The sequence below is a fragment of the Triturus cristatus genome, chromosome 1_1, assembly GCF_964204655.1.
Source record: "Triturus cristatus chromosome 1_1, aTriCri1.1, whole genome shotgun sequence".
Taxonomy (NCBI): Eukaryota; Metazoa; Chordata; class Amphibia; order Caudata; family Salamandridae; genus Triturus; species Triturus cristatus.
In genome coordinates this window covers 303,292,356-304,445,788 of record NC_140579.1, presented here as the reverse complement: position 1 = coordinate 304,445,788, position 1,153,433 = coordinate 303,292,356, and the positions used below count along the sequence as shown (strand labels likewise).

General features: G+C 44.7%; 1 protein-coding gene across 1 annotated transcript; it reads left to right on the top strand.

Moving 5' to 3' along the window:
• Positions 1–247,812: 247,812 nt before the first annotated feature.
• LOC146870158 (protein Wnt-2b-A-like) lies at positions 247,813–1,121,489 on the top strand. The gene is made up of 5 exons (XM_085629181.1): positions 247,813–248,497; positions 880,275–880,495; positions 958,257–958,534; positions 996,466–996,730; positions 1,120,654–1,121,489. Exons 1-5 carry the CDS (start codon positions 248,313–248,315, stop codon positions 1,120,881–1,120,883), a joined length of 1,179 nt encoding a protein of 392 aa, XP_085485307.1. The 5' UTR covers positions 247,813–248,312; the 3' UTR covers positions 1,120,884–1,121,489.
• The last annotated feature ends 31,944 nt before the right edge of the window (positions 1,121,490–1,153,433 follow it).

The following is a 1,153,433-nucleotide window of genomic DNA, read 5'->3' as shown; positions in this document are numbered from 1 at the left end:
TAATTACCAGAAAAAAGTTGGAATTGAACTTTTAAAAATAAAATTTGATCAGATTGAAGAGGTTAAAGACATTTGTCATTGTTCAGTTCGTTTCTTGCTTGTGAAAGACTTATATGTACGTAGGAAGCAGTTTCCTTTTTCTCTAGCATTTGCAGTAACTATTCACAAATCTCAAGGATTAACTGTAGATAGTGCATTTGTAAACATTGGATCTACTGTGTTTAAAGAAGGTATGGCATATGTTGCTTTGTCACGCGTGAAAAAAATATCTGGTTTGCTCATGATAGACTTTGATGACTCAAAAGTAAGTGCTGATGCAAACTGTGTAAAGGAGTATAATAGATTAAGAAGAAGCTATGCTCCTCATTTAGGTCAGTATCCTGTGTTTGAAAAACGTGTTGTTTGTCGGAAAAGGAGAATTGAGAATATCTGTAATGAGGATGTACAGAAGAGAAAACAAAAGGAGAGTGATGTGATTCCAAGCAAAAAGAAAAAGGACAATGTTGAAGAGCTTGTTGGTTGTCATTTTGAAAATAGCTCTGGTGTCAACTGCTACGCTAATGTAGTGCTGAATGTTGTATTTTATCTTGAAAGTTTGCAAAAGCAGATAATACTAAATCATGGAAAATGATTCTGTTCTCTGCTGAGTCTCCTTTATGAGAAGCTGAGTAATGATAAAACTAAAATAGAAAGTGCTTCTGATGTTAGAAATCTTTTAGATGTATGTTTAGGATGTACACAGTTTACACAAAATGTCCAGCAAGATGCACAGGAATTCTTGATGTATATGCTTATGGTACTGGAAGATGAAGGGGTAGAAATAGAAAATATGTTTGGTCTCTTATAAATGGGAACATAGTTGTGAAAACTGTTTGAACACATGCAGCTCTAATGTTGATTCTGAAAGGTTCATATATTTAACATTACCAGAGAGTAAATCAGTGACTTTTAGTAAATTAGTTAAAGATGCCAATCACAACATTGAATGTTCTCAATGTAAATCAGACATGTTTTCAACGTTATTTTTAAATAAATATGGACAGTATGTAATTTTAATGATGCAACGTTGTAGAGCTGATGGTACAAAATTGGACACTTTAATAAAGAAGTTTACAGGACATCAATTATCAATATCTGGAAAAACTTTTGTTGCAGTTGCAATAATTTTTCATGATGGACCTCCTATAACTTCTGGTCATTACACAGTTTATCTTAAATGTGAAAAAGGATGGACACTGTGTAATGATTCTCAATTGATTTTCAAGCAACGTTTGCCTTATGATTTACCAAATTGTTACTTAATTTTCCTAAACCCAAAATTTTAGATACAAATTGCACCATCTGAACAAACCATTATTGCGATTGTATTGGATTACCATTGGATATTTCATCAAAAAAGAATTTAAGAATTACCATTTGGCCTCATGGAAAGGTAAAAATTTCTCTTATGGACTTCTTTGACAGATATTATTTTGGTGTATGTGCTTAAGCAACAAGATTTACAGATGATATTTATTGCAAAAAGTTATTGTTCTTATATGATATTTTTATTATATATGTTACATTTCTATAAAGGTATGTTTTACTGAGAAGAGATTCTGGGCTTTTTTTAAACAATCTTTCAGATTGTTAATTTTTTTGCCCGCTGTTAAGTGATGAATGCAATTGGTTTCACAATTTGCAGTGAAATTCAATATATTCTGTATTCTAAAATGTATTATTAAATATTAATACTTTTTTTCTTTTTTTTCAGATCGAGAAAGAAAATTTAGGAAAATTAATCCTTTTTTCTAGCAATTAAAAAAAACATTTATTTATAATTAATTTATTTTGTTGGTCAGGTAAGTTTGAAATATCTGTATTTCTCACCCCTTTACTTTCATGCTCCCTTTTTTTCCCTTTTCTTCACTCTGCTTTTCTCATTCCCCTTGTGGTCCCTCAAGGACCATGAAGGGTGAAAAAAACATTTTATTTTTTTTAAAAAACACAAGGGGTGCGCGCACCGTGCGCGCACGGCGGGAAAAAAATTTAAAAAAATGATTCAAAAAATAAAAAAAATTTAAGAGGTAAGGTGTCTCTAAAAAGAGCCGTTGTGTTAATACAGGGACAGAGGAAGGAAAGAATGGCAATATTATAAGGTGCCGCACTTGTGCTGCTGTATCTTATTATCTATTAGGGGAATACTGGACTCCCCAAAAGCAATAAGAGCATAGCAAGTATTGCACCTTATATGTACACTCTGAAACCGAGGGTAAATGTCCAGAGGAGCAGAAGAGGGTGACGCTCCCACCGCAGAGGAAGTGCTCAGCTGAGCTGCCGATGATGTACTCGGCTGACCTTCTGCAGATGTGCTCGGCTGAGCTGCTGGAGGGGTTGCTCTAGTGCTCGAGCAAAAGTCGCAGGATGTACATCCCTAATGTGCCTGAACATAGTGAAGATACTAAAAGAGTACTTCTTCTTAGGATCTCCTCTAGATAAGTCACGCCCACAAAGTTTGCAGGAGACTAATGGAGCATTGACTTTCTTCTGCCCCTCTGGAAATGTAAAATATTGCCAGACAAAAGAATCTTTCAGTTTCCTCTGTCTCTGTCTGATAAGGATCTCCTGCTCACTCCCAGGAGATGATTGCTGCTCTGCCATTGTATCACAAAAACAGTTCAGCTCCTTCTCCCAGGGAATCAGAAGAAATAATGAGGGGAATGGGTGTGGTGTTGGAAGTTTCTGGAAATGAAACTACTTTAAACCAATGAAAAGTGTTGTTTCTTGATCACATGACGTACCGTGCGCGCAGCGTATGCTTACGGTGCGGGCACGGTACAAGTACGCATGCGCGTACGTAAGACGTGCGCATGCGCGTAAGGAGCACGCGCAAACGACGCACACGCGCATGCGCATTAGGGAACGCGCGCGTGCGCGTATGGCGGTCCTGCGTAAGGAGTATGCGCGCATGCGCAAAAAGAAAATGCACGCATGTGCATACAGAGCCCGCGCGTACGCATCGCACACGAAGTACGCATGCGTACGTAAATCGCGTATGCATGCGCACACGGAGCACGTACGCATGCAAAGTACATGCGCGCACCGTACTTGTACCGTACCGTGCGCGCACGGTAAAATTCCATTAAAAAGAAAAAAACTATGTTTAGAGGTTTGTAGAAGATATTAACTATGCTGTTCAACTATATCTAAACATTTTTATAAAAAAGGTGAACCATTCCATATTGCAGGATACAGTAAATCTATAATTATATACATAGGTAGCATATTGTTAAAAAAATAAAAAAAAAAATAATAATAAATTCAAAAATTAGCATTTAAAAAACCTTTGAAATTCACTGAAAGAACCATAGGTTTCACACACGTTATAGTTAGGAATTAGCATTTAAAAAACCTTGCAAATTCACTGAAAAAACCATAGGTTTCACACATGTTATAGTTAGCTGGACATTTCGCTCGTAAAAAACCAATGAAATTCCCCTGTTATAGTTAGTTCAGCTAACTATAACTCGCGCGCCCGCAATCCACTGCTGATGACGTCACATATTACATCACTCATGACATGGTCAGTGACATCACTCATGACATCACTGATGACATCTCAAATGACATCACTGATGACATCACTGATGACATCATCCATGTGATATATTACCACATTTTCTCACACCCTATCATAACCTTTCAAACACTGACTGAAAATTTCAGACTTACATTCTCAAAACCATACGTACTCCAATACCAATAACTAGATACTCACTTATTAACGCTTATGTCTACATGCAAATCCACTCATTCACCTGTCTAGTCACTCATACTTACAGTCACTCCATACAAGACTACCATATGTATTTAGACACCTATATAGACACTCAGACACCGCCAATCATCCATTGCGGTACTAACACACCTACTCAGTCGTGTAAGTAATTAAACACAGTCAAATTTACTCACCTATACAGTTATACACAAACAAGTTCACTTAATCATAAAAAGAGTACCACATTCTTACGCTCTTATACAATCATTGATACAAGCACACACTCATCCATACAGTGACTCTCACAATCACACACTCTCACATGTACCCACTTATATACTCTTACCTGCACATATACTGCCTTTCACATATGTAGTTACTCACAAATGTACCACTGAGATATACATTCAATCCCTAACACACCCATACATACACTCACTCAACCATACAGTCCCTCACAGGTGCACTCTTAAAACCATGCACCCATAGAATCACCCACTCACACATCTATGCATAGAGTCACACACACCCTACCCGCACAAACAATCAGGAACCCATACAATCAATAACTTATATAGACACTTATACAGGTATTCACAAAACCATGCCGCCAATTATACACCAACATACAGACACAAACAAAAAATGTACACAGTTTAGTCACTAGTCTGCATTAAGATACATTTAATGACTCACTTATAGAGTCAGTTACGCACCACAGAAAATCATCCATTTACACACTTGTACACCCACTCATTCTTCAACAGGCCTTTCCCTATATATATTAAACATATTAAAATTCATCAGAAATACATACTCAATGGATGATGTCATCAGTGATGTCATCAGTGATGTCATTTGAGATGTCATCAGTGATGTCATGAGTGATGTCACTGACCATGTCATGAGTGATGTAATATGTGACTTCATCAGCAGTGGATTGCGGGCGCGCGAGTTATAGTTAGCTGAACTAACTATAATGGGGGAATTTCATTGGTTTTTTACGAGCGAAATATCCAGCTAACTATAAAATGTGTGAAACCTATGGTTTTTTCAGTGAATATATATATATATATGTATATATATAAAATAAAAAAACATAGGATTGAGGTACATTAGACTTACAAATTTTCATTTAAAAAGCCTTTGAAATTCACTGGAAAAACCATAGGTTTCAGGCACGTTATAGTTAGAAATTAGCATTTAAAAAAACATAGAAATTCACTGAAAAAAACATAGGTTTCAGGCACGTTATAGTTAGTTGGACATTTCACTCATACAAAACCATAGAAATTCCGGTGTTATAGTTAGTTCAGCTAACTATAACTCGTGCCCCCGCAATGCACTGCTGATGACGTCACATATTACATCATTCTTGAAATGGACAGTGACATCACTGATGACATCTCTGATGACATGTCAAATGACATCACTGATGACATCATCCAGTGACTGTGTGCTTCTGTAAAGTTTAAATTTTTTTTATATATATGCCAAGCTGTATTGAGGAATGAGTGGGTGGGTGTATACGTGTCTGTATGGAGGATTTAGTAGGTACATGACTAACTGTATAAGTGAGTGATTAAATGTGTCTTACTGAATGCATGGGTTAGTGTCTAAACTGTGTGAAAGTCTGTATTAGTCTGTCTGTTGTTGTGTAAGCTGCTGCATGGGTTGGTGAGTAGCTGCATGAGTGTCTATATGGGTTATTGCCATGGAGGCTGCATAGGTTGCAGGACTGGGGCTTGGAGCTTTCACCGGCACGTGTTGGGCCCTCTTTGACACACAACGGTGTCGGCAGGTGAGCATTGCGGATCTGGTGCACTAGGGCGGGCAGGCCTGGTCTGTGCATCAGCATCCTGGGGTGCAGCAGGTGCACAGGGTAGCAGGCCCACTGCTCAAGGCAGCGGCCTTGTGGCAGGCTGCGCAGTGTCGCACTGTCAGTGACGTTGTCCTTCCCAGGAGTGAACCACGCCCTGTGCAATGGGGTTTTTCAGCACACCCCTGTGCAGCCCTGGTGCACTCAGGGCCAACTCACTACGCTCACGGATACAGGGGTGGACACAGCATGCGACATTTCCACTATCTGTCCCATGGCCTGGGGTGACATTGTTGCGTCAACTGCTCACTACTCTCCAGTCACCAGCAGTTGTGGTCTGCATGGACATATCAGTGGTTTGCATAGCCATGTCTGTCCTGCACATCCACGCCTCACTTCTCATTGTGTTAAATTCCAACTCATGGGTCACTTGCATCCTCGCACATGGCTGCATTCCGCATCTCCACACGTTCAGCTGTTGTGTGGCTTTGGTGCCATGAAATGTCTGTATTGGGTGCAGGGGTAGCCCAGGATGACCATGGAGTGGTGTTGTCATGTCTGGTAGGTGGTCTTGTAGTTGGACATGTATGTGGTTTGGTCATGTGTGCATTCCCACAGTTGTGCATTGTGTGTTGCTGGCTTTGGTTTGGGGTGTGTGATGTGTGGATTTGGCACTTACCAACGAGCAGTCCCGTTCCCTATGTGATAATGACATTTGTAAAGTATGTGCCATCCTGGAAGCGCTGGTTGATGATGGACTGTCAGAAGATGAAGGAATCATGCACACTGCCTTGATAGTTGGCGACGACATTGGTGAAGAGTCCCCGGTGGTCCACTATTGCCTGCACATTGATGGAATGCTGATGCTTTCTGTTGCAGTAGTGGTGTGCAGTATCCGCAGGGGGCACACGTGGGACATGTGTGCAGTCGATTGCCCCCAACACGGCCAGGAATCCGGCTATGGCGTAGAAGCCTTGCTTTGTGTCCAGCTGTTCCTGCGCAGTGTTGGGGAAGTGAAGGTACTGGGGTATGAAGCTGAGGATGGCATCCAGGACAGGTGTGATGAACTTTGATAGGGCTGGCTGTGAGACCCCTCCGACTCTGGCAGTTGTTGGTTGGAAGGTTCCAGAGGCCAACAGTTGCAGCACAGCCAGCAGCTTTGCCTGCGGAGGGATGTTGGTTTTCCCCTGTGTTGGGACCGTTAGCCTGTGGGCGATGTGGGTCATGATGCAGAGGATGGTTGCCCTTTTGAGCCTGTAGTGGGCAAGGACTTACTTGGGCATTAGGTCTGTGAGAGTGGTGCGTTTTTGGTAGGTCTGCTGTCTTACTCTGCGCTGCCTCTGTGGTGGTCTGGGGGGGCGGGTCCAGGTCCTGAGGGTGGTGGCGGTCGGTATTTAGGCCCTGTTGGGGCTCCGAGCTGCATGATGAGTAGCTCCATGGTGTTGTTTGTTCTTCGGGTATGGCTGTGTGCGGGGCTCTGATACCTACTGCAGGTAGTCGTCCGTCTTTACACCTGCTTGAGGCAGGTGTTAAATACCTGCGGCTACCGCGGCTTATCGCCTGTTTTTGGTTTGCTTTGCAGATCTGGCAGTTCGTTGTGAAAGTGTTGTTGTGGTTTTTTGTGTGTTTTTGCATGGGAACGCCCACTCTGCATCTCATTAGGGTTAGTTGGTGGTGTCCACGTGGAGATACATTTTGGGGCAGTTATCGCGGGAATACTGGCGATGTCTGCAGTTTGCACAAGCTTGTGAATGAGGTGTTAGGTCTATCTCCACTTTTGATGCTTTAAGCTGGAGATAAATCGGAGATAAGTCCTTGTGAATACACCCCAGAGTGTTCTGATTGGCCCAGCAAACTTTTTCCCTTGGGTCATTTCGCTCCCACAGGAGTCTGATTCTCTTGACTGAGTGAAGGCTGGTGATAGTCTGCCAGCAAAATGAGAACAATTGTGCTGCCAGTTATTACAGGACTCGGGTCCCCTGTCCTAAAGTAATGTATATGTATGAAAGTGTAGGATATGGATACCTTGCCCTCCCCTCGCCCTGTAATCAGTAATTTTGGGCACAATCCTACAGGAATTCTGGCAGGATCACAACAAAATATTTCATAATAAATATATGGGGAGGGCAGCATCGGCTGGGCTCCCCTCCCTGAGCACATTTAGAGCCCCAGGCACACCATCCCCTAGGGCTGGGTATATTTAATTTAGGGGGGCATGCGGCTCCCCTCTCTAAGCCAATGATGGCCCCGGGACCCCATTTCCTGGGGTTGAAATGTAAAAAAAGGAGAGGAGGGCCCCATGACCCCCCTCCTTGAGCCTGAAATAGGCCCCAGGGGCTCCATCCCCCATGGCTGTAAAAATAAGATGGGGATGTACGCCCCCCCATAGATTGGTGTGGGGATGGGGTCCCCGGGTCCCATGAAGACTTGTGGAGGGGGGCCACGCAACCTCATCAATTTTCTATTGCTATGGCCCCAGGGGATGGCATCCCCGAGGACCCCTGTCCTTTTTTATTGTATTTGACCATTGGGAATGGGGTACTTGGGGCCTATTAATGCTCAGTGAGGGAGGCTGAATGCCCACTCCCCCTAGATTTTAGCCCTGTGGCATGGGGTCCCCTAGGGCCTAAAATGCTTGGGGAGGAGGGACCATGTGGCCCCTCACCTCAATTTATTTCAACTGGCCCCGGGGGATGGCATCCCCAGGGCCAATTAAGGCTTTAGAAGGAAGTCTGCATGCCCCCTCCCCTTAATATACATGTTTTGACCCAGGGGGATGGGGTCCCTGGGGCTCAAAGGCCAACCCTTTGCACGCACACCAAAGGGTGTGGGGGAGGGGGGTTGGCCACCTGCTGGGGGTTTTGCCACAGGGCCTGGTGGCATGCAAAGCCCTGTGGCCAACCCCTTGTTGCACCTGGCCAAAGGCTGACACCTTTACCCAACTGACCTCACACCACCACAATAACAAATCAGACTATTGTATTGATGAATTGGCTGGAAAATCATACTCTGCGCTACAACAGAAGGAGACAAATTTTATATTTTAACTAATCCCTAAATCAGTCATTTCATGGAGAAGGAGTCTGTTTGAAAGCACAACATTTTGAAGATCTTACAAAAAGAGAGCATGTTGTTCAAAAGATGATCTAATTAGTTATAAATGGAGTCATGAAAAGTGTGTAAGACTGGTCTAACGTGGCTTAAATGGCAAATGTACCATTTCCCCGAACACCGCCATAGCTGGCCAGGCATATCTAGAGTTGTCCACACAAACAGCATACATTTTCCCAAGTATGGCTCCCTTTATGGCAAGAGTCACTCCACTTAAAAAAAGAGCAGTTGTCACAACCCAGCCATGCTGTTAGACCCGTCAGCCTTAGTGTGGTCTTCCCCCATTTTACTCCTCCATTTTTCATGATCTCATTTGTATTGGCCTTAGCACTCTGTGCACTTTACCATTGATAACCATTTTTAAAGGCCGTGTGCTCCCACCCTAAAATACGGTAAATGTGACTTACACCTAATTGGCACATTTAATTTACTTCTAAGCTCCTAGTGAAGTGGTACTACCTTTAACCTGGGCCTGTAGATTAAATGGTACTAGTGGGCCTTCAAAACAACTTGTGCCACCCACATAAGTAGCCTGCCAAGCATGTTTCAGGCCTACCATTGCAGCTGGTGTGGGCAGTTTTAAACTGTCATTTTGACCTGGCAAAATAAACGTTTTACCAGCTCTAAACCTTCATTTTTAGTACATACCTGTCACCCCTGGGGCAGTCCCTCCACAACCCATACAGCAGGATGTAGTGTATTTAAAAGGTTGTGCATGTTTTTTACCTTTTACATGTCCTGGGAGTGAAAAACTACTGCAAGGCCTTCCTCTCTCATATGGTAACATTGAGTTACCTTATTAACTGTAATGTAAAGTGACAACTTTCAATTGGGAGCATGTAGGAATGTTGAGTTTGGCGTTTAAAGAATTGTAATTTAAAACCCTCTTTAATGGCAAAGCCGGATTTTGAGTCACAATTCTGAAAAGGCCACTTTTGGAAACTTTACATTTTCTTGTCCCAGCCATTTGGTGCTTGTAGCGTGTAGCCTGGGTCACATGGCTAGGTGTAGCTGACAGTTGGCCTGTGTGTATTGCTCTCAGACAGTGAGACAAAGGGGGTATAGGTGTTGGCAGGATGAGTTATTTCTGACTTGAGGGGGGGGGAGTAGCTGTCACCTTACACAATTACGCATCACAAAGCCTCTGGCTCAACACATTCACAAAGGATTTCACATTAGTCTTTTGTGCCCACAGAAATGCTGGGTTCAAGGTAGGGAGGCAGGAAATTCCAAACACCTAAGGAGGTGTAAAACTACAGAACCTTCTCCTACTTCAAACTGGCACCACATATACATATTGAACCCTCAGACACAACTCTTCAGTGCACCTTTGAACCTGTGGAAGACTCAGAAGGACTGCTGTGCTGCTTTACTGCAGGCAAACTGATACTCTGCCCCCACTGCTACTCAGCTGCCCTGCTGCCTGAGTGAGAAGGACCGGTACTGCATCTTGAGCCCAGAACCATAAGAGGAACTCCAAGGACTAATTGACTAGCCTCCTGATCAGAGCCTCAGGGACAGAAAAGGCTCCAACTACCTTGAACCAGCACTTGGACTCTGCCTGCTGTGAGTCTTGCCCCCCTAGTGATGTCACCCCAGACATCTACATTTATTCTTCCAGAGGGAGTATTTTCAATTCTGATTTTCATTTGCAACTTGTTAAACTTATCATTCTGATCAGTTTACTTCTTCTTGCTATCACTCATGCGTTGCTTTTTTGCATGGTACCAGCGTTTCAATCTGAACGCTTTGTAAATGGACGTCTGGAGTTTCAAGCTCTTCATCTGAACTGTCGCTCAGTTGAAACTGTCTCTTTACATTTCTCCTTGAATTTTCAACTTGATTTTTACTGGATTTTTAACCTTTTCTTCACCAGTTAAAAAGGAAACATCTCACCCCTCTGGGTACACGCTGCAAATTCTACTTGAATTATCACTCAACTTGTCACTTTGTTCATCAGTCTGTGCATCTTAATCATCCGCTTCTGTCTCTTATACTGTTTCAACTGCTCTAACTCTTATTGTATGAGCAGCGTGGATCCAATGAAGCACTCCAGCACACTTGACTGCACTATTGGTTTTAGGATAACTTGATGAGGGCCACTCCACTTTTTGTCCAAGCAGCCTTTGTGGCCATGTTTCTGAATGAGAATCAAATTCCCCGCATTCAAGTTGTGACAAGGTGATTCCCTGTAATCTTCTGTGACTGCATTCACCTGGTGAAAGACAGATTTTACCATATCAGCCAGACCTTTGCAATAATCTAAAACAATGTCATCAGTTATCGAAACTAATGCAGCTGAAAGTACATGTGCAAGTCACATTGCTCTACCCATGATGATCTTATGGGCAGACAAACCTGCATTTTTGTTTGGTGTACTTCCATGTTCATCAACACAAGAGGAAGTGCATCAGGCCACTTTATGCCTGTCGAGACACAGACATTTGCCAGTTTGTTTTTGAGGGTACTGTTAGTTCTCTCCATCACACAAGAAGATTGTACTCAATAACTGCAGTAGAATTTGTATTTGATCTCAAAAGCTGTAAAAATTATCTGAAGCACCTCCCTTTAAAAGTGAGCACCACAATCAGTTTTACAGAGGTCAGGAGACCAAATCATGGTATCAACTCCCTCAGCAACAACTTGGCTACTGTCAGGCTATATGGTCTTTTACTGGAAAATGCTTCCACTAATTTAAAGAACAAGGAGACTACTACCAAGATGTATTTAAGTCCATTACAAAGTGCAATCTCAATAAAGTCTGCCTGAAAGCTCGTAAATAGGATTTCTGATTTGTCAGGGATTTATTATAGTAACAGTCCTTTTACCTTGATTGTTTAGGTGACAAAGTAAACATCATTCACATACATCTTCTACAGCATGTTGAATTCCTGTGTTTTTTCATTTTTTTCCTAATGATCATGATTAAGCGATCCCTCCCTGCATGCTTTTGATTATGCAAATATTTACACATGGGTTGCAAAATTACATCAGGAGCATATTTCTGATCTCTATTCACATACAAATACTGATAATTCTTTTTGCAACCTCATTTTATCCATTTCATTTTTTCATTCTCTGGAGCATCCTCCTGCAGATCTCTTAGCTTGCTTAAGAAAGTCTGCAATTGATCAATTATGAAACAATTCACTTTATCTGAAAACTCTGTAAAATTATTATTAACAAAATTCTAATTTTCATTTTTTTGAACTACTGTCACTTCCTGTCAGGCACAATGCTTTGACATTTGGTGAGCATACCCATTTCTAAATATGACCAAATCCTTGACAGTCTTATTGGATTGACACTTTACACCTGTCACTTCTTTTGTTTTCTGAATTATGTCTAATAAGTCCAATATGTACATACTATTCTTAATAAGAGCAACTGAAGATGTCATGAATTCACTTTGCAATGAAAGCTGACCATAGTCATGCCCAACACCAAATCCATATTGGCTATCTATATAGATTGTCACATTTAAGTTCTCTGATAAGCATCAAGCTATTGTTAGAATAATCAATGTTGCTACGTGTGCTAATATCACATTTGGTAAAGAATATGCCTCCAATGTTTCTTAAACAGAGCATACTGCATAACCAGCTCTCAATCCTCCATATGGATCCCTCAGATAGAAACAATCAACAAACACTTGTAAATCTGAGTCCTCAAATTGCACTTCTATAATATCTGTTCTTGACTTTGTGCATAACCCAGTCAATCGTGCTCCAGTTGGTCATCCACAATATTTTCCCTGTCTTCATATTTACCTGAAAGCGAAAGCAGTGTTGCAGGATTCAGGATAAGCAAGTTACTTACCTTCGGTAATGCATTATCTGGTAGAGACTCTATCTAGCTGCAGATTCCTTACCTTTGAATTTCACAGGCGTCATGCGGGATTCGGAAACTTTTACGGAGCAATACCCCTTGCGTGCAACATTGGGTGGCTCCATTCGGCTCCGTGTGAAGTCGGCAGCATTGTAAGCGTCGGTTATGATGTAAGGGTGGACGTCAAATTCCGTTCCACTCACGGAATTTGTGATATTTTGCCATTTTCGCATTCCGCAGAGAGCGCAAAAATGCCAACATTTCTGCGATTTTCAGCGTTGCGAAGATTTTTTTCATGTTCGCGCTTTGAAAATGCGTTCTCGTGCATGTGATCGCCTTACCGGGATCCCCGTGTTTGCCGCAGAGTTTTCCAATCAGTTTGCGTGCTCCACGAGATGTTGATAGCCGGTCGCGCCATCCTGCGAGAGTTCGCGCTCACGCCATTCACCTCACCATCAGACACCGCGAAAATCTCAGATCGCGAACACGTAATTTTCCACCGCAAGAGAGAGTGTGAGGTCGCAAACACATCAATCTCCACCGCGGCAGATCGCGAACACGTCATTTTGGACGCGCCATCGACATCTGGCGGAAGTGTGGTGAAGCTCGCGATCGCGAACACGCCAATCTGGAGAAGAATATGAACTCTAGCACCATAAAACCTTCTGTAAACGATGATTTGGATGAAAAAAACTCTTCAGATTGACATTTGGCCGTCCTTTTCAGGTCTCGGCTAGCGAAGGCTGCGCTTGTGCAGTCTCACTTGCGAAATTTAATGTTGGTCAGCCATTGGAGAAGAGCTTTGTCTGTCGAAACAAGCCCTGTCTTTTTCGGATTCAGGGATGTGTTTTTTCGCTTCTTTCTCTTTTTTAAGCCTCGTCCCTTTTACACTGGTTGGCGTGTTTGTATTTTTTTTTTACAACGACTTTCTCGTGTTTATTCGTGTTTCTTGCTGGGATGTACAGAGCGATTTCCGAACCTCTAAGGTAAGCGATCTTTGTTTATTTACATTTCTTGTTTGCTAATTTATTTTTTTGGGTGTTTGTTTCTGAGGTCTACCCCGGTCAGGTAAGGCATCTTGTCTTTCTTTCTCATCTAATGTTTTTTTGTGTGTTTTGCCCGGTATGTATGCTGCTGGTTGCGTGTCTCAGGTAAGACATCTGGTCTATGTTTCTCATCGAATGCATTTTTCAGTTTGTTTTACAGGTCTACCCCGGCCTGTGTCGTCTCCGTGCAGTGTCGCGCAAGGAGTACTTTGCCCGGTATGTATGATGCTGTTTGCGGGTCTTACGTAGGCCATCTTGTCTTTCTTTCTCATCTAATTTTTGTTGTGTTTATTTTTCAGGTCTACCCCAGCCCGTGTCATCTTTGTGCAGCGTTGTGCAAGGAGTGCTTTGCCCGGTATGTATGCTGCTGGTTGCGTGTCTCAGGTAAGACATCTTGTCTATGTTTCTCATCTAATGCATTTTTCTGTTCTTTTACAGGTCTACCCCGGCCCGTGTCGTGTCCGTGCAGCGTTGTGCATGGAGTGCTTTGCCCGGCATGTATGATGCTGTTTGCGGGTGTTAGGTAAGCCATCTTGTCTTTCTTTCTAATGTAATTTTTTTGTGTTTATTTTTCAGGTCTACCCCGGCCCTTGTCGTATCCGTGCAGCGTCGTGCAAGGAGTGCTTTGCCCAGTATGTATGCTGCTGGTTGCGTGTCTCGGGTAAGCCATCTTGTCTTTCTTTCTCATGTAATGTTTTTGTGTGTTTCTTTTTCAGGTCTGACCCGGCCCGTGTCGTCTCCGTGCAGCGTCGTGCAAGGAGTGCTTTGCCCGGTATGTATGCTGGTGTTTGCGTGTCTCAGGTAAGCCATCTTGTCTATCTTTCTCATCTAATGCATTTTTCTGTTTGTTTTACAGGTCTACTCCAGCCCGTGTCGTCTCCGTGCAGCGTCGTGCAAGGAGTGCTTTGCCCGGTATGTATGATGCTGTTTGCGGGTCTTAGGTAAGCCATCTTGTCTATGTTTCTCATTTAATGCATTTTTCTGTTTCTTTTACAGGTCTACCCCGGCATGTGTCGTCTCCGTGCAGCGTCGTGCATGGAGTGCTTTGCCCGGTATGTATGATGCTGTTTGCGGGTCTTAGGTAAGCCATCTTGTCTATGTTTCTCATTTAATGCATTTTTCTCTTTCTTTTACAGGTCTACCCCGGCCCGTGTCGTCTCCGTGCAGTGTCGTGCATGGAGTGTTTTTCCCAGCATATATGATGCTGTTTGCGGGTCTTAGGTAAGCCATTTTGTCTTTATTTCTCATCTAATGTTTTTTTTTGTGTTTCTTTTTCAGGTCTACCCCGGCCCGTGTCGTCTCCGTGCAGCATCGCGCAAGGAGTGCTTTGCCTCGTATGTATGCTGCTGGTTGCGGGTCTCAGGTAGGCCATCTTGTCTATCTTTCTCATCTAATGCATTTTTCTGATTGTTTTATAGGTATACCCCGGCCCGTGTCGTCTCCGTGCAGCGTCGTGCAAGGAGTGCATTGCCCGGTATGTATGATGCTGTTTGCGGGTCTTAGGTAACCCATCTTGTCCTTCTTTCTCATCTAATGTTTTTTGTGTTTCTTTTTCAGGTGTGCCCCGGCCCGTGTTGTCTCCGTGCAGCGTCGCGCAAGGAGTGCTTTTCCCGGTATATATGCTGGTGGTTGCATGTCTCAGGTAAGCCATCTTGTCTATGTTTCTCATCTAATGCATTTTTTCTGTTTGTTTTACAGGTCTACCCCGGCCCGTGTCGTCTCCATGCAGCGTCGCGCAAGGAGTGCTTTGCCCGGTAAGTATGCTGCTGGTTGCGTGTCTCAGGTAAGACATCTTGTCTATGTTTCTCATCTAATGCATTTTTCTGTTCTGTTACAGGTCTACCCCGGCCCGTGTCGTGTCCGTGCAGCGTTGTGCATGGAGTGCTTTGCCCGACATGTATGATGCTGTTTGCGGGTGTTAGGTAAGCCATCTTGTCTTTCTTTCTCATGTAATGTTTTTTTGTGTTTATTTTTCAGGTCTACCCCGGCCCGTGTCGTCTCCGTGCAGTGTCGTGCAAGGAGTGCTTTGACCGGTATGTATGCTGCTGGTTGCGTGTCTCAGGTAAGCCATCTTGTCTTTTTTTCTCATGTAATATTTTTTTGTGTTTCTTTTTCAGGTCTGCCCCGGCCCGTGTTGTCTCCGTGCAGCGTCGTGCAAGGAGTACTTTGCCCGGTATGTATGCTGGTGGTTGCGTTTCTCAGGTAAACCATCTTGTCTATCTTTCTCATCTAATGCATGTTTCTGTTTGTTTTACAGGTCTACCCCAGCCCGTGTCGTCTCCGTGCAGCGTCGTGCAAGGAGTGCTTTGCCCGATATGTATGATGCTGTTTGTGGGTCTTAGGTAAGCCATCTTGTCTATGTTTCTCATTTAATGCATTTTTCTGTTTCTTTTACAGGTCTACCCCGGCACGTGTCGTCTCCGTGCAGCGTCGTGCATGGAGTGTTTTGCCCGGTATGTATGATGCTGTTTGCGGTTCTTAGGTAAGCCATCTTGTCTTTCTTTCTCATCTAATGTTTTTTTGTGTTTCTTTTACAGGTCTACCCCGGCTCGTGTCGTCTGCGTGCGGCGTGTCAAGGTAAGTTAGCGTGTTTTACAAGGGTGTGACGCAGCTACATTATGGAACTCTGTGATATTTGGATTATATGTATTAAGCTACTTTTGGGTTGATTTAAATTGCTTTATGTTACATTCTCACTGCAGTTTCTTTAAGGTAAGTCCGATAGGTATTGTTATATATAGTTAATAATTAATTCTTAGGATAATGTTTGTGTTTTATTCTATATTTTGTCCAGTTTTTACTTTACTTTTTTGTAATAGTAATTGAGTTTATTTATATATATAGGTAATGTTTTAGGGTGATGCTAATAGACGTTTTTTTGGATGAAAGTGCTGTTATTCCTATTTTGTGGGAAATTCCTCATTTGACTACGGCAGGGCGGGCCATGTTTTTCATTGAATCTGCGGGTGTCGGTATGTTCTGTTGGTTTCCAGAATGAACGGTAGGCGTGACGCAGATACATTATAGTAAGTGCAATCTTTCTGTCTAATGTTTATATGTATTTATTTTAAATACTACTGTTAACATTATGAATCTATTGTTTATGTATTTGGCCTTTTGTTAAATTACTGTCATTGCTTAATGTTGCTTTTGTTTCTTTGAATGTTTTCTGAATGTTAGCGGCGTGTCAAGGTAAGTTAGCCTGTTTTACTAGGGTGTGACGCAGCTACATTAAGGAACAGTGTGATATTTGGATTTTCTGTATTATGCAACTTTTTGGTTGACTGATATTGTTTTATGTTACATTCTCACTGCAGCTTCTTTAAGGTAAGTCCAATAGGTATTGTAATGTGTTTATTTTACAGTTAATATTTAATGTTTAAGATAATCTGTTTGTGTTTTCTTCTATAATTTGTCCAGCTTTTAGTTTGACTTTTTGAAACAGTAATTCAGTTTATTTCGATATATAGGTAATGTTGTAGGGTAATGCTAATAAACGTTGTTTTTGACGAAAGTGCTGTTATTCATATTTTGTGGGAAGTTCCTCATTTGACTACGGCAGGGCGGGGCACGTTTTTCATTGAATCTGCGGGTGTCGGTATGTTCTGTTGGTTTCCAGAATGAACGGTAGGCGTGACGCAGCTACATTATGGTAAGTGCAATCTTTGTCTAATGTTTCTATGTATTTAGTTTTAAAATTACTGTTAACATTATGAAACTATTGTTTATGTATTTGGCCTTTTGTTAAATTACTGTCTTTGGTTAATGTTGCTTTTGTTTCTTGGAATGCTTTCTGATTGTGTGTAGCGGCGTGTCAAGGTAAGTTAGCCTGTTTTACTAGGGTGTGACGCTGCTTCAGTATGGAACAGTGTGATATTTGGCTTTTCTGTATTATGATACTTTTTGGTTGATTGAAATTGCTTTATGTTACATTCTCACTGCAGCTTCTTTAAGGTAAGTCCAATAGATATTAATATGTATTTATTTTATAGTTAATAATTAATTCTTAGGATAATCTGCTTGTGTTTTATTCTCTATTTTGTCCAGTTTTTAGTTTGCTTTTTTGCAATAGTAATTGAGTTTATTTCGATATATAGGTATTGTAATGTGTTTATTTTACAGTTAATAATTAATGTTTAAGATAATCTGTTTGAGTTTTCTTCTATAATTTGTCCAGCTTTTAGTTTGACTTTTTAAAACAGTAATTCAGTTTATTTCGATATATAGGTAATGTTTTAGGGTAATGATAATAGACGCTGTTTTTGACGAAAGTGCTGTTATTCGTATTTTGTGGGAAGTTCCTCATTTGACTACGGCAGGGCGGGGCACGTTTTTCTTTGAATCTGCGAGTGTCGGTATGTTCTGTTGGTTTCCAGAATGAACGGTAGGGCGTGACGCAGCTACATTATGGTAAGTGCAATTTTTGTCTAATGTTTATACGTATTTACTTTAAGAATTACTGTTAACATTATGAATCTATTGTTTATGTATTTGTCCTTTCGTTAATTTACTATCATTGCTTAATGTTGCTTTTGTTACTTTGAATGTTTTCTGATTGTGTAGCGGCGTGTCAAGGTAAGTTCGCCTGTTTTACTAGGGTGTGACGCAGCTACATTAAGGAGCAGTGTGATATTTTGATTTTCTTTATTATGCTACTTTTTGGTTGATTGAAATTGCTTTAGGTTACATTCTCACTGCAGCTTCTTTAAGGTAACTCCAATAGGTATTGTTATGAATTTATTTTATAATTAATAATTATTTCTTAGAATAATCTGTTTGTGTTTTATTTTGTTTTTTGTTCAGTTTTTACTTAGCTTTTTTGTAATAGTAATTGAGTTTATTTATATTCACTGAAAAAACCATAGGTTCAGGCACGTTATAGTTAGGAATTAACATTTAAAAAACCTTAGAAATTCACTGAAAAAACCATAGGTTTCAGGGGCGTTATAGTTAGCTGGACTTTTCACTTGTACAAAACCATTGAAATTCCCCCGTTATAGTTAGTTCAGCTAACTATAACTCGCGCACCCGCAATGCACTGCTGATGACGTCACATATTACATCACTCATGACATGGTCAGTGACATCACTCATGACATCACCGATGACATCTCAAATGACATCACTAATGACATCACTGATGACATCATCTAGTGAATGTGTGTTTTTCTGAAAATTACATACGTTTTATATATGCATATCTCAAGGTCGATGGAAGAATAAATGGGTATATAAGCGTCTAAATAGATGATTTGTTTTTGAAAAATTGATTGTATACTGACTGATTAAGTGTATCTTAGTGAATACATGGCTTAGTGAGTAATGTTTAAATATGTAAAGATCTGTATCAGTCTCTCACTTTGTGTATAAGTTGCTGCATGGGTTGGTGAGTAGCTACATGAGTGTCTATATAGGTTATTAGTTGTTTTTTTGAGTATCAGTATGAGTGTCTGAGTGTCTGTATGGTTCGGTGTGGGGTATTACATAGTGCATAGTTGCATGAATGAGTGACTCACTGTTTGTATGTGTTGAAGACAGCATGTGTGCAGGACTGTATGGGTGGATGAGTGTGTGCATGGGTGTGTTAGTGAGAGAATGACTGTCTCAATAGTGTTTATGAGTAACTACATATGTTTTAAACTAGTATATGTGACTATTGGTGTATATAAGTGAGTATATGTGAGAGTGAGAGATTGAAAGAGTTCCTGTATGAATAAGTATGTGTTTCTATAAGTGATTCTTTAAAAGACTAAGTATGTGTAAGTTTCTGTAGAAGTAAGTGTGGTGGTGTGTGTATAACTGTATATGCAAGTAAATGGATGTTTGATTCTTTATTAGCATGAGTGACTATGTGTGTGAGTAACTCTATGGATGAGTGGCGTTGTGTAACAGGATGTATAGGTGTATGAGTACATATGATGAGTGAGTACATGTATGAGTGACTGTATAGGACTGTTGGTGAATGAGTGGATGTGTATGTGGATCTTAGAATTACTGAATAGGTTGTTGTAACTGATAATGGTATATCCATTGTTTTGAAAATTTTAGTTTCTATTTTTGAATGTGTGTATCAAAGGTTATATTAGGGGGAGAGGAGGTCTGCAACTCTTTCACAAGGATGATGTCATCAGTGATGTCATTTGAGATGTCATCAGTGATGTCATGAGTGATGTCACTGACCATGTCATGAGTGATGTAATATGTGACGTCATCAACAGTGCATTGCGGGCGCGCGAGTTATAGTTAGCTGAACTAACTATAACGGTGAAATTTCAATGGTTTTGTACGAGTGAAAAGTCCATATAACTATAACGCCCCTAAAACCTATGGTTTTTTCAGTGAATTTCAAAGGTTTTTTAAATGCTAATTTCTAACTATGCCTACAGAGATAGGACATGTGAAGAAAGAAGAAAAAAGACACAGAAAGAAAAAAAAGAAATGCAGAAAGAAGCAACAGAAGTCCTCAAAGACGCAGAAAAGTGCAGGAAGAAGGATAACGTGCAGAAAGAACAAACAGAAGAGCAGAAAGAAGCCTTGTTGCAAAATCATCCTGTACCCTCAACTTTTTCAGATGGATACTGGTGGTAACTGACTGACTAACCAGTCCTAGAGCCAGTGCTATGTTAAAAGACACTCAGAATACAGTGAAAACACCTACATACACTAGGGAACACTATGCGTTGGGGTCCCCCTGTGATCAGCATGACCTCCTCTGTAAGCCCCTAGTATATAATAGGGCAGGGGATTAAAACTACCTCTGAAAACGCGCCACAGGGCGTGTTTGCACACGTCACCTCAGGCCCCGTCCCTTCACTTCCCCACTGTGTAAACACGCCCTGTGGCCTTTTTTTTAAGTTGGGAGATTAAGTCCCCTTGAATCCTGAGGGTCCCTAGGTTCCATCTAGACCACTAGGTACCTCCAGTAAGCGCCACAGAGCTGCGTTGCAGAGAGATGTAAAAAGGGGCACGGCCTAGACCACCTCTCTGCAAAGCAGCGCAGTGGCGCTTACTGGAAGCACCTGGTGGGCTAGTTGGCCCCCAGGGTCCCTCAGGATTGAAGGGGAATTATTTCCCCAACTTAAAACGCGCCACAGGGCTTGTTTGCACACGTTAACTCAGGCCCCGTCCCCTCCCTTCACCACTGTATAAACACGCCCTGTGGCCGTTTTTAGTTGGGAGATTAAGTTCATTTGAATCCTGAGGGTCCCTAGGGTCCAACTAGCCCACTAGGTACCTCCAGTAAGCACCACAGAGCTGCGTTGCAGAGAGGTGTAAAAGGTGGCATGGCCTGGACCACCTCTCTGCAACGCAGCTCAGTGGCGCTTACTGGAAGCACCTGGTGGGCTAGTTAGCCCCCAGGGGCCCTCAGGATTGAAGGGGAATTATTTCCCTAACTTAAAACGCGCCATAGGGTGTGTTTGCACACGTCACCTCAGGCCTCGTCCCCTCCCTTTCCCACTGTGTAAACACGTCCTGTGGCCATTTTTTAAGTTGGGAGATTAAGTCCCCTTGAATCCTGAGGATCCCTAGGGGCAAAATAGCCCACTAGGTACGTCCAGTAAGCGCCATTGCAGAGAGGTGTAAAAAGGGGCACGGCCTGCACCACCTCTCTGCAACGCAGAGCAGTGGCGCTTACTGGAAGCACCTGGTGGGCTAGTTGGCCCCCAGTGTCCCTCAGGATTGAAAGGGAATTATTTCCCCAACTTCAAATGCGCAACAGGGCGTGATTGCACACGTCACCTCAGGCCCCGTCCCCTCCCTTCACTACTGTGTAAACACGCCCTGTGGCGTTCTAAGTTGAGAGATTAAGTCCCCTTGAATCCTAAGGGTCCCTAGGGTCAAACTAGCCCACTAGGTACCTCCAGTAAGCGCCACAGAGCTGCGTTGCATAGAGGTGTAAAAAGGGGCATGGCCTCAAAACACCTGTCTGCAATGCAGCTCCCTGGCGCATTCTGGAGATACCTGTTGGGCTAGTTGGCCCTCACGGACCCTCAGTATTGAAGGGGAATTAATTCCCCAACTTACAACTGGCCAGGGGGCGCGTTTGCAGAGTGCTGCAAGGAGAGGGCGTGGCCTCTGGCGCGATGCCGGTCTTTTATTTATTTTATTTTTTTAAAGAAGGAGGGCTGTGTTGCCCCCCTTCTTTTTCTAATTTACTGGCCCTGGGGACCCCATCCCCCAGGGCCTGCACCCTAATTTTTTTTTGTTGAAAAAAATAAATTTGGCCCTCCCAAGGCCTTAATCGGCCCCGAGGACCCCAACCCCCGGGTCATGGCCTTTTTTAAAAAAAACATTTTAGGAGGGGGCTGCATTGCCCCCCACCTCAGGCCACTTATGGCCCCGGGGACCCCATTCCCCGGGGCCGGCCTTTGTTTTTTTTTTTTTTTTTTTTTTTAATATACTTATAGAAACACCTAGGTCATGCTGGACAAACCGTATGTACCTATCACCATGACAATTTGCGTGATATTCATTAAAAGGCGACTATGCATAGAATGAATCCACATGGAATGTATTTACACCGCTAGTGAAGCTCTGACGTGTCTGACACCGTACTGTGCCTAATCCCGGCGCCCCCGCCGGTGGGTACTCTCCAAGTAGACACCCTTGTCGTTTATTTATACAAACATGGGTAGCTATTGACGGGCACATTTAATATACACGCACACCAAGCCATTCAAAGGGGATTCGACAAAAATTTGACCAAACCATGCAAGAAACCCCTGTCACGGTTAATAAAACACACATCCACCGCCGGATGTGTAATACTTTTTATTTAACTCTCTGGAAAGGAGACAAACCTCACTTGAGAGTCACAGCGTGCTCCTGGCTGAGCCCAATGCTGTGTTACACCCACCAGTGCCCGCCGAGTGCATCACACCTCTGTGTTTTATTCCACCAGCTAGTGCGTATGCTATGACACTCTCTGGCCCATGTGCACTGCAACACCACCCCATGAATATGTCATGCCACACTTGCCTTTGCACAGGTTATATTGCCCCATCTAACGTGCCTTCCTCGATGCCTATGTTATAACGCACAGCGCTATGCCATACATATTACAATCTGGGATCCATATCTTTGTCACAGTGCATGTGCAACGTTACACTCCCCAGCACATATTTTATATCACAACTTTAGATACTAGTTAGGTTACACAACACTGCCCTGTGCATAGTACACTCCAAGGCGCATATCGCATAGCACGCGCTAGTGCCTGTGCTATCTCGCGCTCTCCAATGAATCTGTCATTGCGCACAATGTATTTCATATTATATTTCACGTACCGGTTCATCTTATTTCACACTTTTTGGTGCATAGTTTATACCATATACTATATCTAGTTTTCATTTTCAATCGTGCTCTCAGGACTATGTTCTATACAACACTGCGTCCACCTACCCTTTTCACGGGCATTACATTTTGCAATGGGGGTGGAGGGTCAGGGGGTGTTTCTGCCAAGTGAGCCCGGAGTCACAGTCACAAACGTCCTCTTCTTCCTGAATAAAAGTGAGATTATGCTGCATACTTGTTCATATTTTAAGTAGTTCACACAGACACACATTTTAAAATCAATAAAGTTCCTAATACCCACCTTCTCTGAACAGTCAGCTTGCTGCCCCATCCACCTCCTCCCTATCCTCTGTTGTCTGAATCCATGGACTAGCTTCCTCCCTCCTGACATGCATGGTCTGATTTGCTGCCACTGCCCTCCATTTAGCATGATGTACCAGTCCAATCCTCCTGCCCTCCATTGCCCAATTCTATGGCCCATCATTGACCTCCTGCTTAGCCTCTGTGCTTAGCCTGCTGCCCCTATTCTCCTCCCACCTGCCCTCCGTTGTCTTTGTGCATGCCCCTGCTCCATCCTTTTTGCCCACCATGTTCCATGGACCTGCCACTCCAATCTACTCTGAGTGTTCTGTTGAGCTGCCATTCCCCTCCCACCTGCCTAGCATTGTCAGATGACTGTAACCTGTCCCTGCCACCTCCACCCTGCCTGTCCACATGCCATGCCCCTATCCCCTTCCTCCTGTCCTCCATGGTCCATTTTCCTGCCACACCCTTCTGCCCTCCCTGGTCTGTTGTGCTGCAACTGCTCCTCCTGCCTGCCCCACACGGTCTGTTGTGAGGCCCCTTACCCTGAACTTTCTTGTCTGTGCCCAGGTCCTGACCCTCCCTTCTATCCTCGATGGTCCTTTGTGCATGCCCCTGCACCCTCCTTCTTGCCCATCACAGCCATTGTGCTGCCACTAACCCTCCCGCTTGCCATGCATGGTCTTCTGTGCTGCCATGGCCCCGCCCACCTTCCCTGTGTGGTCAGCTAGCTGCCCCTGAACCCCTCCCACCTTCCCTCCATGGTCTGTGTGTATGCCATCATAGTCTCATTGTTGCTCTCCATGGTGTGTCTTGTTTCTAGTGCCCATCCTGCCTGACCTCCATGGTCATCTTGCTGCTCCTGCCCTGCCCCCTTGCCCCCAGCCCTCTGTTTCCATGTGCAGACCCCTATTCCCTCCCTCCTGGCTTGTCTGTTCCATTGTAATGCCCCTGATCCGTCCCTCCTGCCCTTTATGGTCTCTTATGCTGCAGCTTTCTCCCTTGTCTGTCCATTATGGTCAGCTAGCTACCATTGCCTCTTTGCCTCTTTCCCCTCTGTTCTCTGATGTCCATGTACATGGTCCTGTCCCCTCCCTATTGCTTTCTATGGATTGTTGTGTTGCACTCCCGTCCCGCATGCGCTGTGTGGTGTATTGTGCTGCTGCTAACCCTGATGCCTGCCCTGTAGGATCAGTTTGGTGTACCTCTCCATGTCCCTCCTGTCCTCTGTTATCCGAGTCCAAGTCCCTACCCCTATTCCTCCTGCCTACCATGATCCAATGTACCATACTTGCAAACATTTTGAACTTGGTAAGAAGGAGATTTTGAAAAAAAACTGGGGTATTGATTTTCCCCTTTGAGTTACATTGAAAAAGAGGAGATTGTAGACAGGAGATAGATCAAATAAAGCCCATTTGAGCTTAAAAACATTGGACGTTTCCTGGCTGAAACGGGTCTGTTGGCATGTATGGTTGTACTACCACTGCCTCTTCCGTCTGCCCACAATGGTCTATTATATTGCCACAGCCTCTTTTGCCAGTCCTGTATTGTTGGTTTGTTGCCCCTGCCCCCCTTTCCACTGCCCTCCATAGTCTGTAGTGCTGCCACTGCCCTTCCTGCCTGCCCAGTGTGGTCAAATTGTTGCCTCTGCACTCTCCTACCTGCCTTCAATTTTCAGAGTCAGTGCCCCTGGCCTCTGCCTCTCAACAGTATCCCAATGAACAACTAGATTGCTAACATTCTATCTTTATTACAAAAGTGTGGAACGCCTGACGTCATCTTGATGTAATCAAAACTGTAATACCTAGAGTATTTCCTTTAGAATTTACATATATGAGAGGGTCTTATTTGCATCAAAATTATGGTTAGTGCTCTAAAAAACTAAAATGAGGACATATTTTCTGAGTTTTCAAATAGCGACAAAGAACTTTTAAATTATTTGTAATCTTTATTTTTTTTATCCAGTTGACCACTTGATTAAATGTTGCACCTAGGGGAGAGGATGTGGTGTTACTTCCACAGCTGCAGACTTTGCAACTGGGGAACCAGGTTGGAGTTTCTGCTTCAGCTCAACATTCTGTGATTCTGGTCAAATCACTTAATCTCCCCATGTCTACAACCAAAATGAATTTGATCTTGTGTGATGTAACCAATGCTCTTGTAAAGCACTCCAATACCTGACAAGTCTGCACTATATAAAACTGCAAATACACAAAACATAAGTGTTTTGCACACTTCTGTCATTGGGCTACATGTGGGCTACATCTGGGTGATATTTATGCTGCATTTGGGCTCTTTTATCTCTGGTGGCCATTTTGGGAGACTTATTTGTTATGATGTTTCCTAATTTCCTCATTTACTACAGTCTCCTCAGTAGGAAATACTTTCAGTTGTTTACTTTGATTCCATCAAGAAGGCATTCAGATGTGTGACACATTTGCCATAAATTCCGAATGGTAGCACTCTAGTTGCTTATTAGATCACTGTAGTAAAGCTACTGCGCACCAGGGAAGTCTGCTGCTGGTATTGAAAGTGCATGTTTCAGTCTGCATGTCATAATTTTTTAATGATATAGAAGAGGATTTGAGAAGTCACTCAAAATGTGCCCTAATTTTTCTTTCTGCAGACCTAATCATACTTCCTCTGGCAAAATGAACCCCCTCATTTTGTTCCTTTTTAAATTAAATGTTTTAAGAGTTACCACTTTATTCCAACCAAGATGGCTTCAGGTGTGCCATACGTTTGTCATAAGTAGGACTGTTAGCGCTCTAGTTGTTCTTTAGAACACTCTGGAAAGCTGCAGTAGAACACAAAGGAATCAACTGACAGTCTCAGCCCTTGTTGGATGTACATGTTTTACTGAGAATGTCACACTTCATTCTCACATGACTGAGAAAGATAATGTGAATTTACAGAAAATATGCTCTCAGTTTAGCTTATAGATCACCTTCCAAACCTCTGTGGGAAAAGCATGAGAAAATAGTTTTCTCTCAAACATGATTCATGATATCACAGCAGAAGGCTTTTTCACATGGTAAAATCACCTTAGAACACACCACAATTCCTAAAATGAGTATGGTACCATCAACAAATAATTTATAATGTAACTAAAGTCTTAAAACCTTCTATTAACTGCAATGCTTTTTAATGAGGTGCTATCATGTATATTGGTCCCAAGATGGCTGCCAACACTTCTTGGATGAAGTGCTGACAGCCAATCAGATCTCACGATGAGATGTGTGGTTAGGCTCCGCCCAGATATATATGTGATTTTACTTTTTATTTTCTCAGGAACTACTGAACGGATTTACACCAATTAATCAAAAGGCACGAGTCTGAACTGAGGACTACCTCTTTGCCAAATATCGTGTAATTCCGTTCAGCACTTTGGGTTGTAGCTGCGTCAACAGGTCCTATGGGAAAATGCATGGGGAAAACGCGTTTTGGGACCCCCCTTTTTTCTCAACTCCCGCTTAACGAATCACCGTGAAATTTTCAGGATAGGAGCGGACCGGAGCTGGCCAAAAGTTTGGAAACTTTTGCGAAGATTCATCAATATACGCCAACGTTATTCTAAATAGAATGTTGCGGATTTCCTATGGAAAATAGGTCCTAACTATAACTACCTACTGGCGACTGCCAGTAGGTAATATATAGGTAATGTTTTAGGCTGATGCTAATAGACTTTTTTTGGATGAAAGTGCTGTTATTCGTATTTTGTGGGAAATTCCTCAATTGACTACGCCAGGGCGGGGCACGTTTTTCATTGAATCTGCGGGTGTCGGTATGTTCTGTTGGTTTCCAGAATGAACGTAGGCGTGATGCAGCTACATTATGGTAAGTGCAATCTTTCTGTCTAATGTTTATATATATTTATTTTAAATACTATTGTTAACATTATGAATCTATTGTTTATGTATTTGGTCTTTTGTTAAATTACTGTCATTGCTTAATGTTGCTTTTGTTTCTTTGAATTTTTTCTGATTGTGTAGTGGCGTGTCAAGGTAAGTTAGCCCGTTTTACTAGGGTGTGACGCAGCTACATTAAGGAACAGTGTGATATTTGGATTTTCTGTATTATGCAACTTTTTGGTTGATTGATAATGCTTTATGTTACATTCCCACTGCAGCTTCTTTAAGGTAAGTCCAATAGTTATTGTTATGTGTTTATTTTATAGTTAATAATTAATTCTTAGGATAATGTGTTTGTGTTTTCTTCTATATTTTATCCAGTTTTTAGTTTGCTTTTTTGTAATAGTCATTACATGTTTAAGGGTAATGCTAATAGCCGTTGTTTTTGACGAAGGTGCTGTCATTCGTACTTTGTGGGAAGTTCCTCATTTGACTACGGCAGGGCGGGGCACGTTTTTCATTGAATCGGCGGCCATCGCTATGTTCGGTAGAGTTGTGACGCTGCTACATTAAGGTAAGTGTGATATTTGTGTAATGCTGCTATGCATTTAGTGTAGGGATTTTGTTAACATTATGAATTTATTAGCTTTTCTGTATTATGCTACTTTTTGTCTGATTTAAATTGCTTTATGTTACATTCTCACTGCAGCTTCTTTAACCCCTTCAGCGCGGCGCGGATTTCCGCACCACGCTGAAGGTTCCGTGTGCGGGCGGGGCCATGACGGAACGGTTCCGTCATGCGCACAGCGCAAACCGACGTGCATGACGGAACCGTTCCGTCATGCGTGTCGAAGGGGTTAAGGTAAGTCCTCTCGGTATTTGTTATGTTTTTTTTTACAGTTAATATTTAATGTTTAAGATAATCTGTTTGTGTTTTCTTCTATATTTTGTCCAGCTTTTAGTTTGAAATAGTAATTGAGTTTATTTCGATATATAGGTAATGTTGTAGGGTAATGCTAATAGACGTTGTTCGTGACGAAAGTGCTGTTATTCGGATTTTGTGGGAAGTTCCTCATTTGACTACGGCAGGGCGGGGCACGTTTTTCATTGAATCTGCGGGTGTCGGTATGTTCTGTTGGTTTCCAGAATGAACGGTAGGCGTGACGCAGCTACATTATGGTAAGTGCAATCTTTGTCTAATGTTTATATGTATTTAGTTTTAAAATTACTGTTAACATTATGAAACTATTGTTTATGTATTTGGCCTTTTGTTAAATTACTGTCATTGCTTAATGTTGCTTTTGTTTCTTGGAATATTTTCTGATTGTGTGTAGCGGCGTGTCAAGGCTAGTTAGCCTGTTTTACTAGGGTATGACGCTGCTACATTATGGAACAGTGAGATATTTGGCTTTTCTGTATTATGCTACTTTTTGGTTGATTGAAATTGCTTTATGTTACATTCTCACTGCAGCTTCTTTAAGGTAAGTCCAATAGGTATTGTTATGTATTTATTTTATAGTTAATAATTAATTCTTAGGATAATCTGTTTTTGTTTTATTCTATATTTTGTCCAGTTGTTAGTTTGCTTTTTTGTAATAGTAATTGAGATTATTTCGATATATAGGTAATGTTTTAGGGTAATGATAATAGACGCTGTTTTTGACGAAAGTGCTGTTATTCGTATTTTTTGGGAAGTTCCTCATTTGACTACGGCAGCGCGGGGTGCGTTTTTCATTGAATCGGCGACCATCACTATGTTCGGTAGAGTTGTGTGACGTATCTACATTAAGGTAAGCGTGATATTTGTGTAATGTTTGTATGCATTTAGTGTAGGGATTTTGTTAACATTATGAAATGATTAGCTTTTCTGTATTATGCTACTCTTTGTTTGATCACAATTGCTTTGTGTTACATTCTCACTGTAGCTTCTTTAAGGTAAGTCCTCTTGGTATTTGTCATGCGTTTTTTTAGAGTTAATAATTGTTGTTTAGGATAATCTGTTAGTGTTTTCTTCTATATTTTGTCCTCTTTTTAGTTTGTTTTTTTGTAATAGTAATTGAGTTTATTTAGATATATTGGTAATGTTTTAGGATAATGCGAATAGACGTTTTTGGACGAAAGTGCTGTTATTCGTATTTTGTGGGAAGTTCCTCATTTGACTATGGCAGGGCGGGGCACGTTTTTCATTGAATCTGCGGCTGTCGGTATGTTCTGTTGGTTTCCAGAATGAACGGTAGGGCGTGACGCAGCTACATTATGGTAAGTGCAATCTTTGTCTTATGTTTATTCGCATTTACTTTAAGAATTACTGTTAACATTATGATTCTATTGTTTATGTATTTGGCCTTTTGTTAAAATGCTGTCATTGCTTAATGTTTTTGTTTCTTGGAATGTTTTCTGATTGTGTGTAGTGGCGTGTCAAGGCAAGTTAGCCTGTTTTACTAGGGTGTGACGCAGCTACATTATGGAACAGTGTGATATTTGGTTTTTCTGTATTATGCTACTTTATGGTTGATTGAAATTGCTTTATGTTACATTGTCACTGCAGCTTCTTTAAGGTAAGTCCTCTCGGTATTTGTTACGTGTTTTTTTTTAAAGTTAATAATTAATGTTTAGGAAAATGTTTTCGTGTTTTATTCTATATTTTGTCCAGTTATTAGTTTGCTTTTTTTTAATAGTAATTGGGTTTCTTTACATATATAGGTAATCTTTTAGGGTAATGCTAATCGACGTTGTTTTTCACGAAAGTGCTGTTGTTCTTATTTTGTGGGAAATTCCTCATTTGACTACGGTAGGGCGGGGCACGTTTTTCATTGAATCTGCAGCTGTCAGTATGTTCTGTTGCTTTCCAGAATGAACGGTAGGCGTGACGCAGGTACATTATGGTAAGTGCAATCTTTGTCTAATGTTTATATGTACTTAGTTTAAAAATTACTGTTAACATTATGAATCTATTGTTTATGTATTTGGCCTTTTGTTAAATTACTGTCATTGCTTAATGTTGTTTGAATGTTTTATGATCGTGTAGCGGTGTGTCAAGGTAAGTTAGCCTGTTTTACTAGTGTGTGATGCAGCTACATTAAGGAAATGTGTGATATTGGTGTAATGTTTATATGTATTTAGTTTCGGAATTTAGTTAACATTATGAAGAGATTGCCTTTTTTGATTTATGCTAATTTTTGTTTGATTGGAAATGCTTTATGTTATCTTTTCATGTTAATTTATTTCTTTTTTTCTTTTGCGGTCGAAAGGCAATTCGTTTTGAAAGGATCACTAGGAACCAATACATTACAACATATAGGCACACAGGTACAAGTGTACCGTGCAGCGTCGTGCATTGAGTGCGTTGCCCGGTATGTATGCTGCTGGTTGCGTGTCTCAGGTAAGCCATCTTGTTTATGTTTCTCATCTAATGCATTTTTCTGTTTGTTTTACAGGTCTACCCCAGCCCGTGTCGTCTCTGTGCAGCGTCGTGCATGGAGTGCTTTGGCCGGTATGTATGAAGCTGGTTGCGGGTCTTAGGTAAGCCATCTTGTCTTTCTTTCTAATCTAATGCTTTTTTGTGTTTCTTTTTCAGGTCTACCCCGGCCCGTGTCATCTTTGTGCAACGTCGTGCATGGAGTGCATTGCCTGGCATGTATGCTGCTGGTTGCGTGTCTCCGGTAAGCCATCTTGTCTATCTTTCTCATCTAATGCTTTTTTCTGTTTGTTTTACAGGTCTACTCCGGCCCGTGTCGTCTAATGCATTTTTCTGTTTGTTTTTCAATTAATGTTAACATTATGAATCTATTGTTTAAGTATTTGGCCTTTTGTTAAATTACTGTCATTTTTTAATGTTGTTTTTGTTTCTTGGAATGTATTCTGATTGTGTGTAGCGGCGTGTCAAGGTAAGTTCCAGGTCTACCCCGGCCCGTGTCGTCTCCGTGCAGCGTCGCGCAAGGAGGGCTTTGCCCGGTATGTATGATGCTGTTTGCGGGTCTTAGGTAAGCCATTTTGTCTTTCTTTCTCATCTAATGTTTTTTTGAGTTTCTTATTCAGGTCTACCCCGGCCCGAGTCGTCTCCATGCAGTGTCGTGCATGGAGTGCTTTGCCCAGTATGTATGATGCTGTTTGCGGGTCTTAGGTAAGCCATCTTGTCTTTCTTTCTCATCTAATGTTTTTTTGTGTTTCTTTTTCAGGTCTACCCCTGCCCGTGTCGTGTCCGTGCAGCATTGTGCATGGATGCATTGCCCGGTATGTAGGCTGCTGGTTACGTGTCTCTGGTAAGACATCTTGTTTATGTTTCTTATGTAATGCATTTTTAGGTTTCTTTTACATGTCTACCCTGGCCCATGTCATCTCCGTGCAGTGTTGTGCATGGAGTGCTTTGCCCGGTATGTATGCTGCTGGTTGCGTGTCTCAGGTAAGCCATCTTGTCTATCTTTCTCATGTAAAGCATTTTTCTGTTTCTTTTACAGGTTTTTTGTTGAATTTGGTGATTCTAATTTTTTGTTTCTTTTCAAGGTGGTATGTCGCCGGTGTTGGTATATTGAAGACTGATTTCGATATAGGTTAGTACAGCGTCAACAATCACCTAAAGGTAAGACTAATTATGTCTTTTCTCAACTTGCTTGTATTTAAAATGCATGCTTTTTTTTACTTTATAACACACTTGCGTTTCATTTCCTTAAAACACGACTTTGTAGCAAAGGCAGACAACTTGGAGCCACATTGCTTTTCACTGCACCACTATGTGTTACATGCATGCTTTCACATTCACTTCTCACGTAATTCGCTCATCCTCACTAACAATTAAATACACTCCCGTCTAGACATCCCTTTCAACTTTACAAGGAAGCCCCGCACCCAAACAATAACATACCACTAGACAACAACATCTTACATACATGCTGTTCTTAAACACCAAGTGTTGCCCTCTTTTGTTATTCATTTAAAGTAACTGCCCTTTTTTATCTCTTTTACAGTACTTAAACTAGAAGAGCAACCATTCTAAACATTTCTCGGAAGAACGGCATCTGGTATACATCGAGAGCTGACCTATATCTGTTGCAAAAACACGGTAAGTAAATTATTACATTGCAATGGGAATACGCTTTCGCATTACCGTCTTCAAATTTATGTTAACGTTTTTTTGGGCTTTGCTTTCCATATTTGCAACTATTTTATAAGTTCAGTTTTATTAACAGATTTATCGTGTAGTTGGCCTTAAACTTAATACTTTACAATGCTGTTTTGCTTGTCAGTTATAGAAGCGCGTTTAGTATCTTATTGACCTTTCTTTTCATACTCGTGACTATTTTAGAACACTAGCAATTAACCTACATATGTTGCACATATTTTAAAAAACAATATCACTTTAAATGCATACATGGTCTTTGCGGTCTTGCTTTCAACACTTTTGCCATTTACATGCAACTATTTGATACATTCTCTTTTATTAACAGATTTATCGTGTAGTTGTCCTTAAAGTTAATACTTTAAAATTTAGTTTTGCTGGTTAGTTATAGGAGCGCGTTTATTATCTTGTTGGTCTTTCTTTTCATACTTGCGACTATTTTAGAACACTATCGATTAACCTACATATGTTGCACAAACTTTTTTACAAAATATCACTCGAAACGCATACATAATCTTTGCGGTTTTGCTTTCACCACTATTACCATTTACATTAATCTAACAGTTAGCTTTATATTTGATACTTAGTAAAGCTACCTCTGCATGCGTATAGTTTTGCTTCACTTGCTTTCAATACTTGCAACTGTTTCCATTGCTCGAACAATTATCCTCTGTTACAGAATTTTTCACTGACACAATGTAACACTTCTAACGTTTATTGTCTTGCCACTGTTATTTTAGAATGTTGCAACAATTTCCATTGCAGTATTAAAGTATGTTTTAGAATGCTAATCGTTCTCCCATCTACCATTTAGAAATAATCTCATGTTCGGTTTGCAGCAGAAATTAGATTACATCTGTGATTCCTATGTGTACTCTCTTAGCGTGTGCTTTACAAACAATAGACTTTACTTTCTAGACTCGCTTTTTTGCTGCGCAACTTTTAATGTTTTTGATACATTGCTTTTAGTCCTGCTTTGTACTGCAATATATTTACCAACTCCTTTTCTAGCCTCTTTACAGAGATTTTCTTGCTACATCATGTTTATTTTTATTTTTAACTTGACAATCATATACACGTTATTTACATTAAGGCACTTAGCTGCATTTTGATACGAAAACAAGTGTGGGTGAAGGGGGGGTTGTTATTCTTATAATATTTCTGGAATTTGAATGTATTATGTTTGTTCTAGTCTTTACGTTGACTTTGCCATCATGCGCTTAGGAAACTAGATACACGCTTCTAAATAAATTGTATATTTTCTTATTGTGCGCTTTACAAACATTAGACTTTAGCTTCTAGTCTCGCTATTTAGCTGCGCAAATAAAATAATTTTTTTGAGACATTGCTTTTTTCATCACGCTTTGCAGCACAATACATTTTAAAACTATAGACACATGCTTCCAGCCTTGAAAGTTAAATGCGCGAATTGTAAATTTTTTACTGCATTTACTTTAACATTGCACTTTGTAGCATATTACATATAGGGGCACCTTATCGCGCCTCCTTAAGAAACTTTTCTTTGCACAATGTACAGCAGCCCGTGGAGGGAGTTGCGGTGAGGCTGAAAGGCGAGGCGAAGAAGGGCCAGGGTAGGGGTTCTCAAAAACAGAATATGGATAATTATAGCTAAGTAAACTATGTAGTTAATAAAACAAATTCAGTAGCGCGCGCTGCATCGCATTTTACAATGCAGTGCGCGTGACAAAATTCGTAACATTTATAAAAGTGTTTACTTACCTCCAATTATCCATATTATGTTTTTTTCGAACCACTTACCTTGCCTCTCTTCCGCACCGCTTTTCAGCCACACCGCAACTCCCTCCACAGGCCGCTGCTGCATTACACTTAGTTTTACATCCAAATATACAGTCAAACACACGCTATTAAAAGCAGGTTAAACATTAAAGTTTCATTAGCTAGCAAAATTATTTTAAACACTTTAAAATACACAAGTGCTGCAGTGTGTGCTCAATAAACTGTCTCATCTTAGCTTTTGGCAGCACAACACCGAAATAGGTGAAAGGTGCTTTAGTCTTTCTATTATGAAAAACGTTGCATGTCATCTTTTAAAATTAAGCTAATTTGTGCATCACATGCTACTAAGAAACACAAGATATAGGCTTTTAGGTGCACTTTGCAGCTTCGCATTTCACATCAAGATTTTATTTGCATTTAAAAATAAATTTACACATTCACATAACAGTCCGTTTACTAGCATAGTTATTTTAAATCTGTCACTGCTTTTTAAACGTGTTTGTTTTCGTGTTCTTAATAAAACACGTGCAGATACATTCAAGTAGCACATAAAAACAATTCTGTAAAATATTGTCATATACATCTCTTGCAACTTAACAAGGACATTAAGGTAACCACTACCATCAGTTTTACGAGCAGCCTACATAATAAGTGTATTGTTTTTTTCGACTTAAACCTTGGACTAACAATCTTTATTTTGCACTGTCATTTACTTACACAGGAAAACAAAGCAGTCCAGCCATTTCTTAAAGCAGCACCATCTACTATACATCTGTACAGTTGGTCTACTTTCGTTACTAGGACACGGTAAGTTATTTAGCATATCACAATGCACCCAAAACTTTATTTTTTATGTTACCACATCTTACTCTACTAGACACACTCTACTACTCTCTGATATACACTAAACAAAACACTATCTACTATACATCCTGTACTACACACACTGTATTACACACTATACCACACAATTCTGCTATACACTCTCTACCACATACTCTTTAGCACACACTCTTTACTATGCACACTCTTTACTACGCACACTCTTTATTATGCACACTCTTTACTAATCACACTTTACCACACACTCTCTACCACACTCTACCACACACTCTCTACCACACACTCTATACCACACACTCTATACCACACACTCTCTTCTACACTCTCTCTACAACACTCTCTCTACAAAACTCTCTCTATTACACTGTATACTAATCACTACTACTTCCTCTCTATTACATACTTTACTAATATTTACTATTTACTACTACAAGCTCTATATTACACCCTTCTTAGTGCACACTCCCTATTACACACTTCTTAGTGCACACTCTCTATTACACACTTCTTAGTGCACACTCTCTATTACACACTCTCTATTACACACTCTCTACCAAACACTCTCTACCACACTTTCTACCATATACTCTTAACACACACTCCTCCTACCACACACTCTCTGCCACACACTCTCTGCCACACACTCTCTGCCACACACTCTCTACCACACACTCTCTACCACACACTCACTAGCACACACTCACTAGCACACACACTTTCTACAACACACTCTGCAACACACTCTCTACAACACACTCTCTACAACACACACTCTATCCAACACGCTCTCTGCCACACGCTCTCTGCCACACGCTCTCTGCCACACGCTCTCTAACACCCTCTACCAAGCTCTCTACCACACTCTCTCTACCACGCTCTCTACCACAATCTCTCTATTACATTGTCTAATACTCACTACTACTCCCTCTCTATTACACACATTACTAATATTTACTCTTTACTACTACTCACTCACACTTCTTAAACTACACTCTATTACACACATTTAACTACACATTCTAAAATACTCACTCTCTACAACACACTCTCTACAACACACTCTCTACAACACACACTCTCTACAACACACAATCTCTACAACACACACTCTCTACCACACACACTTTCTACCACACTCTCTACCACACTCTCTCTACCACACTCTCTCTACCACACTCTCTCTCTACCACACTCTCTCTACCACACTCTCTCTCTACCACACTCTCTACCCCCAACCTCGCTACTACACACTCTCTGCAACACACTCTCTACCGCAAACTTTAATACACACTCTCTACCACACACTCTCTACCACACACTCTCTACCATCCACTCTCTACAACACACACTTTCTACAACACACTCTCTACAACACACTCTCTACCACACACTCTCTACCACACACTCTCTACCACACACACTCTTCTATACTCTCTCTACAACACTCTCTCTACAACACACTCTCTATTACACTGTATACTAATCACTACTACCTCCTCTCTATTACACAATTTAATAATATTTACTATTTAATACTACGAGCTCTATATTACACACTTCTTAGTACACACTCTCTATTACATACTCTCTACCAAACACTCTCTACCACACTTTCTACCGCATACTCTTAACACACACTCCTCCTACCACACACTCTCTACCATACACTCTCTATCACACACTCTCGACCACACACTCTCGGCCACACACTCTCGGCCACACACTCTCGGCCACACACTCTCGGCCACACGCTCTTGGCCACACGCTCTTGGCCACACGCTCTCTGCCACACGCTCTCTAACACCCTCTACCATGCTCTCTACCACACTCTACTATACTCTCTAGCACACTCTCTCTATTACATTGTCTAATACTCACTACTACTCCCTCTCTATTACACACATTACTAATATTTACTCTTTACTACTACTCACTCTATATTACACACTTCTTAAACTACACTCTATTACACACATTCAACTACACATTCTAAAATACTCACTCTCTACAACACACTCTTTATCACACACTCTCTTTTTACATACTCCATAACACACACTCTATAACACACACTCTCTATTACATACATTTAAATACACACCCCATAGTACTTTCCAGACAACCTACTACATGCACCATCGTCAACACTTACAACTCAAATAACCTCTCTACTCACTTTATTACACTCACTACTATGCTTTACAATGTAATCTATACTACATACACTGCTCCTACTACTCTCTTTACTACTTCATATATATACTACACACTGTCTATTCTTCACTCGCCTCTCTCTTTTATCCTTAGTTTTTTACACTTTCCTGTTATAAGTTGGCAATAGCTGATGATGAAAAACAGAGTATGCAAGTGAAAACCAAAATGCATACTCCCCTGGTGTTAGTTATGTGAGGCATTGGCAACATTTCTCAGCACTTTTCAAACTTGCTATTTCTCTTTGTTCACACTACTATTACACTGTTTTACTCTACTAAACACACTCTACTACTCTTTAATGAACCATCTGCTATACATTCTCTGTTATGCACCCTCTACTACACACTCTTCTACACTGTCTTTATTACACACTCTCTAACAAACTCTCACTACACACTTTCTATCACACACTCTCTATCACACACTCTCTATCACACACTCTCTACAACACACACTCTCTACAACACACACTCTCTACAACACACAATCTCTACCACACACACTCTACAACAAACAATCTCTACCACACACACTCTCTACCACACACACTCTCTACCACACTCTCTACAACACTCTCTGCCACACTTTCTACCCCCAACCTCTCTACTACACACTCTGCAACACACTCTCTATTACACACACTCTCCAACCCACACACTCTTTAACACACACTCTCAAACATGCTCTCTAACACACACTCTCTACCACACACTCTCTACTGCCCACTCTCTACAACACACAGTCTCTGCCACACACTCTCTGCCACACACACTCTGCCACACACACTCTGCCATACACACTCTCTACCACACACACTCTCTACCACATACTCGCTACCATACAATCTCTACCACACACTCTCTACCACACACTCTCTACCACACACTCTCTACCACACACTCTCTACCACACACTCTCTACCACACACACTCTCTACCTTACTTTTTTACACTTTCCTGTTATAAGTCGACAATAGCTGATGATGAAAAATTGAGTATGGAAGTGAAAAGCAAAATTCATACTCCCATGAGGTTACTTACGTGAGGCACTGCCAACATTTCTCAGCACTTTTCTAACTTGCTATTTCTCTTTGTTCACACTACTATTACACTGTATTACTCTACTAAACACAAACTACTACACTTTCATTAACATTCTGCTATACATTCTCTGTTATGCACCCTCTACTACACATGCTCTTCTACACACTCTTTATCACATACTCTTTATCACACACTCTGCATTACACACTCTCTACCACACTCTCTACAACACACACTCTCTACAACACACTCTGCCACACACTCTCTACAACAAACACTCTCTACCACACACACTCTCTACCACACTCTCTACTACACACTCTCTACCGCACTCTCTACCCCAACCTCTCTACTACACACTCTGCAACACACTCTCTATCACACACACTCTCTAACCCATACACTCTTTAACACACACTCATTAACACACACTCTCTAACACGCTCTCTAACACATGCTCTCTACCACACACTCTCTACTGCCCACTCTCTACAACACACACTCTCTGCCACACACTCTCTGCCACACACTCTCTGCCACACACTCTCTGTCACACACTCTCTGCCACACACTCTCCGCCACACACTCTCTGCCACACACTCTCTACCACACACTCTCTGCCACACACTCTTTGCCACATACTCTCTACCACACACACACTCTACCACACACACTCTCTACCACACATACTCTCTACCATACTCTGTACCACAGTTTCTACCCCACACTATACTATACACTCTTCAACACATTCTCTACCACACACTCTCTACCGCACACTTTAATACACACTCTCTGTCACACGCTCTCTGCCACACACTCTCTGCCACATGCAATCAGAAAACATTCAAAGAAACAAAAGCAACATTTAGCATTGACAGGAATTTAACAAAAGGGCAAATACATAAACAATAGATTCATAATGTTAACAGCAATTTTTTTAATACATACATATAAACATTAGACAAAGATTGCACTTACCATAATGTAGCTGCGTCACACCCTACCGTTCATTCTGGAAACCAACAGAACATACCAACACCCGCAAATTCAATGAAAAACGTGCCCTGCCCTGCCATAGTCAAATGAGGAACTTCCCACAAATACAAATAACAGCACTTTCGTCAAAAAACGTCTATTAGCATTACCCTAAAACATTACCTATATATCTAAATAAACTCAGTTACTATAACAAAAAAGCAAACTAAAAACTGGACAAAATATAGAAAAAAACACAAACAGATTATCCTAAGAATTAATTATTAACTATAAGATAAATACATAACAATACCTATTGGACTTACCTTAAACAAGCTGCAGTGAGAATGTAACATAAAGCAATTTCAATCAACCAAAAAGTTGCATAATACAGGAAAACCAAATATCACACTGTTCCTTAATGTAGCTGCGTCACACCCTAGTAAAACAGGCTAACTTACCTTGACACGCCACTACACAATCAGAAAACATTCAAAAAAACAAAAACAACATTAAGCAATGACAGTAATTTAACAAAAGGGCAAATACATAAACAATAGATTCATAATGTTAACAGTAATTTTTAAACTAAATACATATAAACATTAGACAAAGACTTTAGACATATTCTCTAACACACGCTCTCTAACACACGCTCTCTAACACACGCTCTCTAAAACACACTCTCTAACACACGCTCTCTAGCACACGCTCTCTAGCACACGCTCTCTAAGACACGCTCTCTAAGACAAGCTCTCTAAGGCACGCTCTCTAAGGCACGTTCTCTACCGCACACTCTCTGCCACACACTCTTTACCACACATTCTCTTTTTACATACTCTATAACACACACTCTCTACTACACACATTTTAATGCACACCCCCTACTACATGCACCCTAGTCAAGACTTAAAACTCAAGTAACATCTCTACTCACATTATTACCCTCACTACTATGCTTTACCACTTACTCTATACTACATACACTGCTCCTACTACTCTGTCTACTACTTCATATATACTACACACTGTCTATTCTTCACTTTCCTCTCTCTTTTATCCTTATATTTTTACACTTTCCTTTTTTAAGTTGGCAATAGCTGATGATGAAAAAGTGAGTATGGAAGTGAAAAGCAAAATTCATACTCCCATGGGGTTACTTACGTGAGGCACTGCCAACATTTCTCAGCACTTTACTAACTTGCTATTTCTCTTTGTTCACACTACTATTACACTGTATTACTCTACTAAACACACTCTACTACTGTTTCATAAGATTTCTGCTATACATTCTCTGTTATGCATCCTCTACTACACATGCTCTTCTACACACTCTGTATCACACACTCTGTATCACACACTCTGTATCACACACTCTGTATCACACACTCTCTACCACACACTCGCTAACACCCTCTACCATGCTCTCTACCACACTCTCGCTACTATACTCTCTCTAGCATACTCTCTCTATTACATTGTCTAATACTCACTACTACCCCCTCTCTATTACACACATTACTAATATTTACTCTTTACTACTACTCACTCTATATTACACACTTCTTAAACTACACTCTATTACACACATTTAACTACACATTCTAAAATACTCACTCTCTACAACACACTCTTTACCACACACTCTCTTTTTACATACTCAATAACACACTCTCTATTACATACATTTAAATGCACACTCCATACTACTTTCCAGACAACCTACTACATGCACCATCGTCAACACTTACAACTCAAATAACCTCTCTACTCACTTTATTACACTCACTACTATGCTTTACAACTTAATCTATATTACATACACTGCTCCTACTACTCTCTTTACTACTTCATATATATACTACACACTGTCTATTCTTCACTCTCCTCTCTCTTTTATCCTTCATTTTTTACTCTTCCCTGTTATAAGTTGGCAATAGCTGATGATGAAAAAGTGAGTATGGAAGTGAAAAACAAAATTCATACTCCCATGGGGTTACTTACGTGAGCCACTGCCAACATTTCTCAGCACTTTTCTATCTTGCTATTTCTCTTTGTTCACACTACTATTACACGGTATTACTCTACTAAACACACTCTACTAATCTGTCATAAACATTATGCTACACATTCTCTGTTATGCACCCTCTACTACACACACTCTTCTACACACTATTTATTACACACTCTCTAACAAACTCTTACTACCCACTTTCTATCACACACTTGCTATCACACACTTTCTATCACACACTTTCTATCACACACTTTCTATCACACACTTTCTATCACACACTCTCTATAACACACTCTCTATCACACACTCTCTACCGCACACTCTCTACCGCCCACTCTCTACTGCCCACTCTCTACAACACACAGTCTCTGCCACACACTCTCTGCCACACACTCTCTGCCACACACTCTCTGCCACACACTCTCTGCCACACACTCTCTGCCACACACACTCTCTACCACACACACTCTCTACCACACACACTCTCTACCTTGCTTTTTTACACTTTCCTTTTATAAGTCGACAATAGCTGATGATGAAAAAGTGAGTATGGAAGTAAAAAGCAAAATTCATACTCCCATGGGATTACTTACGTGAGGCACTGCCAACATTTCTCAGCACTTTTCTAACTTGCTATTTCTCTTTGTTCACACTACTATTACACTGTATTACTCTACTAAACACACTTTCCTACTCTTTCATAAACATTCTGCTATATATTCTCTGTTATGCACCCTCTACTACACATGCTCTTCTACACACTCTGTATCACATACTCTTCATCACACACTCTGTATCACACACTCTCTACAAAACTCTCTACCACACACTCTCTACCACACTCTCTACAACACACACTCTCTACAATACACTCTGCCACACACTCTCTACAACACACACTCTCTACAACACACACTCTCTACCACACACTCTCTCTACCACACTCTCTCTACCACACTCTCTCTACCACACTCTCTACCCCAACCTCTCTACTACACACTCTGCAACACACTCTCTATCACACACACTCTCTAACCCACACACTCTTTAACACACACTCATTAACACACACTCTTTAACACACACTCATTAACACACACTCTCTAACACGCTCTCTAACACATGCTCTCTACCACACACACTCTACTGCCCACTCTCTACAACACACACTCTTTACCACACTCTCTACCCAAACCTCTCTACTATACACTCTGCAACACACTCTCTATCACACACACTCTCTAACCCACACACTCTTTAACACACACTCATTAACACACACTCTTTAACACACACTCATTAACACACACTCTCTAACACGCTCTCTAACACATGCTCTCTACCACACACTCTCTACTGCCCACTCTCTACAACACAAACTCTCTGCCACACTCTGCCACACTCTGCGACACACTCTTGGCCACACACTCTCTGCCACACACTCTCTGCCACACACTCTCTGCCACACACTCTCTGCCACACACTCTCTACAAAATACTCTCTACCACACACACTCTCTACCACACATACTCTCTACCATATTCTTTACCACAGTTTCTACCCCACACTCTCTACTATACACTCTTCAACACATTCTCTACCACACACTCTCTACCGCAAACTTTAATACACACTCTCTGTCACATGCTCTCTGCCACACGCAATCAGAAAACATTCAAAGAAACAAAAGCAACATTTAGCATTGACAGGAATTTAACAAAAGGGCAAATACATAAACAATAGATTCATAATGTTAACAGCATTCTCTGTTATGCACCCTCTACTACACATGCTCTTCTACACACTCTTTAATACATACTCTTTATCACACACTCTGCATCACACACTCTCTACCACACTCTCTACAACACACACTCTCTACAACACACTCTGCCACACACTCTCTACAACACACACTCTCTACCACACACGCTCTCTACCACACTCTCTACCACACACTCTCTACCGCACTCTCTACCCCAGCCTCTCTACTACACACTCTCTATCACACACACTCTCTAACCCACACACTCTTTAACACACACTCATTAACACACACTCTCTAACACGCTCTCTAACACATGCTCTCTACCACACACTCTCTACTGCCCACTCTCTACAACACACACTCTCTGTCACACACTCTCTGCCACACACTCTCTACCACACACTTTCTGCCACACACTCTCTGCCACACACTCTCTACCACACACTTTCTGCCACACACTCTCTGCCACACACTCTCTACCACACACACACTCTACCACACACACTCTCTACCACACATACTCTCTACCACACACTCTCTCTACCACACTCTCTCTACCACACTCTCTCTACCACACTCTCTACCCCAACCTCTCTACTACACACTCTGCAACACACTCTCTATCACACACACTCTCTAACCCACACTCATTAACACAAACTCTTTAACACACACTCATTAACACACACTCTCTAACATGCTCTCTAACACATGCTCTCTACCACACACACTCTACTGCCCACTCTCTACAACACACACTCTCTACCACACTCTCTACCCCAACCTCTCTACTACATACTCTGCAACACACTCTCTATCACACACACTCTCTAACCCACACACTCTTTAACACACACTCATTAACACACACTCTTTAACACAGACTCATTAACACACACTCTCTAACACGCTCTCTAACGCATGCTCTCTACCACACATTCTCTACTGCCCACTCCCTACAACACACACTCTCTGCCACACTCTGCCACACTCTGCGACAAAGTCTTGGCCACACACTCTCTGCCACACACTCTCTGCCACACACTCTCTGCCACACACTCTCTGCCACACACTCTCTACAAAATACTCTCTACCACACACACTCTCTACCACACATACTCTCTACCATATTCTTTACCACAGTTTCTACCCCACACTCTCTACTATACACTCTTCAACACATTCTCTACCACACACTCTCTACCGCACACTTTAATACACACTCTCTGTCACATGCTCTCTGCCACACGCTCTCTGCCACACGCAATCAGAAAACATTCAAAGAAACAAAAGCAACATTTAGCATTGACAGGAATTTAACAAAAGGGCAAATACATAAACAATAGATTCATAATCTTAACAGCAATTATTTTAATACATACATATAAACATTAGACAAAGATTGCACTCACCATAATGTAGCTGCGTCACACCCTACCGTTCATTCTGGAAACCAACAGAACATACCAACACCCGCAGATTCAATGAAAAACGTGCCCCGCCCTGCCATAGTCAAATGAGGAACTTCCCACAAAATACAAATAACAGCACTTTCATCATGAAACGTCTATTTGCATTACCCTAAAACATTACCTATATATCTAAATAAACTCAATTACTATAACAAAAAAGTAAACTAAAAACTGGACAAAATATAGAATAAAACACAAACAGATTATCCTAAGAATTAATTATTAACTATAAGATAAATACATAACAATACCTATTGGACTTACCTTAAACAAGCTGCAGTGAGAATGTAACATAAAGCAATTTCAATCAACCAAAAAGTTGCATAATACAGAAAAACCAAATATCACACTGTTCCTTAATGTAGCTGCGTCACACCCTAGTAAAACAGGCTAACTTACCTTGACACGCCACTACACAATCAGAAAACATTCAAAAACACGACATTAAGCAATGACAGTAATTTAACAAAAGGGCAAATACATAATCAATAGATTCATAATGTTAACAGTAATTTCTAAACTAAATACGTATAAACATTAGACAAAGACTTTAGATATGCTCTCTAACACACGCTCTCTAAAACACGCTCTCTAAGACACGCTCTCTAAGACACGCTCTCTAAGACACGCTCTCTAAGACACGCTCTCTAAGGCACGCTCTCTAAGGCACGCTCTCTAAGGCATGCTCTCTAAGGCACGCTCTCTACCGCACGCTCTCTACCACACACTCTTTACCACACACTCTCTTTTTACATACTCTATAACACACACTCTCTACTACACACATTTAAATGCACACCCCCTACTACATGCACCCTAACAAGACTTAAAACTCAAGTAACATCTCTACTCACTTTATTACCCTCACTACTTACTCTATACTACATACACTGCTCCTACTACTTTCTCTACTACTTCATATATACTACACACTGTCTATTCTTCACTTTCCTCTATCTTTTATCCGTATTTTTTTACACTTTCCTGTTATAAGTTGGCAATAGCTGATGATGAAAAAGTGAGTATGGAAGTGAAAAGCAAAATTCATACTCCCATGGGGTTACTTACGTGAGGCACTGCCAACATTTCTCAGCACTTTACTAACTTGCTATTTCTCTTTGTTCACACTACTATTACACTGTATTACTCTACTAAACACACTCTACTACTCTTTCATAAAAATTCTGCTATACATTCTCTGTTATGCATCCTCTACTACACATGCTCGTCTACACACTCTGTATCACACACTCTGTATCACACACTCTGTATCACACACTCTCTACAAAACTCTCTACCACATACTCTCTACCACACACTCTCTATCACACACTCTCTATCACACACTCTCTATCACACACTCTCTACCACACACTCTCTACCACACTCTACCACAAGTCTCTACCACACGCTCTCTACGACACGCTCTCTACCACACGCTCTCTACAACACGCTCTCTACCACACGCTCTTTACCAAACGCTTTCTACCACACGCTCTCTACCACACGCTCTCTAACACCCTCTACCATGCTCTCTACCACACTCTCTCTACTATACTCTCTCTAGCATACTCTCTCTATTACATTGTCTAATACTTCTACTACTCCCTCTCTATTACACACATTACTAATATTTACTCTTTACTACTACTCACTCTATATTACACACTTCTTAAACTACACTCTATTACACACATTTAACTACACATTCTAAACTACTCACTCTCTACAACACACTCTTTACCACACACTCTCTTTTTACATACTCTATAACACACACTCTATAACACACACTCTCTATTACATATATTTAAATGCACCCCCATACTACTTTCCAGACAACCTACTACATGCACCATAGTCAACACTTACAACTCAAATAACCTCTCTATTCACTTTATTACACTCACTACTATGCTTTACAACTTAATCTATACTACATACACTGCTCCTACTACTCTCTTTACTACTTCATATATATACTACACACTGTCTATTCTTCACTCTCCTCTCTCTTTATCCTTATTTTTTACACTTTCCTGTTATAAGTTGGCAATAGCTGATGATGAAAAAGTGAGTATGGAAGCGAAAAGCAAAATTCATACACCCATGAGGTTACTTACGTGAAGCACTGCCAACATTTCTCAGCACTTTTCTAACTTGCTATTTCTCTTTGTTCACACTACTATTACACTGTATTACTCTACTAAACACACTCTACTACACTTTCATTAACATTCTGCTATACATTCTCTGTTATGCACCCTCTACTACACATGCTCTTCTACACACTCTTTATCACATACTCTTTATCACACACTCTGCATCACACACTCTCTACCACACTCTCTACAACACACACTCTCTACAACACACTCTGCCACTCACTCTCTACAACACACACTCTCTACCACACACACTCTCTCCCACACTCTCTACCACACACTCTCTACCGCACTCTCTACCCCAACCTCTCTACTACAAACTCTGCAACACACTCTCTATCACACACACTCTCTAACCCACACACTCTTTAACACACACTCATTAACACACACTCTCTAACACGCTCTCTAACACATGCTCTCTACCACACACTCTCTACTGCCCATTCTCTACAACACACACTCTCTGCCACACACTCTCTGCCACACACTCTCTGCCACACACTCTCTGCCACACACTCTCTGCCACACACTCTCTGCCACACACTCTCTGCCACACACACACTCTACCACACACACTCTCTACCACACATACTCTCTACCATACTCTGTACCACAGTTTCTACCCCACACTATACTATACACTCTTCAACACATTCTCTACCACACACTCTCTACCGCACACTTTAATACACACTCTCTGTCACACACTCTCTGCCACACACTCTCTGCCACATGCAATCAGAAAACATTCAAAGAAACAAAAGCAACATTTAGTATTGACAGGAATTTAACAAAAGGGCAAATACATAAACAATAGATTCATAATGTTGACTGCAATTTTTTTAATACATACATATAAACATTAGACAAAGATTGCACTTACCATAATGTAGCTGCGTCACACCCTAACGTTCATTCTGGAAACCAACAGAACATACCAACACCCGCAAGTTCAATGAAAAACGTGCCCCGCCCTGCCATAGTCAAATGAGGAACTTCCCACAAATACAAATAACAGCACTTTTGTCAAAATACGTCTATTAGCATTACCCTAAAACATTATCTATATATCTAAATCAACTCAATTACTATAACAAAAAAGCAAACTAAAAACTGGACAAAATATAGAATAAAACACAAACAGATTATCCTAAGAATTAATTATTAACTATAAGATAAATACATAACAATACCTATTGGACTTACCTTAAACAAGCTGCAGTGAGAATGTAACATAAAGCAATTTCAATCAACCAAAAAGTTGCATAATACAGAAAAACCAACTATCACACTGTTCCTTAATGTAGCTGCGTCACACCCTAGTAAAACAGGCTAACTTACCTTGACACGCCACTACACAATCAGAAAACATTCAAAAAAACAAAAACAACATTAAGCAATGACAGTAATTTAACAAAAGGGCAAATACATAAACAATAGATTCATAATGTTAACAGTAATTTTTAAACTAAATACATATAAACATTAGACAAAGACTTTAGACATATTCTCTAACACACGCTCTCTAAAACATGCTCTCTAACACACGCTCTCTAAAACATGCTCTCTAACACACGCTCTCTAGCACACGCTCTCTAACATACGCTCTCTAAGACACGCTCTCTAAGACAAGCTCTCTAAGGCACGCTCTCTAAGGCACGCTCTCTAAGGCACGTTCTCTACCGCACGCTCTCTGCCACACACTCTTTACCACACATTCTCTTTTTACATACTCTATAACACACTCTCTACTACACACATTTAAATGCACACCCCCTACTACATGCACCCTAGTCAAGACTTAAAACTCAAGTAACATCTCTACTCACATTATTACCCTCACTACTATGCTTTACTACTTACTCTATACTACATACACTGCTCCTACTACTCTCTCTACTACTTCATATATACTACACATTGTCAATTCTTCACTTTCCTCTCTCTTTTATCCTTAAATTTTTACACTTTCCTTTTTTAAGTTGGCAATAGCTGATGATGAAAAAGTGAGTATGGAAGTGAAAAGCAAAATTCATACTCCCATGGGGTTACTTACGTGAGGCACTGCCAACATTTCTCAGCACTTTACTAACTTGCTATTTCTCTTTTTTCACACTACTATTACACTGTATTACTGTACTAAACACACTCTACTACTGTTTCATAAGAATTCTGCTATACATTCTCTGTTATGCATCCTCTACTACACATGCTCTTCTACACACTCTGTATCACACACTCTGTATCACACACTCTCTACCACACACTCTCTACCACACACTCGCTAACACCCTCTACCATGCTCTCTACCACACTCTCGCTACTATAATCTCTCTAGCATACTCTCTCGATTACATTGTCTAATACTCACTACTACCCCCTCTCTATTACACACATTACTAATATTTACTCTTTACTACTACTCACTCTATATTACACACTTCTTAAACTACTCTCTATTACACACATTTAACTACACATTCTAAAATACTCACTCTCTACAACACACTCTTTACCACACACTCTCTTTTTACATACTCTATAACACACTTTCTATTACATACATTTAAATGCACACTCCATACTACTTTCCAGACAACCTACTACATGCACCATCGTCAACACTTACAACTCAAATAACCTCTCTACTCACCTCATTACACTCACTACTATGCTTTACAACTTAATCTATATTACATACACTGCTCCTACTACTCTCTTTACTACTTCATATATATACTACACACTGTCTATTCTTCACTCTCCTCTCTCTTTTATCCTTAATTTGTACTCTTCCCTGTTATAAGTTGGCAATAGCTGATGATGAAAAAGTGAGTATGGAAGTGAAAAACAAAATTAATACTCCCATGGGGTTACTTACGTGAGCCACTGCCAACATTTCTCAGCACTTTTCTAACTTGCTATTTCTCTTTGTTCACACTACTATTACACGGTATTACTCTACTAAACACACTCTACTAATCTGTCATAAACATTATGCTATACATTCTCTGATATGCACCCTCTACTACACACACTCTTCTACACACTATTTATTACACACTCTCTAACAATCTCTTACTACACACTTTCTATCACACACTTGCTATCACACACTTTCTATCACACACTTTCTATCACACACTTTCTATCACACACTTTCTATCACACACTCTCTATCACACACTCTCTATCACACGCTCTCTACCGCACACTCTCTACCGCACACTCTCTACCGCCCACTCTCTACTGCCCACTCTCTACAACACACAGTCTCTGCCACACACTCTCTGCCACACACTCTCTGCCACACACTCTCTGCCACACACTCTCTGCCATACACTCTCTACCACACACACTCTCTACCTTGCTTTTTTACACTTTCCTTTTATAAGTCGACAATAGCTGATGATGAAAAAGTGAGTATGGAAGTAAAAAGCAAAATTCATACTCCCATGGGATTACTTACGTGAGGCACTGCCAACATTTCTCAGCACGTTTCTAACTTGCTATTTCTCTTTGTTCACACTACTATTACACTGTATTACTCTACTAAACACACTCTCCTACTCTTTCATAAACATTCTGCTATACATTCTCTGTTATGCACCCTCTACTACACATGCTCTTCTACACACTCTTTATCACATACTCTTCATCACACACTCTGTATCACACACTCTCTACAAACTCTCTACCACACACTCTCTACCACACTCTCTACAACACACACGCTCTACAATACACTCTGCCACACACTCTCTACAACACACACTCTCTACAACACACACTCTCTACCACACACTCTCTCTACCACACTCTCTCTACCACACTCTCTCTACCACACTCTCTACCCCAACCTCTCTACTACACACTCTGCAACACACTCTCTATCACACACACTCTCTAACCCACACACTCATTAACACACACTCATAAACACACACTCTTTAACACACACTCATTAACACACACTCTCTAACACGCTCTCTAACACATGCTCTCTACCACACACACTCTACTGCCCACTCTCTACAACACACACTCTCTACCACACTCTCTACCCCAACCTCTCTACTACACACTCTGCAACACACTCTCTATCACACATACTCTCTAACCCACACACTCTTTAACACACACTCATTAACACACACTCTCTAACACGCTCTCTAACACATGCTCTCTACCACACACTCTCTACTGCCCACTCTCTACAACACACACTCTCTGCCACACTCTGCCACACTCTGCGACACACTCTTGGCCACACACTCTCTGCCACACCCTCTCTGCCACACACTCTCTGCCACACACTCTCTACAAAATACTCTCTACCACACACACTCTCTACCACACATACTCTCTACCATATTCTTTACCACAGTTTCTACCCCACACTCTCTACTATACACTCTTCAACACATTCTCTACCACACACTCTCTACCGCACACTTTAATACACACTCTCTGTCACATGCTCTCTGCCACACGCTCTCTGCCACACGCAATCAGAAAACATTCAAAGAAACAAAAGCAACATTTAGCATTGACAGGAATTTAACAAAAGGGCAAATACATAAACAATAGATTCATAATCTTAACAGCAATTATTTTAATACATACATATAAACATTAGACAAAGATTGCACTTACCATAATGTAGCTGCGTCACACCCTACTGTTCATTCTGGAAACCAACAGAACATACCAACACCCGCAGATTCAATGAAAAACGTGCCCCGCCCTGCCATAGTCAAATGAGGAACTTCCCACAAAATACAAATAACAGCACTTTCATCAAAAAACGTCTATTAGCATTACCCTAAAACATTACCTATATATCTAAATAAACTCAATTACTATAACAAGAAAGCAAACTAAAAACTGGACAAAATATAGAATAAAACACAAACAGATTATCCTAAGAATTAATTATTAACTATAAGATAAATACATAACAATACCTATTGGACTTACCTTAAACAAGCTGCAGTGAGAATGTAACATATAGCAATTTCAATCAACCAAAAAGTTGCATAATACAGAAAAACCAAATATCACACTGTTCCTTAATGTAGCTGCGTCACACCCTAGTAAAACAGGCTAACTTACCTTGACACGCCACTACACAATCAGAAAACATTCAAAAACACGACATTAAGCAATGACAGTAATTTAACAAAAGGGCAAATACATAAACAATAGATTCATAATGTTAACAGTAATTTCTAAACTAAATACATATAAACATTAGACAAAGACTTTAGACATGCTCTCTAACACACGCTCTCTAAAACACGCTCTCTAAGACACGCTCTCTAAGACACGCTCTCTAAGACATGCTCTCTAAGGCACGCTCTCTACCGCACGCTCTCTACCACACACTCTTTACCACACACTCTCTTTTTACATACTCTATAACACACACTCTCTACTACACACATTTAAATGCACACCCCCTACTACATGCACCCTAGTCAAGACTTAAAACTCAAGTAACATCTCTACTCACTTTATTACCCTCACTACTATGCTTTACTACTTACTCTATACTACATACACTGCTCCTACTACTTTCTCTACTACTTCATATATACTACACACTGTCTATTCTTCACTTTCCTCTATCTTTTATCCTTATTTTTTTACACTTTCCTGTTATAAGTTGGCAATAGCTGATGATGAAAAAGTGAGTAAGGAAGGGAAAAGCAAAATTCATACTCCCATTGGGTTACTTACGTGAGGCACTGCCAACATTTCTCAGCACTTTACTAACTTGCTATTTCTCTTTGTTCACACTACTATTACACTGTATTACTCTACTAAACACACTCTACTACTCTTTCATAAAAATTCTGCTATACATTCTCTGTTATGCATCCTCTACTACACATTCTGTATCACACACTCTGTATCACACACTCTGTATCACACACTCTGTATCACACACTCTCTACAAAACTCTCTACCACATACTCTCTACCACACACTCTCTATCACACACTCTCTATCACACACTCTCTATCACACACTCTCTACCACACACTCTCTACCACACTCTACCACAACTCTCTACCACACACTCTCTATCACACGCTCTCTACCACATGCTCTCTACCACACGCTCTCTACCACACGCTTTCTACCACACGCTCTCTACCACACGCTCTCTAACACCCTCTACCATGCTCTCTACCACACTCTCTCTACTATACTCTCTCTAGCATACTCTCTCTATTACATTGTCTAATACTTCTACTACTCCCTCTCTATTACACACATTACTAATATTTACTCTTTACTACTACTCACTCTATATTACACACTTCTTAAACTACACTCTATTACACACATTTAACTACACATTCTAAAATACTCACTCTCTACAACACACTCTTTACCACACACTCTCTTTTTACATACTCTATAACACACACTCTATAACACACACTCTCTATTACATATATTTAAATGCACACCCCATACTACTTTCCAGACAACCTACTACATGCACCATAGTCAACACTTACAACTCAAATAACCTCTCTATTCACTTTATTACACCCACTACTATGCTTTACAACTTAATCCATACTACATACACTGCTCCTACTACTCTCTTTACTACTTCATATATATACTACACACTGTCTATTCTTCACTCTCCTCTCTCTTTATCCTTATTTTTTACACTTTCCTGTTATAAGTTGGCAGGAGCTGATGATGAAAAAGTGAGTATGGAAGCGAAAAGCAAAATTCATACTCCCATGAGGTTACTTACGTGAAGCACTGCCAACATTTTTAAGCACATTTCTAACTTGCTATTTCTCTTTGTTCACTCTACTATTACACTGTATTACTCTACTAAACACACTCTACTACTCTTTCATAAACATTCTGCTATACATTCTCTGTTATGCACCCTCTAACTACACATACTCTTCTACACACTCTTTATTACACACTCTGTAACAAACTCTCACTACACACTTTCTATCACACACTCTCTATCACACACTCTCTATCACACACTCTCTACCACACACTCTCTACCACACACTCTCTACCACACACTCTCTACCACACACTCACTATAACACACACTCTCCAACACACACTCTCTACAACACACAATCTCTACCACACTCTCTACAACACTCTCTACCACACTTTCTACCCCCAACCTCTCTACTACACACTCTGCAACACACTCTCTATTACACACACTCTCCAACCCACACACTCTTTAACTCACACTCATTAACACACACTCTTTAACACACACTCTCAAACACGTTCTCTACCACATGGTCTCTACCACACACGCGCTCTACCACACACGCTCTGTGCCACACATGCTCTGTGCCACACACGCTCTCTGCCACTCACGCTCTCTGCCACACGCTCTCTGACACACGCTCTCTGACACACGCTCTCTGACACACTTTTAAATATACACTCTCTACTACACACATTTAACTACACACTCTCAAATATACACTCTCTACTACACACTCACTACTGCAGTCTCTATTAAAATCTACTACATGCATTCTCATAAACACTTGCAACTCTATTCTGTTTGCTCACTATTATTCACTACTATACTTCACTAATTGCTGTATACTACACAAAAACTGCTCTTTCTACTCTCTCTACTAATTACTGTATACTACACACTATATACTATTCACTCTGCTCACTTGATTTTTTCTTTACTGTTTTACACTATTCTGCTATAAGTTGGCAATAGATGATGATGACAAAGTGAGCATGCAGGTGAGAATAAATCTGCAAACTCCCATGGTGTCACTTACATGAGGCACTGTCAACTTTTTTCACCACTTTTTACTTTGTATTTCTCTATGTTCACACCACTACTATACTTTATTACTCTGCTCGACACACTCGATTACTCTCTAATATACAATCTATTACACACTCTCTACTATGCATCCCCTACTACATACACTGTCCTACATACTCTATACCACACTCTACTGTACTCTCTCTAACACACTCTACAGATAACTGCAGCTACAAACTATTCTGCATACTACCATACTGTTACTCCTGTATTACTCTCTCACCATTTTTAACAACTTTTTTTCAATATGTCTTTGGAATTACTACACTCTACTAGACACTCTTTACTACTCTCTACTAAACAATGTTTAATACACGCTTATCCACATACACTATACTACATACTCTACTACACTATTCTCTACTACTAACTCAATAATACAACTACTCAATACTAAACACTTTCATTAACTTTCATTCCTTCTTAACATACAACAACTTTCTTTATACTAATCTGTAAATTCATCATTAATGCTTGTTTTCATTCTTCCCTAGGTTGCTAATTCTTTCTTAGAATATCACAAGTTTCTAATTCCTTATCAAAACATCATCAAGGTGAAAGTAGCTTACTATTTTGTTTATCTATCCACCTGTAACAAGAAAGAGCATTTCAAAAATATCAGTAGGGTGGATATATATATATTCACTGAAAAAAACCATAGGTTTCAGGCGCGTTATAGTTAGGAATTAGCACTTAAAAAACCTTAGAAATTCACTAAAAAAACCATAGGTTTCAGGGGCGTTATAGCTGGACTTTTCAATCGTACAAAACCATTGAAATTCCCCCGTTATAGTTAGTTCAGCTAACTATAACTCGCACGCCCGCAATGCACTGCTGATGACGTCACATATTACATCACTCATGACATGGTCAGTGACATCACTCATGACATCACTGATGACATCTCAAGTGACATCACTGATGACATCACTGATGACATCATCCAGTGAATGAGTGTTTTTCTGAAAATTACATATGTTTTATATATGTATATCTCAAGGTCGATAAAAGAATAAATCGGTATATAAGAGTCTAAATGGATGATTTGTTTTTGAAAAATTGATTGTATAACTGACTGATTAAGTTTATCTTAGTGAATACATGGCTTAGTGAGTAATGTTTAAATATGTAAATATCTGTATCAGTCTCTCACTTTGTGTATAAGTTGCTGCATGGGTTGGTGAGTAGCTACATAAGTGTCTATATAGGTTATTAGTTAGTTTTTTGAGTATCAGTATGAGTGTCTGAGTGTCTGTATGGTTCGGTGGGGGTATTACGTAGTGCATAGGTGCATGAATGAGTGACTCACTGTTTGTATGTGTTGAAGACAGCATGTGTGCAGGACTGTATGGGTGGATGAGTGTGTGCATGGGTGTGTTAGTGAGTGAATGACTCTCAATAGTGTCTTTATGAGAAAGTACATATGTTTTAAACTAGTATATGTGACTATTGGTGTATATAAGTGAGTATATGTGAGAGTGAGAGATTGAAAGAGTTCCTGTATGAATAAGTATGTGTTTCTATAAGTGATTGTTTAAAAGGCTAAGTATGTGTAAGTTTCTGTAGAAGTAAGTGTGGTGGTGTGTGTATAACTGTATATGCAAGTAAATGGATGTTTGATTCTTTATTAGCATGAGTGACGATGTGTGGGAGTAACTCTATGGATGAGTGGCGTTGTGTAACAGGATGTATAGGTGTATGAGTGCATATGATGAGTGAGTACATTTATGAGTGACTGTATAGGACTGTTGGTGAATGAGTGGATGTGTATGTGCATTTTAGAATTACTGAATAGGCTGTTGTAAATGGTATTGGTATGCCCATTGTTTTGAAAATTTTAGTTTCTATTTTTGAATGTGCGTACCAAAGATTATATTAGGGGGAGAGGAGGTCTGCCACTCTATCACAAGGATGATGTCATCAGTGATGTCATTTGGGATGTCATCAGTGATGTCATGAGTGATGTCACTGAGCATGTCATGAGTGATGTAATATGTGACGTCATCAGCAGTGCATTGCGGGCGCGCGAGTTATAGTTAGCTGAACTAACTATAACGGGGGAATTTCAATGGTTTAGTACGAGTGAAAAGACCAGCTAACTATAACGCCCCTGAAATCTATGGTTTTTTCAGTGAATTTCTAAGGTTTTTTAAATGCTAATTCCTAACTGTAACGTGCCTGAAACCTATGGTTTTTTCAGTGAATTTCAAAGGTTTTTTAAATGCTAATTTCTAACTATGCCTACAGAGATAGGACATGTGAAGAAAGAAGAAAAAACGCACAGAAAGAAAAAAAAATGCAGAAAGAAGGAACAGAAATTCTCAAAGACAAAGAAAAGTGCAGGAAGAAGGATAACGTACAGAAAGAACAAACAGAAGAGCAGAAAGAAGCCTTGTTGCAAAATCATCTTGTACCCTCCTTTTTTTCAGACGGATACTGGTGGTAACTGAGTCTGACTAACCAGTCCTAGAGCCAGTGCTATGTTAAAAGACACTCAGAATACAGTGACAACACCTACATACACTAGGGAACACTGTGCGTTGGGGTCCCCCTGTGATTAGCATGACCTCCTCTGTAAGCCCCTAGTATATAATAGGGCAGGGGATTAAAACTACCTCTTAAAACGCGCCACAGGGCGTTTTTGCACACGTCACCTCAGGCCCCGTCCCCTCCCTTCCCCACTGTGTAAACACGCCCTGTGGCCGTTTTAAGTTGGGAGATTAAGTCCCCTTGAATCCTGAGGGTCCCTAGGGTCCAACTAGACCATTAGGTACCTTCAGTAAGCGCCACAGAGCTGCGTTGCAGAGAGATGAAAAAAGGGGCACGGCCTAGACCACCTCTCTGCAACGCAGTGCAGTGGCACTTACTGGAAGCACCTGGTTGGCTAGTTGGCCTCCAGAGTCGCTCAGGATTGAAGGGGCATTATTTCCCAAACTTAAAACGCGCAATAGGGCGTGTTTCCACACATCACCTCAGGCCCCGTCCCCTCCCTTCCCCACTGTGTAAACATACCCTGTGGCCGTTTTTTAAGTTGGGAGATTAAGTCCCCTTGAATCCTGAGGTTCCCTAGGGGCAAAATAGCCCACTAGGTACGTCCAGTAAGCGCCATTGCAGAGAGGTGTAAAAAGGGTCACAGCCTGCACCACCTCTCTGCAACGCAGAGCAGTGGCGCTTACTGGAAGCACCTGGTGGGCTAGTTGGCCCCCAGGGTCCCTCAGGATTGAAAGGGAATTATTTCCCCAACTTAAAACGTGCCACAGGGCGTGTTTGCACATGTCACCTCAGGCCCGTCCCCTCCCTTCACCACTTTGTAAACGCGCCCTGTGGCCGTTCTAAGTTGAGAGATTAAGTCTCCTTGAATCCTAAGGGTCCCTAGGGTCAAACTAGCCCACTAGGTACCTCCAGTAAGAGCCACAGAGCTGCGTTGCATAGAGGTGTAAAAAGGGGCGTGGCCTCAGAACACCTGTCTGCAACGCAACTCCCTGGCGCATACTGGAGATACATGTTGGGCTAGTTGGCCCTCAGGGACCCTCAGTATTGAAGGGGAATTAAGTGCTGCAAGGAGGGGGCGTGGCCTCCGGCGTGATGCCCGTCTTTTATTTATTTTATTTTTTTAAGAAGGATGGCTGTGTGGCCCCCCTTCTTTTTCTAATTTATTGGCCCTGGGGACCCCATCCCCCAGGGCCTGCACCCTAATTTTTGTTGTTGAAAAAAATTAATTTGGCCCTCCCAAGGCCTTAATCAGCCCCGGGGACCCTAACCCCGGGTCATCTTTTTTTTTTTTTTAATTCTTTAGGAGGGGGGCTGCGTTGCCCCCTTCCTCAGGCCACTTATGGCCCCGGGGACCCCATCCCCCGGGGCCGGCCTTTGTTTTTTATTATTTAAAAAAAATATATATTTATAGAAACACCTAGGACATGCTGGACAAACCGTATGAATCTATCACCATGACGATTTGCGTGATCTTCATTAAAAGGTGAATATGCATACAATGACTCCACGTGGAATGTATTTACACCGCTAGTGAAGCTCTGACGTGTCTGACACCCTACCGTGCCTAATCCCGGCGCCCCCGCAGGTGGGTACTCTCCAAGTAGACACCCTTGTCGTTTATTTATACAAACATGGATAGCTATTGACGGGCACATTTAGTACACACGCACACCAAGCCGTTCAAAGGGGATTCGACAAAAATTCACCCAAACTATGCAAGAAACCCCCCTCACGGTTAATAAAACATACATCCACCGCCGGATGTGTAATACTTTTTATTTTACTCTCTGGAAAGTAGACGAACCTCACTTGAGAGTCACAGCGTGCTCTTGGCTGAGCCCAATGCTGTGTTACACCCACCAGTGCCCGCCGAGTGCCACACATATCTGTGTTGTATTCCACCAGCTAGTGCGTATGCTATGACACTCTCTAGCCCATGTGCACTGTAACACCATCCCGTGAATATGTCATGCCACACTTGCCTTCGCATGGGTTATATTGCCCCATCTAACGTGCCTTCCTCGATGCCTATGTTATAACGCATAGTGCTATGCCATACATATTACAATCTGGGATCCATATCTTTGTCACAGTACATATTGCCCCATCTAACGTGCCTTCGTCGATGCCTATGTTATAACGCACAGCGCTATGCCATACATATTACAATCTGGGATCCATATCTTTGTCACAGTGCATATGCAACGTTACACTCCCCAGCACATATTTTATATTACAACTTTAGAGACTAGTTAGGTTACACAACACTGCCCCGTGCATATTACACTCCAAGGCGCATATCGCATAGCACGCGCTAGTGATTGTGCTATCTCGCACTCTCAATGAATCTGTCATTGCGCACAATGTATTGCATATTATATTTCACGCCCGGTTCATCTTATATTACACTTTTTGGTGCATAGTTTATACCATATACTATATCTAGTTTTCATTTTCAATCGTGCTCTCAGGACTATGTTCTATATAACACTGCGTCCACCCACCCTTTTCACGGGCATTACATTTTGCGATGGGGGGTGGAGGGTCAGGGGTTGTTTCTGCCAAGTGAGCCCGGAGTCACAGTCACAAACGTCCTCTTCTTCCTGAATAAAAGTGAGATTTTGCTGCATACTTGTTCATATTTTAAGTAGTTTGCACAGACACACATTTTAAAAACAATAAAGTTCCTAACAGTTAGCTTGCTGCCCCCTCCACCTCCTCCCTATCCTCTGTTGTCTGAATCCATGGACTAGCCTCCTCCCTTCTGCCATGCATGGTCTGATGTGCTGCCACTGCCCTCCATTTAGCATGATGTACCAGTCCACTCCTCCTGCCCTCCATTGCCCAATTCTATGGCCCATCATTGACCTCCTGCTTAGCCTCTGTGCTTAGCTTGCTGCCCCTATTCTCCTTCCCCCTGCCCTCCGATGTCTTTGTGCATGCCCCTGCGCCATCCTTTTTGCCAACCATGTTCCATGGACCTGCCACTCCTATCTAATCTGAGTGTTCTGTTGAGCTGCCACTCCCCTCCCACCTGCCTCGCATTGTCAGATGACTGTAACCTGTCCCTCCCACCTCCACCCTGCCTGTCCACATGTCATGCCCCTATCCCCTTCCTCCTGTCCTCCATGGTCCATTTTACTGCCATACCCTTCTGCCCTCCCTGTTATGCTGCAACTGCTCCTCCTGCCTGCCCCGCACAGTCTGTTGTGAGGCCCCTTCTCCTGAACTCTCTTGTCTGTGCCCTGGTCCTGACCCTCCCTTCTATCCTCCATGGTCCTTTGTGCATGCCCCTTCATCATCCTTCTTGCCCATCATAGCCATTGTGCTGCCACTAACCCTCCTGCTTGCGATGCATGGTCTTCTGTGCTGCCATGGCCCCTCCCACCTCTCCTGTGTGGTCAGCTAGCGGCTGGTGACATTTGTAAATGGTTGGCATAAAATTTGCAGCAAAGCGCACCCTGGCTAGTGAGAATAGTGAACCCGAGTGACCTACGGGGGGGTTCTCCCCAGTGACATTTTTTTTAAAAGAGTGGGCAAATGGTGCATTTTCAAGCAATTTGGAGAAATCAAGTTTTAATAAAGAAATTGTGAAAGTGCAGTTATTACATTAATAAAGAGATGTCATATCAGCTTATTAAATATAACCACAGAGCTTCATAACAGACTTCAAGCCAACAATGATGAGTACCTCACAGACTTTTTTTTTATCAAACATAGCAGGTCACAAACTAGCAGCATTCAAGAAATGTTAAGATTAACATATTCAGTGCATGTATAATCATGTGTAGGTGCACCATTGTGTGTCTGTTCATCCTCGCACATATAAATATACGTAATTGTCTGTGTGTGAGACATTGTGGATTTTTTTCTTGTGTGCCTTTGCGCTTTCAGTTCTAGTGTGAACACACCTCTAAGAAGCATTCACCTTTCGTGCTAATGCTCTTAGCTTCTATCTTGTTGATAGATAGGTTTCTGAAGCTAAGAGCACTGGCACACAGTGTGTATATTCCCCCCCTTGATTTAAATTACAGGAATGTTCTGTATAATGTAAATTAAAAGTATTTCGCCAGCAACCAAAGAAGCAAAAACGTTATATGAAATGTTTTTCAAATTCTAATACTAATGAAAGTTCAGAATCCCAGATCATTCCTCCTAATAGTGAATGACCCTTCAAGGTGTGCCCAATCTCTTCATTTCTAAATGATGCTACTTTATGCGAAAGAACTGGACGATAAGGCTGTTGTCATGTACTTGAAATATACAATATTTGGGTACAATCCATATATTCATAAATGTGCACAGATCAATTTACTTACCAAAGGCACAAATATACATGTGTCTGCTGTGCTAAACATCCACCTTAAATATTGTCTCAATGTTTGCCTTTCAAACCTGCACTTTGAAGTGGCTGCCCTGGCCACAATATCAAAAACATATTTTCTTGCGAGGCAACAGAGAAAAAAACGTAATTCCGTATTTTGAGTTGCATAGTACAAAAGCAATCCAGTAAGATTAATTGGCCCGAAGAAGAATGCAGAAACTTCAACACCCAGACTGATATTGAATTCGGGCTGAATTATGTCATGCATTATGCTTTTTCAGAAACATTTCTATGCACCTCCGAGAAGCATACAGGATGCGTGCCTACAATAGAAATTTTTCTTAAACTAGGAACATTGGTACACATCCTGTATGCTTCTCGGAGGTGCTTGCCAGGCCAGCAGGTCCTAGTTTTGGAAACATAACATTCCTTGTAGATAGAAATGTTTCTGAAGAGGCCCTGCTGGCACGCACCTCTAATGCTTTCTAAAGATGCAGTGCTGGTGACGTGACTGCAGGGCAAAACGCTTCAGAAACATTGCTGTCTACTCTGCACTGTCTCAAACTAGTGTTTTATTAGCGGAAACGGAATACACCCGAAGGTTTTGGAGCATGGTGCTGGCTTTACACGAGCGCGCCAGACACATACATGCTTGTTTGGTAGGCATAGGGAGATGAAATGATTTAGCCAGAATCACAGGATGTTGAGGCGAAGACGCCGATACTCTAACCTGGTTCTCCTCAAGTGAACCAAGTTCGAGTCTCTGCGTCATCGGCTGAGGCTCAACACCCCCTCCAAAGTTGTTAGCGTTGCTCTGGCCATACGGCAGTGAGTAATGGCATGCTGCATCCTCTCCCTACCGGGACAGTCACTCACGATGCATGATTTTGGAATATAGTAAAAATCATGAACCGTGAGTGACCGTCCCTCAAGTTGATTTCATTGCGTAAATCTTACAGCGAGTCACACTCTCACAGACATGGATGTCTACAGTCTGACTCCGAAATCACTTGGGGTCTGGGGAGGGAAGACTCGGTGGGCTGGGGCTGGCTGCTGACACACACTATCTGCCTTGCCTAGTTTTTGTATCATGCGACTGTGATGATGACGACGCACAATACAACTAGGCAGCCTAGAACTAGAAGGCCAAGTCGAACACAGGCAGCAACACTGTCAGTCACCACCATTTCCAATCGGAGTCACGGTGTACTGTACTCACGGAGTCAGTCTCCGAAATTAATCCTGTCTGCGGGACGTACGACTCTATTCTCAGCCGTGATCGGAGAGATTATTCCAGGCTACATTAGTAGGTAGGCAGGTCGGACATTCATCCATCATTCACGTTGCAGCCAGGCTGCCAATAAAGAAGTAGAGACGCACTGTGCGCGCGCTGTACACTAAGTACCTTCTTCATATGGGAGCCCCGGTGCGCTTTTTACTTCGAGACACGCACACACTACAGTCGTGTGCTCGAGGTGGCTCCCATGCATGCGGTAACACTCACACCTAGTTGTCAGGTTTCCCCCATCCAAAACCAACATTATAAACCACCCACCTTATCCTGGAGTCCGGACCCGTACATCACCGCCGCATGTCCTCAAACATCCAGCCATCTGCTGTATGCTGTATGGTCTAACGTGGCGTCTCTCGGATAGCACCTCACGCTCGTTCCCGGCTAGCTGGCTCGCTTCTGCTCATTAGAAGAGCGGCATGGAACAACCCTCGCTCTTCTAATGAGCAGCCTAGTGCGCATGTTCGGGCCGGTCGCAAACATTTTTAAGCCACAATCAGACCATGCCCACTACTGCTAATTGCTTCCCCAGCCACCTGATACATTTGTAGATGCACTTGCTTGCACTGAACTCTGTCCTGCTGCGGCTGCCCTGCCCCCTTCTGAGCAGACTGCCTTCGGTGAGTGAGGGAGACTGAGAGAGTGATGGCAGCAACGACAGCTGCATGCACGCTTGAAACTCGACTCGTGCCTCAAATTAATTAGTGGGGCAATGCCCAAGCACCCTAATGGACGCACCTCGCCTGCCCCTGACCCCCTCCCACCTTCCCTCCGTGGTCTGTGTGTATGCCATCATAGTCTCATTGTTGCTCTCCATGCTGTGTCTTGTTTCTAGTGCCCATCCTGCCTGACCTCCATAGTCATCTTGCTGCTCCTGCCCTGCCACCTTGCCCCCAGCCCTCTGTTTCCATGTGCAGACCCCTATTCCCTCCCTCCTGGCTTGTCTGTTCCATTGTAATGCCCCTGATCCGTCCCTCCTGCCCTTTATCGTCTGTTATGCTGCAGCTTTCTCTTCTGTCTGTCCATTATGGTCAGCTAGCTATCATTGCCTCTTTCCCCTCTGTTCATGTGCATGGTCCTGTCAGCTCCCTATTGCTTTCTATGGATTGTTGTGCTGGACTCCCGTCCCACATGCCCTGTCTGGTGTATTGTGCTGCTGCAAACCCTGATGCCTGCCCTGTAGGGTCAGTTTGGTGCACCTCTCCATGTACCTCCTGTCCTCTGTTATCCGAGTCCATGTCCCTACCCCAATTCCTCCTGCCTACCATGATCCAATGTACCATACTTGCGAACATTTTGAACTTGGTAAGAGGGAGATTTTGAAAAAAAACTGGGGTATTGATTTTACCCTTTGAGTTACATTGAATAAGAGGAGATTGTAGACAGGAGACAGATCAAATAAAGCCCATTTGAGCTTAAAAACATTGGACGTTTCCTGGCTGAAACGGGTCTGTTGGCATGTATGGTTGTACTACCACTGCCTCTTCCTTCTGCCCACAATGGTCTATTATATTGCCATAGCCTCTCTTGCCAGTCCTGTATTGTTGGTTTGTTGCCCCTGCCCCCCTTTCCACTGCCCTCCATAGTCCGTTGTGCTGCCACTGCCCTTCCTGCCTGCCCAGTGTGGTCAAATTGTTGCCTCTGCACTCTCATACCTGCCTTCAATTTTCAGAGTCCGTGCCCCTGGCCTCTGCCTCTCAACAGTATCCCAATGAACAACCAGATTGCTAACATTCTATATTTATTACAAAAGTGTGGAACGCCTTATGTCATCTTGATGTAATCAAAACTGTAATACCTAGAGCATTTCCTTTAGAAATTACATATATGAGAGGGTCTTATTTGCATCAAAATCATGGTTAGTGCTCTAAAAAACTAAAATGAGGACATATTTTCAGAGTTTTCAAATAGCGAAAAGGACTTTTAAATTATTTGTAATCTTTATGTTTTTTTATCCAGACGACCACTTGATTAAATGTTGCACCTAGGGGAGAGGATGTGGTGTTACTTCCAGAGCTGCAGACTTTGCAACTGGGGAACCAGGTTGGAGTTTCTGCTTCAGCTCAACATTCTGTGATTCTGGTCAAATCACTTAATCTCCCCATGTCTACAACCAAAATGAATTTGATCTTGTGTGATGTAACCAATGCTCTTGTAAAGCACTCCAATACCTGACAAGTCTGCACTATATAAAACTGCAAATACACAAAAAATAAGGGTTTTGCACACTTCTGTCATTGGGCTACATGTGGGCTACATCTGGGTGATATTTGTGCTGCATTTGGGCTCTTTTGCCTCTGGTGGCCATCTTGGGAGATTTATTTGTTATGAAGTTTCCTAATTTCCTCATTTACTGCAGTCTCCTCAGTAAGAAATGCTTTCAGTTTTTAACTTTGATTCCATCAAGAAGGTATTGAGATATGTCACACATTTGCCATAAATTCTGAATGTTAGCACTCTAGTTGCTCATTAGATCACTGTAGTAAAGCTACTGCTCACCACGGAAGTCTGCTGCTGGTATTAAAAGTGCATGTTTCAGTCTGCATATCAGATGTTTTTATGAAATAGAAGAGGATTTGAGAAGTCACTCAAAATGTGCCCTAATTTTTCTTTCTTCAGCACTAATCATAATTTCTATGGCAAAATGAACCCCCTCATTGTGTTCCTTTTTAAATTAAATGTTTTAAGTGTTACCAGTTTATTCCAATCAAGATGGCTTCAGGTGTGCCATACTTTTGTCATAAGTAAGACAATAAGTGCTCTAGTTGTTCTTAAGAACACTCTGGGACCTTCTGTCATCGGGCTATACTTGGGCTACATCTGGGTGATATTTGGCCTACATTTGGGCTCTTTTCTCTCTGGTGGCCATTTTGGGAGATTTATTTGTTATGAAGTCTCCTAATTTCCTCATTTACTGCAGTCTCCTCAGTAGGAAATACTTTCAGTTTTTTATTTTTAGTTCCATCAAGAAGGCATTCAGATGTGTTACACATTTGCCATAAATTCAGAATGTTAGCACTCTAGTTGCTTATTAAATCACTGTAGTAAAGCTACTGCTCACCAGGGAAGTCTGCTGCTGGTATTGAAAGTGCATGTTTCGGTCTGCATGTCAGAATTGTTTTATGAAATAGAAGAGGATTTGAGAAGTCAAAATGTGCCCTAATTTTTCTTTCTGCAGCACTAATCAATTTCTATGGCAAAATGAACACCCTCATTTTGTTCCTTTCTAAATTAAATGTTGTAAGTGTTACCACTTTATCCCAATCAAGATGGCTTCAGGCGTGCCATACTTTTTTCATAAGTAAGACTGTTAGCGATCTAGTTGTTCGTTAGAACACTCTGGGACATTCTGTCATTGGGCTATACTTGGGCAACATCTGGGTGATATTTGGGCTACATTTGGGCTCTTTTGTCTCTGGTGGCCATTTTGGGAGACTTATTTGTTATGAAGTTTCCTAATTTCCTCATTTACTACAGTCTCCTCAGTAGGAAATACTTTTAGTTTTTTACTTTGATTCCATCAAGAAGGCATTCAGATGTGTCACACATTTGCCATAAATTTAGAATGTTAGCACTCTAGTTGCTTATTAGATCACTGTAGTAAAGCTACGGCTCACCAGGGAAGACTGCTGCTGGTATTGAAAGTGCATGTTTCAGTCTGCATGTCAGAATATTTTAATGAAATAGAAGAGGATTTGAGAAGTCACTCAAAATGTGCCCTAATTTTTCTTTCTGCAGCACTAATCATACTTTCTATGGCAAAATAAACACCCTCATGTTGTTTCTTTTTAAATTGAATGTTTTAAGAGTTACCACTTTATTCCAATCAAAATGGCTTCAGGTGTGCAATACGTTTGTCATAAGTAGGACTGTTAGCACTCTAGTTGTTCTTTAGAACACTCTGGGAAGCTGCAGTAGAACACAAAGGAATCAACTGACAGTCTCTGCCCTTGTTGGATGTATATGTTTTACTGAGAATGTCAGACTTCATTCTCACATGACTGAGAAAGATAATGTGAATTTACAGAACATATGCCTTCAGTTTAGCTTATAGATCACCTTCCAAACCTCTGTGGGAAAAGCATGAGAAAATAGTTTTCTCTCAAACATGATTCATGATATCACAGCAGAAGGCTTTTTCACATGGTAAAATCACCTTAGAACACACCACAATTCCTAAAATGAGTATGGTACCATCAACAAATGATTTATAATGTAACTAAAGTCTTAAAACCTTCTATTAACTGCAATGCTTTTTAATGAGGTGCAATCATGTATATTGGTCCCAAGATGGCTGCCAACACTTCTTGGATGAAGTACTGACAGCCAATTTGTATTTGTATTTGTATTTGTATTTGAATTTGTAGGGCGCGCAGCTACCCACAAGGGGTCTCCCGGCGCCGAAGGATTCAATGAAATACCCATCACAGATGTTAAAGAGAGAAGAGCCAGGTTTTAAGGTCTTTGCGGAATTTCATAAGAGATGGTTCCAGTTTCAAAGTGGTCGGAAGAGAATTCCACAGTCTGGGAGCGATGTAAGAAAAGGAACAGCCGCCCATTCTCGAGAGTTTGAAGCGGGGAATCACAAAATTGCCCTGTGTTGAAGATCTGAGGGCATGTGGTGGAAAATATGGTTGGACCAGGGCTTTGGGATAACCTGGGGCCCGCCCTTGCTTGATTTTGTGCAGAAAGCCGAGGGCCTTAAATTTAATCTGGTTTGAAATGTGGAACCAGTGAAGGTCTCTAAGAAAAGGAGAGATTGAAGATTTCCACGGGACCTTACAAAGGAGGCGAGCCGCGGAATTCTGAACCAGCTGAAGTCTCCGCTGGAGCTCCTGGGTGATGCCAAGGTAGAGCACATTGCCGTAGTCCAGGCGAGAGGTGACTAAAGCCTGGACCACCTGGCGTCTGGATCCTACTGGGAGCATCCACAAGATTTTACGCAGCCACCCCAGAATGGAAAAGCAGGTGGCTGCTACCTTAACCACCTGATGTCGCATGGAGAGTGAGTCATCCATAATGAATCCGAGATTGCGAACCTGAGTCGCTGGAACGGGCAATGGGCCCATTTCAGCCGGCCCATGAAAAGGGCCCCAGAGGTGCTTTTGCTTGCCCAGAATGAGCACCTCTGTTTTTTCTCCATTCAATTTCAGGAGATTCACTTGCATCCACTCTGCAACTCGACTAAGTCCTAGTTTAAGAGCGGAAGGGGAGTTGGCAGCGGCCGAAGAAAGAGAAAAGAGAATCTGAGTGTCATCGGCGTATGAGTAAAAGGAAAGACCAGAGTCTTCAACGATGGAGGCAAGGGGTCTCACGTAGATATTGAAAAGCAAAGGGCTAAGTGAAGACCCCTGCGGAACACCATGCGCAGATGAACGAACAGAGGAGAAAGAACCGGACGAGACCACCTGGAAGGTGCGATGGTCTAGGAAAGAGGCCAGCCAGTCAAGAGCGGGGCCGGACACCCCCGCAGATCTCAGTGCTCTCAGAAGGATAGAATGTGAGACCGTGTCGAAAGCGGCGCTTAAATCTAAAAGAATAAGCGCCGTGGTCTGGCCATGATCAAGAGGGATACGAATGTTCTCAGTAACCCCCAAAAGAGTTGTTTCAGTGAAAAACTGGGAGCTGAAAACTGACTGGAAAGGATGTAGAAAACCAGTGGTCTCCACGTGAGAGGTGAGATGTAAATTAATATGTCGCTCCAGGATCTTTGAGAACATGGGCAGCAAGGAAATAGGCCGGAAGTTGGTAAGCGTATTAGGATCTGCGCCGGGTTTTTTTAAAAGTGGCACTACCAAAGCCCTTTTCCAATCGTCCGGGACTATAGATTCCCGCAAAGAAGTATTAAGGAGCTCTTGAATAATTAGTAGAGCATCGGGGGAGAGTTGCCGAAGGACGCTCAAAGGAATAGGGTCCAGGGGAGAGCCTGAGTTGACTTTAGTAAGACAGGCATACAGTGAATTGGGATCGAGCAGAGGCCATTCGGAAATCAGTATGTCCTGGGATGGTGGGTTCGGTAAGGACCATATGAAGGAGTCAGACAAAGATATAGGGGAAGCAAGAGACAGAGTTTTAGAGATAGTTTCGACTTTAGATATAAAAAAGTCAGCAATTTCATTGCATTCTGCTTCCCCTAACGCAGGTGGAATGGGGACAGTGTTTGAGCCAGCTAATTTCTTGACCATAGAAAAGAGGGCTTTTGGACGATTTATGGCCTTTGCAATCGACTGCGAGACAAACAGAGCTTTTGCTTTTCGACAGGCTTGATGGTATTGCCTGAGTGCTACACGGTAGGTTGATTTGTCATTTGGTGCGCAGGATTTTTGCCATAGCCTCTCCAAGTGTTTACATTTGGATTTAGTGGCTTTTAAAGCATCTGTGAACCAAGGGGCGGGAGCAAGATGTGGGGTAGGTGGCCTAAGACGTGGTGGTAAGTGGTAGTCAATGTTGCATGTTAGCCAATACGATACTTCCTGAGCTAAAACAGTGCACCCGAGATTAATATCGGGGCAACTGGCCGCAAGGGAGGCGTTAAAGGCCGAAATGTTAAGCCTGGACCAGGCTCTAGGATAGTTTCTCGTGCCGGGAAGAAGCGGGCACCTATTGGGGTCAGCAGGCAAAGTAAAATAAATAGCATAATGGTCAGACCAGTCAAGGGGAAGGGCAGGGTAGGTGCAGTCGAGCGGAATGTTAGAAAGGACGGGGTCGAGTAGGTGACCAGCCTGATGGGTAGGACCTTTATTGCGAAGTATTAGATTGATAGCTTCGCAATCAGATAAAAAATGTGCAGCTTAGACCATTCTGTGGGTCCTCTAGATGGAGATTTAAGTCTCCCAAGATGGTAAAGTTGGCTGCCTTCATGACAAGGGGGGCTACGTAGTCCGCAAATGAGGTTAGCCACTGTGTGGGTTTATCAGGGGGACGATAAATAAGTAGGCCTGATAGTGTCAATCGAGGAGAGACAACTAACTTGAAGAGTGCGGCTTCACAGTTTGGTAAAGAGACGGCATACAGGGAGCAGGAATGCGTATCTTTAAAAATAATCGCTATGCCCCCCCCTTTACCGGTGGCTCTGTCTTGCCTGACTATTACGAAACCAATCAGATCTCACGATGAGATGTGTGGTTAGGCTCCGCCCAGATATATCTATCTTTTTAACTCTAATTTTCTCAGGAACTACTGAACGGATTTACACCATTTAAGCAAAAGGCACAAGTCTGAACTGAGGACTACCTTTTTGCCAAATTTGGTGTAATTACGTTCAGCAGTTCGGGCTGTAGCTTCGTCGACAGGTCCTATGGGAAAATGCATGGGGAAAATGCGTTTTGGGACCCCCTTTTTTTCTCGGCCCCCGCTTGACGAATCACCGTGAAATTTTCAGGAAAGGAGCGGACCGGAGCTGGCCAAAAGTTTGGAAAATTTTGCGAAGATTCGTTAATCGGCACCAATGTTATTCCAAATAGAATGTTGCGGATTTCCTATGGAAAATAGGTCCTAACTATAACTACCTACTGGCGACTGCCAGTAGGTAATATATATATATTTATACATATATATTCACTGAAAAAACCATAGGTTTCAGGCATGTTATAGTTAGGAATTAGCATTTAAAAAACCTTAGAAATTCACTGAAAAAACATAGGTTTCAGGGGCGTTATACTTAGCTGGACTTTTCACTCGTACAAAACCATTGAAATTCCCCCGTTATAGTTAGTTTAGCTAACTATAACTCGCGCGCCCGCAATGCACTGCTGATGACGTCACATATTACATCACTCATGACATGGTCAGTGACATCACTCATGACATCACTGATGACATCTCAAATGACATCACTGATGACATCACTGATGACATCATCCAGTGAATGTGTGTTTTTCTGAAAATTACATATGTTTTATATATGTATATCTCAAGGTCGATGGAAGAATAAATGGGTATATAAGTGTCTAAATGGATGATTTGTTTTTGAAAAATTGATTGTATAACTTTCTGATTAAGTGTATCTTAGTGAATACATGGCTTAGGGAGTAATGTTTAAATATGTAAATATCTGTATCAGTCTCTCACTTTGTGTATAAGTGGCTGCATGGGTTGGTGAGTAGCTACATGAGTGTCTATATAGGTTATTGGTTGGTTTTTTGAGTATCAGTATGAGTGTCTTTATGGTTCGGTGGGGGGTATTACATAGTGCATAGGTGCATGAATGAGTGACTCACTGTTTGTATGTGTTGAAGACAGCATGTGTGCAGGACTGCACGGGTGGATGAGTGTGTGCATGGGTGTGTTAGTGAGTGAATGACTGTCTCAATAGTGTCTTTATGAGTAACTACACATGTTTTAAACTAGTATATGTGACTATTGGTGTATATAAGTGAGTATATGTGAGAGTGAGAGATTGAAAGAGTTCCTGTATGAATAAGTATGTGTTTCTATAAGTGATTGTTTAAAAGACTAAGTATGTGTAAGTTTCTGTAGAAGTAAGTGTGATGGTGTGTGTATAACTGTAGATGCAAGTGAATGGTTGTTTGATTTTTTATTAGCATGAGTGACTATGTGTGTGAGTAACTCTATCGATGAGTGGCGTTGTGCAACAGGATATATAGGTGTATGAGTACATATGATGAGTGAGTACATGTATGAGTGACTGTATAGGACTGTTGGTGAATGAGTGGATATGTATGTGGATCTTAGAATTACTGAATAGGTTGTTGTAACTGATATTGGTATGTCCATTTTTTGAAAATTTTAGTTTCTATTTTTGAATGTGTGTATCAAAGGTTATATTAGGGGGAGAGGAGGTCTGCCACTCTATCACAAGGATGATGTCATCAGTGATGTCATTTGAGATGTCATGAGTGATGTCATGAGTGATGTCACTGACCATGTCATGACTGATGTAATATGTGACGTCATCAGCAGTGCATTGCGGGCGCGAGTGTTATAGTTAGCTGAACTAACTATAATGGGGGAATTTCAATGGTTTTGTACGAGTGAAAAGTCCAGCTAAGTAAACGACCCTGAAACCTATGTTTTTTCAGTGAATTTCTAAGGTTTTTTAAATGGTAATTCCTAACTGTAACGTGCCTGAAACCTATGTTTTTTTCAGTGAATTTCAAAGGTTTTTTAAATGCTAATTTCTAACTATGCCTACAGAGATAGGACATGTGAAGAAAGAAGAAAAAACGCACAGAAAGAAAAAAAGAAATGCAGAAAGAAGCAACAGAAGTCCTCAAAGATGAAGAAAAGTGCAGGAATAAGGATAATGTGCAGAAAGAACAAACAAAAGAGCAGAAAGAAGCCTTGTTGCAAAATCATCCTGTTCCCTCAACTTTTTCAGACAGATACTGGTGGTAACTGAGTCTGACTAACCAGTCCTAGAGCCAGTGCTATGTAAAAAGACACTCAGAATACAGTGAAAACATCTACATACACTAGGGAACACTATGCGTTGGGGTCCCCCTGTGATCAGCATGACCTCCTCTGTAAGCCCCTAGTATATAATAGGGCAGGGGATTAAAACTACCTCTTAAAATGCGCCACAGGGCGTGTTTGCACACGTCACCTCAGGCCCTGTCCCCTCACTTCCCCACTGTGTAAACACGCCCTGTGGCCATTTTAAGTTGGGAGATTAAGTCCCCTTGAATCCTGAGGGTCCCTAGGGTCCAACTAGACCACTAGGTACCTCCAGTAAGCGCCACAGAGCTGCGTTGCAGAGAGATGTAAAAAGGAGCACGGCCTAGACCACCTGTCTGCAACGCAGCGCAGTGGCGCTTACTGGAAGCACCTGGTGGGCTAGTTGGCCCCCAGGGTCCCTCGGGATTGAAGGGGAATTATTTCCCCAACTTAAAACTTGCCACAGGGCTTGTTTGCACATGTTAACTCAGGCCCCGTCCCCTCCCTTCACCACTGTGTAAACACGCCCTGTGGCCGTTTTTAGTTGGGAGATTACGTTCATTTGAATCCTGAGGGTCCCTGGGGTTCAACTAGCCCACTAGGTACCTCCAGTAAGCGCCACAGAGCTGCGTTGCAGAGAGGTGTAAAAAGTGGCACGGCCTGCACCACTTCTCTGCAACGCAGAGCAGTGGCGCTTACTGGAAGCACCTGGTGGGCTAGTTGGCCCCCAGGGTCCCTCAGGATTGAAAGGGAATTATTTTCCCAACTTAAAACGCGCCACAGGGCGTGTTTGCACACGTCACCTCAGGCCCCGTCCCCTCCATTCACCACTGTGTAAACGCGCCCTGTGGCCGTTCTGAGTTGAGAGATTAAGTCCCCTTGAATCCTAAGGGTCTCTAGGGTCAAAGTAGCCCACTAGGTACCTCCAGTAAGCGCCACAGAGCTGCGTTGCATAGAGGTGTAAAAAGGGGCGTGGCCTCAGAACACCTGTCTGCAACGCAGCTCCCTGGCACTACTGGAGATACCTGTTGGGCTAGTTGGCCCTAGGGACCCGAAGTATTGAAGGGGAATTAATTCCCCAACTTACAACTGGCCAGGGGGCGCGTTTGCAGAGTGCTGCAAGGAGGGGGCGTGGCCTCCGGCGCGATGCCGGTCTTTTATTTATTTTATTGTTTTTTAAGTAGGAGGGCTGTGTGGCCCCCCTTCTTTTTCTAATTTACTGGCCCTGGGGACCCCATCCCCCAGGGCCTGCACCCTCATTTTTTTTGTTGAAACAAATAAATTTGGCCCTCCCAAGGCCTTAATAGGCCCCGGGGACACCAACCCCCGGGTCATGCCCTTTTTAAAAAACAATTCTTTAGGTGGGGGCTGCTTTGCCTCCCTCCTCAGGCCACTTATGGCCCCGGGGAGCCCATCCCCCGGGGCCGGCCTTTGTTTTTTATTATTTAAAAAATATATATATTTGTAGAAACCGTATGTACCTATCACCATGACGATTTGCGTGATATTCATTAAAAGGCGACTATGCATAGAATGAATCCACATGGAATGCATTTACACCGCTAGTGAAGCACTGACATGTCTGACGCCCTACCGTGCCTAATCCTGGTGCCCCCACCAGTGGGTACTCTCCAAGTAGACACCCTTGTCGTTTATTTATACAAACATGGGTAGCTATTGACGGGCATATTTAATATACACGCACACCAAGCCATTCAAAGAGGATTCGACAAAAATTCGACCAAACTATCTAAGAAACCCCCCTCACGGTTAATAAAACACACATCCACCACCGGATATGTAATACTTTTTATTTTACTCTCTGGAAAGGAGACGAACCTCACTTGAGAGTCACAGCGTGCTCCTGGCTGAGCCCAATGCTGTGTTACACCCACCAGTGACTGCCGAGTGCCTCACACCTCTGTGTTGTATTCCACCAGCTAGTGTGTATGCTATGACACTCTCTAGCCCATGTGCACTGTAACACCACCCCGAGAATATGCCATGCAACATTTGCCTTCGCACGGGTTATATTGCCCCATCTAACGTGCCTTCCTCGATGCCTATGTTATAACGCACAGCGCTATGCCATACATATTACAATCTGGGATCCATACCTTTGTCACAGTGCATATGCAACGTTACACTCCCCAGCACATATTTTATATTACAACTTTAGAGACTAGTTAGGTTACACAACACTGCCCTGTGCATATTACACTCCAAGGCGCTTATCGCATAGCACGCGCTAGTGCCTGTGCTATCTCGCGCTCTCCAATGAATCTGTCACTGCGCACAATGTATTGCATATTATATGTCACGCCCCGGTTCATCTTATATCACACTTTTTGGTGCATAGTTTATACCATATACTATATCTAGTTTTCATTTTCAATCGTGCCCTCAGGACTATGTTCTATATAACACTGCGTCCACCTACCCTTTTCATGGGCATTACATTTTGCGATGGGGGGTGGAGGGTCAGGGGGTGTTTCTGCCAAGTGAGCCCGGAGTCACAGTCACAAAAGTCCTCTTCTTCCTGAATAAAAGTGAGATTATGCTGCATACTTGTTCATATTTTAAGTAGGTCGCACAGACACACATTTTATAAACAATAAAGTTCCTAACAGTTAGCTTGCTGCCCCCTCCACCTCCTCCCTATCCTCTGTTGTCTGAATCCATGGACTAGCCTCCTCCCTTCTGCCATGCATGGTCTGATGTGCTGCCACTGCCCTCCATTTAGCATGATGTACCAGTCCACTCCTCCTGCCCTCCATTGCCCAATTCTATGGCCCATCACTGACCTCCTGCTTAGCCTCTGTGCTTAGCTTGCTGCCCCTATTCTCCTTCCCCCTGCCCTCCGATGTCTTTGTGCATGCCCCTGCTCCATCCTTTTTGCCCACCATGTTCCATGGACCTGCCACTCCTATCTACTCTGAGTGTTCTGTTGAGCTGCCACTCCCCTCCCACCTGCCTAGCATTGTCAGATGACTGTAACCTGTCCCTGCCACCTCCACCCTACCTGTCCACATGCCATGCCCCTATCCCCTTCCTCCTGTCCTCCATGGTCCATTTTACTGCCACACCCTTCTGCCCTCCCTGATCTGTTGTGCTGCAACTGCTCCTCCTGCCTGCCCCACGCGGTCTGTTGTGAGTCCGCTTCCCTGAACTCTCTTGTCTGTGCCCAGGTCCTGACCCTCCATTCTATCCTCCATGGTCCTTTGTGCATGCCCCTGCACCCTCCTTCTTGCCCATCATAGCCATTGTGCTGCCACTAACCCTCCTGCTTGCCATGCATGGCCTTCTGTGCTGCCATTGCCCCTCCCACCTTACCTGTGGGGTCAGCTAGCTGCCCCTGACCCCCTCCCACCTTCCCTCCATGGTCTGTGTATGCCATCATAGTCTCATTGTTGCTCTCCATGGTGTGTCTTGTTTATAGTGCCCAACCTGCCTGACCTCCATGGTCATCTTGCTGCTCCTGCCCTGCCCCCTTGCCCCCAGCCCTCTGTTTCCATGTGCAAACCCCTTATTCCCTCCCTCCTGGCTTGTCTGTTCCATTGTATTGCCGCTGATCCGTCCCTCCTGCCCTTTATGGTCTGTTATGCTGCAGCTTTCTCTCCTGTCTGTCCATTATGGTCAGCTAGCTACCATTGCCTCTTTCCCCTCTGTTCTCTGTTGTCCATGTGCATGGTCCTGTCCCCTCCCTGTTGCTTTCTATGGATTGTTGTGCTGTACTCCCGTCCCGCATGTGCTGTGTGGTGTATTGTGCTGCTACAAACCCTGATGCCTGCCCTGTTGGGTCAGTTTGGTGCACCTCTCCATGCCCCTTCTGTCCTCTGTTATCCGAGTCCATGTCCCTACCCCAATTCCTCCTGCCTACCATGATCCAATGTACCATACTTGCAAACATTTTGAACTTGGTAAGAGGGAGATTTTGAATAAAAACTGGGGTATTGATTTTCCCCTTTGAGTTACATTGAAAAAGAGGAGATTGTAGACTGGAGACAGATCAAATAAAGCCCATTTGAGCTTAAAAACATTGGACGTTTCCTGGCTGAAATGGGTCTGTTGGCATGTATGGTTGTACTACCACTGCCTCTTCCTTCTGCCCACAATGGTCTATTATATTGCCACAGCCTCTCTTGCCAGTCCTGTATTGTTGGTTTGTTGCCCCTGCCCCCCTTTCCACTGCCCTCCATAGTCTGTTGTGCTGCCACTGCCCTTCCTGCCTGCCCAGTGTGGTCAAATTGTTGCATCTGCACTCTCCTACGTGCCTTCAATTTTCAGAGTCCGTGCCCCTGGCCTCTGCCTCTCAACAGTATCCCAATGAACAACTAGATTGCTAACATTCCATATTTATTACAAAAGTGTGGAACGCCTGACGTCATCTTGATGTAATCAAAACTGTAATACCTAGAGTATTTCCTTTAGAAATTATATATATGAGAGGGTCTTATTTGCATCAAAATTATGGTTAGTGCTCTAAAAAACTAAAATGAGGACATATTTTCTGAGTTTTCACATAGCGACAAAGAACTTTTAAATTATTTGTAATCTTTATGTTTTTTTATCCAGTTGACCACTTGATTAAATGTTGCACCTAGGGGAGAGGATGTGGTGTTACTTCCAGAGCTGCAGACTTTGCAACTGGGGAACCAGGTTGGAGTTTCTGCTTCAGCTCAACATTCTGTGATTCTGGTCAAATCACTTAATCTCCCCATGTCTACAACCAAAATGAATTTGATCGTGTGTGATGTAACCAATGCTCATGTAAAGCACTCCAATACCTGCAAATACACAAAACATAAGTGTTTTGCACACTTTTGTCATTGGGCTACATCTGGGTGATATTTGTGCTGCATTTGGGCTCTTTTGTCTCTGGTGGCCATCTTGGGAGATTTATTTGTTATGAAGTTTCCTAATTTCCTCATTTACTGCAGTTTCATCAGTAGGAAATGCTTTCAGTTTTTTACTTTGATTCTATCAAGAAGGTATTCAGATATGTCACACATTTGCCATGAATTCTGAATGTTAGCACTCTAGTTGCTCATTAGATCACTGTAGTAAAGCTACTGCTCACCACGGAAGTCTGCTGCTGGTATTAAAAGTGCATGTTTCAGTCTGCATATCAGAATTCTTTTAATGAAATAGAAGAGGATTTGAGAAGTCACTCAAAATGTGCCCTAATTTTTCTTTCTTCAGCACTAATCATAATTTCTATGTCAAAATGACCCCCTCATTGTGTTCCTTTTAAAATTAAATGCTTTAAGTGTTACCAGTTTATTCCAATCAAGATGGCTTCAGGTGTGCCATACTTTTGTCATAAGTAAGACAGTAAGCGCTCTAGTTGTTCTTAAGAACACTCTGGGACAATCTGTCATTGGGCTATACTTGGGCTACATCTGGGTGATATTTGGGCTACATTTGGGCTCTTTTGTCTCTGGTGGCCTTCTTGGGAGATTTATTTGTTCTGAAGTTTTCTAATTTCCTCATTTACTGCAGTCTCCTCAGTAGGAAATGCTTTCAGTTTTTTACTTTGATTCTATCAAGAAGGTATTCAGATATGTCACACATTTGCCATGAATTCTGAATGTTAGCTCTCTAGTTGCTCATTAGATCACTGTAGTAAAGCTACTGCTCACCACGGAAGTCTGCTGCTGGTATTAAAAGTGCATGTTTCAGTCTATATATCAGAATTCTTTTAATAAAATAGAAGAGGATTTGAGAAGTCACTCAAAATGTGCCCTAATTTTTCTTTCTGCAGCACTAATCATAATTTCTATGTCAAAATGAACCCCCTCATTTTGTTCCTTTGTAAATTAAATGTTTTAAGTGTTACCACTTTATTCCAATCAAGATGGCTTCAGGTGGGCCATACTGTTGTCATAAGTAAGACTGTTAGCGCTCTAGTTGTTCGTTATAACACTCTGGGACATTCTGTCATTGGACTATACTTGGGCTACATCTGGGTGATATCTGTGCTACATTTGGGCTCTTTTGTCTCTGGTGGCCATTTTGGGAGACTTATTTGCGATGAAGTTTCATAATTTCCTTATTTACTACAGTCTCCTCAGTGGGAATACTTTCAGTTTTTTATTTTGGTTCCATCAAGAAGACATTCAGATGTGTCACACATTTGCCATACATTCTGAATGTTAGCACTCTAGTTGCTCATTAGATCACTGTAGTAAAACTTCTGCTCACCAGGGAAGTCTGCTGCTGGTATTCAAAGTGCATATTTCAGTCTGCATGTCAGAATTTTTTTATGAAATAGAAGAGGATTTGAGAAGTCAAAATGTACCCTAATTTTTCTTTCTGCAGAACTAATCATAATTTCTATGGCAAAATGAGCCCCCTCATTTGGTCCTTTGTGAATTAAATGTTTTAAGTGTTCCCACTTTATTCCAATCAAGATGGCTTCAGGTGTACCATACTTTTGTCATAAGTAAGACAGTCAGCGCTCTAGCTGTTCGTTAGAACTCTCTGGGACATTCTGTCATTGGGCTATACTTGGGCTACATCTGGGTGATATTTGGGCTACATTTGGGCTCTTTTGTCTCTGGTGGCCATCTTGGGAGATTCATTTGTTATGAAGTTTCATAATTTCCTGCAGTCTCCTCAGTAGGAAATACTTTCAGTTTTTTACTTTGGTTCCATCAAGAAGGCATTCAGATGTCTCACACATTTGCCAGAAGTGTTGGCAGCCATCTTGTGACCAATATACATGAAAAAGCATTGCAGTTAATTGAAGGTTTTAAGACTTTAGTTACATTATAAATCATTTGTTGATGGTACCATACTCATTTTAGGAATTGTGGTGTGTTCTAAGGTGAATTTACTATGTGAAAAAGCCTTCTGCTGTGATTTCATGAATCATGTTTGAGATTAAACTATTTTGTCATGCTTTTCCCACAGAGGTTTGGAGGTAACTGTGAGCATATTTTCTGTAAATTCACATTATCTTTCTCAGTCATGTGAGAATTAAGTCTGACATTCTCAGTGAAACATGTACATCCAACAAGGGCAGAGACTGTCAGTTGATTCCTTTGTGTTCTACTGCAGCTTCCCAGAGTGTTCTAAAGAACAATTAGAGCGCTAACAGTCCTATTTATGACAAACGTATGGCACACCTGAAGCCATCTTGGTTGGAATAAAGTGGTAATTCTTAAAACATTTAATTTAAAAAGGAACAAAATGAGGGGGTTCATTTTGCCATAGAAAGTATGATTAGTGCTGCAGAAAGAAAAATAGGGCACATTTTGAGTGACTTCTCAAATCCTCTTCTATTTCATTAAAAAATTCTGACATGCAGACTGAAACATGCACTTTCAATACCAGCAGCAGACTTTCCTGGTGAGCAGTAGCTTTACTACAGTGATCTAATAAGCAACTAGAGTGCTAACATTCTGAACTTATGGCAAATTTGTGACACATCTGAATGCCTTCTTAATGGAATCAAAGTAAAAAACTGAAAGTATTTCCTAAAGAGGAGACTGTAGTAAATGAGGAAATTAGGAAACTTCATAACAAATAAATCTCCCAAGATGGCCACCTGACACAGAAGAGCCTAAATGCAGCACAAATATCACCCAGATGTAGCCCACATGTAGCCCAATGACAGACGTGTGCAAAACACTTATTTTTTGTGTATTTGCAGTTTTATATAGTGCAGACTTGTCAGGTATTGGAATGCTTTACATGAGCATTGGTTACATCACACAAGATCAAATTCATTTTGGGTGAAGACATGGGGAGATTAAGTGATTTGACCACAATCACAGAATGCTGAGCTGAAGCAGAAACTCCAACCTGGTTCCCCAGTTGCAAAGCCTGCAGCTCTGGAAGTAACACCACATCCTCTCGCCAAGGTGCAACATTTAATCAAGTGGTCAACTGGATAAAAAAACATAAAGATTACAAATAATTTAAAAGTTCTTTGTCGCTATTTGAAAACTCTGAAAATATGTCTTTATTTTAGTTTTTTAGAGCACTAACAATAATTTGGATGCAAATAAGACCCTCTCATATATGTAATTTCCAAAGGAAATACTCTAGGTATTACAGTTTTGATCACATCAAGATGAAGTCAGGCGTTCCATACTTTTGTAATAAATATAGAATGTTAGCAATCTAGTTGTTCATTGGGATACTGTTGAGAGGCAGAGGCCAGGGGCACGGACTCTGAAAATTGAAGGCAGGTAGGAGAGTGCAGAGGCAACAATTTGACCACACTGGGCAGGCAGGAAGGGCAGTGGCAGCACAACAGACTATGGAGGGCAGTGGAAAGGGGGGCAGGGGCAACAAACCAACAATACAGGACTGGCAAGAGAGGCTGTGGCAATATAATAGACCATTGTGGGCAGAAGGAAGAGGCAGTGGTAGTACAACCATACATGCCAACAGACCCATTTCAGCCAGGAAACGTCCAATGTTTTTAAGCTCAAATGGGCTTTATTTGATCTGTCTCCTGTCTACAATCTCCTCTTTTTCAATGTAACTCAAAGGGGTAAATCAATACCCCAGTTTTTTTTCAAAATCTCCCTCTTACCAAATTCAAAATGTTCGCAAGTATGGTACATTGAATCAAGGTAGGCAGGAGGAATTGGGGTAGGGACATGGACTCTGATAACAGAGGACAGGAGGGACATGGAGAGTTGCACCAAACTGACCCTACAGGGCAGGCATCAGGGTTTGCAGCAGCACAATACACCACACAGCGCATGCGGGACGGGAGTGCAGCACAACAATCCATAGAAAGCAATAGGGATGGGACAGGACCATGCACATGGACAACATAGAACAGATGGGAAAGAGGCAATGGTAGCTAGCTGACCATAATGGACAGACAGGAGAGAAAGCTGCAGCAGAACAGACCATAAAGGGCAGGAGAGACGGATCAGGGGCATTACAATGGAACAGACAAGCCAGGAGGGAGGGAATAGGGGGTCTGCACATGGAAACAGAGGGTTGGGGCAAGGTGGCAGGGCAGGAGCAGCAAGATGACCATGGAGGTCAGGCAGGATGGGCACTAGAAACAAGACACACCATGGAGAGCAACAATGAGACTATGGTGGCATACACACAGACCATGGAGGGAAGGTGGGAGGGGGTCAGGGGCAGCTAGCTGACCACACAGGGAAGGTGGGAGGGGTCATGGCAGCACAGAAGACCATGCATGGCAAGCGGGAGGGTTAGTGGCAGCACAATGGCTATGATGGGCAAGAAGGAGGGTGCAGTGGCATGCACAAAGGACCATGGAGGATAGAAGGGAGGGTCAGGACCTGGGCACAGACAAGAGAGTTCAGAGGAAGGGGCCTCACAACAGACCGCGCGGGGCAGGCAGGAGGAGCAGTTGCAGCACAACAGATCAGGGAGGGCAGCAGGGTGTGGCAGTAAAATGGACCATGGAGGACAGGAGGAAGGGGATAGGGGCATGGCATGTGGACAGGTAGGGTGGAGGTAGCAGGGACAGGTTACAGTCATCTGACAATGCTAGGCAGGTGGGAGGGGAGTGGCAGCTCAACAGAACACTCAGAGCAGATAGGAGTGGCAGGTCCATGGAACATAGTGGGCAAAAGGGATGGAGCAGGGGCATGCACAAAGACTTCAGAGGGCAGGGGGAAATAGAATAGGGGCAGCAAGCTAAGCACAGAGGCTAAGCAGGAGGTCAATGATGGGCCATAGAATTGGGCAATGGAGGGCAGGAGGAGTGGACTGGTACCTCATGCTAAATGGAGGGCAGTGGCAGCACATCAGACCATGCATGGCAGGAGGGAGGAGGATAGCCCATGGATTCAGACAGCAGAGGATAGGGAGGAGGTGGATGGGGCAGCAAGCTAACTGTTCAGAGAAGGTGGGTATTAGGAACTTTATTGTTTTTAAAATGTGTGTCTGTGCGAACTACTTAAAATATGAACAAGTATGCAGCATAATCTCACTTTTATTCAGGAAGAAGAGGACGTTTGTGACTGTGACTCCGGGCTCACTTGGCAGAAACGCCCCCTGACCCTCCACCCCATCGCAAAATGTAATGCCCGTGAAAAGGGTAGGCGGACGCAGTGTTATATAGAACATAGTCCTGAGAGCACGATTGAAAATGAGAACTAGATGTAGTATATGGTATAAACTATGCACCAAAAAGTGTGATATAAGATGAACCGGGGCGTGAAATATAATATGCAATACATTGTGCGCAATGACAGATTCATTGAGAGTGCGAGATAGCACAATCACTAGCGCGTGCTATGCGATATGCGCCTTGGAGTGTAATATGCACGGGGCAGTGTTGTGTAACCTAACTAGTCTCTAAAGTTGTAATATAAAATATGTGCTGGGGAGTGTAACGTTGCATATGCACTGTGACAAAGATATGGATCCCAGATTGTAATATGTATGGCATAGCGCTGTGCGTTATAACATAGGCATCGACGAAGGCACGTTAGATGGGGCAATATGTACTGTGACAAAGATATGGATCCCAGATTGTAATATGTATGGCATAGCACTATGCGTTATAACATAGGCATCGAGGAAGGCACGTTAGATGGGGCAATATAACCCATGCGAAGGCAAGTGTGGCATGACATATTCACGGGATGGTGTTACAGTGCACATGGGCTAGAGAGTGTCATAGCATACGCACTAGCTGGTGGAATACAACACAGATATGTGTGGCACTCGGCGGGCACTGGTGGGTGTAACACAGCATTGGGCTCAGCCAAGAGCACGCTGTGACTCTCAAGTGAGGTTCGTCTACTTTCCAGAGAGTAAAATAAAAAGTATTACACATCCGGCGGTGGATGTGTGTTTTATTAACCGTGAGGGGGGTTTCTTGCATAGTTTGGGTGAATTTTTGTCGAATCCCCTTTGAACGGCTTGGTGTGATTCACTGGAGAGCGCGAGATAGCACAGGCACTAGCGCGTGCTATGCGATATGCGCTTTGGAGTGTAATATGCACAGGGCAGTGTTGTGTAACATAACTAGTCTCTAAAGTTGTAATATAAAATATGTGCCGGGGAGTGTAACGTTGCATATGCACTGTGACAAAGATATGGATCGCAAATTGTAATATGTATGGCATAGCGCTGTGCGTTATAACATACACATCGAGGAAGGCACGTTAGATGGGGCAATATAACCCGTGCGAAGGCAAGTGTGGCATAACATTCACGGGGTGGTGTTACAGTGCACATGGGCTAGAGAGTGTCATAGCATACGCACTAGCTGGTGGAATACAACACAGAGGTGTGAGGCAATCGGCGGGCACTGGCTAGTGTAACACAGCATTGGTCTCAGCCAGGAGCACGCTGTGACTCTCAAGTGAGGTTTGTCTCCTTTCCAGAGAGTAAAATAAAAAGTATTACACATCCGGCGGTGGATGTGTTTTTTATTAACCGTGAGGGGGGTTTCTTGCATAGTTTGGTCGAATTTTTGTCGAATCCCCTTTGAATGGCTTGGTGTGCGTGTATACTAAATGTGCCCGTCAATAGCTACCCATGTTTGTATAAATAAACAACAAGGGTGTCTACTTGGAGAGTACCCACCGGCAGGGCCGCCGGGATTAGGCACGGTAGGGCGTCAGACACGTCAGAGCTTCACTAGCGGTATAAATACATTCCATGTGGATTCATTCTATGCATAGTCGCCTTTTAATGAATATCACGCAAATCGTCATGGTGATAGGTACATACGGTTTGTCCAGCATGTCCTAGGTGTTTCTTTAAATATATATATTTTTAAAATAATAAAAAACAAAGGCCGGCCCCGGGGGATGGGGTCCCCGGAGCCATAAGTGGCCTGAGGAGGGGGGCAACGCAGCCCCCTCCTAAAGAATTTAAATTAAAAAAAAGGCCATGACCCGGGGGTTGGGGTCCCCGGGGCCGATTAAGGACTTGGGAGGGCCAGTAAATTAGAAAAAGAAGGGGGACCACAAAGCCCTCCTTCTTAAAAAAATAAAATAAATAAAAGACCGGCGTCGCGCTGGAGGCCACGCCCCCTCCTTGCAGCACTCTGCAAACGCGCCCCCTGGCCAGTTGTAAGTTTGGGAATTAATTCCCCTTCAATAATGATGGTACCTGAGGGCGAACTAGCCCAACAGGTATCTCCAGTGTGCGCCAGGGAGCTACGTTGCAGACAGGTGTTCTGAGGCCACGCCCATTTTTACACCTCTATGCAACGCAGCTCTGTGGCGCTTACTGGAGGTACCTAGTGGGCTAGTTTGACCCTAGGGACCCTTAGGATTCAAGGGGACTTAATCTCTCAACTTAGAACAGCCACAGGGCGCGTTTACACAGTGGTGAAGGGAGGGGACGGGGCCTGAGGTGACGTGTTCAAACACGCCCTGTGGCGCGTTTTAAGTTGGGGAAATAATTCCCTTTCAATCCTGAGGGACCCTGGGGGCCAACTAGCCCACCAGGTGCTTCCAGTAAGTGCCACTGCTCTGCGTTGCAGAGAGGTGGTGCAGGCCGTGCCCCTTTTTACACCTCTCTGCAAAGGCGCTTACTGGACGTACCTAGTGGGCTATTTTGCCCCTAGGGATCCTCAGGATTCAAGGGGACTTAATCTCCCAACTTAAAAAACAGCCACAGGGCATGTTTACACAGTGGGGAAGGAAGGGGACGTGGCCTGAGGTGACGTGTGCAAACACGCCCTATGGCGCGTTTTAAGTTGGGGAAATAATTCCCCTTCAATCCTGAGGGCCCCTGGGGGCTAACTAGCCCACCAGGTGCTTCCAGTAAGCGCCACTGAGCTGCGTTGCAGAGAGGTGGTACAGGCCGTGCCACTTTTTACACCTCTCTGCAACGCAGCTCTGTGGCGCATACTGGAGGTACCTAGTGGGCTAGTTGGACCTAGGGACCCTCAGGATTCAAATTAACTTAATCTCCCAACTAAAAACGGCCACAGAATGTGTTTACACAGTGGTGAAGGGAGGGGACGGGGCCTGAGTTAACGTGTGCAAACAAGCCCTGTGGCGCGTTTTAAGTCATTTGAGATGTCATGAGTGATGTCATGAGTGATGTCACGAGTGATGTCACAAGTGATGTCACTGACCATGTCATAAGTGATGTAATATGTGACGTCATCAGCAGTGCATTGCGGGGGCGCGAGTTATAGTTAGCTGAACTAACTATAACAGGGGAATTTCTAGGGTTTTGTACGAGGGAAATGTCCAGCTAACTATAACACCCCTGAAACCTATGGTTTTTTCAGTTAATTTCTAAGGTTTTTTAAATGCCAATTCCTAAATATAACGCCCCTGAAACCTTTCGTCTTTAACAGTGAATTTCAAAGGTTTTTTAAATGCCAATTCCTAACTATAACGTGCATGAAACCTTTGGTTTTTTCAGTGAATTTCAAAGGTTAAATGCTAATTCCTATCTATAACTTATCTCTAAAGATATCATTTTTAATGATTTTGATTGGATTTTTATATTTTTCAAATTCAGTGTGTCAATTTCATTAATTATGTTTTTTTAAATACTTTTTTATCACCATTTTTTAAACTTATTTTTTCAATTAATTCTTTTAAAAATTAAACAATATTATTTGAATTTAATGGGTTTTTCAAACATTTTTTTATATTTTTCAAAATATTTTTTTAACTATATGTTCAAAACTTTATTTTACATATTTTTTTTCCATGTTTTTGGATCCGCGCACCCTTATGCGCACCGTTCTCGATCTCGACACATTAGCATCCGCGCATGGTACGAATTGGGTACGTGTTTAGTGCGTGATCGCAATGCGACTGGTATGCGACTCCCAGCCTATACGCTACATGTTCGATGTACGCAACGCAACGTTTACGCGCTTCCGCAATGCGTCATACGCGTATTTCAGGTGAATGTTAATTGAAGACAAACTCTAAACTAGTCTTAAAACTAATATATTTTTACATCTAATCCTATAATTTTTTTTAATTCAATTTCGCGGATGTGCGCTGGGTGCGTGCTGCGTAAGCGCAGGGTGCGCGGATCCCATGTGACCTGCAAAAAAAGAGATTTGATTGGTTCATTACACTTCCTGTTCTAACTATTGAAAGCACCACCCAATTCAATCATTCTTCTTTGACCTTCTTTGGAGGAGCATCTCTTTGCAGAGAAGAAGATTTTTTAGACTAAGTTTACACTTAGCTCTAACTTTTTTCACCAAAAAATGGCTTCAAGGCAGCAGGCATCACCTGCATCTCCTCAAACATCTGAGGATGAATTTTTGGAGGAGGCACCACCCAAAGAACGTTTTTCTTCAGTGGTGAGGAAATTTTTTACTTTTCCCGAGGGGCAGAATAAGACCAATGCCACCTTGGTCATATGCAAGATTTGCAAAAGAGTGCTGTCGTGAGGGGATCCTAACAAGAAATGCTCGTGCGGCACGGCTAGTATGATGAAGCACCTAAGGACCCTTCATCCAAACAATCTTGCACAAGAAGAGTGTAAATGGATGAGAAACACTCCTGCTCCTGCGCCTTCCACCTCATCGCAGCCGAGACCTTCAAGCGTGCATCCATCAGACCAAAACTTGGACAACCGTCCTCAATTTCAATTTTTAAAAGTGCTCTGCATTAAGTGCAATGTGACTTTGTGCTACGGTGAGCAGTCGATCGATCTGATCTGCCGCCGGCAAGAAAGTCCCATTTGCTAGTTTTTTGTTGTTTTTTTTTATTGTTCCCTGAAGTTCATTGTTTGGTTCCTCCTGTTTTGTTTTTGGGTTTTTTTCCAAAAAATCCATAAAAATCACAAAATTGTTAGAAAAAACAAAAAAAATATATAAAAGAAGAAAGAAGAAAAAAAAAGTTCTTGTAATAACTAACTATCCTGGTTTAAAAAAAGAGCTAAATTTCTTTGTTAGTGTGTGAAAGTTTAGATGATTGTATGTGTAGTATGTAATTGACTGAATGAATGCATTAGTAGCGTATGGTGAATGTATAAGTGCAGAACTATGAGGAAGTGCTGCAGCATCACACAGTAACCTCTTTAACTGCTGTGTGCTGTAGTACTTCCGAAGCACAGGGATGCAACATATGTACATAAATATGTTGCAAATCTATGCTTCTCTCTGCACGGCTGCTTAAACTGCAGCCATGTGGTGACACAGGCACCCCTGCACCATAGTGCAAGGATATCTGTGTCATGTGCTGTTTGTTTTACTCCAGGAAGACACACTTTCCTGCACAAAAACAATGAGAAAATGCATTTTCTTCCTTCAATGTATGCTGAACATTTTAGCATGCATTGAAGATATAAAAATGTGGAGAAATAAAAATAATTTTCCTTATTGTACTTTCCTACACCAATTTTAGAATGGTGCAGCATTCACATACATATCGAGATTAATGATTTCTGATAAATCTAGAGATATATCTTGTTCTATGAGTATTCAGTGCAATCATGCACAACAACACTTATAGAACACCCTTTCAATGCAAAGTGGTGTGTATGATGAGGTTGTATTTACATGGAGTAGAAAAAGTACACAGTGTGCCTTTTCCTCTCTTTGTAAATATAAAAGAGTGTCTTGCGCAATAACTCTGTTACAAAAAGTGACATATTTCCGGTTTTAAAATTCCTTGCGAATGATAGAAGGTAAGCACAGAGTTTTGTCTGCAAGGATGCTCAAAGAAGAATGATTGAAATGATTGTGGTCCTTCAATAGGTACAATGGGAAATATAATGAACCCCTCAAATTTCTTTTTTTGCAGGTCACATGATATCTGATTATGGTCAGATTTCAAAACTACATAGGTATAAACAGAGTGTTTTTAGAAACGTGTTTCAACTTTGTAGCTTCTTGCAGACCTCATCATTCTGCATATTGAGACTTAGTTGAACTTACCTTCACAATAATAGGAATAAAAAATGGTATACATTTTTTTCAGATTTTCATTGCAATCTAAATTCATATAAATTGCTTATTTTAAAATTTGGATCTGTGAAAGAAAAGAAAAAAAAATTATAACATGTAATAATAAATTTTTTACAACACAGCATAATTTCCACAAAGTAATTTGTTTGCCTTTTTTGCTGTTCTCAGAATATATTGAATTTCACTAGAAATAGTGATTTCAATCGTACTCATCACTTAACAGCGGGAAAAAAAAAAAATCAGAAAGATTGTTAAAAAAAAAACAACATACTATTCTCAGTAAAATACCAGAAAATATAAATCACACATATATGAAATGCTTACAGCTCACAAAATGTTAGAACTTTAACTTATAAAAACTGTAAATATTGCCTCATTAAAATAATCACCGAATGAATGACCACCAAAAAGTCCATAATTCAAAAATATACCTTTCCTTGAGGCCAAATGGTATTTTTGAACGCCTTCTTTATGTAAACTGTCCAATGGTAGTCCTATTAAATTATAATTATAAATTCATCAGAAAGTGAATTATCTTCCTAAAACTTTGGCTTTAAAAATATTAGGTAGGAATTTGGTAATTCACTAGGCAAACGTTGTTTGAAAACCAACTGGGCATCATTACAAAGTGTCCAGCCTTTGTCACATTTTAGATAGGCAGTGTAATGTCCAGATGTTGTGGAAGGACCATCATGGAAAATTATTACAATTGCTACAAAAGTCCTTCCTGATATTGATAGTTGTGCTGCTACAAATTTCTTTATTAAAGTATCCAATTTTCTTCCGTCAGCTGTACAACGTTGCATCATTAAAATTATGTATTTTTCATATTTTGTTAAGAATAATGTGGATAACATTTCTGATTTACATTGGCTACACTCCATGTTTTGAATTGCACCTTTAAGGAATTTATTGAAAGACACCGATTTACAGTCTGGTAATATTAAATACAGAAATCTCTCAGTGTCTACATTGGTGCTACATGTATACATGCAATTTTCACAATAATGTTCCCATTTGTAAGAAAGGCCAAAAATATTTTCTATTTCTACACCTTCATTTTGAAAAATGGTAAGCATATAAAAGTCCTGAGCATCTTGTTGGATATTTTGTGTAAATTGTGTAGAACCAGAACACACATCCAAAAGACTACGAACATCTGAAACAGATTGTATTTTACTTCTATCTGTTGTCAATTTTTCATAAACAGAATGCAACAGAGAACAAAATCTTTTTTGCCGATTCTGCATAATTTGTTCTTGCAAACCTTCAAGATAAAAAACAACATTGACCACTACATTAGCCTAACAGTTGACACCAGAACTATTTTCAAACTGATAACCAACAATCTCTCCAACAGTGTCCAATTTCTTTTTACCTGCAATCACAACATTATCTTGTTCTTTTCCCTTCTTGACACCTTCAGAACAGATATTCTCTAACCTTCTTTTTCGACCAAACACACGCTTTTCAAATACAGGATATTGACCTAAATTTGGAGCATACACCCTTCTTAACCTATTATACTCTTTTACACAGTTTGCATCTGCAGTAACCTTTGTCTCATCAAAATCAATCAAAAACAAACCAGATAATGTTCTGACTCGCGACCAAGCAACATATGCCATACCCTCTTTAAATACGGTAGATCCAATGTTCACCAATGCACTGTCTACATTTAATCCTTGAGATTTATGAATAGTCACTGCATATGCCAGAGAAAATGGAAATTATTTCCTACGGACATATAAATCTTTAACAAGCAAAAAACGAACTGAACAACGACCAATTTCTTTAACTTCATCAATCTGATCAAATTTAATTTTTAAAAATTCAATTCCTTCTTTTTTCTGATAATTCACAAAAATCACCACTTTGCCCATTGCACCATTAACTAAACCTTTCTCTACATCCAAATTACGCCTTAAAATTACCCGACAGTTTACACACACACATAGTGGTGCCGATTACGATCCGGTAAAAACCGGGTAAGAACCGTCGGTCGGAGCATTTTCTCCGTCCGACTCGTACCCGGTAGTAAAACTTTACAAACATGGAATTACGATTCGCACGGAAACACCATTTCCGTACGAATCGTAAAAAGCACCGACCAACAAAAATATACATATGAATGTGATCCGGGAATGCTGCGACGTGACGTCGGGACGCTGTCAGGCAGCGTTTCACGACCCAGGAAGTACGATTCGAACCGACAGCAGTCCGGACGGCAATATTTTCACGGCACCCAAAAAGTGCCGGAAAAGCGAAGTACGGCGCAAAACGACCAGAGTAGATGCACCGTACCCCCCCCAGCCCCCGTACGTTTGAGTCGACCCCCCCCAGCCCCCGTACGTTCGAGTCGACCCCCCCACCAGCCCCGGTACGTTTGAGTCGACCCCCCCCAGCCCCTGTACATTCGAGTCGTCCCCCCGTGTATGTACACCCGTGTATGTGTCGTACCCCCATGTATGTACACCTGTGTACGTGTCGAACCCCCCGTGTATGTACACCCGTGTACGTTCGAGTCGTACCCCCACCCGTGTATGTACGGTGCGTACCCCCAGCGCTGGGGGTATGCACCGTACATACACGGGTGGGGGTACGGCTCGAACGTACATGGGTGTACATACACGGGGGTTTGACACGTACACGGGTGTACATACACGAGGGGTACGACTCGAACGTACACGGGTGTACATACACGGGGGGGTTCGACACATACATGGGTGTACATACACGGGGGTCCAACACGTACACGGGTGTACATACACGGGGGGGTTCGACACATACACGGGTGTACATACACGGGGGGTTCGACACGTACACGGGTGTACGTACACGGGGGTTTGACACGTACACGGGTGTACATACACGGGGGTTCGACACGTACATGGGTGTACATACATGGGGGGGTTCGACACGTACACGGGTGTACATACACGGGGGGTTCGACACGTACACGGGTGCACATACACGGGGGGACGACTCGAACGTACGGGGGCTGGGGGGTCGACTCGAATGTACGGGGGCTGGGGGGGATTCGACTCGTACATAGGAGGTCTGGGGGGAGTGTTGGGTGAGTATGCGGGCACGTGTCTCCATGGTTGCTATGGGAGTTTGGTGCGGACGGTGTTTTTTCCATACGGTTGTAACATCGGACGCACGGGATGGATCGTAATTCCGCGGTCGGACTTCACTTTTCACACTTGTACGGTAAATCGTCCGAGGACGTGTCGGACACATTTTCCGACCCGAGGACGTGTGGGGAATAATTCCCAATGCGATTCGTATGGACTTTTTCCCATGCGAATCGTAATTGGCTGTTTGTACGGCACTTGTACGATTCGTACGGTAAAAAGACCGGATACGAGTCGTACGGGGAATTTTTTTACCGGATCGTAATCGGCACTATTGTCTTTTCTAAACCAGCAGTTTTAGATATTTTTTTTCCAAACAATCCAGTTTTGATCTCAACTTTCCCGTCAAAATAATAGTGATTCCTTCATGCAGTATTTTATCGATGGCTTCCATTTTTACAATTTCTTCATTTTCCAGTTTTAATAATTCTTTGTTGAATATTGAACACTTGCGCAGTGTTGGCATTAATTATCGATGGCTTCCATTTTTAGGAATTTCCACGTACACTTTTGCAGGAACTGCATTTTCATTTGGAAAGACATTGCAAAGTAATCGACTCTCCAAAGCTTCTTTCCCTTGTTTTGAAAGAATTCCAATTCTTATATCTTGAAGAATACTCATTCTTCTATTCAGCATCATTTGCCTGTCGCATATTTGTTGTCAGTTCTTTGTATTCAAAATTACTCCAAATGTTCACATTACCAACACTGCCAAGAGACTTTCTGGTATCTTCATGGGCAAGTGTTTTAAATACCGGTTGTCCTTTTACCGGAGTCAGTTGCAGTAGATCTCCAAAAACTATGACGTGTTTTCCTCCAAATAAGACGTCATACTCGGTTTTAAGAATTTGCTGCATTCTTAAATGCACAAAGGCAAGCAACAAGTTTGAGACCATGCTCACCTCATCAATAATGAGAAGTTTCATTTTCTTCAGCACTCTTGAAACTTCACAACAAGCTTCTCCAGATAGCTTGTGGTATTCCAATTTGTTCTCATGCTCTACTGGCAGCATTAGTAAATGATGTAAAGTAATTCCTTTAATGTTATGAGCTGCCAACCCAGTTGAAGCAGTGACAACACAAGACAAATGTGAATCAGTTGTTTTCTGCAGATAGCTTGTAATTAATTTAATTAAGAAATTTTTTCCTGTTCCAGCTTGACCACTCACATACATTTGGATAGGTTGAAATGATGTACATGAGCACCCTCTCTTTTCATGAAGTAATCCATGGTCAATCTGCTCTTTCACTTGCTGATATATTTGTTTCTGTTCAACATTTAGTTGCTCTTCCAAGTTTCCTAACTGTATTGCATCTTCTTGTGCTTGATACATCTCTGTTTCCACCTCATTCATTGCAATCGCTGCTTCATTTTCAACAATTGGTTGTCCTAGTGGATCTTGACTCAGTGCAGCAGAACTTTGACTGTCTTGAGAACTGTCTCTAGCAATCTCAGCTGCAATTATAGCTTCTTGATCAATTTCATCATTCAACATTTTGACATAATTTGCGAAAGCACTGCATTGTATGTTATCTTTACAAGCATTAAATGAATCTTCATAGCTGGGAAAATCTCCAAGTAATTCCAGTTCTGAACGCCATGGTTTGAACATTTGCAAAAGGGCTAAATAGTAAAATTCCCTTTTGTCAGCAGTGTCGCAACTCAGTTTCCTGTGATTAATTAAATTTCCTTTCCTTTGTTTCACCAGACATCCTTCGGAACCAATCACTCCATATTTTCCATCGTTGATGTTCTCTGTAGTATTCCGTTTAAAAGTGTAGTTTTGCAGCACTTCATAGAGACACATGTTCTCAAGATGATGACTTCTATTTGGATAGTATGTGTCCAACATATTCGTTTTCAAAATATCTGTACTTTCTGGGTCATTTTCTGCTAAATATTCAATTTCTTGAACAGATCTCAGTACCCGATTTCGCATTCCTGCAAGACCTAGACCCACCCAAATGATTCTTCTACTTTTGGAATATAGACTTGCAGACGATAACCGATCTGAACATTCATATGCTCCAATTTCATGATGCGATAACATCTTAAACAGAAACTGTATAATTTCTTACTTAGAGTCTTCTCGTGAGAAATCTCTTCCCACATTTCTTTCAATTCAGTCTTTTCTGATTTAGTAATGTAAGACGTTACATATCGAGCAACAGCAATGGAATTGTCCGCAACATACTGAATATCCATGTTAGCGTTCCACATGGATAAAATAACTGGAGTGTAGTCATTTATGTATTTTGATTCTTCGCTTCTTCCTAAGTTGTAGGTGTTTTTCGGAGACTTTCTTGTGATGGTATGTTGTATAGCTGACATAAAACTGTTCACTCTTCCTTTGGATAATACAGGATGTGGAAATCCAAAACGACATTTGGTATAGAACTTATCCTTTGACTTGTACTTTCGTCAACAGTATTTTCCACACCTGTGGCTTTGAAATCGTAAGACTTGTTTTAAGTTTTTGTCTTCTCTGCTATTTGGAAGAGCACATGTAGCATAATCTTCAATGAAAGACAAAACAGTTTCATCTGAATCTGTTCCAAATTTGGGGGCGTCCTTGACCCATAACAACATATGTATGTGAGGAGCACCTCTTGCTTGATACTCCTTTCTCCAAAAGAAATCCACAACTTCTCCAAGAGGAGGATTCTTTTTATTGCAGATGAAAGACATCATAGCTTCAAATCTATGATTGAAATATCTGCATACATTGACAGGATCCAAAGAGCACAATTCTCCAGGTGTCTTGTGTTCAATATTTTTTATATTGGAATTTGCCTCTCGAAGAAATTCAAGTAAATCATCCCAAGCATACTCAGCACAGCTTAGTGTAACGAACCATGTAGGAGTTCCCAAGTTCCGTAGCATACATTTCAGTTCTCCATGTCGACGGTACCAATATTCATTAGTCCCACGCATTCCATCAGATTAATCAACTCAGATTATAAATGACCATCTCTCTGATGCACTTTATCCATAAAATCCTTTGCAGTTACATTTTGAAGATGCATTCCAGTTTTTAAAATGTGATTTACTGCATATGAAAGTCCAGACAAGTCACTTTCAAACAGAAGATGAAACATATAAGGAGTACATTGTCGAAATCTTGGATCTTCTGCATATAATCTTGTTATCTGATATTCAGATGCAGGAATCGGCACAGGACGTTCATCATATCGTCCACCTTTTCCTGTTGGAAACAACTGCGGGAAACGACGAGCTTCCAAGCTCTCTTCCCATGAACTCATGCGACTTCCTGTTGCCGTTTTCATTTGAAACAACTCAATCGTATTCCCCATCACCTCTTTGGAATGAAGTGGATGTACACTGTAATGTTCATAGATCTCTTCACATCTGGACATGTCCACTTTTTCTGTTTGTCCGCTTAATGTTTCAGTATCTTCTGCTAAATCTATTCCTTCTTCTCCAACAAACACATTTCTATAGTACTCATTATTTTTTAACAGATACAATGACGCCTTTTGCACTTTTCTAACATCCACTATCTCTTGCCAGATTTTCTTATTCTTAGTAGGAACACCATTAACTAGAATGACTAGTGGCTCATTTTCTGCATGGTCTACACCAATAGTTTCAATATTTTTCCTTAAATCTAATGGAAAATACACAACTCTTCCTTTCAATCCTCTTTGCAACTCTGATGGAGGTAATTTACTTGTTTTGGGCTCCATACGAACAATAGACTGAAACGGGTGAACACATGGTATGAGAATAGACTCAAACGTATTTAAATATATCATCTCTCGAGGAATAGCAACCAACTCTAGATTATTATGAACAGCTCTAGCAGGCATTCTCATCTAATTTGTTATAACAATATTTGCAAATACGCTGCTCACATCCCACATCAAAACAATCCTCTACCAGCAAATAAGTTGCAAATTCCATCCACTTATCATTATCTTCTATTTCACTTTTTAAATACAGATTGACACCCCTAGTCTGATTTTTATAGTGACTTCGCCGACAACAAATACAAGAAACATTTGGTCTTTCACCTGAAATTACCTTAAACTTTGTGATTTCATCCTCAAATTTTTCTGTAATTACGGGTTGTACATTGTCTTCAACATTTGGTTCTACTACTGTGTCAGTTTCTTCACTCTCTTGCTGAGGACCAAAGTAACAAAACTCAAAATCATCACAGACCTGCTTCACATCTGATACTGACCTACGCAAAAGAGCACTGTTCAACTCACTTAACTTTAGTGCTGGACTTTTTGCATAAAACAACCTTCTCACTAACTTCCACATTTGAGTATGATGTACTGCCAGCATTCTGAAATGGTGAAAAACACTTTGACAAACTTTCCTAGAAAGACAAGCCAGAGAATGACCTTGCAAACCAGTATGTTTTCTAATTCTGCAAGGGTCTAGTCCTTGCAACAGCTTAATCTTTTGTTTTACACTTTTTTTAGTATAGGCTCGTAAAAAACTACATAATTTTTCAATAGATTCCTGTCGTACACTGCAAACACTACTACAATCTCAAGTGTACACAGGGTTTTTAGCACGTCTCCCTAAAACTTCATCAGCTATCACTTCTTCTGCATTTCTTTCAACCATTTTCTCTTTCTCAGTTGGACAACCGTCGCAAACCTCATAACCTCTACCACTGGTGTCAACTTTATACAATAATTTTTCGCTCAGTGAATAACTCTCTTCATTAAAAAAAGGCTCTGAACTGGAACTGTGTTTCCATTCTCCCAAAAAAAATCACAACATTTTTTTATTATTAATAACTCTTTTCCTCCTACTTTTGGCCTTCATTACATGTATTGGTTTATCTAGCGATCGAATTCTGTTTAACACTAAAATAAACAGTTTCCTTTTTACTTCAAAAGCCTTTACCACAATGTTTTCAATATGCTTCTTCTTTTTATAAAATAAAGCTCTCTTTTTATATTTCTTTACATCTTTCAGCAAATTATGCACTACTCTCTTGTAAAATATTTTTTTTGCGTAATTCCTTATACTGATTTTGCCTTCTTTTACCATACTTTATCTCCTTTGACTGACCATTTGCTTTTTTACTTTTCCTCTTATTTTGAATTTTTTTCTTACTTGAAGAATTCTCAGTAGTTCCAGCATTATCTACATTCTGTTTGTTCCTACAAACATTTTTAATAAATTGCTTTGTGATCTTACCAGAAGATTTTTTCCTTTTAGCCACATTATCTTGTACATTCAATACTTGTGGTTGATGTTTCTTCAAATTATCCTCCTGTCTCTGTTCTTTTCTTTTTCTTTTTTTTTCTGGCATGATTTCTCTATTTTAACGTTGAAAAACAGTATCTGTAAAAAAGAATCACAAATAAATGTATATTAATAACTTTCAAATTTATACTATTCCATTACTGTACAAACACATTTTATATCAAAACTGACTAAGAAACTATAGCCCTGAACCACAAGTGTGACGATGGTTAAAACACTACATGCATAGTGCATACTACTTTGAAGCAGTTCATGCCCTAAAGCCTACCTCACTAAAAGACTACATGCTAACTGACTGAATGATTACAGTACTATAAGGAGACATACTGGGTGAGTAACAGGGTGTTTGCTAGAAGTGTATGAATACTAACTGGGGAATTGAAGGTGTGAAAGACAACTGTGTAGGTGATTAGAGGACTGCATGCATACTGGATAGGCATTTGAAGCAGTCCATGTGCTAATGCCTGGCTCACTGCAAGAGTACTTGGGTACCGACTGAATGATTAGAGTACAGCAAGGAGAGTGCCTGAGTGAATTTATAAGTGGTTGGCTTTTGGCACAGTGAATGGATTAGTACTTGGTACTGAATGGGTCACTAAAGGAGTGCAAAGGGAGTGACAGGGTGTTTCCTGGAAGTGTATGGATACTGACTAGCGAATTGAAGGTGTGAAAGACAAGTATTAGAAGACTGCATGCATACTGCATAGACATTTGAAGCAGTCTATGTGGTAATGTATGGTTCACAACATAAGTACTTAGAAACTGACTAAATCATCAGACTACTCCTAGGACAGTGCCTGGGTAAAACTTTTAAATTTTCAGTTCTGGCACAGTGAAGAGAATAGTACATGGTACTGCACTTTAGTGTCAAACCCTGACTCATTTTATCAATGCATAAGCAAAGAATAGCTTCTAAAGCTACTAAAACTTGACAACATGACCGAATACACTATGTTACCAAATCCTTCTCTCACAGTGGTTCCCAAATGCACACAGACTCACAGTGTGATTCTAGACACGCACCACTATCCCTAGGAGTTTATCCAAACTCATTCACTACTGTGGAAGTGGTAAGGGAACTGCACACAATCTACATATTTCAGGACTGCACTTTTGTGTCAAAGCCGAACTCATTTAATCAACGCATAAGCAAAGACTGGCTTCTGATGCTACTAAAACTTGAAAACATGACAGATTTTAAAACAGTTATCTGTCAGCAAATACACAATGTTACCAAATGCTTCTCTCACAGTGGTTCCCAAATGCACACAGACTCACAGTGTGATTCTAGACAAGCACCACTATCCCTAGGAGTTTACCAAAACTCATTCACTACAGTAGAAGTGCCAAGGGAACTGCACACAATCTACACATTTCAGGACTGCACTTTTGTGTCAAGGCCTGACTCATTTAATCAAAGCATAAGCAAAAACTGCCGTCTAATGCTACTAAAACTTGACAACAAGACAGGTTTTAAAACAGTTATCTGTCAGCAAATACACGATGTTACCAAATGCTTCTCTCACAGTGGTTCCCAAATGCACACAGACTCACAGTGTGATTCTAGACAAGCAACACTATCCCTAGCAGCTTACCAAAACACATGCACTACTGTGCAAGGGGTAAGGAGACTACACACAATCTACATATTTCAGGACTGCACTTTTGTGTCAAACCCGGACTCATTTAATCAAAGCATAAGCAAACACTGCCTTCTAATGCTACTAAAACTTGACAAGACAGATTTTAAAACAGTTATCTGTCAGCAAATACACGATGTTACCAAATACTTCTCTCACAGTGGTTCCCAAATGCACACAGACTCACAGTGTGATTCTAGACAAGCAACACTATGCCTAGCAGCTTACCAAAACTCATTCACTACTGTGCAAGGGGTAAGGAGACTACACACAATCTACATATTAAAGTACAGCACATTAGTGTCAAAGCATGACACATTTTATCAATGCATAAACAAAGACTGGCTTCTAATGCTACTAAAACTTGACAACATGATAGGTTTTAAAACAGTTATCTGTCAGCAAATACACGATGTTACCAAATGCTTCTCTCACAGTGGTTCCCAAATGCACACAGACTCACAGTGTGATTCTAGACAAGCAACACTATCCCTTGCACTATACCAAAACACATTTCTTCATCTAGAAGGAGTACTACATTTTAGTGTAGAAACATAACTCATTTCACAAATTCATAAACAATGACTGGTTTCTAGTTCTACCAAAATATAAAAACAGCACAGTTATCTGTCTACAAACACATGAAAAACACAAATGCTTATCACAGAATGGTTTCTACATGCACACACTGTCAATAAAATTGTAGAGAAAAAAAGTACTCCCTACACTTTAGCAGGAGAAATACATTAGTCTGATTAAAATCAAAATAGTCTACATACATCCCCTCACAATTAAATAATTCACCTTTCAAGTAGTTATGTAGATTAAGAAGTATATCAGTCACACACCAGATATCAGTCACACACCAGATTTTCTTATACAGAATCTCTGCACTGTGCACCTGTCAGCAGAACCAAAGAATGGCAAAGTTTACATCTCATTTTTCACACATATACATGTAAACATCAAATCACGTTCCTTCCCACATAAATTCAAAAGCAAACATTCATTTCTATTGGTTAAACATTTCAACCCTTTCCAAATGACATAAATTTTAACCCTTCCCCCAATCTGCCTTCTGCCCGTTACCATAGAACCATAGTCATGGAACACTGTACTGAGCACACAGGTCACAAGTTCAGCACACAATGTTGCTAATCAAGACAGCAAGTGTGCTTGACTTTTCAACATATCAGCTTATCATATATAATGTTGCTTACAATCAGTTTTGTTAACCAATAAGAATCATGCGTTTAAAAAACAGAAATATACACCCTACCTTTCAGTGTAGAAGATTGTCAAACAACCAATGATTTCTTGTCTTTGTTCAAAATTGCATCTTAGCCACCATTTTAGAAACATCTTACTTTCCAAACTGCCATTTCATTTACAGAGATCATCTGAGTGCATCCAGACCTCCTTTCAAGATGGTTAGAGTGTGGATTGTGGGACACAGCTATATTTTCTGGAGCCAAAGGTATGCAGAAAACAAAGGCATTCACAAAGACCTAGGTTTGCCAAATGTAGAAATTAAATGGATTGGACAGAGAGGGTTAAAGTGGCACCAATTGATGCCATTGGTGAAATCCTTCATGCAAATCCAACACCCTGACCTCTTAAAAGTGCACTGTGGTGGCAATGGCCTAGGCACATTGACTGGGGTAGGTCTGGAAATGCTTATGAAGGACACCTTTGCAGAACTGATTTAACTTTTCCCCAAAACTGCCTTTGTGTATTCTAACATATGCCAAAGGCAGAAATGGAACTGGTCCGATCATTTTTGGGTAGGGTCCGCGGATCCTCCCCGGCCATAGATATATATATACTTTTAACTCTAATTTTCTCAGGAACTAGTGAACGGATTCACACCATTCATGCAAAAGGCACGAGTCTGAACTGAGGACTACCTCTTTGCCAAATTTGGTGTAATTCCGTTCAGCGGTTCGGGCTGTAGCTGCGACAACAGATCCTATGGGAAATTGCATGGGGAAAACGTGTTGTGGGACCCCCCTTTTTTCTCGTCCCCCACTTGACAAATCACCACAAACCTTTCAGGGTAGGAGCGGAGCGGAGCTGGCCAAAAGTTTGGAAAATTTCGCGAAGATTCGTCAACCGGCGCCAGACTTATTAGGAATAGAATGTTGCGGTTTTCCTATGGAAACTAGGTCCTAACTATAACTATCTACTGGCGACCGCCAGTAGATAATATACACATATACATATTGACTAGTCTTAACTGTTTATCTTGTAAATGTTAACTTTTTGAAAAATTCTCTCCCTTTATAAAGTACTTATACACCACACACTCTTTACAAGAGAATATCTAACACACACTCTCTACAACACAATCGCTACTACACACTTACTATTACACAATCTCTAATACACACTCTCTGATACACACTCTCTGATACACACTTTCTAACACACAGTCTCTAACACAGATACACTCTCTAAAACACTCTCTCTAACACACTGTATAGCACACACTCTTTAACACACTCTATACTACACACTCACTACTACACACTTACTAATACACACTGTGCTACACATTGTCAAGTACACACTCTCAACAACACACTCTTTAACACACACTCTCTACTACAAACTACTACACACTTAATATTACACACTCTACTGCACATTCTCTGCCACACACTCTCTGACACACTCTCTGACACACACTCTCTGACACACACTCTCTTCACTGCACACTCTCGACTGCACGCTCTCGACTGCACGCTCTCGACTGCATGCTCTCGACTGCACACTCTCGACTGCACACTCTAGACTGCACACTCTTGCCCGCACACTCTCGCCCGCACACTCTTGCCCGCACACTCTTGCCCGCACACTCTCTACCACACTATCTACCACACACTCTCTACCACACTGTCTACTACTCACTAGTACTCCTTCTCTATTACACACATTACTAATATTTAGTATTTCTAATACTCACTCTATAACACACTTTAAAATAAAAACTCTGCAACATACATTTAAATACACACTCTCAAATACACACTCTCTAGTACTCTCTACTACACATCCTCTACTGCAGTCTCTAATAAAATCTACTACATACATTGTAGTAAAAACTTACAACTCTACTAATATCTCAACTCACAATATTACTCACTACTATGCTTTACTACTTACTCTATACTACACATAACTGCTCCTACTACTATCACTACTACTTACTATATACTACACACTATCTACTTTAAACTCTAATCACTACTTTTCCTTTACTTTTTTTAAATTTTCAGTTATAAGTTGGCAATAGCTAATGATGAAAAGTGAACATGCAGGTAAGAACAAATCTGCAAACTCCTGTGGTGTTACTTACGTGAAGCACTGTCAACTTTTCCAACAACTTGTTACTTACTATTACTCTTTCTTCACAACACTAATACACTCGATTACTGTACTAGACACACTCTACTACTCTCTAATATACACTCGGCTACACAATATCTACTATGCATCCTCTAATACATACACAAATGTACAAACTCTCTACCACATGTTCTCTACCGCACTTGCAACAACACAATCTAAAACACACTCTCAAACACACACTGTATAACTCACACATTCTCTAACACACAAACTCTTTTAACACACACACTCTTTGCCACACACTCTTTACCACACATACTTTACCACACACACTTTACCACACACACAATCTACCACACACAATCTACCACACACAATCTACCACACACAATCTACCACACACTCTGTAACACACACTCTCTAAAACACTGTAACATACGCTCTATAACACAATCTCTAACACAACTCTTTAACACACACACTCTCAACAGCACACTCTTTACTGCACACTCTATACAAAACTCTCTCTACCACACACTATCTATATCACTTTCTACTACTCACTATTAATCCTTCTCTATTACACACATTACTACTATTTACTAATTTCTAGTACTCACTCTATACACACTCTCAAACACACTCTCTATAACTCACTCTTTACTACACACCCTTAACTATAGTCTCTATTAAAATCTAATACATGCATTATAATAAAAAATTACAAGTCTAAAAATATCTCTAATGACTATATTCATACCTATTAAATTTACTACTTACTCTATGCTACACAAAACCGTTCCTACTACTATCACTACTACTTACTATATACTACATACTGTGTACTATAAACTCTTCTCACTCCTTTTTGCTTTACTTTTTTTACACTTTTCGGTTATAAGTTGGCAATAGCTGATGATGAAAAAGTGAGCATGCAGGTGAGAACCAATCTGCAAACTCCCATGGTGTTACTTACGTGAGGCACTGTCAACTTTTTCCACCACATTTTACTTACTATTACTCTTTCTTCACAACACTAATAAAATATATTACTATACTAAATACACTCAACTACTCTCTAATATACACTCTGCTACAAAATAGCTAATAGGCATCATCTACTACACAGACTCTCTACCACACACTTTCTACTGCACACTCTCTACTGCACACTCTCTACCGCACACTCTCTACCGCACACTCTCTACCGCACACTCTCTAGCGTACACTCTCTCGCGCACACTCTCTCGCGCACACTCTCTCGCGCACACTCACCACTCCACACTTACTATTACAAAAGAACTATGCTACAAAACTCTACAAAAATTTTCTTTAACAAGTTCCGCAAAAAAATATTAAACAATACTGCTCCACTGCATACAATGTATAAAAAAACTAATACAAATATTTTTTTTATATATTTTACAGGAGGAAGCGACAAAAACGGTATTTATTGGAGGACAAGAAACTAAACTTAAATCTATAACAGTTAATGATGCAACTGACTCGGTTAAAATCACACTGTGGAGAGACGCGACGGACTTCCCGATAGAACTTGGAACATACATTAAAATAACTCACTTGACAGTGCACGAGTTTAATAACCAAAAAATATTAAATACAACTCGAAATACACAATTCCAAATAAGTACAAAATGCAATCCAATATTTATAGGTAAAATACATGCATACACTTAAAAAGACTTACTTAGACATCCAATAAACAACACATATTACATGCATCTGTTTACTCAAAAATACATCTCTCGCTCTCTCTTCTACATACATTTTACAATAGCAATCTAACTCTCACATACAAACTATATATCCCTTTAACTACATACATATGTATTACTCCCTAAAGCAGGCTCCCTCTATATCTCTAACTACATACATTTTTCATTAATAGCAATACTCCTATCTTCATCTTTATTCCCATGTATATACAAACATCTATATCACTATCTCCACCTAACTTTATATCTCACTATATCACAACACTCAATAATTCACAAACCATAACATGAACACTATCTACATAACTTACTAACACTGCTCAACTTTCATCACTCTTAAGTACTTCACTCACTGTACTTTCTTCCCTGTATATCACTCTGTTTATCTCTCACCCAATAACTCTCCCTACCTCTCACTCTACTTACACCTACCACTGTCTACAACACTTCAAATACTTCTAACTCTCAATATCTCTTTTAATACTTCCCTACAACTCCCTAAGTAACTACAAAATGCAATAAAATATTTATAGCTATATTACATGCATACTCTCCAAACACTTACACGTACTTACAATAAAAACATATACACCACATCCATCTGTGTACTCTCATAACATCTGTGTACTCTCCTAACAAACTACATTTCTCACTCTATCACTTTTACACACATTTTAATATATTGCTAACTAACTCTACCATACCATACTACCTGTCTCACTCAGTATATATACCTAAACTGCTAACACATGCAAAACTCCATATAACAAACTTTCTCTATAACACACTTTTTCATTCTAACTCCCACAAATTTTCTAAATAACAATTTCTTAAACATCCCATATCTCTATCTATACCTAACTATATATCTTCATATATCACAACAATAAACAATTCCCTCTACATACAATTGCCTCTCTCTCCTTAACTCAAAAACACTCCTCTACTTTACTCACACTATATAACTCCCTCTCTCTGCGTGTTCTAATTCTATATCACTGTGTGTCTCTCTTACACTCACTCTCACTACATCTATCTCTCTCAATGTCTTTCAAGTTCTATCCCTCAAACACTCTATATGCCTCCCTCCAACTCACTACTTCTACTGCACACCACCCCTCCACACTAAAAATAATAAGAACTTTCACTATATTACTCTCTTTCTGTCTTTATCATTATCTATCTATACACATACATTTATCTACCTCTCTATACTATCTGCAATTACCTTTAATATTTGTTTCTATTTCGGTCCATATCTATAACAATCACTTTTCTATTTATCACAAAAAGACATTAAAAGATGCCAATAACTAAATGTACATACAGTCTAAATGCCTTGATTAACACATTTTTTTGCCTTCCCAGATAATAGAACCACCGCAAAAAGAACTTACAATTACAATATATGGACTAGAGAATACAACTCAAGAGAAAAGTACTATAACAGTACAAATTGAAGACAACGATCATTTGAAATCAGTGGAAATAACCAATTCACTTCTAATGGATTACCTAAATATACCAGCGGACATTGAGGACTTTGCAGAGGCTCTCATGCCATACCTACCAAAAACATTGAATGTCATCTTTCAAAATGGATGCATAATAGAAATTATTGAAGAATCATACATTATACATTATGCAAGCATCATCAAAGTGCAAAATCCGACGAAAATGTAAAAAAAAATATTTAAAGCTTAAAGTTAATAAAAGGTGTTAAAAAAATGTGCTTATTGATTATTTACATGGAATAAATATATATTAGTATATACTTGCATGCATATATAATCAGCACTCTGCAAAGATATTAAGTATGCACATATATATGCACATATACATAACAATATGCAGCATATATGTACAAATATAAATACATATTTATAAATATGTATCACTATACTTTCAAAATAGTACTACTTAATGTACTCTTCTACTAATTATAATACTCACTCTACCATTTAAAGTCTACAACTCACTTTTTAATACTCACTCTTTCACTCTTAATGACTGTTAGTGACATGCTAGTACACAATATCTAATACTAATATACTCGCTCTAATAACAACGATACTACTTATTCTACAACACTATAAAAACACACTACTATCTCCTACACTACTAATAATACTAATGTTCAATGCACTCTCTACTACTCACTCGAATACTCACTGTACTACAAATATTAACACTACTAACACTCTACTACTCCACTACTTATTCATTACAAATGACTATGCTAATAACACTCTAGAAATAACACTTTACTACTCACTCCTTAATAATAACTCTCTAATCAAAATAACTAACTCCACTACGATACAACTCTATAATACTTACAAATCACTATACTACCCACACTATACTACTCTCTTCTCACTAACTACTACTATCAATAAATACTACTCACTAAAATAATTCTTACAACTAGAGGTGAAGTGCGTGCCACTTCTGCGTTGGCTCCCAAGATCAATGTGTATGTGTCTAGATCTATGTGTGTCTGTGTGGTTCTGTATGTCTGTGTGTGTGGCTCTCTGTGTGTGGCTGTGTGTGGATGTGGCTCTGTGTATGTATGGCTCTTTGTGTGTGGCTTTGTGTGTGTGGCTCTGTGTGTGTGTAGGTGGCTCTGTGTGTGTGTGGGAGGCTGTGTGTGTGTGTGTGTGTGTGTGTGTGTGTGTGTGTGTGTGTGTGTGCATGTGTGTGTGTGTGTGTGTGTGCCTCTGTGTGTGTGTGGCTCTGTGTGGGTAACTTTTTTTGTAGGTGCCTCTATGCGTGGGTGGCTCTGTCTCTGTGTGGGTAAATCTGTTTGTGTGAAGTTGGCTCTGTGTGGTTGGCTCTATTTGTGTGTGGGTTGCTCTATGTGAATAGCTCTGTGTAGGTGGCTCTGTGTGGGTGGCTCTGTGTGTGTGGGTGGCTTTGTGTGTGTGGCTCTGTGTGTGGGTGCAAATGCACTAGGTCTCACATTTGAGAGAGATTAAGCTATTGACATTGTAAATAACAATGCAGTTTCTTTCAATGTTTTAAAAACAAAAACATAAACAAAAATAATGTCATGAGCAATGCCAATAGCTCTAACTTTAACACTGCCAAGACCATTGCATTGTAAATGCTTGTTTGTGCAAGGAGTCCTTTTTGGGGGGAGAGGGAGGAAGTGCCACAGAGTCTCCAACTTTCTGTTCCTGTCCAGCAGGCTCCTCCCAGTGCTTTGTCCATCTCCTGTTCATTCTGCCTTTGGATTTGAGCTGGAAGGATCACTCTTTGTGTCTTCTGCATCATTATCATTGGATTTGAGGACTTTTGAATTTGATTTTTTACAAGTAAGTTGGTGTTGTGTCTGTTTGATTGCGGGCATTGCAGTTGCTGCAACTACAATTTTGGTACTTATCATTCCTTTTTTTTTAAATTGTTGGGGGTAGCCAGTAGGCCCAGAGCTAGTCATGGGTGGGTGCATGATGAAGCAACTGTTCCTTTGGTGTGTATTGAATGTTTTTCAAACATCATTTAGGGCATAGATGGCATTGGATTGAGTTAGGAAATGTGTTTTTTGGAGGGTATTTATGTTTTTGGGTGTGTGTTAAAGAAATGCCTTTGTTGTGTGTGCCTGGTGTGTTGGTGTGCACCCTGCAGACCTTGTTTTGCCCTGTGGAGTTTTGTTTTTGCATTTTATTGCATTAAAAAGGCAAAGCAGTGTGGTTTAGCATGCATCTTTTGCCTGGCTTCTTTTATAGGCCTTTTGTCAGTTCATTGTTTCCCAGGCCTCCTGCTTGTTGCTTGTGATTTGTGAGTGTCTATGTGGCTGGTGGCCTTTTCTGGTGGGAGTTATTAGTGTGCTGCTTTTGCCATATATAGGCATGCATGGTATTCCTTTGTGGCCTAGGCTTCTAGTTGTGGGCCTGGCCATGAGGCTGGCGCCCATTTTGAAGGCAGGCAGTGTTTTTTTTTAAACAGGCCTGCATTGTCGGTCTTCTGTTTCTTGTAGTTGGGTGGGCCTGGCCATGTGGCTGGTGGCCATTTTGAAGCCTAGGCCTGCAAGCTTGTGTGGCCTTGTCTGCCCACAGGCCTGCTTTCATCCAGTAGGCTCAGAGCAGGTAGCCACGGGTGCATTAAACAAGTATTTCTGTGTGGTCTGTTGAATTTAAACATCATTTAGGGCATGGATGGCATTGGAAAATGTATTTTTGGGGGGTATTTCTGTTTTTGGGTGTGTGTGAAGGAAATGCCTTTGTTGTGTGTGCCTGGTGTGTTGGTGTGCACACTGCAGACCTTGTTTTGCCCTGTGGATTTTCATTTTTGCATTTTATTGCATTAAAAAGGCAAAGCAGTGTGGTTTAGCATGCATCTTTTACCTGGCTTCTTTTATAGGCCTTTTGTCAGTTCATTGTTTCCCAGGCCTCCTGCTTGTTGCTTGTGATTTGTGGGTGTCCATGTGTCTGGTGGCCTTTTCTGGTGGGAGTTATTATTAGTGTGCTGCTTTTGCCATATAGGCCTGCATGGTTTTCCTATTGGCTTACTGCTTCCATCTATCCCCTTTGCCAGCAGCAGCTCCCTTCCATTACATTTGTATTTTGGTTGGTGTTCTTATTCTTTCCTATCCTTCCTGAGAGTGTAGTATGTACACTGTACACATTAAGTAGTATACCATAGCCCTTGTTGCCAAAGTCTCACCAATGACTACACTATATCTTTTATTTGTTTGTTTGTACTAGTAGTATTTGAACCACAACAATAAATGCAACATTTCACTGATGTTCTTCTCCTGGCTTATTTGCTTTTAGGTGCACAAAAAGACAGAGGAGGAGGTAACTATCAACATCATCCGTTGTACTGCCAGAGAGAAGTCTTGCTGCGCACCACATCACGTCCACGTGTGACCACAGACATCTCTGCAACTTGTGGTTCTGTGTCCTGTCTGACATCTGAAGAAGATGGCCCCAAAGAAAAGTACCAGGTCCTCCAGTACCAAGAAAGTTGCCAGTGAGAAGTAGAAGGAACAGAAAAAGCAAGAGGCACTAACCACGACTGGTATGCCAGCAAATATGTTTTTGGGACCAAAACTATTACGCCTGCACCAGCATTGTCCAGCAGGAACCAAGCTGGGAGCAGCACCTCCGCACCAGTGGGCCAACCCCACCAACCTAGGCCCAAACCCATGAGTGTAGCAGAGGTAGCCAGTCTACTAACGAGCAGCGATGTTGAAATGTCATTATCGCAAAGTAGTACACAATCAACGCAAGCGGAAACTCAGCAGATAAGTGTGCAGCAGCAGGCGCAGCTGCAAGAACAGCAACAGCCGCAAGAACAGCAGCAGCCGCAAGAACAGTAGCAGCCGCAAGAACAGCCGCAAGAACAGCAGCAGGCGCAAGAACAGCAGCCGCCACAAGAACAGCAGCCGCCACAAGAACAGCCACACCAACAGCCCACAATAGTAGTTGTTCTTCCTGAAGTAGGGAAATTTCAGGAAATCGACCTTCCTGCAGACAAAGTGGAGCAAACCACTGTTTCAGAAGATCCATTGTCTTCCAGACCCCCAGCAAGGAAAAGGAGGGTTAGTCCATCATCTTCTTCTTCAAGCCCTGCTTCTGATGATCTTGATGTCACTTGGAAGCCACCAGCTCAGTCTGAGAGTGATGCATGGCACAAGACAAGGCTAGTGAAAAGGAAGGTTCCAGAAAGCCTTAGAGTTATGGAGGTAAATGTACAAGAGGGGGATGATGATGATGATGACGAGTCAGTCATCACGGACATCACTCCCGGCCCAAAGGATATGGAGACCAACATTATTACCCTATCCAAAATGGCTGCAAGGGATGTAGCATGGATACCACCAACACAGGTAACACCAACACGACCTCCAGCTTCCATATTTTCATTTGCAAAGGAAAGGCAGGGACCTACATCCAGCTCAACCACCACCTTAGTAGGTAGTGGTAGAAGTCACAGTGTAGCTGCACAGAGTCACATTCCAAGCACACCCTCCAGTTCATCTGGTATTGAAAGTGGCACATCCAGCAGCACCAGAAAGTTCTCCTCCCCAGTTTGGAACTTCTTTTCGGTTAGCAGTAAGGAGGAGAACATTGCTATATGCTCAATTTGTCGACATGCTGTTATGCGGGGTAAGCTTGGTACAAACTATGGTACCGGAGGCCAAACAAGTCATCTCAAAATACACCACACTATTGTGTGTGAGGCTCACCTACTTCTCTTAGAACAAAGAAAAACGCAACCCATTGTTGTTGGGCATGAAGAATCAGGGGACGATATTATTGCCGTGGAAGGTAAACAAGAGGGAGACATTTCTAGCCCTGTCCCCACATCTTCCCCAGCAACATCTCAGTGGCACCGCAGTAAGAGTCAGAGTCAGGCTGAGACACCAAGGTGACCTAGTAGTACTGCAATGAAACAAACTGCGTCGTTGAGCCTAACTGGGTTAAAGAAAGCAACTGCACCACAAAGGAAAATAATCCAGCCTACCATTGACAGCATGCTTAGGTTCGAGGGGCAGTACCAACGCAACCACCCAACGGCACGGTTGTACAATGCGAAGCTGGCTAAATTGTTAGCGCTGGACCTTCTTCCTTTTTCATTTGTGGAAGGGGTGGGTTTCCTTGAATTTGTGTAAACCATCTGCCCTAAATAGAAGGTTCCCAGCTGGTCCTATTTTGCAAGAGTTGCTGTTCCAGCACTACATCATGATGTGCTGGAATTGGTTGGACAAGCTTTGCAGCAGAGTGCTGTTCACAATAGCCACCTAACAACAGACATGTGGCCCAGTTGTCAAGCCACTGATTACATGTGCATCACTGCACACTGGGTCTCATTGGTGGGTGTTAGAGATAAGCTATCTGAAGTAGGTGCTGTTGACGCAGCTGAGATTTTTAAAGCTACTCGGAAATATGCAAATGTATCCATGTTCGCCATGGAGAAATCTTATACTGCTGTAAACATATTTGAAGAGTTTCACAGCAAGGTTTTTGAATGGCTGCGCCCAAGAGGGATTAAGATTGGTTTTGTTTCCACAGATAATGGCAGTAATGTACTTAAGGCCATGGAGCTTGGTTCCTATTTCAGGGTTCCGTGTTTGGCGCACTGCATTAACAATATTGTTCAAGACTTTCTGAAAAAACAAGCCATAGTCAGCAACTTACTCACCACCTGCCAAAGAACATGCACTAATTTCAGCCATTCTTTTAAAGCTCGGAAGCAGCTGAGGATCATTCAACGTGACTATAGAATGCCAGTCAAAGCACTCATCCAGGAAGTGGCAGCACATTGGAACTCAACTTATTACATGCTTCACTGTCTGTTTGAGCAGTACAAGCCAATCAATGAATATGTCATGCGAAGAGGGGATGCTACTGTGAAAGGCATGACCCTTCAGATGGACCAATGGTGCCTAGTTAAATGCCTGACTGAGATGCTTCTTCCTTTCGAGGTCTTCACACGTGAAGTCACCAAGGAGGACTGTACTATGGGCCAAGCTATCCCATTGTTGCAAATGCTAGAGCATCAGCAGAAGGAGGTGTCTGAAGCATACAAAGGTGTAGAGGAAAAAAAAAGAAGCATATGAGTTGGTGGAGAGCTTAGCCCATCGCTTAGCTGACAATACAAGGGTGCACAATAAGATTTTGTCACAAAAACATTACATTTGTGCCACAATTCTGGATCCACGGACAAAATGGGCACTGAAGACATTAATTCCTTTTTCAGAAATGGATGTTGCCTGGTACAAAACTTGGACAGCTGAGTCAGCGACTAAGTTGGAAAATGAACGGCTGCTAATTAAAAGCCCGCTAGATAATCCCACAACAAGTACTGAAGCAGGGCATCCGGCGTCAAGTTCAACTTCGAAGCCTGAGGGCAGTGCGTTTGGTTCAGAACACTCACCAACACTATCGACAACAGCAAGAACTGGATCATTAGGCCCAGTAAAATCTTTACAGGATTGGTATTTACAGCAAGGCATTGGTAAATCCAGTGCTGATGCAACGAGAAAAGAGCCCGAAAAAAGTTTAGCACCCCTGAACATTGAGCGGATGCTCCAGGCCTATCTGGACGACCCAACAGAGGTGTATATTGATCAAAACCCATTGCGGTATTGGTATGGGAAAAGGGGCCGATGGCCACTGCTCAGCAGGCTGGCGATAAACTATCTGGCTTGAAATGTCACAAGTGTCTCTACTGAACGTGTTTTCAGTGCTGCTGGCTCCATTGTAACAGTGAGAAGGACCAGTCTCTCGCCCAAAAACGTGGAGAGGTTCACCATGATCAAAATGAATGAGCACTTTATACCACCGAATTACACAATACATGAATCAAGGGAGGAAGATGAGGACAGCAGCTCAGGTGACGGAAGTGGTGTGTTAGATGATGATTACCTACTTCTGGTTGAACCCCCAGAGTTTGAGGACGAGCTATACTTCCCTGGCAATTCGGCTTACACTTCTTACTGTCTTCCTCCATTATTTTCTTTTATTTGTCTGTTCTTCTTTCTGGCTAGAAACTTCGAATCACAACAAATCCATCACCACAGTCTTCTAATTGTTTTATTGCCATATGCAAGTTTCAGCTGTCTGCATTTCACAGTACACTCCTCCGAAACCTGCTCCTCCATCCTCCTGAATCTCCCTAAATCCATTGCCCTCAAGAAGACAGATGATGATTGGATGATGCAAAATAGAAGAAAAAAGAAAATCTTTCCTAGTCCGTCCAAAAGAAGTGGAACATGATTGATGATGACTACTATAGCTATCCTCCTTTCTGATCCGAGAGAGACTGCCCATTAACTGAAGATGAGAAGGAACAGGTAATGAATGATGCCATGCATTGGACACTGACTGAGTGATTTTGTTGTTGTTTGTTGTGCATGAAGTTACTTCATTGTGTACTTTATGTAAAAACCTACACACTAAAAGTAACTCAAGTCAGTTTTTCCCTTCTTGTATTTTTAATAACAAATTTGTACTTCTACTGCAGGCCGATACATTGCATTTTGAATATAGGAAGGGGAATCAATCTGTAAACTGCACACTGAGTAGGACAACACCATGATGATGGCGAGAGAGATGGCCCCTTCACTTAAGATGAGAAGGAACAGGTAATGAATTGCATGCATTGGGCACCGACTCTGAGTGATTGGTGTTTGTGTTTTTGTTGTTTGTTGTGCATGAAGGGAAGTCAAAGTGTACTAGTATTTACTCTACACACTAACAGTGACTCAAGTCAATATTTCCACTCTTGTTGTTTAATAACAAAATTGTACTTCTACTACAGGCCAATCCATTGCATTTTTGAATATGTAATCTGGACTCACTCGGTACACTGCAGACTGAGTTGAACAACACCATCATGATGACCACAGTGACATAGTATCTTCACAGTCACTCAGTACACAGATCGGAGATGATTGACGGAATAAGTCAGGGCGTTTCATGAGTGGCATTAAAGGTAAACAAGTAAACAACAACCACAGCAGACCTAAATGTCTGTGTAGCGGTGGTATGACTGTGGTGCATTGATTTAGTCACTTAAATTGTAAAATGCTATGTTGTTGGATATGTGCTTTGCCCTACTCTTTCAAAACATGTACGCTAAATGGAGGATGTGCAAAGGGTGCCGTCACCGTGGGCCTGCTCTGTCCTGTTGGTGTTGTAGGTTAATGCTGGAAACAGACTAGAGTAGAGATGATGCATCCATGCCGCCTCGGAAAGTGTTCCAGTTGCACTACACCATAACTTGTGCATTTTTTTCAACTTGGTTTCTCAATCTCTCTTTTGTTTTTGCATTTACAATTATAGGCCGGGCCTTACCCTGCGCTATACTTGGGAAAACAATGCACACTTACCTTACCAATGAATCTACATCTGCCAGGCAGGCAGTGGTGTCACCCAAGATTGATGGATGGAGCATCCATGGAAGGGAGGACCAAGAGGAATGCCGAGATTCAACTCCCCATTTGACCAGGATAACACAGTAACAGTATCAACTTTCATCATCTTTTAAAAAATTCGATTCATTTTTTTGTCTACAATCATTACAACAGTGTGTTCTTATCATTAGGTTTGCTCTCTGTTTATAATTCATCCCTACAGATATATAAAAATGTCCTTTGCTATCTGTACAAGAAAGCCCAGTAACACTGAAAACAAACTGTAGGTAATCCGGGTCTCCTTATCATCATCATGCATGCATTTCCTTTTTCTCCCTTAACATATTGATATGGATATGGGAGTCTACAATAATTTTGTCGTTTGTTGTTTGTCCATGCGTACTGTTTTTCTTTCTCAAACTTTTCCCCAAACCCCCCCTTCCCAACCATTCAACAAACCCTAACCCTCTTCCCCCGGGCTGTGTGACTTATTGAGGTATGACTAAATTAAATGTACACCAATAATTTATCACACACTTGCTGGGGCGGATGTGGCAAAAGCAACAGTACTTCAAATTCAAGGCAGGGCGGGGATCTTCTTCTGCTTGCCCACCGATGAGCAGTATATTTGTGAGGTAATTTTTTTTACCAAAGGAACCTAATACATCAGCATTAATTGCCGGCATTGATTGTATTAATGGATTTGTTGTCATCCTCCTACACAGCACTAACAGTTACGCTTGTGTCCAGTGTACTGTAGGCCTAGTCAAGTGACTCAACACAACTAGAGTTTATAACTCTGTGTACTACTAGGCTATCCCCACCACCATTATGTTTTGTTGTATGTTTGCATATTATTGTTTGGCAGTAAGTTCTGTACTGTACTTCATTCTACTACTCCTCGAAGAGTCTCTCTCAGGTTACTGACTGTCTCATTTTCTTTTTTTGCAAAGGCTGCTGCCAGTGTCTACTACTACTACTGCTACCACAACCATGGCATGTTAGGAAAGAAAACCATCATCACCATGCAGCCATCGCTGTGCCTAAGTTAAACATCAAGCAAAGGTAAGAGAAGTTTGGTGGAGGCATAATTAATAATGGACATGTTTTCATTAATTCAATTTCACACGCCCCTTTGAGTCCAGTTGCAGAGTGCCTAGAGTAGAAGAGACTGACAGTACTAGTAGGACAAGTCACTCAGTGAGGGGTGCCGCATCTATCTGTTTGTGTCTTACAAAGTCAGACAATTATTAAAATCAAACACTGGCTGTGAGCGGCCCTGCACCAGCAAGGAAAGAAGGATACAGTGTGATGTAAAACAGTAACCCCACCCAGAAAACGTTAACAACATCGTATATAAAGTAGAAATATATAATTTAATACCCTAACAAAAATAAACTATGTAAAAAAATCCTACAACACCTGACCCACCCCTCTCCCTAACTCCAACCAATGTCCGTACAGTAAAAGTCCAACAAAATGTCCAATTGTCCAATGAAAAGAGATCCCCACCCACCCAAAGAATAAATAAAAAAGGGGCAATGAACAGGGTCTTAAGTTCGGCGGGCTTGACTCTGGAGGACACGTACTTGCTCCTCTAGGCGGGCAACACGGCACTTCAATGCACGGCAGTTGCATCCACAGGGGGGGCAGAACTGATAGAGGGACAGCGGCGGGCAGCTGCCAGATGGTGGCACCGTATACTGGAGGGCAGTGGCTGGGGCCCGGGGCATTGGAGGAGGTTGCAGCTGCTGCCACCTCCTCCTCCTCCTCTTCCAGAACCACCAGCCAACGAAATTCACTCTGTATGGCCTCCAGCTTCCGGCGCCGGGCCTTGGCTGCCAACTCCTTCCTGTCAGGTTTCCCCTTGGAAGGAGTAGCTATATATCAAGAAGAAAAAACAAGACTATTGTAAAACATACTCTTAGCAAAGCAGTAAGACAAATTAATTCTACACATAGTGTCACGGTAGCACTAGCAAGCACAGTACATAACATTTGTGGTATGTATCTATCCTCCCACTTTCTTGCACTTTAACATTTGTGGGAGTTTCAGGCATTCAACCAACCATGCATCTGATTCCTATCAGCCACCTATACATGCATGCATTCCACGTATCCTTCTCTGCCAGTCATAAATATTAAATCTCACCCATCCTTCTTCCTTCCACTCTTCTTTCCCTTTTCATTCAACACATCCATCAAGGTAATCTGATCTGACTTTTAGTCTTCTCCATAAAACTTTCACAGCTGCGTTGAAATCAGATATAAGAGGCCATTGGTTACTCAACACTCCCGCCGCTAATGCTTTTACTAATGCTAAGTAAAGGGTGTCTTCAACCGTTCACAACAACTTCTTACTTAGTAAGTCTCAACTGTACAGTATTATACAGTACACCCTTGCAGTAATTGTAATGTCAATAAGTAAGGATTAGGAATCTAACTTACCACCGCCCGCCACTGCTTCTTGCTCACTCCCTGAAGCTCCTCCTGCAACTGCTGCATCCTCTCCTCTGCCAGCAGCCGCATCGCCTTCGCTGCTGGCCCCGGCACTGGTGGTTGGTAGTGCACCTTGAAAAAACATTACACATTTTTAGGTGTCATATACACCTCCCCCTAGTTTTCACTAGCAAGATTGAAAAATGAGTTAATAGTAATACATACATGCATGCAAGGTCAAACAAAACAAGCCACTTTGTTATGGAGTTCTGGTGTTAGTCCATATTGCTTATCCAAAATGCTACACTTTTTGGCACAACTGAGAAATGCTTGCAATATACTAACGCGCACCATTTTTCTCATAACAGATGGAAGATTCCCTTCTACGAACCAGAGCTTTGCAGCGCTTATGATGTAACCAGTACTAAGTTCTTCTAAGGTGAGGGGTCCACAGAATTCACTCAGAGATCTTCATTTATAATTTTATATAAACTATATTCCTACAAAGGGGATTGAATGGGATCCGTGAGGGGTTTAGTTGGTGAAGGAAGAATGGCGCTCAAACATGTCACACCAAAGGTCGAGTTGCAAAGTAAGTACGGTGCTGCAAGATCAGGGGAAACGAACCCTGGCAAAAAAAGAACCCCTGCGAGATTGGGGGTAGGAGACACCCACTAGGAAATGAGACAGGTTCTGCGCACACGTTTAAGGATGTAAATAAAGTTGTAAAACCATCAATTAGAATAAGTAGATACACAGTTGAGGTCAACACCAGAAATGTCTTTACAATGAAATTTAATAGTGCGTTTCTTCAAATGGTTTGAAAGGGGAAAGCAACCAGCCGACACGTGTTTCGTCAACGGGAAACAATCCGTGACTCTTCAGGGCTGGGAAGGACACAAGAAAACACAATAAAGAAACCAAATGGGACAAAGGAAAATTCATAGTGAGAACGACGAAAAGCACCCAAACGGTGAGGACCCTACAGGAATGGTGTAGAAGAGGTGTATTAAGGCATGGGCGAAAAAACATTTCCAAAAGCTAACATAGTCACTTCATGGTGGTGTTAAGTGGAATGCACATATATCAAGTGGTGCAGAGTGAGAAGAGGTGCGACACAATTATTGAGGGAGGCCAAATCATAATTGTAAGGCATAAGCCTGGTCGCAAGTGACAAGTCAAACCAAAAAGTGCCAAGTGGAGTCTATACGTAGAGTCGAACACGTAAAAACAAACACGCTGCCGAGGGTAAATAAATGCAGTTCCTTTCAACAGGGACAGGCTATGAATGCGCGTTTAAGAATGAGAAAAGGAGGGAGAGGAAGAGAGGAAACGAAACGTAGTAGAGATACAAAAATAAGCGTGCGTGAGTGACATCCTGAAGCGGATATGTAAGGAGAAAGTCCCATCAGTGTGAACAAGCAGTAAGAGAACTAAGAAATGTGTTGGTGGTACAGTAGAACAAGAAACACAAATGCGTAAAACGTCACACTGACAAAATGCGCTAATCCGCGAGAGAGTTTCGACTAGGTAAGTGAGGACAGTAAGTGCAAGAGCACGGGGAGCAAAGAAAGGAAAGAGCGTGAAAATCGGACACTCGGCGGGCGTGATTGGAGGAGGTAGGAAAGGAAATCTACCTGAGTAAGAGTGACCATGGCCGGGAGAGTAATCAGGAAAGCAAATGTGTTCCAACGGTGGTCTGATATAGTTAACGATGAGCGGAGACGCCAAGGTCAAAGGGAGCGGATGCTTCAGGGTAGGAGTCCATAATAGGACTGGACGACCGATGTGTCAGTCCAAGGGTCGATCTAAGGGCAAAACAGTGTAAATAAATAGCCAAAGATTGGAGTAGGGTGGGGGGACGTAGGGTACTGGAGCAAGGCTTACCGTTGTGTACGGTCGATGTGGGTCAGTTCATCTCGAGATCGGTAGCAGGAGGAGACGATCCCATAGGAAGTCATTAAATAGGGAAAGGAGAACGACTAGACCGGGCCAGGGAGAGAGGGCGGACCGGAAGTGAGGGAGTGTGGTCTTAGTGTGATCACAATGTAAACAGAGAGGAAGGTAAAGCTGAAGTTATCATGATTTCACATTTTTTTCTGCGTTCTATGGACTTGTAGTTGTGTAACTAAGTGTAACAATGTTTATAGTTTTAATCTTATGCATTTTGCTGTTGGTGCTGCATTATAGAACAACGTACAGAGCTTGTCAGTTGCAAATGAAACTTTTGAACTTACATAGACTCTGTGGTATTTGGTGTGGATGGACTTACACGAGTGAGCGAGCGAAAGGAAGGGTGTGCATGTGCATTGCTTCCACGACTGAGAGGTCGGGAGTGTTATGTTCTAGGTTGTCTACTCATTGGGTATCTTGGGGGGGTTGGGAGAGCTAATAGTAATGAAACACTACTATAACTAGTCAGACAGGGGATTGTGGTGGGTTCTGTTCTGATCGAGGTGTGAGGAAGGTCCAACCTCCCATCACCAACATCCTATTTTCTTGTGCAAAGTTCTGTATGTGCAAAATCCCTACAACAGTAGTAGTATGTCCTATCCTATCAAAATAGTAAAATCTGGTTGGACATTTTGTTGGTGGGCATTGTCGAAAAACATCAAGATTAATAAAGCCTCAAAGATTAAGAAGACTAGAAGGAGTACAAGAGGACAACCCAAAGGACTGGAGTCAATGGCTAGAGCTACTGGCGAATCTGAGTTTTATTTAAAACCTTTTAAATAAAAAGTGGCCAACTGGGCAAGCTTAGCTACAGACAGACTAATAGTAGTAGTACAGAGAGTCATAGCAGAGGCAGTTAGAGGCAGGGATAACAAAAATGTAGAAACAGATAGTCTAGATCGAAGGACAATTGATAAAAAATAGCATTAGGAAACGGAAACAATAGTTCGGAAAAAATATGGTGCAGTAAAAGTTAGTTAATAAGAATTATTAATATTAAAAACAGGAAGACTTACTGGGGCCAGCAGAAGAGCCCTCGTTCTGGTCCTCCTGTCCTTGGTGTTGTTGAACTGCTCCCGCCGACTCTGACCCCGTCTTCTTGCCCCTGGGTTCTGATCATGAAAGATATAAGAAAGAAAGAGACAAACATTGATTATTGGGGTGAAACAAATAAAATATTTTTAAAAGACTGTCAAAAAAACATTTATGTAAACAACAATTGCAATAAAATTGACCTATCTAGTCTGGTCGACAAGTAGTATCGGGGGATTCGCGGACCGACTAGTTATTATTTATCAACACTAATCCAATGTTCCATTCTGATTCCAGAATACTAACTATGCCTAAGTAGTACGTACCACCTGACCTAGCCCACCTATTCCAGGCGTGCCAATTGTACATTAAGTAAGCATTTCTACCTCTTTTAGTCCTCAAAAATGCATAAATGGAGGACACCTGCCTGCATTTTTGCATACACCAAATTGTTGGTTGGTTGATGCTGATGTTCTGCTAGTGCTAAGCCTATTACCACTCACTGAACAAACTACAAAAGTTTCTACTAAGGACTGGGGTAAGCACTAGCAGCACTCAGCAGCACGTGATGTAACAGAGGGGGCGTCAAGCAGACCACTAAAAAATTACAAACTCATAATAAGTAACTAAACCTAAGTATCAATCCACCCCTATCTCTTAGTGACAGGACAAAGGAAGGACTAGAGTTACTCTAGCATTACCTAACTTAAGTTTTCTAAAATAAACTCTTACTTAATCACGCAAAAAGAGCGCCAACGCAACGTTGCAAATAACAAGATTAGTAGCGCAGAGCACCTGTGTCATAACAATCACAGAAGACTTTTAAACTTAAATTACCTGTAATGTAAGCAGCAGCATTCTAGCTGGTCGGAAAAAATATATATTCACAATATATAACGCAGATCAGAAGAACAGACACAAAGTAGTAATAACCAGGGCGAAAAACTGCCCAGCGCACCTTTCCCTACCGCTGCCGACGCTCCCAGAGCCCGTACCTGGACCCAGGCCTGCCGCCTGCTGCCAGAGTTAAGAGGAAGTGGCGCTGAACAAAAAAAACCAGTGCGGCCAACTCCACCTCCCCAAATAATGCCCGTGCCTGCACCCCTTGTGGGCGTCGCCTTCCACATGTGTCCTGTGGCCCTTTGCCATGGTTCTGGGGTAGGTGGGGCGGAAAAGAAAAGATAAAGATTAAAAAAGTAAGTAAAAGAAATGAGAAAAGCAGGTAATAGCAAAAGAGTGAAAAAGTAGATAAAAAGCACACAAAAAGTAGACAAAAACAAAAAATATAGAATCAGGAAAATAGAGAGAGATAATAAATAAATAAGATCAAAAAAAAGTTTTCAGAAACAAAGGATTGAAAAGGTAGAGGGAGGATTGAAAAGCAGGCCCCAGAACCATAGCAATAGAGTGAAAAACAAGATGGCCGCGCCCATTGCGATCGCATGGGCAAGTTCGCAAGATATTTCCCCCCCGAGCACGCAAAAAGCATTGCGAACACGTAATACGTGTTCCCGAACAGGAAATACCTATCGTGAACAGGCGCGAGCATGCATTGCGCAACCCGGAACAGGAAATAGCATTTCGAGCAGGCGGGACAAGTGAAAACAAGATTGCCGCGCCCATTAGCGACCGCCTGGGCAAGTTGGCGACACATTTCCAACGCGATCACACAAAAAACATCTCGAACAGGCGAGACAAGCACTTCCGCATCTTCGCGATAGTTCCGCGTGTTCGCGGAGATTTTTGACGTTTTCGCGAAGATTTGCGTAACGCGATTATGCAAATTCCGCCCACCCCTATTATGATGTCTCAGTGCCTATATAGGCGCCACCGAGGCCCGCGGACATCAGTACTTTTATTTTTGTCAATGCCAGAAGCACAGAGCCATGAAGTAGCTGACGTAGTCATGTGAACAACTATGGCCTTGAAAACTGAAACAATCCTAGCCCTACAATATCAGTCCACAAAGCGGGGAGGCATGGGTGGGACTGTAAGGAATCTGCAGCTAGATAGAGTCTCTACCAGATAATGCGTTACCGAACGTAAGTAACTTGTTCATCTGATAGCGACTTCTAGCTGCAGATTCTTTACCTGTGAATTAGATACCCGGCGGTTGGTTGCGGACTCACATGCTCAACTAAAAAGTCTTGCAGGACTGAACGGGCAAAATGTCCATCCCTGAGAACTTGCCCATCAAGGCAGTAATGTTTTGGGAACGTGTGCAAGGATGCCCACGTCACTACCTGACCGATGTCTTGGACTGGAACACCCCGAGCCAAGGCCATAGTTGCAGCCTTCCCCCTGGTGAAATGGGCTTTTAATCCCTCAGGAAGCTGGTCCTTTGCCAAGGCATAACAAATGTTGATGCAGAGAATAACCCAGCGAGAGATGGTCATTTTCTGCACTGCCCTTCCCTTCTTTGCTCCCACGTACCCCACAAAGAGTTGTTCAACCACCAGGAACTCTTTTGTGCGGTCAAGGTAGGACGACAACGCTCTTTTTGGGTCCAGCCGATGGAGACGCTCCTCTTCTTTAGAGGGATGCGGGGGAGCAAAGAAGGTGGGCAAAGTGATAGACTGACCCAGATGGAATGTGGTCACCACCTTTGACAAAAAAAGATGCCAAGGTGCTCCTTGTCCGCAAAGGACATAAAATAAGGAGGCAAGCAAGAGGATGCCTGCAACTCACTCACCCTCTGGGCAGATGTAATCACCCCCAAGACGGCTCCTTTGATGGTAAACAGCCGGAGGGGACAATTGTGCAAAGTCTCAAAAGGAGCACACATCAGGTAGGTAAGGACCAAATTAAGGTCCCACTCTGGCATAACAAAGGGCGTAGGTGGAAGCAAGTGAACCAGCCCTTTCAGAAATCTATGTACAAGGAGAGATTTGAAGAGAGAGGGTTGGTCTGGCAGACAGAGCAAAAAGATGACCCTTGAGAGTTCCAAAGGCAGAGCCCTGCTGGGTAAGGGTTAGAATGAATAAAAGGACAGTAGAAAGAGGTGCAGAAAGAGGGTCAACTGACCTTTCTGTATAGTATGATGCAAATTTCTGCCAACGGCAGTCGTATACTGTCTTAGTGGAGGGACACCTGGCCCCCAGAATAACATTACAGACTTCAGGAGGAAGGTCAAAAGCTATAAACTGTCACCACTCAATCTCCAAACATAGAGGCGCAGAATTGACAGGTTCGGGAGGAGAATCCTCCCCTGCTGCTGTGACAGAAGATCCTGTTCGGAGGATTGATACTCACTCGCAGAAGCTCTGGATACCAGACTCTCCTCGCCCAGTCCGGAGCCACATGAATGATTTGGGTCCGGTTACTACTGATCTTCTTCAGAACCATGGGCAGAAGTGGTATGGGTGGAAAGGCATGCAGCAGGCCTGATTGCCATTTGCGATGAAAGGCATAGCGAGCGATAGCCGCCTTGGAAGCTCCAGCATGCAGAACCGCTGACACTGCCAGTTCTCTTCTGAGGTGAACAAATCTAACCAAGGTTCTCCCCACTGCTGAAAGAGACTGGAGACACCACTCGTGATCCACTAGGCATCAATAGCTGAGTTAGTCCACCCTGACATTCAGAGAAACTGCCAGGTGTTGAACCACCAGGGTTATGCCCTGCTGTTCCAGCCATGTCCAGCGATGCAGGGCCTCTCAACAAAGGGTCCACGACCCCACACTGCTCTGCTTGTTGCAATACCACATGGCAGTGGTGTTGTCTGTGAACACTTGCACCAACTTCCCCTTGACAGAGGGAAGGAATGCTTTCAATGCCAACCAAATCACCCGTAGCTCGAACAAATTTATGTGGAGTCCCGTCTTTGACAGTGTCCCCTGATCTCCATCCCAGAAGTGATGCATCTGTAATGACCATGATATCTGATTGGGGAAGGGAGAGGGGTCTGCCATTCACCCAATTGCGGTTCGTTAACCACCACTGCAGATCTTTCACAGTTCCCTCCGAGATCTGGACCAAGTCGGTGAGATTTCCCTGATGCTGTGCCCATCGGAACTACAAGTCCTAATGCAGAGACCGCATAAGCCATCTGGCATGTCTTACCAACAGGATGCAGGAGGTCATCAGACCCAACAACCTCAGAGTTAGTCTCACCAAAATCTAGAAAAGAGACTGAAATATCAGAAACATAGCGTGAATATCCTGGACTCGCTGCTCAGGAGGATAAGCCCGAAATGGCACTGTGTCCACAACAGCTCCGATGAAAGGGAGCGTCTGAGAAGGAGTCAGGTGAGACTTCAGCAAGTTTATAGAGAACCTGAGCGAATGCAGGAGGTTTGCCGTACTCTGAAGGTGGGAGACGACAGCCTGGGGTGAGGACGCCTTCAATAGCCAGTCATCAAGGTAGGGGAAGACTAACACCCCTAACCTGTGCAAATGAGCTGTGACCACTGCCATCACCTTTGTGAACACCCGAGGGGCACTGGTAAGGCCGAAAGGGCGCACAGTAAACTGAAAGTGCTTGCGGCCTCTCTTTTTTTTTTCTCATTGCGCAATAACTTAATGGAGCATGTTCAACAACAAGCTTACCACGTTAGGGGAGCCCTTGCACCACACTGTACCGACTTCGAAGTTTACCCGTCACACACAGATTAACTTAGCTTCACGTATGAGGGTGTCCTATTAGCCACCGGGCATCCCCTACGCAGCTTGCCCACTCCTTTCTTGCAGGGAGTCGAAAGCTGTGCCAACCTCTCCCATCTCTTTACTGCTGCAGCGCTTAATCATTGGACATCCATCGGTCCTAATTACAGCCCAATGTCTGTCCAGTACTGTTCCCACATATCTCAAAAATGTAAGCTCTTGCTTTGTGTGCCAGCCTATCTAGGGCATTTATCCTGAGCACAGAGTTCAACCATTCTTCCTGTGTAGGCACTGTTGGACTGACCCATTTAATACAAATCTCGCGCCTGGCCAGTAGTACTAAAAAAAAAGCAGATTTCTTTGCTTTTTAGTTAAACTAAGTCCTACCCTGTCTTCCGCATCCACTCCAAACATAACTAACTGGACGCTTACCTGGATTTCTTGACGGAATACTTCTGAGAGAATCCCAGAATTCCCAGAAGCTCTGTAGTCGGGCCACTGTCAAAACATATGGATGTCATCCGCTCCATCCTCGCCATATTTAGGACACCGCCTCACACCTCCGCTTCTCAATTTAGACATCTTCTTTGGCGTCCAGTATGCTCTATGCAGGGTGAATAGATAATTCTTTCTGAGTGGTGCAGATTTAATGACATAGCCACAAGTAGCCACAAATACTTGCCATAATAATGATACATTCAGTGACAGCAGTGCCTTCCCCCAGATCTCAGTGGGTAAGGTGAAGTCCTCCCGTCCTTCAGAAATAAGCATCCAATACCAGTGTGCTACCTCTTTCTTAAAAATTTCCCCCTGGAACTTAAACTCCAACTCCGGATTTCCTTCGCCCTTTGGCCGGGCTTGTCAATTGGTAGAATTTAAACTTAGACAAAGCCCCTTTGGTCAATACGGTTAAAAAGTCCAAGTCGACAATTGTGGACCCTGTTAATATCTGTCCCCATTCCACTATTCCTCCATCTCTTAACGGGGCAGATAACCCGTCCTTTAGACATTCCAGCGTTCCTGGTGAGTCCCAGATTGGAGCATGTTGACTATAATAGGGGATCTTCCACAGACGCCTTAACTGAACCCACAATCTGACTGCCGAGTCCAGAATTTTTAATGTTACGTTGTTAAAAAATTTTGTATGGCCAAATTTATACAGAAAGTGACTTCCTTCTGGGCCTGTCATAGCTTGCATATACCGTGGGTAAAAACGATAGTCCTTAAATAACACTCTAAAGTTTTTTAAGTGAAAAGCCCTACAATATTGGAACAGGTTCAGACTAGCTATGCCACCATGTTCTTTCTTCCTCCTTAGTTTCTTCGAGGAGATTCTAACCCCTCTCGAAGCCCAGATGAAACTACTGATATCTCCCTGCATTCTATTAACCCACTCCTTTTTAAATTCCAGGGGTATCGTGTTGAAAATATACATGAATTTGGATAATATCATCTTAACTAAATTGGAGCAACCCAACAATGACAAAGGGAGACCCCTCCATGCATTAAGGAGTTTTTTTGACTCTGTTTGAACTTTATTAAAATGTATTTGTGCAATCTTCTTGACCTCTCCCACAATCTGAATGCCCAAATACCTGATTTGTTGTTTTACCAGGGGGTCATTATACTGAGTATTCCAGCCTATGATCTCGGTCTTCTGCTGGTTTATTTGATAACCGGAAAGTTTGCCAAATTGTTCCATTATCTCTATTATTCTTGGGAGTGAACCAGTCACATAAGGTGCGACCTTCTTCACCAAAGCTAAAGAGGTGTATGTAGAGGTTTGTCCTTAAAGCATTGGCTAAGGGCTCTATGTATAAATTAAACAGCAGAGGAGAGAGAGGGCACCCCTGTCTGGTGCCCCTGCCAATGCTTATCTTGTCTGTGAGAGACCCATTAACTAACACACGCCACGATGAGGATTTGTATAGTGATATTACTGTTCTTACAAAATTGCTTCCCAGATTAAGGGCATCTAGTGCTTTATGTAGAAAACCCCAGCTGACCCTGTCGAATGCCTTGGCGTGTCAAAAGTAATTATCGTCAGACGGAGCTTTTTCTCCATCACCAGATCTATTGCCCCTATTAACTCGTGTGTATGCTCATGGATCTGCCCCCCTCTTATAAATCCTATCTGGTCCTCATGGATTAAACTCCCTGCCCTCTTTTCGAGTCTTATTGCCAACAGTTGAGTGAAGATCTTATAATCACTGTTTAGCATTGATATGGGTCTGTACAACTCACATCGCTTAGGATCGTTCCCAGGCTTTAAATATAATACATATGGTTGCCTCCTCCCAAGATTTTGGAGGTTCCTGGCCCCTTAAAAATATGTCATTAAATAAAGTAGTAAGCTCAGGCATGAGTTCCACCTTCAAGACTTTATACAACTCATTTGGCAGGGTGTCAGGACCTGCTGCCTTTGCTTTTTTTAGACCTTTTATCGCCTCAATAACTTCTACTTCCATTATCTTGGCATTTAGCTCTTTTCTATACTCTTCTGACAGGGTCTGCTTAGTCCATAATTTAAGGTAATCCTCTATAAGATCTTCGCTAACTCGAGTATTCTCCAAATATAAATCCTTAAAAAAACTGTGAAAGGCATTCCTAATAGCTGTCTCTTCTATGGTAGGGCGTACCTTATCCTCCTCCTGGATACGTATGATCTTATTGCGGCTTTGTTACGTCTTAGCTTTCCAGGCTAAAAGCTTGCCAGACCCCTCCCCTTATTGGTAATGAGCGAGTTTGCTTGCCTCCCATTTTTTTTTATCATCCCCCAAAATAACTTGACCTGGGACATCCAAAAGATATGAATATAGGGCCTGCATTGCCGTAGGGTCGTCTACGTTAGGACCGTAGTATCCTGCTATTGCCAATGACTTCTCATTCATTCGTATGTTTGCTACGGCCCATCTCCCCTTTATGTCCGTCTTAGATGACTCTATAGTCACTTTTGCTGACCTTTTAAAAAGAATAATCACCCCCTTAACACAACATGCCTGGTCAGTACATATGTAAGACTCCACCCAGCCATGACTTTTCAGAATGTCACCCATTCTGCCTTTAAGAGATGGGTCTCTTGAAGAATTAGTATATCACACTTTAGGCATCTCAAATATTCTAAAATTCTTTGCCTTCTGGCTCTGACCCGCAGACCATTCACATTCCAAGTGAGAATATTATCTCCCATGTTTTATGATATGGTTTTCTCTTTTTATCCATGTCTTGCGCAAGTCAGACTAACCTTTTTTTTGGTTTTTTTCCCAAATGCTCCCACACTCTTAGTGCACTTTATTTTACATGATTTGCTTACCCCCCTCTTCCCTCCCTTGCCCACCCAAGGAGAACCCTCCCCTTTTGGCGAGTCAGTCCCGCCGATTTGAGATCCCTGCTCTATAGGCATTTTTATACTTATGTGCCTTGATCTTGCTTATTAAAGAATCTACCTGTTTGGTCTCCCTCAAGTTAAGCATCTGATTATTCCACATAATTCTCAGCGATGCCGGGAATCGCATTTGGACTGAGGCTCCCAGGGATTTCAGCTCCTGCATATATTGGCCAAGCTCCCATTGTCGGTCCTGGGTCGCCTTTGATATATCTGATCTTATTCGAAAAGACCAATCATTCCTTTTATAGAATCCTGCTCTTATCGCCTCACCCAGTATTCTTTCCTTAAGTGTGTAAGTTCTCAAATTAATTAGGGTTCTTTCTATTCCTGCTTTTCCCAAACGGGTCTCTGTGTACCCTTTGGATGTCCTCGTAAAGAGCCTTAGTTTCGCTCCAGGGGAAGAATGCTTTCAATAGGTCAACCACAAACATTTTTGTATCTTCCCCCTTCTACACCCTCCGGGACATTTAGGAGTCTCAAGTTGTTACGTCTGGAATGATTTACCAAAGTCTCCATTTTTCCTCTTAACTCTATCTCATTTGCCTGTAGGACCCTTATCTCCTCTTGGTTAGCCTCCACACTCTTCCCCATTTCTTCCACGAAGCCTCCACTTTGCTGATTCTCTCCATAATGGTATTAATCTTGGTTTCTAGTACCGCGCAAACCCCCTGAATTCTGAGCTGATTATTCTCAGAAGTGGCAAAATTTGCTCTCATCTATGAGATCAGCATCTCAATTAAGCTGTGTTTTTAGCCCCATCTACCTCTTTAGATCTTATTACGTGAAGCCCTTCACCCACCCCAGTCTCCACTTCACTCACAGGGCTAGTATGTGCGTCTCCCCCTGTGGCTTTATCGAGTTCAAGCCTCTCAAATCTGTTAGTGCTAAGCGGGATACCTGTTGTGGGATCACCTTCCACCATTATACCTTGTCTAATTTCAGTGTGTTCAGTGTGGGGAAACATGGCGACCGGATAGGAACTCCTGATCTTTATAGGCAGTTTTTTCTGCTCAAGGTATAGGGTTGATGTGCTGACTTATGTGTATTCTTCTTCATTTTGGTCTCTCGATGCCTGTGATGCCCGTAGCAAGTCCCTTGGCCTAGATGAGATAATAGAGGAGCCGTTTCTCCCGGCGACTCAAAACGGTTTTCAGACCCGTGTTCAGGTATTGATGTCCAGCGTTCCTGTCACCTCGGCGTATTCCGGCATCGGAACCTCAGCGTTCAAGGCTAGCTCGGTGTAGGCCCAGGCAGGCTTAGTCCTGAGAGTAAGCAGGAAGGTGGCGGCTTGGGTTCCCTTCCGGGGGACAGTACACTCAGCCCCAGTAATAGGAGCAACGGCTGCAGAGAGAGCAACGCGGAAGTGCCAGCAGATCTCGCCACGGCACCAACAGTAAAAACTGCGACTAGGAGGGGGCGAACCCCGCGAACACAAGCAAATAGGGTAAGTGAGGTATCTAAGGGGTGTCCCCCAGGAATCTCCAATGCGTATAGGTAAGGGTCAGAAGAAGCGTAAAATTACTGATAACCCCATTGAACAGTTACTGGAGTCTCCTGTGAGTAGAGGAATAAGATACTGCCTGAGAAGCAGAAATCTGCCAGATAATCTCACAACACTCACAGAATACACCCAGAACTTAATCATCGCAGTAAATCAGAGTGGAAAGGAAAAAAACAAGGCGGTCTCTCCCCCACAAATCCTGGAGTCCATCACAACATCAGCTCGGGCGAGGGCAGTAGCTACAATAGTTATAATCACTCCCTCACTTCGATCAGATTTTAAAGTCACACAATCCATCCCAAAGGAGGTTACACTGCATAGGGCAGAACACACTGAACACGCTTGCGGCCTATCTTGAACTGCAGGTAACTTCTGTGGCCCGGCAGGATGGGAATATGAAAGTATGCATCCTGTAAGTCCAACGTTACCATCCTGTCTTCTTGGTCTAGGGCAGAGAAGACCTGAGCCAGAGTAAGCATTTTGAATTTCTCCTTTTTGAGGAAGAGATTGACGGTCAAAGATCTTAAATGGGCGGTAGCCCCTTGTTTTTCTTCGGAATCAGAAAGTAGCAGTAATAACAGCCACTGTCTACTTCTGAAACTGGGACCCTTTCTATAGCTCCTTTGGACAAGAGAACTGTAACTTCCTCCTGGAGCAACTTTAAATGATCCTCCGTCATCCGTTCCTGATTTGGCAGAATAGGAGGAGGGAAAGAAAGACAAGTTAGGGACTAGCCCTCCAGGACTATCTGCAAGACCCACTTAATGACAAACTCTCCCATCAACTGGAGTAGTGTGGTCCTGCAAAATCAGCCTAGGAGTGCTTGGAGGGTGCGGCTGCTGGGGGCAATGTGGTCGATGACTTCTGGCCTCCTTTTCGAGCACGGAATGCACCGCATTCTCGCACGGCTTGGGCAGCCTGTGCGGAAAGGTGGCTGGGATATGGTTGACACAGCTGGAAACCCCTTCCGTTGCCACCAAAGGTACAAAAGGAAGACTGGCCACGGGGGTGGAGGAGAACCCCAAGGATCTGGCCATAGCTCGAGAGTCCTTGAACCTGACCAGGGCCGAGTCTGCTTTTTCCCAAAAAGGTGGGTTCCGTCAAAGGGCATGTCCATCAAATTGGCTTGGACATCGCCCGAGAAGACAGTTGTACGAAGCCAGACGTGGTGCCTCAAGGCCACAGTCATTGAAATATATCTGCCCTGTGGATCGGTCATATGTAGGCCACACCGTATGGTGAATTTTGCTGCATCTCTCCCATCCTTAACAGCTTGGGAGAGTACAGCCGAGGCCTCCTCCGGGACTTGTGGCAGCACTTGCGCAACCGTCTCCCAAAGAGAAGGGGAGAAATGGCCCTATAAGCATGCGGTATTCACGGACCGCAATGCCAGGCAGGAAGAAGAAAACATTTTCTTCCCAAATGAATCTAGCCTCTTGGATTCCCTATTCGGAGGGGCAGAAGGGAACGTGACATAGAGGTCCACCTCCAAACTCTCTGGGGTGGGGTGTTGGCTGAGGAATTTTGGGTCACCCGGAGCTGGGCGATGGTGGAATGCAATCGTCTTATTCACAGGAGCCCCTGTGCTAGGTTGGGACCATGTTCCTAGAAGAATGTTTGTAAGTCCCTCATTGAAGGGTAACAGAGGTTCGGACATGGAAGTCCCAGGTTGAAGTACCTCACTCAGGAGATTATTCCTGACCTGCACCGAGGGCAGCTCCAGTCCAAGGACCTTGGCTGCCCTCTTAACCACAATGGCGTAGGATGTCCCTCCTCCATAGCCACTGTCAGCGGAGAGAGCATGCCACCATTTGGAGAAGTATCCAGTCCACTGGCCTCCCCAAGTTCCCCATTCCTGGATTTCAAAAGGGTTCCCAGGCCCCTCCCATCCCTCTTCTGAGCCTATCACATCTTCAAAGTGCTCAGGCGACAACATAGAACCTCTGGATTCTGTCGAAGTTGGAATCGGTGTCGATAGACGCCATTCCGGCTAAGTGTCGCCGGGGAGGAGGATCGGGCTTGCACCACCGACGGGCATTGGTGATACGGGCATTGGTGATGTTGCAGGCACCAACTTCAGACCTCCTCTTCTTCGATCGGGACCATGACCACTTCGGAGTCCCACTTGACGGTGTCAACTGCCGGGCCACAAGTAACTTCACCGCTCACTCCCTCAAGGTCTTCGGAGCCATGGCCCAGCAGTCCGAACACGACTTCATATCACACCACAGACATACACTATGGGGACCGGTGACCGACATCATGCAGGAACAATTCCCGCACGGCTTGAAACCTGTCTTCCTCGAAGACATCCCTCGCTCAAGAAGTCAGAATCCAAAAATATTCAACAAATGTAAAAAAAGAAAGCCTGCCAAAAAGTGGCAGAGGGGTAGCTCTTCCCAGATCGATGCTTAACTGGCACGGAAAGAAAAGAACTGACGTCCGCACCCCTGGGTGATGCCTATATAGGCATTGCGACGTCATAACCGATGCTTATGACGCCGACGACTTCACGAGGAGCCGAATGGAGCCACCCGATGCCGCGCTCAAGTGGTATTGCTCAGCAAACATTTTTGGGGGATCCAGCCTGACGCCTGAGAAATTCAAAGGTAAGGAATCTGCAGCTAGAAGTCTGCATGAATGAGGGCAACTTGACTGCACTCATTCTGCTCAATCTTAGCATGGCCTTTGATACGGTCTCACACAGTATTTTGATCTGTGTGAGATCGATGTCACAGGTAGTGCCCTGGATTGGTTTTCCTCCTTTTTACGTGATCATTCCAGGTCATCACTCCTCCATTCAACTCCGCAACGCACCATGCGTGCTGTGGAGTCCAGCAGGGGTCGGCATTGAGTCCGACCTTATTCAATGTCTACGTTCTTCCGCTGGCCTTGTTGGCCAACACTCGCAATATACAGTTGGTATCATATGTGTTCGGTACGCAACTGATTTTCTCTTGTACCAAAGACTCTAGCCAGGACATGATTACATTTCAGGAGGATCTGGTAGCCAGAGCGTGCTGGATGGAGGCGAACTGTCTTCAGCCTAATTCATCCAAAACTGAGATCCTCTGGCTTGGCAGAGATTCACACCAGTGGGGCAACAACTGGTGGCCGCCAGTGCTGGGTAATCCCCCTACGCCAAAAGTCGTGGTAAAAAGTCTTGGCATACGGTTGGATACTGTACTCTCATTGGAGGAGCATGCTAAGTCAGTGGCAGGGACTTGTTTCGGTATCATGTGCGGGCTTAACCCATCTTGGGTCTGTTCGACCCTCATATGCGCCGGCTGGTTGTGCAAGTCACAATCCTGGCTAGGCTGGATTACTGTAACAGCCTTCTGTTAGGGGGCTAACAAATCCGTGATCAATAGGCTCCAAAGCACCATGAATGCGGCAGCTCGTGTTTTATTCGCACTGCCTAAGTATAGCTCGGTCTCAGGGGTGCTGCTCTGACTCCACTGGCTCCCCGGGGAGCAAAGAATCAGGTTCAAAGCACTTTTTGTTATTCATAAAGTCTTGACTGGCTCCTGCCTGGCGATTCTCAGAAACCTGGGCCACCACTGGGTTCCCTCCCGTGCCCTGCGCTCTGCGGATTTACATCTGATGCGGGCGCCACGTTTCCGTAGAGCCAGAGCCAGAGGCCATTCTTTCAAGGTGTTAGCTCCTAACTCGATGCCTCTTGCTATAAGGAACATTCCCAATCTCTTAGGTGCCGATCACAATCCGGTAAAAACCGGGTACGAACCGTCGGACGGAGCATATTCTCCGTCCGACGCGTACCCGGTCGTCAAAATATACAAACATGGAATTACGATTCGCACGGGTACACCATTACCGTACGAATCGTAAAAAAGACCGACCGAACAAAAAACACCTACCAATGCGATCCGGGAAAGCGCCGACCTGACGTCGGGACGCACGCAGCCAGCCATTCACGACCCAGGAATCACGATTCGCACCGACGTCACCCCGCACGGTGAATATTTTGCGGCAGCCAAAATCTGCCGGGAAATCAGGACGACGCGAACAAGGACCACCAGTACGCGACGGACAGACGACGACGCGAACAAGGAGGACCAGTACGTGACGGACAGACATGGACCCGAACCTACGAGTCATCCCTGCCCTCATAGCAGTCCACCTCCTCTACAGGTTACGACGCAGACGCCGCAGAAGGTCAGAATAACTAAGGGAGGGGGGAAAGTGGGGTGGGGTGGGGGTGGCACTACCAGGGCAGGCCACAAAACAACCACATGAGTGACACACTACACATGGCCTGGACATACCTGACTCCCATGCCCTGGTCACCACGAGGGGGTGGGGGCGTGTCCTGATAATCCAGCGACCGCCACAACGGAAGTCCGTCACCACGCGAACCGGCAACACAACCAGACAGGTACGTCCCGTACCCACGCCTGAAGAGCGTGGGTACGAGTCGGACCACGCCCACACACGTCACCCCAACAATGGCGGGACGGATCGCACCCACGTGGCAAAGGCCTGGGTACGGGCCGCACAAACATCACATAGCGTGGGGACGGATATGTACGGACCCTACCCCCACCCCGTATGCAAGGAGCGTACCCCCCACCCCAACAGTGAAAGTACGACCCGTACCCCCACCCGCGTATGCAAGGAGCGTACCCCCCTGCCCAACAGTGTAAGTACGACCCGTACCCCCACCCACGAATGCATGGAGCGTACCCCCCATGCCAACAGTGTAAGTACGACTCGAACCCCCACCCACGAATGCAAGGAGCGTACCCCCCAGCCCAACAGTGTAAGTACGACCCGTACCCCCACCCACGAATGCAAGGAGCGTACCCCCCACCCCAACAGTGTAAGTACGACCCATACCCCCACCCGCGAATGCAAGGAGCGTACCCCCCTGCCCAACAGTGTAAGTACGACCCGTACCCACACCCGCGGACGTACGGAGCGTACCCCCAGCCCAACAGTGTAAGTACGACCCGTACCCCCACCCGCGGACGTACGGAGCGTACCCCCAGCCCAACAGTGTAAGTACGACCCGTACCCCCACCCGCGGACGTACGGAGCGTACCCCCAGCCCAACAGTGTAAGTACGACCCGTACCCCCACCCGCGAATGCAAGGAGCGTACCCCCCTGCCCAACAGTGTAAGTACGACCCGTACCCCCACCGACGAATGCAAGGAGCGTACCCCCCACCCCAACAGTGTAAGTACGACCCGTACCCCCACCCGCGAATGCAAGGAGCGTACCCCCCTGCCCAACAGTGTAAGTACGACCCGTACCCACACCCGCGGACGTACGGAGCGTACCCCCAGCCCAACAGTGTAAGTACGACCCGTACCCCCACCCGCGGACGTACGGAGCGTACCCCCAGCCCAACAGTGTAAGTACGACCCGTACCCCCACCCGCGGACATACGGAGCCTACCCCCAGCCCAACAGTGTAAGTACGACCCGTACCCCCACCCGCGAATGCAAGGAGCGTACCCCCCTGCCCAACAGTGTAAGTACGACCCGTACCCCCACCGGCGAATGCAAGGAGCGTACCCCCCTGCCCAACAGTGTAAGTACGACCCGTACCCACACCCGCGGACGTACGGAGCGTACCCCCACCACACCAGTGTCAGTAGACTCGTACCCTCACCTCTAATGCAGTGTGCGTAACCCCACCGTGTATGTGCCAAGCGCACATATCCAGAAATAGGAGGTGTGTGTGCAGAGTCCACCCAGCAGTGCCCTGAGACAGGAGTGGTGGGTGTGGAGTCCTCCCAGCAGTGCCCTGAGACAGGAGGGGTGGGTGCCCATCACTCCCAGCAGTGCCCAGAGACAGGAGGGGTGTGTGCAGAGTCCTCCCAGCAGTGCCCTGAGACAGGAGGGGTGGGTGCAGAGTCCTCCCAGCAGTGCCCTGAGACAGGAGGGGTAGGTGCCCATCACTCCCAGCAGTGCCCAGAGACAGGAGGGGTGTGTGCAGAGTCCTCCCAGCAGTGCCCAGAGACAGGAGGGGTGTGTGCAGAGTCCTCCCAGCAGTGCCCTGACACAGGAGGGGTGGGTGTGGAGTCCTCCCAGCAGTGCCCTGAGACAGGAGGGGTGGGTGTGGAGTCCTCCCAGCAGTGCCCTGACACAGGAGGGGTGGGTGCAGAGTCCTCCCAGCAGTGCCCTGACACAGGAGGGGTGGGTGCAGAGTCCTCCCAGCAGTGCCCTGACACAGGAGGGGTGGGTGCAGAGTCCTCCCAGCAGTGCCCTGACACAGGAGGGGTGGGTGCAGAGTCCTCCCAGCAGTGCCCAGACACAGGAGGGGTGGGTGCAGAGTCCTCCCAGCAGTGCCCAGACACAGGAGGGGTGGGTGTGGAGTCCTCCCAGCAGTGCCCTGAGACAGGAGGGGTCGGTGTGGAGTCCTCCCAGCAGTGCCCTGACACAGGAGGGGTGGGTGCAGAGTCCTCCCAGCAGTGCCCTGACACAGGAGGGGTGGGTGCAGAGTCCTCCCAGCAGTGCCCTGACACAGGAGGGGTGGGTGTGGAGTCCTCCCAGCAGTGCCCTGAGACAGGAGGGGTGGGTGTGGAGTCCTCCCAGCAGTGCCCTGACACAGGAGGGGTGGGTGCAGAGTCCTCCCAGCAGTGCCCTGACACAGGAGGGGTGGGTGCAGAGTCCTCCCAGCAGTGCCCTGACACAGGAGGGGTGGGTGCAGAGTCCTCCCAGCAGTGCCCTGACACAGGAGGGGTGGGTGCAGAGTCCTCCCAGCAGTGCCCTGACACAGGAGGGGTGGGTGTGGAGTCCTCCCAGCAGTGCCCTGAGACAGGAGGGGTGGGTGCAGAGTCCTCCCAGCAGTGCCCTGAGACTGGAGGGGTGTAACACATGTGTGTGAGGCCAGAATTATCCACATGCATACTGGCTACAAGGGAACATGTCCCCATGAACTCATGTCAACAGACTCCACACACAAGTACAGTGATCACCAAGGATGCCACGATTGTCGCAGGTGGAGACATGGCCCTGCATGCATGGCCAAAGTAGAAGGGCTCCGTCACACACACAGCTCATGTAGACACAGCTCTGCGCTAAACATTGGGAACACCCTGCAGGGAAGAAAGCTGGGTACACAGAGGAAGGAATACACCCTTGGACAAGTGCACCATGCAGTAACTGCCTACATGAACAAAGAAAGTTAGCCAACACCTTGTGATGGCACACAGATCACAGGGTCCCACCAATGAGCAGTACACTACTACATATCCCACACACCCAAACCCTTACACACCACCCAAAACCATGTAGCAGCCCCACCAACACCAATACCAGCATAGCAGTAGTGTGATAATGAAAACAAAATTAAGCTTTATTCTGCAGGAGCACAATGTCCGTGGATCGCAGGCAGTTCAATCTTCACAAAGCCCATAGGGCAGTCAATGATTCTCAGCTGGATGGGGGACACAGTGGGATGCGTGTCCCCTACCTTGCCTGCACAGTCAAATGGCATCGTCTTCCACACTGGTGAGGGCATCAGGGGGGGGGGGAGCAACAGGCACCGCAGGGACATCAGGGCAAAGGGGCGGCGTTGTGGGTGCAGGGATGGAGGAGTCCACCACAGGGGGTGGGTCAGTGCCAAAGGCGGAGGCCAGGATGGCACTACACACCTTTGCAAGGTCATCCAGGGAGTCCCCTGCACCCGAAGGGACCTCAGGCCCCAAGGAGGGGGGGGGGTCAGAGGGATGGGTCGCAGCGCCACCGGGGGAGGGTGGAGACAGGGGGGGAGACTCAACCACCCTGACCGGGGACCTCCGTGACCGCTTGCGTGGTGGTGTAACTGTGGGGCTCAGGGACAGAGCGGCCATGAAGGAGTCCTTGGGGGAGATGTGGCCAGGAGAGCTGAGGGGAGGGGATTTGGAGGGAGTGGACTGGGTGGAATGCGGACTCCCACTATGGCTGCGTGTCACACGTTTGCCCCCCGACCCAGTGGGTGTGCCTACCTCACCCTGTGTGTGCGTGTCAGGAGGAGTGCGGTGGACCTTCCCTGCTGGTGTGGTGCCCGTGTCCGTTGATGTGGGTGCATGCCGACGTCTGGGTGTACGTGTGACAGGCATGGGAGTGGGAAGTGTGGATGGGGCAGGGGTAGGTGGGGGGAGGTCGCGCTGCAGGAGACCCACTGCTGCAGTCAGTGTGGAGTCGATGGACCTCAGCAAGTTGCGTTGGTCAGCCTGCGATGAATGAATGCCCTCCAAGAAAGCCTCGATGTTGGTGAGGGTTTTGCCGTGGGCATGGAGGACATTAAGGATCGCAGCCTGACCAACCTGCAGTTGCCGCTGGATGTCCACAGACTCTGCATTGGCGGCAGCAGTGGAGACAGGGGCAGGGGGCGCGGTGCCTGGCAGGAAGGAGACATGCTGTGACCGGGCACGCTGGGAAGGGACACGAGCAAGTGGGAGGCGGCTGGTGGAAACTGAGGGGGCGGTGCGAGGTGTTGTTCCGCTGTCAGCTGCTGGTGCAGCCTCCGCCCACTCGGAGACATCGTCCCCGGACCTGTCAGCTTCGTAGTCTGATGTGCCAGTCGACAGGTCCTCGGCCACACTCTCCTCCGCCTCTGTCCCACTCGATGTGCCAGCCCCGATGTCACGGCTGGCACTGGTGCTCGGTCCCTCCGCCTGGTCTGTGTCCATGTCTCCCTCTGTGTCCCCCGACGATGCTGTGGGCAGGGTGGAGAGACAGAAATTATTCAGACACCTGTACACATCTGTCACATGAGTCCAATCTACATAGGTAACATTGCATGGCCTGAAAAGGAAGATCCCTAACATCTACTGAACAGGGTACCGATGTAGGGCATGCAACACACAGTTGGTTGAGCCACCATGCCACTGAAATACCATGGAGAGCATGAGACAATAGCGAAACACAGGAAAAGGAGTCTGACATAGCACCCAGGTCCTGGGGACAATCCAGCACTGCATCTGCACCACACAGCGTTTGCGAAAATACCGATGACCAGGGACCATATCCATGAACTTGAGACACATGCTGCATAGGTAATGCTGAAAACATGCACAACATGACTCGGTCACTGCACATTGCGTGTGTGTCCAGGCACATCACACACTGCCCAGACACAGCAAGTGGTAATCAGGATTTAACACATAGGCATTGCCCGCCCCAACAAGACCCTACACGAGGCAAATTGTGGAGACACAGGTGGCACCAACATCTCATGGTCTGGGTGATACACACAGGGGCAGGCAAAAAGCAAGATTGGACGCCAAACAGCCAAGGTGCGCCTGTACAAATAATGAGGTACCAGTGCCCATCCTCAGATGAGTATAACAAGACACACAGGCACTGGCAACTGTGAGTATGAAGAAGGACAATCAGGTCAGGCTGCACAGTGGACACCTGTACAAATTAGCACGTCTATATACATGGTGACAGGGGACAATGGCACAGAGCACAACTTACGCTGTAGACACTGACAGTGGCCACGTTCATGATGACACATACACCACTGAGGAAAAGGTGCCCCAGGGGACAGTAGTGGGCACGCAACTACATGCTACTGAATGGTAATGACAGCAACACACGTCACCATCCCTGCACTACGTGTATCGCACAGTCATGCACATCATGTCACAGGCCACTACATAGGACATGCGCGCTGTAAGGCATGACACATGAGAGACCAACTCCCATGTCTGGAGTCAGCATCAGTGCCAACTGACATGGAACCCACATGCAGTGAACTTGACAGTGCACAGGCAAGGTCCCACAACCTGTTACACACCACCCCCACACATGATGCTACAGACATTGTTCCCGTGGACAAAGCGCCAGCCTACATTACCCTGGGAAGGAGTGACTACACACAGACCAGGGAACACATTGCAAGGAGGGGAAGGGTGGCAGGGGCACAGCGCTATACTGGGCCAAACAGGATCTGCACAGCACCTTTAAACCCTGCCAGTGGATTCATGCTACTGTGCCCTTACAAATGCCGGTGACACACAACAAACACACATGTACCTACCCCCTTCCGGCTGCTGCATCGCCTGTAAGCGCCTCTCCAGGTCTGGAAAGACCACCGGCAGCACACGCCTGTGGAGGTGGCTCAGACGGCGGCGGCCGCGGTTCTTGTGGCTCTCAGGTGAGTCCCCCAGCAGGAGCCGTGCAATCCTCCGCGTCCAGCACCGGATATCCTGCCAGCGTTTCCTCACCTGGGCCAGGCGCCGCCTCCGACCATCCACACCCCTCACGGCACTGACGGCGGTCAGCCAGATCTGCTCCTTGGCAGTGGCGCCTACCTGTGAGGAGGAACAAGTGACACCACATCAATACACCAGCCACATGTCACAGAGAGACATATGGGTACAAATTAGCTGGTAACAACAAGGCATGTCATGCAGCCAACGCATTGCACCTTTGTCATAGGGACATCATCCCCTGGTGAGGGAAAAAGCAGTACGTGCCACAGTGGGTACACAGGTGGAATGATGGCAATGTCACAATCAATGATCTAGGCTCACACTGTGCATCACACCCACCCCTCCTGGCTCAGGGCACTGCTGTGAGGACTCCACACCCACCCCTCCTGTCTCAGGGCACTGCTGTGAGTGATAGGCCCCCACCCCTCCTGTCTCAGGGCACTGCTGGGAGACATCAGGCACCCCCCCCCCTGGGACCCCCCCGACAGTACATGGCATGTGTGTTACACCTGGACGCAATGGCAGAAGTCACAGTCACCACATAGGGACAGTCTGTGGCAGTGGCCTATGCACTCACCTGATAACCTGGTCGCCCATACAGCATGGAGTACTGTGGGAGGATCACATCCAGCAGAGCCATGTTCTCCTCCAGGGTGAATGGCTGTGTCCTCTCCACAGCCCTTGACATGGTTCCAGGGAATCAGTAGCAGCAGCTGGGTCGACGAATGCAAAGATGTGCAGGCAAGTGCTCCCTCATGGGACCTGGCTGCCTTATATGTGCCCTTCTGCCCAGTCTCATGCACAGGAGTACAGAGAGATTAGTCACTCACATTTGCATCCTATGTTTCCACCAATCCCTTCAAACCTAGCAGTCTGTGGGTTCTCTATCGGTTTCATTCTCCTGCATGATGTCAGCCCCACAAACACATTGCAACAAAGTAGACAAATCCCAACTGACTTCTGCTGTGCACCTTCCAGAACAATTTCCAATTTTGAACTTGGTCTCCATGACAACCAGCATGCATGTAGGCCTTAATACTTGTCCCCCATGTAATTTGGAGCATCACACACAGGTACGGTGCGTGTGGGGGCCCTAGGGCACCCCAAATGCATGGCAACGGCCCGTACATGCATGCCTACGCTCTCCATCACTTTTGGTCTGCACGCGTATGCGTACTCGTAGTGGTACGGACCGAACACTCGCATCTACGCTCACTATCACTACGGGTACGCATACGCGTGCAGACCCATAGTGATAGTGAGCGTAGATGCGAGTGTACGGTCCGTACCACTACGGGTACGCATACGCGTGCAGACCCATAGTGATAGTGAGCGTAGATGCGAGTGTACGGTCCGTACCACTACGGGTACGCATACGCGTGCAGACCCATAGTGATAGTGAGCGTAGATGCGAGTGTACGGTCCGTACCACTACGGGTACGCATACGCGTGCAGACCCATAGTGGTACGGACCGTACACTCGCATCTACGCTCACTATCACTATGGGTCTGCACGCGTATGCGTACCCGTAGTGGTACGGACCGTACACTCGCATCTACGCTCACTATCACTATGGGTCTGCACGCGTATGCGTACCCGTAGTGGTACGGACCGTACACTCGCATCTACGCTCACTATCACTATGGGTCTGCACGCGTATGCGTACCCGTAGTGGTACGGACCGTACACTCGCATCTACGCTCGCCATCACGATGGGTACACATACGGCAGCACTCCCACAGTGATTTGGGAACATGCACAGGCCCTCTCAGCAGCAGTACGGCGGATTTTACACATCACTGTGGTGATAGGCGACACACATGTCGGAATAGGGCGGACATACTTGTCCATGGATGGACATACTTGTCCAGGAATGGACACCAAGGCATCGTCTGTGCATTACCACATGTGTTGGGCACAGGTGTCACAGGCTGTGATGTGGAACATGCCTCCTGAGTGGAGAAGGCACCAGATGTATGATGAGATGTGTACATGTGTACTGTGTGAGGGTGCAATGTGTGCCAGGCATGCCCTTGACTCCTTTGACATGTGTGCATGTGGGACTGCGCACTTGGGGTGAGCGTCACTGGCATGGCACGGACACCAACACACGGAAGTGTCCCATGATGCCCGGTACAGGGGTCATGACACATGACTCATCACTACCCACAGTGCACAATGTGACTATGCCATATATGTGTCCGGGATTTACATCGGGTTGATGTTGTTGCACCCTCAAAAGCTGCAGCCGTTGCAGCAACCAACATGTGGCTGTGTGTAGATTGTCATTGCACACTGTTCCCAACACCATGCCACATGTGTTACCGGATGTGAGGTGCACATGTATGCAAGGGACACGGAGTAGCGTGACAAGGCCATGTCAGCAAACTCACAAGGAATGTGTGGGGAGTCATGACATGTGCACCTTCATGGCAAGGTGTGTGGGCTGGACTAGTGTAATGTCATGTGACCTGTGGCTCAAGTGTTCCGCTGCCAGTCTCTGCAATCAGCATCACACTTCTGCTGATGTGTGGGTGTATGTCACTCCTGTCTTGCGTCGGGCAGTGCACTTGCACTGGGACACAGCTATTCCCATGGCGTGGCATGGGGAGGTTCTCAATCACCGTGTGTAGCTGGGTCTTGGAAGGAGTGTCACCTTGCATCCATACGTGTCCTGGGCATGTAGCACATGCCTGACTCCCTATGTGGCATGTGTGTATTGGCAGATTTACATGTGCTCAGTAGACATGAGTTGTTCTCGTAGTGCACTCACTCTTCCTTGTCACTTCCAAATTACTGCAGAGCGCCTCCTGTTGCCCGAAGAATTCCAGACTTGGCCACCATGCAGGAGAATGACAGGATCCGGCTCTACCGCTTCACCCAACCGTTGATTCTGGAGCTGACGGCGAGACTGGCACCACACCTGCAACCGCAGCACAGGTATCCTACGGCACTGACACCCCAGCTGAAGGTAATGGCTGCCCTACATTTCCTTGCCACGGGTACCTTCCAATATACCATAGCTCATGTTGGTGGCATGTCCCAGAGCATGTTCAGCGGTGTGCTGCATGATTTCTTGGAGGCCATGTTGATTCACCTGGATGACTTCATCAAGTTCCCAACCCCTGAACAGATGACTGAGGTCAAGCGTGGTTTCTATGCCCTGGGAGGGATGCCCCATGTCATTGGGTCCATAGATGGGACACATGTAGGTTTGGTACCACCACACGCACGGGAGGTGGCGTACCGCAATCGGAAGCACTACCACTCCATCAATGCCCTTGTGGTGTGTCTGTCCAACATGGTGATTTCACATGTCTGTGCTCGTTTTCCAGGATCAGCACACGATGCCTACATCATGAGGCGTAGCGGGATGCCTGATATGATGATGCAGCTGCGCAACGAACGTGCATGTGTTGTTGGTGGGTACAGTCTGTCTGTCCTGTATTCTGTTTGGCCGAGCAGCACTACCGCTTCGCCAGTTCTAACGATATCCATGTGCTTTCCATTTAGGGGACGCTGGCTATCCCAACATGCCTTGGCTGCTGACACCTCTCCGCAACCCCATCACGCCGGCCCAGCTCCGCTACAACACCGCCCATGGCCGGACAAGGCGAGTGATAGAGAGGACGTTTGGCATGCTGAAGAGCCGATTCCGGTGCCTCCACAAGACCGGCGGCGCACTCCCATATGCCCCGGCGAAGGTCTGCAAGATCTTCATGGTCTGCTGCATGCTGCACAACATGGCAGTTGAAAGAGCTGTGCCCCTCATCCTGGATCAAGATGACGAGGACCATCCACCCGTGGAGGACGAAGGGCTTGGCAATGGGGCTAGTGATGTGGAGGATGTGGAGCCGCAAGAGGACATCCGGACTCGGCTCATACGCGACTTCTTTGCTTAGTGGTGAGTACCAGGGTCTGAGTGTGCACGCATTGGTCCCCGTGTGGCATGCGTTGTGATGTGTGTCTCCACCTGCATGTATGGCACGTGGGTCAGAGGTGTGTGTGGGTGTGTCACTGGAGTGATGGTGGCAGTGATGGTAGTATTTCCCCAGGCATAATTGTGACCTAGCATGTTGTCATACATACATGTGTCGAGTAAATGCACATGCAAGTGGCTGTGCTTCTTGTGGCTGACTTCTTGTGTGTCTCTCTTCCCCAGGTACCTGCGCATGCCGTTTGCTGGTTGCATTGTTGTGGCACTGCTATTCCTCATGGACATGGCATCGTGGGCTGACTCAGCGTTACAGGCACGGACACGTTTGGAAGTCTCCATGGGGTAAGGGATGCATCTGGGGTGTATTGGGTGTGGCAGTTGTTCACGATGTGTGCACACTGCCCCGGTCGGGGTTTGGGTCCTCTGCAGACATGTGGCATCCCCATGGGACACGACATGCAGCTGGGTACACCTGAATAGATGGGCTGCCTGGTTGTCAGTCATCAGTGATGGGATGGTGGATTGTGATGAAGGCATCAATGTGTGTGACACTGCCCTCGGACACATACGGTTAACATTGTCTTGACATGGCGTGGGACTTCCACATCAGCGGATGTATGGTGTATGGCAGGCTCTCCGTGAGCAGCTGTGGGTATTTAGCTATTATCCGACACTTGTGTGCCAGTTCCATGGCTATCACGCATTTGTGCTGCAGAAGGGGGGTGCCAGTGTTGGAGCCACATGTTACTCCACATGATGTGTTCATGTGTACTTCAAGTTGCCTCTGCAATCCCAAACACATGACTATTAAAGGTGTCCCTATGCCTCCAAGGTGCCTCTTCTCAGTCAATGCTGGTGTGTTGGCACGGTGCATCCTGCATGTCTGGCATGGTATTCCCTGATTGTGGCTATGTGTCAATGTGTCGAGTGGCAAGATGCAAGCTGTGTGTGTGTGCTGAGACTGTGTAATGGGCATGATGTCCATGACTGTGTGGGTATTGTGACATGTGCCATCCCCATGCATCCAACGTTGTCCATGACCCCATTCTCTGCATCCACCGGACTCAAGCTTGCAGGACATGGTTCTGCCACCTGTCTACACGTACCTGGGTGCCCCCCAGGACACGGGCCAGGATCCCTGACCTCTGCGCATGAGTGTTGCTGTACTCAATGTGTCTGTCAGCACGGTTGTTCGGCCACCCCCTCAGCTGGTTCTGACCATCACGGGTGTGTATGGTGCTCCATGTCTGTCTTGCCTAGAAAACTGTGACCCATGTGTCCTGTGCCAGACTCAGGCCCCAGGGTGTGGATGGTTGAAGTGAACAGATGACTCAGGCATGTTTAGACTGTACAAGACACATGTTAGGTAATAATGCTACCAGCAGGCATCTACTCTTAATAGTGTGATTTATTATTGGGGGGGGGGGGGGCCAAGTGAGGGCCTTTCCGGGATTAGGGAATCCAAAGTTCAGTAGGGGAGTTGGTGTCCTTGCCATTGGAAATCCTCAGAGTCCATGCCACAGTCTTTGTCAACATTGGTCAGCCAGTGACCAGCAGGGCCATGTGGCAGAGAATGTCTCTTGATGCTGTGATGCTGTTGCTCCAGTGGGCCAGGTGCCAGGCCAGGTGTCCTGGGAGATGGTGATGTAGCAGCCACCCTCACGGTCCTTTCCGTGGACGACCCGGCTTCCTGCGGGGAACCTCAGCAGCAGGCCGTGACGACGTCTGGGATGCTCCGTCGGATGTTTCCTCCTCCTCCTCATGATCCCTCCCTGTGGGTGGTGATGTTCTCCGCCTTCTGGCACAGGGAGGGTCGGCCATGGTGTCGGCCATCCGACGGAGTTCAGCGTGAATCCCCTGGGACGCCGTCACTTGCTGAGCCTGTCTGTCCTCCATCCTCCGTTGGTGTAGCTGTAGACAGGCTATTAGCTCCGCATGTTGCTGGGCCTGCTGGACCTTGATCCCCTCGAGGACGGACACAACCTGGGCCATGCCCGTGGTGTCCTGCCGGTATGAGTCCAGGATGTTACGGACATGGGAAAATACCGGATCCCCAGCCAACTGGTCAGGCTCGCGCCTCCGCCGCTCTCCACTCCCACCACCCCTGCCCACTTGCGTCTGGCCTGCACTTGTGGGCACATGGGGTCTCCGGGACCCCTGAGGGGTGGCATTGGCGTTGTCGCCTGCCTCCTCCTGGGTGCCCGGGACACCGTGTCCCTCCTGGCGAGCCTGGCTGCATTGTGGTGTTGGGGCAGGGATCCTGGGTGTCTCCTGGGATGTGGCAGGAGTGGGGATGGTGGTTGGCACGGTTGTACCTGACGCAGGTGCTGCAGGTGGTTGGACACCAGAGGGGCCAGGTCGGTCGGGGTCGTCCGCAGAGTGGTGAGAGTGGTCGCTGCCGGTGGGATCGGTCTCCTGCAGATCCGGGTCCTGTGAGTGTTCCCCCCCAGTGTTGGGGGGTGCAGCACGACGTTGACCTGTGTGTGAGAGAGACAATGTTAATTTTGATCCATGCAACATCCATGTTTCATCCGTTACAAAGTTGGCACATTTCCTCTTGGAATTAGGATCTGTCTTGCATTCCACTCACAGTGCACTTGTGCATGTGTGTGTCCCTTGGGCACCAATTTGGCCCCTTTAACTATGTGTGGCACAGTCTTACTTGCTGCGTCAAGTGTGACTGCAGTCAGCAGTGGAGTGTGCATGTGTGCCGAGCTATGCGTTTGCGCCTTCCTTGTAGCACTGTACATGTGCACATGGAGTGGATCCACACACTCATATGATGCAGGTGGCTGTCCTTGTGCTCGTGTACAGGTTGTAACATGGCCCTGCGTTTTGCCATGATGAAGAGGGGGGGTTCTGGCACTGGGCACCCTTGTCTACATGCACGCAGTCCACCTGCTGAAGAGCAGACATTCCCACACACCAAAGGACTGATTTGCTCTCCCTGTGTCTCCCTCCTTCTCTGTCCCCCTCTCCCTCCCTCTCTGTCCCCCTCTCCCTCCCTCTCTGTCCCCCTCTCCCTCCCTCCGTGTGTCAGCCTCCTCCCTCTGTCCGTCTCCCTCCCTCTCTGTCCCCCTCTCCCTCCCTCTCTGTCCCCCTCTCCCTCCCTCTCTGTCCCCCTCTCCCTCCCTCTGTGTCCCCCTCTCCCTCCCTCCGTGTGTCAGCCTCCTCCCTCTGTCCGTCTCCCTCCCTCTCAGTCCCCCTCTCCCTCCCTCTCTGTCCCCCTCTCCCTCCCTCTGTGTCCCCCTCTCCCTCCCTCCGTGTGTCAGCCTCCTCCCTCTGTCCCCCTCTCCCTCCCTCTCAGTCCCCCTCTCCCACCCTCTGTGTCCCCCTCTCCCTCCCTCCGTGTGTCAGCCTCCTCCCTCTGTCCGTCTCCCTCCCTCTCAGTCCCCCTCTCCCTCCCTCTCTGTCCCCCTCTCCCTCCCTCTGTGTCCCCCTCTCCCTCCCTCCGTGTGTCACCCTCTGTCACCTTGGCCCAGCTTCCTGGGCACACACTGTTAGCAGATCTTTGAGTGGCCCTTGGCCTGTTGATGTGAGTTTGTTTCTGATCTCCAGGCACCCATTTTGTCTGCTGTGTGTCTGTGCGCTGCTGCTGTGGTGGTGTGTGCTGCCACTCTTTCACACTGTTGGCTGTTCATTAGCTGCTGGCATGTGCAAAACAGTGCCTTCACCCCCATGTGTTGATGCAAGGCGTCCGCCATTTGCTGGCAAGTCATTCCTGTGTTGGGACACAGTGTTTGTCTGGCTGTGACCTAGGCCATATGGGCAGAGGGCATTGTTGTCTGCTTTGGAGTCGCACTATGTGATTCTTGGTGCCCAGCCTCCCGCCATCCGGGTTACCGTGTCATGTGTTGTTGTCTTCTGTGGCCTGTGACTTGACATTGTCCAGCTGGGTGCATGGGGCATGGTGGCAGCAGTGGCATGTGCCTGCTCATGGAGTGTGGTTGAGTAATGCGATGGCTTGTGGTGGTTGCGTGCCTGTTATTGATTTTGGTTGTGGTTGCAGTTCCCCCCATGTGAGGTGCGTTGTTTGTGTACTCACCCGGGTCTCGGAGTCCTTCTACTCCTTCAACTGCCTCCACCGGCAGTATGGCCATCACCCTCTCCTCCCAGGGATGGTACTGTACGGCTCTGCGGGAGGGCCCTCCTCCGGTGGCGTTGGCCTGGTCGTGTTCCTCCTGCCTCTTGGCTCTGACCCTCCTCCGCAGATCGTACCACCTGTTCTGGCAATCCTGCTTGGTCCTCCTGGTGTCCGCAACAGCATTCACAGCATCGACGATGGTCTGCCACATGGCTGTTTTGGCTGCCTGGCTGGTGCTTCTGACCAATGTTCCAAAGATCTGTGGCTCGACTCTGAGGATTTGATCAACAAGGACCTCCAACTCTCGGTGACTGAACTTTGGATTCTTGGTAGTGGGCATGGTGAGGGGTGTGGGTGGGGATGGTGTGGGTGTGGGGGGGGTGTGGATGTTGGGGGGGGTGTGGATGGTTGTGTGTGTGTGTGAATGTGATGAGAGGGTGTTTGTGAGGGTGGTCGTTTGAAGGTGTGCAAGTGTAAGGTGTGGTGTAGCTTGTAGTCTGGTTCTGTGGTGTCTGGCAGCAGTGAGTCTGTTGGAAAGGCTCATGGTTTGTGTGTGTGGGCCCTTTTTATTGGTCCATGGGTGGGTGTGGCAGTTTTTGAATTTTGGGTGGGTGTGTTATAAGGAGTGGTGGTGTATTGGGCCTCTGTTTGTTTTTGGCAGTTGCAGGTCAGTGATTGTGTTATTTAAGTGGTTGTTGGCCATGTTTAGTGGCTGTGTGCCTTTCGACTGGTGTATTCTTGTGTTGTTTTATTTTGTCCTGGTTGTGTACGTGCGTTTTGAGCGTGTGTACGGTGTGTACATGGGCCATTTGGTTGTACGATTTTGTCCTTGTGTGTGGCTTTGTAAGACTCGTACATGCGGTTGTGATGTTGGGGCATGGGGTGCGCTCCGTACTTAGGAGGTTGTGTTGGGGGTGCGCCAGGAACGTACTGGGGTGGGGGTACGACTGGAACGTACTTGGGTGTAGGTACACGGGGGGTACGACACGTACAGGGGTGGGGGGTGTACATTGACGGTGGTACGACACGTACTGGGGTGGGGGTACGACTGGAACGTACTGGGGTGTAGGTACACGGGGGGTACGACACGTGCAGGGGTGGGGGGTGTACATTGACGGTGGTACGACACGTACTGGGGTGGGGGTACGACTGGAACGTACTGGGGTGTAGGTACACGGGGGGTACGACACGTCCTGGGGTGGGGGTACGACTCGAACGTACTTGGGTGTAGGTACACGGGGGGTATGACACGTCCAGGGGTGGGGGTACGACTGGAACGTACTTGGGTGTAGGTACACGGGGGGGTACGACACGTCCTGGGGTGGGGGTACGACTCGAACGTACTCGGGTGTAGGTACACGGGGGGTACGACACGTACTGGGGTGGGGGGTGTACATTGACGGTGGTACGACACGTCCTGGGGTGGGGGTACGACTGGAACGTACTTGGGTGTAGGTACACGGGGGGGTACGACACGTCCTGGGGTGGGGGTACGACTCGAACGTACTGGGGTGGGGGTACACGGGGGTACGACACGTACAGGGGTGGGGGGGTGTACATTGACGGTGGTACGACACGTACTGGGGTGGGGGTACGACTGGAACGTACTGGGGTGTAGGTACACGGGGGGTACGACACGTACAGGGGTGGGGGGTGTACATTGACGGTGGTACGACACGTACTGGGGTGGGGGTACGACTGGAACGTACTGGGGTGTAGGTACACGGGGGGTATGACACGTACTGGGGTGGGGGTACGACTGGAATGTACTGGGGTGTACATAGACGGTGGTACGACACGTACAGGGGTGGGGGGATGTACATTGACGGTGGTACGACACGTCCTGGGGTGGGGGTACGACTGGAACGTACTTGGGTGTAGGTACACGGGGGGTACGACACGTCCAGGGGTGGGGGTACGACTGGAACGTACTGGGGTGGGGGTACACGGGGGTACGACACGTACAGGGGTGGGGGGGTGTACATTGACGGGGGTATGACACGTACTGGGGTGGGGGTTCGACTGGAACGTACTGGGGTGTACCTAGACGGGTGGGGGTATACATACACGGGGGGTACGTGTCGGACGTACGGGGGCTGGGGGGAGTGTTGGGCGCGTATGCGGGCACATGTCTCCATGGTTGCTATGGGTGTTCGGTGCGGACGGTGTTTTTTCCATACGGTTGTACGCTCGGACGCACGGGATGGATCGTGATTCCTCGGTCGGACTTGGCTTTTCACGTTTGTAAGGTAAATCGTCCGAGGACGTGTCGGACACATTTTCCGACCCGAGGACGTGTGGGGAATGATTCCCAGTGCGGTTCGTATGGACTTTTTACCATGCGAATCGTGATTGCCAGTTCGTACGGCACTTGTACGATTCGTACGGTAAAAAGACCCGATACGAGTCGCACGGGGGAATTTTTTACCGGATTGTGATCGGCACCCAAGTGTTCAGAAAGGCAGTAAAGACATGGTTATTTCAGTAGCTTAATCTTCTAATTTCTTCTCTGTCCCTGTTCCCAGGGCTGGGACGTCCCTTTGGCGCTTTACAAATCTAATAAAATAACATAAAATATCAGATATTACACCTTCTAAATGAAATGTTCTCTGCTCCATGTAGCACTTTTTCATAACAAATCAGCATACTTTTTGTAATGTACTGTGTTTTTCTCCTTGTTAAAAATTATTTCAACAGTGTTAAACATAAACAATTAGAGTATGCTCATTACCATTCATTCACTTTTTTAGACATCCTGGAAGACTTACAGCAATGCATTGAATACTCCCGAGAGATATGCAGTTGGGTGCATGAGTCCTCAATGCTAAGGTGTAAGTGTGGAGAGTGCACAACCATCTTTTTCATGGCAGAACAGGCAAAAGTTCCTGTTGTAATCCGGAATCCTGAGTCACATGACACAAACTCTCTTTTTTAGTTTCTTAGATGATTCAAGTCACTTTTCATCAAATGGTATTGAATCTTAAACATCATTACATGTTAGCCTTACTAAAGGTTTTGCAATTTGGGAACAATTTGGAATCCATTGATGACAGTAGCCAACAATTCCCCAAAACATCCAAAGCTCTCTCTAAGTGGTTGGGAGACTTAATTTCAGACCTGCAGAAATGTGTACTTTTGAAACATTTCGTAAACCTTTCTAAATATGGTGTCCAAGATAGATTTACTTCCTTCTCACAATTTAGCATTTTTGTTGGGGAGACATTTTGCCCATGTTCTGCTAAATGATTCAACAGAGCAATGGTATCAAGTTCACAGTCTTCTTTTATTTTAGATTTCAACAAAAGGTAATCTATGTATTGTCCTAGGACTAAATTACAAGGTAATTTTAAGCTTTCTAAATCCATTCTTAAGAATCTAAAAGAAAATTGAAGGTCTCTCTAAATAACCTTGTGGTATCCTACATCAAACAAGAACTTCATTCAAAAATTGAAATGCAAAGAGGAACTCTGAATTCTCATGAAATAGAATTGAAAAGAATGCTTGGCACACATCAATGACTGTGAACCATTCTGCCACAGCCAGAGTTTGAAACAGTATTACTGCTGGATATATTACTATTGGACAGCAAGGAAGCACTATTTTATTAATTTTTCAGTGGTCCTGCACACTTCTCCATTTCCCACTCGGTTTGTTAAATCCCATTATCAGAGAATTGCATGGGCTGCCAATAGCCTCTCAAAGGATTCCCTGCTCTATTATTTTCTCAATCACTGGTTTCATTCCCTCTTCAGCCTTTCCAGTAAGTTTGTATTGTCTAGTTTTTAGGAATATTGCATTTGGTTTCACCTTTATTTTCACTGGTTCTGCCATTTTAATCAATCCAATTTCCTTCACTGAAAAATCCCCGTGCTTCCTCGATGTCTGTAGGTCTTACATCTGGAGGAAGGTCTTTCTTTGTCAACACTGAGTACATCTCAATTCTGGAAATCTCTCCACTAATTTTGATCCACATCTTGTGTTTTTACTGCAACACCATTCCTTGTGCAGCAAATAACACAATTCATCTGGCAAAGAAGATCCCTTCAAAGCAAGTTCACTGGGGTTGATTCACATAGAATAAAACAATGTTTATTCCTCATTTGTCCTAACTTGGCTGGCACACCCACTGAAACTTTGGAAACAATTTGTTTATTACTGATCCCTACAATATAGGCATCTCTTCGCGAGAGGGGTTGGTTTGGTACTTTCACAGAACAAACTGTAGAACGGGTAGCCCCCATATGAGAAATGAAAGAGGATGGTCATTGACTTTTCTGTCAAGATAATGGCCACTTTGGTTAACCTCTAGAACTGCTCCAAGGTGCCCCCTCCCCTCTCAGGCACCATCATTACAAGCTGGTGCCCACCATTACATCCGCAACGATCATGGCATTCTGTTGATAATTTGCATTACATGGAATTGTATTTAGCATATTTTGCTGTATTCCCTGAGCTGGGGGTACTAGCATTCAAAACGTTTTCTGATTTTGCGTGTTCTGCATATTCGACATTACATTATTTCTCTGTACCTGCTGACTTTGCTGTATATTGTCTTACATTCCCTCAGGATTCTCTATATTACCTTTTCTAATGCTTAATCCACCCGTAAAAATGACAAGCGGTCGTCTTTTCCAAGATTTCAAACTTTCAAATGATCTCATTCACTCCGTCACCTTGCGCCACCTGACTTATCCGATTCATTGCATTTTTCTTGAACCCATTTGTCACCTTTCAAATTGCTTTGCTTGAGAAATCATCAGCTTCTTTCTGAGCATTTTCTGCTTCTTGTTTAGATAATCACTACTATTTTAGCCAATTTCAAAATCTGATCAGTACTTTTTATCGACCAACACAATTCACTCTGCTGAATAGGATTGGTAATCTTTGATTAGAGTCCATTCACGAAAGGCAGAAACAAAACCTACAACAGCATCTTTCTTTGGATTTCCACTCCGGTATGCTTTTTAAATATCTGCATCAACTTCTCATAATAAGAATGCACTGACTTTTTAGGTTCCAGTGTTGTCCTTCAAATCTTTTAGCAATTTATATCCGTTTCTGGAATTTGTTTATTCCAATACGCAATAACTACCATATATTATTCAGCCACATCTGGTGATGGTGCATAATAAGAACCATATCTAGGTCCTTCATGTGTCGGCCACACTGCGACCACCTTACGCTCCAACCGCAAATCACCAAGAAAAACAATTTCAAATAATGAAATCAAATCTGTCCACTGCGTTGGAGAAAGGTGTGTCAATTTATAAACCTCAATATACCACTTTGTAAAAGTAAACAAATCTACTCTTGTCCAAGGAACGAACATACACAAAATTCCCTCTATGTACCACTCTCAAAGAAAACTCTGTAACTATGCTTGTCCCCACCTCTGAATCACTTACTACACTTATTCTTAATTTTGCTACACTGTTCTTCATCTTTTTCTTGCGTTCCTTTTACCTTTTTTTCTTGATGTCACTTTAAATCTCCTCAATCCCATGTTTTCTCAATTACATCTTTAATATGGGGTCTCAATGTAATGAGACCCGTTTCCTTAATCTCATCATGTGTAAAATCCATTTTATGATGTTGTTTAACTTTCTTCATTCTACTTGGGTCAATATCTAAATCATCAGCAAATTGTTCTAAGTTATCATGTGCTTCATTGGTGCACTTGGCTGCTTTTTGATTGAATATCTCAGCTGCTCAGCATTATATGTCAATATTCTGTTTAAATCCAAATTACCCTGAAGCATTTTTCCTAACTGTATCTTAAGAATCCCACCACAAATGTCTTTGGGAGGTGGCTCTATCACTAGTGCAGAAACAGCATGCTCTGTCCCACTTATGTCAGAGCTCCTACCGTTAAACTTGGCACAAGTTCAGTAGGAGCTTGCACTCCCATCATATCTCCCCCTCCACAAACTCCAACAGTAGACTGAGTCCATTCTGCTGGTCTGTCTGTCTACAGAGGAAGACATGAAATCAACAATTTATTAAAGAATTTGTCATAATCATCTGCTGATTCTATATTCCTTTTTCCTCTTTTGATTTATCTGTTTTAAATTGTTTTATCTCTGTCACTATACCAGTAAATGTTTGAACGCTTTCCCTTTTTATCCATTCTCCATGCCTTCTCCTCTTCATCTATCTTGGCTTCTAACCAGCCCCTGAAGGACTTCTTACATGATTTGTTTATCTTTTCTTCTCTGTTGCCATGCAATCCCATTTATTGAGAGTTTTGAACTTCATAGTTCTATACAATGGTATCATATCATACATGGTTTGTCTCAAGAAGTCTAATTTCTCAAAATTAATGGTGTCCACCAAAGGAATTTGTAATTTCTCATTGTGTGCTGTATATTTGTTCGATTCAGGAATCCAAACACACTATTAATATCCAACCTCTTCCATAATTTCAAATGATAGTGTGCCTTCTTTTGGCATGTTCTGGTCATCCTTCAGCTTATCCTCTATTTTAGGTTCAGGTTTTGTCAATATTCTACCCATATTTACAATTACTTAAACTCAAAACAACTTAAAAAGTAAAAAAAAACTACAACCAAATTTTGAGAACAATAATCAATTGCAGTCGACCTAGAATCTGGGGAACAGGGTTTGAGTCTCAGCAACGACGCTCAACATCATGTGATTCTGGGAAAATCACTTAGGGGCATATGTATGAAACCAAAATTTAGTCGCAAACGCTGCGAATCGCAAAAAGACAGCGTTTGCGACTAAATTTTCGCAATTTCATATGTATGACACACATTCCTAGTGAAAATTAAGAAATCGCAAAATTAGTGATTTCTTAGGCTGTGAAAGTTAAAATTAGCGAATAATTTTGCGATTTCTCAAATAGCGTTTTTTTTAACTTAGCGAAAATCGCAATAAGGATATCGCAAAATAAGAATTCGCTAACAAATGTATGAAAAAGTCGCAAATTGCGATTTCACGAAATTCGCAAATTAAGAAATCGCAATTAACACCAATTGCATGCAGGTGGTAAACTGGTGCAAGGTACTTAAACCACCCCACAATGCGACAGACCCAACCACAATGGCAGCAATGTTTGTGATAGCCAGGAGGCTGCGTATTCGGGCTCTTGCATAGAGGAGAATGAGACAGGAACGTATATTCAGGCTGCGCATCACTCTGTTCCAGCACATTGAAGAGGACATCTATGACGAGTACAGACTGCACCCACAGACCATAATGGACCTGATTGAGGATCTGAAACCCTACTTGGAACACCCTACACGCAGGACACAAACAATTCCCACACATGTGCAGGTCCTGTGCTCCCTGCACCTCCTGGCGTCAGTGAGTTTTCAACGGGTAATAGCGGAGGTTGGTGGGGTGTCACAGAGTGCACTTTCGCGCTTCTTACATGCCTTTCTAGATGCTATGCTACAGAGGCTCTCACATCACATATACTTCCCCACCACCCAACAGGCATTACAGCAAACAAAACTGGACTTTTTTTCCAGATTGCACGTTTCCCCCACGTCATTGGCTGCATCGATGGGATCCATGTGGCCATTACACCCCCATCAGCAACTGAATATGTCTACAGAAACCGGAAATGCTACCATTCCCTCAATATACAGATAGTTTGCAACGCAAAGTATATCATCACTGACATTGTACCCAAATACCCCGGCAGTACACATGCATGACACTTTCATCTTTAGACACAGTGGAATACACAGACGTCTGAGTGCTGGAGAGTTTGGGGAGGGATACCTGCTAGGTAAATACATGGCACACATCAATACATCCACTACATCACTTGAGGTGGGGACATTGACTTACCTGTTGTGTCTATCCCTGCAGGTGACAGTGCCTATGCAGTGCGGGACTTCATCCTGACCCCATATCTGGATCCTGCAAATGCAAGTGAGAGGAGCTACAACAGGGCACACAGATCCACACGCAGCGTCATTGAGCGTACCTTTGGAATCCTGAAGAGCCGCTTCCGGTGCCTGCATAAAAGTGGAGGTGCACTGCAATACAGCCCTGAGACCTGCTGTAAAATCGTGGCAAGCTGTGCAATGCTACATAACATGGCAATGAGGAAAGGCACCACAATTGATGTGACCGATACAGACACATCGGATGACAATCACCCTGCTCCCCCTGTCAGACCTGCATCAGGAGTTGGGGCAACTGCTGGACGCCAGAGACGGACTGAGATCACACAAAATTGAAATGCAAAGAGGAACTCTGAATTCTCATGAAATAGAATTGAAAAGAATGCTTGGCACACATCAATGACTGTGAACCATTCTGCCACAGCCAGAGTTTGAAACAGTATTACTGCTGGATATATTACTATTGGACAGCAAGGAAGCACTATTTTATTAATTTTTCAGTGGTCCTGCACACTTCTCCATTTCCCACTCGGTTTGTTAAATCCCATTATCAGAGAATTGCATGGGCTGCCAATAGCCTCTCAAAGGATTCCCTGCTCTATTATTTTCTCAATCACTGGTTTCATTCCCTCTTCAGCCTTTCCAGTAAGTTTGTATTGTCTAGTTTTTAGGAATATTGCATTTGGTTTCACCTTTATTTTCACTGGTTCTGCCATTTTAATCAATCCAATTTCCTTCACTGAAAAATCCCCGTGCTTCCTCGATGTCTGTAGGTCTTACATCTGGAGGAAGGTCTTTCTTTGTCAACACTGAGTACATCTCAATTCTGGAAATCTCTCCACTAATTTTGATCCACATCTTGTGTTTTTACTGCAACACCATTCCTTGTGCAGCAAATAACACAATTCATCTGGCAAAGAAGATCCCTTCAAAGCAAGTTCACTGGGGTTGATTCACATAGAATAAAACAATGTTTATTCCTCATTTGTCCTAACTTGGCTGGCACACCCACTGAAACTTTGGAAACAATTTGTTTATTACTGATCCCTACAATATAGGCATCTCTTCGCGAGAGGGGTTGGTTTGGTACTTTCACAGAACAAACTGTAGAACGGGTAGCCCCCATATGAGAAATGAAAGAGGATGGTCATTGACTTTTCTGTCAAGATAATGGCCACTTTGGTTAACCTCTAGAACTGCTCCAAGGTGCCCCCTCCCCTCTCAGGCACCATCATTACAAGCTGGTGCCCACCATTACATCCGCAACGATCATGGCATTCTGTTGATAATTTGCATTACATGGAATTGTATTTAGCATATTTTGCTGTATTCCCTGAGCTGGGGGTACTAGCATTCAAAACGTTTTCTGATTTTGCGTGTTCTGCATATTCGACATTACATTATTTCTCTGTACCTGCTGACTTTGCTGTATATTGTCTTACATTCCCTCAGGATTCTCTATATTACCTTTTCTAATGCTTAATCCACCCGTAAAAATGACAAGCGGTCGTCTTTTCCAAGATTTCAAACTTTCAAATGATCTCATTCACTCCGTCACCTTGCGCCACCTGACTTATCCGATTCATTGCATTTTTCTTGAACCCATTTGTCACATTTCAAATTGCTTTGCTTGAGAAATCATCAGCTTCTTTCTGAGCATTTTCTGCTTCTTTTTTAGATAATCACTACTATTTTAGCCAATTTCAAAATCTGATCAGTACTTTTTATCGACCAACACAATTCACTCTGCTGAATAGGATTGGTAATCTTTGATTAGAGTCCATTCACGAAAGGCAGAAACAAAACCTACAACAGCATCTTTCTTTGGATTTCCACTCCGGTATGCTTTTTAAATATCTGCATCAACTTCTCATAATAAGAATGCACTGACTTTTTAGGTTCCAGTGTTGTCCTTCAAATCTTTTAGCAATTTATATCCGTTTCTGGAATTTGTTTATTCCAATACGCAATAACTACCATATATTATTCAGCCACATCTGGTGATGGTGCACAATAAGAACCATATCTAGGTCCTTCATGTGTCGGCCACACTGCGACCACCTTACTCTCCAACCACAAATCACTAAGAAAAACAATTTCAAATAATGAAATCAAATCTGTCCACTGCGTTGGAGAAAGGTGTGTCAATTTATAAACCTCAATATACCACTTTGCTGCATCGTCTCTCAATTGTCGAAAATCACATGTAAAAGTAAACAAATCTACTCTTGTCCAAGGAACGAACATACACAAAATTCCCTCTATGTACCACTCTCAAAGAAAACTCTGTAACTATGCTTGTCCCCACCTCTGAATCACTTACTACACTTATTCTTAATTTTGCTACACTGTTCTTCATCTTTTTCTTGCGTTCCTTTTACCTTTTTTTCTTGATGTCACTTCAAATCTCCTCAATCCCATGTTTTCTCAATTACATCTTTAATATGGGATCTCAATGTAATGAGACCCGTTTCCTTAATCTCATCATGTGTAAAATCCATTTTATGATGTTGTTTAACTTTCTTCATTCTACTTGGGTCAATATCTAAATCATCAGCAAATTGTTCTAAGTTATCATGTGCTTCATTGGTGCACTTGGCTGCTTTTTGATTGAATATCTCAGCTGCTCAGCATTATATGTCAATAATCTGTTTAAATCCAAATTACCCTGAAGCATTTTTCCTAACTGTATCTTAAGAATCCCACCACAAATGTCTTTGGGAGGTGGCTCTATCACTAGTGCAGAAACAGCATGCTCTGTCCCACTTATGTCAGAGCTCCTACCGTTAAACTTGGCACAAGTTCAGTAGGAGCTTGCACTCCCATCATATCTCCCCCTCCACAAAATCCAACAGTAGACTGAGTCCATTCTGCTGGTCTGTCTGTCTACAGAGGAAGACATGAAATCAACAATTTATTAAAGAATTTGTCATAATCATCTGCTGATTCTATATTCCTTTTTCCTCTTTTGATTTATCTGTATTAAATTGTTTTATCTCTGTCACTATACCAGAAAATGTTTGAACGCTTTCCCTTTTTATCCATTCTCCATGCCTTCTCCTCTTCATCTATCTTGGCTTCTAACCAGCCCCTGAAGGACTTCTTACATGATTTGTTTATCTTTTCTTCTCTGTTGCCATGCAATCCCATTTATTGAGAGTTTTGAACTTCATAGTTCTATACAATGGTATCATATCATACATGGTTTGTCTCAAGAAGTCTAATTTCTCAAAATTAATGGTGTCCACCAAAGGAATTTGTAATTTCTCATTGTGTGCTGCATATTTGTTCGATTCAGGAATCCAAACACACTATTAATATCCAACCTCTTCCATGATTTCAAATGATAGTGTGCCTTCTTTTGGCATGTTCTGGTCATCCTTCAGCTTATCCTCTATTTTAGGTTTAGGTTTTGTCAATATTCTACCCATATTTACAATTACTTAAACTCAAAACAACTTAAAAAGTAAAAAAAAACTACAACCAAATTTTGAGAACAATAATCAATTGCAGTCGACCTAGAATCTGGGGAACAGGGTTTGAGTCTCAGCAACGACGCTCAACATCATGTGATTCTGGGAAAATCACGTAGGGGCATATGTATGAAACCAAAATTTAGTCGCAAACGCTGCGAATCGCAAAAAGACAGCGTTTGCGACTAAATTTTCGCAATTTCATATGTATGACACACATTCCTAGTGAAAATTAAGAAATCACAAAATTAGTGATTTCTTAGGCTGTGAAAGTTAAAATTAGCGAATATTTTTGCGATTTCTCAAATAGCGTTTTTTTAACTTAGCGAAAATCGCAATAAGGATATCGCAAAATAAGAATTCGCTAACAAATGTATGAAAAAGTCGCAAATTGCGATTTCACGAAATTCGCAAATTAAGAAATCGCAATTAACACCAATTGCATGCAGGTGGTAAACTGGTGCAAGTTACTTAAACCACCCCACAATGCGACAGACCCAACCACAATGGCAGCAATGTTTGTGATAGCCAGGAGGCTGCGTATTCGGGCTCTTGCACAGAGGAGAATGAGACAGGAACGTATATTCAGGCTGCCCATCACTCTGTTCCAGCACATTGAAGAGGACATCTATGACGAGTACAGACTGCACCCACAGACCATAATGGACCTGATTGAGGAGCTGAAACCCTACTTGGAACACCCTACACGCAGGACACAAACAATTCCCACACATGTGCAGGTCCTGTGCTCCCTGCACCTCCTGGCGTCAGGGAGTTTTCAACGGGTAATAGCGGAGGTTGGTGGGGTGTCACAGAGTGCACTTTCGCGCTTCTTACATGCCTTTCTAGATGCTATGCTACAGAGGCTCTCACATCACATATACTTCCCCACCACCCAACAGGCATTACAGCAAACAAAACTGGACTTTTTTTCCAGATTGCACGTTTCCCCCACGTCATTGGCTGCATCGATGGGATCCATGTGGCCATTACACCCCCATCAGCAACTGAATATGTCTACAGAAACCGGAAATGCTACCATTCCCTCAATATACAGATGGTTTGCAACGCAAAGTATATCATCACTGACATTGTACCCAAATTCCCCGGCAGTACACATGCATGACACTTTCATCTTTAGACACAGTGGAATACACAGACGTCTGAGTGCTGGAGAGTTTGGGGAGGGATACCTGCTAGGTAAATACATGGCACACATCAATACATCCACTACATCACTTGAGGTGGGGACATTGACTTACCTGTTGTGTCTATCCCTGCAGGTGACAGTGCCTATGCAGTGCGGGACTTCATCCTGACCCCATATCTGGATCCTGCAAATGCAAGTGAGAGGAGCTACAACAGGGCACACAGATCCACACGCAGCGTCATTGAGCGTACCTTTGGAATCCTGAAGAGCCGCTTCCGGTGCCTGCATAAAAGTGGAGGCGCACTGCAATACAGCCCTGAGACCTGCTGTAAAATCGTGGCAAGCTGTGCAATGCTACATAACATGGCAATGAGGAAAGGCACCACAATTGATGTGACCGATACAGACACATCGGATGACAATCGCCCTGCTCCCCCTGTCAGACCTGCATCAGGAGTCGGGGCAACTGCTGGACGCCAGAGACGGACTGAGATCACACAAAACTACTTCTAGGTGAGCAATGATGACATGAGACAAAAAAGCTTGATATTGTGTGCAGTGTTTATTCACTCTTCACAATAATGAAAATTGTAGCTGTCCCCAGCACGTTATGCACACATTGCAGGTAAGGCACAAGTAACTGTGCACACAGCATAGTAGGGTTACTTCACCCTTGTTGCATTAACTGTCACCGCACAGTTCACCTCCTACGGTGACACATTGATGGTGTTTGGCGTCCAGGCTGAGTGCCCCCCATGGTGTTCCCTTGTCGTGCACCCTGTCTGGCACTGCGCCGTCTTTCTCCTGGCAATGTAGGAGTGATGCTACTCCTACTGGAGGTGTCTTCACTCTCGCCAGAGGCCATGAGAGCGCTGCCACCTGTGTTGGCCGTCTGCAGCTGCTTCACAGCACTGGTGACCTGTGCAAGTCCTCTGGCTATGTTCTGGCAGCAGTGCGCCATTTCAACCTGCATAGTGACGCTTCTGCGTGTGAGAGTGCTGGTGGTGGTGCAGAGGCAGTTCATGGCCTTTGTATATTTGTGAAGGCGTGCATTGGCACGTCGGCCAGCCCTATCACTGGCGGATTGGTTGTGCCTCAAAGTGTCACATAGGTCACGGATGGCACCTGCCATGGCCATGACGCCCTCCCCCATGTTTTTCTGGTCCTTGTGGATACGGCATAGCTGCCTATTGATTGACCTGAGTGATTTACTTTGCAGGCGCTGTTCCTGCAGCATGCTGTGTTCCAGGCCTGAAAAAACAGTTTCTTCGGCCTCAGTGGCAGTGCTGCTCCTGGGCCTTGACCTGCGTGTGTCCTGTGGTCGGCTCCTTGGCCTTGGTGTGTCCTGAATGGGCACGTGTGACACGCCCTGACTCCCCTCTCTCCTGTCACTGTCCTCCCCTGTGGCTGGTAATTCATCCTCAAATGGAGGCAGTGGGGGCGCATGTGTGCGCTTCCTGCGCTGGATTGGAATGATCTCTGTTTCGTCACTGGAGTCCCCAGGATGTGCAGGCTCCTCTCCCTCAGCGCTGTCTTCACGTGCCCTGGATTGTGCTGTGGATGTAAAGGGGACTACATGAGTTTGTGTCTTTGTCTGCAATTAGCAATCAATAAAGTTCTTACAGTTTGTATCGGCTAACCTCTGACACTGTTTCATTCACTTATCCCCAACCCACATGTTCCATTAGATTTCCTTTGTCTCATGGACACACTGTCAGACATAGTACTACAAGTCCCATGATGCATTGCTGGGTGTGCTGTAAGATTTGGACAGGAATTACATTTTGTGAGGTTATTCAGCGCATTTGGGGAAGTGTGCATGGGATGGGGATCAGTGCAGATTGATTTTGCATGCATCTTACCTTGGCTGCTGGATGCAGGGTCGGAGCTGTCTATGTCAGCCACACCACCGACGCGCTCAGGCAGGAGAGTGGACTCCACAAGCTCCTTTTGGGGTGTTGGATGTTCTGCTGTGGATGGTCCTCCCCCAGTCTGGTTTGCGTCCTTCAGTCTGGACTGCCACCCTCTCCCCCGACCTCTGGTGCATGTCATACCATCGCTTGCGCAATTCTTCGATGGTGCGATTGGTCACTCCCACTGCATTCACCTTATTTTGGATGTCAAGCCAAATTTTGCTTTTCCTCGCCTCTGGGACACGCAGAGCCTTCTTGCCAAAAAGGAGCTCATGGCTGCACACCATCTCCTCAATGAGGACCTCCTGCTCCTTTTCTGAAAACTTGTGTTTCCTCTTCCTCTTCTCTGCATCCTTGCCCTCCTGTTGTTTGTTGGACTCCATTGCTGGTTGCTCTCTCCTGGGATGCCTCCTCACATTCTCCAAGCAGCCTCTGGGTGTGGCTCAGGTGAGCAGGTGCAGGAAATCACTCCAGTTTCCTGTTTGTGATGTCATCAGGCTGCACCTGGATTGCAGATTCCCATTTTTGCGATTTCTTAATTTGCGAATTTCGCAATTAAGAAATCGCAAATGAGGTTTCTGAGAATATTTTGCGATTTTTAAGAAATCGCAAAACATTTGCGATTTTTTTTTTACATCCCGCTTTGCGAATCTCAATTTGCTAATCGAAAAATATTGCAAATTGGGAATCGCAAAACGGGAGTTTCATACATATGCCCCCTAATCTCTGTGAGCCTAACAAAAATAAATGTGTCTGTCTGTAACGCAACTGGTTCTCATGTAAAGCGCTCTGATACCTGATACCCTCAGGTTGAGTTTGCGCTATATAAAACTCAGAAAAAAATAAGAGCACTGCTAGTGGTGACGTCACACCAATCCCAGCACAGCTCCCTGGTGATCAACCAATCCCAGTGTGATTTCTATGTGAACAGGGAAACAACTACAAAACCACAATAAACTTTTTTGGAATAAGTAAATCCCTTGCCTGTTTACCGTTGAAAGGAATATACAACAGTTTTTCAATAATCAAATATACTTTCAACAGTAAGAACTCGATTTCAAACAAAATCAAAGAAACCCAGAAACAGAAGACGAGATGGAAACTTCACACAACCTGCAAAGTTTCCGCTAGGCTAATCTCTGTCCAGCAGAAACCTTCCTCCAAGTTAATGTTCTGCACCCCATACACTCAGGGCAAGCACTGTAACCCAAGTTAATCTCCCAAATTTAGAAATTGAACATCTGTAATGCAGATCCCTACCTATGTGTAAGCAGAGCCTAGTGCTACACACCACAATACAGACATGGTGATAACATCTCAAGATCTTGGATTTATGATAAAATCCAATAACAAACTCAATTCTCCTTCATAAACAAAATATCATCAAATAGGTTCAAAAATATGAATAATACAACATTAAAATGGTAATTAGTTAAGCAACTAAAGTCACAATCATCATCACTTAGTCAGACAGCTCACCACAAAAACAGAAATCCACCATTACAGAAACTCAAACTCATAGGTTCAGATTTTCCCTATTCATACTTACAGTCCAATTTATTCAGGACCATACAGTAGCACAACTTGTCATCCCAGTCGAGGATACAGCACCGGAAAAGTTGGGAAAACTCCTTTGTCCTCCGTTTTAATTGCCTTAGTAAAAAATTCTCAAAATAATCTTTCGGGGGAACCCTAAAGAGGAGGTGCTCTAACCATCCTCTGTTACCACCTTTGTGGGTGCCGAACCCGATAATCATCTGAAACCCCAATATTTGAACACCCCAAGATTTTACCTAAGTAATTCGGGTCCAGCATCTCTAGTCGAGTCTAGCGGAAACTACTCTCCTCATCAGAATAACACAATTTAGCAGAGTTAAATACAAATACATATTGGCATAAAGGATTAAGTTCTGGGCCACTAATAGACCACAAAGTGGATTTTTACGACAGAAATTATTGTAATGTGGTAAAGAACCAATATGCATGAAATTCCATAAAGGCTCAAAATACAGAATTACAAATAAATGCAAAATCATACAACACTTTGATCCCTGGTTAACAGAATCTAAGTAAGAATTCTATGTGTCACACTCAGAAAGAGTGCAAACACATCCCATAGAGAGTCTAAGTCAAATGGACATAGAAATATAAAGTCTCCAGTATCAGCAGCTTTAATGACAGCTATAAAATCCAACAGAACCGCAAAACAAAACAGCCCAATGGACCTAAAACTAAACTCAATCAGTTAAGATGTAAGAACCTTTTATACACAAATCATACCTTCCAAAAATAAATTCTGTGAATTCAGCATAGTACGATCATTGTTAGGGTCACATTGGCAAATCAGAAACATCCATGTAAATTATAAAGGCATTAACACTAACCCACTTTTAAGGTAAGAGAAATCTTCCATCTTCTCCCTCAGCAACTGCCCTTTGGAGAAGATCAGCACAAAATGAAACAACCTTCTAACAATAGATCATAGAAAAATCATAGATGGAATCCGCCCATCCACACTAGCACTTCTAGTGGAAATCCTTGAAAAGGATACCTTGGGTACATGGTGGAAGTTTCATCCACAATATACACTGTCTAACAACGTTGTACTTCGCATTTACGTCATTCAATTGGTATTCTGCGGCGACAAGGGGAGAGATGACTTTGCAACAGGACACTGATTGGAAGGGGGGAATGAGCAGGAGCAGGTTGGCCAAAACAACAGAAACTACATCCATATTAGAAATAATAGTGTCTTACACGAATATGTAGCATAACTATTCATCTCATTAGCTATTCTACTAAATAATGTAGTTAACTAATTTTAGGTGCAAACAAGTTTAGGTGTAACATCATTCTCTAATTCATTATGGCACTATGCATTATAAAAACATCAATTATAATGGACTGCTGACCTGCTAAGGGACTCGGTGTCGAAGACTACTCCATCAGAAGGAGGAGGGACCCACTGTAGCCTTCCCACGTCGCACACTATTAATTCACCTACCACCTCCCACCGTGCAGGTGCTGTTTTCCACTGTGTCGTTGGCCTGCTGACCTGCTAAGGGACTCTGTGGCCCAGGCTGCCCCATCAGGAGGAGGAAGGGCCCACTGCAGACTTCTCGCGACACATGATATTTAAGCGCCTACCACCTCCTGCAGTGCGGGACACGTCCAGGCCTCACTCTGGCAAAGCCTGGGCCAAGGGCGGGCCCGTCCTGTGCCCTTCAGTGAAAGGAAGACCCGGGGCCACCCCTCTTGGCTTTTTGTTGTGGACAATAACATCCCAAACACCTAGGATATCATCTAACTATGAGTATTTTTATCACTCAACCTGGAGAAGCTGAAGGCTATGTGGCCTATAAAAGTGACAGTATTAAAGCCAAAGGCTCCTTAAAAACATGCTGCTGATAACTGTACACTAGCAAATACTAACAATTTGTTAGAGGAGGTACAGGATCTGCTAAAGGAGGGGCATGGGCATGCTGGGAGAAAAGGTAAAAATCCAAAATAACGCATTTTCTAAAAAGACGGAGACCACAAATATTACATCGACTGAGATTACTGGCCCTACTTCTAATCTGGCTGTTAAACAATCAGCAGACCTTGATTGTCACTTAAGTCAAGCTCTAATCCAGCCGCTCACCAGCAATGAATTGCTACCATTACTAGGATCTCAAGGAAGTCAAAGTACTCAACTCCTCTACATTATGTGTAGCAATCGCTTTGCATCCTTAGTGGATCAAACTACTGATCAACCTTCATTGAACACTTTAGATCTCCAGCAGACTGCAAATTCTACACAGAGCATAAACATACTTATTGCTAACCTAATGAAAGGAAATCATCGATTTAAAAACCACTGTGCAGACAACTAACCAGAAGGTAATCAAACTCTATAGAATGAACGTAGACCTTATGGAAACTCTTGCAAAAGATCCAGCAGAAAAACTGATGTGTGCCAGCATTGGCAGGGCTGCTTGCCGCTCGCCAAGGAGAAAGGGGGAGTTAGCGAAGGGGTCCAGGTTAACACCAATTTTTTTTTTAAGCTACTCAATCGGTCATGTGAGATACAGGCACCTAATTCTGCCCATCTCACTGCTGGAAATGCAGTAAATTTCTCCAACCCCCTAAACTTGTCTTGGGGTCAAGTACCCAATCAAATGCTTCCTCTTCCCCCGTCAGGTTCTTGTGAATCCCTGACTTCAAATGTTATTGGCAAAAACTACTGCAACATGTATTGCGCCGAATATGGATGCCCTCATAACCCAACTGGTACAAACATCAAGGGGTGTAATAGCCAATGTATCATCTATATGACTAATGTTCCGAGACTCAAATCAAATGGAATCCATGGATTCCCAGGTGAATAAACTGACATTTTGGATTAGGAGGCATAGAAAGTGCCTTTCAATAGTATAGTCAGACATTGTCTATGCTCAGCCCACATCCAATCCTAAGGATCCCTGGGATACAATCCAGTTGCAATTGAGGGATGTTTTGCTGGTCAATGGTTTATTGGCTCTTGAAGCTCATACCTATCCTCCAGCTGAGTCTACGATTCAATTCAAAACCTTTGTGGGCTATCAACCTGCTGTAATATATTGACCCCCGTCCTGCCAGTACTGCAATTACAGGATAAAAGCGATAATAGCTGCATGTTAGCAGCTGCTCAAAGGAACACACCTGCTTTGAATGGCACTATGGAATCACCACTGAGAATGGTTGATTGACTGGAAATTCCCCATTGGATACTACCTTTGCTAACTCGAACTTTGCTACATGTTCACCTGCCTGTGTTCGACCAACAGCGGCTTGTAGTAGCATGTGTGTCCCACATATATGTGAAATTACTACAAGCGGTGATGTTGCACTTAATAGTTCCCAGCAATCTATTTCAACAGTGGGGGTTCTGATTTAGGCATTCCTGAAATATCACCCAGCCCTGAGGAACGAAATGTGCTACCCTTCACAGTCTTGTCTCGGAATGTAGCTGGTCTTTAAAGGAAACTTGCAGATCCGGACTGGAGACTCTTTATAAGTAAATTTGATGTGGTTCGGCTCAGAGAGAAATGGGTTGTCGAAAAATCTTTAATGCAGGGGTATACTAACTATAGTTTGGAGGTAGTACCGTCAAGAGCGGGTCGTCCATCAGGGGGGATGCTGATTTGGGTTAAAAACATGCCCAATGTAATAATAATCTTTGTTCTTGGTTGTAAGGATATAATGGGCCTGAGTATTAGTGGAAAAGATGGGCGTAAGGTAAAAGTGCATAATATTTACAACCGTACAACGCCTAGGAATACTGACTCACCATCGCTTGAATTACTGGCCCACGATCTTCTAGACTGCCCAGAGAAATCACCTATTATACTAGCAAGTAATGTTAATATTACATACAAACCATTGGAAGAGCAGTCTTGTATCACTGAGGGCGAGGTTGAGACACGGTGCATCAAGAGGTTAAGCATAAACCTCGTAAAAATGAGCGTGCCACTGCTATCCAGTTATTTTCCCTTACCCTGTACCTTGGGTTGCGGGCTTTAAATGGCAGATTCAGGTCTGACTATCAACTAGCCCCAACTTTCACAAGAGGAGTATGTAAGAGTAGAATTGATTATATAATGCTGCATATTGCCCTCTGGTATGATGTACACAATTTTTAAACTAAACCCCGCACAGACAATAATAATAATGTCCTGAGGATCATGCTGAAATATAATCTGTTCACAATGGACATAAATCCAGTTTGCCCTTCAGTAACTTTAGTATCACGCTCTAACAGACAGGCTATTAAATGAGTGAAGATAAGCCTCAATCCTAATATACTAAAGCAAATTTATGATACATTGAGTAATATTTTGAGCCATTTCAAACATTTACAACTAATGAGATTCCACTGGATCAATTGGACAGTGAACTGTTTAATGCCATTACATTATCTGTACAATAGAAAAGTCTAACGGCAAGAAAGGAGTGAAACACCAATCGCCTTCTTGGTACACGAGTGAATGACGGAAAGCCAAAGCACTTTTAATTATCTCTATTAAGCAGGGTGACCATATAGCAATCCAGTCTTACCGCAACTTTAAAGTCAGTCATAGCTAAATATAGGCAGGAGTGGATGGACTCCAACTGGATAGCCCTAGTTGAAGCAACTAAAAGGAAGGATTAGGAATCCTTTTGCCAAAACTTCTCACATGGTGATTTACAAACTCAAAGTGTTGTAGAATTTGCAGTCCAACCCCAGCAATGGGTAGAACATTTTGCAAACGTGTATGCCGCTACTCCCGAGATGACACTCTCCATGGCTGAGCAACAGCCCGTCTCACATCAACAAAACAGACCTTTGTTCCATTCATAGTCGAGGAAGCGTATAATGACATACACTCGTTGCACCCGGGAAAAGCACTGAGCCCATATAAAGTCCCCAGGGACTCATTTAGCTCGGAACCAGAGGTATGGAATCCTTATATAAATTGGTTATCTAATTCTAATTTGGCTGGTGGCAGTATACACTCATCTTCGTTAGGTGCGAAAATTATCCCTATCCATAAAAGAGGTGATAGGACTTCCCCTGGTAACTACAGGCCAATCAGCTTGATGGCCAACTTACAGAAAATATGTTACCGTCAAGTGCTTGTTCGCTTTCAAAATGGGCTGGTAGAACGTAACATCCTTTCCCCATTTCAAGCAGGGTTTCATTCTAAAGTGCACGCAACTGACCAAGTCTTTCATTTAAACCGGATTTTGGGGAAATATGTAGGGCTCACTTCTGATCATCTCTATACAGCATTAGTTGATCCATAGGCTGCTTTTGATTTAGTCATGAGAAATAAACTATGGTCAACTCTGGAATGGTTAGGAGTAGATCCCACTTTATTGGATGTATTTATTAGGCTTCATGAAGGAAATTAACCCAACTAAGATGTGGAAAATTGGGGGGTGAGCTCACAGATCGTATTGCTGTCACCTGTGGTGTACGACAGGGGTGCTCTCTTGCTCCGACTCTCTTCTCCCTCTACAAAAATGATGTGGTCAATTTCCTTTTATCCTGTACACATGATTGTCCCAAATTAGGGTGGCTGTCAGTTCTCGCACTTTTATTTGCGAACAATACTGTGTTATTTTGGCGCACTCCTTTAGGGTTGCAAAACCTATTAAACTGCTTTTCTGATTACTGTGATTCTCGTAGTTAGGAAGCTAATTCTTCTAAAACCAAAACAATGGTTTTGAAAGCCCACAAGTCTTTCAAAGGGGGTGGGGTGGTTCTATGCGTGGGTCCAAACTCCAAGAGGTAGAGAACTTCAACTATCTTGGTGGAAGAATAGGCAAAACTGCAAAATGAAAAGCACATATCGTAAAATCAGAATTGACTCTCCTTCATGGTGCCCTTGTAATAGCCAAGCATTATAAAGCCACTACCCCAAAAACTGTAACCCCAGCTATCGAAATCTACAGGGCCAAGATCCAATCTGCCTCCTTGTATGGAGAAAATCTGTGAGGAATAGGCAATTTGAGCAGGCTGATCACTAGGGAGAACAGTTTTATTTAATCTTTGTTTAAACTCCCAAAAGCCACTCTAACTGCCCATTTGTATTATGATGTGGGCCTCAAGAGGATCAGAGACATGGCTAGGTTGAAACCAATACTATTCTGACTAAGATTGTGGTCTACTCCGGAACTGGCTATTTATAGAACAGCACTTTCGAAGGTTGTTAGTCTGAGAAGTAGAGATAGTATTCCTTAGCTTCATTATAATAAGCAACAACTGGGAGAATTAGGACTGAGTACATACTGGTCAAATACATTCTCAATCAATAGTAGCACTAAGAGAACTTTCAAGGAGAAATATTGGGCCTCCATATATAATGCAAACATTCAAAACGCAAAGATGGGTGGACTGGTTGATGAGTTTCTGTCAAACCCACTCCAAAACTTGAATAATACAAGGAAGCGTTTGTTCCATTCCTAGCACATACATTGCTTATAAAGCTTAGAGTGGGTACGCTGTTGGTGAATAGCTTTAACTCTATCTGGGATCATAGTACCCTGGAAACAGGAAACTGTTTCCCCTGCTCACACAAACTTGAGGATGTATGTCACATTTTGTTAGTCTGCCCAGCCTATGAGCGACCTAGGAGGGCTTGGATAAGACATATTTGTATTATTCTGGGAGTAAAATCTACAGAGAAGCATACCGCTTTTTTGGATCAGACTGTTGTACTAGTATTGCACTGAGTTTTGGTAGCTATTTACAAGTCGTCTGGTGTATAAGGAAAGCAGTGGGCTTGCAATTATAGTTTCAGTCATTGGTATACTGTATTGACTGCTACTATACTAACAAAGTGAAGGCACCTGATTTTAACTTTTCAATGTTTTTATTGTGAAAACAGAAGGCAACCTGTCATGAATTAATGTAAATAATGTCTTTTTTAATTATCTTAATGTATATTTAATATGCTCTATGGGCTTGCGCCCAAAATAAACATTATTGATTAATTTAAGAATTAATTTTCCCATGTAATTTATAGATTTTTCAAAAATGCTACAACACTAGGCTATGACTATCATCTATAAAATTATCACAGACCACTAGTCTGTGGGTACAAATCTGAAAACCTGACCACACATCTCTGACCATCAATGATACCTGCCCTTAAGGAATACTATCTTTGGTGTTTTAGGGGCCAGCTGCGGCACTCGCTTGAGAACATACTGGTCTATATATTTTATACAAAAAAAGCTGGGCAGCTAAACCTTTTCTTTGTTGGAGACAAAGTCTATTTTTTATAAAAGCAGCGACTGGATTGTGCTAAATATGAGCTCTGTTATTTCTGTGAGATTAAGGATGAAACTACCATGCATTTCTTTCTAACTGGCCCTGCTTATTGGGGCCTCCTCATTAGCTGAACGGTGCCTATTTTAATGTCTGCAGGGATCAGGTACTAGAAAGTAATTGCAGTACCTAAAATCTTCATCTACTCCCTTCATCAATGTGTGAAGTCCGTACGTTTTTTGTAACACTCCTGATTAGTACATTATACATTTATAAAATGTTGTAAGTGTCCATCTGTAAAAGTAAGTTAAATCATTTAATTCATTTCATTTCAAGACCGGCGGATACCATTATGCATAATAACCTTTAATGCCACTCCTGCAGCACCTTTCAAGAACTCTCAACAAGTTAAACACTAGAACCAGAACACTTAAATCCATAAATAATCCATCCACCGAACATTCCTCTTCTTTTAATTGCTGCTCCTCTATTGGGTTTTGTAACATATACCACTTTCAAGATATGGAATGACTCTCTGAGACCTCATATAAATCTTGCACAGCAATAGTTTTATTGTTGAGTGACTCAGTTGCTAAGATATGTAGATTTTGATTAGACTCCCTGTGTACGCTAAAGGATAGTGTTTTGTTGTACTGAAATATTGTTGTCACTATGTTACAATGTAAATAATTTTGTAACAAATTCTAATATTTACAGATGGAAATATGGTATTTCAACAACTTTTCATTAATTTTTGTCTATTATAGTAGAACTTGTATGAACATAATTACATGTCCACCTTGTTCATCTTTTAAAAAGAAGTGGGCAAACTTTGAGCACTCATATTAGACTTTCAACATTTGTTTATTATTATATAGATTTGTTTTGTATGTGTTCTTGATGTGTTTCAAATTGTTTTTATATTCTTAACCAAACTAAGACTTATTTGGTTGACTAGTATGGACATGAGTGCCTGATCTGTTTCAGTGTATGTTAGGGCTCTGTAATTAGCTTTGTTAATTCTAGTCTTTATTGTTTGCTTTAAGTCACAAACATTTCCGTATTGTGGCTGCAGCAGAAAAGACACCTCAAATGTCCATCTTCCAGTCCTATCTTTCATCCATTTTGGACCAATTTCTAAACAGGAATTTGATTTCAGCAGTTAAAAATACTATGTGTAGGAAATGGGATTGTTAAACCACGGGTAATAGAGGTATCAGTCTTTATATGAGCTGTGGCTGAGCTCCCAAATTTCTACGGTAGCTTAGCACAGGCAGCATATCCTTTCTCTAAGACGAGTGTGCATGTAACATAAGCAGCAGAACCAAAATGAATTCAGGCTCAAGAGATAAATATGAAACCAATGCTGAAAACAATTTCATTGCTAACAATAATACTACATATTAGGTAAATATGCTATAGGGATGATAAGATATAGAAAAAAATCATTAGATCGTCATTCACATTTAAACTAGTCTATGGAAGTAACAACAAGAACTCAATTAACCACACCAATGCCCTGCATAGTTCTTCTCTAAAATACCACTTGAAGCAGTAGTGCAATGTTTTTTTAACTAAAGCATGCCTCCATCCTCTTCAAGAAATGAATAATTCTTAGAAATAACTCTTTTAAAATACAGTTTTGCCTTGAATGACCATGTTTCAAAGAAGCGATGAAAATAAATGTTCAGACATCAGAACTTGTCTAAACAATTCTAAACGTCATCCTTGGTGGTCCGAAAGTTCCCAGAATTCCAGAGGATGCTTCTTTTGTACAAGAGAATATGTTCAATTAAGAAATAGGTGTGTACCCACTTCCAGCTAATGCCACAGCTAAAGGTACAGTTCCAACCGGTCTTGCTGATTTTTCTTCTAATAAGTTATTTGATTTATAGAACAATTGCACAGTTTGTACGCACTTATGATAGATTTACAGAAAAGGCAAATAAGACACTTAATTTGGCTATTAACATAGTTTAAGGAAAAATATTCAGGGAGATACTGTTTAGGTGAGGCCCCAACATACAGCGTCAGAATATAGCCCAACATAAATATTATGTTTCAGACATTATCTACAAAATATCACCTAACAGTGGCTAACAATAGAAAATTGAGGTCCAATGGGACAATAATTTTGTAAAAGATATCAGGAGGCAGTATAAGTGTCTGACAATATTTCTGTAAATAATATTCTGACAGTCTCTTTCTGCCAGAGGTCAGAAACACCTTCAATCCAGGTCTATAAATTTCCTACTGTTAGTCTTTTGAATCTGTTTTTTAAAATGATCCAATTAATCGACACAATAGCTTAGGCGAGTCAAAGAGCACTTCTGATAAGTAAATTGAGTGTCTTGGTGGTCTGGGATGCTCTATGAGTGTTTGGAAAAAACAGCCAAAGCTCTGTGTTGATTATTTACAGTGTGCATGCTGCATATTGCCACCACATTGCCTGTGAAGCCTCTGCATGATCTTTTTTGCTATTGCTGCATGAAACAGAAAAGGTAATTCACAGTCATCAAAAATGTAACACAAAAACCTGTCCTCCTGTATATCTTACAGCAAACCATAAACCTTGGTAGATTTCAAATAAGTAATAAACTAGTCTCAACCAAAGACTCTGCCAATTAACCGCAGCAGACCAAAATGTGCCCTGAGTGGGAAACATAGGGCTAAGAGGCAATCCTAGCACAATAATTCACAATACTAATCTATATCACAAACAAAATGAAAACAGCCATTATCCCCCATCATTTTACCCTCCCAGTGGAGAACCCCAGATTGCCAAATAGAAATCACCTCTCAATAAAGAAATTAGCAAGGCTCCAGTGGCACCAGCAAGCAAGTTTCCAAAACAACTCTGTCCTCTTGCACTTGTGAAAACTCATAGTTCCTCCCTGCAAGTCTCAATCGCACCCGATTGCCAACTGATGCCACAATTTCCTTCGCCATCAGTTTCATCACTTTGCCATTTTTTATTGCTGCTCTCACTAGTTTATCTTTCCCTTCCACGGTTGGTAGGGTAACAATCCCAGTACCACCATTATCAAAGCTTTAGGGTACTATGTACACTGCTTCGACAGCATACTATCGCGCCTCTGCCTCCATGTCCAAAACCTCACCCAAAACAGCATGCTGATCACCTTTTAAAGCAACAGCCTGGATTGATGCTGGAACTCCCAGTACTCTCTTCAATGTACCTCCCCATGGATTGTCAAGGTAATCAATTTTGGATTCCAGCAGTGAGATAGCAATGATCGCATTAGGCATGGAAGTAATCGGCTCCCCCTTAGTGTTGGCTGAATCTTGGACTGTTCTTCCAGTACTTGCATCCTCTTCTTCCCTGCCTCTTGCTTCATCTCAACCCATGCATTTCTATTTGTTATCCCGTCCAATTTGCCTCTATATCCCTCACAGTCCACTAAATATTGGTTGATCTTTTGGCCAGGCCTGGAGCACATCATTTATAGAATGTAACATTGTCCTCTCACCTAGGGATAGTCTACCTCCGCAGCTAGTGTGTCTTGCCTTTACTCAGCTGGTTGCCAAAGAGATTTAAAAAAACAAAATCCTTATACCCCATTCAATCAGCCATGTTGTTCGGAGGTGCACATATCTAGGCGACAGAGGCAAACACCATACCAGGAACACACAGGAGGCATAATCAGACTTTTACTGTAATGATAATACACAAAAAGTTAGTTGCTGACAAAAAAGCAAAAAAGTCGATTTTGTCAATTACGGCCATTCTTATGCCTCAAGGGTTCAGTACTCCAACTCCACCAGCGAGCTTCTCTGCTCTCCGTGCACACCAGATCTCTTCACAGCACTGCTGTCCTCATTCTATAAGCCATTTCAAGTTATTAAACTCTCAATGTCAGTAATGCACAAGTCATTAAAAAAAGAAGTGAGGGGACTGATCAAGTTAGGCCGTATGCAAGTGACATTGTGGGACATAACATCACAGTGCATGATGTCATCACAGGAAGAGGCATCACAAGAAGTAACATTAGCTATTAAGACCTCACACATATGTTTAGCAAGTCTATCATGAATACATGTAAGCACATTATGGGATTTAACAAAAGAGGTTTTGCATCTGGGTTGTGCATAAAAGTGGTGCAACTGGATGCGAAATCTGGGACACAATTAGTACCTTTATTTTTTTCAAAACTTTGCCAGAAAGAAATTGGCAGCAATGAGAAACCTGGCAGTTGATCTGTTCTGCTTAATTGGTTGTAAAGTCAGCATTTTAAAATATCTTATGGGGTTAAGGCACCTGCTACAGAGACCTTTGTGTGCCCAGTAAATCTCAGGAAATAATAATAAATGGTAAGACAACTTTGGAGGTTAATGCTTTTGCTGAAAAGATCTGTGCTTTCTCTAGTTCCAGATTTGAATCCTGTAATTATTGAAGATTAATGTGTCTCCAGAAAAGCACATCATGTAACATGCAGATGACAATTTTTTATTTTATGTAGCTAGGTAAGGGGATTACTGTTTTTAACAGAGAGATCCTTCTGTTACTTGTATTTATTAAATTGTAATACTTCTAATAAAGCAAAGTGAGCTATGAAGGACATGTGATTCCTACAACTTGTAACCCTCACTGTCTTATGTAATGCATATTCTACATTGATTTACAAACTTAAATGATTTATTAAGAATGTATAAAACTGTATTTTATGTGAAGCACTCTGACACCCTGCATTGGGATGAGTAGCGCTGTAAAAGAAATAAAATAGTGGCATTAAATTGCTATTTGTGTAAATACTGTTACACCAACTCATCTGACATTCTTAAAGTGCATGCATGTCTCCTATATACGGGGAATTAACAAAATCAAAAACATGCCTTTCTTAAGTACCTGTGAAATGATAAAAAGCTGTATGACACTCTACTTTACTCCACTCTATGCAACTCCACTCTGACAGTCTACTCCACTCTATGCCAGTCTAAGTCACTTCACTCTATGCCACTCCACTCTACGTCACTCCACTCTATGTCTCTACTCCACTCTACATCACTCCACTCTATGACTCTACTCCACTCTACATCATTTCACTCTATGACTCGTCTCCATTCTACACCACTCCATGACACTCTACTCTACAACACTCTACGCTACTCAACTCTACAACACTCCACTCTACGACACTTGATTCCACTCTATACCCCTCCACTCTATACCCCCACCCTACTCCACTCCACTCTTCTCTACTCCACTCCATGACACTCTACTCCAATCTTCGCCACTCTACTCCACTCTTTGCCACTCCACTCTTTGACTCCCCAACTCATGCCACTCTCCTTCATGTGACTAATTTTTAGTCATGCTGAAGAGCAGTCATTCGGGTGCGCAGCATGGCTAAGACACATTGGCAAAACCAATAGCTCTTGATTGGGCGACACCTATTGGCTTTGCCAAGGCTGGTTATTTCATCCTCACGCTTCACCAGTCTCAATCATTTCCATGTCAACGTTTCCTTATCATTGTTTCCTTTACTTTTATGATTTCTGACCAATTGTTTCCAACTAATTATCGCAGGCCCTGCTGATATGCCCTTAAGTTTGTTTGTTGTTGAAAAACAAAAAATACATTTCTCTGATTTTCTGGGAGTAATCTCCCAGTGGGTGAGGGTCATTTAACCTATTTCCTGTTCAGGACTCCCAGTCACTCTATGCCAGTCTACTTCACTCTCCTCCACTCTATGCCAGTCTAAGTCACTTCGCTCTATGCCACTCCACTCTACGCCACTCCACTCTATGTCTCTACTCCACTCTCCATCACTCCACTCTATGACTCTACTCCACTCTACTCTACATCACTTCACTATGACTCGTCTCCATTCTACACCACTCCACAACACTCTACTCTAGAACACTCTACTCTACGCCACTCCACTCCACTCTACAACACTCCACTCTACGACACTTGATTCTACTCTATACCCCTCCACTCTATACCCCCCACCCTACTCCACTCCACTCTTCTCTACTCCACTCCATGACACTCTACTCCAATCTTCGCCACTTTACTCCACTATTTGGCACTCCACTCTTTGACTCCCCAACTCATGCCACTCTCCTTCATGTGACTAATTTGTAGTCATGCTGAACAGCAGTCATTCGGGTGCGCAGCATGGCTAAGACACGTTGGCAAAACCAATAGCTCTTGATTGGGCGACACTTATTGGCTTTGCCAAGGCTGGTTATTTCATCCTCACGCTTCACCAGTCTCAATCATTTCCATGTCAACGTTTCCTTATCATTGTTTCCTTTACTTTTATGATTTCTGACCAATTGTTTCCAACTCCATTTGGGCATACTTAACCAGTAACATTAATATCGACTTGCATGCGCATGCCATCTGCAATCCCTATTGTTCCTAAAGATCCTCAGGATGCTAATGTAGATTTGGTGATGGGTCACCAAGTTGTCCTTTCGTTTGATTGCAGCAGATGTGCAATTTATGATTACATGGCATCAGCGGGTAGCATTGCTGACAGGGGGGGTGATTTAGTAATCCCCCACCTGCAGAACTTGTAATTAATAGGTAGATCTTTTAATAATTACAGCCATTATGACACCCGAATGTGGTGCAATCCTACAGCCTCTGTAAACAGATACACGTCAACACACATGTAACTATGTAATTTGATTGCTGAAAGCCAGTGGCGTAGGAAGGGGGGTGCGGTGGGTGCAGGCCGCCCCGGGTGTCAGCACTGAGGGAGGTGTAAAAATAGCGAAAATATGTGTTTCAAACACATATTTTTGCCATTTTGTCAAGACGGGGGTGACAAGAAATTTTCCGCACTGGGTACCACCTGACCTTGCTACGCCACTGCTGAAAGCTAGCAGCTTAAGTAATGCCGACTTTCAGTGTGTGAGACTATTCAATGTGCAAATATTTTGATAAAAAAATGCACAATTGCTACTTATAATTTGCTGTGTATATATATATATATATATATATATATGTATATATTCAGTGAAAAAACCAAAGGTTTCACACATGTTATAGTTAGCTGGACATTTCACTCGTAAAAAACCAATGAAATTCCCCCGTTATAGTCAGTTCAGCTAACTATAACTCGCGCGCCCGCAATGCACTGCTGATGACGTCACATATTACATCACTCATGACATGGTCACTGACATCACTCATGACATCACTGATGACATCTCAAATGACATCACTGATGACATCACTGATGACATCATCCTTGTGATAGAGTGGCAGACCTCCTCTTCCCCTAATATAACCTTTGATACACACATTCAAAAATAGAGACTGAAATTTTCAAAACAATGGACACACTTCTGTCCATGATGTTTCCTTGTAGGGGACGCTGGCTATCCCAACATGCCATGGCTGATGACGCCTGTCCGCAACCCCAGCACGGCTGCCGAGCACCGCTACAACAACGCACATGGGCGGACCAGGAGAGTCATTGAGAGGACGTTTGGACTTCTGAAGAGCCGATTCCGGTGCCTCCACAAGACCGGCGGAGCACTCCCATATGCCCCGGTGAAGGTGTGCAAGATCATCATCGTCTGCTGCATGCTGCACAACATGGCAGTGGAGGAAGCTGTTCCACTCATTCTGGATCAAGATGACCAGGACCATCCACCCGTGGAGGATGAAGGCCTTGGTGACGGGGCAAGTGATGTGGAGGAGGAGGAGGCTGTGGAGGACATGCGGAGTCGGCTCATACGCAACTTCTTTGCTTAGTGGTGAGTTCCAGTGTCTGAGTGTGCACGCATTGGGCCGTGTGTGGTATGTGTTGCAATGTGTGTGTCCATCTGCATGTCTGCCAAGTGAGTCAGTGGTGTGTATTGAAGTGTCACTCAAGTGATGGCGCAATGGAAGGATGTTGTCTGAGGGTCATCATTGTCACCTGTCATGTTAACAACATGATACGTGTTGAGTACATGCTTGCGGATGTGCTCCTTTGTGCTGAATCCTTGTGTGTCTCTCTTCCACAGGTCCATGTGCATGCTGTCTGCTGGTGGCATTGTTGTGCTCCTGCTACTCCTCATGAACACAGCAACATGTGCTGATTCAGCGTCACATGCACGGGCAAGTGTTGAAATCTCCTTAGGGTAAGGGATGCCTCACGTCGTTTTGGGTGTGTGAATTGTTTGTAGTCTGTGTGCACTTCTCCGGTTCATGTGTGTTCCATTTGCATACATGGTGATCCTACATGGGGAACATGACATGGGGCAGGCTTCACCTGGAGCCATGCTCAGACTTGGTGACTGTCATGTGGCAGGGGATTGGGGATTGTGATGAGGCCATCATTGTGTGTAACACTGGCCTCGGAAACATACAGGTTGCACCGGGTTGACATGGTGTGTGATTGCCCCATCAGGGCCTCAATGGTGTATAGCGGCCTCTCCGTGGCAGCAGGGGGTGTTTAGCTGTTATCCGTCACTTGTGTGCCAGGTCAATGGGATGCCAGCATCTGTGTTGCAATGGGGGGTGCCAGTGTTGCTCCCACATGTTCATCCACATGACCTGTGTATGTGTTGACAGAGTATCATTGTCATTCCAACACACATGACTAATAAATTTGTCCCTCTGTCTCCAAGGTGCCTCTTCCCTGTCAATGGTGCCCTGTTGCCACTGTGCGTGCGGCAGGTCTGGCATAGTTTTCATAGGTGGTGCATATGTGTCTATGTGTAGAGTGACAAGATGCTAGGGGTTTGTCAGGGAGTGGGAACTGTATTATGCACAAGATGCACAGTTACATCCACCTCAATGCAAGAGAGACCATCCCCCAGGGGAAGTACTACATCCGTGTCGAATCCTACCCTGCAGTCTACGGACATGTGCCTTACGACTCCCATGGTACTTGTCCATATCCGGAGTGCATCTGCACAGCTCTGCTACTGCGTCGGGCAACCAGGCCACATCAACGTCCAAACGGGATGGGGGGAATGTTTCACAGGCAGCTGCAGGATGACCTTCTCGATCCACGCCCACACTCATGATGCAGCCCACAACCCCAACACAACCATGTGGCACTGTGATCCTAAACTGCATTCTGGCATCTCCATGCATCCAACCTTGGCCTAGCCACCATTCTCAACATCCGCCTGACGCAAGCATGCTGCACATTGTAGGGACACATGTCTAGACATACCTGGGAGCGGCAAGCCAGGTCACTCCACATGATCCCTGACCTCTGCGCATGACTGTTGCTCCCCTGAATGTGTCTGTAGCCACAGTTGTGCGGGAACCACTCAGCTGGTTGGGCCCAGCACAGGTGAGTATGGTACTCCATGTTTGTATCAGATGAGACATTGGGACCCATGTGTGTCCTGGGCAAGACTGCTACCCCACGGTTTGGATGGTTGGAGTTAATTCTGAGATCAGGCATGCTTTGACTGTACGACACACACATGTATTGTAATAATGTAGAATCACGGCATCATCTTGTAAGTGTGATTAATTTATTTGTGGTGGGGTACGGGTTTGTGGGGATGACAAGAGGTGCACAGCGGGAGTGTAGAATCCAAAGTTCACTGGGGGAGTTGGTATCCTTGCCGTAGCAAAATGTCAGAGTCCATGCCACAGTCTTTGTCAACATAGGTCAGACAGTGACCAGCAAGTCCATGTGGCAGAGAATGTCATGTGCTGCTATTGGGCCAGAGGGCCAGGTGCCAGGCCAGGTGACCTGGGAGATGGTGATGTTCTGCTGACTCTCACAGTCTTTTTCGTGGACGACCCACCTTCCTGCGGGGACCCTCGGAAGCAGTCCGTGACGATGTCTGTGACGCTCCGTCGGATGAATCCTCCTCCTCCTGATCCCTCCCTGTGTCTGGTAATGGCCTTCGCCTGGTGCCACAGGGAGGGTTGCCCATGTTGTCGGCAATCCGACGGAGTACACCGGTCATTTGGGTTTGCACCGCCACGAGCTCAGCCTGTCTATCCTCCATCCTTCCTTGGTGTTGCAGTTGACAGGCATGTTGCTGGGACTGCAGGGTCTTCATCTCCTGGAGGGTCCCCTTGATGTCATTGAGGGTGGACGCAATCTGGTCCATGCCCCTGGTGTCACGCCGGTATGTATCCAGGATGTTGCTGACCTGGGACACTACCGGGTCCTGAGCTGCCTGGTCAGGTTCGCGCCTCCGCCGTCCTCCACTCCCGCCACCCCTGCCCACGTGCACCTGGCCTGCCGTTGTGGGTGCATCGGGTCTCCGGGACCCCTGAGGGATGGCATCTGCGTTGCCGCCTGCCTCCTCCTGGGTGCCCGGAGGACCGTGTCCCTCCTGGGCAGACTGGCTGGGTGGTCGTGTGCGGGCAGGGCTCCTGGACGTCTCCTGGGATGTGGCTGGAATGGGGGTGGTGGTTGGCACAGTTGTACCTGACGCAGGTGCTGCAGGTGGTTGGACACCAGAGGGGCCAGGTTGGTCTGCGTCATCCACGGAGTGGTGAGAGTCATCGCTGGCGGTGGGGTCCTCATCCCGCGGAGCCTGGTCCTGTGAGACTTCCCCCCCAGTGTTGGGGGGTGTTCGTCGACGTTGACCTGTGTGTGAGAGAGACAATGTTAACGGTGTCACATGTGGCATCCATGTTGCATGCATTTCTGATTTGGCACTCTTCCTCTGGGTAGTTGGATCTGTCCTGCATTCCTCTCACAGTGCACTTGTGCATGGCTATGTCCCTTGGCAACAGCTGTCAGGGCTTTACGCATGTGTGAGACACAATCTTAGTTGATGCATCTATTTGGGTACACAGTCAGCAGTGTGGTGTGCGGGCGTAGCGAGCCATGCAGAGGCGCCTTACGTGTTGCACTGTACGTGGCCAAATGGTGTTTTGGCAAGGCAATTTAATGTTGCAGGTAGGGGACTGAAGCATTTGTGACAGGGTTCTTACCGACACAGTGGGTGGGTATACTGGGTGTGTGGTTAGGTCTGTGCCTGCAGCACGGATGGACTCGTGCACAGATTGACACATGGACCGGTCTTCATCTACGGAAGGGGGGGTTGAGGCACTGCCAGACCTGGTCGGCATGCACACAGTCCACCGGCTGACGAGTGGGCATGGCCACACCACCCAAGGGTGATTTAGTCTCCCTGTGTCTCCCTTCCTCCCTCCCTCTGTCACCCTCCTCCCTCCCTCTGTCGGTGTCCCTCTGTCACCCTCCTCCCTCCCTCTGTCGGTCTCCCTCTGTCACCCTACTCCCTCCCTCTGTCTGTCTCCCTGTGTCCCCCTCTGTCTCCTTCCCTCTCATTCCCCCTCTCCCTCCCTCTCTTTGTCACTCTCTGTCACCTCAGGCCAGCTTCCTGGGCACACACAGTTAGCCGGTCTTTGAATGGCCATTGGCTTGTTCATGTGAGTTAGTCCCTGTTCTCCGGGCACCCATTGGGCAGTGTGTCTGAGTGTAGGCTGCTGCTGTGGCGGTGTGTGCTGAGACTCTATCAGAGCGATGCATCTTCATTGTCTGCTGTTATGTGCAAATTGTGCCTTCAGACCCATGTCTATTTACAAAAAATAATGGGGTGACCCGGTGTCCCTCAGAACCTGGGTATACGTATTATATGAATACAATGGTTCTGTCGGGGAAGTTTCAATTGCTTTTGGGTGTTCACAGTATAAATACATTACATGTAACACATATCCATAAGTAAATATAACAAAACACACCCAAGCTAAATTTTTCAATCGGTATTATTTTTAGAAAAAAGGAAATGACAAATAAACAAGGCTACAGTTATACAATTGACAGATTTGTGAAGAAAGAGTGACATGTAGTGGTAAGTACAGACGATACACTGTAGTATGATAGAGAAATCACAAAAAGGTTATTTTAGGGGGGATACAAATTTTGATTATGTCCATATGATTGATCACATATGCTTCATCATCATGTGTAAGTTAATTTTTGAACTGAAGCGTTGTGTAGACTCATAGTATGCGTCGACGTTTCGACCCTATGTAAAGCGCAATATTTAATACGCGTCACGCCGGGTCTTCCTCGGGACAGGGGGGTAGGTGTGTAGCCTATGGAATAAAATGAAAAGCTGATTTGGGGGTGTGTGTTTAAAAGAACAGAAAATAAATGGATGTTCCATTAGGTAGTGGTGCTTACCCTGAGCAGAGGGTCATGAATCACTGCGCATGCGTTGGGTTTCTTAGTCCAGCAAAAAACGATTTAGACCTATGGGGTGATAATATGGTTTATAGAACTCCCAAGGTTGTGATAGCTTAAAGCGCAAGTTAATCACGGAGCTGTGAAACATGGTATTTATTGAGACAAGCCTTAAATGAAAGCAAGTCACAACGGTAAACAATTCTGGCATTTATTTAACCAAACCAACAAGGAATGGAAATATATAATTAATCATTTACTGAAAATGCCAAGGTTAAGTCTAATTAGAGGTGAAGACCTCCGCGCATAGGCAATGCTATTCAAAGTTATTTAAACATGTTGAAAATCCTGGGGCAAGCCTTAAAATGAAAGCAAGTCACAGCGATAAACACTTCTGGCATTTATTTAGCCAAACCATAAAATAACGAAGGCTAATTAATCATTACTACAGAAGCGGAGGTTAAAGAGGAGGTCAGTCTATTTAAAAGTGAAAATTCGAGCATAGACAGTGCTTTTCAAAGTTAATGAGACGTACCTCAAAAGATATAAGAATCTTGGAGGTCAGGGAATAATTTCCAAGGGTTAATCTTTATGAGCCAGTCGGATGATTTACTGCAACATAAGTGAAAAGGAAGGTTTTAAGAAGCGAAGAGCTTCTAGAGGTGGGCTAATCAAAAGATAAGAGCACTTTAAAATGTGAGCTTACCACGATCTGGTGGATGCACGTCTCTTCCAGTTCTCAGTCTGATGCAGTACTGAGGCTGGAGACAAAGGCCTGTATTTAATGACAGATTGACGTGCCTGCAACGTGCACGTTATCCCGTGACGGTGAGAGCAGGGAAAGACAACACCTGTGCTCTGTTACCCTGGAGTCAAGGGATGTGGTGTAAATTCTGAATGGTGCATGTGAAATGCTCACACATGCTCAATTAAGCAGGAGTCAAGGGATGTTGTGTAAATTAAATAGTGTATGTTTAAGTGCAGGCATGATAATCAACGTCAAGCTCACTATTCAATATCACAATGACATGTGTTTAACAATGGTTTAACACAGATGAAAATTATGTCAACAATTTAAATACAGTCCTGCCAAACATTGAGAATAACATCATTGTTCAATATATGAGTAAAACATTTAGCATAGTGACATGTTTAAACAGATGAGAAAACATTTCAACAACTTAAATAGAGTTCTGCCAAACATTGGACATAATTAATCTAAAAAAAAAAAAAAAAAAAAAAAAAAAAAAGGCAATTCAATTAAGTAGTTCAGCGGAATGTGTGATTACATGGCAATTCTATTTCGTGACAACAGACTAAGGCAATTACGTAGAGGAATTGCGTATATGTACATCATGGCACATGGAAAGTGGACTAGAGACCTTAGTCGAAATTGCGCAATTTACAAAAATGAATCAGATTCGCCTGTTGTTTTCTAGAGAGCTAGCATGTTGGTAGATAGAGTGAACCCGGTTGGATATAAGGTTCTACAGTCTTATCATTTGCTTGTATGTCTCCTCCTGTTCGTTCAACCCAGTTTTGACTGAGTCTAGCAGGTGGATCCATCTGCATTCTTTGAAATTAAGTTGTTGGAGTATGCTGCCACCCCTGGGATGTACTGTGGCCTTTTCAATTACCCACCATTGTAGGTCATCTGCAGTGTGGTCATTTGTGGTGAAATGGTCAACCAGGGGAGCTCAGTAGGTTTGGTGTAAAGTGTGGTGAATAGTCTTCCATCCTCATTTTGTATTGTTAAATCCAAGAAATCGATGGCCTGTTTGTTATGGGTCATGGTGAATTGTATATCAGTTGTACGCGCGTTGAGCCAGGTCTTGAATTCCATTAAGCTTTGTTCATTTCCTGTCCAAACCAAGAGCACGTCATCAATATAACGCTTCCATATAGAAATGTTATTTAGGTAGGGGTTGGTTAAATCGTACAGGTAAGTGTCCTCGTAGTCGTCCATGTATAGATTTGCCAGGCTTGGCGCGAATCCAGCTCCCATAGCTACGCCTTTGCATTGCAGGTAGTAGGTGTTTTGAAAAATGAAGTAATTTCTTTTCATTGCGATTTTAAGTAGATCTACCAAAAATTCAGTAGGAATCCAGACAGGCGATGGTCGTTTGTCAAGCGTTCTTCTTATGACCTGGATGGCATGCTCTTGGGGGATGCTAGTATAGAGTGACGACACATCGAGTGTGGCCAGGATTTGAGTTTCTTTATCGTAAGGCTGATTTTCCATTATCTGTATTGTATGCATTGTGTCTCGAAGAAAGGAGCGTGTCTCTATTACAAATGGTTGAAGAAAGCTGTCCAAGAACTGATTGAGGGGCTCGAGGATAGAACCACAGCCTGATACAATCGGTCGGCCAGGTGGATTCTGTAGGTCTTTATGAATTTTAGGAAGAGTGTAGATGGTAGGTATTCTGGGATCGGTTTTGTTCAAAAAGTTATATTCGTGTTGTGACAGAAAGCCTTCTGTCAATCCTTGCTGAGTGAGTGTTTGAATGAGAGCGCTAATTTCCAGGGTTGGGTTATTTGTTATTCTTTGATAGCTTTCAGAGCAGCTCAATTGTTTGTTGATTTCAGTAATGTAGGCTTGGGTGTTTTGTATTACTACAGCACCGCCCTTGTCGGCTGCTTTGACTACAATTGAAGTGTTTTTATTCAGTGAATGTAGTGCTTGTCTCTCATCTTTGGATATGTTGTGTTTGATGTATTTTTTCTTGTTGAGGAGATCCATTATTTCTTCCATTACGATCTTTTCATATGCAAGGATCTTTTCACTCATTTGGTGCGTGGCAGGAAGGAACGTCGAGGCTGGCCTAAATTCGGTAGCTGATGTACGTTTGGTCCAATTATCATTATTCTTGAAGTAGTATTTAAGGCGTATTTTACGGAAGAATTGCTGGAGTTCGAGTTTGATATTAAAGTTGTTCGGAAAGGTGGTTGGAATAAATGATAGACCTTTACAGAGTATATCGTATTCACTTTGTGTCAATATGTGGTTAGAGATGTTAATTATGGGATCTTTTGGATTAATTTGAGTTGATGGTCCGTGTCTAGTTATTTCAGGTGTTATGTTTCTTGTATTAGTGTTTCCTGGTATTGGTGAGTCTTCGCGGTCATCAATGTTGTGTCCTAAATATTCAAAGTTGGCATCATCTTCATCTTCAGTTTGTTGCATGTCTTGTAATTCTGTTTCGTCTATGGTTATATCCACTAGAGATTCTTCCGGTCCGTTGGTGTTGATGGTCACTAAGGGTCCAGCTGGTCGAGTGACGGCCAAGGTACTGATCTCGCCCAGAGGTGGTAAGGATTCTTGTATAGCTTTGGTAGTTATGGCAGTTGTAGTGTTGTGTTCAATGCGAGTAATCCGTTCATGTTCTTGGATATAGGAGTTCTTTGTAAGTTGGTGATTGTCTTTAACAGTGACTGGTGACTTGTGTAGTATATCAAATTGAGGAAGTACAAGTTCTAGTTCTAAAGTGGTCTCTCCCTCTATCACCACCTGTAGGTCTGTCTTCTTGTGTTGATCTCGCCATGGTTGTCGTTCCTCTGGAACCTTACTCTTGTGTTCCCACGTGGTCTGTTCTGTCCTCGGTTCCATCTTGCTGGTCTGTCCCAGTTGGTGTCCCTGTTCATCCATGTTTGCTCTCCTAAAAAAGGAACACTGCCTTGTGGGTCGTGGAAGCGTTGTCCCTGTTGGTCCTGGAAACGTTGTTCTTGCTGGTAGGGTCTGCTGTTTGTACTTGTGTTCGGTCTTTCACTTCCACTATCAGATCCACTTCCAAACGATGAGTTGGAGAGATTTGCGTATCTGCGGTATCCTTGCCTTCCCCGGGTGGTGTAAAAACCTTGTGCGTCCTGCTCGTAGTGGTCCTCACTTAGGTATGGATAGGTCAATTTTTTGTCATATGCTCTGATGTCTTTGCTGAGTTTGTCAAGTTTTTTGTTGAGAGTGATAGAATTGAATTCTACCAGTGTTTTTTCTGCGCGTTCTAGGGCTTCTTTCGCGTTTGTGACTGTTCTGTCTTCCAAGATCTCTCTTTTGAGTTCCGCGATTTCCTGTGCAAGTTTTTTAGCGTACTCAAGGGCGGTCTCAACCCCCAACACCATCCAGTGTCGGGAGCAGTTATTCGCAACAAATGAGAAACCCTCTCGGAACTTTGGGATTTCTATGAAGATTGCGGGTTCGTTTCTGACCTGCAAGCCTTTTGGAATAATGTTAGCTTGTAGATATTTAGTTAGAAGGTGACCATGTAGGCGAGTGCGAATTAGTTTCTTCTCTAGCCTCTCTAGTTTTGAAATTTTTTCATTTAGTGTTGTGTCGAGTGGCCCAGTTCCTATTCCCAAGGGATTGAACTCGCTCTGTTCTTGGATTAGTTTAGCTATATAATCCTCACTGTATGTAAGCGTTTCCCTGTCTGACATATTATGACAATTTAAGACAGGGTATACTAGTTTTGAATATATAGAAACATTATTTTAGAAAAACCCTCGCAGGTAAAGACCTGCACTGGTATATTTACAAAAAATAATGGGGTGACCCGGTGTCCCTCAGAACCTGGGTATACGTAATTTATGAATACAATGGTTCTGTCGGGGAAGTTTCAATTGCTTTTGGGTGTTCACAGTATAAATACATTACATGTAACACCTCTAGAAGCTCTTCGCTTCTTAAAACCTTCCTTTTCACTTATGTTGCAGTAAATCATCCGACTGGCTCATAAAGATTAACCCTTGGAAATTATTCCCTGACCTCCAAGATTCTTATATCTTTTGAGGTACGTCTCATTAACTTTGAAAAGCACTGTCTATGCTCGAATTTTCACTTTTAAATAGACTGACCTCCTCTTTAACCTCCGCTTCTGTAGTAATGATTAATTAGCCTTCGTTATTTTATGGTTTGGCTAAATAAATGCCAGAAGTGTTTATCGCTGTGACTTGCTTTCATTTTAAGACTTGCCCCAGGATTTTCAACATGTTTAAATAACTTTGAATAGCATTGCCTATGCGCGGAGGTCTTCACCTCTAATTAGACTTAACCTTGGCATTTTCAGTAAATGATTAATTATATATTTCCATTCCTTGTTGGTTTGGTTAAATAAATGCCAGAATTGTTTACCGTTGTGACTTGCTTTCATTTAAGGCTTGTCTCAATAAATACCATGTTTCACAGCTCCGTGATTAACTTGCGCTTTAAGCTATCACAACCTTGGGAGTTCTATAAACCATATTATCACCCCATAGGTCTAAATCGTTTTTTGCTGGACTAAGAAACCCAACGCATGCGCAGTGATTCATGACCCTCTGCTCAGGGTAAGCACCACTACCTAATGGAACATCCATTTATTTTCTGTTCTTTTAAACACACACCCCCAAATCAGCTTTTCATTTTATTCCATAGGCTACACACCTACCCCCCTGTCCCGAGGAAGACCCGGCGTGACGCGTATTAAATATTGCGCTTTACATAGGGTCGAAACGTCGACGCATACTATGAGTCTACACAACGCTTCAGTTCAAAAATTAACTTACACATGATGATGAAGCATATGTGATCAATCATATGGACATAATCAAAATTTGTATCCCCCCTAAAATAACCTTTTTGTGATTTCTCTATCATACTACAGTGTATCGTCTGTACTTACCACTACATGTCACTCTTTCTTCACAAATCTGTCAATTGTATAACTGTAGCCTTGTTTATTTGTCATTTCCTTTTTTCTAAAAATAATACCGATTGAAAAATTTAGCTTGGGTGTGTTTTGTTATATTTACTTATGGATATGTGTTACATGTAATGTATTTATACTGTGAACACCCAAAAGCAATTGAAACTTCCCCGACAGAACCATTGTATTCATATAATACGTATACCCAGGTTCTGAGGGACACCGGGTCACCCCATTATTTTTTGTAAATATACCAGTGCAGGTCTTTACCTGCGAGGGTTTTTCTAAAATAATTTTTCTATATATTCAAAACTAGTATACCCTGTCTTAAATTGTCATAATATGTCAGACAGGGAAACGCTTACATACAGTGAGGATTATATAGCTAAACTAATCCAAGAACAGAGCGAGTTCAATCCCTTGGGAATAGGAACTGGGCCACTCGACACAACACTAAATGAAAAAATTTCAAAACTAGAGAGGCTAGAGAAGAAACTAATTCGCACTCGCCTACATGGTCACCTTCTAACTAAATATCTACAAGCTAACATTATTCCAAAAGGCTTGCAGGTCAGAAACGAACCCGCAATCTTCATAGAAATCCCAAAGTTCCGAGAGGGTTTCTCATTTGTTGCGAATAACTGCTCCCGACACTGGATGGTGTTGGGGGTTGAGACCGCCCTTGAGTACGCTAAAAAACTTGCACAGGAAATCGCGGAACTCAAAAGAGAGATCTTGGAAGACAGAACAGTCACAAACGCGAAAGAAGCCCTAGAACGCGCAGAAAAAACACTGGTAGAATTCAATTCTATCACTCTCAACAAAAAACTTGACAAACTCAGCAAAGACATCAGAGCATATGACAAAAAATTGACCTATCCATACCTAAGTGAGGACCACTACGAGCAGGACGCACAAGGTTTTTACACCACCCGGGGAAGGCAAGGATACCGCAGATACGCAAATCTCTCCAACTCATCGTTTGGAAGTGGATCTGATAGTGGAAGTGAAAGACCGAACACAAGTACAAACAGCAGACCCTACCAGCAAGAACAACGTTTCCAGGACCAACAGGGACAACGCTTCCACGACCCACAAGGCAGTGTTCCTTTTTTAGGAGAGCAAACATGGATGAACAGGGACACCAACTGGGACAGACCAGCAAGATGGAACCGAGGACAGAACAGACCACGTGGGAACACAAGAGTAAGGTTCCAGAGGAACGACAACCATGGCGAGATCAACACAAGAAGACAGACCTACAGGTGGTGATAGAGGGAGAGACCACTTTAGAACTAGAACTTGTACTTCCTCAATTTGATATACTACACAAGTCACCAGTCACTGTTAAAGACAATCACCAACTTACAAAGAACTCCTATATCCAAGAACATGAACGGATTACTCGCATTGAACACAACACTACAACTGCCATAACTACCAAAGCTATACAAGAATCCTTACCACCTCTGGGCGAGATCAGTACCTTGGCCGTCACTCGACCAGCTGGACCCTTAGTGACCATCAACACCAACGGACCGGAAGAATCTCTAGTGGATATAACCATAGACGAAACAGAATTACAAGACATGCAACAAACTGAAGATGAAGATGATGCCAACTTTGAATATTTAGGACACAACATTGATGACCGCGAAGACTCACCAATACCAGGAAACACTAATACAAGAAACGTAACACCTGAAATAACTAGACACGGACCATCAACTCAAATTAATCCAAAAGATCCCATAATTAACATCTCTAACCACATATTGACACAAAGTGAATACGATATACTCTGTAAAGGTCTATCATTTATTCCAACCACCTTTCCGAACAACTTTAATATCAAACTCGAACTCCAGCAATTCTTCCGTAAAATACGCCTTAAATACTACTTCAAGAATAATGATAATTGGACCAAACGTACATCAGCTACCGAATTTAGGCCAGCCTCGACGTTCCTTCCTGCCACGCACCAAATGAGTGAAAAGATCCTTGCATATGAAAAGATCGTAATGGAAGAAATAATGGATCTCCTCAACAAGAAAAAATACATCAAACACAACATATCCAAAGATGAGAGACAAGCACTACATTTACTGAATAAAAACACTTCAATTGTAGTCAAAGCAGCCGACAAGGGCGGTGCTGTAGTAATACAAAACACCCAAGCCTACATTACTGAAATCAACAAACAATTGAGCTGCTCTGAAAGCTATCAAAGAATAACAAATAACCCAACCCTGGAAATTAGCGCTCTCATTCAAACACTCACTCAGCAAGGATTGACAGAAGGCTTTCTGTCACAACACGAATATAACTTTTTGAACAAAACCGATCCCAGAATACCTACCATCTACACTCTTCCTAAAATTCATAAAGACCTACAGAATCCACCTGGCCGACCGATTGTATCAGGCTGTGGTTCTATCCTCGAGCCCCTCAATCAGTTCTTGGACAGCTTTCTTCAACCATTTGTAATAGAGACACGCTCCTTTCTTCGAGACACAATGCATACAATACAGATAATGGAAAATCAGCCTTACGATAAAGAAACTCAAATCCTGGCCACACTCGATGTGTCGTCACTCTATACTAGCATCCCCCAAGAGCATGCCATCCAGGTCATAAGAAGAACGCTTGACAAACGACCATCGCCTGTCTGGATTCCTACTGAATTTTTGGTAGATCTACTTAAAATCGCAATGAAAAGAAATTACTTCATTTTTCAAAACACCTACTACCTGCAATGCAAAGGCGTAGCTATGGGAGCTGGATTCGCGCCAAGCCTGGCAAATCTATACATGGACGACTACGAGGACACTTACCTGTACGATTTAACCAACCCCTACCTAAATAACATTTCTATATGGAAGCGTTATATTGATGACGTGCTCTTGGTTTGGACAGGAAATGAACAAAGCTTAATGGAATTCAAGACCTGGCTCAACGCGCGTACAACTGATATACAATTCACCATGACCCATAACAAACAGGCCATCGATTTCTTGGATTTAACAATACAAAATGAGGATGGAAGACTATTCACCACACTTTACACCAAACCTACTGCGCGAAACACCACCCTGAAATACGATTCACACCATCCCAGATGCCTCAGGGACAACTTACCATATGGTCAATTCCTGAGACTACGGCGGAATTGTTCCAAAAGAAGCGACTTCTACAAAGAAACAGACATTCTCATAAAGAAACTAAGGGACCGTGGTTACCCCAAGGGCCTCCTAAATCGTTCGCGGAAAAGAGCCTGGTATCGACCCAGAGAAACTCTCCTAGAAATACAACCACACACAGAAGATACTCAGAAATTGGTATGTGTGACCACCTTCAACACACGCAGTCATGAAATAAAGAAGGTGCTACTAAAATACTGGAATTTGGTAAGCACGGAAATTGGGATACAGGAGAAGCCCATGTTTGCTTTTAAAAGAGCCAAAAACATCAAAGACTATGTAGTAAGTTCCTTTCTTGAAACCGAGAAACCACGAGACCTGAGACAACAACTTAATCTACCACCACTAATGGGACATTTCAAGTGTAGTGCTTGCAAGGCCTGTGAATTTACACTAACGGGTACTGCCTTTCAACACCTGGGAAAGACATATCACTTGCGACATCACAGTAACTGTAATAGTCACAATGTGATTTATGCCATTAAATGCCCCTGTGAAAAAATTTACGTGGGTCAAACAACTCAAAAAGTAAAGACCAGGATCCTGCAGCATCAAAGTAGAATCCGATGCAATGTCCAGGGAGCTCCCCTGGTTGACCATTTCACCACAAATGACCACACTGCAGATGACCTACAATGGTGGGTAATTGAAAAGGCCACAGTACATCCCAGGGGTGGCAGCATACTCCAACAACTTAATTTCAAAGAATGCAGATGGATCCACCTGCTAGACTCAGTCAAAACTGGGTTGAACGAACAGGAGGAGACATACAAGCAAATGATAAGACTGTAGAACCTTATATCCAACCGGGTTCACTCTATCTACCAACATGCTAGCTCTCTAGAAAACAACAGGCGAATCTGATTCATTTTTGTAAATTGCGCAATTTCGACTAAGGTCTCTAGTCCACTTTCCATGTGCCATGATGTACATATACGCAATTCCTCTACGTAATTGCCTTAGTCTGTTGTCACGAAATAGAATTGCCATGTAATCACACATTCCGCTGAACTACTTAATTGAATTGCCTTTTTTTTTTTTTTTTTTTTTTTTTTTTTAGATTAATTATGTCCAATGTTTGGCAGAACTCTATTTAAGTTGTTGAAATGTTTTCTCATCTGTTTAAACATGTCACTATGCTAAATGTTTTACTCATATATTGAACAATGATGTTATTCTCAATGTTTGGCAGGACTGTATTTAAATTGTTGACATAATTTTCATCTGTGTTAAACCATTGTTAAACACATGTCATTGTGATATTGAATAGTGAGCTTGACGTTGATTATCATGCCTGCACTTAAACATACACTATTTAATTTACACAACATCCCTTGACTCCTGCTTAATTGAGCATGTGTGAGCATTTCACATGCACCATTCAGAATTTACACCACATCCCTTGACTCCAGGGTAACAGAGCACAGGTGTTGTCTTTCCCTGCTCTCACCGTCACGGGATAACGTGCACGTTGCAGGCACGTCAATCTGTCATTAAATACAGGCCTTTGTCTCCAGCCTCAGTACTGCATCAGACTGAGAACTGGAAGAGACGTGCATCCACCAGATCGTGGTAAGCTCACATTTTAAAGTGCTCTTATCTTTTGATTAGCCCACCTCTAGAAGCTCTTCGCTTCTTAAAACCTTCCTTTTCACTTATGTTGCAGTAAATCATCCGACTGGCTCATAAAGATTAACCCTTGGAAATTATTCCCTGACCTCCAAGATTCTTATATCTTTTGAGGTACGTCTCATTAACTTTGAAAAGCACTGTCTATGCTCGAATTTTCACTTTTAAATAGACTGACCTCCTCTTTAACCTCCGCTTCTGTAGTAATGATTAATTAGCCTTCGTTATTTTATGGTTTGGCTAAATAAATGCCAGAAGTGTTTATCGCTGTGACTTGCTTTCATTTTAAGGCTTGCCCCAGGATTTTCAACATGTTTAAATAACTTTGAATAGCATTGCCTATGCGCGGAGGTCTTCACCTCTAATTAGACTTAACCTTGGCATTTTCAGTAAATGATTAATTATATATTTCCATTCCTTGTTGGTTTGGTTAAATAAATGCCAGAATTGTTTACCGTTGTGACTTGCTTTCATTTAAGGCTTGTCTCAATAAATACCATGTTTCACAGCTCCGTGATTAACTTGCGCTTTAAGCTATCACAACCTTGGGAGTTCTATAAACCATATTATCACCCCATAGGTCTAAATTGTTTTTTGCTGGACTAAGAAACCCAACGCATGCGCAGTGATTCATGACCCTCTGCTCAGGGTAAGCACCACTACCTAATGGAACATCCATTTATTTTCTGTTCTTTTAAACACACACCCCCAAATCAGCTTTTCATTTTATTCCATAGGCTACACACCTACCCCCCTGTCCCGAGGAAGACCCGGCGTGACGCGTATTAAATATTGCGCTTTACATAGGGTCGAAACGTCGACGCATACTATGAGTCTACACAACGCTTCAGTTCAAAAATTAACTTACACATGATGATGAAGCATATGTGATCAATCATATGGACATAATCAAAATTTGTATCCCCCCTAAAATAACCTTTTTGTGATTTCTCTATCATACTACAGTGTATCGTCTGTACTTACCACTACATGTCACTCTTTCTTCACAAATCTGTCAATTGTATAACTGTAGCCTTGTTTATTTGTCATTTCCTTTTTTCTAAAAATAATACCGATTGAAAAATTTAGCTTGGGTGTGTTTTGTTATATTTACTTATGGATATGTGTTACATGTAATGTATTTATACTGTGAACACCCAAAAGCAATTGAAACTTCCCCGACAGAACCATTGTATTCATATAATTCAGACCCATGTCATCCTGCATGGCAGCCACCATTTGCAGGCAAGACAGTACTGTGTGGGTACACACAGTTTGTATGGCTGTGCCCTGGGCCATATGGGCTGAGGGCATTGTTGTGTGCTTGTGAGTTGCTCAATGTTAGTTTTGCTGCCCCCACTCCCAGCATCGACCACATCCTGTGTTGTGTTGGTGTTTTGTGTGGCCTGTGACTTGGCATGGCCCTGATTGATGCATGGGGCATGGAGGCGCTAGTGGCATGTGTGTGTTTGTGGAGTGTTGTTGTGTCCGGTGGTGGCTTGGGGGGGGTGGCATGCATGATTGATTGTGTATGGCATCCCCCCCATGTGAGGTGAGTTGTTTGTGTACTCACCAGGGTCTGGGAGTCCTGGCAGTCCGTGTAGTCCCTCCACCGCCAGCGTGGACATCACCTTCTCCTCCCAGGGATGGTATTGTACCGGTCTGGGGGGCGGCCCTCCTCCAGTGATGTTCCCCTGGTTGTGATTGTCAGTCATCTTCCTCTTGACCGTCCTCCGCAGATCGTACCACCTGGATTGGCACTCGTGCCTGGTCCTTCTGGTTGTCCCAACAGCATTCACAGAATCGACGATCCTCTGCCACATGGCGGTTTTTTCGGATATGCTGGTCTGTCTGACCAATGTCCCAAAGAGCTGTGGCTCGACTCTGAGGATTTCGTCGACAAGGATCTCCAGCTCCTCCTTTGTGAACTTTGGATTCTTGGTGGTGGACATGGCGTGGGGTGTGGGTGTGGATGGTTGTGGGGGTGTGGGTGTGGATGGCTGTGGGTGTGTGGGTGTGGTAGTGGAGGTGTGTGTGTGAATGTGATGAGGGGGTGTTTGTGTAGGTGGTTGTGTGAAGGTATGCAAGTGTGAGGTTCAAGTATGGTGGTGTGGGTCGTCTGTGGGCTCTGGCAGCAGTGGGTCTGTTGCAAAGGCTCATGGTTTGTGTGTGTGGTCCATTTTTATTGGTCCATTTGTGGGTGTGGCTGTGTTTGAAATTTGTGTGGGTGTGTTATGAGGAGTGATTGAGTTTTGGGCCTCTGTGTGGCAGTTTGGCAGTTGCAGGTGAGTGTATGTGATGTTTGTGGGGTTGTTGGGCATGTTTGGTGGTGTGGGGAAACTCTACTTGACTCTCCTTGTGTAAATATGGTTTGTCTGGGTTCAGTACGTGTTTTTTTGGCGTCAGTACGGTCCGTACATGCACTGGTGGGGGTGCGGTCCGTACATTCCCTGGTGGGGTGGTGGTTCGGTGCGTACTTACACGGCTGGGGTGGGGGTTTGGTGCGTACATACACGGCTGGTGGTTCGGTGCGTACATACACGGCTGGGGTGGGGGTTTGGTGCGTACATACACGGCTGGTGGTTCGGTGCGTACATACACGGCTGGGGGGGGGTTCGGGGGCGTACATACACGGGTGGGGGTTCGGGGCGTACATACTCTGCTGGGGTGGGGGTTTGGTCCGTACATACACGGGTGGGGGTTCGGGGCGTACATACACGGCTGGGGTGGGGGTTTGGTGCGTACATACACGGGTGGTGGTTCGGCTGGGGGGGGGTTCGGGGGCGTACATACACGGGTGGTGGTTCGGTGCGTACATACACGGCTGGGGGGGGGTTCGGGGGCGTACATACACGGGTGGTGGTTCGGTGCGTACGTACACGGGTGGGGGTTCGGGGGCGTACATGCACGGGTGGGGGTTTGGTGCGTACATACACGGGTGGTGGTTCGGTGCGTACATACTCAGGTGGGGGTTCGGGGCGTACATACACTGCTGGGGTGGGGGTTGGGTGCGTACATACACGGGTGGGGGTTCGGTCCGTACATACACGGGTGGGGGTTCGGTGCGTACATACTCTGCTGGGGTGGGGGTTTGGTGCGTACATACACGGGTGGGGGTTCGGGGCGTACATACACGGCTGGGGTGGGGGTTTGATGCGTACATACACGGGTGGTGGTTCGGTGCGTACATACACGGCTGGGGGGGGTTCGGGGGCGTACATACACGGGTGGTGGTTCGGTGCGTACATACACGGCTGGGGGTTCGGGGGCGTACATACACGGGTGGGGGTTCGGTGCGTACATACACTGCTGGGGTGGGGGTTGGGTGCGTACATACACGGGTGGGGGTTCGGTCCGTACATACACGGGTGGGGGTTCGGGGCGTACATACTCTGCTGGGGTGGGGGTTTGGTGCGTACATACACGGATGGGGGTTCGGTGCGTACATACACTGCTGGGGTGGGGGTTGGGTGCGTACATACACGGGTGGGGGTTCGGTCCGTACATACACGGGTGGGGGTTTGGTGCGTACATACACGGGTGGTGGTTCGGTGCGTACATACTCAGGTGGGGGTTCGGGGCGTACATACACTGCTGGGGTGGGGGTTGGGTGCGTACATACACGGGTGGGGGTTCGGTCCGTACATACACGGGTGGGGGTTCGGTGCGTACATACTCTGCTGGGGTGGGGGTTTGGTGCGTACATACACGGGTGGGGGTTCGGGGCGTACATACACGGCTGGGGTGGGGGTTTGATGCGTACATACACGGGTGGTGGTTCGGTGCGTACATACACGGCTGGGGGGGGTTCGGGGGCGTACATACACGGGTGGTGGTTCGGTGCGTACATACACGGCTGGGGGTTCGGGGGCGTACATACACGGGTGGGGGTTCGGTGCGTACATACACTGCTGGGGTGGGGGTTGGGTGCGTACATACACGGGTGGGGGTTCGGTCCGTACATACACGGGTGGGGGTTCGGGGCGTACATACTCTGCTGGGGTGGGGGTTTGGTGCGTACATACACGGATGGGGGTTCGGTGCGTACATACACTGCTGGGGTGGGGGTTGGGTGCGTACATACACGGGTGGTGGTTCGGTGCGTACATACTCAGGTGGGGGTTCGGGGCGTACATACACTGCTGGGGTGGGGGTTGGGTGCGTACATACACGGGTGGGGGTTCGGTCCGTACATACACAGGTGGGGGTTCGGGGCGTACATACTCTGCTGGGGTGGGGGTTCGGTCCGTACAAACACGGGTGGGGGTTCGGGGCGTACATACACGGCTGGGGTGGGGGTTTGGTGCGTACATACACGGGTGGTGGTTCGGCTGGGGGGGGTTCGGGGGCGTACATACACGGGTGGTGGTTCGGTGCGTACATACACGGCTGGGGGGGGGTTCGGGGGCGTACATACACGGGTGGTGGTTCGGTGCGTACATACACGGGTGGGGGTTCGGGGGCGTACATGCACGGGTGGGGGTTTGGTGCGTACATAAACGGGTGGTGGTTCGGTGCGTACATACTCAGGTGGGGGTTCGGGGCGTACATACACTGCTGGGGTGGGGGTTGGGTGCGTACATACACGGGTGGGGGTTCGGTCCGTACATACACGGGTGGGGGTTCGGGGCGTACATACTCTGCTGGGGTGGGGGTTCGGTCCGTACATACACGGGTGGGGGTTCGGGGCGTACGTACGCGGGCGGGGGGGGTGGTGGGGTGTTCGGCGCGTATGCGGGCACATGTCTCCATGGTTGCTATGGGAGTTCGGTTCGGACGGTGTTTTTTGCGTACGGTTGTGAAATGGGGAGGACGGGAGGGATCGTACTTGCGCAGTCGGACTTTATTTTTCCGCACGGTGGGTTTCTCGCCCGGGGACGTGTCGGTGACTTTTCCCGACCCGAGGACGTGTGGGGAAATCTTCCCAATGCGATTCGTATGGACTTTTTTCCGTTCGATTCGTACTTGGCAGTTTGTACGCTACTTTGACGATTCGGACGGAAAAAAATCCGGATACGAGTCGGACGGGGAATTTTTTTACCGGATCGGAATTGGCACCCTAGTGTAGTATTTATCTTTGCTCTTGTATTTCCGTCGACAGTATTTTCCACACCGATGACTTTGGAAACGTAAAACTTGCTCCTTTAACTTTTTATCTTCTGTGCTTTTTGGTATAGCACATGTTGCATATTCTTCAATGTAAGATAACACTGCTTCATCAGCATCTGTTCCAAACTTTGGGGCATCCTTGATCCACAACAGCATATGAATATGAGGAGCACCTCTTGCCTGGTACTCTTTTCTCCAAAAGAAATCCACTTCTTCTCCTAGAGTTGGATTTTTTTTATTGCAGATGAACGACATCATAGCCTCAAATCTATGATTGAAATATCTGCAAACATTAACCGGATCCAATGAGCACAGTTCTCCTGCTGTCTTGTATTCGATGTTTTTAATGTTTGAATTTGCCTCTCGTAGAAAATCCAGTAAATCATCCCAAGCGTACTCAGCACAGCTTAGAGTAACGAACCATGTTGGTGTTCCTAAATTCCGTAACATGCATTTTAATTCACCATGACGTCGGTACCAATATTCATTTGTCCCACGCTGACAAGCCATCAGATTGATCAGTTGTGTTTCCAAATGATCATCTCGGTGCTGCACTTTCTCCATAAAATCCTTAGCAGACACATTTTGTAAATGTACTCCACTTTTTAAAATGTGATTTACTGCATAAGACAGTGCAGACAAGTCGCTTTCAAATAAAAGATGGAACAAATAAGGAATACTTTGTCGAAATCTGGGATCTTCGGCATATAGTCTTGTAGTCCGATACTCAGAAGCTGGAATCTGTTCCGGACGTTCATCGTATCGTCCTCCTTTTCCTGTAGGAAACAGCTGGGGAAAACATCGAGCTTCCAAGCTCTCCTCCCATACACTCACAGGAGTTCCTTTTGATTTCTTCATCTGAAACAGATCAATATTGTCTCCCATAACTTCTTTTGAATGAAGAGGATGTATGCTAAAATGTTCATAAATTTCTTCTTCCTTTGACTTGTCCACTTTTTCAATTTGTCCAGTTGGTGTTTCTGTGTCTTCTTGTAAATCTTCTTCTTCTTCTTCTTCTATATAAATTGATTCATACCATTTGTTATTCCTTTTCAAATACAAATTTGCTCTTTGTACTTTCCGTACATCTACCAGCTCCTGCCAAATCTTCTTATTCTTTGTAGGTACACCATTAACCAGAATAATTAATGGTTCAGTTTCCAAAGTATCCGCATCAATAGTTTCCATATTTTTTTTCAAATTCAAGGGCAAATACACCACTCTACCTTTTAAACCTCTCAGTAAATCTGAAGGAGGTAATTTACCAGTTTTGGGCTCCATACGTACTATGGTCTGGAACGGATGAACACATTGAATGAGTATAGACTCATATGTATTTAATTCAGAATGTTCAGCAGGAATTGCATCCGATTCTAAATTATTATGTACAGCTCTGGTCGGCATTCTATTTTCTTCTAACTTATTATAACAGTATTTACAAATACGCTGAACTTCACCCAATTCAAAACAATTTTCAAGAAATATATATGTGGCAAAATCCTTCCACTTTTAATTATCTTCATTTTCACTTTTTCTATAGAGATCAACATACCTGGTTTGTTTTCTATAATGAGTTCTGCGGCAACAAATACAAGTAATATTTGGTCTTTCATTAGAGATTATTGCAAATTTTGTTATGTGATCATTAAATGTCTTACTTACAGAGGGTTCTACATTCTCTTCCACTTCTTCCTCATTTACTGTGTCCTTTTCTGCACTGTTTTGTTCAGGACCAAAGTAACAAAACTGAATTTCATCAACAACCTTCTCTACATCTGATACCGATCCACGGAACAGAGCCCTATTCAATTCATCTAACTTTATTGCTGGACTTTTAGCAAAATACAACCGTCTCACAAACTTTCTCATTTCAGTATGATGAACAGCCAGCATCCTAAAATGATGGAAAACTCTATTACACACTTTTCTAGATAGACAAGCCAGAGAATGACCCTGCAAACCAGTATTCTCTCTCACTCTGCATGGATCCAGACTTTGAAGCACCTTAATCTTCTGTTTTACACTTTTTTTACTATATTCTCTTAGAAACTCACGAAATTTATCAATAGATTCCTGACGCACAGTGCAAATACTACTACAATTCCAAGTGTACACTGGGGCTTTAGGACGTCTCCCCATAGCCTCATCCGCCATCACTTGTACCTCATCTCTTGGAACCATTATCTCCTTCTCCATTATGCAACCATTTTTCACTTCGTAAGCACGACCTCTGGTGTCAACTGCATGCAGCAAACTATTACTTTGAAAATAGCTCTCTTCATTAAAAAAAGGTTCACTACTTGAACTATGCATCCATTTTCCTAAAAACACTTTACAAAAGTTTGTTCTGTTCACTACTCTTTTCCTTTTGCTTTGTGATTTCAGTACATTAACCATTTTATCTAATGTACGCATCCTATTCAAAATTAAAATGAATAGTTTCCTTTTTAATTCTAATGCCTTTGCTGCAATGGCTTCAATTTCTTTTTTTCTCTTATAAAACTTAGCCTTTTGCTTATATTTCTTCACATCCTTTATCAAATTGGACATAACTCTTCTCTGAAACATTTTTCTACGTATCTCTTTAAACGCTGTTTTTCTGTTTAAGTTTATCTTTTTAGTTGCAGAAGGTATATTTGCATTAACTAAATGCTCAATTGTTTCCTCTCCTTTTCTATTGAAAACATTTTTTCCAGTACAGACATTTTGTACATTTTTCCTTTTTTTGAATATGTTCTTTAAAAAATCTTTTATTTGCTTACCAGAAGATTTTTTCTTTTTCCCAACATGAGCATCTCCAACTAGCTTAGGTCCTCCAGTTGTCTTCAAATATAGGTTTTTTTTGTGGTCTTTCTTTACTCTGGATTTTGTAGGCATCTTAAATTTTGTTCACTGCTCTTCAGCAATACCTGAAAAAAACTAAAAAAAATTCCTTTATTTTATTTAAATATATTACTACATTTTTTATGTTCTTTAGAAATCTTAAAATACTATAAACCCCTTTCCTATAAATGAAAATCACAATAACACCTTCACAAATTAAATTTCTAAAAATAATTCCTGTGTGCACACAAAGTCATGCTTTGAAATTAGGCAGAAAACTGCTTTTTCAGACCAGCACCATGTGTAACCTGGTTGACTGCCTACACTCCAGCAAGGGCAACCAGCCTTAGTGATGCTGAATGTATTTGCATTACTGACTGAAACCTCGAACCCCACTCGCTTGTGAATACTGTGCATGATTCCACAGGGTAAGCAGCTGGGTGTGGGCTAAGAGTCTGCTTCTGCACCAAAAAATGGCTCCCCCTTTCCATCCAATGCAACTGTGAAATCACCAGAGCAATACGCAATAAATCTCTGCCTGTAATTCCTATATGCACACAGAGTCATGTTTTCACATTAGTCACAAAATGAAATTTCTTTGCCAATTTGAAAGCACACTTACTACTCTTTTTTTTGGCAAGTGATAAACACTTTTACAGACTGACACATTATGAATCCACTTTTCAGATTCTTAAAAAAGCACATGTCCAAACTGCTTTTTCAGACCAGCACCATGTGTAACCTGGTTGACTGCCTACACTCCAGCAAGGGCAACCAGCCTTAGTGATGCTGAATGTATTTGCATTACTGACTGAAACCTCAAACCCCACTTGCTTGTGAATACTGTGCATGATTCCACAGGGTAAGCAGCTGGGTGTGTGCTAAGAGTCTGCTTCTGCACCAAAAAATGGCCCCCCCTTTCCATCTAATGCAGCTGTGAAATCACCAGAGCAATACGCAATAAATCTCTGCCTGTAATTCCTATATGCACACAGAGTCATGTTTTCACATTAGTCACAAAACGAAATTTCTTTGCCATTTTGAAAGCACACTTACTACTCTTTTTTTTGGCAAGTGATAAACACTTTTACAGACTGACACATTATGAATCCACTTTTCAGATTCTTAAAAAAGCACATGTCCAAACTGCTTTTTCAGACCAGCACCATGTGTAACCTGGTTGACTGCCTACACTCCAGCAAGGGCAACCAGCCTTAGTGATGCTGAATGTATTTGCATTACTGACTGAAACCTCAAACCCCACTCGCTTGTGAATACTGTGCATGATTCCACAGGGTAAGCAGCTGGGTGTGGGCTAAGAGTCTGCTTCTGCACCAAAAAATGGCTCCCCCTTTCCATCTAATGCAACTGTGAAATCACCAGAGCAATACGCAATAAATCTCTGCCTGTAATTCCTATATGCACACAGAGTCATGTTTTCACATTAGTCACAAAACGAAATTTCTTTGCCAATTTGAAAGCACACTTACTACTCTTTTTTTTGGCAAGTGATAAACACTTTTACAGACTGACACATTATGAATCCACTTTTCAGATTCTTAAAAAAGCACATGTCCAAACTGCTTTTTCAGACCAGCACCAAGTGTAACCTGGTTGACTGCCTACACTCCAGCAAGGGCAACCAGCCTTAGTGATGCTGAATGTATTTGCATTACTGACTGAAACCTCAAACCCCACTCGCTTGTGAATACTGTGCATGATTCCACAGGGTAAGCAGCTGGGTGAGTGCTAAGAGTCTGCTTCTGCACCAAAAAATGGCTCCCCCTTTCCATCTAATGCAACTGTGAAATCACCAGAGCAATACGCAATAAATCTCTGCCTGTAATTCCTATATGCACAGAGTCATGTTTTCACATTAGTCACAAAACGAAATTTCTTTGCCATTTTGAAAGCACACTTACTACTCTTCTTTTTTGGCAAGTGATAAACACTTTTACAGACTGACACATTATGAATCCACTTTTCAGATTCTTAAAAAAGCACATGTCCAAACTGCTTTTTCAGACCAGCACCATGTGTAACCTGGTTGACTGCCTACACTCCAGCAAGGGCAACCAGCCTTAGTGATGCTGAATGTATTTGCATTACTGACTGAAACCTCAAACCCCACTCGCTTGTGAATACTGTGCATGATTCCACAGGGTAAGCAGCTGGGTGTGTGCTAAGAGTCTGCTTCTGCACCAAAAAATGGCTCCCCCTTTCCATCCAATGCAACTGTGAAATCACCAGAGCAATACGCAATAAATCTCTGCCTGTAATTCCTATTTGCACACAGAGTCATGTTTTCACATTAGTCACAAAACGAAATTTCTTTGCCAATTTGAAAGCACACTTACTACTCTTTTTTTTGGCAAGTGATAAACACTTTTACAGACTGACACATTATGAATCCACTTTTCAGATTCTTAAAAAAGCACATGTCCAAACTGCTTTTTCAGACCAGCACCATGTGTAACCTGGTTGACTGCCTACACTCCAGCAAGGGCAACCAGCCTTAGTGATGCTGAATGTATTTGCATTACTGACTGAAACCTCAAACCCCACTCGCTTGTGAATACTGTGCATGATTCCACAGGGTAAGCAGCTAGGTGTGTGCTAAGAGTCTGCTTCTCCACCAAAAAATGGCTCCCCCTTTCCATCTAATGCAACTGTGAAATCACCAGAGCAATACGCAATAAATCTCTGCCTGTAATTCCTATATGCACACAGAGTCATGTTTTCACATTAGTCACAAAACGAAATTTCTTTGCCATTTTGAAAGCACACTTACTACTCTTTTTTTTGGCAAGTGATAAACACTTTTACAGACTGACACATTATGAATCCACTTTTCAGATTCTTAAAAAAGCACATGTCCAAACTGCTTTTTCAGACCAGCACCATGTGTAACCTGGTTGACTGCCTACACTCCAGCAAGGGCAACCAGCCTTAGTGATGCTGAATGTATTTGCATTACTGACTGAAACCTCAAACCCCACTCGCTTGTGAATACTGTGCATGATTCCACAGGGTAAGCAGCTGGGTGTGTGCTAAGAGTCTGCTTCTGCACCAAAAAATGGCTCCCCCTTTCCATCTAATGCAACTGTGAAATCACCAGAGCAATACGCAATACATCTCTGCCTCTAATTCCTATTTGCACACAGAGTCATGTTTTCACATTAGTCACAAAACGAAATTTCTTTACCAATTTGAAAGCACACTTACTACTCTTTTTTTTGGCAAGTGATAAACACTTTTACAGTCTGACACATTATGAATCCACTTTTCAGATTCTTAAAAAAGCACATGTCCAAACTGCTTTTTCAGACCAGCACCATGTGTAACCTGGGTGACTGCCTACACTCCAGCAAGGGCAACCAGCCTTAGTGATGCTGAATGTATTTGCATTACTGACTGAAACCTCAAACCCCACTCGCTTGTGAATACTGTGCATGATTCCACAGGGTAAGCAGCTGGGTGTGTGCTAAGAGTCTGCTTCTGCACCAAAAAATGGCTCCCCCTTTCCATCTAATGCAACTGTGAAATCACCAGAGCAATACACAATAAATCTCTGCCTGTAATTCCTATATGCACACAGAGTCATGTTTTCACATTAGTCACAAAACGAAATTTCTTTGCCAATTTGAAAGCACACTTACTACTCTTTTTTTTGGCAAGTGATAAACACTTTTACAGACTGACACATTATGAATCCACTTTTCAGATTCTTAAAAAAGCACATGTCCAAACTGCTTTTTCAGACCAGCACCATGTGTAACCTGGTTGACTGCCTACACTCCAGCAAGGGCAACCAGCCTTAGTGATGCTGAATGTATTTGCATTACTGACTGAAACCTCAAACCCCACTCGCTTGTGAATACTGTGCATGATTCCACAGGGTAAGCAGCTGGGTGTGTGCTAAGAGTCTGCTTCTGCACCAAAAAATGGCTCCCCCTTTCCATCTAATGCAACTGTGAAATCACCAGAGCAATACGCAAGAAATCTCTGCCTGTAATTCCTATATGCACACAGAGTCATGTTTTCACATTAGTCACAAAACGAAATTTCTTTGCCAATTTGAAAGCACACTTACTACTCTGTTTTTTGGCAAGTGATAAACACTTTTACAGACTGACACATTATGAATCCACTTTTCAGATTCTTAAAAAAGCACATGTCCAAACTGCTTTTTCAGACCAGCACCATGTGTAACCTGGTTGACTGCCTACACTCCAGCAAGGGCAACCAGCCTTAGTGATGCTGAATGTATTTGCATTACTAACTGAAACCTCAAACCCCACTCGCTTGTGAATACTGTGCATGATTCCACAGGGTAAGCAGCTGGGTGTGTGCTAAGAGTCTGCTTCTGCACCAAAAAATGGCTCCCCCTTTCCATCTAATGCAACTGTGAAATCACCAGAGCAATACGCAATAAATCTCTGCCTGTAATTCCTATATGCACACAGAGTCATGTTTTCACATTAGTCACAAAACGAAATTTCTTTGCCAATTTGAAAGCACACTTACTACTCTTTTTTTTGGCAAGTGATAAACACTTTTACAGACTGACACATTATGAATCCACTTTTCAGATTCTTAAAAAAGCACATGTCCAAACTGCTTTTTCAGACCAGCACCATGTGTAACCTGGTTGTCTGCCTACACTCCAGCAAGGGCAACCAGCCTTAGTGATGCTGAATGTATTTGCATTACTGACTGAAATCTCAAACCCTTAAAGTATTCTTTATTTTTACCAGTACACCTTAATTTATGGTGAAAACATAGTCCATATTATTTTACATGTTCTTCACATTTAAATTTCTCCCAAAACAGAAAATAATAAACACAACTTCAACAAAAGGAATCCCATTTCTATTATTCATTTCTTAATTTACCATATACATCCCCTCTCAAACTCTAAACTCACCTTTAAAATTAGTTAGTTGTGAAAGAAATGTGGCACTCAAACAGCAGATTATCAGAGCCAGGATCTCTGTTCTTTACACCTCTCTCCTCTCAGCAGAACCAGATAATGGCAAACTTCCCCTCTCTTTTTCCACACATATACATGTTAGTTTCAAATCTCAGTGCTTCCCCCTTTTTTTCAAATGTAATCACACATTTCTATTGGTTGAAAACCAACCCTTTTCCAAAAGTACCCTTCCCCCAACTTGACTTCTGCCTAGTACCCTTCCCCCAACTTGACTTCTGCCTGCTACCATAGCAACAGCTCATGGAACACTGCTGTGTGGAGTTAGGTCAGAAGTTCACCAAACAATGTTTCAATTCCACAGAGCAAGAGTGCTTGACTTTTCAAACCTAACAGCAAATCCATAGTACTGTTCTTTGGTAATACATTTTTCTGTACCAATACAAAACATGCTTCTATTAATTTACACATACAGCCTAGTTTTTATTCTAGAATGGTATGAAACAGCCAATCAGTTCTTTTTTTTATGAAAAAAATATGTATGCCTCCATTTCCAAACTGTCTTTCTTTTCATATTGCCATTCTACTGAAAGACACCTCCTGAGTGCATCCAGTTCTCCTTTGAAGATGTTCACAGTGTGGATTGTAGGGCACAGCTATGTCTTCTGGAGTGAAAAGTATGCAGAGAAAACAGATATGGTGAGAGACCTTGCTTTGCCAAATGTAGACATTAAATGGATTGGTCAGAGAGGGTTAAAGTGGCACCAATTGATGCCATTGGTGAAATCCTTCATGCACATCCAACACCCTGACCTTATAATAGTGCACTGTGGTGGCAATGACCTAGGCACTTTGACTGGGGTAGGTCTGGAAATGCTTATGAAGGACACCTTTGCACAACTGTTTTCACTTTTCCCTAAAACTGCCTTTGTGTTTTCTAACATATGCCAAAGGCAAAAATGGAACTGGTCCAATCATTTCTGTCCGCAGATTGACAAAGCAAGAAAGCACGTCAACAAATCTGTTTCTGCTTTCCTCCGTGACTATGGTATGGGTTCCATTTACCACAACAACTTGCATTACGACATGCAATACATTTATAGAGGAGATGGTGTGCACTTCAATGATGAAGGGAACAGAGTCTTCCTCTTGAACCTTAGACTCTGCATCGGTACTTACTTGTAGGTACCACTAAAAAATCATTTCATAAACACAACGGCTCTTTTTAGAGCCCCCTAATATCTAAACACTTAAATCTGAATTTCATTTCTTTTTTTATTTCTTTTTTCTACCGTACGCTTACGGTAAGCTTACCGTACGCGTACCCCGCGATTTTTTTTAAAATCAATAAATGTTGTCTTTGTACTTTTCTGTCCTTCTTTGACCCCCTTACAAATGTTAGGGGGCCTGTAACTCTCCTCCTTGCCCCCTTTTCAAGATATCACTCTTTTTTTTTCTGAGTGAAACACACGAACTGGCGGCCGCCGCTTCCTGGTTTCGACCGATTCGAATGTTTACTAAGATCTAAGAGCCAATCAGAATCGCGCTCGCGCACGCCACCGTACACGTACGGTAAGCGTACCGTAAGCGCACCGTAAGCTGGCTCAGATATATATATTGATTTAAAGGATATTTTCTCAGAATCTACTGAACAGATTTACACCAAACCTACAAAAGGCACTTTCTTCACCTGAGGACTACCTCTCTGCCAAATTTCAAGTAATTCTGTTCAGCCGTTCGGGCTGTAGCTGTGTCTAAAGGTCCTATGGAAAAATGCATGGGAAAAACGCGTTTTGGGACCCCCCTTTTATCTCAGCCCCCGCTTGACAAATCCCCCCGAGACTTTCAGGGTAGGAGCGGAGCGTAGCGCCCCACCTATTTTGAAAAATTCGCGAGGATTCGTCAGCCGGCGCAAAAGTTATTCCAAATAGAATGTTGCGGATTTCCTATGGAAACGTGGTCCTAACTATAACTACCTACTGGCGACCGCCAGTAGGTAATATATATATATATATATATATATATATATATATATATATATATATATTACCTACTGGCGGTCGCCAGTAGGTAGTTATAGTTAGGACCCCTTTTCCATAGGAAATCCGCAACATTCTATTTGGAATAACTTTGGCGCCGGTCGACGAATGTTCGCAAATTTCTCAAAATAGGTGGGGCGCTACGCTCCGCTCCTACCCTGAAAGTCTCGGGGGGATTTGTCAAGCGGGGGCTGAGATAAAAGGGGGGTCCCAAAACGCGTTTTTCCCATGCATTTTTCCATAGGACCTTTAGACAGGGCTACAGCCCGAACGGCTGAACAGAATTACTAGAAATTTGGCAGAGAGGTAGTCCCCAGGTCAAGGAAGTGCCTTTTGTAGGTCTGGTGTAAATCTGTTCAGTAGATTCTGAGAAAATAGCCTTTAAATCAATATATATATCTATAAGCGCGCAGAGTGCGCGCTGGGTGCGCGCACCTCGCCGTGCGCGAGCGCAATTCTGATTGGTTGTTAGATCTTAGTAAACATTCGAATCGGTGGAAATCAGGAAGCGGCGGCCGCCATTTTGTCAATCCCATAAAGAGGGGGTGATAAACAAAGGGGGAGAACTTGAAAAGGGGGCAGAGTGGGTAGAAATAGACCCAGTAGGCATTGTAAGGGGGTTAAAGTAGGACCTTGTAGGGATAACAAAAAGGTTAATATTTTGTAAAAAAATATCGCCGAGTGCGCGCACCCAGCGCGCACCCGAAAAAAAACTTTAAAAAAAAAGGAATTAAAGCGAGTGGGGTTTTGAGGTTTGTACTTCTGTACAATCACATTTTCAATTTTTAATTGTAGTCTCTCAAAAAAAAAAAATTAAAAAAAACATGGGTGCGCGCAGGGTGCGCGCACCACAAAAAAATTTCCAAAAAAAATTCTAAAAAAAAAATTTGTTTGATTAAGTTTATAAGTGGCTCTTAAAAGAGCCCTTGAGTTAATGGAGGGAAACAGGAAGAGAAAAACGCAAAAAAAGAAAAAACATCTATGGCCTAGTGCACGTATGCGCATCAAATTTTCTCTGAAGGAGATCAAGACTGGTCTCCCCCACAGAAATAAGAGAACCGCAATCAGTGCACCGTGTAGACAACCTCGCCAAACAAGGTGGACCAACAAGAGGTAAAGAAACAGGTGAAGGCACCATCGCAGCTGAAGTGCTCGCCTGAGCTGCCGAAGATGTGCTCGGTTGAGCTGCTGCAGATGTCGTCGGCTGAGCAGGTGGAGGGTTTTCTCCAGAAGCTCGACGATAAGATACTGGATGCATTTTGTAAACATGTCTCAACATAGTGTGAATGCTAAAAGAATATTTCTTGTTAGGATTCCCACGAGATAAGACTTTTTTACAAAGTACACATGTAACTTTCGGTGCATTTACCTTTTTCTCATTCTCTGGAAAAGTGAAAAACTGCCATATAAAGCTGTCTTTCTGCTTCCTGTTCCTCTGCCTCTCAAGAGTGTCCTGCTCACTGTCTGAAGTAGGTTGCTGTTCAGCCATTGTCTCTCAACAACAGAATAGCTCCTTCTCCAAAGGAATCAGAACTAATAATGAGGGGAGTAGGTGTGGTTTGGGAAGAATCTGGAACAGAAAGTACTTCAAACCAATCAAAAGTGAAGATTCTTGATCACATGACTTGCCATGAGGGGATTGGGTGTGGTATTGATACAATTAGAAACTGAAAGTAATGATAACCAATAAGAAATACTGTTTTATTATGTATAAACCCGAGGTGCGCGCACTGCGCAAGCTCCGTGCGCGCACCCCGCGATGACGTATGCACGAACGCGTAAACGCGAAGGTGCATACGTCATATACGCGTACCTAGCGCGCATACGTTGAACACGCGTATACGCGACCGTTATTGCGCATAATTTTAGCGTATGCGGAAGTAAACCGCGTCGAGGGCGTAGGACGCATGCGTACATACGTACGCATACGTACTGGGTGCGCGCTCCCAGCGCGCACCATTAAGTATATTTGCATACGTAAATAACGTACGCCGGAATTCATAAAATAGTACTAGGTGCGCGCTCAGAGCGCGCACCCCAAGAATTTATAAAAAAAAAAAAAGTGGACATAAAAAATTAAATAAAAAAAAATATCCAAATTGAATTTTTTTAAAAAATAATTTATAAAAAAATACAGATAATATATAAATGAATATAAAGTAATTTTATTTAAATAAAAAAAAATATCTTTAATTAAAAATACATAACTTAGCATATAAAAAACCATACAAATTCTCTGAAAAAACCAAAGGTTTCAAAAACGATATAGTTAGGGATTAGCATTTAAAAAACCTTGCAAATTCACTGAAAAAACCATAGGTTTCACACACGTTATAGTTAGGAATTAGCATTTAAAAAACCTTGCAAATTCACTGAAAAAACCATGGGTTTCACACACGTTATAGTTAGGAATTAGCATTTAAAAAACCTTAGAAATTCAGTGAAAAAACCATAGGTTTAACACATGTTATAGTTAGCTGGACATTTTACTCGTAAAAAACCAATGAAATTCCCCTGTTATAGTTAGTTCAGCTAACTATAACTCGCGCGCCCGCAATGCACTGCTGATGACGTCACATATTACATCACTCATGACATGGTCAGTGACATCACTCATGACATCACTGATGACATCTCAAATGACATCACTGATGACATCACTGATGACATCATCCTTGAGATAGAGTGGCAGAGCTCCTCTTCCCCTAATATAACCTTTGATACACACACTCAAAAATACAAACTAACATTTTCAAAACAATGGACATACCAATACCAATTACAACAACCTCTTCAGTAATTCTAAGATTCACATACACATCCACTCATTCACCAACAGTCCTATACAGTCACTCATACATGTACTCACTCATCATATGTACTCATACACCTATACACCCTGTTACACAATGCCACTCATCCATGGAGTTACTCACACACATAGTCACTCATGCTAATAAAGAATCAAACATCCATTTACTTAAATATACAGTTATACACACACCACCACACTTACTTTTACGGAAACTTACACATACTTACTCTTTTAAACAATCACTTATAGAACCACATACTTATTCTTTCAGGAACTCTTTCAATCTCTCACTCTCACATATACTCACTTATATACACCAATAGTCACATATACTAGTTTAAAACATATGTAGTTACTCATAAAGACACTATAGAGACAGTCAATCACTCACTAACACACCCATACACACACTCATGCACCCATAGAGTCCTGCACACATGCTGACTTCAACACATACAAAGACTGAGTCATTCATTCATGCACCTATGCACTACGTAATACCCCCCACCAAACCATACAGACATCAGACACTGATACTCAAAAAACCAACAAATAACCTATATAGACACTCATGTAGCTACTCACCAACCCATGCAGCCACTTATACACAAAGAGAGAGACTGATACAGATATTTAAATATTTAAACAATACTCACTAAGCCATGTATTCACTATGATACACTTAATCAGTCAGTTACACAATCAATTTTTCAAATAAAAATCATCCATTTAGACACTTATATACCCATTTATTCTTCCATCGACCTTGAGATATACATATATAAAACATATTTAATTTTCAGAAAAACACACATTCACTGGATGATGTCATCAGTGATGTCATTTGAGATGTCATCAGTGATGTCATGAGTGATGTCACTGACCATGTCATGAGTGATGTAATATGTGACGTCATCAGCAGTGCATTGCGGGCGCGCGAGTTATAGTTAGCTGAACTAACTATAACGGGGGAATTTCATTGGTTTTTTACGAGTAAAATGTCCAGCTAACTATAACATGTGTTAAACCTATGGTTTTTTCACTGAATTTCTAAGGTTTTTTAAATGCTAATTCCTAACTATAACGTGTGTGAAACCCATGGTTTTTTCAGTGAATATATATATATATGGTACTTTTTTCAAAAGGCTCGAGGTCGCAACAAAAGCCTTGTAAATTAATTTCCTCACATTGGGGGATTGAAATGCACAGCATTGAAGAAAACTGAGCAGCACAAAAAGATCTTGACTGATGAAGCCAGATAGGACAACAGAATAAGGGATTTTTTTGTGTTGATGGTGGACAACTGCAACCTCGAAGGGGATTGTAAGACAGTTTAGAAAAGAACTATACACGCTTTCGTGTTAGTCTCATCTTAACACTGTATGAACTAAGGGTTTTATCCATTCTCTGTCTACAGGACTAAGGGGCATATCAGGAAGGGGGCGCTATGAAATTATCACCGCTTTTGCATCCGTTTTAGGGCGAAAGGCGGCGATAAATTCATCACCTTATCAGCAAAGACACGCTATCGCGTGTTTTGCTGATTTAGCGCCCCTTACAACAACGCCCAGCTTTGCATCTCTAATGAGATGCAAAGTGGGCGTTCCGTGCCAAAATAACTGGAGAAATGTCGCTAACTGACATTTCTCCAATTATCAAGCTGCACGCAAACAAGCAGAGCGAAAAGAAAAGTAGCGCTAACCACAGTTATCGCTAGTTTCCTTACGCCTGCTTGTAATCTGATTTAGCCATGTAATTCAATGGGAGGTGGATTACATGGCTAAGACCACCCTGCCCTATCAGCAAGGTATCGCTGGTCGCAGTGCGATTATCACTGGATTTCCAGCGATAATCACACTGTTTTCCAGCTAAAGCATGGATTCCTATCACTTGGGAGATAAACGTTACTGATAGCACTCTATCTCCGCGGTAGAATCCAGCAAAGCGCTGAGCGATAATTATCGCAGGCCCTTGCTGACATGCCCCTAAGTTTGTTTGTTGTTGAAAAACATAAAATACATTTCTCTGATTTTCTGGGAGTAACCTCCCAGTGGGTCTATTTCCTGTTCAGGACTCCCAGTCAGCTGAAACAGGGAAAAAGTCAAAAAGTCTGCCTTCAACAAGCTAGACAGCCTGACATCCATTGACAAACAGCCCAAAGTTTGTTGTGCGGAAAGAGAGAGACTGTGAAAGGAGAAACATGGTGGTTCAGTGGAGTCTAAATATAGTGGGGGAAAGTGAGTTTGGCAAAAAGACAAGTGCACCATGCTCGTTATGATGTACCATGTTCTGCAACCTCTAAATAACACCCTAAGGATTTGTAAATTGTTGTAAATACATTGCTGAACACAGAATTAACCGGATAGTTCTTGGGTGATGGAAATAATGGCTGCAAATGCAAATAATTTGTAACATCCATTCAATTTATGTACATGTAACGGAGGATTAAGTATATGTTTTGAAGGGTATACAAATCTTATTAAAAGCAAACTGTGCTGACAAGCTGTATGTCCATCTGCCAGTGTTTATAAAGGTACTTTAGGAGGGATGGTCAATTGCAGAACGCTAGCTTTTGTTTTGCTGTCATTCAGAGCCAGTGTTTGTTTATGGGTTACGTGCTTTGGCGATTTATAGCCTTTTTTTGTTTAGGGAGGGTATGCTTTTTGGATACCTTAGCCTGTCAAAAACACACAAAGCTACCCAGTATTTGCCTTTCACATTCATTTACTTCATATTTCTGTCATGAAAACATATTGGATTTATGTCCCTTTTTAGTTCACAAACTAAAACTGCGCCCACATAGGCTTTCTGAACGATGCAGCAACCATATTGGCCTTTTAACAGAAGTATCTATTGTGTAATGTTTTGCTGTGTATGCCTTTTAAGTTCAACACTTACAATGCAACTTCATCTGCTGACGTTTTTCCATCTTTTGTAAGGGCAGAGTTTAATTCTGCTACTGCAATTAATTTAGCAAAGGGGTCCTACCCCCACTTTCCATTTTATTTCATCCCATGATGTTGCTTCATCGTGGAATTTTCTTTCTACAATAGCTCGAGGCAACACACACAAAGTTGCCCAACTATTACCAAACACTTGCCCTAACAACAAGCAAGACCTATTGGGTTTGAGAGGTGCTTGATTTAACCAGATGCCATAGTCTTTATATCATCTCTTCTTTCTCATTTGCAAAAAGCACTTGCTCCATCAGCTTTCTGAGAATGTATTTTCCTTTATTTGTATTACATTTTTATGCAAATGATTTATAGATTTCAGCTCCCCAAGATTACATATGTTATTTATGAGGTGTTACCTGCAGATGCTATTGGTGTGGAGAATTTGGAGGCAGTGATTAGGAAGTGACTGGAAAAGACCCTTCCCCGTTGTCACGCTTTTCCTCCAGATTATAGTAGCTGAAAAAAAAAGAAAGTGTACACAGAACAGTATAAACCTGTGCTGAAAAGAATCAAGAGGGTCATTCAAATTTGTACCAGAAATCAACATAAACAGAATGGGAGATAAGACATAGGTAATGGTGAGAAGGCCTCCTCATTACCCTAGTGGACCACCTCCCAGAGAAGAGTCCTCCCAGGAATTAGCACAACATGTTTTCCTCAGCACCCAAACAACAGAATGGAAAAGAGAAGTATATAATAAAGACTCCTAGCCACTGAACTCAAACACAGTCTCCTCAAGCACCTGATTGCAGCACCACCCAGAGAAAAAATAAAAGAAGGATCAGCAGGATTCGATAGGTCGCTCTGTTCCTGGCTGCAACAGACATATTGTGGCTCACTGGACTGAGAAAATTTGCAGCTCTAAAACCATGAAATGTAACCTACTGATTGTACTTGTGTGCTGAGATGGTTGAATCATATCAAATGTATCTTTTCTTGCTTGACCACGTCCCAAGAGGTGCCCCTTCTTGGGGCTTCTATAAAAAGCATTTTGGATAGAAGATGTATACATTATGGATATCCAAGGCCAGTTCCACTCATGGGCACTCCTTCTGCTCCATCCCTCGAGGCAATGACCCAGGCTCCCTCATATGTAGAAGCTACGTAACAGCATGAACATCAGTGAAACGGCAAACTCTTCGGGAGCCATGGCCATCATACAGTAGTACTAAGATGTGGGTGCTCCTGCTAGAGCTTCAACTCAGGCCACAGCTCAATCTATGTGTTTATGACAAAGATTGTCCTGGTTTAGTTATCTTTTTTCAGTGCGTTCATAGTAGGGAAAATACCAGTTTGGTGGTGTTGAATGCTGCTTGCATTGAGGGTGGCCGTTGTATCCTGAAAAGTGATCGCTAAAGGGATAGGATGCAAGCAACACAATCATGAGCCATTTTCTGACCATTTTCAGTAGTTGACTTTAATCTTCATAAAAGTTAATTTCATAGTGCTTTGCAAAACCCTGGGGTGCTGTCCTATTGGCCTTGTTGTTGGTTGACCCTCTGTGCTATCTCAGGGCCTCTTGGTGAGTACTGTCAGGCACTGCTCTAGCTTTCATGGGACTAGGCACTGGAAGAAGCCAGCTGAGGATCTCATATTGCAACTGAGCTGTGGCATCTGACAGATGCCACACGTTTTATAGAAATAGAGTGGTGCCTCATTGCGCACTTACCTGAAGCCTAGAGCTAGGAATGTCTATACCCTTTCAAGGTTCTTCAGCCAGCAGTTGTGCTGTGGCTGAAGTGCTAATAAATAGCTCACTTGAACCTTCTTGTGTTTCCTACATTCCTTCTTCCAATTGGCGATGAGTGACTAGATGCAAGTTTAAGACTAGCACCTCAACACTATTGGTATATAGCCAAAATTCAGCCTGTCTGCTTGGAGTTAACAGACTGAAAATGTGCACCACTGGGAGTCTTCTTACTGCCTTTTAAAGTTCCATACGTTTTTTCTATGTAATTTCCTCGCTGTTCGACGATTTTGGAGTGGTCTGTCATCTCTCTCACACTTGTAGTTTCGATTAGCTTGTCCCAGTCCCCTCTTGCTTAGTTGAATTTTTTTGCACCTAGGTTGAAATTGGCAGCACACCCTTTCTCTGTGGTCCTGCCAATGGTTTGTTTTTTTGCCTAGAAGAAGGCAAAACAGCTCCGACACCAATTTTGTCCAATTCTCGGGTACATTACCCTCAGTGTAGTCGTGGGTGAGTATTGGCCAGTTGTTTTTCCAGGCTGCCAGATCTGATATGTCTATTTTGTTCCACTTTAGTCTTCTCAAGAGGACATGTATTTACTCCCCATTAGAGGAACCCAGGGGGGGTGATGTGCGGAAGACTGACCACTTGCAGAGAGCTAGGTATGGCCAATGGGAGATGATCACTGGTCTGCTGTACTGGTTTTAGGAATTCTCCCACTTGCTCATGCAAGCAGTTGCACTTAAAAATATAATCAATTGTTGACTTATTTTTTCCCTGGGTGTCTTTAGTCATATTGTGATTGACAAATTGTATCTTTTGTACTGACCTTAGTCTGTAGGTGTTTAAAAATGAATTCAATAGAATTCCAGCACAGTCCCTGGGTGATGGAGCATCTGTTACTGTCCCCAGGTTACGAGTATTAAAGGCCACTGCCATTATGGTCCCACAATTCGGGTAGTTGCTGAGCAGCTCTTCGAGAATATCAACCAGAACCCTCATCTTGCCATGTCTCAGTGTGTCTTTGCAGTTAAAATAAACATTCAAGAGTAGAATCATTATTGGGTAACCGTTCAGTTTCAAGCCTTGCAGATATAAGGCTTGGACCATGTCCGTGCTTATTGAAGATTTTGCTGATGTTATGTTAATGCCTAATCCTACGTATATATATAGGTCACCTGATGGCCTTCCAAATACATTGAGTTTTTTTGCAGGATGTTGGAATTCCTAGAAACCTGCTATGACCAATTGAGCGAGCAGCCAAATTTCTTGGAGACAGAGCAGGTCCACGGTCTGTAGAAATTCAAAGGCAACTCTGTTCTGTAGAGTGGCTTTTAGTCCATAAACGTCCCATGAAATTACTGTTATGATCTTGTTTGTTCTGCTCGCAGGCCAGTCGATTATCTTTATGCTAGGAGCAGTTTGATTGTCGACCTGACCGAATCGTTGCATCTCCATCCTGGACATATCTGTATGGCTCGATTTTTTCTCTTTCAGTAATTTTATGCCCTGTTGCGATAGAATGAGGCGAAAAGTGTATTCTTAAATTGTGGTATAATATAGGACAAGGAGCTTGGTTTGTTCCTCTTAAGATGGACTTTCTCAGCGTCTGTGTATTTCTGTTGCTGGGTCTACCATTTGCATGTATTGGTATTTTTCTCTTCCGGTTTATGTCCACTGATCCCTCATTTCGCAAATTGGTCCTTTTCTTTCATGATCATTTAGGATATCATGTTGTTTTTCCATATTACTATTGTCGACTCTCTTGTTGTATTGCTGCTCAGAACCTTGAATTGGACTTGATTTAGATCTTCTGTTGTAATTGATGATAACTCTGGGATGTGTTGGAGGATTTGTAAGATGTCAGCCCTATCTAATATATCAGAACTTCCACAGGATGTATATTCGGGTGTAAGGATTGTGGTGTTATCCTCCAATTCCATTTGCGCATGAGCTCTTTGCCTTGTGGTGGAAGAGTGTGTTTCAGAGCAGTGTTTGTTTGTTATATTTGCTCTGGTATCTTTTTTTGTTTTCCCATGTCCCAGTGCTATTTGTTTGAGGGAGAGGTGTCCTTACTCTTTCTGTATTGGATGGCAGCGCATCTTGCTCCTGTCTGTTTAGTTGCTGTGATGTATGGTGGCTCCCTCTACTGTCAGTTTGTAGTGGGAGTTCAACCCCCTGTGGGTGCTGCTTCCTCCCTTCGTCAGCCTGGCCTTCCCCGCAGCTTGATTTTGAAGGTGGTTGTGGTACTGGTGCTGTGATTAGCTGGTCGTGTCCGGGCCTAGCCTTTTGGAAAATTGGGTAGAGTTTCTGAGACTCAAGGAGTTTTTGTTCTTAGACCTCCTTTAACTTCATTTTTTAACCTTGATTACTATCTGCTGCAGCCAGGCGCAACTGTAGTTCCTTTGCACAGCGCTGTTGTTTGATGCTTTTTGTTTGCTTCTTCAGACTGTTTTTTGCTCTTCTGGATAGCAATTTGCAAGGTTCTGCGGTCTCTTCAAGGTTATCCACCGGGCCTGTGTTCCGGGACGGAAATTTACCCGTTGCTATCTCATCATAATGGGTTTTGATTTGGCTCGTCGCTGATGCCATCTGCGAGGATGTTGGAGGGGTGTCTGGTCCTGTGGTATGTTTACTAGCTTGATTCTTAAAAAGAATAGAAGACTTAGCTTCTGGACGTGCGTTCTGTAAGGCATGGCTAGAGCTCTTTTTTGCTGCCGACTGTGACAGAGTAGGGAGGTTTGTGCTCCAACAAAGTCATTGCCTCCATTATTTTTGGTATTGGATAGAGCTCTTTCTGCTATGCATTGGTCTGGATGGTCTGTGGTAATTAGTTGTCTTTGTTTTAGTTCTATGACTATAAATGTTAGGACTTCTGGGAGCGAGCTGAGCTTCTCGACAATTGGAAGGCATGAGCACCTCGCTATTTGCTGCATCTTCAGTAATTCCAACTTTCCTTCTAGATTATCGATTTTGGCTTCTATATTAGTCATAGCTATTGCAATTTCCTGCATAGTATCCATTTGGATTTCAAGTTTTTGTGTTTGCCATGTGAGGGTGTTAATAACGGTTGTTAATGTTGAGTTTATTGAAGATAACAAAGAGTTTTGGTTGAAGCACCCAGTTTGAGTTGTGTGCTTTGTCTTCGCTAATAAATGGTAAGGGTTCTGTTGCCCCAAGGGGCTATTGTCTCCCAGTCCCAGCAAAGGTAAACTTTGATTGAGAGTGAAAAGCTTAATTGCTGACAAGCTCAGTGGTAGGGACAATTCGTGTTGAGGGCCTCTGCCTCCTGCCTGTGGGGTCGCCATGCTTTTCCCTTGCATGTTTTGAGTGTCATCTTTTGGAAAGTCCAGTGCTGATGATATTTCTAAGACTTCCAGATTTCCTTGTCCTATCTCATCCTGCGGGGGTTCCTGGGACAGGGAGTGGTCTGCTCTGTTGTCCGAGGGGAGAAGAAGACTCCCGTTGGCCAGTTTCTCATGGTGATGTAGATTTAGTTCCTGGCTCAGGCCGTCATTTGCTTGTTGCTTCACCTGCTTTGTTGCATTACTGCAAGGCATCCCTTTCACCAGTGTTCTCAGTCCAGGTGGCATTGGCATGAAGTATTTGCATGGGGGTAGACTCTAGCCCGGCTTGAGTCTCCGTGGTTGACGTTCTCATAGTACCAGTCTTGCTTGTTTTACTCGTTTTAGTGCCTGGCCTCCTCTTTGTCATTTTCCGCCTTGTGAAGCACGGGCTTGTTTGTGGTCCCTTTCTGCGATCCTATCCCCCAATTTGTAGGGATATTTGTAGACCAGTTTCCAATTGTATGCCAGACATTTGCGCTCTTTGTCTGTAGTTGCTCTGCTCCCGTTTACTCTATTTTCCAGAATTTCCTGGGTGTTATTTAACTTCATTTGGAGCAATTGAGCTGGGCCTCTTTTGTCTGTGTATTTGTTTTTCTAATCCCGCAGGTCTATTTGCTTTGATTACTCTCACTGTCCCGCTGAATGACTTGGACCAATCTATAGTTATTCACCTTTGTCTGCCCACCAACTGACTTCTGTTTCTGATTTATAGCGAGGGTTCCTGGCAAAGTGGAGCCTCTTGGGGATCCGCCTGGTGGTGCGAGCAGATGAAAACATTGGTAGTGCCCATCAGAGAGTGTCGGTAGGGAGGGCAGTTGAAGGGGAGGTGTAGGAGATGTTTGTGGTGAGTGAGCTAATCGCCCTGATGCTGGGAGTCCTCCCCTTGCTTGCAGATGGAGGTTTCCCCTTGCCGCCCTGTGTTCTCCCTTTGCCAGTAACCGCCCCCACTCCGCACCCCGATCACAGATTGCTCCTCACCACTTCTAGCCTCCACTACTCTCTACTCCCACCCTTCGGTTGAGTGCTACAATACCTCTGTGGGCTCTTGATGCACTTGGGCAGGATACCTCCGGATGCCGTCAATTTCAGTTGTCCCGGAGCCCTAGGTTACCGACTCCTGGCGGTTCCTGGTGATGCTGGGGCGTGACTTGCAGAACACCCCAGCGCGGGAGGGGGCAAACCATGGGGGCGCAGGCTGCACTCGGTCGGATCGAGCCACCTCCGCGACACCCGGGCCCTCACTTCACAGCAGCCTCCTTCTGGTACCGTGTGGAAATGCCAACAATCTCGGGGTAGGATAAAAAAAGTTGAGGAGCTGGCCCAGGAGGGACTCGGGGAGGGGGGCTAAAATGGCTAGAGGGACCCGAGCAGGAGCACATCAGACCAACCGCAAGCTGCACCCAGACCTGGCTGGGCCGCTTCTGCAGGAGGCCAGGTGTAGTGTCCTAGCATGGACACGTTCTAGTGTTCAGAAGTGTATGTTCTACACTGTACACCCACCCACCACCTACGTCACTGGGTCAGGTGACTAGGCTAATAAAAGGGCCGAGCGCACGTGCTCGTGGCCAGTTAACCCACTACCTAACTGAGTGTGCTGTGTCCGTTATTATCTAGCATGAGGGCCTAGGGCCCCAACACCACATTGGCGATGAGGGTTGTGAGCCCCAGCGTGCCGCAGCAGCCCTTCTGTTCGTGAGGGGGAGAGGAGTGCTCCCACTGAGGTCACCCCCCCTCAGCAAGCAGGCACGGACGGCGCCCGAATGCCGCCGGGCGTGTGAAGAGCCCCGGCCATAAGCGGTGACCGGGAGCCCACCCCGCACCGCCACGAAGACTGGTAGGCGACGCTGTGCCCCAGGGAGGAAGCGTGGCAGTCGGGTGCCCACCCCGACCTGCCGCTGTGCCTAGAAGCGCCCAGAAGGAGAAGTGCCGACCGTGCAGAGCCCACCCGCATCGGCCGCGACCTGCCCGGTGAAGGAGGGAAAGTGCGGACCGTGCGGAGCCCACCCGCATCGGCCGCGACCCACCAAGTGGCAGCGATCCACACGGAGCCCACCCGCGTGGAAGAAAAGGCCCGCCGGCCGAAAGGTGAGGAGCCGCGCTGAGCGACGCCCAGCAGGGACGAAAGAAGCGGAGCGAAAGCGGGAGCCCACCCCGTTCTGCCCCGGTGAGGAGAAGCGAGCGGCACCAGCGAAACCCCCCCCGCATGGTCCGTGAAGGGAAGGGACCTGCCGCGGGGGCGGGACGAACTGAAGGTAAAAGCGGAGCCCACCCGCGAAGGAGCAGCGAGACAAATGGAGCCCGCAGGTGCCTACCCCGCATAGGGACAGATATGCCGACACACCCCCCCCCGCAGCAGGAGAAGTGTGCGAGGTTGCCGCGGGAGGGAGAGAGGCCCGGAACTGCATGCGGCCAGCGCCGCTCGCGGCAAATTAAATAAATAAATCGCCGCAGCTGTGAGGAGCGCAGTGAGTGCACCCCCACCCCCTCCCTGCCGCGCGAAGACTGAAGAAAGCTGCCGCGGGCAGGGAGGGCATTCTCCAAGCTAAACAATGGCCACTGCCGGCCATTCAGGCGTATGCCCCACTCACAGGACCCCGGCGGCAGGACAAGAATGCACGGGCAGCGGCCAGCGCTGCCAAAAGTAGCCGACACCGTGTGCGCGATGGCACTGACGTCCACTATGCCCCCAGGAGTGTTGTCTCGCCTTTTAACCAGCCCAGCACGAGGGCCTGTGCCCTCCATGCAGCTGAGTGAATAAAGCGGAGCCCACCCGCGACAACACATCCCCAGGACCCAGTCGAAGCCTGCATCTCACCCTCCCGCTCAGTGCACCAGTAAACGTAACGCTCACCAGCAGCAGCCCACTGTCAATGCCTGTGCCCTCTCCTGCCTCTGAGTAAAATAAAAAGCAAAAGAGACTTACCTGCTGCCACGTGTCCTGGACTCCACTGCTCTGCCCGGCTCCAGCTCCCCTCCAGCTCTCCTACTCACGAGTGAAGCCTGGAGAAAAGGAAAACAAGGCATAGAGTTCTGGCAGCGCAGAAGGTTGCTGCTGAAGCCAAAGAAAAGCAACACTGCCACCCAGTGGCCACTGGTGGTATTGCAGACACCAAGAAAATCAACAAGCCTACAGCAATCCAAGGAAGTCCAGCAGCCACAGGAGACCGACGGCTTGCAGCGCAAGGGAGAAGAGGCAGCAAGGCACGTACCGCAAGGTCTGACGGAGGCGCGAAGGTGAGCGCACGGGAATGCGACGGAGGCGCACAGGAACGTGCCAGAAGCGCAGGAACGTGACAGAACTGCAAGGGTGAAGAGACAGTGTGCCACAGGGAGGCAGCGCTATCCCACAGCGACAAGAAAGAAGAAATGGTGTCAAGCCACATCCACCCCAGCGAGGACTGCGCTGTCGCCGCATCAAGTGGAGCGAACCCTCAAGAGAACAAACGGACTCAGTGCAGATGTACGCCGGACGCGGAAGGTACACTGCAGCGCCTACAGGAGAGGAACCCACTGAAGAGGATGGGCGCAGCAAGTATCCGACACTGGCGGGCAAGGATGCAGAGCCACACCCAGTGGCGCCAAGAAGCCACCACATCAAGTGATCATGGTACAAGGAGCAACGCTACACTGAAGATGTACCACGACGGTACGAAGAGTAGCACGCACCAGCGCCTGACAAGGCAGCGGACACAGGTAGTCACACAACGTGATGCACCTCGTGAAGCCGACCAGCCAAATGGTCGCACCACAAAGGCCAAGCCGACCTGCCAAACGGTCGCACCACAAAGGTCAAGCCGACCAGCCAAATGGTCGCACCACAACGGTCAAGCCGACCTGCCAAACGGTCGCACCACAACGGTCAAGCCGACCTGCCAAACGGTCGCACCACAAAGGTCAAGCCGACCAGCCAAATGGTCGCACCACAACGGTCAAGCCGACCAGCCAAATGGTCGCACCACAGAAGCCGACTCGCCAGGAGTTGCACAAGGAGGTGACCGACGCACGGGTCAATGAAGCTACAAAGCAAGAGGTCTGACGACAAGACCGAAGATATCCTGCCAGTGATCGGCAGCGCGGACCGTCAAGTGGTCCAAGAAGCTCAAGAAGAACCGAAGTAACTGGTGAAAAGGGAGAAGAACGAAGCGGACCATGAGCATGGCCCCACGAACTTCAACCAAAGTAACCGGTGAAAAGGAGAAGATGAAGAGAAGGTCACGACCCTAACTCGGAATGCTGAGGAAGATGAAGAGAGTGTTCTCGGACGAGGACAAGACCAGGGGGAACACGTGCAGAGTGCGCGCGCTGCATGGAGAAGCCTGGCCAGACAAGAGGAGAACAGAAATGGTCCAGAGTGGGTCGTGAAGGGAAGAAGATATCGCAGTGGCACGTTTGCCACTACAGGACAAGAAGAATGAAGATATCGGAGTGGCACGTTTGCCACTACAAGAAGAGAAGGAAGATGACATCGGAGTGGCACGTCTGCCACTAAAAGGAAAAGGGGAAAGAAAGATCTGAGTGGCACGGTTGCCACTGCAAGAAGGAGAAGAAGTCAGAGTGACATGACATCCTCACGGAGAAAGAAATAGAGGAAGGAGAAGAGTGTGGCAAGACTACTCACACCTCAAAGACAAGGACAGAGAGAAGAGTGTGGCAAGACTACTCACACCTCACAGACAAGGAAGGTGACAAGGGTCAGAACACAGTGCGCAAGTCCTGAAGAACACCCGTGGCACGGAGAAAAGACCATCTGTTTGATGATGCTTTCAGCACACCTGGGATCTGCAGAGGTGAGCAGGCCGGACCATTCGAAACACCCACCTTTGGGGTTACACGGACACTGGTCAATGCCAGCCGTGGTGACTCAGGGGCAAAGGCCTCAGGGATACCGGTGATAGAGAGTATCCCCGCGACGAGAGATGGTCGTCAGCCGCCCTTCAGCAAAGGTCTCAGGAGGATGAAGACTTCGCGTGCTAAAGACAGGAGCCAACAGCCACCCTCCAGGTCTGACTGAGGAATCTGAGGTGAGACCTGTCGTCTCCTCCGCACCCGTACTTATCGGCATGGGAGTAACAAGATACAGGACACTTAACCCAGGCCAGATCTGAGGAAGAGGGCCTCAAGGATATCCCGTGGCAGGGGAACACCTGTGAGAGGGGCATCCTGGTGAGAGGGGTGTCTTGCGAATAACCCGTCTTTCTGCAAAACAGAACACACGCCACAGATAAAGAAAAGGACTGGACTAAAAGATAAACGGCAACATTTAGCGCTGAACCACAAGAACTCAACAGCTGCGTTTGTCGCCAAGAAAGTAAAACGAAGAGAGACTGTGAGAGCAACTTCAAGGCAGAGCCGTCAAACAGACTAACTCCATCGAGCTCCCATGACTGGTGCCACAGTGAACTGGTGATCGTCCGCGACAGGAAGAACATCGTCCGCGACAGGAAGAACATCGTCTGTGACTCCAGGCTGCTGAAGCGTGAGCGACTCTGCAGAAGTTTAGTCACTGTATTACATCTGTATACATATTTCTTTCTCCCCTAGGTTGGACATTTGACTCTGGGTTTTTGTTATTAAAAATTGGGAGGAATGTAGTGTCCTAGCATGGACACGTTCTAGTGTTCAGAAGTGTATGTTCTACACTTTACACCCACCCACCACCTACGTCACTGGGTCAGGTGACTAGGCTAATAAAAGGGCCGAGCGCACGTGCTCGTGGCCAGTTAACCCACTACCTAACTGAGTGTGCTGTGTCCGTTATTATCTAGCATGAGGGCCTAGGGCCCCAACACCACAGCCAGGGCTCGGACTCTGCATGCAGTAACTACTACCGCTGCACTCGTACTGTACTGCGCCTCCTGCCTGACTCCGCTTGGTATAAGTCACCAGCCTTAGCAAGGCTACTGCACCCACTAATCCTGTGTGGCTCCGGCCACTTTTTCCTGGTTGTCGCGGTAGTGAGCAGGTAGTGCAAGTAATGCGTGAGAGTTGACCGGGATGATGTGGTGGCAGGGGGTTGGTGAGCTGGTATGCGGGTGAGTGGATGGATAGCCCTGCTCCAGTACACCGCGAGTGTCGGCCTCAGCATCAGACGATCGAGGTCCTCCTCCAGTAGGTCCGCGTTCCCTTCCGTTCGTCCACTGTGCCCCTCTGCGCTCTGCAACACTGGTAATCCTGATAGGTGCCTGACTAATTTATCTTCCATTGCCCAACCACCTGCTACCGCACCGCGCCGCGCCACCTATTCCCCTTACCCCCGGGGGTTTACGGGTTTGCTGAAATCCTCAGGACCCCTCTGCGCCTGATAAGGAGGGTCAACGCCAGCGTTAGGGGCACAGCGGTGGCAGCAGCGGCTCCTTGCTGCACTCGCGGTTGCGGCTTCGGCTTGGTCGCATTGACAAGCTGGCTGGAAAACCCGGTCTGGAGCTCACAAGCTCACTGTCATTTGAGGACTGCCTCAAAGGCTCTTTGTACTCTCTGGTCCAAAAGCCTAAATTGTCTGACTGGACGAGCTCTGTGGTTCTCAGTAATCTCCAGGAACGAACCTAAATGACAAGTATATGTCGGAATCCCCCAGATCCGCATCTGTCAAGTCTGCCTTGTGGGGAGTAGGGCAGTGTCTGTAGCGCCTCGAGGAAACCACTGAGCTCACTGAGCTGCACAAATATTCAAATGTTACAGGAACCAGGACTTTTCACGGACCGGCCTCAGTTTTCTTAGACCTGCTGAACCGACCAGGCCGACCCCGGAAAACACTATCTCATAAGCCAGCTAACGGATGACAGAAGATCACCCTAAACTGGACGCTGGACTGGGGTAGATGTTGTCTTCTTGGACATTTCACCAAGTAATAGGTGCAGAGCTATGGCTATTTTCAAGGAAAAGGACTGTGCATATCTTCAAGCCATGCAGGCATTGGAACTTATAGAGCGCGTTCGACTTATGATTCGGAGGTGGGTAAATCAGAATAAACTTGAGGACGTCACTCACTCTTGCAAGACATAGAAGTGCATTCCCTGAGCCAAGCTCACAACATCACAGAGTGGCCAGCCTACGATTAATTTCAGAAGCGAACATCACATCATCACAGTGTGGCTAGCTAATGGGAAGGAAGCGAAGGTGTTGCACAGTTAGCAAACAGTTTGTCGGACCACAGTACAACGTGTCAGTTGCTGGGACTGGAGCAAATGCATTTAGGTGTAAGTGGAAAACAGAACCACACAAGGGTAAGCCGTGAGTTAAACATTGAATTGATAGGTTTGTAACTAATTGCACTGAAAAATGTTGCCACTTTGGTGTGTGAAGGGGACCAAGCAGATATATATACTTTTACTATCAGTATATTATGCAAAGACTATTGGAATGATTCAAAGAAAATTGGGCTCATTTGGTTTGTCATTGACTGATTTGGCTTGATTCAACACAGGCGATGGGCACATCATATTTGCGAAAGTAAGTAGAGCCTGCACCATGTCTTGGTGATGAGCACATTGTCTTGAAAAAAAAAATCCTAACTTGTTCAGTGGAATGTGCAGTGGTGCAGGTGTTACAGGAGCACCTTAAGCATTTTGTTTCATTTCCTAAGTCAGTATCTTGGGTTGCTCAGATAATTCAGAAGCAATTGTGGATTAATTAGAGCTTAATTACTTCTATCTGTCATCATGCTGCTTGTGAATCTTGTTGGTGCACAGTATGGATTACATGAGTTAGTTGGTTGTTATGTGCAATTTACAATCCGTGGAACTGATATATAATATGAGGGTACTGTTAAATTGGCCAGTGCAATACAGAATATAACTCCTCTACCTTCTCGAAACTCATCCAGCATGGCCCCCTATTAGAATAGAAAATGTTCAATGATGTTTCCAAAACTATGCCCATATGTGGACCAAATTTAGACACAGAAGGAAGTTGACTCTCCTTCTGCATTGACTTGACACAGAAGGACAAGTGGTCCTGGAAAATTTACCAGTGGTAATTCAAAATGTAGGACAGGGCTTAAATGACTGTGATGCCTGTGTTAAGGAGTTGGATTTACATTCTCTACCATGTATAAACAATACTAGAAAGGTACCATTCAGATTACAAGAAACAGATTATACAGTGGAGGAATCCATAACTTCTCTCAGAAAATTAATATCCATGTACAAATTCAGTACTCTTATTGATGAAGGTATAAGGTTTCAATTCTTTTTGCATTGGAAGAGTGAAAAAATCAAGAAATATTGTAGCTGAATGATGAGCTCCTGCTCGCATGAATTGAAGTCATATCGGCTACAATTGTGGTGGAATACTTGATGTCATGTGGGGATGAGTTGAGGAAAGAGGATGTGAGGAAAATGAATATTACTGTAGTGGCATCAAACGTCACTGAACAGAGAATGAGCGGGAGGTATAATTTAAAGGTAAGCCTTTCTGGTGTGGTCTCGTAGGACACATGGTTAATAACAGACTGCCCTGCTTTCAAAGTGGCATACAACAAATATGGTAAGGGGGACCATTTTGTGAAATGTTGCAGAAGCTGTAGAAAAGGGGGAAGTACTAAAATAAAAATTAAAGAAGTTTGTGATGAGTTTGTGTTACAGCTGGCAGGAGAAAGAGAAGGTAAGCCCTCAGATTTGGCAATAGTAGATATATTCAATGATATTCAATGATAGTGTACCACGCACACCAATTTATTTGGTTCTTCAATGTTGATTAATTGATTACTTTCATGGGCGTGCTTGGAGGAGTCGTCCTATAAACCAAGATGTAGACAAGTCACAATATTTGCCCTATCCTGTGTGGGTAGTGTCCCTCCTTATGCACAGCCTATAATGTGTGAACTCTTCGCAATCCGTAATATAAATCTAATCAAACTTTCAGCCAAGTTCAAATCAAGAATTTATTTGTGAACATAGTCCGGTAACTTAAACTCATTTCACTCATGAGTAAGTCCGTGATTGAAAATATCCTCTGGAAGGGTTATTCTGTGTTGGAAATTAAATGAAAACCCCAATGCATTTCATAACCATCTAAACCTCACCATGAAGGACAAGAATTCCTTAAAACGTTTGGCTAACAATACAGACATCATGTTCATCAAAGCAGATAAAGGAGGAGCACTGGTTATAATGGACACCGTCCACTACAACCAAAAAATCAATGAACATATACAGGACACAATGACCTATTCCAAAGTGGAGTTTAACCCTACTTCACAGTTTCAGTTAGTCCTTAAAATCATTCTCGATAAAGCAGTTCATGATGGCACCATAGGGGACAAAGAAAGAACATTTCTCACTCAAGAATTTCCCACATGTCCAACATTAAGAATGCTACCCAAGATCCATAAAATCTTCTAGACCCACCAATGAGACCCATAGTCTCCACTCAAGGATCTATTCATGAACCAGTGGGCAAATACCTAGACAAACACTTACAGCCGTACGTACAACAAATTTCCACTTATATCAAAGACACCACTGATTTCTTGATTAAAATGCAAAACATTTCAACAGAATGGAATAAGAGCATGCTTTTTTGCACGATAGATGTGACGGCACAATATGCCTCTATACCCCATAACATAGGTATAGAAGCAATTGAATATTTCTTACTACGATCAGACCTTGATCAAGACTTCAAAATTTTCTTACTAGAACTCCTTCAATTCACACTGTATCATAGCTATTTCTCTTACAATGATCAGTTTTTTGTGCAACTCAATGGAACATCGATGGGGAATTGCGCAGCTCCTTGCTACGTGAATCTCTTTATGCACAAATTCGAATTGGACAACATCATCAATGAAGACATATGGAAGACATATCTGGTATTATTTTTTCGTTACATTGACAACATATTTCTTATTTGGCATGGCCCAAAAACCACCTTGACCAATGCCACAGAACAGCTCAACACCGTTGATTAAAGACTAAAGTTCACATTCAACATACAAGACTCTCAGATAAATTACCTGGATGTCCTGGTGTACATCAAAAACAACAACATAGAAACTTCATTATACAGAAAAGACACTGACCGGAATAATCTGTTACATTTCAACAGTTTCCACCAACCGGCACTCAAAGAACACTTACCCTATTCCCAATTACTGAGGATTAAAAAAATCATCTCAGACCCAGAACAACTCTCTAGTAACATTCGACAGATGGAGAACCGTTTTCATAAATGGGGTTATCCCAAAGAAATTATTGCCAAAGCTTCCAACTGAGCGTTAACAATCTCTAGACCTCAACTTCTGACCACCAAGAACCTTATTGAAAAGAAATCTAGAATGGTAATAGTCACCAAGATCTCAACTGAAAGCTTCAGTTTCAAAAAAATCATTTTAAAACATTGGCCTATGCTTCAGGTAGAATCTGATTTCAGGAATATTTTTTGTGACAAACCTCTTTTTGCGTACGAGAGGAGTAAGAATCTCATGGAGCTACTTAGATCGCGCTCGAAGACGGATCCAACTATGACATACAAAGGTACCATACCTTGCCACAATTGTGGCAATTGCAATAACATTATCAGGGAGAACAACACACGACACCCCACACATGGTTACAATATCAAATTATATACTACAGCTAAATATGATTAAAAAAATCTCGTATACCTGCTCAAATGCCCATGCGGCCTGGTATACATAGGCAAAACTGAGAGAATGATCAAAACCAGACTTAATGAACACAAGAGCAATATTCGCAATAAAAACATGAAATCAGTTGTGGCTACGCATTTCATCAATCATAACCACAATATTAGTCAATTACGATTCTTGGTATGTGAAGTAGTGCCCATCAAAGAGGGAAGAGACAACCGAAAATGTTTACTCCAAAGAGAGACTGTCTGGATCAAAAAAATGAACTCACTGATGCCTCATGGACTCAATGACCGTATTGAATTCAGTTGTTTTCTTTGAACATCATGTATGATCTTTGTACTGTTTCCAGTTACCTTCTTATTATTCCTGCTTTAAATATGTTATTTTCTCTATGCACTCTTAATCTGTTAATTTTCCTCAATATCCGATTCCACCTTATCCTTACTTTCTATTATCTTTATTTTATTCAATCTCCCTATAATTCTTTATTTTCTTTCATTTATTTTATTTCTCATCAGCCTTAACCATGTTTTATTCATTTTTTTAGCAGTTCTGTACACATTCTAACTTTCACACTGTCGTAGAGCCAGCACATTGAGTTCATTCATTTTACCCGTTTCAACATGGCGGTCGCGTTTCTAAACCTTTCTCACAACACCCTTTTCACTTTCTACTTCACGTAATATATGGGGGGGGTCACGGCCGCCATCGGTTTGGACTAACCACGGGAGATTGTCATGGACTTACACTGATATCATCGAGGTACAAGCATTTTGTCACTTTAACAAGCATTACGCGACACGATTTTAAAACCATTGTTTCTTCTGTCGCATTTTCGGCACGTTTGTTGCTTTCTTAACTTTGTGGCACACACAGATGCCTTATTGAAATGTTTGCTTTTGTTACACCGTGTTAGAACCGCTGTGTTTCTGGGCACACTTTCGGCAAATTTGGGCCTTATTCATGTTTTCTGACACACTCAGGTGCCTTTACGATCTGGTTTTTACTCTTTTAAATTTGCCATTCTTGGGCTGTTCTAACGTCTCTGCACACTTGGGCGACCTCACGATCTTTTTCTTCTTTCAAAGATACCGTCCAAATCTCTCACCACCGGAATTGTTATTCTACGTTGTGCACAAATTTCACGATATACATCGACATATCTGGTTTCGCTAATGTCACTTTAGAGACCCTGTTTAACCTCTTATCGAGTTATTATTTTGTTTTGACACGTTTGACACTATACTTCCTGTGCACATGAGCATGATTCATTATTTAAGCATGTTTATGAGTTATCATCTATTCATACATTCAAAAACAAATAGGTCGCTTGAATTTCGCCTATCTTTGCTTTTTCAGGAATACTCTCCCTGACGAAGGGTAGTTGACCTACCCGAAATGCATTGGGGTTTTCATTTAATTGTCAACACAGAATAACCCTTCCAGAGGATATTTTGAATCACGGACTTACTCATGAGTGAAATGAGTTTAAGTTACCGGACTATGTTCACAAATAAATTCTTGATTGAACTTGGCTGAAAGTTTGATTAGATTTATATTATGGATTGCGAAGAGTTCACACATTATAGGCTATGCATAAGGAGGGACACTACCCACACAGGATAGTGCAACTATTGTGGCAATAGTAGATGGGACACCATTTAAAAATTATGACGACTCTTGTTCAAGAACATTAATTTCAGAAGATACTTTAAGCAAAGGTTTGCAGAATATGTCAAACTGCAAAAGACGGGTCTCAGGCATGGGGTTTGCAGGAACCGTCTATTGATTTGGTGGGGTATTTTCAAGCGCTAGTCTAGTTTGAAAAAGATTTACAGGAGAAAAGGTATTTGATGGATGGTCTGACCAAAAGGATGTAAGTGTGTTCCTGGATCCCAAAGCCAAGCCAAAAGTACGGATCAATCAGGTGAAAGACTGATGTGCTGATTTCAAGAGCAGTTATTCACACGTGTTTAAGACCGAACTATAAGACTAGGTGTACAAAGCTTGTTAATGATAGCAAACCTTCTGATTCACTAAACCAGTGTGTTTGCAACCGGTAGAAAGCTTTTTCTGATGTACTAAACCCATATAGTGATTCTTTAATTTAATTATTGTGGCTCATGTCTTATACCTAGGGATAATGAAGACCAATGAAATGATACAAAAGTGCCTTCTGGTGGCCGGGGCTAAACCTGCACCTAGAGAGAAAGATCAGAAATTGTGTTGAGTTTTTGCTAGTGTTAACATTTGTAGAACTTGTATTGGTCCAATAATGTAGAGAGAGGTCTCAGAGAACCACGGGAAGAGTTAGCATTTGATATTGTATGGTCACTTATAGGGGATGGGGTGGCAATATCTGTTGGAGGCAATGCATCTTTTCTCAAGGTGGCTAGAAATTTCTTGCATGACAAAGTCTGTAGCAGTGGTTTGGTCTATTGAAAATTTGTTCAGGAGAGATGGTTTCCATAAAATTCTTCTTGTGGACAATGGGATAAAATTTCACTTTACGGAAGTGGCAGCTTTCCTGAAAATGTGTAGGATTGTGCACAACCAGTGCTTGCTGTATCATCCAGAAACTAATGGCATGGTTGAAAGGTTTAACAGAACATTCAAAGAAAGCATACAACTGACTATAGTTACTGCTGTGTGTTGTAAAACTCCCCTGTTCACACATGCCAGACTACACAATGAATTTTCATCACAAACATTAATTCACACTACGATGATCTGGATGGCTCAGTTGTGGTGAGATGTGTATTGCACACAGACAGGGGTCAACAGGATTGCATGTGGGAAGGTGGTGGTCATTCCGAGACAGAATGGCTTGGTGCTGTACTCAAGGACTAGTTACACTTCAAAGAAGACTCACTTGTCACAAGCAGATGAAACTGACACCATGCCCACCCTTTTCCTTTGTACTTCCTATCAACTTAGCTCCAAACCCAGTGAGAGGGGGGAGCTGACCCAGACCTGGTTTAGAGTGACCATAGAGGAGGGGCTGCTCATTTCATAGCCGATACTCTGGGTGGGCACTGGAGCTCTGCACAGGGGAAGAAAAGTTCTGATGCACTAGAATATCCAAGGATGCTGTGCAGGAGGATTGGGACAGGGATGGTGGGTTGATGTGGAATCCTAGTATTGGCCATGGGTGCCTGACATCTAGAACTTTCTATCCACCCTCATAAATCTGTGTTCAAGTAAGAGACAGAGGACAAGACTCTGGAGCTGAACTGCAACAGCAGCAACATCATGGTCAGCTGGAAGGAGAAGCCACCTAATGCCTCTGATGGACTAAGGACTTTGTCTGCAGCTGACCCCCAAAACTAGATGGGTCTCTCCAGGGTCTGAGGACCAGCTGGGGGAAGACTTGGACTCCTCTGAACCCCCAATGACCTTCAAGATGGTCAGGAGGCCACAGGATCTGTAGAGCGCAGAGGAGCACAGAGGAAAAGGCTGGCATAGGTAAGTAAAACCATCTCCCCATAAAATGCACCCTTTTAGAGGCCAGGGGGCCTGTTAAGAATGTTCCATGTGGATAGAGCTCACCACCAGGAATAACACGAGCCCCCAATTGTTAAAATCGGCCCATCGGGCACCTAGTTATGCAATTTTAAAGGATCTGACTAACCTTTGATACTTGCTTGAAGAAAATGGAGCGCATGGGGCTCTGCTGACCTCCCATTTTAATATTTACCCCCCCGGGTGGCCCAGTGCCCAGGGGATTGGTGCAACATTAATTATTGCATTTGCCCAGGGAGGGTTCATGCGGGGAGCCCATTCCCCAGACTCTTTCTCTGGAAAAAGCCTGGAGCAACTATGCATGTCCAAGCGACTCCATCGCTAAGGAAACCATGGGTGGGAGAGTGTAGCACGACCATGCTTCTACCTGAAGGTCCAGCACCATGACTGCTGGTCCCAATGCAGTGGGAGCCAGTGAAGCATGCTACTCACTGCAATGGGAGCAAGAGAAGAGTGTTCCCACATGGTGGGGGCATCATTTGCAGAGGTCATCTCCTACCAAGTGCATAGAGCAGGAGAGTCTGCATGAACCTTGGGGCTTTCCCTGTGGACCCCCATCTATGTGCCTCAGGTGGGACCAGGACATCCATAATAGAGAAAACTAAAGCAAAAGGATTGCTGCTCCCTGCTTCTGGGAAAGCGGCTCAGCTAATCAAACATTCATGCTCCTGGCGCGGAGCGACACATAATGCTACGCCCAGGTCTACCTTCACTTTCTTCCTTGTATTGCTCAAGGAGGACCAAGAGCACCACCAATGTGAATATTAAGTGCTTTATATGGGTGCAATGGGTGCCCCCCAATAAGATTTTCAAACTTGTCCTTAAGTTTCAAACACAGAATTCATGACCCCAGGGGAAATGTTCATTGTTGCAAAGCATTCTCTTGGCTAGAGCCTTTGCTCTACAGCTGGGCATCTTGTGGTTGGTCCCATTGCGGCATTTTATGAGGCCTGAAGTGTTAAAGACTTAGACAAATGTTTTATTGATTTGTAATGCTTTATTTAAAATATTGTATTGAAACTTGAATTAATATACATTGCAATCCTTTTCGTAATAATGATCGCATTTAAATGTGGTTTTAGATTCCATTGGTATAATGATGACTTTTAACATGTGATTAATGTTCTTCTAATGTGTTGACCCTTTGACAAGGCCAATAGATTTGCCTTATATTTTAAGTTGGTGACCTCTGGACAAATCCAATAGGCTTTCTCTATATACTGATGTGGTGAGCCCTTTAAAATGCCAATTGGCTTCTTTTCTTTAAAGTTACAGCCCCTTATAGATTAGGGAGGTATTGTGATTTTGGGGGTGATAACCCCCAAATGTAGGGGTAAAATGTAATTTCAGAATGTCACCAAAAGTATTTTTCATCTACTTTAAGTATACATTTGTAACACAATGCATAGTATTTAGCAGAGTATGTGTAATAAATGTACTTTTTCTTTTCAAAGAAGAAGCACTGATTGGTCAATAATTTATTGAGTGCTATGGTTGCGTTCCATCAGATGGAGATTACTAGTCCACACCGTCTATCCTAAGTAGAATGTGGAATGCTTTGCTTTGCTACCCTGAGAGAGTTAAGTGCTACAATGGGTTACTTGGTTCCAAGTAAGGAGGCAATTCTGAACCTATTACTTAAGCAGGTCTCACATCCGATACAACTAATAACCTAATTTCTTACAATACTGTAATAGTGGCCATGATTATATTGGGATTGGTAGTGGTGGTGGTAAAATTGGTAGTGGTGATGATATTGGTGGTAAAGCTGGTAGTGGTAATGAAGGTGGTGTACTGGTATTGACGATGGTGATCGGTAATGGTGGTGACAGTTATGTTATGTTTATTTGTACAGCGCACTAATCACTTGAGAGGGTATCAAGTCACAGTAAAATAGTAACAGTGGTAGTAAAGGTGATAGTGGCAGTGGTAATGGTGGAGATAATTGTGGTGTTGATAGTGATGATGTTTGTAAATGTATTAATTTTAACAGTGGTGGTGATTTTATTGGAGGTGTTGATAACTGTAATTTAATTGTGATATGTAGTGGGGTGGTAAGTAATAAGTGGTGGAGAGATGACGAGAAGAGATTGGTGTTATTCTGAATTGAGGGTGAAGAGCCAGAATACAAATAGGAGCACCCAGAAGAAGGAGGGTGGTCTGGTGTGAACAGAGAAGGGACGCTGAGCCGAGCGCTGTGTTTTGTACAAAAGCGCTTGGTAGGTGCACAATACACTCTCAGTGCACCTGGAAGTTACTGTGGTGCTGCTTCATTGTGCTTGGTACTTTGATTTGTAAGCACACATGGGAGCACAGTGTTGCAGCATCATAGCAGCTGCTAGACATGCTGAAAGTGTATAAAGTAGGTTGCAGCAGAAGAGCTAAAGTCATAGTTATAGTAAGGAGGTGAGTGTTGCGAAAGGTGACGTTCTCGTCACACAGGAATGCCAGTCTTAAATTTTGGTGTCTGGCTGTCTCGCTGTGTGAAGATGGAAAAACAATTATGTGGTCATCTCAGGATCAGGTAGAGAAACTCATTGAAAGAAAGCCTAGTGCTGTAATAGAAATTACAAAAAATGTTCTTTCTGTATAAATGTATTCATGAGATAAATTTAAGTATTGAAAGTGTGATACTTAGTGTGTTATTCAGATGTAAAAAAGTCCCATGTACATTGCAGTCAAAGCACTCCAAGGAAGGCAGAATGAGACAATCAATAGCATGAGGTAAAGGAATAGTACTTAACACAAAAAGAGGAGGGGAGGGTCCTGGGGAAATTTTTGAGACCTGCAAGGATTACATCCCCAAACAATACTATTAACAACAACAAAATCCTTGGGTCTGGAGTGCTGAGAACAGCACGAAGGAACTCTAGAGGTAGTATCTAGTGGCTTGTGGGAAGTTCCCTTTCAGGACGAAATCCCTCACCCACCATAGGTGGCATTCTTCATCATCTGGGATTCTCCACTTGGCGAGAAGGCCTAGTCTCGCCAAGGGCTACAACTCCCTCACTGTGAGGAAGGAGCTCAGGGATGATTTTAATGTCTACGCTTACTAGGATATACTAAATCTTACAGATGTATGAGACCAAACTGGTGTGATGAGGGCTTACAAAAAGAAAATCTCGAAAGTGTAGGTAGTGAAGCTAAAACTAACTAACGAGAGCAATGGAGTCACCTTTATTAGTTCGTTTTTGCTGCCAGGATTAAAAACAGTGCACCTGCAGTATGGACATAGAACTGCATGTGTCAGATGAAAAAAGTAGGTCTACATGTTTCAGCCTAAGGGACCCATCATGGTATCGTGGCTTGCGTCAGGACCTTGGACAATGCTACTGCGTGAAAATTACGTGAAGATCGTGAAATCAAAGGAAAACAAAGGTGAAATACAAAACCAGTAATCTATCTGTTATGCAGTGTTCGATTTACTGGCCGTACCCGTAGTGTATGGATAAGAGGCCTCACCTCAGCCTGGCAACAGCTCAGAGGAGGGGCACCACTTTCTCGGAGGTGAAGGAATAGTAGCCATTTAAAAAAATGTGCATATTTTAACGTATTTAACATACTTTCTTTTTTTAACTTCTTTATCATATTATCCACTTACAGTTACAACATAGAGAGGTGAGCCATGCCCCTTACAATAAGGGTACAGTAGCCAGAGAATAGACCATAGCAATAATCAATCCATACCTACAAGACAGCATGTCATGTGGGGTTATCATGTTACCTTGCCCATCTCCCTTTCCTTTACTGCAGAATCCCTCAGCTGTAATCCCCTTGCCCATGGCCAGCTGAGGGAGAGAAAAAGGCCGCCATTGCCTACATTCCATCCTTCTCAAGAGATAGTACCTCTTTGACATAACCGTTTGTCCTTCTGGTGAGTCTACTGGGCGGAGTGGTCAACCCCCTTCTCCTGGGACAGTTCTTCCATTACTGGGACTACCAAACTACGTAAAAAGTCAACCCATGCCTTACAATCATTCTCCAACTTCTCATCAGTTCGTACATCCCTCATTCTCCGCTCCTCTGCCACCGCCCATTCCCCTATGTGTCTCAGCCATGTGTGCAGTGGATGGCAATTTGCCTTTTTGCCAGAGCTCCAATTGTGCAAACCGTCTCTGGATAAATGTTCCTTTTTAATACTTGTAAGTCAGCCCTAAGGTAGGCCATAAAGGTTCATAGGGTAGGGTGCATGGTATTTAAAAAATAGGATATGTGTACTTTGGATTTATGTGTCACGACAATGAAAAACTCCTAAAGTCATATTTCACTGTAGCAAAGCTAACTCTCCCATAGACTAACACTGGTTTACCTTGTTACGTTTAACAAGGGATAACTTCAGTTTTGGAGTTGATAGAGAAATACTTCTTCCACTCCTTTGAATTGCAATTTTAAATCTTCTTTAATTCGAAAGTTGATTTTAAATTACTATTTTGAAAATGCAACTTTTAGAAAACTTGAATTTTCTGCCTAGATCAAATGTCCAGGGTCATGTGGCCATTAATAGTTCTCCTGTGGTGTGGTGTGTATTTCTTCCAGAGAGGAGACACACGGCCTTGGGTGTGGGAAAGGTATTCCTCTCCTGAGCGGGATGGTCTGGGGGGTTGTACTCAGCCCTTCCTGAGCTTCAATGGGGAGCTTAAGTGCAGTGCCCATCCATTCCTGACTTCTGAAGCTACCTGTCCATTCACTGGCAAAAGCAGCCCAAAGCTGGGCCTGCCTGCCCTTTGTTACCCTGGACAAGTTGGAGCCAGAACAAGGGAAAATGGAATAACTGAACAGAACCAGTTAAGGTGAGACAAAAGGAGTTACTCACACACACAGGCTGGCACTGGGTATAAAAGTGGCAGCCTCAGAGCCTTTCAGCAGAACACTCCTGGGCCAGTGAAGATTCAGAAGAAGGACTGACCTGCTGTCTTAAGAAGGAGGACTGGACCTGCTTGACTTGAACCCAGGATCTCAGATTTAACTCAAAGGGTCAATTGGCTGAACTCCTTTTTGAACTACAAGGTTGCAACAAGCTTCCAGAGGCCTTCCCTGCAATTGCCTAGCTGGCCAGCTCCAACAGGACCTGTCTAGACCTGCTGTTGGCCTCTGCTGGGGTGGGTCCTAACCCGAAGAGGTGCCTCCCCAGTAGGGCAGCGTATAGAACGTAATAATCCTGAAACCTTGATGGGTGTCAGAGTGTGCTTCTCCAACCAACAAACTGTAAGAACTAGACTCCAGGCGAAAATCCAGAAGTTCTGGGCTCTTCATGTCAGCAAGGACCGTCTGAGTCTCGCGCCAATGTGAAGCTCCTGTTCTTCACCTCAGCAATGACGGCCTGCATCTCACGCCAATGCAAAGATCCAACCAGCGGCCAGCTCTGTGCACCAACAGCTAACTTTTGGTGTTCAAACTCCAACCGGAGACCAGCTCTTCAAGCAGACAACGATCTCCTCTTGTTCCCTGCGAACCAAGGCTCCGACTGAGGATCCTTACGGGAAACTGGACTGAGTTGGAAGATAAACTCTCCACCAGGACAAACCTGGTCCCTGTATCCGACCCATACTCCATCGCTGTTAGCCTCAACGTTTGATTTTGACAAGGTCCAGGGCGACCATGTAACCATGAGTGGCACGGTGTGCTTCTTGGTGCACTTTTTAGCTAAAACCTTAAAAATTCATAACTCTGGTTCTACATATTAGATTTTTGCCATTTTTGGTGTCATTTTGTTTCTTAAAATATACTCTATTTTTCTAAATTGGATTTTGATTTTTCTTATGGTGTGTTTGAACTTTGTTACTATTTTAAGGCTCAGTATGTACTTTACACATTGTATTTAGGTTAAGACTGATTGCTTTTGTGTCAAGCTACCAGAAGGTCAAGAACAGGTTTAGTTAGTGACTTTTTGTGGTTTACCCTGCCAAGGACTGATTTCTTTTTTATTGAGTAGGGCTCTCGCCCCCTCAGCTAATATCCCAACCTTTTACAGGAACCCTTTGCCTTCTTTGTGCAGAGCCTTTGTGTCCACCCAAAGATGTGGCTAGGGAAATGAGCAGCCCCCTCCCTAAGTCACTCCATGCTGGTTCTAGAGACAGCTTTCTTCCCACTGGGTTTGGAGCCAGCCTGGCTGGTGTCGGCCTGGGAAACTAAGGCTTGCCTTTCTCCAGGTCTCACCGTAGACTTGGTCCTTTTACAAGTTAGTGAAGTTCCTAGGCCCGCCCCACCTGCCCTTCCTCCAAGGGGGAAAAAAACACCACCTCACACCCTGGCTATTTTCTCTGCTGTGGCAGCAGTTTTCACACCTCATTATCAGGAAGGCACTGGCAGGTCAGCTGCCTTAGCCTAACTTGGGCTCAGAAAGGAAATGTGCAACATTATAAAATTTACTTTTCCCTCATATTTAATATAAATCTGAAAAAAAAACTTTGAATGACCACTCTATCTGTTTTTTGTCAAAAGTTACAGATTCAATTTTATAACCTGTACTTTGACATTTTCTGGGATCCAGTTACAGCCCTGCCAACAAAAATAGCTTTTTGGGGGCTAGTGTCTGGAGCAACATGCCATCTTTAATGTTGTACATGTTCCACTTTTAAATATTAGGCACCCTACCTTGTGGGCAATAAGATGTACTTAGGAGTGACTTAAAAAATATTTAAAAGCTGGGGTTTCCACCTATCTGAAGGGTTATTTTGACAGTGCTGACAACAAGTTTTTAGGCTTCTGCAGTCCGGCTACACATGATAGACCTGAAGCCAAATTTTGCAGGCCCACTCTGTGATTGGTGCACTAGGTATGCCGTCTGCAGGTGGCATTTAACTTCCATGCCCTAAGTGCACTATATACTAGGGACATAGGAAAGTTAAATGTGTCAATCAGGGATAAGCCAATGTAATCATGTTTAAAGGGGGAGAACAGGCACTTTACCTCTGCTGGCAGGGGTAAAGTGCAAAGAGTTCTGAATACAGCAAAACAGATTGAGCAACAATTGGGGAGAAATAACTCCAAAGGTCATTTCCTATAGCATGTTATTATGTTTTGTTAGACTATGTTCTATCACATTATGCCCTGGCATGTTGTGTGAACAGAGTCATATGTTCTAAATCCTGGTCACTGTTCACTGGTTTGAAGAACCAACAAACCGGAGTTTAACAGATGAATAAACACAATTATAGACCAAACATTGGAAAAAACGTTGTGCCTAATATTTTAGCAAATCAATACAAATGTAATGGTGGAGTTTCCATTTTTACATCACAATCAAATGAAATACAGGTACACCACATTAATTATCCTTAATCGAGTGTACATTAAGCCTAGAGAATTTCCATGCATACAATAATAACAATAATAACTGTCTTCTTCATCTTTTCTTTGAAAAAGTGCCCGATGCATTTCGGGATCGTAAATCCCTTCATCAGGGGCAAACCTAAGGTAAATGTAAAGAATAACCCATTGGTACAATTTATACAATGACTGAAAGGATGCTACGGTGGTAAATGTTATCAAAATAACCACTGTAATCATGCGCTGGCAGTGATGATAACATGGACATTCCTGTTAGGCATAGTGATGAGCTGAATGAGGAAAGATTAAAAAAATAGCCTGGAAATGAAACAAGAATAGAGAAGCCCACGTTCCGAGAGTTTATGAGTGTTGATGGAAGTAATGAGGTAAACGATAATGAAAGTGCAGGAAAACAACAGTGTGGCGTAGAAGCAAGCGTTCACCTAGTGCTGTAACGTGGATTCTGTTCAGAGGGAAATGGCCCTTTTAGAAACAGACAAGCAAATAATGTGGACGGAAGAATACACTAATGGAAAGAGCAAATAAGGAAATGCTAATGTTGAAAACGTGGCTCACCTAGAGGGCGTGGCAAATAAGTATAATAGATGAACCCAGAACTGTGAAAAGGTCTCTGAATTGGCCTGTTCAAAATAAACATGAAATTAACGATACGGAGTGGTGTATAACCGAGAAAACATGTTACCCCAATGAATGCGAAGGCGCTTACCTAGTACGGTGTGCGGAAAATCCTCACTACTGTCGTGGATTCAAATGGAAAACAGTTGATGCCAGCAGGGTGCGCTGGGCTGAATATACAACCGCGCGAAAGTTTGCGAGGCGCAATAAGTCATGTGAATTGGCCTGTTCAAAATAAACATGAAATTAACGATACAGAGTGGCATATAGCCGAAAAAGTCATGATGCGCCAATAAAAGCTAACTTATCAGTCAATTTACACTGATTTATACCCGTTTATCCCTCCCCCAAATATTCATTTTTTCCTTCTTTCTCATCTTCACTTCAGATCCCACTCACTTTTTCACCACTTTAGCACTGTATTTTATATCGCCTCCACATTAACATGTTCACCTTTTACCATTTATATCACTATTGCCCCTCTTTTCCTTTACCTATCAGCATGTTTCTTGACCCCCATATTTTCACTAATGTTAGTCTCTCAGCTTTTCATTCCACGCCATTAAGTGGTCACAGCCACTTCCCTCCTAGTTTGTTCCTCGTTTTTACTTTTTACCAGAGACCTTGATTGCAACTATCTACTACAGGTTCATTTTTTCTATTTCTGCTTTTTCATGATTTTAATTTTTGCCTTTTCCGCGTTTCGTCCAGCAGCCCTCTTTTTGTTCCATTTTTCACACTTCCACATTTTTTCATTCCAGTAATGATGATTATTATATTTTACCCACTCTTTACTCATTGATACGAGCATTCCAGTAACTGTAGTCTGTCATGATAATTGCCCATAGTATGTTTACTATTTCCATTACGCCAGTCACATGATTTATCGCGTCTTGCTACCTTCCGGGTTGCTCCTTTAAACTCTCGCATGGTAGCATATTCAGCCATCACGCACCCTGCTGGAATCAACTGCTTCCAATCTGAATCCACGACGTTATTGAGGATTTTCCGACTATCGTATTAGGTAAGCGCTTAGTATTTATTGGCGCATCATGACTTTTTCGGCTATATGCCACTCTGTATCGTTAATTTCATGTTTATATTGAACAGGCCAATTCACATGACTTATTGCGCCTCGCAAACTTTCGCGCGGTTGTATATTCAGCTCCGCGCACCCTGCTGGCATCAACTGTTTTCCATTTGAATCCACGACAGTAATGAGGATTTTCCGACTACCGTACTAGGTAAGCGCCTAGCATTCATTGGCGTAACATGTTTTCTCGGTTATACACCACTCCGTATCGTTAATTTCATATTTATTTTGAACAGGCCAATTCAGAGACCATTTCCCCATTCTGTTCCGGGTTCATCTATTATACTTATTTGCCACGCCCTCTAGGTGAGCCACGTTTTCAACGTTAGCATTGCCTTATTTGCTCTTTCCTTTAGTGTATTCTTCCGTCCACATTGTTTGCTTGTCTGTTTCTAAAAGGGCCATTTCCCTCTGAACAGAATCCACGTTACAGCACTAGGTGAACGCTTGCTTCTACGCCACACTGTTGTTTTCCTGCACTTTCATTATCGTTTACCTCATTACTTCCATCAACACTCATAAACTCTCGGAACGTGGGCGTCTCTATTCTTGTTTTCTTTCCAAGGGCAATGTCTTTTGACACAATAACCAACCTAACTGACAATAGGGCAGTTACAAAAACATATACTTCTGATCAAGCAACATAGATTTATTCATTAATCCAAGAAGTCAAATTCTCCGATGCTCACGGTGGTTCCATCACTCAACAGCTCAGATAACTCGAATTTATCTCTAGGAGACAACTCAATCAAAAATTGCATGCATCTACGCTTGTTCAATATCACAAATCTAAACGTATACCTAGGGGTCTCAGACTGGCTATTAAACCTATGTTGTTCCGTTTTCACCTCAACCCAATCTTCATGAATAAATGGTATGCAATCCTCAATAAATGTTCTCTTGATTTAATCTTGCTTATAATTGAAGAACTGTCTAAAACAATACGGGACCTTGAAGAAGAGATATTCAACCTAAAAGGTGAACTACAACTCTGCTTGGAAACTAAGGCATGGAAACTACAGATTGAGGTCCTTAATCAAAAACTGGACAAATATGAAAAGGAACTTCAGGAAGGAAAACTTCGCAAATATAAAAGAGACACTATAGACTACAAACTTAATGAAGTTTATACTTGGGCTGACATCTACTCTAGGAGGTGCTTTGACAAAAAAGGCACTGCATCATCAGATGAAAGCACGGTATCAGACCAAGAACTCACAATTAAAAGAACACCAGCACAAGCAGTGTCAACGCAAGCATCTACATCTGGATTACCTATAGAATCTAGGCAATCACCGTCAACAATTGCTCATCCGTCTTTTTTATCCCAAGCCCCGGATCACAGTCGTCCTCCTTCAACAACAGACACCAATTTCCGACCCGCACCAGAAAAACGAGGAGAGGAAAGGGAAAAAGCAGGCAAATCGCTGCGCAGCGGGAAGACAGTGACTTAGTCATCAATATCTCTTCACACACATTGAGTACTCAACAAAAGAGAATTCTTACAATGGGAATGTCATTCGTTCCCTCAAATAAGACCACTCTTTTAAGCACGGAAGCGGATTTCTATGGATTTATGCGACTACTCTGTCTACGTCATTTCTTCACGAACATTGTTCCCCCTGACCAAAACACTGCTATTGCTCCTGTCAATCCTTTCAAACCTCGCAGTAAGTTCATTCCACCTGTTTCACACAAAATTTTGGATTCTTTTGAACGTCTAGTACTTAAAGATTTTTCTCTCATCAATTTTCAGTTCATGAGACCCAATAATCTTTCTCATCAAGACAGATCACTTATCAGAAATTTGGCAAATAACCCAGACATCATTATGAAACCTGCTGACAAGGGCGGCGCTATAGTCCTCATGGATACCCAGTATTACATTACTAAAGTCAACGATCATGTATCAGATACCAACACTTACATGCAATTGCCTCAGGATCCTACTAATCAACTTGAAAATATCCTTTCAGGGATGCTTGATGAAGCAATTGATCACTGCTGGATCACTGATCAAACCAGAATTTATTTAACCACTAAAAATGCCAGCAGACCTAAACTCTACATGATTCCTAAAATACACAAAAATCCTCAGGAGCCACCATTCCGCCCCATAGTCTCTGGCTGTGGATCAATTTTTGACCCTTTAGGAAAATTTGTGGATCATTACCTGCAACTATTTGTTCAACGCTGGTCTTCATATGTGAAGGACACCACACATTTCTTAAAAAAACTAACCTCCATCAACAACATGGACCTCACAAATATCATTTTGTGCACTATAGATGTTACTGCTTTATACACATCTATACCACACCAAGCCGGCCTTGAAGCGGTAGAATGGGCACTACTCAATACACCTGACATTGACATTGAAAGACTTTTCATCGTGAAAATCCTGCACTTTTGCCTTAATCACGGTTATTTTGAATGGGAGGGAAACTTATATGCCCAACTCACAGGCACTTCAATGGGTTTTTCTGGAGCCCCAGCTTATGCTAACATCTTCATGGCCCTTTTCGAATCAGAAAAGATCATGACAAATCCCGACTGGTGGTCCCACATTCTAATGTACTGCAGATACATTGGCGATATCTTTATACTTTGGACAGATACCATTTCCCATCTAAAAACTATGATTGATGTACTCAATACAATCAACCCAAGGATTCAAATCACTCAGAATATCCAACAACAAAAAATCCAGTTTCTGGACGTTCTTATTACTAAGTCTCCAGATAATTGCAACTTTGAAACTTCTGTTTTTCAGAAACCCACAGATCGTAACAGCGCATTGATCTACAACAGTTTCCACCCCAAGAGTCTATTAAGGAATCTTCCGTACTCTCAACTACTCAGAGTCCGACGTATATGCTCTAACCCTGACACCACCAAGTCTAAAGAACAAGAATTCATACAATGTTTTAAGAATCGTGGCTAACCTGACAATGTCCTTCAAGACTGTTTGACACGTGCACAACAACTCAGTCGACAAGAGTTATTACATCAATCAACTAAACAACCATCAGACCAACTAGTGTTTGTCTCTAAATTTACAACAGCATCCAGATTTGTCCAACGAATCATTAACTCTAGATGGGAGATGCTTGAACAAGAAAACGACTTCAATGGCATATTCTCCACTAAACCTTTGTATGCATATACACGGGGAAAAAACTTGAAAGCGTTACTATATTCTCCTTCCCCTATCCTGACCACTCTAAAGCATAAAGGCACCATGAAAAGTAACAATTGCATTCATTGCAACAATGTCATTAGTGGCAATGTTCTTACCCACCCAACATCTGGAAAACGAATCAATCTCAAACGTTCATGTGACTGCAACCCTATGAATGTCATCTACTGTATCAAATGCCCTTGTGGCAAAGCCTATATTGGGAAAACCGAAAGAAAAGTCAAGGTCAGAATAACAGAACACAAAAGCAAGATTAGAAACCATAGTTCCACTTCTCCTCTCGCAACACACTCGAACGAATCCCGACATATCATATCACAACTTAGGTTCCAAATTGTTGAATCCGTCACACCTAGGCCAGGCGTAGACACCACAAAAAAATTCTCCAAAGAGAAATCCTTTGGATTAAACTGCTTAACACCATGATGCCATTTGGTCTTAATGACCGTATGGACATGAGTTGTTTTCTTTGATCTTTGATCTTATCATTTCACTATATGACTATGATCTCCATTTAACAGCAGCATAACTCCATTATATAATTAGGTTCCTATAAATCCTTCTATGCATATATATACTAATATTGGACTTAAGACATATTACATGGTGTTCCTTGTGTTATCATTTTTTGTTAAACATTTCTGTCTGTTCAACTGTCCAAGCAGTATGGTATCATTGTATTCTAATGGGATTTAGTTGAACTTATCAGTCAATTTACACTGTTTTAAACCTGTTCATCCCTCCTCCAAATATTCATTATTTCCTTCTTTCTCATCTTCACTTCAGCTCCCACTCACTTTTTCACCACTTTAGCACTGTATTTTATATCACCTCCACATTAACATGTTCACCTTTTCCCATTTATATCACTATTGCCCATCTTTTCCTTTACCTATCAGCATGTTTCTAGACCCCCATATTTTCACTAATGTTGGTCTCTCAGCGTTTCATCCCACGCCATTAAGTGGTCACAGCCACTTCTCTCCTAGTTTGTTCCCCGTTTTTACTTTTTACCAGAGACCTTGATTGCAAACATCTACTACAGGTTCATTTTTTCTATTTACGCTTTTTCATAATTTTAATTTTTGCCTTTTCCGCGTTTCGTCCAGCAGCCTTCTTTTTGTTCCATTTTTCACACTTCCACATTTTTTTATTCCAGTAATGACAATTATTATATTTTACCCACTCTTTACTCATTGATACGAGCATTCCAGTAACTGTAGCCTGTCATGATCATTGCCCGTAGTATGTTTACTATTTCCATTACGCCAGTCACATGATTTATCGCGTCTCGCTAACTTCCGGGTTGCTCCTTTAAACTCTTGCGCGGTAGCATATTCAGCCATCATGCACCCTGCTGGAATCAACTGCTTCCAATCGGAATCCACGACGTTATTGAGGATTATCCGACTATAGTATTAGGTAAGCACTTAGCATTTATTGGCGCATCATGACTTTTTCGGCTATATGCCACTCTGTATCGTTAATTTCATGTTTATTTTGAACAGGCCAATTCACATGACTTATTGCGCCTCGCAAACTTTCGCGCGGTTGTAGATTCAGCCCCGCGCACCCTGCTGGCATCAACTGTTTTCCATTTGAATCCACGACAGTAATGAGGATTTTCCGACTACCGTACTAGGTAAGCGCCTTCGCATTCATTGGGGTAACATGTTTTCTCGGTTATACACCACTCCGTATCGTTAATTTCATATTTATTTTGAACAGGCCAATTCAGAGACCATTTCCCCATTCTGTTCCGGGTTCATCTATTATACTTATTTGCCATGCCCTCTAGGTGAGCCACGTTTTCAACATTAGCATTTCCTTATTTGCTCTTTCCTTTAGGGTATTCTTCCGTCCACATTGTTTGCTTGTCTGTTTCTAAAAGAGCCATTTCCCTCTGAACAGAATCCACGTTACAGCACTAGGTGAACGCTTGCTTCTACGCCACACTGTTGTTTTCCTGCACTTTCATTATCGTTTACCTCTTTACTTCCATCAACACTCATAAACTCTCGGAACGTGGGCTTCTCTATTCTTGTTTTATTTCCAGGCTATTTTTTTAATCTTTCCTCATTCAGCTCATCACTATGCCTAACAGGAATGTCCATGTTATCATCACTGCCAGCGCATGATCACAGTGGTTATTTTGATAACATTTACCACCGTAGCATCCTTTCAGTCATTGTATAAATTGTACCAATGGGTTATTCTTTACATTTACCTTAGGTTTGCCCCTGATGAAGGGATTTACGATCCCAAATGCATTGGGCACTTTTTTAAAGAAAAGATGAAGAAGACAGTTATTATTGTTATTATTGTATGCATGGAAATTCTCTAGGCTTAATGTACACTCGATTAAGGATAATTAATGTGGTGTACCTGTATTTCATTTGATTGCGATGTAAAAATGGAAACTCAACCATTATATTTGTATTGATTTGCTAAAATATTAAGGCACAACGTTTTTTCCAATGTTTGGTCTATAATTGTGTTTATTCATCTGTTAAACTCCGGTTTGTTGGTTCTTCAAACCAGTGAACAGTGCGGGGTACATAGTGGGTTTCTCCCACTATATTTTTGCCCTAAGGTTCCACATCCGTAGTTACAACGGATTTAGTACCTCAGCACCCATTATGAATTAGCCATAAGCTTGTCTATCATTCAGATTAAATAGGTGTGCACTTTTCACATTCATTCATACTAAATCCTGGTCAGTCATCACATGACACTCACCAGAGTTCTGAACATACAGCTGTATAAAATGCTCCTATTCGAAACGAGGCACATTTTTCTTGAACTCTCATAGCTTCACTTCCCGCCCATCAAATAATAAATGGACAGAAACAGTGTAGATTGCTGCAAATACATATATTATATTGCTTAAGGATTTCTGGTCCTGGGCGCAGAATCAAATTTTAGTTTAAATCATATTTAAATTTCATTTGGGAAAATGTGTTCAACCAAATCACCAGCTTGATTATAAAAGTTGGTTCCTGAGCAATAAAATAGTCACTAAAATATAACTATGAGCTTGAAATGCAGGAAATCCTGAATCCACTCGACATCATCTGATAATAAACTGCTCCATAAACATTCAGGAACAGAGTGTAATAATGTACCAAAGACCAATTGTGATACTTATCAGTTAATAGAATAAAAGAACATAGGGACTGGGTGGACCAATAGTGCAGGACAGAGATACAAAGAGTTTGCATGATAAAAAAAATCTAGGTTTATTATCTTCTCTAAACGTCTGGAAAACCTGTGTGAAATTAATTGGTATCTAGGGTTTCCAGCAACCAATGTTTGCCTCTGTAAATTAAAGCTACCTTAGCAGAAAGGCCAAAGACTGAATGGGCATGGCACCAAAATACGTTTATAGCTACCTTAGCAGGTTTGATGCAGGATTCGAAGAAATACACACTGCTTCAGGTGTCTGATAGCGCCAGAGTCACAAAACATGTATATTCCGGGCATATGTTATGACAGAAGCAATTTACACCTGGGAGCCTAGGTAAACCATGCATGGGTGAGTGATGCAAAAACTATGTTTAAATGTATTTTATGTGAATTTGATAAGCTGGAGGCGAGGTGGAAGAATCGGTTATGTGTTTTACAAACAGGATTTTTATAGTAGCTGGAGGCCCTCGAAATAACGGCGCAGAACACGGAACAAAACAACAGAACAGAACGGCGGGGTCTGAGGGGTGCGATCCAGACTGGATTACAGGAACCAGGATATGCTGGGGAGGGTTGGGTAGGAGCATGCACGCGAGAGATGATAGCAATTTGTAACGCGCATAGTTACTCTAAGGAATGTCCGAGCACGAGCCAGCATAGATCGGAAAGTGATCTGAATGGTACGCAGCACACTGTACATATTCCATCTGTATTAGTGGGCGCCTTGCGCACGCTGCACAGTGTGAGTGGAAATGTTTCTGAATGACAGAACAAATCCTCAGTTTCCATTCTCGGATTCTGAAAGTGAATTATTTCTAGCACGCCCTGCCAGCGGCAGGAACCTAAAGTTGCAGAGGGAATCTAGGACCCCATGGCCATGTGTTAATGCTGTAAAATTGACAAACCCTGGTTCCCCTCTGCCACCTTTCTATGCCTGGTTCACAGCAGCAGGTGGTGGTGTGGTCTCTCACTGGAGGTGACATCTCCTGCCCCAGCCCATTCTCCCTGCGCTCACTGAGGAGCTCTCCCATGTGGCCGAGGAAGGAGGTGGGAGGGAGGAGTGAGCCCAGCCAGACCCAGAGGCTGCTGCATCCCAGCAGAGAGGCGCTGCCCTGCCCAATGAGAGCCAGGGGAGGCAGAACGGTCAACGACTGGGGCTCTCTTCTCCCCTCCGCTCACAGAGCCCGCATCGCATCACTCGCCGGACCGCCGTGACGGCAGCCGCGGACTCGCTGTTTGCTGCTGCTGCTGTTCAGGAATCACAGAAGGTCGCCTTTCTCTCGTGCTCCGATTGGTTTCATAAGAAAAGTGACTTGTTCGACTAATTAAAAGTTTAGTTTTCCTGGTAGCAAAGAGCCGCCAAGCAGCAGATGTGAGCTATCGGCTTGGGAAATTAACAAACGAGAACAAAGGGTATAAAAAATGAAGAGAGGACATCCCACGCCCGGCAAAATGAAAGATGCTGACAAAAGACACTTTCAGATAAGCCCCGTCTCGTGTCAGTAGGGCGGATTGCGAAAAGGCACCCCGCGATCTCGAGCCCGAGAGGAATCTGGATTTTCCGTTTCTCCTTGTGGAAAGTCGCGTGGAGAGATAGTATGCTCAGTTTAAACAGCCCTGAAGGATGTCGGAGGGTTCCCGCGCAGCTCTTCCCCGCTCCTGGGAGCTCCGCATCAAGGCTCCCCAGTAGGATAGGGGCGCCCCCCGAAGTCAGCTCTCGGTTTTATCTTGCCATCATCCTCATACTGCTCACGCTGACCCCCCGCACTGACTCTTCTTGGTGGTAAGTGCCCTTCGTGCTCTTAATTTTCAACTCGGTTTTAATCCACTTTGGTGAAAGAAGTGTGTGTGTGGGGGGTGGGGTGGGGGTATTGAGGCTCAAGTGGGTGGTTTTGGAAAGCCTTCTTTGAAAAAGTGAGTTGTCATGAATACAGATAAAAAGTCCTTAAGCACCCCGCCACTCTAGAAGCAAGCCTTCCCTCAAAGTTAGCCCATGTGCCCAGGTAGTGAGGCTGCGTGGCCTGGCGCGTGCCACCCAGTGCGTGCCTAGATGGAAGGTGTATAGCGCCTTAGCGTGGTGTCCTGTCAGCGTTCTGGCCCCCCTGTAGGTTCCGTGATGCTCCTCGGTCGGAGTCTCTGTGGGCTGCTGGGAGTGTGTTTGCGGCGGTTCATATTGTTTCCGAGATGAGTTATGTTGGAGAGAGGACGGAGGAGAGGGTGTTTCTTTGGTGCAGAAACACTCCACGCTCTGGGCTTCAGTTTCTACCTGCCCGTTGGGGTAGTTAGTATCTGACTGCTGCTTCAGGGAGTGATGGGATCATGCAGGTGAGAGCGTCTCAGACAGACAACGCGCTACTTCAGTGAATGATGCTGGGAAGCAGGTGAGAGCGCGTTGGAGATCTAAAGTGCTGCCTCAGTCAGTGATGCTGGCAGGCAGGGCAAAACGCCTTAAAGAAACCAATAGCTGCTTCAGTGAGTAATCGTATCATGCGTGTGAGAGCGCCTCAGAGAGACAACGAGCTACTTCAGTGAATTAAGCTGGGATGCAGGTGAGGGCGCCTTGGATACGTTAATAGCTGTATTAGGGAGTGATGGTCGCATGAAGATGAGAATGCCAAACAGACACATAGAACTGTTTCGTCGAGTGACGCTGGCAAGTGGTGAGAGCGACACAAAGACACCTAGAGCTGCTTCAGTGAGTGATACTGGTATGCAGGTGAGAGCACCTCAGGGACACAAAGTACTGTTTGAGTGAGTGATCCTGGCATGCAGGTGAGAGTGCCATGGATACGTTATAGAGCTGCTTCAGTGAGTGATGCTGCATGCAGGCGAGAGCGCATTGAGATGGCAAAAGCTGCTTCAGTGAGTGATGCTGCATGCAGGCGAGAGCGCATTGAGATGGCAAAAGCTGCTTCAGTGAGTGATGCTGCATGCAGGCGAGAGCGCATTGAGATGGCAAAAGCTGCTTCAGTGAGTGATGCTGCATGCAGGCGAGAGCGCATTGAGATGGCAAAAGCTGCTTCAGTGAGTGATGCTGCATGCAGGCGAGATCGCACTGAGATGCCAAGAGCTGCTTCAGTGAGTGATGCTGCATGCAGGCGAGAGCGCATTGAGATGCCAAGAGCTGCTTCAGTGAGTGATGCTGCATGCAGGCGAGATCGCACTGAGATGCCAAGAGCTGCTTCAGTGAGTGATGCTGCATGCTGGCGAGAGCGCATTGAGATGCCAAGAGCTGCTTCAGTGAATGATGCTGCATGCTGGCGAGAGCGCATTGAGATGCCAAGAGCTGCTTCAGTGAGTGATGCTGCATGCAGGCGAGAGCGCATTGAGATGGCAAAAGCTGCTTCAGTGAGTGATGCTGCATGCAGGCGAGATCGCACTGAGATGCCAAGAGCTGCTTCAGTGAGTGATGCTGCATGCAGGCGAGAGCGCACTGAGATGCCAAGAGCTGCTTCAGTGAGTGATGCTGCATGCAGGCGAGATCGCACTGAGATGCCAAGAGCTGCTTCAGTGAGTGATGCTGCATGCTGGCGAGAGCGCATTGAGATGCCAAGAGCTGCTTCAGTGAATGATGCTGCATGCTGGCGAGAGCGCATTGAGATGCCAAGAGCTACTTCAGTGAGTGATGCTGCTTGCAAGCGAGAGCGCCTTGAGATGCCAAGAGCTGCTTCAGTGAATGATGCTGCATGCTGGCGAGAGCGCATTGAGATTCCAAGAGCTGCTTCAGTGAGTGATGCTGCATGCAGGCGAGAGCGCCTTGAGATGCCAAGAGCTGCTTCAGTGGGTGATGCTGCATGCTGGCGAGAGCGCATTGAGATGCCAAGAGCTGCTTCAGTGAGTGATGCTGCTTGCAGGCGAGAGCGCATTGAGATGCCAAGAGCTGCTTCAGTGAGTGACGCTGCATGCAGGCAAGAGCGCCTTGAGATGCCAAGAGCTGCTTCAGTGAGTGATGCTGCATGCTGGCGAGAGCGCATTGAGATGCCAAGAGCTGCTTCAGTGAGTGACGCTGCATGCAGGCAAGAGCGCCTTGAGATGCCAAGAGCTGCTTCAGTGAGTGATGCTGCATGCAGGCAAGAGAGCCTTGAGATGGCAAAAGCTGCTTCAGTGAGTGATGCTGCATGCAGGCGAGAGCGCATTGAGATGCCAAGAGCTGCTTCAGTGAGTGATGCTGCATGCAGGCGAGAGCGCATTGAGATGGCAAGAGCTGCTTCAGTGAGTGACGCTGCATGCAGGCAAGAGCGCCTTGAGATGCCAAGAGCTGCTTCAGTGAGTGATGCTGCATGCAGGCAAGAGAGCCTTGAGATGGCAAAAGCTGCTTCAGTGAGTGATGCTGCATGCAGGCGAGAGCGCATTGAGATGCCAAGAGCTGCTTCAGTGAGTGATGCTGCATGCAGGCGAGAGCGCATTGAGATGGCAAAAGCTGCTTCAGTGAGTGATGCTGCATGCAGGCGAGATCGCACTGAGATGCCAAGAGCTGCTTCAGTGAGTGATGCTGCATGCAGGCGAGAGCGCACTGAGATGCCAAGAGCTGCTTCAGTGAGTGATGCTGCATGCAGGCGAGATCGCACTGAGATGCCAAGAGCTGCTTCAGTGAGTGATGCTGCATGCTGGCGAGAGCGCATTGAGATGCCAAGAGCTGCTTCAGTGAATGATGCTGCATGCTGGCGAGAGCGCATTGAGATGCCAAGAGCTACTTCAGTGAGTGATGCTGCTTGCAAGCGAGAGCGCCTTGAGATGCCAAGAGCTGCTTCAGTGAATGATGCTGCATGCTGGCGAGAGCGCATTGAGATTCCAAGAGCTGCTTCAGTGAGTGATGCTGCATGCAGGCGAGAGCGCCTTGAGATGCCAAGAGCTGCTTCAGTGGGTGATGCTGCATGCTGGCGAGAGCGCATTGAGATGCCAAGAGCTGCTTCAGTGAGTGATGCTGCTTGCAAGCGAGAGCGCCTTGGGATGCCAAGAGCTGCTTCAGTGAGTGAAGCTGCTTGCAGGCGAGAGCGCATTGAGATGCCAAGAGCTGCTTCAGTGAGTGACGCTGCATGCAGGCAAGAGCGCCTTGAGATGCCAAGAGCTGCTTCAGTGAGTGATGCTGCATGCTGGCGAGAGCGAATTGAGATGCCAAGAGCTGCTTCAGTGAGTGACGCTGCATGCAGGCGAGGGCGCCTTGAGATGCCAAGAGCTGCTTCAGTGAGTGATGCTGCATGCAGGCGAGAGCGCCTTCAGATGCCAAGAGCTGCTTCAGTGAGTGATGCCAACGTGCCGGTTCCATGGCTCCCCTCTCACTGCGCACAGTTAAAATCTGTGCCACTGCGGTAACTGGCCGCTCATATCCACAAGTGAACGCTATTCAACGCTGACTGGACCAGCCCTGTGCTTCCACTAAGTCCTAAAGGTGAGGATGTCGTTTGACTTCTCTGTCATAAATCATCTATAACCATTCCCTCGGATTATTACATTCCGTTCACTGTCCTACTGGGATGCGGAGTTTCATCGCAATAAACTGGCGGGGAGGCGGATAAAACCCAATAAACCAATAGGCCATGAGATGTCACTCAGTAACCAGGGAGGGCGGTGGGTGGGACGAAACACCCCACCAGGACAGTGTGTGGGACACGAAAAGGTAGGTCAGTGGGTGGAAGGCAATCAACCTGTAGAGCAGCGGGTGGAACTCGATAAACCTGTAGGGCAGACGATGGAACGCAATAAACTGGTGGGGCAGACGGTGGAACGAAATAAACCTGGAGGGCAGTGGGTGGAACACAACAAAGTTGTAGGGTAGTGAGTGGAACGCAATAAATCTGTAGAGCAGTTGATGGAATGCAATAAACTGGTAAGGCAGAGGTGGAACGCAATAAACCTGTAGGGCACTTGGTGGAACGCAACAAACAGGGCAGTGTGCTTGGTGAATTAACAAACTCAAGTATATTTACAGATTTGTAATTTCCTTCCCATGGTTGGCTTGTAGGAATCCGCGAAATCCGCAGACACCAAAGAGGTCATTTAAACGAGAACTGCCCGCGTTACAAACGTAACCTCGCACAAACACCAGCACCTGTAAGTGGTGTACTTTCATCTTCCTCACACATGAATGTGCCCAGCTGAGACTTCTCGATATTTACGTGTGTGTTTTATCGGAATACCTGTCAGCGCTCCCGACGCACCCAGTGTAAGCAGGTACACGGAATAAAAAAATAAAAAAATGGCCTGGAGTGTGGAGGTCCTGACAGACTCTAGCTCGCGTCGGGTGTCTTGGCCCTCAGCTGGGACTCACTGAGGTGATGTCTTGTGTCACTGCAAGGCAATGATCACACAGCAATAGGCTGAGGTCAACAGCGACACGAGCACAGATCTTGGGTGAGCGCACCGACCAGAGACAGGAAAACAAACGTAAACCTCTTGTCTGTAGAATCCGCAGCAGTAATAGCAGTTGTAACTAGTTTAAGTAACACCAATAACCGCCAGGTGAACGCTCCAGGTCTATAGAGAGTCGGCTTCAGAATGTCCTTATTTACATTTGAAGTGCCCGGAGACTGACTATCTAGCTATCTATGTATCTATCTATCTCTCTAATCTTTCTCTCTTTCTTTCTCTTTCTCTCTCTCTCTCTCTATCTCTCTCTCTCTCTATATATATACATATATTACCTACTGGCAGTCGCCAGTAGGTAGTTATAAATAGGACCTATTTTCCATAGGAAATCCGCAACATTCTATTTGGAATAACGTTGGCGCCGATTGACGAATCTTCACGAAATCTTCCAAACTTTTGGCCAGCTCAGGTCCGCTCCTATCCTGAAAATTTCACATTGATTCGTCAAGCGGGGGCCGAGAAAAAAGGGGGGTCCCAAAACGCGTTTTCCCCATGCATTTTCCCATAGGACCTGTTGACGCAGCTACAGTTCGAACTGCTGAACAGAATTACACCAAATTTGGCAGAAAGGTAGACCTTGGCTCAGACTCGTGCCTTTTGCTTAAATGGTGTAAATCCGTTCAGTAGTTCCTGAGAAAATCAAAATCAAAATCACATATATATCTGGGCGGAGCCTAACCACACATCTCATCGTGAGATCTGATTGGCTGTCAGCACTTCATCCAATAGGTGTTGCCAGCCATCTTGGGACCAATATACATGATAGCACCTCATTAAAAAGCATTGCAGTTAATAGAATGTTTTAAGACTTTAGTTACAATATCAATCATTTGTTGATGGTACCATACTCATTTTAGGAATTGTGGTGTGTTCTAAGGTGATTTTACCATGTGAAAAAGCCTTCTGCTGTGATATCATGAATCATGTTTGAGAGAAAAATATTTTCTCATGCTTTTCCCACAGAGGTTTGGAAGGTGATCTATAAGCTAAACTAAGAGCATATTTTCTGTAAATTCACATTATCTTTCTCAGTCATGTGAGAATGAAGTCTGACATTCTCAGTAAAACATGTACATTCAACAAGGGCAGAGACTGTCAGTTGATTCCTTTGTGTTCTACTGCAGCTTCCCAGAGAGTTCTAAAGAACAACTGGAGCGCTAACAGTCCTACTTATGACAAACGTATTGCACACCTGAAGCCATCTCGATTGGAATAAAGTGGTAAATCTTAAAACATTTAATTTAAAAAGGAACAAAATGAGGGGGTTCATTTTGCCATAGAAAGTTAGATTAGTGTTGCAGGAAGAAAAATTAGGGCACATTTTGAGTGACTTCACAAATCCTCTTCTATTTTATTAAAAAACTCTGACATGCAGACTGAAACATGCACTTTCAATACCAGCAGCAGACTTCCCCGGTGAGCAGTAGCTTTACTACAGTGATCTAATGAGCAACTAGAGTGCTAACATTCTGAATTTATGGCAAATGTGTGACACATCTGAATGCCTTCTTGATGGAACCAAACTAAAAAACTGAAAGTATTTCCTACTGAGGAGACTGCAGTAAATGAGAAAATTAGGAAACTTCATAACTAATAAGTCTCCCAAAATGGCCACCAGAGACAAAAGAGCCCAAATGTAGCCCAAATATCACCCAGATGTAGCCCAAGTATAGCCCAATGACAGAATGTTCCAGAGTGTTCGAATGAACAATGTTAGACGGCGACCTCAGAGGAGCCCGGAAAGGGGTCCTGACTACCCTGAGACCCACCCTCAAAGTATCGTAGCCGGGCACTGGCGGGAGATTCCCCAGGGGGAGGACTCTCGCAACTAGGATCGTACTTCTGGCACCACACGACACAGAGGGACCACACTGGGTATTCTCAGAACAAGCTTTATCAAACAGGTATCACTGCAAATATGTACAAGGTGAGCACGGGCTCAAGAGTCTCGGAAAGGTAGGGGGTAGCGGGACTGTCTCTGGTAACGGTTCAAAGCAGGGACGTACCCGGCGCACAGCTCACAATCCTCGAGCTGGGGGATACGTGGTCGGAGTTGGGGTCCGGCGGGACCGTGAGAGTCTCGGGGAGCCGCGAGTCACTCAGCAGGGCTCAGGTGCAAGTTCGGAGGTCTTACGATCTTCAGGGAGCCGCGAGTCACTCAGCAGGGCTCAGGTACAAGTTCGGAGGTCTTACGATCTTCAGGGAGCCGCGAGTCACTCAGCAGGGCTCAGGTACAAGTTCGGAGGTCTTACGATCCTCAGGGAGCCGCGAGTCACTCAGCAGGGCTCAGGTGAGTTCCAGTTCCAGGAGCCGCGACCACGTCAGCAGGCTCTCGTTGTTCCAGCGTCGAATCTGCCGGACAGCCCCAGAGCACCCCTTGTTATAGTTCGACCCCTCTTTGATGTCCGGAGTCTGTGCAGGCAGGGGTCTTGTCACCTGGGGGTCGCTTGTCGGGATTTCCTGCTATAGTCTTTTGATTCTTTCAGGGCCGGGTCGGGAGGAGTCCCAGACACCCAGCAGGCGTGGAGCCAGCCCTCAGGGAGGCCGGAGGGCCGATCGAAACCCATCGTCCCGGGGGAGTTCAGAGGTGCGATAGAAACTGCTCCTCCCTCTCTCATCCCCTGGAAGCGGGATGTCCTCCAGCCGGAGTGGCGCCTCTATGCCCGGGTCGCGCTGGGGCCGGGCGGCCATCTTGGTGCATGAAGTGGGCACGCGGGCCCGGGGTGGCCGAAAGGGGAGAGGCCAGGGACGGGGATGTCCGGGTCGGTGCGTGTGTCCTGGTGGGGAGGTTCGGCTGGGCCGGGGGCTTGGGCTGTAGGTACCAGGTTTCGGTGGTGCGGGGGCACGGAGGGCCATTCTACGAGGCCGGGTCCAACACGCGTCCCCCCCAGCTGAAAGCCGGAGAGAACTGCCCATCAGCTTGGGGGGTTCTCTTCGCTGAGGCGGAAGAACCGGGAGAGGCCGTCAGCATTGGCGTGGTCCGTACCAGGGCGGTGTTCCACGGTGAAATCCATCCCCTGGAGGGAGATTGACCACCGCAGTAGCTTGGGGTTTTCTCCTCGCATCTGCATGAGCCAACGTAAGGGCGGATGGTCAGTTTGGACTCTGAAATGGGTGCCAAACAGGTAGGGTCGTAGCTTTTTGAGTGCCCAGACCACGGCAAAGGCTTCACGCTCTATGGTGCTCCATCTTTGTTCTCGGGGCAACAGCCGCCGACTGAGGAAGGCGACGGGCTGGTCTAGGCCTTGGTCATTTACTTGGGACAGGACGGTCCCAATGCCATGCTCGGAGGCATCGGTTTGGACTATGAACTCCTTGGCGTAGTCGGGAGCCTGGAGGACGGGGGCAGTACACATGGCCCTTTTTAGGGCATCGAAAGCTTCCTGGCAGGCAGCCGTCCACTGCACTTTCTTTGGCTGTTTTTTAGACGTGAGTTCTGTGAGAGGGCCGACAAGGCTGCCATACCCCCGAATGAATCTTCGGTAGTAGCCCGTGAGTCCCAGAAAGGCTCGGACCTCCGTCTGGGTGATGGGTGGTTCCCAGGCCAGGATGGCGTCGATCTTGGGCTGTAGCGGGGCGACCTGGCCACTCCCGACCTGGTGCCCCAGGTAGACCACGGATCCTTGCCCGATCTGGCACTTGCTGGCTTTTACTGTGAGGCCTGCCTGGCGCAGGGCGATTAGCACCCTTCGGAGGTGCTGGAGGTGCTCACTCCACTCTGAACTGAAGACAGCGATGTCGTCCAGGTATGCCGCGCTGAACTGTTCTAGCCCGGCCAGGACTCTATTCACCAGTCGCTGGAAAGTGGCCGGGGCATTTTTCATCCCGAAGGGCATTACGCGGAAGCGGTAGTGCCCATCGGAGGTGGAGAAAGCGGACCGCTCTTTGGCCCCTTCGGTGAGCGCAATCTGCCAGTATCCGCAGGTGAGGTCGAATGTGCTGAGGAACCGGGCTGCCCCTAGTCGGTCAATGAGTTCGTCGGCTCGTGGAAGGGGGTGGGCATCGGCTCGGGTAACGTCATTGAGCCCCCGGTAGTCCACGCAGAATCGGAGCTCGGGGGCGACACCGGGGGCCGCTGCCTTCGGGACCAGGACCACGGGGCTGGCCCAGGGACTGTCAGAGGGCTCGATCACCCCCAGGGTCAACATCTTCGAGACTTCCGCTTGAAGGCAGGACCGGACCCGGTCAGGAACCCGGTAGGCTCGGTGTCTCACCGGCGGGCTGTCCCCGGTGTCCACATCATGAACACACCAGTTGGTGACCCGGGGGGTCAGGGAGAAGAGGTCAGAAAATTGTCTTAGGAGCTGGCGGCAGTCCGCTTGTTGCTGGGCAGTGAGGGCTGGGGAGAGGTTCACTCCTTCCACGGAGCCATCCTGCTCCTTGATACACAGGAGGTCCGGGAGGGGATCCGACTCATCTTCGGCCCCGTCATCGGTGGCCAGCAGGAGGCTCAGTTCTGTCCGCTGGAAGTGAGGCTTGAGGCGGTTCACGTGCAGGACCCGGAGGGGATCCCGAGGCGACTGGACGTCCACCAAGTAGGTGACTTGGCTCTTCTTCTCGACCACTTTGTAGGGCCCAGTCCATCGGTCCTGGAGAGCGCCAGGCTTCACGGGGGCCATGACCCACACCTGCTGGCCCGGCTGGAACTCGACCAGAGTAGCATTCTGGTCGTACCAGCGCTTCATTTCTTCTTGACTCGCCTCCAGGTTGGCCTCGGCCAGTTCTCGGAACCTCCTGGTCTGGTTCCGGAGGGCCAGGACATATTGGAACACATCTCGGGGGGTGGTCTGGGGTGCTGCCTCCCACCCTTCCTTAACTAAACTGAGGGGACCTCGGACGGGGTGCCCATAGAGTAATTCAAACGGGCTGAACCCTAAGGACTTCTGGGGGACCTCCCGGTAAGCGAACAAGAGGCAGGGGAGCAGGACGTCCCACTTACGCCGGAGGGGCTCTTCTAGGCCAGCGATCATCCCTTTCAAAGTCCTATTAAACCTCTCTACTAGGCCGTTCCCTTGGGGATGGTACGGGGTGGTGAACTTATAGGACACCCCACATTGTTGCCACAGGGACGTCATATACCTGGATATAAAATTAGTGCAGCGATCGCTCACGACCTCGCGGGGGAAACCCACCCTGGAGAAGATCCCCATCAGGGCCCGGCCCACCACGGGGGCCGTAATGGTGCGTAGGGGAATAGCCTCTGGGTAGCGGGTGGCGTGGTCCACTAGGACCAAGATGAAACGGTGACCTTGGGAGGTGGGGGGGTCCAGTGGCCCCACGATGTCGATCCCGACTCGTTCGAAGGGGGTACTGACGACCGGGAAGGGTTGGAGGGGAGCCTTGCGCTTCCCCCCACTCTTCCCACTGGCTTGGCACGTGGGGCAGGACTTGCAGTGGGCCTCTACCGCTGCTTTCATCTTAGGCCAATAAAAATGGGTCACGAGACGGCTGTAGGTCTTGTCCTGACCCAGGTGACCGGCGAGGGGGACATCGTGGGCTAAGCCCAGGAGGAAATCCCGGAAGCGGAGAGGTACCACCAGTACCCGTCCGGATCCCAGCTCCACTGATTTCTGCTCACTATACAGGACGTTATTCTCCCAATAGATTCGGTGCGTTCCGGTCTGGTCACCTGCGGCTTGGCCCTCGGCCTGGCGCCGCAGCCCGACCAGGGAAGGACAGGTGGCTTGCTCCCGGCAAAATTCTTCTCGGGTGGGCCCGCCCTCGTGGCGCCAATGGGCCAACTCGGGTAGATCCCCCAACTCGGGGACCGGGGCGGGGTCGGATGGTGCGGGTTCGTCGCTGGCGACGGACCCTCCCGATGGGGGAACGGGAGGACCCTCGGCGGGGACGGTGCTGGCTACTTCGACCGGGGTGCTCTCGATTTCTCTCCGGGGAGTGAGTCGGGCTGTCATAGATCGGGTGGTGGCACACACCCACTCGGGGAGTCCCATCATTCCTAGGTGGGCCTTGCGCTCTACGTGCTTCCAGGGAGAACTCTCCAGGTCGTTCCCTAAGAGGCAGTCGACCGGCTGGGAGGTTCTTATGGCCACCTTGAGTTTACCTATCACCCCTCCCCACTCAAATGGCACCAGGGCCACCTGACACATACTTTCCCTATTGTCTGCAGATATCACGGGGCAAAAGACATTGGGGAGGATCTGCTCCTCGGGAACTAGGTGCCTGAGGACACCGGTGATACTGGCCCCGGTGTCCCGCAGGGCCTCTACCTGGTGGCCATTGATCTTGACGAACTGCCCATATTTCTGTGTGTTGGACGGTAGGAGGCTACCAGGGATCATTTCCCTATCTCCCAGGGATACTAGGGCCATCGCGGCTGGTTCCCACTCCTCGGCTTCCTCAACCTCCTCCCCTAGGGCTACGTTGGCTATCTGTCTCGCAGGGGTGACTTGGGTGGCCATGGGGCACTCTGGGTCATTGGCGTAGTGCCCGGGTTTCTGGCAGCGGAAACATGTGACGGTCACCCGGTGTCCCCGTCTCCCAGGGGGCCCTGTTACTGGTGGGGGGGGCGCCGGGAAAGGTGGAGGTGGTGTCTTCGGGGGGCTAGGCTGGGACTCCCTCGGCCCTCCCTGGTTCCCTCCCCCTCTCTGGCGGGGTGGTCCCTGACTGGTTCGGGGGTACTCTCCTACCATGCCCCGGGAGACCCGGGTGTTGGTCCAGCGGTCGGCCTCCACGGCCAGCTTCCGGGGATCTGTGAGCTTGCTATCCAGTAGATGTTGACGTAGCTCTACGAAGCAGTTCGCAGCCAGATGTTCCCATAACATGAGGTCAGTGAGTTCGGCAAGGGTGGTGACTTTGCTGCCCTTGACCCACCCATCGAAGGCCCGACTAAAAAAGTTTACATACTCCACCCAGGTGGTGCCCGGGATCTTCCTGCAGTCCCGGAACCGTTGGCGGTACATTTCTGGGGTGAGGCCGTATCTTGTGAGGAGAGCCTCTTTCATGTGGCTGTAGGAGGTCTGCAGGGAGAGGGGTAGGTCGAGCAGGGTGTCCCTTCCTTCGCTCAGAAACCGTCCCCACAACCCCGCCCCCCAGTCCTTCTGTGGAATCCGATGGGAGGTCATGGCGACCTCGTAGGCCCGAAACCATTGCTGAATGTCATCGTTTTTATAATATTCTTTGACCACATCCTTGGGGATGTGGACCTTCTGTTCCGCTGGGGGGGCCGTCTCTCGGTTCCCCGAGGGCCTCCCGTCCTCATTTCGGGCCTTGAGCTCGAGTTCCTTTAAGCTCCGTTCGTGCTCCAGTTGGAGCTTTCTTCCTTCGTGCTCCCGTTGGAGCTTCTTTTCTTCCAGTTCGCCTTGTACACGCATTTGCTCTACTGCTAGCTTCTTCTCCGCTAACTTCAATTCGCCCTCGATTTTGAGTTTGGCTAACTCGAGTTCATGACTGCGGCTTCTCTCTCTGTCCGCGAGCTCTTCCGGGGATAGGCCCCCGTCTGGTACGATGCCTCGCACCTGATTGCTACTGCTTTCACTTTGGGGGGGTTCGGCTTCGTCGGGGCGCTCCCCCGTGCCTTCCGGGCGGGAGGCCCCGGTCTCCACCCAAGTTTTCAGTGCTTTCTGCAAGTCTTCCTTAGTGTTGAGGCCAGTGGTAGCGATTTTAAGTTCTTTGCAAAATTGTTTTAGCTCTTTGTGTGTGTATTCTTCCAGATGCTCCACCTGGAACACTCTGTTGGCGTTGGTTTCTGCGGAGCTCGTGGCGCTTCCTTCTGCCATCTTTGTTGGTCGTGCGTCCGTCGTTTACTGTACGATCTCTAGGTGATGGGCCCGAATCCCGTCGCTTGCCACCAATGTTAGACGGCGACCTCAGAGGAGCCCGGAAAGGGGTCCTGACTACCCTGAGACCCACCCTCAAAGTATCGTAGCCGGGCACTGGCGGGAGATTCCCCAGGGGGAGGACTCTCGCAACTAGGATCGTACTTCTGGCACCACACGACACAGAGGGACCACACTGGGTATTCTCAGAACAAGCTTTATCAAACAGGTATCACTGCAAATATGTACAAGGTGAGCACGGGCTCAAGAGTCTCGGAAAGGTAGGGGGTAGCGGGACTGTCTCTGGTAACGGTTCAAAGCAGGGACGTACCCGGCGCACAGCTCACAATCCTCGAGCTGGGGGATACGTGGTCGGAGTTGGGGTCCGGCGGGACCGTGAGAGTCTGGGGGAGCCGCGAGTCACTCAGCAGGGCTCAGGTGCAAGTTCGGAGGTCTTACGATCTTCAGGGAGCCGCGAGTCACTCAGCAGGGCTCAGGTACAAGTTCGGAGGTCTTACGATCTTCAGGGAGCCGCGAGTCACTCAGCAGGGCTCAGGTACAAGTTCGGAGGTCTTACGATCCTCAGGGAGCCGCGAGTCACTCAGCAGGGCTCAGGTGAGTTCCAGTTCCAGGAGCCGCGACCACGTCAGCAGGCTCTCGTTGTTCCAGCGTCGAATCTGCCGGACAGCCCCAGAGCACCCCTTGTTATAGTTCGACCCCTCTTTGATGTCCGGAGTCTGTGCAGGCAGGGGTCTTGTCACCTGGGGGTCGCTTGTCGGGATTTCCTGCTATAGTCTTTTGATTCTTTCAGGGCCGGGTCGGGAGGAGTCCCAGACACCCAGCAGGCGTGGAGCCAGCCCTCAGGGAGGCCGGAGGGCCGATCGAAACCCATCGTCCCGGGGGAGTTCAGAGGTGCGATAGAAACGGCTCCTCCCTCTCTCATCCCCTGGAAGCGGGATGTCCTCCAGCCGGAGTGGCGCCTCTATGCCCGGGTCGCGCTGGGGCCGGGCGGCCATCTTGGTGCATGAAGTGGGCACGCGGGCCCGGGGTGGCCGAAAGGGGAGAGGCCAGGGACGGGGATGTCCGGGTCGGTGCGTGTGTCCTGGTGGGGAGGTTCGGCTGGGCCGGGGGCTTGGGCTGTAGGTACCAGGTTTCGGTGGTGCGGGGGCACGGAGGGCCATTCTACGAGGCCGGGTCCAACAAACAACTAGAGCGCTAACAGTCTTACTTATGACAAAAGTATGGCACACCTGAAGCCATCTTGATTGGAATAAAGTGGTAACACTTAAAACAATTAATTCACAAAGGAACACAACGAGGGGGTTCATTTTGCCATAGAAATTATGATTAGTACTGCAGAAAGAAAAATTAGGGCACATTTTGACTTCTCAAATCCTCTTCTATTTCCTAAAAAAATTCTGACATGCAGACTGAAACATGCACTTTCAATACCAGCAGCAGACTTCCCTGGTGAGCAGTAGCTTTACTACAGTGATCTAATAATAAACTAGAGTGCTAACATTCAGAATTCATGGCAAATGTGTGACATAACTGAATGCCTTCTTGATGGAATCAAAGTAAAAAACTGAAAGCATTTCCTACTGAGGAGACTGCAGTAAATGAGGAAATTAAGAAACTTCATAACAAATAAATCTCCCAAGATGGCCACCAGAGACAAAAGACCCCAAATGCAGCACAAATATCACCCAGATGTAGCCCACATGTTGCCCAATGACAGAAGTGTGCAAAACACTTATTTTTTGTGTATTTGCAGTTTTATATAGTGCAGACTTGTCAGGTATTGGAGTGCTTTACGTGAGCATTGGTTACATCACACAAGATCAAATTCATTTTGGTTGTATACATGGGGAGATTAAGTGATTTGACCAGAATCACAGAATGTTGAGCTGAAGCAGAAACTCCAAAGTGGTTCCCCAGTTGCAAAGTCTGCAGCTCTGGAAGTAACACCACATCCTCTCCCCTAGGTGCAACATTTAATAAAGTGGTCAACTGGATAAAAAAACATAAAGATTACAAATAATTTAAAAGTTCTTTGTCGCTATTTGAAAACTCAGAAAATATGTACTCATTTTAGTTTTTTAGAGCACTAACCATAATTTTGATGCAAATAAGACCCTCTCATATATGTAATTTCTAAAGGAAATGCTCAAGGTATTACAGTTTTGATTACATCAAGATGACGTCAGGTGTTTCACACTTTTGTAATAAATATAGAATGTTAGCAATCTAGTTGTTCATTAGGATACTGTTGAGAGGCAGAGGCCAGGGGCACAGACTCTGAAAATTGAAGGCAGGTAGGAGAGTGCAGAGGCAACAATTTGACCACACTGGGCAGGCAGGAAGGGCAGTGGCAGCACAACAGACTATGGAGGGCAGTGGAAAGGGGGCAGGGGCAACAAACCAACAATACAGGACAGGCAAGAGAGGCTGTGGCAATATAATAGACCATTGTGGGCAGAAGGAAGAGGCAGTGGTAGTACAACCATACATGCCAACAGACCCAATTCAGCCAGGAAACATCCAATGTTTTTAAGCTCAAATGGGCTTTATTTTATCTGCCTCCTGTCTACAATCTCCTCTTTTTCAATGTAACTCAAAGGGGAAAATCAATACCCCAGTTTTTTTTCAAAATCGCCCTCTTACCAAGCTCAAAATGTTCGCAAGTATGGTACATTGGATCATGGTAGGCAGGTGGAATTGGGGTAGGGACATGGACTCTGATAACAGAGGACAGGTGGTACATGGAGAGGTGCACCAAACTGACCCTACAGGGCAGGCATCAGGGTTTGCAGCAGCACAATACACCACACAGGGCATGCGGGCCGGGAGTGCAACACAACAATCCATAGAAAACAATAGGGAGGGGACAGGACCATGCACATGGACAATAGAGAACAGAGGGGAAAGAGGCAATGGTAGCTAGCTGACCATAATGGACAGACAGGAGAGAAAGCTGCAGCATAACAGACCATAAAGGGCAGGAGGGACGGATCAGGGGCATTACAATGGAACAGATAAGCCAGGAGGGAGGGAATAGGGGTCTGCACAAGGAAACAGAGGGCTGGGGGTAAGGGGGCATGGCAGGAGCAGCAAGATGACCATGGAGGTCAGGCAGGATGGGCACTGGAAACAAGACACACCATGGAGAGCAACAATGAGACTATGATGGAATACACACAGACCATGGAGGGGCGGTGGGAGGGGGTCAGGGGCAGCTAGCTGACCACACAGGGAAGGTGGGAGTGGCCATGGCAGCACAGAAGACCATGCATGGCAAGAGGGAGGGTTAGTGGCAGCACAATGGCTATGATGGGCAAGAAGGAGGGTGCAGGGGCATGCACAAAAGACCATGAACAATAGAAGGGAGGGTCAGGACCTGGGCACAGACAATAGAGTTCAGGGGAAGGGGCCTCTCAACAGACCGCGCGGGGCAGGCAGGAGTAGCAGTTGCAGCACAACAGACCAGGGAGGGCAGAAGGGTGTTGCAATAAAATGGACCATGGAGGACAGGAGGAAGGGGATAGGGTACATGGCATGTGGACAGGCAGGGTGGAGGTGGCAGGGACAGGTTACAGTCTACTGACAATGGTAGGCAGGTGGGAGGGGAGTGGCAGCTCAACAGAACACTCAGAGTAGATAGGAGTGGCAGGTCCATGGAACATGGTGGGCAAAAAGGATGGAGCAGGGGCATGCACAAAGACATCGGAGGGCAGGGGGAAGGAGAATAGGGGCAGCAAGCTAAGCACAGAGGCTAAGCAGGAGGTCAATGATGGGCCATAGAATTGGGCAATGGAGGGCAGGAGGAGTGGACTGGTACATCATGCTAAATGGAGAGCAGTGGCAGCACATCAGACCATGCATGGCAGGAGGGAGGAGGCTAGTCCATGGATTCAGACAACAGACGATAGGGAGGAGGTGGATGGGGCAGCAAGCTAACTGTTCAGAGAAGGTGGGTATTAGGAACGTTATTGTTTTTAAAATGTGTGTCTGTGCGAACTAGTTAAAATATGAACAAGTATGCAGCATAATCTCACTTTTATTCAGGAAGAAGAGGACGTTTGTGACTGTGACTCCGGGCTCACTTGGCAGAAACACCCCCCCATCGCAAAATGTAATGCCCGTGAAAAGGGTAGGTGGACGCAGTGTTATATAGAACATAGTCCTGAGAGCATGATTGAAAATGAAAACTAGATATAGTATATGGTTAGGAAACGGTGGAGGGTGGTGCCTTCTTAATTGGTCCACGTCAGTGGATAATCAACATCAAGAACATTGCTCAGAATGAAATTACTTGTGTTATTTTTATTTCTGGCAGACAAAACAGGTATAAATTGTGAGAGGAAAAGCAACAAGCCGACACGTGTTTCGCTCTAGTGGCCCATTGGCCTTGGGCTTTTTCAAGGTGGTTTTCAGTAAATAACAAGGTCTTCCTGTCAGAACCTTTCTGACAGCTCATTCCTCCAATTTTCCTGAGACCGCAGAGACTCATCTATTTCATCCGCAGGAAGACCTTGTTATTTACTGAAAACCGCCTTGAAAAAGCCCAAGGCCAATGGGCCACTAGGGCGAAACATGTGTCGGCTTGTTGCTTTTCCTCTCACAATTTATACCTGTTTTGTCTGCCAGAAATAAAAATAACACAAGTAATTTCATTCTCAGCAATGTTCTTGATGTTGATTATCCACTGACGTGGACCAATTAAGAAGGCACCACCCTCCACCGTTTCCTAACCTTACCTTTTCAATGGCTCTTGGGTGTAGCCATTTACGAGGATTGTGCCACATATAAAATTGGGCCCTAACAACTGTAGCGCCGTAAGTCCAGAACTTTCCACCCATACAGCTTCTCATAGATATAGTATATGGTATAAACTATGCACCAAAAAGTGTGATATAAGATGAACCGGGGCGTGAAATATAATATGCAATACATTGTGCGCAATGACAGATTCATTGGAGAGCGCGAGATAGCACAGGCACTAGCGCGTGCTATGCGATATGCGCCTTGGAGTGTAATATGCACAGGGCAGTGTTGTGTAACCTAACTAGTATCTAAAGTTGTAATATAAAATATGTGCTGGGGAGTGTAACGTTGCATATGCACTGTGACAAAGATATGGATCCCAGAGTGTAATATGTATGGCATAGCACTGTGCGTTATAACATAGGCATCGAGGAAGGCACATTAGATGGGGCAATATAACCCGTGCGAAGGCAAGTGTGGCATGACATATTCACGGGGTGGTGTTACAGTGCACATGGGCTAGAGAGTGTCATAGCATACGCACTAGCTGGCGGAATACAACACAGAGGTGTGTGGCACTCGGCGGGCACTGGTGGGTGTAACACAGCATTGGGCTCAGCCAGGAGCACGCTTGGACTCTCAAGAGAGGTTCGTCTCCTTTCCAGAGAGTAAAATAAAAAGTATTACACATCCGGCGGTGGATGTGTGTTTTATTAACCGTGAGGGGGGTTTCTTGCATAGTTTGGTCGAATTTTTGTCGAATCCCGTTTGAATGTCTTGGTGTGCATGTGTATTAAATGTGCCCGTCAATAGCTACCTATGTTTGTATAAATAAACAACAAGGGTGTCTACTTAGAGAGTACCCACCGGCGGGGGCGCCGGGATTAGGCACGGTAGGGCATCAGACACGTCAGAGCTTCACTAGTGGTGTAAATACATTCCACGTGGATTCATTGTATGCATAGTCGCCTTTTTAATGAATATCACGCAAATCGTCATGGTGATAGGTACATACGGTTTGTCCAGCATGTCCTAGGTGTTTCTATAAATATATATTTTTAAAAAATAATAAAAAACAAAGGCCGGCCCCGGGAGATGGGGTCCCCGGGGCCATAAGTGGCCTGAGGAGGGGGGCAATGCAGCCCCCCTCCTAAAGAATTTTATTGAAAAAAGGCCATGACCCGGGGTTGGGGTCCCCGGGGCCGATTAAGGCCTTGGGAGGGCCAAATTAAGTTTTTTTCAACTAAAAAAAAATTAGGGTGCAGGCCCTGGGAGATGGGGTCCCCAGGGCCAATAAATTAGAAAAAGAAGGGGGGCCACACAGCCCTCCTTCTTATAAAAATAAAATAAATAAAAGACCGGCATCGCGCCGGAGGCCACGCCCCCTCCTTGCAGCACTCTGCAAACGCGCCCCCTGGCCAGTTGTAAGTTGGGGAATTAATTCCCCTTCAATACTGAGGGTCCCTGAGGGCCAACTAGCCCAACAGGTATCTCTAGTATGCGCCAGGGAGCTGCATTGTAGACAGGTGTTCTGAGGCCACACCCCTTTTTACACCTCTATGCTGCGCAGCACTGTGGTGCTTACTGGAGGTACCTAGTGGGCTAGTTTGACCCTAGGGCCCCTTAGGATTCAAGGGGACTTAATCTCTCAACTTAGAACGGCCACAGGACGCGTTTACACAGTGGTGAAGGGAGGGGACGGGGCCTGAGGTGACGTGTGCAAACACGCCCTGTGGCGCGTTTTAAGTTGGAAATAATTCCCTTTCAATCCTGAGAGACCCTGGGGCCAACTAGCCCACCAGGTGCTTCCAGTAAACACCACTGCTCTGCGTTGCAGATAGGTGGTGCAGGCCGTGCCCCTTATTACACCTCTCTGCAATGGCGCTTGCTGGGCGTACCTAGTGGGCTATTTTGCCCCTAGGTACCCTCAGGATTCAAGGGGACTTAATCTCCCAACTTAAAAAAAGGCCACAGGTCGTGTTTACACAGTGGGGAAGGGAGGGGACGGGGCCTGAGGTGACGTGTGCAAACACGCCCCATGGCGCGTTTTAAGTTGGGGAAATAACTCCCCTCCAATCCTGAGGGCCCCTGGGGGCTAACTAGCCCACCAGGTGCTTCCAGTAAGCGCCACTGTGCTGCGTTGCAGAGAGGTGGTCCAGGCCGTGCCACTTTTTACACCTCTCTACAACGCAGCTCTGTGGCGCTTACTGGAGGTACCTAGTGGACTATTTTGCCCCTAGGGACCCTCAGGATTCAAGGGGACTTAATCTCCAAACTTAAAACGGCCAAAGGGCGTGTTTACACAGTGGGGAAGGGAGGGGACGGGGCCTGAGGTGACGTGTGCAAACACGCCCTGTGGCACATTTTAAGAGGTAGTTTTAATCCCCTGCCCAATTATATACTAGGGGCTTACAGAGGAGGTCATGCTAATCAAAGGGGGACCCCAACGCATAGTGTTCCCTAGTGTATGTAGTTGTTTTCACTGTATTCTGAGTGTCTTTTAACATAGTACTGGTTTTAGGACTGGTTAGTCAGACTCAGTTACCATCAGTATCCGTCTGAAAAAGTTGAGGGTACAGGATGATTTTGCAGCAAGGCTTCTTTATGCTCTTCTGTTTGTTCGTTCTGCACGTTATCCTTCTTCCTGCACTTTTCTTCGTCTTTGAGGACTTCTGTTGCTTCTTTCTGCATTTCTTTTTTTCTTTCTGTGCGTTTTTTCTTCTTTCTTCACATGTCCTATCTCTGTAGGCATAGTTAGAAATTAGCATTTAAAAAACCTTTGAAATTCACTGAAAAAACCATAGGTTTCAAGCACATCATAGTTAGGAATTAGCATTTAAAAAACCTTAGGAATTAGCATTTAAAAAACATTAGAAATTCACTGAAAAAACCATAGGTTTCAGGGGCTTTACAGTTAGCTGGACTTTTCACTCGTACAAAACCATTGAAATTCCCCCGTTATAGTTAGTTCAGCTAACTATAACTCACGCGCCCGCAATGCACTGCTGATGACATCACATATTACATCACTCATGACATGGTCAGTGACATCACTCATGACATCACTGATGACATCTCAAATGACATCACTGATGACATCATCCTTGTGATAGAGTGGCAGACCTCCTCTCCCCCTAATATAACCTTTGATACACAGAGCTGACAGATTTTAAAACACAAGCCAAAGACCTGGAAAGGAGGCTTCTAGATCGCAACTATCCAGAAGGTATAGTCAAAAGAGGACTCAAGCGTGCCAGAAATAACAATAGAGATGCTCTCCTGGAAAACCAAACACCGAAAGAACAGGAAACCAGACCAATTTGTGTGACCACTTTCAATACCCACTCTAACCAAGTGTCCAAAATTATCAATAAGAACTGGAAAATTCTAAACTGTGGGGGTCTGGACCTACCTAAACCAATGTTCTCTCACAAACGCGGCCGCAGTTTGAGGGACATCTTGGTTCACACCAGACCCCGTCTCCTTTCAGCACATCAAAATACGTGTAGTCTGTTGCCACCCATCAGAGGACATCACCCATGTGGCATGTGCAGTACGTGCTCTCTCACGAAAAAGAGTACCCAGCTCATTTTTTCAAATGGTACGTCATGGGAGCAACGAAAGTTCACGAATTGTAACAGCAAGAACGTGGTATACCTCATTACCTGTCCATGCGGTATGGAATATGTTGGCATGACCACGAGACAAGTAAAGGTGCGGATAGGAGAACACAAAAGTAATATCCGCTGCAAGAAGAGCACAACCAAAATGGCCACCCATTTTCTGAATATGAATCATGGCGTGGATGAAATCAAGTGGACTATCATTGAACAACTCAACAATGATCGTGGACTCTTTGAAAAGGAACAACGTTGGGTGTTCCGTCTGGACAAACACATAACGGGCCTGAACGATGATATACCTTGGGCACAATTGACATAATATGGGTGTCTCCATACTGTATTACTACAAATAACCTATCAAGATCGTTTAGGTGTGTGAAGTAGGAAATTATCATCTTACTCTTCATAACCCCAATCATTGAACACAGCTCCCCCAATACGGTGTGGGTGTACTTGCATATACCAGCACACTTTGACACGTAGTGTGTTATGCCCCCCCCTTTTTTTGATTACTGGCGCGATTAACTTTCCCTAAGATCACCAACTCCTTCAACAGGCGCACCGTGTCAATAACGGGCTATACGTATTTATGTTAGAATCAACTACAGCTTAAAATCTTTTCAAACATTAACCATGAGCTCAGCATTGTTTTTTCGCCAGCCCCGAAATTAATAATTAACATTAACAATCCATTATGGTCACCTCCCACCCCCGTAGACATAGTGTTCTCCAGACATCTGTGCATATAAAACCTTTTTTTCCCCCGACATCTCTTCAACGAAGAGATTTGTATCCACTTCCGTATCACAATGCACAAGGGTTTCAGTCTAGTCTTCGTAAAAGCCCCAACCCGGAAGCACTTCTAGGTGCTCCGCCGTCACCAGCTGACTTCCATTTCCAAGCCAATTACGGGAGCCTTAAAAGCATTTTACCCGCCCTGGTTCCATTACACAGCGGAACCGCGGGAGGGACAGACTCGTAGCTGAGATTTTCAGCCAGGGCACGTAAGTACGGAGCCATAGCTCCGTTTTGCAGACTTCGTCCATCACTCGAATCCTTCACCGGAGGTAACAACCTGATCCTTTTTTTACCTCTCTCTTTCCCCACTAGAACTAAGGCTCCATTAAGATCCTACCCGTTCTAGGTTCATGAGGCATTATCCTCATATACATATAAGTATGCATCTCTGTTTTTAACCACGTTTCCCACCTGAAATGCCAATGATTTTTCACGTTTGGTTATAGAGTGTGTGTTTTCTGTTGTATAGTGTCTTGTACTGTCCTTTCTTTTACAGGTCACTGCACCCTTCCTGATAACGCTAATATTACAGTTGAAGCACGCAATTTAAGTCACATTGTGGCGTTTTTTTTGCATTTACAGGTACTACGCTCTCCTTCTAGGGAAATTGATAAAGCCTTTGTTTTCCCTTGTTTTTGCAGATTTACATACATACGATTAGGTATTGTATATACGTGCACTATTTACTGCATCTTTTTCACTTTTGTATATTTACTAAGCACATGCTTCTAAGTTGGGAGGGATCTTTTTCCTGTCCTGATGAAGATGCCCAGCATCGAAACATGTTGACCCACAAGGAGTAACCACACATTACGTAGGCAAACTCCGCACCTTTGTTTTTAATAGCACCAGCCCTCCCGGGACAAATTAAAGTTTTTTCTGTCTCCCTGGGCCAGTTGCTTTTTAACATACACATTTTCACAACTACAATAGACCCTCCCTTTACATCACACATAGTACTTCATCAAAAGTGCTCCCACGTAGTCGTAGGTCGTAGCACGCCCCGTCCCGCAGCGGAGCGGGAAGACCCCCCATGATGAAGCATGACACCATGGGCCATTCTTGATGTGTGAGGGGTATTTAAACAACACTGAGTGTGCCCAACCACGTTTAGGGACACTCATTCACCATTACCCCTGTTATTTAGTCAGTACCTCCTTTTATAAGGTGGATCCTTTTGTTTACAAGCTCAACAGAACACTCAGAGTAGATAGGAGTGGCAGGTCCATGGAACATGGTGGGCAAAAAGGATGGAGCAGGGGCATGCACAAAGACATCGGAGAGCAGGGGGAAGGAGAATAGGGGCAGCAAGCTAAGCACAGAGGCTAAGCAGGAGGTCAATGATGGGCCATAGAATTGGGCAATGGAGGGCAGGAGGAGTGGACTGGTACATCATGCTAAATGGAGGACAGTGGCAGCACATCAGACCATGCATGGTAGGAGGGAGGAGGCTAGTCCATGGATTCAGACAACAGAGGATAGGGAGGAGGTGGATGGGGCAGCAAGCTAACTGTTCAGAGAAGGTGGGTATTAGGAACTTTATTGTTTTTAAAATGTGTGTCTGTGCGAACTACTTAAAATATGGACAAGTATGCAGCATAATCTCACTTTTTTTCAGGAAGAGGACGTTTGTGACCTCCTGGGACATGCTGGACAAACCATATGTACCTATCACCATGACGATTTGCGTGATATTCATTAAAAGGCGACTATGCATACAATGAATCCACGTGTAATGTATTTACACCGCTAGTGAAGCTCTGACGTGTCTGACGCCCTACAGTGCCTAATCCCGGCGCCCTCACAGGTGGGTATTCTCCAAGTAGACACCCTTGTCGTTAATTTACACAAACATGGGTAGCTATTGACGGACACTTAATAAACACGCACACCAAGCCATTCAAAGGGGATTCGACAAAAATTCGACCAAACTATGCAAGAAACCCCCCCTAACGGTTAATTAAACACACATCCACCGCCGGATGTATAATACTTTTTTTTTACTCTCTGGAAAGGAGACAATCCTCACTTGAGAGTCACAGCGTGCTCCTGGCTGAGCCCAATGCTGTGCTCCACCCACCAGTGCCCGCCGAGTGCCACACACCTCTGTGTTGTATTCCACCAGCTAGTGAGTATGCTATGACACTCTCTAGTCCATGTGCACTGTAACACCACCCCGTGAATGTCATGCCACACTTGTCTTCGCACGGGTTATATTGCCCCATCTAACGTGCCTTCCTCGATGCCTTTGTGATAACGCACAGCGCTATGCCATACATATTACAATCTGGGATCCATATCTTTGTCACAGTGCATATGCAACGTTACACTCGCCAGCACATATTTTATATTACAACTTTAGAGACTAGTTGGGTTACACAACACTGCCCTGTGCATATTATACTCCAAGGCGCATATCACATAGCACGCGCTAGTGCCTGTGCTATCTCGCGCTCTACAATGAATCTGTCACTGCGCACAATGTATTGCATATTATATTTCATGCCCCGGTTCATCTTATATCACACTTTTTGGTGCATAGTTTATACCATACACTATATCTAGTTTTCATTTTCAATCGTGCTCTCAGGACTATGTTCTATATAACACTGTGTGCACCTACCCTTTTCACGGGCATTACATTTTGCGATAGGGGGTGGAGGGTCAGGGGGTGTTTCTGCCAAGTGAGCCCGGAGTCACAGTCACAAACGTCCTCTTCTTTCTGAATAAAAGTGAGATTATGCTGCATACTTGTTCATATTTTAAGTAGTTCGCACAGACACGCGTTTTAAAAACAATAAAGTTCCTAATACCCGCCTTCTCTGAACAGTTAGCTTGCTGCCCCATCCCCCTCCTCCCTATCCTCTGTTGTGTGAATCCATGGACTAGCCTCCTCCCTCCTGCCATGCATGGTCTGATGTGCTGCCACTGCCCTCAATTTAGTATGATGTACCAGTCCACTCCTCCTGCCCTCCATTGCCCAATTCTATGCGCCATCATTGACCTCCTGCTTAAACTCTGTGCTTAGCTTGCTGCCCCTATTCTCCTTCCCCCTGCCCTCCGATGTCTTTGTGCATGCCCCTGCTCCATCATTTTTGCCCACCATGTTCCATGGACCTGCCACTCCTATCTACTCTGAGTGTTCTGTTGAGCTGCCACTCCCCTCCCACCTGCCTAGCATTGTCAGATGACTGTAACCTGTCCCTGCCACCTCCACCCTGCCTGTCCACATGCCATGTCCCCTATCCCCTTCCTCCTGTCCTCCATGGTCCATTTTACTGCCACATCCTTCTGCCCTCCCTGGTCTGTTGTGCTGCAACTGCTCCATCATAGCCAATGTGCTGCCACTAACCCTCCCACTTGCCATGCATGGTCTTCTGTGCTGCCATGGCCCCTCCCACCTTCCCTGTGTGGTCAGTTAGCTGCACCTGACCCCCTCCCACCTTCCTTCCATGGTCTGTGTGTATGCCATCACAGTCTCACTCTTGCTCTTCATGGTGTGTCTTGCTTCTAGTGCCCATCCTGCCTGACCTTCATGGTTATCTTGCTGCTCCTGCCCTGCCCCCTTACCCCCAGCCCTCTGTTTACATGTGCAGACCCCTACTCCCTCCCTCCTGGCTTGTCTGTTCCATTGTAATGCCCCTGATCCGTCCCTCCTGCCCTTTATGGTCTGTTATGCTGCAGATTTCTCTCCTGTCTGTCCATTATGGTCAGCTAGCTACCATTGCCTCTTGCACCTCTGTTCTCAGTTGTCCATGTGCATGGTCCTGTCCCCTCCCTCTTGCTTTCTATGGATTGTTGTGCTGCACTCCCGTCCCGCATGCCCCGTGTGGTGTATTGTGCTGCTGCAAACCCTGATGCCTGCCCTGCAGGGTCAGTTTGGTGCACCTCTCCATGTCCTTCCTGTCCTTTGTTATCCAAGTCCATGTCCCTACCCCATTTCCTTCCATGATCCAATGTACCATACTTACGAACATTTTGAACTTGGTAAGAGGGAGATTTTGAAAAAAAACTGGGGTATTGATTTTCCCCTTTGAGTTACATTGAAAAAGAGGAGATTGTAGACAGGAGACAGATCAAATAAAGCCCATTTGAGCTTAAAAACATTGGACGTTTCCTGGCTGAATCGGGTCTGTTGGCATGTATGGTTGTACTATCATTGCCTCTTCCTTCTGCCCACAATGGTCTATTACATTGCCACAGCCTCTCTTGCAAGTCCTGTATTGTTGGTTTGTTGCCCCTGCCCCCCTTTCCACTGCCCTCCATAGTCTGTTGTGCTGCCACGGCCCTTCCTGCTTGCTCAGTGTGGTTAAATTGTTGCCTATGCACCCTCCTACCTGACTTCAATTTTCAGAGTCCGTGCACCTGGCCTCTGCCTCTCAACCGTATCCTAATCAACAACTAGATTGCTAACATTCTATATTTATTACAAAAGTGTGGAACGCCTGACATCATCTTGATGTAATCAAAAATGTAATACCTAGAGCATTTACTTTAGAAATTACATATATGAGAGGGTCTTATTTGCATCAAAATTATGGTTAGTGCTCTAAAAGACTAAAATAAGGACATATTTTCTGAGTTTTCAAATAGCGACAAAGCACTTTTAAATTATTTGTTATCTTTATGTTTTTCTATCCAGTTGACCACTTGATTAAATGTTGCACTTAGGGGAGAGGATGTGGTGTTACTTCCAGAACTGCAGACTTTGCAACTGGGGAACCAGGTTGGAGTTTCTGCTTCAGCTCGACATTCTGTTTTTCTGGTCAAATCACTTAATCTCCCCATGTCTACAACCAAAATGAATTTGTTCTTGTGTGATGTAACCAATGCTCATGTAAAGCACTCCAATACCTGACAAGTCTGCACTATATAAAACTGCAAAAACACAAAATAATAAGTGTTTTGCACACTTCTGTCATTGGGCTATATTTGGGCTACAGCTGGGTGATTTTGGGCTACATTTGGGCTCTTTTGTCTCCGGTGGCCATCTTGGGAGATTTATTTGTTATGAAGTTTCCTAATTTCCTCATGTACTGCAGTCTCCTCAGTAGGAAATGCTTTCATATTTTTACTTTGATTCCATCATGAAGGTATTCAGATATGTCACACATTTGCCATAAATTCTGAATGTTAGCACTCTAGTTGCTCATTAGATCACTGTAGTAAAACTACTGTTCACCATGGAAATCTGCTCCTGGTATTAAAAGTGCATGTTTCAGTCTGCATGTCAGAATTTTTTAATGAAATAGAAGAGGATTTGAGAAGTCACTCAAAATGTGCCCTCATTTTTCTTTCTTCAGCATTAATCATAATTTCTATGGAAAAATGAACCCCCTCATTGTGTTCCTTTTCAAATTAAATGTTTTGTGTTACCAGTTTATTCCAATCAAGATGGGTTCAGGTGTGCCATACTTTTGTCATAATGAAGACAGTAAGCGCTCTAGTTGTTTTTAAGAACACTCTGGGACATTCTGTCATTGGGCTATACTTGGGCTACATCTGTGTGATATTTGGGCTACATTTGGGCTCTTTTGTCTCTGGTGGCCATCTTGGGAGACTTATTTGTTATGAAGTTTCCTAATTTCCTCATTTACTGCAGTCTCCTCAGTAGGAAATACTTTCAGTTTTTTACTTTGATTCCATCAAGAAGGCATTCAGACGTGTCACACATTTGACATAAATTCAGAATGTTAGCACTCTTTTTGCTCATTAGATCACTGTAGTAAAGCTACTGCTCACCAGGGAAGTCTGCTGCTGGTATTGAAAGCGCATGTTTCAGTCTGCATGTCAGAATTTTTTAATGAAATAGAGGAGGATTTGAGAAGTCACTCAAAATGTGCCCTAATTTTTCTTTCTGCAGCACTAATCATACTTTCTATGGAAAAATGAACCCCCTCATTTTGTTCCTTATTAAATTAAATGGTTTAAGAGTTACCACTTTAATCCAATTAAGATGGCTTTAGGTGTGCCATACGTTTATCATAAGTAGGACTGTTAGCGCTCTAGTTGTTCTTTGGAACACTCTGGGAAGCTGCAGTAGAACACAAAGGAATCAACTGACAGTCGCTGCCCTTGTTGGATGTACATGTTTTACTGAGAATGTCAGACTTCATTCTCACATGACTGAGAAAGATAATGTGAATTTACAGAAAATAAGCTCTCAGTTTAGCTTATAGATCACCTTCCAAACCTCTGTGGGAAAAGCATGAGAAAATATTTTTCTCTCAATCATGATATCCCAGCAGAAGGCTTTTTCACATGGTGAAATCACCTTAGAACATACCACAATTCCTAAAATGAGTATGGTACCATCAACAAATGATTTATAATTTAACTAAAGTCTTAAAAACTTCTATTAACTGCAATGCTTTTTAGGTCTCGGCTGCGAAGGCTGCGCTTGCGCAGTCTAGCTCCGAGATTTAATGACTTGGAGAAGAGGGGCTTGAACCCGCCCCTCTTCTCCCTTGTTCTCCATTGGCTGGCCTCTTGAATGCTGGCCAGCCATTGGAGAAGAGGTCAGTCATTCCGATTAGGCCCCGTCCTTTTCGGATCGGGGGGCGTGTTTTTTGCAAGAAGTCTCAAGGAGGAGATAACAGCAAAACACGCCCCCGAATCCGAAAATGCCGCTGCCTTTCTCCGAGGCATTTCTGCTCTGCCTCGGAGAAAGGCGGTGGTGTCTTCCGGTGCCCTCGGCTTGTTTCCTCTTTACTTGTTGTGGAAAGCAGTAGCTCTCCATGAGTCAGTCAAGGTAGTTTATTCGAAACTTACCCATGCAGGCTGTAGTACCCCGTGTGTTTTTTCACCTTAAAGTCTTGTTATTAAAATGCTTTTAGCTTTTGAGCTACGCATCAGTGTCCCCTTTCCCTTTCCATGCCTTGATAGAATTGACCAGTGAAGCAAAGTAGATCTGCGCGTGCGCTGTGTTAGTGTTGGGCATAGGGCAGGATGACGAACAAAGAGAGAGTGTGAAGCCGAAGGAAGACGGAGAGAGACGGAGGTAGGGGAGATGTAGAGACTTGGAAACAAAGACAGGGGCCGTTTGTGTTTGGGGTGCACACGCGCGTGAACACTTGTGTATGTGCGCCAGTACATGGTTATGGTTTTAGTGCTGCACACAGGCTGCGGTATTGTACCGTGTTTATTTCTTTACATCTGAAGAAAGGCCCGTGTGGCCCCAAAACCAGAAGCGCGCGCCCCCTCTGCTGGTCTGCTCACGGTGCCTCTTGAACGATGGGTGCTTGGGTAAAGTGCAGCGTTCGCAAAATATTCAAGAGGCTCCTTTAATATTCTCACCCCAAGACGGAGAGAGACGGAGGTAGGGAAGATGTAGAGACCTGGAAACGAAGACAGGGGCCGTTTGTGTTTGGGGTGCACACGCGCGTGAACACTTGTGTACGTGCGCCAGTACATGGTTATGGTTTTAGTGCTGCACACAGGCTGCGGTATTGTACCATGTTTATTTCCTTACATCTGAAGAAAGGCCCGTGTGGCCCCAAAACCAGAAGCGCGCGCCCCCTCTGCTGGTCTGCTCACGGTGCCTCTTGAACGATGGGTGCTTGGGTAAAGTGCAGCGCTCCGCAAAATATTCAAGAGGCTCCTTTAATATTCTCACCCCAATGAGGAAAGTTAAAAAAACTCCACCCCCCCCCCCTCCACATTTTATTTAATTTTTGCACTGTGATAGATTAGCATTGTAAGCCAGTGATGGTCTATGGGTACCGCGAACGCAAAAGGAATCGGGCTACCTACTGCCTAGAAAACAGAGTGCCGAGGAGCTATTTGCGCCCCTCAGGTGCTGAACACATGGTTGAACCTGTCATGGGGGGGATGCTCTCTTGTAAGCAAACCATCACCTTCATCTGACAGGGAGACTAGTATTTGTATTCATTTTATTTTTAATGTGTTATATAGCGCAAACATGACCCTTGCGGGTATCAGAGCGTTTTACAATAATCACGGCGACATGTAAACCTAAATAAGATCATCCACCCTTTCCATTCCTTTGGATCTCAGCAATTGTTCATCGTACACCCTTTTAATTCATTTTTTCTGGGTTCTCCAATGATTTTATTTTAAGGGTGCGCACTTTTACACAAAGTGTCTTATTCCCCTGTTATTCCTCATTGTGCTGTCATTGGAAGGCTCAGACAGCCCATGCCTGGGAACCTTGACTTGAACCCTTGACACAGGAGTTTTCCACAGCATGCAGGCGACGCTGCTCTCATGGTTTGGCACAATTGCTTACAGCAGCCACTGGACTGACGTTGCTAAAATAGCTCGGTGAGTAAAGTGCGCGCTGCGGGGATCTAGGTGTGAATGGACTCTTGGAGGGGCTGACTCAGCCCTTCATCGGTCTGAGGTCTGCACTGCAATTAGTGCATTTATGTAGGTAATGCCACCACCTGTCAGAAATTGATATTTATCAACACTAATAACTTTTATTGGCATAGGGGATCAGGACAGATCTTAAGAGTTTCTTGTTGACAAGTACAGGCGCTTTAAAAAAAAATTTACCACAGGAACATTTAGTTCACAACATTTAAGTAACATCAGTACTCAATAGGATTTACATCTAAACGTTTAAAATGTGCATACTGTAGAATAACTTGCCTCTTCGATATAACGTGCATATTTTTTTAACTTATTTTCTCACTTATGAAATTGCTTGAAGTCCTAAAGATTGTGTTGGCTATACCACCTTAATTATTACCTGTTAGATACTGTAGTCTTCTAATAATATGTTGCTCTTCGTTGCCGTTACTCAGTAGGAATTATTTTTATAATTGTAAATTATAATCTGCTCTTAGTAAACCCAGTTGACTGAGCTGTCATTGTTTTCGTGAGAAACCTTGTGGTACAAAAATAATGTAGGTGCACATGGAAGAAGACCAAATAGTAAACCCAACATCTCTTACATTTGTTTTGGCTGTGCATTTCAACGACACTCAATAGCTCTCCAAAGTGATGCGTTTTACATCCACAAAATGCTAAATCATTTCCCATTTGGCTGGCATTGGGTGACAGTCTGATTTACAATGCAACGGTCTCGGCATTGTTAAAGTTAGAGCTATTGGCATTGCTTATGACAATGCCGTTTCTTTAAATGTTTTAAACAAAAAAAACAAAACTAAAATAATGTCATGAGCAATGCCAATAGCTCTAACTTTACCAATGCCGAGACCATTGCATTGTAAATGCTTGTTAATGAGGTGCTATCATGTATATTGGTCCCAAGATGGCTGCCAACACTTCTTGGATGAAGTGCTGACAGCCAATCAGATCTCAGGATGAGATGTGTGGTTAGGCTCCGCCCAGATATGTATGTGATTTTACTTTTGATTTTCTCAGGAACTACTGAACAGATTGACACCATATATGCAAAAGGCACATCCCTGAGCTGAGGACTACCTCTCTGCCAAATTTCAAGTAATTCTGTTCAGCCGTTCGGGCTGTACCTTGGACTAAAGGTCCCTATGGAAAATTGCATGGGGAAAACGTGTTTTGGGACCCCCCTTTTTTCTCAGCCCCCGCTTGACGAATCCCCCCGAGACTTTCAGGGTAGGAGCGGAGCGGAGCGCCCCACCTATTTTGAAAATTTAGTGAGGATTCGTCAACCGGCGCCAAAGTTATTCCAAATAGAATGTTGCGGATTTCCTATGGAAACACGGTCCTAACTATAACTATCTACTGGCGACCGCCAGTAGATAATATATATCCTCTTACAGTCATCTGCCAAATATCTTCATTCGGGTTTCTCACATCCACCTTTTGCATCTCACATGAACCCTTCCCTCTGCGGTTTTAGAGCATGTGACCATTACTAAAGACCAGAACGTCTTTATTTTGCCCGCACAAGTAACTGCTTGTGTTATTTTTATATAAAAATATAAGTTGTGAAGAAGATCCGAATTTCCAATAAATATGTACACATGATTCATCAACGCCAGGTATGGTTCTTAAGTTAACTATATGAGTCATTAGCAGTATCTCATGTTTTTATTATCAATACTCTGACTACATAAAATACTGCGATGCAAAAACATCGCTTTCAAGAATAGCTCTGCCACTTTTTAAAATCAAGATAAACCAAAAATTCCACAGTGCCTCTGGCGGAAACCACCGGTCAGGGGATATTGGAAATGCATTTCGGGCATGCGATAACATCACTCCAATAGTGCTTCGAAGCAAACAGCGCAACCAAAGCCAGCGCATTTCAAACCAATCACAAATAAAGACACATTATATTTTTTTTATGTATCAAACTGAGAATTAGTTGGATTTTCTAGTAAAAGCTCTTTCTGGGGCGGTATACTTACATTCTATTGTCATTTACCATTCACTTCACAGACCTCAAGGCTCAAGTGAGCTTCTTGTAAATACAGCCCCGCGTTTCCGCCGTCCTGGCCGCGGGTGCCACCTCTCCCCTCGGCTAAAGAACCGGTTCAGGGAGCCAGAGGCGCAGAGCTGTAGGGCTGGCGTGGATGGGCATTGTAACTGCATTTTTTTTGTGTGTACATATTTATATAGCACGAACACGACCCGAAGGTATTGGAGCACTGTACATGAGCACCGTATTTACATTACACATTTAGGCACGGGGAGATTAAGTGATTTGCCTAGAATCACAGGATGTGGACGCGACTCCGAGGCTCAAACCCTGGTTTCCAGCACCAAAGTAGGCAGTCTAGCCGACGGACCACATCCCCTCCCCAATTTTATCGCTCCAGCTACCCCGGCCCGTATGCCCAAGTCTAGTGGTTAATCCAGGGGGGATTGTTGGCGCTATGATGCGTCTTGGGCACTGAAGGAGCCCAGACGCTGCATCTGCTCCAGTTTCTTTGCAGCAGAAGTTAGGGGTGATCTGTAGTGGGGGGTTTGTGCGCCCACGCAGATGTGTTGATGGGATAAACAGACCGCCTTGGGCGACTACATGCTGCTAGGTTGCAGGGTGTGACCCTCAAAGGAGGACAGGTTGTGATCTTTGAGATGTGATCAGAGGGACGGGAGGCCTGAGCCATGCAGGACCCACTCTGAATGTCCAACACCTGCCTTCTTTCTGGTGCATTCTTCGCCAGAGACATGCGCTTTGAGTCATTGCACCTTTCATCAGTGCGCCTTGCCACGGCATCCTTGGATACAGCGGGGCTGCTGTGCTGTTTGTTACCATCCAGCAGCGGCCTACGGCCCGCAACATCCACAGGACACACGGCTCGAGTCCCTTGGATGCGATCTTCAGTGTAAGAGGTGGGTGAGCCGTGGTGGCGGTGGAATTAAACGAAGTAAACCAGCACACTTGGGTGCCAATCACGATCCTGTAAAAACCGGGTACGAACCGTCGGACGGAGCATATTCTCCGTCCGACGCATACCCGGTCGTCAAAATATACCAACATGGAATTACGATTCGCACGGAAACACCATTTCCGTACGAATCGTACAAAACCCCGACCGACGAAAATAAACATACAAATGCGATCCGGGAAAGCGCCGACCTGACGTCGGGACGCACGCAGCCTGCCATTCACGAACCAGGAATTACGATTCGCACCGACGTCATCCCGCACGGTGAATATTTTCCGGCTGCCAAAAACTGCCGGGAAATCAGGACGACGCGAACAAGAAGTACCAGTACGCGACGGACAGACAGGACGACGCGAACAAGGAGTACCCGTACGCGACGGACAGACATGGACCCGAACCTACGTGTCATCCCAGCCCTCATAGCAGTCGACCTCCTCTACAGGTTCCGACGCAGACGCCGCAGAAGGTCAGAACAACAAAGGGAGGGGGGAAAGGGGGGGAGATGGCAGGTCCAGGGCAGGACACAAAACCACCACCATAGTCACACAGCACACATGCCCTGGACATACCTGACCCTCAGGCCCTGGTCACTACGAGGGGGTGGGGGCGTGTCCAGCTAAGCCAGCGACCGCCACAACGGAAGTTCTTGACGACGCGAACCGGCAACACAACCAGACAGGTACATCCCGTACCCACGCCTTAAGAGCGTGGGTACGAGTCGTACCACGCCCACACCTACGTCACCCCAACAATGGCGGGACGGCTCGTACCCACGTGGCAAAGGCCTGGGTACGGGCCGCACAAGCTTCACATAGCGTGGGGCCGGATATGTACGGACCGTACCCCCACCCCGTATGCATGGAGCGTACCCCCAACCCCAACAGTGTAAGTACGACACGTACCCCCACCTGCGTATGCAAGGAGCGTACCCCCCATGCCAACAGTGTAAGTACGACACGTACCCCCACCCGCGTATGCAAGGAGCGTACCCCCATGCCAACAGTGTAAGTACGACACGTACCCCCACCCGCGTATGCAAGGAGCGTACCCCCCACCCCAACAGTGTAAGTACGACACGTACCCCCACCCGCGTATGCAAGGAGCGCACCCCCCATGCCAACAGTGTAAGTACGACACATCCCCCCACCCGCGTATGCATGGAGCGTACCCCCCACCCCAACAGTGTAAGTACAACCCGTACCCCCACCCGTGTACGTATGGAGCGTACCCCCACCCCAACAGTGTAAGCACGACCCGTACCCTCACCCGCGGACGTATGGAGCGTACCCCCACCCCAACAGTGTAAGTACGACCCGTACCCTCACCCGCGTACGTATGAAGCGTACCCCCACCCCAACAGTGTAAGTACGACCCGTATCCGCACCCGCGGACGCATGGAGCGTACCCCCACCCCAACCGTGTATGTACGACACGTACCCCCACCTCGTATGCATGGAGCGTACCCCCCACCCCAACAGTGTAAGTATGACCCGTACCCCCATGGAGCGAACCCACACACGTGTATGGACAAAGCGTACATATTGTTAAATAGGAGGGGTGTGTGCAGAGTCCTCCCAGCAGTGCCCAGACATAGGAGGGGTGGGTGCCTATCACTCCCAGCAGTGCCCAGAGACAGGAGGGGTGGGTGCCTATCACTCCCAGAAGTGCCCAGAGACAGGAGGGGTGGGTGCAGAGTCCTCCCAGCAGTGCCCAGAGACAGGAGGGGTGGGTGCAGAGTCCTCCCAGCAGTGCCCAGAGACAGGAGGGGTGTGTGCAGAGTTCTCCCAGCAGTGCCCAGAGACAGGAGGGGTGGGTGCCTATCACTCCCAGCAGTGCCCAGAGACAGGAGGGGTGGGTGCCTATCACTCCCAGCAGTGCCCAGAGTCAGGAGGGGTGGGTGCAGAGTCCTCCCAGCAGTGCCCAGAGACAGGAGGGGTGTGTGCAGAGTCCTCCCAGCAGTGCCCAGAGACAGGAGGGGTGGGTGCCTATCACTCCCAGCAGTGCCCAGAGACAGGAGGGGTGGGTGCCTATCACTCCCAGCAGTGCCCAGAGACAGGAGGGGTGGGTGCCTATCACTCCCAGCAGTGCCCAGAGTCAGGAGGGGTGGGTGCAGAGTCCTCCCAGCAGTGCCCAAAGACAGGAGGGGTGTGTGCAGAGTCCTCCCAGCAGTGCCCAGAGACAGGAGGGGTGGGTGCCTATCACTCCCAGCAGTGCCCAGAGACAGGAGGGGTGGGTGCAGAGTCCTCCCAGCAGTGCCCAGAGACAGGAGGGGTGGGTGCAGAGTCCTCCCAGCAGTGCCCAGAGACAGGAGGGGTGTGTACAGAGTCCTCCCAGCAGTGCCCAGAGACAGGAGGGGTGGGTGCCTATCACTCCCAGCAGTGCCCAGAGACAGGAGGGGTGGGTGCCTATCACTCCCAGCAGTGCCCAGAGACAGGAGGGGTGGGTGCCTATCACTCCCAGCAGTGCCCAGAGTCAGGAGGGGTGGGTGCAGAGTCCTCCCAGCAGTGCCCAGAGACAGGAGGGGTGTGTGCAGAGTCCTCCCAGCAGTGCCCAGAGACAGGAGGGGTGGGTGCCTATCACTCCCAGCAGTGCCCAGAGACAGGAGGGGTGGGTGCAGAGTCCTCCCAGCAGTGCCCAGAGACAGGAGGGGTGGGTGCAGAGTCCTCCCAGCAGTGCCCAGAGACAGGAGGGGTGTGTGCAGAGTCCTCCCAGCAGTGCCCAGAGACAGGAGGGGTGGGTGCCTATCACTCCCAGCAGTGCCCAGAGACAGGAAGGGTGGGTGCCTATCACTCCCAGCAGTGCCCAGAGACAGGAGGGGTGGGTGCCTATCACTCACAGCAGTGCCCCGAGTCAGGAGGGGTGGGTGCAGAGTCCTCCCAGCAGTGCCCAGAGACAGGAGGGGTGGGTGCAGAGTCCTCCCAGCAGTGCCCAGAGACAGGAGGGGTGGGTGCAGAGTCCTCCCAGCAGTGCCCAGAGACAGGAGGGGTGTGTGCAGAGTCCTCCCAGCAGTGCCCAGAGACAGGAGGGGTGGGTGCCTATCACTCACAGCAGTGCCCAGAGACAGGAGGGGTGGGTGCCTATCACTCCCAGTAGTGCCCAGAGACAGGAGGGGTGGGTGCCTATCACTCTCAGCAGTGCCCCGAGTCAGGAGGGGTGGGTGCAGAGTCCTCCCAGCAGTGCCCAGAGACAGGAGGGGTGTGTGCAGAGTCCTCCCAGCAGTGCCCAGAGACAGGAGGGGTGGGTGCCTATCACTCCCAGCAGTGCCCAGAGACAGGAGGGGTGGGTGCAGAGTCCTCCCAGCAGTGCCCAGAGACAGGAGGGGTGTGTGCAAAGTCCTCCCAGCAGTGCCCAGACATAGGAGGGGTGGGTGCAGAGTCCTCCCAGCAGTGCCCAGAGTCAGGAGGGGTGGGTGCCTATCACTCCCAGCAGTGCCCAGACGCAGGAGGGGTGGGTGCCTATCACTCCCAGCAGTGCCCAGAGTCAGGAGGGGTGTGTGTAGAGTCCTCCCAGCAGTGCCCAGAGACAGGAGGGGTGGGTGCCTATCACTCACAGCAGTGCCCATGGAACGCAAAGGGTGGAGTAGCCACAGATACCATGCCCACAAATTTCAGTCAGGTGCACAAAGACCCTGCAGTACATGTACCACATGTGTGCGAGGCTGGGAGTATACGCATGCATAGCGCAGAAAAGAAAACACGTACACATGAAGTCATGTCAATAGTCCACATACACAAGTACAATGACTACCAAGAATGCCACGAATGATGCAGGTGGAGACATCGCTCAGCATGCATGTGCAAAGTAGAAGGAGTCCGTCACACACCCAGCTAATGTACACACAGCTCAGCGCTAAATATTGGGAACACCCTGCAGGGAAGATGTCAGGGTACACAGAGGAAGGAATACACCTTTGGACAATTTCACCATGCAGCAACTGCTTACATGAACAGAGAAAGCTAGCTAACACCGCGTGATGGCACACAGATCCCAGGGTCCCCCCTATGACCAGCACACTACTACATTTCCCACACAACCAACACATGATCACCACCCAAAATCATGTAGCAGCCCCACCAACAGCAATATCAGAAAAGCAGTAGTGTTCAAAGGAAACAAAAATGGCTTTAATCAGCAATATCAAAAATTGTAGGTTCGTAGAAAGTTCAATATTTACAAAGCCCATTGGGCAGTCCAGAAGTCACAGCTGGAACGGGGGACACAGTGGGATGCGTGTCCCCTAGCTTGCCTGCACAGTTACATTCCGTCGTCTTCCACAGGGGTGAGGGCATCATGTGGGGGGGAAGAAACAGGCACCGCAGGGACAGGAGGGTGAAGGGTAGGCGTCATGGGTGCAGGGATGGAGGACTCCACCACAGGGGGTGGGGCAGGGCCAAAGGTGGAGGCCAGGATCTCGCTGCACACCTTAGCAAGGTCCTCCAGGGAATCCCCTGCACCCGAAGGAACCACAGGCCCCAAGGAGGGGGGGGTCAGAGGGATGGGTCGCAGCGCCACTGGGGGAGGGTGTAGACAGGGGGGGGAATCAACCACCCTGACCGAGGACTTCCTTGACCGCTTGCGTGGTGGTGTCACTGTGGGGCTCAGGGACAGAGCGGCCATGAAGGAGTCTTTGGGGGAGATGTGGCCAGGAGAGCTGAGGGGAGGGGATTTGGAGGGAGTGGATTGGGTGGAATGCGGACTCCCACTCTGGCTGCGTGTCACACGTTTGCCCCTCGACCCAGTGGGTGTGCCTACTTCACCCTGAGTGTGCGTGTCAGGAGGTGTGCGGTGGACCTTCCCTGCTGGTGTGGTGCCTGTGTGTATTGTGGTGGGTGCATGCTGACGTCTGGGTGTATGGGGACAGGCATGGGAGTGGGAAGTGTGGATGGGGCAGGGGTAGGGGGTGGGACGTAGCACTGCAGGAGACCCACTGCTTCAGTCAGTGTCGAGTCTATCGACCTCAGCAAGCTGCGTTGGTCAGCCTGCGATGAATGAATGCCCTCCAAGTATGCCTCCATGTTGTGCAGCACTTGGCTGTGGCCATGGAGGACATTAAGGATCGCAGCCTGACCAACCTGCAACTGCCGCTGGATGTCCACAGACTCGGCATTGGCGGCAGCAGTGGAGACAGGGGCAGGGGTTCGGTGCCTGGCAGGAAGGAGACATGTGGTGACCGGGCACGCTGGGAAGGGACACGAGCAAGTTGGAGGCGGCTGATGGCAATGGAGGGGGCGGGGCGAGATGTAGTGCCGCTGTCAGCTGCTGGTGCAGCCGCCGCCCACTCGGAGAGATCATCCTCGGACCCGTCAGCTTCATACTCTGTTGTGCCAGTCGACAGGTCCCCGGGTTCACTCTCCTCCGCCTCTGTCCCACTTGATGTGCCAGCCCCGATGTCACCGCTGGCACTGGTGCTCGGTCCCTCTGCTCCGTCTGTGCCCATGTCTCCCTCCGTGTCCCCCGACGATGCTGTGGGCAGGGTGAAGAGACAGAAATTAATCATACACCTGTATACATATGTCACATGAGTCCAATCTACATAGGTCACAGTGCATAGCCTGAAACAAAAGAAGAGTTACATCTACAAAACAAGGTACATATGTAGGGCATGCAAGACACAGTTTTTTGACCCACCATGCCACCGAAAAACTATGGAGAGCATGACACAATAGCAAATGAGATGGAATGGAATTTTGACTGAGGAGCACGGCCCTGGGGACAATCCAGCACTGCATCTGCACCACACAGCGTGGCAGGAAATAGGGATGAGCAGGGACCATATCCAGGAACAAGAGGCACATGCAGCATAGGTTAAACTGAAAACATGCCCACCATGACTGGCCCACTGCACCTTGAGTGCATGTCCAGACCAACATCACACACTGGCCAGTCCTAGCAAGGAGATATCAGGTTGTGACATGAAGGCCATGCCCGCACCACCCACCCCCTACATGAGACTATTATTTGGAGACACAGGAAGCACTTACATCCCTTAGTCTGGGTGAAATACACATGGGATGCAACAAATCAAGGTTGCACACAAAATACCCAAGGTGCGCCTGTCCAAATAATCATGTACAAATGGGCATCATCAGATGATTGTAACAAGACACACAGCCAATGTCCACCGTGAGTATGAACAAGGAAAATTAGGTCAGTCTGTACAGTGGACACTTGTACTACATTTCACGTCAATATACATTTGGCCAGGGGACAATGGCACAGAGCACAACCTATGCTGTAGACACAGAGATTGTCAACATATTCGGATTACACACATGATACCTAGGAAAATATGCCCCTGGGGACAGTGGTGACCACACAACTCCATGTTCCTGAATGGGAATGACTGCAACACACGCTACCATCCCCGCACTATGCGTACCGCACACTCATGCACATCATGTCACAGGCCACCACATAGGACATGCGTGCTGTAAGGCCTCACACTTGAGAGACTAACTCCCATGTCTGGACTCAGCATTAGTGCCAACTGACATGGAACCCACAAGACCAGAACTGGACAGGGCACAGGCAAGGTCCCAAAACATGTTACACACCACCCCCACACATGATGCTGCAGGCATTGTACACGCGGAGAAGGTGCCAGGCTACATAACCTTGTGACGGAGTGATGACACACAGACCAGGGAACACATTGCAAGGAGGGGAAGGGAGGCAGGAGAGCACTGCAATACTGTGGGTAACAGGATCTGCACAGCACCATTAAACCCTGGCAGTGCATCCATGGAACAGTGCACTTACAAATGCTGGTGAAACACAACAAACACACATGTACCTACCCCCTTCCTGCTGCTGCATCTCCTGTAAGCGCCTGTCCAAGTCTGGAAATACCACCGCCAGCACACGCTTGTGGATGTGGGAGAGACGGCGGCGCCCGCGGTTCTTATGGCTCTCAGGTGAGTCCCCCAGCAGGACCCGTGCGATCCTCCGCGTCCAGCACCGGATATCCTGCCAGCGTTTCCTCACCTGGGACAGGCTCCGCCTCCGACCATCCGCACCGCTCACGGCACTGACGGCGGTCAGCCAGATCTGCTCCTTGGCAGAGGCGCCTACCTGTGAGGATGAACAAGTGACACATCAATACACCTGCAACATGTCAGAGAGACACACATGGGAACAAATTAGCTGGTTACAACAAGGCATGTCATGCAGCCAACGCATTGCACCTTTGCCATAGGGACATACTCCTCTGGGGAAGGGCAAAAGCAGTACGTGCCAGTGAAAGTACACAGATGGAATGAGGGCAAATACACAATCAATTATCAAGGCTCACACTGTGTATCACACCCACCCTCCTGTTTCTGGGCACTGCTGGGAGGACTCTGCACCCACCCCTCCTGTCTCTGGGCACTGCTGGGAGGACTCTGCACCCACCCCTCCTGTCTCTGGGCACTGCTGGGAGGACTCTACACACACCCCTCCTGACTCTGGGCGCTGCTGGGAGTGATAGGCACCCACCCCTCCTGTCTCTGGGCACTGCTGGGAGGACTCTGCACCCACCCCTCCTGTCTCTGGGCACTGCTGGAGGACTCTACACACACCCCTCCTGACTCTGGGCACTGCTGGGAGTGATAGGCACCCACCCCTCCTGTCTCTGGGCACTGCTGGGAGGACTCTGCACCCACCCCTCCTGTCTCTGGGCACTGCTGGGAGGACTCTACACACACCCCTCCTGACTCTGGGCACTGCTGGGAGTGATAGGCACCCACCCCTCCTGTCTCTGGGCACTGCTGGGAGGACTCTGCACACACCCCTCCTATGTCTGGGCACTGCTGGGAGGACTCTGCACACACCCCTCCTATGTCTTGCCACTGCTGGGAGGACTCTGCACCCACCCCTCCTATGTCTGGGCACTGCTGGGAGGACTCTACACACACCCCTCCTGACTCTGGGCACTGCTGGAAGTGATAGGCACCCACCCCTCCTGTCTCTGGGCACTGCTGGGAGGACTCTGCACCCACCCCTCCTGTCTCTGGGCACTGCTGGGAGTACTCTACACACACCCCTCCTGACTCTGGGCACTGCTGGGAGTGATAGGCACCCACCCCTCCTGTCTCTGGGCACTGCTGGGAGGACTCTGCACACACCCCTCCTATGTCTGGGCACTGCTGGGAGGACTCTGCACCCACCCCTCCTGTCTCTGGGCACTGCTGGGAGACATCAGGCATTCCCCCCCCGGGACCCCCACTACAGTACATAGCATGTGTGTCACACCTGAACACAATGGCAGAAGTCACTGTCACAAAAGAAGGGACACAGTCTGTGCTAGTAGCTCTGCACTCACCTGATACCCTGGTCGCCCATACAGCAGGGGGTACTGTGGGAGGATCACATCCAGCAATGCCAGGTTCTCCTCCAGGGTGAATGGCTGTGACCTCTCCAAAGACCTTGACATGGTTCCAGGGAATCACGAGCAGCAGCAGTGTGTTAGATAGGAAATATGTGCAGGCAAGTGCTCCCTCATGGGACCTGGCTGCCTTATATCTGCCTTGCTGGCCTGTTTCATGCACAGGAGTACAGAGTGATTGGTCACTCACATTTGCATCCTATGTTTCCTCCAATCCCTTCAAACCTAGCACAGTCAGTGGGTTCTCATTGTGTTTTTTTCTTCAGCATGATGTCAACCCCACAAACACATTGCAACAAAGTAGATTCATTCCAACTGACTTCTGCTGTGCACCTTCCAGAACAAATTCAAACTTGAAACTTGGGCTCCATGACAACCAGCATGCATGTAGGCCTCAATACTTGTCCCTCATGTGTCCCCTATGCAAAATTGAGCTTCACCCACAGGTACGGTGCGTTCCGGGCCCCTAGGGCACCCCAAATGCATAGCAATGGCCCGTACACGCGTGCGTACGTTCACTATCACTATGGGTGTCCTCGCGTATGCGTACTCGTAGTGATAGTGAGCGTACAGGCGTGTGTACGGCCCGTACCACCATGGGTGTCCTCGCGTATGCGTACTCGTACTGGTACGGCCCATACACACGCCTGTACGCTCACTATCACTACGAGTACGCATACGCGAGGACACCCATAGTGATAGTGAACGTGCAGGCGTGTGTACGGGCCGTACCAGTATGAGTACGCATACGCGAGGACACCCATAGTGATAGTGAACGTACAGGCGTGTGTACGGGCTGTACCAGTACGAGTACGCATACGCGAGGACACCCATAGTGGTACGGCCCGTACACACGACTGTACGCTCACTATCACTACGAGTACGCATACGCGAGGACACCCATAGTGATAGTGAACGTACAGGCGTGTGTACGGGCCGTACCAGTACGAGTACGCATACGCGAGGACACCCATAGTGATAGTGAACGTACAGGCGTGTGTACGGGCCGTACCACTATGGGTGTTCTCGCGTATGCGTACTTACTGACCGTACACATGCCTGTACGCTCACCATCACTATGGGTACACATACGGCAGCACTCCCATAGTGATATGGGAACGTACACAGGCCTCTTAGCAGCAGTACAGCGGTTTTCACACATCACAGTGGTGACAGGCAGCACACAGGAAGGAATAGGGCGGACATACTTGTCCATGGATGGACATCAAGGCATTGTCTGTGCAGTACTACATGTGTGGGGCACAGGTGTGACAGGCTGTGATGTGGCACATTACTCCTGAGTCGAGAAGGCACCAGATGTATGATGAGATGTGTACAGATGTAATGTGTGACGGTGCAATGTGTGCCAGGCATGCCCTTGACTCCTTGGACATGTGTGCATGTTGTACTGCACACTTGGGATGACCGACACTGGCATGGCACGGACACCAACACACGGAAGTGTCCCCTGATGCCCGGTACAGGGGTTACCACACCTGACTTGTCACTACCCACGGTGCACGATGTGACTATGTCAGATATGTGTGGGGGGTTCCCATTAGGTTGATGTTGGAGCACCCTCAAAAGCTGCAGCTGTTGCAGCAACCAACATGTGTCTGTGTGTAGATTGACATTGCACACTGTTCCGCACACCATGCCACATGTGGTATCGGATGTGAGGTGCGTATGTATGCATGTGACACGGAGTAGCGTAACAAGGACATGTCTGCATCCTCTCAATGAATGTGTGGTGAGTCATGACATGTGCACTTTCATGGCAAGGTGTGTGGGCTGTCCTAGTGTAATGTCATGTGACCTGTGGCTCTAGTGTTCCGCTACCAGTCTCTGCAATCGGCATCCTACTTCTGCTGATGTGTGGGTGTATGTCACTCCTGTCTTGCGTCTGGCTGTTCACTTGCACTGGGACACAGCTAATCCCATGGCATGTGGAGGTTCTCAATCTCTGTGTGTAGCTGGCTCTTGGTAGGAGTGTCACCTGGCAGCCATACGTGTCCAGGGCATGTGGCACATACCTGACTCCGTATGTAGCATATGTGTATAGATAGATTAACATGTGCTCAATAGAAATTATTTGTTGTTGTGGTGCACTCACTCTTCCTTGTCACTTCCAAATTACTGCAGAGCGCCGCCTCTTCCCCGAGCAATTCCGGACTTGGCTGCCATGCGGGAGAATGATCGTATCCGGTGCTACCGCTTCCCCCAACGGTTGATTCTGGAGTTGACGGCGAGACTGGCACCACACCTGCAACCGCTGCACAGGTATCCTACGGCACTGACACCCAAGCTGAAGGTAAAGGCAGCCCTACATTTTCTAGCCACGGGTACCTTTCAAAATACCATAGCTCATGTTGGTGGCATGTCCCAGAGCATGTTCTGCCGTGTGCTGCATGATTTCTTAGAGGCCATGTTGATTCACCTGGATGACTTCATACATTTTCCTACCCCTGAAATGTTGACTGGGGTCAAGCGTGGATTCTATGCCCTGGGAGGGATGCCACATGTCATTGGGTCCATAGATGGGACACATGTTGCATTGGTACCACCACAGGCACAGGAGGTAGCGTACCGGAATCGCAAGCACTACCACTCCATCAATGCCCTTGTGGTGTGTCTGTCCAACATGGTGATTTCACATGTCTGTGCTCGTTTTCCAGGATCAGCACACGATGCCTACATCATGAGGCGTAGCAGGGTGCCTGAAATGATGATGCAGCTGCGCAACGAACGAGCATGTGTTGTTGGTGGGTACAGTCTGTCTGTCCTGTATTTTGTGTAGACTACCGGCACGACCGCTTCTCCAGTTCTAACGATGTCCATGTGCTTCCCATGTAGGGGACGCTGGCTATCCCAACATGCCATGGCTGATCACACCTCTCCGCTACAACACCGCCCATGGCCGGACAAGGCGAGTGATAGAGAGGACGTTTGGCCTGCTGAAGAGCCGATTCAGGTGCCTACACAAGACCGGCGGCGCACGCCCATATGCCCCTGCGAAGGTCTGCAAAATCTTCATGGTCTGCTGCATGCTGCACAACATGGCAGTTGAGAAAGCTGTGCCACTCATCCTGGATCAAGATGACGAGGACCATCCACCCGTGGAGGACGAAGGGCTTGGCAATGGGGCTAGTGATGTGGAGGATGTGGAGCCGCAAGAGGACATCAGGACTCGGCTCATACGCGACTTCTTTGCTTAGTGGTGAGTACCAGTGTCTGAGTGTGCACACATTGCTCCCCGTGTGTGATGTGTGTCTCCACCTGCATGTATGGCACGTGAGTCAGAGGTGTGTGTGGGTGTGTCACTGGAGTGATGGTGGCAGTGATGGTTGTATTTCCCCAGTCATAATTGTGACCTAGCATGTTGTCATCCATACATGTGTCGAGTACTTGCACATGCAAGTGGCTGTGCTTTTTGTGGCTGACTTCTTGTGTGTCTCTCTTCCCCAGGTACTTGCGCATGCCGTCTGCTGCTTGCATTGTTGTGGCACTGCTATTCCTCATGGACACGTCATCGTGTGCTGACTCAGCGTTACACGCACGGACAAGTTTGGAAGTCTCCTTAGAGTAAGGGATGCATCAGGGGTGTATTGGGTGTGGCAGTTGTTCACGATGTATGCACACTGCCCCTGTCGATGTTTGGTTCATCTGCAGCCATGTTGCATCACCATGGTACACATGTCATGCAGCTGTGTACACCTGAATAGATGGTCTGACTTGTTGACAGTAATCAGTGATGGGATAGTGGATTGTGATGATGGCATCAATGTGTGTAACACTGCCCTCGGACACATACGGTTTGCATTGGCTTGACATGGTGTGGGACTTCTACATCAGCGGATCAATGGTGTATGGCAGTCTCTCCGTGAGCAGCTGTGGGTGTTTAGCTGTTAGCCGACAATTGTGTGCCAGTTCCATGGCTATCACGCATTTGTGCTGCAGAAGGGTGGTGCCAGTGTTGGACCCACATGTTACTCCACATGAAGTGTTCATGTGTACTTCAAGTTGCCTCTGCAATCCCGAAAACATGACTAATAAAGGTGTCCCTATGCCTCCAAGGTGCCTCTTCTCAGTCAATGCTGGTGTGTTGCCATGGTGCATCCAGCATGTCTGGTATGGTTTTCCCTCATAGTGGCTATGTGTCTATGTGTCGAGTAGCAAGATGCAAGCTGTGTGTGTGGGATGAGACTGTGTATTGTGCATGATGTCCATGACTGTGTGGGTATTGTGACATGTGCCATCCCCATGCATCCAACGTTGGCCAGGCCCCCATTCTCTGCATCCACCGGACTCAAGCTTGCAGGACATGGTTCTGCCACCTGTCTACACATACCTGGGTGCCCCCAGGACACTGGACAGGATCCCTGACCTCTGCACATGACTGTTGCTGTACTCAATGTGTCTGTCAGCACGGTTGTGCGGCCACCCCCTCAGCTGGTTGGGCCCATCACGGGTGTGTATGGTGCTCCATGTCTGTCTTGCCTAATACACTGTGACCCGTGTGTCCTGTGCCAGACTCAGGCCCCAGGGTGTGGATGGTTGAAGTCAAAAGAGAACTCAGGCATGTTTAGACTTTACAAGACACATGTAAGGTAATAATGCAACCAGCAGGCATCTTCTCTTCATGGTGTGAATTTTTATTTTTGTGGGGGGGTGGGGGGGGGGGGGTATGACGTGAGGGGCTTTCCGGGAGTTTGGAATCCAAAGTTCAGTAGGGGAGTTGGTGTCCTTGCCATTGGAAATCCTCAGAGTCCATGCCACAGTCTTTGTCAACAATGGTCAGACAGTGAGCAGCAAGGCCATGTGGCAGAGAATGTCTCTTGATGCTGTGATGCTGTTGCTCCAGTGGGCCAGGTGCCAGGCCAGGTGTCCTGGGAGATGGTGATGTAGCGCCGACCCTCACGGTCCTTTCTGTGGACGACCCGGCCTCCTGCGGGGACCCTCAGAAGCAGGCCGTGACGATGTTTCCAAAGTTCAGTAGGGGAGTTGGTGTCCTTGCCATTGGAAATCCTCAGAGTCCATGCCACAGTCTTTGTCAACAATGGTCAGACAGTGAGCAGCAAGGCCATGTGGCAGAGAATGTCTCTTGATGCTGTGATGCTGTTGCTCCAGTGGGCCAGGTGCCAGGCCAGGTGTCCTGGGAGATGGTGATGTAGCGCCGACCCTCACGGTCCTTTCCGTGGACGACCCGGCCTCCTGCGGGGACCCTCAGAAGCAGGCCGTGACGATGTTTGGGATGCTCCATCGGATGTTTCCTCCTTCTCCTGATCCCTCCCTGTGGGTGGTGATGTTCTACGCCTTCTGGCACAGGGAGGGTTGCCCATGTTGTCGGCCATCCGACGGAGTGTATTGTGAATCCCCTGGTACATCGTCACGAGCTCAGCCTGTCTGTCCTCCATCCTCCGTTGGTGTTGCAGTAGACAGGCATGTTGCTGGGCCTGCTGGGTCTTTATCTCATCGAGGGTCCCCTTCATCTCATTGAGGGTGGACACAACCTGGGCCATGCCCGTGGTGTCCTGCCGGTATGTGTCCAGGATGTTACGGACATGGGAATATACCGGTTCCCCAGCCAACTGGTCAGGCTGGCGCCTCCGCCATCCTCCACTCCCACCACCCCTGCCCACTTGCACCTGGCCTGCCCTTGTGGGCACATCGGGTCTCCGGGACCCCTGAGGGGTGGCATTGGCGTTGTCGCCTGCCTCCTCCTGGGTGCCTGGGACACCGTGTCCCTCCTGGCCAGCCTGGCTGCTTTGTGGTGGTGGGGCAGGGATCCTGGGTGTCTCCTGGGATGTGGCAGGAGTGGGGGTGGTGGTTGGCCCCGTTGTACCTGACGCAGGTGCTGCAGGTCGTTGGACACCAGAGGGGTCAGGTTGGTCGGGGTCGTCCACAGAGTGGTGAGAGTCGTCGCTGCCGGTGGGATCGGCCTCCCGCAGAGCCGGGTCCTGTGAGTCTTCCCCCCCAGTGTTGGGGGGTGAACCACGAGGTTGACCTGTGTGTGAGAGAGACAATGTTAATTTTGGTCCATGCAACATCCATGTTTCATCAGTTTCAAAGTTGGCACATTTCCTCTTGGAATTATGATCTGTCTTGCATTCCACTCACAGTGCACTTGTGCATGGGTGTGTCCCTTGGGCACCACTTTGGCGCCTTTAACTATGTGTGGCACAGTCTTACTTGCTGCGTCAAGTGTGACTGCAGTCAGCAGTGGAGTGGGCAGGTGTGGCGAGCCATGCATTGGCGCCTTCCGTGTAGCACTGTACATGTGCACATGGAGTGGATCCACACACTTATATAATGCAGGTAGCTGTCGTTGTGCTCGTGCACAGGTTGTGACATGGCCCTATGTTTTGCCATGGAGAAGAGGGGGGGTTCTGGCACTGGCCACCCTTGTCTACATGCACGCAGTCCACCTGCTGACGAGCAGACATTCCCACACACCACAAGGCTGATTTGCTCTCCCTGTGTCTCCCTCCCTCTCTGTCCCCCTCTCCCTCCCTCTCTGTCCCCCTTTCCCTCCCTCTGTGTGTCAGCCTCCTCCCTCTGTCCGTCTCCCTGTGTCTCCCTCCCTCTCTGTCCCCCTCTCCCTCCCTCTGTGTGTCAGCCTCCTCCCTCTGTCCGTCTTCCCGTGTCTCCCTCCCTCTCTGTCCCCCTCTCCCTCCCTCTGTGTCCCTCTGTTCCTCCCTCTGTGTGTCAGCCTCCTCCCTCTGTCCGTCTTCCCGTGTCTCCCTCCCTCTGTGTCCCCCTGTCCCTCCCTCTGTGTGTCAGCCTCCTCCCTCTGTCCGTCTTCCCGTGTCCCCCTCCCTCTCTGTCCCCCTGTCCCTCCCTCTGTGTGTCAGCCTCCTCCCTCTGTCCGTCTCCCTGTGTCTCCCTCCCTTTGTGTCCCCCTGTCCCTCCCTCTGCGTGTCAGCCTCCTCCCTCTGTCCGTCTCCCTGTGTCTCCCTCCCTCTCTGTCCCCCTCTCCCTCCCTCTGTGTCCCCCTGTCCCTCCCTCTGTGTGTCAGCCTCCTCCCTCTGTCCGTCTTCCCGTGTCTCCCTCCCTCTCTGTCCCCCTCTCCCTCCCTCTGTGTGTCACCCTCTGTCACCTAAGCCCAGCTTCCTGGGCACACACTGTTAGCAGATCTTTGAATGGCCCTTGGCTTGTTGCTGTGAGTTTGTTTCTGATCTCCAGGCACCCATTGGGTGTAGTGTGTGTGTCTGCGCTGCTGCTGTGGTGGTGTGTGCTGCCACTCTTTCACAGTGTTGGCTGTTCATTAGCTGCTGTCATGTGCAAAAACGTGCCTTCACCCCCATGTGTTAATGCAAGGCGTCCGCTATTTGCTGGCGAGTCTTTCCTGTGTGGGGACACAGTGTTAGTCTGGCTGTGACCTAGGCCATATGGGCAGAGGGCATTGTTGTCTGCTTCTGAGTTGCACTATGTGATTTTTGGGGCCCACCCTCCCGCCATCCGGCTTATCGTGTCATGTGTTGGTGTCTTCTGTGGCCTGTGACTTGACATTGTCCAGCTGGGTGCATGGGGCATGGTGGCGCCAGTGGCATGTGCGTGTTCATGGAGTGTGGTTGAGTCATGAGATAGCTTGGGGTGGTTGCGTGCCTGTTTGTGGGTTTGGTTGTGGATGACGTTCCCCCCATGTGAGGTGCGTTGTTTGTGTACTCACCCGGGTCTCGGAGTCCTCCTAATCCTTCGACTGCCTCCACCAGCAGTATGGCCATCACCCTCTCCTCCCAGGGATAGTAGTGTACGGGTCTGCGGGACGGCCCTCCTCCAGTGACGTTGGCCTGGTTGTGTTCGTCCATCATCTTGGCTCGGACCCTCCTCTGCAGATCGTACCACCTGGCTTGGCATTCCTGCTTGTTCCTTCTGGTGTCCGCAACAGCTTTCACAGCATCGACGATGGTCTGCCACATGGCTGTTTTTTCTGACATGCTGGTCTGTCTGACCAATGTTCCAAAGAGGTGTGGCTCGACTCTGAGGATTTCATCGACAAGGACCTCCAACTCTCGGTTACTGAACTTTGGATTCTTGTTAGTGGGCATGGTGAGGGGTGTGGGGGTGGATGGGGGGGGTGTGGATGGTTGTGGGTGTGTGGGTGTGGTTGTGCAGGTGTGTGTGTGTGTGAATGTGATGAGGGGGTGTTTGTGAAGGTGGTTGTGTGAAAGTGTGCAAGTGTAAGGTGTGGTGAAGCTTGTAGTATGGTGCTGTAGGTTGTCTGTGGGGTCTGGCAGCAGTGAGTCTGGTGCAAAGGCTCATGGTTTGTGTGTGTGGGCCCTTTTTATTGGTCCATTGGTGGGTGTGGCTGTGTTTGAAGTTTGGGTGGGTGTGTTATAAGGAGTGGTGGTGTTTTGGGCCTCTGTTTGTTTTTGGCAGTTGCAGGTCAGTGAATGTGTTGTTTTCGTGGTTGTTGAACATGTTTAGTGGCTTTGTGCCATTCGAATGGTGTATTCTTGTGTTGTTTTGTTTTGTCCTGGTTGTGTACGTGCGTTTTTAGGGTGTGTACGGTGTGTACATGGGCCATTTGGTTGTACAGTGCTGTCCTTGTGTGTGGCTTGGTACGACTCGTACATGCGGTTGTGATGTTGGGGCCTGGGGTGCGGGTGCGACTCTGACGTACACGGGTGTACATACACGGGGGTAGGACACGTACACGGGTGTACATACATGGGGGTACGACACGTACAGGGGTGTACATACACAGGGGTACGACACGTACACGGGTATACATACACGGGGGGTAGGACCCGTACACGGGTGTACCTACACGGGGGGGTACGACACGTACATGGGTGTACATACACTGGGGGGTACGACACGTACAGGGGTGTACCTACACAGGGGTACGACACGTACAGGGGTGTACATACACGTGGGTAGGACACGTACACGGGTGTACATACACGGGGGATATGACACGTACAGGGGTGTACATACACGGGGTTACGACACGTACACGGGTGTACATACACGGGGGTAGGACACGTACACGGGTGTACATACACGGGGGGGTAGGACACGTACACGGGGGGGTACGACACGTACACGGGTGTACATACACGGGGGGTAGGACACGTACAGGGGTGTACATACACAGGGGTACGACACGTACACGGGTGTACTTACACGGGGGGGTAGGACACGTACAGGGGTGTACATACACGGGGGTACGACACGTACAGGGGTGTACATACACGGGGGTACGACACGTACAGGGGTGTACATACACGGGGGTACGACACGTACAGGGGTGTACATACACGGGGGTACGACACGTACACGGGTGTACATACACGGGGGGTAGGACACGTACACGGGTGTACATACACGGGGGGTACGACACGTACAGGGGTGTACATACACGGGGGTACGACACGTACACGGGTGTACATACACGGGGGTAGGACACGTACACGGGTGTACATACACGGGGGTAGGACACGTACACGGGTGTACATACACAGGGGTACGACACGTACACGGGTGTACATACACGGGGGTACGACACGTACAGGTACACGGGGGTACGACACGTACAGGGGTGTACATACACGGGGGGTACGACACGTACAGGGGTGTACATACACGGGGGTACGACACGTACACGGGTGTAAATACACGGGGGTACGACACGTACACGGGTGTACATACATGGGGGGGTACAACACGTACAGGGTTGTACATACACGGGGGTAGGACACATACATGGGTGTACATACACGGGGGTACGACACGTACAGGGGTGTACATACACGGGGGTACTACACGTACACGGGTGTACATACACGGGGTAGGACACGTACATGGGTGTACATGCACGGGGGGGTAGGACACGTACACGGGTGTACATACACGGGGGGTACGACACGTACACGGGTGTACATATACGGGGGGTAGTACACGTACAGGGGTGTACATACACGGGGGTATGACACGTCCACGGGTGTACATACACGGGGGGTACGACACGTACAGGGGTGTACATACACGGGGGTACGACACGTACAGGGGTGTACATACACGGGGAGTACGACACGTACAGGGGTGTACATACACGGGGGTACGACACGTACAGGGGTGTACATACACGGGGGTACGACACGTACACGGGTGTACATACACGGGGGTAGGACACGTACACGGGTTTACATACACGGGGGGGTACGACACGTACACGGGTGTACATACACGGGGGTACGACACGTACAGGGGTGTACATACACGGGGGGTACGACACGTACAGGGGTGTACATACACGGGGGGTACGACACGTACACGGGTGTACATACACGGGGGTAGGACACGTACACGGGTGTACATACACGGGGGGGTAAGACACGTACATGGTTGTACATACACGGGGGTACGACACGTACAGGGGTGTACATACACGGGGGTACGACACGTACACGGGTGTACATACACGGGGGCTAGGACACGTACACGGGTGTACATACACGGGGGGTACGACATGTACACGGGTGTACATACACGGGGGTACGACACGTACAGGGGTGTACCTACACGGGGGTACGACACGTACAGGGGTGTACATACACGGGGGTAGGACACGTACACGGGTGTACATACACGGGGGTACGACACGTACAGGGGTGTACATACACGGGGTGTATGACACGTACACGGGTGTACATACACGGGGGTAGGACACGTACACGGGTGTACATACACGGGGGGTAGGACACGTACATGGGTGTACATACACGGGGGGTATGACACGTACACGGGTGTACATACACGGGGGTAGGACACGTACAGGGGTGTACATACACGGGGGTACGACACGTACACGGGTGTACATACACGGGGGTAGGACACGTACAGGGGTGTACATACACGGGGGTACGACACGTACAGGGGTGTACATACACGGGGGTACGACACGTACAGGGGTGTACATACACGGGGGTACGACATGTACACGGGTGTACATACACGGGGGAGTACGACACGTACACGGGTGTACATACACGGGGGGTACGACACGTCCACAGGTGTACATACACGGGGGGTACGACACGTACACGGGTGTACATACACAGGTGGTAGGACACGTACACGGGTGTACATGCAGGGGGGTAGGATACATACACGGATGTACATACACGGGTGGGGGTATACATACACGGGGGTATGTCTCGGACGTTAGGGGGCTGGGGGGAGTGTTGGGCACGTATGCGGGCACATGTCTCCATGGTTGCTATGGGAGTTCGGTGCGGACGGTGTTTTTTCCATACGGTTGTAACATCGGGCGCACGGGATGGATCGTGATTCCTCGGTCGGACTTCACTTTTCACATTTGTACGGTAAATCGTCTGAGGACGTGTTGGACACAATTTCCGACCCGAGGACGTGTGGGGAATAATTCCCAATGCGGTTCGTATGGACTTTTTACCATGCGAATCGTGATTGGCAGTTTGTACGGCACTTGTACGATTCGTACGGTAAAAAGACCGGATACGAGTCGTACGGGGAATTTTTTTACCGGATCGTAATCGGCACCTTGGTATTTTTAAAACGGTAGAATGAAATAGCCGGTGGGAAATCTGTGCGAGGTAGGCTCTTGTGCTGCAGCTACACTTCATGGGACACGGGACACTGTGGCGGAAGTGCGAGTCAGCATGCACTAGTGTCGTGAGGCACGTGAGGGCAGCGCAAGGCGCCTAGTCAGCCACAAGCAGCGTGTGACTCACGTGCGTCCAGACCTGACGCAGCCAGTTCATATACTAGACACACAAGGGCAGATTTACAAGCCCCTTGCGCCACTTTGGCGTCACTTTAGTGACGCAAAAGTGACGCAAGGGGCTTATAAATCTGCCCCCCAGGGGGTCCACTTGGACAATTCGCTGTATGTGTCTGTGTATGAGAGAGAAAGGACAGGCATGTGTGCGAGATTGTGTATTTGTGAGAGAGGGGGTGCATGTGTGAGAGCGAGAAGGGCGAGCCTGTGCATGGGACTGCAGGGTTTATTTACAAGTCCCTTGCGCCACCTGTACATCTCTTGTCCCATGTTAAAAACAAGCATTGGCATAGCCAATATGTCTCGCCTTTGGAACCTTGTAAGTATTTAGCCATGCAGCACATTATCCTAGGTGCTACGACATCTACTGATATTTTACGTGCCACTGGTAGACGGGGGTAGCTAGATTAGCGAATTAAGCTAGAAGGGGCTTGTACGGGCCACAAATGAGTGAACAAGCTGCGAGTGCCCTTGTAATAGTTACGGACATAATGGTGAAGCAAGTGTGCCTGCCCACGTTACAAGAAGTCAAGAGACAAGCACACGTTTATTTGCAGGGATTGGCATGCACGGTGGAGCAGGGCAGGATGAATAACTTCTCAAACAGGAGCCAGAGTGCAGCGGAGGAGGGGGTGGGGGCAAACAATCGGGGTGGTAAAGCATGAAAGGAGAGAGTGGAGGAGGTGGAAAGGAAGGGCAAAGGAGGAGGGGGGAAATGAAGTGAGGGTCAATGGAACACAACCAATTATTTAAATGGGTGCAGGCAAGAGGAAATGGCAGAGCTGGGACACCTCTCAAATAAGAGCCAGGGTTAGAGGGGGGCAAGGGCAAGAAAAAAGAGGAAACTCCTCAGTGTGGTGCGAACGAGCAGTGCGCAGAGGGATACGGGCATAGGAACACAAGGAAGGGACCAAAATAAATAAATTAGTCGAAATCAGTTTAAAGAATCCTCTCTTCAAATAAAATTAAAGTCGAGATTGGGAACCACCCCTGAAATAAAGGAGGGGACAGCAGAGGCGGGACCTTAAAAATCGAGAAGGAGAGAACGCAGGAGCATCTCTACAAGTGAATGAGGGGTCGGCGGGGAACGCTCCTCAAATAAACCAGAAAAAGGAGCGGCGACCACACTGAAATGAAATATGTGACAACCCACAGAGGCCAGGCGGAAATAAATGAGCAACGGTAACACAGACCCCTCCTCGCACAAAAATAAATGAGGCAAGAGGTCAAGGCCTCTGCCTAAATCAAGGAGGAACTGACAGGAGCTGATCTGAAAATAAAGGAAAAGTCAGATGAACTGACTCCTAAAAAATACTCCTCAAATAAATGAGGTGTGAAAGTACACATAAAAGAACATTCACAAACTAGGGTCACCAGGGGAAAGAAGACCACGCCTGAATACTCCCCAATTAAATGACAAGCTCGCAGAGGTCACTGCTCAGATAACAAGCAAAAGCGAAAGCACAGCGTGTTGTGTGTAACCTGACCCAGGAGGAATGCAGCTGAACCCGGTGCGCAGCTGCTTGCCCCTGAGAGCAAAACGCCGTGGAAGTGAACATTTGCAAAAGAAGTGGGACATGTGCCCGCCTTTATCCATTTGCAGGCTACAATAACAAAATGACACAGCCAACAGCCAAACCGATGCGTCGGGGGAGTCAGACCCACACAGAGAAGTTTAAAGTGCTTACAAGAAGCCTCGTAGAGTAGCGCATGCGCGCTGCTCAGGCTCAACCTAAAAAGTTGTTTTGGGTTGCAAAAAACGAGTCTCCCTCCTGAATCGGGTCTATTGGCATATATGCAATATATGTCTTTATTGAGCTTTCTCGCCTGCTTGTTCTCTTTCAAGTGCATAAAAGCCCATCCTCAGAGAAGATGGTCCATGAGCTAGATGCAAATGTAACTAACCTGGGGAGAGAAGGTGGCATAACAGCTAGAGCAGGCGACCGCATCGAGACTCGGCAGGGACGCTCAACATCCCGTGATTCTGCACAAAACGTTTAATCACCTTGTGCCTTACAAAAATGAATGTGTTCCTGTGTAATGCAACTGATGCTCATGTCAAGCGCTCTGATACCTTCGGGTCAAGTTCCCGCTATATAAAACTCCAAAAACAAAAAACTTGACTTCAGCAAGGAGCGTGTAGAAGGCACATAAAAGCACATCAAAGCAGGGCAAAGGTAGGCACCCTATATGTGCTACATATTGAACAGCATATGTCTTAAATGAAAATCATTTTATTTATTAAGCATTCACTAATTCAGTTGCGTTCACTCCATGAACACACGTCACGCGTTGATTTAGTTTCTACTTTTCTCTAACACGCAGCTCCTACTTTAACATGCAACAGAAGCCTTTGCCTGCTGCCAATCAAGGCTCGTATCAGAAACGTGATAAAAGCCAAAGTGTTTTTAACACCACAAAACGTGTGCTGTTTATCAGCACAGACAACTGTCAGGCGGCGTCTACTTCACACCCGCACAGGGTCAGATTAATTATATAAATGTCTCTCACGAGTTGAGCTGGAATGGATGCGGCTTGACCTACCCGCTATTTAGCAAGCAGCTTTTGTGACAAAAGACTCATTTTGCCTCTGCCTGTTACCTCCAGCTAGCTATGACCTAATTAAATAGTTTTAGGGGGCATTGAGAAGTTTAGAGTGCTGGGCAACTGTGTGCGCTCTCGCACAGGAAACATTAATAGCTTGTTAGACTGTGCGTGGGCATGGGGAATTGCACCCAGCACTGCATAACCCCACTCTCACTCTAATATAAATGATCTGCAAATGGAAAATGGGAGCAGTTTTTTTCTTAAGTTCATATGTGCTCCTGAGGGGTCTCCAAGGAAAATCCGATATGTAATTTTCTCGCACAATTTGTGGCAGATTAAATTGTCTGCAAGAAATCACATTATTTAGAAAGAGCTATCTTTGAGGATGTACATATATGAAATTGATAAGCAATCAAGTGCGAATCCTAACAAGCATTGGCCGCGCGCGCGCCTTGCGCTCAAAGTTAAACAAGTAGGGGGTGGGGGGAGTGTGGCCGAGAGCAGGCAGCGTTTACCTTCGGGAGCGAGCGTGATAATTGCTACTAGATGGCGGCACTCGCTCCCGTAAGGTAATCACCAAACGTGCATGCGTTGCCATTCACAGCAAAGCAACGCATGCACGTTTTTGCCTCAAAAAGGGAATCGACGGCTAAAGGTCTCTTTCCTAAGCGGCGCATGCGCGCTGCGTAGGCGAGACCTAATGACACAAAAGTGGAGCAAAGGGCTTGTAAATAAGCCCCTGCGTGTTTAAGAGAGAGGGGTCTTGCGTTTGAGAGAGGCTGTGTGTGTAAGAGAAAAATGCCTGTGTGGGTACGAGCGCGAGAAATTGGTGTTGGGTCTGTGTGAGGAACTGTGCCCAGGTGATGGAGGGGTGTGCCTGTATAAGAGAGTATGTGCAAACGAGAGTCTGTTTATAGTTGTGCATATGCGGAGTGTTTGAGTAGTGCTTGTGAAATACAGCCCTGTCAGCTCATTTAATTAATGCTCTGTGTGATTGTGTGCAAAGCTTCTTGGACGTCTCGTTTACCACGTGTCCAGGCTCCATTTGGGCGTTGAGAGGAGGAGGTGGTAGTGTGAGCGCTTTAATCACACTAGATTGATAAAACACAAACCAAGTAAGTGGCAATTGTTCGAGCCTTGTGTTTTGACTTACTTAGGGTATGCCCCTGGTTGCTGCGCAATCGCACATTTGCTGGTAACAAGTATTTGAGTTTAGAATGTGCCCTCGGCGGTTAAACATTCCTTTTTTCGAAGTCAGTCCAAGCGCACTTTCTTCCATTAAGAGTTTGGCTTTATGACCTGAGCTTAGAAGCAGACCCAACCACCCTCTCCCTTCAAAGGGATGCGCCGGAGTGTCCTCAGCCCGGTTTATGGCGCTTTGTAACATCTCCAGAGAGCCCCTTTCATGTTCCCCGCTCGAGTTTATTTCAGATTTCGGAGGTGCCACGGACGGAGTCTCAAGGAGTGCACAGGAGCGGCGCAGCCTATCTGTTAAGTGGACCTTTGAACTTGAGAGCTATGGCTCGTTTTTATACCATCCAAATGTATGCCTGGCTGATATCTATATGGGCAGAGCTGACACCCATTGCCTCGGTGTAAAATGTAGCCCACCCACCCCCCCTACCAGGGTCTGCACTTCCCCCTTGTAAAGAAGACGTGGCCTCACACAGAGCCGAGCAGAGCTGCAGAAACAGGAAGTGACCTATCTACCCACACCCCGAAAGTCTCGTTATCGCTGTAATCCTGTTTTAGCCAGCCCTGGATATTTAATTAATTATAAATACATTTATGTGAGAACAGTCACTGAACCCTGCCTCCTCGGTGTCCCATGAGGCCATTGTGTTTTGAGATGTCTGACGTAGTGAACAAATAGCACAGGAGCTCTCTGGAAATAACTTTCTTTATAGCACCGGGATCATCTCACATTTGAAGAGCTGGACATCGATTTGTGCGGTGTTTGGGTCTGGTTCAAACCAGATAACTGACACCAGATGTGTTTGGGATTTAACTGGCACATTAAGAGAAAGAACGTGGTACAGTTGGCATGCACATATTATGAAGGCTATATACAGGATGTATATAGTTGCATTATGCATATCAACGATCTACGTTACAACAAACAAATGATGGACGGAATGCTGACAATGCATACATTCTCCCCCAGTCAAGAGATCTGGGTTAAATCCATCGTTCTTTTGCCCACTACACCACCCCAGTTTAGACATGGCCATATGCAAATCAGTCTTGACCCTGTGCCTCATGGGAACAGTCCAGCCCGAACTGCCAAGCCATGTCTTCCCTGGACCGGAACCAAGCATCCTAGGACCGGTTTCTGGCTATCAGCCTTCATCAGCCAGGATAGCTTGACTCCAGTGGCGTAGTGAGCACGGGTCCCACGTCTGGGAATACCCATCCCACTTAGGGCGAAAAGCGTTACAACAAACAAATGATGGACGGAATGCTGACAATGCATACATTCTCCCCCAGTCAAGAGATCTGGGTTAAATCCATCGTTCTTTTGCCCACTACACCACCCCAGTTTAGACATGGCCATATGCAAATCAGTCTTGACCCTGTGCCTCATGGGAACAGTCCAGCCCGAACTGCCAAGCCATGTCTTCCCTGGACCGGAACCAAGCATCCTAGGACCGGTTTCTGGCTATCAGCCGTCATCAGCCGGTGCTATCAACGATCTGAGGCACATGGAGCTGTAGTGACTTGGCAAAAGTCAAACAATTTGTTAGCAAGCTACCGGAGAAGGATTAGAACTCAGGTCTCTCTGGGTTCCAAGTGAAGTAACGAGGCCTGACTCACGAAAAAATAGAAATCCAAGATTCCCACTACAATTGGCCCCCATTTACGGTTGGTCAAGAGAGAGAGTTGGTCATCTCGGTTTGGGCTAATCTTTGGTTTCCGCTACCACAATGATTGGGTCTGCAAACTGTGGCCTTGATAATTCTGGACTGTGTGACACCGTAGCTGGACTTAACCGCGAAGCTATAGGGGCTGCAGGCAGCTGTAAAAACACTGGCCCCTACCTGTTCTGAAAAGCAAGGTGAGGGGAGCAGCCAGTGGCTCGATCTAAAATGATGCCACCCTTGCAGAATTTGGCGAGGGATCTTAGATATTCATGATTGGCCTTAGGTTGATTGGGCCCGCTAAAGGGCTTGGTCCCTCTGAAGATTCCCGCATGTCTTGTCATTCACAAAACCCAAGGTTTTCACCTTGGTAATAAAAACAGGTATTAGATTTTCAGGCTTTTTCCTGGAAATTAACTTTTTGCCCTTTGTAGGTGCACATGGAATATGTTTTCCCATGTCGAGAAAATACTGTCCTTACATAGCCTGAAGACATAAATGCCTTTGGGCGCTTTGCCACCCTAGTTGAACGCTTCTCCACTGACTTTCAGGGTTGAAGGTATGAGTGTAAATGGGGCGATAGAAGTCACTGCAGAGGGTTGTGAACACTCTCAAAGTTGAGACGTTGTAGGTACTTCCAAATGGTCGATGGTAGCCCTACTGTGCCTCCACTGGCAGCACCAAGTTTCCGCAAACATCGGTCACACGTGTAGATTTTCCACCACCTCCAGTTAGATTTAGGGTTGGACAATTCTATGACTGGAGATTTTGAATGTTTGACCCCAAATTTTCTATTTATTACATTCAAAAACCTGGAGACTTTGAATGTTTAACCGTAAACTCTATGTCTTGTAGGCATAAATGGCTGCAACCCATTTTGAAAATTTAGCTCCTAGTTACTAGAAATGTACATTTAGGAGTGTGCTAAACTCAGTATGTGGTGGGCTCAAAGCAGGCTTTCATGTGTTTGTCCACATACCGTACACTTCAGAAGAATCTACATCTTCAATATAGATGTGTAAATGGAGGCAACGGATTTGATTGAGGTTGAAGATTTCAGATTAAGAACGCATACTGCTAATGGTTGTGCTTTGCCACCTAAAGCGAGTACCTTAAGGCCAGAGGAGTTGGTTGCCATAAGAGCAATAGCTGAGAAACTCCAGTGCTTTTTTGCGTTGTTAACGGTGCGTACAACCGGCATGCGTGGTAATCGCATGCGTGGTTCCGTTACACAACCACCCTGCTGCCATGTTGCAAATGTGCCTGCACTGCAGGTACAATTGTTTATGTGCAGGAAGGAACACCTTCCTACACATAAACAATCAACAATGGTGGTTTCCTCTTTCTATGTGTGTTGCAGAATGCATCCCACATGGAAAGACCAAAAAACAAGGAGAAATTAATAATTTCTCCTCGTATTGCCATTCTAATGCCTAGTATTCAATGGCGTTCATTTTTGGCGCTACCCCAGCCTTGTAAATCTGGGAACACGGAAAAAAGCATTGGGTGTTGCAGTGGAATGATCACAGCATCACTGCACGCCTCTTTGCCGCAGAGGACTGTGGCGGAAAGGGGCATATTTACAAGGTGATGTTAAGCCACGGCAAGTGCCTTTCTGCCACCTTGTAAATATGGAAAATGGCGCTATACTTCCGGAGCGTCAAAAAAAGTGATGCTCCGGTGGCAATAGGGGCTTGTAAATAAGCCCCACGGTGTTATCTGGCAAAGCTTGTAACTTTGCCTGTGTTTTTAGGAATTGAGGACAACTGAGTACCTTGGCCTCTTCGTTAACTTGTTAGAAGTAATTTCTGTGGAAATGGGTCCAGAATATCTGCCACTCTTTCCCATACTGGGGTGGTTTAGGTGAGTATGTTACATGAGTCAAAAATGTCTGCCATCCTTTCCCATACTGGGGTGGTGTAGGTGTGGAGGTCAGAAGAGTCTCCACCATCTACAAACACTTAGTAACAAAACCACCGTCTCAGACATCCACAGCCTCCTTACTCCCACAGACGCTACCTTCAACCGCCAGATCACTGCTTGCGACCAGCTCAGCACACAGAGCACCACACCCATCATGCAAACGTCCACTCTTGTAGGACCTCCGGATCTCTGTCTCCACCACATGTTCAACCACAGGAACAGAACTATCAGCAACAAGCTCACTACCATCTTCAATACGTCCATCACCTCAGCCACCTTCCCAGAAGAATGGAAACATGCTGAAGTCAAGCCACTTCTCAAGAAACAGTCCGCTGACCCCAACGAGCTCAAGAATCACAGCTCATCTTTATGCTCCCCTTCCCCACCAAGGCCATCAACTGCCAACTCACAGAATACCTGGAAAACAATGATCTACTGGGCACATCCCAATACGGATTCCATACAAACCTCAGCATCAAAACCGCCTTGATCGCATCCACCAATAATATAAGAACCTTCCTAGACTGGGAAGAAACGGTTGCCCTGATCCTCCTCAACCTCTCAGCAGCCTTTCAACCCCGTTCCCACCCAGTAGCGGCTGGCAGGGAACGGGAGTGGAGAGGCAGGTGGGGGGAGTGACAAAATAAAAAAACGTACCTCCTTGCCGCGTCTCTCCTCCGTTGTCTCTCCCACATCATCCCTCGTCATCTCTCCGCCGGAACCAGGAAGCACACAGGGTCCTTCCCCTAAGCCTATCATAGTGCTGCAATTCAGCGTTGTGATTGGTGTGAGCGCCGTGGATCGGGGAATGGGTGGCTGAGCATGTTCCCAACCAGGCTGTGTAACACAGCCTGGTGAGGAACATGCAAAGTGTGCAGGATGGCTTGGCTGACCCAAGAGGACCTGCCAAGCAGTCCTTCGCACTTTGGAGTGCAGCAACCACTTCTCCTCCCGGATGTCACAGGAGTCCCAGCCCCGCCCAACCCGGCATAAAATGATAATAACTGAAATAACTTCTGTTATGATCATTTAATTTTTTTCACACTGCTCCATGAGCAGTGGGGCGACGCTCCTCCGCCTTAGCGGAGGGGACGCCACTGGTCCTACCACACCCTGATCAGAAGTATTCATCAGGCGGAATCCAAGAAGACACCCTCAAATGGATTGCATCCTTCCTCATCAGAAGAACTAAGAGAATCCGCCTACCACCTTTCACTTCAGAACCCAAGAACATCTTCTGCTGCGTCCCTCTAGGCTCATCCCTCAGCCCTACTTTGTTCAACACCTACATGACACCCAATGGCCAACATCGTCAGAACTCAAAGACAGACCATCAATTCCTACACAGACGACACCCAGCTCATCCTCTCTCTATCTGAAAACCCATCCACCACAAGGGTCAACTTCCGCCTATGCATGACCAGCATCACTGACTGGATGCAAAATAACTGCCTCACACTCAACACAGAGAAAAAATAAGTAATAATCTTTGGGAACAACACCTTACCCTGGAATGACTTTTGGTGGCCTGCTGAACTGGGACCCTCACCCACTCCTACAGACCATGCCGAAACCTCTTCATCATCCTGGAGAGCAAATTCACCATAAGGAACTAGAACAAATCAGTCTCCTCCGCATGCTTCCTCACTTAACACTTGCTCAAAAGCAAATGGATTCGAATATCGATTTGCACAAATATCGAGGTAAAAATATCGTGGGTCAGAAATATCGACAGAAAAAATATGAGCAAGAATATCGATTTTTAGGTAAGTAATATCGATTGAATAAATATCGAAGTGTTAAATATTGTTTGTAAAAATATAGATGTTAAAAATATCGATTTTTATCAATGTTATGTATTTTAGTATATATTTTATATGTGTGTGCTGTTTGTTTTTTGCATGAGAACTGTCTATATTTTTATTATATGTGTTAAAATGTTAGCAGTTAATATTTTTTTTCCTGAATTTTGTGTTTTTAGTCCTGTAGCGGGTTTATAGGGGAATAGGGTGGGAAGTAAATTAATTATATACATTTTATTTATCATTTATAGTTGTCAATATTTTTTTTTCACTTGAATTTAGTGTTTTTAGTTCCATAGCGGGTTGTGGGTTTATAGGGGAATAGGGTGGGAAGTAATTTAATTATATGAAATGTATAGAATAATTTACATTTATTCATATTTGTATCATTGTGATGTTACAGAGTTAAATGTTTAATTTAATTTATTAATAATTGTTTGATAATTAGTTGTTAAATAATTTTAATTAATTCATTATTAATTCATTATGGCAATTGTTTAATTAATTTTAGGTGAGTGTTGTGGTGTTTATAGGTGTAAATGGTGGGAAGTCATTTATTTTTTGTTGATTAATTATTAATTGTTTGTTAATTAATTTAAGTTGATTATTTAGTAATTATTAATTTAATTGTGTAGTTAATTTTAGGTGTGTGTTGTGGATATTATAGTGTTAAAGAATGTGTAATTAATGAATGTTTATTATCTTTATTATTAATATATTTAAATTCAATATTAATTATGTTTTATGGAAATACAATTTAATAAAAATGTTCATTTGTTTTTTATTGATGTGCTATCCAGCACTTTCCCTGCTGTTGCACTCACTGGAGAGCAAATTGTCATTTTTACCCCTCCGCTATCCAACATTTTCCCTACTGTTGTATTTATTGTGTTGCGAAATGTATGTTTTATTTTTATTTTAATAGTTCGATTAATTATAGAATGTTTTATTCTATTTTAAATTACTAATATATGTATGTATTTTATTTTTATATAATTTAAAATTTTTATAAACTAAATAAAGATAAGATAAAGATAATAGTTAATAAAATATATTTAAGTAAATATATGTGTATGTACATATTTTTAGGTTTGTGTGTTTATATTTTTTTAAATTATGTTTATTTGTTATTTTTAGTTAAAATATATATTAAATGACATTTATTTTGATTAAAATATTGATATTATTTAATATATTTTATTTAAGTTATATATATTTTTAAGTCGACATTTTTTACATCTATATTTTTTACTTCGATATTTTTGATTCAATATTATTGCACTTACCTGTTTAAGTATAGGGAGTCGATATTTTTGTATTCTATATTTGTGCATCAATACTTGTGTATGTCTGAAACAGCCTCCCCCCTCCACCCCTGGACCTCACCCACTTTACAGATATTCAGAAATGGAATCAAGACCTGGCTGTTCCTCTGATACCGCACAAGCAGCATGGCTTTCAGCATCTGGATACCCTCGCAGATGACTAGCAGCGCTTTATTAATCCTGTTTGATTGATTGATTGATGAGTCCAGAATGTCAACAGTCCTTTTCTATACTAGTGTGGTGTAGGTGAGGACGTCAGACGAGTCAATGTCTGCCATCCTTTCCCATACTGGGGTGATGTAGGTGAGGAGGTCAGAAGGTGGTCAGCTGAATCTAAAATGTCTGCCATCCTTTCCCATACTGGGGTGATGTAGGTGAGAAGGTCAGAAGGTGGTCAGCTGAATCCAAAATGTCTGCCATCCTTTCCCATACTGGGGTGATGTAGGTGAGGAGGTCAGAAGGTGGTCAGCTGAATCCAGAATGTCTGCAATCCTTTCCCATACTTGGGTGGTGTAGGTAAGGAGGACACACAATTCCATGTCTACAATGCTTTCCCATAGTAAAGTGGCGTAGACGGAGAGGTCAGCGGGGAAGTCAGGCCGGTGTTGACAGTTTTAGGAATAACTCCAGCACCTCCACAGTATTTTGAATGAATGAAGCCCACATGACACCAGAGTGCTTGACAGAGGGTTCGGACTACTCGACAAACACTACAATGATGGGTTAGAATGTTTCATTTTCTTGAGTTTTTTTGCTTCTGAAAAGTCTTGCATGGTCATGACCTGGCTGTACCTTTTTCGGCTTTAATTTCAGCTTTGGAACAATCCGCCACCGGGTGCCACAAAGCAGAGTTCGCAAAGGGCAAGCTTTGGACTAGAATCCCAAATACAAGAGTGAATCCAGATATACAGAGCCACAGATGGTTTTGGAGTACAACTTTGAGCCATTTTGTGCACCAGAATGTTAGTGCACAAAAACCCCCAATAGGTTGCAATTCTCGGGGATTAGCACTTTTTCTCACTGTGTTAGGTCTGCACCTAGGATGAGACACTATTAATCTCTGTGCTGAAGACTAGGACCAGCAGTCCCCAAAGCTGAGGGACGTAGTGAGGGTAAGCGCACTTGGAGGCCAAATATAACCATGGGCAAAAGTAGAGCAACACCATATCTCCTGCAAAATCATGTAACACACTGACATGGGTGCGAGGTCTATCACCAGCAGGAAGATGGGGCTTCAGCTGTGTTAAGGAACTTGTTACAGAAAAGTAAGATGGACACCTGAAAAAGTAAATCAGGCTCAGGCAATCAGGACTAGATTGAGATTACACTAGCAATCCACATTAGATGAAATGTGATAAATAGAACTCAATATAACTTCTTAATAAACAAATTAATCACAATTGGTAACACATGGATCTCTCCAGCACAATAGTCTGAATAAAACTGGTAACAGGAAGGTTAATAAACGACTTGTGTGTAGGTAAATTGACATTTTAAGACAAGGGAAATTTGAACCTGTTTTTTGGAGAAAAAATGGGCTGTGCTACTGCCAGGTACGAAGTGATCATTCTTGGAATAGCTTAAAAAGACAAACATTGGCAAAAGCCATTAGGTATCGCCTATGGTAGGAGAATTTGCTTAATCAATTTCTTTTAGCCATGTTGTACAGCACATAAAGGGAGGTGAGTGTTACTTGAAGGATCAGGTGTGGGTAGTGTTAAAGGGAGTTGAGAGTGACTTGAAGTCTCCCATGTGGGTAGAGGTAAAGGGAAGTGATGGTGACTTGAGTGTCCGGGGTGGGTAGAGGTAAAATAAGGTGAGGGTGGCTTGGGAGTTTGGGTATGAGTAGAGAAAAAAGGAGGTGAGGGTGGCTTGAGGACTTGGGGGTGGGTAGAGGGGAGGGTGACTTGAGGGTTCAGGGTGAGTAGAGGTAAAGGGAGGTAATGACGATTTTAAGGTGTAGGGTTGGTGAGCGCTAAAGGGAAGTAAAAGTCATTTTAGGGTTATGGGGTGGGTAGAGGTATAGGGAGGTAAGGGTGATTTAAGGGTTCGGGGTCGGTAGTGGTAAAGACAAGTAAGGGGGATTTTAGGTATTAGGGGTCAGTAGAATTGAAGGTGAAGCATAAACCTTTTGAAATCACTGTTGTTTTATGATGAGTAAAACATTCTCCAAATTATGAAAGAGGTAACCAACAAGTAAGTAAATGTGACACACGTGTAAAGTTAATTTATAATAACACATACTGTATGACAACAGCCTTAAACAAAGGATGTATGTTTACAGCTTCGTCATCAATCAAAGCGACAGTCGCAATATATGTTTCGGAAATGATCACAAGAGCCTAAGTTTCAGGATTGCTAGTTGTTTACATTCAGCTCTTGAAAATACAGAGCCCGAGCTTCAACTCTGATGGTTTCAAGTTGTCTTGCAAACAAAATATAAAAAAGTACCACGATCCAGTGCAAGCAGCACCAAAGAACACCAAACAATAAATCAATCTACACCTGGTCAATGCTTCATGGAAGAAAAAAAAACACACAAAGACAACGTGAAGCCAACCACCGCTGACCCGCTCACCAGTGAAAAGGAGAAAAAAAAAAAGATTGACTATGAAGCCTACCAAGCGCGAGTAATAGGCGGGCTACTAATACTAGTACTGGGGTACTATTGACAAGTATTTCCAAGATAAAAGTCAGATTTTGGCAAAGAACTGCTCGAATAAAATTGATAGAACACTCCTCCAGTGAGAAATGTAAGAAAGCAAAGTGTTTTGATCACCAGTGCAATAAGACGACCCAGTCCAGTGTGCATTATAACACTGCCTTTGGTACGAGCATTGGTTCAACAGAACTCCATCACAAGGAGGAGTGGCTAAAAATATACTGTATTAACAAAATATATAACATCAACAACAATGTATTAGATTGATTTGATTCTAGCAAGTTAAGACTACAGAGAGAACATACTTGCAAATCTGAAGCCATCATAACTTTGCAGACCTGCTAAAATGAACAGATCTTTTCAAGGACTTCTGAAGGCAGAACGCTTTATGCTAGTGAGGAAGATAGGAAATCGATATGATACACAGACCCAACCAACTTAAAATGGTATGAACTGAAGGAAGGCAGTGAAAAAGAATAACAGGGAACAACACGGAATCCTCACAGCTTTACCTGGGCTGTAGTTGTTTTGCAGTCGCATTCACATAAAGCTTCATACCTTGAAAAGGCACCACACTTTATTTGTTGACAGGTACCACAATAGTTACCCAAAGTCCTATTGCTGAAAGTGTGTCTGTTACGAGATACAAATTAGTAGTGTATAGCATTATGAAAGAGGACAGGAGTTGTTCTGTTTTCATGTTTTTGTCGCTGTACCTGTGTGTGATTTTGAAGTGAACAGGAGTGAGATAGGACACTTAAACAACATATGCTAATGTGAAGTAATCTAATAGTAATCCCAAGGGCCAGACTTACCAGTGGCCCGCAATATCAAGTCAATAATAAGCAGTTGGCAACGAGGAAGGTTCAAGCGTTTATTGGCCACAACAGAACTCTACATAGAGGAGCCCCATCGAACCTCACCCAGAAGGTGTGCTGACGAAGACTGCTGGCTCCTTGACAGAACAACACTTATATACATTACAGATTCGGCATACAAAGCATTGCAAGTGGAAAAGTACCAGTTAGTCCTAGAGCTCCTAAATGAGCTCATACCATCTGCCCGTAAAAGGTTACTATCTTGTTCAAAGAAGGTCGGCCGGGTGACTCCCTTTCGTCTCGGGCACAGAGGAATTTAGCTTAGTACTCCCTTCAGCAGATGTGACCTTGACCCTCGGCCGTAAATACAATTCACCCTGTCTATAGGCTGGTACAAGCTAAATCATACAGATAGTGTTAACAGAGAGTCACGTGACCTAGGCCTAGTCAGTCGCGATCCAATATGGCTGAACTATGGCTTTTCGGCCCTTTCTATCATGCCGAGTACTATAGAGAATAGGCCATCTTAAGAAGCGGTTCTATGGACATATGGGAGAACACAACCCTAGATACGTTATGCTAGCTTCATATACTGGCCTGAATCCCACAGAACGGCCCTTTTTAGCATAATGTAGCTATTCTTCGAAAATTCCCTCGTCTATTTGCATTATGTCTTGTATCTCCTTCTGGACTAGTTGAGCATTCATCTTACTAGGACCGGTTTTAGGAGTTGGTAAGGCAAGGCGGACTTGGGTGGCACAATAGGAACAACAGGCGGGCCCACATTGGATGCAGATACAACAAGTGAAAAGAAAACCCCCTATTCCTAAAAGGCACATGAAGATCTTCCAACCCCAAGTGGTAAGGAGACCCCAGAACCAGCCTGAAATAGACCAGGTTCCGGTCTCCGTGTGAATCTCGGATGCCAACCGATGTAACTTCTGTATGGCCAGATGGACTGAGGGGGCGGAGTCAGGTATATATACACAGCAGGAGCTGCCAATCACTCTACATGCTCCCCCACGGTCGGCTAGAATGACATCTAAAACAAGGCGGTTCTGAAGCGTCACAAGTCGGGTCGCTTGAAGCTCGACTGTGATATTGGTCAGTATACCCGCAGTGGTATTTATTACTCCTTCCACCACTCGGGACAGTCTCCTAATTTCTTTACTGGTTATAATGGGTCCCCATATAGGCAGGACTCCCTTTATTATATCGACAAAATGTTGGGCAGGGGTATCAGTCTGGTCAGTGGCATCTTCGTCAGTGTTTACTGAGTTTAAGCTTCGCCGATTCAGTGAATGAGACCGGTGATAATCCGAAGGTGCTATATAAACAGGAGGATATAGGAAGGACAAATAACATTTACCTGACCATCCTCTTGGAAGCCAAGTGTAAGCATTTTCTCCACATACAAAATATACATTCGGGGGTGAGTATAGGCGGGCTGCTAAACGTGAGCTATAGCTATAGTTACATCTACTGTAACCAACAGTTAAATGGCCAGTACCATGTATGCAAAAGGAGGACGTGCTGTTCAGCACAGGGACCGGGATGACTTTGTCATTTGACACATTCCGCTCCTGGAAATATCTAAAATATTCAGTAGAATTGAAGGACACGAAATCCGATACCTCATCCCTTAACCAGGTGTCATTCTCATGTTCCATATATACATTCATGCAAGCGGTAGGATCCAGAGTACCGTCCGTACCTTCAGCATTTGGGGTGAATCCCTGATGTCTTTCTATATAGGCCAGAATCAAATCATAGTCTTTCTCTGAAAATCGGTGACCATCAACAGCATAATGTTCATACATCATTGACAATAATCTGAACCATGCTTCACAACTGCCTAAATATGACAATGGCATTGAAATGAACAGATCATGCTTGTGCATCACCGAAGGGAGGAGCCCACATACCCAGCAGTTTGTGGTATTCGTTGAACTGTGGGTTTGGTGCAACATTTCAATGAAGGCATTGTTTACATAGGTCTGGCGGTGTCTTTCTTTATGCGGGGCAAAAGTCTGAAAATGGTGCTCTTCGGGGACAGGAGTGGTAGCTATCAGGGTATGTACAGGATAACGGAATTCTAGATAAATGAACATTCCTAAACATAACATTAATGAAACAATTATTATGACAATAAAAACAATCTTGGCACGCAAGCTCCAAGTAGAAAACATTGGCAAATGTGGATGTAAAGGGCGGTGTACTATGGGATGCTCCTCCTCAGGGACAAAACGGCCAAAAGGGTACATTCTCACTAAAAGTCCAGTTATAAGCTCGGGAAAACAGAAAATCTACAAGCAGTCCAACCTGCCGGAGGGTGCTTCTTTCCTGTGTCCGTTATAGAGCCTCACAGGCAGACTCCTATTGTTCCAGGTAATTTCAAAGAAAAGGAAAACTCCACCTGGGCCCCACCAGTCTACCAATGTCTCTCTCTTCTTTCTGAACAGAGCAATATCAAAAAGTTCCAAGCTCTCAACGGGTTCAGTCCAGTGTTTTTACTTATTCCCAGAGGCTACCCAGATCTCTCTCTCTCGTTCTCTAACCTGAGCCTGGGGTCTTTGCTTTCGGTCGGGGCCGCAGGTTATAGCGAACATGACCCGGTGTTTCAGGATTTACGAAAAGAACAGGCACAGTGGGGTCAGGTAAAGGATTGGGTGTGTGACTTCTCTTGTCACCCGTTCTGGCCCCAGATGCCTGATTACCTTTCACAGATGTCACCGAACTTACGACACCCTCCTCTCGCCCATCCGTTTCTCCTTGGGCGTCCGGGGAAGGTGACTCTCCGGCTGACTTGCCACTTTCGGGTCTCAACACCTCACTTTGGTCCCACTGGTCATCCGGCAAGGGGAGATGAACCTTTTTGAGGTGGGACACATGTATCCAGTGCCGCTTCCCTTCGACCTTCACAGCCGTCCTTTTGGCCATAAGCACCTGGAAAGGCTTGGTCCAGCGTGGGTCTAGACTCGATTTCCGTTGGTAGTTTCGAACTAGAACCCACTGTCCAGGCTCCACACCGTGTCCAGGACCCTCCGGCAGAGGCTGCAGGACTGCTGTTATCTGTTGATGAATGGAATGAAGATCTTTAGTTAGTGTATAAAGGTAGTCTGCCAACATAGGGTACTCAATGTCTCTAAGGGATTTTGGTCGAGGCACGCCCCATACATTGGCGGGCCTACCGAATATCACCTCATATGGTGATATTCCACTACGGGAGTGAGGAGTGGTCCTTACAGATAGTAAGGCTAGAGGTAAGAGATCGGGCCACTTTAGACCTGTGGTATCCTGCAACTTGGCCAGCTTTAATTTCAGGATTCCATTATATTTTTCCACCAATCCTGCTGATTGGGGATGGCGAGCCGCATGGAACTTCTGCTGTATCTCCAGGCTCTTGCAAACATGTTTAACCAAATCAGCATTGAAATGTGTCCCATTGTCACTCCAAATCACCCGGGGTACCCCATAGCGGGGAAAGAATTCTTTTACCAGGGCCTTCGCAGTGGCTAAGGCAGTATTCTCCTTGGTAGGGTACGCCTCCACCCACTTGCTGAATGTACAGACCACCACCAAAACATACTTAAGATTATTAACCAGTTCAAACTGAATGAAGTCCATTTGTAGTACCTCAAAGGGCAAGGTGGGTGGCGCGAAGCTACCAGTCAAAACAGGGATGCTACCCCCCGGATTATGCTGTAGACAAATCATGCAATTCTGAACTAAATGCTTCGCAGCCCTGTGAATGTTGGTATTATACCACACAGGATCCAGGATTGCGCAAATGCCTTGAATTCCCACATGTGCCGGACCATGTGCCATGGATACAACTACAGTCACGAAGGCGTTCGGTAGTAGCCACCTACACCTTTCAGATAGATCAACCCAACATCCATTGTCATCCAGTTTCCCTATCTGCTCCTGCCAGTATTGTAGTTCTTCAGGGGTCGCTTCTGATTGCAAGTCTCTTATGCTGTCTATAGTGTTACTGAATGCCTCCGCTTCTATCATCCCAGTATGAGAACTTGCTACAAACATGGAGGTGGTATTATATTGGGCAGTCTCCTTAGCGATTCTGTCTGCAAAGGAATTACCTTTTCCCACATCATCAACTACGGCTTTGTGCGCACTGCACTTAATAACCGCTATAGCTTGGGGCAGGGTCAGGGCGGCTAACAATCTCAACACCAATTGACCATTCTGTAGCTTTTTTCCATGAGATGTAAGGAAACCTCTCTCCGCCCATAATCTTCCAAAGCTATGTGCTACGCCGAAGGCGTACTGGCTATCGGTGTAGACATTTATCCTCAACCCTTCACCCAATTCACAAGCCCTTAGTAGTGCGACTAACTCGGCAGCCTGGGCCGATCGATAAGGTACCTTAGCCGTCTCAACTACTGTTTGCAACGTGGTTATTGCATAAGCGGCAGTCGTAGTGCCATTAGGTAGCCGAAAACATGAGCCATCGACATACAATTCCCCTTGAGGGTCAGATAAAGGAATGTCTGTCAAATCTATCCGCCCCTTCGTTTCCTCTTCTGTCCGAAATATGCAATCATGTATATCTTGACTATGATCCTCCGGGGGAAGGGGTAGTAGCGTAGCAGGGTTCAAGGTGACGCAACGTTTTATAGTAATGTGTGGTGCAAACAGGGTCAATTCGTACCCTGTAAGACGCGCACTAGTTAAGTGCTGAGTCTGTGTCCTGTTCAATAATACGTCCACAGCGTGGGGCACCATCACTGTCAGGTCCGTATTCAGGACGAGCCCTTCCGATTGTCGGATCGCCACCGCAACCGCAGCCGTGGCTCTCAGACAACTAGGAAGTGCCCTGGCGACGTTATCCAATACCGCCGAAAAGTATGCACAAGGTCTTTGCTTACCACCAAATCCTTGTGTTAACACTGAAAGCGAGCAACCGTCCACCTCATGCACATAGAGTACAAAAGGCTTCCGGTAATCAGGGGTGCCAAGCACAGGAGCAGAGCAAAGAGCAGATTTCAGAGCAACAAAAGCATTCTGACATTCAGCTGTTCAAGGTAAAGGTTCATGCACGTCTTTAGTCGTTAAATGCAAGAAAGGTTTAGTCAATAGGGAATAGTTAGGGATCCATTGGCGACAGTAAGAAGTTATACCAAGCAAAGCGCGGACATCACGTTGCGTGCAATGAACAGGCATGTTAGATATGGTTAGAATACGATCAGGGGTTAGCCGTCGTCCCTCCTTCGACAGGAGATGACCGAGATAGGTCACCTCCGGTCGACAATATTGAAATTTAGACAACGACACTTTGTTACCATGGTCTGCCAGGTGCTGTAACAACGCAGACGTCGCCAGTCGGCAACCATGCTCAGTATCAGAGGCCACTAGAAGATCATCCACATATTGCACCAAAACATTACCGGGGGGCAATGGTAATGTGTCCAACAAGGTTTTAAGCGCTTGGCTATAGATACTAGGACTCTCTGTATAGCCCTGTGGGGCGCGACAAAATCTGAAGCTGCGACCCCCTAAGGAGAATCCGAAAAGATAACGGCTATCTTGATGTATGGGAATACTGAAAAAAGCGTTTTTCAAATCTATAACAGAGAAAAATTTAGCCGTCGGGTGTATAATAGTCAGGATAGTAGTGATGTCAGGCACTACAGGATATTGGGGTACAACAATCTTGTTGGTTTCTCGCAGGTCAATCACAAAACGATAAGTGTCAGCATAATCAGGACTCTGATCTATCGGGGCTCGTTTAAGAATAGGAAGAATAGGGCTGTTGCACATGTTAGAAGCCGTCTCTTCCACCACCCCCGTACGGATCAAATCGTGAACAATGGACAGTAATGCCCGCTCCCCTGCGGGGGCAATCTTATACTGCGGAACTCTGGGTAATCGAGCATTTTGTTTCAGGGTGATCGAAATGGGTGGTATGTTCAACAACCCTACATTCGTATCTCCAGTAGCCCAGAGACTCTGTGGAATCTTGGCAAGCTCGGGGGGCAAAGGGTCCGTTTTAGAGAAACATTGCGCAGAGGGAGGTAGGGGTTTCCTAATTTTTAGGTAAACACCATCAGGAGAGCAATAAATGCGGGCATACAGCCTCTTCAGTATGTCCATACCCAAAAGATTCTCTCCACATTGCGAGGTCAGAAGGAACGGTGAGTCAATTGAAATCGGCCCCAGGTTAAGAGAAAGAGGTTGGGAGACGGGGCTTACCACTGGAGTTCCGGAGAAACCGACAGACACATTATTCTGGCCAGACAGAGCAGCCTCAGGGACGAGGGCGTGTGAAACAGAACTATTCATAGCCCCAGTGTCAACTAGAAACTTACCCGATGCATCCATTAGACGAGCATGTACATAAGGTCCGCTTTGATCGATCGGAATTGACACGCGTCCCTCACTCTGTCCTCGGCTTCCCTATGCCTCACCATAGCCTGCCGAGTCACTACTTACGCATCCTTCATTATAGTACTGCTTTCCTTGACCATGATCAAAACAATTCTGGCTAGCCTCACCTTGCTCCACTCCGTCTTGTCTCGTATATCCACCGCGGGGACCACCTCCTCGGCCTCTTCCTTGACCTCTCGAAACCCCGTTCTGCGCCTGCAGCAGTGGACACTGTGCTCGCCAGTGCCCTTCCTGCTTACAGAAGGCACACTGGTTTATTCCTAAATCAGTTCGTCCCCCACCTTGTCCGGACCCCGCCCCTCGCGGGGCGTAATTCTGTGTTCCCCTACCCCTACCACGTCCCCTCTCAACTTGCTGTAACAAAACCATGGTTTTCAAGTCCTTTGACCTCTTCTCCGTCTTCTCCTTACTCTCATTCTCCCGGTGCTCATAATATTGGGCCATGCTCAGAATGGTCGAGGGGGTTGACGTAGTCCAAGTACTCTCCGCAGCCTAAAGTCGGGCCGATATCTCAGGCAACAGATTAGTTACAAATCTGTTGACAAACAAACGTATGCCACCCTCCTTGGACAGGTCTTGCCCACTAAAATCGATAAAAACTCCCTCGAACCTCGTGAAGAAGTCGGACACATTCTCGTCTTTCTTCTGCTTACATGCAGTCAATTTGTCCCAATCCACCTTCCGGGGGGGAATTAGGGAATGCATGTAGGTTATTATTTTATCTGGTAAAGCTAATATCTCACCTCTAGGCTTATCCCCTGGCTTCCGATCCCTATCCCAATCTCTCAACTGTTCCCACGTTCCTCCGAACTCCGCCACATGATCCTGGTCATGTACCTGCCGCCATACATCCACTGGTACCAACAGAGCAAAGAAGAGCTCAATGTCAGCCAGTGTCATAACTGCCGAGGAGGCGGCTTCTGTCAGTTCTTTATAATATGCGGTAGGGTTCTTCCTGGGGTCGGGCAACTGAGTTTTCAAAGAAAGTACCTCACTCCGTTTCCAGGGGGTATAGACCCATTGCTCCTGAAAACGGGCGGCCACCCTTGCGCGGGTGACCGCTCCTTGTGAGTCTATTATCTCCGTTACTTCGGGGTGATAGATGGGGTGCACCTCACGCATCGGGAATTCCTGTACCCCTACAGAGCTAGCTGTGGGCAGGCGCATTCTATAATTGACTAAAGTGTTCACGTTCCCATGCACCGCTTCTGGACTCAACTAAGACCTATGCGCCTGGGTGCAAATGTCATACAGGATGGCCGGGGCCCTATCCCCTCTATAGGCTTGTTCCCATAACGAGATAAGGCGTTGGGCCATATGGGCCAGCGCGTGTTGCTGCATTACTGGTTCATAATCTCGCATGGTGTTCCATATGTCGGTAAGGGTATAGATGGGTTGCCGCATCCACTGGGATGCCTGGACTGCAATGGCCTCCTTCTCCTCGGTTCCTAAGGCTGATCGAGTGAACAACTTCCTACCATCTAATGAACCGCTCGGATGTACTGGAGTTGAAACAGCTGCAAAGGGAGTTGCACTCGCGGAGGAAGAGGTCAGGGTGGAAGGGGAATACATGGCCCCCGGTGACAGCTGTGTTGTTTCAGCTGTCGAGGCCGACAGCAAATTGGGCCATAGGGCCATACTGTCCGAGACGGAAGAGGACAGCCGGGAATGATCAAGGAGCGGCGCAAGGGAGGGGGGCTGAGGCACTGACGCAACTGAAGTTGCTAAGGAAGCAACTGGCGCCGGTGCGGGGTCAACAGCCGGTGCCCCGGCCGATACAACAGCAGCTGTCACCTCCGGGTACAACCGTTGCGGGACATCGTTGGTCCGACATCAACAACCAAAACAATTCAATTTGCTGAAACATGACATGTTGGTTAGTTAGACAAACACAAATACCACATAACAAACTTTACACCCCAAATAACATGTATGTCGACGTCACTTTCTGCCGGTCACCCTACCAACATTTGATGCATCCAAACAAACGAACGGAGCCCGTCGACTCCTGCTCGTGGAGAATTATTCAAAAAGGATCAACGAGGATCACAACAAGCCGTACTGGCAGAATACGGTCAGACAGGAGTGACCACGGACTGGACTACGGACCATCCCATGACCTTCCTGGTTCACCACTGAGACTATTCTGATGTAGACCAAGCCGTACTTCAGATGTGTCTCATGGCTACTCAGTTAGGGCCACAGGCATTTCCGAGTGCAATCCGGCCGCGTATTACTCACAGGTAACAACTAGGCATCTGATCAGTATCTCAAAATATCACAAAAAAAGATCCGCGGAGTCTCTACAGTCAGTCCCTACCGGACCATCCTGCACGACCTCCGTAATTCTCCTAGGGTCCTCACGACCCCTCAAATCCAATACAGTTAACTGCTCCAAGTGCACCTCCCAACAGCGCGTGCTTCAAACCAATGCACCGCTCAACAGCGCACGTTTCAAATAAACAAACTACTCACCGGGTGCACCCAGGTACGAATGTTCGTTCTTCTCTGCCAACTTCTTACCATCAATACGATCAGCTCCTAGGTCCAGCCCGTAGGACCCCGGTGAAGGGTCACTAGCAGCAGAGGGTGCCCCAAACGGGAGCGCGGAGCGGACGTAGACTCCCCTCCGCCCACCCGGCCAAGACGCCCCCGATCCTCTCACCCGTTTACGGGGAGGGAGAAGACCCTTTCACGGGGTCCCTTCGTGGTCGCCAACTGAAGTAATCTAATAGTAATCCCAAGGGCCACACTTACCAGTGGCCCGCAATATCGAGTCAATAATAAGCAGTTGGCAACGAGGAAGGTTCAAGCGTTTATTGGCCACAACAGAACTCTACATAGAGGAGCCCCATCGAACCTCACCCAGAAGTTGTGCCGACGAAGACTGCTGGCTCCTTGACAGAACAACACTTATATACATTACAGATTCGGCATACAAAGCATTGCAAGTGGAAAAGTACCAGTTAGTCCTAGAGCTCCTAAATGAGCTCATATCATCTGCCCGTATAAGGTTACTATCTTGTTCAAAGAAGGTCGGCCGGGTGACTCCCTTTAGTCTCGGGCACAGTGGAATTTAGCTTAGTACTCCCTTCAGCAGATGTGACCTTGAGCCTCGGCCGTAAATACAATTCACCCTGTCTTTAGGCTGGTACAAGCTAAATCATACAGATAGTGTTAACAGAGAGTCACGTGACCTAGGCCTAGTCAGTCGTGATCCAATATGGCTGAACTATGGCTTTTCGGCCCTTTCTATCATGCCGAGTACTATAGAGATTAGGCCATCTTAAGAAGCGGTTCTATGGACATATGGGAGAACACAACCCTAGATACGTTATGCTAACTTCATATATTGGCCTGAATCCCACAGATGTGGAGATGAATATGGGATGTGTGAGTGTAATATGTCGTTTGTGGAATGTGTTTTACTGTCATGTGTATATGACAGAGACTGTTCAAGCTGTGTCACCGCAAACGTAGCTGGTGTGGTAGAAAATGTGAATAGAGACACTGTCATTCAAACAGATACCTACCATCTGTGGAGAAGGAGGTGACATACAGTTTATGCTCACCAGCTGATGTCTAGGTATGAGTCCAGATATGAAGGTGCTGGATATAGAGGTGAAGTTTGTTGCACATGTGGTTTAGAATTGTAGGTCTGCACAGGACTGAAAGGAGCTATCAACAGGAATTGAATTGGACACAGCCATGGTGTTTGCTTTTAAGATTCTCCCAAGAGCGGTAGGCAGAAGCTTATAGCCAAGGACATTAGGAAGACAGGGAAGAGGTGTGGCGCAGCGGCCAGGGCGACTGACGCCACACGCTGGGTTCACGGTTCGATTCCTGGCACATGTGACTCTGGGCAATAGCTTGCTTAATCTTCCCGACATCCCCCAGCGCCGGGAAACTACGGATAGCTGTCCGCTTTACAAATACAGGATTATTATTATTATTATTATTATATGATGAGCCAAGGTATGTGATCAACAATGATTCTATCAAGCAGTGAACAGAGGAGCATTTACTGTTGGCAAGCCACAATACAGTTTTGATCACTGTATCCAAGTGGGCAGGGATCAGTTAATAGTAATGGATATTATGCAACCAGAGCAGGTACACCTTATAAGGGTTAGTCTTGGAGTGGCAGTTGAGCACTCCAAGGGGTGATTAGGAGGCAGCGGTGCAGCTAGAGAAAGTATGGCCTGTTGGTGCTGGTGGATACCGGATACTCCCAGATTACAGCAAGCTGTCTTTCTCTGCTAGTGCCATTGGCACATAGAGCACAGGTAGTTTAGGATCACATTCAATTCAAGTGAGCCTTAAAGAGATAAGGAAATATAGTAAGAGGAGGTCAGTAAAGTAAACTTTACACCAGTGGCGGCGTTCACACAAAAGATCGTCAGCTAAGAGTATATTTCAATTCAGGCCTGCTTTGAACAAATTACATTTTGGAGGGATAGTAGCACAGTAAATTACTTTTTAAAGCTGATGGAACTGATTAGACAAAACATGGTCAGTTCAAGAACACATTTCCTTTCAAGTTGGTCTTAAACAGAATTGAAAGCGTAGGAATAGTGGTATAGCAATTGCACTTTACTTTTAATCTAATTAATTTTACATAGTAGTTTTACATAGACTAGGTTTACTTATAGAACCGCGGTTAGGGTGTACTCCCTGGATATCATGCTTTTGTCAATGTTGTTGGCAGTAGCAAGTTAACAGAATCAGGCTTTCAAGGAATGGCAATATTTATAATCCTCAAATGCCAGAATCTCTGCTTTGGATGGGTTAAGTTTAAAGTGAGCAGTCTTTCAATCAGTTTATTAATAAATGGTATCTTTTGATCGTGATCTGTAGCTGTTGGGTGGAGATCATCTGCTTGATGAGGAGAATGTACATAATTGTAGTAGTTGTCCATTCTCATTACTTGTTTTGCAGCGGTCTTAGATAGCAGTATGATCTTGAAGCTTGGTGATGGGCAGGGGTAAGAAGGTGAAGCCACAGGTCCAGTAGCCTTGACAAGATCATGGAAATCCAAGACCGTGATTTGCCTGGAGAAAGCAAGAGTGAGATGTCTGTTAGTCAATGCAGTCCTCTTTGTCTTGGTCTTGCGGAGCTAGGAGCATGGAGTCTTGCTAGCAAGATTAAATTCTAGCATCTTAGTTATTGTGCCATTGTAGCCTGCAATGGAGTAAAATAAGTCTTCAGACTGAGGGTCCTTTGCAGAAGTTCATTCAGAAATGCAAAATTTGACTGTGATTCTGTTGAGTTTCATTGTGAGGCATTTGGTATTGGATGTTCCAGTTTGAGTAGCACAGTCCTTTTGCTTTCCTGATGGTAGATTTGTAGACCCCTTTTAAGATTTTGGCAGGCATATTTCTGTGTTTCTAACATTAAAGGGTAGACATTTGTGATTTTATCTTCTTTATCCCTTCATTGATCAAAGCATCTTTTAGCACATGTTGATATTTTGAGAAGGATGAGTCTGTTAACGGCTTTAGAGAGCCATGTACAGGTGGTTTACAACAATTTTTGGGAAGGTGGCAACAGTGGTGGGAATGTGGAAATCTAGTTCCAAGAGGTCAAGGATGTTCCAGTGTCTGTAGATGGTTGTCATCAGCAATGTGGTAGCATTTCATATTGGAGGGAGTTTAAAGGGGAAAGAGATAAGCCGCTGTTTGCTGAAGATAGCTTAATTTTCTGTGATAGTGATAAGTCCAAGAAAGTTGAAGATTTAGTGATGCTTTGCAGCAGGCCATGTGTGCAGCCACAGTAATAGCGGAGAGGTTCCAGGTTAGTTACAGGAGTTCTTGGCTATTGCAGCAAAGGTTGGTTGAACCAAATGTTCAGGTACAGTCGGCTGTGCAGGTTAGTATTGTTTAGGGAGAGGCATGAGATTGTGCTTAAAGGCATCTGTGAGTGATCCACTATCCAGCAGTGATCTGAAGCTAGGTAAGAATGCAGCGGAGAAGGTAGGAGTGGATGTGCAGTTGCGGAGTAGAGATTTACCGCCTATTTATCTGATCACTGTGTAGAATATGGTCTTCATTTTCTGCTCAGGGCTGGGAGGACAGTTCTGCATATCCACGTGCTTTTAAAAAATGGATAGAATAGAATCTGTCAGACTTCCGGCTTCAATGGTTGAGGTTAGAAATGATTCATTTGCAATCACTGCTAAGCCTCATATGGCCGTCCTTGGTGGCTAGATCAGTGGCAGCCCTGAGCTCCACAGGGTCCCCTCTGGCACTGAGCACAAGTGGCGGGCTCCTGGTCTGAGAGCTCCTGACTGAGTCCTAACCATGGGGGGAACCCTACTTATACTTTGCAGGGGTGCTCCCTCCAGCAGCAGCTGCGTTGCTAAGGTGGAGTAACGTCCCCCCACTGCTTTGAAACAGTGCAAGACAGGAAACATAAAATGACGATAACTGAAGGTTATTATCATTTTATGTTTTCCTGCTGCAGCAGGTTTGTGGGCGGGGCTGCACCAATAACAGAGGATTTGGGGGAGGAGTGGTGTGTCTACTCCAAGTGCACATGAATGTTTGGCCGGCCCTCTCCAAGAGGGACGCGGCATCATGTAAGTGTTTTTCATTATTTTTTAAACCCCTTACCTCCTGTCCCGTACGCCCCTCACCCTGATCCGTGCTGGCCGCCACTGGCACCCTCAAGTTTAATTATGCCACTGGGCTAGATTTATGGATTGCTTTGGGGGACTTTTACTGATACATCATTTTCGAACCATATTTCAGTTACAAAATGGCCTGGCTTCAAGTCTGATTTCAGATTGATAATATTTCCTCGGTTTTGTTCATAGAACATTTGTTATCAAAAGGCAGCAGGCATATCAAGTGAGTAGCAGATGAGAGCAGACAGAGGAGGGAGTGAAAAAAGTATAGGGATGGATTTAGATCAAGGGGAGGGCTATGACAAGGATGGGGGAGAGATGGGGGCTAGCAGAGAGCGTTAGTGGACACTGAAAAAGGAGGAGAGGAGCTAAGGCCTGTGCTCTTATTGCTGCTAAGAGAGGCTGAGCAGTGACTTCATCAGGTTAGTTTGAGTTGAGGCCAGGGGAGGTGAAGTAGGACAGTGTGTGAGTAATAGGTAAAGTTTGGTTAACTAGTGTAGATGGTATATCATAATGTGTATTTGTAGAGCGCACATTCAACCAAGAGTATCTTGGCAGTGAATTACAGACGTTTATTTTTACCCAACTAATGGTACTCATTTTTTCAACCTCAGAAGAGTGAAAGGCCCACAGGAATTTGAGCCTGTGACTATGAGGTCGAACATAGGCCCCTATAGTGAATGCATTAGTCCACTAAACCACCAAGTCCAGCTATACCCAGGATAGGTAGTTGAGGGTTGGTTTCAAAAAGGGGAAATGAATGAGGAAACTTCAGAACTGAATATGGATTTATTCAAGCCTTAAAAGCTACAACAACACGTTAGAGCAACCTTATTGTGAAGCGAATACATTTTTGGAACTGAACAGCTGTACATCTCGGACTGACATAGGGATCCTGACCTGTGTTCATGAACCCTAGTGTGTGTTATGATACGAATATGGTCCTTGTAAATCATTCACAGCATTTCCCCATTCAGATTCATAGTGCTGATCAAGGAAATTTGTTGGCTGGACTTTTTTGCCAAAGCTAGTCACAAGATCCCCTCCATAATAACTTTTAGGTGCACACTATCTTTCTTGTCTAGCACTTATATAACTCTTGTACAAAGACAAACTGTGGTGCGGCGTGGTGCTACATAAACACAGCCAACCAGCATATGAAACGCATCATGCATTGCAATATGCTGGTTTGAGGGAATGAGCCAAATTCCTGAGGGCAGAGACAGAATTATGTAGTGAACTTCTTGCAATCACACAGGCCCAAAACGTAGGCTGGTGAGAAAGTCCTGATCAAGAAGGGGCCTGGATATGGAAGAGGTCGTTGACAACCACTAATCACCTCCAGATCATTTGCTTGCAAGATACCTGTAGCGGATCAACTGATTTCATTTCTGCATGCCATGGTGCAGTATACAAACTCTAGCTCAAAACTCAACAGAGTTGCACCACAAACACACGTGATCATGCCCCCTTTTTTCCAGGGTGAGAAAACGATGTGCACCAAGGCACAGGGCTGTTTCACCTTTATGAGATGCAATTCCAACTATTTCCTTACGCTTCTATTATAAACAGTAGTCCACACGGTGAATTATTACAGTTTATACTACTAACTGCAGGAGTATGTGAAACTGCTACATTTTATATACAGTCTTTTTCAAAATAGACTTGTTTCTGGGGATACTGCGGGTAACGTTATCTTTCAGAAGCTAACTTGTCGATGTTGCTTTATCTAAGATTTAGTTTTGCTGTGTTTCAGGACTTGTTTATAGAGGTAAGCTTCAGTTCGTTCTGGCAGATGAGACCATGCTTGCATAACTCTTTAAAACACTTACTGGGTGTCAGTAACACTCCAGCATTAGCAAACACAAGGAGATGATGATTATAGCGCTGAACCCTTTCAGACACTCACCCCCAGTCACTATTAGATCTGGGTTGAATCCATCATTGTTCTTTAGCTCACTTTGCAACCCCAGTTCAGACCCAGCCATACGCAAATCAGTCTTGCCCTGTTCCTCATGGGAACAGTCCAGCCCGAACTGTTAAACCAGGTCTTCCCTGTTTCCGGTCCAGAGAAGACCTGGCTTGGCAGTTCGGGCTGGACTGTTCCCATGATGAACAGGGTCAAGACTGATTTGCATATGGCCGGGTCTGAACTGGGGTGGCGAAGTGAGCTAAAGAACGATGATGGATTCAACCCAGATCTAATAGTGACTGGGGGCGAGTGTCTGAATAGTTTCAGCACTCCGTCCACATCTCCTTGTGTTTGCTTTGTTCACCCCAAGTTGGCAGGGTATGCCCGGACGTGGGTCCCTTGCTCACTTTGTCACTAGATTCAAGCTAGCCTGGCTGATGAGGGGTGTTACCCTGAATCTGGTCTCAGGATGTTTGTTTCCAGTCCAGGGAAGACCTGACTTGGCATTTTGGGCTGGACTGTTCCCATGATGAACAGCGTCAAGACTGATTTGCATATGGCTGGGTCTAAACTGGGGTGGCGAAGTGAGCTAAAGAACGATGATGGATCCAACCCAGATCTAATAGTGACTGGGGGTGAGTGTCTGAATATTTTTAGCACTCCGTCCACATCTCCTTGTGTTTGCTTTGTTCTTCCCAAGTTGGCAGGGTATGCCCGACGTGGGTCCCTTGCTCACTTTGTCACTAGATTCAAGCTAGCCTGGCTGATGAGGGGTGTTACCCTGAATCTGGTCAGAGGGTGTTTGTTTCCAGTCCAGGGAAGACCTGACTTGGCAGTTTGGGCTGGACTGTTCCCATGAGGAACAGGGTCAAGACTGTTTTGCTTATGGCTGGTTCTGTAATGGGGTGGCGAAGTGAGCTAAAGATCGAAAGGCCTCGCTATAGCACAGTTGACACTCCAAACATTCATGGTGGAACAGACTTGAGTAGTTCAGCAGTGAAGAACATACACATTCAATACAGCAGTGTTCTCAAAATTATAATGTCAAAATTCTCAATAACTAGTAGCAAAATTATGAAAACCAAGGTACATGATGATACAATTTTTTGTTCATGATTGTGTTCATTTCCAAATAATTACAGACACATGTTTTGTGCCAATGCAGGTGCATTTTCAATGGAGTGAGGCCTTGCAAGACTTACAACTTGGCCTGACACTAAGGTTGTTTTGAAATGCCTGGTAACTATCCCCCAAATTGTAGGCAAAAAGTTGCATGATGCAATCGATGATGAAAACTGTATTAGGATAGGGCAGTATGAAAGGATGCATGGCAAACACCTTGGCCACCTTTTTAAGGACGAATTATTGAGCAACACCAACTTTTCTATGATCCCTTTCTTACCTGGCAGTCAAGGTCCTCAGTGGCAGAATATGATAGAGCACAGATAAGAAGAGCTGTCCTTTTGTACTTATTAGAGAAGGTTTGGTAGGTCAGTGCCCTAGACAGGAAGCATTTGCTTCTTGAAAGGCAACCATCTTACACCGTAAGAGGTTAATAGAGGTTATAACATATTTCAATATGGACTGGTAAGGAATTGAGTTGTTAATTTACTGGGGTGTGAGCTTTGGTCAAGCAACAACCACATTCCTTTTCAGGGTGAGGCACAAGCCAACCCTAAATTAACCTGTGCTCCACCTTCTAGCAGCTTGGCACACAACAGTCAGGCATAACATAGAGGCAATGTGTAAAGTATTTGTGCAGCACTTCAGACAGTAATAAAGTGAAAAACTCCACACAGATATGATCCCACAGCAAGTTAGAAAAATAGAGTTACTTTTAATAAATAAAACAAGACAAAAAATACAATCAGTACAACTGTAGATATGCAATTTTAAAGATTTCAGTGACAATAACACCAAAAAGCACGAAGCCCAACTGTGGATATCTGGTCGCGCTGGGCCAAGACAAAGTCACATGTGCAGCCCAACCATGATGAAGGGTGGGCCGGCTACAGGGACGCATTTAGGCCTGCTGAACAGAGTACCTTAAATCCGGGTTTGAGGAGCGTTGTGAGGATCATCATCAAAGATGTTTAGCACATCCAAAGTGATGTGTAGGTTCCGAGATGCGACGAGACTTCAATGACTGTGTCATTGTTGAGTATCCTGTCAACGGAGCTTGCGATGCAAAGTCTAGCATGAGGGATGTGGTGCACAGTTGGGGCGATGCGTCTGTTCCAAGGAGCTGCTATGCGGAGTCCGTCCTTGAGGCTGCCGTCGTTGGGGGATGTGAGGGCCTGAGTTGAGTGTGCGTCACGCAGCAGCAGTTCTGATGGGCTGCAGTGTGATGCAGGCCTTTGCAATGGGTCCAACCCATGCAGCAGTGGTGATGCAGCCATTATGTTCAGGACAGCGCTGTGCAGCAGAGGAGATGAGTCATTTCCACTGGATCCACAGAGGCTGTCAGAGCACCTTAAGCCCACTTCCAAGGGTCCAGGATTCTGCTGGCACCACTTGGCAGGGTAGACTCATAGATAGCAAAAACAAAGTGCAGGAACAAGGTTATTGGAAGCATGTTGTGTTCCTGAGGCTTCAGATCAGGAGGCCAGTTAACTAGCCCTTTGTGTTACTTTGGGCTCTCGGTTCATGAGATGCAGGTCCAGTCCGCTTTCCTCAGGCAAAAGGGCAGCAGACAGCAGGTCAGCACAGTAAGGCTGTAATTTTTCAGAGCAGCAGTTCAGCAGAGTGGCAGTCCTTCCTTTCATCAGCACAGCAGTCCTTCTTCCTGGCAGAGTACCTACTGGTCCAGAAGTGTACTAAAGAGTTGGTGTCTGAGGTCCATAATTTATACCCAGTTGTGCCTTTGAAGTGTTACGAAGCTTCTGGCAGCATGCCTTTGAAATGCACAGGTGTCCTGCCTTCCTGGCCCTGGCTCCAGACTAGGTACAGGGATTATGCAGCTGTTTGTGTGGAGGCAGGACACAGCCTATTCTAATTTAAGTAGGAATGGGCCCAGCTTCATTCTCCCAACCTGCCAGTGATGGCCCATCCAGTCACAATTAAGTTTCCCATTTTGTGTCGCAGTCAACTACACCCAGTCATGTGACCCAGAGACAGGCAGCAGGCACCAAATGGCTAAGGCAAGAAAATGTGAACTTTCTAAAAGTGGCATTTTAACATGAACTGTTTAACTGTTGCCATTTGGTAATTACACTTATAACATTTAATAAGATAACTCCAATGTTATTCTATGGTAGAGGAAGGCCTTGCAGTAGTGAAAAACAAATGTAGAGGTTTTCAGTTCCAGGACATGTAAAACTAAAAAGTACATGTCCCACTTTTTAAATGCACTCTGCCCTGCACTCTGGGATGTCCAGGGCCTTCCCTAAGGGTGAATTACATGTACTACAAAGGAAGGTTTGGGCCTGGTAAAAGGTATATATTTTGCCAGGTCGACATGGCACTTTAAAACTGAACACATGGGCTGCAATGGCAGACCTGTGACAAATTTAAAGGGCAACTTAATTGGGTGGTACAATCATTGCTGCAGTTTACTAGTAGCATTTAATTTAAAGGCCCTGGGTTCATGTAATACCACTTTACTAAGGACTTACAAATAAATTAAACAGGCCAATTAGGTGGAAGCCATTTTTACCATGTTTAAGGGAAGGCGCGCAGACACCTTAGCACTGACCAGCAGTGGTAAAGTGTGCAGAGTCCTAAAACTCAACAGAAACGGGTTCAGAAAACAGGAGGTGAAGGCAAAAGTTTTGGGGATGACCATGCAGAAGGCTTCAAGTCCAACAAGGCCTTACTGCCTGAATCTGCTTTGTGACAGGGGAGCACAGTACAGTGTGGATTTTTTCATGTAGGGGGATTTTGTAGAAAATGGATATCAACAAACTTGCTTCTCACTCTGCTCATCTCACAGACTGTACTATGGTATCTGTTTCCCTGCTGTTCCTGTCTCCCCATCACAGCTACAAAATTTTAAAAATGCAGAAGTTTGGTTAAACTTAGTCCTGCACGAATTTGGTACCCCAGTGCTTCTCTCACAGCTCCAGGGACACTATTAGATTAAAATCTATTTCTCCAACCCCATCCCGTACTGCTAACTTGTAGAATCTCTGTAGTCACCTACCACTATGCAGTTAATGGTCCCCAAATTCAATCCCCCATCATTTAATGACTGCTTCTTAGTGACAAATGGTTTAGTTGTCTGTCAAAATGGCTAAGGGAGTAACCAGTTGCCATTGAGATCTGTTGTAATCTGCAAGTCAAAGGTTTATATCTAGCAAGGATGAATCAATCTTAAATACTTACATGGTAAATAAATTGAGCAGCTCTAGGGCCCCAAACAAAAAGTAAAGAAAAATACGACAAACAAGATAGAGACAGATATTACCTTTACCAGAAACCAAGAGTATCATATTGTAACCTGCCCCTATTAATTTTAAACAGAAATCCTCCAGTCATTACCACGTGTATTGCCCAGCAGCAAAAAGCTGCCTAAAACATATGAGAATGTATCAGTAGGTGGAATGCTAGTACTGTAAAAATATGGTAACAGCATTGCAATACATGACTATCTTGCATTTGTTTCACACTGGTGCGGAGTGTTAAAATGTATGTTACAGGATGACAGGGTATTTTTGTATTCGTGCCTTGTTTATGATCAGGGGCTAAATTGTGTAAGGTTAACACCTTTTACTTACAAAGCTGAAATGCATGGCAGGAGGTGTGATATGAATGCATGCTGCTGTTGTTACTCCTTTGAAATTCTTACTTACCACCCACTCCCTTTTTTCAGTTTCATCTTTTGTTTCATAAACCTCTGAAAACATGTCCATTTCTACTCCTTCTTTATAATTAATTCAAGACAGGCCATCTTACCCCGCTCTAGTTGGTTCATGGTTTGGAGACTGGAAACCAAAACCAGCCTTGGCAATAATGTTCAAACCATTCCCACACTTCAGGAAACCACTACTCGAATGGAGCCATGGAAGCTTCATGGTCGGGCCATGCAGCCAGTCCAGCTCTGAAATCAGCCAGCAGCCTGCATGCAAACTGCCAGAGTGGCTACTCCAGTCCTTGGTACATACATTTTTCAGCCACTGTTCCTACAACTTCGAGTGAGCAAAAATCTCTTGGAATTGCGTTCAAAATGTTTTGCGGTTTGGAGCAGAATCATTTGACTATTATGAATAGGCTCTCTGTAGCAAGAACCACTTGTTTCGAGAAAAACAATGGTGCCTTTTGTAAAGCCTCCATGAAGCAGTTAGAATCAAAAAGTTTAGAAGATTAAAATGTATTCTGCTCGGAGCTGTGTGAAACCTGAGGTCGCATATGAAATGTGTACGGACCCACTATGTGTGTGTATTACAATCACTATGTGTGGTAAGAGGACTCATTAGGTGTTCTTAAAAGACCCCTCACCCACCAACCCTTGTTAGTGTAATGCTTGATCATTGGGGTCCCTACCGGGCGGCCGAGTAACCCCAGGTTGTGCTAGGATGCCTGATTACAGCGGAGCTGGTGTTGTGCAGATATGTGACTTTAATATTGGCGGCTCAGGATATGGTAAAAAGAAATATATGTGATGCAACTATCGGGAGATTATTACCGTTAGTTGACTATGTCCTGATAACTGCATCAAATATATTTCTTTTAACCATATCCTGAGCCGCCAATATTAAAGTCTACAGGCAAGGATTCTCAGAGACATTTTTAACATTAATTCACGTCACATCACATATCTGCGCAACACCAGCTCCGCTGTAATCAGGCGTCGTAGCACAACCGGGGGGCACTCGGCCGCCCGGTTGGGACCCCAATGACGAAGCATGACACTAACCAGGTTGGTGTGTGAGGGGTCTTTTAAGAACACCTAATGGGTCCATGTTCTTACCACACATAGTGATTGTAATACACACACATAGTGGGTCCGTCCACGTTGTTTAAGTCTTGTATCCTTCTGGGGACCAGGACGTACCCCCTGCTCTATCCCTCGCTCTCCCCTTGTTTTTCTAGTCGCATATGAAATCCCAGCATGGCAATATCAGTACCGTGAAATCACATAGATCACGCAGGGCAATATCAGCCCGTATTGTTAACAAATAAATGAAATTGTCATTCCATTGCAAAATGTAATCGTTAAATGCTATGAAACTACAAACCTGCGACAGCTATTTCCAACTACAGCCCTTGCACCCGGGAGACGTTTTTAACATAAAGAAACAACATAACATAAAGAAAACATATTCTTTGTTTCTTTCTCTTGAAAGGTCCTGAGAGAGGCAGCATTTTCATTGAGATCAGACAAACAGGCCAGCATCATTACTCCCTGCTTTCAAAGAATCCTAAAGACCACCTACACGTAATTCAGATCAACTACACTGCCTAACTTCACCCTCCCTCTACAATGTTCATCCCACCTCCTATCAACCAGCGGTGTCTTCCACCTTTACCACCTCTCCAAATCAGCTCAGCCTCTTTCCCTCTTGCTCCCATTGGTCCCAGTCACTCTTTTACCCTTCATTTCCTACCCCATGATCTCCACATCCTACATCACTGATTATGGCTTCATACCCTAGCCTTCATCTTGGATTTTTTTTAAATCTCCCGCAAGCCCAGAGACCGCCAACCCTTTGTTTAGTAATGTCCAGGCGGATGGTGGTTCAAAGATAGAATACAGATTTGCAGAGGCTGGCGGATCAGAACCTCAGAAGGGTAATAAAGCTCTTACTGACCTCTGGTGTTTAGTGTGACGGATCATGTAGTCCAGAGTATCGGATTGCATTGGTAGTTATGGTATATTATATTGTATAGTTAGGTATTTCTATTATAGTGCACGCCCTGCATGAAAGGGAAGAGGGACGGCATTATCTTGCTTCTGTTTTAATAAGATGCAACAAAGTAATATAGCATGGCAGAGATTAATACACCTAGAACTGTAGATTAGCAGAAAGCAGGGGGTGAGGTACATACATAGAAAGGACCGAAAATGAAATGAAAGGGGAGGAGTGCGAAAATGAGAGAGTGACATAACTTCAAAAAGTTCTATTTCTAAGATAAGCACTTTTTACAAGCCTCAAATTTCGACTGTTCACTTATTTTTATCGTCTGCCAGTGCTAAAAACCTATTGAGGAAAAAGCATGAAATAACATTTGCAACATACCTCTACTTTCAAATATAAATATCTGAATTACATATCTTTGCTCTGTATGGTAAATAGTCAGAGTGTTGTAAAAAGAGACAGAAAAGACAGAAAATGATTGAAAAAGAAACAAGTATTTGCAATGCAATCGGTCTCGCCTTTGGGACCTTATATGTATTTAGCTATGCAGAACATTAGCCTGGGTGCTGAAACATCTACTGTTCTTTAATATGGAGGGAAAGTGAGCACCAAACTGCGTGACACGCCCGGTATGGGAACGCATGGAGAGAAATATTGCCTTCCAACGGGAAATGGTATAGTCCAAAGCTCTGTTTTTAAAATAAAAGCAGGGCCTTCGTTGGTCATATCACTGAAAATACAAGATTTGAAAAAATAATATTGGCTACGGGTGATCGTGGAAGACAATTTCTATGGACTGGAATCTAGAGAATGCTAAAGTGATTCTGGTATTTTACTGACTTCTGCTGGTCGTTTTCTATCAGGAAAGTTAAATAGAGGCAGTTGCCAGAAAAATAAAAAAAAATAAAGACCCTCAGTAGAAAGCAATTCTGGTATTTTACTAACCTCTACTAGTCGTTTTCTCTCAAGACAGTTAAATAGAGGCAGTTGAACAAGCAGAAAGCAATTCTTGGTATTTACTGACCTCTTCTGGTCGTTTTCTATCAAAACAGTTAAATAGAGGAGGTTGAACAGAAAAAAAAGTCCCTAAGGGGAAGCAGACAAGTCCTAGGGGCTGATCTCCAGAGCCCAAAAAGTACATACACATATAAGTATATACTTAAGTATATACAAGAGGTCTTGAATGCTCAACCTAAAAATATAGGGGAGCGCTGCATTTAGAATCGGAAGATGACTTGTAGGAAAGTAAAAGATAAGGGAGAAAGGGGTGAAAAGCTTTGGTTTAACAGGGGTCAAGTGCTCTAAATCTGCTAAAAGTCAGGCTTGTAAATTTGGTTTGATGCAAGATCACAAGTAGCATTCATGTTTAACTTGCGTACTCAAAAACAGCATTTTATAAATGTATATTTCACATTCTGAAGGACTGACCTTCAAAAGAAGATTTCCGACTTTTAAACTTGGGCCTCTGCAATCAGGGCCTTGTGACAGGAAACTAAATACCCTCACTTGTAATGAAATACTGGGGGTGCTTCTATTTATTCTGAAAATGTTTTGAAATATTAGCTATACTCTATTTGATATGCTGCATACTTCTGGTACATCCGTGGTGCCTTATCAGAAATGAACACCATCCATCGGCGGAGAGAAAGAAGCGCCGCAGATTGTATTCTAATTCTGTTTTAGGAGGCCTGCAATAGAGTCCAGAGGCAAGACTGTATTTGACAGTATTTACTTAGTCTCAGATAAGAGTTAGACACTCTCACGAGATTAGGCGCTAATCGTAAATGACCCGGAGAGTTCATGCGAGTGTGCATAGTTTACTGATCGCACAGGAGTTCCCCCCCACCCCCCGTCCAATGTACGAGTCAAGCACACTTTCCTTAATCTTGGAGGTGATTCTTATTTTGGCTCCAAAAGCAATCAGGATGATGTGCGACTGAATGAGCGCTGACGTTTTCTGGGGGTAGCGTAGTCTATGGTTGGGAAGATTATAGTTTGTATAAATGTAAACTATTACATATTTCATAAGCGGCCCAGGTATAAACAGAATAGCAGACTAAACAACAAACATACATTAAAATGTAATCGATTATATGAGACCCCGTAACTGGTGAGACAGGAAGAGATTGGAAGCATAAACAAGCATTTGCAATGCAATAGGTCTCGCATTTACGTGACTTTGAGCTATTGGCATTGTAAATGACAATGCCTTTTATTTATGTTTTGGTATTTAAAACATAAATTAAAGCCATTGTCATTTACAATGCCAATAGCTTAAACTCACCAAAATGCAAGACCTATTGCATCGCAAATACTTGTTTTCTATTTATTTACATACTGAAAGCGTCGGCCCGCCATTTCCTTTCGATTTCATTACTTTTGTTACAATCTCGGCACCGACACGGGTGCCACGATTGCATCAAAACTACAGAAATAGAAAAGCACTTTTTTTCTATTTCTTACTCCATTGTAAAGATTGTAACAAAAGTAATGAAAACAAAAGGAAATGGCAGGCAGCCATGAGAAAAAGCTGCAATCTCAGATCGTGGTAGGGTGGGCAAACACGGCAGAAAGCGGGCATGACATTCTGAATGTAGCAAAGCACTTCCTGCATGCAAATAGGAAAATCAATAAAGAAAAGAGTGCTTACAGACTAAAATAAAGCATCCCGTGAAACAACCGCAGTAAAGGGGCCAGTCGCCATGGGAGGTTACCAATGAAGACAAGGCGGTACTGAGGAGGGATTAACAAGTCTATGAACCAATCAGAAGCCGGCATTTACGAAGGAGAAAGACACAAGCAATGACAAACATGGGCTGAGAGTGGGCGGGGCTTCTACTCCGTACTCCACCACAACAAGTCTTGCTTTATTAACCCCTTGCATGCCCGCCCCTTTCCCCGCCCAGTGCCGCGCTTTTTATTAGCGGGCGGAGTTCATGACGAGCTGGACTCGTCATGGGCACAGCGCCACCCCAGCCCATGACGAGTCCAGCTCGTCATGGGCACTGAAGGGGTTAATCATTGCCTGCAGGACATCAAGATCCATGCCAACAGGCTGCAGGGAGGACCAGGTTCAGATTCTGACCCAGAAGACTGGTGCTTACTCTTCTCAGAGCGTTTACCCTCCATGCCAAAAACACAACTGCTGAGAAGAAGGAGGACTAACTTACAAGGGGGCGAGACACACAGTGGCCAAGCAACTGGCCCCTCCCCCCCGACACGGCACGTTGAAGACTGTCATCTTGTGACCATAACATAAACCCGGGAACTGCCCCGCTCAAGGACTGGATCATTAGGGAAACATTGGTAAGCAGGGCACCCTGTACAAAGGAGGCACGGTACTGCCCAAAATAGACAAATCAAAACCGCCGCTCCTGGCCGCTGAAGCGCAGGAGCGGCATAAGTGCCACAACTCACCACCGCTGCTCCCTAGTCGCTCAGCGCAGGAGCAGCGGTGTCACAGGGTAGACAAAACATGCAGCCGCTCCCCATCACTCAGCGCGGGAGCGGCACCAAACACAAACCGCTGCACCAATGGGAGCTGCGGCTGTAGAACAAAAAAGGTAAAGATGCTATAGCAAATCCCAGAAAAAGAAAAGAAAAACACTTACCAAATCCAGAATCAAAGACAATCACCATGTACCATGGGTGTTCCAACCAGAACACAGTGAAAAAAACAGGATGTGTTCTACGGTTTCCCCACCCTTATAGGTCAGGTGACAGATACTTCCTGTCAGGCCGCCATATTGGGTGGGGACTTTTTTTATATGGGTAATGCTGTGCCTGGAACACGGAGTGCTCCTGAGTGACTGTGACGAGGAAGTCTATGACTCGACGTAATGAAGATTACTGGTAAGTAACCGAATCATTAGTATTACATGGAGCATACTTCTGGTTCTCCAGGAGAAGTGTCATGCAAAGCACACCTTCTATCTCAGACAACAGCTAAGTGGATGCAGCTGATGAGTTTTCCTCTGGTGCCATAAATGCCTATGTGTGTCAAAGCCTGCGCTTTAATGCAATATAAAGAATGCAGGAGAATGCAGGAGGTATGGATGAAGTGCTTAAAGTCTGCTCTTCAGCCAGACCCCAACAAAAATATCTCTGTTGCTGCAGTTTTGCAAACTGTGAGGCTTAGGGAGCAAACAGTGTGAGGGTGGATATTTGGGGCTGGGGCGGAAAAAGCACAGGAGGAAGAGAACTAGAAAGCACATGCACTCTCATGGAGTGATAAATGTAAAAGAAAAGAGTAGCCCCCTTAATGTGAGCAGTGGAAGAATACAAGTCAGCCAATCAAAAGGATCAGAAAGAGGTTATGCTCCAGGAGAGGGAGAAACACAAGAAGAGGAAGACAAGCGATCTAACAATAAGCAAGCAAATGAGAGTGTAAATAAAGCCAGACAAAAGTAAGCAACACTGGTCTGACACTACTGTTGTCTGGTAGGAAAACCTAAAAAATGTTTCTTTTTTCAATCCTGGATTTCTAGCAATTAGCAGTAAAAGGCATTCTAGAACGTTTCTTTGACTGATGATATCTCCTTGGGCTTGAGAGCTACCATGACATAATGCACCGGCTGGCCCATTAATACCCGTCATCATCAGGGTTATTTGCTATGCTTGTTTGAAACTCATCTCTTTCACTCTTATGACTAACACTTCATCATGCCTTTGTATCAGAATAGCCAGCAAGAGCAGCATTTTCCCTTGTGTCATTTTCCCTTTGCCTTCTTAGCAGCACCTCCTGCCCCTTGTAACCCCAACAGCTTAGTGCTTAATTTGAGACAGTGGTTTCCGGTGCTTAGTATCAGCACTTAATTGCCAACACTGGTGCTTGTGACAGACTGAATTGTCAGACTTATAGGGGTGTGATGGTTAATAGTTGTATTGCTACTATCATTGGCAACATAGCAGGGCAATGTGTGGTGCAAGCTGCAGTGGCCTCTGACATGAGCCCTGGCACTTTATTTTCTTTACAAATGTAAGCTCTTCAACAGCCCAATTCTCACTCCCATTGAGTTTGCAATATACACCCCTCATTACCTCAGTCAGACCATGAATGTTGATACATAAGACTTGTGCTACTGTTGCTGGAAAGAGCAAGAGTGACATTGAGCAACTCATTTACAACCATCATGTAAGAGTGGGAACGTCAGCGCTTGCATGGCTCCCCCTCCCGTAGTTGAAAATGTGCAACTCCTCAACCCATTAATTACCCAATTCATATTTCTTCATTCTCAGTCCTCTGGATCGGAACCACTCCTCAAATAACTGTTACCTTACTCACACCCATTATAAAGTGATCCTTCCATGTCACTCTCCCAATGGCTCTTACATGTCCCCTCACTATCTTAAATTCTTTAAATTACTGCTTCATGATTTCCTTCCAAATTGATTTATTGCACCTCACGCTCCTTCTCATGCTAAAATGTTGTGTGTCATGCCTGTCTCAGTGCGGGGTCCTCTTTCTATCAATGTCTTTGTCTTTGGTAATATTCAAATTAGATAATGTAATGGTCGTTTTAGTGGGGACAAAGTAGCACAATTTATCAGAGTGCAATTTATTAGAGAGCAGGAATTTAGTTGATCCCTAATTAATTTAACATACATTTCTGGGCATTTTAATAATTGTGTTGCTTCACATCTGGAAAGTAACCACCACCCCAATTGTTTTTAATTTGCAACCTCAGGAGTTGTGACACCAGAGGAAAGCATTGGGGTTGATGGCACCAAATGTTTATGGACTGTTCATAATGTAAAACTGTGTAGAAAAATGGCTACATTTGAGTATAATGAAAACAACTATATTCAGAGCATGGAAGCTAAGATTGACTCAATCACAATAGTTAAGTAGCATGAACATCGTCTGGGCTAGGCTGACCAGAAGTTCAGGATGTGCCTAGAGAGTCCCGGGTTTCAGAGGACTCTCCCGGAGTCCCAATGTTTTTCTCAATTTAAAAAAATGGTCTCAGCTTTTGAGACAATGGTCAAGTCATCCTGGAAACAGATTTGAAACAAATGCTCCAGGTTCCACAGGCACTTCTAAAGACTGAAACAACTCAAGTAATTTATCTTTTTCTTTCAGGCAGTGCAGGAGGTCAGCTGCATCCTCCCAGCAGAGGGTGCAGAGGTCAGGGGGCTGAGGATGAGGGGTTAGGAGAGAGAATAAGGAGAGGGAAGAGGGTGGAGGCCATGCCATAGCTAATGTAGACTTGCCTTGTAAAGGAAGAATGCAAAAGAAAAAGCAAGAGTGTTAAAAGTTGTTTTATAATTTGCAAGTTACTGCCACACAGTCTTTATGTGTGTGTGTGTGTGTGTATATATAGATATATATTACCTACTGGCAGTCACCAGTAGATAGTTATAGTTAGGACCTATTTTCCATAGGAAATCTGCAACATTCTATTTGGAATAACGTTGGCGCCGATTGATGAATCTTCGCGAAATTTTCCAAACTTTTGGCCAGCTCCGGTCCGCTCCTATCCTGAAAGTTTCACGGTCATTCGTCAAGCGGTGGCCGAGAAAACAAGGGGGTCCCAAAATGCATTTTCCCCATGCATTTTCCCATAGGACCTGTTGTCGCAGCTACAGACCGAACTGCTGAACGGAATTACACCAAATATGGCAAAGAGGTAGTCCTCAGTTCAGACTCGTGCCTTTTGCTTAAATGGTGTAAATCTGTTCAGTAGTTCCTGAGAAAATTAGAGTTAAAAAGATAGATATATCTGGGCAGAGCCTAACCACACATCTCATCGTGAGATCTGATTGGCTGTCAGTACTTCATCCAAGAAGTGTTGGCAGCCATCTTGGGACCAATATACATGATAGCACCTCATTAAAAAGCATTGCAGTTAATAGAAGGTTTTAAGACTTTAGTTACATTATCAATCATTTGTTAATGGAACCATACTCATTTTAGGAATTGTGGTGTGTTCTAAGGTGATTTTACCATGTGAAAAAGCCTTCTGCTGTGATATCATGAATCATGTTTGAGAGAAAACTATTTTCTCATGCTTTTCCCACAGAGGTTTGGAAGGTGATCTATAAGCTAAACTGAGAGCATATTTTCTGTAAATTCACATTATCTTTCTCAGTCATGTGAGAATGAAGTCTGACATTCTCAGTAAAACATGTACATCCAACAAGGGCAGAGACTGTCAGTTGATTCCTTTGTGTTCTACTGCAGCTTCCCAGAGTGTTCTAAAGAACAACTAGAGCGCTAACAGTCCTACTTATGACAAACGTATTGCACACCTGAAGCCATCTTGATTGGAATAAAGTGGTAACACTTAAAACATTTAATTTACAAAGGAACAAAATGAGGGTGTTCATTTTGCCATAGAAATTATGATTAGTGCTGCAGAAAGAAAAATTAGGGCACATTTTGACTTCTCAAATCCTCTTCTATTTCATTAAAATATTCTGACATGCAGACTGAAACATGCACTTTGAATACCAGCAGCAGACTTCCCTGGTGAGCAGTAGCTTTACTACAGTGATCTAATGAGCAACTAGAGGGCTAACATTCAGAATTTATGGCAAATGTATGACACATCTGAATGCCTTATTGATGGAACCAAAGTAAAACACTGAAAGTATTTCCTACTGAGGAGACTGCAGTAAATGAGGAAATTAGGAAACGTCATTACAAATAAATCTCCCAAGATGGCCACCAGAGACAAAAGAGCCCAAATGTAGCCCAAATATAACCCAGATGTAGCCCAAGTATAGCCCAATGACAGAATGTCCCAGAGTGTTCTAACGAACAACTAGAGTGCTAACAGTCTTACTTATGACAAAAGTATGGCACACCTGAAGCCATCTTGATCGGATTAAAGTGGTAACACTTAAAACATTTAATTTACAAAGGAACAACATGAGGGGGTTCATTTTGCCATAGAAAGTATGATTAGTGCTGCAGAAAGAAAAATTAGGGCACATTTTGACTTCTCAAATCCTCTTCTATTTCATTAAAAAATTCTGACATGCAGACTGAAACATGCACTTTGAATACCAGCAGCAGACTTCCCTGGTGAGCAGTAGCTTTACTACAGTGATCTAATGAGCAACTAGAGTGCTAACATTCAGAATTGATGGCAAATGTATGACACATCTGAATGCCTTCTTGATGTAACCAAAGTAAAAAACTGAAAGTATTTCCTACTGAGGAGACTGCAGTAAATGAGGAAATCAGGAAACTTCATAACAAATAAATCTCCCAAGATGGCCACCAGAGACAAAAGAGCCCAAATGTAGCCCAAATATCACCCATATGTACCCCAAGTATAGCCCAATGACAGAATGTCCCAGAGTGTTCTTAAGAACAACTAGAGCACTTACTGTCTTACTTATGACAAAAGTATGGCACACCTGAAGCCATCTTGATTGGAATAAACTGGTAACACTTAAAACATTTAATTTAAAAAGGAACACAATGAAGGGGTTCATGTTGCCATAGAAATTATGATTAGTGCTGAAGAAAGAAAAATTAGAGCACATTTTGAGTGACTTCTCAAATCCTCTTCTATTTCATTAAAAAATTCTGATATGCAGACTGAAACATGCACTTTTAATACCAGCAGCAGACTTCCGTGGTGAGCAGTAGCTTTACTACAGCGATCTAATGAGCAACTAGAGTGCTAACATTCAGAATTTATGGCAAATGTGTGACATATCTGAATGGTGTACTCACAAGGGAGGCACTGTTCCGTGGTGGATGTGGTCAAAGAGCGATCAGTATCCACCAAAGGGTTAGAGGGATAGAGGAGTGAGGTCTAGGATTTGGTACTAGGGATGGGGGGAGACACAAGTTGTCTCTTGTTGCCCTCACACACCCCGAGGGATGTCATGCTTCATCATCGGGCGTATGCTCCTCGTCGGGCCGGCGGTGCAATGCCCTACGGGTCCCCCGAAGGGTCTCTTTAGCGGAGATCTTTTAGAGAACTGCCGATGGGTGCATGCGGGTATGTGGAGGGGAAGTACCAAGGTAAGCAGTGAAGGTAGTGTGTGCAAGGTGAGTAAAAATACCTAAGGGTTACCAAAAGCTGAGAGGTGATTTAATAATGAGGTACCCTTGGTACAGTAAAAAACTCGTAGGTTAATAGTTACCTGTCGATACGTTATGTGTCTTAGGTAGCTTACACAGTGGTCATGTTTCACGCCTTGGGTGGTCTATAAGATCCTTGGCGTTTCATCAGGGCCAGGGGAGGTGGTGATGTGAGGTAAGTGCACAGACTAAGTGTAGTGAGTAGGGTAATAATTGCCCTCTCACAGATCAAGTACGGGGGTAGTTTATCCTGCACAAGTTGTGTTTGGTTAAGGAGTCCGTTATGCCCCCTTTGATAATGACCTAGACCAGGGAAATAAGCAAAAAGGAAAAAAAGGGAAAAGAAGTTAAAAACGGAAGTTCCGTTCCTTCGTTCACATGCAGATCGGCATTGCCTCTGCATCCTGAACAAAAAGCCGGAAGTCAGTCACAGTTAACACAAAGGAGACAAAGGAGGCTCGGTACTGGTTAAGTACATCAGCGCGACTAGTGTGCCATGCCGGTTGCTGGTATGAGTCCCGGAGGGAGAAGGGGGGCCCTGGAACCCAAGGTGGTGGGGCTGGGTAACCAAAGCATCCCAAGCACGCTCCCAACTCTCACCACAGATCCGACTATGGATTCACCAGACATGCATGATTTAACGATAGCCCACACACAAAAGATGACCTCAATGGTGGCGCCTAGATCCAGCGGACTCAGTGTGAGCCAAACAGGAAACATAAGGTGCGTGCTTACCTAAGTGAGGAGTTAAAGTTACTCCATGAGCTAAGCGGCGTAGGAGGCCCACACCATCTAGGGCTGTAGGCGGGCGGTCCTGTGTTCCAAGTAAGAGAAGCACGAGAAGGGGAGGAAAGAAGGCATATGTGTGGTAAAGCATAAGTTGTATCGAAAAACACAAAACACACTGTTAAGACTTACTTCAAGCGAGAAAGCGTGCAGCGGCCTTGAAGAATACTCACGGGTTACTCAGGTGTCGGCACTGGAAACCTGCCCGATCCAGACGCCAGCTCGAAGGTAGACTAATGGGTGAAACCAGTTGTACTTAAGGTGCAGGACCCGGGGGAATCGGGAGGTGCCCATTTCCGGTGTAGCGTAAGACGCTGCGTAGGTGAGTGGGGAGCTGCTCATGCGTGTAGATTGACAAGACTCCGTGCTCACTCGCGCATGCGTGACGTATGGGGTGCTCAGCCTGCGCATGCGTGGGGTGATAGTGTTCTCCGTGGTTTACATAGAGATCCAGAAGTCTCAAGATAGCGTCTTCAGGAGTACAGGCACAGTCTACAGTGATATATCCCGTGGTTAAAAAACAGGGGGAAGTCCCGGAGTGGTATAATTACATGAAGTTAAAGATAGCTCACAGGCATGGTGTTTAATGAGGCAAAGAATCTCTCAGTGCTAATAGTGTAAGCGTACAACAGAGGGCTAAGGGTTGACTTTATACCAAGTCAGTCAGGATGGTAATAGAAAAAAGAAAAGAAGAAAAAACGGGGTACACGACCATCTCTTGTCAGCACTGGACAGGATCTAGTGTGGTGTGTAAGTGTCAATGTTTCATAAAGTTCATTCTTCCTCAGGTGTGGAGGCAGGGTCACCACCACGTTAAGGTCCGTCTGTATTCAAGTGGTCGACAAAACAGGGTGGGGGAGGCCCCTTGACAAGGTTGGTGTTGCGTGGACCAGGCCAACTATAGTTCTGACCATGGGATGTCGTCATTTAAGCCCTGTGTGTCAGTGTGTAAGCGGTGGACCCAACGTTGTTCGCGCCTGAAGAGGGAGTCACTAGTCCAGTTAGCGTTTGCTTCCAGAATGGTCCATTGGATAGCTTCACAAGGGTGGCCCTTCTCCAAGAAGTGGTTGGTCAATTTAGTGGCTGAGCGTGCTCGTCTGACTGTACTCTTATGCTCGCTAATCCTTATCTTGATGGCTCTGGTCGTCATCCCAACATGATAAAGATTACACGGGCACGAAATAAGATATACGCAATTAGTAGTATTACAGTTTGTATGCTTGCGTTGTTCTCATTGCAGATTACCCAATTGTAAGACTTTGGTATGTCGTGTGGAGGCACATGCTCCACATGTGCAACATGGGTAATGGCCTCTGATAGCTGGAAGGTCCCAGAGTGTGCTAACTCTCGTCATCTGTCTGGGACGTGGTCGTGTGTTGATTAGCTGGTCCCTCAAGTTCTCAGTCCTTTTGAAAGTGAAACGGGGCGTCGGGATGTTCAAAGCATCGCTGTTCAGAATTCTCCAGTTGCGATTGATGATTCTTTTGATTTGGTTCGAGAGAGGGGTAAAGGTAGTGACACACGTGATCAGGTTGTTAATTTTAGGCTCCCTTGTTTCCAGGAGGCCCTCCCGTGTGTTATTCCTAGCCCGTTTCCTAGAAGCTTAATCACCTGTGTAGGGTAATATCTCTCTGTCAGATTCTCTGCCAAATTGTTGGTTTGTAGTTCAAAGTCCTGTATTTTGCTGCAGTTGCGTCTGATTCTTAAGAACTGACCGTATGGTAAATTTTCCCTCAAGGCTTTTGGGTGGTGGCTCTTGAAACTGAGGAGACTGTTGCAGTCCGTGCTCTTCTTGTATGTGCTAGTGTGTAGTACCCCATTCTCGAGTTTGATGGATAGATCCAGGAAGGGGATCTTCTCCTTACTCGACGTCATCGTGAATCGCAGGTGAGGGTCTTGATTATTGATCCATTCGAAAAAGTCCAACGTCAAAGTTTCGGGACCCCTCCAAAGGATCAAGATGTCATCGATGTATCGTTTCCAGGTTACAAGATGTTGGTGAAAAGTGTTTGTATCCGCAAAGATGTGGTTAGCTTCAAAATGGGACTTATACAGGCCTGCCAGGCTCGGCGCAAAGGTGCTGCCCATACTGGTACCTTGTACCTGGTGATATATGGTGGTTTTGTACATGAAAAAGTTATTTGTGAGGGCCAATGTGATGAGTGCTGAGATGAAGCTAGTAGGAGTTTGAGTGGGGAGTTCAGATTCCTGTAGAAGGTTGCTGATAACCTCGATGGTAGCATTTTGAGGTATGTTTGTATAAAGTGCTTCTACATCGAGTGTGAGGAGTAGGTCGATGACCTCGGTGTTCCCCTCATTGATGACCTGGATAAGATTAAGGACATCACGGGTATCCTTCAGGTATGCTGGTGTGGCTTGGACCAAAGGACGTAGAAAAAAGTCACTAAACTGACTAAGGGGTTCCAGTAAGGAGCCGATCCCAGAAACGATCGGGTGACCTGGGCAGGGGGTGACCCCTTTGTGGATCTTGGGAAGGAGGTAGAAGTAGGGCATCTTAGGTGTCAGGTTCACCAAGAATGCCGCTTCTTTAGGTGTAATCCATCCTTCCGTGGATGCTTCATTGACCATGATGCAAATCTGTCCCAATAACCTCACGGTAGGGTCGGTCTCCAATATTTCATAGTACTCCGTGTTACTGAGTTGACGAGAACATTCCTGTTCGGAGTCCTGTGTATTAAGAATTACCATGGCACCCCCTTTGTCCGCTGGTTTAAATACAATAGTGTCGTCGTTTTTGAGAGAGGTCACCGCATTTCGTAGTTTGTTGGGAAGGTTGTTATAAGGACTAGGAGATTTCAGTAGATTGACTTCCTTCAGGACTGCCTTTTCAAAAGTGAGGACCTCGTGCAGGACCATTCCAGTCGTAGGGGTAAATCTCGAGGGGGGTCTCAGCCCCGTATCGTCCTGTGTTGGCGTTTCCGTGTCTTTGAAGAAGGCCCTCAGCCTCACTTTGCGGAAGAGTTGATGAAGTTCTTCATTGATCCTAAAGTTGTCCTCTTTGGTGGTAGGGACGAAACCCAGTCCTAGTTCCAGAGCTGCTGTCTCATCGGAGTTGAGGGGTCTGGAAGACAGATTGACGATCAGTTTTTTTGGTGTGCCATGCTCCTTGTTGTTCTCTGCTGGTTTTCTGGATCTTGCCACTGAACCTATTTGTTCCCTCTTCTTCTTCCTCTGCCTCTGCCCCTGCCTCTGTTCTGAAAAGGAGGTGGAGGGGTGTGGAAGAAAGGTTGTTGAAACCCCGATTGGGGTAGATTATATGGAGGGTACCACATCGGTCCTGGCTGTGGAAACGGTTGGGCTGGGAACCCATAAAATGGTGGCATCCCGGGAGGTGGTAGCAGACCCTGTTGATTGGAGCGGCGGCCCCACCTCTGGTTACTCGAATTGCTGCCGGAGGAGCGGCCCGATTGGTTGGATGTGGATGAGCCATCATCTGAGATCGTATCATTCTCCGTGGGTTGAAAATCTTCTTTAGTGTATGGACAGATTTTCTCCCTATCAAATCTTTTTAGATCCTTTTGTAGTTTGGTTATCTTCTGGTTGAGGAGATAGTCTCGGTGGTCAGAGATTTCAGAATTGATTTCTGCCAGGCGGGTTTTGTATGCCGATAGACTTATGCCTGTTTTCAGGCCGTTCTCTGCTATATTGATTTTAATAATCAGAGCCTCAGACGGACATTTCGCGGTGCTGATAATCAGGACTATCGCGAGTGCATTTCCATGCTATTTGGCTCCATTCTCGTCTGAAGATAAGATCTTCCAGAAAAATCCTCGGCGCTGTTCGTACCAACAGTCCATTGGGTGCTGTGTTGGCTCTGAGGTATTCGGTCATGACGGATCCATGGAGGGCGATTTTGACCTGTAACTTTTTTAGGGAGGCTAGTGAGTTCCAGTCTTCCCTGGTGAGCAGCAGCTTTACAACAGTGATCTAATGAGCAACTAGAGTGCTAACATTCAGAATTGATGGCAAATGTATGACATATCTGAATACCTTCTTGATGCAATCAAAGTAAAAAACTGAAAGCATTTCCTACTGAGGAGACTGCAGTAAATGAGGAAATTAGGAAACTTCATGACAAATAAATCTCCCAAGATGGCCACCAGAGACAAAAGAGCCCAAATGCAGCACAAATATCACCCAGATGTAGCCCACATGTAGCCCAATGACAGAAGTGTGCAAAACACTTTTTTTGTGTGTATTTGCAGTTTTATATAGTGCAGACTTGTCAGGTATTGGAGTGCTTTACATGAGCATTGGTTACATCACACAAGATCAAATTCATTTTGGTTGTAGACATGGGGAGATTAAGTGATTTGACCAGAATCACAGAATGTTGAGCTGAAGCAGAAACTCCAACCTGGTTCCCCAGTTGCAAAGTCTGCAGCTCTGGAAGTAACACCACATCCTCTCCCCTAAGTGCAACTTTTAATCAAGTGGTCAACTGGATAAAAAAAAATAAAGATTACAGATAATTTAAAAGTTCTTTGTCGCTATTTGAAAACTCAGAAAATATGTCCTCATTTTAGTTTTTTAGATCACTAACCATAATTTTTATGCAAATAAGACCCTCTCATATATGTAATCTAAAGGAAATGCTCTAGGTATTACAGTTTTGATTACATCAAGATGACGTCAGGCGTTCCACACGTTTGTAATAAATATAGAACGTTAGCAATCTAGTTGTTCATTGGGATACTGTTGAGAGACAGAGGCCAGGGGCACGGACTCTGAAAATTGAAGGCAGGTAGGAGAGTGCACAGGCAACAATTTGACCACACTGTGCAGGCAGGAAGGGCAGTGGCAGCACAACAGACTATGGAGGGCAGTGGAAAGGGGGGCAGGGGCAACAAACCAACAATACAGGACTGGCAAGAGAGGCTGTGGCAATATAATAGACCATTGTGGGCAGAAGGAAAACGCAGTGGTAGTACAACCATACATGCCAACAGACCCGTTTCAGCCAGGAAACGTCCAATGTTTTTAAGCTCAAATGGGCTTTGGTTGATCTGTCTCCTGTCAACAATCTCCTCTTTTTCAATGTAACTCAAAGTGGAAAATCAATACCCGAGATATTTTTCAAAATCTCCCTCTTACCAAGTTCAAAATGATCGCAAGTATGGTACATTGGATCATGGTAGGCAGGAGGAATTGGGGTAGGGACATGGACTCGGATAACAGAGGACAGGAGGGACATGGAGTGATGCACCAAACAGACCCTACAGGGCAGGCATCAGGGTTTGCAGCAGCACAATACACCACAGAGGGCATGCGGGACGGGAGTGCAGCACAACAATCCATAGAAAGCAATAGGGAGGTGACAGGACCATGCACATGGACAACAGAGAACAGACGGGAAAGAGGCAATGGTAGCTAGCCGACCATAATGGACCGACAGGAGAGAAAGCTGCAGCATAACAGACCATAACGGGCAGGAGGGACGGATCAGGGGTATTACAATGGAACAGACAAGACAGGAGGGAGGGAATAGGGATCTGCACATGGAAACAGAGGGCTGGGGTCAAGGGGGCAGGGCAGGAGCAGCAAGATGACCATGGAGGTCAGGCAGGATGGGCACTAGAAACAAGACACACCATGGAGAGCAACAGTGAGACTATGATGGCATACACACAGACCATGGAGGGAAGGTGGGAGGGGGTCAGGGGCAGTTAGCTGACCACACAGGGAAGGTGGGAGGGGCCATGGCAGCACAGAAGACCATGCATGGCAAGTGGGAGGGTTAGTGGCAGGACAATGGCTATGATGGGCAAGAAGGAGGGTGCAGGGGAATGCACAAAGGACCATGGAGGAAAAAGGGGAGGGTCAGGACCTGTACACAGACAAGAGAGTTCAGGTGAAGGGGCCTCACAACAGACCGCGCGGGGCAGGCAGGAGGAGCAGTTGCAGCACAACAGACCAGGGAGGGCAGAAGGGTGTGTCAGTAAAATGGACCATGGAGGACAGGAGGAAGGGGATAGGGGCATGACATGTGGACAGGCAGGGCGGAGGTGGCAGGGACAGGTTACAGTCATCTGACGATGCTAGGCAGGTGGGAGGGGAGTGGCAGCTCAACAGAACAATCAGAGTAGATAGGAGTGGCAGGTCCATGGAACATGGTGGGCAAAAAGGATGGAGCAGGGGCATGCACAAAGACATCGGAGGGCAGGGGAAGGAGAATAGAGGCAGCAAGCTAAGCACAGAGGCTAAGCAGGAGGTCAATGATGGGCTATAGAATTGGGCAATGGAGGGCAGGAGGAGTGGACTGGTACATCATGCTAAATGGAGGGAAGTGGCAGCACATCAGACCATGCATGGCAGGAGGGAGGAGGCTAGTCCATGGATTCAGACAACAGAGGATAGTGAGGAGGTGGATGGGGCAGAAAGCTAACTGTTCAGAGAAGGTGGGTATTAGGAACTTTATTGTTTTCAAAATGTGTGTCTGTGCGAACTACTTAAAATATGAACAAGTATGCAGCATAATCTCACTTTTATTCAGGAAGAAGAGGACGTTTGTGACTGTGACTCCGGGCTCACTTGGCAGAAACACCCCCTGACCCTCCAACCCCCATCGCAAAATGTAATGCCCGTGAAAAGGGTAGGTGGATGCAGTGTTATATAGAACATAGTCCTGAGAGCACGAGTATAAACTATGCACTAAAAAGTGTGATATAAGATGAACCGGGGCGTGAAATATAATATGCAATACATTGTGCGCAATAACAGATTCATTGGAGAGCGCGAGATAGCACAGGCACTAGCGCGTGCTATGCGATATGCGCCTTGGAGTGTAATATGCACAGGGCAGTGTTGTGTAACCTAACTAAACTCTAAAGTTGTAATATAATATATGAGCTGGGGAGTGTAATGTTGCATATGCACTGTGACAAAGATATGGATCCCAGATTGTAATATGTATGGCATAGCGCTGTGCGTTATAACATAGGCATCGAGGAAGGCACGTTAGATGGGGCAATATAACTCGTGCGAAGTCAAGTGTGGCATGACATATTCACGGGGTGGTGTTACAGTGCACATGGGCTAGAGAGTGTCATAGCATACGCACTAGCTGGTGGAATACAGCACAGAGGTGTGTGGCACTCGGCGGGCACTGGTGGGTGTAACACAGCATTGGGCTCAGCCAGGAGCACACTGTGACTCTCAAGTGAGGTTCTCCTCCTTTCCAGAGAGTAAAATAAAAAGTATTACACATACGGCGGTGGATGTGTGTTTTATTAACCGTGAGGGGGTTTCTTGCATAGTTTGTTCAAATTTTTGTCGAATCCTCTTTGAATGGCCTGGTGTGCTTGTGTATTAAATGTGCCCGTCAATAGCTACCCATGTTTGTATAAATAAACAACAAGGGTGTCTACTTGGAGAGTACCCACTGGCGGGGGCGCCGGGATTAGGCACGGTAGGGCATCAGACACGTCAGAGCTTCATTAGCGGTGTAAATACATTCCACTTGGATTCATTGTATGCATATTCCCCTTTTAATGAATATCACGCAAATCGTCATGGTGATAGGTGCATACGGTTTGTCCAGCATGTCCTAGGTGTTTCTATAAATATATATTTTTTTTAAATAATAAAAAACAAAGGCCGGCTCTGGTGGATGGGGTCCCCGGGGCCATAAGTGGCCTGAGTAGGGGGGCAACACAGCCCCCCTCCTAAAGAATAAAGAAAAAAAAGGCCATGACCCAGGGGTTGGGGTCCCCGGGGCCGATTAAGGCATTGGGAGGGGGGCCACGCAGCCCCCTCCTAAAGAATTTTTTTTAAAAAGGCCATGACCCGGGGGTTGGGGTCCCCGGGGCCGATTAAGGCCTTGGAGGGGGGCCACGTGGCCCCCTTCCAAATTTATTTTTTTCAACAAAAAAAATTTGTGTGCATGCCCTGGGGGATGGGGTCCCCAGGACCAATAAATTAGAAAAAGAAGGGGGGCCACACAGCCCTCCTTCTTAAAAAAATAAAATAAATAAAAGACCAGCATCGCGCCGGAGGCCACGCCCCCTCCTTGCAGCACTCTGCAAACGCGCCCCCTGTCCAGTTGTAAGTTGGGGAATTGATTCCCCTTCAATACTGAGGGGCCCTGAGGGCCAACTAGCCCAACAGGTATCTCTAATATGCGCCAGGGATCTGCGTTGCAGACAGGTGTTCTGAGGCCACGCCCCTTTTTACACCTCTATGCAACGCAGCTCTGTGGCGCTTACTGGAGGTACCTAGTGGGCTAGTTTGACCCTAGGGACACTTAGGATTCAAGGGGACTTAATCTCTCAACTTAGAACGGCCACAGGCTGCGTTTACACAGTTGTGAAGGGAGGGGACGGGGCCTGAGGCGACGTGTGCAAACACGCCCTTTGGCGTGTTTTAAGTTGGGGAAATAATTCCCTTTCAATCCTGAGGGACCCTGGGAGCCAAATAGCCCACCAGGTGCTTCCAGGAAGCGCCACTGCTCTGCGTTGCAGAGAGGTGGTGCAGGCCGTACCCCTTTTTACACCTCTCTGTAATGGCACTTACTGGACGTACCTAGTGGGCTATTTTGCCCCTAGGAACCCTCAGGATTCAAGGGGACTTAATCTCCCAACTTAGAACGGCCACAGGCTGCGTTTACACAGTTGTGAAGGGAGGGGACGGGGCCTGAGGTGACGTGTGCAAACACGCCCTGTGGCGCGTTTTAAGTTGGGGAAATAATTCCCCTTCAATCCTGAGGGCCCCTGGGGGCTAACTAGCCCACCTGGTGCTTCAAGTAAGCACCACTGAGCTGCGTTGCAGAGAGGTGGTCCAGGCCATGACACTTTTTACACCTCTCTGCAACGCAGCTCTGTGGCGCTTACTGGAGGTACCTAGTGGGCTAGTTGGACCCTCAGGATTCAAATGAACTTAATCTCCCAACTAAAAACGGCCACAGGGCATGTTTACACAGTGGGGAAGGGAGTGGACAGGGCCTGAGGTGACGTGTGCAAGCACGCCCTGTGGCGCGTTTTAAGAGGTAGTTTAATCCCCTGCCCTATTATATACTAGGGGCTTACAGAGGAGGTCATGCTAATCCCAGGGGGACCCCAACGCATAGTGTTCCCTAGTGTATGTAGGTGTTTTCACTGTATTCTGAGTATCTTTTAACATAGCACTGGCTCTAGGACTGGTTAGTAAGACTCAGTTACCACCAGTATCCGTCTGAAAAAGTTTAGGGTACAGGATGATTTTTCAACAAGGCTTCTTTCTGCTCTTCTGTTTGTTCTTTCTGCACGTTATCCTTCTTTCTGCACTTTTCTTCGTCTTTCAGGACTTCTGTTGCTTCTTTCTGCATTTCTTTTTTTCGTTCTGTGCGTTTTTTCTTCTTTCTTCACATGTCCTATCTCTCATTGATTGATTGATCAGGGATTTATAATGCGCTACTTTGCCCGAAGGCGTCAAGGCGCAAATGATGGAGAACAATCAGCCAAATCTAGAGAAAAAGAACATTAGGGGTATGCTTCAGAAAAAAGGAAGGTTTTGAGAGCTCGGTGAAACAGGGAAAGGGAATCCTGATTCCTGAGATCAGGGGGAAGCTCATTCCAGAGTCTAGGGGCAAGGGCAAATAAGGCCCTGCCTCCCCACCATGCTTTGGCAAAACGGGGGACCGTAAGCAACTTCATACTGGAGGATCGCAAGGCCCTACCTGGGGTGTAGTACGACACCAGAGACATAATGCCCTCTGCCCCTGCGTCATGAAGAGCCCGATAGATGATAATCAGGATTTTGAATTTTATCCTGGCATGAACCGGGAGCCAGTGAAGATGTTTCCTAATGGCAGTTCCAGAGGAACGTCTAGGGGCGTTAACGACAAACCTTGCTGCCGCGTTCTGAACAACTTGCAGCCGATGAACCAGATTGTTGCTCATCCCAAGATAGAGGGCATTACAATAGTCCAGGCGCGAGGATAGAAGGACAACCGAGACTTGTTTCCGAGCATCAGGGGAAAGGTAGTGGGTGAGCTTTCTCAACACCCTCAGCACCCCACAGCAGGTGGATACAGTCCTGTTCACTTGCTTGTCAAAGGCCAGTGAGGTATCAAATAGGACTCCCAAGTTACGGGCAACAGAAGAAGGTTGTGGGCAGACTCCCAGAGCCGATGGCCACCAGTCGGCTGACCAGACCTCGTTGTTTCCCCCAAAGACAAGAATTTCGGTCTTCTCCCCGTTCAACTTTAAGAAGTTTGATGTCATCCAACCTGCCACGGCCCCCATGCAGTTCCTAAAGTTGAGGGCCGTAGACCCGACAGATTGTGACAGGGAGACCATAATTTGGGTGTTGTCGGCATACGAAAGAACTTCCAATCCAAAAGATCTGACAAGCCTGGCAAGAGGGCCCACATAAACGTTGAAAAGAGTGGGGCTCAAGGAAGAGCCATGAGGAACCCCACAATGCAAAGGCTTGGCAGTGGAGAGGAAGTCACCCAATTTTACCTTTTGCTCCCTATTATTGAGAAAGGAGGTGAGGAGACTGAGAGCCAGCCCCTCCACCCCATCACGCCAAGTCGGGAAGCCAAGATGGTGGGAGACAGGGTGTCAAATGCGGCTGTAAGGTCGAGCAGGATCAGAAGCGTAGTCTGCCCCCTGTCGACCTTAGCACGGATGTTATTGACCACCACTGTGAGGGCTGACTCAGTGCTGTGTTCCTTTCTGAAACCATGCTGGGATGGATCAAGCAGGCAGGTTTTGTCAAGAAAGGAGCTGAGATGAAAATTCAGGTGAGCCTCCAACATCTTGGCGGGAGCAGGGAGGAGGGAGATGGGACGAAAGTTCTTTAAGGTCCCAAGGTCCAAAGTGGCCTTTTTTAGGAGGGGCTTCACAATAGCAGTTTTCCAGGAGGCTGGGAAAGTCCCACTGGAAATAGCCCTATTCATAACCACCAACATAGGGGGAATTAAGGTAGCCATGCAGTTTTTTAAGATTTTGAGCGGACAGGGATCAAGAGGAGAGCCTGACCTAAGGGAGTCCAACAGTCTCTCGAGGTCAAAGGCCGTAAGAAGAGGAAAGCTAGGAAGAGTTTCAGTAGGGGGGTCATATTCACCGGGTCAGAAGGATAAGGGTGAGTAAGGTTGTCCGCTTGGAGGGATGTGTAAATATTTAGTATTTTGGTATAGAAAAAAGAAGAAATCTGATCACAAAGAAATTGTGAGGGGACTATGGGGACAGGGTGATGGATGAGGGATAAGGTATCCACAATTTTAAACAAATCACCGGAAGAGGTAAGGGAAGAGGTAAGATTGGAAAAGTATGCTTGTTTTTCGGCCAGAACCGCCGCTTTGTAGTTCTTAAGGAGGGTTTTGTGCTTGGACCGGCCTTCAGCATCGGGCTGAGATCTCCAAAGCCTTTCTTGCCTCCTACATACCTGCCTCTGAGTTCTCAGGGAGTCAGAGTACCAAGGTGCTGAGGGACGTTTCCTGGCACTGTATACTGATTTAAGAGGGGCCAGGGTGTCCATTGCACTTGCGATGGTGCTCGCAAGCTCCCGTGCTGAGAGATCAATGTCCTGTGGGGGGGGGCTTGAATTTAGCGATAAAGGGGCCCAAAGATTGGTCAGTCAGGCCCCGGAAATTCCTCTTCTGCACCCAACAGTTTATATCTCCACTGGAAACTGAAGAGGCACAGGGAGTAAATTCCATGGAGACCGCATGGTGGTCAGACCAGGAGAGGGGAAAAAGTGGACCTAACTCTTACCTGGTATCATTCGTAAAGACTCCATCTAGCGTGTGACCGGCAGTATGGGTGGAGGATGAGACCTTTTGAAGTAGGTTGAAGGAGGCCAGTGACTCCACGAGGGATAGCGTATCACTAGAATTGTTATTTTCCAGATGGAAATTAAAGTCCCCGAGGATAGTGAGGGAAGGCCTGTTTAGAAAGGGCTCTATGACATCCAAAAGGTCAGAGCCAAATGAAGATCTGGGGCCTGGGGGTCTATAAACAAGAACCCCGGAAAAGTTTTCTGAGGGAGAAGAGCTAAGAGAGAAAAACATGGCCTGAAAGGAGTTATTGGGAGAAGGAAGAGACTCCATACGGCAGGAAAAGGCGATCTTATGTATTATGCCAATTCCGCCCCCTTTACGGCCCTCTCTATCCTGTCTAACCATAGTATAGCTGTCAGGGAGAGCGTTAAGCAGGTCAGGGCCTGCTGAGTCAGAGCCCCACGTTTCTGTTACAAAAACCCAAGAGGGTTTCCTTTGGGACACAAAGTCCTTGAACGCTAAGTTATTTTTAACCAGGGAACGAGTGTTAATGAGGAAGCCTAGTTCTTTCAAGGAGGGTGGGGGCTCTTGAGTCCCTTTATTCAAAAGGAAATTGGTGACAGGTCCCGGGAGAGCTGATATCGACCCCTTCAGGCATTTACAGTTCAAACTATGCCGCAGTTGCCCAGGCGAAAAAGAGTGATGGCAATCTAGCTGGGTGAGTCTAAGGGATTTAAGGGTACTCGGGGAATACAGTCGGGGGCAAGCAGGAGAACATGGGAGCCGGGCAGCATCCCTAGTACCTTGCGCCTCCTTAGCGATGACGGGCGCAGACAGGGAGGACTCTGGCATGACTCCGGCTTGAGTCCGGCCCGTCCGCAAAGCACGTCCGCTGCGCGGAGGAGACGTCATCCCCTTATATAGGAAACTAGAGCGCGTCCTCGCGCTACAATCCCCCCAATATGGCCGCCAAAGCCAGAATCGCCTCTTCGTGAGCAAGCTCTCAGCGTCAATACTCAGCTGAGAGCTGCCCGAGAGCGACTGGTCGAAGAGGTAAGGCACACGAGTTGCAGTCTCAGGGGGAGATTTGCACACCAAGCGCCAGGCCCCAAAGTTACCGAGTGCAAGTCAGGCAGTGCAATAAAAGCATGTTCAATTAGGCAAGTCGAACGTGAAAGTTAAAAATACACCAGGCAAGAGAGCAGGGAAGGACCTCCCGGCTTATCGCCTCAGGAGGGGAAAATTAGGCTGGCTAACGCGATCCCCGGGTCAGGGACCCCTTATATAGGAAACTAGAGCGCGTCCTCGCGCTACAATCCCCCCAATATGGCCGCCAAAGCCAGAATCGCCTCTCCGTGAGCAAGCTCTCAGCGTCAATACTCAGCTGAGAGCTGCCCGAGAGCGACTGGTCGAAGAGGTAAGGCACACAAGTTGCAGTCTCAGGGGGAGATTTGCACACAAAGTGCCAGGCCCCAAAGTTACCGAGTGCAAGTCAGGCAGTGCAATAAAAGCATGTTCAATTAGGCAAGTCGAACGTGAAAGTTAAAAATACACCAGGCAAGAGAGCAGGGAAGGACCTCCCGGCTTATCGCCTCAGGAGGGGAAAATTAGGCTGGCTGTAGGCATAGTTAGAAATTAGCATTTAAAAAACCTTTGAAATTCCCTGAAAAAAACATAGGTTTCAGGCACGTTATAGGTAGGAATTAGCATTTAAAAAACCTTGGAAATTCACTGAAAAAACCATAGGTTTCAGGGGCTTTCTAGTTAGCTGGACTTTTCACTCATACAAAACCATTGAGATTCCCCCGTTATAGTTAGTTCAGCTAACTATAACTCGCGCGCCCGCAATGCACTGCTGATGACGTCACATATTACATCACTCATGACATGTTCAGTGACATCACTCATGACATCACTGATGACATCTCAAATGACATCACTCATGACATCATCCAGTGAATGTGTGTTTTACTCAAGGTCGATGCGAAGAATAAATGGGTTTATAAGTGTCTAAATGGATGATTTGTTTTTGAAAAGTTGATTGTATAACTGACTGATTAAGTGTATCTTAGTGAATACATGGCTTAGTGAGAAATTTTTAAATATGTAAACATCTGTATCAGTCTCTCACTTTGTGTATAAGTGGCTGCATGGGTTGGTGAGTAGCTACATGAGTGTCTAGTTAGGTTTTTAGTTGGTTTGTTGAGTATCAGTATGAGTGTCTGAGTGTCTGTATGTTCGGTGGGGGGTATTACGTAGTGCATAGGTGTATGAATGAGTGGCTCACTGTTTGTATGTGTTGAAGACAGCATGTGTGCAGGACTGTATGGGTGGATGAGTGTGTGCATGGGTGTGTTAGTGAGTGAATGACTGTCTCAATAGTGCCTTTATGAGTAACTACATATGTTTTAAACTAGTATATGTGACTATTGGTGTATATAAGTGAGTATATGTGAGAGTGAGAGATTGGAAGAGTTCCTGTATGAATAAGTATGTGTTTCTATAAGTGATTGTTTAAAAGACTAAGTCTGTGTAAGTTTCTGTAGAAGTAAGAGTGGTGGTGTGTGTATAACTGATTATGCAAGTAAATGGATGTTTGATTCTTTATTAGCATGAGTGACTATGTGTGTGAGTAACTCTATGGATGAGTGGTGTTGTGTAACAGGATGTATAGGTGTATGAGTACATATGATGAGTGAGTACATGTATGAGTGACTGTATAGGACTGTTGGTGAATGAGTGGATGTGTATGTGGATCTTAGAATTACTGAATAGGTTGTTGTAACTGGTATTGGTATGTCCATTGTTTTGAACATTGTAGTTTCTATTTTTGAATGTGTGTATCAAAGGTTATATTAGGGGAGGAGGAGGTCTGCCACTCTATCACAAGGATGATGTCATCAGTGATGTCATTTGAGATGTCATCAGTGATGTCATGAGTGATGTCACTGACCATGTCATGAGTGATGTAATATGTGACGTCATCAGCAGTGCATTTCGGGGGCACGAGTTATAGTTAGTTGAACTAACTATAACGGGGGAATCTCAATGGTTTTGTACGAGTGAAAAGTCCAGCTAACTGTAACGCCCCTGAAACCTATGGTTTTTTCAGTGAATATTTAAGGTTTTTTAAATGCTAATTCCTAACTATAACGTGCCTGAAACCTATTTTTTTTCAGTGAATTTCAAAGGTTTTTTAAATGCTAATTTCTAACTATGCCTACAGAGATAGGACATGTGAAGAAAGAAGACAAAACGCACAGAAAGAAAAAAATGAAATGCAGAAAGAAGCAGCAGAAGTACTCAAAGACGAAGAAAAGTGCAGGAAGAAGGATAACGTGCAGAAAGAACAAACAGAAGAGCAGAAAGAAGCCTTGTTGCAAAATCATCCTGTACCCTCAACTTTTTCAGATGAATACTGGTGGTAACTGAGTCTGACTAACCAGTCCTAGAGCCAGTGCTATGTTAAAAGACACTCAGAATACAGTGAAAACACCTACATACACTAGGGAACACTATGCGTTGGGGTCCCCCTGTGAGTAGCATGACCTCCTCTGTAAGCCCCTAGTATATAATAGGGCAGGGGATTAAAACTACCTCTTAAAAACCGCCACAGGGTGTGTTTGCACACGTCACCTCAGGCCCCGTACCCTCCCTTCCTCACTGTGTAAATACTCCCTGTGGCCGTTTTAAGTTGGGAGATTAAGTCCCCTTGAATCCTGAGGGTCCCTAGTGTCCAACTAGACCACTAGGTACCTCCAGTAAGCGCCACAGAGCTGCGTTGCAGAGAGATGTAAAAAGGGGCATGGCCTAGACCACCTCTCTTCAACGCAGCGCAGTGGCACTTACTGGAAGCACCTGGTGGGCTAGTTAGCCCCCAGGTTCCCTCAGGATTGAAGGGGAATTATTTCCCCAACTTAAAACGCGCCATAGGGCTTGTTTGCACACATCACCTCAGGCCCCGTCCCCTCCCTTCCTCACTGTGTAAACACGCCCTGTGGCCATTTTAAGTTGGGAGATTAAGTCCCCTTGAATCCTGAGGGTCCCTAGGGGCAAAATAGCCCACTAGGTACGTCCAGTAAGCGCCATTGCAGAGAGGTGTAAAAAGGGGCACGGCCTGCACCACCTCTCTGCAACGCAGAGCAGTGGCGCTTACTGGAAGCACCTGGTGGGCTAGTTGGCCCTCAGGGACCCTCAGTATTGAAGGGGAATTAATTCCCCAAGTTACAACTGGCCAGGGGGCACGTTTGCAGAGTGCTGCAAGGAGGGGGCGTGGTCTCCGGTGCGATACCGGTCTTTTATTTATTTAATTTTTTTCAGAAGGAGGGCTGTGTGGCGCCCCTTCTTTTTCTAATGTATTGGCCCTGGGGACCCCACCCCCAGGGCCTGCACCCTAATTTTTTTTGTTGAAAAAAATAAATTTGGAAGGGGGCCACGTGGCCCCCCTCCAAGGCCTTAATCGGCCCCGGGGACTCCAACCCCCGGGTCATGGCCTTTTTTAAAAAATGCTTTAGGAGGGGGGCTGCGTTGCCCCCCTCCTCAGGCCACTTATGGCCCCAGGGACCCCATCCATGGGACCGGCCTTTGTTTTTTAATATTTAAAAAAAATATATATTTATAGAAACACCTAGGACATGCTGGACAAACCGTATGTACCTATCACCATGACGATTTGCGTGATATTCATTAAAAGGAGACTATGCGTACAATGAATCCACGTGGAATGTATTTACACCGCTAGTGAAGCTCTGATGTGTCTGACGCCCTACCGTGCCTAATCATGGCACCCCAGCCGGTGGGTACTCTCCAAGTAGACACCCTTGTCGTTTATTTATACAAACATGGGTAGCTATTGACGGGCACATTTAATACACACGCACAGCAAGCCATTCAAAGGGGATTCGACAAAAATTCAACCAAACTATGCAAGAAACCTCCCTCACGGTTACTGAAACACACATCCACCGCCGGATGTGTAATACTTTTTATTTTACTCTCTGGAAAGGAGACGAACCTCACTTGAGAGTCACAGCATGCTCCTGGCTGAGCCCAATGCTGTGTTACACCCACCAGTGCCCGCCGAGTGCTACACACCTCTGTGTTGTATTCCACCAGCTAGTGCGTATGCTATGACACTCTCTAGCCCATGTGCACTGTAACACCACCCCGTGAATATGTCATGCCACACTTGCCTTTGCACGGGTTATATGGCCCCATCTAACGTGCCTTCGTCGATGCCTATGTTATAACGCACAGCACTATGCCATACATATTACAATCTGGGATACATATCTTTGTCACAGTGCATATGCAACGTTACACTTCCCAGCACATATTTTATATTACAACTTTAGAGACTAGTTAGGTTACACAACACTGCCCTGTGCATATTTCACTCCAAGGCGCATATCGCATAGCACACGCTAGTGCCTGTGCTATCTCGCGCTCTCCAATGAATCTGTCATTGCGCACAATGTATTGCATACACCCCGGTTCATCTTATATCACACTTTTTGGTGCATAGTTTATATCATATACTATATCTAGTTTTCATTTTCAATCGTGCTCTCAGGACTATGTTCTTTACAACACTGCGTCCACCTACCCTTTTCACAGGCATTACATTTTGCGATGGGGGTGGAGGGTCAAGGGGTGTTTCCGCCAAGTGAGCCCGGAGTCACAGTCACAAACATCCTCTTCTTCCTGAATAAAAGTGAGATTATGCTGCATACTTGTTCATATTTTAAGGAGTTCGCACAGACACACATTTTAAAAACAATAAAGTTCCTAATACCCACCTTCTCTGAACAGTTAGCTTGCTGCCCCATCCACCTCATCCCTATCCTCTGTTGTCTGAATCCATGGACTAGCCTCCTCCCTCTTGCCATGCATGGTCTGATGTGCTGCCACTGCCCTCCATTTAGCATGATGTACCAGTCCACTCCTTCTGCCCTCCATTGCCCAATTCTATAGCCCATCATTGACCTCCTGCTTAGCCTCTGTGCTTAGCTTGCTGCCTCTATCCTCCTTCCCCCTGCTCTCCGATGTCTTTGTGCATGCCCCTGCTCCATCCTTTTTGCCCACCATGTTCCATGGACCTGCCACTCCTATCTACTCTGAGTGTTCTGTTGAGCTGCCACTCCCCTCCCACCTGCCTAGCATTGTCAGATGACTGTAACCTGTCCCTGCCACCTCCACCCTGCCTGTTCACATGCCATGCCCCTATCCCCTTCCTCATGTCCTCCATGGTCCATTTTACTGCCACACCCTTCTGCCCTCCATGGTCTGTTGTGCTGCAACTGCTCCTCCTGCCTGCCCCGCATGGTCTATTGTGAGGCCCCTTCCCTTGAACTCTCCTGTCTGTGCCCAGGTCCTGACCCTCCCTTCTATCCTCCATGGTCCTTTTTGCATGCCCATGCACCCTCCGTCTTTCCCATCATAGCCATTGTGCTGCCACTAACCCTCCCGCTTGCCAAGCATGGTCTTCTGTGCTGCCATGGCCCCTCCCACCTTCCCTGTATGGTCAGCTAGCTGCCCCTGACCCCCTCCCACCTTCCCTCCATGGTCTGTGTGTATGCCATCATAGTCTCACTGTTGCTTTCCATGGTGTGTCTTGTTTCTAGTGCCCATCCTGCCTGACCTCCATGGTCATCTTGCTGCTCCTGCCCACCTCCTTGCCCCCAGCCCTCTGTCTCCATGTGCAGACCCCTATTCCCTCCCTCCTGGCTTGTCTGTTCCATTGTAATGCCCCTGATCCATCCCTCCTGCCCTTTATGGTCTGTTATGCTGCAGCTTTCTCTCCTGTCTGTCATTTATGGTCAGCTAGCTACCATTGCCTCTTTCCCCTCTGTTCTCTGTTGTCCATGTGCATGGTCCTGTCACCTCCCTATTGCTTTCTATGGATTGTTGTGCTGCACTCCCGTCACGCATGCCCTGTGTGTTGTATTGTGCTGCTGCAAACTCTGATGCCTGCCCTGTAGGGTCAGTTTGGTGCACCTCTCCATGTCCCTCCTATCCTCTGTCATCCGAGTCCATGTCCCTACCCCAATTCCTCCTGCCTACCATGATTCAATGTACCATACTTGCGAACATTTTGAACTTGTTAAGAGGGAGATTTTGAAAAAAAATTGGGGTATTGATTTTCCCCGTTGAGTTACATTGAAAAAGAGGAGATTGGAGACAGGAGACAGATCAAATAAAGCCCATTTGAGCTTAAAAACATTGGACGTTTCCTGGCTGAAACGTGTCTGTTGGCATGTATGGTTGTACTACCACTGCGTTTTCCTTCTGCCCACAATGGTCTATTATATTGCCACAGCCTCTCATGCCAGTCCAGTATTGTTGGTCTGTTGCCCCTGCCCCCCTTTCCACTGCCCTCCATTGTCTGTTGTGCTGCTACTGCCCTTCCTGCCTGCCCAGTGTGGTCAAATTATTGCCTCTGCACTCTCCTACCTGCCTTCAATTTTCAGAGTCCGTGCCCCTGGCCTCTGCCTCTCAACAGTATCCCAATGAACAACTAGATTGCTAACATTCTATATTTATTACAAAAGTGTGGAACGTCTGACGTCATCTTGATGTGATCAAAACTGCAATACCTAGAGCATTTCCTTTAGAAATTACATATATGAGAGGGTCTTATTTGCATAAAAATTATGGTTAGTGCTCTAAAAAACTAAAATGAGGACACATTTTCTGAGTTTTCAAATAGCGACAAAGAACTTTTAAATTATTTGTAATCTTTATGTTTTTTTATCCAGTTGACCACTTGATTAAATGTTGCACTTAGTGGAGAGGATGTGGTCTTACTTCTAGAGCTGCAAACTTTGCAACTGGGGAACCAGGTTGGAGTTTCTGCTTCAGCTCAACATTCTGTGATTCTGGTCAAATCACTTAATCTCCCCATGTCTACAACCAAAATGAATTTGATCTTGTGTGATGTAACCAATGTTCATGTAAAGCACTCCAATACCTGACAAGTCTGCACTATATAAAACTGCAAATACACAAAAAATAAGTGTTTTGCATCCTTCTGTCATTGGGCTACATGTGGGCTACATCTGGGTGATATTTGTGCTGCATTTGGGCTCTTTTGTCTCTGGTGGCCATCTTGGGAGATTTATTTGTTATGAAGTTTCCTAATTTCCTCATTTAATGCAGTCTCCTCAGTAGGAAATGCTTTCAGTTTTTTACTTTGATTCCATCAAGAAGGTATTCAGATATGCCACACATTTGCCATAAATTCTGAATGTTAGCACTCTAGATGCTCATTAGATCACTGTAGTAAAGCTACTGCTCACCATGGAAGTCTGCTGCTGGTATTAAAAGTGCATGTTTCAGTCTGCATATCAGAATTTTTTAATGAAATATAAGAGGATTTGAGAAGTCACTCAAAATGTGCCCTAATTTTTCTTTCTTCAGCACTAATCATAATTTCTATGTCAAAATGAACCCCCTCAGTGCGTTCCTTTTTAAATTACATGTTTTAAGTGTTACCAGTTTATTCCAATCAAGATGGCTTCATGTGTGCCATACTTTTGTCATAAGTAAGACAGTAAGCGCTCTAGTTGTTCTTAAGAACATTCTGGGACATTCTGTCATTGGGCTATACTTAGGCTACATCTGGGTGATATTTGGGCTACATTTGGGCTCTTTTGTCTCTGGTGGCCATCTTGGGAGATTTATTTGTTATGAAGTTTCCTAATTTCCTCATTTACTGCCGTCTCCTCAGTAGGAAATACTTTCAGTTTTTTACTTTGGTTCCATCAAGAAGACATTCAGATGTGTCACACATTTGCCATAAATTCTGAATGTTAGCACTCTAGTTGCTCATTAGATCACTTTAGTAAAGCTACTGCTCACCAGGGAAGTCTGCTGCTGGTATTCAAAGTGCATGTTTCAGTCTGCATGTCAGAATTTTTTTATGAAATAGAAGAGGATTTGAGAAGTCAAAATGTGCCCTAATTTTTCTTTCTGCAGCACTAATCATAATTTCTATGTCAAAATGAACCCCCTCATTTTGTTCCTTTGTAAATTAAATGTTTTAAGTGTTACCACTTTATTCCAATCAAGATGGCTTCAGGTGGGCCATACTGTTGTCATAAGTAAGACTGTTAGCGCTCTAGTTGTTCGTTAGAACACTCTGGGACATTCTGTCATTGGACTATACTTGGGCTACATCTGAGTGATATCTGTGCTACATTTGGGCTCTTTTGTCTCTGGTGGCCATTTTGGGAGACTTATTTGTGATGAAGTTTCATAATTTCCTCATTTACTACAGTCTCCTCAGTAGGAAATACTTTCAGTTTTTTACTTTGATTCCATCAAGAAGGCATTCAGATGTGTCACACATTTGCCATAAATCCAGAATGTTAGCACTCTAGTTGCTTATTAGATCACTGTAGTAAAGCTACTGCTCACCAGGGATGTCTGCTGCTGGTATTGAAAGTGCATGTTTCAGTCTGCATGTCAGAATTTTTTTATGAAATAGAAGAGGATTTGAGAAGTCAAAATATGCCCTAATTTTTCTTTCTGCAGCACTAATCATAATTTCTATGTCAAAATGAACCCCCTCATGTTGTTCCTTTGTAAATTAAATGTTTTAAGTGTTACCACTTTATTCCAATCAAGATGGCTTCAGGTGGGCCATACTGTTGTCATAAGTAAGACTGTTAGCGCTCTAGTTGTTCGTTAGAACACTCTGGGACATTCTGTCATTGGACTATACTTGGGCTACATCTGGGTGATATCTGTGCTACATTTGGGCTCTTTTGTCTCTGGTTGCCATTTTGGGAGACTTATTTGTGATGAAGTTTCATAATTTCCTCATTTACTACAGTCTCCTCAGTAGGAAATACTTTTAGTTTTTTACTTTGATTCCATCAAGAAGGCATTCAGATGTGTCACACATTTGCCATAAATCCAGAATGTTAGCACTCTAGTTGCTTATTAGATCACTGTAGTAAAGCTACTGCTCACCAGGGATGTCTGCTGCTGGTATTGAAAGTGCATGTTTCAGTCTGCATGTCAGAATTGTTTAATGAAATAGAAGAGGATTTGAGAAGTCACTCAAAATGTGCCCACATTTTTCTTTCTGCAGCACTAATCATACTTTCTATGGCAAAATAAACCCCCTCACTTTGTTCCGTTTTAAATTAAATGTTTTAAGAGATACCACTTTATTCCAATCAAGATGGCTTCAGGTGTGCAATACGTTTGTCATAAGTAGGACTGTTAGCGCTCTAGTTGTTCTTTAGAACACTCGGGGAAGCTGCATTAGAACACAAAGGAATCAACTGACAGTCTCTGCCCTTGTTCGATGTACATGTTTTACTGAGAATGTCAGACTTCATTCTCACATGACTGAGAAAGATAATGTGAATTTACAGAAAATATGTAATGTTTAATGTCTTTTTAACATGGCTCTCTCAATAAGCTATTTTTAGGTATTTATTGAAATGTATGTTTTATTGAAATGTACGTCTTCTATGTTTGTGTCTTTTATGGTTGTTTTTTAAATCGAATAAAGACTGATTTGATTGGAAAATATGCTCTCAGTTTAGCTTATAGATCACCTTAAAAACCTCTGTGGGAAAAGCATGAGAAAATAGTTTTCTCTCAAACATGATTCATGATATCACAGCAGAAGGCTATTTCACATGGTAGAATCACCTTAGAACACATCACAATTCCTAAAATGAGTATGGTACCATCAACAAATGATTTATAATGTAACTAAAGTCTTAAAACCTTCTATTAACTGCAATGCTTTTTAATGAGGTGCTATCATGTATATTGGTCCCAAGATGGCTGCCAACACTTCTTGGATGAAGTACTGACAGCCAATCAGATCTCACGATGAGATGTGTGGTTAGGCTCCGCCCAGATATATCTATCTTTTTAACTCTAATTTTCTCAGGAACTACTGAACGGATTTACACCATTTAAGCAAAAGGCACGAGTCTGAACTGAGGACTACCTCTTTGCCAAATTTGGTGTAATTCCATTCAGCATTTCGGGCTGTAGCAGCGTCAACAGGTCCTATGGGAAAATGCATGGGGAAAACGCGTTTTGGGACCCCCCTTTTTTCTTGGCCCCCGCTTGACGAATCAATGTGAAATTTTTAGGATAGGAGCGGACCAGAGCAGGCCAAATGTTTGGAAAATTTTGCGAAGATTCGTGAACCGGCGCCAACGTTATTCCAAATAGAATGTTGCGGATTTCCTATGGAAAATAGGTCCGAACTATAACTACCTACTGGCGACTGCCAGTAGGTAATATATATATATATATATATATTCACTGAAAAAACCAGAGGTTTCACACATGGTATAGTTAGCTGGACATTTCACTTGTACAAAACCATTGAAATTTCCCCGTTATAGTTAGTTCAGCTAACTATAACTCACGCGCCCGCAATCCACTGCTGATGACGTCACATATTACATCACTCATGACATGGTCCGTGACATCACTCATGACATCACTGATGACATCTCAAATGACATCACTGATGACATCACTGATGGCATCATCCAATGAATGTGTGATTTTCTTAAAAGTTTAAATATGTTTTATATATATATAGGGAAAGGCCTGTTGAAGAATGTGTGGGTGTACAAGTGTGTAAGTGGATGATTTTCTGTGGTGCGTAACTGACTCTATAAGTGAGTCGTTTAACTGTATCTTACTGCAGACTAGTGACTAAACTGTATAAATGTTTGTATGTGTCTGTGTGTTGGTGTATAAGTGGCGGCATGGTTTTGTGAATACCTATATAAGTGTCTATATGAGTTATTGATTGCTTGTCTCAGCATCTGTATGGGTTCCTGAGTGTTTGTGTGGGTAGGGTGTGTGTGACTCTATGCATAGATGTGCGAGTGGGTGATTCTATGGGTGCATGGTTTTAAAAGTGCATCTGTGATCGACTGTATGGTTGAGTGAGTGTATGTATGGGTGTGTTATGGATTGAATGTATATCTCAGTGGTACATTTGTGACTAACTACATATGTGAAAGGCAGTATATATGTGTGTAAGAGTATATAAGTGGGTAGATGTGAGAGTGTGTGATTGTGAGAGTCACTGTATGTATGAGTGTGTGCTTGTGTCAATGATTCTAATAGAGCGTAAGAATGTGATACTATTTTTGTGAGTAAGTGAACTTGAGTGTGTATAACCGCATAGGTGAGTAAATGGGAGTGTGATTATTTGCCTGACTGAGTAGGTGTGAGAGTACCTCTATGAATGATTGGTAGTGTGTTAGTGTCTATATAGGTGTATACATTCATATGATAGTTTTGTATGGAGTGACTGTAAGTATGAGTGACTGTACAGGTGAGTGTGTGGAGGTGTATAAAGACCTAAAAGTTAATAAGTGAGTATGCAGTTATTGGTATTGCAGTATGTATGGTTTTGAGAATGGAACTCTGAAATTTTGAGTCGGTATATCAAAGGTTATATTAGGGTGTGAGAAGAGGTGGTAATTTATCACATGGATGACGTCATCAGTGATGTCATCAGTGATGTCATTTGAGATGTCATCAGTGATGTCATGAGTGATGTCACTGACCATGTCATGAGTGATGTAATATGTGACGTCATCAGCAGTGGATTGCGGGCGCGTGAGTTATAGTTAGCTGAACTAACTATAACGGGGAAATTTCAATGGTTTTGTACGAGTGAAATGTCCAGCTAACTATAACATGTGTGAAACCTCTGTTTTTTTCAGTGAATTTGCAAGGTTTTTTAAATGCTAATTCCTAACTATAACGTGTGTGAAACCTATGGTTTTTTCAGTGAATTTGCAAGGTTTTTTAAATGCTAATTCCTAACTATAACGTGTGTGAAACCTATGGTTTTTTAAGTGAATTTGTAAGGTTTTTTAAATCCTTTTTTCTTCTTTTTATTTTTTTTTAAATTTTTTTTTTAAACAATATGCTACCTATGTATATAATCATTGATTTACTGTATCCTGCAATATAGAAAGGTTCACCCTTTTTAAATAAATGGTTAGATATAGTTGAATAACATAGTTAATATCTTCTACAAACCTTTATTTTTTCTTTATTTTTGTTTTAGGATTTTTTTCCGTGCGCGTACGGTAAGCTTACGGTACGCGCACGGTACGCTTTATGTACGGTGTGCGTACGTAATATTTATGCTCCTTGTGCGCATGCGATTTACGTACGCGTCTGTACTTCCTGTGCGACGCGTAAGCGCTTGCTCCCTACGCGCATGTCTTATGTACGCGCATGCGTACTTTTACCGTGCGCGTACGGTAAGCGTGCGGAGCGCGCACGGTAGGTCATGTGATCCAGAAACAACACTTTTCATTGGTTTAAACTTGTTTCATATCCAGAAACTTCCAACACCACACCCATTCCCCTCATTACTGCTTGTGATTCCCTAGGAGAAGGAGCTGAATTGTCTTTGGGATACAATGGCAGAGCAGCAGTCCTCTTCTGGGAGTGAACAGGACAGCATTATTAGACAGAGAAGGAGGAAACAGAAGAAACAGAAGAATTCTTTTGTCTGGGAATATTTCACATTTCCAGAGGGGCAGAAAAAAGTCAATGCTCCATTAGTCACCTGCTCACTTTGTGAGCGTGTCTTATCTAGAGGTAATCCAAGGAAGAAGTATTCCTTTGGAAATTTCTCTATGTTTAGACACATTAGGGATGTACATCCCAGGACTTTTGCTCGACATACTGAAGCAAACCCTCCAGTAAGTCACCCGAGCACATCCGCAGAAGCTCAGCCGAGTACATCTTCGGCAGCTCAGCCGAGCACTTCCTCTGCGGTGGGAGCATCACCCTCTTCTGCTCCTCTGGACATCTACCCCTCGGTTTCAGAGAGTACATATAAGGTGCAACACTTGTTACTCTCTTATTGCTATGGGGGAATCTAGTATTCCTCTAATAGACAATAAGATTGAGCAGCACAAGTGCGGTACCTTTTAATATTCCCATTCTTTCTTACCTCTGTCCCTGTATTAACACAAGGGCTCTTTTAAGAGCCACCCTACCTCACAATTTTTTTTTATTTATTTTATCAGTTTAAAAAAAAAAAAATGTTACCTTGCACCTTTTTTTTTTTTTTTAATATTTATTTCACCCTTCAATGTACTTGAGGGACCACAATGGAAATAAGAAAAGCAGAGTGAGGAAAAGTGGAAACAAGGGAGTACAAAAGTAAATGTGTGATAAATACAGACGTTTCAAACTTACCTGACCAACAAAATAACTTAATTATTTAATTGCTAGAAAAAAGTATTCGTTTTTCTTAATTTTCTTTCTCAATCTGTAAAAAAAGAAAAAAGTATTAATATTTAACAATACATTTTACAATACAGTACGCATATTTTCTTATTTAGAAAAACAATATTTTGCCCTTTTTTTGCTGTTTTCAGAATATATTGAATTTGACTGTAAATCGTGAAACCAATTGCATTCATCACTTAACAGCGGGCAAAAAAATTAACAATCTGAAAGATTGTTTAAAAAAAGCCCTGAATCTCTTCTCAGTAAAACATACCTTTATAGAAAAGTAACATATTTAAGAAAAACATCATCTAAAAACAATAACTATTTTCAATAAATATCGTCTGTAAATCTTGTTGCTTAAGCACATACACCAAAATAATATCTGTCAAAGAAGTCCACAAGAGAAATTTTTACCTTTCCATGAGGCCAAATGGTAATTTTTTCATTCTTTTTTCGTCAAATATCCAATGGTAATCCAATAAAATCGCAAAAATGATTTGTTCAGATGTTGCAATTTGTATCTAAAATTTTGATTTTAGAAAAATTAAATAGGAATTTGGTAATTCTGCAGGCTAACGTTGCTTGAAAATCAATTGAGAATCATTACACAGTGTCCAGCCTTTTTCACATTTAAGATAAACTGTGTAATGACCAGAAGTTATAGAAGGTCCATCATGAAAAATAATTGCAACTGCAACAAAAGTTTTACCTGATGTTGTTAATTGATTTCCTACAAACTTCTTTATTAAAGTGTCCAATTTTGTTCCATCAGCTCTACAACGTTGCATCATTAAAATTACATACTGTCCATATTTCTTTAAAAATAACGTTGAAAACATGTCTGATTTACATTTAGAACATTCCTTGCTGTGATTGGCATCTTTAACTAATTTACTAAAAGTGACTGATTGAGTCTCTGGTAATGTTAAATATATGAACCTTTCTGAATCAACATTAGAGCTGCATGTGTTGAAACAGTTTTCACAAATATGTTCCCATTTATAAGAGAGACCAAACATATTTTCTATTTCTACCCCTTCTTCTTCCAGTACCATAAGGATATACATCAAGAATTCCTGTGCATCTTGCTGGACATTTTGAGTAAACTGTGTACTTCCTGAACATACATCTAAAGGTTTTCTAACATCAGAAGCACTTTCTATTTTAGTTTTATCATTACTCAGCTTCTCAAAAAGAAAACTCAGCAGAGAACAAAATCTTTTCTCATGATTTAGTATTATCTGCTCTTGCAAACTTCAAGATAAAATACAACATTCAGCACTTCATTAGCGTAGCAGTTGACACCAGAGCTATTTTCAAAATGACAACCAACAACCTCTTGAACACTATCCTTTTTCTTTTTGCTTGCAATCACATCACTCTCCTTTTGTTTTCTTTTCTGTACATCCTCATTACAGATATTCTCAATTCTCCTTTTCCGACAAACAACACGTTTTTCAAACACAGGATACTGACCTAAATGAGGAGCATAGGTTCTTCTTAATCTATTATACTCCTTTACACAATTTGCATCAGCACTAACTTTTGAGTCATCAAAGTCTATCATGAATAGACCAGATAATGTTTTCACTCGTGACAAAGCAACATATGCCATACCTTCTTTGAACACAGTAGAACCAATGTTTACAAAAGCACTATCTACAGTTAATCCTTGAGATTTGTGAATAGTTACAGCATATGCTAGAGAAAATGGAAACTGCTTCCTACGTACATATAAGTCTTTCACAAGCAGGAAACAAACTGAACAACGACAAATGTCTTTAACCTCTTCAATCTGATCAAATTTTATTTTTAAAAATTCAATTCCATCTTTTTCTGGTATTTCACACAACCCACTACTTTACCCATAGCTCCATTCACTGAACCTTTTTCTACATCCAAATTTCTTCTTAAAAAGACTCGACAGTTCATACAAACATAAAGATTTTTTTCTAATCCAGCTGTTTTCGAAATGTTCTTCTCTAGAGAATCCAATTTATTTTTCAATTTTCCTGTTAATGTAATAGTAATTCCTTCATGCTGAATTTTGTCCACTGCTTCCATTTTCTTAATCTTTTCCTTTTCCAATTTCAAAAGATCCTCATTGAATATCGAGCATTCACGTAGTGTAGGCATTAAGCAGATTACAGTATTTTTTTTCTGCAATGTTCTGGTATATTTTCTCTGCAACTATTTCTTCATTTGGAAATAAATTATGGAGCAACCGACTCTGTAATGCTTCTCTGCCAACTTCTGTGAGTAGTCCAATTCTGATATCTTTCAGAATACTTGCATAATCTTCATTGTTTGCTTGCCTCATATTGGTAGTGAGTTCTTTGTACTCAAAGAATGACCAAATATTGGCATTACCAATACTTCCTAATGACTTCTTTGTGTCTTCATGTGTCACAATATTAAAAACTGGTTGTCCTTTAACTGGAGTGAGCTGCAGAAGATCCCCAAAAACTATAACATGTTTTCCTCCAAATAACACGTCATAGTCTCTCTTTAGAATTTGCTGCATTCTTAAATGCACAAGGGCAAGCATTATGTTTGATACCATGCTTACCTCATCAATAATGAGAACTTGCATCTTCTTCAACACTCTTGAAACTTCGAAGCATGCTTCTCCTGTTAGCTTGTGATATTCTATTTTGTTCTCATGCTCCACTGGTAGCATTAGCAAGCGATGTAAGGTAATTCCTTTTATGTTATATGCTGCTAACCCAGTTGGAGCAGTAACAACACAAGACAAAGTTGAATCTGTTTTTTTCTGTAGGTTGCTTCGGATGACTTTAATTAAGAAACTTTTCCCAGTTCCAACTTGTCCACTCACATACATCCTGATTGGTTCAAATGATGCACATGAGCACTCTTTCTTTTCATGTAGTAATCCATGACAAATTTGTTTTTGTTCTTCATTCAGTTGCTGTTCCAAATTTGGTAAGTTTATTAAATCTTCCTGAGCTTGATTCATAGCTGTTTCCACTTCAGTCATTGCTATTGCAGCTTCATTTTCTACGATTGGTTGTCCTAAGGGATCTTGACTGAACGTTCCAGAACTTTGGCTGTCTTGAGAACTGTCTCTAGCTACTTCAGCTGCAATTGTAGCTTCCTGTTCAATTTCTTCATTTAACATTTGCACATAATTTGTGAAAGTACTGCATTCAATCGTATCTTTACATGCATTAAAGGAATCTTCATAGCTGTGAAAATCTCCAAGTAATTCATCCTCTGAACGCCATGGTTTAAACAGCTGTAAAAGTGCTAAGTAGTAAAATTCCTTTTTGTCGGGAGTGTCGAGACTCAGCTTCCTGTGATTAATCAAACTTCCTTTTGTTTGCTTCACCAAACATCCTTCCTCACCAATGACTTTATATTTTCCATTGTTGATGTCTTCTGTGGCTTTCCATGTAAAAATATAGTTCTGCAGCACTTCATAGAGACACATGTTCTCAAGATGACGACTTCTTTTTGGGTAATATGTGTCCAACATGTTTGATTTCAAAATATCTGTACTTTCCGGGTCATTCTCTGCCAAATATTCAATTTCTCCAACCGATTTCAGTACCCGATTTCACATTCCTGCAAGGCCTAAACTTACCCGAATTATTCTTCTGGATTTGGAGTACAGACTTGCAGATGGAAACCTATCTGAGCATTCGTAGGATCCAATTTCTCGATGCGATAACATCTTTAAACTGAAACTGTATAGCTTTTTACTGACAGTCTTCTCGTGAGAAATCTCTTCCCACATTTCCTTCAATTCCATTTTCTCAGATTTAGTGATGTAAGATGTGACATACCGAGCAACAGCAATAGAATTGTCAGCTACATACTGAATATCCATGTTAGCATTCCACATGGATAAAATGACTGGGTTGTAGTCATTTATATATTTTGACTCTTCTTTTCTTCTTAGGTTGTATTTTTAGGCGATTTTCTTGTAATAGTATGTCGCACAGCTGACATAAAACTGTTGACTCTTCCTTTTGAAAGAACAGGTCGTGGAAATCCAAATCGACATTTTGTGTAGAATTTGTATTTACTCTTGTACTTTCGTAGACAGTATTTTCCACACCGATGACTTTGGAAACGTAAAACTTGCTCTTTTAAATTTTTCTCTTCTGTGCTTTTAGGTATAGCACATGTTGCATATTCTTCGATGAAACTTAAAACTGCATCATCAGAATCTGTTCCAAATTTTGGGGCATCCTTGATCCACAACAGCATATGAATATGAGGAGCACCTCTTGCTTGGTACTCTTTTCTCCAAAAGAAATCCACAACTTCTCCAAGAGGAGGATTTTTTTTATTGCAGATGAAGGACATCATAGCCTCAAATCTATGATTGAAATATCTGCAAACATTAACCGGATCCAATGAGCACAATTCTCCTGCTGTCTTGTATTGGATGTTTTCAATATTTGAATTTGCCTCTCGAAGAAAATCCAGAAGATCATCCCAAGCGTACTCAGCACAGCTTAGGGTGAGAAACCATGTAAGAGTTCCTAAATTCCGTAACATACACTTCAATTCTCCATGGCGTCGGTACAATATTCATTTGTCCCACGCTGACAAGCCATTAGATTAATCAATTGAGATTCCAAATGATCATCTCGCTTTTGCACTTTGTTCATAAAATCCTTTGCAGTCACATTACGTAGATGTACTCCAGTTTTCAAAATGTGATTTACTGCATAAGATAGTGCAGACAAGTAACTTTCAAATAAAAGATGGAACAAATAAGGAATACTTTGACGAAATCTGGGATCTTCTGCATATAATCTTGTAGTCCGATACTCAGAAGCAGGAATCTGTACTGGACGTTCATCATATCGTCCACCTTTTCCTGTAGGAAACAGCTGGGGAAAACAACGAGCTTCCAAGCTCTCCTCCCATACACTCACGGGAGTTCCTTGTGCTTTTTTCATCTGAAACAGATCAATAGTGTTTGCCATAACTTCTTTGAATGAAGAGGATGTATGCTGAAATGTTCATAAATTTCTTCTTCTTTTGACTTATCCACTTTTTCAATTTGACCAGCAGGTATTCCTGAGTCTGGGAGTAAAACGTCTTCATCTTCATCCATATAAATTGTTTCATACCATTTATTATTTCTTTTCAAATATAAATTTGCTCTTTGTACATCTACCAGCTCCTGCCAAATTTTCTTATTCTTTGTTGGTACTCCATTAACCAGAATAACTAATGGTTCAGTTTCCAATCTATCTGCATCAATAGTTTCCATATTTGTTTTCAAATCTAATGGCAAATAGGCAACTCTTCCTTTTAAACCTCTTTGTAAATCCGAAGGAGGTAATTTGCCTGTTTTGGGCTCCATACGAACTATAGTCTGAAAAGGATGGACACATTGAATGAGTATAGACTCATACGTATTTAAATCACTAAGTTCTTCAGGAATTTCAACCAATTATAAATTATTATGTACAGATCTTGCTGGCATTTTATTTTCTTCTAACTTGTTATAACAGTATTTACAAATACGGTGATATTCACCCAAATCAAAACAATTTTCCAGAAATAAATATGTAGCAAAATCCAACCACTTAGTATTATTTTCTTTTTCACTTTTTTTATAGAGATCAACAAACCTTGTTTGATTTTTATAATGGCTTCTCCGGCAACAAATACAAGTAATATTTGGTCTTTCATTAGAGATGATAGTAAACATTTTTGAAGATCAAATGACAAAATTTACTAACAGTGGGTTCTACATTCTCTTCCACATTTTCTTCAATAACTGTGTCATTACCTGCACTTTCTTGTTCCGGACCAAAGTAACAAAACTGAATTTCATCAGTAACCTTCTCTACATCTGATACAGATCCACGGAACAGAGCCCTATTCAACTCATTTAACTTTAGTGCTGGACTTTTAGCAAAATACAATCTTCTCACAAACTTTCTCATTTCAGTATGATGAACTGCCAGCATCCTAAAATGGTGAAAAACACTTTGGCAAACTTTCCTAGAAAGACAAGCCAGAGAATGTCCTTGCAAACCAGTATTCTCTCTCACTCTACATGGATCTAGTCTTTGAAGCACCTTAATCTTCTGTTTAACACTTTTTTTACTATATTCTCTTAGAAACTCACGTAATTTATCAATAGATTCCTGTCGTACAGCGCAAATACTACTACAATTCCAAGTGTACACTGGGGCTTTAGGACGTCTCCCCATAACCTCATCAGCTATCACTTCTTCCTCATTTCTTGGAACCATTTTCTCCTTTTCCATTATACAACCATCTTTAACTTCATAAGCTCGGCCACTGGTGTCAACTGCATGCAGCAAACTATTACTTTGAAGATAACTCTCTTCATTAAAAAATGGTTCTGTACTTGAACTATGCATCCATTCTCCTAAAAACACTTTACAAAAGTTTTTTCTTTTCACTACTCTTTTCGTTTTGCTTTGTGACTTCATTACATTGACCATTTTATCTAATGTACGGATCCTGTTCAAAATTAAAATGAATAGTTTTCTTTTTAAATCTAAAGCCTTAGCTACAATTGATTCAATATCTTTTTTTCGCTTATAAAATTTCGCTTTCTTCTTATATTTTTTCACATCCTTTAGCAAATTGGACATCACTCTTCTCTGAAACATTTTTCTACGAATGTCTTTAAATGCTGTTTTTCTTTTAAAGTCAATCTTTATTGCTTCTAATTGGACATTAGCATTTTGTAATTTCTCACTTTTGTTCTGTTGTTTTCTACTTGAAACTCTATTTGCAGTGGGGACATTTTTCAAATTTGTTCTTTTTTTGAAGATATTTTTTTAAAAATCTTTAGTTTGCTTACCAGAAGACTTTTTCTTTTTTCCAACATGAGCATCTTCAACTAATTTGAGTCCTCCAGTTGTCTTCAAATATAAATGTTTTTTCTGTACTTTTCTCTTACTTGATTTTATAGGCATCTTTAATTTATTTTACTGTTGGTCAGCAATATCTGAAAGAAACTAAAAAAAAATACCTTTATGTAATTTAAATTTATTACTATATTTTTTTTGTGCTTTTCAAATCTTATAATACTATCTATCCCTTTCCTACAAGTGAAAAACACAATAAAACCAACACGAATTAAAGCTTCCCCTTTCCTACGAATGTAATTCTAAAAGAACCAGAGTACCACGAATTAAATCTCTGACAACAATTCCTGTGTGCGCACAGACTCATGGTGTGATTCTAGGCAGAAAACAAAATTTGATTTGCAATTTGAAAGCACACTTACTACTGTGGTAGAGCAAGTGATAATTACTCTAACAGTCTGACACATTTTCATTATTTTTTTCAGAAACAGAAAAGAGCACATGCCCAAACTGCTTTTTGAGACCATAAACATGTGCAACCTGAATAACGTACTACACTCTAGCAAAGGAAATGAGCCTTGGTGATGTTCAATGTATTAGCGTTACTCACTGCTATCTGAAACACCACACAGCGCTGAATAGTAAGCTTGACTGTACATGAGAAACAGCTTGCTCTCTGCTAAGAGTGTGCTTCTGGAGACTGTCTACTGTCTACTGTCAAGTGCAAGAGAGAACTGCATGGACGCTTGCGCAACTGCATAAACATTGGAGACATGTATGTAACACTACATGTGTGGTAAGGGTTAATTGGACTTTTGAACATGTACAAACTACATGACCCATTGCAGGAGTAGAAGGAAAATCTACCATGTTGATGTCAAATGTGTTTCCATTGCCCTATGTGACATATTAATTTGGGCTCAATGGTAGCCATCACAGTTCAATAAAACAAGCTGCCCCTTTCCTACGAATGCAATTCTGAAAGAACCAGAGCAACATGAATTGAATCTCTGAGAACATTTCCTGTTTGCGCACAGACTCATGGTGTGATTCTAGACACAAAACGAAATTTAATTTGCAATTTGTAAGCACACTTACTACTGTGGTAGAGGAAGTGATAATTACTCTAACAGTCTGACACATTTTCATTATATTTTTCAGAAACAGAAAATAGCACATGCCCAAACAGCTGTTTTATGCTGAATACAAACCATCACAGTTCTAAAAAACAAGCTGCGCCTTTCCTATGAATGCCATTCTTACAGAACCAGACCAACACAAATTAAATCTCTGATAACATTTCCTGTGTGTACACAGACTCATGGTATGATTCTAGGCAGAAAACATTATTCCTGGGTGATACCAGTACACCTTAACTTATGGTGAAGACATGCTCCATAATATCTGACATGTTCAAGGCACTTAAATATCTTCCTCAACTTAAAAAGTAAAACACAACTTTTAAAGTGCTAGGAAAATGTACCATGCTATTTTCAAATGTGTTTGCATTTGCCTCTCATTTGTGAGAAAGTGATTTCTGCTGAATGCTAACCATCACAGTTCAAGAAAACAAACTGCCCCTTTCCTGCGAGTGCAAGGCTAACAGAGCAAGGGCAACACGAATTAAATCTCTGATAACAATTCCTGTGTGCACACAGACTCATGGTGTGATTCTAGTCAGAAAACATTATTCCTGGGTGATACAAGTACACCTTAACTTATGGTGAAGACATACTCCATAATATCTGACATGTTCAAGGCACTTAAATATCTTCCTTAACTTAAAATGTAAAACACAACTTTTAAAGTGCTAGGAAAATGTACCATGCTATTTTCAAATGTGTTTGCATTTGCCTCTCATTTGTGAGATAGTGATTTCTGCTGAATGCTAACCATCACAGTTCAAGAAAACAAACTGCCCCTTTCCTGCGAGTGCAAGGCTAACAGAGCTAGAGCAACACAAATTAAATCTCTGATATCAATTCCTGTGTGCACACAGACTCATGGTGTGATTCTAGTCAGAAAACATTATTCCTGGGTGATACCAGCACACCTTAACTTATGGTGAAGACATACTCCATAATATCTGACATGTTCAAGGCACTTAAATTTCTTCCTTAACATAAAATGTAAAACACAACTTTTAAAGTGCTAGGAAAATGTACCATGCTATTTTCTAATGTGTTTGCATTTGCCTCTCATTTGTGAGAAAGTGATTTCTGCTGAATGCTAACCATCACAGTTCAAGTAAACAAACTGCCCCTTTCCTGCGAGTGCAAGGATAACAGAGCAAGAGCAACACAAATTAAATCTCTGATAACAATTCCTCTGTGCACACAGACTCATGGTGTGATTCTAGGCAGAAAACATTATTCCTGGGTGATACCAGTACACCTTAACTTATGGTGAAGACATACTCAATCATATCTGACATGTTCAAGGCACTTAAATATCTTCCTTAACATAAAATGTAAAACACAACTTTTAAAGTGCTAGGAAAATGTACCATGCTATTTTCAAATGTGTTTGCATTTGTCTCTCATTTGTGAGAAAGTGATTTCTGCTGAATGCTAACCATCACAGTTCAAGAAAACAAACTGCCCCTTTCCTGCGAGTGCAAGGCTAACAGAGCAAGAGCAACATGAATTAAATCTCTGATAACAATTCCTGTGTGTACACAGACTCATGGTGTGATTCTAGGCAGAAAACATTATTCCTGGGTGATACCAGTACACCTTAACTTATGGTGAAGACATTCTCAAGAATATCTTACATGCTCAAGGCACTTAAATATCTCCCAAAACACAAAATGTGAAAAACAACTTTAAAAGAACAATCACATTTTTATTATTTATATCAAAATGCACCACATACATTCCCTCTCAAATTCATGACTCACCTTTAAAAGTAGTTAGTTCAGAAAGAAATGTGGCACTCAAACAGCAGATTATCAGAGCCAGAATCTCTGAGCTGTACACCTCTCTCCTCTCACCAGAACCAGTTAATGGCAATGTTTCCCTCTCTTTTTCCACACATATACATGTTAACTCCAAATCACAGTGTTTCCCACATTTTTTCAAATGGAAACACACATTTCTATTGGTTGCAAATTTCAACCCTTTCCAAATGATCCCTTCCCCCAACATGACTTCTGCCTGCTACCATAGCAACAGGTCATGGAACACTGGTGTGAGCAGAGTGGTCAGAAGTTCAACACACAATGTTTCTAATCCAAAGAGCAAGAGTGCTTGACTTTTCAAACCTAACAGCATATCCAAAGTAATGTTCTGTGGGTACACATTTTTCTGAGCCAATACAAAACATGCTTGTAAAAATCTAAACATACAGCCTAGTTTTAACTGTAAAATGGTTTGAATCAGCCAATCAGTTCTTTTAACAAAACAAAAAAAAAAGTATGTTAGCCTCCATTTTACAACTATCTTTCTTTTCATATTGCCATTCTACTAAAAGACACCTTCTGAGTGCATCCAGATCTCCTTGAAAGATGTTCACAGTGTGGATTGTAGGTCACAGCTATGTCTTCTGGAGTGAAAAGTTTGCAGAAAAAAGAGGTATTGTGAAAGACCTTGCTTTGCCAAATCTAGACATTAAATGGATTGGTCAGAGAGGGTTAAAGTGGCACCAATTAATGCCTTTGGTGAAAACCTTTCTACATCTCCCACAGCCTAACCTTATTATTGTGCACTGTGGAGGAAATGACCTAGGCACTTTAACTGGGGTAGGTCTGGAAATGCTTGTTAAGGACACCTTTTTGCAATTGATGTCACTTTTTCCACAAACTGCCTTTGTATATTCTAATATATGCCAAAGGCAAAAGTGGAACTGGTCCAATCAATTTTGTCCGCAGATTGACAAAGCAAGAAAGCACGTCAATAAGTATGTTTCTGCTTTCCTCAGAGGCTATGGTATGGGTTCTATATACCACATCAACTTGCGTTACAACATGCAAGACATTTATAGAGGAGACGGTGTACATTTCAATGATGAAGGGAACAGAGTCTTCCTCTTGAACTTTAGACTCTGCATCGGTACTTACTTGTAGGTACCAAAAAAACACTCAATAAACACAACGGCTCTTTTTAGAGCCAACCAACATTTAAACATTTAATTTTGATTTTTAATTCTATTTTTTTTATTTATTTTTTTTCCACCGCACGCGTACCGTACGCGCACGGTACGCGTACGTCGCGATTTTAAAAAAAAAAAACATTTATTTTTCACACTTCTGGGTCCTTTTTGGACCCCCTGACAAAGGGGGTCCAAACCTTTACCTTTGTTTACCTTTGTTTTTCAGTGTGAGACACACAAAATGGCGGCCGACACTTCCTGATTTCGACCGACTGGAATGTTTACTGTCATGTAACCACCAATCAGAATTACGCTAGCGCACGACACCGTGCGCGTACGGTATGCTTACCGTACGCGCACGGTGCGCGCCTATAGATATGTATGTACCTTTAACTGCAATTTTCTCAGGAACTACTGAACAGATTGACTCCAGATATCCAAAAGGCACATCCCTGACCTGAGGACTACCTCTTTGCCAAATTGCAAGTAATTCTGTTCAGCCGTTCGGGCTGTACCTTGGACTAAAGGTCCCTATGGAAAAATGCATGGGGAAAACGCGTTTTGGGACCCTCCTTTTTTCTCAGCCTCCGCTTGACGAATCACCCCGAGACTTTCAGGGTACGAGCTGAGCGGAGCGCCCCACCTATTTTGGAAATTTCACAAGGATTCGTCAACCGGCGCCAAAGTTATTCAAAATAGAATTTTCAGACTTCCTATGGAAACACGGTCCTAACTATAACTATCTACTGGCAACCGCCAGTAGATTATTTATATATATATATATATTATCTACTGGCGGTCGCCAGTAGATAGTTATAGTTAGGACCGTGTTTCCATAGGAAATCCGCAACATTCTATTTGGAATAACTTTGGCGCCGGTTGAAGAATCCTCGCGAAATTTTCAAAATAGGTGGGGCGCTCCGCTCCGCTCCGCTCCTACCCTGAAAGTTTCGGGGGGATTCATCAAGCGGGGGCTGAGAAAAAAGGGGGGTCCCAAAACACGTTTTCCCCATGCAATTTTCAATAGGGACCTTTAGTCCAAGGTACAGCCCGAACGGCTGAACAGAATTACTTGAAATTTGGCAGAGAGGTAGTACTCAGCTCAGGGATGTGCCTTTTGGATATCTGGAGTCAATCTGTTCAGTAGTTCCTGAGAAAATCAAAAGTAAAATCATATATATATGTGGGCGGAGCCTAACCACACATCTTATCCTGAGATCTGATTGTCTGTCAGCACTTCATCCAAGAAGTGTTGGCAGCCATCTTGGGACCAATATACATGATAGCACCTCATTAAAAAGCATTGCAGTTAATAGAAGGTTTTAAGACTTTAGTTACATTATAAATCATTTGTTGATGGTACCATACTCATTTTAGGAATTGTGGTATGTTCTAAGGTGAATTCACCATGTGAAAACGCCTTCTGCTGGGATATCATGATTGAGAGAAAAATATTTTCTCATGCTTTTCCCACAGAGGTTTGGAAGGTGATCTATAAGCTAAACTGAGAGCTTATTTTCTGTAAATTCACATCATCTTTCTCAGTCATGTGAGAATGAAGTCTGACATTCTCAGTAAAACATGTACATCCAACAAGGGCAGAGACTGTCAGTTGATTCCTTTGTGTTCTACTGCAGCTTCCCAGAGTGTTCCAAAGAGCAACTAGAGCTCTAACAGTCCTACTTATGATAAACGTATGGCACACCTGAAGCCATCTTGCTTGGATTAAAGTGGTAACTCTTAAAACATTTAATTTAAAAAGGAACACAATGAGGGGGTTCATTTTTCCATAAAAAGTATGATTAGTGCTGCAGAAAGAAAAATTAGGGCACATTTTGAGTGACTTCTCAAATCCTCTTCTATTTCATGAAAAAATTCTGACATGCAGACTGAAACATGCACTTTCAATACCAGCAGCAGTTTTCCCTGGTGAGCAGTAGCTTTACTACAGTAATCTAATGAGCAAAAAGAGTGCTAACATTCTGAATTTATGGCAAATGTGTGACACGTCTGAATGCCTTCTTGATGGAATCAAAGTAAAAAACTGAAAGTATTTCCTACTGAGGAGACTGCAGTAAATGAGGAAATTAGGAAACTTCATAACAAATATGTCTCCCAAGATGGGCACCAGAGACAAAAGAGCCCAAATGTAGCCCAAATATCACCCAGATGTAGCCCAAGTATAGCCCAATGACAGAATGTCCCAGAGTGTTCTTAAAAACAACTAGAGCGCTTACTGTCTTCATTATGACAAAAGTATTGCACACCTGAAGCCATCTTGATTGGAATAAACTGGTAACACTTAAAACATTTAATTTAAAAAGGAACACAATGAGGGGGTTCATTTTGCCATAGAAATTATGATTAATACTGAAGAAAGAAAATGAGGGCACATTTTGAGTGACTTCTCAAATCCTCTTCTATTTCATTAAAAAATTCTGACATGCAGACTGAAACATGCACTTTTAATACCAGGAGCAGACTTCCATGGTGAACAGTAGTTTTACTACAGTGATCTAATGAGCAACTAGAGTGCTAACATTCAGAATTGATGGCAAATGTGTGACATATCTGAATACCTTCATGATGGAATCAAAGTAAAAATCTGAAAGCATTTCCTACTGAGGAGACTGCAGTACATGAGGAAATTAGGAAACTTCATAACAAATAAATCTCCCAAGATGGCCACCGGAGACAAAAGAGCCCAAATGTAGCCCAAAATCACCCAGATGTAGCCCAAATATAGCCCAATGACAGAAGTGTGCAAAACACTTATTATTTTGTGATTTTGCAGTGGTATATAGTGCAGACTTGTCAGATATTGGAGTGCTTTACATGAGCATTGGTTACATCACACAAGAACAAATTCATTTTGGTTGTAGACATGGGGAGACTGAGTGATTTGACCAGAATCACAGAATGTCGAGCTGAAGCAGAAACTCCAACCTGGTTCCCCAGTTGCAAAGTCTGCAGTTCTGGAAGTAACACCACATCCTCTCCCCTAAGTGCAACATTTAATCAAGTGGTCAACTGGATAAAAAAACATAAAGATAACAAATAATTTAAAAGTACTTTGTCGCTATTTGAAAACTCAGAAAATATGTCCTTATTTTAGTCTTTTAGAGCACTAACCATAATTTTGATGCCAATAAGACCCTCTCATATATGTAATTTCTAAAGGAAATGCTCTAGGTATTACAGTTTTGATTACATCAAGATGACGTCAGGCGTTCCACACTTTTGTAATAAACATAGAATGTTAGCAATCTAGTTGTTCATTAGGATACTGTTGAGAGGCAGAGGCCAGGGGCACGGACTCTGAAAATTGAAGGCAGGTAGGAGGGTGCAAAGGCAACAATTTAACCACACTGAGCAGGCAGGAAGGGCCGTGGCAGCACAACAGACTATGGAGGGCAGTGGAAAGGGGGGCAGGGGCAACAAACCAACAATACAGGACTTGCAAGAGAGGCTGTGGCAATGTAATAGACCATTGTGGGCAGAAGGAAGAGGCAATGGTAGTACAACCATACATGCCAACAGACCCGATTCAGCCAGGAAACGTCCAATGTTTTTAAGCTCAAATGGGCTTTATTTGATCTGTCTCCTTTCTACAATCTCCTCTTTTTCAATGTAATTCAAAGGGGAAAATCAATACCCCAGTTTTTTTTCAAAATCTCCCTCTTACCAAGTTCAAAATGTTCGCAAGTATGGTACATTGGATCATGGAAGGAAATGGGGTAGGGACATGGACTTGGATAACAGAGGACAGGAGGGACATGGAGAGGTGCACCAAACTGACCCTGCAGAGCAGGCATCAGGGTTTGCAGCAGCACAATACACCACACAGGGCATGCGGGACGGGATTGCAGCACAACAATTCATAGAAAGCAAAAGGGAGGGGACAGGACCATGCACATGGACAACAGAGAACAGAGGGGCAAGAGGCAATGGTAGCTAGCTGACCATAATGGACAGACAGGAGAGAAAGCTGCAGCATAACAGACCATAAAGGGTAGGAGGGACGGATCAGGGGCATTACAATGGAACAGACAAGCCAGGAGGGAGGGAGTAGGGGTCTGCACATGTAAACAGAGGGCTGGGGGCAAGGGGGCAGGACAGGAGCAGCAAGATAGCCATGGAGGTCAGGCAGGATGGGCACTAGAAGTAAGACACACCATGAAGAGCAACAGTGAGACTGTGATGGCATACACACAGACCATGGAGGGAAGGTGGGAGGCGGTCAGGGGCAGCTAACTGACCACACAGGGAAGGTGGGAGGGGCCATGGCAGCACAGAAGACCATGCATGGCAAGTGGGAGGGTAAGTGGCAGCACAATGGCTATGATGGGCAAGAAGGAGGGTGCAGGGGCATGCACAAAGGACGATGGAGGATAGAAGGGAGGGTCAGGACCTGTGCACAGACAAGAAAGTTCAGGGGAAGGGGCCTCACAACAGACCGCACGGGGCAGGCAGGAGGAGCAGTTGCAGCACAACAGACCAGCGAGGACAGAAGGGTGTGGCAGTACAATGGACCATGTAGGACAGGAGGAAGAGGATAAGGGCATGGCATGTGGACAGGCAGGGTGGAGGTGGCAGGGACAGGTTACAGTCATCTGACAATGCTAGGCAGGTGGGAGGGAAGTGGCAGCTCAACAGAACACTCAGAGTAGATAGGAGTGGCAGGTCCATGGAACATGGTGGACAAAAAGGATGGAGCAGGGGCATGCACAAAGACATCAGAGGGCAGGGGGAAGGAGAATAGGGGCAGCAAGCTAAGCACAGAGTTTAAGCAGGAGGTCAATGATGGGGCATAGAATTGGGCAATGGAGGGCAGGAGGAGTGGACTGCTACATCATACTAAATTGAGGGCAGTAGCAGCACATCAGACCATGCATGGCAGGAGGGAGGAGGCTAGTCCATGGATTCACACAACAGAGGATAGGGAGGAGGGGGATGGGGCAGCAAGCTAACTGTTCAGAGAAGGTGGGTATTAGGAACTTTATTGTTTTTAAAACGTGTGTCTGTGCGAACTACTTAAAATATGAACAAGTATGCAGCCTAATCTGACTTTTATTCAGGAAGAAGAGGACGTTTGTGACTGTGAATCCGGGCTCACTTGGCAGAAACACCCCCTGACCCTCCACCCCCTATCGCAAAATGTAATGCCCGTGAAAAGGGTAGGTGAACACAGTGTTATATAGAACATAGTCCTGAGAGCATGATTGAAAATGAAAACTAGATATAGTGTATGGTATAAACTATGCACCAAAAAGTGTGATATAAGATGAACCGGGCGTGAAATATAATATGCAATACATTGTGAGCAATGACAGATTCATTGGAGAGCGCGAGATAGCACAGGCACTAGCGCGTGCTATGCGATATGCGCCTTGGAGTGTAATATGCACAGGGCAGTGTTGTGTAACCTAACTAGTCTCTAAAGTTTTAATACAAAATATGTGCTGGGGAGTGTAACGTTGCATATGCACTGTGACAAAGATATGGATCCCAGATTGTAATATGTATGGCATAGCACTGTGCGTTATAACATAGACATTGAGGAAGGCACGTTAGATGGGGCAATATAACCCGTGCGAAGACAAGTGTGGCATGACATATTCACGGGGTGTTGTTACAGTGCACATGGGCTAGAGAGTGTCATAGCATATGCACTAGCTAGTGGAATACAACACAGAGGTGTGTGGCACTCAGCAGGCAATGGTGAGTGTAACACAGCATTGGGCTCTGCCAGGAGCGCGCTGTGACTCAAGTGATGTTCGTCCCCTTTCCAGAGAGTAAAATAAAAAGTATTACACATCCGGCAGTGGATGTGTGTTTTATTAACCGCGAGGGGGGTTTCTTTCATAGTTTTGGTCGAATTTTTGTCAAATCCCCTTTGAATGGCTTGGTGTGCATGTGTATTAAATGTACCCGTCAATAGCTACCCATGTTTGTATAAATAAACGACAAGGGTGTCTACCGGGATTAGGCACGGTAGGGCATCAGACATGTCAGAGCTTCACTAGTGGTGTAAATACATTCCACGTGGATTCATTGTATGCATAGTCGCCTTTTAATGAATATCACGCAAATCGTCATGGTGATAGGTACGTACGGTTTGTCCAGCATGTCCTAGGTGTGTCTATAAATATATATTTTTTAAAAATAATAAAAAACAGTGGCCGGCCCTGGGGATTGGGGTCAAAAAAATATAATTAGGAGACAGGCCCTGGGGGATGGGGACATCAGGGCCAATAAATTAGAATAAGAAGGGGAACCACACAGCCCCACTTCTTAAAAAATTAAAATAAAGAAAAGACTGGCATCGTGCCGGAGGCCACACCCCCTCCTTGCAGCACTCTGCAAACGCGCCCCCTGGCAAGTTGTAAGTTGGGGAATTAATTCCTCTTCAATACTGGGGGTCCCTGAGGGCCAACTAGCCCAACAGGCATCTCCAGTATGCGCCAGAGAGCTGCGCTGCAGACAGGTGTTCTGAGGCCAAGCCCCTTTTTACACCTCTCTGCAACGCAGCTCTGTGGCGCCTACTGGAGGTACCTAGTGGTCTAGTTGGACCCTAGGGACCCTTAGGATTCAAGGGGACTTAATCTCTCAACTTAGAACAGCCACAGGGCGCGTTTACCAGTGGTGAAGGGAGGGGACGGGGCCTGAGGTGACGTGTGCAAACACGCACTATGGCACGTTTTAAATTGGGGATATAATTTCCCTTCAATACTGAGGGCCCCTGGAGGGCTAACTAGCCCACCAAGTGCTTCCAGTAAGCGCCACTGAGCTGCATTGCAGAGAGGTGGTCCAGGCAATGCCACTTTTTACACCTCTCTGCAACGCAGCTCTGTGGCACTTACTGGAGGTACCTAGTGGGCTAGTTGGACCCTAGGGACCCTCAGGATTCAAATGAACTTAATCTCCCAACTAAAAACGGACACAGGGCGTGTTTACACAGTGGTGATTGGAGGGGACGGGGCCTGAGTTAACGTGTGGAAAAACGCCCTGTGGCCTGTTTTAAGAGGTAGTTTTAATCCCCCTGCCCTATTATATACTAGGGGCTTACAGAGGAGGTCATGCTAATCACAGGGGGACCCCAACGCATAATGTTCCCTAGTGTATGTAGGTGTTTTCACTGTATTCTAAGTGTCTTTTAACATAGCACTGGCTCTAGGACTGGTTAGTCAGACTCAGTTACCACCAGTATCCGTCTGAAAAAGTTGAGGGTACAGGATGATTTTGCAACAAGGCTTCTTTCTGCTCTTCTTTTTGTTCTTTCTGCACGTTATCCTTCTTCCTGCACTTTTCTTCGTCTTTGAGGACTTCTGTTGCTTCTTTCTGCACTTCTTTTTTTTCTTTCTGTGCATTTTTTCTTCTTTCTTCACATGTCCTATCTCTGTAGGCATAGTTAGAAATTAGCATTTAAAAAACCTTAGAAATTCACAGAAAAAACAATAGGTTTCAGGCACGTTATAGTTAGGAATTAGCATTTAAAAAACCTCAGAAATTCACTGAAAAAACCATAGATTTCAGGGGTGTTATAGTTAGCTGGACTTTTCACTTGTACAAAACCATTGAAATTCCCCCGTTATAGTTAGTTCAGCTAACTATAACTCGCGCGCCCGCAATGCACTGCTGATGACGTCACATATTACATCACTCATGACATGGTCAGTGACATCACTCATGACATCACTGATGACATCTCAAATGACATCACTGATGACATCACTGATGACATCATCCTTGTGATAGAGTGGCAGACCTCCTCTCACCCTAATATAACCTTTGATACACACATTCAAAAATAGAGACTAACATTTTCAAAACAATGGGCATACCAATACCAGTTACAACAACCTCTTCAGTAATTCTAAGATCCACATACACATCCACTCATTCACCAACAGTCCTATACAGTCACTCATACATGTACTCACTCATCATATGTACTCATACACCTATACATCCTGTTACACAATGCCATTCATCCATAGAGTTACTCGCACACATAGTCATTCAGGCTAATAAAGAATCAAACATACATATACTTGCATATACAGTTATACACACACCACGACACTTACTTCTAGGGAAACTTACACATACTTAGTCTTTTAAACAATCACTTATAGAAACACATACTTATTCATACAGGAACTCTTTCAATCTCTCACTCTCACATATACTCACTTATATACACCAATAGTCACATATACTAGTTTAAAACATATGTAGTTACTCATAAAGACACTATTGAGACAGTCATTCACTCACTAACACACCCATACACACACTCCTCCACCCATACAGTCCTGCACACATGCTGTCTTCAACACATACAAACAGTGAGTCACTCATTCATGTACCTATGCACTATGTAATACCCCCCACCGAACCATGCAGACACTCAGACTGATACTCAAAAAAACAACTAATAACCTATATAGACACCCATGTAGCTACTCACCAACCCATGCAGCCACTTATACACAAAGTGAGAGACTGATACAGATATTTACATATTTAAACATTACTCACTAAGCCATGTATTCACTATGATACACTTAATCAGTCAGTTACACAATCAATTTTTCAAAAACAAATCATCCATTTAGACACTTATATACCCATTTATTCTTCCATCGACCTTGAGATATACATATATAAAACATATTTAATTTTCAGAAAAACACACATTCACTGGATGATGTCATCAGTGATGTCATTTGAGATGTCATCAGTGATGTCATGAGTGATGTCACTGACCATGTCATGAGTGATGTAATATGTGACGTCATCAGCAGTGCATTGCGGGCGCGCGAGTTATAGTTAGCTGAACTAACTATAACGGGGGAATTTCAATGGTCTTGTACAAGTGAAAAGTCCAGCTAACTATAACACCCCTGAAACCTATGGTTTTTTCAGTGAATTTCTGAGGTTTTTTAAATGCTAATTCCTAACTATAACGTGCCTGAAACCTATGGTTTTTTCTGTGAATATATATATATATATATTCACTGAAAAAACCATAGGTTTCACACACGTTATAGTTAGGAATTAGCAATAGTTAGGTGGACATTTCACTCGTAAAAAACCAATGAAATTCCCCCGTTATAGTTAGGTCAGATAACTATAACTCGCGCGACCACAATCCACTGCTGATGACGTCACATATTACATCACTCATGACATGGTCAGTGGCATTTGTATGAGTGAAAAGTACAGCTAACTATAACGCCCCTGAAACCTATGGTGTTTTCAGTGAATTTCTAAGGTTTTTTAAATGCTAATTCCTAGCTATAACGTGCCTGAAACCTATGGTTTTTTCAGTGAATTTCAAAGGTTTTTTAAATGCTCATTTCTAGCTATGCCTACAGAGATAGGACATGTGAAGAAAGAAGGAAAAACGCACAGAAAGAAAAAAAAGAAATGCAGAAAGAAGCAACAGAAGTCCTCAAAGACGAAGAAAAGTGCAGGAAGAAGTATAACGTGCAGAAAGAACAAACAGAAGAGCAGAAACAAGCCTTGTTGCAAAATCATCCTGTACCCTCAACTTTTTCAGACGGATACTGGTGGTAACTGAGTCTGACTAACCAGTCCTGGAGCCAGTGCTATGTTAAAAGACACTCAGAATACAGTGAAAACACCTACATACACTAGGGCACACTATGCGTTGGGGTCCCCCTGTGATTAACATGACCTCCTCTGTAAGCCCCTAGTATATAATAGGGCAGGGGATTAAAACTACCTCTTAAAACGCACCACAGGGCGTGTTTGAACACGTCACCTCATGCCCCGTCCCCTCCCTTCCCCACTGTGTAAACACACCCTGTAGCCGTTTTAAGTTGGGAGATTAAGTCCCCTTGAATCCTGAGGGTCCCTAGGGTCCAACTAGACCACTAGGTACCTCCAGTAAGCGCCACAGAGCTGCGTTGTAGAGAGGTGTAAAAAGTGGCACGAACTGTACCACCTCTCTGCAACGCAGAGCAGTGGTGCTTACTGGAAGCACCTGGTGGGCTAGTTGGACCCAAGGGTCCCTCAGGATTGAAAGGGAATTATTTCCCCAACTTAAAAACGCGCCACAGGGTGTGTTTGCACACGTCACCTCAGGCCCCGTCCCCTCCCTTCACCACTATGTAAACGCGCCCTGTGGCCGTTCTGAGTTGAGAGATTAAGTCCCCTTGAATCCTAAGGGTCCCTAGGGTCAAACTAGCTCACTAGGTACCTACAGTAAGCGCCACAGAGCTGCGTTGCATGGAGGTGTAAAAAGGGGCGTGGCCTCAGAACACCTGTCTGCAACGCAGCTCCCTGGCACATACTGGAGATACCTGTTGGGCTAGTTGGCACTCAGGGACCCTCAGTATTGAAGGGGAATTAATTCCTCAACTTACAACTGGCCAGGGGGCTCGTTTGCAGAGTGCTGCAAGGAGGGGGCGTGACCTCCGGCGCGATGCCGGTCTTTTTTTGTTTTTGTTTTTAGGAGGAGGGCTGTGTGGCCCCCTTTCTTTTTCTAATTTATTAGCCCTGGGGACCCCATCCCCCAGGGCCTGCACCCTAATTTTTTTTGTTGAAAAAAACTTAATTTGGCCCTCCCAAGGCCTTAATGGGCCCCGGGGACCCCAACCCCCGGGTCATGGCCTATTTTTTTATTTTTTATTCTTTAGGAGGGGGCTGTGTTGCCCCCCTCCTCAGGCCACTTATGGCCCCGGGGACCCCATCCCCCGGGGCCGGCCTTTGATTTTTATTATTTAAAAAAAATATATATTTATAGAAACACCTAGGACATGCTGGACAAACCGTATGTACCTATCACCATGACGATTTGCGTGATATTCATTAAAAGGCGATTATGCATACAATGAATCCACGTAGAATGTATTCATACCGCTAGTGAAGCTCTGACATGTCTGACACCCTACCGTGCCTAATCCCGGCTCCCCCGCTGGTGGGTACTCTCCAAGTAGACACCCTTGTCGTTTATTTATACAAACATGGGTAGCTATTGATGGGCACATTAAATACACATGCACACCAAGCCATTCAAAGGGGATTCGACAAAAATTCGACCAAACTATGCAAGAAACCCCCTCACGGTTAATAAAACACACATCCACCGCCGGATGTGTAATACTTTTTATTTTACTCTCTGGAAAGGAGACAAACCTCACTTGAGAGTAACAGCATGCTCCTGGCTGAGCCCAATGCTGTGTTACACCCACCAGAGCCCGCCGAGTGCCACACAGCTCTGTATTGTATTCCACCAGCTAGTGCGTATGCTATGACACTCTCTAGCCCATGTGCACTGTAACACCACCCCGTGAATATGTCATGCCACACTTGCCTTCGCACGGGTTATATTGCCCCATCTAACGTGCCTTCCTCGATGCCTATGTTAAAAGCACAGCGCTATGCCATACATATTATAATCTGGGATCCATATCTTTGTCACAGTGCATATGCAATGTTACACTACCCAGCACATATTTTATATTACAACTTTAGAGACTACTTAGGTTACACACGCTGCCCTGTGCATATTACACTCCAAGGCGCATATCACATAGCAAGTGCTAGTGCCTTTGCTATCTCGCGCTTTCCAATAAATCTGTCATTGTGCACAATGTAATGCATATTATATTTCAAGGCCCGGTTCATCTTATATCACACTTTTTGGTGCATAGTTTATTCCATATACTATATCTAGTTTTCATTTTCAATCGTGCTCTCAGGACTATGTTCTATATAACACTGCGTCCACCTACCCTTTTCACGGACATTACATTTTGCGATGGGGGTGGAGGGTCAGGGGATGTTTCTGCCAAGTGAGCCCGGAGTCACAGTCCCAAACGTCCTCTTCTTCCTGAATAAAAGTGAGATTATGCTGCATACTTGTTCATATTTTAAGTAGTTCACACAGACACACATTTTAAAAACAATAAAGTTCCTAATATCCACCTTCTATGAACAGTTAGCTTGCTGCCCCATCCACCTCCTCCCTATCCTCTGTTGTCTGAATCCATGGACTAGCCTCCTCCCTCCTGCCATGCATGGCCTGATGTGATGCCACTGCCCTCCATTTAGCAGGATGTACCAGTCCACTCCTCCTGCCCTCCATTGCCCAATTCTATGGCCCATCATTGACCTCCTGCTTCGCCTCTGTGCTTAGCTTGCTGCCCCTATTCTCCTTTCCCCTGCCCTCCGATGTCTTTGTGCATGCCCCTGCTCCATCCTTTTTGACCACCATGTTCCATGGACCTGCCACTCCTATCTACTCTGAGTGTTCTGATGAGCTCCCCTCCCACCTGCCTAGCATTGTCAGATGACTGTAACCTGTCCCTGCCACCTCCACCCTGCCTGTCCACATGCCATGCCCCTATCCCCTTCCTCCTGTCCTCCATTGTCCATTTTACTGCCACACCCTTCTGCCCTCCCTGGTCTGTTGTGCTGCAACTGCTCCTCCTGCCTGCCCCGCGCGGTCTGTTGTGAGGCCCCTTCCACTGAACTCTCTTGTCTGTGCCCAGGTCCTGACCCTCCTTTCTATCCTCCATGGTCCTTTGTGCATGCCCCTGCACCATCCTTCTTGCCCATCATAGCCATTGTGCTGCCACTTACCCTCCCGCTTGCCATGCATGGTCTTCTGTGCTGCCATGGCCCCTCCCACCTTCCCTGTGTGGTCAGCTAGTTGCTCCTGACCCCCTCCCACCTTCCCTCCATGGTCTGTGTGTATGCCATCATAGTCTCACTCTTGATCTCCATGGTGTGTCTTGTTTCTAGTGCCCATCCTGCCTGACCTCCATGGTCATCTTGCTGCTCCTGCCCTGCCCCCTTGCCCCCAGCCATCTGTTTCCATGTGCAGACCCCTATTCCCTCCCTCCTGGCTTGTCGGTTCCATTGTAATGCCCCTGATCCGTCCCTCCTGCCCTTTATGGTCTGTTATGCTGCAGCTTTCTCTCCTGTCTGTCCATTATGGTCAGCTAGCTACCATTGCCTCTTTCCCCTCTGTTGTCTGTTGTCCATGTGCATGGTCCTGTCCCCTCCTTATTGCTTTCTATGGATTGTTGTGCTGCACTCCCGTCCCGCATGCCCTGTGTGGTGTATTGTGCTGCTGCAAACCCTGATGCCTGCCTGTAGGGTCAGTTTGGTGCACCTCTCAATGTCCCTCCTGTCCTCTGTTATCCGAGTCCATGTCCCTACCCCAATTCCTCCTGCCTACCATGATCCAATGTACCATACTTGCGAACATTTTGAACTTGGTGAGAGGGAGATTTTGAAATAAAACTGGGGTATTGATTTTTCCCTTTGAGTTACATTGAAAAAGAGAAGATTGTAGACAGGAAACAGATCAAGTAAAGCCCATTTGAGCTTAAAAACATTGGATGTTTCCTGGCTGAAACGGGTCTGTTGGCATGTATGGTTGTACTACCACTGCCTCTTCCTTCTGCCCACAATGGTCTATTATATTGCCACAGCCTCTCTTGCCAGTCCTGTATTGTTGGTTTGTTGCCCCTGCCCCCTTTCCACTGCCCTCCATAGTCTGTTGTGCTGCCACTGCCCTTCCTGCCTGCCTAGTGTGGTCAAATTGTTACCTCTGCACTCTCCTACCTGCCTTCAATTTTCAGAGTCCGTGCCCCTGGCCTCTGCCTCTCAACAGTATCCTAATGAACAACTAGATTGCTAACATTCTATATTTATTACAAAAGTGTGGAACGCCTGACGTCATCTTGATGTAACTGTAATGCCTAGAGCATTTCCTTTAAATATTACATATATGAGAGGTCAAAATGTGCCCTAATTTTTCTTTCTGCAGCACTAATCATAATTTCTATGGCAAAATGAACCCCCTCATTTTGTTCCTTTGCAAATTAAATGTTTTAAGTGTTACCACTTTATTCCAATCAAGATGGCTTCAGGTGTGCCATACTTTTGTCATAAGTAAGACTGTTAGCGCTCTAGTTGTTCTTTAGAGCACTCTGGGAAGCTGCAGTAGAACACAAAGGAATCAACTGACAGTCTCTTGGACATGTTGGATGTACATGTTTTACTGAGAATGTCAGACTTCATTCTTACATGACTGAGAAAGATAATGTGAATTTACAGAAAATATGCTCTCAGTTTAGCTTATAGATCACCTTCCAAACCTCTGTGGGAAAAGCATGAGAAAATAGTTTTCTCTCAAACATGGTTCATGATATCACAGCAGAAGGCTTTTTCACATGGTAAAATCACCTTAGAACACACCACAATTCCTAAAATGAGTATGGTACCATCAACAAATGATTTATAATGTAACTAAAGTCTTAAAACCTCCTATTAACTGCAATGCTTTTTAATGAGGTGCTATCATGTATATTTTTCCCAAGATGGCTGCCAACACTTCTTGGATGAAGTACTGACAGCCAATCAGAACTCACGATGAGATGTGTCGTTAGGCTCCGCCCAGATATATATGTGATTTTACTTTTGATTCTCTCAGGAATTACTGAACAGATTGACACCATATATGCAAAAGGCACATCCCTGAGCTGAGGACTACCTCTCTGCCAAATTTCAAGTAATTCTGTTCAGCCGTTCGGGCTGTACCTTGGACTAAAGGTCCCTATGGAAAATTGCATGGGAAAAATGCGTTTTGGGACCCCCCTTTTTTCTCAGCCCCCGCTTGACGAATCCCCCCGAGACTTTCAGGGTAGGAGTGGAGCAGAGCGCCCCAGCTATTTTGCAAATTTCGCGAGGATTCGTCAACCGGCGCCAAAGTTATTCCAAATAGAATGTTGCGGATTTCCTATGGAAACACGGTCCTAACTATAACTATCTACTGGCGACCGCCAGTAGATAATATATATATATATATATAGATATATATATCTTGATCATTGTCAGCCTTTTGTTCTACTTCTAAAATCTGATCACCCTATCCTGGGTATGATGTTAGTGGGGTTAAGATTTGGCAGCTGGTGCCATGATGAGAAAGTTAGGATGAATCTGGTGTTGGCAGTTAGGAAGCCTACCAGAACCTGAAAGATCTAAATGTTATAGCTATATTATTTTAATACTTTGTAATGTGATGATCACTATAAGCATTTTATGTGCCATAAAAGAAGAAACATTTGCCTGTGCACAAATAGAAACATGTGACGTGATAGATGTGTTTATACTAGTTATATTGTGCATTTGAGCAAGCATTGTATATTGTAAATGTGTATTTTTTCTATAGTCATGAATTGGCTATTGTGCACTGTCACTTTAAAAAGGGCGACCAAAGCACACAACGTTGTCATGTGATCAAGTCAGGCAACTGCCGAAACGCGTTATGGTCTAATCGTTTGAGTGTGAATAAAACTCTCACTCCTGAGGCGGAAGCCGGGAGCACGCTCGATTTTTAACAATTCACGTGTCACAAAATACTTTGTTTTTACTTGTCCTGCACCTTACCTCGCACATTCTCCCACTCTAAATCTCTGGCAAATTCGCCGTGCAGCCAATATTAACGCTGCCACGGCACAGTGATTTCCGCCGCCATTCCTCCTCCTCAGCCCACAGGCCATGCCCACGGCCCTGAGGCCACGCCCCCCCTCTCATATACATATAATGTGCCTTCCCCGGACGCGCAGCGGACGCGCGCAGCGGGCGCTCCGCCTGCGCGCCACCTGCGCGCCAAAGGCAAGCCCGTCTGCACCCGTCCGCGGCCGACTGGGGCATGGGGCCACCCCCCCTGTCTGGTCGCCCTACCAGGCCAGAATTCATAGCCCTCACTCCCTCCTCCAACTAAAGAGGGAAGCTGCTCCGTCCTGTCTCCATGCCTGGGATCCATCCTTACAACATCCCGCTTGCAACCAGTGTGGTTTTCATTTCTCACCCCACGCAAAAATGGAACCCACACAATACTCTATGCTCTTGCTCAACTGCAGATCCCTCCCCAAGCACACCGCGGAAATCTCTTTACTGAGAGAGGATGCAAACCCGGACATCCTCTTCCTCACAGAGACTTGGTTGCATGAACACTCGGAACCTGATTTGATACAAACTCTTCCACATGGATACCAAATACTCCGCCATGACCGCAAAACAGGGATCGGTGGAGGACTAGCAGTGATTCACAAGATAGGCTATGAAATCACCAGCACCCCCGTTCGTGTTCCAGATAGTGAATGTCTTCCCTTCACTATAAAATTCAGCCCCACCAATACGTTCTCAGGTTTGCTTATATACCGCCCTCCCGGGATGCAAGGACAATTTCTTTCTAACCTTGCCCCAACGGCTGCAAACCTCGCACTTAGCTCCGCCAACTTCATGCTCCTGGGTGACCTTAATACTCACCTTGATGACCCTAACGACTCAAACGCTAGAGAACTATCCTCCAGTCTAGGTGCCCTCGAACTACAGCAACTAGTCCTCGGGCCCACCCACCTAAAGGGCCATCTTTTGGACCCCATATTCAGCAACTGCCCGAATCTACAAGTTGGAAACCCTTCCCCCCTTCCCTGGACTGATCACTTCCTCATCCCTTTCACATGGATCCTCCCCAACCACCCCTTACCTAAACCCATGACTGCCCAAAAGTCACGTAATTGGTCCAAACTTCCCCAGCCGGTATGGCGGGAGAACCTTGATCTAACCGCACCCACTAAAACCTCCAACCCCATAGAGGGCAACGAGAACTACAACAGCTGGATTACCAATTCTCTAGATCTGGTACTTCCATTTAAACGCACCCACCCCAAGCGGGGGAACCCAACCGCCCCTTGGTACACTACTGACCTCCGAGACGCCAAACGCAACTGTAAAAGATTTGAGAGAAAATGGCGTCTCGACTACTTACCTACGGACAAAACAGCTTACAAAGCAGCTATCAAAAGCTACAAATCCAGTATTAAATTAGCGCAGGCAAAATACATTGAGGAAAAAATTGACAAGGCAGCCTCTAAGCCCAAGGAGATCTATCGGATAGCAAAATCCCTCCTTCAACTACCCGAGACACCAAAGGAGCACAGCAACACCCAGGCCCACTGTGACGAGCTAGCGGACTTCTTTCACAGAAAAATAGAAATCATTAATTCCTCTTTCTCACAAAATATCCCTCTGCCCAGCTGCCCTGTAGACCCAGGTTCTGTGGCAGCACTACCCGTCTCCATCACATATATCCCGCCCTTAGATCTTAGCCATGTAGAAAGTATTATGCAACAGATCAAATCAGGATCACCCATTGACCCGGCCCCTCTGCGAGTTCTCACCCGATCACCAGTTAGATCTCACCCACCATTCGGGACCTGCTCAACTCCTCTCTCCACACTGGTATCGTCCCGCCTTTATGGAAGAGAGCAATGGTCAAGGCTTTATTAAAAAAACCTAGCCTCGATCAAAACAATCCCTCCAACTATAGACCTATTTCTCTGCTACCCTGGCTCAGCAAACTACTAGAGAAATATGTCAACTCAGTCTTGACACACTTCTTGGAATCAAACGACATACTTGATTCCTCACAGACGGGCTTTCGGCCCCTTCACGGAACCGAAACAGCTTTGGTCGCAGTGACGGAGGAGGCAAGAAGGATCTTAGACACCGGTCGGTCTTCGGCCATCGTTCTACTCGACCTTAGTGCCGCCTTCGACACTGTAACCCACAACATTCTTCTCCACCGTCTCAGTAGGATAGGAATCTCGGGAGCGGCGCTCACCTGGCTGAGATCTTTTCTCACAGATCGATCTTTTCAGGTATTTGAGAAAGACTTCACTTCCTCCAGCAGACCCCTGAACTGTGGGGTGCCCCAGGGCTCTTCCCTGAGCCCCACCCTTTTTAATGTTTACCTTAGTCCTTTGGCTGATGTCGTCCGCCCCTTTGGAGTGAAAATTGTCACCTATGCGGACGACACACAGCTGGTGGTGGCATTGGACCCCCCTCTCAATTCCCACCACAGCCTACACAAATGTCTGGAAGCAGTCGCCGCCTGGATGTCGGCCTCCTGCTTAAAGCTAAACGGGGAGAAAACAGAGATTATGCTCTTGGGAAATACCATCACCAAATCTATCGACTCCATCTGGCCCCCTTGCCTAGGCTGTCCCCCCGAACCCAAAGAACAAATCAAAAGTCTCGGCATATGGCTGGACAGAACACTCAACTTTAACTACCAGGCAACTAAGCTTTCTGCCACATGCTTCGGGCTCCTGAGGCTACTTTGCAAAATCCTCCCCCTTCTCCCTTTCCACTCAAAATGGATCATGATCCAAGGGCTGATTCTATCTCGCCTTGACTGCGGAAATGCCCTATACCTTGGGGCTCCACAGTCCACGCTCAATAGACTTCAAATTGTCCAAAACTGTGCCGCCAGGACCCTCCTCGACATCCCGCGACGAGTCTCAGTCAAAGCCCGACTGAAAGATCTCCACTGGCTTCCTGTGAAATCGAGGATTGAATTCAAGGCCATGTGTATTGCCCATCGCTCCTACTGGGGAACAGGCCCCGATATCAATTGCCCCCTGGTAAATGCCTATCATCCCAATCGTCTCCTCAGATCAGGGACATCTTATCTCACCACAGTGCCACGAATCAAGAGAGCCAGGTGTGGAGGCCGGTTGCTCTCCTACAACCTAGCCAAGATCTGGAACACTCTCCCCCTCTCAATCAGATCAGAACCTAAACTACTTACCTTCTGAAAGCTCCTTAAAACCTGGCTTTTTAATAAATCATCCTTTTAATAAATCATCTTTTTTAATAAATTATTTTAATAAATCGTTTAAGTCTAGCGTACTCCGTCCAGCCCAACCTCTGCAGCGCTGGGACGCCCCAGGGTAGCCATCGCGCTTTATAAATTATCTTTAAAAACAAAAAAAATAATTTAAAAAAAAAACTACAAAATAATGCTCTGAACCTGGATCCACTCTCGTTTGTCTCGGAGGGGAGATTGATGTAAGCGAGCATCTGCATACTGACCGGATTGACTTTCTCTGGTGCATTGGACTCCCACCTCATAAAGTTGGCTCCGTGGCAGGCAAAGTCGAGCGTCCTGCAGATCTGGCCGTCATTGAGGCTTTGGTGTGGCTGGGAAGCCTGGAAGCAAATCTGAAACGTGCCGGTAACGGAAACACTGAAGCCCCCTGCTGACACAGAGGACGTGTCTGGGAAGAAGGTGGACAGTGCGGTGCAGAGCTCAACTCGTAGTGACTGCTCGGAGGAGTAGAGCTGCGTGAAGTGGGCCGCATCGTAATGACCACCAGGAGCAAGGTACGAGACATAGTGTATGGCATAGCAGGTGGGGAGGTGTGCGTTTGTGGTGTCCCCCAGCAGCATTAGACGAGTCTGGCGGACCCCCAAGAAGGCAATAATTTACATTTAATCATGCCAAAAATGTCCACTGCAAAGTTTCAGGATCGCGAGTCACCTGCTGAGGAGATGTTCTCAGACTCTCCTTCAGAGCAGCGTGATGCCAGTAAAGGTGCCAGCGAAGAAATAAAAGGGGCAAGAAGTCTAAAGGATAAATTCCTTATCTTAGAGAAATTAATGCGTCAAGAACAGTCAAAATGGTGGGAATCCAAGTTGTTGCAGAAATACTTGGATGTAGATAGAATCCCCAGGGGCCTTAGAATAATGATTGCCCCGGGTTACGATACGCTGAACCCCTGGATGATGGTGGAATGGGCAGAATGTAACCTGGAGGCCTCCTGAAAACTGGTAAAAATACTAGTTAAATATGCAGAAAGTGATAGAGGTGATCTCCAGACAAAAATTGACGCTCTAAGTGAAGAAATCAAGATGCTAGCTGATTCCTAGCAGAAACCAAAGCTCTGTGATGAAATGATGATCAGATTGAATAAGGAGGAGGAAAAAATAAAACAGAGAAAAACCTACACGTTTAGAAGGGATAAGGAGGATTATGCCAGTATGATACTTTCAGAAATGCTACAGCGAACATACGGATGTATGTGTTACACCAGGCAGACAATAGTCAATCACACGCAGAGGCCACTTCAACATCTGACCTCAGCTCTGCACTTGAAGGTGAATCTGACACAGAATGTCAAAGAAATCGATCCAATCAAAGCACTATCAAATGAACTCTGGGGGAAGAGCTTGAAATGCAAATAGATGGGATATCGCAGTCCCCCGCGGCGTCCAGCAATGCCAACACTATCATCAATTTAGCAAATGTGGACCTTAATGCAGCGGAACAACAGCTGCTCTCTCTGGGTCTGTCATTCTGTCCTGATACAAATTTTAATTGCACGCAGACCCTGGCGGATATTTATACATTTATAAGGAAACTCAAGCTCAAGAAATACCACCAGCTTCAGTCTCACCCCAAACAAATGGGAAATAGTGCAACAGAAATAAACATTTCAAGTGCTTCAAATTTAACAGCAGCTGATTATAGTTTATTGAGGGATTTGCATGATTTGGCGAAAGATAACAGAATCCCAGGAGGGAATGAAACACAGGAAGAAGATCGCAGTGGCCCTATGGGCTTGGAATCACCTGCTAATGAGACCTGTGCAAAACCCAACACCCCCTTCAAGGAGAAGTCAAAATTTATAACGATCACGCCAAGGGACTCCCTGGATGTGTTCAATGAGCAAGTGGTGGCACAAGTGAAAAAATGAATATCAACATCAATAAAGCCAAAAGGAAATTCTCTAATCATGAAAGAAAATATGGCCAACTAATTGAAAAACTAAAGAAGGAAAAGCAAGTAGTAGTCAGGAATTCTGACAGGGGGGAACATTGTGTTGTGGCCCTTGCAGGATTATATGAATGAGGTGTGCACTCAACTTAATAATACTGAGTGCTACAGAAAGAGCTCCTTTCAAAAATTCAAAGTTACACAGGATCTCTTCTTTGCAAAGTTGTTGGCATGGAAAAGCCTGGGTTTATTGAACATCGAGGAATATAAATATCTTAAGAAGGAACACCCTACTATTCCCACAATATTCTTTATTCCCAAGGTGCATAAAAACATATAAAAGCCACCAGGTAGACCCATCATAGCGGCTTGTGATGGGCTGCTAGAGAACATGTCAAGATACATTGACTTTTTCTTACAAGTCCATGTCAAAAACTTGAAATCCTATGTGCAAAATATAAGTGATTTCCTTTGGAAAATCAAGCATATACAATGGCAAACGGGATACCTCCTAATAGCCCTAGATGTATCCTCACTATACACATATATAAGGAACCATAATGGGATAAGGGCTGTTAAGCATTTCCTGGCTGGTAGGCCACTTAAGGTTGCTCAACATAACAGAATGTTGAGTGACATGTTGACATTTTGTCTGGAAAATAACCTTTTTCTCTTTAAAAACCAAATGTACCAACAGGGGTGGCTATGGGGGCCAGCTTCTACCCCAGCTATGCATGTTTGTTCATAGGTTGGTGGGAGGAGCTGGTCCTCAGGAGGCAATTTGAACACATCTATAAAGGAAAGATAATTTCTTGGCTCAGGTTTATTGATGACCTGTTTATTGTGTGGCACGGCACAGAGAAAAGTGCCAGGTAGTTTATAGCACTACTAAATATTAACAATGTCAACTTAAACTTCACTTCTTGTATTAGTGATGTGAGTGTAACATTTTTAGATGTGCAAATTAGTGTAGCCAATAACATTTTATCGACATCCCTGTATCGCAAACAAACAGTTGGAAATACGGTATTACATGCATCCAGTGCACATCCTCCACACCGCATACAGAGTATTCTGTATGGGGAAATGTTACGAATACGTATTATTTGTAGCAATGAAAATGATTCTAAAGCTAAACAGACGGAGAGCAAAAAACGTTTTTTGGAGAGAGGATATAGAACTCAATCCATAGATGCATCCATAGTGAAATCAAGGAACCGAGCCAGGAAAGACTTACTAGTGTATAGAGCCAAGTCTCAGAGTGCAGCCAGTAACCGCATAGATGCATTCAGTGAGCCTACTAGACTTATTTAGTCATATTCCAAGCAGGAAAAACAGCCTAGGGGCATCATAAGACGCAATTGGCCCATTGTATTAGATGACCCAGTAATAGGTGAATTTCTCCCTAAAAAGCCTGCTATTACATATAGGAAAACGGCATCAATGGGCAATGCATTAGTCAAAAGTAGCCCTGAGGTTCAGGAGGTAGGGATATGGCTCACAGCCAGGAAAGGATTTTATAAGTGTCCAAGTTGCAAAGCTTGCCAGTTTGGTACAAATAGAACCACATATCGCTCAGCCTTTAATGACAGATTACAAGCTATTAATCAACATCCGACATGTAGAACAGACCGTGCTATCTATGTTCTGGAATGTAGCTGTAATGTATTGTACATAGGCAGTAACAAGCTAGCTGTCCACAAAAGGATTTTACAACATACAAGGGCAATTACTAATAATGACCCCAGCTACCCCGTGGCAAGACACTTTAAAGAACATCATGAGAGTAGTCTGAAGCACTTGAAATATTTTGTCATTGATGCGGTACCACCACAAAAAAGAGGAGATGACCGGGAGGCTAAATTGAGGTGTCTTGAGACTCGCTATATACTCAAGTTAGGTACTAAGTATCCAGGGGGCCTCAATACAAGTGAGGATTTGTACACATATCTGTAAAGCTCTTATGTTGTGTATATTCTAACTATGGACACAATTACCTTTATATGTGATAGTGATATAATAGCAAGAACATATATACCACTGAAGGCAATGTTTGGATCTGGCTCACTCTCCAAAATAGTTATTACCAGGCTGCACTGCAATTAAATTCCTTATTCTGTAAATCTTAATTCATTCAATTTTGATGTATAAAAGGTTTTAGATAATTTATTTTTTCTTTAACTAAATATGCACTTCAAAACTAAGGAAATTTGATATGTAGTTTCTGATCGGACGGATTACTTTAAACTTCGATAGATTTTATCCAGTTTTAGACAATTGAATTGTATTTATATAAATATGTATATGTATTTATTTATTTGCATATTTATATGTTTATAGTTACAATTGTGGGAATCAATAGTTCTTGGATTGGAATAGTGAATATTGCGCTTTTTTGCACTTTATTTGTGCTATCGGGGTATCATATATAAAGTACGAGGCATTAGATCATAAATGGATGCTGCTGATGATATTGAACATGCATGTTTAAACATTTTTTAGCACTAGCACTTTAAATGTTTTGCACTTATAGGAGGTATCAAGTACACAGTAAGTTATTGCACCTTAGTGGGTTGAAGTTACCTGATAAAACATGCATTGGAATGTTGTCAGTTTTTTAAGCATTCATGCAAAACATTTAATGGAACAATTGATACGATATTAGTCTGTATCAAAGGCTAAAATTTGTAATTTTGTACAATATATGATATGCATTTAAGTGATTTTTATAAATGTAATTATACTATTTATATTGTGAATTTGAGCAAGCATTGTATATTGTAAATATGTATTTTTTCTATATCCATGAATCGGCTATTGTGCACTGTTACTTTAAATAGGGCAACCAAAGCACACAACGTTGTCATGTGATCAAGGTGGCAACTGCCAAAACGCGTTATGGCGGAATCGTTTGAACGTGAATAAAACTACAAAATAATGCACTGAACCTGGGTCCACTCTCGTTTGTCTAGGAGGAGAGATTGCTGTAAGTGAGGATCTTCATGTATATATATATCCACTGAAAAAAACATAGGTTTCAGGGACGTTATAGTTAGAAATTAGCATTTAAAATACCTTAGAAATTCATTGAAAAAAACCATTGGTTTCAGGAACGTTATACTTAGTTGGACTTTTCACTCCTACATAACCATAGAAATTCCGCCATTATAGTTAGTTCAGCAATACACTGCTGATGAAGTCACATATTACATCATTCATGACATGGTCAGTGACATCACTGATGACATCATCCAGTGACTGTGTGTTTCTTTAAAGTTTAAATATGTATTATATATATGCCAAGGTGTATTGAAGAATGAGTGGGTGTATAAGTGTCTGGATGGAGGCTTTAATAGGTGCGTGACTGACTGTTTAAGTGAGTGATTACATGTGTCTTACTGACAGTTTGTCTGTTGTTGTATAAGGTGCTGCATGAGTTGGTCAGTAGCTACATGAGTGTCTATATGGGTTATCGATTGGTTGCCTGAGTATTTGTATGGGGGCCTGAGTGTGTGTGTGGGTGGGTGAGAGGTGTGTGACTCTGTGCATAGATGTTTGAGTGGTTGATTCACTGGTTGTATGGGTTCAAGAGTGCATGTGGAAACAGCTGTATGGGTGGGTGAGTGTGTGGATGGGTGTGTTGGTGAGTGAATGGATGTCTCAGTGGTACATGTCCAAGTAACTACATATGTAAAAGGCAGTGTATGTGAGAGTTGGAGTATATAAATGACTATACGTGAGAGTCTGTGATTGTGAGAGTGGCTGTATGGATGAGTGTGTACTTGTATCAATGATAGTATAAGAGAGTAAGTATCAATCAATCAATCAATCAGGGGTTTGTAAAGCGCACTACTCACCCGTGAGGGTCTCAATGTGCTGGGGGAGAGGCTCCGGATCAATCAAAAAGCCAGGTCTTGAGATCCTTCCTGAACATGTGCAGGGTTGGGGTGCATCTGATGCTGACAGGGAGCTCGTTCCAGGTCTTGGCTGCGATGTAGGAGAAAGCTCTCCCACCAGCTCTATTTCTGCAGATGCAGGGGACCTCTGCCACGGCGAGGTCAGCGGAGGATCCTCATGTTGTTGAGGGATTTGTAGGCATGGGTGAGGAGTTTGAAGGTGACCCTCTTCTCAATGGTGAACCAGTGGAGGGCTCGTTGGTGTTGGGTCATGTGTTCGTGATGCAGTGTACCGAGGACAAGTCTGGCCGCGGCGTTCTGGATGGTTTGGATTTTGTGTGGCAGAGTTCTGTTGATTCCAGCATAGAAGGCGTTGCTGTAGTTCAGTCTGCTGGTTCTGAGTGCGTGGGTGACGGTGCTTCTGCAGTTGGGGGGATCCATTTGTAGGTCTTACGGAGGATCTGAAGGCAGTTGAAGCTAGTGGTGGTGACGGCTTTGATCTGACAGTTCATGGAGAGGGAGAAGTCAAGGATGATGCCGAAGTTCCGAGCGTGGTCTGTAGGGGTGGGAGGGTCCCCGAGGCTGGTTGCATTTGTTTCTGTTTGAATAAGTGATGTAGTGTGCATAAAACTGCATAGGTCAGTAAATGGAAGTGTGATTGATTCTTTGCATGACTGACTAGGTGTGTGAGTAACTCTGGATGAGTGGTGGTGTGTGAGTGTCTGAATAGGTGTATGAGTACATATGATAGTGTTGTATTGATGAGTGACTGCATGTATGAGTGACTGTATGGGTGAATGAGTAGATGTGTGTGTTGACCCAGGAATCAGTGAGTGCGTATGTAGTAACTGGTATTGGTGTGTCGATGGTCTCAAAAATGGTAGTTTGTATTTTACAGTGGGTGTATCATAGGTTATATTAGAGTGTGAGGAGGTGCATCAGATTTTCACGAGGATGATGTCATCAGTGATGTCCTCAGTGATGCCATTTGAGATGTCAACAGTGATGTCACTGACCATGTCGTGAATGATGTAATATGTGACGTCATCAGCAGTGCATTGTGGGGGCGCGAGTTATAGTTAGCTGAACTAACTATAACAGCGAAATTTCTATGGTGTTGTATGAGTGAAATGTCCAACTAACTATAACGTCACTGAAACCTATGTTTTTTTCAGTGAATTTCTAAGGATTTTTAAATGCTAATTTCTAACTATAACGTCCGTGAAACCTATGTTTTTTTCAGTGAATTTCAATGGTTTTTTAAATGCTAATTTCTAACTATAACATCCTTGGAACCTATGTTTTTTTCAGTGAATTTCAAAGGTTTTTTAAATGCTAATTTCGAACTATAACATAGTAGTCGTATTTGCAGAGTGGTGGAGAAAGGTGAGCGGGACCTCCGAAACACCTCTTAGCAATCCCACTGTGTGGGATTTACTGGAGGTAACAGGAAGAGTAGTTAGCCCCCAACATCAACCTTGGGGGCCAAGTATATATATATGTATGTATTTTATCTACTGGCAGTCGCCAGTAGATAGTTATAGTTAGGACCGAGTTCCCATAGTAAATCTGAAAAATCTATTTTGAGTAACTTTGGCGCCGGTTGACTTATCTTCGTGAAAGTTTCAAAACTAATGGGGCGCTCCGCTCAGCTCCTACCCTGAAAGTCTCAGGGTGATTCGTCAAGCGGGGGCTGAGAAAAAAGGGGGGTCCCAAAATGCGTTTTCCCCATGCATTTTCCCATAGGACCTTTAGTCGAAGGTACAGCCCGAACGGCTGAACAAAATTACATGAAAGTTGGCAAAGAGGTAGTCCTCAGGTCAGGCATGTGCCTTTTGCATATATGGTGTCAATCTGTTCAGTAGTTCCTGAGAAAATCAAAATCAAAATCACATATATATCTGGGCGGAACCTAACCTCACATCTCATCGTAAGATCTGATTGGCTGTCAGCACTTCATCCAAGAAGTGTTGGCAGCCATCTTGGGACTAATATACATGATAGCACTTAATTAAAAAGCATTGCAGTTAATAGAAGGTTTTAAGACGTTAGTTACATTATAAATCATGTGTTGATGGTACCATACTCATTTTAGGAATTGTGGTGTGTTCTAAGGTGATTTTACCATGTGAAAAAGCCTTTTTCTGTGATATCATGAATCATGTTTGAGAGAAAACCATTTTCTCATGCTTTTCCCACAGAGGTTTGGAAAGTGATCTATAAGCTAAACTGAGGGGATATTTTCTGTAAATTCACATTATCTTTCTCAGTCATGTGAGAATGAAGTCTGACATTCTCAGTAAAACATGTACATCCAACAAGGGCAGAGACTGTCAGTTGATTCCTTTATGTTCTACTGCAGCTTCCCAGAGTGTTCTAAAGAACAACTAGCGCGCTAACAGTCCTACTTATGACAAACGTATTGCACACCTGAAGCCATCTTGAATGGAATAAAGTGGTAACTCTTAAAATATTTAATTTAAAAAGGAACACAATGAGGGGGTTCTTTTTGCCATAGAAAGTATGATTAGTGCTGCAGAAAGAAAAATTAGGGCACATTTTGAGTGACTTCTCAAATCCTCTTCTATTTCATAAAACAATTCTGACATGCAGACTGAAACATGCACTTTCAATACCAGCAGCAGACTTCCCTGGTGAGCAGTAGCTTTACTATAGTGATCTAATAAGCAACTAGAGTGCTAACATTCTGAATTTATGGCAAATGTGTGACACATCTGAATGCCTTCTTGATGGAATCAAAGTAAAAAACTGAAAGTATTTCCTACTGAGGAGACTGTAGTAAATGAGGAAATTAGGAAACTTCATAACAAATAAGTCTCCCAAAATGGCCACCAGAGACAAAAGAGCCCAAATGTAGCCCAACTATCACCCAGATGTCGCCCAAGTATAGCCCAATGACAGAATGTCCCAGAGGGTTCTAACGAACAACTAGAGCGCTAACAGTCTTACTTATGACAAAAGTATGGCACATCTGAAGCCATCTTGATTGGAATAAAGTGGTAACACTTAAAACATTTAATTTACAAAGGAACAAAATGAGGGGGTTCATTTGGCCATAGAAATTATGATTAGTGCTGTAGAAAGAAAAATTAGGGTACATTTTGACTTCTCAAATCCTCTTCCATTTCATTAAAAAATTCTGATATGCAGACTGAAACATGCACTTTTAATACCAGCAGCAGACTTCCGTGGTGAGCAGTAGCTTTACTACAGTGATCTAATGAGCAACTAGAGTGCTAACATTTAGAATTTATGGAAAATGTGTGACATATCTGAATACCTTCTTGATGTAATCAAAGTAAAAAACTGAAAGCATTTCCTACTGAGGAGACTGCAGTAAATGAGGAAATTAGGAAACTTCATAACAGATAAATCTCCCAAGATGGCCACCAGAGACAAAAGAGCCCAAATGCAGCACAAATATCACCCAGATGCAGCCCACATGTAGCCCAATGACAGAAGTGTGCAAAACACATTTTTTGTGTATTTGCAGTTTTAGATAGTGCAGACTTGTCAGGTATTGGAGTGCTTTACATGAGCATTGGTTACATCACACAAGATCAAATTCATTTTGGTTGTAGACATGGGGAGATTAAGTGATTTGACCAGAATCACAGACTGTTGAGCTGAAGCAGAAACTCCAACCTGGTTCCCCAGTTGCAAAGTCTGCAACTCTGGAAGTAACACCACATCCTCTCCCCTAGGTGCAACATTTAATCAAGTGGTCAACTGGATAAAAAAAATAAAGATTACAAATAATTTTAAAGTTCTTTGTCGCTATTTGAAAACTATGTCCTTATTTTAGTTTTTTAGAGCACTAACCATAATTTTGATGCAAATAAGACCCTCTCATATGTGTAATTTCTAAAGGAAATGCTCTGGGTATTACAGTTTTGATTACATCAAGATGACGTCAGGCGTTCCACACTTTTGTAATACATATAGAATGTTAGCAATCTAGTTGTTCATTGGGATACTGTTGAGAGGCCGAGGGCAAGGGCCCGGACTCTGAAAATTGAAGGCAGGTAGGAGAGTGCAGAGGCAACAATTTGACCACACTGGGCAGGCAGGGAGGGCAGTGGCAGCACAACAGACTATGGAGGGCAGTGGCAAGGTGGGTAGGGGCAACAAACCAACAATACAGGACTGGCAAGAGAGGCTGTGGCAATATAATAGACCATTGTGGGCAGAAGGAAGAGGCAGTGGTAGTACAACCATACATGCCAACAGACCCGTTTCAGCCAGGAAACGTCCAATGTTTTTAAGCTCAAATGGGCTTTATTTGATCTGTCTCCTGTCTACAATCTCCTCTTTTTCAATGTAACTCAAAGGGGAAAATCAGTACCTCAGTTTTTTTTCAAAATCTCCCTCTTACCAAGTTCAAAATGTTCGCAAGTATGGTACATTGGATCATGGTAGGCAGGAGGAATTGGGGTAGGGACATGGACTCGGATAACAGAGGGCAGGAGGGACATGGAGAGGAGCACCCCTCTCCCCTTCCTCCTGCCTCCATGGTCCATTTTACTGCCACACCCTTCTGCCCTCCCTGGTCTGTTGTGCTGCAACTGCTCCTCCTGCCTTACCCACGCAGTCTGTTGTGAGGCCCCTTTCCCTGAACTCTCTTGTCTGTGCCTAGGTCCTGACCCTCCCTTCTATCCTCCATGGTCCTTTGTGCATGCCCCTGCACCCTCCTTCTTGCCCATCATAGCCATTGTGCTGCCACTAACCCTCCCGCTTGCCATGCATGGTCTTCTGTGCTGCCATGGCCCCTCCGACCTTCCCTGTTTGGTCAGATAGCTGCCACTGACCCCCTCCCACCTTCCCTCTATGGTCTGCATGTATGACATCATAGTCTCACTGTTGCTCTCCATGGTGTGTCTTGTTTCTAGTGCCCATCCTGCCTGACCTCCATGGTCATCTTGCTGCTCCTGCCCTGCCCCCTTGCCCCCAGCCCTCTGTTTCCATGTGCAGACCCCTATTCCCTCCCTCCTGGCTTGTCTGTTCCATTGTAATGCCCCTGATCCGTCCCTCCTGCCCTTTATGGTCTGTTATGCTGCAGCTTTCTCTCCTGTCTGTCCATTATGGTCAGCTAACTACCATTGCCTCTTTCCCCTCTGTTCTCTGTTGTCCATGTGCATGGTCCTCTCCCCTCCCTATTGCTTTCTATGGATTGTTGTGCTGCACTCCCGTCCCGCATGCCCTGTGTGGTGTATTGTGCTGCTGCAAACCCTGATGCCTGCCCTGTAGGGTAAGTTTGGTGCACCTCTCTATGTCCCTCCTGTCCTCTGTTATCCGAGTCCATGTCCGTTCCCCAATTCCTCCTGCCTACCATGATCCAGTGTGTGCCATACTTGCAAACATTTTGAACTTGGTAAGAGGGAGATTTTGAAAAAAAACTGGGGTATTGATTTTCGCCTTTGAGTTACATTGAAAAAGAGGAGATTGTAGACAGGAGACAGATCAAATAAAGCCCATTTGACCTTAAAAACTTGGCATGTATGGTTCTACTACCACTGCCTCTTCCTTCTGCCCACAATGGTCTATTATATTGCCACAACCTATCTTGCCAGTCCTGTATTGTTGGTTTGTTGCCTCTGCCCTCCTTTCCACTGCCCTCCATAGTATGTTGTGCTGCCACTGCCCTTCCTGCCTGCCCAGTGTGGTCAAATTGTTGCCTCTGCACTCTCCTACCTGCCTTCAATTTTCAGAGTCCGTGCCCCTGGCCTCTGCCTCTCTACAGTATCTCAATGAACAACTAGATTGCTAGCATTCTATATTTATTACAAAAGTGTGGAACGCCTGACGTCATCTTGATGTAATCATAACTGTAATACCTAGAGCATTTCATTTAAATATTACATATATGAGAGGGTCTTATTTGCATCAAAATTATGGTTAGTGCTCTAAAAAACTAAAATGAGGACATATTTTCTGAGTTTTCAAATAGCGAAAAAGAACTTTTAAATTATTTGTAACCTTTGTTTTTTTATCCAGTTGACCACTTGATTAAATGTTGCACTTAGGGGAGAGGATGTGGTGTTACTTCCAAAGCTACAGAATTGCAAATGGGGAACCAGGTTGGACTTTCTGCTTCAGCTCAACATTCAGTGATTCTGGTCAAATCACTTAATCTCCCCATGTCTACAACCAAAATGAATTTGATCTTGTGTCATGTAACCAATGCTCATGTAAAGCACTCCAATACCTGACAAGTCTGCACTATATAAAACTGCAAATACACAACAAATAAGTGTTTTGCACACCTCTGTCATTGGGCTACATGTGGGCTACATCTGGGTGATATTTGTGCTGCATTTGGGCTCTTTTGTGTCTGGTGGCATTCTTGGGAGATTTATTTGTTATGAAGTTTCCTAATTTCCTCATTTACTGCAGTCTCCTCAGTAGGAAATGCTTTCAGTGTTTTACTTTAGATTCCATCAAGAAGGTATTCAGATATGTCACACATTTGCCATAAATTCTGAACGTTAGCACTCTAGTTGCTCATTAGATCACTGTAGTAAAGTTACTGCTCACCACGGAAGTCTGCTGCTGGTATTAAAAGTGCATGTTTCAGTCTGCATATCAGAATTTTTTTTATGAAATAGAAGAGGATTTGAGAAGTCAAAATGTGCTTTAATTTTTCTGTCTGCAGCACTAATCATAATTTCTATGGCAAAAAGAACCCCCTCATTGTGTTCCTTTGTAAATTAAATGTTTTAAGGGTTACCACTATATTCTAATCAAGATGGCTTCAGGTGTGCCATACTTTTGTCATAAGTAAGACAGTAAGCACTCTAGTTGTTCTTAAGAACACTCTGGGACATTCTGTCATTGGGCTATACTTGGGCTATATCTGGGTGATATTTGGGCTACATTTGGGCTCCTTTGGCTCTGGTGGCCATCTTGAGAGATTTATTTGTTATGAAGTTTCCTAATTTCCTCATTTACTGCAGCCTCCTCAGTAGGAAATACTTTCATTTTTTTACTCTGGTTCCATCAAGAAGACATTCAGATGTGTCACACATTTGCCATAAATTCCGAATGTTAGCACTCTAGTTGATCATTAGATCACTGTAGTAAAGCTACTGCTCACCAGGGAAGTCTGCTGCTGGTATTCAAAGTGCATGTTTCAGTCTGCATGTCAGAATTTTTTTTAGGAAATAGAAGAGGATTGAGAAGTCAAAATGTGCCCTAATTTTTCTTTCTGCAGCACTAATCATAATTTCTATGGCAAAATGAACCCCCTCATTTTGTTCCTTTGTAAATTAAATGTTTTAAGTGTTACCACTTTATTCCAATCAAGATGGCTTCAGGTGTGCCATACTTTTGTCATAAGTAAGACTGTTAGCGCTCTATTTGTTCTTTAGAACACTCTGGAAAGCTGCAGTAGAACACAAAGGAATCAAGTGACAGTCTCTGCCCTTGTTGGATGTACATGTTTTACTGAGAATGTCAGACTTCATTCTCACATGACTGAGAAAGATAATGTGAATTTACAGAAAATATGCTCTCAGTTTAGCTTATAGATCACCTTCCACACCTCTGTGGGAAAAACATTAGAAAATTGTTTTCTCTCAAACATGATTCATGATATCACAGCAGAAGGCTTTTTCACATGGTAAAATCACCTTAGAACACACCACAATTCCTAAAATGAGTATGGTACCATCAACAAATGATTTATAATGTAACTAAAGTCTTAAAACCTTCTATTAACTGCAATGCTTTTTAGTGAGGTGCTATCATGTATATTGGTCCCAAGATGGCTGCCAACACTTCTTGGATGAAGTACTGACAGCCAATCAGATCTCACGATGAGATGTGTGGTTAGGATCCGCCAATATATATCTATCTTTTTAACTCTAATTTTCTCAGGAACTACTGAACGGATTTACACCATTTAAGCAAAAGGCACGAGTCTGAACTTGCCAAATTTGGTGTAATTCCGTTCAGCAGTTCGGGTTGTAGCTGCGTCAACAGGTCCTATGGGAAAATGCATGGGGAAAATGCGTTTTGGGACCCCCCTTTTTTCTCGGCCCCCGCTTGACGAATCACCGTGAACTTTACAGGATAGGAGCAGCCCGGAGCTGGGCAAAAGTTTGGGAATTTTCGCGAAGATTCGTCAATCGGCGCCAACGTTATTCCAAATAGAATGTTGCGGATTTCCTATGGAAAATAGGTCCTAACTATAACTACCTATTGGCAACTGCCAGTAGGTAATATATATATATATATATATATATATATATATATATATATATATATATATTCACTGAAAAAACCATAGGTTTCAGGGGTGTTATAGTTAGCTGGACTTTTCACTTGTACAAAACCATTGAAATTCCCCCGTTATAGTTAGTTCAGCTAACTATAACTCGGGCGCCCACAATGCACTGCTGATGACGTCACATATTACATCACTCATGACATGGTCAGTGACATCACTCATGACATCACTGATGACATCTCAAATGACATCACTGATGACATCACTGATGACATCATCCAGTGAATGTGTGTTTTTCTGAAAATTAAATATGTTTTATATATGTATATCTCAAGGTCGATGGAAGAATAAATGGGTATATAAGTGTCTAAATGGATGATTTGTTTTTGAAAAATTGATTGTGTAACTGACTGATTAAGTGTATCATAGTGAATACATGGCTTAGTGAGTAATGTTTAAATATGTAAATATCTGTATCAGTCTCTCACTTTGTGTATAAGTGGCTGCATGGGTTGGTGAGTAGCTACATGGGTGTCTATATAGGTTATTAGTTGGTTTTTTGAGTATCAGTCTGAGTGTCTGCATGGTTCGGTGGGGGGTATTACGTAGTGCATAGGTGCATGAATGAGTGACTCACTGTTTGTATGTGTTGAACACAGCATGTGTGCAGGACTGTATGGGTGGATGAGTGTGTGTATGGGTGTGTTAGTGAGTGAATGACTGTCTCAGTAGTGTCTTTATGAGTAACTACATATGTTTTAAACTAGTATATGTGACTATTGGTGTATATATGTGAGTATATGTGAGAGTGAGAGATTGAAAGAGTTCCTGTATGAATAAGTATGTGTTTCTATAAGTGATTGTTTAAAAGACTAAGTATGTGTAAGTTTCCGTAGAAGTAAGTATGGTGGTGTGTGTATAACTGTATATGCAAGTAAATGTATGTTTGATTCTTTATTAGCATGAGTGACTATGTGTGTGAGTAACTCTATGGATGAGTGGCATTGTGTAACAGGATGTATAGGTGTATGAGTACATATGATGAGTGAGTACATGTATGAGTGACTGTATAGGACTGTTGGTGAATGAGTGGATGTGTATGTGGATCTTAGAATTACTGAAGAGGTTGTTGTAACTGGTATTGGTATGTCCATTGTTTTGAAAATTTTAGTCTCTATTTTTGAATGTGTGTATCAAAGGTTATATTAGGGTGAGAGGAGGTCTGCCACTCTATCACAAGGATGATGTCATCAGTGATGTCATCAGTGATGTCATTTGAGATGTCATCAGTGATGTCATGAGTGATGTCACTGACCATGTCATGAGTGATGTAATATGTGACGTCATCAGCAGTGCATTGTGGGCGCCCGAGTTATAGTTAGCTGAACTAACTATAACGGGGGAATTTCAATGGTTTTGTACAAGTGAAAAGTCCAGCTAACTATAACACCCCTGAAACCTATGGTTTTTTCAGTGAATTTCTGAGGTTTTTTAAATGCTAATTCCTAACTATAACGTGCCTGAAACCTATGGTTTTTTCTGTGAATTTCAAAGGTTTTTTAAATGCTAATTTCTAACTATGCCTACAGAGATAGGACATGTGAAGAAAGAAGAAAAATGCACAGAAAGAAACAAAAGAAGTGCAGAAAGAAGCAACAGAAGTCCTCAAATACGAAGATAAGTGCAGGAAGAAGGATAACGTGCAGAAAGAACAAAAAGAAGAGCAGAAAGAAGCCTTGTTGCAAAATCATCCTGTACCCTCAACTTTTTCAGACGGATACTGGTGGTAACTGAGCCTGACTAACCAGTCCTAGAGCCAGTGCTATGTTAAAAGACACTTAGAATACAGTGAAAACACCTACATACACTAGGGAACATTATGCGTTGGGGTCCCCCTGTGATTAGCATGACCTCCTCTGTAAGCCCCTAGTATATAAGAGGGCATGGGGATTAAAACTACCTCTTAAAACAGGCCACAGGGCGTTTTTGCACACGTTAACTCAGGCCCCGTCCCCTCCCTTCACCACTGTGTAAACACGCCCTGTGTCCGTTTTTAGTTGGGAGATTAAGTTCATTTGAATCCTGAGGGTCCCTGGGGTCCAACTAGCCCACTAGGTACCTCCAGTAAGTGCCACAGAGCTGCGTTGCAGAGAGGTGTAAAAAGTGGCACGGCCTGGACCACCTCTCTGCAATGCAGCTCAGTGGCGCTTACTGGAAGCACTTGGTGGGCTAGTTAGCCCCCAGGGGCCCTCAGTATTGAAGGGAAATTATATCCCCAATTTAAAACGTGCCATAGTGCGTGTTTGCACATGTCACCTCAGGCCCCGTCCCCTCCCTTCACCACTGTGTAAACGCGCCCTGTGGCTGTTCTAAGTTGAGAGATTAAGTCCCCTTGAATCCTAAGGGTCCCTAGGGTCAAACTATACCACTAGGTACCTCCAGTAAGCGCCACAGAGCCTATGTTATAAAGCACAGCGCTATGCCATACATATTACAATCTGGGATCCATATCTTTCTCACAGTGCATATGCAACCTTACACTCCCCAGCACATATTTTATATTACAACTTTAGAGACTAGTTAGGTTACACAACACTACCCTGTGCATATTACACTCCAAGGCGCATATCGCATAGCACGCGCTAGTGCCTGTGCTATCTCGCGCACTCCAATGAATCTGTCATTGCGCACAATGTATTGCATATTATATTTCACGCCTGGTTCATCTTATATCACACTTTTTGGTGCATAGTTTATACCATACACTATATCTAGTTTTCATTTTCAATCGTGCTCTCAGGACTATGTTCTATATAACACTGTGTTCACCTACCCTTTTCACGGGCATTACATCTTGCGATAGGGGGTGGAGGGTCAGGGGGTGTTTCTGCCAAGTGAGCCCGGAGTCACAGTCACAAACGTCCTCTTCTTCCTGAATAAAAGTGAGATTATGCTGCATACTTGTTCATATTTTAAGTAGTTCGCACAGACACAATGTTTTAAAAACAATAAAGTTCCTAATACCCGCCTTCTCTGAACAGTTAGCTTGCTGCCCCATCCCGTTCCTCCCTATCCTCTGTTGTGTGAATCCATGGACTAGCCTCCTCCCTCCTGCCATGCATTGTCTGATGTGCTGCCACTGCCCTCAGTATGATGCACCAGTCCACTCCTCCTGCCCTCCATTGCCCAATTCTATGCCCCATCATTGACCTCCTGCTTAAACTCTGTGCTTAGCTTGCTGCCCCTATTCTCCTTCCCCCTGCCCTCCGATGTCTTTGTGCATGCCCCTGCTCCATCCTTTTTGCCCACCATGTCCCATGGACCTGCCACTCCTATCTACTCTGAGTGTTCTGTTGAGCTGCCACTCCCCTCCCACCTGCCTAGCATTGTCAGATGACTGTAACCTGTCCCTGTCACCTCCACCCTGCCTGTCCACATGCCATGCCCCTATCCTCTTCCTCCTGTCCTACATGGTCCATTGTACTGCCACATCCTTCTGCCCTCCCTGGTCTGTTGTGCTGCAGCTGCTCCTCCTGCCTGCCCCGTGTGGTCTGTTGTGAGGTCCCTTCCCCTGAACTTTCTTGTCTGTGCACAGGTCCTGACCCTCCCTTCTATCCTCCATCGTCCTTTGTGCATGCCCCTCCACCCTCTTTCTTGCCCATCATAGCCATTGTGCTGCCACTAACCCTCCCACTTGCCATGCATGGTCTTCTGTGCTGCCATGGCCCCTCCCACCTTCCCTGTGTGGTCAGTTAGCTGCCCCTGACCCCCTCCCACCTTCCCTCCATGGTCTGTGTGTATGCCATCACAGTCTCACTGTTGCTCTTCATGGTGTGTCTTGCTTCTAGTGCCCATCCTGCCTGACCTCCATGGCTATCTTGCTGCTCCTGCCCTGCCCCCTTGCCCCCAGCCCTACTCCCTCCCTCCTGGCTTGTCTGTTCCATTGTAATGCCCCTGATCCGTCCCTCCTGCCCTTTATGGTCTGTTATGCTGCAGCTTTCTCTCCTGTCTGTCCATTATGGTCAGCTAGCTACCATTGCCTCTTGCCCCTCTGTTCTCTGTTGTCCATGTGCATAGTCCTGTCCCCTCCCTCTTGCTTTCTATGGATTGTTGTGCTGCACTCCCGTGTGGTGTATTGTGCTGCTGCAAACCCTGATGCCTGCCCTGCAGGGTCAGTTTGGTGCACCTCTCCATGTCCCTCCTGTCCTCTGTTATCCAAGTCCATGTCCCTATCCCATTTCCTTCAATGATCCAATGTACCATACTTGCGAACATTTTGAACTTGGTAAGAGGGAGATTTTGAAAAAAAACTGGGGTATTGATTTTCCCCTTTGAGTTACATTGAAAAAGAGGATATTGTAGACAGGAGACAGATCAAATAAAGCCCATTTGAGCTTAAAAACATTGGACGTTTCCTGGCTGAATCGGGTCTGTTGGCATGTATGGTTGTACTACCATTGCCTCTTCCTTCTGCCCACAATGGTCTATTACATTGCCACAGGCTTGAAGGAGGGTAGATTTTGTATCACAGGGGGCCCCTGGCCCGTTCTGTCCACACCTGAAGTATGAGACCCTTGTCCTTGCCCTGCCAGCTGCATTTGTAGGCCGTATTAAATTGACCAGCGGGTCCTGTGTTGCTATATAATTATCCTGAGACATCCTTACCACTCAGCCAGTATAAAACCCCTGTGTAGGCCCTTCTGTTCAATATGTAGGCCTCTTTGTTAAATTGACCATAGCTCTGCAATTTTAGTGTATAGCAGTCTGAAGGCAGGTCTGCGAGGCCTTCTGCTCCAAACCAGTAGCCCCCACCCTACCCGAGTGCTCCGTGCTCGGTATCAAAGTTCAACATCCCCCTGAAGCTGTCGACATACAGTAGGCTGCATCCTGGACTGGTACTTGCTTCCTGGGCAGGTTTCCCGCTTTTAAGGAAGTGGCAACCGCAGAGCGTCAGGTTAGGAGAACTGAGGAGATTTTATACATGAATATATTGAATTCCCGTACAATACCCATTATTTTCTGCTTGCTCTATGGAACTTACGATAAGCGATTGGCCTGAGAGACTGACCTTTTCACCCAGTCCATTGTCAGCATTAAGTGGGTAAATGACGAAATGTCTGGTAAAATCTGCAGACGAAGCTTTTGGGTAGCATACGTAGGTAGATGTAGCGTGCAAAGGAGCCCACAAAATGATATAAAAAGGGAGCACCCACAGATATCGACGGACTACCTCGCCGTCTGTATGTAGGTTAACAGGCAGTGCAGGTTTTCCCCAAGAGCTGGGAGCTCTTGTCTTCCTTTGCTTAAAATGTCTTGCTCTGCTTTGCTTGAAGTATCTTATTCTATTTTACCTATATGAAATGTCATGTTATGTTTAACCATTGTTCTCTTTACTTTAGCATTTAAAAGATTTTGTATTGTAATTGCAGGAATGCTTGCTCTAAGAGTAAACGTGAGTGTTCCTAGGTAACATTTTCCTTGGTGTAACTTGTTTCTCATGATGCATTTATAGATGTGTTTTCTCTCTCTCTCTGTCAGTACATTAATTGAGATACAGAGAATATCATGACAGCTGTATGATTATCTGGATTCTGTATTTTGTACTTTATGTCTCTATTCTGCGGTTTCTTTGAAGTTGCACCTTCTCATTAAACTGCCATTGTATTCTGCCTCCAATTCCATGTCTCATATGTCTGTTTTCTTCATTTTTGGAGCAAGCGTTCCTAGGCACCCCGGCTCAAATTAAGGTGCCCCTTTTGTCCCTGACTCATTCTCCTGCTCAGTTCTGTGGTGGCTCCCGGGGATCTGGGGACCGCCCCTAGCTTCCTTGACCCGTAATAGATCTTGCCTCCAACAGCCTCTCTTGCAAGTCCTGTATTGTTGGTTTGTTGCCCCTGCCCCCCTTTCCACTGCCCTCCATAGTCTGTTGTGCTTCCACGGCCCTTCCTGCCTGCTCAGTGTGGTTAAATTGTTGCCTTTGCACCCTCCTACCTGCCTTCAATTTTCAGAGTCCGTGCCCCTGGCCTCTGCCTCTCAACAGTATCCTAATGAACAACTAGATTGCTAACATTCTATATTTATCACAAAAGTGTGGAACGCCTGACATCATCTTGATGTAATCAAAACTGTAATACCTAGAGCATTTCCTTTAGAAATTACATATATGAGAGGGTCTTATTGGCATCAAAATTATGGTTAGTGCTTTAAAAGGCTAAAATAAGGACATATTTTCTGAGTTTTCAAATAGCGACAAAGCACTTTTAAATTATTTGTTATCTTTATGTTTTTTTATCCAGTTGACCACTTGATTAAATGTTGCACTTAGGGGAGATGATGTGGTGTTACTTCCAGAACTGCAGACTTTGCAACTGGGGAACCAGGTTGAAGTTTCTGCTTCAGCTCGACATTCTGTGATTCTGGTCAAATCACTTAGTTTCCCCATGTCTACAACCAAAATGAATGTGTTCTTGTGTGATGTAACCAATGCTCATGTAAAGCACTCCAATACCTGACAAGTCTGCACTATATAACACTGCAAAAACACAAAATAATAAGTGTTTTGCACACTTCTGTCATTGGGCTATATTTGGGCTACATCTGGGTGATTTTGGGCTACATTTGGGCTCTTTTGTCTCCGGTGGCCATCTTGGGAGATTTATTTGTTATGAAGTTTCCTAATTTCCTCATGTACTGCAGTCTCCTCAGTAGGAAATGCTTTCAGTTTTTTACTTTGATTCCATCATGAAGGTATTCAGATATGTCACACATTTGCCATAAATTCTGAATGTTAGCACTCTAGTTGCTCATTAGATCATTGTAGTAAAACTACTGCACCATGGAAGTCTGCTCCTGGTATTAAAAGTGCATGTTTCAGTCTGCATGTCAGAATTTTTTTAATGAAATAGAAGAGGATTTGAGAAGTCACTCAAAATGTGCCCTCATTTTCTTTCTTCAGCTTTAATCATAATTTCTATGGCAAAATGAACCTCCTCATTGTGTTCCTTTTTAAATTAAATGTTTTAAGTGTTACCAGTTTATTCCAATCAAGATGGCTTCAGGTGTGCCATACTTTTGTCATAATGAAGACAGTAAGCGCTCTAGTTGTTTTTAAGAACATTCTGGGACATTCTGTCATTGGGCTATACTTGGGCTACATCTGGGTGATATTTGGGCTACATTTGGGCTCTTTTGTCTCTGGTGGCCATCTTGGGAGACTTATTTGTTATGAAGTTTCCTAATTTCCTCATTTACTGCAGTCTCCTCAGTAGGAAATACTTTCAGTTTTTTACTTTGATTCCATCAAGAAGGCATTCAGATGTGTCACACATTTGCCATAAATTCAGAATGTTAGCATTCTTTTTGCTCATTAGATCACTGTAGTAAAGCTACTGCTCACCAGGGAAAACTGCTGCTGGTATTGAAAGTGCATGTTTCAGTCTGCATGTCAGAATTTTTTAATGAAATAGAAGAGGATTTGAGAAGTCACTCAAAATGTGCCCTAATTTTTCTTTCTGCAGCACTAATCATACTTTTTATTGAAAAATGAACCCCCTCATTTTGTTCCTTTTTAAATTAAATGTTTTAAGAGTTACCACTTTAATCCAAGCAAGATGGCTTCAGGTGTGCCATACGTTTATCATAAGTAGGACTGTTAGCGCTCTAGTAGTTCTTTGGAACACTCTGGGAAGCTGCAGTAGAACACAAAGGAATCAACTGACAGTCTCTGCCCTTGTTGGATGTACATGTTATTGGGTGACAAAAACAGATTGTAAGGAACATTATATATGATAAGCTTATATGTTGAAAAGTCAAGCACACTTCCTGTCTTGTTTAGCAACATTGTGTGCTGAACTTGTGACTTGTGTGCTCAGTGCAGTGTTCCATGAGCTGTTTCTATGGTAACAGGTAGAAGGCAGATTGGGGGAAGGGTTGAAATGTATTTCAGTTGGAAAGTGTTGAAATGTTTAACCAATAGAAATGTGTGGTTGCTTTTGAGTTTATGTGTGAAGGATTGTGATTTGATGTTTACATGTATATGTGTGGAAAATGAAAGGGAAACTTTTCCATTCTTTGTTTTTGCTGAGAGGTGCACAGTGCAGAGATTCTGTAAAAGAAAATATGGTGAGTGACTGATATACTTCTTAATCTACAAAACAACTTGAATGGTGAGTTATTTAATTGTGAGGGGATGTATGTAGACTACTTTGATTTTAATCAGACTAATGTATTTCTCCTGCTAAAGTGTAGGGAGTACTTTTTTTCTCTACAATCTTATTAACAGTGTGTGTGCATGTAGGAACCATTCTGTGATAAGCATTTGTGTTTTTCATGTGTTTGCAGACAGATAACTGTGCTATTTTTATATTTTGGTAGAATTAGAAACCCGTCATTGTTTATGAATTTGTGAAATGAGTTATGTTATGTTTCTATACTAAAATGTAGTACTTCTTCTAGATGAAGACATGTGTTTTGGTATAGTGCAAGGGATAGGGCTGTTTGTCTAGAATCACACAGTGAGTATGTGTGCATTTGGGAACCACTGTGAGAGAAGCATTTGCTAACATTGTGTATTTGCTGACAGATAACTGTTTTAAAACCTGTCATGTTGTCAAGTTTAATAGCATTAGAAGCCAGTCTTTGCTTATGCATTGATGAAATAAGTCATGCTTTGAGACTAATGTGCTGTACTTTAATATGTAGATTGTGTGTAGTCTCCTTACTCCTTGCACAGTAGTGAATGAGTTTTGGTAAGCTGCTAGGGATAGTGTCACTTGTCTAAAATCACACTGTGAGTCTGTGTACATTTGGGTAAGGATTGTGAGGGAAGCTTTTGGTAACATAGTGTATTTGATGACAGATAACTGTTTTAAAATCGGTCATGTTGTCAAGTTTTAGTAGCTTTAGAAGCTATTCTTTGCTTATGCATTGATAAAATGAGTCAGGGTTTGACACTAAAGTGCAGTACCATGTACTATTCTCTTCACTGTGCCAGAACTGAAAATTTAAATGTTTTACCCAGGCACTGTCCTAGCAGTAGTCTGATGATTTAGTCAGTTTCCAAGTACTCATGTTGTGAACCATACATTACCACATAGATTGTTTCAAATGTCTATGCAGTATGTATGCAGTCTTCTAACATACTATACACTTGTCTTTCACATTTTCAATTTGCTAGTCAGTATCCATACACTTCCAGGAAACACCCTGTAACTCCCTTTGCAGACCTCTAGTGACCCATTCAGCATCATGTACTAATCCATTCACTGTGCCAAAACCCAAACACTTATAAATTCACCAAGATACTATCTTTGGAGTACTCTAATCATTCAGTCAGTGCCTAAGTATTCATGCACTGGGCCAGACCTTAGCACATGGACTGCTTCAAACCCCTATCCACTATGTATGCAGTCTTCTAACCACCTAGACACTTGTCTTTCACACTTTCAATTCCCTAGTAAGTATCCATACAGTCCAGCAAACATCCTGTCACTCCCTTTGCACTCCTCTAGTGACCCATTCAGTACCAAGTACTAATCCATTCCCTGTGTGAAAAGCCTACCACTTATAAATTCACCTAGGCACTCTCCTTGCTGTACTCTAATCATTCTGTCAGTACCCAAGTAGTCATGGAGTGAGCCAGGCCTTAGCACATGGACTGCTTTAAATGCCTATGCAGTATGGATGCAGTCCTCTAATCACCTACACAGTTGTCTTTCACACCTTCAAGTCCCTAGTTAGTATTCATACACTTCTAGCAAACACCCTGTCACTCACCCAGTGTGTCTCCTTATAGTACTGTAATCATTTAGTCAGTTAGCATGTAGTCTTTTAGTGAGGTAGGCTTCAGGGCATGAACTGCTTCAAAGTAGTATGCACTATGCATGTAGTGTTTTAACCATCGTCACACTTGTGGTTCAGGGCTATAGTTTCTTAGTCAGTTTTTATATAAAATGTGTTTGTACAGTAATGGAATAGTATAAATTTGAAAGTTATTAATATACATTTATTTGTGATTCTTTTTTACAGATACAGAACAGGAGTGTTTCTCATCTGTTTGCACTCTTCTCGTGCAAGATTGTTTGGATGAAGGGTCCTTCGGTGTTTCATCATACTTGCTGTGACGCACGAGTATTTTTTGTTAGGATCCCCTCGTAACAGAACTCTTTTGCAAATCTTGCGCGTGACGAAGGTGGCATTGGTCTTTGTTTGCCCCTCGAGAAAAGTAGAAAATTTCCACACCACTGAAGGAAAACGTTGTGGGCGTGGTGCATCCTCCAAAAATTAATCCTTAGATTCGGTGAATATTTTAAAGCGACAACATTTACAGTTTTTGTAAGTTAAACTTATAAACTTTTGTTAGCTGTATGCATTTTATATATCTGTGATTTGTATCTTGTTTTTTCTTTTGAGAAATGCATGTTGGTTTTTTTTTCACAATCTTTGAGATTGTTTTTTTTTTGCCCGCTGTTAAGTGATGAGTACGATTGAAATCACTATTTTTAGTGAAATTTAATATATTCTGAGAATAGCAAAAAAGGCAAAAAATTACTTTGTGGAAATTATGCTGTTTTGTAAAAAATGTAATATTACATGTTATATTTTTTTTTCCTTTTCTTTCACAGATCCAAATTTTAAAATAAGCAATTTTTATGAATTTAGATTGGAATGAAAATGTGAAAAAAATGTGTACCATTTTTTATTCCTATTACTGTGAAGGTAAGTTTAACTAAGTCTCAATATGCAGAATGAGGTCTGCAAGAAGCTACAAAGTTGAAACATGTTTCTAAAAACACTCTGTTTATACCTTTGTAGTTTTGAAATCTGACCATAATCAGATATCATGTGACCTGCAAAAAAAGAGATTTGAGGGGTTCATAATATTTCTTATTTTAGCTATTGAAGGACCGCAATTATTTCAATCATTCTTCTTTGAACATCTTTGCAGACAAAACTCTGTGCTTACCTTTTATCATTCGCAAGGAATTTTAAAAATGGAACTATGTCACTTTTTGTGACATATTTATTGTGCAAGATACTCTTTCATATTTACAAAGAGAGGAAAAGGCACTCTGTGCACTTTTTATACTCCATGTAAATACAACCTCATCATGCAGACCACTTTGTGTTGAAAGGGTGTTCTAAAAGTGTTGTTGTGCATGATTGCACTTAATACTCATAGAACAAGACACATGTCTAGATTTATCAGAAATCATACATCTCGATATGTGTGTGAATGGTGCACCATTCTAAAATTGGTGTAGGAAAACACAACAAGGAGAATTGTTTTAATTTCTCCACATTTTTATATCTTCAATGCATGCTGAAATGTTCAGCATACATTGAAGGAGAAAAATGCATTTTCTCATTGTTTTTGTGCAGGAAGGTGTGTCTTCCTGTAGAAAAACAAACAGCACATGACACAGATATCCTTGCACTATGGTGCAAGGGTGCCTGTGTCACCACATGGCTGCAGTTTAAGCAGCCGTGCAGACAGAAGCATAGATTTGCAACATATTGATGTACATATGTTGCATCCCTGTGCTTCGGAAGTACTACAGCACACTGCAGTTAAAGAGGTTACTGTGTGATGCTGCAGCACTTCCTCATAGTTCTGCACTTATACATTCACCATACGCTACTAATGTATTTATTCAGTTAATTACGTACTACACATACATTCATCTAAACTAACACTAACAAAGAAATTTAGCTCTTTTTTTAAACCAGGAAAGTTAGTTCTTACAAGAACTTTTTTTTTTCTTCTTTCTTCTTTTATAATTTTTGGGGGTTTTCTAAACAATTTAATTTTTTTGTTTTTTCTGCAAAAAAAAACAAAAAACAAAACAGGAGAAAACAAACAATGAACTTCAGGGAACAATAAAAAAAAACAACAAAAAAAACCGAGCAAATGTGACTTTCTTGCCGGCGGCAGATCAGCTCGATCGACTGCTCACCATAGCACAAAGTCTTATAGCACTTAGTGCAGAGCACTTTTAAAAATTGAAATTGAGGACGGATGTCCAAGGTTTGGGCTGATGGATGCACTTTTGATGTGCTCGGCTGCGATGAGGTGGAAGGCGCAGGAGCAGGAGTGTTTCTCATCCGTTTGCACTCTTGTCGTGCAAGATTGTTTGGATGAAGGCTCCTCAGGTGCTTCATCTAACTTGCCGTGCCGCATGAGTATTTCTTGTTAGGATCCCCTCATGATAACACTCTTTTGCAAATCTTGCACGTGACCAAGGTGGCATTGATCTTATTCTGCCCCTCGGGAAAAGTAAAACATTTCCACAACACTAAAGAAAAACGTTCTTTGGGTGGTGCCTCCTCCAAAAATTCATCCTCAGAAGTATGAGGAGATGCAGGTGATGCCTGCTGCCCTGAAGCCATTTTTGGTTGAAAAAAGTTAGAGCTAAGTGTAAACTTAGTCTAAAATATCTTCTTCTCTCCAAAGAGATGGTGCTCTAAAGAAGGTCAAAGAAGAATGATTGAAATGGGTGGGGTATTTCAATAGTTAGAAGAGGAAGTGTAATGAACCAATCAAATCTCTTTTTTTGCAGGTCACATGGGATCCGCGCACCCTGCGCTTACACAGCACGCACCCAGCGCGCATCCGCGAAATTGAATTTAAAAAAATTATAGGATTAGATGTAAAAATATATTAGTTTTAAGACTAGTTTAGAGTTTGTCTTCAATTAATATTCACATGAAATACATATATATATGTTTTTTAAAATGTTAATATTTCGCGGGATCCGCGCACCTACCGCGTCATAGACGCAGATGACGCATCGTGGAAGCGCGTAAACGTCGCGTTACGTACATCGAACGTGTCGCGTATAGGCTGGGAGTCGCGTACCGGTCGCATTGCGATCGCGCACTAAACACATACCCAGCGCTTACCATGCGCGGATGTTATCGCGTAGGGATCGAGAACGGTGCGCTTAGGGTGCGCAGATCCAAAAACATTGAAAAAATATATATAAAATAAAGTTGTGAACACATAGTTAACAAAATATGTTTGAAAAACCCATTAAGTTCAAATAATATTTTTCAATTTTTAAAAGAATTAATTGAAAAAATAAGTTTAAAAAATGGTGATAAAAAAGTAATTTAAAAAAACGTAATTAATGAAATTGACACACTGAATTTGAAAAATATACAAATCCAATCAAAATCATTAAACATGATATCTTCAGAGATAAGTTATAGATAGGAATTAGCATTTAAAAAACCTTTGAAATTCACTGAAAAAACCATAGGTTTCATGCACGTTATAGTTAGGAATTGGCATTTAAAAAACCTTTGAAATTCACTGAAAAAACCAAAGGTTTCAGGGGCGTTATAGTTAGAAATTGGCATTTAAAAAACCTTAGAAATTCACTGAAAAAACCATAGGTTTCAGGGGCGTTATAGTTAGCTGGACATTTCCCTCTTACAAAACCCTAGTTATAGTTATAGTTGGTTCAGCTAAATATAACTCGCGCCCCCGCAATGCACTGCTGATGAAGTCACATATTACATCACTCATGACATGGTCAGTGACATCACTGATGACATCACTGACGACATCTCAAATGACATCACTGATGACATCACTAATGACGTCATCCAGTGACTGTGTGATTCTGTAAAGTTTAAACATGTTTTATATATTTATAGTGAAAGGCCTGTGGAAGAATGAGTGGGTGTACAAGTGTGTGAATGGATGATTTTCTAGGTGCGTAACTGACTCTATATGTGAGTCATTAAATGTATCTTACTGCAGACTAGTGACTAAATTGTGTGAATGTCTGTATGTGTCTGTCTGTTGGTGTATAACTGGCTGCATGGTTTTGTGAATAGCTATATGAGTGTCTATATGGGTTATTGATTGGTTGTCGGACTATCTGTATGGGTGCCTGAGTGTTTGTGTGGGTAGGGTGTGTGTGACTCTGTACATAGATGTGTGAGTGGGTGATTCTATGGGTGCATGGTTTTTAGAGTGCATCTGCGATGAACTGTATGGTTGAGTGAGTGTATGTATGGGTGTGTTAGGGATTGAATGTATATCTCAGTGGTACATGTGTGACTAACTACATGTGTGAAAGGCAGTATATATGCTTGTAAGAGTATATAAGTGGGTATATGTGAGAGTGTGTGATTGTGAGAGTGGCTGTATGGATCAGTGTGTGCTTGTATCAATGATTTTATAAGAGTGTAAGAATGTGGTACTATTTTTATAAGTAAGTGAACTTGAGTGTGTATAACTGCATAGGTGAGTAAATGGGAGTGTGATTAATTATTTGCATGACTGACTAGGTGTGAGAGTACCTCTATGGATGATTGGTGGTATGTGAGTGTCTATGTAGGTGTATAAATGCATATGATAGTCTTGTACGGAGTGACTGTAAGTATGAGTGACTGCACAGGTGAGTGAGTGGAGGTGTATGTAGACCTAAGAGTTAATGAGTGGGTATGTAGTTATTGGTATTGGAGTATCTATGGTTTTGAGAATGAACGTCTGAAATTTTGAATTGGTGTATCAATGGTTAAATTAGGGTGTGAGAAGATGCAGTAATTTATCACATGGATGACGTCATCAGTGATGTCATTTGAGATGTCATCATTGATGTCATCAGTGATGTCACTGACCATGTCATGAGTGATGTAATATGTGACGTCATCAGCAGTGCATTGCGGGGGCGCGAGATATAGTTAGCTGAACTAACAATAACAGGGGAATTTCTAGGGTTTTGTACGAGGGAAATGTCCAGCTAACTATAACAACCCTGAAACCTATGTTTTTTTCAGTGAATTTCTAAGGTTTTTTAAATGCCAATTCCTAACTACAACGCCCCTGAAACCTTTGGTTTTTTCAGTGAATTTCAAAGGTTTTTTAAATGCCAATTCCTAACTATAACGTGCATGAAACCAGTGTTTTTTTCAGTGAATATATATATTACCTACTGGCGGTCGCCAGTAGGTAGTTATAGTTAGGACCTATTTTCCATAGGAAATCCGCAACATTCTATTCCCAATAAGTCTGGCGCCGGTTGATGAACCTTCGCAAAATTTTCCGAACTTTTGGCCAGCTCTGGTCCGCTCCTATCCTGAAAGTTTCGTGGTGATTCGTCAAGTGGGGCTGAGAAAAAAGGGGGGGTCCCAAAACGCGTTTTCTCCATGCGATTTCCCATAGGACCTGTTGACGCAGCTACAGCCCGAACTGCTTAACGGAATTGCACCAAATTTGGCAGAAAGGTAGATCTTGGTTCAGAGTCGTGCCTTTTGCTTAAATGGTGTAAATCAGTTCAGTAGTTCCTGAGAAAATCAAAAGTAAAATCACATGTATCTGGGCGGAGCCTAACCACACATCTCATCGTGAGATCTGATTGGCTGTCAGCACTTCATCCAAGAAGTGTTGGCAGCCATCTTGGGACCAATATACATGATAGCACCTCATTAAAAGGCATTGCAGTTAATAGAAGGTTTTAAGACTTTAGTTACATTATAAATCATTTGTTGATGGTTCCATACTCATTTTAGGAATTGTGGTATGTTCTAAGGTGATTTTACCATGTGAAAAAGCCTTCTGCTGGGATATCATGAATCATGTTTGAGAGAAAAGTATTTTCACATGCTTTTCCCACAGAGGTTTGGAAAGTGATCTATAAGCTAAACTGAGAGCATATTTTCTGTAAATTCACATTATCTTTCTCAGTCATGTGAGAATGAAGTCTGACGTGATAAGTGTGAAACTATCATATTCAAATGCTCTTTTGTAGAAGGAATGAAGATCACAGTGACAATTTAATGAAGATGAAGGCGCATATAGAATAGTATGTGATATTATTAAATGTATTCACAGATAAAAAATCTTCAGGGACTCTGGTGCCCTATGGGTGGTACTCGGTGCTGGAAAGTAGGGGATCCCACCGGATCCCAGTTTTGGCAGCTATTCCTGGGCGAGGCCAACCCAGTGAAACCTGCTGAATTTGTCCTGGTGTCATTTTCCGACACCAGGACAATATTCAGCAGCACCCTCACATTTTCTGCATTCCATGCAGAACAGAAATATGCAGGCAGAGATGTGGCATTCTTATTTTTGAGGGGTAGGAATCACATATCCATATTTGTAGGCATTATATGTAAAGAGTGACTGGTCGGAAGACACGCAAAGTCAGGATATAAAACATTATGCATTGATTTTGGTTGCCTGTACTAACAAGACATTATTACGTCCTAAAGGAACCCTTTTTTGCAATCTTAAATTAGTAACAGATTGAGAAAAAAAAGATGAGGATCTAAATCCATGTCTTACAGTTTGAATGCAGCTCCTTGATGCCAGTAAATAGATCGCTGTGCTATATTACAAGGATTTCAATTTATGGACTGGGAGTAACAAAATTATCTCAGTGTCAAAAGCAGTAGCCCAACTACCTAACTGTATAAAATGTAAATCTCTGATCTGTATGTTACATGATGTGCTTTGCAATAGGCATATTAACCCTCTATGCTACTTTATGAGTCAAAACTGTGACTGGACAGAACACAGAACTGTGTTAACCACTAGAGTTATCTTACCACATTTATAATCCCCTCAAAATTGCTTTGCCCACAAAGATCTCTGCAGCAGGTGTTAAGGTATTTTAAAGTGAAGACACTGTATGGCCAATTAAGTAATCTAGAATAGATTTACTGTCACATTTTCTTTTTATAAAACAATTTTTATTGGCATTTCATTATTTTACAAGAAGTAGGCATACAAAAAAATGGTAATTAATCAAGACTTAACATCCGTATGTTACAGTACGTTAGCCCAGGTGAGATCCTGGGGTCACAAGTAAAAGCGGAAAGAAAATGTAATTGAATCGTATACATCTTGCAGCATTGTGTGGGTCTTGATAAGTTGCAATACTTGCCTAACAGTATGTTATATCGTGGGATATAAAGCCGGTTTGTTAAAGGAAAGAATCAACTGGCATGTGTGCCTAACCGCGTGTTAAAACTTGGGGAATTTGGTCAGGCGACCTGGTTTGTCTGCTTTATCCTTTGGGGACAAAGGAAACTACTTTGTTGTGTGTCTTCATAAGCTAGGGGATGGGAACAGGGGTTCTGCCATGGATGCGTAAGCCATTGGGAATGCTGTTTAGTCATGGTGGTGTGTGCTGCCTCAGTGTTCAGTTCTGGGGGGGTACTGTTTGATCATGACTCTTGGGGACGTTTTGGGTCACCGCCTCCTGCACCAGAAGTGGACCCGGGTTGTGCAGCACGGTTAGAGCCCTCAGGTGCACTCAGGGGTAGCGCCGGTTGCGCGTGCCCACCCTATGCTGGCAGAACTGGTGCAGTAGCGTGGACCATTCTATAGAAATGTGTCTTTACGTGTCCCTTGTGCCTCCTCCCTCCTAATTGTGTCCTGAGCCCCATTTCTTGACTGCTCCCACCCAAGCCGCTAAGTGGGGACCGCTTGGGGTTCTCCAGTGCACAGCGATCACCCTTTTTTCCAATAAAAGAGCTAGGGAGACAAAACGCGCTTGGAATTTGAGAGATTTACACTTACGAAAGAGTCCCAACCCACTGGCCTCCCATGTGTAATGTCTTTGAGTCCTGTTACTTCCTGCAATGTCTTGTGTATAGTCTGCCAATATGGCCGTAATGTGGGGCATGACCAGAATATATGCACAAATGTCGCGTCTGCAAATTGGCACCTCGGGCATACTAACTGTACATCTGGGTAAAAGCGCTGGAGCCTTGCTGGGGTGAGGTAAGCGAGGTGCAATATAAAAAATTGTATGTTTTTGAAACTGACATTTCTAGATTCCCCTTCGGGTACTCTAATACCCATTCCTATTCTTTGTCGTGGAATGAGCGACCTATTTCCTCTTCCCATTTCAGTCACAGCGGGGCTAGTATAGTGGCAGTGAGATCCTGAACCACTTTAAAAAGCCATGTAATTAAGTGCCACCCTAGTCCCATGTGGAGAATTGCATGCAGTACTGGGTGTGTCGCAGGTTCCCCTTCAGTGAGTTCCCATATAAGGCAGCTGCTGAGTATTAATTGCCTGTGTAGCAAGAATTGTCCTGGGGGAACCTGTGTCGTCCGAAAGGTGATTGAATGGCAACAGTTGTCCCTCCTCAAACAGAGATCCAACTTTTAGAATGTTGTGATCCGTCCAAGTTTGCATTGTGCGGGCAATCTAAAACCCTCCTTTTTTGGTCAGGCCAGCTAGCGGGTACAAAGGGATATATAACGGGGTATTACTGGAAATGCGAAGTATATGCAGCATGCATGCCCGTTCCACCTCTACCTGGATCGATTCCGATGCTCTGGGTTGTGTGCCTGGGAGCAACAGGTGACAAACGGCCTGAATGAACATGGGCCCCTCGTCTGTGGCCGTTTCTACTAAGTGGGGGTCCCGCCGTCCATCTAGAGAGCCACTGCGTTTGCGCTACATGAAACTGGGCTTCGAAGGATGGCGCCTCCAATCCACCCTGATTCAATGGGAGCTGCAGTTTTGAGAGTGCGACTCTGCGACGTTTGTCACCCCAGATGAGGGAGCACAGTGTCTATTTTGAGAAAAAAGAAGCGCGGGGGAACAACAGGAGTGTTAGCAAAATAGTATAGAAATTGCGGTACTAGGATCATCTTGGCTAAAGCAACCTTGCCAATGGGTTTCCCAAGGGCAATGCCTTTCAGAAGTTTACCCGAGTCCTGGCTCCCAGCAGAGCTCGGCGGTGATTGCCCTCAAAGAGATCAGCCGGTGAGTGATAAAGCCTGATACCAAGTTATCTCAGAGCGCCAGCGCTCCATGTTGTGCAAGAGGCCCCAAATCATAACTCCCGTGGGGGAAGTTGGGGGTTTAGGGGGTATATAACAGACTTTGCCCAGTTGACTTTAAGCCCCGTTGGGGCTGCAAAGTGTGAGAGAATGTCTCCTATGGGGCTAAGATCAGAGTCTATATCCTTCACGTAAAGTAGTAGGTCATCCGCATACATTGACACAATATGAGTGACTCCTGCAGTTGGGATGCTCCATGCATCCCCCTCCCATTGTAATCTAATTGCTAAGGGTTCCATAGCCATGGCAAATAGAAGGGGGGAGAGGGGGCACCCCTGCCTGGTTCCCCTCTCTACTGGGAAAGGCGAGGAGACATATTTACCCAGCCATATTATGGAGGTGAGCTTTGTGTATAATAACTTTATATACACCCTGAGAGTGGGGCCTATTCCCATCCACCCTAGCGTTTCGAAGAGGTATGGCCACGCTAGGGTATCGAACGCCTTCCCAAGGTCCAGTATCAGGTAGGCCGCCCTGGGGTAGCGTTCTCCTACCTGACCCTGAACCTGAAAGAGCCTGCTAATATTCTGGGACGTATTTCTGCCCGGCACAAACCCATTCTGATCTTGGTGTATGAGTGGCAGAAGCAGAGGGCCCAACCGGTCTGTCAGGATCTTGCCCAAGAGTTTGCAATCAGTGGAGAGTAGCGTAACTGGTCTGTACGAGGCTAGGTGCATCCAGTCCCGGTCAGGTTTCGGGATTGAAACTATATGAGATTCCCGCAGCGAACTTGTCAATTTCCCCCCTCTAGGGCAACCGCGTACCCAGCGGTCAGTCATGGCGCCAATTGTGTAATGAAAGTATGATAATATTCTAGGGGTAAACCATCCATCCCCGGAGCTTTATTTAGGGCCAGTGAGAAGATTGCCTGTTTCACGTCTGACTGCGTAATTCCCTCTTCCTGGAGGTCTCCCTCCACGCTCGGAACCTGGGGCAGTGTAAGGGGGTCTAAGAATCAAGCAATCACGTCTCGGCTGTCTCGTACGGGGCACTGATAGAGCATTGCGTAATAATTGCAGGAAAGTCACAAAATGTCAGATTGTGCTGTCACGATCCCACCTAAGGTGTCCCTAATTTCAGTAATTGGGCAGATTTCTTGGTGCTTACGGGCCAACCAGGCCAGAATAGTGCCTCCCTTGTGTCTTTTAGCTGCGTATAAATTAAAATTGTATTGCCGCAGGTCCACTAAGCTCTTTTCATATTCTATTTTAGCCTCCACGATGCGTGTGGGTTGACGTACCCGCATCTTCTGTTTCAGTCAGCAATGCCAATCTGAGTTATGCCTTTGAGGCTTATATCAAGTTCCCTGCGTACTCCAGTTATTTGCCTGATACAGGTTCCTCGCATCACAACTTTATAAGCGTCACACTCTAACATTCTTTTGGATGCTATGTTCGTGTTGTTCTCAAAGTATTCTGCGATGCTATTCTCGTGATTGTGTCGGAATACCGGGTCCTCTAAACACTTGCACTGCAGTTTCCAAGTTGGGACTGCTGGGTAAGACGGTTTCCATCTGACGGTTAACAGATGTGCGTCATGATCTGAAATTACTCTCCCCAGGTAGTCTGTACATTGCGTCATGGTTAATATTTCCTGCGAGCATAGAAACCGATCAAGTCGTACCCGCAGGTTGTGGGGCACTGAGTGATAGGAGTATAGCTTAGTGGTCGGGTTTTGGGTTTGCCATGCATCCACTAAAGACCAATGTTGCACCAATAGGCAAAATCGTTCTGCGTGCACCTGTGCAGGAGATCCTGAGATCGAGGGGTGTGATCGATCTAACGTCAGGTCTAATACACATTTATAGACGCCCCCTAGAACCCATGGTTCATGTGTGAATGTGGCCCAGAATTGCCCTTGGTCTGAGTTTGGGGTGTATATGCTGCCTAATAACAGAGGTCGCCTGTCTAACAACCCCTCTAGGAATGCGTACCTCCCTTCTGTGTCCACTATCCTATGTGTTTCTTTGAACTGAACCCCAGACCTAAGCCATATCATCTCCCCCATTGCAAATGCAGAGTAGGTGGTGGCACAAAAAATACCCCACCAGCGCTTCTGAATTCAGTCTAGTTCTTTTGAGGTAAGGTGCGTCTCTTGCAACAACATGATTTGTGCCTTTTGCCGTTTTGCATATGAGTACACTGCATACAGCTTTCTTGCCGTGTGCATGCTCCTGACATTTAAGGTCAGGAACCTAATATCTGCTGTGTTTGACATGGCTTCTTTTTAGTTCTAGGTAGCCAGGAGAGTAGGCATGACAGGAGTTGCGTCTTGTTTTCGTCCCCTCCCATCCCACATGTTGTGGGGGGTGCACTCTGCTGGTCTCTAAGTCTGCGGCCTTGCAGGGCCCATTTTGCTGTGTGTATCAGTCGTGGGTTTGGTGTGTTTCAGGGCAATTACTGGTAGCGGCGTTCATTGCCTCGGTATTGGTCGACGCTGCTGTGTGTGCGATGTGTGTGTGTGGTATAAAGGTGAGAAGGAAAGTTGATCTTAAGCAGCTAATCGTTACAAATCTGCTGGTCGCTGGGATTGACACTGCGGTGCAGACAGCATATGTGTGTGCTATGAATGGGGAAAAGGAGGGTTAATTGTGAGTAGTCGGCTCATTCAGATCAGCGTGTCTGCTGTCTGGGGGGTCACCAATGGAGGGATTATTGAGTCTTCTCGGGAAATACTTGTGTCTCTGGAATTGTTCTCAGAGGAGAAGATAGGTGGCCCATCTTCTCTGTCTGAGGCTGTTGCGGCTATGTCCAATTTGGCTGCTGCCTGGATGGCCCTTCTGCATTCTGGTATTTTTTCTTCAAGATTAGGGGGACCCGTTGCTGGGCTGCGTTCTTTCTGTTTTTGCTTCTTATGCTCCCGGTTTACCCAAGTCCCTCGACCCCTCGATCTCCTCGAGCTGCAGACTGTCTCCCACTGCGAGCCGCCCGGGACATCGGTCTCTGTCCACTCAAATACTGCCTTTTGGTCGGTAAAGAATTTGGTGGCCCCATCATTTATGATTTGAAGACGGGCTGGAAACAACAACAAGTATTGTATTCCTTTTTGGCGGAGCATTTTCTTTGCTCCTATGAAAGTGGCCCTTTACTGTTCCACTGCTTTAGAGTAATCAGTAAAGATCATCACCCGCTTGTCTTTGACTTGGAGCAGACCGTGTTGCCTGGCCGCTCTCAACAAAGCGTCCCTATCTCTAAAATGAAGCAGTTTCAGGAGCAGCAGTCGTGGAGGCAGCCCCGGGGGTGGCGCTGAGCCGGGACTCTGTGGGCCCTCTCCACTGAGAAGAAAGGTGTGAGTTCAGAGTCCGGAGTGAATGAACTGAACCAAGTCTCGATGTACCTTTCGGGATGAGAACCTTCTACGCCTTTTAGTAGGTTTATCACACGGGCTTGGAGACTCCGTATACTGTCCTGATGTGCTGTAGTTAGCAGTTGAAGGCTGGTCAGGGTTTGTTCCCCCTCTGTTACTGTGTCTGCCAACTTTCGGTGATCGTCACGCAGTAAACTAAGGTCCAAGGACAGGGCCCCGAATCTATCCTCCATTGTGATACGGGAGAATGCTATTGCCGCCAGCACTTTGTCAAATTTGTCGAACATCGCTTGTGGCGTAGCAGTATCCGACGTTTGAGTTTGGTCCAGGTCTAACAGGGGCTGCTGACATGATGGGGCCGCTGCCTGCGTGCCATTAGTTTCGTGCTGTTGCCCCATATTCTTGTCGCTCCGGTGCTTCGCTGTGTTTGCAGGCTCTTTTCAACTTCCGACCAGTCGCCTCCTTCACAAAAGGGTCCAAGAACTGCTGCTCCCAGAGGAGACTGGTCAGCGAAAGGCGAAAAGCTGTCTTGTTCTCTGCTTTTTGGTTCAGATTTCGGTGGCACCCTCAAAATGTACCTGCAGATCGCCTGCGAGTTGCATTTACTGTCCGGGGGCCTCCGGGCCTCAGTGCATGGGAGCCCGGGTGCTCCCTTGCTGGGGCGCCATATTTGTGCTTTAGCTGCTTCAGTAGCACTTGGAGGTCAATCAGCCAAGTTCCTGGTGACAACGTTGCCTCTGGAGGTCGCCGCTTCTCGCCAGGCTCCTGCCCCTGTCAATGCGGGCATCTTGTATCGCCTTTCAATGCGAATTTCGCTGTTTACTGCACTTGGAGGTCATCTCCCTAACCTGTACTGGGCAGGTGTAGAAGGAGTGTCCCCCCGCGAAGCCTTCAGCTCCTGGCCCTAATTGCTATCTCCACCTCTCTGCTTGTGCCAGTTCCTCTGCGGTATGGTTGATCCTCCTGGTGGACTGGCCCGGTGTTTAGGGTACCGGCTGCAAATTCCAGACCTATGCCGTTGTGGCTGCACCCACCTTTATTGAGGCAGCTTGTGGGGTCGAAATCCAGTCCCCAACACCAGGATGGCTGTTGGTGCTTCTTTTTAGTTCTAGAGAGCCAGGAGAGTAGGCATGACAGGTGTTACGTCTTGTTTTCGTCGCCTCCCATCCCACATGCTGCTCCGACACATTGAGGCGCCCGCCCCAGATTGAATGTGTTCGGAAAGGTTTAAGGCAACTGGGAGATGCAACAACTAATCGTGCGGAACCATGTTCCAACATTACGGACCTATCACAATGTGTGATACATCCAAACTGTATAGTTTAACTGCTTTCTAATGTATTGTGGGGGGTGCACTCTGCTGGTTCTCTGAGTCCGCGGCCTTGCAGGGCCCATTTTGCTGTGTGTATCAGTCGTGGGTTTGGCGTGTTTCAGGGCAACTACTGGTGGCGGCGTTCATTGCCTCGGTATTGGTCGACGCTGCTGTGTGTGCGAAATGTGTGTGTGGTATACAGGTGAGAAGGAAAGTTGATCTTAAGCAGCTAATCGTTACAAATCTGCTGGTCGCTGGTATGGTTGATTGTCTTCAAGCGTAGAACTTGTGCCACCTCAAATGAGACCCTAGATCATCACTCCCTCTGTTCCTGCTTTTATAAGGAGACTTTCCTCACCTCCCTGCTTGTGAAGTGTTTGGCTGCAATTTCGCACCGGTATCATCATGCTGTCTCTTCCTTACATCCCTTCTGCGTAGCTCCTCCCGGTCAGCCCTGGAATGGCATCCAGTGGGAATGTCTCTTCTGGGGCCCCCAGGTAGTGGGGCCGGTGGCGGCGCTACAGTGGCACGTAAGTTACAGCACTGGCATTCCAGGCCTTCTGGATTGCGGCGGCAAGGCTTCTTTGGTGCCCCTACTCTACGGTCCCCCTCCTCCGGGCCTCCAATATTCGTGGTGTCCAGCCGCCGTGAGGTGATAGGGATGGGGGAGATCGCCTCTCCGCAGGGTCCAATGACTGCAGACCTGGTCGCAGTGAATCAAGCGTCTGAGGGCCTAACTTGCGCCTATTCCTGAAATGTCAGCTGCTGCTGGCAAGCAGCCCGCCGCTCCTGGAGCGTTCTTGCTGGGATCACCATCGCGGGCCTAGTCCTGGCCCTGTACTCAGCTGGATTCAGGGTCTCTTCCTGCTTCCATCCTTCTTGGGGGACACATACTTCAGGATTGGCAGCTGCTTATCTTCTTTCCCCCGCCATGGCACTGTCCGGGCCCCAGTCCAAGCGCCTTGGGTCGCCCCGACCGCAGCGGAGTACTCCCGCTTGTATCTTCACTTTAACAGGCCTGTCAGGTGCTAGCCTCCACCCAGCAGGCTCCGGATTGTTGCACCATGTGAGTTCCAGGCTCTCACATCCCTCGGGCGTAGCATTCACCTGGGGCCCCCCCTGTGTCGTCAGGTCCCCCGGTGATCAGCTCACCCCGTGTCCGCTGCCCCCCTTTTCACAGGGTTCCCTCCGCCTGTAGCGTTTGGATGGCGCTGCAATGCTCTGTGCTGGGGCATTGGAAGGGGTGCCTGCCCACAGGGCACGTTGTGCTTGAGCTCAGTTGGGATCCTTCCCACGTGCACAGGTCTGCCCTCACGCCTCATAGAACGGCGCCGACTGCTCTTGGCGCTCGACCCACGCCCCAAAACCACTCCTCACCTGGGCACGGCAGTGGGGTCGAGCCCCTTTCAGGCAATGTCAGCATCCTCCAGGGCTCTGCCGCAGATGTTACCCAGCTATGCGATTGCGAAGCGGGAGCCCACCATTTTGTTGTGACTCGCTCCTCCTGGTGGACCGGCCCGGTGTTTAGGGTACCGGCTGCAAATTCCAGACCTATGCTGTTGTGGCTGCACCCACCTTTATTGAGGCAGCTTGTGGGGTCGAAATCCAGTCCCCAACACCAGGATGGCTGTGGGTGCACTGGGCCGGCGGCCTGAGCTCTCCATAAGCACGTCCACCATCTTCCTCAGTGTAGCCACCCCCTACAACAGATTTACTGTCACATATTTCCGTTTTGCCAATTTATGTACAATTTTTTAAAAAAAGGTATAAGTTGAACGTCAGACTCTGCTTTTCAAATTCCATCCCTCGTCACTAGACCACCTTTCCTCTGTCACATCTTGACCCCCAATTTATGAGTCCCAGCAGTCAGTCAGGCAGTCAAATTCTTTATTCGGTTTATACAACCATGAAAGTGAAATACAAATCATATTAAAATTACTAGGAATTCAAATTAAATAGCAATATGTAATCTGAAAAAAACAACCTTAGTAACATCCTATCATTTTCATAGGTCTCAATTAATGCATACCAAGACTAAATTCATATAAATAACATTTAAAGCAGCATAAAATAGTCAGTGCAGGCCGAGTAAATATAGTCCATTTATGTGGAGGGAACCACATTAAATTATTAAAATTTTAAATTAGGACGCCAATGCTCAGCTTAAAAGTACAGTATTAATAACGTCCTCACAAAATGTCATCTTGCCAAATATATCTTACATCCAATCAGTTTAAAAAAAGACTTTTTTTATTTTAAAAAGTTATTATCAGAAAATGCCATACAGTGTAATATAAACAATCATTTCCCTACTATATTCTTTATTCTCACTGAAGTAGAAATAAATGTGTGTATCATTTGACATGTATATTCTGTTTTAAGAAGCTGAAGATAGTAGAGAGCCGGCCTGCATTTTCTAATATTCAAACCCCTTAATAATGGAATAATAAATTCTTTCACTGGTTTAGAATATAGTTGACAAAAAAGAGAATATGCAGCATCTTCTAGGGTGATTTAGAGTCCCATGTACAAGGATCAAGGAGGGAATTACAATATACTTTACTGGGGTAGGAGACCAAAAGATGGGTAGTGCTTAACCTAAATCTAATAAGATTAAACCTTTTGTGATGGCAACAAGGAAACAAAAGGTATGGTTCTACGCATTCAGTGGTGACCAGAGGCAAGTATTCAACCACTCTCTTCTCACCAACCTCCCTATGTTACCTGTGCTCCTTTAACACAGTTAAGAGGTCCTGCTTTAGCTAAGTTTTCAAAACAGTTGCAATAAGTTGTGGGTTAAAAAAACAGTCCACTCTCCCTAAAGATTCAAGCTGCTTTTTGACATAGCTAGGGTTATGAAACAAAGGGGTGGACCCACACAAATCATTAGGACCTGGGTAATGTACGGTAAATGGAGCAAATGGCCCTAGTGGACACAATGCTAAGACAAGTCTTTTGACATCACCTGTGGAATTAATTCAAAACAATTTTGCGATAGATTCAGCACATTTATATATGTGAAACATGGATTCTCATGTTCACTGAGAATACAGCAATAGTATACATTCAAAGAAGGTGCCCCAATGGGAAAGGAAGGGTAAGTGCAGCAATGTGCAAAAGTGAGGGTAAGTGAGAGAGGGAGGGCAGTGAGCAATATATACATCTAAATCGTGTAAAATTCCAAACCTGCCTAAGATACATGGCCAATCTATTTACAACACCATAATATTAGGACACACAAAGAACCTATCACTGTTGTCCACAATGGGAAATACAATACCTAGCCGGCGACGTTTCGACCCTGGGTGATGAATGTAGACAACTAGAGTTCTTACAGTACGGTCCTCATCAGGACCAAGTTTGACAAAGCTAAGCAATGGTATTTTATGCATGTGGTCAAGGCTAAAACAATCCTGCATTATTACTCGATTAAGTTCAGGTTCATCTTTTGACAAAAGAGATCGCCATAACATAATTGGGGCAATCTGGATGCGATGTATTAAGGGGACCAGACAGTATTTTCTTTCCAATTGCAGGACTGGATGTACTTGTCATTTTTGAAAATGGGGCCCATATAGTTGGTTTCTCTCTTGCAACAGTACATCATGCAGTGGGTATACCTGGAGTACTATCCAGGAAGCAGTCTGGTTTACCTTTATTAACAGTTTCCAAGTGAGCAAGCTTAAAGGTTCCTGCTAATTGTCATTGTTAAGGCTGCTTGCTAGAGGCCAAAAAATATTGTTGAAGCTCTTAAATGAAAATGCAGCGGCACAAGATCTAACAAGAAGCTTCAAATTGGTGAAGGAAGCAGTGCCACACCTCTGTGGGTTCGAAACATGGCACCGAAATCTTATTTTTAGATCTCGCGTGGCGTTACAACGCAAAGCGCTGCCCGCCTTGGCGAGATTTATTGTGAACAAGGCGTTTTAGAAAAGGGCTTTAAGCCCCGCCCCTCATTTCCATTGGCTGGCGTCACCGTTTATGCTAAATGATGGCCTGCCATTGGAAATTAGGGTTTTCTGTAGACGCCCTTTGGCCTCCGAGCCGGACTGGGTCGCCTGCTTTGCTGCTGTCGCAAAGCACCTTCTTATCCTTATGGGGCCATGTGTTTCTAATTAGAAACACATGGCCCCATAAAGACAAGAGATCCCCATGCTCCGGCTGCAGCGCGATCCTCTTTCACTTTCGGGACCGCGCTTGTTCTCCTAGTGGAATCGGACCTTCATGTGCAGCAAAGGCATTTGCAGCGTTTTTGTGGACGTGTGCACACTGCCTCCTGCTTACTTATGCTATTTTCTTTCCCTTTTACTCTGCGTGATGTCTGGCCATTGTGATCCAGAACATAGGGCAGGCCGCGGGATGTTGGACTGGATGTGGCTGTCATCTTGTTTCTTTTCTTTGTGAACCACTCTCACTGCAGGCACGCCGTATTTTTTTTTATTAACGGAGCACTGCGCTTTAATGCGCTTTAACTTTTAAATGCAGTACTGGGCTGTACAGAGCCCTCATTGCTGTGCGTGCCCTACATGAACGGATATTTGTTTGATGTGTAATGTGCAGTACTGGGCTGTACAGAGCCCTCATTGCTGTGCGTGCGCTACTTGAACGGATATAATAGGCTCTTGCTCTACAAGGTCTGCTGGCTGTTTGTTTTGCAAATTCATACAGCGCAAACTGAACTCAAGAATAGTGAAGACCTTTACAAGACACCCAATTATATTACACAAGAGCACATTCACACAGGAACACATTGCCTTTTAGAAGGCACGGGAGATTAACTAATTTGCCCAGAATCACACATTGGTAAGCCAACGCCGTGACTTGAACAACAGCAGCTTCCGCACGCGATCATCATGCGTGAATAATCAATTAATCGCACGCGATCATCATGCGTGATTAATCAATCAATCTCCCCATGGTCCCCCTGTTTACTAAAAACGGGGTGCTAAGGAACATTCACATGCGCTATAAGAAGGGACCACCCTGTTAAATCTATTTTGTGTTCTATCTACTCGCCGTTTTTTGTTTCTAATATTCAGCCTCTTTCTGCTCTCCCATGTGCCCCCTTCAAGATCCTCCTCTCCTTCCGCATTATTCCAGCACCCTCCTACCCAATATTCGTCCAACACCACCACCATGTCCACCACTACAACCACGTCCAGCACCACGTCCACCACCACTACATCCACCAACACCACGTCCACCACCACGTCCACCACCACCACATCCATCACCACCATGTCCACCACAACGTCCACCACCACCACATCCACCACCACATCCACCACAACCAGGTCCACCACTACCACCACGTCCACCACCACCACCATGTCCACCACCACCACCACCACCACATCCATCACCACCATGTCCACCACGTCCACCACCACCACCACGTACGCCACCACCATGTCCACCACCACAATGTCCACCACCACCACATCCACCACCACCACATCCACCACCACGTCCACCACCACCACGTCCACCACCACGTCCACCACCACTACCATGTCCACCACCACATCCACCACCACCATCACGTCCACCACCACCATCACGTCCACCACCACGTCCACCACCACTACCATGTCCACCACCACATCCACCACCACCATCACGTCCACCACCACCATCACGTCCACCACCACATCCACCACCACCACCATGTCCACCACATCCACCACCACCACATCCACCACCACCACCACCATGTCCACCACCACATCCACCATGTCAACCACCATGTCCACCATCACCACCACGTCCACCACCACATCCACCACCCCCACGTCCACCACCACGTCGAGGCTTTACAGAGCAAATTAAGGCTGTTCAGCCCTCACTAAAGATAGTCGCAGGTGCAAGTAGAAGGATTGTAGGGGGAGAGGACATGGGAGAGTTAGACGAATAGAACAAGCATTAAAAATGCAATAGGTCTCACCTTTCATTAAGTTAAAGCCATTTGCTGTGCTATACAATACCATTAGCAAAGCAAATGGCTTTAACTTAATCAAAGGCGAGACCTATTGCATTTTCAATGCTTGTTTACAAAGTACTATGGCTGAGATTTATTTCCACCAGAAGCCTGATTTTGCTTGTAGCAAATCACTATTATATGTCAATCATAATCTTCTGTCTGACAGTGCTAATGATCGCCTTTCAGAGAAGCACTAGAAGATTTTAAAATGGCAAATTGATTCTTAATAAGAAGAGAACAAAGACAATGTAATTTGGAATGACAAACATGACTACAAATAGGTACCTCGGCAGGAAAATAACTTACCATAACGAAGGGCTACATCTATCTAAGGATCACTGTGGATAATAAGCTGCTATGATGAGAAAAGTGGGACTCAAAGGCAAAAGATATATGTTTGTTATCAAATGCTCTCTCACAGTTCAACAAACTCTCTGGGTTGTATTCCTTGGTCCTATTAAAAAAGGTTTAAACGTCAAAATTATCTTATGTTGTATAAATCAAACTATAATTAATTAGGTGATCTCTTCCATGTGGAGAAAATGTTCAGGTGTGAAATCTCGATGTCATCCAAAGAAAAAAGTCTAGATTGAGCTCGGTCTTGAAGATGGTTGTGACAAAGCGTTTGGCGGTTTACATTGAATAAGGAAGCAAATATTGCCATATCTGTCTTAATCATGGAAGATATTCTCGGATGAAGTTGCACCAAATGGATTAATCTTGCCTACTATTACAAACTGTGTTTTCATTTCTTAAATCTTGACAAATATTTTGGTGATTCATTTGTCAGAGGAACCATGTCGAAAAAGAGGATCAAGAACAAAATTAAGGCGTTTGTGCAAACTGCGGACTAAAATGCAGTACGGACAGTGCTTTAAGTGGCTCGGGTCCTGTAGGTGCTTAGCACCAGCAGTTCTAATAATCAGGTGCCAATCGGGTCCCTATCAGGCTCTAAATGTTTACCCTCACCCTCAGATTGAAACAAAATCTTAAACTGGTGGCAGTACCACCCATCATGGGTCTTTGATGTACCTTTGAAGAGACTCCTTTGTAATGCATGATACCACACTCAGGAGTATATGATCACCTGATAGTGATCTGAAAGCATGCGCTGAGGGAGTCCGCAGTGGGGCAGAGCTCAGGCCCAAATGTAACACCTATACAGTCATCACCTGCTGGAGACTGATAAAGCTCCTGCACGGGCTGCTACTGCCCATTATGAACAGCTTCTACACATTCTCAAGACCATAATTAACGTAGCTAATGGAGCGTTAGAGTTATTTCAAAGTCTCCTAATTTCAGAATGGAAGCATTTTCATTAATGTTTGCAACAAACTCATTGTTAATTTGTTACCCATTTATCTTATGCAGCTAACACCCACTGACAAAGCCAATACTCCTGCCCTGTCTTGGGTGTAATGTTATTCGTATTATGTATCTGAACTGCTGGGCGGCAAACTATGGTAACCACAGCTTTTTAGCTTATATGTTTACGCCATGCCCTTAATTACATAGCCATGTCCCTTGAGAGACCTCTCACAGTTTTTTAGTCCCACCCAAAACTCCGAGTATGGGACATGTCAAAATATATTCAATGTTATAAGGTAATTACCAGATTTAAACTACCAAATTTAGTTCAAATGTTATACGTTTTTTATACATTGTTGATAGTATGATTGCTCATGTTTATGTGGTGTATTGCAAACAATACATAAACTATAATATTCTTAGGGTTATTCTTTCAAATTAACACAGGCAAACTCTATTGAGTTAATCAGTGGCTGCTGTAGATATTTGGTTGCAACCTTTTAGCTGAGATGGAGCCATCAAAATGAAGGAAGGACCACCCTGTGCCGATGCTTCTCTCTAAGGAGTCTGGCTTGGACTCTTGACTTTGTGGAGGCTTGCTTTTGTGGACTCTCTCCAGGGCTGGTTACAACAACTACCAGACTTCCTCTCAGGCCCAATTGTTGGTGGACTTGCTGGAAGCCCTGAAGCAGGAGGTACCTGGGTCTCCAAAGGCTGGTCTTGTTATGGGTGCCCTTGTATAGAAGACAACGGTGGAGAAGTGTGGCTCAATGATTAGAGTGGCAGACCCTGATGCAGAGGTCTGGCCTGGGACCAGGGTTCAATTCCCTGCCTTGGCGGGTCTTGGGCTCAAAAATTCCACGGACCAGATTATTCTGGCCTCGGTGCCTATTCCAATCATGGAGTCCCACTCTGCAACTCTGGGCAATAGCTTGCTTATTCTCCACAACAGCCCCCACAAGGCTAAGGATGCCTGGCCTCCACCTTGGGGGTGCCCAGGAGTGGACGCCTCACAGGGAAAGCCAGGATGGGTTCCACAGCGGTATTCGTACAAGTGCCTTGAGACCCTTGCGGGTGAGTAGTGCGCTATACAAGTATCAAATTTACATTTTTGCTGGGCATACACTCATCCTGTAAGGGGAGTAAGCCTGAGTGGCTGGAGCTTTTAGGCAAGGTGAGTGGACACCCATGGACCTTGGGGGCTGTTGCCAGAAAGATCCCAGGTCAGGAGACCACCAATGCTGGCCAGGAGTCCAGGTTCACGCCCAAGCCCCTACAGCTGAGATGATGCTAAGGATGAGAAAGTAGGAGATGTGGAAGGCAGCAAAAACTCTTCAAGAAAAATGTAACAGTCAGGAGGCCCTTAGAAACAACCTCTCGGTGCTAGAACATGCCACTAGAAACCCAAATAACAACAGAGTAACAGGCCCAATACATCCTACTTTGGCACTAGCACTTGAGTGCGCAAGAAAATCCCTGTGGACTGGGGTGGGGTTCACTGGGCAGATTGAAAACACCTGGGCGCTGTGCAGATTTATTGCCCAGAAAGCCTGTTCGTGCTGGTGTCCCTTAGGGTTTTGTGGTATGAATTTGTGGTGTTTTAAAACCACTCCTAATTCATAAGTAGCCGTGTGAAGTGGGGGACTGACCCTTGATTGCTCTCAGCACTCGCAGCCTCTCCCTACACTCAAAAGGAATCGCACCTGGCACTAGAGAATCATTGTATCCATTGGAGTCTCGCAGATAGTGTAAGGGAACCAGCATGACCTGGAAAAAGTTCGAAAGCCTGCATCAAGATTGAAAAGAAAGCCTGACGAGGCTTAAACAGGGCGAATAATCTGAACAACCTAGGGCAAGTAGCACATCCCTATAACCTTTGCCAGGGAAACATTTGCCTATTTCTGTAAGCGCTCTTGAAGTGAGAGAGGGTACTTGCATTGTTTGACCAGATAACCTGGAGCAGCAGCAAGCCCCCTCTGTAGGGTGATATTTGTATAACTCTAGCTCTTCCAGAAAGGAGAATAAATGGGCCAAGAAGAAGCTGCGTTCATGTTTAAATTAGTCCAGGGCTGAGCTTTTGTGAAGGTTCTTGCTATTGCCAACACTGGCTGGTGAGGGTCATGAGTGATTGCCAGGCAAGCTGAGGTAAAAATAAAATGTCCATGTCAAATACTTTGGGCCTCATTTTTCATTTCTGAAGATCTGTGCGTCAAAGCCGATAGGTTGGCTTAATTGTAGTGAATTTCAAAGGTGTTATCTGATTGTGCTAAAGCCAGAACGTTTATGGTCTTTAATTAACATGAATGGTAAAAAGCTGAAGTCAGTAACAGGAATACCAGGTTTGGAACATCAATCCCTAGCAGATGGGTGCACTTAGCATTGGTTTCTCCTCCAATTACATAATATTTTCCCTTTCAGAGAAGACACTTCATTCCAATTCCGTATTACTGGATGATCATTTTAATACATCATTTTAATTCTAAAAGCTTCATTTAATAGGTTGTGATTTAAACTGCAATCACTCATATAACCCAATGCATTTTGGGGGTCTCTGAAAACGAAACTAAACAAGAGCCAGTTCAGTCCAAACTATTCAAACAAACACACTATTGGTCATTGCTAATCATTGTCAATCCATGTGCTTTAAGCCCGAAGATCTATCAGAGAAGATGTCAATGTGCTCGACACCACGGAACGTGAATAATCAAAAGTGAGGTCATTCTTCAACTTATCGTCAATGTGCTGTGAATTCTAACGTGCTTTCCTGCAAGAGACCTTTTAAGTTGTGCCATCGGTGTATTAAATGTTTATGCTCGGTGTTCATGCCATAAAACCAATAGTGTGCTCATAAGAACTTAAAATGGTGCAGTCTTTAGAAAAGTGTCAGTGGCCGTGTAAAACAAACAAAAAAAGGTGCTCCGCTTCTTCGGTGTGGTATAAAACGAATCTGTGTCCCTATGCTACTAACCGACCTTTACTTCCAAACAAGTCTATAAGTGCCACAGTGTGCGTTACGTGAGTAACCTAGTCTAAATAGATTACATGAAAACAGAGTTAGAGGTGATCTGTACCTTCAAAAATGCCCATAACCGCGTGAAGTTATGCTCCGCTTACCCGGTGAATTGAAAAGTGATCCGTGCTCCCGTGCTAGATTCAAGCCGTTGGCTCAGAGTAGCGCGAGTCTATGAGTGCCATAGTCTGCATCACGAAGACGAGCTGATGTCACTCTAATAGTGAAAGTAACCACCTTCTTAAAGTGAAAACCGCCCCTTAAAGTGATGTGGGTGACGCACGGGAGTACAATAAAGTTGCCAAATACAAAGAGCAATGAAACCCAATGGAAACATGTACTACAATCCAAATATTCCCACAAATCATGAAATGACAAACAATCTGTTGCAGATATAATATAAAAGCCAGCGCCTGGCTACAATGTGCTCTCATGTTGTAAGATACAAATGCATATTCTAACGAGTCTATGCCATACAGGGATAATTCCAATCGGTCATTCAATCCTTGTGGCTGTATTGTATTGAGTTTTTTAATCCAGTAGAACTCAGGTCTTAACAATTGTTTCCGTTGATCGACATCAGTTCTATTTTTTAATGCCTCCAGGATGGTAAAATGTAATTGAGTGACGTTATGTCCTGCTTGCTTGCCAGTGCATTGCCACATGGACATTTTTAGTTCGGAGGTTACTTTTATGTTCGGTTATCCGGATTTTCACCTTGCGTTTAGTCTTGCCCAAGTAAAGTTTTCCAAAGCGTAAACCATATTGTCCGTGTCGCAAGTACTTGAGTGTTGTAATGCTATTGTCGACCCCTTAGTAACCATTACATTGTTACAATGTATACAATTCGTGCATTTTAGCATTCCTTTATATTTGTTGCTTTCAGTTTTTTATCTTTATACTTGACAATAATTCTTTCATGTTTTTTGATCGTTGAAATGCAAAAGTGGGTTTGCAGTTGAGTAGTTGTTGCAGATCAGGTTCCGTTTGAATCATGGCCCAATGTTTTCTGATGATGGCTTTAATTTGATTGGCTTTGGTGAAATATTTCAAGATACAAATGATAGACTTCTCTTTTCTTTAACAACCCATGTCTATCTTAAGCTGTTACTTGCTCGATTGATACCTCAATAATGTTTCTAGGATAACCTCATTGTTTGAATCTTTTGGCATACTGATTGATGGTATTAACTGCTTCTAGTGGGTCTGATGTAATTCTTTTCAACCTAATAAATTGAGAAAATGGTAAATGACGTTTCAATGAGTGTTGATGGAAACTCTTGTAATGTAAACAATTGTTCCGATCTGTTTCTTCAATGTGTACATTCGTTTTGATCCCACATGCATCTATTTGTACCATCACATCTAGAAATGCAATCTTTTTCCTCTCAACCTGTTGTGTGAATTTGATGTGGTCATGACACTGATTTAACTAGATGATGTTATCCGGTAATTGTTTCAGTCTCCCTTTCCACATAATGAAGATATCATCAAGATATCTCTTGTAAGCAACCAGATGTTCACGCCATGTAGCCTTTGAAGAATGTATTCATATTCAAATTTGGACATTGGTGGAACTGAGTGCACTGCGGTAATACATTTAGTAAAAAGCTGCAGTCCTCGTATTATAATTGGGAATACCCTGTCAATTCCAGTAGGTCTGAAGTTTTAATAGAATATATCTATATGTTTTGCCACAGTTACATATAGGAGTTTCAAATGGCATTCCCACCACCTTGTATGCATATGTAATGTTGTCTGTAGTTTTTAGCTGTGTGTGTACTGAAGTGTGCAATCGTGTGCTAGCCTGTGTACCCTCCCTATGAGCACAGCATCAGAGAAGATGGAAGGTATTGAAGCTAATGTTTTACCAGTGGAACTCCTCATTTATAGAGAAGCGCAGTAAGAGAAGATAGGTTTTAAAAAAATAATAATAATAACTCGCTGGCGCTTGGAATTCCGAATGTGAGACTCAAAAAGGAAAATGCTTAAAAAGAGAATGTTGTATGTTTATCATTGACATTCCATGCAGTCTGTGTCCTCTGATTGTTCAAGTTTTTTCACAATCAATTTTCTTTTATCTGCTTCAGAGGGAAAGCAGTACCTCCCTAACTTAAATATAAAGCCGATCACAAATTGAAATGTAGTTCAGAGAGGATGCAAACTATTTTGTTAGCATTCGAGAAATTAAACTATGAAGTCTTGAAAGTAGCTTAATGTTCTTTTCTTACACAAAATCATTTGAGGAGCACAGGGACTCTGTTTTCATTCACACTGATTTCATGTGTACATCTTCAATAATGTTTTCTGTCAAGCACAATATGATGCCTTCCCCCAAAAATGACGCCATTGGTTGGAGCTTTCAAGACTGTATTTCTATTTTCGGACATAAAGACAGCCGTCAAGTGCCTGTAGATTTCACCTACAAACTCATTAACATAATCCCTTAGGCAACGTGAATATACTATTCTGAAGCTACACACCACTATGATAGGATGTTTTAATTTCAACTACCTCCTCAAAGTAATCCTTATAAAGACCTCACCACGTTATAAAGCATATTTTGTTTCCGTTTCACGGGCACTTTAATCTCGGGTTTAATATTTAATCTGGGAGATCAACAACTGACCCAATAATGATCACACCTAACACTTGGAATTCTGTTTAGGGTGTCTACTGACCGGTCATCTTTGGGCACCATTTCTGAGGACTGTCCTACAAAATTCCAATGATGTTAATCTTTCTAGCGTCGGACATGGGCTCTAATGCTTGCAATTCCCTTTAACGCCCCTCTCTGAGAGACGATGACTTTTTAAACAAGCATTTGCAATGCAATAGGTCTCGCATTATTAAAGTTTGAGCTATTGGCATTGCTAAATAATGCAACACCAATAGCTCAAACTTTAATAATGTGAGACCTATTGCATTGCAAATGCTTGTTTTACATATGATAGGTGTAGCACAGTGCGTATACATCCCTAAGTTCAGCGCACCTGAGGACCTGCTATGCCAAACTTTATATGTGTTTAGTTTTGGGAAAGGATATGCTGTGAGGACACCCATGCTGGCGGTGACTCCTCTGCCTGCTTCCGGTCCGAAGGAGCCCCGCAACCCTCTGCAGGTCGCACACACTTGTCGTCATCGAGGGCTGAGGGGCTGCGGTTGCCGAGGCGCGTGCTGGTGTTTATTGGGAATATTTTCTGGTTGTGGGTTTGCGGAAGAGCGGCCTCGAGTGCCACAGCCCTGACTCACTGAGGCCCCGGCCGTGCTCTGGGATCCGGCCGCTTTCAATCAAGTGAGGAAGTAGAAGTTAGCGCCGAAGTCTCCTTGTTTTAAAGTTAATCAGCTAAAGTTAATTAGCTACGTGCGCCTCTTCGCTACATTGGGAAGAAGAAAGCACAGTGCTGTAATGTGAACTGGGTGTTCTCCAGCTGCCAACTCCTGCATTATCAGGGGGGGTGTGGGGCTTTCCAAGGAGACGTGAGAGCGCCCTCTGTGATGCGCCAGAACAAATACTGCTTTGTGTAAGGTTTTCACTGTCTGCCTTGTAGCTTAGTGACACTGTATCAGCTGTCCTCACTTGTGCAGAGCTGGCAACTTGCCCCGTGACGTAAGCGGTAGCTTGTAACCATGTAATTATTAGGCACGCATTTTTTATAATGTATACAATCAACAAAGTATAACCTGCATTCAATGTAACGGTAGAACACCCAAACTATAAATTAATTTCATATTGTAACTGACATGTAACCACGTAATTATTAGCCACGCATTTTTTCTAATTGAGCAACAAAGTGTATTGGAGCTGCAAAGCCACAAGTAAAGCGATCGCGAAAGTGAAAGCAATCGCTTTTGGAAACAGCGAAAGCCGCGAGTGGTGCGCACGCGCGCGCCACAGCGAGCCATATGGTTTCAATTATCGCGCCTGTGTCTGGGCACGATAATTGAAACCATATGGCAGCAATGCGCGTAATAGACACCAATAGGCCATGGACGGAGAAATGCGCCCGGCTTTGGCCTATTGCGTGCTATCTTAAAAACAAACATGCAGGCAAAATCCAATAGCACGACACGTAACTAAAAACACACGCACGAGCATGTACAATTCCAGGGTCCGTTTCGGAGCCCCGGACAAAAGGACTCTCGCTGCGTGAGCAGTGCGACGCACTGCATCGCTGGGCATGAGACCAAAAAAGAACTTTTATCTGCATGCTGTGTGAGCCACGTGGAGACTATGAGCAACTTATGGGTCCCACGGGCTGCTCATTTCAGCAAAGGATTGATTTCACATGCAACGCCTAGATGAACAGACACCACATCTTGAAATACCTTTTTTATTTACTTTTACTTAAACTAGTATTTATACTTCGTTCAGCCTTGACAATCCTGGGAATAGCACACTCTTCTGAGTGGAATGTATGTCGGCTGCGTCTTATACAAATGTATCCATTGTCTTCCTATCACCCACCATGTGAAGTAACCCGCACCAGAATGAATCGTTTCTACTTTGCCTGCACAGATTTGAAGGCTAAAAATATTCCTAATGAAACACAGTGAAGCAACTGTGCTGATTATATACAAGGAGCTCATGTAAAGTAATTAAAAAATAGTTTTTCACAGCACAATACTTGGCCAAATTTTACTGCATCTAACATATGCAAATGAATTGAATCCCATGTCCATAACAAGTCCAGCGAGCTTGTTCTAGAGAAAGCATAAGGCATGAGAAGGTGATGCGGACAGAAGACTGGCCTCAAAGCCCCGTGAAAGCATCAAGTGCAGTATCTTGTGCCACAGCTCGGATTCCATTGGAGGGGCACTTGCTGGCAGTCCTCCTGGACTGCCTCGGGATAGGTGAGCCAATGAGCAGTACATTTCATTCCTGCTCGTTGTGGGATTCCTGAACGCCTGACTGGATATTGCACCCAAGGATCCGTCGAGAGGCCACATGCTTTAAAGTCTCAAACGAGAATCCATTGTTCTCTGGTTGCTGAAGAAGAATAGTACAATCATAAGCAAATCTTTGTGTGTGCCGCTGCGGGGAGCTCGGGAACTAACTAGCCGGTGGACGCTTCTACTCAAAAGAGCAGAGATGCTGCAATCTTTGACGCATCCGTAACGTCTGAGTGTTACTGGCAATCTTTCAAGATCGGTTCCTCTGGTCAGAATCTTTCAAGTGTATCCACGAAGGGTGTGATGCTTCTACCCTTGAAGGAAGTCTATCTCCCTGTTTCCAGTTTTTTAAAAATGTACCCCATCCCTCCTGATGAGAACAGGTCTGGAGAAAAGGTCCTACCTGAGTCATTATGGTTCTATAAAATACTGCGGCAGATGCAGGCCGCCACTTTTCATTCCCTTTGTGCGGCATCTTATGCAGGATATGCCTTTTCTATGCATAAAGTGGGTACCCTGGTGCCATCCTCTTCCTAAACACAATGACCCAGACCCACTCCTACTGTGGCAAACATGAGAGACCACAACTCGGTCCTGTTGCTCCAATAACCCTTATTGTCCACATCTTTCCCCATACCTGGTCCAATTGTAACCGAGCGAGGCACAATAATTAGCCGGATATCTTTTCTTGGTATGTGAGGCCATGATGGAGCAACATAAACCGGGGAAACCTCTATCAGCGAAACAGTACAATAGGCATAACTTGGAGTATTAGCATAAGCCTAAGCCATCCCATTCCTTTTCATGAGTGAGCCTGAGACCAAGAATCTGGTCACAGAGTTGCAGCATAACTGTGATGCACCTTGCTCGTCTGTTCGGTTTGTGAGGAGGTAGGAATGTTGTGTGAGCCCTAAACCTGTGTAGGACTACAGTATGCCTATACCTGCTGTAGCAACAATGCTGCCGATGATGTTTCCTTAATTTAAAACAAGCTTTGGCAAAATTAATACATCTGGCTCTGACAAGCTGGTGTCATTGTATATATTTTATTTTTTTATTGTAGGTACTTCAGTATTTATTTATTATTAAAAATTTTAATGTGCAGCAATGACAGTAATCCAGGAGCATCATGAATATTAGACAAAAAAAATCAGTGTTTTTTCTGCCAGCAAGTAAAAAACAATACATGGATCTTTGCAGCAATCTGTTCAAAGGACGGAAGCTCATGGACAGAGAGGGGAGGTAACCTGGGGCTCTGGATGGAGAACGAGAGGGGCATTGGAACATACTGACCGAGTGAAAAGGTGATCAAGAGATATTATTAAATCGGTAGAAGGGTGTACTTCTATTTACAGAAAGTTGACAAGACCCTGGAGTCCTGGATAGAGATTGTATGGGTGTGAGAGTGCATGAGGACTAGCAAGAGTTACTTGGTTTGCTGAAACAGCATTGATGTATACACTTAAAAAAAAATATGACACCACCTAAACATGGCAGCCACCTGCTTAAAATAAAAAATAAAAAATGATTCCATATAAAAGTAATAGAAAAGCACAGGTGCTTCCCAGCTGGAAGGTGTATTTATCATAGGTATAGAAAACATTTTTACTTTTAATGAATATGACTGGAAAATCTGATTCTTACCAGCGCAAAGACATCAGCTTTGAATTATTGTAATCTGAAGACATATTTTAAGCATTCAAGATTAACATTAAAAAAAATGTTAAAAAGAGTAAAGAATGAAAAAAGCATTGGCAAAGGAAAGTCTTGGCCCAACAATCCTGGCATATAAGTGCGCAACTTTTCAAGCGAATATGCATGCATATGTGATCAGAAAAAATTGAGTCACTCACAGTAGAAAAGTGACAAGGACTTTAATAGCCTGACTGACTGCTTCCTGCTGTATTGGAGGAAGCAAAATGTGAATGATGGTTAAACAGACCAACGGATGAGAATGGGGAAACAGCCTATACAATGTCGGCTGAACCCCGCATGCCTTTACCACACAGACTTTACAACACATGCGTCATTACCACACATGCCTTTACCACGCAGGATTTTCGTCGATTATGCCTTTACCTTTGAAATACTGACATTTTCGTTGTAAAGGCATGCGTGGTAAAGCCATATTAGTTGTAAAGTCCTACGTGGTGAAGGCATGTGTGGTAATGACGCATGCATAGTAAACACTGTATGGTAAAGGCATGTGGGTTTAGGGTGGGTACAGGTTTTTAGGTTGCAAGGGTATTTTTAGGGTTTAGAGTAGTTATGAGTTTTTGGGAGGCAAGGGTATTTTTAGGGTTTAGGGTGGGTGTGGGTATTTGGGTGGCATGGGTAACTTCAGGGTTTAGAGTGGGTGTGGGTTTTTCAGTAGCAAGGTATTACTATTATTAGGGTTTAGGGTGGTTATCGGGTTTTGAGTGGCAAGGGTATTTTTAGGGTTTAGGGCAGGTGTGGGTTTTTTGGTGGCAAGGGTAATTTTAGGGTTTAGGGTGGGTGAAGGTTTTTGGATGGCAAGTGTATTTTTAGGGTTTAGGATGAATATGGGTTTTTGGGTGGCAAGGGTAATTTTAGGGTTTAAGGTGGGTGAAGGTTTTTGGATGGTAAAGGTAATTTTAGAGTTTAGGGTGGGTATGTTTTTTTACATGGCAAGGGTATTTTTAAGGTTTAGGGCAGGTGTTTTTTTTGGTGGCAATGGCAATTCTAGGGTGGCTATTTGGGTGGTAAGGATGTAAGCATGTGTGTTTATTTATATATATATATATATATATGAATGTGTTTTTATATATATATATATATATTTACTGAAAAAAACATAGGTTTCAGGGGCGTTATAGTTAGCTGGACATTTCCCTCATACAAAACCCTAGAAATTCCCCTGTTATAGTTAGTTCAGCTAACTATAACTCGGGCCCCCGCAATGCACTGCTGATGACGTCACATATTATATCACTCATGACATGGTCAGTAACATCACTGATGACATCACTGATGACATCTCAAATGACATCACTGATGACATCACTGTGACATCATCCAGTTAGTATGTGTTTCTGTACAATTTTAATAGGTTTAATATATATAGGGAAAGGCCTGTTGAAGAATGAGTGGGTGTACAAGTGTGTGAATGGATGATTTTCTAGGTGCGTAACTGACTCTATAAGTGAGTCATTAAATGTATCTTTCTGCAGACTAGTGATTAAACTGTGTGAATGTCTGTATGCGGCTGTGTGTTGGTGTATAAGTGGCTGCATGGTTTTGTGAATAGCTATATGAGTGTCTATATGGGTTATTGATTGGTTGTCTGAGTATCTGTATGGGTGCCTGAGTGTTTGTGTGGGTAGGGTGTGTGTGACTCTGTGCATAGATGTGTGAGTGGGTGATTCTATGGGTGCATGGTTTTAAGAGTGCAACTGTGATGGACTGTATGGTTAGGTGAGCGTATGTATGGGTGTGTTAGTGATTGAATGTATATCTCAGTTGTACATGTGTTAGTAACTACATATGTGAAACGCAGTGTATATGTGTGTAAGAGTATATAACTATCTATATGTGAGAGTGTGTGATTGCGGGAGTGGCTGTATGGATGAGTTTGTGCTTGTATTAGTAATTGTATAAGAGCGTCAGAATTTGTTAGTATTTTTATGAGTAAGTGAACTTGAGTGTGTTTAGCTGTATAGGTGAGTAAATTGGACTGTGTTTAATTATTTGCATGACTGACTTGGTGTGTCAGTACCCCAATGGATGATTGGCGGTGTGTGAGTGTCTATCTAGGTGTATAAATGCATATGATAGTCTTGTACGGAGTGACTGTAAGTATGAGTGACTGTACAGGTGAGTGAGTGGAGATGTATGTAGACCTAAGAGTCAATGAGTGGGTATGTAGTTATTGGTATTGGAGTATCTATGGTTTTCAAAATGGCCGTTTGAAATTTTGAGCCGGTGTATCAAAGGTTATATTAGGGTGTGAGAAGATGCACTAATTTATCACATGGAGGATGTCATCAGTGATGTCATCAGTGATGTCATTTGAGATGTCATCAGGGATGTCATCAGTGATGTCACTGACCATGTCATGAGTGATTTAATATGTGACATCATCAGCAGTGCATTGCGGGGGCGCGAGTTATAGTTAGCTGAACTAACTATAACAGGGGAATTTCTAGGGTTTTGTACGAGGGAAATGTCCAGCTAACTATAACGCCCCTGAAACCTATGTTTTTTTCAGTGAATTTCTAAGGTTTTTTAAATGCCAATTCCTAACTACAACGCCCCTGAAACCTTTGTTTTTTTCAGTGAATTTCAAAGGTTTTTTAAATGCCAATTCCTAACTATAACGTGCATGAAACCTATGGTTTTTTCAGTGAATTTCAAAGATTTTTTAAATGCTAATTCCTATCTATAACTTATCTCTAAAGATATCATGTTTAATGATTTTCATTGGATTTCTATATTTTTCAAATTCAGTGTGTCAATTTAATTATGTTTTTTTGAAATTCTTTTTTATCACAATTTTTTAAACTTATTTTTTCAATTAATTCTTTTAACAATGAAAAAATATTATTTGTTTTTATTGAGTTTTTCAAACATATTTTTTAATATTTTTAAAAATATTTTTTTTACTATATGTTCAAAACTTTATTTTATATTTTTTTTCCATGTTTTTTGGATCCGCGCACCCTATGCACACCGTTCTTGAACCCTACGCGATAGCATCTGCGCATGGTATGCGTTGGGTACGTGTTTAGTGCGCGATCGGAATGCGACCGGTACGCGACTCCCAGCCTATACGCGACACGTTCAATGTACGTAACGCGACGTTTACGCGCTTCCGCGATGCGTCATCTGCGTCTATGACGCGGTAGGTGCACGGATCACGCGAAATATTTAACATTTAAAAAAACATATATATGTATTTCATGTGAATATTAATTGAAGACAAACTCTAAACTAGTCTTAAAAGTAATATATTTTTACATCTAATCCTATATTTTTATAAAAATTCAATTTTGTGGATGCGCGCTGGATGCATGATGCGTAAGCGCAGGGTGCGCGGATCCTATGTGACCTGCAAAAAAAGATTTGATTCATTCATTACACTTCCTATTCTAACTATTGAAAGACCCCACCCAATTCAATCATTCTTCTTTCACCTTCTTAGGAGGAGCATCTCTTTGGAGAGAAGAAGATTTTTGGGACTAAGATTTCACTTTTCAACCAAAAATGGCTTCAGGGCAGCAGGCATCACCTGCATCTCCTCATACATCTGAGGATGAATTTTTGGAGGAGACACCAGGCACACCACATTTTTCATCTGTGGTGTGGAAATATTTTACTTTTCCCGAGGGTCAAACGAAGACCAATGCTGTGGTAAATAATTTAATTACCGGGACTTAATTTGATACAGAAACATAATAAAAAATAGCTCAGTAAATAAGAGGCAGAATCCGTGGTATTAGAGGTTCGGAATGGGCTTTATTCCAATGGACGATTCGAATCGGTTGCTCCAAGTTCCATCACCACGAGGGTTCAGGAAGTGAAGTACATACATTATTGATAATTAATCACTTTTATACAATAGGCATTACAGTGAAGCAAATGCAAGAGGCGTAACAATTGATAGCAAAGATAACATTTCTCATGCGTAGCTGAAGGAGGCGTAATTGGGAGTAACAAGGAAACATCATTGGTTGTGATGTCACATATGGGTGGACCTATGAAATAATTTCGCAATGTCAGCAGAAATACTTGGCAGAGATGCGCGCACAGCAGCATGACGTGTGATTGACGTGCAACTAGGGGGTGAAGGGGACTTGACATTTAGCTCTACATGTGGCGACAGATGTCTGGAGGGTCAAGTCAACCTAATCCCAAATCATATCTAACATCCTATGTTTAAAGAACTACGTTATCCAAAAGAGAGGTCTCTTAGAGTAGAATCTTATTCTATACTGACTATACTGACTGTTAGTGCGTGTACACGCGTCTAAGTGTCTACACTAGATGCGAGGGCAGAAGTCTTCCATAATAATAAGGCTATGAATTACTTGCATAAAGACGGAGAAGCCGGGCCTTTGCTCGGTAGCTGGAAGAATGTTTACTGAAACTACTAGACAGGAATGCATTGGGCAGGGAGCGGAGCAGATAATTTCGAAGGTGAAATACAGTTTCTTGGCAGGCAACAGGCTGATGTCAGGCTTCGTGAGCCGCGCAGGGAATGAGACAAAGTTCATGGTCACAGATGCAGGCTCAGACTGGAGCTTCAGAGGCAGAAAGCAAGAAAAGCTTGATGACAGAATCAGGGCCTACTTGCCTGGACTGTAAAATGGCATAAGTGAACCATATAAAGCCGGTGGCCTTTCATACTTAGGAATGGAATATCCGGCCTATTCATGGCGGATCTGAAAGAGGACATGTTGACGGTGGACGCACAAGTGTTTGCGTCTTCATAACTGGAACTGGAGGGATCATACATGTACTTGTGATTTATACATGAAACCGTTGGGGTCCAAGATAGGGGACATAACTGATCAGAAAAATCCATATTTCCACATTCCCTCCTTGTCCCCTACTTGCCCGTTAAGAGATATCAATCTTCATCAATCCATTGATCTGTTCATATAACATCATTTGTTCTTCTTTTTTCTTCTGGGACGAATGAAATCTTGGTGATGGAATACACGATGTGGCACACAGACCACAAATCGCTGGTCCACATTGTAGGCATAGACAGCAACTGAATAGTATGAGAAAGCCAATACCTAGGAAGGATAGGACCTTCCATCCAAAGGTAGATAATACACTCCAAAACCAACCGGACCAAGTCCAGGTGCCTGGATTCTGGTGTATCTGGCTTACAATCTTATGAAGGCGAGTTATGGCTTTATATACAGATGGCGAATTTTCTGGTATGAAAATGCAACAACTTGATCCGATGACCCTACAAGCTCCGCCCCTATCGGCCAGGATGACGTCAAGGACAAGACGATTTTGAAGCACAACAATCCGCATAGCAGACTGTTCTTCTGTTAAATTGCCTAAGGCGGAAATAGTTTCGTTCACTACTGCTTCAAGGGTTCTAGTTAATCTACGTATCAGCTTACTATTAGTAACGGTACCTATATAGGGAAAGAGACCTTTATTGAAATCTGTGTATTTTTCCCATGCTGTTTCAGTGTAATCGACAATTGGGAGATCTCTCCTTTCTCTATTGTGTACTAAATGAGTATTTCTGTGATAATCGGGAGGAGCTAGGAAAACAGGTGGCAAAAGGAATCCAATGTAGCAGGTACCATCCCAATCTAGAGGCAAACGTACATATGCCGTCTGACCACATATAAAATAGGAATGGCGGGAAGCTCTAAATATCGACTTGCCTTGATCACTGAATTCTATTACAGTGGTGCATCTACTATGGCCCATATGTATGGAACCATTCTTTCTTACACATAATTCACCTTTTACTGGAAATACTGACATGGCGGGCAAAATTGGAGTAATCCATATACTTCATTTTCTAGATCAGTTCCTGTTCTCTTGGGAAGTCCCTCCTCGTTAGGGTAGCAGACTTTAAGTAAAACTAAGTTTAAATTTCCCCATACCCAGTTGTCTTGATAAACTGCAGAATTTGAATCTAGGGGATTAATTAAACTAAACCATGCTCCACAGGAGCCGTTGTGTGTGAATGGGTATGGAAAGAGAGGTAGAATTCCTTTATAATTCTGATAGGGAGGGAGTCGGCCACATATCCAACAATTTGTGGCATTGCTAACCTGATGGGAATGATGTAACATACTAATGAACGTGTTATTGCGCAGCGCAAATCTATAAGACAACTCATGCGGAGGTAATTCACTAAAGGAATGTTCAGCAGTAACATTATAAACATGTCTAGAAATAGGATAATATATGTGCAACAATATACTTGCAGTAATTATTAAAAGACTTAAGAAAAACAAAATTAATAACGTCACTGTGCAATGACTACGCAGTGATTTACAGTATGCATGTCGTTTCAACATTTTTCGGGTGTTTTCTCTATTCAGATCTAAGGGATACATGTCAGGGACAAATTCAACCGCTTCACCTTGGAGAGGACTTAAACAATCAAATTTCCCGACCGGTTAGATCTGAGCTTTAGTTTATATTGTTCGTGACTACTTGATTCAACAAAAGGAAGTTTTGAGTCAATGGGTGAAGACACACGTGGTGTGGCATTTACATCCGATGGTAGTCCATGAAATTTCTTGATATGACTTGAATGTATCCAGCCTTTTCTGCCTTCGATCTTCACGGCTGTCCTTGTGGTGAGCAAGACCAGTTGCGGTGACTTCCACCTAGGATCCAGCTGAGTCTTTCGATCAAAGTTCCTCATGAGGACCAGGTCCCCCGGAATTATATCATGGGGTTTCACCTCAGTGTTGTCGGGAAAGGCTGCAGCTACCTGTGAACGACAAGATTGTAGTGCAGACATCAAGGAAGCCAAATAATCTGTCAGCATATTACAGTCAATATCAGTTATTTTTCGTGGTATAGGCGTCCCCCACATATTTGGTGGTCTGCCAAAGATCACCTCATACGGGGATAGCCCTGTTCGAGAGTGTGCTACCATTCTCATGTAAAAGAGTGCAACTGGTAAGGCTACTACCCAGTCGACACCTTTCTCTCTGCATATTTTGGACAATCTGATTTTCAGGATCTGATTATGTCTTTCTACGAGACCTGCTGCCTCGGGGTGTCGGACACAGTGGAATTTCCACTGATAGCCTAACAAAAGTGAAACGTGTTTCATTAGTTCGGATGAGAACGGCTGGCCGTTATCTGAGTGGACAACACGTGGTAAACCGTATCGTGGGAAGAATTCTCGAACTAACTGTTTGGCAGTAGTCGGGGCAGTGTAATCTGAAACCGGGTATGCCTCTGTCCAACGGGAAAGAGCACAGACAACTACGAGAACATATTTGAATCCTCGACATCGTTCCATCTGGATATAATCCATCTGGAGCACTTCAAAAGGGTGATCAGGAGGCTGAAATCCACCCTGTTCTACGGGAACGCTTTTTCCTGGGTTGAACTGACAACAGATCATACAGGTACGAACTTTTTGCTTGGCTGCTGCTCGTAAATGTTTATTGAACCAAATGTGTTGGATGCTGTCTAGCATAGCTTTTTCTCCTAGATGCGCTGGGCTATGTATAGTGTTAATAATAACTTGGACCATTGAATCAGGAAGGAACCACACAGATTTTTCCTTCGTCATCCATCCTTGATCCGTTTGGATCCCTCCTAATTCAGTCCATTTCTTTATTTCGTCTGGTGTAGCATGCGTCTGTATGTCAATTACGTCAAGAGCGGGATCCTTAACCATCATGCAATGTGTTGGCGTCGGGACTTTTGTCTTTGTCATGTCGGATGTTTGAGTTTGAGCAGTCTGTTTAGCTGTTCTGTCAGCTAGATCATTGCCTTGAGAAATGATATCAGTAACTTTCGTATGAGCTTTACATTTCATAATTGATATTGCAGTGGGTAGATGTATTGCATCTAATAAGGCATGAATGAGGGGTCCGTGCTGAATGTGGGCACCGTGAGAAGTTAAATAACCTCTCTCTCGCCACAGCACGCCGAAGTCATGTACAACTCCGAATGCATAACGTGAATCAGTGTATATGTTGACTTTTTTATTTGTACCTTGAATACAGGCTTGAGTCAGAGCGATGAGCTCTGCGGCTTGAGCTGACAAGGTATTTATGCAATTTGTTTCGATGACTTCAGTGTCTGTTGTGACTGCGTAAGCGGCCACTAACTCTCCTGTTTTTGTTCTCATACATGAACCATCTACATACAACGTTAGGTCTGGGTCTGACAATGGGACATCTGTCAAGTCTTGTCTGGGTTTCGTCGTGATTGTAATAACATCAATACAATCATGAGCTAGTGGGTCTATTCCGATTACGGGTAAAAGTGTGGCAGGATTCAATGTGTTACAACGTCTGATTTCTATATGTGGCTGAAACAATGTTAATTCATACCCTGTAAGTCGCGCTATAGTCAAGTGTTGTGTTTGCGTTCGATTCACGAGAACCTCTACTGCATGTGGTACTTGAACTGTCAATGGATGTCCTAACACTATGGCATCGCTTTGTCTTATTGCTAAAGCTGTTGCTGCCACCGATTTCAGGCATGCAGGCAAAGCCTGAGCTACGGGATCTAATGTACTAGAAAAATAAGCACATGGTTTGTGGGATCCTGCCTGTTCCTGTGTGAGTACTGACAAAGCAGTACCTTCGCGTTCTGTAACAAAGAGTGTAAACTGTTTATTGTAACATGGTGTTGCTAAAACCGGTGCTTGACATAAGGCTTTCTTTAAGCTTTCAAAAGCTTGTGTATGTTCCTGAGTCCAAGGGAGAACAGTCGATGTGGCTGCCTCCTGTGTTGTCAACTGAATGAGTGGTTTTGCTAGAAATGCATACTGAGGGATCCACTGCCTACAATATGAAGTGAGGCCTATAAAAGCCCGCACCTCCTTTTGTGTCTTGGGTATTGGCATGTTAGCTATTAACTGAATGCGGTCGGGTGTAAGCTGCCTTCCCTCCTTGGACAGCGAGTGTCCAAGATAAACAACTCGCTGGACACAGAATTGCAGCTTAGAAGGGGACACCTTGTGCCCCTTTTCGGCTAGAAATTGTAAAACTGTCAGTGATGCTTTCTCACATTCGTGTTCGCTTCTAGCGGTGATCAGCAGATCATCGACATATTGAAGCAGGGCAGTGTTTACTGGCATGTGGATACTGTCGAGTTCTCGTTTCAGTGCTTGGCTATAGATGCTGGGGCTTTCTGTAAATCCTTGAGGTGCGCGTGAGAATTTAAAGCTACGTCCATTTAAACTAAATCCGAACAAATATTGGCTTTCCGGATCTATAGGGACGCTGAAAAAGGCATTCTTGAGATCAATTACAGTAAAGAATGTTGCTTCGGAATCAATAGCTGTCAGTAATGACGAGATATCTGGGACCACAGGGAATTGTGGCACAATGCATTTGTTCAATTCGCGCAGATCAATAACCAATCGATATACTGGCGGGGCCTTTGGATCTGTTCGTTTAAGAATCGGAATTATCGGTGAATTACATACATTGGAGTCTGTTTCTACAACCACTCCTTGGGCAATGAGCTCGTCAATGATTTGTAGTAAAGCCACTACAGCATCTGGTGGTAACTTGTATTGTCGCATTCGTGGTAGTACCACTCCTGCCTTTAGTGTAACTCGATATGGTGTAATATTCATGCAACCAACATCAGTAGGGCCTTGTGCCCATAGATGTGTAGGTAAAGTCTGCAGTCGGGGATCCATGTCTCTAGACACATAGTGACCTTTGAAATCACGTAAAAACAATCTTACTCCTTCCGGAGAACAACATATTATAGCTCCTAGAGCTTTCAGTGTTTTTATACCTAACAAGTTTTCTGGACATGATTTAGTAAGCAATAAATCTGTAGTTCTGGTCAAGGGTCCTATCGTAAGTGGAAGAGGCTGTGATACTTCATTAACAATAGGTTTTCCTGAAAAACCAAGGGAAATATTCTGTGAGCCTGAGAGGGGTGCCCCTGGAACTTCACTACGTTTTATGGTTGTTCGACTTGCCCCTGTATCGAGTAAAAATTTTCTATCTTGGCCTAATAATTCACTATGTACATAAGGTCCTTCTTGGTCTACAGGGACCTCGATAAGGGGTAAGTCAACTTCCCTCTCTAGGCTGGTTCATGCGTATCGTTGATAATCAGGGTAGTCGTACTGTGCGGTCTGGTACAGCTGTCGTGTCGTGGTTTGTGTGGCAGCAACAGGCAGCGCTGGTGCAGCTGGCACAAACTGTATAGACTGTTGTGGAGCTGGCATGGACTGTGCATGCTGCGGGGCTCCTTGTTCATTCTGATCCTGTCTAAGTGGCCGTGGTCTTTCTTTTGTAATACCTGTGGCGATATTACGCTTCAGGACTGGGCAATCGTGTATATAATGACCTGGTTGTTTACAGTAGTTGCATGTCCCTTTTACAGGTCCTGCTGAATCACCGGAATGTGTCGTACCCTTTTTATGTCCTTCAGCTGGAACTGTCTGGGAGACTAGCATTTTCATTTTCGTGTCTTTCATGCGTCTTTGTTCATGATCTTGTTCCTCTCTAATTCTATTGTGATGATACTGTAACATTTGTAACATTTGTGATGGGGTCTTACCTTGCCAGGTACTCTCGAATTTTAATACTCTATTCTTCACTTGGGGCAAGGAATTTTCAACTAATTGTGTCACAAACAGATGTGGGTATGATTCGCTACTTGCTTTTATGCCACTATTCATACCAAAACATTTTTCAAATCGTGCATAGAAATCACTAGTGTCTTCATCTTGCTTTTGTTTACAGGCTGAAATTGCACCCCAGTCTTCCTTTTTCGTAGTTAATAAACGTGGCAGTACCTGTACTAGTAAACCTGGTAGTGCTTTAGTTTTGTCCCCAAGCCCCGAACCTGGACCTCGGGCCTTTTCTTCATTTTCTAATGCTGTCCAGTCTATCTTTTGGTCTCCCACCTCCCACTCTTTTTCCTTGAGTTTTTCATAAATGCCAGCAGGCATCAATACCTTTAATATTGTCATAATGTCGGGATAGGTATACTCTCCCATGAGTAACATGTCTTTAATTTCTCGGTGGAAACCCGCTGGGTCTTTGTCATGACTGGGTACCACTTTCTTCATTTCTAGCAATTCTATTTTCGATATGGGCGTATATACAAATACACGTTTAAACTGATTGTCCTCGCCCTTTATTGGGTGTACTTCTCGTAAGGGATTCTGTCTGTCCATGTAATACATCGGTCTTTCCTTGATGGGCAGTGAGACATGTTCTGGACATACAAAAAGAATGTACTGCTTTCTTGATTCTAGTATTTCTTTAATCAGCTTAGTACCTGAACCTCTCCATCTATTCGTGAGTAATTCAGTCAATATATCAGGTAAAGGACCAGGATCTGAATGTTGGCTTTTATATAGTATAAGAAGTTGTTGAATCATATAAATCCCAGCTAAACGCTGTTCATCTGGGGTGAGGTTCAAAAATGTGTGGGCTACTGTATCATCATCATACTTTCCGGGACTGTCAACCCAATGAACGGCTGACCTGGCTAATTCTTGTTCATCCATAGAATCGAGAAAATGATAACCCCTTCGTTCTCGCAGTAATTTGTCAGCGGCTTGGAACGAATGCTCGGGGGACCTTATATTTATTATAGGTGTTTGGAAATTCCTGTTATTATCTGGACATATCGGACGTATCGGGTCAGTAAAACATCTAGTACTATTACAAGATCTTCCTCTACCTACATAGGCTATGGTTTCTGACTGTCCTGTGGACAGTCCTGATCCTTCCTCCTCCTCGTTTTGTTCGAACTGGTCTACCGCTAATCTCTCTTCGTGTAGGCGTTCTATTTCTTTGCGAATCTTTCGGCACATGGCTATTATACAGTTTTGCTTATCATGTCTCCCTTCTGATATATTCTGGCTCCATCTGGTAAGAGTTTGCATTGCTTCCGGGTCTACCCCCGGTCGGTCTTGATTTCTGATCACACAATTTATAAGGAAACGTAACAGTTCCCCTTGTATCTCCACTTTCTGGTATTCCATAGCTCTGTTAATACATTCAGAATCTCGCCCTGTTTGGACAAAATGGTATATATTATCTAGATGCATAGTCATTCCTGGTAACTTCCCTAAATACACCGCGGCTCGTCGGATACGTAATGATGCCATGATCATTTCGTCCTCTTTGCCGGGCACAGGGTCATATCTACAATCTATAAGAAGTTCCTTAAGCGTACGGGCATTTATGAGTTTGGGGGTACGTGGGTGTGCTGATTCTTGAAAGGTAAGTTTATTTATTCTGGGTGGCGTAGAAAAAATATTGGTAGCACCTCCGGTAGCCCCGTCTGGGGTATCGGGCGTGAAAGGATTCGTTGAACGCGATACAGCAACTATAGGTGTGGACACAGCTATAGAAGTAGCTGTAGGAACAGATGTGGAAACAGATGTGCTTGCCGGAACTTGTGTCAGGATTTGTTGTTGTAGAGATACAGATACAGGATCTTGGCGTTGAACCTCCCCGGCCGACGGTCTATGTGGGGCGGGGTTAGCATACTCGGGAGCTGCGTCATCTAAATATGAGGAAAGAAAAACATCTTCTGCGGTTCTAGGATGCCCCTTAGGATGTACTTTTATTGGAAATAATGGGGGTGGCAAGTCTTTTGGTATCCCCGGAGTAGCCTTAGGTAATCCCTCGGCCAGAAGGGGATACATACCCTTCATAAGGGCATTTCTTTGTCTGTCTACTTGTTCTGATTTCACTCGTGTACCTTCTTCAATTAATAGATTTTCTCGGACTTTATTTGAATTCTCCTTAATTTTCTCTTCCTGTCTGAGTGCTTTTTCTGTACGTCTATGAGATTCTTTACGCCATAACTCAACGGCGTCTTTCTGTGACTGTCTGACTTTCCTTTTCCATAACTCTTCCTCTACTTTCATGATGCACTCTGCATCCCATGTCCCAGCTGCGGGCCACCTCTGACTTTCTGGTAATTCCTTGGTGTAGTCTACCCATAAATCAAGAAATAATATAGCGTCTAAGCCGTGTTTATGATACATGAAGTACCCTGGAGTGTCCCTAGGAGGAATAGGAACAGCTTCTTCGAGTACCCCTTTTCTAGTTGTGATCTGTCTTAATTTCGAAAAGAGCGGCATATTGAGGACTGATCTGATACTTGATTTTGAACAAACTTAATACAATAAACACGATAATGAACAGTCATTCATACCACAATATGCAGAACGTATTAACACATTTAACATTTAACATTTAAATGAGCAAACAATGATGATGACGATCTAAGGAAAACTTAATCACTAAACATAATACTCGGCATTATCTGGATTATTCTGAATTTATATACTTGATATACTAGATATACTGCTAAACAGTACAGATACACTGCTGAGACAGTGCAGACCGGATTTGTGTACCCAAACCCGTCTTGACCGGCACAACCTATGTGCACGTCAGAACGCCTCCCCAGTAATGGTACTCACCGGGTAGCTCGGAACGGAAGGCCTCGGGACGGAACTGAACTGGACCGGACTGGACTCGACTCGAAAACTTCGGACACTTCTGAGCTTCGGGAACCTGGTGGGCCTCTGTATACCTCGGATCTTGCTCTCTCAGCTAGGCTCTGGTCGGGATACTTCGCACTTCTCACCGCCTCGTCTGGGTGTTGATCGCAGCCTCAGTCGCCCCCGCTTGACCGGAGGGAGATACAGGAAATCCTGCTGGTACGCGTTGTTGTCCGTCCAGCTGTGGCAGGAGACCGGGCCTGCAACGCACCGCCGGCGCGTGAGATGAGAAAGGGTCCCTGTTCGGGCGCCATTCATGTGGTAAATAATTTAATTACCGGGACTTAATTTGATACAGAAACATAATAAAAAATAGCTCAGTAAATAAGAGGCAGAATCCGTGGTATTAGAGGTTCGGAATGGGCTTTATTCCAATGGACGATTCGAATCGGTTGCTCCAAGTTCCATCACCACGAGGGTTCAGGAAGTGAAGTACATACATTATTGATAATTAATCACTTTTATACAATAGGCATTACAGTGAAGCAAATGCAAGAGGCGTAACAATTGATAGCAAAGATAACATTTCTCATGCGTAGCTGAAGGAGGCGTAATTGGGAGTAACAAGGAAACGTCATTGGTTGTGATGTCACATATGGGTGGACCTATGAAATAATTTCGCAATGTCAGCAGAAATACTTGGCAGAGATGCGCGCACAGCAGCATGACGTGTGATTGACGTGCAACTAGGGGGTGAAGGGGACTTGACATTTAGCTCTACATGTGGCGACAGATGTCTGGAGGGTCAAGTCAACCTAATCCCAAATCATATCTAACATCCTATGTTTAAAGAACTACGTTATCCAAAAGAGAGGTCTCTTAGAGTAGAATCTTATTCTATACTGACTATACTGACTGTTAGTGCGTGTACACGCGTCTAAGTGTCTACACTAGATGCGAGGGCAGAAGTCTTCCATAATAATAAGGCTATGAATTACTTGCATAAAGACGGAGAAGCCGGGCCTTTGCTCGGTAGCTGGAAGAATGTTTACTGAAACTACTAGACAGGAATGCATTGGGCAGGGAGCGGAGCAGATAATTTCGAAGGTGAAATACAGTTTCTTGGCAGGCAACAGGCTGATGTCAGGCTTCGTGAGCCGCGCAGGGAATGAGACAAAGTTCATGGTCACAGATGCAGGCTCAGACTGGAGCTTCAGAGGCAGAAAGCAAGAAAAGCTTGATGACAGAATCAGGGCCTACTTGCCTGGACTGTAAAATGGCATAAGTGAACCATATAAAGCCGGTGGCCTTTCATACTTAGGAATGGAATATCCGGCCTATTCATGGCGGATCTGAAAGAGGACATGTTGACGGTGGACGCACAAGTGTTTGCGTCTTCATAACTGGAACTGGAGGGATCATACATGTACTTGTGATTTATACATGAAACCGTTGGGGTCCAAGATAGGGGACATAACTGATCAGAAAAATCCATATTTCCACAATGCCACCTAGGTCACGTGCAAGATTTGCTAAAGAGTGCTGTTGGGAGGGGATTCTAACAAGAAATACTCGTGCGGCACGGCAAGTATGATGAAGCACCTGAGTACCCTTCATCCGATCAATCTTGCACGAGAAGAATGCCGACGGATGAGAGACACTCCTACTCCTGCGCCTTCCACCTCATCGCAGCCGAGTACTTCAAGAGTGCATCCATCAGCCCAAAATTTGGACATCCGTCCTCAATTTCAATTTTTAAACGTGCTCTGCACTAAGTGCAATGCGACTTTGTGTTACGGTGAGCAGTCGATCGATCTGATCTGCCACGGGCAAGAAAGTCACAATTGCTAGGTTTTTTTTGTATTTTTTTTGTTCCCTGAAGTTCATTGTTTGGTTCCTCCTGTTTTGTTTTTTTGGGTTTTTTTTTCCAGAAAAAACAAAAAAAATCACAAAATTGTTCAAAAACCCCCCAAAAAAATATAAAAGAAGAAAAACAAAATTTCTTCTAGGAACTAATTTTCCTGGTTTAAAAAAAGAGCTACATTCTTTGTTAGTGTGTGAAAGTTTAGATGAATGTATGTGTAGTACGTAATTGACTGAATGAATGCATTAGTAGCGTATGGTGAATGTATAAGTGCAGAACTATGAGGAAGTGCTGCAGCATCACACAGTAACCTCTTTAACTGCAGTGTGCTGTAGTACTTCCGTAGCACAGGGATGCAACATATGTACATAAATATGTTGCAAATCTATGCTTCTCTCTGCACGGCTGCTTAAACTGCAGCCATGTGGTGACACAGGCACCCTTCCACCATAGTGCAAGGATATCTGTGTCATATGCTGTTTGTTTTTCTGCAGGATGACACACCTTCCTGCATAAAAACAATGAGAAAATGCATTTTTCTCCTTCCATGTATGCTGAACATTTCAGCATGCATTGAAGATATAAAAATGTGGAGAAATGAAAACAATTCTCCTTGTTGTGCTTTCCTACACCAATTTTAGAATGGTGTAGCATTCACACACATATCGAGATTTATGATTTATGATAAATCTAGACATGTGTCTTGTTCTATGAGTATTCAGTGCAATCATGCACAACAACACTTATAGAACGCCCTTTCAATGCAAAGTGGTGTGCATAATAAGGTTGTATTTACATGGAGTATAAAAAGTGCACAGAGTGCCTTTTCCTCTCTTTGTAAATATGAAAGAGTGTCTTGCACAATAACTATGTTACAAAAAGTGACATATTTCCGGTTTTAAAATTCCTTGCGAATGATAAAAGGTAAGCACAGAGTTTTGTCTGCAAAGATGTTCAAAGAAGAATGATTGAAATGATTGCGGTCCTTCAATAGGTACAATGGGAAATATTATGAACCCCTCAAATCTCTTTTTTTGCAGGTCACATGATATCTGATTATGGTCAGATTTCAAAACTACATAGGTATAAACAGAGTGTTTTTAGAAACGTGTTTCAACTTTGTAGCTTCGTGCAGACCTCCTCAGTCTGCATATTGAGACTTAGTTAAACTTACCTTCACAATAATAGGAATAAAAAATGGTATACATTTTTTTCAGATTTTCATTGCAATCTAAATTCGTTTAAATTGCTTATTTTAAAATTTGGATCTGTGAAAGAAAAGAAAAAAAATATATAACATGTAATAATACATTTTTTACAACACAGCATAATTTCCACAAAGTAATTTGTTTGCCTTTTTTGCTGTTCTCAGAATATATTGGATTTCACTAGAAATAGTGATTTCAATCGTACTCATCACTTAACAGCGGGCAAAAATAAAACAATCAGAAAGATTGTTAAAAAAAAACAACATGCTATTCTCAGTAATATACCACAAGATACAAATCACACATATATAAAATGCTTATGGATAACAAAATTCTATAAGTTTAACTTACAAAAACTGTAAATGTTGTCGCTTAAAAATATTCACCGAATCTAAGGATGAATTTTTGGCGGAGGCACCACGCCCACAAGGTTTTTCTTCAGTGGTGTGGAAATTTTTTACTTTTCCCGAGGGGCAAACAAAGACCAATGCCACCTTGGTCACGTGCAAGATTTGCAAAAGAGTGCTGTCGCGAGGGGATCCTAACAAGAAATACTCGTGCAGCACGGCAAGTATGATAAAGCACCTAAGGACCCTTCATCCGAACAATCTTGCACGAGAAGTGTGCAAAGGGATGAGAAACACTCCTGCTCCTGCGCCTTTCTGAGTTTCTTTTCTTTTTCTTTTTTTTCTGCCATATTTTAATGTTGAAAAACAGTATCTGTAAAAAAGAATCACAAATAAATGTATATTAATAACTTTCAAATTTATACTATTCCATTACTGTACAAACACATTTTATATAAAAGCTGCCTAAGAAACTATAGCCCTGAAACACAAGTGTGACGATGGTTAAAACACTACATGCATAGTGCATACTACTTTGAAGCAGTTCATGCCCTGAAGCCTACCTCACTAAAAGACTACATGCTAACTGACTGAATGATTAAAGTACTATAAGGAGACACACTGGGTGAGTAACAGGGTGTTTGCTAGAAGTGTATGAATACTGACTGGGGAATTGAAGGTGTGAAAGACAACTGTGTAGGTGGTTAAGCGGACTGCATACATAGTGGATAGGCGTTTGAAGCAGTCCATGTGCTAAGGCCTGGCTCACTGCATGAGTACTTGGGTACTGACTGAATGATTACAGTACAGCAAGGAGAGTGCCTGGGTGAATTTGTAAGTGGTTGGCTTTTGGCACAGTGAATGGATTAGTACTTGGTACTGAATGGGACACTAGAGGAGTGCAAAGGAAGTGACAGGATGTTTGTTGGACTGTATTTATACTGACTAGGGAATTGAAGGTGTGAAAGACAAGTGTATAGTATGTTAGAAGACTGCATGCATTCTGCATAGACATTTGAAGCAGTCTATGTGGTAATGTATGGTTCACAACATGAGTACTTGGAAACTGACTAAATCATCAGACTACTGCTAGGACAGTGCCTGGGTAAAACGTTTAAATTTTCAGTTCTGGCGCAGTGAAGAGAATAGTACATGGTACTGCACTTTCGTGTCAAAGCCTAACTCATTTAATCAACGCATAAGCAAAGACTAGCTTCTAATGCTACTAAAACTTGACAACATGACCGGTTTTAAAACAGTTATCTGTCAGCAAATACACAATGTTACCAAATGCTTCTCTCACAATCCTTACCCAAATGCACACAGACTCACAGTGTGATTTTAGACAAGCAACACTATCCTAGGAGTTTACCCAAACTCATTCACTAGTCTAGAAGAGGTAAGGGTACTGCACACAATCTACATATTTAAGTACTGCACTTTAGTGTCAAAGCCTGACTCATTTTATCAATGCATAAGCAGAGACTGGCTTCTAATGCTACTAAAACTTGACAACATGACAGGTTTTAAAACAGTTATCTGTCAGCAAATACACAATGTTACCAAATGCTTCTCTCACAGTGGTACCCAAATGCACACAGACTCACAGTGTGATTCTAGACAAGCACCACTATCCCTAGGAGTTTACCAAAACTCATTCACTACAGTGGAAGTGGTAAGGGAACTGCACACAATCTAAATATTTCAGGACTGCACTTTTGTGTCAAAGCCTGACTCATTTAATCAAAGCATAAGCAAAAACTGCCTTCTAATGCTACTAAAACATGACAACAAGACAGGTTTTAAAACAGTTATCTCTCAGCAAATACACGATGTTATCAAATGCTTCTCTCACAGTGGTTCCCAAATGCACACAGACTCACAGTGTGATTCTAGACAAGCAACACTATCCCTAGCAGCTTACCAAAACTCATTCACTACTGTGCAAGGGGTAAGGAGACTACACACAATCTACATATTAAAGTACAGCACATTAGTGTCAAAGCATGACTCATTTTATCAATGCATAAGCAAAGACTGGCTTCTAATGCTACTTGAACTTGACTACATGGCAGGTTTTAAAACAGTTATCTGTCAGAAAATACACAATGTTACCAAATGCTTCTCTCACAGTGGTTTCCAAATGCACACAGACTCACAGTGTGATTCTAGACAACAACCACTATCCCTAGGAGTTTACCAAAACTCATTCACTACTGTGGAGGTGGTAAGGGAACTGCACACAATCTACATATTTCAGGACTGCACTTTTGTGTCAAAGCCTAACTCATTTAATCAATGCATAAGCAAAGACTGGCTTCTAATGCTACTAAAACTTGACAACATGACAGGTTTTAAAACAGTTATCTGTCAGCAAATACACGATGTTACCAAATGCTTCTCTCACAGTGGTTCCGAAATGCACTCAGACTCACTGTGTGATTCTAGACAAACAACACTATCCCTGGCACTATACCAAAACACATTTCTTCATCTAGAAGGAGTACTAAATTTTAGTGTAGAAACATAACTCATTTCACAAATTCATAAACAATGACTGGTTTCTAATTCTACCAAAATATAAAAACAGCACAGTTATCTGTCTGCAAACAAATGAAAAACACAAATGCTTATCACAGAATGGTTTTTACATGCACACACACAGTCAATAAGAATGCAGAGAAAAAAAGTACTCCCTACACTTTAGCAGGAGAAATACATTAGTCTGATTAAAATCAAAATAGTCTACATACATCCCCTCACAATTAAATAACTCACCTTTCAAGTTGTTTTGTAGATTAAGAAGTATATCAGTCACACACCAGATTTTCTTATACAGAATCTCTGCACTGTGCACCTCTCAGCAGAACCAAAGAATGGCAAAGTTTCCCTCTCATTTCCCACACATATACATGTAAACATCAAATCACATTCCTTCTCACATAAATTCAAAAGCAAACACACATTTCTATTGGTTAAACATTTCAACCCTTTCCAAATGACATAAATTTCAACCCTTCCCACAATCTGCCTTCTGCCTGTTACCATAGAAACAGGTCATGGAACACTGTACTGAGCACACAGGTCACAAGTTCAGCATACAATGTTGCTAATCAAGACAGCAAGTGTGCTTGACTTTTCAACATATCAGATTATCATATATAATGTTCCTTACAATCAGTTTTTGTTAACCAATAAGAATCATGCGTTTAAAAAACAGAAATATACACCCTACCTTTCAGTGTAGAAGGTTGTCAAACAACCAATGATTTCTTGTCTTTTTTCAAAACTGCATCTTAGCCACCATTTCAGAAGCATCTTACTTTCCAAACTGCCATTTCATTTACAGAGACCATCTGAGTGCATCCAGACCTCCTTTCAAGATGCTTAGAGTGTGGATTGTGGGACACAGCTATATTTTCTGGAGCCAAAGGTATGCAGAAAACAAAGGCATTCACAAAGACCTAGGTTTGACAAATGTAGACATTAAATGGATTGGACAGAGAGGGTTAAAGTGGCACCAATTGATGCCATTGGTGAAATCCTTCATGTGTATCCAACACCCTGACCTCATAATAGTGCACTGTGGTGGCAATGACCTAGGCACTTTGACTGGGGTAGGTCTGGAAATCCTTATGAAGGACACCTTTGCAGAACTGTTTTCACTTTTCCCCAAAACTGCCTTTGTGTATTCTAACATATGTCAAAGGCAGAAATGGAACTGGTCCGATCATTTTTGTCCACAAATTGAGAAAGCTAGGAAACGTGAATAAATCTGTTTCTGCTTTTCTCCAAGACTATAGAATGGGGTCCATTTACAATAACAATCTGTGCTTTCATATGCAAGAGATGTATAGGAGAGATGGAGTACACTTTACTGATGAAGGAAACAGAGTCTTCCTCAACAACTTTAGACTCTGTATAGGTACTTACTTATAAGTACCAAAAAATCTCAATGAACACAACGGCTCTTTTTAGAGCCATTCAAGAACAAAACACTTAAGCTTTATCTTCATCTCCCAAAAATTTCAATTTTTTTTTCCTTCAATCCGCGCACCCAACGCGAGAGAATCCGTGCACCCAACGCGTTAGGATGCGCGCACCCTGAGCGCATTTCGCCGTTTTTTTTTTTTTTAAAAGCGGGCCGCAGGGGGTCCTTCTGGGACCCCCTAAGCACCTCTAGAGGGTCAGAGTATTTCCACTCTGCCCCCTTTATATGTTTTACACACTTATTGCCCTTGCTTCTTCATCCTCGCTTCTACCAAGGCAGAAAATGGCCGCCAACAGTTTCTGGTTTCGAATGTAGACAGACACTCAACAGCCAATTAGCATTCAGCACGCGATCGGGAGGGTGCGCGCTCGGTTCGGGGAGGATGTGCTTACGGTGCGGGTTGGGTGCGCGGATCCTCCATAGATATCACTAACTTTTTTACCCTAATTTTCTCAGAAACTACTGAACAGATTCACACCATTCATTAAAAAGGCACAAGTCTGAACTGAGGACTACCTCTTTGCCAAATTTGGTGTCATTCTGTTCAGCGGTTCAGGCTGTAGCTGCGACAACAGATCCTTTGGGAAATTGCATGGGGAAAATGCGTTTTGGGACCCCTCTTTTTTCTCGGCCCCCGCTTGACAAATCACCACAAAACTTTCAGGGTAGGAGCGGAGCGGAGCTGGCCAAAAGTTTGGAAAATTTCGCAAAGATTCGTCAACCAGCGTTAGACTTATTGGGAATAGAATGTTGCGGATTTCCTATGGAAAATAGGTCCTAACTATAACTATCTACTGGCGACCTCCAGTAGATAATATATATTATCTACTGGCGGTCGCCAGTAGATAGTTATAGTTAGGACCGAGTTCCCATAGGAAATCTGAGAATTCTATTTTGAATAATTTTGGCGCCGGTTGACTTATCTTCGTGAAATTTTCAAAACTAATGGGGCGCTCAGCTCCTACCCTGAAAGTCTCGGGGTGATTCGTCAAGCGGGGGCTGAGAAAAAAGGGGGGGTCCCAAAACGCGTTTTCCCCATTCATTTACCCATAGGACCTTTAGTTGAAGGTACAGCCCGAACGGCTGAACAGAATTTCTTGAAATTTGGCAAAGAGGTAGTCCTCAGGTCAGGCATGTGCCGTTTGCTTAAATGGTGTAAATCCGTTCACTAGTTCCTGAGAAAATCAAAAGTAAAATCACATAAATATCTGGGCGGAGCCTAACCACACATCTCATCGTGAGATCTGATTGGCTGTCAGCACTTCATCCAAGAAGTGTTGGCAGCCATCTTGGGACCAATATACATGATAGCACCTCATTAAAAAGCATTGCAGTTAATAGAAGGTTTTAAGACTTCAGTTACATTATAAATCATTTGTTGAGGGTACCATACTCATTTTAGGAATTGTGGTGTGTTCTAAGGTGATTTTACCATGTGAAAAAGCCTTCTGCTGTGATAACATGAATCATGTTTGAGAGAAAACTATTTTCTCATGCTTTTCCCACAGAGGTTTGGAAGGTGATCTATAAGCTAACTGAGAGCATATTTTCTGTAAATTCACATTATCTTTCTGTAGTATCCTCAGGTCATGTTGTTATGTTCCTTTCATTCTGTACCTAGCTGCTCAGCCAGTGTCAGTGTTCCGCGTAGAATGTTAGTGTGGGTGGAATGCTTGCACACGTGGGGCCAGCCCACTACATTTATGGCGACGATCTGGAGAAAATCTCACGCTTAAAGCAACATGAAGTCAAGCAAAAATGAAGAGTGGACAAAGAGAACGTGTAGAAAAGAACTAAGGTCAAGAAAAAAGAAAAAAAAAGAAACAGGCATCAAGAAATTTAAAGAAGAGAAAAGAAACATGTTGAAGAAAAAGAAATATCTGCCTGCCTAAGGGATAGGAGTGGGTTTTAGTCCCATTTCCTTTTAGATATTTATCCCTGCCTTGGGGATGGGAGTGGGTTTTTAGTCCCATCACCCCACGTTCACAGTAATTTATATGGGAATGGGTTTTAGCCCCATTTTTAACAGGGGGTTTTAGTCCCACCTTTGTCAATTTGAGTTTGGGTGTCAGTCCCATTTACTCTGTTATAGGGGGTAAGAGTCCTACCTATTTATAGGGGGTGAGAGTCCCACCTATGTCATTAGTAATGGGTCTCAGTCCTATTTACTAAGTTTAAAGGGGGTTTTAGTCCCACCTTTTACGTTTGTGTTGGGATTAAGTCTTTTCATTTACGTATTTGCTGTTTTGTGTGTGTGTAGCCATCTTTTGATGCCACACGGTGCTGCATGTTGGTTTTACGTGCTGCACAGTCAGTGGGTTTTAGTCCCATATGACGTATTATTTACATTTGGGTGTTAGTCCTAAACACGTGGGTATTTTTAGTCCCATAGTGTCCCTTACATGAGGGGTGGTGTTTTGAGTTTTTCGTCACAGTCTTCTCACGTGAGAAGTACTTCCTTGGGTGTTGTTGTACCCACAGGCATTTATACCCGTAGGATTCTACTCTGGGTATCAGATTCATTTGTTGTATGTGAGCTCTTATTTCACTACTTAAATTTTTTTTTTGTTGAGTATTAAGGGAAGAGAATGGTGTTAGTGTGTTGATCTATGCTTGCATCTTTCCTTTCTCCTTAGTGTGTCTGTTTTCCCTCCCGTGATGTATGTCTTCATGCATCCTTGGGTTTATGGACTATTCATATCTTGTGTACATTTCTGTATTTATTTGTTTGCTTATTAGTAGTTTGGGTCTATTCTAGGTTTTATTAATTTTCAGTGTAAAGGAAGAGGATGTGTAGTATCCTCAGGTCATGTTGTTATGTTCCTTTCATTCTGTACCTAGCTGCTCAGCCAGTGTCAGTGTTCCGCGTAGAATGTTAGTGTGGGTGGAATGCTTAGATACTGTGTGGGACTGAGACAGTTGGGAAGATGGGCTGAGCAGCTAGGAGGCTGCTCCTGGTGGGGCTAATACTGGGGCCTATGTTGGGGCCTATTGTGGAGCCTGATCTGGGGCCTGTTCTGGGTTTACTACTTCTACACCTAAGATCTCAATAAACTTCATCTACTCCTACCTGGCCACGTCTACAGCGTCTACTTGTACATCCTGCACACGTGGGGCCAGCCCACTACACTTTCTCAGTCATGTGAGAATGAAGTCTGACATTCTCAGTAAAACATGTACATCCAACAAGGGCAGAGACTGTCAGTTGATTCCTTTGTGTTCTACTGCAGCTTCCCAGAGTGTTCTAAAGAACAACTAGAGCGCTAACAGTCCTACTTATGACAAACGTATGGCACACCTGAAGCCATCTTGGTTGGAATAAAGTGGTAATTCTTAAAACATTTAATTTAAAAAGGAACAAAATGAGGGGGTTCATTTGCCATAGAAAGTATGATTAGTGCTGCAGAAAGAAAAATTAGGGCACATTTTGAGTGACTTCTCAAATCCTCTTCTATTTCATTAAAAAACTTCTGACATGCAGATTGAAACATGCACTTTCAATACCAGCAGCAGACTTCCCTGGTGAGCAGTAGCTTTACTACAGTGATCTAATAAGCAACTAGAGTGCTAACATTCTGAATTGATGGCAAATTTGTGACACATCTGAATGCCTTCTTGATGGAATCAAAGTAAAAAACTGAAAGTATTTCCTACTGAGGAGACTGTAGTAAATGAGGAAATTAGGAAACATCATAACAAATAAGTCTCCCAAAATGGCCACCAGAGACAAAAGTGCCAAAATGTAGCCCAAATATCACCCAGATGTAGCCCAAGTATAGCCCAATGACAGAATGTCCCAGAGTGTTCTAACGAACAACTAGAGCGCTAACAGTCTTACTTATGACAAAAGTATGGCACACCTGAAGCCATCTTGAATGGAATAAAGTGGTAACATTTAAAACATTTAATTTACAAAGGAACACAATGAGGGGATTCATTTTGCCATAGAAATTATGATTAGTGCTGCAGAAAGAAAAATTAGGGCACATTTTGACACCTCAAATCCTCTTCTATGTCATAAAACATTTCTGACATGCAGACTGAAACATGCACTTTGAATACCAGCAGCAGACTTCCCTGGTGAGCAGTAGCTTTACTACAGTGATCAAATGAGCAACTAGAGTGCTAACATTCAGAATTTATGGCAAATGTGTGACACATCTGAATGCCGTCTTGATGGAACCAAGTAAAAAACTGAAAGTATTTCCTACTGAGGAGACTGCAGTAAATGAGGAAATTAGGAAACTTCATAAAAAATAAATCTCCCAAGATGGCCACCAGAGACAAAAGAGCCCAAATGTAGCCCAAATATCACCCAGATGGAGCCCATGTATAGCCCAATGACAGAATGTCCCAGAGTGTTCTAACGAACAACTAGAGCGCTAACAGTCTTACTTATGACAAAAGTATGGCACACCTGAAGCCATCTTGATTGGAATAAAGTGGTAACACTTAAAACATTTAATTTACAAAGGAACAAAATGAGGGGGTTCATTTTGCCATAGAAATTATGATTAGTTCTGCAGAAAGAAAAATTAGGGCACATTTTGACTTCTCAAATCCTCTTCTATTTCATAAACAAATTCTGACATGCAGACTGAAACATGCACTTTGAATACCAGCAGCAGACTTCCCTGGTGAGCAGTAGCTTTACTACAGTGATCAAATGAGCAACTAGAGTGCTAACATTCAGAATTTATGGCAAATGTGTGACACATCTGAATGCCTTCTTGAGGGAATCAAAATAAAAAACTGAAAGTATTCCCACTGAGGAGACTGCAGTAAATGAGGAAATTAGGAAACTTCATAACAAATAAATCTCCCAAGATAGCCACCAGGGACAAAAGAGCCCAAATGTAGCCCAAATATCACCCAGATGTAGCCCAAGTATAGCCTAATGACAGAATGTCCCAGTGTGTTCTTAAGAACAACTAGAGCGCTTACAGTCTTACTTATGACAAAAGTATGGCACACCTGAAGCCATCTTGATTGGAATAAACTGGTAACACTTAAAACATTTAATTTAAAAAGGAACACAATCAGGGGGTTCATTTTGCCATAGAAATTATGATTAGTGCTGAAGAAAGAAAAATTAGGGCACATTTTGAGTGACTACTCAAATCCTCTTCTATTTCATTAAAAAATTCTGATATGCAGACTGAAACATGCACTTTTAATACCAGCAGCAGACTTCCGTGGTGAGCAGTAGCTTTACTACAGTGATCTAATGAGCAACTAGAGTGCTAACATTCAGAATTTATGGCAAATGTGTGACATATCTGAATACCTTCTTGATGGAATCAAAGTAAAAAACTGAAAGCATTTCGTACTGAGGAGACTGCAGTAAATGAGGAAATTAGGAAACTTCACAACAAATAAATCTCCCAAGATGGCCACCAGACACAAAAGAGCCTAAATGCAGCACAAATATCACCCAGATGTAGCCCACATGTAGCCCAATGACAGAAGTGTGCAAAACACTTATTTTTTGTGTATTTGCAGTTTTAGATAGTGCAGACTTGTCAGGTATTGGAATTCTTTACATGAGCATTGGTTACATCACACAAGATCAAATTCATTTTGCTTGTAGACATGGGGAGATTAAGTGATTTGACCACAATCACAGAATGTTGAGCTGAAGCAGAATCTCCAACCTTATTCCCCAGTTGCAAAGTCTGCAGCTCTGGAAGTAACACCACATCCTCTCGCCAAGGTGCAACATTTAATCAAGTGGTCAACTGGATAAAAAAACAAAGATTACAAATAATTTAAAAGTTCTTTGTTGCTATTTGAAAACTCAGAAAATATGTCCTCATTTTAGTTTTTTAGATCACTAAGCATAATTTTGATGCAAATAAGACCCTCTCATATATGTAATTTCTAAAGGAAATACTCTATGTATTACAGTTTTGATTACATCAAGATGACGTCAGGTGTTCCACACTTTTGTAATAAATATAGAATGTTAGCAATCTAGTTGTTCATTGGGATACTGTTGAGAGGCAGAGGCCAGGGGCACGGACTCTGAAAATTGAAGGCAGGTAGGAGAGTGCAGAGGCAACAATTTGACCACACTGGGCAGGCAGGAAGGGCAGTGGCAGCACAACAGACTATGGAGGGCAGTGGAAAGGGGGGCAGGGGCAACAAACTAACAATACAGGACTGGCAAGAGAGGCTGTGGCAATATAATAGACCATTGTGGGCAGAAGGAAGAGGCAGTGGTAGTACAACCATACATGCCAACAGACCCGTTTCAGCCAGGAAACGTCCAATGTTTTTAAGCTCAAATGGGCTTTATTTGATCTGTCTCCTGTCTACAATCTCCTCTTTTTCAATGTAACTCAAAGGGGAAAATCAACACCCCAGTTTTTTTTCAAAATCTCCCTCTTAACAAGTTCAAAATGTTCGCAAGTATGGTACATTGAATCATGGTAGGCAGGAGGAATTGGGGTAGGGACATGGACTCGGATAACAGAGGACAGGAGGGACATGGAGAGGTGCACCAAACTGACCCTACATGGAAGGCATCAGGGTTTGCAGCAGCACAATACACCACACAGCGCATGCGGGACGGGAGTGCAGCACAACAATCCATAGAAAGCAATAGGGAGGGGACAGGACCATGCACATGGACAACAGAGAACAGATGGGAAAGAGGCAATGGTAGCTAGCTGACCATAATGGACAGACAGGAGAGAAAGCTGCAGCATAACAGACCATAAAGGGCAAGAGGGACGGATCAGGGGCATTACAATGGAACAGACAAGCCAGGAGGGAGGGAATAGGGGGTCTGCACATGGAAACAGAGGGCTGGGGGCAAGGTGGCAGGGCAGGAGCAGCAAGATGACCATGGAGGTCAGGCAGGATGGGCACTAGAAACAAGACACACCATGGAGAGCAACAATGAGACTATGGTGGCATACACACAGACCATGGAGGGAAGGTGGGAGGGGGTCAGGGGCAGCTAGCTGACCACACTGGGAAGGTGGGAGGGGCCATGGCAGCACAGAAGACCATGCATGGCAAGCGGGAGGGTTAGTGGCAGCACAATTGTTATGATGGGCAAGAATGAGGGTGCAGGGGCATGCACAAAGGACCATGGAGGATAGAAGGGAGGGTCAGGACCTGAGCACAGACAAGAGAGTTCAGGGGAATGGGCCTCACAACAGACCGCGTGGGGCAGGCAGGAGGAGCAGTTGCAACACAACAGATCAGGGGGGGCAGAAGGGTGTGGCAGTAAAATGGACCATGGAGGACAAGAGGAAGGGGATAGGGAGGAGGTGGATGTGGCAGCAAGCTAACTGTTCAGAGAAGGTGGGTATTAGGAACTTTATTGTTTTTAAAATGTGTGTCTGTGCAAACTACTTAAAATATGAACAAGTATGCAGCATAATCCCACTTTTATTCAGGAAGAAGAGGACGTTTGTGACTGTGACTCCGGGCTCACTTGGCAGAAACACCCCCTGACCCTCCACCCCCATCGCAAAATGTAATGCCCGTGAAAAGGGTAGGTGGACGCAGTGTTATATAGAACATAGTCCTGAGAGCACGATTGAAAATGAAAACTAGATGTAGTATATGGTATAAACTATGCACCAAAAAGTGTGATATAAGATGAACCGGGCGTGAAATATAATATGCAATACATTGTGCGCAATGACAGATTCATTGGAGAACGCGAGATAGCACAGGCACTAGCGCGTGCTATGCGATATGCACCTTGGAGTGTAATATGCACAGGGCAGTGTTGTGTAACATAACGAGTCTCTAAAGTTGTAATATAAAATATGTGCTGGGGAGTGTAACGTTGCATATGCACTGTGACAAAGATATGGATCCCAGATTGTAATATGTATGGCATAGCGCTGTGCGTTATAACATAGGCATCGAGAAAGGCACGTTAGATGGGGCAATATAACCCGTGCGAAGGCAAGTGTGGCATGACATATTCACGGGGTGGTGTTACAGTGCACATGGGCTAGAGAGTGTCATAGCATACGCACTAGCTGGTGGAATACAACACAGAGGTGTGAGGCAATCGGCGGGCACTGGTGGGTGTAACACAGCATTGGGCTCAGCCAGGAGCACGCTGTGACTCTCAAGTGAGGTTCGTCTCCTTTCTAGAGAGTAAAATAAAAAGTATTACACATCCGGCGGTGGATGTGTTTTTTATTAACCGTGAGGGGGGTTTCTTGCATAGTTTGGTCGAATTTTTGTCGACTCCCCTTTGAATGGCTTGGTGTGCGTGTATATTAAATGTGCCCGTCAATAGCTTCCCATGTTTGTATAAATAAACGACAAGGGTGTCTACTTGGAGAGTACCCACCGGCGGGGGCGCCGGGATTAGGCACGGTAGGGCGTCAGACACGTCAGAGCTTCACTAGCGGTGTAAATACATTCCATGTGGATCCATTCTATGCATAGTCGCCTTTTAATGAATATCACGCAAATCGTCATGGTGATAGGTACATACGGTTTGTCCAGCATGTCCTAGGTGTTTATATAAATATATATATTTTTAAAATAATAAAAAACAAAGGCCGGCCCCGGGGGATGGGGTTACCAGAGCCATAAGTGGCCTGAGGAGGGGGGCAACGCAGCCCCCTCCTAAAGAATTTAAATTAAAAAAAGGCCATGACCCGGGGGTTGGGGTCCCCGGGGCTGATTAAGGCCTTGGGAGGACCAAATTTATTTTTTTCAACAGAAAAAATTAGGGTGCATGCCCTGGGGGATGGGGTCCCCAGGGCCAGTAAATTAGAAAAAGAAGGGGGCCACACAGCCCTCCTTCTTAAAAAAATAAAATAAATAAAAGACCGGCATCGCGATGGAGGCCACGCCCCCTCCTTGCAGCACTCTGCAAACGCACCCCCTGGCCAGTTGTAAGTTGGGGAATTAATTCCCCTTCAATACTGAGGGTCCCTGAGGGCCAACTAGCCCAACAGGTATCTCCAGTGTGCGCCAGGGAGCTGCGTTGCAGACAGGTGTTCTGAGGCCACGCCCCTTTTTACACCTCTATGCAACGCAGCTCTGTGGCGCTTACTGGAGGTACCTAGTGGGCTAGTTGGACCCTAGGGACCCTCAGTATTGAAGGGGAATTAATTCCCCAACTTAAAAAACTGCCACAGGGCATGTTTACACAGTGCGGAAGGAAGGGGACGGGGCCAGAGGTGACGTGTGCAAACACGCCCTATGGCGCATTTTAGGTTGGGGAAATAATTCCCCTTCAATCCTGAGGGACCCTGGGGGCCAACTAGCCCACCAGGTGCTTCCAGTAAGTGCCACTGCTCTGCGTTGCAGAGCGGTGGTTCATGCCGTGCCCCCTTTTACACCTCTCTGCAATGGCGCTTACTGGACGTACCTAGTGGGCTATTTTGCCCCTAGGGATCCTCAGGATTCAAGGGGACTTAATCTCCCAACTTAAAAAACGGCCACAGGGCGTGTTTACACAGTGCGGAAGGAAGGGGACAGGGCCAGAGGTGACGTGTGCAAACACGCCCTATGGCGCATTTTAAGTTGGGGAAATAATTCCCCTTCAATCCTGAGGGCCCCTGGTGGCTAACTAGCCCACCAGGTGCTTCCAGTAAGCGCCACTGAGCTGCGTTGCAGAGAGGTGGTCCAGGCCGTGCCACTTTTTACACCTCTCTGCAACGCAGCTCTGTGGCGCATACTGGAGGTACCTAGTGGGCTAGTTGGACCCTAGGGACCCTCAGGATTCAAATTAACTTAATCTCCCAACTAAAAACGGCCACAGGGCGTGTTTACACAGTGGTATAGGGAGGGGACGGGGCCTGAGTTAACGTGTGCAAACAAGCCCTGTGGCACGTTTTAAGTTGGGGAAATAATTCCCCTTCAATCCTGAGGGCCCCTGGGGGCTAACTAGCCCACCAGGTGCTTCCAGTAAGCGCTACTGAGCTGCGTTGCAGAGAGATGGTCCAGGCCTTGCCACTTTTTACACCTCTCTGCAACGCAGCTCTGTGGCACATACTGGAGGTACCTAGTGGGCTAGTTGGACCCTAGGGACCCTCAGGATTCAAATGAACTTAATCTCCCAACTAAAAACGGCCACAGGGCGTGTTTACACAGTGGTGAAGGGAGGGGACGGGGCCTGAGTTAACGTGTGCAAACAAGCCCTGTGGCGTGTTTTAAGTTGGGGAAATAATTCCCCTTCAATCCTGAGGGACCCTGGGGGCCAACTAGCCCACCAGGTGCTTCCAGTAAGCACCACTCCGCTGCGTTGCAGAGAGGTGGTCTTGGCCGTGCCTATTTTTACATCTCTCTGCAACACAGCTCTGTGGCGCTTACTGGAGGTACCTGGAAGTCTAGTTGGATCCTAGGGACCCTCAGGATTCAAGGGGACTTAATCTCCCAACTTAAAACGGCCACAGGGCGTGTTTACACAGTGGGGAAGTGAGGGGATGGGGCCTGAGGTGACGTGTGCAAACACGCCCTGTGGCGCGTTTTAAGAGGTAGTTTTAATCCCCTGCCCTATTATATACTAGGGGCTTACAGAGAAGGTCATGCTGATCACAGGGGGGACCCCAACGTATAGTGTTCCCTAGTGTATGTAGGTGTTTTCACTGTATTCTGAGTGTCTTTTAACATAGCACTGGCTCTAGGACTGGTTAGTCAGACTCAGTTACCACCAGAATCCGTCTGAAAAAGTTGAGGGTACAGGAGGATTTGGCAACAAGGCTTCTTTCTGCTCTTCTGTTTGTTCTTTCTGCACGTTATCCTTCTTCCTGCACTTTTCTTCGTCTTTGAGGACTTCTGTTGCTTCTTTCTGCATTTCTTTTTTTTCTTTCTGTGCGTTTTTTCTTCTTTCTTCACAGGTCCTATCTCTGTAGGCATAGTTAGAAATTAGCATTTAAAAAACCTTTGAAATTCACTGAAAAAACCATAGGTTTCAGGCACGTTATAGTTAGGAATTAGCATTTAAAAAACCTTAGAAATTCACTAAAAAAACCATAGGTTTCAGGGGCGTTATAGTTAGCTGGACTTTTCACTCGTACAAAACCATTGAAATTCCCCCGTTATAGTTAGTTCAGCTAACTATAACTCGCGCGCCCGCAATCCACTGCTGATGACGTCACATATAACATCACTCATGACATGGTCACTGACATCACTCATGACATCACTGATGACATCTCAAATGACATCACTGATGACATCACTGATGACATCATCCTTGTGATAAAGTGGCAGACCTCCTCTCACCCTAATATAACCTTTGATACACACATTAAAAAATAGAGACTAAACTTTTCAAAACAATGGACATACCAATACCAGTTACAACAACCTCTTCAGTAATTCTAAGATCCACATACACATCCACTCATTCACCAACAGTCCTATGCAGTCACTCATACATGTACTCACTCATCATATGTACTCATACACCTATACATCCTGTTACACAATGCCACTCATCCATAGAGTTACTCACACACATAGTCACTCATGCTAATAAAGAATCAAACATACATTTATTTGCATATACAGTTATACACACAACACCACACTTACTTCCACGGAAACTTACACATACTTAGTCTTTTAAACAATCACTTATAGAAACACATACTTATTCATACAGGAACTCTTTCAATCTCTCACTCTCACATATACTCACTTACATACACCAATAGTCACATATACTAGTTTAAAACATATGTAGTTACTCATAGAGACACTATTGAGACAGTCATTCACTCACTCACATACCCATGCACACACTCATCCACCCATACAGTCCTGCACACATGCTGTCTTCAACACAAACAGTGAGTCACTCATTCATGCACCTATGCACTACGTAATACCCCCCACCGAACCATGCAGACACTCAGACTGATACTCAAAAAACCAACTAATAACCTATATAGACACCCATGTAGCTACTCACCAACCCATGCAGCCACTTCTACACAAAGTGAGAGACTGATACAGATATTTACATATTTAAACATTACTCACTAAGCCATGTATTCACTATGATACACTTAATCAGTCAGTTACAAAATATATTTTTGAAAAAAAATCATCCTTTTAGACACTTATATACCCATTTATTCTTCCATCGACCTTGAGATATACATATATAAAACATATTTAATTTTCAGAAAAACACACATTCACTGGACTATGTCATCAGTGATGTCATCAGTGATGTCATTTGAGATGTCATCAGTGATGTCATGAGTGATGTTATATGTGACGTCATCAGCAGTGGATTGCAGGTGCGCGAGTTATAGTTAGCTTAACTAACTATAACGGGGGAATTTCATTGGTTTTTTACGAGTAAAATGTCCAGCTAACTATAACGTCTGTGAAACCTATGGTTTTTTCACTGAATTTGCAAGGTTTTTTAAATGATAATTCCTAACTATAACGTGTGTGAAACCCATGGTTTTTTCAGTGAATTTGTATGTTTTTTTAAATGCTAATTCTTATATTTAACGTGTGTGATTTTTTTTTTTTTTTTGCAAAGTTTTTTACATCTTTTCATTTTTTCTTTATATTCTCTTTAAACACTATTGTAAAATTTAAAAACTTCTGCAATATATATTTTTTTCACCTTTTTTTTAACCAAACAGGTAAGATATATTAGTATAACATAGTGATTCTTTTTGTCCAATTTTTTTTTTTTTTTGTTTGTTTTTTACGTGCGCGTACGGTAAGCTTACCATAAGCGCACGGTTTGCTTTATGTACGTAATATTTCTACTCTTTTTGTGTATGGTTACGCAATTTACGTAGACGTGCGTACGCGGCGCGTAAGCGCATACGTTAAACGCGCACGTTACGCGGAAGTGTTGGGGCGTGCCTGTTATGCGCATGCGCGCGTGCGCGTGTCTTTTATACGTGCATGCGTACTTTTACCGTAAGCGCTCCGTAAGCGCTCCGTAAGCGTAACGTACGCGCACGGTGGGTCATGTGATCAAGAAACAACACTTTTGATTGGTTTAAACTACTTTCAGTTCTAGAACTCTCCTACACCACACCCATTCCCCTCATTTCTGCTTGTGATCCCTTAGGAGAAGGAGCTGAGTTGTCTTTGTGATACGATGGCAGAACAGCAGTCCTCTTCTGAGAGTGAGGCTAGCAGCACCACCATCAGGCAGAGAAGGAGGAAACAAAAGAGCTCTTTTATATGGGAGTATTTTACGTTTCCTGATGGCCAGAAAAAGGTAAATGCTCCTTTAGTGACTTGCAAGCTTTTCCAGCGTGTACTTTCTAGAGGTAATCCTAACAAGAAGTATTCCTTCGGGAATCACACTATGTTAAGACACCTTGAGGATGTACACCCTAGGACAAATGCTCGACATACTTGAGCAAACCCTTCAGTAAGTCGACCGAGCACATCCACAGCAGCTCAGCCGAGTACATCTTCGGCAGCTCAGCTGAGCCCTTCATCTGTGGGGGGAGAATCACCTTTTTCTGGTCCTCTGGAAACTAACCATCGATTTGCGAGGGTTACAATGCGGTGCTTAAATTGTCATGGTCTAATTGTTCGTGGGGAGACCAGTGTTCCCCTAATTAACAACAGAATAGACCAGCACATTTGTCCTACCAGCTAATATTCCCATTCTTTCTTTCCTCTGTCCCTGTATGAACACAACGGCTCTTTTAAGAGCCAACCTTACCTTTCAACTTTTTTTAATTTTTTTAAAAAAACTTTTTTTTTTTTTTTACCGTATTTTTTTTTTTTTTTTTTAAAAACACTAAAAAACAATTACCACATTACAAGGTCCTTGAGGGATTAATAACGAAAAACTGAAAATCTGATTGAGGAGAAGTGGAAAAAAGGGACCATGAAATTTCTGACTTACCTGACCCACCCAAAAAATTAAATATCAATTTAAATTTTATTTAAATTGCTAGAAAAATGGTTTTATTTTTCGAAAATTTTCTTTCTCAATCTGAAAAAAAAAGAAAAAAGTATTAATATTTAATAAAACATTTTATAATACAGTACACGTATTTACATATTTTCCAAAAACAATTTTTTGCCATTTTTTTGCTGTTTTCAGAATATATTGCATTTCACTATAAATCGTGAAAGCAATTGCATTCATCACTTAACAGCGGGCAAAAAAAAAATAACAATCTCAAAGATTGTTTGAAAAAGCCCAGAATCTCTTCTCACTTAAACATAACATTATAGAAATGCAAAATATTCAAAAAAAAATTCATCTAATAACAATAACTATTTCTAAAAAATACCGTCTGACAATTTTGTTACAGAAGCATAATCACAAAAATAATATATCTCAAATAACTCCACAATACATCTGGTTACCTTTCCTTTAGGCCAAATGGTAATTTTTAAATTCTTTTTTGATTAAATTTCAAATGGTAATCCAATAAAATTCCAAAATTTGATTTGTACAGATGTTACCAATTCTCTCTAAAATTTTGGTTTCCGAAAGATTAATTAGGAATTAAATAAGTCCACAATACAATTGGTTACCTTTCCTTTAGGCCAAATGGTAATTTTAAAAATCTTTTTATTAGAAAATTCCAATGGTAATCCAATAAAATGGTAAAATTGATTTGTACAGATGTTGCCAATTCTCTCTAAAATTTAAGTTTCAGGAAGATTAGATAGGAATTTGCTAAATCAAAAGGCAAACGTTGCTTAAAAACCAATTAACAATCATTACACATTGTCCAGCCTTTTTTACATTTTAGATAAACTGTGTAATGACCAGAAGTTACAGTAGGTCCATCATGGAAAATTATTGCAGCTGTTACAAAAGTTTTTCCTGAAATTGATAAATACTGTCCTGTAAACTTCTTTATTAAAGTATCCAATTTTGAACCATCAGCTCTACATCGTTGCATCATTAAAATTACACACTGTCCGTATTCCTTTAAAATTAACGTTGAAAACATGTCAGATTTACACTCACCGCATTCCATGCTATGATTAGCATCTTTAACTAATTTAGCAAAAGTGACTGATTTACTCTCTGGCAATGTTAAATAAATAAACCTTTCAGAATCAACATTAGAGCCACATGTATTGAAACAGTTTTCACAACTATGTTCCCATTTATAAGAGAGACCAAACATATTTTCTATTTGTACCCCTTCTTCTTCCAGTACCTGAAGAAAATACATCAAGAATTCCTGTGCATCTTGCTGTACATTTTGAGAAAACTGTGTACATCCTAAACATACATCTAAAAGTTTTCTAATTTCAGTAGCACTTTCTATTTTAGTTTTATCAATACTCAGCTTTTCAAAAAGGAGACTCAGCACAGAACAGAATCTTTTTCCCTGATTTACTATTATCTGCTCTTGCAAACTTTCAAGATAAAATACAACATTCAGCACTACATTAGCGTAGCAGTTGACACCAGAGCTATTTTCAAAATGACAACCAACAACCTCTTCAACATTGTCCTTTTTCTTTTTGCTTGCAAATACATCACTCTTCTTTTGTTTTCTCTTCTCTACATCCTCATTACAGATATTCTCAATTCTCCTTTTCCGAGAAACAACACGTTTTTCCAACACAGGGTACTGACCTAAATGAGGAGCATAGGTTCTTCTTAATCTATTATACTCCTTTACACAATTTGCATCAGCACTAACTTTTGAGTCATCAAAGTCTATCATGAATAAACCAGATAATGTTTTCACTCGTGACAAAGCAACATAAGCCATACCTTCTTTGAACACAGTTGAACCAATGTTCACAAAAGCACAATCTACAGTTAATCCTTGAGACTTGTGAATAGTTACAGCATATGCTAGAGAAAACAGAAACTGCTTCCTACGTACATATAAGTCTTTCACAAGCAAAAAACGGACTGAACAACGACAAATGTCTTTAACCTCTTCAATCTGATCAAACTTTATTTTTAAAAATTCAATCCCATCTTTTTTCTGGTAGTTCACAAAACCCACAACTTTACCCATAGCTCCATTCACTAAGCCTTTTTCAACATCCAAATTTCTCCTTAAAAATACTCTACAGTTCATGCAAACATATAGATTTTTTTCTAATCCAGCTGTTTTCGAAATTTTCTTCTCTAGAGAATCCAATTTTTTTCTCAGTTCGCCTGTTAATGTAATTCTAATTCTTTCATGCTGAATTTTGTCCACTGCTTCCAATTTCTTAATCTCTTCCTTTTCCAATTTCAAAAGTTCCTCATTGAATACTGAGCACTCACGTAGTGTTGGCATTAAGCAGATTACAGTATTTTTTTCTGCAATGTTCTGGTATATTTTCTCTGTACTTATTTCTTCACTTGGGAATAAATTATGTAGCAACCGACTCTGTAATGCTTTCCTGCCAACTTCAGTGATTAGTCCAATTCTGATATCTTTCAGAATACTTGCATAATCTTCATCGTTTGCTTGCCTCATATTAGTAGTAAGTTCCTTGTACTCAAAGAAGGACCAAATATTTGCATTACCAATGCTTCCCAATGACTTCTTTGTGTCTTCATGTGTCACAGTATTAAACACTGGTTGTCCTTTAACTGGAGTAAGCTGTAGAAGATCCCCAAAAACTATGACATGTTTTCCACCAAATAACACGTCATAGTCTCTCCTTAGAATTTGCTGCATTCTTAAATTCACAAAGGCAAGCATTAAGTTTGATACCATGCTCATCTCATCAATAATGAGAACTTGCTTCTTCTTCAACACTCTTGACACTTCAAAGCATGCTTCTCCTGTTAGCTTGTGGTATTCTATTTTGTTCTCATGCTCCACTGGTAACATTAGCAAACAATGTAAGGTAATTCCTTTTATGTTATATGCTGCTAACCCAGTTGGAGCAATTACCACACAAGACAAAGTTGAATCCGTTTTTTGCTGTAGGTAGCTTCTGATGACTTTTATTAAGAAACTTTTCCCAGTTCCAGCTTGTCCGCTCACATACATCCTGATTGGTTCAAATGATGTGCACGAGCACTCTTTTTTTTCATGTAGTAATCCGTGATCAATTTTGTTTCTGATCTCTTCATAAATTTGTTGCTGTTCTTCATTGAGTTGTTCTTCCAAATTTGGTAAGTCTATTAATTCTTCTTGAGCTTGATTCATAGCCGTTTCCACTTCAGTCATGGCTATTGCAGCTTCATTTTCTACGATTGGTTGTCCAAGGGGATCTTGACTGAGCGTTCCTGAACTTTTGGCTGTCTTGAGAACTGTCTCTAGCTACTTCAGCTGCAATTGTAGCTTCCTGTTCAATTTCTTCATTTAACATTTGGACATAATTTTGTGAAAGTACTGCATTCAATCGTATCTTTACATGCATTAAATGAGTCCTCATAGCTCTGGAGTTCTCCAAGTAGTTCATCCTCTGAACGCCATGGTTTGAACAGCTGTAAAAGTGCCAAGTAGTAAAATTCCTTTTTGTCAGTAGTGTCGCAACTCAGCTTCCGGTGATTTATCAAACTTCCTTTTGTTTGCTTCACCAAACATCCTTCCTCACCACTGACTTTATATTTTCCATTGTTGATGTCTTCTGTGGCATTCCGTTTAAAAATGAAGTTCTGCAGCACTTCATAGAGACACATGTTTTCAAGGTGATGACTTCTTTTTGGGTAATATGTGTCCAACATGTTTGTTTTTAAAATGTCTGTACTTTCAGGTTCGAACTGTGCTTAGTATTCAATTTCTCCAACAGATTTCAGTACCCGATTTCTCATTGCTGCAAGGCCTAAACTTGCCCAAATTATTCTTCTTGATTTCGAGTAGAGACTTGCAGAAGATAACCTATCTGAAGATTCGTAGGATCCAATTTCTCGATGCGATAACATCTTTAAACTGAAACTGTAGAGCTTCTTACTGACAGTCTTCTCGTGAGAAATATCTTCCCACATTTCTTTCAATTCAGTCTTTTCTGATTTAGTAATGTAAGACGTTACATATCGAGCAACAGCAATGGAATTGTCAGCTACATACTGTATATCCATGTTAGCATTCCACATGGATAAAATGACTGGGTTGTAGTCATTTATATATATTTGATTCTTCTTTTCTTTTTAGGTTGTAGGTATTCTTAGGTGATTTTCTTGTAATAGTATGTCTCACAGCTGACATAAAACTGTTTACTCTTCCTTTTGAAAGAACAGGTCTAGGAAATCCAAATCGACATTTAGTGTAGAATTTATCTTTGCTCTTGTATTTCCGTCGACAGTATTTTCCACACCGATGACTTTGGAAACGTAAAACTTGCTCCTTTAACTTTTTCTCTTCTGTGCTTTTTGGTATAGCACATGTTGCATATTCTTCAATGAAAGATAACACTGCTTCATCAGCATCTGTTCCAAATTTTGGGGCATCCTTGATCCACAACAGCATATGAATATGAGGAGCACCTCTTGCTTGGTACTCTTTTCTCCAAAAGAAATCCACAACTTCTCCAAGAGGTGGATTTTTTTTATTGCAGATGAAGCACATCATAGCCTCAAATCTATGATTGAAATATCTGCAAACATTAACCGGATCCAATGAGCACAGTTCTCCTGCTGTCTTGTATTGGATGTTTTTAATGTTTGAATTTGCCTCTCGTAGAAAATCCAGTAAATCATCCCAAGCGCACTCAGCACAGCTTAGGGTAAGGAACCATGTTGGAGTTCCTAAATTCCGTAACATGCATTTTAATTCACCATGGCGTCGGTACCAATATTCATTTGTCCCACGCTGACAAGCCATCAGATTTATCAGTTGTGTTTCCAAATGATCATCTCGGTGCTGCACTTTCTCCATAAAATCCTTAGCAGACACATTTTGTAAATGTACTCCACTTTTTAAAATGTGATTTACTGCATAAGATAATGCAGACAAGTCGCTTTCAAATAAAAGATGGAACAAATAAGGAATACTTTGACGAAATCTTGGATCTTCTGCATATAGTCTTGTAGTCCGATACTCAGAAGCTGGAATCTGTTCTGGACGTTCATCGTATCGTCCTCCTTTTCCTGTAGGAAACAGCTGGAGAAAACATCGAGCTTCCAAGCTCTCCTCCCATACACTCACGGGAGTTCCTTTTGCTTTCTTGATCTGAAACAGATCAATAGTGTCTCCCATAACTTCTTTTGAATGAAGAGGATGTATGCTAAAATGTTCATACATTTCTTCTTCCTTTGACTTGTCCACTTTTTCAATTTGACCAGTTGGTGTTTCTGTGTCTTCTTGTAAATCTTCTTCTTCTTCTTCTTCTATATAAATTGATTCATACCATTTATTATTTTTTTTCAAATACAAATTTGCTCTTTGTACTTTTCGTACATCCACCAGCTACATTCTCTTCCACATCTTCCTCGATAACTGTGTCATTACCTGCACTCTCTTGTTCTGGACCAAAGTAACTAAACTGAATTTCATCAGTAACCTTCTCTACATCTGATACCGATCCACGGAACAGAGCCCTATTCAATTCATCTAACTTTATTGCTGGACTTTTAGCAAAATACAATCGTCTCACAAACTTTCTCATTTCAGTATGATGAACTGCCAGCATCCTAAAATGGTGAAAAGCACTTTGACACACTTTCCTAGATAGACAAGCCAGAGAGTGTCCTTGCAAACCAGTATTCTCTCTCACTCTGCATGGATCTAGACTTTGAAGCACCTTAATCTTCTGTTTAACACTTTTTTTACTATATTCTCTTAGAAACTCACGAAATTTATCAATAGATTCCTGACGCACAGTGCAAATACTACTACAATTCCAAGTATACACTGGGGCTTTAGGACGTCTCCCCATAACCTCATCCGCCATCACTTGTTCCTCATCTCTTGGAACCATTTTCTCCTTCTCCATTATACAACCATTTTTCACTTCATAAGCACGACCTCTGGTGTCAACTGCATGCAGCAAACTATTACTTTGAAGATAACTCTCTTCATTAAAAAAAGGTTCACTACTTGAACTATGCATCCATTCTCCTAAAAACACTTTACAAAAGTTTGTTCTTTTCACTAGTCTTTTCCTTTTGCTTTGTGATTTCAGTACATTGACCATTTTATCTAATGTACGCATCCTGTTCAAAATTAAAATGAATAGTTTCCTTTTTAATTCTAAAGCCTTTGCTACAATGGCTTCAATTTCTTTTTTTCTCTTATAAAATTTTGCTTTTTTCTTATATTTCTTCACATCCTTTATCAAATTGGACATAACTCTTCTCTGAAACATTTTTCTACGAATGTCTTTAAACGCTGTTTTTCTTTTTAAGTTAATCTTTATTGTTTCTGAAGGTATATTTGCATTAACTAAATGCTCAATTTTCTCCTGTTGTTTTCTATTTAAAACATTATTTCCAGTACAGACATTTTGTACATTTTTCCTTTTTTTGAAGATATTTTTAAAAAAATCTTTTGTCTGCTTACCAGAAGACTTTCTCTTTTTCCCAACATGAGCATCTCCAACTAACTTAGGTCCTCCAGTTGTCTTCAAATATAGATTTTTTTTCTGGTTTTTCCTTAGTCTGGATTTTGTAGGCATCTTAAATTTTGCTCACTGCTCTTCAGCAATACCTGAAAGAAACTAAAAAAAAATTCCTTTATTTTATTTAAATATATTACTATATTTTTTATGATCTTTTCAAATCTTAAAATACTATGTACCCCTTTCCTACAATTGAAAATCACAATAAAACCATCACAAATTAAATATCTAAAAACAATTCCTCTTTGCACACAGAGTCATGGTTTGATATTAGGCAGAAAACGAAATTTCTTTGCCAATTTGAAAGCACACTTACTACTCTTTTTTTGGCAAGTGATAAGTACTTTTACAGTCTGACACATTTTCAATCCACTTTCCAGAATCTGAAAACAGCACATGTCCAAACAGCTTTTTGAGACCAGAAACATGTGTAACTTGGGTGAATGACTACACTCCAGCAAAGGCAACCAGCCTTAGTGATGTAGAATGTATTTGCATTACTTACTGCAACCTCAAACACCACTCGGTTGTGAATACTATGCATGATTCTACAGTATAAGCAGCTGGGTGTGTGCTAAGAGTCTGCTTCTGCAGAAAAATAGCTGCCCCTTTCCTACTAATGCCAATCTAAAATTACCAGAGTAATACGCAATAAATCTCTGTCAACAATTCCTCTTTGCACACAGAGTCATGGTTTGATATTAGGCAGAAAACGACATTTCTTTGCCAATTTGAAAGCACACTTACTACTCTTTTTTTGGCAAGTGATAAGTACTTTTACAGTCTGACACATTTTCAATCCACTTTTCAGAATCTGAAAACAGCACATGTCCAAACAGCTTTTTGAGACCAGGAACATGTGTAACCTGGGTGAATGACTACACTCCAGCAAAGGCAACCAGCCTTAGTGTTGTTGAATGTATTTGCATTACTCACTGCAACCTCAAACAGCACTTGGTTGTGAATACTATGCATGATTCTACAGGATAAGCAGCTGGGTGTGTGCTAAGAGTCTGCTTCTGCAGAAAAATAGCTGCCCCTTTCCTACTAATGCCAATCTAAAATTACCAGAGTAATACGCAATAAATCTCTGTCAACAATTCCTCTTTGCACACAGAGTCATGGTTTGATATTAGGCAGAAAACGAAATTTCTTTGCCATTTTGAAAGCACACTTACTAATCTTTTTTTGGCAAGTGATAAGTACTTTTACAGTCTGACACATTTTCAATCCACTTTTCAGAATCTGAAAACAGCACATGTCCAAACAGCTTTTTGAGACCAGGAACATGTGTAACCTGGGTGAATGACTACACTCCAGCAAAGGCAACCAGCCATAGTGTTGTTGAATGTATTTGCATTACTCACTGCAACCTCAAACACCACTCGGTTGTGAATACTATGCATGATTCTACAGGATAAGCAGCTGGGTGTGTGCTAAGAGTCTGCTTCTGCAGAAAAATAGCTGTCCCTTTCCTACTAATGCCAATCTAAAATTACCAGAGTAATACACAATAAATCTCTGTCAACAATTCCTCTTTGCACACAGAGTCATGGTTTGATATTAGGCAGAAAACGAAATTTCTTTGCCATTTTAAAAGCACACTTACTACTCTTTTTTTGGCAAGTGATAAGTACTTTTACAGTCTGACACATTTTCAATCCACTTTTCAGAATCTGAAAACAGCACATGTCCAAACAGCTTTTTGAGACCAGAAACATGTGTAACTTGGGTGAATGACTACACTCCAGCAAAGGCAACCAGCCTTAGTGATGTAGAATGTATTTGCATTACTTACTGCAACCTCAAACACCACTCGGTTGTGAATACTATGCATGATTCTACAGTATAAGCAGCTGGGTGTGTGCTAAGAGTCTGCTTCTGCAGAAAAATAGCTGCCCCTTTCCTACTAATGCCAATCTAAAATTACCAGAGTAATACGCAATAAATCTCTGTCAACAATTCCTCTTTGCACACAGAGTCATGGTTTGATATTAGGCAGAAAACGACATTTCTTTGCCAATTTGAAAGCACACTTACTACTCTTTTTTTGGCAAGTGATAAGTACTTTTACAGTCTGACACATTTTCAATCCACTTTTCAGAATCTGAAAACAGCACATGTCCAAACAGCTTTTTGAGACCAGGAACATGTGTAACCTGGGTGAATGACTACACTCCAGCAAAGGCAACCAGCCTTAGTGTTGTTGAATGTATTTGCATTACTCACTGCAACCTCAAACAGCACTTGGTTGTGAATACTATGCATGATTCTACAGGATAAGCAGCTGGGTGTGTGCTAAGAGTCTGCTTCTGCAGAAAAATAGCTGCCCCTTTCCTACTAATGCCAATCTAAAATTACCAGAGTAATACGCAATAAATCTCTGTCAACAATTCCTCTTTGCACACAGAGTCATGGTTTGATATTAGGCAGAAAACGAAATTTCTTTGCCATTTTGAAAGCACACTTACTAATCTTTTTTTGGCAAGTGATAAGTACTTTTACAGTCTGACACATTTTCAATCCACTTTTCAGAATCTGAAAACAGCACATGTCCAAACAGCTTTTTGAGACAAGGAACATGTGTAACCTGGGTGAATGACTACACTCCAGCAAAGGCAACCAGCCTTAGTGTTGTTGAATGTATTTGCATTACTCACTGCAACTTCAAACACCACTCGGTTGTGAATACTATGCATGATTCTACAGGATAAGCAGCTGGGTGTGTGCTAAGAGTCTGCTTCTGCAGAAAAATAGCTGCCCCTTTCCTACTAATGCCAATCTAAAATTACCAGAGTAATACACAATAAATCTCTGTCAACAATTCCTCTTTGCACACAGAGTCATGGTTTGATATTAGGCAGAAAACGAAATTTCTTTGTCATTTTGAAAGCACACTTACTACTCTTTTTTTGGCAAGTGATAAGTACTTTTACATTCTGACACATTTTCAATCCACTTTTCAGAATCTGAAAACAGCACATGTCCAAACAGCTTTTTGAGACCAGGAACATGTGTAACCTGGGTGAATGACTACACTCCAGAAAAGGCAACCAGCCTTAGTGTTGTTGAATGTATTTGCATTACTCACTGCAACCTCAAACACCACTCGGTTGTGAATACTATGCATGATTCTACAGGATAAGCAGCTGGGTGTGTGCTAAGAGTCTGCTTCTGCAGAAAAATAGCTGCCCCTTTCCTACTAATGCCAATCTAAAATTACCAGAGTAATACGCAATAAATCTGTGTCAACAATTCCTCTTTGCACACAGAGTCATGGTTTGATATTAGGCAGAAAACGAAATTTCTTTGCCAATTTGAAAGCACACTTACTAATCTTTTTTTGGCAAGTGATAAGTACTTTTACAGTCTGACACATTTTCAATCCACTTTTCAGAATCTGAAAACAGCACATGTCCAAACAGCTTTTTGAGACAAGGAACATGTGTAACCTGGGTGAATGACTACACTCCAGCAAAGGCAACCAGCCTTAGTGTTGTTGAATGTATTTGCATTACTCACTGCAACTTCAAACACCACTCGGTTGTGAATACTATGCATGATTCTACAGGATAAGCAGCTGGGTGTGTGCTAAGAGTCTGCTTCTGCAGAAAAATAGCTGCCCCTTTCCTACTAATGCCAATCTAAAATTACCAGAGTAATACACAATAAATCTCTGTCAACAATTCCTCTTTGCACACAGAGTCATGGTTTGATATTAGGCAGAAAACGAAATTTCTTTGTCATTTTGAAAGCACACTTACTACTCTTTTTTTGGCAAGTGATAAGTACTTTTACATTCTGACACATTTTCAATCCACTTTTCGGAATCTGAAAACAGCACATGTCCAAACAGCTTTTTGAGACCAGGAACATGTGTAACCTGGGTGAATGACTACACTCCAGCAAAGGCAACCAGCCTTAGTGTTGTTGAATGTATTTGCATTACTCACTGCAACCTCAAACACCACTCGGTTGTGAATACTATGCATGATTCTACAGGATAAGCAGCTGGGTGTGTGCTAAGAGTCTGCTTCTGCAGAAAAATAGCTGCCCCTTTCCTACTAATGCCAATCTAAAATTACCAGAGTAATACGCAATAAATCTGTGTCAACAATTCCTCTTTGCACACAGAGTCATGGTTTGATATTAGGCAGAAAACGAAATTTCTTTGCCAATTTGAAAGCACACTTACTACTCTTTTTTTGGCAAGTGATAAGTACTTTTACAGTCTGACACATTTTCAATCCACTTTTCAGAATCTGAAAACAGCACATGTCCAAACAGCTTTTTGAGACCAGGAACATGTGTAACCTGGGTGAATGACTACACTCCAGCAAAGGCAACCAGCCATAGTGTTGTTGAATGTATTTGCATTACTCACTGCAACCTCAAACACCACTCGGTTGTGAATACTATGCATGATTCTACAGGATAAGCAGCTGGGTGTGTGCTAAGAGTCTGCTTCTGCAGAAAAATAGCTGTCCCTTTCCTACTAATGCCAATCTAAAATTACCAGAGTAATACACAATAAATCTCTGTCAACAATTCCTCTTTGCACACAGAGTCATGGTTTGATATTAGGCAGAAAACGAAATTTCTTTGCCATTTTAAAAGCACACTTACTACTCTTTTTTTGGCAAGTGATAAGTACTTTTACAGTCTGACACATTTTCAATCCACTTTTCAGAATCTGAAAACAGCACATGTCCAAACAGCTTTTTGAGACCAGGAACATGTGTAACCTGGGTGAATGACTACACTCCAGCAAAGGCAACCAGCCTTAGTGTTGTTGAATGTATTTGCATTACTCACTGCAACCTCAAACACCACTCGGTAGTGAATACTATGCATGATTCTACAGGATAAGCAGCGGGGTGTGTGCTAAGAGTCTGCTTCTGCAGAAAAATAGCTGCCCCTTTTCTACTAATGCCAATTTAAAATTACCAGAGTAATACGCAATAAATCTCTGTCAACAATTCCTCTTTGCACACAGAGTCATGGTTTGATATTAGGCAGAAAACGAAATTTCTTTGCCAATTTGAAAGCACACTTACTACTCTTTTTTTGGCAAGTGATAAGTACTTTTACAGTCTGACACATTTTCAATCCACTTTTCAGAATCTGAAAACCGCACATGTCCAAACAGCTTTTTGAGACCAGGAACATGTGTAACCTGGGTGAAAGACTACACTCCAGCAAAGGCAACCAGCCTTAGTGTTGTTGAATGTATTTGCATTACTCACTGCAACCTCAAACACCACTCGGTTGTGAATACTATGCATGATTCTACAGGATAAGCAGCTGGGTGTGTGCTAAGAGTCTGCTTCTGCAGAAAAATAGCCGCCCCTTTCCTACTAATGCCAATCTAAAATTACCAGAGTAATACGCAATAAATCTCTGTCAACAATTCCTCTTTGCACACAGAGTCATCTTCTGATTCTATGCAGAAAACAGTATTCCTCATTCATACCAGTACACCTTAATTTATGGTGAAAACATAGTCCATAATATTTTACATGTTCCTTACATTTAAATTTCTCCCAAAACACAAATTGAAAAACACAACTTCAACAAAAGGAATTCCAATTCTATTATTCATTTCTAAATTTACCACATACATCCCCTCTCAAACTCTTAACTCACCTTTAAAATTAGTTAGTTGTGAAATAAATGTGGCACTCAAACAGCAGATTATCAGAGCCAGGATCTCTGTTCTGTACACCTCTCTCCTCTCAGCAGAACCAGATAATGGCAATGTGTCCCTCTCTTTTTCCACACATATACATGTTAATTACAAATCTCAGTGCTTCCCCCTTTTTTTCAAATGAAATCACACATTTCTATTGGTTGAAAACCAACCCTTTTCCAAAAGTACCCTTCCCCCAACTTGACTTCTGCCTGCTACCATAGCAACAGCTCATGGAACACTGCTGTGTGGAGTCAGGTCAGAAGTTCACCACACAATGTTTCATTTCCAAAGAGCAAGAGTGCTTGACTTTTCAAACCTAACAGCAAATCCATAGTAATGTTCTTTGGTAACACATTTTTCTGTACCAATACAAAACATGCTTCTATAAATTTACACATACAGCCTAGTTTTTAGTGTAGAATGGTGTGAAACAGCCAATGAGTTCTTTTTATTTTAAAAAAATATGTATGCCTCCATTTCCAAATTGTCTTTCATTTTTTTTTCCCATTCTACTGAAATACACCTCCTGAGTGCATCCGGATCTCCTTGGAAGATGTTCACAGTGTGGATTGTAGGGCACAGCTATGTCTTCTGGAGTGAAAAGTATGCAGAGAAAACAGGTATGGTGAGAGACCTTGCTTTGCCAAATGTAGACATTAAATGGATTGGTCAGAGAGGGTTAAAGTCGCACCAATTGATGCCATTGGTGAAATCCTTCATGCAAATCCAACACCCTGACCTCATAATAGTGCATTGTGGTGGCAATGACCAAGGCACTTTGACTGGGGTAGGTCTGGAAATGCTTATGAAGGAGACCTTTGCACAACTGTTTTCACTTTTCCCTAAAACTGCCTTTGCGTATTCTAACATATGCCAAAGGCAAAAATGGAACTGGTCCAATCAATTTTGTCCACAGATTGACAAAGCAAGAAAGCACGTCAACAAATCTGTTTCTGCTTTCCTCCGAGACTATGGTATGGGTTCCATTTACCACAACAACTTGCGTTACAACATGCAAGACATTTATAGAGGAGATGGTGTACACTTCACTGATGAAGGGAACAGAGTCTTCCTCTTGAACCTTAGACTCTGCCTCGGTACTTACTTGTAGGTACCACTAAAAAATCACTTCATAAACACAACGGCTCTTTTAGAGCCCCCTAATATCTAAACACTTAAATCTGAATTTTATTTCTTTTTTTATTTTATTTTTCTGCCGTACGCGTACGGTAAGCTTACCGTACGCGCACTCCGCGATTTTTTTTAAAAATTAATAAATGTATTTTTTGTACTTTTGTGTCCTTCTTTGACCCCCTTTCAAATGTTAGGGGGTCTGTAACTCTCTTCCTTGCCCCCTTTCCACGTTATCTCCCTTTTTTTTCTGTGTGAAACACACAAAATGGCGGCCGACACTTCCTGATTTCGTCCGATTCGAATGTTTACAGTCATGTGACAACCAATCAGATTTGAGCTCGCGCACGGCACGGTACGCATACGGTAAGCTTACCGTAAGCGCACGGAGCGCGCTTACAGATATATATATTGCTTTAAATGCTATTTTCTCAGGAACTACTGAACAGATTTACACCAGACCTACAAAAGGCACATCCTTGACCTACGGACTACCTCTCTGCCAAATTACAAGTAATTCTGTTCAGCCGTTCGGGCTGTAGCTCGGACTACAGGTCCTATGGAAAAATGCATGGGGAAAATGCGTTTTGGGACCCCCCTTTTTCTCAGCCCCCGCTTGACGTATCACCCCGAGACTTTCAGGGTAGGAACTGGACGGAGCGCCCCATTTGTTTTGAAAATTTCGCGAGGAATCGTCAACCGGCGCCAAAGTTATTCAAAATAGAATTTTGAGATTTCCTATGGAAACTCGGTCCTAACTATAACTACCTACTGGCGACCGCCAGTAGGTAATATATATACACATACACACAGAGACACACTTACATATATGGGTTATACTTACCTGTTACATTTTTACCACGCATATGTCCTTACCATACATGCCTTTACATCGAAAATGTTCATTGTACAGTCATGCATGGTAAACGCATATTTGTGGTAAAGGCATGTGTGGTAAAGACTCATGTGTTGTAATGACGATGTGATAAAGGCATGCATTGTTCAATCATGTAACCAATGAGGGTGCCCCAAACATCCTCCATGTATGTGTGTGTGTGTATATATATGTCAATGGTTTTTATATTATCATATTAACCAACTGAAATTGAAACATTAAGTTTTTAACATGTTTTATTATCAATACTATTTATACTAAAATAACCTTTTATGTATTTTATATATGCAAATTGGTTTTAGTATGAGCATTAATATACGCAAACATCAACCCTTCCGAACGTTTTTAATTTAATGACGTTTTTTGATTAATTTGCACAGTCCTATTCAAGGACATATGTAAGGATTTGAAGTATTTCTTCTTTGTCTATCTCCTCATACTTTTGCACTAATGTGGCATCTTGCACTTTAAAAGAGATTCCGTAACTCCTAGAGCGTGCCATGTGATCAAGGCCAAGTCAAGGCACACACGATTAATCTCAGCGGAGCCTGCTGAAAATAATTAAACGTTTCTCCCTGAGCTCAATGAAATTGTATTAGGTGCCATCCAGGGTCATGGAGGAGGAGGAGGGAGGAAGCAGAATGGACAGTGGGGGAGGGAGGGAAGGGTTGTTGAACACAAAAGAGCAACAACAGACAAAGGGGGCGAAAGCAGTGTGAGGACGCACCAACAACAAGTGGATGTTAGTTTTAAAGCAGCATGTGGGCACTGGAGGAGAGCTGGGAGAGTGCACTTAAAACAAGCTGGGTTTGTGATAAGCATCATTGAGAGCTTGTAAAGCCCGTGCGAGGAGAGGGCAGGAGGCGAGCCGCTCAAGCTGCAGCTTTCACTTCAACTCACCTTTCCAGCACCAGTCAAGTTTGATGTGTCTGGGTTACGGACCGTACTTTTTTATTATTCATGGTGACACACTCCCCCTGCCTGTGACTATCCTAAGCAAGCTCTCAGGCCCTCTTTAAAAGTACTCGTAATAAAGAAGCTGCAGGAGGAATGTGACTGTACCGATGAATACCCCTGCAACTACTGAACTCAAAAACACACTCGTGAAAAAAGATGGTGTGTGATGCATCAACAGGATATTACTATAACCCTCTGATCATGCACATTCAAAGGATACTGCTCACTTGTGCATGCTTGTTGTGGGGTAATAGATGACAGATGAGTAAACTCACATAGACACTACTTTCATGCACATGCTCAGTGTATGTTTATTACATATGACCCGTTCAGACGAGATACAGTATATTCAGATGAATGGTTGCGAACATCCACCCCTTCACTAATCAGGAAGATACAACTTTTTACTACATCGCAATTTAAAAATGGGAGGGCATTTTTTCCACTTCACATGCTGCCTCCAGTCGACACATGTACACATACATAGGAAAAATGCATAAAGTTAAAGCACATAATTGCAGGGTCTGGAATCAAACCGCTGGCGCTGAGATTTGTAAACTGTTCTGTGCATTAATCAGAAGACAGGGTAAACAAGCAATCTAAAAATCCAAACTTAAATGTTGCCCAAAAGCATGCTTGAAATACGTGCAGCGGCATGCTCAAAAGATAAGGTAAAAAGGTATCTAAAAATCCAAATACAAAATGCTGCCATAAAAAGCACACTTGAAATGCGTGCGTTGGGAGAATAGCTAAAGGACAAATAGTGTACAATGTGAGGAAAAATACTGGCACAGGAACATTCACAAAACAAATGTATGGGCTGCTAATAAAACAAGCAGGAAGTGGGATAAGGGAGGGGGGTAGGCGGAGAGAGGCACGCAGGCTGACAAATGGTGTGCACTTTCGCGGCCGCTTTGATGTTCTCAGTGGCCACGCGGCTCACTGAGAACATCAAAGCGGCCGTAAAAGTGATCACGCAGGCTGACAAATGGTGCGCGCGCCCGGCGCACATGCACTGTAGTTGGAGGCCTGAAAAGCCACTAGTTCTGCACTTCCAAATCCCGCTTACTAAAACTCTCGCCAGATCAGCGCTAACGCGCTGGCTCAGGCGAGACCTAAAAAACGAATAGTGAATGTGCAATTAGCTCGCGCGATTTGCGTACAATTAAAATCCCGTTTGCATCCACAAAGGATTTGCGGCCTTAGAGTCAATATTGTTATGCCTGCGGCTGCGCATCAAAATAAACGTTACAATCCTATCCTTTGCCAGGTTCAAGATGGTGCTTCCTTCTCTTCCCAGCACCAGTGTGCCGCACAACCAACCTCGATGCCTAACATCTGACGTGACCAGTGTTTTATATTCATGGATTTTTGGAATAATGGTACAAGTAAGCGTCAGCTTGCTATACCTGAGTCTTGCTGACAACAGCACCAAGCATTATGGGACTAGAACTTTACTCATGGCCTACAAGACCATACGTGCTGAGGCCAGGAGTGGGGTTAGATTTAGAAGTTGAAGTAATTGGTAATCCTAAACCCACGAGAACAGACTTTAACTACTTTTTTTAAAATTTGATTTACAGCTTCCCTGCTGCCTTCCCCGGGCCGAGAGCGGTCATTCCAGGACTGCAAGAGTGAGACACAGTCAGACGAGCCCGTTTTTTGCCAGCCTCCACAGATTTAGACCAGTACTCTGAAGCAGGGGAGGGACGATACTTCAAGGGCAGGGGCCAGGCAGGTAGGACTTTAACTTAACTCCAGTCAGGCCAGCCCCTATCATGATAGAAGTGTACGCCGGTGGCGGCTACTAGGCCAGGCCAGGCAGTGCAAAGAGTGCATCAGTCAGTCTGCATCATATACATGATCATCGAATTTTGTGGAGTCAGACTCAGCTACCACCACAACGTTGACCTGATGACCGTCACGCCACCACGCAAAAAAAAAAAGCAGCGTTGGTTTGGCATGGTGACGACTTAACTTAGACTTAGTCAATATTTACTTTACCTGCTGTACGCGTGGTGGGCAAGGCGCCGGCCGGGACACACACTGCACTCACTGCCTCTCTTTATTGACCGACTGTTTCCATAACCGTTAGGCGGGACTGGGCCTGGTATTGCTCAGTAACTGGCTGTGGCTTGCCTTGAACGGATGAGACTCGCTGTGTGGTGCGCGTGCAGGTATCCTGGGGCGTGGCAATCTGGGAAAAATCAGCGCGCACTGCCGCACAGCCCCTACCCCCCAGCAGAACCAAAATCCACCCCACATCATATTCTTGGCATCAGGGCTACTGTCTACTACTTAACTTAGTATTTAAATTAATTTACCTCTGCTGTACTTGTGGAGGGCCGGCGGCCGGCCGGGACACTCACTGCCTTATTGACTGACTCAGTGGTTCCGTAACCGTTAGGCGGGAGTCGGGACTGGGCCCCTGGTGATATTGCTCAGTAACTGGCTGTGCCAGTGGCTTGCCTTGAATGGATGAGGTGTGCGTGCCGGTATGCTGGGGCGTGGCAATCTGGTAAAAATCTGCGCACGCACACAGCCCCTACCCCCCAGCAGAACCAAAATCCAGCCCAATAACTCAGTGTCCCGCCAACAGGCAACACTGAAGTAAGGGCCGCCATCAATCAAGCAACATTTTATGAATCTCAAACCCCTACTGCTCTGATTTGGCTCAGGTTCAGTCTCAGCCGCTGCCACAAAGCATGCAATACCATTTCCTACCGTTACTCACTTGGGAGACGGTCACGAGAACAACACTAGTCTGTGGCGGTACAGTTACAGTGAGGAGGTAAATTAAATATGTCAATTCAATTCAATATTGACTTCAATGCAATATGTGACGTGCAGAGTGTAGACCCGGCCCTGATGAGTAAGTGCCGGTGCTAAGCACCGGAAAGCTCCGGCACAAATTAAGCACTGCATGAATCATTCCAAGGAGTGAAAAGGTTTAGCACGACCAAATTACTCTTTTCCCATATGGACGTCATAAATTCAAAAGACCTGGAAAGAGGAATCTGTACGTTACCTTCCAACATTTTGACAACTGCTTTTGCAGGATGGGCCGATTCCTCGCACTGCACCTGAAAAAGGGCCTATTTACCGGGCAAGGCTTACATATTTCAGCCCAATGAGGCCAATTTGCAGTACTTTTTGCGCACACAAGCAAAAGTGAAATCTGTGGCAGGAAATCACAAGTCCTGATTCACAGGAATAGACCTGTGGATTTAGCAATCTAAAATGGTGTGCACAACTGAGGAAACTATTACCGGTTTGGGAATTTTCACTAGTCACAAGTGTCAGGAAAGGGTGTAGTGGTGAATATTCCCACTGGGGTACCGGGGAGGATACTTTGCAAATGCAATCAAAACCTAGACAGTCTAAGTTTTGTGGGTACTCCGAAATCTTTGCAGAGTTATATCCCACACCACCTGCATTTCTAAATGTGCCCCTAATCTAAATAGGCATACACAATGGAAGAAGAATTGGAGCATGTCTAAAACACCCTAATTATTTTTAAGGTGTAGCCTGAAAGGATTCCGTCATGTTGAATCAATTCCATGTAAACAAGAAAGTGGGATATATTTTCCAGGTGCACGTTTTCTAGGTATAGCCTACCGGACAGCACAGCTATCTGGTCTTGAAGGACATTTTGTGGGCATACACAATGGAAGAAGAATCGGAGCATGTCTAAAACACCCTAATTATTTTTAAGGTGTAGTGAGAAAGGATTCCTTCATGTTGAATCAATTCCATGTAAACAAGAAAGTGGGATATATTTACCAGGTGCACGTTTTTTAGGTATAGCCTACCAGACAGCACAGCTATCTGATTTCGGAGGACATGTTGTGGGTTTACCAAGAACATACATTAGATTAAAGTCCTCTCTTGCTTACCATTTGTTGGCTTTCATGGCAATCGTTAGTTTGCACCTATTTGGTTTTTGCAGTGTGCTGATAATAACATTTTCTATCTGTTCGTTTTTTCAACAAATCTCTTTTTAATAAAATGCTGCACAGACCTGTTTTACTTGAGTCTGGCAGTGGGCAGAGAATACCTCACTTTCAGGACGATGTTTCTGGGAGGAGGGGCACTTGCGGGACACAGAGCGGCTCTATTTTGAGAGAGGCATGCTTTAGTGTGTAGTAACACAATAAGCAGGAGGACTATCCCCTCCTTTATATTAATGGCCTGAGCGCAGACAAGCTGAGTACGGGCTGTGGACGCGCTGCGGGCTCACATTAGGCAAGCCCGCCTGCGTCCTTCCGCGTCCTGAACACGGCCAGCGCCAGCCACCATTCTGGTTTATCTGCAGAAGGTGCAGTAAGATGGGATTTTCCTGCTTCTGTACTTAATGATTTGAAGTGGGGGACACGAAATCTCTGTAGTCTACTTTTATAACACTGTGTTGGCCCTATTTCTTGTGGCAAATGTAAATACAGCCTACAACACTTGAATCAGCAGCCCATTAGTTTACCAGGCCTAATCAAAAATCTGAAGGAATTTAAGGTGGCTCTGATAACCATCCATTCCCTCACATAAACATGCTTTGGACATATTTAGTTTGTTGGAGGAGGAGAGGCTGGACTCGCTTTATATAATGGAAACATGGATGAATGAGTACTCCTGTCCAGATTTATAGTTAGCCATCCCTGAGAACTATGGGAATGTTCACTTCAGGGTGAGAAAAAGAGGTGCTGGAGATGTTATTTATTTATTTATTTTTGTCCTCATTCGCCATTAGATAATTCAGAGCTATTGAATTCACTCCTGTGGCCTCCCTCTCGAATAGCACCAACTGGAGAACTCTGTATCTAGATGGAAATGCTTTACACAAAACCTCTCTTGTTCTGAATCCTGAGCGCCCTACAGAACTAGAGAGATAAAGTACACCAAGTGTAAAGGCTTAATCATTGGACTGATTTCCCCATTCCTCATATGGACCCCAAAAGTCTACTCTATTGTTCCTATTGTTTATAAGTTTTTTTAATTTAACTCTATCCAACTTCATTGTATATTTGATGGAAATAACCCAGTCTAAAAAAGTGGGGGCAGTATCCTTTATCCACTTTTTGCAAATTTCTCTTCTTGCAAGCAAAATTAAAAATATAAACATAACTTATTTTCCCACCTGGAAAGCAATTTATAATCTGGTAACAAGCCAAAGAAAACTAAAAGTGTGCTTACCTGGATATTTAGACCAAAAATATCTTCCATACCTTTATTCATCTCTGCCCAGAAATGCCGAAGCTTGGGACAATTAAAAAACATATGAGCATCATCCGCTTCGACAAGAAGGCACTTTGGGCACTTATGCGCTGGACCCTTTGAGAACTTTGCGAGCTTAAGGGGGGACCAATACACCCTGTGAACACAAAAAATATGATTCCTTCTTAAATTTGCAGGCTGTACTGTAGTATATAAGATGTCATGACATACTTGCCATATATCTTCAAGATGAATGCCGGGCAAGCTCTCTCCCCACAGCTCCATCGGCAACTTAAATTCTCCTTCCTCCAGGTCCAGCATTAACCAATAAAAAGTTGTTATCTCCTTTTTTTCAATTTTTCTCCAAAGTACATTTTCTAATTCATTGGACAAGCCCACCTCAGTCCCGATATTTTAATGCCAGCTTTTTACTTGCCAGTACTTAAATTTAGAGAGCCTGTTGTTTGTAAGTTAATTTAGCTCATCCCAAGATAGCAGAGATTCCTCCGATATTATTTGTTCCCAACGCAGAATACCCGCGTCTATCAAAGGAATTGACAGGGAGTCTCTAGTCTATCCTGGCGATCCTGGAGCATTCCAGATAGGAGCAAGAGCACTAAAATAACTAATCTTCAAAGTTTTTCTAACCTTGGCCCAAGTACCAGCAAAGCCGCGTAGTATTTTTAAGCGAACTTTTTGGAAAAATCTTGGGTCTCCATATTTGTATAGAAAGCCTTGACTCCCATTCTCAACATCAAAAAGCATCGCCTTGAACATCACTTCCACGTCTGAACCATCTGGTATGTCCAAGAGGATTTTTCCTGCCCTCAGTGAATATGTCCTTGCATATAAAGCTAAATCAGGTAGGCATAACCCCCCCTTTTTTTGTGTAGCTTCTTCCACGCTATGCTAATAGCTTTGGAGGCCCAGATAAAGGTATTTAATTTCTACTGGAGAGACCTCAAACTTTTTTCATTAAATACCAAAGGGATATTCTGTAGTATAAAAATTAACTTAGACAACAGCATCATTTTTATTAAATTCACTCTACCAATCAGAGTCAAAGGTAGGTAGACCCAGCCCATTAAAGAGTTTTGTATTTCCTTTATGATCTTTTGAAGATGTAATTCTGGGATCTCATCAATATTTTGGGTAATCAGTTTTCCTAAATACCTAATCACCTTTTATGTTGGGTAAGCACAGGTGCCCAGATTCCATGCCATACATTCAGTTTTAAGTAGCATTAATTTCATATCCCGAAACACTCCCAAACCTCTTTGCTTCTTCATATATCAACGGAATTGAGACATTTGGATCTGATGTGTAAGCCAGTAAATCATCCGCATATAACGCCACCTTCTTTTCCCAATCCTTACATTTAAAAGATTGTAAGCCTGAATGCTGTCTGATCTTTTCAGCCAAAGGCTCAATGTATAAGTTAAAAAGCATCGGGGATAGAGGACATCCCTGCCTAGTGCCTCTCTAGAATTTGACAGGAGCAGATAGATTACCATTCACTAAGATTTTCGCTATGGGGGCTTGATATATCAAAAAAACTGATCTACAGAAGTTTTTTCCTAAATTATATTCTTTTAGTATGTACTGTAAGTAGGCCCAGTTTACTCTATCGAAAGCCTTTGTGGCATCTATCATTATTATGGCTAATGGGAGTTTGTATACAGTAGGTATATCAATTGCCCTATCAGATTGTAGGTGAGCTCCATTATTCCTCTTCCTCTAACAAATCCCTTTTGGTCTCTGTGAAGAAGACACTCTGCTACCCCATTCAACCTCTCTGCCAATATTTTTGCATAGATCTTATAATCAATATTAAGCAGAGAGATGGGCCGATATGAATCACAAGATGTTGGTGATTTGGAGGGTTTAAGGATTAACAAAACCGTTGCTTCATTCCAGGAAGGTGGAATATCTCCTCCCTTTTCGAAGATATGAGCAAATAATGTCATCATAACCAGGGCAAGAACATCCCTTAGAACTTTATATAGTTCCGCAGGTAACCCATCCGGGCCTGCAGCTTTCCCAGATTTACCAAAATCAATGGCTCTCCCAATCTCAATTCTAGAAATCAGCATATCCATATTGTGTGATTTATCATCGGTAATCTTTTTAATAAGGGTCTGACCCAACCGCTTCTTTATTTTTCCTTCTTGGACTTTAAATCTTCATAATAAACTTCCTCAAAATATGACTGAAAGGCCTTTTCAATTTCATCTGAAGTCTTAAGTATGTTCCCTGGGACAGCAGAATTCAGTTCATTGATGATGCTTCTGGCCAGATCTTGCTTGGTCTTCCATGCCGGAAGTTTCCCACAACTCTCCCCATACTCAAAATGAGCTAGTTTACTGGCTTGCCATTTCTTTTTCAACCTTAAGTCAAGAACAGCTGCCAGATCTGATTTGAGAGATTCTACCCTTGCTAGAATATTAGTGTCTGAGGGGGTACCCTGATGTGTAATGATGTGATTCTCAATTACTTGTATTTCTTTTTCTATTCCCTCAACTTCCACTTTATATTTTTTATGTCTAGCAAGTTGTATGGAGGTTATTAAACCCCTTAAAAAAGCCTTGTACGCGTCCCAAACCATATGTATCGGGGTAGTACCTAAGTTAATTTGAAAAAAGGCCTCTGTTTCTGTTGTTAATTTCTCAATTGTTTCTTCTTCCAGGAGGATGGCGCGCTCTACCGTCCATCTTCTAGAAATTGGTCTAACTGGTACCTTGAGAGTAAAAGGCACTGCTGAGTGATCAGAAAGATGTTTCCTGTAGGAGAGCAGGATCTGCACTTATGTTGCCCCCACTTTTTTTCTGATGTATACACTGGTTTCTGGCTATAGTCAGGCTGTGTCCCCTGCTAATCAGGGCCCCAGTCTCTCTGTTCTCTCTAAACGACTTGGAGTGCATATTAGATGCACGAGTGATTGGTTACTGTGGTGCCTTATGAGCCCCTAGTATATAGTACCTTAGGTACCAAGGGCACAGGTACTTTACAGGCCTACTAGGGGCTGAAGCATGTATTATGCCACCCCTGGGAAGCAGACTAAATCTGACACCCCAGGCCTGCTACTGCAGCCTGGGTGAGGTAGTGTTAGCACTCCTCACAGAGGTATAGGTTCCTATATCTCACCACACACACACATATAAACCACCCATAAGGCCACCCCTATGGCAGGCCTTATCAATCCTGAGGGCAGGGTGCTTGGTTTACAATGTGAGGGGGTGCCTCTACCCTTCTAGAGGGGATGACATGTACCTACTGTGGTAACACGGTAGAAATCTGAAAGAGCCCTGGCATCACAAAATGGATGCCACCATCACAGACACTGGGCTGCCCTCCTGCTGCTGACCGAAACTCACAGTGGAGGAAGCCCAACAATAGGCATCCTGTCACAGGGAGGTGTCACCACCTTCCAGACAGGATTATGGGGCATATGCATCAACATTGGCATTTGCGATTCCTTATTAGCGAAAAATAAGGATTCGCTAATAAGGAATAGCAAAAGGCTATGCATGTAGGAATCGCTATTCAAATAGCGATTCCTTAACTTTCCTTAATTGCTACTAGCAAATTGCGAGTAGCAATTAAGGAATGCCGTCCCAATCATTCCTATGGGCCTCCAGGCCCATAGGAATGAATTGGAGATTGCATGAGCAAATTGCGAGTACCAGTAGGTTCTCGCAAATTGCTCATGCAATTTCAAGGGTGCAAGGGTGTCAAAATGACACACTATTGCACCCCTGAAATTGATATGTGCACATATGTTGCACACATACATGCTCTAAGGGCATGTGTGTGTGCAACATGAAACTTTGAAAAATGCACAAAAGTGCATTTTTCAAACTTTTAGCAAATTACCATGCAGTTCATCTTCATGGTAATTTGCTCCCCCTATTAGCGAATTCGCTAATTTTTTAACTTTCATGCATTGCATTTAAGGAATCCCAAATTGAGATTCCTTAAATTAAGGAATCTCAATTTGAGATTCCTTAAATGCTATAGCTATTTAAGGAATCGCTATTTAAGGATTCCTTAAATAGCGATTTTTGCTTTTGGGTTGATGCATTGGGATTGGGTATTTTTAACTCAATACCGGGAGCTATTAGCGAATCGGTATTTTACCGACTGGATTTTGGCTTGATGCATGAGGCTGAATGTGTATTGGAGCTGGGTGGGTGCACTCTTAGAGTGCTTTGAAGTCCTGCACTGGGGGAGCAGTAGGCTCCTCTGTGCATATGCCAGCTCAAACCGGTTCAGGGGCTACCAGCCCCTGCTCGGGTGCGAAGCTGGACAAAGGGAAGTGGGTGTAACCACCCACCCCCTGACCCTCCTAGAGGAGTGGTCATAGAGCTAGTCCCTCCCTTGGAGTCAACGTGTGACTCCCCTGCTTGGCAGGCACCAAAACTTGAAACAACTGTCACAAACTTTCCCGCTCCTGCCAGAATCCGAAGTCCCTGCAGCCTCAGAAGTAGATTTTCTGACCTCTCGTCGGCCATTTTGAGTCCCCAGCGAAGCTGTGGTGTCTGGACCCCACGAGTGACAAGGAACTGCAATACCTGGGAACCGTGCACTATTGTCGAGTGCAACCCCTTCACAACGTTCAACTAACTTGTGCTTTGGACCATTTGTGGCCCAAGCCTCCAGCAGGTTTTGCCACGAAAATCAGAGGCCTACCCTGTCCCGAGTGACCGTGGGCTCCTGTGAAGCATTTCCGCAAGAGGCGTCTTTGCGATCCCTTGCCCATTGGCTTGTGGGTCTCCCAAAGACTTTCTTATCAACTAAAAGGGCTTCCCTGGTTGCTCCAGGCCTGCCCTCACTCACCGTTGATGGGTGAGTCCCTCAGACCTTGCTGGTCTGCACCATTGACTTTCTTCACTCCACACAAGACTTGCTGTTGCCAAAGCTTGTCGGCTCCAATCCGGTTGCCGACACTGCAGTCAGCTGCAGATGTTGTGGGACACTCCGAATCCAGCTGCTAGTCATTATTGATCTCTCCTGGACCTTGTGAGCGAAGAGTACAAACACCATCGGCAACCTGAAATCACCCGACATCCGTGGGCATCCATCTTCCTGGCCCCGGGTCACTGGCAAGTGACTGTGAATACTGTCCCTTCAATTTTCAGGTCTTCTACATCTAGAATCCAGCCTTGGATTCCACCAGACACTTCTTCAGTCGCCGCGAGCAGCAAGTCTTCTTTGGTCTCCATAGAAAACAGCGACGCGACGCGACCTGACACCAAAAGACACCTATGCACCCAGCTTCCCTGGGTGAGGTAACTCGTGCAATCCAGTGCCCTAGTGTGTGTTGGCCCTTGAATTACTTACCTTGTAAGTGGCTTGCTTGTAGACTTCCTCGAAGTACCCTAAAACTTTAAAAATCAAACCGCGACTTGCTCCATTGTAATCAATAGGGAATCCGCGGCTGTGTTCTCACATTGCATGCATCTCCCGTGGGTCTGTTACTTACCTGCTATCACTGCAGTCGTGAAGCCCCAGCGATTCTACAGGCCCTAGGCCTTGTCATTCTGCAAGTCGACTTTCCTAAACCTCTTTTTTAGTATATGGTCTCCTACGCCCCTAGGGCCCCAGCCATATTTGTGCTTAACTTATTGTGAAACGTTGATATTTGAATGTGTTTCTGGCTTCTAATCTCATAAAGAGATTAGTAGAGTGTGTCTAGAAATAAATACATATATATTGGATATATATACCTGTGTGGTGTCCTTTCATTTGGTAATTCAAGGGATTATAAGGTAAAACAAGCTGCTTTACATTCCTCTGAGACTTAGCCTGAAGGCTGCTCTCCACAGCTACCACTAGGATAGCTTTCTTTGAAAGGTTGTCTTAAACCTATCCACCATAAGAGTCGAATTGTACTGGTGCAAGGTGGCCACTATAACTAGTGACCAGCATATGCCAGGCCAACTTCTCACATTCCCCTACATGGTTAACATCCTGGACCCATTTCTTTAGAACTGTACTCAAAAGAAAATAGTCTATTCTAGACTTATGATTATATTTTTTATTATGGAAAATATAACCTCTTTTCTTGCCCATTTTACTCCTCCACACTTCATACCAAGCAAGCTGTTTCATTGGGGTTTTTAATCAGTGCCGCCATTTTATAATTTAGAATGGGTCTACTTCTCTGCGATCTATCAAGTATATGATCCAGGACCACGTTAAAGTCTCCAGCCAATATGAACGGATCTGTATAATTCAACAATTCGGAAAAGAGACCTCTAAAGGGCCCTGGGTCATCAGTGTTCGGGCCATAATATCCCGCCACCGTAAACTTGAATGCATGGGATTTAACCCTAGCTATGACCCATCTCCCCATTTTATCCACCGTACTGGACTCAAGAGAGATAGCTGAATTTCTTTTAATGATTACAGCAACTCCCTTAGTTGAGTGTTGTTGTGTGGTACAAATGAGACTCTGGATCCATTTTCTAGATTTACAAAGAGACTTTAATTCACTTTCCAACAAATGTGTCTCTTGTAATATAAGAATCTGTTCTGATGTATCTCTTAAGTACTGAAATATTTTTTCATCCTATATTTTGTCCTTAGTCCATTAAGATTCCAGGAAAGCACCTTTAACCCAAAATTTTGATTATCCACTGGGCAGATCTCTCCTCTTATTAAAACCTTCTATTCTAGCAATTTGGCGATTTGGACATATGTTTTGTTTTTTCTCCCACTGCTCCCCACCCTGTGCTCCCCCCCTCAACCCCTTTAGTGAACCCTTCCCAGGAGAACCCCCCCTTACCTCCTCTGTGGCCTCTACCTAGACCTGTGGGGCCCCTCTTCTTAGGTCAGGAGCTTTATACTAAACTTTACAATCTTTCGTGTCCCGGGAGCTATTTTTCCATCTCTTTCCCTCCTACTCCCCCCTGATATAGATTGTAGAAAAGTCTCAGCATCTTCCACTCTTCTGAATATCCTCATTCTGTTGTTGTACATCACTTTCAATGATGCTGGGAATTTTAATTGTGCCGTGGCACCCATTTTTTAAAAAGGATCCAGTAATTTTCCCAGTTCCCATTGCCTAGAAGCTGTAATTGCTGAGACATCCGATCTTATCTGGAAAGTTATATCATCTACAATCAAGGAGTTTAATTTTAGTGCTTTATTAAGTATTTCCTCTTTCAGACTATATGTCAAAAAGTGTAGTAGGATTTTTCTTGGCCTCGTTTTGTTAGGATTGAGCCTAAAAGGATCCCTGTGTACTCTCTTCATATCTGCCATTATAGCCTCCTCCAAGCACTCAACATGTGTTGCTTGCTTTATTCTCTTCCATCTGGTTTGTTAACTCTGTTACAGTAAGTTCCAAGGCCATAGTCCTGGCAGCAAGTGAATCAATCTTAATTTCAAATTTTTCACATGAATTTTTTATATCTACTTGATTATTTTCCGATCTCGAGAATCTATCTTTCATCTCTTTAGCAAGAGCTTGTAGCATATCACACAGTGATTTTGACTGATTATCACTCCCAGTATCATAATGCGTAGTTCCAGCGACCTGTGTATGAGCTCCCTCATGCACTTCCACATTATCTTCGAGCTGCAATTTCTCCAAAGAATCCTGTGTTTCTGGTATCACTATAAGATTGTCTTTATGGCCCTGACCCACCTCTGTTGCCGCCATAGCATTATCGACTTTGTCAGTCTTTTCTGAAACTAACAGCTCTACCTCATCCATTAGTGGAAGGAATCTGTTACTGGTAGGGAGATTGGATAATAAGTCACTTGGATCAAATATAGAGGTCCGCTCTGCTGGTTTTAATATTAGCGTGCTAGGGGTAGCTTTGAAGTAACTCCTCAAGGAAGGTGTTCATTTCGGAGTCTGTTTAGTCAAGGAAGCACTCTTCTTTTTGCAAGAAGCTTTAAATTTGACTGTGCTTAAATCTTTCTTCGTCAATTTATTCTGTGATAACATTTCTTTGTTGATTTTGGATTGTTGTGTTCCAGAATTTTCTTTATCTTTGCCTCCTTGAGAGTCCACCATGTGTGTGTTTAACTTTGCACTCCAAAGGGAATACCTGGTTTGCCCCCAACCTGAATTTATTGACATGCAGCCTAGCTTTACACCCCTTTGCCGCTCAGTCTTAGCTTCCTTGCCAACCCGAGGCACTCCAGAAACTCTGCACCAGTTCTCAGCCTCCAGGTCCCCCGCTCTCACCGCTTGCTTCCTCTGCACTCGATTCAGGCACTGAAACTGATTTGATTTTTCCGGCGCCGTATCTGTGCTGTCCCTGCCTCCCCCACCCTGGAAGGGGAGTACAGCCACGGCCCTCCCCCCTCGATCCAGTTCCCGAGTTGCACGCGCCCAGAGCAGCTTCCTGTCCGTGCACGTACCCGGCAACTTCCCCGATGGTTTCTCCGGGCAAAACCTCCTCGCCTGCTGTCCCGGGATAACCGGGACGCTCACAGCCACCACCTCCAGTCCCGCCAAACCACGCCGAGAGCCCCAACGGCTCCCGCCACAGAGACGTCGATTGGCAGGACAGTAAAGGCAGATACAGACGTAGACCTCCACGTATGCGGCGAAGACCCAATCCAAGGTACTACTCCTCAATAGTTTCAATTATTTGGAGTATTTGGAGTTTCTGGAGAGAAATAAGTGCATTACTTAGATTTCCGAAACCTCAACATAGGCTTTTTTAGTATATATCTACTCCTGACCTACGGGAGTCTCTGCAACCCGCTACTCGCCGGCCGCCATGTTCTCCCCCCAGACAGAGAACCTTCCTTCATCCTGTGCTGGAGATGTTATTATATATAAAAGGACTTTGAACTGTAACACTTTTAAATTGGAGGAGATGATAGGAGCAGAAACTCTTGGATTCAGCTTCTCTGCTGGAGGGCAGCACTCCTTTTCTAGAGCATTGGTTTATCGGACCTCAGGATATGCAGGTGATTTAATGGTATCCCTTCACCTGGCATTATCCCCTAAATGAATTGCTTATGCTAATTTCACTATTCTTGGTGATTTCCTTATCCATTTGGACAAGACAGAGGACCCATTGTCCATTCGTTTGGTGGATACTCTGGCCTCTCTTAATCTAGTCCAAGCTGATACAGGCCCGACTCACAGAGCTGGACACACAACTGACGGCATCTTTTCTAATGCACAAGTATAGTGGTATATGCCTTGTCAGGTACCCTGGTTAGACCACTTTCTACTCCCATTCTCCGGGCATTTTGACAGTCTGAAGGAAGCCAGACCTCTCCTCCCACAGGATGGGTATAGTAGTTGGAGGAAGGTGTCAACAGTAGACCTCAGGAGGACTTTGATTGATTCGAAGCCAACTATCCCAGTCAATGCCCATGAGGGTGACATAGTAATTAGATCCTGGCTTTCGAAGGTGGCCAATTTGGTGGCCCCTATAACGACAGTGAGAAAAGTAGCCACAGCCTGATCAGCATGACGGTTGTCTCATAAATTAGCTCAGGAAAGAGCAGCATGCAAAACAAAAACAGAAAGAGCTTTGGGTCATCATTATCTGTGATCAGGTATAGTGTGTTATAAACAGGCCCTTAAAGTTTATCACCAGAATCTTAGGAGGGGTCGTAGTGCCTTCTACTCTCAATGTATCAAGGAAGCTGACAATGATGGGAAGGAAATATTGAAAGTTGTCACTAGCTTAACAGACCCTAAAAATAAATGTCTCCCCCACTAGAGCATAGCCAGACGCTATTTTCACAACTTAGTGACTCACAATTCAGTCGAACCTAGTGAAGGTGAATCCTTTGACTCCGGGACAGTGGGTAGAGGACTTAGCAGGTCCAACAGCAGAAACCAAATTGTCATCTTTTAATTTTTAAGATTTGTGAGCGCAATTGTCTTATAGATCTGAGATTCAGAATGGTGTGTCACAACCAAGCCATAAAACAGTACATATATCTCTGAAAAGGATAAATAGTTCCCAAATTTGAAACCTGAAAGACAGATTTCTTGTCAGTGACCTGAGCATGTTAGATCTGTCATAAGCCGAATCCTGTGTGATCTCTCTAACCTCATGCATAGCTCCCTTTGTTGACAGACCCGAGTCTCTAAGATCTCTGCAGCTTGTGAAGAGATTAACTGTCAGATGTCAGATCCTGCAAGATATATGTCCCCTGAAGTATAGCATCCCTGTCAAAGGCCTGAGTCTGCAAGCCCTACTTAACCTGAGTCCAGCTTCACCATCAGATGCTTGCATGAGACCTTAACCAGTGAGACCCATGTAGAGTGAGGCATAGGTTTACTGCCAAAAGACAGCCTGGAAGTACCTAGTAACCAAATGGTCAGCTTCGGTGTAAAACAGTAAACATCCTTTACAATGACTGTGTTACAAAGCAGTCCATTACCCCACATTTTTTACTCGGCAAAAACTTTTACAATGCAGTGCTTTACACCTCAAACCATTACAATGCATTCACCATTACAACACCCCAGGGGAGTTAGAATAGTAAATTGTGTTGTAATGGATAATGCGTTGGTTGTAATGGAATGCATTGTAAAGCCCTGCGTTGTAAAATATTTTGCAGAGTAAAAAATGCGGGGTATTGGCACTTGTAAACGCGTGCGGAGTAAAGAGACATGTTCGTCGTTAATCTGAAGAATCTCAATCTCAGAGACCTGGGCATTTACTTTTGTGTAACCTAAGGAACAGATTTGCTGTCAGATGTCTGAGCCTGTAGGATCTCTAAAACCTGAAGGATAGCTTTCCTGTCAAAGGTCAGGCCTGCATCTTTAAGGTCTGTGTAACCTTAAGGATAGCTTTGCTGTCTGATGCCAGTGCCAGTAAGATCTCTGTAACCCAGAGGATACTTTGGCTGTCATATGTCCGAGTCTGATAGTTCTCTGTGATCTCAGTGATAACTATGTTGTTATAGGACTGAGTCTACAGGAATTCTGATTAATAATTCTGTTGTCATATGCCATTATTTATCAGATATGTGTGGAATATTAGTTAGCTTAGATGACTCAAGCCTGAGCTCGTAGGAAATGTTTAACTTCATTGATATGTTTTCTTTATGAATTCACAGCCTTCAAAAGCTCTGTAACCCCAAAAATATGTTTGTCTAAAGTCTGTAAAATGTTACATAAAGTGGTAAAAAGTTGCTCTTGCTGCTGTTTGAGCTCTGAGCATGTACTATCACGTTAACCTGAGATACAGCCCTAAGCCTATTAGATCATGGTAACCAGATGAACTGCAGATCAATAGTCTATCCTGGATGTGCTACCAGAAACCTGAGTCCGTATATTTGTGGAACTGATATATAGCTCTTCTGTCACTTCTTATTCTTTACCTTGAGAACTCTTTAAACCAAGGCATTTGTTTGCTATCCAAAGCCTGAACGCTCTATGCAATATTTCATAGCTAAGATGTGTAAAATCTGACTGTGTACAATCTCTGAAAGCAAGCAGCTTTTAAGATTGAGCATACCCAATGTCTGAAACTCAATATATTACTGTCTTGGTTTGTGAAATATGAATAACTGAATAACATAATAACATAATAATAATATGAATAACTGCATCTGCTCTGATGTTCAAAACTTAAATTAGCATTGCTTTTGAGACCTAGGTGGTATCTATGTTTTCCCATGATGTTTATGTTGACTCAATCAAATTTATTTATTAGATTCTCCAGAGGTGGAATCGAAGGACAGGCACTATGCATGCCACTAGCATAATGTGAACCGTTAAGGACTGTCAAACTCCATGCCAGTGAATCTGCATTATTAATCTTTAAACCAGAACCATTTAATAGCACACAGTCACAAAACATTACTATAAATACAATGTCTCCAGAGCACCTATGTGCTAGAAAGCATGCTTTATAAATAAAAAAAGCTTCTCTACCCGAAAAGACTTACAGTATTCCATACATTTATAAAATGGACGTTTTAGAAATGGTTGTTTCTGCAGGGTCACCCCAAAACGTTTTGCCTTCCCCCTCCCCTTTTCGCTGAATTAGATTTTGTTGACTTTAGGACTCGGGGCACTCTACCACTGCTAACCAGTGCTTACATACATGTGCACTATGCTTAAAACATTGTAACATTTGCTTATTCACAATTGCCATATTTAATTTACTTTGAAGTCCCCAGTAAAGTTCACTATATATCCCCAGGGCCTGTACATTAAATACTACTAGTGCGACTGCAGCACTGATTGTGCCTTCCACTTAAGTAGCCCTTTAAACATGTCTCAGGCCTGCCACTGCAGGGCCTGTGGTGCAGTCTAAAACTGCCATGTCAACCTGGCAAGTAAACCCTCTTTCGAGGCCTAAACCTTCCTTTTAAATACATATACATCACCCTTAAGGTAAGTCCTGGACAGCCCAAGGGCACGGTGCAGTGTATTTAAAAAGTAGGACATGTACTTATAAGTTTTACAATTCCTGGTCGTGAAAAACTCTTACATTCGATTCAATGAAGCTATGCTTTTTGGTTCAGTCTGGAATGGTTCACTATCTTTGCCATATCAAATTAAAATGGATGTGCTTGACTGAAGCCAGTTAGGCCACTTCTGCGGTTTTACCCTTGCCTCTATGAATGCCACACGAGTCCTCCAAAACATTTTGGAGAATTAATGCTAAGAAGTAATTGCTGTAATTGTTGTAGAGGCAAGGGAGGTGTGTGAGTGACACGCTTCAGAAGCAGAGTTTAGCTAGTCTGTGTCATCTTCTGTTTTCCTTTGTGGTACTGGTATAAAGAAGTCAAATCCTGTCAGAAACTATTTATGTCTGGCATTAGCAGTAATCGTTTGTGGGACTTACATTTCATTATTAGTGTACCCACTGTCTTTAACAAGTAAACAAATTAAATGTGTTTCAGCAGCTCTTTGGTAATAACCTTTTGCAATAATTTATAACATGGTACCCATAGACTCTCTAGGTAAATGTAAACATGGTAATAATGTTTCAAAGGCAAAACATTTTCAATTTATGGAGCATGTTTAGTACAAATACCAAGTGGAAACACTAAATTGTGAAATTATAAACACCAATGCACATTTTGAAAATTAAACTCAGTGCAGGTAGTGTAAGCAAATTGCACTGTGCCACTAAGGTCATCAGATTTAACTGTAGTTGCTAAAACCAGTGTTTCTCACCATGAATTTTGCTGTAACCGTATTCTCAGCCACACGCTTTTTGCTGTATTGTTCCAAAGCTTTCAAATACCCATAATTCACTTTTTATGGACTGGCTTGACAGCACAGCTGTTCCCAGACTATTATGTGAGCATCACTAGAAAGAGACTTGGTTCCGCCATTGTGTTGGGAGCCAGGAGTACATGTTTTGATTGGGCAAAAGTTGTGTGCTTCCAAAAAAGTGCTTGCCCTCCACACAATTGTGGTCATTTTGTTTATTTATCCAGCTTTCTTTGCTTGAACTTTCGAGGTATACACATGACCTTGTAATGCTGTTAAAGTGTTTTAAATAACTACGTAATTTATTGTGTAATTCTCTGGCAGCAATAAGGATAGGAGGAGGGCAGTCATTAACCTACATGAATGTTTGGGTCTTGCTTGACAGTGCAAATGTCACCTGACTTTTTAACCCACATCAATATTATTCGACAGTTCTTTGCTTCCACACAAATACATATCCATTCCCTTGTTGTTTACTTGTAACGTTTAGTATTACCATACAGCACTCCCTTAAAGCCAGACCTATTGGCATTGGCAATGCTTGTTCTTTTCTTTTGGGGGCATCTTTGAAAACTTTATACAGCAAATTAAGAAAGGAACTCAGACATTAGTGAAAGTTTCAGGCATAGATGGATGTCATTCTCTATAGCAGTTTCAGGGCTGATTTGATAAAACGTAACTGAATTATACTTCCTAAAACACCGTTGCGGATGTTCCTAACTACTTCCAACTACTTGACCAATCTGCACAAAGTTCAGAATCTTTTTTTTTTTTAAATGTTAATTCAAATATGTCAAATAAGCCAACAGTGTTAACAACCAAACACTTTTTTGTGGACTAAACATCTCAAACTTAACTTCAGAGTCATTAAGACTCTATTTTGTAGTCACTTTTTGAATACATTTTTACTTGAGTCTTTTCCACAGAAAACCTAGAGAGCACAAAAATACCTCATAGGTGTCCTCATCACATTTCCCCAAATTCGTCATGCTTGTAAAACAACTATTAGTAAGTGTAATCCTTAGAAATAGTAAAATAGGCTATTGCTCCTGAAATGTTAATCAAACAGCTATTTAAAGTGATTGACAGGGTCTATTTAGATCTAGCCTAACTTGCAGCTTTCTGGTTGTGAAAGACATATTGTGGAATTACAAAGAATATTCAGGGGATTGGAGTCTGCCCATTGCTTCCCCTTGGTTGGCTTTCCTGTCACTCATTTGTCTGCTTCTTATTCATGTACCAGCTTGTCAATCTTGTGTTTGTCCCTCCCATGGAGCATAGCCTCTTAGCCATTTCTTTTGATTGGCTGGCTTCTATGTTTCCACCACTTACTTTTCACTTGGTCTCTGTCAACCATGTGCCTCTCCCAGCTACCTCCATGTTGTTACCTTGCATCTCCTCCCCACCCTCCTGTGATGCTTCTTCCGACCTGTGCCCTCCTCCTCTCATCTGTTGCTTCTCCTCCCCTCTAACCATCCATATTGCTTCCCCCTACATGTGCCCTCCTTCTCTCTCGCCCATTGCGTCTCTCCATATACCCACCATCCACAATGCTTCCATCCCCCCACATTGCTTCCCCTCACCCCAGCTCGGTGTTGCTCCACCATCCACCCTGTGTTGGCCTCCCAAAGCTGCAATAAAAAAATTATTATACATTTTTTTTTTTTATTTACTGATCTAACTCTGTAAAAAACAAAGTTTCCTTGCTCAATTGTGTACGTGTGCGCATGTGTGCACCTACGAAATAAGGCCACAGCTGCATCATGGGGCAATTATTTTCCCCCTTGTTTTTGTTAGCCCTGCTGCACAGCGTCGGGAATGCTGTACAGCATGGCTAAAAACCATTGGCAAAGCCAATAGGTCCCAAAGAAGAAATCTATTGCCTTTGCAAATGCTTGTTTATTTTTGGTTTGTTCTACCCATTATATGCTATTTTGAGGAGGCAGTGGTTAAAATCTATCTTCTTAAAATATAATATCTGGTAGTTTAAAGCCATGCTTGCTTTTTAATGAAGCATACACAGGCAGTGTATTCACATTTGCAAAAATGTTATGGTTAGCCTATAAAATTAGAATTAACAACAGTTTACTACAGTTAACTGCTGCGGTTAGGTAGTCAGGCTTGTAAACCTCCCAGGGGATGCCTGGTGTTATTTCCAGAGATTTTTAATGAGGTGTACATTTATATGCGATATTTTACTTGTGTGTCATTAGTTAGGTATCCCTTGCATAGTGTTAACTATGTATAATGTTTCACAATTCTGCTGTATAATTATTATTTTTTTACAATGTATTGCTTTTTTTAGGCTGAACTATAAACTTACTGTGATCAAGATTTAGTTATAATTGAGGTATGTGCAGAAAAACCAAAGTAACATTCTGTGGGTATCAGGAAAGCATTCCTTGCACAATATGAATGTTCCATAACTATCCAGCCATTTGACAAGCACATTAGTTGACAAAGCTGGTCTGAAATCCACTTTATTGCCCATTGAGATCCCATGGAACAAATGTACATGTGCACCAGAAAAGAATATTCATAGCAATTGATGTACATGTGCTCCAATTAACTTACAGACACAGTAGCAAATTGCCATTTATGCAGGCTTTATGCAACATAACATTCCTTGGAGGCAAGTAAACATTTATGAACTGAATACAACATAAAAGAAACCATATTTGATCAGGACAAATATTGCCTATCACCATGCGCATCACTACACAAATTTGAAAAGAATGTGAAATATTCGAACTAGTCATCTCAATTGTGTGCACTACAAACCTCTGCTTACTTGCTCACCGGCATCCACTTCAAACAAGCATTTGCAAGGCAATAGGTCTCGCATTTTTTAGAGGTATAGCTATTGGCATTGCAATGTAAAGGTATTACCGATTAGTGTTGTGCACATCACTTTAATCACTCCCCAAGCATGTATCGGGGTGGCTGTCCGTAAAGCGGGGAGGGAATATGGAGTGGTTGCACTTGGGAGACTATAGGCCGTGACTGGGAGGGGCTACCCTATAGTACGTGCATGAATGCAAAACAAAGGCGCACACCAGCAAATTAAATGTGGATCAGCGTGTGATAATGTTGGTACAGCAACTTGCTCCCCATGTATTTGCTGAATCTGCAGGTAATACCGATTAGTGTCCTGCACATCACTTTAATATTCACCAAGCATGTAGTGCCGCAGCTGGCCGTGAAGCTGTAAGGACTGTTTTTAAAAGAGAAAGCACGGCATCCCGCACAAAGACTGTGCTGGCGAGTAAACATTAAGGGTTGCGGATGTTTAAAGATAAATATATAGTACTTACATTTGTTGGTTGTTCATACGCCTCCTGTTTTTAACTCGTAGTTCCTCTTCTGTTATGTCTCTGTGTTTTGAAGCTTTGATTTCTTCTGTGATAACTTTATCAAGCATGAAGCGGGGAGGGAGTGTCTTTAAAAGAGAAAGTGTGGAATCTATTACTGGTTGCCAAGCTTGAGTCCGTAAAATAGGGCTGGTAGGTAAGCAAGAGAGCTTGTAGTGGCTGCAAAGAAAACAAAAGAAAAACCTGCAATCGCCATGTTTTGTTGATAAAGCATAGCGTGCTGCTCTCACCAGGGCATAGCGGTTCATGAGTGCTGCGCGTGGTCGCTTAAAGCAAGTAATTGAAAAGTGTTAACAAGTATCAAGCGCGGAGGCCGGCCGTGAAGCAGCATAGTGCATGCAGGAGTGCTGCGCTGTGCAAATCTAAAGAAAGGCTCGTAGTTGCTTGAAGAGAAATCAACTAATATAAATGTCTTACCAAACATAAAGCGCAGTGGCTGAATGTGAAGGGGGGAGGAGAGGGAGCATCTTTAAAAGATAAAGCCTATCGTCCATGATTGGGCGCCGTGCTGTCAGGAAAACAGGGCGGGTTGGTGAGAGCCTGTTGTGCCTGCAACAGCACCTAGAAGAAAGACATTTAATAAAATGATGCTCAAAAACTGTAAATAAAACATACAGAGTAACAAGACATGTAGCAGGGGTAGCCATTATGGGAGGTTGCAACAGGAGAAAAGGAGGTACTAAGGATTAACCAATGAAAAGAAACCATTTCTAAAAGACAGTCAAAAAAGCCAATCAAATATATGAGCAGGCAATTGCAGAACTTAAAGCCCATATCCTGAACACAGCTGGCTACGAAGAGACAATGCAAGCACTGCCTAGGAGAGACCTAAAAAGGGACTTAATTGAGAAAAACAAAGAATTCATTAGGAGTTAAGGTACCAATAGGTGTAATCCACCAAATTTAAAAAAGAAAAGATCTCCAGAACTGAAATACAAACATTAAGGTGTGTTAAAAATCCTATCACAGCTCTCAACAAAAATCTTAGCCCACCATGCCTTCTGAGATTAGTTGTTGTTCACTGAATTTCTCAGGCCCCTCATTTTCCAAACGTGTTGCCTATTCGCAGTGGCAGATCATGGAAACCATCTAGAGTGGTAGTGGTGCTAAAATAAAAAAAATTAAAAATGGCACTTACCCTCCAGGTATGCCGCTCAATGTCCTCTTCATCTCTCCTCGAAGCTCTGGCACCCAGGAAACTGCACTACCCAATCATAGTGCTGCTTTCACAGCATGAGAGTAACGTCAGGATTGGAGGCAGCAGCCTCTCTCAGCGCTCTTAAGAGGCCTGTACTTTCTCCAACCAAGCTGTCTAAGACAGCTAGTTTCGAGAAGTTTAAAATGGGTGACCAACCGTCCGTAAATTTCACGGACAGTCCGTAATTTCGGCCGTCTGTCCGTTGTCCGTGAAGGATTCTTTAACGGACACCATTTGTCCGTAATTTTAACCGGGCACGGTCGCACCACCCTTAAGCCGGCGTTGTGTAATATCAGGTATCCCCAAGGTATCGTGTATCCCCTGCACTTTGGGACTTTTCGGAAACGAAACTCAGCCCGGGCAGGATCAAACAGAAGCAGCTGATCACTGCTCGGGGTGAGTTAGGGGATACACGATTCAACAGGATGCCAAACTCGGCTCAGGCGATAAATCACCTGAAACTTTTGCACGAAGAGAGACAGACATAAATAAATGGAGAAAATGAATCGTAATGGAAATAGTAAATAAGTGAATAAACATTATGAAAGCAAAGAAACTATTGCTGAAGCATATCGAATGGTAACGAAATAAAATGAGGGGATAAGTGAAGATGTTTCCTGATGGCAGTTCCAGAGGAGCATCTAGGGGCGTTAACGACAAACCTTGCTGCCGCGTTCTGAACAACTTGCAGCCGGTGGACCAGATTGTTGCTCATCCCAAGATAGAGGGCATTACAATAGTCCAAGCGCGAAGATAGAAGGGCAACCGAGACTTGTTTCCGAGCATCAGGGGTAAGGTAGTGGGTGAGCTTTCTCAGCACCCTTAGAACCCCACAGCAGGTGGAGACGGTCCTATTCACTTGCTTGTCAAAGGCAAGTGAAGTGTCAAATAGGACTCCCAAATTACGGGCAACGGAGGAAGGCTGTGGGCATACTCCCAGAGCCGATGGCCACCATGCTGACCATGTTTAGTTTGACTCATATAACATACTTGGCATTTTATCAGCTGCCCTATCTTTTGGTGTCCATGCTAATTAAACAAGCATTGGCAACGCAATCTGTCTCATACTTTTGCGAAAGTTAGAGCATATTGGCGATGTAAATGACAATGTTTTTTACTTATTTTCTAGGTCTAGCCTGGGCAGCGCATGCGCTACTCTGTGGCATGATGTATTGGAGCATGGAATAGAAGCCCCGTACACTCTCCTCCCATATTTGCCTTTGGCTTGTGTCATTGTCCTTCGTAAATTTTGGCTTCTGATTCGTTAATAGGCTTGTAAGTTCCTCCTTAGTACCGCCTTGTCTTCATTTGTAACCTCCCATGAGGACTGGCCCTTTTACTTCAGCTGTTACACGGTACGTCTTTTTTAGTCTGTAAGCACTATTTTCTTTATTGAGTTTCTTCTACTGCAGGCACAAGATGCTTTACTGCAACATTCAGTGCGCCATGTATGCTTTCACGTTCTGAGCAGCAAGGGATAACGGCGGCCGCTTCTTTGAATAGGTCTCGCATTTACAAAAGTTTGAACTATTGGCATTGTAAATGACAATGCCTTTTATTTATGTGTTAATTACCAAAACGGATAAATAAAAGTCATTGTCATTTACAATGCCAATAGCTTAAACTCTGGCAAATGCAACACCTATTGCATTGCAAATGCTTGTCTTACATGGCTCCTGGTGCACACTGGTGGCACACATTCTGATGTTCGTTTCTCACATTGCTGATTTTCGTACGCAGATACTGGTGCACGCTCGTGTCTCAGGCTACACAGCACACATTCTGGGACTAGTTCCCTTTCTGCCTTTGTTCGTACACGGATCCTGATGCATGCTGGTGGCTCACGACATACATTCTGGTGCCAGCTTCTTACGTGGCAGGTTTTTGTACAGGAATTCTGGTTCACGCTCATGTCACTCACTGAACAACACACTCTAATGCTGGTTTTCCACGTAGCAGGGCAGGTTTTCCCACACAAATCCTGGTGCGCGCTTGTGTCGCATGCTGCACAGTACACTCTAAAGCTAATTTTCCACATGTCTTGTTTTTATGCACAGATTCTGGTGCAGTCTGCACAGTACACACTAATGCTGGTTTTCCACAGGGGTATTTTTCATGCACTTATCCTAGTGCATGCTCGTGTCTCACGTAGCACTGCACACATTTTGATGCTGCTTTTCATACATGGGTCCTGGTGCATCCTTGTATTTCACGCATCACAGCACATTCTAATGCTGGTTTCCTACATAGCTGGCTTTCGCACACAGATCCTGGTGCACACTCTTGTCTCACGTTGCACAGCACACACTAATGCTGGTTTTTCACAGGGCTGGTTTTAATGCACAGGTCCTGCTGAACGCTCATGTCTCATGCTGGACAGCAAACTCTAATGCTAGTTTCCCACGTGGCTGTTTTTCGCACACGGATACTCGTGCACACTCATGCCTCACGCTGCACAGCAAACTATAATGCTGGTTTCCCACAGCTGGTTTTCGTGCACTTTTCCTGGTGCACGCTCATGCCTCACGCTGTACAGCACACTCTAATGCTGGTTTCCCACACGGCTGGTTTTCGCACACGGATCCTGGTGCACTCTCATGCCTCACGCTGCAAAGCACACACTACTGATAGTTTTCATACATGGAGCCTGGTGCACGCTCGTGTCTCATGCAGCACAGCACACTCTAATGCTGGTTTTCCATAATGCCTTTTTTTAAGACACAGGTACTTGTGCACACTTGTGTCTCACGCTGCACAGCACACTTTAATGCTGGTTTCCCACAGGGCTGGTTTTCATGCATGGAACCTGGTGCACGCATATGCCTCATGCTGCACAGCACAATCTAATGCTGGTTTTCAAATGAGTTTGTCCTACTACAGGCATAACAGGCTTTCCTGCAACATTCAGCAGGCCATGGGTGCTTTCACTTTCCAAGCAGCCCGGGACAATGGCGGCTGCTTCTGTGCAAGGAAACAGGTCTCGTATTTACAAAATTTTGAGCTATTAGCATTGTAAATGGCAATGTTTTTTATTTATGTGTTAATTACAAAACAGATAAATAAAAGGCATTGTCATTTACAATGCCGATAGATTAAACTCTCGCAAATGCGAGACCTATTGCATTGCAAATGCTTGTTTTTGTTTGCAGTGAAGTGATCAGTTAGAAAACGAGAGTTAGAGCTTTTGGCGTTGTAAATGTAAACATTTATGTGTTCTAGAGTAGAGTCGGTGTATGTGGTGTGTAGTGGAATTATGTGGCTACCATTCAGATAATGTGAGCATTTAAGAGGCAGAGGGGCAGTTAGGATGGATGGGTTGGTGGAATGATAGCTATTTGTATGAATGCTTGAATGGATGGATAGCTGTATGAGTACATGCATGGATGTCTGGGTGATCAGTTGAATGAAAGGCTGGTAAGTGATTCATGGGTAGGAAAGTTACAGATGGTTGATGTGGAAAGAAAAAGATGGATACATAGGGAAAGTATTTATAAAAAGGAAAGTTTTGTACTTTTATTAGACCTTTTGTCAAGACTAGATGATATATCAGGCTACATTGTGGCCCAGATCTCAATAAACATAACATCCCATTTACAATTCAGAAGTTGGTGGTGGTTTTGTGCCCTTACCCCGAAACTATGCTTCGTTGTCAGCTGCTTGGAAGCCTGCCTAATCTGTAGTCTTCCAACACAGTATTACATTTGGACACTGGTTTAACCCATTCAAATATTTTTTTTATTTTTTTACTTTATTTATCATTTTGTCACAAAGGTAACATCATATGCAGTAGTGTACACAGTCATCATCAGTAGTTAATAAAAAGGCCAGTACGGTCATATAGATGCATGTTTTGGATACAAACTACGGAAAGGTCCAGCCCAGCATCAATACAGTGGTTATTACATTGCAGTTCTTACAATCAGTGGAGTGCAACACCTCATCACAATGTGGAATTGTCACAGCCAAGAACATAGTACACAAAAGCTATAAACGTGGTATAGAATACGCTCCGGGAGGGCCGGGAATCAAACTGTCATGGCTAGGAAAAGGCTGGTACGAAGAGTAGGATTACAGAACCCCGTATGAATGCTACACAGAACTACATCTCCCACAATCCCTAGGGTTAGCAGCACTAAGCATCTGACTGACTATTTAAGCCACGCCCTCGCAAGGCTCGGGCTTGTCACTTGCTGCTTTCTCTTGTTTAGAAAAGGACGTGCATACCTGTCAGCTTGTACAACCCATCGTGTTCTGGATCCTTGGCAGCGTCAACCTTGGGACGGCTGCCTTCCAGCTTCCCCCGTAAGAAGTACAAGATTGATCGCTGGTTGTTTCCGGCGTTTGCATACGCCGCCTGCATTGGACCCATCCGACTTCCCCATTCAGTCTCCTTCGGAGTTCCGCGTATGCCCTAGTGCACGACCCAGGAGCGTCGAAGGAGGCGTAAGGAAGGAGTAGCATCCCCGGCGCTCCTCTTGGACGCCGCTACTCTACTCAGAGGCGACGCAGCATTGAAGCCGCCTTTGGCCTTTCAAACGCCGACCCCACATTTAGCGCATTGGAAGCGCCTTCATTATTTGTTGGTTTTCTTATTACCGGCTTCCCGCTCTGGCACATGCGAATGCACCAGTTTTTCGTTTATTTGGACAGTGCCCTTACTGATTCAAAAAGGAAGCGCGAGGCAGCGCTATTTCCCTTGTGCCCTCACGAACCTAATCTTCAAGCGTGGGTACGCTTCATCGTTTTGGAAGAGCGCCTGGAACGCTCTACACTGGAGACTACCCGGAGAAGCAGTGCGACTTGGTGGATCACAGGTCTCACAATCGTAGAACACTGTCACCGGGCAGATAAGTACTTATAGTCATATGGACTACGTATGCATTCAAGACTGTTTCTTTCTGTTAGCTGTTATATACCTGTACACACATAGGATAAATGCAGCGAACTGTTAAGTAAGTAATATTCACATAAGGGGTTTCTGTGGGGGGGGGCTATGTTTAGAGACAAGCACTCTTATGTGTGTTGTGTGTTTCCTTTGCAGGGCAGGTGGGGTGGAGTGCAGGAAGGCGAGGTCCCCAAACACCTGACGACATCCCTTATCTTTGCTTACCAGCTGCAGTGTTATTGTTTCTTTTATCCCTTTTTTCCCTTTCCCCGAGGGTGGCCTTATCCTTGCAGTGTCACGTAGTGCTCACGGGTATTGCCATCAAAGGGAAGGGGTTACTTGGCATCGCCATCGCTCCTGCTGTATCCGGCTTAGAAGGTTAGTGGTACCTATCTCTGCACGACAAAGTGACAAGCCCACGTTGACTTACAGCCTGAGCGATGGACACCACCACTGTACTTACCTCGGTGCTGGAAACATTGACTGCCTTAAGGATAGATGTAGATGCCTTCCGGGGGGAGAACCTAGAATTGCGTAACGAAATGAGCACCATGCGACGCGAGGTTGCAGGGTTGTCTAGAGCCAGTCCTACTGCTACACAGGGGGGTTTGTACATTAGGAATTGGACACTTCCGCCACCGGGATCACAAGATACAGGCGCAGGGCGCTCGCCCCACACAGGGGGAGGGAGCACAAGTCCTTCCACCATACAGATCATACAGCCCGCAAAATTACCGCTAGCTCCGCCAGAAAGATTCTTTGGGGACCCAAAGAAGTTCGGTATATTCCTGGGGCAATGTAAATTACACTTCATGTGTAAACCGGCAGTGTTCCCTAACGACCAAGCAAAAACTGCTTTTGTTATGTCTTACCTTGTGGGTAATGCGGCTAGTTGTCTTTCGCCTCATAGAAAGAGACGACCCCGCCTTACGTAACTTCGACACCTTTTGCGACGAAATGCCCAAATTGTTCGATAGGAAGGCCCACTCGCTCTCCTTGGACCGAGAATTACTCACACTCAAACAGGGCAATCAGGACTTATTGTCCTACATAACCACCTTCAACAGACTCGTAGCCGAAACTGATTGGCCTATGGAAAAAAGAACATCACTGTACTACCAGGGACTACGAAGCGAGTTAAAGGACGTACTGGCTCAAGTAGTACACATGCCAACCACCTATGACGAGCTAATTGATCTCACTGTGCAGTTAGACCATAGATTGCTGGAAAGGAGAGGAGACAAACCACGAGGGGAAACCAAATACATGTCCCCTCGGTTAAGAGTGGTACCCGAAGGACCCTCTTCTATTCCGGATGGAACTGAGCCCATGCAGATAAGCGGCGTAAGAGGACCGCTGAACCAAGAAGAAAGAGACCGAAGGAGGAAACAAAGGCTCTGCATGTATTGTGGGAAATCAGGGCACTTTATTAGCGAATGCAAGGCAAAGACTAAAATCCCGTATCGAGAGTTCAAGGGCGTCCAGAAGGCCTCAGTGGTGGAGTATTCGTGTGAACATTCGGGAAACTAGATACCCGACTTCGGAGTGGTGTTGATACATGCCTTATTGGATTCCGGAGCCACAGGCAATTTTATGGATTAAGGCTATGCTAAAGAAATAAGAATACCGTGTGTAAGAAAAAAGACCCCAGAAATGGTAAAAGCCGTAGACGGTACTGAGTTGACGTCCGGTCCAGTTTCATATCATACTCAGCGAATTCAAATGAAGGTGGGCGCAAATCATTATGAGTGCATTCAATTCGACTTGATAGATGCTCCCAATTTCACTCTCATATTGGTCATGCCATGGCTTACTCTGCTTGACCCATAGGTGCAATGGTCTGCACGAACCGTGACATTGAATTCCCCGTTTTGTACAGAACATTGTATACAGAACAGAAGGAGAGAGGAACCTCAACGAACCAACCCGGCAGGATTACTCGCCAACACCTGTGTTACACCTAGTATGGGATGCACTACCACACTTCCTAAGGAGTATCAGGACTACCATACGGTGTTCGATGAACAAGAAGCCAGTAAACTACCACCGCACAGAGCACACGATTGTGTAATAGAACTAGAAGCCGGAGCCAGTATTCCATGCAGCCGCCTTCACACCCTCACAGAAGCGGAAACCAGCTACCTCCAACAATACCTAACAAAAATGTTAGCTAACGGTTTCATCCGCCCATCCTCTTCCCCAGCGTCCTCGCCTCTTTTTTTTATCCCGAAACGCGAAGGAGGCCTAAGGGCATGTATCGATTATAGAGCCATAAATCGTGTTACCAAGAAAAACAGATACCCCCTGCCCTTGATTCCTGTCCTGTTGGACCAACTGAAGGGCGCTACGATATTCACTAAATCAGACCTCCGTGGGGCGTATCATTTAGTAAGAATGCGGCAGGGGGATGAATGGAAGAAGGCTTTCAGAACCAAGTTCGGATTGTACGAATATCAAGTAATGCCTTTCGGACTATGTAATGCCCCTGCCGCATTCCAATACTTCATGGACGAGGTACTGAGGGGTTTACTGGACGTATCTTGTATCGTTTATATAGACGATATCCTTGTGTACTCAACTTCCTTGGAGGAACACGTCCCTCACGTAGAGGCAGTGTTGGAAAGGCTACGGCGGTATTCGCTATACGCAAAGCTCGAGAAATGTCTCTTCCACATCCCTGAAGTCGAATTCTTGGGGTACGTCATCGGTCCCAATGGAGTGTGTATGGACCAAAAGAAGACAAAGGCCATTAGAGAATGGGAATCCCCGTCATGTGTGAAGGCCCTACAGAGTTTTTTGGGATTCGCAAACTTTTACAGGAGATTCATAAAAGACTTCTCTAGTATCATACAGCCATTGACCCTCCTCCTCCGGAAGGGAGACACTTTTAGATGGACAGCCGCAGCAGAAGAAGCCTTTAGAACACTGAAGCTTCGGTTTACCAGTGCTCCCATACTGCGACATCCTGACGCATCGCAACCATTTATCCTGGAGACAGACGCCTCGTACTATTCCCTAGGAGGGATTCTCTCTCAGCGACACCCTGACACAGGTCAACTGCATCCAGTAGCCTTCTTCTCAACAAAGTTATCCAGTTGTGAAGTGAATTACAGTATCACAGATAAGGAGTTGCTGGCTATTAAACGAGCCTGTGAAGAATGGAGACACCATCTCCTGGGGGCCCGACACATGGTAGAGATATACACGGATCATCGTAACTTGCTGTTTCTACAGAGTGCACGAGCATTAACTCCTAGACAGCTGCGATGGTCTTAATTTTCTGCGGACTTCGAATTCGTGATTAAGTACAAACCAGGCCCTCAGAACGGAAAGGCTGACGCGGTTTCCAGACCTATGCCTGCCCCTCTGGAAGAGAGTGATACCACAGAAGAGCCTCCTATCATTCTACAGAAGGCTTCCGTCCCTATGGAACCCTCCGCCCTAAGTGCCACACATGCCTTTCTCGATGACATAAAGAAACAAACCGCAGGGGTAGATACACAGGCCTGGGTGATGAAGGAAGCACAACTTCGATATGTGAAAGGAGATCTAATGTTCCGTGATGATAAATTATACATCCCTGCAGGGCCTTTACAACAACAAGTCCTGCACTGGATTCATGATACCCCATTGGGGGGTCACATGGGAATACAGAAAACGCTACAGACTATAAACCGATACTTTTGGTGGGAAACGCTCCGACAAGACCCGGAAAAATACGTAACAGGCTGTGCGATATGTATGCAATCTAAGACTCTGCATCAGAAACCCCATGGGTTACTCAGACCCATACCCACACCACCGGCACCCTGGCACACAGTGTCTATGGACTTTATCGTTGAAATGCCTCCTAGCGCCGGATACAATACCATATTGGTGGTGGTAGATCATCTAACGAAGATGGGACACTTCGTAGCACTAAACAAACTGCCTACATCTACAGAACTGGCCTCTGCCTTCTTACAACACATCATCAAACTGCATGGAATCCCGTCCATCCTCATTGCAGATAGAGGGACCCAGTTCTCTTCTAGGTTCTGGAAGGCACCCTGTGAGATCATGAAGATAGACGCCATGCTCTCTACAAGTTACCACCCGCAAACGGATGGTAAAACAGAAAGATTAAATCAGACATTAGAGCAATATCTCAGATGCTTCACATTGGCACAGGACAAAGAATGGAGCACGCTATTGTGGACGGCAGAGTTCGCCTACAACAACACAGATCACGCTTCCTTGGGATGTTCCCCCTTCTACTGTCTCCATGACTTTCATCCCAATATGTTACCCTTTGAACATCCAGGATCGTCCAAACTCCCGTCTGTTAAAGAACATCATGCACACATCAAAACAGTCCTAAACACTGCCAAAACACACCTAGCAGAGGCTCAAACATGGGACAAACAGCAGGCAGATTAAAGGAGAACCCCTGAGCCCTTGTATAAAACAGGAGATAGGGTATGGCTTAATACAAAACACCTTAAATTTAGGGGAAGCAACAGGCTGCAGCCTAAATTCGTAAGACCGTATCCCATAGAGAAGGTGGTGAATCCGGTTGCAATGAGACTCATACTTCCTTCGGCTTGGTGCATTCACCCTGTGTTCCATGTGTCCCTTTTGAAACCTTGCCTTCAGGGCACCCGCTTACCTGTCAAACCACGAGTTATTGAGATCGATGGGGAAGAGGAATATGAAGTACAAAGCATCCTGGATTCTAAGCACGTGCGTGGTAGAGTGCACTATTTGATAGACTGGAAAGGCTACGGTCCAGAGGACAGGTCATGGGAACCCAAGGCCAAATTGCATTGCCCCAGGCTCTTGAGGTTTTTTCGCACACGACACCCCACAAAACCCGGTGGTCCGTCGAGACGGCGGACATGGGGAGAGGGTACTGTCATGGCTAGGAAAAGGCTGGTACGAAGAGTAGGATTACACAACCCTGTATGAATGCTACACAGAACTACATCTCCCACAATCCCTAGGGTTAGCAGCACTAAGCATCTGACTGACTATTTAAGCCACGCCCTCGCAAGGCTCGGGGCTTGTCACTTGCTGTCTTCTCTTGTTTAGAAAAGGACGTGCATACCTGGCAGCTTGTACAACCCATCGTGTTCTGGATCCTTGGCAGCGTCAACCTTGGGATGGCTGCCTTCCAGCTTCCCCCGTAAGAAGTACAACATTGATCGCTGGTTGTTTCCGGCGTTTGCATACGCCGCCTGCATTGGACCTATCCGACTTCCCCAAGTAGTCTTCTTCGGAGTTCCGCGTATGCCCTACTGCGTGACCCAGGAGCGTCGAAGGAGGCGTCAGGAAGGAGTAGCGTCCCCGGCGCTCCTCTTGGACGCTGCTACTCTACTCAGCGGAGACGCGGCGTTGAAGCCGCCTTTGGACTTTCAAACGCTGACCCCACATTTAGCGCGTTGAAAGCGCTTTCGTTATTTGTTGGTTTTCTCATTACCGGCTTCCCGCTCTGGCACATGTGGATGCACCGGTTTCTCGTTTATTTGGACAGTGCCCTTACTGATTCAAAAAGGAAGCGCGAGGCAGCGCTATTTCCCTTGGGCCCTCACGAACCAAATCTTCAAGCGTGGGTACGCTTCATCGATTTGGAAGAGCGCCTGGAACTGTCGGGTTCCGCAGCTCCTCAGGATCGGAACGATGCTCGTTATGGTCCACCCCTCGATAGCTTCAAGTCTGATGGCTATTACAGCACAGATTATTGAAGTGATCGAGTGAGGGAAGGAAAGGGAGGGGACAGCAGGGAAGGAGACCTGAAATGATATAAGAACAGCTCGTTATAAACACTGTTCCTCCACCCACCTCTCTACCCTACTAGGTTGTATGTGAGTGCAGTTCCCTCAATATCCACCCTACCTGTAAAGGAAAATAACGAAGTGCAACTTTCATCAAGTGTGACCTTTGATTTTTTCACCCTCAGCTCGAGGGTCCTGAGGACTAGGCTTGTTTCACATAAGAACATTTATGTCCTACTATAAGAAAGAACACAGGATTAATTACATGCCACCACTACACTCAGGGTATTCTCACCGTTCAAGTATTTCTTTTCTAACCCCCCAACGTACCCATGTGTTATAGGTGTTTCGCATCACAGAGGAAGTATGAGCTCTTCACTAGTCAACCACATACCCCTGCTAAGGAAACACAATCAGGACAGTTCATAGGCGATGACCTTTCTGCACGTGATACAAACAATAACGAAATCAAAACAATTCCACACTCCTGTGTGCGGACTGCGAGTGACCAAAGTTCCGTGTTAATCACCACACGGTCTTGTTGTGAGTTCAGGAAATACTTTGATGCTCGTGGGATGGATATGGCTCCAACACCGGTATTCCTGCGACTCGCAATAGCCTACAAACGTGTGGCTCTCCAACGAGGAGGAACACCTGGTGCGGACCATCCACTCAGAGCCCTGCTTTAGAAAGTTACAGCTATGCGTAACCAGGGAGTTCTAAACAGTATCTGTCTCAAGCTGTGGAGGTTGTAGAAAGCGAGGCGGTGCACAGCACCCTTACCGCAACTTGCAAAAGTAGAAAGAGTAATGCCAACTCTGTGCGCGTTACCCACTGACAAAGCTGCTGCGTAACGAGGACCAAAACCGGAGATCCCCCCAGAGGACTTCTCCGCTCTGCACAGCCACCAAATACCTTGGAATAGCTGATTAATCTTCAGTCGAAAGAACGAGGACCGCAACCAAGACACGCTGTGCCCTCACTACAAACAGGATAATCGGCAATGCCGCCAGTGCGGAAGTGCTCTATGAAGCCTTCCGCATCTGCGCGCGCATGCCTGAGGTGCTAATGCTCATGGGACACGTAGTTTCTGGGTCTCTACCGCGATAAACCGAAAGAGACTCCGTTGTTTTGGGAGTTGGCCGCGCGTGTCCTTAACAGGAACGCTCTACACTGGAGACTACCCGGAGAAGCAGAGCGACTTGGTGGATCACAGGTCTCACAATCGTAGAACACTGTCACCGGGCAGATAAGTACTTATAGTCATATGGACTACGTATGCATTCAAGACTGTTTCTTTCTGTTAGCTGTTATATACCTGTACACACATAAGATAAATGCAGCGAACTGTTAAGTAAGTAATATACACATAAGGGGTTTCTGTGGGGGGGGCTATGTTTAGAGACAAGTACTCTTATGTGTGTTGTGTGTTTCCTTTGCAGGGCAGGTGGGGTGGGGTGCAGGAAGGCGAGGTCCCCAAACACCTGACGACATTCCTTATCTTTGCTTACCAGCTGCAGTGTTATTGTTTCTTTTATCCCTTTTTTCCCTTTCACCGAGGGTGGCCTTATCCTTGCAGTGTCACGTAGTGCTCACGGGTATTGCCATCAAGGGGAAGGGGTTACTTGGCATCGCCATGGCTCCTGCTGTATCCGGCTTAGAAGGTTAGTGGTACATATCTCTGCACGACACAAACATTGCGGTGGTTAGATTGTGAGCTAGAACCCAGCTACCCATCCCCGGTGTGAACTATGCCTTGCTCCAGCAGTGAGGCAAAGTCTCGCTGTCGAGATGTGAGGTATGTTCTGAAAGGACCCCATATGTCTCTGGGACGTGATGAAGAGGGCACTGTGGTGGAATATACCTCGCTCTTTGTGTTGCAAGAAGCCAAGCTACCCAACCAACTCTGAACTGTAGGCAATGTCTTGCGGCCCCAGTGTATAGGCACTTCTCGCTTGGCCAACAAAAAACGAAGGGCCACAAATTCCCGAACCTTTTTGGGAAAGTTTGCCACGTAGCCCAGTAGTGCAATTTCGGGTATAGGATCGAGTGGCAAGTTAATCATGTTGCCCAATATCTTGTGTCCCGCCTCCCAGTATGGTTGCAAGTGAGGGCATGTCCACGCTAGGTGTGCAAAGTCAGCCTGGGGGGCTGCGCATTTGTGGCAGGAGTGGGGTCTGGACAGGTCTAGTTTGAGGACTCTGGCCGGTGTGATGTAAATTCTGCGTAGAAACTTGAAGTGTAATAATTTGTGTCAGCTGTTGAGGGAGACATCTTTCGTGACTGCGCAGCAGGTAGCCCATTGGTCATCTGTTATCGGGTGACCCAACTCCCCCTCCCAGTCCCTACGGATCATGTCATCGTCAACAGGGATGAGCATTGTACATGCTTTGTACAGTTTGGAGATAAGATGGACTCCCAGCTCACTTTCAATGGCCAGCAATAAGGGGTTGAATGATTCTGATTCGAGGGGAAAGCCAGGCAGCGTGGCGCGCATAGCAGATTTTATCCGACCCAGTGCAAACGTGTCCATAAATGTTGAGTTAGGGAAGCAGGTATCGTCACTCTCCGTAAAGGCATGGCCGTCCGGGAACAAGTTCCCAGTTTTTGTAATAGCAAATTTGGTTAATGTGCGTTGCACTACCCGCTCACTCGTAATTGGAAGCCAGCGGGCGTTGGGGAGTGGTACGGCTGTTAAGTACAGAGTGGCCGTGTTGGTGACCCGTCGAAGCTTCTCCCAGGCCCAACTAGTTGTGGATACTGTCTGAATGTCATTTGGGTCTCTGGGGAGGCCTTTGGGTAGGACCGTGGATAATTGTTCGGGGAGGACTAGGTCAGACTATGGGCGAAGGAAAAGGATCCTGGTGTCTGGGTGATACCAAGCATATGCGTAGCTGCACTGAGCTACTATATAATACAAATGGAGATCCGGCACTCCGTATCCACCTCTGTCGTAAGAGAGAGTGAGCACTTGCCAGCGGACTCTGGCCCGTTTGTCACCCCATACCAATCGTATCAAGTGTGATCTGAGTGTCGAGAAAAAGCTGTTCGGAAGGGCTATAGGAATATTGTTGAAAAGGTATAAAAATTTGGGGAGGACAACCCTCTTGATGATGGCTACCCTGCCAGCAATAGACAGCGGAAACCTCAGCCATCTGTCAATTTGTGAACCCATTCAAATCTTAAATGCTGTGTTCAATTAAACCTTACAAGAGACAGTTACTAATTATGACTGATGAAGGAAAAGTCTGATGACTGGTCCCATTTATAGTACTTGCATGTGGTGTTCTACACGTTGCAAGGACACGTTGGCAATGCCCTGTTGATGAACACAATGATGCCACTCTGTGGCATTGAGACTGCCAAATATAGGCCTATTTGTAAACTCTCTGGTGCATGTCATGCACACAAAAGGCATGCTACATGTTTCCGGAGCCTTGCAACTTGTAACCGTGTGAGGGCAAGGAAGGGTTGGCATGACTGGCACAGCAGGGGCAGCATTACCGTCTTTTTGTTCTGGGGACTGCAACATTTCCGAGTGAGCCTTCACAGCAGCAGCTTCCCAGTATCTCTGTTGCTTACTCGATTGGAAGACCAAACAAAAGATATCATATTCTGGGACCGTATTACAGATGACTGCGCCAGCGCTAATTGTCACTGTGCGCCAGATTATGCGCCCAATGGCATTACAGAGGATCAGTCTGTAATGCGCCATGATGTTGGTGAAGACTTTGAGCTCTGTGTATATTAGCATTTGCGTCTGTGCGCATTTTGTATTAGCGCACACACGCAAATGCACATAAGCGCAGACATACTCTGGCACATAGCGACAATTAGTGCTGGTGCACTCATCTGTAGTACGGCCCCAGTATGTTTAATGTACTGCTTTAGTTGATGGGCTAGGTGAAAGTCCTTATTCTCTCACCAAACGCCTGACCCATACATTCACTGAAGCACTACGAAGAAGAAATAAGGCTACACTGCGCTCTGAAAAAACAATGGTCTAGCCTCACAAATCAGAAGTATAAGTATACCCAAAGCACACTCCAGAAACATTTTGCATGCCTTGCAAGGATGCGGATTACAGTTTCAGGTGTTCAGCATGTATTGTATTAAAAAGCACTCCTGACAAACTTGTGATGCTGTACCTGGCCGGACAGCCCACCACCCCTGCCCTACCTGAACAAATGGAGCTCCAAGGCCATGCGCGTTGCCTGCTCCAGGTTCGCCAGGCCCAGTTTCACCTGCGACTGCTGCAGCAGCGTGGACCCCATGGGCTCGTTGCTGCCTTCCAGGGCCTCCAGTAGTTCAGCCAATACCGGAGGCAGAAGGAAGGCAAAAACTGGATTATTTTCACCAGCTCAGCACCCGTATATTGTCACCCTAAGGGCGCGATATTAGTTAAGATACTATCAATGCTGAAGGTACTCATCTTAGGATGCGCTATCTTGGTTAAGGGATCGCAAACTGCGTAATCATGTTTGAGGGCTCGCAAACCTAATACAGCGGCAGCAACACAACAAGTACTAGTGAAAGAAGCGAGACGGCTCTTAGCACAGGCACTGTCACTCGGAGGGCAGACTTCATGCATTTAAGTTCACAGCCTCCAGGCGAGCCTCCACTTTTTATTCTCACCACTGACTGATGAGAGAAATGGGGGTTTGTGGGCTGGGAATGAGAGAAATGCAGGGGTGGGTGGCTATACATACGAAATGAGCTTTACATTTGTTGCACAGTGATAAAGCATGGCGTGCCGCGCTACAACAATAAGAAAAAATTGTTCTCCCCAACAACAGATGAAGAATGCAAGCGGAAAGAAACTGTATTTAGGCGGTGGTCCTCTGCGAAAAACTGAAGTGAGGTACCGCTGCATAAACCACTTAGGAGGAAACAAAGAAGAGTGACACTGGACTGAACCAATGGTAAGCAGCAGGCAGGAGCAAACTCATTTATCAATATAATAGGTCATCCAGACAGCACATGTGCGTTCCCTAGGCTCAACCTAAAAAGCAATACAATTATGCATTTTTTTTTCCTTTTGAGATTTACACCTAAAACAAGAAGCACACAAAGCAGTCCTTCAAACATATGCATTTCTTCTATGATTGTAAGAAATTGGATTCATATTTGGGGTGGACAACTATACATCTCAAGAAATAATCACAACTCGAGACAGCGTGGACCTTCAAAGTCACTAGTTAACCTAAGCTCCACCCGCTGATAGGAATGATGTGGATATGACAGGCTTAATTTAGAGCAATGTGTGACTTATTTATCCACTGTCAGAACAGTAATAAAGTAAAAAACACCAAGCAATAAAAATACCAAACCAAATTATAAAAATAGAGTAACATTTAATAAGCAAAATGACACCAAAACAAGACTAATCCATTAGGGTTACAACAGATATGAATTTTAAAGATTAAAGTGATAATAGCACTGAAAAGGATTACACACCATTGATGGTCAATGGCCACAGTAGAGTTTTTCCTTGGGACTCAGTCTCTGAAATTGAAGTCAAAATCGTTCAGTGGGTCAAGCCGCCAGGCTGTATCCGACGGTGAGTTCCATGAGGCCGGGTACCTTATCGATCAGGGCCCTCTGATTTGCTGCTGCGGAGAAGCTCCAAGTGGGAGAAACCACTTTCTTCAAACCAGCGTGGCTATGCCTTGGGTGGATAGAATGGGTTTGTGTGTTCTGGAACTCCTGACAACTGGTAATCTAAAACCTTGTAGGTCCCAATTTTTCAGAGGTTGTATGACAAGTGCAGTTAGACACAGCTCAGGTTTCCAGGACCTGAGAAACAACAGTTGGGAGTCAAGACTCACTCCAGGAGAGGCCATCAGCAGATTCCAAGTCAGTTCCAGTTGTTATTGGTCACCTGGGCACTTCATGGAAAAGTCCTCTTGCAACTTGTTGTGGCCTATAGCTACACAGGACAATAGGTGTCTACTTTTTTGTCCCGGTTACAAGGGAAAGCAAGTCCAATCCTTCAAGGCTCTGCTCTAGTTACAGAAATCAGGTCCGGTCCTCTTCACTTCTTCCACAGGTCCATAAAGTGTGATTAAAAAGGGTGTCTTGAGGTTCCATATTAATGCTTGGTACTAACTAGTGTATTGCTACTAATGGCGCACAAAGTGAATGGGTAAAAGTTCCTAGGGGTAACCCTACCCGCTTTTGAAACTGTTCCTGTTTGCCCTTCTGTAAACAATCCCACAGTGCCCCCTCACTCTCAAAATCCAAGATCGAGAAATCCTTTTCTCTTTATGCAGAGCCTGTGTGCACTGCCCTCCCAGATGTATGACCAGGGAAATCAACACTCTCCTTCTCTGAGGTCACCCTACACCAGTTCTGGAGTTAGCATTTGGGGACAGCTTAATAAGAAGGACATAAGCCCGGACATCTCCAGGTGTTACCGAGCATTTGCCTGTTACAGGGGACACCCCTTCGAAGTAAATTAAGTTCCTGGGCCAACCCCACTGGTCTTTCTGCCAGGGGAAGAGAAAAACAACTCCTGATTTGCAAGCCATTGTACCTGCCCTGTGATCATTTTTCATACCATTCATCACAGCTTAGTTCCTGGCTGTTCCACTGTTTATGAGAGAAAGCAAATTAGCCAGAGCAACTTCAAGCAGGGAAAAGTTTACTTTCTAAAATATACCTTTCCCTAATATTCATTAAAAATAAGACTTCACACCATTGAGTTGGGCTTTTAATAACTTATAGAAAATAGTTGTTTCATTATTTTTGTAGCTGGACCCTAACTGGAGATACCAACATTTATTTTTACAATCGCTTCCCAGTGTTTCCCTTTGGGATAGCAAAAGCCTTCTCACAGTAAAAATAGCTTTTGGGTGCTGGTCACTATAAGGGCATGTTAACTGTATATTTCTACTGTTAACTGTATATTTCTACTGTTCTAATTTCACAGACCATGCACACTGCCTTGTGGGCTATACGGCCTACACAGAAGTGACTTTTTGATATTTAAAAGAAATGATTTTACCTAACAAAAACGTTTTGTTGAATGAATGCACAGTAGATTTTTACAGTCCAGCAGTCAGGAATACACAGGGTAAGCCTGAAGCCATGTTTGCCCTGCCGCTGTAGTTGCTGGCACTATAGGCACTGCAGTCCTCTAGTGCCATTACATTTCCAGACCCTGTGTTCACTTTCTACATCATATAGTAGGGACATCCAAACAAGTGAGGAATAAGCCAAATTAACCATATCTAAGAGGGCGCACAAGCACTCTACTAGCAGGGGTAAATTGCACAGAGTTGTAAAGCCAGCAAAGCAGATATGGGAAAAATCTGGAGGGACACCACACAAAATATGGTACTTTCCTACAATGATTATTAAAAGGAAGAATAATTGGTACGCATGAATATAGGGCATTTTACACAAATACCTTTTTAGGTGCCAACACTTGGCTGTTTCAGAAAAGTAAACATAACCAAATTATATTTGTTGCTGGTGCAGCCCCAGTGTCAAGCCTCTCTTTATTATGAGAGATGTAAATCATCACTTTTTAGTCTACATTGAGCATTCTGGGACTTTTAGTTTCTCTTTTAAGATTGACAGTATGGCTGATAAATTGCAGCATGCAAAGCGCTCTTGTAGCTTAAAAGAGAAGACTGACTGGCTTGGGAACACTAAAAGTGCTGTGTGGCAATGAACAGTGTAATGGTCAACAACCCAAAGAGAATCCTGACATTCAAATACCTGCAGCGCAAGCTTCACTTCAACACATAAAAGTTATGGTCAGAGTTTAAAGGTGTACTAGGCAGTTGCTTCAGGTGCAAAGTGAAGGGCATGCCAAATTCAAGGGGAAACATTGCAAATTTTAAAAAAAATGAAAGCTAAAAAATATCCTTAGCCTCAATATGTTATTTGGTTTTAGGTGGTGGATACTCCCTCTACTTGGTCTGGTTAGTGACTATTAGCCAATCTTGGGTGCAACTGGTTACAGCACATTCTCCCTTTGCTCTATAGCATTTTGTATTTCACATTTAGAAAACATTTGAAATGGGTAAGTAATGAGACATTTCCATATTGATTAAGTGAACGCAATATTTTTTTCTAACAATGTGTACCAATCTTTGTGTTGTCCAATATGTTTTTGTATGGGGGTTGCAAACAACATTGCTCATGCATTAATATATCTTTATCCCCACTTTTCAAAGGTTTCCTTTTAGCCACTGACCAGTTTAAATGGCCTTTTATTTGTTAGACACCTACAGTCTTGTTTTGCATTTTTGATATCATTTCACAGCTTTCACATTTGGTTCCTTTGGAGTATTCCAAATATAATGGCCTGTACAGCCTATAATATTTGGTAGCCCCTATTTTTCTGAAGATTGAACTTGCCAGGATACAATTTGACATGGCCTTATGTTGGCTCTACAAACACATTACTTTTTCTACCAGATAGAATCCTTGCTTGAGTTTTCCAACATCTTTTCCTAAAGTGATACCACATATTACAGCTCATGCATTTCTGTAAAATCTGATTCCCCTACTTTTCAACTCAAGTTGCTTTTATTTGATAGCAGACTGCAGTATCTTTTCATATTTGTGATTTCATTCCACAAGCTTTCATATCAGGGTCCTTCTGGGGATATTAAATATAATGGTTTATAAGGCCTGTAATATTTGGTGTTCCCTATGTTTCTCGGGTTAGAGCTTACCAGGATTCAATTTGACATGGCATAATTTGGGCTAGATGAACACAGTATATTCCTACCAAATAGCACCCTTTACTGTGTTTTCCAACATCTTTTACTGTGGGGATATCACATATTACTGCTCCTGCATTGCTGTAATTTCTGATATCGCCTACTTTTCAACAGTTAGCTTTTAGCCACTGACCAATTCAAGTTACCTTTCATATGATAGTAGATTACAATAATTCTTTGCATTTTTCATTTGATTCCACAAGCTTTCACATCTGGTTCCTTACGGGGATACCAAATATAATGCCTTGTTTGGGCTATAATATTTGGTATCCCTTATATTTCTTGGGTTAGAGCTTACCAGGATTCAATTTGACATGGCATTCTGTAGACAAAGTATTTTCCTGCCAAATAGCACCCTTCCATGTGTTTTCCATAATATTTTACTGTGGGGATGCCACATATTACGGCTTTTGCAGTGCTGTAATATCTAGAATCCCCAACTTGTCAAGTGTTACCTTTTAGACACATATCAACTTAAGTTGCCTTTTATTTGCTAGCAGACTGCTATATATTTTCACATTTTTGATTTCATTGCGCAAGTTTTTACATCTAGTTCCTTCGAAGGATACCAAATATAATGTCTCATGAGGGCTATAATATTTGGTATCCCCTATGTTTCTCAGGATAGAACGTACCAGGATTCAATTGGACATGACATTCTGTTGTCTGGGTGAACAAAGTATTTTCCTGCCAAATGGCATCCTTCCCTCCGTTTTCCATAATATTGTACTATGGGATACCACATATTACGGCTTCTGCATTGCTGTAATATCTGGCACCATATATAATGGACTCCATAGCCTATAAAATTTGGTATCCCTTGTGTTTCTCGGGTAAGAACTTACAAAGATTCAATTTGACGTGGTCTAATGTTGGATGGCTTAGCATAGTATTAGTTTGCCAATAAGCACCCTTCCATTTGCTTTACAACATCATTTACTATGGTGATACCAAATATTTGGGCTCACGCATTGCTGTAATATCTCGTATCCCCTACGTTCCATGGGTTACCCTTTAGCCATTGACCACTTGAAGTTGCCTTTTATTTGATAGCAGATTACAGTATCTTTTCACATTTTGTATATCATTCCATAGGAATTTACATCCAGTATGCTTACCAAATATAATAGCCTACATGGCCTATATTATTTGGTATCCCCTGTGTTTCTCGTGTTGGAAATTACCAGGGTTTAATTTGATATAGTCTTATGTTGGATGGGTGAGCACAGTGTTGTCATGCCAAGTAGTACCCTTTTTTTTGCTTTAAAATATAGTTTACTATGGGGATACCAAATATTATGACCCACGTATTGCTGTAATATCTTGTATCCCCTATGTTTCATGGGTTACCCTTTAGCCATTGACCAGTTGAAGTTGCCTTTTGTTTGTTAACAGACTACAATACCTTCTCACCTTTTTACATCATTCCACAAGATTTTACATCCGGTTCCCTTAGGGGATACAAAATATAATGGCCTTTACCGGCTACAATATTTGGTATCCTCAGTGTATATCGAGTTAGAAGTTACCAGGATTCAATATGACATCACCTTATGTTGCAAGGGGCAGCACAGTATTTCTATACCAAATATCACCCTTCCTTTTGCTTTCCAACATCATTTAATATGGGGATACCAAATATTATGGCTCACTCATTGCTGTAATATCTCTTATCTCCTATGTTTCATGGGTTACCCTTGAGCCATTGAAAAGTTGAAATTGCCTTTTGTTTGATAGCAGACTACAGTATCTTTTCACATTTTGTACATCATTCCACAAGATTTTGCCTACGGTACCTTTAGGGGATACTACTTATAATAGCCTATACGGCATATAATATTTGGTATCCCCAATGTTTTTCGGGTTAGAAGTTACCAGGATTCAATTTGACTTCGCCTTATGTTGGATGTGGGAGCAAGGTATTTCTATACCAAATAGCACCCATCCTTTTGCTTTCTGACATATTTACTAAGCGGATAACAAATATTATGGCTCACACATTGTCATAATATCTCGTATCCCCTATGTTTCATGGTTTACCCTTTAGCCATTGACCAATTGAGTTTGCCTTTTATTTTATAGCAGGCTATAGTATCTTTTCACATTTTGTACTTCATTCCACAAGATTTTGCATCCGGTACCCTTCGGGGATACCAAATATATTAGCCTATACGGCCTATAATATTTGGTATCCCCAGTGTTTCTCGGGTTAGAAGTTACCAGGATTCAATTTTACTTCGCCTTATGTTGGATGGGGGAGAACAGTATCTCTATACGAAAGAGCACCCTTCCTTTTGCTTTCCAACATCATTTACTATGGGGATACCAAATCTTATGGCTCAACCACTGCTGTAATATCTCGTATCCCCTATGTTTAATGGGTTACCCTTTGAGACATTGACCAATTGAGTTTGCCTTTTATTTGATAGCAGACTATAGTATCCTTTCACATTTTGTACATCATTCCACAAGATTTTGCATCAGTACCCTTAGGGAATAACAACTATAAAAGCCTATATGGCCTATAATATTTAGTATCCCCAGTATATCTCAGGTGAGAAGTTATCAGTATTCAAATAGACTTCGACTTATGTTGGATGCAGGAGCAAGGTATTTCTATACCAAATAGCACCCTTCCTTTTGCTTCACAACATCATTTACTATGGGGATACCAAATATTATGGCTCAATCATTGCTGTAATATATCGTATCCCAAATGTTTCATGGTTACCCTTGAACCATTGAATAGTTTAAATTGCCTTTTGTTTGATAGCAGAGTACAATATCATTTCACATTTTGTTCATCATTTCACTAGATTTTGCACCCGTACCCTTAGGGGATACCAACTATAATAGCCTAAACGGTATATAACATTTGGTATCCCCAGTGTTTCTCGGGTTAGAAGTTACCTGGATTCAATTTGACTGCGCCTTATGTTGGATGCGGGAGAACAGTATTTCTATAGCAAATAGCTCCCTTCCTTTTGCTTTCCGACATAATTTACTAAGGGGATACCAAATATTATGGATCACGCATTGTCATAATATCTCGTATCCCCTATGTCTCATGGGTTACCCTTTAGCCATTGACCAATTGAGTTTGCCTTTTATTTGATAGCAGGCTACAGTATCTTTTCACATTTTGTACTTCATTCCACAAGATTTTGCATCCGGTACCCTTAGGGGATACCAAAAATAATAGCCTATAAGGCCTATAATATTTGGTATCCCCAGTGTTTCTCGGGGTAGAAGTTACCAGGATTCAATTTTACTTTGCCTTATGTTGGATGGGGGAGAACAGTATTTCTATACCAAAGAGCACCCTTCCTTTTCTTTCCAGCATCATTTACTATGGGGATACCAAATCTTATGGCTCAACCACTGCTGTAATATATCGTATCTCCTATGTTTAATGGGTTACCCTTGAGACATTGACCAATTGAGTTTGCCTTTTATTTGATAGCAGACTATAGTATCCTTTCACATTTTGTACATCATTCCACAAGATTTTGCATCCGTACCCTTAGGGAATACCAACTATAAAAACCTATATGGCCTATACTATTTAGTATCCCCAGTATTTCTCGGGTGAGAAGTTATCAGTATTCAAATAGACTTTGACTTATGTTGGATGCAGGAGCAAGGTATTTCTATACCAAATAGCACCCTTCCTTTTGCTTTCCAACATCATTTACTATGGGATACCAAATATTATGGCTCACGCATTGCTGTAATATCTCGTATCCCCAATGTTTCATGGGTTACCCTTAACCCATTGAATAGTTGAAATTGCCTTTTGTTTGATAGCAGACTACAGTATCTTTTCACATTTTGTACATCATTTCACTAGATTTTGCACCCGTACCCTTAGGGGATACCAACTATAATAGCCTATACGGCGTATAATATTTGGTATCCCCAGTGTTTCTCGGGTTAGAAGTTACCTGGATTCAATTTGACTTTGCCTTATGTTGGATGCTGGAGCACAGTATTTCTATAGCAAATAGCTCCCTTCCTTTTGCTTTCCGACATCATTTACTAAGGGGATACCAAATATTATAGATCACGCATTGTCAGAATATCTTGTATCCCCTATGTCTCATGGGTTACCCTTTAGTCATTGACCAATTGAGTTTGCCTATTATTTGATATCAGGCTACAGTATCTTTTCAAATTTTTTACTTCATTCCACCAGATTTTGCATCCGGTACCCTTAGGGGATACCAAATATAATAGCCTATATGCCCTATAATATTTGGTATCCCCAGTGTTTCTCGGGTTAGAAGTTACCAGGATTCAATTTTACTTCGCCTTATGTTGTATGGGGGAGAACAGTATTTCTATACCAAAGAGCACCCTTCCTTTTGCTTTCCAACATCATTTACTATGGGGATACCAAATCTTATGGCTCAACCACTGCTGTAAAATCTTGTATCCCCTATGTTTAATGGGTTACCCTTGAGACATTGACCAATTGAGTTTGCCTTTTATTTGATAGCAGACTATAGTATCCTTTCACATTTTGTACATCATTCCACAAGATTTTGCATCCGTACCCTTAGGGAATACCAACTATAAAAGCCTATATGGCCTATACTATATAGTATCCCCAGTATTTCTCGGGTGAGAAGTTATCAGTATTCAAATGGACTTCGACTTATGTTGGATGCAGGAGCAAGGTATTTCTATACCAAATAGCACCCTTCCTTTTGCTTTCCAACATCATTTACTATGGGGATACGAAATATTATGGCTCACGCATTCCTGTAATATCTCGTATCCCCAATGTTTCATGGGTTACCCTTGAACCATTGAATAGTTGAAATTGCCTTTTGTTTGATAGCAGACTACAGTATCTTTTCACATTTTGTACATCATTTCACTAGATTTTGCACCCGTACCCTTAGGGGATGCCAACTATAATAGCCTATACGGCGTATAATATTTGGCATCCCCAGTGTTTCTCGGGTTAGAAGTTACCTGGATTCAATTTGACTTTGCCTTATGTTGGATGCGGGAGCACAGTATTTCTATAGCATATAGCTCCCTTCCTTTTGCTTTCCGACATAATTTACTAAGGGGATACCAAATATTATGGATCACGCAGAGACCGCCGGTTCTAACAGTTACCCTTTAGCCATTGACCAATTGAGTTTGCCTTTTATTTGATAGCAGGCTACTGTATCTTTTCACATTTTTTACTTCATTCCCCCAGATTTTGCATCCGGTAGTCTTAGGGGATACCAAATATAATAGCCTATACGGCCTATAATATTTGGTATCCCCAGTGTTTCTCGGGTTAGAAGCTACCAGGATTCAATTTGACATCACCTTATGTTGGATGGAAGAGCACAGTATTTCTATACCAAATAGCACCCTTCCTTTTGCTTTCCAACATCATTTACTGTGTGGATATAAAATATTACGTCGCACGCCTAGCCGTAGCATCTCGCATCCCCTATCTTTCATGGTTTACCCTTTAGCCATTGACTAATTGAATTTGCCTTTTATTTGATAGCAGACTACAGTATCTTTTTTACATTCTGTACATTATTCCACAAGAATTTGCTTCCCGTACCTATAGGGGATACCACTTATAATAGCCTATATGGCCTATAATATTTGGTATCCCCAGTGTTTCTCCAGTCAGAATTTATCAGGATTCAATTTGACATCGACTTATGTTGGATGGAGGAGAAAAGTTTTTCTATACCAAATGGCACCCTTCCTTTTGCTTTCCAACATCATTTACTATGGGGATACCAAATGTTATGGCTCACACATTGCTATAATATCTTGTATCCCCTATGTTTCATGGATTACCCTTTACCCATTGACTAGTTGAAATTGACTTTTGTTTAATAGCAGGCTACAGTATCTTTTCACATTTTGTACATAATTCCACAAGATTTTGCATCCGTACCCATAGGGGATACCAACTATAATAGTTTATACTGCCTAAAATAGTTGGTATCCACAGTGTTTCTCTAGTTAGAAGTTACCAGGATTCAATCTGACTGTGCCTTATGTTGGATGTGGGAGCAAGGTATTTCTATACCAAATAGCACCCTTCCTTTTGCTTCCCAACATCATTTACTATGGGGATACCAAGTATTATGGCTCACGCATTGCCGTAGTATCTCGCATCCCCTATGTTTCATGGTTTACCCTTTAGCCATTGACTAATTGAATTTTCTTTTTATTTGATAGCAGACTACAGTATCTTTTTTACATTTTGTACATTATTCCACAAGATTTTGCTTCCCGTACCTTTAGGGGATACCACTTATAATAGCCTATACGGCCTATAATATTTGGTATCCCCAGTGTTTCTCCAGTTAGAATTTATCAGGATTCAATTTGACATCGCCTTATGTTGGATGGAGGAGCAAAGTGTTTCTATACCAAATGGCACCCTTCCTTTTGCTTTCCAACATCATTTGCTATGGGGATACCAAATATTATGGCTCACGCATTGCTGTAATATCTCGTATCCCCGATGTTTCATGGGTTACTCTTTAGCTATTGACTAGTTGAAATTGCCTTTTGTTTAATAGCAGACGACAGTATCATTTCACATTATGTACATAATTCCACAAGATTTTGCCTCCGGTACCCTTAGGGGATACCAATTATAATAGCCTTTACAGCCTATAATATTTGGTATCCCCAGCGTTTCTCGGGTTAGAAGTTACCAGGATTCAATTTGACATCGCCTTATGTTGGACGGAGGAGCACAGTATTTCTATACCAAATAGCACCCTTCCTTTTGCTTTCCAACTGCTTACACTATGGGGATACCAAATATTATGGCTCACGCATTGCCGTAATATCTCGTATCCCCTATGTGTCATGGGTTACCCTTTAGCCGTTGACCAATTGAATTTGCCTTTTAATTGATTGCAGACTACAGTATCTTTTCACATTTTGTACATAATTCCACAAGATTTTGCATCGGTACCCATAGGGGATATCAACTATAATAGTTTATACGGCCTAAAATAGTTGGTATCCCGAGTGTTTCTTTGGTTGGAAGTTACCAGGATTCAATTTGACATCGCCTTATGTTGGATGGAGGAGCACAGTATTTCTATACCAAATTGCACCCTTCTGTTTGCTTTCCAAAATCATTAAGTATTGGAATACCAAATATTATGGCTCACGCATTGCTGTAATATCTCATATCACCTATGTTTCATGGGTTCACCTTTAGCCATTGACCAGTTGAAATTGCCTTTTGTTTGAAAGCAGACTACAGTATCTTTTAAATTTTTGTAAATCATTCCACAAGATTTTGCATCCGGTACCCTTAGGGGAAACCAAATATAATAGCCTATATGGCCTATAATATTTGGTATCTCCTAGGTTTCTAGGGTTATAACTTATCAGGATTCAATTGGGCATGCATTTTATTTTGGCTTGGTGTGTACAGTATTTTACTGCCAACTAACACCCTTCCTTTTGCTTGCCAACATAGTTTACTATGGGGATACCAAATATTATGGTTCACGCATTGGTGTAATATCTTGTATCCCCTACGTTTCATGGGTTAGCCTTTAGCCATGGACCAGTTGAAGTTGCCTTTTATTTGATAGCAGACTACTGTATGTTTTCGCATTTTTAAATCATTGCACAAGATTTTATATCGGGTAGCCTTAGGGATACCATATATAATGTCCTCTACCACCTATAATATTTTGTATTCCCAGTGTTTCTGAAGTTAGAAATAACCAGGATTCAATTTGACATAATCTGATGTTGGATGTGTGTGCACAGAATTGTTCTTCCAACTGGCACCCTTCCTTGAGTTTTTCAACACCTTTTACTATGGGAATTCTGATATTACGGCTCATGAGTTCCTGTAATATCTTGTATCCCCTACTTTTCAAGGGTTAGCTTTTAGTCATTAAGCAACTGGAGTTGCCTTTTATTTGATACAAGATTGCCGTGTTTTTTTTGCTATTTTGATTTCATTCCACAATCTTCCACATCTGTTTATTTTGGGGGATACCAAATATAATGGTACATACTGGCTATGACATTGACATCCAATCTGTTCAGGAAGCACCTCAAAACACACCTGTTTTAATCTCCTTTGTTCTACTGTTCTCATAGCTCGTGCCGGGACACTCCTAGGAGTGGCTGAGCGCGCTACAAATATACAATAACATAACATCCCCTATATTTCTCAGGTTCGAGATTACCAGGATTCAATTTGATATAGTCTGATGTTGGTTGAGTGAGTACAGTATAGTTCCGACAACTGGCACCCTTCTTTGGGTTTTCCAATACCTTTTACTTCTGGGACACACAGATTAGGGCATATGCGTTGCTGTATTATCTTGTATCCCTTACTTATCAAGGTTTACCTTTTAGCCATTGCCCAACTGGAGTTGCCTTTTATTTGATACCAGATTGCAGTCGCTTTACGCAATTTTGATTTCATTTCACAATCTTTCAAATTTGTTTCCTTTGCGGATACCAAATATGATGGCCTATACAAACTACAGTATTTGGCATCCCCTATGTTTCGTGAGCACAGTATTTTTCTGCCAACTGGCATTTTTCTTTGAGTTTTCCAACATCTCTTACTATGGTGATACTGAATATTACGGCTTATGCAAGGCTGTAATATTTGTATGCCCTACTTTTTATGGGTTACCCTTTAGCTATTGAATAACTGAGATTGCCTTATATTTGATAGCCAATTACAGCATCTTTTCGCATTTTTGATTTCATTCCACAATTTTCACATTAGTTTCCTTTGGAGATACCAAATATAATGGCCTATATGGACTATAGGATTTGGTATCCCCTATCTTTCTCTGGTTAGAACTTATCAGGATTCATTTTGACATGGTCTTATGTTGGCTGGGTGAGCACTGTATTTTTCTGCCAACTGGCACCCTTCCTTGAGTTTTCTAACTACCTGTTGCTATGGGGATACAACATATTAAAACTCATACATTGCTGTAACATCTCGTATCCCCTACTATTCAAGGGTTACCTTTTAGCCATTGACCAACTTGAGTTGCCTTTTGGGTGATACTGATTGTAATCTCTTTATTACATTTTTGATTTCATTCCACAAACTTTCACATCTGGTTCCTTTGGGGATACTAGATATAATGGCCCATAGGGACTATAATATTTGTTATCCCCTAGGTTGTTAGGGTTATAACTTACCAGGATTCAATTGGGCATGGGTTTTATGTTGGCCTGGTGAGTACAGTTTTTTTCTGCCAACTAGCACCCTTCCTTGAACTTTGTAACATCTGTTAGAATGGGGATACCAAATATTACGGCTTTTGCATGGGCTGTCATAAATCGTATCCCCTACTTTTCAAGAGTTACTCTTTAGCCATTGGCCAACTAAAGTTGTGCAGAGTCTCTTGGAGTCCATGGGAGCCCAGGTTCTTGTTGCAGTGCCTGCTGATGCAGGGGAGTTACTCCTTCACTCCAAGGGAGATTCCTTTGGATGTCTTTAGATGTCCACAGGGCCAGGACAGCACCTGTATGGTGCACGGACACTGATGTTGTAGCGAGTTAGCAGGACGATGAGTTCAGGAGTCGACAGAGTCTTCTCCGTTGCAATCTTGGCCCGGAAGCAGAAGGACGATGCCATCAGTTCAGAACAGTCAGCACAACTCCGCCAAGATGTCCAGATGGTCAAAGAAGAAGTGGATTTGAATCTGAATCGAATCCCACAATGAATCTAGGTGCTCTCACACAGGTAAGCCCTTTAGTACCCTAAGGTGAGGGTTAGGATGATTCAGGAGTCCCTCCCAGAGAAGGGTCAGACAGTGGGGAGGATACTCCCATGTCCTTTGTCCAGTTTCGTGCCAGAGTGGGTAGCCAACTGCTCCCTGATCTTGTTTGAACTAGAATATGCAAGGAGGGCCGCAAATGTGCCCTTCTAACAGTCTATGTGGGGCTGTCCAGCGCACCCGCCCCGGCCCAATACACTAATTCCTGTCTGGGAGGTGGTCACACCTCCCTACGACAGGAAACCTGTTGTCCTACCTTACCCGTGCCCGGGCTTGTCCCATCAGCAGCAGGGCAGAATCATGTCTGTGGTCGGCAGCAGCCCTAGGTTGCTGTCAGGCTCTGTTAGATCAGTCCCGGGAGCATGGAGGGCCTCCCGGAGGGGCCCTACTGTGGATGTAATCATACCCCCAACACCGGATACCGTGTTGGGGTATGATTCCAACCTGTTTGATACCAAACATGCCAGGTTAGTTCCAGCCAGTTTAGAGATGGTCATCGCGCAATGACGCAATGACCCTCTATATGTTAGATGACTGATGCACTTACAACCCGGGAGAATGGACTCCGTAGGGCGTAGGAGTGTCCTGCTCATGCGGGGCACCCTCACACCTAGAACCAAGCACCCTGCCCTCAGGACTGAAAGGCCTGCTAGAGGGGTGACTTTGGGGTCTCGTGTGCAGTGACTTAGAGGGATGTACGATGTTACAACGCGAGTTTTTACAACGCGTACCGTTACATCGCGGTCGTTACAACGACTGCGATGTTACCACACCATGCCTGTACAACGCAAGTCTTTACATCGACTTGCACTAGATGGCGTGCTAACATTAGAAAAGCGTAATTTACTATTCCAACTCCAGCCCACTTAACAGTAGGGAAGGTGTTGGGATAGTAAACTACACTATTTGTAATGTTAGCACGCCATCTAGCGCAAGTCGATGTAAAGACTTGCGTTGTAATGGCATGGCGTGGTAACATGCAGTCGTTGTAACGATTGCGATGTAACTGCATCGCGGTGTACTAACCGCGATGTAAAGGTTGTTCCCCGACTTAGAGATATAAGGAAACCTATATCTCTCGTGAGTGGTGCATGCACCAACTCACACAGGCTGCTATGGCCGGCCTGTAGTGGTGGTTTTGAGGGTCCCATCTGGTGGCATAATACATGCTGCAGCCCATAGGGGACGTCTGGGGTACCCATGCCCAAGATACCTTAGTCAGACCCCCCAGGATATAGCGGCATGGATTAGCAAATTTAGCGGCACAAATATGGAAATTTAGCGGCACAAATATGGAAATTTAGCGGCAATTTTGCGGCATTTTAGTTTGCAGTTTTGCCTACAACAAACAGAGATATCTTCGTTTTTTGAAGTATTTAACAACATGAAGCGATGTAGATTTGGTTTATTTACAATGTAGAGACTGTGTTTGGCTTCAAGGCTACATATATGTGATTAAAAAAAAAATTATGCCCCCCAGGGCCCGCCGCGTGCCTCGTGTGCCCAAAAAGAAAGCAACCTACACACTTACAGGTGACACGATCCTGCGATCGGATTAAGTTAAAATGGCGTCTTTGTCCAAATTCCATGTCAATGTCTCTATGCGAATAACGAAATGATGATAGCTTATCAGAAATGTTCAGAAGCTTAGCAACATTCTAGTACTTTGAAATAGGCATGTATCTTGTGTATTTTTTCTGGATGAATTTTACGATTGACATAATGCTCATTATTGTTACAGAATTTGTTGTGCTTCGGTGAGCATGGAGCAATTTTCACTGTAATTTTGATTCAGAAAAGATAAATTTTCAATTTAAGCAGACCGAGTGCTCTGTCAGTTTTCAAATGGAATGAGATGCACATGAGAAGAGAGTGCAGAAAAACGAATGCATGCCAGAAAGCCAATAACAAGCTGAGTGCAATATTCTCAACATGCTCTTTGTAGCCTTTGCATTTTACTGCTTTTTTTTCCTTTTTGTGAAAATCTGACAGACACGGTGTAAATTTCCTCTAAAAATGATCAAAGGTGTCACATTCATCAGCAGCGCTAGATAGGCAACCATGGCCTTTTCCACATGTTCACATTCTCCAAATTAAAAACGCAGCTGCGGCGACAGATAACCGGACTCAAAGAGCCGGACAAAGGAAATATTCATAGTTTTTAGATAATTGGCACGGTCTTCGTTCCGATATCTCGAAGGGTTTTTTCCACGCTGAGTACACATTATTGTTTCCCATTTTTAACCCATTTAGAATTCACTGGAATGAAAATGTCCTTTGACTGATTATCAGGCAGGGTTAGGAACATTTGTGCCTCGCGCTGCTCTGAGGGGAAATCTCGAGGTGCCTCGCGCTCTCCGAGGCCTTTGACAACCATTTCTCTGGCACTGAGGTGTCTGGCCAGGGAAGGCTTCATTTGTTTTCTTCTCCCGCCTGATGGATTCTGACACTGGAGAGTTGGCAGGTGAGGCGCTATTATGTTTATAAGAGTTTCTCTTGAGCAGTGAAACAAAACTGTATTGATCTCGTCTGACTTCTAATTTAAGCAGCGGTTGAAGGTTTAGGCCACAGACGGTAGAATGAAGCATTTCTTTCAAACAGCACATGAACTAGAAATGTGCTGACACTAAAATACATACTTTGATGTGCTCATGTGTTTCCGAGTAAGCAATAACAACAGTAACATCCTTACACGTTTTAGACGAGTGTAGTACTTTTGTAAAAATTGCGGCATTTTTACAAAAGTGCCGATTTCGCAGGCACTTTTGTAAAAATCGCGGCATTTTTACAAAAGTGCCGATTTCGCGGCAAACCGCGAAATCGCGAAATCCTGGAGGGTCTGCTTAGTACCATATACTAGGGAATTACCAGGGTGGCCCAGTAGCCAAATAGGGATGTACTGAGGTACTTACCATAACCATTTTAGGGAGATAGCACAGTGATTGGGGTCCTGATTACCAGGATCACAGTCAGACTAGTCCGGAAACAGTTGAACACCATCAAAAAGGGTAGTGACCATGAAAGCAGATCCTAATTTCCTACAGCAGTTTATAGAACGATTTTCAATTTTTTGATAACAGTACACAAGCTTTGACATTCAGTTCCTTTGAGGGGGCCCGGCGGACACCACATGCAGCTCCAGCACTGCACAGCGCACACCCGCAGCCCGAACCTGGTGGAGAGTCGGGGGTGATGGTGCACTGTCTAGAACCTGTTGGTGCTTTCACTTGGGGTTGATACCAATGCTACCATGATTGTGGAGCCCAAAACTGCTAAGAACCCCACCCCAGACATTAGGGATGCAGCGGGCCCTTCCGCACCACCCTGATAATGGAGTTGGCACTCTGAGACACTCTCCACAGTCACTCTGTCCACTTTGAATAGATAGTGCAAGCAATTCTGGACACATAAGCTACGCTGAAAACCAAGGTCGATGTAGTCTTGGATGTGAACCTGTACTGCACGGATCACAGGAAACTGGTGGACCGCGTGGATGTTGCTGAATCGACATTAAACATGATGCAACCCACATAGGAGGAATTCCAAACCCAACTAAAGGACATGAGGGCAGAGGTGACCATTCTACAGTGGAGGATGCAGAGGGCTGCTCGAGGCATACTAATGAATACTTCTTGGGATTTCTGGAGTGCTTGGAGAACCTGAGTATGGAACTCATCCTAGAAAAGTGGTTGATGACCAAATTGCTGATAGGCAATATACCCACGTTCTTCTCTGTGCAGAAAGCACATTGTCAACCTGGGAGGTCGCCACCACCAGGGGCTCAGCCAAGTCTTGTAATTGCGAAACGACTTAATTAGAGGGACAGAGACTTGATTCTGCAGTTGTTTTGGATGAAAGGTCCCTGACACTTCAAGGGCAGAAGCATCACTGCTTACCCAGATTTTACTGTGGAGTTGCAGCATCTTTGCAACTCACATAAGATGGTCATGCAACACTTCCGGGAGCTAGGCCTGAAGTATGCTCTTCTTTATCCTGATAAACTGGTGATCGATAATGAGTGAACCCATTCTTTCTTGACTCCTGGATATGCATATACCTGGTTTCATGCTAAGGGAATTGCGAAACCTATATCGGATGACCGGAACTCTGGTAAATAGCTGACGTCGCAACTGAGGCATAGGAGGAGCAAGAACCCAGAGCTCCACCTTCATGGCATAGGCAGCCAGGGAGCGAGCACAGGCAGGGGAAGTGATACTGCAATATGGCCAGATCTCTTTTGAGGCGTTGCCGTCAAACCGTGACTCTGACAGTCAGATACTAATGGCTCCATGGCCTCTGCTGGGGAGAACTCCCAGGAGCCTGAGTTGACGCCATGGCTGGTGGATGATATGCTATGAGGGGTGAGGGTTTGTTTTTTGCTGAGGGGCGGAGGTTTGTTCTTTGCTGTGTGATAAGTGGTGTGGACCTCTCACTGGTGACTATTGGAGACACCTTGGGGCCTCATGAGAGAGGGTTGGGCGGCCAGCTCATTGGAGACGGCCCTTGTGTCCAGGAGCCCTGAACTCTCCAAAGAGGACATGTATTTTATTCCACATTTCTCTGTGGTTGTTGTTCATTCGTTCAATGGTTATGGCTGGTCACTCAGAGGAGTCCTGGTCAGGGAGGTGGGGTTACAAATCTTGTGTTTTCCTATGGCACAGAGATAAAGATTCCTATAATTCTGTGGTATGGCCCAGTACTGTACTGGTCTCTTGATTGTCGATGGGGCATTTGTTTGGACCCGCACACTGGAGTTGTGGGGAATGGGAATCATGGAATACGATGCAGCACTACTCACTACCATACCCAATGGGCACACCTACGAACAACACTACCCCACACTATAAATTGCTGAAGTGGAATGGAAAGTACATGGCCACAACCACAAAGAGGCACTGAGTTCATTCATATCTTAAGCGCCACTGCAAACACATTGCTTTTTTGCAAGAGATGCATTTGACACAGGTAGAGTTACAAAAAGTACATGCAAATTGGAAGGGGACAAGTATATGGCACTATGACACTGACATATGGAAGGGGGTCATGTTATGGATTACCCTAGGGGTCTCATTTGTGAAAGACATACACAGAGTTGACACTGAGGGTAGGTACATGATGGTGTAAGGACACTTGGACCGTGCCCCCTCATGCTGGTGGTTGTTTATGCCCCAGCAGTAATCATGCTGCTTTTTTCAAGTCTCTTCACCGAGCTCTTTTCTGGAACTCACACAATCACAGCGTAGCTGGCAGAGACTTTAATTGTGTTCCGTATGTTGTCTGGGACTGCTCCACCCCTCCACTGAACGATGCTATGTGTGTCAGGGTGTCACAATACTTTCGGGACTGGATGGTTAACAGTAGCGGGTTCGATATGTGGCACTTGCACCATTCAGACACCAGTGACTTCTTGGTTTATTGCCTGGTCCATGACCTCCAAACCAAGCTTGATCTTTTTCTCTGCAGTGAACCATTGGGCACGCAGATAATTATGACAGAGTTCTTGGCGCGAAGCCTCTCAGATCACTGCCCACTGCGTTACAGACTTGAAGGTTATAGACCAAGGCACTACAGAACCCTCCCTTCAGGGAAGCCCTATCAATACATATTACCCAATATTTTTAACTTAACACAGGCACCACCCTCTCCAGAGCATTGGAGTGGAATGCCCAGAAGGTGGTCATCAGAGGGCAATGCATTGCCACTACATGGGTGGGTTCATAAGGCCCTGCACGTGGAGCTTCTTGACATGGAGCAAGAGTTGAGACTACTTGAGACTGAGGTGTCATGGTGGGCTGACGGGACAGAAAGACGCAAGCAGCTGAGAAAGAGTCGCAGGGATCTAGAGGCGCGGTTGGGGAAACATGACAATAGGCACTGTCTTGCCCTTCTCATTGCAGAGAGGGATCGCTCAGGCAGGTTATTGGCATGGCTGGTTATGGATAGGCGCAATCAAGTTGGGAGTTGGTACGGTGGTTACAATGCAAGTGGCCATTAATGCTGCTTTTGCAGAGTACTATTGCTCCCTGTATGCAGACATAGACAGTCCCCCCCCCCTGTTGACAGGTTCAAGGGGGTTCTTCATGGTCTACCCTTACCCTGATTGATTCCGCTTCAATGTGCCGAAGTGGATGAGGCCCTTCAAATGGATGTGACATGGGTGGCTATCACCCAAGTTGCCTGAAATAAAACTCTGGGTACGGATGGACTCACAATAGAATATTATGCCACTTTCAATGCACATCTTTCCCAGAATCTCTTGGAACTTTTTAATTAAGAAAGGTAGAAGGGTCAGCTTCTAGACTTGCTCCATGAGGCCCTGATAGAGGGATGAAAACCAGGCCGAGATCCCCAGAAGCACCCTCATATTAGCTGATCTCCCTCTTAACCGTAGACTATAAGATAGTTGAAAAGGCCCTGGCCAATAGGCTGCTACCTGTGGCTAACGCCCTAGTGCACATAGATCAATGTGGGTTTATTCCAGAATGCAATACCATCCTTAACATACCACGACTATTTCATCGGATGAAAGCTGCCTCGAGTGAGATGAGTGAACAGTTGCCGGTTTCGCTTGACATAGAAAAGGCGTTTGACATACTGGGGTGAGATTACCTACTGGCAACGCTAGAGGAAATGGGCATTGGGCCAGGCCACCTTAGCTAGATTCATGCCCTCTATAAGAACCCAACAGCAAGAGTCGAGATGGGACAGTTGATATCTGACAGCTTTGACATACATAAAGGCATCAGGCAGGGTTGTCCCCTGTCCCTGTTGATTTTTACTCTGGCCATGGAGCCCCTGACCTGTTGCCTGCACTTGTAAGTGCAGCTTTGGAGTCTCCTAGAACATAACGAACACCATATCATCTTTTTATAAGCAGACGATGTCCTTATTTATCTGTGTGATGCCACTGTCACATTTCCAGCCCTGAAGGAGACACTGGAGGAATTTAGAATCATGTCAGGCCTAAGAGTAAATTGGTCTAAGTCTTGCCTGTTCGCCGTGTGTGCGGTTCCTGAGGATATTAGGAGGACCCTGCTGTGGTATTGTCTGGAATGGAGTGTGGACATGCCCAAGTTCTTGGGTGTACAGATCTACCACTTGGACAAGGACCTTGTAGAGGGTAACGTTGTAGGAAGGTTGCTCTGTATATACTATACCACAGTGAGGTATAGTCTGCACAGAGTCCAGTGGAACACCAAAGATAGGCAGAGGTAAAGTAGATAGCACCTTACTCTCTATTTGTGATAGATTGGGCAAGCAGTAAGGCTGTATTAGAGGGTAGTGTTAAGTGTTTGTTGTACACACTTAGGGCAGCAAATTATGTCGCACATTCAAAGACTGAACTCAGACCAATTTGTTTGTACAAACAACATTATTTAGTTATTTTGTTTCTAGAACCAAGCCAAGCCTGGTGCAGGTAAGTGAAATAAATGCTTTTTAAAATCTTATGCAATGTTTTAGAATTGAATTCAGGCTCAAATGCAGTTGATTGAATTACAGGTAAGTCAATGTTTCTAACTTACTTTTCAGTTACTTTCCAGATTACTATGTGTGTTACTTTTTAGATTACTTTTGCTAATCAGTGTGATATGCCTAGATATCACACTGAGACATCTCTTAGACAATAGGTAAGAAAATCACTTTTAGAACACATGCAGTTTTCAATGTTCCATACATGCCAACTCCACACTTAAAGCAATTTTCAAGGAAAAACAGTCAATGTACACCTATAAAGAAAAATGAAGTAAACGGTTTGCAGGTAAGTTCTGGTTTGTGGGAGTTGGTAGTCTGGGGTTAGAATCGCGGCTCCCCCAGGGTCAAGGATGCACTCTCAGAACACCCTCAGCGGCAGTAGGGCAGCCAGGTGCAGAGTGCTGAGGCCCAATGTTATCCAATGGGGATAGGAACCCTCCGGTTGGTGGATGCTCACGAGCAGGCCACAAAGTTGTGGGAGCAAAGCTGCTGGTGTTAGGCTAAGGGAACAGGGGGATCCGAGTTAGCACCCGAACTACACCTGCAGCGGCGCAGGGGCGGCTGGGTGCAGGGTGATGTTTTGGCATCAGGTGCCCTGTTGTTTTCAATGGGGATTCTCCGGTTGCAACAAAGACTGCAGGCTCAGGGACGAAGATCTTCTGGAGGTGACCACTGGTTGGAGAGGTAATTTGGGATGCTTGGGGATGCTGGGACAGCGTCGGTTGGGCCACCAAGGGTGCAGGGGTGTCTTTAGGCGTCGGTTTTCCTTACCAGGTCTGGTGGCAGGGATCCTGGAGAAAGGAGCTGCAGGCTTCACTTGGAGATTCGAGGCAGGTCAGAGATCACCAGATCATCAGACCAATGGCCGGGGAGACTTCCACGTGGTATTGGACCACTCAAACTCTGTCCGTTGGCGTCGGGTGCAGAGTGGTGCAGACTCGTGGTTTTGGCTGGGGCGTGAGTGTGTGGGTGAGCAAATCCGGTGCTCACAGGAGACAAAGTCTTTGGCTTGGAAGGCAGGGGAGGTCCTCAGGGTTCTTGAGGTTGCTGGCTGCAGCACACAGCGGGATTTCGCTTGAGCAGGTTCGAGGTGGGGACAGGCCGGCAGGGCTGGGGTCAAGTCAGTGGGCATCCTCCTCTTGTTAGTTTCCGCACGGCTTCTTCAGTCCTTCTTCTTCTCTCCTTCTTGTCGAGTGTTATCTATATGAGGAAGCAAGGTTCAGGGTTGCTCCTAAATACTAGATATAGGGGCATTACAGGTAAGTAAAGGTTGGGACCAATGGGTCCCTTCCTTGGGGTGGGTACACCCCCTATTATGCCACCCTCCAGTGGGAGGTGGGCATATGCCTCACTGTGGTTGGCTGAGTCCCCCCATCTGCAAGATGGTGGGGAATGAGAGTTGTGCTTCACCTCGCCTCCCTCACCTGAAGGGTGGGGTTGGCAAAGGTAGGCACACCTCCCTTCCTCACTTGGTTTTCCCGCGATTCTCCTGCCCAAAGTGGGGGTCAGAACCAGTGGAGACCAGTTGCTGAAAGCTTCAAGTGGCTTGGGGAAGCTCACAAAGGTGGCAAGCCTTTGAATCTTCCCCTTCGTGAACCCTGCCCATCCTGGGGGAGGAGGCTTGTCACCTTGTCCCAAGAGGTGCATTGTTTCAGGTCCCCAAGAGCATCAGGTTCTCGACCCAGGGGTCCAGAAGCATGTCTGGTGGTGGCAGCTGAATTCAGCCACTCAGCCTGGACACTAGTGGTAGGTTAGTTTTCAGGGAGCATCTCTAAGATGCCCTCTGTGTGCATTTTCCATTAAATCCCACACTTTAATGTGCTGAGAATTCAGTGTGGCCGTTATGGTGCTGTGGAGTTCGTAATGACAAACTCTCAGCACCGTATACTATTAATGACAGCAATGCACTTACAATGTCTGAGAATGCTGAGAATGGACTAAGACACTGTAGGGGTACAGGGCTCATGCACCTGTACCCTCACCACTGGTATGGTGCACCCAGCTAGAGGGGTGACTGACCTATCCCAGGGCAGTGGGTTGTAGGCATGGCACACACATCGACTTTTCATTTGATCTCCACCAAAACACGCAGTCTGCAAAGGCAGTGTGTGAGTGTGAAGGTACAGGACCTCTAAGGGTGCCACAATAAGTTCTGCAGCCCTTAGAGGCCTTATCTGGTCACAGTGCCCTGGGTACCTGTGGTACCATTTACCAGGGGATGACCTGTGGCCAGAGATGCCAATTGGGTTTGGGTTCATTTTGAGGAAAGAACACAGGCCCTGGGAACCTGATTGGCAGGGACCCAGGGCACATCAAGTCAAAAGGGCATCGGTAGTCTGGCAAAAAGTGGGGGGGTTACTGCAACAGAAACCCAGCTTCTCACACAAGCCCCCCTCTCCCAGCCCAAAGGCCAGGAGACTCAGCCAGACCTGGGAGAGTCTTCCTAGTCTTTCAGGCGAGGAAGAGTAGAGGAAGTGGTTTGAAAATTGCATGGTCTACTCTGCCTTACATCGTTCTGTCCAGGTCAGTTTCTTTGGGGAGCTGGCCTACCTCAACAGTCTCAGGACCTAATTCCCAATGCTCCTTTCCTAGCTCTTTAGTGTCTTCACCCCATCTTTTAAGTTTGGGTTCAGAGGTGCCTACCTCTGCAAATTCTAACTTAGCTATGGCAAAGCCCAGCTTACCCACAGAGGTTACCCACAGCTGGAGCAACCCCACCATGACCAATAGGGTCAGGGGGCCTAACTTGCTATTTGGCAAGGGGGCTAGGCCATCATGCCAAGGTCAGTGCCGCCATGAAGGCTAACAGCCAGCAGAGGCTACTAACAGCTGTCAGTACCCAGAACCACACCTTTAGCTCTCCCCTGGCAGGTGAAGGAGCTAACTTGCAGGCTTCTTTGGGTTCTGGGGGTCTATCAGCTGTTTTAGGGTAGGGGTCCCTGCACTTGGTAGTGAACACCCTACTTCCACCCTCTGTTCTGCCAGCTGAGGAGCCACCAATTCAGGTTGGACAGTTGCCTGACTAGTCAGGCCTTTTTGTTGGCTAGGGGGGACTTCACCAGTGTCAATTTTGGAGTTCTCCTTTACTGGGATATAATCTCCCTGGTGCACTGGAACTGTGGCTAACAGTTGTACACCTTTCCTATACTGGCCCACTGGAACTGTGGCTAACAGTTGTCCACCTTTCCTATACTGTCTCCTTTTTCTTTTGGGGCTTAGCTGCACTAACTGCAGGTTGAGCCCCCCTCTGGTTTCTTGGGTGAGGTCTGGCATTGGACCAGTGCCTCCCTTTGGCTTAGACAAACCTCTGGGTGGTTATTCACAAGGAGACAATCAAGGGGGAGGCCTTTACCGACTACCACCTTTCTCCATCTAAGGGACCCGGCTATTTCTAGGAGCACTACAGCCACAGGCCTAACAGTGCCACCCCCTGGGACAGCTCTTACTCTTTTTGTTTCCCCTGGGACATACTGGTTTGAGAGAACCAACCTGTCATAGACCACAGTGTGTCTGCCACAGGTATCTCTTAGGGCAGTGGCTGGAATTCCATTCACCAGTAGGTGGTGGAAGTACCTGCTCCCCTCTGGAATCTGCAACTCACCTTTTGGGCCCAGTTTCCAGTTGAAGGCTAGGAGGACCTCCTCATCTGAGGTATCACCCTCCAAAGCTACCCTGGCAACCCCTGGAGCTACACTAGAGGATTTGTTTTTAGGACAGATAGGGTCCTTGGTGTGGTGTCCTGCCTTTTGACAGTTGTGACACCATCCCTTGTTGGGATCCCAATTCTTACCTTGGTACCCAGTTTTGGTTTGTGAGATGTCTTTGGGCCCACCCTCCTGGACAGGTTTTTTGGGGGCTACCTGGGACTCCTTACTTTTACCTTTAAGAGGTTCACTGCCTTTCATCTGGGGAGGTTTTGTAACCTCTATCTTTTGGTCACCCCCAGTGGACATCCTAGTTACCCTTGTCTTGACCAAATGGTCTGCCTTCTTTCCCAATTCTTGGAGAGAAATTCGACCTAGGTCTACCAGATACTGATGCAACTTTTCATCAATGCAATTACTTAATATGTGTTCTTTCATAAACATATTATAAAGACCATCATAATCTTGCACTTTGCTTCCAGTCAACCAGCCATCTAGTGTCTTAACTGAGTAGTCTACAAATTCCACCCAGGGCTCACTCTGGGTTTTCTGAGCCCCCTGAATCTAATTCAATCCTCGAATTCAATACTCCCTCAATCAGAGTTCTCTTCATGAGGTCATGAGACCCAGCATCTGTCCCACTTAGGCTCAGAAGTCTGTCTCTGTCCTTACCAGAGAGCAGTTCCCAAAGGTGGGCCCCTGAGTGAGTTTTCTTCACCCTTCTGGCTTCACAAGCCCTTTCAAAGGCTGTGAACCATTTGGTGATATCATCACCCTCCTCAAGCAAGGGACAATCCATTTGGGGATCTTGGGATCATAGGATCCTTCTTTTTTTACATATTTCTAGATTGCTGCCACCATTGATGGGTGCTAGGCCCATCTCTGCTCTTTCATTTTCTCGAGCTAGGTCTAATCTTTTGGTCAGCCTGGCTAGCAGGATGTCCTCCTCATTGAGGCTTTCCTCAATATCCTCAGTAGTGCCTGATCCACCTGTGTGGGATTTAGGTACTGAGAGGTTGATTCTTGGAGTCAGGGCCACTGGGGCACTTTTCGCCCTAAGAAGTGGGGGAGGTTGATCGACCTGGTCATCCTCTCCCTCTTCTTCCTCATCTGATTGGCCTTCACCATTTTCAGATGGGTGGTCCTTAGCATACCCAGCCAACAACTCCTGTAAATTTTGTATGGTGGTATGGGACCCCATGGCTATGTTTTTAATTTTACATAGGGACCTTACCTCCTTGAAAGACAAGTGAAGGTAAGGGGTGAGGTCAAGCTCCTCAGCCAGGTCCTTTTTATTTTATTTGTTTATTTGTTTATTTGAAAGGTTTTATATAGCGCTGGCTAGAACCGGGGGTATCAGAGCGCTTTACATGAGTATCAGAACATAGTTACAGGTTACATAGTTACAAAGTTTACACAGTTATTAGAGCATAGCTATATAGTTACATGTTAGGTCGAGACAAGCAATAAGGACAATATGCATAAGGGAAAAAGCAGGCAAGGGGAGAGATTAATTGTAGAGGGGGTAGGAGCAGGGGAAGTAGACAGCGAATGAAGGAGGGAAAGAGGAGGGGGAGGGTGAGAGACACAGCATGAACGAAGAGGGGTAGGTTGACGGGGGCACAAACCGGTAGACGAGTAATAGCTGCGTCCAAAGTCCAGTAAGCTGTGATCCCAGGGGAAGTGGTATCATTCCCCCAACTCCGTTGTGAGAGGCTCCCTTTACGCAATGGACTCTCTTCAGAGGGGTCTCTGAGACTCCAAGGACTACCTACTGGATCCCTCCCTAAAAAGGGGAGAGGGAGTGCTTTGGCAAGGGGCGTCATACCATACCTCAACTGTGAGTGGCTCCCTTGGCGCTGTGGACTCTCTAAGAGGGATCACTGAGACTCCAGAGTATGAGTAATTGGATCTTTCCCCAACAAGGGGAGAAGGAGTGCTTAGTTAAAGGGCACAAGGGACAGGGGGCTAGGCGGCATAGCAGGCAAGGGGAGAGATTAAGGGGAGGGAGGATAGGGGCAGAGGAAGTAGACATAGAATGAAAGAGGGAAAGCGGTAGGGGAGGGTGAGAGAGAGCAAGAAAGGGGGAGGATGAAGGAGGCACAAACCAGTAAATGGGTAAAAACCTCGTCCAAGGTCCGGTAAGCTGTAATCCCTGGGGAAGTGGTATCATTCCCACGTCTCCGCTGCGTGAGGCTCCCTTTACGAAGTTGACTCTCTCAGAGGGTCTCTGAGACTACAAGGTCCTGTATAGCATTGTTGTTATTTTCACTAACAGCTGGGTTCTTGTTTTGAGACATTGTTAAAAAAAAATTCTACCCTACTAACCCTAGCTAAATTGACTTTTTATTTTTCAAAAATTCTGCAGGGACTTAACCAAGGCCCTAGCCAGACTTTTAGTAATTTTGCAAAAAAAATGCCAATTTGAAAAATCAGAATTCTAAAGACATTTTAAGAGTTTTGTTGTGTGATCAGGTGGTAAAAAAGTAGTCTAACAAATGCAAAGTTGTATATACCACCGCTGATCCACCAATGTAGGAAGTTGGCTCTATATATACTATCCTATACCAAAGTAATTTTGGGATTTAGTCTTTAAGGAGTTGGGATAGGTGGCTGGTTTAGCACTCTCCCCATGTCGACCTTTTTTATGGACACTTTTTTATAGTGCACTAGACCATAACAAGTCTTAAACGTGCACACTTACAATATAATTTAAAAAAAATAAACAATCTCGAACCCAGCTCTATTAAAGACATTCGCTGGTTTTTCGAGATTTTTAACAAGTACTCTTTCACCACACGTCACCTCACTTTTTTATTCATGATCACTACTGAGACTACCAGTGGTACAACCTCCGGGTGGAGGAAGCATTGGATTAACCCAATGATGATGCTGTCACGTTTATAACAATTGAGCGGAGAATCAAGATATACCGCCTTATTCGATCTTTGCTAAACGTGAATGAGGGTTTCTTAAGCAGTATCAAGTACTGACCTTGCATACCCTGGTTCTTTCAGGACTAGTGATCCACTCTCCAGTTGATTTTTGCGAAAATATTTTAGTGTAAGAATATGGATTGGTCATCGCCCTGCTTCTTTAGAAGCAGCAGTAGAATGTTTTTTAAAATACTGAGTTACTATACTATAAGAACTAGGGTTATTGTTTCAGTGGGATGAAATGCTACTCAAGCAACAACCAGAATCCTTGTCAGCATGAACCACAACAGTCACTGAATTAACCTGTGCTTAGCCATCTGGTAGCTTGGTGCAAAAGCTTTCAGGCTTATCTTGGAGTCACTGGGTAAAGTTTTTATGCAGCAAACAGCAATAAAGTGAAAACCCAACCCAATTTTGAAAAATGAGATACATTTTAATAAATAAAATAACACCAAAACAAAATGAAATCCTAGCAGTACAACCAGATTCTTTTTAAGTTTTCAGTGAAATCTAGCAACTAAAAGATCAAAATGCCAACCGCGCGTATCTGTTTGCGTGAGACTGGGACAAAGTCAAAAGTTAAGATTGACCACGATGGAGCACAAGACAGATACACAAGGTGGATTGGGCCTGGTCTCGGCTGAACTTCGACTGAGATTAAATTTTGAAGAATAAGTCCAGGAGATGGTAGAGTTCACCAGGGCAAGGAAGTAGGCTGCATCCATAGAGGAGTCGTCATTGCCAGGGAGCGCTGAACGAAGTCTCTGTGAAGCCATTGATAATGGTAGGAAAAAGCTCTGAGTAGAAGAAGCAGGATGTTCAGGCTGAGGAGTTTGTCGTCATCAATGGGGAGCTGGTCACCATCAAGAATGGTGAAAGTTTTTACCTTCGGACTTAGACAAGGTTTTGGAAGCCAGAAACATCCAGTGTGACAGAGCTACAATCTGTAGCAGAAGAGGGCTCCATGAGGCCATACACTGTCACTGAGAGGTCCTGGTGAGCAGAATTTGCTCCTGAGTGGAATAATGAAGCAGGAGCTACTGCAAAGTCAGACCAACTGGCAATTCTCCTTGGGCAGATCAACAGTCAGGTAGCTCCTTGTCTTCTGTCAGTTCTTCTAGTACTTTCGGTTAAATGTTTTCAAAGTCCCATGGTTTAGGGCTAGGCAGGAGCAGGACCTTTAACACCAATTCCAAGAGTGCAAGACCTGGGAGGCACCATTTGGTGGGGGGGGGGGGGGGGATTAACACTCACTCCAGCAAAGATGAGGTATAGATTTCAAGGTCTCTGGAGCTTGTTATGCCCCTGAAGCTCACACAGAAGGCCAGCCAACTATCCCTTGGACTCATGTCTAGCGATCCTGCGGTCATGGAGATGGTCCAGTTCTCCTTCAAGGTAGACCTCTAGCAGCAGAGAAGTCCTCTGGGAAGCAAGGCATTCCTCAAGCAGCAAGCAGTCCTTTGGTAGTAGCAGTTCAGACCTTCGGTAACCAAGGCACGCCTCAAACAGCAGGGTCCTCTAGGGGTCCAGGAAGTCATTCTGAAGTATTCCATAAGTTCAGAAATGTACTGAAGAGGTGTTATGAGGTGTTACATTTATACCTTGGGCCAGCCTTTGATGTGGGGGAATTTCCCATGCAACCCCTAAATCTGGTTCTGGAATGTTCTTCCCTTAACCTACCAAGACTCCAAGAAGTCTGGGGTGAAAAAAGGCCAGTGCCAGGTTCCTTAGTGTGTGTTCTGGAGACAGCCCCTTTGAACTGAAGTTGGGCAGGGAACAGCTCTGCCCCCAGCCATCCTGGCAGGGTGGCCAAGTCTGCCAACACCTAATCCCCTTTTGTCTCACTGGGAGGAATACACAAAGACCAACAGCTAAGTAAATTGCAGTCTTGTGACCAGCCAGCCAAGTACCACGCATCAGGCATTAGACTAACGCATTTCAATGTGGGGGTCCGCATCTCTGCACTGAGATGCATTGTTATGCATTTACAGTGCCTCCCTAGCAAGCTGGAGCTGAACACTGCAAATTAAACCACACTAACAGAGTAAGGCCTGTTAGCTAGCAGCAGTGCATCTGCACTGCTTGTGGTAGGCTTGGGGGCAGATACAACTCACTCATCTGCCTACAAAGTATAACATGATATTCACCCGACAGCACCTATGATTAACTCAGGACGTCACGAGCGCCATTGCCCAATCGCTGCTGCTGAGAAAGCCTTGAAGCTTGTTACCTATATTGTCACTTAGCGCAATCGCTGGATTGCAAGGGTTTGTTCTACCCTTCCCAACCTATTTCAGGTCGGGCCTACCTAGTATTGTTTTCTACTTCATCTACATCTCTCTATTATTTCCTTCCTCATTTCGACCTAAACATCATAGCATGTCAGCTTTTGCTCCACTCTACACAGACGACTACAACTTTGCTCAGGTCCATCTCTACTATCTGACACCTCAGACATACCCACATCATCAAACACCTCAATACCCGATCAACTGGAGAAACTTAAGAAAAAACAGGTCCGCTTGCAACTCATGATTTTAATGCTCACAGAATATCTCAAAGCAGAAGTTATTCCCCTCGGCCTGCAGGTACGCAATATTCCCGGGATCTTTACTGACAATCCTAAGTATATAACAAACTTCAGTTATATAGGAACCACCTGCTCACGTCATTGGCTAGTATTAGGAATAGACATTGCCACAGAAACCCTTAAAGCTTTGTAAACAGAAATTTCAGACATCCTCAAACAAATTCAGGATTCTAATTCCACTTCAGAAGCAAAGAAATTACTTGAACAGATTGAGAAAACTGTATCAGATTTTCATAGAATCGAGCAGAACAAGAAGTCAAATAAAATTAAGAAAGACCTTAAAACCTACAGCATAGAGTCCACCTATCCATACCTACACAAAGACTTTTACACCAATAGATCTTACGCCACTCATCAAAATAATCGCCCCAGGGGCAGGTACAACAGACGCCAGAATCTTGTAGGCTTTTCGGACACCTCAGCAGACTCATCTGATAACTCCGACCCAGGTGAAGGCACTAGCACCACAAGACGCGGAGGCGCTCACCAACAGCCTTTTTTAGCCAGAGGCCCCCAAGAACCTCCACAACGTGGAAGGGGCAAGAGAAACCAACGATGGTACAATCCACCGGGCGAACGGAGGACTCGCAACAACTTCTACCAATGGTAGCTGTAGATCACCCTCCTCTCCATTATATTGACACTATTCCCATTTTCAATCTGTCGAGGCACTCACTAGCCACAGATCAACTTTCCTTACTCAAAAAAGGTTTATCTTTTGTCCCCACAGTGCCACCCAACTTTATGGAATTACACACAGAACTCCTTAGATTTTTTAGGCGCATTCGCTCCCAAGCCTTTTTCCAGCTACACCCCACACCAGAACAAATTCGCAATACTCCCTTCCGACCTCCCTCAACCTTCCTACCCTCTGCGGGAATGATTCCTTCCGAAATAGTTACTTTTGAAAAAATGGTTTTGAAGGATCTCTCTATCATTCAGAACAACAAGCACTTCATTCCTTTCAATATCACATTAAAAAAAAACCAGGCGATCGGTCAGCTCAAAGCAAATGACACGCTAATCATTAAGAGTGCAGACAAAGGCGGTGGGATAGTCCTTCAAGAAAAGACAGCTTACATAGCTGAAATTCAGCGCCAGTTGGATAATAAAGATCACTATATGCCACTGGCTAAAAATCCCACTAAAGAGATCCAAGAATTAATTCATAAGATAACCACAGAAGGTCTCCAGGCCGGTTTTCTCTCCAAAAAAGAATTCAATTTCCTGAATGTGAAAACACCACGCATCCCCGTCATATACACACTCCCCAAAATCCACAAAGACACAACCAACCCCCCAGGGCGCCCAATTGTTTCAGCCTGCGGTTCAATCCTAGAACTGCTAGGTGCATATGTAGACTTTTTCATCAAGGAATTTGTCCCAAATACCCAATGCTTTGTGAGGGACTCAATGTCAATGATTAATCTCATTGAACATCATCCCTACAACCCGACATCTGAAACCCTATGCACCATGGACGTTGAGTCCTTATATACCAACATACCACAGACAACCGCCCTGTTGGCAATACAAAAGACGCTTGACTCACGTCCACGTCCACACGCCGTCCCAAGTACTTTCATCTTACAACTCCTTGATCTTTGCCTTACACGTAACTTCTTCATGTTTGACAACACCTTCTAGCAACAAATTAAAGGCACCTCTATGGGCGCAATTTTCGCCCCTAATCTAGCAGTGTTGTTCATGGACCAACTAGAAACAAATGTCATCCTCACTGACTCAAACCCTTTCTTTCCTTGCATTGGCTTCTGGCGAAGATATATAGACGATATCTTCATTATCTGGAAACAGAACGCAGAGTCTTTACTCTCTTTTGTACATTGGATGAACAACAACTGTTCAGGCCTTTCCTTCACCATCACGACTGACAAAGATTCCATTGCCTTTTTAGACCTTTCAATCTTCCACCTTGAAGGCGAATTACTCACACGTCTGTACCGCAAACCCACCGAGCGTAATACTCTACTGAACTATACCAGTAATCACCCTAGGGCCCTTAGGGACTCATTGCCCTACTCCCAATTCCTCAGAATAAGGAGAAATTGTTCTTGCAAAGCTGACTATTTCAGAGAGGCAAACTACCTTTCTTTAAAATTGAAAGCTAGAGGTTACCCTAAGAGAATCGTGAAAAATGCTTCCAAACGTGCATGGTACTGTCCGAGAGAAATCCTGCTGACCCCCAAACCCAAAAAAGAAACACAAAGAATAGCCTGTGTCACAACATTCTCGCCAGTCTCAAACAAACTGAGGAAAATGATACTCCATCACTGGCCAATCTTGAACGTAGGAACTCTAGTAATGGACAAACCTTTGTTTGCATTTAAAAAGAACAAAAACCTGAAGGATCATCTGATCCGTGCTTCTCTACCTTCTCCTGTCAATACTACCACTCTTGATGTCGCTTGGGGCCTTCCCCCTATTTTGGGTCATTTCAAATGCAGTGGCTGTAATGTTTGTGTTTTACAATGGAAGGCAAAAGTTTTACTTTTAATAACATCACTTCACTTAGCAATTCTTTTTCCAACTGTAACACAGCGAATGTAATTTACCTAATCAAGTGCCCATGCCAAAAGATCTATATTGGCCAAACCACACAAAGAGTAAAAACGAGAATTTGCCAACACAGAAGCCGAATCCGGTGCAAGACTCCAAATGCGCCTCTTGTCGATCACTTCGCAGAGGCCAATCACAACGAAGATGAAATTCGCTGGACAGTTCTAGAAGTTTTGAAACTACCACAGCGTGGAGGCAATATGGCCCAGCTTCTGAACAAAGAGGAACTGAAATCAATCATCACATATGACTCGATTCGTAATGGCTTGAACAGGACCGAGGATTGGACAACGCTCCTTTAAAAACTTTCAAGTATTCACATAACATTGACTTGCCTTCCTTGAATATCTCCCACACCAACTGACCACTGAATGGCCGAACCTAATGTTTCTGATGTGTTCTTTTTCACTGCAAACATGTCATTCAACTGGTCCTTCATGTGGTTTAATTATGATTCCTTTTAACCATGGATCGTCTATTGTTTAATAACTACCCCTTTTTCGGGTTTAGCACCCTGTTTTTTCTTGTAATTGTTTTTTCTTGTAAATGGTTTTCCCTCATCACAATGTTGAATCAACTTAACAAATGCTCATCACATTATTCACAACCTGGAATGCTTCACACGGCCTTGGTTCCCCCACTTCAAAATGGCCCCCGCACTCGCGCCGTCCTGTTCTCCACAGACACAGTCCTACTTCCATTTTCACTACCCTTCGTTTCCTTAAACTTCACCAGCGCCTTGAGTCCAGTCCCCATTGCAGGTCGACATGGATTTCTTTCACCACTGTGCCGTGACTCCGTTGAGGTAAGCTCCCAACCCCGAGCAGCACCCAAGGTTAGTCGCCACCCCTTCTTCACAATAACGAACTCCTTCCTTCCTATCCAGCTCGGTACTGAACACGGACAGCCATTGCCGCTGCCGCACGTGCTCCAAATCAGACGCGCTTAGAACGTATGTTCTATTGAGCCCAAATCCCCAAGGTAAGCCTGCCCTAAGACGGTCCTCGCTTACGCTTAACTCCTCCAAGACTAGTTCCTTCCCTCCACCGTAATCTAGCGGCCCACTTCACAAATGTACCTCCATCTAATTACAGCCCAGCCATCGCCGCTGCCACTTCCCGCATTCAACGCGGACGTTCCTGCCAGACTCCCAGATTGGAACTCCTCCCAGGGGCCCATCAGGTAAACCGGCATACAGTCATCACAGGCACCTCCCCACGGATGCTTCCTCCTTTAACGCTCTTCGTTCCCCCCCCACAGTGCCTCCCAGGAGCCATCGCCCGCTCCACGCATATCCACCCTGACGCTACTATGAGTAGTTGCATTCGCCGATTTTAGGTAAATGTCACCCTCACATCTGCAACCCTCTGACGCCTTGCCCAGCATTAGGCACATTTTTACGCAAATAGCAATCGGAAACCGCTTGTTACTATCACCTATCTTCATGAGCCCAACCTTGCCTCGCAAGCCACCGTAAACCGTTCATCACCATCACCTGTCTTCACGAGCCCACCCTTGCCTCGCACGCCACCACTCCCTCGATCACCATACGACCACAGCCTCGCACTCAATTCATCGCAAGAGTCTGTCAAATCCTCCATCACAACTGCGATCACAAACCAATCACTCGTTGGAGAACATCTAAACGCCGCTAAACTTCACTTGTTGCATGAGGCACGTCTTTTGACCGCACAACTGTTGTTCTGTTGAACGTTGCTAAGCAAATGCTGATTATTCTTGTTGTTCTCCTCTTCCTTCCCTCATTAATTTCCACAGGCATTGCATTCATACCAGGCAATTTTTTGTAAATTTTGAGTCCTGATGATGATCTCACTATACTAGGAGCTAGGGATCGAAACGTCACGTCGACTTTCTTTAACAGTACCACATTGTATCCACTGTGAAAATGTATTGTGGTTGCTGTTGGTCAGAGCTTACTTAAGTTTATTATTGTATTGTAAGCCCCCATTGTTGCTCCCAAAGCCTTTTGCCTTTTTATTTTATTTTCTTTCTACTTTGATTTTTGTTGAAAACTTGGTACAGGATTGTGCCCTTGTTTCATCATTCTCCACTATCCTATTTTCTAACTTTGTGAAACTCAAGAATAAATGCTCCTTTGTCCGGCTGGACATAGGAAGAATACACATAGGTCTCATTGAAGTCTATGCGGAAATATTCACCTTAATTAAGATTACGCTAGGGACCATTGTTCTTAAAATTGAGAAAGCCTTGAAGGGCACACTGTGTGAGACCCACACCTGTAGGCCGCCAGCGCAGCATAGTTTAACTTTGGAAGCCTTCCAGCGCAGCTGGGAGCCTGCTGCCAGTGCTGCAACTCCCACCGCATTGTACCTCTAGGGCCGGACGGGACCCAGCAGCGTAATGATCACCCGTACGGACTCTCAGTTTACTCGCGGCGGTGGCTGGAGTGGTGGTCAGGTGCCTTAGCACTGCATCCTGGCCTCCAGTTTCCTGATTTTCAGTCTTCAGAGACTGGCAACTTTCTGTAATGTAATTCCTTTTGTAATTCACATCTTTTCCTCTGATATCAAGGTACGAGGTCCTGTGTCTTTCATAAAGCTACCTATTCCTTTGGGCAAGGCTTCCTGATGTGATTGTGGTCACTGTGGGGCCCCAATACACTGCAGAGCCCTTGTGGTGAGCCCAGAAGAAGAAGGAGACAGCGACAAGTGATCCTTGGGAGGGGACGCAGTGCGTGCAGCCTCTGCTTCCAAATCATCGGTGTAATGTAGCACCCCCTCATTTTGTCGGAGTAGGGGCTGCGGGGGCAGAGTGCATGATCCTGTAAACTAGTCCAGTGCCATTCGATGGTCTAGAGGAACCCTTGCTCTCCTCTGAGAGGCAAGAACCTCCACTGTGGAGGACTGAGTCCCCCGCAGCCTGGCTCCACCAGACCGAAGCTGTCAGCAGAACTCTGGGCCAGTCCGTACATATCTGTAGCCCCCTAACAGCAGGATCCCTCTACAACCCCTAGAAAGGTGAGATATGCCACAGATGTAGCAACAGTTGCAAGAAGTAGCACCTATGTATAAGGGCAGTGACCTGTCTGTTATGTTATATGTGCAGGAAGGGAGAACGGTGTACTCCAATTAATAACACAGAGACCTGGTGGGAGATAATTCGGTAATTAGGGTCCATACATGAGCAATAAGAACATGCTGGGTGACTTATTTTTCAGAATAATGGATACGGATGCTTGAAAGAACCAAAAATGTAGCTACAATGCACGGTGTAAGCAACATGTACAAATAGCCTCTCTCATGAGTAGACAACGTGTGGAGCCTCATGTTTCAAATAACGGAATACATTACATGTCTTCTTGTCTTTAAAGCAACTTTTATTTATCATTGCATAATCTGTTGTATCAAACATCTTCAGTAAGGTCTGGCTTTGTAGTCAAAAGTACAAAGAAAAGTTAAACTATATGTTTAATGCAACTTTATAATGGATAAGAAATGTCATAAATGGCAGAAAATGTAACGCATTATGAGGCTACTTTTGGAAAGTATGTTGCTCTATAGCTATCAGCTCAGGTCTCCCTGCCCTTCACATGTGTGAACCCGGCTCCAGAACGTATTCTAAATCAGCAATGCAGCTTTTGTTTGTACTTTATGCTGTAGTTCATATTTGCATTTTTTAGAAGATTTTTTTTTCCTTCTGCTTGTGCTCACATCGCCCATACTGCAGTCTGTTAATATCATGGTTATACACTTAACTACAATGAAGTTGCAAGGTCACTAATGCCCTTCCATTTCTGGTATTTTATGGTTTAAATCTTTTTATTTTTTTTAAAGAAATGCCAGGCATATGAAGTATACATTATTACCCGTGTTGCAATGGACATCAATGCTGAAGCCCTCTGCATTCTTTAAAAGAAGAGGATAGAGAGGCAAGCAGAGAGAGTGTCGTAAATAAAATATTACGCGTTCGGAATTTCTATATATCAATATGATCATGCATGAAGCAAGAGGCTGAGTCCGTGGTATCAGGTTCAAAAAGGGCTTTATTCAAATAACTCGAGTTATAGGGAGAATAGTTCCATCACCACAAGGGATCAGGAAGGGTCTAATTCTCAGAGTATTCTCAAAATATTCTCCAACTTTATTCACAGAGTACAGTATATATACGTTGTAATAACATACGTAAGCAGGAGTGCTTCAGGCGGAGCAAGAGAGAATGAGATAAGAGCATGTGGGTGTGTAAGTAGGCGTGAAGGTGGGCGTCCACTTGATGATAATAGGTAAGTGTCATAGGTGGGTGGATGCCTGGAGGGGGTTGCGTGATCAGCTGGAACTTTACATGAACTTTGCCTTACTTGTGCTCAACTCGAGCATGACGTGTAACTGACGTGTGAAATGGTTGCTATGCAACCAGGTAGTCTGGAGTCTGGAAGTGAGGCCTTCAGTGTCAGGGCGACCAGCACATCTTGTATCATCTGATATCTAAAGTCTGGGGCAGGGACTGATTTGTGACATAGGTTGCCCATCACCAAGAGCCAATGTGGCATCTATTCCTTCATTTACTGCTAAAGTCTTACATGGGGGCTATGGGCTTTTCACTGACGTGAGCTTTGTAATCACATGAAAAGAGACAGAAAGGCTAGGCTTTCTCCTTTGCAGATGGGTCGTGTTTATTCCTCCTTCCCCAGGCAGGAATGTGGTTTTGGTAGGAGTAAGCAGATAACCGTGCTCAATACTGTCTCGGCACCTCGGTCGGGGCCCCTTTGGCTGAGGCCCAAGTGTGCAAGGCCAAGGATACGCAGCTGCAGCTTTCAGAGCGTTCTGAGGCCTGAAACCTCTTTTCGGCTCTGGCTGGGCCACAATAATGGAAATGCGGGAAAACATGATGCAAAAACGTGTAGGCCTCAGAGCAGATTTGTCGTTTCTCTCATGGGAGACTGGATGATGACAGGCCACGTTATAGCATAAGCATCATGATAGACAGGCCATGGAGGGGAAATACATAGGTTACATGTATGTGCACATGAGTGACGGGGAACACACGGGGACACATAGGCCTCATGATATTTTAATTTCCTCATTCCCTCCTTGTCCCCTAGTGGACCCTCATGTCACATCTATTCTCATGAGACAGTCAATCTGTTCTTGCAACATTATTTTACCATTTTCAATGCTTTGTAAATGGGGATGTGGAACACATGCAGTAGCACACAGGCCGCAAATGGCCGGGCCACACTGCAGACATAGGCAACAACTCAATATCATCAGTAGTATTAGTCCACAGACGGTCAACACTTTCCATCCCCATGCTGATATTACTCCCCAGAGCCAACTGGACCAAGTCCACGTGCCTGGGTCTTGGTGTATGCTTTGGGCAATCTTGTGGAGTCTTGTTATTGCTTTGTATACAGACGGTGCGTTATTAGGAATGAAAACGCAACAGCTGGAACCGATGACCCTACAGGCCCCGCCCCTATCCGCCAGGATGACGTCAAGAACAAGACGATTCTGAAGAACGACCATTCTCATAGCAGACTGTTCCTGGGTCAAGTTCCCCAGGGCTGATGCAGTCTCATTAGCAACTGTTTCTAGAATCCTTGTTAGCCTGCGGATAAGTTTACTATTCTGGACGGGACCTATGAAGAAAAAGAATCCTTTGTTGAAATCTGTATATTGTTCCCAAGCTGTTTCAGTCTGGTCAATGCCAGAGGCATCGAGCCTTCGTCTGTGTCTGATAAGTGTTAGTTGGAGATTTTGATGATAATTCGATGGGGCCAAGAAAACGGGTGGTAAAAGAAATGATATATAGCACGTCCCACCCCAGTCTAAGGGCAGTTGCACATAGGCTGTCTGGCCACAAATAAAGTAGGTGTGTCGTGATGCTCTGAAGTAAGACTTTCCTTTGTCTTTAAACACTATTATAGTGTTACACTCGCTGTGCCCCAAATGTACTGAGCCTTCTTTTCTGACACATAAGTTCCCTTTTACTGGTAGGACTGTAATTGAGGATGGACCTAAATTGTGTATGGGCTTGACATTCAACACTATAAAGTCGAGGGTCGCATTTCCTTGCAGATACTCTTCATTTTCTAGATCTGTACCTTTCCTTTGGGGAAGACCTTCTTCATCTGGGAAACATGCTTCATTCATGACTTTATTCAAGTTACCCCATACCCAGTCGCCCCTACACTCCTTGTCTTGACATTCTTTGGCATCACCGTTGATGGATGTCATTAAGGCAAACCATGCTCCGCAAGAACCATTATGGGAGAATGGAAAAGGGAAAATAGGCAACACTCCCTTCACCTTCTGATACGGGGGAAGTCGGCCACAGACCCAGCAGTCTGTAGCATTGCTAGTCTGATGTGAATGGTGCAGCATCTGAATAAAGGTATTGTTGCGTAAGGCAAGTCGATATGATAGCTCATGGGATGGCAGATCACTAAATGTGTGCATTATAGTATCATTAGTGGAAGAGTGTAAGAGTGAGGCAATAGGAGGAAAAATAGCATGTAGTATTAAGCTGATACATATTATCGTGATGCACAGAAGAAATAGAAAAATCAAAGTCACTATACATCTACCACGTAATATTTTACAGTATTTGTTTTTCATCTTGCTCTTTTTCTCTTCAGTAGTGTCCAAGATCTTATGCAAGCCAGAATACATGTTCAACCGCTTCACCACCTAGTGGACTTAATTGATCAAACGGGTTCTGACTTTTTAGATCTAAGTTTAGCTTTGTACTCCTGCTGGGGAGTCTCCTCTAGTAAAGGGGGCTCAAAGTCTGACAAATTTATGTCCTTTTTAAACGAATCGTTATTTCCAAAGTAGCGTTTACAATGATGAAGATGAACCCATCCTTTCCGTCCTTCGACTTTGACAGCGGTCCTCGTGGTCAATAATACCAACTTGGGCGTCTTCCACCTCGGCTCAAGAGGGCTCGTTCTATCAAAGTTCCGTATTAATACGAAATCCCCAGGAGCGAGGGAATGTTCCCTGACCTGGGTGTTGTCAGGGAAGGCGGCAGCAACCTGCGAACGACAAGAGAGTAGTGCAGACATCAAGGAAGCCAGGTAATCTGTCAGCATGTTACTATCAACATCAGTGATCTTTTTAGGCATTGGAGTGCCCCACATATTCGGTGGTCTACCAAAGACCACTTCATAGGGAGATAAGCCTGTTCTAGAATGGGCTACCATTCGCATGTAAAAGAGGGCAACCGGCAGGGCTACCATCCAATCTACACCTTTGTCTGCGCAAATCTTTGCTAGTTTTATCTTTAAGGTCTGGTTGTGTCTTTCTACAAGGCCTGCTGCCTCAGGATGTCGTACACAATGGAACTTCCAGGTATACCCTAACAGAAGGGACACCTGTTTCATGAGTTCAGAGGAGAAAGGCTGACCGTTGTCGGAATATACGACACGCGGTAATCCATAACGTGGGAAAAACTCTCGCACCAATTGTCTGGCGGTAGTTACAGCAGTATAATCAGGAACTGGATAGGCCTCTGTCCATCTTGATAGTGAACATACTACTACCAGGACATATTTGTAACCTTTACATCTGTCCATTTGGATATAATCCATTTGGAGGACTTCAAAAGGATGGTCAGGTGGATGGAATCCACCTTGTTCCATTGGAATGCCTTTACCTGGATTGAATTGGCAACAGATCATACATGTTCTGACCTTTTGTTTCGCTGCTGCACGCAGGTGCTTGTTGAACCATATATTCTGTAAGCTGTCTAGCATTGCTTTCTCTCCTAAGTGTGCAGGACTACGTGCAGTATTTATGATCACTTGTACCATCGAATCAGGAAGAAACCATGTTTCTTTGCCCTTAGTCATCCAACCCTGATCAGTCAGAACCCCTCCTTGTTCCGACCATTTCTTTAATTCGTCTAGAGTAGCATGTGTCTGTATGTCTTGTACATCCTTGGAAGGATCCCTGACTGTCATGGCTTTGGTCATTGATGGTACCTGTGATTTCGTCATGTCTAGTGGGGTCTGAGCTGTCTGTTTAGCTGTTCGGTCTGCCAGATCATTGCCTTGAGAAATGGTATCTGTGGCTTTAGTATGTGCTTTGCATTTCAGGATAGCTATGGCTGTAGGCAAATGTATAGCTTCCAGAAGGGCTTGAATAAGGGGGCCATGCTGTATCTTGGCCCCGTGAGAGGTCAAGAAACCTCTTTCCCTCCATAGTACTCCGAAGTCATGAACTACCCCATATGCGTATTGTGAGTCGGTGTAAATGTTTACTCTCAGGTGCTTTGCTCTTATGCACGCTTGTGTCAGAGCGATGAGCTCTGCTGCTTGTGCTGACAGTATGTCTATTCTTTTAGTCTCTATGATTTCAGTAGCAGTGGTCACTGCATATGCTGCCACTAATTCTCCCGCCCTCGTCCTCATACATGAACCGTCAACATAGAGTCTTAGGTCAGGGTCTGGGAGTGCAACCTCTGTCAAGTCTTGTCTTGGTTTAGTCACGGTATGTATTACTTCAACACAGTCATGTGGGGAAACGTTTTCTGTACTGGAGGGCAAAAGAGTAGCAGGATTCAGTATGTTGCATCGTCTGATCTCTATGTGTGGTTGAAATAACGTTAGCTCATAACCTGTCAGTCTCGCTACCGTCAGGTGTTGGGTTTGTGTTCGGTTCAAGAGAACCTCTACTGCGTGTGGTACTTGTACTGTCAGGGGGTGGCCCAGCACTATCGAGTCACTTTGTCTTATGGCTAAGGCAGTTGCTGCAACAGATTTTAGGCACGCAGGAAAAGCCTGTGCTACTGGGTCCAATGTACTAGAAAAATAAGCACAGGGCTTGTGTTTTCCTGCATGATCTTGTGTGAGGACAGATAGTGCTGTTCCATCCCGCTCTGTCACAAAAAGCATAAAAGATTTGTTGTAATCAGGGATCGCTAAAACTGGTGCTTGACATAAAGCTCTTTTTAATTCTTCAAATGCCACAGTATGTTCTTGTGTCCAAGGGAGGACTTTAGTAGAAGCTACCTCCTGTGTCGTCAACTGTATTAGGGGCTTGGCTATGTAAGCATACTGGGGAATCCACTGCCTGCAATATGAAGTGAGGCCAATGAATGCACGTACCTCCTTTTGTGTCTTGGGCCGTGAAAGGCCAGAAATCAATTGAATACGTTCTGGTGTCAGTCGCCTACCCTCCTTGGATAGCAAGTGCCCAAGGTACGCCACTTGCTGTTCACAGAATTGTAACTTCGAAGGGGACACTTTGTGCCCCTTGTCAGCTAGGAAGTGTAAAACAGTGAGTGATGCATTTTCACAGTCACTTTCTGATCGTGCAGTGATGAGAATGTCATCTACATACTGTATCGGTGCTGTAGTGGTAGGCATGTGAATACAGTCTAGTTGTCTTTTGAGTGCCTGACTGTAGATGCTAGGACTTTCCGTGAAACCCTGTGGTGCTCTTGTGAATCTGAAGCTATGGCCTTTTAAACTGAAACCGAAAAGATATTGGCTGTCCGGATGTATTGGGATACTAAAAAAAGCGTTCTTCAGATCGATAACTGTAAAGAACGTAGCCTTCGCATCAATGGCAGTCAATAATGAAGAAATGCCCGGGACCACAGGGTACTGTGGCACCACACATTTGTTTAATTCTCTCAGGTCCACAACTAATCTATAGACAGGTGTTGTATTGGGATCAGTTCTTTTAAGAATAGGAAGAACAGGTGAATTACATATGTTTGAATCTGTCTCTATCACCACCCCTTGTGCGATGAGTTCATCGATTATTTTCAGCAACCCTACTTCAGCTTCAGGTGGAATTTTGTATTGTCTAATCCGTGGCAGCACCACTCCTTCCTTGAGGGTGACCTGGTATGGTGTAATGTTCATGAAACCTACGTCAGTCGGGCCTTGTGCCCATAGGTGCTGTGGTACATTTTGAAGCCTGATGTCAATGTCTTTCATTACAAAATGGCCCTTGAAATCACGTAAATACAGTCGCACTCCTTCTGGCGAGCAACAGATAATTGCTCCCAGTTCCTTTAATGTTTTTATGCCAAGTAAGTTTTCTGGACATGATTTAGTAAGCAGTAAGTCTGTTGTATGTATTAGTGGACCAACTCCTAAAGAAACTGGTTCTGAAACCTCATTGATAATAGGCTTTCCTGAAAAGCCCAGGGATATACTCTTTGAGCCCGAGAGGGGTGCCCCTGGAACCTCGGAATGACTGATGGTAGTTCTACTCGCCCCAGTGTCAATCAAAAACTTTTTATTTTGTCCTAGTAAACGTGCATGCACATAGGGACCCGCTTGGTCCACAGGAACTGGAATAAGGGGCAAGTCGAATTCCCTCTCTGGGCTGCTTCATGAATATGCTTGGTATTCTCGATAGTCAGTCTGAGCGTGCTCATACATTTGTGTTGCGGCGTGGGCTGGTGCAGGTGCATGGACAGGCGGCGGCGGCGGTGGAAACGTATCTGATGTCTGATGTGTGTTATTTTCTTTGGGAGGATAAGGACGTGGCTTTGTTTTACCTATAGCTATATTGTGTTTCAGGACTGCACATTCATTTACGAAGTGGCCTGGCTTCTTGCAATAATTACAGGTCCCATTACTTTGTTTCGTATTATTCTTGTTCGTGTTTGTGTTTGCCGGTGTCGATTGGGCCACCAGCATCTTCATCTTTGTGTCTTTCATGCGTCTCTTTTCCTGGTCGTGTTCTTCTCTAATTCTGTTCTGGTGGTATTGTAACATCTGTAACATTTGGGAAGGGCTGTTTGCTTGCCAAGTACTCTCAACCTTCAGTACCCTATACTTTACCTCTGGTAGGGAATTTTCTACTAGTTTGCTCACGAAAAGATGGGGATATGAATCGCTACCGGGCTTAAGACCACTATTGATAGTGAAACACTTCTCAAACCTAGAGTAAAAATCGCTAGTGTCCTCGTCTGGTTTCTGTTTACAGGCTGAAATAGCATCCCAGTCTTCTTTCTTGGTAATTAATAATCTGGGCAAAACTTGTACAAGGAGTTCAGGTAGGTCTTTCGCTCGGGGACCCAGACCAACCCCCGGGCCTCTTCCCTCTTCCTCTCTTTCCAACAGATCCCAGCTGAGCCTTTTTTCTCCCACCTCCCAGTTCTGTCCTTTCAGCTTCTCGTAAATACCAGCAGGCAATAGTACTTTTAATAACTTTAGAATGTCAGCATATGTATATTCTCCTAAGCGAAGAATGTCTTTTAGTTCTAGGTGAAAACCCCCCGGGTCTTTATCATGAGATGGTAACATTTTTTTCATTTCCAGTATCTCTAATTTTGACAAGGGGGTGTAGACATACACCCGTTGTAGTTCATTATTTGCATCCTTTACAGGATGTACCTCTCGTAGGGGGTTCAGCTTGTCGTATATGTCTGTCCCTTAACCTGTGGTGGAGCGGGAAGCAGGGACCTAGTAACGTATACTATATACTTGTGTCGCTGATCCAGAATGACATTAATCAGTTCAGTACCCATGTTCATCCACCTGTCTAGTATTATGTCGTCCAGCAACTTATACAATAGACCAGGACCAGAATATTGACTCTCATATAACGTGATCAAATGTTGGACCATGTAAACACCAGCTATGCGCTGTTCGTTTGGTGGGAGGCTCAAGAACGTTTGTGCTACGATATCATTATTATATATGTCATATTGGGATATCCACAGGGTGGCTGACCGTGCTAATTCATTTTCGGTCGGGGTGAGGGGCTGATCGTTACCTAACCATTTATTTACCGCTTTTTCGGTGATCTGGAACAAACTTTCAAGGGAATATCTTTCTTTTATGGCAGTTCCCTGTTTACGGTGATTGAGGCCCTTGGGCCTTTCGAATCGCCGGGCATGGCTCACATAATGTATTCTGTCTTTGTCCCCTGCTTCGTCATCAGATGATAACTCAGCCTTTTCATTCGGGCCTCCTTCGTGTGACGCTATTATTGCCTTTCGAATTTTGGTCAACATGTTGTCTGTCTGGCCTAATTTATCATGCTGACCGGCATCTATGCGATCACTCCAACCAATATAACAACGGTCTACGTCCCCGTCGCCTTCGTCTTTTTCCCTGATCAGACAATTAATTAGGAAGCGAAGGATATAGTTCTTAATAATTACCTTTCTATTTTGTACAGCTTCTGCTATACACTCAGAACCTTCCCCTGTTCTTATGAATGTGTACATTTTCTTTAGATGTTTATCCATATCTGGTAATTTTTCCAAATCTGTGACTGCTCGTCTAAGCCGTAGTGAAAACACGAGCATTCTGCCCTTTCCTGGATCTGGGTCATATATACATTCGGAGATGTCTACTTTTACTGTCGGCCCTCCTCCTGATGTTGCCCCGGATCCTCCCTCCCCGCCGTCCTCGAGCTTCTGGAGCTGTTCTTGCGTTGGGGGTGCAGGGAAAAATCCATCCACGTATGCTGGTGGGGATTCCTCTAGGTAGGTGTTAATGAACGTTTCAGATGCTGTTTGTTTTATTTTTCGGGGTACTTGCGGTGGCACTCTAACTGGTCTTTCTACTGGGGCCACTTTTGCTAGTTCCTCTGAAAGGACGGGGTAAATACCAGCAACGGCAGCATTTCTTTCTCTTTCAGCCTGCTCTCTTTTTACCCGCTCCCCTTCCTCCTGTAATTTCTTTTCTTTGGCTTTTTCAGACTCCTGCCTACTTCTCTCTGCTTTGTGGAACTCTTTCTCTGTTCTTCTATGTGATTCCTTGCGCCATAACTCAATGGCGTCCTTCTGAGCAGGTCTAGATTTTCTCTTCCATATCTCTTCCTCTACCTTCATAATGCATTCTGCATCCCACGTTCCCGTAATGGGCCATTTATACTTTGTCTCTAAATCCTTCGTGTAATCCACCCATAGTTCTAAAAACAACACGGCATCTAAACCATGCTTACAGTACATAAAATGTCCAGGTGTGTCTCTAGGCGGAATGTTAACTGGTTCCTCTAGTACACCTTTCCTGGTACATATCTTACGCAGTTTTGTAAATAACGGCATGTTGGAATGTAACCGAAAACAAAAATCACAATGACCCAAAAACAAAAATCACAATGAAACAAACGTACATAAAAACCTGACACATTCAAACCTAACTGACCCTTACTAAGACAATAACATTCATACAGTTATATCGGTGCACCTGAAAACTTGGACTTTAATTCTTGAAAACATTAATTCTTGAATGCATGCTCTTGAACATACCGGTCTCACAACACAAGTGAGACACGTCTTTACCGTGTTCATTAAATGAACCCGTCATTATTGCAACCCCCATGAGAAACTCACCAGGAAGCAGAACTTGAACTTGAACTTGAAGGCCTCGGACACTTGACGCTGCGCAGGGAATGGCGTATCTTAGGTGGATCTCTAGAAACCTCGGACACAGCTCTCTCGCAGGGTGGGCTCTGGGTCGGGACGATCCGCAATCCTCACCGCCTCGTATGGATGCCTGGTCGCAGTCCGTCTCCTTCGTTGGCCTGAGGGAGTTGGCGGGAAAACCCGCGGCGTGTACACTCGAAGTCCGTCACGGCTGTGGAAGGGGGCAAAACTGGACCTTCATCTCCGGCGCATGGGGAAGGAGATTTGTCCCTGTTCGGGCGCCATTAATGTCGTAAATAAAATATTACGCGTTCGGAATTTCTATATATCAATATGATCATGCATGAAGCAAGAGGCTGAGTCCGTGGTATCAGGTTCAAAAAGGGCTTTATTCAAATAACTCGAGTTATAGGGAGAATAGTTCCATCACCACAAGGGATCAGGAAGGGTCTAATTCTCAGAGTATTCTCAAAATATTCTCCAACTTTATTCACAGAGTACAGTATATATACGTTGTAATAACATACGTAAGCAGGAGTGCTTCAGGCGGAGCAAGAGAGAATGAGATAAGAGCATGTGGGTGTGTAAGTAGGCGTGAAGGTGGGCGTCCACTTGATGATAATAGGTAAGTGTCATAGGTGGGTGGATGCCTGGAGGGGGTTGCGTGATCAGCTGGAACTTTACATGAACTTTGCCTTACTTGTGCTCAACTCGAGCATGACGTGTAACTGACGTGTGAAATGGTTGCTATGCAACCAGGGAGTCTGGAGTCTGGAAGTGAGGCCTTCAGTGTCAGGGCGACTAGCACATCTTGTATCATCTGATATCTAAAGTCTGGGGCAGGGACTGATTTGTGACATAGGATTCCCATCACCAAGAGCCAATGTGGCATCTATTTCTTCATTTACTGCTAAAGTCTTACATGGGGGCTATGGGCTTTTCACTGACGTGAGCTTTGTAATCACATGAAAAATGACAGAAAGGCTAGGCTTTCTCCTTTGCAGATGGGTCGTGTTTATTCCTCCTTCCCCAGGCAGGAATGTGGTTTTGGTAGGAGTAAGCAGATAACCGTGCTCAATACTGTCTCGGCACCTCGGTCGGGGCCCCTTTGGCTGAGGCCCAAGTGTGCAAGGCCAAGGATACGCAGCTGCAGCTTTCAGAGCGTTCTGAGGCCTGAAACCTCTTTTCGGCTCTGGCTGGGCCACAATAATGGAAATGCGGGAAAACATGATGCAAAAACGTGTAGGCCTCAGAGCAGATTTGTCGTTTCTCTCATGGGAGACTGGATGATGACAGGCCACGTTATAGCATAAGCATCATGATAGACAGGCCATGGAGGGGAAATACATAGGTTACATGTATGTGCACATGAGTGACGGGGAACACACGGGGACACATAGGCCTCATGATATTTTAATTTCCTCAAGAGAACAGTTCTACATATAAAGGAAAACAGAAAAAGAAACATTCCCTTCCCAAGCCCACCCCCACCCACTAAGTTTGGTTGAGTGCACCTGTTTATACGTTGGTATTCACTTCTGAGAGCTGCAAAAGTCTTAGTTATTTAGGGCACGTCAGTTCTCTAAAGTCTTGAGATTGGAGGGATATATAAGGGCACCATAATTTCTCAAAGGCCTCTCCTTGGTTTGCATGTGTCAAAGATATCCTTTCCATGCCCAGTATATTCAATTACTTATGTTAAGGGGTTTGGTAGCCCTAGTAGGATGTAAGCCGGAAATCTAGGTATTTGCGTTTCTAAATTTTTGGCAATCTCATCTAATACTTGAGTCCAGTATGACTGGAGTCGGGGGCAGTCCCATAACACATGCACCAACGTCCCCTGAGCTCCCCAGCCCCTCCAACACCTGTCCTTGCGGTCCGAATAAATTTTGTGTAATCTGGATGGAGTGAGGTATCAATACGTGGTAATTCTGACAAAGGTTTCGGTGAGGGAAGTGTTTGTGGCAGTGTGTCTTGCTCTGAAATATATCTCACCCCGTTCCATCTCTGTGAGCTGTCTCCCCAGTTCAAGCTCCCATCTATGTTGAGTGGTTTTGTACATGTGTTTATTACGTTGGGTAAAAAATGCATATATATCTCTGAAATTAGCTGCCTACCTGTGGTATGGGTGACTAGCCAGTATTCGTAGGCTGGTAGGGTCCTCTGTATGGCAGATTTATTACTGAGATGTGTTAACCAGTGACGGAGCTGTAAGTAGTGTAGTCTTTCTGTTTCAGGAAGGGAAAATACCCCACTCAATTGCTGAAAGGGAATCACCCCTTCTTCGTCTCTCATGTGCCCCATGGTGCGACACTCAGAGCGTTTCCACTCCATGAATGCCCCGGGATCGAGCCCTGGAGTAGAGTCAGGGTTCTCGAATATTGGCGTCAGAGGAGAAGGGAAAGAAGTCAGACAACATTTGATATTTGCCTGATCCCATGCGTTTGTTGTGGTGATCAGTCAAAATATCGAAAATTAAATATCGACCTACACTAATAACGAGTTGACAATATCGAAGGGACAGAATATCGATGTTAAGAATATCTATGGACAGAATATCGACCCTAAGGTAAGTAATATCAATTTTTTTTAAATCAATGTTAGTAATATCGAAGTTAGTAATATCGAAATCAAATATATTGATGTTACTAATATTGATGTTACTAATATCGATATTTATATTATTGTTATGTATTTTAATATGTATTTAATATGTATGTGTTATATGTTTTTTGTTAAGTGTTCTACTGGTTTTAAAATAAATGTATACAATTTTTATATGTTAATAATGGTTTTTTAAGTCAATTTTGTGTTTTAGTACCGTAGCGGGTTGTGGGTTTATAGGGGAATAGGGTGGGAAGTAATTTAATTATATGAAATTAATTATACATTTTTAGGAATTATTAATTAATTTTAATTAATTTTTGCGTTTAAGTTTTGTAGCGGGTTGTGGGTTTATAGGGGAATAGGGTGGGAAGTAATTTAATTGTAATTAAGTAATAATTTATTTTCATTTATTGGTATTGATAATTATGTTATTGTTAATTAATTATTAATTGGTAATTAATTTGTATTAATTGGTAATTAGTTTTTATTAATTGATTAATTGATAATTATGTTAAGTGTATTATTTTATTATTGGAGTGTGTCGTGCATTTATAGGGGAATATTGTTGGAAGTAATTGAAATCTAATTAAGTAATTATTAAATTTGTTGTTGGGTATTAATAATTAATTTATTGGACATTAATTATTAATTGGTAAATATTTTAAATTATAATATGTTGGTTATGAAAAATAATGGATTGCTTATTAATCATTAATTGGTAATTAAATATGATTAACTATTATTTATTGAAATTTCTAATTAATATATTAATAAGTAATTATTAATTGGTAATTAGGTGCCGATTCCAATCCGGCAAAATAAATTTGCGTACGACTCGTATCCGTATATTTTTATGTACGAATCGTACAAGTACCGTACAAACTGCGAAGTACGATTCGTACGTGAAAAATACCTACGAATTGCATCGGGAAAATGGTCCGAGAGGGAGCCGTACATTTTTACGTCCGAATAGCGTCGGGAAAAGTGTCCGACAGGGAGACGGACATATTTACGTGCAAATCGTATAACAGAAGTCCGCGCGCAAGTACGATCCGTACCGCCCGTCCGAATACACAACCGCATGTAAAATGGCCCGTACGGAGCGAACGCTGTAGCCTACATGTACACAGGTAAACTTGTGCCGGAATACGAGTCTTACAGCCCCCCACACCCTGCACATGTCAGCACCGTACCCCCGTATGTCAGCACCGTAACCCCCCCTCCGCACCATACCCCAACACCGTAGCACAGACCCGCACCTGTACGTGCCGCACCCCAGGCCCATCTCCCAACCACGCACCTGTACGCCCCGTACCCCAGGACTGTCCCCAGCCCCCCACCTGTATGCGCCGCACCCCAGGCCTGTCTCCCAGCCCCGTAACTGTACGCACCGTACCCCAACACCGTAGCCCAGCCCCGTACCTGTATGCACCATACCCCAACACTGTAGCCCAGCCCCATACCTGTACGCACCGTACCCCAACACTGTAGCCCAGCCCTGTACCTGTACGCACCGTACCCCAACACTGTAGCCCAGCCCCGCACCTGTACGCACCATACCCCAACTCCCTAGCACATCCCCGCACCTGTACGCACCGTACCCCAACACCGTAGCACAGCCCCGCACCTGTACGCACCGTACCCCAACACCGTTGCACAGCCCCCCACCTGTACGCACCATACCCCAACACCTTAGCACAGCCCCCCACCTGTACGTGACGCACCCCAGGCTCGTACCCCAGCCCCGTACCTGTACGCACCGTACCCCAACACCGTACCCCAGCACCCTCACCCAGCATCGCGTAAGTACAGACCTTACCTACGCGAAAATGACTCGTACAGAACCAGGACACTGTAAAACAGCACAAGGAGGGTCAATTCGACTCGCACAACAACACAAAACGCGTCAACATGACAAAATACATCTCTATGACTGACCTGGCACATCCAAACAGGCAAACAGAGGCCCTAAATCACAACCACCTCTTATAACACACCCACCACAAATTCAAAACCAGCCACACCCACAAATGGACCAATAAAAAGGGCCCACACACACAACCCATGAGCCTTTGCAACAGACTCACTGCTGCCAGACCCCACAGACAAACAACTGCACCTTACTTACACCTTAACTACACCTTCACTTACACACCTTCACACAACCTCATTCACAAACACCCCCTCTTCACATTCACACACACACTGTCACATTCACACCCACATACCCACAACCATCCACACCCACACCCCACACCATGCCCACAGACAAGAATCCAAAGTTCACAAGGGTGGAGCTGGACCTCCTTGTCAACGAAGTCATCAGAGTCGAGCCACAGCTGTTTGGAACATTGGTCAGACAGACCAGCATAGCCGAAAAATCACGCCTGTGGCAGAGGATCGTCGACAAGGTGAATGCTGTTGCGCCCATCCGAAGGACCAGGCATGAATGCCAAGCCAGGTGGTACGATCTGCGCAGGGCAGTCAAGAGGAAGATGAACGAGGAATATGCCCAGAGTAACATCACTGGAGGCGGGCTGCCCCGCAGACCCGTACATTACCATCCCTGGGAGGAGAAGGTGATGGCCATGCTACCGCCGGTGGGAGTACACGGAGTCGAAGGAGTCGCAGAGCCTGGTGAGTACACAAACAACTCACGTAACATGGGGGGAATGCCATCCACACCACAAATACACCAAATGCACGCAACTTCTCCCAAGCCCTCACCGCACACAACCACACTCTAAAACCACGCCCATGCCACTAACGTCTCCATGCCCCATTCACAAATAAAGGCAATGCCATGTCCCAGGCCACACCAACCACAAACCCAAGACTGGATGTCCGAGATGCTGGGAGGGTGGGGCTCACACAACACATTGTACAACTCCGAAGCAGACACCAATGCCCTCAGCCCATATGGCCTAGGTACATACCCATGCACCATGCCCAATGCACAGGGACTGGCAAAGTACTGACAAGGTAGCTGACACTTGGCCCTGCTGTATGCAGCACAAGGCCCTTCTGTGACCACTGTACACTCAAACACCAACTACACAAGCTCAGATATCTAGCACAGGCACTCAAACTCACTGTCATGCCAGCATGCACCATGAGGGAACAGACACATCACCTGGGAGACCCAATGACAAATCACACTACACCCAACAGCAGGCCCGGTCACACCCCCCCCTCACACAAGCACACACCCCCGGGGCAGGCAACGGATTTACCCACTCTCACAATGGATATGTGACACAACAAGACCAATCCATCGCCAAATAAGCATCTGAGCCAAAATTCTACTGGTCAAACACTCAGGAGAACATACCAAACTGTCCCCCGCAACATACCCATCCCCAAGTGGACATTGAGAGGAATGCTAGGCACATCCAACTACCTGGAGGATCTGTGACAACTTGAATATGTATGAAACATGGATGTGGCATGAAACAGCATTAACATTGTCTCTATCTCACACACAGGGCAACGTCATCGACCTCCCCCCAACAATGGGGGGGAACAATCACAGTCCCAGGCTCAGCATGAAGATGATCCCACCGGCAGCGGCGACTCTCACCACTCCGTGGATGACCCCGACCAACCTGGCCCCTCTGGTGCCCAAGCCCCTGCACCACCTGCGTCAGGTACATCTGTGCCAACCACCACCCCCATTCCTGCCACATCCCAGGAGACGCCCAGGATCCCTGCTCGCACTGAACAACACAGCCAGTCTGAACAGGAGGGACAAGCTTCTCCGGGCACCCAGGAGGAGGCAGACAACCCCGAAAATGCCATCCCTCAAGGGTCCCGTAGACCCGATGTGCCCACAACGGCAGGCCAGGCTCGTGTGGGCAGGGGTGGTGGGAGTGGAGGCAGGCGGAGGCGCGAACCTGACCAGCCAGCTGAGGGAACTGGTATGTCACACATACGCCACATCCTGGACACATACCGGCGTGACACCAGGGGCATCAGCCAGGTAGTCTCGAGCCTCACAGAGATGAAGGGGACCCTCGACGAGATGAAGAACCTGCAGGCCGAGCAACATGCCAGTCAACAACAACACCAAGGACGGATGGAGGCAAGACTGGCTGAGCTCCTGGCGGTGCAAACGGACATGAGCCGTTCACTCCGTCGGATTGCCGACAACATGGGCAACCCTCCCTGTGACTCCAGGCGAAGACCAGCACCAGCCACAGGGAGGGAGGAGGAGGAGGAGGATTCCTCCGATGAAGCATCACAGACATCGTCAAGGCCTGCATCTGAGGGTCCCCGGAGGAAGGTGGGTCGTCCACGGAAAAGTCCGTGAGAGTCAGCGGACCATCCACATCTCCCAGGTCACCTGGCCTGGCACCTGGCCCTCTGGCGCAACAGCACCACCTCACCCAATGACATTCTCTGCCACATGGACTTGCTGGTCACAGTCTGACCAATGATGACCAACACTGTGGTCTGGACTCTGATGACTCCAACTGACAAGGATGCCATCTCCCCCTGTGAACTTTGGATTCTATGCACCCGGTAGAGCACCTTACTTCATCCACCAAAAGACTCACCCCACCAAAAATAAATACATTATTTTGTCACGAGATGTTGCTGTCATTTGGCATTATTCACCAACATATGTGTGTGTAAATGTCAAACTATGCCTGGGTGTTGAACTAACTCCACACATCCATACCCTGGGATCGGAGTCTGGTACAGGACACACATGGGTCACAATGTATCATTCAATGCAGACATGGAGCACAATACTCACCTGTGATGGCCTCAAGCTGCTGAGGGGGTGCAAGCAATACTGTGCCGACAGACCTATTTAGAAGAGTACCATTAAGGCGTAGAGGTCATGCCTCATTCTGAGGTTCCCGGGGAGGGAGTCCCAGGTATGTGTTCCCAGGTGGGAGAACTATGTCCTGCATGCTGGAGTACGGTGGATCGGAAGAATTGTGGCCAGGTCAAGGTTGGATGCACGGAGATGGCACTACGGGGTCTCGGATGACAGTGGTACAAGGTTGGTGTTGGGTCGGGGTTGTGGCCTGCCTCCTGAGTGTGGGTGGGGAGTCTGAAGGTCATCCTGCAGCACACAGTGATCCATTGCAGCTATCTCTGCTGGACGGTGATGTGACTGGGGCGCGGGATGTTGCAGTTGAGGTGTGCAGATGCAGCCTGGATGTGGACAAGTGTCCTGGGAGTTTGGATGTGGCTGCCCCATAGAGCGCAGGGCAGTACTTGACACGAATGTTGTCGTGGACCTGGGGGATGGTCCGTCTTTCCTTGGAGTGGATCTATCTGGGGATCATGTGCATAATGCAGAGGGTGTTGCAGTCTGAGGCACAGATGCTGGTGATTACCATGGCAAATGTGAGCAAGCAATACATGATGCACACCATCTTATGTGCATGGACACTGGGTGCTTGTGCGGGGCTACTGCGGGTGGGACACAAGCAGTTGACCCAGCTGTAAGGGGACAATCCTCAGATGTTGACCTCAGTCCTGTACAAGTCCAGCCTCAGGTGGTTGCTGTTCTGCCATTCATCAATGGATCTCATGCAATCTAGAATATTGGAACTGGCAATGTCTGCGCCCTTGGTGAGGGTGAGGAGCACCTGGCTGTCAATGGCATACGAGTTGATGATGAGGTTGTGTGCGCATGTGATGGTGGAGAGGGGGGTCCTGGACACATTGTAGTTTGACACGCTGACAGATGATACCTGTGCCATGTGCGTCACAACAACAGCATACTACATGCAGAAGCCTTGAGTCCCACTCCCATGTCCTTGCCGGGGTAAAGAGCCGGTGGGGAGTAGGAGGGACATGACCTGGTGGATGTGACAGGGCCCGGAAGGTGTGGCAGCGCTGTGTAGGCAGTCGGAGTTGCACACTCATCATGCAAAGGTGTTGTGTGTGCGCTTAGTGTATGCCTGAGAGCTGGCGGCAGATGTGTGGATGGACATTGCTTGGAGGTGGCTGCAACATCAGACTGTAGTGTGATGTGGGTCATGCAAGGACATGAGGCTCATGCAATGTGCATGTTGCATGTGCAGATGGTCCAGCCTTTGGGACGGCGTGGCCGCAACTGTGGCACAGACAAGCTGATGACAGCCAAATGAATGGGTTGATGGAGGAAGGGAGGAGCATCTTTGATGTGTGTGTGTTGCCAAATCAGGAAACTTAGTGTGCCCTTGCTGCAGTGGCTGCAACAGCAGGCGGCATGGCCTGGGAACTATGCCACAATTTCCACACAAAGACTAGCATGTCAGAAAGGACTACTGCAACAGGTGTATGTCAAGGAAGGAGTGACCGGTTTTCAATGGCACACCCAGAGACAAAGGATGCACAATCCCCAAAGATGACTGAGACCGGATCATGAGACTGAAGGCCAAGCTGCGCACAGGAAACACACCCCAGAAGGTGTTGACCGCCCATTGTGGGGACCAACATACCAAAACACATACGCAGCCATGGACGTCATGCAGAATAGAGAATCAAATACATGTAGAACAGCATGCAGGTTGCTAATCTACACATAGACTCATATGCACAATCCTTGACAACCATGCCAGAGATGGCGCATGCACAGTGGCAAGAGACCTGCATTGACAGAGATGAGGCACCTTGGAGGCTGAGGAACACCTTTATTACTCAGGCTCACACCTATGGAAATGCATCAATATTAACAGACTCACATGGTCTTTTGGATTAACATGTGGGACCTACACTGGACACCCCTTTCGCACCACAGATGCTGTCAATCCATGGGAGTGGCACACAAGTGAAGGGGGTGAGCCAAACATCCCCTGCTGCACACGGAGAGGCTGCAATTCCCCATTGAGCCTCTCATGGGGATGTCCTGCAATATGACCACCCGTAGCCTCCCGTATGTTTCCGAGGGAAGTTGTACACACATAGATGCCTTCATCAAAATCCACAATCCCATAACAGATGACTGTCACGAAGTGTGACTATCAATTCATGTGAGTCATGCTACATGTTATGTGCCCCATGGTGAGTCGACATGTATGCATAGTAACAATACCTGCACAGGAGCAGTGCCCACACATTACAAACAACTACCACACCCAAAAAGCCTTGCTGCAATCCTTACCCAAAGGAGACTTCTCACCATGTCCGTGCATGTAACGCTGATTCAGCACACGTTGCATTACTCATGAGGAATAGCAGGAGCACAACGATGCCACGAGCAGACAGCATGCGCAAATACCTGGGGATGAGAGACACACAAGAAGTCAGGAAACACATAGTCATCCGCATGCATGGTCATGTACTCTACATGAATAAGGTTGACACCATGCTAGTTGTCAATTGAGTGTGTCAGCTAAAATGTGTGGAATGACATCAGCACTCGAGTGACACATCAGCACACACCTCAAAGTCACTTCGCATACAGTCAGCTGGACACACACATTGCAACACATGCCACACAAGGCTCCAAGCGTGCACACTCAGACCCAGGGACTCACCAGTATGAGAAGAAGTTGTGTATGAACTCCGGATGTCCTCCTCCTCCTCCTCCTCCTCACTTGCCTCGTGACCAAGGCCCTCATCCTCCACGGGTGGATGTTCCTGCTCATCGGGATCCAGGATGAGTGGCACAGCTTTCTCCACTGCCATGTTGTGCAGCATGCAGCACACGAGGAAGATTTTGCAGACCTTCACCTGTGCATATGGGAGGGACCCGCCGGTCTTGTGGTGGTAACGGAATCGGCTCTTGAGGAGGCAAAAAGTTCTCTCAATCACTCGCCTTGTCTGCCCGTGTGCATTGTTGTAGCGGTGATCTGCAGCTGGTCTTGGGAGGTGGAGAGGTGTCATCAGCCATGGCATGTTGGGATAGTCAGAGTCCCCTACATGGAAACATCATGTAAAGAAGTGGGTCAGGAGATGCCGTCACATACTAAGATACCGCTGAATACTGGACAAACAGAGTCTACCCACCAACAAGACATGCTCATTCGTTGTGCAGCTGCAGCATCATTTCTGGCACCCTGCTACGCCTCATGTTGTAGGCATTGTGTGCTGACCCTGGAAAACGTGCACAGACATGGGAAATCAATATGTTAGCAAGACACACCACAAGGGCATTAATGGAGTGGTAATGTTTATGGTTATGAAAGGCTACCTCCTGTGCCTGTGGTGGTACCAAAGCCACATGTGTCCCATCAATGGACCCAATTACATGGGGCATACCTCCCAGGGCATAGAACTCACCCTTTATACCTGTCAACTGCTCAGGAGTTGGAAAATGGATGAATTCATCCAGGTGCTCCAACGTGGCTTCTAAAACATCATGCAGGACACGGCTGAACATGGTCTGGGACATGCCACCCACATCAGCTATGGTCAATTGAAACGTATCCGTGGCAAAGAAATGTAGGGCTGACATTACCTTCATCTTGGGGGTCAGCGCAGTCAGATAACTGTGTTGCGGTTGGAGGTGTGGGGCCAGCCTGTTTGTCAGGTCCACAGTTAACTGTTGGTTGAATCTGTAGCGGCGTATGCAGTCACGTTCCCTCATGGCAGCCAAGTCTGGCATTGGTCGGGGGAGAGGCGGTGCCCTGCAGAAATTTGGAAGGAATAACGAAGATTGAGTACATTACTACACCAATGTCAATGAACTGAGCACATGTTCAACAGCTAATACACATATGCTACATACAGAGTGTGGTCTGGTAGTGAGATGTCAGGTGTCATCATCCGTGTACCTGGCATCAGGGAACAGTTGCGGGTGTTGGTGTCTGTGCCATGCCAGTGATGCAGTGCTTGACAAGTTTGAACTACATGCACACATGTAAAAGGTGTGAAGGGGAAGTGTGCCACATAGTGCCCCATCACACATGACATGTGTACACAGGTCATCACACAACTATTGGGTTAAAACATGAGGAGACATGTGCCAGCTCACTGCCTGACATACCTAGGCCCTACACATGAAGCACTGCACTGACAATGACTTGATGTCCATCCTTGTGCGAGTCTGACACCTCCATTCCTTTCCTGTGCGCCTCCTATCACCAGTGTGAGCTGTGAAACGCACCGTACACACGCTCTGAGGGCATGTGTACGGTCGTATCACTATATGGGTTTTGGGTAGGAGTACGCGTGTGTGTACGGACCGTACACACGTACGTGTACACACTGGTCCTATCCCTATGGGAGTGTCGCCGTAAGCGTACGCCATAGAGATACGGGTCGTACCCGCGTGTGTAGGGCCCGTAGCACTGTGGCGTACGCCTACGGCAACACTGCCATAGTGCTACGGGCCCTACACACGCGGGTACGGTCCGTAGCACTATGGCGTACGCCTACGGCAACACTACCATAGTGATACAGGCCCTACACACGCGGGTACGGCCGTAGCACTATGGCGTACGCCTACGGCAACACTACCATAGTGATACGGGCCGTACCCGCGTGTGTAGGGTCCGTATCCCTATGGTAGCGTTGCCGTAGGCGTACGCCATAGTGATACGGTCCGTACATGCGTGTGTAGGGTCCGTTTCACTATGGCGTATGCCTACGGCAACACTACCATAGGGATACGGACCCTACACACGCGTGTACGGACCGTATCACTATGGCGTACGCCTACGGCAACACTGCCATAGTGATACGGGTAATACGGGCCGTACCCGCCTGTGTAGGGTCCGTATCACTATGGCGTATGCCTACGGCAACACTACCATAGTGATACGGACCCTACACATGCGTGTACGGACCATATCACTATGGCGTACGCCTACGGCAACACTACCATAGGGATACGGACCTTACACACACACGTACGGACAGTATCACTGGAGTAGTGGTGCCCTAGGGGTACATGTGGAACGCACCGTACCTGTGTGTGGATAGTGAAATTACATAGGGGACACATGAGGGACAAGTATAAGGGCCTAAATGCATACTGGTTGTCATGGAGACCGAGTTTCCAGTTCAAATTTTTTCATCAGGTGGCCAGCAAAAGTCGGTTGGAGACAATATACTATGTTGCAAAGTGGTTGTTGACTTGACATCATGCTCAAATTTTGAACCATGCAAAGGCCCTCACTGGGGTAGGTTTAAAGGGATTGGAGGAAACGTAGGATGCAAATGAGATTGACCAATCACTCTGTACTCCTGTAAATGAAACAGCCCAGCAAGGCAGATATAAGGCAGCCAGGACCCATGAGAGAGCACTTGCCTGCACAACCTTTCATTCCACACCACTGCTGCTGCTTGTGATTCCTCTGGAACCATGTCCAGGTCTGTGGAGAGGGCCCAGCCTTTCACCCAAGAGGAGAATGAGGCGTTGCTGGACGTCATCCTCCCACAGTACCCCTGCCTGTATGGGAGACCAGGGGAGCAGGTGAGTGCTGACTCCACTAGCTTTGACTGTGCCCCTTTTTTGTGTCTGTCACCTCTGGCATTGTGTCCAGGTGTGACAGACATGCAATGTTGTTCATGGTGGGTCCCAGGGGGGGGAATGCCATGTCTCCCATGCAGAGCATGATGTGGTTCATATCTGCACTCCTCACTTGCATTGTGCTTACTGTGACTATCACTGCATGGTGCATGCCACATTCAGCCTGGCTAATCCTCTTGGGAATGTTGTTTCTATAGTCCTAATGTGATTCTGTGGTCCCCCCAGTGTGACAGGTGACTGTACCCACAGATGTGTGTGAGTTGAGTGTACCTGTGGTGAGAGTGTCCAAATGATGTGTACAGGCCCTGGACATTGGTGTGTGTGTAAGTCCCCTGTCATGTGGGTGAGTGTCTATGTGGAGTGTTGCACCCCAGCTGCATGGAGGATGCCTATGCCCTACCCATCTGATGTGAGCAGGGAGCCGTGCTGTGTGTCTGACGTGCGAGCTAGCCCCACACCTGTGACACCCCCCAGTCAAGTGGCACATGTGCAGAGTGAGGTTTTTACCCACAGTTGCCAATGGCAGATGATTGGCCTGTGCCTGTGTGTGTCTGTGTACTCCGCTGAGGTTGTGTGAGTGGCCTGGGGCATGTGACTGCTTTGAGGTGCTGTCCATAATCCTGGTGTTGCTTGTGATGCACAGTGTGAGCCATGATCAGTGATTGTGTCGCACCCCTCATGCCACCTGTGTACTTTCAATGCCACGTAGTGCTTTTGGCCTTCCCCAGAGGATAATGTCCCTATGACAAAGGTGCAATGAGTTGGCTGCATACTATGCCCCGTTCAAACAAGCCAAATTGTTCTAATGTTTGTCTCTGTGACATGGAGCATGTGTATTGATGTTGTCTCACTGTGTCATCCTCACAGGTAGCCGCCTACGCCAAGTGTGAGATATGGAAGCGGGCCGTCAGGGCTGTGAGGTCGGTGGAGGGTCGCAGTCGGCGCCTGGCCCAGGTGAGGAAACGCTGGCAGGACATCCGGTGCTGGACCAGGAGGATCGGCCGGGTCCTGCTGGGGGACTCACCTGCACGCAAACACGGCGGGTGCCGGCGCCTGACCCACCAAATGAAGCGTGTCCTGGCGGTGGTCTTCCCTGACATGGATAGGCAGCTACAGGAGAAGCAGCAGCAGCAAGGGGGTAGGTACATGTGTGTTTGTTGTGTGTCACTAGCTTTTGGAAGTGCTCAGTGGCCTGGATACACTGCCAGGGTTTATATGTGCAGTGCATATCCTGTTCCCCCAAGTCACCCGGTGCTGTTCTTCCTCCCTTCCCCTCCTTGACATGTGTTCCCTGGTCTGTGTGTAGTCACTCTTGCACAAGGTAATCTAGGCTGCCAGTTAATCCAAGTGCCCACAGCTTTGCAGCATCATGTGTGGGGGTGGTCTGTGACATGTGTTGGGACCTTGCCTCTGCCCTGTCCAGTTCAGTCATTTTGGGGTCCATGATTGTTGGCACTGATGCTGAGTCTCAACATAGGAGTGTGAGGCTCGAAATGAACAGACTTACAGCATGCATGACCGATGTTGTGGCCTCAGACATGAAGTGCATGAGGGGGAGATATGCATAGTGTGGGGACGGTTGCTCCTGTTGCAGTCAGATCTATCCTGGACCATGGACCAGTGTGGCCACTACAGTCCCCTGAGACACCTTTTCCTAGGAATCATGTGTGTCATCCAACACTGTGGACATTCTCTGTGTCTTCAGCATAGGTTGGACTCTGTGGCATTTTACCCTGGCCTCATTTGTATTTACGTAAAGTGTGCTAAATGTGTCCACTGTACAGGGTGACCCAATGTGGCTTGTGCATACTCACTGTGGCCAGTGCCTGTGTGTCTCGGTACAATTATTTGATGATGGTTGTTTGTCAATAATATGTGTGGTCAACCCCACGAGGGGTAGTTAGAGTGCACTTTGGATTTCATGAAGCCCATTTTTGTGATCCCAGGTAAAGAGGTGTAAGTCCTTCCTCTGTCTCAATCACATAGTCTCAGGTAGGGGGGGGTTTGTGCGGCCAAGGCCTACATGTCCAAACTTTATGTCTCCTTTCCAGGTCTGGCCTGTGTGTGATGACAGTCTGAACAGACACTCAACAAGTATTGACCCAGTCATGTTGTGCAGGGTTTAATGTTTGTGCTTTGCAGCATGTGTCTAAAGTTTAAAGACATGGTTCCTGCTCATCCTTTTTTGGCAACGGTGTGTGGTCCAGATGCTGTGCTCGACTGTCCATAGACACTTGCTTCTCTGTATAATTCGATATCAAGTTATTTGCTGTTGTGTCATGCTCTCCATTGTTTCCAAGTGGCATGGTGGGTCAACCAACTGTGTAGTGCAGGGCCTACATATGTGCGTAGTATTGTAGATGTTACTCATGATGCTTTTCATGCTATGCACTGTGACCTATGTAGTTTGGACTCGTGTCATATGTATACAGGTGTCTGATTATTTCCTGTCTCTTCACCTTGCCCACAGCATCGTCGGGGGACACCGAGGGAGACACCGGCATGTACGTGAAGGAGGGATCCAGCACCGGTGCCACCAGTGCTGGGGAGTCTGGCGCAGCAAGTGGCACGGAGGGCAAGGGGAGTCAGGCGGAGGACCTGTCCAGTCCCAACACCGACTATGACGCTGACGGGTCCGAGGCTGACCTCCCAGAGGGGGCGGAGGCTGCTCCCACAGCTGAAAGCGGCACTCCATCTCTCGCCGCCTCCTCCATTCCCATCACCGCCCTCCCACTTGCTCGGGTCCCTTCTGTCCGTGCTAGGCGACAACATGTCTCCTTCGTGCCAGGCACCGCACCCCCTGCCCCTGTCTCCCCTGCTGTTGCAGGTTGGTCAGACATCGCTGCTTAATGTCCTCCATGGCCACACCAGACTGCTGACACAGATGGTGTTGTACATGGAGGGCATGTCAGCAGCGATGTCTGACCAACGGATGTTGCTGAGGTCCATGGACTCGTCACTGACGGCATCAGTGGGTCTCCTGCAGCGCTCCGTCCCCCCCTACCCCTGCACCATCCACACTTCCCACTCCCATGCCTGCCCCAAGCACACCCAGACATCCCCATGCACGCACCCCACCAGACACAGGCAGCACACCAACAGGGAAGGCCAAGCGCACACCTCCTGTCACGCACACACAGGGGGAAGTAGGCACACCCACTGGGTCGGGGGGGAAACGGCAGACACACAGCCACAGTGGGAGTCCGCAGTCCTCACGACCCACTTCCTCCAAAACCACTCCCCTTAGCTCCCCTGCCTAACAGTCAGACAAAGAGTCCTTCATGGCCAGTCTGTCCCTCAGCCCCAGTGTGACACCTCCTGTCCCTGCGGTGCCTGGTCCTTCCCCCCCACATGATGCCCCCCCTGTGGATGAAAAGGAACTCTGAACTGTGCAGGCAAGCTAGGGGAGACGCGTCCCAATGTGTCCCCCCCCAGGAGTTCGCATATGGACTCGCCTCTGGGCCTTGTATATAGTGTACATTTCTATTCAAATATTATTTTCATGCTGAATAAAGCATTTTGTTTTTCATTTGCACACTAATGCTTTTCTGGTATTGCTGTTGGTGCTGCTGCTCCATGAGTTGGGGTGGTGATAATGTGTTAGGTGTCTGGGAAATGTTGTAGTGTGCTGCTCATGGGGTGGACCCTGGTATCTGCGTGCCATCACAAGGTCTCTGCAAATAATCTTTGGTCATGTAAGCTCTTACTGTATGGTGACATTGTCCCAAGGAGTGTTCCTTCCTCTGTGGCACCTGACATCTTACCTGCAGGGTGTTTCCCAATTGTTGTGCTGACCTGTGTCTACATTTCCTTGGTGTGTGACGGATCCCTTCAACTTTGGCCATGCCTGCTCAGCAATGTCTCCGTCTGCATCGTCTGTGCCATCCTTGGTAGTCATTGTACTTGTGTACTTGTGTATGGAGTATGTTGCCATGGCTTCATGCGGACATGGTCTCTTTTCCGCACTATGCTTGTGTGTACACCCAGCCTAGCACACATGTGTTACTTGTTCTGCAGGGTATTTGGGCACCTGACTGACAATTGTGGGCATTGTATCTGTGGGTACTCTACCCTTTTCCTTCCATGGGAGGCAACAACTTGTTGGCTGCCCCAGCACCTGTACATTCCTATCAGTCCTGGAATGTGGGTGACAGTGTTTGTTCCCTTAGGCTCTCTTAGTTTAGTAGGGTTTAACATGAGTATACAGTCTTGTTGCATGATCTCAGTGTGTGTATTGTGCTGCCACCGCCAGGGGCGGGTATGCATGTGTAATTTGTCATCACACCCACATGTGGTGTGTCATGCAGTGGGGGAAGGACATCCATCCTCATGGGAGTGGGACACTGCTGTCAGTGATGTGTTGTCATGGCACTCTCAACATAGTCGCACATTGTGGATGCCTTCATGCACCCATGGAGTTTTGGTCATCGGAGGATGATGTACACACCCCCATGTCTCTGTCCACTGCTGGGAGTCCTCTGCACCCACCCCTCATATGTCTGGGCACTGCTGGGAGTGATAGGCACCCACCCCTCATATGTCTGGGCACTGCTGGGAGTGATAGGCACCCACCCCTCATATGTCTGGGCACTGCTGGGAGTGATAGGCACCCACCCCTCATATGTCTGGGCACCGCTGGGAGTGATAGGCACCCACCCCTCATATGTCTGGGCACTGCTGGGAGTGATAGGCACCCACCCCTCATATGTCTGGGCACTGCTGGGAGTCCTCTGCACCCACCCCTCATATGTCTGGGCACTGCTGGGAGTGATAGGCACTCACCCCTCATGTGTCTGGGCACTGCAGGGAGTCCTCTGCACCCACCCCTCATATGTCTGGGCACTGCTGGGAGTGATAGGCACCCACCCCTCATATGTCTGGGCACTGCTTGGAGTGATAGGCACCCACCCCTCAAATGTCTGGGCACTGCTGGGAGTCCTCTGCACCCACCCCTCATATGTCTGGGCACTGCTCGGAGTGATAGGCACCCACCCATCATATGTCTGGGCACTGCTGGGAGTCCTCTGCACCCACCCCTCATATATCTGGGCACTGCTGGGAGTCCTCTGCACCCACCCCTCATATGTCTGGGCACTGCTGGGAGTGATAGGCACCCACCCCTCATATGTCTGGGCACTGCTGGGAGTGATAGGCACCCACCCCTCATATGTCTTGGCAGTGCTGGGAGTGATAGGCACCCACCCCTCATATGTCTGGGCACTGCTGGGAGTGATAGGCACCCACCCCTCATATGTCTGCGTACTGCTGGGAGTGATAGGCACCCACCCCTCATATGTCTGGGCACTGCTGGGAGTGATAGGCACCCGCACCTATGTCTCTGTCCACTGATGTGGATCGTAGCACGACACCCACCCACCCGCCTGCACCCTTGGTGCAGTACACTGCTCACCTGGGCATACACCCCCCCAATATACTGGTCAGATGCTGCACCAGGCCCTAGCCCATCATTTGTGGCGTGTGTACGCCTTGTATCAATGATGTGCTGGTGCCCTAGGGGTACGCGTGATGCGCTCCGTACCCAGGCCTTAAGAGCGTGGGTACGGGTCGTACCATGCCTACCCCTATGTCACCCCAACAATGGCGGTACGGCCCGTACCCAGGCCTTAAGAGCGTGGGCACGGGTCGTACCACGCCTACCCCTACGTCACCCCAACAATGGCGGTACGGCCCGTACCCACGTTCTAAAGGCCTGGGTACGGGCCATACCACCATTGTTGGGGTGACGTAGGGGTACGCGTGGTGCGACCCGTACCCACGCTCTGAAGGCCTGGGTACGGGCCGTACCCCCAATGTTGGGGTGCCTTAGGGGTACGGCCCGTACCCAGGCCTTCAGAGCGTGGGTACGGGTCGCACCACGCGTACCCCTACGTCACCCCAAGAATGGTGGTACGGCCCATACCCAGGCCTTCAGAGCGTGGGTACGGGTCGCACCACGCGTACCCCTACGTCACCCCAAGAATGGTGGTATGGCCCGTACCCAGGCCTTAAGAGAGTGGGTACGGCCCGTACCACACGTACCCCTACGTCACCCCAAGAATGGTGGTACGGCCCATACCCAGGCCTTTAGAACGTGGGTACGGGTCGTACCGCCATTTTTGGGGTGACGTAGGCGTAGGCGTGGTACGACCCGTGCCCACACTCTTAAGGCCTGGGTACGGTGCGTACCACAATTGTTCTGGTGATGGGACGCGTCCACATCCACTTCCGTTGTGGCGGGACGCAGGCCTTGGTGGACACGCCACCACCCCACCGAAGTGTCCAGACCCTGGAGGTAAGGTATGTACAGGGCATGTTTACTTGTTAACTTGGGTGGGGCTTATGTTTCCTGCCCCTGCCCCCCACCTTTGCCCCTGGGTGTTGTTCTGACCTTCTGCGGCGTCTGCTTCGGTTCCTGTGCACCAGGTCGTAGGCTATGAGGGCCGGGATGACACGTAGGATGGGGTCCATGGCTGTCCGTCGCGTACAGGTGCTCCTTCTTTGCGTCGTCCTCAATTTCCCGGGAGTTTTTGGCTGCCGTAAAATATTTGCTGTGCGGAGTGACGTAGGCACGAATCGTACTTGCTGGTTCGTAAAACGCTGCCTGACTCCGTCCGGACGTCACGTACGCGGTGTCCCGGATCGGAATTGTGGGTATATTTTTGCCGGTCGGTGTTTTTTACGATTCGTACGGATATGGTATTTCTGTACGAATCGTACTTGCGGGTTTGTAAGGTGGATTTCACGGGTACGAGTCGTATGGAGATTACGCTCCGTACGACTATTCGTACCCGGGTTTTACAGGATCGGAATTGCCACCTTAATGTTTAATAATTAATATTTTTTGGTATAAAAAATAATTATTTGTTCAATATTTTTTAATTGGTAATTAATATTTAATAATTATTGGAATAGTCATTTTTACCCCTACGCTATCCAACACTTTCCCTACTGTTGCACTCTCTGGAGTGGGAATAGTAATTTTTACCCCTACGCTATCCAACACTTTCCCTACTGTTACACTCCCTGGAGTGGAAATAGTAATTTTTAGCCCTACGCTATCCAACATTTTGCTTACTGTTGTTTCTGTCGGAGTTGGAGTAGTAGTTTTATTCTCTCTGATATTTAATATTTTTTGTATTATTTTAGCTAATGTAATATATAATTAATAATTAAAAATATTCAAATTAAATGTAATTTTTTTAATTTGTTATACGTAATTCTTTAATTTTTATTCATTTTATTGTTTTATGTGTATAGATGTATTGGAAATTTATAATATTTGTTAATAATTTATAAGTTATTAGAATAATTATTAAAACTAATTATTGAGGGGCCGATTCCGATCCTGGAAAAATGTCCCCCGTCCGAATTGATTCTGGACTTTTTTCCGTCCGAATCGTACAAGTAGCGTACAAACTGCCAAGTACGATTCGCATGGGAAAAACTCCATACGAATCACATCGGGAACATTTCCCCACACGGCCTCGGGTCGGAAATTGTGTCCGACACATCCCCGGACGATTCACCGTACGAATCGGAAAAATGAAGTCCGACCGCGCAAGTACGATCACTCCCATCCTTTCGATTTTACAACTGTATGGAAAAAACACCGTACGGACCGAACTCCTATAGCAACCATGGAGCCATGTGCCCGCATACGCGCCGAACACCCCACCACAGACCCAGTATGTACGCGCAAAACGCCCCCCGGCCGCGGATGTATGCGCCGAACCCCCACCAGTGTATGCATGGAGCGTACCCCCACCCGTGTATGCATGGAGCGTACCAACTCCCCACCCGTGTATGTACGGACCATACCCCCAGCCCCCCTGTATGTACGGACCGTACCCCCACCCGTGTATGCATGGAGCGTACCAACTCCCCACCCGTGTATGTACAGACCGTACCCCCACCCATGTATGCATGGAGCGTACCAACTCCCCACCCGTGTATGTACGGACCGTACCCCCACCCGTGTATGAATGGAGCGTACCAACACCCCACCAGTGTATGTACGGACCGTACCCCCACCCCACCAGTGTATGTATGGACCGTACCCCCACCCGTGTATGTACGGACCGTACCCCCACCCGTGTATGCATGGAGCGTACCTACTCCCCACCCGTGTATGTACGGACCGTACCCCCACCCCACCCGTGTATGTACGGACCGTACCCCCACCCGTGTATGCATGGAGCATACCAACTCCCCACCCGTGTATGTACGGACCGTACCCCCCACCCCACCAGTGTATGTACGGACCGTACCCCCACCCATGTATGTACAGACCGTACCCCCACCCGTGTATGCATGGAGTGTACCTACTCCCCACCCGTGTATGTACGAACCGTACCCCCACCCATGTATGCATGGAGCGTACCAACTCCCCACCCGTGTATGTACGGACCGTACCCCCACCCCACCCATGTATGTACGGACTGTACCCCCACCCGTGTATGCATGGAGCGTACCCACTCCCCACCCGTGTATGTACGGACCCTACACCCAGCCCCCCTGTATGTACGGTGCGAAACCCCACCAACGATGAACTGTGCGGACCAACACCCTGCCCGTGTTCGTACGCACCCTACCCCAGGCCCACACACCAGCACCCTCACCCAACATCGGGCATGTGAGAGTCGTATAAGCCATAGCAAAGGACAGCACTGTACAACAACATGGCCCATGTACGCACCGTACAGATGCAAAAAACACTCCTACTGAACCAGGACAAACCAAAAAAACACAAGGAGAGTCAATTCGAGGCACACAATACCACAAAACATTTCCAACAAGGCCAAATACATCCTATACACTGACCTGCAACTGACAAACAGCTAAACAGAGGCCCAAACCACTACCACTCCTTATAACACACCCACCCAAAGTTCAAACAGAGCCACACCCACAAATGGACCAATAAAAAGGCCCAACACACACAAACCATGATCCTTTGCAACAGATCCACTGCTGCCAGACCCCAGAGACAACGCACTGCACCATACTTCAACCATCAATACACCTTACACTTGCACTCCTTCACACAACCACCATCACAAACACACCCTCATCACATTCACACACACACACACCCACACACCCACAACCACCCACACCCACACCCCCACAACCATCCACACCCACACCCCACACCATGCCCACCAACAAGAATCCAAAGTTCACAAAGGTCGAGCTGGAGGTCCTTGTCGATGAAATCATCAGAGTCGAGCCACAGCTCTTTGGAACATTGGTCAGACGGACCAGCATATCAGAAAAATCAGACATGTGGCAGAGGATAGTCAATTCCGTGAATGCTGTTGGGGCCACCAGAAGGACCAGGCATGAGTGCCAAGCCAGGTGGTACGATCTGCGGAGGACGGTCCGCCGCAAAATGACGGACGAGCACAACCATGCCAACATCACTGGAGGAGGTCCGTCCCGCAGACCGGTACACTACCATCCCTGGGAGGAGAAGGTGATGGCCACGCTGCCGCCGTTGGGAGTAGACGGACTAGAAGGAGTCCGAGAGCCTGGTGAGTACACAAACAACTCACCTCACATGAGGGGAACGCCATATACAACCCAAATACCAATCATGCACGCAACCCCCGCAAAGCCAGCACCGGACACAACCACACTCCAAAAACACACACGTGCCACTAGCGCCTCCATGCCCCATGCCCCAAGCAATGCCATGTCAAGTCACAGGCCACACAAAACACCAACACAAGACAGGATGTCCCCGATGCCGGGAGGGTGGGCCTCAAAACTAACATAGAGCAACTCTGAAGCACACAACAATGCCCTCAGCACATATGGCTTAGGGCACAGCCATACAAACATTGTGTCCCCACACAGTACTGTTTTGCCTGCTAATGGTGGCCGCGTTGCAGGACGACATGGGTATGAAGGCACAATTTGCACTTAACAGCAGCTAATGAAGACGCAGCACACTGAAAGAGTGTCAGCACACACCGCCACAGCAGCAGCGTAGACTCAGACACTCCGCCCAATGGGTGCCGGCAGAGAAGAAACAAACCCACATGAACAAGCCAATGGCCTTTGAAAGACCTGCAAACTGTGTGTGCCCAGGAAGCTGGGCTGAGGTGACAGAGGGTGACACACAGAGGGAGGGAGAGGGGCAGAGAGAGGGACAGAGACAGAGGTGGACACAGGGAGACAGACAGAGGGAGGGAGGAGGCTGACAGAGGGAGGGAGAAAGGGAGACGGACAGAGTGAGGAGGCTGACAGAGGAAGGGAGAAAGGGAGACGGACAGAGGGAGGAGGCTGACAGAGGGAGGGAGAATGGGAGATAGAGGGAGACGGACAGAGGGAGGAGGCTGATAGAGGGAGGGAGAAAGGGAGACGGACAGAGGGAGGAGGCTGACAGAGGGAGGGAGAAAGGGAGACGGACAGAGGGAGGAGGCTGACAGAGGGAGGGAGAAAGGGAGACAGACAGAGGGAGGAGGCTGATAGAGGGAGGGAGAAAGGGAGACGGACAGAGGGAGGAGGCTGACAGAGGGAGGGAGAAAGGGAGACGGACAGAGGGAGGAGGCTGACAGAGGGAGGGAGAAAGGGAGATGGACAGAGGGAGGAGGCTGACAGAGGGAGGGAGAAAGGGAGACAGAGGGAGACCAAATCACCCTTGGGTGGTGTGGCCATGTCCGCTCGTCAGCAGGTGGACTGTGTGCATGTAGACAAGGTTTCGCAGTGCGTGAATCCCCCCTTCAACCTTTGATGAACACTAGGCCATGTGTCAATCTGTGCACGAGTACATCGGTGCTGCAGGCACAAACAGAACCTTACACCCAGTATACCCACCCACTGTGTTTGTCAGAACCCTGTCACAAATTGTTAAGTTACCTACCTGCATTCTCAAATAGCATGGAAAAAACAACATTTGGCCACGTACAGTGCAACACGTAAGGCGGCTCTGCATGGCTTGCTACGCCCGCTCACTACACTGCTGACTGCGTTCACAAAAGATGCATCAACTAAGATTGTGTCACACATAGGTAAAGTGTCGAAACCTGTGGCCAAGGGAAATACCCATGCACAAGTGCACTGTGAGAGGAATGCTAGCCAAATCCAACCACCCAGAGGAACTGTGCCAAATCAAAACTGAATGAAACATGGATGTCGCATGTAACACAATTAACACTGTCTCTCTCACACACAGGTCAACGTAGTCGATCTCCCCCCAACACTGGGGGGGAAGACTCACAGGACCAGGCTCTGCGTGAAGAGGACCCCACCGGCAGCGACGACTCTCACCACTCCGTGGATGACCCAGACCAACCTGGCCCCTCTGGTGTCCAACCACCTGCAGCACCTGCGTCAGGTACAACTGTGCCAACCACCACCCCAATTCCTGCCACATCCCAGGAGACACCCAGGAGCCCTGCCCGCACACAACAACGCAGCCAGTCTGTCCAGGAGGGACAAGGTTCTCCGGGCACCCAGGAGGAGGCAGGCGACACCGCAAATGCCATCCCTCAGGGGTCCCGGAGACCCGATGTGCCCACAACGGCAGGCCAGGTGCAAGTGGGCAGGGGTGGTGGGCATGGAGGACGGCGGAGGCGCAAACCTGCCCAGTTGGCTCAGGACCCGGCTATGTCACACGTCAGAAACATCCTGGATGCATATCGGCGTGACTCCAGAGGCATCGACCAGGTAGTGGGGACCCTCAATGAGATGAAGATCATGCAGGTCGAGCATCATGCCAAGATGGAGGCAAGACTGGATGAGCTCCTGGCGGTGCACAGGGACGTGAGCCAATCACTCCGTCAGATCGCACAAAGCCTGGCAAACCCTCCCTGTGCCACCAGGCATAGAGCAGCACCAGAAACAGGGAGGAAGGAGGAGGAGGATTCATCTGACGGAGTGTCCCTGGCATCATCAAGGCCTGCTTCTGAGGGTCCCCGCAGAAAGGTGGGTCGTCCACGAAAAAGACCGTGAGAGTCAGCGGAACATCACCATCTCCCAGGTCACCTGGCCTGGCACCTGGCCCTCTGGCCCAACAGCAGCACAGCAGCTAAGGACATTCTCTGCCACATGGCCTTGCTGGTCACTGTCTGACCAATGTTGACAAAGACTGTGGCACAGGCTCTGATGACTTTCAATGGCAAGGACACCAACTCCCCCTGTGAACTTTGGATTTTACACACCCGCCAAGCACCTCTTGTCACCCCCCCAAACACGTACCCCAGCACAAATAAAAATCATCACAATCACAAGATGATGCCGTCATTTTGCATTATTCCACTACATGTGTGTGTTGTAAAGTCAAACCATGCCTGATTTCTGAAGTAACTCCAAACATCCATACCCTGGGGTCTGAGTCTGGTACAGGACACACATGGGTCACAATGTACCATCCAAGACAGACATGGAGCACCATACTCACCCGTGATGGGCCCAACCAGCTGAGGGGGTGCCCGCACAACTGTGCCTACAGACCTATTTAGAAGAGCAACAGTCATGCGCAGAGGTCAGGGATCATGTGGAGTGTCCTGGGGTGGGAGTCCCAGGTATGTGTAGACACGTGGCAGAACCATGTCCTGCATGCTTGAGTCAGGTGGATGTGGAGAATGGTGGGCCAGCCAAGGTTGGATGCATGGAGATGGCACAATTGGGTGTTGGATCACAGTGCCACAAGGTTGTGTTGTGCTTGTGGGCTGCATCCTGAGTGTGTGCATGGATTGAGAATGTCATCCTGCAGCTGGCAGTGATCCACTCCCCCCATCTCTGTTTGACGTTGATGTGGCCTGGTCGCCGGATGTAGTAGCAGAGCTGTGCAGATGCACCCTGGATGTGGACAAGTATCATGGGATTTCTAACGCACATGTCCGTAGAGTGCAGGGTAGGATTAGACACGGATGTCGTAGTTGACCTGGGGGATGGTCTCCCTCTTGCCTTGAGGTGGATGGAACTGGGGATCTTGTGCATAATGCAGAGTGTGCTGCCGCATGAGGCACAGATGCTGCTGATCAGCATAGCACATGTCAGCAAGCAATCCATGATGAACACCAGCTCGTTTGCGTGGACACTGGGTGCCCTTGCTGCAGGGCCTGCAGCAGCATGCGCCATGTCAAGGAAACAATGCCACAAGTAGCACACAAAGACAAGGATCTCAGGAAGGAACTATGCAAAAGGTGTATGTCAAGGAAGGAATGTCTGGTTCAACATGGCACACACACACACAATGGATTCACATGCAGCACAGTGGCCGTCCTGGAGACTGACATGCCACAATACCTACACAGCCATGGACATCATGCACAAGACAGAATCTAATCCCTGACAAACAGCTTGCATCTTGCTACTCTACACATAGACCCATATGCACCATCTCTGATAACAATGCCAGACATGCCGCATGCACAGTGGCAACAGACCACCATTGACAGAGATGAGGCACCTTGGAGGCAGAGGGACACCTTTATTACTCATGTGTGTCGGAATGCTAATGCAACTCTGTCAACACAAACACAGGTCATGTGGATGAACACGTGGGACCAACACTGGCACCCCCCTTACCACCACAGATGCTGGAAATCCATGGCACTGGCACACAAATGACGGGTTACAGCTAAACACCCCCTGCTGCTCACGGAGAGGCTGCTATACATCATTGAGCCCCTAATGGGGAATTCACACACCATGTCAACCCGGTGCAACCCGTATGTTTCCGAGGGCAGTGTTACACACATTGATGGCTCCATCACAATCCACAATCCCATTACAGATGACTGTCACCAAGTCTGACCATCAATTCAGGTGAATTCTGCTCCATGTCATGTGCCCCATGGTGATTCTACATGTATGTAAAGTATCCAAACATGAACAGGAGCAGTGCACACACATTCAAAACAAATACCACTCCCAAAATGCCGTGCTGCATCCCTTACCCGAAGGCGATTTTCAAACTTGTCCGTGCATGTAACGCTGATTCAGCACATGTTGCTGTGTTCATGAGGAATAGCAGGAGCACAACAATGCCACCAGCAGACAGCATGCGCAAGTACCTGTGGATGGGAGACACACCAGAAGTCAGCCAAAAGAAGCACATCCGCATGCATGTGCATGTACTCGACACGTATTAGGTTGTCAACATGCTAGGTGACAATGATGACTCTGGAAAAACCTTCTTCTATTGCACCATCACTCGAGTGACACATCCAAACACACCTCTGACTCACTTGGAAGACATGCAGATGGACGCACACATTGCAACACTTGCCACACACAGCCCAATGCGTGCACACTCAGACACTGGAACTCACCACTAAGCAAAGAAGTCGCGTTTGAGCCGACTCCGCATGTCCTCTACCGCCTCCTCCTCCTCCACATCACTTGCGTCGTGACCAAGCCCTTCATCCTCCACGGGTGGATGGTCCTGCTCATCTGGGTCCAGGATGAGTGGCACAGCTTTCTCCACTGCCATGTTGTGCAGCATGCAGCACACGAGGAATATCTTGCAGACCTTCACCGGTGCATATGGGAGTGCGCCATCGGTCTTGTGGCGGCAACGGAATCGGCTCTTCAGGAGGCCAAACGTCCTCTTTATCACTCGCCTGGTCCGCCCATGGGCGTTGTTGTAGCGGTGATCGGCAGCTGTGCTGGGGTTGCGGAGAGGCGTGATCAGCCATGGCATGTTGGGATAGCCAGCGTCCCCTACATGAAAACATCATGGACAAGAGTGGGTCAGGAGAAGCAGTAAGACAGGAAGATGACGTTAAATACAGGACTGCCAGAGTATACCCACCAACAATACATGCTCGTTCGTTGCGCAGCTGCTGCATCATTTCAGGCACCCTGCTACGCCTCATGATGTACGCATCGTGTGCTGATCCTGGAAAACGAGCACAGACATGTGAAATCACCATGTTGGCAAGACACACCGCAAGGGCATTAATGGAGTGGTAATGCTTGCGGTTACGGAAGGCTACCTCCTGTGCCTGTGGTGGTACCAAAGCCACATGTGTTCCATCTATGGACCCAATGACATGGGGCATCCCTCCCAGGGCATAGAACTCACGCTTGACAGCTGTCAACTGCTCAGGAGTTGGGAATTTAATGAACTCATCCAGGTGCTCCAACATGGCCTCTAAAAAATCATGCAGAACACGGCTGAACATGATTTGGGACATGCCACCGGCATGGGCAATGGTATGTTGAAAGGTACCCGTGGCCAAGAAATGTAGGGCTGCCATCACCTTCATCTTGGGTGTCAGTGCAGTAGGATACCTGTGTAGCGGTTGGAGGTGTGGTGCCAGCCGTGTCGTCAGGTCCTCAATCAAGCGTTGGGGGAAGCGGTAGCGGCGTATACAGTCATTTTCCTGCATATCAGCCAAGTCCGGAATTGGTCGAAGGAGAGGCGGAGCCCTGCAGTGAATTAGAAGGGACAACGAAGAGTGAGTACAGTACACCACCAATGTCAATGTACAGATCACATGCTCAACAGGCAATACACATATGCTACATACAGAGTCAGGTCTGTGCAATATGCCCTGGACACGTATGCCAGGCATGTGACACTCCTACCAAGAGCCAGTTACAAACGTTGATTCTCAACCTCAACATGCCATGCCATGAAACTAGCTGTGGGCCAGTGTAAGTGAGCAGGCAGACGCATTACAGGAGTTACAGACATCCAAATATGTGCAGAAGAAGGATGTTTATTGTAAAGACAGGTTGCGGAACACTAGAGGTACAGGTCACATGTCATAGAATAAGGACAGACCACACACCTTGCCATGAAGGATTACATGTCAAGACTGATCACACATACATTGAGAGTATGCAGATATGTCCTTGTTTTGGAACTCCGTGTCGATGCATACATACACACCTAACGTCGGATTACACATGTGTGCTAGTGTGCGTAACAGCGTGCCATGCTCATCTACACACAGACACATGTTGGTTGCAGCAACTGCAGATGCATTTGACCAAACACCTACAGCAAACCTATGGGAACACATGACACACACATGACATAGCTACAGCGTGCAACGCGGGCATTCACTTGTCAGAAGTAACATTCCGTGTACCTGGCATCAGGGGACATTTGCGGGTGTCGGTGACTGTGCCATGCCAGTGACACATGGCCCACCAAGTCAGTACTACATGCACACATGTCAAAGGAGTGAAGGGGATGTGTGGCACATAGGGCACCATCACACGTGACATGTGTACACAGCTCATCATACTGTAATTTGCTTCACACCTCAGGAGTATGGTGCCACATCACAGCCTGACCCACCTGTGCCCGACACATGTAGTACTGCACCGACAATGCCTTGATGTCCAGCCTTGGCCATGTATGACAGCTCAATTCATTCCTGTGTGCCGCCTGTCACCACTGTCAGGTGTGAATCCCATCGTACATACGCTCCGAGGGCGTGTGTGGGGTCCCAATCACTATGGTGGTGCTGGCGTATGCGTACGCCATACTGATAGGGACCATACACGCCCATTCCCAGGAGGATGATGTCACTATGACAAAGGTGCAATGAGTTGGCTGCATACTATGGCCAGTTCAAACATGCATAATTTGTAATATGTGTGTCTCTATATCATTGATAAGGTGGATTGAAGTATTGTCACTTTTGCATCCTCACAGGTAGGCGTCTGTGCCAAGGGGGAGATCTGGAAGCAAGCCGTCAGTGCCGTGAGGAGGACGGATGGTCGGAAGGTGAGGAAACGCTGGCAGGACATCCGGTGCTGGACGCGGAGGATTGCACGGGTCCTGCTGGGGGACTCACCTGTGAGCCAGAAAAACCGTGGGCGCCGGCGTCTGATCCACATCCAGAAGCGTGTGCTGGCGGTGGTCTTCCCCAACTTGGACAGGCGCTTACTGGAGAAGCAGCAGCAGGAAGGGGGTAGGTACATGTGTGTTTGTTGAGTGTGACCAGCTTTTGGAAGTGCGCAGTTGCATGGGTACACTGCCAGGGTTTAAATGTGCAGTGCATATCCTGTTTCCCAAAGTAAAGCGGTGCTGTTCTTCCTCCCTTCCCCTCCTTGCCATGTGTTCTCTGGTCTGTGTGTAGTCACTCTTGCACAAGGTCATCTAGGCTGGCAGTTACTCCAAGTGCCCAATGCTTACAGCATCATGTGTGGGGGTGATGTGTAACAGGTTTTTGCACGTTGCCTGTGCCCTGGCCAGTTCTGTCATTGTGGGGTCCATGTTAGTTGGCACTGATGCTGAGTCCCGACATGGGAGTGTGTGTTTCATGTGTACTGCCTTACTGCCTGCATGTTGAATGTTGTGCCCTCTGACATGATGTGCTTGAGTGTGAGATATGCATAGTGCAGGGATGTTGGCTTGTGTTCCAGTCATATCCATCCAGGGCCACGAGTAGTGTGGCCACTACAGTCCCCTGGGGCACCTTTTCCTAGGTATCATGTGTGTCATCAGACAATGTGGACATTTTCTGTGTCTTCAGCATAGTTTGGGCCCTGTGGCATAGTACCCTGGCATCATTTGTATTCACGTATACTATGCTACATGTGTCCACTGTACAGGGTGACCTAATTTAGCTGGTGCACACTCACAGGAGCAAGTGCCTGTGTGTCTTGGTACAACTATCTGATGATGGTTGTTTGTCAGTGATATATGTGAACAGGCGCACCAGGGGTAGTTTGTGTGCGATCAGGATTAATTGCAGGCCATGTGTTTTCATCCCAGACTAAGAGGTGTAAGTACTTCCTCTGTCTCAATCACATTGTCTCAGGTGGGGGGGGGGGGGTTGGTGCGGGCAAGGCCTACATGTCCAAACCTGAAGTCTCCTTGCTCGGTCTGGCCAGTGTGTGATGTTTGTGTGGCCAAACACTCAAGGTGCAGTGCCCCAGTCATGTTGGCCATGGTTTTCAGTATTATCTTCGCAGCATGTCCCAAGAGTTGATAGACATGGTTCCTGCTCATCCCTTTCTTGGCTACGCTGTGTGTCGCTGATGCTGTGCTAGATTGTCCCCAGAGCCTGGCTCCTCTGTACAATTTGATATCAAGTTATTTGCTATTGTGTCATGCTCTCCATATTTTAACTGTGGCATGGTGGGTCAACAAACTGTGTGTTGCAGGGACTACATATTAAGGGTGGGCGTAGTTCGCGAAGTAGCACTTCGCGAAGCTACGCAAAGTGAAGTTCGCACTACGCGAGCTACGCGTAGCACTTCGCGAACTGCGAAGTAACATGTTCGCACTGTGCAAGATGTTGTTTTCAATGATTGCACAGTGCGGACAAGCAACCGGCACTGTGCAATCATTGAAAATGGCATCTTGCACAGTGCGAGCTGTAGTTTTCTGCTGCTCAAGTAGATTTTTCCTCGAGCTGCAGCTTTCTCAACGCGAACTGGTAGTTTCTCATCGCGAGCGGTCGCGAGCATACGCGACCCCTCGCAATGAGAAACCTGACCTTCTCGCGTTGTGAATCTCGCCGGGAGGTTTATTTTCCATGCTCGCGATCGCGAACAAGGAAAAAGTCTCGCCAGGATGTCATTTTGCCTGCTCGCGGTTGCCAACTTGACGTTGAGGACCGCGAGCAAGCAAAAAATGACCGCAGCACTACGCAACACTACGCTACGCGTGTTCGCACTGTGCTACGTGCAGTTCGCGTAGTGCGAAGTAGCGCGAACTTCGCAAACTACGCGAGCGTAGCGTAGTGCTTCGCCCAGGCCTACTACATATGTACCTTGTATTGTAGATGTTACTCTTGTTGCTTTTCAGGCTATGCACTGTGACCTATGTAGAGTTGCATCATGTGACATAGGTATACAGGTGTCTGATATCTCCTGTCTCTTCACCTTGCCCACAGCATCGTCGGGGGACTACGAGGGAGACACTGGCACGGACCGTGAGGAGGGAGCGAGCACCAGTGCCAGCAGTGCTGAGTTGGCTGGCACATCGAGTGACACGGAGGCCGACGGGAGTGCAGCGGAGGACCTGTCCAGTCAAACCACCACCGACTATGACGCAGACGGGTCCGAGGCTGAGCACTCCGAGGGGGCGGAGGCTGCTCCCACAGCTGACAGCAGCACTCCATCACTACCCGCCCCCTCCATTCCTATCACCGGCCTCCCACTTGCTCGTGGCCCTTCCCGCCGTGCTAGGTCACCACGTGTCTCCTTCTTGCCAGGCACCGCACCCCCTGCCCCTGTCTCCACTGCTGCCACCAATGCCGAGTCTGTGGACATCCTGCGGCAGTTGCAGGTTGGTCAGACTGCGATGCTTAATGTCCTCCATGGCCACAGCCGAGTGCTCAACCAGATGGAGGCATACATTGAGGGCATTTCAGCTGCGCAGTCTGACCAACGCAACTTGCTGAGGTCCATAGACTCGACACTGACTGCAGCAGTGGGTCTCCTGCAGCGCTACGTCCCCCCCTACCCCTGAACCATCCACACTTCCCACTCCCATGCCTGTCCAAAGCACACCCAGACGTCCCCATGCACGCACACCACCAGACACAGGCACCACACCACCAGGGAAGGCAAAGCGCACACCTCCTGGCACGCACACACAGGGTGAAGTGGGCACACCCACTGGGTCGGGGGGAAACGGAAGACACGCAGCCAGAGTGGGAGTCCACATTCCTCACGACCACCACCCTCCAAATCCACTCCCCTCAGCTCTCCTGGCCAGGATTCCACCAAAGACTCCTTCATGGCCGCTCTGTCCCTGAGCCCCAAGGTGACACCACCCCGCAAGCGGTCAAAGGAGTCTCCGGTCAGGGTGGTTGAGTCCCCCCCTGTCCACAACCTCCCCCGGTAGCGCTGCAACCCATCCCTGCGCCCCCCCCCCCTCCTTGGGACCTGTGGTTCCTTCGGGTGCAGGGGAGACGCTGGGCGACCTGGCAGTAGTGTGCAGCGCCGTGCTCGAATCCACCTTTGGCGCTGCCCCACCCCCTGTGTTGGAGTCGTCCGTCCCTGCACCCACAACACCTACCCTTGCCCCTCCTGTCCCTGCGGTGCCTGGTCCTTCCCCCCACATGATGCCCCCCCGTGGATGACAAGGTAGTCTGAACTGTGCAGGCAAGCTAGGGGACACGCATCCCAATGTGTCCCCCACCTGGATTGGAACTATGGACTGCCCTATGGGCCTTGTGCATATGGAACTCTTCATACAATTCATTTTAGAACATTGCTGAATAAAGCTATTTTATTTTCCTTGGCACACTACTGCTTTTCTGGCATTGCTGTTGGTGGTGCTGCTCCATGATTTGGGGTGGCGATAATGTGTTAGGTGTCTGGGATATGTTGTAGTGTGCTGTTCGTGGGGTGGACCCTGTTATCTGTGTGCCATCACACGGTATTTGCTATCAAACTTTGCTCATGTTAGCTGTTACTGCATGGTGACATTGTCCCAAGGTGTGTACCTTCCTCTGTGGGCGCTGACATCTTCCCTGCAGGGTGTTGTGAAGACATTTGTGCAGTGCTGTGTCTACATTTGCTGGGTGTGTGACGGACCCCTTCAACTTTGGCCATGCATGCTGGCCAAGGTCTCCACCTGCATCATTTGTGTCATCCTTGGGGGTCGCTGTACTTGTGACTGGAGTATATTGACAGGACTACATGTGTACATGTTCCCTTTTCTCGCACACATGTGTTTCGTGTTCTACTGGGTCTTTGAGCACCTGCCTGACAATTGTGGTCATTGTATCTGTGTGTACTCAACCCCTTTCTTTCCATGGTCACAGCTGGGGGGACTCCTGCGTCTGGGCTCTGCTGGAAGTGATAGGCACACACCCCTCCTGCGTCTGGGCACTGCTGGGAGTGATAGGCACACACCCCTCCTGTGTCTGGGCACTGCTGAGAGGACACTGCACCCACCCCTCCTGTGTCTGGGCACTGCTGGGAGGACTCTGCACACACCCCTCCTGTGTCTGGGCACTGCTGGGAGGACTCTGCACCCACCCCTCCTGTGTCTGGGCACTGCTGGGAGGACTCTGCATCCACCCCTCCTGCGTCTGGGCACTGCTGGGAGTGATAGGCACACACCCCTCCTGTGTCTGGGCACTGCTGAGAGGACTCTGCACCCACCCCTCCTGTGTCTGGGCACTGCTGGGTGGATTCTGCACACACCCCTCCTGTGTCTGGGCACTACTGAGAGGACTCTGCACCCACCCCTCCTGTGTCTGGGCACTGCTGGGAGGACTCTTCACCCACCCCTCCTGCGTCTGGGCACTGCTGGGAGTGATAGGCACACACCCCTCCTGCATCTGGGCACTACTGGGAGTGATAGGCACACACCCCTCCTACGTCTGGGCGCTGCTGGGAGTGATAGGCACACACCCCTCCTATGTCTGGGCACTGCTGGGAGGACTCTGCACCCACCCCTCCTGCATCTGGGCACTGCTGGGAGGACTCTGCACCCACCCCTCCTGTGTCTGGGCACTGCTGGGAGTGATAGGCACACACCCCTCCTGCGTCTGGGCACTGCTGGGAGGACTCTGCACACACCCCTCCTGTGTCTGGGCACTGCTGAAAGGACTCTGCCCCCACCCCTCCTGTGTCTGGGCACTGCTGGGAGGACTCTGCACCCACCCCTCCTGCGTCTGGGCACTGCTGGGAGTGATAGGCACACACCCCTCCTGGGTCTGGGCACTGCTGGGAGTGATAGGTACACACCTCTCCTGTGTCTGGGCACTGCTGGGAGGACTCTGCACACACCCCTCCTGTGTCTGGACACTGCTGGGAGGACTCTGCACACACCCCTCCTGTGTCTGGGCACTGCTGGGAGGACTCTGCACCCACCCCTCCTGTGTCTGGGCACTGCTGGGAGGACTCTGCACCCACCCCTCCTGCGTCTGGGCACTGCTGGGAGTGATAGGCACACACCCCTCCTGCGTCTGGGCACTGCTGGGAGTGATAGGCACACACCCCTCCTGTGTCTGGGCACTGCTGAGAGGACTCTGCACCCACCCCTCCTGTGTCTGGGCACTGCTGGGAGGACTTTGCACACACCCCTCCTGTGTCTGGGCATGTACGGTCGGGACATACACGGGTGTGGGTACGCTCCATTCATACACGGGTGGGGGTACGCTCCATTCATACACGGGTGTGGGTACGCTCCATTCATACATGGGTGTGGGTACGCTCCGTACATACACTGGTGGTGTAGGATGGATTAAGCCACGCCCTATTTACAACACTAAGTTAGCATAACCGAGATAATTGTTAGCCAGCCAGCTTGTCGTTTCTGCTGCGCTGCACACGACACTGTTGTTATGTGTTATTCATTTTAGAAATGCTGACTCGACTTTCCCTTACAGGATAACAAACTGTTGTTTCACATTCTTAACAGTGAAATGTGCCCTTGGTCTGTACATCATGTAAAGAACGAGTCTGGGTCACTAGAAGGTACAGAGTGTTGTGATTAGATTGATCGTACCACTTTTTAGACATATCATACATGCAGCTGCCAATATCTGAAGGACAAGCGTCTTTAATATTGCAGAACAGTTTGGGTTTGCATACATTCGAACAGAAGAGCTGATGCATGAGAGAGCTAGCTGATCCTTTGATGTGATTCTACTAAGCTGATCTATATGGTATGGGGTCCCCCCTGTTAACCTAAGAGACCTTCTAATAGTCTAATAATAATGTATTAGATTCTAGAGAAAGGAGTGTGGCTATATACCACTGTCATTATTAGTATGATTGCTCCTTTCATTTTATATGGTATTGTAACAATGCTTATGGTTCTGATCTGTACTGTTAGTCTGCTAGTGTTAGCCAAAGTACTGCATCTTAGGACGCGAGGTTTATAAAATAAACTTTTTAAACTTTACCGTGTCTGTATTATTCTGTTGTGGACTAACACATAGATACGAACAGGTATTTCGGATTCCCACCACTCCTGAGAAATATCTAAGTCGCTTGTTCTGGTTTGTCTATACATTGGGACCGCCTAGCTAGATCTAGGCTAACAAATGGGATACTAAGCTAGTCGGATAAGGGGTTCTTGGTTCTGAGGGGAGTTTCTGGTACACCACAATTCTCTGAGGTCCTGGTCTCCTGCGCATAGTTCTGTGCATAAGCAGAATCCCTGCAACATGGCGCACCTAACGTTTGGTCTTATGATCTGAGACGCTTTAGTAGTACTTGTGTTAGTCCACAACTACCCTCACTCTCGTTTCCGGATAACATGAGTGACGGTTTAGCCTACCCAGGTTTTGACTGAAGGTTCATTCAAGCTTGATAATTAAAAAGGTTACAACTTTTGAGCCCAAGTGCTACTGTAGATATCGTTGTTGCTCTTTAGTGTGTCCTTATGGCGGTTAATATTCCCGCTCATAGTCGGGTTCCTCTGCGCACTCATTTGAGGGCTTATGGGGTACCTGATGACGGGATGGCCGTGGTCTTTGTGGTCAGTGCTGATGCCACCTACCCTTATGAGTTGTTTTACTCTTGGGTGACCTTTGAGGAGGTGGATACGGACGATAATTTGTTCCATGAATATACAGCCACGCCTGTGCCTGCGGTTTATGCCCCATATAGGACGCTAGAAATACCTATTTCTGCTTGGCAGCATACTATTTGGTTTAATGGCGCCCTCCCCCATGAGGTCGTACCGGCGAGAATGGGCCCGTTGTCAATTGCAGGGGCCACTTGGCCGGTACTGGCCGGATATACTCCACACCCACGCTACCTAACGGTGGGAGTGGGTGAATAACGAACACTGCACACAGCCCTGATTACGGTCCATAGGGCTTTAGTGCAGTATGTGTCACGCACAGTACAGGTGGGAGCACCTGCGGTTGCTGGGCACAGGACGGATCACCATCACGCGGTGGTGCTAAGCCCTGTTATGGTTAATGCAGTTGTCGGCAAGCGCCCCCTCAGCAAGGATGAATTTCCTTACTGGCTTGCGGAAAAATTTGATCAATTAGAAGCCGTGTTTCCAAACACTACACCTGTGGATAAACACAGGATACTCACCATTACTTTGCCGAAGGACTTAGTCCCTGATATTGTTGATTGTGACAATTGGGGTAAAGTCTTTGCTGTGACCTATTCGAAGTGCTACGGCATTCCGTCTATGTCTGTACTACCCTCCGTCATCAAGAAAGTCCAAGACAGTCATGGTGCGGAGGCAGCTATTGAGTTAGGATTACGGCTTGTCGACAGTTTCGATGTGGTTTGTTCCATGGTAATGGGCAACCTCAAAGGAGATGCCATGCAGTTCCAAGTTGGTAATATGCTGGAACTTGTGGATGATGCCGATAAACCAAGGGAGTTCGCAAAAATTATTGCAAAAGCCTACAGGATGGTTGGACGTAGTGCCTTAGGCGTGAAACCCACCATCAAAATTCCTGATGTAGTAAAGCAAACTAAGGTGAGTTTGTCTACAAAAGAGGAAAAGCCCAACTTCCTAAACAAAGTTGGCGAGCCAAAAAACAAGAAAAACAGCAACAGAACAGGTTTCTCGTTCTGCCTCACCCGTACAGTCGTATAGTCAGCGCACTTATGATTTGCGCGATCGTACTCGTATTAAGTCACCTGATAGGTTTCAGGTTTCTGAACAACGCTCTCCTCGTTCTTCACAGGAAACATCGACTTCGCACACTGGTGGTGGAGAGCGTGGGAGAGGACGGGGTGCTCAAGGTCGAGACCAGCCCCGCCAGACTGACGGTAAAGGCAAGCAGGAGGACACTGCCAGACAACGTCCACCGTTTCAGAAAAAGAAAGTTGCTGCTATCTCAGCGAGATATGCCTCAGATGGTACAGACACAGCTTCGGAACCTGACATGGGCACTAACGCTGCTAGACAGCGCGGCGGAAGTTACAGTAGTGCGGCAAGCATTGCGTCCATTTCTGGAGGCGACAGCAACTGACATTTATGTGACAGTTGAAACTGCTGATACTCGCGTAGCTCCCCCAGAAAGATTATTTGAAATAGTCCTTAATATTGAGGGTGACATACAACGCAAAATTAAGGTGGTTTTTTGGGACAATCTTATGACCACCTATGATATTCTTTTGGCGGAAATAGATTGGCCTCCGGCTTTCATTTTGGACGCTCCAAGGGGAGAGGAAGTCATTCTTCCTTCCTTTGGGCACGCAGTGCCCTCGGATGAGTCTAATAGGTTAGCCGGGGAGTGGGCACAGGTGCTTGCATCTGCGTTATATCGTAATCAGGTTGGCTGGGATAAATGTTCTCCCAATCATGAGATTCCATTGCGGTCCGATCCCCAGCCTCAACCCCAATACCCCATGCGTCGCGAGGCAAGACCTCACGTCGCGTCCATCCTTGAACAATTGGAATATCAAGGAGTGATTGAGACATGTGTGTCACCCATGAATAATCCTTTATTCACTGTGACGAAGCCTGACGGGTCGTACCGCCTAGTTTTGGATTTCCAGCATTTAAACTCGCATTGCCGGACGTGTGCGGTACAAAATACTCATAGTTCGGCTCTCGTCGATAGTCTTGTGAGAAAACGTTTCAAAACCACGCTCGACTTATCAAATGGCTTTTATTGCCATAACCTAGCCCCTCATAGTTATGAGTGGACGGCATTTACCTCGGGTGGAAAACAAAAATTGTTTAAGAGGCTCCCGATGGGCTATAAAAACAGCCCTGGAGTTTTTTTCTGCTCGAGTGGTCTCTCTATTGGAGATGGTAGACCCGGAGGCGTACTCGTATGTTGATGACATCTATCTGACTGACGACGAGTTGCTTCCACACCTAGCTCGTGTGGATAACATAGTTACTATGTTTGCAGACTTCGGTTACAAGTTTAACTTTAAGAAGTCCCACATTGCTGAGTTCACAGTGTTGTTCTTGGGGTACGAACTCAATAATGAGGGTCGAGGCTTGGCACTGCACTTCCTTGAGAAATGCGCACGCCTTCGTATCCCTACGACACTGAAAAAACTACAATCATTACTGGGCTTTCTGAATTTCGGTCGTTCCTACATTCCTGATTATGCCCAGCGTATCAAGACGCTTTATGCCTTGGTACAACCAACTTTTACCAGATCTTGCTGGCTGCCAGAGCATTCATCTGCATTGTATTCTTTGCAGACTGATCTTCTTACTGCTAAGTATTTAAAAACTCGTGATAACCACACCAACCTGGTCATTAGAATTGTTCCAGGCGCGGAAGGTTTCACGTACTTAACGTTCAATGAGGGCGACACAGTCCCCATTGCTTACAAATCTCATCTGTACACTTCGGCTGAGCTGCGATTTTCCACTGTTGAAAAAGTCTTGACAGCAGTTCAGATGGCGATCCTGAAAGAACTAGCGCTATCACAAGGAAAGCGCATGCTAGTGGTAACACCGTTTCCTGCTCTCGAAGCAGTCACTAAAGCTAGTGTACCAAATTCTAAGGCGTTGCATCCAAGGTGGATACAATGGGCGACCTCCTTAGCTTCGCCTGACGTCGAATACATCTTTGACGCGGCGTTGCAGACTCAGGAGAGTTTGGAGTATGAATTTGTTCATCCTGCTCCTCTGTCATTGCGCCCTATCGAGGAATACCATTGTGTCATATACACTGACGGGTCGGCGCAACCCGCAACTGGATCAAGGCATGCTTATTCAACGGCTTGCGCAATTGTAGTCGGTACTTTCGTAAATGGAGAGTTCCAATCTGATGCAGTGCATACGGAGTCATTGGGTGATTGTACCGCGCAGTTGGCAGAACTTCATGCTGTAGTGCTTGCACTTGAGTTTGCTGATCACAGGGTCACTACTCTTATAGTGAGTGATTCTTACTATTGTGTTCAATCTTACAATCTTACAACGACAATTTGCTTTTTTGGATTATGAATGGTTTTCGTGATTCCAAAGGTGGCACAGTGAAGCATAAAACGCTTTGGGCTCGGGTGGCAGAACTTAAAGGGAGTCTGCCACTTGTGAATGTAATTCACACTCTTGGTCACCAAAGAGTTGGTGTCCATGCTGTCGGTAACAGTTTGGCTGACGAGGCAGCTAAAACCGCAGTGGCGACATATTTAGTAGCAGCAGTTACAAGATCAAAATCTAAGATTGATGCCGACATCTTGGCAGCTATTGCTGCTTCTGAGACAGGGACAGGCTTCCCTAGAGGTTTCCCTTCTCGATACCATTATCACTTAAGTCCTGATAACGTCCCGTTAGTGAGGATTAACAACGTTGGTGATAGATTGATTCCCAACGTGGACTGCAGACCAAATTTGATAACGGTTGCCCACGAAGGTGTTGCGTCTGCGCATGCTGGAGTGTCAGCAACTGTGTCTCTTTTACAGCAACGTTACTGGTGGTACGGTTTGTATAAACAAGCGCGGGCTTATGTACTTAGTTGTGACATTTGCCAGCAGATTAAACCTTCTTCTGTTGCGCGTCCACCTCCACGCAGCTGCATATATCTAATCAACCACTTGCGTGTGTTTATTTAGATCACTGCGGTCCTTTTACCTCTGATACTGCGTACAAGTACATCTTGGTTGCAGTGGATTCGTGCACACGTTTTCTGTGGGTGTGGCCACAAAGGAGTGCTGATGCCAGGACTGTCATCAAAGCATTGCGTGTCTTTATAGGGAGTTTTGCATGTGGTACCCTTCACTCTGATCAGGGCCCGGCGTTCGCCTCTAAGGCGTACAAAGAAGCGATGAGAAGTTTGGGGGTCCAAGTCAAATTTTCGTCTCCATACCGGCCTGAGGGCAATAGTGTTGTGGAACGGATGAACCGTGACCTAAAGCAATCGTTGACAGCCAAGGTATTAGGTACAGGCCGGAACTGGCTTGCCCACTTGTATGACGTCCAACGTGCACTTAATAACCTCCCTAGAAGGTCTCTGGGTGGGAGGACCCCTTACATGATGCTCTTTGGAGTGAGAATGTTTGTTCCGGACCTTGACGGTCTAGACATGGCGGCGGCTGCCGCGCCTTTTGACCTAGATGACCACTGTGCTGTATTGCAGAATCTACAAGAAGCAAGAAACACTCTAGCAAAGGAACACGTGCCCTCTACATCCGAGGAAGCGCTCCAGATTCCGGTAGTCGACTGGCTACCTCGAGTTGGTGACCTGGTCCGTGAGAAGGTGGAGAACAAGAAGGAGTTTGGCCCCTCTTATCGTGCACCAGTCCCGGTGCTTGGAGTATTGGGTACACGTACGGTTGTTTTACCCCCACTTCCTGGTCGCAAGGGTAACAGGTACATTTCAATTGAGAATGTCAAGCTACACAGGGTGGCCGATTCTCCATAGTATGACACCTTCGGTTTCCTGCCCTTCAATGCTGAGAAACTCTGTTGTGATGCCACCCTATATCATCGTGCCTGAGGTTTCCATTGAGATGCTTACAGTTACTGATCCGCCTGTGCCATCTACTGCTGGTGGTTTGCCTGATGATCCTGAGTATGCTTATCCTGCAGAAGTCCCTTTGCCCCTATTACATACAACAACACTTACCCAGTCCCATTCTTCCTTTGAAACTGAATCATTGACTTCCACTGCCCCTTCCAAAATTTCTATATTTTTTGCCTGGTTCAAGAGACATTTTTTGGTTGCACCTTGGACTTACATCTGGTTGGTGCTGATTTGTATTTTTTTATTCATGACAATTGGCTTTGTGGTAGTGTTTTTTAGACTTATCAATGGACACTACCTGAATGAGCGTTCTACAATTCAATTAATTGATGGAACTTGTTTTGGATTGGCTATAACTAAAAAATTAATTTCCCCCTCGATCCCGGATCTGGGTGCTTATCCTGGTTGGGAGAATCACTCAGATCTGTCCCTTACTATGTTGCAGTCCCTTGTTTCCAATGGCACCTTCAATATTTTAACATTGAATCCTGAGGGTTGGTTGGTTTGGCAAACAAGCTCAGATTCCTGTCAACGTCGGTTTCTGAATTTGGCTTCAGGGTATACACAACTTAGGGTTGACCCTCGTTTTACATCTTCACACACAGTGACTACCTACTCTGTAGGTAAGTTATGTCAGTCGTGGCTGCAACATTCCACGTTAACTTCAGTTAAGCTTCATTTATCACGATTGATTGACAAAATAGATTTGAATGATTTTATTAAGGGTCCTGCAAATGGCAGGTCTAAACGATGGGCTTATGCTATTTACAATGAAATTTGGAAATTGTCGCAAATTGAAGCTGCTTCTAGACTACGTGCTATTGACCAGGCCAATATGGAAAAAGTATTGGCTGTGATAGATAATAGTATTAATACTTTGTCTTCTAGAATTTATACATTAGATAATATTGTTTCTTCTGTCGTAGACATTGTGCAAGATGATGTATCTGTGTTGTATCATGGTCAAAATCAGTTGCGTTCAATTATGCAGTTTGCATGGACATTACAAACGTTAAAGGCAGGGAAAGTCCCTTGGAACTACATGAATATTTCATCGTTGTTCCTTCCTTTTAATTTGACAGCAAAACAGCAGTTCATGTCCAAGACGCAACTTACGCATTGCTGCACATTGAAAAATTAGAACCTTTACCTTTTTTCTGTTGCTGAGTTGAATTCAGCCGTGTGGCTTATACACGGATTGGTCACTTTACCTTTTAGTCTGTTTAAATTTAGTTCGTGCATGAAGCATTATGCCATTGGCAGATATGAACAACTTGGTGATGCGTTCCTGCACGAAGTTTGGTCACTTCCGTTCACTTACAGATGCGTAAGGGATGGCAAGGAGGTTTACTTAAAAGGTGAAGAATGCACTTCCGCTCCTGATCATTCTGTGGTTTGTAGACATATACAATTACATGGCGCTTTCAATATACACGCTCCTAATTTGGCTTGTGTCCTAAAGGGGATTCCAATGCCAGTTATAACGTCTTCTTTTAAGCTGCTTGCCAACGGTAGTTATTTGCTTTTAAATAGTGAAGCTTGCTGTGGGATGCTAGTGGGTATTCCTTACATAGTCACTGTTTCGCAAAAAGTGGTTTGCTGTAATAACGTCCTTTTCCCACCCCCGCAAGGCCGACTCGATATATCTCTCTGGCCGGTGATTCCAACCTTGAACGCAGAGTTACGAACCCCCCGCTGACAGCTGATCAAAACGCTGCCACCGGCGAGTGTCTGTTCGTCCCCCTGCCGCCATTGAAGAGGACACAGGCCACGCCCACCGGGATAGGCCACGCCCCCCTTCCTCTACTCCTGCCTCCTATAAAGCATGTGTCTATACAGGAAGCGCAGCGGACGAGCGCAGCGGGCGCGACGAATGCGCACCAAAGGCGCGCATAAGGCAAGCTCGTCTGCGCTCGTCCGCGCCGAGTCCGGGCCAGGGGCCACGTCCCCTACATCCCAGGCTAAACAGATCTTAGCCTACAGCGCAGACGCTCTACATGGCATGAGGTCCTTGGGACCGGACTGTGAAAGACATTGCCTTGATGCAACGTCTCTTCCAGTCATTTGCCCAAAATGTAACTTCCCCCTTAACATGTGGCAGACCAAAACCCTGAAGCTTGAATACTGTATGTTCCTATTAAACTGCAGATCTCTGCCAAAACATAAGGTGGAAATCTCCTTCCTACTGGAAGAGCGTATGCCGGACGCAGTGTTTCTCACCGAAACATGGTTGGCGTTAGACTCCGACCCTGCCGTTGTAACATCCCTCCCCTCTGGCTTTCAAATCGTTCGACAAGACCGTCCGGAGGGTAGAGGGGGCGGGCTAGCAATTATATTTAAAGAACAATATCATTGCAGACTCATCCCGGAAACTATCCCAGACTGTGAGAGCCTAGCCTTCTCGCTGGAGTTTTCTCCCAACCACTGTTTTTCGGGCACATTGATATATCGCCCACCTGGCCCCCCTAAACAATTTCATAATCTCCTACCAGCAATTGTGGCACCACGCACCAGCACGGCTGCCAACTATACTGTGTTAGGCGATTTCAATTTTCACTTTGATTCACCGCTGGATCCTACGGCTACTATACTAGCCGATGACCTGGCCGCGCTACAACTTATCCAACGAGTAAAAACATCGACTCATGTGAAAGGACACCTTTTAGATCCAGTGTTCAGTAACTGTGTGGATTTTGTGGTTGGGCCTCCGCTTCCCCTCCCATGGACTGACCACTCTCTGGTGCCCTTTACTTGGTTTACCCAGAAACCCATTCCGGTAACACCGATGATAAGACATGCCAGATCCTGGGCGCGGATACCAGTAGACGAATGGAAAAATAAACTTATGAAAGAACTTCCCCCTAATAATGAGGATCCATGTCTGGCGAACCAGGCCTATGAGAACTGGATCCTGCACTCTCTCGATACCATCCTCCCCCTTAAGAAATTAACGGTAAAACGTCGCCATAAAACAGCACCTTGGTACTCGGAGGCCCTCATGGACAAAAATGCGCCAATGCCGGAAAATTGAAAGGAAATTGCGTCTAGACTACTCCAGGGACGAAAAAACTCTATATCGAGAAGAAATAAAAGCTTACAAAAAGGAAGTAAAAGCTGCTCAAGCGGCATACTTTTCTGACAAGATCCTAGCTGCTAAGTCTAAACCTAGGGAAATCTTCCAAACTCTGCAAAAACTTACAAAACCACCTCCCCCCAGTGCATATGAGGAAAAATCTGTGTCCCAATGCAATGACCTGGCGGAATTTTTCTCAGCCAAAGTAAATAAAATATACGCTTCCTTCCCCTGCAGTACCACTTCTCTGATAGCTCAGGATAAAACCAGGGGGACAGACGCTGCTCTAAGCTCTCCACCCACGCTTGACCACTTTCCTTGCATGGATCTCGAAGTTGTAGAGTCCATGGCTCGGAAAGTAAAATCTGGATCCCCAACTGACCCGGCACCCCCAGAAGCCATGTTGCTAGCATCTCAGGCTGTCCTACCTATCATCAAAAATCTCCTGAACGCTTCCATCGCTTCTGGCATCGTCCCTCCTGCCTGGAAACGGGCGATGGTCCGAGCGCTGATAAAGAAGCCAAACCTGGACCCATTGGACTTTGGCAATTATCGTCCTATTTCCCTGCTCCCCTGGGTGAGTAAAATCATGGAGAAGTATGTCAATCTCCAGCTGGTTAGCTTTCTTGAAGATAACCAGCTGTTAGATACCACTCAGACAGGGTTCAGACCTAAGCACGGAACAGAGTCCGCCCTCCTAATGGTCATCGAGGAGTCCAGGAAAATTCTTGACCAGGGAGGATCAGTGGCAGTGATCCTCCTTGATCTCAGCGCGGCGTTCGACACGGTCAGTCATAACACTCTACTGAACCGTCTTTCGAATGTCGGCATTGTGGACAAGGCCTAGCTCTGGTTAAAATCTTTTCTGAGTAACAGGTCGTTCCAAGTGTTTGACGGACAGACAGTGTCTTCCAGCATGCCCCTGAAGTGTGGAGTCCCCCAGGGCTCCTCTTTAAGCCCCGCGCTTTTTAATATCTACATGAGGCCACTGGCTGAGGTAGTTCGTCCGTATGGAGTCAAGATCATATCCTATGCGGACGACACCCAGTTGGTGGTCTCATTAGCGCAGGAGGCTCAACAGCCACTTTCAGGTGGACTAACAAAATGCTTGGAGGAGGTGAAGGCCTGGATGACTCTGTCATCGTTAAAGCTCAATGGTGACAAAACGGAGCTTATGCTCCTGGGCCCGGCTGATCCCATCTTCTTCAACTCACTATGGCCCACCTGTCTAGGCCCCCCCCGGCTCCGAAGGATAACATCAAAAGCCTAGGGGTATGGCTGGACAGGAGTCTTTCACTTAACACCCAGGCCACAAAGCTCTCAGCCATCTGCTTTGGATTGCTCAGGACACTGAAGAAAGTTCTTCCTTTGCTCCCAATGGAGGCAAAGCAGATGGCCGTACAGGGCCTGATACAGTCACGATTAGACTCCAACAACGCCCTCTATTTGGGTGCACCAGAGTACACACTAAAGAGACTACAGCTGGTACAAAACTGCGCTGCCCGCACTCTGCTACAGATCCCACGCAGACTGCCAGTTAGAGCGGCACTGACCAGCCTGCATTGGCTCCCAGTGCGTAAGAGAGTCACCTTTAAGGCAATGTGTATTGCTCACCAGGCCTTCTGGGACTCGGGACCCCTAATTACTCGTAGTCTAGTAAGCCAGTATCGTCCAGGCAGAGACCTGCGATCTAGCCAGGCTTTTATGGCAACAGTCCCTAGAAACAAAAGGACAAGATCGGGTGGAAGGATGCTTGCCTTCAATGCCGCCAAGATCTGGAACTCCCTCCCTTCTCATTTGAGATCCAACCCTGACCTCGCCTCTTTCCGCAAACAACTAAAAACACACCTGTTCAATTCTCCTCAATAAACTCAGTTCTCCTTCCCTACCGGTCTGCAACCTCACCCACCCTACCAACTGGTTCCTCTAGCGCTTGGACGCCTCAGGGCAGCAATTCGCACTGTTATAAATTCACTTTCATTCATTCATTCATTTCATTCATTCATTCATTCAGTTCAATAGGATGAGCAGAATAAGGGCTCTTTTGTCTAAGAAGGAAGTTGCGTTGACTTCGTCCCGTGAAACATTTCTTCTAAATGTGGCGAACACACGCACTGAGGTACAAGCTCTTTTAAATACTGACCTCCCCCTCCATTTTGGAACCTTGATTCAAACTATCTTTAATGCCTCGTCTACGACTGGCCTTGTTCATTTTTTTAAAATTGTGGGCTCTGGCCTCGTGACATCTTTCCAGACTGTTTTTGGTGTGATCCCCGCATTTTTACATTCTATTTTTTCGAGTGTCTTCGGAGGGTTCCCCTTGCTCCTCGCTTTGATGGCTGGGATCCGCTTGTTGATTTGCGCACTTCGATATGGATGCACACCAGGAGTTGCAAGACAGCATGCTCCGCCTGCTCCATCTTCGTAGCCGGATGCTTGATTATTACGGCACTTTCCCTCTGGCGGTCTTAAGCGTCAAGTATGGATTGTCTTTCCGGTTCCCCTTTTTTACTTGTGTGCAACCTGTCTATCATTGCCTAGATTGTCCCTTCCAGTGGGCTCTGGACTTGTGCCTGTCAAACTTGGCGTCACCTGACCCGGATTTTGATGAACTAATGTGTCCCTTAGTGGCTCATGATTTTGATTGTTCTGGTGTTGGGTTAATGGCTTTGGGTGCTGCACACGGAGTCCTTGGTATCTGGGATATCGGAGAGGCGGCTATTGAATTCCTTGAAAGGAGTTCTATCGAGGATGCTGACAGTTGTCCTATTGTGGTGCTGGATGCTCCGCTAATTGATGAACGCGTGTGTTCCTTTCCCTTGCTAAATTGGATGGCAGATACTTTTGCGGAACGCTCCAATGATTTCCTCTTGGACGCTGTTGCAACTTACGGTGCATATACCTTTATGGATTGACTGATTGACATTGTCACTCCAGGGTGCATCCAGGGCTGGTCATTTTTCATCGCAAATTTTTTTTAACTATTTTTTTAATTCTCGGACTTTACACTTACCTTATATGGACTTATAGTTCATGCCCTTGGTTCCGTTCTATATCACTTGAACCCTGCGTTCTTGATAAGTGTATCCCTATTGGTTAGTGTTCCGATCATGGGGGGGTGTAGGATGGATTAAGCCACGCCCTATTTACAACACTAAGTTAGCATAACCGAGATAATTGTTAGCCAGCCAGCTTGTCGTTTCTGCTGCGCTGCACACGACACTGTTGTTATATGTTATTCATTTTAGAAATGCTGACTCGACTTTGCCTTACAGGATAACAAACTGTTGTTTCACATTCTTAACAGTGAAATGTGCCCTTGGTCTGTACATCATGTAAAGAACGAGTCTGGGTCACTAGAAGGTACAGAGTGTTGTGATTAGATTGATCGTACCACTTTTTAGACATATCATACATGCAGCTGCCAATATCTGAAGGACAAGCGTCTTTAATATTGCAGAACAGTTTGGGTTTGCATACATTCGAACAGAAGAGCTGATTCATGAGAGAGCTAGCTGATCCTTTGATGTGATTCTACTAAGCTGATCTATACGGTATGGGGTCCCCCCTGTTAACCTAAGTTACCTTCTAATAGTCTAATAATAATGTATTAGATTCTAGAGAAAGGAGTGTGGCTGTATACCACTGTCATTATTAGTATGATTGCTCCTTTCATTTTATATGGTATTGTAACAATGCTTATGGTTCTGATCTGTACTGTTAGTCTGCTAGTGTTAGCCAAAATACTGCATCTTAGGACGCGAGGTTTAAAAAATAAACTCTTTAAACTTTACCGTGTCTGTATTATTCTGTTGTGGACTAACAAATAGATACGAACAGGTATTTCGGATTCCCACCACTCCTGAGAAATATCTAAGTCGCTTGTTCTGGTTTGTCTATACATTGGGACCGCCTAGCTAGATCTAGGCTAACGAATGGGATACTAAGCTAGTCGGATAAGGGGTTCTTGGTTCTGAGGGGAGTTTCTGGTACACCACAATTCTCTGAGGTCCTGGTCTCCTGCGCATAGTTCTGTGCATAAGCAGAATCCCTGCAACAGTGGGGTGTGGGTATGCTCCATTCATACACTTGTGGGGGTACGCTCCATTCATACACGGGTGTGGGTACGCTCCATTCATACACGGGTGTGGGTACGCTCCGTACATACACTGGTGGGGTGTGGGTATGCTCCATTCATACACGGGTGGGGGTATGCTTCATTCATACACGTGTGTGGGTACGCTCCATTCATACACGGGTGTGGGTACGCTCCGTACATACACTGGTGGGGTGTGGGTACGCTCCATTCATACACAGGTGTGGGTACGCTCCGTACATACACGGGTGTGGGTACGCTCCGTACATACACTGGTGGGGTGTGGGTACGCTCCATTCATACACTGGTGGGGGTACGCTCTGTACATTCCCGTGCCCACGATTTGCAGGCCTGGGTACGTACCATACCCAGGCCTTCAGAGCATGGGTACGGGCCGTACCACGGCCACCACTACGTCACCCCAACAATGGCGGTACGGCCCGTACCCACGTTCTAATGGCCTGGGTACGGGCCGTACCAGCATTGTTGGGGTGATGTAGGGGTACGCGTGGTACGACCCGTAACAACGCTCTGAGGGCCTGGGTACGGTGCAGACCCCCAATGGGGTGCCGTAGGGGTACGCACCGTACCCAGCCCTTCAGAGCGTGGGTACGGGTCGTACCACGCGTACCCCTACATCACCCCAACAATGCTGGTACGGCCCGTCCCCAGGCCTTTAGTACGTGGGTACGGGCCGTACCACCATTGTTGGGGTGACGTAGTGGTGGGCGTGGTACGGCCCGTACCCATGCTCTTTAGAGCGTGGGTACGGTACGTACCGGTATTGTTGTGTTGCCGGTTCGCGTCAACATCCACTTCCGTTGTGGCGGACGCTTGTGTTGCTGGACACGCCCCCACCCCCTCGAGGTGACCAGGTCCTGCAGGTCAGGTATGTCCAGGGCATGTGTAATTTGTGACTTGGGTGGGGTTTATGTGTCCTGCCCCTGCCCCCCCCTTTGCCCCTGGGTGTTATTCTGACCTTCTGCGGCATCTGCGTCGGTGCCTGTAGAGCAGGTGGACTGCTATGAGGGCTGGGATCACACGTAGGTTCGGGTCCATGGCTGTCCGTCGCGTACAGGTGCTCCTTGTTCGCGTCGCCCTGATTTCCCGGCAGTTTTTGGCAGCCGGAAAATATAATCCGTGCGGGGTGTCGTCGGTGCGGATCGTACTTCCTGGTTCGTGAACCGCAGCCTGATTGCGTCCCGACGTCACATCGGAGCATTCCCGGATCACATTGGTATGTATATTTTCGTCGGTCGGTGTTTTTTACGATTCGTACGGATATGGTGTTTCCGTGGGAATCGTACTTCCATGTTTGTAATGTTTATTTCCCGGGTACGAGTCCGACGGAGAAAACGCTCCGACCGACAGTTCGTACCCGGTTTCTCCAGGATCCGAATCGGCACCTAAGTAGGTATATATATTATATATTATATGTATATGTTGAATTAATGTTTTATTAAATTATATATATTAATTATTAATTTTAAACATTATAAAATATATTTAATTATGTTTATTTTATGTATAAGTATTATTTGGTTTATTTTACATATTTTTTTAAACTAAAGAAAAACGATATTTGTTAATAACGATATTTTTGACATCGATATTTTATTTTCGATATTTTTGTACTTACCATGTTGTAGATAGGATGTCGATATTCTTGACAATGATATTTTTGCTCCGATATTTTTGTAGGTCGATTTTTTGACCTTCGATATTTTGTCAGTGATCCATTTGTTGTCTCTCGAGTGAAGGGGGAAAGATATAGGTTCCTGGGTCTGTGGGCTTTCTTGAGAAAGACTTACCCGCTACCGCTTTATCTTGAAAGAGCCAATGTTTCTCTGACTCGGACTAGTACCATTCCACTAGGTACCGTAGCTGTGCCGCTTGAAAGTACATGTGTAGAATCAGGATACCCAAGCCACCATTTTTAGGTGACAAACAGCACACTTTTTCCTGGACCAGATGTACTGGGAGGTTTCAGGTTGTGAGGTTCCAATTATCCCTTTAGGTGGCTCTAGGGGTAGTGTCTGAAATAAATAGAGGATCTTGGGGAGAATAGTCATCTTAACTGCTGCGATACGACCCATCCACGAAATCTGATGATGTTTCCAGCTAGTTGTCTCTTTCCTGATTTGTCTTAATAAAGTGTGGTAGTTTATTGAGGAGATTTGTTGGAGGGTGGGTGCTAATTTAACCCCTAGATAAGGGAGTGCAACCGACTGCCACTGAATGGGGTACAGTGTTTGTAAAATTGTCACCAATTCCTGGGGTATTGATAGGTTTAGTGCTTGTGATTTCTCTACATTAACCTTAAACCCTGATTTCCATCCAAATGCTTCCAGTTATTCAAGGAGTGTCGGCAGTGTGGAGGCAGGACAACCCAGCGTAAAAAGTATATCGTCTGCGTATAAACTAAGCTTATGCTGTCCCCCCCCAAAGGTAGCACCGACTATCTGGGGAATATCTCTTACTCTTTGGGACAGAGGCTCCATACATAGAGCAAATAAGAGAGGGGATAACGGACAACCATGTCTAGTGCCTCTGCTTATGTGAAAGGATTCTGAGGTGTGGCCATTTACCCTCACTGTCGCCATAGGGGAATGGTAATAGTTCATCATTTGCGTTTTGTATTTATCACCTAGGCCGAAATGCGTTATTACTTGTTCTGGATAGGACCAGTGCACCCTATCGAATGCCTTTTTCGGATCGATGGCTAGCAGCATCGTCTCCTCTGGAGTCCTTGCAGCTTTTTCAATTATATGTAAAATGCCCTTGGTAGTGTCACTGGTTTGTCTGTGTGGTATGAACCTCGCTTGATCTGGGTCTATGATAGTGGGTAAGAGCGGACTTAGTCTGTGTGCAAGAATGCCGGTGAATAGTTTAAGATCTACGTTTAGTAGAGAGATAGGCCTGTAGTTGCTACACTGCTGTCTATCTTTCCCCGGCTTGGACACCACCAGAATGGAGATAGCTAGCATTGATGCAGAAATTGCAACTGGTTGTGTGAAGGAGCCAATCAGCCTTGTTAGTATGGGGACTAAAGCATTACAACATGTCTTATAGAAAATAGGGGGGAATCCGTCGGACCTGGTGAGTTAGAGAGTTTTAGGTGGAAGATGGCTGAAATTATTTCCTCTGGCCATATTTTCTCCTCTAATGTCTCTGTTGCTCCGGGGTAATGCGGGTTGTGTTTGCTCCTTGGAGGTAGATGGCGCTAGCTAGGGGTCTAGGTCTCGTTCTGTGTATAGCTTTGAATAGAATTCCTTGAATTATTCTGCTATAGCTTTGTTGCTAGTAATAAGGCCTTCTCTTTGGGACTGTATTGATGGAATTCCCATCTCCTGGCGTTTCAAACGCAATTTGTTAGCTAAGATTCGGCCACATTTGTCCCCTCCTGTATAGTATGATTGTCGTAGGCAGAGTGCCCCATACTCACCTAGATCAAGTACTAATCCTACCAGCTGTGCTCGTAGTGTGGTTAACTGATGCCACACACTTGGGGCCCCTGTGCGCTGGTGGATGTGTTCTAATTCCTTAACCTGTGACGAGAGACTATCCCTTTTCTCCCTTTGTAGTTTGTTGTCGGCAGCTGTGATGGAAAGGAACTCCTCCCTGATCAAAGCCTTCAGTGCTTCCTGTAGTGTCGCTATAGACACCTTAAGAGTATCATTAAGAGTGAGGTAGTTTTGGATTGCTGTTTGAATCTGAGATATTACTGCAGGACGCAGCATCATCGTTTCATGTAAGCGCCATGTCCGACGGGGAAGCTGCATTGGAGGTAGAGACAGTGAAAGAATCACCGCTGAATGGTTCGAGAGGGTCATTGGGAGAATTTCAATCTCCGTAGTGGAGCTATGAATCTCTCTAGTACCAAGGAATTGATCTAATCTCGCACATGTTGTATGCACGTGTAAGAAGTAAGTATATTCCCGTGTCTTTGGGTGAGAGTCTCTCCATATGTCACTAAGTCCCAGATCTCTGAACCATTTATGACCTCCTTTCGATAATGCTCCAGTCTGCCTATGTCTTTGTGTCAATCTGTATAGATCTGTATTTAAAATTAAATTAAGTTCTCCCCCTATTAGAATCTCTGTATCTGTTGTGGAGAATGACTCTGCTAGTGCTTTCGTAGGACGGTTTCTTGACCTTCGTTTGGTGCGTATAGAGATACCACAATGAATGTCTTGTTTCCTAAGGTGAGCTGGTACGCAAATATTATACCTCTTAACTCAGTTTCCCTATGTCCCATTGTTCTCTTAAAGGATCGCACAACCAGTATAGCCACCCCAGCCTTTTTAAAAGTGGTAGAGGAGAAGAATTGATGCGGGTAAGCTCATTATCGGAGTCGGTAACAATCCCTGGGTAGGAGGTATGTTTCCTGAATCAAGCATATGTCAACTCCCGAGTTCTCCAGGTAGGATAGAACTGCCTTTCGTTTGACTGGACTATTAAGGCCCATAACATTCAGGGTTCATATTTTGAGTGTCGTGTCAGACATCAGAATTTAAAGGAATGGAGGGGAGCTATTGATGTGATTGTAAAGTACCATGGCCCAATCTGAGCCTCATTTGAAAAGTGTGTTGTGAAATTTGATGCATGTCTTATGGTGAACCCAAAAATAAAACCCAAGCCCCAAAGCACACAATTATAGATATTAAGATAGAAAACAGTTGAAACTTAAGTTCCTGAGTCAGACCCTGGTCTCCCAGGCCTGGATTTCAAAATAAGGGGTCCATAGTGTGGCCAATAGTACCCGTCCCTCCCCAACCAGCCCCAACCAAACTGCCTGCTTCTTTGATGCTCAGCTCAACCGGAACCATGTGGATCATCTGTTTCAGCCAAAACCTCCGGGATGCATTAAAGGGACGCCTGTTTCCCCTCAGCTATCTTGGCCGGGTTCGGGCACGTCGGGCTCTTCTTCCCTCCTGGATGCCTCCCTTGATTTTTATGGTCTCTAGATTGTGCCCATGAGGAGTCCGAAGTCTGGTTTCTTTTCTCTGTGTCTGTTCCAAGGATCTGGCAGGTCTCAGACAGAAAGCATAACGGATGGAGCCGGTCCTCTAATCCAAACGTGATACGGAAGGGGTGACCCCAGGAGTAAGCTGTCCCTCTGTCCCACAGGTGCTGTTTGACAGGCCAGAATTCGTGCCGTCTTTGTAGTGTAATAGGTCTTGGAACAATACTGGTGACTGTCCACGGAAGCTAAGTGGTTGCTTCTCATGAGCTGTACGGAGTATGTTCTCCTTTATGGGAAAATCGTGTAGGCAGTCCAGTATATCTGCTGGAGGCGCCCCCTGTGGTCGCAGCCTCCCGACTCGGTGAGCATGTTCTATATTAATCATGGTCTCAGGTGGGGATCCTAAAATATGACGAAAGAGGTCTCCTACATAAGTACCCTCACACACCCTAGTAGTGTCATGCTTCATCATCGGGTCACCCTGATGCCTAAAAGTCAGGGTGGGCTCAACCATATTTCAGGGAGCTCTTGGATAGATGTGACCAGGGGGAGTTAAAGATTAAAAATCTGCCGCCAGGTCCCAGTATCCCTTTATTCGTGGATCTGACGAGGATATTAAAAAACAAGGGTTAATGAGGGCAAACAGGAGATTTATGGTCCTGTGACCCTAGTGCCAACATGTTTCAGTCCTATATTGGCCAAGTTGGTCCGGGACTTTCTTCAGGGCATTTCCTTAATGTTTTCGTTTTGTTTTGTATTTGAGAAAACCCTTTATTTTTCTCTTTTGTTTTACATGTGGTTAATATCTCGGGCTGTCCCTTCAAATAGTCAGAGGTCACGGCAGAGTAAACAAATGAAAGAGTTAAGTTATTTATTGACACCCTTTTTGAGTGTCCCAATGGCTGGAAAGGTTTTAGATTGCTTATGTGTGAAATTTCCACAATTTCCGTGTAATTATGAGTGACATTCAATGACTATGAGTGACGGGAAACAACCTTTACAACGCAGTCATTACATCGCACTACCTTTACAACGCAGTCATTACAACGCAACATCCTTTACATTGCATGCCATTACAACACAGCCATTACATCGCATGTCACTACAACGCATACCATTACAATGCATACCATTACAAAACAACGTTTTTACCCCTACACTATCCAACACTTACTCTACTGTTGCACTCACTGGAGTGGGAATAGTATTTTTACCCATACACTATCCAACACTTACCTTAAATGCAATGTAATGGTATGCATTGTAATGGTATAATGTGATGTAATGGAATGCGTTATAAATGTAGTTTCTAAAAATGCGTTGTGATGGCATGCGATGTAAAATCATGCGTTGTAATGGATGTTGCGATGTAAAAACGGTGTTGTAAAGGCATGCGTTGTAAATGTTTGTGTTGTAACGTCATACATTCTGATTGACACTTTCTCGAGATCAAAATCAAGCAATGAAGATGAGGCAAACATATAAATATCAGAAATTACACTACTTTGAACGAGAAACTTTAAAAAGATCTTGAAACTGCAGCAAAGCACCAGGGAACTAAGGACACTGCAGGATGAATGGAGTGTGCGTGCCAACCTATCAAGACCTCTCACATTAGTTTCTGTTTTCTTTTCACACACTTTTGTTAGCAATGTGACTGGTAGTGCCCTCTCTCAGTCTTGCAAGAAATTATACTCATAGCCATTCACATCTGGTGTTTGAAATCATGACGAATGAACCAACTACATGTGTGCAGCAAATCAATTAGTGTGACAAACGATCAATTTATCAAAAACAAGTGTGCATCCCTATCCTAACAAGCAATGGTAATACATCGGTTTCGCCTATGTGATTAATAATAAGCTGTTTTTGTTGTAAGTTGTAGCTTAGTATTGCACAACGGCTCACCAAGCAACAACTTGCAACACAAAAGAGCTTATTGTTAATCACATAGGTGAAACTGATGCATTACAAATGCTTCTTGATGAGAGATACCACTAACTTAGTTTCCCCAAATGTAACATACATTTTCGTAAGTGTGCACCTGTAGGAGAGTAGGATCTGCACTCATGTTGCCCCCACTTTTTTTCTGATGTATACACTGGTTTCTGGCTATAGTCTGGCTGGGTCCCTGCTAATCAGGGCCCCAGTCTCTCTGTTCTCTCTAAACGACTTGGTGTGCATATTAGATGCACTAGTGATTGGATATAGTGGTACCTTATGAGCCCCTAGTATATGGTACCTTGGGTACCTAGGGCATAGGCACTTCACATGCCTACCAGGGGCTGCAGCATGTATTATACCACCCCTGGGAAGCAGACTCAATCTGACACCACAGGCCTGCTACTGCAGCCTGGGTGAGGTAGTGTTAGCACTCCTCACTGAGATATAGGTTTCTATATCTCACCATACACACACATATAAACCTATCAGCCACCCCTATGGCAGGCCCTATCAATCCTGAGGGCAGGGTGCTTGGTTTACAATGTGAGGGGGTGCCTCTGCATGAGCAGGGCCCCTCTGCAGCTACCAGAGTCTATTCTCTATGGCTGCTTGTGGGTGCGGTTAAACCATATACTCTTATGTGCATTATAATTCTAACTTTGGAATGACTGCATCAAAACATGATGTGTTTGGTGTCAAACATCTTGGAATCATACCCCCACATCAGTCCATGATGGGAGAGTGTGATCCCACCTTTCTAGAGGGGACGACATGTGCCTACTGTGGTAACACGGTAGAAATCTGAAAGAGCCCTGGCATCACAAAATGGATGCCACCAGCACAGACACTGGGCTGCCCTCCTGCTGCTGACTGAAACTCGCAGTGGAGGAGGCCCAACAATAGGCTTCCTGTCACAGGGAGGTGTCACCACCTTCCAGACAGGATTTAGTGTATTGGAGCTGGGTGGGTGCACTTCTAGAGTGCTTTGAAGTGCTGCACTGGGGGAGCAGTAGGCTCCTCTGTGCATATGCCAGCTCAAACCGGTTCAGGGGCTACCTGTCCCTGCTCTGGCGTGAAACTGGACAAAGGGAAGTGGGTGTAACCACCCCCTACCCTGACCCTCCCAGAGGAGTGGTCATAGAGCTAGTCCCTCCCCTATCTTCAGTATAAGATAGCAAACCTTGCCATTGAAAAGCAGATAACCCTGGACGACACTCTACAAAGAAGAATCCTGGCCCTTTAATGTTCCACTACCTTTGAAAGACAGAAGAATCTCCCTTGGAGTCAAGGAGTGACTCCCCTGCTTGGCAGGACCCAAAAACCTTAATCAACGGTTGCAAACATTCCCACTCCTGCTGAAGTACGAAGTCCATGCAGCCCCAGAAGTTAATTTCCTGACTTCTCGACGGCCATTGTGAGTCCCCAGCAGAGCTGAGGTGAGTGGACCCCACGAGTGACGAGAAACAGCAATAACCAGGTACTATGCCCTATTGTCAAGTACAATCCTTTGACGATGTTCTAAGAACTTGTGCATTGGACCATTTATGGCCCAATCCTCCAGCAGGTTTTGCAGCGAAAATCAGAGGCCTACCCCATCCCGAGTGACCGTGGGCTCCTGTGAAGCATTTCCTCAAGAGGCACCTTTGTGATCCCTTGCCCATTGGCTTGTGGGTCCCCCGAAGACTTTCTTATCAACTCAAAGGGCTCCCCTAGTTGCTCCAGGCCTGCCCTCACTCACCCTTGCTGGGTGAGTCCCTCAGACCTTGCTGGTCTGCAACGCTGACCTTCTTCGATTTCCATGAGACTTGCTGTTGCCAAGGCTTGTTGGCTCCAATCCGGTTGCCGGCACGTTAGTAAGCTGCAGACATTGTGGGACACTCCGAATCCAGCAGCTGGTTGTCGTCGATCCTTCCTGGACCTTGTGAGCGAAGAGTCAAAACACCCTTGATCACATGAAATCACCCGACTTCTGTGGGCAACCAGCTTCCTGGCCCCCGGTCACTGACAAGTGACTGAACACTGTCCCTTCAATTTTCAGGTCATCTGCATCTCGAATCCACCCTTGGATTCCACCGGACACTTCTTCAGTCGACGCAAGCAGCAAGTCTTCTTTGGTCTCCATAGAAAACAGCGAGCGACCCGACACCAAAAGACACCTATGCACCCGGCTTCCCTGGGTGAGGTAACTCGTGCACTCCGGTACCCTAGTGTGTGTTGGCCCTCGAATTACTTACCTTGTAAGTGGCTTTCTTGTAGACTTCCTCGAAGTACCCTAAAACTTTAAAAATCAAACCGCGACTTGCTCCATTATAATCAATAGGGAACCCGCGGCTGTGTTCACACACTGCATGCGTCTCCCGTGGGTCTGTTACTTACCTGCTTTCACTGCAGTAGTGAAGCCCCAGCGATTCTACAGGCCCTAGGCCTTGTCATTTTGCAAGTCGACTTTCCTAACCCATTTTTTTAGTATATGGTCTGGTACGTCCCTAGGGCCCCAGACATATTTGTGCTTAACTTATTGTGAAACATTGATATTTAAATGTGTTCCTGGCTTCTAATCTCATAAAGAGATTAGTAGAGTGTGTCTATTAATAAATACATATATATTTATAAAAATGCACAATTTCCCTAATACTGAAGGTGATAGAGAAAGCCAGACAACCAGGTGTGCACCTCATCCCCATAGCACCACAATGGGCTAGACAAACTTGGTACTCGGACCTACTAGAGATATCCAGAGAACAAATGATGACAATCAAAGCAGAACAGGATCTGCTAACAATTCAAGAGGGGAGAGTACATCCCCCATAGCCAGTAACACTCAGGTTAGCAGCCTGGCTCCTAAATAATTAGGGTTTGGACAACTACAACTACTGCCCAAAACAATGGAAATCCTTAAGAAGGCAAAGAAGCAACTACCCACTAAATCTATGCTGCAAAATGGAAAAGATACATCCACTGGTGCACAAATAACAGATACATGGAGAAAATGGCAAAACAGGAAACAGTGTTAATGTATCTCACTCATCGGCTAGATAGCGGACCGACACATTTATCCTTAAATGTACATCTGGCAGCAATAGTAGCCTATACCATGGGTACATCATGTAACAGCTTCTTCACATATCCAATGAAGGGGTGAAAAGAATTGCTCCACCAATATTGGTTCCAGCACCATTGTGGACCTTAAATATCGGCTAACACAGTTAATGACCAAACCCTTTAACCTATGCACAAGACAGATCTAAACTCACTAACACTCAAGACAGCATTTCTACTCGCAATCACATCGTTACGCAGACTCTAACAATACAGGAACCATACTCGTAAATCGCACAAGGACAATGTGGTTCTCAGAACTAACCCAACGTTTCTCCCTAAACTGGTAACCCATTTTCATGTTTACTAAAGTATACAGCTACCAGCTTTCTTCAAATACCTTACAATACAGACTGAAAGAGCCCTACACACATTTAATCTAAGGTGTGCTTTAATATACTACCTTGAAGAAACTAAAGGGTGTTGTAAGGGAAACCAGTTGTTTGTCTCCTCCACAAGAGCAACCAAGGACTCCCCAGTGACCAAGAGGACAATTTCAAAATGTATTGTATAAACAATACAAACTTGCTACTCCCAAGTCAGGGATAACACTGCCCCCGTGCCCAAGGGACCATTTTACATGGAAAAAAGGTTCAACACTTGCCTTCCTGGCAAATGTTTCTATGGATGCAATCTACGCAGAGGAAACATGGGCATCACTACACACCTCCGCAAACACTATTGTGTGGACATCCAAATGAACAAGGAAGCAAAGGTACTACAACACCTGTTTGACAACACTTGCTCATTAAATTCCAACCAACCCCTGTGAATGGATACTGCTACGAAATCTAATGCACAGATTGTGTATCCAGAAAAGCATTAATGCTGTAAAATGAAATAGTTACTTACCATTAGGACTAGTTTTGCAGCTTGAAGAGTTTTCTGGATTCCCATGCGACACACCTACCACCCTAGGAATAGGAGATTGCACAAACAGGTGTGGAAAGTACAAGGACAAAGAGGAAGCACAGCAGAAAGAAAAGAAAAAAGAATCCAAAGATGATGACTATGCATAGGAACATCTGGGTACCATCTGTCCTCACACAGGGGACAGGCATACCACCAAATGGTGGTCGATGATGCCCAAAAAGGAAATAAAAAAGACAATTCTGGACCAAAGCACTAGATGGCAGAATAATGCACAGCATGTGAATCCAAAAAACTCTTCAAGCTGCAAAACTACTCCTACTGCTAAGTAACTATTTCGTTACTTATACCATCTATACTCTAAGTTTAAGCTGGTTCATTTCAGCTCCACTAGTTCTCATTTTACTGTTCAGGTTTTTTTTTTATTTTTCTGTGTCGTCGAGGGTGGGGGAGATATAATATTACAGGTTACTCAGCAAGGCTTCATCCTCATCAAGGTTTGGAGATAACTGCTATGTCTTCATATTTCTGTCATGCCGAACTAGGATGAGTGGAGGGTCATTTCATAGAATATTTTTCATTAGCGGATGTTCAGCACCTTGCCCAAAATGCACTGCGGTGCCTAGGTGACTATTATGAGCACTAGAAAACGTGTTGACATTCGTCTTTTTGCGCACTTGTTTCTGCCTCTAGGAGCACTTTGTTTTGCCTCCTCGCATTGCTGATGCAAGGCTGCCGCAACGAAAGACCAGCAGTGACTTCATTCCCTATTTGTGAAGCATTTACAGCGTCGGGACGTCACCTGAATGTCAGCACCCAGTCATACTGACACCACTGCAGCCATACTTAGCAAGAATTCCCATATCATAATCTCATTACAGAGCTGGTGCGAGGAGAGAGATAAAGAGAAAGCAGGGTATCTGCTGTTTACATCATGAACTATAGAAGGGCTAATAACCTTTCTACTCTTCCCAAATATAAGTGCTAAAATTAGACAGCCAGACACTGGTGTCCATAATGCACGCTGCTGGCACATAATCTTACCCGAAGAGCTTCTTCTGTAGCAATGAAAGCCCCGAAGCGGGAGGTCGTTATGCAGACTTTAGGCAAACTTCGCCAGTCGTTCTTGTCTGCTCTGATTTCATCCTCGTGTGCACTGTGACCCCGCACAGCGCCATGTGTGAGGGCCCGAGACTGCAGCCCCGCCGCCGGGTGACTCGTTTACGAGCAAAGCTCAGGTAAGCCCTTTGCATGGAAAATGACAACGCTGGACGGAATTAGAAATGAAGCAGCCTGTCTGCCACTTTCTCATTAGTCTGGAGCCGTGGAGAGTGTCGCTTCCTGACGGCAGAGCTTAGCCAATCAATGCGCGGACATTTTTTAACACTAAGCCAAATGTTGTCATGACATTTTGAAGCTGCGTTTAACACTTTTCATTCCCTTGGTAACACAGCCAGGAGAGGGGACACAAAGGAATATCCTTATTTGTGCAGCCTCTGTATTGGCTATCCAGCTGTGAAGGTTATGATAGGGTCGTGGAAGCCACTATGTGCACAGTTTTAAAAAAAACGTTTACAACATTATTATAGAAAGGGTTCACTAAATATTGGATTCCCAAACTATAAAGAGGCTCCCAGTCACAGCCTCGCCCTGCTACATTTACAGGCAGTGGGCAATGTCCTTTGCTAACGTCCTGAAATGGTGCAGACAGTGGGCCTGGCCAGGGAGACACTTCCCATCATGTTTTACACAGGAAGTGCATATCGAGTAGTAAATCGGATCCACACGCAGGTGTAAAGCGTTTTTTTTTCTTCTACTAGATGGGGTCGGAGCATTATCTCCTCACCTAGGAAAAAGCCATTAAGAGCCCAGATGCCTTTTATTCGACCACAATAATCTCAAAAATTACCGAAGACAGTTGTTTGAAATGTTCCTGACAACGTATTACTACACTATTTCCAAGCCCTTACCCACTAATTACACTTTTCTGGCCCTTTCTACTGCCCACGAAGACAGCAATGTAAAATCTAACCTTCTTCCTCCTAATCCAGAAAGTACCATACAATACTCTAGTAAATGTGTCAGACACATTTACTCTGATTTCTATCAACAACTTCACTCTTCAGAGGCACTATCACCAGCATACAACTGATTTTACTTCAAATACGGTCATCAATGCCGTCTGTACGCACTTCGGCAGTCCTCCATTTTTTTTTAAACCTAATGCTGATTTAAAAAATTTCTTTAAGTCTTTCGAGTGCCGCATTTTCAGCAGTGAAATGCTCTTATACAAATGGCCAGCAAAGAGTCAAACAGCAAAGAGGGGTGTGGTGGATGTCCCACACAGCTCTGTATTGTGGCCAGTACTCTTTAACACCTATAGACATCGCCGTAAAGACCTCACTAAGGATCATGGCTTCTGCTCCCAGATGTACACTGTTAATCCTCGCTCACTGCTTGCATAAACTCTTGCCCCAATAACCACGCCCTTTCCAGCTGCCTAATTCACATCCAATCTTTGCATACCCAATGCACTAAATCTTTTCTACTTCCCGCGTCAAAAGAGCCATAGAGATGGATGAGAAACCTTTCACAAGCTAATGTGAAACATGGAAGCCCAGTCTGGCTCCAGACACTGCAGTAGTCAACAAGTGAGAAATAATATAAAACACCGTTTTCACCTCAGTTAAAAAAAAAGCCCAATTTCTGAGCTTTGGCCAGAAAGCAAGGCCGTTTGAAGAATATGTGGGCATTCCTTGTCTACTGTCCCGCAATACCCACACCCTTTGTTCCGAAGGAGCAGGCTCATAGAAAGCTGATGTGACACGAAATGCTGATATTTCCAGTCTTACTGGGAGCTCCGATGCCAGAGCTACCGAAGTCCCAGACAAAATGGCAATGAGATATATTTGGAGTCTATTTGTTGGAATCTGACTGCCCCCTATGTTGGCGTGTGAATGCCGCTGATTCCAATTTGCCAATTGTAGCATCAGCCCTGATGCTTGGAAGGTGGCCAGGGTGTGACGTCAAATGCAGAGCAGGGAAGAGTTGGTAAAGCAGCCCTGCGACTGTCAAGATAATGCTGGAAGGTATCACATGGACAGACTTTCCGTAGAGAGTAGGAGCTGCTGAGTGGCAATCGTCTATTGGAAGCCTGTCCAGATGTCAAGCAGCCTTTTGTTCTTGCTATTGATAAATGCCACTTGGGTATCCCTCAAACTGCCATTAGGGTAAGTTAAAAGCGCATGCACGCTACAGTATTTCCATTAAAGCGCCTATTTTTCAGACTGATGCAGGGGACTCGTGCAATCACAGCTGACTGACTAACACCATGCAACACAAGGCAGAGGCAGATCCGAACAATAGACCAAACCCATGTCATAGGACCGGTCACACAGGGCCAGCTTTAGGGCAGTGCAACCGGTGCGGCCTCACTGTTGAGGGGGCGCTGACCTCAGAGAGGCGCTGTGTTTAGCAATAATATGATTGGAGAGGTGAGGGGCACTTTTGCATGGTGGTAGTGAGAGAAACTGAGGAGGCGGTAATGGGGTGTGGGCATTCCAAAAATTAGTGTCGCACCAGGTGCCACCAGCGATAAACCTGGCCCTGGGCTCACAGCCTGGTGCGAGATGCAAACAAAGGTTGAAATCAATCGGAATGCTCTCCAGGCAGCCGGCAGCAAAACGGCAAGACCACATTAATGGAAGAATGGGCACTAAACAAAGTATTTTAACATAGAATAACGTGTTTTATGCCTATTTTTGTTTTCACAAGATTTTTCTTCTTCTCTTCCCAGGAAGCTACCAACTTCAGCAGACTGTATTGCTGTAATTCGAAAGTAAATACTCGACTTTCTGTTTTCTCATTTTGTAAAACTGCCTCTTTCTGAGAGTTATAAACAGAAAGGATAATAGTAGGCATACCATCTGAAGCCACGCGGCAATCACGCTGCACCTCAGGTGGTTTGTGCTGTTAATATAATTATTAAACCTTTCCAAGGGTGCTGAGACACTTATGGTCCTGCACAATCGCCAGCAAAGAGAATATCTGTGCAAATGCACATAAATCTGCCACGCTCAGTTGCCAGCTCAACTCCTGTGGAAAGTTATTAACTGGGACATTACAGGCTTAAGGTGAATGATGTCATCAACTTCTAAAGATAGCAACCATTTGGGGTTGTACCAAGGATACCTTTTGCCCTGATTATGATGCCGGGGATTTCTTTTATCCTAGTTAGCACAAAGCTGAAATGAGGAATATGTTACGATGTGTTTTCCAGGTCATGCCATGTTACTGACCAGCATATCTTTAATTGGTATGTCCCCGAATCACCCCTACTGTAAATGGTTTGTTCCAAGTCCCTGAAGGGGACATTAGAATGTTGGTGACTGAGTGATGAGGCTGGTGGAGAGAGGAGTGAGGAATAAAGGACTCTACACTTACCTTCGTAGTTTGTTCTATTTCATATCAGAATACAAACCAATGATCTTATAAAACACTCTATCTCTGTTTCTCTCTGTCTGTCTGTCTCTATACATATATACATACACACACATGTGTATATATATATATATATATTATCTACTGGCGGTCGCCAGTAGATAGTTATAGTTAGGACCGAGTTCCCATAGGAAATCTGAAAATTCTATTTTGAATAACTTTGGCGCCGGTTGACTTATCTTCGTGAAATTTTCAAAACTAATGGGGCGCTCCGCTCAGCTCCTACCCTGAAAGTCTCAGGGTGATTCGTCAAGCAGGGGCTGAGAAAAAAGGGGGGTCCCAAAACACATTTTCCCTATGCATTTTCCCATAGGACCTTTAGTCGAAGGTACAGCCCGAACGGCTGAACAGAATTACATGACATTTGGCAAAGAGGTAGTCCTCAGGTCAGGCATGTGCCTTTTGCATATATGGTGTCAATCTGTTCAGTAGTTCCTGAGAAAATCAAAATCAAAATCACATATATATCTGGGCGGAGCCTAACCTCACATCTCATCGTGAGATCTGATTGGCTGTCAGCACTTCATCCAAGAAGTGTTGGCAGCCATCTTGGGACCAATATACATGATAGCACCTCATTAAAAAGCATTGCAGTTAATAGAAGGTTTTAAGACTTTAGTTACATTATAAATCATTTGTTGATGGTACCATACCCATTTTAGGAATTGTGGTGTGTTCTAAGGTGATTTTACCATGTGAAAAAGCCTTTTTCTGTGATATCTTTCTTTAAATCTTTATTTCGGCAATATTTCAGCCATAAAAGAGTACACAACATATTATACACATTAAAATTACACTGTTAAAAGAGCATCTAAAAATGACATAGGCAAATGCAAATCAGGGATGAAAAACAGTGTCAATGTTAATGTTGCTTTTTGGGGCACACATTGTATCTGTAACTGACGTTGCACAAGTAGAAAACATGCCCGGCTACTAGGCAGTATTAGATAGTATAAAACTCCTTTTAATCCAGAAAGCATGCACATTTTTGGCTAAGGCAAATACAATGTGACCTGCAGTTTCAGTCTTAAAAACCCTTAGTGCGTCCGAGCATTTCCTAAAACCAAGGTTCCTACAGATAGGTACAATCCAATTCTGCCTTGCTCTGCTATAGAGTGGACAGAAAAAAAGGATGTGGCTTTCATCCTCTTTAATCATGTCACAACCAATACAGTGTGAGGACCTAGTCGGGTACCATTTGCTTGTTAAACACGCTAAGGGGAGTGCACCAAACCTCCATTGTATGTATAGCTTCCTAGCCATAACAGGCAAAATTACATCCATAAAATCTTCAAATGAATAGACTGATTTGATCTCTATAAATGCTTTCACCATGGTACCATTCTTTGAATCATGGAGCCACGCATTAGAGCATCGAGATCGGTATAACTCGGTGAATGTTTTCCCAGGCATCTCTCTGCAAGCTATTGCTGGATTCACCCACATATCTGCAAGACCCAGATTCGTAAATTCATCTTTGATGTATGAGAGCCAGGGGATATGTGCTGCCCTGCCTAATCTCAGTATTTCTTGGAGCTCTGTTTTGTACTGCTCCAGCTCGGGGGTCAGCCAGATCCTCCTCCAAAACCTGAGAGGTTTGATGGCTAGTTCCTCCTGGATGGGGAGTAAACCTAAGTCAAGCCTCAGCGGTAGTAGGGGTGTACTTTGGGGGAGCGCGAGCAGTTGTCTCAGGAAGTTGTTCTCAACCTTAGTTAGTCCTGGTCTAATAGCGTGCCCCCATAGTTCCCCTCCGTATAGTGCAGCCGCTCTGGCCCTCACCTTATAGATTTCGAGACTAGGGCTGATGGGTTTAAAAGTAGAGGCATTTGTCATCTTTAGGATTCCCCCAGCTATTTGGGTCAGTTTAAGTTGGGATTTTGCAAGATGTGGGCCCCAGGAAAGTTTTTCACCTACGGTAACACCAAGGTATTGGAAGGTGTGAACTCTCTCGAGTGCAACTGAATCAAGGGTAGGTGGTGGCCTAGTGTGTATTGGGGGATTAAAAATCATGTATTTGGTCTTATCTACATTGATCTGTAGTCCGTGCTCCCTACAGAAGTTGCTAAATCCCTCCAATATACGCTGGATGCCCATTGGTGTCTTGGAAAGGAGCAGGGTGTCATCCGCAAACATTATGGCTGCTACTTTCCTGCCTGCCAACCTGGGTGCATCGTTGTTAGGGACTGCATCCAGGCTGGCAATCAATCCGTTCACATAAATACAGAACAGAGTAGGGGCCAGGACACACCCTTGCCTAACTCCCTTGTTTACAGCAAACCTGTCAGACAATACACCTCCTCTTGCACACCTGACCTGGGCAAAATTCTCAGTGTGTAGCCTCACCAATATACCCAGTAGGGAGATGGGTACACCCAGATCGCGTAAAACAGCCCAAAGTTTGCCCCTAGGAACAGTGTCAAACGCAGAGCGTAAATCAACAAAAACCATGTGGAGACTGCCACCCTCCAACGACACAGTCTTCCAGTATAGCATTACTAGGCGGAAGATCTGGTCCATGGTAGATGTTTTACTTCTGAAACCAGCCTGATAGGGAGAAAGGATATCATTCTCATTGATCCAGTCCTGCAAGCGATCTAAAATAAGTCTTGCCATTATTTTTTGGGGGACGTCAATGAGGCTGATAGGCCTATAATTAACGGGGAGCAGGGGAGAACCCTTCTTATATATCGGTACGATTTCCGCTCCCAACCAAGAGTCCGGGACCTCCGTACCGTGCAAAATTGAGTTGAAGAGTGCACAAAGGTACGGTGCCCATATCTTAGGCTGATCTTTGAGCAAATCGCCGGGTATCTTATCTATGCCCGGTGCTTTACCCATTGCCATTTTCCCTATGGCAGTCATAACATCATCTACGGTGAATTCCAGGGCTTCGGCATCCCCCACAGACGAGAGCCGGAAGGGCAAGAGATCTAGATCAGAAGTGGCAGCGTAAAGAGATTTAAAATGGGATTCCCACACCCCCGGGTCAAGATTAGCTTCAATGGCATTACGGGGTTCCGCGCACCCAGAATTCACAATGGCCCAGAATCTACTCAATTCCTTATTTGCGAGGGCCGATGATAGACTTTCCCATCTCTCCCAATCCCAATCTATCTTAGCCTGTTTTAAAACTTGTTTGTGGGCATCCCTAAGTGAGCAGATTGTTAGCTTGTCACTGCCGGTTTTGATGGCATTAATCAAAGCTGTTTTAGCTCTCCTGCATTCGGCATTATACCAGGATGGCGGGTTAGTCCTTGGTTGCCTAGCAGGAACTATAGGGTTTAAAAAGCCTGCAAGGGTATCAACTAATTCCCTGTGAACATTGAGGAAGCGTGCAGAGTTATCCTCGGACTGCCCTTTGTCCCAGATGTCACTTGCCAGCTTAAGCAAGGGGAGAATAGATGAATATAAGCTTGGCAATGCATCCCGCCTTTCGCATAGGGTTTCCCACTTAACCCTCCTCCTGTTGTTGGTGAGAACCAATCCTAGTTCAACAGTTGGTTCCAAATGGGCTTTAGCAGAGTATGGCATTTCCATTCTCAGCAGTAGGGCGTTATGATCGCTATCCGATCTATTCACGACCTCCAAATCCATAATTTTAGACCATAACCTAGTCTGGACCAAAAAGTAGTCCAGATGAGATTCGTGGTCTTTTTTGTTGTAAGTGCATTTGGATGGAATGTCCGAAGGCATTCGGCCATTAACCGCCCTAACTGAAAACTGCAAGGTTAGAGTCATGACCTGGATGGCCAGTGGGCTCCATGCCTTTACATCAGTGGACCTGCACTGTGGGATACCCCAAAACTCATCTTCTTCCTGCAATGCCCCCTCGCCCAGCCCTTGGAGGGGCTCGAAGTGGCAATTAAAATCTCCTGCAATCACACAGTTAATATCATGGTCCAAAGATTCCAGGAAAGATGATAGTTCCCCTACGGTGTTTGATTCTTTAGCCATAGCAGTAGGGCGTGAATATACATTCACAACTGCCAATTTATATGAGTTGGTCCAGGACAGTTGGACACAAAGAATGTCGTCCGAATTGGTCTGGATCAAATCCACACTACAGCCCAGGTGTACACCTATCCATGTTGTCAGGCCACCAGAAGGGCGGCCCTTGCCTCCCCACCGAGCTGCGATGTTAAAGGAAGCGAACCCGGCTCTATGAACCACCTCCCTGGCCCAGGTCTCCTGCAATAGAATCACGTCAGCAGTGTCCACAAAAGAGCCCCATTCGGGACATGCTAGCTTATTTGTTAGGCCTGCCACATTCCATGATAGTAAATTCATACATTGGGGGCGAAGTGTGTGCTGGGATGGGGGATCTGGTACAGACGAGATGCTACTTCTCTGCTGGGGATCAATTCTCCCTCCAAAGATGGAACTAGCGCTATGGGAGGGGGCTGACATTGGAAGGGAAGCAGAAAACTGCAGGGGGTGCGCTTGGGGATTGCCATTGATGCTACTGTATCTGGTCTCCCCTATGCTAGTGGTGCAGCCCATAGTGTCAGGAGTCAAATTCCCTTCCTCATGCAGCCCAAGGGGCTCTAAACCTAGAATACTGTCCCCCGTAGAACCCTGAGCTACCTGAGTTGACTTGGCCAGTCAATCGACCTGGTCGAGGCAGCTAAACCTATTTGTACAAATAGGGTAAGCCCATTCTGCGTCGGAGGGCAGATGCCTTGATTTCCCAGCACCTCCCCTTTGTCTATGCGGAATGTATGTCCAACCGCTCTCTTCTATCCTCAGATGATCGTTTGGGTAGAAGTAAGAGAGGGGGCGCACCCCAATGTTCGTGTCTAAGCGGGGTTTTTTCCAGTTGAAGATATAATCTGCTGTCCTGGCATCCCGAAAGTTAACTATGACACAATCGCCAGTTAAGTTTTTAGGAGTGTGCCCTACCCACCCCACCCTTCTAACCATAATAATCTCACAACTAACCTGCGGTGGCAGGGGCCTATGGTTTGAGAGCCAGTGGATTGCCTTGTTTTTTAGGTTCAGGAACTCCTCAGTGTTATGATCATTAATTTCAGGAACCCCTGTTAGGACTACCATGTATGGACTAGCTTCCGGGGGCAAGTCTATTCTAGAAATCATCCTAGTAGCCTTATCCTGGGTTCGCTTTCTCACTGTCCTCATGTTATCGCTATTATTACCCAAGGGGGCCTCTCCCAGGATTTTCTGTGATATCATGAATCATGTTTGAGAGAAAACCATTTTCTCATGCTTTTCCCACAGAGGTTTGGAAAGTGATCTATAAGCTAAACTGAGAGCATATTTTCTGTAAATTCACATTATCTTTCTCAGTCATGTGAGAATGAAGTCTGACATTCTCAGTAAAACATGTACATCCAACAAGGGCAGAGACTGTCAGTTGATTCCTTTGTGTTCTACTGCAGCTTCCCAGAGTGTTCTAAAGAACAACTAGAGCGCTAACAGTCCTACTTATGACAAACGTATTGCACACCTGAAGCCATCTTGAATGGAATAAAGTGGTAACTCTTAAAATATTTAATTTAAAAAGGAACACAATGAGGTGGTTCATTTTGCCATAGAAAGTATGATTAGTGCTGCAGAAAGAAAAATTAGGGCACATTTTGAGTGACTTCTCAAATCCTCTTCTATTTCATGAAAAAAGTCTGACATGCAGACTGAAACATGCACTTTCAATACCAGCAGCAGACTTCCCTGGTGAGTAGTAGCTTTACTATAGTGATCTAATAAGCAACTAGAGTGCTAACATTCTGAATTTATGGCAAATGTGTGACACATCTGAATGCCTTCTTGATGGAATCAAAGTAAAAAACTGAAAGTATTTCCTACTGAGGAGACTGTGGTAAACGAGGAAATTAGGAAACTTCATAACAAATAAGTCTCCCAAAATGGCCACCAGAGACAAAAGAGCCCAAATGTAGCCCAAATATCACCCAGATGTAGCCCAAGTATAGCCCAATGACAGAATGTCCCAGAGTGTTCTAACAAACAACTAGAGCGCTAACAGTCTTACTTATGACAAAAGTATGGCACATCTGAAGCCATCTTGATTGGAATAAAGTGGCAACACTTAAATCATTTAATTTACAAAGGAACAAAATGAGGGGGTTCATTTGGCCATACAAATTATGATTAGTGCTGCAGAAAGAAAAATTAGGGCACATTTTGACTTCTCAAATCCTCTTCCATTTCATAAAAAAATACTGACATGCAGACTGAAACATGCACTTTGAGTACCAGCAGCAGACTTCCCTGGTGAGCAGTAGCTTTACTACAGTGATCTAATGAGCAACTAGAGTGCTAACATTCTGAATTTATGGCAAATGTGTGATACATCTGAATGCCTTCTTGATGGAACCAAAATAAAAAACTGAAAGTATTTCCTACTGAGGAGACTGCAGTAAATGAGGAAATTAGGAAACTTCATAACAAATAAATCTCCCAAGATGGCCACCAGAGACAAAAGAGCCCAAATGTAGCCCAAATATCACCCAGATGTAGCCCAAGTATAGCCCAATGACAGAATGTCCCAGAGTGTTCTTAAGAACAACTAGAGCGCTTACTGTCTTGCTTATGACAAAAGTATGGAACACCTGGAGCCATCTTGATTGGAATAAACTGGTAACACTTAAAACATTTAATTTAAAAAGGAACACAATGAGGGGGTTTATTTTGCCATAGAAATTATGATTAGTGCTATAGAAAGAAAATTAGGGCACATTTTGAGTGACTTCTCAAATCCTCTTCTATTTCATTAAAAAATTCTGATATGCAGACTGAAACATGCACTTTTAATACCAGCAGCAGACTTCCGTGGTGAGCAGTAGCTTTACTACAGTGATCTAATGAGCAACTAGAGTGCTAACATTTAGAATTTATGGCAAATGTGTGACATATCTGAATACCTTCTTGATGTAATCAAAGTAAAAAACTGAAAGCATTTCCTACTGAGGAGACTGCAGTAAATGAGGAAATTAGGAACCTTCTTAACAGATAAATCTCCCAAGATGGCCACCAGAGACAAAAGAGCCCAAATGCAGCACAAATATCACCCAGATGTAGCTCACATGTAGCCCAATGACAGAAGTGTGCAAAACACATTTTTTGTGTATTTGCAGTTTTATATAGTGCAGACTTGTCAGGTATTGGAGTGCTTTACATGAGCATTGGTTACATCACACAAGATCAAATTCATTTTGGTTGTAGACATGGGGAGATTAAGTGATTTGACCAGAATCACAGAATGTTGAGCTGAAGCAGAAACTCCAACCTGGTTCCCCAGATGCAAAGTCTGCAACTCTGGAAGTAACACCACATCCTCCCCCCTAGGTGCAACATTTAATCAAGTGGTCAACTGGATAAAAAAAATAAAGATTATAAATCATTTACAAGTTCTTTGTCGCTATTTGAAAACTCAGAAAATATGTCCTCATTTTAGTTTTTTAGAGCACTAACCATAATTTTGATGCAAATAAGACCCTCTCATATATGTAATTTCTAAAGGAAATGCTCTAGGTATTACAGTTTTGATTACATCAAGATGACGTCAGGCGTTCCACACTTTTGTAATAAATATAGAATGTTAGCAATCTAGTTGTTCATTGGGATACTGTTGAGAGGCAGAGGCCAGGGACACAGACTCTGAAAATTGAAGGCAGGTAGGAGAGTGCAGAGGCAACAATTTGACCACACTGGGCAGGCAGGAAGGGCAGTGGCAGCACAACAGACTATGGAGGGCAGTGGAAAGGGGGCAGGGGCAACACACCAACAATACAGGACTGGCAAGAGAGGCTGTGGCAATATAATAGACCATTGTGGGCAGAAGGAAGAGGCAGTGGTAGTACAACCATACATGCCAACAGACCCGTTTCAGCCAGGAAACGTCCAATGTTTTTTTTTAAGCTCAAATGGGCTTTATTTGATCTGTCTCCTGTCTACAATCTCCTCTTTTTCAATGTAACTCAAAGGGGAAAATCAATACCCCAGTTTTTTTTCAAAATCTCCCTCTTACCAAGTTCAAGATGTTCGCAAGTATGGTTCATTGGATCATGGTAGGCAGGAGGAATTGGGGTAGGGACATGGACTCGGATAACAGAGGGCAGGAGTGACATGGAGAGGTGCACCAAACTGACCCTACAGGGCAGGCATCAGGGTTTGCAGCAGCACAATACACCACACAGGGCATGCGAGACGGGAGTACAGCACAACAATCCATAGAAAGCAATAGGGAGGGGACAGGACCATGCACATGGACAACAGAGAACAGAGGGGAAAGAGGCAATGGTAGCTAGCTGACCATAATGGACAGACAGGAGAGAAAGCTGCAGCATAACAGACCATAAAGGGCAGGAGGGACAGATCAGGGGCATTACAATGGAACAGACAAGCCAGGAGGGAGGGAATAGGGGTATGCACATGGAGACAGAGGGCTGGGGGCAAGGGGGCAGGGCAGGAGCAGCAAGATGATCATGGAGGTCAGGCAGGTTGGGCACTAGAAAAAAGACACACCATGGAGAGCAACAATGAGACTATGATGGCATACACACAGACCATGGAGGGAAGGTGGGAGGGGGTCAGGGGCAGCTAGCTGACCACACAGGGAAGGTGGGAGGGGCCATGACAGCACAGAAGGCCATGCATGGCAAGCGGGAGGGTTAGTGGCAGCACAATGGCTATGGTGAGCAAGAAGGAGGGTGCAGGGGCATGCACAAAGGACGATGGAGGATAGAAGGGAGGGTCAGGACCTGGGCACAGACAAGAGAGTTCAGGGGAAGGGGCCTCACAACAGACAGCGCGGGGCAGGCAGGAGGAGCAGTTGCAGCACAACAGACCAGGGAGGGCAGAAGGGTGTGGCAGTAAAATGGACCATGGAGGACAGGAGGAAGGGGATAGGGGCATGGCATGTGGACAGGCAGGGTGGAGGTGGCAGGGACAGGTTGCAGTCATCTGACAATGCTTGGCAGGTGGGAGGGGAGTGGCAGCTCAACATAACACTCAGAGTAGATAGGAGTGGCAGGTCCATGGAACATGGTGGGCAAAAAGGATGGAGAAGGGGCATGCACAAAGACATCGGAGGGCAGGGGGAAGGAAAATAGGGGCAGCAAGCTAAGCACAGAGGCTAAGCAGGAGGCCAATGATGGGCCATAGAATTGGGCAAAGGAGGGCAAGGGAGTGGACTGGTACTTCATGCTAAATGGAGGGCAGTGGCAGCACATCAGACCATGCATGGCAGGAGGGAGGAGGCTACTCCATGGATTCAGACAACAGAGGATAGGGAGGAGGTGGATGGGACAGCAAGCTAACTGTTCAGAGAAGGGGGTATTAGGAACTTTATTGTTTTTAAAATGTGTGTCTGTGCGAACTACTTAAAATATGAACAAGTATGCAGCATAATCTCACTTTTATTCAGGAAGAAGAGGACGTTTGTGACTGTGACTCTGGGCTCCCTTGGGAGAAACACCCCCTGACCCTCCACCCCCCATCGCAAAATGTAATGCCCGTGAAAAGGGTAGGTGGACGCAGTGTTATATAGAACATAGTCCTGAGAGCACGATTGAAAATGAAAACAAGATATAGTATATGGTATAAACTATGCACCAATAAGATGAACCGGGGCGTGAAATATAATATGCAATACATTGTGCGCAATGACAGATTAATTGTAGAGCGCGAGATAGCACAGGCACTAGCGAGTGCTATGCGTTATGCGCCTTGGAGTGTAATATGCACAGGGCAGTGTTGTGTAACCTAACTAGTCTCTAAAGTTGTAATATAAAATATGTGCTGGGGAGTGTAACATTGCATATGCACAGTGACAAAGATATGGATCCCAGATTGTAATATGTATGGCATAGCGCTGCCCGTTATAACATAGGCATGGAGGAAGGCACGTTAGATGGGGCAATATAACCCGTGCAAAGGCAAGTGTGGCATGACATATTCACGGGGTGGTGTTACAGTGCACATGGGCTTGAGAGTGTCATAGCATACGCACTAGCTGGTGGAATACAACACAGAGGTGTGTGGCACTCGGTGGGCACTGGTGGGTGTAACACAGCATTGGGCTCAGCCAGGAGCACGCTGTGACTCTCAAGTGAGGTTCGTCTCCTTTCCAGAGAGTAAAATAAAAAGTATTACACATCCGGCGGTGGATGTGTGTTTTATTAACCGTGAGGGGGGTTTCTTGCATAGTTTGGTCGAATTTTTGTCGAATCCCCTTTGAATGGCTTGGTGTGCGTGTGTATTAAATGTGCCCGTCAATAGCTACCCATCTATAAATAAACGACAAGGGTGTCTACATGGAGAGTACCCACCGGCGGGGGCGCCGGGATTATGCAGGGTAGGGCATCAGACACGTCAGAGCTTCACTAGCGGTGTAAATACATTCCACGTGGATTCATTGTATGCATAGTCGCCTTTTAATGAATATTACGCAAATCGTCATGGTGATAGGTACATACGGTTTGTCCGGCATGTCCTAGGTGTTTCTTTAAATATATATTTTTTTTAAATAATAAAAAACAAAGGCCGGCCCCAAGGGATGGGGTCCGGGGGCCATAAGTGGCCTGAGGAGGGGGGCAACGCAGCCCCCCTCCTAAAGAATAAAAAAAAAAGGCCATGACCCGGGGGTTATTTTTTTTGACAAAAAAAATTAGGGTGCAGGCCCTGGGGGATGGGGTCCCAGGGGCCAATAAATTAGAAAAAGAAGGGGGGCCACACAGCCCTCCTTCTTAAAAGAATAAAATAAATAAAAGACCGGCATCGCGCCGGAAGCCACGCCCCCTCCTTGCAGCACTCTGAAAATGCGCCCCCTGGCCAGTTGTAAGTTGGGGAATTAATTCCACTTCAATACTGAGGGTCCCTGAGGGCCAACTAGCCCAACAGGTATCTCCAGTATGCGCCAGGGAGCTGCGTTGCAGACAGGTGTTCTGAGGCCACGCCCCTTTTTACACCTCTATACAACGTAGCTCTGTGGCGCTTACTGGAGGTACCTAGTGGGCTAGTTTGACCCTAGGGACCCTTAGGATTCAAGGGGACTTAATCTCTCAACTTAGAACGGCCACAGGGCGCGTTTACACAGTGGTGAAGGGAGGGGACGTGGCCTGAGGTGACATGTGCAAACACGCCCTGTGGCGCGTTTTAAGTTGGGTAAATAATTCCCTTTCAATCCTGAGATACCCTTGGGGCCAACTAGCCCACCAGGTGCTTCCAGTAAGCGCCACTGATCTGCGTTGCAGAGAGGTGGTGCAGGCCGTGCCCCTTTTTACACCTCTCTGCAATGGCGCTTACTGGACGTACCTAGTGGGCGATTTTGCCCCTAGGCACCCTCAGGATTCAAGGGGACTTAATCTCCCAACTTAAAATATGGCCACAGGGCGTATTTACACAGTGGGGAAGGGAGGGGACTGGGCCTGAGGTGACGTGTGCAAACACGCCCTACGGCGCGTTTTAATTTGGGGAAATAATTCCCCTTCAATCCTGAGGGCCCCTGGGGGCTAACTAGTCCACCAGGTGCATCCAGTAAGCGCCACTAGCGTTGCAGAGAGGTGGTCCAGGCCGTGCCACTTTTTACACCTCTCTGCAACGCAGCTATGTGGCGCTTACTGGAGGTACCTAGTGGGCTAGTTGGACCCTAGGGACCCTCAGGATTCAAATGAACCTAATCTCCCAACTAAAAACAGCCACAGGGCGTGTTTACACAGTGGTGAAGGGAGCGGATGGGGCCTGAGTTAACGTGTGCAAACAAGCCCTGTGGTGCGTTTTAAGTTGGGGAAATAATTCCCCTTCAATCCTGAGGGACCCTGGGGGCCAACCAGGTGCTTCCAGTAAGCGCCACTGCACTGCGTTGCAGAGAGGTGATCTAGGCCGTGCCCCTTTTTACATCTCTCTGCAAAGCAGCTCTGTGGCGCTTACTGGAGGTACCTAGTGGTCTAGTTGGACCCTAGGGACCCTCAGGATTCAAGGGGACTTAATCTCCCAACTTCAAACGGCCACAGGGCATGTTTACACAGTGGGGACGGGAGGGGACGGGGCCTGAGGTGACGTGTGCAAACACGCCCTGTGGTGCGTTTTAAGAGGTAGTTTTAATCCCCTGCCCTATTATATACTAGGGGCTTACAGAGGAGGTCATGCTAATCACAGGGGGACCCCAACGCATAGTGTTCCCTAGTGTATGTACATGTTTTCACTGTATTCTGAGTGTCTTTAAACATAGCACTGGCTCTAGGACTGGTTAGTCAGACTCAGTTACCACCAGTATCTGTCTGAAAAAGTTGAGGGTACAGGATGATTTTGCAACAAGGCTTCTTTCTGCTCTTCTGTTTGTTCTTTCAGCACGTTATCCTTCTTCCTGCACTTTTCTTCGTCTTTGAGGACTTCTGTTGCTTCTTTCTGCATTTCTTTTTTTTCATTCTGTGCGTTTTTTCTTCTTTCTTCACATGTCCTATCTCTGTAGGCATAGTTAGAAATTAGCATTTAAAAAACCTTTGAAATTCACTGAAGAAACATAGGTTTCAGGCACGTTATAGTTAGGAATTAGCACTTAAAAAACCTTAGAAATTCACTGAAAAAACCATAGGTTTCAGGGGCATTATAGTTAGCTGGACTTTTCACTCGTACAAAACCATTGAAATTCCCCCGTTATAGTTAGTTCAGCTAACTATAACTCGCGCGCCCGCAATGCACTGCTGATGACGTCACATATTACATCACTCATGACATGGTCAGTGACATCACTCATGACATCACTGATGACATCTCAAATGACATCACTGATTGACATCATCCTTGTGATAGAGTGGCAGACCTCCTCTTCCCCTAATATAACATTTGATACACACATTCAAAAATAGAAACTAAAATTTTCAAAACAATGGACATACCAATACCAGTTACAACAACCTATTCAGTAATTCTAAGATCCACATACACATCCACTCATTCACCAACCATCCTATACAGTCACTCATACATGTACTCACTCATCATATGTACTCATACACCTATACATCCTGTTACACAACGCCACTCATCCATAGACTTACTCACACACATAGTCGCTCATGCTAATAAAGAATCAAACATCCATTTACTTGCATATACAGTTATACACACACCACCACACTTACTTCTACAGAAACTTACACATACTTAGTCTTTTAAACAATCACTTATAGCAACACATACTTATTCATACAGGAACTCTTTCAATCTCTCACTCTCACATATAATCACTTATGTACACCAATAGTCACATATACTAGTTTAAAACATATGTAGTTACTCACAAAGACACTATTGAGACAGTCATTCACTCACTAACACACCCATGCACACACTCATCTACCCATACAGTCCTGCACACATGCTGTCTTCAACACATACAAACAGTGAGTCACTCATTCATGCACCTATGCACTACGTAATACCCCCCACAAATGTCATTTGAGATGTCATCAGTGATGTCATGAGTGATGTCACTGACCATGTCATGAGTGATGTAATATGTGACGTCATCATCAGTGGATTGCGGGCGCGCGAGTTATAGTTAGCTGAACTAACTATAACGGGGGAATTTCAATGGTTTTGAACGAGTGAAATGTCCAGCTAACTATAACATGTGTGAAACCTATGTTTTTTTCATTGAATTTGCAAGGTTTTTTAAATGCTAATTCCTAACTATAACGTGTGTGAAACCTATGGTTTTTTCAGTGAATTTGCAAGGTTTTTAAATGCTAATTCCTAACTATAACGTGTGTGAAACCTATGGTTTTTTAAGTGAATTTGTAAGGTTTTTTAAATCCTTTTTTTTTCTTTTTCTTTTTTTCTTTTTCTTTTTTTTAAAACAATATGCTACCTATGTTTATAATCATTGATTTACTGTATCCTTCAATATAGAAAGGTTCACCTTTTTAAAAAAAAATGGTTAGATATAGTTGAATAACATAGTTAATATCTTCTACAAACCTTTTTTTTTTTTTTTTAGGATTTTTTACTGTGCGAGTACGGTAAGCTTACCGTACGCGCAAGGTGCGTTTTATGTACGGTGCGCGTACGTAATGTTTATGCTCTGTGTGCGCATGCATACGCAATTTACGTATGTGTCCGTAATTCGCGTGCGCCGCGTAAGCGCTTGCTCCCTACGCGCACGTGCGTGCGCACGTTACGCGGAACCGCCGTACGTACGTGCGCGCGCGTGCGCGCATGCTTCTAATGCGCATGCGCGCATGCGCATGTCTCACGTACGCGCATGCGTACTTTTACCGTGCGCGTACGGTAAGCGTACGTAGTGCGCACGGTTGGTCATGTGATCCAGAAACAACACTTTTCATTGGTTTAAACTTGTTTCATTTCCAGAAACTTCCAACACCACACCCATTCCCCTCATTACTGCTTGTGATTCCTTAGGAGAAGGAGCTGAATTGTCTTTGGGATACAATGGCAGAGCAGCAGTCCTCTTCTGAGAGTGAGCAGGGCAGCAGCATCATTAGACAGAGAAGGAGGAAACAGAAGAATTCTTTTGTTTGGGAGTATTTCACTTTTCCAGAGGGGCAGAAAAAGGTAAATGCTCCATTAGTCGCCTGCTCACTTTGTGAGCGTGTCTTATCTAGAGGTAATCCAAGGAAGAAGTATTCCTTTGGTAATCACACTATGTTGAGACACATTAGGGATGTACATCCCAGGACTTTTGCTCGACATACTGAAGCAAACCCTTCAGTAAGTCACCCGAGCACATCCGCAGAAGCTCAGCCGAGTACATCTTCGGCAGCTCAGCCGAGCACTTCCTCTGCGGTGGGAGCATCACCCTCTTCTGCTCCTCTGGACATCTACCCTCGGTTTCAGAGGGTACAAATAAGGTGCATCACTTGTTACTCACTTATTGCTGTGGGGGAATCTAGTATTCCTATAATAGATAATAAGATTGAGCAGCACAAGTGCGGTTCCTTCTAATATTCCCATTCTTTCTTTCCTCTGTCCCTGTATTAACACAAGGGCTCTTTTAAGAGCCACCCTACCTTCCATTTTTTTTTTCTTTATTTCATCTGTTTTTAAAAAAATTAAAAATTACCGTGCGCCTTTTAAAAAAAATATATATATTTATTGCACCCTTCAATGTACTTCAGGGACCACAAGAGAAATGACAACAGCAGAGTGAGGAGAACTGAAAACAAGGAACTACGAAAGTAAATGTGTGATATATACAGATATTTCAAACTTACCTGACCAACTTAATTTTCATTAAATGGTTTTTTTAAATTGCTAGAAAAAAAGGATTAATTTTCATAAAATTTCTTTCTCAATCTGTAACAAAAGAAACTTTTATCATATACATTTATACACTTATATAGACACTCACACACTAACAAGTATCCATAGAGCTACTCTTACACCTACTCAGTCATGCAAATAATCACACTCCCATTTACTCACCTATGCAGTTATACAGAAAATCAACCAACCAACATCCAAACATTTCATTTTGATTTTTATTTCAATTTTTTTTTTTTTCCGCCGTACGCTTACCGTACGCGCACGGTACGCGTACCCCGCGTTTAAAAAAAAAAAAAAAAATGTATTTTTCACACTTCTGAGTCCTTTTTGGACCCCCTGACAAAGGCTAGGGGTCTGCAACTCTCTACCTTGCCCCCTTTTCACGTTCTCCACCTTTGTTTTTTAGTGTGAGACACACAAAATGGCGGCCGACACTTCCTGATTGCGACCGACTGGAATGTTTACTGTCATGTAACCACCAATCAGAATTATGCTCGCGCACGGCAGCGTGCGCGTACGGTAAGCTTACCGTACACGCACAGTGCGCGCTTATAGATATATATGTACTTTTAACTGAAATATTCTCAGGAACTACAGAACAGATTGACTCCAGATATTCAAAAGGCACATCCCTGACCTGAGGACTACCTCTCTGCCAAATTTCAAGTAATTCTGTTCAGCCGTTCGGGTTGTACCTTGGACTAAAGGTCCCTATGGAAAAATGCATGGGGAAAACGCGTTTTGGGACCCCCCTTTTTTCTCGGCCCCCGCTTGACTAATCACCCCGAGACTTTCAGGGTAGGAGCGGAGCGGAGCGCCCCACCTATTTTGAAAAATTCGCGAGGATTTGTCAACCGGCGCCAGAGTTATTCAAAATAGAATTTTCAGATTTCCTATGGAAACACGGTCCTAACTATAACTATCTACTGGTGACCGACAGTAGATAATATGTATATATTTATATATATTTGGGTATATGTATATATATATAAAACAATGTGGTTATCACCGGCGCACAACTCCAGCGGGTGCTGACGCAAAGCCAAACCAGTGGCCTGAATTATTTTTCTATTGAAACAAAATTGCGCCGCACTCAAAAATCTATTTACTGACTTAATTTATTTAGTCAGAGCTGATCTGTTCACCTACGCGTTTCAGCCTCACAGGGCCTTGCTCACGGTTGGTGAATAGTGTTACTCCACACACATATCCACACACATATATATACATGGCTCCCATTTCTGCCCATTATGCGGCATTATGGGAGTTGAAGTTTGAACAATACAATTAAGTTCTAAATCCATATTCCAATTCTTTACTTTTTACCAGTTTGCATTACATTTAAATATCACATTATTCTTTCAAATGAGTAGTATCATTTCAACTTATAAATCCAGTATCAGCTATGAGTTATATGGATTTGTCATTTTTCAAGCAGTTGCAATCCATGTTGTTATCACTGTTGATTTAATTTTATAGCATTATACATATAACAACCATTATTTCATTTTATGATGTAGTACCATTAAATCAGTGATCATAGTTCAGATGAAGATATATTGTGAGATGTATTTTCTGTTCCAAATTTCTTGGTGTTCCTTTTTCACAGTTTTGGATCCTTCTTTGCTGCCTCATAAATTTACATATAGTTCTTCATCATTATTAAGGCCCAGTGGGGTCTTCGTTCTCCATCTTATGATGTATCGAGATTCTAATTGTCGTAGCTTTTTTACTCTGTCTCCTCCGCGCTCATTTTGTGGAATTATGTCCAATCCAAAAAATGTCATCATTTGGCAGTCATTGTTCTTGCATTGAGCTGTATGTTTGGCTGTGGCATAGTTCATGTCTTTATTTTTGACAGCTCTTATATGTTCCAAAATCCTCTTTTTAAGCATACAGGTGGTGCTGCCAATATATTGTAGGCCACATGAACATTGAATTACATGGACTACAAATTTGGTATTGCATGTGATCTTATGTTTAATTCTAATGATTTTTCCTTCTTTGTCAGTTATGTTTTTAACATTCATACCAATTGTACATGCCTTGCAAATGTTGCATCTTGTGAATTCTTGTTGTTCTTCTAGCCAGTTCCTTGTTGGCTTGTCCTGCAGGTTACTACATACTAGTTGATCCGTTAAGGATTTTGTCTTTCTGTACGTCACCAATGGTTGCAAACCAAGAGTGGTGCCTATATCTGGAACTCGAGATATCAAATAACCGTATTTTAGAATTATTTTAACAATTTTCGTACTTTCTTTGCTGTATGTCAAAATCAATCTCAGAGCACTTTGTTTTTCTGGTATAGAGGTTTGTTTTTCCTTTCATGTAATCACAGTTTCTGTTCGTGTTATTTTGTATAAACTGTTTTTTAAATCCCTTTCTCTATATCCTCTTGTTTTCAGTCTTCACATACTCTCCAAGATTATTTTATTGGCATCTGTATCTTTGGAGCAATTACGACGCATCCACATGAGTTCTCCATATGGGATGCTTTTGAGCAATGACTTTGGGTGAAAGCTAGTCCCATGTAGGATGCTATTCGTGGCAGTTTCCTTCCTGAACAAGGTTGAATGTATCTGTCCTTTGTCGATGTATGTACATGTATCCAAAATGTTTATATTGGTTTGGCTGATGGAGCATGTGAAGGATAGTCCTATTTTGTTTTGATTCAATTTATTAAAATGCTCCATAAAATCATCTCTCTCGCCATGTCAAATTATAAATGAATCATCTATAAATCGAACCAAAAGGATTATCTTGTTCAAAGCCTCTTGATTCTCCACCCCCATGCTATTTCCTTCTCCCACCATTCCATTGTCAGATTCGCATAGTTGGGTGAAAATGAAATCCCCATGGCTGTGCCGTACAGTTGTTGGTAAAAGTCATGGTTGAAATGAAAAATGTTTTTTAGGCACATTTTGATCATTGTTAGAAGCATGCCTGAGTGTTGTAGCTCCGTTATTTTCCGTTGTTTAAAAAAGAAGGCACATGCTTGTAGACCAATTTCATGTTTTATAGATGTGTATAAGGATACTACATCTATGGTTGCCATCATATAATTTGGCTCCCATGTGGTCTCTGCCAGTATTCGAAGAAAATCTCCTCTTTCTCTTATATAGGAGCTTAGGTCATGAACAATTGGTGCTAAAAAGTGATCCACATAAGTTGAGATGTTTTCATGTAAAGACACACAAAATGATACAATTGGCCTCCCAGTAGGATCACAGAGAGTCTTATGAATTTTACGTGGAAAGTATATAGTAGGGATTGTCGGTTGATCACTTGTTAAAAATTGAAGCTCGTCATCATTGATCAAATTCAACTCATGCCAATTCTTTAAGTTTTTATTTAAGTCCAGAGCCATTTGGTTGATGGGGTTGTAGTCAATTTCTTTGTATTTGGTTTAATCGTTGAGTTGTCTATAAACCTCTTTCATATATTCAATTTTGTCTTGAAGGACTATAGTCCTACCTTTGTCCGCCGGTTTTATTTTCCATTATCATTTTCCATTAATTTCTTCAAGGTGATATGTTCTTTTTGAGAGAGATTTTCTGTCTTTTTTCTATGTCGAGTTTATTCCATATTTTCTAGTTCTCTCATGATCTCATCTGATAAAAGTTCAAATTTGTTTACTGGCGATAGTGAGGGGCAGTATTTTGATTTATTTTTTAGCCCACTATATATATATATATATATATATATATATATATATATATATATATATATATATATATATATATATATTATCTACTGGCGGTCGCCAGTAGATAGTTATAGTTACAACCTAGTTTCCATAGGAAATCTCAAAATTCTATTTTGAATAACTTTGGCGCCGGTTGACGAATCCTCGCGAAATTTTCAAAACTAATGGGGCGCTCTGTTCAGCTCCTACCCTGAAAGTCTCGGAGTGATTCGTCAAGCAGGGGCCGAGAAAAAATGGGGTCCCAAAACACGTTTTCCCCATGCATTTTTCCATAGGACCTTTAGACACAGCTACAGCCCGAACGGCTGAACAGAATTACTTGAAATTTGGCAGAGAGGTAGCCATAAGGTCAAGAAAGTGCCTTTTGCAGGTCTGGTGTAAATCTGTTCAGTATTTCCTGAGAAAATAGCATTTAAAAGCATATATATATGTGGGTGGAGCCTAACCACACATCTCATCCTGAGATCTGATTGGCTGTCAGCACTTCATCCAAGAAGTGTTGGCAGCCATCTTGGGACCAATATACATGATAGCACCTCATTAAAAAGCATTGCAGTTAATAGAAGGTTTTAAGACTTCAGTTACATTATAAATCATTTGTTGATGGTACCATACTCATTTTAGGAATTGTGGTATGTTCTAAGGTGATTTCACCATGTGAAAAAGACTTCTGCTGGGATATCATGATTGAGAGAAAAATATTTTCTCATGCTTTTACCACAGAGGTTTGGAAGGTGATCTATAAGCTAAACTGAGAGCTTATTTTCTGTAAATTCACATTATCTTTCTCAGTCATGTGAGAATGAAGTCTGACATTCTCAGTAAAACATGTACATCCAACAAGGGCAGAGACTGTCAGTTGATTCCTTTGTGTTCTACTGCAGCTTCCCAGAGTATTCCAAAGAACTACTAGAGCGCTAACAGTCCTACTTATGATAAACGTATGGCACACCTGAAGCCATCTTGCTTGGATTAAAGTGGTAACTCTCAAAACATTTAATTTAAAAAGGAACAAAATGAGGGGGTTCATTTTTCCATAAAAAGTATGATTAGTGCTGCAGAAAGAAAAATTAGGGCACATTTTGAGTGACTTCTTAAATCCTCTTCTATTTCATTAAAAAACTTCTGACATACAGACTGAAACATGCACTTTCAATACCAGCAGCAGTTTTCCCTGGTGAGCAGTAGCTTTACTACAGTGATCTAATGAGCAAAAAGAGTGCTAACATTCTGAATTTATGGCAAATGTGTGACACATCTGAATGCCTTCTTGATGGATTCAAAGTAAAAAACTGAAAGTATTTCCTACTGAGGAGACTGCAGTAAATGAGGAAATTAGGAAACTTCATAACAAATAAGTCTCCCAAGATGGCCACCAGAGACAAAAGAGCCCAAATGTAGCCCAAATATCACCCAGATGTAGCCCAAGTATAGCCCAATGACAGAATGTCCCAGAATGTTCTTAAAAACAACTAGAGCGCTTACTGTCTTCATTATGACAAAAGTATGGCACACCTGAAGCCATCTTGATTGGAATAAACTGGTAACACTTAAAACATTTAATTTAAAAAGGAACACAATGAGGGGGTTCATTTTGCCATAGAAATTATGATTAATGCTGAAGAAAGAAAATGAGGGCACATTTTGAGTGACTTCTCAAATCCTATTCTATTTCATTAAAATATTCTGACATGCAGACTGAAACATGCACTTTTAATACCAGGAGCAGACTTCCACGGTGAACAGTAATTTTACTACAGTGATCTAATGAGCAACTAGAGTGCTAACATTCAGAATTTATGGCAAATGTGTGACATATCTGAATACCTTCATGATGGAATCAAAGTAAAAAACTGAAAGCATTTCCTACTGAGGAGACTGCAGTACATGAGGAAATTAGGAAACTTCATAACAAATAAATCTCCCAAGATGGCCACCGGAGACAAAAGAGCCCAAAATCACCCATATGTAGCCCAAATATAGCCCAATGACAGAAGTGTGCAAAACACTTATTATTTTGTGTATTTGCAGTGTTATATAGTGCAGACTTGTCAGGTATTGGAGTGCTTTACATGAGCATTGGTTACATCACACAAGAACAAATTCATTTTGGTTGTAGACATGGGGAGACTAAGTGATTTGACCAGAATCACAGAATGTCGAGCTGAAGCAGAAACTTCAACCTGGTTCCCCAGTTGCAAAGTCTGCACTTCTGGAAGTAACACCACATCCTCTCCCCTAAGTGCAACATTTAATCAAGTGGTCAACTGGATAAAAAAACATAAAGATAACAAATAATTTAAAAGTGCTTTGTCGCTATTTGAAAACTCAGAAAATATGTCCTTATTTTAGTCTTTTAGAGCACTAACCATAATTTTGATGCCAATAAGACCCTCTCATATATGTAATTTCTAAAGGAAATGCTCTAGGTATTACAGTTTTGATTACATCAAGATGATGTCAGGCGTTCCACACTTTTGTAATAAATATAGAATGTTAGCAATCTAGTTGTTCATTAGGATACTGTTGAGAGGCAGAGGCCAGGGGTATGGACTCTGAAAATTGAAGACAGGTAGGAGGGTGCAAAGGCAACAATTTAACCACACTGAGCAGGCAGGAAGGGCCGTGGAAGCACAACAGACTATGGAGGGCAGTGGAAAGGGGGGCAGGGGCAACAAACCAACAATACAGGACTTGCAAGAGAGGCTGTGGCAATGTAATAGACCATTGTGGGCAGAAGGAAGAGGCAATGGTCGTACAACCATACATGCCAACAGACCCGAATCAGCCAGGAAACGTCCAATGTTTTTAAGCTCAAATGGGCTTTATTTGATCTGTCTCCTGTCTACAATCTCCTCTTTTTCAATGTAACTCAAAGGGGAAAATCAATACCCCAGTTTTTTTTCAAAATCTCCCTCTTACCAAGTTCAAAATGTTCGCAAGTATGGTACATTGGATCATGGAAGGAAAAGGGATAGGGACATGGACTCGGATAACAGAGGACAGGAGGGACATGGAGAGGTGCACCAAACTGACCCTACAGGGCAGGCATCAGGGTTTGCAGCAGCACAATACACCACACAGCGCATGCGGGATGGGAGTGCAGCACAACAATCCATAGAAAGCAAGAGGGAGGGGACAGGACCATGCACGTGGACAACAGAGAACAGATGGGAAAGAGGCAATGGTAGTTAGCTGACCATAATGGACAGACAGGAGAGAAAGCTGCAGCATAACAGACCATAAAGGGCAGGAGGGACGGATCAGGGGCATTACAATGGAACAGACAAGCCAGGAGGGAGGGAGTAGGGGTCTGCACATGTAAACAGAGGCCTGGGGGCAAGGGGGCAGGGCAGGAGCAGCAAGAGAGCCATGGAGGTCAGGCAGGATGGGCACTAGAAGCAAGACACACCATAAAGAGCAACAGTGAGACTGTGATGGCATACACACAGACCATGGAGGGAAGGTGGGAGGGGGTCAGGGGCAGCTAACTGACCACACAGGTAAGGTAGGAGGGGCCATGGCAGCACAGAAGACCATGCATGGGAAGTGGGAGGGTTAGTGGCAGCACAATGGCTATGATGGGCAAGAAGGAGGGTGCAGGGGCATGCACAAAGGACGATGGAGGATAGAAGGGAGGGTCAGGACCTGTACACAGACAAGAAAGTTCAGGGAAAGGGGCCTCACAACAGACCACACTGGGCAGGCAGGAGGAGCAGTTGCAGCACAACAGACCACGGAGGGCAGAAGGGTGTGGCAGTACAATGGACCATGTAGGACAGGAGGAAGAGGATAGGGGCATGGCATGTGGACAGGCAGGGTGGAGGTGGCAGGGACAGGTTACAGTCATCTGACAATGCTAGGCAGGTGGGAGGGGAGTGGCAGCTCAACAGAACACTCAGAGTAGATAGGAGTGGCAGGTCCATGGGACATGGTGGGCAAAAAGGATGGAGCAGGGGCATGCACAAAGACATCGGAGGGCAGGGGGAAGGAGAATAGGGGCAGCAAGCTAAGCACAGAGTTTAAGCAGGAGGTCAATGATGGGGCATAGAATTGGGCAATGGAGGGCAGGAGGAGTGGACTGGTACATCATACTAAATTGAGGGCAGTGGCAGCACATCAGACCATGCATGGCAGGAGGGAGGAGGTTAGTCCATGGATTCACACAACAGAGGATAGGGAGGAGGGGGATGGGGCAGCAAGCTAACTGTTCAGAGAAGGCGGGTATTAGGAACTTTATTGTTTTTAAAACATTGTGTCTGTGCGAACTACTTAAAATATAAACAAGTATGCAGCATAATCTCACTTTTATTCAGGAAGAAGAGGACGTTTGTGACTGTGACTCCGGGCTCACTTGGCAGAAACACCCCCTGACCTTCCACCCCCTATCGCAAAATGTAATGCCCGTGAAAAGGGTAGGTGAACACAGTGTTATATAGAACATAGTCCTGAGAGCACGATTGAAAATGAAAACTAGATATAGTGTATGGTATAAACTATGCACCAAAAAGTGTGATATAAGATGAACCGGGCGTGAAATATAATATGCAATACATTGTGCGCAATGACAGATTCATTGGAGAGCGTGAGATAGCACAGGCACTAGCGCATGCTATGCGATATGCGCCTTGGAGTGCAATATGCACAGGGCAGTGTTGTGTAACCTAACTAGTCTCTAAAGTTGTAATATAAAATATGTGCTGGGGAGTGTAACGTTGCATATGCACTGTGACAAAGATATGGATCCCAGATTGTAATATGTATGACATAGCACTGTGCGTTATAACATAGGCATCGAGGAAGGCACGTTAGATGGGGCAATATAACCCGTGCGAAGACAAGTGTGGCATGACATACCCACGGGGTGGTGTTACAGTGCACATGGGCTAGAGAGTGTCATAGCATATGCACTAGCTAGTGGAATACAACACAGAGGTGTGTGGCACTCGGCAGGCAATGGTGGGTGTAACACAGCATTGGGCTCTGTCAGGAGCGCGCTTTGACTCTCAAGTGATGTTCGTCCCCTTTACAGAGAGTAAAATAAAAAGTATTACACATCCGGCAGTGGATGTGTGTTTTATTAACCGTGAGGGGGGTTTCTTGCATAGTTTTGGTCGAATTTTTGTTGAATCCCCTTTGAATGGCTTGGTGTGCAGGTGTGTTAAATGTGCCCGTCAATAGCTACCCATGTTTGTATAAATAAACGACAAGGGTGTCTACCGGGATTAGGCACGGTAGGGCATCAGACATGTCAGAGCGTCACTAGTGGTGTAAATACATTCCATGTGGATTCATTGCATGCATAGTCGCCTTTTAATGAATATCACGTAAATCGTCATGGTGATAGGTACGTAGGGTTTGTCCAGCATGTCCTAGGTGTGTCTATAAATATATATTTTTTAAAAATAATAAAAAACAGTGGCCGGCCCTGGGGATTGGGGTCAAAAAAATATAATTAGGAGACAGGCCCTGGGGGATGGGGTCATCAGGGCCAATAAATTAGAATAAGAAGGGGAACCACACAGCCCCCCTTCTTAAAAAATTAAAATAAATAAAAGACTGACATCGTGCCGGAGGCCATGCCCCCTCCGTGCAGCACTCTGCAAACGCGCCCCCAACAGGCATCTCCAGTATGCGCCAGGGAGCTGCGCTGCAGACAGGTGTTCTGAGGCCAAGCCCCTTTTTACACCTCTCTGCAACGCAGCTCTGTGGCGCTTACTGGAGGTACATAGTGGTCTAGTTTGACCCTAGGGACCCTTAGGATTCAAGGGGACTTAATCTCTCAACTTAGAACAGCCACAGGGCGCGTTTATACAGTGGTGAAGGGAGGGGACGGGGCCTGAAGTGACGTGTGCAAACACGCACTATGGCACGTTTTAAATTGGGGATATAATTTCCCTTCAATACTGAGGGCCCCTGGGGGCTAACTAGCCCACCAAGTGCTTCCAGTAAGCGCCACTGAGCTGCATTGAAGAGAGGTGGTCCAGGCCGTGCCACTTTTACACCTCTCTGCAACGCAGCTCTGTGGCACTTACTGGAGGTACCTAGTGGGCTATTTGGACCCTAGGGACCCTCAGGATTCAAAAGAACTTAATCTCCCAACTAAAAACGGACACAGGGCGTGTTTACACAGTGGTGAAGGGAGCTGACGGGGCCTGAGTTAACGTGTGCAAAAATGCCCTGTAGCCTGTTTTAAGAGGTAGTTTTAATCCCCATGCCCCATTATATACTAGGGGCTTACAGAGGAGGTCATGCTAATCACAGGGGGACCCCAACGCATAATGTTCCCTAGTGTATGTAGGTGTTTTCACTGTATTCTAAGTGTCTTTTAACATAGCACTGGCTCTAGGACTGGTTAGTCAGACTCAGTTACCACCAGTATCCGTCTGAAAAAGTTGAGGGTACAGGATGATTTTGCAACAAGGCTTCTTTCTGCTCTTCTTTTTGTTCTTTCAGCACGTTATCCTTCTTCCTGCACTTATCTTCGTATTTGAGGACTTCTGTTGCTTCTTTCTGCACTTCTTTTGTTTCTTTCTGTGCATTTTTTCTTCTTTCTTCACATGTCCTATCTCTGTAGGCATAGTTAGAAATTAGCATTTAAAAAACCTTTGAAATTCACAGAAAAAAACATAGGTTTCAGGCACGTTATAGTTAGGAATTAGCATTTAAAAAACCTTAGAAATTCACTGAGGGGTTATAGTTAGCTGGACTTTTCACTTGTACAAAACCATTGAAATTCCCCCGTTATAGTTAGTTCAGCTAACTATAACTCACGCGCCCGCAATGCACTGCTGATGATGTCACATATTACATCACTCATGACATGGTCAGTGACATCACTCATGATATCACTGATGACATCTCAAATGACATCACTGATGACATCACTGATGACATCATCTTTGTGATAGAGTGGCAGACCTCCTCTCACCCTAATATAACCTTTGATACACACATTCAAAAATAGAGACTAAAATTTTCAAAACAATGGACATACCAATACCAGTTACAACAACCTCTTCAGTAATTCTAAGATCCACATACACATCCACTCATTCACCAACAGTCCTATACAGTCACTCATACATGTACTCACTCATCATATGTACTCATACACCTATACATCCTGTTACACAATGCCACTCATCCATAGAGTTACTCACACACATAGTCACTCATGCTAATAAAGAATCAAACATACATTTACTTGCATATACAGTTATACACACACCACCACACTTACTTCTACGGAAACTTACACATACTTAGTCTTTTAAACAATCACTTATAGAAACACATACTTATTCATACAGGAACTCTTTCAATCTCTCACTCTCACATATACTCACATATATACACCAATAGTCACATATACTAGTTTAAAACATGTAGTTACTCATAAAGACACTATTGAGACAGTCATTCACTCACTAACACGCCCATACACACACTCATCCACCCATACAGTCCTGCACACATGCTGTGTTAAACACATACAAACAGTGAGTCACACATTCATGCACCTATGCACTACGTAATACCCCCCACCGAACCATGCAGACACTCAGACTGATACTCAAAAAACCAACTAATAACCTATATAGACACCCATGTAGCTACTCACCAACCCATGCAGCCACTTATACACAAAGTGAGAGACTGATACAGATATTTACATATTTAAACATTACTCACTAAGCCATGTATTCACTATGATACACTTAATCAGTCAGTTACACAATCAATTTTTGAAAAACAAATCATCCATTTAGACACTTATATACCCATTTATTCTTCCATCGACCTTGAGATATACATATATAAAACATATTTAATTTTCAGAAAAGCACACATTCACTGGATGATGTCATCAGTGATGTCATCAGTGATGTCATTTGAGATGTCATCAGTGATGTCATGAGTGATGTCACTGACCATGTCATGAGTGATGTAATATGTGACGTCATTAGCAGTGCATTGCGGGCGCGCCAGTTATAGTTAGCTGAACTAACTATAACGGGGGAATTTCAATGGTTTTGTACAAGTGAAAAGTCCAGCTAACTATAACCCCTCAGTGAATTTCTGAGGTTTTTTAAATGCTAATTCCTAACTATAACGTGCCTGAAACCTATGGTTTTTTCTGTGAATATATATATATATGTATATATATATTACCTAGTGGCAGTCGCCAGTTGGTAGTTATAGTTAGGACCTATTTTCCATAGGAAATCTGCAACATTCTATTTGGAATAACGTTCGCGCTGATTGAGGAATCTTCGCGAAATTTTCCAAACTTTTGGCCAACTCCGGTCCGCTCCTATCCTGAAACTTTCACGGTGATTCTTCAAGGGAGGCCGAGAAAAAAGGGAGATCCCAAAACGTGTTTTCCCCATGCATTTTCCCATAGGATCTGTTGACGCAGCTACAGCCCGAACTGCTTAACGGAATTACACCAAATTTGGCAAAGAGGTAGTCCTCAGTTCAGACTTGTGACTTTTGCTTAAATGGTGTAAATCCGTTCAGTAGTTCCTGAGAAAAGTAGAGTTAAATAGATAGATATATCTGGGCGGAGCCTAACCACACATCTCATCGTGAGATCTGATTGGCTGTCAGTACTTCATCCAAGGAGTGTTGGCAGCCATCTTGGGACCAATATACACAATAGCACCTCAGTAAAAAGCATTGCAGTTAATAGAGGGTTTTAAGACATTAGTTACATTATAAATCATTTGTCGATGGTACCATACACATTTTAGGAATTGTGGTGTGTTCTAAGGTGATTTTACCATGTGAAAAAGCCTTCTGTTGTGATATCATGAATCATGTTTGAGAGAAAACTATTTTCTCATGCTTTTCCCACAGAATTTTGGAAGGTGATCAATAAGCTAAACTGAGAGCATATTTTCTGTAAATTCACATTATCTTTCTCAGTCATGTGAGAATAAAGTCTGATATTCTCAGTAAAACATGTACATCCAACAAGGGCAGAGACTGTCAGTTGATTCCTTTGTGTTCTACTGTAGCTTCCCAGAGTGTTCTAAAGAACAACTAGAGCGCTAACAGTCCTACTTATGACAAACTTGTGACACACCTGAAGCCATCTTGATTGGAATAAAGTGGTAACTCTTAAAACATTTAATTTAAAAAGGAACAAAATGAGGGGGTTCATTTTGCCATAGAAAGTATGATTAGTGCTGCTGAAAGAAAAATTAGGGCACATTTTGAGTGACTTCTCAAATCCTCTTCTATTTCATGAAAAAATTCTGACATGCAGACTGAAACATGCACTTTCAATACCAGCAGCAGACTTCACTGGTGAGCAGTAGCTTTTCTACAGTGATCTAATAAGCAACTAGAGTGCTAACATTCTGAATGTATGGCAAATGTGTGACACATCTGAATGCCTTCTTGATGGAATCAAAGTAAAAAACTGAAAGTATTTCCTACTGAGGAGACTGTAGTAAATGAGGAAATTAGGAAACTTCATAACAAATAAGTCTCCCAAAATGGCCACTAGAGACAAAAGAGCCCAAATGTAGCACAAATATCACCCAGATGTAGCCCAAGTATAACCCAATGACAGAATGTCCCAGAGTGTTCTAACGAACAACTAGAGCGCTAACAGTCTTACTTATGACAAAAGTATGGCACACCTGAAGCCATCTTGATTGGAATAAAGTGGTAACACTTAAAACATTTAATTTACAAAGGAACAAAATGAGGGGGGTCATTTTGCCATTCAAATTATGATTAGTGCTGCAGAAAGAAAAATGAGGGCACATTTTGACTTCTTAAATCCTCTTCTATTTCATAAAAGAATTCTGACATGCAGACTGAAACATGCACTTTCAATACCAGCAGGAGACTTCCCTGGTGAGCAGTAGCTTTACTACAGTGATCTAATGAGCAACTAGAGAGCTAACATTCAGAATTTATGGCAAATGTGTGACACATCTGAATGTCTTCTTGATGGAATCAAAGTAAAAAACTGAAAGTATTTCCTACTGAGGAGACTGCAGTAAATGAGGAAATTAGGAAACTTCATAACAAATAAATCCCCCAAGATGGCCACCAGAGACAAAAGAGTCCAAATGTAGCCCAAATATCACCCAGATGTAGCCCAAGTATAGCCCAATGACAGAATGTCCCAGAGTGTTCTAACAAACAACTAGAGCGCTAACAGTCTTACTTATGACAAAAGTATGGCACACCTGAAGCCATCTTGATTGGAATAAAGTGGTAACACTTAAACCATTTAATTTACAAAGGAACAAAATGAGGGGGTTCATTTTGCCATAGAAATTATGATTAGTGCTGCAGAAAGAAAAATTAGGGCACATTTTGACTTCTCAAATCCTCTTCTATTTCTTAAAAACATTCTGACATGCAGACTGAAACATGCACTTTGAATACCAGCAGCAGACTTCCCTGGTGAGCAGTAGCTTTACTAGAGTGATCTAATGAGCAACTAGAGTGCTAACATTCAGAATTTATGGCAAATGTGTGACACATCTGAATGCCTTCTTGATGGAACCAAAGTAAAAAACTGAAAGTGTTTCCTACTGAGGAGACTGCAGTAAATGAGGAAATTAGGAAACTTCATAACAAATAAATCTCCCAAGATGGCCACCAGAGACAAAAGAGCCCAAATGTAGCCCAAATTTCACCCAGATGTAGCCCAAGTATAGCCCAATGCCAGAATGTCCCAGAGTGTTCTTAAGAACAACTAGAGCGCTTACTGTCTTACTTATGACAAAAGTATGGCACACCTGAAGCCATCTTGATTGGAATAAACTGGTAACACTTAAAACATTTAATTTAAAAAGGAACAAAATGAGGGGGTTCAATCAATCAATCAATCAATCAATCAAATAAGCTTTAATTCGGTTTGTACAAATACAACCATATAAGCTGAGCAGATTAAAAATACATTAAATAACAAAAAATATAATTCGACAAAATCATGGACAGGTAATTGTACCTATACAAGCCCTAACTTAACTGGCATTGAATGGTGAGTCATAATTAATATATCCAGAAATATACATATTTAGAAAAATAAGACATTGTAAAATTAAGTCATTTAAAATCTTTTGTCAATAGCTATGACCATGTAGGTGAGGGAAGTAGATGGCTAACATAAAGTGACTCGTGCAAAAAAAAAAAAAAAAAATGAGTCCAACTCATTATAGTAAAATGACTGATGCATAAAATATATTATTCCATGAATGACTTATACATAACTATAACATCAAGGTAAAATACAATTTGACATTCTCATTTAGCAGATAGTTATGGATTTCCTAGCGGCTCTGCATTTTATAATATATAGTGCTACATGGAAACAAATGTCCCAACTCTCTAAGGAACAGAGTAGGTTCATGGCATCAGCTGTTAAGCGAATGTTATATTTTAAAAGGATCGGTTTCAGATAAAATTTCCTCAAGAATATATAAAATTTACAAAATAACAGGAAATGGCAACAACTTTGTTTGGAGACATTGTCACATGGGCATACTTTGCTAGAACCAGCCCCAATCACAGGGAATGATACGAGATGGTGTACGGTACCCAGTCTTAAACGTACAAGAACATATCGGTGTGATTTCCTGGTCACTTCCACCAAATATGTCTGAAGGCCTTTTTTTAGGTTAAGCTGCCTATAAAATACAGAAGTTTTATAGGTCTTAATCAATTTATTCCTTTCTTCTGTTTTATATAGAAGGAATATATCTTTAATTTCCTTCTTAGAAGGTAGAATATCACCAACTGAATCTTTGGAGATCTTAATTCCAAATAAAATGTTATACCAAAAAATAATGTAATTCAGCCATTGAATGCGAAGATGGAAATCCAGTTTAAGACAATCCTTAATTACAGACTGAGTGAACCCAGTTTCCTCTTTGTTCCATATTGAACGCCATAATAGTAAAGGGCGTAATGCAGCCAGGTCCGATAAATAATTAAGGCCTGTTTCTTGGTGAATTAAATCAGATGAGGCTGCAACTGGGACACATAGCAGACGTTTAAGGAATGTATTTTCATTTGTTTGCAATTGGGCCATTGGGGAATAGCCCCATAAACCTGCTCCGTATAAGGCCGAAGAGACACATCTTGCGTTATATATGGTTAACATGTCTTTTATTCTGTAATCCCCTATTTTTGAGGCAAAACGAAAAATGCCATTAGAATTTCTAGTCATTTTGTGACCAATGTTTCCTTGCTCGTTGGACCATTTGCCATTCGCATCAAAATTGATGCCTAAATAACAAAAGGTGTCAACCGCTTGTATCTTCGAGCCTTCAAGAAAAAAGGACCGTGATGATTTAATTTTACGTCCACATATCATGGTAAAAGTTTTTAGTTTATTAATCAGCAATTTCCTGTCATTAATAAAACCAGTAAAAACATCAATTAAACGTTGTAGACCCAGAGGAGTACGTGAAATTAGGACGGCATCGTCCGCATATAACAAAATGGGCACAACAGTGTTATCTATTTTGGGGGCATCAGCAGGGGTATTATTTAAAACCTCGGCAATTTGATTTATAAAAAGGGAAAATAAAAGGGGAGCCAATACGCACCCTTGTCTGATGCCCCTACGCACAGTGAAAAAAGGGGTTCGCTCACCCATCGGACCATAACGCACACTACAAGAGAGTTTTTCATATATCCTAGCTAGGAAAAACACAATCTCCTTTGGTGCCCCAGATTCCAGTAGTATCGACCAGAGGAGCGAATGATCCACTAAATCAAACGCACTGCTTAAGTCAGCGAAGCATAAAAACAAATTACCCCCTTTTACCACTGTATATTTGTTAATAAGTAATTCCAAATTAACACATTGTTCAATGGTCCCAATGCCCTTCCTAAAACCATATTGGACTGGAGTCAGTACGTTGGATTCTTCGGCCCATGTTTCCAATCTTTTTAAAAGCACCCTACTTAGTACTTTTATTGAAGAATCAAGCAATGAAATAGGGCGATAATTGCATGCTTCCGAGCGCGAGCCCTTTTTAAAAAGTGGGACAATTAAAGATTCGGCCCATGACAATGGAAAATTACCTGTAGCAGCAGCATTAAAAATTCTTGTAAGGATTGGTGCCCAGAGATCCATTTCGTCCTTGTATAGATCAATCGGGACACCATCCGGGCCGGGGGCTTTTCCCCCTTTGCTATTTAACAAACCTTCACGCACCTCCTCAACGCTAATTGATAGTGATAGTGGGGGCCAAGTAAAATTATTTATTAAAAGAGGAAAAGTTAAAACAATCTGTTCTGGGTTAAAGATTTTTGAAAAGTGCTCAATCCATTCAGTGCAATTAACATGGGACATCAACACCGGGGTGCAATCCTCTTTTAGAAAGGGGCTATTTACAGTTTCCCAAAAGAGTTTGATGTTGTTCAACTCACTGGCCATGGTTAGTTTGTCCCAAGCATCTGATCTCAGTGCCTTTTTTTGTGCAAGAATTGCTTGTTTGTAGTCTTTACGTAGTTTACAGACAAGAGATTGATTACGAGGTTTAGTCCTTAGTGCTAGTTTTAATTTTGATAAAATCTTGGAGCATTCAGAGTCGAACCACTTCTTACCATTCTGCCTAGAACCTTTGGTGTTCCTAGTTAGGATATTTTTTATAACAGTATTTATGTTATCAAATTCCATACATAGCTGTCCAGGGGTAACCTCCTCACTGAGGCAGTAATTAATACTGTCCCTGCATTTACCAATCACATCCCGTTGGATCTTTTGTGGATCCAGACCAGTCCACTTAAGTCTGCTACCATTTGGTCTAATAGGGAGGATATCATTGATTGTATGGGTAATGCTAGTAATTCTGTTTCCCCAGGCTAACAGAACTATGGAAATACTGTTATGATCACTAACTACCTGTTCGGATATCCAAAGGTTCATATAAGGGCAATTCTTGGAGAATAGGATATGATCTATGTTGGTACTAGCTTCCCTACCAGTGAATGTGGGACATTTAAGATGGTCCTCATTTAAAGTACAATCCAACAGCTCAAGATCGAATTTGGCCATTAAGGTGTTGAGGATTGTACCATATTCACAGTGGGAAAAATGCAACATGTCATCTTTATTACCATCAGTGGTGGAATAGGTATTCAAATAGCCACAAGAATTAGTATATATAGTGGGACAAGCTTGAATGTTAAAATCGCCGGCCCACAGAACTGCAGCCAATTTGCTGGATGAATTTAAAAATCCGTCCAGCACTTTTTCCAGTGGCGCTAAACAAGCTCCTCTATCTTTCTGGAAATTATTATTATAGAAATTTACTAGTACCAGGTCTTTGCCTTGCGGGAAAGATAATCGTAAAACTTGACTGTAATTGTCAATAGGTAAGTGAGATAAAACTTTGCAACCAATCAGTTTGGTAGAAATTAACACCATAAGACCACCTTTTGCTCTACCCATTAGCGAGGGAGTCGCGTTTACATAGTACGAGGTATAGCCCTCTACCGAAATAGGTTCTGTACTCCATGTTTCTTGCAAGCATATAATATCAGTGCCGCAAGTAATAAAGTCTTGCCATAAGGGCATCCCTAATTTGTTTCTAATACCTGCTATATTCCATGTAGTCAATGTATACCCCTTTTGAGTTAAAATTTCTTCGTCATTAAGCAAATTTTTATGTACATCCTTACACAAGTTAAACTTATCAAAAGTATCAACTATAGAATTAACAGGCTCATTGTCACCATTTACCCCTGTTAACTTGGTTGTCAAAAGCAGGTCCGTACGTAATCCTTGACTATTCTCCTTTTGTATAGGGGTCAGGTTTGGTGTCCCATTTCCCTCCCCTTCAACAATCTCCGCAGGTTTTGTGTGTCAATCAGTGTCCTCCATTGAGGTCAGACATTGAAACCTATTATATAGTGGTAGTGGTGCACTCACATAATGGGTAATGGGTTTCATAACATGATTATTGGCTAATGAGTGTCTATAAAAGTAGGCAAGTGGCAACAGGGTAGTATTAAATTCCCAATGAGAGGGAGGGGGGGCACTACGCAGAACTTTGTGTGCCCAGAATGGTGATCTAAAACTAATAATGATACAGTCCCCATTAAAGTGCTTAGTTGTGGGGCCTATCCATCCTACTCGCTGAGTGAGTAGGATCTGTTCTGCATGTAAAATTGGCAGACCACAATTATTAGTTAACCAATAAAGAGTTTTGTTTTTCAGAATCTCATTGGTCTCAAGTTGCCCTTCCCGTAGCCTAGGGACATTACAAAGGATCGCGACATACGCTCCACATTCTGGAGGTAGATTCATTACTGGTGGTACATTAACACTTTTATAATCTATATGGTGAAAAGTACTCTTCAATTGCTCTGGATTTTGAGGCCCTTGTTTCCCTGCGTCTGCTCTTGATGTTACAACCTTTTCCGCTGGAGCTGTGTCTTTATCTTCGCTAGTCCCTGCATCAGAGGGGCGGCTAGAACTACTACATGAGCTTATAGGTAAGGTACATGGGGCACCTAGTTGTTTATCTGACCCCCTTGATCTTGACTTTGTGCCATCAGATACGTGCGAGACAGGGGCGGGGGTAGGTGTGGGCATCCTCCTACTCTGATCAGTGTTGGGTATAGTGGCAACTGGTTGTATTGAAATCGGCTTGAGTGAGAGTATTATTGTCTGTACATGTTGATCAATGGAGTTAACCCTAGCTTCAAGAGCCCGAATACTCTCGTTGATGGGCCCTAGAAAGGTTGATACAAGTACGTCCAATCTTTCCCAAAAGCCATCAGTACTGGGCTCAATATTGGGACGATTTGGCTGGACATTAGTAACCTCTGATTGATCTACACGTGGCTCTACTACAAGTAGTTTTTGGGCCGCTTTGAAAAAGCGGCCATTACCTTTACCCTTGGGTTTAGATGCCTTCTGTTCTTTGTTATTATGTTTTTGTTTATTTTTGGCCTTTTGGCCTCGTGTTTGAACTGGTGAAGTAATAACAGGGGATTGTGAAATAACAATAGGTGTCCCGACAACATTGTTACCATCAACATTAATAAAGTCATTAGCCAAAGGCTCTTTCTCATTTGAAACCTGCTTCGACAGTACAGGGGTGATGGACAGTCTACTTGCCGGAGGAGTGTGATCCAAAGTCCGGGAATGATTAGAGTTAATTAATTCCGAGTTAATATTAGTTCCTGGAAGTTCAGGTAAACCAGCGTAGGAAATCATTAACATAGAGTCATAGGAATTGCCCAAGGTTGTAGATGCATTCTCCGGTAAAATAGGTGGGACTGATCCAATAGGAAGAGAGAGACGCCTTTCGGTAGACTCTATAGCCGAAGCGACTACCCCTATAGTCTTTTGCAGCATTCTGTCAATTGCTGTTAGGCTTGGAAGAGGATTGGTAGATGTTTTGTTAAGTCTAGTGTTGGGTCGTGGGTGGGTAGGATTGTTTTTACCCATAGCAGACTAGCGTGACAGACAAGATGTACTATTCAATGAAGACTCTTACCTCCACCACGGGTGCTATTGATCGTAGCGAACAAGGGGGGTGGCCCAGCCCAGCCTCGTCCTGCCCCGGACGGCCACAGACGGCCCGCCCTTTGCCCGGGCTTCGCCCGGCACGGCCCGCGCGCGGTCCCGCGAGGCGGAAGCCCAGCTGCTGTTTGTAGCGCCTCCAGGCGCGAAAGAACAAGGGGCGGCTTCCAGTTCCGCCGCAGGGGATGCTGGGGAGTGTAGTCCCCTCTCCTCACGGCGACCGCGATGACAAGGCGGCAGCGGGAGGGAGACAGTCACCAAACGCAAACTTCGTGTCCAGGGCAGGCAGGTAGGAGGGCAGCTACCAACACACAGGGAGAATAGAGACACCCGCTCGGTCAGAAGCCCAGCTGCTGTTTGTAGCGCCTCCAGGCGCGAAAGAACAAGGGGCGGCTTCCAGTTCCGCCGCAGGGGATGCTGGGGAGTGTAGTCCCCTCTCCTCACGGCGACCGCGATGACAAGGCGGCAGCGGGAGGGAGACAGTCACCAAACGCAAACTTCGTGTCCAGGGCAGGCAGGTAGGAGGGCAGCTACCAACACACAGGGAGAATAGAGACACCCGCTCGGTCAGAAGCCCAGCTGCTGTTTGTAGCGCCTCCAGGCGCGAAAGAACAAGGGGCGGCTTCCAGTTCCGCCGCAGGGGATGCTGGGGAGTGTAGTCCCCTCTCCTCACGGCGACCGCGATGACAAGGCGGCAGCGGGAGGGAGACAGTCACCAAACGCAAACTTCGTGTCCAGGGCAGGCAGGTAGGAGGGCAGCTACCAACACACAGGGAGAATAGAGACACCCGCTCGGTCAGAAGCCCAGCTGCTGTTTGTAGCGCCTCCAGGCGCGAAAGAACAAGGGGCGGCTTCCAGTTCCGCCGCAGGGGATGCTGGGGAGTGTAGTCCCCTCTCCTCACGGCGACCGCGATGACAAGGCGGCAGCGGGAGGGAGACAGTCACCAAACGCAAACTTCGTGTCCAGGGCAGGCAGGTAGGAGGGCAGCTACCAACACACAGGGAGAATAGAGACAAATGAGGGGGTTCATTTTGCCATAGAAATTATGATTAGTGCTGAAGAAAGAAAAATTAGGGCACATTTTGAGTGACTTCTCAAATCGTCTTCTATTTCATTAAAAAATTCTGACATGCAGACTGAAACATGCACTTTTAATACCAGGAGCAGACTTCCATGGTGAACAGTAGTTTTACTACAGTGATCTAATGAGCAACTAGAGTGCTAACATTCAGAATTCATGGCAAATGTGTGACATAACTGAATGCCTTCTTGATGGAACCAAAGTAAAAAACTGAAAGTATTTCCTACTGAGAAGACTGCAGTAAATGAGAAAATTAGGAAACTTCATAACAAATAAATCTCCCAAGATGGCCACCAGAGGCAAAAGAGCCCAAATGCAGCACAAATATCACCCAGATGTAGCCCACGTGTAGCCCAATGACAGAAATGTACAAAACACTTTTTTTTTGTGTATTTGCAGTTTTATAAAGTGCAGACTTGTCAGGTATCGGAGTGCTTTACATGAGCATTGGTTACATCACACGAGATCAAATTCATTTTGGTTGTAGACATGGGAAGATTAAGTGATTTGACCAGAATCACATATTGTTGAGCTGAAGCAGAAACTCCAACCTGGTTCCCCAATTGCAAAGTCTGCAGCTCTGGAAGTAACACCACATCCTCTCCCCTAAGTGCAACATTTAATCAAGTGGTCAACTGGATAAAAAACCATAAAGATTACAAATAATTTTAAAGTTCTTTTTTGCTATTTGAAAACTCAGAAAATATGTCCTCATTTTAGTTTTTTAGAGCACTAATCAATCAATCAATCAATCATTGGCATTCATAAAGCGCGCTACTCACCCGTAAGGGTCTCAAGGTGCTGGGGGGGAGGGGGTTATTGCTCGTACAGCCAGGTCTTGAGCTGCCTTCTGAAGGAGAGGTGGTCCTGTGTTAAGCGGAGATGGCTGTGGAGAGAGTTCCAGGTCTTCGCTGCAAAGTAGGAAAAAGATTTGCCTCCGGCGGTGGCTTTGCGGATGCGGGGGACGGCTGCCAAGGCTTGTCCGGTCGATCGCAGGGTGCGGGTGGGTATGTAGAAGGAGACGCGGTGGTTGATGAGTTTGGGTCCTTGGTTGTGAAGGGCTTTGTGTGCGTGTGTGAGGAGTCTGAACGTGATCCTCTTGCTGACTGGGAGCCAGTGAAGCTTTTCCAGGTGTCCGGAGATGTGGTGGTGGCTCAGGACGTCTAGGGTGAGGCGTGCGGCAGCGTTCTGGATTCGTTGGAGTTTCTTCTGTAGTTTGATCATGGTGCCGGCGTAGAGGGTGTTGCCATAGTCCAGGCGGCTGGTGACGAGGGCGTGGGTGACGGTCTTCCTTGTGTCGGTGGGCATCCAGTGGAAGATCTTGTGGAGCATGCGAAGGGTGTTGAAGCATGCCGATGTGACTGCGTTGACTTGTCTGGTCATGGAGAGGGAGGAGTCCAGGATGAAGCCCAGGTTGCGGGCGTGGTCGGTGGGTTGGGGAGTGCTGCCTAGGGCGGGGGGCCACCAGGAGTCGACCCATGCGGTGGGAGTAGGGCCTAGGATGAGAACTTCCGTCTTGTCGGTGTTGAGTTTAAGCCGGATGTCCGTCATCCAGTCCGCTACTTCCTTCATTCCTTCGTGTAGTCTGGTTCTAGCAGAGGAAGGGTCGTTGGTGAGGGAGAGGATGAGTTGAGTGTCGTCTGCGTAGGAGATGAGGTTGAGTCCGTGTTTGCGTGCGATGTTTGCCAGGGGCGTCATGTAGATGTTGAAGAGGGTAGGGCTGAGGGAGGATCCTTGTGGGACGTCGCAGATGACCTTGGTCGCTGTTGATCTGAAGGGGAGGAGGCGGACTCTCTGAGTTCTTCCGGCGAGGAACGAGATGATCCAGTCCAAGGCCTTGCCTCGGATGCCGGCGTTGTTGAGGCGCTGTATCAGGGTGCGGTGGCATACCGTGTCGAAGGCTGCGGAGAGGTCATGGAGTATGAGGGCCACGGTCTCTCCCTTGTCGGTCAGGGATCTGATGTCGTCGGTGGCTGCGATGAGGGCGGTCTCGGTGCTGTGGTTGGCCCTGAAACCGAACTGCGAGGGGTCGAGTGATTTGTTGGTTTCGAGGAAGGTAGTCAGTTGAGTGTTGATGGTTTTCTCAATAACCTTTGCTGGGAACGGGAGGAGAGAGATGGGTCGGAAGTTCTTGAGGTCTGTGGGGTCTGCTGTCGGCTTCTTGAGGAGGGCGTTGAGTTCGGCGTGTTTCCAGCTCTCGGGGAAGGTGGCGGTGGTGAAGGATGTGTTGATGACGTCTAGGAGATGGGGGGCGATGATGTTGTCGGCTTTGTTGAAGATGTGGTGGGGGCATGGGTCAGCGGGTGATCCTGAGTGGATGGAGTTCATCGTGCGGGTGGTTTCCTCGGTGGTGATCGGGTTCCAGGCGTGGATGGTGGTGCTGTGGGGGGTGGGTTCTGGTGGTGGGTTCGCGTTTGTTGTGGTGAAGCTGTTGTAGATGTCGGTGATTTTGTGGTGGAAGAAGGCTGCGAGGGAGTCGCAGAGGTCTTGTGAGGGGGTGATGGCTGGAGAGTTCTCTGACGATGCCGAAAAGTTCTTTGCTGTTGTGGGAGTTGTTGTCAAGTCTGTCTTTGAAGAAGATTTTCTTGCGGCGCAGAGGAGTTGGTGGTGTTTCCGGGTGGCGTTTTTGAGGGCTGACATGTTCTTGTCGGTCTGGTCGAGGCGCCAGGTTTTCTCGAAGGTGCGGCATCGTTTTTTGGAGTCCTTGAGGGTGGAGTTAAACCAGGAGCTTCTTTTGTGGTTGGCTCCGTTCGCTCGGGTCTTCAGGGGAGCCAGGATGTTAGCGCAGTTGGAGATCCAGCTCGTGAGGTTGTTGGCTGCTTCGTTGGGGTCTGAGGTGCTGGTGGGCGGGTTCTGGGAGAGAGCTGATGTGAGTTGGTCGGCGGTGATTCGGTTCCATTGTCTTCTCGGTGGTTGTTGAGCGTGGTGGTGGGTTGTGGTTTTCCTGTAGCTGAAGTGGACACAGCTGTGGTCCGTCCAGGAGAGTTTAGTGGTGTGGTTGAAGGAGATGTGTTTGCTGGAGGAGAAGATGGGGTCGAGCGTGTGTCCGGCGTAGTGGGTGGGGGTGTTGACCAGTTGCTTGAGTCCGAGGCTGGAGAGGTTGTCCATTAGGGTGGTGGTGTTGTTGTCGTTGTAGTTCTCCAGGTGGAAGTTGAGGTCTCCCAGGAGGATGTAGTCGGCAGAGGGGAGGGCGTGTGGGCTGACGAAGTCTGCAATGTCTTCACTGAAATTGGTGCGTGGTCCGGGGGGTCTGTAGATGAGGGTTCCTCTGAGGGTGGTTTTGGGGTCGCTGTGGATTTGGAAGAGGAGGTGTTCAGCGTCGGAGAGTGTGTGGTCGGTGTTGGTTGTGATGCGGATGGAGCTCTTGTGGACGATGGCGATGCCGCCTCCGGTGCGGTTGGTGCGGTCTTTCCTGATGATTTTGTATCCGTCAGGGATGGCTATGGCGATGTCGGGTGCCGATGAGGGGTTCATCCAGGTCTCACTAACCATAATTTTGATGCAAATAAGACCCTCTCATATATGTAATTTCTAAAGGAAATGCTCTAGGTATTACAGTTTTAATTACATCAAGATGACGTCAGGTGTTCCACACTTTTGTAATAAATATAGAATGTTAGCAATCTAGTTGTTCATTGGGATACTGTTGAGAGGCAGAGGCCAGGGACACGGACTCTGAAAATTGAAGGCAGGTAGGAGAGCGCAGAGGCAACAATTTGACCACACTGGGCAGGCAGGAAGGGCAGTGGCAGCACAACAGACTATGGAGGGCAGTGGAAAGGGGGGCAGGGGCAACAAACCAACAATACAGGACTGACAAGAGAGGCTGTGGCAATATAATAGACTATTGTGGGCAGAAGGAAGAGGCAGTGGTAGTACAACCATACATGCCAACAGACCCGTTTCAGCCAGGAAACGTCCAATGTTTTTAAGCTCAAATGGGCTTTATTTGATCTGTCTCCTGTCTACAATCTCCTCTTTTTCAATGTAACTCAAAGGGGAAAATCAATACCCGAGATATTTTTCAAAATCTCTCTCTTACCAAGTTCAAAATGATCGCAAGTATGGTACATGGCAGGAGGGAGGAGACTAGTCCATGGATTCATACAACAGAGGATAGGGAGGAGGTGGATGGGGCAGCAAGCTAACTGTTCAGAGAAGGTGGGTATTAGGAACTTTATTGTTTTTAAAATGTGTGTCTGTCGAACTACTTAAAATATGAACAAGTATGCAGCATAATCTCACTTTTATTCAGGAAGAAGAGGACGTTTGTGACTTTGACTCTGGGCTCACTTGGCAGAAACACCCCCTGACCCTCCACCCCCATCGCAAAATGTAATGCCCGTGAAAAGGGTAGGTGGACGCAGTGTTGTAAAGAACATAGTCCTGAGAGCACGATTGAAAATGAAAACTAGATATAGTATATGGTATAAACTATGCACCAAAAAGTGTGATATAAGATGAACCGGGGCGTGAAATATAATATGCAATACATTGTGCGCAATGACAGATTCATTGGAGAGCGCAAGATAGCACAGGCACTAGCGCGTGCTATGCGATATGCGCCTTGGAGTGTAATATGCAAAGGGCAGTGTTGTGTAACCTAACTAGTCTCTAAAGTTGTAATATAAAATTTGTGCTGGGTAGTGTAACGTTGCATATGCAACACAGCATTGGGCTCAGCCAGGAGCACGCTGTGACTCTCAAGTGAGGTTTGTCTCCTTTCCAGAGAGTAAAATAAAAAGTATTACACATCCGGCGGTGGATGTGTGGTGTATTCACCAGCGGTGTAAATACATTCCACGTGGATTCATTGTATGCATAGTCAACTTTTAATGAAAATCACAAAAATCGTCATGGTGATAGGTACATACGGTTTGTCCAGCATGTCCTAGGTGTTTCTATAAATATATATTTTTTTAAAATAATCAAAAACCAAACCCGGCCCCGGGGGATGGGGTCCCCGGGCTATAAGTGGCCTGAGGAGGGGGGCAAGGCAGCCCCCCTCCTATAGAATTTTTTTTAAAAAGGCCATGACCCGGGGGTTGGGGTCCCCGGGGCCGATTAAGGCCTTGGGAGGGGGGTCACGCGGCCCCCTTCCAAATTTATTTTTTTCAACAAAAAAAAAATAGGGTGCAGGCCCTGGGGGATGGGGTACATACACTAGGGAACACTATGCTTTGGGGTCCCCCTGTGATCAGCATGACCTCCTCTGTAAGCCCCTAGTATATAATAGGGCAGGGGATTAAAACTACCTCTTAAAACGCGCCACAGGGCGTGTTTGCACACGTCACCTCAGGCCCCGTCCCCTCACTTCCCCACTGTATAAACACGCCCTGTGGCCGTTTTAAGTTGGGATATTAAGTCCCCTTGAATCCTGAGGGTCCCTAGGGTCCAACTAGACCACTAGGTACCTCCAGTAAGCGCCACAGAGCTGCGTTGCAGAGAGATGTAAAAAGGGGCATGGCCTAGACCACCTCTCTGCAATGCAGCGCAGTGGCGCTTACTGGAAGCACCTGGTGGGCTAGTTGGCCCCCAGGGTCCCTCAGGATTGAAGGGGAATTATTTCCCCAACTTAAAACGCGCCACAGGGCTTGTTTGCACACGTTAACTCAGGACCCGTCCTCTCCCTTTAAAACTGTGTAAACATGCCCTGTGGCCATTTTTAGTTAGGAGATTAAGTTCATTTCAATCCTGAGGGTCCATCTAGCCCACTAGGTACCTCCAGTAAGCGCCACAGAGCTGCATTGCAGAGAGGTGTAAAAAGTGGCATGGCCTGGACCACCTCTCTGCAACGCAGCTCAGTGGCGCTTACTGGAAGCACCTGGTGGGCTAGTTAGCCCTCCAGGGGCCCTCAGGATTGAAGGGGAATTATTTCCCAGACTTAAAACGCGCCATAGGGCGTGTTTGCACACGTCACCTCAGGCCCCGTCCCCTCCCTTCCCCACTGTGTAAACACGCCCTGTGGCCGTTTTTTAAGTTGGGAGATTAAGTCCCCTTGAATCCTGAGGATCCCAAGGGGCAAAATAGCCCACTAGGTACCTCCAGTAAGCGCCACAGAGCTGCGTTGCATAGAGGTGTAAAAAGGGGCGTGGCCTCAGAACACCTGTCTGCAACGCAGCTCCCTGGCGCATACTGGAGATACCTGTTGGGCTAGTTGGCCCTCAGGGACCCTTAGTATTGAAGGGTAATTAATTCCCCAACTTACAACTGGCCAGGGGGTGCTGCAAGGAGGGGGCATGGACTCCGGCGCGATGCCGGTCTTTTTTTTTTTTTTTTTTTAAGAAGGAGGGCTGTGTGGCCCCCCCTTCTTTTTCTAATTTACAGGCCCTGGGGACCCCATCCCCCAGGGCCTGCACCCTAATCTTTTTTGTTGAAAAAAATTAATTTGGCCCTCCCAAGGCCTTAATCGGCCCCAGGGACCCCAACCCCCCGGTCATGGCCTTTTTTTTTTTATTCTTTAGGACGGGAGCAGCGTTGCCCCCCTCCTCAGGCCACTTATGGCCTCGGGGACCCTATCCCCCGGGGCAGCATTTGTTTTTTATTATTTAAAAAATATATATTTATAGAAACACCTAGGACATGCTGGACAAACCGTATTTACCTATCACCATGACGATTTGCGTGATATTCATTAAAAGGCGACTATGCATAGAATGAATCCACATGGAATGTATTTACACCGCTAGTGAAGCTCTGACGTGTCTGACGCCCTACCGTGCCTAAACCCGGCGCCCCTGCTGGTGGGTACTCTCCAAGTAGACACCCTTGTTGTTTATTTATACAAACATGGGTAGCTATTGACGGGCACATTTAATATACACGCACACCAAGCCATTCAAAGGGGATTCGACAAAAATTCGACCAAACTAAGCAAGAAACCCCCTCACGGTTAATAAAACACACATCCACCGCCGGATGTGTAATACTTTTTATTTTACTCTCTGGAAAGGAGACGAACCTCACTTGAGAGTCACAGCGTGCTCCTGGTTGAGCCCAATGCTGTGTTACACCCATCAGTGCCCGCCGAGTGCCTCACACCTCTGTGTAGTATTCCACCAGCTAGTGAGTATGCTATGACACTCTCTAGCCCATGTGCACTGTAACACCACCCTGTGAATATGTCATGCCACACTTGCCTTCGCACGGGTTATATTGCCCCATCTCACGTGCCTTCCTCGATGCCTATGATATAACGCACAGCGCTATGCCATACATAATACAATCTGGGATCCATATCTTTGTCACAGTGCATATGCAACGTTACACTCCCCAGCACATATTTTATATTACAACTTTAGAGACTAATTAGGTTCCACAACACTGCCCTGTGCATATTACACTCCAAGGCGCATATTGCATAGCACGCGCTAGTGCCTGTGCTATCTCGCGCTCTCCAATGAATCTGTCATTGCGCACAATGTATTGCATATTATATTTCACGCCCCGGTTCATCTTAATCACACTTTTTGGTGCATAGTTTATACCATATACTATATCTAGTTTTCATTTTCAATCGTGCTCTCAGGACTATGTTCTATAAAACACTGCGTCCACCTACCCTTTTCACGGGCATTATATTTTGCGATGGGGGGTGGAGGGTCAGGGAGTGTTTCTGCCAAGTGAGCCCGAAGTCACAGTCACAAACGTCCTCTTCTCCCTGAATGAAAGTGAGATTATGCTGCATACTTGTTCATATTTGAAGTAGTTCGCACAGACACACATTTTAAAAACAATAAAGTTCCTCATACCCACCTTCTCTGAACAGTTAGCTTGCTGCCCCATCCACCTCCTCCCTATCCTCTGTTGTATGAATCCATGGACTAGCCTCCTCCCTCCTGCCATGCATGGTCTGATGTGCTGCCACTGCCCTCCATTTAGCATGGTGTACCAGTCCACTCCTCCTGCCCTCCATTGCCCAATTATATGGCCCATCATTGACCTCCTGCTTAGCCTTTGTGCTTAGCTTGCTGCCCCTATTCTCCTTCCCCTGCCCTCCGATGTCTTTGTGCATGCCCCTGCTCCATCCTTTTTGCCCATCATGTTCCATGGACCTGCCACTCCTATCTACTCTGAGTGTTCTGTTGAGCTGCCACTCCCCTCCCACCTGCCTAGCATTGTCAGATGACTGTAACCTGTCCCTGCCACCTCCACCCTGCCTGTCCACATGCCATGCCCCTATCCCCTTCCTCCTTTCCTCCATGGTCCATTTTACTGCCACACCCTTCTGCCCTCCCTGGTCTGTTGTGCTGCAACTGCTACTCTTGCCTGCCCCGCACGGTCTGTTGTGAGGCCCCTTCCCCTGAACTCTCTTGTCTGTGCCCAGGTCCTGACCCTCCCTTCTATCCTCCATGGTCCTTTGTGCATGCCCCTGCACCTTCCTTCTTCCCCATCATAGCCATTGTGCTGCCACTAACCCTCCTGCTTGCCATGCATGGTCTTCTGTGCTGCCATGGCCCTTCCCACCTTCCCTGTGTGGTCTGCTAGCTTCCCATGACCCCCTCCCACCTTCCCTCCATGGTCTGTGTGTATGCCATCATAGTCTCATTGTTGCTCTCCATGGTCTGTCTTTTTTCTAGTGCCCAACCTGCCTGACCTCCATGGTCATCTTGCTGCTCCTGCCCTGCCCCCTTGCCCCCAGCCCTCTGTTTCCATGTGCAGACCCCTATTCCCTCCCTCCTGGCTTGTCTGTTCCATTGTAATGCCCCTGATCCATCCCTCCTGCCCTTTATGGGCTGTTATGCTGCAGCTTTCTCTCCTGTATGTCCATTATGGTCAGCTAGCTACCATTGCCTCTTTCCCCTCTGTTCTCTGTTGTCCATGTGCATGGTCCTGTCCCCTCCCTATTGCTTTCTATGGATTGTTGTGCTGCACTCCCATCCCGCATGCGCGGTGTGGTGTATTGTGCTGCTGCAAACCCTGATGCCTGCCCTCTAGGGTCAGTTTGGTGTACCTCTCCATGTCCCTCCTGTCCTCTGTTATCCGAGTCCATGTCCCTACCCCAATTCCTCCTGCCTACCATGATCCAATGTACCATACGTGCGAACATTTTGAACTTGGTAAGAGGGAGATTTTGAAAAAAAACTGGGGTATTGATTTTCCCCTTTGAGTTACATTGAAAAAGAGGAGATTGTAGATAGGAGACAGATCAAATAAAGCCCATTTGAGCTTAAAAACATTGGACGTTTCCTGGCTGAAACGGGTCTGTTGGCATGTATGGTTGTACTACCACTGCCTCTTCCTTCTGCCCACAATGGTCTATTATATTGCCACAGCCTCTCTTGCCAGTCCTGTATTGTTGGTGTGTTGCCCCTGCCCCCCTTTCCACTGCCCTCCATAGTCTGTTGTGCTGCCACTGCCCTTCCTGCCTGCTCGGTGTGGTCACATTTTTGCATCTACACTCTCCTCTGCTTCTCAATAGTATCCCGATGAACCACTAGATTGCTAACATTCTATATTTATTACAAAAGAGTGGAACGCCTGACGTCATCTTGATGTAATCAAAACTGTAATACCTAGAGTATTTCCTTTAGAAATTACATATATGAGAGGGTCTTATTTGCATCAAAAGTATGGTTAGTGCTCTAAAAAACTAAAATGAGGACATATTTTCTGAGTTTTCAAATAGCGACAAAGAACTTTTAAATTATTTGTAATCTTTATGTTTTTTTATCCAGTTGACCACTTGATTAAATGTTGCACCTAGGGGAGAGGATGTGGTGTTACTTCCAGAGCTGCAGACTTTACAACTGGGGAACCAGGTTGGAGTTTCAGCTTCAGCTCAACATTCTGTGATTATGGTCAAATCACTTAATCTCCCCATGTCTACAACCAAAATGAATTTGATCTTGTGTGATGTAACCAATGCTCATGTAAAGCACTCCAATACCTGACAAGTTTGCACTATATAAAACTGCAAATACACAAAAAATAAGTGCTTTGCACACTTCTGTCATTGGGCTACATGTGGGCTACATCTGGGTGATATTTGTGCTGCATTTGGACTCTTTTGTCTCTGGTGGCCATCTTGGGAGATTTATTTGTTATGAAGTTTCCTAATTTCCTCATTTACTGCAGTCTCCTCAGTAGGAAATGCTTTCAGTTTTTTACTTTGATTCCATCAAGAAGGTATTCAGATATGTCACACATTTGCCATAAATTCTGAATGTTAGCACTCTAGTTGCTCATTAGATCACTGTAGTAAAGCTACTGCTCACCACGGAAGTCTGCTGCTGGTATTAAAAGTGCATTTTTCAGTCGTCATATCAGAATTTTTTAATGAAATAGAAGAGGATTTGAGAAGTCACTCAAAATGTGAACTAATTATTCTTTCTTCAGCACTAATCATAATTTCTATGGCAAAATGAACCCCCTCATTGTGTTCCTTTTTAAATTAAATGTTTTAAGTGTTACCAGTTTAGTCCAATCAAGATGGCTTCAGGTGTGCCATACTTTTGTCATAAGTTAGACAGTAAGCGCTCTAGTTGTTTTTAAGAACACCCTGGGACATTCTGTCATTGGGCTATACTTGGGCTATATCTGGGTGATATTTGGGCTACATTTGGGCTCTTTTGTCTCTGGTGGCCATCTTGGGAGATTTATTTGTTATGAAGTTTCCTAATTTCCTTATTTACTGAAGTCTCCTCAGTGGGAATACTTTCAGTTTTTTATTTTGGTTCCATCAAGAAGGCATTCAGATGTGTCACACATTTGCCATAAATTCTGAATGTTAGCACTCTAGTTGCTCATTAGATCACTGTAGTAAAACTACTGCTCACCAGGGAAGTCTGCTGCTGGTATTCAAAGTGCATGTCTCAGTCTGCATGTCAGAATTTTTTTATGAAATAGAATAGGATTTGAGAAGTCAAAATGTGCCCTAATTTTTCTTTCTGCAGAACTAATCATAATTTCTATGGCAAAATGAACCCCCTCATTTTGTTCCTATGTAAATTAAATGTTTTACGTGTTACCACTTTATTCCAATCAAGATGGCTTCAGGTGTACCATACTTTTGTCATAATTAAGACTGTTAGCGCTCTAGTAGTTCTCTAGTTGTTTGTTAGAACACTCTGGGACATTCTGTCATTGGGCTATACTTGGGCTACATCTGGGTGATATTTGGGATACATTTGCGCTCTTTTGTCTCTGGTGGCCATCTTGGGAGATTTATTTGTTATGAAGTTTCCTAATTTCCTGCAGTATCCTCAGTAGGAAATTCTTTCAGTTTTTTACTTTGGTTCCATCAAGAAGGCATTCAGATGTGTCACACATTTGCCATAAATTCTGAATGTTAGCACTCTAGTTGCTCATTAGATCACTGTAGTAAAGCTACTGCTCACCAGGGAAGTCTGCTGCTGGTATTCAAAGTGCATGTTTCAGTCTGCATGTCAGAATTTTTTTATGAAATATAAGAGGATTTGAGAAGTCAAAATGTGCCCTAATTTTTCTTTCTGAAGCACTAATCATAATTTCTATGGCAAAATGAACCCCCTCATTGTGTTCCTTTGTCAATTAAATGTTTTAAGTGTTACCACTTTATTCCAATCAAGATGGCTTCAGGTGTGCCATACTTTTGTCATAAGTAAGACTGTTAGCACTCTAGTTGTTTGTTAGAACACTCTGGGACATTCTGTCATTGGGCTATACTTGGGCTACATCTGGGTGATATTTGGGCTACATTTGGGCTCTTTTGTCTCTGGTGGCCATTTTGGGAGACTTATTTGTTATGATGTTTCCTAATTTCCTCATTTACTACAGTCTCCTCAGTAGGAAATACTTTCAGTTTTTTTACTCTGATTCCATCAAGAAGGCATTCAGATGTGTCACGCATTTGCCATAAATTCAGAATGTTAGCACTCTAGTTGCTTATTAGATCACTGTAGTAAAGCTACTGGTCACCAGGGAAGTCTGCTGATGGTATTGAAAGTGCATGTTTCAGTCTGCATGTCAGAATTTTTTAATGAAATGGAAGAGGATTTGAGAAGTCACTCAAAATGTGCCCTAATTTTTCTTTCTGCAGCACTAATCATACTTTCTATGGCAAAATGAACCCCCTCATGTTGGTCCTTTTTAAATTAAATGTTTTAAGAGTTACCACTTTATTCCAACCAAGATGGCTTCAGGTGTGCCGTAGGTTTGTCATAAGTAGGACTGTTAGCGCTCTAGTTGTTCTTTAGAACACTCTGGGACGCTGCAGTAGAACACAAAGGAATCAACTGACAGTCTCTGCCCTTGTTGGATGTACATGTTTTACTGAGAATGTCAGACTTAATTCTCACAAGTCTGAGAAAGATAATGCGAATTTACAGAAAATATGCTCTCAGTTTAGCTTATAGATCACCGTCCAAACCTCTGTGGGAAAATCATGAGAAAATAGTTTTCTCTCAAGCATGAATTATGATATCACAGCAGAAGGCTTTTTCACATGGTAAAATCACCTTAGAACACACCACAATTCCTAAAATGAGTATGGTACCATCAACAAATGATTTATAATGTAACTAGAGTCTTAAAACCTTCTATTTACTGCAATGCTTTTTAATGAGGTGCTATCATGTATATTGGTCCCAAGATGGCTGCCAACACTTCTTGTATGAAGTGCTGACAGCCAATCAGATCTCACGATGAGATGTGTGGTTAGGCTACGCCCAGCTATATATGTGATTTTACTTTTGATTTTCTCAGGATCTACTGAACAGATTGACACCATTTAAGCAAAAGGCACATGCCTGACATGAGGACTACCTCTTTGCCAAATTTCAAGTAATTCTGTTCAGCCGTTCGGGCTGTACCTTCGACTAAAGGTCCTATAGGAAAATGCATAGGGAAAACGTGTTTTGGGACCCCCCTTTTTTCTCAGCCCCAGCTTGACGAATCACCCCGAGACTTTCAGGGTAGGAGCTGAGCGGATCGCCCCATTAGTTTGGAAAATTTCACGAAGATAATTCAACCGTCGCCAAAGTTATTCAAAATAGAATTTTCAGATTTCCTATGGGAACTCGGTCCTAACTATAACTATCTACTGGCGACCGCCAGTAGACAATATATATAATCTACTGGCGGTCGCCAGTAGATAGTTATAGTTAGGACCTATTTTCCATAGGAAATCTGCAAAATTCTATTCCCAATAAGTCTAGCGCCGATTGACGAATCTTCGAGAAATTTTCCAAACTTTTTTGGCCAGCTCCACTCCGCTCCTACCCTGAAAGTTTTGTGGTGATTCGTCAAGCGGGGGCCGAGAAAAAAGGAGGGTCCAAAACACCTTTTCCCCATGCAATTTTCCATAGGATCTGTTGTCGCAGCTACAGCCCGAACCGCTGAACGGAATGACACCAAATTTGGCAAAGAGGTAGTCCTCAGTTCAGACTTGTGCCTTTTGCATAAATGGTGTGAATCTGTTCAGTAGTTCCTGAGAAAATTAGGGTAAAAAAGTTAGTGATATCTATGGCCGGGGAGGATCTGCGGACCCTACCCGCACCGTAAGCGCACCCTCCCCGAACCGAGCGCGCACCCTCCCGATCGCGCGCTGAATGCTAATTGGCTGTCAAGTGTCTCTCTACATTCGAAACCAGGAACTGTTGGCGGCCATTTATTGCCTTGGTAGAAGCGAGGCTGAAGAAGCAAGGGGAATAAGTGTGTAAAACATATAAAGGGGGCAGAGTGGAAATACTCTGACCCTCTATAGGTGCTTAGGGGGTCCCAGAAGGACCCGCTGAGGCCCCCTTTTTTTTTTTTTTTAAACGGCGAAATACGCGCACGGTGCGTGCACGGATTCTCACGCATTGGGTGCGCGGATCCATGGCAATGTTTTTTGAAAAAAGACAAGAAAACATTGGTTGTATGACTACTTTCTACACTGAAAGGTAGTGTGTATATTTCTGTTTTTTAAAGGTATGATTCTTATTGGTTAACAAAAATAGATTGTAAGGAACATTATATATGATAAGCTGATATGTTGTAAAGTCAAGCACACTTCCTGTCTTTAGTAACATTGTGTGCTGAACTTGTGACCAGTGAGCTCAGTGCAGTGTTCCATGACCTGTTTCTATGGTAACAGGCAGAAGGCAGATTGGGGGAAGGGTTGAAATGTATTTCAGTTGGAAAGGGTTGAAATGTTTAACCAATAGAAATGTGTGTTTGCTTTTGAGTTTATGTGTGTAGGATTGTGATTTGATGTTTACATGTATATGTGTGGAAAACGAAAGGGAAACCTTTCCATTCTTTATTTTTGCTGAGAGGTGCACAGTGCAGAGATTCTGTAAAAGAAAATATGGTGAGTGATTGATATACTTCTTAATCTACAAAAGAACTTGAAAGATGAGTTATTTAATTGTGAGGGAATGTATGTAGACTATTTTGATTTTAATCAGACTAATGTATTTCTCCTGCTAAAGTGTAGGGAGTACTTGTTTTCTCTACAATGTATGTGCATGTAGAAACCATTCTGTGATATGCATTTGTGTTTTTCATGTGTTTGTAGACAGATAACTGTGCTGTTTTTATATTTTGGTAGAATTAGAAACCAGCCATTGTTTATGAATTTGTGAAATGAGTTATGTTATGTTTCTATACTAAAATGTAGTACTACTTCTAGATGAAGAAATGTGTTTTGGATATAGTGCAAGGGATAGTGTTGTTAGTCTAGAATCACACAGTGAGTCTGTGTGCATTTGGGAACCACTGTGAGAGAAGCATTTGGTAACATTGTGTATTTGCTGACAGATAACTGTTTTAACTTGTCATGTTGTCAAGTTTTAGTAGCATTAGAAGACAGTTATGGCTTATGCTTTCATTAAATGAGTCAGGCATTGACAGTAAAATGCAGTCGTGAAATATGTAGATTGTGTGCAGTTCCCTTACCACTTGCACTGTAGTGAATGAGTTTTGGTAAACTCCTAGGGATAGTGGTGCTTGTCTAGAATCACACTGTGAGTTAGTGTGTATTTGGGATCAGTGTGAGAGAAGCATTTGGTAACATCATGTATTTGCTGACAGATAACTGTTTTAAAACCTGTCATGTTGTGAAGTTTTAGTAGCATTAGAATCCAGTCTTTGCTTATGCGTTGATTAAATGAGTCATGCTTTGACACTGATGTGCTGTACTTAAATATGTAGATTGTGTGCAGTACCATTAACTCTTCCAGACTAGTGAATGAGTTTTGGTAAACTCCTAGGATAGTGTTGCTTGTCTAAAATCACACTGTGAGTCTGTGTGCATTTGGGTAAGGATTGTGAGAGAAGCATTTGGTAACATCGTGTATTTGCTGACATATAACTGTTTTAAAACCGGTCATGTTGTCAAGTTTTAGTAGCATTAGAAGCCAGTCTTTGCTTATGCTTTGATTAAATGAGTCAGGCTTTGACACAAAAGTGCAGTCCTGAAATATGAAGATTGTGTGCAGTTCCCTTACCACTTCCACAGTAGTGAATGATTTTTGGTAAACTCCTGGGTATAGTCGTTGTTGTCTAGAATCACACTGTGAGTGTGTGTGCATTTGGAAACCACTGTGAGAGAAGCATTTGGTAACATCGTGTATTTGCTGACAGATAACTATTTTAAAACCTGTCATGTTGTCAAGTTTTAGTAGCATTAGAAGCTAGTCATTGCTTATGCGTTGATTAAATGAGTCAGGCATTGACACTAAAGTGCAGTCATGAAATATGTAGATTGTGTGCAGTTCCCTTACCACTTCCACTGTAGTGAATGAGTTTTGGTAATCTGCTAGGGATAGTGTTGTTTGTCTAGAATCACACTGTGAGTCTGTGTGCATTTGGGAACCACTGTGAGAGAAGTGTTTGGTAACATCGTGTATTTGCTGACAGATAACTGTTTTAAAACATGTCATGTTGTCAAGTTTTAGTAGCATTAGAAGACAGTTATGGCTTATGCTTTCATTATATGAGTCAGGCATTGACAGTAAATTGCAGTTGTGAAAAATGTAGATTTTGTGCAGTTCCCTTACCACTTGCACTGTAGTGAATGAGTTTTGGTAAACTCATAGGGATAGTGGTGCTTGTCTAGAATCACACTGTGAGTTAGTGTGTACTTGGGATCACTGTGAGAGAAGCATTTAGTAACATCATGTATTTGCTGACAGATAATTGTTTTAAAACCTGTCTTGTTGTCAAATTTTATTAGCATTAGAAGCCAGTTTTTGCTTATGCTTTCATTAAATGAGTCAGGCTTTGACACAAAAGTGCAGTCCTGAAATATGTAGAGTGTGTGCAGTTCCCTTATCACTTCCACAGTAGTGAATGATTTTTGGTAAACTCCTAGGTATAGTGGTTGTTGTCTAGAATCACACTGTGAGTCTGTGTGCATTTGGGAACCACTGTGAGAGAAGCATTTGGTAACATCGTGTATTTTCTGGTAGATAACTCTTTTAAAACCTGTCATGTTGTCAAGTTTTAGTAGCATTAGAAGCCAGTCTTTGCCTATGCGTTGATTAAATGAGTCATGCTTTGACACTAATGTGCTGCACTTGTAGATTGTGTGCAGTACCCTTACCTCTTCTAGACTAGTGAATGAGTTTTGGTAAACTCCTAGGATAGTGTTGCTTGTCTAAAATCACACTGTGAGTCTGTGTGCATTTGGGTAAGGATTGTATTGTGAGAGAAGCATTTGGTAACATCGTGTATTTGCTGACGGGTAACTGTTTTAAAACCGGTCATGTTGTCAAGTTTTAGTAGCATTAGAAGCCAGTCTTTGCTTATGCTTTGATTATGTGAGTCAGGCTTTGACATAAAAGTGCAGTCCTGAAATATGAAGATTGTGTGCAGTTCCCTTACCACTTCCACAGTAGTGAATGATTTTTTGTAAACTCCAAGGTATAGTGGTTGTTGTCTAGAATCACACTGTGAGTCTGTGTGCATTTGGGAACCACTGTGAGAGAAGCATTTGGTAACATCATGTATTTGCTGACAGATAACTGTTTTAAAACCTGTCATGTTGTCAGGTTTTAGTAGCATTAGAAGCTAGTCTTTGCTTATGCGTTGATAAAATGAGTCAGGGTTTGACACTAAGGTGCAGTACCATGTACTATTCGGTTCACTGTGGCAGACCTGGACATTTAAAAGTTTTACCTAAGCACTGTTCTAGAAGTACTCTGATTATTTAGTCAGTTTCTAAGTACCAAATAGATTGCTTCAAATGTCTATGCAGTATGCATGTAGTGTTCTAACATACTATACACTTGTCTTTTACACCTTCAATTCCCTAGTCAGTATCCATACACTTCCAGGAAACATCCTGTCACTTTGCAGTCCTCTAGAGACCCATTCAACAGCATGTACTAATCCATTCACTGTGCCAAAACCCAAACACTTATAAATTCACCAAGACACTCTCTTTCCAGTACTCTAATGATTCAGTCACTGCCTAAGTATTCATGCACTGAGCCAGGTCTTAGCACATGGACTTCTTCAAACCTCTATCCACTATGCATGCAGTCCTCTAACCACCTACACACTTGTCTTTCACACCTTCAATTCCCCTGTCAGTATCTGTTCACTTCCAGCAAACACCCTGTCACTGCCGTTGCACTCCTCTAGTGACCCATTCAGCATCATGTACTAATCCATTCACTGCTCCAAACCCTAATAAATTCACCCAGGCACTCTCCTTGCAGTACTCTAATCATTCAGTCAGTACCCAAGTACTCATCCAGTGACCCAGGCCTTAGTATATGGACTGCTTCAAACCCTTATCCACTATGCATGCAGTCCTCTAACCACCTACACAATTGTCTTTCACGCCGTCAATTCCCTAGTCACTATCCATACACTTCCAGGAAATACCCTGTCACTCCCTTTGCAGTCCTCTAGTGACCCATTCAGCACCATGTACTAATCCATTCACTGTGCTAAAACCCAAACACTTATAAATTCACCAAGATACTATCTTTGCAGTACTCTAATCATTCAGTCAGTGCCTAAGTATTCATACACTGAGCCAGGCCTTAGCACATGGACTGCTTCAAACCCCTATGCACTATGCATGCAGTCTTCTAACCACCTAGACACTTGTCTTTCACACTTTAAATTTCCTAGTCAGTATCCATACAGTCAAGCACTTGTCACTCCTCTAGTGACCCATTCAGTACGAAGTACTAATCCATTCCCTGTGCGAAAAGCCTAGCACTTATAAATTCACCTAGGCACTCTCCTTGCTGTACTCTAATCATTCAGTCAGTACCCAAGTAGTCAAGCAGTGAGCCAGGCCTTAGCACATGGACTGCTTTAAATGCCTATGCAGTATGGATGCAGTCCTCTAATCACCTACACAGTTGTGTTTCACACCTTCTATTCCCTAGTTAGTATTCATACTCTTCTAGCAAACACCCTGTCACTCACCCAGTGTGTCTCCTTATAGTACTGTAATCATTTAGTCAGTTAGCATGTAGTCTTTTAGTGAGGTAGGCTTTAGAGCATGAACTGCTTCAAAGTAGTATGCACTATGCATGTAGTGTTTTAACGATCGTCACACTTGTGGTTCAGGGCTATAGTTTCTTAGTCAGTTTTTATATAAAATGTGTTTGTACAGTAATGGAATAGTATAAATTTGAAAGTTATTAATATACATTTATTTGTGATTCTTTTTTACAGATACATAACAGGAGTGTTTCTCATCTGTTTGCACTCTTCTCGTGCAAGATTGTTTGGATGAAGGGTCCTTAGGTGTTTCATCATACTTGCTGTGCCGCACAAGTATTTTTTGTTAGGATCCCCTCGTAACAGAACTCTTTGGCAAATCTTGCGAGTGACGAAGGTGGCATTGGTCTTTGTTTGCCCCTTGGGAAAAGTAAAAAATTTCCTCACCACTGAAGAAAAACGTTGTGGGCGTGGTGTCTTCTGCAAAAAAAATTCCTCAGATTCGGTAAATATTTTAAAGCGGCAACATTTACAGTTTTTGTAAGTTAAACTTATAAAATTTTGTTAGCTGTATGCATTTTATATATCTGTGATTTGTTTCTTGTGGTATTTTGTTGAGAATACCATGTTGTTTTTTTTTTAACAATCTTTCTGATTTTCCAGGTCTGTCGTCGACATCCATGGTCCCCACAGGAGTGTTCCGCCTTGTTGTTTTGTATTATTGTCGTTACATTTTGTTTATTAGTTTATTGTTCATATATATGTTAATAAAAAAATAAAGTTTGAAAATAGTTTATCGTTTATATATTTATTATTATAAAAAATAAAGTTTGGAAAAAATTAATAACGTTTTTGGTTGTTCTCTTAACTGCTGTGTGACTCTTTCGTGTTCTTATTACTGTTATTTGATGGAGTCCACCATGGTTTTAAATTTTGGGGCACTTATCGCTGGAATACTGGTGATATCTGCAGTTTGCACCAACTTCTGAATAGTGTGTTAGATTTATCTCAACTTTACTTCCGTTAAACTGCTGATAATGAAATGGAGAGTAGCTGTTCCTGTGCAAAAAGACACGAGGTGCACCTTTCCGATTTATTCTAAATACTAAAATCCTGTATTGAATTGCACTGAGGTATTGGCTGTACTTACAGTGTACACACAAAATCTATTAAGAAATCTCATTGTATTTATATTGATTGGGAATAGTGCGTCAGGTGCTGGATCTTGACGAGATACACTGCTCAGTTCGTATATTGTTCTGCACACGAAAAAAATCACATCACAACTTTCACACCAATTGCAATGCGAAACAAATTCCGGCGATAAGACACGTTAGCACCAGGGATTTTACACCTGCTTTCTGCTGGTGTTAAGCAGGACAACTACCTGCACCATGAAAGGGAACACAGCCAAGAGCCACACCAGAACACCCACAGGTGCCATAGAGTCAATGAGCATGATACAGAGATACCCATGAGGGCCAGAAGACTCATCTCAACAACTCCAGGACCGCCAATGCCCCCCAAACCCACATCTTAGTAAGCGTGTCTCTGTGTTCATTGTATTAGCATGATAGGCACGAGCTCTGCAACATCACAGTGTCCTGTCACCTCAGCGTTGGCAGTGAGCCTGGATGTGTAGCTACACACGCATCCTCCTGCATGCACAACTGGCGTGTGCTGGTCTGGGGTTCACAGGTCAGTGCAGGGGTGTGCCTATCCGGCAAGGGGAACGGGGTGTCTCAGACATGTCCGTGTACAGGAAGTGCAGTAAGTGTGTCTCTGTGTTCTGGTGTGGCCTGCTACAAGAGCCGCAGCAGTCGATGTTGTAAAGTGGCATGCACCACCTCCAAACAGCACTGTGATGTTGTAGTTGGAATGTAGCAGGACATGCGCAAATAGGCATTACAATGGTGTGCCGTACGAGTGCACGAGATACAACAGTGCACTGTACAAAAGTGTGGGGGCTCGTGGGAGGGAGGAGCAGCCGTTTGGCAACATAACACACAGTGAACTCGGCCATGTGCCACATGCTGGGCATCTCATCCATGATGACCACGGTCGCAGACATCCCACAACACCAACGACTGGCCTTTGTACACATCCTGTATGAATGCAGCGTGGTTTTCACTTCTATGCTCGTTCAGTGGTGTGATGTTGGCGGGTTGTGTGACTTGTGCTCCTTGTTGGTGTGTTTCATGTTGGCCATTGTTAGTCTATATGTGTGTTGTACTTAATTGTGCATGTGTGCCATTCTGCCCATCTCCCCCCACTCCCTGCTTCTTCCTTTTCCTAGTGCTGTTGTGCCTATAATTTTGTTGCTGCACACATAAATACATGTAAAGAATAAATCAGAATAGTTCCTTGATTCTTTTAGGTTTCAAAACTTCTCTATTGGTTTCATTTTAATTTTCCATAAGAACCGTTTTTTTAATATTCAACAACACATAGAAGTCAGAAGTGCAACGTATTCTATCAACACACTTTCTAGAACATTCTACAACACGTGCAGGTTAAAAGTTCATCAATTTTTTAAAACTTAACGATATTTTTTTGTAACATTTTCTTGAACATTTAACGACACGTGCAGGTTAAAAGTTGACGATTGTTTTAAGTTCGAACAGTGCCTTCCAAATGCAAGTAGCAGGTGTGGTTGAGCTGAGCAAATTTTATCCTATGATATGTACTCCACGTTGAAACTGCTTTTTCTTAACCAATCACAAAGATGCTTTTCCACAAAACCAATGTGCACCCTACTTTTAAAAAAGAATGCTTTTCATGTTAGTTAGTTCAGCTAACTATAACTCGCGCCCCCGCAATGCACTGCTGATGACGTCACATATTACATCACTCATGACATGGTCAGTGACATCACTGATGACATCACTGATGACATCTCAAATGACATCACTGATGATGTCATCCATGTGATAAATGACTGCATCTTCTCACACCCTAATTTAACCGTTGATACACCGACTCAAAATTTGAGACGTCCATTCTCAAAACCATAGATACTCCAATACCAATAACTACATACCCACTTATTAACTCTTAGGTCTACATACACCTCCACTCATTCACCTGTACAGTCACTCATACTTACAGTCACTCCGTACAAGACTATCATATGCATTTATACACCTACATAGACACTCACACACCACCAATCATCCATAGAGGTACTCTCACACCTAGTCAGTCATGCAAATAATTAATTACACTCCCAGTTACACACCTATGCAGTTATACACACTCAAGTTCACTTACTCATAAAAATAGTACCACATTCTTACGCTCTTATACAATCATTGATACAAGCACACACTCATCCATACAGCCACTCTCACAATAACACACTCTCACATATACCCACTTATATACTCTTACACGCATGTACCACTGAGATATACATTCAATCCCTAACACACCCATACATACACTCACTCAACCATACAGTTCATCACAGATGCACTCTTAAAACTATGCACCCATAGAATCACCCACTCACACATCTATGCACAGAGTCACACACAGCCTACACACACAAACACTCAGGCACCCATACAGATATTCAGACAACCAATCAATAACCCATATAGACACTCATATAGCTATTCACAAAACCATGCAGACACTTATACACCAACACACAGACACATACAGACATTCACACAGTTTAGTCACTAGTCTGTAGTAAGATACATTTAATGACTCACTTACAGAGTCAGTTACACACCTACAAAATCATCCATTCACACACTTGTACACCCACTCATTCTTCAACAGGCCTTTCCCTATCTATAGTAAACATTAAAACTTTACAGAAACACATACTCACTGGATGACGTCATCAGTGATGTCATTTGAGATGTCATCAGTGATGTCATTAGTGATGTCACTGACCATGTCATGAGTGATGTAATATGTGACGTCATCAGCAGTGCATTGCGGGGGTGCGAGTTATAGTTAGCTGAACTAACTATAACAGGGGAATTTCTAGGGTTTTCTACGAGGGAAATGTCCAGCTAACTATAACGCCCCTGAAACCTATGGTTTTTTCAGTGAATTTCTAAGGTTTTTTAAATGCTAATTCCTGACTATAACGTGCCTGAAACCTATGTTTTTTTCAGTGAATTTCTAAGGTTTTTTAAATGCTAATTCCTAACTATAATGTGCCTGAAACCTATGGTTTTTTCAGTGAATATATATATATATATATATATATATATATATATATATATATATATATATATATATTCACTGAAAAAACCATAGGTTTCACACATGTTATAGTTAGCGGAAATTTTACTGATAAAAAACCAATGAAATTGCCCCGTTATAGTTAGTGCTGGCAACTATAACTCACGCGACCGCAATCCTCTGCTGATGCTAATACTGTATTTAGACACTTATTTGCCCATGTCTTCTTCCATACATTTTTAGCTATACATATATTACAAATATTTTTTTTTATAAAGACACATATGTCATCAGCAGAAGATTGCGGTCGCGTGAGTTATAGTTGCCAGCACTAACTATAACGGGGCAATTTCATTGGTTTTTTATCAGTAAAATTTCCGCTAACTATAACATATGTGAAACCTATGGTTTTTTCAGTGAATTTGCAAGGTTTTTTAAATGCTAATTCCTAACTATAACGTGTGTGAAACCTATGGTTTTTTCAGTGAATTTGTACGGTTTTTTAAATGCTAAGTTACTTTACGCCATTCGAGGCGTGCGCGCCCACTTAACGCAGTGCGTTCCGTGCACGGTTTTTATCAACTTTAATAAGCCCTGTACATTTGGTGGCCTTCGGCCACCAAAAGCACAGGGGGTGGGGTCAATGTGGATAGTGTTTTTTTTATTTCGATTTTATAATTTCATGTTGCCAAAATATAGTTTTTTTACTGATGTAATAAGCCCTGTACATTAGGTGGCCTACGGCCACCAAAAGCACAGGGGGTGGGGTAAGTGTGGATAGTGTTTTTTTTATTTCTATTTTTTACCGTACGCTTACGGTAAGCGTACGGTAAGCGTACTCGGCGAAATTGCCGAAAAAAAAATAAAACCGTTTTTGCTCTTGGGGGATGTTTGGGGACTCCCTCAACATGACTATGTGGGAGGGAGTTGTCAAAACAGCCCCGTAACATGTTTTTGGGCATCATGTTTGATAAATAACACTCAGTGCGAGAGACAAAATGGCGGACGCCGCTTCCTGGTTTCGGCCGATTCGAATGTTTACTAAGATCTAAGAGCCAATCAGAATCGCGCTCGCGCACGCCACCGTACGCGTACGGTAAGCGTACGGTAAGCGTACCGTAAGCGGGCTCAGATATATATATTGATTTAAAGGCTATTTTCTCAGAATCTACTGAACAGATTTACACCAAACCTACAAAAGGCACTTCCTTGACCTACGGACTACCTCTCTGCCAAATTTCTAGTAATTCTGTTCAGCCGTTCGGGCTGTAGCTCGTTCTAAAGGTCCTATGGAAAAATGCATGGGAAAAACGCGTTTTGGGACCCAACTTTTATCACAGCCCCCGCTTGACGAATCCCCCCGAGACTTTCAGGGTAGGAGCGGAGCGGAGCGTAGCGCCCCACCTATTTTGAGAAATTCGCGAGGATTCATCGACCGGCGCCAAAGTTATTCAAAATAGAATGTTGCGGATTTCCTATGGAAAAGGGGTCCTAACTATAACTACCTACTGGCGACCGCCAGTAGGTAATATATATATATATATTCACTGAAAAAACCATAGGTTTCACACATGTTATAGTTAGCTGGACATTTTACTGATAAAAAACCAATGAAATTCCCCCGTTATAGTTACTGTAGGCAACTATAACTCACGCGACCGCAATCCTCTGCTGATGCTAATACTGTATTTAGACACTTATTTGCCCATATCTTCTTCCATTAAATTTTAGCTATACATATATTACAAATATTTTTTTTTCATAAAGACACATATGTCATCAGCAGAGGATTACGGTCGCGTGAGTTATAGTTGCCTACAGTAACTATAACGGGGGAATTTCATTGGTTTTTTATCAGTAAAATGTCCAGCTAACTATAACATGTGTGAAACCTATGGTTTTTTCAGTGAATTAGCAAGGTTTTTTAAATGCTATTTCCTAACTATAACGTGTGTGAAACCTATGGTTTTTTCAGTGAATTTGTACGGTTTTTTAAATGCTAAGTTACTTTACGCCATTTGTGGCGTGCGCGCCCACTTAACGCAGTTCGTTCCGTGCACGGTTTTTATCAACTTTAATAAGCCCTGTACATTTGGTGGCCTTCGGCCACCAAAAGCACAGGGGGTGAGGTCAATGTGGATAGTGTTTTTTTTATTTCGATTTTATAATTTCATGTTGCCAAAATTACGTTTTTTTTCTCTATTAATAAGCCCTCCACATTTGGTGGCCTGCGGCCACCAAAAGCACAGGGGGTGGGGTAAGTGTGGATAGTGTTTTTTTTATTTTTATTTTTTTACCGTAAGCGTACGGTAAGCTTACGGTAAGCGTACGGTAAGCGTACCCCGCGAAATTGCCGAAAAAAAAATAAAACCGTTTTTGCTCTTGGGGGATGTTTGGGGACTCCCTCAACATGACTATGTGGGAGGGAGTTGTCAAAACAGCCCCTTAACATGTTTTTGGCCATCATGTTTGATAAACAACACTCAGTGCGAGAGACAAAATGGCGGACGCCGCTTCCTGGTTTCGGCCGATTCGAATGTTTACTAAGATCTAAGAGCCAATCAGAATCGCGCTCGCGCACGCCACCGTAAGCTTACGGTAAGCGTACGGTAAGCGTACGGTAAGTGTACCGTAAGCGGGCTCAGATATATATATTGATTTAAAGGCTATTTTCTCAGAATCTACTGAACAGATTTACACCAAACCTACAAAAGGCACTTCCTTGACCTAGGGACTACCTCTCTGCCAAATTTCTAGTAATTCTGTTCAGCCGTTCGGGCTGTAGCTCGTTCTAAAGGTCCTATGGAAAAATGCATGGGAAAAACGCGTTTTGGGACCCCCCTTTTATCTCAGCCCCCGCTTGACGAATCCCCCCGAGACTTTCAGGGTAGGAGCGGAGCGTAGCGCCCCACCTATTTTGAGAAATTCGCGAGGATTCGTCGACCGGCGCCAAAGTTATTCAAAATAGAATGTTGAGGTTTTCCTATGGAAACGTGGTCCTAACTATAACTACCTACTGGCGACCGCCAGTAGGTATTATATATATATATATATATATATATATATATATATATATATATATATATATATATATATATATATATATATATATATATATATATATATATATATATATGAAACAAACTCCAACTTGTCAAAAAGTTTCAAAATATGCTGAAGCTTCTTAAGCAGGAAACGGACACCAGTTAGTGCTGTTGCTGTTTATTTAGATGCAAGAAATGCCACCATGACGCGTTTCGGGCCCACAAGCCCTTGATCACATGACATGCCATTTTCTTTTTTTCCCGTTTTAAAGTGCTAGTGCAGAGAATGACCGTGAAAACAGACTCTATGCATCTGTCTTCCAACATACCGGCTCGCGGCATAGTGCCGAATGCTGAAAAGCTATTTTACATCATATTGCTGTTTGTAAACAATTACACTCACTGTTTAACCCCTTCGACGCGCATGACGGAGCGGTTCCGTCATGCACGTCGGTTGCTCTGTGCGCATGACGGAACCGCTCCGTCATGGCCCCGCCCGCGCACGGAATCTTCAGCGTGGCGCGAAAATCCGCGCCGCGCTGAAGGGGTTAAATACAATAACAATGTGCAACGTTGATTTTCTGCTAGTGCAAAAAGCGACATTGAAGACAGACTATGTATGTCTGTCTTCCTACAAGTCGATTTAAGACAAAGTGCCGAAAGACAGCTGTTTTGCGTCACTATGTAATTGTAAACAATTCCACTCACTGTATATATATATCCAGCGCCTCCTCCAGGATAGGAAAAAGCACGGCACACTCCGGAGTTAAAAACAAGGGCTTTATTGAAATACAATGCGCGTGGTGCTGGCATGCCCTTGAAACGCTAAGGCAGAAATGTCTCTCATCAGTGCCCGTTCCCGGGGCTCTGCACTCTCTATATATATATCAAATGTTAAATCAACTTCTAAATCACAAACTGCTACTCTAGGAAGGGTGTCCTGGCTAGGGTGATAAATTATGCTCCATGGCGGAGTATTTGCCACTCCACGTTACGCATCTAATGAAGAGTTCTGACCGAATTCTGCCAACTGCTGCATAGTCGAGTGTTTTCTCGCAGGCAGCTTGCCAAGGGTAAGTTGGCGAGTGCAAGCGAGAATTGGTATTCCCTGGCTCGATTTTAAAGCACTAGGAGGGCACCTGGCATGATTTTCCAATCACTGGCGGTCTCAACCATTTGTGGAGAGAAAGCTGCCTCTCGAGTAGGGAATCTACTCGAGTGGCAGCAAAGAAGCAGCGTCCTCTGGAGTGCCACGTGTTGCTGTTTGCGTGAGCAGTTCAACATGCCCATTCCCACCCGGTCGCGGACCTCCACGGAATCTTGTCGAGTTTTCATGTAACTTGGCAGAAGTTTGGTCCACTCTACCTTAGGGCACGAGTTATAGTTACTTGAGGCAACTAGAAATATAAGTGATGAATTTCTATGGTTTTGTGTGTGTAAAATCTGAAACTAACTATAACGTTCCTGTACCCTTTGTTTTTTTCTGTGAATTTCTAAAGTATTTTAAATGTTATTTTCTAACTATAACATCCCTGTAACCTTTGGTTTCTTCACTGAATTCCTATAGTTTTTTAATGCCATTTCCTAACTATAATGTCCCTGCAACCTAGATTTGTGAGGGGGTGTGTGCATGGGTGTGTGAGTGTGTGGTGGTTTTGTGAGTGTGCATGTGACTGGCTGTGTGTGTCTCTGAATGGGTATGGGATTGGCTTTATGGGTGTGTGAGTGGCTGTGTGGGTGTGTGAGTGGTGTTGAGGGTTTTTGAGTGGCTGTGTAAGTGGCGGTATGGGTGTGTGATTGGGTGTGTGAGTGGTTGTAAGGGTGTGTAAGTAGGTGTGTGAAAGCTGTGTGGGTCTGTGACTGTGTGTGTGAGTGATTTTGAGGGTCTGTGAGTGGGTGTGTGAGTGGTTGTGTGGGTGTATACGTAGGTGTGTGAGTGAGTGTGTGAGTAGGCATTTGGATCTGTGAGTGAGTATGATTTGTTAAACTGAGGTCTGGATCTGCAGATCCTTGAGTGGTTAAAAAAATAGGTGTTTGGACAATTTCTCAACCATGAGGGATCCCTCCCAGACCACTCCATTAGTCTCATTGGGTCAGGGTACCTCTGCCCTGACCCCTTCCATCACTTTTTAACTTTATTTTCTCCGCTAGGAACCCCTTTTCTTGCCCCTACTTGGCGATTCACCCAGAAACTTTCCAGACACAGCTAGAATTACCGGCTCACTTTTTGGGGAAAAGTTTATGAAGTTCATCTATTGGCACCAAAGATATAGGCAAGTCCAAAAATGCTTTTCTTATGGAAACATGGTCCTAACTATAACTGCCTACAGCCTATATATAAGGTTGTCCTGAATTACACCATTTTTGGCAGAAATCCTATTTCTACTTTATTTCCCTCCAAAAAACCATGTCCCAATTCATAAAATGGCGGCCACAACTTTTCTCTCAGGTTGTGGTCTGCCAATCACAGCATTGCTGTTGGTGCAAGTATCAGCGGTGGATCCGCGTCTCTAGATATACATAAATCTTTTTTCTTTAATAACTCCTAAACTAATGAACAAATTGACACCAAATTACAAAAAGTACTCTTTCTGGACCAAGATCTTGTTTTCTGCCAAATTTGGTGTGATTCCATTCAGCGTTTCAGGTTGTGGTTGTGTCTAAAATCCCATGGAAAATTGCATGGGGAAAACATGTTCTGAGACCGCCCCTTTTCTCAGCCCCTTCTTGACAGATCACCCCGAAAGTTTCCAGAAAGCAGCTGAGGTGACTGGTAAACTAGTTTTTGAATATTTCTTGATGATTTATCAAACTGCGCCAAAGTTATTAGCAAAACAAAAAATGCTTTTCATATGGAAACTAGGTCCTAACCATAACTAAATATTGGCGTTCGCCAGTAGTTTATATATATAAAAATTCAAGAAACAAAATCAAATAACAAGATGTTAGGTGAGGGCAAAATATATGAAAAGATGTTTTGGTAAAAATATACACTACAAAGAACATTAATGTTATTGTAAAAGATATTTTTGAAATATAATTTTTGCAACATACGTTTTGAAAAACAATGTAATCACATGGAATTGCCACTGCAGGGCCAACATGTGCCAACAGAAATGAGGCGTCAGCAGTATGCAGGACATCAGAAGACAAAGAAACCTCAGAATAATCTTAGTCTGAGCAAGGGCTCGTGCCTAAAATATCAGGATCAAATCCTCAGTGTCCTGTGACTTGTTGAGGGAATGGAAAGGCCTTCAAAGCCACTATGTCCAGGATGATGAAACCATTACCTGCAGGTGGTCTGATACTAGCTGGGACTTGAACAGTTAGATACTGAGGTACAGGAATATGGAGATCCCAGCTTGTAAATATGGTTTGTGACTACCGACATCAACTTTGTGAACACCCAGGCAAGCTGAGGTAGGGCTGAGGAATACAACGGTAGATTGGAAATGTACTGACCCACAGGATTGAACTTCTCCTGAGAAAATATTAGCATAGTCTGCCAATGTCTGACCAAAACCTGAAGAAATATCGGAAGGGCTAGACAACAAGCATTAAAAATGCAATTGGTCTCGCCTTTCATTGGGTTAAAGCCATTTGCTTTGCTATACAGTACCATTAGCAAAGCAAATGGCTTTAACTTAATCAAAGGCGAGACCTATTGCATTTCCAATGCTTTTTATTTTCCTCCCCAATCAATGTGAGGGGCGGGGTGTGGATGCTAAAGACGTACGGATTTGTACATTTGCATGAAACCACAGCAAGCCTCTCTTTTAGAGTAACACTTCATACACAGTACATGGCATACATTAGAGATTTTAATTTATATTTTAAATGCTTTCAGCTAACGTCTGACTTTGCTCTTTTCCATTTGGCAAGGAAAAAACAAAAACGTAACCCTACTCAAAACACATCCCAAAAAACTTTCAAAACCAAATGAGTTTGAGTCATCTTTGTTGTTTGGAATGCATGTCGTTTGGCTAAACCCCAAATATTCCTACCACAAAATGGGCTAAATTGTCAGTAAGTGAGGCTGAAGTAACTGTGTTTTTTTTTTTTTACACTGTAAGGAATGAGGAAGAACACAGTACGAGCAATGATGGAAGGCGGAAAGGCCCAGTCTGTTAATCAAGCAGGATTACATTTGGTGATAGCGCCCCTTATGTACAGTGCTTAGAAACAGGAAGAGAATGACAAGACACGCAATATACGCATTATAAGTTATTATCACTATAAGAGAGAGGTACTGCCCCGCTAAATGTATGGCAGCCTTCTGGGGACATGCTGGCCCGACCCTTTGACAATATAGGAACTTTCAGAGGGCGCCATTACAGTGGCAGCAGCCCCTCTGGGAAGCGATGAGCCTGCGAGCCTAAAAAGACAGTAGAATTGGTTAGAATGCAGCTACAGTCCCATTAAAAAATGGAACTCATACTCCGAAGTTCTGATACTGTCCCATTAAAAGTATGGAATACATGTGGAGAAGTCCTAGCATTATCCCAATAAAAACATATCCTGAAAAGTTCTGGTAATGTCTCTTTATAAGTATACACGTGCTAGTACTGTGTACATACAATTATACAATGCATCCTGAAAAGTTCTGGTACTTCCCCCATTCAAAGTACAGAATTCCTGCTGAGAAGTGCTGATACTGTCTCACTAAAAGTGTAGAATATAATCTGAGAAGTGCTGGCACTGCCCCACTAAAAGTGTGGACTATATGCATAGTGGTGGAACTGTCCCATTAAAAGTGTGGAATATAATCTGAGAAGTGCTGGCGCTGTCCCAGGAGAAGTTTAGAATAGAAGATGAGAAACGCTGGCTCTGAACACTTTATCAGACCTCCCCCACCCCAGAGGTTCATTGAAAGAACACCGGCTCCGTTTCCTCTGCAAAGGACGTGTGCCCCTCCCTCCTGCTCTGTGTAGGGAACATCTCAAACCGGCACCTACCGGAGGTCACTGGGGGAAGGTCACAGAGAACAAGTTCAGAGCACAGTAGGTTAACCCTGTGTGAAGGCACACTGGCCTTTGGTGCTGGGGGCCGGTGGATACAGGGAGTGCCTGCTGCCCTCTGGGTAGAGAAAGGGGAACCTCGGCGAAGTGGGGCTGCGTTTACGGTTCCGAAGGAGGAGGTGGGAAGCCTGTTTAGAATGTGAGACGGGCTGGTGTTGCTACAAGTGCAGCAGCTGTGATCAGACGTGTTTGTACCAGCACGTGACATGACAGCAGCTTCACCCGAAGTACCGAGCCGTCGTGTAATTGCACAGCAGGAAGGGAAAGGGTGATGGTAGAGTCCGTGCCCATCTGATCCTTGCCCTCGAAGCTGATCCTACCAACAGCTTTCACGGCCTCTGTGACATGCTCTTAAATAACTATACCAACTGCTGATCACCCCGCACACATTTCCACTGCAAAAAAAAACTACACTTGTTAGCCTTTAAAATGTCTGCCTTTTTGTTGTTGGAAGCAGACCTTCCTTACTGCCTTCGGTTACAATGGCTACTAAGTTGTCGATCAAGTGTTTACCTGAGGACTTTATAACCGCAGATCTGATGGCAGCATCAGAGCTGTACTTTCAAAATCCGTAAATACATTTTCCAAAAAGGATTCAACAGACAAAATGTCACTTATAAATAAGCACAACTGATCAACTTTGACTAGCGGAGCCATCTTTCCAGCATTCAATGTAAAATTCAAAATAGCAAAGGTGAATTCATTTATTTTCCTTCTTTCTCTCCCATCCAATAAAATTACGTTTCTATTCTTTCCCTTCTGACGTTTTTTTTTCTTTACTTTATTTTCTGTCATCCTCTTTTTCTTTCTGTCCTCTTTCTTTTCTACCGTTCTGCCCTTCCTTTCCTGCTGGGTCTTCTTACTTTCTCGCGCTTATTCCCAGATTCCGCGCTAGAGCTGCTGCTTGTGTCTTTGGATTTAGAAGCTCTCTGCGTCCCCTGTGACTGGTCTACGGTAGGCTGTGGGTTCCTTTATAGGTGTGCCTGGCGAGTAACACAGGAAGAAGCCCTATAAATAAAAATGGGTTATTAAGATTTGCTGTTCTAGTTCCCACTGAAAATAGTTTCGGAGTCGAACACACTTAATTTTTTTTAATTATATTCCATTTATCAAGTATTGGTTCTCAAAAGACGATGTACTGATGGGTGAAATTACACTCCTCACGGTTTACGAAATAGTGGTCCCTTTTACCGGCCCACGAAGTTAGACTGAGTTCCTATATTTTCCCATGGACGAGAGGAGCAACGTTCACCTTAGAATTTCAATCGGTCCTCTCATGGGTTATGATTTATGAGCCATCCTTATTTACATCTGAATCTACATGATGACGTAGCACGGACTAAGCCAAGAATGTCATAGCGCGAGGACATCACTTGGATTGGGTGTAGAAGTTCCCACCTTATCATCTTCGTTATTCATTCCAAATAGTGAGACTTATTAAAACGGATGTGGCCTTAAGGGTAGAATGTCGACCTCGAAGCTGGGGACCCTGTGATTCAAGGGAAATCACTTAATGTCCCCGTGCCTACCAACAATTGGCACATGATAGTAAGGTGCTGAAATTCCAGTCTCACCTTGAACTTCTAACTCTTCATCTCTGTGACCTTTACTGTGCTCAATTCAAATTAGCCTTAACAGGTTATATGGTTTTGCTAGGAACAGAACTTCAATTTCAGTGAGTATACGTTATGCTCTAGGATCCCCATGGCATTTGCACTGAAAGTCCATATTCCATTGCTCGTGGGCATGCCTTCTAGCTAGCAGTGTCTACCGTAAATAAATGTGGCAAGTTACAAATCTAGTGTGTCTCATGTGTTTATGAGTTCAGAAAAAGAAATAGGTACTTATCATAGTAACTCAAGGCACCATATTACAGTATACGAATGTTAGGGTGTGCACAGCCCATGACCAAAACTATGCACTAAAATCGCACAGAAAAGAAGGCTGAAGATGGCAGTGAAAAAAGGTGCAGTAATTTAAAAACTTTGCAAATATTGCTCATTATTTCACTGTCAGTAGGTCAGCAGACTCTGGAAAATGAGCCAGGGCTTTTTCCCTCATGATGTGAGTGCCTGCATTTGACTGCAGGAGGGACCATGCAAGTAAAATTAGTGAAGGATGTCTCGCTTTAAATAGAGCGGGCAACTTTCACTGTGACCTGGCAGCCCAGTGGGGGATAAGCCACGAGGTCAAGGCTTTCCGCTGGTGGACTAGTTGGGATTGACAGAAGCCACCTCTAAATGGCTCTTTGGAACTGGAACTGGAAGCTTAGCAGTTTTGGCATCTGCTGGTTTGGTGGATGCCATGCATCCTCCCAACTCAAAATTACCCTCTTAATCACACTACTTCTGTGAGCGCAATGCCCAAAAGGTAGTCAACTTGTAAACGATGACTACCTAATGAACAAACAAATTACAGTGTTTTGAAATGTTTCTCATATATATCCAACAAAACAAATAAGTCATTTTCATATACGGTAAGTGTTTTCATCCAATAGACAGGTCATTTTATGGGATCATTAATAAAAAGATCTACCTAAAAACATTGATCCGTTACATTGAACCAATACTGTGATTAGCATTAATTCTAAAGCAATTTTTAAAAATAGATAAAGCATTACTAACCTCCAACTAACCTTTTCTTTACACAAAGACTCTCTCCTTCGCTCCATCTCAACACATGCTCACTAGTTTGGTTTGATAGGGGTAGTATTTTATCTCTTCAAACCGCCATCATGTTCTCCTGTCTTTACAAGCGGGTCTGTCTATGTTACGCAGTCCAGTTGAGAAGCTGTGAGTCCCTCCTTTCCTTACCACCCCACCCACTAGGACACTCCCTGTCCACCACACTCCTGGTTGCAGTGTCCAATGACTCAGGACTGTATATTGATCTGGCACCCATGCGCATCTGCCACTCTGCCAGACACCTCTGAGGAAATTCAGGAACACTTTTACAAATTTCTTTAGAGGTTTTTGATTAAAATTCCCTTTTCAGTGTTAATTTGTTGTAAGATTGCGCCATTACCTGTGTGTAGTTTTCTTTGTTACTTTTGTATGTCTTGCTACGGACAGCTGTAGTTGTCTTGTAGAGCTCATGTTACCAATTCTTTAAAAAGGTACATCTAAGAAGTAAAACCGAGGCGGTGGACTTTAGATCAGCCCACTTCAGGTTGGCTTTCAAGAGTTTGTCAAGGCTTGCCATTGCTTGGATAGGCTGTTTGTCATGGCAGTGGATTTTCTGGATGGATGCGTTGACCCATGTGTGTTCCTCATTGGGTTCTGGTGATGGCCTCTATTAGTCTTTATGTGACACTGAACAAGCAACATGACGTGCCATTGTAATTCAGTTTTTTTTGTTTAGGAAGAGCATCCTATTTTTTCTTTACAATACATAAAGCTTAGTCACAATTCACCTTGCACACTCACTTGTTTTACTGTGATGTGAAGGTAGCCTGTTTTGTTCAAAAGTAAAGAAGTGCACATTTGTGACAACCTAAATAATCCAAGCATATCACACACAATTCAACACTAGAGCATGAAGGATGTGTGACAGTTTAGAGGTATACCAAGGTTTTATTAGGTAAGTGAAGTCTCACCTACATCCCAGTATTAGCCTACCCATAGTAGTGGAATTTACCGGTTTATCCTACGTCTACACCCTTACATATTGGTATATGAAAAAACAGTCACAGTGGAACAATTTAGCTTAATTAGAACACAGGTTTGTGAATATAAACTTAAATTGAGTTATGACAACACCTTATTGAGATACACAAATGACTTCATTTAATCGTATTGAGCATAGAAAAAGGTCAACATATCAACCTATTAGACAGACAAACGCATGTCAAAATCATCATTTTCAATTACTAAGGGTGTAAGTGAAGTGAAAAGTGCAACATAAATCGGGATAAGTGCAGACGATGTGAAGGGGAAGGTCGTGTATTTAAGAACATCCAAAATAAATTTGAAGACCTAACCTGCCACTTGAATGGCAATAACACAAATGCAATAACATAAGCAAGAAAAGCAGTTGTAAAATCACTGTCAGTCTCGTGTATTGAACAAAGGGAAAAGTCGTCGACGTTTCGACCCCTAATCGAGCCAGCAATTAGGAAATCTTGGAAGCGGGGTCTTCTTCAGGACCAGTGGGGGGTAGAGAAGATGGACCTACACCTAGGGATAATGAGTAGTATTAATACGGTGTGTCTATGGGATCATTAATTGTCATTAGGTAGAAATAAGATATTATTTACCAACAACAGCAGGGAAGACTCATGCTGGACTATTTGTAGAATGGGCCCGAACGGCTCCTAAAACAAAACAGAAAGACGGAACAGGAGGAGAATGCACATCTGTGAGGGGTCTCAATTGAGGCCTACTGGTCAAACCAAGATGGTGTATTACTCACCATTCAATGTTGAAAAACCGGTGCTAATGATGGCAATATTCTTATCGGTATATGATGAATCTGAATAGGCAGTGGTTCAAACGTAACCAAAGCTGGGGGGGCAAAAACATAAATTTCAAATCTCACAACCGGGTTTGGAAATGTACCTAAACCAATTATTGTATAAACATCAAAGGGACCCACATAAGTAAAGAAAATTATTTAAGAAAACAGAACAAATTGGCGGCAAATGTATCTAAAAAGGAATCACCGTGAGGAGACACCAAGGGTAAGTTAGAGTATGGCCAACGCTGCGGGGTCTTAAGAGTTTAAATCCGCTATAGTAGGAAAACACCCAGCGTGCTACAGAATTAACATGTAACCCGCCTCCGCCTCTAAAGGCCCGGAATCCAGACAGTTGATATGAGGCAGGCGAAAGCCCATGAGGCGGCGTTAACATCAGAAAACCAAAGATAGGAGATTTGTCTCGCAGCGTGTTACGAAATTAAAGTGTAAAACGCCTAACGGCTCTTAAAGCCCGGAGTCTAGTTACATATGGCGGTTATTACAACTAAACCCAACACAGAGATGTGGCTCGTAACGGGAGATTACCAAATGGAGAGGTGAAGAGGAGCAACACTTAATCTCTTAGTGGGGCAAAGGCAAGTGAGTGGCGCGGTGAGATACAATCTCCAGGAAAACGCGCGCTTACTTCGCGGTGTGACATACCTCCCAGGCAGCGTCAACAACATCTGACAGCTAACCCTGGGAGGTGTCACGTGGTCCTTTAAGTAGCTGACGAAAGCAAGTACGTCAGCGATAAGCGCGTGACGCGCTCATTGGACAGGGGCAGGGGGTGTGTCTGTATCAGTACAGCTGAAAACTCAGATGCTGTAAAACTGAAAGTGTTATCACACGAGCGGCAAACAAAGTTCAATAGCGCGCGACGGGCACTTGAATATGTGAATTGAAACTGCTGTCAAACAGCTTACAATCTAAGTATCTTGTTCATAACATTGAGGCATAGTAATTTCAGTAATGTACGTGAATGCAAAGATAGGTAATGCCACTTTGTCAGATATACGTCAACTTGGAAACCATAAACATGAAAACCAATTCATAAAACAGCATATAAAATGGAGACGAGCATTTAAGCATCATGTTTGAAATGTATACACAGAGGTAATGACCTGACTGCAAAGGCAGCTTACATTCTGATGCAGAGATAAACTGCCCTCAACGAATTAACAATAAATATCTAGATAGAGTTTAGCTCAGATTTTAAAAAAAAAAAAAAAAAAAAAGGGGATCAAGGCAATAGTAGGCCTGAAAGGACGGAGATAGTGTATCATGTAACAAAAATCCATAAAGGGTATATATGGTCGAGATTACCCCAAATTTAAAGGCTAGGTGTTATTCAACAGGGATAATTGTGCATATGTAGCGTCAAGTTCGTTAAGGCCATTAAGGACAGAATCAAACCTGTCCATCCATTTGCATTCACGGGTGTTGAGGATTGCTCCCAGGTCGCCTCCCCTGATACCCAAAGTGATGGCCTCAAGAACTAGCCATTTCATCGATTCAGGGGGATGGTTAGATGCTAAGAAATGTTCAACCATGGGGGCCCCCGTGGTATTGCATCTTATTCTGCTACAATGTTGTAGGATGCGGCACTTGATCCTCTGAGTGGTCTGACCTACGTATATCTTGTTGCAGGGACAGACAATCGCGTAAATGACATTCTTAGTGTTGCAGTTTGTCAATGTCTTTAGGGGCACCGTGCAATTATTATATTGAAACACTTTAGTTTCAATAGTAAGATTGCACGCTTTGCATTGTCCACATTTGACATGGCCTACTGGTGCCGGTAGTTGCCACATTGATTCGATTGTTGGCTTAGGAGGTATGTCCAGAAAGGACTTTACCACTTGATCACGGACATTTCTGCCCTTCTTGAAGGAGTGCATGGGTGGTTCAGGAAGATGTAGTTCCGATGATACCAAATGCCAGTGTTTGTTTATGATATGCCGAATTTCGTTGCTCCTGGTGCTGAAGGTGGTAACGCATATTAGCCTGTTGAGGTCCTCAACACGATTCTTTGGAGTTAGAAGCATGTCCCTGTGATTGAACCACGCTCTCTTGCGGGCCCTCTTAACCAACCGTCTGGGGTAGCCACGCTCAATTAGTCTAACAATCAGATCATCAGATTCATTGAAGAAATCCTCCTTCCGTGTACAATTTCTCCTGATCCTCAGGAACTGGCCAAAGGGCAGATTATCACGCAGGCCTCTTGGATGGTGACTCCCATATCTGAGTAGCGTGTTTCTCTCAGTAGGCTTTCGGTAAAGGGTCGTGTATAGGCACTCATCCGCGGTTTTGATAGAGATATCCAAAAAGTCAATGGTGGACTTGTCTTTGTGAATAGTGAACTGGATGTCGCCTGTTCTCTCATTGAGCCATTTGAAAAAATTGTTGAGTTCTGAATCACTGCCTGTCCAAATCATGAGGACATCATCGATGTAACGCTTCCAGTACGCAACTTGCCTATTAAATGGATTTGTAATGTTGTTCACAAAGGTCTGCTCAAAATCGTCCATGTACAGGATCGCCAGGTCCGGTGCAAAGCTGGCCCCCATTGCAACACCTTTAGTCTGCATGAAATACTCATTCTGGAAGAGAAAAAAGTTTTGTGTCATCGCTATAGTGAGTAACTGAATTATGAACTCGGATGGAACATGTGTGGGTTGTGTTCTAGTGTCCAAATATTTTGACATCACGTTTAGAGCATGTTGCTGTGGGATGCTGGTATATAGTGACACAATATCCAGCGTGACAAGGATCTGGGTATCTGGATTGAAAGACATACCATCAATTAAATTGATGACCTGCATCGTGTCTCGTACATATGACCTGGTTTGTTCAGCCAAAGGTTTTAGAAAGAAATCCACGTATTTACACAGTGGTTCAAGAATAGACCCACATCCAGAAACTATGGGGCGCCCAGGTGGTCGTTGTTGATTCTTATGAACTTTAGGTAAGGTGTAAATCGTTGGAATGCGTGGGTGAGTCTGGTTCAGGTAGGCGAATTCCAAATTCGAGAGGAAACCTTGGGCAAGGCCATCTTGAGTTGTCCGCAAAATCATGCTGCTGATTTTCTTGGAGGGATTGGAATTTAATCTGGTGTAACTAACACCGTCATTCAGTTGAGAGTAAATCTCGTCCTTGTAATCCTCCACATTCTGAAGCACAATGGCACCACCCTTGTCAGCAGGTTTGATGACAATGGAGCGATTGTTTTTGAGGTTCTCAAGGGCTTTCCTTTCACCACTGGTAACGTTATGCGTTACATATTTCTTGATGGAACACGTGTTGAGGGCCTCCTTGAGCACAATACTCTCATAAGTTAACAGCCGATGTGAAACCATTTGTGAGGTTGGAGTAAATGAGGATGGAGTCCGGAGTCCAGTACAAGATGTCGTAGATTGACTTGGGGACTGACGGAAGAAATAGCGTAACCTCATCTTACGAAAGAAACGGTGTAATTCAGTTTGCAGATTAAATTTATTAGGGTATGCGGTGGGGACGTACGATAGCCCTTTACTGAGAACCTTATGTTCATCATACAGTCAATATCAAAACCGCGGATGAGTGCCTATACACGACCCTTTACCGAAAGCCTACTGAGAGAAACACGCTACTCAGATATGGGAGTCACCATCCAAGAGGCCTGCGTGATAATCTGCCCTTTGGCCAGTTCCTGAGGATCAGGAGAAATTGTACACGGAAGGGGGATTTCTTCAATGAATCTGATGATCTGATTGTTAGACTAATTGAGCGTGGCTACCCCAGACGGTTGGTTAAGAGGGCCCGCAAGAGAGCGTGGTTCAATCACAGGGACATGCTTCTAACTCCAAAGAATCGTGTTGAGGACCTCAACAGGCTAATATGCGTTACCACCTTCAGCACCAGGAGCAACGAAATTCGGCATATCATAAACAAACACTGGCATTTGGTATCATCGGAACTACATCTTCCTGAACCACCCATGCACTCCTTCAAGAAGGGCAGAAATGTCCGTGATCAAATGGTAAAGTCCTTTCTGGACATACCTCCTAAGCCAACAATCGAATCAATGTGGCAACTACCGGCACCAGTAGGCCATGTCAAATGTGGACAATGCAAAGCGTGCAATCTTACTATTGAAACTAAAGTGTTTCAATATAATAATTGCACGGTGCCCCTAAAGACATTGACAAACTGCAACACTAAGAATGTCATTTACGCGATTGTCTGTCCCTGCAACAAGATATACGTAGGTCAGACCACTCAGAGGATCAAGTGCCGCATCCTACAACATTGTAGCAGAATAAGATGCAATACCACGGGGGCCCCCATGGTTGAACATTTCTTAGCATCTAACCATCCCCCTGAATCGATGAAATGGCTAGTTCTTGAGGCCATCACTTTGGGTATCAGGGGAGGCGACCTGGGAGCAATCCTCAACACCCGTGAATGCAAATGGATGGACAGGTTTGATTCTGTCCTTAATGGCCTTAACGAACTTGACGCTACATATGCACAATTATCCCTGTTGAATAACACCTAGCCTTTAAATTTGGGGTAATCTCGACCATATATACCCTTTATGGATTTTTGTTACATGATACACTATCTCCGTCCTTTCAGGCCTACTATTGCCTTGATCCCCTTTTTTTTTTTTTTTTTTTTTTAAATCTGAGCTAAACTCTATCTAGATATTTATTGTTAATTCGTTGAGGGCAGTTTATCTCTGCATCAGAATGTAAGCTGCCTTTGCAGTCAGGTCATTACCTCTGTGTATACATTTCAAACATGATGCTTAAATGCTCGCCTCCATTTTATATGCTGTTTTATGAATTGGTTTTCATGTTTATGGTTTCCAAGTTGACGTATATCTGACAAAGTGGCATTACCTATCTTTGCATTCACGTACATTACTGAAATTACTATGCCTCAATGTTATGAACAAGATACTTAGATTGTAAGCTGTTTGACAGCAGTTTCAATTCACATATTCAAGTGCCCTTCGCGCGCTATTGAACTTTGTTTGCCGCTCGTGTGATAACACTTTCAGTTTTACAGCATCTGAGTTTTCAGCTGTACTGATACAGACACACCCCCTGCCCCTGTCCAATGAGCGCGTCACGCGCTTATCGCTGACGTACTTGCTTTCGTCAGCTACTTAAAGGACCACGTGACACCTCCCAGGGTTAGCTGTCAGATGTTGTTGACGCTGCCTGGGAGGTATGTCACACCGCGAAGTAAGCGCGCGTTTTCCTGGAGATTGTATCTCACCGCGCCACTCACTTGCCTTTGCCCCACTAAGAGATTAAGTGTTGCTCCTCTTCACCTCTCCATTTGGTAATCTCCCGTTACGAGCCACATCTCTGTGTTGGGTTTAGTTGTAATAACCGCCATATGTAACTAGACTCCGGGCTTTAAGAGCCGTTAGGCGTTTTACACTTTAATTTCGTAACACGCTGCGAGACAAATCTCCTATCTTTGGTTTTCTGATGTTAACGCCGCCTCATGGGCTTTCGCCTGCCTCATATCAACTGTCTGGATTCCGGGCCTTTAGAGGCGGAGGCGGGTTACATGTTAATTCTGTAGCACGCTGGGTGTTTTCCTACTATAGCGGATTTAAACTCTTAAGACCCCGCAGCGTTGGCCATACTCTAACTTACCCTTGGTGTCTCCTCACGGTGATTCCTTTTTAGATACATTTGCCGCCAATTTGTTCTGTTTTCTTAAATAATTTTCTTTACTTATGTGGGTCCCTTTGATGTTTATACCATAATTGGTTTAGGTACATTTCCAAACCCGGTTGTGAGATTTGAAATTTATGTTTTTGCCCCCCCAGCTTTGGTTACGTTTGAACCACTGCCTATTCAGATTCATCATATACCGATAAGAATATTGCCATCATTAGCACCGGTTTTTCAACATTGAATGGTGAGTAATACACCATCTTGGTTTGACCAGTAGGCCTCAATTGAGACCCCTCACAGATGTGCATTCTCCTCCTGTTCCGTCTTTCTGTTTTGTTTTAGGAGCCGTTCGGGCCCATTCTACAAATAGTCCAGCATGAGTCTTCCCTGCTGTTGTTGGTAAATAATATCTTATTTCTACCTAATGACAATTAATGATCCCATAGACACACCGTATTAATACTACTCATTATCCCTAGGTGTAAGTCCATCTTCTCTACCCCCCACTGGTCCTGAAGAAGACCCCGCTTCCAAGATTTCCTAATTGCTGTCTCGATTAGGGGTCGAAACGTCGACGACTTTTCCCTTTGTTCAATACACGAGACTGACAGTGATTTTACAACTGCTTTTCTTGCTTATGTTATTGCATTTGTGTTATTGCCATTCAAGTGGCAGGTTAGGTCTTCAAATTTATTTTGGATGTTCTTAAATACACGACCTTCCCCTTCACATCGTCTGCACTTATCCCGATTTATGTTGCACTTTTCACTTCACTTACACCCTTAGTAATTGAAAATGATGATTTTGACATGCGTTTGTCTGTCTAATAGGTTGATATGTTGACCTTTTTCTATGCTCAATACGATTAAATGAAGTCATTTGTGTATCTCAATAAGGTGTTGTCATAACTCAATTTAAGTTTATATTCACAAACCTGTGTTCTAATTAAGCTAAATTGTTCCACTGTGACTGTTTTTTCATATACCAATATATACACCCGAGTCCAGTGGTCTATCGGGTTACCCCATTGAAACATAACTCTTACACCCTTACATAGCTTTCTCATGCTAACGGGACAAGTACTATTTGACACTGAAAATACATGTACATTTTTCTCACAAATTTAAAGCTCTTTTCCTAACAAACGTAACCCCAGATGGATGTTGATGGACTTTTTTTAGGTCTCCCCTACCAGAGAGCATTTAGCTGGCTGTGAAAGACCTCTTGTGGACCATACCAAAACCTTACAGTGAGCTTAGATCCCTACCAATTGCTTACCATTGGCTGGCTTTATCGTTGCTGTAATTTCATTGCTTCTCATTAAATGTATTTATTGAGAGCTTTATAAAGCACAAACATGACTCAAGAATCTCAGAGTGCTGAACAGGATAATATAACATAAAAAGTACAAACGAACAGAACATTTGCAAGTAGCTTGCAGTTTTATCATGTTGCTCCATTGCAATATATACAAGAAGGTAACAGTGTAGATCGAGATTTACAGGTAAAGCTACAGTTGCATATGATGCGCCCAAGCAGTCTACACGTGTAGGTTACAGGTAAAATGGCTGATTAGGCTAAGCTTAATAATATTAGCAGGTAGGAAACAGTGTAGGCAGAGATTTACAGATAGTGCTACAGTTGTGTCACATGTGTTCAAATAGTTTACAGTGGTAGGTTACCAGTAGTATGGCTAGTCAGGCATAGCTATAGCCGACCATTGCCTATTCCTATCAATGACTGCCTTCCTCATCTTGTGACTGTCCTTCTCCCCTAGAGCATAGTCTCTTTACCCTACTTTTAATTGGATGGTTTGTATCCCTCCATTGCTCAGATGTAGAACATTACTTTATTCTTTTTCTTTCAGCATTCCATGACAGTGCACGCATTTTCTAGTCCTCTTCCTCATCAGGTTCTACCCCGCTACAATACATACTCCCCCTATAAACACTAGCCCCTGTGTATGCTCCGTGCTGTTTCTTCCTCAATTGCTTTCCCTTTTTAAAAAAAAAACATTCTCCCACTGCCTCAGGCACCTTTCTTGCTCCCTTTTTCCCTACCCACTCTCCATTGTTTCACCCGGCTGTCTCTTCCCACCCAGTCCTCATGATCCTTTAAAATTATTTTTTCATTTTACATTTTTGGGAGGGCTCAGCATCTGCCATTTCCTGCCAGACCACTCTTGAGTGTCAAAATGCATTTTCACACAGGTAAACTTTTATGTTTTTATTTACCAATCCAAGAGCCAGATGTACAATGCATTTTACTGGTTGCAAATGGCCCCTCAGGTCATTTGCAACCGGTAAAATGCATTTTCTACATATAAACCCTATTTTGTGAGTCAGTAACCTATTACCGACTAGCTGAACAGGGTTGGCGAGTCGCTATAAGACAGGGCGGTGCCAAAGGGATCCATTCCTATAAGCGAGTCGCAGGGGGATGTATGATTGTTTTGCATCGTGAAATCGGTCGCAAAACAATCGCATTTACCACCTGCTTCACGTAGGTGGTAAGTCATTCGCAAATGGTTAGGGGTACCCCTTCCCCTTTGTGAATGGTAGCAAAAACGTTTTTAAGAGCAATCAATGGTCCCATTTCCTGTTTTCCTTTAAAAAAAACTGGCTGCATTTAAAAAAAAAAAGTTTCTTTATTTAAAAATATTCACAGATCTCGAGGCCTGCTGTACCCTGCAGGCCACTATCCCTGTGTTATTGCCCAGCCCCTATTAGTCGCAAATTGCCACATGCCTCATGAATATTTATGAGGCAGGTCAATTGAGACCTCATTGGGAATCGCAGAGGTCTGGGTGGAGTTTGCCAAATTCCGAGTGACAAAAAAACTCCGCCAAGCTACGTAGAGTTTTGTGAGCAGCAGAGTGTGTTATCTCGTGCCGTTTGCACTGATTTTTAGTGCCAGGTGTTTGTCCCGCGTTGTAAAATCAGCACGAACGCCCTCCTGCGCAACAGGGAGCTGCGTCTTTCTGCTGCTAAAGTATAAGTTCTACTTGAGTGGCAGCTTCCTCAACGCGAACGGAAGATTTCTCAATGAGAGCGGTTGCGACCATCCGTCATCGCCTGCATTGAGAAATCTCGCTGGGAAGCGCTCTAGCATAGGATTTTTCTTGCTCGCGTTCGCCAATTTACCGTTGGAGAGCGCGAGGTTAGGAAAAAACTCTGCTCTGCTCCTTTTTGGAACTCTCCGAGCTCTGTGGAGCGCAGAGTGAGAAAAACCCTGCAAACTCCATGAACGGAGCGGAGTTCGTGGCTCAGGCCTAATTAGTACATTTCATTTTGCGAGTCTCTAATTGCGAGTCACAAAAATTCACAATTAGAGATTCGTAAAATGAAACGGTCATACATCTGGCCCCAAGTGATGTCGCCATCTTGGATTGGTAAAGAAAAAACTTAAGAAAATGCCACCCGCTTCTTCTCGTAGCTGCGCAACTATTGAATGATGCACCCACTAGTTACAGCTGCATCAGTGTGCCTTTTCTTCCCCAATGCTGCACAGCATTGACAATTTTATACACCCAACATGCCAAAAAAGGCGAGACCTATTGTATTTGCCAGTGCTTGGTTCACCTTAAAATCTTTTTAGGGAGGCGCGAGAGTCCCGATCTTAAGGTGAAAACCCACATGCAGAAAAATGAACAGTAGCAAGAATTATAGAAACCTTACACACTCTATGCCAAATTTAAATAGTGTATCTAATATTCCCCTAATATCCTCTAATATTCCCCTAAACGTACAAGGAAAAAGAACACAATACGATTTTCCACAATATGTAAGTGGATCCAAAATGAGTGGAGCGTGAACTCTTCTTGCAGAGCAGGCTTTACGAAATAAATCAATTTAGACCCTGATGTGAATAGAATGTTTGATTGAAAGAAAGCACCAGAAGCTCAAGTCTTCCACAGCAGCATCTACTTTTTCAGGCCACTTGCCAGTTTGCATCTGGAACGCCCTGGAGTAGGAGACAGTAATTCAGGCGCCATCTTCTATCAGTCCCATGTCTCTCATGCAAGACTGCTAAAAAGCGGGAGTCTGCCAATTGTAATGCTGTTCCTGGATGCTATGAACAGTTGCCCACGCCGGATACCACTTAACCTCCCAAATCGCCAGATGATTGGATTTTAGACAACATGGACAGCTCTCAAACCCCTAAGGGAAAAGACACTGTGTTTGTTATTTGCAGCTTTTGAAAAAGTTGGTGGCGTTTTGCCTAATACTTAGACATATGCTCTGCAAAGACATATGGTCCGATCTGTGGATAACGCTCATTTGTCCCAGGATGGTGTTTTTTAACGCTATATAAATTACAAATAAATGCAATTCGATTATTTATTTAGGAGGCTATTTGTATTTTTAATGTTCAATAATAAGAGAACCCCATGTTAAAAAATGCCAATAAACGAATAAACGAGGAATTCAAATACATTAAATATAAAAAGCGAGAGCTCGGTTGTCATCCTCAACGATGTGCAGTGGAAGAACAATAACTGGAATGAAATATGACTCACATGATAGCTTTTCTGTCCAAATCTCTTCTGCTGGTGCCAGAAAAATGCAGCCCAGTGGCAGAAAGTAAAACTATTCACAGTCCGCATTCCCGAAAAGAATAGTGCAATCTTTGCTTTCGGTCTGAGATAAGCAAGAACATTGGCCAGAACTTGTGATGAATGTGGCCAATCTCCGACATCGCTGAAATCTGGGGTCAGCGTCTCGCACAAGCCAAATAAATAGCCTATGGGATTCCTCTCGACGTGCCAAGAACGTCCGCTTGAGTTTCCCTGCTCATTGGAATACATAATCAATCCTTTACCAGGCTCATCCATTCCCTTCAGTTACTCATCTGTCTTGGGGTTTTATCTCTCTGCACTTTTTGTTGCTAAGGATGGGAAGACACAGATATTCAGCCAGGTTCCTGTGTTTACGTGAAGCTGTCATCCTCTCCCACTGCATTGCAAACGTGTTTTTTTCTAGACTAACAGACGTGCAGCAATTCATGGCACACCAAGCACGAAGCACATTTTTCTAACATTTTCTAAACCATTTTCTAAATATTTTTGGATGTAAAAACAAAGCTACAACCCTTTATTAGGGATGGCTCTGAGCAAGGGAAGGCACATACCTTTAGCTCAGATGCAGATTAACTGATCTCTATTACTGATCTGCCGTTAAAAACATTGGTTTGAGTCCCACACTTTTTTGTTTTAACTGGAGCCTCCTCTTGACTAGTTAAACAAACAGTGGCAAAGCCAAGCGGTCTGATTATTTCTAAATCGAAGTGCTCCGTCATTGATTGGTGAGTTGATGTGTATCATGTTACTATGCAAAGGAATTAATGGTTGGCTAAAGGACTGAGTGGATGGAAGGTTGAATACAAGATTCCTTGATTGATTGGGGTGTTTGGATAGTTAACAGTGCAAGAGCATGGATGAAAGGGTGAACGGGTGAAGAAGACTGCACGAATGGAGCAATAGAAAACTGCATCAATAGACAAGGGAGTAGATATATTCATGCAGGTAGGCTAATTTCTCCACATGGGCACAATCAGGACTTAATGTGTGCCACAGTTTGCCAGTGGCCACAAGCGTCAATTATTTATTGGTACCATGGCACTTTGCCAGCTCCCACACTGTCCTTGTCCAAGGTCCCAGCCTGCTGCTTCTTTAATTTTCAGTGCTGCCAAAGGCAGCAGATCAGTCCTTTTATTTTGACAAAGATTAGTGGAAATAAGGCAGCTTGTAGAGTGAACCTTCACAATTCTGTGTGTCACTAGCCCTTCTTCTGTTTCTCCAAACAGTGGACAGAAACGCAGGACTAATAGTTATCGCTTTTCGCTTAAAAGACTAGGCATATTTGAGAGGAAGTGTTTTTCCCTCCCACTTTTTTTAAAAGTGACGGTTTACACAATCCGAGCACTGCCATTGTTTGAGATGGCACTGACTGTTTGACCTATTGCAGACATAGCCATTTAAACAAAAGCATCCATATCAATGTCCGATTTTTCCCCTCATCATTGCAGCCACTCTCGCCCTCCCTCACCACTAACTGTTGTTTCCTCGAGTTAACCTGGCGTTACTCTCAGTGGTCAGAGCGGTGATTTGCTGCAGGAACCAATAGAAATGGATGTGTCGGTACAACACGCCTAGGTACGTAGAAGCAACAGCGGAAGTAAAGTGGGCATGTGCAGGAAATGCAACTTGTAAAGGTCTGATATCCGATGCCATGCAAATGATGCTCCAACCTGAAAGCAATATTGACTAAACTCTTTGAGCTAGTTTATTAAAAAAGATGCCAAGTTTGTATTCTAAAATGGCTAAACATTTATAATAAACGATGTATGTGCAGAGGATAACAACCTATTAAGCGTTATATACACTCACCAAATGTAACATTTTAATATATTGACTTAGAAATTTGAAGGAGATTCATGATATCTCATGTTTTTGAATCTCCTTTAACCCCTTGTGTGCCCCGCCCTTTCCCCGCCCTGTGCCGGGCGTTGAATTAGCGGGCGGGGTTCATGACGAGATAGTCTCGTCATGGGCACAGCGCAACCGCGGCCCATGACGAGACCATCTCGTCATGGGCACTCAAGGGGTTAATAGTAACCAGCATTGGCATAGCCAATAGGTCTCGCCTTTGGGACCGCATAAGTGTATAGCCGTGCAGCACATTATAGAGATAACTTTGACAGGCGTACCCGCTCTGAAACCTTAACAGAAGTCTGTCTCAAAGGTACTCCGAGATGGAGGGCCGGAAGACAACGCACTGAGACCAATTTGGGGCCATTTCACGAACAGGAGCGCAGAGGCAGAAGTGAATGGTGAGCAGGCTCCCTGATTTGCAGGGTCTATACCGATTCCGGCACAAAGAAGAGTGGTGGGACTGGGCACATCTTCTCTCGACGCTGGAGCATGCGCTGGGTGAACCGTGACTCAGTCGGCCTGCTCGTGCTCTTGTTTACAGGCTCAGGTAGCAATGCAAGAGTGAAACAAGCCTGGCAGTTGTAACTACAAAGATTAAAGAAGTCGCCTGATGGGGACACGGGGGGGCAGTTAGTATAGGCATAAACATTGCATAGTAAAATGGTGGATAAGGGAGAATATTAAAAGGTACAGTGGTGGTCGAGGTCTTGCCACTGTCAGATTACGAGGTCTGACAGAGGCTGAATGAGAACAGAATTGCAGCGGCAGGTGACAGAGTACGGGATGGATGGTTATATTCCAGAACGCGAAAACAGACAGGCCCTTCCCTTGGCCGAGCTGGGATTAATCCTCTCCCCGAGGATGAGGGATGAGCAGAGGGAGGTGGAGGGGGCTCTGTTAATTTGTAACGGCCTCCGAGGAGGAGGGGGGGAGGGGAGGAGGAATTAGTAACGTGTAATCCTGGGAGGAACTGATGGAGAGCGCGCGGCCTGTGAGGCAAGGCAATACATCCCGAGCCTTGTCCAGATAGATTGGGAACAAACTGGTGAATGAATTGGAACAAAACTCAAGCGGGGACTAGAGACAGGAGAGTGCCCTGTTCTGCATGAGATCGGGACAAGCCCGGTGAGAGCCCGCGGAGTCGGGGCTCTGCCCGGAAAAGCACGGAGACGAGCTGGGGATCCCAAGGAAAGAAATCGGTGCTGGGGATGGTTTTGGAGCCCTTTTCAGAAAATGTAGATGTGAAACCACGGCTTTTCCTGCTGAGCGTGGCGGCTGAACGAATGAGAATCGGGCACAAAAGACCCAGAGAGATCAATGCCCTGCCTAGAAAGGAAGTAAGACTGAGAAAGTCCCGGCACTGAAAGCGTTGAGGAACAGGGGAGTAAGTAGACACATCGCCGGATTGGGACCGAGTGAGGCATCGATGATGGAGGCCGGGGGGAGCCCGAGCCCGCAGGCTCCCAGCCCCGTAACTGAGCCGCCTACCACGGATGCGCCCTCCGGGCCCCCTTCATCCACTCCATCTCACGGAGTCCCCAGCACCAGCTCTCCCGGTTCGGGTTCCGCCTTCCAATGCTGGAAGTATTACCGCGATGCCTTCACCTTCTGGGAGGAGAAAGGCAAAAACATCACGGTGTAGTGCGGACTATGCCAACCCAAGGTCAAGCTTCTGTCCACGGCTCGCACCTCCACCAGCAACCTCAAGAAGCACCTGCAGGTGAGTTAGTGAATGGGGTGAGGGGACGAGAAGGGCATTCCACTACCCACCTCAAGAGGGAGCTGCTATTCAACTAGGCTGACCCACTATGCGAGGACGGGAATTGGGCCTACCACGGGCGAGCGAGATTGTGTAGCGGTACTTAACCGCAAGAAGCGTTTAGGGTAAAATAGTAAGCAAAAACAGGGAAAGGGGGTGGGAGTTAAAGAATAAAATGCTCTGCTTTCAGCAGAAGAGGGTGCCGGGATCTGCTAAACATTTATGACAGGCAGTAACAACCAACGAGAAAAGGGGAGGACCGCTGAAGGAAACGGAAATAAGCCGCGGGGCGGCAAAATTGAAAGCGAGGAATGCAGAAAAAATGCTCTGCTTTCAGTAGAAGAGGGTGTCGGATCTGCTAAAGGATTAAGACAGGCAGTAACAACAGATGAGGAAAGGGGAGCGGCGGCAAAAGTGAAAGTTAGGAATGCAGTGTGGCGGCAGCAAAAGTGAAAGTAAAACATTTTTTTAAAAAGCATTGGCCGTGCAAGCGGCCGCGAGACGCGATGGAGGGAGGGAGAAGCGGGAGTTCTGTGCATAAGAAAACTGGTGTGAAATAGCAGCAGGGACCGGGGCGGAGAGGAGGCTATCAGGGAGAGCGACGTAAAGCCATATGGCTGCTTTGCGCGTGTGCACGCCTAGTGCACTGTAGCTCTATGCCAGCGGTAGCACTTTGAAAAGTCCCTTACAAAATGTCTCTCCGAGCCAGCGCATGCACTGGGCTCGGCGAGACCTAAAAAGGACAACAATAGGTCGGATGCAATTGCAGTAACTCTTTTTACCAGTCTGTTTATCTTTCGTGCCTTAATCTCTGCAGCAGATGGTTGTTAGGGAGCAGGGAGGAAGTCTCTAGGCTGTAGAGGTAGGAGTGTGAGTGGGGCAGAAGAATCTGGGCAGTGTCTGCAGGAAGAGAGATCAGAAGGCTTTGGTTCCAGACCGGAGAGCCCTATGGATGCTGTTACAGCACCACACACTATACATTATGGTGCATTTACCATCTGTGTGTGGGGCCTTGCTGTTGTCTTTTGCTGTCTTTACACCCGAAAGCTCCTTGGAGAGCCTGTTTGTGGTGCGCAGTGGTCATTGGCAGTTATGGGCTCCTTTACCTTTTGGGGCTCACCTCCATCTTCAGAGATGGACTCCTTTGCCTCGCAGTGCCCGTAACTACCTGGAATCAGACTTAATGAAGCACAATTGAATCACTTCTGGTGGTTGAAACGCTACCACCAAGGGCTGTCCTGAGGCTGATCCAACTATCAATGAGACGTCAAACAAAGCAATGGCAGAACGGTTTAATAAGTGCTGGCCCACAGCCACAGTCTGCATATCATTATTTTCTTTTTCACGGAAGCTCTGAAAATGTACAAGAAACCTAAAAAAGGGACACACTTCCAGAGGATACCAGTTGGAATTGATTTGTGGGAAACAATTAGAAATATGGTACTAATGCAATATGAGAGATAATTAACTGAACTATATGAATTTGGTATCCAACTACATTATTCTGTCACACAAATGAGAGTTCAAACCTTCTATCTTCACTGATTTGCAGTCTAATTGAGAAACTTTTGTTGATCTAAAATGATTATAGATCTTTGTATCCTATTTAACTTTATCAAGAACTATATCACTTTGTTTTTAACCACTACATGTCCATTTTTAATTTCTCAATTTTAAAACTTGCAAAGCAGTAGAACTTTATCATGCCTTTGATATCTTTCCTTGCCAAGTCAATTTACATTCTCCCCTTCTATCAATTTCTCATTGTTTTCTGAGAGTAAATCTCAATTTACCAATATATAGCTCCAAAGTTTCAGAATTTTGTTGAGACATCTGTAGTTCTGTTGCTTGAATCGAATTTCCTTTAAAAACAGAAGACGAGAGGCATTTGGCAAAACAAGAACTGTTTGTTCAATTAAACAGTTCGGCCGGGAGAATAGTTACGGAGATTAGGTCTAAGGACTGTCTCAATCTACATGGGGTTTGAGGTTTCTTTATATGCAATATTACAACAAGCAATTAAAGGTTTCCGGCGTACCATATATGGTGAGAGATGTTGTTTGCTGCATTTGGGGTCATAAATTAATGGTCAATGGTTACTACAGGTGGGTCTTGACCTGTGTGGACACAGTGTGGTCAGTAGTGAATGTGCCCAGATATCCGGCAGGGGAAGAGCATGATCACAATGTGTGCTAGGCTCTGATTGGCTATGTGTTCCTAACTCATGTGGCATCTGAATTAAGTAGCGCGTACCCCCATTGGCCATTTGTGCTTTATTGTGGCAATCTCCCCTGACCATTGTAATGTCGCTGCGCTTATCTGAGGAATTGATCAAGAGTTTCCTGCCCAAGTGTTTACCTGCCAGCTATGCACCCTCCCAACACCTGTGACCCATCAATCAGTAATCCCGGGCCTAGGTCGCAGGGCCTGCCTAACTACATACTTGTGTGCTGCGGTAGATGTGAAGTTCAGAACAGGTGATTCTAATAATAAGGATGATATTTCATTTGTGTAGACAAATGCATTGATATCCATATTAACAATACAATGGCTTTTTGGTTGCATTACATTTTCCCACCACCATGATGTTTGTAATTCTTATTCATCATCACGACATAATCCGTTTGTTGCCCTCTATTCAAGATCAGACACTATATACATGTGATCAGTTTCTGGTCATAGCATCATTTTGTAACACTCTACTATGCCCAGTGTTGCCTGTCAATATTCCTCTTTTGTTGGTGTCACTGTTCCCTATCTTGTTACAGGAATAGTATAACTTGCCAATGTTTTCTATGATTGAGCAATTCACATACTACCAATAAGGGTATTGCAATATGCTTTTAACAAGACCTCATCCCTTAAAATATTTAGTCTTAACTTACAGTGTGGATTTCCAGTCCCTGGACAATACAATTAGTAGCAAATGAAGAACATTTATTAAAAATGACCAAGGACGTGCTCATTTTACACACAAGTTAACCAGTCTAGGACTGGCTCTGGTTAAAGTGACATAAGGCATTCACCTCAAACATATAGCAAATGGTGGTGCGATTTGATCTAAAAAAATGCAAGGGATACAACTGATTGTAGGATCCTCTCCAGTGATACAGGAGCAGATCCAGATCTGGCAAGATGACCTATCTTTATTGGAAGAATTTGAAATGGGTAAGAGGATAATCAGCAAGAATCTGTGGCAAAACTGCATGACCTTCTAAATAAAGAAGAAACTGAATTGGAGTACTATACAGAATGAAGACAGACAAACAGTGTGATTTAGAGTGAAGTTGGAGTATTATATAGAATGACGGTGAACTATCAGTGTGATTTAGAGTGAAGTTGGAGTATTATATAGAATGACGGTGAACTATCAGTGTGATTTAGAGTGAAGTTGGAGTATTATATAGAATGCTGGAGAACAATCTGTGTGATTTAGAGTGAATTCATAAATAAGAAGGGTGCCCAACATTAGTGCACAAGGACCAAATCCATGCAAAATTTTCTTCACTAAGTAACTGATTTTATTTATATTAATTGAACATAATTATATTTCATGTAGATGTCCTGAAACTCTGCCACAGGTTCTGCTCATCCGGACTGAAGCTGGAAAGTCCATGTGTACAGTATGTTTCCTATATGAGCAAGAAGAGGTGTCCAAATGCTGGTTATATAGGATACTAAAGTCGAGAGGAGCCTAGAAGGATTAATCATGGTATGGTGTGATATGGACTGGGATGGTGAGGTGTCGTAGTGTATAGCAATTATTGGTAAACCATGTGGGATAAGGTGGGGATATAGAGCTATGGGGTGTGGTGAGGGATGGCATGCCACGAAATTGACTGATATGGCAGGGTGTGGTAAGTCATGGGTATGACGTGGAGTATCACATAGTACTATATGGAATAGCATAGGAAAGTGGAGAATGCTTTAATATATAATGATATGGTACTGTATGATATGGTATAGCATGCTATGGTATGGTGGGTATGGAATATCATGGTATGCTATGCAAGGTATGTTAGATATGTCATTGTAAGGTTTGGCAATATGGGAAGTGACAGGGAATAGAATGTCATGGTAAATTATAATAGGGAGGGCATGTCATCATGGAGTGATATATGGTATGGTATGATGTAGAATTTATGGTATATAGTGTGGAGGGTATGGTATTCAGGGTGCGGGGAGTATGATGTAACGGGATACGGTACGGCATGGTATGGGAAAGTGAGGTGGGATATGGTATGGTACGGTATGGTATAATGGGGAGGTACAAGTATTGTGGGTGGTGTTTGGTATGGTATAAAATGTATTGTCTGGTGGGGTGTGATAGGATATAGTATATTATGGTGTGTTCGAGGGGGCCTAGGGTATGATGGGGTGCAATGCGGTATGGTGGTGTGTTGTGAAGCCTGTACGGTATTAAATGGCATACTATGTTATGGTACGGAATAAAAAAGTAGGATATAGTATGAAATTATATGGTAAGGGGGTTTTGTGAATCGTTTGTCTATCGTCAAGGTGATTCTTTGTTCAAATGAATACTGTAAGACTATTCTATCTGCAAAGCCTAGGACTATATTTCCCTAACAAGTAGGATCATTTAGCCAATTTTATTAATGAAAAGCTGCAACAACAAAACACCTGGACACAGCTAATTGGATTCGCAAGCAAATAAGTGCACATATACTGTAGATTCACAGTGCAGGACAGCCTAGTGCTTCTGTACTACGGGTGCTAGGAAAGGGTTCTCTCAGTCAGAAGACTTCAATCTCTCTGGGTCGCTTTTTAGAAGTCGAACTGTTAATGCACTCATTATTTAATGGCTTTTTTGTGTGAATACAATTAATCTAGACTGCCCATTTGTTTGTTCATAAGCCAAGGTGGAACAAAACCAGGTTGTTTCATTGCGCATTTCGTTTGCAACAACCGTCATAAATTGCATTTTTGCTGCCAAGGGTGAATGGTGAATGCTAGTAGTACAGTTTTTCCTAATTTGGCCCCAATCATTTTGTTTAGAGACCGGGCAAGATGGCTCAGCGGGATAGTGGCCACCTGCATAAATCACGTGTCACGACAGCATCGACTTAGCATTTCACCTGTCTAGGGTCACTAAAAGAAGAACCATTAATTAGAAAACTATTAATGCATGCTCTTTGATGATATTGAGACAATTCTGCATGTTGCGTGCCCAATATTAATACTCGGGTATTCAAAGAAAGAGCGGTTGGGACAGGTAAATATTTATTACTCAATCTTCTAATGTCAGGGTTGAAATGGCCATATGCAAAACTGCGAAAATCACTGATAGGCTCAGGATCAGGGGTGGCTTTCAGTGGTGAATGGAGGGAGTGATCATCAGCTAACCACCCGGGCAATCACGCACTTTACTTGTAGACATGTACCCTGTCAGTGTGTGGTGAGCTTTATTGTGTATGATTTAACATCGCATGGAATACATACAATGGAATAAGCATCCTTGCACATTAGTGAGTTAAAACTGTAGGACAGGGATTTCAAAATAGTTAAAACATTCAGAAAGACGTGAAAATGAAAGGAAACATAAGGAGTTATGATTCACCTCTTAGAGTGCATTTACATTTATCAGCCAAAAATGTGAAAATGTTCAACACAGATGAGCAGATTTACAGGTTCTTGCAATCGGGCTATGAAGTTAATCAATCTCTAGTTATCAGACTTTACCAAGTCTCTGTGGCAATCTTCCAAAACCCCACAACAACCGTGATGATGCAGTTGCCTCTGCCGGAGAAGCTTAGTGTAGCAGCTAACTCGATGACCCTGGAGCCTCTGCATTAAAATAGTAGTTGAGCCTCAAAACCTGCCTCTTCGGATGACCGGAGCTGCCCGAAACCCACTGCCCCCAGCGCTATGGGACACTTAAGAGTGAGTATTGCACGTTACAAATCCCTGATTGATTGATTGAATGTATTTTTTTGCATAGGCGTAGCATTGCTTGCCAAAGGCATAAAAGCCTCTAAGCTAAGGTTACAGACAGAGATTGTTTTGCTCAATGGTTCCTCTTCAGTAGGCTTCCAATTCTAGGAAGGGGATGTGTGGCAATTGAAGGCAAAGGAAATCCTTCTTAGGTCTCAGCTACAGACCGCTTTACCTGTTTGTTGGCCAGATATATTGTTTGCAATACGCATATAGTGTGCTTTGGTTCATCCCCTTGTTCATGACTGGCTTGTCTATCTCCTTGGTCTCCTCTTGATGCCATAGCTTTCCTCACAATATCTGAGACTGCCCCACCCAGGAGCATTTTCAGTTTCAGTGTTCTCGTGGGTTGACTTGTATCCTTCCACTGCTGACAACGTTGCATTAAGGGAACTACTTTTGTTTTTTCAGTTTATCCTTTGTGCTTGTTCCTCCTTCTACTTCCCCTGCCCCTCTTGCTATCCGTGCTGCTTCCCATACCCCTTCCCACCCGACTCAATTTATTTTCCAATACCTCCATACAGCTCTTCTGTTCAGGCTCTCTTTTTAACCCCTGCGTCCCGGTGCTGAACCCCAACCATACTTCTCACCCACTCGCCATGTTCAATTTTTTAAATATAGTTTTTAAGAAAAATATACTGATGCAAAGAACTACCTGGCTGCTTGCTACCTTTTTTGTGTGACTTTTTTTTTCTTTTTTAAAAAATATTTTAAATTACTGTTCTAACATGGGCATCTGCCATCCAAGTTAGGTAAATAAAAAATACTTGCATGCATGTGCATTCATTGTGATGACTGTAGCCATCTTGCAATGGGTTTTATTTATTTGAAACCCACTTCAAAACTGCCAGTAATGCGTGATCATGCATCTTCATTTATGTGCACACACATTGAAATGTCAATAGCTCAGCATTTTAGAGAGAAACCTATTAGTTGGCCAATGCTTCTTTACTTGTGCCTTCAAAGAAAAGACTATGCGCCAATTTAGATGTTGGCAGAGAGGGAACTCCATTGCAATGGTGATGGTGTTCTTTTCCCGCCAAGGCATTGGTCTGCCCATCCGATTTAAACAAGGGTGGACCATAGGTATGGTTCCGGCAGTGACAACTCCATTACTGCTGATCCAGCACAAACAAATTTCTAATCAGGGATCAATGCTTACAAAAATCTTAAATAATGGTCCATACACATTCACCCATATCCCTGATGCGCTGGAGGTCAATTTTGTTTCAAATATTTAAATTTTCTAAGTTGTTTATTATTTCATAACCAATATCACCCACATATATTTCTAACCTATACCTCAACTTTCCTTCTACTTGGTCTATGGACCAATTAGTTGAAGAGTTGATGGCAATGATATCACATTTCTAACTTAACTAATCAGTTTATTTGAATAAACCACAGACTCTTGGTATGATTAATAAAGTATATCTCAAAATTTCTTAATACTATAATGCTCATATGCGAAGTGGTACAATTACAAATAATGAATTCATCAGAGAAGAGAAGTTGTCGTACAAATGCAACTGACACACATTCTTTTCTCACATCAATAAGAACGATAACCAATTAAGGGAGGGGATAGATTAAAAGACAGCAGTTTCAGAAAATATTATGCAAGAAACAATATTATGACGGAGTGGATAGGTGGAGAGACAAAAGTTTCAGAATAATACATTTGCATGTATGACAATACAAACCTAGTGGGTCTGTAGGAAAACCACCGCCCTGGACTAAGGAATGGTGAAGGTAGTCCGAGATAGAATCAGGGTGGGGGCAGGAACAGCTAGGCCACTCTGCAAACCATTGATCAGCGATGCATCCACCCTTCTTCTCTTCCTCCCTGCAAGTCTAAACCACACCCCTAAACGTACCCAAATTGTAGCCAAAAATCTCCATATCCATCCCACCTAAATTGCAACAACTCGCATTTTCTAACAGCTGATTGGCTATCCCAGTAGGTGGTTCTATCACCCTATGGTGACTTCACTCAAGCATTAGACATTTCTTTGTCACACTTTCTGTTCCCACAGGTTTTCAATTTCTCTATTCATACTATATGCAAATGTTACATTTTGATAAATTTAATTAAACTTTTGAGGGTCTCCTGAGAAGGAGACATCCGATCCCACTGTTGACCATGTTCATTGGCAAACAGACAATTGTTTCGGGACCCATGTACTTCACCTCGGGCACACTTGCTCCTGAGGACAGCACATCTGCTCGCTTCTGTCAGCTCTGACGCGCTCTTTCTTCCCCCTCCCAATCGGAACGGCTCTAGGCAAACGGGGTTCGAGTCCCGCATTCTACAGTAAAATGTAAATAAAGTTTCTTAATTATATGACAATGTAGTTTTCACTGTGTACCCCCCTCCCGTATTCTATTCCCAGTTAATATTACCTAGCATAAGCTTTAAGCGGAAAAGCGGCGTTAATTGGTTTTCTGAAGCAGAATAAAACATGCAACTACGAATTGCGCATGCGGCCTAAACATGCATCTTTCTCAAGCTTAGCGAATTATATGTTTTAGTCCGTTCTCATTAGTCCAAATTAGTGTCAGTTTGCGCAAAGCTTTTTCCCATGTGTGTGTGTGTGTGTGTGTAAAGTGCATATTAATTTCTATTTCTACTTACTGTTAGTGCATATTACGGGGGTGTTGCTCCGAGCAGGTTTCGTTTGTGAAATCCTGCTCCATCACTGCCATAGCCAAACTTCTCTGATGGCCCAAAGGAGTAAGGTTCATCAGAGAATTGGCTATATTTCCATCTCCCCATTTAGGATGGGTAATCATGTAACCATTTCTTTTTACTATTTGTCACCCTTAGCAAACCTTGGTGGTAAGGGGCAGAAGGAAACAAAAAATGCCACCCTCACCAAGGGAGACAATTTCCAGGGTGAGGGGGGCATTATCTTTTCTATTTTCAAAATGAGAATCGTGCTTTGGGATTTGCTTTTTGAAAATAAAAAGGAAAATGGTTTGGTGTACAGCTCAGTCATGTTGATAGAGCCATGTACCAAACTGCAAAAAGCATTGACAGGAACCGCAGTTGCGGCGGTTCCTGTCAATGCTTTAGAAAAGCTTTAGAAAGGACCACCAGCTTGGCAGTCATTTCTAAATTCAGTGGGGGGCATCTCCATCAGGGTGACAGAGTAATTTATTTTTAAGGAGTAAGTTGCTGTTAAACACCTACATTCTCAGTTTAATGATGATTTCAAAAGGTGCGATTCGAGCAACCATTTCTAGTAGATTTAGGGCAAAAATGTAGAAGGGGTGGCCACACTTTGGGAAACAAGTGGGGGGGGAGAGCTTTTAAGAGTACTTGCTACTGATTTGCGGACATCATATGGGCAGATTTGTACATGGGGCCTTTCTGAATGTACATTAAATTGGGTAGCTGAGTTTTTGAAAGTGCTAGAAAATAAAAGTGCAATAATTGTAAGATTTGCAGTGTAAGCTGTGGTGTAAACACGTGTGACGAGTACATGCATAGAATCATCTCAGTGAAAGAACTACTGGGGAGTGCTGTAATTTCGATGTTTCGATGTTGAGAACACAAATCAGCATGATATCTTTTATCAATGTGCATTCTGCACAGCGCTCATTACAATTTCACTCATGAAGCTATACCAATAATGATGAATAGAAAAACATTGTTACCACAACTCTGCCCTTAAGAGAGCTTAACAGAGACTACGGTGAATTCCAGGATATATGAGAAACCAAGGGCTATGAGACCAATCTATATGTGCCTCATCCTACTACTAGTTCCTTGCCTTTCAAACACAAGAAGTGCAGGCCATTGGAGTCTGATGCTGCGATCCCTTGTGCCGTACTAGTACAGGAGCTCAGATGAGAGAGAATGCCTGGGCACTACTACCACGTGCGTCTGTCCTGCGACGGGCGTTGACACTTCTACAGCAGTAATAGTGCTCCCAGAACTGTCCATTGTGGGTATGCTGCTCTGCTGACAGTGCTGAGTGAGCTCCCGTAACTCTCCAACTGCTCACTGCTCGGAAGCCCAGCAGGTGTACTGCCCAATGGGTACTTTTGCCACTTTTGCGTGTTTCCAGCTAGTTTTCTTTGTTGTGTTGGGCACCTCACAGTTTAATTTAAGAGGCGAGGGTGTCGGAGGTGTAACCAACTCCATGAAAGGGCTCAGAAGTAAGTTCATTGCAAGGAAACATGTTTAATGATTTTCACTGTTGAGATTGACGCTATGAAATTCCTACCAATGGAAGCAGACTATGGAAAGGAGCTGCACTGCCTTCCAGTACACCTAGCCGGTATAAAGATAGAATATCGACGGGAAAATATCGACTAGCATTAATATCGTGGTAAGAATATCGACTGTGAAAAATATCGTAATAGAAAATATCTTTGTAAAAAATATCATTTCTTGAGAATGACAAAAATATCGTCAAGAAAAAATATCGATGAACAGAATATCGTTGATCAAAATGTCGTTTCATATAATATCGACAGAAAAATATAAGTTGTTATAAAATTTATAAAAAAATATGTATTATGTTTTTAAAAAACTTACAAAACTCCTACTAGTAATAATATGTGTTAAAAAATATTTTCTACAAAAGAATTGTTAAAATTTTAGTAGCGGGTTATTGGTATTATAGGGGATAAGGGTGGGTAGTAATTTAAAATTTGGTTTTTACAAAATTTCTAAAATATAAAAATATTAGAAAATAATTAAGAAATCGAAATTTTAATTAGAAATTTCGAATTGTTCACCAAATTAAATTTGTAATTAAATTTTAAACTTCCCCAAAAAATTTTAGGAGCGGGTTTTTGGTATTATAGGGGATTAGGGCGGGTAGTAATTTAAAAATGTCGTGTTTTAAAAGTGTAGAAAATATTAATAAATTAGAAATTTATCATGAAATCAAAATTTAACTTCGAAATTTAAAATTTTGCATGAAATTTATTTTTTAATATTAATAAAAAATATTAAATTAATATTGAAGAAGCGTTATTTTGGTATTATAGGGTAATAGGGTATAAAAAATAATTTAGATAGAAAAATGTATATTGTTTACTAACCTGCACATTTCCTGACTTATGTTGGATTGGAGTTAGAATAGTAATTTGTTATGGTTTACTATCCAGCACTTTCCCTGACTTATGTTGGATTGGAATTAGAATAGTAATTTATTATGGTTTACTATCCAGCACTCTCCCTGACTTATGTTATGTTTGGAGTTAGAATAGTAATTTATTATGGTTTACTATCCAGCACTCTCCCTGACTTATGTTATGTTTGGAGTTAGAATAGTAATTTTTTATGGTTTACTATCCAGCACTTTCCCTGACTTATGTTGGAATGGAGTTAGAATAGTAATTTATTATGGTTTACTATCCAGCACTCTCCCTGACTTATGTTATGTTTGGAGTTAGAATAGTAATTTATTATGCTTTACTATCCAGCACTTTCTCTGACTTATGTTGGATTGGAGTTTGAATAGTAATTTATTATGGTTTACTATCCAGCACTCTCTCTGACTTATGTTATGTTTGGAGTTAGAATAGTAATTTATTATGGTTTACTATCCAGCACTTTCCCTGACTTATGTTGGATTGGAGTTTGAATAGTAATTTATTATGGTTTACTATCCAGCACTCTCTCTGACTTATGTTGGATTGGAGTTTGAATAGTAATTTATTATGGTTTACTATCCAGCACTTTCCCTGAGTTATGTTATGTTTGGAGTTAGAATAGTAATTTATTATGGTTTACTATCCAGCACTTTCCCTGACTTATGTTATGTTTGGAGTTAGAATAGCAATTTATTATGGTTTACTATCCAGCACTTTCCCTGACTTATGTTGGATTGGACTTTGAATAGTAAATTATTATGGTTTACAATCCAGCACTTTCCCTGATTTATGTTGGATTGGAGTTAGAATAGTAAATTATTATGGTTTACAATCCAGCACTTTCCCTGACTTATGTTGGATTGGAGTTAGAATAGTAATTTATTATGGTTTACTATCCAGCACTCTCCCTGACTTATGTTATGTTTGGAGTTAGAATAGTAATTTATTATGGTTTACTATCCAGCACTTTCCCTGATTTATGTTGGATTGGAGTTAGAATAGTAATTTATTATGGTTTACTATCCAGCACTTTCCCTGAGTTATGTTATGTTTGGAGTTAGAATAGTAATTTATTATGGTTTACTATCCAGCATTTTCCCTGACTTATGTTGGATTGGAGTTAGAATAGTAAATTATTATGGTTTACAATCCAGCACTTTCCCTGATTTATGTTGGATTGGAGTTAGATTAGTAAATTATTATGGTTTACAATCCAGCACTTTCCTTGACTTATGTTTTGTTTGGAGTTAGAATAGTTAATTATAATGGTTTACTATCCACCATTTACCCTGACTTACGTAGGATTGGAGTTAGAATAGTTAATTATTATGGTTTATTATCCAGCATTATCTATTTACAATTTTTAATAAGAATAATATATGTCATGTTGTAATATTCATTTCAACAATATAAATTAAAAACATTTTTATAACATTTTTACATACATATGACAAGTTTCTAAATTAAGAAATAACAATTTTTAGATCTTTTCTTTTATTCATAGTTTAAATTGTTACTGCAAAGATTTTGAACATTTTATAAAACATTTAATATAATTTTTGTTAACAAATTATATTGCAGTTTTGTACATAAATACAGTTTCAATTATGCATACATTAGTATATTAAATTTTTATATTTTTTATAAAAATGTAATATATTACATATTTTTTATGACATTGATTTTATCACGATATGTACATAACATAAATTTACATTTTTTAACATCTGGGAAAAATATTTAACAATGAAAAACATTTTTTAATATACAATAAACAATTAATATATAATTCTATTGAACATATTAAAGTATATTTTACAATATTCATTTGTTTTTTAAGAATAAAAAGTAAATTATTACTAAACATGGTAAATTTATATTTAAAGGATGGATTTAGCTATTAGGTCTAAGTATGCTAGACCTTCTATACTTGGGTACAGTCTAGTTTTTTGCTGGAGATATTCGTACATATTTAATGTTTGTTTACTTAGTTTAGGGCCAATTTTAGAAAGGGATTGCTCTATTCTGAGTTCTTGGTAGCTTTGTTCTTTTTTAATGCTTTGGATTAGTTTGTGAAGTGTTGGTTGACTTCTTCCTAAAGTGGCTTGGAAGGCATTATGCCATCCTTCAACTGCGTTGTTAGTTTTAGCTTTCTGTGCTATTGTACTAGCATACACATTCCACCATGGAATTTGAAATTTAGGTTGTCTACGGTGGCCTGAACGATGTAATCTTCCAACCCAGGTATCTTCAAAATAGTCCAAGAAGGGAGTTAGTATTTTCTCATTGGTGCGGTAGAAAGGGCTGTCAATTAATAAATTGTAGTAGTTAGCTACTTCTGTTGTTGGTACATATGCCAATGCAATCAACTTTATTTGATAAGCAAAGTGACTGTTTGTACAATATTCAATGCTTAAGGTAGATTTTTGTAAGTGCCTCCGTATACTTTGGTTGTAGTGATAATAACAACCTTGTATTGAGGTATGGGGATATATCTTAAGGATAGCTTGAATCATGGCTTTTTCAAAGTCAATTATAATTCTTTGAGTATAGTAATTATCTGTTAATTCTTTGATCTTTGTTAAAAGTTCAACGTAGGTAGTATTTGTTTTGTTTGGCAGCAGAGTATAAATTAGAGGGATATTTGTATCTTGGTATTCCCCATGGATGGTGTAAAGTTGATAGAAAGGTTTGGGACAAACTTTGAAAGTCCCGTCCATCATCCATGTTTCACATGATTTAAGTTTTTGCAAATTACTATTAGTAGCAAAAAGTAAAACTCGTTTGTCATGACTCTGGTTGTCATACATTAGGAATTTATCCTCATTATGTGTAATGGTATATTCAGGATATATTTTTATATCCTTAAAACTTTCTGGCGTTGGTGGAGTTGGATCTGAAGCACGTTTAGTTTTTGAAATTAATCTTTTTAAGTTGGGAATAGAAGGTAGCTGTCCTGTCACATGTTCTGGCACTTTGCTTAAAACATTTTTCAAAATACTAGTGCTTGTTTCTTGTGATCCTTTACTAGAATCTTTCAATGTTTCCAGTGCTTCTCTAACTTCCACTTCTGTTACATTTGGTGGGTGGTTATGCTCACGTACATTTACCACATTGTTATCAACAGTTGTTGCTCTACCATAGCATGCACTTGAGTAATATTTGCTACATTTCCAATGGGTCTTATTCGCTTTTACTCTTTCTTGGGTGTAGGTGTAACCCATGTAGTTCAGCATTAGTTTCCCTTTTTGCGAAGTAATGAAAGTAGCTCCAGTTGCCATGTCTAAGGTAGATCTGTGGAAAATATATATATGTATTTTTAAGAACATTGAAGACGATTTACAGAGATGTGTATAAGAGCAGGAAAAGCGTGAACATATACTTACTATGTGGCTTCACTGGTAATTCTTTTATTCTTATTTCTCTTTCTGAATTTTCTTATTTTTAAGTTCTGTAGTAGTGTTAAAGAATAATTGAAAGACATGATTTAGTGTTATAGGTGTTTGATTTTACTTTCAGAATTGTTATACATACAGTGACTATACTTACTTGATGTAGTAGAAGATGTTGGTAGTGTAGTTGTAGATAGGTAAATAATTTTGTAGAGTCTGTGGAAAAAATAATCATTGTGTTACTTATAGTATTTGGATGATAGTAGTTGTTAACATATGAAGTAAATAGTACATTTACTTAGCAAGTTTAAATAATTTTTATCAGCTATCTAAGTAGACATGGATAAGGTAGTTTATAAATGTTTTTACATCTAATTTTTTGGTCGTTGTTGATAAGTTCAACATGTTTTGTTTTCACTCTAAAGAAGAACAGTTTTTAAATTAGGGAGTTTATCTACTTTTTGCTAACTTCGAATGAAAAAAGCAATGGGATTTTACTTACTTGAAGTGTAGTATGACGTTTTGTAGTTGTAGTCGTAGGTTTGTATTCTCTTCTCTCAGCAAGGTAACCGTTTTTCTCCAAGTTTGTGCCAAAAATGGTAAATTACGTTAAGTGTGTAATTGTTTTTATATTAGTGAGTTAATTAATGGTAGGTTTTGATTGGTTCAATTAGTGAAATTTCAAAATCATTGGTCGAGAACGTAATTTCGAATTAGAAAACCGTTATTTTCGTAAGAGTTTGTTGCATCACTATTTGTTTGTTAAAGTACATTGTAAAAAGCTTTATATGTGCTTTTTTGTTTTATATGTAAATAGTTTATGGTGCCGATCACGATCCGGTAAAAACCGGGTACGAACCGTCGGACCGAGCATATTCTCCGTCCGACGCGTACCCGGTCGTTAAAATTTACAAACAAGGAATTACGATTCGCACGGAACACCATTTCCGTACGATTCGTAAAAAAGCCCGACCGAACAAAATAAACCTACCAATGCGATCCGGGAAAGGGCCGACCTGACGTCGGGACGCTCGCAGCCTGCCATTCACGAACCAGGAATCACGATTCGCACCGACGTCATCCCGCACGGTGAATATTTTCCGGCTGCCAAAAACTGCCGGGAAATCAGGACGACGCGAACAAGGACCACCAGTACGCGACGGACACACAGGACGACGCGAACAAGGAGGACCCGTACGCGACGGACAGACATGGACCCGAACCTACAGGTCATCCCGGCCCTCATAGCAGTCCACCTCCTCTACAGGTTACGACGCAGACGCCGCAGAAGGTCAGAACAACTAAGGGAGGGGGGAAAAGGGGGGGGGGGTGGGGGTGGCAGGACCAGGGCAGGCCACAAAACCCCCACCAAAGTCACACACCACACATGCCGAGGACATACCTGACACCCATGCCCTGGTCACTACGAGGGGGTGGGGGCGTGTCCAGCTAAGCCAGCGACCGCCACAACGGAAGTCCGTCACCACGCGAACCGGCAACACAACCAGACCGGTACGTCCCGTACCCACGCCTCAAGAGCGTGGGTACGAGACGTACCACGCCCACACCCCCGTCACCCCAACAATGGCGGGACGGATTGCACCCACGTGGCAAAGGCCTGGGTACGGCCCACACAAGCATCACATAGCGTGGGGATAGAGATGTACGGACCCTACCCCCACCCCCCATATGCATGGAACGTACCCCCACCCCAACAGTGTAAGTACGACCCGTACCCTCACCCGCGTATGCATGGAGCGTACCCCCACCCCAACCGCGTATGTACGTACCGTACCCCCACCCCAACAGTGTAAGTACGACCCGTACCCTCACCCTCGTATGCATGGAGCGTACCCCCACCCCAACAGTGTAAGTACGACCCGTACCCTCACCCACGTATGCATGGAGCGTACCCCCACCGCAACAGTGTAAGTACGACCCGTACCCTCACCCGCGTATGCATGGAGCGTACCCCCACCCCAACCGTGTATGTACGTACCGTACCCTCACCCGCGTATGCATGGAGCGTACCCCCACCCCAACAGTGTAAGTACGACCCGTACCCTCACCCGCGTATGCATGGAGCGTACCCCCACCCCAACCGCGTATGTACGTACCGTACCCCCACCCCAACAGTGTAAGTACGACCCGTACCCTCACCCTCGTATGCATGGAGCGTACCCCCACCCCAACAGTGTAAGTACGACCCGTACCCTCACCCGCGTATGTACGTACCGTACCCCCACCCCAACAGTGTAAGTACGACCCGTACCCTCACCCGCGTATGCATGGAGCATACCCCCACCCCAACCGCGTATGTACGTACCGTACCCCCACCCCAACAGTGTAAGTACGACCCGTACCCTCACCCTCGTATGCATGGAGCGTACCCCCACCCCAACAGTGTAAGTACGACCCGTACCCTCACCCTCGTATGCATGGAGCGTACCCCCACCCCAACAGTGTAAGTACGACCCGTACCCTCACCCGCGTATGCATGGAGCGTACCCCCACCCCAACAGTGTAAGTACGACCCGTACCCTCACCCGCATATGCATGGAGCGTACACCCACCCCAACCGCGTATGTACATACCGTACCCTCACCCGCGTATGCATGGAGCGTACCCCCACCCCAACAGTGTAAGTACGACCCGTACCCTCACCCGCGTATGCATGGAGCGTACCCCCAACCACGTATGTACGTACCGTACACCCACCCCAACAGTGTAAGTACGACCCGTACCATCACCCTCGTATGCATGGAGCGTACCCCCGCCGTGTATGTTCCAAGCGTACATATCCAGAAATAGGAGGTGTGTGTGCAGAGTCCTCCCAGCAGTGCCCTGAGACAGGAGGGGTGGGTGTGGAGTCCTCCCAGCAGTGCCCTGAGACAGGAGGGGTGGGTGCCTAACACTCCCAGCAGTGCCCTGAGACAGGAGGGGTGGGTGCCTAACACTCCCAGCAGTGCCCTGAGACAGGAGGGGTGGGTGCAGAGTCCTCCCAGCAGTGCCCTGAGACAGGAGGGGTGGGTGCCTAACACTCCCAGCAGTGCCCTGAGACAGGAGGGGTGGGTGCAGAGTCCTCCCAGCAGTGCCCTGAGACAGGAGGGGTGGGTGCCCAACACTCCCAGCAGTGCCCTGAGACAGGAGGGGTGGGTGCAGAGTCCTCCCAGCAGTGCCCAGAGACAGGAGGGGTGGGTGTGGAGTCCTCCCAGCAGTGCCCTGAGACAGGAGGGGTGGGTGCCTAACACTCCCAGCAGTGCCCTGAGACAGGAGGGGTGGGTGCCTAACACTCCCAGCAGTGCCCTGAGACAGGAGGGGTGGGTGCAGAGTCCTCCCAGCAGTGCCCTGAGACAGGAGGGGTGGGTGCCTAACACTCCCAGCAGTGCCCTGAGACAGGAGGGGTGGGTGCAGAGTCCTCCCAGCAGTGCCCTGTGACAGGAGGGGTGGGTGCCCAACACTACCAGCAGTGCCCTGAGACAGGAGGGGTGGGTGCAGAGTCCTCCCAGCAGTGCCCAGAGACAGGAGGGGTGGGTGTGGAGTCCTCCCAGCAGTGCCCTGAGACAGGAGGGGTGGGTGCCTAACACTCCCAGCAGTGCCCTGAGACAGGAGGGGTGGGTGCCTAACACTCCCAGCAGTGCCCTGAGACAGGAGGGGTGGGTGCAGAGTCCTCCCAGCAGTGCCCTGAGACAGGAGGGGTGGGTGCCTAACACTCCCAGCAGTGCCCTGAGACAGGAGGGGTGGGTGCAGAGTCCTCCCAGCAGTGCCCTGAGACAGGAGGGGTGGGTGCCCAACACTCCCAGCAGTGCCCTGAGACAGGAGGGGTGGGTGCAGAGTCCTCCCAGCAGTGCCCTGAGACAGGAGGGGTGGGTGCAGAGTCCTCCCAGCAGTGCCCTGAGACAGGAGGGGTGGGTGACCAACACTCCCAGCAGTGCCCTGAGACAGGAGGGGTGGGTGCAGAGTCCTCCCAGCAGTGCCCAGAGACAGGAGGGGTGGGTGCCTATCACTCCCAGCAGTGCCCAGAGACAGGAGGTGTGCAACACATGTGTGTGAGGCTGGAAGTGCCCACATGCATACTGCCTACAAGGGAACATGTCCCCATGAACTCATGTCAACAGACTCCACACACAAGTACAGTGATCACCAAGGATGCCACGAATGTTGCAGGTGGAGACATGGCCCTGCATGCATGGCCAAAGTAGAAGGGCTCCGTCACACACACAGCTCATGTAGACACAGCTCTGCGCTAAAGATTGGGAACACCCTGCAGGGAAGATATCAGGGTACACAGAGGGAGGAATACACCCTGGGACAATTGCACCATGCAGTAACTGCTTACATGAACAAAGAAAGTTAGCTAACACCTTGTGATGGAACACAGATCCCAGGGTCCCCCCAATGAGCAGCCCACTACTACATTTCCCACACACCCAACACATAAACACCACCCAAAACCATGTAGCAGCGCAACCAACACCAATACCAGCATAGCAGTAGTGTCAGAATGAAAAAAAAAATAAAGCTTTATTCAGCATGATCACAGTGTCCGTGGATTGCAGGCAGTTAAATATTCACAAAGCCCATAGGGCAGTCAATAAGTCTCAGCTGGATGGGGGACACAGTGGGATGCGTGTCCCCTAGCTTGCCTGCACAGTTACATGCCGTCGTCTTCCACAGGGGTGAGGCCATCAGGGGGGGGGGAAGCACCAGGCACCGCAGGGACATCAGGGCAAAGGGGAGGCATTGTGGGTGCAGGGATGGAGGACTCCACCACAGGGGGTGGGGCAGGGCCAAAGGCGGAGGCCAGGATGGCACTACACACCTTTGCAAGGTCCTCCAGGGAGTCCCCTGCACCCGAAGGATCCACAGGCCCCAAGGAGGGGGGGGGGTCAGAGGGATGGGTCGCAGCGCCACCGGGGGAGGGCGTAGACAGGGGGGGAGAATCAACCACCGTGACCGAGGACTTCCTTGACTGCTTGCGGGGTGGTGTCACTGTGGGGCTCAGGGACAGAGCGGCCATGAAGGAGTCCTTGGGGGATATGTGGCCAGGAGAGCTGAGGGGAGGGGATTTGGAGGGAGTGGACTGGGTGGAATGCGGACTCCCACTATGGCTGCGTGTCACATGTTTGCCCCCCGACCCAGTGGGTGTGCCTACCTCACCCTGTGTGTGCGTGTCAGGAGGAGTGCGGTGGACCTTCCCTGCTGGTGTGGTGCCTGTGTCTGTTGATGTGGGTGCATGCCGACGTCTGGGTGTACGTGGGACAGGCATGGGAGTGGGAAGTGTGGATGGGGCAGGGGTAGGTGGGGGGAGGTCGCGCTGCAGGAGACCCACTGCTGCAGTCAGTGTCGAGTCTATGGACCTCAGCAAGTTGCGTTGGTCAGCCTGCGATGAATGAATGCCCTCCAAGTATGCCTCGATGTTGTTGAGTGTTTGCCCGTGGGCATGGAGGACATTAAGGATCGCAGCCTGACCAACCTGCAGTTGCCGCTGGATGTCCACAGACTCAGCATTGGCGGCAGCAGTGGAGACAGGGGCAGGGGGTGCGGTGCCTGGCATGAAGGAGACATGCGGTGACCGGGCACGCTGGGAAGGGACACGAGCAAGTGGGAGGCGGCTGATGGGAACTGAGGGGGCGGTGCGAGGTGTTGTTCCGCTGTCAGCTGCTGGTGCAGCCTCCGCCCACTCGGAGACATCCTCCTCGGACCTGTCAGCTTCGTATTCTGATGTGCCAGTCGACAGGTCCTCGGCCACACTCTCCTCCGCCTCTGTCCCACTCGATGTGCCAGCCCCGATGTCACGGCTGGCACTGGTGCTCGGTCCCTCCGCCTGGTCTGTGTCCATGTCTCCCTCTGTGTCCCCCGACAATGCTATGGGCAGGGTGGAGAGACAGAAATTAATCAGACACCTGTACACATCTGTCACATGAGTCCAATCTACATAGGTAACATTGCATAGCCTGAAAAGGAAGATCCCTAACATCTACTAAACAAGGTACCGATGTAGGGCATGAAACACACAGTTGGTTGAGCCACCATGCCACTGAAATACCATGGAGAGCATGAGACAATAGCTAAAGACAGGAAACGGAGTCTGACATAGCACCCAGGCCCTGGGGACAATCCAGCACTGCATCTGCACCACACAGCGTTGGCGAAAATACCGATGACCAGGGACCATATCCATGAACTTGAGACACATGCTGCATAGGTAATGCAGAAAACATGCACAACATGACTCGGTCACTGCACCTTGCGTGTGTGTCCAGACAAACATCACACACTGCCCAGACCCAGCAAGTAGAAATCTGGATTTGACATATAGGCTTTGCCCGCCCCAACCACCCCCTACACGAGGCAAATAGTTGAGACACAGGTGGCACCAACATCTCATAGTCTGGGTGATAAACACAGGGGCAGGCAAAATGCAAGATTGGACGCCAAACAGCCAAGGTGCGCCTGTACAAATAATGAGGTACCAGTGCCCATCCTCAGATGAGTATAACAAGACACACAGGCACTAGCAACTGTGAGTATGAAGAAGGACATTCAGGTCAGGCTGCACAGTGGACACCTGTACAAAATAGCACGTCTATATACGTGGTGCCAGGGGACAATGGCACAGAGCACAACCTACGCTGTAGACACTGAGAGTGTCCACGTTTATGATGACACATACAACACCGATGAAAAGGTGCCCCAGGGGACAGTAGTGGCCACGCAACTCCATGCTCCTGAATGGTAATGACTGCAACCCACGCCACCATCCCTGCAGTATGCGTATCGCACACTCATGCACATCATGTCACATGCCACTACATAGGACATGCACACTGTAAGGCATGACACATGAGAGACCAACTCCCATGTCTGGAGTCAGCATCAGTGCCAACTGACATGGAACCCACATGCAGTGAACTTGACAGGGCACAGCCAAGGTCCCAAAACCTGTTACCCACCACCCCCACACATGATGCTACAGGCATAGTTCTCGTGGACAAAGCGCCAGCCTACATTACCTTGTGAAGGAGTGGCTACACACAGACCAGGGAACACATTGCAAGGAGGGGAAGGGTGGCAGGGGCGCAGCGCTATACTGGGGCAAAATGGATCTGCACAGCACCTTTAAACCCTGGCAGTGAATTCATGTTACTGTGCCCTTACAAATGCCGGTGACACACAACACACACATGTACCTACCCCCTTCCGGCTGCTGCTTCGCCTGCAAGCGCCGATCCAAGTCTGGAAAGACCACCGGCAGCACACGCCTGTGGAGGTGGCTCAGACGGCGGCGCCCGCGGTTCTTGTGGCTCTCAGGTGAGTCCTCCAGCAGGACCCGTGCAATCCTCCGCGTCCAGCACCGGATATCCTGCCAGCGTTTCCTCACCTGGGACAGGCTCCGCCTCCGACCATCCACACCCCTCACGGCACTGACGGCGGTCAGCCAGATCTGCTCCTTGGCAGTGGCGCCTACCTGTGAGGAAGAACAAGTGACACCACATCAATACACCAGCCACATGTCACAGAGAGACATTTGATAACAAATTAGCTGGTAACAACAAGGCATGTCATGCAGCCAACGCATTGCACCTTTGTCATAGGGACATGATCCTCTGGTGAGGGAAAAAGCAGTACGTGCCATAGTGGGTACACAGGTGGAATGATGGCAATGTCACAATCAATGATCAAGGCTCACACTGTGCATCACACCCACCCCTCCTGTCTCAGGCACTGCTGTTAGTGATAGGCACACACCCCTCCTGTCTCAGGGCACTGCTGTTAGTGATAGGCACACACCCCTCCTGTCTCAGGGCTCTGCTGTTAGTGATAGGCACACACCCCTCCTGTCTCAGGGCACTGCTGGGAGCACTCTGTACCCACCCCTCCTGTCTCAGGGCACTGCTGGGAGCACTCTGTACCCACCCCTCCTGTCTCAGGGCACTGCTGGGAGACATCAGGCATCCCCCCCCCCTGGGACCCCCCCAACAGTACATGGCATGTGTGTCACACCAGGACACAATGGCAGAAGTCACAGTCACAACATAGGGACAGTCTGTGCCAGTGGCCTATGCACTCACCTGATACCCTGGTCGCCCATACAGCATGGGGTACTGTGGGAGGATCACATCCAGCAATGCCATGTTCTCCTCCAGGGTGATTGGCTGTGACCTCTCCACAGCCCTTGACATGGTTCCAGGGAATCAGTAGCAGCAGCTGGGTCGACGAATTCAAAGATGTGCAGGCAAGTACTCCCTCATGGGACCTGGCTGCCTTATATGTGCCTTTCTGCCCTGTCTCATGCACAGGAGTACAGAGTGATTGGTCACTCACATTTGCATCCTATGTTTCCACCAATCCCTTCAAACCTAGCAGTCTGTGTGTACTCTATCGGTTTCATTCTCCTGCATGATGTCAGCTCCACAAACACATTGCAACAAAGTATTTTTATTCCAACTGACTTCTGCTGTTCACCTTCCAGAAGAAATTTGAATTTTGAACTTGGTCTCCATGACAACCAGCATGCATGTAGGCCTTAATACTTGTCCCTCATGTGTCCCCTATGTAATTCTGAGCTCCACACACAGGTACGGTGCGTTCCGGGGCCCTAGGGCACCCCAAATGCATTGCAACGGCCCGTACACGCGTGACTACGTTCACTATCAGTATGTGTGGCCTCGCGTATGCGTACTCGTAGTGGTACGGGCCGTACACACGCCTGTACGCTCCCTATCACTACGAGTACGCATACGCGAGCCCACCCATACTGATAGGGAGCGTACAGGCGTGTGTACGGCCCGTACCACTACGAGTACGCATACGCGAGGCCACACATACTGATAGGGAGCGTACACACGCCTGTATGCTCCCTATCACTACGAGTACGCATACGCGAACCACACATACTGATAGGGAGCGTACACACGCCTGTACGCGCCCTATCAGTATGTGTGGCCTCGCGTATGCGTACTCGTAGTGGTACGGGCCGTACACACGCCTGTACGCTCCCTATCACTACGAGTACGCATACGCGAGCCCACCCATACTGATAGGGAGCGTACAGGCGTGTGTACGGCCCGTACCACTACGAGTACGCATACGCGAGGCCACACATACTGATAGGGCGCGTACAGGCGTGTGTACGCTCCCTATCAGTATGTGTGGTTTGCGTATGCGTACTCGTAGTGATAGGGAGCATACAGGCGTGTGTACGCTCCCTATCAGTATGTGTGGCCTCGCGTATGCGTACTCGTAGTGGTACGGGCCGTACACACGCCTGTACGCTCCCTATCAGTATGGGTGGGCTCGCGTATGCGTACTCGTAGTGTTAGGGAGCGTACAGGCGTGTGTACGGCCCGTACCACTACGAGTACGCATACGCGAGGCCACACATACTGATAGGGCGCGTACAGGCGTGTGTACGCTCCCTATCAGTATGTGTGGCCTCGTGTATGCGTACTCGTAGTGGTACGGGCCGTACACATGCCTGTACGCTCGCCATCACGATGGGTACACATACGGCAGCACTCCCATAGTGATATGGGAACGTACACAGGCCCTCTTTGCAGCAGTACAGCGGTATTCACACATCACAGTGGTGACAGGCGGCACACAGGTAGGGATAGGGCGGACATACTTGTCCATGGATGGACATACTTGTCCATTAATTGACATTGAGGCATCGTCTGTGCATCACTACATGTGTGGGGCACAGGTGTGAAAGGCCTGTGATGTGGAACATTACTCCTGAGTCGAGAAGGCACCAGATGTATGATGAGATGTGTACAGATGTACTGTGTGATGGTGCGATGTGTGCCAGGCATGCCCTTGACTCCTTTGACATGTGTGCATGTCGTACTGCGCACTTGGGGTGAGCGTCACTGGCATGGCACGGACACCAACACACGGAAGTGTCCCCTGATGCCCGGTACAGGGGTTATGACACCTGACTTGTCACTACCCACGGTGCACAATGTGACTATGTCATGTATGTGTGGGGGCTTCACATCAGGTTAATGTTGGAGCACCCTCAAAAGCTGCAGCCGTTGCAGCAACAAACATGTGTCTGTGTGTAGATTGTCATTGCACACTGTTCCGCACACCATGCCACATGTGGTATCGGATGTGAGGTGCACATGTATGCATGGGACACGGAGTAGCGTGACAAGGACATGTCAGCATCCTCACAAGGTATGTGTGGTGAGTCATGACATGTGCACCTTCATGGCAAGGTGTGTGGGCTGGCCTAGTGTAATGTCATGTGACCTGTGGCTCCAGTGTTCCGCTACCAATCTCTGCAATCGGCATCCTACTGCTGCTGATGTGTGGGCGTATGTCACTCCTGTGTTGCGTCTGGCTGTTCACTTGCACTGGGACACAGCTATTCCCATGGCGTGGCATGGGGAGGTTCTCAATCTCCGTGTGTAGCTGGGTCTTTGAAGGAGTGTCACCTTGCATCCATACGTGTCCTGGCCATGTAGCACATACCTGACTCCCTATGTAGCATGTGTGTATTGCCAGATTAACATGTGCTCAGTACACATGAGTTGTTGTCGTAGTGCACTCACTCTTCCTTGTCACTTCAAAATTACTGCAGAGCGCCGCCTCTTGCCCGAAGAATTCCAGACTTGGCTGCCATGCAGGATAATGACAGCATCCGGCTCTACCGCTTCACCCAACCGTTGATTCTGGAGTTGACGGCGAGACTGGCACCACACCTGCAACCGCAGCACAGGTATCCCACGGCACTGACACCCCAGCTGAAGGTAATGGCTGCCCTACATTTTCTTGCCACGGGTACCTTTCAAAATACCATAGCTCATGTTGGTGGCATGTCCCAGAGCACGTTCAGTGGTGTGCTGCATGATTTCTTAGAGGCCATGTTGATTCACCTGGATGACTTCATCAAGTTCCCAACCCCTGAACAGATGACTGAGGTCAAGCGTGGATTCTATGCCCTGGGAGGGATGCCCCATGTCATTGGGTCCATAGATGGGACACATGTAGCTTTGGTACCACCACACGCACGGGAGGTGGCGTACCGCAATCGGAAGCACTACCACTCCATCAATGCCCTTGTGGTGTGTCTGTCCAACATGGTGATTTCACATGTCTGTGCTCGTTTTCCAGGATCAGCACACGATGCCTACATCATGAGGCGTAGCGGGATGCCTGATATGATGATGCAGCTGCGCAACGAACGGGCATGTGTTGTTGGTGGGTACAGTCTGTCTGTCCTGTATTCAGTATAGCCTACCAGCACGACCGCTTCACCACTTCTAACGATGACCATGTGCTTTCCATGTAGGGGACGCTGACTATCCCAACATGCCTTGGCTGCTCACACCTCTCCGCAACCCCATCACGCCGGCCCAGCTCCGCTACAACACCGCCCATGGCCGGACAAGGCGAGTGATAGAGAGGACGTTTGGCATGCTGAAGAGCCGATTCAGGTGCCTCCACAAGACCGGCGGCGCACTCCCATATGCCCCGGCGAAGGTCTGCAAGATCTTTATGGTCTGCTGCATGCTGCACAACATGGCAGTTGAAAGAGCAGTGCCACTCATCCTGAATCAACATGACGAGGACCATCCACCCGTGGAGGACGAAGGGCTTGGCAATGGGGCTAGTGATGTGGAGGATGTGGAGCCGCAAGAGGACATCCGGACTCGGCTCATACGCGACTTCTTTGCATAGTGGTGAGTACCAGTGTCTGAGTGTGCACGCATTGGTCCCCGTGTGGCATGCGTTGTGATGTGTGTCTCCACCTGCATGTATGGCACGTGAGTCAGAGGTGTGTGTGGGTGTGTCACTGGAGTGATGGTGCCAGTGATGGTTGTACTTCCGCAGTCATAATTGTGACCTAGCATGTTGTCATCCATACATGTGTCGAGTAAATGCACATGCAAGTGGCTGTGCTTTTTGTGGCTGACTTCTTGTGTGTTTCTCTTCCCCAGGTACCTGCGCATGCCGTCTGCTGGTTGCATTGTGTGGCACTGCTATTCCTCATGGACATGACATCGTGGGCTGACTCAGCGTTACAGGCACGGACACGTTTGGAAGTCTCCATGGGGTAAGGGATGCATCTGGGGTGTATTGGGTGTGGCAGTTGTTCACGATGTGTGCACACTGCCCCTGTCGGTGTTTGGTTCCTCTGCAGCCATGTCGCATCCCCATGGGACACGACATGCAGCTGTGTACACCTGAATAGATGGTCTGCCTGGTTGACAGTCATCAGTGATGGGATAGGGGATTGTGATGATGGCATCAATGTGTGTGACACTGCCCTCGGACACATTCGGTTAGCATTGGCTTGACATGGTGTGGGACTTCGACATCCGCGGATCTATGGTGTATGGCAGGCTCTCCGTGTGCAGCTGTGGGTATTTAGCTGTTAGCCGACGCTTGTGTGCCAGTTCCATGGCGAACACGCATGTGTGCTGCTGAAGGGGGGTGCCAGTGTTGGACCCACATGTTACTCCACATGATGTGTTCATGTGTACTTCGAGTTGCCTCTGCAATCCCGAATACATGACTAATAAAGGTGTCCCTATGCCTCCAAGGTGCCTCTTCTCAGTCAATGCTGGTGTGTTGCCATGGTGCATCCTGCTTGTCTGGCATGGTATTCCCTGATTGTGGCTATGTGTCAATGTGTCGAGTGGCAAGATGCAAGCTGTGTGTGTGGGCTGAGACTGTGTATTGGGCATGATGTCCATGACTGTGTGGGTATTGTGACATGTGCCATCCCCATGCATCCAACGTTGGCCAGGCCCCCATTCTCTGCATCCACCGGACTCAAGCTTGCAGGACATGTTTCTGCCACCTGTCTACACATACCTGGGTGCCCCCCAGGACACTGGACTGGATCCCTGACCTCTGAGCATGACTGTTGCTGTACTCAATGTGTCTGTCAGCACGGTTGTTCGGTAACCCCCTCAGCTGGTTGGGCCCATCACGGGTGTGTATGGTGCTCCATGTCTGTCTTGCCTAATACACTGTGACCCATGTGTCCTGTGCCAGACTCAGGCCCCAGGGTGTGGGTGGTTGAAGACAAAAGATGACTCAGGCATGTTTTGACTTTACAAGACACATGTTAGGTAATAATGCTACCAGCAGGCATCTACTCTTCATAGTGTGATTTATTATTGGGGGGGGGGGGGGAAACAAAGTGAGTGTCTTTCCGGGAAGTTTGAATCCAAAGTTCAGTAGGGGAGTTGGTGTCCTTGCCATTGGATGTCCTCAGAGTCCATGCCACAGTCTTTGTCAACATTGGTCAGCCAGTGACCAGCAGGGCCATGTGGCAGAGAATGTCTCTTGATGCTGTGATGCTGTTGCTCCAGTGGGCCAGGTGCCAGGCCAGGTGTCCTGGGAGATGGTGATGTAGCGCCGACCCTCACGGTCCTTTCCGTGGACGACCCGGCCTCCTGCGGGGAACCTCACCAGCAGGCCGTGACGACATCTGGGATGCTCCGTCGGATGTTTCCTCCTCCTCCTCCTGATCCCTCGCTGTGGGTGGTGATGTTCTCCGCCTTCTGGCACAGGGAGGGTCGGCCATGTTGTCGGCCATCCGACGGAGTGTAGCGTGAATCCCCTGGAATGCCGTCACTTGCTCAGCCTGTCTGTCCTCCATCTTCCGTTGGTGTACCAGTAGACAGGCATGTAGCTCCGCATGTTGCTGGGCCTGCTGGGTCTTTATCTCATCGAGGCTCCCCTTGATCTCATTGAGGGTGGACACAACCTGGGCCATGCCCGTGGTGTCCTGCCGGTATGAGTCCAGGATGTTACGGACATGGGAAAATACCAGATCCCCAGCCAACTGGTCAGGCTCGTGCCTCCGCCGTCCTCCACTCCCACCACCCCTGCCCACTTGCGCCTGGCCTGCCCTTGCGGGCACATCGGGTCTCCGGGACCCCTGAGGGGTGGCATTGGCGTTGTCGCCTGCCTCCTCCTGGGTGCCCGGGACACCGTGTCCCTCCTGGCCAGCCTGGCTGCATTGTGGTGTTGGGGCAGGGATCCTGGGTGTCTCCTGGGATGTGGCAGGAGTAGGGGTGGTGGTTGGCACAGTTGTACCTGACGCAGGTGCTGCAGGCGGTTGGACACCAGAGGGGCCAGGTCGGTCGGGGTCGTCCACAGAGTGGTGAGAGTGGTCGCTGCCGGTGGGATCGGGCTCCTGCAGATCCGGGTCCTGTGAGGTTTCCCCCCCAGTGTTGGGGGGTGCACCACGACGTTGACCTGTGTGTGAGAGAGACAATGTTAATTTTGGTCCATGCAACATCCATGTTTCATCATTTCATAAGTTGGCACATTTCCTCTTGGAATTAGGATCTGTCTTGCATTCCACTCACAGTGCACTTGTGCATGGATGTGTCTCTTGGGCACCACTTTGGCACCTTTAACTATGTGTGGCACAGTCTTACTTGCTGCGTCAAGTGTGACTGCAGTCAGCAGTGGAGTGGGCAGGTGTTGCGAGCCATGCATTGGCGCCTTCCGTGTAGCACTGTACATGTGCACATGGATTTGTTCCACACACTTATGTGATGCAGGTAGCTGTCATTGTGCTCGTGCACAGGTTGTGACATGGCCCTGTGTTTTGCCATGGAGAAGAGGGGGGGTTCTGGCACGGGCCACCCTTGGCTACATGCACGCAGTCTACCTGCTGACGAGCAGACATTCCCACACACCACACGGCTGATTTGCTCTCCCTGTGTCTCCCTCCCTCTCTGTCCCCCTCTCCCTCCCTCTCGGTCCCCCTCTCCCTCCCTCTCTGTCACCCTCTCCCTCCCTCTGTGTGTCAGCCTCCTCCCTCTGTCCGTCTCCCTATGTCTCCCTCCCTCTCTGTCCCCCTCTCCCTCCCTCTCTGTCCCCCTCTCCCTCCCTCTCTGTCCCCCTCTCCCTCCCTCTGTGTGTCACCCTCTGTCACCTCAGCCCAGCTTCCTGGGCACACACTGTTAGCAGATCTTTGAGTGGCCCTTGGCTTGTTGATGTGAGTTTGTTTCTGATCTCCAGGCACCCATTTGGTGTGATGTGTGTCTGTGCGCTGCTGCTGTGGTGGTGTGTGCTGCCACTCTTTCACAATGTTGGCTGTTCATTAGCTGCTGTCATGTGCAAAACAGTGCCTTCACCCCCATGTGTTGATGCAAGGCGTCCGCCATTTGCTGGCAAGTCATTCCTGTGTTGGGACACACTGTTTGTCTGGCTGTGACCTAGGCCATATGGGCAGAGTGCATTGTTGTCTGCTTCGGAGTCGCACTATGTGATTTTTGGGGCCCAGCCTCCCGCCATCCGGGTTACCGTGTCATGTGTTGTTGTCTTCTGTGACTTGCCATTGTCCAGCTGGGTGCATGGGGCATGGTGGCAGCAGTGGCATGTGCGTGCTCATGGAGTGTGGTTGAGTAATGCGATGGCTTGTGGTGGTTGCGTGCCTGTTAGTGATTTTGGTTGTGGATGCCGTTCCCCCCATGTGAGGTGCGTTGTTTGTGTACTCACCCGGGTCTCGGAGTCCTTCTAATCCTTCGACTGCCTCCACCGGCAGTATGGCCATCACCCTCTCCTCCCAGGGATGGTACTGTACGGGTCTGCGGGAGGGCCCTCCTCCGGTGGCGTTGGCCTGGTCGTGTTCCTCCTTCCTCTTGGCTCTGACCCTCCTCCGCAGATCGTACCACCTGTTCTGGCATTCCTGCCTGGTCCTCCTGGTGTCCGCAACAGCATTCACAGCATCGACGATGGTCTGCCACATGGCTGTTTTTGCTGCCAGGCTGGTGTTTCTGACCAATGTTCCAAAGATCTGTGGCTCGACTCTGAGGATTTGATCAACAAGGACCTCCAACTCTCGGTTACTGAACTTTGGATTCTTGGTAGTGGGCATGGTGAGGGGTGTGGGTGGGGATGGTGGGGGGGGTGTGTGGATGTTGGGGGGGGGTGTGGATGGTTGTGTGTGTGTGTGTGTGTGAATGTGATGAGGGGGTGTTTGTGAGGGTGGTTGTGTGAAGGTGTGCAAGTGTAAGGTGTGGTGTAGCTTGTTGTATGGTTCTGTGGTGTCTGGCAGCAGTGAGTCTGTTGCAAAGGCTCATGGTTTGTGTGTGTGGGCCCTTTTTATTGGTCCATGGGTGGGTGTGGCAGTGTTTGAATTTTGGGTGGGTGTGTTATAAGTAGTGGTGGTGTTTTGGCCCTCTGTTTGTCTTTGGCAGTTGCAGGTCAGTGAAGGTGTATTTGTAGTGTTTGTTGGCCATGTTTAGTGGCTTTGTGCCATTCGAATAGTGTCTTCTTGTGTTGTTTTGTTTTGTCCTGGTTGTGTACGTGCGTTTTGAGCGTGTGTACGGTGTGTAGATGGGCCATTTGGTTGTACGGTGCTGTCCTTGTGTGTGGGTTGGTACGACTCGTACATGCGGTTGTGATGTTGGGGCCTGGGGTGCGCTCCGTACTTAGGAGGTTGTGTTGGGGGTAGGACCGGAACGTACTGGGGTGTACATAGACGGTGGTATGACACGTACTGGGGTGGGGGTACGACTGGAACGTACTGGGGTGTAGGTACACGGGGGGTATGACACGTACTGGGGTGGGGGTCGAACGTACTGGGGTGTACATAGAGGGTGGTACGACACGTACTGGGGTGGGGGTACGACTGGAACGTACTGGGGTGTACATAGACGGGGGTATGACACGTACTGGGGTGGGGGTACGACTGGAACGTACTGGGGTGTAGGTACACGGGGGTATGACACGTACTGGGGTGGGGGTGGGGCTCGAACGTACTGGGGTGTACATAGACGGTGGTACGACACGTACTGGGGTGGGGGTACGACTGGAACGTACTGGGGTGTAGGTACACGGGGGTATGACACGTACTGGGGTGGGGGTACGACTGGAACGTACTGGGGTGTACATAGACGGTGGTACGACACGTACTGGGGTGGGGGTACGACTGGAACGTACTGGGGTGTAGGTACACGGGGGTATGACACGTACTGGGGTGGGGGTACGACTGGAACGTACTGGGGTGTACATAGACGGTGGTACGACACGTACTGGGGTGGGGGTACGACTGGAACGTACTGGGGTGTAGGTACACGGGGGTATGACACGTACAGGGGTGGGGGTGGGGCTCGAACGTACTGGGGTGTACATAGACGGTGGTACGACACGTACTGGGGTGGGGGTACGACTGGAACGTACTGGGGTGTAGGTACACGGGGGTATGACACGTACTGGGGTGGGGGTACGACTGGAACGTACTGGGGTGTAGGTACACGGGGGTATGACACGTACTGGGGTGGGGGTACGACTGGAACGTACTGGGGTGTACATAGACGGTGGTATGACACGTACTGGGGTGGGGGTACGACTGGAATGTACTGGGGTGTAGGTACACGGGGGGTATGACACGTACTGGGGTGGGGGTGGGGCTCAAACGTACTGGGGTGTACATAGACGGTGGTACGACACGTACTGGGGTGGGGGTACGACTGGAACGTACTGGGGTGTAGGTACACGGGGGTATGACACGTACTGGGGTGGGGGTACGACTGGAACGTACTGGGGTGTACATAGACGGTGGTACGACACGTACTGGGGTGGGGGTACGACTGGAACGTACTGGGGTGTAGGTACACGGGGGTATGACACGTACTGGGGTGGGGGTACGACTGGAACGTACTGGGGTGTACATAGACGGTGGTACGACACGTACTGGGGTGGGGGTTCGACTGGAACGTACTGGGGTGTAGGTACACGGGGGTATGACACGTACTGGGGTGGGGGTACGACTGGAACGTACTGGGGTGTACATAGACGGTGGTACGACACGTACTGGGGTGGGGGTACGACTGGAACGTACTGGGGTGTAGGTACACGGGGGGTATGACACGTACTGGGGTGGGGGTGGGGCTCGAACGTACTGGGGTGTACATAGACGGTGGTACGACACGTACTGGGGTGGGGGTACAACTGGAACGTACTGGGGTGTAGGTACACGGGGGTATGACACGTACTGGGGTGGGGGTACGACTGGAACGTACTGGGGTGTAGGTACACGGGGGTATGACACGTACTGGGGTGGGGGTAAGACTGGAACGTACTGGGGTGTACATAGACGGTGGTACGACACGTACTGGGGTGGGGGTACGACTGGAACGTACTGGGGTGTAGGTACACGGGGGGTATGACACGTACTGGGGTGGGGGTGGGGCTCGAATGTACTGGGGTGTACATAGACGGTGGTACGACACGTACTGGGGTAGGGGTACGACTGGAACGTACTGGGGTGTAGGTACACGGGGGTATGACACGTACTGGGGTGGGGGTACGACTGGAACGTACTGGGGTGTACATAGACGGTGGTACGACACGTACTGGGGTGGGGGTACGACTGGAACGTACTGGGGTGTAGGTACACGGGGGTATGACACGTACTGGGGTGAGGGTACGACTGGAACGTACTGGGGTGTACATAGACGGTGGTACGACACGTACTGGGGTGGGGGTACGACTGGAACGTACTGGGGTGTAGGTACACGGGGGTATGACACGTACTGGGGTGGGGGTACGACTGGAACGTACTGGGGTGTACATAGACGGTGGTACGACATGTACTGGGGTGAGGGTACGACTGGAACGTACTGGGGTGTAGGTACACAGGGGGTATGACACGTACTGGGGTGGGGGTGGGGCTCGAACGTACTGGGGTGTACATAGACGGTGGTACGACACGTACTGGGGTGGGGGTACGACTGGAACGTACTGGGGTGTAAATAGACGGTGGTACGACACGTACTGGGGTGGGGGTACGACTGGAACATACTGGGGTGTAGGTACACGGGGGTATGACACGTACTGGGGTGGGGGTACGACTGGAACGTACTGGGGTGTACATAGACGGTGGTACGACACGTACTGGGGTGGGGGTTCGACTGGAACGTACTGGGGTGTAGGTACACGGGGGTATGACACGTACTGGGGTGGGGGTACGACTGGAACGTACTGGGGTGTACATAGACGGTGGTACGACACGTACTGGGGTGGGGGTACGACTGGAACGTACTGGGGTGTAGGTACACGGGGGGTATGACACTTACTGGGGTGGGGGTGGGGCTCGAACGTACTGGGGTGTACATAGACGGTGGTACGACACGTACTGGGGTGGGGGTACGACTGGAACGTACTGGGGTGTAGGTACACGGGGGTATGACACGTACTGGGGTGGGGGTACGACTGGAACGTACTGGGGTGTAGGTACACGGGGGTATGACACGTACTGGGGTGGGGGTAAGACTGGAACGTACTGGGGTGTACATAGACGGTGGTACGACACGTACTGGGGTGGGGGTACGACTGGAACGTACTGGGGTGTAGGTACACGGGGGGTATGACACGTACTGGGGTGGGGGTGGGGCTCGAACGTACTGGGGTGTACATAGACGGTGGTACGACACGTACTGGGGTAGGGGTACGACTGGAACGTACTGGGGTGTAGGTACACGGGGGTATGACACGTACTGGGGTGGGGGTACGACTGGAACGTACTGGGGTGTACATAGACGGTGGTACGACACGTACTGGGGTGGGGGTACGACTGGAACGTACTGGGGTGTAGGTACACGGGGGTATGACACGTACTGGGGTGGGGGTACGACTGGAACGTACTGGGGTGTACATAGACGGTGGTACGACACGTACTGGGGTGGGGGTACGACTGGAACGTACTGGGGTGTAGGTACACGGGGGTATGACACGTACTGGGGTGGGGGTACGACTGGAACGTACTGGGGTGTACATAGACGGTGGTACGACACGTACTGGGGTGGGGGTACGACTGGAACGTACTGGGGTGTAGGTACACAGGGGGTATGACACGTACTGGGGTGGGGGTGGGGCTCGAACGTACTGGGGTGTACATAGACGGTGGTACGACACGTACTGGGGTGGGGGTACGACTGGAACGTACTGGGGTGTAAATAGACGGTGGTACGACACGTACTGGGGTGGGGGTACGACTGGAACATACTGGGGTGTAGGTACACGGGGGTATGACACGTACTGGGGTGGGGGTACGACTGGAACGTACTGGGGTGTACATAGACGGTGGTACGACACGTACTGGGGTGGGGGTACGACTGGAACGTACTGGGGTGTAGGTACACGGGGGGTATGACACGTACTGGGGTGGGGGTGGGGCTCGAACGTACTGGGGTGTACATAGACGGTGGTACGACACGTACTGGGTTGGGGGTACGACTGGAACGTACTGGGGTGTAGGTACACGGGGGTATGACACGTACTGGGGTGGGGGTACGACTGGAACGTACTGGGGTGTACATAGACGGTGGTACGACACGTACTGGGGTGGGGGTACGACTGGAACGTACTGGGGTGTAGGTACACGGGGGTATGACACGTACTGGGGTGGGGGTGGGGCTCGAACGTACTGGGGTGTACATAGACGGTGGTACGACACGTACTGGGGTGGGGGTATGACTGGAACGTACTGGGGTGTAGGTACATGGGGGTATGACACGTACTGGGGTGGGGGTATGACTGGAACGTACTGGGGTGTACATAGAGGGTGGTACGACACGTACTGGGGTGGGGGTACGACTGGAACGTACTGCGGTGTACATAGACGGGGGTATGACACGTACTGGGGTGGGGGTACGACTGGAACGTACTGGGGTGTAGGTACACGGGGGTATGACACGTACTGGGGTGGGGGTGGGGCTCGAACGTACTGGGGCGTACATAGACGGTGGTACGACACGTACTGGGGTGGGGGTACGACTGGAACGTACTGGGGTGTAGGTACACGGGGGTATGACACGTACTGGGGTGGGGGTACGACTGGAACGTACTGGGGTGTACATAGAGGGTGGTACGACACGTACTGGGGTGGGGGTACGACTGGAACATACTGGGGTGTACATAGACGGGGGTATGACACGTACTGGGTGGGGGTACGACTGGAACGTACTGGGGTGTAGGTACACGGGGGGTATGACACGTACTGGGGTGGGGGTGGGGCTCGAACGTACTGGGGTGTACATAGACGGTGGTACGACACGTACTGGGGTGGGGGTACGACTTGAACGTACTGGGGTGTACCTAGACGGGTGGGGGTATACATACACGGGGGGGTACGTGTCGGACATACGGGGGCTGGGGGGAGTGTTGGGCGCGTATGCGGGCACATGTCTCCATGGTTGCTATAGGAGTTCGGTGCGGACGGTGTTTTTTCCATACGGTTGTAAGCTCGGACGCACGGGATGGATCGTGATTCCTCGGTCGGACTTGGCTTTTCACGTTTGTAAGGTAAATCGTCCGAGGACGTGTCGGACACATTTTCCGACCCGAGGACGTGTGGGGAATGATTCCCAGTGCGGTTCGTATGGACTTTTTACCATGCGAATCGTGATTGCCAGTTCGTACGGCACTTGTACGATTCGTACGGTAAAAAGACCCGATACGAGTCGTACGGGGACATTTTTTACCGGATCGTGATCGGCACCTATATGTAGAAAATAATGAAATGTGTTTCACATTTAGGCCATCGGAGTGTATGATAGTATCAGTAAATGTAATTTTTTTTAACATATATTATATATTTTTATATCAATAAGTATTAGGAAAACTAAATAATTATATGTGTGAATAGTTTTGTAAAGTAAAATAGTAAAAACAAGTGAGTAAAATAAAAGAATCGTGCATATCGAGTTGGTAATAAAAAGACGATATTTTTTGTATATTTCTATAAGAAGATAGGTCGTCGATGTTAGTGTAGTCGATATAAATGTCTAAGGTAATGATATTTAAAATAAAGTCGATAATGTAGTAGTCGATATTTATGTTGTAGATATTAGTGTGAACGATATTAGGGTTGTGGATAAAAAAAAATCGATATTTGTGTGAATTCTTGTTTAAGTATAGGATGACGATATTAATGTAAGCGATATTTTAGTGACGATATTTATTTCTGACGATATTTATGTTAACGATATTCCATCATGGAACCCACCTAGCCACCCTAAGGGTTTCATGCCTTGACAGGCAGGGCAGCTCCTCCATTAAGACGGAGGAGCATCGCCCTACTAACCAATTTACCCTCAAATACGGAAAAATCTAATGGTAATAAAGTTCATTTATTACCAAATGATATTTTTCAAAACCCCTTCCTGTGCCGAGGGTCAGTATGGGGGGGACACGGCTTTTATAAAGAAGTGATGGGCAGGGCACTTTAGGTTTAAAGTGCGCATGTCTTTAAACCTACAAAGTTTGAACATGTCTTTTTGGGGGCCATCTAGCGACGGCAAGCCACACATGAGAGTTTAAACCTCTCTAGACAGCTGGGTTAAAGACAGCGTATGGCTCCAGTGTCCACAGGAAGGCTGAAGGAGGCCGCTCCCTCCAAACCTGTTGCTACTTTCATGATGCATGAAGCAGCACCAGGAATGGTTACTGCAGTTTCCTGGTCCCTTGGAGCCTGCCTGCCAAAGACTGGAGCGAGGAGGAAATTGCACCAGGATTAAAGGTAAGTGTAATTATCTTTTTTAAATCATTCATAATTTTTATCTTTTCCCCTCCCGGCTCACCAACCTCCTTATATGCTAGCCGTCACTGCACAGTGGTGCACTGGGAGCTAAAAGCAGATCTGTAAAATGTGTTCTTAACAGCCCCCAAGTGTACAGAGTTAGTGTAGTGATTTAATTGTGATGGTCAAACTATGTATATGTAGAGGAGGCGACAACAAAAGATATAAAGTATTTGTGCCCTAATGCAGTAAGAAGAAAATGTGCAAACGTAGGAAGTTGAAGAAAATAGTTGAATCCTAAAGAAACCATAACTGAATCAGTTAGAGAATATTAAACCACATAATTATATCCATCCTCAATCTGAATCACAGACAGCAACTAAGAATGTACTCCTCACCCAACTAGGCACAACATAAGAAAATACATTTGCAAAAAGCACTCCAGGATCATGTAGGGAGGAAGTGATAGCACCAACAAGCTTTCAAGCTCTAAAATGAAAAGATTCACCACAATTTTAAATCTTAAATCCTTGCACATTAGAGTCCAAATATGAAGAGCAAGCAAAGGCAATTAAAACAAGTGTTCAAACTGAAGAAGCTATGACTTCAAATGCATCAAATAAAATGTGAGCCCCAGAAAAGCTATAACCAGCCAAACCTACACCTCTCATTGATTCAACAAGGCCCACATCTGAAATTAAATAGATGTCACGTAGCAACCTAAATCCGGAAGTCCTAACATATTCACCCAGAAAGAAACAACGAGAAAAAAACATCTACAAGACCATTAAACAGACCACTGGTGTCCATTCGAGGCACAGAAGTACGGCTTGCAGCCCAGGTATACATTCATAAGAGGGGGACTATAATGAGGCTTCTGAAAACCTTTCTACCCATGCAAAGAAGTCAACTCAAGTGACATCACAAGTAAAGCGTGATGCTCCACCTCAAGAGTATGAATACAGCAAAAACAGTGTGCATTATAAGGTGCAGGCAATCTCCAATGTATGATCCTTTGGCACTGGAAATAAATGCTACAACAAGGGATAGTAATATACAAGATGCCACAACTCAGGTATCCAGACTTTTCCAGAGTCAGAGTCAAGGGTGAAACGCCAGGGCAAATCCACCCGATCTCAAACAAAAGAATGCTAAGTAAAAGAATGACAAAGGTAAGGGGCCCAGATTTCATATCCTTTGAAGATTGTGGTAATCTTAAAATTGAACAAGTGAGCAAGCAATCGAAGCAATCCTAAACCAAATGTATCTCTTTGGCGATGGCCAGGGTCACATGACGATAGATGGCTCTACTGTAGTGTGTTGTGTATTCTTTCCAGATATGGACAAAAGGGGTTTGGGTGTAGAGGGAGTGGGTCTTCCTGACAGGATGGCTTGGAAAGAACAGTGCCCTGCCCTGATTACAATTCAAAGCGTCCTCGCCTTTGTCCCCCTAGGCAAATTGTAGCTAACCCAAGGGTTAAGAGCTGCCCAGAATTAGTTCTGTATTAGGCCAGGGAATGCCTCCAACACAAAGACTGGCATTGTGTATAAAAGCGTTACCCTCATAAACTCTCATCAGTAAACTCCTGCACCTGTAGAAGATTCAGAAGAAGGACTGACCTGCTGGGCCTGCCTGTGTTGAACCCAGGATCCCAAGAAGTGACTCCATGGGTCAGCTGGCTGATCTGTTTGAGTTACCGGGATACAACAAGCTTCCAGAGCCCTCCTGCAAAAGCCCAGCTGACAAGCACTATGTGGACCTGCCTGAGCCCTGCTGTTGGCCTGTGCTTGAGTGACTCCTGATCCCCAAGAGTTGTCTCCCAGGTCCTGAACCCCTGACTGGCATCATTGTGTAATCATCGTGTTTCACATCTACAATATCAGCACTACTGGAGAAAATCATCAGCAATGGCCACCACATCCCCCGCCAACGTGAAGTTTTCACAGCAACCTGCTCTTTGTACCAAACAGCGACTGCCCACTCTTCCCGCCAACATGAAGCTCTAATGATGACCACTCCTCGCGGCCCCGGCAATGTGAAGCTCCAACTGAGGCTCCTTGCAGGTACTTGGGCTTTGAGAAGGTAAATTCTTCGCCGGAATGGACCTAGTATCTTTGTCTGACCTGCTCTCCAGGGCGGTTGGCCTGAACTTGTGACTTGTGGAAATATGGATTTTTCTGATCAGTTATGTCCCCTATCTTGGACCCCAACGGTTCTATGTGCATGTCACAAGTACATGTATGTTCCCTCCAGTTCCAGTTATGAAGACGCAAATCCATGTGCGTCCACCGTCAACATGTCCTCTGTCAGATCCGCCATGAATAGGCCAGATATTCCATTCCTAAGTATGAAAGGCCACCGGCCTTATATGGTTCAGTTACTCCATTTTACAGTCCAGGCAAGTAGGCCCTGATTCTGTCATCAAACTCTTCTTGCCTTCTGCTTCTGAAAGCTCCAGTCTGAGCCTGCATCTGTGACCATGAACTTTGTCTCATTCTCTGCGCGGCTCACGAAGCCTGACATCAGCCTATTCTCTGCCAAGAACTGTATTTCACCTTCGAATTATCTGCTTCCCCCTCAGCCGATGCATTCCTGCCTAGTAGTTTAAGTAAACATTCTTCCAGTTACCGAGCAAAAGGCCCGGCTTCTCTGTCCTCATGCAAGTAATTCATAGCCCTGTTACCATGGAATATTTCTACCCCCTCGCATTTAGTGTAGACACTTAGACGCTTGTACACGCACGCACAGTCAGTATAGAATAGATTCTGTCCGAGAGTCCTTCTTTCGTGGATAACATAGTTCTTTAAACATAGGATGTTAGATATGATTTGGGATTAGGTTGACTTGACCCCCCAGACTTCTTGTCTCCACATGTAGAGCTAAATGTCAAGTCCCCTTCACCCCCTAGTTACACGTCAATTACACGTCATGTTGCTGCGCGCGCATCTATGCCAAGTATTATCTTATCGATCCACCTATATGTGACATCATAACCAATTATGTTCCTTTTTACTCTTTATTACACCCATTTTTGGTTACGCAGATAAATCGTCATTTTCCTTATCAATTGTTACGCCTATTGCATTCGCTTCATTGTAATGTATGTACTATAAAAGTCATTTCATGTCAATAATGTATGTACTTCACTTCCTGAACCTCCGTGGTGATGGAACTTGGAGCAACCGATTATAATCGATTATTGGAATAAAGCCCATTCCGAACCTCTAATACCACGGATTCTGCCTCTCATTTTACTGAGCTATTTTATTATGTTTCTGTGTCAAATTAAGTCCAGGTAAAGAAATTTTATTTACCACATGAATGGCGCCCGAACAGGGACACTTTCTCATCTCACGCGCCGGCGGTGAGTTGCAGGCCCGGTCTCCTGCCACAGCTGGACGGACAATAACGCGTACCAGCAGGATTTCCTGTATCTCCCTCCGGTCAAGCGGGGGCGACTGAGGCTGCGATCAACACCCAGACGAGGCGGTGAGAAGTGCGAAGTATCCCGACCAGAGCCTAGCTGAGAGAGCAAGATCCGAGGTATACAGAGGCCCACCAGTTTCCGAAGTCCCAAGTCGAGTCCAGTTTCCGACGAGTCGAGTCGAGTCCAGTCCGGTCCAAGTCCGGTTTCCGAGGCCTTCCGTTTCCGAAGCTACCCGGTGAGTACCATTACTGGGGAGGCATTTCTGACGTGCACATAGGTTGTGCCGGTCAAGACGGGTTTGGGTACACAAATCCGGTCTGCACTGTTTTAGCAGTGTATCTGTACTGTTTAGCAGTATATCAAGTATTCCGAAGTATCTAGTTATTGTCAAAGAATTATGCTTGGTGATTAGTTATGCAGACGATCATCATTGTTGTTTCAGTTAAAGGTTAAAATGTTTAATGTTTAATGTGTTTAAAAACGTCCTGCATATTGTGGTATGAATGGTTGTTCATTATTGTGCTTTTGTATTAAGTCTGTTCAAAATCAAGTATCAGGTCAGTTGGTCAAAATCAAGTATAAGGTCAGTTCTCAATATGCCGCTCTTTTCGAAATTAAGACAGATCACTACTAGAAAAGGGGTTCTCGAAGAAGCCGTCCCTATTCCTCCTAGGGATACTCCAGGGCACTTCATGTATCACAAACATGGCTTAGACGCTATATTATTTCTTGATTTATGAGTAGATTACACCAAGGAATTACCAGAAAGTCAGAGGTGGCCCGCAGCGGGAACCTGGGATGCAGAGTGCATCATGAAAGTCGAGGAAGAGTTATGGAAAAGGAAGGTCAGACAGTCACAGAAAGACGCCGTTGAGTTATGGCGTAAAGAATCTCATAGACGCACAGAAAAAGCACGTAGGCAGGAAGAAAAGAATAAAGAGAGTTCAAATAAAGTTCGAGAAAATCTATTAATTGAGGAAGGTATCCGAGTGAAATCAGAACAAGTAGACAGACAAAGAAATGCCCTTATGAATGGTATGTATCCCCTTCTGGCCGAAGGATTACCTAAAGCTGCTCCAGAAATACCGAAAGACTTGCCACCCCCATTGTTCCCAATAAAGGTACATCCTAAGGGGCATCCTAGAACCGCAGAAGATGTTTTTCTTTCCTCATATTTAGATGACGCAGCTCCCGAGTATGCAAATTCTGCCCCACATAGACCGCCTATCAGGGAGGCTCAACGCCAAGACCCAGTACCCGTATCCCTACAGCAACAGATCGTGTCACAAGTTCCGGCAAGCACATCTGTTTCTGCATCTGTTCCTACAGCTACTTCTATAGCTGTGTCCACACCTATAGTTGCTGTGTCACGTTCGACGAATCCTTTCACACCCGACACCCCAGATGGGGCCACGGGAGGTGCTACCAATATTTTTTCTACGCCACCCAGAATAAATAAACTTACTTTTCAAGAGTCAGCACATTCACGTACACCCAAACTCATAAGTGCCCGTACGCTGAAGGAACTTCTTATAGATTGCAGATATGACCCTGTGCCCGGTAAAGAGGACGAAATGACCCTGGCATCATTGCGTATCAGACGAGCCGCAGTGTATTTAGGGAAGTTACCAGGAATGACTGCGCATCTAGATAAAATATATCATTTTGTCCAAACAGGGCGAGATCCAGAATGTATTAACAGAGCTATGGAATACCAGAAAGTAGAGATACAGGGGGAACTGTTACGTTTCCTCATAAATTGTGTGATCAGAAATCAAGACCGACCGGGGGTAGACCCGGAAGCAATGCAAATTCTTACCAGATGGAGCCAGAATATATCAGAAGGGAGACATGATAAGCAAAATTGTATAATAGCCATGTGCCGAAAGATCCGTAAAGAAATAGAACGCCTACACGAAGAGAGATTAGAGGTAGACGAGTTCGAACAAAGCGAGGAAGAAGGGTCAGGACTGCCCGCGAGACAGTCGGACACCATAGCCTATGTAGGTAGAGGAAGATCTTGTAATAGTAATAGATGTCTTATTGACCCGATACGTCCGATATGTCCAGATAATAACAGGAATTTCCAAATACCTATAATTAACATAAGGTCTAACGAGCATTCGTTCCAAACCGCCGACAAACTACTCCGAGAACGAAGGGGTTATCATTTTCTCGATTCTATGGATGAACAAGATTTAGCCAGGGCAGCTGTCCATTGGGTGGACAGTCCCGGAAAATATAGTGATGATACAGTAGTACGCACATTTTTGAATCTCACCCCAGATGAACAGAGGTTAGTTGGGATTTATATGATTCAACAACTCATTATACTATATCGGAGTCAGCATTCGGACCCTGGTCCCTTACCTGACATATTGACTGAATTGCTTATGAATAAATGGAGAGGTTCAGGTACTAAATTAATTAAAGAAATTCTAGAATCAAGAAAGCAGTATATTCTTTTTGTATGTTCAGACCATGTCTCATTGCCCGTCAAGGAAAGAACCACGTATCACATGGATAGACAGAATCCCTTACGAGAAGTGCACCCAATAAAAGGCGAGGACAACGAGTTTAAGCGCGTATTTGTATATACGCCCATATCAAAAATAGAATTGTTACAAATGAAGAAAGTGGTACCCAGTCATGACAAAGATCCAGCGGGTTTTCACCGAGAAATAAAAGACATGTTACTCATGGGAGAGTATACCTATCCCGACATTATGACAATATTAAAAGTATTGATGCCTGCTGGTATTTATGAGAAACTCAAGGAAAAAGAGTGGGAGGTAGGAGACCAAAAGATAGAATGGTCAGTGTTAGAAGCGGAAGAAAAGGCCCGAACTGCAGGAGCAGGACTTGGGGATAAAACTAAAGCACTACCAGGTTTATTAGTACAGGTACTGCCACGTTTATTAACTACGAAAAAGGAAGATTGGGGTACAATTTCAGCCTGTAAACAGAAGCAAGATGAAGACACTAGTGATTACTATGCCCGATTTGAAAAATGTTTTGGTATAAATAGTGGCATAAAAGCAAGTAGCGAATCATACCCACATCTGTTTGTAACAAAATTAGTAGAAAATGCCCTGCCCCCAGTAAAGAATAGAGTATTAAAATTCGAGAGTACCTGGCAAGGTAACACTCCATCACAAATGTTACAAATGTTACAGTACCATCACAACAGAATTAGAGAGGAACAAGAACATGAACACAGACGCATGAAAGACACGAAAATGAAAATGCTAGTTTCCCAGACAGTTCCAGCTGAAGGACATAAAAAGGGTATGACACATTCCGATTCAGCAGGACCTGTAAAAGGGACATGCAATTATTGTAAAAAGCCAGGTCATTACGTACACGACTGTCCAGTTTTAAAACATAATATCGCCATAGGTAAAACACAAGAAAGATCACGGCCACTCAGACAAGATCAGAATGAACAAGGAGCTCCGCAGCATGCCCAGGCCATGCCAGCCGCACAACAGCCAATACAGTTTGTGCCAGCTGCACCACCGTTGCCTGTTGCTGCCACACAGACAACAACACGACAAATGTATCAGACCGCACAGTATGAATATCCTGAGTACCAGCGTTACGCATGAACTAGCCTGGAGAGGGAAGTTGACTTACCCCTTATCGAGATCCCTGTAGATCAAGAAGGACCTTATATACATAGTGAATTATTAGGCCAAGATAGAAAATTTCTACTCGATACAGGGGCAAGTCGAACGACCATAAAACGTAGTGAAGTTCCAGGGGCACCCCTCTCAGGCTCACAGAATATTTCCCTTGGTTTTTCAGGAAAACCTATTGTTAATGAAGTGTCACAGCCTCTCCCACTTACGATAGGACCTTTGACCCGAACTACAGATTTATTGCTTACTAAATCATGTCCCGAAAATCTATTAGGAATAAAAACGCTGAAAGCTCTAGGAGCCATAATATGTTGTTCTCCGGAAGGAGTAAGGTTGTTTTTACGTGATTTTAAAGGTCACTATGTGTCTAGAGACATGGATCCCCGACTGCAGACTTTACCTACACATCTATGGGCACAAGGCCCTACTGATGTTGGTTGCATGAATATTACACCATATCGAGTCACATTAAAGGCAGGAGTGGTGCTACCACGAATGCGACAATACAAGTTACCACCAGATGCTGTAGTGGCTTTACTACAAATCATTGACGAGCTCATTGCCCAAGGAGTAGTTGTGGAAACAGACTCCAATGTATGTAATTCACCGATAATTCCGATTCTTAAACGAACAGATCCAAAGGCCCCGCCAGTATATCGATTGGTTATTGATCTGCGCGAATTAAACAAGTGCATTGTGCCACAATTCCCTGTGGTCCCAGATATCTCGTCATTACTGACAGCTATTGATTCCGAAGCAACATTCTTTACTGTAATTGATCTCAAGAATGCCTTTTTTAGCGTCCCAATAGATCCGGAAAGCCAATATTTGTTCGGATTTAGTTTAAATGGACGTAGCTTTAAATTCACACGCGCACCTCAAGGATTTACAGAAAGCCCCAGCATCTATAGCCAAGCACTGAAACGAGAACTAGACAGTATCCACATGCCAGTTAACACTGCTCTGCTTCAATATGTCGATGATCTGTTGATCACCGCGAGAAGTGAACAGGAATGTGAAAAAGCATCACTGACAGTTTTACAATTTCTAGCCGAAAAGGGGCACAAGGTGTCCCCTTCTAAGCTGCAATTCTGTGTCCAGCGAGTTATTTATCTTGGACACTCGCTGTCCAAGGAGGGAAGGCAGCTTACACCCGACCGCACTCAGTTAATAGCTAACATGCCAATACCCAAGACGCAAAAGGAGGTGCGGGCTTTCATAGGTCTCACTTCATATTGCAGGCAGTGGATCCCTCAGTATGCATTTCTAGCAAAACCACTCATTCAGTTGACAACACAGGAGGCAGCCACATCGACTGTTCTCCCTTGGACTCAGGAACATACACAAGCTTTTGAAAACCTAAAGAAAGCTTTATGTCAAGCACCTGTTTTAGCAACACCATGTTACAGAAAACAGTTTACACTCTTTGTTACAGAACGCGAAGGTACTGCCTTGTCAGTACTCACACAGGAACAAGCAGGAGCACACAAACCATGTGCTTATTTTTCTAGTACATTAGATCCCGTAGCTCAGGCTTTGCCTGCATGCCTGAAATCAGTAGCAGCGACAGCTTTAGCAATCAGACAAAGCGATGCCATAGTGTTAGGACATCCATTGACAGTTCAAGTACCACACGCAGTAGAGGTTCTTGTAAATAGAACGCAAACACAACACTTGACTATAGCGCGACTTACAGGGTACGAACTTACATTGTTTCAGCCACATATAGAAATCAGACGCTGTAACACATTGAATCCTGCCACACTTTTGCCAGTAACCGGAACAGACCCACTAGCTCATGACTGTATTGAAGTTATTACTATAACGACAAAACCCAGACAAGACTTAACCGATGTCCCATTGTCAGATCCAGACCTGACATTGTATGTAGATGGTTCATGTATGAGAACAAGTACAGGAGAGTTAGTGGCCGCTTACGCAGTCACAACAGATACTGAAGTCATTGAAACTAATCGTATAAATACTTTGTCAGCTCAAGCCGCAGAGCTCATCGCTCTGACACAAGCTTGTATTCAAGCCACGAATAAAAAAGTCAACATATACACTGATTCACGTTATGCATTCGGAGTTGTACATGACTTCGGCGTGCTGTGGCGAGAGAGAGGTTATTTAACTTCCCATGGTGCCCACATTCAGCACGGACCCCTCATTCATGCCTTATTAGATGCAATACATCGACCCACTGCAATATCAATTATGAAATGTAAGGCTCATACGAAGGTTACTGATATCATTTCCCAAGGCAATGATCTAGCCGACAGAACAGCTAAACAGACTGCTCAAACCCAAACATCCGACATGACAAAGACAATAGTCCCGATGCCGACACAGTGTATGACAGTTAAAGATCCTACTCTTGACGTAATAGACATACAGACACATGCTACACCAGACGAAATAAAGAAATGGACTGAATTAGGAGGGATCCAAACGGACCAAGGATGGATGATGAAGGAAAAGTCTGTGTGGTTCCTTCCTGATTCAATGGTCCAAGTTATAATTAACACTACACATAGTCCAGCACATCTCGGAGAAAAAGCTATGCTAGACAGTATTCAACACATTTGGTTCAATAAACATTTACGAGCAGCAGCCAAACAAAAAGTCCGTACCTGTATGATCTGTTGTCAGTTTAACCCAGGAAAAAGCGTTCCCGTAGAACAGGGTGGATTTCATCCTCCTGATCACCCTTTTGAAGTGCTCCAGATGGATTATATCCAGATGGAACGATGTCGAGGATTCAAATATGTTCTCGTAGTTGTCTGCGCTCTGTCCCGTTGGACGGAGGCATACCCGGTTTCAGATTACACTGCCCCGACTACTGCCAAACAGTTGGTTCGAGAATTCTTCCCACGATACGGTTTACCACGTGTTGTCTACTCAGATAACGGCCAGCCGTTCTCATCCGAATTAATGAAACACGTTTCACTTCTGTTAGGATATCAGTGGAAATTCCACTGTGTCCGACACCCCGAGGCAGCAGGTCTCGTAGAAAGACATAATCAGATACTGAAAATCAGATTGTCCAAAATATGCAGAGAGAAAGGTGTCGACTGGATAGTAGCGTTACCAGTTGCACTCTTTTACATGAGAATGGTAGCACACTCTCGAACAGGGCTATCCCCGTATGAGGTGATCTTTGGTAGACCACCAAATATGTGGGGGACGCCTGTACCACGCAAAATAACTGATGTTGACTGTAATATGCTGACAGATTACTTGGCTTCCTTGATGTCTGCACTACAATCTTGTCGTTCACAGGTAGCTGCAGCCTTTCCCGACAACACTGAGGTGAAACCCCATGACGTAGTTCCGGGTGATCTCGTATTTGTGAGAAATTTCGACCGAAAGACTCAGCTGGAGCCCAGGTGGAAGACACCCAAGTTGGTTCTGCTGACCACAAGGACAGCCGTGAAGATCGAGGGCCGCAAGGGCTGGATTCATTCAAGTCATATCAAGAAATTTCATGGACTATCCTCGGATATAGACATTGTGCCCTGCACTCCCTCACAGACTGATTCAAAACTTCCTTTGGTTGAAAAGACTGAAACCGAACTCTATAAAGTAAAATTGAGGCCTAGAACGTCAGACAATTTGATTGTTTAAGTCCTCTCCAAGGTGAAGCGGTTGAATTTGTCTCTGACATGTATCCTCTAGACCTGAATCATGGACAGTCGCGAAAAATGATGAAACGACAGGCGTATTGTAAATCACTGCGTAGCCATTGCATAGTGACATTATTAATCTTGTTTTCCTTAAGTCTTTTAATAATTACTGCAAGTATATTGTTGCACATATATTACCCTATTGCCAGAAACGTTTACAATGTTACTGCTGAACATTCTTTTAGTGACTTACCTCCGCATGAATTGTCTTATAGACTTGCGCTGCGCAATAACACTTTCATTAGTATGTTACATCATTCCCATCAGACTAGTAATGCCACCAATTGTTGGGTGTGTGGTCGGCTCCCTCCCTATCAGAATTATGAAGGAGTCCTGCCATTCTTTCCACACCCATTTACACATAATGGCTCCTGTGGAGCATGGTTTAGTTTAATCAATTCCATAGACTCAGACACAGCAGTTTACCAAGATCAGTGGGTATGGGGAAACCTGAACCTAGTTTTACTCAAGGTCTGCTACCCTGACAAGGAGGGTCGCCCCAAAAGAACAGGAACTGATCTAGAAAATGAAGTATATGGATTAGGTAATTTTACACCTAATCTCATGATTCTAAATGTCGTATCCGAAGTTGAACTAGTCTTACCCACCATGTCAGTATTCCCAGCGAAGGGTGAATTGTGTGTAAGAAAGGTTGGTTCCATACATATGGGCCATAGTAAATGCACTACTATAGTAGAATTCAGTGATCAAGGCAAATCTTCATTCAGAGCTTCTCGCCACTCCTACTTTATATGTGGTCAGACTGCATATATGCGTCTACCTCTAGATTGGGATGGTACCTGCTACATTGCATTCCTTTTGCCACCTGTTTTCCTAGCTCCTCCTGATTATTACAGAAATATTCATTTAGTACACAACAGAGAGCGGAGAGATCTCCCAATTGTCGATTACACTGAAACAGCATGGGAAAAATACACAGATTTCAATAAAGGCATCTTTCCCTATATAGGTACTGTTACTAATAGTAAACTGATACGTAGATTAACTAGAACCCTTGAAGCAGTAGTGAATGAAACTATTTCCGCCCTAGGCAATTTAACAGAAGAGCAGTCTGCTATGCGGATTGTTGTGCTTCAAAATCGTCTTGTCCTTGACGTCATCCTGGCTGATAGGGGCGGAGCTTGTAGGGTCATCGGATCAAGCTGCTGCGTATTCATACCAGAAAATTCGCCATCAGTATATAGAGCCATAACTCGCCTTCATAAGATTGTAAACCAGATACACCAGAACCCAGGCACTTGGACTTGGTCCAGTTGGTTTTGGAGTGTGATATCAGCCTGGGGATGGAGAGTTCTATCCTTCCTAGGTATTGGCCTTCTCATACTATTCAGTTGCTGTCTATGTCTACAATGTGGACCAGCGATTTGTGGTCTGTGTGCCACATCGTGTATTCCACCACCAAGATTTCATTCGTCACGGAAGAAGAAAGAAGAACAAATGATGTTATATGAACAGATCAATGGATTGATGAAGATTGATATCTCTTAACGGGCAAGTAGGGGACAAGGAGGGAATGTGGAAATATGGATTTTTCTGATCAGTTATGTCCCCTATCTTGGACCCCAACGGTTCTATGTGCATGTCACAAGTACATGTATGTTCCCTCCAGTTCCAGTTATGAAGACGCAAATCCATGTGCGTCCACCGTCAACATGTCCTCTGTCAGATCCGCCATGAATAGGCCAGATATTCCATTCCTAAGTATGAAAGGCCACCGGCCTTATATGGTTCAGTTACTCCATTTTACAGTCCAGGCAAGTAGGCCCTGATTCTGTCATCAAACTCTTCTTGCCTTCTGCTTCTGAAAGCTCCAGTCTGAGCCTGCATCTGTGACCATGAACTTTGTCTCATTCTCTGCGCGGCTCACGAAGCCTGACATCAGCCTATTCTCTGCCAAGAACTGTATTTCACCTTCGAATTATCTGCTTCCCCCTCAGCCGATGCATTCCTGCCTAGTAGTTTAAGTAAACATTCTTCCAGTTACCGAGCAAAAGGCCCGGCTTCTCTGTCCTCATGCAAGTAATTCATAGCCCTGTTACCATGGAATATTTCTACCCCCTCGCATTTAGTGTAGACACTTAGACGCTTGTACACGCACGCACAGTCAGTATAGAATAGATTCTGTCCGAGAGTCCTTCTTTCGTGGATAACATAGTTCTTTAAACATAGGATGTTAGATATGATTTGGGATTAGGTTGACTTGACCCCCCAGACTTCTTGTCTCCACATGTAGAGCTAAATGTCAAGTCCCCTTCACCCCCTAGTTACACGTCAATTACACGTCATGTTGCTGCGCGCGCATCTATGCCAAGTATTATCTTATAGATCCACCTATATGTGACATCATAACCAATTATGTTCCTTTTTACTCTTTATTACACCCATTTTTGGTTACGCAGATAAATCGTCATTTTCCTTATCAATTGTTACGCCTATTGCATTCGCTTCATTGTAATGTATGTACTATAAAAGTCATTTCATGTCAATAATGTATGTACTTCACTTCCTGAACCTCCGTGGTGATGGAACTTGGAGCAACCGATTATAATCGATTATTGGAATAAAGCCCATTCCGAACCTCTAATACCACGGATTCTGCCTCTCATTTTACTGAGCTATTTTATTATGTTTCTGTGTCAAATTAAGTCCAGGTAAAGGAATTTTATTTACCACAGACTTTGAACCAGTACATGGTGACTAGATGATTTCGAGTGGCTTTTTGTGCTTTTTGGTGCTATTTTCACATAAAACTGTAAAAATTCATAACTGTTTTGGATTTTTGTAATTTTTGTGTCATTTTATTTAAAATAATTTACTCTAGTTTTCTGAATTGGTCTGGGATTGTTCTTGAATTATGTTTTCCCTTTATTACTGTTTTAGAATTGCATAAATACTTTACACATTGCCTCGAAGTTAACCCTGACTGCATTTGTGCCAAGCTACCAGAGGGTTAAGCACAGGATTCTTTTTAGTGACTTTTGTGGTTCATCCTGACAAGGATTGAGTTTATTACTTGAGTGAGGCTCTCATCCCTCTCAACTAATAACCTAATTCCTTAAAGCTACTTTGTGGGAAAATACCAAGGTTGTGGCAAGCTTACAATCTATGTCCCGGTATGCTACACTTTGAACTTTTTCCAGGTCTTGTTGGGAACCATAATTGGTACATCTTAGATAGTTCCTTAGAATACCTGTCATCAAACCTCACAATAAGATATGAAGTAATGCTCACCAATATACCTAACTAAACGCTTTTCTCTTAAAGTTAAGACCTATCAAAAGAACCTACAGGAGGGCCCTATGCAAAATATTGAAAAGGCCTCCTATCAAACCACGAGACTTAGAAATAAGTCAACTCAAACATACTTGTAAGGCCACCACCATTAGTGCATATAAAAGAGAATCTAGACAACAGCTGGACGTGCTGATTACAATAAAAGGAAGTGGGAGCAGGGCATTCTGTCTCTGAATAGGTAATTGTAGCAATGATAGTAAAAACGTGTCCTTATTTGCACCCGTTCTTTGGGAAACAGTAGCAATAATTCCTTCAACTCCGAGTCTCTTTCCTCTAATCGTACCAGCAAACCGTCCAGAACACAAGATCCTAAAGGGATAAGAGTGGACATTTAAACAGAAATCAGCGGAATGGTAGCAACTCTACTCCCTTTATTTGGTAACAACCCCATAAAAATATCTGCCCATCTTTGTAGAAAGGATCAGTTGTGCAACCTGTATGTAAAATTGGAAATAAATCAGACCATGAGCAACTATCGATTAACATTAATCTTTGCCAAACTACTTTTAGGAAATTTAAACAATTGGACCAAGAAAAAAACCTTCCAGGTTGCAGGCATATGGGATTTCAAACTGGCTGCTGAAAACTTTAGAACAACTTCACCTTGACTACGTTAGCCAGTAAAGGAACCTCCGGCTCCACAAAAAGCCTCGTTTGCAGCTCAGGGCCAGATTGTAAGCCAGAGGAATTGATAGTACATTATTGAATTTCATAATCAAACTGCACACCAGCATCTGGGTTTCCGTGGAATTATAACGGATGTAACTTAGAACAGGTAAACCACTATTTAGGGGTGACGATAAATAACACATTAAAATGGAAACCAAATTTAAAGTGCTTCAGTTCTAGATGTCACACTATAACCAATGGCTTGAAACATTTTCTTTATTCATATTTGATGGTGTCTGTGCCACCTCTGAAGCAATAATCGCATTTTCAACCAAAGTTGATTGGAACATGTCTTACAGCCTTTCAGCATGCAGAAACACCTACACAAAAGTTTAGACACAATTTAAATACGCTGTTTATGGCAACTTCTAAATCTCTGCTACTAGACCCCACAATATAGCAAAAGACTAGAACTGAGCCTTATGGCAATACAAGAAAATAGTGATAGCTGTTATATGTCCATCCTTATAGCATGCACCAAGATCTACACCAGACACACTTAAATCAGGGCTGGTTAGTGTTAGACATGCATCTTTTGGTGTTTCCCTTGTTTTTTTGCTTTCTGACCTCCAGGTTGTGACTCTGTTTTTGCTGGTTTAGTGCCTCTGCACACTTTCTCACTGCTGTCCAGTGTTAAAGTGCAAGTGCTTCTATTGTAAATGGTATTATTGATTGGTGTTTCCATGATTGGCATATTTGATTAACTGGTAACTCCCTAGTTAAGTGCATATGTGCCAGGGCCTGTAGTTAAAATGCTGCTAGCGGGCCTGCAGCACTGATTGCACCAGCCACACAAGCAGCCTTTCAATGGGTTCTCAGACCTGCCACTGCAGTGTCTGCACACAGTTTTTACTGCCATGTCGACTTGCCAAGCCCTAACCTTTACTTTTATCACATGTAAGTCACCCCTAAGGTAGGCCCAATGTACCCCTATGGGCAGGGTGCAGTGTATGTGAAAGGTGTATGTACTGGTATGGGTGGCATGTCCTGATAGTGAAATACAGTGTATTTAGTTTTTCACTATTGACAGTCTATCTGTTCCATAGGATAGAATGGAAGTTTACTTATGTTATGTTATGTTATTGTGAATTTCTAAAGCGCGCCTTCACCTGCAGGTCTCTTGGTGCTGGGATTAGTGTTGGAGTGATCGAAACAGGTCCAGTCTGATTGTGAGCTTGTGTGAAAAGCCAAGTCTTTAGCATTTTTCTGAAACGCAGATAATCCACTTCAAGTCTCAGGGTTGTAGGCAGTGAGATCCACAATTGCGGTCCCAGTATAGAGAACCGTGACCTACTTGTCCGTTTGCGTCTGAATCTTGGAACTGCCAATAGATGCATATGCATGGATCTTAAGGTGCGCTGAGGGCAATATTTGAGGATTCTCAAGGATATGTATTTGGGGCCAATACCGTGTATGGCTTTGAATATGATGCATCCTGTTTTAAACAGAGAACGCTGCTCCACCGGGAGAAAGTGAAGCTCTTTCAGCAGCGGTCTAATATGACATTGTCTGTCTTGTTGGTAAATAATTCTGGCAGCTTGATCCTGAATCATCTGCAGACGATGTTTCTTATTTTGTGGAAAGCCAAGGTACATCGCGTTTCTGTAATGAATTTTGGAAAGAATCCGGGCGTTAATGATGTGGATGCTTGCCTCTCTCCTGAAAAATCTTCTCATCTTTCGCAGTTTCCGAAGTTGGACGAAGCATGCAGAGGTAACTGAGCCAATCTGCGTACTCATAGAAAGATCCAAGTAAATTTGTATGCCCAGTGTAAGACCTGGCATCCTTGGCATGGGTTTCCCTGACTTTTAGCCTCTACCTCCTGTGTTTTTGATGCTGTGCTGGATTTTGTTTTTTCTGGCTTAGATGCTTTGGGCACTTTGCCACTGCTGATCAGAGTCAAAGTGCAAGTGCTCCCTGCGTAAGTTGATATTGTGATTGGTTCTCCCTGATTGGCATATTTGTTTTACCAGTAGGTCCCTAGTAAAGTGTACTGGGCGCCAGGGTTGGTGAACCAAATGCTACTAGTGGGCTTGCAGCGCTGATTGTGCCACCCACATGAGTAGCCCGGAAAAGATGTCTCAGACCTGCCACTACAGTGCATGCGTGCAGTTTGTTAACTGCAATGTCGACCTGGTAAGTGCACCCACTTGCCAGGCCCTACTCTTTCCTTTCCTTGCACATAGAACACCCCTATAGTAGGCCCAAGGTACCCCCCTGGGCAGGGTGCGCTGTATGTGAAAGGTAGGACATGTACTGGTGTGTGTAACATATCCTGATAATGAAATACTGCCAATTTCGTTTTTCAGTATTGAAAGGCTATCTTGCCCTTAGGACAGAATGGGGAATACTCTGTAACATTTTACAAGCATATCTTCCCATAGGAGTAAGATAGAAAATTGGAGTCTGGTATCCCTGAACTCAGAATTTAATAACACATCTTTTAGTATGGATGTTTTTTAAATTCTGTGTTTGAAAATAGCACTTTTAGAAAGTGGCTATTTTCTTGTTCAACCTTTCTGTGTACCTCTGCCTGTTTGTGGATTGACTGTCTGGCTTTTGAATGACAGAGGCTGGGGTGGATCCAGGAGTCTGGGTGAGTCAGCAATAGGCTGAATGGGTCCGATCTACATTTGGAGTGGTGGGAGGAGTAGCACCTGTACCTGCCTTCCACAATGCTGGCTCCGCTCCCCTGTGGTGAGTCTGAAACCAAGGCTCACACTGACAAAGGAGTTTGTTGTGCACTGGCAGAGTGCCCCCAGAACTGGTTTAGACTGGGCTCAGCGCCCCTTGCACAAAGGGATCAAAGAAATTTTGGGGTAAAAGTAAGTACTAGACCTACAATCCCTGAACTTTAGACTAATGCTGGAATCAAGAGGAACCATTGCTGAGGAGCAGAGCTGAAGAAACTGAGGAGAAGTACTTCCCTTGCTGTGTGTCTGGGGTTGGCCTGCAGTTGCTGTTTCTGCCAAAGAAAGGAGAATGACTTTGCTGTGTGCTGTGTCCCCTGCTTGAAGAAGGACTTAGCTGTGTGCTGTGTCCCCTGCTTAAGGAAAGTCTCCAAGGGTCTGAAGAAGAGCTGGCCTCCTGTTAAGTCCCAGGAACAAAAGGACTTCACCCCCAGCTCCCCTGAACTTCATTGCTGGGAGTTCTGACCTGCCAGGAGGTGCCTGTAACTGTGTGTCGGCCCCTGGAGGTTGCTACTGTTGTTGGGAGCTGGAAGAAATCCTGTTTCCGACGCCGTCGCCGCTGTGATGCCACGACCTGCACCGGGGCCCGGGGAGCCGCTCGTGAAGTGAATGACGCAACACCCGGCATGCTCCGCAGCCCCAACGCCCTACGACGCCTGCCGATGCCGACAGTGATCGGCAGTGACCAACGCCTGCGCTCGCATCAACTCCGTCTTCGCCAGCGCCTGCATCTTGTTATCGCTGCGCCGATAACCGCCGAGGGTGACTCAAGAAACTCGCCGACGTCTCAACATCCCCGGAGCCGACATCGGCTATCTTCGACGCCATGCATCGTCATCGACTTCATTTTCCAAGGTACTGTCGTTTGGGGGTCTGTGTGACCCCAAGCCCAATGCTGTGATCCTCGCGGGTGGCGCCATACATTGGATTTTCGTGCTGTCCTGACGTCGTGATAGCCCCAGTTGGTGCTATTTGATTTCTACAAGCTTATTATTGCAACATCCTATTTAAAAGACATTTTACTGAGTATCTGTACGTTGGATATTTGTCGTTTTGGTCTTGTTTAGTTTAGATAAAGATATTTTATTTTTTTAAACTGGTGTGGTGTCCATTTGTGGTGTTTTCACGGTGTTACTGTGAGTGTTGGTACAAATACTTTACACATTGCCTTTGGGATCAGCCTGTCTGCTCGTGCTAAGCTACCAAGGGGGTGAGCAGGGGTTATCTAAAGTGTGTATCCCTCTTTCCCTGACTAGAAGCAATGATCTCTATTTGGAAAAGGGTACCTACCTCTGCCAACTAGAGACCCCCATTTCTAACAACCAGGCTCTTAATCGCGGACTTAGGCAGAGCCTAACTCTAAAGGCCAGTGTGCAGGAGTCCAATGCAGGAGTTTGTTTTTGGGGATAATGATTTCAGTTGTTTCTGAATTCAGTTTTAACTGATTGCTATTCATCCAATTCCTGATGAATAGCATTGAGTTCCTAAGAGATTTCTCTGATTTGGTTGACTCTTCAATTGTAAAAATTAGCTGCATATCGTCAGCATAGTTGTAAACCTTGATCCCCATCTGATGGAGTCTGGATATGAGTGGGCGTATATACACATTGAAGAGATGCAGGGAAAGAGAGGAGCCTTGCGGAACTCTACAACGCATATTTACAGTATTGGACTTGTAGGGTGAGAGCCACACCGATTGCTTGCGGCACTTTAAAAAGGATTTGAACCAACTCAAAGAAGTGCCTCTAAGACTAGCTGCTGCAATACGATCCAACAATATTTCATGGTTAACAGTATTAAATGCTGCAGACAGGTCCAGGAGGATCAAGGCCTGTGTGAAGTCCTCATCCTCCTTTCCTTTTAGATCATCTATAACGGAGAGTATGACAGATTCGGTGGAATGTGATGGACGGAAACCTGCCTGATGGGTATCTAAAAAAATTAGTATCATCTCTGAAGGCACTAAAAGATCTGGCTATGTACGTCTCCAATAATTTAGCGGGAAAGGGAAGGAGAGATATAGCTTTGTAGTTATCTAGCTTATGAGGGTCAATGCCTTGCTTTTTTTGCAATGGGATGACCACTGCTTCTTTGAAAACTGATGACACAGTACCTTGGGTTAAAGAGAGGTATCTGGAAAAGCCATATAGATGGGTTTTAATATATGGAGAGGGCATACCTCCTTGGGGGAGCCTGATTTTACTTTGTTTACAAGTTCGGAGAGAAGTTCTCTATTTAGGCAAGGAAAGGTGGTCAGAGACTTAGAGTTGGAATTGTATAGTGGTTCTTCTACATCATTATGGATAGAGTCGATTGAGTCTTGGATTTTTTTAAATTTTGTCTACAAAGAAGGAGTTCAAATCGTTACAAAATTTCTGTGTGGCATTGATAGGGGGGTCACACTGTCAGGATTAGATAGCTCTTTCACAATCTTGAAGATATCTTTTGTGCTATTGTTTGAATTGAGTACTTAGGTAGAAAAAAAATATCTCTTTGCCTGCAGCATGGCTTTTTATATGCCATGAGGCTCACAATGTATTGCTCTCTTGCATCTTATGAGTATATCTTTCCTTTGGGACAAGACAGAGTAATGGTGTTTAGTATGCCTTAACTCAGAATGTACAAATGCATCTTTTAGTAAATATGATTTTGATGTTCTGTGTGTGAAAATACCACTTTTAGAAAGTATATATTTTCTTGCTTAACCATCCTGTGAGCCTCTGCTGGGTTGTGGATTGACTGTCTGGCTTTGGATTGACAGGGGCTGGGGAAGTGCATTTTCTTTCAGACAGCCACTGGGGGGAGGGTTGAGGTGTGTCCTGCCTTTCCTTGGTGAGCCAGGGCTTGGCTGAATAGGCCTGGGCTGCATTTAGATAATTGGGAGGAGATTTGATTTTCTTGCACCTGAATGGGGCTTGTCTGACTTGGACAATGCTATCTCCACCTCCTGCCAGGAAGCTGGACAGAACTTGTTTGGGGTGAGCACAGACACTCCCTGCCCAAAAGAACAAAAAAACCTGAGTCTAAATATTGTGGCCCAGACCTTTAGAACGCGCTGGGATCAAGGAACCTGCCAAGGAGAAGAGCTGCCAGGAGGAGTACTGCCCCTTTGCTGTTCTGTTGATTTGCTGGGTTGGCCTGCAGTTGCTGCTTCTGCATTTGCCAGCGAAAGGACTGAACTGAACTTTTCTTCACTTGGTGCTGAGTATCCCCAAGGGCTTGAGATAGAGCTTGCCTCCTGTTCACGAAATCTCAGGGACAGCAAAGACTTCACTTACCTCTGGGTACCGCGAGTCTCAGTTGCCACAGAGGGAAGCCGCAACCCGACACCATTACCAAGAATGCCAGCTGTTCTGTGACTGGAAGGCACTGCAGAGGGCACCGCTGCACTTCGCTCCGCAACCCTGGTCTCTACGACAACCACCGCTGCCACCGAGCCGCTGCTTGCACCGTGACCTCTGGGCACCGCACTCTGCACCACCTCACTGCACTCCACCACCCTGGTCTCACCGAGGCCTGGAGGCACCGCTTGTAAGCTACATGCAGCACCCACACCGCAGCCAATGCCCACTGACACCAGCCCCATCGACATCAGACCCTCAACGGTCGCCGAAGCTTGCACTGTGACCATCAGCACTGCCATGGGCACCGCCCCGTTTTGCACTGCAGCCCTGGTCTCACCGACTTTGCTGGACTACCGCCGGTGAGCCACTACCTACACACGACCTGAGGGCACTGCTCGCTGCACCGGTCCGCTCACACTGCAGCCTCCGCCGGAACACACCGCATCGGTCGACCGGAACAAAATTGTACTGTTTACTTGCCTTCTGACATCTACGCCAGTGTGCACCGACGCGGTCGACCGACCCAGTTGGATTTGGTTGTTTCCAGCACCGCTGTAGCACCGGACGGAGCTACCGATTTCAAGGAACTGCATTTTTAAGGTTAATCTTGCAGAGTATAGATTTTGATTATAGTATGTTGGACTTTTTATCGTTTTGGTCTTGTTTGCACAGATAAATATTGGTTATTTTTCTAAAACTGGTGTGCTGTCCTTTTGTTGTGTTTTCACTGTATTACTGTATGTTATGTGGAAATGATTTACACCTTGCCGCTAAGATAAGCCTGACTGCTGATGCCAAGCTTCAAACAGGGTGAGCAGGGGTTATTTTAGAAGGGTATCCCCCTTGCCCTGACTAGAAAGGGGGTCGCTATTTGGATATAGGTGCAAACCATTGCCAACTAGAGACCCCCATTTCTAACAGTCAGGTTCTGGAATGAGCCTAGGAATAATCCCTTTCTCTCTACAAAACAAAGACACCGCTATTATTGGAGAAATACAAGCTAGAAAACTAAGAATTTCTCTGAGTGCACTCTGTTCTGCAGACCTAGTTTACATTTAAAGACCCAGAGTCAACTGCTTTTTAAACTGATTTTCATAACTATGTAAAGTTTTGAGACACAATGACATTCTCACTACCTCTACTGAAAATTCAATTCATTTGAATATTAATAAGAATATATCACCTCTCTCTTGGCAGCACTGCAGATGTACAATGACATTGGAAAATACTATTTTTGCCGCTTGCAGTGTTTTACGTTTCCTTCTTTCAATTACTTTTTTTAAACAAATTTCAAATGTATGAGTATTATGTCCATTCTTAGAGTATTTAAGTATAACATAATATCCCGAATTTCTAGAATATTGGCTGCATAAATCAGCTTGCTCATTGTTTATTTGTATCCCGAATAGAGCCAATTATAAGCCTGTAGCCAATTTTGTTTTACACTGCATTATGCCCTGTCCCCTTCTTGTAGTTAACTAGCCTGAATATACTCAATCTACTCTGCATATCGCCTCTAGCAATACCCTTCCCGTGTCGGCAGTCTAACTACCCTCACAGCAGCACATTCTGTATACATTTGGACCCTATTTATGATGAGTATCCTCAGCTTGCTCTCTATTCTTCATCTGGACAGACCCTTTCTGATGTCCCCATCTTGAGTCAAGCAATTTGAGCATGATTGACCTGCTCTGAAATCTGCATCTGGTAGACCCTGTTTAGGAATAAGCAGTCAGGTATACTTAGCACTCTGAACTCTGCTTCTAGGTTCACAGTAGGTGTGATGATTAACCTGGCTACTGTGGCTACATGTTGCTAGGTCACCACAATTACAAGGGGTATATGACTCAAGTGTCCAGTTTGTTTCACTCTCTTGTCCTCCATCGCAACTATGAGATCTGTCATCCCAGTCACTACACTCCATCCCAAGACATCCTCCCTTGGATGCTCCTCTATGCTTAAATCAATCTACTTGGTCCCATCTTATTACCCCTCCCCAGCCTTTCTCTAATCTCCTCTCCTCCACACATGCTTCACTGCTCCATTCTTTTATCACGTCATAATCTGTATTCTCATTTCCCCTCTCTGTCTCTTTATATTGCTCTACCCTTCCCCTAGCCAAAAGCACTAATTTTGTATTTCCCCACCCTCCTCGACACCCCTTAATATTCCTTCTTCAAACCACCTGTCCCAGTCCTACAACTCCAACAAAGTCTCTTTGATACCTTTTATTTATAATTCCCTAACCTAAACCTCTGTGTGTCTAGGTCTTGCTCTCATATGCTGTATAGTTAACACCAAACCTCTTTCATTTCCTCTCCCTTTCTCCTTAGCTCAACTCCCTTTCTCTCTTTTTCCATCTTCTTTCTAACTCATCTCTGTCCTTTCATACTACTTCCACATCTCAACTATCCCTACCCAACATCAGAAGCTAGCAACTCCATTCTTGCTCCACACTTTCCATATGGCTCCTCCTGTCCGCCTCCTACTCCTCTCGTCAAGCCCTTCCATTTCCCTTCCACCTTCCTTTCTCTACAAATCCAAGCTTCTTTTCCTATCAAAATAAATACTTCCTGCCTGCTGGGCATTGGTCCCCTCCACCTTGCCTGGTCCAATCCATAGTCGTAAGCCCCTTTTTCCTCTTTACTGTCTTTCTGCTCCTCCTTCTTGCTCACCTGAAAATGTCTTCATCAATAACGCATCCTTGCCCAATTAGCGTCATTATCACATCATTACTGCCCTCAATGACAGGCTTCCATAACTCCTATTTATCACTCAGAAACGGGTGATAGGCCAGGCAGCTCCACTGCTTCATGATGCAGTTCCTCTCAGAAAGATCATAATCAAAATAAAGAAATGGCAGGTGGTGTTGCTATTGTCCACACATCTAAACTCAGCAACCAAATGTAATATTAATGTAAATGCTGTCTGATAAGGAGTAACCTTTCATCTCAGTTTCGCCATTCTTTATCCTCATTTATCAATCTCCCCTCAACATGGCGTTTGCAGAAGCTTAGCAGTTCAACTATGATAGTCTACCCCCCCCCACACTAAAAGTTCCTAGCAATTTAAATACCTACTTCAACATGCTGGTTTACCCTCCAACTAATTCCCTATTTGCCGCCTTGAAACCATTCCGACTTTAAAAATATGTCAACCACACAGCCCTGTACAACTTTGTGTGCTATGTTTGCTTTGAAAGGCTAATTACTGCTTTTTTTTGGTTTGTTTTTTAAATCAAAGCTTTGTTCTTGTTTAGAGATTTGGGGTTAAAACCTACTATTTGAAAAGTTCATCTCTGGTCAACAATCCCTCTTGTTCCATGACCTTCTCACCTCCTCAGCAACCGGGTACAAGAACCAAATTCTGAGTAGGCAGGCTCTTCCCAAAGGTGCTATTTCAGACTCTTACTCAGACAACAGGAATCGTTCTTCCAGCCAGAATGACTTCTTGACATCAGCCTTGATCAAAACTTTCAGTGGACCAGGAATGGTTAATTAAAATAACACTGTATCTAGTTTGGCACTGAGCCGTCCAATCCCTGAGCATTTTCTGCGCATGGTTAAGGATGTCTTGCCTTATTTATCGCCAAGGTCCTTTTACAGTAAAATTCTAATATGGCGAATTTCCAATAAGAGGCAGAGAGCTTTTTTTTTTTTTGGCAGCGTTTTATATAGCGCGAACTTGACCCGAATGCAATGAGGTATCAGAGCGCTTTACATAGCACCAGTTACGTTCCATTAGGACACACATTAATAGGACAATTAAGAGTATAACATTGAGCAAACTTTTCAAAAAGCCCCCCCATGCGGTCAATGACACTTGTAGGGAGAGATTAATCTGAGCACTCATCGGTGAGAGCAACGCTGGCCAAATGTCACTTCTGAGGGGTTTCTGAAATAAAAGCGAGCACTCCCATCATTCTTAAAACCAGCTTCTGCAACAACAGCATGTTCAACCCCACTGATCTTCCGCATGATCAGTCATAAAATACCTGTAAACGGAAACGCTGTCAGATTGTGTTTACCTCAATGTATTTTGGAAAAAAAATGTAAAAGCACCCTCTGAGCCTGTTAAAAATAATGTGCTCTCATAGCAATTATTCCATGGAAGTGTATAATATATTTGCAATCCTCTGAAACAGTGTGGATTTTCTTTCATCGGTGACTTGTTAAGGCTGACTTTGGTTAATCATTGAGTTTTTCAGGAGTTCTACCCATTAAATGGAGCAACCCTCAATGACCCTCAAAACCACTTTTCGTCAGCATCATAGCTGCATGGTGCTGACAAAACATTTTGCTTTATTTTATGACAAAACTTTAGACCTTGCGCTGAGATGCATTACGAAGCACACATTTTAAGATTGTGCTTACCTGGATATTAAGAAAATTCTCAACTGCAAATCACAGGCACTCAAAGCTAACAATAGTAGGCAGGTTACATCGCTGGATTTTGCTGCTAGGTATGTTGCTAAGCAAAATGCAACGCTCTTTAAAGGCGGGTTAACTTTCTGCCCAACATTCTGCGCATTAGCTATAGGTCACAGGCTCAAATACTGCCTGATCCATTCAGCTTTCAGAGAAATACATTCATGGTTAATAGAAACATGGACTACGATCAGGCGCGCAACACCCATTGGGCTCACCGGGCTTCAGCCCCCCCCCCCCCCCTCATCATGTGTGTCAGCCCGGCTAAGACTGCCGCTGACCGCGGCCCCCGCAGGGGGCCACTCGGCGGTCGGCGCCTTAGTGGCCCCGGGGCCCCGGTCTCCCCTCCCCACTCCCTCCTTCGGGGGGGGCGGGGGCAGGGACTCCGACTGGTGCCCCCCCTTCGTGTCAGGGCCGGAAGTGACGCGCAACTGCGCGTCACTTCCGGGCCCAGGTGTGAGGGGGAGGCTATTTAGCCGACTTTGGTGCTGGAAACCAAGGTTCGATACTCGTCCCCATCCTGTGATTTTCCCCCCCCCTTTTTTCTGCGTTTCAGTCGCACCTTTTCGTGTATGCATATTTCTTGTGCTTATGCTGGTTTCTCTTTCAGTACATTCGTCCGCTTTCGGTGACTGGAGGATTATTAAGTGGCAACAGAGAGACGCGAGCCAAACATCCTCCGTATTCGGGGCTCGGACGGGAGTAAGTACGGGCAGGTGGGGAAAGGGGGTACTGTTCGGAGTAGCATGTGGCACTCTGGAGCAACGAATCGGCCTCAAAGGGGGCGAACAGGCAGTTAATTTTCTCTCTTTCCCAATTGCAGATAAGAGAGAGCAACTGCTAAGGGATGGACAGCCAAGGATTATCCCCCCCCCTTTTCACACCAGGGACACAGGTTGAGGAGTCCGTGCCGGACACTTCGGAGGAAGCCCGGATTGCCGCCTTCTTGGAGCTGACGAGGGCCAAGGGTTTAGCTTGGGCGACTGAACTATTGAAAGCCAGTACCCCCCCAGACTCTGGGATATCGATGGACGGTCCGGCTACGGATAAGGATGTAGGGGAGGTTGCGGGCCCGTCACGGTCGAAAAGAATCCGCCGCCCCACGAGCAAAGACTTTCCGGTTGAGCAACCACCGGCTCGAAATAGAGCGGCCCCTCTTCACAGGGCCTCATCGACCCCCCAGGCGGCGGTTGGTTTGGGGACGGGGACGCACAACGTACTGCCTTGCCCGCCCCAGGCGACATTTGCATCAGCAGAGGATCTGGGTAAGCTTTCAGACACTTTAAAAGACTTCATGGCTGAGGTCAGATCCGGTCTTTTGCTTGCCAGGTCACCCCTAGGGGTCGGCCCGTCCGCCCCACCGCCTCCGAGTGTGACCCCGGCGCCGGGGGGCTTCACGCAGGTCTGGGGTCAGCAGCTGGCTGCGGTGGAACCTCCTCCGCGGCCCCCACCCCCAGCTGCTGCTGTGGCCGAGAGCGCGGCAAGTGCGGTCGATCCCGCAGTAGTGGTTCCCCCGGTGGTACCGACGCCGGCACCAACACTAGCCGTAGCACCTAAGCCTCTAGTTACCACGGCCCGCTAGTATCGGGCCGCTGCTCACTCGCTTGGATGGTCCCTTTAGTGGCCAAAGAAGGGATTTGGCGCAGGGAATTTATCGATATCTTCACCCTTCTCATGCATGGGGCAGAGGGGGTAGATACCAGGAGGATGGGCAACAAGGAAGAGGACAAGAGGGTGCGGTATCATTTATATCCCGCAAAAAATATTGGGACTTGGGGTCAGGCCTTTGCCATCTTTGCGGCAGTAATAGTGGAGAAATTCCCAGACGAAGGGCCAGGTCTCTTCCACTATGCAAGCGTGATTACAGAAGAGGCTGCTAAGGGTGGGGGCATGGGATGGTACCACTACGACTGTGACTTCCGTAGACAAAGAGCAATCTGCCCAGATCTTGAGTGGGACCAGTTGGAGGTCCGTTTATGGGTAAAACACATGGGCAAGCATACTGAGGGGTCTACGACAAAGTCAGGTACAGAGAGCGGTGTAAAGAGCAAAGAGAAAGAGGATAAACAGGAGAGGAAATGGCAGAACAGGAAGTCCTTTCAGGGCGGTCGTGGGGGGGGTCGCAGGCCTGGCTTTCGGGCACGGTCTTCTGGGACTTGCAGGCTCTTTAATGCAGGGTTCTGCTCCTGGGACAAAACATGCCGTTTCTCACACAATTACAGTGTGTGCGGGGCACCCCATGCCGCCACCGTATGCTCCAAGCGCGACACTCCCGACAAGCCTTCCTCGAGCAAGTAGCCCAGGGGGGGTTCCCCCTCCTGCGCTTTGGCCCCCCGCGAACACATCTGCCAGCGCGCATGACCTTGCCCCACACGACCATGTGCAAGGGCCCTCTCCCATCAGCGTAAAGAACCTCCTCAGCGCCCTCCGCGGATACACTAGCAGGGAAGGGTCCCTCATTTCTGAGGGCTTCTTAGACGGTTTCCGCATTCCTTATCAAGGCCCCTTAGTGAGCAGGGATGCGGAGAATCAGAAATCAGCTAGGGAGCACCCGGAGGTAGTGCGGGATAAAATAGCGAAGGAGGTGTCTTTGGGCAGGGTGGCGGGCCCATTTTCCTCACCCCCTATGCCCCACTTTGTGATTTCTCCCCTGGGGGTGGTACCAAAAAAGGAGCCAGGGGCTTTCCGACTTATTCACAACCTATCACACCCAGAAGGGGACTCCGTGAATTCCTGGCTTGACGAAGGTAGATGCTCAGTGTCTTACTGCTCCCTAGACCTGGCAGTCGACATGATCAGGAGGGCAGGGAAGGGAGCCTGGTTGGCCAAGTCTGATATCGAATCGGCTTTCAGGCTGCTGCCAGTACACCCGGACAGCCAACACCTTCTGGGCTTCAAGTGGGGGGACCAGGTCTTTTATGATAGGTGTATGCCCATGGGTTGCTCGGTGTCTTGTGCGTACTTTGAGGCGTTCTGCTCCTTCCTACAGTGGGCCTTAACAAACAGGTATGGCATTGAGGGAGTGACCCACTACCTGGATGATTTCCTGTTCATCGGGGGAGCTGACTCGCAAGATTGTGCACGGGCGCTGCAATGTTTCAAGGAATTGGCAGGACACTTGGGCGTATCTTTAGCTCCTGGTAAGACCGAGGGTCCGGCGCAGGTTTTGGTATTCTTGGGCATCGAGTTGGACACGGTAAAGGGCGTGTCCCGACTCCCTGCGGATAAGGTACAGGCCTTGCGTCAGGAGATCTGCGATCTACTGGGTAGGGACAAGGCTACTCTGGGTGAAATCCAATGCCTGCTAGGGACTCTGAATTTTGCGGTAAAGGTCATACCCATGGGGAGGGTCTTTGCCCGCAGGTTAGCAAGGGCGACCGCTGGTATAAAAAAGAAACATCACTGGGTCAAGCTGGGGACAGGTTTGAAGCAGGATCTGGTGGTGTGGAGCGAATTCCTAGCCCGCTTTAATGGGACGGTAATTTGGAAGCAGCCCTGGATTGACAGTCAGGAACTTTGTCTTTTCACAGATGCCTCAGGCAGGGAAGGTTTCGGGGCTATCTTGGGTGAGGAATGGTGCGCTCAGGGATGGCCCAATGTTTGGCGCAGGCGTAGGATCACCAAAAATGTTACAGTTCTGGAGCTCTTCCCGATTGTTGTTGCACTACACCTATGGCCGGCGGCGTTGTCAGACAGAAAGGTGGTATTTTGGTCTGACAACATGGCGGTCGTTCAGGCAATTAACAACCAGTCCGCTAGGTGCCGGCTGGTGCTGTGCTTACTAAGGGAGTTGGTCCGGGCATGCCTGCGCATCAATGTGGAGTTTAAAGCCAGGCACATTGAGCGTATTCAAAATGTGGCAGCTGACGCTCTTTCTCGTTTTCAGTGGCTCCGATTCAGGGAGGCCTGGCCGCGGGCGAGAGCGCAGATGACCCCATTCCCGGACCATCTATGGAGGATCCTGCAGTGGGACTGAGCCTGAAGGCGATGGGAGAAAGAGCTCTGGCCCCAGGTACCAGAAAGCGTTACAGCGCCCACATGGCAACATTCAGAGCAACTTCTGTAGCGCTGGGTACTTCAGGGGCTGCGTTGGTGTCCCAGGTCCGAGCATTTCTGGTGTGGGCTAGGGGACAGGGGAAAAGCCGTTCATGGGTAGGCAGTCACTTGGCGGCCGTAAGCCACGACACCAGGTTGTCTGGCGGGGCGGATCCCACTAACTCCTATCCCATCCGGGCAGCCTTGAAGGGCTGGGCTAGGGAGGAGCCCAGGGCCCCTGATAATCGGGCCCCCATTGATTTCGAAATCCTGAAAGGCATGCTAGGGGCTCTCGAGCTAGTCACCTACTCTCATTACGAGGCCACGCTGTTTTCAGCCACATTCTGCTTAGCATTTTTCGGGGCATTCAGAGTCAGCAAGTTAGTGGCTAGGTCCAAGGTCGACTGTTCAGGGGATACGCTGGCAATTTCAGATGTGTCTATTTCCGGGTCACTGACCATTCATTTACGCAAGTCCAAGACTGATCAGGCGGGGCGGGGGATCAGGGTGGTTCTTCAGCCCCTAGGTGACCCCAGGTTCTGCCCAGTACAATGGGTAAAGGCGTTTTTGGAGTACAGACCGCCCGGCCCTGGTTATCTTCTGTTGCATTCAAATGGTACCCCCGTAACTAGATACCAGTTCGAGCAGGTAATCAGGGCCAGTTTAGCCAGGGCGGGGCTCGCCCGGCCGGACAGAAGGTATTCCAGCCACTCTTTCCGCATTGGCGCTGCCACCGCCGCTCACCTGGCGGGATTAGAGGCCGCACAGGTGAAGAAATTGGGGCGTTGGGAATCTGATTGTTATAAGATATATGTTCGCCCGTGAGGCAGCCTTTAGTTAATGTGTTTTGTGATTTTATAGTGTGTATCGTTGAAATCACCCTTTCTGATTAAATAACTTGTGTGTACACCATGTCTTCTCTTTATTAGGACGAGTGGTGTGGGTGATCGGGCATTCATTTGTCGCCCGGGCGGCCCAATGGGCATCGCACCGGAATTGGATGCGACACTTCTCTCAGACTGAAGTGGAATGGATGGGGGTGCCGGGGATGAGATGGTTCGAACTCAGGAATAAGATCGAGCAGAGACTAAGAGCACACGGATCCACCTTGCCCCACCTGTTGGTGATACACCTGGGTGGGAACGACCTTGTTACCCTAGGGAGACGATTGCTGTTATTAGCCATGAAAAGAGACTTAGGGGAAATCTGCAAGCGTCTGGGCGAGTGTGAGATCGTGTGGTCGGAGATCATCCCCCGCAGGTCCTGGCGGGGGGCTAAATCCTTAGAAGCGGTAGAGCACTCCAGGAGGCGCATTAATGGAGCAATGCGTAAGTTCACGTCCCAAAGGGGTTTGGGCTTTCTTCGCCATGAGATGATTCGGGGGAATGTAAAGGGGTACTTCGACTTAGATGGAGTACACCTCTCCCAAATAGGCATGGACCTGTTTTTATTGGATTTAAGCGAAGCATTGGTGAACAGAGGGTGCAGGTAAAGAGCTAGGTTGGTGGGGGGCCCTGGCTGCGACGGTTAGCCGCCTCCAGGGCTGTGGCGGAGTTACAGGGCGATCTGGAAGCAGGCCGGTACAAAGGGTACCTCTGCACGGCACCACGTGGTGCCTGAGCCAAAACGAGGAGCCTCCAGAGAGGTCCCGGAAGCCGGTCGGCGCCCCGCTAGGCCTGCGGGCGGTTGTGGGCCTGAACAACCGGGGGCTGCTATGCGCCCCGAGAGGGGGGGTGTGAGTAGAATTTCAACGGCACGTGATCGAAAAAAGAATCACTTGGGGGGCAGCACTTGCGGGTCGTTCCCGTGCTGCCCGGCTCATCAGGCGGGCAGGTGAAGTAGATGGCCGCCTGCCCTTGGATCGCCCGTAAGATAACCCACCTATTACATACCCTGGAATTATGTAATAAAACCTGCAGCATTTGTTACCCACTTACAACTGTTTCTTGTGTTTTCGTTGGGTAACCTAATTTGGGGGAGGGGGGAAAGCGGGGTGCCCCTGGGGGTACTAAGCCTCGAGGGCTGGCGTCCGTCTAATTGCAGCCGCACCCGAGTACTTCACAGGTCTTCAAAAGACCATTTACTCGTTAATAAGGCTTTTGTTGTGTTTTTACCCCTTCTTACAGCCACTCTGCCTATGGCTGGAAGACTTAGCCCCCCCCCCCCCCGAAATCTTTTTCAGCCGCCCCCCCCCCCCCCCCGAAATTTGGCTCTAATTGCCCGCCTGACTACGATGCGTTGATAAAGCGCAGGGGCTAGTGCTACAAAGTCATATTATTAAACCCTAAACACCTTCAGAAAAGTGGCAAAAGAACTACGTGGTTTAACATAACTCAAATACTTTTAATGACAGATACGGCAAAATAGGAACCTAATTTTTCGGACTGAAAATCTATTCTTTCGTATGTAATACACATAGCCCAAGTTAATCATTTGGCAAATTTTAAAAATGTTTACATTTTGAGAAATAAATGTGGGTTCTTTATCCAATTCGAGCCCTTTTATCGCTTTTCCATCTCACCCTCTTGCCGAAATTAGAGGCAGGCTTTATAAATCACACAATACAATCATGTGCAAGTGATAATGTAAGGTATTGATGCAATATCACTTCGCAGTACTTCCTGAGCCTTCCAATCGGTGATAATCAGATCAAATAAGGCCTGGGAGAAACTTTAATTTATGGAATTTGGCATTATGCAAAATTCCTGAAATTACTTCAAATTTCGCACTGCGCTATTTTTCCTCATTTCTGAACAAAACAAATATTTAGCAAGAGAAATGTATAGCTCAGGCGAGTTTCCTACCGGTATCTCTAAGGGCTTCTTTTTTTTTTACACGACATGAATGGTCACTTGAAGAAGAATATGTGAGGCATCTGTTGTAAATGCTTTACCTTTAATTCCCAACACTGTTCTCACCTTCCAGAATACATGTGTGTGTTCTGGTTCTATCTTGTGGTTCTCAGAATGCCAGTTAGCAGTTGGTCAGCTGGCGTTGAGTTGTATTCCTGCTGTGTCTTCAATTGAACTATTTACCAATCCAGCTCACCTTGATGTAAACTTCTTTAACAATTTGGCGACGATCCTGATGACAGCTGACCATCATCAAGAACGGAACAGCAGAACCAACACTCACGGCAGACATCCATGAGTCATCGTCACATCCTCTGTTCCTGTCCGCAGCAGTGCAAACAACTCTTCGCAAAGTAACGAAGGAGAAGCGAATCTACGCAAATCTATTGGTGTCTCCCTCCAGTGCGCCACGGAGGAGTAAGGATTTGCAGGAAATATCTGAGAAAATACAGGCGATAAGGCTACGTCATCAACTGTAAGTCTGCTGCAGCTACGCGCATGCTAAAACGTCACCTAGCAACGCTCCCTGGCTACCCAGCGTCTTCTTGCAATACGTCAACCAGCAGCGTGGGACTTTGTTGCTTAGCTACCAGCCTCGTGCCCTAGCCTTGTGCCTCAAGCCTCGTTTTCACACAATTGAGAGCGTGAGCTCTTCAACAAAAGAAGAAAGGACATCGTAACCCTCGCGCTCGAGCCCTGCGCGTCTAATCTTTCTTTAAATGCGAGCAGAAGCCTCACATTAAACTAAAGAAGGAGATTACAATCTAAAAAGCATTTCCAAGCGTATCACTTCATGTTCATACTGTGATACGTACACCTTACAACTTAAGCCTTTGAAAGGATAATTTCATACGACGGTGATACGCACACCATCAGCTAACTCTTGGTATTCATTACTGTGTATTTCTTCACCATTTGCTCCATTTTCTTTAATTCCAGGCATTTTAGCATTTTACTGCGCTAAGTATATTTGCAATGTATTTAATTCATGACTATTCACTCCTGTGATTAAATGTGACAATTTGCATTATTATCTTTTCATCTTCAACGTTTATTTTTAGCTTGGACACTAATCTTTTAACATAAAAGTGGTTATTCCTCACGATCACTACTTTTAGTCCACCGATGTCACAGCAAGTGAATGTTACCCTTCCACCACCATTTCTACCTGAACCTGACAATCCTCCAATACCATGGGAAGATTGGTTTATCATTTTTGATAATTACCTTGAAGCTTTGGATGGCCAGGAGTTCTCAGGAAAATGCAAAAAAGCTATTCTACTTAGCACTTTAGGCAAAGGTCAGCGCATATTCAGATTCTTACCTCAAGCCCTACAAGCTAATGGCCAAGCTGTTCCTGATGATTATAAAGAAGCTATTTGCAGACTAGAAGTACGTTTCTCGAAGGAAGAAAATCTAGTTATGAACAGATACAAATTTTATACTCATCAGCAGAAGAGCGAGGAATCAATAGATGATTTTGTTGCTCATCTCAGAGAATTATCAGTCAAATGTAAATTTGGAGCTATGAATGACAAACTCATTAGAGACCAACTAATGGTCCAGTGCAACAACAAAAAGATCCAGGAGAGAACATCCCTCCTTGACTGTAGCCATTGATCTAGCAAATGTAACTGAGGAATCTGAAAGCTGTATGAAAGTAATCGAGACACAAAAGAAAAACAACACCCAACAAGATATTTCAGAAGTCTCTGAAAAATGTTCTGGGGGTGCAAACGAGCAATCCAATGATGAATCTGTCGCTATCGTCAAGAACAAAATCAAACCACTCAATAAAAAGAACTCCCCTCCAAATAAGTTTTGTTCACGCTGTGGCAGTAACAGTCATACATCGGATGCAAGATTTTGCTTTGCTTCAAATAAAGAATGTCTCAAATGTGGTCTTCTGGGACATTTCTCGAAAATGTGCAGAACAAAAAATCGTCAGAAAATCGGAGTTGTTCACAATGATATTGAACAAGGGAGAGACAAGCTACTAGTTGTTGATGATATCGACATTGTAGAAGATGACGACAAGAGACAACACAGACCTAAAGCCCTTTTCACAATTGACGGTCGTGAGGTATCTCTTATGGTTGACACCCTTCATGGACGGACAATGGAGTACTAAGACGTTATGCAAAAGTGATATTTAGCCTAGGGGTTTTCAGGGTGAAACCATTGACATTGTAGGTTATTTTGAGTGTAACATTCTTTTTAAAAATAGGTCTACTTTTGGCAAAATCTGTGTCTCTGTTGATGGTCCTCCTATACTAGGTTGGGTTCATCAATATGATCTTCACATCATCATAAATCCAAGAGCTCCCACCCAAGTTATGGTTATTGAAGACCATTCTATGGAGGATATTCAACATGAGTGTGATACTGTTTTTTAAGATGATTTGGGTGAGTTGAAAGGGTATGCACATTACATAAAACTTAAAGAAAATAGTGTACCCATTCAACATAAACTAAGGAGAGTCCCTCTCTCAATTCGACTTGATGTTAAGTTACTATTAAATGAAATGTTACAAAATGGAGTGATAGAGCCGGTCGAAGCATCCCCATGGGTGTCTCCGGTCATGATCACGAAGAATTTGGAGGGAAAATTGAGATTCTGTGTTGATCTACGATCTCTCAATAAATGTGTAGTTGCAGATACCTTTCCTTTACCTAACATCGGAGAACTAGTATCTGCCCTACAGGGCGCAAAGTTTTTCTCAAAACTAGATTTAAAAAGTGCTTACCACAAATCAGACTTCACAATGACTCTAAGCACCTCACTGCATTTATAACTACTGAGGGCATCTTTCAATTCACACGTCTTCCTTTTGGCTTAACTTCTGCAGCCAGTGTGTTCCAACGTATGGTCATGGAAATCTTCAAGGGTCTACATAAAGTTGTATTTTTCCAGGACGATATTCTTGTGTTTGGTGACTCGATAGCTGACCATAACCTTGTACTCAAGGATGTTCTACATAGAATCATAAATGCTGGACTTACTTTACGTAAGGAAAAGTGTTCTTTTCTTGTACAGCAAATAGAGTATCTTGGTTATGAGATATCTGCTTTGGGAGTCAAGCCCAAGAAAAATCTCTTGGAAGCCATTCGTTCTGCCCCACTCCCTACTGATAAAGACCAACTTAGATCATTCATGGGTCTGATTGAATATTATTCTAAGTTCGTAAAAAATTTCTCAGATAAAACTGTACATCTAAGACTCTTACTTAAGAAAGGCACAACATTTGTGTGGGACAATGAAAAAGATTCATGCTTTACCCAAATTAAAAAAGAAATCTGTGAAGCTAATATCCTAGCTCCTTTTGACACTAAGCGCACCTCCATTGTCATGGTTGACGCTAGTGCAACTGGATTAGGTGCAGTGCTCCTTCAAAAACACACTGAAGGTGAGCGGGCAATTGCCTTTGCCTCTCGCACCCTCACACATTCAGAACAGAATTATTCTGTTATCGAGAAAGAAGCACTAGCGGCTGCTTGGGGCGTCCAATACTTTCGCACATATCTATGGGGTACTAAATTCTTTCTCAAAACGGACCACAAACCCTTAATCCGCATCTTGTCTCCAGGCAGTGCAGGCAAGGGTTCCCCTAGATGAGCCAGACTAGCATCAAGACTCCAAGAGTACCAATATGAAATTTCACATGTCCAAGGTTGGCGCAATTTCCAAGCAGATTGCTTATCCAGATTATCTATTAACCATGAAGACACAGATGATGTTTCTCTTAGTTTAGAGATTGACAACGAGGCTGTTGCTTGGGTCCACGATGTTTTATCAGTTTGTGAAGGGAGCTTCACACAAGATGACTGGTCCAAGGCCATGGTCAATGACCATGTATTACAAGAAGTTATCCGCCTTGTTAAAAATGGTTCCAGACGTGAAAGTTGGGTACACATTTCTGCTCGCCCATATCTTCAAGTACTTGATGATTTATCTACATATGGTACCAATATCCTCATGCGTGGTGACAAGATCATTCCCCCTTCAGACTTAAGATCTAAACTACTCAATTTTTGCTCATGAGGGTCTCCGGGACAGACGCTGACCCAGCACAGGCTAAAAGCCAACGTTTGGTGGCCAGGGGTAGACTCACAGGTGTCTTCATGGATAGAGAAGTGTCCAACCTGTAAAGAAGGAGAGAAGAGACTTAAAGTCGCTGTTGGTTCCTCTGTGGGTCATTTGACCAATCCTAATATTCCTTGGCACAGTATTTGTCTTGACTTTATTGGGCCCATGGAAGAACTACCCTTATATCAACGGTTTGCAATTGTTTCCATTGATGTCTTTTTGAAATGGCTCACTGTTGCTTTTGTAAAAGATATCACCACTGAGAGCACCATAACATTTTTGAAAACGATTTTTCAGGATGAAGGATATCCCAGCATTTTAATTACAGACAATGGGACACAACTGGTCTCCCATGAGAGGTGTTCTTTTCTCTCTAAATCTGGTATTACACATCATCAGACATCCCTATACAATCCGCAAGATAATGCCTTTGTGAGCGAATCAACAGGCTTGTCAAAGGTACCATTCAATTAGCCTGTTCAAGAGGTACCTTTGATCATGATATTGTCCAAGACATAGTCAATGCCTACCATACATGGGTCTAATGAGAAATCACCTTTTGAACTTATGTGGGGTAGACTCCCTGGTACAAAACTCACCCCTTTGTGGATCAAAAGTTTGATCTCCAATAATGGTGAGTTAGTCTCAGCACCTACCACCTGTACCAGCCTTACCTCCGCTTCGCATATCTCAAAAGGAGACTTTGTTAAAGTTAAACCTGGTAGGATTTCTAAAGGTTTGTCCAAATTCAAAGGGGCTTTCTCTGTAAGTGAAGTATTTCCTCATTACATTGTTTTAAACAATGTTGAAAAATTGAATCTTAGGAGAGTGGCTCTTTATCAAAAGAAATCCTCCATCAGTAAAGAAGATCTCCCACAAGAATCTTCACAATCCCACTGTAACAATACCAATAGTGGTTACATGTTGTCCACTATGGCAGACAGCACTTCATCTTCCTCTCCAACCAGCAGAAGTTGTTCCGGTGGAGGTGATGCCTCTGATTACAACAATATCGGTCATCCTAGCATCACTTCTGCTGATCCTTCTATTACAGAGAGTATTTCCTTGTCCTCCAATAACAGAATTGCAAGATATCGTAGACCACCATTTTACCCTAATGATGACTGTTGCGAATAACTTATCTTAATGTTTATTATTGTGAAGAACTTTCTTAATTTCTTTGTCCTAGTTTTATTGTTTTTTCTTAGTTTATTTATTTGTGTTTTCCTTCCCAAAGGAAGAAGATGTGTTGTAAATGCTTAACCTTTAATTCCCAACACTGTTCTTACCTGTCAGAATACATGTGTGTGTTCTGGCTCTATCTTGTGGTTCTCAGAATGTCAGTTAGCAGTTGGTCAGCTGGCGTTGAGTTGTATTCCTGCTGTGTCTTCAATTAAACTATTTACCAATCCAGCTCACCTTGATGCAATCTTCTTTAACATCCTATACAACATTTCGCCTTAAAAGCATATTTTCCAAAAATATTTCACTAAATTTTGCTGGAAAATTCCGCTACTTCATCCACTATTATTATAAAATACTGTACTGACAGTTTTAGCATCCGTGTGACCTGCAAAGGCCCTCGGAAACAGTTCATAACGGAGTTGAATGCAGTTTGCCATTCTGGATGAATGAATTCAATAGCTCCCTACTTCCAACTCATGTCCCCAGTGTGGCATTAAAAAAAACCTTCCGAGATTCTACGGTAGTTCTGAGCTGTATGTTAAATCTGCATGCTGTGCTTATCGATCTGTAATCTTTGGATGCGCTGTTGTTGCTGCTGCTCTGTGCCCAGGTTCTGCTCGGGTGGTTGCTCTTGTCACACGAATCTTAGGGTCTCATTACGATGGAGGATGGACATCAGTCCGCCCGCCATTGTTGCGGTGCTAGGATTGCCCGCCAGACGTGCGGCGGTCCCACCACACATATTAGGATGCACCCGCCATACTGGCGGGCGCACCAGGGCTTTTAACATTGCATACGGTGCTGCAGCCAGCAGCACCGTCCACAATGTTAAAAGTGCTTGTACTGCATTTCCCTGCAGCCTGGCATAACGTCTGTAGGATTCCCTACAGAACAGAGTATCTAGAAAGTCTCTGCATCAAAAAAATAGATAATAGCAAACATATTCAGTGGTAAATAGCTGGGCCACACCAGAGGGCAAACACCCATCTCCAGCATATTGCAGACAGCCTCTTTGAAGGCTGAAGCAATGACTGGTGGTGACCCAGCCCATTAGTATTTCTGCATAGGTGTGAGTCCCAGCACAAAGTCGTAATTGCTGCATTATTTACATTGGTTGGGAAAGCTACACAAAATACCTTGTCTCATAAAGAGAATGTCAAGCTCTGACTGCATGTATGATATTCTCAGAACTATTTACATATATGCTGCAATTTTCATGATGTTCACTATCAGCTTTAGAACTCTTCTGACGTATGCATGCATGTAGTATTTGTACAGAGCAAACCTAGCCAAAAGGCAGCTGAGCACATCAGAGTTTAAAGGCAATCCTTCAATCAAAGATTGATAGGAAAGGTAGCTGTGTTCTGGGATCAGAAGTATACTATAACTGCACTGTTAGATATAGCGTTCTTTAAAGAGGTGTGTCTTTAACTCTTTCCTAAACTGTACCAGGGCTGGGCATACCAATGGATACAGTTATGTTGTTCCACATCCAGGGTGCATCCTTGCTGCCTTGTTTTTTCTCTTTTACACTTCTAAGTCTCCAGTCTGATAATGTCCTGGCTGAGTCTGTGCCCGGAGCCACCAGGGATGGTACGTCTGGCTTCAAGATAAGCAGAGGTGTTGGTTGAGGATTGGTTTGTAAACGATACAGCTGGTTTTGAAGATGGTGTGGCACGAATGGGGAGCCAATTAGCCTCCATCAGGATGGGGGTTATATGATCATATTGTTTCAGGCCCTATATGAGACGAGATGCAGCATATAGAAATCCCTTAAAAGGGGGGCAAATGTGGAGTCTGAGATGCCACAGATCACCATTCAGGTGAGAGAGTTGGAGTTGTTTGCTGAGGACCTGGCATTAGGAAGGCTGCCATGACAATGTAATCAGACACAGTCATACCTCAAATTTTGCTTAAGCCTAAATCGTTTCCAGATCTTTAAGGTATAAAGGTCAAAGAGATTGGGATTTAGAAGTTAACCCATACAGTTGCCTAACCATATCTACCCGAGTTCTAGGCCGAAGTTTGCTTTTAAAAAGATGCAGTGGTACTCTGAATTCTCTAGTTCCGCTCATCAAAACTAACTTGTCCCAAACTATTTACAATGCAGTAAAACAGTGGAATCAGTATGTGGAGAAGGAAATCACCTTTTCAGGTAGGATGTGTGATATATTTCTTGTGAGGAAAGAGTCTATCAATACGAACTACATAGGGTGAATTGTGTTCAAGCTGCAGGGAGCTACCAAGTAGAAAAGGTAACAGGCTGCCATTTTACTACTTACAAAAATCTAATCAATTCCATGTAATTCCACAAAGCAGTCACTGAAGAGGACAGGCAATTTGAGGACATCAAAGGAAATTTGCCTTATGATCACTGTGGAGGAACTGGATTCCAGAATACATGTATTCCTAGAAACGCAAGAACCGTTAGCCAAAAATCTAATCTGTACAAGGACATTTTTAATTAGTAATAAAATGCGTCCATAAGAGTGAACTCGAATCCTAATGAAACTAAACAGAGGGTCGCGATAAATTACATCCAATCAGCGCTGAAGATAAATTAGGGCAATAATGAGCAGTAAAGGAACTCAAAGAATTTTTATATGATCACCTTTCTCCCAGACATCAGAATTACACTATTACCTGCTGTTTATTCCTGAATATTAGCATATTTTCTTTATAGTAATATACATCAATTGACAAACAAAATTGCTAGGTGGACCACAGAAAATTGTCAATAACAATAGCAGCTGTTAAAGGATGTTTCCATTTTCGATGAAACAGGATATGGTTCTACCGGGTAGCTAAATGTGGTCTTATGAATATGTATTCTTTGCTTCGCTTGCCACCGCTTGAGACTTGGATATGGCTCATTGTCACACAAATTCCCAATCATAGGATATGAAATTTCCGTTATGAGAAAATGATATCCAGCTTTCTTGATGATAGCTCTTTTCAGGCCCAGTGACTCAGAACAGACTGCTACTGTGTGAGTCCGCTGGAAAGATGATCCTATGATCCATTGATGTATTGTTGTACACTGATCAAAAGTTAGTTTCATGTTCGGGCTACTTTGCAAAGTGCCAAGCAAGCGGTACATGCAGTGCTGGAATTATAAAAATTTACTCCGGGAACCCATAAATAGAGTAGGATAGGATAGGATAGGATAGTCACTTGTATAGTGCGAACAAATGCCAAGGCGTCTTGGCGCTAGTCCAAAGAGAGAAACTGCTTCCACTAACATCGGGTCACATCAAAAAGGCATGTTTTTATCAATTTTCTAAAAGCTTGATGACTGTCAGTACGTTTAACAAAACCAGGGAGATCATTCCATCGGCTGGCCGCCTGATACGAAAAAGCTCTGCCATCCCAGCTTTTTTCACACGGTTAAGTTTAAGCAGGCTTTGAGTAGATGACCTGAGTGTCCGACCCAGGAGGTAAGGAGTAAAGAGCTTCTCCACTTCCTTGGCTCCCCCCCAAACACCGCCTTATGGACTAGGCATAGCGCCTTGAACTCTATCCGCTGCTGGACAGGGAGCCAGTGCAATGCCTTGATTCCCTCAGCGACAGACTGATCCCTAGGTACATCCAACAGGAGTCTGGCTGCTGCGTTCTGCAGGACCTGCAGTCTCTTCAGCAAGGACTTGTTCAGTCTCAGTAGTAGTGCGTTACAGTAGTCCATTTTGGACAACACTAAGGCCACCACCACATTCCTGCGAAGGTCAGGGTTGATAAAAGGGAAAATCTTCCGCAGTATCCTGATTAAATACGAGCAGGAGGAGGCAAGATTGCTGACATGCGCAGAGAAATTGAGCTGGTTATCAAACACCACTCCCAAATTTCTAACCTTGCGCACAGGAGAGGGACATTCACCTGCCTCGGCCGGCCACCAGGAGCTATTCCATGCGGGCTTTCCCAGGCCAAATTCAATTATCTCCGTTTTCTCTGTATTAATTTTGAGAAAATTCTCTCGCATCCATCTCATAATTTCTGAAATACAGCTATGAAACTTAATAGCCGTGTCATTTGTTTCTTGCCCAGCAGAGACTATAAGCTGCGAGTCATCAGCGTAGGAGATTATAGTGAAGCCCTGGGCCCTGATGAGCTTGGCTAGAGGGGCTACGTAGATGTTAAAGAGCGTAGGTGATAAAGAGGAGCCCTGTGGCACCCCACATGGTAGGTGGAAAGGGTCCGACTGTAGACCATCCCAGGACAGGCTATGGTCTCTACCCTCCAAAAAAGAAGCTAGTAGGGCCAATGCCATTCCCTGTACCCCAAACTCCTGGAGCCTTCGAAGCAGCACCTTATGATTGACGGTGTCGAAGGCAGCCGAGAGATCTAACATCACCAGGACTGCGCGACCTCCCCCGTCTACTATAGTCCGCACCTTTTCCGTTGCTTTCAACAGTGCTGACTCTGTAGAGTGCTGGGCACGAAAACCATGCTGAGAAGAGTCAAGTAGATCGTGGGCCACCAAATGTGTCGTAAGGGCACGGTTCAATTCTTTCTCCAAAATCTTGGCCCCCATAGGCAGGGCGGCAATTGGTCGATAGTTTTTTAAGCCAAGGGGGTCTTATGTGGCTTTTTTTAGTAAAGGTTTAATTATAGCCCTCTTCCAGCAAGAGGGATAGCATCCGGATTGCAGTGCTATGTTAATTACCTGGAACAGCTCTTCCGCTATCACCTCAACGGCCAGGTGAAAAACTGATGGAGGGCAGGGATCTAGGGGGGATCCCGAGTTTGTTGAGATGACCAACCTCCGAGTTTCCTCCGCCGTGATTGAGGCAAACTCCCTGAGTCCCGTGTTGTTCCAGGAGTCTGCTTCCGGCACTAGCTCTTTCCCCTCTATGCTGGAAGGCCTACTACTGAACTCATCGTAGATAACCTGAACCTTCTCTTGGAAATATGCTGCCAACTTTTGGCAAGTTTCTTGATCAGGACAATAGTTGTTGTCCTGCGGCGGTTTAGCCAGAGCTGTTATGGTCCTAAACAGTTCCTTAGCCGAGTTGCCGGCATCCATAATTTTGGTTGAGAAATAAGCGCTCTTGGCTGCCACTATTGCCTGTTGATAGGCTGCGAGGGAGGAGTTATACTGTGATTTTCCCTCAGTACTATAATCCTTTCTCCAGGACCGCTCCGCCCTTCTGCATGTTGCCTTCAAGGTCTTAAGTTCAATGCTATACCAAGGTGCGCTTGGTTTGGTTCTTCGGATCCAAGCAGCTTCTGAGGGACTACCCTCTTTACCGCCGCTTCCAACCAGTCGTTAAAGCGCTTTGACACCACGGAGATATCATTAGTGTAGACAGGGCGTGACCCGGCCAGTAAGGGGAGTAGTTTCTCCGCAGTAACCTGGGACCATGGTCGGATCATGCATTTCCCTGCTCTATGACCCGAGGAAATGACTGATATCCCAGTCATAACAGTGAAATTCACTGCCTTATGGTCAGACCAGGGAAGTGCCATGATGTTAACCCCCATCAAAACTATATTATTAATAAATATACCATCTAAGGTATGTCCTCCACTATGCGTGGGGCTGGCCACTACTTGGTTAAAATCCAGCGCTGCTAAGCTATCAATTAGCGTGGCAACCTCTGACTGATTCGTGAGTTCTAAATGATTATTAAAATCGCCCAAGATCATAAAAGGGTGATGATCCAGCCGGGACTCTAAAAAATGCATAAGCATCGCCGGAAAAGAGGACTTCGGGCCTGGAGGACGATAGACTAGGATTCCGTGGAAGTTGTACATATTAGCCACATAAATGGTAAAATACATAGCTTCCGCGGCAAGGTCTAGGTGGGTTTCCACCCGGAGTTTGAGCTGTGATGAATGTACAACATTTATTCCCCGCCCTTTCTTATCAAGTCTGTCCTGGGAAGAGACAACATACCCACTCGGTAGGGCAATGTTCCAATCCGGACCAGATGCTTCGTCTGTCCACGTTTCAGTTAGAAAAACTAGATCATACATGCCACTTTCTATCAGAACATGAATTTGGTAGCTGTGCTTATGGAGTGACCGAACATTCACCAGAACACAACTGAGCGACTGAAGAGAGTGAGACCTCGTCACGGGGAGGGGCACTGCCCTGCTCTCAATCGTATACTCTCCGGCCTTCTGCCTGTTCGCGGGGGGCTGCAGTCCACCCTTCCAAACATCGTTCCAAGGCTGGACATCACATTTGGGGCATGATCTCATCCCAGAGACCCTCTGACTTAGATCCCAGTCATGGGGCCTGCATGTAGAGTTATTCAGATCTAATAACTCCTCTCTGCTGAATGGGGTCAAGTGGCGAGGGGCAGGGGTCCTGGCGCTGGGCGTGGATCGGGCGCGGACGGGCGCAGACGGGCTTGCCTTTGGCGTCCCAGCGCCATTTTTATTTGCCAATGGTCACGCCCCCTGTCTGACGCGTCGATCCCAAGTGCAGTGCGGGCCTGCCTACAGCCGGGTCCGCTTGGGTCGACGAGTCAACGTGGCAGAAGAAAAGGGGTCGTGTCACAAGGTGCAGATCTTGAAAAGTAAAGTCTGACAGTCACTTTAGCTATTTATTTCTTTTTACAAATCTGCTGCAATGAAATTGGCAACAGGGACATATGTGACAGTAAATCTGTTCTAGATTACTTAATTGGTCGAAAAAAGACAGCATTTAACAATATCTTTATAGGGTTAAGATACCTGCTGCTGAGATCATTTTGTGCCCAGCAATTTTGAGGGGATTACAATAGCAATAAGATACCTCTAGTACTGACTAGAGTTCTGGTAGGGTAATATATTTTCTCCGGTCATAGACGGTTATTATGCCTGCTGCAAAGCACATCACGTCAGATGCAGATCACAGATTTGTATGTTTTTAGATAGATAAGTAGTCTACTGCTTTTGACACGGAGATCATTTTGTTAGTTCCAGGTCTTAAGCTGCAAGCTTTCTAATATAGCACAGTGATCTATTTACCAGCATCAAGAACATGCATGCATATTATAAGTCATGGGTTTAGAGCCGTATTGTTTTTTTCTCAATAAGTTGTTATTCTAAGATTGCAAAGAAGGTTTTTTTTGGAAAGTAATAAAGTATAGTTAATACAGACAAACACAATCACTACATTATGTTTTATATCCTTACTTTGTGTTTCTCCTCGCCATTCACTCTTCGCATATAATGTCTACAAGTATGGATGATATGTGATTCCTACAACTTTTAACCCTCATTGTTTTATGTAACATTCCCTGTACACTGATTTCCATACTTATATAGTTTATTGTGCCTCTATGTGTGATGTAAAACCTCTCTGACACCCCACACTGGGATGAGTAGCCACTGGGACGGAAAAGTACTCTACATGGTAATAGACGTGCATCTCTGCCCTGAGAGCCCACTGCCCTGATGTCTGGATCCCTAATGCTGATTTTTGTTGTCATAGGCAAACACGAATCATGCATGTGAACCATGACATACGCCTGTCTCACAGATTGCTTCGTTGTTGAACTGGCAGGGGAGCCCATAGTGCTACACTCATAGTGGTGCAAGGCTACTGTCTTCACAGGGTTTAAGCAGCAAGTATACCCTGCAGTGATCAGTGGGAGTGAAGACGGCCTTTTTTACCTGTGTCACTGGAGTGAGACCTACAGGCTCACTGACTTTTAAAAGGTCTGCTGTTGGGTGCTTAACTCACCCTTGGCCTACATCAGATTGGAGTGAAGTGCTGTGCAGCACAAAATTGCATATCTGCACTGTGTTTATGTGTGCCTGGGAAGGACGCATACAGGAATATGGCAGTATTGAGCAGTGCATGCATGGATGTACATGTGTTTATGGATGATTGCAGTGCGTGCAGGATAAATGCATTTGCGCATGTGTGCCTGTGAGCGGTACAATACATGAAAGGTAACAGTGTGTGCATGATAAATGAATATGCTGGATATATGCGTGCTTGTGAGTGATGCAGTACATAAAGGGTACAGTGCGTGCATGTTAAATACAAGTGCTGGATGTATGTGTCTCTCAGAAGGATACTGTGCAGTGATCTGTGCTTTATACATGCATAGTGTGTATGTGTGCCTGTGAATGGTACAATACATGGAGGGCACTGGGTTCCATTGTGTGAGACCCAGACCTGTATGGTGAAACTTGGAGAGAATGTAGAGATCCCACCAGACAGATTTGTGGATTGCTGCATTACTGTAAACTGGGTGGGGCACACACTGGGTAGGCCAGGACCAGGCCTCCCCTGTAGACTTCAAGGTGTGCTCTTTGAATCAGTGAGAAGTCACAAGGAAGGGGCCCATGCACATTTCAGGAAGCAGATGGAGCTGATTAGAGAATCATAAAGAGTTTGGCTGGGGGCCCTGGGCTAACAATTTGATGGACATGTCACTGTGGCTGACATCCAGGTGTAAACTCTTCACTGCCATGGCTAGCTCTGGAGACACTCCTGCTATGACAGACTGCTGTATAAGAGGACAAGGGAGCAGAGGTGTGGACACTTCAAAAGAAGTAGAACCCCAAAACAAAACATCAAAGACTCAGACCTTAAGTCACATTTGGTGTCTGGAAATAGACTTTAAGAAGTAGTTTAGACTCCAAAACGTTTCATCTGCCAAGCAGCCAGACAGACTGTGTGAGGAAGGGAAGCTCTGTAAAACTTCTGCCTGTGGCCAGAACGGGGGGCCAAGGCCTGCTAGTCTCCCTGCTGGGTGAGGGAATTTAAGAACACCTGTACTGGATCTTGGAGCACTAGCGCCTGCCTGTCTTCCAAGACCAGTGTGCCCTGTGAGGAAGAGAAGAGTTTTGGAGGCCTGTTCAGTGAAATCCCTATGAAAGGTGTGAGGAAACAGCTCCAGCATTGATCGTGTCATTCCCCATGTGCAAGACAAAGTTGGCGACCCCCGTATGCCAGGAGAGGGCTGCCATGAAGTTAGTCATGTGCCGTGCTGACGATTGGACCGGATCCCATGTGTTGTAGCAAGGTGGTGACCCAGAGTGCCAGGAGGGCCTGCCAGAGAAAGACTGCCATGAGTCAAGGGGCCGTAGCCCTGTGCGGAAGTGAAGTGTCGGCCCTGTATGCTAGGAGGGTCCGCCATGGAGAGTATCACCACAGCCTTCCTACTTTAATATCCAGCTGGGCCCAAAATAAATGCCTGATTTAAAGGGCCATCAGCAAAGTATCACCATGCTGATTGGACTGTTCCCATGGATTGTGAGTTTCGGTGACCTCCGTATGCCAGAGGGTGTCACCAGGAGCACCAAGGATTGCGACTTGTTGTGCCCTGCTGGAAAAGCGAGGACGCTGCGGGAGCACTGTCATCCAGGTGAGGGAACCAGGACAGGATCGTTATAGCCACCACTATAGCTAATACGAGGAGAGAGTGGGACAGGGAATCGCCAAAGAAACACTAGAGCCCCAACCTCAAGGGGAATTGTGTGAATGTTTGAGAAAGCCGTATTTTTACTGTGTGTGAGTAGCAGTAGAAATAAAATACTTCTCTTTTCTCATTGAGGCGAGTATTTGGCTGGTCAATGATTTATTGCTTCTTCTGCACGCATTTTGAGTGGATGGCTCCCAGCCAAAATGATATGTGAACAAAAGAAGAGCTGATGGCCCTTTAAATCAGGCATTTGCTTTGTGCCCAGCTGGATATTAAAGTAAGAAGGCCCCACTTGCTGTCTGCACTTCGCTGGGTCGAACAGAAAGCAGGCAACCTGCGGGCACTGCTGAATTAGGCCTCTGTGCTGGAAAATGATACCAGGGCAAATTCAACATGTTTCCTTGGGTTGACTGTATCTCAGATCTGGCCCAAAACATAGCTGCTGGAACCAGGATCTGGTGGGACCCCCCTACTTTCCAGCACTGAGTACATGGTCTAAAGTTTTGAACTGCAGTAATGAAAGAATGCACCATATTTGGAAATATACAAGAAGGAGGGACCATTATCTGGTATGGGGTTTTTTTTCAATACAGATTTTTTTTAAATGAGCCTTTGCCCAGGGCACATCTGTATGATGACATACAATTTATCAGACCTGAAGAACCTAAGGGCATATTTACAGTAAAGTGGGTAATCGCGTCATTAAGCCAAAAAGGATAACTACACGCTTCGCCACTTTAGAAACGCAGAGCTGCAGCATATTTACTAGAATATGGTGCAGCTCTGCATTTCCCCCTGCCCTGGCACTAACTTTAGCTGCCTAGTGCCAAAGCAGGCACCCTTGCACCATAGTGCAAGGGTGCCTGTTTTGAGGGGAAGATTGTTTATGTGAAGGAACGTCCCTTCTTCCTGCACATAAACAATCCTTAAATGCTGTTTTGTAACTTCTATGTGTGCTGCTTCATGCAGCACACATGGAAAACAACCTTTACAACGCGGTCAAAACACCACGATACACTTACATCGCTGTTTTTACAATGCAAGTCGTTACAATGACTTGCGCTGGATGGCGCTCTAGACTAAGGAATAGAGTGATTTACTATTACAACACCTTCCCTACTGTTACGTAGGCTGGAGTTGGAATAGTAAATCACACTATTCCTAAGTCCAGCACCCTCCACCGCAAGTCGTTGTAACGACTTGCGTTGTAAATGCAGCGATGTAATGTACCGTGATCTAAATGACCGCGTTGTATCACCATACATCCAGCACACATAGAAGTTGCAAAACAGCATTTTTTTTTTTAAATGATTGTTTATGTGCAGAAAGGGTGACCTTCCTGCACAAAAACAATCATAAGCAATTTGCTGTTTCAATGTGTGCTGCCGAATGCAAAACACCCGGAAACAGCAAACATAAGAAGAAATAAAGCATTACCCCTCGTTTTGCCTCTTTAAGACAAGGTTTTCTCTGGTCTTATTTTTGGTGCTGCCTCCTATTTACGTTGCCCTTGTAAATAGAAGGCAGCATCAAAATCAATGGGTGCTGCGGTGCAACGCCCACCGCAACACCCATTTCACGCTAAATACAGCGTGAAAGGGTGTATTATTTGCAAGCCAGCTTTCGGCCACGTTTAGTGGCTTAACGCTGGCTTGTAAATAAGGCGAGGCCCCTATCGCCAGTACAACGAACGTCACTGGAAGTGATGTTGTGGTGGTGATAGGGGCTTGTAAATATACCCCCTAGTATCATATGCAGACAAGACCATCTGTACTAGCCTGAAATGTCAAAATGGCGTTGACTTTTCCTCTGCCCAACATCTCTTGATGACAGATTTTTAGATTTTTGACAATGGTCTTGTTTTCCTCATATGTAATGATGTTTGTAATACGATTCTTCACTTTTTTTTAATACCACGGAACTAAAAAAAGGGCTTCCCTGAGTAAGACCTCAGCCTTATGCTTCCTTTTAATGTTAATAGGTGGCTTTTGTTGCAATGAACACCGAGCTGTCCATTTCAATCATGGCAAGTCCATATAGCCAAATGTCAGATTTAGTTATAGGTCTTACTGGAAAAAATTGATGAAGGATAAGTTCAATCTTAGGTCAAACGGGGTTAAAAATAAATCGAAATACAATATTTCAAAACAAATCCGTCAAATAAACTAAATGAAGGCTAAAATAATCTTAAAAGAAAAAAACATATAAATAACAAGCATTGGAAATGCAATAGGTCTCGCAATTGTTGGAGTTGGGGCTATTGGCATTATAAATGCCAATGTTTTTTACCTATGCAATAGATATGCTCTCCCCACCTTAATAAAATAAAGAACTCTGTTGTGGTTTATTGTTATGTAGTACACCTGCAATGGTGCAGTAGCGCTGGGAGTGAAAATGGCAATTCCGACTCCACATTGAGAATAGACGCCCATATGATTTGCTGCTGCGGAGAAATGATGCTCCTTGGTGCTGTACCAGACCCGGACATTTTGGAACGCTTTGGAACTACCTGAACAACCAGTGGTTTTTGCCCACGATGTTGTACACGTCCGCTGAAAAGCCGATCACTTGTCCCCAGTTTGACCTTCCTTTTGCCAGGCCCCAGTCTGCAGCTTGCTTCCACTGATGCTGTGGGTTGAGAGCGGACCCCAACAGAGCAGCCAGACACAGCCTCCAGGAAACCTTTCAGTAAATTGCAAACACAAGCGCTGTTGTGCAAGCGCCCTTCACACAGACCAGTTCCAGCTCAGGCCGCAATGGTGCGAGCCTTCCCCACACAAAATAGTTCTAGCTGTCACAACTACACGCATCTCTCAGGAACAAAAAAACAGGTAGAACTCCAGCAACAGCATTACATACATCCCGACTAGCGCACAAATTCAGTAATTAATGGCGTAAGCAGCAATGCAAGCTTCTCTCACCCACGCGAACAGCATAAGTTGCAGCACTGCAGAGTAACAGGTACAGCACAGATGGGAGTACTGTGACACAATGTACAGCACAAACAGCAGCAATGGGACAGACACACACACCGAATATAGAGCGCTGGCAGAAGCAAAACACACAGGATGTACAGCAGAATGTACAGCACAGGCAGAAGTGATGTGAGAGACACACAATACCACAGGCAGACATAATGCAATAGTTTCTTGTGCACAAGTACAGCAATGCAAGTGTACCTCACAGCATGCAAAGAATTGGTGCCAGCTTTCGAAACAGAAGCTGCACAAGCGGCAGTAGAGCAAGATTAACTCACACACTTTTACCATACAAGCAAGGCCACTGGAACTGTGTTATAGTGAAGTACCAAATTATGTGGCAGGGTTGACTTAAAAATGCAGCAAGAAAAGCCAAATTATGCAGCCACTTTTGTGGTAGTATTACTTAATTACGTGGTTATTTTTACACGTTAACACTCTCTTGGCAAAGTGTTACCTCATTTATACCAGATTAGCACCAAAGTACAGCAATAGGCAACTGAAAGGAGACCAGTCAAACTTTATGAGGGGCCTTCCCAAGTGCAGCAACACGTCTCGCTGCAGTAATAGTAACATGTATTCCGTTTGAAATAGAAACGTTTTTTGTTAAAAAGCTTCAAATTTTGCAGCAGATGGATTATGTGGCAAATCCATATTTATGTGAAAAACGCAGAGCCACTGAATCGCGTAATCTAGTGGTTGAAAGTATGAGCAACAACTGCACAAACTGCAGCAGTTCAAGATTAACTCACACCTGCACAGAAAATGTTGATTATGAACAGGGGACAGTGCAAGCACTCCTCACACATACCAAAAAGGTACTAAACAGGCAGGGCAGTGCCTGCGTTCATCACACACTGAATTGAAGTGCACACAGCAACAGGGAAGGTTCCTCCTCTGAAGGTGGCAGTTCAAGCTACTAAACATTGAAAGAGTACAACGCGCAAAGTGTTTACTTCATTACAGCACTCTTGCTTTTACTCCATCACTGAAGCAAACCACTCACTCGTCTACAAACCTTCCATCCTAGCTCTCTGTGTCTTGGCCTTCACATTTCACAGGAAGTCATCTTCAAATTAACCCATTAATGAACACAGCTGAGATACTGCTCTGCTCCATCAACCCCCGTAACACACGACTGACTCTACCCAACCCTGCTTGCTTTTCAGACCCACTCTTGAAACCTCCATGCTGCCACTCTTGAAACCTCCATGCTGACCTTTAGACAGAGTCCCCCTGACCAGCCATGCTAAAATAGGTGAGAGCAGCACCTTTTATTCTTTGGCAAGTTCCTCGAAGCAGGGGCGGATATCGAGTGCTTCATAAATATTATCACCCACTTACACAAAATGGCTCTGAGAGTTGAGCAATCTGCTGCAGAACTTCGTACGCACCCTGCATGTCAAACCCCAGATTACATCTGCAAATGTCATCACCGGGTGTACTGACGAAATCTGTGAGCACCCAGCAGTCACAGGTTCAAATCAAAGCAGGGCTGACTCTGACTTTCATGCTTTCCACGGTTGAGAACCATTACTATTATTTTAAAAGATCAAGCGCAGAATACCGAGTTGCATGAAAAAAATAGAATATTAAAAAAGAGTTTGGCTCGGCAGCTGCATTAAAGAAATAAAAAATATTTTTTTAAGTGTTTGGTCAGTGTAGTGTCCTCCTGGACACATAGGTAGCACAAAAGCATTCTCTGTAGTTAGGTTAGGTGGGAGGGGGTTGGGGCAGCTACCTCCCCCGCTAGTCACACAAGTGCAGAGAATGGTTTGTCCTAAGGCCAGTCAGTCAAATTCCTTTATTCGATAAATCAATATCATAAAAGACATTTATACAATCATAAACGACCACAATTAATTTCATAATTAGGAATAAAAAACTTGATACATACAAAGTTCATATTATGCTTGTCATGAACTATTTGACCCAATCTAACACAAACATAAATAAATATGATCTAAAAACCACTACCATAAAATTATGCATCAAGGACATCTTAAAATACAAGAAATATTCTAATTAAAACCACTTAAATCCGGCGGTGTAATATCTATTTTTTTTCTAACACGAATAGCAGCAACCAGAAAGCTAGCAACATAAAACATTATTCGTGAGGAATTTAGTTGCTGTAGGTACACAAGTGCTGGCCTAACCTGTATAAATCCCGCCTCCCTCAGAATTGGGAACAAAAACTTCCTTCTACAATCATTATAAAAATTACAGAACATAAAAAAGTGGAAGGTATCCTGTCTTGAAAAATTATCACATTTACAGGGGTCAGCACATTCCATAGTACACCATGTTCGGAAAAAACCCAGAGAAAAATGTACCAGGTTAAACCTAAATCTAGTTAAAAGATACCGGTGGTATGGGGCATTCACAATAGTCAAGTATGGCTCAGGGCCCGGACAGCTAACCAAGGCATAATTAGCTCTTACTTTTGTTTTTTTCAGTTCTGTCTCCTCTCGCTCTAAGGATAACAAAGCCAATAGGGCATTTCTTGTCAGTGCAAGGTCCTTTCTTGTTATAATTTCAGGTGAGGAGAAAAGGGCCTCGCGCCCTATTTTTTGGAAACCAGATTTTATATAAGCCAGCCATGTGATTTTGTTAGCGTTGTCCAATTTTAGGCAGTTTTTCAGTATTGTATGGTTTAGGGTAATTTCTTCATTCAACCATATCTTTAGCCAATATATCAAAGGTGCAATTTTGATTTGATCAGTAACAAATCCAACCCCCACTTCTGTGTGAGTAGAAAAAGTGGGGGTGGACTGAGGAACAGAGAGAACATCTCTCAAAAACTTGTTCTCTATTAGCTGAATTTTGTTGTGGTTGGTATAACCCCATATTTGACAACCATACGTTGCAACAGCCAAACATTTTGCTTTGTAAACCTTTAAGAGGGCTTCAACTGGTCTGGCCCCCAACCTTTTGGTGAACCCCCTAAGCCCTGAAACGGTCCTTGCAAACGCCACACTTCGGCTGTTGTTTTGTGCGTACCAAGTTCCCTTTTCATCAAAGACAACCCCCAAATAGGGGAATGTGGATACCCTGCAAACCACTTCCCCACTACAGAAAAAGGTTTTAACCTTAGATTTCCGCTTTCCCCTCCCTGCAATCAGAACCTGGGATTTTTTTGCATTTATTTTTAAGTCCAGGTTCTCCATGAAGTTTCCAAAGGCATACAACAACTTTTGTAATCCTACCCCAGTACGAGCCAGGAGGACAGCGTCGTCCGCGTAGAGGAGAACCGGTATAACCAGTTCCCCTATACGCGGAATATCCAAAGATACCTCTCCCAATTGGGATTCAAGAGCATTTATATATAATGTAAACAGCAGGGGTGCCAGAATGCATCCCTGTCTGACACCCCTTTCTGACCTAAAGTGTCTAGTGCATCGCCCCTCAGTATTAACTCTAATTTTAGCGGAGAGGTCCGAGTGTAGGTCTGCTAAAAATTGTACAAGAGATACTTCAATTCCCATGTCTAAAAGAATATTCCAAAGCTTTGATCAATTTACAAGATCAAAAGCAGAGGAGAGGTCCATAAACCCCATATATAGGGACCCCTCCTTGGCCACTATATATTTACTTATTAAAAGAAGCAAGTTCAGGCACTGATCGATAGTGCTCCGCTTTGGTCTAAAACCATATTGGGCATTAGACAGTATCCCTCTCTCCTCCAGCCCCTCACTCAGTCTTTGCAGGACCACTCTACCTAGTATTTTTACTGATGAATCAATTAAAGAAATAGGTCTATAACAAGAGGGATCCTGTCTAGCACCTTTTTTAAATACCGGGATAATAATTGAAGTGGCCCATGATGCTCGAAAACTATCTTGCCCAATCATATTAAAAACGTTAGTTACAATTTTTGACCAAATATATGGGTCAGCTCTGAACAAATCCGTGGGGACCCCGTCCAGTCCAGGAGCTTTTATTGTTTGACATTTCCCCTATAGCCCTTTCGACTTCAGAGACCTGAAAATTCAAGGGGGACAGGACGTTTTTGGGCAAATTAAGTAAAACACATTTCCCGTCTGCAGGGAGACTGTATATCTTTTCGAAATGGGCTATCCAAACCTCATCCATAATATTACAGTTCAAGAGGTGATTTTCATCGTCGTTTGTAAACAGAGGCTGATTTACAGTTGCCCAAAATTTCCCACTGTCTTTCAATACTTCAGTTGACAAAAGTTTTGTCCAGGCTTCATCCCTCAACTCCTGTTTTCTTTCGGTTAGGGCCTGTTTGTATACTAACCTACATGTGGCTATAAGTCCCCTATCCCTAGGGGTAATCTTCAAGGCCTTCAAAAGGGCAGCATGGGACTGTGAGCATTTTTTATTAAACCATCTTTTACCAATCTGGGGTTTTTGTTTCCCTTTAACTAGTAAACTATGGTTTATTTGTACACAAATACTATTAAAAGCATTAATAATGTCAGGGCCTTGAGCCTCAGCATCTAGACAGATATTAAACTCTACCTCAGCTTTGGATAAGATCTCAGACAAAAAGGTCTCTGGAACCACTTTTGTCCATTTCAATTTTCTCCCCTGGTCCGTTAAGGTGACCTCTTTCACTACCTTTCGTAAAGTGTGCCTAAAGGATAATAATCGATCCCCCGGAATCAGTTCAAGAATCACCAGGTTGTGATCACTAAAAATTCGTTTTATTTATTAAATTATTTGCTTACCTGTAATTATCCATATTCCGGTTTTTAGAACCCCCCACCCTGCCCCTCCCCCGCCCTACCGCCCCACGGAACTCCCTCCACGGGCCACGGCTGGGACCTGCTATTCTTGTAAAATGTTGTAGCCACCATCAAAAGCAGGCTCCTGCAAAACTATCATCGCGCAATTTAAAAAAAATATAAAAGTGGCCGAAAGAACAGGCGTCAGTCTGTGAAATAGTTACAAGGGGCTGCTTGTAACATCTCTATGTCCTTGTGTATCATGCGGTTAAACAAAACAACAAAAACCTTAAAAATAAGACAGCGTATGTATCTGATGAACAGTGGCGCTGTCTGGCCAGAGCCACAACTGTATGGACATGATGTTTGCGAGTGCTTCAAGGGTTGTTAGGCACTAACTGTTTTCAATTATCGCGCCCTTGTCTGGGCACGATAATTGAAAGCAGATGTGGGCCCTGCGAGTAACCAACACCAATAGGCCATGGGCAGAGCAATGCGCCCGCCTTTGGCCAATTGCGTGCTGTCTTTGTTAAAAAGACGCACGCAAAAGCCAATAGCCTGGGGCAAAAGTAAAAGCACACACGCAGCGTGTGCGAGCAGCTGAAGCGATTTCTGAAAGCCCCTACATGAAGTCTAGCTGCGCGAGCAATGCTGAGCACTGCAACGCTAGGCGTGAGACCTAAAATGCAAGCAAGCAGTTTTACTTATACTAACATAGCAATGTGTGCAGGCAGACCCCTGTCTTCACTACAATCTCACACATACACTTCTGTCCATAGCACTCCCAAAGCCTGATTCCAACTGAAAATGAGCTTTGACGCTTTGTAAGGGAATGAAATGCTATATATACTACAGAATACTGCCTTCTATTGGAGGAGGGCAAATGAGAGAGGATGGTACGTGTCGAGATGTGGAAAGGGCCAGGGGTACAAAGTAGAGAAATTGAGGATGGAGAGAGCAAAAGAAAAACAAGCATTGGCAAAGCTAATAGGACTTGTCATTTGGAACTAATGTCTCTGACCAATACTTTTTGCTATTGCTCTGCAGCATTGGCAAGAAGAAAAACAAAGGAGTGATGAAGTGGCCACTGTTGACAGTTCCATCATTCTGTGGGTGCGCGCATACATCACCACATAAGAAGTGCTGACAGAATGATAAAAAGTGAAATGTAGTTGTTATTGCATTTCTATAGCGCTAACTACCCTTGATGAGGGGTCAAAGCGCTTTTCGGCGTGTAGCAACCTACTCCGAAACCCAAGACTGATTATTGGTGAATTAGTATAGGAAAATATAAAAAATGTATCTGAGTTGTGGACATGTGAGTCTGTTATTTGGATTGAAAAAGAATAGTGGAGTGATAGAAGAGTTCTTTTTTTGATGATCAATCGTAGATAAGTAATTTAAAAAAATACATTTTAAGTGCATGAAGGTGCATTTTTTTGGTAGTGGAGCACCAGCAGAAATGGCAGCTACCAGTCTTTTAAAAAATTGAGAACAAAATTTAAATGCCCTTTAGGGGCAGGGGAGCAATAGAGAAGCCGGTGGAGGGACCAACGTGAGGGAAAAAAATAAAAACAGAGCCGGGTGGGCGGAGGAGGAGAAAAGCAGCACAAGAAGGAGAGAGTAACACTGAGCGTGGGAAGAAGAAGCACATAAGAAAGAGAACAACATGGAGCAAGGGGGTGGGGGGAGAAGCACACAAATGTGAGAATATGAAACATGCATAGGGGCCGGGTGTTTTTAAGGGAGGGAAGCTGCACAAAAGAGAGAGCTAGAGAACACATTCACTCTCAAGGAGCGCTGAAAGAAAAAGCGACAAGTAGTTCCCTAAAAGTGAGCAAGAATACAAGTCAGCCATTCAAAAGGATTGCATAGAGCAGTGGTTCCCAAACTTTTGACTCCTGAGGAACCCCAGTAAGTCACTACTGGAAGCCGGGGACCCCCAAGCAATTTATACTATTTAAATTTCAAACATTAAAACAGTAATTCGTGAAAAATACACAAACAAGTGCACACCAAACAAATACCATAATAGCTAGATTGGTTTATTTTATATTGAAGAAATTTGCAAAAATCTAAAGATTTTAATGGGAAGGTTGGTGCTGCACCTCGGCGACTAACATTTCAATGTTTGCTTTTATTTCACGGTATGAGGCTCCTGCTTCTGCCAGGGCCGTACTGGGAACCCAAAGCAGCCCTGGCAAATGTTGTCAGACCAGTCCCACCACGATGCACACCAAGGGGCCGATTCGGATTCCGGCCGCAAAACGTACCGACCGACACGGACCCGGACCGGAGACCGACCAACACTGACCGGCGCCGTACGACCCATGGAATTCGATGCAACGCATGTGAATTACAACCGACACGTACGGAATACAAGCCGTACGACCGAGCCGTAGGGAAAATAGTGATCCGGCCGGAAAACCGACGCGATTTTCACCGACGGACATGAACCCGGAATGAACCCGACCGACCCGTACCCGCGATGTCCGACCCGCGCAGTACGATGCAATGTGTGTAAAACCAGACCGACTCGCACGGAGAACAAGCAGCACGACCGACACGCACAGAAAACCGGGCCCACAAGTAATAGAGATCTCCGTGACCGACGCGTATGAAACACAGAAGATAGGCAGCATGAACGAGGCGGAGAAGCCCGCACGAGACAACAGCAGCCTCCGTTTCCGTCAGATGAACGTCTCCTTCAAGCCTACAAAACCCAAAGGAAAAAAGACAAAAAAAGGACCAAACAAGCAATGACAAAGCCAATAAATATCAAATAAAAAAAACCTGGGACAAAGACACACCCACAATTCCAACTATATAAAGGACTACAATCACTACCATGATCCCTTGCAAACAGGAGACACAGCCAGCAGCAAACACCATTACACAGCAACCACAGACACACTCACAACTCACCCATCACACAACTACCACACCATCAGCACCTCATCCAAAAGCACACACACATACAGCCAGCAGAAACAACACCAACCCACCCTCACTTGCACCCTCACACACACATCCCTCACCACCACCACCCATCACCATGCCCCCAAAGAAGAATCCAAAGTTCACAGATAGTGAGTTAGAAGTGCTGGTAGACGAGATCATCAGAGTAGAGCTACATTTGTTTGGTACATTGGTCCAAAGGACCCCCATGTCACAGAAAACCAAGATGTGGGCGAGGATTGTGGACAAGGTGAACGCTCAAGGACCAGCAAGGCGCACAAAGGATGATATCCAGAACAGGTGGTATGACGTGCACAGGAGGGTCAAGAAACTCATCGAAAAAGATCACGCCCTGAGTCAGTGCACCGGTGGTGGCCCTCCTGCCAAACCAGTCTACTTCAGGACCTGGGAGGAGAAGGTGCGGGACATCTTACCACCAGAGAGCGTCCATGGGCTAACAGACATACCAGAGCCTGGTGAGTACACAAACAACATACCCAAGATTGTGTGGCAAGGAGACAGTGAAACCATGCACCGCAAGCAAAGCTACAGTAACCAATAGATAATCAACCCAAGATGTGAATGCCAGTCAGACAAACACAATACCTGCCACCTCATAGTGACTTGGAACTGTGTCATGACATGCACCAACTTACAAACAAATAGAGCAAGGCAGTGGCACAAAGCTAAATCGACACTGCCAGACAGTTTGCCACCACAAACACACTACCTCACAGTGCAGCTGACTGACAGGAAGGAATAGTGGGGATGCAGGTGAAGCGAGTATATCCAAAACCATGATGGGGTCTGTAGTCACAGATTATGCTCCCACTCCTGATTGGCCCATCAAGACCTCTCTGAACCATGCCCACATCGAGTGGAAAATGACTGACAAGATGGCTGACACTGGGTCCTGCTGTGGGGAGCACAAGGCCCTGGTAGGGCATGTGCGCAAATCAGAAGCAGGACACCACTGACTGACATCCTGAAAGACAACTTGCACGCCCTCCAATGGAAGCACGTTTCATGGTGGGAAGTCTGGCCGGGTGGGAATAAGGACTGACAGCTCTGACCATACTTACCAGCATGTGGAGACACACCTCCCCTCAACACAAACTCCACACAACTCACCGGGTAGAATGCATTGACCCACACCTCAGTGAAATATCAGCAAAAGATACCCTATACTGGGAGCTGATGTGTGAAGCACAGGGGCTCTCTTTGGACTTGTAGCCAAAAAAACACCAGGATTTCACAGTCAGTCATCTTGCCATTGCTGCCACAACCCCCTCACAGGAAAGCAGAGTCAAGAGGGAGGAAGTATGGGCATGCTGGGAAGGGGGGTGTAGCCAAAAGCATGATGGGAGTCGCAGTTACAGACAATCTACACCCACCCACATGGCCCAGCAAGCATACACTGAACGATGCTCGCCTCACAGGGAGTGGGAAGGGACTGACAAGATGTCTGACACTGGGCTCTGTTGTGGGGAGCACAAGGCCCTGCTGGGAAATGGGCAACAACAATCTCAAACTCTGTCCGTGACAAGCTGGAAAAAAGCAGTGTACAGGCAGGCATCTGTTCGTACAGTAGAAAATGTCATGTTTGTGAACCATTGAGGCCTGTAGAAACATAACTCACATTGTGTGTCTCTTCCAAACACAGGTGGTGCTGGGGCCCCAGCACCAAATGAAGAGGATTCCCAGGTCCAGACTCTGGTGGACACTGAGCTCTCTGGTTTGAATCTGTCTCTGTCCTCTTCGGATGACGACGTCCAACCTGGCCCCTCCGGTGTGAGTCATCATGCAGCACCAGCAGCATCAACATCTGCACCCCCTGTACCCACGCCTCCAGCATCTGGACAACGACAGGGCACCCCCGCCAACACGGAGAGACCAAGGCCACTGAACACCCACAGCACAGGGACACAAGACCCCCTGGAAGCTACAGCAAACACCACCAGCAACACCACCCAAGGGGTCCCAGTGTCACCTGTGCGTCCCGCCGCTGGTCCTGCCCGTGTGGATTGGGGTGCTGGGAGTGGTGGGAGGCAGAGGGCGCGCCTTGCAGAGGGGTCTGGACTGCATGATGACCCCCAACTGGCACGCATCATAGATGCGTACTGTTGGACTTGGCCCTTCTGGCAAGTTCACCCCTAGAACTTTTTGCATTATCCTAGCCTTTTTCCTGTGTTGTACTAGTGGTTTTAGGCCTCTAGGCACTTTTACACTGTGTCCCAGTGGAAAGTGCGTGCGCTCTGGGTTACATTGAGTGAGACTGACCTGCCCTCCCATAGGAATGCATGGGGGATCTGAGTGACCATGTTAGTTCCTGATGCTTGGGGAGTGCAGGGCCGAGTTTGGTATGTGCGGACTCGTGTGATGAAATGCTGCGCGATGATGTGTGCGGCGTCAATGTACCTAGTGTGGAAGTGCCACTTCTAGAAGTGGGCATTTCTGTGTGCAGTGTGAGATGAGTGCCTTGTCTGGCGATTGGCTGCCTGAGGTCATGTGACGGGCTAGGGAATCCCCAGAGTCAGGAGGAGTCACCCAGTGGTGAATGGGGAGATCAGCAGCTAGATGGGTGGGAGGAGTACACCTAGGACCTGAATAGGGCTGGGCTTTCACCACACAATGCTGGCTCCGCCCCCTGTGTTGTGCGACTGATGACCCTGGCCTGTTCTCTGAATAGGGAGAGGGGCTGAGCAAAACAAAGTGCTCAAGAACCAGTTGTATCTGGTTCGCCCCTTCCCTGCACCTTGAGACAAAGGATTTGGTGTATAAAAGAGGGGCTGTGACCCCATGAAAATGTTCTCGTTCTGACTTGAATCTGCCAGGGGCGTGCTGCTGCTGGGGCCCAGGGGAAGGCTTGCCTCCCTGGGCCCTGCCCAGCCCCTGGATACCTGGAAGACTTCTGGGAACTTTTGCTGCATCCTTCTAGCGCCTGGGAGCGCTTTGCCTTGGATTTTGGTCCTGAACATAGTGCCTGGAGAGCGCTTTATTTCCCCAGAGAGAGGAGCTGGGGCTGTGCAGCGTCGCGCTGCTGAGAGAGGGAGAGGGAATCCCCAGACTAGGGATTCCCCCATGATGCCGGCCTTGCGGGAGCCCACCCCGCTTATTTTGTCGCTTTTTGTGCGCTGGTGCCCACCCTGCATCTTTGTTTCACGTGATGGCTTGATGCGGGTGCCCACCCCGCTTATATCCGCTAATTGATCGTGCTCACGGGTGCCCACCCCGCCTTTTACTGAGCTGCGGGTGCCCACCCCGCTTCATCCTTATTTAAAATTGCGGGTGCCCACCCCGCACTTTGCCCGCAAAAGAAATCACCGCCGCGGCCCGAGCCGCATTCAAAACTCGCCGCCGAGTCCGCGGCCCGCCTGGTTGTGGGCGGGGCCGCGGGACGGAAGCGGAAGTGCAGCCATTTTCCCCGCAGGCAGAGGTCCCGGAGCTTAGCAGGCTCCCCCTGCAACGTCCCGGTCCCGAGATGGGGATCCGGGTGAAGACCGGCGCATCGAGAGGACGGGGCTCTCATGAGGTGAGAGAGTCCCACCATGACCGCCAGTGTGAAGCAGAGTCCCCGCCCAGAGGCCCGGTTAGTGAGGGCTCTAAGGGGGGCGAGAGAGAGGCACCAGTGCCGGTGCCGACTTCCTGGGCGGCCCCGTCTAGCAGCGGGCCGCCCCAACGTGGGGGCAAGTCAGTTCCCAGTCCCCAAAGGGCACCGAGGTGCCCGGCCCATATTCCTTGCTTCTCGAGCCCAGAGAGGCTCCAACGAAGGGGCCATCATGTTTGCTTTAGAGCGCTAGTGTGCTCCAACGAAGGGGGCATTATTGTTCAAGAGCTCTGAGGCTCCAACGCTTGAGGACACATGTATGATTACAGTGCCCAGGGGGGCTCCAGCGTGTTGGCAGGATGATTTCAGGAGCCATTGTGCTCCAGGGGGACAAGTTGTTTCTGAGCCAGATGGCTCCAACGTTTGGCATATTGTATCAGGGGCCAGTGAGAGCCCATGCCTCCTACGTGCCTTCCACAGCTGCGCAACACTTAGTGCCAGCTGCAGCATTTAGGCCCTGTTCTTGTCTCCAGCTGCCCAGCAAGTAGTGGGCAGCTGCTACGTTTAGGTTTTGGCGCAACCTGGACCCTAATTGAATTTAGGTGTTATTGTGATTTATGTGCTAACGTGATTGGGTGTTAGGAAATGTACTGTGTATAGCATGCTTTGCGCACCCTGTGTTTTATACCTCTGGATAGGATTTCTGCCTAGGAGGTTGTTCTACCTGTTTAGGTTGATGTTATGGAGATTGTACTTCCCTGTGCGATATACACCCCTAGTTTAGGTATACTTAGGAGGTTAGGTCTAATGCGTTAGACCAATGAGAAATTGCATAATGTGCTTATGCCCCTGTGATGGATGCAGATAGGTTTTTTACCTGATGCTAGTGTGATGACGCTGAGGTCATTATTGCGCCAGTAGTTGCTGGTTGTGCTCTACAGTTACTTTGTGTTTCCATTGGTATATGTTCTACATTTACTATTGGTGATTTGTGCTGATTCTGACAGTAGTCCATGTGGCCCTGTCCCGTGTAAATAGTCCCTTGTAAAATTCTGCCCAGTGTCAGTTGGCACAGTGTAAATTGTGTGAATATTATCTAATGTGTTTTGGTATAATACAAAGGCTATTTTTATATATAACCTTGTGTGGAGTTTCCTTTGTGGTGGGCCTTGGGTGTTGTTGCTGGGTGCGCGCGCAAACGCTTTACACATTGCCTCTGGGATAAGCCTGACTGCTCGTGCCAAGCTACCAAGGGGGTGAGCAGGGGTTATCTTTGGCGTGTAACTTCCTTGCCCTGACTAGAGTGGTGGTTTCTGCCTGGCTTTGGCGCAAACCCTAGCCAACCAGAAATCCCATTTCTAACACGTACCAGGATAGCACCGGAGGATGTGGCCAGGTAGTGGGAATCCTCAAGGACATGCAACAGGAGCAGGCTGCCCACCATGCCCGCATGGAGGCCAAGTGGGATGCCCTTACTGCAGTGCATTGGGACATACTCCAATGCCTCCGCCAGATCAACACAAACCTGTCCACACCTCCCTGTGTGGCCACAACATCTGTTGCAACACCATCTGCCAGCACCACAGGGAGAGAGGAGGACTCTGGCAGAGAGTCCCCTGCACCGCAGAGGCCTGCACCTGAGGATCCCGCCCCAGGAAGAAGAGGGGTCGTCTGAAGAAGGACATGTGAGAGGCAGATGTCCCAGCACATCCCCCAGGGCTTCTAAACCTGTTCTGGACAATGTTCTTTGTGCGCAACCCGTTCACCTTGTCCAATCGCACACAACTCACCCACATGACATGGAGGGTTCATGTTGGGCCAATGTAGCAGATGACTGTGGACTTCACTATGGACATTTCATCTACCAGCACTTCCAACTCTAATGTGAACTTTGGATTCCAAAACCAATGTACAGCACTTTCCTTACACATGTTCAAAAATAAACTCACCATTACACCATACTTGCCTCCGTTGTGATTCTAAATTGTCATGTGTCATGGAGATGTCGATCTGCTACACAACACAGTGCATGCCAAATACTGCAACAATGTGACCAACGTCAGGTGAGTCATGGTGACGTGACACATGTGAGGGAGACACACCACTATGGCAACACCACACATACTCACCATGGCCATGTTACCCATCACACACAATGATGTTGACCTGAAACACATAGGTATGCGCGACCACAACACCTATCCACAGTCAGTGGTAACAAGTCCACAGGTGAGGTAAGCAAATGTCACTCAGATGTGGGAAGACAGACAACGCACCTAACAAAGCATAGCACAGGTTCATTACACATCAGCAACATGTTTATTCAAAAATAGTTGCAAGGCAATTGTAGGTTACGGTGGACACACGGTCACAGAGTGTCTGAGAATTGTAGTCCAGGGGTGTGTGGCACATCACTTGATGGCAATTGACTACTCCCACACTGGTGTCGGATTCTGGGTGTTGGGGGTCAGTGTTGAACAAACAGCAGGAAATGCAATACACATGAAGCAAACGTGTCATAATAAACCAACACAAAAACAAGTTAGCGGTACTACCCTATTGTGGAGTACACACCACCTGAATGGACACATCACTGCACGCATCCAGTCAAATGACACACAGACACACTCAGACAGCAACAGAGCAGCCACAACACATTCCAGGCTAACTCCATACATTGACATAGCAACCCTGGAAACTCACATTCAGGTAAATAAGTTGTTGATGAGCTGTGAGCGGACGTCACCCTCATCCTCATCATCACTGGCATCTTGGCCCAGGCCGGGATCCTCCACAGGTGCCGGAGGTTGGTCATCGTCATCCTGGATGAGAGGCACCTTCTTCTGCACTGCCATGTTGTGTAGCATGCAGCATACAAGGATTCTTTTGCACACCTTTGCAGGTTCATATGGGAGGGCCCCTGCGGTCTTGTCCAGGCAGCGAAAGCGGCTTTTCAGGAGGTCGAATGTCCGCTCAATTACCCTCCTGCTCTGACCATGTGCCTCATTGTAGCCCATCTCGGCTGGTGTCACAGGGTTCCTGAGGGGTGTCAGCAACCATGGAATGTTGGGGTATCCGGCGTCACCTACACACACAAAAATGAACAAGTAGCTGACTTTTGTGGGAGTGCGGAATACAACATTGACAAACACACACAATGATAAACAGTCAGTACACACCGACAAGCCAGGCATGCTGAGCTGGCATCTGTGACATCAGCGTTGCGATGTGACTACTCCTCATTATGTAGGCATCGTGTGCAGAACCAGGGAACCGTGTACACACATGTGTGATAGACATGTCTGCAAGACATACCACCAGATCATTGATCGAGTGGAAATGTTTCCTGTTACGGTATGCTTGCTCATGTGCCTGTGGTGGTATCAGGGCCACATGTGTCCCATCAATAGATCCGATGACGTTCGGCATCCGCCTCAGTGTATAAAAGGCATCCTTTATTTCAGGGAGTTCAGCTGGGCTAGGGAACTTGATGTACAGGTCAAGGAAATGCAACATCCCCTCCAAGACATCGCGTAGCACCCGACTAAACATAGTTTGCGACATACCACCTGCTGTAGCCACAGTGTACTGGAAGGTACCAGTAGCAAAGAAGTGCAGGGCTGCCATCACCTTCACCTCTGGGGACAGTGCTTTAGGGTATGTCTGGCCAGGAAGCAGATGTGGCACCAACTGCTCCGCCAACTCCTCTATCAGTGGCCTGGTGAAGCGGTACCGTCGGATGTAGTCACGTTCCTGCATGGTTGCAAGGTCTGGGAACCGTCGATGGACAGCTGGTGCCCTGCAGAACAGAGATGAACAAAGGAAGATTGTTGGTTCATCCACCCATGTGGCCATGACCAGGCTCAATATCACATGATAGATCATGACATTACACAATGTACTGAGGTGTGTACTGTTGGGCATGGACACATATGTCACCTACATGACCATCACCTCACATCTTAATTCCACATGTACACATGAGTTCCATGTAGTGCAATGGCCAATCATCTGGCTGTGTCACCCGACCTATGTACTGCTGTGACGTTACAAACACACACCACAGTGACAAGTGAGGCCTGATGTCTCCCAGGCATCACAGATCTTTGCCATGCAGATACCCAGGGTCCCTGTATTGCCACATCGACAATGCCATGGACATGGCATATCACGTACACACCACAAGGCAAGCGTGAGTCCCACAGGTAGTGGCCACTGTTGTCCCTGCAGGCCCTACATGTACGTCTCTTAGACACACACATACCATCAAGGTAGATGCATATACCACATGGACGTGGAGACTGTCTCCCATTGGGAACATTTGATCAGCCACATCTGAGACACAACATGCACACACAACATGCACACAGACAGTGGGTGCACATCAGAATTGTGGCTACAGGTCTCACTGTGACGTACATGCCATCACCCCCAGGACTCAGTCTGTATGTGACATGTCCTAAACAGATCCAACATGAAACTGTGTCCGTGACTCATGCCCATTACTGTACATTTGTACATCACAGTGGTAATGTGCACGACACACAAAGGATTCTGCCCCCATGTAAATGTGCACAGCCTGGGAGTGGCTGAACAAAAGTGCCACCCAAAAAAACAGTAGTGCCCCGCCAACACACAGGGAATGCAGCCTTACATGCCATGGGACACTGTGTGGCCAATGCTGTAGTGTGGTAGGTGTGCACAGGTGTCCCGGCAAGTAATTGTGTGTTGAATCCGTCGATTAGTCACACCAATGAGGTCCAACGCGGGTTACAATGCCTACGCATTGCACGGTTCATGACCAAGCCATGCGTACGCTTTGCCATTGACTGCAATGAGGTCCGACGCGGGTGACAATGCGTACGCATTGCACGGTTCATGACCGAGCCGTGCGTACGCTTTGCCATTGACTGCAATGAGGCCCGACGCGGGTGACTATCATGCATGCGCGTCGGGCAGGCATGGTTCGAGCCAGGCGTACGCCTTGGCCATTGCATTGTATGGAGACGGGTGCATGTTGTGTATTTTCAAAAATAACCTTTGTACAGTCAGTTGACCGAGCCGGGCGCACCCATTGGCTCTGGACTGTCATGGAGACGGATGCGGATTCAAAACTTGTACGAGTTGTGCGCTGGAAATTCAGTTCGATGCCTACAACAATGTTGCAATTCCTAGTGTTTCATGAAGGTGTACATTTCCATGGATTGGCCAGATTCATAGAATGCAACCATGTTGTACCTATCACTTGGGACACTTGGCGCAGATTCTGCCTCTGCAGCACAGATATAAGGCTGGCTGGCCCCCAGGGAGCTCACTTACCTGCACTACATGCTCCTGGACCACATCCCTGCTACCAATGCTACTGTCTCTGCATCCTCAGGCTCCTGCTATGGCACGTACTCTGGAGAGGGCCCCAGCCTTCACTGAGGAGGAGAACCAGGCCATGTTGGACGGGCTCCTTCCACAGTACAGCAAGCTGTATGAGAAACCAGGGGAGTAGGTGAGTGTGCAGTACACTGCCTTCCTAATTGTGCATGTTGTCTGACTATCAGTACTAGCAGTGTGTACACCAGTGGCAAGCATTCTCACTGACTACTTTCATCCCCCAAAGTGTGTAGGTACATGTAATGAACAGGTGTTCTGCTGCTAAAGTGCATTAGTGCAAGCTTAAACTTCCCAGGCATTGTTAACATGTCAGACATGCAGGTGATTTGTCCTTCCCCATGGTTACACTACCTGTGTAACTCATTTCCCTTTGTGATGATGACATGTATATCCAAATGTCTGCAGCACAAATATGGGGCATTTGTGTTAATGGACTTTTAACTTTGTCATCCTCACAGGTTGATACCCACTAGAAGAGGAGAAATGGCTGACCATCGCCCGGGCAGTTCGTTCGGTGGGGGTCTACAAGCGCCAGATCCGCAACTGCCAGAAGAGGTGGCAGGACCTTCAGGGCTGGACCCGGAGGATCGCTAGAGTCCAGCTGAAGCTGTCACCTCCACGCAGGAGGGGCGGACACTGGACCCTGACCCCCCACATGCTTTGGATCCTGGCGGTGGTCTTCCCAGACCTGGATAGGCAGCTGAAGGCCAGACAGCAACATGAAGGGGGTAAGTCCATGCCTAATCTGTGTACTATGTCTGACATACTAATTGCAGTCTTTTGGCCTGCTCACACTTCCACATTACGTAGGTCTTGTAGTCTTATACTCAGGTCCCTCAATTGTGTGATGCACCCTCCTCATCTGTTCCACAGGTGTGGCCCCTACAGTCTGTTGCTTGTGTCATTAGGGCACTGTGTCCCTGCAGTCAGCTATGTTTCAGCTACCGGACAGCATCTGTTCCAGTGACTCTGTTGTGTGTTTCATGGGTGGTTCAATTGTTTACCCAAAGCCTGGGATCTGACATGTGATCTGTGTGTGCCCTTGATATGTGTTACAATTGCTGGTCTGAATCGCCACATGTGGCTGGGGTATTTCAAACAAAACCATGCAGCAGGGGACTCCAATTAATTTGTGGGCCTCAGGAGTATGTATATCAAGTGTGTCACACTTGCTTAGCCACCTGACTACTGTCCAGGGCCAAACACTGTTTCACGTAGACCTGGGCAGTCATGCCTCCTCAAGGGCATTTAGAAACACTCTGTGATCCCACTCCTGTGTATCAACTTACAGGTTGTGCTTAGTGACATGTGCCTTCAGGTGTCTGCCTCTGTGTCATTATGGTGTGGCTTCCTGTTACGTACAACTTGGGTGTCCATGATTTTGAGGGTCAGCAGGACATCTGAGATGTGACTGTGTGAGACAAGACCTGTGTGACATACAGGTGTGTGATCATCTGACAGCACACAATGGTGTATGCAACTGTGTACTTCAGGCAGCTGGGTTACATGCACGGCAGACTGTGAGGTGCTAATGTATATGGAGATGTGTTTGCAGAGACTCATATGTCTGATTTGCATGATGTGGGATCTTCTGGGTCCTGGATATGTTGTTTGCAGGGGATGGACAAGTGCACTTGTCAGCTGCAGAGTTTGCTTTACCCCTGAGCTATGATTGTGACACAGTGCATACTGTTGTTGTCTGGATGCCCTGCCCCTGTGACAGGAGACAGTGTTGACTGACGTTCCAGGCATGCCAGTGCCATGGCATTTAACTTGCTATGAGTGATCCTGCATTGTGTTCAAATGTGCTCCATGCACCCCATTGTGGCATTGACTATCAGGACATGAGAACATCATAGTGTGTGTTGCTGGCATGCATCACAAGCATGTGAAATGAGTCTCTGCCCATCCCTTCATCCGGACACCTGTACTGAGTCAGTAGCAAGAGATGTGCTGTGTGTATAGTGACATACTCCTACATGTTCACTTGCATGTCCAACTGATGTGTGGGTGGTGCATGTTGGGACATTGGGGTATTAGCATCCAACAGAGAATGACAATTGGCTTATTCTAAACAGTGCTGACACTTTGAGCAGTGTTCAGCTGATGATGCCAGGGCTTGCCCTGTGATGTGATGTACTCACTGTGGTGTGTGCCGTCAGTGCAGGTGACTGATCTTGTTCTCTTTCTTCCTATTCCTATCCAGATACATCCACGGCCACTGGAGGGGACAGCTCCACGGACCAGGAGGAGCCACAGAGCCTGACAGGGACAGAAGCAGAGGAGTCGGGGGACCCAGTGGCACGGAGGGCGAGTGGAGCCACACCGCGGAGTCGTCAGCACCATCCCCCCCAGCTGAGGGCCACAGCAGCTCTGAGGATGACTCCCTTGTGGAGGCGGGTGTCAGCAGCCACCAAACCCCAGCAAGTGAGGCTGTCCCCACTACCGCCCCACCACCACTATCACCACCCTCCCATCGGCTCCCATTCCAGAGGTCCGTGGAGGCTCCCGTGTTGAGGAGCATGTCTCCTTTGTGCCAGGCATGGAGCCCCCTGCCCCTGTGTCTCCTGCTGCCCTGAGTGAGGAGTCTGTGGACTTACTTAGACAGATCCATATAGGGCAGACATCGATGCTGAGTGTCATCCATGCACACACCACTCTGTTGACGCAACTGGTGTCGTTCATGGAGGGCATTTCATCAGGCATGTCTGCCCTACAGTGGACCAATCAGTCCGTGGCCTCCTCCCTGACGGCAGTAGTGTCCCTCCTCCAACAGTCCCGCACCCCTCCTACCCCTGCACCACCCACGATTACTAGCAGCCTACCTATCTCAAGCACACACACACCTGCACATTCTCACAAAGCCACAGACACGGGCAGCACACAAACACCCAAACCAAGGACTAGACGTGCACACAAGCAAGTGCAGGGGACTGATACCACACTCACAGGGGATGGTTTGCTGACACACACACAGTCATCCACAACCACTCCACAGTCCTCCGAAACCTCTCCCTCCCAGCCCCCTTCACTTGCCTCACCTGCAACCCCATCTCCACAGAAGCTCTTCCTCTGAGACCTTGGCCTCTTCCCCACTGACCCAGCAGATCGAAATTACAAGGGGAAGAGGACGTCCCCACACACAGAGGGGAGTGCCCCTCACACCCAGACACCCTCCCCTAGGCGCAGTCAGACTGAGACCCCCACCCGCAAGTCCCCCCGGAGCTGGAAGAGCAAGACCCCACCGCCGGCATGCAGCTCCAAGGCAAAGTCTCCATCCTCCATCCCCCAGGCCACCACTCCAGAGGTTACCCCGCCACACCCTGCCCCGGGTTCCCCCACCCACAGATACACCATCCCCAAAATGCTGAGGCCCTCTCTCCTACCAGTTGCTCCTCCACAGCCGGTCAGATGGTTAGTGCCACTGATGTGGGGACCGTGCCCCCCCCTCTGTCCTGCCGACGTCACCTGCACCCCATTCCACTCACATGGATTTAGGCACTGCAGTGGAGTCCACGACCACCCAGTGTGACTTGGGCACTGCAGTGGGGACCCAATCCACTCCATCTGACCTGCCCACTGAAGTTGTGCCAGCACCCACCCCATCTGACTTGTGCCCCACAGTTGTGACTGCACCCAGCACTTCAGTCAGCTCCACTGCAGTTGCAAGTGACTCTCCTGCATCCACCACCCCTTACTGCCTCCTTCTGCTGTGCCCTGATCCTGTCCCTGAGGTGCCTGTCCTGTCCCCATGTATGCCCCTCCGAGGTGATGTCCCCTGTCCTTCCAGTGCAGGCAAGCAACGTGTGACAGTTGTCACTCAAGTTCACTCCTTGTAATTTGATGATGGACTGGCCATTGGCCTTTTGTTTGAACAGACATTTCAATTTTCATCTGCTGAATAAAGCTTTTTTCTTTATCCTTGTGAAATTGACTTAGCTGTACATTAGGTTGATGATGTTTAGCATGCCATTGCACCTGTAATGCTTGGTTTCCAATGTTGAATACTGAGGTGTTGATGTGAGGTACTCCATGTGGTCCATGAGATATGTATCCTATTCTGATCAGTCTCCATGTCATCCTTTGCAGCTAACTTGGTGTGTCATGATTAACAATTTGAGAACATCTCTGTGAACATTTCATTTGCATGATCACATCTGTGGCTTGCACCCATGCACATATAATGTGCTTCCCATTGTCCAATTAGTCTATTTCCCTAACTTTGGGCGCATCGCCACTGGACCTAAAGGTGTGGGCATCATTGGTATAAGAGCAACTGGGTCCTCTGTGCAACTTGCAGTACATATGTGTTGAGTATGTGCACATGACTTAGGGGAGACTCACGTACCCAGGCTGTTGTGACCAGTTGGTTTTCATTCCAGCTTGTGTCACATGTGTCTGTTGTGCTCCCTCTCATCTCACAATGCCTTATTGCCCACTAAGGGTGTCCCATTGATGGTTTACTTTTGTATGGAACTGTGTCCACATCTGTGTCACTGTGGTTCAGCCCCCCTCGTGTGTTGTGTATTTGCCTGGGGATACTGAGACACACACACACATGTTGTTTCAGATGTGCAGTGTGAGGTTGCCTGTTTGTGTTTGTGCATCTGCATCAGTGCATTGTTATTGCTGTTGTGGGCCATTGTCTAGATGCTGTTTCTGTGATTTTCCCTGCAGTCCCTGTGAGTCATATCACATCATTGTGCACATTCATCCTGGTTGTTAGGTGCCATTGCTGACATGGAATGGGAGTTTGTGAGCTGACACCTATAGTCTACACAGGTTGTTTTGATTGGAGTGTCTATTTTCGAGATGTGTGTATGCTTTGTGATGGTCACTTCTGCTCTTGTGTCATTGTACACAGTATGCATTGTCAGCCCCCAGGTGTGGTGCTGGTCTGCACATGGCCGTGAGTATGTTTTGTTTTCACTGCACTGTTGGCCTTACCACATCTCTGTGGGTATGGGACACAACCACTAGTTTGCCTCAGAAGTGTTTAATGTGTTGGGAGCAGGGATCATACATGCTGTTTGTTATTTGCAGCTTTGACCATGATGACACTTACCTTTTGGTCACTGTGATGAGGGGGGGTTTAGACCCCATCACCACAATGCTCAACATCTCCTGCAGTTTGGACCCCACACTTAACTTTTGTTCTACACAGTGAGGGGGTGTTATTTTTACATTGACACAGTGCTATAGTGATGCTTGCCTTGTGTAGGCCACACTCATTTGTTGGTCACACATTTGCTGTTAGTTACATTGTATGGTCGAAGTCATAATCACTGTTGTGGGCATTTGTCACAGACTACACACTGTTGTCATGATGTTAGGGGGGATGTATTTTGCTGACATACATAATGCTGGAGTATGATGGATGTGTGGCGCATCACCCATCCTTGGGTGGGGGTGGCAGTAATGCTGGGCAACATAAGCCCTAGGGGTGGGGGTGGCAGTAGTGCTGGGCAACAGGTCCCCTATGAGTAGGGGGGGCAGGGGTGATGGGCAAAATAATCCCTTGGGGTGGGGGTGGCAGTAGTGATGGGCAACATGTCCCCTAGGGGTGGGGGTGGCAGTAGTGCTGGGCAACAGGTCCCCTATGAGTGGGGGTGGCAGGGGTGATGGGCAACATGAGCCCTATGAGTGGGGGTGGCAGGGGTGATGGGCAACAGGTCCCCTCGGGTGGGGGTGGCAGTAGTGCTGGGCAACAGGTCCCCTATGAGTGGAGGTGGCAGGGGTGATGGGCAACATAAGCCCTTGGGGTGGGGGTGGCAGTAGTGATGGGCAACAGGTCCCCTATGAGTGGGGGTGGCAGGGGTGATGGGCAACATAAGCCCTAGGGGTGGGGGTGGCAGTAGTGCTGGGCAACCGGTCCCCTATGAGTGGAGGTGGCAGGGGTGATGGGCAACATAAGCCCTTGGGGTGGGGGTGGCAGTAGTGATGGGCAACAGGTCCCCTATGAGTGGGGGTGGCAGGGGTGATGGGCAACATAAGCCCTAGGGGTGGGGGTGGCAGTAGTGATGGGCAACAGCTTCCTTAGGGGTGGGGTGGCAGTAGTGCTGGGCAACAGGTCCCCTATGAGTGGGGGTGGCAGGGGTGATGAGCAACATAAGCCCTATGAGTGGGGGTGGCAGGGGTGATGGGCAACAGGTCCCCTAGGGGTGGGGGTGGCAGTAGTGCTGGGCAACAGGTCCCCTATGAGTGGGGGTGGCAGGGGTGAAGGGCAACATAAGCCCTATGATCGGGGGTGGCAGGGGTGATGGGCAACAGGTCCCCTAGGGGTGGGGGTGGCAGGGGTGATGGGCAACATAAGCCCTAGGGGTGGGGGTGGCAGTAGTGATGGGCAGCAGGTCCCCTATGAGTGGGGGTAGCAGGGGTGATGGGCAACATAAGCCCTAGGGGTGGGGGTGGCAGTAGTGATAGGCAACAGGTCCCCTATGAGTGGGGGTGGCAGGGGTGATGGGCAACATAAGCCCTAGGGGTGGGGGTGGCAGTAGTGATGGGCAACAGGTTCCCTAGGGGTGGGGGTGGCAGGGGTGATGGGCAACAGGTCCCCTAGGGGTGGGGGTGGCAGTAGTGCTGGGCAACAGGTCCCCTATGAGTGGGGGTGGTAGTGGTGCTGGCCATACAACCCCTATGGTGGCCTGCTGTTAGTGGCCAGGATGTGGATCCCCTGTGTGTGTGCCATTTTGCGGGTACGTGTCGTTTGTTTGTGTGGTAGGTGTCTGACTTACCGTCTGCGCCATCGGCGTCGGTTCCTGATCCGGTCATAGATGTAGAGTACTGGTATGACCTGCACGATGGGATTCATGATGTTTTTGTGTCGTACACGCTGCTTGTTGCTCCGTCTCGTACCCGTTGCTAGCTGGTCCGTCTCATAGCCGTGGATCGAGTTGTGGCACGAATCGTAGCTGATATGCTTGTTTTCCGGATGCTGTGACGTGCCGTACGTGGCGACCTGTCCAGCGTGTAGGAAGTACGCATCGTACTTGTCAGGGCAGAAACTGCTATGGATACTGCTTTCAGGTGACTCGGTTCGGCGTTCGGGGTTACTGCTCGGACGGAGAATGAAGCTTGAATCACAGCCTACATGCCGGTCGTGGTTTTGGCAGTTATGCGCATCGTACTTCATCTACAGGACAAACCGGCTACGGGTATGTGTCGGTCGCACGGTAAGGCTACTGACAGCTCTCGGACAGCTGTCCGACCCAGATCGGAATCGACCCCCAAGTGTAGCGAGTGAGACTGACCACTACAAAGGGAGCTTTGGGGGGCTCTCCCCACAAGAAAATTTGGAACAAATGGTGCATTCCACATACATTTGTCATTATATATTGAACTGTACTAGCTTTGAAAGCATAGTAAATGATGACCTTACAGTGTACCAGGATACAACGATCTTTTGTTGGGGCTCTTCAATCAATCCCTCACTATCACACTCCAATAGTGCCTATTATCTCTCCATAGCCCCTCCATCACATGTATTGCATTTGTTTCATAGCATCTCTCATACCAGTGTAGGGCAGAGACAATGTATCATACATGTGCAAATCAGTGTATAGAAAATATGACATAAGGCAGAGGGGACTTCAAGGTGTAGGATTCATATGTCCTCTATACTGGTAGGCATTTTTAAGAGTGCTTGGTCTGGAAAAGTACAAACTCAGGATTCAGAACATAACACAGTGGTTAGCATTGACATTATTAATAGGAATGTATTTCTACCCAAATAAAGCATTATTAGCTGCATCAGGATAATGAAAGACTGAGAGAAAACATAACTTACTAACTTGTACCATGCAGTTTGAATGCAGCTCTTTGATGGCAGCTTATAGCTCACTGTGCTGGTTTAGGATTGTAACTAATGAACTGCACAGTAACAACAGATGCTCTTTGACAAAAGCTGTAAACCACTGAGCTATGCACATAAAATACTCTTTTTTAGGTCTCGCCTGAGACAGCGCTTTAGCGCTGCTCTGGCGAGACTTATAGTAAGCGAGTTTTGGAAGTGCAAACAGTGGCTTTTCAGGCCTCCAAGTACAGTGCATGTGCGTCGGCCGGGCGCGCGCACCATTTGGAGGCCTGAAAAGCCACTGTTTGCACTTCCAAAACTACTTTCACTTTCGCCTGCCACACGACCGCGCTTTGAAGTGTGATCGCGATTGCGATCACTTACATTTCGCGGGCGCTTTGATGTTCTCAGTGAGCCGCGCGGCCACTGAGGACATCAAAGCGCCCGTGAACACCATTTGCCACCCCCTTCCTGTAAATAAGGCACATACTTTGAATTGCAGAATACTGCGTTAAATATACTTCATGTGTTACTCTACTTTAATCCACTACAAAAGCTATGGAGAGGCCAAGACAAGGGCTTGTGCGGCAAGCAGAATTTACAGTGGCCAAAGCAGAAGAATGTATACTGATGGGGAAACTCGGCCGCTTGAAGATTTCACCTTAAATAGTTTGGAAGCACCGTTGGTTCGTTAAACTCACATGAGCCAGTGTTAAATGAGAAGCCACACAACCGGCACAGTCGCCCACGTAACAGCAGGTAACCGACAAGGCCCGACTCGTGCAAGACAGCGTTACACCATGTAACAAACCAGGCGTGGTCAGTAGGCACAATGACACCCAGCTGGACAGCCTTATGTTGCTGTTCTGTATGGATACAGCCTGCAGGCCATTCTCTGGATACTAATAAAACGTTCTGACGTGGCTCTGAAGTGTTGTTAGGCCGATACCTGTGGGCACAGGTGGGGTTTCTCGCCTTAACTGCTCTACAACGTCCACATGATAGAACTGCATATTTGCACTTCACTTCCCCCAGTCAAGGCTTCCATCGGGCGCTTACTTTCATTTGGGGGTGAAAATGCAATAACCCCATGTCTGACACCGAGCTTCCATTGAAAGTATACACATTATGAGCTCTAATACTCGTGAGGGCCAGAGGGCCTCCCTCGCTCCCCTGCGCTTCTGTGCTACAGCGCCCACTTCCAGGGGAGACAGGCACAGCAGCGCCTGTAGCAGGGACCTCATTAAGAGAGGCGTCCAGGGTGCCCCACGGCACCCACCATGCTGGCTAATAGGCAGCGTCCTCGCTGCTGCAGTGACAATATCGATCGCTGCCAATGTTTGCACTGCAAACACACACAGACGGACCTATAGAATATTAACAGCATAGGACGTGTTTTTTTCAAAATGGCACCCGAGTCCTTTACAGACACGTGAGCTCGATGTCCATGGCAATATCTGGGCAATTTTTTTTTTTTTATATCGTAAACCAAAATCACTTACTCATCTGCAGTTCACCACACTGGATGAAGTAATTGTTGCTTTTCATTTGCATGTACCCTTTCCTGTTTCATTCATGACTCGAAAGCTGGAGAGGCAGTCCATGCCCCCAACCCCCCTTTTTACGCTTCTCTTTCGCCAACCTGACTGACTCGTCAGTTCTCAGGGTGGAGAGGAAAGGGGGCCTCGGGGTCACAACCCTGGCAATCTGCAAAGGATCTGTCGCTTCCAGCAGCTGTCCTAGCTCCCCACGGGGTTGGCAAGAAAATAAACAGGGGAGGGGGTTGGGGCGCAGAAGGCCTTGGAGGAGAAAAGGAAGGGATTTCTTTGCCTCGCCCTAAGAGGCCATTCTAGGCTTAGCTGACACTCTAGAGACCCCTGTGAGATGCACAGCAAGTTAAGTCTGGCTTGCTCTACTAAACAAAACAAGCATTGGCATAGCCAATAGGTCTCGCTTTTGGGACCTTATAAGTATTTAGTTATGCAACTGTTGCATAGTTAAACACTTATAAGGTCCCAAAAGCGAAACCTATTGGCTATGCCAATGCTTTTTTGCTTTCCCTCGCTTCATATGTCAGCAGGGCACCCGTTTCTCCGACGCCGCTCTTCATGTGCTATGTTACCAATGCTTGTTTGTTGAGCTTCATGCAGCACCGTGTTTAACTAATGGCATTTTTTATTTATTTGTGCTAAAGCGCCACACATCGCGTGCTTAGCTGATGCATTTCTTGCTTAATTTACTGTTTATTGTAGCACTCTACAATGTGGTGACAGCAGTAAATCACCAGAGAGGAGCGGTGTTTCATCAGCGCCTCGGGCAGAGTAGAGAATGCCAAAGTGCAGCAGCAGCACATTGGTCCGAACATTACACACTGGAATGTAGTGACAGCTGAACAGCCAATAAAAATCCCACGGTCTTAAACGAAATGGTCAAATTGTTTTGAGTAATCGACTGGAAAATTTTGAAATGGGTTATGTGTCTAGCAATCTAGTGCCAATCGATTACCTACTTGCATGCTTTTTGTGTTATCCTGGGCAAACTAGTCTACTCTATCTCCCTCTACTTTAGATATCCCAACAATGATCCAAGTGCACAACCATAATGAGAGCCGACTAGTTTGAGGTTAGCTCGATCTTGTCTGTCGCGACATGTTTATCTCTGAGGATGCGTGTAGATTTGACACCTTTATTTTTGCAGGAAAGTCGATTAATAGCTGATGCTGGTGTAGAGCAGGGCAGTGCATTTAATAAGCACCAAAGAGTCCTGTAAGGCTGCGGAGTCTGACTCCCCCTTGTGCTCCGCATAAATCTTGAGCACGAATCTCACTTTAGTAATTTAGCCTGTCTTGTGCCCTTTTAATTGGGAATTCTTGTATCTTCCTGTGCTCAGTTATTGAGGATGTCGCTGTCTGTGTGAATAATTTCCCACAGTCCAAACATTTCACCATCTCTCTGTTTTAAAATGTAGTGACAGCTGAACAGCCAATAAAAACCTCACGCTTTCCAAAGCACCTGCACTACGACACATTGGCGCTATATAAAGCAGATAAACAAACTATTTAAGTGAAACTGCCAAGGTACCTTGGCCAATGTTTGCAGCTCCAGACTGCTTGGGCAGAGATATATTCCAAGCACTATATAAACAAAAGTATACCAAATAAACTCAAATAGAGAGGAGCTTTGGAGAGGGCCGAGCCAGGCTCACGAGCTGTTCATGCCACCTGGCCTCTGCAGCATCCCACAGCAGCTCAGATAACTAGGTGAAAATAGCTGAGCATTTCATCCCACCACAAACAAACACAACCACACACACAACCACACACACAACCACACACACACACACAAGCACACCCACACACACAACCACACACACACAACCACACACACACACAAAGTGACTAAAACTTTTTTAAAAAACCTGCAGTACTGAAACAAGCATTTGCAATGCAATAGGTATCGCATTTGCAAAAGTTTAAGCTATTGGCATTGTTCATGACAATGCCTTTTTTTAATCTATTTTATAAAACAAACACATAAATAAATGCCATTATCATTTACAATGCCAATAGCTAGTGTTGCATTATTATTAGCAATGCCAACTGCTCACACTTTTATAATGCGAGACCTATTGCATTGCAAATGCTTGTTTTAAATGCATGGTACATGGTCTTTGCAGCAGGCATACTGAACCTCTGCGCTTCCTTAGAGGAGTCAAATCTGCCACTAGACAAAACTCCCATTTCTCTCTCCAGCAGGTACATTAATCACCGGAGCTATCTTGACACATTTATTGTTGCTTTGAAAACTGCTGATTATACAGGGAACTTTGCAGTCCTTTTAAAACCGCTGCCTGCGGACCCCCTGGGAATGTGTCATGGACCCCTAGGGGTGCAGGGACCCCAGTTTGGGAACCACTGGCATAGAGAATATTCTCCAGCGGAGGGATAAACACATGATGGACAAGGCAAGCCATAAACTCAGTAACAGCTGGTGTCAGAGCAGAGTGTCTGGGTGGGAGGGGAGGGAAGCTGCCGAAAATACAACCAAAAAACAAAAAAAAGAACTTACCTGCCACTCCCTCCGCATCGCTGCTCTTCTGCTGCTCTCTAGCTCCAGTCCACTGCAGCACAGGGTCCCAGACTCCCCTGCGGCCAATCCAGCTGCTGCTCTCATGCTGCTTGCAGCATGGGAGCAGTGTCATGCTGCATGGAAGCAGCATCAGGATTGACCTAAGCGCCTTGGATTTGTGCTCCCTGAGAGAGACTAGCCTGCGCCTGCTGTCTCCAACCTAGCAAAGCAGCTTGGGTTGGAGACAGCTCAGTGGGCATGTCGGTCTGGCCATCCTAAAACGGCCTGCCAAACCGACATGCGCACTGACAGCAGTGTGCAGCAGTCCTCCTTCAGCCTGTCACCGATTAGGCCTCACCCCCAAGACTCGACCCGGGGAAAAAAATGAAAATAAACCCCTTTTTATTATTGTTTTTATTTTTTGAAGTTTTGAGGCTGCTGGTGCTGGTGCTGCTGCTGAATCAAAGAAGAAGCAAGTGAGGGACAATAAAGCCAATCATTGGTAAGCAGTGAACAAGCTTTAATTTCACTATAAGGTTTTAGTATGTCTACAGTAGGTCGTTCTCAACCAGACTGTGCAAGACCTAAAAAGCAGGAGTAGCGCACTGACTCACCCTTTGTGCAATAGCGGCACTTTGTATTCCCTGAATCAAGCACCCTCCCTGTGACTTATGCCTCAGCAAGTAGCACCCTGGTTTCCCGGAACTGAGCACCCCACCCCACGAATGATCATATGTTAGTGCATCACCCCGTCGTCCCTGATGGGTGTGATATCCTTCACCCCGCCTCTCATGATGATGTGCAGCGATGTGCTGCTTGTCACCGTCTGACGTCCCCTCCCCAATGACTAAATATACTGTGAAAGAGTAATAGCCCCCACCGCACTACCCATCCCTGATCTGAGCTAATCCCTTGTTCCCTGTGATCAGGGCCACTGGAATTATGCGAATTTGAGGCTTGGTTTTTTGCTGTATTTGCCAGATAATCCATCATCTACTGCATAATATGCAAATTTGAACAAAATAATGTTTCTAGCTGAAACTGATCAAACGTTGCTGAAGGCGCATCAAGGACTGCGTGCGCCGCCCAGTGGAAGGTCCTTTGTAAAAGTTGGCTGGTCGACTTTCTGTTGCTCATTTTGTATTTGGCTATTAAACTGGCACTAATGAGGTGAAAGGTTTGCTCAGACAGTGTTACCCTGTGTAAAAATGGCAAAATATGGAAGTAATGTCATCACTAAATGAGCTGCATTAAGCCGCATAATTAAGCTTTTCTTGCGCTATAATTTAGTTACCCAGCCGTGCCGCATAATCGTGTCCTCCCCAGCCGCATAATTCCAGTGACCCTGCATGTGATTACTGACTCGACAAGTTTGCAAGTGACTCCTGCCCCCTCCTCTGCCGTCCTGTGATTGATGCTCTGACAGGCCAGCACAGCTGCAGGGGGCTGACTCTCCCCAGGGGCAGGATGGGTGGCTGGTGACAGGCCAGTTCTCAGCATGTCTAATCTGTAGCAGGCCCAAGTGCAGAGGGGTGAGCAACTCCCGCTTCTATCTGACCCCCAACCCCGCACCCTAAACCACCGAACACCCCCTGCCCCCCACTCCCCCTAGAGCCCGCCCTTCTAAGTCACCACCACTTGGCCCGGAGTTTACCTCTGTTGAGTTCCACTGCAGCTGCGAGATTTCTGCGGATAATTCAGATAATTCTGATAGCGTTAATAGTCTGGTGGTATGTGTGAAGCGTGTCACGTGCACGGCCTCTTGGCGCTGTGTAACATCTCTGGCTACTTCATTTTCGGCACTGAATTCAAATTCGGGACGAGAACAACCCGTGCATCATGTGTACATTTCTCAGATTTTCAGCAGGAAGAGAGGGGTAAACGCCACACGTACGGAGTAATGAGAGGCCAAGACCGGTACAAGGTAAGGCAGAGAGTCACTGAGCATCGACAGGTACAAAGAACAATAGCAGCGTGAGAGCAGAGAGCTGAGGCTCAGACACTCAGTGACGTTCTTATTATTTAATGTACTGTGTGTTTGCTTGAAAGTCAGACCCTGGTTATGACACTCTGACTAAATATTTTCAACAAGGTTCACTAATGGATTACAGACCTGAGAGTGCTAGTGACAAGTCTATCAGAGCGACACACGGTATGGGTTGGCCGCGAGGAGTCACTGCTGCTGTGGGCCCGACTTCAGACTCGAGCTGCATTTTCATTGGATGCCCCAGGCACCGCAATATAATTGGCGGCATAAGTTAAAGTGGCGCTAATGATGTTTTGGTGTGAATCAAACCAATCTGGTCACTTTGCGACCACAATGTCTTGTTTTATTTAGTTATTTATTTATTTCTCATATTTTGAACCTCTTCCTGAGGCTGCACTTTGGAATAGAAAAATATCAGAAAAGAGGGCATTTTCAGCAAAAGTGTTTTTCTTTTTTGGCTCCATTTCACAAGGGAACAAATACACAAAAGCAGAAAAGAAAGGGTGAGAAGCCTGTTTGTCGAAGTCACGGTTTTCACTAGGTGAGAAGGAGATAGACAGAGAGGGAAGAAGAGGAACAAGAAAGTGAATGAGTGGTGTGTGCTCGCTGGGCAGCGGCAGTGAAGCCACTAAAGTGAAAGCATTTTTAATCAGATGGCAGGCTGCTGAAGCTGCTCACTTTGGAGCTGGAGAACAGGGTTCGAGCCTTGGTGTGGGCTGCATTATTTAATTATTTAAAAATAAACAGCATCTCAGAGTGGGGGTGGAGAGAGACAAATTAAAAAAATAATACACATGGAGGGGGAGACAGGTACAATAAAAAAAAACCACGGTTGAGATGGAGAAATGTAGCATCTGAAACAAAGTTTAACAAACAGTGCGAGGAGCTGGCTCAACAAATAACGCTGCTGACTTTGGAGCAGGAAAACAGGGTTAGAGCCTCAGCATGGGCTGCATCATTTAAGTGTGATTTAATTCTGAATAAATTAAACCTAAATAAATAGGGTCGGGTAAGTGCAGGAAGCTGCTAGATATGGAAATGTAAGCAGCAAAGAAAAACAGTAGTCCTTAATTAAAAAGATAACAGCCAGCAGCGTAAGTTAACGGTAGTTGGTCCATGCTGCTTCCTCCAGAAAGGGAAGAAAAAGGAAGTGATGTATTGGACCACAAGCCAACAATGAGCAAGATAAGAACAGCAATGCCAGATTCCACCAATAGCAAGCGACAAAACAAAGACAAATGCAATGAATGGAGTTTCAGTAGTAATACTGATTACTTGATGCCTCGTGGAGGCAGCACATGCGCTGCTCTATGCGAGACCTAAAAAGGAGGGAAAAATAGGCAAGACTGGCCACTACCAAGCCATGATTTTTAAAGGGCAGTGAAACAAACATATCAGAGCAGGGGCATGTTTTTAAGCCACAAGAGAAATTACAATAGGTCTCGAATGCTCGACCTAAAAAGTGGCCAGTATAGTCCTTTTTTTCTATGTAGATATGTTTGCAAGAGTTAACAAGCATTACAAATGCAATAGGTCTCGCCTTTTATTAAGTTAAAGCCATTTGCTTTGCTACACAATACCATTAGCAAAGCAAATGGCTTTAACTTAATCAATGACGAGACCTATTTCATTTTCAATGCTTGTTTTTCCAAGCATTGGCAGCGTGCGCACACAGCTCCCGCTTCTCCCCCTCCCCCACCACATATCGCGTCTCGCGGCCGCATCAATAAGATGTGGCCTAATGGCTAGAGCGTACGACCTTGAAACTTGGTAAGCAGGTTCGAGTCTCTGCGGCTCAACCTCTTGTGATTCTGGGCAAATCACTTCATCTCCCCATGCCTAACAAAACATGGATGTGCCCATCTGGAACAGCTGGTGCTCGTGTAAAGCGCCCTGATACCTCCGGGTTGAGTTTGAGCTATATAAACCTACAAGACAAAAAACACGGCTCTGCGGATCTCACACGCCCTCACACGTGCACTCACTGTCACGGGCCTCAGAGAGGCTCTCGTGCTCGTGGGGGATGAACTCTCCCCCTCCATATGTAGCCCTCGCTCCGAGAAGATTCACGCACTTCCTGCTGGTTGGTGAAGAGTGAGACACAAGCTCTCACGTGACAAAGTCGGGGTATAGCGCCCACCAAGCGCATCACGGGTTTAAACAAGCAACGTCATACAAATAGAACACGGTAACCAGTACGGGGTTGTTTGTTCTACCCCACGCCCCAGTGACACACTCAGGAGTGACACCCTCTTTAATGACACACCCAGTAATGACACACCCGGTAGTGATACATCCATGAGTGATAACCTCAGGAGAGACACACAGGACTGACAAACTTAAGAGTGACACGCCCAGGAGTGACACACTCTGGAGTGTAAGTACATGGGCCCCTGTCCCTGCAGGCTGGACTCATTAAGATGTGGCCTAACGGTTAGAGCGTACAACCTCGAAGCTGGGTAACCAGGTTCGAGTCTCTGTGGCTCAACCTCTTGGGATTCTGGGCAAATCCCTTCATCTCCCCACGCCTAACAAAACATGAATGTGCCCATCTGGAACAGCTGGTGCTCGTGTAAAGCACCATGATACCTCCGGGTCGAGTTCGAGCTATATAAAACTGCAAGACAAAAAACACAGCTCTGCGGATCTTACACGCCCTCACACATGCACGCACTCACTGTCACATGCCTCAGAGGTACTCTCGTGCTCGTGGGGGATGCACTCTCTCCCCTCCATAAGTGCCTCTCTCTCCCAGAAGATTCACGCACTTCTTGCTGGTTGGCGAAGAGTGAGACACAGACTCTCACGCGACAAGGTTGGGGTATTGCGCCCACCAATCGCCTCTCGGGTTTAAACAAGCATCGGCATACAAATAGAACATGGTGACCAGTACGGGGTTATTTGCTCTCCCCCACACCCCAGTGACACACTCTGGAGTGACACCCTCAGTAATGACACACCCAGTAGTGATACATCCAGGAGTGATAACCTCAGGAGAGACACACAGGACTGACAAACTTAAGAGTGACACACCCAGGAGTGACACACTCTGGAGTGAAAGTACATGGGCCCCTGTCCCTGCTGGCTGGACTCATTAAGATGTGACCTAACTGTTAGAGTGAATGACCTCGAAGCTGGGTTACCAGGTTTGAGTCTCTGCGGCTCAACCTCTTGTGATTCTGGGCAAATCACTTCATCTCCCCACGCCTAACAAAACATGGATGTGCCCATCTGGAACAGCTGGTGCTCGTGTAAAGCGCCATGATACCTCCAGGTTGAATGCGAGCTATATAAAACTGCGAGACAAAAAACATGGCTCTGCGGCTCTTACACGCCCGGAAATTGCTTGTACTGTCTCCACGCAAGGAACTAGAGATGTTTAGGAACGACTGCTGTGGCACAAAATGCCATGAAGGTGCTTGTGTGTGGCATAGAAGGACTCCCTGCAGATAAATCATGGATTACAGTGACATAGCGCGTGACAGTAAGAAAATAACATGCTCTCGCCATGACGTTTTCTTCGCCTTTTTCTGCCGTCCCACTTGGACGGCCACGCCTGCTATAAGGTTTCTTGTCTTTATGGGGCCATGTGTTTGGCCCCATAAAGAAGATAAGAAACCTTTTACGCCAGCAGGAAGTCAGACGAGCCAGTCCAACTGGGACGGCTCTAAAAGAGAAAAGTGTACGTCACTGGAAGCTCTTTTCCAATGGCTGGCCACCGTTTAGCATAAACGGTGACGCCAGCCAATGGAAAAGAGGCGCGGGGCTTAAACCCCGCTAGTGAAAGCTACCCAAAAACATAAAATCTCGCCAGCGAGACTGCGCATGTCTACGCAGCCTACGCTAGCCGAGACCTAAAAAGAAGATACAAAGCTGGCGAACAGGAAAGCCATCCAGAAATAGCGAAGAAGAAATAGTGCTACAAGCAGTTTCGGTTTTTCCGCACTAAAGGGGTCTGTTGGCTAAAAAGAGGACGCTGGCATGTGTTTTGCAATAGGTGGCACCCTAAGGCTGCTGCTTTACCTCACATTTATGAAGCGCTGATTCAGAATAGAGCAAGACATCTAGAGGGCTAGGGTTGTCTGCCCCACAGCAAAAAGAACAAAGCAATGGATGCAGAATTAGCAAATCATTAGGTGTCTAAAGGTTTAGTTGGTAGTGAAAAAGAGTTTACATTTTCTTTAAAAACACATCCATTATTATCAATACCAAGTAAGTCGACTACAGTACACTAATCAGACTCCACCTAAGCAAAGCAAAACTATATTGTTGAATATTTTTAAGTAGTGTTTTCCTTTAGATTAGGAAATAAAGCTGACATTTTGCTTGTAATCTCTGAAGATAAAAGGTGGTTGCCCTTTTTATTGAATGTATTACACTGTAATTTATGCATGTGCTTTCCTAGGATGAAATCAAGCAACAGAGAGCCTTTAGTTTGCGAATGTTTATATGAAATGTATTTTACAAGACTGTGAGGTCTAACACATATTAATCTTATTACTAAAATGCTGCTGCATATTCTAGATTGCCTTACTGTAATTTTGCATCATTTACAAAGGCCCAGCCTAAAGCACACTCAACTCAAAGAAATTGGAAAAATCCTGTTCTTTCATGAGCCCAGTTTTGCTCCTGGTATTAATGTAAGGAACATGTAAAATTGCATTTAGGAGGAGCAGAGGTCATTGCCACACAGGGCACTACAATGCAGGTCATTACTAACCATCTATTACAACGGGAGTCACTACTACTAATTGGCCATCACAAAGCACCTATGCAGTTAAGTAAATAGTTTTTTTATAGTGTGTGTGTGTTGGTGTAGATTCATATATCTCGCAGTGGCGGTCACCACTGGGTTGTTACAGTTAGGATCGTGTTTCTATAGGAATGGAATTTTTTGATTTGCTCATAACTTTGGAGCCATTTGATGAATGTTATCAAAACTCCCACCCCCCAAAAAAGTCTCATCCACCTCACCTCCTTCCTGGAAAGATTCGGGGTGATCCATAAAGAGGGGGCAGAGAAAAAGTATCTCCCATTCGTTTTTACATAGGAATATTGAACAGCGATACCACAAAAACTGCAGAATTGAATGACACCAAATATGGCAGAAAGCTAGTTCTTGGTCGAGAAAGCGTGCTTTTTGTGATTTGGTGTAAATCCATTCAGCAGGTTTTGTGAAATGAATCCTCAAAAACATTGTATATTTTATACCGCAGAGGATTCGTAGGGCTGACAGATCTCAAGATGAGATCTAATTGACTGCCCTCACATCAACAATGATGTGGCGGCAGCCATTTTAAGACTCAGTTCTGAGTCCTGGAGAAAAGATAGAAAAGGTCAAATAAAATGATATAAGGATTCTGAGTAAGGATATCTGGCCCCACTAGGCCTGATACAGGGACAAAATAATTTTTTTTAGACATTTTAATGCAAGAGCGCGGCCAGGAAAATAATTGTGTTCAACCACCCAGTAGGACTTGCAGAAATGTTCCTATTGGGTTGGAGCTCACTTTTCATCTGCGGCAGCAGAGAAAAAACCTGCTCCTGCTGCTCAGCAAGGGTGTATGCAGTTGAGCCGAAGGGGCTGGGGGGATCCTAGGGGCCCTACCACCAAATAAAGCACACATGTGGGTGCCCCGAGTGGGGGCCCCAGGGCCAAAGTTAGCTTAGGGAGACATGTTCTCCTCCCCTTTATATGAAGCTTGGAACAGGGAAAAGGTCCCTAGGATGGGTGCTATCAGGGGAGCCCGGTGGGCAGTGAGGGCCCTGGGGCTCCCTTCATGGTCTCCAAAACAAAATAGAAATCTAGATTCTTCTGATTTACTTTGTTTGTGTAAATTAATTTACTTCGCCTCTGGCACAGAACACTTTTCACATTTCTATTCAATATATTTTGCTCCTATATTTCCAGCCTAAGATACTCAGTCAACCTTCAATAGATAATAGCCATTATAAATATTGCTCAAAGTTATTCAGCAACCTGTCATCATGCTGATAACGATGCTAGCATGTTTTGTAGTATAATATGTTTTCATGTATGTATGTGTGATTTTATGTAGCTGAAACTGTCAGAAATAGAAAATAAGAGGATGGGAAACAGTGTAACACATAGATCAATGATTCAATACCTAATGCTGCAGTTTTTTCAAAGTTTGTTGAAGGATATCAATCTAAGTTTGACCTTATTTCTCAATGGAGAGATTGTGCAGATTTTGAGATCACTGTAGAACTCCATGGAGGTCACACGTTATGTTGTTTTATTCTTGGACTTTGCAATATGTGTTACCGTGTGAAATAGAAAGAGAATAGCAAGTACTGTCAGAGGATGGGTAGCATAGATCAGAAAAGGGGATGGGTTATCTGGTGCTTAAACATTCTTTTTTACATACCTTAAATATTCTTCAAACCAAGAAACCCATTTGTCATGCTGCTTTTACAGTAAGCTGTCTTCTGATTTTACAAGGTGGTGCCCAAACATTTTCTGAAGGTTCCATGATAGTGGTGTAAAAAGTTAAAAGTCTTTAGTTAAGACTCTCTTCGACAACCCATTAATAATGCTAAGTGCTCGGCAACAGTGATCAGGTTCTTGTATCGATGACAGTGATCAGGTTCTTGTATCGACAACAGTTATCAGGTTCTTGTGTCGACGACAGTGATCAGGTTCTTGTATCGACGACAGTGGTAAGATTCTTGTATCGACAACAGTGATCAAATTCTTGTATCGACGACAGTGATCAGGTTCTTGTATCGACAACAGTGATCAGGTTCTTGTATCACGGCTCCATACCAACAATAGACTCACAGTTGGCACTACTTTCGTTGTCAAAGCTCTATACCTCTAATAGCGTGGAACATTAATCTATATTTTTGGAGTTTGCTTCTCCATAATGTTCGCATAGTGATGAACTGTGTCTTTTAAACAACATTGGCATTCAAGTGCTTTGATCCCAGTGAGATCGGATGACCTTTATTTCTGTTTTTCCAAAGATTAACTGCATGTCAAAGGACATTGGCGAGGAGATCTTACAGGGATCAAGTTATAATTATTAATACTATGTTTCTACATTCAATTGTCATGTCTTTTTACCTGTTCACAGATAGTGAAGTTGTTGAAATAAAAACGTTTAAGATACATCTGAACAATAAAGAACTTTTGGATACTTTCTTTGAGAGTGATGGGTGCAGTGAAAGATCTGATTATCTGAGAGGACATAAGGTGTTAAATATACTCCTTAAATGTTGTTTTTGATCAGCAGTTTCTCTGCACTGTGGGGTGCTTACTAAAAAGATCACTCTAGCATACATGCCACAAACCTGATAAAGGGGTATAGTTTGTTACCTGAACTGGTACATTAATTTATTGGTGTGTATACTGAGTGAAGTAAGGGCGATCATTTGACCACAAGGAAGACGATCTATGTGAAGATGCAAAGTGGCTGACGAAGGACTATTAGCTCTTAATCACTAGAAGAGGCCCCACCTGTGATTGAAGGACATGAATGTTTCTTGTGTATGATTAAAAAAAAACACTGGGCGGAAAAGGTGTAAAAGAAGAAGAGTGGCTTAAACTGAATGCAAACAAGGTGGGCCTCCAGTTTAGATCGATGTTTAATTGTTTTTTTCATCAAAACATTGGTCTGTGTGCTGTGATTGAGTTACATTAGCTATGTAAAGTATGAATAGAAAACATATGAAGCGGTGCTCCTTTTTAATGCAACCTGACTTATAGTAGATGTCATCTTGTTTTATTGGGTTAAGACAATCTTCAAATTACTCCATGAAAGTATCTGTACCTGAGAGGAGAGGTTGCTTCATGCAGCTAGTGCCCTCCTCCAGACGTTTCCTCCTATCCAACCATGCCTTCAGAGTGTTTAAAGGACGCCAAGCCAGCAATGGTTGTCACCTGCACCAATTTTGTTTACGATATATATATATGATTTGCTGGTTCTACCCAAACAAGTCAGAAAGCATGTACGAGCCTTAGCCAACCTATGTTGATGGCATATTGATATGTGATCATACTAAAGAAGGTTTGCAATGGAGCATGTATGCACTTTAGCCATACTTCCAAACTAATTAGCTGATGGGTAACCTCAGAAGTGTTAGATATCACTGCTATCACAGGGTATTATTAGATGATCAATTATGAAGATCGCTTCTGACTTCATCTGAAAGGGGGGTGGTGAAGAATGCTATGTATGCCCTTAGGCGACTCAATAGTACTTATGGTTCACATTCTTTCCTGAGTCTCAAGAAAAAATGTATATATAACCAAGATAAACGTAATATTGAGCAACTTGTTTCCAGCAGCGTAAGCAGTTATTTCCAAAATGATGTACCGTTTGCCATGTATCCATAATCATTGGGAAATTTGCCCCTCAGGGCAATTGAGAGTAGGATTGCCATTACAAGGGAGTTAGGATTAAACTGCTGCACTTTAAGGAAATGTAAAAGTAGAAGAGTAGGATCTGCACTTATGTTGCCCCCACTTTTTTTCTGATGTTAACACTGGTTTCTGGCTATAGTCTGGCTGGGTCCATGCTAATCAGGGCCCCAGTCTCTCTGTTCTCTCTTAACAACTTGGAGTGCATATTAGATGCACTAGTGATTGGATACTGTGGTGCCTTATGAGCCCCTAGTATATGGTACCTTAGGTACCAAGGTCATAGGTACTTTACAGGCCTACCAGGGGCTGAAGCATGTATTATGCCACCCCTGGGAAGCAGACTAAATCTGACACCACAGGCCTGCTACTGCAGCCTGAGTGAGGTAGTGTTAGCATTCCTCACTGGGGTATAGGTTCCTATATCTCATCATACACACACATATAAACCTATCAGTCACTCCTAAGGCAGGCCCTATCAATCCTGAGGGCAGGGTGCTTGGTTTACAATGAGAGGGGGTGCCTCTGCCTGAGCAGGGCCCCTCTTCAACTGGCAGGGTCTTTTCCCTGTGGCTGTTTGTGGATGCGGTTAAACCATATACTCTTAAGTGCATTATAACCTACCGGTAAATGCTAACTTTGGAATGACTGCATCAAAACATGTCGTGTTTGGTGTCAAACAACTTGGAATCATACCCCCACACAAGTAACTGGTGTGGGAGTATGATCCGACCCTTCTAGAGGGGACGACATGTACCCACTGTGGAAACACGGTAGAAATCTGAAAGAGCCCTGGCATCACAAAATGGATGCCACCAGCACAGACACTGGGCTGCCCTCCTGCTGCTGACTGAAACTCGCAGTGGAGGAGGCCCAGCAATAGGCACCCTGTCACAGGGAGGTGTCACCACCTTCCAGACAGGATTTAGTGTATTGGAGCTGGGTGGGTGCACTCTTAGAGTGCTTTGAAGTCCTGCCCTGGGGGAGCAGTAGGTTCCTCTGTGCATATGCCAGCTCAAACCAGTTCAGGGGCTACCAGCCCCTGCTCTGGTGCGAAACTGGACAAAGGGAAGTGGGTGTAACCACCTACCCCCCTGACCCTCCTAGAGGAGTGGTCATAGAGCTAGTCCCTCCCTTTCTTTTACTATAAGATAGGTACACCATGCCATTGCAAGTTAGATATCCCTGGACGACGCTTTACAGGAAGAATCCTGGCCCTTCAATGTTCCACTGCCTTTGGAAGACTGAAGAATCTCCCTTGGAGTCAAGGAGTGACTCCCCTGCTTGGCCGGCACCAAAAACTTGAATCAACGGTCGCAAACTTTCCCGCTCTCGCCAGAGTCCGAAGTCACTGCAGCCCCAGTAGTAGATTTCCTGACTTCTTGATGGCCATTGTGAGTCCCCAGCAGAGCTGAGGTGAGTGGACCCCACAAGTGACGAGGAACCACAATACCTGGGTACCGTGCACTATTGTTGAGTGCAACCCCTTCACGACGTTCTATGAACTTGTGCTTTGGACCACATGCGGCCCTAGCCTCCAGCGGGATTTTCCTTGAAAATCAGAGGCCTACCTCATCCCGAGTGACTGTGGACTCCTGTGAAGTGAATCCTCACAAGGCATCTTTGCGATCCCTTGCTGGCTGGCTTGTGGGTCCACTGAAGACTTCTTAATCAAACCAAAGGATTACCTTGGTTGCTCCAGGCCTGCCCTGACTTACCGTCACTGGGTGAGTCCCTCAGACCTTGCTGGTTTGCACCGCTGACTTTTCTTGAATTCCATGAGACTTGCTGTTGCCAAGGCTTGTTGGTTCCAATGCAGTTGCCAACAACTCAGTAAGCTGCAGACTTTATGGGACACTCCGAATCTAGCTCCTGGCCATTGTCGACACCTCATGGTCCTCGTGGTGGAAGAGTCAAAATACCCTTGATCACCTGAAATCACCCAACTTCCGTGGGCATCCATCTTCCTGGCCCCGGGTCACTGGCAAGTGACTGTGAACACTGACCCTTCTGCTTTCAGGTCATCTTGATCTTGAATCCCGCCTTGGATTCCACCGGACACTTCTTCAGTCTTCGCAAGCAGCAAATCTTCTTTGGCTTCCATAGAAAACAGCGACGCGACCCGACACCAAAAGACACCTATGCACCCGGCTTCCCTGGGTGAGGTAACTCGTGCACTCCAGTGCCCTAGTGTGTGTTGGCCCTCGATTTACTTACCTTGTAAGTGGCTTGCTTGTAGACTTCCTCAAAGTACCCTAAAACGTTAAAAATCCAACCGCGACTTGCTCCATTGTAATCAATAGTGAACCCGCGGCTATGTTCTCACACTGCACACGCCTCTCGTAGGTCTTTTACTTACCTGCCTTGGGTGGATTAGTGGAGCCCCAGCGATTCTACAGGCCCTAGGCCTTGTCCCCTTGCAAGTCGACTTTCCTAAACCTCTTTTTTAGTATATGGTCTGGTACGCCCCTAGGGCCCCCGCCATATTTGTGCTTAACTTATTGTGAAACGTTGATATTTGAATGTGTTCCTGACTTCTGATCTCATAAAGGGCCTCATGTAGGTAGCTAAATACCGGTCGGTAACGGCCGAAATTCGGTAAATATGCCGTTACCGACCGGTATTGAGACAAGTGAGATGTAGGAGGCCAAAAACAAGTTTTCGGTAAATATGAAGCGGTAAATACCGATTCATAATTACCGAATTCTAAAATACCGATTCATATTTACCGAATACATATTTACCGAATCGGTAAATATGAAGTGGTAAATATGAATCGGTAAATATGAAGTGGTAAATATGAAGTGGTAAAACTGAAAAAGACATGTAGGAAAATTCGGTAATTAAGAAATCCATGAAATTCGGTAATTAAGAGTCGGTAATTAACACTGAGTGAAAGCAGGTGGTAACCATCAACAGAGCATATAAGCAATCCCAAAATGCAACAGCGTGGACAACATGGCCGCTCTGTATGTCATTGCAAGGCGCCTACGTGTTTACAGGCAGCAGGTCTGAGGATATGGAGACGGGAGGAACGCATCTACAGACAGCGCATCACACTCTTCCAACTGACTGACGCAGAGATACATGAAAGGTACAGGCTACACCCCCAAACCATCATGGACCTGATAAGGGACCTGCACCCACTCCTGGACCAGCCAACAAGAAGGGCGCATGCCATACCACCACATGTGCAGGTGCTCTGCAGCCTACATCTACTGGCATCTGGCAGTTACCAGGGGGTGATAGCTGCGGTGGGCGGTGTATCCCAGAGTTGCCTGTCCCGTTTCTTCAGGAAGTTCCTGGATGCCATGATGCAGAGAATGCACCACTACATCAGCTTCCCAAACACACAGGCTGAACTGCAGAAAACTAAAACTGACTTTTATTACATGGCACAGTTCCCCCATGTCATTGGCTGTATTGATGGTACACACATCCCAATCTGCCCACCAGCTGACACTGAGCACATCTACAGGAACAGAAAGTCCACCCACTCCATCAATGTGCAGGTAATCTGTGATGCAGGGAACATCATCACTGATATTGTAGCGAAGTTTCCTGGGAGCACCCATGACTCTTACATCTTCCAGAACAGTGGGATCTACACACGACTGATTGCCGGAGAATTTGGAGAGGGATACCTGCTAGGTAAGTAACAGTGACGCCCCATGAAACCTGCAAATCATAGTGTATAGAGGCATGTGACTGATGGTTCCCTTTTACTCACCTAGGCGACAGTGCATATGCCTGCCGGTCATTCATCCTCACTCCCTACCTACACCCATCAACCTAGAGTGAGAGACGATATAATGTGGCACATAAATCTTCACGCAATGTGGTGGAGCGCACGTTTGGACTACTGAAAAGCAGGTTCCGCTGCCTCCACAAGAGCGGAGGCGCACGCCAGTACACACCGATCAACTGCTGCAAGATCATTGCCACTTGTGCAATGCTGCACAACCTTGCCACGAAGAGAGGTACAGAGGTGGAACTAGCAGATTTTGAGGACAACGAGGATGAGTCAGGCCAGCCAGAGGGCAACGCAGCTGGAGTGCCAACTGCAATAGATGGGAGAGAGAGACGGGCAGAGATCACATGCAACTATTTCTGAGTAAGTAAGGGGACACAGCCAGTTGTGGTATGTGATGACGTAGTTTTAATGCGGCACTACGCCATTACAACAAGATCAAGCCAATCTGGCAACATAGCATATTTACAAGGGGTAAGTCCAGGGTTACGTCACCCATTGGGAATTGGCTACGCAGGGCTGCATCAATGTTTGCGCACACACGCTGCAGTGTGGGATGGCACGGATTGAGCATCCTCACTACTGCCAACCCCAAGCCGCCTGCTGCTCCTGCGTGCTTCTGGGACGGGGGGTGTGATGCTGCTCCTGCTGCTGGAGTCGATGCTCTCCGCAGCATCCCCTGCAGCAGTTGTGGCCGCCTGACTTGTTAATAGCACCTCAAGTGCACTTGTGACCTGCACCATCCCCCGAGACACGTCGCTGCAGCAGTGTGTCAGGCCCTCCTGCATCGACACAGAGCGCCGGCAGAGTAGAGAAGTGGCAGTTGCCAGACGGTTGAGTGCCCTGGTGTTAGTGTCCCTCCTCTGCCGTTCCCGGCGCCGTGCATCTATGTCAGCATCTAATTTGCTGCACAACTGCTGGATTGACTGGGACATGTCCCGAATGCCCGCTGCCATTTCACCCATCCCCACTGCCATTGTGTTGATGTTCTTGTCCATGTTGACAAATATTGATTTCATGCACCGTATATGCCTCCGGACTGACATGACTGCCTTTGTTTGCAGGCGCTGTTGTTTTAACATTTTGCCCTCGTGCCCCGAGAAGACACCATGGCGGTCAATGTTTGCTGGTGGACTCTGGACACGCGACCTGCGGCGCCCTCTTGCACCCGTCTGTTCTGCCTGTGAGGTGTAGGGCACAGTGGCATGGCTCCCATCCTGGGGCATAGTAATTTGCTCAGGGCCCCTGCTGTCGTCAGACGAGGTGTCTAAGGCTCGCAGCCTGGCGGCAGCACGCCACCTCATTCTCACATATGCAGGCGGTGATGTGGCCGGTGACTCAAACATGAGTGGCGATGCTGGCTCTGGGTGAGGTGATGCTGGCTCTGGTTGAGGTGAGGCTGGCTCTGGTTGAGGTGAGGCTGGCTCTGGTTGAGGCGAGGCTGCCTGTGTTAGTGGTGCGGCTGCCTGTGGCACTGCTCCCTGGGCTGAACTTGTGCTGGCCAGAGCTGATCTGTGCAGCCCGTGTGCCCTCTCTCCTGCAGCATGTCCTGTCCTGCGCGATGTCACATCTGTGGACAGAAATGCAACATCGGCTCAGTGTACCTGAAGGGCTGCATTGCAAGCATCACAATAAAACCATGTAACACTCTCACATTGTCCTCTGCCTGCTTGTGGCTAATGTGTGTAACATGCCTTGTTGTCCTGTGCTATTTACTTCATGGTTGGGGTTTCCCTGACTACATCTCCCAGAATGCATTGCCTGTCTGCACTAACACATGGACTGGAGTGGGATACTCATTTCACAATGGGGGATGTGGGATAGGGGTAGGGGGGGCTACATTGCTGTGCATTCGTCTTACCTTGTTGGGTGGCGGCTCTGGCAGAGCTGTCAGCATCCCCAAGGGCCACGATGCTCTCTTGCTCGATTGTGGCCTCCACCAGCTCCTCCAGTTCGGTGAGGGCAGGTGCCCTGTTGGTTCCACCTCCAGTCTGGCTGGCCTCCTTCTGGATTTCCCCCATCTTCCTCTTGGTTACAATCCTCAGGTCATACCAGTGCTTTTTGAGGACCTCTATGTCTCTGTGGGTCACTCCCACAGCATTGACCTGCGCCTGGATGGCCAGCCAAATATTGCGCTTTTCTGCCTCAGGCACTTGCAGGGACTGCCTCCCAAACAGCTTCTGGTGCTGCTTCACCATCTCCTCCACCAGCACCTGGAGTTCCTTGGGGCTGAATTTCATCTTCCTCCTCCTTTCCCCTCCATCTCTCACTGTCCTCTGCGTCGACATGATGTTTTTGTGCTGCACAAACAGGCACTGGCTCCCTGCCTCTCCTCTGCAATCCAAGCCTCTCCAGAGTCTGTTAATTGGGTGCACCTGCCTGGGTGTGGCCACTTCCTGGTTGGGTGGGGTGTGGTTGCACAGGATTGGCTGTTTCATCCAGTCATGTGATTTTTTTTTCCCGATTCGGTATTTACCGATTCGGTAAATTACACTTCGGTATTTACCGATTCGGTAAATACCACCTCGGTATTTACCGATTCGGTAAATTCCGATTCTTGATTACCGAATGCTACCGATTCGGTAAATATTACCGAATTATTACCTACATATAACTTACCGATTCTTAAATACCGATTCGGTACGGTTCGGTATTTAAGAATCGGTAATTTTTATTTACCTACATGAGGCCCAAAGAGATTAGTAGAGTGTGTCTAGAAATAAATACATATATATTTGATACATATACCTGTGTGGTGTCCTTTCATTTGGTAATTCAAGAGATTATAAGGTAAAACAAGCTGCTTTACATTCCTCTGAGACTTAACCTGAAGGCTGCTCTCCACAGCTACCACTAGGATAGCTTTCTTTAAAAGGTTGTCTTAAACCTATCTACCATAAGAGTCGAATTGGGCTGGTGCAAGGTGGCCACTTTAACTAGTGAACAGCATATGCCAGGCCAACTTCTCACAGTAACCAGTAGCAAGAGTAGATTGCACAATGACTTTTATAAATACTTACTGTACTGTTCAGTTTACTCACCGTTCCAATGAGTATACATTTCGATTTTTCAGAATGTATTTTTTAATCTCTTATCTCCTCTACTCGTTACTCCATCTTCTTCACTTCCCCAGTCCTACACTTTAATTTCTCCTTCTTGGTGCATATTGTCTCTCACAACTTTCTTTCACAACTTTCATTGCTTGCATCTTGCACCCTCTGTTACCTTCTCACTCGGCTGGTTTTAGGTCGCGACATCATGGTTGAAATATCGACCTGCATATATATATATGCTGACCTTTATATCGATTACCAAATTATAGTCAAAGGAACTGTAAATGTATTATTATTGACTCCGCCATGATGATATTTATGGAGTTGGTATTATTACTGCAACATATCTGCAGGCTGATGTTTTAACCTCAACATTGTTTACAACATCCTCTTTGCTTTGCTACTTTCTTAAATGCTCTGCTCTTGATCATTTCTCTGTCTTTATCAAGTCCTGCCTTCCCTGACCCCTGTCCCCTTTCTTCAGTCTCTCTTATTTACGACACAGCCGATGTTTTCCATCTTTCTTGCCAAAGTGATACTGAAAGGTAGGGCTTAAAGTGACCCGGGCACTACTGTAGAGGTGGGCACGAGTGCCAATGCTGTTCTGTAACGAAAATAGGGTGACTGAGTAACCACGTCAGTCCTGAACTTTGTGTGGTACAGTACCCAGGCTGATATCTATAGCAGGAAAGGTGATTAGTGCCGGGTAAGGCTGAATGACCAACGTTCTGCTAAGTGGCAGGAGTTAGAGGAGTTTGTGGAGTGATGTGTTCGCATAAACTCCTGTTACTGTCTCATCTTCTCCTTCACTATCAATCTGTCCTTTTGAACTTTTCTGTCACAACCTCCCTTTCTCTGACTTCTTTCCTTTCTTTGTAATCTCGAGATTGGCCTCCATTGTCGACAGGGCTCTGTATTTCTTTCTGCCTTTGCCCCCACGCCCTTCTGTTAAGTGGACAGAATCATTAATTTCTGTACTACTCTCACAATTAAAACAGCAATTTCAGAACAACTCACACAAGTAAAAAGAGTGTGACAGTCAGGGCTGCTGGCCTGGACACAGAAGAATAATTTAGATTACAATTTCACATTAACAGTATGTGAACATGAAATACATATCATGAGGTAGCAAGGATTTATTCTTATGACGCACACAGATTCACAATCATTTACTACAAAGCAAAACACAGAGTGGCAAAATAGATTAATACATGCAGAAAAATACAGAAAAAGCTACAAGCAAAGAAAAAGAGGAGAAATATATAGACTAAAGATATACATAACTATAACCCTTTACGATATGGAACACCCAACACACACCCGGCTCAGAGTAGACACTGTTCATGTATACACAAATCCATCCAAAACAGGGCTTTGTGAAGTCTAACTTACATTATTCAGTGGTATCCGCAACCAACCAAGAATCCAACCTCTCCATTACCCTTCCCTTGCCAACCACACCTTCACATTGCTTTACCAATTCTCTAAATTCTACTCCCTTCTCGCCCTTCAAAATACACCTTGGAATGCACCGTCCATCAGGTTAAACAATTCCTTTCTCACTCTCACAGCTGGTAAAGAGTTAGACATCTCAGATGACCTCTGGCAAACGAGTCAAGACAATTTAACCCTCACACAGCCTTCATTGGCAGAGGTTGAGATAGGTTTATTAACATCTCTCAACTGCATTTGTCATACATTTTCTTTCTTGCATCCATACACACCTCACTTTTGTATGGGTGCACCACCCTCTCATCAAAATAAAAGGATGTCCCTGTTATATCTGTGTGATGTGGGTAGTCCCATACAAATTCCTTTTTCGAAATCCTACAATCAGGCCGTGCACATAAATGAAATCCTAACCTCCTTTCTTCACTTTACTACATCACTCCTCCAATCATTTCTACAAGAAAATTAAGTGGATGTAAAGATTTTTCTTATTTCACATTTCAACTTATCTGTCATCCAAGACCTCTCTCAGTATCCAAACATTTACCTGCCAACAACTACCTCTTGCCGCTTGTTGGGCTACTGGTTGATTGGGGTGTGAGTCCTTATCAGGCAGCAATGACAATCCTAGTCATAGTAAGGCACAAGCACACCAACAATTAACCTGTGATCACCCTCTGGTAGCTTGGCACAGAGAAATCAGGCTTAACTTTAGAGGGAAGTGGAAAAGTATTTATGCGGCACTTCAAACATTAAAACAGTTTAAAACAACACACACAAAAAGACTCTACACCAGGTTAGAAAAATAGAGCTTACTTTTATAAATAAAACAAGACCAAACTGAGAAATATTCAATATGTAGTAACAGAGTTATGAATTTTAAAAGAATAAACTGCAGAATAGCTCTTAAAAGCATAAAGTGCCAACCGGGGATATCTGGTTGCACTGGACTGGGTCAAATCCAAAAGTTCAGACCGACCACAATGGAGCGTGGGTCAGATACAGTCAAGATTAGTCCTGCTGAAGGTTTACCTTCTCAACTTTTGTGCTTAGAGTCCCGCTTGCAGGGATGAAGTTCGCCAGGAGCAACAAGAGCTTTGCTGCCGATGGTCGACAGGGCCCAAAGAACAGACTGGGTGTTGCGGATGGGCAGACTGGAGCCTAATGGTTACGAGCAGAGATACTTGCTGTACGAAGAGACGAACTTGCAGGCACACGAGTTGGATTTCCAGGCGAGCAACAACGTTCCGGAGTGAATGGGCCCGTTCACATTCATGAAGAGCCCAAAAGCCTGACTTAAAGAGAACAAAGACCTCTTCCAAAAGCCTAGGGCCTGAGAGGCATCTCTTGAGGGTCAGGAGCTTGTTGAAGATGGGTCCAGGAGCTGAGGGGAGCCTGGTATCAGATAAGGAGGCCAGCAGATTAGTAATTTGAGTCACTCTGTGATACTGGGCTCAAGATGGGTTCCAGGTCCAGTTCTTATTCCCGGAGCAAGTGGACAGCAGGGCAACACAGCAAGGTTGCAGCTCCTTCAGACTAGAAGTCCAGCAGAGTGGCAGTTCTTTCAGCATCACCTTCTTCCTGGCACAGTATCCACAAGTCCAGAGGTGTACTAAAGTAGTGGTTTCAGAGCTCCACTACTTATACCCAGTTGTGCCTTAGAAGTGGGGGAGACTTTGAAGACAAGCCCTTGAAGTGCACAGAGTCCCTGTTCTTCCTGCCCTTGCTCTAAACTCAATACTTGGGGTATGTAGCCCTTTGTGTGTGAACAGGACACAGCCTGTTCAGGTGTAAGTGAGGCTGTGCCCAGCTCTCCCTCCCATCCTGCCAGGATGGCCCATCAGGTCACACCTAAACTCCCATTTTGTGTGGCTGTCTAGAGGGAATACACAAAGCCCAGCTTTCACCAACCCCAAACATGTGAGCTGGGACAGGCAGCAGGCACCAAATGGCTAAAGCAAGAATAAGCCAACTTTCTAAAAGTAGTACAGTAACACAAGAAAACCCATGGGACCAGGTGTGCATAATGCATTAAAGGAATAAGGGTCCCTATAACTCACATTTGTAAGTTTTACTGGGAAAAACAATTATGCCCTGACGCAATGTCCATGAGAAAAATTAAAGTCACATTTATTTAACAAATTAATCAAACTTGGTGTGTGGAGACACAAAACACAGAGGACACAAAATTATATGAACCAAAAACTCACGAAATATTGTGAGACGTAATAAAAAAAAATCTGATAAAAAAACAGGCTAAACAGTAACAAATAGTGGGTGTTTTTAACATCTGGAGAGAGAAAAAAGCTGGCCAGATCAAGGGACGAAGGGCAATCCAGTATGTTATGTAACCAATGTCAACTTCCTCGTGCAAAATTTCTGAAGGGATGCTTGCAGGAACTTTGATAAGGCCCCTGAGAAAGGAGTTTTCAACCACCTGCAGCTAGGGACATGATACATAACCCAAAATCTCACAGCCATAGCCGGGTAGTGACACACATTTAGCCTTACAGACCTATAACATCGCCTCTAAAATTAGTTTGGCCCAAGCATCTAGCTAAAACGGCAACCCCCACAGAGGCCGATTTAAGTTTTAGCGTGTTTTTCTTCATCAGTGGTTGCCAATAAAACCTGGAGTCTAAAAGAATCCCCAGGTAGCAAAAGTGCTCTACCCTAGAGATGGGATGACCCTTTGACACAAAGCTTTTTGACCTGCTATTCCTAGGTCCCACCACCATCACATGGGATTTTGGATGGTTTGTGGAAAGGTTTGGGCCTTCCATATGCCCTACATACAGCTCTATCAATCGTTGCAGCCCGTTGGCAGTCCAAGACATGAAGACAGCATCGTCCGCATATAGAAGAACTGGGAAATGGCGAGCACCTACTAATCGGACATCTAGATCTTGTTCCAACAAGGCCACCTCCAAACCATTGATATACAGATTGAAGAGAAATTGGGCCAAAATACACCTCTAACGCACAACTATATTCAATTCCAGGGAAGAAGTGCACTGCCCCTCTGATCCAAATCTAACCATAGTGAAAAGGTCCTCATCTAGGGTTGCAGGAAAGAAATCAAGGCCGGTTCGAGCCCATGGACCGAAGTACAGCCCACAACTTAGCTCTGTTGACACGATCGAAAGCCGAACTAAGTTCCATGAAGCCAAGTGGATCGACCCGCCCCTTGCACTAGTATAATTGTTTGTCAACAACATAAGGTTAAGGATTTGATCCACTGTCCCCTGGTCGGGCCTAAACCCATACTGAATCTGTGTGAGAATGTTCCCCTCACTAGCCCACAATGCCAAAGGATCCAAAAAAATCCTCCCTAGGACCTTAACTTTGCTGTCCACTTGGAATATAGGATGATAGCAGACAGGATCAGTCCTGTTCCCCTTCTTAAAAACTGGTACTATGATGGAGCTTTTCCAGCTAGTGGGCATCTTCCCTCTAGCGGCCGTGTTGAAGTGCTGCGTGAGCAGGGGAGCCCATAAATCCCCCTTGGATTTGAACAAATCCCCCAGAATGCCATTTGGGCCCAGGCCTTTCCCCTTGGGTATGGCTCGGATGGCTTTCTTAACCTACATCCAATAAAACAGTTCAAGCCTGGTTCTCTCCCATTCACATGGTGCAGGATCACTGCTCTCTTCCAAGTGATAGATAGCTCTAAAGTGCTGCCGCCACTCCTGTGGGGGAAAGATGAAGACCTGAGTACAGACCTGATCTGTGGCAAAGATGGGGTGATTCACAATCCACCAAAACTCAGCCACTCTGCTTTTCTTTCCCAAAACATAAAGATATATTGAAATGCTGAAGAGACACATTTGAAAGACTTTGGGTAAGATTGAACTTTTGTAGGGTTTGCAAATTGTTCCTTTAAATCCAGTCACTCTGGTTTTGCAATGCGCACACCATGATTACCGTTCACCAGAACTGAGCCATATAGATAATATTGAGCCTGCATATACGTGCCCATTTAAATGTCACATTTTAGGCCCATATTGGCTTCCGTAGTCAACAATGTTAACAATTTCTTCCACTGACTTCCACTGAAATAGTTCAGCTAATTTTTGTCCATGTTGCTTAAATGATTTTTCTGGCAAACTTCCTAAGAATTGCACTTTGACCAAACTACTAGATGGTGAGACAAGGCTACCTTATGGTCTTATTTGTTTTGCCTTGGTAAGCTCTACCTGTGATGTGCATGTTGTCCAATATTTGCAATTTTGTTTTAATAAAAATCTTTGGCCATTATTACCTCTCAGCCTTCAAGGTGGGTTTCTCACAATCCCTGTCACTCTGCTTTTCTTCCAACCTTTTTTTTCCTCTCCATCATGCTTTCTGTCACACTTCCATGCACTTTATTACATTCTGCCAATCCTGGTCACTCTCCCTTCCGGTCATTCATCCCTCCTCTCTTTCTCCTTTCTTCTCATCCAGTATTTCTTCCTTCCTCTTTTTGACAATACCCCTGTATCAGTCTTTTCTCCCGGTCTACATTTCGTAGATCTTATTTGTCAATGTATGCCAGTCACTCTACAAATATTTCTAACATCCTCTTTCACCCAATTCACAATTTTAATTCTGAGTGGATTGTGTGGGCAGAGGCACATTCTTTAAATAAAGTCTCAGCAGCTGTAGATACAAAGGCAGCTGAGTGTGTTATCTCAAGAGCAGAGGGAAAAAAGGTTGTTTGCTTCCTTTTTGCCATACACCAGGTATCAAATCTTGATAGTATCCACCTCTTAGAAAAAGGAGCATTACCACACTAGTCTCATTTGGAGCTTCATGACACCATTCATCACCACAAGAGTTGTTAACCATGTGCTGGACAGCGACATCTATAGGGTTATTTAATTCGGCGGGCCTAACCATGCCTAATTACTTTGGTCATGAGTTGACTGGAAAGAATTGACATAAATAGCAGCCACAGCCTATATTGATGAACAGAAATATACTAATAGGAGCCCTTGGTTATTACCAAAGTGGCATAGAGGGATAACTTGGTGTTCGCCTTTACAGCCACAAGATTTTATGTCTCTTATACCTCTTTGGGTGCAATAGAATGTGTCTAATAATTCTCAATCTAATAAAGAAGCTTCAGGGTCTAGCTTATGTTTCAGAGCGTATGATTATTGAACCAGCCACCCCTTTCATTAAAGCTATAACACTGCATTGTTCTATGCTTTATAACTTAGAACTAAGCGCTGGTATGGTTCACAAGAATATCACCTTGTTTGACCAGCTCCAAAGGTTTTGACTTGGTGGGGACATGTTACTAGACAATAAACCAGCAAATTGTATACATTTGCAAAACTGGAAGACGTTGTAGTCAGAATTAGCTATTGAACATATATATAAAATAGCAAGTCCTATGCGGCAGCAGCCATTCCCCTAGCACAATGGATGTTCTACCAATTTCAAATTTTCAAATTAAGAGTACAAGACAGTAGAAAAAGTGGATAGATACAAACGACATTATAATTTCTACTTTTTTATTTAGGCCCACATACTGTATATCATAGAGACCTAAATTTACGCATGCTATTTAAAAAGTGTAGTTCATTTCTTCTTTTTTTAATATAATTTTCCTTTTGTTGCAGGTATTTTGGGGCACTAGGTGCCAGGGTGATTTGTGATAACATACCTGGACTTGTGAATAAACAACGACAGCTGTGCCAGAAGCACCCCGATATCATGCAGGCCATCGGGGAGGGAGCCAAGGAGTGGATCCATGAATGCCAGCGACAGTTCCAGCACCACCGATGGAATTGCAGTACTATTGACAGAGAACATTCAGTATTTGGCCGAGTTATGCTAAGAAGTAAGATGTACCACTTATTTGCTCTTCGTGTCTCTCCATAGCTAACCATAGGAAATGTACTGCTATCTAAAGCTCTATTACCGTACAATTGATCAGTTATTGAATCGTCTACAGACGTCTATGCAGTTGGAGGCCAATTCAATAATTTCTCTGTGAGGACCGTTCTAGTTCATTTTCCTAGGCTGATGAAGCTTAACCTATTGCTTCAAATTTTAAACATTTAATGTGATGTCTGTGTAGAGGAGGTTGAGACAAAATCAGCAGATTTTCGAACACATTTTGACAATCTACATTCAGAAATAGTTGAACCATTCATTAGGGCCACGGCCTTTTTTAGCTATCATAAAACTTTTCAATATGGTGGCAAACAAAGTCAATTGAAATGCGCAAAGACAGGTACAAATAATGTTGATCTCCGCGGAAACGCAAGGCAAGCCTAAGATATAGAGTGGAATGCCTTTCTACAGCACGATGATTATATAGAGAGATTGCTGTTGAAAATCTTTTTAAAAGTGAACTCATTTCTGAAGTTTCAAACAATCGTCAATGTAAAAGACAGGTTGTGAAATCATCTAATTTTTTGGTTGTTCATATCTTGGTTAACGATCTGCCACAGAGAACCTCTAACCTCATGCAGTATCATATGATGATCAGAAAAAATGCTCACAAATGAAGCGAGACAAAGAGCCTCAGTAGATTCTTGCAGATTTTGGTTTTAGGAACAAAATATCTGAAATCTTTATTTTTAATGTATGATGTTTTAAAAGATCGAGATAATTTACACATCCTGTGTATTTAGGATTTTGATACAAAGTGTTATAAAATGTAAGCTATTTAGAATGATCTTATTGAGATAGAATTTAGGATAAAATGTGTATTTTGCTGTGCTTAAAGGATCAGTTGCAGGCAAAAGGAGAGGAGAAGTGTTAGCATCCTATTTAATAGTCGATGACCTCTCCTGGTATTTCCAGATAATTAGAAGCATTATCTCAAGTATTTCCATCTCAGTTTTTCTTAACTCTTGGGTCTTTGTAGAGGGAGTGAAAATACCCAGACAATGGATATCGTGCACCCTGTGTCTGGATACATCACTTGGGTGTGGCCCATTGAGGATGAAAAACATCTGGAGTTGCTTGCTGCCTTGTGTGGACAGTAAGCAGCTTTAAAGGTCTTCCATTTTAATGGATCACATCGGAGCAATGCTCAAAATCCTATAATTGCTTTGTGAATAGGATTGATTGCATGTGTGCTGCTATCTGACGATTATCTCAATCAGTCTTCTGACTTTAACAGCTGTTAAATCTTGAACTTGAAGAATTCAGGCTGATCTGTGTCTCACTGAGAAAGATCGGATTCTCCTGTTCTTTTTCACACCGATGCACAATTTATGTTAATAAATTTGGCCCAAATCATCAACAGATCCTATACAACTGGGAGGTCCAAGTACCAATGCTGATGTCGTTGTGCTTTTTATCTATCATCTGATTGCCATCTTTCTATTTTAGGAAGCAAGGGTATGATTTAGACCTCAGCGGACGGGTTACTCTATCACAACAGTGATGGATATCCAGTCTGCTGGAATATAAATTCCATAGGATAGAATGGTATTTATATTTTGGTGGGTGGGATAACCATCACCGTTGCGATGGAGTAACTCTCCCCCAAGATCTAAAACCGCCGGGGTCTTGCCGAGAGTGTTACTGGCCACACGGAGGGAGAGGACTACGCCTCCCACACTGCCTGCCTGATCCCAGTCGCGCCCGGAGGCCCATAAGTACCAGCGCGGCTCCCGCTTCGCGGGAACCGCCGGGGTCTTGCCGAGAGTGTTACTGGCCACACGGAGGGAGAGGACTACGCCTCCCACACTGCCTGCCTGATCCCAGTCGCGCACGGAGGCGCATAAGTACCAGTGCGGCTCCCGCTTCGCGGGAACTGCCGGGGTCTTGCCGAGAGTGTTACTGGCCACACGGAGGGAGAGGACTACGCCTCCCACACTGCCTGCCTGATCCCAGTCACACCCGGAGGCGCATAAGTACCAGCGCGGCTCCCGATTCGCGGGACGCGCGCGGGCGCGCGCGGGCACGCGCGGAGCGAAGCCCGGGCAAAGGGCGGGCCGTCTGTGGCCGGCCGGGGCCGGCCGAGGCTGGGCTGGGTCACCCCCCTTGGCCGGAGGTTACACCTGTGAACGGCGTGGAGTCAAGATCCCATGGCTAACAGCTTATCCCTGGAAGGTGCGACCAAGTGACTGTGGGTATGGTTATTTGCTGTTTGTTCCGGGACTACATTTTGATTTGCTCTGGCTGGTTCTGTTCTTAGTGTTATCCTCTATATATTAGTTATTGACGTTGCAAATTATTCGCTGGTGTAGCTTCCGAAATGGGGAAAAATATCCCTGAACAATCTCGTCCTAACACCAGGCAGAAAAAATCTACAATTAATCCCCTTCCAAGTCTAACTGCCATAGATAAAATGCTACAGAAGACTATTGGGGTAGTTGCCACAGCTATAGAGAATACAGAGAGACGTCTTTCGCTCCCCACTGGCATGGCTCCACCTTTACAATCCGTAAATATATCTACAGTTATGGCCAATTCCTTTGACTCAATGCTAATGGCCTCATAGGCTGGACTTCCAGGGGCAGATACAATTTCTGCGATACCTATTATTCACCACAATCTGCCTCCTGATTCTCCCCCCTTGATAAGCAGACTTTCAATTACACCTACATTGCAGGTACCGGATATGAGTACAGAATTCCCTCTCTTAATTAGTGATCCAACGGACTTTGAGGGAAATGATGCTCAATCGTCGATTAATATTGTATGTTCAGATATGGTAAATACTGAAAGTCCGTCTGTAAGAACTAGAGGGCAAAAAGCTAAGAGTAAACAAAATCACATCATTAAAGAGCAGCCTGTCTATAAACATAGGGGTAAAGGTTGCCAAACTCATCATAAAACGGTATTGAAACCGCTGGGCCGAAGGGGGAAAAGTGTGAGGGTCAGTCAAGTATTGCAGATGTCCAGTTTAATGAAAAGAAGATTGAGGTTAGTGAAGAGGGTTTTTGGGAAAGAATGGAGACCCTGCTATCAATACTTTTGGGGCCAATTTGTGAGAAACTTAATGGTATTGAAGCTAGGGTAGGTCTCATTGAACATCATATAACAAAAGCCCCCCATTTAACTAAGACAACTCATATTACAATACCCGCTTCCCCATCTGTATTTCCAAATGAGGTTGTGCCTGAATCCGCCCCATACACGACTAAGGGTGCTAAGGACAAGTCAGGGGGTATAGCTGTAGAGCGATCTACTTTAAATAACTCACCCAACATTATTAGTAACAACATTAGTAGCCATACTAATGGTGGAAGACGAGAACAAAGATATAAACCATCGAATGAAAGTGGTGTAACTTTATTGGGAGGCAACGGGAAACGAGGGAATCAAACTACAGAACAGACAAAGGGCCCATGTGTTTCAGAAGATCTTAAAGGTAATGCCACACCACCAGTAATACATTTACCACCAGAATGTGGAGCATATGTTACAGTTCTTTGCAATGTCCCCAAATTACAGGAAGGGCAACCAGAAACTAACGAAACCCTTAAAAATAAAACCCTCCATTGGCTAACAAAACACTGTGGTTTTCCAATATCAGGTGCAGAGCAGATTATACTCACACAAAGAGTGGGATGGATAGGTCCCACAACGAAAACATTTGATGGGGACTGTGTTATAGTTAATTTTAGGTCACCAGATTGGGCACACAAAACTTTACTTAGTGCTCCCCCACCATCATTTTGGGATTTTAATACTACGTTATTGCCACTTGCTTACTTCTATAGACACTTGTTGGTAAATAACTCAGTCACTGACCATATGACCTACCATCCTAGTAACAACTGGCTGCCCACACTATCGGTAACTCGCCCAGTGCTGCCCCCTTTACCACTGTATAATAGATTTCAGTTTTTGACCCAAATGGAGGACAACGATTGACATAAAGATGCAGTGGGGACTATCGATTCAGGGAGGATGGTAAATCCTAGATTATCAAGAAGGAGAAGCGAAATAACTAACATTCAATCTTTATATACGAACCCCATTATGATGGATAAGAAAAATATAACTAATGAGACTGGCAACTTAATTGTTACAATATCTGCAGAATCCTCAGTGGATGTGGATGTGCCCATAAACCCTAATAATTCTAAAGGAGCAAAAGTGCAGGAAGGGCATACACTGACAACCTGGAATATTGCAGGTGTTGGCAAAAAATTAGGTACGCCTTTTTGGCAGGACTTTATCACTCATGGTAGTGATATAGTGTTTTTACAAGAAACGTGGAGCACAGACTATGTCACAGTCGAAGGCTATACATCCCACTGTTTAAATGCTACACCCTCTCCAATAGGTAGAGCAAAGGGTGGATTATTGATGCTTATATCCACCAAACTGATTGGGTGTAAAACCATAACTTATTCATCTATTGGCAATCATAGTCAAGTTTTGCGACTATCGTTACCAAAGGGCAAGGATTTGGTGTTAATTAATCATTATAACAATCATTTCCACAAAGATCGGGGAGCCCTGTTAGTTTCATTGGATACAGAGATAGATAGGGTACTGAAATGTTCTAGTAAACTTGCAGCTATTTTGTGGGCAGGCGATTTTAACATTCGAGTTTGCCCTGCTATATACACCAACTCATGTGGTTTTATGAAGGCCTATACCACTGCAGTGGGGATTAAGGACGATATGCTACATTTTCCACACTGTGAATATGGTATGACTCTTAACACATTAATGGCAAAGTTTGACCTTGAGTTGTTAGACTGCTCCAGGAGAAAGGGCCATATTAAATGTCCAACTTTTACCGGGAGGAACGGGAATAGTAATATAGACCATATCCTAATTTCGAAGAATAGTCTATATATGGACCTTTGGATATTAGAACAGGTGGTCAGCGACCACAATAGCATCTCTATAGTATTGCTAGATTGGGGCAATAGACGGACTAATACCGCTGATATAATCTTAGACATCCTCCCTGTTAGGCCGAATGGGACAAGAATTAAGTGGGATGGCGTGGACCCACATAAGATTCAAATGGATGTGGTCAGTATATGTAGAGATAGTATCAACTACTGTCTTAGTGAAGAGGTTACCCCCGATATGTTACAAACTGAATTTTCTAATATAAATAATGTCATTAGGAGCATACTAACTAGAAATACCAAAAGCCAGAAGCAGGATGGAACGAGGTGGTTCGATTCCGAATGTACCCAGGTATTACATAAATTGAAATTGGCATTGAGAACCAAGCCTCGTAATCAAATGCTTGTCCATGAGTTGCGCACTGACTATAAACAAGCTGTGTTGCCACACAAAAAGGTGCTGAGATCAGACGCCTGGGACAAACTAAGTATGGCAAGTGAAACTAATAACACTAAACTCTTTTGGGAAACTGTAAATAGCCCGTTTTTAAAAGATACTCATATTCCTGAACTGACGTCTTATGTTAATTGTACGGAATGGATTGAACACTTTTCTAATATTTTTAACCCGGATAAGGTGCCCCTAAACTTTCCCTCAACTAATGATTTTACGTGGCCTACATTAGCACTGTCAATTAGTGTTGAAGAGGTACGGGCAGGGATGGTAAATAGCAAAGGGGGTAAAGCACCGGGACCTGATGGTGTTCCGATTGATTTATACAAGGACGTAATGGACCTATGGGCACCAATTCTCACAAGGATTTTTAATATTGCTGCCTTGGGGAATTTCCCAACATCATGGGCACAATCATTAATTGTCCCTTTACATTAAAAGGGTTCGCGCTCTGAAGCATGCAACTATCGTCCAATATCACTACTGCACTCTTCAATAAAAGTAATGAGTAGGGTGCTTTAGGAAACATGGGCCACAGATCTAAAAATATTAACTTCCGTTCAGTATGGTTTTAGGAAGGGCATAGGGACCATTGAACAATGCTTAAATCTGGACCTACTTATTAACAAATACACAGTAGCAAAAGAGGGAAATTAGTTTTTATGCTTCGCAGATTTGAGCAGTGCATTTGATTTAGTGGATCATTCCCTCCTTTGGACAGTACTGCTCGAATCGGGGGCCCCAAAAGAGATCGTGTTCTTTTTAGCAAGGGTATATGAGAAACTTTCCTGCAGCGTACGATATGGGCCTACTGGTGAGCGAACCCCGTTTTTTGCCGTGTGAAGAGGTATTAGGCACCTCTTTTATTTTCCCTTTTTATTAATCAAATAGCCATGGTTTTAAATAATACCCCGGCAGACGCACCAAAAATAGATAACACTGTTGTGTCGGTATTGTTATATGCGGATGATGTTGTTTTAATTTCGCGTACCTCTTTAGGCCTTTAACGGCTTATTGATGAATTTACTGATTTTATTCAAAGTAGGAAACTTTTAATTAACAAACTGAAGACATATACTATGATATGTGGCAAGAAAATGAAGTCATCGCGGTCTTTCTTTTTAGAAGGCTCAAAGCTTCAAGCTGTTAAAACCTTTTGTTATTTAGGCATTAGTTTTGATGGTAATGGCAAATAGACTAGCGAACAAGAAAACATTAGATACAAAATGACTAGGAATACTAATGGCATTTTTCGTTTTGCTACAAAAATAGGGGACCACAGAATAAAGGATATGGTAACTATATATAATGCAAGATGTGTTTCCTCAGCCTTGTATGGAGCTGGATTGTGGGGTTATTCCTCTACAGTCCAACTCCAAAAAGATGAAAATAGTTTTCTCAAACGGATGCTGGGTGCTCCGGCCTCGGCATCAACTGACCTAATACATCAAGTAACCGGTCTTAAATATGTATCAGATTTGGCTGCTCTACGTCCTTTATTATTATGGCGTTCAATCTGGCATAAGAAGGAAACTGAGTTTACACAGTCCATAATTAGAGATTGCCTTAAATTAGATTACTGCTCCCGTATTCCATGGTTGCAATTTATCATTCATTGGTACAGTATATTATTTGATTTTATTATTTCCAAGGAGTCAGATTACGCAATACCGTTTTCCAAAAAAGAAATAAAAGATTCGTTTTTGTCCTATAAGGGGGAAGAAAGAAACAAATTGCTTAGGACCCAAAAGACCTCTGTATTTTATAGGCAATTAGATCTCAAAAGTGGTCTCGAGATGTATTTGGTGGACGTGTCCAGATGATCACACCGATTTGTATTAGTACGTTTAAGGCTGGGCATTGCCCACCATCTTGTATCCTTCCCCACAATTGGAGAGGGTTCTAACATAAAATGCCCTTGTGATAATGTTTCCAAACAGAGTTGCTGTCATTTTTTGTTATTTTGCAAATTTTATGTATTTTTGAGGAAATTTTACCTGAAGCCTATCCTTTTAAAATATAATGTTCGTTTAACAGTTGATGCTATGAAATTACTATGTTCTCTTGAGAGTCCAGATGTTTGTTTTCATGTCGCACATTTTATATTGAAAAGTAGAGCTGCTAGGAAATCTATATTATTATGAAATACTGTGAATATGTGTTTTGTTATGGCTAAATTTGTATTCATGCACAAGTCACTTTACTACACTGAGGGAATACCCTACTTCGTTGAAGGAAAAACTGCTAAATGGTCTAAGGTTATGGGAAATAATATTTTATTGTATTTTATTGCATTTTACAGTTTAGCTTATATGGTTGTATCATACAAACCGAATAAAAGCTTTTGAACTGAACTGATCTAAATCAGGCCCATAATCTTTTAGCAGTGAGGGGACTGATCCGAGGACGTTCACGCGGTGCAGGGCAGATCAGGTACCTATAAGATTGTACATATTGCATACCAACCTCAAAGTTTAGATTCCCACAGGAATAAAACATGTAACACTTATTTTCAATATGTACATTACACCACTTTGTGAGATCACCTACAGACATGACCGGCACCCTCACATGCATGCTGGTGAAAGATCTATGTCTCATTCCAAGGTAACTCAGAAACAGTGTGAAGTCCCTAAACATATTACTTGCATGAGTGGTCACTTGGATTAACATTAATAAATGGAATCATTTTTGTTCTGCAATTCTTTATTGATTTTCTAAATTGATATGCATTTCTTTACAAATCAAACAGAGACATATATGGTCACAAACCTAGTACATATTTGTTGTATAGTGGACACTATGATGTATATAGCCCTGAAGTTTTCATATGTTATCTGGTGACACTCGGAATAATGACGGATATACTAATAAACTGAATCTTGAAGCACACATGATCCAAGCAGGAATTGACTATTATGGGCTATGAAAGCAACTTGGCATTGGGCCAGTACAAGAATCCCATAATTTGTAATGTGTTTCTTGTTCCTTTGACCAAGATGCATAACCGTAATAACTTTTGATCAAATATTATTAGCCCTCTTTTACAGGACTTTTTTTTCTAACAGTCACTGACATTCTATTGCTTTGTTCAGTGTGATCTTTAAGAATGCACTCTTTGCAAAGCTTCTCTTGTGTATAAGATGGGAGACCCAACTAGTGCAGAAAGCTGCCATACAAGTGTAGAAACAGGTCTGTTATTAAGGCAATAAAAATTGTATTTTGTAAGGCTAAAATGAATGCTAACTAATACATGTTTCTTTGCTCTCCTAGAGAAAGTCTTTGTCAACTGAGGCAAAAGTAAATTGATTTGTCATTCATGAGTCTTGGTGGTGGTAGTTTTGTGACCTGCAAGTGGTAGTGGTGTTTTTATTCAAAGAAAACCTATCATGCCCACAAAGTACCACGCTGAGTTTGTCAAACTTATTTCACATTGAACATTAACCAGAAGAAGCCAGGATTTATTTTAACAAGAGATGCCATGTGTTCACATTTAGGCCCGGGCAGGAACACCACCATTTTACACGTTCATGTCTTAAACGTTTAATCTTTTCTTGAGCGTTGACACGTGACACACTTTTGCTTGCTTGCTTGTACGGACACTGTTCCATGAAATAGTTTTGCTTACATTTACACATCTTTGTAGGCACATTATCAGATCCTTGAACATTCTGTACAACAGCTAAAGTTCACTGCGCAAGATGTTTATTATTGTTCGCTCAGCAACAGCTTTGTCAGGGAAGAATCAATAGTGGCAGTCTGAATGGGGCTTCTGCATGACAACATGGGTGATGTATTTTGTATAAACAGCATCACTCCTTTGTATACGTAGAATACCATTTCGCTGGGACTGATGAAGTCGACCCATGCTGGAATTCCATCTCAGCTGATTCCAGTTCACCTCCTGCGAGGGATAAGGCCCAGCTCTCCACCAAGAAACTCTCTTATGACATTTATCCACAGATAACAGGGGAGATAGATCATCCTCAAGGGATTCTGGCAGATTCACTAACCCTAGGGGCACTAGGATAGGAAGCGCTTGGAAGGAGCATATTTATCAATTTACATTTATGCCATTCTCGTAATGCAAAATCACAATGTTCTGTTTCCTTCTATTGATTATTGCAGCACACTTATTTTATGCAAGAATCACCATGCTTCAATAAATATTGAAACGCCATGCTGTCTTTCTTTTGTATTTCCTTGGGTATGCATGAGTAACCGGCCAAAAAGGTTCTGGGTCTGTTACCACAATTTCCTTGTGGAGTCAGGGTTGTCTGAGGTTGCACATTCCACCTGTCACCATACCTGGTTAGGCGTACAGATGAGCTAGCAGGACTAAGGCCAACATATCCTTACTGTGTGCGTAGAATCAGTCTTGCACAGTTTTGTCATTTATGTTGCCCAACAAACACACAGTTTTACTGTGAAAGTATAAGCCATACAACAGAGATTAAAGATGGATAGCATGGTAGTGGTTGGTGATGAGATACTATGATCCTGGAACACCATAAAACCTTGGACGTCAATTAACAAAAATGTGAGGGATAGTGGGAGTGTCATCCTGTACCTTTGAACTCAATGACATCACTCTGTTGACCACTTTCCTGGGTCTTAGTCCCTCAACAGTCCCAAATTTGATGATGAGATGTAAAGAGGACTAAGAGCAAGAAGTGGAAACTCCACGTCTGTTCCTCCTGCTGTCTTCATGACCCATGAGACAAGGAGCAGCTGAGGAGTGGGGCTAGATAGGGCAAAGTACTAGAGCTACAAAAGGGAAGCTGACTGACTACTCCCAATGCATAAGATATTACATGTTTGCTCAGTGCATTCACTAGGCTAACATCCCACCCTGCATTGGTTTTATTGAATTAAGGGCATTCTTCCAATAGATGGTATATTATAAAACTTAACTATCCCAAACGCTCCAAAGATGAAGCAGGAATTATCCAGCCTTGACGTTTATGTTTTTGTTGACTTTGCAATTACATCTATCATGTCTGCTAACATAAAGATAAAACCAATGTATTTGCATTCATTTTTAACAGGCCACGATTTAATAGTTGAGTTATTTCACATGGTTGAGGTCACCATTCCAGTCAGACCCGCGACCTACCACACTTGAATATTAATGGTGCTTTTCGAGAAGACACAGTTAGCTGCCTGATCTCTGTCCTAGTCTTGGCTTCACCTCCCTGGCCACTTGGAAACACTTCCACAAAACCAGAAGCAGGAGGCTACTAAACGGCGACAGATGCCAAATGTATTTAGTATCTGGCAGAACCTAGGGGCGCCTTGGCTCCTCCCTATCCTCACAGCCCGGATAACGGTCTTCATAGGGCCAGCCCGGTCCAAGTGTTTGCTGATGGAATCTTTGCTTCCCACACAAATATTGCCAGCATCGCACATATAAAACAAAACTTCGGCTCCACAATTCAGTAAACATCCACTCCGCCTCCAGAACTCCTGACCCCCTGTGCCCCCACAGCCGGTCGCTCCTACCTCACTGCTCTGCCGCCTGCCTGCCGCCTGCCTGCCTGCCTGGCGCCTGCCTACCGCTGGGACTGCCGCCACTCACCTTCTCTACGCCGCTGCCTTCTGCCTGCTAGCTCGTAGGTGCCGCCTGCCACTCTGCGCCTGTCGCTGCTGCCCCTTCCTCGGCCGCTGACCACTGCCGCTGCCCGGTCACTTCCCCTCCGTTTTCGCGCCGTTTTCCTGCCGCCGCTGCCCCGGTCTCCTGCCTCCTGCTCCCGCCTCCGCCTACAGTCCCGCCTCCCCTCCCTGCCCATTGGCCACCCCGCTCCCGCCTCCCAGGTGACCCTCCCTCCCGGCTCCTGATTTAAGGGGACCGTGACGGGCTGGTCAGTGTGACCCCCTGTGCCCCCACAGCCGGTCGCTCCTACCTCACTGCTCTGCCGCCTGCCTGCCTGGCGCCTGCCTACCGCTGGGACTGCCGCCACTCACCTTCTCTACGCCGCTGCCTTCTGCCTGCTAGCTCGTAGGTGCCGCCTGCCACTCTGCGCCTGTCGCTGCTGCCCCTTCCTCGGCCGCTGACCACCGCCGCTGCCCGGTCACTTCCCCTCCGTTTTCGCGCCGTTTTCCTGCCGCCGCTGCCCCGGTCTCCTGCCTCCTGCTCCCGCCTCCGCCTACAGTCCCGCCTCCCCTCCCTGCCCATTGGCCACCCCGCTCCCGCCTCCCAGGTGACCCTCCCTCCCGGCTCCTGATTTATGACGCCCTCTCAGCGACCGCGCAGCGGACGCGCGCAGCGGGAGCACCGAATGAGCGCCGAAGGTGCGCCAAAGGTAAGCCCGTCTGCGCCCGTCAGCGCCTGGACCGCGCCCAGCGCCAGACCCCCTGGCCCCCGCGCCCGCCAGCCCCCTCGCAGGACCTACGACTTCGCAACGCTCATCGCACTCAAAACCGCCCGAGCCCCCGGATGCTACCGAGCGTCCCCGCGACCCACCCATGGACCCTTCGCCTGCCGTTCCTGCAACTTCTCCTGCCTCCAAACAAGCACCACGCCCACCAAGACGGACAACAGCAACCACCTGAAGTGCATCCTGCTCAACACCCGCTCCGTCCACAGACACGCCGTGGAACTCTGGAACCTCCTCGACACAGCATCTCCAGACGTCGCCTTCCTCACGGAAACCTGGATGAACGACTCTTCAGCCCCCGACATCGCCATAGCCATCCCGGACGGCTACAAGATCATCAGGAAGGATCGCGTCAACCAGACCGGAGGAGGCATCGCCATCGTACACAAGAGCACCATTCGCATCTCGACTGACTCCATCGACGTATTCAACGCCGCCGAATACCTGCACTTCCAGATCCACACCGACCCCAAGACTACCCTCAGAGGCACCCTCGTCTACAGACCCCCAGGACCACGCGCACAATTCTGCGAGGACATCGCAGACTTCATCAGCCCTCACGCCCTCCCCTCCGCCGACTACATCCTCCTCGGGGACCTCAACTTCCACCTGGAGAACAACAATGACCGCAACACCACCGCCCTGCTGGATAACCTCGCCAACCTCGGACTTCAGCAACTGGTCAACACCCCCACCCACTACGCCGGCCACACGCTCGACCCACTCTTCTCGTCCAGCAAGCACGTCACCTTCAGCCACTCCACCGGACTTCACTGGACCGACCACAGCTGCATCCACTTCAGCTTCAGAAAGAACACGGTCCACCACCACCCGAAGCAGGCTCCCCACAGAAACTGGAGCAAGATCACCGCCGACCAGCTAGCCACCTCCCTCAGCCAGAGCCCACCTGTCAGGACTACGGACCCTAACACAGCTGCCCTCGACCTCACGCAGTGGCTGACCTCCTGTGCCGACGACCTCGCCCCACTGAAGAACCCCCTCACCAGGCCCAGAAGCAAGAAGGCCCCCTGGTTCACGGACGAACTTAAGGACTCCAAGAAGGCCTGCCGCACCCTCGAGAAGGCCTGGCTCCTCAACAAGACCGCCGACAACATGACCGCACTCAAACTCGCCACTCGCAGACATCACCAGCTCATCCGCACCACCAAGAAGAAATCTCTGCGGGAACGACTGGACAAGAACGCCCATGACAGCAAGGAGCTCTTCAACATCGTCAAGGAGTTCTCCAACCCCAGCACCGGCAACAACGACATCACTCCCTCACAGGACCTCTGCGACTCCCTCGCCTCGTACTTCCACCGCAAGATCGCCGACATCCACAACAGCTTCGACATTTCACCCCCGCACCCATCGGTTGAACCTTCGCACCCCGCCGCCACCCTCCAGACATGGACCGAGGTGACCCCCGAAGACACGTCACGCATGATGAACACCATCCACTCCGGATCTCCGACCGACCCGTGCCCCCATCATGTCTTCAACAAGGCAGCCTCTACCATCGCACCCCACCTCCGAGACATCATCAACACCTCCTTCAACACAGCAACCTTCCCGGAGAGCTGGAAGCACGCCGAATTCAGCGCTCTGCTGAAGAAACCAACAGCGGACCCGACCAACCTCAAGAACTTCCGCCCCATCTCGCTCCTTCCTTTCCCCGCCAAAGTCATCGAGAAGGTCATCAACAAGCAACTGGCAGCCTTCCTCGAGGCGAACGGATCCCTCGACCCATCACAGTCCGGATTCAGAGCCAACCACAGCACCGAGACCGCCCTCATCGCAGCCACCGACGACATCCGAGCCCTGCTTGACAACGGCGAAACAGCGGCACTCATCCTCCTAGACCTCTCCGCAGCATTTGACACTGTCTGCCACCGCACACTAGTACAACGCCTCAACGACACCGGCATCCAAGGGAAGGCTCTGGAATGGATCATCTCATACCTCTCCGGCAGAACACAGAGAGTACGCCTCCCTCCGTTCCGCTCCGAGGCCACCGAAGTCATCTGCGGCGTCCCGCAAGGATCGTCGCTCAGCCCCACTCTCTTCAACATCTACATGAAACCCCTCGCTGCCATCGCACGCCAACACAACCTCAACATCATCTCCTACGCCGATGACACCCAGCTGATTCTCTCCCTCTCCAGAGACCCCGACACCGCCAAAGCCAGCCTGCACGAAGGGATGACAGACGTCGCTGAATGGATGAACACCAGCCGCCTGAAACTGAACACGGACAAGACAGAAGTCCTCATCCTGGGACCATCACCCTCCGCATGGGACAACTCCTGGTGGCCCCCGGCACTAGGCACCGCACCTGAACCGACGGACCACGCACGCAACTTGGGCATCATACTGGACTCCTCCCTATCGATGACCAGACAAGTCAACGCCGTCTCCTCAGCTTGCTTCCACAACCTCCGCATGCTCCGAAAGATCTTCCGATGGATCCCGACCGAGACCAGGAAGACGGTCACCCAGGCTCTCATCACCAGCAGACTAGACTACGGAAACACCCTCTACGCCGGTACTACAGCCAAGCTTCAGAAAAGACTTCAGCGTGTCCAGAACGCCTCCGCCCGACTCATCCTGGACGTCCCCCGACGCAGCCACATCTCGTGCCACCTAAGAGACCTGCACTGGCTCCCTGTCAACAAGAGGATCACGTTCAGACTCCTCACCCACGCACACAAGTCCCTCCACGACCTAGGCCCAGGGTACCTCAACAGCCGCCTCACCTTCTACACGCCCACCCGCCAGCTACGTTCCGCTAACCTCGCCCTCGCCGTTGTCCCTCGCATCCAGAGAGCCACCGCTGGAGGAAGGTCATTCTCCTACCTGGCAGCTAAGACTTGGAACTCCCTACCCGTCCACCTGCGGATGACACAGGACCACCTGGCCTTCAGGAAACAGCTCAAGACCTGGCTGTTCGAGCAGTAGCAGACCCCCTTCCCCAAGCGCCTTGAGACCCTTACGGGTGAGTAGTGCGCGATATAAGTTCTGTGATTGATTGATTGATTGACTGTACTTCTGAATAAATATCGAAAATGCAATCACTGCATTATTGTGCTGTTCAAAATTTCTAAATGCTATTTTATCAACATTATACACGTTTTTATGGTTCAGAGTGTTGAAGCGATTCCTGTCCAAGTGAAGCCACAAATCCTTGTTATTGTTCAGCCTACGAATTGGAGCTATCCAGAAAAAACACTTGGTCAACCAGGAGACAAAACACATGTTTTCCTGCCACATGAGAATAGAACATGGTAATGATGGATGAAGTCAATGCAGGAGCACATTATTTCTGCTCCCTCAATGCTAAAACACTACATCCTATCGACAGACTCTACAACCGTATAAAGCAAAAAACATAACCCCTTATCACAAGAACCATTTCAAACGAAAAACGCCTTTGCTGCACCTCTGTCTTTCTGTTCCATGTACCCGTATCTCGGACATATCTACTCGAATCCAACAGGATTATTTTTGGAAAGGCACCTTGCTGTAGGCTAACTAATGCTTCCCCATATCTTTTCTACTTACAGAAAACCTAAGCAATCTTTGGTTTAATTTTGTTCTAAATTCTAGGGGGCTGTCACGCCATCCGCAGCAATTTTCTTGCATGACCCTATAAGTAACTTTCTATTTGAGTCACAGATACCAATCTCAGAATCTTTCACAGCCGTACCAAAGCCAAAGGCACAAAAAGTACATTTGACAAACAAATTCATTTCAAATTTATAGCAAAATGGGCACATGCATCTTGAATTGCATTATTAAAGAACCAAGGATTGGCAAAACCAAATGGTCTAGCCTTGTCAAGTCTGCGCTGTTTTGCAATCATGGGCAATAGGCGTTTAAAGTGTAAACGACTGAAAAAGTTAAACTGCTCCCATCTAAAGATGGCGTGTATAGATTTGCAAACACAATAAGTAAAAAAAAAAGACACATTATAAAAATAAATAAGGTGGCATGCATAGGTTTACAAAAATCGTAAATAAAAAAATAACAAATTGAATAAATAAATAAAAAAGCATGAAACATAATAGCAGAAATGAAAGCAGAGACTGCCTTCCAGGCCTGGCGCTAAGGTGGACTACTTTCTAGGGGGAGGTACACATGCAATATGACAATCCTATCGCTCATGGTGATGAGAGTCAATGGATGCAGTTAGCTGACTGATTAATTGTTGTGTAGGGTCGAAGTGAAATGTGAATGACATTTGAAAAGACCAATGGGCGGAGAGAGCTAATCAAAATATGTGTATGTATGAGATAGATAGATAGAGATAGATAGATAGATAGATAGATAGATAGATAGATAGATAGATAGATCAATCGATAGATAGATAGATAGATAGATAGATAGATAGATAGATAGATAGATAGATAGATAGATAGATAGATAGATAGATAGATAGATAGATAGATAGATAGATAGATAGATAGATAGATAGATAGATAGATAGATAGATAGATAGATAGATCGATCTGTCTCTTGGAACGACCTAACACAGCTCCACCAAGTCCCTGCACCGTAGTGGCTTAAAACAGGATATATTCTGACAGACATCCCTGATCATTGAGCATAAAAATAAAGTCAGTGGTATATATAAGTTTATGGTCGGATTTGTGTGTTGTTAACACCAGCCAGGAAATTCCATGGCAATTCCTTGCAAGTGTAAATAAATTTACAAGTGCTGAGAAATCCACAGTACTTGGAGTGGGAAGTAGGCATGCCAAGTGGTGGTTAGTATTGGAAGTTTGGGAACGCCCTCAGACATGTATATTTGTACCTATTCTCAAACTCCTCTCCGATCCATTTTTCGGTGGAAATGAGTAACTCCCTTCCAGGATGGAAAGCGGAAAGGACCAGATTTGTCCGAAGGGTGGTGGGGTTTGAGGAAAGCGCTTTCTCCACTGGGAATTTTTTTTTTCCTTGCAGAAAAAATTGTGCATTTGTACAGGAGACTCCAATCCCCCTATGGGAAGTTCTTCGCTATGGAGAACTCTGCATATGGAAAATGGGAGAAATCACATGACATTCACAGAAATAGACCTGGAACCCTGTGCATGGTGCAGCTTTCCATCTGTATTACTTGCAATATTCGTAAACAGCCAAGACAAGTAAATCTACTTTCTGACAGAGATGTTAATCTCCAGCACTTTCTTAAGTACTTTTGTGCATAGATTCTAAAATCTCTGTTCTGAACAAAGATTCAAGGTGGTTCAGTACTTATTTGTAATGTTCAACCCAAAGCCCACGGTCCCTAGGTAAAGGTTTCAGTACGGTTCTGGATTGTATGACATATTTTCTTGGTGAACACTCACCAATGATTTACTTTGGGCAAACTTCAGTACAGCCATACATACATCGTGATTGTAAACATAGTACATATTTTAATTGTATTACTATGTAACCAAAGTGGTCTGAGGGTACATGTAAGTACTTTTGCTTTGATTACAAGTTGGCTGGAGGGACAGTTGCTATTTATTGCATCTGTTACATACCAGTACACTGGGGTTGGAACATTTTCAGGTGCCATAAATAGCACATATAACCAGTTTTCCACATATGCGATAGGAAATATTTTGCAAATGTTAGCTCTTTCCACACCAAAAAATAAAAACCAGATTACTTACCTTTATACTGTGGTTCTTCAATATTAGATCTTAGATAGATTCACATGCTTGAATTATCCTCATCATCAAGGAGAGTCTTGAGGTATTTTTTTAAGTACGGACTAGAATGACAGATTGAGCTTTAAAAGCTTGCAGTTTAAAGTGATCACTTGTTATCCTATCCATATCATTAAAAAGAACCAAACATCAGCTAATCAGATCACAGGTGAGCCAACATCACTCCCCTCAGGGACCACCATTCTATAGATTTATTACAGCACATTTACTGCTGTTTCTCAGTTTTCTCCTCGAGAGAGCTTTTTTCTTAATTTTGCAGCACATTAATGCATTCACACCCTGAGTGAGGTAAACCTACATCAGGTCGAAGATGGTATCATGTGAATCTATGAAAGATACCAATACTGGAGAACCAGAGTATACAGGTATATAACTTGTTTCGTCTTCAGTATTGGATCTTTCATAGATTCAAGGCTTAAATCAGAATAGCTGGCCCTAACTAATATTCATATAAACATAGAGGTATAAAACACAGGTCTTTGCTTGACACAATACTGCTAGAGGAAGAATGGGAGCTGGCAAAATTGCATACGTAATAGACTCGCCTTAGTGCCCGCTTGCCCAACTGTGGCATCATTGTTTCCTGTTGAATCAAGACAGTAATGTTGAGTACAACGAATGGGTGTTCTTCCATGTAGCAGCTCTTCAGATATGCAAGAAAGGTAACAACACAAAAAAGGCAGCAGAAGTTGTCATAGTTCATGTGGAACGTGGCTTTAATGCCTTCTAGAAGATCACCCTACCTTCTGGTAACAGAATATTATAGTTGCTGAAAACCATACTGCTACACTTTATTTGGCATGCCCTTTTCACAGAGTGCTATATGCTTTTAATGCTGAAGAGATTTTCTGAAGTGTTGAATCTAAGACAATGTCATACATCCAGCATTTGCAAAGTTCTCTCTGCTGCATCTCTGGGATTCTTGAAAAGGTCCTAAGCACAACTGGTTCATTTAAGTGAAAATCTGAACGTGCCTTGGGAATGAAGTGTGGATGTGCTCATAGGATGATTATTTCATGTCAAAATGGCATACAGGGTTCCCTGATAATGAAGGTTTGAATCTCACTCACACATCTTGGAAACGTAAAAGCCAATAGCAAAGTGGTTCCCCAAAACTAATATGTCATTTATGCCTTCTGCTCAGAAGGAGGCTTTATTAGTAATGATAAGATTGTATTAGTTTGCCATGAAACTGCAGGTTTTCCGACAGGTGGAAAACACTAAATAGATCTCTGGGAAACTCTTTAACAATTCATTGAGGCCTACATTGAGAGATTGGCCCCAAATTGACAATGATTGAAGAGCGGGAGAGACCTGAAAATGCTAAATGAAGTAAACACGGAAGGCGGAAGGATCTGTTCAGGAAGTGAAGAAATAGAATGGATCTTGTGGTTAGAACACCATAAAGAAAAGTTTCCATTTATTTATGTGTGCCTTATTCGTTGAATACGCTTTGGTCTTGGCACATATTTCTCTCCAAACTTCTGCAAATTTTGGGACATATTATTAATTGAGTTCAGGAGCCAGGCTGATAAAGAAGTGATATTGGGTTTGGATGGCGTGCTCGACCCCTGTGAAAACTCAATAAATTGTTTAATAGTTTGAGGGAATGTGGCTTGTTTTTGAAAGGAGAAGTGCCTCTCTGTGCCATTACTATCTGGGATGCACTAACGTTATTAGAATGAGATTGGATGGTTCTCTCATTATCTTACTTATGACTCTCAGTAAATCATTGGGATCAGGGGAAAAGTGTAGGAAAAGATTCCCAGCCATGCAATCTGAAAGCCATTCCTCCATGACACATTCTGCTCGAAACTGCTTGTGTAGAAGCTGTATTTGAGGTTCTGGCTGTCGCAACCAGATCCAGAGTTGGAGATCCCCATACATGGAAGAGCTCCTTTTACCTGCCTTAACTGTTGTTGCCGCCACCACTGCTTCCGGAGTCACTTGCGGCCATTCCTGGTCCAGGGAAACTACACACCCCAGCAGCCCTAGCAGTGCGCACGTGGCCCACGCCACCGGAGAGTGCTAGGAGGTGTTTAAAAGGACGACATGGTTCCCGCAGCACGGGACGTGCGCGGGCGTTCCCGGGCAAAGCCCTGGCCAAGGGCGTGCCCGTCCACACCCGTCGGAGCCTTGAAGAGGCCGAGCTGGGCCCTCTCTCTGACATTTGGTTACCAGTACTCGACCGCATTCCCAAGCTCTCAGGTACTGTTGTGCTTACTTCCACCTTTGTCATTAGTTTTAGCGCTGTTTTGCATCACGGTCCCTGGGCCATTGATTGCTCACGATTTGTGGACCTGCCATGAGTAAGCACAAAGGGGTATCTGGCACTTTAGACGTATTTATTGTTAGGGCAGAGTCGCTGTTGACTCATGAAATTGAAATGACAGAACGGCGTCTTTCTCTAGATCCTTTGACCTTACAGAGACGCTCGTCATTAGGTATCCCTAACTTGGGTGACACTCCACAAACGTGCCTACCTACCATGCCCTAAAATTTGTCCCTGACTCCTCCCTTGTCAAATTTGGAATCACCTCTTATAGCTGTCTCCAATGGGCCTAGTACAGCCACTAGAGCACGGCTATCCAAACTTCCAGATGAGAACAAGGTGAAAGAGCCTCCGGTCAAACGGAAGTGGGGTGCCGACGTTCAAAAAAGCAAGGTTACAAAGGGAGCTCGACCTGCCAACCATGTAATCAACCACAGAGCACCCCTAGCTAACTCTGTTAGCACACAGACTGATGTTGTCCCTCCTCCAGCAAGACACGATATTATTGGGGATGCTGTCCTTACCACTGCTGTGGAGGCTGCTTTGGAAACTGCACTAACCCACATCAAAGAACTGATCGACAAGAATTTAATTTTACTTTGGGAAAAGTTAGAACGTATGGACATTGCTAAGGACATTCACAGTGGTAGTCAGGCAATTTCTAATCCAGATGTCACTGTGGGGGGGGCGCCTATTCCAGCAGATGCTAATTTAAGTCATACCCTACGGATTTCATGTTCTATTCTGCACAAAGAGTCTCCTCCTGTTAATTCTTGCACAACATGCCGTAAAGCAAAAGTATCCCTTATGTCGAACCCATTCCTGAACCGGGGAACACACAAGATGTATCCTGGGAGCTTCACATGAAGCTCTTGGGTCCTCATAGCACTCACCATGAATGTCTTCACCTTGGGTCCACATCAAGCAAACCGAGTAGGGGCACAATAGATAGCTCAAGGAGTAATAGTCTGTGACCCAATACCGATGTTTTGGGCCTACCCCTAGCCACCTGCCCTTATGTTTTAGTTCTGGCTGGCATTCCTACCCTTAAAGGGGACCAGAGGGCGTTCTGGGCTGATCTACATAATAAGACTATGGATTGGTTAAAAAAACATAAAAGGTTTGATCCATCTGATATGAATGAGATTCTTATGGTCCGCAGAGTCGGGTGGGTTGGTCAATCTCCCAAAAACATAGATGGCGATTGTATCATGATCAATTTTCGCAGGCCCTAATGGTTCACTGACTATTAAGATTCTGTGAGCAAACATTTACCCAAAGCTCCAGCATCTGTGCGCTCCCTCTGGGTTACTACTATAAACCACCACCTAGGCATATCGCAAATAAGTCTGCCCCTCCCCCATTATTCAATAGGTTCCAGGCCTTATTAGACTTAGACACTCAGGATTGACAACCATCCTTACCGGAATATCAATCACACCCATTGGATGATTCAATTGATTCTGTACCCCTTCCTCCTATTGATACGCTGGATGACCAGCCAGTTATAACCAAGGCTAAGGCTGACACAGATCTGAGCTGGAATGTAGCAGGCCTCTTGTCGAGGCTTGGCGATCCGGACTGGCTACGTTTAATAAGTAAACAGGACATAGTTATGCTCCAAGAGACTTGGGCCACCAATGAACTACACCTTAATGGGTTTCATTGGTATTACACTGTAGCCCCTATTCCCAAATCTGGTCGCCCTTCATGGGGCTTATCCATTTGGATTATTATTGCTGCTGGTGGCAGTATTAAGGCTCTATCAACAAATAGCCGTAATTTCCAAGCTTTACTGTATAAAAGGAGAGTCTCTTTCTAACAATTATTTCTATTCCATTCCCAATGGGAATTTTATTAAGCTTTTCAATTTTATCGCTAATCTAAATTGTCAGCAAGACCCAATGGAAACAATTGGCATTCCTTTAGGAGGTGATTTTAATGCGAAATTAACGGACACAACACACAGCACAGGGTTTCGCTATTCAGGCCCCACCTGTCGAAGGGTTGCAGAGCAGGTCATATGTTTGAGTACACACAACCATACCAATGTCATGGACATCATGGGCGTATCACACCCTAACAGCCATCCTGAGCCCACATTTAGAGGAAGAGAATGTTCTTCCACTATAGATTTTGTCTTTGCCACCCCCTTCCTCGAAGACCATCTAATGGAAGCAAAAGTTATCACCATGAGCCAAGGGGATCATAATCCAATCAAAACAGTGTTGAGACTAGCCCCCCAGCCCTTGTTTACTTCTGAATGTGGGGCCATGAATCTAATGCCCTCCACTGATTATTTAAGACTAATATGGAGGGGTATTAATCAAAATGAACTGTTTCAGGTACTGGTTAAGGCTAACATCTCATAAATCCTTGTTTATCAGCCCAGGATCCATACCCTGAGGCTGTTCAAGATTTCACCAAACTTTGCCAAGCAAATAAAACCCTTTTATTAAAATCTATCCCTTTCGTGAAAAATGGGCAGAGATGGTTTGACCATGAGTGCTCTGAGGCAAATAGACAACTGCGCAGAGCCTTGTCATCTAACCCGAGGTGTAACTGTGAAGTGAAACTGCCCAGGCAGAGGTATAAAACTACGATCATTAACCGGAAAGGGGAAATTCTAAAAGACCACCAGTCCTGAGAAATACACTAAGTCGCTTGTTCTGGGTTGTCTATACATTGGGACCGCCGAGCTAAACCTCGGATAACGAATGGGACACTGATGCTGGTCGGATAAGGGGTTCTCGATTCTGAGGTTAGTTTTTGGTACACCAAAATTCACTGAGGTCCTGGTTTCCTGTGCATAGTTCTGTGTATAAGCAGAATCCCTGCAACATGGCGCACCTAACGTTTGGTCTATTGATTTGAAACGCCTTAGTAGTTCTTATATTAGTCCAAAACACCCTCACTCTAGTTTCCGGTTGGCGGGAGTGGCGGTTTAACCTACCTGTGTTTCGACTAATAGGTTCCTTCAAGCTTGATCATTAAAAAGGTTATTTTTACTGAACCCCAGTGCTACTGTTGATATCGTTGATACTCTTTAGTGTGTCCTAATGGCAGTGACATAGCCGCGCATAGTCGTACACCTCTGCGCCGTCATTTGACGACGTATGGGGTGCCAGATGATGGGATGGCTGTTATTTTTGTGTTGAGCGCTGATGCGTCATACCCGTATGAGTTGTTTTACTCATGGGTGACTTTTCCGGCAGTGGATGACGATGATACGTTTCATACCTATACTCCCACACAGCTGCCTGCGGTCTATACCCCGTATAGGACACAAGAAATTCCAATCTCTGCCTGGCAGCATACTATTTGGTTTAATAGCGCCCTTCCCCATTCAGTTGCACCGGCGAGAATGGGCCCGTTGTCTATTGCAGGGGCCACATGGCCGGTGCTGGCCGGCTTTACGCCTCATCCCCGTTATCTCCCGGTGGCGGTGGCTGAGTTGCGGGTGTTGCACTCAGCCCTAATTACCGTTCATAGGGCTTTGGTGCAGTACGTGTCACGCAACGTGCAGGTGGGGGCACCTGCTGTGGCGGGACAACCAACGGTCCACCACGCGGTGGTTATTAGTCCTGTTATGCTTAATTCAGTGGTCGGCAAGCGCCCCCAAAATAAGGATGAATTTCCTTATTGGCTTGCTGAGAAATTTGACCAACTGGAGGCGGTTTTTCCGCATACCACCCTGTGGAGAAACACAGGATCCTCACCATTAGTTTGCCGAAAGACCTGGTCCAGGATATAACCGATTGTGACAACTGGGGCAAGGTCTTTGCCGCGACCTATTCGAAGTGCTATGGCACTCCGTCTATGTCTGTGCTACCGTCCGTCATCAAAAAGGTTCAAGAGAATCACGGTGCGGAGGCTGCTATTGAATTGGGAATTGTCGACAGCTTCGATGTGGTATGCTCCATGGTAATGGGCAACCTCAAAGGAGATGCCATGCAGTTCCAAGTTGCAAATATGATGGACCGTGTGGATGACGCCGACAAGCCCAAAAAGTTCACTAAAATAATTGCGAAGGCATACAGGACCGTGGGTCGTAGTGCCTTGGGTGTAAAACCGACTGTGATCATTCCTGATATAGTACAGCAAACTAAGGTGAGCTCGTCTACTAAAGACGAACGCCCCAATTTTCCTAAACAAAGTTGGAGAGCAAAGAAACAGGGGAAGCAGCAACAGAAACAGGGGTCACGTCCTGCCTCACCCGTACAGTCGTCTAACGAACGCACATATGATCTGCGCGATCGATCTCGTATTAAGTCACCTGATAGATTTCAGGTTTCTGAACAACGCTCTCCTCGTTCTTCACAGGAAACATCGGCTTCACAATCCGGTGGCGGAGACCGTGGGAAAGGAAGGGGTGCCCAAGGTCGTGAGCAACCCCGCCAGACTGACGGCAAAGGCAAGCAGGACGAGTCTGCGCGTCAACGACCCCCGTTTCAGAAGAAGAAAGTTGCTGCACTAACAGCGAGGTATGCCACAGATAGTACGGACGCAGCTTCAGAACCTGACATGGGCACTAACGCTGCTCGACAGCGCGGCGGAAGTTACAGTAGTGCGACGAGCACTGCGTCCATATCTGGTGGCGACAGCAACTGATACATTTGTGAATATTGAAACTGCTGACACTCGTGTGGCTCCCCCAGATAGACTGTATAAAATAGTCCTTTTAATTGAGGATGACATACAACGTACATTTCAAGGTTTTTTTTGGGATAATCTGACCACTTCCTATGATATACTATTGGCGGAAGCAGATTGGCCCCCGGCTTTCGTTTTAGATGCTCCTAGAGGGGAGGAGAAGATCCTCCTGTCCTTTGCGCACACAGTGCCGAAGGTCCAAGCTAAAAAGTACGCCGAGGAATGGGCTCAGGTGCTCGCGCCTGCGTTATATCGAAATCAGGTTGGCTGGGATAAATTGTCTCCCAGCCATGAGATTCCGTTGCGGACTACGCCCCAGCCACAACCCCAATATCCCATGCGTCGCGAAGCAAGACCTCACGTCGCATCCATCCTTGAACAATTGGAATATCAAGGAGTAATTGAAACATGTGCGTCACCAATGAATAATCCTTTATTCACTGTGACGAAGCCTGACGGGTCGTACCGCCTAGTTTTGGATTACCGGCATTTAAACTCTCATTGCCGGACATGCGCAGTACAAAATACCCACAGTTCGGCTCTCGTCGATAGTCTCGTGAGAAAAAGGTTTAAAACCACACTTGAAATTTCCAATGGCTTTTATAGCCATAATCTGTCCTCTCTTAGTAGTGAGTGGACGGCATTCACCTCGGGTGGCAAACAAAAACATTTCAAAAGATTACCGATGGGCTATAGGAACAGCCCTTGTGTCTTCGCCGCTCGCGTGGTCTCTCTGTTAGAGAGCATTGACCCTGATGCGTACTCGTATGTGGATGATATTTATCTCACAGATGACGAGTTGGAACCGCATCTCCGTCGTGTTGATTGCATTATTGTTTTGTTTGCAGACTTCGGTTACAAATTCAACTTTGCGAAGTCTCACATTGCGGAATATACAGTGTTGTTCTTGGGGTACAAACTCAACAATGAAGGTCGAGGATTGGCTCCGCACTTCCTAGAGAAATGCGCATGCTTACGTGCTCCTACGACACTGAAGAAATTACATTCCGGATTATGCCCAGCGTATCAAGCCGCTTTATGCCTTGGTACAACCTACTTTTTCCAAATCTTGTTGGCTGCCAGAGCATTCAGCTATATTGCAGTCATTGCAAGCTGATCTTCTTGCTTCAAAATACTTACTGACGCGTGATAACCACACTGACCTGGTCATAAGAATTGTGCCAGGCGCAGTGGGTTTCACATACTTAATGTTCAATGAGGGCGACACCGTCCCCATTGCCTACAAATCTCACTTGTACACTTCGGCTGAACTGCGATTTTCCGCTGTCGAGAAAGTTCTGACGGCAGTGCAGATGGCGATTCTGAAAGAACGAGCACTATCGCAAGGTAAACGCATGTTGGTGGTAACACCATATCTTGCCCTTGAGGCGGTGACAAAGGCTAGTGTACCAAATTCTAAGGCTTTGCATCCAAGGTGGATACAATGGGCCACTTCCTTGACATCGCCTGACGTCACATATATCTTTGACGCGGCACTTCAGACTCAGGAGTTTTTGCAGTATGATTTCGTTCATCCAGCTCTTCTGTCTTTGCGCCCGCTCGAGGAGTACCATTGTGTCATTTACACTGACGGTTCTGCGCAACTGGCAACTGGATCAAAGCACGCCTATTCAGCGGCCTGCGCAATTGTGGTCGGGACTTTCGTAAATGGTGATTTCCAATCCGATGTCGTGCATATGCAGTCATTGGGTGATTGTACCGCGCAGTTGGCGGAGCTTCGTGCTCTGGTACTAGCGCTAGAGTTTGCTGATCCCCGAGTCACTACCCTTTTAGTGAGTGACTCCTTTTATTGTGTCCAATCATACAACGACAATCTACATTTTTGGCCTCACAATGATTACCATGATTCCAAAGGTAGCACGATTAAGCATAAAACGCTTTGGGTTCGAGTGGCAGAACTTAAAGAACGTCTGCCTCTCGTGAATGTTATTCACACTCTTGGTCACCAACGAGTTGGTGTCCATGCTGTCGGCAACAGCCTGGCTGACGAGGCAGCAAAAACAGCAGTGGCAACATACTTAGTAGCAGCAGTTACAAGATCCAAAAGTAAGATCGATGATGACATCTTGGCAGCTATTGCTGCTACAGATAAGGGAACGAAATTTCCAAGAGGTTTCCCTTCTCGTTACCATTATCGCTTAAGTCCTGATAACGTCCCATTACTGAGGATTAATGACGTTGGTGACAGATTGATTCCCAACGCGGACTGCAGACCATCTTTGATATTAGCGGCTCACGAGGGCATGGCGTCCGCGCATGCAGGCGTTGCAGCTACTGTATCTCTGTTACAACAACGTTACTGGTGGTGCGGTTTATATAAACAAGCCCGAGCTTATGTTCTTAATTGTGACATTTGCCAGCAGATAAAACCTTGAACTGCAGCGCACCCACCACAAACTAAGTTGTACATATCTAATAAACCACTGGGTTGTATTTATTTAGATCATTGCGGTCCATTTACCTCTGATACTGCGTACAAATACATCTTGTTTGCAGTAGATTCGTGCACACGTTTTCTGTGGGTGTGGCTACAAAGGAGTGCTGATTCCCGTACTGTCATAAAGGATTTGCGTGTCTTTTTTGGAAGTTTTGCATGTGGTACCGTTCATTCTGATCAGGGCCCTGCGTTCGCCTCTAAGGCGTACAAAGAAGCCATGAGAAATTTGGGGGTCCAAGTCAAATTTTCGTCTCCATACCGACCTGAGGGTAATAGTGTAGTGGAGCGAATGAACCGTGACTTAAAGCAATCTTTGACAGCCAGGGTTTTGGGTACTGGCCGGAACTGGCTAGCCCACTTGTATGACGTGCAACGTGCACTTAATAATCTCCCTAGAAGGTCTCTGGGTGGGCGGACCCCATACATGATGCTCTTTGGCATACGAATGTTTGTCCCGGACCTTGATGGTCTAGACATGGCGGCGTCAGCCGCACCCTTTGACGTAGATGATCACTGTGCTGTATTGCAGAATCTTCAAGAAGCCAGAGACAGTCTAGCGAAGGAACAAGTACCCTCCTCATCTGATGCTGCGCTTCAGGTTCCGGTAGTCGGCTGGCTACCTCGAGTTGGTGATCTGGTCTGTGAGAAGGTGGAGAACAAGAAGGAGTTTGGCCCCTCTTATCGTGCACCAGTTCCAGTGCTTGGAGTACAGGGTACACGAACAGTCATTTTACCTCCACTTCCTGGTCGAAAGAATAACAGGTACATCTCTATTGACAATGTCAAGCTACAGCGAGTGGCCGATTCTTCTTAGTATGACACCCGCAGTTTCTTGCCCTTCGATGCTGAGAAATTCTGTTGTGGCCCAAGGTTCTAACACCGTGCCTGATGTTGCCGTCGAGATGCATACAGTTACTGGTCCTTTATTGCCACCGACACCTGGTGGTCTGCCTGAAGATGTTGAGTATGCTTATCCTGCGGATGTTAAATTGCCTGTTTTACAATCCACCACAGTTGCCCACTCACGAGACTCTTTTGACTCTAATTCAATGACTTCCATTGCCCCGTCCAAAGTTTCTATTTTTGTGGCCTGGTTCAAAAGAAATTTTTTAATTCCCCCTTGGACTTACATTTGGCTAGTGCTCATATGTATTTTTTTGTTTATGTCCATTGGCTTTGTGGTAGTGTTTTTTAGACTTATCAATGGACACTACCTGAAAGAAAGATCTACAATTCGACTAATTGATGGAACTTTGGCCCCCCACTCCTCATCACATATCATGAAAAGGGACCAGACTTTTGTGAACATTACTGCCTGGCCTCTACGTGATGGGATCGCTTGGGATGCTGTAAAATTTCAAATTCATGGCCCTACTGAAGTAATTAATGTGCCAAATGTATTTCGTGTTTCTATGGGTGATGTCGTTAAGCAGAACATCCACTCAGATGACTGGGATGTTCAAGCCATTGAAGCACTGTTTTCTGATTTGAAATATTATGCTGCATTTGATGCTGAGGATTTGTATTTAGATACTGCTAATTATGATGAGCAATTCTGCTATCAACATTATGGCACGCATTTCCTACACAAAGCAAATACGTTTAGAAATTTTGTGAATTATACACAATGGGAACACTGTCCCGTCCCTAGGCTGGGCAGCTCCGCCACATTAGTGGACAAATTCACTTATTTTTCTGATTTCAGTGTGTCAAATCCGGCCTCCTTTTATTTTAAGGTTGCACCTGAGTCTGCTTCTAAAGTTAGGCAGACACACACCAAATTGTTGTATTCCAAGTCCTTTATGGACGAGTTGGCAATTGGAGGTTATGATCTGTGAAAAGCTACAATCGATCTTAAATCGGTTTGGGGTTCTAAACCTTGGCAGGTACAGGGAACAGAAGCTTTGCATCGTGCCTGTCTTATCCCGAATCACATGTTATTTTTAAATTCGTCAATTTTTCAGACTACCTGTTTTGGATTGGCTACTTCTAAAAAATTAAATTCTCCCTCCATTCCGGGTTTGGGTGCTTATCCAAATTGGGGTAATCATACGGATCTGTCCCTTGCTACGTTGCAGACATACGTTTCCAACACATCCTTCAATATTTCTGAATTGAATCCAGAAGGGTGGTTGGTGTGGCAGACGAGTTCGGATTCCTGTCAACATAGGTTTCTTGGTTTAGCGCAGGGGTATACACAAGTGCGTGTAGACCCCCGTTTTGAATCTTCTCACACTGTAACTACCTACTCAGTAGGGAAGTTATGCCAATCTTGGCTGCAACATTCCACCTTAGCATCAGTTAAACTTCATTTAGCAGGATTAAACGACAAAATAGATTCGAATGATTTTGTTAAGGGTCCTGCAGTTGGCAGGTCCAAAAGATGGGTATATGCTGTTTATAACGAAGTTTGGAAGTTGTCACAAATTGAGGCTGCATCCAGATTACGTGCTATTGACCAAGCCAATATGGAGAAAGTATTGGCTGTAATTGATAATAGCATTAACACCCTGTCTTCCAGAATTTATACTTTCGATAATATTGTTTCATTTGTGGTAGACATTGTGCAGGATGGTTTGTCTGTATTGTATCATGGTCAAAATCAATTGCGTTCTATTATGCAGTTTGCATGAACATTGCAAACGTTAAAGGCTGGGAAGGTCCCTTGCGATTACAAGAACACTTCATCTTTGTTCCTTCCTTTTAATTTAACTGCTAAACAACAGTTCATGTCCATGAAAGATGCTACATACTCATTACTGCACATTGAGAAATTAGAACCTTTACCTTTCTCTGTTGCTGAATTAAATTCCGCTGTGTGGCTTATACATAGGTTAATCACATTACCGTTCCCTCTGTTTAAGTTCAGTTAGTGCATGAAACATTATGCCCTTGGCAGATATGAACAACTTGGTACTGCCTTCCTGCACGAAGTTTGGTCACTCCCATTCACGTAAAGATGTGTGAGAGACGGCAAAGAGGTATACTTGAAAGGTGAAGAGTGCACTTCCACTCCGGATCACTCTGTAGTGTGTAGGCACATTCAATTGCATGGTGCGTGTAATGTGCACGCCCCCAATTTAGCTTGTGTTCTGAAAGGGATCCCTGTGCCAGTTATAACACCGTCTTTTACGCTGCTTGCTAACGGTAGTTATTTGCTATTGAATAATGAAACTTGCTGTGGGATGTTAGAGGGAATTCCCTACATAGTGACTGTATCACAGAGAGTAGTTTGCTGTAATAACATCCTTTTCCCACTCCCGCATGGATGGTTCGATGTATCCATCTGGCCTTCCATTTCAACCTGGAAAGCAGAGTTCAATAAGATGAGCAGAATAAGGGCTTTATTGTCTCAAAAAGAAGTCGCGTTGACTTCATCCCGGGAAACATTTGTCCTTCACGTAGCAAACACGCGCACTGAGGTGCAAGCGCTTTTGAATACTGATCTCCCACTTCATTTTGGGACCCTGATTCAGACTATCTTTAATGCCTCGTCAACAAGTGGCCTGGCTCATTTTTTTTAAATTGTGGGCTCCGGCCTCGTGACCTCCTTTCAAACTATTTTTGGTGTGATCCCGGCATTTTTTCATTCTATTTTTTCCAGCGTCTTCGGAGGTCTCCCTTTACTTCTCGCCCCCATAGCTGGGGTACTTTTGTTGATCTGGGCACTACGCTATGGATGCACAAGTTGCGTCTCACGACAGCAGGTCCCGGCTGTTACATCTTCGTAACCGGATGCTTGAATACTATGGCACTTTACCACTGGCGACCTTAAGCATAGCCTATGGATTGTCCTTCCGGTTTCCCTACTTTACTTGTGTACAGCCCGTCTTTCATTGCCTAGATTGTCCATTCCAATGGGCTCTGGATTTGTGTCTGTCGAACTCGGTGTCTCCTGCCCCGGATTATGATCGGCTTATGAGCCCCTTAGTGGCTCATGAGTTGGACTGTTCTGGCGTCGGGATTATGGCCTGTGGAGCAGCACATGGAGTCCTTGGGAATTGGGACATCGGAACGGCTGCGACTGAATTCTTAGCGAGAAGTTATCTTGAAGAGCACGCCAGTTGTCCTCGTATGGTGCTGGAGGCTCCGGTGGTCGAGGAGCATGTATGTTCCTTCCCCGTGCTGAACTGGATGGCAGATAATTTTGCAGAACGTTCCAATGATTTCCTCTTGGAAGCTGTTGCAACTTATTGTGCTTATACATTGATGGATTGACTTTTTGCACTTTCATTTCGTCGTACGTCCTTCAATGATGTTTTTTTTTTATCCTTTGAATGGTTTTTTTCAATCCTTTTTAACTTTTTTCTTTGTTTTTTTCTGCGAACATTTTCACTTACCTTATATGGACTTACAGTTCATGCCCTTGGTTCCGTTCTTTCAAACTTGAACTCTGCGTTCTTGCAAGTGCGCCCCTACTGGTTAGTGGTCCGATCAAGGGGGGGTGTAGTGAAGATCGTTATCTATATATGTACAATGCTAAGTTAGCACAACCGCGTTAGATGTTAGAAAGCCATCTTGCCGCTTTTGCTGCTTTTGCACACGACACTGTAGTCACATGTTATTAAATTGAGAAATGCTTGCTCGACTTTGCTTCACATGAGAACTGTCTGTTGTTCACATCCCAAACAATGAGCAGCGACCTTGGTCTGTACATAGTGTAAAGAAACAGTCTGGGTCGCTAGACGGTGCATGTTGTTGGGTTCAGGTTGATCGGCCCACTATTTAGCCATAACACGCACGCAGCTGCAAATACCTGAAAGTCAGGTGCTTTTAATATTGCAGTGTTACATGTTTTCATTACATTCGGAAGAATAGCTTTCCCAAGAGCAGAGCCTTGCTGATCCTGTGATGTGATCTCACTGAGCTGATCTTTACGGTATGGGGTTCCCCAGTCAAGTCTAGAGACCTTTTACTAGTCTAACAATAATAATAATAGTTTGCTAGCTAAAGGAAGGTGGCTGAGATCCACTGTCATTTTAGTATGATTACTCCTTTCATTTTCTATGGTATTGTAACTATGCTGATGGTTTTGATTTTAATCACTTGTCTGCTTATGTTAGCCAAAGTACTGCATCTTAGGACAAGAGGTTTATAAAATAAACTCTTTAAACTTTACCGTGTCTCTGTTTATTCTGTTGTGGACTGATATGAGAATAATTACGAACAGGTATTTCTGATTCCCACCATTCCTGAGAAATACACTAAGTCGCTTGTTCTGGGTTGTCTGTACATTGGGACCGCCGAGCTAAACCTCGGATAACGAATGGGACACTGATGCTGGTCGGATAAGGGGTTCTGGGATCTGAGGTGAGTTTTTGGTACACCACAATTCACTGAGGTCCTGGTTTTCTATGCATAGTTCTGTGCATAAGCAGAATCCCTGCAACAGTACCAATTTAAAAAAATCTTTGATAATGTCATGTGGTCCTAGGAAAAACCAACTGAGTTCTATATGCTGCGAATGGCTCCTGGACTGAGCACATGGCTCACTCCAGAAGCAAGTTCTCAAAGGCCATTAACTTGATTCTTAGTCTCCCACACGCAAAGAGAACAGGTGCTATTTTAGTCATTTACATTTTTTTTAAATCACAATGTGCACCAATAGCCACGTATGGTGCTGAGGTCTGGGGTATTGCCAAGAGTTTTCATATCCAACAAGAAGAGAACAGATTCTGTAGGAAGCTACTAGGTGTACCGATGTCCACACCTCAATATACTTGCCATAAGAAACGTAACCTAAACCTTATAAAGGATTTTATTCGGGCCCGCCCGGCCCTCTCCTGGCTATCTGTTCGGAAGAATCCGGCCGCATCCCGAACAAGAGAAATTATAAGCGATTGTATTGGGTGCGAGAAAGGGAACGATATTCCATGGCTGTCAGGGGTGTATCGAAGTTTATGTAGCGTTAATAAAGGACGTGTCTTTTTGAATCCCAGCACAGCCGAGACCATGCATAAGAATGTCCTGAGGAGTGCACTTTATTCGCTCTACAGAACGGAAAGGATTGATAGGGAATCTAAAAAATCTCTTGTCCTTAGCTACATGACCATCGAACAGCCTGTGCATCCCCTGGCCAATTATCTTACCCTATCTATGAGCCACTGGGAAAGGAGTCTTTTATTTCATCTAAGGGCAGGTACTGTCAAATTTGTATTATGTTTCCCCGTCGGCCATCACCCTAACCTTGACGATGCACCCTGCCTGTGTGATGGCCAGACTGGTCAATCTATCTTACATTTCCTGTTCGTCTGTAAATACTACTTAAAGTATACTAAGTGGCTTTTAACTCCGTTTTTTTAAAAGATCGCGCCCATTAGAATGGAAAATGCTTACCTGAGGTTACTTACCCTGGCTGATGAAGAGTTGGTCTTCCGCACAGGCACTTCCTTGAGAATTGCCATTCGAGCACGCCAGATGATGTCTAATCCTTAAGTCTTTGTATTGTGTACACATGAGTTTTTTGTATTAATCTGACTTATCAATTCAAAAACTTTATTTCGACAATTAAGTCACAAAAGTAGCATACATCAGCCGTTAACATCAACATGAGTTAAAACAATATCAGTTTTCAACATGATAACAGGCCAGGAATTGCACTAATCTCAGTTTAAGATAAACAGTATTAAGACTTATATATACATTCAGTTAAATACATTTCATATTTGGATATCAGTGCTTGGTGCTCGTCAACATAGGTCTATCAAGGCAACAAAGCATCATAGTCAAGATATCTATATATATAATAATGGATAAATAAGTAGACAGATGAATGTGAGAATTAAATAACTGCATTTGGGTGCCTATTCGTTAGATACTTTCGTAAGGGTTTGCCTGGACCATATTATCCAAGCCCACTTTATGAATTTAGCCATTGCTATTGCAATAATCGGGCTTGGATCTGTACACAAAATTCTTAATGCCTCCTCGTGCTTTCTGGTGCCTATAAGCCGGCAAACGGGTAATACCCATTTTTTACGTGGAAGCACATAAAGGGGACAAAAGAACAAAAAATGACTCAAGGATTCAGACAAATCTCTACAGTTGGAACATTTATCCGTGGACCCTTTTGTCCATTTAGATGTAAATGTGCGGATGGGAAGGGTACCTATCCTGAACTGAAAATAGAGTTTACGGTCGGATGGTATTTCGATCAATCCCCAGTATAGTTCATGTCTAGGATAGGCCTTAAATTCTAGAAATCTGGCTGTTAGTTGCGATGTACTCCCTTTGGAAGCTGATTCCATAGAGATCATTTCCCAGTACTTGTTTTTCAAGATTTCTTTTGAAGGGAAGACCGCGTTTTGGGGGTCATCCCATAGTTTATTCAATCCTAGTCTATAAAGTAATAATTTAATAGACCGCAGCCAGTCTATTTTACGAGAGATGTCTTTCTCCATTATTTCCTTTAAGCCCAGGGCATAGTGTTTGAGCTCCTCTGTCGACCAGACCGTACGCCAGTACAACAATGGCCGCAAATTAGCGGTATCTTGTAAGGTTTTCAAACCAAGGTCCCAAAAAAGAGGTAACAAGGGAGTGCTTTGAGGCACGCCGACAACTTTTCTGATAAGCTCGCTCTCCATAGCATTCAGACGTTTTGGATTGTTGCCATACCCCCATAGCTCTGACCCATATAGAGATGAGCTACGGACCTTCATTGAGTAGATTTCAAGGAGTGGGCCTATTGGCTGTGTTTTTGAGGTTTTAAATCTCTTTAAAATGAAGCCTGCCTGTTGCTGGAACTTCAAGATAGATAAATCTAAATGACTGTTCCAATACATGTTCTTCTGCAACGTAACTCCTAAATAAGTGAATGCATCGACCTGCTCCAAGGGCGAGCCATTCATGGAAATTACACCATTAAAGGGTTTATAGGATCTACACGGATTAGGGCCATTAAGAACCATAAACTTGGTCTTGGAAACGTTTATTTCCAGTCCCCGCAGCAAGCAGAACTCTTCAAAGCGTCGGAGGGTAAGCTGCAGGCCACTCGGAGTTTTAGAAATCAGCAACGTGTCGTCCGCGAACATGAGGACTGGGATTCGAGTACCGACCATAGCCGGTGCATCCGAGGGGACCCGGGCGAGGAACTCGGCCACCCCGTTCACGAAGAGCGAGAACAGGGTCGGTGCCAAAACACAGCCCTGCCGGACTCCCCGCTTCACGGGGAAACACTCCGTTACCTCACCCTGGCGACCCCATCGGACCCGGGCAAAATTGTCCTCATGTAGGCGGACGATCAGTGCCAGCAACTCCGGTGCCATCCCCAGCCCCTCCAGTACCTGCCAAAGCTTGCTGCGTGGAACCAAATCAAAGGCCGCCCGCAGATCGACAAACACGGCATACAAAACCCCTCTTTCTAAGACCACCGTCCTCCAATAGAGGACAATGAACCTAAAGATCTGATCTATGGTGCTGGTTTTTGGGCGAAACCCAGCCTGGAGAGGGCTTAGAACATTACTAGACTCCATCCAGGTCTGGATCCTACCCAAGACCAGACGTCCCATGATTTTTTGCATAGCATCAATCAAACTAATGGGTCTATAGTTGCTGGCCAAAGATTTGTCCCCTTTCTTGTATATCGGAACAATCTCAGCACCTTTCCAGGAATGGGGGATAGGCATTCCCTGCGCTATAGCATTAGCTAAATGAGTAATGTAAAGACTCCATCTTTGTCTGTCATGCAGGAATAAATCGTCCGGAATGCAATCCATGCCAGGTGCACGGCCCTGAGTAACCATGTCAAGCGCGATGTCAACCTCCTCTACACTAAACACAGGGGTATTGTAAAGCAACCTCTCCTGGAGATACGTACTATCGTCCTCAGCACCTTTTGTATATTGTGATTTAAAAATTTTTACCCAAGAACTCTGGGGAACATAATTATGGGGGCTGTCAGTGATTTCGCCCTTCTTCCATTTAAAAATATTCCAGAATTTTTTCTGGTTTTTGTCTGCACATGCTGCTTTTAAATCTTGCCACTCACACTCCTCCCATTCCTTTTTTGCTTTCCATTGGGCCTTTCTATAGATACTACGGACTATTTTAATCTTGGTTGGTTCTTTTGTTTTAAGCGCAAGTCCCAAATTTCTACGGGCTTGTTTACAGGAGGCGTTATACCAATCCTCCTGTTTGCTTCTCGCAACTTGTTTTCCTAAAAAAGGCCTACAGAAACAGGATTTGAGTTTGGCAAATAGTTTTCCGTGGATGTTCTCAAAAGCAGCTAGGGGTTGGCTGTTGTAACCCACCACCCTTATAGATGTCAAAGCCTCTTCGACGTAGGTCTCAATGCTATCTATAAGATCAGGGTGCTCTACTACTTTATTCCACTTAAGGTGGCGTTCGTCATTTGTTAGAGCATCAGCTGGACCTATCATTTCTGTAGCTCGGTCCCTACTATCTCCCGTCCCAAAATTAAAGATAGCGACTAGTGGATTATGGTCGCTTTCAATCCGTATCTTAACCTCCATATTCACAAGGGTATGCCACATCTCCAGATGGACCAAGATGTAGTCTATATTGCTTGCCCTGATACCATTGTCGAACGTCTTGCTGCATGTCCTATCTGATGCGGTTCTGCCATTGGCCGCCCTCAATTGGTTGCCCAGGCAGAACCCTTTCATATACAGAGCCGCCTCAGTCCACTTGCTCACTGTCTTTGTCTCGAGCTGTGGAACGCCCCATCTTAGGTCCTCTTCCTCTGTTAAAAACATGTCTTGGGGCCCTAGTGGCTCAAAAGTCGTGTTAAAATCTCTGGCAATCAATGGGAGCACATCATCAGGGCTGGATTCCACAAGAGTGTTCAATACTGACATCACCTCAGATTTTTTTCCGCCTGGTAAGCCCCTGGCATATACATCGTATATATCGATCTTGAATTTTAGCGGGCAAGTCAACCTAATGCCTAAAATATCGTCGTTCTGGGTTAGAATAGGTTGGATATCACACTTCAAACTTTGTTTGACCCAGATGACCAGGCCTCCTACTGGCCGACCCTTGGGCCTTTTTCCCGCTGGGACAAAGAAATTCAAGTAGCCCAACATGAATACAGGCTCTAGCGTCCATGTCTCCTGAAAAAGACAGATATCATGCTTGCAGATGAAGTCTGCCCAGACTGGGGACGTTAGTTTGGATCCAACGCCCGCCACGTTCCAAGATAGAAACGATACATGCCCTGTTAAGTTAATATCCTCTGCAGTACTCTCAAAGTCTGATAATGGGGAAAGAGCTGCATCTAGTAAAGAACGTGGTAGACCCTTAATACTTGGTGTTTCCTTTTGATGCACAACTTGTTGGTCTCGGTCCCTGTCCCCGATAATATTTATTTGGGCAGGGAACATGTCAACCATGCTTTCACCCACAGTTCTAGGCTGTTCTCGTTTCCTTAGGCCCTCTTCTGTTGCGAAAGCTACATAAGACTCTACATGATTATCCATTGCCAATGGAGCTGTATATGTCATTTCACAGTTGGAATATCCTCTAGCATTAATCAGTCAGTCACAGTCCGCTAGCCCAGATAGTACATCAAATCTATTAATAGATCTTATATCCTCAAAGGTGCTACCTTTTAACGAGAGTTCTCCACGTATAAACCCACCTAAGGGCAGGGACAAAGGTGCATAGAAGTAAGACAATGGCATTGTGTTTATTAGGGATAAATGGTCATTCAGCGGCCAAGAGCAGATATATTCCACACAACGCCTGTCTCTAAAATTAATAACTATACAGTCTCCCTTTAACATTTTAGGTCTTTTACCCACCCAATTTACTCTTCTAGCGAATAAAATTTCAGCACACATATGGGGCGGTAGTGGTCTCTTAACATTTAGCCAGAATGTGCATTTATTCTTTAGATCCCAATAAGATTCCCTTGCTCCGTTCTCCAACGGTGGGACCCCTGTTAAGATCACCACGTAAGGAGCGGCTTCAGGAGGAAGGTGTAGATCAGTTAGGCCAGACGAGGCCTGCACTGAAGTTTGGGCAGATGGGGGCTGCTTGTCTTTGCTGACACTACCTACCCCAACTCTATTAGTTTCAGCTCGTGTGGGAAGATAATCATCTCTAACCCGGCTTTCAACAACTAGGGAGGGTTGGGGTTCCTGGGGAGTAGGAAGATGATTTTTCATAGTACCAATTATTGATTTGTTAGTGGTAGTATTGGTCTCAGTATATAGACCTATAACACTAGGACACTCTTTTTGCGGACCCTGAGCCAGTCTGCCACCCCGTGGTTGTGCCGAGGCGAGTGACAGTTCCATACATACGAGCCTACTTTCAATAGAGCCCAACCTTTCATAAATTGGGTCACATCATTTTTTTACAGTACTTTTCAGTTTACTCCAAAATGATGGCGTGTCAATTTCATCCGTAAGTGTTGACCCCGAAGATGGTGTTTGAATTGGCCTTACTTCGGAGGTTTTAGGGCATGGGGCTATGTTCTTCTTTACAGCAGAAGCAGGGGAGGGACCTGACGTTGCGTTCTTGCCAGCGGCTATCTTTTGGTTTCCCCTGCGATATTTTTTCAGGGTAGGGGCTAATTGCTGATGGGCAGAAACCGCTTTTACGTTACTGGCTGAACGAGTCTTAATACTTGACAGAGGCTTGGTCGTTGAGACCACATTATCATTGTTCATAACGTCGACAATTTCATCCGGCGTGCCAATCAAGAAAGGGGAGCATATCACTATTTCATCATTTTGCTCCTCCATCAGCGGAGATATAGAGCCCAGAGAATCTGACCTGACAGGTTGGCAGCATGGTGGTGATCTTACGTTGGCCATATTTCCCAAGGAGGACCTCTTGTCGCACAGAATGTCTAAAGATAATCTTTTTTCTGTTAATTCAATGTTTTTGGCAAGCACTGACTGTACTCGCACCAAGAAGTTATCTAAAGTTCCCATTAATGCGCCCCCTGTTGATTGCATAATAGTGCCGTCCCTTTTGGCCATTTTATCCTTACCTTGATATATGTATTGGCAACCTCGGTCAGCAAATATCCCGCTAACTTGCAAGCAATTAGCTGCAGCCTATATACTGTAACTTGGCAAATGACTTTAGTCAGTGGATGTTAATGGAGGGTCCCGTTCCTTTCTCTAACGTTCTCGGACGGGCTCAGACGGGCCCGCCCTTGGCCCGGGCTTCGCCCCGGTCTGCGCCCCGCTCGCGTCCCGCTTACGCGAAGGAAGGCGTGAGTTTTATAAAGGGAAGAGGAGGAGCCGGGAAGAGGCACCAGGTGCGAAGGATGAAAGCGTTGCAAGGCACCCTGGCCCTCGCAGTCCCAGCGACGGAGGAAAGCAGCCTTCTGTGGTAAGTTACACCAGGTAAAAATTCCCCACTGTTCCACCAAGGTTTAAAAATGATTTAGGAACTAAATCCACAGTCCGCGCCTACGAGCGGCTCCCGCGAAGCGGGGGCCGCGAGGCGTTATGTAGTGAAGATTGGTGAGAGGAGGGGCCGGGAAGAGGCACCAGGTGCGAAGGATGAAAGCGTTGCAAGGCACCCTGGCCCTCGCAGTCCCAGCGACGGAGGAAAGCAGCCTTCTGTGGTAAGTTACACCATGTAAAAATTCCCCACTGTTCCACCAAGGTTTAAAAATGATTTAGGAACTAAATCCACAGTGCTAATGGATTTTACTATGATTCTCTTTCTCTGTATTTTAAAACTTGTTACATTACTGTGCTTTTATGGATACGATGTTATCCGAATAAAGTGTTTTTGAACCTTGAACCTTGGAAGATGTTTCTCAATTGGTGTTCGCTTAGCTGCCATTCTTGGCACTACTTTGATGTTTGGCTTAGAGTGTCAGATCATTGGCTGCTGGTACCTGCAACAAGTTCTGCTTCACTAAATTTGTGAATGCTCCTTCATATGCAAGTCTTCTGTGATTAATTGGAAAGGAACAAGATTTCACTCCTCCCTGTCCTTTTTTGTAGTACATGGTCTCTTTGTTGCCTGTGCATACCAGAACTGAGAATCCTGAAATCCACGGGAGGAAGGCTTGAAGGCCTAATGCCACTGCTTGTAAATCCTAGAGGTTGGTGTGTATTCGAGACTCTTGAGGTGACCGCCTTCCATTGACCTTTAGATTCTGGAGATAAGCTCCCCTCCCCTTAAAGGGAGGCAGCAGTGGTCATCACAAATGTGGATCTGGGTGGAGGAGAGTTAATCTTATCGACACATTAGGTTCCTGCATCCACCATGGTATTGCTTCTTTTTTCTTCTATGTGATTTTGATGATGTAACTAAAAGAGCCTTGGTCTTGCACTCATGATTATCTAGTTCCTCTTTGTGAAAAGAGCTGAAATCTTTCTCACCCTTTCTGTTAGGGGTAAAGCTTTGCTTTGTTCTGTGTCAAGAATTGGCCAAATAAATCTTATTTTTCTTTTTGGTTTAAGTAACAATTGTCCTTGTTGACAGTTAAACACAGGGTGTCGAAGAGTTGTAGACAAACCCTAGTAGAAGTTTTGACACCTGGGAAGCATGAAGTTTTAACCAATCAATCATCTAGCTAATGGAAAAATGGATTTCCCAATTTACTGATGTAAGCTGCCACTGGGGCCATGCATTTGGTGAAAATGCATGGGGCAGATTTAAGACCCAAGTTAAGGACTCTGAACTGATAAAGGAGACAGGCCACTTTGAATCATAAATATTGTCTGTGGGGCGTGAAAACACGAATCTTGGAGGGCCAATGATTTCATGTAATCTCCCTGGTGTAACAGGTGAAGTATTTCCTGAAATGTACCCATTCAATATGATTGTTTCTTTATGAATGTGTTTAGTTGCCATAGATCGAGTATCGGTCTTCTTTCATCTGATTTCTTTCTTATGAGGAAAGAACTTGAATAGAAACATATACGTAGTTGGGAGTAAGGCATGTGTTCTATTTGTCCCTTTTCAAGCAGCAATTCTATCTCCAATTTTTTTTTGTTTTAATTAAATGTTGAATGGGCCTCTTTTGTGGTGGCTTTTTAGGTGACATAGGGGTGAACTCTATGGTGTGTGCATTGTTTACTAATTATAGGACCAAGCAGTCTGTTGTAATACATTTCCAATGTTCGTAGTAGTCGGAAATTTGTCCACCTAAAGAATGCAGGAAAAAGAGTGTCCGGTGCAAGATAACATCACTGACATCAGTACAATTCCTGAAATCTTTGTTGTGTCAGTCTTTCTGCAGTGTGCCTGTCTAGAGTAGGCAGATAGTGGAGGTGATCTGTATTGTTTAGGATGGTATTGCTGGTTGGCACCCTGTTGAGACACCTGGTAAGATTGATAGCAGTAAAATAGTTTCCCACCTTTGTTGGGAAAATTAACTCTCCTCTAGCACCTTGGAAGGGCGGAGATCTTCTCTGTTGGAGAATACAGAAGGATCTTACTGTTTAAGAATACCACTGTTTGGTTTTTAAATAATAATCGACATGCTTTCCAAACGAAGCCATGTTGAAAATGTTGGTCTATGTGTCTGGGTGAAAAGATGCTGCCTTAAGCCAACCCTTTTACTTAGGGTAGCTTTCCCTGCAAGTTGACTGAAAGCTGTAGATGCCATGTCCATTGATGAGTCAGTAATTTCAGAGGATGTTCTCTCTCTCTCTTTCCTGAACAATGAATTCTCCTCATTCCTCTTTCCCTCTGGGAGGTATTCTATAATTGAATTCAAGGAAGACCACTTCAGTCGGTTGTATTTTCCCAGAAAAGCTAATGAGTTGGAAGCTCCATGAGGGGTAGCAGCCATTACTGAAAAATGTTTTGCCACATTGTCTAACCTTTTTCCCACCCTATCAGGTGATGTAGACCAGGGAGTAAAAGGTTTTCTTGACCTTTTTTGTGCTGTTGCATCATTACAGAGTCCGGTCGAGTGTGGTCTATAAGATATGCTTGAGAGTTTTCAAGAGCTTTGTATTTCTAATCTAGGAGGGTAATGATGGCTGCCACCCTTGATGGATTTTTCATTATCTGCAAGCCCTCCACCGACATATAGCAAATAATTGGGATGGACTTCACAGGCTTGAGCTCTCTCTTTAAAGTCATATAAGAAGCATTGTGATGGGCTCATGGATAGAAGGAAGTAAGACCTCTTTGATACTCTCCCAAGCAATGCATGAAATCCTCTGATGTCATGGAGAATTAGCTGTGGGTTGGGTTGGCAGAGCAGATAAAGGGGCACCGATATTTAGCCCCGGGTGTTGTACACTGTAAAATCAGCACAAATGGCAGCACCCGCATCTCAAGAGGGCGCTGCTTCTCTCGGTTGCTCAAGTAAAGGTTCTACTCGAGCGGCAGCTTCCTCAATGCAAACGGAAGGTTTGTCAAAGCAAGCAGTAGTGACCATCCGCGACTGCCCCAGTTGAGCAATCTCGCTTGTAGGTGGTCTGAAGTAAGATTTTCCTAGCACACGTTTCCCAAGTTAATGTTGGCGAGTGAGGAAAAAACTCTGCTCTGCAAAGTTTTTCAAAACTTCATGCACTACCTGGAGGGCAGAGTGGGAAAAACTCCTCAAGCAAAGCAGAATTTCACACCCAGGCCTAGTTTGCTCACCCCTTTACTGCCCCCAAATTTAAAAAAATTATTTAGCTTACCTTTTCAATCAAAATGTAAAATGATTTTAAATAAATACCACACACATTTTTATAAAACATACTGAATATTAATTGAAAACCTACAAGTGAAGGAAGGAATTTTTATTAAAAAATAACATTTAAATATTAAATTATTCTATTTGAATTATTCCTTAAATATTTAATGATGAGTTAATGTGCTGTACCATTTTAATGTTAGTTCCAGTTCAATTATTTTTATTTTAAATTCAATTTTTTCTTTTAAATTAAAATGTTTTTTAAAGACTGAATACGTGCTAATAATGTGTCCTATACTTTCCCATTGAGGGATCTCCAACTTGGTGGCAGACATCTCCTCCTACATTTGTTTAGTTACTAGCAGTAATTTAACACTGGTAAATTCTGTTTTAGATGTCGCAACCCTCTGATTTCATGAGGTGGAGGCATATCACTTGGTTGGCAGAAGGTCTGCACTTAAATGTAAATGGAGCATTGTAAAAAATTGTTGACTCATACTTAGATGGAAGAGCAAATTAAATTTTTAGAATAGTGCACAAGACAATTTTTTCTCCAACAACTTACACTTTATCCTTAATTAAAGTACACTACATTGAAGCTGGGGTCCAAATTCAAAAGTAATATTTAAACTCCTATACAAAAACAAACAAACAGCTTCAGGCATAATATCTTGCCTCCTTTCTTACAATTATACAACATGAATATAAAGAAATGCAAGATTTGAGTCAAGTGAGAATTATTATCATTCCAGATTTTACAATATTACTACAAAATTATTATTTCTAGAAAAGTTAACCGAAAGGGCATAAAGAAATTCTCAAAGATGAATTGATTTTTAATAAAACAAAGTCCAGAATTAAAAGATGCAACAATGTCCCAAACTTAATTTGTTAAACCTCTTTGTTATCATGGTAAGAAAGCTTCCTTCTTGTTTGTTTTTAGTTAGTTTTCTTTCCTATTCAACATGTAATTCAATAGAAGAGGTACTATAAATTAGATCAAAACCATTCCATAGGATAGCCTTTCAGCAACTTTGAACTTAGGGGCTCATTATGATGGCGGAAGGCCTGCCACCGCCGGGCCAGCGGTCCTTCCGCCATCATACAGAAAATTCCCACCGCCAAATTAGGATGGCGGTGGGAATCACAATGGTTCCAAGGCAGACGGAAAGTCCGTCCGCCAATGTTCCGCACTGCGGAACCCGGAACCAGGGCAACATTGGGATTACGGTATCCCTTTCCGCCTGTCTTTTTGCGGTGGATATCCCGCCGCAAAAAGACAGGCGGAGACTGGCTTTGGGGGCCCGTTGTGGGCCCCTTCTGTGCGGGGAGGGTGCACTGGGGCCCCCTGCAGTTCCATGCACCAAGTGGCAGGCACCGCGTGGTGCCTGCCACGTGGTGCAAGGAAATGCGGTGCAAGCACCTTTGACATTGCGGACGGTGCTGCAGCCAGCAGCACCACCCACAATGTTAAAGACCCAGGATGCGCCCACCAGTATTGTGGGTGCATCCTAATCGCAGTGGTGGGACCGCCCCATATCTGGCGGCCGGTCCCAATCACCACTACGGTGGCATCATCGTAATCACCCCCTTAGTTCTTCAAATGGTTTACATTACAGGCACCTAACACTTAATTTGAGGGAGTGCTTTCTTGCTTCTTCAAGGCTCAGTACACAATGATTTGTCTCATAGTCATAGAAGAACATTTGGATGAACACAGTATCATTTGCTCCCTGTGATGTACCTTTTAATCCTAAAGGTCCGGAGAGAAGAATAAGCATTTTGTCAGATCAGACTTATTATTATGGATTATCAACTTTGGGACAATATTGCATATTTTAATTCTCGACAATGTTTTCTAGAATCAAATGCATCACTGTTTATACCTGAGATTGTGTGGCATAGAAATAATAAAAGTGTAATAATACTAACATTTCTAGACTAATGATCTCTGCTTGCCCCAATCTTGCATTTATTTTTATGCATATTGTGTAGTCAAAATATTACTGACAACCTAGGAATACTGTCAGTGGGGTGTGAGCTTGCTCTCTTTTAAACTCAGACATTTTGAGTTAAACCTTTTTTTCCAACAGATATTGCAGATATTTCAGAACTCACTGAACTCAATTCACTTTTTTGCTTGCAAAATAAAAATTTGACCAAACAAAAATAGTGAATGCATATATATTCCTTATGCTGTGTGAAGTGTGTGTGACTTACGCGTACTGAGTGTACCACAAAGATTGGGCAGAGATATTGTGAAAGCTGCAAAATCATTTGATTACCTGTGGAAGATCAAAATCCACAGACCATCAGAAAAGATTGGAAGACAATTTGCAGCTTCCAACCCTTGCCATGACTTGTGTCTGTTTCAACCAGGCGTAAATCACAAAGTAAATTGTGGCCAATAAAAATGGTGGTGAAACCTTATATTAAGGGTTATTAGACAAATGCCAATAATAATGAAGTAGCTAAATCAATCTGTACACACACTGTGTTCATTTTCAAAGTTCTTTAACAAATGGAAAGCAAACCAATTGTAACATAAAGGATCTTTATCCCCTTCATATACATATGTCTGAAGTTATAATTCGTGGCTTCCAGTCTCATCACATAATCTATAAGCAGATTTTCTGTGTTCTTATGCAAGGTACCTGCACCTTGACTTATCTTTCCTAAGGATCTCATCACTAGTTTGTATACGTACTAGTGCACACATGAATGCTGTATTACAGAGCAACTAATAGGCTTTCACTGGTCGTTTTTCTCAAAGACTCTCTTTTATTTGGTATGTTTGTATTTGTATAGTTTACTTGAAAGTCCACAAAAATAATCATTAGGCAACATACATTTCACAAGTATCAGTTACTCCGTAACATTGCCCCCAAATGTACAGGATTTGTCATTTCACAATATTCCTGAAGGGTGACCTATTCTATAAAGTATTTTAAGGAGGTCCATTCTCAATTTTTAAATATTTTTTGAGTTTATATAGCTGGGGAAATAGCTGGCGGTCTTCTAATTTCTCGCTCAATAAGTATACCACCATGGAAGGCAGATGCCCAAGGATTCCTGATACAGCTCCTAACTATTTAGTTCTGCCTGCAACTCAGCTAAGCTGCTATTATCATTTCTGAGCATTTTAGTCATTATTTTCATTGTTTCGAGGCTATTTTTATAGCTGCCACGACGTACCTACCTTATTGGCGCCATCAATTCCTTTTTCCTTTCTGGTGTATAAGGATATATATCTGTAGCTGGAAACTCAGAGAGAAGTAGAAAATCTATGGTTAATTACCAAAATGGAAAAATGAAATCTGTACCTAAGATTTGGACTGTCCCTATCCATAAGTACCTAGCCTGTTAAGAACTTTAGATCATACCCACAGGTGAAATGTTTGTTTTGTGCAATTCACTCATTTGCATGCACTTATTGCTCATGGCATGATGGAAATATTTCTTAATTGGCAAAATATGCATTTTGCAATAAGTAAGTACATTGTGCTTGTGTTGCATTTTACACCTAAAGCCCTAGCTTCTTTGTGAATCAGACCTCTGACCCTGCCTGCAGGTAGGTCGCCCCCCCAGCCGCCACACTGTGGTACTGTAAAAATCGGAACCGTGTAGGTGGCATGGTCCCACCATGCCAAGTTTGGTATCAGCGAACCGCACATGAGCAACACGGTATGTATGAGTGTTTTCGTCATGTTTCACTGATGAATTCACTGTGTATACGATACTACATATTGTATCCATGGGTTCCATTTTACAGTAGTAGCCATTTTGTGGTTGCCCTCACATAGGCTGCGCACTAAGGCCATGCCTAGGTTTAAAGGACACGTACACCCTCTGTGACTTCTCTCTGACCTGTGCAAGCCGACTCCGCTGCCCGAGGACAATCCTGTCCGGCCGGTTCCTTTCTCGTGGCCTAACGTGATTAGCATCAGGGCTCGACCCATCATAAAGCCCCTGTTCGCACACGATCCCTGACTAAGCTGTTTTCACACCTGACCCTGTTTCCTACTTTATGGCTTGTTTTACGAGCAGGACGTGCCCATTTTATTGGGGTCTGCTGTTATCTGATGAGGGTTCTGAGCCTTGCTGGGTGCAATAACTGCATGCTTAATGAACTGAAATGTGGGATTGTCATTATGGCTCTGCTGTTCCTTTGAAACTAAAATATGTGAATGACCATTTGTAAAACAGGGGCGGTGTTGCCCCCAAAGTGCAATTTTGTGTATATAAGTAAAGATTGGTTTTTGGTTCGGGAGCAGTCTCCTGAGAACATACATCGTGTTGTACTTCTCAGATATCTGTGATTGGTCTGCAGCCAATAAAGCCGTTCTTTGAATTCACCTAGAAGACTCTGTGTTTCTGTGGGTATGAAACAGGAAGAATTAGAAGTCTTAGGGTGTGTTCCCCTGCACCGCTGGGTTCTAAAAACCCGGTACTTCGGTTGGCACCCAACTCGGGACGATTTCAGTGGTACCTGTCCAAGCCAGAGGTTCGTGGGGAGCTTCGTGTGGAAATTCTGGAGGAAGGCCGCCACTTCATCGACCCCTGCATGTCGATGTGGTCCGAAAGTCTTTTCTGCGAGGTTCTCCGCGTCCCGACGGCTACGAAGGAGACTGCTGTCCTGATTAATCGCCCTGTTTTGGACCCTTGACGATTTGGTAGAGCGAAGCAATTGAGAGAGTCTTCTGGTGAAGTCATCGATACCTCAGTTAAGTATAAGTGGAGCGTCTCCCAGTTTGTTTGGTAACCTTCGGGATTTTGGTATCCTTCGGGATCGCTTTGATTTGGGTCTTGCAAGAGCCAAAGCCAGAGGACTCGTGTATTCACGAGACTATCGTATTCGATAATCCTTTGAAGTTTGAAACTAGACTAGTGAGCAAAGATGCCTGGTTCTAGTAAGTTGGAAATTTGTTTTGCTTTGGTTGTAAAAGGGACTCCCGATTAGAGGATTCGTGTCCGGTTCCTCCAATTGGAACTCCAACTTATGAGCTTTATGTGAAACATGGCGTGGGCCCCATTGCGTATAATGAAGTATGGGTCCGATACACCAGAAAGGATGGTGTTTTAAAATGGCCCCAAAATGGTAGTTTTGACACAGAGATCCTAGATAATTTAGAAGTTAAATTGTTCAAGAAGACAGCCCGGCCGGCGATGTTTGATTCCTTCCGCCTATGGCGAAAGGAAGCCAAACAAAAAGAAATTAAATTAGCAAAGAAACATAAAAGAGAGAGAGGTATGTCGATCATGCAAGCAGCTTTGCAGTTCAAGGATAATGAAGAGGACCGAATGGATGAGCAGTTGCATAGGCAACGCAAACTAGTCATTGATAAATGTTACCCAGTTTTGCCACCCCTTCAACAAGATGAGTCAAAAGAGAAAGAGAAAGATTCTCTAATGTCCCATTTACTAAGTTCGCCACCCCCTTCTGCGCAAAATGCTACAGCGCCTCCACAGCCCGTAAATGTGCAGCCTCCAGTTAATGGGCAGCAAGCTTTCCCGCAGCCGCCAGCTCCTCCTCAGCCGGCTCCTGTCCTGGTAGCACAGCCTTCCCAAGGGCCGCCGATTTTGCAACCTACCACTTCTGCGCCCCTTGTGACTTTCCCTAGCACATCAGCTGCCTCTCTTGGTGCCCTACCTGCTGCTACCCCTGTATCTGTATCTGCACCCGTTTTCCTTCCCTCTGTTTTTCCCTCGGTTCTTACCTCGACTTCTCCTTCTGCACGACAGCGAATAGCTAGTGCAGTCACTAGTCTTATATCACCCCTCTTTGGGTCGTCTACTACGACCCCTGGTCCTCAGCGTAAGCAATTACGTAGTCAAATACCTGGTTCTAGAGAGAAAGAAGAACTGGACCGCATGGCATGTAGATGGATTGTTTATCCTTCTAGATATGATGTAAAATCTGTTGTTAATGTTTTTCATCAGTGGGAAGCGCCACAACAGCGGTACGTTTTTGAGAAAATGTGTGAAATTCTATGTGAGGAATTGGAAGATAATGATGTAGACTCCAGTCCGCAAGAGTTGTGTCAAGTGCGATTTGAATTTGGAAAAGGTACGATTGTGGGTTCTGATGTTGGGAAGGCAGTTGCGACACTGCTGTCTTTCAGGAATGGGGATTGTCAGCAATCGTTGTTTGGACAGGAATTCCCTGAAGGGAAACAAGCAAAAGCGTGACAATATCCGATGCGTGAGGTTCCTCCAGTTTGGAGACCTGGTGATGCGAATGCTAATCCACCTGTTCTCGCACATTTTCAGCGTGTTTGGGTACATGTTCCCTGGAAACGATCTGAAGTTTTAGCCCTTAAGCAGACATTGCCTGACCCCCGTAAGAATCCTGCAGGATATTATAAGGAGTTATCGCAGACTGCAGAATCATGTGTCATGAACCTGGCAGACATAGATATGCTGATATGCTGTTCGGGAATGTTGTTCCACAGCCTTTGTGGGGATTGATTCGCAATGCAGATCATGCTGCAGAGCTAGGTGACACATGGGCTAATATAATTAATGCGGACAATAGACAGGTTGGTGGTGCCAAGCCTGATCCCTTGGTAGCAGAACTCCCTGGTAGAATAATTAATTACATGAAAACTTTAATGCCCGCAATACGTGTAAATTGGGATAAATTATCCGCGTGCAAACAGAAGAAAGATGAAACAGTGTCCGATTTCTTCACTAGGTTTGAAGAAACATTTATCGACCACAGTGGTCAGGACATGAGTACAGAAGGTGGCCAACGGTTATTTGTTGATAAATTTGTGCATAATTTGCTTCCAGAGTTGTGTAAGAAATTAAAAGATTCGGAGAGTTCTTGGGCCGTTTCCTCTTCAGCACAAATACTGGCTACTGCACAGTATTATGAAAATAGGGATAAAGATGAGAAGGATTGAACAGACAAGAAAACGAAAGAGTTGAAAACGAAGGTTCTTTTACAACAGGCTTATCCGCCATGTGCAGGTCAGAATAATTATAGGCAAACCCAGGGTATCTATCAGCAACCCCAACAGTTTCAGAATAATCAGCAAATGTATGGGTATTATCAACCACGTGTCCCTATTGGTCCCAATCAATGTGGGTATTGCAAGGAGGAGGGTCACTTTAAAAATAATTGTCTCAGATTGTTGCAACGCACAAATAATGCTTATGGCGCAAGAGGTAGAGGTGGCCAGCAAGCCCCAAGAGGTAGAGGGCGTGGGAATGTTCTCCAGAACGCGCGTCCTCTTCCACCTCAAAATACGATGAATAGTTTTGATCAGCAAGCCAATGCGACCGGCAAGACAGTGCAGTACTATAATAATGACTACTATACAGAAGATGATGATACGGAAGGGAATGATTACTAGGACAGCCGTAGACAGAGAGAGGGAGTTGTTTCAGTGCCAGTGGACCAGAGCGGGCCGTATGTTAAGGTGACTACAGCGGGTATAACAGAGCCCTTTCTGCTGGACACTGGGGCTGCAAAAAGTTCTATTATGCGCTCCAAACTCCCTGGCGCGCCTTTGTCTGGCGAAGTGAATGTTTCCGTAGGTTTTTCTGAAGCCCAGGTTAGGAACCCGATCTCAAGTCCTATGGCCCTTTCTGTTGGACCTTGTGAGCTGAAAGCACCCCTCATCCTAACGACAGGATGTAATGAAAACTTGTTAGGATTGGACCTGCTGAAGAGATTACATGCAACATTATATTGTTCTCCCTCAGGAGTATAACTTACGCTGGGTAAGGAAGTGATTTCTCCCATGTATTTGTCAAAGACTGAACTACCAGCTGAATTATCATCTCTTCCTGATGCCCTTTGGGCCACTGGCCCTAATGATGTGGGCCTTTTGGAAATACCGCCTTATGTTGTCACTTTAAAAGCAAATGTTAAATTGCCCCGCATTCCCCAGTACAAGATCTCTAAGGAAGGTGAAAAAGCGTTGTTAACAATTATCTATGATTTAATTGAGAAGGATGTCATTGAAGAGACAACGTTTGTAATAGTCCGGTTCTGCCTGTTTTGAAACGTACTGACCCTTCGCAGCCACCTGTTTACAGATTTGTGATCGATCTTAGAGAGGTCAATAAGGTTGTTGTGCCACAGTTTCCAGTGGTCCCTGATATAACCGCCTTGTTGACCATGATCCCAGCTTCCGCTGCTTGGTTCTCAGTAATCGATTTAAAGAATGCTTTCTTTAGTATTCCGATTGCAGAGGAGAGCAGAGATATTTTTGGCTTTTGTTTAGGAGGTCGAAGCTTCCGTTTTAAACGTGCTCCACAGGGCTACTGTGAAAGCCCATCAATATACAGTCAGGCGTTAAAAGCACAGCTTGATGCCCTTGTTTTACCTAAAAGTGCTACCCTTATCCAGTATGTTGACGATTTACTAATCGCCGCAGATACTGAGGAAATTTGTAAACGAGCTACATCATCATTGTTGCGTCATTTGTCTACCTTCCATCACAAAGTGTCTCTCTCTAAGCTGCAATATTGTCGACAAGAGGTGACCTATTTAGGTCATCTCTTCTCGAAGGAGGGAAGGAAGCTGACCCCAGAAAGAATCCAAGCCATTGCACAATTAAGCGTGCCAAAGACAAAGAGAGAAGTGCGTGCTTTCCTGGGCATCACTTCATATTGTAGGCACTGGATCCCGAGTTTTTTTTCATTGGCAAAACCATTGCTAGCATTAACATATAAAGATATACCAAATCATGTCCCATGGTCTGAAGAGTGTCAGAAAAGTTTTGTGGAATTACGAGAGGCATTATGTTCAGCTCCTGTGTTGGGTACCCCCGACTATAGTAAGCCTTTTACCCTGTATGTTTATGAAAGGGACGGTTGTGCATTATCAGTACTGACACAGCCTTTTGGAGACAGACCGCGCCCATGCGCGTATTTTTCATCGACTTTGGACCCTGTAGCGAGAGCATTGCCAAGTTGTTTAAGAGCTACAGCGGCAGCAGCTGCGTCTATTCGACAGTCTGCTGGACTAGTGATAAATAACACATTGATTGTAATGGTTCCTCGTGCAGTGGACACATTGTTAAATAGGACCGAGACACAGCATTTAACTAATGCTCGATTGTCAAGTTACGAGTTGACGCTGCTAGCGAGTCATGTGCACATAAAGAGGTGCAATACGTTGAATCCAGCCACATTATTGCCAATCGCAGCAGACACAGATGAGGTTGAACAGCATAATTGTCTGTTCAGAACAGAAGAAGAAACAAAAGGGAGAGTGGATCTTAAAGATACTCCCCTGGTTGAATGTGATGGTACCATGTGGGTGGATGGTTCGTGCTTCAAGCTTCCGAATGGTGATACGACTGCTGCGTATGCTGTCACGACTCTGCACACGATTGTTGAAACTGCACACATACCACATAATTCGGCTCAAGCAGCAGAATTAATTGCACTCACAAGAGCAAGCGTGTTGTCGACAGAAATGAAAGTGAACATATATACTGACAGTCAGTACGCTTTTGGTGTGGCCCATAGTTTTGGGCGTTTGTGGAAAGAACGTGGGTTCCTGACTTCGCATGGAGCCAAGATTCAGAATGGTGAGTTAGTGAATGATCTCCTTGAGTCACTGACCTTGCCATTACAAGTTGCGATTGTGAAATGCAGCGCACACAAGAAGGTTACCGATGATGTTGGGCGTGGTAATGCATTTGCTGACGAGACCGCGAAAGAAACAGCAAAAGATGTGACAACCCGAATGTATGTTGCAGGCCCCGCAAGATGGGTTGGTGATGTTGGAATGTGTGAAGACACGATAGAGAGTGTGAAGTCTCTTCAAGCTGAAGCCACAGAGAAAGAATTAAGTATGTGGAAAGAGAGTAAGGGAAAATTAGATGAAAACGGTTGTTGGATTGATTTGTCAGAACACCGGCGTTGGTTGTTACCTGATGCGTATGTGCTTCCAGTGGTTATGATGGCGCATGGAATGGCACATATCAGTGTGAAAGGGATTTGTAAGTTGTTGGCTCCAGTATGGCAGAATGCTGGAATCTTTAAATGTGCAGAGAATGTAGTAAAAAATTGCATGGTATGTCTGAAATACAATCCTGGTAGGGGAACCCCAACTCCACCTGGTCATTTTGCGCCTCCATCATATCCTTTTGAAGTTCTACAACTAGACTTCATCCACATGGAAAGATGCAACAATTTGAAATATGTACTGGTTGTTGTTTGTGCCTTTTCAAAATGGATAGAAGCATATCCCCTAAAAGACAATACTGCCTTATCCACAGCTAAAGCCCTAGTTAAAGAATTTTTTCCTAGGTTCGGAATGCCAAGGATGGTATGGAGTGATAATGGGAGTGAATTTGTAGGCCGAGTGATGAAGAATGTGTGTGAGGGACTAGGCATTAAGCAAAAGTTTCACGCTGCAAATCACCCCCAATCAGCTGGATTAGTAGAGTGCTACAATGGCACCTTGAAGCTTAAGTTGGCCAAAATTCAGGCGAGCTCCGGTCTTAAATGGCCTGACGCTCTGCCCTTAGCACCCCTGTCAACAAGAATGACTGTACATTCGCGAGTGGGACTTAGTCCATATGAGATAGTGTTTGGCCGTCCGGCCAATGTGTGGGGAGTGCCAAGGCCGACAAAGTTCAGTGAAATCGAATATCCAGTACTGCTTGATTACTTGTATGAATTGCCGGCTAAATTGCGTGTCTTACACCAACAGGTTCACGATACTCTGCCCCAGGCCTCTGAAGCTCCAGGACACCCTATTAATCCTGGAACGTGGGTCCTAGTTAAAAAATGTTCAACGTGCAAAGAATGATGAGCCCCGTTGGATCGGCCCCTACCTAGTACTGCTGTCGACAAGATCAGCAGTTCGAGTGAAAGGGAAAAATAATTGGATTCACGGCATACACTGTAAGAGGATCCCTTTACCCCTACCATATGACCGGTGGGCCCAGGAGGGGATCGCTGACTCCGAGGCTGAGACTGTGTCTCGTTTTGTGCCTTTTAGCGATGCACGTGTAAAGGGGACAAATACAGAACGAGAAAGTGACGACATTCTGCAGGAAGCTATATCGCCATCAATTCGATTGGATACCACAGAGCCTGAACTCTTGTTTCAAGACCAGACAGTGCCTGGCAGAAATAGGTATAATTTGAGGCCAAGAACTATGGACAAATAAAAATTCTTTTTCTTTGATATTTTCAAAAGTACAGCTCTCTCATCTGAAAAACTTTTTGACTTTTTGTTTTTCGAACCACCATCCGGGTTCAACTGCAGGGTCGCGGTGCCAAGACTTTGGGGTACAAGCCGGAGACGTTAGGTCAATGGTTCTGGTTGGTCTAGGGCTTTCCCTGAACTGACAGGTGTACTCCTTAGCAGAAGATACTCATCCGCCGCGAACAGCACGATTAGAGGATGGAGTTTTTCAGGATGAAGAAGCCCACCGAGGAAACTAATTTCAAGAGCAGAATATGTAAAATAATGAATAGCAGATGCTTTGTAGTATTATGTCTGTTTGTACTCTTTAGCATAATGATGTTTTCTGTAGGTCGCGTATTATTGTCTTTCCAAGTGTCATTTGCACCCACTGTACAGCCCACACCTCTTCCTACTGTTTCCCAACACTCTTTCCACCCTCTGCCAGAACACGAACAAGCTAGACGTGCTGAATTCGTAAACAATTCGTTCATTCAGCTCCTGCACCAGCACCAACTAGTTATGAACACAACGAACTGCTGGGTGTGTGGTTTGATGCGGCACACCATTAATAAGGGCATCCCATATCTAGTACTGCCATTCAGCTATAATGGTTCATCATGGGCATTCCAGACCATGTTTCTTTTTGCGCTTGAAACCTACTCCCAGCGACCACCGCGCTCCATTAGACCTAACTCGAATAATAAAGCCTTGATGAAAGGAGTTGCAGATATGAGTAGAGATATCGATGCATATACATCTATTCCCAAGGATGAGTTGCGAGCTTATGTAGGTTGGAACGCGACTGGGTATAGCATCAGTTTGGGTGAAAAACAGCGCAAAAGTTCATCTCTGATTTGGGTCGTACCCCACATAGGTCGGTTCTGTCTACAAGGTAATGGTCAGAATCCAAGAGCTCAACTAGGGAAAAGTAACTGTACTGAGACATACACTTTTCCATCACAGTTTTCCCCTGCGTTTTTGGCTGCCAAGGGTACATACTTTGTCTGCAATGATCAAGCATATACATGGTTGCCCCCTGATTTCTCGGGCACATGATATGTTTCGAATTTGCTACCGCCAACATTTACTGCCGCCTCTGATTATCACAAGACAAGAGTTGTGAGAGGCGTCGTTAGTAAGGAAGATACTGCCGGGTCAGGAAGCGGGAGACTTTTTTTTTCCTGGGTTTCCTGCCATTTTGGGGACCAATGGGCAATAGTCGGAACCTGAGACAACTGACCCGTGTAGTTGAATCCACTGTTAATGTAACAGCCGGTGCCCTTGGTAACTTGACAGTTGAGCTTCAAGCGGATCGCCTGATGACGTTGCAGAACCGTATGGTTCTAGACGTCATACTTGCAGACCGTGGTGGGGTATGCAAGGTCATCCAATCAAGCTGTTGTATTTTCATACCGGATAACGCTCCAACAGTCTACCAGGCCATTTCCAAACTGCATAAGATTTCCGAATCCATTCACGTAGATAAAGGAGATTGGTCGCTGATGGGGTGGTTCTGGGGACTGATATCAGCTTGGGGATGGAAGATTTTAATAGTCATTGGAATGATCTTAGCCATTCTTTTCCTGTTCTGTTTATGTATACAGTGTGCCCCTGTAATGTGTAGCCACTGTGTTACATCATGTGTAAGGAAACCTGTATCGAAGGACGAGCTAAGCAATAGGATGATGCTACAGCAACATCTCCATGACTTCATGAATGTAGACTTGGACTCAGATTAGTATAGTTCTTGCCTATGTAAGGGCAAAAGGAGGGTCTGTGGTACTGTAAAAATCAGAACCGTGTAGGTGGCATGGTCCCACCATGCCAAGTTTGGTATCAGCGAACCGCACATGAGCAACACGGTATGTATGAGTGTTTTCGTCATGTTTCACTGATGAATTCACTGTGTATACGATACTACATATTGTATCCATGGGTTCCATTTTACAGCAGTAGCCATTTTGTGGTTGCCCTCACATAGGCTGCGCACTAAGGCCATGCCTAGGTTTAAAGGACACGTACACCCTCTGTGACTTCTCTCTGACCTGTGCAAGCCGACTCCGCTGCCCGAGGACAATCCTGTCCGGCCGGTTCCTTTCTCATGGCCTAACGTGATTAGCATCAGGGCTCGACCCATCATAAAGCCCCTGTTCGCACACGATCCCTGACTAAGCTGTTTTCACACCTGACCCTGTTTCCTACTTTATGGCTTGTTTTACGAGCAGGACGTGCCCATTTTATTGGGGTCTGCTGTTATCTGATGAGGGTTCTGAGCCTTGCTGGGTGCAATAACTGCATGCTTAATGAACTGAAATGTGGGATTGTCATTATGGCTCTGCTGTTCCTTTGAAACTAAAATATGTGAATAACCATTTGTAAAACAGGGGCGGTGTTGCCCTCAAAGCGCAATTTTGTGTATATAAGTAAAGACTGGTTTTTGGTTCGGGAGCAGTCTCCTGAGAACATACATCGTGTTGTACTTCTCGGATATCTGTGATTGGTCTGCAGCCAATAAAGCCGTTCTTTGAACTCACCTAGAAGACTCTGTGTTTCTGTGGGTCTGAAACAGGAAGAATCCGAAGTCTTAGGGTGTGTTCCCCTGCACCGCTGGGTTCTAAAAACCCTTTACTTCAACACGGTCCTCCTTGTGCCCTGCTGCTGCCTGTTCTCACCGCCGCTGCTGCCGAGTGAGTCCCCGCTGGTTGTGCCCTGCTCTGTGCCCTAGTGACCTACTTTGTTTTCTGTACCCCGTTGGTTTTGCTCCCCCTGCTCTGTTGTGCCCTGCTCTGTGTCCCAGTAACCTGCTTGTTTTTCTGTACCCCGTTATCTCTGCTCCCCCCGCTTTGCTGTGCCCTGCTCTGTGCCCCAGTAACCTGCTTTGTTTTTCTGTACCCCGTTATCTCTGCTCCCCCCGCTTTGCTGTGCCCTGCTCTGTGCCCCAGTAACCTGCTTTGATTTTCTGTACCCCGTTATTTCTGCTCCCCCCGCTTTGTTGTGCCCTGCTCTGTGCCCCACTGTCCCGCTCTTCGTTCTGTACCCCGCTCCAGCCCACGCCCCCCGAGCATCCACTTTCCCACCACTGAACCCTGTGGCCACGCCCCCCGCTGCCCCATTCGCCACCCCGCTCCCGCCTCCCAGCTGCCCCTCCCTCCCACTCCCACTTATATGGAGGCCGCGCAGCACTGAAGGGAGCGACCTCTGACCCTGCCTGCAGGTAGGTCGCCCCCCCAGCCGCCACACGGTCCTCCTTGTGCCCTGCTGCTGCCTGTTCTCACCGGCGCCGCTGCCGAGTGAGTCCCCGCTCGTTGTGCCCTGCTCTGTGCCCCAGTGACCTACTTTGTTTTCTGTACCCCGTTGGTTTTGCTCCCCCCGCTCTGTTGTGCCCTGCTCTGTGCCCCAGTAACCTGCTTGTTTTTCTGTACCCCGTTATCTCTGGTCCCCCCGCTTTGCTGTGCCCTGCTCTGTGCCCCACTGTCCCGCTCTTCGTTCTGTACCCTGCTCCAGCCCACGCCCCCCGAGCGTCCACTTTCCCACCACTGAACCCTGCGGCCACGCCCCCCACTGCCCCATTCGCCACCCCGCTCCCACCTCCCAGCTGCCCCTCCCTCCCACTCCCACTTATATGGAGGCCGCACAGCGGGCGCGCCGCTGACGCTGAAGGCGCGCCAAAGGCAAGCCCGTCTGCGCCCGTCCGCACCTGGACAACACGACGGATCTACGACCCCGCCACCCTCAATGCACTCAACACCGGCCGGAACCCCGCCTGCTACCGAGCCACCCCGAGACGCACCCACGGACCCTTCACCTGCCAAGACTGCAAATTCACCTGCCTCCGGACCGGCACCGCGTCCGCCAAGCCAGACACCAGCAACAACCACCTCAAGTGCATCCTGCTCAACACCCGCTCCGTCCACAGGCACGCCGTCGAACTCTGGAACCTGCTCGACACAAAAGCACCAGACGTCGCCTTCCTCAGCGCCCGACATCCCAATATCTATCCCGGACGGATACAAGATCACCCGGAAGGACCGCGTCAACCAGACGGGAGGAGGCATCGCCATCGTACACATGAACACCATCCGCATCTCGACCAACTCCGACGAAATCTTCACCGCCGCCGAACACCTCCACTTCCAGATACACACCGACCCTAAGACCACCCTCAGAGGCACCCTCATCTACAGACCCCCGGGACCACGCACACAGTTCAGCGAAGACATCGCAGACTTCATCAGCCCGCACGCCCTTCCCTCCGTTGACTACATCCTCCTAGGGGACCTCAACTTCCACCTGGAGAACAACAATGACAGAAACACCACCACCCTGCTGGACAACCTCGCCAACCTCGGACTCAAGCAACTGGTGAACACCCCCACCCACTACGCCGGCCACACGCTTGACCCCGTCTTCTCATCCAGCAAGCACATCTCCTTCAGCCACTCCACTGGACTCCACTGGACTGACCACAGCTGCGTTCACTTCAGCTTCAGAAGAACCACGAATCACCACCACCCGCAACAGGCTCCTCGCCGGAGCTGGAGCAAGATCACCGCCGAGCAGCTCACCGCCTCCCTCAGCCAGAACCCTCCCACCTGCACAACGGACCCCAACGAAGCAGCCAGCAACCTCACCAAGGGGATGACCACATGCGCCGATGACCTCGCACCACTAAAGAACCCTCCCAGCAGACCCGGCAGCAAGAAAACCCCCTGGTTCACCGACAAACTCAAGGACTCCAAGAAGAACTGCCGCACCCTCGAGAAAGCCTGGCGGCTCGACCAGACCACAAACAACAGGACCGCCCTCAAGCACGCCACCCGCAAACACCATCAGCTGATCCGCGCCACCAAGAAGACAGCACTCAAAAATCGACTGGACAACAACGCCCACGACAGCAAGGAACTCTTCAGCATCGTCAGAGAGTTCTCCAACCCCAGCGCCGGAAACAACGACATCACCCCCTCTCAAGACCTCTGCGACTCACTCGCCTCGTTCTTCCACCGCAAGATCGCCGACATACACAACTGCTTCGACGCACAGACCACGCACCCTACCACCGAACCAACGCCCGCCACCACCACCCTCGGCAACTGGACCACGATCAGCACCGAAGACACCATCCACATGATGAACACCATCCACTCCGGATCCCCCACCGACCCCTGCCCCCACCACGTCTTCAACAAGGCCGACGCCATCATCGCACCCCATCTCCGGGACATCATTAACACCTCCTTCCACACCGCCACCTTCCCGGAGAGCTGGAAACACGCCGAGCTTAGCGCCCTCCTGAAGAAACCAACGGCGGACCCCACCGACCTCAAGAACTACCGTCCCATCTCGCTCCTTCCTTTTCCTGCCAAAGTCATCGAGAAGACCGTCAACAAACAGCTCGCCACCTTCCTCGTGACGAACGGTTCCCTCGACCCATCACAGTCCGGGTTTCGGGCCAACCACAGCACCGAGACCGCCCTGATCGCAGCCACCGACGACATCAGATCCCTGATCGACAACGGGGAAATGGCGGCCCTCATCCTCCTGGACCTCTCTGCTGCGTTCGACACTGTCTGCCACCGCACCCTAGTGCAGCGCCTCAGCAACATCGGAATCCAAGAGAAGGCACTGGAGTGGAACATCTCGTTCCTCGCCGGAAGAACCCAGAGAGTCCGCCTTCCCCCGTTCAGATCCGAGGCCACCGAAGTCATCTGCGGCATACCACAAGGATTATCACTCAGCCCAACCCTCTTCAACGTCTACATGAGCCCCCTCGCAGCCATCGCACGCCAACACAACCTCAACATCATCTCCTACGCCGACGACACCCAACTGATCCTCTCCCTCACCAAAGACCCCGCCACCGTCAGAGCCAGCCTACACAAAGGGATGAAGAACGTTGCCGAGTGGATGAAGAACAGCCGCCTGAAACTGAACTCAGACAAGACGGAAGTCCTCATCCTGGGATCATCCCCCTCCGCCTGGGACGATTCCTGGTGGCCCCCGGCCCTGGGCACCACTCCCAAACCAACGGACCACGCACGCAACCTGGGCTTCATCCTGGACTCCTCCCTCTCGATGACCAGACAAGTCAACGCCGTCTCCTCATCATGCTTCAACACCCTGCGTATGCTCCGCAAGATCTTCAGATGGATCCCCACAGAAACCAGGAAGACCGTCACCCAGGCTCTCGTCACCAGCCGACTGGACTACGGGAACACCCTCTACGCCGGAACCACAGCCAAACTTCAAAAAAGACTCCAACGCATCCAGAATGCCTCCGCACGACTCATCCTGAACATCCCCCGACAAAGCCACATCACCGGACACCTGAGAGACCTGCACTGGCTCCCCGTCAGCAAGAGAATCACGTTCAGACTCCTCACCCACGCACACAAGGCTCTCCACGACCTGGGTCCTAAGTACCTAAACGACCGCATGACCTTCATGCCCACCCGCCAGCTACGATCGACCAGCCACGCCCTCGCCACCGTACCTCGCATCCGCAGAGCCACCGCCGGAGGAAGATCCTTCTCCTACCTGGCAGCCAAGACTTGGAACTCCCTCCCCATCCACCTCCGGCTAACCGAAGACCATCTCTCCTCAAGGAAGCAGCTCAAGACCTGGCTGTTCGAGCAGTGACGAACCCCTCCCCCCCAGCGCCTTGAGACCCTTCCGGGTGAGTAGCGTGCTATACAAATGTCGTGATTGATTGATTGACTAATGTTTTGGAATGTGCGCTGGCAGTGACTCCCCTCAATTAAGGGGCAGCTGTACCAAGGCTCTAGAATAGAAAAGCCTTGCACATGTCCTCCCCTCGTTACCTGGCAAATAAATTGAAATTGTCCGGAGGCTCTCGACCCTCTCGTAATGCGGAAAAGCTACTGCTTGAGCCCCCCGTCTTCAAAAGGGTAAGATCGATGGCGCAATCCTTCTCAGGCAATGCGGTGAGAATATGGAATTCACTTCCCCCATTGCTCCCTGCCACCTCCTCTACCCGGATCTTCAAAGCTAAACTCAAAACTCTTCTCTTCCAAAGACACTTTCAGAACTAATACTTTCATACTCCGGCCCCTCTTGGAAATTCGCTCTTCATTGTAAATTTGTATTTTTTCCTGTGCATCCCTCACCCCTGCGTGCTGTGTTGGATTTTGTGTTTGTGTACCCTTTATTCTCAGGCCCCTCTTGGAAGTTTGCTCTTCGTTGTAAATTTGTATTTTTTCCTGTACATTCCTCACCCCTGTGTGCTGTGTTGGATTTTGTGTTTGTGTACCCTTCATTTTTAGTCTGTGTAATGTTATATTCTGTACCACTTTTCTCTTGTAACGTAACTAGCTCTATTGTACAGCGCTCTGACACCTTTGGGTAATGTCCGCGCTTTATAAAAATGCACTAAATTAATAAAAATAAAATTAATAATTAGGGAACAGGTATAAGCATCAACATGGTGCTGAAGGCATTGTCATGCCAGTGTTCTAGTTTGCCTGATTGAGATCTTTAACTGCGCCCTCTGAAAAACATTTTGTAGCTTTCCACTTCTTGTTTCTCACCCCACACAATGTGCTCTAGGCAAAGGAAAAACCTATAATTTTCACAAAGTGCACAGTGAAGCCACCTTCAAAGGCTTAGCGTTGTTACAGGACTTGTGCTGCTGGTTTAACACCACCATTAAACAGCTGCACATTAAAACAACACATTGAAAAAAGCAGCTTCCTGAGCTCTCCACTGGGAAGCTTGAAAATCTTCTCTAGATTTAGTGCTTTTTGGAGGTCTGTGATCCCAATATTATTACATTCCAGATACACAAAAAGCTCTGTGAAAATGGCGACTGTTCCTTGGGGAAAGGTACTGTACTGCATAAGAAGATGAATTGTCTTCCAAGCTCCAAAATCCAATATTACACTAGGAAAATAATGTAAATATGCATTGGACAATATTTAAATGTACTGGGGAAAATATTCCCTCAATTGGCACGTAGACTTGCACGTGCTGGAATACAATGTAAAACCAGTGTGGCAGATTCTGGCGGGCTCATTTTAATAAAGACAAATCATTCACTAAGCATGTTTGAATCCTCATGGAACAATTGTATTGTGTATTTTCAATGACAGTATTGGTTAATTTTAAGAACATCTTGAAAATCAGCATAATTACACTTTTTACAACGGAATCATCCACAAGGACTTGCACAAAACTGCATTGTTTTGTGTTTAATTGCATTTTTAATGTCAAATATTCAGTTTTAAAATAAATGCCAAACAAAAACGACAACATTGGCTACCTTCACCTACATTCTTGGCTTTTGTGTGTTTGACTGAGGAGCTATCCATACCTAGGTTATTGGAGTGGTTATTATGTTTTGGAACAACAAAGTCCCCTCAACTCATATTTTTAAAGGAATATGCAGCGTTTTCAACACCTGTATTGCACAGTGTTAGAAATGGTGTTCCAGGTTAGCTGAGGTTTGCACCCAGGCCTGGCAGGCACTACGGGGCATATTATCAAGCGGCAGCGATAATTATCGCTGACCGCGCTTACCGCAAATTTTCCTATCGCCGGGTATCGCTGGAATATATCACCATGCTAGCGCTGTATTAACAAAGCTTAGCACAATGGCGAATAATATTCCAGCGATATCGGCGGAAATGGGCCAACATCGCTGGAAAACCAGCGATGTTGCAAGCAAAACGGCGATAACCTTGCTAATACGATATTTTGTCATGAAGTTTTGTCAGGCACGCCTACTTTGCATCTCATTAGTGATGCGAAGTTAGGCGTGCTGGAAACGGGCGCGAAGTCAAGGAAATATACGCTAGTGTGTCTTTGACGATATTGCAATAAAATGATCGCTGCTTTTCGGCCAGAAACGGACGCTAAGATGGTGATAATTTTATCGCGGCCCCTTGATAATATGCCCCTACTTCTCTACTCAGGGTAAGCTAAGTACACACTAAAAGACACCCAATGCTCACCCTTTGGTAGCTTGGCACAGAGCAGTCAGGCTTACCTAAAAAGGCAATGTGTAAAGTATGCAACACACAGCAACACAATTAAAATAATGCAAAAAGACTCCACCCAGGTTTGTAAGAATAGAGAATTTTATCTTAGTAAATCAAGACCAAGACAACAAAAATCCAATCAGTAGAAGTCGAGATGTGAATTTTTAAAGATTAAATCCAAACACAGTGCTTAGAAGTCAATAGCGCTAAAAGGTTCCTTTAGGTCGCACTAGACTGGGGTAAATCCAAAGTTCAGGCCGACCGTAATGGAGGGCAGGCCGGCTACAAAACCCAATCAGGGTCCACTGAGAAAGTACGATGCGTCGGTTCCAATTCACACAGTCGGGTGGATGTGTCAAATTCGACCCATGCGTTCAGGACCTCAGATCGAGGCTGAATCAATGCCGAAACTCACAGTCAGGACCTTGGAACGGCACAGGGTCGTTGTCGAACCTCGCAGTTGGGTCCTGTTTCGTCGTTGAGTAATGCAGGCATATCAACAGATCGGCACTGCGTCAGTGTTGAAAGTAGCTGCATTGGTTCTAACTGGCGCAGTGGTGATGATGCATCTATATTGTAGCAAAACAGCTGCAAACCCCACATCTGAGGCCCAGAACTGGATGAGGCACCTCAGACGGGTAGGACTCACAGATGGCCGAGACCAGCAGAATTACAGGAAGTCTTTTGTATTCCTGAGGCTTCAGAAAATAGGAGGCAAGCCAGCAAGCCCTTGGAGATCACTTGAAGGGAAGGCAGAGTCCAGCTTTCCTTCAGCAGAGAGAAGCAGGCACCAGGGCAACAAACAGAAAAGCAAGCCTTCCAAATCAGCAGTCCATTGACTCCCTAAAGCAGCAAAGCAGTCGTCTGGCTGAGCTTCAGTTGTAAGTAAAGTAGTAGTATCTGCTTTTAAGGGGTCATAGACACAGTGCTTATACCCAAAAGTGCCATTGATGTCGGGGTGACTTCAAAGCAGCTCCCTGAACCTTTCCAACCCAGTCCTGTCTGCCAGGGTATGTATGGGAGGTAATCAGCCCTTTGTGTCGGGACAGGACATAGCCTATTTAAGTGAAGTGTTAGCCTTTCCCTTTCATCCTGCCAAGGCATTGCCATAAGAATGCAGACATGTGTAGATAGGTATGTTATGTTATGTTAGCTACTCCTCTCTGATCAGGAATTACAGCTTAAAGTGTGTCAAGGAAATCCCAATGCTAACCTACGAGAGGAGTAGGCCTCACAGTAATGAAAAACAAAATAGGCTTTTTGTCACTACCAGGACATGCAAAACATAAAAGTACATGTCCTACCTTTTACTTACATAGCACCCTTCCCTTAGGGCTACCCAAGAACAACCTTAGGGGTGACGTATCTGTAGGAAAAGGGGAGTTTAAGGCCTGACAAAGTAGTTTGAAGTTCCAACTAAAAGTGGCACTAAGCTGCACACACAGGCACTGCAGTGGCAGGCCTGAGACAGGTTTGAAAGGCTACTTCTGTGGGTGGTACAATCAGTGCTGCGGCCCACTGGTACCATTTAACTTACAGGTCCTGGGCCACCTTACAAGGGACTTACAAGTGAATTAAATATGTTAATCAGGTGTACACCAATTACACATATGTTTAGGGAAGAAGCACATGCACTTTAGCACTTGTTAGAAGTGGTAAACGGCTCAGAGTCCTGAGGCCAATACAAAGAGCTCAGAAAAAGCAGAGGCAGGCAAAAGGTTTGGGGTGACTCTTCAGAGAGGGCCATTTTCCAACACGAATGCCCCCAGCCTTAAGCCAGGGTAGCCTAATCAATACCTTGCTCGACTTCCCTGCTTAGGGTGATAGAACTTGGATAATGGCCCTCTAGTGCAGAGGTACTTGCTAGTTCTACACCTCTGTGAACCCAATTGTATCCCCCTGCTTTATGCTCTCCAGGGCCACTAAGCCAACCCATGGGGAATCCTTCTCCTTACCTGTGGACCCCATCTGTGCAGTACCTAACCTTAAATGCTCACGGATACATCCCAGGAGGTAAACAGTACCACCATGGTCAACAAAGTGCTGTCGCCCATTCTGCCCCTTGAGTCTGGCTTATGTCCGCAACCCAAGGAAAACTCCGTCCACAAGGACAGTAACCAATAGAGGCCACTGCCAGCTGCTAGTGTCAAGAGTCAAGCGCCAGTCAATCCCGGGGTTTCTGTCCTCTGTGGTTTCTCAGTGTGAGGGACAATAGCACCAGGTGCCTTGCATCCTTTCTCCACTCTACCTCTCACCATTTCAGGGGTGGCATCCTGTCTGTAAATGGTCCTCCAAACCATAGTCTGTACCCATAGGCTGGAAAGGAGTCAGGGGTGAGTCCTTCCTCCCCCCGCCCCTTCATATGGGGTTCTGTCCCCTCCATTTGGGAGTGGTACCCCAGAAAACTGAACTGTAATGGCGCCTGTGGTGGCCACTACTCCTGACACAGGGGGTATCTCATTCCCCAAAATGCAGTCAATGGGCATCTTGGGACTAACCATGACCCTTCTCTGGGTCACCTCCTCACCCCCACTCTAAGGGCACTAGGGCCATAGGGCTGAAAATATCCTGCCCATGGGCTGGAGCCACTCTACACACTTTGCTGGTGTACTACTCTGGCCAGCTAGCTCTTCCACAACCATGGTCCTGATAGCCCCCGTGTCCCTCAGAGCAGCGTTTGGAACCCCATTCACTCCCACCTGGTTGAAGGTATGACTACCACCCTCAGGGATCACCAACTCACCCTCTGAGTCTTTCTACAAGCCAAGGGAGGTCATGGCACGTTCTATGACCTGCCCCTGGAGACTACTTTTCCCTAAGACTACTTGGGCCAGCTCTGTAAAATTCCCACCAGGAAATGGTGTCTTCAGACAGAAGGAATCCCCCTGCTTGTGCGCTAGTTGGGAACACTCAAAACAGAGGGGTTGGAAATGGGGCACACGGGGCCACTGCCACCCAGAACCTCCCACCCTCTTCTCAGAAGGGACAAGGGAACCCATTCCATCCCCCTTACACTGGTACTTGTCTAAGTCTCTCTAAACCTCCCACTCACTCTGTTCTCACTCTGTTGGGAGGAACCTGAACCACCAGGTACCTTTCTGGACACTATGGTGCTGACCCAGATGTCGGCCTTCTCAGCAAGCTTCCTGGAGTCAGTAAGCTTGCTATCAACCAGGTGTCGGCGCAGCTCTGGAAAACAAGTATCAAGAATGGACTCCTTTAATAGTAAGTTGTACAACCCTTCATAATCATCAACTTTGCTTCCCCTCACACAGCCCTTCAGTGCCTTACCAGCATAGTCCAGAAATACCACCCATGTTTGTGCAGAGTTTGTGACTGGTCCTGAACTGTTGCCTGTACTTCACAGCGGTCAACCCATACTTACTGACTAAAATGATTTTAATGGTAATGTTGTCAGTCTGGTCCCCCATCTCTAATGTAAAGAGTGTGTTCCTCACCACTGTGGGCATGTTTCACCATAATCTATCACTCAGAACTCCTCTGAGATCCTGTGCACTTTCAAAGCCACCTCAGCGGCTACCAACGACAAATCTATGTTATCACCCACAGTATAACCTGGCACCATATTGTTTGGGATATGAAATCTGGGCTCATGTGAAGACACTGCAGGTATGCTGCCACCAACATTGTTGTTGCTGGACCCCACTTGGAAGGCCCTCAATCCAATTCTCTGAGGCTCAGCTCATGGGCCATATTCCTTTCCTTCATGGCCAGTCTCTTCTCTTCTAGAGCTTACTCCTTCAGTAGCTTGGCAAGGTCCTTCTCCCTGTCAATCTTGGCAGGCTCTAGTTTAAGTTTCCTCTCCTCCCTCCTGCCTGCCAGCTCCTCTAGGGACAGGCTTTTTGAGGGCACACTGCTGCCTGATCTAGAGTGGACTTTTAGTCCTGGGAGTTATTTGCTCCCCCCATCCCCTTCTCAGTAGACTGCATGACAAAACCCACTGTCAGGTCCAGCTCTGATCCTTTCTCAGACACAAATCCATCCTCCACCTCTCCTGCTGGGTGGGGGGATGCCCATGTTCTTAATTTTTTTCAAGCTCTGCCTTCTTCCCACTTCTCTTATGGAACAACCCTTTCTTCTGGCAGAACCCCTTGGGGTGGGCCACAGTGTATGCCTCCAGGCTCTCCAGCTCTAATTCCATATTGCCAGGTTAGGACATTAGACATTGGAGAGAAAATGGGACTTAGGCAAAAGGACTTTGGAAAAATCTAAAGATTTCACAACAAGGAGAATTAAAAGGCTCACATTGGTCTAAGTATTGAGTTGTAATGAACAATGAGATACTATATGGTATTGCACAAACACAAGTCGTATCATCACCGCTCATCACCAATGTTAGAAATGTGATTTCTATTTTGCTGAGGTATGCACCAAGGTCAGAGTGGAACCACCGCTCTAGTCACGGTAGGCAAAGTACACCCTAAAAGATAATCCATGATCACCCTCTGATAGCTTGACACAGAGCAGTCAGGCTTTTCTAAAGAGGCAATGTGTGAAGTATTTGTGCAACACACACGCACACACAGTAACACAATGAATATACCCCAAAAGACTCCACACAGGTTTGTAAAAATAGAGAATATTTATCTGAGTAAAACAAGACCAAAATAGAAGTTGAGATATGAATTTTTAAAAATTAAATCCAAATACAGTGCTTAGAAGTCAATACCGCTAAAAGGTAATTCGAGGTTGTGCTAGACCGGGGTCCAAAATTCATGCCGACCATGATGGAGGCCAGGCAGGCTACAAGGCCCATGCAGGGCCTGCTGATAAAGTACCTAGGATGGAGCAAGTCGTCCTCGTCAAGAGTAGAGTACGTTGGCTCCGGTTTATGCAGTTGTGTCGATGCATTAAGTTGAGCTTTGCAGTCGAGACCTCGGATCAAGGCTGCATCGTTGTCAAAACTCACAGTCAGGACCTCAGGTTGGTGCTGTATTGTTTTCGAACCTCGCAGTTGGGTCTGCGTCTTTGTCGAGCCATGCGGGGATGTCTCTGGATTTGCATTGCATCAGTGTAGAAGGGCACTGCATCGGTTCTGATCGGAGCAGTCGGGATGATGTGTCGATTTTGTAGGAAAACAGCTGCATACTCCACTTCAGTGGCTCAGAACTGGGAAGGGCACCTCAAGCAAGGGTAGGACTCACAAATGGCAGAGTCTAGCAGCACCAACTTATTTGTAGGTAGTAGTGTGTGTCCGTGAGACTTCAAAAAACAGGTGGCAAGCCAGCAAGGCTTTGGAGATCACTTGGAGGGAAGGCTGAGTCCAGCTCTCATTCAGCAGGCAGCAGGGCAAACAACAGAAAAGCAGGCCTTCCAGATCAGCAGTCTAGTTGAGTACTTTAAGCAGCACAATAGTCCTTCTGGCAGAGCTTCAGGTACAAGTCCAGTAGTGTCTGATTCTGGGGGATCAGAGACCCAGTACTTATAGCCAAAAGTGCCTTTGATGTGGCAGGCGTAACTTCAAAGCATCTCTCTGAAGTGCACAAGGATCCCTTTCAACCAAGTCCTGTCCACCAGGCTATTTGTGGGGGGTAATCAGTACTTTTTGTGAGCAGGACAGGACACAGCCTATTCAAGTTAAGTGTTAGCCCCTCCCTTCCATCCTGCCCAGGTATTGTCATCAGAATGCAGATGTATGTAGATGGGTACTCAGACACACCTATCCTTCCTGTGTGCAGCTGTCACCCACCCTAGGCGTGTATTGGAGACAGGCTGTCAGGCACACACAGCAGTAAGTGCACAGAAATGTCCACTTTCTAAAAGTGACATTTGTAATGTTAAATCCAACTTTACCAGCAAGTAGGATTTATCAATACAATTCCAAACATAAGAAACATGAATAAGCTACTTCTCTCTTATCTGGAATTACAGCATGAAAGTGCATCAAGAAAGTCCCAATACCTATAAGAGGAGTAGGCCTCACAGTAATGAAAAACAAAATAGGATGTTTGTTACTACCTGGACATGCAAAACATAAACGTACATGTCATATGTTTTACTTACAGAAGACCCTACCCATAGGGCTATTTTACGGGTGATTTCTATGTAAGAAAAGGGGAGTTTAAGACTTGGCAAGTAGTTTAGAAACACCAACTTGAAGTGGCAGTAAACTGCACACACAGGCACTGCAGTGGCAGGCCTGAGACAGATTTGAAAGGCTTCTTCTGTCGGTGGCACAATCAGTGCTGCAGACCACTGGTAGCATTTAACTTACAAGGGACTTATAAGGAAATTAAATATGTCAATCGGGTATACACCATTTACACATGTTAGGGAAGAAGCGCATGTACTTTAGCACTGATTAGCAGTGGTAGTGTGCTCAGAGTCCTATACTCTAAAAATATTTTCAATAATCTGCAGAGATGTTAGCATTAATGTGATATATGGAGAAAGGGGGTAATTCACATGCAGAGCCCCCCTACTAACTTGTATTCAAGCATGACAATACATTTAAATAGTAAAAGAATCAGCAAACACTCCCAGGGTTTTTCAATGGTCTATGTTTAACCTGCAGTCTATCTGAAAAAGTCTAAAAATTATATTTGCAAGCAGGACCCAGTTTAAATTTCATGTTGCAGAGAGCAGCTTCAAAACATCTCACTTTAACAGCAAATGTATTTCGTAATACAGCAAATCATGCATTACCAAACACCCTCTTTCCAATAAAATAATAAATTTCTATGCTTTGTACTTTGTATAATTAAACAGCATAGTATGGTATTTAACAAACTGCGTTCATTTCCCATTTCCCAGAAAGGTTTTCATGCTAACTGCACTTAATTTTAAAACTTAAAAAAAATACTTAATAGATTACATGTGTAATATTGACCATCATTGCCATCACAGGGTTCTGATGACATATTGTCTCTTCCTCAGGCTGCCCTATCCTCTCGCATGCCAACGAGGAATACAAGATCAAAAAGTCGTTAACATTGGACACAGATCCTTCTTTCATTTTTTGTACTTTGGGTAGAATATTATTTGTAGACAATATGATGTTTTGAATTTTATTCTGTGCCAGTCTCCTCTTTGAATACTTGTGTAATGGAATGTCAAACTATAGAGGTGTATCATACAGAGAAAAAAAAACTCCTCTTCAACAGTAGAAAACGAGGAACCCCAGATTTTCCCTGATGTGCTGCAAATCAGGTACCTCTTCTCTTCGCATGTATTTTCCTGATGAGAAGGTGCTGGATAACTCATATTCTGAGTGAGATTACCCATCCTGGAAGATTGTGCTATTGGACTTCAAACTTCTGGAATTCTTTGTCTTGCCATTGTCTTTTGCAGCAGGCCCCTTGGAGACTGCCCCCGAGATCACCTCCTGCACCTCTGTTGCTGTCATTAACAAAGGAACACTTGGTGAGAAGGCTGGAGACCCTAAACTCCTATTTCTTCCCACAGGTATTGGCTCCTCCTCCTCTGAAGAGGTACATAGAGAGATTTGCCTCATCCTTGCATTTCTCTTCTTCTCCATTGATGCCAGAAACAAATAACAACCTGTCTGAGAAAAGGTTTAAGTGAAAAAAGTGCCAGCTAAAATTAGCACCAATGGAGAAACTTGAGTTTCCCTTGCCACTAATAAAAGCCCCAATCTCCTAAAGTCAATGGTAAGAAAATATGGAAAGGCTACAATTTTTTTTCTAAATTGCATGCTCACATAGCAACTTACTGGTCCTCTTACAACATTCCAAGGCACTTAGAGAGTCTGGATACTCTCTCTGTGTCATCGCTGCCACTGAATTGTTGCTTTTTCTCCCTATGACCCTGAAGGAAAGCCCCAACAATGTTGGGCCAGTGAGACACTATCTTGACTCGCTTAACCATGCCAGGCGCTGCAAAACACTCCCACAGCTTCTCTAACGGTGTAGCAGTGTACTGACGAGGGTAAAGCCTACCCTGCAGCCTTCACTGGAAAAAAACAAAATCCATATCTTCACACTCACAGCTCCAAACATGGCCGCCTTGGTGAGTCCATAAAGATAAAACTGAAACAGGACGCGTGACAGGGAGGAGGGCACTTATATTTCAATTGATGAGTTGTTATTGGAGACAGGCCTCCCTTGTTATGACACGTTATGTTATGTTATGGTAAGCTAAGTTAAGTTATGTTAACAGATTTTGTAGCACACTATACCAGAAGGTGTCAGAGGGCTTTGGGAGGCAGTACGTAGCAGTCTGTAGTAGTTCAGAGGATGACTATGTGTTCTGGGAAGAGAAAAGCCATGTTTTCAGATGTTGTTTAAAAACAGATAAACAGTCAAGTCCAGAGACGTGGGTGGGAAGGATGTTCCATAATTTGGCAGCAGCCACTGAGATAGAGCGACCACCCCATCTGGCATTCCAAAATCTGGGAATTATTACAATTTTATGGAAGGAAGATTTAAGAAGCTTGCTAGGAGTGCACCAACAAAAGAATGAGTTAAGTTGACTGGGCCCTTTCTGCTGCAGGGCTAAGAACGCTGTTGATGAGCCTGTGAAGGGAACGAATCCTGTCCCTGATCAAGAGGTGTTTGGGGATGTTAAGGCCACCTCTGTCCTGGGCTTTTCTTTCAATCTGACTCCATGTGTAACCCATCTCCTTGCAGTCAGCCTTGAAGCCTCAGTGCCAGGTATTTCTTGACCTTTCTCTTTTCCTAATCCCTTGAGCGTTCCAGGTCAGGGCTTGTCTAGTGATGTTTGATGCGATTTTGCAGAGGGTGTGACCTATCTAGCCCCAGGGGCCTTGTCATGATTTGTTCATGAGCAGAGAGTTGAAAAATCAGCTGTTATAGGTCGTTGTTGCTGACTGTTTTTGGGCAGTGGATTTGGAAGATTTTCGTCAGGCAGGTGTTGATGCAGGTCTTGACTTTGTTGGTGGTGGTCACTCTTGTCTCAAGTTTCTGTTCTATAAAGAAAGACCAATTTTACATTTGTGTTAAAAAGCCTGATCCTGGTTTGCAGCGTTAGGTCCTTGGAGCTTGAGATCTTCTTTATCTGAATAAAGGCAATCCTCGCTTTGCTAATTCTTGCCTTGGCATCGGTGTCTGTGCCGCCCTGCTTGTCTATGGCACTGCCCAAATAGGTGAAGGCCTCAATCTCTCCCAGTGGATCACCTGCAAGAAGGACTGCGATTCAGTAGCAGCCGGCACGGATCTGGAGTGGCGGGGGAGGGGGTGATGCAATTTCTTTTTTTAAACGTATCTTTTAGCCGCTCTCCCGCTCGTTGTCTTAATCTCTCCTCTCCAGTGCCAGAACAGGAAGCAGCCAGGCTTCCTCCCCATAGCCAATCAGAATGCTGCAATGCTGAGTTGTGATTGGTCTGAGCGCCGTGGATCAGAGCACAACCAGGGAATGGGTGTCTAGGCATGTTCTCTACGCAGACTGTTATGCAGCCTGCATTAAGAACATGCAAAGTGTGCATGACTGTTTTGGACGACCTCAGAGGGCCGGCTAAACAGTCACTGTGAACTTCGAGTGGGCAAGTCTGCCTGCCATGTTAGCCTTCGGGATCTTGGTTTTTCCCATGTGAATGTTGAGGCCAAGCTGTGCTGCCACCATGTTGGTCTTCTCTTTAATCCGTAGATGGGTATGGGAGAGAAGGGCCAGGTCGTCTGCAAAGTCAAGGTCTCGAACTGCATCCAAGGTGTTGATAAAGCTGGATTTTTATGTATCTTACCATCACCAAGAATCCTCTCAGGTCAGCAGGATCTTTCTATCTGCTAAATAGTGTGAAGGGGAGAAAATCCAATTTTTGGCACGTAATCAAACAAATCGAATTTGAACTCTAAAGGACCACCGACTCTGAATCTCAATTTTTAGGGATTTATTACAAAGCCACAAATAATTGCACATACAAGCACCTCATCACGAGGTTAAGAAAATAAATGGACACTAATACAAAAAATATCCTACGCAGGAGTCTCATCCGACTCAGAATAAGAAGAATAGTCAATTTAAGAAGCATTAGGCAACCTATGACAGCTCCAATCTCTATATTAGAAGTCATCAACCTAAAAGGAAAAATCAGTTAGTCTATCCCTACTTTATCTCTAAGGTGACATCCCAACTTAGCATTTTCCCCAGGCAAGATGATAAAAGGTGTCAGAGGTGAAGACTTCCTTAGAAGTACACTCACTGTCTCAGAGCTCGTTCTAAGATGCTCCTTCTAGTTTCCCATCTAAACCTCAACTGATCAACCCACGGTGCACTGTCCCTAATTAAAAATCCCAAAAACGTAGAACACGCCCTCCATCACACCTCTGCAAACAGGTCTTCCTCTCATACTTTTCCTCTGAAACTTGTATCTCATCCAAAGACAGTTAGCTTGACCTTGGGTCTCCGCCGAAAGTATCATCCCTGCATTCCAATATACTCCCATGTTGGCTTCTCATACCATCCTCACTCCTGAAACAAAGGGTTAGTCTCACTAATGAGCTAGGTGTCCTTGCACCTGCAACAGAAACATGGGAACGAGAAACTTTCCACTTCTCTGAGACTTTCTAACATCTCTGAAACCCAAAGCCTTACCAAGGGAAACCATTTTCGGCCTACAGTATTTAGCTAACATAAGAAACGAATAGGCCTTCTCTTAAACGTATATGCGATCAGGCCCTTACACAATTTAAACACACATTTTCTAAAATCACACTATAAGCATTGGTATTAATTAAATTGCATACATGAATAAACAAATCTACGCGTGCAGACTTTAATATGGCGCACGTTTAAACCTAATGCATCACATTATACGGAAACCAAGGTATTATGTGTTGTCTAAAATACATTTTCGATTAAACACTGCATTGAGCTTCATAAATGACATGATTATATTTCTATTCGCACTATTAAATGCTGCTTTTAGTATTACACGTTAATACAATCCCACTAAATATATGGGTGCAGACTAACAGTGATTATGGTGCAACCCTACAAATTTCAGAATAACATGGAGCTCTACAAGTGTCCACTAGATCCCATTTCATGTCTGAGCTGTGGATGTCTTCATGGTCTAGTCTATGGCCAGCCGGAAGAGAAAAGGTGAGAGCAACTTGCATATATGGTCCTCACATGGAGGGCTTCCTTGAGTTGTCCTCCATGGACTATCTTGCAGGTCATTCCCTAGTAAAAGTGCTTGATGATTCTTATGAGTTTATCTGACACACCGTAGTGGCGTAGTAGTTTCCAAAGAGTCTCTCTATCCACGCTGTTGAATATCTTCTCATAGTCAATTAGGTTCACATAGAGGTGGGAGTCTATTGACTGCTCAATGATCATGCACAGTGTTACAAGCTTGTCTGTACAGAATCTACCTTTGCGGAAGCCAGCTTGCTGATCTCCCAACTGAGCGTTGACTTGTTCCTTCATTCTGTTCAGGATGACTCTGGGGTTGAGATAAGAGTATGCACAGTAACTCAGGTCACCTTTCATGAGGATCTTTTTTTTTAACAGACTTATATTTTTGGTATGTCAAATAATGCAAACATGTCCCAAATATGCATCGCGCTTTCACCTTAAGTGAAAGCGCGATGCACATATAAACACGCGTGTCTGGAAGAGACACCATGCACGAGCGTGAGCGAACGAAATCTCCAGTCCAGGGGGCCTAATGCCGACAGGGATGACAACAACCCCGCTTCCAGAGAAGCAGGACACGAAAGCGACGACAATACATCTCGCCAAGGCGAAGCAGCGCTTGCGCGCTGCAACGCAGGCGAGACCTAAAAAGGAATGTTTATTATTTTGAGCAGATTCAGGATGGTTTTCTATAGCTTTTTAATGTACGATGTCAAGTGGTGATGGTGTGAAAGGTATGGATATCAATAGGCATTCTAGTGGTAGAACACTTGGCAAACCCGATTGGGGTGCAACTAAGATTTAGAATAAAAAATGGGCTCATAAGACAAATTTCTCTTTTGACTTTATATGTGGCAACATTAATAATCAGATCTTAGTGATGTATGCAATCTAAGCATAGCAGCAGTATTTTCATAGATATCAGATGTGAACTTTGAGGAATATTTGGATGTCAACTCCAGATCTTGCGGTAGTGCAATGGTTTATGACTGTAGCGGTAGAAGTTGAGACGAGAGGGTTTGAGGTTAGATTAAGGACGGTTCTGAAAGGAATTTGAGTTGTGGAATAATTTGACAGGCTATGTGCTGCATCTTAGTGCAGATCAGAGTGTTTGATGTTTTGACAAATAGTTTGTGTTCACTAAGTGTTCTAAAATATATATATATTTTTTTTATGTTTCTCTTTTGCCGCTTTAGTGATATTGGGATAACATTACAGTGCATAAATCAGTGCAATGATTCTGAACATAGGGATACATTGTATATAATTTGGCATTGATCTTAAGTGGAGCTTTTGGTTCCATTCCACATTTTAGAAATGTATTGTCATATTTGAAAGAGTGTTGTGGTACTTGACTGGTGGAGCAATTTAGGTTGTGCTTTTTAGGAAGTGGAGCATTTTTTTGACAATATTTGGTTCGTTGTAGGGAGACGCAAATGGAGTTGCTTATGGTATGTACCAAACTGGTATGGTAATTGCAATATAACAGTGTAAACAGGATGGCTACTTTATTTTTAATTTGGATGTGGGGCCTATGTTTTATTTGCTGATTGAAGAACTACCTTTGAGAAAACGTGAATGGGAACAGAAACGCTATTGGTATGAGGCTTTGCTTATTCGTTTTTAGTTTTTTCTCTTTTCTTTTAACATCAAGCCAAAAGACGCTGGAGGGGAATTCAACCCATGGACAAAGATATATGCAGAATTCAAACCGTTGTGTTAATGAAGACGTGACGCGACTTGCCTTCTTACTCTCCAAGCCTTGAGAAAGCCCGAGGCATATCAGCCTGAGGGAGCGAAACACATGTTGGCTGTTCTCAAACTCTATACCACACATCAAATGGTACACTCTATTTCCTGAATATGAAATTACTCACCTTCAAATTAAAAGTGAATGTTAAGCAAAAATGGATGTTACTATGATTTATTATCTCCCACTTGGCGTTGGAGAGCACACCCGCCAAAAACGGGGTATTTCCAACAACAGGAGGAGGATGCTGAGCCCTTAGTAGCATTAGCCAATTTGTGATATCCTAATGTCTGCCTTCAGTGCCTTTGCAGGAATTTTGATGAGTCCTGCTGCCTTCCCATGTCTCAGATGTTTAATGGCTTGCTGTATTTCTTCCTTGGTTAGTCTGCTGCAGTTAAATGGAAAGTCCTTGCCAGCTGGCTATATGTCTGGTGGAGGTTGCTGCACAAGCTGGTTCAGCAGTTCTTCAAAGTGCTCCATCCATCTTCGCTGTTGACCTTTTATTACCCTTGATTGTCTTCCCACTTTGTCTTTAAGAGGTCTCTCTGGCTTGCTGTATCTGTCAGAGAATTTCATTGTTATGTTGTAGAGTTCCTTTAAGCTTCCTTGGCTTGTTGCTTCTTGGGCTTCGAGGAATCTTTGGTTGTCTGCTCTTAAGCTTCCCTTTGCTTCCTTGTTAGTTTTGGTGTATTCACCTTGAGCTTTTGCTCTTTCTGCTCTTGTTTGGCTGGTGTTGACTGCAGCTTTATTTTACTTTCTGTCTTGGATTTTTTGGAGGGTACTGGTGGAGATCTATTCTTTATTTTGGTGTTTCTTGGGACCAAGATCCTCCTGGCAGGTTGATGGCATTGTTTCTTTGATATTCTCCCACAGGCTTTCAACTGGGTCTCTGTCATCCTTTAGTTCTTGCAGGACTTGAAACTTGTTACTAAGGGTGACTGAGTTTTCACTCCATTTCTGTGCATCTTTGAGGAGGGTGGTGTTATATCGCTAGCATTGGTTTGTCAGTTCCATTCATGGTTTCTTCAGGTTTAGCTTTAGCCTAGCTATGACAAGGTGATGGTCTGATGCCACGTCTGCTGCTCTCATCCTCTCATCACTCTCACATCCCGCAGTGAATTCCGGAACGTCTTGGCGCTCCTCTCATCACGATCACATCCCGCAGTGACCTCTGGTTCTTTATTGAATCGTCTGTTGACACCAACATTGCCTTGTGAATTCTTTAGTATGGGAATGCACTACTGCCTATCACCAGACCAGTCAGGGCAGAGAAATCTGCAAGCCTTTCACTATTCTCGTTCATGTTGCCAAGGCAATGTTTGGCCATAACATTTTCGTACCCAGTGTTAGCGCTTCCAATCTTGGCATTAAGGTCCCCCATCAGTATGGTGATGTCTCTCTAAAGGCATTTCTCTAGGATGGACTGGAGTCTATTGTAAAATTGCTCTTTTTCCTTTTCCTTGCTGTCATTTTGTAGGTGCATAGCACTAGATATCATCATGTTGATCCTCTTTTTTTTGTGTGGACGGTCGCTGTGATGATGTTGGGACCATGGGCATCCCATTCAATCAGAGCTCTGTTGGTTTTAACAACAGTGCTACTCCCTGACTATGTGGGGCATTCTCTTACTTGTGTCCAGAACACCTGCTTTCAACCAACACCATCACCAAAGGGACATGAAACGTGAGGACCATGTACGAGACAGGCAAGAAAGCCCAGGTTACTGCAGAGATGAAAAAGTACAACCATGCCCTGCTTTGCTTCAGCGTGACTAAATGGACACAGTCTAAACATAAAAGACTGGCTCCAGGAGGAAAGCTGCTGCATTCTGTATATTAACATGGACAGATTTTATTTCAGCAATAGTGAAACAAATGTACATAAGCTGCTCGCAGACAGAATCTTTCTTCTGTTCATTTTATGATCCCATTTATCAAAATCTCTCAACAGCAGCCGAACTGAAACCTCCTTTTAGGCATACATTGGAAACTCGTCAATACATCACTTTAAAAGTTTTCATCAGTGCAAAAGGCTGTTTTTGCAATGACCAGGATTGCACAGGTTTTTTTTAAATATCCATATAAAGGTAAAGATAGTCACAATTGTATAAATCCTTTTACTTTGAGCTAGGCGCACACTACTGCATTCTGTGTGATTCTTGAGTCTATCAATCTGATATTTAACAAATAAATCCTGGAGCTCAAATTTCCTTAAAATGCTTTTTCTATACTTTATGCGCACTGTTAAAACACTACATTCCGTTTGAAAGCCTACATTACATTTTCGTATTTAAAGTTTTTATCCTCTGAAAATGACATATTTCCGTTTTTGATCTGACAGGTAGCAGAGAAGCAGCCTTCGTATACGCCATCTCATCCGCTGGAGTAGTGTATGCCATCACTAGGGCTTGCAGCCAAGGAGACATTAAGTTCTGCAACTGTGACCCAAAGAAGACTGGCACAGACCGAGATGAGAAAGGAGAATTTAACTGGGGAGGCTGCAGTGACAATATACACTATGGAATACAATTTGCCAGAGCATTTGTGTATGCCAAAGAAAAGAAAGTAAAAGATGCCCGGGCACTTATGAACTTGCACAACAACAGGTGCGGGAGGATGGTAAGTACAGAATTTACATACTCATAATTCCATTTTAAGGTCACTCAGTGTTCTGATCAATGGTACGTGATCTTGCAGTGGAGGTGATGTGCTTCATCACGAGGTAGGACATGGCAGAGTCTGACTTCAAGATGGTGTATATACTTAAGTCACACCGCATAAGCGGAGGCACCAAACCTAGCCCTGTCAGTTCTAAAATTATTTCTTGCCCTCAGTAGACCTGTACGAATAAAAGAAAAAAAGTTTAAAGACTGCATGAATCAGCAATGAACGCAGGAACATTTCTGCCTCCAATATGCAATGAGATCTTGGATGTTAATATGTGGAAGCATGGTAGGTAAAGAAGCGAAAAACATGATGAAAACTAGCTCGTAAAGTCAGTTTAAGACAAATCTTGGTTTGAAGAAATGTCTCAAAATAAATGATATACACATTTTTAAACCAAGTATGTGACTCTATAATGGCATACATATAATATCTTGTTGTTTCTAATGTTTCTTGTAATTGACAATATCTGGCCATATCTTCATACAAAAATGTATATCGCATGTCACTGAAACGAAACTGTATATGAATCAAAACGTTTGTATTTCAGATAAACATCATGATGTAGATTTCATCATAGGCACATTTGAACTTAGGCACACAACGTTTTATAACATTTTCTACAGATGACTGTTTAGGATGTTGAGCACAAACAACTTCTTGGGGGCTTTAAAACGTTTGACCCTACTTTTACACAATAAATTGGCCTCAGTATTAGAAATGATCAACTTTGGGTGTTCTAAATAGGTATCTCCGTGCTTCAGTTCTGCAGCTAGGGCCTTCTCTCTAAACGATCAGCGGCATACTTCGCAGTAATAAACAAGCATTTGCAATGCAATAGGTCTCGCATTTTTTTAGAGTTAGAGTTATTGGCGTTGTAATGGAAATGTATTTTACTTATGTGAGAGCAAGTGCGAAAATGATAGAAAGGGAGAGCGAGTTGCTACATAGAGATAGTTAGAGTTATCTGCGTATACAAGTGTGAGGTAGAGTGAAGAGAGAGAGAAAGAGAATGAGATAGAGATTGAAAAGAGAGTTAGAGAAAGGTAGAGTTACATGCTGGAGGCCGGGGATACTTGTAAAAAGTATAGTCAGGGTGAAGCTGCTCCCAAAGCTACTGATATATATTTTGGTGTCACGTTGTGTTGTCATACTTTATATATTTATTATTGCAATGCAAAAACAATCTATGGACGCATCATGGTGGTCCATGTAGGTTATGTATTTGTTGTTCAGGTTTAGAAGACTCATGTAGGCTTCATGTTATTAAATGCGTTAATGCACTTAACTTTCACAGATCAGTAAGCATAATGGTGTTGCTCATTAAAAATTCTGACGGGGACCAGGTATTGCTTGGATATGCAGGTTCCCAAGTCCATTTGAGTTGCTGCGGTATATGTGTGCGTCCCTGCGGCATCAGACTTTTGTGATGTGGATATAAGAGCGGCAGAAACAGCGGGACAATGTAAGAGGCGCGGGGGTCAAAGAGGACAGATGGATGTAAAAGGGACAGACCAGCAAAAATAAGTGGCGGCCCAGTGTGATGACGTATGCACGTGTATGCCTTGCCTTTTTTTTTTATTATTTACGATTTCAAGATGTCGAATGTCACCTTTAGCAGTCAATTTATTTTTGAAAAAGACAGGTAATTTCTGATGTATATGTTTCCCTCGTCTTCATTTTGCTTGCAACAAAGTGTCACCCATAATCGCTGAATGCCACTCAGAATTAAAGTGAAGTTATGTAAATGTCATACACAAGCAATATGAAACCTTGGCATCTATGCGTCTCCGCTGATGCCGTTTGAAGGTGGCATGGGGGGAGGGCTGTTGCGGCCTCTCTGCTGATGCTGTCTAAAGGCGGGGTGGGGGGCAGAACACAGCTGGGCTGCGAGGCCTCTCTGCTGATGCTGTCCGAAGGTGGTGGTTGAGGGGGCAGAAGAGGGCTGTGCTGCGTGGCCTCTCTGCTGATACTGTCCGAAGGCAGCATGGGAGGGGGGCAGGGGAAGCAGAAGGCTGAGCTACAGAGTCCTCTCAGCCGATGCCATCTGGGAGGGGGAGGCTGACTCGGGACTGTTGTGGCCTTTCTGCTCACGCTGTTCAAGGGGAGGTTGGAAACAACAGCGGGCTGTGTGATAGGCGAAAGTGAAAGACGAGTGCTTTCAGGCTGCCAAATGGTGCGCGCGCCCGGCACACATGCACAGTAGTTGGCGGCCTGAAAGCACTCGTTTGCACTTCCAAAAGTGCTTACTATAAGTCTCGCCAGAACAGCGCTAAAGCGCTGTCTCAGGCGAGACCTAAAAAGCGCATGATGTTCTTCTCGTGCACTGATTTTGCATTGTAATTAAAAGCTTTGAGATGACCCCATATACACACAGATAGCCAATGCGATGGCTTTTAACGGGGGAATGGGCAGGGGGTTAGAATTATTTTCTAATTTTGCTGGAACCAAAACTTGGCACATAGCCTATTGTTTTCTAACAAAAGGATATCGTGAGCATATGTAAACGCATGAGAAAAACCTCTCCTCCACGCCCAGCGAAGGTGCATTAATTCAACTCTGTCAACAAAGAACATTCTCTAAAATGTGTTTTAATACGCGGTATCCAATATGAATGTTACAACACCTGTTGGTTACCTCAGAAGTCCATCATTTTGACCATGTGGCAACACCAAACTTCACCAATATATGTATGTGCCACTTGAATCTTACGTTCAAATAAGTGAAGAAATTTAATATGAATTTGGCCCATTTTTGTCGAAGGTCTGAGCAAGTTTCTAACCGCTAACCTTGCTGAGGCCACTGCACGGATTAATTCATTTGCTTTTTCCCCAGATAAATGTAGTTTTCACTACTTTGATCTTTTCATTATCTATATATCAGACGACTTTGCACACCCTCTTGCCAAAATGAATTATTTTAGATTTTGCCATATTTAACTTAAGCTATGTATTTGCCTTACATACGGGCATCTCACCACAAGAAAGCGCAAAGTAAGAATGCCTAAAGGACCAGAAACTCCACTACACCCCTTTGTTAGTAAAGAAAAAGAACTTATGTATGTAACCTCACACTAATTGTCAATATGTTTTTAAAGCTTTTGACAGATATGGTTAAATAAATTTAGGGGCATATTCTCAAGGAGTTATCGCCGCGTTAGCGGCACCTTTCTGCCGCTAATGCGGCGATAATTTTATCGCTCTATTACCAAGCTGTTGCTAACAGCCATTAGCAACAGTTTTTAGGCGAAAGTGTCCGTTTTAATTGGGGGAGAATTCTGAACATAATGGTAGGTCTGGAGGGTGGAGAGTCGGGGTTCCTGTACAAATTTGGAGCAGTAAAATTCTATAAAAAAGTTTGTTTAAAGGTATTAAAATCAGCCCTTAGAGTCTGGAACAAAGTTAAAGGGAGATTGGGGATCAAATACTATTCAGAGTTTGCTCCAATTTGGGAATCTCCAGGTCAGCCCTCATGTTTAAGGAATAGTCTGTCCCTCCCTATTAGGAGAGCAGGAATAAATATTTGGTCTGATTTGATAACATCAGAGGGAGTTCTCCCGTGGGAGGTACTGAAGTCTAGGATCGGGGATTCCCTTTCTAGATTTAAATATACTCAACTCTGCTCCTGGTTTAAGGCCGAGGAAGAGAACATCGGAGGAAACTGGGAAATTGAGAGTGCTCTTTTACTTCCAGGGCCCAGGAAGAGAGAAGTGGGACTTTGGTACAGGAAAATGTTGGAAGCGGAGGAAGCGCAATCTTCCCCACCAAATAGGGTTTGAAATTCAACAAGGCTGGAGGTAGACTCAGTTATTTTATACGATCTCTCTTTAAAAATACTCTATAAATATGTTAGGACTGTCTCTCTTAAAAAGAACCATTTTTTCACCATAAACAGATTATATTATACACCAAAAAAACTTGCGAAGTTTGTAAATCCACCCCCTCTCTGCCCAAGATGTGGGCTGATAGAAGCGGATGATATCCATATATTTTATGACTGTCTGATAATCGGCCCCTTTTGGAGTAGAGTGGAGAGGGCTATAGAGAGTATCTTCAAATTAAAGCTATGTTTGAACTCAGCTAGGGTTACGTTTGGGCTGGATGAAGAACTCATTGCTGAATTGGGGGAGTCGCAAGTTTCATTATTTTTTTGTTTTATTTTGATTGCCCGAAGAGAAATCTGCAAGATATGGAAGGACCCCAATCCCCCACTATATGAAAATTGGCTACGAGCTACACTTAGAATTGCACGATTAGAATCACTTTTAACTCACGTAAAAAATGATACCATCTGGAAAACCCTTATTGAATGGGGAATTGCAATGAGGTTGTAATAATAAATGGTCCAATGATTAACACCATCCCTTGGTATAAAAAGGCAGGCCAGGCAGGCCCCAGGCGAAAGCAAGAACTCTGGCCTGGGGCGCCCAGGCTAAGATTGGGCCATAGGAGAAAATTTGCATTCGTTAGTGGTGAGATGAGGATAAAAAATAAATAAAAAAATAAACATTTCCCAAGTAGAGCAAATTTGGCACCTTATCAATAGTTTTTTCCTTTACTATAAATGTTCTTGTTTTTGTTTGATTGGGACCGCATACCATAATAAATGATTTGCTAAAATTTACCTATAGGTCCAATGCCATCATAAATTCGGTAAACGCATTCAGACATTTTTGAAGGCTATTGGCCGTTAGGGTCATCAGAACTGTATCGTCTGCATAGGACAGCAATGGAACCCGTTTGCCTTCTATACTTGGGAAGTCCAATTGCTGTTCTAACAGGAATGATTCCAAACCATTTGTATATATTAGGAATAAAAACGGGGCAATAATGCAGCCCTGGCGTATTCCCTCAGTGGAAGCAATGGGCCCAGTCTTCTCTCCTCCGTAGCCACAGTGGTAGACGCATGTAACCTGCGCAACAGGGTAATGAGGGGTTCTTCAAAACCCATATTTTCCATCAGTGTCCACAACTTCCCCCAGCTCACTGTATCGAAAGCACTGGACAAGTCAATGAAAGCCAGGTGGATCAACCCCCGCTGGCCCTCATGTACTTGCCCATAATCATGGACAAGTTGAGGCACTGTTCATTTGTTCCCATCCCTCTCCTGAAGCCATATTGGGTACTCGATATGAGTCCTTTAGCATTGGCCCATGACTCCAGATGTGCAAGGATTACCCTATCCATAACCTTGCACGTGTCGTCAATGAGAGAGATCGGCCTATAGCATGCGGTGTCATTGTTTGGAAGCATTGGTAGAGTGTTGGTGCGGAGGGAGTTTACGAGATGTTCTTTGGTGGCCTTGATCCAGCTGCGAGGGGGTGCGATGATGGCGATGGCGTCCGGTGGGCAAGGTGAAGACGTGATCTTACCAATGATGGTTGGTCCAGGAGAGTCAAGTGTTGTGGCTGTAGTTGAAGTTCCCGCTGGTGGAGGTGACGTGCTCGACCCTGTGTCCTGCTATGTGGCTTGTTGAGGTGACTTGCTGCTTGCGTCTGATGTAGGGGGCCTTCCTCAGGAGGGGGTGGTGTCCTGGTCACTGGGGTTGTCCAGGTGGAACTTTAGGATGTTGTCGGTGGATGGGAGACCCTGGGGTGCAATGAGGTCTACAATGGTATTGGAGAATGGGGGACCAAGTCCTGGGGGGCCTGCACATGAGGGTGCTGCTGAGGATGTGCTTGGGCTTGGTCCGGATCTGGGAGTTGAGGTGGTGCATGGTCCCCCTTGGCTCATTCGAGTACGTGGTCAGTCTTAAAGTGCTTCTGTAGGTGATGGCAATGCCTCCTCCTTGATGGTCTGGGTGCTCCTTGCAGGTGGTACTGCTGCAGTCAGTGATGGCGATGGCGATGTCCGGTCCGGAGCAGAGGTCGGTCCTGGCAGGTGAGGTGGCGTCCAGGGTTGATGGCAAAGAGCGTGCTTGTGTCGTAGCGGTGGAGTGTCCAAGAGGAAGGCTCCTTGGTGCTGAGCGCGGTCCAGGGGCAGACGGACGCAAACGGCGTAGTCTATGGGTTGCATTTGGCACGGGAGATGACCATTACAACACAGACAGTACATCGTTAACAACGCAACTCCGACAACGCAGGTGCCTTTACATCGCATTTGATTACAACGCATTGCGGGTGGGTATGGGTTTTGGATGTAAAATATGACAATTGGGACGTGTTTTGGTGTAAAATATGAAAATTGGGGTGTATTTTGGGGTAAAATATGGAAATTGGGTTGTGCATTTGTGTCAAATTTGAATTTTGGGTGTTTTATGGGGGCTCAAAAAGGAATTCCAGGGTTTGGGGTGCAAAGGTTAGTTTTGGGTTGCACTCACTGAAGTGGGAATAGTGATATTAATGTCTCTGCTATGCAACACCTACTCTACTGTTGCAATGTGCCTAGTATTAGTATGCATTGGAATAGAATGCGATGTTATGGCATGTTATGGCATGCGTCGCAACCACGTATGTGCCTTTGGCACACGAGTGGTATGCACAGCGGCCGCCATTGAGAAGTGCTGGGGGGGGCTGGACAGCTGTGAGGTGGTAAACACTGGAAAGAACACTGGATGTGGCGTGGATGCGGGGATGTGTGTGCGAGCGGGTGTTGTTAATATTTTAATAAGAGAAGTCTTACCTCGTAGCCAGGTCCCGTGTCTTCTTTGCTCCTGCTCTCCTGTGTCTGCTTCCAGGAACAGGAAGTAGGCAGCCAGGCTCCCTCCCCTGAGCCAATCACAATGCTGTGATGCGGCGGTGGGATTGGTAATTGGCAACGGGACAAGGCATGCAGCCAGGGGCTGGAGGGGTGGGTATGTTCTTCATGCAGTCTGTAATGCAGCCTGCATTACGAACAGGGAAGTGCGCATGACTGTCTTGGGCAGCCCAGTGGGCCAACCAAACAGTAATTGCACACTTGAGTGGGTATGCCAATCTGCCCATGCCTTGCCCTGTGCTTGGAGCAGTCCAACCCACCCTCCCACCCGCAAAGGAAACATAGCACGGTTACATCAGTAAGGTATCATCATGTGATGATTGTTCCTCCTCTGCACTGCTTGAAAGCAGTGAGGCGATGTTCTTCCGCCATAGCAGATGAGCCGCCACTGGGGGTGCGTCATCTATGTGTGCTAGGCCTGGGCAACTCGACCCCCAGGCGTCCTGCGCTACGCGTCCCACCATCGCATTACCTGGACATTGACACTGTGGCGCAATCCGCTGCACTCTCTCCAAATCTGTGACTCAGCCAGCAGGAGCCTCAGCCAGGTGGGATTTCACAAGCCTGGGTACAGCAGTCGCGGCCAAGTCCACTGGTGAACCTCCCGATGCAGTTGATGCAGCAGGGCCACCTTAGGCGTGAAGTTGCAGCGCTCCCGCCACACAAGTTCGGCGCAGCTCAGGTGCCTCACCTTCCACAGCGTCCGGTCAGCCCAACATCATCGTGCCTGTGATGCAGAAAGGTGGCACCCACCGTTGGTAATCCCCTCCATGCACCCCGGTGTAGTGGTGGATCGTAGGATGCGATGCAGACCTCTCTACGTTGAGGCGCAGGAGCGCCTCTACTATTAACAGCTCCAAGGTGCATAAGGCGGTCTTCCCACACAGGTCAGCAACGTGTCTCCATGCGACCTGCCAGACTTCACCACCAGGTACGGGCGTTCGTCGCGCCTCATTGTCTACCGCCACGGCTCATCGACTCCACAGCTTCTCCGCATCCCACTCCAGGCTCCAGACACAGGTCCAGCGAAGCATCCAGGCTCCAGACGCAGGTCCAGCAAGGCACCTAGGCTCCAGATGCCGGTCCAGCGAGGCATCCTGGCTCTCATCCTGGTCATCCTGGATGTTGGGTGGCTTGTAGGGGTTGTTGATGTGTGCTGCACTTGGCCCAGGCTGCTCCATTCTGCATTTTTTGGGTTTTTATACCTATTTTCTATTGGATGTTGACTGATAGGCTTTTTGCATTAGAGACAAAAAAACTCACGTTGGGCTGGCTAACGTGAGTTTTTTTGCCGCTATTGGGCCTAGCTGTAGTTTTCACCCACTAACGCCGGATTTCCTATCGCCTTTGCGCTGATGGTAGCGGCAGTTTTCTCCACCCTTCCCTGAACTTATCGTCTGTTAGCGGCATGTCGTGTATACGCCGCTAACACGGTGATAATTCCACGCGGTACATGGCGATAAGAAAACGCACGCTAACTGAGGTTAGCGTTAGTTTTTGCCGATTGTTGAGAATATCCCCCTTAGTGTGACATTACATTAATAGATCACACACTGTGCCATAGACCTGTGAATTAGGAGCCCATTTAGGCCATCATTACAAGTAATTTGGAGTTGTACTCCCATTGTGGAACACCACTCTGCCCATTTCTGAGTTGACCAGAATTCTGCACTCAAATCACACGTTCCCAGCAGCTTCCTGGACGAAAGTGCTGCTCGCATTTACGCTTATCAAGGTCCGAGGTAGTGCTGGTACACATTACGTTTGTGTTATGCCGTTACTGGCAGACTTATTTAAGCCTCACAACTTTTCCACTGATCGCCTATACATTGCACGGGCACTTTTTAGGTCGAGCCTAGAGACAGCTCGCATTCGCTGCTCTGCGAGACTTGTTGTGATTGAGTAGCGAATATAAGCCCCACCCACTCTCCGCCCATATTTGCTATTGGCTTGTATGAGAAGTTGGCCTGGCATATGCTGTCCACTAGTTATAGTGGGCCCCTTGCACCAGTCCAAACAAACCTTATTGATGATAGGTTTAACGACAACCTTTATTGAAAGCTATCCTAGTGGTAGCTATGGAGAGCAGCCTTCAGGCTAAGTATTGAAGGAGTGTAAAGCAGCTTGGTTTACCAGATTATAACCTCATGAATTACTAAATGAAAGGAGATCCACACAAGGTATATATAAAATATATGTATTAATTTCTAAACACTCACTACTAATCTCTTTATGAGATTAGAGTCCAAGAAACACAATAATGCAGGTTACGACAGTAAATAGCACAATATACAATGGGCCCTAGGGGCGGACCAAACCATATATTAAGAAAGTGATATAAGAACCACGATTAGCCTAGACACAGTGCCTAGAGCACGTAGAATCACTGGGACCCCAAGGCACCACCCAAGGTAGTGACACAGGAGACCCACGGGGAACGTGTGCAGTGTGAGAACACAGCCGTGAGCCCCGTACTATTCTATGGGAAAGTCGCGGTTGGAATTTTAGAAGTTAAGGACACTTAGGAGAGGACTTTGAGCACACCCCTTTAGAATTAAGGGGTTCTAGGGCCAGCACCCATGGGAGCACCGGAGTACTCGAGTTACCTCACCCAGGGAAGCCAGGTGCATAGGTGTCAAATGGTGTCTGGAATCATCGATGTGCTGCAAAGTGCTGCTGCCGGGAAGGAGAAAAGTGTCCAGTGTGATCCAAGCCTGGATCGAAGATCAGAAGAACTTGAAAGCAGAGGGGACAGAGTCTGGATCACTTGCCAGTGACCAGGGGCACGATAGACGAATGCCCACCGATGTCGGGTGTTTCAGGTGCGAAGAGGTGAAGCTTGACTCTGCAGCCACGATGACCAGGAGGTGTCGACGATGACCAGGAGCTGGAATCGCCAGGGCTCATCCATCAGCCCAACGCTGTTCAACATCTACATGGCACCCCTCGCCCACGCCGCCCGACAGCACGACCTCAACATCATCTCCTACGCTGATGACACCCAGTTGATCCTCTCCTTCACCAAAGACCCTCACAACGCCAAAACCAACCTCTACGAAGGAATGAAGGCCGTCGCCGAATGGATGAGGAACAGCCGACTGAAGCTGAACTCGGACAGGACAGAGCTCCTCATCCTCGGTTTCACCCCTTCGGCCTGGGACAACTCCTGGTGGTCGACCACACTGGGAATAGCTCCAACACCCACCGACCACGTACGCAACCTAGGGGTCATCCTCGACTCCACCCTCTCCATGACTAAGCAGGTCAATGCCGTCTCCTCCTCCTGCTTCAACACCCTCCGTGTGCTCCGCAGGATCTACAAGTGGATCCCCACCGAAACGAGAAGAACGGTCACCCAGGCCCTCGTCAGCAGCAGGTTGGACTACGGAAATGCCCTCTGTGCAGGAACTTCGGCCAAACTCCTGAGACGGCTGCAACGCATCCAGAACGCCTCTGCACGTCTGATCCTCGACATCCCCCGCCTTAGCCACATCACACCCCACCTGAGAGACCAGCATTGGCTCCCCGTCAACAAGAGGATAACCTTCAAACTCCTCACCCACGCACACAAAGCATTCCACAACACCGGACCAGCATACCTCAACAGACGACTCAGCTTCTACACCCCAACCTGCCAGCTCCGCTCCACCGGCCTCACCCTTGCCGCAGTCCCCCGCATGAAAAGAACGACTGCCGGTGGCAGATCTTTCTCCCACCTTGCCGCCAAGACCTGGAACACCCTCCCCACCCACCTACGGCAGACCCAAGACCTACTGACCTTCAGAAGACTCCTCAAGACCTGGCTCCTCGAGCAGTAGCAGCACCCCCCCACCCCCAGTGCCTTGAGACCCTCACGGGTAAGTAGTGCGCTCTACAAATGATATGATTGATTGATTGATTGAGTCGAGCTGTCCTATGAAGGATGTCGAGTGTTGCGGTGTTGGTGCCCGGATTGGACCCAAAAAGCCTTGTCAGCAGCAACCCACGCAGGAAGAGGAAAGATGCTTCGGTGAGGATCAGCAAGGTCCTGGGGACTCCCCAAGCAATGGAGAGTCAGGGCACGTCTGGAGCAACCAGGTAAGCCCAATTAAAGTTAAAGTTGCCTTCACAGAGACCCACCAGTCGACGGACTAGGGATCGCGAAGGGACCTCAAGAAAAAACACAAAGGGCCCGCTCATGGAGCACTCGTGGAGTGTAGGAGGGCAATCGTCAGTGCAAATGCTGCTCGGGTCAGGGCTACAAGTAACCCAAAGCTCAGCTGCAGGAGTCGTTGGAAAGCTGATGCTTCAGCAAAGTGAGGCGGTGTCCAGGGGTTCGAGTTGCACGGTCGCCACGAGGGATACAGGCCTCAGACTTGCTGTGGGCACTGATCGACCTCTAAGACCACGTAATCCCACCTCCTGTGTTGCAAAATTCTTCGGAGTACGGCGGGAGCTTCAGAGATGCAAACCGGTCAGATGCATCTTTGGTGCCTGCCTTGCAGGGTAGTAACTCCTTTACTCCAAGGGAGATTCTTCAGTCATCTAGTTCAATGTAGATCGTCGAAGTTCCAGGATTCAGTATCAGAGTTTTGTCCAGGTGTAATCTAAAGTCCTGTTGCCAGGGGTTTCTATCTTATACCCAAGGATGGGGTTGGACAAACTCTAGGGACCCACTTATGGGAGGGTCAGGAAAGAGGGGTGGCTACACCCATTTCCTTTGGCCAGTTTCGTGCCAGAGTAGGGGTTGGTAGCCGCTGCAACCGGTTTGAACTGGACTATGCACAGGGACACCAAATGTTCCCCCAGTGCAGACTTCAAAGCACTCTTGGAGTGCACCCACCCAGCCCCAATACACTAAAGCCTGTCTGGAAGATGGTGACACCTCCCTGTGACAGGAAACCTATTGTCCAGGCCTCTCCTGTCGTAGTTTCGTCCAGCAGCAGGAGGGCAGACTCGTGTCTGTGGCTGGCAGAATCCATTTTCTGATGCCAGGACTCTTAGTACAGGGTACAGGGTATACCGGTGCTGTCATGTCTCTCCCTCTAGAAGGGAGGGATCATACTCCCACACCAGTTACTGGTAAGGGGGTATGATTCCAAGGTGTTTGACACCAAACATGACATGTTTTGTGCAGCCATCCCAAAGTTAGCATTTACCGTTTAGTTGTAATGCACTTAAGAGTATATGGTTTGGATGCATCACAAACAACCCCGGAATAAAGGTTCTGAAGGCTGCAGAGGGGCTCTGCTCATGCATGGGCACCCTCTCACATAAAACCCAGCACCCTGCCTTCAGGATTGATAAGGCCTGCCATAGGGGTGGTTTATATGTGCAGTGATATGGAGAGATATAGTGGACATATATCTCAGTAAGGGGTGCATACACCACCTTACCCAGGCTGCAGTAGCAGTCCTGTGGTGTCATTTTGGAAGGCTTCCCAGGGGTGGCATAATACATGCTGCAGCCCCTGGTAGGCCTCTGGGTACATAGTATATCATATACTAGGGACTTATAAGCGTACCCCAGAAGCCAATCTAGAGTGTACCTAAAGTACTGGTAATACATTTAGAGAGGAAGCAGCTAGGCTGGGGTCCTGGTTAGCAGGGCCCCAGCCAGACTAAAGTCGAAAAACTGTGAAACTTCAGCAAAAAGTGGGGGGTAACTATAAGAAGCAGATCCTACTCCCCTACAGCTGTCATAGTCTGTCCTAAATGCTGACTTCTGATTCGAAATAGGCTTGTTAGTCCCTCCTTAGTACCGCCTCCTCTTTATTTGTCACCTCCCATTGCGCCTGGCCCCTTTACTTTGGTTGTTACACGGTACATGTTATGTAGACTATGAGCAATATTTTCTTAATTCAGTTACTCTTACTGCAGGCACGACGTGCTTTGGTGCCTTCTTTACCCCCCACCTCCCTCCCATTGTCGTACCTTGTTTACCCCTCTCCCGCTGTCCATGCCTTCTCCCTCCCTGTCCCCCCTGCCCTCCCTCCCGTTGTCTGTGATGCCTAACATTTGCAATGCAATAGATCTCTCATTTACGTGAGTTTGAGCTATTGGCATTGTAAATGACAATGCCTTTTATTTATGTTTTTGTTTTTAAATAAATAAAACTCATTGTCATTTTCAATGCCCATAGCTTAAACTCACGTAAAAGTGAGACTATTGCATTGCAAATGCTTGTTTTTATGTGTGTCTGCCTGGTGTGTGCTTAACTTCTGTGCCTGGTGCGCACGTGTATAAAGGACACAGTGTTTGTTCATGTGTATTTCTGCCTGGTGTGTGTGTAGTCAAGAGCTCCTCAGATAGTTACATCAACAGCCCTGTGCATGTATTGGTGTGAGGAGAGGCCTCCACCGGCACTGTCTGCTGCTGCTACCATGGTACATGCTTCTAATACCCCAATACCTCTGCCTCGCCCCAGGGCACAGCACACACACAGGTGACAAACACACATGTAGTCGGCCTCTCTAACCACACAAGATATCTCTCCCCACACACATGTAATATGTAATGCCTTTCCCCACGCGTTAGCCCCTTACCCCAGGCACACGGGTAACGCATACACTGTAACGTTTCTGCACTCTGACGTACTATTGGAAGCACGGCTGCACGCTTGCACACTGTTGAAGCAGGTACTACATAACTTTAATGGCAGCTGGGTTTACAAAGAGGACTTGGCGTTTATCTTGGAGATTGGGTGGCCGGGTGATTTCTAGCAAGTCCCTGAGAAAGGTTGGAGCCTGTGGCCCTTTAAGGCAGAGGGCCTTGTCACTCAATAATCGGAGACATTTGATAAGACATGAAAACACCCCCACCCTGTCCCATCACAAGACAAAGGCCGGCTGCATAGTGCCGCCATTACAAACGACGCCACTTTGATATTTTATTTGCAGGTAGCGCCAGGGTCTGGGGTGGTGAAGCAAAGAGGAAACGCCAACACAAGCCACTTACATCTTGACCTGTCTGCACGATCTTTATCTCACGCCTAAACTACTTCTGAGTTCAGGAAACGGAGGCCGAGGGTAGGGACAGCAGGCTGAGGAGATCTCTTTCAAAATTAAAACAAGCATTTGCAATGCAAAAGGTCTTGCATTTGCGAGAGTTTAAGCTATTACTATTGTAATTGACAATGCCTTTTATTTATGTTTTAAAATTTATTTATCTTTTAAAACCCAAAACATAAAAAAGGTATCGTCATTTACAATGTCAATAGCTCGCATAAATGCGAGACCTATTGCATTGTAAATGCTTGTTCCTGATTCTTTCAGTGAGGCAGCTCACCGGGCGCGCTCACTCTCCTCATTTCTCATTAAATCACTTATTTCAGCGTTGATAAAGTCTTAGTGACCAACCACGTGTTGGCTGCCTGTCTGAATGTGAATATCAAGAACTGATACAAATAATGTGCTACATTATGGGAGAAATAAATCACATTGAGTTTAATCACAACCTCTCTTTACTACTTTATTGAACGTACTAATACTACTGTGGACTTCTCAGAGTGCTTTGGTAATGTCCTTGAATAATTGTACACCGAACAGGAATCTTCTGTTATGGCTTTTGCACCCCAGGTGACAGGGTGCTTCTACCGAGGGAGCACCGAATCTCATTTTGCTCTTAGATTTTTACATGAATTTCCTTAAACATCTGTACACGTTTCGAATAAGTGGACATTTCAGCATAGCCACCTCTGATTTGTGTACTCTCAGAATGACTGGGTGCAGGAATTTTGGGCCTGCTTTAACAGGTGCATTTCCACACCCTTTACAGCCTCTGGTGGCATTTTACACCTTCTTAGAGCAGGTAGAAAATATCCACTGTAAAAGTTCACAGAATACGGTACTAGATAAAGTCGGATTAAGGTGTGGAGATACCAGCTGCAATCATTAATTTCAACCTTGGTGTCTACCCACCTGAACTATGACATCTCACAATTAGGTCCATAGAGTACATTTAAGGGTCATGGCGTTTAGAATGTGTTTTTTTTTGCTCAATACGTTTTATTGATTTTTCCTTTTGATAGAAAGAAAAAAACCATAAAGAAGGAAAGCAATGGGCGTGGCCAACCAACATGGCCACGTGGACGTGATCCACGAGGGCTGCACAGCATTAGTTCTACCACAGCTGGATATCCACTACCGGGGGGAACGCAGGAGTCTAGCACAGAAGTGTGACGGTTCCCTACCACTACTGAGCGGAGCATGAGGGAAGGAGGACCTCCTGTTGGCCTGTCCTAAGACCTGATGGCCCGAGTGGTGGGGCCTGCGGAGCTGCCGATTTCCAGACCGGTGAACCTGGCCGGCTGATGTGGCACGGAGCAGACATAGGCAGCCTCCCAGGTGCTGGGGAAAGCTGCAGGTCGACGGAATAGACTGGGAGCCCGAGGTGCTGAGGTGGCGGCGCGGGCAGAGGAGGAGATCGGGCCCCTTACCTGCTCACCAGACTGAAGACGTGTCGCAGCAGATCCCAGGCCGCGAGGGACAGACAGCACCTCAACTGGTGGAGCTGCGGACTGAAGGCGCCCAGAGTGGAGACAGCCCTTGAAGCCGCTGCTGCACTTTTGGCCAGTGGTGAATACGGGGATGGTGGCAGGTACTGACTTCAAGATGGTGGTAATTTAAGACACAGGATACACCTGGGCCTACGAGTAGGAGTGACAAAGGCCTACCGGTCGTAGAATAACAATACCCTGCTCCACGCCTGTAAGCAGCCAGACCCCGGGTTCTGAGATGATCTGAGTGAAATCGGGAGGGGTGCACAATACAGCTGCAACCGGACAGTGTCAACTGGGAGCCCTAGGGGGAGCCGGAGTATGGAGGCACTTGGAAACTCTTAGGGACAATCCGATGTGTATGAGAGCAATAAGCAACTGCTAAAGAAAATTATTCTAGATCAGTGCCAACGTCAGGCAACCTCCCTTGGCCTTTATGCCGTCGAAGAAGGCGCAGCACAAAAGGGTCTCCAGCTACTTCACTACAGCAGATACCCGGGGCCTAGATTCTTGTACAACTGAGCCCAACACCATGGCCCTCACAAAAGAAGATTTCCTGGCTACACTGATGGACTCAAAAAGAACTACGAGAGGAGCTCAAAATAGACCTGGCTGCCTCGCTGGAGGCTCTGAGATCTGACATTAACACTTGTTTGCACTCTATCGAGCACGATGTGACCGTAGTAGGCATGAGGGCCGTAGACCTGGAGAACAAAGTCTATGATTTGGAGGGCAGAGCGGACCGACTGGAGAACACAGTTGATCTCCCCCATGATCAGCCTAAGTTTACAACTCTGAAAAACGAAGACCTTGAAAACAGATCACGTAGAGACAACATGCGAATCTGGAATCAGCAGGAGGGAGCGGAGGGGCCAGATCTGGAGGCAATTGTCCAGGGCCTCTTTACAGAGTTGATTGGGAAGTCTAGTCTGAAGGTGAAAATTGAGAGAGTGCACAGGGTAGGACACACAACACAAGGTGAGAAACGCCGACCCAGGGACGAACTTGTCAGACTACACTCTTTCAAAAGGAAGAAGGCAACCCTCCAGGCGGCATGGAAGGCCAATGAGGTATCCTTTTAAAGAATATTGTGCACCATTTTCCGAGATGATGCCCCGGCCACACTGGTGATACGCACTTAATTTAGGCCAATGACGGATTGGCTCAGACAAGACAATATCCGATATAGATTGACATATCTTTTTAGCCTGGCATTTGAGCTCCAGAATAAGTCACACCACGTCATCGATTTCCAAGAGGCGATGCAGATCCTGGGATAATCATCGCAGACAGGGCAGTCCGAAGCAGAGGGGAACGGCAGACTGGCAGGCTCCCGGTCAGGCCCAACAGAGGACAGACAAGGGAAGACACAACACCGTCAGAAAAAACCCAGAACCTGCTGAAGAAATGCGATTAATAATGCACCACAGGTTTGTGGACCAGGCAGGAATCACCACGGTGGGTAAGGGAAGAGACTTCTCCTGCATAAACAGACTGTAGAGCTCAGACGTTCAACCTATTATTTGATAGCCTTGTGGGGTGACTGGGCCCAGACAGACTGTGCCCGTACGGGCTTTCTTTTCTCTTCCTGCGATCTCCTTCACCCTTTCCTCTTATTTTCTTTCCAGCTATAGTGCTACTCTTTGGAAAATGCCTTAGCGGGTAAGGACCAGAAGGCCTGCGAGAAGGTATTGTATCAATGTTAAACTTGTTGAAGGGTGTAGGAGAGTAGGATCAGCACTTATGTTGCCCCCACTTTTTTTCTGATGTGAACACTGGTTTCTTGCTATAGTGTGGCTGGGTCCCTGCTAACCAGGGCCCCAGTCTCTCTGTTCTCTCTAAACGACTTGGAGTGCATATTAGATGCCCTAGTGATTAGTTACTGTGGTGCCTTATGAGCCCCTAGTATATGGTACCTTAGGTACCAAGGGCATAGGTACTTTACAGGTCTACCAGGGGCTGAAGCATGTATTATGCCAACCCTGGGAAGCAGACTAAATCTGACACCTCAGGCCTGCTACTGCAGCCTGGGTGAGGTAGTGTTAGCACTCCTCACTGGGGTATAGGTTCCTATATCTCACCATACACACACATATAAACCTATCAGTCACCCCTACAGCAAGCCCTATCAATCCTGAGGGCAAGGTGCTTGGTTTACAATGTAAGGGGGTGCCTCTGCCTGAGCAGGGCCCCTCTGCAGCTGGCAGGGTCTATTCCCTGTGGCTGTTTGTGGATTCAGTTAAACCATATACTCTTAAGTGCATTATAACCTCTCGGTAAATGCTAACTTTGGAATGACTGCATCAAAACATGTCGTGTTTGGTGTCAAACAACTTGGAATCATACCCCCACACCAGTAACTGGTGTGGGAGTATGATCCCACCCTTCTAGAGGGGACGACATGTACCCACTGTGGAAACACTGTAGAAATCTGAAAGAGCCCTGGCATCACAAAATGGATAACACACAAGATGATGGACGGAATGTTGCACATTGGCAAAACATTCACCCCCAGTCACAGATCTGGATTGAATCCATCGTTATTTTGCTCAACACGCCACCCCAGTTCAGATATGCAAATCAGTCTTGACCCTGTGCCTCATGAGAACAGTCCAGCTCGAACTGCCAAGCCATGTCTTCGCTTGACCGGAATCAAGCATCCTAGGACCGGTTTCTGGGTTTCACCCCTCTTCAGCCAGGATAGCTTGACTCCAGTGGCATAGTGAGCACGGGACCCATGTCTGGGCATACACTTCCCACATAGGGCGAACAGCAAAACACACACGATGATGGACGGAATGTTGCACATTGGCAAAACATTCACCCCCAGTCACAGATCTGGGTTTAATACATCGTTATTTTGCTCACCACGCCACCCCAGTTCAGACATTGCCATATGCAAATCAGTCTTGACCCTGTGCCTCATGGGAACTGCCAAGCCATGTCTTCCCTGGACCGGAATCAAGCATCCTAGGACCGGTTTCGGGGTTTCACACCTCTTCAGCAAGGATAGCTTGACTCCAGTGGCGTAGTGAGCACGGGACCCACGTCTGGGCATACCCTTCCCACATAGGGCGAACAGCAAAACACACAAGATGATGGACGGAATGTTGCACATTGGCAAAACATTCACCCCCAGTCACAGATCTGGGTTTAATCCATTGTTATTTTGCTCACCACGCCACCCCAGTTCAGACATGGCCATATGCAAATCAGTCTTGACCCTGTGCCTCATGGGAACAGTCCAGCCCGAACTGCCAAGCCATGTCTTCGCTTGACCGGAATCAAGCATCCTAGGACCGGTTTCTGGGTTTCACCCCTCTTCAGCCAGGATAGCTTGACTCCAGTGGCATAGTGAGCACGGGACCCATGTCTGGGCATACACTTCCCACATAGGGCGAACAGCAAAACACACACGATGATGGACGGAATGTTGCACATTGGCAAAACATTCACCCCCAGTCACAGATCTGGGTTTAATACATCGTTATTTTGCTCACCACGCCACCCCAGTTCAGACATTGCCATATGCAAATCAGTCTTGACCCTGTGCCTCATGGGAACTGCCAAGCCATGTCTTCCCTGGACCGGAATCAAGCATCCTAGGACCGGTTTCGGGGTTTCACACCTCTTCAGCAAGGATAGCTTGACTCCAGTGGCGTAGTGAGCACGGGACCCACGTCTGGGCATACCCTTCCCACATAGGGCGAACAGCAAAACACACAAGATGATGGACGGAATGTTGCACATTGGCAAAACATTCACCCCCAGTCACAGATCTGGGTTTAATCCATTGTTATTTTGCTCACCACGCCACCCCAGTTCAGACATGGCCATATGCAAATCAGTCTTGACCCTGTGCCTCATGGGAACAGTCCAGCCCGAACTGCCAAGCCATGTCTTCCGTGGACCAGAATCAAGCATCCTCAGACCGGTTTCGGTGTTTCACCCCTCTTCAGCCAGGATAGCTTGACTCCAGTGGCGTAGTGAGCACGGGACCCATTTCTGGGCATACCCTTCCCACATAGGGCGAACAGCAAAACACACAAGATGATGGACGGAATGTTGCACATTGGCAAAACATTCACCCCCAGTCACAGACTTGGGTTTAATCCATTGTTATTTTGCTCACCACGCCACCCCAGTTCAGACATGGCCATATGCAAATCAGTCTTGACCCTGTGCCTCATGGGAACAGTCCAGCCCGAACTGCCAAGCCATGTCTTCCCTGGACCGGAATCAAGCATCCTAGTACCGGTTTCGGGGTTTCACCCCTCTTCAGCCAGGATCGCTTGACTCCAGTGGCGTAGTGAGCAATCTTGTGTGTTTTGCTGTTCACCCTATGTGGGAAGGGTATGCCCAGACGTGGGTCCCGTGCTCACTACGCCACTGGAGTCAAGCTATCCTGGATGAAGAGGGGTGAAACCCTGAAACCGGTCCTAGGATGCTTGATTCCGGTCCTGGGAAGACATGGCTTGGCAGTTCGGGCTGGACTGTTCCCATGAGGCACAGGGTCAAGAATGATTTGCATATGGCCATGTCTGAACTGGGGTGGCGTGGTGAGCAAAATACCGATGGATTAAACCCAGATCTGTGACTGGGGGTGAATGTTTTGCCAATGTGCAACAGTCCGTCCATCTTCTTGTGTGTTTTGCTGTTCACCCTATCTGGGAAGGGTATGTCCAGACGTGGGGCCCGTGTTCACTACGCCACTGGAGTCAAGCTATCCTGGTTGAAGAGGGGTGAAACCCTGAAACCGGTCCTAGGATGCTTGATTCCGGTCCTGGGAAGACATGGCTTGGCAGTTCGGGGTGGACTGTTCCCATGAGGCACAGGGTCAAGACTGATTTGCATATGACCATGTCTGAACTGGGGTGGCGTGGTGAGCAAAATAACGATGGATTAAACCCAGATCTGTGACTGGGGGTGAATGTTTTGCCAATGTGCAACATTCCGTCCATCATCTTGTGTGTTTTGCTGTTCACCCTATGTGGGAAGGGTATGCCCAGACGTGGGTCCCATGCTCACTACGCCACTGGAGTCAAGCTATCTTGGCTGAAGATGGGTGAAACCCTGAAACCGGTCCTAGGATGCTTGATTCCGGTCCTGGGAAGACATGGCTTGGCAGTTCGGGCTGGACTGTTCCCATGAGGCACAGGGTCAAGACTGATTTGCATATGGCCATGTCTGAACTGGGGTGGTGTGGTGAGCAAAATAACGATGGATTAAACCCAGATCTGTGACTGGGTTGAATATTTTGCCAATGTGCAACATTCCGTCCATCATCTTGTGTGTTTTGCTGATCACAAAATGGATGTCACCAGCACAGACACTGGGCTGCCCTCCTGCTGCTGACCGAAACTCGCAGTGGAGGAGGCCCAACAATTGGCATCCTGTCACAGGGAGGTGTCACCACCTTCCAGACAGGATTTAGTGTATTGGAGCTGGGTGGGTGCAATCTTAGAGTGCTTTGAAGTCCTGCACTGGGGGAGCAGTAGGCTCCTCTTTGCATATGCCAGCTCAAACCGGTTCAGGGGCTACCAGCCCCTGCTCTAGCGTGAAAGTGGGACACTCCGAATCCAGCTGCTGGTCATTGTCGATCTCTACTGAACCTCGTGAGCAAAGAGTCAAAACACCCTCAAGCACCTGAAATCACCCGACATCCGTGGGCATCCATCTTCCTGGCCCCGGGTCACTGGCAAGAGACTGTGAACACTGTCCCTTCTGCTTTCAGGTCCTCTTCATCTTGAATCCAGCCTTGGATTCCACCGGACACTTCTCCAGTCTTCGCAAGCAGCAATTCTTCTTTGGCTTCCATAGAAAACAGCAAAGCGACCCGACACCAAAAGACACCTATGCACCCAGCTTCCCTGGGTGAGGTAACTCGTGCACTCCGGTGCCCTAGTGTGTGTTGGCCCTCGAATAACTTACCTTGTAAGTGGCTTTCTTGTACACTTCCTCGAAGTACCCTAAAACTTTAAAAGTCCAACCGCGACTTGCTCCATTGAAATCAATAGGGAACCCGCTGCTGTGTTATTACACTGCACGCGTCCCGTGGGTCTTTTACTTACCTGCCTTTGGTGGATTAGTGAAGCCCCAGCGATTCTACAGGCCCTAGGCCTTGTCCCCTTACAAGTCGAGTTTCCTAAACCTTTTTTTAGTATATGGTCTGGTACGCCCCTAGGGTCCCAGCCATATTTGTGCTTAACTTATTGTGAAACGTTGATATTTGAATGTGTTCCTGGCTTCTAATCTCATAAATAGATTAGTAGAGTGTGTCTAGAAATAAATACATATATATATTTGATATATATACCTTTGTGGTGTCCTTTCATTTGGTAATTCAAGAGATTATAAGGTAAAACAAGCTGCTTTGCATTCCTCTGAGATTTAGCCTGAAGGCTGCTCTCCACAGCTACCACTAGGATAGCTTTCTTTAAAAGGTTGTCTTAAACCTATCTACCATAAGAGTCGAATTGGACTGGTGCAAGGTGGCCACTATAACTAGTGACTAGCATATGCCAGGACAACTTCTCACAAAGGGGAAAATGGTTTATTGTTTAAATGTATTTAGCGATTCGATTTTTACTTTTTTGTTTAGTGCTATGGGTGATCAGAAGAACTCAATATCAACTCAGAGGAAGATTAGAGTGAGAGAGAGAGATGGATGAGGCTGGGGGGAGATTTGACGGGATGGGAGATTTACATGTTGCCACACTACAGCGGAGGGCCTCAAGTCATGTTAGTTAATGGTTATTACGACATTAACATGGATGTAAGGGGACTTAACTCCCCCACCAAGAGGCAACGAGGAGCATTGCCTGAAGCACAAACAATACCCAATAATGTACAAATCCTCTGTGTCCTCTAAACACAATGGGGTGGCACTCTTTCTTCACTCATCCTTACGGTTGGCGCCCCAGGGTTGCAGGACGGACAGGGATGGCAGGTACTTTATGGCCAAGGGACGCATAATGGGGCATCGATGCACGTTCGCTACTCTATATGCACCCAACACTAATCAGACTAGGCTCTTGAATACCTTTCTCACCACTCTAGGAGACTTTGCAGATAGGGCAATCATACTTCTGGGGGACTTTAACCTTACCTGGGAGGCGGGGCTGGATAGCACATATCCGCAAAGCTAAATAACCGGAAGCTTCCCCAAATCTCCGCCGGTGTTTATATGTATTGACTGGGAGGCACCACCCCTAAATATAGGAGGTGGTTTTTCCCATGATCCCTGCTCGGAGATAGACTACTACGAGACTCTTTAAGGAAAACTCTAAAAGACTTTTTTCAAGAGAATAACCCTAGTGACACCTCCCCGTTAAATAAGTGGGATGCCTTCAAGGCAGTCATCCAGGGACAATGTATAGCCTTAAACTCTTCCCTCAACAAGTCTCGGACTCAGAACTTCAGACTTTAGAAACAGAACTCCAGAATGCAGAATGACTCCACAAAGACAACCCTATTCTGTTACATCAGAAACAGGTCGCAGCACTGCAGGGAAAACTAAATGCGATCCACAATAACCGAGCGGTACTTACTCTGCTCCGCCTTCACCAAACACCCTGTGACCAAGGTAACAAGGTAGTCTTCCACTTAGCAAGGCAACTGAGGATGATGAAAGATGATAGAATACATAGGAGACATTTGCGGTGAACAAGACAAAATTATCGTGTACAATGCGGGGAAAGCCCAGGTCTTTGGTAACTATTAGAGAATATTATATACTGCAGATCCCACAGGTGAGGCTGTGTAGTTAGAATACTTGCAAGGTGGGACCCTGCCCCAGGTCTCTAGGGATGAAAATGAAACATTAGGAAGCCCCTTTATGAAAGAGGAAGTCTGCTGTGCGATAACTAATCTTAAATGCCATAAATCTCCCAGACCAGATTGACTGGTGGCCCAATTTTCCAAACGCCTACATGGCAGAACTAGTTCCACATTTAGTTTCACTGTTTAACTACAAGGTCAACATGGGTGCGGTCACAGCGTCTAAGAGCGAAGCCCTAATTTCCCTTATCCCAAAGCAAGGTAAGGACCGGAGGCAATGTGGCTCCTATCATCCGATTTGCCTGCTGAATCTAGACACCAAACTGTATTAAAAAACTTTAGGCACCCGACTGGACGACCTACGTCTAGACCTGATACATCCAGACCAGTCTGGATATATAACGGCAGACACACGACAATATCAGACGAATAGTCCATCTGATCGAAAAAGTTTCCAAGAAATAAGTACCTGCAGACCTCCTGATGTTGGATGCCAAAAAGGCGTTTTATCGGGTGGATTAGCACTTTCTCTTCCACAACCTAAGAAGGTTTGGCTTCTGCGAAAAATTCCTGAACATGATAAAAGGTAATTATTCGACTTCCACTGCGAGGGTGCTAGTGAATGGGGTAAGCTCTGGGGTGTTCACGCATGAAAGGGGAACAAGGCAAGGGTGCTCCCTCTCCCCCTTGCTGTTTTCATTAAGTATAGAACCATTGGCAGCCATGATAGGTCAAAATCCACAGATTAATGGAATTCGGTTACCAGATGAGCAACATAAGATTTCACTTTTTGCAGACAACATCCTGCTCTCCCTGGCCCAACCCCCTATCTCACTTGAGGCTGCTTTAGAGGAGCTGCACCAGTTTGAGAAAGTTGCAGGACTCTGCATTTATTTAGCTAAATCACATCTGCTTAATCTGACGGTTCTTTCGGCAGAGGTGTATTGACTAACCAGATCGACACTCTTTAAATGGGCGAACCACGGGATCACATACCTCAGCATTAAGATCACCCCCAAAACTATCTGAACTATTCCGAGCCAACTACCCTCCCTTACTGCGGCAACTGAAAGTGGACCTAAAGAGATGGGTGTCCCTAAATATATCTTGGTTGAGAAGAATACACGCCATTAAGATGACAATTCTACCCAGATTAGTGTACTTGTTTCAAGGGCTCCCAATAGAGGTGGAGCGTAGCTTCTTCTCAAACCTCTGCTCCATGGTAACACATCTTATATGGCAGAGGGGGAGGTCGCAACTTTCCCTCAAAGGGACAGCTCTGAAGTGGTTACAACATTTCCTGTCTGATAGAACTCAAACAGTCATCTTGGGCCCCTACTCCTCGGCCAAAATGTCTCTGGAGAGGTGTGTTCCGCAGGGCTCCTGTTTGAGCCCTACCCTTTTTAACATATACATGGCCCCCTTGGTGAGGATAGTTGAACAGCTGGGCTTTGAGATCATCTCATACGCAGATGACATGCAGCTTATGTTCACTATTGGAGAAAACCCAGAGAAAGAGAAAATCCGTTTTGCCATCGGCATGAAGGCGATCTCCGACTGGATGACAGGAAATTGCCTTCAATTAAATCCAGGAAAAACAGAGATCATGTTGATGGGGAAAGCATCAGACATCTGGTCAGATGACTGGTGGCCCGTCCAACTGGGCTCTGCTCCCACTCCCAAACTTTCAGTAAAAAACGTGGGCATAAAAGTAGACCGGACGCTGTCCATGAAGTACCAAATTGCGGCCACGACCAGTTCATGCTACTATAGCCTTTGTCATCTGCGGAAAATACTCCCATATATGCCTACCTGTCATCGTAGGACATTAGTGCAGGCTATGGTAACTAGCCGCTTGGATTACGGCAATTCGCTGCTTGCAGAAGTAGGGGAGACTCACCTGGCCAAACTGCAAGTGGTTCAGAATACAGCAGCGAGAATGATTCTCAACCGACCGGCAGGCTCCCCTTCGATTCCGCTGCTCGGAGAACTACACTGGCTATCTGTGAGAAAGAGCTCCTTTTTCAAGATCTGTTGCCTAACCTATAACGCCTTGAGCAACAGAGGTCCGCTTTACCTACAAAGAAAACTTCTCAAATACTGTCCCTCTAGGAGACTCAGTTCGCTGGGCCTCCTTTAGGTTCCCCGATTTCGTCTTACTCGGACTGGCGGCAGAGCCTTTTCACATTTTGCCCCAAAATATTGGAACCAGCTCCCCCAGGCTTTGCGGTCAATCCCTAGCTATGGCCTTTTTAGAAAACAGCTGAAAGCCTTTTTGTTCTAAATCCTCTCTCCAGCTTCTTCAATGCTCTCCTTGCAAGACCCTAATCTGCTAGTCAGTGTCGAGATGCCCCAGGGTGAGTTGAGCGCTTTATAAACTAATTAACATAACATAACATAACATAAGGTATTACTGTTGTCCAAAGTTGGAGGGGGTCTGGCATTACCAGGTTTTAATTTATACTATAAGGCAGCGCAGCGGAGGGTACTTCCAGAATGGTCGGCACGTGAGTCAGACGAGCACTGGCTCCATATAGATAGAACTTTCATGGGGAAGTACATTTGGGACGTACTGTGGAAGCTTAAAGCGGACCGCCCCTTGAACGCATACTTGAGCACTCCCACACGCACAACTCTCAGAGTATGGGATGCAGTTACTAGGTCCGTAGCGTTGACTACTTTTCCTTCCCCTCTCACAACTATACATTTTAATCTGGCATTTCCACCTGCGTTGCAGTTTGGTCCTTTTGAGGTGTGGAGGGCTGCCTCATGGTCTTTTGACTTGTTTCATAACTGGGACATAAGAGATTTTGAAAATTGTGCCAAAGATTTCCACCTACCCCCACGGAACGCTACCGGTAAATCAGTTAATACATTGGGTATCTCATCCAGATATGCGGGAAGCAGCCACATGAGAACTCACTCCCATTGAGCCTTTTTCGCAACGAGTTAACGGTACAGATGGTAATATCTTCTTTCTATACAATCTGTAGTTCGGCACTTTGAATACTCCCCACCCCCCAAATAAAGATCACTGGGAGGGCTTACTTAGATGGCTCCATTACGGAAGCTCGGTGGACCTGAGTAGTGAGGGATATCCCTAAGTTCAATCACTCAATGAAACTCAGGGAGGCGCATTACAAATTACTGTTTGATTGGTATCTATACCCCACTAAGCTTAAGAAAATATTCCCCCAGACAACATCTGACCTATGTTGGAGGGGCTGTGGGCTACCGGGTGATTTAAAAACACAGTTGGTGGGATTGCCCACGATCTGCCACCTCTGGTCTGAGACATTGGTGCAGCTCAAAGAAATTTCAGGATATCCTCTACCGGATGAACCGGGCTTTGTGCTCTTGGGACTACGGAATGGCTCTCTGCGAATCCAGACACATGGGGACAAATCGATCATGTGGCTTTGCCTAAGGGTGGCCAAAATGGCGGAGGCCCCCTCCGTGACTCAATGGCATGCTCAGCTGTGGAAGGCGATAACGATGGAATGGTAGGCGAAAATCCTAACAGACTCTCATAAAAATTTCAAATATATATGGGCCCCCCTGGTGTCATATCTTTCGAATGGCTTACCCTTGTGTGTTTACCCTGCCAGTACAAGGGCTCTGCATTTATTTCAATTTTGAATATACTACTCCGGGGAGACTGAGTAGACTCTGGCAACGCTATAATACTACTGAGAACTCCTGCCTGCATATAGCTTCACCTCTTGATACACCTTGTACCTGAGGTTGTACATAAAGTAGATGTATTACAATAGCGTGTAATAAGTTCTAAATACAGTGGAGGTCTATAGCTTTAAATGTGCATATTGCTACACAGATTATGACAAAAGTGCCTATCATTAAATTAATCTCTTTTGAAGATCTGTATGCAACTAATCCCTGAATAAAATTAAAGAGCAAAAACACAAAAACTATGGCTGCAATACGATCGCATCGAGACTGATTTAAAAATCAACAAAAGAGAAGGGGGAAGGAAAGGAAGAAGGGGCAGGGGGAAGTAAAGGGCAACGAGGTGTCACATTCAGCTCGCCATGGTTCTATGTTCTAAGTAAACGTCTAGGGCAGTTGCATACTTCCGGTTGCCTTCGCTCATGGGCAACTGACACAATCAGGCATAACTTAAAATGTACAGTAAGGAACAAAATGTAAGAGGTAGAGTAGGAACCACTCCAAAAGGTATCACAGTAATGCTCAGGGAACTTTGGTCTTCTGCAGATACACATCAAAACTGTCCCACAGTTATCGGGAGCCAGGACAGGAGTGAACCCTGAAATACATCATATTGTCTGAGTCCTATTGGAGCAGAGCAGAGCCTAAATTTTTTTAAAGGGAATCAGAGACATGCACTTCCATTACAAAAGTCTAACTTTAACCCCCAGGGGTAATAATATCTCAAGTATGAATTTTTCAGAGGGTGGGACGATGAGAGAGAGAGAAGGTGAGCAAACACACCCAAGGTAACAGTTAAGGAGTCAATCTGAAAAGGCATTTCAAGAATGTCCTGAAAGTGGACCCTCAGAGGGCGTATCGACAGTGCACCACCTTTTTGTGGCACACTTTCAGTGCACCTGCTAACTGCATGTTTGTCTATGTGTCCAAGTCTGTAATTCAGTCCGGGCACAGAGAAGTAATTTCAACATTTGTATAGAGCTAGGCCCCAATGCAAATCAGGAAACACCCTCTAAAGTTAGTGCTGGCGCTACATGTGTGCCACAATGAATGAAAAGAAGTTAATCAACAGCTTCAGTAAATAGCCAAGTCTTCAGCTGCTTCTTAAATTGCATCAGAGAAGGTTGTCAACGCAGCTTAAAAGGTAGTAAGTTCCAGCACTTTCCTGCCCCTGTGGAAAAAGCCCTGACCTCCCCATCTTGCTTTATTTGATCTGGGAATGATGACACATTGTGAGGAGCTAGATCTGAGATTCATGCTTGGCCTGTACCAGGAGAACAGATCCTGAAAGTTGTAGGGCCAGTTTGATGTAGGGCCTTATAGACTATACACATAGCTTTAAAAATTATTCTTTTTTCACACAAAACCAATGAAGATCCTGCAGTGATTGTGCTACGGAGTTACATTTAGGGATTTTGAGTAGCGATCTTAACGAAGCATTTTGCAATACCTGCAATTTCTTTATCACACATTTATGAGCACCCAAGTACAGAGCATTGCAATAATCTAGTTTTGAGAACACAAGTGCTGTTATCACAGATTTTTTGCCGATCAATGGGAATAAACGCTATTTCCAGTGCTATCAGTATTACAGAAGAAGCAATATATGCGTTCTGATGCCCCTTCTGTAATACCAAAGTACTCTAGGGGTGCACAAAGTGGGTGCATACGCCCGATACATCCCCAGGGCACTTTACGTTATATGACCACGTCTTACTTCTTTAACCAAATGGCTCAATGAAAGTTATGCAATAGTGCTAACAATCTTTTGCATATTCTTGGTGTCAAGTAAATTGGTACAGTATTTGAAATGTTTTCTATCGATGACTCTAAGACAGAGTAAAATGCCACTGTAAAAAGCATGAAAAGAAAAGATCATGGGCCATATGTAGGTAAAACATGTTTTGCGATTCTCTAATTGCAAATTTTAGGGAATCGCAATTAGAGAATTGCAAAACGGAATGTAGGTAGGATTAGCAAAATATTTTGCGATTCCCACCTATTCCTTATTTGCGAATCCCAAATTGAGAATCACAAATAAGGAATACCTTACCATTCATTTCTATGGGCTAGAAGGCCCATAGGAATGAATAGGAAGACATTCTCAATTTGCGATTCTCAATTAGAGAATCGCAAATTGAGAATGCAATTTCAAGGTTGCAAGGGTGTCAATGGGACACCCTTTTGCACCCCTGAAATAAACATGTGTGCACATGTGGCGCACATACATGCGCTAAGGGCATGTATGTGCGCCACATGGCACTTTGAAAAATACAAAAAAGTGCATTTTTCAAAGAAATCGCAAATTACCACCAACCTGAGGTTGGTGGTAATATGCGATTCCTTAAGCCAAAATCGCACAACTTGGGTGCTTCCTACATTGCATTTAAGGAATCGCAATTTGGGATTCCTTAAATGCATTAGCAAAATAAGGAATCGCAAATTTTGCGATTCCTTATTTTGCGTGTGGGTTTTTGTGTGCTACAAATTGCGATCGCAAACGCCGAAATTCGGCGAATTTCAGCATTTGCGATCGCAATTTGGCTTCCTACATATGGCCCCATATGTCTTGAAGAAAGGTACATTTGTGGACAAAAAATGTAAAGCTATCACTTTGAGAAAAAACTGTCACGGTTGGAAGAAAATCTTAAGGGCAATCAGGAAAAATGTAGCAAAAACAATTGCAACATTTTGTATGGGGACCCGGAACACTGCCAGGCTGCCATGAGGGGCAAGGACTCCAGCCCCCGATTGCTTTGCAGCTGTTTCGCGCAATATTCATGTGCCCAGAGGTGCATAAATTATTCCTTGAGTCCCACAGCGCGGTACACACCTGGGCCACACCCGGATGAAACCTGGGCCACCCCCATTACATTTGCCACAAAAAAGGTACTGTTTTACTTGCTGTTACTCACAGTCCTTTGATTTGTTGGGCCCCTGTGCTATTGCCTCCCATTTTGCACCCTGAGCTCTTCTTCGAGTGTCAATGGGGAAATGGAAGGCTGCTCCTGCCCCTGGGAAACCTACCTCTGGTTCCACCTTAAAAAACTTGTTGTAATGTGCAGTGGGGGTCATTAGCAGGGAAATCGGCTTTGCAAGATCTCCCTGAGTGTCATGCACCGAAAGATTGTCCCCCCCAGCACCGTTCCTCCTCCACCTGCCTTGTGTCCTGACCAGTTGGCAACTTCCACAGGAGCTCTAACCTTGACTGCTGCGACTACTGAGGGCTGCGATGATATCATGGTGCAAGACCAACCACCAGTGTGCCCAACTAACTCAAGTAACTCTGAGGCCACCAATAACAGAGGGGGCAAGAGGAAGACACTGGACTGGAATGTCAAATCGAAAAGAGCTCATCCAGAACCATCTATCATGTCAGTCAGTCAGTCAGTCAAAACACTTTATTCGATTAATTAAAATCATAAAAGTACAAATTTCATACAAAAATCAAGAAAACGATCCAAAACATAAAATAAACCAATATGATTACAGCAAATCTGCACAGTTAAAAATGCCATACATAAAAGGCAAACATTAAAAAAAAGTTGCTCACTGATTACCATAGCAGCCACCAGGAAATTAGCCACACTGAATATAATACGAGTACTACTCAGCTGCTGGAGAAATAAGAATGCAGGTCTAACTTGTAAAAAGCCGGCTTCCTTCAAAATTGGGAGCAGATATTTTTTGCGGCTTACAGAGTAGAACTCGCAGAACATAATAAAGTGCATAGTGTCTTGGGATGAAAAATCATCACAGTGGCATGGCATACTACATTCAGGCCTGCCCCAGGATGGATAGAAACCAAGTGAGTGGTGGATGAGACCAAATCTAAATCTCAACAATAAAAATCTATGGTATGGATTGGAGACAATACTTAAATAGGGTTCCAACGAGGGAGATAAAAGGAGCATGAAATGCGCTCTAACACAGGGTTTTAGAAGTTCACACTCCTCACGATCCAATTTTACCCTGTCTTGAAAAGACTACTTAATCCAAGCAATGTCTGCCTTGACAATATGTGATGGAGACGAAAAAAGCTCAGGGCGCCCAAGGCGAGAGAACGCCGCTCTGACGTACTCCAGCCAAGGTCTTCTTTTAACATTATCCAAGGCTAGAATGTCATTAAGGATCAGATGGTTAAGAGTGATTTCCTGATTTAACCAGGTTTTCACCCAACACAGCAATGGGGCCATCTTAAGCTTGTCCGTGACATAACCCAAACCAACCTCCGCATGAATAGAGAAAACAGGAGTCGATTGGGGAACAGAAAGCAAATGTCGCAGGAATCTATTTTCAACTACTTGAATCAAATCCTGCGTAACATAACCCCACAAAGCCGCGCCATAGGTGGCGATAGCCAGGCTTTTCGAGGTATAAACTTTCAGCAGGGCCTCCGTTGGTCTTGCCCCCTGCCTTTTAGCAAAACTCAACAGCGCTGAGGTAGACCTTGCTACAGAGTTACGTTTGTGCTTAATTTGCGGTCCCCAGGTACCATTCTCATCGAAGAGAACTCCCAAATAACAAAAAACCTTTACTCTGGTAATCTCTTCCCCATTATAAAATAAAGATCTAGATTTAGTCTTTTTGCTCTGTTTCCCTACCACCATAAAATGGGATTTCTTTATATTTACCCTAAGGTCTAAAGCGGCCATAAAGGCACCAAAGGCATCCAACAATCTCTGGAGCCCCACAGCAGTGCGGGCCAACAGGACAGCGTCGTCCGCGTATAGAAGAACTGGTACAACCAGTTCCCCCACACGTGGCGCGTCTGCTCTCGGGACCCCAGGGACCTTTCCAGGTCGTTAATATAAATAGTAAAGAGGAGTGGGGCAAGGATACACCCCTGCCTCACCCCTCTCTCTGACCTAAAGTGCCTAGTGCATTTCCCATCCTGAGTGACCCTCACTGAGGCAGAGAAATCCTGATGTAGTGCTGCTAAAAAACTTACTAAAGGAGGATCAATACCTAGTTCCGTCATGATGGCCCATAACTTACACCAATTAACCAGATCGAAAGCAGAGGACAGGTCCATAAAAGCCATGAAAAGGGACCCGTCCTTCGCCACCGTGTATTTACTAATCAAAAGCTGTAGGTTTAGACATTGATCCAGTGTCCCCCTATTAGCTCTAAACCCATATTGCAAATTAGACAAAATGCCCTGACTGTCTAAGGCATCCCTGAGTTTATGGAGTAAGACCCTGCCCAAGATCTTAACCGCAGAGTCTAACAGGGAAATGGGTCTATAGCAGGAAGGATCACCACGTTGGCCCTTTTTAAAAATTGGAATAATTAGTGCCATAGCCCACGAAGCAGGGAACCTATAGCTTGAAACAGCATTAAAAACATTGACTAAAATCTTTGCCCGTAGACTAGGCGAGTAGCCATATAGATCTGCTGGCACTCCGTCAGGGCCCGGCGCCTTATTACTGGCAGAGTCTTTTATGGCTCTCTCCACGTCCATCAGATCAAAAAATAAACAGGGCAGGGAATGGGGTACTAAAGAGGTGGTACCACCAGCGGGACTTAAACCACCTGCCCCATAAATTTTGCTAAAATGGTCATACCATTGCTCATCCGGGATTATACAGTCCTGGGCAGTGCCCACGGAGCCCGAAAAAAAAGGGTGGTTAATTGTAGCCCAAAACTTCCCACTGTCCCGAAGGACATCAATGGATAAAAGATTGTCCCAGGCTTCTAGTTTTATTGACTTTTTCCTTTTGGCAATGGCCTCTTTATAAGCCCTTCTCGCTGCTGCAATTGCCCCCTTATCCCTAGGGCTGCTTTTTAACGCCTCAAACAAAATCCTGTGGGCCCTAGAGCAGCTCCCGGCAAACCATCTAGGGGGGTTACTACCTCGGCGAGTATTGGTGGAAGTCAAGGTCAAATCCCTGGAGATCTGTGCACAAATAGCCTCAAGGGCCTTCACCACCTCCTCTGCAGTCGAGTTATCATTGAGGCAAATGGCCCAGGGCCCAACAATTTTAGCACAAAGCTCCTCCTGAAAGGTTGCAGGGACCACCATAGCCCATTTGACCCTGCGACCCTGATCTTTCACAATCAGGGGAAGATCTCTTTGACAGTCCTGGAGCAAACCACCCGGACTCTCCGGCAAAACCAGCTCCAGAAATACCGGGTTATAATCACAGTGGGCAGACGGGACAACTTTGTGAGCTATAGCCCTAGCTAAGGCACCAGAAGACATAAAAATGTAATCTATTACTGATCCCAAGGTAGAACCTTTAAACGTAATAGCCCTGTCCCCAACCTCTATAAGATTAGACTAAAAAATATTGGTGGTGGCAAGGAAAACCTCAAGGGCCTCCCCCTGCTTAGTATGCTCAAAATGGGGCACCACAGCACCTGAGGGCCCCTCAGGAGCTTCATGGGACCTCAGATAACACTCCCCAATACAAGAATGAACATTAAAATCGCCCATAAGGACGATCTCGAAACCAGTGTTTTGTTTTTGACTGTATTCTAACATAAAAATTTGCAGGGCGATCACATGTTGATTAAAATCAACACAGTCCCTTGAGTTATGAAAATTAATCAATAAAACTTTCAAAGAGTGGGAAACGAACCATTCAACACAAAGAAAGTTATTGGAACCAGACACCAAGCGGGTGAATGTGCCCACCAAACGGAGTGCAAAAAGGAATATTAGGCCCCCTTTCGCTCGTCCTGCACCACCCCTAACTGCTAGTACCACAAAACTAGAATAACCATCCAGAAAAAAATTACTGGAGGGGTCCCAAGTTTCCTGCATGGCAATAATGTCATATTTGCCTAGGAAATCGAGCCAGGACGCATCCTCTCTTTTGGCTCTGGTCCCGGCCACGTTCCAGCTAATTAATTTAGAACTGGCCCCTCCAACCGGCTTTTCAATACAAAAATCAGGTAGCTGAGCCGAGTTTGTCAGTCAATCATTATCTTCCAAATTTGACAGTGGGGTATAATAGTTGTTCAAAATCAAGTTAGAAGGACGGGGCAACAAAACATTATTAGGAAGCTGACAATCTCCAGGCATTAACGAAACCCCAGAACTTTGACACCCCGCCTGATAGGGCAGTCTAGACGGAGGTGTTGCCTCAGGGGTATGGTAGGAATGTTTTTAACAATACGGGCTTCAGCCCGGTGACTGTGTAGACCGGATAAGAGTTTAGATGGGGGTGGGTAAAAAAACCCTAGGGGAACTGATCTAATTCCCCCATGCCCTACCTCAGACCCATCCCAAAACAATCTATCTGCAATATTCGGTCTGTTAAAGTTAACGATTACACAATCACCCACAAGCCGCTTCGGCCGCCTCCCAACCCACCCCACCTTTCTCGCCATAATAATGTTAGGGGAGATATCCAGGCCGCCACAACTGGAGGCTAAGCACCAAGATCTAGTGTTCCTCAATAAGTCATACGTAGATTCCAACGCACCCTCACGGAGCGGAGGTACCCCGACAAAAACAGCCACCAAGGGGTCCGATTCCGGGGGAAGGTCAAGGGTAACTAAACTGTCCCTAGTGTGCTTCACACTGCTTCCCAAGGACTGGGGTGCGTCATTACTAGCCGCCAGCGACATATTACCATAGGTATGATTAGCTAATAACGGCTGCACAGTGGGAGGGAGTGGATCCATGCTCTTTCCCCTACCAGAGGTATTACCCGACCCTTGAGAACATGATTGAATCATTGGCCCAGAAGAAACACCCGTGCCCCTCTCTGACCTAGTTTGACTATGCATAGCCTCACTAGCCCCCACTTGGTGTAAACTAAACTCTTTAATGGAGGCTACCAAACTGGTACATTTTTTAAGCAAATCGGCCACGCAGGCATTCAGAGTCTCAACAATGTCTTTAGCTATGCCCACCAGTAAAAGTTCTATTCGTGAGGTAATTATGTCTTCTAATAGGTCCACCGTAAGGGTCCCTAATTGCCCTTCGGTAGACAGGGCAGCTTTTAGGGGTTTAGGTCGTTTCGAGATCTTCTTATTGCAGTTCCTCGCAGGTCCTGCATTGCCATGGGCCTGTTGCTCCCGTTGATCAGCCAAACCCTGGGAAAATAAAACAGACTCCCTTCCTATAGGTGGACTGGACACAACCACCACAGGTTCCAGAGGTATGCTGGGTACTGGCACACAGTCACTGGTTTCACAGGGCAGAATAGGATTTACCAAACCAAGTTCCTGTTCAGCATTAGCAATTTCCTTGGATAGCACCCCAACAGCAGAAGACAGATAAGAAATTATGCAATCAGATTTTCTGGGGACCTTCGCTTTCTTCCCATTCCCTTCCATAGACGCTGCTTGTTTGCGCTTACCCATTATGGAGATTTTAGAGGGGGTGGCCTGACCCGACCTCCTTCGGCCTCTGACGGGCGCGGACGGGCCCGCCCTTGGCCTGGGCTTCGCCCGGGCGCTGCCCGCGTGCGTCCCGCGCTGTGGGGCGCCCGGAGACGCTTTATCTGGTGCTGGTGCTGGCGCTGCCGTGCGCCGTCACCGGCGTGCGCCTGGGCTTAAGATGCTGGGTGATGTAGTTGAAGAGGCCGTTCCCCTCACGGCTACAATGGTCCTGTACACACGCGGCCCCTGGCAAGGTCCATTCCCCACACAACAAGTCGGTTTTGCAGTTTTCAAAAACTCCCGCTCTCTGAGGCGCGTCCCGCGCTGTGGGGCACCCGGAGACGCTTTATCTGGTGCTGGCGCTGCCGTGTGCCGTCACCAGCGTGCGCCTGGGGCTTAGGATGCTGGGTGATGTAGTTGATGAGGCCGTTCCCCTCACGGCTACAATGGTCCTGTACACACGCGGCCCCTGGCAAGGTCCGTTCCCCACACAACAAGTAGGTTTTGCAGTTTTCAAAAACTCCCGCTCTCTGAGGCGCGTCCCGCGCTGCGGGGCGCCCGGAGACGCTTTATCTGGTGCTGGCGCTGCCGTGCACCGTCACCGGCGTGCGCCTTGGGCTTAGGATGATGGGTGATGTAGTTGAAGAGGCCGTTCCCCTCATGGCTACAATGGTCCTGTACACACGCGGCCCCTGGCAAGGTCCATTCCCCACACAACAAGTAGGTTTTGCAGTTTTCAAAAACTCCCCCTCTCTGAGGCACGTCCCGCGCTGCGGGGCGCCCGGAGACGCTTTATCTGGTGCTGGCGCTGCCGTGCACCGTCACCGGCGTGCGCCTTGGGCTTAGGATGCTGGGTGATGTAGTTGAAGAGGCCGTTCCCCTCATGGCTACAATGGTCCTGTACACACGCGGCCCCTGGCAAGGTCCGTTCCCCACACAACAAGTAGGTTTTGCAGTTTTCAAAAACTCCCGCTCTCTGAGTCGCGTGGAGTCATATCCAGTGCTTCTGAGAAGCTTCCTCCACAGTTCCCTCAACTTTGAAGACAATGCTGGTGACGGGGTCCGGCTTCCCCAGTTTGGTCCTGGGGATGTTGCTGGCGCTTTCCACGATGACCTTCAGCATGGTGCCGGAGGAGCGGGGCGCGGGCGCCGGGGTGCAGTAAAGGATGAAGGAAGCTGGGCTCGGAGTTTCCTGCGGGCTCTCCGAGATTCTGCTTCAGACCTACCCCAGCGGCAAAGACAGGGGAGGAGGCGCCGGGAGTCAGGGGGGAGGTCCCTCTCAGGATCATCTATCATGTCTTCTACCCCAGCCTCAAACTGTGAAATCAGACCTTGACTAACGAGCTCCTTGACGGTTTTTGCCAGGAAAATGTGTCAAAATGTAATATCTTCACTTACTGTACCTCTGGTCCCTATTATCGATAGACTACTCAAGGTTGAGGAAGCCTTTAAGCTGAGCGATACTGTGCTAGTGGTATGATTGTGTTTATCAGCAAAGTATTTACTCTTTGAAAAACAGTGCAATTTTCAACATTCATGAGATTTGAGAGAATGTAGGGGGTGAGCCCAAAATTATGACAATATTCCATTGTACCATAGACATTATATTATAATTTATAACTTTGAAAGAAATAGCTAAACATCTGAGTGTGATGCACACAACTGATACCTTCAGTTACTACTTACTTCAGTTCCATCTTAGTAGTTCCACCAAGCAAGTCAAGCTCTACTGTGACCAATGGTGGCATCTGCTCAGCCCCTTTACAAGCTCCCAACTGACAGCATGTGGATGGTCAAATACACAGAGCATCAGGAATTATGTAGTAGGTCAAAACAGGAATACCACAGACCTGCACATGCACGCCATGCAGCACACGGGCAAGCAAACTGGCTTCATGTGATCATTGGGCAACAGTCCAAAAGTGTCCATCTTATGATTAAGAAGACTTTTAGCTGGACCACTTGTTCTGACATTAATAGCTGCTTGAATAAAGTTGCCACTTCAATATGTTTAGATATTTTTACACTATACAAACATGTACCTTTGCCTTGTTAGCTGACTTCTTGTCCCTTTCACATTGATGAAATGGAGCTAGATGAAGGACAATAGATCACATAGGCTAGCACTGCATTTCTCCACCGGACACTGAGGCCAGGAAAGAAAGTACCCTGGAGAAAAATGTGGACATAGGGTGGGCCCATGAAGATACAAGGGGAAGAAAAGGGAAATAAGGGCAGAGAAGGGAAGCACGAGGTGACCCGTGAACATGTGTACTCCGCCCTCACGATCTCACAATAAAGAAGACGCCTGGATATACCTTATGAACTTAGCGTCTTAATTCCTGTACTCATTCTCTACAATATATTTCAGTTTCATTACATTTTTAATTATAAGCACTTCATTCCCAGTGGAGTAGCAAGTGGGGGGCAGTGGGAGGGCGGTCTGTACCCCCCCTCCCCCGCTCTTACACAAGGGGGAAGGCGTCAAATGCAGGGGCCATAGGTCTAGGTATGCCACTGTTCATTCCCTGACAGGTACAATGGTACAAGGTTGGCGAGGCAGTGCTAAGTTTGATGAGTGTTAAATAGCAGTGTGGACTAAGTGGGAAGCATTTTGCTGTTCATTAGTGGCTATAGGATTGTCCTTATTCTCTTGTAGGTCACAGCGCCTATGAGAGTAATGGCAGGAAGAGGAGTGAAAGGTACAACTTGCCATTTTGTGATAAATGTATGTACCTCCATAGGTACAATACAGTTTGAGATTTAGCTTGTCGTGGGCTGTTTTATCAAGGTGTTAAATTCGAGGTTGAAATAGCTGACCGTCTGAATTCTCAAAGTAAATCTACATTGTATTCATATTACATGCAGAAAAAACAAAGACATTTTAAAGCTATTTCCTTTCTTCCACTTTAGGCGGTAAAACGTTTCATGAAGCTGGAATGCAAGTGTCACGGCGTCAGCGGATCTTGCTCGCTAAGGACTTGTTGGTCGAGTATGTCTGATTTTCAGAAAACAGGAGATTTCCTTAGGAAAAAATATAACACAGCCATCCAAGTGACAATGAACCAAGATGGGACGGGTTTTATGGAGGCCAACAAGAACTTCAGAAAAGCAACAAGAAATGACCTAGTGTATTTTGAGAATTCTCCCGACTACTGCCTAATGGACAAATCAGCAGGTAAAATGTAGCAATGTTTTATCTGTTTTTAGAGGCTTGGGTAAGGTAGATCTCCAGCCAAATGCGACCTGTCATCAAAGATTAGCAGCTGAACGTGCACATCCTGCAGTCCACAGGGCCCTGCAAACATCTAATTGAGTGTCCTCGTTTCATGCCCCTCTGTCTTCGAATGGATGAGTTGACTTGCGAACTTCGTGAGCTGCTCACTCGATGTATACTAAAGCACCCTCTAGAACCAAAAAGCTGCGCCTAGAGCTGCACATTTCAGTAATTACCAGCATTAGCTTTAAGCCACTACCCTTGAAATAAAAGGTTTGTACTATTGTACCGAGTCACATCCCTACTGTTGAAGATGAGCATTCTTGAAAATGTTCATTGTGGTTATCAGCGTGCGCTTATGAGGTGTAGCAGCTACTTTTAGAAACAAGCATTTGCAATGCAATATGTCTCGCGTTTATAAGAGTTTGAGCTATTAGCCTTGTAAAATTACAATGCCTTTTATTTATGTTTTGGTTTTAAAACAAATAAAAGGCATTGTCATTTACAATGTCAGTAGCATAAACTCGCATAAAAGCAGTGTGTGGAGTGCAGCAGTGTGCCGCGTGCAGCAGTGTGCGGCATGCAGCAGTGTGCGGCGTGCAGCAGTGTGCGGCGTGCGGCAGTGTGCGGCGTGCAGCAGTGTGAGGCATGCAGCACTGTGACATGCAGCGGCGTGCAGCAGAGGGTGAGGAGAGACACGTGTGGAGGGTGAGGAGAGATGTGTGGAGAGTGAGGAGAGACACGTGTGGAGGGTGAGGCGAGACACGTGTGGAGGGTGAGGAGAGACACGTGGAGGGTGAGGAGAGACACGTGGAGTGTGAGGAGAGACACGTGGAGTGTGAGGAGAGACACGTGGAGGGTGAGGAGAGACACGTGGAGGGTGAGGAGAGACGTGGAGGGTGAGGAGAGACGTGGAGGGTGAGGAGAGACGTGGAGGGTGAGGAGCGACCCGGAGGGTGAGGAGAGAGACGTGTGGAGGGTGAGTAGAGACATGTGGAGGGTGAGGAGAGACATGTGGAGGGTGAGGAGAGACGTGTGGAGGGTGAGGAGAGACACGTGGAGGGTGAGCAGAGACACGTGTGGAGGGTGAGCAGAGACACATGTGGAGGGTGAGCAGAGACACGTGTGGAGGGTGAGCAGAGACACGTGTGGAGGGTGAGGAGAGACACGTGTGGAGGGTGAGGAGAGACACGTGTGGAGGGTGAGGAGAGACACGTGGAGGGTGAGGAGACACGTGTGGAGGGTGAGGAGAGACGTGTGGAGGGTGAGGAGAGACACATGGAGGGTGAGGAGAGACCAATGTGGAGAGTGAGGAGAGACCGTGGTGGAGGGTAAGGAGAGACCGAGGTGGAGGGTAAGGAGAGACCGAGGTGGAGGGTAAGGAGAGACTGAGATGAAAGGGATTCAGAAGTGGAGGAGAGAGAGAGGGGTGGAGGATGAGGAGAGACAGTGGTGGACTGGGGGGGAGGGGAGGATATCACTTTTACTTCCTCTCCTAGTGTAAGGTAACGCCCCCACCCCACAGGCCCTGCCGGGACAGAGAGCAGATCACTGTTCGCATCAGCCGTCACCCGAGACCGCTCCGTACTTGTATGTAAATAGAGGTTCACTATCTGTTGATAATGGGATTCACTTGGGGGGCTGACTTACCTCCTCCACCCCCAGGGCCAACACTGAGAAGGCATCAGAGACCTGGTGCTGCCTATGCTGCAGTACTGCGAGAGAGAGGGATGGGGGGGCGGGCAGAGGAAGAGGAGTGGGGTTAGAGAAGGGACAGGTGGGGAGAGAAAGAGGAGAGAAGGGACAGAGACAGAAAAGGAGCAAAAAAAGAATTAGAGAGAGTAAAGAGGAGAGTTGGGGAAAATGAAAACATTACGAGAGAACATGTAGCAAAGAGGTGGAGAGAGAAGATGGGAGAGAGTAAGGACGCAGCCAATAGATAGGGCAGATACAAAAAGAATCGAAACAATACAAAAGTATTTTCCAAACTCGTAAATAACCACGGGCCAAACAACTGATCTGCAATGAAGCATCCGAATCCGGTATATCATGACGTTAACCATGTTATAAAAAATAAATAAAATAAAAAAAACACCCAAAAACACGTATACACCATGTTGCCCCTTTTCCATGCAATGTATTCTAAAACGCCAATCTCATTCATACATTCACAGCAAACCTGTTCACAAGAGTGACAGAAAATGTGGTATTAGTGTTAAATTTTTGTTTACATCCATACCCGCTCACTTATGCAATTAAAGGATTCATGACCACACGGTTAAACAAAATGTACTGATTGGCCTTGCCGTGAAGGAGAAACACGTGTTGACACACACTCCCGATCTGTGAAACGTTCACCCCACTTTCTCTAAATTGAAACCAGTGCATGTGTCCGACGAAGACACGTGTGGAGGGTGAGGAGAGACACGTGGAGGGTGAGGAGAGACGTGTGGAGGGTGAGGAGAGACGTGTGGAGGGTGAGGAGAGACACATGGAGGGTGAGGAGAGACCAATGTGGAGAGTGAGGAGAGACCATGGTGGAGGGTAAGGAGAGACCGAGGTGGAGGGTAAGGAGAGACCGAGGTGGAGGGTAAGGAGAGACTGAGATGAAAGGGATTCAGAAGTGGAGGAGAGAGAGAGGGGTGGAGGATGAGGAGAGACAGTGGTGGACTGGGGGGGAGGGGAGGATATCACTTTTACTTCCTCTCCTAGTGTAAGGTAACGCCCCCACCCCACAGGCCCTGCCGGGACAGAGAGCAGATCACTGTTCGCATCAGCCGTCACCCGAGACCGCTCCGTACTTGTATGTAAATAGAGGTTCACTATCTGTTGATAATGGGATTCACTTGGGGGGCTGACTTACCTCATCCACCCCCAGGGCCAACACTGAGAAGGCATCAGAGACCTGGTGCTGCCTATGCTGCAGTACTGCGAGAGAGAGGGATGGGGGGGCGGGCAGAGGAAGAGGAGTGGGGTTAGAGAAGGGACAGGTGGGGAGAGAAAGAGGAGAGAAGGGACAGAGACAGAAAAGGAGAAAAAAAAGAATTAGAGAGAGTAAAGAGGAGAGTTGGGGAAACTGAAAACATTACGAGAGAACATGTAGCAAAGAGGTGGAGAGAGAAGATGAGAGAGAGTAAGGACGCAGCCAATAGATAGGGCAGATACAAAAAGAATCGAAACAATACAAAAGTATTTTCCAAACTCGTAAATAACCACGGGCCAAACAACTGATCTGCAATGAAGCATCCGAATCCGGTATATCATGACGTTAACCATGTTATAAAAAATAAATAAAATAAAAAAAAAACCCTAAAACACGTATACACCATGTTGACCCTTTTCCATGCAATGTTTTCTAAAACGCCATTCTCATTCATACATTCACAGCAAACCTGTTCACAAGAGTGACAGAAAATGTGGTATTAGTGTTAAATTTTTGTTTACATCCATACCCGCTCACTTATGCAATTAAAGGATTCATGACCACACGGTTAAACAAAATGTACTGATTGGCCTTGCCGTGAAGGAGAAACACGTGTTGACACACACTCCCGATCTGTGAAACGTTCACCCCACTTTCTCGAAATTGAAACCAGTGCATGTGTCCGACGAACTTCCTGCCGCTTATCTGAATGCACCAGTGGCAGAAGATAGTCCCCATCTTGCAACAACACAATGAAAGGGAGGCATGTCTGTCTCTCCCCACCGCCACATGTCTCTGAGTCTTACTGTCTCATGCGAGATCTCCCTCTAGGAGACAGCTGACACCAACTCTTCCCCTGAGACAGTATGGGAGATGCGTGTGTGTGCATAGTGTGTGTGTCTATATTTATATATCTGTGTGTATGCATGTGTGTGTGTTTGTATGTGTATATGTTTGTGTATGCATGTGTGTGTTGGTGTGCAAGTATGGGTGTGTCATTGTGTTCATTTGTCTTCATGGATGTGTACACATGTTTGTGTGTATACCTATGTCTGTGTATGCATGTTTGTGTGTATGTATATGTGTTTGAGTATGTTGGTGTGCGTGCTTGTTTATATGTGTATGTGGGGTTGGTGTGTTGGTGTGCATGTATATGCATATGTTTATGCATGTCTGTGTGTGTTTGTATATGTTCATATGTGTGTGTAAATGCATGTGTGTGTTTGTCATTTTTCTATCACATACTAAAACATAAATGCTTCAGACTTTCACAGCAGTGCGGTGAGCTCAAATGATGCATCTTTCGTGCAATTCTGAAGTGTAATGAAAACAAAGATGTTGATACAATCAATAGAAATGAAGGCATACTTATTTCCTAAACCCAATTTCCATACATTATAGATTGTGACCTCTTTATCAGAAAAAAAACGGTGTGACTGCGCAAATGTAGTGGCCAGTTCAATAGAAGATGTGTCCTCTGTAATGACGTGGCGCTGCCATGCTTTAGTGAGATATCTGTGAGAGTGTTCTCGAAGGAGCGCCAGCACCTACTTACTACCCCCTGACCACTGTCCCGCTAAACACAAGGGCCGCACGTGTTCACTGTGTGACGCCTGGAATGTTCACAATCTTTACGGCTTCAGTGATGTAACGCCGATGGCAGCCCCCACCCCCCACTCTGACATTGTTCCAGCACCCCTGGGAGGCACAGATGTAGATCAGCATGTGGCAGTGCCGCCTTCTGCAGAGGTGCTGGTGCCACCTCGCTGCCCAGAGGCCGAATGCTTCTTACTGCCAGGGACCCTCGCATGAACGACTAGCCCTGGGGTCATGACTCATGTGCAATGTACGATCCATCCATGACCCATAGACCCATGAGGACAAGCCCAGCCCCACAAATGTTTACCTGCGCAGGATGAGCCGTTGAATCATGAATAACACAAGAGCTGTGATAGCACAGTGCAAGCAGAGTTCAAAAAGGCACAGCCCAGCAATGCCATGGGAAATGAAATGACAGCAAGTAACACATTTATTGTTCATCTCTTGCCTCGCGCCTCTTTAGCTGTACAGTTTGATGCTTACCTGTGGGTGTTACTGAGCACAGCGCTGTCCAGTCCCATTGCAGAATGTGTGTGCCAGCTGACGCCTGGTACTGTTGTCTGAAGCAGCGGGTGTGCCAGATGCCGAGCTCGAGTGTGATGGGAAGTGGGAGCGAAAGATGCTTCCTACCTGTACTTCACCTGCTCCTTCCCTGTGGGCCGGATTCACAAAACAGTGTCACCACCAAAGGGAAATTAGGAGGGCGCAAAGTGTCTCCCTGAAAAGGAGAGCTTTCAGGTAAGAGAAGCGGGGTTCGTGGTGGATACCTGCACCCCTCAGCGCACACAGCTGTGAAAACTCCACCGGGTGGGTTGTTTTTTCCGCAGCCGTAAATGTAATGTGTGGGTGGGAGGATAGGAGTCCCCTGGAGATCTGAGGGGTGACCCCTGAAAATCTATGGCACCCATTCAAAATGCAAGTGTGTGCGTATTCACAGATCATCTTAATGGCTTTTCCTTCCGTAAATGCACACTTCAGTTACGAAAAACATTGGTGTAAGAATGAGAGAAAATATTTTATACATACGACTTATTTTTATGCGGCTTCAGGAGAGAGAATTCTCCCCGCGCAAAATTGTTAACCAGGTGGAAAAAAATCAAACCGTGAAAAATAACTCCTGCACTGACCGTGTGGGTTCTTGACACGGTACACAAGCTGCAGGGGTACGATTCGGGGCCTGGAAAATGATCTTCCTACATTTCTAACGCACCCCTCGGAATTTGAGCATTCTTAAAAAACAGATCTAGACAAATCGTAGGTGTAAGACTGTGATGTGTAAGTCTGCTCCACTTTATTTGTTGTTAACCGGGTTATCATTAACAGCAAGTGCACTTCTAGGATAAAGCTGAGAATTGTCACTTTGAAAAGTGAAAAGGTTAGCAGCAAGTTAATGAAAAAATAAAAGCCAGTGGCATTTTTGGTAATTTCAGTCGTCTGTTTTCATACTTCTAAAAGCGCCCTCATCCATCCTTATGAAGCGACTCATAATTAGAGAGTAGAAATGGCTGCAAACAAGAAAACAGTCTCTTGTTTAGAATGAGCTTACTTTCGATGGAAGAGTGAAGTTATTCTGTAGCTCTGCCATTTATGTCCTGGTGACTTGCCGAGAAATGCTCCAAGATAAGGAAAACAAGCTTTGGAAACGCGGCCGCGAAAGTGAAAGTGATCGTGATTACGATCGCTACGGAGGAAAGACACATGGCGCTGCGCGCGTGCACGTTCACGTGCACTGTAGCTTTAGGCCACGGCAGCACTTTGAAAAAGCCCAGATATAAAATGTCTCTTCGAGCCTTTGGCTCACGAGACCTAAAAAACATTGTAGTATCAATCCATTCTGAGATAAATATAGTAATTTTAAAAAGGCTGGATCTGACCTTGCTGTAATAAAAAAGTTCCACCCAATATCGTTGCTGCTTCTCGCTGCAAAATATTTGGAGAAACATGTGACTCAGTGACACCTTCCATACAATAATTGCTTAAACAGGATGCAGGTAGGTGTTAAATCATTGCACGGCATGGAGTCTCCTCTCCATGTAATTATGGATGATTTGAGGATCGATATATATATTGGGCATGTAAATGCTCCGGTTTTATCAGACCTTTCTGCAGCCTTCAACACAGTTGATCATGCCATATTATTAGACCATGTCACAGCAGAAGGGATTGACTGCACACAATCTGTTAGATTAGGTTCTTTTAAAGCTCAAGCCTTACCCATTAATTTTGGAATACCTTGGGGTACTCTTTTTCCTCCACGCCTTTTTAATATCTATCTGAGCTAATGATCTGAATGCAAAAAGATTCAGAGCCTATGATACACAAATGTTAGTGTATATCTATCAGAGCTAATGCTCTGAATGCAAAAAGATTCAGAACCTATGATACACAAATGTTAGCGTACTTAGACAATAACCATCCTCTTTCAAGCAAATTAGGAGATTTATATGGAAGTGTATAGGCAGGGCGGCTCCTCCACTAGGGCGGAGGAGCGTTGCCCTACTGCTTTCTCGCAGTGCGAGAAACAGAAACATAAAAGGGTAATGACTTTCAGTTATGGTTGGTTGCGGGCGGGTGGGGCTGCTCTGATGGCAGGGGAGGAGTGGTGTGCCCAATCCTGAGTGCACAAAGACTGTTTGGTCGGCCCTCTGGAGCCGTCCAAACCAGTCATGCGCACTCACCCCTTCTCCATGCAGGCTGCAAGCAGCTTGCATGGAGAACATGGCCTCCCCATAAGCCCCTGGCTAGGTGGCGTCCCGACCAATCACAACGCTGCTTGATTGGCTATGGGGAGGGAGCCTGGCTGCCTGCTTCCTGTTCCTGCCGAAGGCAGGAGAGCAGGAGCAGAGAAGACGCAGGACGTGGCCGGCAGTAAGGTTAGTTAATTTTTTTAAATTCTAATTATTAAATTAACTCCCACACCACCACCCGCCAGCCATGCCGGCCGTGACTGTGTATAGGCAGGGTTAAACTGAACCTTATTACAGATAAAAAAGAGATCCTTATTATAACTATACTATTTTTTTGTTGAACATTGCTGGACATGGCCCTTCTTAGGGGATTTCACTAAAGCTTTTTGCTTTTTGTGCTACTTTTTACTGACTCTCTTTTCATGACCTTATGGCTCTGGGCACTTCCCCACAGTAATGCAGTGGGAAAGCACGTACACCCTCCCTATACATGCCAGGAAGGGGTGCTTACTTGATTGGTTTAGGTGTCGTACCTGTGAGTGACCTCTAAAAAGTTATACCCCATTCCCAGGGTGGGTACTGCACTGGCTAGTAGTCGGATGTAGCACTGATTGTGCCAAAATATGCATCATGCTCAGGTTGGCCTTTCTCACTCATTAGCCAACCCTGAGGAGGCCTTTCACTACCATCAGAGTGGCCATAGGTCAATTCCTTGAGGGGTGAAGCTTGGGGTAGGTGATTGGCCAGTATGCTCACTGCTCAGGCAGGGAAGAACCCTTATGTGGGTTTTGCCTACCTAGGGGTTCGGCTCTCCCCATGGGACACCTCCCTGCTTTTGTTGATTCTCTATTTGTGGCTTTGGGGCCTGTGGCACTTTCCCACTGTAAATGCAATGTGAAGGTGTGTGCGCCCTTCCTACCCATGTTAGGGAGCGGTGCATACCTACTGTTTGTAAAATAGGTCACCAGCCTGCCATCGCAGACCGGAGTGTGCGCTGGCACTAATGATGTTTTAAAAGATGTGTCCAGCCTGCCATTGAAGTCTGTGTGTGTGCAATTGCTCTTCTGCTCTGGCTGGCCTTTCTAAATCACTAGCTATATTGAAAAGACCTTTAACTATCACTAGCTCACCCCGCGGGTATGCCTTAAGGGATGAAGCGAGTGGTGGGTGAAAGCTTGGGAAGGTACACATGTGTTCCCTGCTCAGGTAGTGAGGAATACACATGTGTGTTTTTGATACCTATGAGGTTTGCTCTTCCCATAGGCTAACATCAGGAAATGGTTGATATTACAACAAGCTGTAATAGAGGATTGCAGTGGAACAGCCTCATCATGTTTCCTATCATTGGATTCACAATGACAAACCTTTCCTGAGGTATAGGTGGGGTTGTCATTACTACTTAAAAATGCCTAGAAAGTGGGCATTTTTCGGCTCTAAATCTCTTTGTGTGCCTCTTAGCTTGATTCCAGTCCATATTGGAGGGTGGGGGAGCACATCTGGGCATTCCCCAGCGACAGCTTTAAAACACTGGGCCTGCAACTAGAATGACAGACCTCTGCCAATGGAGGTCCTGGCTGCATAGGTTGGAGGAAGAGATTTTGACACTTGGCATCTGGGAACCAGATCATAGCCCCACTAAAGATTAAAATCTGCATTCCACAGCCTCATGGAAGACAGGACTGAAATTTAGGGGAGACATCTGTGGTTCAAAGTGAAACCCTCTGAACCCCCCCCCCCCCCCCCCACTTCAAAGGCACACTATATTATAACTACTGCTCCCATACTTCAGCGGGAGAGATATACTTGTGGGGACATAGGACTGGAGAACCTGGAACTGAGTAGTGCACACTGCCACAGGAATCTGTTGTGCAGAAGGAAAATGACTGCCATTGAAAGGGACCGTGCACCCTTACTGAACAGTGGCTGGCATGTCTACCTGATGCTGTGTGACACCCTGAAGTGTGCTCTTCAAGAACTTTTTGGCTTGCCTTCCATTCTTTCAGAGGACTCATGGACATCAAAATCTCTAAGGGACCCACATCATCTACTTGTGCTGCCTGGATAGCGGCGCCCTCTTAAATGCCCACATCATCTGCTGGATCCCAGCTGGTAGCAGAGCATGAGCATGAAACTAAGAATTGTGCTTGGAGACCAGATTATCTTGTGCGGAGCCCCAGAAGTCTTGCTCACGTCTTAAGCATGTGGCTCCTGGATAGTAGGGACCTCGACATGCATAAGCGTCTTGCTGGTGGTCAGCTTGTTCACTGGTCGTGGGATCCAGCATGGCCCGCTTCGTCGATCGTGACGCATCTCTCTTGTGCGACACCCCTACTGCATGCTCACTGTGTGCAGTATCAGATTCACAGGTTGTAACCCTTGGAAGTGGGGGAATAACAGTAGTAGTGCATCATTGTACCTTGTGCGGAATTGCTAAAGTTGCGTCTGTGTGTGTGTGACCAGACTTTTCTGGCGTGACCAGTATCACCGCACCCTAGGCATTGTGCCTCATTTCCAGGGAGGTATGGCCTTTGCGACTTTTCTTTGTGTGTGGCCAGAATTGTCTGGTGCAACCCATATCAATGGGCACTGGACGTTCTGCTTTATTTCCAGGGAGGTACAGAATTTTCAGCTCTTTATTGTGTGTGTCCAGAACAGTCTGGTGTGACCCGTATCAACACGCACCAGACGTTGTGCCTGGATTGCTTTGGCATGACTCTGATCCACTTGTACCTGATGGGGTGCCTCCTTCTGAGAGGCTCTCCTGCTTCCTTTCCCATTTATCGATTGTTCCCTTTTTGGCTCTCAGTGCAGTGGACCAACAACCATCTCCTCACCCGGCCCTCGATGACACTGTATTGCCAGGTAGTATTACCCGGCTCGGGATTCGGTAGAGAGAGTGATTGAACGAGCTGAAGGAATGCTCCCAAGATCAGTCGGTAGCAGGTCAAGAGACTGCGTGACCCCGTGTGCTTCACAGAACGAGGCTAGTGCTGGAAGGCCTTGTGGAACCCTTTTCCCTGATCGCAGCCACCGACGACATCAGATCCCTGATCGACAACGGGGAAACAGCGGCCCTCATCCTCCTCGACCTCTCTGCCGCGTTCGACACTGTCTGCCACCGCACCCTAGTGCAGTGCCTCAGCAACATCGGAATCCAAGAGAGTGGATCATCTCGTTCCTCGCCGGAAGAACCCAGAGAGTCCGCCTCCCCCCGTTCAGATCCGAGGCCACCGAAGTCATCTGCGGCGTACCACAAGGATCATCACTCAGCCCAACCCTCTTCAAGGTCTACATGAGCCCCCTCGCAGCCATTGCACGCCAACACAACCTCAACATCATCTCCTACGCCGATGACACCCAACTGATCCTCTCCCTCATCAACGACCCCGCCACCGCCAGAGCCAGCCTACACGAAGGGATGAAAGACGTCGCCGAGTGGATGAAGAACAGCCGCATGAAACTGAACTCAGACAAGATGGAAGTCCTCATCCTGGGATCATCCCCCTCCGCCTGGGACGATTCCTGGTGGTCCCCTGCCCTGGGCACCACTCCCAAACCAACGGACCACGCGCGGAACCTGGGCTTCATCCTGGACTCCTCCCTCTCGATGACCAGACAAGTCAACGCCGTCTCCTCATCATGCTTCAACACCCTGCGCATGCTCCGCAAGATCTTCAGATGGATCCCCACAGAAACCAGGAAGACCGTTACCCAGGCACTCGTCACCAGCCGACTGGACTACGGGAACACCCTCTATGCCGGAACCACAGCCAAACTCCAAAAAAGACTCCAACGCATCCAGAACGCCTCCGCACGACTCATCCTGGACATCCCCGACAAAGCCACATCACCGGACACCTGAGAGACCTGCACTGGCTCCCCGTCAGCAAGAGAATCACGTTCAGTCAGACTCCTCACCCACGCACACAAGGCTCTCCACGACCTGGGCCCCAAGTACCTCAACGACCGCATGACCTTCTACACGCCCACCCCCCAGCTACGATCGACCAGCCACGCCCTCGCCACCGTACCACGCATCCGCAGAGCCACCGCCGGAGGAAGATCCTTCTCCTACCTGGCAGCCAAGACTTGGAACTCCCTCCCCATCCACCTTCGGCTAACCCAAGACCATCTCTCCTTCAGGAAGCAGCTCAAGACCTGGCTGTTCGAGCAGTAACGTACCCCTCCCCCCTAGCGCCTTGAGACCCTTCCGGGTGAGTAGCGCGCTATACAAATGTCGTGATTGATTGATTGATTTTGAGTGACCAACTTTTGCCCTTAGCAAGCTTCTGCTCTGCATCCTGTGGGTGAACTTCCCGAGTGGCTGCCAAATCCCCATTTGATGACTGCCTCCTAATTAATCCTTCTACCTACACCCACCTGCTTCCCTGGGTTCCTAAGTGTGACTTCAGCCACATGTTGCCTAGTATCCAAGGGGAGGGCTGTGTATCTTACATTTGTAGGCATAGGATAGTGGGATGAGCTGGAGGGTGGAGGGAGGCTTGGGCCACAGGATCAACAATCTGCTGGGAATCAGATGCACCGCATTATGTTGCTGAGTGCATATGTGTGGGAGCGCATTCCGTATGGACATGCCTAATATCTGTTGCACCGCGTAGCAGTACGGAGCAAATGTGTTTGTGGAAGCGACAGTCTGCGGACCGCCTGTGATCCATGACACTGGCCAGCGGTGTGCTTTACAAATTGATTTCTTGCCAGAAGAACACTAAGGTTGACATTGGTTTTACCCATGCGGCCGAGGCCACAGTGCTGCTAAAAGGTGTAGAAGTCTCTGACAGAGAGGTATTACTGTCTATTCTTGAACTCTGCGCTGCTTATATTCTTTCCTTGTAGGCACATTGGCGCCATTTCGGAGGTGACTGGCTCCTGTAGGACTGGGCACCATCTTTTAGTCGGGTTTAAACCTGTTTTATTGCTTGTATGTTTTAGTTTTCTCATTTTTTATTTACTTTGTTTTAAGTTACCAGTAACTTACCTTAATAGGGGAGCCTGGTTAAGGTAAGGGGGGGTTGCTGGACCCTGGTTTGTTCTCTTCTGTTGTCCAACTGTTTTCCAGCCACATGCTATCAGCTTCAGAATTGGCAATGCCCCCTCATTTCATCACGATAATAATGGAGGGATTTTTAAATGGACTGGGAGCGCATCTGCGCAGCTCCGATTGAGAGGTATTACTGCTTACTCTTAAACTCTAAGCTGCCCATATTATTTCCTTGTAGGCACCTTGGTGCCATTTCAGGAGGTGCCTGGCTCCTGTAGGATCGGACACAATCTTTTAGTGGGTTTAGCACCTGTTTTATTGCTTGCATGCTTTAGTTTTCTCACTTTTTATTTAGTTTGTTTTCAGTTACCAGTAACTTACCTTAACAGGGTAGCCTGGTTAAAGTAAGGGGGATTGCTGTACCCTGGTTTGTTCTCTTCTGTTGTTCAACTGTTTTCCTGCCACACGCTATCAGCATCGAAACTTGGTCACGTCCCCTCATTTCATCACCCTAATAATGGAGGGATATTTAAATGGACTGGGAGCGCGTCCGTGCAGCGGAAGTGCTGCTGGCGCGCTGAAGCTGCACCAAAAGCAAGCCTGTCTGCACACGTCTGCACTCAGACCACGCTCAGCACCAGCCACCCTGCCGGTCCTCCCTCGCAACAGGTAACTGTTCGCTGTTACTTACGAGCTGTAGCGGCTCCTCGAGGGAGTGCTTCGGTGCGGTGGTGCGGGGCGGGGGAGGGCAGTTTGGGGGGTAGTAAACTCCGGCATATGGCCGAACAGAGGTAAGTAAATAAATAAATAAATAAAACAAATTACATTGTGCGCGCTGCATCGCCATTTGGCGTTGCAGCGCGCGCACTGTACTTAGTTTTATTTATTTATTTATTTTCTTACCTCCATTTGGCCTTATGCCTGAGTTTACTACCCACCACCCTGCCTCTCCCCCACCCGCCCCACCGCCCCACAGCGCTCCCTCGAGGAGTCGCTACGGCTTACGAGGCGAATTGATTTATTGTAGGGATCATGGTAAGCAGTGTCTATGACCCACTCTAGTACACTAGATTCCCTAAGTCTTGGATCCTGCACGCAATGTAAGCTTATCTTAACTAAAACTAAAATTAAAGGTCTAACTCCCGCCACGCCAGGCACCACTACTTCTAATACTGGACCAACTTTTTTTAAAGCGACGCTCATAAACGCTAAATCACTGGTAAAAAATGCCTTGGCCTTTGCTCATTTCCTAGAGTTCCATGCACTGGACATGACGTTTATTACCTTGACCTGGGCAGACACTGGGTCGGACCCTGACCTCATTATGGCCTCTCCCCCTGGATTTGCCATTTCCAGGTTAGATCACTCAATAGAAAAAAGATGGGGGGATTGCGATCATATATCAGGATCATATGAAAACCTCCTTTAGGCCTTTACGGGCCATACCAGATTTTGAGGCATTGGCTTTCAAAATATATTTGACCAACCAGTATTCCCTTAATGGGGCTTTAATCTACAGGCCCCCGGGCTCTAGAGCAGCCTTTCTGAATAATAGTAGCCAACTGATGGACATCAAAGTTCACTCCCCCGACTTTACCATTTCACAGGATTTTAACCTGCACTTGGAAGACAGTTTAGACAGAGAAACCACTCTCTTCATAGATCTTTTGGAAAGCGCGGGTCTTGCACAGATAGCTAAAGGTCCTACGAATGCCTCTGGCCACTCCCTTGATGGCATATTTCCTGACAATCCTTACCTTAAAGTATCATCTATTCTTACCCTGGTTTGGTCGGACAATTCAGCGGTCAGGTTTTATATCACTTAGGGACTTGAAGGTAATATTGTGCGTTCCCTTCCGATTAAAACTCCATGTCGCCCATGGCATAAAATTACCCCTGAGACTTTCATGGCACATTTAACTCGCTCTAAACATTAAATTCCGCTGGACCTGGATGAGCTACCAATACCTATAACAAATGGGTCTACTAATCTGATTCTTCTGGAGCCTGTAGAGGCCACCAATAATAAAAGGACCTCACAGTCCGAGCCCTTGTTCAACGACAATCTTAGAACTCAGAAAAACATTTGACTAAGGCTTCAGCAGAAAAGGCGCACTCAATATGATCCAATGATAAAATCTCCTACAAAAACTCGATTCAGGATTATAAAAAAAGTTCTCTATTGCCAAAACTTGTTACTTCACACCCAAAATTAAGGCCTCTCGCAATATCCCTAAAGAACTTTTTGTAACAGTAAGAAAGCTGAGCAAGCCTACTGAACCCAAAAACACTGAAGTCAATCAAGAATTATGTGACTCATTAGCATATTTTTTTGCAGACCAAAGTAAAAACAGTCTATGACATATTTGCCTCGTCTCATTCGGTAGAAATAACATCCACGGAGGGGGATAACCTCCCCTATTCCAGAGAGGGCTAATTCCATCGACGCCTTAGCAGACAATACTTCTATTTTTGAAGCTTTTAACCCTATCTCTGACTTAATTGTTCAGACTCTTCTCTGTCAAACAAGGTCAGGCTCTCCTTGGGATCCCTGTCCCCCAATGTTTCTCCAATTAGCCCCTGAGGTTATGGCTAATTACCTCAGAGACATCTTTATTAAGATGTTTTCAGAAGCTTATTTCCCTAGAGAGTGGAAGAGACCTTCTATTCTTCCTTTGTTGATGAAACCCAATTTGGACAGCAAGGACACCAACAGCTATAGGCCAATCTCCCGGCTTCCTTTTCTCATAAAGATTGCAGAGAAATCAATGAAAATCGAACTTTCACAATTCATTATGAATAGCAATCTCCTAGATGGCACACAATATGGTTTTAGAAGCCAACACAGCACAGAGTTGGCTCTGATTACCGTTTCTGAGGAGATCAGGGACATTCTAAACAAAGGTGGGAAGACAGCCTTATTCCTGTTGGACCTTTCTGCGGTGTTTGACACAGTCAATCATGATCTTCTTATAGACTGACTCTTTGCCTTGGGCAAGGCTCTCAAACTTTTCGAATCTTTTGTCTCAGACAGGGAGCAACTGGTGGAGCTTGATAGGTTTAGGTCCACATCCTTTTCTCTCCCCTGTGGGGTACCTCAGAGCTCATCGTTAAGCCCGACACTTTTTAATCTTTATGTTACACCTCTCGCCACCCTAATAAAGTTGTTTGGCTTTACAGTAGTGTCATACGCTAATGATACGCAAATTGTGGCATCATTGGCCGGGGGTCCTAATGACATTGTTTCCAGATTCCATGATTGTATGCATGAAGTTGGAGAATGGATGTCCAGCAATTGTCTCAAGCTGAATTCAGTAAAGACTAAGGTTTTACTATTTCGGCATGACACCTCTTTTTGGACACCTAATTGGAAATGGGAGATCTTCCTATCCCAGTTACCAAGGTAAAGATGTAGGAGTCTACTCTTGACAATGCACTTTGTTTTAGAAATGTCCTTCGTGGCACAAAGCAAGAATCTTTCCTCTCAAGGCTGATGGGGGTGCCATCTTGTCACCTCTCATTAAAATACCCTCTAAACATGATAATTCGTTCCTGACTTCCCAAAAAGGTTTTAATCTCACTTACATCAGGCTTACGTAGCCAACCACCAGTGACCGATTTCAAAACTTCCTTCAAACAGTCATCTTTGGAAAGAGCCTCATTCCACTCATTTTTTTTTATGCTTCCATACCATGATCCCAAAGTAGAGCAACTTGCACACTGTCCATAAGCTCATCCTTGTTCTCTACCAATTGGACTGGCAATCGTGACAGAAAATCAGCTACAGCGTTTTTTTTTCCAGGCAGATATTCAATCTTGTATAAAATATCAATAAGTCTCATCGAGATACGAGCTAACGTAGAAGACACATTTATCATACCAACATTTTTTTAAACTTTAACCAATGGTTTGTGGTCGCACTTGATAGTAACTTCATTTCCCCATATGAAAGTGCGAAAATGCTCTAGAGCCCAAACACAGGCAAGAGCTTCTCGTTCAATTACTGCATATCGAGTTTCAGCAGGAGACAATGATCTTGAAGCGTAAGCTACAATATACTCTGCACCACTTTTGTCTACCTGTGAAAGGAATGCGCCAATCCCTGTACCACTTGCATCCGTGGTGATTATATTTTTTCCCATCGGGTCAAAACCTTGAAGTGCAGGAGCTGAAACTATTGCATTTTTGATATTACTAAACTCCTCTTGGCATTTATCACATCAAGAAAATGTACTCTTTGATTTAAGAAGTTCTCTAATATGAAACGTTCTACTAGAAACATTTTTTAAAAATTTTGAGAAAAACTCTACTAACCCTAAAAAGGATTTGACCTCATCTTTGTTTTTTGGACTTGGGGCATCCGATATCGCAGAAACTAATTTGGACTTGGGGTGAATACCTGAGGCGCTAATTTCATGGCTTAAGTAAGTTACAACATTTGCAGAAAATTCGTAGGTTCAATAGTTAGACCATATTTTTTTAACAAGGACATAACATGAATTAATTTTTCTTTGTGCTCTTGACTATCTTTCCCCATTATCAGAATATCATCTTGAAATATAAGCACATAGTTTAAATACCCAAAAATCTTAAACATCAATCGCTGAAACACAGCAGCTGCAGAGGGTAGGCCGAAAGGCATCCTTGTGTATTGGAAACATCCAATATGAGATAGAAACGCTGTTAAATGTTTACAAGAATCGACTAAGGGAATCTGATGGTAAGCTTGAGATAAATCAATTGTTGAAAAAACTGTCATTCCTTTACATTTAGTGATCATCTCATTGATTTTAGGCAGTGGAAACTGATCAACTTAAATGTTATCATTCAAATGTCTTAAGTCAATGCACAATCTGAGTTTTCCATTGGATTTCCTGGCTGCGACCAATGGAGAAACCCACAAAGAGGCTTCAACCGGTTCAATGACACCTTTTGCAACTAGGCATTTAAGTTCCTTCTCAACTTCTTCTCTAACTGAAAAAGGAATATTGTGTATTTTATGAACTTTTGGACATGCATCAGGTTTGAGACGAATAAGGTGTTCAAAACCTTCAATTTTTCCTAGATTGCCAGAACACACCTCCGGAAACTTTTTGCATAATACTTTCTTTAGGGATTCACCTTCATTTACTACAAGAACCTGTTCAATTCCATTAGGGTCTAAAATTATGTCAAGTTTTCTTTGGTCTTTACACCCTAAAACAGAAGGTCCTTTTTTAGATACATAAAGCTTACACAATGCACTTCTGTTTTTAAATCTGAACACCAATTCTCTATAACCCAGCAAATCAATAGGCACACCATTATAACTTAGAGGTGCGATATCAGGCAGAAATAATTTGGATCCTAACTTCATGACAAATTTTTCTGACCATACTGACTCATTCACTATGGCGAAAGGGGAACCAGAATCTGCAGCGATGTAGATGTTAACACCACCTAAAGAGATGTGACACATGGTTTTACAGGAATCAATATCTTGGAAAATGTTAAGCACAATATTACTCAAAGGGTTAGAAGAATCCTCTTCACTATCTTCATTGTTGGAAGAAGCATAAGTTTCCTCAATACATTTGACTTGTTCACTTCTAGAAACCTTAGCATGACAAACTTTGCTGAAATGGCCTATCTTTTTATAAATAGAACATCTCTGTTTAATAGCAGGGCAACTTTTGTAATTCGCTAAATAGTTCTTGCTATCAAGCAGCGGTAACATTTGTATATTTTGTCCTTTTTAGTCACCCCTGTTTTGCTTTTTACAGCGAATTTAGATACCTTGTATTTATTTCGGTTGGAAACGACTCTGGCTACGTTGTCATGCTGTGAATCGTCAGAATTTTCCTTTTTAAGTGCTTTAGTGCACCTACCAGACAATTCTGCCTTTCCGGCGATAGCTAATACATCTTTGAGTGCATTGTCACCATTTACCCACAATCTATCCTGAATGGAAGAATCATAAGCGTGCATTACTACTTGGTCTCTACTTAATTCTTCTTCAATAGCACCAAATCTACAGTCAATGGCTAACTTTTGAAGAGCTGTCACAAAATCATCAAAAGATTCATCCTTAAGTTGTTTCCTTTTAAAAAATGTAAAACGAGTAACACCAATACAAACTTTAGGTGAAAAGTAATTGTCCAGTTGTCTAATGGCTTGGTTGAAAACATTATCATCTCCTGCAACAGATTCTTTATTTAACTTATTATATACCCTTAAACCTTCTGGTCCTAAACTGTGCATCAATAAACCTTTTTTCCTGTCTGCAGATAATTTATTAGCATGGTCAATAGTGAATAAATAATTAATAAAATATTCTTTCCACTGTAACCATGGTACAGGATGATCCCCTGGGACGCATAAAAATTCTTTTGGTGGATTAACTGTAATACTGGTAACCGGAGTAGCCATTACATAGGTTTTGTAATTATAACCAGGAAACCTACAAAAAATGTGAAGTTATACCTGCAAGAAAAGTTGGGTTAAAATGAGAATACTAAACAACAAAATATAGATACTTGAAATGAAAGTCAAATGAAAACTATTCAATGAAGAGTTCCCTGTAAGTTCTTGAAAAACGTGAGTCAATTGTATCCAGAATCTGTATTTAATATTGATAAATGGACTCTATGTTTATTTACGTCTTCTTATTGTGGTACACAGTAGATGTTGAGTGGTTTGAAATTACTGATTTAAACGCCAGCCAAATAGAGTCTTGAAGTTACTGAATCTTGTGTGCAGAGAGTTAGGAACTCACAAGCAAAAGTGTCAACAGAAGGACAAGAAAAGACGGACTTCCTGCGTGTTACCCACAAAAATGACTTGTGCACGAATGTGGTTATGTATAATATTATCTTAAGCAAGGGCGCTTGCGCTCAATGTCAAACAGACTTAGCACCGCTTAGTGAATCCTTGAAAAGCGCTGAACAAAACAGGTCAGAAATCGGAAACTACCGACAGTTCGCTCGCTCGCTTTAGTGAGCTGTTTCCCCAAATGTGTACTGAGCAAAGTTCTTACCGCTATCTCCGTGCATCATAAAGAGTCATAAATCGCCGCCGTTGACATGCAAGATGACGGTGAATGAGGGAGATACACATTAGGAGACGAATAATCCGCAAAGTTTTACCTTCAGTTCCGAGGCACTCAAAGAACTCCAATGTCCAATAACGTGCAGTGAAGGCGGAGCGTAGGTAAATTAGCCAATTGTATTGAAAGCAATCCTGAATGGAGGCGAACGAGGCGGGCCAATTTACAAAGACCCAATCCAAGATAAGTTTATAGATGACACCTCCAAGCGAAGACAGGAAGCAGGCACACAAAGCCAAAACGCAGAAGGAAGAAAAAAAACTAAGGAATTTGCGTGGATCCGCTCCGGTTGAGCTCCAAGTCGCCAAAATGTAAGTGTAGTGAATACACTTAATTGTAGAGTTAATTAGAAATGAATTTATTAAATTGCTCAACCGGACAGCTTCAACGTGTCCTGTCCGGAGAAAATACCGTTAGCAAGTCCCAACGTACATATATCTTTTGAACACTAACGACACTTGTTAACAGACTCTGAGCTCGAGATAATGTCCACGAGTATGCACGTTTAAATATGCACAAGTATCAAATCATACGAAGGCACGGGCTTGTGGAATTCAAAGGTGCACGCGTTCTCACTATGCTTTGTTCTCGTGGTGACTAAATCAAGATACACGCGAACAAAGCAGGGCAAGGCACGCGACACTACACAGGTCACTCCTAACAACTGTCATATTTGTGGAGAACACTCCGAAGTGACTCTTGGCGCTATTGACAGTTAACAGATGTTTATTGTTACCCAGCCCAATGATACTCAGTTTATCATTCTCGAAAAGATGAAAGCCTGTGTGGACCCACCAGGAATTGAACCTATAAACATGGGCTCAACTATAGTTCACTTTAGCGGATGCAAATATCCACTGAACAACCAGACCCACAGTCTTGAAGCACAAATTATTAAATAAATAAATATTTTAAGCAACACTTTGAGCGCTGGTATTTAGGCCCTATGATGCAGTGAAAAGAGGTGAGTTGTGAAAACATTTAGGGTAATCTAACAGCGTAGTTATGCACAGCACTAGCCAGAGACCCAAAAATTGAATGTCGGGTGAAATTTCAAGAAAATGATTAATTGACTTAATATGAAAGTTAATTGAACCTGTCCAAATCCAAGATCAGTTTTGAAAGCCCCGCGTTCGGAGTTAATACTTTTGACGGTGTAATATCTCATCATGGGTATATTTTCCTAACCAGGTAAGCCGGCATGGGCCTCAATGAACAGGAAGGTTCACTGCTTAGTGACCTGAATGTCTGGAGTTCAGATTCTGGTAAGGGAGGCTCAGACTTCCATGCCCCCGAGGTTGGTAAAATGAGAGCCATAAACTGGGTAAAAATAATATCGGTTAGTTACAGCATGCAGAAATGGCAGTAGTACACTATGCTATGTACATGCAACCTATTATTATTGTATTTCATTGTAGTAACTATAGATCTCTTTATACTTCTTAAGGAGCCCTGGACTCTCTTTTTGAGCTGGGTGTTGGTTTTAGTTTGTCTAGACTGGGCTGTTTTCCACTTATTTGCTTTTTCTTTTGTTGGCACTGGTGTTTTGCCAGACCTAGGACCGACACATTGGGTATTTTTTGGTGACGCTGGTGTTTGGCCAGACCTAGGACCGACACATTGGGTATTTTTTGTTGACGCTGGTGTTTGGCCAGACATGGGACCGACACTTAGGGTATTTTGTGTTGGCACTGGTGTTTGGCCAGACCTAGGACCGACACTTTGGGTATTTTGTGTTGGCACTGGTGTTTGGCCAGACCTAGGACCGACACTTTGGGTATTTTTTGTTGACGCTGGTGTTGGGCCAGACCTAGGACCGACACTTTGTTTTGGTAATAGTGCACTTTATGAAACCTATATTCATGTTATTATTATAAATGTATAAGAGCCTTCAACGACGTTAAAAATACATTAGTAACATGAGAAATGAAGATTGTTATACGATACATTAATATATATTTAAGAAGCTTTTTAAAAATGTAAATATACAGTAATAGATATGTTGATTGAGAGGAGAATATTTCTGTGTAGACATCACTTGATGATTTTAGACATGGCTGTGGTTTTAATCTCAGATAAATAATACGCGATGGAGGTTATACACACCTGCCTTGCAGCAGTGACAAATCAGCCAGCCTCGGGTTTGTGCCACCAAACCCCTATTGAAGCTTGTTATGATAATCTATCTGTTCTCAAAAAAAGTTCATTCTACCCTTGTGTTCAAGAGAAATTGACATAGGATTTCATCACATTGACCGAGGCTGAGTAAGCTAAGATCTTTTTTCACTTAAATTTCATGCAGTGTTCACTATCTAATATGTAAATAGCCTGTGGGATGGCCCTTTTTAAGGACAATTTTAATTGGATAGTGAACTATCTGTTAGATTCTTCTAAGTCAATTAAAAACTCAGTAGTGCTTCATTGAAATGCCTAGAAAAAGCACAATGTTACAAATGATTTTAAGTTAAGTCTTGTTTTAAAACCAACTTCAGCGAGCCCTCCTTTGAGTGCGTCTGTAGGTGTCTGCAGTGGATAACTGCAGCCAGGGCTAGGTGTAGATGCCTGATTAACCAAAATCAAGCTGCAGAGATTGCACTGGGACAGAGATCCCCATCGAGCAAAGTGAGTACAGGATTGTTGGACCTAGCCCTTTATGTAGGGTCACCCCCAATATCTTTGCCTTCACCCGATCTGTTATCTGAACCACTTTTTGTTGGCTTTTAGGACTCTGCGCAGTTTATCACTGCTATACTGTGATAACGTGTTTGTGCTCTCTCCTTTAAGCATGGTAAAATTGGCTTACACCCAATTGCAACATTTAATTTACTTGTAAGTCCTAGTAAATTGGTACTACATGTAGCCAGGGCCTGTATATTAAATGTTACAAGTGGACCTGCAGCACTTATTGTGCCACCCACTCAAGTAGCCTTTTTAAACCCCATCTCAGGTCTGTCATTGCAGCCAGTGTGTGCAGTTTTAAACTGCCATGTCAGCCTGACAAAATAAACCTTTTGCCAGGCCAAAATCTCCCTTTTTATTACATATATGTCACCCATAGGGGAAGCCCTAAAAACCCATAGGGCTGGGTGCGTTGTATTTAAAAAGTTGGATATGCACTTTGAACTTTTACATGTCTCTCAAGTTTGTCTTTTTCTATTGCAAGGCCTACCCTTCCCATAGGATTACATTGGGATACCTTATTACATTTAGTAAGTGATAACGTTTGTTTGAGGGCAGGTACGAATGTCATGTTTGGAGACTGAGGAATTGTAATTTAAAACCCTCTTTAATGGTAAAGTCAGATTTCAGTCACAATTCTGAAAATGTCACTTTTAGAAAGTTGGCATTTACTAGTCCTAACCATTTGGTGCCTGCAGACTGTTTCCTCGGTCTCATGACTAGTGTAGTTGGCAGTTGGCTTTTGTGTATTCCTCCCAGACAGCCACAGAATAGAGGGTCTGGGTAGGATGGGCCATCCTGACTTGATGAGAGGTGCAGAGCAGTCACCTGTCACACTTGCACTTCACAGACTGCCTTAGCTCACACACAAAGGACTCTTCACTAGCCAATTGTGCCTGCAGACAGCCTAGAACCAAGGCAGGGAGGCAGGAAATTCCAGACATTTCTGTGGGGGAAGACTCCAGAAGTTTTTTTTCACTTCAAAGTGGACACAGGTATAAAAAGGGACCATCAGGCTCACTCTTCCGTACACTCCTGGACCTGTGGATACTACAGAAGAAGGACTGCCCTGCTGCTAGGGGACTGCCTTGATGCTTCAGGGCTGCCCTGCTGTCTGCGAAAGAGGACTTGGGCCTGTACCCTTCATCCAAGGCTGAAGTGACTCCAAGGGTCAGCTGACTGCCCTCCTGTTCTGAGCTACCAGGATATAACAAGCTCCAAAGTCTTCACTGCAAAAGACCAGCTCACCTGCTACACTGGACCTGGAAGTGGACCTGCCTGGTCTCTGCTGGAGTGAGGTCCTGCATCCTAGTTCCTGGACCCTTGGTGTGGCATCAGTTGAGCTATTCCTAGAAGAAAAGGAGAAATCTTGAAGTTTTGGCCTCTTCGTGACCGTTAATGAGTCAATTTGTTCCAAGATCTTGACGCCCTTGCCAACCGCCAAAGTGAAGCTCTGGTGAACCAGACTCTTCGCTCTACAGCGACCGCTGCCTACGCGCGATCTGCACTTAGCGCTACAGCATCGACAGCCCGCAGTGACCGCCAAAACAAAGCGTGTGTGACGACCGTCCATGACGCCCGACAGCCCTTCGCGCCACAGTGATAACCGACTACGACGCCTGACCTGCTCTTCGCACTCCAGCGACTTCCATTCCCGACACTTTCCTTACTCCTCACGGCCTCCTCCACCGCAAACTGGACTCTTCATGCTAGAATTTAGAAGGTAACTTTTTCAGCGGGGCTAACGTGGTACCTGTATCCAGCCTGCACTCCAGCAGGGTCTGCCTGAACTTGTGACTTTCACCCGGTTTCGCACGACCAGATAACCGCAAGAGGCGCTTTTTGCTTTCAAGCTCAATGCTTAATCTTAAATATTTAAAATTGCATGTCAGTTCTACTGATCGGATTTTAGTCATTTTGGTGTCAAATAATATTACATTTTACTCAATTCAATTTTTCTAAATCCGTGTGGTATTTTTCTTGTGTTCTGTCTACACTTTACTGTTTAAGTGCTGCATAAATACTTTACACATTGCCTCTACGTCAAGCCTGACTGCTTTTGTGCCAAGCTACCAGAGGGTTAAGCACAGGTTAATTGATTGACTTTTGTGGTTCACACGGACAAGGATTGAGGCAGTTGCTTTTGTCCTCATCTAACACCCAATTATGAGAGCTATTTTACTTTCTGCCATTAACTGTCACAACCTTACTTTTTTGCTCGTTGATCTTAAGGAAATGTTTACTTGCAATAGGGCTTTGGGGGAGCGGCCGACCATCGGGAGGCTCGCCCCCCCGGGGGGTTTTGGGCCGGGGGGCAGCCAGAGCACGGGGGCGGGTTGGGCTAGATTTGGGCTACTTGGCTGGTTGGGCTCTGGTTGGGCTCCTTTTGGGCTGGTGGGCTATTTAGCCGGCCATTTTGTGTGGCGACCCACCATTTTGGTGGATCGTGACACAACGGCCAGCTGGGTGGTTGGCGCAAGCTTTGTACCGCCCTCCCTCCCTAAGAGTTTGTGGGCGCCCCACCCCTCTTTTGGGGGTGGGGGTGTCGGTTCTGGCTTGGCAGTCGGGGTGGTTTTCTTGGGGACAGGTGCATCGGGGGGATGCTTTGTTGGGGTTGTCGCTGGAACAGGTGCTGGTGTGGTGCGCAAGGATTTGGGGGGCGTTTTTCCTAGGTCATGGGGGACATATACTGAGTTATGGTTACCGTGGGATAGAACATAAGAAGTTACCTAGTTAGGTAGGGTAGGAAAGTTAGGATTTGTAAGTTGTGTTATGATTGTTGCAGGGGGGATACAATTTTAGGGGAGGGGGTGGGGGGCCAGATAGGAAGGCTATATTTAGTGAGGATTCGTTTTTTACGGCACAGGCCAAGGTATGTTTTTATGTAAGGTGCACCTGTTTCCAATAAAGCGGCCTTTTTCACACCAACAAGCTAGCCTGTGGTCTGTGCTGCCCCCCGTAGGGCCCAATGTGTGCATTTTAGAAAATGATGTCTCCAAGACCAAAATCAACTCGTCAGCATGCATCAAGGTGAATGGAATGAGATGCCATTAGATTAGTAAATATTCCAGGTAAATCATGTAGGTATAGTGAAAATAGAAGGGGAGCTAATAGGTATCTCTATCTTAGGCAATTCAGAGTTTCTATGTATACAGAGATTCCACTATCTCCGGCAATTCCCACTGTACACCACAAGGAATATTAATTTCAGAAGGGTATCTCGTTGTGGGGGCCCCCGAGCTGCAGGAGGCCCCCGAGTTGCAGGGGGCCCCCTCAGCACAGTACTTAGGCCTGAGAGCTCCGGATTAAATCTGGAGAGGGGACCCCTCCATTGTACCTTGCAAGGGGGCCCCCTCATCTTTCGTTACGCCACTGGTGCACACAAAACAAAAATAAAATAGACTTAAAATTGACTCATGTTGAATGCCTGCACCTACATATGGGTAGGACAGAGCAGAGCTCACACAAGGCGATCAATACTAGATTCAAATGACTGTATTACTTTCCATAACTCACGCAACGCATCGACAATTAAAAAAATTAAGCAACTTCTAAAAAACTAACAAAGGAATAGATACAAAATCATACCCAAAATGGAAATGTCTCGCTATTGCACACAGTGTGTCAAACATCAAGCTGCATTTAGCCTTTTTCTAAGCACTTCTGATTTTGGCAGAAATGGGAACAGAGGCAAAGGGAGTAAAAGTAATTTGAACAGGTTAATATAGTGTTGTCAAATGGAGAAGGTTGAATTAGAATTTTGGTCTCATAAATTGGCAATCTCCTGGTTAACGAATATCCTTTATTTAAAACAAATGAAGTAAACTGGTTGTGCACCATGCTTGATTCTCAAGAAACAAGCAAAATGTGTTTGGCTTTGTGTTTCAAAAGTGAAGTAAATGTATTTGCTCAATTTCTAATGACTTAAACAAAAATCATGGGTAATGAGTTAATTTATGTATTTATTTTGCACTGGTACTATAGGCCCCTTTCCCTACAATGAAAGCACCAAAACGTGAGCAAAACATTATTTACTGTGATCCTATAAATGCTAATGAAAGCATACTTGCCTTCCATATATTCATAAAAATGACCCAAAGAGAGAAAGCACACGTGCATAGAACACCTCGTATTTATCATAATCTAAACAACGCTGATGAACACCTTAGAAAGCAGGCCTTCATTTTCAACCCTGGTGTTTTTTCAATTACCAGGACTACATATGTCAGTTGTGTGTCATTATACACGTTTTCACTTAAAAATATCTGCATTTGATCCGAAATATTAGGGCCCTATTACGATGCCAGTTCGTGTTGGAAACAAGAGCACCCGACAAGGAGTCGGAGGTCCCGCATTCTGAATTATGATGCAACCGCATTCACGGCAGTTGTAAAGTGTATGTTTACTATTGCGGTTTGTGCTGCGGGCCTGAGCACTAGTAAACATGCACTTTTTACAAATCCCTACACCGTGTGACAGGCACCATGCAGTGCCTGCCACATGGAGCAGGGATGTTTAGGGGGGGCCCCACAGGCTCCATAGTGGAGGTCGCGGAAGGACGGAGACTCTGCTAGGGGCCCCAAAGTCTGTTTCCATCTGCCATAGAAAGGCAGACCGAAAGGGACATCGTAATCCCTATGGCACTGCCTAAGTAGGCACTGCCCTTATTGTAGGGAAAACATTCTGACCGCTGGGCCAACGGGCTCCTCAGTGGTTTAGCAGCTGCTCTTTTGTCACCTGTGGCGGTGCCAGCCTTTGCCGCCCTGTTGTGACCGTAAGAGCGGGAGGCGGTGCGGGTGATCCATTCCAGCCCATCGGAACAGCAGCGGTCAGTCCCTCAGCCTGCTGCCTCCGACCGCCGTATCGTAATGCAGCAGTCGGACTGCAGGGACAGATGTCATTTGGACCATAACTGACAGCCGGTTGGTTGCGATCCGACTGACATCGTAATAAGGCCCTGTGTGCAATAAGATATAAGTTATAACCCCAACCAGTTATCCCTGATTTACAAACAAATATATCTAGAACCATTTCTAATTTAACACATTATTTTTCCGAGTTAATTAGAATATGTAGTCCAAACTGTTTAAACCATAAAGGAAACAAATAGGAAAATACGGAGGGACAATTTCCAAAAAGTGCAGAATTCAAGTGAGTCGTTTGCCACGGATTTTCATTTGGAAAAAACTTTCATAGTTTTCCTTCTAGTGAAGTGGCACCGCCACTTATCTAAAGTGGTAGGACAGCCGCGAAGGGGGGAGAAATAATATAAAAATAAAAAAGATTTACCTGCTGCTCCACTCTTGCTGATGCTGCTGGTCACCTTGCTGCTCCTCTCGTCGGGCCGGAAGGAGATGGGCCCTCAAGGCACAAGCTCCCCACCCAATCCAGATGCTGCTCTCATGCAGGAGAGCAACGCCTGGATTGGTATGAGCTGTCTTGTTTGCCACTCAGACAGTGCATTGGAGCTTGTGGCATTTCTCCAACCTTGCTGTGCAACACAGCTGGGTTCGAGAAGCATATGTGCGCATGTCTGTTTGGGTGAGGTTGGTGTTCTGTGTGAATCCAAGTGCCTAGTCATTCAGAGAAAAATCAGGATTCAAAACCATCAAAGTTCATGTAATTGACCTAGGTTTATATTGTTTCTTGTTTGTTGACCTTGGAAATAACAGTAATTCTCTCTCAGTTAGGATGAGCTTCAGGTAGGCAGGGCCTAGACATCCGGGTCTGGAAGGTGTGCAGGCAGTGTTTGGCTTTCGGTGTCTGAAGCAGAGAAGACTCTCCATTAGTGTTGTGTAACATAAGCATATTGGTGAATCTTGTGCTCGTAACTGTGAGTAGATGAATGGTAGGTAATTAATAGGCCAGAGGTTGTGATGCCATCAGTTTGTATTGTAGGTTTGTTTATGAGTGGTAGGATCTGGCCTTTCCTGAGAGCTTCTAGGAAGATGGCTTGATTGAGGAAATTACTGACAAGGGAGAGTAGGGGTAAGAGAGCATCCCATAGAGAGTTTTCATGAAGGGCAATGGCAGGACATCATCTTCATAAAAAGTGGCTTTGAAAGAGCTGAGTATATCAACAAGATCTGCGAGATATTGTGTTATGTTTTAACATGTTATGTTCCTTGCTGGTTGCACATGACCTAACCTAGCCTTCAGGGTTCTGGAATTGTTTTTCTGAGGGTAGAACCTTTTGACTACAGTTGCAGAGTGGCCTGAGTAGGCATAGATGGTTGCTGTGCCTTGCTGTTGGTGCCTCTTATTTGGAATAAATCTATTTGGAAAAATACAAGAATTGTTCATAGCAGTCTTTACATTGTGGCGACAAGGACTTGAGGCATCAACTCAAAACTGTGTGTATGGACCCTGATTACTGGAATATTCCTAGGCTACCATTGGTGTGGATGAACATGAGACTACTCTACAAAGTTGAAGGTGCATATAAAGTTTTGGTGTACGTGGTGCTAGTTATTGTGTTGGGCTTTTGTTAAATTTGGTGACCAATGTTATTTAAACAAATCACACAATCTTATAATTTTTGCTGCTAGGATTGCGGCATTCCAGGGTTCAGTGAACGAGTGCCATTGAACGCCACATGTGCTGGTGTTTCGGCATTCCAGGATTCTGCAGGTGAGCTCCATAGCAAGGCCACAAATGATGGTTTTGCGGCATTCCAGAAATTAGCGAAACATCGATCACCGCATTTGCATGCAGTTCTGTCTGCACTGGTAGTTTTCCTGAGGGAAGAACCTTTTGAAGACAGTTGCAGAGCGGCCTGGAGGATGTGTAGATGGTTGTTGTCCCTTGCTGTTGGTGCCTCTTGAATCTATTTAGAAAAGTACAAGAAGTTGTCAGAGCAGTTTTTACAGATAGGGCTTCTAAGGTTGACAGTTGCAGAATTCTACAGGAAGGGGTGGTCATTAATTATAAAGTAAGCTTGATGTTGGGGATTTATTGTTGTATCTTCTGTATTTGTTCTCGGAAGAAGAGACTGATGGCATTGCACCTTTCTGTGGAGTGAGGAACAAGTGGTTCTGGCAGGAGCTTGATGTACTACTTGTCTTGAAAAGTGTTCTCCTTCTATTGGAGGCTTCGTTGATGGTGTTGGTACAATAAATTGCTTTGACTGATGGGATGAGCTGTCTGCATGTCGGAACCTCATTATTGTGAGGTAATCATGCACTGAATGCTCCGTGACCCTGCTGGGCAATAAAAGGCAGAAACAATTCAGATGCAGTGGGGCCCTCATGCCATAGGTTCTCAAATTGTCTGCACCTGCTGCACTATTGTTAGTTGTTCCCTTCCTTGTTTTTGCAAAAAATGCACAAAGGTACTTCTACAATAGGACAGTGCATAAATGAATCCTTTACATTTTATGCCACCACTGATATGTCTCCAGCCATCTGATTATAAACATTTAAGGCTACACGGAGGAGGAACTTATTTTAAAAATGGCAAACATAAAGACACGTTGTTTTCTAGCAATCTAAGAATTAGAGCTGGAGATACATTCCTTAGCACAGCATTATAAACTCACACCAGAGTTAGTTCTTTTACACAACAATTACATTTGATGAGGGGTAAACTTAGAGCCATGCTGGCCAATAGGACAGAACTCACCTTCTTACACTTGAAGCAATAGTCCAATGAGACCTATAATAAAATGGGTTGACTACGAGAAAAAATAGCAAATTCCCATATCAAAGAAATGCATACTCTACATGACAAACTTCTACAGACTGAGCCTAATGAACTGAAGGGATTCCAGACGTATTACGACACACTGTATACGGCAGAGCATTGTTCTTTCATCTCCCAATACAACCAAATTATTGATGCGCACTTAACTAAAATTCCGAGCAAATATGCCGAACAATTAGAGACCCCGATACAGGACGAGAGAGTAAAAGCGACAATAAAACAACTGAAAGCTGGCAAAGCACTGTGCTGGGGCAGCTTTACAAGGGCATTCTTCAAAGTCTTCCTGCACAAACTACTCCTAGACTAATATCTTTCTTCAATACATTTCTTTCCGATAGTTCAGTAGCACTTTCCATGTTGGAAGAGGTCATCCCAGGTATATTAAAACTGGGCAAAGATCTTACAGACCAATTGCGTTACTGCATGTAGACGCCAAACTTAACTCTAAAATCCTGGCCAACAGACCGGAGAAACTGAGAAAGAGGTGAAAAAATAGATCTCCGTGCTTCTAAACCCTCTAAATGTGGAAAAATCATATGACCAGCTTGACTGGGGTTTTTAAAGACTCGTCTTCGAAGAGGTGGGGTTGACACCCCGATTTATCCATGATTATGGCTAACTATACTACCCCAAGCCCGAATAGCTCTCAATGGCATACTCTTGCAGATATTTCAACTGACAAGAGGTATGAGACAGGGATGCCCTCTGTCCCCCTTATTGTTTGCTCTGAGCATTGAGCTGTTGGCATCTTATATCAGCGAAGCAGACAATATTCAAGGGATATTTGGTGCAAAGGGATGTAAATTAGCCATATTCTCTGTTGTGTATGCACATTAGGAGACCCCACTAACTCACCTGGAAACACACTCGTGCAGCTGGAATATTTTGAAACCCAAGAGGTTAAATACTCAACAAAGCAAAATCGAAGGTGTTAATATTAATCTTTCTAGAGCAACTGTAGATGCTCTATGCACCATATTTCCACTTAGGTGGGCCTCTACTTAGGTTAAATATTTTGGAATAAATCGCACACTAAATGTTCAAGACTTTTACAAAGCTAATTATCCCTCGCAGCTTATTGAGCTCAAACATGATTTATGTAAGTAGACACCTCTCTTCCACTCCTGGATTGCTCGTATCAATGTGGTAAAAATGAATATTTTGCCCAGAATCTAAGCCCTTCTCATCCTAATAGAAGAGAGTTTCTTTAGCTCCTTTCAAGATATGATTCCCAAATTTTATATGGAGTGGCTCTAACCCACAACTCCCATTGAAACTACTAAAACAAAGAAAACATCAGGGATGATTAGCAATGCCTGATTTTAAATTATATTATTGTGCAACACAATTGTGCACTGTGGTGGAGTGGTTAAAGGAGGAAGTGGATATACGATGGCCTAAAGTGAAAAGAACTTTCATGAAAAAACCTTTGCAAAAAGTCGTCTTGCATTGCAAATGCCACAGATCATGTAATGCCTACCTTGTCACACCTGTCAATACCACACTCCACAAATGGAATACAGTCAATGAACAAGATGCCCACACTACCTATCCCTCCTCTAAGAATTTGGGTTATTGGTTGAGGGGGGTGTAAGCCCCACTCAGGCAGCAACCACAATCCTTGTCAAGGTGAACCACAAAAGTCACTAAATTAACCTCTGCTTAATCCTCTGGTAGACTGGCACAAAAGCAGGGAGGCTTACCATAGAGGCAATGTGTAAAGTATTTCTGCAGCACACAAACAGTAATTAAGTGAAAACACAGCACAAGAAAAATCCCAAACCAATTTAGAATAATAGAGTCAATTTTAATGAATAAAATGATACCCGAACAATAAAAATCCAATAGGTAGAACTGGAGAAGTAATTTCAAACTTTTTCGTAAAAATAGATCTTAGAAGCACAAAGTGTCACTGTGGTAATCGGGTCGCACTGGAGCGGGAGAAAATCAAAAGTTCAGGTCATCTGCGAAGGAGCGTGAGCCAGATACAGGGACCATGTTAGTCTCCCTGAGAATTGTACCTTATGTACTTGATGCAAGGCTTTGCGTCACTCTGCATCAGTTCCCATGAGGAGTTGTGAGGGCAGTGATGTGAAGCACTACATCGAGCTGCGCCATGCTGCATCGATGCTGATGAGACTTCTGATCCAGAGCTGAACTGCAAGGTCCTGCGTCGAGTAGCATTGCTTTGCTACTCGATGGTTCTGATGTAGCTAGCGATCAGGAGCTGCGAGGGGATGAGATGTGAGATCCTACGCCAAGCTGCATTGGTTCTGACAGGAAGGGAGGAGTACACTCTGATGCTAGCCAATGGTCCAGGAACTGGGGAGGCACATCCTTGAGATCATTAACTCACTCCAGCACAAGCCAGCGGGACTAAGGAAGGTCCAGTTGCAGGTCCAGTGCAGCAGGTCAGCTGGGCAGTTGCAGGGAGACCTCTGGAGATAGTTGTGTCCCTGTAGCTCAGACAGGAGATCATCCAACTGACCCTTGGAGTCACTCAGATCGCCCTAGGCTGAAGGGAGCAGGTCCAGCCTTTCTTCTCAGAAGGCAAAGCAGTCCTCAAGCAGCAGAGCTGTGCTCTCATGTAAGAGCAGTCCTTTTCTGTAATGTCTACAGGCCCAGGAGTGTACTGATGAGTGACCCTGGAGGTCCAATATGTATACCTGCTGCCAGTCTTTGAAGTGGGGGATTCCCTATATTGCCCCCCCCCCGACCACCGGTTCTGGAGAGGTCTTTCCTTTCCCTCTCAAGGCTCCACACTTGGGTGACCATAGGCTGGTGTCAGGTTCCTTTGAGTATGCTGGAGGCAAGCCCTTTAAAGTGAAAGTGGGGCAGGGCACAGATCCACCCCCTCAGCCATCATTGAAGGATGGACCATCCTGACCACACCTACTTCCCTTTGTGTCACTGTCTGGGAGGAATACACAAACCCCACAGCACAGCCATTCACATGACTCAGGACACTGGTAGAAGGCACACATAGCTAGGATCAGAAAATGCCAACTTCCTAAAAGTAAAAAGAAAACAACAACTTAGTACCTTGGCTGGAAATAATTTATAACAACCAGGTCAAGAAAGTTAATTACCTTGTCTGTGGTTCATTGCTATTTAAGTAAAAATAATGTGCTAACTTTTTTGTTTTTAAACACCATTCATCATATCATATGCAGTGGATTACATAAACCAAGGTTGTGTAGGCAAACTAGGTCACAGATCAAATAAAGAAATTTTGATACTTGCCAGTCAGGTGCAAAAGTGACAATTTCTAGTGATGAAACATATTTACATTTCATTAACATTACACCAATATTGTGTTTGAATACATTACAATAACACCATTTAATAAAAACCCAAGGTACAGCTTATGAAAAAAAAATAAGCTGGAAGATTCTAGAACAAAGTGATATTGAAGGCAACAGGGAATTATCAGCAAAAGTGAATGTTCACTGGGTGAATGCATGGTTGCTTAGAATGCACAAAAAAATCATCTGACAGAAATATTGTGTCCTAAATATAATTCACAATATTATCGTCTCTTTGGTGTAGATTTTCTGTTTTAAACTGCAGTGGAGTGAAATTTTTGTAAATTATATTCAGCATATGCAATTTCTGTCAGAGCACATTTTTGATGCTATTTTATCAGATAATCTTAGATAAAACACCTATCAGGATTGTGTGGTTGACCTCAAAAACATATTAGGCAATGTGTTCCTAAGGAGATTAGATAAACTGAAAATAAACCAGCCAGGTCAATTAAATAAGCCTTTTAAGACCAATAAAATTTAAAAACTATGAAGGGATATTAAATTATTTAAAATGCAATACAGAAGGAAACAATATTGTTTAGTCAAAATGAATGGAACTCAAATACAGGGAATTAGCATTAAGGTCAGTAAAATGCAACAAAGAGTCTGACATAAAATCAAGCCTTAGAGTAAAAGATTCTAAAGCCTAGGCAAGAGACTAACAAGGGTCTGCTTTCTAACAGCTGGGGCAAATTAGAATGTCTCACCTCCAAATGTGAATCCTTTTATTACAAAAGACACAGAAAATGTCACATAGCATAAAATGAACCGAGGGCCTCATTACGACATCGGCAGTCCGCCCGCCGATGCCGTGGTCGCCAGAACACCGCAAAGGCAGCGGTATTTGGGCCGCCGTATTCTGAGTGGACTGCCGGGCCATAGCTCGGCCATTGAGAAGGGCTGCAGCAGATGCTGTCATGGTGCAGTGCCTTCTGCATGTCTGTACACCGTATGCCATGCACCATGTCATACATGGCACAAGTGCACGCACAACAGTGATTGTAGAGGGTGGCCTTCAAGTGCCCCCATGCACTACCCCCTAGGCAAAATCACCCGGGGCCCTGTTTGTGGCCTCTTCCTTCCCTTTCTGCCATCCTTTTCATGGCTGAGTTCCCGTCAGTAAAAGGCGGTGGGAAAGGGAACTTATAATCTCGACGGCAGTGCCTGCCTCTGCATCACTGCCATTCCCAGTGGCCATCGTCTCTGTGGCACCATTGGAATCCAACATCCTGGTGGTGTAGTAGTGGGCTGGTGGCAGTCTGACCGCAAAACTTGTAATCTGGTGGTCGGACCACAACCACAGGTACGGCAGTCCTGGGACCGCCGTACTCGTAATAAGGCCCTAAAAGTTGCAGGTATCAACCAATCACAGTACATCAATGTGCAACATAATTGAGCTAAATAAAATATTAACTAATCCCTATTTGGCCATATGTCAACGTTTTTATATATGCCACAGATGTGACAATACAAATCTAGTTACACAAAAAACAATGACAAGCTTGTAAATAAATAGGCTTACAGTAGTACAGACATGAAAGGCCTTGAATAGTTACAAAGAAGCGAAACTTGCACCAGAATTCTTCATGGACAGCATGCCAATAACAAACATTTCATTAGTGGTGTACATTTTACTCTTTACGATTGGAAGAGAAATAAAAAATGAACATGCATGATGGCTGCATTGAAATTCGAGATGGAGTCAGAGTCAGGGCCAGTTTGAGCCTAGTTTGGCCAATCACAGGACACTACAGTATTGGTAAATGAGAATCTTCTTGTTTTTAATGCAAAATGTTCATGATGTTAAGCACACATTATTTATTAATCAGGAATATTTTCTTCAATATTTTGATTATGATATCCAGATACCATACTCCAATTACAAAGGTCTTTGTGACCGGAAAGAGAACATAGCCTTCAATGGAGCGTCAAGAAATTGTGGATTGCACAATTTGCATCATGGCACATGAAGAATTTCTGAAATTGTTGAACCTCTTTGCTTCTCGTGTACACTTCAGAAAGGGGAGGAATTAGGGCATATATGCAAGCTTTATTGGATAGTTTTATTAAACCTGCAGCAACAAATACAAAGATCAAAGTTATGCTAAGGCGAAGTGAGCGACCCCAGCATTGTAGATAACATCCACAGACCTTAATAGTCTCTGCTAGAAAAAGGAAGATGGTCCCGGAGCAGAACTGGCACCACCTAGAACAAACAGCAACAAAAACCGTGGCCCTATATTATAAACCATATGGGATTAATTAATAAGGGTAAGTAAGAACTTGGAAACAGTCCCAAAATGATGTTTCTATCTTCCCCACAATAGTGTCCAACAGTGTACCTTTGGTACCCCACTTAAAGTAGACCACAAGGATCCAGACCAGGTTTTTACAGTGTAGAGCTATGAGGAGGTCTTTTGAAACGTCTCAGAAGACCTAGGACGAGATGTATCAATATTGGGAATAGCGATTACCTTATTGTGATTTGTTGCGAATCGCAATTAGGCAATTGCTATTCCTAATGGATGAAACTCATAGAGTTTCATTTAGTGAATCCTAGCAGGTTGCAAATCGATCTACCTCATGAATATTAATGAGGTAGGTCACAATTTGCGACCTATTAGGAATCGTTAAAATCACAGGAATGGTGGCCTGCTGCGGTCAGAAGACCACCATGTCTGTGATTGCTTTCAAATCAACCATTTTATTTTTAAATGCAGCCCGTTTTCCTTAAAGAAAAACAGGTTGCATTTCAAAAAGAAAAATGAAAAGTTGGACCACTGTCTTCTGGACCCCTTCCCATTTGCGAATGGTTTACCACCTACTTAAAGTAGGTGGTAAAATGCTAATGTTTGGCAACTGCATTTCGGTCACTAAACATTCTAACATAAACTACGATTCGGTGTTAGGAAGGGACGTCCTAAACACGTCCCTTCCTAATACGGAATCGTTATGTATTCACAATTCCAAACTGAGATTCAGTAACATGTTACCGAATTGTAATTTGTGAATGATACCAACCAAAATGCATTTTTCTGGTCGCTAATGGCCCTATTATGTAAATTGGGCCATTTGTGACCTGAAAAATGCTCGATACATCCGGCATCTGATGCCTTAGCATGCTTACCTCAAAAGCTCCCAAAAACATAGCTAGTGGTTACATATCCTGGTCAAGCGTTACAATCTCCATCTTTTTTCCCATGGGTCATGGCAAACGAGCTTTGCAGTCCATTATGCAAAAAAAGTCTAATAAATGCAGTTAAATACAACTGACAAAGTAGACATTGTTTGCAACTCCTAAATAAGACTGGAATTGGCCTACATGGCCATCTGAGTGTGTCAACACACATCAGGTGTTTCCTCTCCTACACATAATAGACAAGAGTAGCAAGGCCTGTTTGATTCCCCTTTTTGTGTTGTTGCATTTGCCTTGGAACCCAGAGAACTCTTGTGGACGAAGCTGAGAAATAAGAAAAATGATGAAACTCCATGAATCATAATAAGACTTTACAACGGAGCTACTTTGCACATGAGGTTTACACAGGGACAGAAGTTGACTAAACTTATTATCACTTAGGAGGCATAACACAGGGGTACCTCTTTGCACCATTGCTTTGCTCCCTGTATGTTATCATATGCATGACACTAACATGGAATTTCTCATTAGTCCCCTTGCATTCTTGTCTCCTTGGAAACCTTTCCATGTCACTTCCTCAATGCCCTTAGATTTGAGCGGTTTGACCAATAATGCCTGGAACATTCAGCCACTTCCTCTAGGCCACATGATATCTGTTGGCACAAGCCTATGTGTTACAAATGATCTTTTAAGAAGCCACATGTCTCACTCCACCTACTGACCCCCTACACCTACCCATTTGTTTTTATCATGGTTTCTGTATAAAGAAGAAGTTTTTCTATGGGGAATTGTTAAATGACGTGATTTTCCTCAAATGGGCTACATGTTCTTGGCTCTGTCTCAGCACTGCAATCAGTGAAGCTAACCCGCTACAGAGCAGCCTTCACTAGGACGAATGTAAGTAAATGTGGAGAGGGTTTCTGTTGGATGTGGGAGGTTTGAGTGAGGCGTGAAGTGGGGATCTTCCCTGTGCCGGTTTGAGAGTAGTTTATGGTATCTGTTTCTTCTATGTCTGTTGTGACTTGTGTTGACTATTAAGTCAAATTTCCTCGATTACCCGCTCATCCTGTTTGTCTGTAAGCCTTTAAGTGACAAAGGGGATCCTGGGGTAGACTTGGTAACTTAAGACTCCCTGTTAGGGAGCTGGGTTTGTATTTTGTTACAGTTTAGCAGTAGTATCCTATAATACATAAAACTGGGGGTAGAAAAAACCATCATCTATTGTACTCAGCAAGTAGGGACTGTACACTAGCTTTATTAGAATTTTCTAACATCCAATATGTATTAATTTTATATCATAGCTAAAATGTTCGAGCCCTTTCTCATCACATTTGTATACCATACCATTGTTTAGAATGTTGGCCATTACTTTAACCCACAAGAAAAAACATTGAAATGGTTGGTTTAATCTGCTTCTACAATGTGTGTTTTACAAATTAATTGTTTCATTCTGGCATGAAAGGATAAGCAGAATCAAGTGTAAAAGAATCTGTTACACCTAACCCTAGCAAGATCCCCAAGGCAGACAATCCCCAGCCATAAGATTAGGATGGATCTGTTTTAATAAAATTTACCTCCTCATGGAAAAACATTTTCAATGTGGACATCCATCCTGCCTTGCACTTCCACAAAATTTAGAGGGATCCATGACCTTTACCACTCTCACTGCTCTAGTTACAAGTACAATTTTTAGTGGTAAAGTGTAAATATATATGTGCAGAGGACAATAAGACCATTGAAGACGGGGACGCTGTGCTCGCAAGAAAGGCCCTGCATCTGCCACAAAACACAGGTGCAGTTATTGGCCTGAAGCATGACTTAGGAGATCTACACACCTGTCTGAATAATTGCTCTATAGACTGCTTAGGGAGGCTGAACAGTCAGGGAAACATTTTGGCATGATTCCTGAATTGGGAGGCCCAAAGGGAAAATACTAAGCAGAAAGGCTCAGCACCAGTCACAGACTACTAGCTAGGCCAATTTACCGAAGATTCCTACTACCAGGTGGAAATGTTATAGGCTGCTTTGACCACAGAGGAGCTGAAAGGTGCTTTGGTGGGCATGCAGGGGGGAAACACACCCAGCATGGGTCAACCTCCCAGCTAACTGTTATTAACTGGCTCCAGGTTTGCTATGGGGAATCAACTAGAAGAACAAGTTACCTATCTTCAGTAACACATTATCTGGTAGAGACAGGATCTAGCTGTAAGTTGCAACTAAGATCAAGGAGGCAATACACCTACGATTTCCTCAGGGCTTGTAGTTTCTTTTCAATGAGACTCTCAATAAAGGTAATCCACTGAATATTTTCATCCATTTGATAAATTACGGTTCATATTCTCTAAGGTGAGTATTCAAAATCCTCAAATAACATACTCGCCCAAATAATAAAGTATCCCAAATAATTCTCCAAATAAGTCCAGATAAATCTCCTATTATTTCAACCGGCAGAAAGAATGTAATACGTCGCTCCGTGATTTTAAATTTGCTCCTGTATCTCCCTAAACACGGCGTTCATTACCGTTGTGATCCGTAATTCCAAAAGTTAGGTACCCAAAGTATCTGGCACCGTCTCCTGCCGTAACTCAACCTGAATACAGGCGGGACTAGCGACGTATTACATTCTTTCTGCCCGTTGAAATAATAGGAGATTTATCTGGACTTATTTGGAGAATTATTGCCTGTTAGGACGAAACACGCTGGCATAAGAGATTGGAGGATCTGTGGAAATGAAAGAGAAGAAAACAAGAACCCAACCTATTAATTTGTGTTTTATCATTTGACTACTGTTTTTTCCATTGTATTAGTCACGAGTGTTCCGAAAAATTGTGAACAGTGTAATCAATCCTAGATTAGTTATGGTGTTTTCTCTCCATTTTGGATGCACCGAACACTTTTGAGTGTTAGTAAATATAGTTTGAATACTGTATGAGCGCCTATATACCCTCTACACCCAAATTCAGTGAACTAAGATCAAGGAGGAGCAACTACAACAAACACATCAGAATCAAAAAAGCTACATTCTTCAAAGATCAACCAACATGCTAGAAATCGACCATGAAAACTGTTCAAAATTATCAAACATCAATCCTCTCAACAACCCAATGACTCCTCATTAGGTTCCAACTCGCATACCTAATTGCAACACATTTTCCTCCCACTTCTTGGAAAAATCTAAAATGATAAAAAAGGGCATATAGCAAATGAACAACTCACATTGTTACCTCCACTTAACCCCCACGTGCCGCAGACTTCACAAACCCTATGCAACTTGGACTTATCCTCAAAAACAAAGCGTCTTGGAACACTTTCAAAAGCTTTAACGAAAATGACATCCTCAAATTAGTAACAACATGAAGTATATGCATTCAAGAAAGACACAACGTCGTCTACAGGTAGGTGTGTGGATTTATTCAAGAGCGAAGGAGACAGCATACCGCTTCCCAGCTGACCAGACACGTAACTGTCAATGCTGGAATCCAGCTGGGTAAAGAAACACGCTAAGCACACCACTGAGTTCTAGAGGAATAATAGGGGAAGGACACAAAGGAAGGGCTAACAGGAATACATGGTAATAAGCATTTACAACACATCTCCCTTACAAATGAGAGCAACACAGAAATCAATAAGTGAAAATTAATGCAAACTTAGATAGAGATTTCAAAACACAAGAAGTCTGCGAGGATAACATTTTTAAATAAATGCTAACACAAATAGTCATTCAAGTATGCAGGAGGTCTACGAGATCTTACACTTCTGGATTGAACAGATGTAGAACATTATTGATGACCCTCACTTTGAAAGGCATCACCACCACCTTCTTCCCTCCGAGAAGTTGAGTTAGAAGATGGAGTGAAATCAACAGGAGTGGATAGCATATAACCAGAGTTGGGCATGGGTTCCTGATTAACGTCAGTAAAAGTGTTAGAAGAAACAGACTTTTGATATAAAGCCACTCTCCTGAGATTCCACTTCTCCCCATTATCAAGCACAACATAATTTGGGAAAGATTCTCTAACTCTATAGGGACCCCTGAACTTACTCAGACCTTTGGTAATTCTGCCAGGTTTAACTTTTACCAACTCACCAGAAGAAATAGAATTGGTTAAAGGAATGCTACAATTAGAGTTCGAAGTGTTACCAATTTTGTTTTTAATCCAGGATGGACTCAATTTAGTACCAGGACATCTACCCCTCATTAACTCAAATGGAGACTTACCACTGGGTTCATGAGAAGTAGTGCGGTAGGCCCACACCATATCTTGTACCATCTCATTTGTAAAACCACCAGAAGAACAAGACATTTGTATAATGCCTTTGACAACTCTATTAGCTCTCTCACAAACGCCATTTCCTTGGGGATTATAAAGTGAAGTACGGTGGTGTGTCACACCACAGCCAGACAAAAAAGTAAGCATATTATGTGAAGTAATTTGAGTGCCATTATCGGTTATTAAAATAGAAGGGCACCCTTCCTCATGAAATAGATCTTTGAGGAATGTTATGGTACATTTGGTAGTAATATCTCTAACAAATTTAACAGTAAGCCATTTTGAAAACATATCAACAACTACATTGGCGAAACGCTGGTCTAATGGAAGTTCACCCATCGGGCCAATGAAATCAAGGCATATACTATGCCAAGGTTGTTCGGGAATAGAAATACTGTTCATGGTTTGGGTAGCAACTAGCTTAAGTCTTTTTTCACTGTCCTTGCAAACTGAGCAATTCTCAACCCAAGAGGGAGCTTGTGCATCCAAGGCTGGCCACCAAAAATCCGCTTTAATTCTACGCTGAGTAAAAGTCTGACCTAAATGGCCTTCATGGGCTAGTTTTACTAACTTAGGTCTCAAGCTAAATGGAGGAATAAACCTAATACCCCTCATGAGGACATAATCATCACAAACCGATAATTCATCCAAAACCTTAATATACGGACGGACAGAGGGCTGGACGCAGCTCTCACGTCTAACACCCAATTTGACCATATCCATGACAGTCAAAAGTACACTGTCTTTTGACATGGCAGAACACCACTCTTCTCTATCAAAGGTACCTTCACACAAAGCCAGAACATCCTTAACACAAGCAATAGCCCCATCATCCTGAATTCCACATGAGTCAACCTTGCCACCTTCAGCTTTAATAGACAACCTTGACAAAAAGTCGGCTTATATATTACGCCAGCCTTGAATATAAGAAATATCATACTGGTACTCCTGATGTCTGGATGCAAGCCTTGCTAACCTAGGAGATCCTTTACCAGCCCCTCCAGGAGATAAAACACGAATCAAAGGTTTTAGGTCAGTCATAAGCTTAAAACTCGTGCCCCAAAGATACATCCTAAAATATTGCACACCCCATGCGGCGGCTAATGCTTCTTTTTCGATTACAGAGTAATTAACTTCCGAAGCAGAAAGGGTGCCTGAAGCAAACACAATGGTTCTGTCACCATCATGGTACTTTTGGAGAAGAACAGCCCCTAGACCAGTGGCGCTAGCATCTACCATAAGTATAGAGGGACGTTTAATGTCAAAAGGTGCTAACACTTTAGCTTCACACAAATCCTTTTTGATAGCGTTGAAACACTCAGTATGAGAATCACCCCATGCAAATTTCGCACCTTTTTTAAGAAGAAGCCTTAAGGTCAACGTTTTGTCTGAAATTTTTTTCACAAACTTTGAATAAAATTCAATAAGTCCCATAAAAGACCAGAGTTGATCTTTGTCAACAGGGCAAGGTGCTAAACATATGGCTTCTAACAATTTTTTTTTAGGTTTAACACCTTGTGCTGAAATCTCGTACCCTAGATACTCAATCTGTTGCACTAAAAATGAACACTTCTCTTTACGTAGTGTTAATTCTGTGTAACACCTCTTTGAGTGCATAATTGTGATCCTCAGCAGTTTCACCAAAGATCAAAATGTCATCTTGAAAAAAGACTGCCTTCTTAATACCTTTAAACAGTTCAGTGACCATACGCTGAAAAACACTGGCGGCGGAAGTTAAACCAAATGAGAGTCTAGTAAATTGAAACGTACCTTCTGTGGTAATGAATGCAGTTAGGCTTTTAGATTCATCGTGTAAACGAATCTGGTGATACACACTTTTAAGGTCTAGTTTAGAGAAAAATTTGGCACCTTTTAAAGTGGAAACTAATTCTCCAATATTAGGAAGAGGAAAGGTATCAGCTATTACATTTTTATTAAGGGATCTGAGGTCCACACAGAACCTAATTTTCCCATCAGAGTTGCGAGAAATCACAACCGGAGATATCCAGGTTGAGGCTTCTACTGGTTCAATAATACCACCTTGTTGCATTTCATTAATTAGAGACTTGACTTCATCCCTAACAGTCAACGGAACTCTCCTAAGTTTTGTTGAATTGGAGGCGAATTATTCTTCAACAAAATCTTGTGTACGTAACCCCTCAGTTCACCTAACTTATCTCTGAAAACATTGCTGGCCCCTTGTATTATGTCATCAAGTGAAAGCTCATCCACCACCATCACTTGGCAGGGTGCTCTAGGGTTGACAATGATATGTAAATCATATTGGTGAATCCACCCAAGGATGGGAGGACCATCTAGAGCAACATAAACTTTGCCTTCTGTAGACTTGCCTGAAAAGGAAATAGTAGCATCGAAATAACCTAACATATCTATGCGTTCACCTTGATAACCTGTAGGACAAATATCACATGGTGTGAGTGATTTGTCCAACCATTCTCTTTTAAACAAGGGTTCAGGAATTATGGTATATCTTGAACCAGTGTCTACCATTAAAGTTACCATATGACCATTAATGTCAAAATCTGCCTTCGGATGTTTTTCACGCTTCTCGTTAACAACATTCATATCAGTGATGGATTCATTTACAATAAAATTTTTGTCTTTCTCTCTCTCTTGATCTCAATAGTATTTTCCTCAACGACTGCTATCCTCAGTTTTCCTTTGTACCTACACATTTTTGAAAAATGTCCAATTTTTCCACATTTTAAACACTCTTGGTTATTAGCAAAGCAGAATTTTGCATCCGATGCATGTGTATTACTACCACATCTTGAGCAAAATTTTGTGGGAATCTTTACAAAATGTTTTTGTTTATCGACATACTTCCCTTTAGATTTAAGTAGGGCAATAGACTCCTCATCAACGCATTCACTTTCTTGTGAATTTTTCTCAGATACTTCAGATATTTGTGCTTGAGCACCTGACTTTTGTAGTTCTTTCAAACAAATTTCAGACTGTTCTACAACTTTCGCTAGATCCACAGCAACTTTCAACAAAGGATTCTTAGCTGCCCATAGTCTCTCCTGAATCTTTTTATTATTGCACTGTACAATCAGTTGGTCGCATATCATTTTGTCTGCCATTGAACCAAAATTGCACTTGACAGATAATTCTCTTAAACGAGCCACAAAATCGTCAATAGACTCTCAACACGTTGTTTGTATGTATAGAATTTGTACCTATTCATGACCAGTTTTCTTCCTTTGCAAATCTAACTTCCAGTCTAGTAATAGCATATTTGTATACATTTGGTGCTGATTGGCCACTAGCTTGTAATGCTTGAGGAAGATATTTGAAAATTCGTTGTGCTTCTTTACCAAGGGCGCTTAATAATAAGGCTTTCTTTCGCTTTGCAGGAAACTCCTGACCATTCAGTGCATCGAGATAGTTATCACACATAACTATCCAGTCCTTCCACGGAATTTCAGGTGTACCAGGTTCACGTAGAAACGGTGGGGGAAGTGCAACAGTGACTTGCTGTGCCATTATTAAACAAATAAAATACTTTACACACCTCAGTAATGTAAACGAATATTAAAAATAATAACTACCATAAACTGTAATCAAAAAATAATGAATCACCATTTTATGCTGTGGATCGAAGCTGAAATCGCTGCGTAGACGATGTGCTTGAAGACGCTAAAATGTAACCAAAAGGTGAGCGCATCACCGTTGCGCTAGTTGAGGAGAAAGAGACAAATCCTTTTTATTGCGCACTAAAGGATAAAGCAGGAGTCAGCGTTGTAGTTGACATACGTCTAAAATGGTTCCCAAACGTGACGCTTTGACGTTGCAGCGTTACGCTGTGACAGGCATCGGCGCTCTGTGTTGAACGCACAGGGACAACGCGTATCTAAGCAACACTTGACGCACGTGAAACCTCGCGCATGCGCTGACGTCTCCCTACCGTTGGTGATGACGTGCATGCTCCGATCTTCAAGGAGAGTACATGGCACACCAAAATCGCTGCAACTGTGAAAACCAGGCTCTGTGGATGCAGCAGTACGAGGCAGGCACCGCTGCACGTGGGATCCGCCGTTGGGAAGAATTCACCGTCCTGTAAATGCTCTGAAACCACACCGTAGAACACGCTGGAGTCAGAGTCTGGTCCGCTGCTGAAATCGTCGCCAAAATGAAGTATATGCATTCAAGAAAGACACAACGTCGTCTACAGGTAGGTGTGTGGATTTATTCAAGAGCAAAGGAGACAGCATACCGCTTCGCAGCTGACCAGACATGTAACTATCAATGCTGGAATCCAGCTGGGTAAAGAAACACGCTAAGAACACCACTGAGTTCTAGAGGAATAATAGGGGAAGAACACAAAGGAAGGGCTTACAGGAATACATGGTAATAAGCATTTACAACACAACACTTAAACCATCGCATCATGTCTGAGATCCTCTTTCAGCCAACATCTTCAGCGAGATCAAAACTTCTCTTTTACCCATCTGGACACAGATAGTGAATGCATCACTAACACAAGGAACCCTTCCAAACTACTAAAAAAAAACTACAGCAGACCACACAATCTCAGATAACTACCAGCTAATAACCAGTATTCCTTCCCTAGCAAAACTACTGGAGGAATGCGTTCATTCCCAAATATGCAACCATATAGACATATATGACATATAGACAAGCCTCTCGTCGTTGATTAGCGGATCGGTGAGGTTTTAGCAGCGCAGTACGAACAAATTGTTTCATTTGCCTAAATTTGTATGTAGAATTTTTAAATTGGCGCTCTATGTGAGGAATTGGGGAAATATTATTTTAAAAACGAGTTGTCTGATTAAATCCTGCCATTTGCACTTTATTCTGCTGTTTGCACATTCAACGGAAGGAGCTGTGTTCAATGCTCCAGGGGGGACACATTAACGGGCTTTCCTGCGCTAGCGTGCGGTCTAGCTGCGACGCCGACCACGTCCACCACTCCTTTTTAGGGGCGGATGACGCGGCCGCGCACTTAGACAAGCCTCTCGCCGTTCATTAGCGGATCGGTGAGGTTTTAGCAGCACAGTACGAAGAATTGTTTAATTTGCCTAAATCTGTATGTAGAATTTTTAAATTGGTGCTCTATGTGAGGAATTGGGGAAATATTATTTTAAAAACGAGTTGTCTGAATAAATCCTGCCATTTGCACTTTATTCTGCTGTTTGCACATTCAACGGAAGGGGCTGTGTTCAATGCTCCAGGGGGACACATTAACGGACTTTCCTGCGCTAGCGTGTGGTCTAGCTGCGATGCCGACCACGCCCACCACTCCTTTTTAGGGGCGGATGACGTGGCCGCGCACTTAGACAAGCCTCTCGCCGTTCATTAGCGGGTCGGTGAGGTTTTAGCAGTGCAGTATGAAGAATTGTTTCATTTGCCTAAATCTGTATGTAGAATTTTTAAATTGGCGCTCTATGTGAGGAATTGGGGAAATATTATTTTAAAAACGAGTTGTCTGATTAAATCCTGCCATTTGCACTTTATTCTGCTGTTTTCACATTCAACGGAAGGAGCTATGTTCAATGCTCCAGGGGGGACACATTAACGGGCTTTCCTGCGCTAGCGTGCGGTCTAGCTGCGATGCCGACCACGCCCACCACTCCTTTTTAGGGGCGGATGACGCGGCCGCGCACTTAGACAAGCCTCTCACCGTTCATTAGCAGATCGGTGAGGTTTTAGCAGCGCAGTACGAAGAATTGTTTCATTTGCCTAAATCTGTATGTAGAATTTTTAAATTGGTGCTTTATGTGAGGAATTGGGGAAATATTATTTTAAAAATGAGTTTTGATCCTTTGCTTAATAACGTGCTTTTTTATACCCGCGATCAGTTACTGGCCCATAGACACAGCCCACAACTTTGCTGTGGCCATGTAATGCTGCCTACAAATGCTTAATACATGCCTCCAGTGCCCGTTCCAATTTCTCCCCTCCTCAACCATTATTAACTCTTGTCCCCCGCTGACCTTAACTTTTAACTTGGCCCTCCTGAATTGTCACTCTCTACCTAGGCACACCACAGAATTGTGCTTACTGCTGGAAGAACATGACTTCGATGTCTTGATGCTCACTGAAACTTGGCTCACTGATTCCTCTGATCCAGCGGTAGTACAAGCACTTCCCGTGGGGTATCTTATCCAAAGACTTGATCGTGATCATAACAGGGGTGGGAGTCTAGCCATTATTTATAAAGAAAAATGTAATTGTCGCATGTCTGCCAATGATATCTCTGACTGCGAAAGCTGCTTTTTTTCTCTTGGTTTTCCCCCCCACGTGTACCTTCACTGGCGTCCTTATCTATCGCCCTCCTGGATACAGTGGGCATTTTACTAAGAGTCTTCCGGATAATATTGCGAGATTGGTCAGTTCCTTTTCCACTTTCTCTGTTTTAGGAGACTTTAATATCCACTTTGATACGGAATCCGCTACAGATGCGGAAACTATCGTTGATAGCTTAGGTGCATTAGCCCTTAAACTTAAAGTTTACAGTCCCACTCATCAGAAAGGGCACCTCCTTGATCCACTGTTCTCTAATATCACTAATCTGAGAGAAGGAAAGCATATCCCCCTTCCTTGGACTGATCATTTCCTTATTCCCTTTGCCTGGACTCACCAGAATGGTGTGCAACATTGGGGTGAGTCAAAAAGGTGGAATAGGAACTGGTCTAAACTGGACATTATTGGCTGGTCATTGATCTTGGAAAAATCTAGACCTGTTATAGGTAATGACCTTGAGATCGCCAACAGCTTAGTGACTCAGTAGCTGGAAACTTCATTAGACTTGTTAATTCCGAAAAATTAACGGCCAACAAAAAATATAGTCATCGCTCAGAATGGTACAATGCCAAGCTCAAAGAGCAGAAACAAACTTGTAAATGCCTGGAAAGAAGGTGGAGAAAGAATTTCTCAGTAACTGAGAAATCTAAGTATAGGAAGGCCATTAGCACCTACAAAGCTGAGATCAGGTTGGCACAAGCAGATTATTATGGTAAAAAGATCTGTTTGGCCCATAACTCCCCACGGGAAATTTTCAGAATTGCCAAACACCTTCTTAACCCACCTGAGCCCCCCCTCCCTTCCGCTGACCCCTTAGGGAGATGTAAGAAGCTGGCTCATTTCTTTTTAAAAAAAATTAATGACATCTATTCTGCCTTCCCTCCCTCGTCAGGGCTGCCAGATACTCTTCATTTAGATAGTCTACCCAGGTCCCCGGGCCCAGTTATCGAGACCATCCCCCGCATGGACCTCCAAACTTTAAAAGCCTATTTCCATCAACTGAAATCTGGCTCTCCCAGCGACGTGATAACCCTGGTTTTTATTAACCAGGTTGTTGACTCTATCAGCCCAGTTGTTCTTGAGCTCATTAATCTTTCACTGTTGACTGGGATTGTCCCCTCTCCATGGAAACGGGCCATGGTCCGTGCCCTTTTAAAGAAACCTACCCTGGATCCGGATATCTTTGCAAATTATCGGCCAATTTCACTGTTGCCAGGATTTGCAAAGATTTGTGAAAAATACGTTAATTTGATCCTCTCTACCTTTTTGGAAGACAACGATTGTTTGCATTCTTCCCAAACCGGCTTCCGACCAAAGCAGGGCATTGAAACTGCCCTCCTAGTCGTGGTCGAGGAATCAAGGAAAATCCTTGATGTCGGAGGGTCCGCAGCTATAATATTACTCGATCTCAGCGCGGCCTTCGACACAGTCAACCACCAGCTTCTGATCGATAGACTCAGGGAGGCCGGGGTCTCAGGAGTCCTACTTAAATGGCTTGAGTCATTCCTTAAAGACAGATCCTTCCAAGTGTTCGAGGAAAACTTTATATCGGACCATATGCCGGCGCATTGTGGGGTTCCTCAGGATTCTTATCTAAGCCCTACACTTTTTAATGTGTACTTGCGACCTTTGGCAGAAATGGTTAAGCCTTTCGGGGTTAAGATCGTCTCATACGCAGACGATACTCAGCTAATTGTTTCTCTGAATCAGCTGAATGATAATCAGTTTTGCCTGGCTAACTGTCTGGAGAAAGTGTCCGCTTGGATGGATAATTCCTTTTTTTAAACTAAACGCCGCAAAAACTGAATTGATGTTTTTGGGCAAGCCCATGAGCATAAACCCTGATGTTTTTTGGCCTAAATGTCTAGGTACGATGCCCACACCTAAAGAACACATAAAGAGTCTTGGGGTTTGGCTTCACCGAAAATTAGAGTTCAAGGAGCAGACATGTAAGGTAGCCGCTGCCTGTTTCGGAATTCTAAAAATGATCAGGAAAATCCTACCCCTGCTCCCTTTTAGTGCAGGGAAACTGCTTGCGCAGGCCTTGATCTTATCCCGGCTCGATTATGCCAATGTGCTCTTTCTTGGCTCGGCGGACGCCACTATTAAAAAGCTTCAAGTGGTACAAAACTGTGCCGCTCGTGCCCTCATGCAAGCCGCCTATCAATCCTCGGCAAAGCCTTTGCTTGTCTCGCTGCACTGGTTACCAGTGTCAGAGAGAATTCAGTTCAAGGCCTTGTGCATCGCTCACAAGGTTTTGTCCTTTTCAGCTCCACCAATTCTGAGGGCTACCATTACCCCCTACGTTCCAAATAGATCTCTACGCTCAGGAAAAAAATGTCTGGCCACTGTTCATAGAGTTAATCATGTACGGAGTGGTGGTAGAATGTTTTCTACTATATCTTCAAAAAACTGGAATCAGCTTCCAGACCGCGTCCGTCTTGAGACAAATCCCCTTTCCTTCCATAAAACGCTGAAAACCCTACTGTTTCCCTAATGCTCCTCATGGTGGGTGATTGTTTTTTGTCATTAACGCTGGGAAGCCTTTGGTAGCCATGCGCTTTATAAATGCCTATTCATTCATTCATTCATTCGTAGCTCAATTCCAAGTCATTGACCAGTACCAATCAGGCTTCCGGCAAAATCATAGCACGGAAACTGCCCTGCCGCACATTGTTGATGACGCGCTCAGAATACTAGATCAAAATGAATCTTGCCTCCTAATCCTAGACCTATCAAAAGCCTTCGATACGGTCAAGCATAACAATCTCCTAGAACCTACTTGAAAACAGAATGGCTTTATCAGGGGCTGTCCTTAATTGGTTTGCCTCTTTCTTAGACAACCAAACTCAAAAAATCAAGATTAACTAATCACTGTCCAAGACCACGCCGATCACCCTGGGAGTCCCTCAAGGTTCCTCCTTATCACCTAACCTCTTCAATCTTTTCTTGGAACCCTTAACCAAAATTTTGAAACTCTCCAATGTTCATTACCACATGTATGCGGATGTTACCAAACAATACCTAAAAATGTCATCTCCGGATGACATCTGCTTACTCAACACAACTTTGCAAAATACCCACAACTGGCTGACAAATACCACCTCAAACTCAATGCGCTCAAAACAGACTTTCTCCTAATCTCCCACCACAACGTCACAGCAACACAGATAACTGGATTAACAGCCTTCAACTGCACGCCACACATCATTGATTCCACAAGATCACTGGGAATAATACTCAACAAGAATTTCACCATACAGGAACACATCAGCACTGCCACCAGAGGAGTAAACTTTCATATGAACATTCTCAGAAAACTAAAACCCTTCCTCAATGACGACGACCTAAAAAACAGCCGTACAAGCTCTAGGGATACCCAGAATAGACTATGGGAACACAACCCTATGTGGCTTGCCGAGATCCAGACTGGCTCCACTAAGAGCCTCACTCAACACGTCTGCAAGACTCATCATCGGCTCCAAAAAGAACAACCACATCACCCCTGATCTAAAGGCACTGAACTGGCTCCCTTATGAGGTAAGATCACAGCTTAAAATTGCCTGCATGACACACAAAGCCCTGCACTTCAACACACCAAAGTATCTAGCCAATAAACTGGAATTATGAGGCGGCAGCAGAACTATGAGAAGCACCGACACCTTGCTATTGAAACGGCAAACATTGCGGCCTAGCACCTAGGATCTGAAACACTCTGTCCCCGGCAATCAGAATAAACCTCTCTACCACCACCTTCAAAAAAGAAGTCAAACTACTTCTAATGAATAAAACTCTCCCCTGATCCTAGTTCTGGAGAGAGCTGGGAATGCAGCTCACCTACCAGGACCCGCGATGAACTCTAAGTGAGAACTCATATCGATGTGCCTAGTTCTCACTTTTTTTTCCTCTTTTAATGTAACATTTGTAAAGCGCTCCGATACCCTCACCGAGTCTAGTTCGCACTATATAAAACTTTATAAATAAATAAAAATAAAATAATAACATGTTCCACCAATTAAAAACCTGTGGAGGGACCCACAGATAAGTAAAGTCAAAAGATATTAGAAAGCATGGCAATAAAATTATCCATGCTAGCACGATGCGATCCGAATCCATGCATGCTCACAACATAAGCACTGCAGAAAAAAATACAGAAAGAAAAGTCCTAAAGACATTGAAAGCATGGGGATAACGTTACCCATGACAGTAGGACATTTGCCAAATGACCTTATAAATATAAACTATTTGCTCTCATATCCAAACTCGAACAGCATGTTCGATACCTGTGAAACACTGATCAGCAGGACACACCATTGAGCAATATCTCTTTGCCATATAGAGTTCTATCCGAGCCGGACCTGCTCTGTTAACACAGAGAAAGGTCCATCACCTGTGTGAAAGCATAACAAATACTTTGTTAAAAAGAGTAAAAGACAACAATGGCAACTATTGGCATAGAATCAGCCTTACCCCTAGTAAAACTAACTAGAGATAATATAAATACAACTAGGATATCTCCAAGGTATATACTGACATAGGAGTCAAATAAAGAACCGCCTATGTATTAACAAGAGAAAAAAATATAATACATAAATATAAAATAGAGCCTGGCGATCTGTCAGACAATACTGACATAACAGTATGGAAACCATGGTGAGCATCATACCATGTAGAAAAACAACAGCCATCCAAAATGACACCACCATCAAGCAATAGTAGATCAAAGTTTGACAATATAGTAAGTATGAAAAAGAAAGCTTGATAGCCTAGAGAAAACCAAGGTTGGACCGTTACCCTACTATATGAATAGAGACCCATTTATAGATGATTTAGATAGGGTCACCCATTCCTAAACTGGAAAATTTAAAGGATTCTATAATAATTAAAATCCGATTGATTTGTAAAATCCATCTAGAGACAACACTCCACAAAGTGAGAATTTAAACTACAACAATTAAAGTCAGTGGAATTATATAACGAGTTGTCACCCAGAAGAGCAATGATGCTCTAAGATAGTGGTAAAAGACCTTTTACAAAAATCAGAAGTTATGAGGGAACCACCTATTCACCTCATGTACAAACATATATGAACATCTTCATTGAGAAGAACAGGTACACAATTAGAAGGAAATTCTCATTCAGAAAAGCAGAACATCTTAAGTAATAACGCCAAACGTCATACAAAATTGACCTAGAGATTATGCCCTTTAGGAGACCTAAAACAGCCTGACATATGACATAAACCCACAAAAACGAAACAATAATGTTCAAAGAACATTTATAAACTACAAATGCCTACACGAATGTGTAGAATGGCCACCAGACTATATGGCTATAAAACAGAACCTTAAGAGTAAAGCATATAGTGTCCTCAGGCTCACAAGATATTGAAATATTGGTCTCCATCTACTTAATCTAGTGAAAATAAGAACTTTTACTATTATCAATAGAGAAAATCACCTATTGCTTAGCTGTTAAGCAAATACCAGAGGTAGAAGTAAAACCCACAAACACTGGTGATATAGGCTTCAAATTACCTTACTTGAGGACACAAGAAGTTATTTTTTTTAAATGTATTTACATAAAGTGTAAGGTCACACAAATACTATCACATAATAACAACAGGAGCAAGAGGATTATTTTAAATAACTCTTACAATATGTGAATCAAAGGCAGAGATTCCAATGGAGTTTCAACTATCAAAGTATCCCTATAAGGGATACTAAATTTCATGAATTTATTATACCTTAAGACAGATTAAATAACACTTGACACAGCTGTAACTCTAATCTCCCTAATGAGAGTCTTTACTTCCCAAGCTGCACAAACCCAGTTCAGCATGTATGTATGGATATATATACATGTATATATATATATATATATATATATATATATATATTCACTGAAAAAACCATGGGTTTCACACACGTTATAGTTAGGAATTAGCATTTAAAAAACCTTAGAAATTCAGTGAAAAAACCATAGGTTTCACACATGTTATAGTTAGCTGGACATTTTACTCGTAAAAAACCAATGAAATTGCCCCGTTATAGTTAGTTCAGCTAACTATAACTCGCACGCGCCCGCAATGCACTGCTGATGACGTCACATATTACATCACTCATGACATGGTCAGTGACATCACTCATGACATCACTGATGACATCTCAAATGACATCACTGATGACATCATCCAGTGAATGTGTGTTTTTCTGAAAATTAAATATGTTTTATATATGTATATCTCAAGGTCGATGGAAGAATAAATGGGTATATAAGTGTCTAAATGGATGATTTGTTTTTGAAAAATTGATTGTGTAACTGACTGATTAAGTGTATCATAGTGAATACATGGCTTAGTGAGTAATGTTTAAATATGTAAATATCTGTATCAGTCTCTCACTTTGTGTATAAGTGGCTGCATGGGTTGGTGAGTAGCTACATGGGTGTCTATATAGGTTATTAGTTGGTTTTTTGAGTGTCAGTCTGAGTGTCTGCATGGTTCGGTGGGGGGTATTATGTAGTGCATAGGTGCATGAATGAGTCACTCACTGTTTGTATGTGTTGAAGACAGCATGTGTGCAGGACTGTATGGGTGGATGAGTGTGTGTATGGGTGTGTTAGTGAGTGAATGACTGTCTCAATAGTGTCTTTATGAGTAACTACATATGTTTTAAACTAGTATATGTGACTATTGGTGTATATAAGTGAGTATATGTGAGAGTGAGAGATTGAAAGAGTTCCTGTATGAATAAGTATGTGTTTCTATAAGTGATTGTTTAAAAGACTAAGTATGTGTAAGTTTCCGTAGAAGTAAGTGTGGTGGTGTGTGTATAACTGTATATGCAAGTAAAAGTATGTTTGATTCTTTATTAGTATGAGTGACTATGTGTGTGAGTAACTCTATGGATGAGTGGCATTGTGTAACTGGATGTATAGGTGTATGAGTACATATGATGAGTGAGTACATGTATGAGTGACTGTATAGGACTGTTGGTGAATGAGTGAATGTGTATGTGAATCTTAGAATTACTGAAGAGGTTGTTGTAACTGGTATTGGTATGTCCATTGTTTTAAAAATTTTAGTCTCTATTATTGAATGTGTGTATCAAAGGTTATATTAGGGTGAGAGGAGGTCTGCCACTCTATCACAAGGATGATGTCATCAGTGATGTCATTTGAGATGTCATCAGTGATGTCATGAGTGATGTCACTGACCATGTCATGAGTGATGTAATATGTGACGTCATCAGCAGTGCATTGCGGGCGCGTGCGAGTTATAGTTAGCTGAACTAACTATAACGGGGCAATTTCATTGGTTTTTTACGAGTAAAATGTCCAGCTAACTATAACATGTGTGAAACCTATGGTTTTTTCACTGAATTTCTAAGGTTTTTTAAATGCTAATTCCTAACTATAACGTGTGTGAAACCCATGGTTTTTTCAGTGAATTTGCAAGGTTTTTTAAATGCTAATTCCTAACTATAACGTGTGTGAAACCTATGGTTTTTTCAGTGAATTTGCAAGGTTTTTTAAATGCTAATCCCTAAATATTTCGTTTTTGAAACCTATGTTTTTTTCTGAGAATTTGTATGGTTTTTTATATGCTAAGTTATGTATTTTTAATTAAAGATATTTTTTTTTATTTAAATAAAATTACTTTATATTCATTTATATATTATCTGTATTTTTTTTAAATTATTTTTTTAAATAATTCAATTTGGTTTTTTTTTTTTTATAATTTTTTTAATTATTTAATGTCCTCTTTTTTTTTTTTTTTTTTTTATTTATAAATTCTTGGGGTGCGCGCTCTGAGCGCGCACCTACTACTATTTCGTATGTTTTTTATGAATTCCGGCGTACGTTATTTACGTACGCAAATATACTTATTGGTGCGCGCTCGGAGCGCGCACCCAGTACGTATGCGTACGTACGTACGCATGCGTCCTACGCCATCGACGCGGTTTACTTCCGCATACGCTAAAATTACACGCAATAACGGTCGCGTATACGCGTGTTAAACGTATGCGCGCTAGGTGCGCGTATATGACGTATGCACCTGCGCGTTTACGCGTTCGTGCATACGTCATCACGGGGTGCGCGCACGGAGCTTGCGCAGTGCGCGCACCTCGGGTTTATACATAATAAAACAACATTTCTTATTGGTTATCATTACTTTCAGTTTCTAATTGTTTCAATACCACACCCAATCCCCTCATGGCAAGTCATGTGATCAAGAATCATCACTTATGATTGGTTTGAAGTACTTTCTGTTCCAGATTCTTCCCAAACCACACCTACTCCCCTCATTATTAGTTCTGATTCCTTTGGAGAAGGAGCTATTCTGTTGTTGAGAGACAATGGCTGAACAGCAACCTACTTCAGACAGTGAGCAGGACACTCTTGAGAGGCAGAGGAACAGGAAGCAGAAGGACAGCTTTGTATGGCAGTTTTTTACTTTTCCTGAGAATGAGAAAAAGGTAAATGCACCAAAAGTTACATGTGTACTTTGTAAAAAAGTCTTATCTCGTGGGAATCCTAACAAGAAATATTCTTTTAGCATTCACACTATGTTGAGACATGTTTACAAAATGCACCCAGCATCTTATCGTCGAGCTTCTGGAGAAAACCCTCCACCTGCTCAGCCGACGACATCAGCAGCAGCTCAGCCGAGCACATCTTCGGCAGCTCAGGGGAGCACTTCAGCTGCGATGGTGCCTTCACCTGTTTCTTTACCTCTTGTTGGTCCACCTTGTTTGGCGAGGTTGTCTACACGGTGCACTGATTGCGGTTCTCTTATTTCTGTGGGGGAGACCAGTCTTGATCTCCTTCAGAGAAAATTTGATGCGCATTCATGCACTAGGCCATAGATGTTTTTTCTTTTTTTGCGTTTTTCTCTTCCTGTTTCCCTCCATTAACTCAAGGGCTCTTTTAAGAGCCACTTATAAACTTAACCAAACAAATTTTTTTTTTGAAAAAATTTTTTACATTTTTTTTTGAGGTGCGCGCACCCTGCGCGCACCCAAGGTTTTTTTTTTTTCTTTTTTTTTTTTTTTTTTTGAGAGACTCCCCCTTTTTCCTACTAATGCAACTGTGAAATCACCAGAGCAAAACGCAACAAATCTCTTCCTGTAATTCCTATTTGCAGACAGAGTCATGTTTTCACATTAGTGCCAAAACGAAAAATCTTTGCCAATTTGAATGCACACTTACTGCTCTTTTTTGTTGGCAAGTGAAAATCACTTTTACAGACTGACACATTATGAATCCACTTTTCAGATTTTTTTAAATGCACATGTCCAGACTGCTTTTTCAGACCACAAACCATGTGTATGCTGGGTGACTGCCTACACTCCAGCAAGGGCAACCAGCCTTAGTGATGCTGAATGTATTTGCATTACAGACTGAAACCTCAACCCCACAGCACATTATCAGAGCCAGGACCTCTGTTCTCTACACCTCTCTGCACTCAGCAGAACCAGATAATGGCAATCTTTCCCTCTATTTTTCCACACATATATATGTTAATTTCAAATCTCACTGCTTCCCCCTTTTTTTCAAATGTAATCACACATTTCTATTGCTTGAAAACCAACCCTTTTCCAAAAGTACCCTTCCCCCTACTTCACTTCTGCCTAGTTCCCTTCCCCCAACTTGACTTCTGCCTGCTACCATAGCAACAGCTCATGGAACACTGCTGTGTGGAGTTAGGTCAGAAGTTCGCCACACAATGTTTCAATTCCACAGAGCAAGAGTGCTTGACTTTTCAAACCTTACAGCAAATCCATAGTACTGTTCTTTGGTAACACATTTTTCTGAACCAATACAAAACATGCTTCTATTATTTTACACATACAGCCTAGTTTTTAGTGTAGAATGGTATGAAACAGCCAATCAGTTCTTTTTTTTTTTATAAAAAATATGTATGCCTCCATTTCCAAACTGTCTTTCATTTCTTTTTACCATTCTACTGAATTACACCTCCTGAGTGCATCCAGATCTCCTTTGAAGATGTTCACAGTGTGGATTGTAGGACACAGCTATGTCTTCTGGAGTGAAAAATTTGCAGAGAAAAGAGGTATGGTGAGAGACCTTGCTTTGCCAAATGTAGACATCAAGTGGATTGGTCAGAGAGGGTTAAAGTGGCACCAATTAATGCCTTTGGTGAAAACCTTTCAACATCTCCCACAGCCTAACCTTATTATTGTGCACTGTGGTGGTAATGATCTAGGCACTTTAACTGGGGTAGGTTTGGAAATGCTTATTAAGGACACCTTTGTGCAATTGATGTCGCTTTTTCCACAAACTGCCTTTGTATATTCTAACATATGCCAAAGGCAAAAGTGGAACTGGTCCAACCAATTTTGTCCGCAGATTGACAAAGCAAGGAAGCACGTCAACAAATCTATTTCTGCTTTCCTCAGAGACTATGGTATGGGTTCCATTTACCACAACAACTTGCGTTACGACATGCAAGACATTTATAGAGGAGATGGTGTGCACTTCAATGATGAAGGGAACAGAGTCTTCCTCTTGAACCTCAGACTCTGCGTCGGTACTTACTTGTAGGTACCGAAAAACAAACAATAAACACAAGGGCTCTTTTTAGAGCCACCTTATATCTAAACACTTAAATGCAATTTTTTTTAAATTTCTTTTATTTTTTTTTTTTTTCCGGGTGCGCGCAGGGTGCGCGCACTCGGCGATATTTTTTTACAAAATATTATTCTTTTTTTTTGCCCTACAAGGTCCTACTTTGACCCCCTTACAATGCCTACTGGGTCTATTTCTACCCACTCTGCCCCCTTTTCAACTGCTCCCCCTTTGATTATCACCTCCTCTTTATGCGATAGCCAAAATGGCGGCCGCCGCTTCCTGACTTCCACCGATTCGAATGTTTACTAAGATCTAACAACCAATCAGAATTGCGCTCGCGCACGGCAAGGTGCGCGCACCCAGCGCGCACTCTGCGCGCTTACAGATATATATATTGATTCAAAGGCTATTTTCTCAGAATCTACTGAACAGATTTACACCAAACCTACAAAAGGCACTTCCTTGACCTAGGGACTACCTCTCTGCCAAATTTTGAGTAATTCTGTTCAGCCGTTCGGGCTGTAGCTCGTTCTAAAGGTCCTATGGAAAAATGCATGGGAAAAACGCGTTTTGGGACCCCCCTTTTATCTCAGCCCCCGCTTGACAGATCCCCCCGAGACTTTCAGGGTAGGAGCGGAGCGTAGCGCCCCACCTATTTTGAGAAATTCGCGAGGATTCGTCGACCGGCGCCAAAGTTATTCAAAATAGAATGTTGAGGTTTTCCTATGGAAACGTGGTCCTAACTATAACTACCTACTGGCGACCGCCAGTAGGTAATATATATATTACCTACTGGCGGTCGCCAGTAGGTAATATATATATTACCTACTGGCGGTCGCCAGTAGGTAGTTATAGTTAGGACCACGTTTCCATAGGAAAACCTCAACATTCTATTTTGAATAACTTTGGCGCCGGTCGACGAATCCTCGCGAATTTCTCAAAATAGGTGGGGCGCTACGCTCCGCTCCTACCCTGAAAGTCTTGGGGGGATCCGTCAAGCGGGGGCTGAGATAAAAGGGGGGTCCCAAAACGCGTTTTTCCCATGCATTTTTCCATAGGACCTTTAGAACGAGCTACAGCCCGAACGGCTGAACAGAATTACTCAAAATTTGGCAGAGAGGTAGTCCCTAGGTCAAGGAAGTGCCTTTTGTAGGTTTGGTGTAAATCTGTTCAGTAGATTCTGAGAAAATAGCCTTTAAATCAATATATATATCTGAGCCCGCTTACGGTACGCTTACCGTACGCTTACGGTAAGCGTACGGTGGCGTGCGCGAGCGCGATTCTGATTGGCTCTTAGATCTTAGTAAACATTCGAATCGGTCGAAACCAGGAAGCGGCGGCCGCCATTTTGTGTATTTCACTCTGAAAAAAAAGAGTGAAAACAAGGAAAGGGGGCAATGAGGAGAGTTACAGACCCCCTAACATTTGTAAGGGGGTCAAAGAAGGACAGAAAAGTACAAAAAAAACATTTATTGATTTTAAAAAAAATCACGGGGTACGCGTACGGTAAGCTTACGGTAAGCGTACGGTAAAAAAAATAAAAATAAATAAATGAAAAGCAGATTTAAGAGTTTAGATATTAGGGGGCTCTAAAAAGAGCCGTTGTGTTTATGAAGTGATTTTTAAGTGGTACCTACAAGTAAGTACCGATGCAGAGTCTAAGGTTCAAGAGGAAGACTCTGTTCCCTTCATCATTGAAGTGCACACCATCTCCTCTATAAATGTCTTGCATGTCATAACGCAAGTTGTTGTGGTAAATGGCACCCATACCATAGTCACGGAGGAAAGCAGAAACAGATTTGTTGACGTGCTTTCTTGCTTTGTCAATCTGTGGACAGAAATGATTGGACCAGTTCCATTTTTGCCTTTGGCATATGTTGGAAAACACAAAGGCAGTTTTAGGGAAAAGTGTAAACAGTTGTGCAAAGGTGTCCTTCATAAGCATTTCCAGACCTACCCCAGTCAAAGTGCCTAGGTCATTGCCACCACAGTGCACTATTATGAGGTCAGGGTGTTGGATTTGAATGAAGGATTTCACCAGTGGCATCAATTGGTGCCACTTTAACCCTCTCTGACCAATCCATTTAATGTCTACATTTGGCAAAGCAAGGTCTCTCACCATACCTGTTTTCTCTGCAAACTTTTCACTCCAGAAGACATAGCTGTGCCCTACAATCCACACTGTGAACATCTTCAAAGGAGAACTGGATGCACTCAGGAGGTGTCTTTCAGTAGAATGGCAATATGAAAAGAAAGACAGTTTGGAAATGGAGGCATACATATTTTTTTCAAAACAAAAAGAACTGATTGGCTGTTTCATACCATTCTAGAATAAAAACTAGGCTGTATGTGTAAATTAATAGAAGCATGTTTTGTATTGGTACAGAAAAATGTGTAACCAAAGAACAGTACTATGGATTTGCTGTTAGGTTTGAAAAGTCAAGCACTCTTGCTCTGTGGAATTGAAACATTGTGTGGCGAACTTCTGACCTGACTCCACACAGCAGTGTTCCATGAGCTGTTGCTATGGTAGCAGGCAGAAGTCAAGTTGGGGGAAGGGTACTAGGCAGAAGTCAAGTTGGGGGAAGGGTACTTTTGGAAAAGGGTTGGTTTTCAACCAATAGAAATGTGTGATTACATTTGAAAAAAGGATGAAGCACTGAGATTTGAAACTTACAAGTATATGTGTGGAAAAATAGAGGGAAAGTTTGCCATTATCTGGTTCTGCTGAGAGGAGAGAGGTGAACACAACAGAGATCCTGGCTCTGATAATCTGCTGTTTGAGTGTCACAAAAAATTTTCTTGAACCAAAATGTTACAGAGAATTGGTGAGATCTGGACAAATTAAACTTTAGAATTTTATTGGATTACCGTTGGAAATTTATTCCCAAAAAAAATTTAAAATTACTATTTGGTCTAAAGGAAATGAAATAAGATGTATTTTGGAGTTATTTGAGATATAATATTGTGATTATACTTCTGAAACAAACATATCAGACGGTATTTTAAAGAAATAAGTATTGGTATTAGATGATATTTTTTTAGAATATTATGCATTTCTATAATGTTAAGTTTAAGTAAAAAAAGAATCAGGGCTTTTTTAATACAATCTTTGTGATTGTTATTTTTTTTTGCCCGCTGTAAAATGATGAATGCAATTGCTTTCACAATTTATAGTGAAATGCAATATATTCTGAAAACAGCAAAAATAAGGCAAAAATATTTTTTGGAAAAAAATGTAAATATGTGTACTGTATTATAAAATGTTTTAAAAATATTAATACTTTTTTCTTTTTTTCCAGATAGATATAGAAAATTTTCGAAAACTACAAACATTTTTAAAACTATTTTTTAAAAAAACAAATGAATACATATTTTTTCAGTGAGTATGGTAAGTCAATAATAATAATTGTAGTCTCTCAAGGACCTTGTAATGTGTTTATTGATTTTTATTGTTTTTAAAAAAAAAAAAAAAAAAGTACGCGCACCGTACGCGTACGGTAAAAAAAAATAAAAAAAAGTTTTTAAAAACATATGTAAAAAAAAGATGAAAGATAAGGTTGGCTCTTAAAAGAACCGTTGTGTTCATGCAGGGACAGAGGAAAGGAAGCATGGGAAAATTATTCAAAGCGACAAATGTGCTGATCTATTTTGTTGTTCACTAGGGAAACACTGGTCTCCCTATGGCAAATTAGATCTTTACAAAATGTGCAATGAATATCAACCTTCCGAAATCGAGGGTTCAATTCCAGAGGGCCAGCAAAAGGAGATTCTCCCCCCACAGATGAAGGGCTCACCTGACCTGCAGAAGAAGGAGTCAGCCCTGCAGATGATGGTCCAGGCTGAGCTACTGTGGATGTACTGGCTCGTCTTTCTGAAGAGTTACCTCCAAAAAGATGACCATGTGTCCTTCTGTGTACATCCTGGAGGTGTCTCTTCATGGTGTGATTCCCAAAGGAATACTTCCTGTTAGGATTACCTCTAGAAAGTACACGCTTACACAGCTTACAAGTCACTAAGGGTGCATTTACCTTTTGCTGGCCTTCAGGAAAAGTAAAATAATCCCATACATAAGAGGGCTTTTGTTTCCTCGATCTCTGCCTCAAGACAGTGCTGCTAGTGCTAGCCTCACTCTCAGAAGAGCTCTGCTGTTCTGCCATCGTATCCCAAAGACAAACCAGCTCCTTCTCCCAAGGGATCACAAGCAGAAATGAGGGGAATGGGTGTGGTGTAGGAGAGTTCTAGAACTGAAAGTAGTTTCAACCAATCAAAAGTTGTGTTTCATGATCACATGACCTACCGTACGCTTACGGTACGCTTACGGTGCGCTTACGGCAAAAGTGCGCATGCGCGTAAAAAAGACACGCGCTTGCGCGCATGCGCATAACAGTCACTACCCGACACTTCCGCGTAACGTGCGCGTGTAGCGTAAGCGCGCACGCGTCCCACGCGCAGTACGCGCGGCTACGCAAAGTGCGTAACTATACGCAAGCAGCGTAGATAGATTACGGACGTTGCGTAAACCGTACGCTTACCGTAAGCTTACGGTACGCGTACTAAAAAAATATTTTTTTTTCAAAAAAAGTACTGCAAATAAATTTTACATGTTTATTTTAAAAAATATATTTTAAAAAACATATTAAAGAATTTTAAAAATTTAATCATAGTCTTTATAAAAGGTAAGATAATTAAATTAAAAATATGTTAGAAAAAAAAAAAAAAAAAAAAAAAAATTAGCATTTAAAAAACCTTGCAAATTCACTGAAAAAACCATGGGTTTCACACACGTTATAGTTAGGAATTAGCATTTAAAAAACCTTGCAAATTCACTGAAAAAACCATAGGTTTCACACACGTTATAGTTAGGAATTAGCATTTAAAAAACCTTAGAAATTCAGTGAAAAAACCATAGGTTTCACACATGTTATAGTTAGCTGGACATTTTACTCGTAAAAAACCAATGAAATTGCCCCGTTATAGTTAGTTCAGCTAACTATAACTCGCGCGCCCGCAATGCACTGCTGATGACGTCACATATTACATCACTCATGACATGGTCAGTGACATCACTCATGACATCACTGATGACATCTCAAATGACATCACTGATGACATCATCCAGTGAATGTGTGTTTTTCTGAAAATTAAATATGTTTTATATATGTATATCTCAAGGTCGATGGAAGAATAAATGAGTATATAAGTGTCTAAATTGAAGATTTGTTTTTGAAAAATTGATTGTTTAACTGACTGATTAAGTGTATCATAGTGAATATATGTTTTAGTGAGTAATGTTTAAATATGTATATATCTGTATCAGTCTCTCACTTTGTGTATAAGTGGCTGCATGGGTTGGTGAGTAGCTACATGGGTGTCTATATAGGTTATTAGTTGGTTTTTTGAGTATCAGTCTGAGTGTCTGCATGGTTCGGTGGGGGTATTATATATATATATATATATATATATATATATATATATATATATATATATATATATATATATATATTATCTACTGGCGGTCGCCAGTAGATAGTTATAGTTAGGACCGACTTTCCATAGGAAATCTGAAAATTCTATTTTGAATAACTTTGGCGCCGGTTGACGAATACTCGTGAAATTTTCAAAACTAATGGGGCGCTCCGCTCAGCTCCCACCCTGAAAGTCTCGAGGTGATTCGTCAAGCTGGGGCTGAGAAAAAAGGTGTGTCCCAAAACGCTTTTTCCCCATGCATTTTCCCATAGGACCTTTAGTCGAAGGTACAGCCCAAACGGCTTAACAAAATTACCTGAAATTTGGCAAAGAGGTAGTCCTCAGGTCAGTCATGTGCCTTTTGCATATATGGTGTCAATCTGTTCAGTAGTTCCTGAGAAAATTGCAGTTAGAAGTACATAAATATCTATATGCGCACACCGTGCGCGCACGGTGCACGCACCGTGCGCGCACCAAATGTGCACAAGCGTAATGCTTATTGGTGGTTAGATGTCAGTCAACATTAGAATCGGTCGAAATCAGGAAGTGTTGGATGCCATTTTGTGAGTGGCAGTGAAAAAGAAAGGTGGAGAACGTGAAAAGGGGGCAGGGTAGAGAGTTCCTGACCCCCTAGCCTTTGTCAGGGGGCCCTGAAGGACCCCGAAGGGTGAAAAAAACATTTTATTTTTTTTCAAAAAATCGCGGGGTGCGCGCACGGTAACGCGCACCGCAGAGCCGCCGTTTTGAGTTTTAGAGGCAGAAGAGAGCTAAAAACACAAGTGGAGAACGTGAAAAGGGGGCAGGGTAGAGAGTCCTTGACACCCTAGGCCTTCTCAGGGGACCATGAAAGACCCCTAAGGTCCCCAAAAAAAAACATTTTATAAATATTGCGCGGTGCGCGCACGGTGCATAAATGGTGCGCGCACGGCGGCAAAAAATTCATTAAAAAAATAGATTCAAAAATCAAGTTTAAGTGTTTAGATGTTGGTTGGCTCTAAAAAGAGCCGTTGTGTTCATTGAGAGTTTTTTTGTACCTACAAGTAAGTACCGATGCAGAGTCTAAAGTTCAAGAGGAAGACTCTGTTCCCTTCATCTGTGAAATGAACACTGTCTCCTCTATAAATGCCTTGCATGTCGTAACGCAATACGACATGGTATATAGAACCCATACCATAGTCTCGGAGGAAAGCAGAAACAGACTTTTTTCCTTTCTCAAACTGCGGACAATATTGGTTGGACCAGTTCCACTTTTGCCTTTGGCATATATTAGAATATACAAAGGTAGTTTGTGGAAAAAGTGACATCAATTGCACAAAGGTGTCCTTAACAAGCATTTCCAGACCTACCCCAGTTAAAGTGCCTAGGTCATTTCCACCACAGTGCACAATTATAAGGTCAGGCTGTGGGAGATGTAGAAAGGATTTCACCAAAGGCATTAATTGGTGCCACTTTAACCCTCTCTGACCAATCCATTTAATGTCTACATTTGGCAAAGCAAGGTCTTTCACAATACCTCTTTTTTCTGCATACTTTTCACTCCAGTAGACATAGCTATGACCTACAATCCACACTGTAAACATCTTTCAAGGAGATCTGGATGCACTCAGAAGGTGTCTTTCAGTAGAATGGCAATATGAAAAGAAAGATAGTTGTAAAATGGAGGCTTACATACTTTTTTTTTAATAAAAAGAACTCATTGGCTGTTTCAGACCATTCAACACTAAAAACTAGGCTGTATGTTTAAATTTTTAAAAGCATGTTTTGTATTGGTTCAGAAAAATATGTTCCCACAGAAGATTACTTTGGATATGCTGTTAGGTTTGAAAAGTCAAGCACTCTTGCTCTTTGGATTAGAAACATTGTGTGCTGAACTTCTGACCTCTCTGCTCACACCAGTGTTCCATGATCTGTTGCTATGGTAGTAGGCAGAAGTCATGTTGGGGGTAGGAATCATTTGGAAAGGGTTGAAATTTGCAACCAATAGAAATGTGTGTTTCCATTTAACAAAATGTTGGAAGAAATGTGATTTGATGTTAACATGAATATGTGTGAAAAAAGGAAATTGTGCCATTTAGTGGTTCTGGTGAGAGGAGTACAGCTCAGAGATTCTGGCTCTGATAATCTGCTGTGTGAGTGGCACATTTCTTTCTCAACTAACTACTTTTAAAGGTGAGTTATGAATTTGAGAGGGGATGTATGTGGTGTATTTTGATATAAATAATAGAAATTTGTTTCTTCTTTTAAAGTTGTGTTTTACATTTTATGTTTTGGAAGATATTTAACTGCCTTGAACTTGTAAGATATTATGGAGTATGTCTTCACCATAAGTTAAGGTGAACTGGTATTACCCAGGAATACTGTTTTGTGCCTAGAATCACATCATGAGTCTGTGTGCACACAGGAATTGTTGTCAGAGATTTAATTTGTGTTGCTCTTGTTCTGTAAGACTTGCACTCATAGGAAAGGGGCAGCTTGTTTTCTTGAACTGTGATGGTTAGCATTCAGCAGAAATCACTATCTCACACATGAGAGGCAAATGCTAACACATTTGAAAACAACAGGGTAGATTTTCCTTCCACTCCTGCAATGGGTGAGGTAGTTCCTACATGTTCAAAACTCCAAATAACCCTTACCACAGGTGATCTTACATACATCTCTGCAGTATTCATGCAGTTGTGCAAGCGTCCATGCAGATCTCTCTTGCACCAGACAATACACAGTCTCCAGAAACACACTCTTAGCACACAGGCAGCTGTTTCTCCTGCACTCCCATGCTTACTATTCAGCACTGTGTGGTATTTCAGATAGCAGTGTGTAACGCTAACACATTCAACATCACCAAGGCTCATTTCCTTTGCTCTAGTCTAATCACTCACCCAGGTTCCACATGCTCATGGTCTCAAGTAGCTGTTAGGACATGTGCTCTTTTCTGCCTCTCTAAACAATAAGGAAAATGTGCCAGGCTGTTACAGTAATTATCACTTGCTCTACCACAAAAGTAAATGTGCTTTGAAATTGCCAATCAAATATCGTTTTCTCCCTAGAATCACACCATGAGTCTGTGTGTACACAGGAATTGTTGTCAGAGATTTAATTTGTGTTGCTCTTGTTCTGTAAGACTTGCACTCGTAGGAAAGGGGCAGCTTGTTTTCTTGAACTGTGATGGTTAGCATTCAGCACAAATCACTATCTCACAGATGAGAGGCAAATGATAACACATTTGAAAACAACAGGGTAGATTTTCCTTCCACTCCTGCAATGGGTGAGGTAGTTCCTACATGTTCAAAACTCCAATTAACCCTTACCACAGGTGATCTTACATACATCTCTGCAGTCTTCATGCAGTTGTGCAAGCGTCCATGCAGATCTCTCTTGCACCTGACAATACACAGTCTCTAGAAACACACTCTTAGCACACAGGCAGCTGCTTCTCCTGCACTCCCATGCTTACTATTCAGCACTGTGTGGTATTTCAGATAGTAGTGTGTAACGCTAACACATTCAACATCACCAAGGCTCATTTCCTTTGCTCTAGTCTAATCACTCACCCAGGTTCCACATGCTCATGGTCTCAAGTAGCTGTTAGGACATGTGCTCTTTTCTGCCTCTCTAAACTATAAGCAAAATGTGTCAGGCTGTTACAGTAATTATCACTTGCTCTACCACAGTAGTAAATGTGCTTTGAATTTGCCAATCAAATATCGTTTTCTGCCTAGAATCACACCATGAGTCTGTGTGCACACAGGAATTGTTGTCAGAGATTTAATTCGTGATACTCTTGTTCTGTAAGACTTGCACTCGTAGGAAAGGGGCAGCTTGTTTTCTTGAACTGTGATGGTTAGCATTCAGCACAAATCACTATCTCACAGATGAGAGGCAAATGGTAACACATTTGAAAACAACATGGTAGATTTTCCTTCCACTCCTGCAATGGGTGAGGTAGTTCCTACATGTTCAAAACTCCAATTAACCCTTACCACAGGTGATCTTGCATACATCTCTGCAGTCTTCATGCAGTTGTGTAAGCGTCCATGCTGATCTCTCTTGCACCTGACAATACACAGTCTCCAGAAACACACTCTTAGCACACAGGCAGCTGCTTCTCCTGCATTCCCATGCTTACTATTCAGCACTGTGGGGTATTTCAGATAGCAGTGTGTAACGCTAACACATTCAACATCACCAAGGCTCATTTCCTTTGCTCTAGTCTAATCACTCACCCAGGTTCCACATGCTCATGGTCTCAAGTAGCTGTTAGGACATGTGCTCTTTTCTGCCTCTCTAAACTATAAGGAAAATGTGTCAGGCTGTTACAGTAATTATCACTTGCTCTACCACAGTAGTAAATGTGCTTTGAAATTGCCAATCAAATATCGTTTTCTGCCTAGAATCACACCATGAGTCTGTCTGCACACAGGAATTGTTGTCAGAGATTTAATTTGTGTTGCTCTTGTTCTGTAAGACTTGCACTCGTAGGAAAGGGGCAGCTCATATGATAGGATTTGAAAAGCTCAAAAAAAATATAGTAATATATTTAAATTACATAAAGGTATTTTTTTTTTTAGTTTCCTTTAGGTATTGCTGAACAACACTGAAATAAATTAAACATGCCTATAAAATCAAGAAAGAGAAAATAACAGCAAAAACATCTATATTTGAAGACAACTGGACAACAGAAATTAGTTGAAGAACCTCATGTTGGAAAAAAGAAAAAGTCTTCTGGTAAGCAGACTAAGGATTTCTTTTAAAATATCCTCAAACATAGAAAAAATTTACAAAGTATATCCACTGCAAATGGTGCTTCAAGAAGAAAACAACAAGACGATAGAAAGAAAATACTAATTGCTAATGTACAATCAGAAGCAAGAAATAATGACTTAAAAAGAAAACAGAATTTCAAAACATTCGTAAAAAAAATGTTTCAGAGAAGAGTGGTGTTCAATTTGCCAAAGGATGTGAAAAAATATAGGAAGAAAGCAATATTTTACAAGAAAAAGAAACATATTGAATCAATTGTTGCAAAGGCTTTGGAATTAAAAAGAAAACTATTCATTTTAATTTTGAACAGGATCCGTACATTAGATAAAATAGTCAATGTAATGAAGTCAAAAAGCAAAAGGAAAAGAGTAGTGAAAAAAAATAACTTTTGTAATGTGTTCTTAGGAGAATGGAAGCATAGTTCAAGTACTGAACCATTTTTTAATGAAGAGAGTTATCTTCAAAGTAATAGTTTGCTGCATGCAGTCGACACCAGTGGTCGAAGTTATGAAGTTAAAGATGGTTGTGTAATGGAAAAGGAGAAAATGGTTCCAAGAAATGAGGAAGAAGTGTTAGCTGATGAGGTTATGGGGAAACGTCCTAAAGCCCCAGTGTACACTTGAAATTGTAGTAGTATTTGTACTGTACGACAAGAATCTATTGATAAATTATGTGACTTTCTAAGAGAATATTGTAAAAAAAAAGTGTTAAACAGAAGATTAAGGTGCTTCAAAGACTAGATCCATGCAGAGTGAGAAAGAATACTGGTTTGCAAGGACATTCTCTGGCTTGTCTTTCTAGGAAAGTTTTTCAAAGTGTCTTTCACCATTTTAGGATGCTGGCAGTACATCATACTGAAATGAGAAAGTTTGTGAGAAGATTGTATTTTGCTAAAAGTCCAGCACTAAAGTTAAATGAGTTGAATAGTGCTCGATTGCGTGGATCTGTATCAGATGTAGAGAAGGTTACTGATGATATTCTGTTTTGTTACTTTGGTCCAGAACAAGAAAGTGCAGGAAATGACACAGTTATTGAAGAAAATGTGGAAGAGAATGTAGAACCCACTGTTAGTAAAAAGTTTGAAGATCAAATGACAAAATTTACTATCATCTCTAATGAAAGACCACATATTACTTGTATTTGTTGCCGGAGAAGTTTTTATAAAACTCAAACAAGGAATGTTGATCTCTATAAAAAAAGTGAAAAAGAAAATAATTATGAGTGGAAGGATTTTGCTACATATTTGTTTCTGGAAAATTGTTTTGATTTGGGTTAAGATCAGCGTATTTGTAAATACTGTTATAACAAGTTAGAAGAAAATAAAATGCCAGCTAGAGCTGTACATAATAATTTAGAATTGGTTGATATTCCTGCAGAACTTAGTGATTTAAATACGTATGAGTCTATACTCATTCAATGTGTCCATCCGTTTCAGACTATAGTTCGTATGGAGCCCAAAACAGGTAAATTACCTCCTTCAGATTTACAAAGAGGTTTAAAAGGAAGAGTTGTCTATTTGCCATTAGATTTGAAAAAAAATATTGAAACAATTGATGCAGATAGTTTGGAAACTGAACCATTAGTTATTCTGGTTAATGGTGTACCTACAAAGAATAAGAAAATTTGGCAGGAGCTAGTAGATGTACGAAAAGTACAGAGAGCAAACTTATATTTGAAAAGAAATAATAAGTACTATGAATCAATTTATATGGATGAAGATGAAGAAGTTTTACTAGCAGACACCGGAATACCAACTGGGCAAATTGAAAAAGTGGATAAGTCAAAAGAAGAAGAAATTTATGAACATTTCAGCATACATCCTCTTCATTCTAAAGAAGTTATGGGAAACACTATTGATCTGTTTCAGATGAAAAAAGCAAAAGGAACTCCTGTGAGTGTATGGGAGGAGAGCTTGGAAGCTCGTTGTTTTCCCCAGCTTTTACCTACAGGAAAAGGTGGACGATATGATGAACGTCCTGTACAGATTCCTGCTTCTGAATATCGGACTACAAGATTATATGCAGAAGATCCAAGATTTCGTCAAAGTATTCCTTATTTGTTCCATCTTTTATTTGAAAGTGACTTGTCTGCACTATCTTATGCAGTAAATCACATTTTAAAAACTGTAGTACATCTACATAATGTGTCTGCAAAGGATTTTATGAACAAAGTGCAACAGCGAGATGATCATTTGGAATCTCAATTGATTAATCTGATGGCTTGTCAGCGTGGAACTAATGAATATTGGTACCGATGCCATGGAGAATTGAAATGTATGTTACGGAATTTAGGAACTCCTACATGGTTCCTTACCCTAAGCTGTGCTGAGTACACTTGGGATGATTTACTCAATTTTCTTCGAGAGGCAAATTAAAATATTGAAAACATCCAATACAAGACAGCAGGAGAATTGTGCTCATTGGATCCGGTTAATGTTTGCAGATATTTCAATCATAGATTTGAGGCTATGATGTCCTTCCTCTGCAATAAAAAAAATCCACCTCTTGGAGAAGTTGTGGATTTCTTTTGGAGAAAAGAGTACCAAGCAAGAGGTGCTCCTCATATTCATATGCTGTTGTGGATGAAGGATGCCCCAAAATTTGGAACGGATTCTGATGATGCAATTTTATCTTTCATTGAAGAATAAGCAACATGTGCTATACCTAAAAGCACAGAAGAAAAAAACTTAAAAGAGCAAGTTTTACGTTTCCAAAGTCATCGGTGTGGAAAATACTGTCGACGAACGTACAAGAGTAAAGATAAATTCTACACAAAATGTCGATTTGGATTTCCACGACCTGTTCTTTCAAAAGGAAGAGTAAACAGTTTTATGTTAGCTGTGCGACATACCACTACAAGAAAATCTCCGAAAAATACCTACAACCTAAGAAGAAAAGAAGAGTCAAAATATATAAGTGACTACAACCCAGTCATTTTATCCATGTGGAATGCTAACATGGATATTCAGTATGTAGCTGACAATTCTATTGCTGTTGCTCGGTATGTCACATCTTACATCACTAAATCTGAGAAAACGGAATTGAAAGAAATGTGGGAAGAGATTTCTCACGAGAAGACTGTCAGTAAAAAGCTATACAGTTTCAGTTTAAAGATGTTATCGCATCGAGAAATTGGGTCATACAAATGCTCAGATAGGTTATCATCTGCAAGTCTGTACTCCAAATCCAGAAGAATAATTTGGGTAAGTTTAGGCCTTGCAGGAATGTGAAATCGGGTACTGAAATCTATTCGAGAAATTGAATATTTAGCAGAGAACGAACCAGAAAGTACAGACATTTTGAAAACAAATATGTTGGACACATATTACCCACACAGAAGTCATCATCTTGAGAACATGTGTCTCTATGAAGTGCTGCAGAACTACATTTTTACACGGAATGCCACAGAAGACATCAACAATGGAAAATATAAAGTCATTGGTGAGGAAGGATGTTTGGTGAAACAAACAAAAGGAAGTTTGATTAATCACAGGAAGCTGAGTTGCGACACTACTGACAAAAAGGAATTTTACTACTTAGCACTTTTACAGCTGTTTAAACCATGGCATTCAGAGGATGAATTACTTGGAGATTTTCAGAGCTATGAAGATTCCTTTAATGCATGTAAAGATAGCATAGAATGCAGTACTTTCACAAATTATGTACAAATGTTAAATGAAGAAATTGAACAAGAAGCAACAATTGCAGCTGAAGTAGCTAGAGACAGTTCTCAAGACAGTCAAAGTTCTGGTACGCTCAGTCAAGATCCCCTAGGACAACCAATTGTAGAAAATGAAGCTGCAATAGCCATGACTGAAGTGGAAACAGCTATGAATCAAGCTCAGTAAGATTTAATAGACATACCAAATTTGGAACAACAACTGAATGATGAACAACAACAAATTTATGAAGAAGTCACAAAAAAAATTGATCATGGATTACTACATGCACATCATTTGAACCAATCAGAATGTATGTGAGTGGACAAGCTGGAACTGGAAAAAGTTTCTTAATTAAAGTAATTAGAAGCTACCTACAGAAAAAAAGTGATTCAACTTTGTCTTGCGTTGTTACTGCTCCAACTGGGTTAGCAACATATAACATAAAAGGAATTACCTTACATCGTTTGCTAATGTTACCAGTAGAGCATGAGAACAAAATACAATACCACAAGCTAACAGGAGAAGCATGTTTTGAAGTTTCAAGAGTGTTGAAGAAAATGAAAGTTCTCATTATTAATGAGGTAAGCATGGTATCAAACTTAATGCTTGCCTTTGTGCATTTAAGAATGCAGAAAATTCTAAAGACAGACTATGACGTGTTATTTGGAGGAAAACATGTTATAGTTTTTGGGGATCTACTGCAGCTCACTCCAGTTAAAGGACAACCAGTATTTCATACTCTTACACATGAAGACACGAAAAAGTCATTAGGAAGTATAGGTAATGTGAATATTTGGTCATACTTTGAGTACAAAGAACTCATTACCAATATGCGGCAAGCAAATGATGATGATTATGCAAGTATTCTCAAAGATATCAGAATTGGACTACTCACAGAACATGGCAGAAAAGCTTTAAAGAGTCGATTGCTACGTAATTTGTTTCCAACAGAACAAATAGTTCCAGAGAAAATATACAAGAAAATTGCAGAAAAAAATACTGTAATCTGCTTAATGCCAACACTACATGAATGCTCTATATTCAATGAAGAACTTTTGAAATTGGAAAATGAAGAGATTATGAAAATGTAAGCCGTGGATAAAATACAGCATGAAGGAATAACTATTATATTGACAGGCAAATTGAAAACTAAATTGGATTCTCTAGAGAAAAACATATCAAAAACAGCTGGTTTAGAAAAGAATCTTTATGTATGTATGAACTGTCGAGTAATTTTAAGACGTAATTTGAGTGTAGAAAAAGGTTTAGTGAATGGAGCTATGGGTAAAGTTGTGGGTTTTGGTAATTACCAGAAAAAAGATGGAATTACATTTTTAAAAATAAAATTTGATCAGATTGAAGAGGTTAAAGACATTAGTCGTTGTTCAGTTCGTTTTTTGCTTGTGAAAGACTTATATGTATGTAGGAAGCAGTTTCCGTTTTCTCTAGCATATGCTGTAACTATTCACAAATCTCAAGGATTAACTGTAGATAGTGCTTTTGTAAACATTGGATCTAGTGTGTTTAAAGAAGGAATGGCATATGTTGCTTTGTCACGAGTGAAAACATTATCTGGTTTATTCATGATAGACTTTGATGACTCAAAAGTTAGTGCTGTTGCAAATTGTGTAAAGGAGTATAATAGATTAAGAAGAAGCTATGCTCCTCATTTAGGTCAGTATCCTGTGTTTGAAAAACGTGTTGTTTGTCGGAAAAGGAGAATTGAGAATATCTGTAATGAGGATGTACAGAAGAGAAAACAAAAAGAGAGTGATGTGATTGCAAGCAAAAAGAAAAAGGACAATCTTGAAGAGGTTGTTGGTTGTCATTTTGAAAATAGATCTGGTGTCAACTGCTACGCTAATGTAGTGCTGAATGTTGTATTTTATCTTGAAAGTTTGCAAGAGCAGATAATACTAAATCATGAAAAAAGATTTTGTTCTCTGCTGAGTTTCCTTTATGAGAAGTTGAGTAATGATAAAACTAAAATAGAAAGTGCTTCTGATGTTAGAAATCTTTTAGATGTATGTTCTGGATGTACACAGTTTACACAAAATGTCCAGCAAGATGCACAGGAATTCTTAATGTATATGCTTATGGTACTGGAAGATGAAGGGGTAGAAATAGAAAATATGTTTGGTCTCTCTTATAAATGGGAACATTGTTGGGAAAACTGTATGAACACATGCAGCACTATTGTTAATTCTGAAAGGTTCATACATTTAACATTACCAGAGAGTAAATCAGTGACTTTTAGTAAATTAGTTAAAGATGCAAATCACAACCAGGAATGTTTTCAATGTAAATCAGAAATGTTATCAACGTTATTTTTAAAGAAATATGGACAGTATATAATTTTAATGATGCAACGTTGTAGAGCTGATGGAACACAATTGGACACTTTAATAAAGAAGTTTGTAGGAAATCAATTATCAATATCAGGAAAGACTTTTGTTGCAGTTGCAATAATTTTCCATGATGGACCTTCTATAACTTCTGGTCATTACACAGTTTATCTAAAATGTGAAAAAGGCTGGACACTGTGTAATGATTCTCAATTGATTTTCAAGCAATGTTTGCCTGCAGAATTACCAAATTCCTACTTAATTTTTCTAAAACCATAATTTTAGACACAAATTGCAGCATCTGAAGAAACCATTATTTCGATTTTATAGGATTACCATTGGATATTTAACCTAAAAAGGATTTAAAAATTACCATTTGGCCTCATGGAAAGGTAAATGTTTCTATTGTGGACTTCTTTGACAGATATTATTTTGGTGTATGTGCTTAAGCAACAAGATTTACAGACGTTATTTATTGCAAATAGTTATTGTTCTTAGAAGATATTTTTAATATATATGTTACATTTCTATCAAGGTATGTTTTACTGAGGATAGATTCAGGGCTTTTTTAAACAATCTTTCAGATTGTTTATTTTTTTGCCCGCTGGTAAGTGATGAATACAATTGATATCACTATTTTCAGTGAAATTCAATATATTCTGAAAACAGCAAAAAAAGGGCAAAAAATGACTTTGTTAAATATGAAAATATGTGTACTGTATTCTAAAATGTATTGTTAAATATTACTACTTTTTTTCTTTTTTTCAGATCTAGAAAGAAAATTTAGGAAATTGAATCCGTTTTTCTTGTAATTAAAAAAACCCATTTATTTCTAATTAAGTTATTTTGTTGGTCAGGTAAGTTTAAAATATCTGTATTTCTCACCCCTTCACTTTCATGCTCCCTTTTCTTCACTTCTCCTCACTCTGCTTTTACCATTCCCCTTCCCTCTCTCTTCTTCCTTTACTGCTCTTTCGTAACTCCCTCACTCCTTCTCTACTACTCCCCTAGGTTTACTGCCTCCATCACTATTTTTTCAACCATGTTTCTCTCCCTGTCTCCATATGTCTCAGTCATTCTAACTGCCTGACTCCATCTCAGTTGCTTGCTCTCTGTCTCTGTTTCTGTCTCTCTCCCTTTGTCTGTCTTACCCTTAATTTCCTTAACATCTCTGTTTCTACCACTCCTCCTCTCTCCATCACTCATTTTCCATCTATGTTAATTTTTTAACCTTCTCCGTCATTCTCCTTCCCTCACCTTCCCTAACTGTCACTATCCTTTACTCACAGTCACTCCTATTCTCCTACTTCACTTCCTCCTGTCTGTATCTCACACCCCTTCATCTTTTCGCATTCTTTCCTTCACTCTCCCTCACTCTCCTTTGCTCATTGAAATCCTGACTCTCTTTCTCTCACTCCAGTTTCCTAAATCCCTCCATCCCCTCACTCCCCATCTATCACTTTCCCTTACCCCCTTTTCTAATCCTCATACCCCTTATCTCACCATCAGTCCACTTCTCTTACTTTCAATCCCTTTACCCTGCTGTACTTCATCCGCTTCATCTGTTACTCCCTTTTCCTATCTGCGTCCCTTACTCCCCTTTTCTCACTCCCCCTCCATCACTCTCCATTACTCACTGCCATTCCCTTACTCATTCACTCTTCTTACCTGTATCCTCTACCCTTAGTCCTTTTGTTGCAGTCAGTCTTTCACTTCCCTTTCATGACTGATCATACTTTCCTTTTCTCACTCATTCTGTCTGTCCTTTCCTCCTCTTCACTCAGTCATTTCAATCATTTCAATCATTCATGTATACACTACACATTCATTCAATAAAATTACAACACAGTATTTTAGGAAGATACCTCTTCTTGGAGAAGTGAAGTGAGTTCTGAAAAGAACTGTTTTTTTGTCTTTTTTGTTTTGTATTTTTTTGTAGTTTTTAAAAAGTTTTGTATTTTTTTTGATTTTTTTAGAGCACCAAAAAAAAACTGGGAATGAAAAACTGTTCAACTGGAACAAAAACAATAAATGAAAAAAAATATGGGCTGGAGCATGTGTGCTGCTGTATTCTGTTTTGAATGAAGTTAATACTGCTCTCACCGTAGCAAAGAACAGCATTGCACACATTACAATGTATGTGCACCGTCTGGAAAAGTGGGCGGATGTCCAGTGGCCTGGTACACGGTGAATCTGCGGCCGCAGATGATGTGCTCGGCTGAGCAGGTGGAGGGTTGTCCCTTAGGGCTCTAGTTGTCTCTCGAGCATAAGGTACAGGATGCACTGTTTTGAAGTGCCTCAGCATTGAATAAATACTAAATGAGTATTTCTTGCTGGGATCTCCTCTGGACAAGACAGTTCCACAAATAGTGCATGTCACCTTCGGGGCGTTGACCTTCTTTTGGCCCTCTGGAAAGGTGAAGAATTTCCAGATGAAAGAGTCTTTTTGTTTGCTCTTCCTTGGTGGTACCACAAAGGTCTCCTCCTCACTCCCTGAAGTAGACTGCTGTTCTACCATTTCCCAGTAAAATTTTACTAGAGTAGCTGTTCAGCTCCTTGTCCCAGGAAATAAGAAGAAATAGTGAGGGGAGTGGGTGTGGTGTTTGAAGATTCTGGAACAGAAACTACTATGAACCAATGAAAAGTGTTGTTTCGTAATCACATGACTTGCCGTGCGCGCACGGTGCTCGCACGCATGCGCGCACCGTGCACGCAGGGATCACCCGATTTCTAAAACATGAAAAGGAAGCAGGGAAGACACTCCCTGACCCCCTAGACCTTCTCAGGGGGTCCCTAAAAAAACATTTCCTTTCATTAAAAAAATGCTGGTGCGCGCACGGTGCGCGCACGGTGCTCGCACGCATGCGCGCACGGTGAATGCACCCTTCAGAAATGAATTACTTTTAACCCGATTTCTAAAACATGAAAAGGAGGCAGGGAAGACACTCTCTGACCCCCTAGACCTTCTCAGGGGGTCCCTAAAGGACCTCGTAAATCAAAAAAAACCATTTCCTTTAATAAAAAAAATTGCCCGTGAAAAACCCTTAAAAAAAAAAAAACATTTTAAACTGTTTATAAGTTTATAGAAGATATTAACTATGCTGTTCAACTTTATCCAAATTTAAAAAAAAAGAGCTGAGCCATTCCATATTACAGGATACAGTCAATCTATAACTATATACATTGGTAGTTTATTGTAAAATAAACATATAAAAAATATAATAATACATACATAAATTAGCATTTAAAAAACCTTACAAATTCACTAAAAAAACATAGGTTTCACACACGTTATAGTTAGGAATTAGCATTTAAAAAACCTGCAAATTCACTGAAAAAACCATAGGTTTCACAAACGTTATAGTTAGCTGGACATTTCACTCATACAAAACCATTGAAATTCCCCCGTTATAGTTAGTTCAGCTAACTATAACTTGCGCGACCGCAATCCACTGCTGATGACGTCACATATTACATCACTCATGACATGTTCAGTGACATCACTCATGACATCACTGATGACATCTCAACTCTATGTGTGAAACCTATGGTTTTTTAAGTGAATATATATATATATATTCAAGAATCCGTAGCGTCACTGCCTTAATTAGCCACACACGGACACGGACCGCATTCCTGGTGCAAATTAGGTATTTATTTTGTAGATGTCTCTGCCATTACGCGTTTCAACTCCTCAGAGTCTTGGTCACATGACTGAAAGCGTCCTGTCTGCCGAAATGCCAAAGGCGGAAATCACAGGCACGGACCTCCCAACTCCTGAAGAAAGAAATCACGGACTCCCACACAGGATTAGTGGGTGAAGCAGTGCAGTTAATTCAGCATGGAATAAGCTCAGACCAGTGTCCTCCATTACGCATTCCGCTCCTCCTGGGAGATTGATCACATGATGCGTCTCCATTTTACTGACATATTAAAAGTGAAGTACGTGCACAATCAGCTCTAAAAAACAAGCTAACCGTTTTAAAATAAACTTAAACAACAGACTAAGGCACTTAAAATGGTCAATAATACATAAAATGCAGTAGCTGGAATTATATTGATTTGGGAAGAAATAAAGTGCAAAGTGCAATTAGCAGCAAATGGAGGCAATAACTACATAGTGCAGCTATGGTTCTTATTTAAAGTCACATAATAGACAATGTCCAACCGGCTCATAGTCACTGATAATACAATAACTAGATTTAAATTCTTGCAGAAAAGAAACATAAATAAATGCAATGCAACGTGCATTAGCTGTGAGTAGGATAAATATTTGCATAGTGCAATAATTCTCTTCATTTGGAATCACTATCACAGGCGAATTTCTCTGGTTTTATATGAGTCAAATGTCCAACTAACTATAACGTCTCTGAAACCTATGTTTTTTTCAGTGAATTTCTAAGGTTTTTTAAATGCTAATTTCTAACTATAACGTCCCTGAAACCTATGGTTTTTTCAGTGAATTTCTAAGGTTTTTTAAATGCAAATTTCTAACTGTAACGTCTGTAAAACCTATGGTTTTTTCAGTGAATTTCAAAGGTTTTTTAAATATCGAACTACTATTGTGCTATTTGTCATTACTATTGTTTTTTCTAACTTTTCAACTACATAAAATAAACTGCAAAACTACTATGTAATGTAATATATTTCACAAATTACAGTGAGTTTTTAAATAATACAAAAGAATTTAACATTCAGAAAACTATTTTTCCCCCTTTTTTTGCTGTCATCAGCTATTACTTAATTTATCTATTCACAGTGATGTCAGAGTAGTTTCATCATAAACAGCAGGGAAAAAAAACATACAAATAGATTGTTAAAATAAACAAATCCCTAATTCTCACAAATATAATACAAAATCAACACAAATAACACATCCAATACTATTTCCAATCTTCAAATCATACCTTTACTTCGTAGTTTCTGTGAACATTTTCCCAATGCACCAAATAATGTATAAAAAATTTCTCTTTGAAAGCATCCACTATGAATTCCTTAAAGTAGCTTTACACCTTCCCACAAAGCCGAATGGTGAAACTAAAATCTTTGTTTCAGAAATATCAAGTATGAGTTGGGTAATTCATAAGGCAATCTCGGTTTCATTTCCAAGTGTGTATCGTTGCAGTGACTCCAACCATTATTACGCTTTAAATAAACTGTATAATGTCCACTTGTGGTAGCACTTCCAGCATGGAAAACAACAGCAACTGTTGCAAAAGTTCTTCCAGAAATAGATACTTGACTAGCAACAACATTTTTAATTTAGGTTTCCACTTTTCTTCCATTTGGTCTAGAGCGTTGTAGCATTATAATCAAATATTTTCCATTTCATTTTAGGCATAATGTAGCTAGCATTGTTGATTTACAACGAGAACAGATCATCTCGTGATCTGCTTCTTTTAGTAATTTGGAAAATGGTACAGATTTGCAGTCAGGTATTGTCGAATATAGAAATCATTCTCTGTAAACTATAGTGCTTGAAGTTAACGAACACTGTTCACATTTATGTTCCCATTTGTAACTGAGTCCAAATAAACTCTCAATCTGAATTCCTTCATCTTCTAGTACTTCAAGCATAACTACCAAAAATTCTTGTGCATCTTGTTGTATGTTAGCACTTAATGTTAAAGATCCAGTACATGTATCCAACAGTTGGCGAATACCAGAAGCAGAATGGATCTTACTTCTATCAGTTCTCAATTTATTTATTTATTTATTTATTTATGTAGTTTGTAGAGCGCGCAGCTACCCCCGAAGGGGTGTCCCGGCGCTATATCAGTTCTCAATTCTTGAAATAAAGTATAAATTGTCGAACAAAATCTCTTTTCCTGACTTTCCATAATTTCACCATAAACATCTTCAAGATAAAATATAACGTTTAGAATGACATTTCCATAGCAGTTGACACCAGAAGCATTTTCTAATTTGAATCCGACAACATCATCACTTGTTTGTATTTTCTGCTTCTTTACAACTTTACTTTTCTCTTGATTTTGTTTCTGCTTTCCAACCATAGTTGATTCTTCACCATGTTTGCGTTTTGAACACACAACACGTTTCTCATAAATAGGATATTCACCTAAACTTGGAGCATAAAGTCTTCTCAAACGATTATATTCTCTTACACAATTAACATCAGCACTAACCTTGTTCTCATCAAAATCAATTAAATACAAACCATGCAACATATACCATTTCCTCTTTAAACACAGTTTATTTATTTATTTCTGAGTTTTATATAGCGCTTACAAGACCCGGGGGTATCAGAGCACTTTACAACATAAATGAATAGAAAAACATAAACGAAGACAAAAATAGTACCACGAGTATCATTTGTGATTTGGTGGCCAAAAAGATCGAGGTCATTGGCCAGATGCAAAGAAATGGCGGTTGAGGAGAAGTTCTTTTAGTTGTCTCTTGAAGATCGTGAAGGAGGGATTAGTCCTGATGTGGGTAGGGAGAGAGTTCCAGATTTTTGGGGCATTCCCAGAGAAAGAGCGGGACAGAGCTTTTTGTTTGTGTCTCTTAGGGGGATTAGGAGGAGCGAGTTGGAGCTTCTTAGGTTTCTTGATTGACCAGCTTTTGTGAGTTTGGCAGCTAGGTAGTCCGGTTTGCCTGTGTGCAGGGCTTTATGGGTGAGACAGGCAGTTTTGAAGGCACAGCGTGCTTCGATGGGTAGCCATTTTAGGGCCTGTAGTGCAGGGGTGATGTGGTCGTGTTTCTTGGTACCTGAGACGATTCTTGCTGCTGCGTTTAGGGTGGCTCTCAAGGGGGCTGTATGTGTTTTTGCTGTCCCCGTTAGTGTGGCATTGCCATAGTCAAGTCTGGACAGAACTAGGGATTGGGTTGCAGTTTTTAGGTCATTGGGGGGTATGAAAGGTTTGATTTTATTGAGGAGTTTTAGGTTGTATAGGGCGCCTTTTGCTGTGGATTTGATGTGCGAGCTCATGTTGAGACTTGAGTCTAGAGAGATTCATAATGATTTGACTGTGTTTGCTGGAGAGAGTTTGCAGTTTAGGGAGTCAAGGTTGTTTATCCACTCTTGGATCTGGGGGGTTGTTCGTGATTGGGGAAGACAAGGATTTCATTTTTTTCTTGGTTGAGTTTGAGGTGATTAATAGTTAGCCAATTTTCTACTTTTGAAAGGGTGGAGTTGAGGCGGAGGATGTCATTGAGGGAGGAGATCTCGAGGTAGAGCTGGGTGTCATCAGCATAGAGGTGGTAGGCAATGCTAGCTTGTTTTAGAATGACAGTGAGCGGTTCCATGTAAATGATGAAGAGTGTTGGGGAGAGGACTGAGCCTTGAGGGACACCTCGAGTTGAGGGGGAGGTGTCAGACATTGAGTTTTTGATTTTTATGAGTTGGGAGCGGTTATGTAGAAATGAGGAGAACCATTTTAGGACAGTGCCATCTGCTCCAACACATTTTTGTAGGGCATCTAGGAGAAGTTTGTGATCAACCGTGTCAAAAGCAGCTGAAAGGTCGAGGAGGACAAGTAGGCAGCATCTGTTGGAATCAAGGGAGTTGTGAATGTCGTCCGTAATGCTCAGTATAGCGGTTTCCGTGCTGCATCCCTTCCTAAACCCGGATTGGTGTGAGTCAAGTAGGTTGTTAGATTCCAGGTGTTGGTTCAGTTGGGAGAGAACACATTTCTCCAGGATTTTGGCTAGGAAAGGAAGGTTGGTGATGGGCCTAAAGTTTTTGAGGTCATTTGGGTCAGCATCCGTTTTTTTTAGAAGGGGGTGACTTGGCCTTGTTTGAGGCAGTCGGGCATCAGTCCGTTGTTTAGTGAGCTGTTGATAATCTTAGTCCAGAGAGGGGTTAGGGTGAGGTTGAGGTTTTTAGCTAATGAGGCGGGCAGAGGGTCTGCGTAATGGTTGGAGGGTTTGGAGTTGGCAATCACATTGGAGATGTCCTCTTAGGAGAGAGGATTGAAGTCTTTCCAACGCTTGGGAGGGGATGGGGACTAGGGTGAGGGGTGATTTTGGGGGTCAACAGAGGAGCGGTCTCGGCTACAGGGAGCATGTTGTGAGCAGGAGACGGGTGAGGTTCCACAAGGGGGGAGGATTTGTCGTGTTGGGATTGAGGGTGGTGGTCTAGGGAGAGCTCAATATTGGAGATTTTGTCATTGAAGAATTTGGTCAGGTTGTCACACTAGAGTTTGGAGGCGGGGAGGTTAGCTTTGGTGGGCTTGGAGGTCTGTTTCTGGATGATGTTGAAAAGTTCTTTGGGGCAGTTTGTGACTTTGTTTAGTGCGTTCCGGAAGAAGGAGGCTTTCTCCTTGATTATGTGTTTTTTGTAGTTACTGCGTTCTTTCCTGAGTTGGGAGAGGTTGATTGTGGATGGGTTCCCTCTCCAGAGTCTCTCAGCCGCTCTTACTTTTCTTCGTTCGGAGTTGAGGTCATTATTGAACCAAGCTCGGGAGGGGATGTCTCTGACTCTTTTTGTTTTTAGGGGGGCTAGTTGGTCGAGGGCAGTTGTCATTGTTGTGTTGTACAGTGTAGTGAGCTCAACCGTGTTGAGGTTGTCTGTACAGGTTGGGAGCAGTGATGTTATGGTATCTTGAAGGGCAGGGAGGGGGATGTCATGGAAGTTTCTGGTCCGTTGGTGGGTGATTTGGGTTTTGATTGGTGGAGCTACTGTTGGATTGATGTTGAATAAAATGATGTGGTGGTCTGACCAGTCGATCGGGAGAATGTTGTTTATGGTAATGGTTTCGCTTTTGGCTATGATAGCATCTAAGGTAGAGCCCTTCTTGTGTTGGGTGAGATCATTTGTGAGAAGGAGTTCATTTAGGGAATGTATAACAATGTCATTTACATTGTTCCAGGAGAGGTTGAAGTCACCCAGGATGATGTTGTTGGAGTTTGATAGGGAGCATTGGGTTAGTAGGTCAGAGATTTGATCACTGAAAGCAGGAAAATTACCTGGGGGGTGGTAGATGAGATGGCATTTTGTTACTTTGTTGTTTGGGTGTGTTATGTTGGTGTTGAGGTATTCGAAGGTTGGGAAGGAGTGAGTTTTAAGTTCAGCAATATTGATGTTGTTCTTATGGATGACGGCAATGCCGCTGCCGCGTTGGTCTTTTCTGTCTTTTTTGATGATGGAGAAGCCAGGGGGTACTAGGAGGTCAAGGAGCGGGTATGATGTTTCATTGAGCCAGGTTTCGGTGAGGAACGCGATGTCAGTGTTGTTACTCAGTATGGCATCAGCCAGCTCTATTGCGTACTTAGCTGCGGATCTGCAGTTTACGAGCCTGCAGTTTACCATATCTCTGTTGGAGTGGGTTTGGGAGAGGGGTGGAGCTTGGGGGATGCTTGTGCGTTGGGAGGGACGTTTTGTGGACCGAGGTTGGTTGTTGTCTCTACCTATTCCGGTATTTACTTGAATGTTGGAGGGGGGGGTTTGGGTTTCTCTCAGGTCATAAGTTTTAGCGACTGTTATTGCCTCTCTCAGGGACATATCAGGGATCGTTCTTTTTGGTCTGAGGGATTGGGTGTTGCGAGGGTAGGAGCGCCAGCTGGGCGTCTGGAGATTAGGCTGTTGAGGTGGCTCACAGGTGTTTAAGAGGGAGGGGGGTATAAGGTGTATGGTGGGGAAGGAGGGCGCAGTGGTGTTGAGGAGGATTTTGTTGATGGCCTGGGTGATAGTGTTGAGTTGGCTGTGTAGTAGGGACAGGATATCGGTGATGGTTGAGAGTTGGGGCGGGGTCATAGGTAAGAGGGAGTTGAGTTGTGTTTCTATGCATGAGAGGCGCTCAGTTATTACCTCCATAGCCGCCGGGGAGTGGGGATGAGTGGGTTTGGGTGGTAGATCCGATTGAGGTCGGGTGTAGGTTAGGCGGGTACTCGAGTTAGTGATAGTAGGGGGGTTAGGGAGGATTATTTGAGAGGGCTCAGGGGGGGAGGGGCAGGAGGCTGATTCTTGGGGTGGGAGGTGTGGTGGGGGTGGGAGTAGGGGGTAAAGGGCAGTCTGGGCTGGGGGAGGGGGGCAAGTCTGTGGAGTTAGGTAGTTGAGGGCTTGGGGTAGGATTTGTGTACGGTCTTTCTTGGGTTGAGATCTGGGTGTCAAGGTCGGGATGGATAGGGCAGTTAGGTGGGGTCAGGATGGAGTTTCGCAGCTTGGGGAAGGTGAGATCAAATTGGTGTAGGTTGAAGTCGTTGGCTTGGACCATGACTTTGCCATTTCTGTATAGTGTTATGGTGGCGTTAATTGTGAGTGGGGAAGACTTGGAGATAGTTAGTCTTTGGCCATGCGGGATGTTGGTGGTTTTGGTGACTTGCAGGTGGTTAGGTAGGTTATTTCTCCATTTGGCTTGGTGGGTGGTGTAGAAGATAAGGTCAGTTTTAGTCTTGCCATTGAGGGAGTTGTGGTAGAGGTCGGCTATGAGTGTTTCAGGGTGTTGCTTGAGTAGATTATGTTTGAAGATTTTAGTGGCGTTAGCTGAGTGGTTGGGTGGGTTGATGATGTAGAAGGAGTGGGGGCTGTGAGATTTCAGGTTGGAGGGAGGGTGATGTTAGGGGTAGGTTGAGCCTTCTTTTCTGCCTTGTCTGGAGAGGTAGGTGTCGGAGGGAGTAGGGATTAATTATCGGGGTGGCCTAATTACTGCTGCTGGAGGTACGGAGAGGGGACACCATAGCGCGCTGAGCGCCGTTGTCGTAGGACCTAGGGGTGTGGAGGAGTTGATTGGCATCAGGTGCAAACAGATGAAGTCTTGCCACTCTAGAGATTGCTTAAAAGTAAGGTCATAGAAAATTAAGATCTCTTGCAATAGGTATTATGCCATCCTAGTGTATAGTGGGAGTTACTTGGTTTCATTTATCTGAGTGTGTTGGGAGGGTATTTGCTCTAATATCCATGACAACATGGCCACTGCTGGGGTTTGCCAGTCCTCTTTTTATAGTTACTTTGAGGCTCTTGATCAGTCCTCTTTCAGTTTCTATTTGGAGTTGATCAGGGCAGGGGCTGACAGAGTGAAACGGCCACCTGTTTCGATCTGATTCCGTAGATTCCTCAATAGGGGGTTCACATATGCCGGGAGAGTTATTGGAGGTTTCCCTCTCAGGGCCATCCCAGTGTGGGACTCTGTGAGGGACATTTTTGGACATTGGGTGTGTGTGGCTTCATGATTCACCGGTGGATGATATCACTCCAAGATTCACCAGTGGATACGGGGATGCACCTAAGAAGCGGCACAGTACCTTAGGTTTCTTTTTCAGCTTCCGTAGCATTTGGAGCCTGGAGCATGCTGGGAGGTTTCCTGGTCGAGGGAATCATCATCGTTGCCAGGTGCCATTTTGAAGTCAGGCGCCCGGTTTCAGGAGCACTTCGTCGCCTCTCGTATTGGAGTTGTTGCCGTGAACCGGACTCTCCTAGATGTCTCCACCACTATTTATAGGGGACATCAAAATTAAGAGATCACCCCGCGCCCAGGAAACTCAGCCGCAGTGGCAGGGGCAGGGCATTCACTTAGCTACGGACACCATGTACGTAGAGACACCTCCGGAACCCCGGGCAGATTCAGGATGGTAGCGCTAGTCCTTCCCGTCTTCCAGGCTCTAATGGCGGGGGGGGCTCGTCTCCATCAGGATCCATGGTACAGGCTCCCTGTCGCGGCCATTGGGAGCTCGGAGTAATGAGAGGCCGGGAGGAGCTCGGCAAGCCGTGAGCGTAGGCTCACCTTCGAGGTCCTGGGAGCTCGGTGCGATGTCCAGCCCGCAAATCCTCAGGATCGTCCAGCATCAGGGAGTGACCCCATCGCGGCCCAAGCTCAGTGACACCAGCCAGGGGGAGGCTCAAACCAGTGGAAGCTGCGGTGAGTTTTCTCACCGGTCACGTCCCGACTGGGATCCCGACTCGCGAGTCCCGGCTCGTGAGTTTTCTCACCGGACACGTCCCGATTCCAGTCCCTTCACGGGGCGGCAGTGGACCCCGCGGGAGATGTCGGCAAGTTCTTCCTACATTTATCAAAGCATTATCTACACTTAAACCTTGAGATTTATGAATAGTTATTGCATATGCTAAACAGAAGGGAAACTGTTTTCTACGAAATACAAGTCTTTTACAAGCAAAAAACGTACAGCACAACGCGCAATCTGTCTTACCTCTGTAATCTGATCAAATTTAACTTTCAAGAATTCAATTCCATTTATATTTTGATATTTCGCAAAATCAACAACTTTCCCCATTGCTCCATTCACTAAACCTTCTTCTACATTCAGAATTGTATTTTTCTAAGCCAGCAGTTTTTGATACAGACTTTTCCAAAGAATCCAATTCAGTCTGTAGTTTTTCTGAAAGAAGAATTGTTATTCCTTGATGCTCAGTTTTATCAATACCTTCAATGTGAACTATTTCTTCATTTTCCAATTCATAAGCTCTTTATTTAGGGGCCGATTCCGATCCGGGTCGGAAAGCTCTCTGACCGAGCCGGATCCGGAGTGTTTACTGACCGCGGTGGAGTCCTGTAGTCCGACCGAGCGAGTACGATGCGGCCGTATGCTGTCGGACTCGGTTTGGTCGGACTCCCATAGAAGTCAATGGGAGCTGGTCGTACGATGTATACATGAGTTCTCATTGACTGAATGGGTACGTCTCGCACAAGGGTGCCCCCTGCAGTGGGTACGCGTCGGTGCCATCTGCACCGTACATGCCTGTGTTGGGGAGACCCTTGGGTCTCCCCTGTGTTCGAGTCATAGGGCTGCGGGTGACAGGGGGTCCGACTTGCTCACTCGTACAGCTGTACGAGTCGGGCGGAAAACACGCATACAGCTCTTACTTTTTCCGGCCAGATCGCGTTCAGTGCCCTTCCGACCCGGATCGGAATCGGCCACTGTAGGCATTCAACAAACTATAGACTTTTTTTCTTTCATTTTCTTGTACATTACTTCTGCTGGTGTGTTTTCATTTGTAAACAAGTTCTTTAGTAGACGACTTTGAAAAGCTTCTTTACCATGTTTGTTTAGAACAACAATTCTTACATCTTTTAGAATATTTCCATAATCTTCATCTCTTGCTTGTCGCATGAGTGAGTTCTTTATATTCAAAATTTAACCACATATTCACATTTCCAATTACTTCCCAGAGATTTCTTTGTGTCTTCATGTAGAACAGTTTTAAACACTGGTTCTCCTTTTACAGGTGTTAGTTGTAGCAGATCTCCAAATACAATTAAATGTTTTCCTCCAAAGAGAACCTCATAATCTGTTGTTAATACCTCTTGCAATCTTAAGTGTACAAAAGCAAGCATTAAGCTTGAGACCATGCTCACCTCATCAATAATTAATAGTTTCATTTTCTTCAGCACTCTTGACACTTAATGAGAAGCTTCTCCAGACAACTTCTGATATTGTAATTTACTATCATGCTCAACTGGTAACATCAGTAATCTATGCAAAGTAACTCCTTTAACATTGTGTGCAGCTAATCCAGTTGGAGCTGTTACCACAGAACATAAATGTGAACCAGTAGTTTTTTAAAGATAATTGGGCAAAACTTTAATTAATAATCTAGCACCTATCCCAGCTTGACCACTGACGTACATCAGAAGAGGTTTAAAAGATGAACACACACATTCTTTTTTTTCATGCAACAAACCATGTTCTATATGTTCTCTCACTTGTACGTATATTTCTTTCTGTTCAACATTTAGTTGTTCTTCTAACTTTTCCAATGTAATATTCTCCTCATGTGCTTGTTGCATTGTAATTTTGACTTCATGCATAGTAATCACTGCTTCATTTTCCAGTATTGGTTGTCCAAGAGGATCTTGACTACATTGACCACTACTTTGACTATCCTGAGAACTTTCATTAGCTATTTCAGCTGTAATAGTCTTTTCCTGTTCAACTTCATTATTCATTTTTAAAGATGTAGGGAAAATTGTACATGCAATGCTATCTTTACATGCATTAAAAGAATCTTCATGGCAGTCAAAGTCTCCAAGTAATTCACTTTCGCTACGCCATGGTTTAAAGAGTTGGAGAAGTGCTAAATAGTAAAATTCTCGGTTATCTGGAGTTTCACAACTGAGTTTCTTGTGGTTTATAAGATTACACTTTGCATGTTTTACTAAACAACCATGACATCCAACTACTGCATATTTTCCTTCTTTGAAATTCTGTTTAACATTTCTTTTGAAGCTGTAATGTTGAATTACTTCATACAGACATAGCTGTTCCAGATATCGACTCCTTTTCGGATAGTATGTGTCCAACATATTAGTTTTAAGAATGTCTGTACTGTGGTTCATTTGCTGCTAAGTACTCAATTTCTTCTAATGATTTCAACACTCTATTCCATGAGCAGGCAAGACCTAAACTTACCCAAATGATTCCTCGAGACTTTGAATATAAACTTGAAGAGCACAAGCGGTCTGAACATTCATAGGATCCAATTTCTCAGTGGGAAAGCATTTTCAAAGTAAAGCTGTACAATATTTTGCTAACGCTTTTCTCTTGGGCAATTTCTTCCCACATTTGTTTCATCTCTGTTTTTTCTGATTTTGTTATGTACGATGTAACATAACGAGCAACAGCAATTGAGTTATCTGCAACATACTGGATGTCCATGTTCGCATTCCACATTTTTAAAATGACTGGATTGTAGTCATTGATATACTTTGACACTTCTGTTCTTTTTAAGTTGTAGGTATTCTTTGGAGATTTCCGAGTTATTGTGTGCCTTACAGAAGAAAAAAAAAAATTACTCTTCCTTTACAAATGACTGGATGTGGAAAACCAAACCGACATTTGGTGTAAAATTTTCCTTTAGACTTGTATTTTCTTCTGCAGTACTTTGGAAACGTAAAACTTGCTGTCTCAAGTTTCTATCTCCTTCTTCTCTCGGAATCTCACATGTCACATACTGTTCGATGAAAGACAATACTGTTTCATCAGAATCAGTTCCAAATTTAGGTGCATCCTTGACCCATAGTAGCATACGTATATGATGTGCACCCCTTGCTTAGTACTCCTTTCTCCAAAATAAATCGGTAACTTCTCCAAGAGGTGGATTCTTTTTATTGCAGATAAAAGACATCATAGCTTGAAACCTAGGATTAAAATATCTGCACACATTTACAGGATCCAATGAACACAGTTCACCAGGAGTCTTTATTTCAACATTTTTTATATTGGAATTCACTTCTCTTAGAAACTCAAGCAAATCTTCCCATGCATACTCTGCACAGCTAAGTGTGACAAACCATGTTGCTGTACCTAAGTTCCGTAACATACACTTGAGTTCTCCATGACGACGATACCAATACTCATTTGTTCCACGTTGACATGCCATCAAATTGATTAATTATGCTTCTAAATTTTCATCTGTTTTTTCAACTTTCGCCACAAATTCTTTCACAGAAAGATGTGATTGATGAACTCCAGTTTTAAGAATGTGGTTCACTGCATACGACAGAGATGATAAATCACTTTCAAACAAAAGGTGAAATATGTATGGCATGCACTGTCAAAATCTAGGATCTTCAGAATATAATCTTGTTGACCGATATTCTGAAACTGGAATACGTACAGATCGGTCATCATATCGTCCACCTTCTCCAGTAGGTAACAGCTGTGGAAAACAACGAGCTTCCAAGCTCTTCTCCCATACACTTATTGGAGTTCCCTGTGCTTTTTTCATTTGAAATAACTCAATGCTGCTTCCTATTACTTCTTTTGAATGCAAAGGACATATTGTGTAATGTTCATAAATCTCTTCAGTACTTGACTTGTCCACTTTCTCTATTTGACCACTTGAAATTTCACATTCATCTTCTAAACGTATTACCTGTTCATCCACATTTACAGTTTTGTAATAAATATTGTTCTCTGTAAGATATAAGGTAGCCTTTTCAACTTTAATAACATCCACAAATTCTTGCCATATTTTCTGACTCTTTGTTGGTACACCATTTACTAGAATGACTACTGCCTCCTTTTCCACTTTCTCTCCAGCAATAGTTTCAATATTTTTCTTAAAATCCAAAGGTAAGTACACCATTCTTCCTTCTAGCCCTCTTTGCAAGTCTGTTGGTGGCAGTTTACCTGTTTTAGGCTCCATCCGAATTATAGTTTGAAAAGGATGAACAGATTGAATTAGAACCGACTCATATGTATTCAATTCTGCCAGTTCCACCGGAATAGCTACTAATTCTAAGTTATTATGTACTGCTCTAGCAGGAATTGTGTTCTCTTCTAATTTGTTGTAACAATATTTACATATACGTTGATCACTACCTAACTCAAATCGACCTTCCACCAACAAGTGAGTTGCAAATTCTTCCTACTTACTATTGTTCTCCTTTTCACTTTTCAAATATAAATCAACATTCCTAGTTTGACTTTTATAATGAGTACGTCAACAACAAACATAAACATAGTTTGGTATTTCAGAGCACACTACATTCAACCTTCCAATTTCTTCTTCCAACTGATCAGTGCTAATCACTTTCCCATCTCCTTCAACATCTGTAATTGTCAAACTTTCACTTTCTATTGACTGGTCTTCTGAACCAAAACTTCGCATTTCAATATCATCACACTTTTTTTGAACATCTAATAAAGAACCATATAAAAGAGCTGTATTCAGTTCACTTAAACATAATGCAGGACTTTTTACATAGTACAGTTTCCTTACAAACGTCCGCATTTCTGAATGGTGTACTGCTAACATCCTGAAGTGACGAAAAACACTTTTACACACTTTTCTTGAAAGACAAGCCAGAGAATGCCCATGTTTCTCAGTATATTTTCTTACATTACATGGATCTAGTCCTTGCAACAACTTAATCTTCTGTTTAATACTTTTCTGTGTATATTCTCGTAGAAAATTTTGCATTATATCAATATATTCCTGTCAAATACTACAAATACTGCTACAACCCCACTTATACACAAGAGCTTGTGTACGTTTCCCTTGCACTTCTTCAGCTATTAACTCTTCTGTACTTTTACCAACCAAGTCCTCTTTTGGAAGGGGACAACCATCCTGAACTTCGTAGCAACGACCTCCAGTATCAACTGCAAATGGCAAACTATTTTCCTGGAAGCAACTTTCCTCATTAAAAAAAGGCTCACTACTAGAAGTATGTTTCAATGTCCACTAAAGATTTTGCAAAAGTTGGTTCTGTTCACAAGTCTTTTTCTTCTACTTTTCTCTTTCAACACTTTGATTACTTTATCTAATACTTTGATCCTCTTCAAAATCAACATGAATAACTTCTGTTTTAAAGTAAAAGCAGTATTCACTATACTTTCGATACGCTGCTTCTGTTTGAATTGCGGCACTTTCTTTTTATATTTGCAGCATGTTCTCATTAAATTCTGAATCACTCTAGTTCGAAAAAGTCTCTGACGAATTTCTTGAAATTGTTTTTGTCTCCGGGTAACAGATATTGTTTGCAACTTTGGAAATGACCACACGCAGCCAACTCCAACACAACCCTGCTCTCACCTTTCACAGGGTGTTGTTGTAGTGCTACGAAATCACACGCTTTGCCTGGCTCACTTAGGGGCATATTATCAAGAACGGCCTTACAATTATCAGGAAACCGCAATAATGAGCTTGATAATATGACCTTGTGAATTCCCATAGAAGCACAGCTTCACACCACAACCTGGCCGGCTATTGGACTTGACAAGGGCATATTATCAAGTCCATTATCGCCGCTTTAGCGGCAGTTTCCTGCCGCTAAAGCAGTAATAATTTTAACGCCGTTCTTGATAATATGCCCGGCTATCCTTCTAAATTAACGTCTTACACTGAAAAGCTGCTTTACATTTCTTTCCCTACATCAACCTTTGTTTAAAACACCACCAGAGAAGGGTGGTGAACTCTGGTCCAAAAAGAGCAACTCAAAGCTTTCTAGTTCTTTATCAGAAACTTCATCTGCCTCTCAATGATTATCGCCAGCCTTTTCGGCCCCTTAAGAGGCTGGGTGGATGAGTATAATACGCAGTATTTAGGATCGGCGGCAGAGTGCACGAAAATAAGGACGGATAGTTGAATAAAGGGCGACCTGATGGATGGCCAGATAGATGAATGGATAGCTAGATGGATGGATGTATGGATATATGGATGAATGGAAGGATAAATGGATGCATGGACCAGTACTTAGGATGCACGGGTGGGCTGATAGATGCATAGGTTTGGTTCTGGGACAGATGTATGTATGAATATATGGGTGTATAACTGGATGGATGGCACAGTGCTTACCATAGGCAAGTGGGCTGATAGATACTTAGAATACCTGCAGGGACAGATGTAGGTAGGAATGTCTGAATGAATTGAAAGATGGTTGGATGGCGCAGTGCTGAGGATGAATGGATGCAGGGCTTTAAGTGGGCCGACTCTGAGCACCGGCAGTTATTTTCAGAAAAATCCGAAACGGGTCTCTATAGGGCTCTATGTTCGGCCCTCGCAAAGGTAGTCAAGTTTTTTTATTTATTGAACTGCAATCAGAGCATGCACATCAATGTGCACATGCTCATTTTGCTCACTACTGAGAAGTGGAGACATCATGCTACGTGAGCCACATTGTAGGAGGAAGAGCAATCCTTTAAAGAGCGTGTTTCCTGAATGTGGGATAATTTGAGGGGATTTTCTTAAGCACACAATGCTAGTTATCTTCATGTAGACCACGCCCCTACTTGGATAGCCCACACCCGTTTAACAGGGTTGCTCCACCCCTTTTAGAGCACCTCCAGTTTTTTGCCCACTTAAAGTCCTCACTGCACCATAGTAACAAAGAAATAGTCCAAGCTTCCATTTAAATGTACAATGGCACCAAGTTTCATAATTTGCCATCAACGCTGGCAGCCTTCTACCACAGTGCAAGAGTGTCTATCAGCATGAAGATTTGTTATCCACAGAAATATTGTGTGATTTGCGTAGCTGTCTGCTGGAACACTCATCACCAAAAGGTATTAAAACATGGAAATTTGCGAGAAAAACGTATACCATACCATAAACCGCTTCATAAATGGGCCCAGTGCCACTACACCACCCTCATCCCCATTCTTGCTTAACCTTACGAAATCAAAGAAAGACCCCAGCAAACCTGGTAGAGCCACTATAGCAATACAGGGACTTAATTTGAACAAGTCTCTGCCGGAACGCCCAGCAACAAAAGGTATTAAAACATGCAAGTTTCCGGATAAAACATATACCATGCCATAGAGCGCTTTATAAATTGAGCCAGCGGCACTACATCACCTTTACTAGCTACACATATGCACGTTACAAATGTCCATGTTATAATCAGCAACATACCCACCTCTCCCACCCCCACCCCTTCCCTTGCTTAACCTTACGAAATCAAAACAACAAGCCCCAGTACTCCCGTTAGCGCCACCATAGCCATACATAGCCTTAATTTCAACAGGTGTCTGCCGGAACACTCATTAGCCAAAGGTATTGAAACCTGCAATTTTCCAAGTAAAACATACACCATACCATAAGGCGGTTTATAAATAGTCCCAGTACCACTACACCACCTCCACACCCGCCCTTGCTTAACTTTACGCAATAAAACAAAGAGCCCCAGCAAACCTGGAAACGCCACTATAGCCATACAGACGCTTTATTTTTAACAGATAACTCCCGAAACACTCATCAGCAAAACGTATCAAAACATGCAAATTTGCGGGTAAAACATATACCATGCCATAGGGCGCTTTATAAATGGTCCCAGTGGTACTACATCACCTTTAGTAGCTAGACATCTGCAGGTTACTAAAGTCTGTGTTTTAATCACCAACATACCCACCTCCCCCACCCCCACCCCGCCATTGCTTAACCATACAAAATCAAAGAGAAACCACCACCATTCCTAGTAGCGCCACTATACCCATACTCAGGCTTAATTTTTAAAGGTGTCTTCCGTCCCCTTACTGTATAGATATTAAGGACATTAAATTGAATGAAAAAATTGACGAGTGTCTCAAAAGAGATAGTGAAATTGAGCACCGGTAAAACCTGGACCACTTAAACACCTACGTATATTCAGCACAAGGACACAGCCGGACAATTACTATCACTTGTAATGACATCTACTAATGTCACGAAAGTCATACAGAAAATATACCGAACATTTTCATTTCTTTTTTATCTCTCACACATTTATAAAACATATCTTCTAAAGAAACACTCCCCAACCACTTCTATTTCATAAGAGCAGACAATAATTAATACGTTTACTACCATATATTTTAGTATATTTACCTTTTATTATTCACTAGTCACAAACTACTAAAACTATTAACTATACCCAAATGCAAACCTGAAACCATGTTCATATTATATCTCAACCTATATTCAAATGATTAAAAATATGCGTACATATAAAAGGAACGTATCACTTTTACTACCTCCATCTCCTCTCCATGTAATCTCCAAACACAGTAGACGGCCTCACAGTACAACAACCTACCTAGACTTATATTCAAATCTACCTCTCACTGTCAAAAATGAGACCACCATCTGTCCACATAACATATCTGTGTTTGGTTTTATCGCTTTTAACTTAATAACACATACATCTCCTACCCCCCCCCCCTTCCCCACTACTTCCACAAAAAGTATAATTTGCAAATGTGGGACATTTTGTTTATCTTGACTGAATACATTAACCAACCCAAATGTACCTCATTTTCAAAACCATACAGTCCTTTAAAGATGACAAACTACATTTCTTCTTTGTGAAAAATTCCTAAACATATATAAAGTACTCATATAACAACAGGTCAAACTTTATGCATATTTTAGTACCAATATGAAACACCACACTTTACTAACAGGATATTATTTTGAAATAAAAATACTTTCAAACTTAAAAATATCACCTCAAATACTTAATCACTACTACAGAACACATAACACACCTTGTTCATTTCTACCTCACCTGTCACACACACATGCAATTCTTTCTTTCTCACACAGTACATGTAATGCACCACTTTCATCAAGAATGAAACCAGTAATGGCACAATTTCTCTGTCGCTCCACATATAAATACATGTAAACAACAAATCAGAATACTTCATTCCTTCATCGACATTCCAAAACTTATCTCCATTGGTTATTTTTGAATTTTCCATCTGAAAAGCTACTTAATATTCCGCGCCACACACAGGTCAGAAGTTCAACCTATTTTATCACCACACTTTCTGGAACATTCTACGACACCTGCAGGTTAAAAGATCATTATTTTTTTAAACGTAACATTTTCTTTCTCAGCATATTCTCGAACATTTAACACCACCTGCGGGTTAAAAGTTCACCATTGATTTAAGTTACAAATGTACCTTGCAAATGCAAGTAGCACGTCTGGTTGAGCTTTGCACATTTCATCCTATCGTATGTACTCCACGTTTATACTGTTCTTTATTAACCAATGACGAACATGCTTTTTCACACAACTAATATGCACCCTAGTTTTTAGTACCCAATGCTTCTTATCTTCCAATCAATTATTGTTTTCTGTGTAGTTTGCACTTTACAAATACCGTATTGATTTACCTTCGCACTCCCTGTATAACACCACCGAAGCACCATATACAAATTACTGTGTTCCAAACAAAACCTACGTATAAAATATTACTGACACTACTTAGACAGGTGTGGCACAGCGGCCAGGGCACATGACTTCACACCATAAGACAAACAGTTTAGGCTCACGCTTTCATCCCCGACTCCTGCACCAGCTCACCTTAGCAGCACCAGACTCTACGCAATACCACACTTAATTTCCGTACCCAGCACTTTCAGACCGGTAGTTATGAGTAGTTACCTTCGCACCCCCTCTATAGCACACCCTAACCACCCCCACAAAGGTTACAGTGCTCCTACTGTCCTCTTTCCTACTTTTTTTGCCCTTTTTTCCCCTTACTCGCTTCAAAAGAATCACAGAATGGCGTCCAACACTTCCTAGTTGCAACCGCTCGCAGAGCTCCCAACCAATAAGCAGCAAGCCAGTAGGTAGTTAGACTGCCAATCGAAAGAACTCCCACAATTGAAGACACCACACTCAGCATGTGTCCACTCTTTATTTGGAAGGCAGCATTCCAACTAACTCCGTGTGCACAGTTCTGTTTGATCTGCCATAATATCCAAACGCATTTCGGGTGTCCTTTCGCCCTTGCTCACAGGAATGGCTGCAGCGGAGTGGAAGCGGCAAACAGGTAACTCACACTTTCAGTGTTTTTAAAGTCCCACCCTCAGTCGTATATGCTCAGTGCATTCTGGTTAATGATGTCTTGCCTCTTTAAATCCCAAATGGGTACCACTACTATATCGCCTTCACATAGTTTGTAGTTCCACAGTGGGTTACTGAGCTACTCACACAGTTGTTGTCTTGCAATAATATCGCCTCGCAAAATACATGCCGTTCCATCTATGCCGCATTAGTGACGGCACTGGACCCGCTCTTCTGCCGGGGGGTGTCTTCGCGACCTGGGAAGGCCGCTAAATATGCCAATCGAAAGAACTCCCACAATTGAAGACACCACACTCGGCGTGTGTCCACTCTTTATTTGCAAGGCAGCATTCCAACTAACTCCGTGTGCACAGTTCTATTTGATCTGCCATAATATCCAAACGCGTTTCGGGCGTCCTTTCGCCCTTCCTCACAGGAATGGCTGCAGCGGAGTAGAAGCGGCAAACAGGTAACTCACACTTTCGGTGTTTTTAAAGTCCCACCCTCGGGCGTATATGCTCAGTGCATTCTGGTTAATGATGTCCTGCCTCTTTTTTTTTTTTTTTTTTTTTTTGAAAAAACAACTTTTATTGAGATATAGTAAATAGACATAGCAGACTGCCGTAGGCTCCTTATACAATGGGTTGCTCCAGTGAGCACGTCCGTTACGGTCCTGCATCTCTCACACAGCCATTTAGCCGACATCCCGGAGGACCGGCGGCATTGCAGTTCTACATAAAGCAGTCCGGGCTGAATCACTTCCAACTCGTGCCATACGTATTCACCCCCAACCTGCACTGTGGTGTAATCGTCCCACTTGTCCAGCCCGCCAACAGTCCGCTCAATCCCCTAAAATTTCGTAAACCATATCTCAACACCCAACCCCCCACCCCGTTCGCCACCATGTCTCTGCCTCCTCCTGTTTTGTGTCTGCTTGTGCACGCTGTCTCAAACCAAGGCGCCGAACTCCGACCAGACACCACACCCCAAGCCTCCAGATCAGACCCACCCTGCGGTTCTAGTTTCCGCCTCACAAGCACACTGCTAAGAAGCACACGCCGTATACAGGGGACACCCCGACCCTCCCTCTTCAAACCGGCCGCTCTCCCAAACGTTTCACTAACAACATAGCCCATCTCACCACTATTGGGTCCTAATCAGGTGTCACACCCTCCGCCGCCCCACTGCACACCCCAGGGGCTTCATGTTGTGCCTCCCCCTGACCAACCTCCTCAGAGTCTCCAGCTGTCATGTAAGTTCTATAGAGCGCCCAGAAGTTCTTGGGGCGACTCCTAGGGGGTAACAGTTCGCTATACGTTTCCGCCTGCGTGCTACAGTACAGCATATCCCTGACCCACCGTTTCTTAGTGGGAAGAGGCCCTCTCATCCAGCAGGCCGCCACAACGCGTCTCGTGATCAGCAACGCCACGTCCGTCAGGCGCCTCAGCGCCCGCGGAAGTGGCCTGGAGTAGCCCAACAACGCCAGGGCCGGATCAGGGGGGATCTCTTTTTCCAATATGTGGCTCAACTCACGGAACACCGCCGTCCAAAACCGGGCCACACCTGGGCAGAGCCAGGCCATGTGTAGAAAGTCAGCCACGAGGGTATGGCAACGCTCGCACTCCGCCGTAGGGCGCAACCTGTACCTATGTAGTCTTTCAGGGGTGTAGTAGACCCGCTGCAAGAACTTAAAGTGTATCAATCGGTGTCGACCATTCAAAGAGACCTTTTTAGTACTGGAGCAGCAGTACCTCCACATCTCATCTGAAATGTCCATTTCAAGATCCGTCTGCCAGGCTCGCCGCGCTGCAGAGCACTGGTTCTCCCTGTGTTGATCCCCAAGCTTTTTGAGTATCGAGACCATTTTGGATGGCGCCGTAGTTTTAATGACATAGGAAAGCTCTGGGATCTCGGGAGGCTCCGCCCCAGACAACCCCAAAAGAGATAGCAGCGCGCCTCGAACCCTGTGGAATTGAAAGCGCTGGAGCAACGTACTCCCCGGCTGCGTCGACACGACGCTCTCCAGCGTCTTGGCCACTCCGTCTTGGAACAGGTCCGCCATCCTAACTATTCCCAAAGCACCCAACACTCGTGTCACCCCCGCTTCCCGCAGAGGAGGGAGCCAAACCGCCCACTCCAACCGCATCAGCGGGGAGTATAAGAGGTCACGGTCTTGCCGTCTCATAATCGCGTGCCACGCATGGTTGGTAGTTCCGAGCGAGTCCAACAGCCCCACCCTCCGATCCGCGGGCAGAAAGATCGTCGCCGGAAGTGGAACCGGATCCGCAAACAAGCGCTCCAGCAGCACATGCGGGACGTCTGGTTCGGCGTGTATCCACGCATGCAAATGGGACGCCTGCGCCACTCTGTAGTAGCTCTCCAGATCCGGAGCTCCAAGTCCCCCCATCTCGTATGGCAACGTCAGCACTTTCCACTGGACTCTAGGTTGTCTACCACCCCAGGCCAGACGGATCAGGGTCTGAGTCAGCTGTGCAAAGAAAGACCTGGGTAGCACTATAGGGATGTTGGTGAAGAGGAACAGAAATCGCGGTAGGATGATCATTTTCATGATGGCTATCCTGCCCATCAGCGACAGAGGTAGCCTGTTCCACTCTTCTACCTCGTCCACGAGTTTGGAATAAGCCACCCCATAGTTTTCCCTCAGCAAGACCTCCGGGTCCCTGTGCAGCCGGATTCCCAGGTAGCGGATTGAGTCCGTTGTCCACTGCAAAGGGTATTCCATAGGGAACGGCAGCGTAGCCGGGGTCAGCAGAAATGCCAGCGATTTGTTCCAGTTGACCCTGAGGCCCGACAGCGCCCCAAACCGGACCACCTCCCGCAAGATAGAAGCAAGATTCTCCTCCGGGTCTCTGATGTACAGCAGCGTGTCGTCCGCGTAGGTGGAAATACCAATCTTATAAGAGGGAAAGTTGATTCCCTCGAATCTGTGGTATTCTCTTATTGCGCACGCTAGAGGTTCCGCCACCAGCGCGTAGAGAAGTGGGGAGAGAGGACAACCCTGTCTGGTCCCTCTAGTGATTGCAAACGGCTCCGTGACACGATCTCCGAGGCGCAGCCGGGCAGTGGGTCTAAAGTACAAAGCCCCAATCATCTGCAAAAAAGGCTCTCCCAGCCCAAGCTTCCTCAGCACCCGCACCATAAACGGCCATTCCACTGAGTCAAACGCTTTCTCCATATCCAGGAAGAGCGCTATGGCCTTACTCTCTGGGCGCACATGTTGCATGACTCCAAGGACCGTGCGGATATTGTACGTGAGATTCCTGGATGGAACAAAGCCTGCCTGCTCTGGCGCCACGAGCTCCGGCACCAGAAGCGCCAAACGCGTGGCCAGCACTTTGGCATATATCTTGGCATCGACATTGATCAGCGAGAGTGGCCTATAGGAGCCGCACTGGTCGGGAGGCTTCCCGGATTTTAAGATTGTAACAAGCAGGGCCTCTCGCATCGTGTCAGGCATACTGCCTTCAAGACATATGTCGTCGAAAAGGGCCATAAGGTGCGGGAGGAGCTGGTCCTGGAAGGCCTTATAAAAGGCCACCGTCAGCCCGTCCGCTCCCGGGGCAGTGCCCGCCCGCATACTTCCCAAAGCCTCCAAGATCTCGTCTTTTTGTATGGGCAGCGCCAAGAATTCCCGCCGCGAGTTGGACAAAAACGGCATTTTAAGGTAACTGAGATAGTCGTCTATCTCCTCTTCCATGTGAGAGGACTGAGATTTATACAGTCCAGCATAATAGGCCCTGAATTCTTCTATGATCCCCGTCTCATCGGTAATCACATCGCCCGAAGCAGTGACGAGCTCGTCAATGACCAGGGGCCGCCTAGAGTTACGCAGTATCCCCGCTAGTAAGGATCCCGGGCGCTCACCCTCCCCGTAGGTGCGGGCTGTAGCGTACTTCCCCTTATGTTGCACCTCTCGGTCCGCTTCACTATTGAACTCAGTGACCAGGTGCTGCAGCCTCGTGACCACCTCAGGGTCCTCCGAAGCCCCCTGAGTCTCCTCCAGTTGAGCTATCTGCGTCTCCAGGACTCCAAGCCGCCGCCGGATGGATTTAAACACTCCCGAATGCTTAGTCATTGCTACACCACGAATATAAGCCTTGAACGAGTCCCACACCGTTTGGAAACTCTGGACCGAGCCTGCGTTTATCTCGAAGAACGAGTCTATTTCGTCCGCCAGTTCCCCCCGGAACACATCATCCAACAGTGAATACGGCGGTATCCGCCACGTGAACGGCGGTACTCGCCGGTGCGGGGTTGTCAGGGTTAGCAGGAGAGGGGAGTGGTCCGACAAGGTGCGCGGCAAAACCTCGCAGCCCTTAACGCACGCAAGCAGTGACCGGGACACCAACCAATAGTCTATTCTGGTATGCACGTCGTGGAATGCCGAGTAATGCGTGTAGCCCCCTTTACCCGGGTGGCAATGCCGCCAGACGTCTAGCATGTCGAGCCTGATCAACTCCGCCTGCATATGTAGGGCGGCGGTCGCCGGGCGGCGGGCTGGCCCCGAGGAGCGGTCTAACTCCGGGTTGAATGTGAAGTTAAAGTCACCACCCCATACCATGCCAGTGGGCACGTGCAGCCTACATTGTGCCGCCAGTGCATCAAAGAACTCAGGGGAGTCATAATTAGGGCCGTACACATTGACCACTATCAAGTCGTGGCCCTTACCCACGCACCTCGCTATTAAGTAGCGCCCGCCCGGGTCGGAGGTCAGCGACGTCAGCCGCAGTTTCGATCGTGGGTTTACCCAAGTAACCACCCCTCTGGAGTGTGACGTAAAGCCTGCCGCCGCGCTGGTGCCCACTAGTCCCTTCGCCGTTAACAGTTTACTTGTAAGAGGGAGGTGAGTCTCCTGAAGCAGCGCCAGGTCAATGTGATGCCGGTGGAGATAATTGAAGACTTTCCTGAGTTTGTGATAATCATTCAGCCCCCGGACATTCCACGTCAGCGCTCTAAGAGCCTCCCCACCAGTGTCACCCATCCGTTCACCCGTTCCAGTCATCCCGGCAGAACATACAACAACCGCCTCTGCACATAGGCCAGATGGGAGTCCCCGCCCACCACTCAGGTCCAGACAGTCTGAAACAGCCATACACCTGTAAGTCAAATAGCTTGCCACTCAAGAGACAGTGCGGATCACAGATGCCTATGGCGAAACGTCCCCCTAACTTCCCAACCCACCACCCACAGCCGACCGCCCCCAACCTGGCCAGACAGATCCCCCGTCCCCCCCCCTCCCTACCCCACAACAAACATACAAAACCATCCCGGAACCAGCCCCCGGAGGGGCCATGAGAGCTATCAGCACTGGGGCAGAGGCCTCCGATGAGCAGCTACTCTAAACTCTCAAGAGTCCACCATATGGCCGTGCTCCCGCCGCTAAACCCCCAGTCTCAGTGCAGCTCGAGCTAATATCGCCTCCCCTCCATTAGGTACAGGGGGTACCCCTACATTCCCATCAGTGGCGAGCCCCCCGCTTATCTTAACTTGCACGGCACCCTCCAAACGCCCCCAGTAAGACATCCCGGCCATAGCCCATTTATCTCGCTAATCGGCCCGTGCGGTGAGCTCCAGGCGCCACACAAACCAAAGTCTCGCAGTTATTAGAGCCGCAGGGCTATCCCGCCCTTGACCAACCCGTGAAAGAGGACCAGCCCCCGCCTCCCCACCAACTCTAGGGCTTCGACACCCGGGCATCCCCCAACACAACAGATTGTTCTCACCCAGCCGCAGCCTCAGAGTCCTCCATGGCGGTCGTCGTCTCCTGCACGACAATAATGTTCCAGCCGCTGCAGTACCGCCAGGGAAGCGGCAGCCTCCACGACAGGGCAACGTCCTCCCAGCCAGGAGACAGAGCGTGTCAAGCGGCCACTGCCAGTGATCTAGTCCTGCTCCCCCAGGTCGGAGACCTCCGCTCGGGCAGCCGCGCCGTCCTGCGGCCCACGCCGCTGCTCCCTCGACCACTCTTTCAGGGATCGCTGCAGCTCCCTCGGGTCCGTGAAGAAGTGCGATTGCCCCTGCCTGTTGATTCGGAGCCGCGCCGGGTATAACATTGCATAGTCCAGGCCCAAGTCGCGGAGTTGTTTTTTGTAGGGTGCAAACTGCCTGCGCTCCTCCTGAACCTTCGCCGTGAAGTCGGGATAGATGGAGATTTCCATCCCTTCATATTGCAGCTTCCCCTTTTCCCTTGCCACGCGCAGGGCCGTGTCTCTGTCTCTATAATTCAGTAGTTTTGCTATTATAGGTCTTGCAGGCGCCCCAGGCTTGGGGCGAGGGCCCAGCGAACGATGGGCTCTCTCAACAACAAACATTGGGGAGAACACTTCCTCTCCAAGCAGTGCCCGAAGCAGTTTTTCCACGAAGAGTTCCATTCGACCGGTGTGCGTCGATTCCGCCACACCAGTGATGCGGACATTCGATCTCCTCGAACGGGCCTCCAAATCTTCGGACTTGTCCTGTATGACCTGCAAAAGCTTACTGAATTGCCTGCGGTCCGCGTCCCATGCTGACTGCGTCTCCTCTACCTGTGTTATCCTCTGCTCGGACGCGTCCAGCCTCTCAGCATTCTTATCCACTCGTTCCGACATGCGGTCCATGCGGTATGTGAGCGCATCAAGCTTAGTGTCTATCGCGGCCAGACTGCCCTGCAGCCCCTTTTCCATTGCTGCCAGCGTTGCTTTGATGTCGGCGCACATGGAGCTCTCCGCAGCTGCCCCTTCCGGAGGCCGCGCCGGCGGAGCTTCGACAGGCCCCTTCGGCTTGCGGGGGTCGAAAGACAGTTTGGGCTGTGACTTATTGCTTTTGCCCATGGCTGCGCCGGGGGTCAGCAGCCGGCTCGTGGCCGCCTCTCCGGGGCAGAGTCCTGATCCTAGGGGGGCCGCGTTGCAGGCCACCTCCACCACCTCTCGATGTCCGGGGCGCCGACCACCCCGTGTCACAGCCCCGCTCTCCGGCTCCTCCCCGGGCACAGCCGCCGGCCCGGTCGCGGAGTCGAGGGGCAGCGCGCGCCGCTTCCAGAGTCCGGTCGCCGCTTTAGGGCCCAATGTAAGTGGGGCGCTCCCCGCCCGCGTCCGTTATTCCACGCTCCTCCGCATATGTCGTTGCTATCCAGGACAGGGGGGGTACCCCCGGGGCCGCAGCCGGAGAACACCAGCAATGACGGCCGCACCTCAAAGAACCGCGGCAGCTGGCCGCCCCCTTCCGCGCGACAGCCCCAGCGGCCCCTCCAGCACACTCGGCCAAGTCACAGCGCCAGTTACGCAGTCTAGTACTCCAGGCCACCGCCGTCGCTCACCGGACCATCCACGGCACAGGCGTCGGGCTTCCGCCAAACAGAGGGTATCAAGGGAGGGCGCCACCTCACCAGTACGCCGTCCAAATCAAAGATGCCTCGGGGGGGGCCTCCGGGCCCGCACTCCAGGGGTGCCTGAGGTCCAACGCGGCGTGGGCAGCCGCTCCCGCCAGAGGGCCCACTCAGCAAGTCAGCCAGGGGAGAAGGGGGGAGGGGGGTGACACCACAACTGCCCCTCCGTGCCCCATGCAGGTCAGCAACCCTCCGCTCGAGTGTCCGGAGCGCCGGACTCCGCCTCTCCGCCGTTTCCCGGGGCCTCGGCAGTTGGACCAGGACAGTCGGGTCCGACCCCTGCTAGTCAGCCGCACGTCGACTGACGCACGACGGGGAGGACCACAGGACAGCCCAGGGATCGCGGCCCAGACCGCCCCCTCGCTCCACACTCGCCAGTATCAGCGCACCAGGTCTCGATCGCCGCCGCCGGGCCCCCGGGGTGACCCAGCTCAGTTCCGGAGGGGACCCCCATGTCAGCTCTCGGTTCAATGCCGCTGTTCAGGATCCTGTGTTCGGATATTTAGGGGCTTAGAGCGGGAGCTCCGCGTTTACTCGTCCGCCATAGCCGCCGGCTAGCTCCGCCCCCATGTCCTGCCTCTTTTAATCCCAAATGGGTGCCGCTACTATATCGCCTTCACATAGTTTGTAGTTCCACAGTGGGTTACTGAGCTACTCACACAGTTGTTGTCTTGCAATAATGTCACCTCTCAAAATACACGCCGTCCCATCTATGCCGCATTAGTGAAGGCACTGGACCCGCTCTTCTGCCGGGGGGTGTCTTCGCGACCTGGGAAGGATGCTAAATATGCCAATCGAAAGAACTCCCACAATTGAAGACACCACACGCGGCGTATGTCCACTCCTTATTTGCAAAGCAGCATTCCAACTAACTCCGTGTGCACAGTTCTGTTTGATCTGCCATAATATCCAAATGCGTTTCGGGTGTCCTTTCGCCCTTGCTCACAGGAATGGCTGCAGCGGAGTAGAAGCGGCAAACAGGTAACTCACACTTTCGGTGTTTTTAAAGTCCCGCCCTCGGGCGTATATGCTCAGTGCATTCTGGTTAATGATGTCTTGCCTCTTTAAATCCCAAATGGGTGCCGCTACTATATCACCTTCACAAAGTTTGTAGTTCCACAGTGGGTTACTGAGCTACTCACACAGTTGTTGTCTTGCAATAATATCGCCTCGCAAAATACACGCCGTTCCATCTATGCTGCAGTAGTGACGGCACTGGACCCACTCTTCTGCCGGGGGTGTCTTCGTGACCTGGGAAGGCCGCTAAATATGCCAATCGAAAGAACTCCCACAATTGAAGACACCACACTCGGCATGTGTCCACTCTTTATTTGCAAGGCAGCATTCCAACTAACTCCGTGTGCACAGTTCTGTTTGATCTGCCATAATATCCAAACGTGTTTCGGGCGTCCTTTCGCCCTTGCTCACAGGAATGGCTGCAGCGGAGTAGAAGCGGCAAACAGGTAACTCACACTTTCGGTGTTTTTAAAGTCCCGCAATCGGGCGTATATGCTCAGTGCATTCTGGTTAATGATGTCTTGCCTCTTTTAATCCCAAATGGGTGCAGCTACTATATCGCGGCCAACACTTCCTAGTTGCAACCGCTCGCAGCGCTCCCAACCAATAAGCAGCAAGCCAGTAGGTAGTTAGACTGCCAATCGAAAGAACTCCCACAATTGAAGACACCACACTCGCCGTGTGTCCACTCTTTATTTGGAAGGCAGCATTTCAACTAACTCCGTGTGCACAGTTCTGTTTGATATGCCATAATATCCAAACGCATTTCGGGTGTCCTTTCGCCCTTGCTCACAGGAATGGCTGCAGCGGAGTGGAAGCGGCAAACAGGTAACTCACACTTTCAGTGTTTTTAAAGTCCCACCCTCAGTCGTACATGCTCAGTGCATTCTGGTTAATGATGTCTTGCCTATTTTAATCCCAAATGGGTACCACTACTATTTCGCCTTCACATAGTTTGTAGTTCCACAGTGGGTTACTGAGCTACTCACACAGTTGTTGTCTTGCAATATTATCGCCTCGCAAAATACATTTGGGGTAATTCTGTTCACCCTTTCGACCTGTAGCCTTGTCTAAAGTTTCCTATGGGAATTAACGTGGAGAAAACACGTTTTGGGACCCCCCTTTTTCCCAGCCCACCCTTTACGAATCATCCCCAAACTTCCCACATAGGAGCTGATATGAACAAAGAATGAGTTTGGAACATTTCATGAAGATTCATCAAACGACGCCAAAGTTATAAGCAAAACAAAAAATGCTCTTCCTATGGAAACTTGGTCCTAACTATAACTAAGGTAATATATATAGATATATATATATATATATTCACTGAAAAAACCATAGGTTTCAGGGGTGTTATAGTTAGGTTTTGGCATTTAAAAAACCTTAGAAATTCACTGAAAAAAACATAGGTTTTAGGGGCGTTATAGTTAGCTGGACATTTCCCTCGTACAAAACCCTAGAAATTCCCCCGTTATAGTTAGTTCAGCTAACTATAACTCGCGCCCCCGCAATGCACTGCTGATGACGTCACATATTACATCACTCATGACATGGTCAGTGACATCACTGATGACATCACTGATGACATCTCAAATGACATCACTGATGGCATCACTGATGACGTCATCCATGTGATCAACTAGTGCATCTTCTCACACCCGTTGATATGCTCAATCAAAATTTCAGACGTCCATTCTCAAAACCATAGATACTACAATACCAATAACTACATACCCACTCATTGACTCTTAGATCTACACACACATCCACTCACTCACCTGTACAGTCACTCATACTTACAGTCACTCAGTACAGGACTATCATATGCATTTATACACCTACATAGATACTTACACACCACCAATCATCCATAGAGGTACTCTCACACCTAGTCAGTCATGCAAATAATTAATCACACTCCCATTTACTCACCTATGCAGTAATACACACACAAGTTCACTTACTCATAAAAATAGTACCACATTCTTACGCTCTTATACAATCACTGATACAAGCACACACTCATCCATACAGCCACACTCACAATCACACATTCTCACATATACCCACATATATACTCTTACACACATATATACTGCCTTTCACATATGTAGTTAGTCACACATGTACCACTGAGATATACATTCAATCACTAACACACCCATACGTACACTCACCCAAACCTACAGTCCATCACAGATGCACTCTTAAAACCATGCACCCATAGAATCACCCACTCACACATGTATGCACAGAGTCACACACACCCCACCCACACAAACACTCAGGCACCAATACAGAAACTCAGACAACCAATCAATAACCCATAGAGACACTCATATAGCTATTCACAAAACCATGCAGCCACTTATGCACCAACAGACAGACAGATACAGACATTCACACAGTTTACTCACTAGTCTGCAGTACGATATGTTTAATGACTCACTTATAGAGTCAGTCACGCACCTACTAAATCATCCATTCACACACTAATACACCCACTCATTCTTCCATAGGTTTTTCCCTATATATATATATTAAACATATTTAAAATTTACAGAAACACACACTCACTGGATGACGTCATCAGGGATGTCATCAGTGATGTCATTTGAGATGTCATCAGTGATGTCATCAGTGATGTCACTGACCATGTCATGCGTGATGTAATATGTGATGTCATCAGCAGTGCATTGCGGGGGCGCGAGTTATAGTTAGCTGAACTTCTAGGGTTTTGTACGAGGGAAATGTCCAGCTAACTATAACGCCCCTAAAACCTATGGTTTTTTCAGTGAATTTCTAAGGTTTTTCAAATGCCAAAACCTAACTATAACGCCCCTGAAACCTATGGTTTTTTCAGTGAATTTCAAAGGTTTTTTAAATGCCAATTCCTAACTGTAACGTGCATGAAACCTATAGTTTTTTCAGTGAATTTCAAAGGTTTTGTAAATGCTAATTCCTATCTACAACTTATCTCTAAAGATATCATGTTTAATGATTTTCATTGGATTTCTATATTTTTCGATTTCAGTGTGTGAATTTCATTAATTATGTTTTTTTGAAATACAATTTTATCACCATTTTTTTAACTCATTTTTTCAATTAATTCTTTTAAAAATTAAAAAATAATTTTTTACAAATATTTTTTTATATTTTTAAAACAATTTTTAAACTATATTTTCAAAACTTTATGTTTTATTTTTTTTCCATTTTTTGGGGATTCGCGCACCCTATGCGCACCGTTCTCTTTCCCTACGCGGAAGCATCCGCGCACGGTATGCGTTGGGTACGTGTTTGCAATGTGACCGGTACGCGACTCCAAGCCTATACGCGACACGTACGATGTACGTAACGCGACGCATGTACGCTTCTGCGGATCCAGCAAAATATTTAACATTTAAAAAAACATATATATATGTATTTCATGTGAATATTAATTGAAGACAAACTCTAAACTAGTCTTAAAAGTAATATATTTTTACATCTAATCCTATATTTCTTTTTAATTGAATTTCGCGGATGCGCGCTGGGTGCGTGATGCGTAAGCGCAGGGTGCGCGGATCCCATGTGACCTGCAAAAAAAGAGATTTGATTGATTCATTACACTTCCTATTCTAACTATTGAAAGACCCCACCCATTTCAATCATTCTTCTTTGACCTTCTTTGGAGGAACATCTCACACCTTAGAACTAGAAGAAACTTTTTGGGGAAGATTTCCACAGCTGCAATTTTTCTGAAGACAATGGCTTCTGCACAGCAGCCATCAGAATCAGACCATTCGTCCGATGAGGAATTTGTGGTGGAACCTCCACGCACAGAAAGATACACCTCTGTGGTGTGGAAATGTTTTACCTTCCCAGAAGGACAAAATAAAACTAATTCAACTAAAGTGACATGTAAAATATGTCAAAGAGTGCTTTCCAGAGGAGATCCATCAAAAAAATACTCTTGCGGGACTGCGAGTATGTTAAAACACCTGAAGACTCTGCATCCCGTGAACCTGGCCAAGCAGGAATGCAGAAGACTCCGACAGCAGCCTCAGCCAGCAGTGGCAAGCACTTCTGCAGCATCACCATCGAGCACTTACCCGGACATACGTCCAGAATTTGGAAAACTAAAAATTAGTTGCTTGAAATGCAACAAACTACTATGTTACGGCGAGCTGTCAATTGAACTAATCTGCCGAGCGCAGCAAAACCACAAGTGCTAAACTTGTGTTTATTTTTTTTTTTGCAGAAGTTGATTGTTTTGTTCCTCCTGTTGTCTTTTTTTCCTTTTGAAAAAAACAAAAAAATAACAAAATTGTTCCAAAAAGTAAAAAAAAATTAAAAAGCAAAAAAGAAGAAAAATAAAAGTTCTTCTAAGAACTAACTTTCCTGGTTTAAAAAAAGAGCTATATTTGTTTGTTTGTCTGTGAAAGTTTAGATGAATGTATGTGTAGTACGTAATTGACTGAATGAATGCATTAGTAGCGTATGGTGAATGTATGAGTGCAGAACTATGAGGAAGTGCTGCAGCATCACACAGTAACGTCATTAACTACAGTGAGCTGTAGTACTTCCGAAGCACAGGGATGCAACATATGTACATAAATATGTTGCAAATCTATGCTTCTCTCTGCACGGCTGCTTAAACTGCAGCCATGTAGTGATACAGGCACCCTTGCACCATAGTGCATGGATATCTGTGTCATGTGCTGTTTGTTTTTGTGCAGGAAGACACACCTTCCTACACAAAAACAATCAGTAAAGGCATTTTTCTCCTTCAATGTATGCTGAGCATTTTAGCATGCATGAAGATGTAAAAATGTGGAGGAATGAAAACAATTCTCCTTGTTGTGCTTTCCTACACCAATTTTAGAATGGTGCAGCATTCAAACACAAATCGAGATTTATGATTTCTGACAAATATGGACATGTGTCTTGTTCTATGAGTATTCAGTGCAATCATGCACAACAACACTTATAGAACACCCTTTCAACGCAAACTGGTGTGCATAATGAGGTTGTATTTACATGGAGTATAAAAAGTGCACAGAGTGCCTTTTCCTCTCTTTGTAAATATGAAAGAGTGCCTTACGCAATAACTATGTTACAAAAAGTGACATATTTCCAGTTTAAAAATTCCTTGCGAATGATAGAAGGTAAGCACAGAGTTTTGTCTGCAAAGATGTTCAAAGAAAAATGATTGAAATAATTGCGGTCCTTCAATAGCTACAATGGGAAATATTATGAACCCCTCAAACCTCTTTTTTTGCAGGTCACATAATATCTGATTATGGTCAGATTTCAAAACTACATAGGTATAAACAGAGTGTTTTTAGAAACGTGTTTCAACTTTGTAGCTTCTTGCAGACCTCCTCATTCTGCATATTGAGACTTAGTTAAACTTACCTTCACAGTAATAGGAATAAAAAATGGTATACATTTTATTCAGATTTTCATTGCAATCTAAATTCATATAAATTGCTTATTTTTAAATTTGGATCTGTGAAAGAAAAGGAAAAAAAATATATAACATGTAATAATACATTTTTTACAACACAGCATAATTTCCACAAAGTAATTTGTTTGCCTTTTTTGGTGTTCTCAGAATATATTGAATTTCACTAAAAATAGTGATTTCAATCGTACTCATCACTTAACAGCGGGCAAAAAAAAAACAATCAGAAAGGTTGTTAAAAAAACAACAACATGCTATTCTCAGTAATATACCACAAGATACAAATCACAGATATATAAAATGCTTACGGCTAACAAAATTTTATAAGTTTAACTTACAAAAACTGTAAATGTTGTCGCTTTAAAATATTCACCGAATCTAAGGATGAATTTTTGGAGGAGGCACCACGCCCACAACGTTTTTCTTCAGTGCTGTGGAAATTTTTTACTTTTCCCGAGGGGCAAACAATGATCAATGCCACCTTGGTCACATGCAAGATTTGCAAAAGAGTTCTGTTGCGAGGGGATCCTAACTAGAAATACTCGTACGGCACTGCAAGTATGATGAAACACCGAAGGACCCTTCATCCAAACAATCTTGCACGAGAAGAGTGCAAACGGATGAGAAACACTCCAATTCTGTATCTGTGAAAAAGAATCACAAATAAATGTATTTAAATAACTTTCAAATTTATACTATTTCATTACTGTACAAACACATTTTATATAAAAACTGACTAAGAAACTATAACCCTGAACCACAAGTGTGACGATGGTTAAAACACTACATGCATAGTGCATACTACTTTGAAGCAGTTCATGCCCTAAAGCCTACCTCACTAAAAGACTACATGCTAACTGACTGAATAATTACACTACTATAAGGAGACACACTGGGTGAGTAACAGGGTGTTTGCTAGAAGTGTATGAATACTGACTGGGGAATTGAAGGTGTGAAAGACAACTGTATAGGTGGTTAGAGGCCTGCATGCATAGTGAATAGGCATTTGAAGCAGTCTATGTGCTAAGGCCTGGCTCACTGCATGAGTACTTGGGAACTGACGGAATGATTAGAGTAGAGCAAAGAGAGTGCCTGGGTGAATTTATAAGTGGTTGGCTTTTGACACAGTGAATGGATTAGTACTTGGTACTGAATGGGTCACTAGGGGAGTGCAAAGGGAGTGACAGGATGTTTGCTGGACTGTATGGATACTGACTAGGGAATTGAAGATGTGAAAGACAAGTGTATAGTATGTTAGAAGACTGCATGCATACTGCATAGACATTTGAAGCAGTCTATGTGGTAATGTATGGTTCACAACATGAGTACTTGGAAACTGACTAAATCATCAGACTACTGCTAGGGCAGTGCCTGGGTAAAACTTTTAAATTGTCAGTTCTGGCACAGTGAAGAGAATAGTACATGGTACTGCACTTTAGTGTCAAACCCTGACTAATTTTATCAATGCATAAGCAAAGAATAGCTTCTAAAGCTACTAAAACTTGACAACATGACCGGTTTTAAAACAGTTATCTGTCAGCAAATACACGATGTTACCAAATGCTTCTATCACAATCCTTACCCAAATGCACACAGACTCACAGTGTGATTCTAGACAACAACCACTATACCTAGGAGTTTACCAAAAATAATTCACTACTGTGGAAGTGGTAAGGGAACTGCACACAATCTACATATTTCAGGACTGCACTTTTGTGTCAAAGCCTGACTCATTTAATCAAAGCATAAGCAAAAACTGGCTTCTAATGCTAGTAAAACTTGACAACAAGACAGGTTTTAAAACAGTTATCTGTCAGCAAATACACAATGTTACCTAATGCTTCTCTCACAGTGGTTCCCAAATGCACACAGACTCACAGTGTGATTCTAGACAAGCACCACTATCCCTAGGAGTTTACCAAAAATAATTCACTACTGTGGAAGTGGTAAGGGAACTGCACACAATCTACATATTTCAGGACTGCACTTTTGTGTCAAAGCCTGACTCATTTAATCAAAGCATAAGCAAAAACTGGCTTCTAATGCTAGTAAAATTTGACAACAAGACAGGTTTTAAAACAGTTATCTCTCAGCAAATACACAATGTTACCTAATGCTTCTCTCACAGTGGTTCCCAAATGCACACAGACTCACAGTGTGATTCTAGACAAGCACCACTATCCCTAGGAGTTTACCAAAACTCATTCACTACAGTGGAAGTGGTAGGGAACTGCACACAATCTACATATTTCAGGACTGCACTTTTGTGTCAAAGCCTGACTCATTTAATCAAAGCATAAGCAAAAACTGCCTTCTAATGCTACTAAAACTTGACAACAAGACAGGTTTTAAAACAATTATCTGTCAGCAAATACACGATGTTACCAAATGCTTCTCTCACAGTGGTTCCCAAATTCACACAGACTCACAGTGTGATTCTAGACAAGCAACTCTATCCCTAGCAGCTTACCAAAACTCATTCACTACTGTGCAAGGTGTAAGGAGACTACACACAATCTACATATTAAAGTACAGCACATTAGTGTCAAAGCATGAATCATTTTATCAATGCATAAGCAAAGACTGGCTTCTAATGCTACTAAAACTTGACAAAATGACAGGTTTTAAAACAGTTATCTGTCACCAAATACACAATTTTACCAAATGCTTCTCTCACAGTGGTTCCCAAATGCACACAGACTCACAGTGTGATTCTAGACAACAACCACTATACCTAGGAGTTTACCAAAAATAATTCACTACTGTGGAAGTGGTAAGGGAACTGCACACAATCTACATATTTCAGGACTGCACTTTTGTGTCAAAGCGTGACTCATTTAATCAAAGCATAAGCAAAAACTGGCTTCTAATGCTAGTAAAACTTGACAACAAGACAGGTTTTAAAACAGTTATCTGTCAGCAAATACACAATGTTACCTAATGCTTCTCTCACAGTGGTTCCCAAATGCACACAGACTCACAGTGTGATTCTAGACAAGCACCACTATCCCTAGGAGTTTACCAAAACTCATTCACTACAGTGGAAGTGGTAGGGAACTGCACACAATCTACATATTTCAGGACTGCACTTTTGTGTCAAAGCCTGACTCATTTAATCAAAGCATAAGCAAAAACTGCCTTCTAATGCTACTAAAACTTGACAACAAGACAGGTTTTAAAACAATTATCTGTCAGCAAATACACGATGTTACCAAATGCTTCTCTCACAGTGGTTCCCAAATTCACACAGACTCACAGTGTGATTCTAGACAAGCAACACTATCCCTAGCAGCTTACCAAAACTCATTCACTACTGTGCAAGGTGTAAGGAGACTACACACAATCTACATATTAAAGTACAGCACATTAGTGTCAAAGCATGAATCATTTTATCAATGCATAAGCAAAGACTGGCTTCTAATGCTACTAAAACTTGACAAAATGACAGGTTTTAAAACAGTTATCTGTCACCAAATACACAATTTTACCAAATACTTCTCTCACAGTAGTTCCCTAATGCACACAGACTCACAGTGTGATTCTAGACAACAACCACTATACCTAGGAGTTTACCAAAAATAATTCACTACTGTGGAAGTGGTAAGGGAACTGCACACAATTTACATATTTCAGGACTGCACTTTTGTGTCAAAGCCTGACTCATTTATTCAAAGCATAAGCAAAAACTGGCTTCTAATGCTAGTAAAACTTGACAACAAGACAGGTTTTAAAACAGTTATCTGTCAGCAAATACACAATGTTACCTAATGCTTCTCTCACAGTGGTTCCCAAATGCACACAGACTTACAGTGTGATTCTAGACAAGCACCACTATCCCTAGGAGTTTACCAAAACTCATTCACGACAGTGGAAGTGGTAGGGAACTGCACACAATCTACATATTTCAGGACTGCACTTTTGTGTCAAAGTCTGACTCATTTAATCAAGGCGTAAGCAAAAACTGCCTTCTAATGCTACTAAAACTTGACAACAAGACAGGTTTTAAAACAGTTATCTGTCAGCAAATACACAATGTTACCAAATGCTTCTCTCACAGTGGTTCCCAAATGCACACAGACTCACATTGTGATTCTAGACAAGCAACACTATCCCTAGCAGCTTACCAAAACACATTTCTTCATCTAGAAGGAGTACTACATTTTAGTATAGAAACATAACTCATTTCACAAATTCATAAACAATGACTGGTTTCTAATTCTACCAAAATATAACAAACAACACAGTTATCTGTCTGCAAACACATGAAAAACACAAATGCTTATCACAGAATGGTTTCTACATGCACACACACTGTCAATAAGATTGTAGAGAAAAAAGTACTCCCTACACTTTAGCAGGAGAAATACATTAGTCTGATTAAAATCAAAATAGTCTACATACATCCCCTCACAATTAAATAACTCACCTTTCAAGTTGTTTTGTAGATTAAGAAGTATATCAGTCACACACCAGATTTTCTTTTACAGAATCTCTGCACTGTGCACCTCTCAGCAAAAACAAAGAATGGAAAAGTTTCCCTTTCATTTTCCACACATATACATGTAAGCATCAAATCACAATCCTTCACACATAAATTCAAAAGCAAACACACATTTCTATTGGTTAAACATTTCAACCCTTTCCAAATGAAATACATTTCAACCCTTCCCCCAATCTTCCTTCTGCCTATTACCATAGAAACAGGTCATGGAACACTGCACTGAGCACACAGGTCACAAGTTCAGCACACAATGTTGCTAAACAAGACAGCAAGTGTGCTTGACTTTTCAACATATCAGCTTATCATATATAATGTTCCTTACAATCAGTTTTTGTTAACCAATAAGAATCATGCCTTTAAAAAACAGAAATATACATTCTACCTTTCAGTGTAGAAAGTTGTCATACAACCAATGATTTGTCTTTTTTCCTTTTTTTTTTCCTTGGATCCGCGCACCCTACGCGAGAGAATCAGTGCACCCAACGCGATAGGATGCGCGCACCGTGCGCACATTTCGCCGATTAAAAAAAAAAAAAAGGGGGCCCCAGGGGGTCCTTCTGGGACCCCTAACCACCTCTAGAGGGTAAGAGTATCTCCACTCTGCCCCCTTTATATGTTTTACACACTTATTCCCCTTGCTTCTTCAGCCTCGCTTCTACCGAGGCAGAAAATGGACGCCAACAGTTCCTGGTTTCGAATGTAGACAGACACTCGACAGCCAATTAGCATTCAGCGCGCGATTGGGACGGTGCGCGCTCGGTTCGAGGAGGGTGCGCTTACGGTGCGGGTAGGGTGCGCGTATTCTCCCCGGCCATAGATACATATGTACTTGTAACTCAAATTTTCTCAGGAACTACTTAACGGATTCACACCATTTATGCAAGAGGCACGAGTCTGAACTGAGGACTACCTCTTTGCCAAATTTGGTGTCATTCCATTCAGCGGTTCGGGCTGTAGCTGCGACAACAGATCCTATGGAAAATTGCATGGGGTAAACGCGTTTTGGGACCCCCCTTTTTTCTCGGCCCCGCTTGACAGATCACCGCAAAACTTTCAGGGTAGGAGCGGAGCGGACCTGGCCAAAAGTTTGGGAAATTTCACGAGGATTCATCAACCGGCGCCAGACTTATTGGGAATAGAATGTTGCAGATTTCCTATGGAAAATAGGTCCTAACTATAACTTTCTACTGGTGATATATATATACACACACAAGTATGTGTAACTGCTTACAAAGTATACAACATATGCTCTGTACAGAGCATGGCACAAACCATATTGGGTATCAACTCATGAGTATAAGCTCTCCTTCAGAGTAAAGAAAAGTCTGTGTGACCTGTGTATCAGGCAGCAACCCATTAGGGATCAAAAAAGAAATAAACACATGAAAATCTGTCATCGACAGACCTAAAGTAGAAAGTCACAACTATTACACCTAATAGTAATTATAAATAAAGAAAAACTATTGTAGGCTAGTAGGTAATAACTTAAAAGAATATGACTCTACCAGAAAAGAGTCTGTTGTACTTACTGCATATGCTCTCTTAGATTCTACGTTGTCATAGGAGCAGTGCGCATTCTCAGAATGTTGATGTTTAAGAGTTTGAATTGTTAATGTCAGTTACTGCTGGACCTGGTGATGTACGGATCTGCCAGCTGTGTAGTCTCTGGAAATAAACTACTCAAACTACATTGAGGTGGAGTCAATTACTACAACATTTATGGCGACGATTTGACTACACAGCAGAACCCGCAGCGTGAGCCAACCTCAAGCACGCCTTAACACGCTTAAGCAGCTCAGCACGCCATGAACCGCATAACGCCACAGCCTTCATCTTACCGTTAAGTTTTACCACTGTTTGCCCCTACCTCTGTTCGCAGTTGTTCCAGCACTGGAGTTGCTTCCCTGTGTGCAGTTACGTGGAGTCGTCTTTTCCTGGAAGCCGCACCACACTCGTGCTCGACCGGATCCCAGCGAAGTCCCGAGGAAATTTGGAAAAGTCACTGCTGCCGTTGTCTCTTTGAGTTTTCCTCCTCTGTCGGGCAGACGCCATGCCCTGGGGTCAACGTCTACAATTCTGAGCATCATTTTCAGCCATTTTATTGGGATTTTGCCACCTCTAGTCGCGCCTGGGCTTTCATCTCGCCCAGTAGACTGACTAATGCCCAAAGCGCATGCACATCTCTAAAGACGCTAGGCTACGCATGCTTCAATAAGCGCCGGCAGCATCGATTCTTTCCATCACCACTAGCTCGTTTTCCCTCGGCAAGCGTTACCATAACAACGCTACCCTGTGCCGATACCAGCCGTGAGTATCGCGAAATCCCGGTGATTTGCACACTTATTTTCACATACTTCTTGGATTTAATGTCTATTAATCTAAACGTGGATCTCAGTGATTCACACACTTTCATCCTGCCATTCACCTTTTAGGATCTGTGATCCAAACGCACTTTTAACTTAAAACATTTGATGTCATTTAACATTGAAGTTTCCAATTAACTCAAATCTATTTGCACACTTCTTACTGCAGCAAATTTTAACTTAACTTTTGCATTTCTGTTGTACAAGTTTATTTACCTCCATTTTACAGTATAATTTCAGTACTACTATTTATATTACTATTGTTCTAAATCACTGATATGTGTACTATGCAAGCTGTTACTCCACCCCCAGCGTTCCTAGACACTCCTGGTGAACCATCTGTTAAATTGGAGGTCTGGTTTGATGCGTATGAAGCGTATTTAGGAGTCATTGGCGCTCTTATATTTAGTGCTAAAAGAAAGAAGTGTTTATTGCTCCACTCGTTAGGTTTTGAAGGAATGTCAATTATTAAACATTTACCTGACATACCTGTTGAGGCTGGAAAAAATATTGATGAATATCAAGAAACTGTACGCAAACTTAAAACTAGGTTTGACAAAAAGCCAAGTCTCATGGTTTTGAGACATAAGTTCTTCAAGAGAAAACAGTCAGAAGGAGAAGATGTAGATGCTTATGTGTCTGTCTTAAGAGCACTAGCATCGGTCTGCATATTTGAAAATTTCACTGATCAGCTTATCAGGGATCAATTTGTTTGTCAATGCAAGGATAAGGATATTAGGCAAAAACATTTTGCCATGGGCAATCCGTCACTTGATGAAACCATCAAAGTAGCTAAGAGTATTGAAATGTCACAAGTCTTGTTGAAAGAACTCGATGACAAACCATCTGAAAGTGTGAATGTGGTTGTGGGAAATAAACAAAATCAAAGATTTGTCAAGAATAATGGGTCCATAAACACCAAACATAAAGTAGACATTCCTATACCTAAAAATATATGTCTACGGTTTTCGAAATTTTCCGCACCCCAAAGGAGGTAGATGTCCTGCTGCAAACGTTATGTGCAATTTTTGCAAGAAAATTGGCCATTTTGCTAAGGTGTGTCTTAAAAGGAGATAACAAAATAAAGCCATAGCGTGTGTGGTAGAGTCTGAAGATGATTCTGATTCAGAAATCATTTCTGTGGTCATTGATGATGACAATCTCTCAAAGGAAGTGTTCAGGGGACCCATAGTTGTTGGGTGCTCGGAGCGTGGCTGTCACAAGTGTGATTCCTTGTCACAGCTCGTGACTGTCTTGCTCTGTGCCGCGTGTCATTTCGTTCCTTGCCTAGTGGCCTCTTTCAAATGTATGGGAGCTTTGGGGAGTTATGATTGTGTTGCCGTTAGGCATTCTACCACTGGTTCTTGTCCTGTCAAGACACAATAAAGCTTTCTCCAAGCTGACCGCCGTTATGATTGTATTTCCTGCGGATTAACCATCCTTACAATAGTGGTGGGTTGCTGATTCGCACTTTGGGGCATATCAGCAACAACCTGCGATAATTATCGCTAAGCGCACTCAGCGCTAGGATAATTATCGCCGGCTAACGTGGATTTTTATCGCTGAGATAGCGTGCTATTAGCAACGCTTATCTCAAAAGCGATAAAAATCCTAGCGCTAACTGCCTAACATGAGATTATGGCTAGAAAACCAGCGATAATCTCACAAAATGTGGCGTTAGCTTGTTGATAGGGCCTCACAAACTTAGCCATGATATCCACCTTCCATAGGATATCATGGCTAAGTCAGTCCTGAAGCAGGCGTAAGGAAAGTAGCGATAACAGGGGTTATCGCTACTTTTCTTGCCGCTATTCTTCATAGCGTTGGGCTTGATGATAGGAGAAATGTCGCTTAGCAAGATTGCTCCTGTCATGTCAGGTCAGGAACGCCCACTTTGCATCTCATTAGAGATGCAAAGCTGGGCATTAGGAATTTGTGCGCTAATGCAAGGTTTCACGCGTTAGCGTGACCTTGCTAATTAGGCGATAAAATTATCGCCGCTTATCGGCCGAAAACGGCCGCAAAAGCGTCGATAATTTTCTATCGCTGCATTGTAGATATACCCCTTGCTTTCTCTAATGACTGCAAAATGGACCTGAGTAACAAGAAATGTCCTAAATTATGCCCTGTGACCGTCCTGTATGGAGGCTGAACTGATGGGATTGTTTGAGAGACAGTGTCGCAAACTGGACGATCTATGCATAAACAATGCCTTCTTGTCGTTTGAGAAAGCCAGAAATAGATTTGGTATAGGAGCAGAACATTTCCACATGGCTGACATTTGAGGGATTCCCTGGCAGGTCACCTGAATCTTCCACATTGGGTACATTATAGGGATTGACACAAGGGGGCACATTAATCTCATCAATATACAAAGTGTTTCAAAGTAAAAAAAGAAAGAAAGAAACATTACAGCAATTGCACATGTGGCGCCAATCTTAGTTTACAATAAAAATCTAGGTAATGGTTAAGAGCACTAGATTATACAAAGAAATCATGTGTAATGCGAGGCTGCACTTGTCAAACTACACACTTTTTCATATAACATAGCACCCCTTGGTTACTAGGTAAGACATACCCAACGCGAATGGGCAACTGCCTAAAATGCCAATCTAATGACACAAATGGGATCCATATGGTATGCCTTGTTGTGGAGGTGCATTGGATACTCGCTCTAGAAGTGCTGAATGGAATTGTGGACCCTATAATTGAACTCACAGCCAAATATTGCATGATGGGTGTCCACCCAGTTCTTAAGCATGACGCTATCAAATTTAAATTCAAAGCCTTTTCTCTGTTATTAGCAAAAATATGAATGCTGAATCCACTGAATGTGCGGTGCCCCTTCTAAAGCAGGAGACTTTTGTATAATCCTTACTGTTAGCACTGCTGAAATGGTATACATCTGTAAATAGCTGACTAAACCATAACACGGCATATTGAAATGTAAGCCCAATATTGAAGATATTGATTTGGTCGGTTTCTGTAAAATCAATTAAAATATTTAAAATAGATGTATATGTGCAAATTCCCACAATATTTTAATGCCTGAGCTTTTCTCCACATTTATGTTGGTTATCCCTATGGTAATCTTAAGGAAACACTCATTTTCTCAGCCCCAATACTCAAAACGTAAATTAAAATGCAAAACTCCAGCCACTTAGCACATGTATTGCAGGGGCAATGCCACCTGCTCCCGTAAATATTCAAAGATCTTTGGCCTTTATGTATGAATACATTTCCCCATCGGCACATAGTGGGTAAAACACATTGCTACGTCAGGTCCCTTGTTGTGTGAATGAGGATGTATTTACCGTCCACCTCGTTTTCATTTTAATCAATTTAAACATATTGTTTCAAAGTTGTTTTGCTATAGAGTATTGCAGATTTATTTTTATAATTCCCCCATGGAGTTGCGATTCCAGTTCTAATATCAGTTTTGAACTCCCTACTTAATCCAAACTGCATCTGTAATTTTTCAAAGAATATGCTGCAGTTGATGTACCTGTGCAATTGGTGCTGAGGCTACATGCACAAATATACACACACCTGTTTCTGGTATTCAGTTGTTACATGTTCCACAATATTAAAATTCCATGGATTTAGGGGGCAACTCACACGTCATAAATGCTAACTGCAATAAAAACATTATGCACCAGATAATATAGTATCTTTAGAGGTTTCTGTATGATTGTAGACAAAGCTTTATCTATATCATTACATACGTCCCACTGGATGGGTAAAATCCTATCGGTATTTTCAATGGAGGCTTTAAGATTAGGATTGATAACACTAAAGCTTGAATTGCCACTCTGTTCTCAATACCGGTCTTGTTTCAGGCTTTCTGTTTCTCATTAATCATCTTACTCACGACAAGACCCACATTTTCGAAAAGTATTTTCTCTGAAGGTGTCTTCTTCCTAATAATATTCGGACTGACCGACCACAGAATCCTTTGCAAAGTGTTTTATTTATAACCACTATGTAAACTAATTAGTACCTCTTTTCGTATTAAGGTAGATTTTTTTCCAATCGCTTTTTTTAGATTTTCTTTTTAAAGGTCACAGATTTTTCTCTGCAATTTAAGTTGATCTAATTGCTCCAATTGGAAAATAAATGGAAGAACACCCATTTCCCTTTTACCCTCTCTTATTCATTGTGTAATACAAAAAACCGTCCCTGTGTTGTATTTGCATGTTTACGGTTCAGTGAAGTTTCTTAACAGTAAGACTGAGAAACGCTAAAGCTACAATTAATCTGAAATGTTAAAAAGAAAGCTATTTAAAAGTATCCAAAAAGAGAGGTCTGAGGAGGAGCGCCATTCATCTGAGAGTTTGTTCCACTCCCCTGGCTGCTGCCATGGAAAAGGCTTTGGCTCTGTAAATTTTGGTCCCAGTTGTGGGGATGTCCAACAGAAAAGGCCTCCGAGAACGAAAGGACAAAGGCAGCACGAGATGTTGGATTTAGAGAACAAACTGAGTGGTGGAGCTATGGATTATCTAAATGCAAAACAATTCATGTATTTTTTAATAATATCCTTTTAAATAAGATCTTGTTCTTAGTGGGTAATCAGTGCATTTGTTTGAGAACAGGAGAGAAACCGTCACATCGGGAACGCAGGTGATCTAAAAGACAGCCATGTTTTGCAGGAGCTTCAAAAGTGTCTGGAAACCACATATAGAAGGCATCACCAATGTCGAAATTATATTGAAGTAATGCAGGACAACTGGGATATGGTGGCAGTTATCAATAAAGGGCAACATTTTTCTTGGGAGTTTAAGCTGTCAGAAACATGTATTAACCCTGGAGACCTGATGTTGTAATGTAAGGCCAGAGTCTAAATAAATTCGCAAATTAGGTCCCACCTTTGAGGGCTTTTGGCAAAGGCCCACATCCTTGGGCCAGATAGAAGGATTTAATTTATGAATGTCATTTCTGGTGATTTTAAGTTTTGTTTTTGAGGGATTATGTTTCAAGATGTTGGTGGCCATCCAGCAGTCTAGACTGTTGTGAGTTTAGCTGCCAGGTCGATGCAAAAAGGCGTAGAAGTCAATTGTAAATCTATTCCTGGTGCTAAAATCTCTGCAGAAGTAAGTGGCCCTATTCCCTTTTTTAATCATCATAGATCTGTTGTAAGATCATCGCAATTCTCTCACCAGATTCTTTGCAACTATCTGTTTTCATTTTTCAAAACAAACTTTAGACACTCTGGCAAGACAATTGGTCAAGACGAGGTAGAACAGCGGGCAAAATATATCAAAGTATATACCAAACTATCTGAAGCAAGGATTCATGCCTCCTCCTCCTTCAGGATTGAAAAGGCATGAGGAAAAATTCTGTCAAAGTAAAACTTAAAGACCCATTTGTCAACAAAGTGCAGACATCTGTCAGCTTGTCCCATATAAGCCAATCTACAAATCAGACCCTTTAAGCACACATTCCAAAGGGCGCCTAGAAACCCAATACAAACCAGAGTGCTTCACAACCTCGCCATGGGTTTCAAGGCCTATTTAAAAATGGCAACTGGACGAAAAAGCAATTTAGGCTTTGGAAAGTCTATGAAACGCATTTTGTAAATACCAATGAAATACTATATTTCAATCACCAAAATACAGATTTTGTGATTTACATAGTATGTATGTGGTTTTAATGGAATATAGTGTGCTTCCTATTTGTGAATTAGACAAGGCATTTCAGTTTTTTGATGCAAGATGAAAAAGACCCATATTAGGAGTAGTTAAACCATGGATTAAAGTCTCCAACCAATAGATGTTTGTTTCCAGAGTGTGAGATATATTTACATAAATATAACAGGTGTATTTGTAAAGCGCACGTATCACCCAAGAGTCTCAAGGCGCTGAATAACAGATGTACATTGTTACCCAACTCAATGGTACTCATTTTATCGACCTCAGATGGATGAAAGGCTGAGTGGACCCGCCAGGATTAGAACCTGGGACCATGAAGTCGAACACAGGCCCCTACAGTGGATGCATTAATCCACTGCGCCACCATATCTATGTTCAATACTACCATTGTTATTGCCTTATACAGCTTACAAAGCTCAAGTGTGTTCCAAATGTCTTTTTGAGGGTTCCATTACAGGCCAGAGTTAATATGACTAGTGGTTTATGTGCCAACAGTGATGTCCTTATGTCATTTTGATTGTTAGGTGAGTAAGTCATAAGGAATGGGTTGTCAATGAATTAACTTGGTGTTATACCACGGTGCTCTACCAAATTGCTTATGCAGTTCTAGGTAAAAATGCACACTGCGAATCAGACGGCTATGTGCATCAAGTGCTAAACAATGCGGTTTGGTGCTATATTATCGAGGTGTTCACGTATGTGTGCTAACTTGCATGAATAATACGAATTCTTTCTTGATGTGCTCTGTTGGAGGAAAGCATACAGCATGTTCCATTGGAGTGCTGTTGTGATCCAGCTATACCACAGATCTACGCTGTGTGTGATGTATGACCAATTATTGGTCTGATGAGTACTTCTGGATATTATGCATTGGATGTGTCATTAGGGATGCATGCTGTGTGAGCCTGATGATGGAAAGCTACATAACATACCTGTAATGTTTTGGATGTGTACACAATGTACTGTCTAACAAGTAAAAAGCCTTGCTAGGTCTTTATGTATATTGTTTTTAGCGCCTCATTAAGATGACCCTTTTAATTCTGATGAGGCTGCTAGCAGTAGTTACAACGCATAGCTATAAACTCCATGGAAACAGTGCAGATCTGCTTTTGACTGCTAAAAGCGGCCACAATCTCCAGTTGAAACCTCAGGGCAAAATGAGGAAAAATGAGGAATTACTAGGTCATTACCAATTTTCCCCTAGTAATCCCTCATTTCTAAGGGGACTTTCAAGGTCCTCTTGAGGGTGGGAGTAGTTATCGGGTGCACCCAACCTAATGGCATGGCTGTTAATGGCATGGCTGTGCTGTGTTGGATGAAATATAATGTTCTTGCTACCTAGATGGTGGTGGCTGCTAGCAAGAGCTCTGCAACAGCTTGTTGTAGGTAAAGCAGGGTGTTGTTGAATCAATGTATTTTTTATGTCTACAGTGTTGAATTCGATGCTCAAGGGACCCATGGGATCAATGCAGACAGCTTTAAAACACTCAGTTACTAAGTTAAGACAGCTGACAATTGCCATGCACAGTAGCCCCAGGCAAACGAAGGCAATATCTTGGTTTAGGAGGCTACACCTGGTCGATGCATTCAGGTTCTAGTCATCCAAGACCAGTAACAGTTAGGTCATGCTGTTAGCTGGCTATATGAGGCTGTATGTAGTATACAGAAATCCAGGCTTATTGGTTTATTTTCATAGAATGCAATCATATGCGCAGTCATAAAAGGTTCAGGCCACTTTCACTACACAGACTCAGCTGTGCACATCTTGTGTGACCAGGTCCAAAACAGTCAGGATTAACCTAAGTTTTGTTTCTTTTTGTCGAAGGCTCTCTAGGCACAGCTGGAAGAGTGTGCAACAAGACGTCGCGAGGGAATGACCGCTGTGAGGTCATGTGCTGCGGACGAGGTTATGACACCACACACGTCACGCGGACCATCAAGTGCGAGTGTAAATTTGTTTGGTGTTGCGCAGTCAAGTGCAAAGACTGCGAGGAGACTGTCGATATACACACATGTAAAGCCCCCAAGCGTGCTGAGTGGCTGGACCAAACCTGAGTTCTTGGAAACCCAACATAAAATGACAGTGACAAGGACCATGGGCCCTGCAGCTCTGGGAGCTGTAGTTCAGTTGCATGGCTTTTATTTAAGTAATTTTGCAAAGCACTAAAGAGAGTAATACATTTCCCAGGAGTTGCTTTAGACCCTAACAGCTGTTCAATCAAAGAAAAAACGAATCCTTACTGTAAAAGGAGTTTGCAATACGTGATTGGACTGTGAAGCTTTTGTTTGTAATTTAATTTCTCAGCGGACAATATAACTTCAAAGCAGACAAGAGAACTGAAATAAGACTGACCAATACCACTTTAGTCTCTTGAAAGAATTATAAGTTCATTTCGAAAACACGAAAAAACTGGCATAATGAGGTGCATATGGAAAGTTTTATTCCATTTTTTACATAACGAAAAAACTCGGCATAACACGATGCTGCTGCTACACAAATGAACTCTATAAGAGAACAAGGTCGGCGTTTTTCCATACCGTCTGACCCTGAACTACAGTGCATTAACAACGTATTGCTGTAATAAGCAAATGTACAAAAATTAAATCCTACATCTAAAAAAGTGGGAACTCCAATTTATTAAAGCAAACTAATATAACAAAGAAGCCTTTTGTTTCATACGTGCTTGTACTTTAAGTAATATCTCAATTTTAATTTGTGTTTATGGGTGATTATGTGCCGAGGGATGCTTTGCCTCTAGCTCTTTCGTAAATGTTCACTACAATATGAACAAAATATACTGAAACAAATACTGCAACACACAATCACTGTTCCAAATGAGTAAACATACCTCTTTAGCAGCTTCCTGAAACACAGAGGGTGTCTTTGAGTGACAGAAAGAGCACAGTTAATTATCCATGTTTGCCTACTATGAAAGCATACAGAATATTAAACTTTAAGGTGGTGTGCTTTCTGCTGGAAACTGTCATGCGTCTAGCCTTCTAAAAGGGGAGGACATGCTTACTCCTAAAATGCTGCATGCCACTAACCTGGCCCCTCTGTTATTGCCTGTCAGGGGCCTGCAATGTGAACTCGGCATGAACACAGGAGGAATCCTGATAGCCACTGCTATGATCTATGATGGATGGCTGAAACACGGCGAGGGGATGGCCCTGTCAAACCACCAGTCTCATGTTGTGATCGGACAGTGAATCTGACATTGACGGCTCACGCACCCCTCCTCAGATGTCGTCTACCACTGGTCCATTGCGCAGCAGATGGATGAACAATGAGAGTGGGAGCTGACAGAATGCTGGAACCTCTCTTTTCATGCCGCAGAGGACACGCATGAAGACATGGTATTATTTTCAAAGCGACAGCGGAACTAAAAGGTTCCCAAGAGCAATGCTGGGATCCACAGCTGATGCAATTCTCCTCTGTGAAAGCAAATGTTCTTGATGTTCCAAGGAGTGAGGTAGAGGGAAAAACAGAATACTTCATTCGCTGTAGAGGTCATTTTGGTTTTCAGCAATGACAAATAAATATTGTGCAGAAGTTTGGGGACTCCTGCTTGACAGCTATGGGTTTGGTTTTGTAAGACTCTCATAGACAGCCTTGAGCATGAACAGCAGATCTTAAATCGAGTTATGACGTAGCAACGATTTGCTTCAGTCCTGTATGGGAGTGTAGCAGACATAAAATGTCTTGAGATTTTGTGGGTAAACATCTGGGGGGGGGGGGGGGGGTCCAGATCCCAGCTAGTTGGCTTACTTCATCTGGTGGCAAGCTTGTCTATACATTGTAAAGCTACTGCCCACGGTGCTTGAAACAACACTCCTCACATCTACTTCTGAGCCTTAGAGGAGAAACTACCATATTTTTGTTTGCACAGAGTGCATCCCAAACACCTGAGCGTTAAATGTGATTGCGCTTATTTTCAAACCGATCATAGCACAATATTTTCCTAAGGCATGTAGCTTGGCTTGTAAGAATTTTGGGGTCATTGGTGGCTTCCGTCAGTTATGATAATGGAGGAAAAGTAAAAAGCCTAATTATTGGAATAAGAGTAGCAAGCAATGATCTGAGCACCAGTTCGATCCAGAGTATGAGGACAGGATGTTGAGGAGGACACTTACCAAGTAATAATATTACACTGAGAGAAAGAAAGAGCTTTTATTGAGCAGACCTTTTTGAAATGGGAAATAATAAAGTTTGCTATTTCCAAATTTTGGCAAGATTTATCATGTGGGGTAAAGATAATCCATCATAAAAGGGTCTGTGCATAACACATGGGTACTTCAATTACTCATGTTGCATAATAGAAAGTCAGGGCAGTTCACTGAGGACTGATGCAGTCTGGTTTCTCTTCTTTTTACCCTTTGACCATTAATTTAAGTATGTGGAAAGGCAAAGATAAAGTATATTCACATAATTCAATCTGAATGAGATTTGGGCTGATATGACCACGGTATTCTCTGTCGAATGAGTAAATAGAAGAGTTCTACTTAGAATTTGTATGTGCAATAGTTATGGGTTCAGTTTCTCGAAATCTGGCAAATTAGTGATCAAACAAACACGAGAATCTTGAATGGAGGAATTGCTAGGAAGCTGGCGTCCATAGATGTGTGTTCAATATCTGTTTATTAAAGGTCATCATAATCTCAGATGACTAGTACATCTTCCTTTTGATTACCTTAAATGTCTGTTCTCCAATCACCGACTTAGTAAGATAAGTTTTATAATGCAATACAATGGTAGCAATCTATGCTGCCAATATTTAAGCACCATCAGCATTGGTGGTATATTGAGGGACACAAAATGCAAAAAGGGCAAGTGGATGCTTACTTGATACATTTAAACAAATGGATAGTGATAATCACCAATGGATTGAATAGAAATTGCATAAAATTAAGTTTACAAAACAAAAGTTTAATTAAGCCTAACTGTTGAGATGCCGGCTGAATTAAACATAAAGTTGTAAGTCATACAAGAGAAAGCGAATAGTCATAGTTTCTGGTGGGAGCCTTCAAGAGGGGGGGAGATAAGGATGCATGGGCTGATAAACAAAATGTTAAGTTTCGGCAATGATGAATGACGGCAAGGTAATAAAAAAAAGCCCCCATCCTTGGAGATGGGTCTCAATGGCAAAAAGCATGTTGATAATGTCTCCTTAATGACATTTAGCAGTAAAAAGAAAGTGATACAATGCAACTGGAGCATGGTTGCTGAAAGTCAGCTTCATGTTAACCTGTCACCAGAATCCCTTTCCCACATCACATTCTCAAATACCAGTGGATAGGAGAAATAATTCATTGAACGTGTTATTTGTATACTTCCACTTGAGTTACATGTTTCTTTAGTATTATCATCTTTACAGACATCTATCGGTTTTCTCCCTACAGCTTTTGATACTTTTGTAATAGCATTTATTTGTCCTGCACTAAGTCTTTCTGTCTGATATTTCTTGTGGTGCAATCGTAATTTGAACTGGACAAAACTCCCCCTATCAAAATGCTGCCACCTTTTCTCTGTTTCACTTGCTTCTCTCGGTAGCTTTTGCTGTCTGTCAGCTGCTTGGAGGCCTTTAGGAGATGTTTTGCTTTGTGTTCTGTTCATTCCAGTAGGAGATCATGATGATGTGGAAGTCTTAGAAACCTTAGGTTTCCTATTGTTTTTCTTTTCCTTATTGGATTACCATTGAAAGCTCGAGTCATATTAATCCACTAGTCAAAGCATGTCCGTTTTATTTACCAACTGGTTCGGTCCAGGACAGAAAGACGTCTGTGTTCGTGCAGCACCTTCAGTTCCACTCTGCTCTGCAATCAACTTTCCCTTTCTGTCGTTCAGAGGTCCTTTGAATGACGGTTCATCTGACCCAGAGATGGAGTTTCTATATCATCTGACATGTTCAGGTGATGTGCGTGAGGGTTGGTGAGACAATGGTTCCACAGGAGCTCTGCTAGAGGAGCAGTCTATGTGCGAACTCACTGCTCACTGTGGGAAAAAGATTGCAGGAGACATCCCCGTGACTGTGGCTTCTTAATCCTTGATAACAACTGAGCCACGACCGTAACACAGGGCTCCTCCGGGCAGGGGGCAACCCCAACTGTTCAGGGACCCCCGCCCCCCCTTCCAGGACCTTCAGCGGGTCTTCATTCAGCCAAGGCCGATAAATATCTGTTAGATATGGAGAGTCAGTGGTCCCTCCACATATTATGTAGAGCTCCATCTCCCACATCTTCCAGCACCACCTGGGTAGAAGGGGTTGGATAGGGGCTAACTACTCTACAAGGTACTAGTCACTATTGGGATTGGCAATTCTCTGGCTCCTCCCACTTTGCATAATCCCATCAAGAATTAAGTGCTGTATGTGTTCACGGCACAATTTATAGAAGGCGCCTCCACGTTTGGGTCAAGAGGCCTATAACAGAGTTTGAAGAAGAAATTACTTTTTGTGTGATATCTTTACCCCTTCCAGCCCCGCACACACCTTTTGCAACATTTCCAAATGACTCTCTGAGGATCCCTCATAGAACCTCTTGGTGCTGAGGAAAATGATTGTTAAAAAAAAAGTGGGGATCAGATGGCCTTGATGTTTTGCTGTAATTTGCACCCCTTGTTTATGCATGATTATGCCACAAAAGCATGTTCTCTGTATGAGCCTTGGCTGCCTGCACTCAGTAAAACACAGTGGATTAATAGTGATCAACCCAGTTGTGTAAAACAAATGGTACATGTTCAAGGAAGAATACAGAAAGCCAGGAAGAGGGTCTAGTGAAAAACGTAGATGTGGGACTCTTTTGTCAAACACTTTCACTGCACCTGTAACGTGCCGTGTCTGTCTAACTGCAGTTTTTAGGTCTCACCTGGCGAACGCAGTGCATGTGCGCTGCTCGCCTTAGTGAGACTATTGTTGTCGGTTTCGTGCCCGAAGGGTGACAAACCATGTGCGCGCCTGGACAGGCGATGTGCACGTGCACGTCTTGCGTTGAGCACAACCCTCCTGCCCAGTGCTTTCACGGCGATAGCTTGTTCAATCATTCATCACATTCACAATTCAATATATAAAAATGCACAAACCTGCATGAATTTTGATGCTGTTTTTGCAGCACGTGCCGATCCCGCTGCAGGTTTCCTTCGGCTCCCCCCACACACCCCCCATACATCTTCCCTGGGCTGCCTTCACTCCAGAAATTGAAAAGAGTGAAGCACCCGCATAATGGTGCCTGCACCCACAGAGACGCTGAACCAGGACTGCATGGTACCTTACCTGCCTTCCCCAGGTGGGGCTATGGCTCCGGCCGCGGCCTGTCCTAGGCGAGCCCAGTCAGGACTTGACCAACAGAGCATCAAAGCACTGCAACCCAAAGGCAGAGGGAAAGTGCCATCCCCCAGGCTAGGACCTGCCTCCTGGTCAGGTCTGTCCCGGGATGTCCGGGTTCAGCCTTCATGCCCAAGTAATTTCGTTGCTGTCCATTGATGCACTGCAGCACCGGGGTCATTCAGCAGAGGAACTGTGTCAAAGACATGATCTGTTATTACAAAAATGTATAGCGCTCATGACAACTATAGGTTTCTTGGCACCAGTGGCAGCGGGAGACAAGTAGTGGGAAAGGTTGGAAGCCATCAAAGCCAGTTTTTGAGGGAGCTTTTCAATGCAAGAAAAGTTTTTTTGTGACAGATAACAGCTAGAATACAGTTCCACAGTTTGGCCGAGCAGATCGAAAGCTTCAGCCGTCAGTCCTATTTTAAAACAAGCATTTGCAATGCAATAGATCTCACATTTACGCGAGTTTAAGTTATTGGCATTGTAAGTGACAATGCCTTTTATTTATGTTTTAAAAACGAAAACAACATTAAAAGGCATTGTTATTTGCAATGTGAATAGCTCAAACTCGCGTAAATGCGAGACCTATTGCATTGCAAATGCTTGTTTTTTCACCCGTCACACCCACCCCGCCCTACCAGCCCTGTTCAGAGGCATCTGTCACTGCCTTTCATCCTTCTGATGTTGATAAAATGAGTACCATTGAGTTGGGTAACAATAAACATCTGTTATTCAGTGCCAAGATGCCTACTGATGAACGTGGGCTTTGCAAATACACGTTATGCCATTTGTTGTACAACTCGCCATGTAAATGAGATTGAGGGACTGTTTAGGACTGAGCCTGTTCAATATCTAAGCATTGTGTTATTATTTTATCATTTCATTTAGATACTTCTATAAACATATTCCAAAGGCACAACTGTCTCTCCTTCTGAAGAAGGTATATAATATCCACAGTTTCAGATGTCATTTGTTTGCATACAGAGAGGAATCTCACAGAAAGTCAACGACACCTTCATGATGGTATGGTTCTGTACACCAGATCATTTCCTCTCAGTTTATTAACTTTTCCCATTATCTACTTGTGGGTCCCCTGACACCAAGTGGTGAAACCAGAATTTGTTTCTGAAGTGGACAATTTGGGGCTGTAAGCGTTAGTCCCACATCTTATGCCTGCCCCATATTACATGGGCAAATGCCTGTCATTTCCTTCTTGAAAACAAAGAGGTGACCAGCATCAATGTTTTGTCTGTTGATTGAAAGGTCGTGGGAGGTAGGGGGAATCAGTGTATTGTGAATTAACCCTAGAGGCTAAGCTTAACAGGATCTACTTCTGCTCTTTTGGGCTCTTTCCACCTGGCATATATCTCTCGCATGCACAAGTACGGAGAATGCCACGGAAGCTGCCTTGGTAGAGTGTGCCCAGCATTGTTGGATAGAGGTTGGTTCCAATCACAATGAGGGCATGGATGATGTATTAAGTAATCCATTTCGCAATGGTTGCCTCAGTTGGTTCTTTGCTTTCCTCATTGCCTCAAAATTGCCGGCCAGGGGAAGGCAGGACCCTGATTCTCTCAAAGCAAGATTGCAAGGTGTGCCTGATGTCCAGATTTGTAAGGAATTCTTCACCAAGCAATAATGCAAATGATGAAAACAAGTACAAACAATCTCTTCATTCAGATATTAAGGTATCTCCATGCCCCCCCACCTCAGTCAGATGGAACACAAATTGATAAGCAGAATTGGTTTTATTTATTAATGTACACTGACAGAATCTCAGGCATGTTCTCTTATACTGAGTGCTGGTGGAGGGCTTCTTGACAGCTGTCAGGAACATCCAGTTTGTCAGAGGTAAGACCTATGTGTTTACAAATGTTCACTTCTAAGGAACCCTGCGCTAATGCTGAGTGGTAGTGGAAGGAGCGCAGCACCCTCCCTCCTTCTTTGCCCCCCTATTTTAGACTATATAAAACCAGTTTCCATCCTGGAAGGAAGGGTCCTGTCCCCATAAGGAATGGTCTGTTAGGACAACACCTTACCCTTCAGGTAAATAATCATCACTAAAACAAACAGAGCTGGTGGGATTTCCCAAGACAATGACTAAGCTGTTTTTTGGAGCATGGCACTTCTTGTCCAAGACCTTAGACATATGTTTCAAAGCTTATGGTGAGAATCGTCGCAAATATTATCAGTAAAATACAGTTCAAGTAAAGTAACGTTTGGAACAAATGTTGTTTCTTCTATTTTCATCGTTAATTACATTGATCAAACCCTATAATGATATTTACCAACAATCAGTTATATTTGTTCTAAAAGCAAAAGAAAATATGATATGAATCCTGATAAACTAACAACTTTTTTGATGTAACATGTACTTATGGGTAACTGCATTGTCTCAGACCCTTAATATTAACAATCCAAATGTCCAGGTGATCTGTTGATTTCGCATCTTTTTGAATACGAAAAGCGCGCACTTTTAACCGGTTCTATTTTGCAAAACATGAACCTTCAATTGGAAATTGCAGCATGATGTATTCCAGCACATCGGATTCAGATTAACATCATGATTACCCATACAGACAAACATATCTCAGCTATTTCTATCAGACCTGACCTTAAAATACTGCACAAAAATGCCTGCCAATCGCATACAAACCAGTGGTACTGTAAGGCACTCCAGGGAACCAACCAGTTGTACTGCGGACAGGCAAAACTACTGTTGCTCCAAGATCAATATTGGCAGGGAAGGTGGTGGGATCACTTAGTCCTGCATGAGGATGGCCTCTGAAGCTGGAATTAATTACCAAGAAGACTTGTGAGTTGATAGCCAGGTGGGCACGGGTTTTCTCAGTGTTTCCATTACTTTTTGTTCCTCCTGCATTTTTGGAATACTAGTGATGTGCCCAACACAAGAAGAGTCTGTCTTCCTATGTTGGGTACCTTATCACGTTTAATAACACCAAATATGAGTATTTGGGGAATAACATGCAGATTTGTGCTTCTCTCAAGGCAAAGTTCTCAATTCACTGAAATGATGCTCTACACAGCTCAACTGCAACACGCAACGATGAATAAAGAGAAGCTGAATTCAAGCATTCGGGGCAATGAAGGAGTCAATGGCTATGCCAATCTTGAAAAGGCTGAGAAGGCAACAGATGTGGTCACAGAAGAGGTAGACTGGCTCTGTGATGCAAGGCTGCTGAGTCATGAAACCATCTAAGGCATGTTTCCTTGATCTATCCCTAGGAAGGAGACCTACCCGACCCCTAAATGCAATAGACCTGAAGCACAATGCCCAAAAGGAGGGACTGCCTCGGTCCTACTGTGTAACCATGGCTTGAGAATCCTGGGTTGTCAGAAGTGGATTCGGCTGATATATGATGTTTGTTACTAGAAGGAACTTTGGTTTGCAACCAGGTACTTTCGCCTTCCCCATGGTTAATCTCACCAATTATGTAAGGGCAAAACGAATTCACTCCATATAAAATATTTATTAGTCTGTACCTTGCTATCTCAGTGAAACCATGGATGAGATGCTCTACTCATCTCTTGACTCTTCTTCATAATCAAGAAATCCAAGGTCTCCTCTGGGATCGCTACACCCTTACTCAGTATGCAAGCCAGGAAGTGCTGGAGGCACTTTGTACTTATAACATCACTGTGAGCACCGGTATTCGTCAGATGACTGTCGCCCAAGCAAGAAATCAAGGCTATGGGGGACAGCAAATAGTTGCTGACATGATGCAGATGGCTTAAAGTAGGAGCTTGGAGTATAAGGTAAGTGAGGGACTCTGCCTTCTAATTTTCCTAAAACAAAATGACATTCACCTACTTCGTCACCTACTAATTTGCTGTCCAGTTATCAGCTTCGCTGATTTCAAGAAGGATCTGTTGCCCTAGAGTGTTTGCAGAACCTTTAAAGCAGAACTCCCAGGCTTGTCCTATCTGCATGTGTTGCTGACACCTCCTGGCACTGGTCACCAATGACCTTTAATGGTCCCTCTGTGGAAGGTGGTCCCATGTTCCCCCATTCTTGGGGGATGCACCCAACCTGTTTCTCAATAGTGACTAGAGCACTCAAAAGGAAGGTGGCAGGACCACAAGTACCCAGAAGACGTACAGCAGATTATAAGGTATTGTAGTGCAGCATTTGATACTGCATTCCTTGTCGAGGGGCCAACGCACCTTCCATACCTGGGATAAATGGTTCTGATTCTGAAGGGCATGGATAAGTGAAGGTCATTGGTGGCATTGTCAACTGCTAGTGTTGAGTATTAATGTCACCCAAAAACAAAAAGAGGAGTGTGGAAAATTAGAGCAGAAGAGTAGCCACTTAAACTACAGTACACAGCCTAAGCTCTTCTGGGCCCAAATGATGATGAGTCCAACATCTCATTTGTGAGCACTAGTCTAATGTTACATGACTCGCTTATATGATTCAGTTAAAGACTGTAAGGAAATCTACTATTTAATACTAGTAAAAAAAAAAAAATTATCAATACATTTCATGCAAAGTACAACAACAATTTTATAAAAAACATATCTTCAGAAGAAGCCCCACACCAAGGTTCTGGGTATGAGTAACCAAAACCATTTAAGTCCAAAACATTAAAAGCAATGTCTCTATTGCAGGCCACAAGTCCCCATGGTAAGGAAGAGGTCAATCAAATATTCAATTCCTCCTTACTGGACAGTTAAAAACATCAACAAGCGCCTCAGTGGATCTTTCTTGGTTGGTACGTGTTCCACATTCATCAAGACTAATGGTTGCATAAATGATGAGGAAATCAGAAATCCTGAATCGTACACAATCAATTAAAGGTCCAACAGATTAAATTTGAAAACCAAGATCCTGCAAGGTAATTGTAAAGAGCAGACCCAACCTCCTTAGGTCAGACAATGAAGATGGCCCTTTCTTAATAGGATCAGGCCATTTCTGTAATAGTTGCCTTAATTGGAGCGACAGGCGAGCCCTCAGATGCCAAAAATAATCTGTGACTTATTTGTAGCATAAAGTCGTCTGGTACTGATTTGCCATGAAATAACTAGATCCCAATGAAACACTGTATTGTGATATCTGATTTTCTCACTGAGTTTTGGATTAAAGTGTTTAGTTTGAATCATAACTTTGGTGTGGGGCTTCTTTATGAAGTTATACGTTTTCTATGAAAATGGTGTTACAATCTTAATGAATTGTATCGATTAAAATATTTTTGTACTACTATTAGACAGACTTTCTTACAGTCTTTGATTGAATTATATAAGCAAGTCATGTCAAACTAGACAAGCAATCTTAATTGAGATGCTTAACTCATTATGTTTTGAGAATGGAATAGTTTAGGTAGTGCATTGGCATACTTGTGTCATGCATGGTGCATGTGACTGCAGTTTAGCAGTGTGGCGGAAAAGGCAGAAGTACAAGGATAAATGGAGTAGGCCAAAAACTCTACTACACTATATTTTACTATCTCAGCAGGATCACTCATGAAACAGGTAAGGATAAAACTTTTTGTCATATAAATGTTATCAGTGAGTTTGAGAGGTGTACGATAGGAGATCGCACAGCGTACTTCTTTTGTATTCTATCCCTGCTCTAACTCCATTTCTGGAAAGGGTCTCCCTGAGCTACTACTGTAGTTTCTAGGTACCTTTCTGAGCTGATCTAACTCCTCCTCTGAATAGGCCACACACAAGTATTAGAGCAGGTCTTAGATCCCTATCTGTAAAACTATAAGTGTGCTCCCAAGTAGGCCTTTTAGTTCTATTTCTGTAGAGTCTAGGTGCCCTCCTTGATTATCCTATCTCCACAACTGGGTACCTCTTTACTGAACTACTACTGTAGTTGTAGGTACATCAGTAGGCTGTCCTAACTTTAAATCTTAGTAGGCCGCCCAGACATCCTACTGTGCTGACAAGGTACGCTCCCGGATTACAGACCTCCGCCTCTGGGCAGGCCTCACATTCCTACTACTATGGTGTCTGTGTCCCCACCTGGACACCCTTAACTACACTTTTAATCTACTACTGCATTGTCTAGGTCACCTCTTCAGTACCCCCAACTATATATTTAGGTATGTGTTTCAGTCCTACTTCTGGATTTCTTGGTGCATCACTAGTCAGACTCTAACTCTACATCTGTCTAGGTATTGTGGAACTACAAAAGTAGGTCTAAACCCATCACTAGGAAGCATTAATGTACTCCCCCTGGAAAAGATTTGCAGATCCCCGAGTCAATAGGGTATACCATTGGGGTGCCCTGTTTACTACACTTGTCATTATGTCTGTTTTTAAATTATCTCAAGAATAAATTATACATCAATGTAGCGTAATCTATGATGCAGCTATGGTTTAAAAAATGTCCCCTGCAAAAAAAGGTACTACCATTGTTTGAAAAGGTCTAGTACAGTTTACACTCATCATAACTAAATAAAATAATAAATTGCCCTCCCCCTTCCCCTCACACCATTTCCCCATATGCTACCTTAACCAAACTTCCAATTACTTCAACCTCCTATCCTATCTAGTCTTCCTTTTCTTTGCTGACTCCTTCTCACCTTACATCTTCATTTCTCAATAAAGGCAGCTTGCTGACTTCACACACTCTCTCTCCTCTCTCTTAATCACTTACTTTTCACTACAGGTAATTTGTTGAACTCAATCTATCCTTTAGTTCTTCCCCTAAACACTTTCAGCTTTTTCACCCAAATCAACCTCCACACATCTTTATCTATTTCCTACCTCACAAATATGCACCATTGCTTATTCCAAATTCCAAAAGCACCTGCTCCACCTTCACACATGCTTACATCCAACCACAATATAAGATATAAAAGAAGCGGGGGCGTGGCCTAGCTTCGAGGCAAGATGGGCGCGTAGTGCCTCGGCTCCGCCGACAACCTCCTGCCAAATCATCATCCTGCTACCTATCCTGGCATCTAGAGCCGAACTCTGACTCTTCACGGCTAGCGGTCCTGGCCCCTGCATCGCGGAGCCCCTGCGCTGCCTTCGGGCCCGAGAAGCGGTCCTGTAGTTTTGGGCCCGGAGGTGTCCCCACAGCCTGGGGCTAAAGTGAGCCTGGGCATGGGCGCGGCACGGCTGGGAAGGCGGCCGCGCTCCACCGGAAGTCGCCGGTCTGCAGGGCAACACCTGAAACCTGACGGCACTGTGACGCTTGGTCTGGGATCTCCTGTTGCGGGCGAGGGACGCAACTCACATCGCTCCTGGGTGCTTCGGCAGCGCACTATCTTGTGGGAGAGCCCCCCCTTGGAACTGCCTCTTCGTCTTGTGGTGGGGTGCCTCTCTATAACCCCCACTTCTGCCGCCGGAGGATCAGCGGGACGCCACTGAGGCGGGAACTCCCCCCCACGTATTGGCCGAGGACATCGATCGGCGCTCCCCGCGGTCACAGCTGAGGAGGACCGAACATCGCTGGGGCGGAGTGTCCAACTACGGACGGGGAGTGGTGCGCCTGACTTAGAGGTACGGAGGTGGGGTGCGCCACGGCGAGATATCGATTTTGGACGCTTCCTTCCTTGCTGCCCTGATGGCTGTAGCGGTGTGCATGGGCGCTCTACACTGACGAGACTGCGACGCAATTTTACCTGCTGTGCCACAGGTGTCCTCAACTTTGGGATTTGGGCGGCGCCATACACTGGGGAAAACGCCGCTGCCATTCTCTCTGGCTCCCCTGCAGACCCAGAGGCTCACACGGCGAGCAGGAGACAGTTGGGCGGTTGGCATGCGCTGAAGGACCGGCCATTACTTATCGGACTCCTGGTGTTGCAGTTGGTTTGCTTGGGCCTCCCTTTGCCGGAGGTGGGCCGGAGAGGACCCGCTTGCCCCTCGGGACGTGCAGGCTGTTGAGGGACGCCATTTTGCCACGGCATACCTGCGTGTTGTGTCCAAGGCGACTTATCTGGAGTACCTCTTACCACGCTCACTCTACCCTAGTGCCTCCCCTGTTAAGAACTAGCTTAGTCCCTCTGCTGGCTCAATCAAGGGCCCCATCATGTCCAACGTTAAAGGAGCCAAGGCTTCCCAGCAAAGTAAACTTGATCGGTACACCTGTGCGAAGTCGGAGCTACCTGATGGGAGGGCACTGGGAAACGTCTCCTAGCATGGCGCAGAGCAGGGTCCTCCTGGGCCCACTCTGAAGGACCTAATGGTAGCCATTACTGGAGTTCGGACGTCCATAGATACCCTCTCCTCTGAAATGACGCTAATAAGGGCCGACCTCGCCAACTACCGAGAAAAAGTGCAACAGCTCGAGACCACCGCTGCAGGATTAGTGGGTGACATATCGCAAGTTCAAACTGAGGTCGCGGAACTGCAGGCCTTCCGCAAATCTACTGAGGACAAGCTTGATGATTATGAAGGAAGACTGCGGCGCAACAACATACGCGTCCTGGGGGTGCCAGAAAAAATGGAAGGCCCTACTGTGGACCTATTCATTGAGAACCTGATCCTGACTAAACTGCAGCCAAAGGGTCTCTCCAAACTTTTTGTCGTTGAGAGGGCGCATAGAGTGCCTGGGGGTCGCCCGAGGCCGGGAGCTCCACCTCGCCCAATACTGGCCTGTCTGTTAAATTACCGAGATAGAGACACGATCCTCCAGACCGCCAGGGTTGCCCCCCCCGCTTCACCTGGATAACGCAACCATTACTTTTTTCCCTGACTTTACCCGTGGGGTACAGATGCGTAGGTGCACCTTTCAAGAAACGGCTGCGAGCCAGAGAACTGAAGTACGCCATGCTCTTCCCTGCGCGGTTGCGTGTTGAGGCAGATGGGAAAACCTATTTTTTCGATCATCCTGAGGCCGCGTCAGACTGGCTGGACAGTCGGAGAGACCTTCGGAGGGATGGTCCATCGGGCAGCTGAACTGCAGGGGGGAGCTGCGTTGTAAACCACTAGATGACCCTGAGGTCACTGTCTCCCATCATGGATGGGCGCCTACCTGGGGGCTCCCCAATGCCACCTGGTGCAGAACTGCGCACTTTGCTATGACACAACATGCTATTGCTCAATTTGACCCTCTCGCACACAGTTTTAGATGTCCTATAAATTGGGAGTGAGGATCGGGGGAATGCTACAGCCTCCCCCCCACGTTCTTCTTTTAGTTGGCTTTTTGCTTTTTTTTTTTTTGATGGGCGACAGGCACTCTGCATTTTTGGTTCAGATGGGCAGTTTGAGGCCCAGAGTGCAGGGAAGCAGGGAGGGGGGGATTTGAGAGGGACTATGTTTTTGTTGATTTTTTCTTATGATTGTATATTCGATGGCATAGTCTCTAACTGTAAACTGCAATTTCACTCCTTACTGACACGCAAATGGGTGCGCAGCGTAACAGGGAAGTTAAAATCTTAAGTTGGAATGTTAACGAGTTAGGAGACAAAATCAAACGAGGTGTGGTGACCCAGCACATAAAAAGACTTTCCCCAGACATAGTCCTCCTCCAGGAAACGCATCTAATAGGCAACAAGTGTGGGGCAATGTGCAGATGGGGATACTCGATGGTGGCACATGCGGGTTTCACATCTAACTCGAGAGGAGTGGGTATCATTGTTAAAAAATAATTTCCGCTGTCGGTTGTATCCACCTACATAGACGACCGTGGGCGATATGTGGGTATCGCTGGCACATGGGAGGGCCATAAAATAACCTTTCTTTCAGTTTACGCACCCCCTGGATTGCAATCAACTACATTTACTGACCTCAGTGCTTTGTTACTTACACTGCCAGCAGGGCACCTCGTCATTGACGGGGACTTTAATTCCGTCGTATCGGGTGAGTTGGACAGGCACCCGCCGCATCTCTTACCCCCAACGACACACTCCTTCTCTAACTTTTTGGATGCAATGGGTTTAGTAGATATATGGAGAACTTATAACCCAGACAAAATACAACACACTTTCTACTCTAACGCGCACCACAGCCTCTCCCGCTTAGACTACATACTTGCCCCCGCTTCCCAGGTCGCCAACATTCACGAGATCAGACAACTACCTAGGGGTATATCTGATCACTCCCCCCTATGGGCTCACATAGTCTTAGACTACAGGCAAGTAGGGCGCGTCGCCCCCATAAATCCCTGGCACTTCAAAAACCCCAAGATACGTAAGGATCTGATCAAGTCCATTGACGATTACTTTATTGAAAATGAGCACACGGTTGAATCCCCGCAAACACTCTGGGAAGCCTTTAAAACGGAGGTCCGAGGCCAGGGCCTGTCCCTCATAGCGGGAGCCAAAAAAGAAAGACTGAAAGACATCTCAGACGCTGAGCATAGGATTCACCAACTCGAGCATACCGTTCACTCAAATCCCACACCCGAAGCGATGCACGAACTCCGACTCTGCCAGGACGAATATAGGGCTCTTGTTACTGATCGCGCCAAAATAATGGGACAAGAAAAACTGGGCCGTATCTACGACTGGGGAGATAAAGCGGGGAAGCTGATTGCCTGGCTAGATAAGAGGGAGCGCGCTAGCCGCCTAGTCCCTGAACTCAAAGGAGCGGACGGTAACCCCGTCACGGACCCCCAAGATATAGCTACTCAATTTGCTGCCCACTATCACACAGTATACAAATCGGTGGCCCCCTTTACATTTGAGGACTCCCTTGACCTTCTAAAGGATATTTCCCTTCCTACCCTTTCAGAGGCCGATCGCCTATTCTTGGATAGTTCCCTCTCCACTGAAGAAATCGCATTAGCAATACGAACGCTACATCCTGGTAAAGCTCTTGGCCCCAACGGTATCCCTATCAAGCTGTACAAGCTTCGCCCTGACAAATGTGGCCACTATCTAAAATCCATGTACACCTGCAGCCTAGGAACGGGGATGCTGCCTCTAGACCAGCGCCTGGCCACCATCGTTACCATATATAAAGAAGGTAAGCCAAAAACTGATTGCTCCTCCTATCGGCCCATCTCCCTACTCAACGCTGAGCCTAAAATCCTAGCTAAAGTACTTGCTAACAGGCTGGTTAAGGTTATAGGGGACCTAATCCATCCCGATCAATCGGGTTTCATGCCTCGGCGGAATACTGCCCTGAACCTGCGCAGAGTGCACGGGGTGTTGGGTAGGGCCTCAACCATACGTGAGGACACAATCATAGCATCCCTAGATGCCACCATGGCATTCGACACCCTTGAATGGCCCTATCTCTTTGCAGTGCTAACAAAACTTGGATTTGGCCCGGTCTTTATCAGTTGGGTGAAACTTCTATACGCCGCATCCCTGGTGCAGGTGGTCGTGAATAATAAAAAATCCGACCCCTTTGCACTTAGTCGTGGCACCCGCCAGGGCTGCCCCCTCTCTCCCCTGCTGTTCGCTCTGGCCCTAGAACCCCTTGCAGCGTGGATCCGCAATGATGTGGCCATTCGTGGGCTGCATTGGGCGCCGGGCTGGGAGGACCGTATCTCCCTCTATGCGGACGATGTTCTCCTCTACCTCGCCTCCCCCAAGGGATCCCTTATTGTCCTATTTGACATCCTAGACATCTTTGGGAGACGCTCTGGATTCCGAGTCAATTGGTAGAAGTCACTCATATATGTCCTTAGTGGTAACTCCCCATAATTGCCCCGAAATTGCCCAATATCTATTGTCACTGACGGCTTTAAATAGCTAGGCATATTTATTTCTCTGGATCCGGCACTCCGATACGCCCGTAACTTGGCCCCACCCCTGCAACGCCTTAAAAGCGACATTATACACTGGAAATCGCTCCCTATCTCTTTGTTGGGCAAGGCAGCATTATTTAAAATGATGTCCTTGCCACGTTTCCTCTATGCACTGCAAAATGCCGCGGACCCTGTCCCTAATTCGTGTTTTGGGGAAATAGAGGGCCTTCAAAGGGACTTCCTTTGGGGTGGAAGGCCACGCATAGCCTTATCAAAACTCAAGCTTGGTTGGTACGATGGTGGAATTGGACTGCCAGACATTAAAAAATACGAATGGGCCGCTCATCTTATAGCTATAAACCATGGCACCTACGGCCCCCCCGACGCCCCGGGATTCCGTTTGGACCACTGGCTCCTTCCTAACAGGACGTACGGTCGGGCACTGTACTCCGCACCTGGCAAATTCCAACTCACAGGGCCCACCAAGCACACAATTAAGATATGGCACGCTGCAACACAGTCACTGGGCTGGGCCAACAGACTAACACTTGCCACCCCGCTTTGGGACTCACTAAAGCTAGGTTACCTGGGCAACTCAAAGGGGTTTGATAAGTGGGACCTGATTGGTATTTCCACTATTGGTGATCTTTGGGAGGCAGAGGGAGTAAAACCGTTTAGCGCACTGAAGACTCAGTACTCACTTGCTGACTCTGAGTTATTCAGATATCTTCAAGTCCGACACGCATTACAGACCGCACTGCCAAGGGATGCCTCCTTACCGGATAGCTCCCCCCTGGAGGATAGGCTTCTTGACGGGCACTTGCCTGAGCGGGCTATATCCCTGACGTACAGAAAACTAATTAACAACATGCGTGATCCCCTGACCCTACTGCGGGAGAAATGGACGGAGGACGGTATTGATTTAGACGACGAAGGGTGGCAGACGGCGATCTCATCCCCTAAAACAGTCGCAATATCAGCACGGCTCCGCCTGGTGCAACTCAAAATCTTGCACAGAATATATATAACAGGACCTCAACTGGTGCACATGGGGGGTCGTACGGATGGGTCTTGCAGACGGGGGTGTTCCCAGCCAGGTATTTTCATACACATCATATGGCATTGTAGACTAATTCAGGAGTACTGGCATAAAATACATTCAATTATGAGTGAAACCTTAGAGGCTGAAATCCGGCCAGAAGCTCCTAGAAGCCTCCTTAATATCTGGGAACCCACAGACCTCAACACCTACGCCATACAATGGGTCACACTCGGGTGCATGATAGCCAAAAGGAATATTGCACAGAACTGGGGGGCCTCACACGCACCCACAATCGCGGACTGGAAAAAGGACCTTGATTGGTGCATGCAACGAGAAAAATCTGTGTACACTGCAAGGGGTTGCCCCCGGAAATGGTCCAAAATATGGACCCCCTGGAATCTATACCGAGGTGGAATATGTACCCCCCCCCCCCGATTGACTGATATAGATGTCTCCCCTTCCCCGTAACTCCAACTGCAAAAGCATATTGTGTACTGATGAATCCTTGTTTTCGCCGCTACCTATGTCATTATATTGTGATACTATGCCTTGTTGTCGAAGTATTTCTAACAAAAAGAGTTAAAAAATAAAATATATATATATAAAAGAAGCCAAACCAGACTAATAAAAACCCGAAACCTGCTAAAAAAAGGGCTCTACTCTTACTTCCACAAACTCTTCTCGCTATCCATCCTTTCATATTTTACCAACCTCTTCCATCCTACATTCGACCACTTGCTTCTTTCCCAATATTCCCTCAGCACACTAAGAGCATATCCCTCTTCCTTGCCTCCATACCCATAAAGGGGTTAATCAGACTACTGGAGCAACTTGATGAACCATCCAATAGATCATGACCACTGTCTTTGCTGCCTCACGAGCTGGAGCTACAATATGAGCGGCAACTCAAGCACTGATGTGAGCTGCAACATGAACTACAACAGCAATTACAAGGGTAACTGCAATAGGAAATACAACATGAGAAATGTGGTGCTGAAAGCTGATACATCTACTCTTCCACTACCTTTTGTGCCTTCACCCAACATAGTAGTGTAAAACAGAGGGATCTTTAACAGACATATTAATAGGTATTCAAAGTACCCTATAAGAATACCAATATTTGGGTAAAACTCTACTCCTTGCAGGAAGTTTAACACTTAATATAACTCAAAGAACCATGATTTCGACCACTATCTTATCATAGCATTTATTCAATGAGGGATCCCTAAGCAAAACAGAAATCATATCTAAGACCTACTAGCAATCTGGACATCCTTTTCATCACTGGCATGCAGCTTGGCAAAGACGAGGGCTACATAATGCACATAGCAATACTCAACTGATCTCACCTGTTCGACCTCTCAGCCCTTAAGGTGGTTTTTCCCCAAACGTTTTGCTTTCTACCCTCCTGTGTGCTGAAATTCCTTTTTGTTGGTCTTAGGGCTAACTAGGTGCTAAAATGCTTGTGCTTACGCCTTAAAACATGGTAAGATTGACCTACACTTGATTGGCACATGTACCCAGGCCTCTAAATTTAATGCTGCTTGTGAGCCTGCAGCACTCATTGTGCCACCAACTTAAGTAGCCTTTTAAAACGTGTCTCAGGCCTCATATTGCAGCCTATGTGCAGTTTCAAACTGCCAATTCGACATGGAAAAAGAAATCCCTTTCCAGGCCTAAAACATCCTATTTTAATACATATTTCACCCCTCAGGGAGGCCCTAAACCACTCATAGAGAAGGTCAAAGTGTATTTAAAAAGATGGGCATGTACTTTTTGCTTTTACTTGTTGTAGTAGCATTTGTTTTTCACTATTGTGAGGCCTACCTCTCCCATAGGATAACATTGTGTGACTTTATTACATTTAATAAGTGATAACTTGCAGAGATGTCATGATTGGTCTAAAAAATGTTGTCATTTAAAACCATCCTTAATGGTAAAGTCTTTTTTTAAGTAAAAATTCTGAAAAGGCTACTTTGAGAAAGTTGCCATTTTCTTGTCCTAAACGTTTAGTGCCTGCAGCCTGTGTCCTGTGTCACATGTGTGTGGTTAGCATAGCAGTTGGCCTTTGTGTATTCCTCTCAGACAGTTACACAAAGGGGTACTAGATGTTGGCAGAATGGGCCATCCTGTCAGGATGTGTGGGGCAGAGCTGTTCCAGACCCCACTAACATTTCAAAGGAGCTAACTCAGCACACTCCCAAACAACTTCATACCAGTCTTTTGCCACTCCAGACCTCTTGGAGCCTGAGTAGGCATGAAGGAAATTCCAGAACCATCTTTTAGAGGGTGGGACGGACGGACGACTCAAGAGGTTTCTTCCACTTTATATCGGCAGAAGGTAGGAAAATAGGACCCTTTGATCCACTCTTCAGTTCACTCCTCTACATGTGGAGGACCCCCAGAAGGACTACCTTGTACTTCAAAGGGCTGCCCTACTGTTTGAGGCCTACTTTCTATTTCAGAGGACAGCCGTGCTGCTACCAGAGGACCCTGCTGCTTAAAGCCTGCTGTCAGGACTAAATATTGTCTGAGCAATGGCCCAGTAAAAGTGATGCACGATTAGTGTCCTACCATGCCCTGCAATGCTCAAAAGACTGGCTCACCCCAGGGAACACCATAGGGAATGGGTTAAAGGGACAAAATTAGAAAGCTGGCCAACCGTTGGTCACACCTCATTTCACCTGTACTCTCTAGCTACTGCTTCTTCATTTGGGACTTCTGAAGTTCCCAAAAGCATGTTCAATGTGTGCTACAGAAGAACAGACTCACATTAGCAACAGTAAACAGTAAGCCTGTGTCTTCACAACTCACAACAGGTTAGTACACTCACAATCTATTGAACCTAACTAGTATGACCAGGATACAGAAATCTCAATTGAACCTGGGTAGTAGTATGGACAGGATACAGAAATCTGGTTTGGTTGGTGCAAGACGCACTTAGTCACCAGGGTCACGTTGTTCCCCAAAGTCTATTCAGCTATGGGTTGGTAGTGCAAACGCATTTGTCACTAAGTAGAAGTTCTAACTCCCAAATTGACTTCTGTAATTTAGTTGTTTTAAGGCTGAATCCTTGATTTCTGCAGTAATCTTTAGCGCTTGTTAGAATTGGTCAATGGCGTTTTCTGGGATTGTGCGCGCGCATGGCTGTTGGTAAGTATTTTACTCACTGTCACTTTTCTAGTGTTCAGGAGCTGCCACAAGTCAGGAGCCTGGATGAAGACCAGATGGCTCTATCAGGTGGAAGATGCTGCTGCTACTAAAAGACCTGGTGAGGACCGGAATCAAGAAAGAGCTGCTCTAGGGATGATCCTTCCTCGAGCACCAATCATCGGGCAAAGGGTACAGTTGTTGGATGTGGTTTTTATGGTCTTTTCCTTCCAAGATGACCACCAACTTTTGCATCTCTTGCAAGGCCATCTTGGGAGCTTCCAGAACTGTCCAGAATGTCTTGCTGTGAGTACTAAAGAATGTGTGTTATGTGCCTCAAAGTCGTTTGCACGTTATAACCTGTTACTGCTTTTCAATATGTCGTACTCAAGGTGCAGTTTCTTTTGGCAATGACAATAAACGTGTACCTTTGGTAATTGGATAATAGCTGGACAATACTGTATGGCAGTGATAACTTGTTTCTATATACACCTTTTGACTACTTTATTACTGCACTCAGGGTGTTCTGCCACAGCTTGTGTCTCCCTGAACACACCATTAATGTCCAGGTCTCATCTTTTAGGGCGGAAACTGAGCTACTTATTGATAATGGTTGGGCCAGCTTGGAGAGCAATCCTCCTGAGGCCAAGGTGACCGTGACAGATGCTTTGTACCCTTTAGAGGACTGCCCTGCCCTGCCTTGCTGCGTGATTCCAGGACTACCAGATTGACATCAAGGGCTAGTTGTCTGGCCTCATGTTCTGAGTAATTGGGGCATAAAAAGCTCCTACAACGTGAACCCTTCACCTGAACCCTGCCTGAAGTGAGTCCTGCCCTCAAAGTGGTTCCCACCCAGGCCTGGACCCTTGGGAGTGGTGTTAAAGGTCCCCAAACAGCCAAAAACAGAGAGTTGGAACTTAGACATTTTTCACAAAAAGTGGCCTGAGAATCAACAGGAGACCGGGACCTACCTGCTTGCCGATCCGTTCAATGTGCATCGCCAGTCGGCCTAACTTTGCGGTAGCTCACGCTATGTTTTTCTCTAAAGATGCAAATCCTTTTCAGCTGCCCCTCTTCAGAACAGTATCCAGTCTCGTGCAGCCCTCGTCAGCTAAAGCCTGAAGCTTCATCCCGCTGAAGATTTTCAACTTCCCAAAAAGTGACTAAGCCCAACTTTGGAAATTTTCACTGCAACTTCATCCAGCGGCTTCCCATTGGCGATGCCTCTTCCTTGGACATCATCGGCTGCCTTTCCCCACAGAACTTTACCTTCTCAGACATTTTTCTTTTACGTTCGAAGCTAAGCTGAGACTGGACCCAATCCACTTCATGCATCCGAACTGCACTCCATAGCGGTCAGCCATAACTTACGACCTTGTCCCAGTCTTGTATGACTAGTTATCCGTGGTTGGCGCTTTGATCATTTAGGTGCTATTTTTCAACAAACCTTTAAAAGGTCAGAATTCCAGTCCTACGTTTTGGGTTTAATTTATTTTTGTGTAATTTTGTTTAGTAGAATGTTCTCTCTATATTTCTAAATTGGTGTAGGATGTTTCTTGTGTTGTGTTTCCACTTTATTTCTGTTTGAGTGCTGCATAAATATTTAAGACATTGCCTCTAAGTTAAGCTGAATTGCTTTTTTGCAAAGCTACCAGAAGGATGAGCACAGGTTAATTTAGTGACGTTTGTGGGACACCCTGACAGGGATTGTGGTCATTGATTGAGAAGAATCTGCACCCTCCTCAATCAAAAACCCAATTTCCTACATCACCCTTTTCAGAAATTGGTTTCCAGTGAAGACTGGTGGAGGAATAACAGTACTCCACAAACAGTCTCTACCAACATCATTAATCATGTACTTCATCGTTTTGGAATGTGAATGAAACCTAATCTGCTCTCCAACTTCAATGTTCTCAGTCTCATTCCTCCATATTTAAATTGATTACACCAACAATCTTTCTGTCAAAGATGCTTTTACAAGTAGCAGTGGGTACCAGGGAACCTCAAAACCATGTGGGACCAACCAGCAATGCACCGGACATCCTGTTTTATTTTCCACATTCAAACATTTGACTTCCACTGGTTACTAGTCAACCCATTCAGTTAGTCATATCCATGACGCTTTATTTGTTAACATATGCTTTACATCAGTAACTAGACACAGCCCAATGGAGCAATCATCACATCATTCTGTTCTCTCTGAATATGTTCATGGCATTCAAACATTCTACAGACTTTATTCCAACTATAAATATCAGAATCTGGAAAAAAGTGGATGTAAAATATTTTCAAGAATCCAGTTCCACAAATGCTTACCAGTGGCTTTCAACATGGTGATCTTCTGAAAACTATACACCTTATACCTAACAGAAGTGGAGCTGATTGGTTAAACTCGAACTACAACAAAACAGAAGCTAGATCCCTCTAAATATTTGGAGAAATAGATGCAATCTCAGTGATCAAAAGTAGCACTAAAGGCGATACAGAAACAACTGAACCACACTTAAAAAGGCAGAATGGTCACACTACACTCAACGCATCTAGGAGGCTAAATGCCTGTTGGACATGTGCCCTTCCTGCAGGGGCACCCAGGATTTTTTGCCATTCTATTGAGCCATATTTGTGTTAGCTCTAGAAGTCTGTGCAACCCCCGATACCCAGAGGTAAAGTTCTTGTGCACTCCCTGTTAAACATGGGAACATTAGGGAAAACGTTAGCAAGCCTAATGAGAACACCTAAGGGAGCTGATTATATCACTGAACTGCTCACAGAAGATGGTGAAAGGGTCAGAACGCCGCCAAAAATTCTAAGTACAATGACCAGATACTATGAGAAGCTTTATACTTCCCAGTCCAAATCCTCAAAGGCTGACATAGTGGACTATTTGGACACTATAGCGCTGGCGTGGTTCAGTCACAGTGCTAGACAATACATGGAGCTCCCCATCACGGTTGAAGACATTAAACAAGTGATTGGAAAGATGCCGGCGGGGAAAGCTCCGGGAGCGGACGGACTAACTGCAGCCTTATATAAGGAATATTCTGATTTAATAGCTCCACGCCTGCTGCAGGTATATCTAGAGGCGGCGGAGACAGGTATCCTCCCTTCCACCCTACGTGAGGCCACCATTATCGCCCTGCTGAAGCCAGATAAAGATCCTACAGCGCCTGATTCATATCGCCCCCTTTCCCTAATAAATCTAGATGCAAAAATATACGCCAAACTCATAGCCAACCGGCTACAACCAATGTTGCCACAGATAGCGCTGCCGGACCAGTCTGGTTTTATACCAGGACGTTCAACGGCCCATAATTTACAAACATTGTTTGGCCTGCTTCACTATCTGGCTCCGCCTGTACAAGCAGTAGCCACGCTATTAGACGCCACAAAGGCATTCGATTAGCTGGAGTGGCGATTCCTGTTCACACTGCTACCCCGCTTAGGGTTTAGCCCCCTATTCATCCAACAAATACAGTTGCTCTATACAGGCCCTGTGGCACGAGTTAAGATTAACGGACAAATGTCAGAACCTGTTGCCATAACCAGGGGAACAAGACAGGGATGCCCACTGTCGCCCTTGTTGTTTGCCATCGCCACGGAACCATTGGCGGCCCGTCTACGCCAGCATCATACACAGCGAAGCATAGGGTTTACGTCTCGAGGACTGTTGATCTCCATGTATGCAGATGATATGATAATATATCTAACCAACCCAAAAGAAAACTTTGTAGCAGTAATGAGAGAGATCGTTCGCTATGGTGAGCTTACAGGAATCCAGGTAAACTGGTCGAAATCGGTGATCTTTCCACTCACAGATGACACCACCCCAGTGGACGTAGAATTTCCTATTCAGTGGGCGAGTGGTGAAGTCAAATATTTGGGAATATGGATAAGCAGATCACTCGAGGAAATATGGCTAGCGAACTATGGGAAAGTAATGGACTGGATAGAGAGTAAGACAAAGCGATGGAGACAACTTCCACTATCACCGATGGGTCGCATAGCCATCATCAAACTGGTAATCCTGCCCAAACTATTATACTTGTTTGCAAACATTCTGATGCTGCTGAATACACTCTTTTTCCGGAAACTGAGATACAATATGATAGACCTGGTGTGGGCGGGCAAGCAACCTAGGGCTGCCTGGAAGCTGCTGACCCTACCCTTTACTCAAGGTGGACTGGGAGCTCTTGATTTCGAACTTTACGCATACAGCGCGCAAGCACAGTACCTGCACTTCTGGCACCACCCAACGCCTTTTCAGCCTCATGTGGCGATAGAAATAGATAAAGTAGCCCCCATGCCTCTAAACACGGCAATCTATCAGCCTTACAAAAGACCACACTTAGAAATTGACACGGTGGAAACCATGAGGTGGGCATGGACAGGAATTGCAAGGAGGGCAAACTTGAGGAAATGTACGCCCCATCCATGCCAATAGGGGGCAACCCGCTACTAACTCCATTAATGGACAAAGCTATTACATTAAGAGCAAAGGCACATGCATTGGAAAAAGGCAGCGATCTATTCCCTAGGGACACAATCCTGACGATACAACAAATGTGTAATCCCGAAGCACCCACATCTTCGGATATGTTGTTGTACTATCAGATTAGGGCTGCATGCCGCGCTAGATACGCGTCATTTCCACAGGTGCCTCCTACACTACCTGCGCTAGAGAATGTATTGGCTAACCCCTCGCCCCACAAACTGATTACGCGAATTTACAGCATAACGCAAAAAGAGTCACCTATAATAATATGCACTACAAAAGCAGAATGGGAGAGAGACTCCAATCTCACTATCACGGAAAAACAATGGCAATATTGCTGTTCACAATTAGAAAGCCTCTCACCAAATTATAGACTAAGACTGATTTATTTTATCTTTCTACACAGACTATATCGGACGCCCTCTCAGCTGCATCGTATGGGAATTTATCCGGGCACAAAGTGTTGGAGATGTGGGGCTCATGGGGCCACATTCTCCCATCTGGCGTGGGACTGCAGACCTATTGAGAGCTTTTGGGTGGCGGTTTTGGGGCACATCATGCAAATAACTAATAACAAGGTTAGGGCCTCCCCGTTGACGGCACTCTTGGGCTATGTGGCCGAAGTCCCGAAGAAGTCCCGGAAACTTACGTCCATGCTACTCTTATTAGCTAAAAGGCAGGTTGCGCTCAATTGGAAGCAGCAACGAGCCCCTACTATAGCAGCATGGTTGAATAATATAATATAGTGCAAGGACCAGCTATCCAATTATTGGGAATTAATGCCTAGCAGATCCAGACCTTTGGATATCTGGCAGCCATTCGTTACCTGGCTAGACGCGGGAGGTTCAGACCTATGCAGGAACTAAGCGGGGGTGCTGTGGTGGAGCGGCTGGGGCAAGGGGTAATCACTAAACATCTTGGACTGGGATCTAGGCACGGGGAATAAGATGTGAGAATCCAGAAAAGTGACATAAAGGGTATGGAAGATAGGATCAACTACATCACTAATACACATCACGTGACATACAGGGTGGCACTACAGTTCATTCGAATATGGCAGGCGGGTGGGGACAGAGGGGGGGGATACTGTTAAGTTAAGTTTAGACTTATTGTATATACACTTATGACATACGCTGTGACAAACTCATCAGAAGACAATGGGAATGCTGCTACACAAATGTTTGACTTCGCTGCCGGCCCGTTGGGTTGTAGGCATGATAGCTGTGTCATGATAGTCAAGTAATAGTAAATTTTGTGCTGCCGGCCTCCGGGATGTGTGCATACAGCTGTGTCGCGACAACTTGTTTAAATAAAATAAAAAAAGAAAACATGGGAACATTGATATACCCCAATTGACACACTAATTTTGCTGGTAAGTCCTTAGTAAGTGTTACCACTTGTACCCAGGGCCTGCACATTAAGTGCCACTAGTGGGCTTCAACACTCATTGTGCCACATACTACAGTATCCCTGTTAAACTAGTCTCCAGGCCTGGCATGTCAACCTGGCAAAATAAATCTTTTGCCAGGTCTAAACCTTCCATTTTAATACTTATACGTCATACCTAAGGTAGGCCTTAATAGCCAATAGGGCAGGATGCATGGTATAAGAAAAGTAAGTGACGTATATTTAATGTTTTAAATGTCACATGACTGGCGAAGGCTTCCCTGTAGTGTGATGGGAATTGCTCCCAGGCAGTGGACAAAGTACTTGGGTGTGGGGAGGTGTTTCTCTTTGTTGAGCAGGATGGTCTGAGAAATATACTCAGTCACTTCCTGAGCTCCAAATGATGTCTACCCTGTCACTGGCAGATGTAGCTCATATCCAAGCCTGCCTGCCTTTTGTCTTCCTAGAGAACTTGGCCCCAAAGGAAGTGGGAGGTGGAGCGGCCCCAGAACTGGTTTGAAGCTACTGCAAGAGAGGGTTTGCCCATTATCATAGCCATACCTCTGGGAGGACACAGGGAACTCTGACAAGAGGAAGAAAGGGTCTGTCATGTTGGATTTAGGGAAAGGGTAGTATAGTTTACAGTACAACACACAGGAAGTGCTACAAAAGTGGGTAGGGTTATCGCTGAGAGCTCCACAGTATTCTCCTCAGAACATTCCTGGACCCGAGATGATCAGAAGAAAGACTGCTCAGCTGTCTGAAACCTGAAGGAAGATTGGACCTGCTTGCCTTGAACCCAGGACCCCAGAAGTGACTCCAGAGGTCAGTTTACTGAACCCCTGTTTCAGTTTGAGGGACACAACAAGCTTCCAGATACGTCTCTCCCTGCAACTGAAGTCTGAATTAAAGATAATGCCAAAAAGCACAAAATACCAACCGTGATTATCTGGTCACACTAGACCTGGTCAAGATCAAAAGGGATATGGAAGAGGTTTGGTCCGCTGGAAAGTTTACATTCTGACATGCTATTTTAGTGGGTGGCAAAATGACTGTGGTAGCCCACTAGAAGAATTTACTTCACAAGTACTGGGTGCATTCAGTACCATACTCTAGGGACATGGGGTAAACTAAATATGACTATGAGTTTTATACCAATATAATCATGTGTAACAGAGAGAGCACCAGCACATAACCTCTGGTTGGGAAGGGCAAAGTGCACAAAGGTATATGGCCCAAAAATCAGATTCCGTAAAAAGGCAAAAAAATTGTGGATGACCCTGCAGTAAGGGTACATTTCCAACCTATACTATGCTCCCTACATTGTGGGCTACAACGCTTAAATACAGGTGACTTACTAATCTTTTAAAGAGAGGTTTTTACCTGTCGAAAGGGCTATTTTAACAGGTCACACTGCAGGTTTAAAGTACAGCATTCAGTCAACAATGCTAGACCCTGAAGACATTTTTTCTTTGTCACACTAGTAGATGGCACAATAAATGCTGCAATCCACAGGTGACAATTAACTTTGGTGGGTGCAGTGGGGGATTAGCCAACTTCTGCATGTTCTAGAGGTCAGGGCAAATAAACCGGATGCTTAAAAGCTGTGCCCCAGTGTGCAGAGTCTAAAAACCAGCAATAAAATTCAGCGGAAAAATGGGATTGACCTAGCTAAAAGGGGCATATTCTCACAGGAGCCTATATTTATATAATATATCAATCATCATCATCATCATCACAAGATTCATAGGCAACATTCATTAGTGCAAGCATAATTCAGAGTGGTGGATGACAGATGGCTTCTGCAGAGATGCAAAGACATTTTGTGGTTTCATTTATTACTACAGTATTGAACCCTTCACCCGAAATGATAATATATCGGTCTCACTCAATATAACCACGGAGAACTCAGAGGAAAGACAATTCTCTGAGGTAGGTTCTTATGCGATGATCCTAAAAGTAAATGATTTTTGATAGTGCACGACAGGTAAAGAGAACACTGTGTGACAAAAATGTCCCTCTGATATTGATGCAATATTTAAACAGCGTATTTTGCAGGCTTAGCGATATTGGCAAATTTAGAGTAAAGTGTTTTGGAGGCTTATAAGGTGAATGTAGCCTAAAGAAAAAATAAAAGTGAGCTTCTTTCCCTGAAATGTGCATGGACAGTAGAGAGCTTGAGAGCTTGTTGTGATTCTATTGTTTGATGGACAGGGAGCTGAGCAGTGTGGAGTATAACAGAGTGTTACACTCATAAAATGCAGAGACCTAGTTTGGGTGCTGCTAAATGTATCTAAAGTGGCCTGGGGGCTCCGGGATGAGAAAGTATAACAAGAACTGATAGTAGATACTGAACTGCACTTTACGGAAAACAAAGGGTCTGTTGATTCAGCAGTCACCCTCTGGGAGACATACAAAATGGCCTTCCGGGATCGTATGAAACTAGGGAGATGGGGGATCTAAACCGTAGGTTGAAGCAGGCAGAAGAAGCACCTGGGGCGCTGACTAACCCTTCAACTGTCCGCCGAATTGAGGCCCTGCATGCTGAACACCACAAGCTGGCACAGAATGAGGCCAAAACCCACATATTGGCCACACAAGATGACCTTTATGACACTAGAGACAAAGCGTGTAAGCTACTTGCATAGCTTAATCGGAGTGAAGCCGAGGCACGATGGGTGAGTAAAATTGTAGGTTATGACGGGGTATCCCACACCAGCAATAAGGGTATAGCAGAGGAGTTCGCAAGGTACTATGAGGCCTTCTATATGGCAAGACCCCTTGTGTAGACCCAGGGCATTGCAACCTATCCTGACAAAGTAAATATCCTGACGCTCGCTATGCCAAAGAGATCTACTAGATATAACCTCCATAGACTACATACTAGTCCGGCAGAGGTGCATCCCAGACTGGAACCTCACTGACTTCTCTCCCTGCATGCCGAAAAGGCCTTTGACGCAGTGCACTGGTCCATCTTATTGCAGGTTCTGGAGAGATTTGGGTTTGGTCCCAAGTTCCAGGCCTGGATCACATTGTTATACAGAAACCCAATGGCCGCAGTGTGAGTTAATGGGATCCTATCCACAGAGTTCCCAATTGCAAGAGGGACCCGACAGGGATGCACCCTGTCCCCCCTCCTGTTTGCTCTGATCCTGGAACCATTGGCATACCAGATCCACGATCATCCAGATATTGTGGGCTTTTGACCTATACGGATGGTCTCCGGGGGCGAGAAGATTATGAAATACTCAGATGACATCCTGCTGTACATAACCAGAGCTGAGGTTCCCCTTCCCAAGGTGTTCCAGATTTTTAGGTCACTCTGGATTTAATACTAATTGGGACAAATCGGTCCTTTACGCCACAAGTAGTGAGTTAGATGCCTCCACCCTCCCAGGCTGGCAGCGCATAGATACTGAGGGCTTTAGATAATTGGGAGTCTATGTCACTTCAAATCAGGAGCTTTGTCTACAGCGAAACATTAAGAGGGTAGTAGCAGAATTCCATGAGGATGCAAACTGCTGGAAGTCACTACAACTGAAGGTACTGGGCAGGGTAGCCATGTTGAAAATGATTACACTGTCCAAATTTCTATATATGTAACAAAATACATATTACAAGATCCCGGAAGAGATCTTTACTAAAATTGATGTGACAGTTATTGTGGAATAGTGGTTACCCCAGAGTTGCATTGCAAACACTGCAATGAACGCATAAAATGGAGGGATCGCCATTCCAGAAATTACAGTTTATTGTTGGGCAGCTCTCTTAGTGGTCGTAAATGATTAGGGCTATGCACAAGGTGACCATCCCACATACACTTTATGAAGAGCACAGTTTCAATTCCGGTCCTACTGGCATTACCTATATGGGCAGAAGGGAGCATTGAGATTGTTGCTGGCAACCCACGTTACGACGAAGGCATGGAATGGGATAATAAGATTACCTGAGAGACCCCGCTCTAGACAAGAGAAAGATTTAAGGAACTGGGGACGCTGAGAGGTTTCAAGAACTGGGACATAATAGGCATATCTACCCCTCAGTGATCTCATAGAAAAGGGTGGTCTGATACATTTCAGCTCCCTCCAATGTGATTATCACTTGCGAAACACCCAAAGGTTCAAATATTCAGCTTAGTCATGCATGGAATGCAGAGGGCTTGGAAGTTTCTAACATTCCTGCCTATGCCCCTTTTGAGGGTAGGTTACATTAGAGGAGAAAGCTGTCTCCTATACCTATAAAACTATTGATAATAACATACCAGATTCCCTAAAGACCCTGAGGCAAAGATGGGAAAACAACATTGGGGAACTAGACGATACGGATTAGGAGTCCGCATTAATACACCTTACAGAGGTGGTTATTAAGTCTAGACTGTAATTAATTCAATTTAAAATCCTACACCAGATTTATTATGATAGGGCCTAACTGCATAAATCTGGAAGGGCAGATTCCCTTGACTGTTTGCGATGCATAAGAGATAGTGGGTCCTTACTGCACACAATTTGGACCTGCCCGACTATACAAAGTTACTGGCGAACTATACTGGCAGGACATTAGGGGCACGCCTCCCAAATGACCCTAAATACATACTCCTTGGTGTACCCACGGACATAGATATCCCATGCATTAACCTTCTATTCAGCAACTTGGGCCTGGTGGTGGTAAAGAGAGATGCTGCAAGACACTGGGGCGCACCTGAGATACCCTCACTTAAGAATGGAGGGTAGGAAAAGACTATGTAGCGGCTGAGCAGGTGACCTACAAAAGTAGAGGGAGTCCGCATACGTTAAGATATGGGGTAGCTGGATAAAGTACTATAACCTTGATTTGAGGGTTGAAGACCATGTGGACCCTACAAGCCAACTCTAATGTATACTGTATATCCCGATGTACTCTGTTGATTCTTGCTTGCATATGTATTTGTAATATCTGTGAAAACAGTTCACGATGACGCCAAATTGATATTCCCATGCTCAGCAGTGTTTGTTTTTGTTGGTGCAAGTTGATGCACCTTTGTTAAAAAAATATATATTTTGAAAAAAATGTAACTAAAGTGTAGAGCAATGGATCAACCCCAAAAAGAATCACAAATAATCTGCTACAAAACATGCTGAGTATTGGCAAATCTAATATTTGGGGCTATTATATAGTAACACATTGCAAACACAGTTCTTAGCATGTTAAAGCCAGGCCTATTGACTTTGCCAATGCTATTTTGCTATTTGCCATATGGTAGGCGTTATAAGGTATTCTATGCAAGCTGAGTGAAAAAGCAATACCTAATCGCTCGGAACGCTTGCTGTGGGATTCTTCATTCAAAATAGACCCTCGACTGACGTCTGAAGGAGAAAGAATGTGTGAGTAATTGCACTGCTGCCACACAGCAATGCACAGACCTGCAGAGTACCGGCATATTAAACATCTGGAACTCGTCAGAAATCTTATGCTGACTATCGAAATTCCATATCCAATGGTAGGGTTCACAATACAATTATGTTATAATCAGAATTTGTGTATACAAAATGTTGTAATGATTTAAATGCCTGGGACTTGAACCCCTGAAATGCTGAGCGTTCTCACAACATTTTTG

Coding starts and splice junctions, on each gene's coding strand:
- LOC146870158 (XM_085629181.1), top strand. CDS start 248,313: ATGCTCAGTTTAAACAGCCCTGAAGGATGTCGGAGGGTTCCCGCGCAG. Junction 248,498..880,274: donor CGCACTGACTCTTCTTGGTG/GTAAGTGCCCTT, acceptor CTTTTGTTGCAG/GTATTTTGGGGCACTAGGTG. Junction 880,496..958,256: donor TGGCCGAGTTATGCTAAGAA/GTAAGATGTACC, acceptor TTGATCTGACAG/GTAGCAGAGAAGCAGCCTTC.